Below are 1,153,433 nucleotides of genomic sequence, written 5' to 3' on the forward strand. Positions count from 1 at the left end.
TTGAACCGGCTCCCCGGGAGTGGGCATCATGACACTACCTTTCCTGAGAACGAAGATGGCACCTCCCCCAACTCTCCAGATGGCAATGCCGATTATCTCCCTCCTAAACCGAGACGAACAGCCTGGTCGAAAGTTCAGAAGGGCCGGAGAGTGAGTTGTCCGACCTCCGTGTACCAGCAGGCCTAGTAATTAGGACTACTAATGGAACGACATCTGGCATCAAGTTCACTTGGTGGTCCCTGACAACAAGTCTAAGGGGCACTGAAACATGAGGAACCATCAATGATTCGATAGTTGTAGCAGGCTTCACACGTTCCATGCCCAACTCCACGGTGGATATCACCTGTAAACCCTTGGAGTCCACTGTTACCAGTTTTGTTACAGTTTACCAGGGATATTACTGACAAGAAATGGTTGGTACCCTGTGAGTTTGCTTTTTTAGCTTCAGGTTCGAAGTTTAAGTTAAAACCCTGGTTGCGCAGTAGAATCGGAGCATCGGACACCATGAATGGCGACTGAACGGCACCCGGCACCTCCCTCCCCGCCACACACGAAATGTAAGCACCACGGAGGAACCCCCGGCACACCAAAAACTGAACTTTATCACGCTGAATGGGAAAGGACTGAACACTCCCCCCAAACGGAAGTCAATACTACATCGCCTCCAGAACATGGAAGGTTCAGTGATCTTTCTGCAGGAGACACATGTGCTACCGGCAGACTTCATGCGCCTTCGACATAGGCAATTTCCGCTCCAATATTTGGCCTCTAGCGGAACTAAACAAGGGGGGGGGCAGTCATACTCCTAGCCAGAGGGGTCCAGTTTAGGGCACTTGAGACTCTATGCTGCCCAGAAGGACGATATACAGCAATCAAAGGCTTGATCTATGGACAACTTTACTCTCTAATTTCACTCTATGCCCCCAACGAAGGGCAAGAGGCATTCTACGAAGCACTAGGCACCAAATTACTTCCCTTTGTTGAAGGCCAAATAATAATTGGTGGGGACTTCAACAGGGTCGCAAACACCCTGCAGAATAGATCACATCCACCGTCCCCCAGAGACTTTAAAACCGATACTGGATTCCTCCTTCTCTTTCAGACGCTGGGAGTGTGGGGGTGGTGGACTCCTGGAGGATACTACACCAAGGCGTGAAGGACTTTTACCTCTTCTAACACGCACATGTAACATCCTCCTGGATAGATCTCCTGCTGACCTCCTCATAGATTCTCACTTTCGTGGATGAAGTAGCCATAGGGACAAGGATATTGTCAGATCATGCTCCTGTCAAGCTAACTCTTTGAGCACACAACCCAGAACCACCTCCCAGCTGCCGCTGGAATCTGTAGACCCACTTTTAAACGACATGCCGCTTCGGGACTCTATAGCCAAAGTGATCCGGAACTATTTTCAGGAGAACCCGGCAACAGACACATCCACAGCTAACACATGGAATGCCATGACGACCATGGTTAGGGGAGAATTGATCTCCCATGGAGCGGCATATTGAAAGCGAAAACGACAGGCCCGCATGGAGCTGGAAGAGGACGTCCAAAGGGCCGAGGCTTGTCTCAAAGAGAAGGGCTGTACGCCTAAGACCCATCACTCACTACAAACAGGCCAAAAGAAACTGGAGGCCCACTACGCAGACGAGAAGGCGCACATCTTGGCCAAAGCCAAACAAGGCTATTACGCCAAAAATAACAAGGCAAATGGACTGGATAAACTGGCTAAGACAAAAAGAAGGAACACCATAATAAGCCTGCGCGATCCACACAGCAAAGTCCACTATGCTGAACATGATAAACTACGACTGGCAGCAGCCCACCTTTCTGAAACGATGTCGGCATCTCCACAGAATAGAGAGGAACAATTGAGCTACCTCCGGGGCGCCACTCTTCAGCACCTCGAAGAATCGGATAGGGAGGTATAAGACTCCCCGATCACAGGTGAGGAGGTGGAGGCTGCCATTGAGTCCCTAAAACCTAAAGCCTTAGGCCCAGATGGGTTCACAACTAGGTTCTACAAAGTGTTTCACCCTCAATTGGTTGCCCTACTAACAGCCCTCTTTAATTCCTTTGGCATAACAGGCTCCATTACCCCCTGCATCCAAGAATAAGTAACCATCCTTCTACTTAAACCCGGCAAGGACCCTAAGGAAAATGGCTCGTACAGACCTATCTCTTTGTTAAATATTGACACCAACATTTACTGAAAAGTACTGGCAAATCGCCTGGCAGTGACCCTTCCTAAATTGATTGATGCAGACCAAATGGGATTTATAAGAAATAGGTCAACCGGAGATAATATTCGAAGAGCCCTCGACTTAATAGATACAGCAACCCAAGACTCGCACAAACTGGCCCTATTGGCCTTGGATGCTACTAAAGCCTTTGATAAAGTAGACTGGTCCTTTCTACACCTTACTTTAGAAGGCTTCCACTTTGACCCTAGCTTCTGCATGGTGCTAGCTAACTACCAATCCTCGGAAACCTTGCTCCGGTTCAACCACAGCCTGTCTGAACCAATTCCCCTGACCTGTGGCACTAGACAGGGATACCCCCTGTCACCTCTTCTATTTGCTCTGGTAATGGAGCCATTCGCCCAACGAATTAGATTGAACCCTAACATTAAAGGTCTATCAACTGACACCTCTCAGCATAAAATTTCACTCAACGCAGACGATGTATTGCTGACTATAACAGATATTGGTCCCTCCTTGACTTCCTCCCTCCAAGATCTCCACAGGCTTGGGGGGGGCTGCGGGGTTTGCCATTAACTTTGGGAAATCTGCAGCTCTGGGGGTGGGCCTAAGACCTGGGGAACTAGAGGCCCTCAAGCCCCTATAGCCCATTCAATGGAGCAGGAAATCAATACCTTACTTAGGGATCCGGATCCCGGCAAGCCCAAAAGATGGATACTCCCTGAACTTCCCTTCTCTCTTTAAAGAATCGGAAAGGCACCTCGAACGATGGTCCTCGCAAGAAATATCTCTCATTGGACAGATTACAACCTGTAAGATGAATCTCCTCCCGCGATTTCTTTATGCTTGCGCCTCCCGCCCCACTACGATCCCATTGACTCCCCTCCTACAGCTGCAAAGGAAAATGCTGCGGTTTTTATTGAGAAGTAAAAAGTCAAGAATACCCCGGAAAGTCATGATGGGAAACTCTCGCCTTGGGGTTTAGGGGTCCCTAATTTACGTAACTACCAAGTGGCTTTGCAGTTGGCACACTTCCAAGCATGGTGCATAGGGGATAGGACCCCGAAATGGATCGAACTAGAGCAGTCTTGACTCTTGCTTCCCCTCCGCTCTCTTCCACATGTCCCTCCCCCGCTATGGAGGGCCTGGACTGGGATCTTGGCCTCTACCAAAGCCACCCTTAGTATTTGGTATTGGGAATTAAAATCCAACTGAATCACACGTGGCCTGAGTCCAAACTCCCCAATCTTCTACAACCCGGCCTTCTCCCCGGGGTCTCACCCTTTGAATTTTAAAAACTGGGTGGTGGGAGTGTTGGAATCTTTAGGGCAGCTCTTTGAAAATGGCCACCCACGCACCTTCGAGAGCTGCAAACTGGCCTTTCACTTAACCGAATCAGACAGATTCTCTTATGCACAGCTTCGGCACTGGTATACTCACCCGCTGATTCAACGGGAAGCCACACGCACTCCCAGCCACCTCGAACTTACCTTGCAGGAAATGCTGGCGAGGGGTAGGATGTCTAGTTTGTATGAACTACTACAAGACAATCTCCTCTCCCCTAGACCCTCATATATGACACATTGGGAATTGGACCTGGGGCATTCACTGGACGACCAAACCTGAGTGGACATATGGACCAGAGCCCACTCATCTTCTTTCTGCATCACTAACCGAGAGTGTGCTTATAAACTGCTCCTCTGTTGGTATTACTCCCCAACACGCCTTCATCGATTTAATCAATCCTTTAGCCCTCTATGTTGGCGCAAATGCGGACAGCCTCGGTCATATATACAAATGTGGTGGATTTGCACCACTGTGCAAGCCTTCTGGAACCAATGCATAGCCACTATAAAAGACATCACCCAAGTAACGATTCCCAACGACCCGCAGGTTATCTTACTAGGCATGCCAGTGCCGGGATCCTATCCTAGGACTGGGAGGACCGCCAATCTTTTTACCCAAATGCTATTAGCGGCAAGGATTATGACGGCCCGTACATGTAAAACCACTGAGGGCCCTACGCTGAACCTGTGGTGGATCAAGCTCTGGGACATCTCAGTGCCGCAAAAGGTCACCGCAGCCAAAGCAGGTCTTCTGCATCGGTTTACAGACATGTGGACCCCACTTGTAGAATGACTGGACATTACCGGCTCAAACCTATAAACCTCAGGCTGTCCGACTGGCCCGACGAGGTAGCCCCGTTCTAGCTTCGAATGATCATGACCTTTACAGCCAAACTGATGCCTCAACTGGCGGACTGAGGGAGCATCAGGTACAAGAGGGGCGAGGAAAGAATTAACGAATATTTGTGCAATCCTCAAATGGGTTTCCTTTGTGTCATGATAAAATGTATGCATTGTGTCTATCTGCTATCTCTGCTTGTGCAACTTTTTAAAAAAGAAACAAAATAATTCCAGGCTAGAGTAGGCCTGTTGAGGGACTGGGCACAGAGACTGTCAAGGCCAACAAGATATTGCAAGAGAAGGTGGTATAGCAAGTTGGGTGCTTTATTCCCTAAGGTTGTGCGTGAGTCGAGTCATAACTCCTGGAAGTGGTGGAGAACGCTGTGTACTTTCTTCCCATAACTGGAACCATGATGAAGTGGATTTGTTCTCTCCACCCTAAGTAACATTCCCCAACCTTCCTTTCCCTTAATGAAGTAGTGAAACTGCCACCTGGTATCTGTGTTTCGATGTGGACTGCTTCATGAAACCACTCTGTGAATTATGCCTATGCTTCATACAACACTCCATGGCCCATTTATCTTTCCTTCTCTGTAACTGCTTATACTACTCATGTCACAAAGATGCGTATTAGCAGAACTGCTCTAGGCAATACAGTTCCAAGAGCAAACCACAAAAATGTGACCCTATGATAGTTTTCACCTGCAAGCGTGTAAACGCCCTTGTTTTTTTATTTGTATTTATATTACTCCTACGTCCCGTCCCCTTTCCTCCATACTTTTGGGACGGTACCGGAGCACTTTTTGTAAAAAAAGAATCAAATTGAAAATGTGTCCTCCTTCTCTTTTTACGCGGGGTACCGCACGAGGCCATAACCCTGCCCTCCTTAGCTCCACCCCGCGCATCACCCTTCAGTCCTTTTCTACGTGCGTTCGGGGCTGGACACACTAGTATCACTTGCAAGACCTTTTTCTTCCGGTTGTCCTTCTCTCCTGCTCTGGTTCTGCGCTCGCATAGTCCTCCGTCTATGCCGGATCGTTTGGGATTTGCCACTTGTTCCTCTTGCGAATGTCGCTTTGCTAGGGCGGATCCCCATTCTCTCTGCTTGGAGTGTCTGGGACCGGATCACCGCTGGGACTCGTGCTTCTTCTGCGACTCCCTCTTGGTCCGGGCACTTCAGCGTCGTCCTCGTCGGTGGGAGGAGATCTTCCAGAAGGTTCCTCCATCGCATTTTCAACTCTTCATCGACAGAAAGAAGAGACGCCCGGTAAGTTCCTTACTTTTCAGGGCACCCCGGCTGGGGGACTCCTTCCTGGGGTCCTCCAGGTCCGGAAGGGACTTCAAAAGCTTTGCTACCAGGGTTTTCCCTGAGGTGCCTCGCATGCTTAATAGGCGTACCAGGGCTTTTCTCCGAGGGTTTCCACGAGGGGCCTGCTTATACCGGATCACAATCCGAGGTTCGCCGATCAGGTGCTAATAGCCAGCATAGTCGTTCTGAGGCGTTGGGTACCGGAGTTCGCTCCGAGGTCTCATTGTCAGGAGCTTCCCACACAGACACCGGGGTGCGCCATGAGGCTTCTTTTGAGGCTTTCTGTACCGAATCATGGTTCAAGGCCCCTCGCGGGGGAGCTATTAAGACCAGACTCTGTTCCGAGATTCCTCTTAATGAGGCTAAGGTGTGTACCAACAGAACAGAGGCCTGTTAAGGTCTTGTCTGTGAGGTGGATTCCTCAACTTTCCCGCGCTCGCGGAGTCACTGGTTCTGTTGAGGGGGCACAGGGAGAGGTCATCGACCGTAACTCCTCTGTTAGCGGCATTGCCGAGGTTCCTCCTTTGGAGGCTAATTCTAGGGACAGGATGTCCAGTAAACATCCAAGGCCCCATAATACCGGCTCTGCCGAGGATTCTTGTGTCAAGGCTAACATTTTCAGTCAAGTCCCCTGACCAATCTGTGGAGTCAACTGCATCACCTACAAATATGACACAGTTCTCCTCAGATGTTCACACAATGGCGGGCCTTCCGACGTGGTCTACGGTGGCCATTTTGGATTCTTCCCTCACACCCACACTATCGACGGCGGGTGCTTGGAATCTTCTTTTCGGTGGACGACCTTTTCCATGCGACAGTGTGGATGCGTTCCGCCCTTCCTATGACTGGCGTGCTCGGATGCCACTACCGCATTCGGTCTCGCTTCCTGGCAGCCTCTTCGTCAGAGGATACCTTTTTCGGGAAGTTTCAGAGACTTATGCACTCTGACCCCTTAAGGGAGTACTTTAAGGGCCTTTATTGTAGCTCTGTCACAAGGGTTTCCCATGAGGTGCCCCAAGGGCCTAACAGGTGTACCAGAGATTCGTCCAAGGGTTTTGATGGACCTGCCAGTACCGGACATTGTTAAGAGGTTCACCATCACGGTGCTAAAGTTAAGCCCAGTTCGGCTGGTTGCTGGGATACCTGTCAAAAACACCATAGGGGAGGAAAGAGTCGACACTCTCCCCCGAACCCCAGAAGCCAAATGAGGTTGACCCTCCACCCGTGGTTGGCACAGATACCTGATATTCAAAACACAGGATACCACGTGGCAGCCAATGGGGGGGAAGAGGGTTAGGGAGAGGTTGTGGACGGGGATGGGGAGGTTAAGGAAAACCGGATAGAGGGTTAGGAAAAAACCTAGAGTGTATAGGTTGGGGGAATAAACAGGGAAAAACCCTACACTGTCTACTATGGTAAAACCATGAAACATAACACACACATAGATCACCAATATGCCCCCTTAATACAGGCTGAATAAGGACCTTAGATAACCAGTATGCCCCCTTAATACAGGCTGAATAAGGACCTTAGATAGTGTAATTGTTCTCTCTAATAGCCTCTTGATACAGGCACATGTAGTTATTACTAGAACATGGAATACATAGAAGCAAGCGTGAATGAAACAAACTCATGGGCTATGATTGCCCAACATGAAGAACATGACACATGGCCCTTTTGGGCAAGCAAAAGCAACATAAACACTCATAAAACATGTAGGACCAAAGGTGTGATTTTTCAACACCCACATAGAATGACCTCCAATGCACATATATAAGGAGGTAGCAGGCCCCTAATGATAAACTGTATGTTGTACAGCGTGACCGCTGATTGCCTCCTTATTATCAAACATTCAGTAATTCCCAGACCTGGTCTAATCAAGAGTTCGACCCATATGATATGCTCAAAGACGTCCTGCAAACATTGCCCCACGATAATTCACGAAAAGCAACAAAAGCATTGAGCACTTATCTGTGCGTCTGGGAGACTCGAAAGCCGTCCCAGATGAGAAACGATGACGCCTTGATGGAAATGAGAGCGACCCCGCTCGCAGTGCCCGCGCCGGGTGAAGAGTGGAGCTTTAACGAAGCAGCGCGAGTCTTCTTGCTTCATGTGCTTAGCCGCGCGTACCTTCTAGGACTGCATAGTTCTCCGTGTGCTGCCAAGATTCCTGAATCCTGCTGTAAGCATGCGCTGGACCGCACGAACCTCCGGCATGGCTTCGCCTCGTGGAAACAATAAGCCACACCTGCCGTACGCCGTTGGCCCTTGATAAGCTGTTGTTAATTACAGACAGCTGGCCAACGCACACGGCAAGGACTACGATATGACAAAGGGCTGCTGGGAAATGTAGTTTTTCCAGCCCATGTACCAATACTAAGCTCTTTTCAGCTTCAAACACCTCTTTTGCCTCCACCATCCCATATTCCTGACAATACCAGGGTTCACCCTGAGGTCCCCGTTTCTGGAGCTTTCCCCGCTGTAACCAGGTTGAAACCTGAGATTCCTCTTGTGGAGGCTAAACTTTGTAACAAGTCCCGACTCGAGGCCCCTTTTAAGGGAGCTTTACGTACCAGGTTGAAACCTGAGGTTCCTCTTGTGGAGGCTAAAGTCTATATCGACAGATCTGAGAGGCCTTCTATGAGGGTTTTGTCGTGAGGTATTGTCCTCAACCGTCCCACTCTCACGGTCGTGGTGGTACCAGTTCTGTCGATGGGGCATTGCCGCTGGTACTGGCTTGTCCGAGGTTCCTCCATTGGAGGCTAATTTTGAAACTGGTTCGAAGATGTTGACTAAACATCCGAGACCACCCAGTACCGGCTCTGCCGAGAAGCCATGCAAGGCTAAAGTGTTAATTAAGTGCCATGACTCTCCTGTGGAGGCAATTGCCTCAGCTACGAATTTGACGCAGTTCTCTTCAGGTGGCGACAAAATGGTGGCCCAACCTGCGTGGCCTACGGTGGCCATTTTGGATACCTGCCTTAAACCTACTTTCGCAACGTCTGGTGCTGGGAGCATTCCTTTCGCCAATAGTAACCCGTTCCGCCCTTCTTTGACCGGTATGCGTGGTCTCCGCTGCCTTATACTGTCTTGCTCCCTCCTGCTTTGCTCCTCTATGTGGACCCAGCCGGTGGTGGACCCTCCTGGCAACCATCCTCCTTGTGTTCGGGGGGTAGGTCCCTTACGAGTGGTTTCTTCCTCTTTGACACCTAAGCTCTCGGCTGAGGATACGTTTTTAGAAAGTTTCAGATGCTCATGCACTCTGAGCCTATGAGGACATATTTTAAGCGTCTTTTCACTCCTGTTCCACCTTGGCCCCGGCTGCTCCGATTAGGTTTTTCTTTAAAAACCTGAGGCGGTAGGTGTGGAAGATCAGTCTTCTGTTCCCGCCTCATTGGGATGAGCCTTAAGCGGAGGAGGATGGCGATGAGCAGCCCCGCTCGGTGAGAGCATTCCATGACCGGGAGGGGCTTGAGTAGCTCTGTTACCAGGGATTCCCCTGAGGTGCCTCAAGGGCCTAATAGGCATACCAGAGTGTTTTCTGAGGGTCCCTCAGAGGACCTGCCAAAACCGGATGTGGTTTCCGAGGTTCACCATTTGGGTGCTAAGGTTCAGCTCAGTTTGTCTGTGGCTCTGGATACAGGGGTTCACCCTGAGGTCCCCATCTCTGGAGCTTTCCACACTGATACGAGTCTCCATTTCTGGTGCTTGTCAAACTGAGCCATGGCTCGAGGCCCCTCTTGAGGGAGCATATAGCTATATGTCCCGGGTTAAAAGCCAGGGTTCCTCTAAATACAGTACCGATGGAGTCGAGGGATCCTCTTAGGGTGCCGTCGGTAGGGTATATTCCTCAACCGTCCCACGCTCAGGGTTGTGGTTGTACCGATTCTGTCAAGGGAGCAAAGAAGGTGATCAGCAACAGACCTTCCAGTACCGGCTCTGCCGAGGTTCCTCCAGTGGAGGCTACTTCTGGGTCAGTTCCTAGGATGTCCACTAAACATCCTCATTCTGCCAGCACCGGCTCGGCCGAGGCTCCTTGTTTCAATGCTAAGTGTTTCTTAAGTCCCCTGAGGGGACAGTTGCCTCATTTTCTCCTATAACGCAGTTCTCTTCAGGTGTTGACTAAATGGCGGCACCAACCCCCTTGGTCCACTGCAGCCATTTTGGATGCCTCCCTTACACCAACTTTCATGACAACTGGTGCTGGGAGCATTCCTTCTGGGACTGAGCAGTTCTCCACGTTGTGTGGACAACAAAGACCCGTTTGTCGGTCCTGGTGACCGGTTCAGCTAAGGCCCCTTGTACACTGAGGTCAGGGTCCCAGACTCGGTCCTTCTCTGGGATCAGGGGGTTTTCAGGGTCGCCGTGTGCGCCGATCTGAAACTCCTGTTGGTAGCCCAGCCTTAAGCGGTAGCGGCAATGTGGTTGGTTTTTCTCTCAGCCATCAGCCTCCTCTACAGGGACAGGGAATCTCCCTGCCGACAAATCACCAAATGATATTTTTTGTCGGTCACACTACACTTAGGTGGGGGGAACGAATCGCGTCTTATCTGGAGGCGTGGCAAACAATCACCCAAGACTGGTGGGGTTTGTCCATCATTTAGGCGGGTTTTCGCTTGCCATTTCCTCCTACCACACCCTTTAAACCTCTCTTCCGACAGATCGGGATGCTCTCCCTCAGAGCAGAGGTACAGAAACGTCTATACCTCAGAGCGGGGGAAAAGGTTCCCCCCATGGAGCAAGGGAGGCGCTAGTACTGCTGTCCTTTGACAGTGTTCAACAAGGCTGGCCTGCGCACTATCTTCGATCTTTCTGAGAGAAATTCAAGTTGATCACGCCTTGCCAAATAAAGTCCTTTCTTCGGAAGGGCAATTGGCTCAGTGTGGTGGTCTTCCAGGATACGTAAATGACATTCTGACTGGAGCCCACATATGAAATATCTGTGGTTCTCTGGAGTCAGCATATGAAATATCTGCGGTTCTCCGTGGGAGCAGAACACTTCAGTTTCGGGTACTCCTTTTGCTCTCGGCTCAGCGAGACGCAAGGGAAACTCCTCTGAGGGGCCCTGCAGTGGTCCCCCAATACTGGATCTTCTTCCAAGGAACCCCATTTGGGGCTAAGGCTGACCCCAGTTCTGCTGTGGCTTTTGATACCAGGGTTCATCCTGAGGCTTTTACATCTGGAGCTAGCTGTACCGTGTCTTGGGTCGAGGCCCCTCTCGAGGTGGCCATAAGACCAGGGCTAAACCTGAGGTTCCCCTGCTTGTGGTTAAATCATTCACCAACAGAATTGAGAGTCCCTCATTGAGGGTCCTGGCTGTAAGGTATATCCCTAAGCCTTTCCACGCGCGCGGCCGTGGTGATACCAGTTCTTTTGAGGGTGGGCGAAAGGAGGCAGTCACGTACCACAGGCCTTCCAATACAGACTCTGCCGAGGATCCTCCACTGGAGGCTAATTCTGGGGAAGCCCCTGACGTATCGAGTAAACACCCTTGATCTGCCAGTATCGGCTCTGCCAAGGTTCCTTGTTTCAAGGCTAGGATTCCATGCAAGGCCCCTGACTTCCCTGGGGAGACTATTGCTTCACTTGCGCCTGTGACACAGTTCACCCCTGGTGTGTGATAATGGCTGCCCAACATCTGCGGGACATGGTGGCCATTTTGAATACTTCCCTTAGAGAGAGGTTTTAGATCAACAAGTAGGGCATCACAGACTCTCCTTGTGGATTTTGTCATATAAATTTGGGCTGGCCCATCCAGTATATGGTTTGGCTTCAGGCTCCACACATCCCGGGTCACCTCAATGTCACCGCAGATTAATTCAGTCGCCAGTCAGCATTGGTTACATTGGGGCACGCTAGAGGTGGTCCTTTTTGTAACTTGTGGATCAACATGAAAGCTTATGCTTTCCCCTCATTGCCTCCTATCTATTGGTCGCTCTGTAAGCACATCGAACCATTGCCAAAGCAGCTACGTGGGCTTTCCCACCAGCTTTTGGTAAGCATTACTGCTTAGACCTGGGCTCCAGAGCCGATGCTCAATTTGGCCAGGCTGTACTTAAAACCTTTTTCAGTAAGGAGGTTCCATCCACCCGTAGTTCCTGTGAGGAGTGCTTGGTTATCTCCCAAAAGTGTGGAGGAAAGGGGACGGAACGTAGGAGTATAACAATGTTACTCACTGTAGTGACTACCTTACTCCTAGTCCATAGTCCCGTTTCCTTCATACGCCCGCCCGCCGTCCCCTCTAATAAGTATCCTATATTATTGCTTAAATGGTCTCAGACCTGGCGATAGGAAAGGACTGAAGGGTGATGCACGGGGTGGAGCTAAGGAGGGCGATGTTATAGCCGCGGGCGGTACCCCCGTAAAAAGAGAAGGACACATTTTCAATGTTATGCTTTTTAACAAAAAGTGCTCCGGTCCCGTCTCACAGGACGGAATGTCCCAAAAGTATAGAGGAATGGGGACTATGGACTAGGAGTAAGGTAGTCACTACGGGGAGTAACTGTTAAAAATGATTGGGTAATTCGGTTTCAATGGATTGCATTCTCCCTCATCTTGATGGATCTCTATCTAACGTCAGCCGCTTCAAACATTTTTCAACGGGGCGTTAGCGGCTCGACAGTCTTTCGACTCCATCCTGCTTGGCTATGCCACTCATGGACTCCGGACGTGGCATTGTTCATTGTTCTAACGGGATGCATAAAGCCCCTTTACCCAAGTGTTTTTTTTCCTCACACAAAGCACGCTACTTGAAACACAGCTCGTTTCTTTGATTCAAATTTCTTGCTACGCCACAATGTCAAGACCTAAAATATCCAGTTTCAAAGACTCCACGAATTGCACCTACAAGCTGTCTCTCACGGACCCACACATTATCTGTGTGTGGTGTCTCTGTGTCAGGCACAATACAAAGCTATGTGGTTCTTGTCTGGCCTTGAACCTGAAAGCAGGGAAGGAACGTTTGGCAACGCTGTCGATCTGTGGACCTCCCTTCCAAATCACCAGCATAGTTGGTTACAAAATCCTCAGAGCATGACACTGAGGGCCCTACCCCGGGGAAACAGTGGGAATGCAGGTGCCATAAAAGGTTGCACTTGCGCAGCGAGTCCTACCACTCTTCCTCTTCATCATTGCACAAAAATGAGTCAGACTCATCGGTCGAACATGGTAAGTTCTAACCTGCGACGGGGACATCGAGGGAGGATTGGGAAGAGTTTAAGAAACTAATGATGCAGGTGTTTGCGAAGGCCGTACTCTGCTCGGACCATGCCCGGTTAGTCAGGCACGAAGGCAGCCAGGTGAGGACAAATGCCCTTGTGCTCGACCTCTAGTCGAAAACCTGCATCTTGGGTCACAAAGTCCGTCTCCCAGCAGAAATGCAGTGGGACAACTTGATGCAGATCAATCTTCAACAAGGAGGGTGGCCTGATCTCTTTCGGGATGGAGCCAGACTTCTTGATCGAGGCCTGCAGGTGGACAGGGTCTGTCATTCAACTCCACCATCGCGGACCCCATCATGCGTCTTTGGCAGCGTCAGTGCTAGATGCCAGCGATCAACGTGGAATTAAGAAAAGAAAAATGTTCCAGTGAGAGGTGACTGCCCATTTCTGATGGTGAACTGAACCCAGAAGGGCTTGTGACGCAGACCGCGACTGTTTCCTCGAAGCCCTCGACTTCGAACCTCCCGACAGACAGTCGAAGAAGGTTTGCGCTTTGGCAAAAAGTGTTCGCCTCTCACAGAATGGAGCTAAACGCAGTCAACGTCTCTTGTGCTTTTGCTAAACATTGACATATATTATGGAGCACAATCACTGAGGCCACCAACCACTTCCCAGTTGGGGAGATCAGAGACAGCTTTGTGGATATTGGCAGGGATGGTGAAGAGATGGCTCTCCAGGCTGAACTGGATGCTGCAGACAGTGGGTCATGCCATGGGCATGTCGACGGTGCTGCACAGATCAGCCTATCCTAGGAGCTCTGGGTTTTTGCTGAATGTTCAGGCAAAGTTCCTTGATCAGGCCTTCGACGGGGAGTAGTTGTTTGGCCCTAAAGCTGGTGAGTCCCACGAGAAATGTAAAGATTCCAAACTGACAGCGAAGTAGATGGGTATGGCGATGCAACAGCAGCCTGCCAATCAGAATTTTGCTTTTGGCTCTAGAGGACGAGGCTACAGGTGGTGTTCTACCTTCCCTAGAAGGGCACAGCTCCCGCTGGCCAAGCAGGGACAATGTAGGTTCCCACAGCTGGTTAGATGCAGAGGGGTATCCAGACAGGCTACCCCTGCCATAGTGCCAACAGCACCTGCAGAAAACCTTTTTTAGGTTGTTCACCCCCATGCATCTCCAGTTGGAGAGTCGCGGGGTTCATAGATATATTGAAGCAGAGCCTGTCTGACGTCTGGGTCCTGCAATTGGCCTAACTAAGCTATTACCTGCCATTCCTGAAACGACACCCTCACCCTGAACCTCCACCACCCTCCTGGGAGCCAGCCGGAATGGGAACTCCAGGAGAAACTGAAAGCCCTTCTGTTGAAGGGAACAGTAGAGGAAGTGCCATCTGGAGAGAAGGGTTTGATCTCCTCACCAATGTTTTTTACCAACTTGATGGCAGTTGTGGTGGCTCATCTCAGGAGATCCAGCATCTTTGCATTCCCATACTTGGATGGCTGATTGATTTAGGGTCAATTTCCGGATCGGGTATCGAAGCACCTCATGGATGCCTGCTCCCTACTGCACAACTCTGACTTCTCCCTGAATTAGCAGATGTCACAGGTTTAACCAGCACAGAGGCTCCATTTCTTCAGAGCAGTCTTGGACACTCAGGAAGAGAAGTATTTTGCTCCCGAGGAGAGGGTCACCAACATAGCATGAATGGTCAGTTGTTTCTAGAATTCCAGCAGTCTCCTGGCATCTCCTTTTCTGTACCTGTTGGGCCTCATGGCATCCTGTATCTTCCTAGTGCCTGAGGCGAGAATCCGGATGAGATCACTGCAGTGGCTCTCAAGAGCCAATGGTCCCAATACTCAGACGAGATGTCGGATGTGCTTCAAGTGTCAGGGCCAGTTGTCGACCACTTAGCTTGGTGGAGCAACAAGACCAACATGTTGGCATGAGAGCCGTTCTGGAAATGGGCTGGGGGGGCCTTCCCTCCAGGGGCAACATCCTGTCGGGCAACACAGTGACCATGCACTACCTCAACAAACAGGGAGGTGTGAGGTCACTGCCCGTGTGCAGGGAGGCCATGCAACTATGGTTCTGTATGCTGGAGAACAAGATCTCTGCCACTGCAGCTCATCTGGCAGGGGAGGAGACTGGGCTGGCAGATGCTCTGAGCAGGCATAGCTTTGTCTCCTATCAGTGGGAGCTGTACGGAGAGGTTGTTGCAGAGTTCTTCACCCGCAGGCGCCCACCACAGCGGTGGACCAATTTGCGATGGACAATGTGCATTGCAGACAGTTCTGCTCAAGGGAACTTTCCACCAAGGAGTCTTTGGGGGGCACGTTATCGGTGTAGTAGATCTTTGACCTTCACTATGCATTTCCACTGATACCGGCGATCCCATGGGTTCTTAGGCGGTTGAGGAGGTTCAGGGCCTGCCTGGACCTGATCGCTCCAGACTGGGTGGGGATGACGGGATACCCAGACCTTTTGGAACTGGCCATGTGCCCGCATTTGTGGCATGGTGTAAGGCGAAAGGAGTGGAACCAATGTCGTGTCCCACTTCCACATTAATAGAGTTTTGTGGGCCATGGCAAAAATTAGGCCTCCAAGTGGGTACAGTTAAGGGATACATGGTTGCCCTTTCTTTGTTTTAAAGGATGCCAGAACAAGATTTGTTCTTCTAAATCCCAGTGGTGGCTCAGTTCCTTTAGGGCCTTTTCCTCCTTTGCCTTTTGTTGTCCCAGAGATATAAACATGGTTCTGACTTTTTTGATGGTGGCTCAGTTTGAGCCTTTACATTCCAGTTCCATCAGGCTTTTCACTCTGAAGACTGCCTTCCTTGTGGCGATCACATCAGCAAGACAGATCAGTGAGCTGCAGGCACTCTCTTGAAAGCCCCCATTTTTGAAGTTCTACAGAGTGTTTGTCACGATGCCTGCCTCCAGACATCCGGAACAGGTCCATCTGTCCAGGGAACAGGCACCCAAGAAGACACAGGAATTCCTAAGACCCCACCTAGGGGCTATATGGGTTCAGTCCTGGCCCCGTAGGCACCAGGCTCATATTGGCAACTTTAAACTATGCAGGTCATCCTGCAAAGAACTCATGTACAGGCCATCATGAGGCCATGAAGGGACTACTTTCCTTTAGGAACTATTTTGCTGCTTGGGTGTGGTACTGGAACTTCTTACCTGGGAACTACTTTTTTGATGCTATTTAAACCACGCCCCGAAGAGCAGCACACGCTTCGCGTTATTCTGCATCTGAGCAGCGTAACGCTCACCATGTCTGCAGTCCAGCATCCAGTCTACAGCCACACCCGTCTTGTGTCCGGAGCCGATCCTAGAGAAAAGGAAAGAAGAAGAGAAGGTTAGAACAAGGAGGTTTCGATTTGGTCATCATCTTTTCCTGGAGCAGCCGCACCTGCAGATAAAGGAAAACGACATTAAAATAAACTGCGTCGCATTGCCAGCTGCAGCGCCGCGCCATAGTCACCTGTCTTCGGAGCATCTCCACGACCCGGCGCAGCACCCGTTGAATCGCCACTCGAAACATCAGCATCTGAAAAGACAAGAACAAAAAAAAGTGAGCGGGGTTCCACCAAAGACATTCTTTTACTTACCGCAAGATACTTACTCGGAATTTTACCGCTCGAGGCAGCGCTGGTCACCATCCTACGTTAGACATTTTCGGTAATGCGCCGCACCTGCAAAGAAGATAGAGAACTATTGGTTAATTACATTTGGAACAATATTACTTGCTAGACAGTGCTTGGTACAAACTGACTCTTACCTAAGCGCTACCTTCATCCATCGAGGCAAACTCACTCCTTGGATCACGCTGCAAGGGAAAAGGTATGAAAGGAGCAAGAGTGAATTAACAGACATTTGAACTCTAAAAGAACTATACATTTGGTTTACACACTACTTACCTCGGAGTCATTGTTGTCTGGAACTCTGCCAAATACCTTCGGATCAGTGAAGTAACAGAACTTCTATGCGCCCCTGCACTCCATGCAGGATGCAGAGTTCATCCTTCCAATCAATAAGGTGAGACTTTGTGAAGGGGAATACTGGAGGTTTTCAGGGAAAATAGTGTTAGTATAACCTCTCTACCACGGGTGGCTAATCCCCTTTACTGCTTTTAGGAAAATATTCTTGCGGGCCAGGCAGGCAGATGAAACTGAGTGGGCAAGTGCAGTCGATCATCACTTCGCTACGAGTCACACTGGTGGAGACCGCAGCAGTCCAGCTTCGTTCGACGCCCCTGTGGAATCCAGGTGAGCGTAACAGAACGCGAAGGCTACTACAAATCTCCACCCGGGCGTTATGGAGACCTCAGAGACTGACCAATTAGCCCAACTACTGGGAGAACTAAGGGCTGAAGTGCATTTCGCCCGTCAAGAGTGATGCTCTCAGGAGAGAACTGATTGTGGCAAAACAACGTACTGATGATCTCGCCAGGCAATTACTTCAAGCTCAAGCTGGGAACACACCTTTACCCGGACTCGGGGGAGTTTCTGCCCAAGCTCAATCAAGTAATCCAGTGCAAGTAATTTTACCAGGGACAGTTCCTTTAGCACCGCCAGAATGCTTTGCGGGGGACCCCAAAAGGTTTGCCGTGTTCATGAACCAGTGCCGACTGCATTTTTTATGTAGACCTGGAGCCTTTCCGAATGATCAAGCAAAGGTAGCCTTTGTACTATCGTATCTCAGCGGCAGTGCAGCCGATTGGTCTATTCCACTAGCCAACCAGGATGGCCCTCTTCTTCAGAATTTTCAGGGTTTTCAACTAAGCATGGAAAGACTATTTGCCCGACATTCCCAAGGCCAAGCATTGGATAACAAACTTTTGTCCTTGCGGCAGGGTAACCACGATCTGCTGACCTACATCGCAACCTTCAATAGGTTGGTGGTAGAAACCGGATGGCCAGAGGTCAAGCGGATTACGCTATTTCATCGTGGGCTACAAGGTGAACTAGAAGACGTTTTGGCACAAGTAGTGAACCCACCTCAAGATTGTGCTGAATACATAGACCTGGTTGTCCAGTTGGATCACAGACTTCAGAATCGGAAGGCTTATCGGGCTAGATTCAAGAATCGAGTATTGGTAAGACCCAAGGACAATGTCACCCCCAAAGGAACTGATGTATCTGAACCCATGCAAATTGGGGGGTTAAAGGACCTTTGACTCAAAAAGAAAGGGACAAGCGGCGGCAGTTACAATTGTGTTTGTATTGTGGAACCTCGGGGCATTTTTTACGGGATTGCCCAGTGAAAACACCTAAGAAGGTGGTAGGAGTCGCCGACAGAGTCAATATGGAATCAGACCCGGGAAACGACCACGCCCGACAAGCGTAGAGGTCCGCTTGCCGAACATGAAGAAGGACACTCAGACCTCGCACCTAATTATACCAATGGTCCTTATAGATCAAAGGCAACCATCTTGTATGCACGCAGTGAGAGCATACATAGATAGCGGAGCCATAGGAAACTACATGGATCAAGAATTGGCTACAAGGATGAAGCTGCCTCTTTGCAAAAAACCCACAACTGATGTAATCACCACCGTCGATGGGACTGAAATAGCTTCCGCTCCAGTAACTCATTCAACTATGAAGATGAAACTGTTGGGTCAAGATGGGCATCGAGAGAGCATTGTGTTTGACTTAATAAAGGCCCCACAGTTCCAAATAATTCTGGGAATGCCATGGTTGGAAACTCAATCTTTGTATTGACTGGCGAGAAAAGAGTGACCTTCTCGGATTGCGCACACACTTGTTATCCTGAAAGAACTTTGATCAAAAGACTGGCTACGGTCACAAATCCGATAACAGTTACCCCAGGAATACCAGGAATTTCAGGATGTTTTCCAGAAAGACCAAGCAAACACGTTACCACCCCACAGATCATATGATTGCCAGATCGACCCCCTACCCAGCGCTCAAATTCCATGCAGCAGAATCTATGCCCTCACTGAACCCGAAAATCTTCATTTACGGCAATATTTGGATCAATACCTCGCTAATGGCTTCATTCGCCTGTCCAAGTCTCCGGTAGAATCGTCTTTATTCTTTGTCCCTAAAAAGGAAGGTGACCTTAGGACTTGTATTGACTATCGCGCATTAAACCAAATAACGGTAAAAAAACGATACCCGTTGCCCCTGATCCCAGAACTACTGGACCCATTAAAGGATGCTCGTATCTACACTAAGTTGGACCTCCAAGGGGCGTATCATATGGTACGTGTGAAAAAAGGCGACAAATGGAAGACTGCCTTCCGTACCAAATACAGATTGTTCGAATACAAGGTGATGCCTTTCGGGCTTTGCAACGCACCAGCAGCCTTCCAGTATTTTATGAACGATGTCCATCGTGAACTCATAGACGTCTGTGTTGTTGTATACATAGACGACATCTTAATATACTCTTCATCTGAATCAGACCATGTGAAGCACGTTCGTGCTGTACTAGAAAAACTATGCCAGCATAAATTATATGCGAAATTGGAAAAGTGCGTTTTTCATACTTCGGAAGTTGAATTCCTTGGATTTATCCTGACCCCAAATGGAGTTCGAATGGATTCACGAAAGGTGGATGCAATCCTCAAGTGGCCCTCACCTACCTCGATTAAAGGGGTACAGAGTATGCTTGGATTTACGAACTTTTACCGCAGATTCATTCCTGATTTTTCACATCTTGTACAACCCATCACAGCTCTTTTACGGAATAATAAATGCTTCCAGTGGACAGAAGAAGCTGAAAAGGCCTTCCAAGACCTAAAACAGAAATTTACTTCAGCTCCTGTTTTAAAGCACTCACGTCCAGAACTTCCGTACATGTTTGAAACTGATGCATCCAGCTTAGCCATGGGAGCTGTCCTTTCCCAAAAGAATCCTGAAACTAGTCAACTTCACCCGGTGGCTTTCTGGTCACGGAAATTTTCAGCACCAGAGTTAAACTATGCAGTTACCGACAAAGAACTACTGGCCATCAAGTCAGTGTTCAAAGCCTGGCGGCATTATCTTCTCGGAGCTCGACACACCATCACCGTAATCACGGATCACAGGAACTTACAATATTTAAAGACAGCCAAGGCTCAAACATCACGCCAAAATGGCAAAGATGGCAGATGCCTTATCTCGCATTGGAATGGGAGAAGCATATTCAAATCCAGAACCTGTACCCATAATTTCGGAGAGAAGAATTCTTGGTATAACCACTCTACACACTCTGGACGACATCCATAAAAAGATTCAACAGTTTTTCGACCCTGCAGCCTTACAAAGCTGGTTGAACAAAGGCAAAGATTATTCAGTCACCGATCACCTACCATACTATCAAGGACGTCTTTACCTACCTACCAAATAAAGAATTACAAGAACATGTTATCTCCAATTACCATGAGTCTTTGATAGAAGGGCATCCTGGGATCGCTAAAACCGAGGCCAAGATCAAAAGACAATTCTGGTGGCCTACTTGGCGGAAAGACATTAAGTCATTTGTACTGTCTTGCGGTATTTGCGCCAGAAATAAGACCCAGAAAAGGTAATCAGCAGGCCTATTACAACCTTTGGACATTCCGCCCACGCTTTGGCATACCTTATCCCTTGATTTTATTACTGACCTTCCCCATGTAATGGGTATAACACCATCCTAGTTATAGTGGATCTTTTTTCCAAAATGGCTCATTTCATTCCATTAAAGGGTCTACCTTCAGCCTCGACCTTGGCCAAGGAATTTCTAGAACATATCGTCCGAATACATGGATTCCCCTCCGTATTGGTTTCCGACCGGGGAAGTCGGTTCATTTCTCAGTTTTGGAGAAAATGATGTCAATTGGCCCAAATCGACGTTAGATTATCAACCAGCCACCATCCTCAAACCGATGGTCAAACTGAGAGGACCAATCAGACACTAGAGCAATACCTACGGTGCATGTTACACCAAACCGAAGGCAATTGGAAAGGCATTTTGTGGATATCCGAATATGCATACAACAACTCATTGCACTCAGGAACAGGACAAAGCGCAATGTATACTATATATGGGCGACATCCTCGAACCTCTGAACTCGATTCGCGCCAACACTTAGAGATGCCCGCCGTGAACCATCTACACGCCACTATTACACAAGCTTTTAAAAAGGCAACTGAACATTTGAAACAGGCTAAAGAGAGATACAAGAAAACCACAGATCAACATAGAAGCAAAGCTCCGAAATATCAGATAGGAGACCAAGTTTGGCTGGCTTCAATACAAATACCTTTAAAGGGGACTCGAACCTTTAACCCCAAGTATTTGGGACCTTACACTATTAAAGCCATTATTAATCCTGTGGCCGTCAAATTGGAGTTACCGTCAAATATGCAAATTCACACAGTCTTTCATGTTTCACTTCTAAAGCCAATACAACCAGGGACAAGTCTAACTAAACCACCTAACCCCATCCTAGTAGACGGGGAACCAGAATTTGAAGTAAAGAATATTTTGCACTCAAAAATTGTCAAATCAAGACTTTTTTATCTGGTTGACTGGAAAGGTTATGGTCCACAAGAAAGGTCATGGGAACCAAGTGACAATATTCATGCACCTCAATTGGTGAAAAGGTTCCACCAGAATTTCCCAGACAAACCGGGACTAGTGAGGAGAACATCCTTAGGAGGGGCCTTGGGGGGGGGGGGGGAGTGCTGTCACAATGCCTGCCCCCAGACATCCGGAACAGGTCCATCTGTCCAGGGAACAGGCACCGAAGAAGACACAGGAATTCCCAAGACCCCGCCTAGGGGCTATATGGGTTCAGTCCTGGCACCGTAGGTGCAAGGCTCATATTGCCAACTATGGTCAATACAGTTAAAGTCCCCAGGGTATTCGAGTTCTGTCTCCTTCCCTATTCATGTTTTCACATCACAAGCAGAACCAATTATGTTATTTATTAAAAAGTTATTAAACCCGACTCTTGAGTCCTTATTGCTAGCTTAATGTCCCTATCCAGAAGACAAACTGTCCCTTCTGTTGTGATCTCCCTAGTCGGACGCTGGTGTATCGACTAACCGGGGAAGAAGGGAAAAAGGGGAGAATAAATAGCACTCACCCTAGCCTGGCTCACTACTTTCCTATGCTACAAAGACTGCACACTGGGGTCAGTCAACCGTTGATTTTAATAGTGTTGCTGGCCTTTCGTGTGTCTTATCCTAAAATATGATGGAACACCCACCGTCTCGTGGAAATATTCCACTAGAATTGTTAAAAATCTGTAAATGTCCTATATGTCAGATACATCCAAAATCGTTGTGTCTGGTAGGTTGGAAGGACAACTTAATCCAGCCAGTGACTTTAAACTATGCAGGTCATCCTGCAAAGAACTCATGTACAGGCCATCATGAGGCCATAAAGGGACTACTTTCCTTTAGGAACTATTTTGCTGCTTGGGTGTGGTACTGGAACTTCTTACCTGGCAACTACTTTTTTGATGCTATTTAAACCACACCGGAAGAGCAGCACACGCTTTGCGTTATTCTGCATCTTAGCAGCGTAACGCTCACCGTGTCTGCAGTCCAGCATCCAGTCTACAGCCACACCCGTCCTGTGTCCGGAGCCGATCCTAGAGAAAAGGAAAGAAGAGAAGGTTAGAACAAGGAGATTTCCATTTGGTCATCATCTTTTCCTAGAGCAGTCGCACCTGTGGATAAAGGAAAAAGACATTCAAATAAACCGCGTCGCATTGCCAGCTGCAGCGCCGCGCCATACTCACCTGTCGTCGGAGCATCTCCACGACCCGGCGCAGCACCCGTTGAATCGCCGCAAAAAACAGCATCTGAAAAGACAAGAACAACCAAAAGGTGAGCGGGGTTCCGCCAAAGACATTCTTTTACTTACCGCAAGATACTTACTCAGAATTTTACCGCTCGAGGCAGCGCTGGTCACCATCCTACGTTAGACATTTTCGGCAAGGCACCGCACCTGCAACGAAGATAGAGAACCTATTGGTTAATGACATTTGGAACAATATTACTTGCTAGACAGTGCTTGGTAGAAACTGACTCTTACCTAAGCGCTACCTTCATCCATCGAAGCGAACTCACTCCTTGGATCACGCTGCAAGGGAAAAGGTATGAAAGGAGCAAGAGTGAATTAACAGACATTTGAACTCTAAAAGAACTATACATTCGGTTTACACACTACTTACCTCAGAGTCATTGTTGCATGGAACTCTGCCAAATACCTTCGGATCAGTGAAGTAACTGAACTTCTACGTGCCCCTGTACTCCATGCAAGATGGAGAGTTCATCCTTCCAAACCATAAGGTGAGACTTTATGAAGGGGAATACTGGAAGTTTTCAGGGAAAATAGTGTTAGTGTAACCTCCCTACCACGGGTGGCTAATCCCCTTTACTCCTTTTAGGAAAATATTCTTGCGGGCCAGGCAGACGAAACTGAGTGGGCAAGTGCAGTCGATCATCACTCCGCTACGAGTCACACTGGTGGAGACCGCAGCAGTCCAGCTTCGTTCTACGCCCCTGTGGAATCCAGGTGAGCGTAACAGTGTTGTCCTTGAAGTTTTGCCTAAAGCTTTTACCAAAGGTTTTGTCTAAATTTCACTTGAGCCAAAGTTTAAATATTCTGTTTTTCCCTGCACCTCACCCGTCTAAGCACGAGGAGAGGCTCCGCAGATTGGATCCAAAGCAGACGCTGAGTTTTCATCTGGCCAGGACGGGCTCCTTCAGAAGAGATGATTCGATGTTCATTGCATTCTCGCAATGTTAGGGTGGACCCCCAGGCAGGCAGAGCCTTTGCTAGGAGTCAGCGGATGGCAAACTCATGGAAGGCTTAATTCCTTCCCTTGCCCAAAAGAACGCAAGGTCCATGCAAATAGCAAGGTACAAATGGGGTTTACCGCAGCCAACAAACCACAGGGATTACATGCACGGAGGGAAGTCCAGGCACATCTCGCTGCATTCTGGCTCGCAGGCCAGTTTTAGTGATGAATGGCGTCATGACTTGTATCACATTCTGGGCCATTCGCCAAAAACCTAACTCCACTCTGGATAGGTTGCTGAGTGGTAATTCCCCTATGGGAGCCCATATGTAGGTTATTTTATTAGACAAGACTGCGTCAGGTGTTAGGCTTGGACCAGCCCCAAAAACGGATACTAACTATTTGTTACAGTATGCAGACATCGTGATTGGTCAGTGACCCCAGCTATCCACTCATAGGGCCACAATTTCTGATTGGTTAAGCCACGGGCCCCCAAGCATGCGACAAACTCAGTTCCCAGCCCGCTAGACACCTGCTCACGGTGCATGTGCAACTATGTGTTTGTGATGTGCAACAATGTGTCAGTGGCATAATTGGGTGTAAACCATTACTGCCATGAGAGCGCTCTGTTTCCCAATGCAGAACTGTAGCTCGAGTGTAACAAATTTGTTGCAACCATTGTCTGGTCCGTGTGACAGTTTGCTCTTCCCAGTCACCAATTCTTGGCTCCTCATCAGCTTGGAGACCACGTTTTTGAGCTCAAGAGCTCTGAATTATTATTTTTTTTGCTAGGAGTGGGCCTGGCTGGAGTTACTTCAGTTCAGGTTGAGGAATGTCACTCGCAATATTTTGGCCTTGGCAGTAGCAGTAGCTTTGTTCCTGCCGCAGTGGTTCTGCTTCCACAGCATTTTGTGTGGCTTAAGGTTTCTCTAAGACGATCATGGCCTACTAGATTTTCCTAAACCATGGTCGTGCTTCTACTATGTGCGTCTTCCATAGTATCCATAGGTTAGTGCGTCATGGCTGTCGGGTACCTTGAGTGCTCCTGTCATACCATGGGGTTATTTGCATGCAAGCATCTGCAAGCATATACACAACCCCTTCTTGCTTCTTACCTTCCTGCGGCAAGCCTAATCGCAAAATAATAAACGCACAGACAGTATGTATATGTCACTGTCCTCTAACTCATAGAGCTTTACTCATGTATTCATTGTGTAATTGGGTGTGTGAGTGTCCCGAATAAGCGGATGGCACATGTGCTTCATGTTAGATGTAGCTATGTCGTTGTGATGTCTCTAACAACTTGAGGCATGGTTTCTTGGCGTGTTTGTCGATTCTGTCCATGTAGGTGTCTCGAGCTCCCTCCCGTGTGTCTTCCTCCACTCTGGGTAATGTTCGTACAGCTCCTGGGTTATAGGGTCTGCTGAGAAGGTATCTTTCATGGTAGTTGACCATTGTGGGAGCAGTGGGAATTGATGTGAGCTCATACGATCGGCGGCCATATCGTCTTTGGTGCTTCTTCCAGTTAGAGGGTCTTCCCTCGGGAGGCGTGTTCTGACCTTCCTTCTTCAGCAATACAGGTTGGGGCGAGCGATTACTTCTCCCCATGGACAGTGTTTTGCATCTCTGAGTCCTATCAGAATGCGGGCCAAAAACTTCTGTCAGGTGGGTTGTAGTCTTTTCAGCCTTCCAGAGAAGGGGGCCAGGAAGAGACATTTGTCAGGCAGCAACATGGTCTTTGCGGCATATGTTTGCCAAGCATTAAAACCTGGACGTTGCTTGAGGGTCTGATGCTAGTTTTGGAAGAGCAGTGTTGCAAAGCTTCTTGGTGGAACTTCCATCCCTCCTCCGCTGAAGACACTAGTTTGGGAGGGATCTGCGGGAGAATGAAGGAGAAGTTAATTACCAGTAATGTTCTTTCTATGGATTCTTCTCCCACAGATAACTCGTCGGCCTCCCAGACTACCCAACTTGGAAGTTCATGACATCTCTTCTGTGGTCTGTTGTCACGCTTTTATGTGTAGATTGGAAGAGGAAGAAATCTGTTTTAAAAAACAATTCTACTTTATCATTCAACTGGTTGCCCAAATTTGACCACTTCAGTGGTTCATTCCTCATGGAGGTGAACAAATGAATTTTTAATTGGATGGGGTTTTTAACTCGCCCTCTTCTGTTTAGTGCAGATTCTCCTCCTGCAGGCTGAGCCCGGTGGCAAAAAGGTGGAGAACTAAGGTAAGGAGTCGCACTTCATTCCTTTAGTATGGAAATGGATGTCACGTTCGGAGTCAAAGAGTGGCGCGGCTGAGCATGAGGGAGTCAAGAAACTGTCGAGCCACACTATGCTCCCTGTCAACCTTTTTAGAGCAGCTGACCGTGGATGCATATCTATCACAATGGGTAATCTGAGGGAAAAGAATCCACAAAGTGTATATTACTGGTAACTAATTTCTCCTTATGAAACGGGAGTCGACTAAGCAGACTGCCCCAACCTACCCCTTTCATAAACGCTTCATGCCAAAATGTGTCTTTGCTGAGACTGCTTCCTGGCACCCTTGGCTTCATCTCTTCTCCAGCATTAGATCTTTCATAGATGCACATGCTGTGAATATTCACCGTCAACAGGCTGGGAATCCTCGGTAACATAGGGCAGTTTAAATTTCAACTGAAAACTTTTGGTCACTTTCTTAATCTATCATAGTCATTTTGGGTCATTCTGCTCACAGCCAATAGGAACAGCTCCTCCCCCATCAGCCATTTTAAGATGTTTTACTGCACGTTAGGGTAGGGAGTCCTCAAAAATCATCTCTTCAACATTTCTACGAATACATTTGTATTTTAACATCTTTTCCACAAAAAATATATATATATTTTCGATGTCTACTCTGACTGGTGTTGGCGCTGACAGTGCTAGCTCCGTGGACCGTTCCCCACGTCGGTAATCTTTGACGAAGCTTTGTCTGCGCAGTTCGGCCTACCTCATGGCAGAATCCATGAGGAAGAGCCTGTACAAGGCATGCGCTGTGCCTTGTACAGGCTGTGGACTGAAGAATGTCTACGTGGAGGATCACCACGACGACTGCCTCGACGGCCTTCATCCTCAACATGTCATCCAGGACTGCGAAATCTGCCAGTCGTTCTTCTACAAGATGCTGAGGGATCGTCGCCACCGCCTTGCCGCGTGGCCAAGGATGCCGGCGAGGCCTCCGGACTCTGCTTCAGTACGGAGTCATGCCTTGTTAGGGCGGAGCAGGACTCCCCGAGCGAACCACCTCTAGGGCGCATAAAGTCCAGGCCACCAGCAAGAAGAGGCATAAAGACACCTCTGGTGAACAGCCCAGAACCTCGCACAAGGACCGGTCTTCACCAAAGGTAAGTTCCCAGAGGGTGTCAATAGAGGAGGAGAGCCACAGCCCTTTTCATCGCTCCATGGAGACGACGTCTTCTAAGATCATGTCGAACTCTGGTACCCACGCTTCACCTTCAATATTGAAAACAGGCTTGTCGTCGAAATCAGAAACGAGGCCATCATCGTCAACGACCAACTCTCACTCCAGGTCATTGTTTTGCGTCTTTTTGGCCCTATGGGGAAATCACTAATAATGATGTCTCCCCAGGCCCTTTCACAAAAAATAAGTAATTGGACTCAGACTAGCAGAAAAAACACACATACATCATATGGGGTTATAAAACGGCTCATTACAGGTCCTTTATTTATACCATGTAAATATATAAACGCCAATAAACATATACAAGTGAATATATATATATAGAAATTAATAGGTCACTTCACTGTTCGAAAGGAGGCAGAAGAAAACTTCATCTTGTCCATCGACAACACTGCTTAGTCCCTCAGCAGGTAGGCAAAGAGATTACTACATCCATCCGGGTCTGAAGCGGAGCGTCCTCCCTTTCAGCGAGACTGCATCACCTGGGGGTTCAACGTCCAACTAACTTTCTCCGTCATGCCCTCTCCTTTATGGGGGCATTCCCCTGCCCTTCCCAATTGCGTTCTGCCCTCTGCCGAAGAGCAGATCACAAGTCGAAGGGACATAGGGTGGAAAAATCCAGTTAGATGTGGAAAAATCCAGAGCCCCTCTCTCTCACATGCATTCCCAGACACCTTATCATGCACCTGCAGTTTCCGGCTCCCTTTCTGTATTCGTCCTTCAATGTGCAATACAATAACTATTCTCTGCAGTTAGTCCACTCGAATAATATTGACGTGACCTTGCTCTGTTTTCCCTGCTACTTGTTCATTCTGTGAGGCCCGCGGAAACGCAGACTTTATTACTGTAATGGGAGATGAGTGTTCAAATTGGCTGCGCATCAACGGCATGTTATTCTGGCTCGCATTTTTCACACTAGCATTAGTCATCTACACCAAGGCCGTCGATGCCGTCCAATGGCACACCGTCGATGAACAGGACTACCTCACCATGAATGTACAACGCCCACAACTACATTGTCATCAACGAAACCGTCATCGGCCACGACCTCGACTACTGGGTCAGACGAAAATGTCAATGACCATGAGGATCTCGTTGACGGTGGCTACGTCCACATCTGCGATAGCCTCGTCGATGGGCAAAAGTGATTCTTTCCATGCCATTTTTACCACAGCCATTGTCACTGGCGTCTCAGACACCCATACCAGCACAGTATCTGCATTACCGGCCCGTCCACGGGCATCATTCCCTAACCTTGGAGTGGCCTTGCTGCCGGGTGGTATTGTGGTGTCAGAGCCAAGTCTATCTCATTCAGATCTGGAGGTGTCAGTCTAGAAAAACGGATACCTCTACTTTGAGACCGCGAACGCATTTCAGTGGCCGTGGACCAACCGTCTCATGCACGATATGACAGTATATAGGTTTTCGAGTTTGCCAATGAACGGCCATTTTGATGTAACAAGAATCGCCATTTTGTTTTGTAACCATTGCTCATTGCTTTCTGTTCCTGTTGCTTCGCAGCATATTTTCCGCTTACACTGCTCGACTGTGGAACATTGTTGTCTGTATGTGAAAAGGAAAAGGCTGCAGGGCCGTGAGGATAACAAATGTTCGCTGAAACACAAACGTAGGCAGCGCCAGGAAGAATGCCCGGCTCCCTCCCGAATGTAGCCTTGAAGCAGAGCTGCAGGGCATTTAATCATTTCACAGCTGCCAGCCAGTCTTGTTATATGGTAGAATAATACCGCTAAAGGCTTGAATTATGCTGTTCTAACTGCCCCCCTTTGCTGAGTCCGCTAGAGCATGTTGGCTCCCAGGACGCGAATAGCACCTGATAGATAGCAAGGTCCGGAATGCAACTTCCCCCCCGTATGTAGTTCGCTTCCAAGAACAGAAGCGCCGTGTTCTATTCAATAACCAAAAGATGCCTTCGCACTCACAAATTACAAATTGTTACTAGAATAGATGTTTGAAGGTGTCATAGTGGTCGGAGATGTCCATCATCACACCAAGTTCAAAGAAACCCAATAAAGGGGGGGGGGTGTTAAACATGTCATAGCTGATTGTTTGATATGCATTTTGTATATATGTAACTGATGTACGTAATTCGCTCTCTTGCGTCCCTCGAGGTCTAGAGATACACGTCGCGGGGCGTGAGACCGAGTTGGCCAACTGAGACTTTTGCTTTGCAATAAAACACTAGCTTTGGGAATACAACCTCGTGTCTGGCGTCTCTATCATGTGTGGTGACCCGCCTTGTTTCCATAGACGTCAGGGTCCCCCAGGGGCACCTTTCAAGATGGTGCCCGAATAGGGACCCTCCCCCACTTGTTCCTTCGCGTAACGTTGTAATTGAGAAAGGCAGAGAACGGCGAGGACGGGACTATCGAGCCGGTATCAAGAGGTGTTCGGGGCGCCCTGTAAAAGTGATGAGAGACTCCTTTGCAGATCTGCACACATCTGATCCCTGATCGACGTGCCTGGCTTGAGAACAAGGAGGCGAGGGTCCCGAAACGAGGCAGAAGCCAAGAAACGCAGACACAATGTCCTTTGGTGCGTCAGTATACAGCGACTTGATTTATCAGGTGAGTCATTCCCCGATTCAAAGTATCCTGATATTGGTTGAGAGTTGACTTTGCAAAATCAAACGCCCTAGGTAAGGTTGATTAACCAGGGGGAAGGTTGAAACATGCCTGGGGTATTGTCCACCCTAGCAGGGTTTTTCCGCGGTGGTAGACAATCTTTGGAAAATGACCAAATTGTACCACCTGGGGGAACGCCGGCGTATGAGATGTATGTGAAGTATGGAGTGGGTGCGATAATATTCTGTAAGACTTGGCATAGGCAAACCAGAAAGCAACAAGACCATCAGTGGCCGATTAATGGTAGTTTTGAGATGGCGAGGATAGATAACTTGGAAAGGGTGTTGATAAGAAAGAAAGCGTGTCCTGCAGCATTTGAGACTATTAAAGACTGGAGAAAGGAAGCAATGCTCCGATTTAAAATCAGAGCAAAGCATGCGCGCAGCATAAATCAAAAGGTGAGGTAGCGGAAGAAAAAGAAGAGGAGGAGTGGACTGAAAGTTAAAGAAGGACAGGCAGGCGTGACCAGTTGAATATAGAAAAGATATACCCACAGCGAGAATTACACATGGCAGATGAATTGATAGAAACTATATTGACCCATACAAAACAAGGCCCAAGATCAGAATTAAGACCAGACACATTAGTAGCTATTGCCCAGACCCCGCCCGTAGCCCAAGCTCCCCCTCCGGTAGCTCAAGCCCTCCCACAGCCACAGACCGTGCACGTAACACTTCCTACTAGCCAACCAGACCCACAACAGACACTCGCTGTTCCCATTGTCCCATCCGCACCTCCCGCCTTAGACACAGACTCGGTACCGTCCGTTCCTCCCGGGGTTGAAGTTGAAACCGCGGGGGCAATAGGCGGGACTGACCAACGGGAGTGCACGAGGGTAACCCGCAGCGCAATCAGCAAAGAAAGGAAGGTGGAATTGCAGCAACAGGCAGAGATGTATATAGACGGGAATGATGGGACGGCAACATTGGCTTCCATATATGACTTTCGTAGAAGCAACGAAAGACAGGTAGTGTTGGAATGCATTGGTGAATATTTGGTGGAGAAATGGAAACAGCTAATTGGGAAATTACCACCGCAGCGATTGTTAGATTTGAATGCATTAGCACACAGGGAGAGGGATGAAGAAGTGAGAGAACATGTGTATAGACTTTTTGAGCTTAAAGATGAATTAGATAATGACTATGCCGAAATGTTTACTACACCTATGTACAGGAGTAGGGAAGTCGGGAGATCTGGGAAGGGGGAAAAGGGGTTGCATAATAAACGGCAGCAGTTACTATCGCCGGGGCAGAAGGAGAATAGTGAACGAATTATCGTTGCTAAAACAGGTGGGGGCAGACTTGAAGGAATGTCTAATTAGAACACAGGTACTATTGCAGCAAGTAGTAGGACATAATAGAGGGCGAGGGAACGCACAAGGAAGGAGTAGTTCGAATATGCATGGGGGAACAGTGGGGCCGAATCAGTGTGCATATTGTAAAGAGGAAGGACATTGGCGAGCGCAATGCCCGCATCTACAGAATAGGAATGGGTCTGGTCAGAGGAGACAGCATAGAGGACACCCAGGAGCGAATGGACCAAATAGGAATAGTATGCAGCAACATCATAATAACGGAGGTAATCAAAACCAAGGCCAAAACCAAAATGCCCCAAACCAGAGTCGGGGACAGCAGAATCAACAATATGGAAATCAGAGTGGGGGAAATAGAGGGAAGAGTGGAAATGTTTTTGATACACTGGCAAACACGTATTACAGTAATAGTAATGATTACACATCGGACATTGTGTTATTTCCCCAATAGGACAGCCCAGGACAGGTGTCCGAACCAGTGTCTATTCCCGTGAATCAGAGAGGACCCTACATAGAAATGAGAGTCGGGAATGAGGAGCACCGCTTTCTTGTAGATACAAGAGCACAGAAGTGTTCAATAGACCATCACTCGGTTCCGAATATACCACTGTCAGGGCAAAAGAATATTTCTGTAGGGTTCGCAGGTACACCAGTCATAAACCCAGTGTCCGAACCAGTCCCAGTTACCATAGGACCATTTACCGAACATTGTCCTTTCCTTCTAACAGAAAATTGTGGAGAAAATTTGTTGGGATTAAATTTGTTGAAAAAACTAGGTTCTGTTATACATTGCACGGCAGATGGAGTGTTTCTAACGATATGGCCACACGATGCCCCTGTGTCAGAATTCATGTCCGAAGCGTTACCAGGGGAACTAAGTAAAGTACCAACCTGTATATGGGCAATGCATGACAACGATGTGAGATGTTTAAAGATAGAGCCAGTAAAGATTATTTTAAAAGAAGGTGTTACACTACCGCGAATACCCCAATACAAAATTTCAGTTGAAGGTGAGAAAGGATTGAAGAGTATTGTTACCGATTTGGTGAAATTAGGGGTAATACAGGAAATCACAGGCAGAACATGCAACAGCCCGATTCTTCCGGTTTATAAAAAAGGAGGTAATGAGGTACCATACCGTTTCATAATTGATCTACGCGCATTGAATAAGGTAGTAGATCCGCAATTTCCTCTAGTGCCAGACGTCACTACAATATTGACAATGATACCTGTTTCATCAAAATATTTTAGTGTAATAGATTTGAAAAACGCATATTCTTTAGTATTCCAGTGGACAAGGACAGTAGATATTTGTTCGCGTTCACATTAGGAGGACGATCATTTACATTTACGCGGATTCCGCAAGGTTATACGGAAAGTCCAAATATTTACAGTAGAGCATTAAAAGAACAGCTAGACATGCTGGAATTACCTGTGGGTTGTGTACTTTTGCAATACATAGACGATTTATTGCTAGGTGCAGACACAGAGGAGATTTGTAAAGAAAGCACTGTATTACTACTGTCACACCTAGCGGCACATGGCCATAAAGCTAGTTTGAAGAAATGTCAGTATAATCGAAAGGAGGTGGCTTATTTGGGCTACCTACTTTCGAAAGGAGGGAGAAGACTAACGCCAGAACGCATAGAAAATATTTCTTGTATGCCTATTCCAAAGACACAAAAAGAAGTCAGAGCCATAATAGGCATGGCTTCATATTGCCGACAATGGATTGGTAATTTTGCGTTAATTGTGAAACCATTAGTGAATTTAACTAGAAAAGATGCAGTTATGCCATTGCAGTGGGATGAGAAATGTCAGAGAGCATTTGATGGATTGAAAACTGCATTATGCTCGGCTCCAGTTTTAGGTACGCTGAACTATGAGAACATTTTTAGACTATTTGTTTGTGAAAGTGAAGGATGTGCATTGGCGGTTTTGACACAGGAACAAGGTGGAAGAAATAGGCCGTGCGGCTATTTTTCTTCTGCGCTGGACCCTGTAGCGCGCGCACTACCACGATGTTTGCAATCTGTCGCAGCGGCTGCTGCGTCAGTGAAACAAATGGAAGGGATGGTATTGGGGCACACTTTAATTCTGATGGTGCCACATGCCATAGACATTCTTTTAAATAGGACACAGACGCAACACCTCACCTCTGCTAGATTGACAAGATATGAGATTATCTTGTTCGCGCCACATATCCAAATTATGAGGTGTAGTGCTTTGAATCCTGCAGAATTAATGCCACTGACCATAAAAGAAATTGGGAAGAATGAATCACCCCCCCACAATTGCTTAATGGTCACTGAGGAAGATACCAAGGGAAGAGTTGATTTAAGTGATATTCCACAGAAAGAGCCGGATGGAGAGTTATTTTGTGACGGCTCATGTTTTAAATTACCAGATGGCACGACAACTGCCGCATACGCTATCACTACCCTAGAGAGTGTTGTAGAAAGTAAAAGAATCCCCTATAATTCAGCACAAGCCGCGGAAATAATAGCAGTAACCAGAGCCTGCGAGATTTCTGAAAATTTGAATGTGAATATATATATACTGATAGTCAGTATACTTTTGGAGTGGTTCATAACTTTGGTCAACTCTGGGCTGAGAGAGGGTTTCTGACATCACATGGTGCCAGAATTCAACATGGCCCTTTCATTGTACGATTGCTGTCTGCACTCACGTTTCCAAAGCGCCCAGCAATAGTGAAATGCGAGGCACATAAAAAAGTAACATGCAAAATAGGAAAGGGAAACACGTTTGCAGACAGAATTGCGAAACAAACTGCCACTGATTTGAATACCAAGATGATGACGGTTCAGACAGAGGAAGTACCCTGTATGATAGAAGATGGAGTTGCGACTGTCAAAGAAATGCAGGCCGAGGCTACGGCCGATGAAATACAGGGATGGGCAGAGGGATCTGCTGAGTTGGATTTGGAGGGTTGTTGGGTGGACAAGGGAACTAGAAACTGGATGTTGCCAAATTCGTATGTGACTGCAATGGTCACAATGGCCCACAGCCCTATGCACATCTGTGCCAAGAAAATGATACAGCACCTTTCTACAGTATGGCAGAATGTAAACATAAAAAAGAATGCAGAGAGGTTGGTACAGAACTGTATCACATGTTTACAACACAATGTAGGAAAGGGAACAGTGACACCAACAGGCAGTTTTGGCCCGCCCTCCATGCCGTTTGAGGTAGTTCATTTTGATTTCATAGAGATGGGGAGGTGCCAAAACTTAAAATATGTCTTGGTGGTAATCTGTGCATTCAGTAAGTGGGTGGAGGCATATCCTTTGAAAGATTGCACAGCAACAACTACGGCAAAAGTAATGTTGAAGGAGTATTTTTCCAGATTTGGCTTGTCCCGAGTCCTATGGTCTGATAATGGACCGCATTTTGTGGGTGCAGTGGTATTACAGATATGTGCTGGTCTCCAGATTGATAAGAGATTCCATAGTTCAAGGCATCCGAGTTCTGCCGGTCTTGTGGAGAGGCACAACGGGATTCTTAAATCAAAGATTAGCAAGATTTGTGCGGGAAGCAAGTTGAGTTGGGTGGATGCATTACCAATAGCACTATTATGCATGCGTACGTCTGTACAGGCTAAAACTGGGCTCTCCCCGTACGAAATCGTAATGGGAAGGCCGGCAAATGTTTGGTGCGCACCTCAGCCAAAACGACTCAGTGAGATAGAACATCCTGTGCTTAGTACTTATTGTGGCCTTTTAATGCAGAAATTGCGTTTGATTCATCAGCAGGTGCAGGAGGCATTACCAGTACGGTATACCGGTCCGGGGCACGCGCTGGAGCCAGGAGACTGGGTGCTGCTAAAAAACTTTGAAAGAAAGTCATCATTAGCACCCAGGTGGCGCGGGCCCCATCAAGTACTTTTAGCGACGCAGACGGCAATACCGGAGGATGGAAGGAAGTCGTGGATCCATGCCACCCATGCCAAAAAGATTCCAACTGCACTGAAAGTCTTGCCTGACACTGCTGACCGGAAAGAGACAGCGGTCCCAGAAACGAAAGAAACTGTTGCCAGTGAGCAGCCACCTAATCTGCCAAAACGAGAAGTGAAACTCGAAACAAAGCCTGAGACGATTGCCAAAAAGGGGGAAGGGCAAAGAGTGCCCCAACGTTTCCCAGCAGAATCGACATCACTGCTGACCGACGTGAAATCTGCCTTGCAGATACCAGCAAAACCAAATCGTGTACCCCTTTGGCGCCCACCAGCACTTGCCAGCACACCAAAAAACGGATCTGCATCATTGGGGCGGCGCACACCAGCACCTGCAGTAGCGCCACAGGCTGACTTCAAACCTGAATCTGAAAGTGCACCGGCACTGTTCACGGATCATACGATACCTGGAGCAAGGCGATACAACCTGCGGCCTCGGAAGACAAAGTGATCCGCATTCTTTTTTTTGGTGTTTATGTCAACCTCTGGTTCAGCTCATGGACGGAGAAGGAACCAGGGGTGCAGAGGAGAGAAGCGTGAGAATTGTGCAAATCGGACAGTTCAAGACTCGCAGCTCCTCGGTGCGATCATAAAAAGTACATGTGTCCGGAACCAGAGCGGACAAGCTGGGTGCACATGATACTGAGGTGATAACTGATCAAAGGTCCTCTGAGCAGTATAAGAAGGGACAAGTGATCTCGCCTAAAAACGAATAATCGAATCCAGGCTAAAAAGGACAGGCAAAACTGAACTGTGAGAATTCCACTGAACTTATAGACATCGGAGCAAGCGCGACGAAGAGAGATATCCACAACGAACTGTGATAAGGAACAAGAAGGACGACGAGAAACATGCCGGGACCGGTTCCAGCCTCCTCCTGCACCACAATCGCTGAGAATGAGTCAGTTATAAAGACTATGGCCCTCATTACGACCCTGGCCGAAAGGGGTTTACGCCGGCGTAAAGCATGGCGTACCTTTCCGCCTGACTACGAGTTCCCGTAGCGCCATGGTGATTTTTACGCCTGCTTTTTGCAGGCAGAAAAATCCATGGCGCTACGGGACTTGTTGTTAATTACGCCACCGTAATTTACGGTGGCGTAATTAACGCCTTCCCCACTCCCATTATACCCTATGGGGCAAAAATGGGAATGGGGAAGGGTAAATGGGGATTGGGGACTTACCGCCCCGCCAAGGTCGGAATGGGGCGGTAAGTCCGCCAACCACCATGGCGGAGTTGGCAGCTTAGCGCCATGGACCATGGTGCAAATTGCACCATGGTTCTCCGCCAGGGTCGTAATGAGGGCCTATAAGTTTAAGGAAAACGCATGGTAAAACAAATTGTATGCTGGCACTAACGATAATAATGTGCTTTATGAGCGTGGTAGCACCAATATCGACAGCCCTAATATTATGGTGGGTAGAAACAATACACCCATTAGAAATGTTTTTACCAATAATTAATATATCCACTACTGAAAGCCCGGTTCAGGTGATCACTCATACCCTACCCCCAATAGAAGAAAAACACAGGGAAGGTTTTGGAAATAACACCATACTACTGATAATGAACATGACACATGCAATCCTGAAGAAAACAAACTGCTGGGTATGTGCCCATTTACCACAGCATGCCGGAAAAGGAATAGGGTGGTATGTGCAGCCATTACCATTATGTTCTGCATGTAGTGCATCTTTAGGTGCAATGTTCTATGGGAAGTGGAATGAGAGTAATACGTGTAAATTAGACAGAACCAACATGAATGAGTTTGAGGAGATAATAATGAAGCCTGTGGGTTGTTCCATTTTCGATAAAACACAAGTAATAGCCCCAGAGCCCACGAGGAAAAGTACACAGAAGATAACACGACAAAATAGACGAGATAGATTGTCCCCGCCAGAAAAAAACATCTGTAATGACGTTTCGTGTAAGAACAGAAGGGGACAAAGATGCAATTCCCCCCATCTTACACTGTGAATTATAGCCCAAGAACTGTCCCTTTTTGTCTAAAAAAGAAAGGTTCTTTTTCAGTTGGAACATATACTGGTTGTATGAATACAGTGGTACTAAAATGGGAAATAGAACCAGTATACGTAGGTGATCAAGTTTATTTTATATGTGGAGAGAAAGCATACCCTTGGTTGCTCAGAAACTGGGGAGGTACATGTTACCTAGGGCTACTGTTCCCAGGAGTATTCCTCTTAGAAACAGCAGCCATGGCCACATTATCCAGAACTAGAGTCAAGAGGACTGACAAAGGTGTTTTAATAGCAACTTATGTAGCAAAATCATTTATTCCATTCTTAGGACAGAGAGTGAACTCCTATAATATAAGGCAACTGTCCAGAATCCTAAAGAATACAATGAACACAACAGATATATTATTTAACATGACGTTGGAAGGAAGAGGAATAAGGTTAATGACGCTGCAAAATAGAATGGCTCTCGATGTAATCCTGGTTGATCGTGGGGGAATTTGCAAAATAGTGAGATCAGCATGTTGCGTTTATGTCGATGACTATTCCCCCACGATCTTTGAAGCAATAAAGAAAATGCACGTTCTAAGCTCTGAACTCCCCACGAGAGAAGGGAGCTGGGGAATAGGATCTTGGTTTTGAGGAATACTACGATCTTGGGGATGGAAGTTGATCTCAATATTAGTAGTGGTGTTCGGAATATTCCTAACATGCTGTTGTTGTGTACATTGTTTACCCATAGTTTGCGCAGAGGTAACTGAGGGATGTACGGAAGGATGCATGCATATGATAACAAAGAAAAAACAACCTCATGATTGAACTAGCCCAGACCCAAATGAGATGAGAGCAGTGAAAGAGTTGATGGCAATAGATATTGACGAAGACAATGATGTCCACGATAGCATGCAAGACTCAGATATAAGTACGTCAGATTCATCGGCACTAGAGGAGGTTTCAATAAATAGATGAGACGTTTGGCATACGGCCAAAGGAGGGTTTGCCAGTCTAGAAATACGGATACCTCTACTTTGAGACCGCAAACGCATTTTGGTGGCCGTGGACCAACCGTCCCATGCACGATACGACAGAATATAGGTTTTCGAGTTTGCCAATGAACGGCCATTTTGATGTAACAAGAATCGCCATTTTGTTTTGTAACCATTGCTCATTGCTTTCTGTTCCTATTGCTTCGCAGTATATTTTCCGCTTACACTGCTCGACTGTGGAACATTGTTGTCTGTATGTGAAAAGGACAAGGCCGCAGGGCCGTGAGGATAACAAAAGTTTGCTGAAACACAAACGTAGGCAGCGCCAGGAAGAATGCCAAGCTCCCTCCCGAATGTAGCCTTGAAGCAGTGCTGCAGGGCATTTAATCATTTCACAGCTGCCAGCCATTCTCGTTATATGGTAGAATATGTTAGAATAATACTGCTAAAGGCTTGAATTATGCTGTTCTAACGGCCCCCCTTTGCTGAGCCCGCTAGAGCATGTCGGCTCCCAGGACGCGAATAGCACCTGATAGATAGCAAGGTCCGGAATGCAACTTCGCCCCTATATGTAGTTCGCTTCCAAGAACAGAAGCGCTGTGTTCTATTCAATAACCAAAAGATGCCTTCACACTCACAAATTACAAATTGTTACTAGAATAGATGTTTGAAGGTGTCATAGTGGTCGGAGATGTCCATCATCACACCAAGTTCAAGGAAACCCAATAAAGGGGGGTGTTAAACATGTCATAGCTGATTGTTTGATATGCACTTTGTATATATGTAACTGATGTACGTAATTCGCTCTCTTGCGTCCCTCGAGGTCTAGAGATACATGTCGCGGGGCGTGAGACCGAGTTGGCCAACTGAGACATTTGCATTTGCTTTGCAATAAAACCCTATCTTTGGGAATACAACCTCTTGTCTGGCGTCTCTATCGTGTTGTTTCCATAGACTTCGGGGTCCCCTAGGGGCCCCTTTCAGAGGAAGCGGAGGAGGAGGAGGAGGAGGCCATCATGTCACCGCCGTTGTCGCCTCTTGCTGCAGGTGGTGCAAGCTCTGCAGCAGAAGGGCGCAGTGGAGGAGGTCTGGGCACAGCAGTATACTCCCACTACTTCCTGGTAAGGAAAAAGGTCACTGCACTACGTGTAAGGGTGTTGGAGGCCCGTATTAGATCTGAGGGTGCTCAGCAAGTTCAATCAACACTAGCACTGGAAAGACCAAAAGCACATCGGTACTATGCCGTTCTTGTTAATCAGATTCGGTACAACACAGTTTTTTGCTAACTAGAGGCGCACTATGCTTCAGCTAACATTTATCCATTTTATACTATTATATTCACGGGAATTGTATTTAGCGGAACACTTGGCCTTTGAGGTGGAGCTATAAATATTTCGCTCGCTTACTGAACGCTAGTGCAAAGACACAGTGGGAAACCACGGGAATCAGAACTTTTTGCAAAGCTGCAAAATGAAACCTTTTTCTAAATGGATGTTTAAAGGTACAAATGAGATTGCTTTGATTTACAGATATCTTTAACCCTGGCCCTCTGTATGGTGCACCCTTTGGGGGCTTATAATTGCTTGAACTGACAGGAATGTACAGTAAGGGGGCTTTCTTGGTTTCTATTTGAAGACAGTTGGGGACTTAGTGGCCCAATTTTAACAATGGTAATTCATTTACCCCTGTTTTTTGCATTAGGAGGTTAACTAACCCGGAGCATCTTGGGTCTGAGTTTATAACAAAATTGAAGTTTGCTCCCCATTTATGAAATAACGGTAGCATACTGAGGGAGCTCAGAGATTGTGTTTTTTAACAATGTTGTTTTTCTATGTTTTTAACCATTATTTAATATTTTAAATCACGGTGTTGTTGTTGGTTTATATGTTCTAGTACTGATAAAGCCTTTGAATAAGTCTACTAATCCTGAAGAAGACGACCAATGGTTCTGTAAAATCTGGCCAATTGATGTCAAGCCGAAACTATACAAAAGGAAATCTAATGATGAGAGGAATACTACTAGAATAATCTTGGATACTTATAGTTGATATATAATGGTGGACTGTCAAAGTAGGAATATTACTACTGTAAAAGCTATTTAGAATGTCTCTATACAAACTAGACTTGATTGTGAAGATGAATGGTAGAATGGCGTGTTAGTGATATACACATAGGAGCAATGTTTACACAAAAATGCGCTATTTGCACAAAAAAACTTTTGTTCACAAAAATATATGTTGATTGGAAATTAATTGTTGTCTTATAAATGATGTATTTTATGAAATTGTAACAGAATAAAATGATATATGTTTAATAAGAACACACACTCTGGTCCTCAGCATGCGCTTTCTGAAATACATTTATTGAATTTTTCAGCACATAGAGCATCCTCTCTGTTTAGTATATATTGAACTCACCCCAGATGCCCATGTAGGGGTCCCCACCTTTGTTTTTGGGGGTCTAGAATATACATACATAAAGTTTCAAAGAGCTGCTAGTGAAATTAATATTCTAGCCTAACTAGTGAATTAAATTCAGTTAGTATTCATATTTGGTATCATTGATATCCATATTGATTAACCCTCTATAGTTAAAATACAGTCAGCAGAAAAAAGAGAAGAGAGAAAGAAAGGGAATTAGAAATTATTCTTTTTTTTATTTATTCTATTTAACAGAAATACAAAAGGTGCAAATAATTTGCAGTGAAGGCAATGATAGTGAGGACCTGAGAGATTCCAAACAAATACAGTCAATGAATAAGTGACAAAAAAGAATGAACAGAAAGTCAAGCACTCTTGAAATTCAAAAAATACACATACCAATAATGAAAATGAAAATAAAAATAAAAAATAAACAATGAATGAATAAACACAGTTATACAAAGAAAGTTTTTTCTTTGAAAACAATTTTGTGAAAACAACCTATGCAGGAGAAAACATCACAAGCTTTAACAAAAATAAAAAAAAACAGTTTGTAATATGGCTTGCACAAATTTCACAGGTTGAAAGTTAACTGTAAATAAATTGATAGACAGGTCTGCTTACGTAAAAAACAGCGGTTAATAATTGTCTCCAGGGTCTGAGATGCTGTAGTCAAACTTTTTTAGCATTGACCACAGTACGTTTTGGCGAGGCCACCTGTGGGGCCTATATTTCAAAGAACGCCTTCCTCGGGGCAGATTTTGGCATAGTAATCCCTGTAAGGGAAGCAGACAAAAAGAGAATGCTAAGAACTTCGTACTCACTGTGTTTAACTATAAGGATTTGCCATGCAATTTGGTTAACCAAGTAAATAATGACTACTTATTTAAAAAGTCCTGAAAAAGGTCCTTACCACATTGAATGGTGAGGGAAGAACAGGAGCAGTTTTTCCTAGACAGAGACCCACGTCATAACCAGTGTACGTGCAAAGCGAAGAGTCTGAGCCAGTGCTTCCGATTATACATAGCTCTCAACCATTTATGTCGCAAAGGCGGGTGAAAACACCCGATTTTACTTTTGGCGGGTGAGAGGCCCATTGAAACGAATGGGCATGAAGGATCCTTGGCGGGTGAGTCAGCTGTTTACAAGGCGGGTGACACCCGCCAAAAGCGTGTGAGTTAAGAGCTATGGATTATAGCGTCTACTATTCACGGAGGTGGGTTGCCTGGTCAAGATGTTACAATGCCAGGTTTGCCTAAGTAAATTGGATTAATAGTTTAAGTGACCTGGTGTTAAAAGGTGGAAAATTGTTCACCTTTGATTACTAAATAAATGCGTATCTGAACATTCCAATTACTTACTTGTTGCAGATGCATCTGTGTTTTCAAAGGAAGCAATCCTTCAGTCTATGCAGTTTTGTAAATATTCCCAACTATAATCACAAATGTGTTCTGGCTGCAGATGTATATTTTCAAGGTATGAATCCTAAAGAATAGTAAAAATATTTCTTTAAAATCAAGGTAACGTTGTTTGGAAACCAAACCAATATGCATAGTGGATTGTGTGCTGAAAATTCAGTATCTATTGTCTCAACAAAGATGGTGAGCAAAAGACATGAAAGAGGAAGATCTAGGCATCTGCTGTCTTGTAAAATGCCATGGAACAAGATTAGAGTATAGCCCGATGGTCCGGCATGCATTCATTAAAAAGGGGTTGTTGAATAATGCATTTGGGTGGCGTACGCTATCCGTACCTTGGAACGGGATTTCCATTGACGATGGATCTATAAAGTGAAGCCGTGATTCGGCTCAAACGTTATTAGCGAAAGGGTGCGTCTCGGATACCTACTTCCTGATATGGCGTAGGCTTGTTCTGATTGGTCACGTACGTAGCTTCCTGTAACCACATAGCCTATGTAGTCTTAAAAAAGAAGGTTTTCTTGAAGTTTAAAAAAGCAAGAAATGCTTTTAGAAGATGTATAGTTGTAGCCAGTATATGTCAAATTTTAAATGCCGCTCCTATCCAAAATCACGAACTAGAAGAGAAAACCCTATTCATGTTCTGGTTGGTTAGCTACTTCCTACTGCGGCGTGAGCTCTCCTGTTTGGTCACACACATACCTTCCTGTAACCATGTAGCCTATGTAGTCATGGCAATGCGGAAATAGCTTTGTTCATAATGCAGCCGCCTTGATCTTAAAAAATAATGTATTCTTGAAATTAAGAAGCAAAAGCTGCTTTTTAAAGATATATAGTTGTAACCAGCATATCTCAAATTTTAGATGCCGCTCGTATCCAAATTCACGAACTTGAAGAGCAAACCCTATTCATGTTGAAAGCCTGCAGTTGGTAACCATGATGATATGCTGACTCCGGTTTCAAAAGACTTCCCGTTGATGATACAAGAAGTGAACTGCTTACTGGGAGACCATGTGGTCAACAAGCCTTTCCAATAGGAAAGTTAGTAGTCTGTGAAAAAATGATAAAGGGGATTTATTTATTTTATTTATTTGCATTTGTCAAGCGCACTTGCAGCCCATAAGGCATCGAGGCGCTGTTACGGAAGATAAGGACTTGTGATTGAACAGGCAGGTGCCCAGTGGTTTCATGGTTACACAGTAGCAAGCACAATAGCAGGCACATATACAGGAAATTACTGATACAGATTCATAGTTCAGACAAAGAGTCTGGTTTTGATAGCCTTGCGAAAGGCTAGGTGTGACTCGATAAGTATTAGGTGAGGTGGCAGTGCGTTCCAGAGCGTGGCTGCTTGAGCGGGGAAGCTGGAGCCACCTGCGCGCACCTTTCGGGTTGTGGGTGTGACAATCGTGTTGGCATAGCAAGATCTAAGGGGTCTGGTGGCAGTGTGCTTGGCAATTCTGTTAGTCAGGTAGGGAGGGGCGAGTTCATGAAGGCATTTGTGGGTGAGGGCAAGAGTTTTGAAGGCAATTTTCTCTTTGACAGTGAGCCAGTGAGCTTGCTTTCTGATTTCAGAGATATGGACTCTTCTTGCGGTGCCTGTGGCTGCCCTCAGTGCCTTGTTTTGAACTAGCTGCAATTTGGCCAGGTTTTTGTCGGAGGTGCCAATGAGAAGGGCATTGCAGTAGTCTAGCCTTGACCCGTTAATAGCCCTTGCAATGGTGAGGCAATTATGACGGGCGAGGAAAGGCCTGGCGGTGTTGAGGATTTTGGAATATTAGGCTGAGGAGGCGGCGATAGCATTGACCTGTCTGTCCATGGACAGGTCAGAGTCCAGGTAGAACCTGAGTGTCTTGACATGGTTGGAGACCTTGATAGGGATGTTATCAATGGTGAAAGATAGGTACTGATCTCCGAGGTTGCCCAGTATGAAGGGGGACCCTATGAGGAGGAGTTTGGTTTTTTCACTATTGAGGCAGAGCCAGTTCTCTGCCATCCAAGATTGGATGGTAGAATAGATGATGGTGAGGGTGTTGGTGTCTGCTAGGTAATCGCCTGTGAGTGGGATGAGTACCTGTGTGTCATCCGCGTAGTTGGTATATGATATGCCAAGGGAATCAAGGATGCTGAACAGGGGCCTTGTGAAGAGGTTGTAGAGCGTCAGCGGGATACAAGAACCCTGAGGGACACTGCAGGTGAAGAGGCTAGGAGAGGCTGAGTCAGAAAAGACTTTCATGGCCCTTTCTTGGAGAAAGGAGGTGATCCATTGACAAGCTTTGGGGGAGAAGTTAGCTTGGGTGGCAAGATGGTGGCACAGGGTGTTGTGGTCAACCAAATCAAAGGCCACGGATAGGTCCAGGAGCAATAGGAGAGCAGGTTTGCCTGCGTCTCTAAGATCGTCCATTTGGTTTTTTAAGTCTAGGAGAGCTGTTTCCGTGCCGTGGGCGGAATCCAGATTGCCGCAGGCCGAGGAGACGGTTATCTTCCAAGAACATTTGGACTTGAAGGTAAGCTGCTTTGTCCAAGATTTTGAGCAGGAATGGTACAGTGGTGATGGGCCTGTAATTCCCAGGGACTGTTGGGTCGAGCGAGGGATTTTTGAGGAGTGGGCGTACCCACGCTTCCTTAAGTCCCGACGGGACATGGCCTGACTGGAAGGAAGAGTTAATAAAAGCTGTGAGGAAGGGGGCTAAGGTGGGTGCGGAGTCTTTGATGAGGTTAGCTGGGCAAGCATTGCCCTTGCAGTTGGAGGGTTTGTTGGAGTTGAGCAGGGTGAGGACCTCAGGCTCAGTGATGTCTTTAAAATCAAATAGAGGGGAGGAAGTGGTTTTGGTGGGTGGTTCTGCGTGTATGTTCGCTATCATGTTACAGAGGGCTTTTTGGTGTCTGCGGATTTTGGTTTGGAGCGTGTTAAGCTTCTCTAGCATGACAGATTGAATGCTATTACACCACTTGTCGTCTTTGATGACTGATGGGGGGGGGGAGCAGATGGTTTTTCCAGTTCCCTAAAAATGGAAAATAGTTCCTTAGTCCCTGATTTGGCCTCAGAGATCCTCGCGTTGAAGGAGGCCCCCTTGGCTAGGGTAATGTTTGCTTTGTAGGATTTGGAGATGGCTTTGAACTTCTGTTTGGTGGCTTCAGAGGGGCTGGCGTTCCATGTGGAGAGGGCAATCCTCTTTAGCGCACATTGGTCAAGAAGTTCTTTGGAAAACCATGAATTAGCATGTTTGGCTTTTTTTGCTTTTTTAAGAGTCAGTGGAGCGATGGCGTCTACGGCTGACATGATGACCTCCTTGAAGGTGTTAGCTAAGGTTTCAGGGTTATTGCATGAGGGGGCCTGTAAGGCGGGGTTGAGAAGGTATGGTGCTAGGTTCTCGACTGTGAGTAGGCGTGAGCTTCTAGGGTAGGTGGCTGGGCACAGTGGGGGGGGGGTTAGCGGGCCACTTTCTTGGTTCCAAGATTGAATTGGATGTAGTGGTGGTCGGACCATGGGATGGGAGTGTTGGCGGTGATGAGAAGGGAGCAGTTGTGATGACTGATCCAGTCGAGGGTGCGCCCCTTGATATGGGTGGGGTCAGAGATGGATTGCGTGAAGCCGAGCTTGGACAAGGCATTCCTTCAGGGAGTCCTTCGGGTCGTTCAGCCCTGGGTTGAAGTCACCCAGAAGTATGACCTGTGAGGTCTTTTTGATGTTGTTGGACAGTGCAGGGATAAGTGTGTCATGGAAGTCGATACATGGGCTTGGGGGTCTGTAGACAATGTGAGTGGTTATGATGCAGTTAGGGGAGAGATTGATTTTCAGAGGGAGGTATTGTTGTCAAGCAGACTTTCAACTTCTCTGATGGCAAGGGATTCCCTGGCGATGAGGGCAACGCCTCCACCTCTCTGGGAGGTACGGTCTTTCCTGAAGATGGATACCCAGGTGGGATTGCCAGTGATAAGGTTGGGCCTGAGGTTTCATTGAGCCAAGTTTCAGTAAGGAAGAGGAGGTTGAGGTCATCTTTAATGAGCAGGTCATTAATGTCAAGCACGTGGGCAGGTACGGAGCGGGCATTAAGCAGGGCGCAGCTGAGCGTGTAGGCAGATGGAGGCGTGGAGGTGGGCAGGCTGGTCGGTGTGGATGGTGGCTCAGAAATAGTAGGTGGTATGGAGGAGGCAGGAGTGGTAGTGGGGGCATCAGCAACGGTATTGAGCAATGGAGGAACATTAGGCAGTGCAATACCAGCTGTGATCAAGGGGGCATCAGCATTAGGCAGCGCAGTACCAACTGTAATCAAGGGGGCATCAGCATTGAGCTGCGCAGTACCAACTCTAATCATGGGGGCATCAACATTGAGCAGTGGAGCAACATTAGGCAGGGCAGTACCAACTGTAATCAAGGGGGAATCAGCATTGAGCAATGGAACAACATTGAGCAGCGCAGTACCAACTGTAATCAAGGGGGCATCAACATTGAGCAGTGGAGCAACATTAGACAGGGCAGTACCAACTGTAATCATGGGGGAATCAGCATTGAGCAATGGAGCAACATTGAGCAGCGCATTACCAACTGTAATCAAGCAGGCATCGACATTGAGCAGTGGAGCAACATTAGGCAGCGCAGTACCAACTGTAATCATGGGGGCATCAGCATTGAGCAATGGGGCAACATTGAGCAGCGCAGTACCAACTGTAATCAAGGGGGCATCAACATTGAGCAGTGGAGCAACATTATGCAGCGCAGTACCAACTGTAATCATGGGGGCATCAGCATTGAGCAGTGGAGCAGCACTGGAGTTAGGCATGGGTGGTGGAACAGAGGTAATGTTTTGTTTGTGCTTATTGTTCGTGGCGGGCATAGAATCTTGATGGGTGATGCGAACATTGAGGAAATGGCGAGGCGCAGATACAGTGTACAGACCAGCCCAATGGTTGATGGTAGCGTAGCACATGTGTAGTGAGGGCTGGCATCTCACGCCAACCCTTACATTACGGTATACCAAATTGGGGGTATAGGTGATAGTGTTAGATGGGTGAGTGCGTGACTGTAGTCGTGCATTCCTGTAACAACATGGAACGGTGCGCAAGGTTGAGACCTGGATATGTTTTGAAAGGAAGTGTTGCAAGCGGGCATTGAGACTGGAGGGCTTACCTTGTGTGAGGCCGCTAGAGCGTAGTGGCGCCATCCGCGCCGTCGAGCAGCCGAGAGCTGCAGAGAGATTGTGAGGCCTTTTCCTCTGGCCTTCTCCGGTGTGCGGCTTCGCCTGGCGGCTATACTCCTCTCCCTTTAAAGCGGGAGAGGAAGGGCTGCAGGCTCCGGCGTGCGAGTCACGTGACTCCGCTCCGGTGTTGATGTGGGCTGTTTCCATGGTGCCCAGACACTGCTGCCGAGCAATGTGTATTGCCGCTGGGGCGGCGTGGGGATCAATGGCGGCAGGGGTTACAGAGGCTCGTTCTTCTTCATGGAGGCAGCTCAGTGTCCTTGCGTGTCTCTCTTGCAGTGGAGCTGCAGAGAGATTGTGAGGCCTTTTCCTCTGGCCTTCTCCGGTGTGCGGCTTCACCTGGCGGCTGTCCTCCTCTCCCTTTAAAGCGGGAGAAAAGGGGCTGCAGGCTCCGGCACGCGAGTCACGTGACTCCGCTCCGGTATTGATGTGGGCTGTTTCCATGGTGCCCAGACACTACTGCCGAGCAATGTGTATTGCAGCTGGGACCGCGTGGGGATCAATGGCGGCAGGGGCTACAGAGGCTCGTTTACTATGTGTATCGAAGATGTTGTGTCTTCCTTGTTTACTTGGGTAAGAAATAGAATGTAAAGTTCAATGCATGCTGCAGGGTTGCGTATTGGCCAACAGAATTGTGCCCTCCACATGATAGACAATGAATAAGTTGGAAATGACAGTATAATGTTGATTTGATGTACTGTCGCTAGTGAGGCACATGACTTAGATAAGAACATTGAAGTTCTAGAGGGGTGGAATTAATACCTCATTAAGCCCTTTGGTGTGTGTTTCCATTCGGTAAACCCAGCGCGCTTCTTTCTCAAGTAGACATCTGGATGTGTTAGTAGAGTTTTTTACTACATCCAGTACCCACCAAAGAATGTCATTGGGTGAGTGTTTCAGTGCCATGTAATGATTCACAAGTGGCGCCGTAATCGTTTTGCACCTGATACAGGACCGGTGTTCAGATATTCTGATGTGTACGGCTCTGATCCTTTGTCCAACGTGCCTAAGTCCGCATGGGCATTCAATACAGTAAACAACTTGTTTTGTTTTGCAATTTGACAGAGTTGGTAGGACCCATGTGCGATCACCAATCCGAAATTCTTTTATTTTCTTTGTAAAGGTGCATGCTGTGCATGAACCACATGGGTGGTGTACTTTTGCAGATCTCAGGTCCCAGAGTCCAGTCCTGGGTGACTGTTTTTGAAATCTGGAATGTACCAGTTTGTCTCGTATATTCGCTGCTCTTTTCAGAGCAAAGCGGGGGGAAAGGTTCATCCGGTAAGTTTAGGTTAACAATGCCCCAGTGTTTAAGAATGATTTTCTTTATCTGAAAGGTCTCTGATCCGTGAGTGAGAACACAAGTCATTTTACTATTATCTGATGTCTGAGATTTTGTTGTTAACAGAGACTCACGGCCCGTGAATCGAGCTCGCTTCCTTGAATGGCTGATTCGCTTTTTTGGATAGCCTCTTTCTTTCAACCTCAAGTCTAATTCATCAGCTTTATCATGAAAGTCTGAAAGATCAGTGCATTTTCTTCTTATGCGCAGATACTGCCATAAGGAAGATTGTCCCTGAGGTGGCGTGGGTGATCACTGTTGTAGTGCAAGAGTGTATTCCTAGCACTTTCTTTTCGGTGGAGACAACATTTAAGTTTGCCTCCCTCGTGTTTGATTTCTAAGTCCAGGAAAATAATACAGTTACTTGAATATTCCAGAGTGAATTGAATGTTGCTGTCAATCAGATTTAGCCACTCCTTGAAGGAGTGCAACTCAGCTTCTTGTCCTTCCCTTATGAAAACAATATCGTCAATATAACGCTTCCAGTTCATAATGGATTTGAAGAAAGATTGGCTTCACAGAGGACATGATCTTCCTCAAATTTAAACATGAATAAGATAGCCAAGCTAGGGGCGAAGGCTGCACCCATCGCTGTTCCTTTTGTTTGGAGAAAAATTGCACCGTTGAATTCAAAATAGTTCTTGCAGAGTGCAAGTTCCAATAATTCCATAATGAAATTAATTGGAACCCGCTTTTGTGAGTCAAATTCTGTTAAATGTTGCTGCATGCAGTCCAGAGCGTGTGCCTGAGGGATACTTGTGTAAAGTGACGATATGTCCATAGTAACTAGTATTTTGTCACACCACTTCCTAGACCACGGACACACCTCCCCACTCGCTCCTCCTTGTCTACCCATTCCCGCACTCCCCGACACTCGTGCATCATGCCACCCGCTCACGTCGCACACATCGGGGCACGGCATGGCATGTTTGGGGGAGCGGGTGTTTATCGCCCTTCACGGCGGTGGCAGATCAACTGGAAGCTCCGTCACTTCAGGAACTCACATCCTTTGCGGAGACCGGCGCTTCCCGGCGCTTCACGGATCACGTGACTTTGGTTGCCTAGCAGCATTGCAACGCTTTCGGTTCACATCACACGTGACTATACGTGCGTCCCTTCCGAGGATAAAAGGAGTCAGTGAACCGAAGGCGTTGCTTCACAGCTGTTTAGTTTTGGATCACGTGACGCTCTCTCTTCGTTCAAGGACCTGCTCTGATTCTGACCTCGGCTTGCTCCACGGATTCCTCTTGCTTAACCCTTCAAGTACTTTTTGGATTTGCCTGTTACCGACTCACGCCTGCTCCACGGATTCCTCTTGCTTAACCCTTCAAGTACTTTTTGGATTTGCCTGTTACCGACTCACGCCTGCTCCACGGATTCCTCTTGCTTAACCCTTCAAGTACTTTTGGATTTACCTGTTACCTACCCACGATTGCTCTTGCTTTAGCACTTCATTGGCTAGGACCTCGGTCCTACAAATAGGTGGTTGCCTGTTCTACCCTACAGCACGTTTCCAGCCTAAGCTAGGAGACCCACGCCTTGACCCAAGTACTCACAGGTATTCTGGTAAATTTGGGGTTTATGTACATGGAGGTATTCGGGCCCTGTTTCTTTGCTTAACCACTGTATCTTGCTTTGCAGCGCTCAAGGGGTTCTTCCGGCTGTTCCTGCGTCCTGGTTTTCCGGACTTCCACCTGTGGCCTTAATATTCACACTGACCATATAACTAAATCGGTCAGGGTGTTTCTTGGGGACAGAGGGGTTGTCCATACTCTACACGACCAACGAACTTCGTAACATATTTGTTTCTTGGGGGTCAAAGCTTACATTTTGAAAGACTTGGATTGTATTCATAGTGTCTCTCAAGTAGGTGTTTGTCTGAATGCTAATGGGCTTGAGAAAGGTATCAATGAATTTGCAAAGAGGTTCTAGTATAGAGCCGCAACCCGATACAATTTGTCTGCCAGGTGGGTTGGATGAGTTTTTGTGAATCTTAAGTAATGCATATAGGGTTGGGGTGCGACCCTGACTAGTAGTCAAAAACTCACATTCATTGTCTGTAATCCAATCTCGATCAAAGGCATATTTCACTGCATGGTCAATTTCTGCTATGATTTCTTTAGTAGGATCTTCAGTTTTCTGTAACTAGCCACATCCTCTAGTAAGTTGTTCACCATTTCAAGGTATTGGGTGTTAGTCATAAAGACTATACCACCCCCCTTGTCTGCCGGTTTTATGACTATAGTTGTATTAGCTGCCAAATCCTTGAGAGATAAGTTTTCCTCAACAGACAAGTTATGTTTAGTAAACATTCTGGTGTTTTTAGTTTTGAGATTGTGCAGGTCTTTGAGGACACATTTCTCAAAGGTCAGAATTTCTTTTGTTACCTGGTTATCCTGTGGTGTAAATGTTGATGGACATCGAAGTCCTGAATCTCGAGCTGGTGTTTTATCTGGAAGATCCTGAAAAAATGTTTTGAGTCTGATTGTTCGTAAAAATCTTCGAACCTCTGTTTCTGAGGAGTACCAGTTAGTCCCAGTTGTTGAGACAAATGAAAGACCCTTAGATAAAACGGACACATGGAATTGATTCATGTCCAAATTAGCCAAATTGAAAATAGGAATTTGTGATCCTGATTGATTTAGTGAGTTCGACGTCTCCTGCCGCAAGGTCTCCTCATTGGAAAATATGGTTGAAACCACAGGGGGCCCCATTGGGGCATTCCAATCCCTCCTCTGCCTAAAAAAGGGGGAGTTTGTTGGGTATAACCAAATTGCTGTTGTTGGTTCTGTACAGCCTGATCGTCTGATCCACTGCTGCTTGTACTTGAAAATGTACACCTCTCTTCTTGTTACCCTGTCCGCATTTGGATGTGGATTATTTATTGATATCTTCAACATATTGTTCCATGATATAGGGAAAGACCTTCTCAAGTTTAAATTGCCAGATGTCCTTCGCAAGTTTCTTAGTTTATAGCAATAGTTGTTGCTTTAAATTCCTCAAAAAGTTTATTAGTGGATTCTAATTGGTCTTTGGCATTAGAGATGAGGGTGTTAAATAGGAATTTTTCTTCCTCCATTTCTAAAGTCTTTTGAATGTCTAAGCTGATTCTTTGGGCCGTAGTGATAGTTAGGACCATGCGGTCTCGACTACACTTTTTTTTAAAAACTCTTTTTATTAGTGGTCACAAAAGATACACATCAGTTATAACATCATTTTCACAATTTGCAGCAATTATATGACATATATCTCATTTAAACATCAAAGATTACAAAGTCTCTTCATCATCAGAAATCATGTTGCATAAGTGCATTCTGAAGGGGCCCCATATGTCTTTGGGCCTACTTGCAGATGGCCGTGTCAGAATGAATCGCTCCTCTGATTCGTTTACATATGTTAGTTCCCAAGGAAATGTTTCATGGTCGGCGGACCAGTGCCTTTCCAATTTTGTAAGATTAATTTTTTGGCTACCGCACATGTGATATTAAACAGTCTCCTGATTTTTTCGGAGCACTTGCCTATGTCACCAAATAAGTATTTCTGTGGGGTTAGTGCAGGGGGAACCTGTGTAATTTCTTCTAACATCTCCGCCACCTCCCTCCAGAAGCCCGCCACCACCAGACACCCCCAGTACATGTGGAATGCACCCGCCTGAGGTGCCCTACATTTGGGGTATTCACCAGAACCATCCAGCGGGAACTTGGCTATTTTAGCCGGCGTATAGTGTAGCCTATTAAGAATCCTAAACTGGATTAAACGCAGATCGGCGTTTAAGGATACTTTTTTGGTAAGCGAGCAATATCTGTCCCAGGTTTTATCATCTATGGGGGCCTGTAGATCTCTCTCCCACTTGTCTTTGACCTGGTTTGTCATGGGGGTATGTGCTTGGACCGTCACATATAGTTTAGAAATCCCCAAGATGTCCCCAGCCGTTGCCATCTGCATGCATGGGTGTGTAAGGGGCACATCTGGGAAGAGCGGCCAGTGCTTCTGGAAAGCTGATCTCATGCGATAATATTGGAGTGTCTTAAGTGGTCCCCTGCCCAATGCCAGCAACACGTCCTTTAAGGTCGCAAATTACCCGTTAATGAACATGTCACCCAGTTTCATTTCCTTATTGGGATCCCAGGATTCCTGTAGGCTGTTATTGTGTGTTGGAGGTATGCCCGGGTAGTTCCAGAGGGAAACGTCTGGGTTATACAGGGTTTCCAAGCCCAGTCCTTTGAATATAGCCTTCCACGCCCTGACTGTGCAGCTCACTGGGTTGTAATCGCATGTGTCTCTATAGTGTGTATCGAAAATGACAGACTGTATATTCGTGGGGTGTGTGGTGTATTCTTCTATCCAAGCGTGGGGCGGGGCATCAGTCTCACCGTACCAGTATTTCACAAATTGGGCTTGGGCAACGAAGTAATACAGTTCAAAATCGGGTGCCGCTATGCCGCCTGAGGAATATGGTTCAATCATCTTTTCCCAACCTATCCTTGCAGTCCCCCCGCTCCACAGAAAAGTTACCACCATGGATCGAAGCCTGGCAAAGAAAGGTTGTCCTGGCCATATAGGGATGTTCATGAAAAAATACAGCAATTCGGGTAGAATTATCATTTTAAGAACTGCAACTCTGCCATGCAGCGAGATCGGGAGGCGTCCCCACATCAGCAATTTAGTATTTAATGTGTGCAACGCGCTTTCATGGTTAGCTGTGTATAATGTATGTCTATCTCTAGAGACAAGTATCCCCAGGTATCTAATAGTTTGTTCGGACCATTTAAGTCCACACCAAGTGTCTGGACACCTGGTTGCTTGTGTAAGCGGGAATATCTCAGATTTGGCATTATTCATAGTATACCCAGAGTAAACTGCAAATTCCTGAATCTCTGCCATGATGGGTGCAATATTATTTTCTTGCTCACGAGCATATAAGAGCGTATCATCTGCATATAGGGAGATTAGTTGGGTAGAGGCTTTCAGATTTATCCTCCTGTTTGAGTGTCTGTCTGATCACGATTGCCATTGGCTCTATCGTCAGTGCAAATAATATAGGCGAGAATTGGCAACCCTGCTTGGTGCCCCTCCCCAGCAGGAATAATTCAGAGATGGATCGATTAGTTAATACCCTTGCGCCGGGTTCCGTGTAACAGTTTCAAATATCTAATGAAAGTAGGGCCCATCCCAAATCATTCCAATACCGCTAACAAATAAGCCCATGATACCGAATCAAAGGCCTTTTCGAGCTCCAGGGATATGGCCATTGCGTTTCTTCCCAGGTCTATCTGTGCCATAATGCCAAAAAGTCTACGGAGATTAAGTGCCGTGGATCTAGTGGGAATAAACCCGTTTTGGTCAGGATGGACAAGTGTCGGGATTGCCGGAAAAAGCCGATTGGCCAGTACATTTGCAAATATCTTGGCGTCAGTATTTATAAGTGACAGGGGCCTGTAAGACGATATATCTTGGGCTGGCCGACGAGGTTTAGGGAGCACTGTTATCATAGCCTCTCTCATTGTCGGGGGTAATATATTGCACTGGAGGGCTTCCTCCCATACTTGCAACAGCAATGGTACTAGTTCCTTGCGGAACTCTTTACAGAATTCGGCACCCAATCCGTCTGACCCTGGAGCCTTACCTGACGCCAATGCCTTAACCACCTCAGCGATTTCCTCAGCGGTCACAGGTTGTTCCATTATCAGTCGGGCCTCCTCAGAGAGTTTAGGCATGGAAAATGCCTCTAGGTAGGATTTAATTTCAGTGTCTGTTGTGGTATCTTTGTTTCTATATAGTTCTTGGTAGAATTTAACAAATTCACTATTGATCTCATTTTCACCCAGAAGAACCTCCCCTCGCGATGTTTGTATGCTCGCAATCTGGTTCGGTTGCCTATCCTTTTTGAGCAGATTGGGCAGTGCCCTCCCAGTTTTGTTCCCCTCCCCGTATCCACGGGCGCGCACCGGTGCTGCCATATAGTTCACTTCTCTAGTGGCTAACTTGCCAAATTCTTGAAGCTGTGTCTGAATTTCAGCCAATATTGCTGTCAAGTTAGTCCAACTCGTGATCAAGAGGCCTGGTAGAAGAACTCGAAGGGTAGACGTTGAGTTCTTCCTACCAATGTGCCCCTTTGTATTTCCAAAATAAACTACAAAGGAACCAATTAGTTGAAAGATGGATCTACTGCAGCAGCTGGAGATGGACATGGACACCGTGGAGTGTAGACAAGGCAGCCGATCTGGGAACACTGCAGTGGGTGTTGATGTACACGGAGAGTGTGGCTGCAGGAGGTAAGGTCGCATATCAGAAGATTTCAAAACATAGAGTGTGAGAGACAAGTTCAGGAAGTGCTAATAAATGACAATAAGGAAATGTGTATGATGAACAAATAACAAACAGAGAGACTTACCAATGGGCAGACACTGGGAAGGCACTACTGAGAAAACTCTGCAAACCCAACCTCTGCCTGACTCACGACGAAACGAGGACGCCTAGAAGGGAATTGGCAGTCTCTAGTCCACAGACTACCCCGACGAAACGAGGACGCCTAACGATCTGAGTGTAAGGTGTCAGTCTCTAGTTCATGCGCTATTCTGTTGGGTATGCAGATTCACTCAGGTAGGGTGAAGATGATGCCACAGTGTAGAGAATCAGGTTGTTGTTCCTTTTGACCCGGCGTGATGAATCTGAAATGTTAAAGAAGGACGAATTCCCTGTTGTGGCAAGGCAGGTCAAGCAACGTTCCAGGGTTCGGCAGCGTGAGGACAGTATAGGCAGAACAGAACGGCAGGCAAGGCAGGTCAAACAGCGTTCCGGGGTTCTGCAGCGTGCAGACAGTATAGGCAGAACAGAACAGCGGGCAAGGCAGGTCAAACAGCGTTCCGGGGTTCGGCAGCGTGCGGACAGTATAGGCAGAACAGAACAGCAGGCAAGGCAGGTCAAACAGCGTTCCGGAGTTCGGCAAAGTGAAAGCAGTTCAGGAGGTGACAAACAGTAGACAAAGGCAGGTCAAATAGCGTTCCGGGGTTCGGCAACGTATAAACAATCCAAGTGCAGATACACAAGGAAACAAGGCATTTCAAGAAACACAGACTGCGGTCAAAGGCCAATAAATGAACAGGCGCAGCCAAGGGGGACAAGACATGGGAACGAGAGCTTGCTGTGATTCAGACGAAAATCAGAAGCAGCGAGTACGGCTACCCGGAAGCGTTATAACGGGTAGCCGCGACCTCGTTTGGCTCCTCCTCCTCCCTACAGCGCGGTAGTCTTGCTTGTGGAGAGGACGCCATAGTCGCCATGGCAACATGGCAGCACGGGTTTGGAAAAGGCATTTTGGGTTTTTAACAGAGGAACGGCATTTCCTTGAAACGTGCAAGGCCCGTTGTAGAACACTTAGGGCTGGATGTTTTGTGGTAATCTTGACAATTGCCTTGTCTTGTGTGCGAGTGTAGGTCTCTTCAAGCTCCCCCAGTCTTCGTTCAGTTTCGGTTAACTCAGCACTGACCCCCTTTAGGAGACCCACAGACTTGGATATAAAGGTTCCCCTAGTCCAAACCTTAAAGGATTCCCAGACAGTGGAGTACCTATCAACTGTTCCTATATTGTTAGTGAAAAACTCTGCAATTTCTATGTGTGATTCCTCCACAACCCCAGTATCGCCCAACATTCCTCCTGGCATTCTCCATCTTTTAGCGGGTTTAGGGGAATCACAAAACCCCACCTCCATCACCACAGGGGAATGATCCGACAATGTGCGGGATAGTATTTCGCATATCTTCAGTGCAGCAACCACAGCAGGGGAGACAAACCAATAGTCGATTCCAGACTTTGAGTCATGAACCGAGGAGTAATATATGTAACCCCTGCCGTCCGGGTGCAGAACACGCCAGGCGTCAACGAGTGAAAGCTGTGGGAGAATGTGCTTCAGGGTGAGAACAGTCTTGCCAGGTGCCCTGGCCGTAGTTCTGGATCTATCCAGTCCGGGGTCCAGGGCCACATTGAAATCCCCTCCTCATAATATAGTGGTTACATCGATTGAAGCAATCAACTGATATATATTCGTGTAAAAGGCAGGGTCATCAACATTAGGCCCATATGTGTTAACCAGTAATATTTGCCTGCCCGGGATCTCATCCCACCCCAGAACATATCTGCCAAGCTGATCAATCTTTTGGCCCATCAGTTTGAACCCCAGACCTGGATGAATAAGAGTGATGACCCCCCTGGACTGGGATGAGTAATTAGTGTGGAATCTCAACTTGCCCCATTTGGGCAATATGTGTAAATTGCTTGCATCTGTTGTATGAGTTTCTTGCAACATTACGATCTGGGGACCGTGCCTGGCTATATAATTGCCCACTTTCTTAATCTTTAGCTGATTATTCAGACCCCTTACATTCCACGACAGTAGTTTTACCTTCAGCCCGTCACCAATGCTTCATAGGGAAATGTTCCAATGATAGCTCGTCTCTTAGTAATATAATGTTCGTATAGTTTGGGTAGGGCCAGCATCTGTGTAACCACTGATTTAACCATTAACAAACAATCTGCTTCCTTCATCCTCACCTCAGGACGGGGCTCCGTAACGCAGAGACCAGTCGCCGTTTCACACCATGGGTCTATGGAAAAAAAACAACATACTACATACCCTCTTCCCACCCCCACTCCCTCATCATCACCCCCAACTTGACGATGTCCCACTTCAACTTGTGGAATATTCCAGGGGTGGCCATGTTGCTTCACATGACCGCCAACTCTGGTTCTCCCCACTCCACCTATCCATGGATCATGGGGCCGCCTTCGACGCCAGGCAGCCTCGTTCCGGACCAAAAAGGGAGCTGATAGCCCAAACATAGCTGAACTTGGCATGTGACTTTAATCAGCCAGACGGGGTCTGTTGTTCTGCACCGGTCTGCCCCCTCTGGGAGGAAGGGGTATAGAAGTTTCAATATAGGCCAAGGCTTCAGCCGGATTCTCAAAATAGTATGCACTTCCTGCATGCTGAATCCTCATCTTGGCCGGGAACATCAGGGCATATGTAACCTGGCGTGCTTTCAAGAGTTTCTTAACTGGTTCGTAGGATCTTCTGCTTGCCTGCACCGTGGCGGAGAAGTCTGGGTATATGTGTATTCGGTTTTCCTCATACCGCAGCGTTCCAGCCTCCCTTGCCAGGTGTAGGATTGTGTCTCTGTCTCTGTAGTTGAGGAGCCGTGCAATTATCGTGCATGGTGGTCACCTGGCTTGGGTACCGGAGCCAACGTACGGTGTGCTCTCTCGACCAGGAAGTGTTCAGGGAATGACTCAGACCCAAACAAGGATCTGAACAGTGCTTCCAGTTGCTTCTCCATGTGGCTTTTTCCAAAGGATTCCGCTACGCCGACCACACGTACGTTGTTCCTCCTAGATCTAGATTCGAGGTCCTCACATTTGTTTTGTAGCTTGCTCATTGTTTCTTTAATTTGGGTAATGTCCCGACTGTGATGAGCAATAGTATCTTCATTAACACTTATTCTATTTTCAGTTTCCGTTACACGTGCACTTTCTTTCTCTATTCTGGCCCTCATGGAGCCTATAGTGGCCACTATCTCATCCAGCTTCATGTTTACTGCCAGGAACCCATTTTGCACTAGTGTTGCCAGTTTGTCTTCCCGTTCCCCTCATCCTTCAGGCTCGCCATTCACAGTGGGCTCCGAATGCATTTCCACTGCAACAGTTTGGTTTTGGCTGCTGGTGTAAGTGTCCATTGGCACTTTCTTTTTGCTGCCAGGGGTCTTAGATGTTTTACCTGTTTCATGTGGTTCCCCCATGGTGGTGCAGAGCAGAATGCTGCTTTCAATTTCACTGTTATCAATGATCAGGGCAGCGATTTTCCCATAAACGTTCACACCATCACCATATGGTCAATTTGGCCTGCGAGGAATGGGGTTCTAGGTATGTCTGCAAGCTTCTCTGTATTTTTTAGGTCTCCAGAACGTGTTGGAACCGAGTGGACTGTGTCCTTCCACGTATGCAGTGCTCAGGTCGTAGTATCTCGTGTCCTTGAAGTCCGTCTGGGCCTGCGGAGCCCACGTGTGCATCAGGTGCCCCCCTTTTATTACTGAAGGGTCATGGGGGCAGTGCCCGCGCGCTTCCAGGTGGTCAACAGATTGGGCATTGAGCAGTTTTGTGGTCTCCCTCCAGTAAACAATCAGAGGCGTTAAAACTATAGTGCATCCCCGGAGCGTGACAAATCGCCCCACACAGTCCTTGAGGGCTGGCCTCACCGCATGCGTATGCTACGGGGGTCAGTGTTTCCTTGCTCAGTAGGCCCTGGGCCACGCAGCACTCCCCAAGTCAGGATATTGTGTTGCTCACGGATTGCCAATGATCGGCAGATCACAAGCGACTGGAGGTTAATGTTCCTTCAGTTACGGATCTGTGTTTGCAGGATCTCAGCCCTGACAGTGTCCCTCCTCACAGGCGAATGCGAAGGCCGCCCCCTCCTCATAATATAGTGGTTACATCGATTGAAGCAATCAACTGATATATATTCGTGTAAAAGGCAGGGTCATCAACATTAGGCCCATATGTGTTAACCAGTAATATTTGCCTGCCCGGGATCTCAACCCACCCCAGAACATATCTGCCAAGCTGATCAATCTTTTGGCCCATCAGTTTGAACCCCAGACCTGGATGAATAAGAGTGATGACCCCCCTGGACTGGGATGAGTAATTAGTGTGGAATCTCAACTTGCCCCATTTGGGCAATATGTGTAAATTGCTTGCATCTGTTGTATGAGTTTCTTGCAACATTACGATCTTGGAACCGTGCCTGGCTATATAATTGCCCACTTTCTTAATCTTTAGCTGATTATTCAGACCCCTTACATTCCACGACAGTAGTTTTACCTTCAGCCCGTCACCAATGCTTCATAGGGAAATGTTCCAATGATAGCTCGTCTCTTAGTAATATAATGTTCGTATAGTGTGGGTAGGGCCAGCATCTGTGTAACCACTTATTTAACCATTAACAAAAAACAATCTGCATCCTTCATCCTCACCTCAGGACGGGGCTCCGTAACGCAGAGACCAGTCGCCGTTTCACACCATGGGTCTATGGAAAAACAACAACATACTACATACCCTCTTCCCACCCCCACTCCCTCATCATCACCCCCAACTTGACGATGTCCCACTTCAACTTGTGGAATATTCCAGGGGTGGCCATGTTGCTTCACTTGACCGCCAACTCTGGTTCTCCCCACTGCACCTATCCATGGATCATGGGGCCGCCTTCGACGCCAGTCAGCCTCGTTCGGGACCAAAAAGGGATCTGATAGCCCAAACATAGCTGAACTTGGCATGTGACATTAATCAGCCAGACGGGGTCTGTTGTTCTGCACCGGTCTGCCGCCTCTGGGAGGAAGGGGTATAGAAGTTTCAATATAGGCCAAGGCTTCAGCCGGATTCTCAAAAAAGTATGCTCTTCCTGCATGCTGAATCCTCATTTTGGCCGGGAACATCAGGGCATATGTAACCTGGCGTGCTTTCAAGAGTTTCTTAACTGGTTCGTAGGATCTTCTGCTTGCCTGCACCGCTGCGGAGAAGTCTGGGTATATGTGTATTCGGTTTTCCTCATACCGCAGCGTTCCAGCCTCCCTTGCCAGGCGTAGGATTGTGTCTCTGTCTCTGTAGTTGAGGAGCCGTGCAATTATTGTGCATGGTGGTCACCTGGCTTGGGTACCGGAGCCAACGTACGGTGTGCTCTCTCGACCAGGAAGTGTTCAGGGAATGACTCAGACCCAAACAAGGATCTGAACAGTGCTTCCAGTTGCTTCTCCCTGTGGCTTTTTCCAAAGGATTCCGCTACGCCGACCACACGAACGTTGTTCCTCCTAGATCTAGATTCGAGGTCCTCACATTTGTTTTGTAGCTTGCTCATTGTTTCTTTAATTTGGGTAATGTCCCGACTGTGATGAGCAATAGTATCTTCATTAACACTTATTCTATTTTCAGTTTCCGTTACACGTGTGCTTTCTTTCTCTATTCTGGCCCTCATGGAGCCTATAGTGGCCACTATCTCATCCAGCTTCATGTTTACTGCCAGGAACCCATTTTGCACTAGTGTTGCCAGTTTGTCTTCTCGTTCCCCTCATCCTTCAGGCTCGCCATTCACAGTGGGCTCCGAATGCATTTCCACTGCAACAGTTTGGTTTTGGCTGCTGGTGTAAGTGTCCATTGGCCCTTTCTTTTTGCTGCTAGGGGTCTTAGATGTTTTACCTGTTTCATGTGGTTCCCCCATGGTGGCGCAGAGCAGTATGCTGCTTTCAATTTCACTGTTATCAATGATCAGGGCAGCGCTTTTCCCATAAACGTTCACACCATCACCATATGGTCAGTTTGGCCTGCTAGGAATGGGGTTCTAGGTATGTCTGCAAGCTTCTCTGTATTTTTTAGGTCTCCAGAACGTGTTGGAACCAAGTGGACTGTGTCCTTCCACGTATGCAGTGCTCAGGTCGTAGTATCTCGTGTCCTTGAAGTCCGTCTGGGCCTGCGGAGCCCACGTGTGCATCAGGTGCCCCCCTTTTATTACTGAAGGGCCATGGGGGCAGTGCCCGCGCGCCTCCAGGTGGTCAACAGATTGGGCGCTGAGCAGTTGTGTGGTCTCCCTCCAGTAAACAATCAGAGGCGTTAAAACTATAGTGCATCCCCGGAACGTGACAAATCGCCCCACACAGTCCTTGAGGGCTGGCCTCACTGCATGTGTACGCTACGGGGGTCAGTGTTTCCTTGCTCAGTAGGCCCTGGGCCACGCAGCACTCCCCAAGTCAGGATATTGTGTTGCTCACGGATCGCCAATGATCGGCAGATCACGAGCGACTGGAGGTTAATGTTCCTTCAGTTACGGATCTGTGTTTGCAGGATCTCAGCCCTGACAGTGTCCCTCCTCACAGGCGAATGCGAAGGCCGCCCCCTCCAGCCAACAGCACATGCAGCCACTCCGGTCTAACGGCCGAGCTGTGGTCCGGGGCGGGAGCCCCCACACAGCCGGGATCAGGTTCGCCACAAACTGCTCCACACCTTCCTAGCACCTCCCAGTCTCTTACTTGGGGTCGCATGTGAGTGCCGTTCCATCTCCAGAGAGCTGATGCACCCGCCGTGCCACTTGAGGATTGCTGTAGGATCTCCTCAGATTACGGTGTCCGGGAGGGCAAGGGGCGTTTTCCGTGTCTTGGTCATGCACGGTGTCCGTCAGTTGGTGTCGGACGTAGCCGCCTTCCCAGCTTGGCACAGCCAGCACCCGTATATTGGGCTTAGGTGCGAACCGCCGTTGCAGGCTCCTCCCCCTTGCGGCCTGCAATCCCTCTGTGTCCCCGGCAAACGGGTGAATCAGCCCAGTTCTATTCGCTGGATCGCGTCAGTGCTGGGTGTCGGCAAATCCTACCATGGCCATATCTCGGCTAATCTGGGTCGCAGCTGTCCAAGATTTTCACTTGGTGTGTCCAGATGTCTGGGCAGCTAGAAGCACAGCTTCTCAGCCTCTCAGGTAGCCTCTTAACAGATAAATTAGCGCAGGATGTTACGGTGAAGCAGGAGCTCTGAAATCAGGCAGCCATTTTCCTTGTGCGCAACGGCGCACCCCCAGGTCTCGACTACACTTGATTGCAATCTGGCTAAAGGTGGTAGTGTACTGTTTATCAGATAGGAAAAGACAGGGTTCATTGTGTACAATTAAACAGGCCGGAATCGTGTTGGCTTTTAAGTATTCACGTAGAAAAATGGCTATGTAGTTCAGTCCGGAAGTTCTTCTTTTTGAGTTTTAATTAATCTTCACTGCCAGTGGATTGAGCTGCATTAGGATTTCTGCCATCTGGATCAAAAATGGAAGGACCACTCATTATTCCTAACATCTGTTCCTCTGAATAAATGAATGTTTGGTTGTCAGCCATTTGAGTTTCTCGGTTGAATTAGCTGGATAACAGATTGTATAGCTGGACACGCAAACCAGTAGGTAGACAGAGCCTCGTCAAAGGAAAAGTAAGTAGTCAAAATGAAGGGGCTGAAAAATAGAAAAGTGGACATCAATGGATTTAATCCGTCCCAGATTTCATAATTTGCCACACCCACAGCAACAAGGTCTCCAGTAAAACTAATAACAAAAAAAGGGGTTTGCCCCTGGTGATGCAGCTATGCTGGGGGTCTAGAATATACATACGTAAAGTTCCAAAGAGCTGCTAGTGAAATTATTATTCTAGCCTAACTAGTGAATTAAATTCAGTTAGTATTCATATTTGGTATCTGATATCCATATTGATTAACCCTCTATAGTTAAAATACAGTCAGCACAAAAAAGAGACCAGAGAAAGAAAGGGAATTAGAACTTATTCTTTTTTTTATTTATTTTATTTAACAGAACTACAAAAGGTGCAAATAATTTGCAGTGAAAGCAATGATGGGGAGGACCTGAGAGATTCCAAACAAATACAGTCAATGAATAAGTGACAAAAAAGAATGAACAGAAGTTCAAGCACTCTTGAAATTCACAAAATACACATACCAATAATGAAAATGAAAATAAAATTAAAATTAAAAAATAAACAATGGATGAATAAACACACTTATACAAAGAAAGTTTTTTCTTTGAAAACAATTTTGTGAAAACAACCTATGCAGGGGAAAACATCACAAGCTTTAACAAAAATGAAAAATAAAACAGTTTATAATATCGCTTGAGCACAAATTTCACAGGTTGCAATTTAACTGTAAATAAATTGATAGACAGGTCTGCCTACGTAGAAAACAACGGTTAATCATTGTCTCCAGGGTCTGAGATGCTGTAGTCCAAACTACAGTGGTGGTCAGTTAGGGAACATCTGGTGCAGTGTGCCCCATTCAGGTTGCCGGACCATCTGGCTACTGTCACGATGGACGCTTCACTGGAGGGCTGTGGCACCCACTGTCAAGACCAACACACCAGGGGCCTTTAGCCGACGGACGAAAAAAGCCAGCACATAAACCTGCTGTAGCTATTAGCAATTCTTTGGGCCCTGAAGTCTTTTCGTCCCATCCTGATGGTAAAGGTGGGACAGATTTACTCCGACAAAACGTCGATGTTTTATGTCCGCAAGCAAGGAGGAACAAGGTCCCCACAACTTTCCAGTGAGGCCCAAGCCTTGTGGCATTGGACCTTAGAGCAGGGCATGTTTCTCACTCCACTCCATCTACCGGGGATTCAAAACACTCTGGCAGACTCCCTCAGCAGGGAGTTAAGCTCTTACCAGGAGTGGGAACTGCACAACGACCAGCTTCACTTGCTGTTTCAAACGTAGAGCACTCTGGAGAACGACCTCTTTGTCACCTACGACAACAGTCGCTGCAAGACCTTTGCCAGCCGATTCGCCCATCCGGGGAGCTTGGGGGACGCATTTGCATTTCCATGGGAAGGGACATTTCTTTATGCATTTCCTATGATTCCTCTGGTGCCCCGAGTCCTATACACCTTCAGACTGTATTGGTGCAAACTGATATTAGTGGCCCCTGCGTGGCTGAGTCAGTTTTGGTGCTCAGACCTCCTTGTCGCTCGTCAGCAACACTGATCAAGCTGCGCCCACACCAATCGCTCATGTCCAGGAATCGGGGAGTGGTACTGCACCACGACCCAGCCTCTCTCCATCTGACAGCCTGTCTTCTTAGAATTCGGGGCGCTGTCCCTTCTGCATGATTGCCAGGCGATCCTGGCCAGGGCTAGAGCCCAATCCACCTTGAAATGCTACAAGAGCAAGTGGAAATGTTTCCAGGTATAGTGCAAAAGCCAACAACTGCGACCTCAGAACATCCGACCAGAGGATCATTTGCCATATCTGTTGTCCCTGGCTCAGTCTGGTTTACTGCATTCTTCCATTAAGGCACACCTAGCTGCGATCTCCACGTACAACCATGCTGCAGGGGTGCCATCCCTGTGATCTCACTGGCTGGTAAAGGAGTTTTTATGTGCGCTGCTCTGGTCTTTTCCACCTGTCTGTTGCATAGCGCCAGCAGGAGAGCTCAATGTGCTACTCGCAAGACTCATGGAGCCACCATTTGAGCCCATGCACCAAGCATCTATTAAACATCTATCCTAGAAAACGGTGTTCTTGGTGGCCATTACTTCGGTCAGGTGAGTGGGTGAAATCCAGGCGTTTTGCATAAAACCACCCTATTTGATGTTTCACAAGGACAAGGCTGTTCTACGTACGAACACGCCATTTGTGGCGAAGGTGCCATCGGCATTCCATCTAAATCAGCAGGTGGTTTTGCCTGTATTCTTTGGCATGCCAACGTCTCCAGATGAGCGAACAGTGCATGCGCAGGATGTGGTGCGCGCCCTCAAGTACTATGTGGCACATACTCAGTCATTCCGTACAACTGATCAACTGTTTGTTTCATTTGGCCCGTCTGGGCCTGGGAAGGCTCTCTCAAAGTTCTCCATTACAAGATGAATTGCTGCTTGCATCTCGTTCTGCCATCAGCAAGCCGGCAGACTGCTTCCCGGCAGGCCTTGAGCTCACTCTACCAGAGCAGTGGCTGCAACCACTGCTTTTCTCTCGGGAATTCCGCTGCCTGACATCTGCTGTGCAGCCACCTGTAGATCGGTGCATACGTTCACCAGGTTCTACTGTGTCGACATTCTGCAGAACCTTTTTGTATGAGGTGGGTAAGTCTCCAGTGGTAAGTTATGCTGGCAGGTTGCCTTCTCCCATGGGTATTGTTGTAATACTGCTTTGTAATCTACTCACAGCATGTGAATCTATGGAAGATCCACAAAGCAAGATCTTTCATAGATTCACAAAGCGGGTTTAAAGGTTGTATGCATTCCTGAGCTACTGGAACCCAAAGACGTGTTTTTTAAAAATCTTCTGCATCTCTGTTTCAAAACGTATATATTGAAAGATTTGGATGCGCCTTGAAACACTTGTGTATATGTGTGTTATAAATGCCATATCATACCATGCCACTAGAGTAAGGCATACACTTATTAAGCCATGCCTGATTGTGGCATGGGGACTGCTAAGAGCCCGCAATTATGCATGCACAGCATTTTGATATCACACTAGTGTCAGCTCTGTGTGCAGGACACAGCTATGACAGGTTGCCATGCAGGGCAATAGACCAGCTGCTGCCTTTAGATCCACCTGCAGGAAGGCAAACACCTTCCTGTTATGTCAGGGCACAGGACCCCCCCCCCACGATGTCTCCTAGGAACCAGTGCTTCAAAGGCAGCGCTGACATACCAAAGCCACCCTCACACCAGGGTCCTGACAATGAAGTCTCTTTGAAGCCTTTAGGCATGGGGATAGAGTGGAGTTAGAGTAGCCAGGAGGGAAAGACTGAGAGAAGAGAAGGTTCCACCATCTTGGTTTCTGTTAAGGCTCTCTACCTGTCACCCCTTACCTTCAGACAAGGCACTCTGAGTGTGATTTGAGAAGGCAAAGGGCGCGTGTTACAATAGCATGTATTGGACCCCTTACAGCAGGCTTGCTTTGGACCAATCACCTGTGACATGTTGCCTGTATACGGAGGAGACCCCCCCCCCCTATGATTCTTCTTTGGACTTTACAAGAAGAAATAATTATCCAGACCTCTTTTGGGGATTCTGTATCCAAAGGTCCTCTGCCACTGATGTGAAGACAGACTGCATCCAAGGCAGAGGTGAGCTTGGTCCCCTAACCATCCCCAGGAAGCAATAGGGGTGCACAGCTGTGGGCTAAGGCCTCACTGTTCGCTGTGGCACTGAAACCAGGAACTCTGCAGTGTATGTGAGGGAGCTCCTGTAGGTGCCAGCCAACATCCTGGAGTGAAAGTGCAGCACTGAGGATCTCACCTTGTCCAAGAGACCGTGGACTGGACCTCCCGCAACTCAGATGCCCAGAAGTAGCTAGAATCCTGTTTCATCAGCTTGAGACATGTTTCAGTCTGATAGACCATGCTCAAAGTCTTCGAGCCACCATAGGACCGTGGGTGCTGCTTTTGGTAATTTGTACGACTTTTAAATGCTTGCTGCACTTTGTCATCCAGACATTGGCTCGACCTATTGAAGTGAAGTGGACCGACACTTCTCGCCCGGATTGTAGGCTTGACACTGAGGGAGCAACTTACTACAGTGCTGACTTGATAGCTGGAGAGGCTATGTAACTTGCCTGTCTTGCATGCTGACTCAACCCAGCAAAGCCATCATCTTGTCATGAGGCTCGAGCCAATGGAAACAACTATCTTATCCGAAACGCTGACTTGACAGAACAGAATGCCTGAACCTTCGAACGGACTTGACACCGACCGTCAGTGGGATCTCATTGACTCGAACGTCTTGACATCTGCTCATCCACAGTTAAAGAGCCCAGAAGCCCAGCTCAACACTATCAAGCGCCTAAGAGTCTAAGACACCATTCCAGTAGGGTGTATGTTGGGTAATGATATCCTGACCAAGACATAGTCACTGCAGTCCTTAGGGTGATAACTCAAGAGAAGTAGAAGAAGAAGCACTTGAGGCCCGAGTGTCTTCCAGCTAGACAATGCAAGTGACCAGTATCGCTGGCAGCCCCCAATCCAGTTCTGAAGGCCCAGAGGTGTCTGTTCCTGCAGAAAAGGGCTCAGTGGCCAATGTGGTTCTTGACAAGTGTGGCACAGGATTCACTGATCTCACAGTTTCCTACTTACATTGAACCAGAACCTGAGATGGAGTGTCACGGATGGCACTGTGTTAAGAGTGGCACAGGACACCCAGGAAGGGTTTGGGTGGTTGTGCCGAAGTAAGGTGGACAGATAAGTACACACACAGCTGAAAGTAAGACAACAGAGAGTAGACCAGTGTAGCAAAGAAATAAGGCACATAATGGATTCCCTCTTGGGGTGTATGCAGATATAGGAAAAGAGTATTTCACAGACCTTAGGAAAACTCTAGCCTTCTGCACAGTTTGCTATAACAGAGGCCCACACTGTTTGCTCATGACTTGGAACAACAGCTATGGGTGTCTGTAACGCAGAAACAAGACAAGGGAAGGGGCAGAGGTTGCCTGATGGAAACCAACAGACAAGCTCTGTATAAAGGGGTCTACAAACAGTACAAGAGAAGACACTAACAGACAAATCCAGGAAAAAGGAAGCCGATAGCAAACTAGCAGAAGGAAATGAAGGGAAAGCCGTATAACAGGATTGGATAGGGATAGGAACAGAGGGTTGAAAACAAGGAAGAAAGCAAGGGCGCAGCGGTCAGGAAACAGGAGGACTGCAATAACTGAAAGTAAATAAAGTAGGTGAACTGTTGTGGATAGCAGAGGACGGTAGGGTACAAGGTAGAAAGCTCAGAGGAGCAGGAAAGCAATGAGCAAGCCCAAAGGAGTAGGGCTGTAAGGAAGGGAGCCCAGAGGGAAAGGGTTTAGGGCAGCGGAGTGAAGCAGGCTGTACGGCAAGGAGCCGAGAAGGGCCGGGCAGCAAGGAGTGAGCCCAGAGGAGCAGGGCCGCTGACTGTAGAAGGCTGCAGAGGACTTTAGAAAGCTGCTAGACTGGAAGCCCAGCGGACGAAGGCTGTAGGTTGAAGGCAGCGGAGCGTGATCGGCTGCAAGGCAGGAGCCTGGAAGGCAAGGGCAGAAGGTAGCAGCCGAGCGTGATAGGCTGCAAGGCAGGAGCCTGGAAGGCAAGGGCGGAAGGTAGCAGCATAGCGTGATCGGCTGCAAGGCAGGAGCCTGGAATAAAAGGGCGGAAGGCAGCAGCTGAGTGAGATCGGCTGCAAGGCAGGAGCCCGGAAAGGGCAAAGGCGGAGGCTGGAAAGCAGCAGAGCGTGATCGGCTGCTATGCAGAGAGCCCGGCAGGGCACTGGATCCAAAGCAGGAGTAAGGAGGAACCGCATACAAAGATCCGTAGCTCGAAGCAAAAAGGTGCTGGAAGGACTCTTAATGCAAGAGACTGAGCTCCTGCAGACAGCAGCTTTTATACCGCCCTTCCCAGCACATAGGCAGGCTAATTGGTCGCACCTGGATCAGCACACCTGCATACAATCTGCCTCCTCCCACTCTGTTCCTGAGCTGGTGGAAGCAGAGCTGATCCCTAGGGCTTCAGGGGATTGTAGTTCCGATGATGAGAAATAGGAATAGCCAGGAATAGATAGTTATAGCCAAGTGCATTGTGGTAAGTGTGGTTTGTTGGGAAAAATAGAAAAGCACCAAAGTCTCGCAAAGGGGAAATAAGGTCCAAGAAGTGAATAGCGGTTGAACCAAGAGTTTTCCACAGATAAATGAATAACCATTAGTCCATATTGATCGACAATGTATACGCCCATGGCGCAGGCATGACAGTATGCCCCTCTCCAGGCCCCTCTCCAGGCTCTCTGAAGGCCAACCTACAAGAAGAATGTCTGTCATACCAAAGAGGCACATCATGAAGCACCAAAAACTGTTTAAGGTTGCAAGGTGGGAGTCTTGAAGGACGGAGACAGTATCAAAGGTCTGAACCTTTGAGGTAGAATTCAGAAAAGACAAAGTCTTTGGAGCACAAAACCCAACAGTGTGTTTGAAAGGCAAGAGTAAGGTGTTGAAAGGTGGAGCCAGAGGTACAGCAGAGTTGGTTGCTCTAGGAAGGTTTTCAAAGGCATCAGAAGCAGCAATGGCAAAGTCAAGATTAGCTGCAGAAAATTCAGGAGAGTGGCGGGTTCTCCATGATTTGTAGGAAGTGCAGAAACCACCACAGCAGGAAGATCATGAATGACTGTAGATAGTTCCGATGCTGTAGCAACTGGGAGTGTGGGTGCCGTAGAAGAACCAGCGGGCAGTGATGCACCTGAGTATGATAGAGTAGAGTCTGGTAGTTTTAGTGCTGCAGGGGCACCAGCAGGAACAACCAGAGCTGTAATCCTAAAAGAAAAGTTGTTATCTGACTTAGCAACAGTTTCTGTCCTTGCAGGCAGAGAGGAAGGGGGTACTTCTACTGCAGAGAGTGTGATGTGAGATGCTGCAACAGTAGCAGATTTAGAAGTATTAGCAGGAGGAGCAGCAGAGATTGGGCTAGCAGATACAGTAACAGGTAGTATGACAGATAAGGGGTCAGGATAGGGTAGGCATTATAAAGGCTGATCTTCAAAGTCTGGTGTGCTCAGATTGCTAGATGGGTGTGGGTTATTGACTGATGGAAAGGCTGGATTCCAGACAGGTACTTGGTATTGTTCAGAATTTGAATCGTGGTCTGATGTACAAAAACCCTTAGAAGCAGAGTACATTTCTGATTTGATCACTTCAGAAGAGGCTGTAAGTGAGAGTAAAGGACAGTAGTCAGGGGTAAGAGCGGAACAATCCTTTGACTCAGAAGGATCTCTAATCAGAAGATTACACATGTCTTGTGGTGTAATGGCAGTGTGAGTGATTTGGCCCACCAAAGGAGTTAATTCTTTACTATCTGTACAACAACCTGAGTTACTGTGGCTGGAAGGTGAAAGAGCTGTGTCAGACTTTAGAAGGGATGCATATGCTAAATTTAGGTCTTCCATCTGCTTGGTATAAGTCTGTATCCTTTTCTGCGTGGCAATTTCAGGCCTTATCATATTGATCTTTAAAGACAGAATATCAGGTGTAGGACATAGTGTCAGAAGGTCTGGAATATTGTGTCCCTTCATTAAATTTTTACTATGTAAATAAACAAAGTCATCATAGAGATCTTCGGTCTGTCTTCTAAGGCGTAGGAGTTGTTCTTGAAGCAGGTATGTATCATTAGCCTGATCTAAAGCTTCAGAATCTGTTGTAGCAGAAAATTCGGTTGTAGCAATAGGAAGACTGACCTTAAGGTTATTATGGTTGTTAGATACTGGGGAAGTATTAAGACAACCGATGGTCAGTATTGGTCTTTTGTACCCAGGGCTAGGTGGACTAACCTCAGGATACTTAATGCTGTGTACTGTTAAATGAGGGTTTCCAGCAGTCTGGGGAGCTTGCCAAGCTGATCTTGAACATATCAATCTAGCAACAGCGTACTCTAGTTAAGAGTCTCCCACAATGAGTGCTATATCCTTGGCTGTAGCAGTGTTAGAAAAAATGTCAGAAGACGCAGGAGTGTTTTTCACTGTTTGGGCTAACAAGATCTGTAAGAATTCATTATCTTGATGTAGCTCGTTAACAGATAAGGACTACGGATCATAGTCGCAAATGTCATAATAATTATACATGGAAGAAGGGTCAGCAAGCCAGTGAGTGTAGTACCATGCTTGTAAATCTTTGTTAACTAAGGCGAGACTGTCTTTTAGACTAATGTTCTTGTTTGCTGACTTTAGGGAACCTATATATTTTTGCAAAGGTTTCTTAACCCGATTGGAAAGCATCTTTGGTCTGTGTGTGCCTTTCCTGCCTATGGAACAAGACATTTTTTGCTCTTGCATTCTGTCACGGATGGCACTCTGTTAAGAGTGGCACAGGACACCCAGGAAGGGTTTGGGTGGTTGTGCCGAAGTAAAGTGGACAGATAAGTACACACACAGCTGAAAGTAAGGGAACAAAGAGTAGACAAGTGTAGCAAAGAAATAAGGTACAGAATGGATTCCCTCTTGGGGTGTATGCAGATATAAGAAAAGAGTATTCCACGGACCTTAGGAAAACTCTAGCCTTCTGCACAGTTTGCTATAACAGAGGCCCACGCTGTTTGCTCATGGCTTGGAACAACAGCTATGGGTGCCTGTAACGCAGAAACAAGACAAGGGAAGGGGCAGAGGTTGCCTGATGGAAACCAACAGACAAGCTCTGTACAAAGGGGTCTACAAACAGTACAAGAGAAGACACTAAAAGACAAATCCAGGAAAAAGGAAGTCGATAGCAAACTAGCAGAAGGAAATGAAGGGAAAGCCGTATAACAGGATTGGATAGGGATAAGAACAGAGGGTTGAAAACAAGGAAGAAAGCAAGGGAGCAGCAGTCAGGAAACAGGGGGACTGCAATAACTGAAAGTAAATAAAGTAGGTGAACTGTTGTGGATAGCAGAGGACGGTAGGGTACAAGGTAGAAAGCTCATAGGAGCAGGAAAGCAATGCGCAAGCCCAAAGGAGTAGGGCTGTAAGGAAGGGAGCCCAGAGGGAAAGGGCTCAGGGCAGCGGAGTGAAGCAGGCTGCACGGCAAGGAGCCCAGAAGGGCCGGGCAGCAAGGAGTGAGCCCAGAGGAGCAGGGCCGCTGACTGTAGAAGGCTGCAGAGGACTGTAGAAGGCTGCTAGACTGGAAGCCCAGCGGACGAAGACTGTAGGTTGAAGGCAGCGGAGCGTGATCGGCTGCAAGGCAGGAGCCTGGAAGGCAAGGGCGGAAGGTAGCAGCGGAGCGTGATCGGCTGCAAGACAGGAGCCTGGAAAGCAAGGGCGGAAGGTAGCAGCGGAGCGTGATCGGCTGCAAGGCAGGAGCCTGGAAGACAAGGGCGGAAGGCAGCAGCTTGGTGTGATCGGCTGCAAGGCAGGAGCCCCGAAGGGCAAAGGCGGAGGCTGGAAAGCAGCAGAGCGTGATCGGCTGCTAAGCAGAGAGCCCGGCAGGGCACTGGATCCAAAGCAGGAGTATGGAGGAACCGCATACAAAGATCCGTAGCTCGAAGCAAAAAGGTGCTGGAAGGACTCTTAATGCAAGAGACTGAGCTCCTGCAGGCAGCAGCTTTTATACCGCCCTGCCCAGCACAGAGGCAGGCTAATTGGTCGGACCTGGATCAGCACACCTGCATACAATCTGCCTCCTCCCACTCTGTTCCTGAGATGGTGGAAGCAGAGCTGATCCCTAGGGCTTCTGGGGATTGTAGTTCTGATGATGACAAATAGGAATAGCCAGGAATAGATAGTTATAGCCAAGTGCATTGTGGTAAGTGTGGTTTGTGGGGAAAAATAGAAAAGCACCAAAGTCTCGCAGATGGGAAATAAGGTCCAAGAAGTGAATAGCGGTTGAACCAAGAGTTTTCCGCAGATAAATGAATAACCATTAGTCCATATTGATCGCCAATGTATGCGCCCATGGCGCAGGCATGACATGGAGGACCAGGAAGTTTCAGACATGAAGTGCCTGCCTGAACTGAGCGAGTTTTCCTCAGCTGGAGGCCCACGTTAGGTTGACTTTTTCCAGGAACAGAGGATCTGTCCCACTCTGGCACGTCTGTGGGAGCAGGTGCTGGATGAGAGCTCTGATCTATTCCAAGACAGGGAGCAGCCGCAAAGCAAGAGACCTGCCTTGTTTAAAAACAAGAAGTACAGAATTTCTGAGGTAGGGTGCACCCCGAGGTTGGTTGTTCTCCCAGGTGCCAGTAGGTTCCCACTGGACATCGCTCCAGAAAATCGGCTGGTCACTCAGATCATTTTTACTACCGCAGGTGGTTATAAAAATGAAGGTATCTGTATGCTCCTTCTAGTCTGGCCATGGTTATGGTAAGTTATGCAAGGGTGACCAAGACCTCCTTAATCCCCAGTACTTGTGGTTGGGTGATCTTGTGGTAGGAAAGGAACGTTCTCCAAGTTGGGATCACCCCAGGACATCATTCTGATAGGGAACACCACTTCAGGTCTGTGGCCATGCAATACCACAGAAAGGTCAACAGACCTCTGCCTGCCCAACCGCTTTTCAATGCTGGAAAGATGGTTTGTACAGGATACAAGTTCTTGATTTCCCAGGGAGTCGTATGCCAGGCAGACATATGAGAATCTGCAAGTTGAGCAGTGTTAGTGCAGCTAAGCTCAGAATTGGCTGATCAACCCATTGTCTACCTTAGCAGGCGGATGATGAGAAGAGAAAGAAACTGTGTCATGGTTGAGGAGAATCCAGGGCTTTGGTGTTGGGCCGTTTCTCTGCAGAGATTACAGAAGAACATACCCCCTGAGCCAGGATCTCAACTCTTCAAAGCAGAGTATATTTTCTCACTTTGACCCTTATAAGGGTGGTGCTCAACCTTTTTGACCAGAGACGCGTGACTGATAGCCATCTGTGAATTGTGAGGGTGTCAAAGCTCTAGCAATTTTTGATGTTTATAAATGTAAAATAGTGTAGCTAGTTCAGTTTATAAAAAGGGGGCCTGCTAATAAGACCACCCCCTCGTAAATGCTCCATGCTAAAACCATAATGTACACCTGTGCCTTTGCTGAGACAGCCACCTGGTACCCTCAGGCCTTCTGTGCACAGTGCAGATTTAAAGGTCACATGCATCCCTGAGCTGCCGGAACAAAAGATTTCTGCTGGCAATTGTGGCTTTTTAATCTTCTGCACTTCTGAGTCAAAGCTCAATAATTGTATGCCTTAGTCAGTCTGGTGGCACATAAATCTGAGCTCACAATTATGCAGCTACAGCAATTTGGTGTTGCATTAGTGTCGGCTCAGTGAGCGGGTCCCAGCTATGACAGGACTGATGCACATCAGTGCCTTGATGACTGTCTCCACAGTTGCCTTCTGGGTCAGTAGCCAGGCTGCTGACTTTTGATTCTTGCAGGAAGGAAACACCTTGCCTCATGTCACAGGAATCCTCGCCCAGGGGTTCTCCTCGGTACTGGTGCTTCAAAGGCAGCACTGACATAAGAAAGTCACACTCACACCAGGATGCTACCCACTGAAGTCTGTAAGGGTGCAAAAGTAAGGCCCAGGCACAATGGTGACATGTCTTTGGGCATACCGTTTTATTAAGTAAGAAAACGGTTGGCAAAATGCCTTTTCCTCTAAAGCTAAAAGGGGTTTCCCTACCTCAAAGAAAACCAGTGAAATTGTCAGGAAGTCCAAAACTAAAAGGTCAGTCACTGTCATGTCCCAAAACCTACTTCTGTCTCTAACACTAATAATCTAAAGCAACTGTGCAAGGATGGTCTCTTCTCAAAGTAACACGTGTTATTTGTGTTTTCAACCAACAGACAAGTTCCTTGTCTCTCTGGTAATAAAAACAAAGAAATAAACAATGTTCATAAATATAAGACTTCAAAGCTAGGGTTAGCTTCCTTTCCCCTAGACTTCTCACTTTCCTTCCTTTTGTGCCTGTGAGTCCCTTTATCCTCTTTGGCAAATGTCACTGGACAACTTACAGGGATATGTTTCTTGGATTCACAATTCTTTATCTTATCAACTTGATATAGTTTGTTATAAAATGTTGGATTCCTTTTGATCAATTCCGGGGTCCTTGGCCCTTTCAATCTCTCACATGCGTGCAAGTCCCAGACCCGCAATATAGCTTGGTTCACCCTTTGCCAAACTAATATCCTCTCATTGCTCATGTGGATGCGGCTCCCAGACTCACAATATAGCTTGGTTCACTCTCCTGCCAAGCTAGTGTCCTCTTATGCACTGTCTCTCTTGTTCTTGTGGTATTGTATGTGCTTGGTTCACTCTCCTGCCAAACACCTGATTCTGATATCTTGGTTATTCTCGGCTTCTCCTATGGATGCAGGCCCCAGACTTGCAATTCGGTATCATATCTGTTTGGTCACTCTCCTGCCAAACATGTGTTTCCGCTTTCTTAGTGATTCTCAGGATCCCAGACCCTCTAACACTTTAGTTTCCATATGTGTGCGGGTCCCAGACTCGTAATGTGCCTTCAGGGTCCCAGACCCTCCTTTTCCAAGGTTTGTATTCACCCCCTATATCGCGGGGTCCGGCTCCTGCATCGTTTGGGAATGGCCCAAGGAGGCACTTAGGGATCCGCTCTGACATCCAGTGGTTTGATGTGGAATGTTTCAGGGCTAAGTTCGCCTTATGCCTTAATGCCAGATCTAATAACACAGAGGGTGCCAGATATGCGGTTTAAAAAGATTATAAAAAACGTCTGAGCCTAAAGAAAAAACTGTTCTATGAATCTGAGTGAGGAAAACTTGAAACCACGATATGTGATAAAGACACGAAAGGTTTTTGGAACCTGGTGGCATGTGGGTTCAGGGAAGGTGCTTATGATTCGGACTGTCCTATATTAGATTAAGAGTGGGCTGAGCACTTTAAGACTATGCTTGAAGAGGGTGTAAACCCATTTTACTATCCAAGGCTGATAATGATCTTACTTTATCACTGGATGAGGTGAAGAAAGCTATTATGGGCATTAAACCAGGAAAGGATTCGGCCCCGGACAATATCACACCTGAAATGTACAGGTGGTTCCCCGAATGGTGGATAACAGTTTTGTTAAACCTTTTCAATGCAATATCTGCCTCATCTACGATTCCTCACTCTTGGTCACTGAGTTTAATCAAACCAATTTTAAAAAAAGGCTTGAGGCTTGATACTCACTGCCATCGCCCCATGTCACTATTAGATTGTAGTTCAAAAATATATATTAATTGTCTCCTGGCCAGGCTGGAGTTATGGGTGGAGGAAAATAAGATACTTCCCATTCATCGGCAGGATTCAGGAGGGGATTCTCAACCACTAGCAATGTTTTTGTACTTTCAACAATTTTAGATAAATATGTAAGGATAAGAAGGGGTGCAGTGTTAAGCAGCCTTTTTGGATTTAGCCAAGGCCTTTGATTCCATTGAACGTCCTCTCTTATGGGCTAAACTCAGGAGACTGGTTGTTCCATCTTCACTACTCAATGTGATTCTATGTTCATACTCGGATACTATCGCCTTTGTTAGAGGCCATCCCAGTGCAGGGCCCTCAAGTGAGTTCATGATAAACAAAGGAGTACATCAGGGCTTTCTGTTGGCCCCTTTTCTGTTCGTTATTTTTCTTTCCGATGGGTTCTTTTCCACCAAGACTGAATGGGGTGCTATACCCTTCTCTTCCTTACGCAGATGATGTCGCAGTTCTAGATATGACCCACAAGGGGCTGGCTCTGAGTCTTGACTATGGATCTAGTTATTTTAAAAACAATGGACAAAAATGAAATCTAAAGAAAACTAAGATCGTTTTGTTTGGTTCTAAAAAAGAAAATCAATACAATTGGTACATAGACCAGGTTAATTTAAGTGTGGAGGACTCCTACTGCTTCTTGGGTGTCAGGTTTGCAAGCAACTGCCAGTGGTCTGCACATCTTGCAATGGTGGAAAACCGCCTAAGGACTAGTCTGGGTGGGCTTAGGTGATTTTACCAAAACTGTTGCGGGTTTCACTTTGATAAGTATATTCAAGCCCTCGAGGCTAAGATCTAATCCACCATATTGTATGGCAGTGAGTTGTGGGGAAGTGCGAGTTGCACCTCTCTGGACCATATACTTGGTATTTGTTAAAGAAAGCTGGTGTCTCAAACATTGGCTTTCTAGAATATTTTTGCAAATTACATTCTTCTCCATCGTTGAATCCTAATATTCTGAATGTTAGAGAGGAATTAGAAAAGGCACATATGTATGCCATATATCCCTGATAGAAAGACTGCATTAGCTTGTGCAAAAAGTGGGGAATTGGGTTTAGCGAGCTGAGGGGGCGGTACAATTCCTAAAGATCAACTATCCATGAAAGCTAACAGGACAAATGTTGTTCTTGCAATAGACAGTATGGATAAGTTAAGTTTGTTGGGGCATTTGAGAAAGGCCCGCCAGACCCATTCTGAAAATGTTTCCCTGAGTGTTATCCGCTCACCAACAGAAAGACGAATTATTGCGATTATCTGTCTGAATGTTTTACTTCTGAGTGCACGGATAAAACGGCTGTTTAACCCCCAAGCTCTGTATTTGTGGTTGCGGGACTGAGGAGGACTTGACTCACCTTTTATTCATCTCCCCAAAACTCTTGGACCTGACACGCCTATGACTGAAAAAACACTTTAATGCTAATAACATCAGGCATGTTTCAGATGCTATGAATTTTGTTTTGTCATGTGTAGATGAACATTTTATTCATGATTTATTTAAGTCCACTGCTGACGCTTTAAAACGTTTGGTGAGAAAATGTTAATCTGTTTTTATATTTAATGATTATGTACTGTATTTTACTTACTGTTAATGGTGAAAACTGAATAAAGTATTTAACTTGCTTCCCCGGACCTTCAATGCCTCCTGGGAAACCTGTGTACCTGTTTCCTGCTTCTCTGTAGGTACCAGTGCTTCCCCAGCCACTACGTTGTTCTTCGAGTCTCCAGGAGCTTTTGGCTGAATGGTGGGGTCTGCAGCGGTTCAGCAGGCATCCATCTCTCGCAGGCGGTTTTCCAGAGCCTGGGATGGCCCAAGGTATGTCTTGGTAGCAGCCTGTGTAGTCCTTCCAGCTTGGACCAAGCCCTCCATTTCCTTGGTTGGCAGCTCCCCTTGCGGCTTTTCTCTGCCCGCCTGGTACATGGCTCTCGCGGTTCCTCCTAGGAGGATCGTTCTCTCTTTGTCTCCCAGCTGACTTCCTTTTGAACATCAGTGCTGGTTTGTTGTACTCGGTTATGAAAATGACATCTCGTGAGAAGCTTGACCACTCACTCTGCTTCTCACGAGTGATCCTCTGACTCTCAATGTTCTTCTTCTTCACAGTACTCACTTTCAACTCAGATGTAAGGCACTCGGTATGCTCTTGTATTTCAGGTTTGTCAAGTATATTAAAGTGACTGACCTGGCAACAGAGCACATTTTCTCTCTCTAGAGAGAGGGAGAGGAAAATTTGATATTTTTAGAAGGGCTGGATGAATTAAGGTGGGGAATACAGGTGTGCAGTTATAATGTCGACTGCAAAAAGTCGAATGACAAAAATGTCGAAAAAAATGGCCGAATTATCTTTTTTCCGAATGTCATTTTTTATTTTACATGTTTTTTTTGTTGCTTTTGTGCGTTTAAAAAAAGGGTTTAAAAAAAAGGGGAGAAGGGACGATATCCTCTGATTCATCACATAACTTTCCCCTTTCCTTCTGGCTTCCTGTTCCCGCTAAAGGGTTTTCCCTACTATTTTGTAGAAGGGGATTGCATTCACCCTGGGTTTCCCCATCCCAAATGGGTAGGGACTCAGACACTTCCTCCCAGGAGTCTTTAGGAGAATATTTTCTGACAGAAGGGTAAAAGTCAGCTATAACTTGATCGAAATTGGGTTAATCTATTCCAATAGTAACTTCTTCCGGAAGACCAGGTATGATGGCAAAGTTCATGATCTTGTATGGTAATTGAGGCTGGAATTCTCCAGTAGATCTCTTGGTCACCATGAACACACCCTAATTGGCAGACTTGTATAAGGTCAGATCGGATGGCAGTTTGTTTACTCCTGGAGTCAATTAACACATAAGCAGGGTGGCCATTTACTTTTAAAAGGTCCATGACTTTTAAAGAGTTAAAAGGTCCATGACTTTTAAAGAGTTATGGATAACAGAAACAATTGCTGCTGGTATCAATTTTTTCTTCCTTATCGGGAAGAAATTTGTATTCCTCACCAGTCATCCAACCAACCTCCATGGACTCTTCCCTCGGATTTTTGGGGCAAATTCAGGCTAAGTGGCCCTTTTCTCCACATGAGAAACAGGTGTAACTAGGGGACGTTTAAATACACTGGTCTCGTCCGCTTTTATATTTCTCTTACCTTTTGTTATTAGTGTTTTTATTTCTTCTCTGTCAGATTACCGAATCCCTGTCCCACTGGTTTTTGGCAAACTTTCATTCACCTTCTCCTTAACCTGTGTCTTTGCTTCAGGATGGAAAAAGATTTGAGGACCTATTTTTATATGCCTTTTCACATCATCCATTTTATATAGAAGTCTAAGGACTTTCTTAGCCTCTGCATCATTTTGGGACGTTTCTATAGCAATAACCAGTGTGGGTTGGCTCATTTGCAAAATGGACCTCTGGAGAGACAGCTGTTTTAAGGCAAGAGCTCAGAGAGGTTTTCTTTCCCAAGCCACAGTGACGTGGTGTTTTGCATTCTGGTCCCTAGTTCTACTGGCATTTCACCTAGATATCGTGTCATAATTTGCAAATTCCACTTTAGGGACAACAGAATCATTTTTAAATACAAACATATAAAGGGGCGTGGCTTGGAGCCGGAGCGCGCGGCATGGCTCCTCTTTAGTTCCCGTTCCAGACCCGGCACTCTAGCGATTTGCCGCAACAGAAAACACTCGGATCCACTGAAAAATGCTGGCCAGGTGCAGTGCCCAGCGGGGAGGAGTGAATGAGTCCCGAAATTCCAGACCACTTGGACTCCGGGCTCGGCAGCAGGTCGCGTCCCGACACAGCAAAGCCAAGATAGTGGCTGGGACTCGCCCGGCCTGAGCCCCGGCTGGTTGAAGCTCCAGCAGGGTGTGTACATCCCCCAGCATGGCTCCACAGCTGCCCCGAAATGGCCTGCTCAGACAGATACAGCTCCTGGGCACCATGAGGGATGCACGATGCATCCATGCCAGAATCTGGCACAGAAGCGCTCCTCCATAGCAAACTGCAGCCCGGCTGGGACATACAGCGCATGTGGCAAGCGAGATGAACCCAGCATGCTGGAGAACCACCTAAGCCACAAGTAAGCAGCACTGCAGCCTGACATGCAACCAGCTCAACAGGGGTTACACCACCAGCCCCTCTGAAGCCTGCCAATCACCTCCCAGCAGCCCATCAGGGATTATCAGTCACCCCACGAGTTAGAGGAGCTGCCAGCCAAAGGTAACCATGTGCAGACCGGAGCCTCCTGGGGGCTCGAGCAACAACTAGGTTCTCCCCCCCAGGCCCTCCCGCCCCCACCATCAATGCCTTGTGGGGCCGCATACACACTGCACCTACTGCATAGAAGCGGGATTATAACAGGGGATACCCGCCATAGAGCTGGGGGGCCTGGCCAGCAGCCAAGGCCCGCGCATAGTGCCCGGAAAAGAAAGTAAATTGTCAAAACCCTAGGATCTGGCCCCTGCCTCCACAGAACGTAACCTAAGCAGCCCACATTAAACGGGAAGAGTGCAGGGACAAGCAGAAATTCGTAGAGCAACGTGGCAGTGGGTGATATATGACTGACCCATCATAGGGCACCCAGGGTCCTAGTGAAAACTGCCCTGGTCTGCACAAAGCCATACGAACAAAGGTCCTCTGCTCGGAATATCAAAGGGGAGTGATGGGGAAAGCCCCTAAAGCAGCAAAGCAAATGGACATCTCTACTCTACTCTCAACCCCTGTCGGGGGGGGGGGGGTAAAGGAAGAAAAGAGGAGCGCACTGAAGCAATGTCGTATGGAAAAGAATCCGAACCAGCCCCCAGTCGCTAACCCAAGGGGTCACTAAGATAGACCTGCAGGGCCGCCTGGCAGACATGACCAAGGAATATCAAAAGGGCACAGAAGAGCTCAAGAAAAAGATCTCTGGAATGGATAAACGCATAGACGAGGTGGAAAGCAGAACGGCAGAGATCAAAACTATGATATGCGAACATTCCTACGAAATTGGGCACAGAGCGGACAGAATCACCCCAATGGGGGCCAGATGTGAAGCTCTGGAAACAAAACAAGAAGACTGAAAAACGATCCCGTCGCAACAACATCCGTCTTCATGAGATCCCAACTTCCATCACGGATGCAGAACCGGGTCACTTCACCCGAGTTCTCTTTTGGTTTATCTTTTTTATTTTTATTTTTTAAACTTTGTTTATTGAGGGGAACAATTCACAGCAAGACAGTTCTCATAAACAGTACAGTATAGCATATGTATAATATCGACAGTGGCATATATCAGTGGCAGTAAGACAGGTATCGTCACCTAAGGTGACGGGTTAGGTATTACATCGGAGTCGAACATCAAATCACATAGATACAAACGTAGTAGAGACCATATATCTTTAGGACGACAGGGTGTCGGGACTGATAAAACAAAGAGTTCCTCGTCATCGTTCACCATACACAAGTCTTTCAGGAAATTGGATCGGGTAGGCCCTGCAGTGGATTTTCAGCATTTGAAGATGCAGCGTTTGGCAATAATACATGAGATGTTAAATAGTCTCCTCGTGGTCTCCTTCACCTTCCCAATGTCACCAAGCAGGTATTTTAGGGGGGATAGGGCGGCTGGGATCACCGTTGGAGCTCAGCCACTTCTCGCCAAAAGTTCGCGATAACAGGGCACGACCAGTACATATGATATGCCCCAGCATCAGGAGCGCCGCATTTCAAACATGTCCTTGTGCAACCCTCCACAAACTTAGCCAGTCTAGCCGGGGAGTAATGTAGCTGGTTCAGTATTTTAAATTGGATCAGTCGGAGTCCAGAGTTCATGGAGACCGATTTGGTGAGTTGACAATATCGGGCCCATCTCACGTCATCGATCTGAGTACCCACATCCCACTCCAAGGCTTCTCTGATAGTGTTTCGTGAGGGGGAGTGTGATTGCACCAGGGTGTATAGTGACGAGATTCCTTTGCCATGACTGTCCGTCGTCACCATGGCTATGATACACTCATGTGCCTGGGGTTCCACCGGGAAGGAGGGCCATTTGGCGGCAAAAGCGGTTCTCATAAGATAGTATTGGAGACGTTTAAGCTGACCCCCTCCAACCGTCCCTGTGAAATCTGCAAGTTCACAGAACATGCCATCAGGGAACATATCTCATGCCATCAGGGAACCTGTCGAAGGGCCTTCGACAGGGCCCTTCCGCTGAAGGGCCCTGTCGAAGGTCGGGGAAACACTGGAGAAGTTCCACAGGGGTATATCTGGGTCATAGGGGACTTCCAGGCCAATCCTTTTATAGACCCTGGACCACGCCCGTGTAGTGACGTATACCGGGTCAAAAGGGCAGTTGTTGCTATAGGTGGGGTTCAAAAGGACCGAACGTATGTCATTAGGGCTGACTGCGTGCTTTTCGAGAAGAATGTGTGGGGCAGTGTCCTCGGGGTCAAACCAATGTTTTACAAATTGTGCCTGTGCTGCTATGCAATACAATTCAAAATCAGGGGCCGCAATACCACCTTGTGAGTATGGCTCCACCATTTTATCCCACCCCAACCTAGCAGTTTTACCATTCCAAATAAAGGAAGATGCCAGTGACCTAAGTTTGACAAAAAAGGGTTTACCGGGCCATATCAGGATGTTATTGAAGAGGTACAGGAGTTTGGGTAATACAACCATTTTAAGTAGGGCCACTCAGCCGTATAGGGACAGAGGGAGGTTAGCCCATAGGTGGAGCTTGGTCGAAAGGGTGAGAAGCAGTTCGCCATGATTGTGTGAGTGCAGCAGCTGTCTATCTCTAGCCACCATTATGCCCAGGTATCTCACCAGCGTGGGGGCAGGCTTAAACCCTGTGATGCAAGATGCAAAGATTTCGGATTTGGGGACCGAGTATTCCGAGAACTTGTGTATGTCAGCCATAATGTGTTGCACATTCTCATGTGGGTCCCGGACATACAACAGGGTATCGTCCGCATACAGAGATATGATCTGGGGAGGGCCAGTCATCCTGAGTCCTCTATGCGAGTGGTGTTGACGAATGTATTCTGCCATTGGTTCAATAGTGAGGGCAAACAGAATAGGGGAAAATGGGCAGTCCTGCCTGGTCCCCCTGTATAGATGGAAAGAAGGGGACAGGGTGTTGTTGGTTAGGACCTTGGCGGATGGTTGAGTATATAGCAGCCGAACGCATTTAATAAAATACGGGCCAAGTCCAAACCTCTCAAGTACAACGAAGAGGTATGTCCAGGAGACAGAATCAAAGGCCTTTTCGGCATCGAGGGCCACTACGGCCGCCCTAGCCTCCGGGTCTATCTGCGCCAGCACATTGAACAGTCGTCGAAGGTTTAAAGCTGTGGATCTAGTTGGTATGAAGCCGGCCTAATCAGGGTGGACCAGGATCGGCATGTATGGAAGGAGCCTGGTGGCCAGTACTTTAGTGAAGATTTTCGCATCGGTATTGATTAGGGAGAGGGGCCTGTAAGAGGCCATCTCCTGTGCTGGTCTACGTGGCTTCAAAAGGACCGTAATAATTGCCTCACGCATCGAGTCTGGAAGGACACCACAATTCATGGCCTCCTCCCATACTTTCAGTAACAGTGGGGCCAATTCGCCTTGGAATTCCTTGTACAGTTCGGCAGTCAGACCATCCGAGCCAGGGGCGCGGCCACCAGATAAAGATTTTATGGCCTCGTTTAGTTCTTTAATACTCATGGGTTGGTCTAAAATGTTTCGTGTGGTTCCAGTGAGTGTTGGGAGATCGAGGGAGTCTAGATATCTGAACGTGTCTTCCCTAGTTTTAACATCGTGATCAGAGTATAAAACGGAGTAAAAATCAGCAAAAGTAGCGTTGATATCGCATTCTTTATTGACCGTGACCCCAGCTGGATTCTGAATACTAGCAATTGGATTAGGGTGCCTATCTGTTTTAAGCATGTTGGCAAGAAATCTCCCCGCCCTATTGCTCTCCCCGTATCTGCGGGCCTTAGCCGGGGCAGCCATGTACAGAACTTCCCTATTGGCTAGTTCGTGAAAGTCCTTGAGGGAAGCGTGTATCTTAGACAGGATTTCTTTGTTCAATGTGGCACTATATTCCATCTGTAGTGCATCTATTGCGGCTTCAGTCGCACCCGGTTCCCTTCTCCCCGCTCTCAGCATACCTGTAGATTTACCCAATATAGTACCCCGGACCCAAACCTTGAATGCCTCCCACAGGGTAGTATAGGTGCTCACAGAACCCTTGTTCAACTCCAAAAACTCCTCGATTTCAGTATGTAAAGCCTCACAGATATTGGGGTCCCTAAGGATTGCAGAGGGCATCCTCCACCTTCTAGCCGGAGGTGGGGAGTCACCCAGGCTGATGTTCAGTGTTATTGGCGAGTGGTCCGAGAGCGTGCGGGGGTGTATTGTACAGTCATCCATCTCAGCGGAGAGGGACGAGCTAATAAACCAATAATCTATACGGGAGTGGGAGTCGTGTACAGATGAGTAGAAAGTGAATTTCTTCTCAAGTGGATGTAGCGTGCGCCATGCGTCAATTATGTTGGTCTGTTCCATCATCTGTTTAACGGCGAGAGCCGCTTTGGACGGAGCCCTGGGGGACGTGGATGAGCGGTCCAAGGAGTGATCAAGGATCATATTGAAATCTCCGCCCCATATTATTTGAACCTCAGTCGATGTGGATATCATGTCAAGGATTGCACGATAAAATAGCGGGTCATCGATATTAGGACCCTATGTATTTATCAACAGGATTTGCCGTCCCGCCGCCTCCCCCCAAACCAACACGCATCTACCCAAAGGGTCTTTCTTACTAGCAAGATACCTGAAGCACATCTTGGAGTGTATAAGCGTCAGGACTCCCCTGGATTGTGTTGAATATTCTGTGAAGTACCTATGAGGGCCCCACCATGAAAGGAATTTATTGTTGATGCTCCCCATCGCATGTGTCTCCTGTATCAGAAGGATATGGGGATCATGGCGTGTAATGTATGCAGCAATTTTCCTTGCCTTGACTGGGTTGTTGAGACCCCGAATGTTCCAAGAGAGTAGTCGAATGTTCAACCCACCTTTAGCCTGCGCCATAGCTGCCTATCAAAAAGGGCATTTGCCAAGCATGGCGCCACTGTCTCAAGTTTTGGAAGAGTCTCGCTGAAGAACAGTCCCCTGGTTTTAACTTTATAACATCCCCAACCATGCCCCGCAGAACACCAGGGCGAACTCTTACCTGTTTCCCCTTCCAACCCCCCACCCCCATCATTAACCCCAACCCGATGATGTATCCCATCAACCATAACTTGGGAAGTCTCCTGGGGGTGTGAGCTGTACTCACATGACCGAACACCATGTGGGGGGGCTCACGGCCCTAAAACAATATATGGTGGACAGGGCCACCTCGCCGTCGACGGGTTATCAAACTTGTGGTAAGGCAGTGTAGAGCAAGTCCCTTCAGCCAGCGTGGTCCTCCTGTTCCGGCACCCGCCGGGCCGGCAGGTTACGGTTAGCTTCCCGGTTCCCCGGGGGAAGGGGGATTGAGGCCTCGACATACATCATGGCCTCCGTAGGATTGTCAAAAAAGTGTGCGCGGCCTCCGTGTTGGATGCGCATTTTAGCCGGGAAGACAAGCGCATATGGGATCTGGCGTAGTCTCAGCTGTCTCTTGACGGATTCGTAGGATCTTCTCAGTGTCTGCACATTGGTCGAAAAGTCTGGATATATGTGTATCCTGTTTTCTTCATAATACAGGGATCCTTTTTCTCTGGAAAGCTTCAGGATACCGTCTCTATCTCTATAATTCAGAAGTCGGGCAATGATCGTGCGGGGCGGCGCTCCAGGCTTAGGAGGGGAGGCCAGGGTACGATGGGCCCGCTCCACGAGGAAATGATCGGAGAAAGCATCGGGGCCCAGGAGGGATTTCAGGAGGTCTTCCACATGGCGCTCCATGGAGCCCTTACCAAAGGATTCGGCTACTCCTGCCAGGCGGATATTGTTTCGCCTGGAGCGAGATTCCAAGTCCTCGCACTTGTTCAGGGTTTTCTGCAGGTCTCCCTTCAACTTCGGCAATATCATGGCCATGTTGTGCCATCGTGTCCTCATTAACTCCAATCCTGTTCTCCGCCTCCGTAGTGCGAGCACTTTCCTTATCAACCCTAGCCTTCAAAGAGCTGATCGTGGCCCCTATGTCGTCCAGTTTGCTGTTCACCGCCAGGAATCCACTCTGGACCATCGTTAGTAGTTTGTCCACTCTTACCTCCATTGGGGACTCCAGCTGGCTGCCCGAGGGCTCAGCGGGTGTCTCGGCAGGCCCATGCGGCTGGGAACTGGCAAAGGAGTCCATCGGACCAGTTTTCTTGGAGCCCATACTTTTTTTCTCGCTGCGGCCCATGTGTCAGCTCTGTTGGGCTGCGTTGGGTGTGCCCACGCTCTGGCGCCCCGTGATAGGTAGTGGTTGGCGATTGTTGGCACTCAGGAGTGTGGCGTACACCGCTGACGAGTATACAAGAGAAAGGCACCAGGGCACCCACCTTATGATGTTACCGGCAGGCCCCAGCAGGTGAATGCAACCGGCCCACCACCGTCGACAAGGCCCGACCCGGCGGTCAGTCAAGGGTCAATCCGCAGGGCAGTATCGGAACAAGGAACGGGATGACAATCCCGATGAAAAGGGTAATGTTCCGTCCAGACCAGGCGTGCGGTGTATATCCAGAAGAAGGATCGAGGGCCAACAGGATATATCCAACTCAGAAAGGCGTGGAGTGTGGCCCTCCCCCTTCCGGCGTGCGCACGAGCCAGCACCCCCGGTCGTCGCATGATTTCTTCTGGAGCCGTGGGCCAGATATGCCTCCGCCGCGTTCACGGTATAAGTTTGCAGTCCGATTTCTCAGGATTGATCCAGCGTTCCTTCATGAAAATCAGTGGAGTGATGCCGCAGGCTCTCCACCGCCAAATGCAGGTGTTTATTGGCGTGTAGGCGGCCCCGAACAGGATTAATTTATAATAGGATATATGTTACGGGCCGGAGCTCTCCCCTCAGGCGGCCATCTTCGTCGTGCGCAACAGCGTCCCCCCTCTTTGGGTTTATCTTAACCCTCCCAGACCATACCCCACTAGAATTAGACATGGTGCACGTCACCAGAGCAAGACCGGCACCATCCGCACCTGCAACCCCGCCGGATGTGCTGGCAAGAGTCAATTTCTACAGGGTTATGGAACAGATCATGCAGGAAGCCAGGAACACCGCCCGCATACAATTTAGATACATCTCAATCTGCCTATACCAGGACCTTACAGCAGCCACGCTACTAACAGAAGTGGTGAAACCACTAACAGAATTGCTGAGGGACAAGAAAGTTCCATTTTGCTGGGGGTTTCCCACTGCTCTGCTGTTCAACTTGGAGGGTAAGCAATGGCAGATATGCACAATAGAAGAAGCAGAAAAACTATTAGACCGGCGGGAATTAACGATGATGAGGAAAGCTCAGTGCCCGGAGAGGACCCACTAAAGGAGAGAATGCAGGCCTGGACGCGATCTGACAGGAGTAGAAGGATCAAAGGCCCATCACAAGGACAGAAGAAGCCTGGTAGGCTCTGACTAGGAACAATCTGCCTACAAGGAAAGGCCCACCCACTGTGAATTCAACCGGATGCGTAGGACACCCCACTGCCCTGGGGAATGACTGCAACATGGACCCTGCTGGGAGTCAGATGAACCTTTGGAGTGGAGAACTTGCACACTTCATGGGAACAGCCATGACTGATGCGAGGAGTCAGCAGTGAGATGGAACGGAAGATGCTAAAACTATATCATTAACACAAATGTCAGGCGGACGTGTTTTCATGCCTATAGCAATGGACACTGGTTGTCCATAATAAGGTTAGTTGTCGGGCTCTGGGCTGGTTGCCCCAAGAGTTGAGGGCTGGTCTCAAAGACCTGATACTGGGTGGGGGCGTGGGGTAACGGGGGAGGGTTAATAAAGTTACCTTTGTTGGGGGAAAATAAGTTGGGATCTGGGTCAAGGCAGAGGCCTCTTGAAGCTACAGCACTGTAGGTGGAATAGCATGGGTCGCCTGTTCTTCCACCCTTGGGACAGAGTGTGGGGACTGGAAGGTGGAATAGCGTGGTATAAGCGAGATGGTGGACACGACTAGGGAACTGAGCATGGGAAGCAGGAATGTACAGGGCCTAAACTACACAGAGAAACGGAAATCAGTGGAGATTAGATTATCCTGGCTCTCAGCTAACATAGCTTGCCTACAGGAGACTCACCTTCTAGCAGATGATGAGAAATGTATTCACTTTCGGCGATTTAACAAATGCTACTTCACCACAGCAGGAGAGAAGAAGAGGGGAGTGGCACAGCTCTTTAGCCGGGATGTGCCACTAATGCAAATCACAGTGAAACGAGACCTGATAGGGAGATATCTATTGGTTAAGGGGTACTTATTAAAACAAGCCATGACCCTCACCTCTATCTACTGCCCAAATAGTGCACACGGCAGGTTTCTCTGCACCATCCTCCCTGACATGGTTGCATTCTCAGAAGGCAACCTTCTTATAGGAGGTGAGTTCAACCTAGTCCCTAACCCAAACAGAGGCAAGACCCTACCCCCAACAAGAGAAGACTTTGCTCGGGCAATAGGTTTTGCCGAATTCTTACGAGAAACAGGATCAGTAGATGTGTGGTGACTCTCTGACGGTGACTGTGACTACACGTTTTACTCGCATGTCCATAAAGGGCGCTCTAGAATAGACCTAATCTTAATGTCCAGTGAACTATTCCCCTGCCTAGAAGAAGTTCAAATATATCTGAGGATTATCTCAGACCATGCACCAGTACAAACCCGAGTCAGGGTATGCAGTCTCCCGAAGCCACCACAATGGCACTGGAACATGCAGGATTCATTACTACAAGATGGGTTAACCAAAGAGGAAATAGCCAACTCACGTTCTACTTCCAGGAGAATTCCTCAGATGGATGTACAGAAGCAGTGCTATGGGATGCCATGAAGCTAGTGGTCAGGGGTGTGTTAATGGGATGCGCCTCGGCACAAAAGAAGGCTGGGCAGCTGCAGCAGGCCAAGCTGAAGGAGAGGGTAGCAACACTGGAAGGGGCTCACAAACGGACTCAAACAGTGAAGACAGGTGGAGAACTCAAAAAGGCAAAATCTGACCTAGAAATGCACCTGGCAGACAAATCTGCGCGAGCACTCGCATAAACAAAACAGTTTTACTACATAAACAGTAACAAAGCTAATAAACGATTAGTGTACAAATTAAAAAAAGCTCCACGCCCGAAATAATATCCCCACATTAAGGGGTAAAGACGGGTCTCTGCTGTCCTCAGAGGATGACAAAAGGGTCTCTATGATGTTCCACCATAACGAGGTGATGATGGCAAACCCTATTAGCAAACAGCTGCAAGATGCTTATCTAGCCAACCCTCCGAACCAACCAAAGCTAACTCAGCCAGAGTCCATCTAACTTCTGATAACCCTGGAGGAAGTACTAGAAGCCATAAAAACATTAAACACGCTGCCCCAGGTCCTGACGGATGTTACGCAAGGTTCTACATGACCTACGCTCACATCGTAGTCCTGCAACTAGTGAACCTCTTCAACTCATTTCTAACCACTGGCAGCATCACCCCATCAATGGAGTAGTCCCTCACAATACTTATCCTAAAACCAGATAGAGACTCGGAGAATTGCCCATCCTATCGGCCCATAACGCTAATGAACAACAATGTTAAAATATTCTTAAAAGTCTTGGCAACCAGACTTGCTAGGGTCCTCGCCGAACTAATTCACCCGGACCAAACAGGTTTTATATTGGGTCGCACGACCCAGAACAACATTAGGTGTACTCTAGAATTGATCAAATGTGCCACGATAATGAAGGTGGAGATGGCTTTGATCTCACTGGATGCACATAAGGCATTTGACCTGCTAGACTGGGGCTACATAAAGAAAACTCTTACCCGATTCGGTTTGGCCCGAAGTTCGTGGAGTGTGCCATGGGCAATTACCAACATCCCACCCACCTCCCTGAGAATAAATGGAAGACACTCCCCCAAGCTCCACATCTCCTGAGGCATTTGCCAGGGATGCCCTCTATCTCCCCTGATATTGGCTCTCTCAATGGAACCATTTGCAGCTTGTATCCGAAATAACACAGGTATACTAGGGCTGCAGCTGTGTCAAACCAATTTAAGGTCTTCATGTATGCTGATGATGTTCTCCTCTTTCTGACGCAGATCAAAGACTCACTGGAAGCGCTCTGGCATGAGATCTCAGCATTTGGGGAAGCATCAGGCTTCAGGGTTAGCTACGAGAGGTTGAGGGCCTTTGGGATAAACATCACCCAGGAACATAAAGAAACATTAACAAACGTCTGCCCTATCCCCTGGGCCAAATCTCAAATCGCCTACCTAGGAGTGAACATTCAGCATAGAACTGAGAGAACGTACCGGGCCAACTTCCCGCAGTTGATCCAAACTCTATTAGACGATACGGAACGGTGGAACAAACAGGAGATATCATGGCTGGGGAGAATAACAGCATTAAAAATGAAACTGATCCCTAGACTGCTCTATCAGTGCCTAGCGCTGCCAGTGGCCATACACTCAGGGGAGCACCTAAGATTAAAAAAGGATATCCTGAATTATGTATTGGGTGAGAAATAAACTAGAGTTGCCAAAAGAGTTATGCTCAGAGGGGCTGCAGGAGGAGGTCTTACGGTCCCTGCCGTCTCTATATATGCCCTGGCTGCACAATTATCACAGGCCTTCACCTGGCAGGCTAACAGTAACCAACCCCAGTGGAAACAGATAGAAGAGCATTGGAGCGCAACCCCCTTGTCCCATTAACGGCCACTAAAAATACATTCAAGAGCTGGAAGAGGGTTACAAGCCAATGGGGCAATAGGGGGTCATTGGGTCCACTCACCCCCGTATGGAGCAATTCAGACTTCACCCCGGGACACAATCTTGCGGGATTCAATGCATGGCAGGATGGGGGCTTGGCACAAGTTAAGGACTTTTGCACCAATGGGACTCCACTCACCTTTATGGAATGCAAAGACACATTTCAGATCTCAGAAACTGAAAGATTCTGATATATCCACCTCCGACACTGGCTGTCACAGCATTGCACTAGAACGCAAGGGAGCTGAGAACTGAACCAGTTAGAATTTACATTAACATCAGCACACTGAAGGGGCAACATATCGGCCCTGTATAAGCTCTTAGAAAAGGGTGACCCCAGCAAGAAGGAGAACTACATGCTAAAGTGGGAAAGGGACACAGGGAGAGAACTGGAGCTGGAGGAATGGGGGCTTATCTGATCCCGGATGCACAAGACCTCAAAATGTATCACGAACAAAAAGGGGATGTAAAGGTATGCTTCAGGTGGTATATGACCCCGGAAATGCTGAATAAAAGTAATCCAGGGCTGTTGCCACTTTGCTGGAGGGGATGCAACCTAACAGGCTCACTGTTCCATCTCTTATGGGCCTGTCCAAAATCAGCGCCATTCAAAAGGGAGATATGGGACCAGATCAAATTAATCACGGGCCTGACGATACCATGGGGGAAAGGGGGTGTTCCCACACACGGGGAATATGCGGACCTGATCACCCACCTTCTTACTGCCACTAAAATGACCACTGTCCAGCTCTGGAAGCAACCAGAGATTTCCATGTCATGGGTGAAATGTTAGAGCCTCTCGTGTGGGAGTCATGGGGAAATTCTACAACACCTGGTCCCCCTTTTTTGACTAGGGACAACTATTCCCAGGGATAGAGCGACAACCACCAGCTCTTCGATGGTGCACAAAGCACTGAACCTTGAACTACCACCCTACCTCTCACCATTTGCTAATGATACGATATATTGGACTGGATCCATTGAATGTATATTCCTATATTGTTTATTCTGCCTCGCAATGTCGCTAAATCAAATTGCACCTTTGTTTTGACTTGAGCCAACTTTTGTTGTTAAATACCAATACAATGTAATTTTGAAAACAAAAATGCAAACATATAAAACACATCTAAAACCCCTTCTCATAATCATATATCCCAAATTGATTAAGTACAAAATCAAAAACAGACTTCAAATTTCTAAAAAACGCACTTTTTTCATGGTATGGCCTTAATTCTGTTATTCTCAAGCAGCACATTCTTATTTGCTTCAGGCGCTTTCTTAAAACCTTCCAAATCCAACCATGTAAATGTAGCATCTAAAAACATAATCATGGCTATGACACTCTCTCACCGCATATGAAGAGAGTCCATCAATCATCCAATGTGATCAATCTTGATTCATTGAAAACATTTCCTGTTGCTGTGTTTCTCTGCTATTCGTGTTGCTACAAATCCTGCAAGATAAATCTGTCCCCCTCCATTGCCTTCTTGAAATTAGCATTTCTTTTGTAGGATACATATTTAGGCAGAACCGTAGAAATTTGAATCTGTAGAAACTACATGGAAACTTCAATAGGTATTTGGGCAAGGTGTTATAAGAACGACATTCTGCAGGGAGACTTTGATATAACTTTAATTGCGATTTGTGTTCAAGCTTTTTAGCCCAGTCATTTCTCCATAATTCAGTTTCACTACCATTGGGTTTAAAAGTGACATATCCTCAGTTGTATACAGGTAGGCTATTATGGCACAATACGATGTTCTCCATTCTTTGAGAATTGGTTCACTGGGATTGTTTAGAACATCCTTTTATCAGTTGGAAACCTCTTGTGGGACACTTAGCTATGCATTTCCGATATAGTGAAAGCGATTTCCATGTAACCATTATGTAAAGAGAAACGCGGACCAGTTCATGTCTCCCTGCCTGTATCTGAGTCCCTTGGGGGAGCTTCAGCACTCTCCTCCAAAAGAGGCCCTCCAATACAGACAATGTGGTGTGTGGAGTTGATAAGACATTTTCTGCAACATATGTCAGTATGGGAATGGTTTAGGTTCATTTCATCGAATCTATTTGGTCGTAGTATTTGGTCGTAGGAGAATTGGATGATTTAAAAAAAGAAAATAAATTGGGATTGTGTTTGACGCATTAATCTTGCCGCATATATATGTGGGGGTTGACAGCCTGCAGCGGTATCAGGTAATAATATCGCGGCAAAAATGTTGCTGGTAAAATAAATCGTGGCAAAAATGCTGTGGTTTGACCCGGTAAAGGTGTACCCCATTATACCATTTAAGGGGAGCAGGGGTTGCCGGGGTGTTCCCCGCCCCCCTTAATTGGTATAATGGGTCCAGGGGTTGCGGGGGTGTCCGCAGCATCCTTTACATGATTGTGGCAGCAAAACCACTGCATTTTTGCCGCAATATTTTGTAAACACAGACATTTTTGCCACGATTTTAAGACATGGACATGGACATGGATTTTGAGACATGGAACCCCTGCAGCCCCCTTTAACCTCCTATATTATATCCCTAAACCCACCCCCCCCCACATAAATAGGTGGCAAAATATGTTAAAATAATCCAATTGACCAATACTCCTGTAACCAAATCTCCAGCGACACAATCCGTCAATCCCTATGGAAACCAGTTTCAACGTATAAAAGGCCAACACTGGTATTAATGAGAGTCAACCAAACCTCCTCAGTAAAATTAAGCCCTGCAAGGCTAAACTTTTAACTTTGGCCCTCAAATGGGCCACCCTTGGGGTGTCGTTTTGACTGATGTTTAATAACATACCCAAATAAGTGAAGGACTCCACTTTAATAATTGGTTATTGGTTAAGATGCCAGGCAATGGTTTTCGCTCTCCTGCCAGTGGCTGAGTGGGCTATTTCAATTCTTGATTTTGACACGTTGATCCTTAATTTGTTATTGTCAACCTACAACTGAAAAGCCTTCAGTTGATGCAGCAGACCTATTGGTGTCTGGTCCATAAGGACTAGTTCATCTGCATATAAGAGATGCCCCACCATATAGTCTTGTAGAAGGTATTAGCCAAATCTTATATAAATGAGTTAGAGGACTGGGGCATCCCTGTTTCAAACCTCGCCTAGTCTCTATTCATCTTGATAGATGCCCAGTCCAACCTTACCGTCAAGGAGGTGCTGTATATAGTGCTCTGATAGCCTGCGCCAGACCCAATGGACATCCCCCATTTCATTAGTTTGGCCCAGAAAAGTTCCCTGTCTACAGAGTCGAACGCTTGTCCAAGATTAATAAAAGAAAACTATGTTTTCCCTTTGTTCATGATGGAACATGTCTTCAGTATGTTTAGTAGGAATACATTCAGGCTTGCATCAACCTCTTTGACAAATCCTGATTTATATAAGTAATATTGGCCAGACCTCAACACCCAGTCAGACAACTTAACTAAAAGCAGGGAAGCAAACAGCTTGCTCACCGTATAAAGGAGGGTGATAGAGTGGTAGTTCTTAGGGTCCTTCCTGACTCCCCTTCTTGAAGATCGGGACCACAATTAATGTTTTCTGTGAATGTGGGATGCTCTTCAGCTTCACAATCTGAGCAAATAAGACCATAAGAAATTCTGCCGATACATTAGGATGTTCCTTTAACATTATATTTGTTATGGAATCTGGACTGGGTGCCCTTGACTTACTCATCCTTTTATATCAAGGCTATAAGGTCCTCTCTATCAACATCAAGTGACCATTCGACCGCCCCACCATCCCTAAGAGGCTTGGGGTTCTTATCTGGTGTATCAAACAAAATAGGGAAATGCTATTCCCAAGTTTCCTCCAATACAGCATTTAATTGTAGGGCCTGTTGGGGCGTTACCATAGAGTTGATTAATTGCCAGATTTCGTCTGTGTTCTTATTGCAACAAATTTGCTGCATCTTCCTTCAGCACCATATCTTTATGGGGACCATATGCAGTTTTTATACATTTGTGGTCACCTTTTCAAATGGGCCAACATCTGAGGTCCAGATTTTATCTTCGTTTTTCAGGTCTTCTCTTGAGTTTTCTTTTAGCCGTGACCAGGTCAATGACGTAAGTATGTTCATGGGGAAATTCCTTCCTATTACCCATGCCTGTGGAGACAACAAAATCTGCCAAAAATGGTGCATACTCAATGTAAGTGAGCGAGTTGGTATCCCTAAGGTCCTTTATACCTGCCAAAGGGTTTTGACACAACAAAACTGTCTTGGATGAGTTCATCCTTAAGTGGTTATACCCTTGCATGACTTCCAACTTTGTAGCATATACCTGTCTAAGGGCAGTGTTCTTAACAAGTCAGGTCATTTTTAAGATGTTGTGATGACTACTATTTGAGTAGATTACTTCAAATTTAGTAAACACTGCTAACAAATTCCTAGTTATGAAGATTTAATGAATTATTGCAGTCTGGCCGCCTCACTTCCAAGTCGGGCGGCCAGGGATATCCCCTTTCACGTTCCCATTTATCAGATGCTCATTTCAATTGCCCACTTCTCCCTGCCACAGGGCCCTCCTCTTATCTTGTGAGTTGGTTATGAGAAAATTCTCCCCCCTAACTAATTTTTATCCGTCAGAAAGGACATATTTAGATCCCCACAGATTACAGTTTTAGGATCACACAATGATTCACAGCATTTGTCTAAAGTATCCACGAAACGTTCCATACATTCTTGATCAGTAATGTCGATAGGGTTCCTGCATAGGTTACATGTTATAAACCATGTACTCTCAGTGGAGCCCTTAAAATTACACTGAATCACAAGCATCTGAATAAAAGGGTTGGGGGTGGGGGGTGAGTTGAGACTAGCTCAATTTCCAAACCACTCTTTAATCCTGTCAGTAAACCTGAACGTGGCCAGCCCTTCAATCCTTTTATAGCATGGTTCAGATAAACTGAATACCCGTTGAGTGCTGGCAACACAAACAACCACATCTCCTGAAAACATAATATGGCATGGGACCCAAAGGAAAAGATGCTTGAAACCTCTTGTGTTACAAGAGGCCAGACGTGATTCCTCTTGCTCAATTAAGGCCTCCGGTTAATCTTTTCTTTTGTTCAAGACCAAGGCCTGTGATAGCCATGCCCATGACTCTTCTCCATCTAATTCTGGCCGTTCTTCACTTTTACACACCACCTTTCTTTGCGCACCTTCATACCCGCCCAATGTTATTATGAAGGGCGGTCTTGAATTGGATATGTCAACCTTTTTTATATGTGAAGAATAATTCAGAACCCCTGTTGTTTGCATCAGAGCACTATCTTTACTGGGAGCTCCCAAAAGGGTATCCCGCTTATACCTCTGCTCATTGTTACCCTCCGTCCTATCCAATACCCGAATTATGTCCGGGACCTGCCTTGGATCAAAACACAATGGTAATAAATCTGGGGCCTCCTCTAAGATCATTTCTTTAACCAGATTAGAGGACAAATGGAGTAGTACTCTGTCTAGATGGTTGTCATTTAGGAATTCCACTATATCAATGTCCCTTGAACATATTGATCTTAATTTGGGTATATGATGAGAGTCTCAGGACATTTCCCCAATTCAACACCAAAGCATCATCCGTGTTTGAGTCTTTCAAGCCAGATACAGAACCTTTGGGTGTTGGACAAATCGGACCCAAACCTTTGATGATCATTTGACACTTCTTCCAATCTGACCCTTGTTGATTTTTCCTCCTTTTGCCCACTCAGCTTCTTTGTTGCGGCCAGTCTCTCTTGTTCCAAGGTTTGGAATACCGGAGTGAAACTAGTTGTTACAAACTCTAATGTTCTTTTACCCAACCGGTTGACTCCTTGGTTCGCCGACACAAACTGTTCTTCCAGTTCTTCGATACTTCATGTTGTTCGGCTTTTGTTGGCCCATTGGTTTTTCCGCCTCCATTGAATAGATTGATACATTCATTAGCATCTTTGTTGAGGCAGTCTAGGACTCATTCAGCACCTTATCATTCCTGATGTTAGGGCTTAGAACAACTTGCTCAGTCAAAGGGGCAGGACTCTCAACACCTTGAGCCATTTTAGCAGACTTATCTCTACTCGTTGCTTCACTTGTGCTTGATGGAATAATCAAACTTCTTAAAAACGTCCTGCAGTCATTTGTTTTAAGCTTTTTGCCAGGACCCAAGATTTCTTTATTTTTTATTTGCTGGTGTGATTGTTTCAGGCTTGTTTTCAGTTTTTTCCTCGAGAAGATGGGCGAATATCTAGCTACAGATGTGTTAACTGAATTGATCAGGATTGCCTGATCCATATCTTAGATAGATGCATCACAAAAAGGAAGTTATTGGCGTGTGTCAATACGTGGGTCAGTCGGTACAGGTGTTGTTTCCTCAGGGGCCCCCCTGATTGCCTCTGTAATTTTATTATCATTGTTGCGGTGACGTACCTCCTGCTCAACTTCCCTTGACTTACTCTTATTTTCACAATCCCTCGAATTCTTAGGTAAAGTATGCAGAACCAATTTGTCCGCCTCAGAACACAATCTACGTTCTTTTGAGTCATTACCCTTGTTGATTATTGGATCGAGCATTGTTTGAAACATGTGCAGGGTCTGTTCAGAATTTTTAGCCAGATTCCCCTGTACTGCCGAAACAGAACCTTCAATAAAAAGAGGCTTTGTGTGCAGCATAGCCAATAGAGTGCAGTGATCCTTCAAATTCCTGTTCAATCATTCACACAATTTGAGGAAGGGGGCCCATGTAATATTTAATGCTGATATGGTGCTTTCATTGATGGCCCCTCTCGGATTGTCCGCCACCAGATGATCTGCTGTCCTAGCAAGAATCCTTGGCCTTGGCTTCCTTCCCGTACATGACAGAGTACAATGGACGTAGGACTCAGAACTTGTAGAGCTATCCGAGGGTCTACTTCCTTCATTAGCTCTATCCAGGACAGCGTTAGAATTTGTGGTACAATGTTTGATCTTTGGGTAGCCTCAAGGGACTTAACCTCGACCTTGGTTCTATACTTCTTTCCCTTTGTAGTTGTCGAGGTGCCCTGTTAAATTCATCCTCCGTGGCGGCCAATCCCTTCTGGCAAAATTGGAGAGGGACCTCATCTGGTGCAGCACCGGGCTCCCCCCTCATCAGTCAAGAGCCTGTTATTAAGAGAGCACCTGGAGCGAGACTCCGCCTCCATTATTTCAGAAATACTAGCAATTTCCCCTATCAAGTAGACTGCTAAAGCACAGTTCCCAGTTCTTGGCAAGTCTTTTATTGCACCTCCTCTTTCACCCTGCTTCACAGCTGCAAAGCATTCTAGCGAAGAACTTGTAGGCTTTGCAGTTGGTACTTTTTCTGGGGTGTTTGCAGATGCCAGTGCTTCTGCCGTGGAAGATGTCACCAGCTCTTCCGTGGTTTCTAACAAAACTGAGTCAGCTATTTCCCTCCCCCTACTCCTGGACCACATTAGCACCCCCTCGTTTCCATGGGGGACCACTTAAGACTTTTTACATTGACTCCCTTATAAAAAAGAATTTGGTTAAAAAAATGTCTCAATTACGTTCATAGACAATGGGACGCTTTGCTGCTTTAAATCAGCAGGATTAGTGTCAGCTCCACAATTAATGCTTGTAGATACAGTTGGTTCAATAGCCTTGTCAGCCTGATCAACAAGCCCCAGATTGTTAGGGCTCTGTTGTGCTTTGCAATGTGGGTCGTGCAGAGCAATATACAGATAAATAATGCCAGGAATAGTAAGTGGATAATGAGCCAATAAATTACAGATACAGGGTTGTGAGTCCTAACTCTGCTTTATTCAAGCGCAAACTGAATTCTTGGTGGTAGCCCCGCCCCTTTGTACACGTGGGTCGCAGCCCACCAACAACTGCAATAAACAGAGGACTCATCCTCTAACAAATAAGAACAACCATAGAAGTAGGACATTACAGGCTCTGTGTTCATTTTTCGCCAGTCATTTTTTTGATGTTTTTTTTGCCGAAATGTTTGTGGCGAAAAACCCATCGAAACATTGTTTTTTCTTTTTGGGTAGGGGGGATCTCCCCCAAGCCCTGCTTCCCCTATTAATGTAACTCTATTCCTGAACCCCCCCAAACCCTAATAGCCTCCTCCCACCCCCAAGTCCCCCTATGTTTTTTTATCCATCGAGCTATCGGGATCGTTAGGTAAGCATCTTTGAGGTCATGCCATGCTAACCAGTCTCCTGTACAAAGGAGGTCTCGAAGAAGATGGATACCTTCCATCTTGAAGTGATTGTACACTACCCACTTGTTTAGGCTCTTCAAATTTATGACCGGACGCACCTTGTCTCCTCTGTGCACTAGGAACATATTGCTGATGAACCCCGGTCCTCCCTGCGTATCCCGCTCTATAGCGTTTATGCTCGCCAGATTGCGAATCTCTTTTCCTAGAGATACCTCTTCCTCCTGCGACACCCGAATCGGCTGGGGCTCTGTGACATGTACTGGGTCCCCCATGAATTCGAGTCGCAAGCCTGTCACCGCCTGCAGCACCCAAGCATCGCGCGATAACGCCTGCCAAGCGCTTAAAAATTGGAGAGCTCTCCCCCCCACTGGCAATGTGGCTGCACTCACCTGCTGTGGCATTAGGCTGCCGGTAAGCACCTCTTTCTCTCCGTCCTCTGGGAAATCTGGTTCTGGTCGGAAAGAATGTGTCTTGTTGCTTTCCCTCCCAGTATTGGGCATGTGGTCCTTGGGGTCTGCACTGGTGATTAAACTGACCGGACGAACGATCCCTGTAACGTCCGGTCCCGGAAAAAACTCTACTCGGGAAAATCTTCTTGATCGAGCTCTGGGCTCTCTAATGCCGTGTAGGTGCCTACAAATTGCGCCATTTCTTTGGCGAATGTTTCACAAAACAGTCCTTTGGCCCCTGCCTCATACGAGGCGAAATCCCCTAGCGTTGTTGTCAATCTTTAAGAGTAATCCTCTCCTCCTCTCAGGGGATATAGCGCAGTTCGCGTTGCCCATAAGGCAGACCGCTCTTTGGGCCCAGTTGGCTAGAATGACAGCGTCCACTGGGGTTCCTGTGTCTCTCGCCTTCTCCGCCAAGTCAATTTTCTTCGCTAACAGGCCTGCGATGTCCAGGAGCTTATCGTGGCATCCTCTCCAGGCCCGATCTATACCCTTTCGTATGTCTTTCACTGTTTTTGTTACAAACGTGACCTTCTTAGGGTCCAATTCTGGCGTTTCTGCCAGCTTTCCAGGTAACTCAGGCCTGGGGCATTCGGAACGCATACGCACTCGCACCTCTCTGTCCAGAGGTTTTCGAATATGTTGGGCCATATAAGCGGCCACTCTGGGTGACGGAACCCAATCGGAGGACTTGGGATGTCTGATCGCCTCCGGGTCAAACATGTCAGCTGTACCTTCGGGCTCATGAGGATCTATCACTTCCTCATCCAGACGATCATCGTCTAGATCTTCTTCTTCTTCTTCCTCATTGTCGGGCATATATCCCTCCTCATTGTCCCCTGATTTGTCCACCCCTGGGGCAGCGGGTCTGTCCTGGGAACGCTTCTTCTCCAGGAAGGCTCTCTTTAGCCTGGCGACAGGGTTGCTTAACTCATGGGGAGAGGAAACCTCTCTTTCAAAACTGCTCGGGGGTTCACAGAGTGTTTACTCTTACGAGCCGCTTTCCGCCCCCTAGGTTCAACCCCTTCCTTGGGGTGTCTAGCTGACAGCTCTGTCTCCATACTTCCTGTCCTTTTCCTTTTGTGCAGCTGAGAACGTTGTTCATTGATTACAGCCTCTAGCATGTCCAATCTCTGCGTGATGGGCTGCACGCCCTGGGACACAGCCTTAGACAAGGAATCTCCTAACACCCTTTTAAAACTCTGGGAAAGGGCTGTGTCCTGCTGATAAGGACTCTCCTCTTCCCACTCCTCCTCTTACCACTCAGGTGAGGTGGAAGGAGTGGCAGCGGGCTCTGCACAATATGCCATCCTGTCAGCAGGGCTGACTTCCTGTGCTGTCAGCAGGAGATAACATCTCTCACAGCAGTACTCCTTTTATGCAAGGCTTGATTACTGAACCCTGGAGTCTCTATGCTGTTCTCTGAAGCTCTGGCGTTTATTATCTTTTTTCCCTTTTTAAAAATTTTTTTATATGCCTTGGTACAGTGACAGTAATCCGCTCCGCTCTGCTAGCGCTACGCGATAAACTGCGTGAGCGCGAGCGGAAGGAATTTCCTTGGACCAACGGGAGATCTAAATCTCCCGCTCCTCTGGGTCCTACTGCGCTCCGCGTATGGCGCCGCGGCTGAGGAAAAGTGAGGAGTGGGGCTGGATGCCTAAAGAGGGAGCGTTCGCCCGTGGCGCCGGCCCCGCTTCCTCTTCCGAACGGCGCCGCAATCAAAAGAAACACGGCTCCACACGCGCAAACCCACACGAATTACAGCTAAGAAATACTGCGCGCTCGTTAACAAACCCTCGCTGCTTATACGAGGGGCTGCTAATACATGCATACAATGTATAATCACAGTTAAAATCCCACAGAAAATTTGAGGTACTTAGCTTAATGACAGCAAAAAAGAAAGGGGAAGGAACCTAACGCTGGGAGGTCTTATAGGAGGACCTGAGTCCGGATTGGGCCAAGAGCAAGGGTCAGGACTGCAGCACTCCTAGGGATTCATGGGAGTTGTGGTTTAAGACGGATTTTTCACGAACTGTGTTTTGGAACTTTTAAATCTTGGATTTGTTATTTTCTGGTTTACGGAGAGAAAACAGCGCAAAAGTTGATCTTTGAAAGTTATTAAGTTGAAATGCTATGATGGCAGTATTAAAGAAAGTATAGCATAATGCAAGCCTCCTGTCTTGTCATAGAATGTGGGTCGTGCAGAGCAATATTCAGATCAATAATGCCAGGAAAAGTAAGTGGATAATGAGGCAATAAATCACGGAGACAGGGTTGTGAGCCCTAACTCTGCTTTATTCAAGCGCGAACTGAATTCTTGGCGGAAGCCCCGCCCCTTTGTACACGTGGGTTGCAGCCCACCAACAACTGCAATAAACAGAGGACTCATCCTCTAACAAATAACAACAACCATAGAAGTAGGACATTACAGGCTCTGTGTTCATTTTTCGCCAGTAATTCTTTTGATGTTTTTTTTGCCGAAATGTTTGTGGGGAAAAACCCATCGAAACATTGGTTTTTCTTTTTGGGTAGGGGGGATCTCCCCCAAGACCTGCTTCCCCTATTAATTTAACTCTATTCCTGAACCCCCCCAAACCCTAATAGCCTCCCCCCACCCCCAACTCCCCCTGTGTTTTTTTATGCATCTTTCAGGGGGCAGGGGGAATATTTGGCAAACAAAAACATCAAAACAATGACTGGCGAAAAATGAATGTTGTATTATTGTTAGGCCTGACGTTTACAATCGCTGAATCTAATGTGCTTTGACCCCTCGTTAGTTCTGCCGCCATGCAATGTTACACCAATGGTTAATGGCACCTCCCGCTAATCCTGAGCATAATTAGGTTCTCCCCTAGCAGTAGGCAAACCACTATCAGCCATAACGAGTACAATAGTATCCCACGTTAACATCAATCACTTCTTTATCAGGTCTCGCGGCCAGGTCAATATCAGTGCGCTCCCGGCAAACAATGTTTTGCCAATATCGCTTATATCAGCGGCAGAGGTGCTGCATGCCCCGCTCACTGAGTCAGTGAAAACGGTGTTACAGAACGTATCTGTGCTAATCTCAATTAACGTTTCTATATGCTTACTGTTTCAATTCTTTAATGCAGAGTGATTCAGATGCTCGAGTTCCTGCTCCGTCACCTCTGCGCAGCGTTCTGATTGCTGGAGCTCGGTTTCCTTAATAATGTGCTTTCACTAAGTAAACACAGGTTCCCACAAGTTCTTGGAAGCAGGGCAGCATTCATTATTGCTCCTTCCATACGCCTTGACTGCTTTTCCTGCGGCTTGTCAGCCGATTGTCTGCAGTAGACTGAACTCTACTGCCACATTTATTTCTATAGAACTTTTCAGTTTGGCCTACTCTGAGTAATAAAACCTGTTTGATTTCATCAAACAAAGTAAGTCCCAATGGATTAAGGGTCTGGTAGGACGTCTGCAGGTCTCCTTTTTGTAGGCGTGTGTGATGAATCCAATGGAGCCATCACGGATTCCCCGGAGGTGACCTCCTCCCATGTAGCCAGGGGATGGCAGCCGCTACTTGACCCTGACCCTGGGGGTGGTTATACGATGGAGGATCACATGGGAGGAGACAACTACCGGGGAGATGCCACAGTGTCCCCCCTTCTCCATGAGGAAGACCCTCTTATACCCGACACCCTCTGATACCAGAGTTCTTAATGGCCTATTGTCATTCTAGTCAAGCCCCCGCCTTTCACCCAAACACCCACAACTCGCACAACACCTTTTGTTCTTGATGTCTTTTTGTGAAATCCATGAGGAAAACCATCTAGCAGTTAAAAGCTCAAAGAAGGTTATTGACTTCAACTCCCATACCCACTTGAGTACTGAGATGAGGAGAAGGACAAGGGAGTTTGTGCAAAGTGACAGGAGCACGAAGAAAATGCAGACTAGTCGTTTTTCCAAATCTGCAATGAGCGGGACGTTTAAAAATGGCAACTGCACTATGGAAGACAGCGGTGCAGCAAGCAGTGCAGAAGGAGACGTTGCCATCCATGCTGAGGCTCCTGAACACGAGGTACACAGATCTGGCGAAGCAGAGAAAATTGTCAGGCCAGGGAGAGACGCTGGGTGCGAGCAAGGAGGATCGTGGAGACACTGGGAGCAGTGCAGAAGCTCCTGGAGATTGGGCCGCTCAACGGGACAGAAGCTTTCAGCCCAGGCCGCAAGGGAAAGCTGGCGTATGACTGGGTTATCAGGTGGCAGGAACAGTAATATCGTCAGCGGGATACCAGCAAATGTATTAGTATTCCCCTTAGTATTCTCTTGTATTTCAGGTTTGTCAAGTATATTAAAGTGACTGACCTGGCAACAGAGCACATTTGCTCTACCTAGAGAGGGGGAGGAGAATTTGATATTTCAGAAGGGGTTGGATGAATTAAGGCTGGGGAATACCACATTCCCTCAGAATAGTCGTCCCAATACCATAGGTGCTGTTGGGGAGCAGGGCCGATTGTCCCAGGCCCCCAAGAGATTTCGCACAAGGCAGAGACACAGAAGGCTGATGTAGGGGGTCATGAAGCCCATAGGGGGTGGGGTGCACAATAGGGTGGACTTACAGCCACCATAGTATGTTTTCTGCTGTAGTTTGTGCTGGGAGAGAGACGCCATCTTAGAAAATAGCTGCCATGTTGGAATCAAGGCCTAGTGCTGCACCATAGCCAGAGCAGCAGGCCCATGCCCAGAGTTACACTGTAATGTAGGCAAAACCCACAAAGACTCATAAACCTTCCATTGTCTCATCTATTAGCATTTGTATCTTAGAAGGAATGCGCCCTGCAAGTCCCTGAGGGGGCCGAGAGCTCTTTGCAAAAAGCTATCCCATGAGAAGGAGGGCACAAGCCGCCAAACTTCACCAGTCTAAACCCTAAGTTATAGTGCCCAGATGCCCAAGACACCAGCATTCCAGTGTATCGGTCAATCCCAGACCACTGACCATAAAACTGCTGGTGTACTAATACATCAGAAGGATCATAGCAGAAGGAGTTTACCCCACCTGGGGTCCCTGTGATTTGTGTTGTGAGGTGCCTGGGAAGGAAAGTAACGCATTTAAGCACAGGGTGGGAAGAACTGGAACAGCGCTGATGCTTCTAGGATCGAGCAGGGGTTTAGAATTATTATGAACCCGAAAGTAGACTCTGCGCCCATGCCTGCAGTACCAGGTGCACATTAGGCCACAGATAGATGTGCTGAATTATTTTTTTATAATTGGGAGCCCGGCATTTGATGACGTACAAAGCAAGATCCCACGTGGAAGAAGGACAAGCGAAGCTGGGACCAAAGGCTTGGTATCCCCTATGGAGCAGGCCACCTATGCATAGGGTCGCACCAACCAGCTGTGTGGAATTTTAACTCATGTGACTTATGTCAGCTGTGACACTTTGTACCTTTATAATCTGATACTTGTGCTAATTTTGCCAGAGCACTCTGTGGCAGCTGAGTTCTTTGCTATTGCGTACTTGTTTTTTTACGAATAAGCCTTGTTCTCCTTGCAAGTGGTGTGCTGGGCCTATTTCCCTGATTATACAGCCCAGCCCTGATTATAGCTAAATCAGCAACACCTGAACGAACACAGTCACCCCTACCCCAAGTAGGGATTTACCAAACTCTTCCTGCCACAGGATACCAAAATTCAACCTATGTGCTCTCACCTGCCATGGCCCCACCCCCATCACTAATATATCAAACGAACACTAATACTGCAGTGCTGCCAGGTGGGAAACCCCAAAAGGAATTAGAAGAAGCTTTGCACACTGCTCAAGCGAAGTTGGCGCGATTGCGGGCCTGCCAAGAAGAAGGGGGTATACCGGGGGTTGGGCTGGATGAGTGGAGAGTTGGAAATATTCTGTTTAGATTAGATAGCAGAGCAATTAAGGAGGTTCACATTGAGAAGGAGAAGAGGGATGATAGCCTTTCCAACGCGATCATGAAACATGCCCAGAGAGCTGGGTGAACCTGATGGACCATCTTCTGACCTTAATTAACAATCCCTCCACCTGGAAAAGGGCTACGCTGATCCCGATCTTCAAACAAGGGGATAGGGACGAGCTGTCCAACTATAGACCTATCACCCTACTTGATCCCATGGGCAAACTGTTTGACACCTATTTACTACAAAAACTCACTGCGTGGGCTAACGAAACAAACCGATTCGACATCAGACAAATGGGATTCACAGCAAATGTTGGAACAAATGTGAACTTGTTGATCCTAAACCTAATAAAACAAGAAGCACTACGGAACAACCAGGTATACGCTGCTTTCATAGATTTACATATAGCCTTTGATGCCATAAATAAGGGAAAACTATGCAACAAACTGATGGAATGGAAATGTCCCCCAGAGATCATCGAAACAATCAAACTCCTCTACTCCAATACTTCAGTCACCATTAGACTCAGAAAAGAATGTGCTACTACGACCTCGATAAGGACCTGGTACGGTTTAAAACAGGGATGCCCCCTTGCTGCAACGCTCTACAACGTATACACTGCTGATTTTGCAGCCCACACGAATGCCGACACACTCAATCCTCCAAAAATCAACTCTGTCCCAATTCCGTATTCGATGTACGCGGACGATAATCGTGCTACTCGACAAAACGTCATCAGGGCTACCGAAAAATCTGAGAATGATGGAAAAATACATGAAATTGAATGAATTGCAAATCAATGTCAAAAAAACAAAAATAATGAAACTAACGAAACAGGGAAGTAAAAACAGCTGCATGTCAAAATTCATACTAGACGATAAAGTTCTAGCGGAAGTAAACACCTTCAAAAATCTTGGAATCTTAATTAATCAAGCCAAAGTTCAAACAGATTGGGTGACCTCCATAGAAGGTAAGATGTTATCGCTAGCTAGACAAGGAGCCATGCTACATAGACAATACGGAAAGCTTTCACTAAAGCCTATCATCCCGTTGTACCGTCAAAATGTTATTCCCATCATAACATACGGGAGCGAAGCAATGACTATTTCAATGCAGATAAACTGCCAGAGACTAGGAGCCTCTTTCTGGCGGAAAGCTTTCTGATGGTTAGAATACGATTTTAAGTGGCACTTCAATCACTCTCATCTATCGATTTTGTGGTAACAGTTGGATTTCCTCCGCAAACTGAAAAACGACAAAATCCCGGCCATTCAAATTTTGAGGGAGATTCCAAATGCCATGAACAATACTGCACTGAAAGTTTGGAAACTTGCCTTAGAATGTCAAATGAAAAATTAAAACATCTCCACAGAAATGCTCATAAACCGCCCGCAACGTGCCAAGGTGAAGATACAGCAAAACGACTGGATCAAAACAGTAGACGACAAAACAATGTACACAATGAACCTCCCATGTGCAACTGACATTTGAGCCATCGATGATTTTCCTAAGTACTTGTCACTTTTTCCAGATTCTGCTGTTCGTAATATGTTTATGAAAATCCGCTTAAACATCATTCCAACCCGGCAAAGACTAGCGAATATCAGACAGATCCCTACGTCTGAACAATTCTGTCGAAAGAGAGGTCTGTTTTGAGATTTCTTTAAGATATCCGCCCAGCAGGAAGAGGGCAACTCCAGATGGGACAAGTTCCTGAGTGGTCAGGACAGAAAATGAATATATACCATAGTCCAATTTCTTTGCTACAGTTTGGCTTGTGACAAACCAAGGAACTAATGTGGTGTAATCTGAGACAAAGCCATCAGTGATGTGGGATAGAGTTATGCAGCTGCTATGAGATAATATGTTTAAAAACTTAAGCTATCTTTGAGATGAATTCCAAAAATGTATAAATGAAAAGTTTATGTTTAAACTATATCATTTTAAAATAAAAAAGAAGAGGGATGAACAGGGAGCGTAAGTTATGGGACAGTGAGGTTGGACGGAGAGATGAACAGAGAATTGCGGGAGGAGGAATGGGACACACTGCAGAGGATGAGGAGGAGGCACCGATGGATAGCCCACTAGTAGAAAGCTTGTGGGGTCCGCAGTTGAGGAACAGGTTCGGGCGAGCAGCGATTGCGAGGAAAAAAGGAAGCGATGGCAGAAAGGGGAAAAGGGGAAAGGGCATGCAGTTGGCATCACTGCACAAAGGCCCTGAGGGTGCAATGCCTGGGGCTCAGATGGATAAAAACCTTATAATTTGAGGAAGGATAGCTCGGGGGCAATGCGTTTGCCTTGGAAGCAAGACAATGCAGTGCAACACAGGTTTGAATCCAGATCCCGCACTTAGAAACCACTCGTTGGTACTACAGCATTATAAAAGAACAATTATAATTATTATAATTATCAAGGCGCTCCAACCCCTGACAGCAGGGGCTGGGAAGTGGATATACGCTTTCGAAAAACAAACAGCAGGAATACCATTAGTGGTGGGGGACATGAAAGGTTTTCTTGTAGCAATTGTAGGGGACCAGGCAAAACATTTTTGGGTCAAGGCGGGATACCCGGGTGTGAACAAAGATGATGATAGGCATGATGGACGCACTGTGGTGAGCGTATCCTTACACACCGGACCTGCAGTCCATAATGCAATACACGATGGGGGGACGATGAAGACCCCGCACAGTACATTTTAAAGGTAGAGGAGATGTGGAGGGCTGAGACTGGAGACCAGTGGGACTGATCAGTTTTGCTTTTCTATTTTGTTATTAAAAGGGTATTACCAAAGGAAGTGCTGAAGGCTCTTGATAAGATCGTGGGTAAAGAAGCGAAAGGGTGGGCCGAGATACAGACCATAATAATACACCATTGCAAGCGAATAAAGAAGAGAGAAAAGGAAACTGCACAAAGGCTGCAGGCTGAGGAAGTGAAACTGGTACAGAAAAAGCTAGCAAAAATAGCAGTTGAAGGGGCATTAGCAGCAGTGACACAGAGAGAGTCCACAGAGCAGGCTGCAGCGCACAGGGGCACAAGAATAGAAGCATTATGGCCAGGCGGAGGACAAGGACAATGGTGCGGCGGGCCTCAACAACAGTACTCAAACAGGTACCAAGGAGGTCAGCGATGTGGAAGAGTGGGATTTCAAGGAGGCAGAAGGGGCAGGGGTGGATTTGGAGCAATGGGACAGAGGTGGAGCAGGACCAGTTCAGTACTGGGAATAGGGCAACGGAATGTAGAAGCAGGATGGGCCCAGTACCACAGCAGCAGCACTTCCCCCACACCCCGATGCCCACATCTATTCCATATGAAATACATCAAGCACATACACCCAGCTTCCACCATGACCCCCACAGGCGTAACTGCCACCCCCACCCAATGCCTGGCACAAGTAGCACCACAGAACCAGTCATACGGTGGCCCTATGCTTGGAAGCAATGCCATCCCGAATGGGAAAATAGCACCTTATAGGGGGTTGAGTGTTCTCGTAGGTAACACATTCACATTCCCAGGTACCAACAAATACCCTGATTAGGACAGCCCACAGAAATCTTTTGTGTGCCCGGTCCTGTCCTTGACTACCCACCCTGATGAACCCTTGGTGGGTGCAGAGATAGGAAATAAGCAATTCATCTTCATGGTCGACACAGGTACCACTAAATCATGCATCAGAGAGGGAGATTTTCCGCTATCTGTCTTGACATGCACGGCTTCTCTGTGGCTGTTGCCACAGTTCTGTACACAAGAGGTCATTGTTAAAATAGGAGGAAATGTGGTTTGCCTGCCCCTATTGTATTCATAGATCTCCCCAGGAAATGTATCAGGGCGCTACATCTTGAGGAAACTGAACATGACTAGCTCCTTCACAGATCGAGGGATAATATGTGCCACCCCAGGAGTGTGCACCATGAGGGTGATGGTTATAATACAGGCCAGAGGAGGGGAGGTGGTGGTTCGTGGCATTCCTGTTGACCCTAACATGTTTGTGCTTGGGATTACAGTTTTACTTGACGCTGTGTCCCAAATTGGTAAAGCATGTTGGCGAGTACCATCCGATTTCATTTTATACTCATTGTGACTCCAGAGCTTGTGGCACGGACGATACACTTGTTGGATCTACAGGAGTTGGTAATCTCTGCAAAAAGTATTGTTGTAGTGCGAACAGATTCTGATAGCTGTGAATGGTGCACCGTATTGTGTATTGAGCCGACGGTAACCCAAAGAGAAGTGACAGACGTTGTTTGAGGATCGAGCTTATGATGGGGAAATAGTGGTGGCTATCTGCATTCCCTGCGAAATCATGATGCAGTATCACAAGCTGCAATGTTCGCTGATGGCCCTTATCACGTCATTTACAGACAGAGGCTTGGAGCATGTCCCTGAGCGGTTATGGACGACCAGTGTCCACGATGTAGGGCTTCTGCAGGGAGTGGCCCCCATAAACACCACCCTCAGAACAAGTGCTGTGTTGCTCTGAGTGAAGGAATATCCACTATCCAAAGAGGCAGAAGAGGGAATATGAGATACCATTACTGCACTCTTAAATCAGGGGATTATTTATTGTGCCCTCCAATTCCCCATGCAACACAGCTATATACCAGAAAAAAGATGAAGGGGGAAGTTGGAGAATGATCCAGGATCGCCACCCTCTGAATAACATAGTACAGGCAGACTTTCCTATAGTTCCCAACCCTGTGACCATTTTGTGTAGCATCCCAAACCAAGCAACACACCACACTGTGCCTTCTTTTCCATACCCTTGAATCCGGACTGACAGTATCGCATTCACGCATGCCCGAAGGCGGGTTGAACATATGAGATTACCACAAGAATACTGTGAATCCCCTAGTATCTTTAAAAGAATACTTCATGCTGACTTCCATCCAAGTGCCCAGTACCATTATCCAGTATGTGGATGGCCTATTCTTTTGGCTCACTCACAATGTCTGTTAGTATTTCACAGTTTTGCTCTTACTTCCATTGACTTCAAATTTTTTCCAGTTCCCCTTCCGATGAGGAGCTTCTGTAAGAATTTATATTTTGCTCAGTTTTCAGCCGCTGTGAGAAACCAAAGGGTGTCTCACGCGCTAGTCCCCGGGGTTCTCTCTCTCAGGTCGCCAGGGCACAGCCATCGCCTTTGGATTCAGATCATGGGGGTGGACCAGTGCAGGAGGATCACCTGGGTGAGGGGTCTTCGAGGAGTGGGGGTGAGACAGCCGAAAGTGAGGCGCAGTATTCCCCCCTATTTTGTTTATCCAACCCATCCTTTATTTTAGGATGCTCCGAGGTCCCAATTCCCTGCCCCCTTTTTACACAAACACTGGGACGAGGAAGAGGGTGACTGAGAGTAACAGCATTAACTTTCACACATCGTACTGGCTATGTCCCGGTAATCGGGTCAGGCAAAGTCAGGCACTTAACTCTAAGTACATACACCTGATACCAATTAGCCCTCTTCATACGAATAAAAGGCAGAACCCAAAGACACACTCTGAGCAAGGCGGAACATGCGAATGAGCAGGGTTTACAGGGCAAAGCCAAACCTACTGGAGCAGAGCGACGGACCAAGGGGCGAGAGCAGCGGGTCGGAAAACCGCAAAGTTCCCTACTGGAGGTTGTTTCCTCTGACATGCCGCGAGAGACACATGGAGAAGGCCAGATCCCGCAAGTCAAAACTGCATTGTATTTCAAGGACGCCAGCAACCCTCCCCAGTGAACAGCAGAGTTAGGGAGGCGAGGCCAAGCCTGTGGTGCTAACCTTGACTTGTGAATTGGAAATCGTGAAGCAAAGAAGAAACGCACACAGCAAGTGAGTTGGCAAGCGACCTGAAAGACTTGTGAGTGTTAAAGTTTGAAATAGCAACATTTTATCACAAGTGAAGGCTGCACGCATGTGAATGAGATGCAAGGAAAGGCAGACCTGTGAATTAACTTTAAAGTAGAAGGCAGTTGCGAGTTCAGCAATACTAAGTAACGGAGTGGTCCGGCGAAAGGGAGTAGCCCAATCGAAAGTCTCTGTGAAAGGTAAACTGTTCGAAGCACGAAAGCGAATATACAGTAAAAGTGATATGGAAAAGTTTAACTCCTAGAAAGGGGAAAGTAAAAGTTGAACTATACATTTTGAGTCGAAGTGGTCATGCAGTGGTCTGAAAAGTAAGCCACGCACATTCGAAAGCCTTCGACATCTGAAAGTGGTCCGAGCCCGACACAGGGAGACCCAAAAAGAAGTACGCTTGGGGAAGGGAGACCCCTTTGCAAGTTTGTGTTGAACTTATTCATGAGAGTTCAGAGCCCGGCAGAGGGGACCTACTAGAACTGTGTGGTGAAAAGTCTGAGCCCGACTTAGAGGGACCTTTGTGAACTTTTTGGTTGAAACATTATTTTTGCAAATCGATAAAAGAGTTTTAAATGTGAAAGGCCAGACGGGGTCTCGATCCACGTTCCGGAACTATATTTGTGTTGGAAGCTGATCCAGAGTGTGTCATCCTGCCTACAGGCATAGCCTTACTCTGTGAGGTCTAACGTGGGGAGGGGAGAGCTGGTTCAACCACATTTATTCATTTGAACACTGATCTTTCCTTTTGCATACATTCATTTCTCCTTTATTAACTTTTTCGTACAAGAGATAGGGCAGGTATTCGTTCTTTTTAGCATAGGCCATTTTTATCTGGCAGACTCAACTAGGACTGCGTTATTACTTGATGGGCGAGGCTTCTCCCATCTTAGTTATAGGGCAGACAAGGAGTTTCTCCAACCCCAACCATTTCAATAAAGGTTTTACAAATTGTACCCATTGTGTCAGTGTCATACTTGTGATACGGTGCCTTCCCTACACCACGCACAGCTCCCCTGCCGTTGCAGCACTTCCCTTTCACAGAAACCTTCTAATGTTTATATTCTTATACGTGACCACTTGTTAAGTCTTGAAATCAATGAGCTCACATGAATTGAGAGCAGTATTTAACTCTTTATTGAGCCAACTTCAGTAACGACCCCCACCCAGGGAAAGGGCTCTCAACTGACCAAAGTGGAATGCAGAATCTCTAATGATGCAGCTCCTTATTCCACCACGGCTGATCTTAGAACCCTATGACAACAAACAATGCACTTAGTATATATGATATGATATGGCATTTATAACGTGCCTAAACTATGCACAAGTTAAACACCTAGATGCACAGACTCGATTGCAAGCACCTCTTACACTACTCTGATACTGCTTCCTTCCAGAACACTTTTAACATTGTCCTCTTGTTAACAGTATCCTTTTCGCATTGCACATTTGCTAAACTGGCTACTAGAGACTTTTAATAATGAGTGCTTTCACTCGCGGTCACTACAATGTATACCGTCTTTTCTTTACCGGCAAAGGAGTTAACAGTCTCCTTTAGCTTTCCTTCTTTTACGGTCCTCGCATCTGAGGTCAGGTTCTCCCCACTTGCCCCTCAGACCCTCCTGGGCTCTTACTCTTACCCAGGGGAACGAGCATGGACTGGGCAGCATATACCACGGGATAAGCACGCCCCTCGACTTCCTCCTGCAGACATCTCCGGCTCCCTGGAGACAAGGCTCCCTCGTCACGCTTTTCTCTGACTCACCTGACAGCCCCTCAGCATTTCGGCATCCTGTTCTCCTTGGCCCGGTTCCTGGTTCTGCTTTGATCTGTCCTCCAGCTCATTCTCCAACTCGTTCTTCTTGCCAAGCATGTATGTTCCTTTTATATCCATCTAAATAGTTAACAGGCTGCAGGTGGGCATAGTTGAAGTGAATTGCCTGACCCTGCCTGGCCTCGTTAATGGGACATGTCCATTGGGTAAGTTGGTGTGCCTTGATCTTCATTTTTCCGCGTCTCAGTACCATAGTGGTGTTTCTCATGGACAATCTGTACTCCTCTTGATTTCCTCTTCTTCATCTCAGTATTTGAATAGTGTTTAGGGAAAGGAGGAGTGTGTGCTTGAATATACCTTTATAATGCCAGAGCAGATTTTTGGAAAGGTCATTATCGAGACAGGGATACCTTAGGTACTCCCTCCCCAATCCATGAGAAACCTCTACCAAAGTGATCTTCCCTCGCTTGGCCACCCCCAGTGTTGGGATCCGAAAGCGATGGCCCGCCCCTGGCTAACTGCATAGAAGATCCCCAGTGAGTAGGTTGGGAAAGACCCTTAGGTTTTTCACAAGAAAGACATCCATGCAGCTGGAGACACATGGAACCCTCCCCCTGGGAGGTGTGGCAGCAAGAGGAGAGCGTACGCCAGATGTGGTGGACCCAACCGAGGCAAACACATTGAACACTGACAGCTCTTAACAACAGAACTAAGGTAGAGATCCTATATAATGCTTGTGGGTTTACTCTGTTAGCAAAGTGTGTTGCAAACCAAACACAAAAACACAATGCTATGAGCCCACGTATTGTTGCGTGCACAAACATGTAAAGCAGATTGAATTCCTTAACATTTACCTCCTCCCATTAAAACAGGGGTTCAACGGTTCACCCTCTCTTTTAGGCTTGCAGCTGCTGGTTCTGAATGCACATCAGTAGGCAGCACTATCAGTTAACAAATGGCTGCCGCTATTGACACAACCGTGTATTTTATACACACTGAACTGTACCTCTTGCCTCCTTAAAAAAATGTTTATCTGAGTCTCGTGGTGTTTCCTTAGCCTGAAACGTTTATCACACTTGTTCACACATAGTCTGTGGACCGTAAAAGAGAACACAGACAGGACGTCTTTGTATTTCTTTATTTTTAAAATATTTATTTTAAACAGGCAGGATTAGGCAATACAAAGTGATCAATCACGACAAATGGCATAAAGAAAGCACAGTAGATTACTCTCCCTTTCCCTCCCCCGTGTCTTAACATTCTTCTTCTTCCTGTCGCCGCTGGGAGTTATCGTCCCGTAAAGTCCTCCTGGCTAGTTGGGGCTTGTATGTCAGGGCTGGATAATTCCGATCAAAGTCTAGGATTGGGCCCCAAATGTTTTCGAAGCGATGTAGGCGGCCTGCCCCGGCAGCCGTCACCTTCTCTGCGATTAAGATGTCCCAGATTTTTACCCACCAAAAGGGCATTAACGGTCCTTCTGCTGTTTTCCAAGTGCGAGCTATTACGTTTCTGCCCGCCAATAGGCATTGAGATAACAGTTTGGCCATAGGGCCAGATCTGGGGTAGATTCCGGTGACTGGGGCTCCCAGAAGGATGGGCTCGGGCTCCAGGGGAAGTCGCACCTGAGTGATGTCTGTGATTGTTGCTAGGCATTGTTCCCAAAAAGCCTGGGCCCTCGGGCATGACCACCACATATGGAAGAGAGTCCCTACTTGGCCGCATTGCCTCCAGCAGTTCGGGTTGAGCGTGGGGTTCATGTGGTGTAGTCTTAGGGGAGAATAATACCATCGGAGGAGGATTTTATAGGCGCCTTCCCTGTTCGTAATGCAAGATGAAGAAGTATGAGCCCGCGACCAAATGTCAACCCACAGCTGGTCCTCGACTGGGCTGCCCAGGTCTGCCTCCCATTGGGCCATATACCGGGTTTTAGAGATTAGGAAGTCAGGTTGGAGGCGTTTGTATAAGGTGGAGATGCTCCCCCTAGTTGGGAGATCATTTAGAGTCAGTTCAATGGCCGTGGGGGGGCGGGTGGCAGCTTGGCGGGTCTGTGGGTGGGAGCACCAGTGGCGCAGCTGAATATACGTGAATCTGTCCTGCTCCTGAAGTTGGAAGAGTTCTTTACATCGCCTAAAGGTGCAGGGCTGTCCTCCTTCGAAAAGTTGCCCCAGGGTCACCAGGCCTCCCGCTATCCAGGATCTGAAGTTCCGGGTGGCCCAGCCAGGTGTAAAGGCCGGGTTCAGGAACACCGGTGAGGAGGGGCTGAGTCCCACTGGGATTTTCTTTTGTTTCAGTGCTTTGTCCCAGGTAGCCACAGTGTGTTTGGTGGACCTCAGGAGGTTCTGCCACTGGCGGCGCTCGGAGAGATTGATATGTGGGAGAAAACGTAGCGGGAGTGGCAGTTGCGCCTGTTCAAGGTCCACCCATCTCGGGCGGTTGGTAAGTATCTGCCATGTTCGGATACAGGCGAGTTGGGCCGCCATCTGATATTTTTGTAGGTCTGGAACTCCGAGGCCACCCAGTCTAGCATTGCCCAGCATCGTGGTCCTAGGGATTCTGGGCTTTCTCCCTTTCCAAATGAACCGTGACATTTCCTTTTGCAGATTTTGAAGGGCCGGTGCCGGGATCGGTACTGGGAGCGAAGAGCAAGCATATAGGAATCTCGGAAGCAAGTTCATTTTACAGGCCGTGATACGGCCCATCAGTGAGATTTCTTGCGCCGTCCACCGTTTTAAGTCCGCCACGAGTTCCGTGAACAGTGGGGGAAAGTTTGCTCGGTAAACTTCCCCCGGGTCAGCTGGGATCTGGACCCCCAGATAGCTGATGCTCTTAATTGACCATTGTATCGGGCATAGCGGGGCCAGAGCCTCTCGAATCTCTCGGGAAAGGGCCACCCCCATGGCAGCTGATTTCCGGAAGTTGATGGCAAAGCCGGTGACCCTTCCATAGCTCTCTATCTCAGCTAGGGCCTGAGGGAAGGAAGTGCGAGGTTCTGTGATGGTCAGTAAGACGTCGTCTGCATATAGGGCCAGTTTATGGTGTGTTGTGTCCGATTGGAAGCCCTTGATTTCCGGGTTTCGCCTGATCCGTTGGGCGAATGGTTCCATGATTAACGCAAAAAGCAGTGGCGATAACGGGCAGCCCTGTCTGGTTCCGCAGGTCAGGCCAATAGGGGGAGAAAGGATGCCATTGACTCTGAGAAGGGTTTTGGGCGCAGAATAGTTAGCCAAAGCCATGGCGCAGAACTCTGGACCAAAGCCAAAGGCCTCGAGAGTAAGCCTCATGAAGTTCCAGTCCACTTTGTCAAAGGCCTTAACTGCGTCCAGGGCCAGAAGCACCAGCTCTCGGGAGTCTCGGGAGGCAAGTTCCACCAGGTTCAAAGCTCTGCGAATATTATCAGCTGTAGAACGGTGTGTGATGAAGCCACTCTGGTCGGCGTCAATTATCTCTGGTAGGGTCCGGGACAGGCGGGTTGCCAGAATTTTGGAGTATATGTTGGCGTCTATATTGAGCAGAGCAATCGGTCTGTAGGACGCAGGATTCTTTGGGTCGCCGCCAGGTTTAGGCAGCAAGACGGTGATTGATTCTTGCATTGACGGGGTTATAGTGCCCGTGGTTCTGAATGAATTAAACAGCTGTACCAGAGGTGGGAGGAGTTGGGGTTTGAAAATTTTATAAAATTTCGTTGTGTAGCCATCCGGGCCAGGGGCTCGAGACTTGAGGGATTTTATCGCCTCATCGACTTCCTCGCCGGTGATTGGGGCTTCCAATGAGTCCCGGGCAGCATCCTCTAGTCGGGGGAGCGCCGCGCTTTGCAGGTATTCCCTCTGTTCTTCGACCTTCCGGGGCGGCCATTACCTGGGTCAGGTGGGCAGATGCAATTCGAAGCTTGTCGTGATCTGAGTATTGCGTCTTGCCCTGCTGGTCCCGTAGGCCCACGATTGTGTTGTTTCTTCTTATCTTAGCCAGTTTAGCCACCAGTAGTTTGTTTGCTTTATTATTTTTGGCATAATAGAACTGTTTGGCTTTCGTCATTTGATGGGCGGTATGTTCCGCATAGTGGGCTTCAATTTTCTTTTTTGCTATTCGGAGAGCTCGCTGCGTTTTAGGGGTCCAGCCCTTCTCCTTATGGGTCTTTTCTGCCTTCTCCAGTTCTTCTTCAAGGCCCTGACGAATTTGTTGTTTGTGTCTATGATAGGCTGCCCCTTTGGCAATCAGTTCTCCCCGCACCACTGCCTTCATTGCATCCCAGGTGTTAGCTAGGGAGGTATCTTCGCTAGGGTTTTCCTTGAAGAAGTTGACGATCGTGGTTGCGATAGCGTCTCTGAGTGGCATCTCATTAAGGATGGGGTCGTATAGTGTCCATCTGCGTCGCTGGGGATCAGGGGGACCCTGAACTCGGAGTTCCAAGGTGACCGGGGCGTGATCGGATAGGATTCTGGAGCCTATGGTCACCTCTTCAGTGAAGGCGAAGATTTGCGGGGATATTAGAAGGAGATCTATCCTGGAGAATGTCCGGTGAACATAAGAGTAGAAGGAGAAGTCTTTTTCAGATGGGTGGAGCACTCTCCATGAGTCCACCACTCCCAGGGTCCTGAACAAGCGCAGGAGGGCTAAGGCCGTGGTGAAGTCTCCAGGGGAGGGTGGGTGCGATTTGTCTTTTACGGGGTCCGGGACCCCATTAAAGTCCCCACCGATCACTATCTGGCCCTCCAGAAAGGGCGAAAGAGTTGTGGTGAGCGAATCATAGAAGGGTGCTTGGCCCAGGTTCGGTGCGTATACGGAGACCAGGGAGAACAGTTGTCCCGCTAGTAGGCATTTCACTGCTATGTAGCGTCCTTCCGGGCAGCTTATGGTGTCCAGAATCTGGGGATTCAGCCCCCTCCGGAACAGGATTGCAGTGCCACCTCGCTTGGAGTTGCCGGATGCGAAGAGTTGTTTTGGAAAGTCACGAGAGTGTAGGCGGCTGAAGTCTGCCGGTAGCAGGTGAGTTTCCTGTAGCATGGCCACGGCGGCGGCCTCATTCTGGAGTTTTTGTAGAATTGATTTGCGTTTAGCCGGTGAGTTCAGGCCCTTGACGTTTAGAGAGACGAACTTCCAGGTTTGCTGTTCCGGAGCGGGACCTGGGGTCGCTGATGAAGCTTGTGGGAGGGGGGGAGCTACTGAGGAATCAGCCATTATGTCGTGGGAGATGAGACCATCTGTTATCCTGCTTCAGGGGTTTTTGCTCGGACCGCCAACGGGAAGTCCAAGTTTTAACTGGGGATAGAGGACCCATTATGGGGTTAGGCCCTCCCCTGGCCAACGGGGCCGTGAACCAAAGAATAGCCAACATGGCTGAAAATGTGAGTGGTTTGCTCCAAGGACTCATAGGTGGAATGTACCTTGAAGCTGGGCATGAGCCGTGGGGGGGGGTCCGCTGCATCGGGGATGAAAATCATCCATGTTTACAAGAGTGGTGGTTGGTTCCGCTGCGCCAGTGTCGCTGAGTTGGGTCATAGGGGGTCGGAAGGGTCCCCTGCAAGGTCGTTCCAAGTTATCTTCTCCTCCTAAATCTCGGAACCCTCGACCATGTATTTTGTTTGGACCTAGGGGAGGCTATGAGGTCCGAGTCAGTTGCCGCTTCAGGAGTTAGCGGGGACCGGCTGCAATATACTTCCAGCGTCGTCTAGATGATTGATCCTGCGTATGGTACCCTTATAGGAGAATTGCAAGGCTGTAGGAAAGAGCCATTTATAGCGAACCTTTTGGGCTTGAAGGAAGGTGGTTAGCGGGCGAAGGGCTCGCCTTTTCTGGAGGGTCAACGGAGATAGGTCTTGGTAGATCTGAAGAGGGATCCCTTGGAAGGTGATTTCGTTCTCAGAGCGACTTATTGCTGATATGGCTTCCTTTGTTGTAAAGAAATGCACCCTGGTGATCACATCAGGAGGGCCGTCTGACTCAACTCCACGGCGGGGGTTTAGTCTGTGGGTGCGATCCAGTAGCAGCAGTGAATCCTCCATGTCTGGGAGGAGAGACTGAAAGAAGAGGCCCACGTATCCGGCAAGCTCTTGGTCTGGGACTGACATAGGAACCCCTCGGATGCGGAGGTTGTTGCGCCGGGCTCTGTTCTCCAAGTTTTCCTGCTTATACTCCAGGATTTCGCATTTGTCCTGCAAAAGCCCCACGGAGCGCTGAATCTCAGACAGGGAGGAGGCGTGGTCCTGGGCTCGATCCTCAATCTCCCCCACTCTCTGTTCTATCTCCGAGACCCTTTTATCGGTAGTCTCCAACTTGGCCGTAAGCTCCGACATACATGATCGAAATTCGGTTTTAATGTCAGCCATGAAATCACGAATGTCCTCCTTAGTTGCTAACGGTCCCCTGTTGTCCAGAGATTCTCGTGAGGCGGGGGGAAGAGTGTCCAGTTTCTTTGCTTTGTCGGACGACATTAGCATTGTTGCTATGTCTGAGGACTTGGCGGATTTCGGTTGCCTAGACATGGTGTGGCCTGGCAAGCGTGGGTCAGGGCCACAGGCAGTTCATACGCAAAAGTGGCGATGGCTTGAGGGTAGCCTGAAACCCTCCGGGGGCTGGAATGAGTGTTCCGATGTCCTGGTTGCACGCAGGGGCTTCTAGTGCGAAGGGAAGGAGGATTAAGGTGTCGTCCCGGTCTCACTGGTACCAAGCTGGGCGGGGGGGGATGGCGGGCGTGGGCTGGGGCGCCCCAGGAAGCAAACAAGGGGACGAGCGGGAGCAGCTCAGGTGCCGGGGCACGCCAGTTCAGGCTGGGCTCTCAGAGAGGAGGGCGCGGGTCCAGATCGCCACGGGTGCCCGCCGGATTCCTGGTGGTAATGGTGGCAGTAGAGGGTTTATGTCACCGTTAGGAGGGCAGTAGAGCGTGGCGCCGTTATCCGGAACTATGGGCCAGGAGGTCTGTTCCTGCAGGGATGCAAAGTCTGATGGAGGTGGAGTTGGTCCGAGGCTCGCCCTCGAGAACTCTATGGCCCCGGCCCCCTCCTCCAAAGTGGCGGCGGGGCGTAGCGGAGGGCGAGAGCCGAGGGACCGCAGCTGCGTGGTGTGGTGCGCCCCCGGTGTATCTGGGGCGGCTGCCAAGGTCTTCTTCTCCTGGGGGCGTCCGGGACAGAGGGGGAAGCAAAGGGGGGCCCGAAGCTCCTACCTCGTCTCCCGCCGCCTGGGATGTCAGCTGGATCGCCGGAGTGCTCAGGGGTCCATAGGAGGAGCTCCGATGGCGAGGCCGCGTCTCGGCCGTCGTCGCTGGGTCCCGTCCGCCATCTTGGATTACGCGGCGGAGGGGCCGCGAAATGCAGGCGGCCCGATCATCTTTGTCTCGGCGAATCCGGGTCCCAGCAGCTCAGCGGCGGGGCTCCGGACCTTCTCACATCCCCTCACCGAGTTGGGTCCGAAAACGCTGCCTGGGAACCTTCACAAGCTGGGATGCAGCGGGCTTCCCACGGAGGCCATCAAGGAGGCGACTGCATAGTCCGCGCTCCAGGCCACGCCCCCCCTTTATTTTTATTTTGTTGTGCATTTGGTTAAAATAGAAAAAGAAACCATAAGTACATAAACCGATTCCTGATTCTGCCGGTGAAATGCCATGCGTTGGCATTTCGCTAGCAGAATCCCGATTTTCCTTACTAGTTTCAGGAAAGTCATGATCTATTAAAGACACAGGGCCTCATTACGGGTCGGGCAGTCGGAAATAACAGTGGCGGTAAACCCGCCGCCACTGTTAATTCCGGACCGCCCGTTATCGAATCCTGCAGGCGGGAGGTGGCGTTCCCGACAGGTCTGACCTGGCGGGTTTAACACCGCCCACCTGCAGGCGGACGTGGAAACACCAGCACCATCACGAGATGTCCTATTGGACTCAATGGGAATGGGGATTTACCAAATTCCGCCTCCGGAATTCCCGGGACACCAGGGTCTTAATGCCCTGGTAATTCCGGGAGTCATGGAGGCGGAATGGTAATACGAGTCTGGCGGTAACTGAGCCGGAAAAACCGGCTGGTTGCCGCCAGACTCGTAATGAGGCCCACAGAGTATCATGCTTTCTCTTCTTTACTGAAAGCTCAAGCATCATTTTGACAATAAAACATTCAACACCATTTCAAGAAAAATTAGCATTTTCTATGACAGTGTATTTGCTGAACTTTGAAACTCTATGCCCCCAGGCATAACACATTTAACAGTCCACCAATCACTGTGCTCCTGTCCCATCACTTCACAAGCTCTCATAACTTCCACTCTCTTTCGCTGACCCGCTGCAGCCTCTTGATGACTAGTTTCACCTTAACTCTGGTATAACAAAGAACCCAACTGTAATGATCTACCACTTCTGGATCACGTGGTGCTTTGCCCTCAACCGTGCGTCTTTGTCCCTGAGGGCACTCAGGAACCCCTCTGTTTTGAGTCTGTACCTGTCCAGATAGAATAAAAAGAACCACAACCATGTCCAGGTTAACTGTGGGTGGTGGGAGGAATTTGAGGGTGTCCTCACTCCTTTCCCCAACATATCCTCCTTCCAGTTGCCAGGGAAAGGCTGTCGCTATCGGATCCTGACCCTGGGGGTGGATATGTGAGGGAGGATCACCTGGGTGGAGGAGAGTTGGGGAGTGGGGGATGAGGTACCATTGGGTGAGACACGTTATCCCTCATTTCCCTTTTATAAGGAGTCAGATATACCCCAGGCCTTTGTAGGGTATTAGCAGTCCCTTCCCTATTCTTTTAGTAAACTATCTCCCAGTAAACACCAGCCAGGTACTGGGACGAGGAAGAGACACCAGAACCATACATGAGATATATATATATATATGTATATATATATGTATATATATATACACACACACACAACACACCACACACCACCTCCCCCGCCCCCCCAAGATCGTTGTTTAATCAATGAACATTGCCTGCATCTGAGGCCAAGGGGGTGGTATAAATGGCCTGTTCAGGTGAGGCAAAGAGGGTCGTCATGGAGTCGCTTGATGGAGAAGCTGAAGGTGAAGCCACGGAGACGCATGCCTGAAGCGTCTACCAGCTGCAGAGTCGTTGCAGCGGAAGCAGATTGTGGTGGTTGCTGGTCTGCATACCTCCTGGAGCCAGAGAGACTCCCTCTCCATACACCCGAGGAGATGGAGACCCTGGAGGAGAGGCACGCCGAGCCGGGAGCAGTGACAGCCACAACGAGCCTGCCGATTGCAGAGGACATCACCTGGAGACAGTGTAACCGGTGAGTCAGAGAAGCCTGAGTGACTCTGGGATGCTGAGGAGTAGACCACGTGGTTGCTGCAGGTCGCGTCGCTCGCCAGTGCGCAGGAGACCGTTTTGGGCAATATGAATGCCGGTCAAGTTTGAACTGAATACTTTTGATAATTACGATATCACGCAACTGCTCACAAAACCGAATGAAGGGTTTTGGAAATACTGAATGGTAAAAAATAGATGAAATGACAAGGCCAAGAGAGGGCCAGAAAATGTTTTAATATTTGAACTATGACTATGACCGTGAACAGGGGTACAAGTTCCCAGCAGGAGAGTGAACTGGGTGATGTTGGTTGATATAAAGTGACTGTTTACATGAGAGGAAGCTCTATTGAATACTGATCCGAAAGAAAGCAAGTATGGTTGAATACTGATAGGATTGAAAGTGATTTGGTGCAATTCCCTGATAAAAAAGGAACTGTGCAACCCGAGAGAACAAGCATTGGCAAGTGCCACAAGAAGATAAGGAACTGTGTAACTGGATCGAATAAGCAGTGGCAAAAGCCTTGAGAATATTTAAAAGTTGAATGGTGGAAAAACAAGCAGTGAAAAAGCATCAAGAGGATGTAAAATGAGAATAAGTCACATACCACTGTGAAGCTGAAACAGTGGCAGCATGCCTGTTAAGCAAGTAAGGTATGTCGGTTGTGTGACCTGTAATCGGTGGACCGTGTGGTCCGACAACTGCGCTTAGACTGAGTACACCCACCTAAGGAAAAGCTTGTGATTGAATATAAAGAAAAACTTGTATGATCTGAAATTAATGAACTGAACTCTAGGAAATTGGTGAAAGGCAACCAAGTCAGAAGAGCTGGGAAGTATCCCTAGGAATTGTTGTTTTGGAACATTTTGACACTTGAAAGCTTGGGGAAGGGAACCCCTCTTTTTCTAACGTGAACTACCTTGATTCTTGGGGAAGGGAAAAAAGCCTTTTCCAACCAAGAGCTCGAAGAAGATCTCAACTTTTATTTAAACACTTTTCATTTTGATGCTGACATCTCTACACATTGTATACAATTAGATGTGAGGGCAAGTATAGGTTTTGGACACAGACAGACATTTGCTTTAGACTTCCTGACACAGACTATCTTTGTTTTATTTAGACAGGGAAATCCCAGCATAGGGTAAGTTAGGCCTTTTTCCAACCCTCTTTTGATTTAATAAAAGTTTCTAGCCCAAACTGTATTCAGCTGTCTGTGTCTACTTCACGATGCCTTCACAGTGCACAATCGTTGTTACCGCTATGCCACGCTGCTGCCAGGCCGCGCTGCTTGTGCTCTGTCGCCCTGCATCTGAGCGATTGAACAGGTGGGATAATACTTTGCCTCTGTAGCTTTCATAGAATCATGACTTTTCTGAACGTTAGTATGGACAATCTGGATTGTATGTCAAGACCAGATGCTCGTATTATGCTTGTTTAAAGCTTACTTACCACCAACAAGGCAACCTTGTCAACAGGCTTGATATGATATGACATTTATAATACAGCTATAAACAAGTGTTTCAAGGCGCGGCTATACACAAGTGTTTCAAGGTGTGACAAGACAAGGAGGGGGAACAAGGGGAGGACAAAACAACGATCTGACTAGGCCTTGTGTCATTTAGATCGCACAAGTGCAGGGAAAGAGGATGGGAGAATTGCCAGAGGGGAAGGGGATGGGAGAAGCGCAGGTACATAATAAGTGCGACCAGCATGTGGCTCATAAGCGCAGGTAACTAATAATTGCCGCCAGCAGGTGGCTCATAAGTGCAGAGAGAAGGGACTGTAGGGTGACATGTACAGACCCTAAGCTCTGGGGGAGCCCGGAAGCAGTGAGAGGGCAACTGGACAAGCAGGAACCTGGGCCAGAGTTCAGAGGGGAGCCAGGTGACCAGTGCGCGGAACAGTCAGGGACATCAGCTGGGGAGAGGAAGAGAGAAAGCGGAAGAGAAAAGGAAGGTTTTGAGTTGCTTCTGGAACCGGAGGTGGTGCTGCTCAAGTTTAAGAGCGGCAGGGAGGCTGTTCCAGTGGGAGGCCCCAGCCAATGAGAGAGATCTACCCCCACTCTCTGTTTAGAGAAGCATCTGACCCTCAGAGAATTGGAGGTAAATAAGCAGAGAGCTCGAGAAGGAAGATGTTTAGGAAGAGAAAGTTGGAGGTAGAGAGGTTGCAGGCCCCAGAAGGCCTTGTGGATGATGAAAAGGGTATTGAACTTGATCCTTGCAACCACAGGGAGCCATTGGAGCGATTTTAGAGCTGGAGAGATATGATCCCTGGGCTTGAGGTCAAGGACAAGTTTCACAGTCCTTTCTGGATAAATTGTAGAGTTCGAAGAGCAGTGGCAGGCAGATTTAGTAAGAGCCTGTTGCAGTAATCAAGCCAAGAGAGGACCTGGGCTCTGGAGACAGTGAGCTTCTGGTGGAAAGTGAGAAATGGAAGAATACCTCTGAGGAGGTGCAGCTGATAGCTTGACTTCTTAGAGGCGTCAGAGAGGTGAGGAGAGAAGGAATGGGTGGAGTCGAAGATGACACCAAGGTTCATAGCCTCACAGGAATTAGCAGGAAGAGGGCCCAGGATTGGGGGCCATAGAGAGAGAGGAAAGGGGGGAGCAGGTGCCCCATTGAGGACGATCTCAGTCTTACTGGCATTAAGGCAGAGATCATTGGCAGCACAGCACTCCTGAATTGCACCCAGACAGTCTGGTATGAGAGAAGGAGCAGGGGTGGCTGAGGGGAGCCTGAAAGAGAGCTGGGTGTCATCCGCATAACACTGAACGTGGGAGCAGAAAGAATCAATGCGGTGGGCAAGAGGTGCAAGGTAGTGGTTGAAGAGCCAGGGAGAAAGGTTAGACCTTTGATGAACAACACATGTATAGAGAGAGATGGAAGAGAGGAAGGACCCCAGTTGGACCTGGTATGGTCGGTTGGTGAGAAAGGAGGTCAACCAGGCCAGGGCCTGATCAGTGATACCCAGGTTGTCTCGGAGACGGTTGAGCATGATGGTATGGTTGACCGTATAAAAAGCCTAGGATAGATCCAGGAGGACAGAAGGAAGACTAGATTCAAGGTTGGAGAGCAGGTCTTCACGGGTATTCAGGAGAGCAGTTTCCGTCCTTCTGGCCACTCTGAAGCCAGACTGGTGGTCATGGAGACAACCAACAGATTCAGTATGAAGTTTGGTTAAGCTGGGAGATGGACAGCTTTTCCAAGAGTTTGCCCAGGAAAGGAGTGATGGGGGGGCGATAGTTAGATGGAGAGGAAGGATAGGCAGAGGGCTTTTTTTTAGGAGGGGGTGCACAAGGAAGTGCTTAAGGGGAAGGGGAAGGTTCCAGTGGCAAAGGAGTGATTGCAGGCATCGGCCAATGCTGGAGCAAGGGTGTCAATGTGGTCCTTAATGGTCCTGGATGAGCAGGGGAGGGCCTGCTTTGATGAGACTTTCATAGATCGGACTTGTCTAGAAACATCGTCAGGGGTGAACAAGGGAAAGGAGGAGAGGAAATGGCCACAGTTGGGCCAGGAGTGCTAGAGGTAGCGGAAGAGAGGCTTGACAGGGTGTCCTGAGTTTTAGTGGTAGGATGAGAAGCCAGCGCTGTGCAGGGGTACTGGGAGGGAACAGGCGAGGTGGAGGCTGCAGCAGGATTGGCCAGCTCCTTGCAGATTTTGAAATGTTTAGCCGAATTGTTAGATGCCGCAGAGACGCAGGCTTAAATGTATGCTCTCTTCTTAGAGAGGACAGAGAGTCTGTACTGTCTTTGGAGCCGGTGATGGGCCAGTTTGTCAGGGGGAGCGCCTGAAGCCCTCCATTTCCTCGCAGCCACCCTACACTTGCGTTTAAGGGTGGTGAGGTCAGAATCATGCCCTTGGATTTGGGTTTCAAGCAGACACTCATGACCGATGCAAGGACATCCAGAGTTTTAGAGATAGAAAGGTAGGTGAAGGTTAGAGAGGGCTCTGTCAGGGTGCGAGTCAGCCAAAGGTGCAGGAGGTGGAGAGAAAGTAGCTGTGAAAGCCTCAACTGACACACGCTTCATGGGCCGGATGACCAAGAACATAGCTCTCAACTCACATGCATTTGGCGGGTGTCACCCGCCTTGTAAAGAGCTGACTTACCCGCCAAGCCTCCTGCATGCCCATTCATTTGAATGGGCTCTCACCCGTCAAAAACAAAATCGGGTGTTTTCACCCGCCTTTCTGACACAAATGGTGGAGAGCTATGCCAAGAAGGTTGGTGGCAGTGCTGGAGTCGGCTTGGCCTGAGGTGTAGAGAGGGAGAGGTGGAAGGAAAGGAGAAAGTGGTCCCTCCAGGAGAGAGGAGTGGTGAGAGGGTTAGAGAAGGGGAGGTCTAAGGAGATCAGAACATCCATACTTGAAGTAAAAGGTTTTATACTCAACCAGCCTGCGGCCTTGAGGATGTCTTGCAATCGAGCTCTACTGACAAAAGCTTTGGAAGCCATGGCCCCTCGTGTAGCCTGTGCTCCAAAGCAAGCAGTGTCTATGCCTGCCTCCTGCATGATCCGCCTGGCTAGGGTGGCATTGGATACTGCTTTGAAAGGCCTCTGGAGTGCGATAAACACTCTACTGTCCCCCAGCAAGTCTGAGATGTACAGTCTTTTTCTTGTACATTTTCAACCCCTGACTGGACAAAGCTTCGGCTGCTCCGAAAAGCGGGGAAGGTAGCCGTCTTGATGGAGGTCTTTGTCCTCCTCGTTACATGGAACGTAACTCCTTTTGGAGAGAAAGACTTGCTGTCTATTTCCAGCGTGCCTACATCTGACACTCCTGCAGGCTACTAAGTACAACAGCATTGCTAATTTAGCCAAAACGCTAATTTAGCTGAAAAGGCCTTCCTGGTCAAGGCAGCATTGTCCGGCCAACTCAGAAAAAGCCGGAGTATGTCGTTCACATCCCAAAGACATTAATATTTTGGCACCGGGGGCTAGCCAGCTCTCACTCCCTTGAGCAACTTAACTACTAGGGCATGCTCGCTGATCGGGACTCTGTAAACTTGTTCATGCCGCGCCGAGATGACTGACCTGAACGGGTTTACCATTCGGTGGTCCTTGCCCTGCGTGGCAAGGCTTGCTATGAAGTTTACCACATGAATCACATCCGCCATAGTGGGATGCATGGCCCTAGCCAAACACCAGCCGCGCAATCTATTCCAAACCGACCTGTAGGATTTTGCTGTCTTGGGAGACCAGGACTCTCATGCATCCCTGAAATCACCCATGATATCAGTTGCAGAGTCCCAGGCTTAACAAGGGGGTGCTGGAGACCTGCTGGATCTGATAGGATGTCTGGTATTTCCGGGAGAAGAATCAGGGTGTCGCAGGTGAGCTCCAGCAGGTCTGGGAACCAAGATTGACACTTCCAAGCCGGAGTCACCAGGACTAGCCTTGCTTGCTGCTGCCATACATCGCAAAGGGAGGAAAGGCGTAATTATTGTCAGGACCCCATCGCTGCCGAAAGACATCCGTGGCCGCCGGCGGCGGATCCGGTCTCCAGCTGAATAACCGTTCCAGTTGGTGATGATTCAATCTGGATGCCAAAAGGTCCATCTTGCAAGGTCCTGTCCTCTGCTTGAGCCCTCAGATAACAGAGATGTTCATCTTCCAGTCGCTGGAACGCTTGCAATATCTGGAGTGCTAGTCCGTTACTTGATTGGAGGCCCCCAGGAAGGTATTCCGCTGTTACACTCAGGCCTCTCTACAAGTAGAAGCACCAAAAATCCTTGGCTAATTCCACCAACAACCTGGACTTCGTCCCCCCTGGGCAGTTGATGTACCGTACTGCCGAAATGTGGTCAATTTCCAGCAGAATGCAACATTGCACCCACTCTTGTGTGAGGCACTTGATTGCAAAGGAGCCCGCTAGCAGCTCCAGGAAGTTGATGTGAAGCCTGGACTCCTCCAAGGACCATCGCCCTCCGGTCGTCAGCTCTCTGCAGCGGGCTCTCCAGCCCCTGTGGCTGGCATCCAACTCTATCACTAGCTCCAGAGCCGAGCCAAAGATGGCTCTTCCGTTTCACGCTTCCATGTGTCGAAGCCACCAGGCCAGCTCCGCTCTCCCCACTTGCGACTTTGGCACTGAGTGCTCGTAAAACACATCCCCTGTCTGAGGGATTGAATCTTGAGGCATTGGAGGATGCACTAATGCAGGGGTCCGGGAAAGATTGCTTGAATAGAAGAGGCTAGCTAGCCCACTATCCTTGCCAATTCCTTCAGGGAGATTTGGTCCCTTGTCAAGATTGATCTGATCTTTCTTTATATCTTTCACTTTATTCAGGGGCAGACTTAGCAGGAGTTTATGATAAACCCCAGGAACTCCATTCTCTGCTGCGGACTGGTCTTGGACTTCTCCCAATTAATGAGAAACCCAGACTCTCCAGTACAGCCATTGTCAGGGCTACCTGGTCTTATAGCCTGCATGGATCCTGCGCCATGAGACAGGTCGTCGAGGTATACGATCATCCTTACTACTTGGTTGTGTAACTTCGCCACTATCGGTCGGAGTAGCTTGGTGAAACACCAAGGTGCTGAAGCTAGGCTGAAAGGAAGGCATGTAAACTCCCATCTCTGGCCCTGCCAGAGGAATTGCAAGAACTGGCGGTGTGGTTCGTGAATGGATACCGCCAGGCAGGTGTCTTTCAAATCTATGCAGACTAGCCAATCTCCTTTCTGCAGAATGTCCCTAAAGTGTCATGACCCTTACCCCTGGCCCTCACTGGCAGTTAGGGCAAGGTCAAAGGCCTTAAAACCTCATCCTTTGGCGCCAGGCTCATAACCATCATGAAGAGCAACATTAGAATGGGACTATTTACTTGGGCCTATTTAACTTGGGGGTTCAGCCAACATGGAGGTACACACATAGCTCAGTTACAAGGAACTGAGCTATGCGGTCTAGTCTTTTGGGTATGGCAGGCCTGGGACTACTTTACCTGGACTACTTTGGGTGTGGCAGGCCTGGGACTATTTTACCTGGACTACTTTACCTGAGACTATTTAAACCGCACCCAAACAGCAGAACACGCTTCGCGTTATTCTGCTGTGGGCAGCGTAACGCTCACCGTGTCCAGTTCTTTGATGCCAGTTTACCTGAAACCAAGGACCTGCAGAGAGAGAAAGAACACTACAAAACTTACCTGGAATAGTATCCTGTCTTCAATCCATCACCGACTTCAGTTCCACTCACCTGAAGGTACGAACTCCATCATCCGGCACCGCATGCATCCTGGAATACCATAACCTGGAAAGAGGAGAAAGAAAGACAGCATTAGTAAGTGTTTACTCACGTTTCCTCCAGAACGAAAAAAGCCACACAATTCTTACCTGGGTAGTCATCTCCTGGTCAGTATCATCGCTGGAACATCACAGCACTCGGCAAGGAACATCGCAAACCTGCAAGGAGACAAAAGACACAGGTTGGCAATATAAAAGGCGAAACAGCACACAGCATCGCGCATTACTCACCGGACAGCATCGCGCACACTGCGCTTTCGCCTACCAGCCCATGCTCATCTTCAAACTGCATGACAACACCAAAATACCTTTCCATACCTAAAAGGAAAGAAGCAAGACATTATTATTCGAACTAAGAGGAACATAAGAACAGCATATAAAGACTGTAAAGCAGCATAACTACAGAGTCGCAGCAAGCCTGGATTCCCACATGGGGCTTGCACCAGTGAAGTAACTTGGTCGTTGCTCGCCCCCACATCTATGCGCCCCTGCCACGAGGAGCAGGATGGAGAATCCACCTTTTACAATATTAACGTGAGGAGAAGGCCCAAGGGGGAGGAAGAAGTTGAGGCCAAGGGAGGTGGGAAAACATAAAGACAATCTGGTATTGAATCCTGCTCTCCTACATTGCAGACCCATCTTTAAACAGAGGCCTTACCAAGGGACCGGGAGAGGGTTCAAGAGTGTAAATCATCCAACCAGGGCTGGGTGGCCTCCCCGTGGATACCAGGTGAGCGTACCAAAAGAGATGGATGCCTTGCATTTTGAAGTGATGGTATACGAGGAAGGCATTCAATTGCCTGAGATTGATCACCTGATCTGCTTCCTTTTCACTAGAAAGATAGGTATACAGTACAAATAACAAAATGAGAATAATGAATAACATTTTCAACGAATTACAAATAACGAAAAAATATCGAATTTGTAAATAAAAATATATATGGGGCTGGGGTAAGGGATTAAAACAGGTGGAAAGGGGCTTGGGGTGGGGTAATAAAGCTAGCGAAATGGGGGTTGGAGTCCCCCAAACTGAAAAAGAAAAAAACAAATGTTTTCATTATTTTAAATTAGTTTAAAAAGTTTATTCTTTTTTTGTTCGTTATTAACACATGGAACCAAAAGATATTGCTTAGGAAGCCTTGCGCCTCTAGCACTGCCCGCCAAATCGCCCTTTTCTTAAGAAGCTCTTTTAGTTCCTTGTCCATGAGGCATTGGTCTTTCTCCAGCATTGCACATGGGTGTGGTGGCCTCACTTGTATGGGGTCTTGAAACAATTCCAGACGAAATGCCTGCACAGTCTCCAAGAACCTGCAGTAAGCTCTTGGTAAGCACCAAGCGTCTATGCTCTTGGCAAGCGTCTATGTGCACCGCTAGCCTGCCACCAATCACTGGGATTGCGTTGTTTGTCGCTGCGCTGGGCGAGGGTGACTGTACTCACACCTGCGTCTGTGGCTTGCGTCCTGTTGCCCCCACGCCAGCCTCGGCCTCTGCCCCTTCTGCGGGAGGGGAAGAAGGGGGAAGAAGGGATTCAGTCTACTGGCTTCCTGCTGCCTTCCTCTGTAGGGGCTCTGCCTCCCTCTGCGGCTGGCCAAGCAGCCTCTGCCAGCCCTGGCGAAAACCTGCGGTACGAAGACTCTTTTCAACGATGCCTGGGCTTTGTCCATAGTGGCGAAGCTGCTAACAAATCTGGGCATGTCTTTGACGAAAGCTTTGCCAAACAGGAGCCCTTTCGCTGCCACTGTGGCCTCGGAGGATGCCAACTCTCAGAGTTTCGGGTTGCTCTTTACTAATATTGACCGCCTGTGTTCCGTGACGATCGCACAGTTGCTGTTGCCTAAAAGACACACTGCTCTCTGTGCCCAACCAGCCAAGACCTGAGGATCAATGGGCCTGCCTTCTTTGGCCACTTCCGCTATTTGGAGGATTTTTTCAAAAGGTCCCACGGCATCCAGAAGCTTGTCTTTCCATGAGCGATCAATGCCCTTTTTCAAATATTCTGTGTACTTCGCCATGAATGTCAAAATTCGGGGGTCCACTTCAGGGGTCTCCGCCACTCTATCTGGTAGAAAGGGCATGTGGCACTCTGCCCTTAATTTGCTCCTGGCTTCCTTGTTTAAAGGGGTTCGCTGGTGCTTGCATAGGTAATTTGTGACCTTCACCAGGGGCTCCCACTCCGAGGATCTTGGGTGAAGCAGTAAATCTGGACCGAAAGTGTAATCTGGAAAAGTCCCCCAGTGCTTCCTATCGGTTTTCTTGCGCTTCTTGCATGGTTCGCCATCTTGAGGGGAGTTGGAACTCACTGACATGCGCAAACTCTCATCCTCACTGCTGGATCCTCTGTGCCTGTGCCCTCTTGGTCTTCCTCTGGGTTAGAGGGTATGTCACCTTGCCACCTGTGCCGCGCTTTCCTTCGGGCACTTGCCCTTTGCGTGCTCCTGAGACGGTGCGGACAGTGACTCCTCCTGCCATTGCCTCTTGCGAGTGCTGGGCTTGACAGCTCTGAGGCCTTGCGAAAAAACGACCCAGGCCTGAAGAAAATCCAGGTTATTGGATAGAGGTCCTAGGCATGCCTTCTCCATTATCGTCCCCCGCGAGGGGTCTTGCAGTGGGTTGGAAGGCTCCCCTCTGAAAGAATCACTGTCATAGGATTCTCCTCCCGCAAAGGCCATCTTCTGTATTGTGCAGGGGAGAAACGACTATGCGCCGTCTGCGGTGACTAGCAGGCTTACTTGGGCCCTGTAATATTAATTATCCTAGGTTTATACCCATAATGCTTGTGAGCACTTAATGAACTGGGTCCGTATGTTTGCTCAGGAGATCTTGGGCCTGCCCTGTTCTGGCCATGAGTCTCTCACGTTGCTGATGTAGGAATGAGCTCTAGTACTGTCCCAGAAGCACTTCTCACTCTCGGAGCACTTAGTATCATGGGCTTTGCCCGTCAAGCGCTTCACCGCCAAGGCTACTGTTGGCGCGGTGTGTTCTCTTTTACAGTACACTGATGATTTGTGAACAAGTGCGACAAACTCATTCAGGCTAATGAAACACCACAAGACTCATTTTTTTTAAGGAGGTTAGAGGTACAGTTTAGTGTGTTTATACATGGTTGTGTGGAGAGCAGCAGCCGTTTCTTTAGCTTATAGTGATGGCATTGAATGCCAAAGCATCGCATGTCAAAGCATCTAAGAAAAATCAACGAAAAAAAAGCATTGAATGTATTTTTTTGCCCATTTTTTTTTAATGGGGGTATCCCCCAACCCCTTTTTTTACCCCTTAAAACCCATTACAATTAAAATTAAACCTTTACCTTTGAAAAAAATGCTTAGATGATTTTTTTCGATGCTTTTGTCATTCAATGCTTTGTATTCGAGGCATTGGGCCTCATTACGACTTTGGAGGTAGCCATGCCCTTAATAAGGGCATGGTTGCTTCCAAAATCGTATCCGGGTTCCCTGAATGGGGAAATACCGGGCCATTCCGAGTATGGAGGGCCCGGTATTTCCTCCTTCAGGGAACCCGGGCCCGGTCCTTTCCCATTCGAGCCCTCCTAGGGCTCAATGGGAGAGGGGAGGGAGCTAACAACGGGCCCATTACGAACGGGCCCGTTGTTCGCTCCCTGGTCCCCTCGCGGGACCCGCTCTGGACGTCTGGAAAAACCAGACGTCCAGAGCGGGTCCCGCGAGGGGACCTCATAATTGTGCGCAATGGTTTAACTACGCTGGCGCCGTTAAACCGATTCCGCACAAGTTATAATGAGGCCCATTGACTGGATACCGTTTTTTTAACTGATACGGCTATCTATATTTTGTGCTTTTTGCAGGTAGCATACAGATGTACATTCTGCTGCTTAATGTGTTGAAGGCCCAAGCTCTGGAAACGAGCAATAAGATCTATTTGGCATTTATATACCTGGCTCAGGCCTTCGCCTCGGTTAATCCAATTGCGCTATGGGAGAAATTGGCCCGGTGGTATTGCCCTCCAGACCTTGTTCTGGCAATTCGGCCCTCTATTCAGGAACCTCCCTAACAGTCTGACTGAACGGTGCTGGTCTTCTCTCTAGGCCAATAAGAACATCAAGTGGCTTGAAACAGAAGTGTTTGCATCCTTATGAGATCGATTGACACAATAACCATGTACCTCTGACTCAAGACTGAAGGATTGAAGATTTGAATGATTTTGTAAAAAAGTAAATTATGTTTTTTAAAATGTTTTATTGTAAAACGACTGACAATTTTTACCTTGTGTTTGAGTGTTGGTGAAAGGTTTGCATGTTGCAGACCAACCACCTTTGAATTAAATAAAAAATAAAATATACATTGCTGTGTTGAGAGCATCAGCTGTTTTTTTAACTGATACGGCTATCTATATTTTGTGCTTTTTGCAGCTAGCGTACAGATGTGCATTCAGAACCAGCAGCCGCAAGCCTTAAACAGAGGTTGAACCCCCATTTTAATGGGAGGTAAATGTTAAGAAAGTCCATCTGCTTTATAGGTCTGCACACAGACAATACGTGGGCTCATAGCTTTGCGTTCTTTTTTGTTTTTGGTTTGCAGCGACACTGCGCAAACAGAGTAAACACACAAGCATTTTATAGTGTGGAAGGTGCTGAAGGAATTGGTGGATTAATGCTGATGTATATATATATATATATATATGTATATATATATTCAATGAAAAAACATTGTTAAAGGGACGTTATGGTTCCAAGTAAAACCGAAAAACCCCTGGAATTCGCCAGTCATGGTAAGCTAAGCAACCGTAACTCGCAACACCACCGTGCACTGTTAAGACTAACACCCAGGACCTCAAAGATGACATCACAAATGTCATTGATGACAACACGTAGGCCCTGTGTCAACACTCAGGCCAGAAGCATCATATGAAGTTCACTGTCGATGCTAATACACAAAATGCATCTCAGGTTGATTGACATACTTCACGATGTGACCTATGACGTATTCGTTATGCCTGTGCAAGACCTCACGTTTATTGGATTTGTGTTGAACTCTGAGACATTGAGATCAGTAAATATAAGGGCTGATCAAGTATTTATGACATTACACCTGTAACTGGGAAAAACAAATTGATTAATTGCACTTTTACGATCTACGTATTTTGCCAATGTCTATTGCATTTTCAAGGTGTCTGTCATTCAAGCAAAACAAGATGTTTAAAATGCATGAAAAGCATTCAAATATGTGGTCGGCACCGAGGGGCTTCATGGAGACGCGCTTCACTCGTGGCAGGTAATGGCGGACAAACAGTGCAATAAACACACATGATAACTCTGGATCAGATCCCTATTAAGGACAACTGACATGACCTTACAGTCCCATCAATTGGCAGTGTTATGCATTTGGAAAGTGTTGTAGATTGGTGGAACATAGTGCAGAGCAAGATTGTGGGCCAGCTCTCCCCTGAATAATTTCCAAGACAAATGTTTTAAATGTGTGTTGCAGAATGAGACATGTAGGGAATGTGTGTAGAGTGATTAGAGATAACAGTTAATTTGGATGGATGTATGTGTGAGCTTCTTAATGGGCTGTTTGACGCATGTGCAATATGTCAAATGTGTTATTGGAAGTGAAGAGGTGACCATTATAGTGTCACTTTGGTGTGTAAAAGAAAAATATATTTTTTCAAAGCTAACTTTTTGAGTGTAAAAAAACAAGAAAGAACACATATTTGTCGAGAAATGCAATGTTTTTTTACTGGAGTTACAGGTGTAGACCAATACTAATTTGACAAATGCCACCTGTTTTTTTGGCAAAGGGAGTGTTTGTGTTTAATTCACTGACAGCCCTGCCAGACGAGGAATCAGAAATGTCTAAGAGAAACAGTGCAGTGCACAAAGCTACCTGACAATAGGCGGGTCGAGGAATCTGCACTGCAGACCCGCTGAAAGCCTGTGGGAGAAATGTGCAATCTCTGCTGGAAGCAAAGAACCAAGAAGTCGCAGAGGAACTGGTGACACCTAGGATGAGCTCCCTGATTCTCTCGAGGAGCAGCGCAAAGAGATGAGCGGTACGCAGTGGCTCCGGGGGAACCACAATAGGGGAGACAAGGCCCAACCAGACCCAAGGATGGGGTGAGAGCAGCAAGAACCCATGAAAGGGTGCGAGAAATCATATCCCCAAGGTGGGGTGAGAGCCAACATACCCCAAGGCGGGGTGAATGAAGCAAGCCCACAAGGCGAGGTCAGAGGAACTAGGCCCCAGCGCAGGGTGAAAGAACCCATATCCCAGGGCGGGGTGAAAGAACCTATACCTCAGGGCGGGGTGAAAGAGGTGAGACCTGAGGGTGGGGTGAAAGATGTGATCCTGCGGGGAGAATGGAGATTGAAACCACACCCCAAAGCGGGGTGAAAGAATTGAAGCCCCAGGGCGGGGGTGGGGCAAGACCAGATCACAAGGCAGGTGTGAGAGAAACAAGACCCTCTAGGTGGGGTGAGTGAAACAAGACCTGCAGGAGGGGTGATCAAAACCATACCCTAAGGAGGGGTGAAAAAGGCCAAACCACAAGGTGGCGTGAAATCTAAGAGTTGCCTACAGGGCAAGAAAGCCTGAAACTTTTCTTGGTAAAGAGTGCTAGAGATACTCTCACTACAGGGGGAAGAACACGGCCCAGTCAGTCCCCAGAAGGGAGAAAGGAGGATCAGAGAAATGTTTGTGGAACTGTGTAGGAGAAAGACAGATTAAAAAGACATTCAGCCTTAGAGTCTGCACTAGGAGCAAGGAGACCTGTTGAAAAAGTCATACCTGGGTGAGGGGGGGATCAGAGACCAGAGCCACAATTCATTGCAAGGGCCTAAGTGTATATTTTGTTGTATTCGTGTTTTGTTAATCGTGGTAGGGACGCAATTTAGGGTAATATAGGATTCTGGACAGAGGACTTTCTTGGTTTTGTAAAGACATCCTGACAAGCATCCTTTGCATATTTACTTCATAAAATGTAATCTTAGACATAGGAACAGCACAGGTTTGTGCAAAAAAAAAAAGGAAGTCTGATACAATGCCACATTATCCATCTCGTGATATATGTGAGAAACCTGAAGGTGTCTCACCCGCTATACCCTGGTGATCTGTTATCCAGGTGGCCAGGACACGGCCATCGCTTTTGGATCCAGTCCCTGGGGGTGAACCAGTGCGGGAGGATCACCTGGATGCGAGCTCTTCGGGAGTGGGAGACCGGATGGTGAGACCCGGTATCACCTTCCCTATAACACCTTTACCTGATCCTACCAGGTAGGATACTTAGGAACGCAACCCCTCCCTGTTACAAACACGAACACTTTCTCACGGACAGCTTGCTATGAGAGAAAACAGACCTGACATGTCCCAATACAATGGTCACACACACACAAGGTAGTCAAGCACATAAACCCTAATTTCCCAGCACAAATACATTTCAATACAATGGAAAAGGGAAAATGAGGGTCAAATAAAGTAAAAGAAATTATCAATTTATATCATTTTTAATAATTCAATGTGGCTGCATAATGCTGACTTCGAAACGTACACATTACAACATCGAATGCAATACATCAACTCATATATAACAAAACTGTAGGACACAATGAGGGACAGGATTGTGCAAAGAAAAGTAGAGATGTGTCAAGGACAGGGAGTGAAAGCAAAAATATCCAAATTAAAACTCTAAACAGCGGCTTCCTTTCCTGTTCAATCGGGTTCCAAAGAAGTTCACCCTCTTGAATCACAATCTAATTTGATGTAACGAGTTCAACATCAAAAGGGAAAAACGTCACACATTACTGTCAACCATGGAATCACATTGGAAGATATAATGGGCAGAAAAAAGATGGACTAAAAGAAATGCAACTCATTTCCAATACAATGGTCAAGCAGGATCAGGCAAATACTGACCATCATGCACACCTGACTTCCATTTCACTTCCCCACACGGATAAAAGGCGGAGCACGAGAGCACACTCGGAGCGAGGCAAACCACACAAGGAAACAGCAGTTTACAGATGGCAGTTTAACATGAGGAGGAAGATGGCGAAACAGAGGGGGATCGGGAGGGAAGTGCCCCCCCGGACTTTTTCAACAAGGAACCGTTACTTTCACGAAACCTCGAGAATAGAATGCGTAAGAGCAGGAAACCAGGCTGAAGAATCCTGCATTGTGTGTCTGAGGTACCCGGGGTCCTCACACGTCAATAATCAACATGGGGAGAATCGCCTGCTGCCGTGATACTGTCCTTGGTTCCTGCAACAAAGCAGCACCAGTGAAATCAACACAGCCGGTGAGTTGGGAGACCAATTCCAGACCGGTCTGTGTTGAAGCCAAGGTTGCAAGCAGCAACATTGTATGGTAAGCACTGTAGCGAACAGAGTATGAAACGCATGGGATAACCAATGTGAGTAAAATTGAACAACAGATGAGTGATTAAACTTTGAAACCAAGATACGATACCTTTGACAGAGTGGTCCAGCACCGTGTGCATGCTCATTCGAAGGTCTCTAAGGTATCCAACTGAGAGTTGACAAAGGTGAAAGATTGGCAAAGAACTGTGTATCGAAGTGGTCCTGCGACGGGTGAAGCAAAGTCTTGTGCACAATCGAAAGTCTTTGATGTTGATACTGCCAAGAAAGTTGATGACAAAGTAGATAAAGTTGATCTGAGCCCGAACGAGGGAGATCAATTGAAAACTTTGGTTTAAAGCAAGTTTGTGTTATAGTGAATTGAATTGGTCCGAGCCCGTTAGAGGGAGACTGATTGAACATTATGTGAAAACAGATCGGAGCCTGGCTGAGGGGGAACTGGGGTGAACCGTGAATCACCTGAGAAATTGCATATATGAAAATCCTACAAGCATTGTGTTGAAGGGGATCTGAGTCCAGCTGAGGGGGATCTGAGGTGAATAGTGAATCACCTTTGTAATTGAGTATGTGTGAAATCCTGAGAGGAAAATAACTTATTGTTTGTTGCATCAGGCCCTCTGAAAGAGGAGACTTTGGAAGGCAAAGAGACTTGGGTGCGGAAGGCCCTGATGCTAATCTTTAAATTGCACCCTCATGCTAGAGAAGCCAGAGACTGTACTAAGCTCGAGTGTGCCGGCTTGTTCGCTGCTGAAAACGTGGGGCAGGGAGGCCAACCGCCTGAATATCCTGACATATCATTTCTTGAACACTTCTTTCTTTTAGATAACATTGCTTCCCACACTATTTGTATTCAGAGGTAAGGATTGGCAATAGGTGTATTTAGTATAGGCCCTTTTGTTTTGACAAGACACCACTAGTACTGCGTTACTCTTATTTGATGGCCGTAGCTTGCTCCCATATTTAGATTTAGGATTATGTAGGCGTTTTTCAAAGCCTTTTTTGAAGTTCAATAAACACACCTGAACTGTGGTCACTTGTGTCTGTCTTACTGTTGATACCATGCCTGCCGTACATATACCACATAACCCAATCTACAGTTAGTAATTATGCATAATGTAAAGAAAATGTGAAGTTCCAAATAAAAAGAAAACACTTTCGTCCTGGACATGAAAATAAATGTAGGAAAAGGGGTCAATGTTTTACTCCATTTAAGTGTCTTGGAGGAAGATGTAGATTTCCACAGTCGGATATTTGAGCAATATGTGGGCTTTGAAATGTGAAAGTCCCCATCCACTCCTACCACCCAAAAGTGAATTCTAATTTGGAGGAATTGATGCCCTTTCGAATGTACAGACAAGTTAAGTGATTTCCAAGGCCTTAATGCCAGGTTTGGGGTACCTGTATTAGAGACAGTCTCCTATTCATGGTTTTGGAGTTCAGGTAGGGCTGCAAAGCCACCAGGAGAGTGAAGCCCTGATCCATGCCAAAGTCTTCAAAGCAGAGGTCGTCACAGGTGGTCAAAGCCCTGTGACTACTGTAAGACAGGCATGGTATCAAAAGACGACACAGACAAGTGAAACACAGTTTGAAAACCTTTATTCTCAATGGTCAGGATGGTGTAACGCTTACCTTGCCCCAACTCTAAGATGTGAATATTCCCTCACGAAAAGAAAACAAAGGGAAGTGTAAGTCTGTCAGTCCAAAGCAAAATACTGTCTGTTTCAAAACCTATGCTTGTCCTCATGTCTACAGAATAATAGCGTGATTGAGATTTGGCCAACTCAATAGCGTTCAAAGTAAAGTTAATGTGACAATTGAGCCTTTCTGCAGCTCCCTTGCCCAAATTTAAGTCACCGGGATTTTAAAGTTCCACAAGTTTCTCAGGTTTCACTTGGCAAAGAAAAGTTCACTCGGCAAAATAAGTTCACTGTACCTTTTCCTAGTAAGTTCTTTTGGCTTCTCCGGGTCTCCTTTCCATGAACTCAAAAGCCCTCTAGTTCACACTTCAATGGGTCTCTCAGGCTTCTCTCGCCAAAGCTTAGACCCTCATGGTTACCTCTGTTCAACTGGTTTAATTGTATTTCCTTTAACACAAAAAGTTCAACTGACAAAAGTTACACTTGTTAACATCACAGTTCACTTGGCTTCTTTTGGGACTACCTTCCCCACTATGAAACAAATCATTTTAGCTTTTCCTTTCAATTGGGCTCCCCTGGTCTTGGTGCAGTTGTCAGACCGCACGGTCCACCTGTTACAGGTCATGCAACCAGGTGCCTTATCCTTAATAGGGTTCTCTTTTCCTTATACTGGGATCTCTCTACGGCCAACATGGATCAATCTCCCACCTGGTGCCCACCCTGATGCTTTTCCAATCTTTTTATCTTTAGAGTGGTGTCTATGTGGACCTCCTGGATCTGTCTCCTGCCTGGGGGCCACCCCAATGCTGCTCAACGCTCTTGGTTTATTGGAACGTCTCTTTTTCCTTTACTTTCAGGCCTTTTCATCCCACTTTAGTTTTCGCACAGCTCCCCCTTTTTGGATCTCTTCTTTCACTTTTTCGACTTCAGACTCACATGCGCACCAGGTTTCTCTTACTTTCAGAAACTCACCAGTCAATGCAATGCTGTTCCCATTGTCTGCTTCTCTTACTGTGGAGGTCAGGGTCTCTCCTCCTGCCCCTCCGACATACCTGGGGTCTGGATGCTGCCCAGGGAAACAAACACTTTGCTTCACACAACCAACAGGATTTAGCCTGCCCTCTAGGATTCAGAACTCTGGCTCCTTGGAGACACAGCTCCCTCATCAGACAACGGGGTAGCGCTTTGGCGTCCCGTTCTCCGCTGGGTACTTCAGTGCTCCTATGCTGCTTCGTGGCATGTCGCTCCCACAGCTCTTTCTCTGACAAAAACTGGCTTAGGAACAAGAAGGGATCCCTCCCCTGCTGGACTCAGCCACGCAACCTCCCTTCTGCTCTCCTAACTGCTTCTCTCTGTACTGTTGAATTCCCCACCTTTAATACACCTGAGCCCTGTCAAGGGGTTTCAGTTGGGAATCCTTGGCCTCCCTTGTCTGACTCTCGTTAGGCCAATTGATAGGACATGCTTGACCTTGGGTCACTTTCTATCCTGGTCAGTCCTGGAGTGATGTTCAATAGAGTGCAGGTTTGTATAATTGTTAAGTGCCACACTCTGCCTGACATCATTAAAGGGACAGCCTAGTGGTGGAGTGCAGTAAACCTCTCCTTTCATCTTCCTCCTTGTTAGGCAAGAATTGATGTAGTAACCCTTGGGGAGACCACACACACCTTTTCCTCTTGTTATTAGGTAACCCACCTTTTGGTAAAGGCCTGTACTACACAGGTTGGTGGTGTGATTGAACAGCCAGGCTTATCTCAAGAGGGGTAATGTGAGCTGTAGAGCTGTAGCAATGAAATACACAAATACAAGTAGCCAAGTAACACTACTTACACTCAAGGTTTTAGTTATAAAATAATGATTTATTTAATAGTAGTTTTTAAATAAGCATTCTTTAAAAAGGGCAATATTTGTAGCAAACAAATACACTTGAAATGCTTTTACCTAATCAACACAAAGCTAGTATATACTCTTTAGAGATGCTTTTTACACACTTCCTACACCCTGAGGTGACTTCAGTAACTAGGACAGTAATGGCATTTATTTATCACTAGTAAACTTTGTAGATTCTGAGGTTTGCAGAAAGGAAAGGTTAATGGAAGGAAAAAGGGTAAACAGGTTCTCTGAGCATGTGAGCACTTCCAATGAAGATTTTTAAAAAATTCCCAGCAATATTAGTTTAAAACCAACACATCACCTATGAGGGACAGTAAGAATCAAAGTCAGATGGATTAGAAGAGTCTGCAGGGAGCCAGGTCAGCCAAGGTCAATTGGAACAAAGTCTATGGAGCTGAGGCACTTCTTAGATAGTAAATGTCTTGCACAAAGTTAGACAGTTTGTTGAAGAAAAATCACTGTAGGGTCACAAGCTGTTACACTTGTGAAGGTTAGAGCTGAAATCAACTCTAATAAAGCAGCTACTGCAAGTCTCAACTGAGAAGAACAAAGCTAACGACACAGAGGTAAGTACCCCCAGTCCGAGCAGTACCTTTGTTCATAGAAGAGTGGTCTAGCTTGCTTCTGTTGGGTTGCAGCGATGCAGATCCTGGGTTCCTCGGCCTCAGTCGCAGAGACAAGAGGGAGGACATGTGGGGACTCCTGCATCAGCGATTTGGAGGTCGGCGGCAGCTACAGGCTCTTTTCGGATCAGCGACACTTTGCGGTTTCAGCACAGCGCGCGGTAAACAGCACCACCGCAGATCTTGGATACCGGTTGGGCTTCCTTCACTACTTGAGTCCCGCACTCTGGTGAGGGGACTAGAACTCTGGTCGTCCTACTTCTGGAGGATCCTTGGGAGACTCCTAGAGCTTCCCGCCGGATGACAGACGTTATACTCGACTACGGATTTCTCGATCCCTGGCACTCGGTTCCTGCAGCAGCGGAGAAGTACAGCCAGTCGGGGAAGATAGTCCAGTGGAGTACGTCTCAGGGTTAGTTGGTCCCACTAACCCAAGGGAAGACGTCATCCCTTCCAAAGCTTCTCTTGTCGAGCAGAAAAAGGAGTTTCAGCACAGCAGCAGGGCTTCACCAGGCAATTCAAAGGTCCAGGTGCAAGCTTTGTTCGCGGTTTCTTCGTCGGGTTGTCCTTCCAAGTGGTCGACTCTGTCTTCAGTCCCAAAACCCTCTCCTTTTAATTAGGTTTCTCCCATTCATGCACAGCCTAGCTGCCATTCAAGCAGCAGGGTGGCTTTCCGACAAGGACAGCCAGCCAGCCAATCAGGACTGAAGCCTGCCAAAGGCAAAACAAACAAAGGGCTCAAACCTGGCTTGGCATGCAGAGTAAACCCCAAGAAAGACCTCACAAACAGAAAATGGCAAAAATCGAAGACCGGGGCCAGTTTGACAAAATGGTCTCCCATGGGTGCTATACTGCATCTGAGGATTCAACCTGCGGTAGAAACGCACAATGGTAGGACATTTAAAGCACTGCCACTAGCCATGCCATTTAAAGTAGCGAGAGTAACATAAAAATGTTACATGAGTAGGTAGGTGTAAAGACAGGTGGGGGGGTATCTGTACTCCTGCCCTCTATATGGCAGAGTAGAGGCACAGAGCACCCCAGCCAAGATTCTCTATTGTTGGTAGCAATGGACGAGCAATCAAGGCTTAGCTCTCAGGAGGTGATGCAGATCGGTTCTTACGTACAGTGTAGTCCCCAAGCACAGCCGGAGCTTCTCTTGTCGAGCAAAAAAAGGTGATTCAGCACAGCTGCAGGGCTTCACCGGGCAAGTCAAAGTTCCAGGAGGATGCAAAAAGCTTCATTCGCCGTTTCTTCGTCGAGTTGTCCTTCCAAGTGGTCGACTCTGTCTTCAGTCCCCAAACCCTCTCCTTTTAATTAGGTTTCTCCCATTCATGCACAGTCTAGCTGCCATTCAAGCAGCAGGGTGGCTTTCCGACAAGGACAGCCAGCCAGCCAATTAGGACTGGGTGCATTCAGGCATTCCTAAAGACAAAGGACAGGGGAGTTTCCGGAACCACCCTCACTTCCTGTCCTTCCAGACACACTGGAGCCAGAGGCGGGTTTCAATACTGAAGCCTGCCAAAGGTAAAATGAACAAAGGGCTCAAACCTGGCTTGGCACGCAGAGTAAAACCCAAGAAAGACCTCACAAACAGAAAATGGCAAAAACAGAAGACCGGGGCAAGTTTGACAAACTAGTCACCCATGGGTGCTATACTGCGACTGAGGATTCAACCTGCGGTAGAAACGCACAATGGTAGGACATTTAAAGCACTGCCACCAGCCATTTAAAGTAGCAAGAGTAACATAAAAAATGTTACATGAGTAGGAAGGTGTAAAGACAGGTGGGAGGTTATCTGTACTCCTGCCCTCTATATGGCAGAGTAGAGGCACAGAGCACCCCAGCCAAGATTCCTTATTGTTGGTAGCAATGGACGAGCAATCAAGGCTTAGCTCTCAGGAGGTGATGCGGCTCACTACGTAAGTACAGTGTAGTGCCCAAGCACCCACAAAGGAATGTCCACACACTATGTTTGTGAAATCACAGTCTTTATATAAATCAGGTTCACGTTATATACACAATCAAAATAACACACTTTGTACTCCGATAATTCTAAAATGGTAAATATATACTGTTTCTATGTGGCACCACTATTACTCTGATTCCATTAAAATGCATCAACTGTAGACAGGTCAAATAGCATACAACACAATATAGCAAAAGGTATCAATCATAGAGGAAAAACCGGTGGTTTAGACAATTGGCAGAATGCTGTGTCCCGTTTACCTAGACACAGTTCGGTGTGAGGATCCCCCCACCTGGGCAACCTGTAAATAAAGATATAACACAAGCCCAGTCCATATATTGTCTAATAAAGTCTTATCTCCTTCTATAAAAGTTCTACCGCCCCAAGGCACCTGGTTTAGCAGAGTTCAACGTCGGGTCATCAACGGATCCTGCTTGAGTAACCCCCTTTAAGGCAGGAGTCACGAATCGTTGAGATGCCACGAAGAAAAGGTGAACAACGGTGCCGGGGCAGCAGCTTCGGTCCTGGCGGTGCTCGTCGACGATCGGTCGTGGACGTCCTGCGAAGATGAGGCATGTGGTGCCCCTCGATGATGATAGTTTGTTGCCGCAAAGAAGTACTGAAGAACTTTGGCCCAGCAAGGGCGTAGAGTCGTCGGCGTCTTTGTGGTCTTCGGGTGGTGGGAAACCCGCCGGCAGATTCTCCTTTGCACATCGGCGGCCTTGACTTTCTCTGGCGGGACAAAGCAGTCATCGGTGATGAGTGAGAGAGTCCTTCATTCAAAGTGTTCTTAGGCAATGGAGTGTTGCGGCTCTGGTCGACGATGTTCGTCGTCGACGGTGATGGACTTCAAAGTCCGGCCACTTTGCTTCGTGATTCTGCGGCGGTCCCCGTCTCCGGTCGGCAGCCTTTCGAGGATTGACTTCGGTGAAGGCGAAGGGCGCTTTGGTGAAGGTTCGCTGGTGCACTTTGGTCCCTCGTAGCTCGGGAGAGGTCTCTGAGCCAGGTCCTCTCTTGGATCAGTTCCTTGAAGGCACAGTAGCTTTCAGATTGGCGAAGGACAGCAGCAGCAATTCTTCTTCTTCCAGTGGGCTTCAAGTTTAAGCATCAAGTATCAAATTCAGCTTCTGAACGATTTCCATCAGTGAGAGATCCCCAGATATTCTGTTTGGTCTCTCATTCACTCTGCTGGGTCACAATAGGCAACCAATCATTCAGAAGGGCATTCATGCAAGCAGGCAGCCAATCAGGCTCACAGTGCATTTAGGCCATTCTCCTCCCTCCAGACACTCACAATAAGGAATGTGTATTGGGACAAGTACCCAGCCATTCAGCACTCCACACTGCATTCATACCAGTTTCGGGCAGGGCTGTCTAAGTCTTTGTGTCACCTACCAGAAACCAGACATCCATAACAAGAAGTGCATATTGGTCGCACACTCCATTCACCCAGGTCCCACCCCAAGGGCGTACCCACAACATACAGTCACTGGGAAGGCTCCAGCCAATCTGGCCTGGACTTCCCCCCAATACCATATATGGAACTTCCACCCAACAGCCAGTCGGCGGAAGGGACAGAGTCAGGCCTTCCTGGGACTTTGGGAAAACAAGGTAACAGACAATAGAAAGCACAGGGGCCATCTTGTCTCCTATCAGGAATCAACTGATTCAAATGGCAGGGCCTGGGTATCCCAAAATGGAGGATACACAGAGCACCTGTTAAATTCAGCATGGAGCTGCCACCAGCCCATACCCTGCTCTGTGGGCCCCACACAGGTGCCCAAATACATACACTAGGGGTACAGGGATGTACCCCCACCCATGGGTGCCACAGGGGTATCCCAAGGTCTGTACACCAAACCAAAAAGAGGAAGAGCTGCACTGCCTCCTGGCAGTCCCACATGGACTCCTCTGCAGAAAACAATCCAGAACATACACGAAAAAGGACTATAGTACAAGGACATGGAGGTCCTGTCCCTCCAATGCATTTCCAGCATCACAGTAGGAAAAGGGGCTACTAAGTAACCCCCCAGCACTCCACATAAGATGGTGTGTGCTGGACCTACAAACAGGAAAGGTAAGTAAAGTCAATTTCACTTTACTATTCAGGGGAACAGTAGATTTAAACTTTATGAGAAATCTAAAGGATTTCTCTGTGACAATGCACTGAAGGTGCTATGTGTCACCATACGAAAAGTAGATGCCTATGGAGTTAGACTGCAAAAACAAATAAACATGTAATCCAAATCAGGCCAAATCACATGAGAGAGTGAGAAAAAGGGCTTACTCCAGGGTTAAAAATTAAAAAGTCCTGCAAAAGAGCTGGAGGTCTCTAAGGTGGAAGGGAATTAGCACAGAAATTAGAATTCTCCCTAACACGCCTCACTGTACTTTTCCCATAGGTAATCTTTCTATCTTTGGTCACCTCTTCTTCGTCCCAGTACATGTTGGAAATGGTGAGGGGGGAACGGCGAAGAATGTAAATACACCATTAAGGCTGAGGGAGAGTGTGATGATGTATAACTGGGAAAGGGGGACTACTGTGTCTCTATACCAGTAGATGTTACATGTGGAAAAATGAGGGAAGATGTTTTACCGCAACCCAAAGAGGTCGTGGGAGGGGTAAGGGTAGATTGGTTGTTAGTAGAACAAAGGGGATACCATATTTCACCCATGGATATCCAGCTCCTAATCCCCAAGGACTCTCCACGCAGGTGATCCTTTGTCGCTTGTCCACCCCAAGGTTCGATGGCTGTCACCTGGCCACTTGAGAAGAAGATCTTGGAGGAACAGGAGTGAGAATACCTTCAGGTTTCTCACACTGCTTACAGCAGCAGACCTCATCACAGTTATTGTAAGTAGCCTTCCTGGCTTGCCGGTTATATGACACCTATGTGAACTTGAGGCTTTGATGTTTTATTGCGGGTCAAACCCTCAAGTCAGTTGGCAGCTATGTATATGGGAAAATTAACTGTGGATTGTCGGAGAAGTGAATTGTTATACCTTCTGGGGGAGGGACATACCTGCCTAACCTCCGGGTTTAACCCAGAGACTCAGGGTTTTTCCACTCTTCTCTGGGTCTCCGGGAAGAGCATGGAGTCTCTGGGTTTTTCGGCATCCGAGCATCTCCGCCCACGCCTCCATGTGATTGGCTACAAGAAGACTATTAATGGCCAATTAGATGGAGGTGTCGGCGGAGACCACTGCTCTAAAGACAGAACTTAATAAAACATAGCAACTCGCACTCGTGTGTCACTTTTTTCTACTTTTAAATCTGACGGCCTGCTACCATCTGATTGACCCAGCACTTTCGGTCCAAATGAGGAGCCTGCCACGTTAATGTCCTTTAGCAAACAATCCCCTCAACAAACAATCTTGCAGCCAGTGCTTCATCACATCCCGTGAAATGTGTTTCTCGGATTGTAGCGCTCTGTAGAAGGCAGAAATGAGGCTGCCGGCGAGTAGGGTTGCTGTGGTAACAAACCAGAATACGTTTTTTAACGCACAGAATACTTTTTCTTTAAACGCACTTTGGCGCACACACACACACATGATACTGTATCATGTCTGTGTGTGTCCAGTGCGGGTTTTGCAAAATATGTTTCACCTGAGTGCTAGCTCTGCTAGGGTGGCCAACTGTCCCATATTTTGTGGGATTGTCCCGTAATGGGGGACTATGTCCCGTGGTTTATAGTGATAAAATTGAAAACAAAAAGGTCGAAAGTCAAAATATCGAGGAAAAAAAATAGTCACATTTTTTTAATGATGTTTTTTATTCGAAATGGGGTTCCCCTAACCCCCCCTTTTTTTTATTCCCGGACCCCTAAATAAATATATAATTTAAAAAAAAGGAATTCGACTTTTTTTTTTTACTTTTTTTTTTCGATATTATGACTTTCGACATTTTTGTTTCGAAATTTTGACTGCACACCATGTCCCGCAGTTTGCAGAGTGGCTGTGCGGGACGCAGGTTGTCCCGACTTGCTTTGTTCCCTGGAGTGTGACTCTCCGGAGACAGCAAGTCGGGACAACCTGCGTCCAGCACAGCCACTCTGCAAACTGAAGTGGCCATCTGCACACCACAGCGCTTCCACCTGCTGTTTTCTTTCTCTGGGCGGCTATGCCGCCTTGGCTCCTTTTGAGCCCGCATGTCAAGCTGCTAACGCTCTGACACCTGTTTTCATTCCAATGCTAATGCTTTGTTCCTGGGGTCGTGATGGTCATGTTTGCAGTTAAATAACGTGACCATCACCTCCAAGGACAAACCATTTGCATTGCAATTAAGCCAGATGTTAAGAGCCCATACATGCCAACATTCAGATGCACCTGGGAGAGAGATTTGCACAGGGAAATCGGCAGAGGCATATTTCCCCATAGGAATACATTGGGGCTTCAGTTATTTTAGACGGGAGAGTGTGAAAAATAGCAATATTTTTCACCTAAAAATCGGGAATCTTCCGCCTAAATCGGGAGGGTTGGCATGTATGAGAGCCATTTTTTTTTATTTTTTTTTTTTTATTTCAAACCGTTGTTTAATTAGTTCGATCAACAAACTTTTACAACTTTTTATAAAAATATTTTCTATGTTGCACAATTTAACACATAATCTATTACAAAATTTCATTTCAATTACATTATTCATTTCTTATACGGGATTTGCTTTGCCTAATAAAGACAATTTTATATAAATAGAATTTTGAAACTCATGCTATATAATTATTGATACATTCTAATGTAGTCTTATCTCATCTACATCATTTCCTTTTGCTAAACCAACAGACTTGCGAAGAGACATTAACAACAATGCTTCATTTCATGTCTTCAAGATGATAATAAAAATGCATCACCATATTGAATCTGACTAAGAGACATCTTTGTAGACTTAGGCATATATGTCAGTAGAGTGAATTTGCCACGCACTGTAATGCGGAATTCTCACAGCTAGTCTATATACTTTATCTGGTCAGCTGATTTGCAGCTGCGATATAAATAGCATCAACAAGTTTATTACACCATTTTCTTATTGAACATCCTCACCAATTCACTGTTTATTACCAGTAAAAATCTACACAAGGCTATTATGAGGCTCGTTCGAGTCCCCCACATACAGGCTAACCATATCCATTCCCTAGTCGCCTCAGTTAGTGAACAATCACTTGCAATTGTTAGTGCACGTATTGACTCAAAATGAGCGCAAAATATTACTAGATGTTTAAGGGTTTCTTGAGTTGCACTATCTTTACAAAACCTACACCCTAATCCCACCTGTACCTTCCAATGCTGGCTCCAGCCACTAATTCTTTCTAGGGTCAGGGATTGGTTCATTTTGAAGCGTAAGTAAACTTCCCTAGCTTTATTACAAGGAAACTGGATTACATAAGGTTTATGCGGTCGTCTTGAGGAGCAGAAGCGTGCTGCTTCCTTGTAGCCCTTGAGATCTGCCATCGCAGAAACCGTTTTACACCAATCATTTTCTATGATACGATGTTTGACAAGGTTAGACCTGAATTCCAAATCTGCTGGTGTAAGTGCAATCTCATCCAATAGTTGAAGCATTTGTGCATGATAAGTCGTCAAAGACGATCGTTCCGGTGCAATCATTAGTTGCCCCAAATCTTCATATAGGCAGTTGGCGGGTGGATATAACATTCTGGCAAAGTTAGCCAACATGCGCCAGTTACGGCGTGCAGATAGTGAAGTGAGACCCAATTCCTGCCGTAACACAGTATTTGGTGTTGCTTTGGCTAACCTCAGGGCCCCCTTCCACATACAGCCTTGTAGTTGATCAAGGTAAGTACTTATATTTATAAGGAACATGTCCAAAGCAAAAAGAATGACTGACTCTACTTTTAAGATGTAAAATTCTATAAGTGGCAACAATGAAAATTTACAGAACTTCAGGTATACTAGTCGCATTTGCGTAGCGAGCGGTGCAGCCTTTTTCTGTAGAACCTCTCTCCACATCGCCATCGAGTCGGAATCAGTTATGGTATATCCGAGATAACGAATATGAGTAACTGTGGTTAGAGGAAAGTTATCAAGACTCCACTTTCGTGTGATATTACCCTTTTTGAGATTCCTGAACACTACTATGTTAGATTTTTCAACATTGCATTTTAGATTATGTGTCAAGCAATAGGACGCAAATAGATCTAATTTGATTTGCATACCTTTGGGCGTTCGATCAAATAATACAATGTCATCCGCAAAGGCTAACCAATGGATCTTCAAATGGCCAAGCCTTGCTGGATAGGAGATATAGGTATTCCAAATCTCATTGATACCACATAGGTAAAGATTGAAAAGCGTGGCTGCTAAATTACAACCCTGCTTGACACCTATGCCGATGTTTATTGGGTGAGTTGTTGCTCCTTCATTGTTTACCCTTACTAAGTAAGCTGTATTTGTATGGAGCTTTGATATTAATTGTATAATATAAAGAGGTATCTTCATCTCAACCATTTTTTTCCACAGCAGTGCTCGTATAACTGAGTCAAAAGCAGAAGTAAGATCGATCGAGGCCATATACAAGGGACCTGAGTCCCTAATTTTATGCTTGGCTAAAAGATGCGCCATAATTGACGCATTTAGAGGTGTACCCATCCTTGAGCGGAAGCCAATTTGAAACTTGGATAAGATCTTGAGCTCGCCAATAACCGCTTGTAGTTCACCTAGGAGCAAAATGGCAAATACCTTTGCAGCTGTATCGATGAGCGCTATCGGTCGAAAATTACTTGGATCAGACCTTAATCCTTTTTTGTAAATGGGGACAATGATCGAATTTAGCCAAGACGGTGGAGTAAATGTAGTTGTCAGCATGTTGTCAAACAGTTTCTTCAGTATACCGGCCCACATAGAGGGGTATCGTTTAAATACACAAGATGGAATCCCATCCGGGCCAGCTGCCTTTGAATATTTAAGGACAGATAAAGTGGCTTCAATAGTAGGAATCTCCCATAATAGGAAGGAAGCAGGAGCCAAATGGGTCCATTTGAATTCCAGATTTTCAAATGTTACTGGGAGAGCAAATTTTTTTTCAAAATAAGTTCTCCATGTGTGTGCTGAAATCGATGATGACTGGTCGGAGGTGAGTACAGAGGTTCCTGCCCTAAGTAAGCCCCAAGTAGACCTTCTGTCCCTGTGACAAAGTGTGTTGAACATGTTTAGATTCAGCTGGTTTTGAATGAAGTGCCTGTGATCCCTACATTGGTTCTGATAGGTATTTAATATCCTTTTTTTTCTATGGAGTAGCTCGCCCAATTTGGAGCCATTTTAAGAATCTGCCTCAGGGCCGCTCTCTTTGCTCTTTTAGCTTTCACAATAAAGTCGGAATAATGCGGGGGAGAGCCAAAAACAGGGCTCGTTGCCTTGGCACGCAAGGATTGAATTATCTCGTTTGTTATGTTAAATAGCACATCAAGCTCTCGGTTTGACGTGGGGAGATGAGAGGTAGATCTTTGATATAGTTGGAATCGTGCGTAGATCATGTCATTGACCTTATCGCAGAGGATAGTAGTCCAACGAAGCGATAGGCCAGGCCGATCTCCTACTAGAAACCCTTGTTGATTATCAATGGGTAGTTTCGCAGCATGTAGTTGAAGGTTCAAATGAATCATGTAATGGTCGCTGAGCCCAGGATCGTATATTGTTGTATTGCTAGAAACGGACTGCAATCCGCGCGAAAGGGCAAAATAATCAATACAAGTCGATCTCTCACCTCTTCTCCAGGTATTGCACCCATCATTGGTGCTAAAAGGGAGGATATCAAGCTCCCAGGATTCCAAGTAATCCAACCATAATTTACCTCTATGCCCAGGCTGGTGCATACCTCCACAGTTTGCAGAGCCTGAATTAGTTATTGTGCAATAGGCATTGAAGTCCCCTCCTAATATAATATTACAATTGGGATGGAGTGTCAATATTTCATCAAATAGCGTGTCCAACTCTTGAAAAACACCCGTTAGGGAGATCATTGTGGGATTGTGATATATAGATACCAGGAGGAGAGGCGTGGGATCTACTTCCTTAAGTACAATCAAAGCAGCCAACATTGCCTTAGCTTTGAAAACATTCAATAACAGTATATTTAATGAAGTATTTATGCATATCGCCAAACCCCCATACGGTCGACCACTAGACCCGCGTTGAGCGTTTGCTTGCAAAACAGTGTAACCAGATATCAGGAGTTCATGTGTGCACATGGTTTCTTGGCATAACATAATATCACATTCCATTTCACCATGCGGATTTCTAAACCATGATGACAAATTGCTAAAGCCGCAAGAATTCCAGGATACAATCGATAAAGGAGCATGCTACCTAATTAGGAATATTGTTCATGGCAGAGTTGCGAGTATTTTGCAAAGCAACCACCCATGACCAATCCTTACTGGAGTTAGATAGCGTTACTAATTGAGCAATCACCTCAGAGCTTACCCCACTCTGCAATTCACCAGGGACCAGTTTAGGAGGTTGATCAGGAGGGGGTGCCAGGGGTGTTTCATTGAAGGATACGGCATCATCGATTGAGTCAAACGGATACGGCATTAGGCCGATAAACCGTAACTCCTCAGTATATTGCAAGAGGAGGTTAGTTATGATGGCAGATTGCACCTTGCACACCATACGATTGTTTTGGATAGGTGGTAATGTTATCCATTCTATGTCGTGTGTGGTCAGTGTGCGAAGACCAGGTATCCGATTGAAAGCTTGCATCAAAGCAGATCGATTTAATCGCTTTATGCCATTTTTAAATGATATAATTTCCCATCCTATAATGGTAGTAGATAACTTTGAAGGTTCCCCTGGTGATTCATGATCCCCCCCCAAGTGATTTGAAGGTGCCCCCTGTCGATTTTGATTCTTATCTATGCCCTTTGCCTTGCAAGCGGGTGAAACTTTCTTGTCAACCTCTCGACTTGGGCCTGGCCGAGGTGCCAAAGGGGATTCATGATTTGCTGAAACCAACACATCTGGAGTTGTAGTGTGCACATCCTTCTCGCTATTACATGGCAGAGGTCCAGCACGCCTGCCTATTTGGGTGATTTTATTGTCTATTGGTTTAAAGAAGTTAGGTAAGTGCGTTTGAGATGAAGAGTGACCACAGTCTTCATTCATAGGATGCTTCATTTGGTTGTACTGTTTTTTTTGGTTTTTATTGGAGAGTAGTTCCCCAGGTTCCCCATCATTTGAATGCAATTGCAGTACTGTAGCATTTGTCTGTGCTGCAGGAGCACTAGAGTTCCCTATCTCTAATTTAGTTTTTTCATTACCATTTACAGGTGGGATCAAGTCCTGTTGCAATGATTTGGAGACTTTTTCCCGAGCGGCTTTTCTTTTCAAGGCACGGAAAAATAGCCTTTTTTCCTTCCTTGATATGAAGGATCGCTCTTCAGGTTTTGAGGGGCTTTTAGCAGTCGGAACTTGCGTGATGGGAATTGTAGACGGAATGCTTGTGGGCACACTAACCATTTGAGTGTCTAACTTAAATAAATTGGTTAGTGCCGAAGGACTATCAGGATAAAGTAAATGCGCATCCTCCTTGGCGGACACAGGTGGACCCACTCTTTCCTCCCCTATATTGGGTTGGAGAAAGAAAAAAAGCTGGTCCAACTTTTCAGCATGTAAAGCTACTTTACTACATAGTTGGCCGTGTGTGAGGATCTGGCATGTATCAGAGGGTCTAGGGGCCATCAATGTTTGAGCAAAGGATTGAGGAAATGCATACGTGATAGGAGGGGGATTCATGTCATTAGATTCGTTAGCAGGTAGGTGTGAAAAATCTGTTTGGGTGGTTACTGAGGTCCCAGTAAGAAGTCCCTTTAGCAATGGTTTAGGCCCATCAGGAACCAGTCGAAGGGTATCTGCAAATATAAAGCCCTCAAGTTTGGTAATTTTTAATAAAATTTCTGTGAGAGCTGTTTTACAATCTCTTAGTTCGTAGTGGGTGTATTCATGACCACGGTCTAATAAATTGAGTATCCTTGTGAGGACCGGGTAAGATGCCTCAAGAGATTGTATATCCCCTGTAGGTTCCAGGATGTCAAAACCCAGGGGATGCTCTGATGTCTTTTTTACAGGTGAATAAGGGGGATCTGTGTCCAGGTGATTGGTTGCACAAGGCTGCCTGTTAGAAGAAGATAAACGGGTCGGGGAGGATGGCCACGAGCTGGAGACAGGCATCTTGGTGGATTGAAGTGTATTATCAAGCCGAGGGGGAGAAATCTTCAAATCCTCCATTTGTAATTCCTCTTTACAGTGCATATGGACGTCAGCTCTTTTTGAGCTTATAAGTGTGACAGGAGTCGAAGGACCCACTGATAACCTCACCCGTTTCTCTAAAGCAGCAAGTACCACAGGCGCTAGTATAGAATTATCAGAAGGGGAGGACGGGGTGTCTTCATTAGGGTGCTCAGACTCCAGGGCAGCAGTATCCATGCGCATACTAAGAAAGCTTTTTCGAGATGATTTAGGTGACAACTTTCCAGGGTGCAATTTGCACTCAGCGGTGGATGATCCATTTTTAGGTGGTGCTTGTGCCTGGGATCGAGCATAACCAAAAGCCACCTCATGTTTTATTAGGTCTTGGTCAGTGATTGGCCCCCAATGAGGTACTAGAGTAGAGCTCGCAGTCTCCCCACAAGCGCCTGAATTTTCCATAACTTTAGGAAAAGAAATTGTTTTATTTTTTCTACTTAATTTAGGTATTTTTTTGGACGAAGATTTCAAGGGGTGCCCACTTCGCAAGCTTGCAACCATTTGTCACAACCTTCAATATCAAAAGCAATTAATGAAGTATTAAGATACTTACTTGCCCCGCACACCCCGCCTCACTGCCTAACAGCCCAACAGTCCACTTGGAGCCCACTTCGATGCGCGCGCGCGATGCGCGTGCGCGAGGGCTAAATAGGACGTCGGCGTCAGCAGGGGGCCGAGCAGCAGAGGCGGGGGCGGAGCAATCGTATGAGTGACTGTGAAGGAATAGAAAAGGGGCCAAGTTAGGCACTGGAAAAGAAACAAGCAAGTAGATACAATTGGAGGACTCCAATGAGGTGCCGCGGCGAAGCCGCGGCAGTTCTTATTAAGAAACTATGAGTTAGTTCACTGAATAACCAAGTTCATTACTTGTTGTTGTTCCCAGTACGATGTTTCGCCTTCTAGGGACTTCCTCTCGCGCACGGCGCTGTGGAAAACAAGAATAAGTCCAATATAAGTCTGGTGCCTTCAGATGGCAAACTTCCTTCATAAGTTTCCGGGCAGCCCAACAGTCCACTTGGAGCCCACTTCGATGCGTGCGCGAGGGCTAAATAGGACGTTGGCGTCAGCAGGGGGCCGAGCAGCAGAGGCGGGGGCGGAGCAATCGTATGAGTGATTGTTGTTGTTCCCAGTACGATGTTTCGCCTTCTAGGGACTTCCTCTCGCGCACGGCGCTGTGGAAAACGAGAATAAGTCCAATATAAGTCTGGTGCCTTCAGATGGCAAACTTCCTTCATAAGTTTCCGGGCAGCCCAACAGTCCACTTGGAGCCCACTTCGATGCACCATTAACAAATTTAAATTACAAATGGTGTGGGCCAAACGTGAATGATGCTGTGATGTCATAACTGCTTTGTGGGCAAGTGTCCCACACAAGGATATGAAAAAGTTAGCCACCCTCAGCTCTGCAGTATCATACAGCACAGCTAGCACTCAGGTGACACAGATTTTGCAGATGCAGGACTACCTACAACAGCTGTGGTATCTCTTAGGACAGTGGAGTTATCTCTGGTTGCAAAGATCATGCAGACCTAGCCACTGTAAACCACTAGTTAGCTTTGTGCTTTAAAATATGGGGGCTTAACATCATGGCCTTCCAAAAATGTAGGCAAGGCATTCCGATGACGTAGATCTCAGGGTTTTTCATTTGGAAATGTAGGCAGGTATGGGGAGGGGCAGTGTGGCCAGGTGCGCTTATTATAAGCAACTTTGGACTTCTTTTGGCCCAAAGTTGCTTATAATATTTGGAGGTCGCTTGTCGCGGTTTTTATCCACTTGTTTGAGCAGATGTGCGCGTGTAATTGGGCGTGTTTGCATTGCAGCCAAACCCATTACACGTTGCAGCTCCACATGGAGCTTTGTACTGGGCTGCTTGGCCAGCAAGCTATTCTGTGTTTGCAATCAGTTGTTCTCTCCGGGGGTTCTCTAATTCATCTTTGGTAGGTTGCGAGATTTGCATAGCTTTTGCCACAGTGACTTGCATGCTATTCATCAGGAAGTGTGCAAAGGGTTTGGCTTGCTTACAGTCACGTTCGGATTACTTGCAACAAACACCTGTTTCCAGGCACAAAGATTCAAGGAGAGAAAAACACACTGTGTGCTGGAGAATGCTCCTGCTCTGTCCCGTGGGTAATTTTTAGAGTGGGGGCGGGTGAAAATAAACGTGTACAGTATTCCTTCTAAAAACAAAAGCACTAGGAAAGCCACATGACATCGCTATCTTGCCATGTTGTGAAGAAACATGTTGACAACAAGCTTAAAGGCAAGACAAGACAACAAGGTGTTTAATGTAGGTACACAGAATATAGTCGAATGTGAAGCGGGTTCAGTAATAACCCCCCTGCAACAGCGTATTGTCCTTTATGGCCTGCAATTACGCCTTTGTCTTCCTCGAGGGCTGCTCCCTGCTTTTACATAAGCTTAGGCATTTGGCACTAATGGGACATTCGCCTTTGAAAGGCCCCTCACAGATCCTTACCTAGCCAATAAGTGACCCATCAATGCCAAATGCCTAAAAATATGCAGAACAGAAAGCCTTTTATGAAAGGTTAGCCATGAAAAGGGATTGTTCTGCATTTTTCACAATAGCAAGCAATAGGTTTGTGACAACCATTTCTACACAGTAGTGGAAAAAGAAAATATAGTTCTGACATGCATTTCTTCGCATTCTCATACTTCTAGTTTTCCATTAATTCAGCGAAAAATAAAGTTGAACCAAAAATCTTTTGACTGAGCATTTTTTTTCTCGGAATTGATATATTACAAGGTTGCTTTAAGCTTCAGTAGATTGCAAATAAATTGGAATTTAGGAAAACTACAAGTCCCATACAAGTCAAAGAATTCCAATCAAAAGCAGGACTGGATGGCTTTCTCGCAAATAATAATGGAAAACTTTAGGGCTATGCTCTGTATGGCAATACTAATTTGGGCCTTGAAATACAAAATGTAATTATATTTTACAAAGTGCAGCATGAAATGTATGTGTTCTAATGCCCAAACTGTACCGCTGGTTAACATTCCAGCTTCACTGTTTAAACTGTGTGATCCTGGGCAGGTAAACAACACTGGCCTGAGCAGAGCCAACATTAATTTCCTCCCCTTTTTCTGCCAGTCACCAATGAGCTTTCCAGAGTACTGCCACAGCAGGGAATGGGTGAATCTATTTGCTATGCCCTGTTATATCTTGTATAGCATACAGTCTACCACTTTCACTGTGTCTTGGAATTTCAGGATCTGCAGGAGGCATGGTATAGGGCTAATTTAGGAGCAGTCAAGGTTGTTTTGTAGCAATGTTTTATGACTGCAGATATGCATAGCATTCAACTCACACCCTTTTGGTGGGTGTCACCTGCCTTGTAAAGAGCTGACTCACCCGCCAGGCTTCCTGCACGCCCAGTCATTTCAATGGGCTCTCACCCGTCAAACACAAAATCAGGTGTTTTCATCCACCTTGGCCACACAAATGGTTGAGAGCTATGGATATGAGAAGATGGGGCTCTCTGTGCAGTGTAAATTGTATTCATTGTGTGAGTTGTCTGGAGCGGTAGATCATTTGCGCTCAAGGTTGGTAACGTAAATGGTTTGATTGTAGTGCATGCCGGACTGGTGCATACATGCCAACCCTCCTGATTTAGGCGGGAGACTCCCGACTTTTCGATGAGAAATATTGCTTTTTCTCACGTTCTCCCGCCTAAGATAATTCCAGCGCCAATAAATTTCTATGAGAAAAACAATGTCTCCCAATTTTCTCTCTCAAAACTCCCTCTTGGGTGCGCCTGAATGTTGGCATGTATGCTGGTGTTTCAGGAGTGTGGAGTATTGAGTTTGTGTATCTGCGGTGAGCTAGGGTACTATTCAGAGACGTTTAGTTTGGACACATGCCTTCTGGTGGTGGACATTATATTGTGTAACCTGTGTTGTTTCTACTTAACACACTATTGCTGTGATCTGTCTATGTATGGTTATGCTTTTGTTAAGTTTCTTACTTTTGAGACCTTTCTACAGCATTTTAGGTGTGCACTTGTTTTTTCTGCTTATTTGGATGGGAGTCAGCTAGTTTTAAGGGTTGTTTTGGAAGGGCATTCAGCTTATTTTTTCCTTCGACCTGGCAACACTGGGAAGGGGTGGCCCACTTCATTGTTCCTGTTGATGCTGTAAAAGTATTGCGAGAGGAACAATAGGGTTGTTAGTAACGAGGATTACCTGTGTAAATCACCTAAGCATCAGCCCTTTGGTCCTTTAGACACCCAAAACATAGCTCTCAACCATTTATGTTGCAAAAGCGGGTGAAAACTCCCGATTTAACTTTTGGCGGGTGAGAGGCCCATTGAAATGAATGGGCGTGCATGAGGTTTGGCGGGTGAGTCCGCTGTTTACAAGGCGGGTGACACCCGCCAAAAGCGTGTGAGTTGGGAGCTATGCCCAAAAGCAACAATGTCTACAGTTTCGGTAGACAGCATGGAAGTGACTTGTGCAGACTTTGTTGGAGGGGTGGGGCAGTGTTGGAGGGGTGGGGGCAGTGGAACACACAAAATAAAAGTTACATTTGTTGTTTGATAGTCGCTACGATTTGATCACCAGCAACCACCCAAAAGTTCACGCTGAGTCGGGAAAGATTACTCCGCTCGCTGTACAATTCAGTCCAAGTCCTCTTTCTATGTCTCACGGCCATGGTGCACAGTCTGTCTTCGGTTTTCATCATTTAAAAAGGTTCTACATCCGGTTTTTCGGGCGCCCTTTGTAGTTTACTTCCGGTTTCTGGCCTGCTTTACGTTTTGTTGTGCCGGACCGTCTTGTGCTTTGCGGCCTTGACTCTCCAGTGCTCAATTTTTTCTATTCCGCTTTACAGGCGGGAGCATTTCTCCGCGGTTCATACCGAAAACGCTGCCAGGATGAAGCTTGTGAGGTGAGACAACAAGGGGATGCGACCCGGTGGGCTGGCAGGGCCCCTAGCCGAACGGATGGAGGTGGATGGTTGAGAGGATGAGCTGGCTCTACGGGGTGAACCGCCCTATGGGGATATAGAAAAGGGTTACGCGCGAGTATTGGGCACTCGTGGTTTACTTAGTTTGAAAGCTCAGTTCTTGGCGCGCAAGGGACAATGACTGGGTGGCAGTGAGAGTTGACAGTCGCGAAGTGTTGGATACATTGCAACTGCCGAGGGCCGCCAACCCTGCGCGACGTAGCTTATTCAAAGAAACTCGTTGGGTGAAGGGAACCGCATTGGTAAAAAGCACGTGATTTAAAAAAAATGTTTTTAGTGGAAGCTGTTACGGTATGTGCTGCAACATTACGTGCGGCGCAGAGGCTAGAACTAAACGAACGAACCTATGTTTGTTCTTTTCAAATTCGTCGAAAGCAGTTAAGAGTCGTACATACACGGGCTAACGCGGTTGTCCGTTAACCTGCCATCATGTAAAGTGAACGCATGGTGTTTTGCACCGTTTGGCCTTCCGCACGAGTTAACCCTTTTAAAGTAAAGTGACGTATTTGGTTTTCGAAACCTCAGTTATTAGTGGTATGTTGCCGGAGTCGCCATTGTTTTTTTTGTTTTCTTTACCACGCACCGTTGCATGGTTTTAGGCGCCCTGGCGGTGTGAAGGGGGGGGGGGGCAGTTGGTTGAAGACTACTCTTCTGCTGTTTGGATACATATGTTTTGGAGTAGTACGCCGGGTACTGACTTCTTGTTTCCAGTGGTTTGTGGAGTACATGGATGCGTTTTTGCAAAATACCTACTGCGTGGTGTTTAATTTAAGACGTGCTGTAGTATTTCCCGTATATTGTCCGCCTTCTAGTCGCCAGTCTATATTGCTTACTTTGTACAGTTGCTACATTGCTAGTCCACAGTTCGTTTGCAGGGTTCATTTGCATACTTTAATTCCTGTCGTTTTATTTCTCCAAGGTACAACGTATCTTTTTAAAGTTTTGAAATGAACATGACACAATGCCTTTCGCATTGCGCTACGCAACCCATCACATTAAGAATGCTCCCCACAACTTGAACAAAGCCCTGACCATAACCCAAAGTTACACATCGATTACATGCATTGATCAGATTGTATTGCTGGGGGTCGATTTAACTTGGACCTCCCTCTGGAAAAACCTTCCTGCCACTCTAAAACTGAGAACTGGTTCCTTTCTCTTTGCTTCTGCCTTCTCTGCTCTCCCCTGTTCTGCTTGGGGATTGTGCACCCGGTTACCCTATGATTGGCGCCCAGGTACTTCCCACCCTGCCACGCACCTGCACTGCCTCCTGGCAACCTTTGCCCTTTGTGTACAAGCCCCCCCCATTCCCTGCACTTATCAAGCACCCCTGTCTGTGCCTTAAGCATAGCACTTTCCCATGCACTTGCTCCTTCTCAATGTCACTGGGTTGTAAGAGCGTTGTTTTTTTCCCCCCTCCCTGCCTCATCCCGCTCTGAAACACGTGTATGAGTGCGATCAATTGTGGCATCCTTTAACATGACTTTTCCCCAGGCATGTTTTGGTTAATTGTGCAGATCAAGATGGTGTAATGGAATCAGTTTACTTAAACTGATAACTGGCTACCAGAACAGGCCACTGTCTTGATCTGTACAATGAATCAAAACATGCCTGGGGAAAAGTTGGCCACTGTGCCCCACCAAGTTGTTTTAGCTGTGCCTAGTGGCTGTGCAGTGTCTTCATTTCTGTTGTGCCCTGCCCTGTCTCTCACCCCCTCCCTGTGTCCCCCTTCCCACCCGGTTCTGTGTGCATCTGTGTTTCAGACTGGTAAGTGACACCCCCCCCCCCCTGTAGCCAACCATGCCGCTATCTAGCTCTCCTATCTTCTGTAACTGCTTCACTATCTCCTATCACTAAAACTAGTCAGAAGAAACTTAAGGACATTCTGGGCTCCAGCCAAGGCCTTCCTGCTGAGACTCTCGCTAACATCCTCTTCTTCGTTAACGCACCTGACATATGGCCTTGTTACATGGTTGGTTTTCTCTCCTATCGCCTCTTCCATTAATGGTGGCACTCGCTGGGAGGTTCTCCCTGACCTCTTCGCATTTCCAGAGTCGCCATTGTCTATTTCAATGGAACCATCAGGGTCCTCGGCCCAACCTTCTTTGACAGACTCCTCCCTTGCCTCTCTCACCTCCCCCTCCGGCCAGACTCCCTCTGTACAGGCACCCTCACTCTGTTGTACTGTCCCGGCCCTCTTGTCGTCCATGGCTCCCTCGCCATCCTCGGGTGGGATCCCCCCCTGAGGAAAACCCTCAAAGATGGCAAGACGATCAACATCAAACGCTCATCTGATGATTTTGGCGTGGCGATAGCATTGTCCATCATCCCTACTCCTCTTTCGAGTGCCTAGTCTGCAGACTCACTCTCCTCTAAATCTTCTCTCACTGTGGCCACCTGGACAGTCCACTCTCTTCCACTCGGAATGGGATGACCTGGCCTCCTCTAAACTCCTCCTGATGATTCTCTCTCCATATCTATCATACCCTCTGGCTCCAGGCACACCACAAGTCACACACTGTTCTCTTCTGACATCCCTCTGCTCTCCTCTCCTGCAGCAACGCACTCTGCACTGCCACTCTGTTTCAGGCAAATGAAAAAAGTGACAGTGGCTGCCTTTGCCCTGCCTACTCTACTCCTCCCATTCCTGCGGTTGACTCCCACACCGCCCTCGCCAACCCCAACCTTTCTATCTCCAACACTCTTGGCTCTGCCATGAGTGTCCAACTGAAGCCTTCCAACAATTTCTACTCTTGGTACGACTCCGAAATGGCTGCCCTTAAACTCAAATGTAGGGCAGCTGAGTGGAAATGGAACTCATCAGGCGGATCATCTGACAAACTGGCCTGTATCTTCCTTCAAAGGCAATATAGACTCTGCATTTGCTCCAAGAAAAGCCTTTATTCAAACCCGCATCTCTGCGGCATCAAACACGGCTGAACTTTTCAAAGTCTGCACTGGCCAATCATGCAGCATCCTCTTCTGTCACACCCACCTAGGACCTTTTCTCAGCCCCGGCTGCACACTTCATCACATAAACCGAAGACGTCCTTTTCTCCCTCTCTTCCACTCCACAGCATATACCAACACCGGAGGCTCCCTTGGGGGGCCCCTCCTCTCTCGCACGTCACACCTGATGAAGTCACCAGACGAGTTTGGTCTATGAATGCTTCATTCAAACAGGTGGACCCCTGCCCCCCTAAAACCATTAAGGAAAAATATCGACTCCCTCACCCCAGCCTTGGCTGATCTATGCAATCTCTCCTTTTCCACTGGAGTTTCCCTACTGCCCTTAAGCACTCCCTTATGCATCCTCTGCTTGAGAAACCCTCTGCCAACCCCTCCATTCCAGCAAACTACCGCCATCAATCCTTTCTTGGGCAAACTCAGAGTTGGCTATCACTCAGCTGACCTGCCACACTGAATCTATTGATTGCTTCCACGACCATCAGTTGGCTTTAGAGCATCCAGATGCACAGTGCTTGCCACTTTCACCTCTAACTTCATGACATGCAACTATCCTCACTCGTATCTGACTGCATGTCATGGTGTGCTGCAAACAGCCTCTGCCTCAACAGCTGTAAGACTGAGATCTTCCACCCTTTCACCCCCCTCCCCCCATGGCACTGCGCCACACCCACCCCCGGGGCAAAAAACCTGTGTCATCTTCGACTCCACGCTCCTTCCCCTCTCGCATCTCTAAAAAATCTATCAGCTACACCATCTCAGAGGTGCTCTACCTTTTTTTTTTTTTTTTCTCTTCCCCCAGCGGCTCACTGTCTCCAGAGCCTTGGTTCTCTCTAGGTTGGACTATTGCAACAGCCTCTCCTCCCTTCAGCCCTGCATCTGCAACTCATCCAGAACAGAATTGAGACTTATCCTTGGCTTCAAGCCTAGGGACCACATCTCTGGTGCTGAAATCCCTTCACTGGCTCCCCAGCGTTCAAGACCCTCTGCATTGTCCACAAGGCTTTCTGGGGCCTGGGACCTCCCTACCTGCAACGCTGCCTACCTAAATGCTGTCCCTCTCGAGCCCTCCTCTACCTCCAACCTTCTGCGAGTGAGCCGGTTCTCTAAGCAGAGATTCTGAGGGAGATCCATATCCTCGGCAGGTGCCTCCCTCTGGAATTGCCGCCCTCAGTCTTGAACCTAACCGTAAGTTCCGAACTCCTCAAGAAAAGACCATCCTCTTCTCTTCCTTCGCCCGCCCCCACCCTGCTAACCTAGTATTCTCCCTCCTCTTCCTTACATCTTGCCGACTGGCACCCTGGTGTACCTCAGTCTCACTGGTCCTGGGCACCCCCACCATCCCTCTCTCGACTTGCCTCAGGGCCCTACATCCTCCCATCCTCACGGCGCTTAAACTTAACCCACGAAAGTGGCTCTCTGCACTTAACCCAATGTCCACCGACTGGGTGCACTTGGACCCCCTCCTGTTAGTCTGTGCGCTTGCATGGTCCAAATGCAGCGTGCCCAAGGATCGTCTGTCCTCTCCCCCCGTTTGCACTGCTAATACTGCAGAATTGCTGTCAGGCCTATTTACTGTCTCTTAAATGTTCAATGTATTTTACGCACTTACTCTGCCTGTGCAGACTATTCTCATTTCAAGGGGTCTGAAAGACTTCTTTTTTTCACCCTTGTTCCTATCCTCCTCGAGCACTTGTACACTTTTCTTGTGTATATGCGCTATATAAATATACAATTTTTTGGTCCATCAGTGACCATTCAGCTAGTATCGGACTTGGCCTGCGAGGCTTCTCACAAATTCAATTGTGCAACCCCTTCATAGTCTTAATTTGTATATAGTGTTGACTGCTACGGGGGGAGGGGGTTTAAGTCAACATTTTCAGAACAAGCTGGTAGGATTAGACTGGGTGATCAAGGATAGCAGGGTCGTCTGCTATCCTTGATCAAAAATGTATTAGCATAGTTTGCTAACTGGATTTTTTTTTTGATTAGCAAACAAATCCATTTGATAAGCAATTTTGTACTAATATTATTAATGTCACCGGAAGTTATTTATACCTAATACCTAAGACATGAAATGAGCAACAATACAGCAGTTTTGTGTACTGCTGAAATAAGACAATAGTGATGAGTCAAGCCTTGCAAATTCTTTAAACTTCAACTAGACCTGCAGGTGGGTAACTTGGTTTACCTATTCAACCCAAGGGAAATACATTCGACCCATGGCACTCGAGGACAACACATTTAAAATTGGATTTCTGTAAAATGGTGCATGTCATGAGAAACCCACTTTGTTTGGCACACTGCTGCCACCCAGAGGCCAGCTATGCACAGTTAAACCTTTATTTGATATTTACTGCAAACAAAGTTAAATAAAAGTTTCAAACATCTCTTGCAAATGCTACTGGCCCTTAATAAGATCTACTGGACTATGCGAGTGGGCGAAAAGACTTGGCGAGCCATAGATGAGTGTATGTAAACTGTTAGCTGCATGAATGGACACAAATGGATACAATTTTAAAAAAGGCTCTGAAAACAGTATGGACAACTGTCTCCTGCAGGTGGTAATATATAATCATAAAGCAAAGTGAGCTCTGGAGGCTAGCTACAATGTCTGGTAGTGCAGTATATCTGTAGATGTGCAGATTTGATGCAACTATGAATCACTACTTTGCGTAAACATCTAGTTCGCTTTGTGTATTCATTATGTAAGAAGAGACTCAAGCATGGTGGATTGCGTAGCAGGCAGAGAACCGGGCAAACTAGTTGGAATATTGTAGTTTGCGGTCATCTCACTTTCGGGGACATGGTATAAAGCAACAGGGCGACCATATACAAGGTCAAGAGTATGGGTTGACTCATGGGTTAAGCACCAGAGAACATGGTTTCCATCAAAAGCAGTTGATATGTGATCATGTACATTTTCCAAAAGTGTTCACTGGTCAATATGATGCATCTTCCCCAACAAAATGAAATATAGCTGACACTATGAAATTTAGTTAAACTAACCTAAACATTACTGTAAAGCATGGAGGTGATGCACTGTTTTACAGTATCAATACTGTAATGCATTATATTAAGTTCACACATACTGGTCTTTGCCATACAGGCTATAGAATGTTTAATAAAAATATAATCGCAATTACTTCAGGTTTGCAATTATTTTAAAAATGTATTCTTGCCTTGCACTCCCACACATGAGTTTGGCACTGAAGAGTGCAGAAGATGATTACTGCTGCACTTTCTCTCAATTAGCACTTGAAGTGAACATAGACACGAGTGTCAAGAGAGCACCGAGGGCAAGAGGAATGCAGGGCGAGCTGTGATTTCATTGAGGAGGGCAACTTAAATAGCTAACTTTGCTACACACGTGTCCTTTTTGATTAGCCAACCTACAGAATTGCATAGCAAATTGTTATGCGACACTGCTTATTTTATGTCTTGTAATGCATTCATCGTTATTAGTTTGTGGCAAGAAGTGAGGGAAAATCACATGGACTATCCGTGGTGGATGTCTGTACACATCTGCTATTCTTATCCCTGCATGCCTGTTGTGGACCGTTCAGTGTTTTGGGGCACAGCCCACTCCCATTGTCGGGGGGGGGGGGGGGGGGGGGTTGTTGTCCCAGTGCTATGTATATTTTGTCCTTGCTTCCTAACATGCTTATTTGTGGTGTGCGCTGGATCGAGGCTCTGTGGCCTTGCAACTTCTTTTAGGTTATAGGGTGCAGCAGTGCATGCATGTTGCAATTCCTGTGTTGGTTTTGGGTACTGGTGCTATTTTGTCATGCAAGCCAGTGCAGAAAAACTCACTTGCCACCTCAATTCTATAAATGCACACCATTTCGAATGGATTCTTTCCTCTCGTCTATTTCTCATTTGATGTCCCTATCACAGCGCTGCCATTCTTCCAAAACCTTTCTGATGCCAGAGGGCGCAGCGCCCTGCCCTCCGTAAAATCTCCCCTCCCGAGCCCTTCGCTCCTCTAACTCCTTCAGGGTCAGTCGTTTTTCAAAGAAACTTGCTGGGGGTAGATCTATCTTCGGCTGGATCCTCCCTTTGGAACATCTTTCCTGCCATCTTGAAGCTTGACTAGAACCATCTCCGGTTCCGAAAGCAGCTCAAGACCTTCCTCTTCACTTCTGCCTTTGGCCCTCTTCACCCCTGCTGATCTGCTTTGATCTCTCAGCACTGTGCACCTGGCCTCCTTCGGGCCCAGGTACTTGCTCACCCTGCCGCCTTCCTGCACTGCCTCCGGGCCACCCCTTGCACTGGGGATGTATCTGTACCCATACAGTCGCCCGCCCACTTTATTTCTGCAGTATCACTGTTTATCACCTTTTATTTATTGTACTTATTATTTATTCTGTTCTCTCATCTGCTCCGCTCTTTCCACTTCTCCCAGTTCCATGCACTTTCCCCATGCACTTGCACGCTCTTAATGTCACTGTGCCTAGTAATGTTGTTTTTTGTTCTCCCGTTCCCCTCCCTTTGCCTGGTCGTGCTCTGAAACACTTGTGTACGAGCGTGATATAATTAAAAATATCATACAATTTCTAGGGAGGTGGGGTATTTCTCAGGAGTGATACAGGGAAGGTGAGGATGTACTGGGGCTGGCCGAAGAGCTGCAGGTCGCCAGTGACCGCGATACCTACTCGGAGATGGTCATTTTGCCAGCTCCCATCCCTGGAAATCTCTAAGCCCCCCCTTCCTGCGTTTGGTAGGCTAAGGTGGCCAGTACTGAGGGCTTTCGGCTCCATCCAGATCAAAGGTCCAGTGCGAGCTATGCAATATCTTGGGGAATGCCCCCAAGAAGGAGACATTCCAGCCCTTCAATGTGGCAGTGGATGCCCACATACTTGGTACGCGGAGAAACAGGGGCCTGCCCAGTCAGACCCAGTGTTTCTCTCCTCTCATGCCTCACCGGAGTTTGGTGTTTCAGGCCGCTACAGTGTAGGATATGTTTGAGCAAACTAGAAAAGCGATTTGGCAGTGCTACAATTCGACCTCAGTGGATTGAATGTTTTTTCCGCTATCAAATGAATGCATTGACAAACATGAAATATTTATCGAATTATAGTTGTCCTTCCTAGGTTTGCTTACGAGTTTTAGACTAATACATTTTATTTTAGATATCATTTTAATTGTAAATCGACATACATTGGAGCCAGCAATTCCTTTCAAAGAGATTTTTTTTTTAATCATATTGCTATACTCCGAACATCACTACGGGAAATGCTGGCGAAAAGGCCAGGAACTTTTTTCTTTTTTAAACTGAGCTCCTAGAAGTTGATTGAAGCTTGGAGAGCCAGTGTGAGGAACAGTATGTGTTGTGTGTTCGTAGAATGAGTTGGCGATGGAATATTTATGGGTTGCAATTTTTTTCCGCCTAGTTAGTATTTAGTATGCTGCCCATTTGCAACCTTGTGATCTGGGTTGACGAGGAGCCAATTCTCTCATGCAATGTAAAATGTGCTTTCTTTTCCGAAACTGAAGCCTTTTGGAGCCTGCATATTCTCATACATGATCACTTGTATTACTTTGGTGGTTTTCTATGCCAATATAATACAATATTTGCACATCTGTTTAAGAATGATTCCATGCATGAGTATCACTTTTTTGTTGAAGCTTATGCCAAAACCTGTGGAATTACTCTTCCCCGCGTGGGAATAAAAAAAAATTATATTCCTGAAAATAGTTTAAATCAACTATTTCTAGGACCAGTGCTTAGCACATACACTACGTCTTTACCAGGTTGTATTTTGAACACTCACGTTGCCAAGTGTAGTGACTACTCCAAATTCCCTATCGGAACATACTTTGTTGCGAGCAAGTTGATATTGCGTAATGGCCTCCTAGTTCATTAGGCACTTTTCAAGGTATGCTTCTCTGATGTATGTCCACTGTTTGGCCTCAAATGTTACCATGTACAGTTTTATGCTCCTTTTTATGGAAGAAAAAAAATCCTGCAATTTTGAACCTTCCGTGAGGATAGTTTCTAGCCATTGTGTTCTTTAACTATCACAACCCGCCCAACAAAGAGCCTATGTTTTACTGAAACTGGTTATTGGGGCGATATAACCCATGGCGGCGGGCCTGCCCAGCCGGTAAATGACTACGTCCAAGTAACAGGTGGCAGTGATGGTACCGGCATGGGCGGGGGTTATATCGCCATTAGCACCTACGTTGGGTCCCTATGCGCCGCCGATGGTGGTCCTTATTAAAAGAAATTTGACTTGCTGTGCGTTGCAGCATTGTTTCCAAAGTCGGTTTTCAATGTTGATAACCGTAACGTCTTCACTAATAAAACGTATGCAGGGGCAACTGTGGTGCCGCACCAGTCAGGAAGTAGGTTTTAACATTTATTAAGTTAGCACCCATGTCGCAAACTACACAGGTGCTGAGGTGAGAGAATACAGCCAGCGTTCCAAGCTTCTTGGTTGGTCAGCACCACCTTCCTGGGTGCTATTTGGTCTTAAATATAGCAGGACCTCGTAGTGGTTAGGGACCTGCAAGGAATGTTGATGGGTTATTAATAGCATGCTTTATACTCTCAGGTTTCTAAGCGGGACTCGGGTATTGAACCTGTGGTGCTGTCATTTTGCTTCCAAGGAGAACACGTTGCTGAGACCCTGAGCTATCCTCCCGAATAGGTTGGCATTGTTGGAGGAAGAGCAAGGTGTAGCTGTTGCGGTCTTGTTGATGCTTGAAGAATATTAGTGTTTGGCTGCTAGTGTTTTGTGTAGTCTGGTCACTGGCTGCATAGGTTTATTTGGATAAGTGAGTTTCTTATGTGCCAGCCAAGTAAACGAGCTTATCACTGACTACTACCAGATTTCAATTTTGCTCTTGGGTTGCATCTGAGTTTAACCACTGTCCTGGTTGCCATCTCTCCCTGAATGGCCCCCCCTTGCCATCCAGCACAGACCACTTGGTGAGTAGTCCTAGGGCCCTTTCTGATGCTTGGTGAGTGCCTTTCCTTGATTTTGTTCGGTGTTTTGGCTTGTTTTTTGTGCCTTTTGGAGGAATGTATGTATTTTGCAGTCGTTTTTGAGCTAGAGCGTGGTTTTCGTGGGGATTTATTTGGTCTCCTTTGAATCCCAACCTGTTTATTGAGCAGGTATACTGCAGGAGTGGCCTGCTGTCGTCCTTTGTTTTTGGCTTTTCTCCACCCCGCCCAACCTCATAGCCATTGGCTCGGGTGTCTGTCTCTTTCCGGGTGGGCATCTCTGCCTCCGCCGGCCCCACTTTCCTGAATGTTTCCGTCCCGTGGTTAACTAGCATCGACCCATTGAAAAATGTAACCCTCATTTTGGGACGAGGGGGCACCCCTTTTCCATCCAATACTGGACAGAATAACCCCAGACCCGTCCCAAGTTGTTTAGTGCCTGGTCCAATTTCTGTCCAGTTTTTTTTGCTCTGCTGTACAAAAAATGTTGACTTTCTCTATGGGAAAATGAATGCGTAGGCCGTGTTTTTTGCTTTCTTAGCAACTTTTTTTTGTTTCTAAAAATGTCCATTCTGGGGGACGGTGGGTGGCAACAAACTTTCTGTTAGCAAAATATCAGTCATGCACGTTAATGGCAATTGAATTTTCGTATTTCCTATGCAACTTGATAAACTATAGTGCAGCCATTGCTGCACTATAGCATATCTCTGGGGACCCAAGTACAAAGCCTTGCAGGACAAAGTGATGGGGAGGACTGGGAGAAGTACAACCTAGCCATCAAACCGAATGGCTGTGATTGGAGACGTGTGGAACCAGCGAGTAGCAATCAGAAGGGAAGTAAAGTGAGTAGAAAGCAAAATGACGTGGTTGACGCTGTCATGGCAGCGTTCTGATCCAAGAGGATCAGAATAGATGTATTACGTTCGGCAGTAAAAGGGGAGTTTGGCGTGAAGAGCCCTTTACGTCGAGTGTGCTGGGTGGAAGCCAGATTTGGTTACAGGAAGGGAAAGCATGAGGATTCTGATGAGGTGAATTAGATAGTCGACCTCTTTTGAGAAATTTAGAAAGGAAGGGGAGATGAATCAGAAATTGCACAGTACAGAGGGAGTCGAGGGATGGTTTTTTTTTTTAACGGATAATTGAGGCATGTTTGAAGGAGGATTTTTTTTAACGAATTCCAGGATTGAAGAGCGGTCAGATGGGGGAGCAAGCCTGCTCAAGGGCCATAGAGGGATGTATTAGTGGGATTGTGCAGGGGTCGAAATTAAGATTGGACGAGCAGGAGCTAAAAGCAACTCCTGTGTATCTGGCATTAACGAGACAGCCTGAGCTACCACCGAAGAACAAGGAGCTGGTACATAGCGCTGTGCTATTTGTAGATGCAAACGTAATATTTTGTCCCTTGTTCATGACCCCCATATGCTTTGTTGTGTAGATGTGCCCTAACGCGAATTTATAGATTGTCCAAAATGCACAGATAATGTCGCCTAGGATGTTCAGTATCAGTTGATTTGGGGAGCCGAAAGTAGTTCCTGGCAGCTGTCGGTTTCTAATCTGGTCTCACCTCAGTTTCGGACCCTTTTAGTGGTGCGGGCAGGTGATCGATTAAAAGGCTGTGAGATCCGCTTGTGAAAGAAGAGAAAAAGGGTACCCGAGCCAGTGAGAGTTGGGAAGGGGATTGGAGGGGCGATTTATATTAGTCTGAGGAGGACAGGATGGTGCATTTTGATTACTTTATGGATGTCTTTGGCTGGACTGTAAGTAAATCCAATTTACTCAAATCGAAATGTGCATGCAACATTATTCCTTTTTAAATATTTAGGGCTGGGCACATTTTAATGCAAAATACATTTTTATTTTAGAATCGCTTGAACGACTTTTCAAACTGGTACATCAAGAAATGTCTTTTGTATATGGCATTATAATCTAGAACTTTCCATAGTCTTCAAATCTGAAGAGAATTTGACGGACCCATTGCAAGAAACCAATGGCACCATAAAAACATTTGACCAGGGATGTGATTTTTATGCCTAGCACCTAGGTTTTGTGGTTTCCAGATGCCTCCATAATGTCAAGATAAACTTGCTTAAGCAAACACTGATTATCTTTTTTTTCCCCTCCTTTATTTTCAGGTTTTTGATGAAATTAAGTCATGAAACCGTTACTATTGAACTAAAAAACGGAACCCAGGTCCACGGAACAATTACAGGTAAAATGGGGTGGGGGTGAAACGGAACCTACCTCTTCTTGGCAGGGTGTAATGGTTCTCAGACGGTATGCAGTGATAAAAATGCTGTGGTTTGACCCGTTAAAGGCGTACCACATTATACCATTTAAGGGGAGCGGGGGGTCCCCACTACCCTTAAATGGTATAATGGTTGCGGGGGGGGGGGTTGTCCCCCGAATGCTTTACATGGATTTCAGCATCAAAACCACAGCCTTTTTGCCATGGTATTTTGTGTCCACAACCATTTTTGCCGCGATTTTAACACATGGAACCTCTCAGACTTTAATTTGAAATCCTGAGATTTATATGAAGTGCCCCTTCAAATCCACATGGAGAGGTGGTTGCTATGGTTTTCATTAACATAGAAAATGGTAACACATTTCCCTGCAGCACACCCTTTCTGAATAAGGAAAATGTTAACTACCTAATTTGGTTTTCTATTGAAAATGCCTTTTTCTTGTGGGTCCTTGCTGACCGGTGCCTTGAGGTTTTATAATATAGTCCAGGATTGCACTGTTCCGTACAGGCTTGCAATGCGGAGAATGTGAGATTTGGAGATGCTTGAATTCTTAGTATTGCTGTGGGTGTATTTATTTAGAAAGATTCGCGTCTCGCAAAAAGGTTATACCAATATATAATGATAGGCAGTCTGGCAGGGTTCATCAATGTCGCACTCCAAACCTGATGATAATGCTGCTTTCTAATTGGCAGCCACGAATCCCGCCACGCCAGTATCTGGGCATTGAGCCAGGAGGTAAGACACCCAGGGGCCCCAGATGCTCTTTGGTCTGGTCCGCACCCACAGAGAGCCAAAACATCCAGCCAAGCTAGAGTAGTAGTGGGGGGGCGGCTAGTCCTTTGCATCAATACGCACCAAACGTACAGCATAACTGTTCACAGGGCATGTCGTACACCAGCTTGGAGACATGACCACTGCATCTGAAGGAAGTCAGCCGGGCTCACCCGACATCTCGGGCACATATCACTCTTTACGGCATCGTAGGTGCAGCGGGGCAGGTGTAAGGTATACCCTATGAAGAGTCCAAGCTGGGTCAACGAGAGGCGGGTATTGAACGTTCCGTTCTGGGATAGCTCACATAGCATCGCCCGCTGTTTGTAAATGTGGACATATCTTTCTCCCAGTGCTGTTTATTTTTATTTATTTATTTATTTGCATTTATAAAGCGCACAGAACTGCCCTGGGGCATCGTGGCGCTGTTACAGCAGACTTAGTCATGAACACAAGCATAGGAATGTGTTTACAGATGTAACCGAGTTACATAGTACATTTCACATTGGTAATAAACATTGAGCTTAAAGGTTATGCTATGCTGTGGATACAATGCAAGCATGAGAGTGAATGTGGCAGACTTTAGCGGAATAGGAGGGTTTTGAGGTTTTTACGGAAGGTATGGTATGATTTTTCGTTCCTTAGTGAGGTAGGTAGGGAGTTCCAGTTTTTTGGTGCGAGGTGTTGGAAGCTGGTTCCTCCCGCCCTGGATCTTTGAAACGTGGGGACATCAATCATGTTGGTGCGGTGAGCTCTGGTGGGTCTGATGGAGGCTTTCGGTGTGATTCTTTCTGCGAGATAGGGTGGGGCATCCAGGGATAGGCATCTGTGTGTGATGGTCATGGCTTTGAACAGTATGCGTTCCTTCACAGGTAGCCAGTGGGCATCTCTCCTTGCTTGCGAGATGTGTTCTCTTTTTGGAATGGACAGTGCTGCCCGGAGCGCATTGTTTTGCGTGATTTGGAGTTTTTTTAGGTTGTGGGCGGAGGTGCCTAGGAACAGTGCATTGCAGTAGTCTAGTTTTGTACCTATAGTGGCTCTGGCGATGGACAGGCAGTTTTTGGCGGAGAGAAACGGCTTGACAGCATTTATCATCTTGGTGGTAAGTGCTGAGGAAGAGGCAATGGCGTTGACTTGGCGAGACATAGATAGTGAGGCATCTAGGTGAACGCCTAAGGTTTTAACAGACTTGGAGACTGAGATGGTGGAGTTGTCAATGTTGAAGGATTTGTATTGGGGGGGGAGTTTGTTGAGAATTTCATTGGTCCCTACTATGAGGATTTCGGTTTTGTCCCCGTTTAGGCAGAGGCCGTTGGCCGCCATCCAGGTTTGGATGGCTGTGTAGATTTTGGTTAATGCAGTAGCATCTTCTTCGTAGGTCCCAGTTAGAGGGAGTAGTACCTGCGTATCGTCTGCGTACATTTCAAGACCACTCTGAGTCTCGTTGCACCTGACACTATATGGTGGACAAGCCGCTTGGCCGAGCCCGAATTAAGGAGACATGGAAGGGGAGATTCTGGAATGTAGGAGACCATGCTTTAAAGGCGGCCTGCACACACAAATACTGCCACCCCCTACGGAGGCCATCCCCATCTTAGCCGTGAACAACTCCCGAGATACAAACACCCCCTCCGGATACAAGTCGGCCATAGTGCCTATCCCCACCCCTCTTCATTTCCGAACCAGGGTAGCATCACAGGTACGCGGAAGCTACTGTTACAGGGCTGGAGCCCCGGATCAAACAGATGTCCACTCCCAGCCTCTTAAGGATCCTATTAAATGCATGCACTGTGCAAGCCATTGAATCGAATTTACTTATCAGCAACCTTCCTTGACACTAGCAAATTTTTCGATGCGGGTATGCCGGGCACCCCGGCATCCAATAAGTAGCAAAATGCCATTGTGCTGCCAGGAAATATAACTCCATATCAGACGCACATATACTGCTGCAGTCCCATGGGAGGACACGGATGTCCCAACAAATTCAAGGGGTTTTCGTGTGCCACACTGTTAGGCAGTTTCCAGTGCAGTTCCCTTAGGGAGCACTACACCTGATTAGGACTGCAGGTGAGGGCAATAAATCCCCTTTGGTATCAGTCTTTACCACAAAGATTTAGTTGGTAGCTGTGGCTGAGCAGTCAAGTCAGACTTATCTCGAGGGAGATGAGCAGTATTCAGGGTTTACACAATAGGTAGTGCAGTACTGTGGAGCAAGAAAACACTGACCAAAGCTTTGTATCAAAAAGGAATATATATTTTATACGCTTCTATGTCAACACATAATCACAATTGGTAAAGTAAAAATTCAGTCAAGGAAAAGTAAATACAACTCCCTATTCAATTGTAGACAAGTTTGTGGTAGAGTGAAAACTGAGCAAAAAGGCAGTGAAAACTAACTACAAATGGCACTCTAGCAATTCAACGAAAGGGAGGGAAAGCACAAGTTAAACCGAAATATCTTCAGACACCCTCCAGCAACACTCCCCTGAAGTTTTCTGAACAAGTAATGCACAGTAACACTTTAGCCAAAAGATAAGTGAATGAAAACTGAGCAAAACAGCTTTCCACAAGTTAAAACGGTAGGAAGGAAGAGGGGTTTAGAAGATTTAGGTGCATCAACACATTTCTCATTGAAAACCAATCTATTGAGAGCAGATCTAACAAATCAGTCAATAGGTCTGAGCCAGAGTCGGTGGTACAGGACAAGAGCTTAGGAGCAAAAATGTTCTTGGAGCTGCAGTCAAGTCTTTAGTAAAAAATATTGGAGATAGATGCGAGGCGAAAGACAATGTTAAGAGAGGGCGGCCGACCCCACAAGTAGTTAAAGGATTTAAAACACCTTATGGAGAAAAGGCGGCCTGGCGGAACAATGTACCTTAAACGTGAAGAAGTGGCTCCTGTGGTGGCGGTTGTTCCTGGTAGTTCCTGCAGGTCGAGGGGTCCAGCAGAGGAAGAGATGCTCTCGTCGTGGAGGAAGGTTCGAGTCACTGCACTACCCAGGGATGAAACCAGCCGCAGTGCTGCCAAACGCAGTTTAAAAGGTACACTCCTTTTAATCGCGGTCCAGGTCGATGGCTTCCTGGCTATCCAGTCCAAGTGCTGAGCACTGTCGATTTGACCAAGGCAGGTCCGAGGAAGCGATGGGTGAACTGGTTGACCCCACCAGCTCAAGGGAAGGAGGCTCTTTCGCTGAAGATCTCCTTTCGTCGTGTGGAAGAAAAGTGGTGAGACGATCCGGCAGGGCTTCACCGGTGGTGTAGATGCTGAAGATGTCTGTGGCTTCTCTCCCCTTCGGTTCTGTAGTTCCAGTGGCAGCGTCTTGCTTTTCCAGTCCTCGGGACCCTGCTTTTATGTAGAAAGAGACCCATTCATACAGCCTAGCTGTCACTCACACAGTGGAGTGGTCTTCTTGGCGGGAGACCCTCCAGCCTATCAGGTTAGAGTGCGACCTGAGTTGCTGCAGCAACTCTGTCCAGGGGTTCTACTCCCCCTCCCAACAGACCCACCCCAGACTCGGAGGCGCCGAAAGGGGGGCTACTTGGCAGAAGCCCGCCAAAAAAGCGAACAAAGGATCCCCGACCTGGGCTTGGAGTTTAGAGTAAGACACGAGAAAGAAATTGTATCAAAGTTCTGGCAAATAAAACCTACCGGAGTAAAGTTAATAATAAAATAGAGGCCGTTAGTAAAAGTGTTAGCCTCGAACAATGGGGAAATCCCATAGGGAAATATTTGCGGTCGAATATAAAAGGTAGTAACCACTGCCACCAGCCTGAAACTTTGTAGAGGGGGATTTTAAGGTACCCTCTCGAAAATGAACATAGGGGAAAAACTATTAACCCCTTCCAGTACTTCCATATTAAGATGGGTTGTACTGGTTTAGTTCATAGAGATTGACTAGTAAAGTCAATGGGGGCTTTGCATGCCCTGGGCGACAGTAGTCTGTCCCAGGGTATGGAGTCTGTTTGGGGGTCGCTACGACACCCCTGTCACTGCACGGAGGGTGCTGGTGTTATATGTGCATAAAGATGGTTCCTATGGGTGAGAGAAACGATCCCATGGGCATTAAACACAAAAATAGCCTAGAACAAGAGTGGGAAAGAGTCACTCTTAGCCGGTAAAAAGAAATAAACCCTTCAGATCCAGCAAAGCTGCTGGGGGACTCTATAGGTAAGGGAAATTAGCCATGAATTGAGTTCTCCCTAGCACACACCATTCCCGGCCTTCAAGTTGATGAAAAGCAGTGTTCCCGGCCACACTGGGATATTTTGAAACATGCACCACCTATCATTTTGGCAATGGCAACCCGGCCTAAAAGGATCAGATGCAACGTACACCACTTTTCCATCTCGTTTCTCATGACCTGTAGGTACTTCAAGTGATTATCCTCTAGCAGAGACCGTGAACTCCTAACTAATCCATACCATGATCCACCGGCCTGACGGTAGCCTCATTGAGGGGGAAACCAAATGGACTTGTACCGGTTTACACAGGGACTTGAAAACCAGCCAAAGACAGTGACTTATTGCGACAAAGGATGCAGGTTTACACCTGGGTTTTTGAAATGCAAAATCTCATCCGCATATAGACAGCAATTCTCTTGCCCTCCCCACCCCCATTGCTAAACACGAGACAGGTGGAACTTCTGCAGCGTAGCCACCAGAGGCACTAACGCTAAGTAATGGAGACAGCGAACACCCTTGACGAGTGCCATGACCCAAGTCTAAGGCCCTAGAGTGCTTGCCAAACAGGCCAGTCTTGGCTGTCAAGCCAGTATATAGCAGTCTCTCTGCTGCAAGAAAAGACACTGGTACCCCCACCGCTTTCAGCACCTCAAAGATAGCCCCATTCAACTGAATCATGTGCCTTCTCAATGTAGAGTAGGGCCGCCCGCACTTCTTTCTGAGCTAATGTGGCAAACAGCCGGTGGAGGTTCAGCAATGACTATCGTCCCGGAATAAACCCATACAGGTCTGGGTTCTTTGCATCCCAGATGAAGGGAAGCAATCTATCTGCCGGGACCTTAACAAAGATCTTGGTGTCTAAATTAATAAGGGATATTTGACACGGGGTCTTTTAGGATTAAAGTCAACACGGCCTCACACATCGTAGGGAGGTAGCTGCCCTGAGCCAAATGCTTTCTCCCTGTACTTGGCGACCTCTGGCCCCAGCTCCTTGTAAAATTCTGACGTTATGCCATCAGACCAGGAACCTTGGCCGCAGGGAGCACTCGGGCAGCCGCCGGGATCCTCTGGGGCCAGCCTCAGTAGTGATGCCGCCTCCAAATGTTCAGCTGGGCCACTTTCGGCTGTGGGTCCCTGCGACTCGCACAGGCTCCACTACCACACGCCCATCTGGCCGGTGTATTGCTGAAATAGAAGTCCCTCCCTCCTGCTGCAGAATTGCTCCCAATAGACTGCCTAGTCTTCTCCATCATACTGTTGTGCCATCACCGGGTGCACCAGATAATCGCAGTCAGCTAACTTTTTAAAGCCCCCCTTCAACCCTGCCTTGGCACCATCCGCTGTCTCGGCAACGTTGATCTCATCCTACCTGAATGGGTAGGGGAGGGGTAAGCAAGAGATTGTAGAACTGTGAGGTGCATGTAGGGGGGGGATATAAATAAGTTATGTACTGTGATACTGTATACCGTAAAAGCAACAAAGGTATCCTGCCACAGGACGGACTTGTTACATAAATCGGCCGTGTGCTCTCACCCAGTGCACCTGCACAAATGTAGCATTGCCCAGCGAAGGACCGCAATCCCCCAGACCACAAGGTTCCACCCACCCCCTCCCAAGGGGGACTGTCGTCAATCTGGGGAGCGACACCACAGCCTTCCAGCATAAGTATAAGTCTTTCGGCACGGTTTTTAGGAAGTTGTGTACTGCTCCAGGGTCAGAAAGAAAAAGTGAGGTTTATCCCCATGGTGGACCGTTGGTATCAATGGATACAGCATCGCATACTGCGGTGCACGGTCGTGAAGAGTGCTTAGCTGCCAAAAAGGAAAGGCTGGCACGCTGGATAGACTGGATGAAGTCTGGGTAGAACGAGACCCTGGCTCACTCGTATTGCAGGTCACCCAGTTCATGGGCATTTCTGAGGATCCAGTCCTGTAGTTTAGTAATCGAGCCATGACCTGGCTTGGGAATCACCTGCAAGATGCTATGTGCCCATTCAATCGGGTACTGCGAGGACTGTGGTGGGGATTGCAACACTTCTGTATAAGCTTCTCCAAAGAGCCCCCCATGTTGTGCTGTGACGCCATTCTGGGATCCCCACCACCCAGATGTTCTGCGGGAGCTCCCCTCAAGTTGTTTTCCTTTATTCCCCGCCCCCCTTAACCTCCCTTTTCAGAGATGGGATCGCTTGCGTCACCTCCGCACTGGTATCTTCGAGCACTCCCAGCCTGTACTCTGCTTCAGAGAGCTGGCCACTCTGGTCTAGCTGATCCTGCATGTGGTCTACCTTGTATGCCATCCCATCCAACTTTGTGTTAGGATGCAGACCCAGACCTCATTTCAGCCAGCACCTGGCCAATATCCGAAGTCCGCGCACTGCTGCCGGGGCTGCACTACCCCTCTCCTGAGCAGGCTGTGCTAGGTTTATCCAGGGTGCCCGAGAGGACAGCATCTTGATATATGGCATTTATAACGCACCTGTACACAAGTGTTTCTAGGTGCAAAATCTTCTCGCCCGTATCACTTAAGCTGGAGAAAGGCAGACAGGGCTGATGCATGTTGCCCCTTCGCCATATGTAGCGCCTCTGAAGCTCAGCAGGGCAACACAGGGGTACACCAAGCCCCTTCTCTACTGTTTCGTAGGTAGTTAACCGATTAACACTGCTTTCCCACGGGAGGGGCAGGGAGGTTGGGAATGGGTGCAGTCCTAGTCAGTACTCGCTAAATAGGTTCCCTTCACAGCGTCCCCTGGTGCCACCAAGTTCAGGGTGATGCAGCCCAGCGACTCGCTGTCTCGGGCAGCAAAGTGATGCATGCAGCCAGCACAGCAGATAGACATCTCAGGCAGCACTAGCAGCCCCACAGATGGATCTGCAGGGGTCCTATGAAGAGGCATCAGCATCAGGTAGGGGGAACACTGGGTCATTAAAGGGATGGTCTAGCAAAAATTTTTATTTAAAAAATAGATGGGCAACATAAAAATACTAGCATTCTTTGTTTTAAAACTTCCTATGTAAAATTTTGAGCTATTCAAGCTCAGAATTCGCAAAAGCAAGCACATGGGCGCATCCATTTTGTGAAATGGAGGCCCTCCTGTGCTGGCTTTTGCGGCACTAATTAAGGAAAAGCCAGCCAGCTGTAGTAAACAAAAGCTACCGCTGGGTGGATTTCCCTTCATTAGTGCTGTAGGCGGAGGATGGGGACCGGAGACCAGAGCAGGAAAGCTGCAGCTGAATCTCGGTAAGTGCTGCTTATTTTTTTTAAAAAAATAAGCACTAGATGCGGTTTTTTCTAAGTTTTCCGGGCTGGAGGAGCCCGGAAAACTTAGAAATAAAACCGCAGCTTTAAAAACGGATTTGTTTGCGGTCGCTTTTGAAGCGACCCAAACATAAATGCAAAGTTATTGTGTTGGAAAACGCTGCGGTTTTTCTTTCCGGGCTCGGAGGACCCTGAGAAACTTGGAAAGAAAAAACGCAGCGTTTTCCAACACAACCGCGTGTGTTTCTGCCTGCTGTGGCTATCACTTTGGGTCTCCGTTGCTCCCAGGGGAGCACCGGACACCCAAAGGGAAAGCCACAGCAGGCAGAAACACAACGCGGTTATGTTTACATGCCGCGTAGTGTTTCTACCTACAGCTGATTTCCCATTTGGGGCTCTCGGGCTCCCCATGGGGAGCCCGAGAGCCCCAAATGGGAAAGCAGATTCAGGCAGAAACGCCGTTTTCCGCAATGCCGCGTTTTCTGCCTGAATCTGCTGCCCCATTTGGGGCTCGGGCTCCCCGAGATTCAGCTGCAGCTTTCCTGCTCTGGTCTCTGGTCCCCGTCCTCCGCCTACAGCACTAATGAAGGGAAAGCCACCCAGCGGTAGCTTTTGTTCACTACAGCTGGCTGGCTTTTCCTTCATTAGTGCAGCAAAAGCCCGCACAGGAGGGCCTCCATTTCACAAAATGGATGCGCCCATGTGCTTGCTTTTGCGAATTTTGAGCTTGAATAGCTCAAAATTTTACATAGGAAGTTTTAAAACAGAATGCTAGTATTTTTTTATGTTGCTTATCTATTTTTAAAAAAATTTTTTTACTAGACCATCCCTTTAACTCAACCGCCGTATACAGCACCTTCAGTTGTCTACCCCGGTCATGTCCTGCCGGCGGGGCACTCGGGGAGCACACTATCAGTCCAGCGGCTCCCAGTATTCATAAGCGGCGGGGAAGAGCATATTCCACGCCTGAGAGGGGATCTAGGAGCCCGGGAAGACTCCTCCACCATGAGTCGCGGTGCACCAGGTCAGGCGATTACCGCGGACCCCTCGACGGGAGTTTCACCATTTCCTCAGCTCACGGCAGGGGCACTGCTCCTCCGCCCCACGAGGTCCCACCACGCTGAAGTCCAGCTGCCCGGCTCCTCAAAGTCTGGCTTGACGCACCAGAATGCAGGCTCCCGTCTGGCCTGGCGCAAAGCCACTGGGTCGTACTCCGGTGGGTGCCTGGCCGCAAACCCAGCCCACAAGACTCACCTACAGTAGGCTTCCATCACCGGCCACACCACCGCCTGAAAGTCGGCGGCATACGCACAGCAGGTTCTCAACGATCTCTGCTAGGGATGTGCCTGAGCTAATGGCAGGGGTGCACTTAGTGAAGGCTGTGTGGCCTCTCCCTATTCTGGCGTTTCGTGGAGCTCAGCAATTGGCGGCCATCTTGGTCCCGAGCACCCTCCCTTAGCCCCATGTCTAACTCATATATTTATCTATGCAAAACTGCAATAGTACTAACCAGTTTTACCATGTGCTTTCCATATTCAACCCAGCGCTCCAGGTGATTGAAGTTTTTTTTTTTTCTCCAGCGGGGCTATTTTTTAAGGCAAGTAGACACACATTAACATATTTTATTAGTTCATGCAAACTAAAATGGTCTCCAAGAGTGGCACCTGCCTATGGGCTCTTCATTTTGATGGCTGAATTGCCAATATATTCATACTACTGCTATGAATAGTCTACTGCTGTTTTAACATTAGCAACTAGGTGCCGCACTAGTTTTTTTTCCTTTTCTCCAAGCCACAATTCTGGCTGCTGCGGTCTACACTTTTTGTAGTCTTTTTAAAGTTGGGAATGTGCCAAATCTGCATACCATCTAGTTGTATGGGACCATTTACTGCTGTTGTGTTGTTTTCAGCAATTTGAGCTGGAAGTAAACGCGCCATACAGCGCTGATACTTAGCATTTAAACTTAGGCCTGCATTCGACAAGACCCTCCCCCACTGTGTTGTATAGGTTCCATTCGATGGGTACTTTTCGCCCTATGAAGGTTTGGCTAACCAGATTCTTTTGCCCAGAATGGATTTGGACCGTAGAAACTAGTGTTTTAGTTTTGGAGCAGTTTAAGGCTATTTTTGCCCGCAGTGCCCTAGACCGAGCAAAACGGGCTTCCTTCTCTGATATGTCTTCCTTAGTTGTATCAGGCTGATCGTGTCTCGGGGTAGAAGTCCAATTGTAGATCGAGTTTCCAGCATAGGTCTATCATTTGTCTCCTTGCATTGAAGTCCTCCCAAGTCCCCAGTTTCAGTTCTGCCTTATAAAGCATGTGAAACCACCATTGTTCAGACTCTGGCACCTGAGTAAGCTTTCAAGTGTCCACGTGCTTCAGTGATTTTCCTAGTGAGGTTTGGGTAGGCTTGCAGGATCCTGGGAGATTTTTATTTCCCGTTCGGATGCCCTTTAAGAGCAGGAGATGTCTGGGATCACAAAATAACGCAAGGAGTAACATTGTAGGGGGTGTGCGAGTTTGGGTGCTAGAGGACTTGCTAGCACTAGCATGAGGAAACCAGTTCTGTGCATCTTTGAATGTAATACAAATAGGACCGTACAATAAAATGCAGTAAGATCTCAATTTGTAACCTGCATGTCCTAGGCTTGAATCTTGCTAAGAAATCGTATTTCCTTTTTGAAGTTGATCAAATTAGTATTTAAGTAGGGGATTGTGAGTTTGCAGCTTGGGGTAGCAGTAGGGCATGCCCGCGGCGTGCTTTCATCATTCATTGGTGACACGTGTATTGAGGTTTATAATACAACAAAGGGTATTCGTAATTGTCAGACTGTTGAAAAATCATCAGTTGTGCACAGCCAGCCATGTATTAGGGGTGCATTAAGCTTCATCCTGCTGAGTTTGTTTCCATGTGTATTGAGGTGGTTTAGTGTCCATGTCTGCGGACCAATGACATCAAAGGCCAGTAAGATAAAGCAGTCATTCACATGGTATCATTCGTGTAGCTGCTATGACGCTCCTTGAATGAATACAATTGAGTCGGGATTGCAATGTTAACTCTATGCTTGGGGACGTGTTTCTTACAGTAATTTTAAAAAAATGCACCATAATACTTTTTGGGAATTGCGCTGTGTTCATTTTTTAACAAATTGTTATCTGCAAAAAAGTAAACGGTTCCTGTAGGGAAAAAACAGCCATTAGTTATACATTTGGCTTTTTTTTTTTAGCACTTGTCCTGAAACGTTATGAATTTGTTTTGGTTTAGCATTTGTATAACGGGGAACGCGTCTGACTTTTTTTTTTTTTTTAACCCAATGTTTAAAGCATTTCGTTAGCATAAATTGTCATAAGCTTGGCCAGACTACAGTTAACATTTGGGGTCTGGCCGAATTTATTTGCCCTGGCTTACACCTGACCCCAGATATTGGAACATGTTGCTTGATCGCACATTGAAATGCTGTAGACCAGTCAAATAAGGCTAAAGTTGAAGGGAGACATTTTTGTGATGGGAGCAAGACCCTGATTTCCATTCTGTCGTTGCAACATTGCATGCTATAAACGTTTGTTTATTTTGACCACTACTACAGGCTAGTGTATAGCTACTCTGTTCATAAAGGCCAACTGGAGCCTTTTTGTGTAACTGCACTATTTGAGTTTCTGGAGCATGGCCCTGTACCCAGTGAGTTCTTTATGAAGGCTAGGTTTTGGCAGTGTGATTTACATACACATTTGAAAGTCATGGTTCCGGGAAAGTTGGTGCAAATGTTTCTCTAGGAAATTAATTGAGCCACGCCTTAAATCTAAATTGTACTCAACACGCGCATTAATATTTCAGTCTTAATTTGTTGGGAGGCCCCTGTAATGTGATATGGCCTGACCAAAAAGGACAACTCTCCTCTTGTGAATGCTGGTTATGATTTTACATTCGTTTCATATTAATTGCTTACTAGGTTTAGTGTTGAGTTCTTGCTGATGTACTTTGTTGAAATGACTGGTAATTGTCATGCATTTGCACAGTGGCAGGTACGTGTTTGTTATAATTTGATGCTGTTCTCACAAGTGGGGGTGGCTGTTCAACTTATTCGAACACATAAAAGCAGAAGTCTCCAACCTTAGTGGATAAATACTACTGTCAACCTTTTAATTTTAAAATGGATGTAACTGGGTCTCAAATATTTCCTAATGTCCATGGAAAACGTGATCGTGTAGTTGATTCAAACTGGCTTCTTGGTTGTATGCATTGTTGACGTCAGAAAATAGCCAATTTATGTTGCAAGCTATCAGCATGACCATGTCAATCATCCCCTCTGCTTCTGCGCGTAAACTTGGACATAACTGGTGGTCGGCTAAGTGTTGCAAAATTCTATACTTCAGTCACCAATCTGTATCCAGTAATATCGCCATCACCAACCGGGATCCAGTAATATCGCCGGGTGGCGACATTTCCCTACAAATGCACCCTCCAGACAATTACACTTTATTCTATCACTGGAGATAATGATATATAATTATATCCATCCTTGAATATTTGGGGCAAGAATTTTAGGGGTCAGGAAAAAGTCACCTACCTGGCGACTTAATATTAAACCGCAGGAATTTTCACTGAATTTTTCACATCTAACCCCTATAATCTGAACATATCAAGATTTTTCTTCTGAGAAGAATAACTGCCAGTCCAAACCTGGCTTTCCCAACTGGCTTAATTCCTTGATGTATCCTTATATTGCAAATTGCGAAGCATTTGTGTGTTTTTTATTTGTATTTGTAAAGGGCACTAGCAGCACAGAGCATCGACAATGCACTGACAAAGTTTGCAACTATCCGTTCTTTGCAAGAGCAGCCTTCTCACAAGTAACTTAACCTGGTAGTACTAACTCTGGTTTCGTCTCACATTGATGGCAGCATACTATGAGCAGTCTACCTTTTAAACGTCTTGTCCCTCTAAAAATCTATACTCCATTCATGTTCTGGCACACATTCTGCATGCTGGCTCTATGCAGCATTGCACCATGTAAGGATAATGTAAAATGTCAGCATATTGAAGCATACTTTTCTGTCGTTTGTCACCTGGTTTGGGAACTAGGCTTAACAAAGACAAAACAGGAAACAGAGAGGACTTATCCAACTACGGACCAATTTCCAACATTCCTTACACAGCCAAACTGCTAGAAACATGTTTAGAAAATAACACAATTTGTAGAAGAGCACTGTCTACTAGACCAAGGACAAGTTGGATTCAGACCAATGAGCAACGGAATCCGCTCTCCTCTCAATATGGGACCACCTAAAAACAAACTCCTCGGACAACAGTACTGCCCTGATTCTCCTTGACCTATCTGCAGCATTCGACACGGTCAACCACGACATCCTCATAGAGATTAGGACTATGAATAACGGTTACCGCCCTACTGTGGATCAAATCCTTCCTAACAAACCGAACTGAAACCGTATGGATGAAACCTTTTAGTCCAAACCAAGAGACTCCACGTGCGTGTACCACAAGTATCCTCTTTCTCCCCGCTTCTATTAAACATCTACCTGTACCTATTAATCATCAAAAGACACGGCCTCACATGTTACAACTACGCTGACGATACTCAATCTTCAACATACAAGACACCAGAGAAGAAAACGCCACACTAGAGAATTGCCTTTGTGATATATTCAAAAGGATGAACCTCAACCACCTCAATCAACCCAGGCAAAACAGATAGTGATTGTTACGAAAAAGGGAGATATCGTCTACATCCCCTGGCCAAGAGCTCGGCACCACACCAGCGCCATCTACTGCAAAAAACATATGGGTCCTGATGGACAACAACCTCACCATAGAGCCACAAGTAAACGCTCTACTTAAGAAAGATTTTACTCCTGCGAGCGTCAAAAAGGATCCTGCCGTTCCTGTCATTCGCCAAAACACTTGCCATCATCGCTCTGATCATGTCTAGAGTGGAGTGAATTACGCCAATAGCCTATGCCTGGGTGACTTCTAAAACAATGCATACAAAATGCGCCAGCCAGACTCCTCAAGCTATCCAGAAGAGAACACATCACACACGCTAAAAATACTAATTGGCTACCAAACAGTGAATCAAATCCAAATCAATGTGCATCACACACAGAGCAAGGCGCAGAATTCCTGAGTGATAAACTATACCTACACCAGCCGACAAGAACACTGAGATCAAGCACCGACATCAGCCTGGAACCAAAACCCTATAACGGAAGAAAACTCGGAGGATCCGCTTTCTCTCAGCAGGCACCAAAAAACCTGGAATGACCTACCAAAGAATATACATAACACAACAAACCACCTAGTATTAAGGAAACTTTTCAATCCTGGCTCTTAACAGCGTAACTACAATGACGCACAAGAATGCCCACCATGCTAAACAACGATGAATAAAGTTACCGACCCCAGTCGCTCCCAAAAATTGACATGTACAGAACCCAAAGAACGGACCCCATAAACCATAAGACATTATGAGAAATGGCCACAAAAGGAGGACTAAGACTAATCACATACTCGGACCGAGACGAAAGCACTTGAACGACTCATCCACAGCCTCCCGGCCTGTACCATATCCAAACTCCCAGCAGACACATTCAGGTAGAAAGTATTGTAAGAGGAGACTACAATACCTGCTCCCAAGGAGGAGAATATACACCCAACCCCACAATACTTACTCCATCAGAATAAGAACACCCACAGAGCTTGTTAGAACAGCGAGCACGTCGCACCAAAACCTAAACCCCAGCCAGGTGTAGTCCCTTCCCCATCTTGATGGGATTGTGAAGGTTTGCAAGTGCCACACTTAAGTGTTGGCATGTTAAACATCATATAACCCACTAACCAAAAAAGGCTCAACATTTCTGCATACTTATCTCACTCAAAAATTTCATGCAACCATCTCCTGCACGCACTTCACAACACCAACACATAAGCCGCACCAACAGCACACGAGGACTGACATCGATCCGAAACTCGCACCAAAGCTCAGCACCCGGTGTATACAGAGTTGAAGCGGCCAACAGACCATTTCTCTCACTATCCTACTCACCCTTCACCTTACTGCCAACAGAACACCACTCCTCTCACTATCCTACTCACCCTTCACCTTACTAACCCATCCCACCTTCTCGTTTGCAGATCCGCCAGAGCGCCTGGGTACAAATACCTTTACATTTAACTGTTTCATGTTGCCAATGCAATAGCAAAGTATTTGTTGCCTGCAGGTGTTTCCCATCTTGGGGTTTCAATGCCATCTGATATTTTAATCTCTCCTTACCAAGCTTTTTTTTTTTTCAGGTGTAGATGTGAGTATGAATACACATCTTAAAGCGGTAAAAATGACCCTGAAGAACAGAGAGCCTGTACAACTAGAGACCTTAAGTATTCGGGGAAATAATATCCGATACTTTATTCTACCTGACAGCCTGCCTCTTGATACATTACTGGTGGATGTTGAACCCAAAGTTAGATCCAAAAAAAGAGAAGCGGGTAAGTTGGTTACAGAATGTGTAGCCTGGTTGTTTGATATATGTATGAATTGTAGACTTTTCTCGTTCAGCCCTATTTTCTCTGATTGCTTATGGTGCTGAAACAATTTCAAGGTGCGTGAAACAAAACCACAAAAGGTTGAATTAAGCCTATACCTCTGTGTGCACCAAAATGTAATGTGCGTCAAACAGATGAGCTGGAGCATTGCCATGGGGTGGTGGGGTCCTTGCTGTTAACTCTGGCTAAAGCTAGCAAAACTTGAATGAGTTAATGCAGTTCAGCAATTTGCTTTTTCTAGCATCTGTTAAGCCCCTTTACAGGGACTGTAATGTTAATAGGGATATGAATTGGTGATTGCAATTTCAGGAATTGGGATCAGATGGGCCACTATGATCTCGGGGGTATGTTTGTAGTTTTCTTATATAGTAGGAACTAAGTGGGTGCAGCAAAGTGTTATACTTTTTCTGGCGGCCATTAATGTGTGGACATGGGGCAGCTTGACCCCCATTTCGAAGTTATTTTGGGCTGGAGGAAATTCTTCAAAAGCCTCGTCTGCACTTGTCTGAATTGCAGGAGTGATGTTGCCATGCACATGTTGATTTTTGGGTATGACGGTAGTGTACCAAAACATAAAGCCATGCATTTATTATGGCAGTCACTGCCACATTAGGGGGGTGGGGGACGATGGTTGGCAATGGCCTGCCAGGCTTGTAAGTGCCTTCGCGAGGCCTGACTGCCATGTTTCTCACCCGACAAGGGGGTGATAGCCATTCACATCCCAGGTGCAAATGGTTTAATTTTTATACGTTTTTGGGTCAGGAGATGGGCTGTGCACGTTTGGCGTGAGCCTAATCTCCCATCAAAAAAATAAACCAGACACTGTCGCCATAGGAAAAGCGGCTTAGTCCTTTTTCCATCTCAATGGGGACCAGAGCACAAAGCTCTTGTCCAGCAGGTGGTTAGGGTGGGGGCGGGGTGTCTGTTTTGTTTCAGGGTTGGGGGAGCGGGCATCAACAGGGAGAGGCTGTTTCTTCCCCACAATCAAGATGGCACCGACCTGGGAAGGTCCTTGAGTGGCGGTGTCTTCGTGCCTGCTGATTGGGCGGCCTTCCCCTGGTGCAAATATCATTTAAATCCAAGTGCTTTTATCGAATCTGTGGTTAAACGGTGATGATGGCTTTGGTGAAAGGGAGTCGTGTTGCTAGTTATGAATATCTATAGATCTTTTATATTGCAGAGTAACCTAGTGTAATACATTCGACTCTGCACTCTCCTTCTCCCCTCACATCTCTGACGTCTCTAGAGGTCACACTACCAGCTGCACCTCCTTGGGGGTATTCTTCCTTTCCTATCCTTCCCCCAGAAGCTCACTGTCTCCAGAGCCCTGGTCCTCTCCAAGCTGGACTACTGTAACAGCCTCTATCTAAATCTTCCTGCCCCCACTCTCCACCCTCTGCAACGTATCCAGAACAGGACTGCGAGACTTGTCCTTGGCCTCAAGCCCAGGGACTGTATCTCTCCAGGACTGACATTTCTGCACTGGTTCCCAGTGGCTGCTAGGATTAAATTCAAAACCCTCTGCATTGTACACAAGGCCTTCTGGGGCCAAAATACCTCCCAACTCTTCCTAAATCCTTCTCGAGCTCTTCGCTCATCTGCCTCCAACTCCCTCAGGGTCAGTCGCTTCTCCAAGCAACGAGTTGGTGGCAGATCACTCTCTTCGGCAGGGACCTCTCTCTGGAACAGCCTTCCTGCCTCCCTGAAACTCGAGGAGAACCACCTCAAAACCTTCCTCTTTGCTTTTGCTTTCTCTCCTCCCCATCCTTGCTGAACTACTGCACTGGTTACCTGGCCACCCTTCTGATCTCTGGCCGGGATTGTTTTCTGTATCCCTTCAGTCCCCTTTCCAGCACTTTGTCCGCACTTCCTTGCACTTGCCTGTTTTTTATGTATTGTATTTATTATTCCACTTCCCCTGTACTGCACTCCCCCCTCTTTCCCCTCTTGCACTCTTCCTCCCCCCCCCCGTTCCCATGCACTTGCGCGATCTGAATGACATCTGGCCTAGTAAGATCGTTGTCCATCCTCCCTTTGTCCCGCCCCCCCCCTTGCCTCGTCGCGCCTTGAAACACTTGTGTATAGGCGTGTTATAAATGCCATATCGTGGCTACTGGCCTAGTGTTAAGTTTTGGAAGCTACACCTGCAGGTGTGGAGACTTAATGGAGAGCTCTGTGATTGATTCAAATGCTCCAATGTTCACACATGTGAAAGGATCCCTTTTTATTATACAAACTTTCAAAGCTGCATACTCGGGTCACCATCCTCCCTGTAGAAAAACATTTCCCTGAAATGTAAAATATCCCTAGGCATCTGTGATGCACCACCTATCTAGTAAAGGAAAGCAGAGAAACCACAAAAACGGTGCCTCAAATATACACATCACCCAATTCCTGCTATGTCACACGTCATAATCTTTGAGAGCTAGAGCAACTATGTTGAGAGAGAATGAAGAGCAAGACTGAAAAGTCTATACTGACAGGACGCACTTCTCATCCAGAATGTCCATACTAAAATGGTTAGTGAAAATGTATTTTGATTTATCAAACCGTTCAACATTAAAATACAATATACTTATTTTTAAATGCATTCCATCAAAAATATTGCTTTTACATTAGTTATCAAACTCCCCGCAATAGTGCAGACAATTATATTATTTACATGAAAGTTTTCCAAAAATATACTAAACCAATAGCGATCTGCTCTCCACTAGAACATTTCTAGGTTTCACAATCTTAAATAGTGACCATATCTTCCAAGGATTTATTTTCTCGGGTTATCCAAACATTCACAATCTAAATACAAATGTTTCATGATTTTTTAGTTTTTTTTTGTTCCAAGCTCCCTTAACATCCATTGTTAATTGATTAAACCTAAATCTCATGTTCTAGCTTTATCCCTACAAGGGAGCCGACTACCGGATTTTTGTGAATACTTACAAGCGGGAAGTCTATTTAATTATAAAGAATTGATGTCCTGTTATGAATTATCTATTTTCTTTACTGCCTCTTTTCTAAAAACTGCAATAATAAAGTATAATAAAAATGGCGAATGTAATGGTAACTTATCTTATAACACGCTCTTTCAGATTACTCAAATTATTTTTCAAGAGTGAAGACAGGGTATCATAATTAATGGCAATATCCCTAAAGCAAATTGTCGACTGTTTAGTGACTTTTCTTATGGTCGCATTCTTAGACCTAGTAGATCATTTAAAAAAATAAAAAATAAAAATTTAAGTGGTTACTGGAACTACAATTACTTGACGTGTAGCAGCCTATTCTGCTAAACCGACCTGGTCCTTCCTTATTTTACTAGAGCGGGATTTAGACATCCTATATTTGTATACTCTTATCGTCCAGGTAAAACTCTTGTTGCTGTAACTCGGATTGCTGTGTGTGATATAGTAGTAATGTGTATTACTTGAGGCGAGCCAGAGTTTCTCTGCTTTCCTTTCCTAGATGGGCATTGCATCACGATATTTTACATCCCACAAAGGGTGGGGGGCGGGAGGGGATCTACATGGAAGATCGTGGCTGTGAGTATGCCTCTAGTTTTTATATTAAATGGAGAGATTTTTTTTGGGATCTGTTAGTACAGAGTAGTTTAAACACTCATATGTTGAAGCGATAAGTGTTAATTGAGTTAATGGCATTTGCATCGGATGAAATATCTCTATTGGAATGATGCTCAGGTGCTCTGGTTAGTAACATTACCCAATTTAAAGGGGTGTGAATGACCTTCAGTGGAACTTATCTTACATTTATATAGCATCTCCTGTCGGTTATGGTTTCAAATTGATTTTGCCTGTCGGCTGCAATTGGGGAGTATGATGGAATGTGTAGTGGTAGGGATGGATCGTGGTTGAAAGCCCATGATCCAAATGTTCGATGGAGAAAAGACTGAAGATTATTCTTCCGAAGTAATCTTTTCTCCCCTGAACAACTTGGCCCCAGCCCACACCCCATACCCACCTTGTGTCCCTGCAATGCCTGTTCCCTTTCACTTCCGTGATCAGGAACCGGCGCCTCAGGGTCTTTTCTTTTTATTGGGATGGCTGCGGGGGGCAGCCCCAGCACCGAATGCGTGATTTGTTCGAACTTTTCAGCCGCTCAGAATTTTCCAACAGTCAAATCGACCAAATCACGAATTCTGACTTTTAAGCTGTCATTTTGGCCAGTTCCGTAGGGAGGAGGAAAGTTGGGTTGATAGATGGGATGAAGGCGAGGGACAGATAAGCTGCTCAGGAAGGCATGAGAAGGAAAAGGTGGAGGAGCAATGTGTACAATGGGGCCACATTTATCGCAGGACTCCACTGTAGTCTATGGGGTGACGAAAGCGGATGCCTGGAGAAGGTGTTTGCTGGGCCAGGGGGGGTAATGTAATCCCAAGCCCCCTACAAAATGTGTTGTATTTCAGAAATCCAAATCTGCCAAGTTTTCCAAAGCTCCTTGAAAAGCAAGATCTTACACAACAGCTTAAAAACATACTGTAGCGTACTACTTAAAGCAGAGCAGGTCAGAGATAATATAACTCCAGGCAGATGGCAAAACATGCCATTGTTGGGCATTGCAAACAAATGATGCAGGCCAGCAGTAACTGTACCGTAAAGGTAGCGTCACACCACAAAGGCTTACTGACTATCTTCTGTTGTACTTGGGTGGAGACATTTATTCTGGCATGCCAGGTCTGGGACAGCAGTTTTCCGAAAAGTTGAAAGCTATTAGTTATCCAGTCTGCCCAAGTATGCTTGGCAGATAAGTCTTCAATCCCTAGGATTCTTCAATGTGAATAGTTATTTCCTTTTGAATATTGATAACTGTGCTTAGTTACCCCTCCAGGTATTTGTAACCCTACTGTAAATAGTCCTTCAATGGTACTTATTGTGTTCTAGTCAACCGACTTTTCACAAATTACCAAATTGGAAAAAGTAGACATTCAAATGCATATATAATAAAGAGAAAGTAAAACGCAAATGGAGAGAGTGCACTTCAGTTGCCCCGGTTCGCGAAGAAATGTTATAACTTCCCAGGTCGAGAGTCCTTTGTGGCCTGAGCAGTCGGTCCCAAAATGATTGTCCAGCCACCAATCCTTGTCCACAAATCTAGCAAACTTGTTCACACTCATCTTGTGTGCCTATGCATCAGAACGTCTTACTGTCTCGACACATGAATGGTTACAACGTAGGCAGATTGTCTTCTATACAGATCATTGTGTCTTGCGTTTCCCTTGTGGGTAGGGTAGTATGTTGACAGCAAGAAGTCGGTTCGACCTCTGGCACTGAAGTAGCCAGCTAAGTATCCCTGGGCCTTGTCATGCGTTGAGGGATTGTGCCAGCTTTTTAGATCTCTGTGATAGTTTGAATCCAGTCCTTTCTTGCTTTTTTACATGCATTAGATTAATGGTGAGATCGCTTACGTCGCATTCACAGGATCTCGAGGGCATGTTGGGTCAGACCAATCGGAGGTTCTCATTATTAGTTAGTTCTATTTTCATGTCTTAGTATAGTGTTTAATTGTGCTACCCAGATGAATCGCTATACAGTTTTCTCCATTTAATATGTGAACAAAGATTGAAGACCCATTTCTTAACATATGGATATCATTGGGAGGGAGAGAACATTTTTCCATAATACCCTCTCGAATTTACCCAGTTTGTTTTTATTACTGGGTTTACATCCACTCTGTATGCAAGAATAAAAATCACTTGGCTGATACAAATGTTATTTCCCCAGTTGGGTCATTTTACCCTCATGATACCCTCTACGTATCCCTGGGAAGGAAAGAATATTAAATCCAAGTATAGGCACTTCCATGGTCACTCTTGTAGATGGGTATCACAACAGATTCCCTCCACGATTCAGGCAAGACCCGTGAGCCGATTATCTCCTGGAAAAGATTATATAAGGTTTTGGACCATAAGATGGCATCTGATATAAAGATCTGATTTGTGAGCCCCTTTGACCCAGGTGCCCTTAATCCTCAGGAGTTCTTAATTGCGTCCTTTACAGAGTCCAGAGTAAAGTTTAGGACCCACTCCACTTTGTCTGCGTTGGGTACAGTTGTCCTCTCAAATGTTTCACCCATACCGGCTCTTCTATTACATCACTCTGGGCGCTGACTTGCCTCTGCTCTCTCCTGTTCACTATGGAACAAAAGTTGACTTTTCACGACACGAGGGTGGTGCTGAGGACGCACCCCTCCTTCATGCCCAAGGTGCCGTCGGACTTCCACCTCAACGAGCCCTTGGTGTTGCCAGTTTTCTTCCCGTCGCCTTTGTCGCCGGCTGAGAGGACTTTGCACTCGCTGGATGTAGCTAGAGCGCTGAAGTTCTACGTGGACCGCACGAAGAACTTTCGGAAGACATCGCAGCTGTTTGTGAACTTTGGACCTGTGAATCAAGGGAAGGCTCTTTCGAAGACTTCCATTTCCAGATGGCTCTCCGGCTGCATCATGCACTGTCACCGGTTGGCAAACCGTTGCCAGGCCGTCCAAGGGCCCATTCGACCAGAGCGATCGCTGCTACTACGGCGTTCCTGTCTGGTGTGCCCCTGCTCGACAACTGCATGGCTGCTACGTGGAGGTCGACGCACACCTTCACGAGATTCTACCGCGTCGACTGGGATTCCAGGGAGGATTCCAGAGTCGGCCAGGCAGTGCTTCGCAACCTGTTCGCCTAAGGTGAACCTGGTGAGGAGGTAAGAGTTGCTTAATGTTGAGTTGTTGTATTACTTCATATTGAGCCTTTTGCCACCTCCCGTGGCTGTGCATGTGTATACTGCTATGTATTCTTATATTCATGAGCATGTGAATCCATGCTAGATCCCATGCTGGAGAAGGAACAAGTTACTTACCTGTCATGGGTCTCCTCCCGCCTACCACTCTGCGGCTCTTCACTTGGTCGTACTGCCACTTCACGTGCTACCAAATCTGAGGATGGCTGCAATGGCGGGGCTTAGGGAGAGGGCAGTCATTGGCTGGGGGCAGTATGACCCAGAGACCAGTGATTGGTTACTACTGAGAAAGACAGATCAGAAACGAAACTGATACTGATTTTTTTTTTTCTATACCGAGGATTCCCAGCCTGACGGGGAATATTCATGAGCATGTGAATCCATGCCAGACCCATGCTGGAGAACAGTTACAGGTAAGTAACTTGTTCCTTTTGTGGCACTGCAGGCCTACTGGAAGAAAGGAATGTGGATGACTCGAAGGCTCAAGGTCCGCAGTCACCGCCTGCAAAGGGAACTATTGATGATGCAAGCCTGCCAGAGAGAAGGAACATTGGAAGGCTCAAGGCCTGCTGTCTCCACCCGCAAAGGAGATTGTTCTGCAAGCAACTAGACATGTAGGGACCAGTGGTAAATTAGGAAAAAATGATCTTGCCTTCAATTTAAGCAATCTGCTCAAAGGCACTAATGGCCCAGTCACCGATGCAAAAAAGGAGCAAATTGATGCCAAGAAAAGGCAGCTCAAAGGCTTGAAATGCCCGTAGTCTCCACCCACAGTATCTACATCCCTCACTGTCAGTAATATCAAATGTATCTTTATTCACACTGAGGCGCTGCATCGAGCTTGGAGGAAGCTGAAAGCAAGATGGGAAGTTACTTCCACTAGTGCAAAATGTATGGATGAGTATCACTTTAAATCTTACTGCACTAGTTAAAACAGGCTATAATGAGCTTGCAGGGCAGTGACTGGTGGGAACACATCCACTTACCACCTGCTCAACGTCCCTTTAGCTTTTTCCTCTTGGGGTTGCTTTGTCTTGTTGGACCCTCGAACCGAGCAGGGCTTTTGGTGACGTTGGAGGCAAGTGTCTGCGATGCAGAGCGAGCAGGGGAACCCCTCTTGCCCGACCGCCTCTGAGCCTCTCTGCTCCGTGGTGCCGGATTTTGTATAGAAGTGCCACCTTCTAAGAAAAAAAAGTGGAAAGACTAAAAAATGCAGCATTTCTGAGCCTCTCCTCTTCCTTTTATATATTGATAACTGTGCTGAAAGTTACTTCTCCAGGTTTGTGCTCCTACCGTAAAATTCAATGGTTCTTGAAATTATTCATGTCTTAAGGAAAGTATTTTTCCAAAATGTGCACATTGTGGTCATGCCCCCCCGCCCCCCGCCCTTCCCTCAACCTCCGTAGCTTTCTATACCAGCCAATTTATCCTGCTGTAACTTAATGAGATTGAAGTCTAGTAATATTCTTGACATTTGAAAGGCACTTGTATGGCGGTAGCTATACCTCAATAACCCTACTTCGCTTTATATTTTGCTTGTGCCTATGCTGGACTGAGCTCAAACTGGCAGCATTCATGACAAAAAAAATCCACTGCCTCTGTCCTCGCTGATTTGATGCTAGGGAGTCTTATTGACTAACACTTTGAAACTGCAAACTAATGAAAACATCTGCCTTGATTCCGCACAGCTACTGGCCTTAGTGCAAGTTTGGACTAATTGATAAACAAGGTTTACAATAAAGCCATGTGACCCTTTGTGTTCCCTCTGTGCTTGAAGGATCTTTTCTGACTTGTGCTAGCTATCATTGCAGAAACCTCTGTGCCTGCCGGTGATCCTCCAAAGCTTAACTTCGTTGTGATGCTGGCTACACGCAAACTGCTGTCCCTGCTGTCTACATGCAAACAGGGGCTTGCTGTTGCGCTGTCAAATGTCTTGCTCCATGGTTGGAAATTCAGACTGAGCTATGCAAATGCTGTCCTGTTTCTGCTGCATATTGCAAGTCCTTTGTCACCATTGGACCTGCTTAAATCTACTGTCCTGCCTTGCTCCTCCTCTGCCGTCCTCATTGTGGGTTACCCTTTAACACTGCTCATTCTATTATCTTAGACCTGCCACATCCCTGGGCTCAGTCTGCACGAAGCCAGACCCTACCTGACAAAACAATCTCTGTACATGTGATTTCTGGACCCATCAGCAAGGGTTGCCTTTGCTGGGCCTCTGAATCTCCATCCTGTATATGGTCTTTAATCTCTAGGGCCTTGGGTCTGTGTGCATTCTTTCCAGGTGTTTTTTCTTCAATTGTCTGGTGGTCCACACTGCAATCGTCCATCTCGGATTTCTTCAGATCGATACTTGCTGCCTTGGACATGCCTGCTTGACGAGGTTATCCATAGAAACGCATTCTGCAAGGGCTTTCTTTCCTTTGTGTGGGTCTCGGGTTTTAAATACATGTATTTTGTACTTGCTGGTATTTTTATATGCACTTGCGTATAAAAATCACGAATTCAATCTTTTAAAGACCATGTAAATTAAAGCTGCTAACCTGCATCCTTTTTTCCTACTGGTTTTCTGAGTTGGTTCTTGTCTAGACCTTATGGCATGGGTGCACAACATACGGCCCGCGGGCCAGTTGCGGCCCGCCATGCTCTTTTGTCCGGCCCGCGAGGCACAAAGACTTTCCTAATGGAGGGCGGCCCGCGAAGTCTTTGTTGTCTTCCGGGCCGGACAAAACAGTGGCCGTCATTGGCTCAGCACACATGCACCACGTTGCTCCTACGAGCCACGTAGTGTGTGTGTGCTGACCCAATGGAGGCGTTGATGCCGGAAGGCATTTCAACCTTGGACCACGCCAGCCGTAGTACGATTCCAGCGTTCCTGCTTACCTGCCTTCCAGCACGTCTCCGGTAAGTGGTCTGTTTGCGTTTGTGTGTCAGGTCTGTTTTACTTTGTTTGTGTGTGTATGTTGCGATGGGGGGGGGATGGGGGGTGTCGGATGTGTATGAATGTTGGAATTTGAATGCATTTTATGTGTATGTTGAGATGCGGGGGTGGGGGGGTGTCGGATGTGTATGAATGTTGGAATTTGAATGTATTTTGTGTGTGAGATGCGGGGGTGGGTGTCGGATGTGTATGAATGTTGGAATTTGAATGCATTTTATGTGTATGTTGAGATGCGGGGGTGGGGGGGTGTCGGATGTGTATGAATGTTGGAATTTGAATGCATTTTGTGTATGTTGAGATGCGGGGGTGGGGGGGTGTCGGATGTGTATGAATGTTGGAATTTGAATGTATTTTGTGTGTGTTGAGATGCGGGGGTGGGTGTCGGATGTGTATGAATGTTGGAATTTGAATGCATTTTATGTGTATGTTGAGATGCGGGGGTGGGGGGGTGTCGGATGTGTATGAATGTTGGAATTTGAATGTATTTTGTGTGTGAGATGCGGGGGTGGGTGTCGGATGTGTATGAATGTTGGAATTTGAATGCATTTTGTGTGTGTTGAGATGCGGGGGTGGGGGGGTGTCGGATGTGTATGAATGTTGGAATTTGAATGTATTTTGTGTGTGAGATGCGGGGGTGGGTGTCGGATGTGTATGAATGTTGGAATTTGAATGCATTTTATGTGTATGCTGAGATGCGGGGGTGGGTGTCGGATGTGTATGAATGTTGGAATTTGAATGCATTTTATGTGTATGTTGAGATGCGGGGGTGGGGGGTGTGTCTGATGTGTGTGAATGTTTGTATGTGAATGTATTTTGTGTGTATGTTGAGATGCGGGGGTGGGGGTGGGTGTCGGATGTGTATGAATGTTTTGATTTGAATGTTTTTTGTGTGCTGAGTTGGGGGGGGTGGGGGTTCGGGTCTGTATGGGTGCATGTTTGTGTGTGTGCTGAGTTGGGGTTGGGGGGGTTCGGGTCTGTGTGTGTGCTGATTTGGGGGTGGGGGTTCAGGTCTGTATGGGTGCATGTGTGTGCTGAGTTGGGGGGTGGGGGGTTCGGGTCTGTATGGGTGCATGTGTGTGTGCTGAGTTGGGGGGTGGGGGTTCGGGTCTGTAAGGGTACATGTGTGTGCGCTGTGTTGGGGGGTGGGGGTTCGGGTCTGTAAGGGTGCATGTGTGTGTGCTGAGTTGGGGGGTGGGGGGTTCAGGTCTGTATGGGTGTGTGTGCTGAGTTGGGGGGTGGGGGTTCGGGTCTGTATGGGTGCATGTGTGTGTGCTGAGTTGGGGGGTGGGGGTTCGGGTCTGTAAGGGTACATGTGTGTGCGCTGTGTTGGGGGGTGGGGGGTTCGGGTCTGTAAGGGTGCATGTGTGTGCGCTGAGTTGGGGGGTGGGGGGTTCGGGTCTGTAAGGGTGCATGTGTGTGTGCTGAGTTGGGGGGTGGGGGGTTCGGGTCTGTATGGGTGCATGCTTGAGAATGTGTGTGCTGCGTTGGGGGCGGGGGGGTTCGGGTCTGTATGGGTTCATGCTTGAGAATGTGTGTGCTGCGTTGGGGGCGGGGGTTCGGGTCTGTATGGGTGCATGCTTGAGAGTGTTTGGGGTATAGTGTTTGGTTGGGGGTGAGGGGCCATGGGGCATAGTGTTTGGTTGGGGGTGAGGGACAGGGGGCATAGTGTTTGGTTGGGGGTGGGGGCCATGGGGCATAGTGTTTGGTTGGGGTGCGGGCCATGGGGCATAGTGTTTGGTTGGGGGTGAGGGGCCCATGGGGCATAGTGTTTGGTTGGGGGTGAGGGGGCCATGGGGCATAGTGTTTGGTGGGGGTGAGGGATAGGGGGCATAGTGTTTGGTTGGGGGGTGAGGGACAGGGGGCATAGTGTTTGGTTGGGGGTGAGGGACAGGGGGCATAGTGTTTGCTTGGTGGGTGAGGGACAGGGGGCATAGTGTTTGCTTGGTGGGTGAGGGACAGGGGGCATAGTGTTTGCTTGGTGGGTGAGGGACAGGGGGCATAGTGTTTGCTTGGTGGGTGAGGGACAGGGGGCATAGTGTTTGCTTGGTGGGTGAGGGACAGGGGGCATAGTGTTTGCTTGGTGGGTGAGGGACAGGGGGCATAGTGTTTGGTTGGGGGTGAGGGGGCCATGGGGCATAGTGTTTGGTTGGGGGTGAGGGGGCCATGGGGCATAGTGTTTGGTTGGGGGTGAGGGGGCCATGGGGCATAGTGTTTGGTTGGGGGTGAGGGGGCCATGGGGCATAGTGTTTGGTTGGGGGTGAGGGGGCCATGGGGCATAGTGTTTGGTTGGGGGTGGGGGCCATGGGGCATAGTGTTTGGTTGGGGGTGAGGGGCCCATGGGGCATAGTGTTTGGTTGGGGGTGAGGGGCCCATGGGGCATAGTGTTTGCTTGGTGGGTGAGGGACAGGGGGCATAGTGTTTGCTTGGTGGGTGAGGGACAGGGGGCATAGTGTTTGGTTTGGGTGAGGGGGCCATGGGGCATAGTGTTTGGTTGGGGGTGAGGGATAGGGGGCATAGTGTTTGGTTGGGGGGTGAGGGATTTTTTATTTTTTTATTTATTTTACATTTATAAAGCGCTCACACAGCCCGCAGGCATCAAGGCGCTGTTACAGGAATTGTTTGTTTTTCTTAGTTGCGTAATTGTGTTTTTTTTTTTTTTTGTCTTAGTTACATATTTATAACGCGCTTAAACACCCGGAGGTTTCTAAGCGCGGACCCGGGGATCGAACCTGTTGCTGCTTCGTGTCGTCTTGCTTCCAAGACACGCACGCTGCCGCTGAGCTATCCTCCCGGGACGGAGGGACAGGGGGCATAGTGTTTGGTTGGTGGGTGAGGGACAGGGGGCATAGTGTTTGGTTGGTGGGTGAGGGACAGGGGGCATAGTGTTTGGTTGGTGGGTGAGGGACAGGGGGCATAGTGTTTGTTTGGTTGGTGGGTGAGGGACAGGGGGCATAGTGTTTGCTTGGTGGGTGAGGGACAGGGGGCATAGTGTTTGCTTGGTGGGTGAGGGGGCCATGGGGCATAGTGTTTGGTTGGGGGTGAGGGGGCCATGGGGCATAGTGTTTGGTTGGGGGTGAGGGGCCCATGGGCATAGTGTTTGGTTGGGGGTTAGGGGGTGAGGGGGCCATGGGGCATAGTGTTTGGTTGGGGGTGAGGGACAGGGGACATAGTGTTTGCTTGGTGGGTGAGGGACAGGGGACATAGTGTTTGCTTGGTGGGTGAGGGACAGGGGACATAGTGTTTGCTTGGTGGGTGAGGGACAGGGGGCATAGTGTTTGCTTGGTGGGTGAGGGACAGGGGGCATAGTGTTTGCTTGGTGGGTGAGGGACAGGGGGCATAGTGTTTGCTTGGTGGGTGAGGGACAGGGGGCATAGTGTTTGCTTGGTGGGTGAGGGACAGGGGGCATAGTGTTTGCTTGGTGGGTGAGGGACAGGGGGCATAGTGTTTGCTTGGTGGGTGAGGGACAGGGGGCATAGTGTTTGCTTGGTGGGTGAGGGACAGGGGGCATAGTGTTTGCTTGGTGGGTGAGGGACAGGGGGCATAGTGTTTGCTTGGTGGGTGAGGGACAGGGGGCATAGTGTTTGCTTGGTGGGTGAGGGACAGGGGGCATAGTGTTTGCTTGGTGGGTGAGGGACAGGGGGCATAGTGTTAAGTTGGGGGTGGGAGCCATGGGGCATAGTGTTTGGTTGGGGGTGAGGGGGCCATGGGGCATAGTGTTTGGTTGGGGGTGAGGGACAGGGGGCATAGTGTTTGCTTGGGGGGTGAGGGGCAGGGGGCATAGTGTTTGGTTGGGGGTGGGGGCCATGGGGCATAGTGTTTGGTTGGGGGGTGAGAGGCAGGGGGGATAGTGTTTGGTTGGGGGTGGGGGCCATGGGGCATAGTGTTTGGTTGGGGGTGAGGGGCCCATGGGGCATAGTGTTTGGTTGGGGGTTAGGGGGGTGAGGGGGCCATGGGGCATAGTGTTTGGTTGGGGGTGAGGGACAGGGGACATAGTGTTTGCTTGGTGGGTGAGGGACAGGGGGCATAGTGTTTGCTTGGGGGGTGAGGGGCAGGGGGCATAATGTTTGGTTGGGGTGGGGGCCATGGGGCATAGTGTTTGGTTGGGGGTGAGGGGCCCATGGGGCATAGTGTTTGGTTGGGGGTGAGGGGGCCCATGGGGCATAGTGTTTGGTTGGGGGTGAGGGGGCCCATGGGGCATAGTGTTTGGTTGGGGGTGAGGGGGCCATGGGGCATAGTGTTTGGTTGGGGGTGAGGGGGCCATGGGGCATAGTGTTTGGTTGGGGATGGGAGCCATGGGGCATAGTGTTTGGTTGGGGGTGAGGGGACCATGGGGCATAGTGTTTGGTTGGGGATGGGAGCCATGGGGCATAGTGTTGCACTCCAAGAGTGAACTCAATAATAAAGCTAAAACAGGCACAGTTAGGAGATGTACATCCTTTGCTTTTTTGAGGAAACCTGACTCAACGAAGGCCATACTCCTCTTGGGTAACCCAAACAGCAAACTATAGCAGTCCAAAATAACGGAATGTCCAATCAAGGGTCAATAAAATATATATAATTTAATTAAACAGACGATATACAATAACTAAATCGAAATAAATGATAGCAATGGAAAATGTGTAGTACAAAATCTAAGTTTGAAATGCAATAAAAATCGTTACCCCTCAAAAACATCTTTTTCCATGTGTTTAATACAAATTGGGGGTTGAAAAAGCCTCCTGACATGTCCCGCCTACCGCCCCGCCCACTTTTACTTTTCGGCCCACTATAGCCCTCATGTAAGGTACTTTCGGCCCTCTGTCAAAATCAGTTGTGCACCCCTGCCTTATGGTATAGTAACAGTATAGATAATGTGAAATGTCGTTGTTTCGAAAGATCTTGGTTTATAGTGTTTTCCAGTATTTGCTGGCTGGATTATTCTGTGTGCTTGAGACCAACTTCACCTTCACACAATCCCTCACATGAGCGAAGTCACACTGGCCTTCCATGTGAGGACCTCCAAAGAACTTAATACATCATCCTTAGTAATTCGTTTCTCTGCCACCTGGTTATTCCCGTTATCTACCTGGCTGAATTTAGTCTGAATCAGTAGGTCTTCCTTTTCTTTCCTCAAGGATCCCAGTTTGGCCACTACACACTGCATAATAATAGTGCTAAGAGTTTGCGTTAAGTGGGATTTTCGGGGCCCATGCACTTTCAGGTTGGCCAGGCCTGGTATTCTTTCCACTTCCTCCCATACACACCTTTTTCCTCTGGGTTCACGTACTTGCTAAACATATCCAATTGGGTCAAGGAACTGAAAAGAGCAGTTGGAGCGAAAAGTAAGCATAGCAATTCATGGATGCAAGACCTTTCACAACATGCTCAGCTTTTTTTGTATGTCAATTGTTGTGCCTGTTCCATTGGGCCAATGGGGCATAAAATATGTGGGGGTGTAAAATTTGCATCTTTCCTTTCTAGCTTCCGTTTCTATGAAAATAACGTCTAATCTATTAATTTTCTTCAGTTGCTGGAAGAGGGAGAGGGCGTGGCCGTGGAAGAGGGCGAGGCCGTGGCAGAGGCAGAGGCGGGCCCAGGCGATAATTTTGACAAGCTACACATGGCAGACTATTTTGAAATGTTTTTGTACAGGTTTTGTTTGTTTTTTTAATAAACCGAAATATTGCCACAATTTGTCTCACTTGTTCAACTTAATGTTCATGAACACAATATCCAGGTTTTATCTATCAAATTAGGCCATGCTAACTTAGACTACAAGTGGTTTTACTCCTGATTGATTACACCAAAGGAAAAACCTAGGCCCTAGTGATTGTAATCTCTTCCAGATTTTTTTTTTCTTTCTTACATTCCAAGTTTTATCTGCTAAGTCCTAAAGTATGCCAAATATGTTGTCACTACCATTTTGCAGTGATTCACCCTTTGAAGTTGAAAAGTAAATTGAAGCATTTGGCATGTTCTGTGTCCACGTTGTAAAATTGAAATAAAGGCAATTTGATGTCTTCGCAGAAAGTTCTTTGCAGTGTACTTGCAAATCTCCAAATAATGGTTTAGCAGTTGAATGCAAAAACATAAGGAATAATGTTTCTGCTGTGTATCATGTGGTTAAATAAACACGTTATTATGGTTATGTTTAATACTAATGTCAGCTCCCTTTATTGTCGGCTCTACTGTATGTATGTTTTGTGCAGTTATATTTTTAGTTCCTAACCTCTGCACCTTGATTAAAAAACGGTGCATGTATGTTCTTTGTCAAGAATCCAAACATAGAGCCTTAATTGCATTAGTTTATTTAAGCATGCATCAATTTGTTTTTTTAATCGATTTCTGGGTGTATTGATGGCTCATACATTACTTGATCAGCCTATAAACTCACCTTGGCATAAGGGTTAAACGCAACCTGTTATTGTGCATTTGTATAGCGATTTTATATACCACTGGTAAGCGCTTGTGGGTTGAACGCCCTTGGACAGCAGTCCAGTTTTAACCTATCCAATTTATAGATTGGCCCCATGTTTCTCTAGTCTACCCTGAAAATTGGTTGCTGCCTTTGTTTTATTTGATATGTAGGAATAACTTGGACTTCCTGCAGTTGTGGCATAATGTCAGTGAGTGCAAAATCTTGCTCCACAAAGCCCATCACGCCCTTTTAAAAGATAGTCTGGAGATTAGTGCCAGACCAAGAGTTGGCTGTGCACTGCCGAATTGGTGGAGATGGGAATACTCCTGATCTTCCAAGCGCCATAACTGCTTGGCCACTTTAGCAATGATATTAAACGATGGTGTTCGATGTGAACAAAACGTATGTTTTCAAATCCTTGTAACAAGTACTAATCCATACTAGTGGAGTGTACCTGAACGTCCCACCCAGGCTGTCTGCAGCTTAGACGAGAACCTCCATTTATTACTGACATGGGTCCACCACTATTTTAGGTGATGTAGATATTCTTGGCCGATGTAATTATCGTCCATGAAGTAGGAATTAAGTGCTGTACTGCATGGTTTGCAGAATTGACGTTCCTGCTACACCTATTAGTGACATCCTTTTACATGTACATTAGTTGGTATGCACATAGTTGTCAAAGGTTAGACATGCAGTGGATCTTGAAGTAGAACTGCAGTAATCAAGATGGTTGTGGGTATTGCAGAAACAGAGTTGAAGTGAAATTCATTGATTCCCTGAAACGGTGGACAATTTCATACTGTTAGTTCTTGTAGGTCAAAATGGGTTTCAGCCAACAACTCTAAATGTATTTCTTCACAACCCTTCAATGCGCTTTCATTTCCAGTATCTTATGTTCTTGCTTTCATGCTTCGAGCACACCCTTCACAAAAAAGGCGTGGCTGGGGTTGGTGCCCGCTCTATTCTCCATATAGTGGGGGGGGGGGGGTCTGGGTGTTAGGCAGGGGTGGGCGGTAGTTCCTTGCAGTAGTCACAGGCCTGGTTTAGGGGGTGGGGGCACTTTTGGTACGAGGGCTATGGTCCTGTAGTTTATGCTGTGGCGTTTGGCTCCTAGTGTTCGATTGTGATGCAGGGGGTGGACACGACTGGTGGCACCATGGATGAATGAGGAACGGTTAGTGAGGTGCAAGGCCCTTAAGGTTCAGATGCCTAATATTATATGGGGCAGGTGGGATGGGCTGCATCCCCCATCCCCTGCAAGCGGTGGGAGTGCAGTGGACACCTGGACCCAGGTGGGGAGGGTGACTGAATGGATGCAGCTAGTGTGGTGCTTTTGCATGGCGGCAGGAGTATGGTGGGGGTATGGAAGGCGAGGGGCTCTGACTTAAGGTGGAATGCACCTGCTTTTGGCTAGGGGCTCAGTCTCACATCTACAATCATGGAAATTGGAGGGGGAAGAACTGCTCCTATATTTCCACCTCATACACAGTGGCTTCATTGTTCCTCATAAGCAACATATTTGGGACATTTGACCATGGGCAGCTTATTTATGTAGACCTTTTTAAAATACTTGGTTCATCTATTGAAATGACACTGGTCAACTATGCCCACAATCTCTTGGATTGCCCGAACACATCTGTCCCTTCACGTACGTAGCTTTTACATAAGTGGAGATTGCTGCAATGTTAATATAGCTCTATTGGCACACCCATCAAAAAGTGAATTCTCCTGATGGAGAATTGTCATCACAGCCTTCATGGAAGGAGTTGTAAACAAATGCATCCCACCTGTAGGTAATCCACTACCAGGTTAGGATCTCAATGTTGTACTTGGCAAACTCATGCAGTGACTTTTTGCATAACTCTTCATAGACTTCACGCACAAGGTAGCTGTCCTTGTGGCAATTACAGAGTAAGCTTTTGGTGTTTTGTCAGATTTTCGGTACAGTACATAAGACAATACATATTCAAATTTCATGTTAGCCAATTGAGCCGCCAGATTTTTTCCAAAACCCTCAGAATAGAGAACCGGCCCTACATACATTACACATTCAAAGGCAAGTGTGTACTACCTTACAAAACAAAATAACTTGGAAAAACAGATCTGTTCGTTGTGTCTTTAGCAGCTGTAATAGTTTAATGTAGTCTCAAAGCTACTATAGCCAGATGTATTGTTAGACGCATAAGTTTATCTCAAGTTAACATCTCATTACTACTAAACCTCATTCATTACCCATGTAGTAATAGTGTTATGCTTGCGTTCATTGCTAAATGTTGCACTTTTAAGCTGTTTGCAAAGCAGCAACATGGAGCTTGGTTCCCACTTTTACAAGGCATTGAGACTCGAGCAAGAAATGATCCTCTGGTTGGGCAGGCAGTTTTAAGTATTTGTTACTGTTCCTTCAGCTCACCCACCACCATATCCAGGTACTGTTTGCTAGTCTGTGCGACGCTAAATCATGACTTGTTTCCTTGACAGCCTGTTGTGCTCACTTACCCAATGCCTTTTGTAGGTGCTGTTCTCGTGAACGGGCTGTTTTTTCTTTTCAACTTTTATTTATAAATTGGTTCCATCACAAACAGCAATACAGGATTACAAAATGTGGCATAATCACGTCCAACCCTGCCCATGCATTGTTTTCTCCCATTCATGTCTCTTGTGAAAACAGGAACCGCTGTAAAGGCGTCCAAATGTCTAGATGTTTCCTCTGGGTGATCTGTCATGGGGTCATTTCAGTGCTGGAACACAATACATTAAACCATTTCCTCTCTGGGTGCTGACTGGTGCAACCATTTTTTGAGAATGTAACACCTGTTTAACAATTCACCCTCATTGCGGTCCTTGCATTCCATTTTAGGATACAGAGCAGCAGATCTAATGGGGTATCCTTTAAGCGAATTTGGCAAATCTTAATACGGCGGACCAGAAGTCTTGTGCTTTCCGACACAACCACATAATGTGGAAGAATGTGGCACTTTGATCTTTACACCATGGGCATTTCCCATAACAGGAAGGGTCATATTTCTTAGGGGGGGTGGAGTATACAGAGTCTTCAATTGTATTCCTGTGTTAGAGTTGAGGTAGAGTATGAGCACCTTTTTTCTACCATTCGGGATCCTCAAGTAGGATCCCAGTGTCCTTTTCCATTTTATTTTTAGCATTTGATCCCACCAGATGGGTTTGTCTTGTTTCAATGTATGAAGTGTAGATATTAAAGGTTTACTCTCTGGTGATGAGAACATTAATTGTAAAATGGGGGCGGCTCTTTTGGAAAGTCTGCCCAAGACCTGAATGCCTTTTGCATCCTGGTCAATCAAAATAGTGAGGTAAAATCTCCTGCTAATTTGCCTATAAATTGCTCTCGTGTTGCACATTACCCTGTTTGTGGATATTTTTCCTAAATAATTCATAATTTGTGCATGCATGATTTATCCAGTTATCACATGTTGGTTGTAACATGTATATATGCCATACAGGCATTCAATGTATCTTGCACAGTGTCAAATTTTGCATTTATGCAATGCCTTGACAATAGAAGGGATGATGGAGAGCAGGAGTGGGCTGAGTCAATGTGTACAAGTGAAAATTAAACGGAATCTGGTATCCATAATCTCAAACTGCTTGTGCAGATAAATACTACAACTCCATATGGGGTACCCTGAGGAATAGTCTTAAATTCAAAAACTTTGGTTGGATAAGCATTTTAGCCAACACTAATCTGCCATAAAAAGATAGAGGAACTGCCAGCTATCTTTCAACCTTAGTGGATAAGGATGCTAATGCTCTAAAATATTGTATTTTATTCATTGCGATGTGTAAGGCCCCTATAGAACAAATGGTGTTTCAAGGTGCCACAAGACAGTGTGGGGGGCAAGGGAGAAAGATACAGAAACGGGCCTACTAGGCTTTGTGACATTTAGATCATGCAAGTGCAGAAAGTTCGAGGAGGCGGAGCGGTATGTGCAAAGTGCTCAGCGGGAAAGGGAGAAGGGGAGATGTGCAAGTGCCAAGGAATGCAAGTAAGTGTAGGGAAAGAGGGGTGAACTGGGTTGGTGTCCTGGGGCTCTGTAGTACTCAGAGGGACCAGGCAGCCCATCACTGAGGCAGAAGGTGATGTTGGCAGGGGGAGGGCAGAGAGTGAAGGAGGAGGAGAAAAGTAGTCTTCTGGAGCTCAAGGAGTTCCGGCTGAAACCTGAGGGGCAGGGAGACCATTCTAGAGGGAGGCTCCTGCTGAGACCTCCACTCTTTGCTTAGAGAATGGTCTGATTCAGAGTTTGAGCTAGCAGACCGAAGAGCTCTAGCAGGGAGGTATTCAAGGAGAAAATGTTGGATGTAGCCGGGTCATAGGCCCCAGAAAGCCTTGTGGATGATGCAGAGGGTCTTGAATTTGATCCCAGGAGCCAGTGGTGAGGGATTAGGGCTGGAGATGCAGTACCTGGGCTTGAGTCCTAGAATAAATCTTGCAGTCCTATTCTGGATTAGTGATGCAGGGAGGATGACGGAAGGTTGAGGGAGAGGCTGTTAGATTAGTCCAGCCTAGAGAGGACCAGAGCTCTTGAGAAATTTAATTTCTTTGTCGGGGGCTGGCGGGAAGGGAGAATACCTCAAAGGCGGTGCAGGTGGTAGTTGGCCATGGCGAGGTCCACAATGTTAGTAGAGAGGGGAATCCAAGATGACAGGTTTTTTTTGCCTCACAAGGGGGTGTGGAGAGGACCCATAGTTGGTCAGTGGGAAGGTGGGAGATGGGTTCCCAATGAAAAGGATTTGTCTTACTGGCAATAAGGCATAGATCATGGGCAGTACAACTTGACTGAATGCCAGTCGGGGATGAGGCAAGTGGAAGGGGAGGGGTGCTTGAAGGAGAGCTGTCTGTTGTGTTTGTACTTTTCCTCCTGGTTGATCTATGTGCATGAGCCCCCCTGACGGAATGTTGGTGTGGAATGTTATGGGTGAACTGTGTCTGGGTGTTCCACGAAGTCAGTTGTGGTGTGGCCTGGACTTGGATGTGGAGGGGGCCGGTGGATGTCTCTCCCTGTTTACTTACTTAAACTATTTGCTTCACATGTACTCACCTTCTGAGTCAACTTAGTAAAGAAGTTAACTCCAGCAAAACGACTCACTGTACTCATTGAACCCAAGCACAAACTTAACACTGTCCTCTGCATAACACAAAGTGAGAGAAGGAAGAGATCAAGGGGGCAAGGTAGATGTTAAAACTACGGTGACCGTCTTGAGGGACACTGCAGGTGGAGTGTGATGGGGGAGAGAAAATAACCCAGTTGAACCTAGGTGGGCCAGTTAGAGAGGGAGGTTGGCGAGCCCCATGATGCCCAGGTTGTCACTGAGCAGAATAGTCGGAGTGGCATGATTGACTGTCTAAGGTGGAATAAAAATCCAGGAGGATAACAGGAGTGTTACTCTAGAGAGTAAGTCTTCAGTAGAGCAGTTCCATGCCTCCGGCAGCTCTCAAGCCAGCCTGGTGGTCGTTGAGACAACCAACAGATTCAGTGTGACATGGGGGGGGTATGACTTAGCTGGGCAGGAGTGGTCAGATGAGGCTTTTTAAGGAGGGGATGCACAAGAGTGCCTGAGGGAGGGAACCAGTGGCAAAGGAGTGGTTACAGAAATCAGCCATGGAAGGCACAAGGGAGGCAATTTTGTCCCTGATGGGTCTAGAGGAGCACCTGTTTGGAGGAGACTTTCATAGAGAAGTAGGGAAGGTGAGAGGGGCCATGGGAGGGATGACGGGTGGGGTGGAGGAGTCGGGACAGAATATCCTTGGTTTTGGAAAACAAGTTGGAGGCCAGAGGTACAGCGGGTCAGGGATGCAGGGGGAGATGTTGAGACTGCAGAAGGATTAGCAAGTTGCTTGCAGACTTGAAACTGTTCGCCAGAGTTGTTGGTGACACCAGTAAAGGGGGCTTGATGTGAGCCCTCTTCAAGCAAATGGAGTCTGTATTGCCTATGGAGCAGGCGACCAGCCAATTTGTCAGAGGAGTCTGATGCCTGCCACTTCCGCTCAGCCACTTGCGTTTCAGATAGGCTATGTCAGTCATCCCAGGTGTTGTGCTTGGAGGCAGGCTTCATTTCGATCCTAATGAATGGGGCAAGGATATCCAATGTTGATAGAAAGGTGAGGATTTGTAAGGGCTGAGTCACAATGGGAGTCTGGCAGGAGAGGTGACTTAAGGTGGCAGCAACAACTTGTTTATCGGTCGAATGACTGAGGTGACGGGCAGTGCAGGCAGAGGCTTAGCAGGGGGGGGTGGGGGCTAAGAACCTGATGAGAAGAAAGGAGGGAATGGTCAGACCAGGAGAGAGGTTTAGTCGGAAGGTTGGAGATGGGTATGTCTGTCCTTTTTGGATGAATGGTGAAGGAAAGAATGTTGCAGAGGCTGTGGAGTCCAGTGGCCACATCTGGAGAGACTAGGTGAATATTGAATTCACGGAGGAAAAATTTGGAGGTAGAGGTAAGGTTAGACCACTCTGAGGAAGAGGGCAACTGGGCCAGGGGTCCTGTAGATGGTGTGTGTCAGTGAAGGGGTTGGAGAGGCGCCGATCCTGCAGACAAGGCATTTAAAGGAGTGGGACTGAGGTGAATGATGGTGGCAGGGATCCGGTCAGGGAAGATCAAGGCAATTCCACCTCCAGACCGGTTAGGCCTGGGCTTGGAGAGTATCGTCTAACCCTTGGGCAGGAGTGTCAAAAGCAGTGACAGAGCTGGCAGTGAACCATGTCTCGGTGACGACAAGAATGCTGAGGTCAAAGTCTTTTTGAGAAGGAGACCGTTCTCAGAAGCGGGTTTGACAGCAGAGCGAGCGTTGATGGTAGTTGGGTGTTCCTGGTTACCACCTTTTTTGAAGATCTGGGTGGGGGGGGCCAAGGGATGTGGAGGATGATGCTAGAGAAGGGTGGAAATTGGTGTGACGGAGGCTACCTAGCAAGAAGGTTGGGCTGAGATCCCTGTGCCATGTCGGTGCCATTGTGATGGACATAATGATTCACCTGGAGGTTGAGCAGGCTGCTCAACCAGTACTTCCCATCTGGAGAGACCTGAGACATATATGGGGTCTATAGGTCTGGGGAAGGCGTGACCGAGCATGTCCGTGACAGTCTGCCTGGGAGAAGTGTGGCTGTAGATGTTGGCGATGGGCAGGCCTGGATTGGAGACCAGGAGATCCTTTGAACTTTTTCCCTCCAGGCTTCGAGAGGGAAGTAGGATAGGTGATAGAGTAGCAGTTGAACTGCATAAGCATGACTAACTCACCAGGCAGCCTAGCAGCAGACGGATGCACTGGGGCAGACTGTATCCTTTACACACTCTTCAGGCCTGCATGGCCAGTCCGGCCCCCTTTCCAACACGGAAAATGCAAAGATGTAGCGGGTGAAGGCCTTCAGGTTCTCAAGTCAATGATGCCTTCAGGTAGATTGAATTTCTCACTGGTGAATGCCTTCCGGAGGAGACGGAATTCTTTGTCAGTGATGCCCAACTGCACACAGTACGTTAAAAAGCATTGATTTAATAGACCAGGAGCCAAGCAGTGCTCCCAGCTCACACCAACACTAGGGACGGTTGGAAACCAGGACTCCAATGCCAGACAAAACCACAAGGTCCTCTAAGCAGGAGGAGACTTTCATAGAGAAGTAGGGAAGGCGAGAGGGGTCATGGGAGGGATGACAGCTGGGGGAGGAGGTGGAGGAGCGTCGGGACAGACTATCCTTGGTTTTGGAAAGAAAGTTGGAAGCCAAAGGGCCAGGGATGCAGGGGAGATGTGACTGAAGAAGGATTAGGGAGGTCCTCTAAGCAGGCCCCTCCCTAACACCAGAGCCAGGTGTCAGAAACCACAGGTCTTCAGGGTATGCTGTAACAATCACTCCACTGACTAAATCCCTTGCCAACGCAGTGGTACATGGGGGCCCAAGCCACATGCACCGCTCCTTAGCACCCCCAAGAAAGCCAGGCTAGAGAGACAGGCCATGGGGCATTGGTGGGGCAGGGCCCTCCTGTAGGGAACAGCAGGAGACTTCTGTGACCAAGCCCACGGAAGGGGGGGGGGGGAATATGCCAGAAGGAACCCTATACACGTTGCTCACTTCATAGGGCTGCAAATGGTTGTATTGCAAGGGCAAATAACTTTGGTGATGGGAATCCCTCCTTCGTGCTCTTTCCCAATGTAGGTGCCTATATCCACTGCCAGTTTATCAATGCCCTAGGAATCTTCATTTTTAGCTGCCACTGTTTAGCTCCATTCAATATCACTGTGGGTACCAACACCATTGTCCTCGTTTACCAGCTGAATTTTCATCGTCTGCCCTGAATCCTCATGCATTCAGAGCCACCTCCTGATTTTGCACTGGAATGGATGCCTTTTGGGGGGAGGGGTGGAGTCAGGCCCCAGCCTCAGACAAACTGCAAATCCTTGGTCCCTGACTTGCTCAGCTGCCTCAGTGCTCCCTGACCTCTGGTGGGCTGTGCTCCTAGGGCTCCTCAGGTGATTTTTGTGCACCAGTAGTTGAAGGTGGTCCTGACAGACGGTGATCCCAAGATGGAGAACTGAATTCTGTTCCATTTAGATTACCCCAGTGTTTGACAATTTAGTTGTTGTTCAGTGTAAACTGTATAAACTTGCCCAATTTTTTATATATATAATTTTTTTAAAAACACTTTTTTTTTTAACTCATCAAACATTACAATAATTGGGACTTCCATATTCAGGTTTAACAGCAGAACATTACAAACTGTGTTCTTCAGTCCTGCTCCCTCCCACCCCCCTAACTTTAGCCAATATGTCCATGTCATCAGCCTGTGATTCTTCAGGTGGGTTTGTCATTTCGGGGGGGGGGGGGAAATAGTAGCCACCAGCTGCCTCCATTCAATGAGGGGGTCCTACCCCTTCCCCTACAAACCACGTTAAACTAAGCAGCTGTTTCTGCCTCTGCCCATTTCAAGAGGTCATCCCACCACAACTCTATCCTTGGCCTCTGGGCTGCCTTCCAGCACATTGCTATCCTTCGTTTGGCCAGGATGTATGCTAGGTATTAAATTTTGCTAATGTGCCTTAAGTTGAGTGGCCTAGGGAACCCCCCCCCCCCCCCCCCCACATGCATGCCCAGGCCGACTCCACTTTCAGCATAATACCGTTTCCTGCTAAGCGTGTCTTCAGTTCTGACCAAAATCTTCCCACCTTCGGGCAGGCCCAGAACATGTGTAGCAACCCAGCCGCCTCCTCCCCACACCTAGGGCATCTCTGTTGTCTGGCCACCAAACCTGGCGATCTTACTAGGGGTGAGGTATGCTCTGTGTGACATACAATTGGATCTGCTGGAGCCTTGCGTTCCGGGACACTTTTTTGATATCTTCCCGGGACACTTTTTTGATAGCTTTGGGCTCTATCCCAGAGCCCATCCGACATGGGCTCTCCCACCTCTTCTTCCCAAAGTTGTCTCAAATGGGACAATTCCCTCCCCACCTTAGATCCCAACAGCTCATATATATGGGATATCTCATGCCCACCCTCTGAAATGTCATATATCGTCTCCATGGTGGCACCCGGTTGTTCAGTGAGCTCCACCGCTGGCCACTTCACTCGCACTCTTTTAACAATTCTGGTGTAAGTTATATACTGCCCCTTATGCACCCCGGAGTTCTCTGGAACTCCAAGGCCTCCCCTTCTTGCCATATGTCTCCCAGGGTGGCCAGGCCCATTGGTTTCCAGTGCCTATGGATCCCTTGTATCAGTTGGGGATCTTCTCCACATAGTGCTGCTTGCGGCACCTGCATAAAGAACGGAGCCGAGTATCATGCCATCTGCCACGCCCTATGCCACATCTCCCAGCCAATTACCAACAGCCTCGCCATCTTTAGAATCTTTGGTTTGGACAGCCACACCACTTCTCTGAGGAAGAAGGGAGCCGGTTCCCTGCACAGCAGCCTGGTCTCTGCCGTCTCCTCGGACAGCCATCTCGCCACATACTGCAGCAGTCCTGCCAAATAGTATAGCCCAAAATTTGGCAGGTCTATCACTCCCCTGTCGCACAAGTTCTGTAATTTCCAAAGGGCCACCCTGTTCCTAGAGTTCCAAATAAAGCCCCTGCACAAGCTGTGGAGACTAGCGAAAAAGTGCCTCGGGATCATGTGCGGGATATTTACAAAGAAACGCAACAGTCTGGGCAGGACTACCATCTTAAGCAGAGCAGCTCTCCCCATCGTAGCCTGGACCAAAATCCCATGCTATTTTTAATTCCTTCTACTGCCTTTACTGTATTGTGTGAATGATCTTCTCCTGCCGTAGGATATGTCAATTCTCCAGCATTGGATCTTTCATGGATTCACATGCTTAGAATATTCCCCGTCGTCAGACTGGGAACCCTCGGTACATATATATATATAGTCATTTCCAATAGGAAAAACTTCTGCCCTATCCCCGTCTGCGTCCTCTACGGGGCCGCCCACGTACGCCCCGTTGGACGTGATGGTATATAAGCCCCGCCCCCGCGGGTCCCTTCAGATTTTCAACCGTCTCCAAAGATAGTGGGATCTCCTCGTGTATTTTCTTCAAATACTTATCGATTGTTTCTAACTCCTGCGAGCTTGTCTGTTTGGTCCGCTTCCAACTCCTACGAGTTTTGTTAGTTGGTCTGGCAATAATGTCGGGTAAGCCTCTTTTCCGCCCGTGTGCCACGTGCGGTCTAAAGAAGGTTTATGAAGGGGATGGCCATCTTGACTGCATCTACTGCCTTCACCCCCACCACTCGGCGGACCAATGTGATATCTGCAAGGGGTTTTCCCAAAAAACCCTGAAGGACCGGAATCGGCGACTGGTCTCGTGGCTGAACGACGGCGCTGGAGCGTACCCTCAGTCGGAGGTAGGATCGGTGCGCAGTATCGCCTCAGCGAAAACATCAGAAGCCTCCCGACGCTCACATCCGTCGGAACCTCCGGCCAAAAAATCACGACCTACGGAGAAGGACGTGTCTCGAAGTCATTCCTCTAAGGCCTCATCGAAAGAATCGACGAAGAAATCATCTTCCTCTTCTTCTTCGTCGAAGAAAGATAAGGACAGGCCAAAATCCTCCTCGAGCGATCAGAAAAGATCAGCTACGAGTAGAGAGGCGGATAAACGCAGGGAGAGCTCCGCGAAGGCGGGACCGCCTAAGCCACCTGCAGGCCCTCCGTCGACGACGACGGCGACGATCCAAGTGCCCACTCCGTCACAGTCCCCCGCCTTTCAAATGGGCTCATCGTCGACGACGATTCCCTCGTCGACGGAGTTCCAGGCCTGGAGGCCAGAAACGTTCGACATGGGGCTACCCGACACACTGCTACAAGAACAGGCAGTTTCGATCGCCTCCAAAGAAGACGACGGCTTCAGAATAGTGAGCCCGGAAGACCTGGGGCTACGGCCCAGATTTCCTTCTGGTGCAACCTGCTCTCAAGTTTTCACCCAGCCTCCAAACGCCCAGGCTACTCTCTCCATGGAGGTACTTTCCTCCTTACACTCGCTCTTGAAGTCCCTGGACGAAAGGCTCCCGCCTGTTCCGACGACTCCCCTCGTCGACGAGCCCGGACCTTCACACCGCCCGACTAGATCGGTCGTGGGCCCAACTGCTCCAACAGTCCAGGAAGAAGGTGAGCTCTCGGACTCCCTCTCTGAACAGGGGTCAGCTTCTGATATCTCCCTCTCGCCGTCGAGAGACCCGTCATGGGTTTCGGATGTGGAGGTGGATCCTCCGAAAAGTCCCATTCACCCATCTCCACCGGATGACATAGGGGCCTTCCATTCCATGATGGAAAAAGCCTGCAAGGAGTTCGGTTTGACCCAACAAGAAGAAAAGGACTGCTTCCTCTTTGACCACATGGGCAAGAATAGGCGTTCCGTTTTTTCGATACCGATACTGGACCACGTATGGAAAGAGGGCGTCCAAACCATGCGGCATCCATTCTCGGAACCTGCGGTCAAAGGCCGCGTAGAGAAAAAATTTAAAGTTCCAGATTCGACGCCAAAATGCCTCTCTGCGCAACCCACGCCTGACTCGGTGGTATCAGCGGCGGCGACGAGAAAGGCAAAGGCCCAGCATAAGTGCTCTACCCCGCCGGACTCCGAAGCTAGACGCCAAGACGCTTTCGGTAAGAAGATCCTGTCAGTGGGAGCGTCAACAGTGAAAGCAGCGAACTCCCTGGCAATCATGGCCAGGTATGACAGGGAGATGTGGCACAGACTGGCACCCATTTTGGACCACCTCCCAGAAGAACACAGAAAATCAGCTATGTCCCTGGTCGTGAAGGAGAAGAAGCCTCGAACCATGCTATCAATATAGCGGTGGACCTGGCAGACTCGGGGTTCAAACAAATTAACAACGGAGTGGTTCTACGACGCCAGGCCTGGCTCAAGTGCACCAACTTCAGACCCGAGGTGCAATATAAGGTCGTCGACATGCCTTTCGAAGGTGACCACCTGTTTGGCGAAAAGGTGGATGAGGCCTTGAAAGGAATGAAGGAGGACTCTGAGACGGCGCGCTCGCTGGGCTCTCTCCAAAGCGGTAAGCCCTTTCGTTCCTTTCGCCCCTTTAGAGGAGCTACGGGAAACGCACGATTTGCGGGATCCAGGGATAGAGCATTCGGGAGGTCTTCATATCCGTCCCAAGGCTATAGACGCGCCTCACAGTCCTCGACCCGACGCAGAAATTTCCAGGCCTCTAAGAGACGTCCCACTTACTCGTCGTCGACGGGAAAACAAAAAGATCAACAATGACGTTCTAGGAGGGAGAGTGTCAAGTTGCGTCGAGGAATGGGAGTCAATTACGACAGATCGGTGGGTTCTGGACACGGTGAGACTGGGACATTCCCTAAGATTCAAATCCAGACCTCCAAGACGTCCACCGATACGCCTGTCTCAACCACACCTAAGCGTCTTGCGTCGAGAGGTTGCGCTCATGCTAAAAAAAGGCGCCATCGAGTTAGTCCCTGCTTCACAGAGAGGCTTAGGGGTTTACTCACGCTGCTTCGTAGTAAAGAAACCAAACGGGAAGTGGCGCCCCATCCTCGACCTACGGGACCTCAACAAAACCCTGCTGAGTCAAAAGTTCAAGATGCTTACTCTACAGGAGGTAATCAGATCGGTCCAAAAGAACGATTTCCTGGCGTCTCTGGACCTCCAAGATGCGTATTTTCACATTCCGGTGCGCACTCACCACAGGAGGTTCCTGAGGTTCCTAGTCGGCCAAACACACTACCAATTTACTGTGCTCCCTTTTGGCCTGAAGTCCTCCCCAAGAACCTTTACAAAGTGCCTAGCACCCGTAGCAGCCTGGCTGCGGAAGGAAGGGCATCACGTTTACCCGTACCTCGACGACTGGCTCGTGAGGGGATCCTCCCCAGCGTCGACCAACGACAGCCTATTGACCACCTTGCGACTGCTACAGCGTCTGGGATTTGCAGTGAACTACGAAAAGTCTTCACTAAAGCCCTCGAAGAGCTTGAAGTTCCTAGGTGCTCAATTCGACACCCACACGGGTCTAGTGAAACCATCCCTGGAAAGGTTGTTGAAGATCAAACACCTGACAAGCCAGCTTCGTTTACAGAGAAGGTTGTCAGTAAGAAAATATGCGGCTCTCCTCGGCTCCATGGCATCGTGCATCCACCTAGTCGCGAACTGCCGGTTGTTCATGAGACCTCTACAGGAGTTCCTATCAGACAAATGGAAGCAGGCCACAGGCCGCTGGTCGGACAAGATAATAGTCGACGACGAACGAGTTATCCAAGCCATCCGATGGTGGAAAGTGGCGCGCAACCTGGACAGAGGGGTCCCCCTGCAGGAGCCGGAATTTCAGAACACCATCATTACAGACGCCTCTCTGTCGGGCTGGGGAGCACACATGTCACGCCACCAAACCCAAGGCAGGTGGTCGTCGACCGAATCTCGCCTACATATCAACGTCCTGGAGCTAAGGGCGGTGAGATGGGCCCTGAAATCTTTCCTCCCACACATCAAGGGGTCAAAAGTAAGAGTGCTCACGGACAATACGACAGCTATGTTCTACCTGATAAAACAGGGTGGCACCAGATCCAGGACCCTCTCGAAGGAAGCTCAAAAGATCTGGCATTGGGCTTTAAAACACCACATCTCCCTAGTGGCATACCACCTACCGGGAGCGAAGAACTTACAGGCGGATTCCCTGAGCAGGACTATGTCACAAATACACGAGTGGGAGCTGGACTCCACTCAACTCGGGGAAATCTTCGAAAGATGGGGGACCCCGTCGATCGATCTCTTCGCCACGGAAAGAAACCGAAAATGTGCTCAGTTCGCGAGCAGATGGCCCCAAACAGGCTCCCTGGGGGAAGCGTTCTCGTTTCCGTGGACAGGCAAGTTCCTCTACGCCTTCCCTCCATTTCCCCTCATACGGAGGACGATCCAGGGGATCCACAGGTACAATTGCCGGGTCATCCTAGTGGCCCCGCGCTGGCCGAGGCAACCATGGTTCTCAGACCTCCTTCATCTGTCGCTGGAACAACCGATACCATTCAGGAAAGTACCGAACCTCCTGTCCAGGGACGAGGGGACCGTGTGGCACCACAATCCGGACAGCCTGAACTTAACTGCATGGCTCCTGACTTCTCGGAGTTCGGGAACCTAAAAGTCTCGACTGATTGCCGAAGGATTCTGCAGGCGGCCAGAGCCCCGTCCACTAACAAATCATATGTAAGCAAATGGAAAAGGTTCTGTATATGGTGTCAAACAACACAAAATATACAACCTTTGGAAGTAACTCCGGAGCAAATCCTCCCGTATCTTCTTCATCTTGCGGAAAGCGGACTGTCATCATCGTCAATCAAAGTACACCTGGCGGCTGTTTCGAGATTTACCAGAAGAAGACAGTCCCCTCCACTATTCAGTGACAGGCTAGTGAAGCATTTCATGAAGGGTCTGTTTAGAACCTTCCCTCCGGAAAAACGGTTCCCAGCGTCGTGGAGTCTGAACACGGTTCTAGCTGCCTTAATGAAGCCTCCCTTTGAGCCAATGTCCTCCTCATCTCTACAATTTCTATCTTGGAAACTCGCGTTCCTAGTTGCCATCACTTCGGCTAGAAGAATTTCGGAACTACAGGCACTGGTCATAGACCCTCCATATCTGAGGTTCTTTAAGGACAAAGTTATTTTATCAACTAACCCTTCATTCATCCCAAAAGTACCGTCGGTCTATCATAAGCACTCGACCCTGGTACTCCCTACTTTCTTTGCATCTCCTTCGTCGACGGCGGAGAAGGCTCTTCACACTCTGGACGTCAAAAGGGCGCTAAAATTTTACCTGCAAAAAACGCAAGATATCAGAGCCACCAGACAGCTATTCGTCGCCTACGGCCCCTCGGCTAGGGGTAAGGCTATCTCCAAACAAGGTCTGGCTCGCTGGGTCTCCTCGGCGATTACCCTGTGTCATTCCAAGGCCGGGAGACCCCTACTACATCGTCCCAGAGCCCATTCCACGAGATCGACATCTTCCTCCGTGGCTCTATGGGCAGGAATTCCGCTGACGGACATCTGCCAGGCGGCGGCATGGTCTGTTCCGCACACGTTTACGCGCCACTACTGCCTGGAAATGCAGCACGCGGATGAGGTACAAATGGGAAGGGCAGTGCTTCGCCACCTTTTTCAATGAGGTAAGCCAAAGTTTCAAGAAGAATGCTGCCTATTATTATTTGGCCTCAGCTGGTTTTTCAGAGTGTATACATGAATGTGCATAGTTTATTGACCTAAACATAAGTGGTTGGGTAGATATGTGCGCAAGGGGTGCATACTGAGTCATATGACATAGCATTGTATGGCGGAAATCCGTTTCGTATCAGTATAATAAGTTGTTGCTTACATACATGGTGTAAACGGTAGTGTTTGGGGGTGTCTCTACGAATGTAAGTTACATTGCACTCTCACCTCCTTCTTAATGTTACTGCTTTACAATCTATTCTAAGCATGTGAATCCATGAAAGATCCAATGCTGGAGAAGGGAGTAGTTTCTTACCTGTAACTCCATTTCTCCAGCATTGGTATCTTTCATGGATTCACATGCGCCCTCCGGCCTCCCCGGACTGCAATGTGGAAGATTGGTATGTAAGCAAGTTTTCCCCCCGTTATCTTGGAGGGGTCGAAATCTGAAGGGACCCGCGGGGGCGGGGCTTATATACCATCACGTCCAACGGGGCGTACGTGGGCGGCCCCGTAGAGGACGCAGACGGGGATAGGGCAGAAGTTTTTCCTATTGGAAATGACTATATATATATGTACCGAGGGTTCCCAGTCTGACGACGGGGAATATTCTAAGCATGTGAATCCATGAAAGATACCAATGCTGGAGAAATGGAGTTACAGGTAAGAAACTACTCCCTTCTGAGGTATCGGAACGACTTGGTGTGCCAGGGTATTGGTAATATTGGCAAGCCCCTGGGTAGAACACATCTGTATCTCCCCAGGGGGAACATGCTAAACTTCTTGGGGTTAACCGCTATGCCGGAAAGGGCGGCGAATTGCTCTATCACATCTAGAATGTATTGCATGTTCTCTTCTGGGTAGCGTAGATACAACAGTATGTCGTCAGCATATAAAGAAAGAAGATGCAGACCACCCGCAGTACGGATACCGATCTCCTCGTATTGCTGTCTTAGACACCCAATGATTCCAATGCTAGTATATATAACATCGGTGACCACAGGCAGCCCTGTCTAGTGCCCCTGCTTAGTTGCCATTTGTCTGATATGATAGCGCCCGTTTTAACCCTAGCAATTGGAGAGCTGTATAACATTTTTACCCACCTAAGGTACCCCTGCCCTATTCCATAGCTTTCCAAAGTTGCGATTAGCCAGGGCCATCTTACTGAATCGAAGGCCTTCACCACGTCTAGTGAAACTATTACCAATTCACCTGGGTCCTCCTTTGTTTGATCAATAATATGATGCAATCGCCTGTTATTAGTTATATTCCTACCCGGGACGTAGCCTGTTTGATCGGTGTGTATCAGTTTACCAATGACTGCCTTAAACCTATTTGCCAGCACAGCAGTAAGGATTTTACTGTCCTGGTTAAGCATCGATAAGGGTCTATATGACCAATAGACCGTGCTAGGCTTACCCGACTTTAAGAGTGGAATAATCACCGCCTCTCGTAGGGACTCTGGTAGCCTGCCTTGCTCGTACGCCTCATTAAGCATAGCCAGCAGCGGGGGAAGCAACTACTGCTTATACATTTTGTAGAATTCACTCGGAAGCCCATCTGATCCAGGGGCCTTACAGGTGGGCAGGTGCTGAACCACTAGCTCAAGTTCTTTCATTGTAATAGGGGCATCCAGGTCTGCCTGTTCTACATCATCTAGGGTGGGTAGGCCTATATCCTCCAGTGTTTCCTGGATTTCGTGGTCCCTTGATCCGCCTGGGTCCTCATAGAGATGTTTATAGTATCTCAGGAACTCTTAATTCACCCCATCCTGGGTATTCGGGGTCCGACCCTTTAATTTCCCTGATTACCGGTTGCAGTGCCTCGCTCTTGTATAGCCAGGCCAGCAACCTGCCTGGCTCATCTCCCCCTGCATGCTGTCTCTCCACATACTTGTAGCTTATTTTACATAACCTGTCCCAGAGTTCACCACTAGCTTGTTGTAGCTGCCTCATCCTAACACTCATCATTAGAGGTGCCTCCCCTACGCATCATTTCCTCCAACTCCTCAATTCCCTTCAGCTCCTGCTCTATGCATCCTTGGAGCCCCCTAGATTTGGATATGGCAACCCCCCCGCAAAACCACTTTAAATGCCTCCCACATGGTTACCATAGAGCTAACACTGCCAGTATTGGTCTCAAAGTCCTCCATGATCGCCTCTCTTGTCCTCCCGGAATCCTGGGTCCTGCAGAGCCTCCGAACTGAGCTTCCAAGTGGGTATCCGCGCCCTATGAGGTTGGTGTTGCCACTCCAGGACCAGGGGGAATGGTCTGAGAGCACCCTGGCTTTATATTCTACGCCTTCCATCTCTTCCGGCCAACTCTGTAGCAGCAAATATGTAGTCCAACCTTGTGTGCAGGTCGTGTTGTGCTGCATGGTGCGAGTATTGCGGATCTACTGGATGCAGCTGCCTCCAGACGTCAACTACCTTTGCAGCTGGGGTGGGTTTGTCTAGCTTACCATCTGATCTGTCAACCTTAGGATTAAGTACACAATTAAAGTCTCCGCCCCCACAAGATCCCGCCACCTAGTAGGGGGCTAATTTTGCCATACAGAGTCCTAAAGTAAGATGCTGTATCTTGGTTGGGGGTGTATACATTTACAATACACGTTTCCCGGTTTTCCAGCATCCCCCTCATGACGATCAATCTGCCGTCCGGGTCTCCCATAACTTGAAGCAGCTGGAATGGTACATGTGGTGCAACCCAGATAACTCCTAACGTAGACCGAATATCTGGCTCCTGCCAAGCTCCCCCTCCACTTCCTCTTGACCACCTCCAATTTCTCCCTGGTGAGGTGGGTTTCTTGCAATAATGCCATATCAATCCTCATCCTTTTCAGGTACACCATCACCTTGTTACGTTTCAGATAGCTATTGAGGCCCCTGACGTTCCAGTTCACCACTCTAAGGCACCCTGACGCCATGACTACAATATCCCGACCTCCATCTCCGCCCCTTATCCCGCCTGTTAAGATTCGTGTTTTGGCTCATTACCCTTTCCCTCCCAACAAACGCCCCCCCTACCCACTTCAAACCTCCACACGCCACTCTTACCCTCCCCCAGCCCCAACAAATGCCCAGCTCCATCCTTGCATCTCAGGTGACCCTGCATTTGGTTCTGCCTCGGTATGCCGAGGACAGAAGCCCAGCAGGGTCTCACCGGACTACCAGTGACTGAACTAAACTACTCTAAATGGGGGGGTTTGAGGACTAGCTCCGTGAGGCTCCCTTATTATGCTAACCAACTCGGTGCTCAAGGATCGTATTCAAATGTGACCTGATCAAGCCCGCCCTTAAGCTACATCTTGCACAATAATCAAGTCCCATAATCTTAGGCCGCGACCCCCTCGGTGCAGCATACGCAGCTTACTTCTCTCTTCCATCTCCGTCTCCTGTCTGGATGCCCGATTCCTGGGGGCAGCTTTGCGTGTCGAGCCACCCCATAGCTTCTTCCGGGGGACTCGAAAAACAAGGTTCTGTTTTTGTGGAACACCTTCAGCTTCGCTGGGTAAAGCAACATGTACTTGTGTCCTGCTTCCTGCATTCGTATCTTGAAAGTCCCAAAGTTCATGCGGCTGCGTTGTACCAACAGGGTATAATCTTGGTATGCAGTTATGTTTGCCGTCCCTCTTTGTATTGTACCGCTCTTCCGAAAATGTTCAAGGATCCTTTCCCGGTTGCGATAGTTTAGGATCGTGTAATCACCGGCTTGGGGGGGGGAGAGGGGGCGCCTGGGGGCGGCCTCCTCGTCAGGGCCCTGTGTGCTCTTTCCACTGCGAACCCTTGGGATAACACCCCTCCAGTTATCTACTGCAGTAGCAAGGATTCAATAAACTCCGTAGGGTTGGATCCTTCAGCTCCCTCTGGCACACCAACAATGCGGATGATGTTCCTTCTGCCCTACTTTCCAAGTTGCCCACACGTTGCACCAGGGTGTGAAGGTCTGCTTTGTGAGCTGTACAGTCCGTTGTGTTTGGGCCCACCTCTTTTTTTCCAAATTCTCTGTACGTTCCGCCATCTACCTCACATCTTGCCAGAGAAGGTTCACTTCCTCTTGCACTGCACCGACTTTAAGCTCCAATGCTGCTTTCAGTTCAGTCATAGCCAGGCCCAACTTGGTCTCCCAAGCCACTTTCAAATCCGCAATTGTGGCCAGGATCTCCTGATTATTGCCCATAGTGACAGCGCCTCCGGCTGGGGTTTTATCTTTACTCTTGGCGCCTTCTGGACCCGGTGGTGTTCTGGCGTATTCGTCCAGTGTAGGTTGCTTTCCTTTCATTCTCAGGGGTTTGCTGGACATGGCGTCGTGCCACAGACTTGTGGGCGAGCATTGCTACCAGCGAGCTTCAGCGGGATTAGATGTCTAGTATTGTCTGTGCCCGGACTGGCCACACGAAAGGGGTCTTAGAGCAACCTGTGAGCTACAGGAATGGGTTGTGACCTCCCATGTAGGAATGTAGGGCTGTGCTCCGATACGTCACCTGCCCACACTGTGAGCTATCCAGACCAGGCACTGTTTATCCCAGCAGCTGCGGGTCCAGACAGGTCCTCCAGCTATCAGCATATAGCCCGCCTGTGTCTCTCTCTTTATGCTCACACACTCCGTGTCATGCGCACTTGGTAGTTATGGATTTTATGGGGACAAGCTTACAGTTCTCCCATAGGCGCCCTGCCAGACAAGGGGTTACGGGGAACTCCTGGTTGGGGAACAGAGGCCGCTGCACGTTGCTTTTCCCAGTTAATTCCGTTTCACTTACGTTGTTCGTTCTCATTTCTGCGGTCGGGGGTAGTATTTTCGTTGCAGCCCGTGGAGACCGTATGCCTGTCGTTTCGCCCTCTTTTACCTGCCACACCTGGCCTCTTCCACTGGGCAACTGAATCGTGTCTATAGAGTTCCTCAAAGAGAGGTCATATTTTCTCTTGACCTGTTTCTCCATGTGTCATGTTGCATTTAGCAATAGGATTCTGTCCTGCTTCTCAGTTGCCCTTGTAGTTTATAAGTACCCTGGCAGGATCTAGTGACAGCAGAGGTACCCCTTCCCAACAACAGTGGGGTCTTGCCTCCCCTGTTATGTTGCTGGAGCACAGTTTCCACGTAAGCTCCGGCTTGGTGTGCAACAGTGACCCAGTCTCAGTTGAAACCGGTGTTGGCATGCTCCTCTGTACCTGTGAGGTTGCGTTTACCTTGGAGCACACTGCGCTTGTGCCTGCAGCTCCGTCTATCGAGCTCTTTGTGTCCTTTGTGGCCCCATGCTTACTGCTATAAGTGCCAGGCCGGTCTACACGTTCTTCCGTTCCCCCTGCTGTCTTCACGAGTGCTCTGCTCCGGCCATTCCACGTTATCCTTCAATTGTCTGTACCGGGTCCACTGTTCGATCCGACGTCCCAGTGTCCTCCTTTGCCTCTACTGCAGCACGTCTGAGTTTGTGCTACAAATGTATCCTTTTTGGTGTCGGTTTCAAGGCAGTCAGCACGGCACTGTCTCAGATGCAGATGAAGATGCAGTGTTAGTTCCCATGGGCTCTGCAGTTATTTAATATCTTGGGGTGCTCTGGTACTCAGGGCTGTGCCTCATTCTGACAGTCCATGCCCCTGCATCCGCTCCGCAGTAGGGATGTTGCTCCGCCTGTGTGCCCGAACTTGGTGGACCCTGCCACCCGATCCATCTCATAAGCTTCCGAGCGTTTCGTGGACCAAAAGTTCACTCGGTCTCCCTACCGGGATGATTTCCTATTATACGCTACTTCAAGTAGAAATGCCTCTGTGCATTGCCGCTTCCCAGCTCTCATTTCTTCCGTTTCTGCCGCACCTGGCGGTCCGTTCATGTCTGTCTGGGCGCATTCACTTCTGTTCTCTTCTCAGCCCTTTGTTTACAGTAAAGCGCCATCTTGAATCTCCCATCAGCGATCAGCCGCAATCTTTTCCGGGCTGATATTTCCCGATTTAGATGACTGTCAGTACTTCGTTGCACGGCAGCAGTGCCTGACCATTTCACAAGCTTGCAATTCCAGTTCTGTTCAATTTTGGCATCAATACTGTGTGGTTTTAGGTCGGATCACCTCAGGATCAACGGGAGCTCTCTGGGTACACGTCTTCCTACATGGCCTTGTAGGCACACCCAATTTATATTTAACCCTGAGAATGCACCACATTTTATTTCTCATTAATGGCTCCAGATTATATTCTGGACTCTTTAGGTATAATAGAATTTGAGGCTTGTGGATCTGCTTAGAATCGCATGCTTTGCATAGGCTGACATCTAGTGGTTGGTCAGCGTATTACAGGACTTGTTTTTTTAAATCTAAAAGGGACATTGATGTGACGTGTTTGTAGTACTATCCCTACTATGCCGAGTACTGTACCCATGGTCCTTCACATGTCTACTGCCTCTGGTTGTGCCATCATGTTGGTTGGCGTATTTCGCAGAGTTCCACTTTTTGGAGTTACTGCCAGTTAATAACTTGTTACATTACTATCTTCGGTGACCATGCTCTGCACCCTGCAAACCTTGACAATGCCCAGAGCCTTGCCGACTGCCTACAACGCTTCAGGCTTTCCCCTAAACGATAAGGGGAGACCTTGGGGCATCTAGTACATTTTTAAGAAACTGTCTCTAGACATTTCCTCCATAACACGCTTCGTCTTAGTCCCCCAGCGCTCATAATGAATTACAACTGAATAAATCCACCTTCGCTCTAGGCAACTACTTTTAAATTCTGCCCATCTTGCAATAGAAAATGCGCCTGAAAGGACACCGAAGAAATAAAGATCGATGCTCTGGGCAGTCTGAGATCCAAGCAGACTGATTTACCCCAGGATGCGGAGGTATCTGAGGCGGCACTGAGGTATATGAGGCAGGACAGTCGCAGCTCCATTAATGACGCTGAGGAGACATCTGATTGGGAATCGGAACCGTCACGGTTGCCAGTCCCCAACGGTGGGTGTCACATGCTGCTATGGAGCCTTCCCCTGGTGACCAGGGCAGATGCATAAAACACACTGAGTAAGCGGGGTGGCACAGGGGGTTTCTACATATAAGAAGCATCCACTTGGACCAAAATGCACCTCTCCCACACTGCATGTTTTGAAGCATTCGTGAACTTCAAAAGTGGCAGCAGCACTTGTCTCCTCAGATGGCAGCTTGGCGCCTAGTAAAGCCTCTGCGCCCAGTGCTCCGCCCAGGGACCGAAACGGATGATTTTGGCACCTCCTCATACACCAAGGTCAGGATACATGGGGGGGGGGGGCCCTCTTGCCCTTAGTGGATACACTAAAGAATAAAAATCGGGCACAGGGTAGTCAACTGGAAAAGGTTCTCTTTGCTCCTCCAAAACACCCCTCCTTGTAGTGCTTGGACCAAGCATAGGTTTGAGGTCTCCCTTAACATGGCTTCCTTTATGAAATTCCTAGAGAAACTCTAACAAACACAGTTCATGAAGATCCTCCATCTGACACCTAGGTTAGATCCACCAGGTTCTTGTGAAGAATCTATTCTCTAACTAGAGGCAGATGTTTATTTTCTTCTGAAACCATGATCCTGGTAGAGACCCTGAGGATTATGCAGTTGCCATTTCCTGATGTGACCAGTGACTGTTTCATTCTTGCCAATTGATTACCAGCTGCTATAGAATAACTTAAAGGAGGAGCCACATCAATGAGAAAAGTAGTCAGTATATCCTGTTGCTACGATCAGTTGGACTTATTACTGTCCCTTTGTACTTCAGCACAGACCAGGTCTGTCAACCCATGCATAGAGAAATGTTTTAAACCAGCTCCTACAAACCCACTTTTTATTAAGGGGCAGTTGAAACCAGATTAATGTGTGGTTCCTACCACACTCAAAGGGGCATGCACCCCCTTAACTACCTCCAAAGCCCCGCCAGAGTTAAAAGATCTATGCTCTGGAGTGAAATGTAGCAACATTGGCTGTGTTTCAAATGTGCTTTGCCAAGAAAACTGCCTTCATGGCCGTCTTTAATAAAGCGCAGTGGGACCAGGTTGAGGACCAGCTTACCGGAGTCCACAAGCCCCTATGGTCTGAAATACGTAATACTATAGCTGAAGGAAAACAGACAGCAAATGCCATTATAAAAAATACCCTTGTCTGCAGATACAACTGGTAGAGTAGTGGCACAGGGGACTCACAACTCCATGCATGGCTCAGGAATTAAGGGTTTAAAACTCAAGCCAGTCTTAATATGCCTATCGAATGTCCTATTTGGCAAATCTGTGGACGATGCCCTTGACACTGCCAAAAAATAACACAAAATGCTTGAATCGCTAGGACATTGCATATAACCCTTTCTACAAAGGGGGTTGTATGGCAACCGTTGCACTTTTCGTGGCCAGGGAAACTCGTAATCCTCTGCCCAGTCAACATACATCAGGAGCAGTCTTGAGCTCTTGGTACTCCAATCACAGGCAATTGCAACATCAGTCTTTTCAGAGACCGTTCAGACGAGGGTGTAGAAGGGTCCAAACTGGTAGGTTTGGTTACTCCTGCCAAACGACACTGCATCAGCCACCCCCCAAATATCACCCTGTTGGGGGGGTGGTTTGGTTTGCATAACCCTATTTGCCCTAATATGGGAGGGGGAATCGCATCAGACAAGTGGGTATTGTGAACAGTCAAAGGTGGTTACTACTTGGAATTTGAACGACCGCTTGATAATCCACCAAGATAGAGGAAGATGTCTCTAGAACATCAACAAATTCTCCATGTAGAGAATCCAGAGCTCGTCCCTCCATCAGAGGGTAAACCAGGGTATTTATTCTGTGTACTTGTTCCAAAGAAAACAAAACGTCCAGTACTTCATCTAATACAAACAAACACATGCCAAGCCTCAAAAGGGGAGACTTCATGGCAATTCTGGATATGAAAGATGCATACTTTCATATTTCAATGTTACCAGCTCACAGAAGGTACCTAAGATTCAAAGTGGGGTCCACACACTACCAATTTAAAGTACTCCCCTTTGGGATTGTCCTCTCCTCGGGTCTTTAGCAGTACTAGTGGCACACTTAAGCAGACAGCCAATCCCAGTGTACCTGTATCTGGATGACTGGTTTATAACGGTACACACCTCCGCTAGATCAACAGCCTATGCACCAGAACATAGACATCCTACATCAACTAGGGTTCTCCAACGATAAAGTCGAGCCTAGTTCCCAGCCAGGTCAAACAACTTCTAGAGGCTAGAATTCAAAAGGAAGATGCTTTAGTCTTCTCCAACGAGGGGGGTCCAAAACATTCTGCTACAAATCCCACTTTATACAGTTGGTTGTCTGATTGCCAGGATGTTAATGTGCCTTCTTGTTATGATGCAATACAAGAATGGTTGGCAAAACAATGGTCGCAAGGGAATTGGGATGATCTACTGAAGGTTTCGCAGGCTGTGCAGGCTGTGGTGTTGGTGCATCAATGGTTGACAAAGAAAAACCCTTTGACTTGTGGTTGCGGGGTTGACAATCAAAATAGATGCACCACTTTCGGCTTGGGGCTGTCTACAAGCCAGTAAGGATCTGGTAACACCCTATACAATGCCGCAATTGGGAACATGGTCCCGGTCCACTATGCGGAAGCCAGCTGTAATTGTGGCGGCCCTGCTTATGGAGGGCATGCGCATCCCACTAAATACTCAGTGCACATCATTCATCTACAAACTGTACACTACTGATATGTACTCGAGTAAAATAGAAGTATAAATGAACCCACTGTTATCTTGCACAGTCCCGGACTCCTCTGCACCCTTCCGCATGCCTGACCTCTTGGGAGGCTTCTTGCAGCACAGCCTGCATGCCTAACTACTTATTTCAGCCTAAGCTCAGATGCATTCTAAGCCTCGAGACATCCTTACCTTGACCCGGGTATTAGGATAGCATGTCCTCTACACTCACTTCTGTCATGACACTTGATTTTAGTCCATCTACTGCGCTTATAAGCATGAGGATTGCCAGTGAATTGCAATTAAAGATAAGTGGGTAGGCTTAATATCGCACCTAGCAACCGGTCTATCGTGCGTAGATGCATTTTTATTGCTTGTTCATGATGCTTAGGAGACCTATTATGGCAATCCGGCTAGTGTGCCTAGAGGACTCTCACACGGACAACCTGGTCTAACGGTGTCGTCTAAAGCTCTATCCGAACTGTGGGGTAGTTTCAGCCCCAAGACAAAAGGCAACTGTTTGGCTGACTGGGGCCTAAAAATGCAGAAATACTTTCCTGTAATTAGAAACCCATTGATTGGCATACCTAAAGGCCAGCAGGGACATTTCAACACTACAGAATACCATGAGTGTTGTCAGAAAAAGGAAGAATAAAATAGTGTGCCCTTTGTGTGAGAATGACTAGGCTGAAAAGAAATTAGGCCTACTGCCCATTACAAGCTATTGAAACGCTGAAATGCATTTTCCCCAAAGAGAAAGCTGCCATAGAAATGTATACATTTGGAAGTTTGGGTTAAAAGGAATGTTTACAGAGGAAACTCCCTGGCCTGAATCATTCAAATGTATATTATAATGGAAAGTTGGACATTGATGGCCTGATGTGATATATTAAAGCGCTTCTCGTGGAAAGGAATTGCAACGTTAATAAAAATCTGTTTTCTGTGCATTGAGAAAAGCTGTGCTTAGCCCAAAAGTAAATTTTCTCATGAGATTTTGAAGCCCCAGAACTGCTCACCTTCGCCCATCAGATGTAAGGTTAAAGCTTTGTTCTTATCTTTATCTAAGAATCTCTTTGAAGCTCATAGAGCCAAGAAAGGGGCAGTAGTTTTTGGCAGACTAAAGTTTTCTGAGGTGAACAGATGACCACTGTGAAAACATGAGACCCAGCTAATATGGGTATACTCTTAAAATACAGAATTAAAATTCAATTCCTGGTGAAGCCCATAAAGTTCAATTCCTGGTGAAGCCCAGGGTCTAACTGACATGTTACAGAGACTGCCACATTAGTAAGGGCGCAGAGTTATACCCTCTGCTCAAGGAAGATCAGGACCCAAATCGGCATTATTCCTGGGAAAAGAATCTAAATGACTTTAGTTCCTGCAGAAAGACAGAATAAACAAAAGCCAGATGGCCCAGACCGATATCTATGTTTGAAGAAAAGAAATGTAATGTGAAATTTAAACAAAAATCTACATGTCATTATTTTTACGTAGGATTTTCTGGAGGATCATACTTTGGCTGTTATCATGGGAACTGTAACTCTTACAGAAACCATTCAAATATCTATGGAAAAATCATGGAAAGCTCCACCCAATGATTAAACCCTCATAAACATCTGACCGTGGGAACAGAAGTTATAAGCTGAAATGCGGTGATAGCTTCCCAGAAAATGTCACAAAGTGAATATTTGAGGAGGTGATGGCTCATTGAATTAGATATCTGTATAGAAAATCTTGGGTTGATGACTGTTATTTGTTGAATAATTTACAAACCTCTGCCATTTGAACCTGCAACATTTTGCCGATGCCAGACACATTTTAATGTCATTTGGTGCAGTTATGATTCCATAAAAAACAAACTTTTGAAACTGCCTGAATACTGAATTAGTACACACACTTGGCACTTTACCGTGTATGTTCAAAAATAGCAATGTTCTATGTTAAATTTTAAGATTGTAAATATTTTAAGATTGTCATTTTACTTTGATTTTTTAATTTTTGTTTTTGGTATGTTAAATATAAGTACTTATATTTGTGAACGTTTTGTAATGAACTAAATCACAAATAGTCATTAAGTCTGCCATGGTCAGACAAATTCAGACCTATGGATTTTATGATGCTTATTTGTAAATTGAAAAAAATAGCTATGATGTAGATGTTGCTGCAACTGTTAAATTGTTCAGAAAGATAATTTAAGGTGGTGGAGTCTAAACTCCCAAGACTGAGGCTTAGGAACTAAAGGAACCAATGCAAAGAAAAGAGGCTAGGCCTTGTTTAAGGGGAGGACAATAAATGGCCAATCGGAAATGAATAGCCAATCGCTCCTAATTTGTATGTTTTGGGGGGGAAGTGTTTAAAGATTTATTAGAAGATGCACAATGGGAAAGGCGGGACGCTGTCTGAAATCCTCTGTGGGAACTGCTGGAAAAATTGCTGGAGAACGAACATTGCCTGGGAGGTGGTTTAGACCAAGAGGAAGGTTAACATCTGCAGGGAACCTGGAGAGGCCAATAAAGGGATGGATTCTCGAGGTCTCTGACTGAACCTGGAGAGGCTGTCTAACCAAGTCTGTTTCCCCCGAGTATCCAGAAGCCTTGATATCTTTTCCTGAGCCCAAACCCCAGAGATGGTTTGGTGGACAAGTTTACTTACATAGACTAAGTCTTGTGGGGGTTCTGTTTGATTTTAATATCTTCCCCTTCTTGATTTGATGGTCAGACCAAGTAGATCCTTAGGAGTTTTACTAAATAATTGAATTAACTCCCAAATGGTCTGGGTGGGGAGCTCGGGCTAGTTGGAAACCTCTGAGATCTCTCCCAGAGCTAAGTGAAGTTAGTCATTTTAAAATAAGCGGGTATCCCTTACCTTATTGTCGCCAGCTCCAAAATCCTCTAAAGTGAAGTGGTTCACAAAATGCCTAACTGTTCACGATTCCTTTTTACCTGCCTTAAAGCAGAGGGATGTTAAATGTAAATTAAATATCTGGGTTTGTGCATGGAGGCAGACGAATGTCTTCACAAATTAGAGTGAAGTCCCTGATTCAAAGCATACTTCAGAAAGTGACTCTTGGTAGAAGAGAGCTTCTTCATTGCATTGTGGTGAAGGTAGAAGGGTTTTATATGTAGTAAAGTGTTTTATTTTTAAATGTCTGTTGTCAACACTTCTAGCTTTGCCGAGAGATTAAAAATAGAGTGCTGCATGTGTGGAATTGCTTTTGCATGTAGAAAATGGTTATGGTTCCATGTTATTTAAATGAAACTTAATGTAAGATGTATTACCAAGTGTATGATTCAGTCAGTTTTGAAGGTAGTACATGTTATAAAGTAAACCCCATGCAAAGTATATTGTGAAGTTAAATTGTTCCGTTATGTCCAGGGTGTGACACAATTCTGTACATTAAGAATATTTTGTGAGTGACCCAGTTATCTGAATTATTCTAGATTCCTGTGTTTCTATGTAACAAGGGTGGAGATAACCAAAGAAACACTACATGTTGTGGGGTTAAAGAGTCTGTGATCTGTTATCTTAAACCAACTGCTGTTTTCAATTTGTGTGAAAAGTGAATTGTTAGAAAAGAAAAAGCATTTGGGCCACAGAGTAAAGTAGTGTGTTTTATATTTTGTGCAAATACTAATTTTCCTATGTATTAATGAATATATGTTCTTTCTACGCACCGGCCTGATTCTTGGCTTACCTATTGCACAGGTGTGATGGCTGATAGTGGTGTGAAATTAGTCCTGGACAGGGTTAGTGAAAGATCTGATAAAGTGAGTTATTGGTGTGCTGTTCTTGATTGGGGAGGGAAAGAATTCCCTTCATGGATTGTTGCCGGATAAATATCTCCTACAGAGCTTCAAAGTATATATAAACCACCACTTTGGTGGACATCTTCTGCAAGCATGGCTATCCACACGCATGCTTCATAATGCAGCAATGACTAATTTGGTCTAGCGGGCACGTAATGTTTTTGCCTCCTTACACCAGATTAAGCCTCAACACCTCTCCCATAAGAATACAGCGACAACTTCTGTTAAATTTTCTCCAGCTGGACACAGTCTCTTGTACTCACATACGCGTGACCCCTCAGCACCTGTCAACATGCCTGATCTCTTGGGTTGCTGACCGGAGCCCAGCCAGCCCACCAAATTCCTTATCTGGGCCAAATGCACCTACGCATTCTAAGCCTTTTCTAAGAATTCGACCATACTCTGGATTGTGGTCCCTGAGGGCATACATATTGTATTTATCCCTCTGTGCTTTCTAGCTTGCCTTTGCTTTGCCGTTCGTCTAAGGGAAGGAGGTGCATTGTAGTGTGCTTTTTTTCTGCTTGCCTTGTGTATGTGTTCCTCTCATTGCCATAAGGAAAGGAGGTGTGTTGTATCCGCTTGCCTTTTGGCAATGACATGTTTTGTGTATAGACCCTGTTGAGCCATTGAGTGGGGTATTGGACAGGCAATTGTTTGGAGACGCCGATAATAATGGTGAAATGATATGGAGGTGTGCGTTCCCTGTCAAATAATGATTCAACATAGGAATGCCCTATGTTCTGTACTTATTTATGAGAATGCCTGCATGTTTACAAGATTACCTGTTGCAGGTCCCAAGCACTTTATGGATGGTCAACCCTCATGATGTAGGGCTCTTTTAGAGCATAGGAGCAGTATGCATTAAGTTAAAGCCAGGAGCTGTGTTGCCCAGATTACAACGGTATCTGTTGTTGAGAGAAGCAGATGAGGGAATACACGAGACAATAGTTGTACTGTGGTGGCAGGGCATTATAGTACCCTCAGAGTCCCCGTGTAACATGGTGATCTATCCTGTGAAAAAAGCAAAAGGGGTCAAGTTGGAGGTTCATATACAATTTATGCCCCTTGAATAGCATCGTGGAGGCAGAATTCCCACTTGTACCGAATCCCGTCACAATTCTTTGTAACATACCCACGGATGCTACACATTTTACAGTCATAGATTTGAAAAATGCATTATTTTCTATCCCATTACACACTGATTCTCAACTTACTGCATTTATTTACTGTGGACATTGATTGCAACCCACCATACTCCCACAGGCGTACTGTGAGTCCCAGAGTATTTCTAACAGAGTATTACACATAGATTTGAGCACCATACATGCACCTAGAACAATCATTTAATACGTATATTATTTTCTAGTATGTAGCACCACGAAATAAATGTGCAAAGCAGATTCCATCACACTATTGGCATTGCTTGCAGACAAAAGGGTACAAGGTAGACCAGGAGAAAAGGCAATATTGCCAGAAGGAGGTTGTGTATTTGGGGCAATAATATCAGCAGGGAAAAGAGTGACTCCTGAAAGAGCTGTTGCAGTGCAGAATACACCACAGCCTACTACAGTTAAGGAAATGCAACAATGCCTGAGTTTGTGTAACTCTATAGAGCTTGGTATTTTGACTATTCTAGTTACACAAAACCTCTCCTGCAGGGACTCAAAGAAGCATTGAAAAGGTAAGGCTCACTGAAATGGACAGGAGAAATGGTGACATGTTTTGTAGAATTAAAAAATGCTATAAGTAATGCCTCAGTGTTGGTGACCCCCTGATTACAAAATGGAATTTTATGTATTCTCACATTCATATCGACCGGTGATGACTGCTGTATTGGGTCAGCAATCCTCTTTGTGGCACAAGTCCCTAGCATATTATTTTATGTAATGTTTATTCATATAGAGCTTATACACAGGTGCTTCAAAGCACTGATACAGTGACAATTTGGATTCAGTCATGCATGGTCAATTCCCTTGTGAACAGGCATTGGTTGAGGTGGCCTTTGCAATTGAGAAAAGTTCAACCATCACTATGGGGTGTACAGTTACATTATATGTTGAAAACACTGTTTGCCATACTGGAACGATCTAAATCTACACTAACAACACAGAGGGCCTCTGCCTATGAAGTGATTTAATACAGCTCATCCATTCATATTGTAAGATGTTGCACAGTGATCCCTGTCACGCTTGGAGGAGGAATGTATGCATTGTCCCACCCCACCGTGGTCACGATAGACAAATGCTCCACCCACATATTGCTGACTATCCTGAGGTGGCAAATCGGCAATTACAATAATGATCCCATACACTGCAGTACCGTTTACACAAATTGAATTGCAGGGACAGGCACCCCAAGAGGAGTTGGATTTATGGGTGAAGAGGGGCTGCAGGCAATCTCTGACGGACCTCATTTGGAGACTAAACATTACAGATAAGGTGGGGAGTTGCACTACCTGGTGCATATCTCAAAACCGCTCATTGCTGTAGATGTTTCGGAGACTGGTTTGTCCCCAATTTACACATTTCTTAATGTGTTTGTGGCAAACTGCACAATGTGCCACCTTTACAATACTGGGCAGACATGCGTGGCACAGTGTCCTGTTGCACTAGGCCATTCTGGGATCTTCACATTGACTGTGCAGATGTGTCTAATAGGTATAGTAATTACAGTTACCTTATTGCTGTGGTATGTCTGTTCTCCCGTTGAGTTGCAGATGGTACCTGAGCACACCCAGATCCAAACTCTGCAGCACTATTTCTTGCACACAAAGTATTTCCTCATTGGAGTGGTGTGAGAGGTCCTGAAACCTAAACACTAAACTCACTTTTGTATTTTATTGTGTTTTATATAGCGCTTTAACCCAAAGCGCTATACAATTTAAAAACAAAGGTATGGTACAAAAATAATGGTAAGTGAACATCAATACTGGTAGCAGGCAATCGGGGGCTATGTAGGAGTTGAGTTTTCAAAGAGAGACGGAAAAGAGAATAAACAGTGATAGAGTGAATGAAGAGTGGGAGAGCATTCCAATATAGAGGAGCAAGAAGCTGAAAGGACCCAAACCGTGACTGGGCACATAGAGGACAGGGAACATTCAGTCTAAAGAAACAGGAAGAACGGAGAGAGCAAGATGGAGTGTAGAAAGATAAAAGTGAAGCAAGATAGTCAGGTGTAAGCTGGTAGAGAGATTTGAAGACTAAGCAAAGAAAGTGAAATTTGAGTGGAGTGAAAAGGTAACCAGCCAAGTGTGGCAATTGAGGAAGAGATAGAATCCCGATAAGAGAGAAGACAGAGTAGACAAACAGAGGAATTATAGATTGATTTCAAGGGAGCAAGACGAGAACACAGGAGACCATAAAGAGTGTTGGAGCAATAGAAGAGTTGTAAACAAATTAAGGACGAAATAAGAAGTTTAGTAGCTTGAGAAGTATGAACGTTATGGATACTATAAAGATGGAAACAACAGGAACAAGAGGTAAGAGAGAGATGGTGAGCAGGAGAAAGATTAGAATCAAGGTAGAGGCCAAGATTGTGACCTGTGGGAGAAATAGTAGGACTAGCGGGAGGAAAGTGTATAAAAGGAGGTGGTGGGTGAGGGAAAAGAGTGTTAGCAGGGAAGAATAACACCTCAGTCTTTCCTGCATTTAGAGTGAGGAAGCGGGAGGCCATCCAAGATTTGATAGCAAAAAGACAGACTGTAAGAGTGTGGTGGATTTCAGCAAGGACAAGAATGATAGAAAAAGTTGTGTATCATCAGCGTAAAAGTGATGAGAGAGAGACCAACAGAAGACATTATAGCTCAGTTTGAAAGTATAGAGAGAAGAGAAAATGACCCAAGACGGATCCTTGGGGAACTCTGTGCTCAAGGGGGACTTTTCAATGACTTATTTAAAGATATAGTCTATCTGTTAAGGATCTGGCATAAGATGTGATCCATATACCACCCACAGGCCAACAGGAATATTGAGAAGATAAACAGGTTCTTGAAAAGTAAGCTGCCTAAGTTATGCATAATGTTAAGGAGGAATTGGGTGCAATGTCTTCCTATGCCTTTTTTTAGCCTGAGAACGTAGCCCAGCAAAGACTACCACTTGTCCCCGCACGAGATAGTGACAGTGAGAAGGATATGCACACCTCCTACCCCTACATGCATGGCATCAGATGCGCACAGGGCAGCATGAGTTTTGGGGGAGGAGTTTCATGGGTACTTGCGTGAATTAACCAAATGCATTGAAGCGCTCTCCCAACAGTTTGCTCCTACTAGAAAAGATGCAGCAGCAGCATTGTCGATGGATGGTAAAGGCACCCAATACCGCTCTACCTTCTCATGAAGCTGACCCAAATATTGACCCAGAATAAAGCTGCATATTACTGTACGGTTCCATTGTCCTGTTAAAATTTATTTGGCGCAGTTCTTGACCCACTCTGAGTTGTATTGTGCATAAGGTGCTCTGTTAACTTAGTATTTAGCACTACCTTCCCTTTTTTAACATAGTTACCTGTTGACAGTGAAGTGCATCAGTCACAGCGGTCGCTTTTTTGATATTGAAGCTCATTGCAATACCTTTTTTAAAATAAAAGATATAATATGCGATTATTTGCATGGTTGTCTGCCTTTTCTCTCTCTCTCAGAAGGTGCAACACCACAGATGTGCAATATATATATATATATATATATATATATATATATATATATATATATATATATATATATATATATATATTTTCACTACAAAAAAAACTTTAAGGGGATGTTATGGTTAAGTTGCCCTACGGAAAACCTGTGCCCTTCACTAAAGAAAAATGTTTGCCCTCGCCATTGTGGTTCAAATTAAAAACGAAAAACCCCTGAAATTCGCCAGTTATGGCAGACTGAGCCCCCTTACTTGCCATTGCCACTGTGCACTGCTAACACTAACACCCAGAACATGAAAGCTGTCCTCTGAAATGTCCCTGATGACATCACTGACAACATCACATGTTTAGCCTATTTGTTTTCGTTGCCTGCTATATATATATATATATATATATATGTATGTGCATTCAGTAAAAAAACGTTAAAGGGATGTTATACTTCACAGTGGAACCAAAAAAATACTGCACATTCCCCCATTATGGTAAGCTAAGCAACCATAACTGCCCGCACCACTGTGCACTGCTAACACTAACACCCAGGACAAGAAAGATGACATCGGAGTGAAGGCCACTGCATTTTCTCTTTTCAACACGATCTCCGTGGCCGTGTAATATATATATATATTATGCTGTATATGTCTTTTCTTTGCTGGTTATATATTATTGCTGTGATCATTTTATATGGTGGGGGCCTATAAAAAGAGGGATAGTGGGATTATGGGATGTTTTTGGGAATGAAACACTTGGGGATAACACGAATTAGGAGGAAAACTGAGGTGGAGATAGAGTACAATCAGTATAAGGGTGTTATATTTGAAACGTGGCTGATGTGCACCATCCTGAATCAGATAACATGTGGTATAATCACATGCGCGATGTGAGGAGGCAAGAGTTCAAATGAGAGATGCTATGTATGCTCTTTGATACCTTATGTGAAGGGCGCACCCACGTTGTTTATACCCCAGGAAATGCTACCTCTTATAGCCCAGCGCCTGGTACATTTAACCCTGTGCAGAGTATGGAGTCTTTTCCAATGGTACACTGTCCGGGCTGTAATCATGGACAGGGGTGATGTAGAATGTGCCAAGAAGAAAGAACTGGCGCAGTGCAAGGTGCGACCATAGCTGAAGCTGGAAGGAGCATTGTTCTCTAACAAAAGATGGGTGGTAGGAGTAGTGAGCTCTGCAGCAGGGGGCTTACTGGGGGTTCCTGAAGATGTGGTGGCATGCATGAATGTATGAAAACTGTGGCGAGATATGGGTTAGCTACTTGCCGAAACTGACATTAATTGAGGTAAACGAAACACCAGCCAAAGTACAACGGCCAGCAGAGTACTCTTTTTGCTTTTGAGGGAATGACACTGTACCCATAGGAATCAACATCTGTTGCAATAAAACATTATTCATCTCTAATCCGACTGAGGGCACATCAACATTGAATGACGTATATTGGTTGTGTGGACAATATACATACTTACACCTGCCACCATCATGGAGGGGTGTATGCTCGTTGACCACACTACACTCTGTGGTTCTAGTAGTTCCAGATTCACATCTATCAGTTATAAATGTGCCGGCCCCCCAATCGCTAAGCGTGTTTGTCGCTCACTAAGAGGTCGTCAGAAGAGATCTAACTAACTATCCAAAGACGACGCTGAGAAACTAAAGGTGATGCCTGATGAATACCGACTGTTCTTTTTTTTGAACTGCAGCCAACGCATAATGGCTGCAGATCACTAGATGGGAGATTATTCAGATGGCGAACCAGGAAGAGCAGCACCTTAACTCAATCAAGAGTGAGTTGAGACACATTAGGCTCATGACCCTTTAGAACTGATATGTTCTGGATTTACTTACAGCAATGGAAGGGGGCATTTGTAAGAAAATTGGACTGTCTTTCTTTACATACATACCCCCAAACGATGCTGACAGCAGATCGTTGTCCCATGCAATAGGGGCCCTCAACAACCTGCAGTTTTCAATAGAGAAAAAAGCTGCATGGAAGGCCTATGGTTGATTTGATGCCATGTTTTCCAGGGCCCCATCATGGTTCGAGAGAGCTGTAAAAAAAATGCTGGTTCCCATCGCAGTATGTTTGTTAGTACATATTTGTTCCTGCCAAGTGATCCTGAGGTGCTGCCCGAAGACCTTGACAAAGAGCACCACGATGATGATTTCAATAAGGGTGGGAAAGCTCCTCCTCATGCAAAACATAAGTAAACCCAAACTGATATGTGGGATGGGGTTGTAAGGCCAAGATTGGTAAACACAGAGAGGCATTTGGAACCGCTGTGGACAGTGACCAATCACCCACCCACCAGACCCAGAGAATATTGAGTGTTTGGTCGATTTAGAATGGGTGCTGTTTCATGACTGGCTCCCAAGAAGAATATGCCTGGTGGAGGGGGCGGGGGGGGGGGATTTGTAATGTGTGTAGGGCATGGGTACCTAGAGAAAACTCAGAAAGGTTAGTTAATGGAGTATTAACTAAGGGGAGGGGGGATGCTGGGATGCATGTACAGCTTCCTAGCCAGGCAAAAAGGTTCAAATTGAGGAATACCTAATAGAGAACAACCATGTGAGAGTAGAATGAAGGTTGTGATGCAGACAACACATACATTGTATTAGTTAAGTCTGACATATTAGATACTTACGTATAGCAACACAGAAAGAGCAACACATGTACTAATGTTATTGTTGCAGAGGTCATAGATAGGGCATTATTATAGGTCTGGTGTTTAGTTGTATTGTAGTGACGTAGGCTAGCATGATCTACGGGAAGGATTGAAATAAGCGGAAGATGGAGTCAGTGAGGTAGGAGCAGTGAGGCTGGTGTGTAAACTTGACAAAAGTAATGCCATGTTAGATGTTAAAAAGGCCTAGCACATGATGAACAGATGGGAATTCAGGTCTTGGTGTGGAGCTACGGCTCTGGAGTTCAGCTCCAAAAACAAATCCCTTTTCCCATTCCTCCGGGAGAGAAGCCGAGGTCAGAGGCACCCATGGCGCGCAGATCGGCACTAATTGTATCCAGCGGCAGGGCGTGGATGTGATGGGAATGGAATGTAAGTTGGTAGAAGAGCAGGAAGGGATGCGCCCTTTGAAGGACACATTCATGAGAATAGGGCATGAGGTTCTGTGATGCCAAAGAGCCAGGCAAAGATTTAAAACACTACTGCCCTCACCCCAGAGCAGGCACCCCATATGAATTACACCTAGACACACAACTTAAGCAAACAAATCCTTGTAATTCAGACTCAAGAGTGCTGCCCTGGTCACATCATTCCTGGGCAGCTGGGGCTGGGAGGAGATAAGATGGGGAGCTGTGTCCGGAAAGTCTTGTGATTTAGTGGTGCCAATAAATGCAATGCAAGGCCAGGGGTGCAGCTTGTGTGCGCCATGGCATATGAGTTAATGAGGAAGTCTATTGTCTCATCAAAAGCATGGTTGGCCTCGCCTAGTTTCTTTGATTGCATCTGGAACAGGACGGTGTACATCATGTGATGGTCCCAAATGTCCAAACCTATTGAAAATAACCCACCAATCATATACCTGTGGTTGACAATGATGATGTAGGGGACCATGTGTTTAGGGGACAGGGGTAGTGTAGATGTGGCCAATTGGGCAAGGTACTATGGGGGGATTAGCATGTTCTATAGGTGGTAACCAATGAGGGTGGTGGGATTATGCCGTACTCATTATTATGCATAATATTGTTAATTTGCGCATTTTCCATTATAAAATGTCTACTGTCTTGAGATGTAATGAGCTCCGTGTCCGTTTGGTTCTACGGAACGGTCTGAGACCCTTTTTGCATGTTAACAAACCTTGTTTTCCCTTGCAAAGAGGTGCAGTGATTAGTTTGGTTGCTTGGATAGTTTTGTTTTTTTGGGCTACCATCCTCTCATATGTTCTAGACCTGCAGTGCAAACCGCACAGATAGTCCTCAATTCTTCCTGGGTTAGTACCTGTGAGCAGATGGTATATCAACAGGTCCCTTCAGTCTCCAGGTTTGCGGACCTGGGATCACAATTTTCTACTATTGGTTCTTATTCACTAGCCAGTTGGAGTGAGTTTGTAAGACCTTTGTGGATATCTAACGAAATCATGCTTCTACCTCAAACTGTTGCGTTTGGTCTCTTCAGATAGATGTAATACTGCGCACATTGGTCCATCTTCTTTTGTGTTTTTAACCCATCCCTTCCAGTCAGCAACATCGAGGTACTTGGAACTGTTCTGGTCTCATAGAAGACCTCAGGAGGCACTGTGGGTAACTTCTACTTTTTCTATATTAGAGGTGATATCACCACCACTGGCCTTCAGAGCTTTTAGGCACTTAATGACAAGTCTTTTAGTAACTGCAGTGCTCTCTGCAAACTAGCTTAGACTGCTTGTACTGCAAAGCAATGCCTGTTCTTCGAGGGAACAGAAGGTAGTTCAACTTTGGCAGAACAATATGCCCCTTAATCATGGTGTTCGTTCAATCGCACATTGTTTTCTTAGACATGTCCAGCAGTGCTGGAAATTGACGTTTACTGGGAGAACTCCCCCGCCAAAACCCTCCTTTGTGGGTGGCTTGTCAGTGGTGTGGATGGGACTGGGGGCGCAGCTACGTTTTGAATGATGTGCATGGCCTGAATATAGCTTGCTGGCTGCTTTGCATGAAAACAAACTGCATTTCGGAGCATAGGAATGGCCACCAATTTATTAAACATGTCTGTGCTAGTAATTCCAACGCTCATTTCTTTTGAGCATGCAATGCACCAGGGGTGTTGCTACGTCTGGAAAAGATCCGGGGCTACACTAATGTTGGGACTGTCGGGACCCGGTGCTAGCAGGCCTTGTGGTTGTACTCCCTGAGCTTTTATCTGGGGCTACAACCAAGAGACCAGGTTTGTAGGTCGGACACTTCACCACTGCACTGTATAACCTGATCAAAAATAACAAACAACTAAAGGTGAAATGTCCCATTTCGATACTGCAAGTCCCAGGGAAAACATGTGTATTTGTTCTTGGAGAGTAAAACATGCACACATCAAAAACACTATTAGAAGAAAATATCCTCTCTTGGTTTTGTGTGTGTGTTGAGTTTATGAAAGGCAAATGCCATTTGTCCTGTTTAATGTGGGTGACTATGCAAAGCCAATTTAATGAAAGGTGCATATTTCACCTTGATATGCTAATTCCTGGTGAAGTCAAATCCCATTGCGTTTGCTGATGAGTCCCCCCACTTTCATTTTTAGGACTTGACCCCTGACTGTAAGGGGCTGAGGGGGCAGGTCTTTGGGCCTCATGTCTACAAAGAACAGCAAACAGTTTTTGCTGGTTGCAGTTTTGTCTTGTTCCAGCCCAATTCCTCCCCTGATGTCCAGTTAATCGGCAATCTCAAATTGTAGGAACATTGCATCTTTCCATTCACACATAGTGCGCTTGAGGTTCAGATTTATTCGGTTTTCACCACATCCTATTTGGATGTGATCCATAATCGTATATATTACATAGTTTGTGCCAATATTTTATAAACCTTTTCAGTTTAGCCACCTCCTTTGGTCTAATTATCACCAAGGCCTCCAGTTCTATTCATCACGTCATCTCTGTTGGACACTTTTTACCCCAGAGTCTCAGTGGAAATTCACCGGTCTATGAAATGGTTCTTGTGCGAATACAGAAATCCTTTTCCACTATTGGGGATTACTGAATAATTGGTCAGAGGCATACATTTGTTCACCCTAACAAGTAGACTTATCTTTGCCCTGGAATTCATTTAGACCCCAAATATTTTATAATTTTTATTAGGCCTAATTCACAGCAAAGACACATTTCATAAAATACAGTTAACACTTGCAGATTGTGCGAAATCTGAAGAGGTTGAAGCACTGAAGCTTTAGAAAAGTGCACTGCCATTGACAAACCTGAACGTCTGGGTAAATTTGTCAGGGACAAGGACTTCACAAACACATATTCTAGGAAAGCGTTTTAAATCCGTATCCACACTTTTTGGGTAGGAATGAAGGATTCTTAAAGAAAGAAAGTACTTTAAGTTTTAAAAAAATAATTGTCAAAGCTGTTGTATATTTGTATTGAATTTTAATATTGAAAAGTGCAGTGCCAAAGGTTTGTTTGAAGCCTTTTTAAACACAAATTCATTAACTACAGTGATATATCCCCCATATATGGCTTTCTACCTGTGCACAACATTTCACACTAAATCAACTGTCCAGTATTACAGAAACTAATCTGTTTAGAATGCGATGGCATGGGGTTAATTTAGTTGCTTGGATTGTTGCAACTCCAGCCATCGCTGGTGAGGATTAAATGTGTTAAACATCAGATAAGAGAGTCTTCGCTCAGGAACGGGTTAACATTCTCCTCTTTTAGTGTGAGTGACTTAATACACGTTTAAGTAAGTTCCACTGTGTCCACCCAAATATGAAGTACATAGAGTGAAGTGAGAGTGTGTTGCCGCGTGGACACCCTGTTGCTGCCTCGCTGTGCTTTACTCTTCTTAAGTCTGTCCTCACTGCTGCTTGTGGAGGCGGACCCTACCTCTCATACACTCGCTCCTGGAGCAGAGCGAAGCGAGTGTGTTCCCGTGCTTTCCCTGATTAACGGATGAGCTTGAAATCCCAGGAGTGAGGCAACAGATAACGCTACAACCTACAGGCAAGTTCCAAGTTGCACTCTGCAAACAAATGCTTTTATTCCTATTTTGCTTCCCTACAATTGTCTTTTGAAGTTTGTGGCTTGGAGGGGCGCCCACACAACCTTATCAACACAGATATTGCTGAAATTATTCCTGGTCAATAGTTCCTAACTTTAAAAGATTCCAACAAGTAAAAGAGGTCATGGTTTGGCAAAGAATAATAAGAGGAGGGGCTGCCTAGGGCTACGGGCTGAGTCCTAACCCCGCCTCCCCTGACTGGAGCGTACTGCTCACGGGCCGGGTACATACAGCAAGTGGTCCTTGAAGTCTCAAATATAAAGTCTCTGGTAATCGGATGCCAAACACCTATATCCTGAGAAGCGGAAGCCTCATCTGGAGAGATGACCTAAAGGCGCCCTGAGATGGACGAGATGTCTTGTCTAGTGTGACAACAATGGAAGCAACAGAGTCAAGGAAAGGTAACCGGTCACCATCAGACCTTTCTCTGCAAGGAGAAATTATCCTGCCGGCAGATCAAATAAGATCTTGGACATCAAGTCTGGGTGAATTGAACTCCAGAACGAACTACCCCATGGGAGGTGTGTTGAGGAACAATCTGGAATACACCCTCTCAACATCTTCAATGAAGAGGACCATCAGGAAGGAACATCATCACAAAAGAAGGTCGCTCAGTGATGGTGAAGCTGAAGAAAGTATTCTCATAGACAGGAGATGATTTATTGGGACCAAAGGAGGGGGAATCTACCTCTCGTCTAGTACATGTGAGGGGCCATGATGGTTCACATAATTGGGAGGAAGGCTTAGCCAATACGGTCTCCACACTTGAACCTATGGTACTGGTCTCTCATACCATCCAGCCCGCCATCAAATGCAGTTTACCCGCCTAACATCTCCATCTCTGATTCTACGCTCAGTGTCCTAAGCTTTGTGCTCAACGGCCCTGGTCAATATCTTCGAGCTCCTGAAAACAGAAGTTCACTCGGAGGCAGGAACACTTGTAGACTTGACCCAGGAAGTCGGAGCTTGCAAGGCATCTATGGTGGGCTTTTCCACTCTACTCAGCTCATCCTTCCTGCAGGAGCTGAAAACCATGTCTATAGAAAATAAGGATCATCTCTCAGTATCCAGGGAGTTGAAATCACAGTTTGTGGGATTAGTGCAAGAATTTCAACAAATAAAAGCAGAACTCAATATGCTCCGAATGGAAGGGGTGTATAACAGCAGAGGAGACTGCATGTGCCCGAAACCAACCCCACAGGAGGTCGACCAACTTTACCTAGATGACACTCACATTTCCCAGTCAACCCTGGAAGAATTCATCAGGTTGGCCCAAACAGGGGAGGCTCTCTCGGAGAACGAACAAACTGCGAGGAAAAACAGAACTGAGTGGGGTGAACCGAAGAGTGAAAGCAGTGTGAATATTGTAGTAGTGCTAGACTCTTCAGACCCCTCCCCCAAGGCTCAAGGCTTTGGACAAAAACAATGTACAATCCGATATGGAAACAAAGCCAACCAACTGTAGAACCTTTAAGACCGACCGAAAAAACAAAGAATCAGTAACAATCAAAACAAAAGAAATCTGGAAAGAGACCATTTTTTAATGCCCTTAACAAGGTGGTGGCAACAGATATAGTGGAAGTACTGAACCACTCCTTCACTCAGCAAGTGAACATGAGCACCTGGAAAGTTGTCTAGGGGGATACAAATGGTGCTATAGCCTTGGATCTGGGAAAAAATGTAGAGGTTGGGCCGGTCCTTACAAAAATTAGTGTTGGTTTACCAATGGTTAACCGTACAGATGGAATCACAAAATCGGTAGGGTTAGCCCAAATATTTTGTAAAATAAAAAAGGATAATGCTACGCTCCAGGCTCAAAGAACTCCATTTTATTCGGAAGGATTGGCTCATGTACTGTAAGGGAAGAAGAGTATAGCCAGTTAGAAAATGCATCCGACACCCAGGACACTAGTAAGCTTAGGACCCTTTAGGAAAGTGCATGCAATGGATGGGTTCACAGAATAACTCTGAGTCCAAATAACCGGACCAACTCAGGAAGATGTCAAAGTACTGTTTTATTAACCATTATCTAAAACAGGGAGTTACAACAAACAACAACAGATGTTTGCTTGAATTCTATCAGTGATCTTTTCACAAAAACAAGATTATATACTAAAAATGACGTCATACTACATGGCAAATAATGAAAAACCTACTGGGGATCGGGATAGGCTTAAGGGGAACATCCAAGTACACATTATATAGGAACTAGGATTGTGATTGGCTGCCCACTGTCAGGTGTTATGTTATGTTATTGCAATTTGTAAAGCGCACGGTCGCCCAGAGGCATCATGGCGCTAGAAAAGGAGGCTGCTCAGCCGAGAGAGAACCAATGGAAGACCAGAGCTTAGAGCAGGTAGGTTTTCAGAGCTCTTCTAAGACCAAGATGGTTGGCAATGGCTTTCAGTACCGGGGGGAGACTGTTCCACAGTTTGGGCGCGGCAATAGAAAATGCTCTGCTGCCGAGCCTTTTCCGATTAGCTCTAGGAACGATCAACTGGTTAGAGCTCGCAGAACGGAGGTCCCGAACCGGTACATATCTAGTGAATTTAGTCTGTAGAAATTCAGCACCCTGAGCATGAATAGCCCGGTGGATGATGCACAAAGACTTGAAATGGATTTGCTGCTTCACTGGCAGCCAGTGAAGTTGTCGTAGGACTCGCGTGATGTGAGCCCCATAAAGGGAGCCAGTGGCTAGCCTGGCTGCAAGGTTCTGCATTCGCTGGAGACGACGGATAAGACGAATCGGTTGTGCCAAGTATAATGAATTACAATAATCCAGCCGTGAGAGCACTAATGCAGCCACCATGGGAGGACGAAGGGCTTCAGGGATCAAAGGCATGACCCTCCTAAGGACCCAGATCTGACGATGGGTGGACTGACAGACGGCCGCCACCTGGTTAGCCATAGACAAGGAGGAAGAGAGGAAAACCCCCAGGTTCTTCACTTTACCAACTGGGCCAGGCAAGGGGCCCAGAGCGCGAGGCCAGAAAGCTGGGGTCCATAGTAGGGGACTAGGAGGACATCCTACTAACAAAACCTCTGTCTTGTCCCCATTAAGCTTTAACCAGTTCTGATCCATCCATATCCCGACTGCACTAAGACAGTCATGGAGGCAGACTGCAGCCTCGGATTGATCCTGTTCCAAGCGAATTAAGATTTGTGTGTCATCCGTATAGGAATAACAGTTAAGCCCATAAGAACGGATGAGACAAATCAGGGCCCAAATATATATATTAAACAAAATCGGGGACAGAGAGGATCCCTGAGGGACCCCACAGGTGAGGGAGCATGGAGTAGATAGAAAAGGAGGCATTGCAAGGGTCTGCGTGCGATCCGAAAGAAAAGAAGTGAACCAGGCAAGAACGGAGCCGGAGATCCCAATCTGTGAGAGGCGAGAGAGGAGGATGGAATGGTCTACCGTGTTGAAAGCGGCAGAGAGGTCTAACAGGATAAGAGCCCCAGCTCCACCAGCATCGACAAGTCTGGAAAAATCATCTTGCACAGAGACAAGGACACTCTCAGTACCTCTACCTGGCCTGAAACCAGCCTGTGCATTATCAAGGACTTTAGAGGACTCCAGAAAAGAGGACAGTAAAGGAGTAACCAACGATACCAAAAGTTTAGACAAAAAAGGGAAAAGAGAAATAGGACGGAAATTAGCCGGGACAGTGGGGTCCAAGGAGGGCTTCTTCAGGAGAGGAATAACCCTTGCAGATTTCAACTCTGATGGCACCAGGCCAGTCTGGCAAGAGTTATTTATCGCCCTCGTGATGTCAGATAAAAAGTCAGGGGTAATCGTTTTCATCATAACAGCCGGAATAGCATCCTCAGGGGAGGATGATTTGATCTTCAAGATGGCCGCCAAGACTTCTGCCTCGGTGAACAGGGGGAAAGAAGACCAACTAGCAGGAGTGTCAGCGGGAAGAGGAGGGACAAAACAGGTGGTGTCGGGAGGCAATAAAGCGAGAGATTTTGCGATGTTGGCTCGAATAACGTCAATTTTAGTAATAAAGAAAGAAGCCAAGTCGTTACACAATTCCTGGGAAGGTTTAACCATAGAGGTAAGAGTCTCTGAGGAGGCTAGCGAGTGCACAATGGAGAAGAGAGCCTTAGGCCTCTTAGGCCTCTCTTAGGCCGTAGGCAATTAGCACAGCGCGTGTTAAATTTTCTGGGCGAAAAAACTGGATTTCGCCAGTTTTACGCTGGTCAGAAAGGTGGCCAAATTAAGTTTATATAGCTCTCTAAGTGCGGGACTATAGCATGCACGCCATTTGCGTTCAGCTTGCCTAAGTTGGAGGCGGGATGCTCGGAGCTGGTCTGTGTACCAAGGTTGAGCGGGGAGCCTACGACCATGAGTCAATTTCAAAGGAGCATAAAGGTCGGCTGCGGACGCCAGAGAATGAGAGAGGGCAGTCAGTGATAATGCTTTCAGAGAGGCACAATTAGAGGTAATATGAGCACTAAGTGCCTTTCGGTCAACTGAATGCCACGAGCGTAAAAGTAATTTAGGGGGTGGAGGTTTACGGACAGGGGTAGGTGGACAATACATGCATACCTCTAAAACATGTCATCTTCTAAACCATTAAGTACACAGTTTCTAATTGGTCTTCAAACTATAAGGTCATTCATTTATATGGACCTCTACAATTGGTTGGCATGCTTGTGCCATGTCTGGAACATTCGGTTCACATAGCAGCACGTAAGCCCAGACCCAGGTGCAAAAAGGCAGGCCTGACTCTACCTCCCCACCCAATTAGCCTAGCATTCCTCATCACCCAAGTCTTCTGTCATGAAGATTGTCTTTGAACTTGGCCTTGCAAGTATCCTTGTCTCTGGGAATACATGTGAGTGCGGGCACTCGCTATCTTTGTTCCAGGACTTTAAGTTCGACTCTATTTTCATCCTTGGCTCACATGACAGGAGACCACGATTCGGTTCATTTTGCAGGTTTTAAATGTATTAAATGAATAAAACTTCGAACTCTTGGTGCTCTTTCTCTGCACCTTAACAAGAAAGAGTTTATCCTTTGCATTTTCACTCCTTTCTAGAATAGATAGTTGACCTTGGCTGCTTCAATCTTGACCTCAGGCCAGACAGCCTCACCATGCAGCTCCGTCATTCAACTTATTCTTGCTGCAACATAGTTTTTCTTTTCCCTCTTCATGGGTCCTTGCTTACGAAATTCATGATACTGATGTCCAGCTCGTATACAATGGCGTCTCTGCTGCATTCTATTCACGACATATACCTAGCTTCTATGATGATTTAGTCTATCTTACCTTTCAGCATCTGTACAATTGTTGAACGGTTGATTCTCTGCAGCGCTTCATGCACGTGTAATCTTCTTTTTCGCATTTAAAAGGTTCTCTCGATTCTTCACTTTGTCATTAGTTTCTGTAAGATCCATACATTATTTTCAGCCAATATATCAGGATGTCATACATGTCCCTTGTGACATCACTAGCTTCTTTATTTGCTCCTTTTCATATCCCTTCAGGGAGTTCTTCCCTCAGATTGTTGTCTCTTCAGGGATACATTCGATATGCTTGACCCAATGGGTATCTTCTTTCGAATATATGCTGCAGTATTGGCACAACTGATGGTGTCAAACACGGCAGAATCTCAGGCTTCCAACAGCTAGGAAGGGGGTGGGATTTCCTGCAGAGGCATGAAGCTTCTCTTCTACACTAGTCCCTTTGCTCAATCGACTCTCTGGTTAAGAAAATCAGACAGTAAGGACAAGAGGGCCCTGAATCGAGTGCCCATCTTGGCATTGACTAGACAAATTCCAGACTTATTCTTATTGTCATCGTATGATGATCATATACGTTTCCCGTATGAGCAGGTCACTTCAATAGTAGTGACTAGGAAATCTACAATCCATGCCAAGGCCCTCCTTAACTCAGCCCTGGGCTTTAAGAAACTGGGTATAGAAGTCTCAAATTTCCTACCTAAGAATCTAGAGCAAAAAAAAAATGGTGGGAACCAAAATATGGTTAAGGGAAACAGGAGACAGGGGGTCAAAGAAGACCAGGATGAAAGAAGTGAGTTCAAACTAAGGGATTCTAAAGTGACCGAGGACAAAGATCAGATGGGCAATAAGGGAGGAGATAGAAACAAGCTGTGGGCATTGCTCCCAGAAATTCTCACTGAGGTCTTTCAGAAATGTAGTGGTTTGGAAAACTTATTTTTTTTTAATGCTAAATTGAAGTTTCTTAACTGGAATATGTGGGGCACCAGTTCATTCATGGGTGAGATAATTAAGAATTTCATATTCCAGGGCCATGACCTGATTCTTTTCCAAGAGACATGGCCACAAGAGATTTTTGTATTGGATTGATATAAAATTGTCCACCAAGCTGCCTCAAATTTAAATGGGGAAGGGCTTCAGGGGGGCTTCTGGTGGCCGGTCGAAATCACTGGATCAAATCCTGTGACTGATTAACTTCAGAAAGAATAGGGATCCTTCCAATAAAGATTTCATTCAAAGACATGGTAGTAATTAATATCTATTGGAGCCCGGCGGATTCTGACCTGGAAATGATCCTGATGGATTTGGCGGAAGTTCTTACGAACATAAAGATCTATTTTCCTGATTATAGCATTCTGGTAGCAGGCGGTTTGAATTCCTACTGCCTGAAGGTTTGCAGGCTAAGAACAGTCAACAAAAGGGCCTGCATAAATGGAACTAAATGGCGTAGATTCTTCAAAGATTGGAATTTATCCATTGCCAATGGAACTGTCGCAGGGGACATTCCTCCAGGAAGAACATGGAGGAGTGGTACGTCCAGCTCTACAATTGACTACTTGGTCCTGTCACCCAACCTCCTTTGTAGATGTAATAGTATGGTGATCAAGGATATGGGGAAGAGTGACATTATTCCCATTCAGGCATCCTTTGGCATGAGCCGTGGTGGGAGGGACGAAGGGTTGTACACACAGGTGCTGTCTTTAAACAAGGCAGATAACTGCGTGGTTAAATTTGAGAAATGTGGGGGTGGGGGGTCTTGAATCGTAAGTTAGGAGACCTTTTGAACAGGGGTAATGGGCAGTCCTTTAATGAACTATGTAACCCTGCAGGCTTCCTAGACTTCATCTGGGACTTGGAGTATTCAAAGGCAAAGATATGTCTCACACTTAAGAATCATCAGCATAGTTTAATCAAGAGACATCTGATTGCAAGTAGGAATTGAGAAGAGAATGTAGACACTGGGCATCTAGAGTCACTCATATCGAAACCTACCTACAAGTTAAGAGAAATCTTTGTAATGTGACCTTATTACCCTTAAATAGGTAGCAGATCGTGCAGTAGATGGGATGCAGAGTAACTCTTACACCAAATAATCAAACCAACTCAGGAAGAAGGCAAAGTCATCTACTTTGTTTTATTATCAATGGTCTAAAGCAGGGAGTTACAACAGACATCAACGGACGTCGAACAGCGTTCTCTCAGACGTTCAACTCGACACATTTCATAAAAAATTACATTTATATCGTGAAAATTCATCATACGTGATGTCATAGTACGTGGCAAACAAGAAAAACCTATGAGGGATTGCAATAGGCTCAAGGTGCATATCCAAATATACTTTCTGTAGGGGATCGGGTTGTGATTGGGTTTTTGCTGTCAGGCGGACATCTTCATCAGTTCTTGGATACAAAGTATATTATTGGCTCTCAAACTACAAGGCCCTTCATTATATGTCCTTTTACAGTTGGTTGGCATGTTCGTGCCCTTCTGGAATATTCGGCTCACTATCAGCACGTAAACTGGTACCCCAGGTGTCAGTGGGTAGACTTGACTGTGTCTCCCCACACAATTAGCCCAACATCTCATCACTCAGGCCTTCTGCCATGCAAATTACCTTTGAACTTGGCCTTGAAAAGTATCCTTGCTCTTCAGAATATATGGGAGTGTGAGCACACGCTATCTTTAGTCTGAAGCCGCATGCCCAACTTCTATTTCGACACATAGCCCATGTGACTGCAAATTGGCCCATTTTACAGCTTTAAATTGTCCGAAATTAATGAACTTGGCAGGCATGGTGTTCTTTCTTTGCACCTTGACAAGATATGATTCGACATCTCACGTTCACAGTCTACAGGAATAGATAACCAGTTCTTGGCTGCTTCTGCACTGAAATCTGGCCAGACAGCCTTCTCGGTCCTTCTATGATTCCAGCGGCTTTTTTTGCTGCAACACAGTTTTCAGCCTTTTTCTCCACAGGCTTTGAGCTTGCTAAAATTGTGACCCTGATGTCCAGATTCTATATAATGGCAGCTATATATTGGCGGCACCGTCTGCAGTTTATTCACTACATATAGCTAGCTTCTATGATCACTTAATCTACTTGTGTTGCTGCATCTGTACAGTTATAAAACGGCTTGCATTTTCTGCAGTGCTCTTCACATGTGCAATCTTCATTCTGCATATGAAAGTTTACTCGATTCTTTACTTCATCATCAGATTATATAAGGACTACACATTCTCTCCTTCAACCCGTCGTCTCAGTGCATCACGCTCATTTCTGTTGATGTCGCCAACTTCTCTTTCATTCTTCATATCCCTTCAGGGACTTCTTCCAAGAGATTGTCATGTCTTCGGGGGTACATCCGATAGGGTTTCCTCAGTGGATACCTTTTCTCGAAGGCTCTTAGTGGAATAGTCATAACTGCCGGTGTCAAGCATGGCACGATCTCCGGCTTCCAGCATATTGATACAAAGGGGGCGGGACTTCCTGTAGGGCTATTTGGCTGCTCCCTCCTCTAAACTCCCCCCTCTGATTGATTCATCAACAACACCTTCATTATTCTCCAGATCTTGATTTCTTCTCTTGAAGAAATGGTTCTTTGGGGTCCATATCTTCACTACTCCCTTCAGAGATCCTGCTGATTTTACATGTTCATCCACACTCCAGGTCACGTAATTACATTGTCCATTCAGGGTACAATAGACCCATTATCCTACTTATTTCTTCTGATTCTTTGGACAGAGGAAACCCTGATTCAACATCGATCATGATCTTCATTCCTACTGCCTTCTTTGCTGTCTTCTTGCACTGTGTGATTATTATCCTGATCACACAGAATCCAAAACATTATCATCATTAACAGAGCACCAAGAAACTTGAAGTTGTTCGCCATCCAGTGTGGAACCCATGAAAAGATAGATGCAAACCAACTGTCATCAGCAATGTCCTCTACCTCATCTTCCATCTTGTTCTGCAAGTTTGTCAACAACCTTATGGCCTCTGTCAAGGTCCCATTCTCGTCATTGTGAGAAGCTATGAATGTGCAACATGATGGCCCGATTTTGGCACAAACACCTCCTTCCATTCCTTTGATTATATCAAGGACATATCTGTTCTGCAGGGTCATCAGTCTTCTGGCCCTCAATTCCTCCCTGATATCATTGAGTCCCTGTATGGTGGTGTTGATGGTCTGCAGAAGCTCCCAGCATGTGACTTGCAGCCACTTTGCGTTGTCCATCATCTGGATTCCAGGCATAAAGATAGTCATCAATATCGCTGAATTCTAGCTAAACAGCCTGTGCTCATATGGAATAGCATCGAAGGCGTCTATCGATTTAGCTGAGAAGTAATTCTCCCTCCTAGTTCGATTAAAAAATTCAAGTGATCTTCTCCGTCTCAAATGTGCATCTGCTTTCAGAAATTCACCAATGTTCAGGTCACTCTGAGGAATCACTAATGCTGGAACATGGATAATCACTAAGGAACATATCCCTCCCCAATCCTGGGGCAGCTTCATGAAGGCTCTGGACCCACCCCAATAATGATCCATCAAGACGGCTGTTCCTTCCTTCATTTCTGGTACATCAAGAATCCAGCCACACTGGTGATTCTCTCCAACTTTCCTCGTGCCATTATTTCTGAAACATAAGGAAGCATCCTTCAGAGGTAATATTTACAATGATCCTCCTTTATCGTTGACCCATGTCAACAATCTCCAGCCATTGATGCTTGCACTCTTTTTCTGCATTTGCCACAACTTATTCCCACTGTCCGGTTAATGCTGTTGCTTTGCACACAACCAGTCCGCCAGCCCATCCTTCGAGAGTGAGCACTGTTCCTTTGATCTGTAGTTATCCTCTTTCTCAGCATTCTCGTATTTCTTTCCCATTCTTATCTTTGCATTGCAGAATCTTGTTTTCTTCAATCTTGATTCCTGCATCATTTTTTCCAGGCTGTTCATACTTTATTATTCAGTGCTTTGTTCTGGCTTCTCTCTTGTCTTTCAATCTTGCACATAATTATCTTCTCTTTGAGATGTCGCTTTATTCAGCCACACTATGGATGCTGTTCTGCCTTGGAACTGTCCTCTTGTCAGCCAAAGTGTGAGATGCATCAGGCAATGTGCTTTTTTCACTGATACTTCTGTGACTATGAATGTCTTAGAGTTTCCCAAAGCATAATGTATTAGGGAACACACGTAACAACTCTCCTTAGATGTTCTCTCTCCCACCTTTTTCATGTGCTGGTACCATATGGTATTACCCAGGTGCGCTGCACTATTTATAGAAGTGTTTATCCCAGCATTGTCTTCCTCTGCACTTCTCTTATGTCTCCCATATATATGCTTTGTTGTGTAATACTCATAATGTAAGTCAAAAATTGTTCTCTTAGTGGGGAAAACCATAGAGGTCTCTGTCTCAGTGGAAGTAAACAAATCAAGAGCAGTTCTTGTAGTCAGAGAAATCATAGTAGTCTCTGGCCCTCATTACGACCCTGGCGGAAAGTGACTGACCTGACCGCCATAGCGTAAATAGCGTTTCCGCCATGGCACGACGGAGCAAAGTGCGGCCAATTCCGACCCATCGGGCACGAGCACTACGCCATGGCGGAAGTGCAAAGTCCGCGATGGCGGAAATGTCCCCAAAACGCGCCTCACCGCCGTCGTACGGCGCCCTAGGTGCAATTCCGCCACCCATCTTAGCGGTCACCGTAATGAGCGGCAACCGGAAAGTACGGTGACCGTAAACATACGGAAACGGAAGTAAAAACATGGGCCCGGAACGGGAAACAGCACGCCGTACACCTATAAAATCAGAATTCCCACACAACCATTAAAAATACTACCCTGAGACACATCCCAACCCGTCATCCACCCCAGTGAAAGCAATAGAAATGGGAAAAGTAGCGAAAAAAGCGTGCGACCGCAAGCGGCAGGTCCACTTCTCCCGTGAGGAACTCACCGTGCTTACAGAGACCCTCCAGGAGAATGCTGCCGTCGTCTTCTCCACGCAAATGACCAGGACGGCACTTGCGAACAAGAAGGCCATATGGGCCCTGGTGGCACAGCGGGTAAGTGCGGTGGGGACCGCACCCCGCAACCCACTGCAATGCAGAAAGTGATGGGACGACCTGCGGATACGCGTACGGAGCATACTATCCGCCAATCGCAACATTGCCACAGCTACCGGGGGAGGATCGGAATCACCCATCAAGTTGACCCCCTGGGAAGAAATCTGTGCCTCCACCATTGGAATGGAGAGTATAGAGGGAGTCGGAGGGATGGAGAAAGGAGTGCAGACATCCGAAGAATCCGGTAGGTGGGCCAACTAATACATTGCCAAATCCACAATGTCCAATCATGTGAAGTACCATGTGTCCACATAGTGCAACAGAAACACATGTCCAGGAGAACGTCCACATACATTGGCCTGACAGCGCACTTTAAAACTCACATTAAATACATAAATAATTAAAAACCCTAAAAACACCCTCTACACGTGCAGCAGGCACACCCTAACTGCAGGCTGCAAAACAACTGCATCCTCAATCCACACAAAAATGAAACCACCTCCAAGGCCCCGACCCAAATCACCCTCAGGTACCACCCCAATGCATGTGATACATTGCCATTCCAATTTCCACAGACCCATAAATAACGCTCGCCCTCCTTTACTCCACCACAGGGTCCGATTCAAACGACGAGCTTCAGGACACCCCTACCAGCACACCTGCAAAGAGGGCCAAGACCAACGGCCAAAGACCCTCCACCTCAGCTGCACGCATCAAGACACGGCAGCAGCACAAATCAAGTGGCAGCACACAGGAGGGAACATCAACAGGCACCCCAGCAGCCAGCATGCCCACAACAGCACCACCACAGGTCCCCCCAATGGATGCCACAGAAGGCACTGCCTCTGGTGGCAGCAGCACCATAGGTGACACCCCATTAATGGCAGCATGCTCCGACACAGAAGACGGGGATGTCGAAGTAAGATCCATCCATGACCTGTCTCAATCCCCCTGTTTGTTTCATCCCGTACACCATGAGGATACCACGCAGGGGCACCCACAAGACGACGACTGGCCATCCCCCACAAGCCCTGTGGCAAGGCAACATGAGGTGACCAGCCCCTCTGTGACACCACCGCAAATGGCCATGGCACAGCAGAGGCAACAGTCCCTCGACCAGGTGATCGTGCAACAGCAGCAACTGGCCACGCTCCTCAAGGACCATGCTGATGAATGTGGGGGTACTAAGGCAGCCATAGAAACATCAACTGAGACGCTTAGGGCAGAAATGGAGAGAAGCACCGAGAGCCTGAGAGTACAAATGGAGAGAAGCACCGAGAGCCTGAGGGGGGAACTGCATGCGACGTCCAAAGACATATGTGCTGAAATTGCCGCTGTGCGCCGTGTGCTCACTGAGCTCTCACAAACCCTTAGGGACATGCATGGACGTGAGCAGGCAGAGACATCATCCGTTGCAAGTTCCGTCCAGGGCAGCCCCCAACGTAGATCTGGGAGGAACCTGCGCTCCACAGGCAGGGGTGCCCCTGATACCCGGAGAGGGGGCTTGCAATAGCGTCTGCCCACTGACAATGAGCATCTGCGGACACTGGTGTTCGGGGGGGAGGTAGGAGGGTGGAGGGGGTGTGTTGGGCTTACTTGGGTGGCGGGTCGATGGGGTGTGTAACATAATTTCACATATGCAATAAACATTTCACAATCATCCAATGAGATGTGTGGACATTGATCTTTGTGTACGAGGCCTTTATAGGCGTACAGTCCATATTGTGCATGTTCCAGACACACATAGTGCCACAAGTCCCGTGTCCATGTATCAGCCACCAGGCGTGAGTGCTAGAAGCATGAATCTATGATACTCTGACGAATGTCACGGCCCTCCTGTGCCTCGTGGACTCCTTGAGGTGCTGCCACATCCCCACCCTCATCATGACCATCTTCAGGTGCTTGCAGTTCTGCGTCAGGGGGCATGGGCACATTTCTACGTACGCACATGTTGTGTAGCATGACACATGCCATGACCATCTTTGCAACCTTCTCATGGCGGTACAGGAGTGCCCCGCCAGACCTGCTGAGGCAGCGGAAACGAGTCTTCAGTAGGCCGAATGCCTGTTCTATGACTACACGGGTACGTGAGTGGGCATGGTTGTAGTCCTCCTCATGCTGGTTCTGTGGGTTCCGGAGTGGTGTAAGGAGCCATCTCTTCAGTGGATACCCGGCATCACCTGTATGTGGACAATAAAGGACGTTTGTGGAATGACATTGCTACGTACGCACCCCCCCCCCTTCCTGCCAGGTCATTGCCGCATCACATACCCCACATTATCATGCATGAAATGAGACTCACCGAGTAGCCAGGATCTGTTCCCTGCGTGTCGCTCCATGTAGCGTGGTATTGTAGAGTTCCTCAAGACCATAGAATCATGGGTTGATCCAGGAAATCGGGCACAACAATGTGTAATGATCCTGTTGGAGTCAGACACCATTTGTACATTAAGAGAATGAAATTGTTTTCGGTTGCGGTACTGGGCCTCCATGGCATGTGGGACGACCAATTCCACATGGGTGCAGTCGATGGCACCAATGCAACCCGGTATGCCGCCAAGTGCATGGAATCCCACTTTTGTGTTCGTAATTTCCTGCTCCGAGCGTGGTAGAGAGATGTAGTCGTCTGCGTGCTTCAGGAGGGCATCGAGCACTTGCAATAGTGTCCGTGAGACCAGTGGCTGTGAAATGCCATGCAACTGTCCGACTGTGTGCTGGTAGGTGCCTGTGGCCAGGAAGTGGAGTACAGACACCACCTTCAGTAGGGGTGGGATGGCGGTTGGGCTATCTATCATGCTGACAAGGTCAGCCTGTGTCATGTCCACAATGGCGGTTATGGTGTCCCGGTCCAAACGGTAGAGGGTGTGGATCTGCTCAGCAGTGAGGTTGAACGGATGAGCTCGGAGGCGTGGGATTGCGGGCTGCCTGCGTGGTGGTAGTGGCTGTGCTGGTGGGCCTTGCTGGCCCTGCCTTGCCCTCCTCCTCCTGCGTCTCCTCTGTGCGGCCGGTTGTTGTAGTAGTTGGTGTTCGTCTTCTTCTTGAAGTTGGAGTACTTGCAGTGCTATCAGGTCCCCCAGGGCCAACATCGCTAGTCCTGCCGGTAGCATTTTGGAGTGGGTGTGGTTGTGGGAGGGGGTTGGGTGTGCAATTTATGTGTTTTCAGGCTGTATAGCCTCCACCTGTGGTGATTCATTCCACCTGTGCCAGCTGCAATCCCCTTTGGGCGAGCACCGTACCGAGGTTCACCGACGGGCGGGGCGTCCCATTTGTGAGTGAAGCCAGTTGCCATTTACACACACTGCCGCACTACATGGATGAATTTGTGATTTCATGCGGTCACAGATGCCTTTTCGACGTGATGTTGCAAATGAGGAATTCGAAGGACAGCGCTTTCGGTTTTCAGCTAGCGGCGAGGAGACGCCCACAGGTCTGACTGCAAATATAACGTTCTATTGTTTAATGTCCTTGGGACAGGGGCCATGGCGAGTATGCTATGATTGATATGGATAGTATGGGATGCGCAATAGCGTAGTGGACAAAAAGGTAGGACGTTCCCAAATACATGTTACTTCACAACACTAGAATTCCGGGCTGGAGAACAGTGGATTTTGCAGACTGCATTACGCACAGACTCAATGGAAGTTTCAAATGTGATGTGAGTAAATAATCAGGCGTTTTCATACCGGGATGAGGGAATGATGTATGGATGCATGGACAGATGATTTGATGGAGAGTTTGCCATGTACAGGGCTTTTTGGAATCTATCCACCTCCCCTGCGCTATGTCATGCAGAGCTGCCATAGTGGGACCATCGTCTTTCTGCCCTTGTTGAACCCTCCCTGTCTCGACGCGCCTTCAGGCACTTGTGTCTATGCACGTTACTAATCCCATCTGATGGATTCTGTCTTCACAGACGCATGCACACAAACACTCGTTTGTAATGCTGTTTTCACCTCGATTTTTATGGTTGTGATTCGCAAGTGATTTTTGGGTGGGTATATTCCTTTTGAGTGGGCTAGCATGCATATGGCTGTTGATTTAGTGTGATCATTGAAGTGAGTTATACAATTGTAGTTCTGATGCCCATACTATTCTTTTTCATTTCATTTGGGTGACAGGTATCTCCTCCCCTTTTGCCGCTGCCATCTGTACGCCACTCCTGCAGATGGCATTTACTCCCGACACCTGCTGCTTCGTGTCAATCAGTGGAGCACCATTACGATCTTATGGGACGATCGCCAATGGGCCACATGCCCTTACGCAGTGCTAGTGGCTAGAAGCAACATATCGTCCTTTCTGCTGGACTAGTGCCTACCTGATGGGACGGCCCTGCGGTTCTAGGCGCTTCCGTGTTGCCTTTTTGGACGTGAATGTAGCCCCTGTGTACCATGATGGAACAGGGCGTCACACAAGCAGAAGCTGGTCATTTCTTGCGGATGCAGCCCACAATACTGGAATGTATTTATGAGTTCATGACCTAATGGCTGTATGGCCCTTGGTGGTTTTGTGGTGCATTAAATGTCTATTCTGTTTTTGTTTGTCTCATTTTTCTGCTCATGTTGCTGTACTTGGACCTTCAAATGCCTGTGCTGCATCAGTGCGGCAATGGTGCCATGGCAGATATGGATGCCCACTCACAAGGCACTTGGAGCCCCTGGATTCATTTGTTTGTTGGCATGCATGGGTGACTTGTTCATTTCACTGGTTGCATAGTGTGACTTCATTGCACCTACGAGGAGTTGTGCAATGTGGCCAGGGAGTGGTGTACGGGCACTCAGTAGGGCCGTTTACGGTTGATTCGCGATGCCGTACTTCTCACCATGGCGGAATGGTACTTTCCGCCATGCTTGATGGCGTTAGGTACATGTCCGCTAGGGTCGGAATTCGCGTACCGTTGCGCCATGGTGGTAATTACGGTTTGGCATGGCGCGCGTGCGCGTACTTGGTGCAGTTAGCGTTGGCGTTCGCTACGGTGTCGCTAATGGCATCGTACTTTACGGTGACGGGTCGTAATCGCACCGAGCGCTATTCGATGGCGGTATTGCATTTCCGCCATCGTTTTTCGATTTCCGCCAGGGTCGTAATGAGGGCCTCTGTCTGAACAGGAGCGTCAACATGATTGGGAATGATGAACAGGAGAAACAGAAAGGCACAAAGTATGGCAGCCCATACGTATATCATAAACCAACTTATTAATCTCCACCACTTGTGACATTCTGGAATTGGTTGGGCTGCCCATTCCCCAAAATTGTTCCAGCTTCAACATTCCTCATCTCTACTGTGGTTATTTAAGGAAGGAAAAACACATTTACTCCGGTAACTGCAATAGATCTGGCAACTGCAATATTTCCTCTATAACTGCTACATGCAATCTTCTGATTACAGGGCCATTCTTAGGATCCTGTAAAAAAGTATGAATATCCACGTGTCTTCTGACAAGAGCAGGATAAGCTTGAAGAATAAATACAAAAACAGCAAGTATAAGTCTGTGGGCATCTCTATCTGTCAAGACCATGGATTCAACCAAATAGAAACTCAGTGAGAAAGGAGTCTGGAAATTGTTCGCATTCCCAGTCGTCAAATTCAAACTCTAGATTAGGCATATTTGTGATACATGAACACTTTCTAAAGTTTAATTTAAAAGATTCCTGTGACTCTCAGCAAAGATTTGCACGCCTGCTATAATATCTATTCGGAGTGTCCAAGGTGAGTCACAGTCCAAGTGCAATATGCATTTAATCAGCTATTCGTTTTGTCATCCTTCTTCTTCATCATCGACCGAGTCTGCACACGCTGAAATTGTTCTTCTTGTCTTACTACTGAATCGATAGCTGGGGGTGATGCGGCCTCGCCGGTGTATAGCTTTATGTCATTCAGATGGATCCACGCTTATCTGCCTTGGACCTTTACTGCTGAGGGAGTGATATTTTCAAATCAAAAGGGGCCATTTATTCTTGGCTCGTGCCACTTCCTAGTGAAGTTTTTAATTAGCACAGTATCGACATCAAATAGTCTTGGTACTGATAATAGTTCAATAGATCCGGTTGCTGAATGGTCTTCATCTGCGATCTGAGACTGACCCCCCTGACGCTTGAGTTGATCTGAAATGAGAGAAATGCTAGTGGTCATACATGTCAAATATTTTTGCATCTCATCACCTAGCAATTTCTCAGTGCTCTGGGCATCACTTCTACTCCTCAATGGAGGTGTAAGAGGCATTCTCATGAGCCTTCCTTTTACTAGTTCATGGGGTGTGAGGTGGTGGTCCGAACCAGGCTGATTCCTTGGGGAATATATATGGCCACCCCTTCTTCAACGTTAGCTTGAATTTGGCAATCCTTTCTTTAAGGAGGCCATTGAGTCTCTCACATATGCTGTTCGCTTGTGGGTGAAAAGCAGAAGACAACTTGTGCTTAATGCTTGATAACAGTCCTATTTGTTCAAATACTTCATTAACAAAATGTGGCCCATTCTCGGATCTCAGCACTTCACACGCCCCCATCTTGGAAATACTTCACGTACTAAAAACTTTATGGCACAAGTGGCATCAGGGTGTGTAAACGGACCTGCTTTGATCCACCTGGAGAAGGGACACACCACCACTATCAGATATGTCAGGTGTATTGACCCATGTCCGAGTTATTATGCTGCAACATTTGGTGCTGTGGGCTTAGAAAATCCAAGATGGCCGAAAAGCCCACATTTGCGCCAGAATCTAGTAAAACCGCGCAGTTTTGCGCACACCAAAATGCTCGCCTGACCTGCCACCCACCAGTGCGAGCATGATGGGCCAGAAGCGCCATGAGTGAAACATGGTGCCAAAGGAAAAACAGCAGTGCCTGTTATCTCAAAAAGCACTTTGAAATCACCTTTGTTTCTCTGAATGCAAGCTCAAAATGCATATTTCAGACATTGCAAGATAGTTAATACAGGAGACCATTGCCAGACCCTATCCTTTGGCTGCACACAGAGCGAAATCAGTGCAAAGGAATATGGTGCAGTTCAAAATCCGTTTTAATTGATGTCAAAAATTGCTAAAATCATGGGCACAAAACCACCAAACAAAAATCCAACTTCTGTTTGGGTGTTCGACAGTACTCTACTGCAGAATCTACATCAATACAATGTTAGCAAGGATCACATGTCATCAAGTAAAATCCCCTTTTTGAAAAGCATTAATTCAAGACAGCTGCCAAAAAATGGGTGCAGTACCGGTGTTTGACACTGACCGGCGCTAGCGATCTAAACTCTGACAGGAGACCTATATTTCAGGGGCTGAAAAGGAACCTGAGTCAGCTGGGACTTCAAAGCCTTGCTGGTCAATGAGAATTCTTCACACCTACTGTTCCCAGGTCCTATACCAGAAGGCAGTCTGATTTAATTAAACGTTCAAGAGGCCTCTGTCCATGGGAAACCTCAGCTGCCCCCACCAAAAGGAGATCACACCTATCTGATTGAGTCAAGGGAGTGGTATCTGGGACTGCAGGGAAACAGAACAATGAGATTCCCTTGGCTCAAAGCAATTGCTAAATCAGGGGGTCGTAAAATGGCTTCCTCTTGGAAGGAACTGGGAGGGGCACTGCCTCTGTGAGCCACCTGAGCTTGGAGGCGGGGATGAACCAGAAATTCCCCATGTGCTTTGGGACTTAACCACACCCATCTGGGCCAGAGCATAATTTTAAAAAGATGGATAATTCATAGTACGAAATTGTCAAAAGTTTTTAAATAATATCATTATTCCTGTGATTTTTCTGTGCACATTTTAAGGGGTGTTAGGACTCTGTACGATGTTCTGAGACCGAACCCCACGATGTATTAATATTACAGACACTGTGGTTATCTCAGAAAATTGGAAACTTATTGTAATGTGCCCAGAGAGGGTGTGTACCTCCGGGGAAGATTTGATGAAAAACCAATATGGCGAAACCCACTAAAAAGCGCAAAATGTTGTCGTTTCTGAACCCAAGCTCGCAGGAACATGGGGCTTGGACAGAGACCTGTCTTAATTCATCTGTGATGTGTACATGTATTATGAACCACGTGTGTATCTGGGAAACCTGTTTGTTATAAAAAATTCATTTTCTACGTGAAACCAAAGGGGAGTGTTCTTTCTGTATGCCATAAAAATGATGCCTCATGACACCGGATGACTCACAACTCCGTTCTCCAGTCAGAGGACTGAAAATCCCCTAACCTATCAGGATCCTTATTGGGTTGGGCATAGAAAGTCAGCCTTCCCACCCACTTTCAAAAGACACTACAGCCATTGGCCGCCGGCTGGCGAAGCCGGCCCTCTCACACCAATGCCCTCGGGAACAAGGCTGGAGCCTGTTCTCTGCCTGTTTACTGCCGACTCTGCCGTCTGCCAGCCCCCCTGGACTTCCAACACACGCCTGCAAAGGTAACTTTGGTCCCGCAGCAAAATGTGCCGTAGAGACCACAAACTATTATCCTCCCCTATAAACACACCTGACCTCTGCTGATTCGGTCCTCTGCCTACATTTCCACGACCTGCTTAAACCTACTGCCTGCTACTGCACACTTCTCTCTCATAAAAGCTATTGTCAATACCTCCGGTGGCCCCGCGATACGTCAGTCCCTTAGAACTACTCTGACCCGAGTCTTGCCATTCCTAGTCACACCTTGATACCTGATTCCAGGCACTGCATAATTGCCTACCCAGAACATTTAAGCCACAGATATACCTACACCCTTAGCCAATTGTAGCAAAGTTTGGGATTGTAAATCCAGGTGCTGCCTGCTTTGTGTTTTAGCCCACTGTACTGCTAAATCTAGGTGCTGCATTCTAGCCTACTGTACTACCAAATCTAGGTGTTGCCCTGCTCTGTGCTTTAGCCCACTGTACTGCTAAATCCAGGTGCTGCATTCTAGCGTACTGTACTACCAAGTCTAGGTGTTGCCCTGCTCTGTGCTTTAGCCCACTGTACTGCTAAATCTAGGTGCTGCATTCTAGCCTACTGTGCTGTCTCAAATCTAGGTGCTGCACTGCCTTATGCTTCTCAGCTTAACTGTGATGCCTCATTCTTAGGCGTCACCCCAGTGCATCTCAGCCTATCGCGCTGTTCCTTACCTTGGTGCCACCCGTGTATCTCCTCGGGCCACCTATCCCCCAGATATCTGCCACCTAGGCCCTACTTTTGAATTCTGAATCCAGGTGAACCCTGCTTGCACATGCATTTTAGCCCTACTCTTGAATCCTGAATTTAGGTGAACCCTTTGCACATGCATTTTAGCTCTATCCTTGATTTTGAATTTAGGTGAACCCGTTTGCACATGCGCTTTAGCCTTACTCTTGAATTCTGAATTTAGGTGAACCCTTTGCACATGCATTTTAGCTCTATCCTTGATTTTGAATTTAGGTGAACCTTGTTTGCTCATGCATTTTAGCTCTTTCCTTGATTTTGAATTTAGGTGAACCCGTTTGCACATGCATTTTAGCTCTGCTTTTGAATTCTGAATTTAGGTGAACCCTTTGCACATGCATTTTAGCTCTATCCTTGATTTTGAATTTAGGTGAACCCGTTTGCACATGCATTTTAGCCTTACTTTTAAACTCTGAATTTAGGTCAATCCTGTTTGCACATGCATTTTAGCTCTATTTTTGAATTCTGAATTTAGGTGAACCCTTTGCATATGCATTTTAGCTCTATCCTTGACTTTGAATTTAGGTGAACCCGTTTGCACATGCATTTTAGCCTCATCCTTGATTCTTGAACTTAGGTGAACCCTGTCTGCACTTGCATTTCTGCGCAGATTCTAACCTATATCTAGCGTGCCTGCGCTAGTAATGTGCGCTTAGGTTGCCCGACCTACACTAACCCAACATTATGTACCTTGCACTATTCTACATGGTTCTACTCAGAACCATCTTCCACTCGATTACCTCTCATAACATTAACCCAGCTCAATTACAAAACCAGCTACATAACATGAACCCAGCTCAATTACAAAACCAGCTACCTCATGGTAATGCACCCCCAGAGCTAGTTAACATGGCCATTAAACCATGCAGCCTCCAACAGCAGAACTTTAGACTTCGCGCTAGACTCTCAAGAATGTATGACCCTTTAGCCTCTACCCAACCTGCCTCTAATCATAACAAGAACACCCTGTCTACCACTAACACTCCACTACACACAGTCAACACCGGCCTACACCGTCTACAACTCAACAGTCGAATCTTTAGAGACGCCCCTTCCCCTATATGCCAACATAAAACCCAAACGCCTTCTGACCCACTCGCCCCACTTGGAATAAAGGGTGCCCTATTAAATGCTCGCTCTATGGTAGCGCATGCCACCGAAATAGCGGACACTATCCAAAATGAGAACTTGGACTTCCTGGCCATCACGGAATCCTGGCTCCATCCCGCAGCAGGACCAGCCATCATGCTAGCCACCCGAGACAAGTACACTCGTATACGCATAGATCGCATGTCTAGAGGCGGCGGCCTGGCTATAATTGGCAAAAACAACTTAACCCTCAGACTCTCCACACCCCATAAAACTAAATCTTGTGAATCCCTCACAGCTAAACTCACTATTGCCAATAATCAAACCATCACCATCCACCTGATATATCGCCCACCAGGTCCTATAGGCTCCTTTGAGGAAGACCTCACAAACCTATTATCTGACAATCTAAAGAACTCCACACAAAGCCTCATCCTAGGCGACTTCAACCTTGGACTAAATGACCCACGTGACCCCAATGCCCTACAAATCAATAACACCCTGGAGGAACTAGGATTCTCCCAAAAGATTACAGAGCCACAACATAACAAAGGAAGGACCCTCGATTGGATTGCCGCCCATAACTGCCCAATCACTATCACATCTATAATGCCCCAGCTTTGGTCCGACCACTACATGGTATCGGTATCCTTTACCTTTGTAGCCACCACGCCTACCAACAACAGCACCCTAGCCCCCACTGCACCTACTAGAAACAAAAGAAATATCACCGTTGAAAATATCACCCCCCTTATCCTCCCTACTTTGAATTCCATTTCAGATCAATCTGACCCAGCCTCCATGATAGAAATATACAACGAGGTGATGCTTACCTCCCTGGACACTATTGCACCACTGAAAATCAGGAAGAGCAAACCCCGCAAACACCTAAATACCTGGATCACACCCCTACTGAAAGACATTAGACAAAAGAAACGCCTAAGCGAAAAAACCTGGAGATCAGACCCCTCAGACACTAACAAAAACATCTTGAAGAAATTAGCCACCCTCTACAAAAAAGAAATTATCTTAGCGAAGCAAACTTCTTACAACACCCGTATCACTCAAGCCAAATCTAACACGAGAGAACTGTTTGCCATCCTGAAGGAAGTAGAATCTCCCACACAAGCGCCTGACTCCTGCCTCAAGGACAAGAATTGGTGCACATGCATCCAAAACGCCCTAGCCAACAAGATAACCATGTTTCAGGCAAAGATTAACAATAAAAAAGTTCCATTACTGCCCCAAACGCGATTAGCACAGGCCCTGCCATAATCCCACCTCCGACGTTGAAACCGTTGGACACCCCCTCCTTCTACTTTCGCAAAGTCTCCACCAAAGAAGTCGAGAAAGTCATCCTCACCCTTAAACCCTCTAACTGCCAGGGTGACCCATGTCCAGCCCAAATCATAAAAGATGCCGCCCGCGAACTCTCACCTTTCATAACGAAACTTATAAACGCCTCTTTCACATCAGGCACCATACCCAGCAACCTGAAACATTCCTGGGTCCTCCCCCTCCTCAAAAAGCAAACTCTGGACCCCTCCATCCCAACCAATTACCGCCCCTTTACCACCGTGCCGTTCCGATTGAAAATTCTAGACAAAGTGGCCTACCAACAAATTCAACACCACCTGGAATTAAACCACCTCCTAGGAGTCCGACAGTCGGGTTTCAGACCACAGCATGGCACAGAGACTGCACTCCTAGACCTTAAGGCACAAATAGACTTACTAAGAGACAATGGCACAACCTCACTCCTACTACTCCTTGACCTCTCTGCCGCGTTCGATCTGGTAGACCATGCAATACTATGCAATCATCTGGTCACGGCAGCTTGTTTCTCCCAAGAAGCAGTCGCATGGATCCAGTCTTTCCTAGAGTCTTCTCTCCCCTAGCTGCTGCTGACCCCGCACCCATTACTTGCGGAGTGCCCCAAGGATCCTGCGTATCACCCACCCTCTACAATATCTTCACAAAGCCCCTTTTCGATGATCTAGACGGTCTTGGTATCACCTACACCAACTATGCAGACGATACACAGATCCTCATCCCGCTGACGGGAGATTATGACAAGGATTTGGCCTTTGTGAACAGAGTCTACCTCATCATCCAGGCATGGATGGCCGCTCACGGTCTATGCCTGAACGATGACAAAACTGAACTCCTCATTCTAGGCACCTCCTCCAAAATCAAAAAACTAGGCACCAACTATGACTCCTTCATAATTGATAACAACACCATCACTGTAGCCAAAGTAGTCAAAACCCTCGGTTTTTACATAGACTCTACGCTTACTTTTGATAAACAGGTGAATTCGATGGCCTCAGCCACCTCCTATACCTGCAAGCTAATTAGAGCAGCCAAGCCCTTCCTCTCACCTAACAATTGTGTCACTCTAGCAAGAGCACTTATCCTGTCGAAACTAGATTATTGCAATGCCCTCTACATAGGCAGCAATAAATACATCACCTCTAAAATTCAAACGTTGCAAAACAATGCCCTGAGAGCCGCCCTAAACTTCCCTAAAAATGCCCACATATCAGACCTTAGGAGATCCACCAACTGGCTATCTACTAAAGACAAAATCCTCCTTAAAACAGCCTCCCTCACCCATAAATGCCTCAACCATGCAGCCCCGCAATACCTCATAGATAGATTTACCAGACAAACAGCCTCCCGTCCCTTACGAAAAGCCAACTCTAACCTCCTGTTAGTACCCAGATTTAAACTCACCAAATCTGGCGGGAGCAGCTTCGCTGTCAAAGCGGCACAACTATGGAACTCCCTCCCAACGGATTTAAGGGAAGATCTCCCCTACCAGCAATTCAGATCCAACCTGATCCAATGGCTAAAAGTTAATGACGTTTAACCTCGCACTACTGCCATTTGGGATCTCATGTATATTCTGTTTATGTGCTCTGTTCTATTAATCTGTCAATTCTGTATTCTTGTAAGCCTATTGTACATATTTATAGGATCCTCTGACACCACAGGTCTACAGCACTGTAACCGCAGCTGTATTCCCTGTTTTTTTTTTTTTTGCAACATTTAACCATGTCTACAGCACTGTAACCGCAGCTGTATTCCCTGTTTATTTGCAACATGTAACCTAAATTGAACAACCCTCTTTCTGCCTTCGTGCCCGAATACCCCCGGGTCTGGTGCGCAATACAAATAAACAAACAAACAAACATAAAAAGAACCACTGAAACCCAGATAGGGACTGCTCTTTCCACTTTCTTGCGAAGCACTTTGCCGGACCAGACAATATCCAGAGGGACCATATCCAGAACTTAGACTCCAGATTCCAGAACTTTGAAGCAGAAGGCCTACTGCAAGCTAGAAGTATTCTCAGCTGGCCTTACAATCTTGAAAACTGATTTTACCCCAGACTTCCAAGGGGCACATCACAATAAAACAGCTGAGCTGTGCTGTTTCTGCTTCTTTGCCAAGAACTTTCGCCAGAACCAGACCCAGAGAGCAGTGCTGTATCCAGAAACGCAGACCAGACCAGACCGCTGTGCAGTGCCAAGAACTTTTGCCAGAACCAGAAATCCAGACCAGCAGAGCAAAGCTGACCCAGATAGCTGTGACTTCAGAACCACACGCCAGAAGTCCAGTCTAAACCTGTTGACCAGATCTTGACGGCCTATTTCAAATTTATAGTGCGAGTATCCAGCCAGAACTGTGCAGAACCAAACTCATAGTCTAAAGTAATCTCATCCCATCCATTTCAACCTATTTAGAACTGCATAGAAATTGTGTGTCCATTCTGTGATTTCAAACCTGTGAAAGTGTCATTTGTCATTTGAATCTTACTTTATTTCTGATAATCTATGTCCACTAAATCGCCCGCATCTTTTGAACCGCATGTCATAGAAGCGAGATTTAACTTTCATTTTAAAGCTACAACAACATTCCAACTCCCTATAGTTTTTCCGTAATCGCGATCGACGTACTCGGAAAAAGTGCCGCAAATTGCAATTTGACTCAATTTCTCCACCTGTCAAAAATAGCTGTCCTTTTGCTTGCAACTGCTGAATTCGTTTTTAATCTGATAATCATTCCTGAATCATTGCTAGTGTTGACCTGAACTAATTCCGAGTAGCTGTCACCTACCCTGAATCTCCTATAGGGAATTAAAATCATTGTTAGCATATTTTTCACTTCATTGCAAATCACATTTAAAAGTATTTTTGCCTGTTTAAAAGCATACCGGTTGCTCTAGGCTTGCTAGGGGGGAACTGGAATTTGTATTGCATTTTGTTTGTATTCCTGAAAACTGTGTGCTCTCTTTTCCATCTTTTTATATTGCATAGGGGGGTGGGGGGAGTGAATTGTCACAAGGAAAAGTGATCATATTATCTCTTGTTGAAACCATATCAGTTTATTTCTGTGCTGCATTCTTTGCATCATTGCTTTTCCTTGAAACCATAAAAGTATTCTCTGCTACCTTATCCTTTCTATACTAACTCCTCACTGATTGAAAAGAGTGTGCAATTGTAACATTACCCATTGTTGATCAACATTATATTCATAAGTGTGCTATCAAATATTAATGTATTCATAAAAGTGTGATATATATATATATTGTTTAATCTTTCAAATAAATCTTTTAATTTGCAAAACAAACCTACTTATTGGCTCAGTGATGTCAGGGGGATTCAAAGAGAGGGGCGTTATACAAGGGTTTATCATCCAGATCTATGAACTTGTCATAAATATATGTAAATAAGGGCTTCCCTTGGGCATCCCAGACTAGGCATTGACTTAGTTGGAGTGCTGAATTGGAGTCACTAACAGAGTGGGGGCTCGAGCCGGGACGTCTGGATTAGATCTACCACTTGTGCAGCTTAATACAGTGTGCTAACTGACAGGATACATAAATCCTTTTGGATCCCCACGCTGTGTTACACTGTAAAATCACCCCTAAAAAGAAGGACGCTCTAAGGAGACGGTCTGTTTTGCAAAATAAAATACTAACTTCTGTAAATCAGGAAGGAAATCAATTTCCAGAATGACGACCTTGGTAGATATCAAAATAGCCAGAGAGCACCTCTTACATAAGCGATTTGTGAGAGGCGAATGGACGGAACAGGACCAGACGGTGTGGTTGCAGGCCATCGCACCCCAGATCACTGCAACAGGGTCAGACATATGGAGAGATCAGGGTCCATTACATGTGGCCCTGAGTGAACTATATATGGCCCCTAAAGCCAAAGATGAGCACGACACGATTGTCAGGATAGTGGCATATTTATATTTATATATGGGAGCCATACAGGACAAATGTGCTGAAGGCCAAGATCTGCCAAATAGGCAACAGATGGCATTAGAGAAGGCCCAATCTGACCTGGTCTCTTCTGAGCAGAGGCTGCACAGGAGCCAGGAGTCAGAAAATGAGAGTAGACAGTATCTCATTTAAATAAAAGAGGATATGGGGATACTGCAACTGGAAAAGACAGACCAGGATACCAGATTTATGGCCTTGCAGAAGGAGTACCAAGAAGGTTTGGACTCCCTACTGCAGATCCCGAAAAAGCTGGAGCAACAACTGGACTTCAATAGGGCATGCGCAGAGCAGGTAGTCACCCTGCAGAGCCACCTAGATAGGGAGAAGGCAGAGAGCAACAAACTGATTCTGAAAGACCTGGATACGCAGACAGAATTTGAGGAAGAGCGCCAGAAAGCTGGTGCCCTTCAAAGGCAGAGGGACGACCTGGCGGCACAGAGGCAGGCTCTTAGTCAGGAAAGGGACACCTTAGGCCAGGAAGTCTGCCACTTAAAAAGAAAAATGGAAGAAAATCACCTGGCCCTCAAGGGACTGGGTGACCTCCAAAAAGAGCATCAAAACTTGTTGGAGCACACCAGGAGGGTGGAAGATGCTCTGGCAAGAAAGGAGCAGGCCAGTAGGGATGGGACTCAGGAGGTAACCCTCCTGCAGCAAAGACTGTCCCAGTACTCCAAGACTAACCAGGAAGCACAGAGAGAGAATGAGGCTCTCTGCCAGGACAATGATAGGCTCCAGCAACAGGTAGCCATGCAGGAGAGACTGATAGAGTCTAGTAAGGCCTTGACTGAGGAACTGAAAGCACAGGCTCTTGCATGGCAACAGGGAGCAGGGACTGATAGAGATGAGGTTCACTGGGATAGGGAAACACCTGAGCATAACCTCAGGAGCCCTAGTACCAGAGGCCTTCATCTCTCCCAGTCCCTGGACTCTGCCACCCCCATGTCCCCTGGCGCACATGAACACAGGGCCACAGGGATGGCAGATTACTATCCAGCCAAAAGTATGGGGCTCATGGGCCAATACCACCCAGGAATGGATGGGCGGGCATCCGGGTATGGGCACCTAAGTACAGTGCAATTTAGTGGGGAACCTGAGGAGAGTAGGCCCATTAAGGGCATCCTGAAAACCTCTGCCCAGTTAGGTCAGTGGGGGGTACCCATCAAATCCTGGCAGCAAGGAGGAATCTGAAGACTCCTCTGAACGTCACAGGACACAGGAGACCAGGTCCCCACATCCTGCCAGCCATTCCCAGGCTCGCAGAATCCAGGAAAACCTGGAAGATCAGATGGGCACCTCTGGGAGCAGTGCTTCTGAGTCAGAGGATGAATGGACCAGGGTTGCCCGAACCAAAAAGGCCAATAAGGCAAAAAGGGCCTTGCTTAAGGACCCCTTAAAACAGATTAAGGCAATAAGGAGTGTCATCACCCCTTATCACAAGAACGCCAAGGATTCTGTTTGGGAACATTTGTAGCTTTACGAGCAAATGATGGAGACTTTCCATTTGAAAGACAGCAGTAGCTGCATTCAATATGTAAAATGGACATTCTCTCCAGAATACTCCAGTTTCTTTGCGGGGCTGGAGGACCAAAATCATGCAAGATGGCCCACCTACAGGGTGGCCATCTTAAAGCACTTTTCTGTTCACCGGAATCTTCAAGAGGCTCGCAAGGCAGCCTACAATTTGCAATGTGGGGAGGATCAGGCCCCACAAGAATTTGTACAGGAATTGAAGCGTGCCTTTGCGCAGACTCCCAGAAGGGTGCGCACGGACAGCAAAGAAGTTGTTCACACTTTTTTCCAAGCCTTGCTCAAATACATCATGACCCAGCTAGTGAGAGATTTTCACGAGAAAAGGTCACTAGATTGGGTCATTGAACAGGTTACCCTGATATATGAGGTGCAGAAGCCCATAGAAAATAAAAATAACACCCAGAAAAGCCCCAAATCAACCAGCACCCCTGCTGCTGCTAAGGTGGCAGAGGTAAAGGTTGCCCCCATTTTAGATTTGGAGATGGGGAGGCCTAAAAACCTGCCTGCACCGAATAATTCTAAGCCCAGAAGGCCCTCGGGCCAGTCACAGACAGGGAGTCAAGGAGGTAGTCCCACAAATGGGCTCCCTCACTCCCCTGATTATGTAAGTCCCTGTTACAAGGGAAACCGACCCATCCTGGGTTATGTATGGACTCCTCCAGCCCATGGGTGGGGATCCAGGCAAGCGCCTAACCCAGGGAACTTCCCTCCTAACTTCCCACAGGAGGGCAGAAATTCACCAAACCCTGGGCAGAACTTTTTTCCCAGGTATCCACCCAACTTCCAGCTCCAAAATCATCCATCCTTCTTTCCCCAATTCCCTGAGCCCAGTTAACCTAATCCGGGAGAGGGGAGTCCAAGGGTGGATGGGTACCCAAATCTTCCCAACCCGGGGTACTACCATAGAAGGGATAGCTACCTTTCCGGGATCAGCCCAGGGGAGAAAACAGAACCCCGTATCAGCCTGAGCGGGTTTCAAAGTTAGAGCGCCAGGTCCAAAATATGGCACAGGATCTGGGTCACATGCTGAGGGCTCAACAGAACCCTCAGATGAGCATGCCGGTGCAGAATGCCCCAAACTCTGGGCCTGGTGCTCCAGAACAATGACGGGGGCAGCACCCCGATAACCCACCAGTTCCCAGGGAGGAGGCATAAGGGGAAGGGGGGTGTAAAGCCTTGGAGGAAGCTTCCTTCCCCACTTGTAAACAGCCCCTGGAAACCCAGGGACTGGAAACAAAATCTCCTACCCCTGAAAGTCTGCCACCCAAGGAGCAGAGAGGAGGTAGGAGAAACAAAGGACCCAAACAGACCAATTTTGTGGAGGAGGTACAGATCTTCCAATTTGAGGGAGAGGGATCCTCAGAGGATCCTGGGAAAGGATCTTCTCCTTCAGAGATGGGGGAACTCCTCCCAAAGAAAAATGGGTCCCAAGGGATCCAAATCCAGACTGGGTAGATGTGGGGACTGAGCTAGCGCCGCCCATCATCTCACCCCAGAACCAACAGCATCAAAATCCCCTGGTTCAAACCCATTCTGGTGACTGCCTCCAAAAAGGGGGGGGCGGCCCGGAACCAGGGGAACCAACAACGGCTCTGATTTCCGGTTGCCAACTTTTTCTTGCAGATTCCCATGACTCTCCACAGAATTCTGCCCAAATCTCTTCTCTTTCCTTGTCCAAAACCAGACCATTAGCCCACCAGTCGTCCAAAAATGTGCATTATCTGTGCCCCCTTGAGGAGAAGGAGGGAAGATACTATGCCCCGGTACAAGTACAGGGGCAGGGTACAATTTTGGCACTGGTGGACACTGGATCCCAAGCTACTCTTCTGTCCAGAAGGGCCTTTGATTAACTAAATGCAGGAAGGGGGGAGAATTACCAAATTCCTCTCACCTCCCTTCCTGGACAACTTCAGAACTTTGACGGGAAGGAAATTCCCATCGAGGGGACTGCAGATTTGGACATTAAAATTGGGCGACACAAGGTGAAACACCTGGTCATAGTAGTGACTCCAGAGGGAACCCCTTGTTTACTAGGGAAGGACCTCCTGAGAAGGTTGTCACCCCTAATAGATTGCCTAAACAAGGTCCTCTGGACCCAGACTAGCCGACCAATAAAATTAAAACAGAGTGTCAACCATGTTAGTTTAAACGGCACATGCCACATGGTTGAACAAAAATCTGACCAAGTAGAAATTCACTTCCAGAACAACCAAATTCCAGACGTGACTGTAATAGCAGTAGGACAACAGACTGGTGATGGGGGGTCCTCTATTTCTGAAAATCAACCTTCCTTCCAGTTTAAGGTGGTATTCCACACTGGAAGGAAACACCCATGAAATTCTTTACTAATCCACAATCGGACATTCCCACTCCAATAGTCCAGAAAGATGTGAAATCAGCTCAGAGCCTGGCTGATATTCAGCAAATTGGAGAGTAGTTGTTCATCCCTGTTCAGTTAAATGATGGGAAGGACTCTGTTCTCGCCCGAGTGAGTGTGAACAACGGTAAGAGCTTCATCAGCGAAGCCATGTTCCGCCAACTCCCAAAAGATCCAGCCATTCCCACATTCAAACTGATAGACAAATGGGAAATGGACGTGGAAGCACCCAATTCCAAACATCTCCTGCCAAGCAGGTGTATGCTCAAAATCTCCATTGGCAACAAGAGCATAGTTCATAATTGTTGGGTCATGCGAGATGTCACTGCCGCCTTTTACTTGGGCGGTGATGTTCTCAATCGCTTTGCCATTAGTTTGGACCTAATAAACTTCAAAGCTTGGTCCCGATTAGCGGATAATCCCATGGGCTTTGATGATCCAGAAAAAGCATTTAGGTCAGCTCAATTGCTACCTTATGCAGTTGAAATTCAGATTAAAGAGGAAGTCACCATCCCAGAAAGGACCCGACAATTCTTCCTGGAAGTGAAAGTTAAAAGAGGACAAAAATTGAAAAACCCTGATGCTTATATTCATCTAAATGCTTCTCTCCAACAGCAAGGGTTGGGGGTAAACCCAACACCATTAGTCAACATAGAACATGACACCATTCCAATAGAGGTGGATAACAGCGACTTAAAGAGTATTACTCTAGCCGCAGGCACCATTATTGGAATGGCGGTTTTTCCATTGATTTAGGAAATGAACTGTTAGGACCAATCCCCAAGGACTGTTTTGACAGTGACAGTGATGACAATACAACACCAGACAGGATCTTTACCCAGCATGGGGGGAACTTCCTGGTGTACACTTCCTGCCCTTATGGTAAGGAAGATGTGACTTGTGACTTCAGAAGGGATGAGGTGATTTTCCAGGTCCATGAGGGCTGTCTTTCCCACCTGAAGCCTCCAGTCCAAAATAGCACCCTGACCAGGGACTTCTCCACCCAGCTGGAGGAGGCCGCTGAGATAGCAAAACCAGAAGTCTTTCCAGGCTTCAGTCAGATGGTGGAAGAGAGAGTCAACCTAGCTGATGCCTGTGTGGCTGAAACAGAAGCAAAAGTTGAAACAAGTTTTCTTTGATTTCCAAGCTCTCTTTGCGGTAGACTCAAATGACTGTGGTCGCACCGACATCCACACAACAACAATTCCCACGGACCCTGGCATGACTCCAGTGTTTGTGAAGCAATATCGCTTGCCTCTCGCATCCATGGAGTCCCTTACTGAAATAATTAAGAACCTTGAGTCCCGGGGAATAATCCGTCCAGTTCACAGCACCTTCAATAATCCGGTGCTGGGAATATTGAAGCCAAACAGCCAGTGGAGACTCTGCGCCGACCTTAGGGAGCTCAACAAACGGGTCCATACTTCCCGATGGCCTCTTCCCTACATTGACCAAGGGCTGGCCCAGATCCAGGGGTCACAGGTATTCACTGCAATAGACCTGACCAATGGATACTGGACTGTGCCTGTCAGTAGGGAGGACCAATACAAACTGGCTTTTACCTTTGGGGGCCAGCAGTACACATGGACCCGGACTCCCTTCGGATACCTCAACTCCGGCAATGAATTCAACATTTTCCTACACAAGGCCATGCCCGACCTGGGTGCGAGGGGTAACCTGGCTTATGTAGATGATGTCCTCATCAAAAGTTCATCTGTGGAGGAACACATAGCAGAGATCTGTTATGTTCTGACACAGTTGAGGGCCGCCAGAGCAAAACTTTCCTTTCAGAAAGCACAGTGGTGTAGAACCCGTGTTAATTTCTTGGGGCATGAGATTACTCCTCAGGGTCTCTGTCCCCAGGAAAAGAAAGTGGAAGCACTTCAGAAACTGAAAAACCCCACAACTCTGCGGGAACTAAGGAGCCTCCTTGGACTGACTAATTACAGCAGAAAGTTCATTGAGGGCTACGCAGAGATCACAAGACCCCTGATTCATCTCTTGAAGGGGGGGTCAAGTAGGTATGGGGTCCAGAACAATCCAAGGCAGTAAGACAGCTCAAAAGAAGCCTCTCACAAGCGCCCTGCCTAGCTTACCCTGTCAGAAACAAGGAGTTTTTCTTGGAGACAGGGTTCTCTAATACATGCTTGACTGCAGTATTATATCAAAAGCATGAGAAGGTCAATAAAGTAATCTCCTATGTGAGCAAAACTTTATCCTCTGTGGAGGGAAAAATGTAACGATTGTGAGAAGGCACTCCTGGCAACGGTGTGGGCATTGAAGAATTACCGCCCGTTTATCCAGGGGGAACACATCATAGTGGAGACTCCACAACAGCCTCTGCAAAATCTCCAAAGTGACAGAATCCGGGCCGGAAATGTGAGTAATTCGCGAATAACTTCCTGGATTCTGTCAATGCAAGGCTTTCCTGTGGAGGTCAGATATGGCCAAAACAAGAAGAGTCCCCTCGCACAAGGTGATGCCATGATCAGTGGGTGGTTCCTACCTCATTCCGAAGCCTGATGTTAAGCCACGCCCATGATGCGGCCACAGCCGGTCATAGGGGGTTTCATACAACACTTGAGATCTTAAGAGAGGTTGCATACTGGCCACACATGGGGCAGGACCTCAACCAATACTTGAAGGGGTGTCTTGTGTGTGCACAATTTCAGCCAACATCCCTCACACACCGTGCGCCTCTCCAAAAGAGGGGGATGACACTGCCATGGTCAGATTTGCAAGTCGACTACATAGGGCCTGTGATTCGCTCCTCTAGGGGGAATAAGTACATGTTGATGGTGACATGCTTATTTACTAAATGGGTGGAATGTCTCCCGGCCCCAAACTGCAAGGCAGAAACAGCAGCTGCCCTGATGATCAACCACATCTTTTCCCGTTTTGGTCTACCCCAAAGGATTGAGTCAGACAGAGGTAGCCATTTCACTAGCGAAGTAATGACAAAGATGTGGGAGATACTGGAGGTGTAAAGGAAGCTACACATTGCTTACCAACCAGCTTCTTCTGGGGCAGTAGAACGTTACAACCGAGCCATTGTGAGCATCTTAAAAAAGTTGGTGGCAGATTCTGGGCCAAGTTGGGATATCCGATTACCTCTTGTCCTAATGGCCATCAGATCTACCCCTTCATCTGCAACTAAAATGTCACCGTTTGAGCTGATGACTGGACGCAGGATGGTGCTTCCCCAGCATTTGCTTTACAGGACCCAAGAGCAAACATTGATCAATGCCTCCACAACTCATGAGTATGTTGAACATTTAAGGAAACACCTTCAACATGCTTTTGCCTATGCTCAGCGAAACCTAGAAAGATCAGCCGATAGCATGAAGACTCATTATGATTTGAAGACTACTAGGAAAGAATACAATGCACGGGACCGGGTTTATCTATACAATTTCCAAAGGAACCAGGCCAAACAGCGGAAATTTCTGCCTACATGGAAGGGACCTTTTGAAATTGTAGACCAGATCTCACCAGTCGCCTACAAGATCCGCATCCCCAAAGGCAGTTTGGCGGAAGGGGAAGACAAGTGGGTCCCATAAATCAACTAAAGTGTTGCCATCCCAGGCACACTCTGCAGCAACTGGAGGAGTCCTCTGCAATCCCAGAGGGGGCCGCTCCAGAGTAATACATTTCCAACCCTAAAATATCCCACATATAGTCTCTAAAAAATTATGATAAGAATGCAAATGTCTCCTGATGTATAAAATGTATATGTTCGCCCCACCATTAATAGTGGTGGGGAAATGTCTACGAATATGTTTCTGCCGCTTTGCTTTGTCATCCTAGGAGCGATAAACCATGGAGACTGACCAAGGAGGATGACCCGGGGACCGGGAGCAAAGATCCGAGGGGCCCGAGGTACCGCCCGAAACTCCCATCAGGACCGGCGAGGAGAACCGACCGATCCACCCTGATGGAGGAAAAGATGCTGAACTGTGCCATCTGTGGAATCGGAAGAAGATGATGCGGACATCCCAGCGTGTGGATCAAAACATCTTTTGCACCCGACTCCCCATCGACTTGAAATCAAAGCGCAGTCAGGTGGGGGGGCTTGTCAGGTGTATTGACCCATGTTCGAGTTATTATGCTGCAACATTTGGTGCTGTGGGCTTAGAAAATCCAAGATGGCCGAAAAGCCCACATTTACACCAGAATCCAGGAAAACCGCGCAGTTTTGCGCACACCAAAATTGTCACCTGACCTGCCACACACCAGTGCGAGCATGATGGGCCAGAAGCGCCATGAGTGAAACGTGGTGCCAAAGGAAAAACAGCAGTGCCTGTTATCTCAAAAAGCGCTTTGAAATCACCTTTGTTTCTCTGAATGCAAGCTCAAAATGCATATTTCAAACATTGCAAGATAGTTAATACAAGAGACCATTGCCACACCATATCCTTTGGCTGCACACAGAGTGAAATCAGTGCAAAGGAATATGGTGCAGTTCAAAATCCGTTTTAATTGATGTCAAAAATTGCTAAAGTCATGGGCACAAAACCACCAAACAAAAATCCAACTTCTGGTTGGGTATTCTACAGTACTCTACTGCAGAATCTATATCAATACAATGTTAGCAAGGATCATATGCCATCAAGTAAAATCCCCTTTTTGAAAAGCATTAATTCAAGACAGCTGCCAAAAAATGGGTGCAGTACCGGTGTTTGACACTGACTGGCGCTAGCGATCTAAACTCTGACAGGAGACCTCTATTTCAGGTGCTGAAAAGGAACCTGAGTCAGCTGGGACTTCAAAGCCTTGCTGGTCAATGAGAATTCTTCACACCTACTGTTCCCAGACCCTATACCAGAAGGCAGTCTGATTTAATTAAAAGTTCAAGAGGCTTCTGTCCATGGGAAACCTCCGCTGCCCCCACCAAAAGGAGATCACACCTATCTGATTGAATCAGGGGAGGGGTACCTGGGACTGCAGGGAAACAGAACAATGAGATTCCCTTGGCTCAAAGCAATTGCTAAATCAGGGGGTCGTAAATGGCTTCCTCTTGGAAGGAACTGGGAGAGGCACTGCCTCTGTGGGCCAGCTGAGCTTGGAGGTGGGGACGAACCAGAAATTCCCCATGTGCTTTGGGACTTAACCACACCCATCTGGGCCAGAGCATACTTTTAAAAAGATGGATAATTCATAGTACGAAATTGTCAAAAGTATATAAATAATATCATTATTCCTGTGATTTTTCTGTGCACATTTTAAGAGGTGCTAGGACTCTGTACGATGTTCTGAGACCGAACCCCACGATTTATTAATATTACAGACACTGTGGTTATCTCAGAAAATTGAAAACATATTGTAATGTGCCCAGAGAGGGGGTGTACCTCCGGGGAAGATTTGATGAAAAACCAATATGGCGAAACCCACTAAAAAGCGCAAAATGCTGTTGTTTCTGAACCCAAGCTCGCAAGAACATGGGGCTTGGACAGAGACCTGTCTTAATTCATCTGTGATGTGTACATGTATTATGAACCACTTGTGTATCTGGGAAACCTGTTTGTTATGAAAAATTCATTTTCTAAGTGAAACCAAAGGGGAGTGTTCTTTCTGTATGCCATAAAAATGATGCCTCATGACACCGGATGACTCACAACTCCATTCTCCAGTCAGAGGACAGAAAATCCCCTAGCCTCTCAGGATCCTTATTGGGTTGGGCATAGAAAGTCAGCCTTCCCACCCACTTTCAAAAGACATAAAAAGAACCACTGAAACCCAGATAGGGATTGCTCTTTCCACTTTCTTGCGAAGCACTTTGCCGGACCAGACAATATCCAGAGGGACCATATCCAGAACGTAGACTCCAGATTCCAGAACTTTGAAGCAGAAGGTCTACTGCAAGCTAATAGTATTCTCAGCTGGCCTTACAATCTTGCAAACTGATTTTTACCCCAGACTTCCAAGGGGCACATCAGAATAAAACAGCCGGGCTGTGCTGTTTCTGCTTCTTTGCCAAGAACATTTGCCAGAACCAGACCCAGAGAGCAGTGCTGTATCCAGAACCGCAGACCAGACCGCTGTGCAGTGCCAAGAACTTTTGCCAGAACCAGAGATCCAGACCAGCAGAGCAGAGCTGACCCAGATAGCTGTGACTTCAGAACCACCCGCCAGAAGTCCAGTCTAAACCTGTTGACCAGATCTTGACGGCCTATTTCAAATTTATAGTGTGAGTATCGAGCCAGAACTGTGCAGAACCAATCTCTTAGTCTAAAATAATCTCATCCCATCCATTTCAACCTATTTAGAACTGCAGAGAAATCGTGTGTCCATTCTGTGATTTCAAACCTGTGAAAGTGTCATTTGTCATTTGAATCTTACTTTACTTCTGAGAATCTACCTCCACTAAATCGTCCGTATCTTTTGAACCGCATGTCATAGAAGCGAGACCCAGAACGACATTCCAACTCCTTATAGTTTTTCCGTAATCGCGATCGACGCACTCGGAAAAAGTGCTGCGAATTGCAATTTGACTCAATTTCTCCACCTGTCAAAAATAGCTGTCCTTTTGGTTGCAACTGCTGAATTCGTTTTCAATCTGATAATCATTCCTGAATCATTGCTAGTGTTGACCTGAACTAATTTAGAGTAGCTGTCACCTACCCTGAATCTCCTTTAGGGAATTAAAATCATTGTTAGCATATTTTTCACTTCATTGCAAATCACATTTAAAAGTATTTTTGCCTGTTTAAAAGCATACCGGTTGCTCTAGGCTTGCTAGAGGGGAACTGGAATTTGTATTGCATTTTGTTTGTATTCCTGAAAACTGTGTGCTCTCTTTTCCATCTCTTTATATTGCATAGGGGGGGAGTGAATTGTCACAAGGAAAAGTGATCATATTATCTCTTGTTGAAACCATATCAGTTTATTTCTGTGCTGCATTCTTTCCATCATTGCTTTTCCTTGAAACCATATAAGTATTCTCTGCTACCTTATCCTTTCTATACAAACTCCTTACTGATTGAAAAGAGTGTCCAATTGTAACATTACCCATTGTTGATCAACATTATATTCATAAGTGTGCTATCAAATATTAATTTATTCATAAACGTGTGAGATATATATATATATATTGTTTAATTTTTCAAATAAATCTTTTAATTTGCAAAACAAACCTACTTCTTGGCTCAGTGAGGTCAGGGGGATTCAAAGAGAGGGGCGTTATATAAAGGGTTTATCATCCAGATCTATGAACTTGTCATAAAAATATATAAATAAGGGCTTCCCTTGGGCATCCCAGACTAGGCATTGACTTAGTTGGAGTGCTGAATTGGAGTCACTAACAGATACCTGTATCCATTACACACCTGCAGCATATCAACATAATCGTATGTAAATGCTGAAAAGGACTATTTGGTTGAGGAAATGCTCTAATCATTCTCAGTGTATGCCCAGCAGTACATTTCTGACACACAATGCAGTTCACTACATAGAATGCAACATGTTTGAACATATTCAGAACGAACCAGTCTTCCACAATCTTTGCAGCAAGAGTCTCTCTATTCACATGTGCGGGGTAATGCAACTGTTCTAGTGTAGTCTTTAATAACACTACTGGCCTTACTGGCTTTCAAGTGCCATCTTGTTGCCACAATGCATCTGTGGGGGTTAAAGAATACCCCATATGTTTCCATAATTCCTGCTCTTCCTGCAGTGCACTTCCTTGAATCTCCATTAATTGTGTCCTTGACAAATGATTAAACCTTTCACGCATTAACATAGTCGTGGTTACTCCCTTTCTTATACTTGGAGTATCAAAACTCGATATATCTGAAGAACATGCAACCCTTTTGGCTTCTTCATCTATGGCTTCATTCCCGTAAGTGACAAAGTCTGTTCTCTTAGTATGCGCTGCGCATTTAACTATTGCTATGGCTGCTGGGAGCTGTTGTGCCTTAATAAGCTTGTCCAATAGAGATGCGTGCTGCATTGGAGTGCCATCCGCACGGAGGTAGCCCCTCCTTTTCCAACATGCTAGCCCTGTGGGTACGGTTGACGTCACAAAAGCAGTCACTGTACACTGTTACTTCCTGTCCTTCGTGTTTCTCAAGCGCAACAATAAGTGCCACTAATTCTGCTGCTTGTGCTTAAAAGTGAGACGGTAGCTTTATGCTCACTACAACCTCGAACTCCCCATTTTCCTTATGCCTTACTGCACCAGAATGTCTTTCTCCACTAGTTTGATCAATTTTTCGATGAACCATTAATACAAAGAATCTCCCCCAGACAATGCATTCTCTTTCACGCATGGTATATCATCATAATACTCAACATTTGCACAGTCATGCACATGATCACTCTCTGCCACTGGCTCAGCTACAAATGTGGCAGGGTTTACTATTTTACATCTGACAATTTTGATTGTTGGGTTCGAAATCATTACTTCTTAAGCAGAAGCTCTGTGTGATATCAAAGTACCTTTGGGTTTCTCTAAAAGGGCAAACAAAGCATGTTCTCCAAAAAGCGTCATAGAGCAGCCCATTACAATACTTGTAGACTTCTCAATTGTGAACGCAGCCGCTGCCAATGACTGTTCGCAAGGAAAGTGTCCTTTCATAACTGGATATAGAATCCCACTGTAATATGCCAGAGGTTGCACCCTAATGTAGACCTCTGTGTAAGCACTGCTGTCATGACTGTACCATTTGTGTGCAAGAATAAGAAAAACTCCTCAGCAAAATTGGGAATTCTCAAAACAGGAACTGTGCAAATTGCTTCCTTGAACTCTTCAAATCCTTCCTCTGTTTCCTCAGTCCATTCTATTTTCTCCTTGTTCAGCCATGCTTTCTTCAAAGCCTTTAAAAGGGGTATCATTTATGAACTATAGTCAAACACCCAGGCTCTAACATAATTGCATAGCCCTAAAAATTGTTGCATCTGTTTCACCGTGTATGGTTTTTGCGGTTTTCATAATCGCCTCAGCCCTTTCAGGTGTTACCTTCTTTCCCTCATGTGAAATCAACTGTCCTATGTATAACAGCTCTTCTTGGCAATACTGTAGCTTCTCTTTGTCTACCTTGTATCCCTTTTCTGCTAGGATAGTCATCAACTGAATTGAATCCTGTCTGCACTCATCTTCTGTAGTGCTACAAATTAAAATGTCATCTACGTATTGTATCACAGTACTTTTCAAATGAATATTGCCTAAATCCCTCTGTAGGACTCTGTTAAATATCGATGGGGACTCACAGGACCCTTGGGGCAGTCTTGAATGTTTCAGGTGAGTCTGGCGGAACGTAAATGAAGTGAAGTCTTGTGAGTCCTTGTACAACGGGAATGAGAAAAATGCATTTTTCTAATCAATCACTGTGAAATATCATGCTTCCACTGGGATGCTGCACAGTATCATCGCTGGATTAGGAACTAACGGAAACTCTGCATCTACAATCTAGTTAATCGGTCTCATGTCCTATATGAATCTCCACGACCCTCCCTTTGATTTTTTTCACAGGATACACCGCAGTATTACACAATGATTCTGATGGCACCAGAATACCTTGTAACAAAAGAAACCCTTCTACCACTATCGACACTTACTTGGTCATTAATTCAGCCTAAGTGTGTCTTGGTATTGGAACATTTAATTTTCCAAATATTTGAACCGACTCTGTGTCATAGAAAACACTTTAATACAATATGTACAAAATGGCAAGCAGATTTATTGCAGTTGTAGAAAACGTGAAGTGTTTAATACATTTTTTAACACATTTGTTTTAAAAAAGCTCATTTCCAAGAAGATAGGAAGAGAAACAGAAAAAGAAAGGGAATTGTGTAAGCTAGTGACTAGAACAGGTGGGGTCCCAGTGAGAAAGTGTTGTGAAACGAAAAATAATCATAGAAGGACGAGCGACAGAAAGAGTGCTGTTAACAAGGAGCAACCCTTAAAAGTCTAAATTACACGTGTTACAATCATGAAATATTTGCAGAACATGAATGAAATTGTCATGTTAAGTTGTGTCATTAAATATCTTCTGAAAATGTTAACTAGTGTCTGTCATGAATACAGCAATGGAACAGACATGTCACGCTCTCCTATAGAGACTGGTAATTTGTCAGTAAAAGGAACTTGACTTGTAGCTCCAGAGAACCCTTGTGCATTCATTGCAATTCCAGACATTGGATATTTTCCCTCTCGTATACATGAACAAGTAGACCCAATGTCTACCAAAAAAGAAAATGATTTGCTTCCTATCGTCACATCAACCCTTGGTTCCTCTTGGGGGTCTGGTGTCATTGATAGTACTGAACACATCAGGTCACCCTGTGAGCTGTCCTATTGTGGATACATGCATACCCCTGTACCTGTGAAAGGATTCCCTCCCACCGCAGTGACACACCCTATTCTAGGTTTCAATAATTGTCCTGTGTTTGCATCCTGTTGTGTCTGCATGGGGGCATGCTGGGACTGCCGTTGCAGTGGATTCATTTGCACTTGCTGTGGTTGCTGTGTCTGTTGTGTTTGTGGCGCTTGTGTCTGATACACTGTCTGATCTTGGGCAAACACTTCCCTAGGTTGTGTGTTGTATGGTGGAGGATAAGCTGTCCCCTCCTTGAGAATCAGCCATTCTGTACATTCCCTTGGCTTCCACATACACGTGCAATGTGTCCTGTCATTCCACAAGTCCAACATATAGGGGTAGCCCGTCTGACTAATCCCACTTGGTTAAATTCTACTTGCGCATTCTGATTCTTATTCTGTGCTTTCTGAAACCCACGTCAATTGCTTTGGAATCCACCCTTTCCCCTATAGCCCATACCTCAGCCTCGTGGCATGGACCCATTCCCTCCTTGGTGCATCGGGTGCTGATTATTCACCTGCGATGTACTCACTTCTTGCTGCATTCCCAGCCCTTCTCTGATTGTCAATACCGCCCCTTCCCTGGCAAATTTTGAGAATTTCTTCTGAACTAACTGGCTTCCTCAAGTTTTCTAAGCTCATCTTTCTTCTTGTTTTTCTCCTGCAACAGCCAACATTGATACACTATCGTCAAATGTATTTCAGCCCATGGCTTCGTCTCCATTCGCACTTGCTTCTTGAGTTGCCTCAAATGTGGTAAAAATACTGCCACTGTTTTTACCCACGGTTCGCGTGTTTCAATAGTCCATTACCCTTGAATGTCCAGAATTCAAGCAATCGGATCTTCATCTTCTTTCATCTTACGTGTCATGATTGCACCCATGTCTGATATATCAGGATACTGCACCCTGAGAGCCCTCCAAACATCTTCTCTACAATTATTAAACAATGCTCCATCATGCGCTGTGTTCTGTGCTGTCACACTTGAATAGCTTGGTCTCTCCCATATGTCAGCTCTTTCCCCAGGAATGGCTGCTAGGAAACCCTTAATGTCTCCTATGGCCAATGTATTTCCTCCTGTCATTTTCTCTAATACATAAATCGATTTTCCCGCATCTGATGTCAAACTCGGGAGTTTCCACCTTAAATTATCCTTATCCATTTGTGACCAAGGAATATACTGTGGTCTGGTTCCTCCTTTTTCCAATGAGGGAAACTGCGTAAACCCTAATACGCAATCGGTTCCCATCATCTGCCTATCCATGACACTGACAATCGACTGACCGTCTCCTCGCCGGTAGCGATCTTAACCCGCTCATACATGGCAGTGATTCTCCCTTCTCACTATGCAATCGTCCTTTGGGACGCTCTGGGTATGCTGTGGGATCTGGCATCCTATCCTTAGGTTGCTCTGAATCAGACCATCTTACTTCCTTGTCTGTCTGCAGACTTCCCTCGGGGGCACATGCGCGTCCTCCCTCCTCCCCATGGAAGGTTTCTCTTTCCTTGTCTGACATGTCTAATCCCCAACTAGTGTGACTCTCGTCTCCTTCACCCTTCTGTAAAGTAAGTCTGCTTAAGGATAAGTCTCTATGTTCAGGCTTAACGGATTTTCTCCTTCGTCTCGTAATTGAAATACTAGGGACTGCTCTCCCTTCCCTCGGCTTCCTGATTTGTTACTTTCCGTTAATTCTTGATAGGCTTTATCGATCCTATCTCCGATACTTCCTATATCAAAGTTTTCTTTGCCTAGTGCTACTGTAGCTGCACCTGCCGTTGCTCCCTTCAACGGAAGGAACTCTTCTATGTTGTCCCATTGTATTGCTGGACTTGGCATAATTAGCTCCTTTTGAATGAGGTTAATATCATGCTCCTGCTGTCTCCTCTTGCGTTCTAACTATTCATATAACTCTCTCTTTTTTTTGTCTCCCTTCTAATTCTTTCTTCTTCCTCTCTTCTCGCTCCTACTCTTCTTTTTTCTTCTTCTTCTCTTCGTCTCTGTATCTTCTATTGCTCTCTGCCTGTTGTCATACTTTCTTTGCTACTCTGCCTGTTTTTGTTTTTTCTCTTGCTCCTCTTGATACACCTGTCCTCTTCGCTCCCTGCTCTTTATTTTATGCTCATCTTCCTTCAGTCTTTTTTCTCGTTCCTTAAACTTTAACCATTTTGTATTGATCTTCTCTTTGACTCACTTCTTCCATGCTTTTCCCATCTAGCTTGAGTAGTATCTGTCCTCCATCCATTCGTTCTACATGAGCGTTACCTCATCAGCTTTCTCCTTTTTTTCTCGTTTCCATCTTTTAATCTCATTCTATTTCTGTAGATACATTCGATCGCTCACTTTTCTCTTCCTTGTTCTGTATGATCTTAAAGATCTCTTCTTTTATCTTGCTTTCCTCTGGACTAACGTCACTGCTATAAGCGGGCGATTCGTATGTCGGATTACTATACCCCCTCGCCTCTTTCAGTTCCTTTAAAGGATATAGCCCTACATCTTCTGTACTAGCGCCTTTCACTTCAGGCCAGGCAAAGGGAGCTGAAGGCTCAGCACCTTCCTCCTTACACTGATTGAGCATCCATTCTTCGGGTGGCGGATCTTCCCTCTCTTACCGATTCATTTTCCAAAGCTCTAAAATAGTTAGTCTTTTCTCCAATTTCTTCCCCGTGTACGCAGCCAATGCAGCGTGCAAGTATGTGGCCATGTGTTCCAATACTGCTTTTGACAGTGATCCCCCTTGTGGCCTCGGCGTGCACATCTTATTTACTGTGCCTTTCACCCATTCTGCACTATACTGTTTGAGCTTGGGCATGTGCTTCGGAAGTGTCATACTTAAATGCATCAGAGGAGTGTCTTCCCATTGTGACAAGTCTCAATTGACTGTCACTACTTACCAGATTTTTACAAAGTACCTTTGCCACTTTTAAAACAACAAATATGAGCGTGCTCCAACAATCGCGTCTCAGACCTCTATCTTTCTATGTTCTCTGGATTGGTACCAACCATTTCCCTAGATCAATAATGTAACTTCTTGATTTTTATCTCAATTCTTCAACAACCTTTGTCGGTCTTCAACACTTTTTCTTCATACAAATACACAGAGAGACTAGTCGACTTTGCACATGAAAACCTCATTGATCACCCTTATTCCTCTCGCCTCTAATTAATACCCTGATTACAGAGGTTAGCTCGTCTCCTTATAGGGACCTGTCCATACGTACCCTAGTGACCCCGACTGATACATTGTGAGACAACATCTTCTGGAATCCCCTTGGCGTGAACACTCTTTAGGCGCTATATCTCTCTCTCTCTCTCTCTCTCTCCATCTTCACACAACATTTCCCGTTACTCTCGTTGCTCTAAAATTATCACAAACCCATCCCCTTAGTTTGCCATTCCCATTCACTCGTTTCACTCGAGGCCCTCGGTATCGTCTTCCTCCTCCAATCGACCACTTTCACCTTCTGTCTGCAAAGCGCCTGTGGAAACCAGGTAGGGATTTCGTCAAAGAGGGACCCTGCCCACCGTCTCGGTTCATTTTGCAAGATTTCTATTCACCTTTCTCCATAGGAAACCTTGCGTTTTTCTGGCTCAATGGTGGAGGATGTCCGATCGTCTGAAACTCTGGAGTTACTTAATTGATGGGTGTTAAATAACCATCCTACCACTGCTACGACGTGAGCTTATGGCCCTTAAATAGGGCAGATTGTGCAGTAGATGGGATGCAGAGTAACTCTTACACCAAATAATCAAACCAACTCAGGAAGAAGGCAAAGTCTTTTACTCTGTTTTATTATCAATTGTCTAAAACATGGAGCTACAACAGACATCAACGGACGTTATACAGCGTTCTCTCAGTCGTTCAACTCGACACATTTCATACAAAATGACATTTATATAGTGAAAATGCATCATACGCAATGTCATAATACGTGGCAAACAAGAAAAACCTATGAGGGATTGTGATAGGCTCAAGGGGAATATCTAAGTATAATTTCTGTAGGGGATTGGGTTGTGATTGGGTCTCTACAGTCAGATGGACAACTTATGCCCACCCCTAGTGCAAGTCATCTTCATCAGTTCTTAGATACTCAGGGGCTGATTCATGGAATTATGTGTGCCGAAAAACGGGCTTTGTGTGCCATTCTGCCCACAAATCCCTGTTTCACAAATGGGGATTTGCGAGCAGAATGGCGCACAAAGCCTGTTTTTCGGCGCATATAATTCCATGAATCAGCCCCACAGTATATTATTGGCTCTCAAACTATAAGGCCCTTCATTATATGGCCTTCTACAATTGGTTAAGTGAACAAGGGAGACGGGGTAACGCGGGGCAAACTACTAGAAGAATCAAGCAAGGTAAGTAACCATCAATATGAAAGCCCAAATGAGGGAATAGGCCAGGTCAAGGATAATATAAAATCTAATAATCTTTATTGTTCACATATTAAATCACATAACATATGGTGCTGAATCCATGGTAAAACAGCATAAAAACAGACAATACATATGGAATATGTACAGGTAAAGTGCATGTCGCCCACCTGAGCTCCATGCAATGCAGGGTGAATACAAGGTGCAAAGTGCAATCGCCCCCCAAGAGAGAAGAAAGGAGAAACAGTCTTGCAGGAGGGTCAAAGCAAATTGAAAGAAAGGGGGGGAAGAGAGGGACGGGGAGCATAAAGCTAAAGAGAAGGATACCTTGATAGGGTCCTAATCCTAACTCCTGTCTCAAACTGTATGCACAGTCCAAAGATCAGTTCTAAGTCTGGCTGCAACTATTCCTGGAGTTTGCCCCACGTTACCCCCTCTCCCTTGTTCACTTGCTCAGTTACTCCCCAGGGTTTACGCTGTAGGGGACACCTTTCCTTCATCAAATACTTCTACAATTGGTTGGCACGCTCGTGCCCTTTTGGAACATTCGGCTCACTAGCAGCACTTAAGCTGGTGTCCCAGGTGTCAGTGGGTGGACTTGACTGTGCCTCCCTATCGAATTAGCTCAACATCTCTCATCACTCATGCTTTCTTCAATGCAAATTGCCTTTGAACTTGGCCTTGCAAAGTATCCTTGCTCCTGAGAATATATGAGAGTGTGAGTACATGCTATCTTTAGTTTGAAGCAGCATGGCCAACTTCTATTTCAATACATAGTCCACGTCACAGGAGACCGCAAATCAGCCCATTTTACAGAATTTAATTGTCCGAAACAAATGAACTTGGCAGGCATGGTGTTCTTTCTTTTCACTGTGACAAGATATGATTCAGCTTCTCACGTTCACTGTCTACAGGAATATATAACCAGTTTTTGGCTGCTTCAGCCCTGACATCTGGCTAGACAGCCTTCTCGGTCCTTCTATGATTCCAGCTGCTTTCTGGCTGCGACACAGTTTTCAGCCTTTTTCTCCACAGGCTTTGAGCTTCCTAAAATAGTGACGCCAATGTCCAGATTTTATATAATGGCGCCTATATATTGGCAGCACCGCCTGCAGTCTATTCACTATGTATAGCTAGCTTCTATGATCACTTAATGTACTTGCGTTGCTGCATCTGTACAGTTATAAAACGGCTTGCATTTTCTGCAGTGCTTTTCACACGTGCAATCTTCGTTCTGCATATGAACATTTACTTGATTCTTTACTTCGTCATCAGATTCTATAAGGACTATACATTCTCTCCTTCAGGCCGTGTTCTCAGTGCATCATGCTAGTTTCTGGTGACGTCACCAACTTCTCTTTCTTTCATTCTTCATATGCCTTCAGGGACTTCTTCCAAGAGATTGTTATCTCTTCGGGGTACATCAGATAGGGTTTCCTCAGTGGATACCTTTTCTCGAAGGCTCTTCGCGGAGTAGTCATAACTGCCGGTGTCAAGCATGGCACAATCTCTGGCTTCCAGCATATAGGTGCGAAGGGTGTGGGACTTCCTGTTGGGGCAGTTGGCTTGTCCTCTACAAATGATTATCGTAACTTGTCTAAACATAAAAGGTAGAGAGAAACCATGTAAATGGGTTGAACCTGCCGAAGGCTGTAACAGAATCCAACTCCAGACATTTCTGGTGTATAATCTATCCTCAGGCGCTTGACCAGGTATTAGTCCAGTCTAATGTCATCCTGGAAGAGGATTGGAGAAAATATTTCTGTGGTGTCTTTGAAGAAAGAAACCCTATTGGGTGTGAAACAAGGCGGAATGTAAAATGGGACATCTTCTTTGATGAAGAAAGGATAGAGGGTCTGATACACACTTCATCTAGATCTAGAGCAGCGGGCCCCAATGGCCTTGCCAATTAAATTATGAATACATCATTGAGTGCATGGACCTCTATCCTGTTCAATCTATTTAAAAACATAATGGAGACGAGGAGGTGCCCAGTTACATGGGATAAAGCCATAGTAGTTCCAATTCATAAAAAGGGGTTTCGGACGGATCCTTCAAATTACCGTCCGATCGCCCTTATGGATGTCAAAACTAAAATCTTCTCGAGATTGATTTTGAAAGAATTGGAAGACTGGACTGACTGGTCTAATATCATCTTGAAGTTCCAAACTGGTTTCTGTAACAGTTTGGCAGCCACACTGAATGGCCTCATATTAAATACACAAAATTTGAGTAAGAAGGAGGATCCCCCTATCTACGGTGTGTGGTGTGACCTATCGAGGCCTTTGGACACCATATATAGAGGAAAACATTGGGGGAAGCGGAAAGATTGGGGAATCCTGGAGGGCCTTCTCTCGATCCTAATACCTCTTCACAATAATACATCTATTCAAGTGAGACTGGACCTGTGTGGGGGCAGGGGGTCATCTGTCCCGCCCTATAAGAACAGAGAAAGGTTTAAGACAAGGATGCATAGTAGCTCCTTGTCTTTTTAACCTCTTCCTGGCTGATCTCTGGGACTTTCTCTGATCCTTTGCCCTGGTTGCGCCGACAGTGTCTGCAACAGACGTGAAGGGTTTGGCCTACACGGACAATATCGTCCTGCTGGATCACACGCCGTAGGCCTCCAACACCTGATTACGGCATTTGGCAATTATGCCCTGGCCAATAACCTGATGATTGACATAAAAAGGCCTTCGGCATGTCCTGGAATCACCTGAAAAGGACCAAGATAGCCAAGATTAGGTGGGAATTAGATTCACAGAGATCCCAATAGTGAAGGAAATCACGTATCTTGGATTCATTATAAGAGCTAGTCCCTCTTTAGAAATCTCAGAGTTGGAAATAGAGGGTAAACTAAGTCAGCTAGTATCCCAAATGAAAACAATCCTCTATCTATACTGCATATTCAGTCTGCTCCCTCTCATCAAATTTTATAAGGGAAAAGTGATTCCGGTCTTGATGTATGGTATAGAAATGGATAACCTGGCTAGTAAGATCAATTGGGTCAGAATGGAAGCACGGTTACGCTATGAATTGGGCCTACAATCTCTACAATCTCATGTGGTGTGGAGAAGGGTTATGTTATACGGCTCTGTTATAAGTCCTAAAAAAAAGTCCTTGTACGAGGATGTCGGTCTTCTTCTCAAGCAGGGTGGCAATACGTTTCTAACGGTATTGAAGGAAGAAGTTACCAAAGTGCTGGCTAATTGTGATTCAACAGAAGAGACGATGGCAGAGAATCCTCTAAACGTAAAAAAAAAAAACACTTAGGCAGAATGACTGGATTATGACGAAGGATGGTTTTTCAGGAATTAAATTCATTAAGAACTTTCCAATTAGTGATAAACCTAGAGATTCTGTGCTACCTATCTTAGGTGTTTTCCTGATCCCATGTGGCGTGCAGTATGTTTGAGGTTCCGCCTGAACCTTTTCAACACTAGAGATCAAAGAAGAATGAGGAATAAAGGAATAGACGGGGAGGGGTCATGCAATCTCTGCAATTCTGAAGTTCAACAGAGTGTGAAACATCTTTTAATTTCATGCATGGCCACTAAAAAGAAAAGAGTTAAATATTTCTCTTGTTTTGTCCCTACTGCGGATTGGATTGACTCAGATGAATTCTGGAATAGAATATCAGCAGGGATGGAAACAGTCCTTTCCTTGGAGTGTTGAATGAATTGAAAACTGTTATTGAATAATACTTTTGGGAAGGTATTATCACCCTGGGTGTGGGAGTTTGATGTATTCATCGATGATATTGATCTCTGAAATTTTGTATTACTCCTTGTAATGCACTTTTCGTGTTATGTATGTGCATTCTATGTGCATTCTATGTGTATTTTAATCAGTTTTGTACCAGCAATTGTGATAAGTCTTTTGTTGACTAAACACAAATAAAAAAAATAAAAAAATGTACGTACAGTGGTAAGCTACATAAGACAACCTAACGGAAAAGAGGGGCACTGACCTGCTGGGAGGGAGGGTGAGCTTAAGGGGAGAGAACAATGGATTAGATTGACAAATGAGAATGTGCAACTGTGCCATGGGAAAGGTGGGTGATCTAAAGTTTGTTAGCCCTATGACTGAGGATGCAGTAAAAGAAAATCTCACTTTAGTTTTAAAGAAGACGAGGTCATAATTTCATAATGCAAACTAGAGTCGAAAGTTGAGTTATGCAGTTCCCCGAATGCTGAATGCCCAGCTGGTGGCACAACTATCTAGAGAGGGTTAGCTCAGAGCTAGGAAGGCCTAGGCTCTGAAAGAGTTGTGCAAATCTCAATCTGTACTCAGCAACAGGGTGCAAGAGCTTGTAAAACAGGGGGTTCCAGACTCCCCCGATAGTCCTCAACTGGCATTCAAACATGCCTTATTGACGATGCTGAAGATTGCTTCTTATCCGTAAGCCAAGTATGTGGGTGCAGAAAGTCTGATATGACCTTGCCTCATGAGACCTTGTTTGCCATTTTCCATGCTGAAGTAATGCATATCAGAGCTGCAGCAATACACTCATTAAGCTGCCTGCATTTATCTACATATGTCGACATTCACACTCCCTGGTACATTGCCTTTGGTTGTAAGGGTTTTTAAGAACTTTGTTTGAAAGTAGTTTGGTTGTGCACTTTTGGTGACCAGTGTTTGTGTTTTTTAAATGGGGGTCTTCCCCACGCTCCCTCATCCCGCATACATATGTATATGTAATTGGTCAATTCAACCAGAAGTAATCGACCAAACTGTAGACTTTCAACAGTCTTTTAAAACATGGGATACCATTGACTTTATGAAAATGGAATAATAACCCCAAACCTCACCAACCCCCAACCTCACCAAAATACAACAGTGTCCCAGAATTTAGCAATGTGAGAGTGCACTTGAAGTGTTTCAGTGAGTGACTTGGGCGCCACAGGTCCCGAATATAGCACCTACCCCAAAACCTGTTTGACTTATCTGAACAGTATTAGAAGTGCTCCCTCTAAATCTGTCTTGCCATCGAGCTCTGCATTGAGACAAGCGCATGGCATGCTCACACAAGTTCATCCAGATAACTCATCACAATGTATCCTCCATTGATGTCAGGTAACCCAACCATATCAGGTTATTTAAGGACAGAAATAATTTCCAACTAACCCTTAACCTTTAAAGCACCTTCCACCTAGGCAACTCAGGAAATCAATGCAACAACACAGGACACTGGCCCACCACTGCTGCAAGGAGGAATGGCCATAACTTAAGAGACTTCTAAGGGTCTGCCCCTTCCACACCTCTCCAGATTCCAGGGTAGCCTTGACTACCAAACAAGAATCTACCCCAGCTGAAACCCCCAAAAACCCACCTCACCCCCCCTTTTTACTAGAACATTATTAAGACAATCGACATTGTTGCACCACAGAAACAAAAGCGCAAAAACTATAACCAAAATCGGCAACAAAGGGTTCAATGATGAACTGGCAACCCATAAAAGGACGGGCTGCAGTCTAGAGCACTCAGGGAGGAAATCGGTCACTGAATGACAAAGTGACATGCAAATTCCATAGCAAGGGCTAACTGTGGACCATTGTAAGAAAAAAGAAAACATATACCATCAAAACCACATCTCTTCTGCACAATGTAAAACTAAAAAGTTTTCAAAATAAACTCACCCAACCACAACAAACTAGTAATCGACTCAAACCATCAGAGGCACTGGCCAACTTGCTTGCTAGGTTCTTGCAGGATAAAATTGCCTAAGCCAGAATTGCCAACCAGAAACAATCTGTTGGAGCAGCCACCATAAATCATGGCCATCTGGATTAGAGTATGGAATTCAACACCATTACAACTGAAGAGCTGATTGATATCCCTAAGAAACCAAGCTCACCAGCTGAACGTTGACACCCTGATCAAAGAAAGCCTAGCTAAATGAATGGGACCACTGACTGGATTTTGTAATCAATCCCTAACATCAGGCACTATCCTTACCTCACTAATTGCCATCATCATAAACCCTGTTAAGTACAGACCCCAATGATACCTGAAAACGAGAGAACCCTAGCTAATGTTTCTTTCATTGCTAAAGTCTTGGAAAAGGTAATTACCACTGAACTGGTCCTCCACGGTGAAGAGAATCTGCTACTTCATGATAACCAATCTGGTTTTCGTTCAAATAGGAGTAAAGGAACACAAAGAGGAAATTCTGAAAGCACTTGATGCCTATATACCAACAGCCCTAGTACTTCTTGATCCATTGGCTGCCTAGGATAGTCGACCATCAGCCACTAATACAAAGATTACAAGTTAAGTGGGAATTAGGTGGTACTGTCTTGAAATGGATGAACTGCCACCTTGATAATTGCATGCTGAGGGTTAAAATCGGAAACTTCAACTCAACAATTTTCCTCTTCAACTGTGATGTCCCCAGGACTCCATTTTATCCACATGACCATTTCCTGTTCACGTTAAACTCCTTGCAGACATTACTAAACTTTTGAAGGTTTTCCCATTATAGGCTGATGATTCTCAAGTGCTATTTAACTGGATAACAATCCATGTTTAACTAAACTCTTCCATGTAATCCAGGTTGGACCATAGATTATGATCTCATTCAAACGTCTGTTTTAGTGGTGTAATCTTTGGGATGCGACCACAGCAAACATTATCTTTCAGGTGGCCACACTTCCTAGATAGCACCGGGAAACCACGTGTCAGAGCTTCATCCAGTACCGTTGTACAGCTCATATGCTCCTTTTCCCTAGGCCTCCATTTCCGGCCCCAATCTGTGGGTCAGAAACAAAGGCTGTTGCAATCCCTTTCGAACTTGTGTACGTAGATTTTACCTTGTAGCACCAGATACAGCGTGATCGATGAAGAGTGTACTGTCGTTGTTTACAGCAGATGCAGGAACACTGCCAACTGGCTAAACAGAAAATGGTGATGATGAAGCAACAGATCATCAGGATTGATGTGACACTGATGTCTCAGATTTTCTTGCAGTCTCCCCAGGCCCCTCCTTGGGCTCAGGAAGTGATTTCAGCTGAGTTTCGACGATGTGTTTGTGATCAATTAAAACTGGCTCCCTCTGGAAATCGGAATCATTTGTTTCTTTTTCATGTGGCAGAGGATACGGGATTCGTTTCGTGTGCGTTGCATGTATCCAATGTTTACGATCGCTCACTCGGATAGCAGTCTGCGTGGCCAGGAGAATCTCGTAAGGTCCCGTCCAACGTGGTGCAAGCAAAGATTTTCTCTCAAAATTCTTTATTAGACACCAGTCACCAGGCTGCAGCCGGTGACCTGGAGCCCTATATCTGGCAGGAAGAGCCTCTTGCACCTGCTGATGAATGAAACGCAGGTTTTGAGTTAACTGTTTACGATAATCAATCAGTAATGGGTATTCAATACTCCTAAAACTTTTCGGACGTGGCACATTCCATGCATTGGCAGGTCTCCTCATCACGATTTTGTATGGGGAGAGACCTGTTCTCGATTGTACAACTGTGCGCATCGAGAATAGGGCTATAGGTAGAACGTCTGGCCATTTCAAGTTACTCTGTGCACAGATCTTTGCCTGCTTATTTTTCAAAATTCCGTTTTGACGTTCTACAAGACCGACACTCATAGGGTGTCTAGCTGAATGAAATCGCTTATCAATTTGGAGACCTGCACAGATTTGTAGTATTACAGCAGCTATAAATTGTGGTCCATTATCGGACCATATAACACGTGGCAAACCGAACCTGAGAAAGTATTCCTTTAACATGGATTTTGCTGTGGACATGGCTGAACAGTCTGTGAAGGGGTAGGCCTCTATCCATTTACTGAATGCACAGACCACTACAAGTACATACTTACAGTTCTGGCATCGTTCCATTTCAATGAAGTCGAAGTGTATTACTTCAAACTGCATTGAAGGAGGACCAAAACCTCCTATTGGTGTTGCGGTTCCCTTCCCAATGTTATGTTGTAAACAAGTCATGCAATTTTGAACCAATCTCCCGGCAGTTTTTATAATATTGTCATTGTACCATACAGCATCAAGGTATTGACAAATTTTCTTTGCAGAAATATGTGTTGGACCGTGGGCCATAGTAACCATTGCTATAACATATGCATTTGGCAACATCCATCTACATTTTTCTTTGTCCACCCAACAACCTTCGGGATCTAATTGTGCTGGACCTTCGGACCATTGTTTAATATCCTCGGGAGAAGCCTCTGCTTGTATTTCTTTTACAGTTCCAATTCCATCCTCTATCATACAGGACACTCTTCTTGTTGTCTCGACATACAGTTTTGTGTGTAAATCAGTGGCAGTTTGTTTCGCTATTCTGTCTGCAAACGCGTTTCCTTTTCCTACGTCACATATTATTTTCTTATGTGTGTTACATTTTAATATTGCTAGTTGCTTAGGAAGCGCAAGTGCTGACAACAGTCTTACTATTAAAATGGCATGTTGAATTTTTTTTCCATGAGATGTCAGAAACCCTCTTTCAGCCCATAATTGGCCAAAGTTGTGGACCACCCCAAAGGCGTACTGACTGTCAGTATATATGTTTACGCTAAGGTTTTCAGAAATGTTGCATGCTCTGGTTAAGGCTATTATTTCCGCAGCTTGTGCTGAGTTATGTGGGATTTGTTTACTTTCTACAATGGTTCTCAATGTGGTAATGGTGTAGGCAGCAGTTGATGTGCCATTTGGTACTTTAAAGCAGGAGCCATCACAGAACAATTCTCCATCTGGCTGTTTCAGAGGTGTATCTGTTAAATCAATCCTTCCTTTTGTTTCTTGCTCAGTTACAATTAAGCAATCATGTAGAAATCTCTCCTCATTTTTCCCTTCACTTGGGAGAGGCAATAAATGAGCCGGATTCAAAGAGCAACATCTCTTAATTTGGATATGTGGTGGAAATAGGATCAGTTCATATCTTGTTAATCGGTGTCACGTTTCCCGCACCGAGTGCATCCCCTACAGGTGCTCTTTCCCCACCCTCGGCCTCCGTCCCTCCCACTACCCCACACACGCACCCTGGCTCACGTACTCCCTTTCATCCACTCGCCCATCATGGCAGATTGCAGCATGGCAGACCTGGCGTCTATCGCCCCTCTCGTTCTTGGCAGCTGAACTGGAGGATTCCGTCTCGTCAGAGCGCCTTGCGCTGCCCACGGAGACCCGCGCGTCACAGATCACGTGATTTTCCATCATGCAGCAACGCTTCCGTGTCACGTATCACGTGACTTCTGACATTGTTTAAAGGCTTCCGGAAACAAGGAGCGTTGCTTCACAGCTGTTTTCCTCCTGGATCACGTGACGCTTAGTTCTTCGGTTTGACTTACGGATTGTTTCCTCGACCACGCTTTGTTCCAAGGATTGCCTTGCCTCATCCTTCTACTGTTCGAACTTTGGACCTCCTATTGCCTGACCACGTTTTGCTCCACGGACTGCTCTGCCTCACCATTCTACTGTTCGAACTTTTGGACCTCCTGTTGCCTGACTACGCTTTGCTCCACGGATTGCTCTGCCTCACTCTTCTACTGTTCGAACTTTGGTCCTCTTGTTGCCTGACCACGGTATCGTCCCTGGATACTCTACGGATCACGTCTCTTGAAACCTGGCCTCAGGCCCCACGCTAGGTGTTTACCTGCCCATACTCCTGACCTCATACAGCTCCTGCCCTGGGGTCCAGTCCTTCCTCACGTCTCTGGGAAATCTTTCAGTACACATAGGTAAGCAGTGTCAAGTTACCTGTGTTCTTGTGTTTATTCTTCCTGCTCTGTGCATAACCTCATAATCCATTGCCTTACAGCGTTCAAGGGGTTCTTCTGGCTGTTCCTGAATCCAGGCCCGACGGACTACCACCTGTGGCCTCAAAGACCGCACAGGCATTGTTTCTCGTGTTGTCTGTGTGGTACTTGGGGACGGAGGTATTCATACTCTGCACGACCATCAAGTCCATAACAGACTGTGAAGCCTTTGGCCGTTCAGAGTATGAATCCCTCCGCCGGGGACCCAGTGACCGCTTTAATGCAGGCCGTGGCGGCCCTTAGGACCGACATGGCTGCAGCCACGACCGCCATTCACCATCGCCTAGACGCTTTACACAGCACACGCTATCCTCTACCTGCAGACACCGAGTTCGGGGACCCTGCCCCTCCAGTCCAGCCTGTCTCTGCTCCAGCCCCCGCCCCCACTCCTGTGTTGCTCCCGACCTCCTTCCCTCTTGCTGCCCCAGAACGCTACCAGGGTGACCCACGTAAATACCGCACTTTCATAAACCAATGTAAGCTTCACTTCTTGTGCAGACCCCAAGCCTTCCCTGATTCTGTCACAAAGGCCGCCTTCCTTTTGTCTCATCTATCCGGAGTAGCGGCTACCTGGGCAAATCCGTTGCTAGAAAATGACCACCCTGCTTTATACGACTTCGAGCTTCTCGTAACAGAGATGTCTAAAGTGTTCGACACCCTCTATAAGGCCTAGTCAAGGGACCTGGAACTACTAGATCTCTCACAGGGTAAACAAACACTAATTGAGTACATCACCCGGTACAATCAGCTCGCCGCTGAGACTTCCTGGCCAGAGGAAAAGAAAGCGATCGTGTTCTACCGAGGTCTATGCAACGCCATGAAGGACGCCCTGTCGGTGGTTCCTGCCCTTCCCTCTGTGTTCACGGATCTTGTAGACCTTGCACTACAGGTGGACGCCCGGAGGTCCGAACGGAAGGCAGAAACCACGTTCGCCGGCCAGTCAACCCCGGCCCCTTCTCCCGCCGGTTCCGAACCCATGCAAATAGGCGGGATTCGAAGCCCGATAACACAGTCCGAACGGGAACGTCGGAGAACCGACAACACCTGTTTTTTTTGCAGGCTAAATGGACACTACGTAAGGGAGTGCCCCCGACGACCAAAGAACAAGGCGTCGGGTTTTCAGAAGGCTCGCCCATGATACAAGGGGGCACCGGCAAGCCTGTCCATGACCCCCACTGAACCCGCCTTCGGTCCTATCAGACCGGTTGTGGTTCACGCCCTTTTGAAACCTACCAGGGAGATCATCCATGCTGTTTGGATCGTGATCGACTCAGGGGCCACTGGTTGTTTCATAGACATCGCATTAGCCCATCGTCTCAATCTGCCCCTGATTAAAAAAGAACCCCCGGAACCAGTGCAAGCAGTCAATGGCACATCCTTGGCCTCTGCTACGATCAAACACCAAACTGCGCCTCTGGAAGTGGTGATGCAGAGCACCCATAAGGAGAACCTGTCATTTGATCTCATCACCACACCACAGTTCGGTGTCATTTTGGGTATCCCCTGGTTAAGGCACCACAACCCTTTGATTAATTGGGGAACGGGTCAAGTAACGTTTGAGTCAGAGGAATGCCAGCACTTCTGCCTAACAGAACCTGAGTCACTCTCCTCTCCCGCCAGGATCCTCGGCGCTTTGGCTTCCTCCAGTATCAGGGACATAGTTCCCGACACCACGTCATCACATACTGTGGGAGCTAGTATGGCAGGCATTCCCGTGGACTACCACGACTATCATATTGTTTTTGACAAAGTCACAGCGGAAGGTCTACCTCCACACAGACCCTACGACTGTCCTATTGATCTTCTCCCGGATGCTCCCATACCAAGGGGTAGAATCTACTCGTTATCGCAGTCTGAGGAACGGGCCTTAAAAGAATACATCCAGCAAGCCTTGCGATTGGGTCATATCCGCCCTTCCTGTTCTCCAGCTGCCAGTCCTATATTTTTCGTGCCAAAAAAGGAAGGCGATCTGCGCCCATGCGTAGACTATAGACGATTAAATGCTATCACCGTAAAGAACAGGTACCCCATTCTGCTCATCTCCACGCTACTGGACAGGTTGACGAAGGCGTCCCTCTTTACCAAGCTAGACCTGAGAGGGGCATACAACCTAATCCGCATGCGGCATGGAGACGAATGGAAAACGGCATTTTGCTCCCGACAGGGATTATTTGAATACACTGTGATGCCCTTCGGGCTCTGTAATGCCCCTGCAACGTTCCAACGTTTCATCAACGACGTATTCTCTGACATCCTGGATACGTACGTGGTGGTCTATTTGGACGACATATTGATCTATTCGTCCTCCTTGAAAGAACATATCGCTCATGTCAGAGAGGTCCTCTCCCGCGTCAAGAAGAACGCCCTATTCGCCAAGCCCGAGAAATGCTTGTTTCATACGAGGGAGGTAGAGTTCCTGGGTTTTCACATCACCCCTGGAGGGTTATCCATGAATCAGTCAAAGGTCCGTGCTGTCACAGAATGGCCAGTCCCTGTCAACCTCAAACAACTCCAGTCTTTTCTCGGCTTTGCTAACTTTTACCAGCGTTTCATCGCCGGCTTCTCTTCCATTATATCTCCACTGACCGCGCTGACCAGCCCTCTTGTCCCCTTCGTCTGGTCCTCTGTACATCAGGAGGCCTTCGAGGCGCTCAAGTCCAGGTTTGTGTCTGCCCCGGTGTTACAGCACCCTGACCCGGACCTCCCGTTTGTACTAGAGGCAGACGCTTCCTCGTTCGCTCTGGGTGCCATACTGTCCCAGCCATGTCCAGCCACGGGTAGTTTGCATCCGGTAGCATACCACTCACGGAACTTCACCGTAGCCGAGTCCCACTACACAGTGACTGAGAAAGAGCTGTTGGCCATCAAGGACGCCCTCCAATCATGGCGAAACAACCTCATGGGGGCGAAACACCAGACAGTAGTATACACGGACCACAAGAACCTACAGGACCTGGCCTCTCTTAAGTGCGTGAATAGTAGACAAGTGCGTTGGCACTTGTTCTTTGCTGCCTTTGATTTTGTGGTTAAACACAGGCCAGGTCTTGTTCACGGCAAGGCGGATGCCCTTTCTCGCTCTCCCGGGGGGGAACCACTGTCTTCATTCCCAGACACATTGTTGGGGAAGGGCCATGTTATTTATGTACACCATCCCCGCCCATGCTTACCGCCATTAGGCAATGGGTCTCCCAACACCCACATGCACTCACTGAATGGGACATTGTACTTCGGGAGGGGTTGCCGTTTGTCCAGGGCAAGCTGTTCCTTCCCACGTTTGATGTACGCAACCAGGCGCTTGTCTGGTCCCACGATGCTGCCATAAACGGTCATCCAGGGCAGCAACGCACCCTGGATCTGCTGCACCGGTGGTGCTGGTGGCCGTCCATGAGAAGGGATATAGAGAACTATGTAAACACCTGTTCGATATGTGCCCAATGCAAGTCACGTAGAGGACATCCCCTGGGCTTACTCCAGCCGCTGCCCATTCCCCCCGGCCGTGGCATACTATCTCCATGGATCTTGTCACGGACCTACCACGCAGACAAGGTTATGACACCATCTGGGTTATCGTGGACTCCTACACTAAGATGGCCCGCTTCATTCCCTGTACCGGCATACCCTCAGCCCCGACATTGGCCCGCTTATTCTTCAAGACAGTCATTTGTCTCTTTGGTCTGCCGCAGGTCATCGTATCGGATCGCGGGTCACAGTTTACTTCCTGTTTCTGGCGTGCCCTTACCAAACTCCTGGGTATTGATGCTCGCTTCTCCTCAGCCTATCACCCAGAAAGCGATGGGCAGACCGAGAGAGTGAATCAGGTCATGGAACAGTATCTGTGGTGTTTGACCCTCCAATACCAGGACTCCTGGTCCAATCTGCTCCACCTCGCTGAATTTGCATATAACAACTCACGACACTCAGCTACTGGTTTCTCCCCTTTCTATTCTATGTATGGACAACATCCACGCACCCTCCCGCTCCCTGATCTCTCCTCCGCCACCCCTGCTGCCAATGCCTGTGTTCGCGACCTGGCGAGTGTCCATGCTCAGACCCTTGTCCATCTCCGTGAGGCCCAGACGGTTATGAAGACAAAGGCTGACCGGAGGCGGTCAGCGGCCCCTGAGTACCGCGTGGGTGACCGGGTATGGATGTCGACCCAGCACTTACGTATCCCTGGGTGTCGCAAGCTGTTGCCCCGTTTCGTGGGTCCCTACAAGATCGCAAAAGTCCTGAACCCCGTGGCTTTCCGCCTTGCTGTTCCTCCTGCTTGGCGGATCCACCCGGTATTTCATATCTCTCTCCTCAAGCCCTGCCTTGCTCCTACCCGTGTCAGTGCTCCACCCGCACCTGTCTCGGTGTCCTCCCCGGATGTCTTCGAAGTCAGTGCTATCCTGGGTTCCCGCTTTCACAAGGACCGCCTTCCGTATCTCGTGGACTGGGTGGGTTATGGTCCTGAGGACCGCTCTTGGGTTTCCTCCCGTGATGTCCATGCCCCGCTTCTTGTTGCCCGTTTTCATAGGGTCTGCCCTGCCTGCCCACGGGGTCGTGGGCCTTTGAGGGGGCACTCTGTCACGTCTCCCGCACCGGGTGCATCCCCTATAGGTGCTCTTTCCCCGCCCTCGGCCTCCGTCCCTCCCACTACCCCACACACGCACACTGGCTCACGTACTCCCTTTCATCCACTTGCCTATCATGGCAGATTGCAGCATGGCAGACCTAGCGTCTATCACCCCTCCCATTCTTGGCAGCTGAACTGGAGGATTCCGTCTCGTCAGAGCGCCTTGCGCTGCCCACGGAGACCCGCGCGTCACGGATCTCGTGATTTTCCATCACGCAGCAACGCTTCCGTGTCACGTATCACGTGACTTCTGACATTGTTTAAAGGCTTCCGGAAACAAGGAGCGTTGCTTCACAGCTGTTTTCCTCCTGGATCACGTGACGCTTAGTTCTTCGGTTTGATTTACGGATTGTTTCCTCGACCACGCTTTGTTCCACGGATTGCCTTGCCTCATCCTTCTACTGTTCGAACTTTGGACCTCCTATTGCCTGACCACGTTTTGCTCCACGGACTGCTCTGCCTCACCATTCTACTGTTCGAACTTTTGGACCTCCTGTTGCCTGACTACGCTTTGCTCCACGGATTGCTCTGCCTCACCCTTCTACTGTTCGAACTTTGGTCCTCTTGTTGCCTGACCACGGTATCGTCCCTGGATACTCTATGGATCACGTCTCTTGAAACCTGGCCTCAGGCCCCACGCTAGGTGTTTACCTGCCCATACTCCTGACCTCATACAGCTCCTGCCCTGGGGTCCAGTCCTTCCTCACGTCTCTGGGCAATCTTTCAGTACACATAGGTAAGCAGTGTCAAGTTACCTGTGTTCTTGTGTTTATTCTTCCTGCTCTGTGCATAACCTCATAATCCATTGCCTTACAGCGTTCAAGGGGTTCTTCTGGCTGTTCCTGAATCCAGGCCCGACGGACTACCACCTGTGGCCTCAAAGACCGCACAGGCAGTGTCTCTGGTGCTGTCTGTGTGGTACTTGGGGACGGAGGTATTCATACTCTGCACGACCATCAAGTCCATAACAGACTGTGAAGCCTTTGGCCGTTCAGAGTATGAATCCCTCCGCCGGGGACCCAGTGACTGCTTTAATGCAGGCCGTGGCGGCCCTTAGGACCGTCATGGCCGCAGCCACGACCGCCATTCACCATCGCCTAGACGCTTTGCAGAGCACACGCTATCCTCTACCTGCAGACACCGAGTTCGGGGACCCTGCCCCTCCAGTCCAGCCTGTCTCTGCTCCAGCCCCCGCCCCCACTCCCGTGTTGCTCCCGACCTCCTTCCCTCTTGCTGCCCCCCAACGCTACCAGGGTGACCCACGTAAATACCGCACTTTCATAAACCAATGTAAGCTTCACTTCTTGTGCAGACCCCAAGCCTTCCCTGATTCTGTCACAAAGGCCGCCTTCCTTTTGTCTCATCTATCCGGAGTAGCGGCTACCTGGGCAAATCCGATGCTAGAAAACCACCACCCTGCTTTATACGACTTCGAGCTTCTCGTAACAGAGATGGCTAAAGTGTTCGACATCCGCTATAAGGCCCAGTCAAGGGACCTGGAACTACTAGATCTCTCACAGGGTAAACAAACACTAATTGAGTACATCACCCGGTACAATCAGCTCGCCGCTGAGACTTCCTGGCCAGAGGAAAAGAAAGCGATTGTGTTCTACCGAGGTCTATGCAACGCCATGAAGGACGCCCTGTCGGTGGTTCCTGCCCTTCCCTCTGTGTTCACGGATCTTGTAGACCTTGCACTACAGGTGGACGCCCGGAGGTCCGAACGGAAGGCAGAAACCACGTTCGCCGGCCAGTCAACCCCGGCCCCTTCTCCCGCTGGTTCCGAACCCATGCAAATTGTCATGATCTCTGCTTCCAAAAGGTCAGGGTTCTCCCAACTCCCTTGGAAGCAGATCCATAACCTGGGTTCTGAGTGCCAACCAATCCCAATTGGGACCTTTTGGACCCAGTCCTGGCGCCAGTGGCACCAGGCTCATAAATATGCCCAGTCCCAGCGCTGGAAGCGCCGGGCTCATAATGCTTGGGTGGACTTACCTGCAGCAGACCATGCTGCTTACTTGCCTGCCAGTTGAGTCTCTGATCCTCTTCTGTTTGGAACTACTTTTCCTGTTGGGTGGGGCTGGAGCCACTCCCTAGATTCAGAACACTGGAACTCTTCTGGAAGGCAGGAACTCTTTTCTTACCAGGAACTCTTTTCTTACCTAGGCGTGGCTGTGGAAGGAGACACCTAAGCACTACAGGAGGCTATTTAAACCACACCCGGTGGATGAATCTTGCTTTGCGTTATTCTGCAACCTCATCGTGTCTTCTGCATCGGGTCCTGGGCCTAAGGAAAAAGGCTTACCATCCTGAATCCAGTCTTCAGCAACACCTATAAAGACAAGAAAGAACAGGTTAGCATTCCGGCATCTGAAAGGCAAAGGAAGGCAAAGGCTTACCTACTCTTCGTGCGCTCCGGAGGTCTTCACACTGCATTCCGGCATCTGAAAGACAAAAGCTTACCATCTCTTTGCACGCTCCGGAGGCCTTCGGCGCTGCATCCCGCATCTGAAAGACAAAACAAGGTGCGTTTAAAGACATTGGGGAACTTTAATACTCACGTGCCATTACTCCTTTCCACATCTAATCCAGTGGGTATTTCGGCACCCTGCAGCCGCTCCGAACTCGTACCTGCAAAATAAAAAGACAGTTAGAGCGCATCGTGAAGCAGGCAACAAGCGCTTACTTACGTGCTTCCAGGCGCTTCTATTCATCACACGGGCTCCATCTTCAACTCACTTCAGCCCGTCATCCGCCATCGCCGGAACCCTGCAAAACAAGAGACATCATTACTAAAGACTTTAAAGACATTTGAATGACTCGAAACTTACCGTTCGTGCAGTAAACGACGGACAGCAGTCCTCTGAAGTCAAGAGGCCTGCGCTACCTATCCAGTGAAGAAACTGGTTACAGCACCCTGCCCCGAGGCAGATGGAGAGCTCGGCATTCACTTACCTAAGGTGAGAGCGTTAACCTTTGGGGGTCTACAGGAGAGGAGAAGAGGAAAGAGATAGGGACACCCCAATAACCCCAGTTCATTAACCCCATATTTTCTATCTGCAGACATCTTACTCTACACGTCAGACATACAGTGCACAGAGGTCCAGCCCAAAGAGCCAACCGGGTGCTACACATCACCTTTGAAGATACGGTAGTCGCCCAGTCAAGACCGGCGCCTCTGCGAGAATCAGGTGAGCGTTACAGAACGCAAAGCCTACCGCAAAACTCTCGCCCAGGCGCTATGGAAACCTCGGATACTGATCCCCTAGCCCGGTTACTTGGGGAACTAAGGGCAGAAGTGCATGCAGCTCGTCAGGAAACGAATGCTCTAAGAAGGGAACTAATTATTTCCAAGGAGAGAACAGACAATCTTGCTAGACAAGTGCTACAGTCACAAGCCGGACAGACCCCGTTACCCGCATCAGGGGCAAATCTTCCTTCAACAGCCTCTATGAATCCAGTGCAGATCAACCTACCTGGGAATGTACCTCTGGCTCCGCCCGAACGATTTTCTGGTGACCCAAAGAGGTTTGCAGTATTTATCAATCAGTGCCGGTTGCACTTCTTATGCCGGCCAGCAGCCTTTCCAACTGATCAAGCTAAAGTAGCTTTTGTACTTTCGTACCTTAGTGGCAATGCGGCAGACTGGTCGATCCCTCTAGTTAATCAAGATGATCCGGTTCTCCATGATTTTCAAGCCTTTCAGCTTAGTATGGAAAAACTGTTCGCAAGACATTCACAGGGGCAGGCCTTGGACAATGAGCTTCTTTCGTTGCGACAGGGTAATCAAGACCTTTTGGCTTATATTGCATCTTTCAATAGACTAATAGTGGAAACTCAATGGCCTGAGGACAAAAGGATTACGCTGTTTTATAGAGGTCTACGTGGAGAGCTCAAAGACGTTTTAGCCCAAGTAGTGAATCCCCCACAAGACTGTTCGGATTATATAGACTTGGTCGTTCAAATAGATCACAGGCTGCAGAACAGGAAGGCCGATCGTTCCAAGTTTGATGCTCGAGTACTTTCCAAACCGCCAGCTCCTTCCAAAGGAGTAGACTCCGGGGAACCCATGCAAATAGGGGGTCTGAAAGGTCCTCTAACACAAAGGGAGCGGGAAAGGAGGAAACAGTTGCAATTATGCCTATATTGCGGAAACTCAGGGCACTTTCTTCGAGACTGTCCAGTGAAACCTGCCAAGAAGGCAGTAGGAGCTGCAGTTACCAAAGTTACAAACTCTGAGCAGGGAAACGACCTCGCCCGACAAGAATAGAGGTCCTCTTGCCGAGCGTGAAAACCAGTTCCGTGACCTCGCATTTCGTGATACCTATGGTCCTCATTAGCCCTGATAATCCGGATCGATTACATGCAATTGAAGCTTACGTCGACAGCGGTGCCATCGGCAATTATGTGGATCATGAAATGGTTTTGAGGATGAATCTAACTCTTTGTCCCAAGGCTGTAAAGGACGTCATTACTACGGTGGATGGTACGGAGATAGCCTCCGGGCCAGTAACGCATACCACTCAAGAGGTGACGCTAGTAAGTCAAGATGGACACCATGAGAAGATCGTGTTCGATGTGATCAAGGCCCCTCAGTTTCAGATTATTCTAGGAATACCTTGGTTAGAGAAACACAATCCTCTGATCGATTGGCGAGCAAGAACGGTCCAGTTTCCAGAATGTGTCTCAACTTGTCACCCTCCACCTGGTGTTGCACTGGCCGCAATTTCTTCAGAGACTTCCCAGTTACCTCCCGAATACCTAGAATACCAAGATGTTTTCCGGAAGGATCAGGCTAACTCTCTACCTCCTCATAGGTCTTATGACTGCCAGATAGACCTGATACCTGGATCTACTCCTCCTTGTAGTAGAATTCATGCCCTCACCGAGCCTGAGAACCTTCACCTTCGACAATACCTGGAACAATACCTGGCAAACGGGTTTATTCGTCCTTCCAAGTCCCCTGCTTCTTCAGCTTTGTTCTTCGTTCCAAAAAAGGAAGGAGACCTTAGAACTTGTATCGATTATCGCTCCCTGAACCAGATCACCGTTAAGAATAGATATCCGTTACCTTTGATCCCTGAACTCCTGGACCAAGTCAGAAAAGCATGCATATATACAAAGCTGGATCTTAGAGGAGCTTACCACTTGGTACGAGTAAAAGAGGGCGATGAATGGAAGACGGCCTTCCGCACCAAGTACGGGCTATTTGAATATCAGGTCATGCCCTTCGGACTTTGCAATGCCCCGGCCGCCTTTCAATATTTTATGAACGATGTCCTCAGAGAGCTCATAGATGTATGTGTTGTTTACATTGACGACATCCTCGTTTATTCTTCATCGGAATCTGAACATCGGAAACACGTGAAAATGGTCCTCGAAAGATTGCGTCAACACAAACTTTTCGCTAAGTTGGAAAAATGTGTTTTCAACGTGACTGAAGTTGAATTCTTGGGATTCATATTATCACCTGGCGGAGTGCGTATGGATTCAAAGAAGGTCGATGCAGTTCTCAAATGGCCATCACCATCCTCCGTAAAAGGTGTGCAAAGCATGTTAGGCTTCGCTAACTTTTATCGCAGGTTTATCCCCGAATTCTCTCGAATAGTCCAGCCCATCACTGCCTTGTTAAAGAAAAACAAACGTTTTGAATGGTCTACCGAGGCGGAACAAGCTTTCCAGGATTTGAAGACTAAATTTATCTCTGCACCAATCTTAAAACACCCTTGCCCCGAACTCCCCTACATCGTGGAAACTGATGCTTCAAGCCTTGCCATGGGGGCAGTTCTATCACAAAAGGACCCGGTAACCAATCAGTTGCATCCCGTGGCATTTTGGTCCCGCAAATTCTCGCCTCCTGAAATCAATTACACGATTACTGACAAGGAACTTCTGGCTATCAAGTCTGCCTTTAAGGCTTGGCGGCATTATCTGCTGGGGGCCCGACACACCGTTACTGTGATTACGGATCACCGAAACCTGCAATATTTGAAAACCGCAAAAGCCCAATCCTCTAGACAACTCCGTTGGGCATTATTCTTTGCCGAGTTTGACTTCATAATTACCTATCGACCTGGTACAAAGAACGGTAAAGCTGATGCCCTTTCTCGGATGGGAGTGGAAGAACACTTGATCAACCCTAAACCTGTACCAATCATTCCCGAACAAAGAATTCTGGGTGTAATCGCCACCGAATCCATAGAGGAAGTTAAGGATAAAGCCAGGCAACTTGTAACTCCAGCAGACATACAGAATTGGCATCTGCAGGGAAAGGACTTTGCAGTAAAGGACAACTTATTGTATTTCCAAGAACGATTATACCTACCCAGCACAGATTTACAGAAAAAGGTAATCTCTTGTTATCACGACTCTTTAATGGAAGGTCATCCCGGTATGGCCAAGACCTCAGAAAAGATCAAGCGCTACTTCTGGTGGCCGTCTTGGAAGAAAGATATCAGAGACTTTATAATGTCCTGTGGAGTATGCGCCCAAAACAAGAGTCAAAAGGAAAGACCAGCCGGCCTCTTACGCCCTATTGACATCCCACCTCGCCCTTGGCATACGCTTTCTATGGACTTCATCACCGATCTACCTCCATGCTCCGGATACAATACGATTCTAGTAATCGTGGACTTATTCTCCAAGATGGCGCATTTCATTCCGCTCAAAGGCTTGCCAACAGCAGCAACTCTGGCCCGAGAATTTCTCGAAAACATCGTCCGACTGCACGGTTTTCCTTCGGTTCTAATTTCGGATCGAGGTAGTCAATTTATTTCTCATTTTTGGCGAAGTTGCTGTCGGTCGGCTCAAATTGATGTGAGACTATCGACCAGTCACCACCCTCAGACCGACGGACAAACCGAGAGGACCAATCAAACTCTGGAACAGTATTTACGCTGCATGCTGCAACAAACTGAAAAAACTTGGAAAGATATCCTTTGGATAGCCGAATATGCCTACAATAACTCTGTCCATTCGGGAACTGGGAAAACCCCGTTTTTTCTTTTGTACGGCAGTCACCCCCAAACCTCGGAGTTGGATCCCCTCCAAGATCTTGAAACACCAGCAGTAGACTACCTGCATTCTACAATCACCCAAGCCTTTAAGGAAGCTGTTTCTCACCTTCAAAGGGCTAAAGAACAATACAAGAAAGGAGCAGATCAACATCGGAAGGAAGCCCCTCACTATCAAGTAGGGGATCAAGTCTGGTTATCCACCAAATATCTATCTCTAAAAGGGCCACGCACATTCAACCCAAGATACCTTGGTCCCTATTCCATCACTACCATAGTAAACCCAGTAGCGGTCAAGTTGGACTTGCCCCCGCACATGAAGATACATCCGGTCTTCCACGTCTCTCTATTAAAACCTGTGCAACCTCAAACCCGACTAACCAAATCTCCAAAACCTATCCTAGTTGATGGAGAACTCGAGTTTGAAGTCAAAAGCATTCTAGACTCCAAGATCTCCAAATCTAAACTATTCTACCTAATTGACTGGAAAGGCTACGGCCCCCAAGAGAGATCCTGGGAACCTGCTGAATATGTCCACGCTCCTCGCCTAATCAAAAGATTTCATCGAACATTTCCTGACAAGCCAAAACCCCCGGAGAAGCCCGGTTTGGGAGGGGCCTTGAGGGGGGGTACTGTCATGATCTCTGCTTCCAAAAGGTCAGGGTTTTCCCAACTCCCTTGGAAGCAGATCCATAACCCGGGTTCTGAGTGCCAACCAGTCCCAATTGGGACCTTTTGGACCCAGTCCTGGCGCCAGTGGCACCAGGCTCATAAATATGTCCAGTCCCAGCGCTGGAAGCGCCGGGCTCATAATGCTTGGGTGGACTTACCTGCAGCAGACCATGCTGCTTACTTGCCTGCCAGTTGAGTCTCTGATCCTCTTCTGTTTGGAACTACTTTTCCTGTTGGGTGGGGCTGGAGCCACTCCCTAGATTCAGAACACTGGAACTCTTCTGGAAGGCAGGAACTCTTTTCTTACCAGGAACTCTTTTCTTACCTAGGCGTGGCTGTGGAAGGAGACACCTAAGCACTACAGGAGGCTATTTAAACCACACCCGGTGGATGAATCTTGCTTTGCGTTATTCTGCAACCTCTGCAGCAGAACGCTCATCGTGTCTTCTGCATCCGGTCCTGGGCCTAAGGAAAAAGGCTTACCATCCTGAATCCAGTCTTCAGCAACACCTATAAAGACAAGAAAGAACAGGTTAGCATTCCGGCATCTGAAAGGCAAAGGAAGGCAAAGGCTTACCTACTCTTCGTGCGCTCCGGAGGTCTTCACACTGCATTCCGGCATCTGAAAGACAAAAGCTTACCATCTCTTTGCACGCTCCGGAGGCCTTCGGCGCTGCATCCCGCATCTGAAAGACAAAACAAGGTGCGTTTAAAGACATTGGGGAACTTTAATACTCACGTGCCATTACTCCTTTCCACATCTAATCCAGTGGGTATTTCGGCACCCTGCAGCCGCTCCGAACTCGTACCTGCAAAATAAAAAGACAGTTAGAGCGCATCGTGAAGCAGGCAACAAGCGCTTACTTACGTGCTTCCAGGCGCGTCTATTCATCACACGGGCTCCATCTTCAACTCACTTCAGCCCGTCATCCGCCATCGCCGGAACCCTGCAAAACAAGAGACATCATTACTAAAGACTTTAAAGACATTTGAATGACTCGAAACTTACCGTTCGTGCAGTAAACGACAGACAGCAGTCCTCTGAAGTCAAGAGGCCTGCGCTACCTATCCAGTGAAGAAACTGGTTACAGCACCCTGCCCGAGGCAGATGGAGAGCTCGGCATTCACTTACCTAAGGTGAGAGCGTTAACCTTTGGGGGTCTACAGGAGAGGAGAAGAGGAAAGAGATAGGGACACCCCAATAACCCCAGTTCATTAACCCCATATTTTCTATCTGCAGACATCTTACTCTACACGTCAGGCATACAGTGCACAGAGGTCCAGCCCAAAGAGCCAACCGGGTGCTACACATCACCTTTGAAGATACGGTAGTCGCCCAGTCAAGACCGGCGCCTCTGCGAGAATCAGGTGAGCGTTACACAAATAGGCGGGATTCGAAGCCCGATAACACAGTCCGAACAGGAACGTCGGAGAACCGACAACGCCTGTTTTTATTGCGGGCTAAATGGACACTACGTAAGGGAGTGCCCCCGACGACCAAAGAACAAGGCGTCGGGTTTTCAGAAGGCTCGCCCATGATACAGGGGGCACCGGCGAGCCTGTCCACGACCCCCACTGAACCCGCCTTCGGTCCTATCAGACCGGTTGTGGTTCACGCCCTTTTGAAACATACCAGGGAGATCATCCATGCTGTTCAGATCGTGATCGACTCAGGGGCCACTGGTTGTTTCATAGACATCGCATTAGCCCATCGTCTCAATCTGCCCCTGATTAAAAAAGAACACCCGGAACCAGTGCAAGCAGTCGATGGCACATCCTTGGCCTCTGGTCCGATCAAACACCAAACTGCGCCTCTGGAAGTGGTGATACAGAGCACCCATAAGGAGAACCTGTCATTTGATCTCATCACCACGCCACAGTTCGGTGTCATTTTGGGTATCCCCTGGTTAAGGCACCACAACCCTTTGATTAATTGGGGAACGGGTCAAGTAACGTTCGAGTCAGAGGAATGCCAGCACTTCTGCCTAACAGAACCTGAGTCACTCTCATCTCCCGCCAGGATCCTCGGCACTTTGGCTTCCTCCAGTATCAGGGACATAGTTCGCGACACCACGTCATCACATACTGTGGGAGTTATTATGGCAGGCATTCCCGTGGACTACCACGACTATCATATGGTTTTTGACAAAGTCACAGCGGAAGGTCTACCTCCACACAGACCCTACGACTGTCCTATTGATCTTCTCCCGGATGCTCCCATACCAAGGGGTAGAATCTACTCGTTATCGCAGTCTGAGGAACGGGCCTTAAAAGAATACATCCAGCAAGCCTTGCGATTGGGTCATATCCGCCCTTCCTGTTCTCCAGCTGCCAGTCCTATATTTTTCGTGCCAAAAAAGGAAGGCGATCTGCGCCCATGCGTAGAATATAGACGGTTAAATGCTATCACCGTAAAGAACAGGTACCCCATTCCGCTCATCTCCACGCTACTGGACAGGTTGACGAAGGCGTCCCTCTTTACCAAGCTAGACCTGAGAGGGGCATACAGCCTAATCCGCATGCGGCGTGGAGACAAATGGAAAACGATATTTTGCTCCCGACAGGGATTATTTGAATACACCGTGATGCCTTTCGGGCTCTGTAATGCCCCTGCAACGTTCCAACGTTTCATCAACAACGTATTCTCTGACATCCTGGATACGTACGTGGTGGTCTATTTGGACGACATATTGATCTATTCGTCCTCCTTGAAAGAACATATCGCTCATGTCAGAGAGGTCCTCTCCCGCGTCAAGAAGAACGCCCTATTCGCCAAGCCCGAGAAATGCTTGTTTCATACGAGGGAGGTAGAGTTCCTGGGTTTTCACATCACCCCTGGAGGGTTATCCATGAATCAGTCAAAGGTCCGTGCTGTCACAGAATGGCCAGTCCCTGTTAACCTCAAACAACTCCAGTCTTTTCTCGGCTTTGCTAACTTTTACCGGCGTTTCATCGCCGGCTTCTCTTCCATTGTATCTCCACTGACCGCGCTGACCAGCCCTCTTGTCCCCTTCGTCTGGTCCTCTGTACATCAGGAGGCCTTCGAGGCGCTCAAGTCCAGGTTTGTGTCTGCCCCGGTGTTACAGCACCCTGACCCGGACCTCCCGTTTGTACTAGAGGCAGACGCTTCCTCGTTCGCTCTGGGTGCCATACTGTCCCAGCCATGTCCAGCCACGGGTAGTTTGCATCCGGTAGCATACCACTCACGGAACTTCACCGTAGCCGAGTCCCACTACACAGTGACTGAGAAAGAGCTGTTGGCCATCAAGGACGCCCTCCAATCATGGCGAAACAACCTCATGGGGGCGAAACACCAGACAGTAGTATACACGGACCACAAGAACCTACAGGACCTGGCCTCTCTTAAGTGCGTGAATAGTAGACAAGTGCGTTGGCACTTGTTCTTTGCTGCCTTTGATTTTGTGGTTAAACACAGGCCAGGTCTTGTTCACGGCAAGGCGGATGCCCTTTCTCGCTCTCCCGGGGGGGAACCACTGTCTTCATTCCCAGACACATTGTTGGGGAAGGGCCATGTTATTTATGTACACCATCCCCGCCCATGCTTACCGCCATTAGGCAATGGGTCTCCCAACACCCACATGCACTCACTGAATGGGACATTGTACTTCGGGAGGGGTTGCCGTTTGTCCAGGGCAAGCTGTTCCTTCCCACGTTTGATGTACGCAACCAGGCGCTTGTCTGGTCCCACGATGCTGCCATAAACGGTCATCCAGGGCAGCAACGCACCCTGGATCTGCTGCACCGGTGGTGCTGGTGGCCGTCCATGAGAAGGGATATAGAGAACTATGTAAACACCTGTTCGATATGTGCCCAATGCAAGTCACGTAGAGGACATCCCCTGGGCTTACTCCAGCCGCTGCCCATTCCCCCCGGCCGTGGCATACTATCTCCATGGATCTTGTCACGGACCTACCACGCAGACAAGGTTATGACACCATCTGGGTTATCGTGGACTCCTACACTAAGATGGCCCCCTTCATTCCCTGTACCGGCATACCCTCAGCCCCGACATTGGCCCGCTTATTCTTCAAGACAGTCGTTTGTCTCTTTGGTCTGCCGCAGGTCATTGTATCGGATCGCGGGTCACAGTTTACTTCCTGTTTCTGGCGTGCCCTTACCAAACTCCTGGGTATTGATGCTCGGTTCTCCTCAGCCTATCACCCAGAAAGCGATGGGCAGACCGAGAGAGTGAATCAGGTCATGGAACAGTATCTGTGGTGTTTGACCCTCCAATACCAGGACTCCTGGTCCAATCTGCTCCACCTCGCTGAATTTGCATATAACAACTCACGACACTCAGCTACTGGTTTCTCCCCTTTCTATTCTATGTATGGACAACATCCACGCACCCTCCCGCTCCCTGATCTCTCCTCCGCCACCCCTGCTGCCAATGCCTGTGTTCGCGACCTGGCGAGTGTCCATGCTCAGACCCTTGTCCATCTCCGTGAGGCCCAGACGGTTATGAAGACAAAGGCTGACCGGAGGCGGTCAGCGGCCCCTGAGTACCGCGTGGGTGACCGGGTATGGCTGTCGACCCGGCACTTACGTATCCCTGGGTGTCGCAAGCTGTTGCCCCGTTTCGTGGGTCCCTACAAGATCGCAAAAGTCCTGAACCCCGTGGCTTTCCGCCTTGCTGTTCCTCCTGCTTGGCGGATCCACCCGGTATTTCATATCTCTCTCCTCAAGCCCTGCCTTGCTCCTACCCGTGTCAGTGCTCCACCCGCACCTGTCTCGGTGATGTCCATGCCCCGCTTCTTGTTGCCCGTTTTCATAGGGTCTGCCCTGCCTGCCCACGGGGTCGTGGGCCTTTGAGGGGGGACTCTGTCACGTCTCCCGCACCGGGTGCATCCCCTATAGGTGCTCTTTCCCCGCCCTCGGCCTCCGTCCCTCCCACTACCCCACACACGCACACTGGCTCACGTACTCCCTTTCATCCACTCGCCTATCATGGCAGATTGCAGCATGGCAGACCTGGCGTCTATCACCCCTCCCGTTCTTGGCAGCTGAACTGGAGGATTCCGTCTCGTCAGAGCGCCTTGCGCTGCCCACGGAGACCCGCGCGTCACGGATCTCGTGATTTTCCATCACGCAGCAACGCTTCCGTGTCACGTATCACGTGACTTCTGACATTGTTTAAAGGCTTCCGGAAACAAGGAGCGTTGCTTCACAGCTGTTTTCCTCCTGGATCACGTGACGCTTAGTTCTTCGGTTTGATTTATGGATTGTTTCCTCGACCACGCTTTGTTCCACGGATTGCCTTGCCTCATCCTTCTACTGTTCGAACCTTGGACCTCCTATTGCCTGACCACGTTTTGCTCCACGGACTGCTCTGCCTCACCATTCTACTGTTCGAACTTTTGGACCTCCTGTTGCCTGGCTACGCTTTGCTCCACGGATTGCTCTGCCTCACCCTTCTACTGTTCGAACTTTGGTCCTCTTGTTGCCTGACCACGGTATCGTCCCTGGATACTCTACGGATCACGTCTCTTGAAACCTGGCCTCAGGCCCCACGCTAGGTGTTTACCTGCCCATACTCCTGACCTCATACAGCTCCTGCCCTGGGATCCAGTCCTTCCTCACGTCTCTGGGCAATCTTTCAGTACACATAGGTAAGCAGTGTCAAATTACCTGTGTTCTTGTGTTTATTCTTCCTGCTCTGTGCATAACCTCATAATCCATTGCCTTACAGCGTTCAAGGGATTCTTCTGGCTGTTCCTGAATCCAGGCCCGACGGACTACCACCTGTGGCCTCAAAGACTGCACAGGCAGTGTTTCTGGTGTTGTCTGTGTGGTACTTGGGGATGGAGGTATTCATACTCTGCACGACCATAGTCCATAGTCCATAACAATCGGGCAGTGTCGCTAAATGTATCAATAACAAGACCGTTCCCTCCTTGCAAATATCCTCAGAGTCTGCTGCTATGAGCAGAGCATCAATATATTGCAATGAAATGCAACCTGATGGTAAGACAAACCTATCTAGCTGTTCTTTTAATGCTCTACTTTTAATGCTCTACTGTAAATGCTTGGGCCTTCAGTGTAACCTTGTGGAATCCGTGGGAACGTGAATGAGCGTGAATGAGCGTCCTCCTAACTTGAACGCAAACAAGTATCTACTGTCTACATGCACCGGAATGCTAAAAAACGCATTCTTCAAATCAATCACACTAAAATGTGATACAGAGGCTGGAATCATAGTCAAAATTGTGGTGACATCAGGAACTAGCAGGAATTGTGGTGCAACAATTTTATTTATCGCACGTAAATCAATTATAAAATGGTACAGGATTTCATTACCTCCTGTCTTGTAAACAGGAAGAATCAGGCTATTGCAAACACTTCCTGATATTTCGTCAATTACATTTCTATTAATCAGATCAGATACAATGCTCTTCAGGGTTTGCTCACCTTCAGTCGAAATTTTATATTGCGGAATACGTGGTAATGTACTTCCTTCTTTCAAAACTACTTTTACTGGCTCCATTTTCAGAATGCCTACATCGTTATCATTTACTGCCCATATATTAGTCAGTACTCTACTAAATTCAGTTGGCAAAGGTAAAGACATAAATTGCGATGCAGGAGTTTGTTGTGGCAAAATCGTCAAGTGAATTCCATCAGGTGAACAATAAATTACTGCACTCAGTTTCTTCAACAGATTAAATCCCGACAAGTTCTCGCTGCAATTTGTTGTCAAAAGTGTGATGGGCACTGGCTGTGAAACAGGATTAGGTACTGCTGTACCTGAGAACCCTACTGAAACATTGCTATGCCCTGACAGTGGTATTTCTGCAACCCGCTGGTGATCAATTGAACATTTCTGTGCACCTGTGTCCTCTAGAAAAGTATGCTCCCTATTACCGACTTTAATTTCTAAGTAGGGCCCTTTCTGATAAATGGGAATAGGCACTGGTTCCAAACCCTGCTTCGGGCTGTTCTAGGGCAACAGTGCATCATCAGATGTAAAGTCTCCAGAATAGTATGCATTGGAGGGATTATCAAAAACATTTGCACTATTTACTGAATTGTGTTGCTGGTTCTGATTAACCTGATTATCTTGGAATTGTGCATTGAATTGACTTCGGTTAGGACCCCCCACTCCTGGGTGACCTCTAAATGGTCTTCTTGAAATGGTTCCATTTGATTGCCGTAAATGTGGGCATTGTGTTCACCAATGGCCTTCTTGTCTGCAATAGGCACATTGATTTATACCTATCGGACCCCCATGTAAATTGAATGCTAATGCAAATTGGACTCTTGAAGGAGCTTTCTCACCCCCTCTATTTCCTCTGGCTACCTGTTTTAGTAACACTCTAGTTTTTAAGTCTACCTTCTTCCTTACTTCCTTATCCTTTTCTGAATTCACTCAGTTTTCATAATATTGAGCCATGTGTAATACTTCAGATTGTTTAAATAAATGGGTAATCCCTATTTTTTATTGACGGCGGGGTCAAATCTGTTGGAAGGGAAGGTCTGAGAGAAAAAATATGAAGTACAGATTGACTACCCCTCTCTTTTAGTCCTGTATGGGTCACAGGTAAGGATGGAGGTTGACTTGTTCAATTTATTAACAAGGTTTTCCAGATTTTGCCAGATTCAACCAGGGTCCATTCAATGGCATATAAACTCGACCATTTGGATCAGCATGGACGCGTATTTCCAGTAGCTGATATTCTGTCTTAGTCAGTGCCGTACGTGCGTAGGAGTGGGACTGGTCGGCTAGAGAAGAGACGCGGTCCCACTCCTGGCAAAATTAAGACTGGCTTTAAAGATACACTAACAGACGTGTCTTACTTGAAAGAGGACACCGGATGTCAAATTATTGCAACACCCAAGAGTCCAACCAAGCTCAATAGTCTAAATTACATTTATGGACCACAGATGTGCTCTTGTGTCAAATGGGGAACAAGATTGATCTTCTAGAAGTAACCACTGTCCTGAAGATGGCCCAATACTTATTTCGGTGACCACTGTTGACATTAGTGGTATACTATAATGGGCCGAAACATATGTCGACTGATGAGGGAAAATCTAATTTCTTTTTCCTATGTCTTGCACGCATATTCATACTCACTGTTATGCCATAAGTATTTTCAAGCTGTAGTACTCCCCTGTTAGAATAGAAGTATGATGATTGAATGGTATGATTGAGGATCATTAATGTCTGTAATGTTTTTTAAGGTGTTTTTATGAAAATAATTAAAGAGATCGTTATTTTGTATAAGTTGTATTGCTTTCGCAATTTTTCCCAATAAGGTGAAAACCTTGTTAATAAATTGAACAAGTCAACCTCCATCCTTACCTGTGACCCATACAGGACTAAAAGAGAGGGGTAGTCAATCTGTACTTCATATTTTTTCTCTCATACTTCAGATTGTGACTTAGCTTGCCATGCACTTTCAGATGTCAATTTTAATGTCTGGATCTACGGTAGCAATCCTCGCACAAATATATCAATAAACAATCTCTTCCTTTGTTCAGTACTTAAATCCTGACCACTAAAGTCTGCAAATACTTCCTCAAATCGGTTAAAAAATTCTGTCGCACCTTCCGATTTACCTTGTAAGCAAGCAGTTAATTTATCCCAAACAATTCTTTTTTCAAGCACTAAGATTTTCAATTTTGATATTATTGACGAAGGCAGAGTTAAAATGACTTGTGGAGGCTTCTCTCCAGTCTTTCTTTCACTATCAATTCTAATGAAGTTCTCCCATGTATCGCCTAACATCGTTGCATCATTTATACTTCTAATTTGTTTCCATATATCAGTAGGAAGAATCACAGGGAACAATAAATCAATATCACTCAGTGTAAAACAGATGAATTCAGAACAGATTCAATTTCCTTATAGAAACCAGCAGGATTCTTCCTCATATCAGGGACTGTCTGGCTTATAGTATTCACTTCTTGTCTGGAAAAAGGGACATGTGCAAACTGTGCAATATAATGGGCTTCTATCGTACTCGCTGCAACCTGTCCTGCGGCAGGTATCTCAACCTTTGGAATAAACGTGGGAGGCACCTCTCTCATGGGTAACTGCAAAGTAGGGGGCTCTTGATCTGAACGTCTATTGAGCAACAAAGCTAAATCAAGGGACAAAGCAGCAGTTCCTGTCTCAGGCAAAAATGCTCTCTTATAAATCGTCCTCAAATCAGCAGGACAACAAACTTTCTTTTTCATGCACTCATCCTGTAAATATTCCACCTTAACTTGTAATACTTTTCTCTGTATTTCCTGTGAATATTGACTAAACGTATCATGCACTTCAATCGGAGAAATAGTAACATCCGTAATCCATCTAAGCGCATCTCGTGCGTAAATATGCATTTCCTCACTAACAGGTTTCATCAGTGGAAGAAATTGTTTCTGAACATATGACATATGCGGCTCACGCGCATTCATTATATCTTTATGCAATCATTCAAGTTCTCGTTTAAACACAAATATACGTTCTACATGCTCATGTATTTTCGCTGCATTTCGTGAATGGGAAAGAACAATCAAGTCACGCAGCTCTTGTGGTACAACTCGATCAGTTAAATCACTCCATACTTTAACAAGATATTCGCCCATATATTCTAACAATACCTGCTGTTCACCATTACGTCTATGATCAGATATGGAGCTTTGTACTGCCTCTTCATTGCCATCATCAATATAGGTCTTAGCCCACCATTTCAGTTCTTCTTTTCGCTCTTTATTAATTGTACTACGAGTCTGTCTAATACTCCCTTTCTCAGGCCCTACTGATGCAGAACTGCTAGCTAAAGCATATAACTCATGCTCTGAGGGAGGCAGAGGAAATGATGTCATTGGTGCAGATGGGACGGTTACTGCAGGTGCAGATGCAAGCGTGGGAATAGCGACAGGAGGGGATACATAGGGAGACGGCGCAACTGGGTCAGTACTCGGATGTTAATTTCTTCGCTCATTCAATATCTTATTTATCAGTTCGCCTGAGGTATCCAAATCCTGTGAAGGGTATATTTTCTGTATATCTAATTGGAAGGTCCTATCCATGCTTCGAATGGCTTCTGTCTACTTTTGTTGATCATGAATTAGTGCTTTCTCTACATTTCACATGTGCCTACATGCGCGTTTCTCTCTACTTTTCAAGCGTTGATTCGATTCCTTCCTCCAATCCCTAACAACGTCAAATGCTGCGGCTCTGGTCTACTTTTGCAGCAGTACTGATTTTAAATGCTCTATTCGTGCTAGCTCGAATCTCCCATTATTCGGCCACTGAAGGTCTGATACACGTCTGGTCTGCCTATGCCAAACTGCATTAAATACAATGGTCCCAATACCATACTTAATGTACATCTCATACGCCAGTGACACTTCAGTGGCGCGACCCTGCCAGATTCCAAAGATTGTCTACCACAGTGTAAAAATCTCACTAGACAGGAAGACAATGTCCCAGGCATGGTTAACTCTTACCTCTCTTACCTGGGTGTTTGTACTTGCAAGTGCAACTCTCAACAAATATCAGGACGTTTAAGAATCGGATCAGGGTACTACTCACCTGATCCGCCCGTATCCAGACGCAACCAAGAATCGTCTCCACTAGCATGTCTGGCTCAATCGCTCTCGATTCCAGGACCCTCGCCTTGATGCTCTCTGGCTGCTGCTCATTGATCAGGGATTGGCTCTGTACAGATCTGCGGAGGAGTCTCTAATCACTTCTGCAGGGGTGCCACGAACACCTTCCGATCCCGGTCTGACAGCTTCGTCCTCGACTCGTCTTTGCCTTCAACGTATGCGATGGAGCATCACTGGAGGGTCCCTATTCGGGCACCATATTTGTTAGACCATATATGGAATAAAGGCACCATAACCATATACTAAATGACATGCCAGTCGCAAAGGTTTGTTTTCCAAACAAGTCGTTTTTTTTTCAAAGTATCTCGATCAGCTGATCGGGTCTCAACATCTCACGACGTGTGCTCACAAACACCGTGAGAGGAGAGAGAGACAGACATCGATGAAGCAGTAATATATATATATACATAATACATCATCATTGTACATCATTTTTCAGACTACCCATATACATGACGTGCAAGCTAGGGTTCAGTATTTGACAGTTAGGCACGTAACTTCATTCAGTCTAAACATTCAGTATTTCTAGCCGAGGTTTGCAGAGACAGCTTACTGTTTTGGGGAGCGCTGGGCATTGGCACAAGGAAGGATATCATGTTCTAGCAGCGAGACATTCCAACAATGTTATCTGGCTGCTGCGCTCATGGGCTAAGGGTCAGACAGTTCTAAAGCAAAGAAATACCATCCTTCGTGAAAGAGCACTGCTAGTTGCATATAATTCTCAGTTAACTGTCTTCTACGACAGTGTTTCCAAGACAAGCTGGCACCTGGGCCTCTGATTAGCTGTGGCTGTGGCTCTTGTACAGCTTCAAGGCTTTACAAATAATAAAACAATGTATTTCTGCAGGGTTTCACATTCCACTCTAAACGGGATTCAGAGTTCAAGCTATGGGCTTGCATCGTGTGTGAGTCTAAACCGCAAAATATAGTTTGCAAAGCGTTACAGAAAAAAGAAAATGGCAGACAATTACAAAATGGATTCCCACTGGCCACATTTAGGCTTTGTGGTTTGCAGTGTTTGTTGCATGATGCAATTTGCTTACGGCCAACATACATAACGTGACATTCGGGCTGTGCAATTGCATTACAGTTTAACAATGTCCCACTTGAACATCTTCCTTCCAGATTTAGTGAGAGGGATAGGATAGGAGATAGAGTAGCAGTTAGAAAATTTGGGAGGGACGGAAATTACCATAGAGGGTGTGAGGAGGCAAGTAGGGGGAGAAGAGAGTGAAGGAAAGAAGGAGAGACACAACCCAGCACAACGCAGGAAGTGCAGATGGGTGCAGGGGTCACCCAGTAGGAGGCACACAGGAGGGGCAGGCAGGAGACACACAACAGTACAACAGTGCCCCCAGTGGGGTGAGAGTGGGAGAGAGCTGAGTGGGACACAGTACAACAGTAACCACATTGCAACAAAACAAAAAAATAAACCACCCAGATTTGACTTTCCTAAAAAGAGGGGAAACAGCCTAGTTATGAGCACAGCAGCAATGCACAAACCACCCAGTTTCGACTTTCCTAAAAAGAGGGGAAAAAGTCCTAGTTATAAAGACAGCCACAAGAGGAGCTGTCCTTTGCCTCTGGGTCGTTCACCGCAAGGGGCTAACACAGCAGTGGATACCTAGGGTAGCTGAGTAGTAAGGCCTGCTGTCCAATGGGAGAGCGGCAGGCGGGATGGGGTGTGGAAGGAGAACTGGAAAGCGGGGATAAAGGGTGAGGGGGGAGAGAGCAGGTGAACAGCAGTAAATTGTTGTACCTAGATGTAATAAATCCAGATTGTGAGGCAGCTCTTTATTGTACTGGCCCCACAAGAAATGGAAGTAAGTACAAATGGGAATGTACACAAGCTTTCAGACACAAACTGACATTCTCTGTTCTCTGTAGTTCGGTTTTGAAAATACAGCCCCACGGTGACAGAGATTGAGAGGTGATGCTAGGCTCCTATTGTGAGAGTGAAGCCGGCTAATGTGGAGTTCCATTGAAATATAAAAGCCAGTACAAAACAGTGATTTCTGACACAAGGCCTAGTGAAATGAAAGAAATGGCCTAGCCAACTCCACTAAAATGGACAGGTGAGCATGTGAAGGGGAATCTACCTGAGGACTTAAAACCGATGCATATGCCCTATGAATAAGAAATAACATGTGGTGCTGCTGATGCTGACTTAGTGTAAACTGGGAAAAGGCACTTTTTGACAGATTCAAAACTGCAGCAGTACACATGGGAAAATATACATTGAAATGATAGGCATGTGAAAAATATCAAGGAGGAATTGTGCCTTACATTTAAAAAGTGAAGCCAAGTGGCATATTTCAGAGAAAGACACATTTCACAAATAAACTGACATTCAAAGGGAAAAGTCCACTTGTTGGATTTCTATGTGACTGTGGCTTATGTGTGAATTATGCCTAAAGTGAACTTGTATCTGTCCAAAATGTATGTAAAAAAAGATTGTATGACAAACAACATGCCCAGATATAATGTTAAATATTACATGTAAGCACACCTTGTCCGATTTAAAGCTGTATTTTCTGAAGTATAAATGCAGCTGGTGTTTTCCCCACTGAACCGAAAGTTCTGTGCCTTTGACAATTTGAACTCAAGACCTGGGCTGGGACCCCTAGGAACAGCAGGCCTGGTTCACTTAGAAATACAAAGAAATACCAGAGAATTAGATCCAAATTGTGAAAGTTGTAGATAACACAGCCAGCAGAAATGACCTTTAAGGTCAGGTCTCCCCATTAACTGTGCATTAGTGGCCATCAGAAATGACCTTTTCAGGGCTGACTCTATATCAAGAAATGGCTTCAGAGCCACTTATTTATGATCAAACATTTTGTATGAAACAGACCTCGCTGATAAGCAGATGTTCATGTCAGGTGACGATGGAGAAATTAAACTTAGGAATAGGTGGGGCTATTTGAAACTGAGGGGCATAGGTGAGGTACTGCCATTGATTAACATTGGACTCCTTATTCCTGAATTAAAAGAGAATTGTGTGTCTCAGTGAGCTAATCCCAGACTAATATTAAAGGAGATAAGAAGCCTGTCGGTATTGTGTAAATATAAATCCTCTGTGATGTATACAATTTGAGTTATGAAGACAATTATGATTCCGGCCTTCTCATAATTCCGAGGGAATGGAAATTTGGTGTGGTGATCAGTTACGGAAGTAAGGTTTGAATCATGAAGGGTCAGAGTTGTGACTATCTCGGCTCAGGAGTACATCGATAAAAATGGTAGCTTGTCCCAGGAAGTGAGGGTCGAGATATGATTAGTATTTTCTGACTCACCACAAAATATAGAACTCAAATATATATATGTGTCTGCAGTTATCTGAAAAATTAGGGTAGCTGCCATGTTGTTAAATTTTTAGGAACAAAAAGTTAAACCCACTTGTCATTTTGGGATGATGAATCTTTCTCCTCCCTCAGCCACCATCATCCACACCTCCCAACTCCTTGTCCAATCAGCAGGCAGTGGGCGTATTGAGGGAGGGGGAAGGTGATAGCTGGCCAATCTGAAGTGTTGGAATGATGATGATAATAGAGTGTCACCAGCCCTATATGAGATCCGTTTTCAATCTGAGAGCGGTCTTTCTGTGACCTTTTGACTCTTGGCACCTTTCTTTGGACTTTTTGTCCCCCTTGACTTTACCACCCTATTGCTGGAGATAGTGTACTACTGGACTCTTGCAGGGAACAACTAGCAGAGAGACATGGAGCTACCAAGGCCTTAAACATTGCATGTGAGACAGAGACTGGGAAATCTAGAAGCTAGCTGGACCTGCCTTTTGAGGAGCTAGAGGAAGTCTGGGTGCTGGGGACTACCCTTGACTGAAACCTTTGACCAGATCTGTGCTGTCCTCTGAGGAGTCCTGCTGTTTCCCTGGATGCCCCATAACCAAGGCCTCCCATGGAAGTAGGTTAATCCAAATACCAACAAAAGTGTGGGGGGGAATCTGCAAACCTTAATCTCCATTTCACATAGCCAATAGGGGGGTGGAACTGGGGAGACCCTTGGCACATTTTATTAAATATAACTCAAATTATTTCCACTATAGAAAATCACCCTATCCGTTTAAATTAAATTGGGCTGAGGACTGCCTGCCTTCATCCTTTCCATTAAATTGTGGGAGGGGGGGAAGCTGTGTAGATCCTTAGCACACAATTCCCATATAGAAAATACGCAATGAGTGTTGTTCGAGTTCGAAACTAACAACGTTTATGCCCAGTGTGTTAGAGCCGGTATAGACAATAAAGTACTTGGGTGACTCTACCTTTCTGAAACCCCTGTTTTCTGTACATAAGGGGGGGTGTCCATAATCCCAAAAGAGGTCACCCTAAAGCGCTGCCATTCAAGTGAATGTAGAGTGTGCAAACCAAAATTTCCCATTTATTTACTCACATCCCAAAACGATTTTCCCAATACCCTGCATTTTATGCAAATAAAAAGTCCAAAATGATTTTCCCATTGAGTTCCTTTCCTATACTTTGCCTTACAAATAATAAGCCCAAACGATTTTGCTACTGTATTCCCACTCCCTGTACCTTGCCTTCAAATTAAGGGTTCATATATATACTGATGCCTAGGGGTGGGGATTGCTGGGAGAGAAGAGCATTGTGAGAAACCCAACCAATCACTACGGGTTGTTTCAAATTTAATAATTGTTAATGTGCAAGAAATCCTCTGTGTGGGTTTTGATGCAAAGACTCTAAATTGTACCTGTATGTTGTAGCATATGTGCGTTCATTAGAAATACAAGTCAGTCAATTGGTGCAAGTAATTTGAAATTGTGATATTGTGTTGTGCCACGGCGCTGGTGTCTGATTTTTTGGTTGCTTTATGGTTCTTTGTCAAACCGTAAATACATATACATCCTTAATATACACCGGCCTGGTTCCTAGCTCATTGGTGGTACAGAGTGTATTTGTTGGGGTTGGTGCGAGATAGGTTGGCGGCCTCACAAAAGTTGAATCTGTATAAGTGCTTTGGGTGCACGTCACCTTGCTTGGGGGGGAAAGGAACTCCTTGAGTTCGGAGTGACCGCCTAATAAATCGTGACAAAGCTAAAACAAATGGAAAAATGCAAATCGTAACTAAAGCTTGGGTGAAATTGGCAAATACTGAGGTTTTATGTGCCTGGAGCCCCAACCTGGACCACACATCAGTCACCTCTGCACCTGAGCCCACTGATGCTCTGTGCTGGCTTTGCTGGACCACTTCTCTAACACATCTGCTGCAGACTTCAGTTTTGGGGTCATTTCCTTCCCATTGGGGGTAGATGAGCGAACAGTGGTTTTAGGGAGGTGGCTAGCCTGTTGAATTTAAAACGGTCAAATTAGACTGAATTAGGAGCATAGACATTGGAAGGATACCTCTAAACTATCCAGTAACCGCATCACATATTAACTCCCAAATAAGACTCCACAGGACTGTGAATCACATTGATTTCACATGTACTGCCCAAGGTGCACAAGTCACTACAAACACTGCTCATGAAGATTCATGCGGATGTCGTCCAGGGAGTGCAGTCAGTGTAGGACTGTCCACGTTTGCAGGGCTGTGATAGGACCATGCTGTGCTATCTAGATACAGGTGTCTTCTTCGTTGTTTGTTATGTCGAACATTGTATGTCATTGTGTCAGTGTCATTTTTAGACCTGTGTCCACCATGGCCAGACAGACAATCTAGTGGCTAATAAACTTACAGATACCCCACGAGATGCCTCTCCAATTGACCATAGGTGTACATTTTTAAGTGACCATTGAGTACTTCTCTTCCTATTTTCACTCACACATAGTGGAAGAGAGTGGCATAGGTCCAACAAGGCTGAAAGCATTACCTACCTAGAAGTGGTTAGTTTACCTCTTTTTCTATCCACTGTTTGTAATCGGCACAGCACCGTTACCTAGAGGAGGCTTTGCACTTAGGCAGGGATAGTTAGATTTTCATTCTATCCCTTTACTGTCCTTCCACCACAGCCTGGTTTGTACATGTACCCTCTCTTTGGGTGCTAGTACTTTGGTCCTGGTCCACATAGGCCTCTGGATTTCTTGATGAGCTAGAACCCACTTTTCCACACAGTGGTTTTTGCCCTATTTTTTGTGTTAAGACACCTGTAAGGAACCAGGAGTATTACTCACACACAAGGGCATTGTGGTGGTTGGTAGAGACTTTCATTAAAGTAAAAAGAGGGTTGAAGAAAGTCCCATCTCACCCTACCTCTAAGAGGGGTTTTCCTGCCTCAGCGAAACTAAAGGATGTCTGTGTCAGAATATCTGAAGTAAAGTTCTTCGTCCTGTGTCCAAATCCTAATCTGACCCTTACATGCTAAACGCAAGATAAAGTGAAAAGGGAAATAGTCTTTTAACTGGTCTTCTGCAGCTATTTTCAAAAAGTTCCAAAAGGTGCAAAATGAAATAAACAACCAAAGTTTCACAAGTCTCAGTAGATGATTCCCTTCCTCTGAGTCCCTCAAGCTCTTTACAATTTACTGTTTCAAAGGGGTATGGTTATTCCCTTGATTTCTTTGTCACTTTCAAAATTCACAAATGCCAAGAAATTACTTCTTTTCTCTTGGCACTTTAGAGTTTTCCAATAATACCAGAGGGAATTACTCCCTTCCCCTGGTTGCAATGTTCACAGTCTACAATTTCCAATCACTTGGAGAATGCCTCCCTTCCCCTGGATTTCACACACTCGAGAGGATGACTCCCTCTTCTTGATCTCCTCAGTTTACATGTAGATTCTTTTTGATTTTGTTTTAAATTTGTTTACAAAACGGGCACAAATGCAGATTCTTGGCAAGCATGAGAGTGAATCCCAGACCCTCCTCTGTCAGTCTGGTACACTCTCCTCCATTGCTTCCAAACACTTGTCTTAACACAATCGGGTGTGGGTCCCAGACCCACAATCACTTTGCCTGGTGTACTTTCTTGCCAGGACTTTATGAACTTGCTCACTTGTATTTGAGTGCAGTGCCAGACTCGCAATACGTTTGTCTGGTGAACTCTCCTGCCAGGACTTTCTCAATGTGCAACAGTTCCACGCTTTTACATTTTCTTCATTTAACCATTGGGACCTCGACCCGCTTACACTTGCTTCATTCAACAATTGACTTGGCGTCCCAGCTTCCCTGCTTGAGGTCACTCAGTTAATGTCATTTTCCTTCAATGGTGTGCAGTGTATGCCATGAAGCACCCTGGCATCCCATCTCCCCTCTCTGGGCTCACCAGCCTCTCCTGGCTGCTTCTGTGCTCTGCCATTCTGCCAGCGCCTCGCTTTCTCCTCTTGCAGTTGTCTCATCAGCTCTATGGTACAGGTGATGCCTCAGCCTTTGTTCCACAGCTTCCTCTGCTCTTAGCCTCTACACAGCGAACCTCTCACTTCCGAGCCTCTCGGGACGGCAGCTGCAGGAGCTTTCTTGCTCCTCGCTGCAACTTGCTTCTTCTCGGTTTCCCGACCCCCGTCGGGAGTAGAGGTTCTTGATGTTTCTTGATGCTTGATGTTTTGATTGGATCCTTCCAACAACCAAAGTGCGTCTTTGGTTTCCTGGCTTCAGCGCTCGTATTGCTCTAGTGCACTTCTATGTCTCAGTCATCTTACTACAAGGGTATGAAAGAGTCTTATTGTCCGTCCGGATTGGATGTTCTGGTTTTATATTACAGTATGCCATACGGGATTTGGAAATTAAGTGGTTTGTGTCATACCCTGAGTGGAAAGGGGGATGCTATGTTCCAGCTATCAAGTCCACCTCCCTCCCATGTGGGTTGTCTCCCCCAATGGCCCTGCGTCAGACAGCCACCCGCAGGGTCAGGATCAGGATCAAGTAGCAGCTGTCTTTGCCTGGCCATATGGGAAGAGAGTTTCTGCAGAGAGGCACTGATGACATTGCTAGATTCAACACACAGCTCATCTAGAGGATTTGCAGCCAATACAAGCCCTGCCTGATGATCAACAAGAACTGCCTGATGATCAACGATTGACCAGGAAATTAGTAGTTTCCCCGCCCACCAGCAGGTTAGCAAAATGGCATATATCTCCAAATTCTTGGATTTTCTCCCCATAAGAACTTGATAGTTTATCAATATCTTTATAGTTTATTTATGTAAAGGAGCATGGGTAACTGCACACGTGGTATACGAATAGTGTTACAGGAACACTCCGGATGACTCCTTTTACAAATAAAAAAAACGAAGAAGTAATATTCCGTGCCAACCACTCTGTCTATCTATGCACATGTGACTGAAGCAGATACAAGTCAGAGAAAGAGGATTACGGGGTAAGCTAAATTTGTCTCATGTATATGTTGAGTTGGGCAATGCCAACAGAAGCATGCTGACTGGGTATAATACTAAGTCTGCTGACGCCATCTTTACTAACACAAACCTCCATTACCAAAATAGAGGGAACCACTGGCTGCAGTGTGTGTTTAGCATTGAGATCAGGTATTTTAAGTTTTTTTGAAAAGTTGATCCACAAATATTTGATTTTTGATCTGCACTATGCATCCAGGGCGATAGCGGCACACTGATGCAGAGAAGAACTTCCAACGTAAGAGCTCCCCGATAAGCCTAGTTTTAGGTGAGGACAACGGTCCGTGTGAATGAGACAAGGAAACATTTCCTACAGCCTGCTGGGCAGCCTTTTTACATGCACTTTACACTTTGTACTTAAGCTAAATCGGCCTGTAATTTTTATTTACCAGCATGACGTCCCTATTGACCTCACAGAGAACCAGTATCATTGCTTCTGTAAATGAACCAGCAGCATCTCCATCACCCAGGACAGAGTGCAACGTGAGTAGCTTGGGTGCAAAAGGTCGGGAAGTGGGAGTAGCTCAATGAGAAAGCAATGCGGCCCAGGGGCCTCTTGCCTGCTTTAAGTTTCCTTGTGGCCTCTTAGATCGCATCTGCTACAAATGATTTATCTAACTCTGACAAGGAAGGAAGCACCACCTATGGCCTCTAAGTAATATTTTATTTATTTAATTGTGTTTTTATTACACAGATCCGGGATTCAAACATCTATTGCTCTGCATGGTCTTGCTTCCAATACCAGCACGTAGCCCCTGTGCTATAGGATTTTATTGAGCCCTAAGGGAGAACTAACTGGGTTGTAGAGATCGTCATTAAATTTAGCAAAAAGGGACACAACGTCTTCATCCCTGACCAACATTGACTCCCACCCCCCAATAAAAAAAATCCTAATCACTTCTCCCTCACCAGTTAATGCACTTCTTAGGAAAGAGCTGTTCTTTCATGAGGGGCACTTGGAAACAAATGCATTTTCTGCTGGCTATTCCTACATCTACATTTGTATAGGGATAGAAGATTCGCGGTATTTGCCCCTAGACTCTGGGATAGTATACCTAGAGAAATTAGGATACTTGACTCGCTCTTTAAGTTCCGCAATGCCTTAAAAACATTTCTGTTTAAATGAAGCTACAGCTTCCGTCAGGCTTGTTGGGAACTGTTTGGCCTTTAGGACGGGATGCAGGGTACCTATACAATTCTGGTAACTTAGTCTTTGTAAATGACTAATGACTGTCATCTGTGCCATTATACGGTGCAGTCCGTTTCGAGCGCGCTATACATTTCTGAATATCAAATCAGATAGCGCATGCAGCCATGCACAAATGGAAAACATATTTGATCCACAAGAGATTCATTGGGCAGCGAAAACATTACTAATCCTGCAAAAGTGAACAAATATATTCCATAATGCACAAAACAGACTTCACTGGATCCCTATGATAACCACTCATGAGGGATCACCTTTGTGATAGGCGTCCCATTTGGGATGGCTCATGTTACAGCAACCTCCATGTCCTCCTGGTAGCTCAACTTGATAAAGTCTTGAAGGAGATTACGCCTTTTATAACAGTTTTGTCATTCAGGCTGACATTAAAAGTGCATGGGTGAAGCAGACCATTGTAGGCTCCCTTTACCTTCAACCCAAGCATTGCAGCCAGACATTTTCTTGTGGTCTGCTTAGCTGTGGGTTGAACATCTTATTGCCAGAACAAGTGAGCTGTCCTCGTTGCCTTCTGCATTTAAGCACTGATTTAAGATTTGCATTCTTGGAAGAGCAAAATGATCATCCTTGGTTCATTAGATTTGAGAAGGCAACCTTGCGGGCCCTATACGGTTACCTTTTTGGATGTTCGGGTATTCACTAGGTGGTAATTTAAGCAGCCTTCACAAGGAAAGCATTTTGTGATGTTGCTGTCATAGGAAGGCAGTGGACCTCCAGGTTGTTTCACTTTCCTCTGTTATTGGTCCTTTCAGTGAGTTTGTGGGACAGCTACAACCTTCTCCATCTTGCTGATTTAGGCTATTACATCTTTCTTGCAAATATCCAGCTTGACTTAAATTGCCAGAATCATTGTGTTTGTTTTGGCCATTTTGGGGGGTCTTTAGAGTGGTGCCCTGCAATGTCTTATTTTGTAAACCTGGTTGTGGCTCCCCCATGCTTCAAAACCTTTGAGAGGGTAAATGTAAACAAGGCACCTTTCACCCTCAACTAAGGTGGAATTAGAAGAGAGCTGATGGCTAAAACAGCACACTCATCTCCTGCTGTATTGGGCGGCTCAGAGCAATTTAGTGCAATTCAGTAGATTGGAAATTAGAAACATGTGCCGCACACTCAGCTCCTTGGCTTACACTAGGACTTCAGTACAGTGTGCCCTGCTTAGTAACTGGGATTTATACGTCCTTTGCATCAGGGCAGTTTTGGGTCCGAGCATTCCTGCAAATCTTATGCCACGTAGGACTACTACCTAGGGTATCAAGCAATCGCAATGTTTAATTTTCACTTGTGCCTTTGACCAGGTATCGCCAAGATAATAGGTGTTGGTGAGGAGTTGTCTGTCAGGGTGTGACTTTGCCAATCTTCTGGGCCACAGAATGCTGGCACACGTTTGATCAGCCAGAGACTAATGCACCCAGATTTGCCACTCGGTCCTGGGCACTGAGCCTCAATGGACATCCCTGGTACTGGCAGAATATAGTTACTTGTCTGATTCATGTCTGAAGGGCTTCAGGTAAGGAATCGGATCACCTGGATAATGAGTGCGTGTTACAGTATTTCCCATTTCGCTGGCTAAGCACCTTTACCTCTTTGTTTTTTTTGTCTCTGCTGCTCTGCACTCATTCTCCTCATTGCATTGTGGCTGCATGGAACTCTCTCCTCAGAGGTCAACGGTCATGGTGAAATTAGGCTTAAACTGGTGCAAGAGTTAACATTCCTCATGGTAGTACTTGCTTCATGACGTAGCATGCATGGTGATTGTGAAACATTTGACCCGCGGGAGCAAGAGCTCAAATAAATCTGCCATGCAATAGGTCTCACGGTTTGGGCCACATAGCCTTTAACAGAAATAGAGTAAACTTCACTCTTCAGTTGCAAGTTCCTGTACTTGGTATTTAGTCCTTCATTCATAGCACTAGATGATGCCCATATTTAAAAAAAATAAACAGAAAAGCAACTCTCAATAATTGTGGAGGTGACTTTTTGACCGCCAATTTCAGTAAAGTGTGTTTGCCACAAGGCGACGTTTGGTACTTGGGCCACTATTTAACGAGATCAAGCATAGTTGGTCTTGGAACTTCACATTGTATATGCTGATATATTCAGTGTTCTATAATTTCTTACCCGCTTATCCGGTTGCGAGTTCACCATTGTACTGAATCACACAGAATGCCATTTCCCTGGTCACTGTGTGCTTAGATCACTGCTTTTCTGTTTATTGTAAACCGTATTGTTGCACAGAAGGCTGGCCTATAGCTCTTTCCTCATCCCTCTCCCAAACCTGCCTTTTGTTAGCTATGACAGTTCATCATATATCACAACATTATAGTATATTCACCAGATTCTGACTTATTCAGGGGACAAGAGATGGAAAACCCCTCAACACAAACACACAGACCATAAAGCAGTGTTCCCCCACTAATTTATTGGATCACTATAATAAATAAGTAACCGCAGCAAGGTAATTATGCATACACATTTTTCCCATGTTGAAAGCATGCAACATTATAAAGAATGATGCCTATGGCTGCCTGATTTAGACAGTGCTCTTCGATGAGAGGACTTCATGCAAGCTTCCCAGATAGGCCTTGAATCACTGTTTGATAAGCCTTGAGTCACTCTACCTATCATGACCAGAGGTACTGGATAACCACATATCTGCTACTGCTGAAATTAATTTTTGAGAAATAACCTGTCTTCATGCATTAACTAGATTGCCTTGTTAAAGCTTTGCGCACTAGTACACACATAGTTTTGCTTTTTTAAAACGTCCATATTTCCTCTTACTATTAGAGATTTCCCCATAACATCTTTCCTAAGTACCCCAGGACATGTCAGTTTTCCCCTTAAACAGGCAACTAGCAAAAAGAGCCCGCAATTCGCACGGGTTCTGTAGACAGACATAATAACACTCTCATCAAGTGTTCACAATCACAGAGCACACACGCCTTCATGTAATAGCGCCTTGATGTCTATGGGCTGCAGTGCGCTCTACAAATGTAAAAAATAAAATAAAAATAAACACGTGGAGGGGAGGTGAAAATTGATGTACTGCAGCATAATGGACCTTCTTTGCACTCTCCCCACTTGTCGTCTCACTCTGGCGCGGTGCAGTATGTTGCGGTGTATTGCAGTACAGATATCTCAGAGAAACAATGTGTCCAAGGGCCTTGAAACGTGCCCTTTAAGTATTTTTCCTGGCATCGAGACGGCTAAAATGAGATTTGACCCATCCTTCTATGACCACATTGATGTTTTGCATGTTGCGGTGCAAATATCTCAGAACCGCTGCGTCCTAGGGCCTCGAAACATGGTTTTCAACCTTGAAGTTCTGTTCCTCACGCCCAGACGCTTTAACTGAGCTCTGTCCAGTCCTTCTACAACCACTTTGATGTTTTGTAGCTTCCAGGAAACTGTTTCGTGTGCCGGGACTGAAAGCCAGCAAACAGGGTGACGTGTCCACATGTAATGTAGCCAGCGACGTCCAGAGGATCCTAACAGGTAACTGTGTAACATTTGTTGCAGATTGGTTGACCGTTGTGTGGAATTGTATGAGGAACAAACAAACAAACACACTGACAGGTGTTCAGTTTTATGTATATATAAATTCAAGGAAAAACCTTTAGTTGCAAGGATGTTAAGGTGAGAACTTAATGCTACAAAAGCTTGGAAATTTAGCTAAAGACACCTTAACTTCGTAACCCCCTGTTGCGCAGACCATGACCACAATGATGACATCACAGTTCACATCAGTGATAACATCACTAATTACATTATGACAATAACTGGCATTAAGCATGACCTTCAGCCATGGTCAGTGTGCATGGCCAAATATATTTTGACACATGAATGGGTACTAGTCATGGCCTTGTAAGTATTTACATGTATATGTACTGTTCATGAATAGTTATTAAAGTGTTACAGTAACTGTGTAGAAAGACCACACTCAATATATTTTCAAATAAATATGTACAAGACTACTGCCCATATATATGTAGATATATATATATATATTTCAAAAAACAAACAGCTTCCGCAGAAACTATTCAGGCGAGCAGCACTCCACGAACAAGAAAGTGTTTCAATGATTGAAATCATCACGGGAATCCAACAGCAACACACTGCATCTTCGGTTGTGTGAAATATAACAGCCTTTATTTTACAAATGCAGCAGATAAAAAGTGTTCTCCCAATGCAATATATGCTTTGCCAGACGGCAGCCTGACGCGTTTCACCACTAACCAGTGGCTTGTTCACAGTCACTCATCACCCATCGAGTGTTTGTTTATATAGCAAACACTCCCCCCACAGTGAAAGACATAAAAAAGGTGACTTAAAGTCTTAAGAATAATGGCAATTAGCCATCTTGGCTTGGGCTGCTGGTTCGCATTACTGAATGGTATAAACACATGTATGGATGTTAAACATAACTTTGTAGCCATCATAAGACACATGTAAATACAATTGGTATTTTAAATATGAGTATTCTTAAAAACCAACTTATAGTATATGACATAAACCACAGTTATAAGGGCAATGCGGAAACATTAAAACTCCCATGTAAGTAACATGGTGTTATTTTTTCTATTAGATGCATAAAGGCAGAGGTAATAATATAAATCTGCCTTAAGTATACACAAAGCCAAGAAGTGACTACTTACACATCTTGCCATGTTACGAAGTACCTAGAAGCGAGATACCTATCTTCGCTGAGTATGTAGCATTCAATAAAGATAAAGTGCATAGTGCTTTTGTATCAACAATACATTCCTATGATATAATGAATTCATATGGAATAATATAGAATGTTCTTGTCGTATTTATAAAATGCATGATGCAGACTGTAAGTATCTCTCTAAAATATTCCAATATAATAAAGGAATTTTTTCTTTTTTGTTGTATAATACGACACAGCAAGAACAACATCTGCTTCTAACGATGACTACTGTTAACTCCTTTGCCAAATGATGGTCCCATGTGTTTTTATCTAAATGATGTAATGTTGTCTGTCACATAAGGTGCATGTAGGCAGGGGTAAAAGAATAAGTCTTTCAAAAATATTAGCAGACCCAACAAGTAACTACTTATGCATTTTGCCATTGTTGTAAAATGCCTGAAAGCGAGATTAGTTTCTTCGCTAAGTAAGTAGCATAGGGACAATATAAGGTGCATAGTGCTACTGTGCAAACAATGCATTCCTATGACAAATAGCGTTGGGACGATATAGAGTGTATAGTGCTTTTGTACAAATAATGCATTCCTATGACACAATGAATACATATAGAGGGATATAGAGAACATTAATGCCAAATTTATAAAGTGCATAGTGTAAGCTGTAAACATCTCTCTGCAAATACTTTAGTGCAAGCCAGAAGAATAGTTTTTCTTATGTGATGCCTCACAATCAAAACAAATATATTCCAACAGCTACTGAGCAATGATTTCAAATGACTCCCTAGCCAAATAGTGTTACCTTGTTTTTTACTGTATATGCATATCAGGTAATATCAGGTAATACATGCACAGATGGCCACTCTGAACTGAAAATGTGATCACATCGTCTTAGACACTGTGATATCTTAGAGTGGAATTCAGGTGACCACCACTAGCTTGCCAGGCTAGAACAAATCTACCAAAACCAGGCCTCTCTATGGGCATGCCTGAGCCAAGTATATTACACAGATGGTTGTGTATCAAAATAAAAGTCACCATAAAAAGTGAAAGAAAAGAAAAGTGATAAGTCAAGAAGGAATAAAAAAATATGAAACAATGCGCAATCAATCAAGCAAATACAATAATAGAAAAATAACAGAAAAATAACAGAGAAACAACAAAAGTAGCAAACAAGGGGGGGATCCTATAGATATATAGATAATCGGAAATATTATTGTGTATAATATGATCTCTATGTCCCCAAAAATGTATAAAGCTCTTCATCGATGTTATGTCCCAGTGGTGTTTTGCTCTCGAAGTCTAAGATACATTTAGTCTCTTCTTGGCGGAGTATTTTTTCATAGTCACCACCCCTAGGGCCTGGGATGACCCTATGAATGCCGAAGAACACAAGATAAGCTGGATCGGCGTTGTGCATTTCCGAAAAATGTTTAGCCATGGGATAAGAGCAGTCCTTGTTAATAATAGCTCTCACATGTTGCAAAATGCGCACTTTCAGCTTGCATTTTGTGCTTCCGATGTACCATTTTGAGCAAGGACATATCAAGGCATATACCACCAGTTCTGATTCGCATGTGATTCTGCTATTGATGTAAACCAGATGTTTTAATATAGGATGCTCATAGCTTTTGCAGTTCTTTGCATATTTGCAGATCTTACATCTGGTACATTTGAAAAAGCCAGTTCCTGTAAGGGAAAGCCAATTGGTATTTGTGTCATTCTTTTCTGTGGTCATATAGCTTTGCACCAATAAATCTTTGATGGAGGCACTTTTACGAAAGGTAATATCGGGATGGCCATGCAGCATGTCTCCAATGTCTTTATCAGCTTTTAACACTTTCCAATACTTGTTGACTATTCTTCTAATAATACTCGAATGGCTTCCAAATGTCAGAATTAACCTGGTAGTATTTTGCTCCTCCTCTTTTGCTCTGTCCGTTTTAGATGTAGTTAACATAGTATATCTATTCATTTCACGGACCTTCAAATACGCCCTTTCGATAATCCTTTTGGGGTATTGCTGTTGTAGAAAATTGAAAGCTGTTATTTTGCTGGCTGAATCAAAGTCTTCGATTTTACTGCAGTTGCGTCTAATGCGGACAAACTCTCCATATGGAACACTCCATAGGAGAGTTTTAGGATGGGCACTATTCGAGTGCAGCGGAATGTTGGCACCTGTGATTTTTTCTGTGTAAACATGATTCAATTTTTTGTGCTTCTATCTTGACTTCTACGTCCAAGAATACAATAGATGTACAGCTGTGGTTTTCCGTAAATTTAAGATTCACATTGTTGACGTTAAGAGATTTGACGAATTCGCACCACAGCTCAGCTGAGCCATCCCAGATTATGAACAAGTCGTCAATATAACGGAGCCACAACACAATTTTTTCACTGTACTTTGCATTAGCTTCTGCCCATACTGTTGTTTTCTCCCAGTATCCCATCATTAGATTCGCATATGATGGCGCGAAAGTCGTACCCATCGCCGTTCCTTGAGTTTGACGGAAAATTTCGTTGTTAAATAGGAAAACATTGTTTGTCAAACATATGTTGATCATTTCTAGGATCATATGTGAATGTTGTAGGTGATTCAATGATCTTGTGTTAAGGAAGTGTTTGCAAGCGGAGATCCCATCATGATGTTTTATAGACGTGTACAGGGACACCACGTCCATGGTTGCTAATAAATATGTGGATTCCCAAGGAAGTTCATCGATTTTCAAAAGAAAGTCCGTAGTGTCCCTCACATATGATGGTAGTGTGGTGACAAAGGTACAAAGAACCTCATCAATGAACCGAGACATATTTTCCAAAAGGGACCCACACAGTGTTACAATGGGTCTCCCAGGGGGCTTGAGAGGATTCTTGTGAATTTTAGGGAGAAAGTAAATAGTGGGAATTATAGAATTCTTCGAAAAAAGGAATTTAGCCATTTCCTCCTCAAGAATATCTGCCTTTTGCCATTTAGTTATAAAGGTCCATACTTCAGTCTCCAATTGCTTGATGGGATTGATCTTTAGACGTTCATAACAGTTCACATCATTTAGTTCTTTGTAAGCTTCTTTAATATAGTCTTGTTTGTTCATGATGACTATGTTGCAACCCTTGTCGGCTGGTTTGATTATATATTTATCCAGCTTCGCAATCTCTGTTAGTACTGTCTTTTGTTTTTTCGACAGGTTGCTCTTGGGTTGTCTGTTAATCTTTCTTCTCTCTTATATTTTTTTTATAAAGGTTTTATAGCTGCGTCTACTAAGGATGCATGCGCGGCTACATGCAGCAACAACTGGGGGGTTACCCGTGTGTGCGAAATGAGCCAATAGACGTCGACATCCTTCAACGTGGCTACGTATCTTCATGCCTAATACACCAGTCAATCATATCACGCGCTGTGGCTCTGCGCCTACACGTGACATTTATGTCATCTGATGTTACCCGCGAATGCAAAATGAGCCAATAGAACGTAGAACTCCCTTAATACGTCTACCAATCTTCACGCATCATCCACCAAGCCAATGAAATCACACGCTGCGGCTCCGAGCCTACACGTGACATTTATGTGCCTCCACGAACGTGCCACTTAAACATTGCGATATATTCAGATTGAGAGTTCTGCAATCAAAAGGATAAAACTGCAGAAAATGGTGGCTTTTATACTTTCCAAACTGAATACCAAAAAAAGAGAACTATATACCAATAAAACTATTAAAATGGATAACATATTTTCCCCACAAACTATCACAGTCAGGTAAACTAAAAGAAAAGTAACAGTAACCAATAAAAAACAATGAAACTGACAGAAATCTATTTTTACCCACCATAGCATCTTTCATAGCCGCGGCTATTCGACAGGACTACTGATCTTGGTTTGGATCCACGGCTAAACACACATTTTTCTGCAAGCACCACATCAAACTGAAGTGGCCTTCAAATCAAATAAGTGAACAAATAAGTACATAAAATAACACAGACAAATAAAATTCTGTACTGTATCATCCACATAAACATATGATGATTGCACTGAAAATTTATATTTATAGATGTGACTTTAAATATACTCGTGGTTCCAGCCACAAAAAATAAAATGCAAAATGATACTGACGCGCCTACGCACATGCTTTTCATAGACGGGGTGTTATACAAAAAGCCCCTCCTGGACGTTTGCTGATAACCACGGCTAATCGCAAATACTACAAATTCAAAATTGCATTTCCAGTCCACCAAACTCCCAAAACTGTCCCCAACATGCCTACCAGGCCCCCTTCCACTCCTCATTGTCCTCCTCCACTCCCCTAGTCTCTTACAATCCCCCACTCAATTCATATAAGATGCCAACCCACCCAAACGTTTGGATAGCTACGGCTACCACACATCCACAAACACATGATGTGTCATTTGCCCGAATATAGCTGTGGCTGCAGAGGGGGGGAGGGATGGGGGTATCTACCCACGAATAGCAATGCCAGGCAGTGGGTGGCTGCTGTAAAGTGGCAAAATTCAAACTAGGAATCGTTTTCTTGGTAACAGAAATACTGCAGATATCATGGCTGGTCTGAAAACTGCGTGGCTGATTGGGGACAGTTGGCTGATTTGGTTGCTGGCTTTTTGTGAGAAACTAAATATTAACATGGACCTGGGTTTGAGAGATTTTACAATTAAATGGTTTGAATTCCAGGGAATGCGTTGGTTCCAAATGTTTCCAAAATTCTGAAGTCTGAGAAGTAGAGGGCAACCAGACATCATACTAATTCATTTTGGAGGCAATGATTTGGGGAATGTATGACGTGTGTCCCTTACTTTAATGATGAAACAAGACATGAGAAAACAAATGGAACTATTTCCTCACACCATCTTTATCTTTTCCAATCTCACTCAAAGGCACAAATGGAGATGGACCACCAGATTTAATGGTAAAATTGAGACATCCCAGGGAAATGTTAATAAAGCAGTTCCAGCATTCATGATAGACCACACCCAATTATGGATTTCGAACAACATACAGTTCAACATGGCCAATTTCTATAGACATGACGGAGAACACGTAATAGATGAAGGAAATTCAGTGTTGCTTCATAACATCAAAACAGTACTTGTGCTAAGGTTCTACATTCGGTGTACACCAAAACAGTCCTTTTAAGGACTATTCATCATACATAAATAGACAAATACATTAACGAAAGAAAAGTGCCTCCCTGCCCCCCCAGGCCATCGCCAAGTGCCCCCTCATCTATGCCAACTCCCTCAGACGGCCTCCTCACCTCCCCTGCCCTCTCCCTTTCACCCCAAAACACACACTGCTTCTGTGACGCAGTTTGCTTTCAGATGTCGGCAATTCGCGGCTATAGCCGAGGCTAAAGAAAGCTTTGTGTTGCAAGCTCGATCCCTGGATCCGTGGACCCCCTCCAACTCCCAAATGTTACTCAGTGCCCCCTAGTCATCCCCCCACCTCTACCCTGATGGCATTTGTATGCTTTTGACGTGCCTATAGCTTTTTACTGCGTTTAATCTTCCCATAACCTCGGTTATAGCCACGAACATCTCCCGCATCGAGAGAAAAACAAGTTGGCAGTCATTTTTTTCTGAAAACCATAATCCTCCAATGCACAATGGGGGATATCTCTATTTTTTGGGGAGAAGTGGCTACCCCCTTCTCCATCAAATATTTAAATAACTACTGCACAGAATAGCCCCAAACCATGCATGACATGCGAGTCTATGCTTCATGCCCAAGTTGTTTTGAACCTGGTCCAAATCCGTCTAGCGTACTGGCCTGTGCACTTTGTCAAAAATTGACCTTTGTCTATGGGAAAATGAATGGGAAGTAGGGCGCAATTTTGGAGAAAAGAAATCTTTTTGACACTTAATAACTTTTTTATTTTTGCAGGCTGGGGGCCCTGTAGACTTTTAATCACTTTAGATATTTCAGTCAAATCCGTTACTCAAATCCAAAGTTATTAACAATAGAATTTTGAGGGGTTCCTATGTGTCTCTGACTCACCTTAACTATAGGGCTGCTATCGCTGCCCTATAATAGAATATATATATATCCTATTGCCAGGATTGTACCCCACCCAAAAAAGGGCAGAGGGCAGATCTTGGAGAACTACTCTTTCTCAGGAGTTAGTGGATACTTGGTCCCCCTTAGTCGGTTAACAAAATCTTGTCCTTCTGTGATCTGATCTCTCAATGCTATGGGCCTCATTACGACCCTGGCGCTAAGGGATTACCGGTACCGGTAAGGGCACCCGTACCCGTAATCCCTTAGCGCCTGATTACGAAGTCCCTTTGCGGGTTGGAGACTTTAACGCCTGCTTTTTGCAGGCGTTAAAAACCAACCCGCAAAGGGACCTTGGTGCTAAGTACGGTGCCGCAATTTGCGGCACCGCACTTAGCGCCTTCCCCATTCCCATTGAGCCCTATGGGGCAAAAATGGGAATGGGGAAGGGCCATGGCAGAATGGGGAATTACCGCCCCGCCAACCTCGGAATGGGGCGGTAATTCCCCATTCCGCCATGGCGGAGTCGGTAAGTTACCGGCATGGATCATGGTGCTATTAGCACCATGGTACAACGCCAGGGTCGTAATGAGGCCCTATGTCCATTAAACTCTTATGTTGAGCCCCATTGCTTTAAAATGGGTTTCTTTAAATCAGGTTGAACTAAGGCCTGGTCTGCATTCCCTGCCTTTTCATTTCGTCACGCATGCCTTAAGTTAGACTGACAGACTGATAGCATTCCTGCCAAAATAATCTCCACCTATGTCATATTGTTGGCCCCATCTCTTTCGCCATTGCCTAATTTCCCTTTGAAGGAAGGCCTGTTTTCAGCAGCTTTCAAATCAGCATATTTTGTTCCTCTGCTGAAAACACCCTTTCTTGAACACCTTTTGATCCCTGCCAAATTTAGATCACTCCCTCTCCTTCCTGCCCTTGGAAAATGTTCGGAATTTGTGGCATCTCCACTTCTTTGAGACTTCCTTAATGGCTCTGACACTTTTGACCCTTTTGAGGATGTATTTCTGCATGTTTTGCTACTCTACAAGGCAATGTTTCCTTCTTGTCATTGGAGGGAATTGCTGGCGGGATACCGGCAAAACTCTAATGAGGGCCATGCTATCTTGTCTTTCTGGCACTCCATAAATGAGGCCCTGAATTGCTCATATCAAACATACCCCTTACACTGTGAGTCTCCCTCTTCATTCCAGTAGCTCTCTGTCTTGCACCTTGCTTCTGCTTGTCATGTAATGGATGCAGAGCAGTTTACACTCAAGTTGCCACTCCCTGAAATTAACTCACTTGGTGACAGAAATCCTGTAGGAATTTGCTTCTCTTTCATCAGCTGCTTAAATCCTGCTTCTTCCCTTGCTGATTTGTGTCTCACCCTGCAGTTAAGACCAGGATGATAATGTGCTTTATTAATGTTTTACCCGTTACCCATTACTAATGCAACAAGAGTCCTTAGTGAAGAGTTTGACAATGTAGCCCTTCTTACCTTGACTTTGATCTCCTGTGCTTTTTTTCGGCAACTTCCACAGAATTCCTTTACATCCTCTGAGAGTTCCCTGGCTTTTGTCCCGGCTGAAGCACCAAACTAGTAGTAGTGGCAGCGATGGATATCAGGCATGGGAAGGGTGGGGGCTCTGATCCTGTTGGACCTTACTGCTTCTTGTAACACCATCAATCACTCGATTCTTTTAGCACATCTCTACAGTACAGGCATCAAAGATAAGAATCTGGCCTGACTGTCTCACATAAGGAGTACAATCTGGAGTTCTACCTCAGTTTGAATCAGCATAAAAACCTGTCACATCTGGGGTAACACAAGGCTCCTCTTTTAGTCCCCCTTCGTTTAATATCTACATGAGGCTTTTGCCTGACTTAATCTGGACATTTGGAGTGATGTTTTTTATTGATGCTGATGACACGTTGCTGATCTTCCACTTAATATATTTAGAGAGTATATAGGCAAACTGCTTTAAAGACTGTTTGGAACCGATCAACTGTTGTGGCCTGAAAGAACACGCTAGGCCGTGGTGAGGTTGATATCTTTATTGACCTCTTGTAACACAGCTAAACAGTACACATTTGCTTCACTGTGACTGGGCATGAAGGGATATACATACACAATTGTCCATGCATATGTTCCTTATGATGATGCCCCTCAAGGATGGATGCTTGTAGGTCCTCTCAGGAGGGGCGCCTGGGTGGGAGTGCTTACAGCACTGCCCGTGCGCAGAATGGCGGCACGCAGCGAGCTGCACATGCACCACTGTTAAGCACTCTCGAGAGAGCCTGTGTCCAGGCCTCTCGCGAGACTTGGGCCCCACACCAGCCTTTAGAAGAATCTTAATCACTTAAAGTTCAACAATCAAATACCTGAACATTTTTTATGCTTGATCCCCTCTTATTGTTTGTGAGTTATTCCGGAACATAACGATACATCAGAGCCCTCAGCTCTTAATTTGTGGTCGGATTAGCCTTGGCCAACTGCTCTTGGTCCCTGTCCTGGCCCATTGCTAAGAACTAGGTAATTGGGGGCTTGGCTATATCTTTTGCTTTCTTTGGACTACCACATCAGCATGATTTCTGATATCTGTTTTTTCCACCAATGGTATATAAGGCGCTATATAAATGCAAAATAACAATAACAACAACAATCTCAATCCCTGAAAAGATTCTTGCACTTTGTTACTTTCCCACACAAAATCCAGCTGGCTCTTGTTTCTAGCTAACTGGACTCTCGTAGCGTTGTTTACCTGGGATGGTCCGAAACAGCCGTACATAAAGTACACATTGTCCAGAATGCTACTGTTAGTTTGGTTCTCTGTCATAATCCTGACTGTTAAGGGCTGCACCGAATAAAAGGCTGCTTTATTAAGGCTGATTTTGTGCGGCTATCAACTGGCAGGATTATGACGATTTCGAGGGTGGGACGCGGGTGAGAGGGTTCACCCCAAACATCCACTGGGAGCCAGTCACTCATCTGTCCCGGCCCACACCTTTTTAAACCAAGGGGTTTCAGCCCCCTCAGTCCCTCCTTTCACTGCCACAAAAATGATGCCCAGGCCCCCCTAACTTCCCGGACACAAACACCCACACAGGCACACACACTCTTACCTGGTACCTACACACGTAACTTCCCCCTTCCAGTACGGTTCTGCCTGTCAGTCCCTGTGTGCACTCGTGTGTGGGTAAGGGCATCACATGGCGTGCTGGCATGCTTGCAGGCATTGGTATTCAGTCTTTCTTTCCCCACAATCAATTTATTGTGGGTAAAATGCCTAATACCTTTAGTTTAGGAGTCTGGGTTCTGCAAGTTTAGGATTTCGAACTTTCTGCCTCAATGTTATTTCTGAGCCCAGGTGTCCTTCCAACATATTAATCATCTAGAGGGAAAATATATTTGGACCTTTGTTGTAGTTCTCCTTAAACATTCCAAATGTAGCCAGAGGAAGAAATATAATATAACACAATGGATGCCCGTTTCTGTACTGTAGCTAAGTACAACAAGATTGGCGAACATTAAATGTTTTCTGGGATTTCACAGAGGGCTTTGTGGTGGACTTAAAACATGCTTCAACCCGTATTGGCAAGCTTGTGCTAAGAGCATTGACAATGAAGCATCCATTTGACCTATTCTACTTGTTGACATCGACAAGCCTCAATGTTATTTGCCTTGTTGCCATTAATTCATGCCCGTTCTATGCCGCAATCCATACACTAAAGGTTTCCTGATTGAATGTTGGCCTTCCTAGTGTAGATGGCTCTATTTTGTATGCATAGTCTCATGTACTGAAAAATGTACCCCCCATCTATGATTTTGTTATATTCTTCTGAACAGTGCGGATACCTCAGCTATTTTTCTTCATCAATGAAAAAAACTTGTGCAATCGACACGCAAAGTGGGATGAACTCCTAATTAATGGACTCTCTGTCAACATTAGTGAGAGTAGTACAATTCTAAACATCTTTTTGGGGGCCTACAGGTGGTACACAAACGTTTAGAGAGAAAAGGTTATCCCCAAGCAGGAGAAGGGAAATTGATGACATACCTCCTTCCTGCTAATATACCTGAAGAGCTGTTGCACCTTCACTCCCTGTGCTCATAACCAAGCCAAGCTACTGATAGGAGGTGACCAGACCGCTTTCTCTGCGGACCACAGTTTAGGCTTAATCGAGCCTCTGGTTTGTGGAGGGAGGCATTCAGGGGGCAGCCGATGGGTCTTGACTCCTGCAAGATAGCAGTTTGAGAAAAGGTGTAGGCCGGTGTGCAGCTGAGATGTGGATGGGGAGCCACTAGAGTATGTTAGGTAGAAACCTATGGCCACAGCATCTGTTCATAATGAACTGACAAGAGAAGTGTTTATATGCGTAACAACCAGGTGGATACAGCTAGAATACAGGTGAATGATTTGAATGTAGAAGTTATTGGGCCTCATTACGACCCAGGCGGAGGACCATGGTGCTAGTAGCTCCATGGTCCATGCCGGTAACTTACCGACTCTGCCATGGAGAAAGGGGGAATTACCACCCCATTACAAGGTTGGCGGGGCGGTAATTCCCCCTTCCTCCATGGCCCTTCCCCATTCCCATTTTTGCCCCATAGGGCTCAATGGGAATGGGGAAGGCACTAAGTACGGTACCGCAAATTGCGTTACCGTACTTAGCACCAAGGTCCCTTTGCGGGTCCCTACTTTAACGGCTGGTGTAGACCAGCCGTTAAGGTCGGGTCCCGCAAAGGGACTTCGTAATCAGGCGCTAATGGGTTAACGGCGCCGCAGCCTTTTACGGCTCCGTTAACCCATTAGCGCCAGGGTCGTAATGAGGCCCATTGTGTGGCAGAAATCTAGACCATACACTGTTGTCAACTAAAATGTTTTATAAACAACATAGTGCATCACTTGAGTCTTCCCTCATTCTATTGCTTGGCATCTGTTACTCCTGACAAGGACTGTCACATTCTTACTCCATTCTGTGACTCAAGGAGTCCAAATATATTGGCTCAGTTGGCGAGAACCTTTATCAGTATAATTTGCTTCATTTGAGAAAGGCTATTGAAAACACTCTACTGTGTGTTAGCAACCTACAGATGTGGAAATATTGGACAATATTTCAGTCAGCCCTGCTTATATCAAGGCAGAGAGTGTTTGCACATGCAGGCTGACAACCAGCTATTGCTGTGCTTAAGTATGTACAAGGACACACGGGCTAGTTGTATGTCACTGGAAGGTTACCTGGAAGGTTGCCAAGTGCAGACAGGCCTTGAGGCTTTCTTCCAACTCTATAACTGACGTACGGGATTTGCTGGTGGCTTTCCCTTTGATGGAGAAGGGATCTTTTGTATCCAAGGTGGTTAAAGCCTTCCCACTAGTTATAACATGCTTGTGAATGGCAGAAATGAAAAAATGAGAGGTGAGGCAGCTCTCATTGGCCACTTGCTCCTCCAGAACAAATACATATGCTGTCCATACATTTGAGAACTTACTCTGTAAATCCTCCACTGACCAGAACACTAATATTGCCATATTAATAGCATATGACACACATTGAATTCATTAAAGAATAGGCTGATCTCATGATACACGTCCAAGCAAACACAGGCAAAATTAACATCTTCGGTTAACTTAACCTCTGGCTAGGATGCACCACAAACAAACCAGCACAAACATTTACCGGTGGTTTGGCCACCCTACGTTTTCAACAATAGGTTTATACACCTGCTCAGAAAAGGGCAATCTGTTATGTGCTATCTGCTCATTTGGAATTTAACGTGACCTAGCAAAGTATATACAAGTAACTCGATCAGGGCAGTAACTTCTCGTTTAGGAATGTCTTGGAAGAGACAGGCCACTCGCAAGGAACCTAACACAAAGTAGGGGCCTTCAGACTCCTGAAGTTCGTGGATCAAGAGAATTTCACCAGAATCTTCTCCGGTACTAAGTCCTATAAGCAAAAACAAGGGGGGGGAGTTCTGGGAGTGTCTCTCTGGTTAGAGTCTGAACCAGAGTCTTTAGCTCACCATCCTTTCACAGAAGAGAAATGTCCACTACATATCCGTCTTTGTCCCGCCCAAGGGCAGTTCAGCCCCGAAATGCTAGGCAATTCTCTTCTGACCAAGACTACCAACAGCAAACCCAGACAGGTGTTTCGCCTGGTTGGGCCTGGTCAGTGAGGTGGAACTGTGCCTCTCTAAGACCAGTGAGCAAGGGTTCCATGTCTGGATTACCCTAGTAACTTAGGGTGAAAACCCAAAGCTAATTAATATGCAGAAACAAGGGGGGGGGTCCTGGGAGTGTATCTCTGCTGGCCTATATCCCAGGTTAGAGTCTCATAAACCTTTCATCCACAACTATAATACCAAACTAGGGCCTGAGAAAACCGTGTCAATACCAACAGCAAACCCAGACAGGTGTTTTGCCTGGTTGGGCCTGGTCAGTGAGTTGGAACTGTGCCTCTCTAAAACCAGTGAGCAAGGGTTCCATTTCTGAATTACCCTAGTAACTTAGGGTGAAAACCCAAAGCTACTTAATATGCAGAAACAAGCGGGGGTCCTGGGAGTGCATCTCTGATGACCTATATCCCAGGTTAGAGTCTCATAAACCTTTCATACACAACTATAATACCAAACTAGGGCCTGAGAAAACCGTGTCAATTCCATCGTCTGTAGTTACACAATTTCTGTAGTTACACAAAGCCTAACAATCTCACAAAAAGCTTGGTAAAGAACTCGCACACTTAAAAAGACGTGGTAGAAAACTTGAACAATGTTGGAGGAAAACACACCCAGCAGAAGATTAACTCATCCCTCAAAAGACATTAGAAAGGCTAGCAGTTAACAATCAATAGTAAAGGGAAGTCCTACTTCCACTATTGATGAACGGAGTCCTCAAATAAAGTTACAAATGTATTCAAGATGTGCAGAGAATTTCACAGTCCAGTGCAAATGGATAGTGCTCGGACCCCCTCCCAAAAACTAGCTAAGGAACCTACAACGTCTTCAAAGAGAAAATGGAGTTGATCAATCAGTATGCAAAAAGTCATTCTAGGACAGCAGGCCTGACTTTCGAGGAAACTGCCACTAAAGTGAAATATCTAGCTTTTTCTCCAATCACTGCCCAGGTGCATTTAGCACAATCAAAGCCTCATCTGAACAATTCCATCCCTGCCCACCATCACCACCACAGTGAAGATGTTGAGACACTAACCCCGGTGCGTGCAGAGTTATGCAACAACTTCTTCAAGAAGGGGGTAATTCCTGACTTCCTAAAAATGTAGCAATTGCCCCCTTTTCGAAAAAACCTAACACTAACTCCACAGAACAGGCACATTTTTACCCCATCTCAAATGTCCGAAAAGCAATTCTTGAAAAGTTTTTGTCAATACGACTCTTATACTACAAGGAAGAAAATCCATTGCTACATAAACACCAATGTGGACTTAGACCCACAAGAAGTCACAAATCCATCCTTTTCTTCCTTGGGAGGCTAGAGTCAATAGATGCAAACACGCCTTCCTTCCTCATACTTCTTCGACTTTCTGCTGTCTACGATATGGTTAATTATACAAGCGTCCTCCTCCAACTACACTGAACTATGGGCATTGATGGGCAAGTAATCAGATGTCTGTCTCCTTCCTAAAAAATGGTATGACCCAAGTTAGATGAGAGTAATATCTGTCATCTTTGCAGGCATTACCTGTTAATTCAAATAAGTACTTTTCAAGACCAAAAAAGATCCATGGATCCAAAAAGTACTTGAGGGGCTACGTGATATAAAAGATACACAGAACACTATCATCATTGAAATTATGAAAAAGGTGAGTAGAAAGAAGGATTTGTTGGTTCATATGAAAATACTAAATAATACTCTAAAAAAAAATAGACAATGGGCCTCATTACGACCCTGGCGGAATTCGGAAAACGATGGCGGAAATGCAATACCGCCATCGAATAGCGCTCGGTGCGACTATGACCCGTCACCGCAAAGTACGAAGCCATTAGCGACACCGTAGTGAACGCCAACGCTAACTGCACCAAGCACGCGCGCGCGCGCCATGCCAAACCGTAAACACCACCATGGCGCAAGGGTACGCTAATTCCGACCCTAGCGGACATGTACCTAACGCCATCAAGCATGGCGGAATGTACCATTCCGCCATGGTGAGAAGTACGGCATCGCGAATCAACCGTAAACGGCCCCACTGAGTGCCTGTACACCGCTCCCTGCCCACAAAGTACAACTCCCCGTAGGTGCAATGAAGTCACAATGCAACCATTGAAATGTACAAGTCACCCATGCATGCCAACGAACAAATGAAACACAAGAGGGGCCAATGGGAGCTGCAGGGCACAGATGGCACGAATACAGAAGCCATCCCAATGGACATGACCACAGTCCCCCACCAAGAAACGCACTCGAACACAGGCACCTGTGACCAGCAATATTCCGAAAATCACATCATTCCACCAGTCCACCTGGCTGACCGGCATCTGTTACACAAAACCCAATCCCCCGCCCCTGAGCATGACAACATTCAAACAGTCATATTGGCAGCCCCCATCCCTGACCTCACGGGCTTCGTAGGCAAACGCGCCCAGTACAGTACCACGCAACTAAACTCCGAAGCTGGAACCCAATGCAGATCTCCTCACAATACATCGCTCCCCAAATAGGAATATGCCACATCACTTGCAAAGAAGAACGCTACACGGGCCAAATCAGAATAGAAATTTAATGCACAACAAAATCACCAAGGCCATACAGCCATCAGGCCATGAACTCCAAAACACATTTCACCATTGTGGGCTGCATCCGCAAGAAATGACCAGCCACTACTTGTGTGACGCCCTGTTCCATCATGGTACACAGAGCCACATTCACGTACGAAAAGGCAACATGGAAGCGCACAGAACCGCAGGGCCGGCCCAATGGGGAGGTACTAGTCCAGCTGAAAGGCCGAAATGTTGCTCCGAGCCACTAGTACTGCGTAAGGGCATGTGGCCCATTGGCGATCGTCCCATAAGATCGTAATGCTGCTCCACTGATTAACACGAAGCAGCAGGTGTCGGGAGTAAAAGCCATCTGCAGGAGTGGCATACAGATGGCAGTGGCAAAAGGGGAGGAGATACCTGTCAACCAAAAGAAAAGAAAAAGAACAGAATGGCCATCAGAACTACATCCGAACAACTCACTTCAATGATCACACTGAATCCACAGCCATATGCATGCTAGCCCACTCCAAAGGATCATCACCACCCCAAAACCACTTGCGACTCATAACCATCTATATCGAGGTGTAAACACCATCACAAACGAGTGTACCTGTGCATGCGTCTGTCAAAACAGAATCCATCTGATGGGATTGTTAACGTGCATGGACACAAGTGTCTGAAGGCGCGTCGAGAAAGGGAGGGCTCAACAAGGCCAGATAGACGATGGTCCCACTATGGCAGACCTGCATCACATAGCGCAGGGGAGGCGGATAGATTCCAAGAAGCCCTGAACATGGCAAACTCTGTATCAAATCATCTGCCCATGCATCCATTCATCATTCCCTCATCCCGGTATAAAAACGCCAGAACATTTACTCACATGACATTAGAAATATCCATTGAGTCTGTGCGTTATGCAGCCTGCAAAATCCACAGTGCCCCAGCCCGTAATTCCAGTGTTGTGAAGTAACATGTATTTGGGAACGTCCGGCCTCATCGCCCACGTCGCTATTGCGCATCCCAAACTATTCATATCAATCATTGCTTCCTCGCCATGGCCCCTGTCTCAAGGACATTGAACAATAGAACGTTATATTTGCAGTCAGACCTGTGGGCATCTCCTCGCCGCGATCTGAAAACCGAAAGCGCCGCCCTTCGAATTCCTCATTTGCAACATCACATCGAAAAGGCATCTGTGGCCGTTTGAAATCACAAATTAATCCATCTAGTGCGGCTGTGTGTGAAAATGGCAACTGCCTTCACCCACAAATGGGACGCCCCGCCCGTCGGTGCAACTCGGTACAGTGATGCATGAGGGCCCACCGTTACTCGAGTACTACGTTCCACTGACCCTTCACAAGTCTGTTCGCGACGGCAAAGATTGTATGTGAAACAATGGGACCATAGCCGAATGTACATATCAACAAATGTTACACGGCCATCGGGTACAAATACATGATTGCAATAGCAAGATGCCATTACCGAATTGCAGCGTTGTGTGCGGGACGTGCTCGGCCAAAGGGGAGAGCAGCTTGCACAGGTGGAATGAATCACCACAGGTGGAGGCCATACAGCCTGAAAACACATAAATTGCACACCCAGTCTCCTCCCACAACCACACACACTCCGAAATGCTACCGGCAGGACTCGCGATGTTGGCCCTGGGGGACCTGATAGCACTGCAAGTACTCCAACTCCAAGAAGAAGACGAACACCAACTACAACCGGCCGCACGGAGGAGACGCAGGAGGAGGAGGAGGGCAAGGCAGGGCCAGCAAGGGCCGCCAGCACAGCCACTACCACCACGCAGGCAGGCCGCAATCCCACGCCTCCGAGCACATCCGTTCAACCTCACTGATGAGCAGATCCACACCCTCTACCGTTTGGACCGGGACACCATAGCCGCCATTGTGGACATGACACAGGCTGACCTTGTCAGCATGATAGATAGCCCAACCGCCATCCCACCCCTACTGAAGGTGGTGTCTGTACTCCACTTCCTGGCCACAGGCACCTACCAGCACACAGTCGGACAGTTGCATGGCATTTCTCAGCCACTGTTCTCACGGACACTATTGCAAGTGCCTGATGTCCTCCTGCAGCACGCAGACGACTACATCTCCCTACCACGCTCGGAGCAGGAAATTACAAACACGAAAGTGGGATTCCATGCACTTGGCGGCATACCGGGTTGCATTGGTGCCATCGACTGCACCCATGTTGAATTGGTCGTCCCACATGCCATGGAGGCCCAGTACCGCAACCGAAAACAATTTCATTCCCTGAATGTACAAATGGTGTGTGACTCCAACAGGATCATTACACATTGTTGTGCCCGATTCCCTGGATCAACCCATGATTCTATGGTCTTGAGGAACTCTACAATACCACGCTACATGGAGCGACATGCAGGGAACAGATCCTGGCTACTCGGTGAGTCTCATTACATGCATGATAATGTGGGGTATGTGATTCGGCAATGACCTGGCAGGAAGGGGGGGGGGGTGGTGTGCGTACGTAGCAATGGCATTCCACATAATCCGTTTATCGTCCACATACAGGTGATGCTGGATATCCACTGAAGAGATGGCTCCTCACACCAGTCCGGAACCCACGGGACCAGCATGAGGAGGACTACAACCATGCCCACTCACGTACCCGTGTAGTCATTGAACAGGCATTCGGCCTACTGAAGACTCGTTTCCGCTGCCTCAGCAGGTCTGGCGGGGCACTCCTGTACCGCCATGAGAAGGTTGCAAAGATGGTGATGGCATGTGTCATGCTCCACAACATGTGCGTACGTAGAAATGTGCCCATGCCCCCTGACGCAGAACTGCAAGCACCTGATGATGGTCATGAAGAGGGTGGGGATGTGGCAGCACCTCAAGGAGTCTGCGAGGCACCGGAGGGCCGTGACATTCATCAGCATCTCATTGATGCATGCTTCTAGCACTCACGCCTGGTGGCTGATACATGGACACGGTACTCGTGGCACTGTGTGTGTCTGGTACATGCACAATATGGACTGTACGCCTATGATGGCCTAGTACACAATGATCATTGTCCACACATCACATTGGTTGATCGTGCACTGTTTATGGCATATGTGATATCATATTGAACACCCTATCGACCCGCCACCCAAGTGAGCCCAAAACACCCCCTCCACCCTCCTACCTCCCCCCCGAACACCAGTGTCCAAAGATGCTCTTTGTCAGTGGGCTGTCGCTATTGCAAGCCCCCTCTGCGGGTATCAGGGGCACCCCTGCCTGTGGAGCGCAGGTTCCTCCCAGATCTACGTTGGGGGCTGCCCTGGACGGAACTTGCAACGGATGATGTTTCTGCCTGCTCACGTCCATGCATGTCCCTAAGGGTTTGTGAGAGCTCAGTGAGCACACGGCGCACTGCGGCAAGTTCGGCACATACGTCTGTGGACGTCGCATGCAGTTCCCCCCTCAGGCTCTCGGTGCTTCTCTCCATTTGGACTCTCAGGCTCTCGTTGCCACTCTCCATTTGGACTCTCAGGCTCTCGGTGCTAGTCTCCATTTGGACTCTCAGGCTCTCGGTGCTACTCTCCATTTGTGCCCTTAGTGTCTCTGTACTTCTCACCATTTCTGCCCTAAGTGTCTCAGTTGATGTTTCTATGTCAGCCTTAGTGCCCCCACATTCATCGGCATGGTCCTTGAGGAGCGTGGCCAGTTGCTGCTGTTGCACGATTAACTGGTCGAGGGACTGTTGCCTCTGCTGGGCCATGGCCATTTGCGGGGGTGTCACAGAGGGGCTGTTGACCTCATGTTGCCTTGCCACAGGGCTTGTGGGGGATGGCCAGTCGTCGTCTTGTGGGTGCCCCTGCGTGGTATCCTCATGTTGTACGGGATGGGACAGACAGGGGGATTGGGACAGGTCATGGATGGATCTGACTTCGACATCCCCGTCTTCTGTGTCGGAGCATGCTGCCATCAATGGGGTGTCACCTATGGTGCTGCTGCCACCAGAGGCAGTGCCTTCTGTGGCATCCGTTGGGGGGACCTGTGGTGGTGGTGTTGTGGGCATGCTGGCTGCTGGGGTGCCTGTTGATGTTCCCTCCTCTGTGCTGCCACCTGATTTGTGCTGCTGCCGTGTCTTGATGCGTGCAGCTGAGGTGGAGGGTCTTTGGCCGTTGGTCTTGGCCCTCTTTGCAGGTGTGCTGGTAGGGGTGTCCTGATGCTCGTCGTTTGGATCGGACCCTGTGGTGGAGTAAAGGAGGGCGAGGGTTATTAATGGGTCTGTGGGTATTGGAATGGCATTGTATCACATGCATTGGGGTGGTACCTGAGGGTGATTTGGGTCGGGTCCTTGGAGGTGCTTTCATTTGTGTGTGGAGTGAGGGTGCAGTTGTTTGGCAGCCTGCAGTTAGGGTGTGCCTGCTGCACGTGTAGTGGGTGTTTTAGGGTTTTTTAATTATTTATGTATTTAATGTGAGTTTTAAAGTGCGCTATCAGGCCGATGTGTGTGGACGTTCTCCTGGACATGTGTTTCTGTTGCACTATGTGGACACATGGTACTTCACATGATTGGACATTGTGGATTTAGCATTGTTTTATTTGGCCCACCTACCTGAATCTTCGGATGTCTGCACTCCTTTCTCCATCCCTCCGACTCCCTCTATGCTCTCCATTCCGATGGTGGAGGCACAGATTTCTTCCCAGGGGGTCAACTTGATGGGTGATTCAGGACCTCCCCCGGTGGCTGTGGCAATGTTGCGGTTGGCAGAGAGTATGCTGCGGACGCGTATCCGCAGGTCGTCCCATCGCTTTCGGCATTGCTGTGGGGTGCGGGGTGCGGTCCCCACCGCACTTACCCGCTGTGCCACCAGAGCCCATATGGCCTTCTTGTTTGCAAGTGCCGTCCTGGTCATTTGTGTGCAGAAGACGACGGCAGCATTCTCCTGGAGGGTCTCTGTTAGCACGGTGAGTTCCTCACGGGAGAAGTGGACCTGCCGCTTGCGGTCGCACGCTTTCTTCGCTACTTTTCCCATTTTTCTTGGTTTCGCTAGGGTGGATGACGGGTTGGGGTGTGTCTCAGGGTAGTGTTTTTAGTGGTTGTGTGGTTTTAGTGGTTTTATAGGTGTACGGCGGGATGTTTCCCGTTCCGGGCCCATGTTTTTACTTCCGTTTCCGTATATTTCCGGTCACCGTACTTTCCGGTAGGCGCACACTGCGGTGTCCGCTGTGATGGCTGGCGGTATTGCACCTAGGGCGCCGTACGGCGGCGGTGTGGGCCGTTTTGGGGTCATTTCCGCCATCGCGGACTTTGCACTTCCGCCATGCCGTGGTGCTTGTGCCCGATGGGTCGGAATGGGCCGCACTTTGCTCCTTCGTGCAATGGCGGAAACGCTATTTACGCTGTGGCGGTCCGGTCAGTCACTTTCCGCCAGGGTCGTAATGAGGGCCAATGAAAATAAATTGGCCAGTGAGGAACATTGTATATGTACTGTTTGGGAGGAACCACAGCTCACGTCTTTGGAGGAACCGCAGCTTACATCTTCGCAAATCTTTATATAACATTGGACACCAATACTATGAAGGCGTTCACTGTGTAAGATCATTGCAAGTAGGAGTCTTGTGCTCCAGTTGTTGAGTTCCAGTTGCTTTTATTCTAAAATGTTGTAATATAGAGACACTCATACTCTCTCACTAACCTTTCTTGAGAAAGTAGGCAAGCAGAGCAGCAGAATTGTATTCTACTCGGGCTTTTTAATTTGAATCTTTTTTTTTATCATTTTCATCCAAATACACTATAAACCAACATTTCCCCCCAGCCCCCAGGCCCCATCTGTCACCAGAGGTAGAACACCCTTCTGGTTGTGATATGTCCTTCAGTGCATCATAGAATATCCAATAGTCTTATGGGAGCACCATTGTAGCATAAAGTCACTCTGCAAGTATGACAACACAGTACGCCAGTCCTGAGTAAACGCATCCTGGGCTCCCTGAATCATGTATGTCACCCATTCTAAAGAGCCAAAAGACCATACTTTTCTGAGCCAATCTTGGTTGGTTGGGATTTGTTGTTGTTTCCACATTTGAGCTATGGCCAACCATGCTGCTATTATGAGAGTCATAAAGCCCCTTTTCTGGTTTTTCGAAAATGTTGAAATGCAGGGTCTTAAATGCTGTACAACCAAACTTCTTTGTTCAATTTTTCAGTCGCCTTGAACATCCCTCCCATCTGTAATTTCACTTCATCCCAAAAAGGTTGCAGAACCGGGCAATACCACCAGATGTGTGCCCAATCTCCTATGGTCTGACAACCTCTCCAGCACTGATCTGACACTAATTGGTACATTGTATGCAATCTCTCTGCGGTGTAGTGTCAAAGAAGTATAACTTTATACCACATTTCCCTCAGCTGCACTAAGCGTGTTAGTCTCGGGACTGTTTACCACAAATGAGTCCAGCGTCCTGCTGCTATTGTATACCCCAAATGTTTCTCTGCATTTTCTCATATATTTCCGCTGGATTTGGGGATCTTGCTCATTGAGAAAGCCATACAATATAGAAGCAAATTTCTTTGAGCCCGAGTGGGTCACATGTACGTTTTGAATGGCATCAGCTGTTGCATGGCAGCCTCTTTCGTATCTGCGTTCATTAGCCAATGCTTTAATTGATTATATTTGAACGTGTCCCTTTCCTGCACCCGAGTCCCGCCTGGGCTCCTCAAATATACGTAAGGTCTGACCTTGAACCATATGCCGGATCTTCAGTCATCCCGCCCCCTTCCCATTCCCGGTGGAAACTCCAGATTCCCAAACAATGGAAGAAATGGCGATGGTAGTAATGTGAGGGCCCCCGTCCTACTGCTGAATCCAACCTTCCACCCCTAACTCCACTATTCACTAACCCGGACATTAGGGTGTCTATGCTTCTTATTAAGCCACAGGAGTCCCGAAAAAGGCGATCATGCTACTGCCCTGTCCTGTCTGGCACTAATATTCTGATGATTATCGGTAAACCATTCTCACAGCACTCATAGTTGTGCTGCTTCATAATATCTGAGGAAATGGGGTAGTTCCATGCCTCCCCTCTTCCTTGAGGCCGTCAGTGTTGACATTGCTATCCTAGGGGGTTTATTTCGCCAAATATGTGAAGATAGAAGTTATGTGAAGGAGCTAAAAAAAAGTCCTCAGCACCCAGATTGTTAGCACCTGAAAATAGTATAGGAGTCTTGGTAATATTACCATTTTTATAGTTTTCATCCTATCGACCCAGTACATTGCAAGAGGATTCCATTTCCTTAAATCTGCTTTAACCTTATTAAGTAGCGGAGTGTAATTTGCCCCATATAATTGCTCTATCGTGCTTGTGAGGGTTATTTCTAGATATGAAATTCCCTTTTCTGTGATCTTTAGCTGTGTTTGGGAGCTCAGGGTGCCAAGTTTGTTGGGTTGGGTAGATAGATGCAAAATCTCCGACCTAATCCTATTAATTTTTTATCCTGACACTGCTCCAAACCCCTCTAGTAATTCCATTAAAGCCGGCACCGAAATACCCGGGTCAGATATTGCAATCATTAGCAAATACTATCGCCTTATGTACCTCTCCTGCCATTTCAATCTCCCTTATATGGTCGCTGTCACGGATCGTAGCTAATAAATATAAATATATAGCTATAAATATAGCGCGTACAGTAAGGGGGAAAGCGGACATCCTTGCTTGGTCCCTCGATCAAGTCTTATCGTATCCGAGATAGACCCGTTCACTGCCAGTCGAATTGTAGGAGACCTATAATTGGCCTGGACCATCTGTACATGGACCTATAATTGTCCCCGACCTTCTGTACATACTCCAGACCCAACCCCATGTGCTCCATTGTGCAATATAGAAAGGACCATTCTACTCTATCAAATGCTTTCTCAACATCAAGGGAGACCAGCAGGGCTGGCTTCTGTGTTTTGCTCATTTTGTCTATCAAATGGTAGATTACGCGCGTATTGTCATGTGTCTGTCTCATCGGTATGAACCCTGCCTGATCTTGGTGAATTAACTTCGGCAACACCATGAATAGTCCTCCTCCCCCAATCTCTTAGTATATAGTTTAGCATCAAGATGAATCAGTGCTATTGATCTGTATGAGCCCGGCAATAAGGGATATTTGCCCTGTTTAGGAAATACCACCGTTTACGTTTCATTTATGGATGGCGTAATAGAACCCTCTGTGACACTCACCTGACTCCCACGGAGGCGCTGGCCTGGTTCGCGCTGCTGTGACCTCTTCTAAGGTGATGCGCAGGGTTCGGAAGACGGACTGGACCGGGCCCCCAAATCTGGCTTGTCTGGCTCGCAGAAGTATCCTTCTGTAGGCGAAAATAGGGGATTAACTGTCTACGGGGTAATGCAATCAGCCTCCCACTTTCCCCTCTCACCCTCCTCAAAACCCTTCTGTGATTCCTCATAGCGTCTCACCTTAGGGTCTGGAAGGACGAGCTCTCCATCCTGCTTCTGATGCAGGGGCGCGTTGGTATCCAGTTACTTCACTGGATTTTCGGATTGGTGAGAACCAAACTTGCTTGGCTTCCAGGTAAGTTTTTTGATAAGAGGTTCCCCTTGTGTCCATGCATGAATGTTCTAATGCTAGTGTCTTTTTCCCCATAGGGGCCGGGGTACGGAATGCCGGGGAACAGGCACCGACCCGAGATGAGAGGTGAAATCCTTGTAGAAATCAGGTAAGTCTTTAATGAGCGTTTTTTTGGTAATGTCTTTTCATTCGCTCATTAAAGCTGATGTCTCTTTTTCCCCTTAGGGGCCGGGGTCCGGAAATGCCAGGATGCGGTGCGGACCCGAAATGAAGAGGGAATGAATCAACAGGTAAGTCTTAACATGGAGATTTAGCTTTCCTTATTCCCTTCTCTCTCTCACCTTTTGTTCTGGTCTTTTTCTCCCTAGGCACCGGGGCGTTACTGCGAATCCGGATGATCGCTGCTGAATATGGAGGCGCCCTGTAAAGGTGAGTGGAATGCGGCGCTGCAGCGATCGACGCGATGAGCTTTTAAATAAAAGTCTTCCTTTTCAGGATTGTCGGTGAGATGTCTCCGGGATGCGGATTTAGCAGGTAAGGACTTTTCCTTCTTCTGTTCTCTTCTTCTCTTCCTTTGCAGGTGATCCAGGATGCTGGCAGGCGTGGCAGAAGTCAGGATGCAGGAGCAGACACGGTGAGCGTCCAGCTGCTAGATGCAGAACAACGCGAAGCACGTGTGGCTGTTCGGGTGGGGTTTAAATAGCTTTGGAAGAAGTTCCAGGTATGTATCCTTCCTCCAATCAGGTATGTATCCTTCCCCGACCACGCCCGGATGGTAAATTAGTCCCACAGGTAAAGTAGTTCCTTTCAGGCCTCAAGGAGGCCGGGATCCTGCAGCATGGTCTGCATCAGGTAAGTGCACCCAAGCACTTCCATAATGAGCCTGGCGCCTATGGCGCCAGGACTGATGTCTTTTATGAGCCTGGCGCCATAGGCGCCAGGACACTGTCCAAAGGGCCCCTATATGGGGTTGCTGGGTCCTTCCTTGGGGACTGGATGTCCGCTTTCGGGGACGCAGGGCTTGAACCGGCTCCCCGGGAGCGGGCATCATGACACCCATTAACTTAAACATGTTAAATCGATTTGTTAGCATTGGGGATAAAATGTCCTGATATCGTTTATAAAAACACGCTGCGTACGCGTCCGGACCGGAGCCTTGTTCTTTGGTAATGATTTCATTGCCATTTTCACCTCTTCCTCCTGTATGTCCTTGCCTAAGGAGTCTCTTTCCGCTTCAGAACCTTGTGTGAGCTGGACTTCCGTTTGGAACTTTTCCTGATGGTCACCCGAGGGATTATCTGTAGTGTATAACGACTGATAATATTCCTGAAATATCACCCCGATAGCTTCATTTGTCGTCTGCAACACCCCTGTTTTATTGTAAAGTCCCACAATTGCCTGGGGTTTCCCCTTTATCTTTTAGTTGTCTGGCCAACAGCCTGCCTACTTGATTGGCCTTTACGTAGTACCATTGCTTAGTATATAACAAAGCTTTTTCAGCCCGCTTTGTGCGCATTTATTCCAACTGCCCTTGGACATGCTTCAGGGCCCTGTGGAGTTTTTTATTCTGACCCTTGGCCAATTCCCCTTGTATATCTCTCAATTTCCCCTTGAGTTCCATCTCCCACTTCCGCCTCTGTTTATCCTTTGCTACTTCATGGCTATCAGCTGGCCCCTGGTCACTGCCTTAAAAGCATCCCAAACCATTTCCGGGGCCACATCTGGGGTCTCATTCTCAGTGAAGTATTGTTCTATTTTCCTCTCTGATTGATTCTGCCATAATCTGGTCCTGCAATGTTTCTGATGGGAATTTCCACTTCCATGTGCCCCTCCGATCCTTCCCCATTGATATTAAGACTGATATCGGGGCGTAATCTGACAGCGAAATAGATCCCAGCTCCATACTGATCACTCTCCCTACTAATCACGTAGAAACCCAAACATAATCTTTCTTAGATAGAGATGAGTGCATCTGTGAGTAGCACATGTATCCCTGGTATCGTCCCTTCATTGTTCGCCACACATCGAGCAATGCCAGCAGATTCATTTTTTTGAAGTGCTTTTGATGGAGCCTTAACCTGGTGTACCACACAAGAGCTCCTATCCAGCTGGCGGACCCATGCCAGATTAAAGTCCCCCACCAAAATTATGTCCCCCCCTTAGAAAATTCTTCCAACCTAGACATTTCCCCTCTTAAGAACCCATCCTGGCTTGTGTTGAGAGCATATAGTGTTGCTAATGTATATTTGTATGCGTCTATATTGACATTCAAAAAGAGAGACCTCCCATCTGTAAGTAAGCGTGATTCCGTCACATGTGTCCCCCATCCTATCATGTATTGCAATGAGTACCCCAGCTGTTTTGCCCCCCACATTAGCCTGGTAAAGTTGCGAGAACCACCTAATCCTCATGTTGCCTTTATCTCGTTTCTTTATGTGGGTTTCCTGAAACATAACAATATCAGGCTTTTCTTGCCTCAAGAGCCCTTCGACTTTCTTCCACTTTACTGGGGTGTTCAGCCCCCCTTTCATTAAACGACAAGAGCGTGAGGAGTTTCATTGCACCTATTAGCCCTGCGTTTTTCCAGTACAGCCAGTCCACCAGTATCTTAGTGCTTCCCTCAGGTGACCTCCCCACCTCTTCCCCACTCAGCAACCCCCAACAAAACCAACTTTGAACAACCCCAACCCCCCAGCTCTCCCTTTTCCCTGAGGAGGATTCAGGTTCCTAGGACTGCTCTGGCATATTTCCCACCGCACCTGACCCTCTCTAATTCACAGAGACATATTGTGGAGAATACAAAACCCCACTCCCGGATCTCAAGCCTACCGCCCCCTCCACTGGGCCCCTCAGGCCGCATATCAACTACAACGTACATGATCTTTCTCCTGGATGACGGAAGCCTCCCATCATGTCCTTCTATTTCCCTCCTTTCCTGTTGCTTCGAGCAGAGGGAGTCAATTTTGACGGGCCCGCCTCCCTCCCTCAGGTCTTGCCCTCGCCTTTGCTTTTTTTAATTACATTTTTCCATTCTCATGGCCTCTTTGTTCCTTTCTCACTCCTCAGTGGTTCTTTCCGATCCTCCACAGGTCCTTCTTGCAGGTTCAGAATCCATTGCCCCTCGTCACAAGTAGTAATCCGATGTTGCTGTCCTTCCCACGTGAACAGAAGACTGAAGCGGAAGGTCCATTTGTACCTGACTTGTTTCTTCACTAGGAATCTCACCACAGGACCATATGCCTTCTTTTCTGTAGAGTGGATTGGGTGAGGTACTGATACAGCTCTACCTCCAGTCCATTCACCTTCATCGGGCCCGATGATCTTGCCTCCTGCAGTATCTGCTCGTTCTGGCTATAAGAAATGATCGCCGCCAAAACGTCCTTTGGTCGCGAGCCCGGTTCCACCACCCTCTTTGGGCCCACTGTATGTATGCAATCAATCTGAACTGGTGCTTCTGAGCCAATTGCCAGGATATTGCCAAACAGGTGCTGTACTGTATCCTTCAGGTCCTCGTCTACCACTGCATCTGAAAGGTTCTTAATCCTGATGTTGGATCTCCGTGAGCGATTCTCTAGGTCTTCACATTGAGGTTCCAAATTATGTGAGAGATGTTCTTGAGCCTCATCACTTTTCTGCATGTGCTCCTCTATTTGCTGAATTGCCTTTTCCACATTATCAGTCATTTCCTCCAGTTTAGCCACATCCAGTTTTAGTGCTTGCACCAACTGTTTCATTTCCTCCTTCAAGGTTTCAAATTGGGTTTGAAATGAGGTCATAAACTAATCCTGAAACTCCTTGAACCGGCTCTGCATGCATGTCCTCCTTTCGTAATGCCATTGCCCCCTCTTCCAGTTTTCAGATCTTGAGTGCCCCCCCACCAGTGGGTTGTAGCGGGGTCTCCGAACCCAACAGTTGTTTGATGCTAGTCTCGTGACGGGCCTCGGGGGGGTCTATGTGTTGTTGTCGCAACTTTCCCCATGCTCTTTGACATGGGGGCAGTATGTAGTGTGCTCAGGAAGCACTGCGCTATAGTCCACGTCCCACAGCAGTTCCTATACCGCGGGGTTCCCCCGGATATCCTGTTACACTGTTATCCGGAAAATCCTCTCTGTCTTGACAGTGCCTCTGGTATTGTGCCACCTATTTCTGATTTACCGTAGTGATTTCCCCAGGTTCTGTTGTTTTAGAGTCTCATGCTTGTGGGACATCAGCTGGTCATTCCTCCATTTGCTTAGTGGGCCCTCCCCTATCAGAGGAAGCCTATCCCTATCTCCCCCAAGATCCTGGGCCTCTTAATTCCAATTGCTCCCTCCAGGCCTGGGCCGCCAACTCTCTTGTGTGCCTCTCTCCCTGTTGAGATATTCTGTGGTTGGGGTAACACGTTCTCTTCCTGTTGTGCGTGTTTGCCTCCTGGGGCCTCCTGCTTCACCCCTGCACACCGTTGGAGCTCCTTACTTGTGCCCTGTGCTCTGTTCTCCCTCTGGTCCGTCCACACTGGTGCCGCTCTGCCCAGGCCCTCCCTCCGTCCCGCCCCTCCATTTCGCGTCGAGTCACTCCCGGTGCCTTCCTGCTATTGTCTGCTTCGGGGGGAGCTCCGCTCCTTATCCCCTTCGCTTGCCCGGAGTCGCCCTGCACCGGGTGCTTCCTCCGCTCTCTTCACCGGACCTGGGGAGGTGGGTGCTCTCCTTCTCCGCCTCCTTCCCACTCTCATGGATGGCCACCCGGCTACCAGGGGGGAAACTCTGTTCGTTCATGGAGGCGCTGTCACCTCGCCTCCTCCTCCCGGGCGATCGCTCTTCACACCTGCTTACTCTGTGTCCCGGGAGTGTTGATGCAGGATTGTGGATCGCCCCTACTCCACACACCACGTTACGTGCTTTATTGAATGCTGATAGATGCGGCCCGGTGAGGACAGAGATGCTCAAACACGTCCATCTCTGCCGGCCGACATCTTGGCAATCCCTACTCAGGCTTTTTACTGTACAGCATTCCTGTAGTATCTAGGCCAGACTCTGTGATCACAGTCTCTAAGACTGAGTTTTGTTTATTCAAATTACCCATTTGCGCACATGATTTCTGTAGGTTCTGGACTTTAGAGCAAAGGAGGCATGATTTGAGTGTTGCACCTTGGTCAGGAGAAAAGGGGTGTTGAATCAGAGGAACTGGCATACAGTAAGCTCAATGTCTTCTATGGCCCCCTAGCACAGTTGTCAGATGTTGGTCGATACCTGTAGATGGCGTAAACAGTAATTGTAAATGTAATTGTTTATTTATAAAGCGCTTATACACAGCTGGAGTGCTTCAAAGAGCTACCAACATGCAGGAGAAAATTGCTCCTACAGCTGACCATAGTAAACAGCTCTGATCACATTGACAATCAAACACACAGAAACTTGATCAAAAGATTATAAAAATCCAGAATTCACAACTTTGCATTACAATGGCTGAAATCATACCTCACTGACAGAACAGAAAGGACCTACCTATTATCGCTCACCTCAAGCACTAGAAACATCACTTGTGGCATACCACAAGGATCAAACCTCTCCCCACTTCCTTCTCTTCAATATATACATGGCTCATCCAATGTAGCTCATACAAACGTACATGTTCACATCCTACAACTACGCCGACGACAGCCAGCTCATTTTCAAGATAACTACCACCAATAACTCTGACAACGACCTCAACAAATGCCTCATAAACAACTGTATGACAAAAAATAACATATAACTAAACTCAACCATTACGAAAAAAATGAAAACTCCATGAACCAACAACCAAAAACAAATATTGCTCACCTGACCCCCTAAGAATGGGAACCAAACCATAATCCTCAATAGTAATAGAATAACTGGGAATGCTCATGTACAGTGGCCTCACATATTTCAAGTCAAAGTACTGCTTCTACCACCTACGACTATTAAGAGGGATCCTCCCCTAACTCAGTTTCCCACATCGTCTCTCAATACCATATGTATTATCAAGAATAGGCCATGCAAACAGTCTATACCTAGGGGTACCTGACTATCTCACCAAAAATCTTCAACGCATCCAAAACACAGCGACAAGACTGCTCCTAAAATTAAATAGAAGAGACACATCACCCGAGCCCTGAGAAGTCTACATTGGCTACCGCTCAAGGAACTAATAATTTTCAAAGTTCTCTACATTGTCCATAGAGCACTACATGGCCAAGGAGCTGAATTTCTCCAAGCAGAAATCTCCCAATATCAATCTAGAAGAACTTTAAGATCGAGCACCAACCTTCATATAGAAACCAATCATTACGAGAAGACTAAATTCAGTAACAGTTTTGTGGTTGGTGCTCCTGGGCTGGCTGGTACTCTGGAATGCTGAGGTCTTGGGAGAGGGGCATCTGGACACTATATCCTAGGGCGTGGGTTGGGGTAGGTCAGAGGCTCGTACCCTCCTTCTCGTGGGATAACTGTGCACAGGGAGCTCTTGGCCCCCTTATTGCTTTGCAGGGCGCATTCTTTCTGTGTTATGTGCAAATGATATGAGACAATGACCGGTTTATGGATCCCCATAGATTTGGCATTTCCCACTGCTGCCCAGGCTGCTGCCCAGGCTGGAACGCGCTCCTGCATTCACATGCATATCTCCATGTTCTGTGCCTGGGTCTACTGTCCGGGATGCAGCGCAGCACCAGGACTCGATTTCAAGATGGCTGCTATTTTCTAAAATGGCGCTTCAAATTCTAGTGCAATCTCACCCAGTCACATAATAGCGTGCCCATAATGCAGCTTCTATTGACACGGACCCCCCATAACGCCCCCAAGCATCTACAGCACAATCTTGGCCCTATTCTGCATTCTGAACCTCTTTGGGGCCTGGGACGATCGCCACCGCTTCCAAACATTTCACCCTTTCGTTAAACCCACATTAACGATTTGCCAAGTAAATCTTTCCTGTTCCTTCTTCTCTATTCTTTCCCTATCCAATCACTCAGCCTCCAAATATGGTGGCGTTCCTTCCTTGGGTACCTATGCCTTGCAAGATTCTATGTCATATCATCGACAACCGTTTTATCGATGGGTGTTTTGTCAAAGTTTTTTGATGAAAAATCTAATTGAAATGTAATGTTTTTATTTTTGGGGGTCCCCCCAATCCTCCTGTCAGCCACCTATTTTTTGCTGTTCCCAATCCCCCAATCCTTTATATCCCCCCCAAAAAATGTCGATGTGTTTTTTCGGCAATAGTTTTTCAGCAAAACACCAGTCAAAAAACTACTGCCGATGATACGATGTCGTACCCTTTGCACACGGAACGTAAACTTTCTCCTGCTTGTGCCTACTGTTCTGGGGTACATGTCATATATATACAGCCACAACCCCTGCTTAGTCGATCTAGTGTTTCTCAAAATTCTCAGGGTCTGATGGGGAATAGTGATGGTGCCCGGGGATGAAGACGTTGCTTTACTGCAACCATGCGGGTCTGCTAGGGTCGTCTGTTTGTACCTGGCTGTCTTTTGTACCACAATGTGCGTCCTGTACCCCAATTGAAACCATCATCATTGCAGTGCTAGGCATTGCATTGGCACAGCACCAAATTCCCATCTGGCAGGTGCAGACGATTACCAACACGAACATCCATTGGTACCAGTAGCTTCATGATCGCCCCCATCCATGATGATGCCCAAGACAAAAGGTCATCGTACCAGTCACTTCTCTGGATGTCAGCCTCTGTCTGCATGTGGGTGCCAAGAGTGTGCAAAGCCTCTATTATGTGCATGACAGACCCATTGTCAGTGTTGTTTGGAGGTACGCAGGTGCAACATGAATTGCTGATCTTTTTACAGACCCTGCCTTCCATCGGCGTAAGCAAGCACAGCAGATAGCGGTTCTGCAGCGCCATCAACCAGATGGCTCGCATCTTCATCTTGATGGCTTTGAGGCCTTGTTCGGTGTCATTTGCCAGTTGTATCACCTCCCAGCAGATGATCTGGAGCCACTTGGCATTGACAGCTGATTGTACTCCAGGCAATAACAATGATGCAAAACAAAATCTTCTTTACTATACAGTCTGCATTGATCTGGTTTTTCTTTGATCAATTGTGAGGAATATTGGGACAGATAGTTGGATCACCTCTTTCTCTGCAATTTATCTTTCTTCTCCTTTTCTGGTAAAATACAGAATATGGGTTGTTGCAGGGAAACTGTAGTGGGGACATCCGACACTGGTGCTGTTGTTGTGGCGGACAAGCCACCCGGTCCCACTATTACTTGTTCTTCAGGGACCACCGGGAGAGCTGTGTGAAATGAGACCAGTGAGCAGGTGTCCCTCCATAGTGGCGGGAGTTGCAGAAACGCCTGCTGGCCAGAGACCCAATAGTTGTCTATTACTGCTGTTGTCCCCTTCTTGAGATCTGGAATGTACAATGTCTTGTTTCACCTGTTTTGGCCCCTACAAATACGTTTCCTTCGTTTTAAAAGCACAGTTCATATTCTCCTTGTTTCTGGACTTTTACTAGCTTTTCCATCGCCTCTATCTATGTGAGCTTTGACACATGCTCATTCCATTAGTCTCTACACACTGCACTCACTTCTTCCCTGAATCCCACAAGTGTAACAGGTCTTGCACATTTAACATTTATTCGACCTGTGCAGCGGTGCGGCATGGGTGCCCCTTCGGACGTTTTGAAAGAGGTATCCACTACTGCAGCTCCCTAACTTGAACCGCTAGCAGGGTAGCGTAAACAACGGTAAAGGGATTGTTGTATCTAGGCTTACTCCATCTGCAGACAAAGTATTTCACACAGATCTGGTCCTCTGGTAAGAACTGGAGTGGTGGTGACTTCACTTAGGTAGATGCAGTGCTGGTTGGGTCCTCAGACCTTGGTGGTGCAATCTGATGAGAAATACATGTGATTGCTTTTGTTAAGGCAGTAAGGTATTCATGAAACTCATCCCCTAGAACGGACGCAGCCTTGTGAGCATCTGAAGGTCTTCTGACAGGAGACAGTGGCGTATGCATTTGCTGCACTGTTACCACCTTAAAGGGCGATTAATGGTGATCCTTACAGGGCTGCGTGCAAATGCTAGACAAGGTTAGGGGCAAGCAGTGCACCCAGTTATTCTTTAAGCTACGAAAACTTGCTCTTTAATAGACTATTTATCCTTTCTGTGACCCTGTTGGCCTGGGGGTGGTAAATTGTGCACATTCGATGCTTGATGCCCAATCATGCTGTTATTTCCTTGAACAGCTAATTAAAGAAGTGGGTGCCATTAACGGATCCCAATAAATCACACACTCCCCAGTGAGCAAAAACCTCTCTCACCAAAAGCTTTGCTGCACACTTGGCATCTGCACGTGCACAAGGACCTGCCTCCACCCATCGAAAGGACACACAATTACAATCAAATAGCAGCAGCCATGACATCTTTCACCCTTGGTTGTGTAGTCGATGTGTAACTCGCAGAATGGTCCAGTTGGGCATGGCAGGGTACCTTGAATAGTTCTCAGGGTGTGGCCAGTACTATAAGATTGGCAGGTAGTACAATTAACTACCATTGTAGTCAGCATTTCCTGCAGATAGGGGACAAACCAGTCCTCCTTGATATCTGCGGCAATATGATGTTTCAACTTATGAGATGGATGGTGCAGCTGGTCGAAAGCGACCAGCAGCAACTCATGTGACATTACTGCTTTGCCTGTCGGTTCTTTCTGCCATAATTAGTCTATTGGGACTGCTGGCATCCCCTTTTCTGCCATAGGACATTCTCCTCTTGTGGTGCACAAGCCTGTAATTCAGTGACCTGCGCAATTGGTAACAAGTTGTAAGATTCAGGCATTTGCACTGAACCCTGTGCTATTACTGGATATTTTGAAACAGCCGGCATGGGGAGATACACTGGTAAGTTGGCCGCCACATCTGCAGCAGCATTACCGAGTGAGACCACGTCAGTGTCACTTGTTTGGGTGGTGCATTTCACCACCACCGTCATGGAGGGCTGGGAGATTGCCTCTATTAGTTGATCTAATAATACTGCATGTTGTACCAGAGACCCATCAGCTTTTCTGAACCCCCTCCTTTTCCATCGTGCCAGCCCTGAATGCACAACATAGGCAGCGTCAGAGTAGATAGTTATGTGGCACCCTTGGGATGCTAGAAGCACTTCAATAAGTGCTATGAGTTCTGCTGCCTGAGCTGAATAGTGCATAGGCAATCTTCTTTGCACAATCATTTCATATTCCCCACCCCAGTATACCTCAGGCCAGTCCCCTGGTCAATAGTTGCTGACTTGTCAACGAAGAGGACCCGTCTCCCCTCGAGCAGGCTGTCTTTTGCTTTCGGTATGTCATCCTCCTCCTCCCCTTCAAATGTCACAGAGTCAAGTCTTGCCAGGTCTTCATCAGTACGCATTTCTGGGAGGAAAGTGTCAGGGTTTACAGTTTTGCAGCGTAATATGTGTATGTGTGGGCTGGACAACATAACCTCATATACAGATGCCTGCTTTGTGGTCAGAGTGGATTTGGATCACTCAAGGATGGCAAATACTGCATGCTCTACGTACAGAGTTACTGAACAACCCATGACAATTGTAGAACTTTTTAAAATTGCAAATGCAGCAGCGAGCACTTGTTCGCACAGGAATTGACTCTACTTAACTGAATCTAGCACTCCACTGTAATAGGCCAATGGCTTGTTACCCATAGTGCCTTTTTGCGTGAGCACCGCAGTCATCATTTGACTGTCAGAGTTTGAGAAAAGGTAGAACTCCTAGAGTTATCGGGGGTTGCTAGCAATGGAGCGTTAGAAATTACCTCTTTCACATCATTAAAGCTAGTGAGCATGTACTCTGTCCAAACAATTTTGCTGTCTTTCTTTTGCACCTCTTGAGGCCTTGTAACAGGGGCCTGTCATAGGCAGCGTAGTCCAGAATCCACGCTCTGTAGTGATTACACAACCCAAGGAACATTTGCATTTCCTTGAATGTTTTTGGCTGGGGGGCACTGCGCACTGATGCGGCACGTTCTGGTATGATATTGTTCCCATGGACAGATATCAGTTGTCCCAAGTACAGAACTTCCTGCAGGCAATATTGCAACTTTGTTTTATCTACCTTGTACCCTTCATATGCTAAAAACTGCAGCAGAATGACAGAGTCCTTTCGGCACTGCTGTTCATTGTCACTGCACACCAGGAAATCATCCACATATTGGATGATAGTACTGGGCACCTGAATGTTTCCCAAACTGGCATGCAGTATTCTGTTAAAGATACTCGGTGCTCACAGTACCCTTGTGGTAATCTTGTGGGGCTGAACGGCATTCCGCCATGCATTAACGCGGTGAGATATTGCTAGTCTGGATGCAATGGTATAGAAAAGAAGGAATTTTCAAACTTACAACAGTGAAGTGTGTCGCCTGTTTGGGGATGCTGCACAGAATGGTTGCAGGGTTAGGAACCACAGGAAAGTCTGCCTGTACAATGACATTTAGGGGGCAGAGATCCTGGATAGTCCTCTAACTCCCCTGTTTGCCTTTTTTATTGGATACATAGCTGTGTTACATGGGAAGGTGAAAGGAACAATGATCCCTTGATTTAGAAGTGCAGTAATAGTATCTCGTATGCCCTCCTCTGCTTCTTTGGATAGAGGATATTGTCTTTCTTGGAGTAACACTGCACCTAGCTTGAGTGTTATTCGCATGGGTGGTACTCCCTGTAAAATCCCTACCTCATGGGTATTGATTGGCCACAACCTCTCTGGGATCTGCTCTATATCTTTCTCAGTGAAGGAGGGTTGGGTGGCAAGGACCATTAATGAACATTGGACTTTGCAATACTGTACCATTATTGCACAGGGGATGCAAATTGCCAATACACTCTCTCTATCATCAACCCGATCCTCAAACAATTCAGCATCTGTCACTTCCTTTAGGGGCACGGCTGGTTAAATACTCAACACAGTGCACCACTCACAACCATCTGAATCCGTTCCCACTACAACACTCCTTTTCGCTGACACTACCAACTCTTGCAGGTCCAATTAGAGAATCATTCCTGCCATATGCTCTGGGGTCACAACGGGCCTGAAGATGAAATCAGATGGTACACGCCAACAAGCCTTATCGATCTGGGGCACTGCATCAGGCAAAACTGTGATCCCGCTAAAGAGAAAAGGAGACCCTCCTGTCGCGCTTCTCAGAATTAAATTTTGACACAAGTAGTACGTTTCAAAAATAATTTTTATATGATTTTTAATTTCAACACGTGGATCACATAAATTTTAAAAAAACCTTAGGTTGGTTGCAAACAACAAAAATTGTGGCACATGTAAAAAAAGGATCTTATTTAAGATAAAGTTTTATCAAAGTGGAATCTTTTCCATGCAAAAATATGGTGTCCTTAGTTAATTTCACTAAGTCGGTAATGGGATCCATTTGATACAAAATAATGGAGTCCTTCATGGTTTTCACTTTGGTCTTTAGTTGTTTTCACTAGTATTGTGATGAAATCTAGACAATTGCAACATTGTAGTGTCCTTAGTTGTTTGTACGTGTTGAAATTGAGATCCAAATTTCAAAAAGAAAGGTTACAGATTAGCTGAGACTTGAAATATCCTTAGTTGCTTTCACTAGGTTACAGAGACGAAGGATTGCAAATTAGCTGAGACTTGAAAAATCCTTAGTTGTTGTCACTAAGTCTTGGTGTTTAGATCAAAGTTACAAAGAGAAGATTACAAATTGGCTGTGGCCTGAATTATTATTGGTCCTGATTCTTGGTTCGAGTACGGTTGACTCTTTTGTTGTAATGATTCCTTGAGACAGTAGTCCTGTGGTGGACTCTACTTTTCAATATAATGCAGAACAAAACAGTACAATTCCTTAACACGTGTTTCCCTGCCGCAGGGGTGCAGCGGTTCTTCAGGAGGGGTGTTGGGTATGTAGGCACTAAAGTGGTCTGAGAAGAAGAAAGGAGAAGAAAGAAGGTAAGATGTGGGGGAGCATTGAGACATGTGCTTGATGATCATGTCAGTGCAACTCTGTATTGTATCAAAGGTATAGTAGAATTAGTACTTACAAGTTTATGGAGTCGATATTATCAATATGATGTTTTCCGCTCAATCAAATGGGATGTATCTTGGTCTTTGCACGTGGTCTAATCTATAATGGTTGAAATGTAGACGTTTAAGGGCACTTGCATTTTGAGTTACTGGAATAGCAAGTTTTGCAAATACTATGGTCTGGTGTGGATAGCTACACAAAATAATTAGCCAGTAACTCGTGAGGACAGTTCAGAGTTTAAATTGGCTGCAGATAAAAAGTAGAATGCATAAGTTTGTGCAAAGAATAAAATGGTAGAAATAAATAAATAAATCGGTCTGTGCTCAGGTTGGCGGTAAGTAAGTAAAATGATGAAGGCGAGAGGCCAAAAACAAATAATTAGGAGTTCAAAAGGAGTATACTCATAGCTATTAATAAAGGGGAAGAGTATAAATGGGCCAAGAAAAAGTAACGGGATGCTAGTCAAGAAAAGCTGCTTACCGCTACGAAGTCTGAGGTCCTTCTCGTTCGAGTTCTGTTGCCGTTCTGGTTTAGAACGGTATGTTAAGAACGCTAGCGTTGCGCAGCAACGCGTGCGCGATGACGTCACACGCATGCACGTTGTTGCATGATGACGTCATCGCGTCCACGCATCGCCGCGCCCACGCAGACTATATGAAATATCAAGTATGCGGCTGCGGAGCCTTAATGGTTTGGAAAAATTAGAATAGCTAAGATGGATGGTGAATATAAGTCCAAATAAACGTAAGAATTGCAATGAAATGATATGTTACACAAAAAACAAACAAGCGGGATTAACAGGACAGTAGGTGCTAGCCTGGTCATGGCTGTAGCAAATCGGGGTGGATGTAGTTTGGGGTGGGATGGTAGATCAAGTAGAGTGATGGTGAGGTTTCTCCAGTCATGTAACAACTGGGTAATGGGGTCAGTAATAGGTAGCACATGTTGTATCATAGGGTCCAAAAAAGGACAATTGTAGAAAGAAAGTGAAGGGGAACAAGATAAGTGAAGTCATATAACCTCTAGGTTATAAAGACAGTAATGAAAAGCACAAGAAATGCTCAGTATTTAGCATATAGAGACTATAACGTGATGATCATATGGTCCAAGAAGGACAAAGGTGAAATAGAGAGGGTATTTGGGAACAAAATAAGTGAAACATGCAAATTTGACAGAGAGTGGATAATGGATGATAAGATGATATATGGTCTCTTTATGTCAAAGTAAGCTGTTGCTGTAGTGGTGAGTGATTGGTTAATGTTGATAATGATAGATGAATCTGATCGCAGGCTTTACAGAAAGTGGCATAGCTCTTGGTCGCTGTTCAGTCCAGTGTTATAGGTGTCCATTAGACAAATCCAGCGTGCTTCTTGTCTTAATTTTAGTTCCATGTTGCCTCCTCGGGGGGCAGGTTTGAGTTTGACAATTCCAAAAAATTTGAGTTGATTGATCTGGGTCGGTTGATGTGATTGCAGAAAATGGTTGGCTAGCGGAGATCTTAAGTCCTGGTTGATGATTGCCCGAATGTGTTCGCTGATTCTGATTTTTAGTTTTCTAATGGTGCTTCCAATATATAGCTTATTGCACAGGCACTTGATGATGTATATAACAAATTTGCTATTGCAATTTATGAAATGTTGAATGGTATGGATGGTGCCATTAGGTTTAGTGACAGTAGTTCTTGCGTTGTCTAAGTACTTGCACATAGAGCATTGACCACATTTGTAGCTGCCTTTGGACGGTTTTTGAAGCCACATGGTCTGTGGATTAAGATTTCTGGCAGAGGTGTTGATTTCAAAGTGTGATGGACTTAACTTGTCCTTAAGGTTTTTGGCCTTCTTAAATGTGATGGTTGGTTTGGCTTCCAATATGGTCGTGAGATCAAGGTCTGATTTGAGAATGTTCCAATATTTGGCAAGAATTTTCCGGATGATTAGATTATTCGAACTGTAGCTTGTGATGTAGCTGATTTTTCTATTAGTGATTGCGATGGTAGGGTTGGTTTTGGGCTTGACTTGTAGCAATGATTGCCTGGTCCTGGGCAATGATTTCCGGTAGCTGTTTTTGACAAGTTTGATCGGATAGCCTCTCGTGATAAGTTTTTCTACTGTAGCTGTAGCTTTTTCAGTGAAATCATCATCTTTGGTGCAGTTCCTTTTTACCCTCAGGATTTCGCCAAAAGGTATATTGCGAATGATGTGTTTGGGGTGACTGCTGGTTGCATGAAGTATGCTGTTCACGGCTGTTGGTTTGGTATAGAGTGCTAGTCATATGGTGTCGTTTTCAATATAGAAGGTAATGTCCAGGAAGTTGATGGTTGTTTGGCTTTGTTCTGTAGTTAGTTTGAGATTGTATGTGTTGTGGTTGAGATAGTTGAAGTAGTCCTGAAATTCTGATAGTGATCCGTTCCAAATTATGAAGATATCATCGATTTATCTGGCCCAAAATATGATATTGTTAAGGTGGGTAAATGATGGATGTTGCCATGCAAATTCTATTTCAAAGTGTTCCATGTAGAGATTTGCATATGATGGGGCATATTTCGCACCCATGGCAGTACCTTGTATCTGCCGGTAAAGAGAATTATTGAAGATGAAGATATTGTTTTGTAGTGTGTATTGTAGCATTTCTAAAATCATGTTATTGTGGTCATTGAAAGAGATGGAACGGGTTTTCAAAAAATACTCGGTGGTTGTGAGTCCTTTATCGTGCAAGATGCTGGTGTAAAGTGATGTAACATCCATGGTTATCAGCCAGTAGTCTTTATTCCAGGGTATGTTGTCGGTAAATTGTATGATGTGAGTGGTGTCTCTAATATATGATGGAAGTGAATTCGCCAACGGTTGCAGTTGATGGTCTATATACTCTGAAATATGTTCAGTGATGGATCCAATGCCATTTATGATTGGCCTGCTGGGTGGTAGTTTAGTGAATTTTTTGTGGATTTTGGGTAGAAAGTAAATCGTCTGTGTTATGGGGTGTGTTGTGATCATATATTGGTACTCTTCTTATGTTAGTAGTTCAAGGTCTTTCCAGTGGCTGCTCATGGATTTCCATCTTTCCCCTGTTTTGGTGAATGGATTGTCGTTGATTATTTCATAGCAGTTACGATCTCTAAGGTGTGTCAAGGCCATTTGTATATAGTCATCCGTTTTCAGTAGCACTATGTTTCCACCTTTGTCGGATGATTTGATGGTAATATCTTGGTTGTTTTTAAGATCTTTTAGTGCTCGAGTTTGAGAGATTGTAAGGTTGTTCCATTGTGTGGGCTTGCCACGACAGTTGTCGTTGTTGTTGATATAGAAATCTCTAAGTTCATTTTGAACTACTTTGCAGAAGGTATCAATAACATTTTCTGATGGTAAAATAGGTGTAAACTTCGATTTATCTTTGAGTTTGGTCTGGATGGCTAAGCCCGAAACAATGTTTTGTTCCTCTATGAACGTGTCCATTGTGTATTGGTCATGGTCTTCTGTGATATTGATGAGGTCCACTATATGTTCGACATGTTTGACAGACAAATCCGATGGTTCAGCAGTTGTTTTAGGGGTACTTTTCTTAGCTTCCATGTTTGCAAAAAAAATGTCAATTTCAGTTTTCTACAAAAAGTATGTAGATCGACTACTGTAGAGAAATAGTCGTAGTTGCGGTCTGGGCAAAAGTTGAGTCCCTTGTTTAGTGCTTGAATTGTCGGTGTTGATAGTTCTGTTCCAGTGAGGTTAATGACTAGGTTTTGCGTTGGGGTAAGGGGTTTTGAGATCTGGTCTGTACTCCTATTTTTTCTTGACTGTCTGTGAGTCCCTCCTCTCTTGCCGTGTTTGGTCTTGGTTGTAGAGTCAAAATAGGGTTTCTGTTTCCGAGAGTTCTTAGGTAGTTTCTCATGTATTTCTGCTGTTGGAATTCTTCTAAAAAAGAGCATGAACATTGTATTGTGTATCTTTATTAGTCGTTGGGGTTTCTGTTGAAGGTGGATTGGGCAAAGTTGGTTGAGTTGAGCTTCTATCTTCCAATTCACTATCACTAACTGTGTCTGTATCTGATGAAAGTGGAGTAATAGTGGGTTTGTTGGGTTTGGTAGCGTTGGATGGTCTACCTCTTGATGCAGTTGTCGGTCTTTTATTAAATGTATGAACTCTTTTAAATTTGTAGTCTAGTTCGTCCCGTAAAAACTGCCATTGTTTTTTGATTTTGATTTCTGATGAGTATTTGTCAATGATTTCATCTAGAATCTCAAAGTTTTTGAAAGTTTTTTTCCGGAATATTAAGTTTCTCTATGTTTTCTTTTGTTTGGGTGATTTCTTGTATCAGTCGTATATGTTTAATTTTGGCATAGTTAACTAATCTGTGTATCATTTCATTTGAGGTGGTTGTTAACAATTGTTCCCAGTCTTGAATTTCCTCGATGTCATTGGGCCTCATTACAACCTGGCAGCTTCAGATCGCGGTGATTCCGTGACGGCGGCAATAAAGTTTCTGTGTCCGCAAGGTTGCAGAAAGACCGTCCGATTACGTGCTGTCGGTCACGCGCACCACACGGACGCGGAAACGTTGTTACAGCTGTCACAAAAAAAGCCACGGAAATTGACATAGCGCTGCCACAAGTAGCGCAAAACCCGTGTCCGCCTCCGTCGCCACGGAAACGAAACCGGAAAATACCATGATCGCCAAAAACCGGAAACAGAGAGGCGGCCATCATATAAAGCACAATCCATTGCCATCCAGAGTCAGCACAAGCACAATCCATACTGTGAGAAGGCAAAAGGGACCACCAGCATGTCTGCCAGGATTCCAGCGCAGAGGCAGCGCAAACAGCGCTTCAGTGAGGCGGAGCTAACTGTGCTCGTGGAGCACATAGTGGAGCATGCAGAGATGCTGTTCAGTGCCAATCAACGGCGTGCCACACAGCAGCGGAGGAAGGAAGTGTAGGCAGAAGCAGCACGCAAGTGCACCGCTGTGGGCGTGACAGTGAGGAGCGTCAAGGACTGCCACAAGCGGTGGGACGACCTCAGGCTGAGGGTTCGTAACCTCATCTCCACACACCGCCAACGCAGCAGTGGGACAGGTGGAGGACCCCCTTCCCCACTGAGGCTGCAAGCATGGGAGGAGCGTTGCAGCAGTGTCCTCCACCTTTAGGGCATTCATGGGATCGGGGAGGCTGAGGCAGGAGTGAGCCCACCTGCAGATGCTGGTAAGTGGTCAAACATGAATGCCATAAAAGAATATGTTGATGGCATTACAGTGCCAAAGGACCCATTAATAACCCCCCCGCCCCCCAGGCAGTGCATGACTGGCCCAAAGGACCCATTAATAACCCCCCCCCAGGCAGTGCATGACTGGCCCAAAGGACCCATTAATAACCCCCCCCCGGCAGTGCATGACTGGCCCAAAGGACCCATTAATAACCCCCCCCAGGCAGTGCATGACTGGCCCAAAGGACCCATTAATAACCCCCCCCCCCCAGGCAGTTCATGACTGGCCCAAAGGACCCATTAATACCCCCCCCCCCAGGCAGTGCATGACTGGCCCAAAGGACCCATTAATAAACCCTCCCCCCCAGGCAGTGCATGACTGGCCCAAAGGACCCATTAATAACACCCCCCCCCCAGGCAGTGCATGACTGGCCCAAAGGACCCATTAATAACCCCCCCCCCCAGGCAGTGCATGACTGGCCCAAAGGACCCATCAAGATCCATATGGCACCCAATATCACAACAATGCATACCCCAAGCAATCAGATGCATGTAACAAACACCATACAATGACCAACTTGTATGATGCATGTGATGCACCCATCAGCCACCACCACAACACTAATTGCATGTCCTCTGTGTCCCCACAGCCATATCCAGTGACAGGGACACTGCACAACAGGCCAGGCAATCAGCACCGGCACGTGCCCAAGCCACCGCCCCCACACAAGAGGATGCTGCCAGCAGCTCGGCATCTCAGCTCCCACTACCAACTGCAACAGATGTGCCGGCCACCACCACCGACATCCCCACCGTCTCCACGCTGCCTGAGGCAAGACAGGTGCCACGGGAACCCACCATGCCCCCCCCAAACCAACACAGAAGGCAGCTGGACTGCAGAGGAGGCGGCCTGTAGTGACAACAGTGCCCCGGTAGAGCACTCTGATACTGGGCCACAGGGGGCGACGCCCACATTTGATGACCTGGGTTTCTTCCATCAGCTGGAGTTCAGCCCCACTTCACTCAGAAGTCCCATGAGGTCACCCACCCCATCCATGGCAGAGCTGAATTCCCACATGCAGCGGATGGAGGAGCAGCAGGCAACCCTCACCCAGCTGGTGGAGAGGCAGCTTGAAGAATCTAGGCTGCAGAGGGAGTGCTATAGCACGTCAGTGCGTCGCCTCTCAAGGTCTATTGGACGCTTTGCAAGCACAATAGTCACCCTGGCACGCCATGTGCGGGAGGGTAACGACAACACCTCCAGGCTCATTGAGGCCATGTTGATTGGGCAACAGGCAAATCTTGCACGGATGCCATCCATACCGGATTCTGTGCCATCAAATACCACCACCCCATCAAGCTCCACTACTGCCAGTCCAAGGAGGCGCTCAAGTCGGCTAACGGGGCTCTCGGGCAAGGATGCACAGGCACAGAAGCGCACACGGAAGTGATGATATGTGTGTGGGGCACCTCAGGACACACGTGGACTTGAAGGGTGTGAGGGGTGGGTACGTTTGGGTGGTGGGGGAGGTTGTTTTGGGTGTTTGAACATTGGGGCCTGGGTGGGGGTGGGTACGTTTGGGTGGTGCGGGAGGTTGTTTTGGGTGTTTGAACATTGGGGCCTGGGTGGGGGTGGGTATGTTTGGGTGGTGGGTGGGCTCGGGTGTACAGCTTCCCTAACCATTTCACCTCCTTCCCTGTTGTGAATTCATCAATATATCATCATTTGAAAGCAAAACATACATGTGTGGACATCCATCATTTCATTTGCAGTACAACTAATCATTTATTGTCATCACTCTATGCATTGCTGTGAATGTGCTGTGTCTCAAAAGTAAATGCGAATCAGCTTATCCCGTGCTCTTTGGCCATCAAGTGCACCCCCAGGGGGAGCTGGTGCCATCCCATCCCCACCCCCATCCCCATCCCCATCTCCATCCCCATCTCTATCCCCATCTTCTTCATCTGCGTCTCGGGGCATTGGGATGTTCCTGCGCAGGCACAGATTGTGCAGCATGGCACACACGAGCGTGATTTTACCCGTCTTCACTGGGCTGTACAGCAGTGATCCCCCAGATCTGCTCAGACAGCGGAAACGGGCCTTCAGTAGTCCGAATGTCCTCTCAATCATTCCATGTGTGCGGACATGTGCCCTATTGTATGCCTCTTCATGCCTGTTCCTTGGTCTCCGTACAGGTGTCATCATCCATGGCGTGAGTGCATATCCAGCATCACCTACATGGAATGAAGATGGGGGGACATGTCAGTGTTTGTGGTATCATGTCTTAATCTGATGCTGTGCTATCTTGTATCATTGTTCATTCATGCATGTGTGCCATGCAGTGGTTTGAAGTGTTCATTGGGCATCACAGTGGATGTCCCCAACTGGATATTGGCCTACACATTTATGTGCATGTGTACTGTGCCCTGCGGGTGACATTGGATTGTGAGTATGTCATAGTGCAGTGATGTGCACACATGGCAGAGTGACTCCACTGTACTGAAGTAGTCAATGCACAACGTCTCATTTACAGGCATCTCGTGCATTGGGAGGGCAGTGTTCCATTTGTGGGCGGGTGTCTGCAGTGGCACAAGGTGTATGGGACAGTGACAGGATGGGCTGTGGCAGGGTGTGTACAGGCACACTGTGGTGACCTGTCATGTCTTCCTTTGTGATGTTTGGTATCCGCTGTCTATTTAGTAGATGGGAGGGGGGGTGATGCATGTGCGGTCCAGAGGCACACTCACATTGCTCATTGGCCTGGACAAATACATAATGCTTCAACAGGGTCAGAGCATTGTCAGCTGTACTCACCCAATAGCCATGTGCTTTGTCCGGCATAGCGTTCCATGTATCGTGGCAACGTGGAATTCCGCAGTACCATTGAGTCATGGGTTGAGCCTGGGAAACGTGCGCAGCAGTATGTAATCAGTAGCGTGGCATCACATACCATCTGTACATTCAGTGAGTGATACTGTTTGCTATTGCGGAACACCATCTCAATTGCACGTGGTACTGTCAGCTCAGTGTGGGTGCAGTCAAGTGCACCTATGCAATTTGGCATGCCTGCTATGGCATGGAAGGCCAACTTTGTAGCAATGACCTCGGGGAGGGTACGGGGTAGGGCTATGTGTTCCGACACATGGCACAAAAGGGCATCCAGTACCTGTACCAGGTTTTTCGAGAAACAGGGTTGTGATATGCCGTGCCGCTCACCGACCGTGTGTTGATAGGTGCCAGTGCCAAGGAAATGCAGCACAGACACAACCTTCAGGAGGGGGGGGGGTGGCAGTGGGGGTGTCTTTGTGGCTGCTTATATCGTCCTCAATCATGGCAGTGATGTACAGGATTTTTTGGCGGTCCAGCCGGTATAGTGTGTGGATCTGTCCTGGGGTAAGGTTCCAGGGTAAGGCCCTGATGCCTGGTATTGCAGGCTGCCTGCGGGGTAGTGGTGGCTGCACAATGGGGTTTGCCATAGGTGCAGGGTTGGCTGGTTGGCGCCTCCGCCTCCTCCTCTGCACCATTACTGCCATCATGTGCAGTGCTGCCTGTTGGTTGAGTAGGCCCAGTCCAAGTGCTACTAGAGCTGCTGTCTGCATGGTTCTGTGTTGTGTTGGGCTGGGTGTGGCCCTTTTGTGGGCTCCCAGTGTGCTGCTGGGTCCAGCTGGGCTGATTTGGTGCACCTGTGCCCTAATTCTGTTAAGCAGGCACTGTTTAACGTCATGTTCGTGGTGGCGGCGGTACCGCCACCGTGATCACAGTTTTAACGCCATTTTTCTGGCAGTGTTTCCATTTCTGCGCTAGTTGTGATGCTCGCGGTGTTTCGTGTTGCCGGTAACGGAGGGGTTTCCGTGCAGGTGGACTTTACGGACCCTTAACTCCGTGGTGGCGGTTTGAGGAGGTGCTATTTCCGGGGCCATGGGTCATGATTGGGCGGACGTGGAAACGGTGCCGGTATGGTTTTACCGCCGGCGTTAACTCCAGACCGGTGTACTTGTAATGAGGCCCATTGTCTTCAAATGGAGGGAAGATACAGACTCTGAGTCCACGTGGTATTCGTCCTATTTGAAGATATTTGTCCAAAGATTTGATTTCCCACCTGCAAGCTAACTCCTGTTTGAGGAGTTTTTCTTGGGTTTGGAATAGTTGCCTCAATGAGAGTTTGTTGCTACTTTGGGTAGCTGTGGGATTTTCTGATAATCCCGAAAAGATACGTTCAGCTTCTTCCTCTCTTTTGTCAAAGTTCCTAAGCATAATAGCTAGACTATTCAGAGGTGTTTGGATAATTAGATAGTAGAGGATGGATCCTGTTAGAGCTGCCCACTGCTGACGAAACTTAATAGTGACAAAAGAAAGGGATCAGCCTTAGAAACAGTGGTGGCGCTATAAGTGGGAGATATTTAGCGAATTTGAAATGGTAAGAAAAGAGATGCTGCAACTAAGGGATGCCACAGAGGCTGACCTGGGCTTGGACAAGCTAAAGAGAAAAGGAGACCCTCCTGTTGCGCTTCTCAGAATTAAATTTTGACACAAGTTGTACGTTTCAAAAATAATTTTTATATGATTTTTAATTTCAAGTCGTGGATCACATAAAGTTCAACAAAAACCTAAGGTTGGTTGCAAACAACAAAAATTGTGGCACATGTGAAAAAAGGATCTTATTTAAGATAAAGTTTTATCAAAGTGGAATCTTTTCCATGCAAAAATATGGTGTCCTTAGTTAATTTCACTAAGTCAGTAATGGGATCCAATTGATACAATATAATGGAGTCCTTTGTGGTTTTCACTTTGGTCTTTAGTTGTTTTCACTAGTATTGTGATGAAATCTAGACAATTGCAAAATTGTAGTGTCCTTAGTTGTTTGTACGTGTTGAAATTGAGATCCAAATTTCAAAAAGAAAGGTTACAGATTAGCTGAGACTTGAAATATCCTTATTTGCTTTCACTAGGTTACAAAGAAGAAGGATTGCAAATTAGCTGAGACTTGAAAAATCGTTAGTTGTTGTCACTAAGTCTTGATGTTTAGATCAAAGTTACGAAGAGAAGATTGCAAATTGGCTGTGGCCTGAATTATTAATGCAGAACAAAACAGTACAATTCCTCAACACGTGTTTCCCCGCCGCAGGGGCGAGGTGGTTTTTCAGGAGGAGTGTTGGGTATGTAGGCACTAAAGTGGTCTGAGAGGAAGAAAGGGGAAGAACGAAGGTAAGATGTGGGGGAGCATTGAGACATGTGCTTGATGATCATGTCAGTGCAACTCTGTATTGTATCAAAGGGATAGCAGAATTAGTACTTTCAAGTTTGTGGAGTCGATATTATCAATATGATGTTTTCCGCTCAATCAAATGGGACGTATCTTGGTCTTTGCACTTGGTCTAATCTATAATGGTTGAAATGTAGACGTTTGAGGGCACTTGTATTTTGAGTTATTGGAATAGCAAGTTATGCAAACTGTGATCCCGTACACAAACATGTCAGGGTCGAGGGGAATACTGTGAACCACCACCTCTCCCCCCATTGCATGTATGATCACCATTGCCCTCATGGCACACATCGCTGGGGTAGCACATACCATTCCTTGATCTGTGAAAGAAATTGTCATATTCAATTTGCTGAGGAGGTCACGCCCCAGCAAATTTACTGGAGAGAGGACTGAGTATAGTAAGGGTGCACACTACACTTTTTCTCCTATTTTGATAGCTACCTCGTCTGTATACAGAACCATTGCTACAACCCCAGTGAATCCCTGCGTGTCGAGAGTTTCACTATATAATGGGAAATTGCTTTCACTAATGCATAATTTAGTGGAACTTGTGTCGACCATAAAGATGAACTGTTTATTACCTATCTCAGCAGCCACCAAGGGTTCCTCATCAGGGTGGGTAGTCATGGACAGGACCAGGCACGCAAGAGCTCTCTGTGGGCTGTCCTAATCGGGATATGTGTTGGTTCCCGGGAATGTGAAAGGGTTACCTCCCAGCACGCTTATACCCTGATAAGGTGCCACTGTCTCATTTGGGACTGCATTGCTTCTGGGCACCGGAGCGCCGTGCGAGAGTGGTTCATTGGTGCGGTCTTGTTTGGGGTGGTTGCATTTGTGGGGGTTGTGGTAGAAATTGCGTGTATGCCGGGTGTATTTCGTATGGTATAAACATGGGCATCGGGACGCAGGGAAGTGCTGCTGTTGCTGTTATGGGCCAGCAGGGGCATATGGATTGTATCCTGCTCCCATCCTACTCCTACATTCTCTGCAAAATGACCCCACTTTCTGCAGGGTGGCAGATTCTTTCTGTGTTACACGTGGAAATGATATGAGACTGTGAGCGGTTTATGGATCCCCATGGATTTGTTTTTTTCCACTGCTGCCCAGGCTGCAACTTGCTCCTGCATTCACATGCATATCTCTATGTTCCTTGCCCAGGCCTACTGTCCGGGCTGCAGCGCAGTACCAGGCCTCAATTTCAAGATGGCTGCTATTTTCTAAAATGGCTTCAAATTCTAGTGCGATCTTCACCCAATCACATAATAGCCTCTCCATAATGCAGCTTCTATCAGCACCCCTCTCCCCCCATAAACTCCCCAAGCATCTCCAGCACACTCTTGGGCCTCTTCTGTATTCTGAACCTCTTTGGGGCCTGGGACAATCACCCCCGCTTCCCAACAAGTGTGAACCACATGGTTTGCACTGTTCACATTGTGATATTTCATGTTCTTCCCTGAAACGCCCATGATTGATAATGTGGACATTTCTTTGAACACTTAGCTTTGTCTTGGTGAGGGCCATTCCATATCCTCAGCCGGAACTATGGAACTATATATTGCAGCTGTGCTGCCTAATGGTGAACGTTTAAATATGGAGCCTCTAGTCGACCCGTTCTGTTTATTTCAATGGTACCCACATTACCAAGGCTTCATCCAATTGAGATGTACAGAGCAACAACGCCATGAACTGTAATTCCATGATATTTAATTGTTTGTGTGCATCCTAGATGCTCTCCGCATTGGCCTTAAGTCTGAGCTTTTGTAGTATCCAATATCAAGCACAGTTGGTGCAGATTAAATGTGTTTCACTCAGCATGCACTTGGGATTTAACACGCTTTGAACTTCATGGATTGTTATTGTTGTTATTGTTATATACCTCTTATAGGGCGCAACTCGCCCAAAGGCCTCAGTGCGCAGCTAGTCAGAAAAGAAAGATGGAGAAAGGTCAGGACCAGCATAGAGAAAAGTTACCTCTAAGAAACCAAGAGAAACGTTTTGAGGGCTTTTTTAAAGGACGATAGTTCATTGCAAAGGTGAAGAGGAGCAGAAAGGAGACTACACAGGCGTGGGGCTATGGAGTCAAAACTGAAGCCACCATAGCACTCACGTTTAAATCTGGGTGGAACAAGTTGCAGAGTAAAGTTAGACTAAAGTGAACGAACAGGACGAGCATGTCTAATCCGATTCATAAGGTATGCTGGCACTTTATCATGAAGACATTTGTGAGTGAGGAGTAAGACCATGTACGTTATACAGTGTTTAACAGGAAGATAGTGCAAGGCGATACTGGCCTCAGTTGCGTGCTATCTTCTGGAAAGGCCACTAACAGCAGACACTGCATTGTTCTGAGCGACCTAAAGTATTCTCATGTTAGTTTTAGAGGTGCCAGCCAAAAGGAAGTTCCCATAGTCAAGATTAGAGTTGACAAGGGCTTAGAGTTGATCAGATGGAAAAGGTTTGATCTGCCTAATAAGACGAGTAGTGTAGGCACATACGACTTTCACCTGACTAGCATGTTTCTTCATATTTAGTGAAGAATCAAGATAGACACCCAGGGTCTTAACCCAGGGGATAGTCTTAATGAGGATCCTGTAATATCAAAGGCAGAATATCTAGGGTCTAATTTTAGCAGACACTAGAAGAGCCAACAAGCATACGTTCAGTTTTGTTACCATTAAGAGCCAAGGAGTTGTTTTCATCAAGTTTTCAATCAAACCATAGATGTAATTGATACTCAGGAGGTCATTCTCATAGTTGCCGGAGAGTTTAATAGCAACCTGATATCAACATCGTAGTTAGTGTAGTCTATGCCGAGACTGTCCAGGAGTTGAAAAAAAAGGACGAATATACAGATCAAAGAGAATAGGTGAAAGATAAGCTCCCTGTGGGACACCACAGATAAGTAGTTCTGGAGATGATTTGAAGCCCTCAGTAGCCACCTGCGCTGATCTAGGGCCAAGCAAAGAGGCCAACCATTGTAGAGCACTGCTAGAGAAGTTGGCAATACTCCCCAGCCTCTGAAGCAGCAAGGAGTGATCCACGAGGTCAAACACTGCTGAGAGGTTGAGGAACATGAGAAGCTCAACCTGTCCCGAATCCGCAATATGACATAGGTTAGCCTTTAGGTCAATCAAGGCAGGATCTGTGCCATGCAGTGCTCGAAAACCAGACTGAAGTGGACCAAGAAGGTTATTAGTTTAAATCTGTAGTTGAATTTTAGAGTAGGCAACCCTGTCATGGATCTTCATAAGGAATGTAGTATTGGTTATGGGACGATATTTTTTGACTAAGGAAGGATTGAGGGAGGCCTTTTTGATCACAGGAGAAATCCAGACCTTTTTCAGAGATTCGGGAACTATAGAGGTAGCCAATGATGAGTTCACCAGGTGTGTAACGAGAGGGGTCAAACAAGCAAATGATTCTTTAGTTTTGATAGTAGGACAAATGTCATCAGGACATGAGGATGGTTTTAAGCGAGCAATAATATCCGAGAGATCAGCATCGCTAATTACTTAAAAATTGAAAATAGGGGTAGAGAAGGAAGGGGGTATAAGAGTAAAGTACAAGCTAGATGTACTATTAGTGGTAATAGAAGAGGAGGACCTCAAAGATGAAATCTTGCTGCGATGAGAGTTCAGTTTTCCACTGAAGTCCTTTCGAATGTCTGAAAACCATTGATCACTCTTAACCAGAACAGGGAAGGAATTATCTTTCCCCCTCAAAGTCCCTAAGGATTGTGAAAAACTCTTTGTGGGAGGAGTGTTCAGATTTAATACGCTCACCATAAAAGGTTAGTTTAGCCTCGATCATTGCGGACTTGTAATTAGACACCGCCATGTGATATGAGACAAGAGTAGAGGATATGCAGGGTAATTCATAGAATCCAGCGCACAAGTGTCGCACGCGGATGGCGCACAGTGTGCGCGTGCGACAGTCTGCGCCAGTTGCGTGCGCTAAAATCCATTTCCGTGCACAGCGTATTCATGGATTTCAACATCCAAAACCAGCCGTGGCACAGAGTGGTGCAGTGACCCTGCAGCAGCGGCAGTTACGCCCCAACCCCTCCCAGTGCGCCATGCACAGCGCACAAATCCCGTACATGACGCACAGGCCCCCAACCACGGAAATGCCTGTAAAACTCCCCGCGCACCCCTCCGAATACATGTACACCCCGGCGCGGGGAGTTTCACACGCGATTGGCCCTGTGCGAGTGGGGTACGTGTATAACTGGGGTTCGCAGGAAGTTTCACACGCGATTGGCCCTGTGCGAGCGGCTTATGTGTATTAGTGGGGTTCGCGGGAAGTTTCATACGCGATTGGCCCTGTGCGAGCGGGTTACGTGTATTACTGGGGTTTGCGGGAAGTTTCACACGCGATTGGCCCTGTGCGAGCAGGTTACGTGTATTACTGGGGTTTGTGGGAAGTTTCACACGTGATTGGCCCTGTGCGAGCGGGTTACGTGTATTACTGGGGTTTGCGGGAAGTTTCACACGCGATTTCGCTGTCAGAAGTTTCACACGTGATTTCGCTGCCAGAGCGGGGTACGTGTATTTCGGGGGTGCGCGGGAAGTTTCACACGCAATTTCGCTGTCAGAAGTTTCACACGCGATTTCACTGTCAGAGCGGGTACGTGTATCCAGTGGGGTGCGCAGGGAGTCCCACACGTGAATTGGCAGTGTGGGTCCACCCAGGTGTCCCCTCTACCCCCTCCACGGCCCCTGCAGGCAGCCCACATCACAGGGGGCTACCCTGCACCCCTGGCCATGACCCGCAGGCAGCCCATCCACCATGGGCATGCCCCCCAGCCAAGCCACATGTCACGTTGCAATATGATCACCAACCCATGTCCCCCAGCACCCCCACCCCCCAGCAGTGAGGGGCACCTGCCATCAGGCCCCCACTCATGTCCCCCAGCACCCCCACTCCTCAGCAGTGAGGGGAACCTGCCAGCAGGCCCCCACTTATGTCCCCCAGCACCCCCACCCCACAGCAGTGAGGGGCACCTGCCAGCAGGCCCCCACTCATGTCCCCCTGTACCCCCACCCCCCAGCAGTGAGGGGCACCTGCCAGCAGGCCCCCACTCATGTCCCACTCATGTCCCCCTGCACCCCCACACCCCAGCAGTGAGGGGCACCTGCCAGCAGGCCCCCACTCATGTCCCACTCATGTCCCCCTGCACCCCCACCCCCCAGCAGTGAGGGGCACCTGCCAGCAGGCCCCCACTGAGGTCCCACTCATGTCCCCCAGCACCCCCACCCCCCAGCAGTGAGGGGCACCTGCCAGCAGGCCCCCACTCATTCCCCACTCATGTCCCCCTGCACCCCCACCCCCAGCAGTGAGGGGTACCTGCCAGCAGGCCCCCAATCATGTCCCCCTGCACCCCCACCCCCCATCAGTGAGGGGCACCTGCCAGCAGGTCCCCACTCATGTCCCCCAGCACCCCCACCCCCAGCAGTGAGGGGCACCTGCCAGCAGGCCCCCACTCAGGTCCCCATGCACCCACACCCCCCAGCAGTGAGGGGCACCTACCAGCAGGCCCCCACTCAGGTCCCACTCATGTCCCCCAGCACCCCCACCCCCCAGCAGTGAGGGGCACCTGCCAGCAGGCCCCCACTCATGTCCCCCTGAACCCCCACCCCCCAGCAGTGAGGGCACCTGCCAGCAGGCCCCCACTCATGTCCTCCCGCACTCCCACCCCCCCAGCAGTGAGGGGCACATGCCAGCAGGCCCCCACTCATGTCCCCCAGCACACCCACCCCCCAGCAGTGAGGGGCACCTGCCAGCAGGCCCCCACTCATGTCCCCTTGCACCCCCACCCCCAGCAGTGAGGGGCACCTGCCAGCAGGCCCCCACTCATGTCCCCCTGCACCCCCACCCCCCGAGCAGTGAGGTCGCACCTGCCAGCAGGCCCCCACTCATGTCCCCCAGCGCCCCCACCCCCCAGCAGTGAGGGGCACCTGCCAGAAGGCCCCCACTCATGTCCCACTCATGTCCCCCAGCACCCCCACCCCCCAGCAGTGAGGGGCACCTGCCAGCAGGCCCCCACTCAGGTCCCCATGCACCCACACCCCCCAGCAGTGAGGGGCACCTACCAGCAGGCCCCCACTCAGGTCCCACTCATGTCCCCCAGCACCCCCACCCCCCAGCAGTGAGGGGCACCTGCCAGCAGGCCCCCACTCATGTCCCCCTGAACCCCCACCCCCCAGCAGTGAGGGCACCTGCCAGCAGGCCCCCACTCATGTCCTCCCGCACTCCCACCCCCCCAGCAGTGAGGGGCACATGCCAGCAGGCCCCCACTCATGTCCCCCAGCACACCCACCCCCCAGCAGTGAGGGGCACCTGCCAGCAGGCCCCCACTCATGTCCCCTTGCACCCCCACCCCCAGCAGTGAGGTCGCACCTGCCAGCAGGCCCCCACTCATGTCCCCCAGCGCCCCCACCCCCCAGCAGTGAGGGGCACCTGCCAGAAGGCCCCCACTCATGTCCCACTCATGTCCCCCAGCACCCCCACCCCCCAGCAGTGAGGGGCACCTGCCAGCAGGCCCCCACTCATGTCCCCCTGCACCCCAACCCCTAGCAGTGAGGGGCACCTGCCAGCAGGCCCCCACTCAGGTCCCACTCATGTCCCCCAGCACCCCCACCCCCCAGCAGTGAGGGGTACCTGCCAGCAGGCCCCCACTCATGTCCCCCTACACGCCCACCCCCCAACAGTGAGGGGCACCTGCCAGCAGGCCCCCACTCATGTCCCACTCATGTCCCCCTGCACTCCCACCTCCCAGCAGTGAGGGGCACCTGCCAGCAGGCCCCGACTCATGTCACCCAGCACCCCCACCCCCCAGCAGTGAGGGGCACCTGCCAGCAGGCCCCTACTCATGTCCCCTTGGACCCCCATACCCCCCAGCAGTGAGGGGCACCTGCCAGCAGGCCCCCACTCAAGTCCCACTCATGTCCCCCTGCACCCCCACCCCCAGCAGTGAGGGGTACCTGCCAGCAGGCCCCCACTCATGTCCCCCTGCACCCCCACCCCCCATCAGTGAGGGGCACCTGCCAGCAGGTCCCCACTCATGTCCCCCAGCACCCCCACCCCCAGCAGTGAGGGGCACCTGCCAGCAGGCCCCCACTCAGGTCCCCATGCACCCACACCCCCCAGCAGTGAGGGGCACCTACCAGCAGGCCCCCACTCAGGTCCCACTCATGTCCCCCAGCACCCCCACCCCCCAGCAGTGAGGGGCACCTGCCAGCAGGCCCCCACTCATGTCCCCCTGCACCCCCACCCCCCAGCAGTGAGGGGCACCTACCAGCAGGCCCCCACTCAGGTCCCACTCATGTCCCCCAGCACCCCCACCCCCCAGCAGTGAGGGGCACCTGCCAGCAGGCCCCCACTCATGTCCCCCTGCACCCCCACCCCCCAGCAGTGAGGGCACCTGCCAGCAGGCCCCCACTCATGTCCCCCCGCACTCCCACCCCCCAGCAGTGAGGGGCACATGCCAGCAGGCCCCCACTCATGTCCCCCAGCACACCCACCCCCCAGCAGTGAGGGGCACCTGCCAGCAGGCCCCCACTCATGTCCCCTTGCACCCCCACCCCCAGCAGTGAGGGGCACCTGCCAGCAGGCCCCCACTCATGTCCCCCTGCACCCCCACCCCCCAGCAGTGAGGTCGCACCTGCCAGCAGGCCCCCACTCATGTCCCCCAGCGCCCCCCCCCCCCAGCAGTGAGGGGCACCTGCCAGAAGGCCCCCACTCATGTCCCACTCATGTCCCCCAGCACCCCCACCCCCCAGCAGTGAGGGGCACCTGCCAGCAGGCCCCCACTCATGTCCCCCTGCACCCCAACCCCTAGCAGTGAGGGGCACCTGCCAGCAGGCCCCCACTCAGGTCCCACTCATGTCCCCCAGCACCCCCACCCCCCAGCAGTGAGGGGCACCTGCCAGCAGGCCCCCACTCATGTCCCCCTACACGCCCACCCCCCAACAGTGAGGGGCACCTGCCAGCAGGCCCCCACTCATGTCCCACTCATGTCCCCCTGCACTCCCACCTCCCAGCAGTGAGGGGCACCTGCCAGCAGGCCCTGACTCATGTCCCCCAGCACCCCCACCCCCCAGCAGTGAGGGGCACCTGCCAGCAGGCCCCTACTCATGTCCCCTTGCACCCCCACCCCCCCCCAGCAGTGAGGGGCACCTGCCAGCAGGCCCCCACTCATGTCCCACTCATGTCCCCCTGCACCCCCACCCCCCAGCAGTGAGGGGCACCTACCAGCAGGCCCCCACTCATGTCCCCCAGCACCCACACCCCCCAGCAGTGAGGGGCACCTGCCAGCAGGCCCCCACTCATGTCCCACTCATGTCCCCCAGCACCCCCACCCCCTAGCAGTGAGTGGCACCTGCCAGCAGGCCCCCACTCATGTCCCACTCATGTCCCCCTGCACCCCCACCCCCCAGCAGTGAGGGGCACCTGCCAGCAGGCCCCCACTCATGTCCCACTCATGCCCCCCTGCAATCCCCCCCAGCAGTGAGGGGCACCTGCCAGCAGGCCCCCACTCATGTCCCCCTGCACCCCCACCCCCCAGCAGTGAGGGGCACCTGCCAGCAGGCCCCCACTCATGTCCCACTCATATCCCCCTGCACCCCCACCCCCCAGCAGTGAGTGGTACCTGCCAGCAGGCCCCCACTCATGTCCCACTCATGTCCCCCTGCACCCCCACCCCCCATCAGTGAGGGGTACCTGCCAGCAGGTCCCCACTCATGTCCCCCAGCACCCCCACCCCCAGCAGTGATGGGCACCTGCCAGCAGGCCCCTACTCATGTCCCCTTGCACCCCCACCCCCTCCCCAGCAGTGAGGGGCACCTGCCAGCAGGCCTCCACTCATGTCCCACTCATGTCCCACTCATGTCCCCCAGCACCCCCACCCCCCAGCAGTGAGGGGCACCTGCCAGCAGGCCCCCACTCATGTCCCACTCATATCCCCCTGCACCCCCACCCCCCAGCAGTGAGGGGTACCTGCCAGCAGGCCCCCACTCATGTCCCCCAGCACCCCCACCCCCAGCAGTGATGGGCACCTGCCAGCAGGCCCCTACTCATGTCCCCTTGCACCCCCACCCCCCCCAGCAGTGAGGGGCACCTGCCAGCAGGCCCCCCACTCATGTCCCACTCATGTCCCCCTGCACCCCCACCCCCCAGCAGTGAGGGGCACCTACCAGCAGGCCCCCACTCATGTCCCCCAGCACCCCCACCCCCCAGCAGTGAGGGGCACCTGCCAGCAGGCCCCCACTCATGTCCCACTCATGTCCCCCAGCACCCCCACCCCCCAGCAGTGAGTGGCACCTGCCAGCAGGCCCCCACTCATGTCCCACTCATGTCCCCCTGCACCCCCACCCCCCAGCAGTGAGGGGCACCTGCCAGCAGGCCCCCACTCATGTCCCACTCATGCCCCCCTGCAATCCCCCCCAGCAGTGAGGGGCACCTGCCAGCAGGCCCCCACTCATGTCCCCCAGCACCCCCACCCCCCAGCAGTGAGGGGCACCTGCCAGCAGGCCCCCACTCATGTCCCACTCATATCCCCCTGCACCCCCACCCCCCAGCAGTGAGGGGTACCTGCCAGCAAGTCCCCACTCATGTCCCCCCAGCACCCCCACCCCCAGCAGTGATGGGCACCTGCCAGCAGACCCCTACTCATGTCCCCTTGCACCCCGACCCCCCCAGCAGTGAGGGGCACCTGCCAGCAGGCCCCCACTCATGTACCCCAGCACCCCCACCCCCCAGCTGTGAGGGGCACCTGCCAGCAGGCCCCCACTCATGTCCCACTCATATCCCCCAGCACCCTCACCCCCCAGCAGTGAGGGGTACCTGCCAGCAGGTCCCCACTCATGTCCCCCAGCACCCCCACCCCCAGCAGTGATGGGCACCTGCCAGCAGGCCCCTACTCATGTCCCCTTGCACCCCCACCCCCCCCCAGCAGTGAGGGGCACCTGCCAGCAGGCCCCCCCTCATGTCCCACTCATGTCCCCCTGCACCCCCACCCCCCAGCAGTGAGGGGCACCTACCAGCAGGCCCCCACTCATGTCCCCCAGCACCCCCACCCCCCAGCAGTGAGGGGAACCTGCCAGCAGGCCCCCACTCATGTCCCACTCATGTCCCCCTGCACCCCCACCCCCCAGCAGTGAGGGGCACCTACCAGCAGGCCCCCACTCATGTCCCCCAGCACCCCCACCCCCCAGCAGTGAGGGGCACCTGCCAGCAGGCCCCCACTCATGTCCCACTCATGTCCCCCAGCACCCCCACCCCCCAGCAGTGAGTGGCACCTGCCAGCAGGCCCCCACTCATGTCCCACTCATGTCCCCATGCACCCCCACCCCCCAGCAGTGAGGGGCACCTGCCAGCAGGCCCCCACTCATGTCCCACTCATGCCCCCCTGCAATCCCCCCCAGCAGTGAGGGGCACCTGCCAGCAGGCCCCCACTCATGTCCCCCAGCACCCCCACCCCCCAGCAGTGAGGGGCACCTGCCAGCAGGCCCCCACTCATGTCCCACTCATATCCCCCTGCACCCCCACCCCCCAGCAGTGAGGGGTACCTGCCAGCAAGTCCCCACTCATGTCCCCCAGCACCCCCACCCCCAGCAGTGATGGGCACCTGCCAGCAGGCCCCTACTCATGTCCCCTTGCACCCCCACCCCCCCAGCAGTGAGGGGCACCTGCCAGCAGGCCCCCACTCATGTACCCCAGCACCCCCACCCTCCAGCAGTGAGGGGCACCTGCCAGCAGGCCCCCACTCATGTCCCACTCATATCCCCCTGCACCCCCACCCCCCAGCAGTGAGGGGTACCTGCCAGCAGGCCCCCACTCATGTCCCACTCATGTCCCACTCATGTCCCCCTGCACCCCCACCCCCCATCAGTGAGGGGTACCTGCCAGCAGGTCCCCACTCATGTCCCCCAGCACCCCCACCCCCAGCAGTGATGGGCACCTGCCAGCAGGCCCCTACTCATGTCCCCTTGCACCCCCACCCCCCCCCAGCAGTGAGGGGCACCTGCCAGCAGGCCCCCACTCATGTCCCACTCATGTCCCCCTGCACCCCCACCCCCCAGCAGTGAGGGGCACCTGCCAGCAGGCCCCCACTCATGCCCCCCTGCAATCCCCCCCAGCAGTGAGGGGCACCTGCCAGCAGGCCCCCACTCATGTCCCCCAGCACCCCCACCCCCCAGCAGTGAGGGGCACCTGCCAGCAGGCCCCCACTCATGTCCCACTCATATCCCCCTGCACCCCCACCCCCCAGCAGTGAGGGGTACCTGCCAGCAGGCCCCCACTCATGTCCCACTCATGTCCCCCTGCACCCCCACCCCCCATCAGTGAGGGGTACCTGCCAGCAGGTCCCCACTCATGTCCCCCAGCACCCCCACCCCCAGCAGTGATGGGCACCTGCCAGCAGACCCCCACTCATGTCCCCCTGTACCCCCACCCCCCAGCAGTGAGGGGCACCTACCAGCAGGCTCCCACTCAGGTCCCACTCATGTCTCCCAGCACCCCCAGAACCCCAGCAGTGAGGGGCACCTGCCAGCAGGCCCCCACTCATGTCCCACTCATGTCCCCCTGCACCCCCACCCCCCAGCAGTGAGGGGCACCTGCCAGCAGGCCCCCACTCATGTCCCCCAGCACTCCCACCCCCCAGCAGTGGGGGCACCTGCCAGCAGGCCCCCACTCATGTCCCCTTGCACCCCCACCCCCAGCAGTGAGGGGCACCTGCCAGCAGGCCCCCACTCATGTCCCCCTGAACCCCCACCCCCCAGCAGTGAGGGGCACCTGCCAGCAGGCCCCCACTCATGTCCCCCAGCACCCCCACCCCCCAGCAGTGAGGGGCACCTGCCAGAAGGCCCCCACTCATGTCCCCCTGCACCCCACCCCCCAGCAGTGAGGGGCACCTGCCAGCAGGCCCCCACTCATGTCCCCCAGCACCCCCACCCCCCAGCAGTGAGGGGCACCTATCAGCAGGCTCCCACTCAGGTCCCACTCATGACTCCCAGCACCCCCAGAACCCCAGCAGTGAGGGGCACCTGCCAGCAGGCCCCCACTCATGTCCCACTCATGTCCCCCTGCAACCCCACCCCCCAGCAGTGAGGGGCACCTTCCAGCAGGCCCCCACTCATGTCCCCCAGCACTCCCACCCCCCAGCAGTGGGGGCACCTGCCAGCAGGCCCCCACTCATGTCCCCTTGCACCCCCACCCCCAGCAGTGAGGGGCACCTGCCAGCAGGCCCCCACTCATGTCCCACTCATGTCCCCCTGCACCCCCACCCCCCAGCAGTGAGGGGCACCTGCCAGCAGGCCCCCACTCATGTCCCCCAGCACCCCCACCCCCCAGCAGTGAGGGGCACCTGCCAGAAGGCCCCCACTCATGTCCCCCAGCACCCCCACCCCCCAGCAGTGAGGGGCACCTGTCAGCAGGCCCCCACTTAGGTCCCACTCATGTCCCCCAGCACCCCCACCCCCCAGCAGTGAGGGGCACCTGCCAGCAGGCCCCCACTCATGTCCCCCTGCACCCCCACCCCCCAGCAGTGAGGGGCACCTGCCAGCAGGCCCCCACTCATGTCCCCCTGCACGCCCACCCCCCAACAGTGAGGGGCACCTGCCAGCAGGCCACCACTCATGTCCCACTGCACTCCCACCCCCCAGCAGTGGGGGGCACCTGCCAGCAGGCCCCCACTCATGTCACCCAGCACCCCCACCCCCCAGCAGTGAGGGGCACCTGCCAGAAGGCCCCTACTCATGTCCCCTTGCACCCCCACCCCCCAGCAGTGAGGGGCACCTGCCAGCAGGCTCCCACTCATGTCCCACTCATGTCCCACTCATGTCCCCCTGAACCCCCACCCCCAGCAGTGAGGGGCACCTGCCAGCATGCCCCCACTCATGTCCCCCAGCACCCCCACCCCCCAGCAGTGAGGGGCACCTGCCAGCAGGCCCCCACTCATGTCCCACTCATGTCCCCCAGCACCCCCACCCCACAGCTATGAGGGGCACCTGCCAGCAGCCCCCACTCATGTCCCACTCATGTCCCCCTGCACCCCCACCCCCCAGCAGTGAGGGGCACCTGCCAGCAGGCCCCACTCATGTCCCACTCATGCCCCCCTGCAATCCCCCCCCAGCAGTGAGGGGCACCTGCCAGCAGGCCCCCACTCATGTCCCCCAGCACCCCAACCCCCCAGCAGTGAGGGGCACCTGCCAGCAGGCCCCCACTCATGTCCCCCTGCACCCCCACCCCCCAGCAGTGAGGGGCACCTGCCAGCAGTCCCACACTCATGTCCCACTCATGTCCCCCTGCACCCCCCCCCAGCAGTGAGGGGCACCCGCCAGCAGGCCCCCACTCATGTCCCCCAGCGCACCCACCCCCCAGCAGTGAGGGGCACCTGCCAGCAGGCCCCCACTCATGTCCCCCCCTACATGAAATAAAGATGCACAATCATGGCCCACCAAATACCACAGCAAAATACCACAGCATGCCACCCCATTCTTGAGACGCAATGATTTCCCAATCCACCACACACTGACATGCCTATCTCAAGACACAAACCAAAAGTCAACTATGTACATCAACACAAGTCCGTCACACACACACTGGTTGTCATTGATTGAGTAAACCCACATGTCGACATGCATGAACCCAATTAGCGAATCCCACACATTGAAGTAAAACATCAAAATGTATTAACATGAAAATCAATGTAGAGTAATTAAAGCATAAAATAATGGCAAACATGAAATAAAATGCATGTCCAAATGAAAAAAAAAAGAAATCCTCAAGAAATCCCAAGTAATCCAAAAGAAAAATGGCCAAAACTCTCTGTCCACCAAACCAAATCCAAATGAAACGCAAAAAGGTAAATCCATTGATCCATGGTGAAATGAAATTAAAATGTCCAAATAAATCCAATGTCCAACTATGTACAATCCAATTTTCAAGGGTCCATGAGCCCAACGAAATAAATGAAACCTATCTAATAACCTACCTAACAAAAAAACTATATACAAAAGTGTGGGGCATAGTCCAAAAGCCCCAAAATAAAAAAAAAGAAAAGGAAACCTAACACTATAAACTATTTACAATGGCGGCGGGCAAGTCCTGCGGCTCACTCAGTGATGTTGTCGGCCAGGGCATCATCGAACTCCATGTCTATTTGCTGGAGGCGGGCCTCTGTCCTGGCCCCGAGGTCTCGCAGGGAGGCACTCATGGCCTGGTCCAACTCCCTGCGAGTCGCCTCGAGGCACCCTGCCCGCCTCAACGCCCGACACATGGAGAACTCCGCCCTGACCATGGTGAGCCGCGCCTCTTCCACCCGCCGCCGCTCCGCACCTATACGCTGGCCCAACCACAGCCACACGGAAGACATACCCATTCCAGGGTCCTCCTGCCCTCTGGCCGATGCCTGCCCCCCTGATGTCGATGGCCCCAAGCCATCATTGCTCCCACCTAGAGCCTGCTCCTGCTGCTGCTGCTGTCCATGTGCCCTGTCCGATGATGCCTGCACATCCTCCATCAGCTGGTCTCCAGTTGTGGTGTCCACCCCTCCTGGACCGCCGACTCCCGACTGTGGCAGGGATGGGATCTCCACCAAGCTGGCTGTGTTGGTCAGGCCAGGTCCACAGGGGGCCCTGGTGGAATCTGGGCCGGAAGTCGGCAGGGAGAATGACTGGCACATAGTCTCCACAGAGGAGTAGAGGTCCGCCAGAGTGCGCGTCACATGTAGGAACCCACCGACCAGGGCCCCTCCCAACAGTGCCACGTCGCGACGCTGCTGTTCGTGATGGCGTGCGTTCTCCGCCCAGGAAGAACTCACGTCATCACGAATGTCACGTGTGCGCAACACGACACCAATCAGGACGGAGCCCATACGTTCATGGGACCCCTCGTCCGCAGGTGGTGGAGAGGCAGATGACGTGGCACTCCCCCCTACCTGCGGACGGGCCTGGGATGGGGCATCCCTGCTGGTGCATGGGGGTGCAGTCACAGGGGCAAGGACAGCGACATGCACAGGCCCCTCCGCGGTGACCTGTGCTGCCTCCTGGCCCTGGCCTGCACCACTTGCACCAGTGGTACTACCCCCACCAGGCCCCATGTGCGGCTCAGTAGCGGGCTCCTCCTCCTCTGTGGAGACCACCAACCTGGATGTCTCCGCACCGTCTTCCGCCATTGCAAGCCCCTGTGGCAGACGCGGCACCAGCCCCCTCGCTCCCGGATGATGGCAAGTCCTGGGAGGGTGGCTGGGCCTTGCGTCGCTGCCCGGTGGAGGCATCCCTGCCGCTTGGCTCCACAGCACCGTCTCTGCCCTCTTCTTCACTTGACGCTGCATAGAGGGAGACATAGAACACAAGCATCAGGGTACAGTACAATATTCTCTTAGACAGGAAGCAATAACACATGAGTGGCAGTGTCAAACGTCACTTCCATCCTGTCCCTCCACAACACATGGGTGAATGCACGCAACACACATGCAGAAACATGCACGGCGCCTGCAATCAACATCAGCATCCATGTACAAGGGCCTCTATTAACCAAAATGTTGCCTTCAAACTCACATGCATCATGGCTCACACTGATCCCATGCACACGCATCACCGGAGGGTCATGCATCATGGCTTGTACACCACAGACACAGTGGATAGACACAGTGCATACAACGGTGACCGCACTGCATGAGTGAATCTACACATCATCACGGACATGTGTCATGCATCCATGGCGTTTCAAAGTCACACACTCACTTCTCAGACACACACACATGTGCACTATACATATACATGACAGCAGAACCCATCCCTCACACCCCCTACATGTCCATGAAGGGCTCAAGGGTAGTGGTAGCTGCAGGTGCAGCTGTGGACACAACCGCTCAGGGTCTGCCAGCGCAGGCTGCGTTGGCACTTGAAGAGCCCTTGGAAGATTTCCAACAGGCCAGGAGGGAAACCGTAGGTGCACGCAGGGCTGCCCTGACCAAGACACGTGTCCCTGGGGCAGTAATGTCATCTGCTTCCCCGACCAGCCGGGTGTTGGCAAGTGCAGGGGCAGATGCAGCCAACAACACCCCGGTTGTGAGTCTCCCAACCAGGACAGTCACGGTCAATGACCCTGCCACAGCAGATGTTGCTGCTCAGGGCCCATTAGAGGACACCCAGCTGCCACTGACGCAAGTCAGGCCTTTGGTCGATCCTCCACCTGCCACTCCCTTGGCTCAATCCACCGGTGCTACTGGCCATAGTGATCAGGGCGGCATTTGCCAGCCAGGGTCTGCGCCACAATCCAAGAGGAGGAAGGTTGCACCTGCAGCACACAGCCACGACCTCCAGCACGTGGAGGAAGAAGCCTTTCTGCAACCAGGAACTGGACTGCCTCATGGACTACGTGCTGGGCCACAGCCGTGACATGCTAGTGGGTCCTAATTGTCAGACTACGTCTGCCCACCGTGATACCCACTGGAAGCAAGTTGCGGAACATGTGAGTGCATTCGGCCATGAGGTGCACACGGCGCAAGAGTGCAAAAAGCGTTGGAATGACCTCAAACGCAGCACTAAGGCTAAGCGTCCCTCAAATTACAACTTGACTCTGGTGACTGGCAATGGGCCTGCACCTGAGGAGGAATACCTCACTCCGCATGAGTCACTCGTTGCGGAGTTCATACCATCTGAATCGGTCGAAGGAGTGGGAGAGATGCCGGACTTTGATGCCCAGTCCAGTGAGTGTTGCTGCATGTTCGTTGTGGACATGTGTGTTTCACTTGTGTGATGTGTTGTGCATGACTGCCATTACATGTCACGTCTACATGGTTCTGATGTGCAAGTAATGCAATGCTTCCCTGATGCATGTCTGCTCTGCTGGATGGTGGACATTTGGAGCGGACGGGGACTGTCCGCATCACCACTATTGCACCCTACTCACATGCTGGTCACCAGGATGCCCCTCAAGTCCATGTTCCAGCTCACTGGCCCTTCAGCATGTAGCGTGGGGTGACCTTCCTCTCAGCCCAGGGACTATGTCATAGCATGACTGACGTGCATGTGTCCTGTGCCTGCATGTGGGTACTCCATGTAGGCATGCTCCCTTGCCCCTCCACCCCCCCCCTCTGCACCCCAATTCTACCTTAACACTGGTATGTTTCAATTTTCAGTTTCATCATGTGTCCTGCTTACTGTCCCATCATCATTTGCTGTGTTGTCACTTGACTCACATGATGCAGTTGATGCTAGTCAGCACTGTCTGTCAATACACAGGCCTATGTTCAGCCTTTTGATACCAAGCTAGGCATCCCTGCATTTGCACTTGGGGGGAGGGGTGGTTTACTTGTAGACATGCTACCCATTGAATGCACATTGCACGTGATGCCTGAAGTTGACCTTGCACTGCCTTCACATTTTCTGACACACATCATGAAGTTCTTGTACATGTAGATAGTGAGTAACGTACATATTTGCTGCACTGCATCGACCCACTTCAGTGCAAACTGACACCTTTCGACATGCCTAATCACAGAAGCAATTTCAAGTTGAGCCAGCATGCATGGCAGGTTCTATTTTGTGTGTGACATGTCTGCTTGATGTGTTTGGTGTCTGTGTGTGTGTGTGTTGTGTGCTTCTAACATGAGTTGTGACCTTTTTTCTCTCTACTTTTCAGATGATGACGCAATGGAGCCAGAGGATGGTGTTGTCATGCCAGGCACAGGGTTGTCATCACTACAGCAACCCGGCACAAGTGGGGGTCATGGGGTGGTAGGCCACGAAAGCCCACATGTGCTACAGTCCATCTTGTCTCTGGCTGGCAATGAGTCCAGCCCTGATGACCACTCTGACGTCCATGTCGCGTTGGATGAGCATCAGGTCCATATGTCAGGGGTGAGTGATTCTGATGTGGACACTCCTCTGTCCGCGACACCTGCACTGAGGGGTCAGACAGTCTTGGAACCTCTGCCTGTGGTGGATCGGGACACAGGGTCACCCTCCACACCAGTCACTGATGTGCCTGGGCCATCACGTCGACGGGGGCAGGTAGTCGTGCAGCCGCGGGCGGTGCCAACACAATGAGGACACCCAGTCCTTGGGTCCCGCAGGGGTCAAGCCCAGCAACGCTGTCGCCACGCGCAACCGCAGTATACTGAGTGGGAGCAAGACATGACTGCCAATTCTGAACGGCAGGGGGCAGCAATGGAGCACATCGCTGAGAGCATGGAGCGTGTGGCCCAATCCGTGCTCCCCCCTGCTAGGCAGGTGCTTCTCCAGCAGCAGGCGGCACGGTCCACTGCCCGCTCGCTGTGGCTGGGCATGGTGGCCTCACACAGGGCATGCCAGGCTGAAATATCGTCAATACGTAGAGGAATTGCTGCTCACGCAGAGGCACACATGGAGGCCCTGAGGCAAGAATATGCTTCCCTCATATCCACTCTGGGTGTCCTTCTGATGTCCCAGAGGGAGCGGGCAGAGGAGAGGTTTGCGCAGCTTGAGCGTACCATCTCGGCTGAGCTACATGCTTGCCGGGAGGTGCAGCAGCTGTCCAGCCAGGCCTTGCAGGATGAACTTCGTGTTACACGTGCTACCTTGCAACAGGAAGCACGTGTATCACGGGAGGTTCTGCATGCAGACCTACATGTGATTGCCGCACAGAACCAGGCTCACCCGTCCGGAAGACTTGCTACCTATGAGGGGCAAGCTGCAGCTAGGCATGGTCAGGCTCCTGTGCCACGTCCTCCTTTCCAGGAAGAGCCAGACTCGGACGACAATCTCCCACATAGGTCGGGCTGTGCAGGCGTTGAGCCCATGGAGGTTTTTTTTTCCTCAACATCATCGCATGTGGGTGTTCAGCAGCACCCTGTACCTCCCCCCTCCTGGATGTCTCCCCCCGGGTCACATGTGGCCATTTTTGATTTTTCTATTAGTTTAGTTAGTTTAGTTTAATTTTGATAGTTAGTTTAAATAGGTAATGTAGGTTTCTCATAGTTAGTGTAATTAGTTAATATAGTTTGAAATTGTTTGTCTATTGTGCTTTCATGTGACGGTGTGGTGCTTTGTGGCTTTTGAGAGCATCCACTGTCTGTTCCAGCTGGGCCCTTCAAGCTTGTCTTGTGTATGTGTTTGCAGCTTGGGGTCCTTGACTCACATATGCCACTCCTGCTTCCCTTATCCATGGGCTCGCAAGGATGGTTCGGTGTAACAGCCTATTACGCAAGGGCTCTGGACTGTCATATCTGTGGCATGTCTGCTGCTGTGAAACTTGTGTTAACACCCCTAGTGGGGATGATAGAGGTGTTATTGACCACTGTTCTTCATTTGCTAGATGGGGGGTTTCATGATTGATGTGTATATTCATTGATATTCATTGTGTAGTATGTTTATTATCCATTCTGTATATGTGCTTCTTGCAATTCATGGCGTAGATGGTGTGTTCAACAGTTTGCCTGTGAAAGACGGACTGATGGTGTGATTTGTGTTGTACGTCTCTGACATGGTCCAGTCATGTAATGCCTGAAGAGACGAACACAGATGATTTTAAAGCATTAATCATGTGTTTCGTGCCCTTTCTGCAGGGGGATGAGCCTCCAGACCACCTTTGCCAGCAGACATGGGCCATTGGACGTCTGGAAGCTGGACACGTTTGGTGGTGCCGACATGCGCATGTGTGCGCAAGCAGAGGCACAGAGATTGCGCTCATACATCCGAAAACAGCTGACGTATTTCAAGGAACTCCAGGCAAGGTGAGCAGGACAGGGGGGCCACAACGCAGCAGACCTTCCAACTGGCCAGTTGCACATGCATGCTTAGTAGCAGCACTGATGGTGAGCTTGGACAAAAATTGGTGTTGAAGCGCACAATACAGCTGAGATGCGTTGGTGGACTAATGGCTAGTTGATGGGAAAGTTGTCTGGGGCACCTGCAGGACCAGTGGCACATACCCTCCGGTCCACCATGGTCCATTGAGGAACTTGTATTAGCCATGTAGCATTCCGAGACATGGAAATAAGCAGCTCACAGGGACAGACAGCAAGGGACAGACTCATGTGCAGAGCATTTCATTACCATGTAGAATTTGACACATGCACTACCTACTTTTTTTGGGTCATGGTGGAACACGACTTGTTCTGAAGTCATTCCTTGCTATATGCGTCTGCCTGCTTAACAAGGGAACATTGCATGTTGTGTGATTCGTGACACATTGGTCTTCCATTTGCAACGCACCCAGCGGCGCATGGCTTACTGCATTGACTGTGTATGGACCATCACAGGGGTAATGTTCCATAGGGGTACGAAGCACCCACACCAGATTGTTTGTTTGTAGAGTATTTTGTTACTTTGGGGCATATATGGTGGTGTGTTTGTGTGTTATAGGCACGCACAGATTAGTAACTGTGGCTCTCTTTGCAGCATTAAACTGCTCCTGTTACCGGACCTGAGAGTGCGCAGGAGGCCAGCACTCACCCCAGAGATAAGTTTCTGTTTGTCTTCCATTTGAGTAATTTGTTACTATGTGCATGATGATCAGGTTTGGTGTACTTGTGTATGTGTTAATGTGAGTGGTACAGCTTTGTGCATTTCCTACTTTCCCATGTGAATCCTACTCCCCTCTCCTGCCCCTCATTCCGGTTATCCAGTATAGCAATGCCTGTCCCGACTTCATATACCTGACCCTCCTTCCCCACCAGGGTCTCAGAGGCCTGTGTGAGTTTGACCTTGCAGGCACCCAGCCACGGTGGGGGTGGTTGGTTCGTGCCACTCCTGCACTTGTACACGGGAGCAGTGACAGTACACATCAGTTTGTGGTGCATTATTCTGTGTTATGTACCACACATGGTACACATCCTGTTGTGAAATTGTTTTACTGTGTTATCTTGGTTGTTATGTCATTGTGGTAGTACTTTGGCTTTGTGATGTACTGCTACTTCAAGTCATCTACTGGAGGGTCTTCTGGTTTGTTTTGCTGCCTGCAGGCTTTTTGCTTGGCTTCTATGTTGGCCTGCTTTGAGTTCTCTTTGATGTGGTGTTTTTGCAAGTCAAGGTGGCCTCTGAGGGTGCTGGACACTTTTTGCACACAAGGTGGGAGATGGTGACAAAGGGGAAGGGTGATCCTGTGGCCAGGTGAACTTCAAGGATGAAGACTAGATAACCCAGATGCAGTTGTTCAGTGGGTCACGGTGATTTGTGAGGGGGGGGGTGTTTTGTTGTTGACAGTTGCCTTGCCCTACAGTGTGATGCACACCCTGACATCCTGACATTGTAATTGCAGTATCCTATGTACATGATGTATTCTGCTGATCAATGCCTGTTCATGTGTTGTGTTTACCTTTCAGGTGTGAGGGAATAGTTGTGGCTTGACATGCTGGGGTGTACACATGGTGAATGTTCACATGTGATGTGTAGAGGAAACGGATGGTCACTTGATTGCACATGCATATATTGAGTGCATGTCACTACTGACCCACACACTCACTCTATGATCCACTACATGTACAACCACCCTTCCATGTCCACATGTACACACTGTTTGCCTTCTGGTGCCCATTGTGTCCCTGCAGCACATGATCTAGGACCAATTGTGGATCCTGTACATGCGTAATTTGCTTTTTGATGTATTTTGTCACTTGGATGTGATGCTCAGGGTGTGTGTCACACACAATGGCTGTTCACTATGCTGTGCGCTGAACAGTGTGTTGCATGAGGTGGGCACGGCACACAGAAGCTGCAGTGTTGATTTTGCAATGCACAATGTGCATGTAGACAGGCATTCATTGTTATGTTACAACTACAACTGTTGGAATGCATTTGGGTATGACTTCTTTTGGGTGGGAGGTTGTTGGTCAGTCATTTCATCTGATTCCATGTCAGGCATCATTGTGTGATGCCACTTTACATTTTTCACATGTCAATGTGTACCTTATCGGTACTGTGTTGATGTATAGTTATTGCTTGCCATGTCATGTTGTGGTTTGGCAGGGTTTGGATGACATAGCAGTGATAGTCATGGCCTGTTTTGCAGGTCTGTGTGATTCACACCTTGCACGTGTGCCTTTTGGTCACACAGGATTGCTCATGTTTAAGGAGCTAGGGATGCACACAATGTGGCACTTGCATGGCAACATTCTCAGGGTGGTAAGGTTGTGACAGTTGACTGACTCTTTGTCATCATCGATTATCACCTGGTATGTGCCAGGCCTGTGTGCACTCCGCAGGGGTGGGAGTTTAGGTGAAAAATGTGGCCACAAGCTGGGTCCGGGCTGCCTCGCCACGTGCCATGTCCCCTCCCATGGGCAGCGCCTGTGCCTGTGGTTGGGGATGTGGGGGCACCACCATGTCCACCGGTATGCCCTGCCGTGTTGCAACATTGTGCAGGACACATGCTGCCACAATGATCCTGCACATTACTGGGGGTGCATAGAGTAGCTGCCCGCCAGAGCGGTCAAGGGAGCGGAACCGTGACTTGAGCTCTCCGAATGTGGTGTGGTGGGGTTCCGGATTGGCGTCATCATGTGGTTGCTCAGAGGGTAGGCACTGTCCCCTGGAGAGGTGATGATGGTTGTGATTATTGGGCTTTGTGTATTTGTTTGTGTGTGTGACATGCATGCATGTGCACAGGCATTTGTACTCACCTAGGAGCCATGTGTCGCTATGCTGCCCAGCTTCCAGGGCCCGGCTCAGGGCGCACATTCTGTATATGAAACTGTCATGGGTGGAGCCAGGGTAGTTTGCATAGACATAGGTGATGATTCCCTTTGCATCGCATACCACCTGCACGTTGATGGAATGCCAGTGTCTGCGGTTTCGGTAGATGTGCTCAGTGGCCCTAGGTGTACGTAGAGCCACATGGGTGCAATCTATGGCACCAAGCACTTTGGGGAAGTGTGCCACCCTGTAAAAGTCCTGGACAACGGCCTGCCTTTCTGCGGGTGTTCTGGGCATGTATATGTGCCTGCGGACTGAGGGGCGCGCTGTCATGATTGCCAAGACCTGGTGTAGGCAGCGTGACTGCGTGGCCTGTGAGACCCCCCTCCCACTATGGCAGTAGTCCGCTGAAATGACCCAGTGGGCAAAAAATGCAGGACATTGAGCAGCTTCTCCAAGGGGCTCAATGCTTGGGAGCAGAGGGTGGGGGATGTAAGGTCATCTTCCCACTCCCTGACCAGGTCTAGGATGATACGAGGTGGAAACCTATACCTGCCGTAGACCTGGTTGTCAGGCATCCCAAAAAAGCTTGTCTGGGGTGAAAAAATGCATGCCCTGGCTATTCTCCTCCTCCTGCGGTGTCCCACGATCAGTGCTGTGACAAATGGGGCATTCATTGTAGCGGTATATACGTTTTTGTTGTTTGCGCGCACTTTTATACTGTGCGCGGGGACGCTTCCGCCTGCCTTCCTTTGGAGGGCGCGTTGACGCCTATGCGCGTCTTTTGCCATGCGCAGGTTTCCCGTATTCGGATCCATGAATATGGGTTGTTCGCGTGCGTGTGGGCGTTCCGTGTAGTTCCCTGCAGTACTTCCCCAGTTGCGCCTTCTTTTTCACGCGTTATTCCCCATTCCGCGTGTTACGCCCACTGTTCTGCCCACTTTTGTTGTGTGCGCCGCGCTATGTGTGCTTTCGCTGTGTGCGTAGTGTACGCCGTTTGATGACGTGTGCGTCCGCGTGCGCCACGCACGGATTTGGCGCACAACTAGTGGTATACATGTGCAGCGCCTTCCTTGAATCGCACACGTGCGCGTGCGCTTGCTTTCTCATGCTTGCGCCACCTTGCGCTGGGATTTTCGGCACACGTTTGTTCCATGAATCGGCCCTTTAGTGTTTTTCCGCCAGGCCTGTTCTTTTTGTCTCTTCAGTGTTCTAAGATTGAGAATCTCCTTGGAGAATCAAGATTTACCCAAAGTTTCAGATTTCACTATTTTAACTACAGGGGGCACAAAGGTATTAATTATTGTAGAGATAATCTTGTTATACTGGTCGACTGGATTGGGATGACAACAATGTTTGGTCTATTAGCCAATGTCTTATACTAATACAATGGTATCTATCCATTTGTATCTACCTTCTTGAGTGACAGGAGATGTATGACCAGACGTTGTGGTTTTGCCAGGACTGTCCTATTATGTGCCCATCCATTCAGGTGTGCAGAGGCTTTTTTAAATTTAAAAACCCTGCACTGGGTCGGTCTGAGACTGTCCATGTTTTTGTGGGGACCCACTTAAGAAATGCTTAATTTGGGCTGGCCGCCGCTCTCTGTGCTCAAATTTCACCCCCTTCCTTGATGCATTGTGTCTTCCAATCACAATATCACAGAATTCCTTGCATCCAGTACAAATCGCTACCTTGTGCTGGGACAGACCACCAACATAGAAGCAGGGCTACAGTTTCATTGGAGTCCTGTTTGTGATTAAGTCCTTCTTTTGTGTTTATGGTCACTTAAGCAGTAGTCCTACGTCTATGTCAGTGACCTGTCCTGGGTTTTTGTTTATTTTTAAATGTGTTTATTGGCATTTGTATAAGTACAACCATGTGTTTATCTATTGTCACACATCAAATAGAAGCTTCTAGTACTTGCAGCATTGTGTTAGTGCTAAACAACAAAGAAAAAAGGAAAAAAAGAGAAAAAAGAAGGAAACAAAATAACAAAACTAACAAACGAAAAATGTTCTTCACTTATCAGGCAATATGTCTTTTCCAGTCACTTAGTGTGCGCGTGTTGTGATCGGGGGTCCATTATGGGCGTTCACTTTCTTCTTTCCAGTAGCATTGGCCGGTTTTATCCCGACTGATTCTCTCCCAGTTTTTTATTTTGAAAATCTGGTCACCTGGGATTTAGGATTAGGGATTAACATTAAAGTCTTTCACTCTTATCGTCTCTCATAATTTCCATCTTTCCAAAGCGTTGTTAAACACCATAAATAGCCTGGGGCTAAGGCATCCGTGTACTCGGCATAAATCTACCCCTTCATGCCATAAACCCCAGGGGCCATCACACATCCCTCTTATCTCATGTTTTGTAATGCACTCATCCAAGGTCTTCCTGTCACCATCTAATGAACTGTAAATATTCACTTCCTGCATAAATGTGACCACCATTTTGGGGCCCTCCCTCGCCTGGTTGGTGTACATTTTCCTGTGAAATGCAATTCATATTTTTTGTTAATGCTGACATGGTCTCATAAAATGTTCCTCTGTTATATTAAAAGCACTTCTAAAGATCACGTTTGTCAACAAGAGGCTTTTTAGCACTGATGCGCCCATTATATTATGAACAATGCATCTGAAATTCAGCCTGAACTAATCACGTTTTTCTTGTATATGAAATTGCAGGTGGCGCTCAGTGGTCCTTATTGAAAATAGTAGGTTATTCCATAATGACATGGCTAAAACAGAATATGTTGGTGTGGCAAAGATCTCCTCCCAGCTCACCCTCTCTACCCCTCAGGCCAAGCCAACTCCAGCACTGCCACCTACCTTCTTGGTAATCCGACCCATGACGCGTGTGTCAGTTGAGGCTTTCACCATCGCTTTCTCACCCATTCCCACTTGGCTGACTCATACCCTGGTACAGCCCTTTCCATTCTCCACTCTGCTATATTTGATACCCTCGATGTTCTTGTCCCAGCCCGGAGGATCCGCTTGAAGCCCAAAGCCAAGTGCAACTGTTGGTACGACTCAGACCTTGTCACCCTTAAACGCAAGTGCACGGTGGCTGAGAGGAAATGGTGTGCTTCCTGTACATCGTCTGACAAACTGGCCTGCGGCCTGCTCCAAAGGCAATACCGACTCTGTTCGCACCAAGAAGGGAGCCTCTGCGGCATCTAACAACTCGGCCGAACTCTTTAAAATCTGCAAGGAGCTGGCCAATCCTGCTGCAGTCTCTACCTCCCTTGTCCCCTCACAGGCCCTCTGCACGGCCCTAGCTTCTCATTTCATCTCTAAAACTCAGGATATCCTGTCCTCTCCCCCTGCTCACTCTACTCCCTGCTCTTCCTCTGGCCCTTCTTCGGCCACCTCTCCTCCCTCCTTCTCTTTCCTCCACCTGTACTCCCCAGATGAGGTTTCTAGAGAAGTTTGATCTATGAAAGTCTCATCAAAACAGGTTCCCCCCTGTTCCTTCAAAACCAACAAGGACCACATTGACACCCTGGCTCCTGATTTGGCAGACTTCTGCAACCACTCCTTGGCCGCTGGAGTCTTCCCTTCCCCCCTGAAGCACTCCATTGTGCACCCTCTTCTTAAGAAACCCTCTGTGACCCTTCCTGCCTGTCTAACTATCGCCCAATCTACATCACTCTTTTCCTGGACAAACTCCTGGAAAAGCTGCCCATCACCCAGCTTAATCTCTTCACACGGAATTTTTGGTTGTTTCCATGATCATCAGCCTGGCTTCAGAGCTGCCAGAAGCACTGAAACTGCTCTCCTGAGCATCCGCGAAGACCTGCTCTCCAACCTTGATTCCAACATCCCCTGTGTCCTCATCTTACTTGATCTATCTTCTGCCTTTGACATGGGCAACCATGCCATCCTGCTAAACTGTCTCCGTGATAACTTGGGTATCACCGATCAGGCCCTGGCTTGGCTGACTTCTTTCCTCTCCGATCAACCCTCCCAGGTCCAACTTGGGTCCTTCCTCTCCTCTATCTCTATCTCTACATGTGGTGTTTCCCAGGGTTCTAACCTCTCTCCCTGGCTGTTCAACCAATACCTGGCACTTCTTGCCCACCGCATTGCCGCTCTCTGCCCCAACTTTCAGTGCTATGCGGATGACACTCAACTCATTTTCATGCTCCCTTCCGCCACCTCTGTCTGCTATCCAGGAATGGTGTGCTGCCAATGATCTCTGCCTTAATGCCAGTTAGACCGAGATTCTTCTCTTCCTCATCGGCACACCTGCTCCCTCCTTTCCTGTCACTCTCTGGCTGGCCTCTACTTGGCCCTCTTCCTGCTCCCAACTGTGAGACTAAAAACCTTAGGGTCATCCTCTACTCCACACTCTCCTTCTCTCGTCACATCTCTGACGTCTCTAAGAAGTCACACTACCAGCTGCACCTCCTCAGAGGTATTGTTCCTTTCCTGCCCTTCACCCAGAAGTTCACTGTCTCCAGAGCTCTGGTTCTCTCTAGGCTGGACTACTACAACAGCCTCTTTCTAAATCTCCCTGCCTCTACTCTCCACCCTCTGCAACTCATCCAGAACAGGACTGCGAGACTTGTCCTTGGCCTCAAGCCCAGGGATCGTATCTCTCCAGGACTGAAATCTCTGCACTGACAGTGGCAGCGAGGATTAAGTTCAAAACCCTCTGCATTATCCAAAAAACCTTCATGGGCCTTGGGCCTTGGGCCTCAATACCTTCAACTCTCTCTTCCTAAATATCTTCCTTCTCGAGCTCTTCGCTCATCCGCCTCCAACTCCCTCAGGGTCAGTCGGTTCTCCAAGCAGCAAGTTGTTGGCAGATCTCTTTCTTCTGCTGGGGCCTCCATCTGGAACAGCCTTCCTGCCTCTCTGAAACTTGAGGAGAACCATCTCCGGTTTCGGAAGCACCTCAAGACCTTCCTCTTTGCTTCTGCTTTCTCTCCTCCTCTCCCCTGCTAATCTCCTGGCTGAAACTGAAACTGCACTGGTTACCTGGCTACCCTCTGATCTCTGGCCCAGGTCCCCTCCTCGTCAGTTGCACCCATGCACTGCCCCCTGGCAACCCTTGCACTTTGGGGACTGTTTCTTTATCCCTACAGCCCCCTACCTGCACTTGACACCCGATGTCTGCACTTACCCTTGCACTTGCCACCAGCTGGCTGCACTTTTTATTTATTGTCTTTATTTATTTACTGTTTGTCCTATGCACTGCGCTGCCCCTTTCATCTTCCACCCGCACTTTTCCCCTTCCCCACTCCTCTGCACTTGCGCGATCTCGATGTCACCTGGCGTAGTAAGATCGTTTTCTCTGTCATCCCTCTGTTCCCCATCCCTTGCTTCGTTGCACCTTGAAACACTTGTGTATAGGCGCCTTACAAATGCCATATCATATCAAATGGTGCAAGGTTAAATGTTGCCTGTACTCAGTACGACTGTGCTAATTATGAAAATATTTTCTCATCATTTTAAGGTAAAACTATAGTTTTGACCACCATGTTACTGAGGCCAGAAGAGCCTTGCACTGGCTCGCGGTGGAGGCGCGAATCCGCTTCTGCCTCCTTAACGATCACATTTAAGTGTATACTGGGCATAATGCCACGCTATCTTGAGGATCTAGTAGTGAAGAAAGGCGCCAGCAGAGCCCTCAGATCCAACAGTCAAAACCTATCAGTTATCCCAAGATGTAAATCTAGGAAGTCATAAAAGGAGGCTTTCTCATTGGCTTGGAACATGCTACCCCTCGATCTAAGGCTCCAAATCAAGTTTTAGCCTTTTAAGAAGAAACTGAAGACCTGGCTGGCCTGTTCGCCTTATTCCTCCCTCCTGGCCACGCTGCGGATTTCCCCCTCGTATTCTCTGATTCTGGTCTATGTTTGTCTCTTTTTATGTACGTCAGCACCCTTATGCCCACGGGTCCATTGCTGCACTATACAGGTAATTAAAGTAAAGTTAAGTAAATGGCAATGTGTGTATTGAAGAAGAATTCACTATTATTGGCTGCGTCCATCTTTTTTAATTGTATGGACTGGATGGTATACAGACCTAAAGCATAGGGCCAGAAGGTAATGATGCCTGTGGTCAGAGACCCTGTCACCAGAATCTGTGCCTTATTCAGCTCAAGGTCGAGGAAAATGTTCCCATTACACGGTTCATTAAAGAAGTGCAGTTGTTGGAGAAGGTGCTAGTATCTGGGATGGAAAAGGACGATACCACTAACAGAAAATGAGTGTCGTCCACATGGTCGAAAAAAGCACAGGCAACAAGAATGGATCAGGCCAGCATGGGGGGTTAGATAGATATTGAAATATAACAGTGATAAAGCAGAAGCCTATGGGGGACTTCACATTTGACCTCTGAAGAATCTAAAGAGAAGAGGCATGGACACCTTCTCTCATCTATGAGACCCGAAGGATCCAATCCAAGCAAGAGTGGATCCTATGAAACCAATGTCGCCGATTCTTTAGATCATTATGGAGCCGGGGACAGTGTTGAAGACTGCAGCGAGACCCAGAAACTCCAGAATCGGTTCTATGCCCCTTCATCAACCTATATTTTTTCAAAGTAATTTTTGCCGAAACAATTACTTCGAAAAAACTCATCGATTTGTTGTTTTTTTTATTTTGGGCCCCCCCAGCCTCCCTTCCCTATGCTGCTACTCCTCCCCCCAAGCCCCCTCCCCGCCCACTTTCACTCTTTACCCCTCTATAAGCAATTTCTTTCAGCTAAAATCAACATCGGCCAAACAACGCAATACCCCAGAATCCCTATGTCACCTCTGTCCAAGATGGTCTGCAGTTCGTCAAGTGCTGCTATGAATACTGGTTCTTCATCTTTTCATGGCTGGAAACCAGCTTGCAGCAAGTCACAATTGGTGCTTGCTTAGATGGTAGGAGGTAGCTGGGTTACTACAATTTACTCTAAGAATCTGTCTAGTTAGGGGAGATTTAAAATATAGCAGTCATTCTCTGCAACCGTCGGGCAGTTGGGCAGTTCCTTCAAAAGAGGATAGAGGCATTGGGAATATTCATAAATATTGATACTATCTGCAGTCCTAAGGCCAGTTGTGTACAGAATAAAGCTGATAAGGTGCCTAAAGGGGTGCCAATCCTTTGCTAGCCTTGAGCAGATTGAGTGCCTGCGAGCAGGAGGGGTTAGAATGTGTGAAGACTGAATAGTACTATCTCTGCTGGAGGCTGATGGGGTGGGCGCTTCCTGGTAATGTGGATCGGATGCAGGAACATTTTTTTCAATCTCGGAAAAAACATTTGTTATTTTAGAATAGAAATATTAGCAAGCTCCTTACAAAAGTGGAGGTTAGGTTATTTTTTTTCTTCTTCTTGCTGACAGATTTTATCCATCAGCAGTGATTTTAGGATACCGAGGCTTGAACCTCATTACGCCATCTTTTTGGGTTGAGTATGTAGTCGTGGGATGGGCTTCTTTGTGGTCTGTGTGGACTTTTCACAGTAGGGCTGGTTTCACAGGGTCTTCGCCGTGATGGGCCGCAGGTAGCGGTCAAAAGGGGTTGCAGTGGAGGCAGTGAGTCTTCTGATCAGAGGGTTCAGGTTCTGATCCATTCCTTTGCAGATGTTCATCCTCAGCTTCGCTAGATGTTTGTCCAACATCTCAGTCCAGGTTTCGATAGAGGAAGGATGTCCAATTTCCCTTAGTAGTTGTAACAGAAAGCTTGCGGTGTCAGGAGCCTCAGACATTTCCAGAGTATCATAGTTCTTTTTAGAGGTTAACATCACAGCATTAAAAGAGGGGTGATGGTGGTCTAAGGGTCAGCTTTCCTACATTATACACGTATTTTCACTGACCTCAAGGGGAAACCAGGCCTTCTGAGAAGCTATTTTCCTTCTAGGCCTGATTTGTAATCCACATCTAGACAACAATCATGTAGTTCCTCTTTTCTTGACCCACTTATCTAGCATTCAGCTCTCCTTAACTCCCTAATTGTACAGTCTGACTCCAAATCTATTGTGGTCATATAACTTTATAGAGGTCCTTACGTCTTAAGTTCTTTCTGATCCCATATCTTCTTAGACCCATGGAGTAGCTTCACCGGCTCTCCTAAATTGTTAATCTCCCTCATCAACCCTATCCTAGCCCCTTGTGTGGTTGGCATGCTATTACCCTGTGCTATTACAGGATCATTTCATGGGCTTATCATTACAAGTTTGGCGGTCCGGAAATAAGGGTGCCGGTAGCAATGTACCGGAACCCTTTCCAGACCACTAAATTATGAGTCTGCCGGCAGGGGTATTGAACTCCCGGCAGGCCTGACCTGCTGGGAGTTCAGGCCCCTACCAGCAGTGTTTTCACTGAAGCATCGAACTCCATGGGAAATGACTGTTCTGTTGCTGTCTATGATATCCCGGAGGTACCAGGATGTCAGGCCACGGAAACAGTGTTATGGGCTCGGCGGTAACCCGCCACCTACCGTTGGGTTTTACCACGGACCCCGTAATGAGGGTTGGTGGGGGGGTTGGTGGGTTGAAGGCAGAATTTGCATTTTAGAGCATACCTGAGGGTATTAGTGCTCATTCCTCTGTACTTTCCTATTCAAGGAGGGATGTGCTGAAGGATGCAGTCGCCCTACTCTGCCCACCCTGTGCCCTCCCTGTGTGTCGAGTCTGCCCAATTGTAGACCAGGAAAAGGGGAAAGTGGAAGGAAGATGGAGGACTTTTCAGACACCTGCATTACCCAGAATAGAAACAGTCATGCAAGGCATGAGTGTTGTTATTTAGCTCTATATTCATATTTAACCACGTGCTTTCTGAAGGCTAACCCAAGTCTAAGGGCCTGATTACGAGTTGTGTGTTACATACTTGCCAACCCTGCTGATTTAGGCAGTAGGCTCCTGCTTTTCAAGCAGTCCGACCACCTACAGATTTGGGTGACAGATCCTACTGCTTTTTACAGGGGCAGGTAATTCATGTGACTCTAAGGCAGGCTGCTTGAGACCGGCCCAGGACAAAGCATGCAACACATTAGTCTGTCTGTGAGGTGCATGGGCGTAATTTTAGGGGGGGGGGACAGGGGTGTTTGTCCCCCCAACTTTCATGGCACACCATTTTGTCCCCATTAATTTGGCTGGGGCACCTTATCTTCGGATGTCATGTTCCCCCCCAACATTTTCAGCAAAGTTACTCCACTGGTGCGGTGGGTGGATGGGTAAGTGATTACTTTGAGTGATGGGTTCAGACGAGTTCAGTGACCTAACAGCTACATGACTCTGCCCTGCACTCTGGCCGCGACAGGCCTTAGGTGAACACCAGTGAAGGCAAGTGGCAGAGCGTACCACCATCACACAGCATCTGCAGGGACGTCATTTAGGGGTCGCCAGAGGTCGCAACTGCGACCTCTGAGGTCTCCCTTGCAACCTCTAAAAAAAAAAAAATGATATATCGTTTTTATTTTTGCAAGCTCCTGGGCTGTGGCCAGCACTTTGTGGCTCTTTACTTCTGGGGAGTGGCTGGTTTCTTGTTCAGGCCCTTTACAAAAAAGAAGAAAAATAAGAACAGGAGTGCCACAAGTCGAACACTTTCAGCACTGACCCTAAATAAGAAAGAGTAAGAATACCAAATAACGTGTCTTTCTGGAAATCTATACAATAATTGCTAGACTCATTAAAGGTTTATTTGAAGCACACTTCAGGGGGTGAGTCACTGATTTAGTCTGTTCTTAAACGCCTCAACTCAGCATTTCATCCTTCTGAGGTCGATAAATGAGTACCAATACAGGTTGGGTGATATTGGGTGTATATTTTTTCTATATAAAGCGCTTAAGCGGAAGTGCTATATAATAACACATCATTATCATTTGGTCATGGACGTCTGCTTGCATACACAGTCATTTGGTAATATGGGCCTATACACACTGATCTTAATGATACATATGGCGATCCATTCTTGTATGAAATGTACATCACATTATAGTGATATCGTAACCATATTTTTCGTAGTGTACAATGCTATGTGATGCCACTTCCTGTTTTGTCAACGGGTGAAAGGTTGCGTTCCATCGCTTCCCGCGATATCACTTTGGGGTGGGGTCAAATGACATCACTTCCTGTGATGTCATCAGGGGGGTCAAGGGTCGTGTGATGTCACTTCCGCTACCCCTGACATTTTGGTGAAATTACGTCCCTGAGCATCGGCCTATTAGACTGAGGAGGGTATCAATCTCAGTGTTGTTCAGTTATTCATCTTGCACTGCCAGATTAAATAGGCAATGCCCGGGCTGCTGCTACACAGCAGCGGCAAACGTTGCCTACCATCTGTGTGTGATTACCTTCTGTGAAGTTAGGTAATTGAATTCGGTGTTAACTACCAGTCACAATTATACATTTTAAACATTTGAGCATCGTTCCATGTTGTGCTGTTTCATGGGTTGTGTATTTTAGAATGCTCCAGTGGTGCCAACATTGTATGTTTTGTATTTTCCTGTGATGTAATTGTTATGCGAAGTATTATTTTAAAACTTGAAAAATCCTACATCTTTTTGGTCACAGAATGTTGGCAAGTATGGTGTTATTTCCTGCGGAAAACAATAATATCGTTATTGCATGCGGCAACTTTTTAGGTCTACATGATTCCAAGTTATGCAGACACGAACATGATTCCCTATTTTGGATTCCAGTAGGAAACCATGGAGATTTTTCTTCACCACGTTTGGTAATACCCGCACGAGGTCATTACTGCAAGCGGTAATAAGCGTCACACAAACATAGGCGTACAAAATGAGTTTCATCTTTAAAACTCCTAATTTGGCAAAAAGTGCTGTGTGTGCGCCCCATTTCGATTGGCATGGTGGACGGTGTTCACTACCCACCCTCAGGTTTCCCTTATTAACTAGAGGGCCGTCTGCAAATGTTGGTGATCCAGGGTGTGAGGAGCCATCTGCTCGCTGCATCCTGGAGCAGTGACTCAGAAAGCGCCATTTTGTGAAAAAGGGTAAATGTCACACATAGTTATAAACTAAAAACAATGCTATATGCTAAAAGTGACGGTTAGTTAGCCTACATTTCAGTTAAAGCCAGGAGCATAACTCTGGGGCAACGCATTTATCTTGGAAGCAAGACAACAAAGTGCGGTATTAAGTGCGTTATAAAAGATTAATGAACAGTCACGTGGGATTGTACACCTTTAGGAAAACTGATGATCAAATATACAATGCAAAGCTGTGTGTAGTCGTCATAGAATGATACCTACACTAATATTTTCCGATTTGAAAGACATACTGCACTTGCATGTTCTGAATGCTCACAAGGCCTAGTAGGTCCGCCTCTCTCTTTCATTGTTATATTTGCTTTTCTTTCCCAAGTTCCCTCCTTGTTGCCCTGTGGATGCTTTGAAACACAATTTACTTGATGTATAAGAGCCCTACAAATGCACAATAAATAAATAAAAATATCAACCACCACGAAACAGTTCATTTTGCAGTGGCTTCTTTTGGTTGTGTCGGGGTGAGAACATGCTCGGACTGGCCTATAGGGCAATAGACCCATGATCGAACCAAAAATGCAAAATGCTGGAGTGGGCCATTTTTTGGGGTCAAAGTGAGCCAGTTTGATGAGTTAATCCACTATGCGGCCAGTAGTTTTGACCAGTGTTGCTGAATAAATATTCTTCAAAATGCACAATTTTCATCACATTTTATCCAAAAACTCCACCTTGGGTACTATTCAACCAGTGTTACAAAAGGAATGAATAGCCATTTGCAACGGTGGGCCATTTTTCACTGGTGCCTGAGACAATTTTATGGCCCAGTCCGACCCTGGTGAGAAGGACAGGGTTTAATTCCTTCCAAGTACTCCACCAAAGCAAACGATTTCCCAAAAGTAATCTAGTACAACATATTGAACTGATAATGCTTGGGGAGGGCAGGTAAAAGTGTTATATGCAAAGCGTTGATGTCATTCTGCGTTCGCGTAACTCTGCGGTCAATGTAAAATTCATCCATTGGCAGTTTCTCTGCGAATAATCCTTCGTTTTATGGCCAAGGATTCAGCCACAAAACTCCTACTTTTTTACTAGGAGCAATATGATATATTCCAACACATCCAACATTAAAAGAAAGTCAATGCCTATGTTTAAACAAGCATTGGCAAAGCCAACAGTCTAGCTTTTTGTTTAGGCATGGGATAGGCACTGCCATAATGGTATTATCGGCTCATAAAATGGCAAAAGCAGGAACAGTGTGGGTGTATTTGGCCATATAATAGCAGTGCCTGGCAAATGTCTATCTAATACCAATTCACAAGGCACAACTCTCGGCTTTGCCAATTCTTGTTTTTAACAGTGCTAGCAACAGGGCACAAATATTGCTTATAAAGTGGCTGATTCCATACTTGGTTAAGACAGTTTTATTACAGTAGGAGCTCATTTACAGTTACAATTAAACCATTAACTCTAAGAAGGCTGCTTAGAAATAAAACTGTTAAGTACTGTACAGCACAAAGTTTGATGTTATTGCATGATAGATCTAGCTCAAAGAGATCCCAGGATGTGGATCAGCAGGTAGTGGGTGGGAATGGTTATATGCATAAGCATGGCCTTGGGCGGTCAATGGGTGGGTACATAACCAAACAATGCCCACTGTCTGTGTCCCTGCCCACATGAAGCATTCCTCATAACGTGCACTCAAATGCAATAATTTTGGACTATGAGTGGTGATATAGCACCACCTAGTAGCTAGAATTTAGAAACAGGCTAATCAATAGAAACGTTGCAAACTCCATAACATGCTTATCTTCTGAGAGCAGCTAGATTGATAAAGCTAGACTGACAACAAAACAGACAGATGACATTGGTTCTCATCCAATACACAGAAAATGTAGGGGCGAGGAGCATAGAGTTTATGTTGGCAACTGAACATGCACATAGCATAGTTAGCAGTCCTTTAGCCATGTGAGTGATGTCGTTTTGGCATGGTAGCAGACTGTGCACGCACACAAAGGGCTGCAACAGGCACGTGCACGTTATCCAACCTCATCACAAATAAACAAACACATGTATATCTCTAAGATGCACAATTCTTGCCAGATCTCTGCTCATTAAAGTTCATGAACCGAGACAATGTTGGGGTCTGTTTCAGCGGCCATAGCGCACTTGTTCTTCCTAATGTTGATACCATAAACAATTGCACTTTACCGTTCCAAAGTGCCTGTAGTGTAGCCCGAGATGTGCAAACACGATTATAGGCCAAGATAACTGAAGAAGGGGCATCCTTGACTTCAGATGCTCGTGCAATAACCACATGGCGAGATGCTGGCATCTAGGCTTCACGTTGCAAATTAAATACACCTTGTCCCAGATCAATGGATGTGTTAGACTGGATTACACATTGAACTTCATGCTATAAACGTTCTACACTCTGAAAAACACCCTTCCTGTTTAAACACCTAGCTTTTCAAAGAAAAGGGTCAGTGCTCTCTCTACCCTCCACACTACTGCCTCGCGGAAAAGGCTGCACTTGGTTCTGAAAACCTTGGAATTCTAAGGACAAGAGGTGCGCATCTGTGCAAAAGCATGGGAGTTAGCAGTTCGCCCCAATACTGCGTATCTCATGGAAATCCAGGGACCAAACATTGAAAATCCAGGAAAATGAGTTTCAACACCTCATACCATGCTATACTGCTCAATCGCCTCTGTGATTACCTGATCTCTCTTCTGCTTTTTAGACGGTCAACTATGCCATCCTGCTCAACTGTCTCCATAATAACCTGGGTATCACCGATCAGGCCCTGGCTTGGGTGACTACACCCAGATTTAAAGTGTCCAGAGTCGGTGGCTGTAGCTTTCAGGTCAAAGCAGCTCAACTTTGGAACTCTCTACCATCCACCCTGCGGACAGATCAACCATACCCCACTTTCCGACATAACCTTACAAAGTGGATCAAAGACGCAGACAAATAACAGACCACCAATTGCCGGGAACTACCCCGCATGTCCCTCCACCTTTGTATCTTTGAACACACCTACTTCCTAGCAGTTACTGCCTGTCTGAGTAGGACTGTTAATACGTGTACCATTATTCTTGCCTTCTGTGTATATTCTATGCATATCTCTGTGTATATTTCTTGTTCCTTTATTTGCCATGTGTTTTTGTAACTACGCTGTAAGTTGTCTTATAAAATGTGCCCGGTTACCCCTGGGTCTGGTGCGCAATACAAGTAATAAAAACAAACAAACAAACAAACTTCTTTCCTCTCTGATCGACCCTCCGAGGTCCAACTTGGGTCCGTCCTCTCCTCTATCTCTACCTGTGGTGTTCCCCAGGGGTCTAACCTCTCTCTCTCTCTGGCTGTTCAACCAATACCTGGCACTTCTTGACCACTGCATTGCTGCTCTCTGCCCCAACTTTCTGTGCTATGCAGATGACACTCAGCTCATTTTCAGGCTCCCTTCAGCCACCTCTTCTCCTTCTCTCATCTCGGACTGTCTGCTATCCAGGAGTGGTGTGCCACCAATGATCTCTGCCTTAATGCCAGTAAGACTGAGATCCTCCTCATCAGCACACCTGCTCCCTCCTTTCCTGCCACTCTCTGGCCTGCTTCTCTTGGCCCTCTTCCTGCTCCCACATCTGAGGCTAAAAAAAACCTCTGGGTCATCTTCGACTCCACACTCTCCTTCTCTCCTCACATCTCTGATGTCTCTAAGAAGTCACACTACCAGCTGCACCTCCTCAGAGGTATTCTTCATTTCCTCTCCTTCCCCCAGAAGCTCACTGTCTACAGGGCTCTGGTTCTCTCTAGACTGGAGTACTGCAACAGCCTCTTTCTTAATCTGCCTGCCTCTACTCCCGTATCTCTCCAGGACTGAAATCTATGCACTGGCTCCAAGTGGCGGCGAGGATTAAGTTCAAAACCCTCTGTAATACCTTCAACTCTTTCTTCTTAAATATCTTCCTTCTTGAACTCTTCGCTCATCCACCTCCAACTCCCTCAGGGTCAGTCGCTTCTCCAAGCAACGAGTTGGTGGTAGATCTCTTTATTTGATTTGGGCCTCCCTCTGGAACAGCCTCTGTCCCTCTTTGAAAATTGAGGAGAACCATCTCCGGTTCTGGAGGTACCTCAAGACCTTCCTCTTTGCTTCTGCTTTCTCTCCTACTCTCCCCTGCTGAACTCCTGAAACTGAAACTGCACTGGTCACCTGGGTACCCTCTGCTGTCGGGCCCAGGTCCCCTCCCTGCCAGTTGCACACCTGCACTGCCCCCCTGGCAACCCTTGCACTCTGAGGCTGTTTCTGTATCCCTACAGCCCCCTAACTGCACTCGACACCTGGTATCTGCACTTACCTTTGCACCTGCCACCAGCTGGCCGCACTTCTTATTTATTGTTCTTATTTATTGTTGTATTTATTTACTGTCTATCCCATGTACTGCACTTCACCCCTTGCACTTTTCCCCTCCCCCTCCTCTGCACTTTCGTGATCTCAATGTCACCTTGCCTAGTAAGATCGTTGTTTCCGTCTTCCCTCTGCTCCCCTCCCTTGCCTCATTGTGCCTTAGAATACTTGTTTATAGGCGTGTTATAAATGCCATATCATATCATAAGTTCCCATGGAAACCCATGGAGAATTCAAGCAGGACTGGTGATCCTTCGCTCCACTGTGCTATTAGATAACACTAACTCACTTTAACATACAAAGGAACATGTTATTTGGAGCTAAGCTGCATGCACGTGTTAGCAAATCTACTTTTAATGTTTTTTCCCTAGGGTTGCTAACCTTTTTAGTTTTTCTTTCTGTCTTAATTGACGGAGGATTTACTTTTCTTTCGTTGTTTTTGCTAATTGTCTTACTTTTTCATGTACTGCTTGGCTTTTGATTTTGTCTCTTTACTGATCGTGCTTTGATTCCAACTTTTGGCTCTAGCCCCACTGGTTGTGAGCCTTTGTGGTACTGACTATTAATGTAATGTCTTAACCTTTGCGCAGTGGTGTCTGGTCTTTTGGCTTTCATAGTCTCATCGTTCAAACTTTGAATGCAAAATTTCACAAATGAAGGCATGTGACCTGTTGATCATTGGATCAGAACTGTGCTTCACTATTTGAATAATCCTCTTTGTAGACTATTTTCTAAATGCTGCGTTCTATAATACAGTGCTATTGGCCTTTTTACTTGCATTCTGCGTTGCTTGTTATTAGCCCCTAAAAAAAAGTAGAACGATGCAGGCTCAGTGTTCATCATCTGAGCAGCACAATCTTTTGTCTTCCTACTCATACCACATATGGTGTTGTCGACCGACCGCCCGCCCGCCCGCTCACCCTCCATATAAGATTTGGAGGTGTGAGTATTTTGCTTGCTACATTTAAAAACTTTTTAAAGGGATTTTCAAAGGAGTAAAAAATAGTGCTCATTATTGACCAAGGTATTTTAGGCAAGAAAAAAAGACATTTTAATTTATTTAAAAAATCTAAAAACAGGTTGTTTTGTTAAACGCACCATAAAAAACATTCTTTTATCTTTTTGACACCCTTCACATCAGATAACATTTTAGTAGACCTCTGAGTGGCATGTGCGGAAAAAAAGGGGCGAACAGTGTGTCTGTTACAGTGTATTTGTCAAATTTTGTGGAGTAAAGAGGCAGATAAACTACTACTGTTGCTAATGCCGGAGGATATTAAAATATGCAGGTACAGACAGTTCTTTTTTGTGGAGACATTGCATTGTGTGTGTCTTGTGGTTTCTTTTAAACTGGACTAGAATATTCACCATGCCAGATTCCCTGGTATATATATATATATATATATATATATATATACACATAGAGAGCAATGCTTGTTCTGAAAAGTCATACGGGGTTATCATTGGTGTGATTGAACAAATGTTTCTGTACAAAAACAAACACTTACATGATCAAAACTCAGCATGAAAAAGTAAGACATGTTTGGGACTCATCATCTTTTGAATGGCTTCTTCACACCTCCCACAAATGGTTGGTCTTGATACCTTTAATTGGACTAGCTGGACATTTTATGCAGAGATGGATCAAACAATGCATTAGCTTTTGAAGTCACACTGACGCCTTCATCAGATGGTGCAACACCATCTGATGAAGAAGTCCATGGGACTTCCAAAGCGAATGCATTGTTCCATTTCTGTAGAGGATTTCCAGGTAGGCCTGTAAAAGGTATTAAAACCTACATTTTGTGTGTCTTTAAAACTGGACTAACATGGCGCCAAACTTTTTCTTTGAACCTCATACCTCAGATGCACAGATATTTGCACATGCGTTGTTACACATTTGGATCAATGGCCCTGTGCGAAAACTTCACTTTGCCATTTCATTAGGTGGCCACTGGGCAGAATTGGCCAGAGGAGGGTTCATTGATTTTGTCCATGGTCTGCTGCACACTGGTGACTCATTGTGAAGTATATTTGGATAGTCCATAAGCAACTCGTGTGCGCTGAGCACTTGTTCTGGCAGCAACAGTATACATAGTAAGGAGCTATGCCCGACCGACTCGCCATACAGAGGGGGTCGGAGGAATGCTTATAGTCCTATATCCGGCGAGACTTGTTTCTTTAGCCGGCTTTTGATGAAGGTAACAATGGCAGCCCCCGGTATGCAGGATATCGAGGAGCCCACAAGCAGTCCAATTACTACCAGTGCTGCAGTGGGATAATCCTTTGTCACCAGGCGACCCTGCAAAAGAGAAGCAACATCTTAGTATTGTGGAAGGCGAAGAAGTAAGACACACTATTATTGTACTGCAAGGCGACTGCTGACAGGTGTTGCGGTGAAAGATGCATGCACGCAAAAAGGCCTAAGTGGTCTCAGTCTTCGACTCTTAAACATTTGCTTCTTTTTTTCCTAGATTGTAAGTGTACAGTTATGCACAGTTGAGAAAGATGGCCACTACCCGATTACTAGTAACCCAAATTACCAGACGCTGTCATATCATCAACTGTGTTGCGATGCCTCCGCTGCACAGAGGGTAAGGCCGGAAACGAGTTCTCGGCTGTGCACTGGCACTCTGGTGCTTTGGTACCAACCGACTGGTGAGAATGGGAAACTACCTTTTTTCCTTGTACAGCGACTTCAGCCGCCTGGTTTAGCAGCATGTGCAAGGGGGATGTCTGCAGCTCAACGCAAACAGTCTCTATTGCATTGAAGATGCAGGTATAATGAGCAGGCTGGAGTCAGCCGTGTGTAGATTCTGCTGGCAGTTCATGATTCCATATTCTTGAGGTTGCATTTCAGTGAATCACGTGGTGGAAATGGAAAAAATGTGGTGGGGGATCCCACAACACAAGGGCCCGAGTGGGGGAGGAGTTTGGGGTGGTGACTGAGGGGGCGTGGTCCTGAGGGGGCGGGACTCGTAGTGGACATCCAGCAATGCTGGAATACGTTAAAAAAAAAACGCCCGCGACGGCAGCATTGCCTTTGCCTTTTACCACCAGCGCATAGTTCTCAACCATTTGTGTCGCAAAGGCGGGTGAAATCACCCGATTTTATTTTTGGCGGGTGAGAGGCCCATTGACATGAATGGGCGTGCAGGTGGCTTGGTGGGGGAGTCAGCTGTTTATAAGGCGGGTGACACCCGCCAAAAGCGGGTGAGTTGAGAGCTATGCCAGCGTTGGCACTGGTGTGTAATGCACAATGCTCACTACATGTACAACTGAAAGGATTCAGTTGTACATGTAGCGAGCATTGTGCATTAGATTACACACCAGTGCCAAAGCCGTGGTAAAAGGCAATGCTGCCGTCGCGTGCTTTAAAAAAAATGTTATTAACTATTCCAGCGCCGTTCATGGTCTTGGGCGGCTGACTCTGGCCGGATCCCGAGATCCGGCTCCATATCTGGTGCCGGATCTCAGATCCGCCGAGAGCCCAATGACCAGCACTGCGTGGTGTCATTAAGTTTCATGAGACAACACCCACCAAGGATCCATTCACCCACACACAGGATCAACTAACACATAGAACATTCAAACTGCCCACACGCCCGGGGTTCCACACATCATCCAATTTGTGACTTCCTTCAGTCTCAGTCACTCATGTCTGCATTCACTCTTCCTCTCTTGCACAACATGAGCATTTCACGTAGGAGGGGAAGATTCGATACTCCAAGAGGAACCATGCACTTATCATGGTTGCCAGTTATAGGGTCGAAAACAAAAGGATCGAATGCCTTTTGATCGACAGTCAAAGGACCGAAAAAAGGGTCGAATTTTTATTTATTTATTTTTTATTTTGGGGGGGGTTCCCCCACCAACCCCCCGTTTTCTTTATTAAAAACATTTTTTACCAACCCAAACTAAAAAAAAAATATAAATAAAAAAAAATCGACCCTTTTTTTTTCGATCCTTTGACTGTCGATCAAAAGGTCATTCGATCCTTTGTTTTCGATCCTTTGACTGGACACCACTTATCATTTGTATTCCACTCATGAAAATAGACACACAGTGGGCCTCATTATGACCCTGCCGGTCTGGTAAAAAGGTGCTGGTACTTACGTATACCGGCCTTTTACGGAATTATACATTTACTGCGACTCCAAAAAGTCACCAGGGACTAAAACTGTGCGTTTTTGCAGAGTAAAAAAGTGCCGACCCCCATTACTGTGACTAATCAAAGTGGGATGTCCCCTGCTCCTCTTAGTCATGGTAATGGGGGTCGGCAGAGTTTACGTGGGTTGCAGGGTTGTCCCCTGCTTCCATTAAACTGCGAGCGGGGTATAAGAAAGATTTAGAAAAAAGAAAAAAGAAAACGTGTCCCTGCGGCACCAGCGGCGACCCACGTAAGTGAGTGGGTACTGACGCTGCAGGACCGAGGGAAGTCAGCGGCACACTTCTGTGTGTCCTGCGGTTAAGGTAAGTGGCTGGGAGGGAGCGGGGTAGGTAGATGCGGGCCACAGTGCCACAGCTAGCTATCTGATCACTGCAGCACGCCGTAATGGTCCTCATCATTTTCGTCTGCGGAATTACAGGCGACGCAGTGATCACATAGATTCCACTTTACCGGACCAGCAGAGTACAAGTATGCCAGTGGGGGTAACCTGACTTACCTCCAGCCAAGAGCTGGAGGTAACTCAGTCCCCCACCGGCTTAAACAGCCAGTATTTTTGGCACCAGTATTTCCGGTGCTGAAAATACTGGCAAATCCCCCATGGAGTCTATGGGACTCCATGGAATGGGGATTTATTTACCAGTGGTTCCCCTGCCTGTAGTATCCCTGCATTACCAGTGTGCACTAGCACCTGGAGCGTATCTTATGCACAGAATGGAATTACCATAGGAGATGATCTCAGACACAAATAACAAGACATACTCAAAGAATATGACAAAGTACTACTTTAATGTTCAGCTCAAATAATGTAGGAAAATCAGGTGATCATACAAAATGCAGCTCACTCCCTCTCGTCTAATATTGGTTACACAAAGGCTTTATACTCAAATGTACGTCAGCTATGACGTCATCCTACGTGGGAAACAGCAAACACCTATAGAGGGGAAGGAATGCTTAGGGGAACCTTTACACTTATAGTATGAGCAAGTGTTAATAATATCATTGGCTGCCTTTTATCTAGTAGGCACGCCTCGAGCGCCTCTAAAATACGTATTCTACTGATTATAGCAAAATACTAACAGCAGATTGGCTTTTGCAACATTGTATAGCATGCTGCTTCATAACCCCTTATGATTGGTTGTCATAACCTCCCAACCTTGGGATTTGGCTCGCTAGGAGCACCTAAAAAAAATTAAACCCAGGTATAGAGAACAACACCAGACTACTACCCACTGCCCAATTAGTCCATCATCTCTCATTCATCAAGCCCCAAGACAAGACTTCTTCTTTATAGTTGACCTTGCAGCCTGTTCTATACTCTGGGACTTTTCAGGGAGTATAGGCACACCATAATCTTCATCTGGAGCTTAATGAATAGCCCTTGTTTTTGACTTCTGAGTCACGTGTCAGGAGACCATGATTTTGTTAATTTCAACCTTTTATTTACTGCTATTGTATATAATTGTGCTGGGTGTTATTACTCCTTTTGGCCTCTGCAGACTGGATCACTTCACCTTGCATATGCTTTTTGCATTCTTGATTGTCCAATACTCTGCATTTGCAGATGTCTTCTTCTTGGCTTAATCTAAGAGAAATATGTCTTACGTACATGGCTTATCCTCTAGACTCTCTTTGTGCCATGCAATTATTCCTTGATGTTGGATCCTTGATCCCAGGCCAATAGATGCCTCTTTGTACCTCACACAAAACTGTTTTTCCAGCATCCCCTGACTCTGCACTCCTGGTCTGTCTCTGAGGTAGTTTCAACACAATCCAACATCCATTTTCTCATCATGGCCGCTCACTTTACGTTATAGCTTCTATATGTCTCATCTAACTTGTGTTTCTGCATGTGTACATTCATTGAGCTTTGTCTCACTCATCTTTTCAACATAGATGATTTCGTCATCTCTCTTCACTCGATTACTTTGTTACTTTAGTTGCACCATCATTCTTTAAGTATCTGCATATCGTTTCTGTACATCCTCATATCTTCCCTTTATGACGTCACTTAACCCGTGTTAGTTCGCACTTACACCTCTTCTATGTCCAATGGTGTATGTCGATATCCTTCTACCACTTCAGTATGAGGGTACATTCGATACAGCTTTCTAGGTGCATAACATCTTTCATATCTTTGGTGTGGTATTGGGATGAAACCTGGCATCACACACAGTGCGCTCTTGCTATTCTTCAAGTATGACAGAGGTGAGGGGGCGAGCACTAGGGATGACGTCATCTGCTCCTCTACACTGGGATATCAGGTGGCAGGAACGATAGGTGCGTTTGGTGATACCAGCAAACTTGGAATAAGGCCTAGTGTCCGGTCGTGGGGGTTGAAGAAAGGTATAGGCTGAACATGAAGGTGAATCACGCCGCATATTACATTCCTTACAACAATACTGACTAGAAATGGCCAGACTGGCCTATAAGGCAATAGGGCAATGCCCGAATTGCAAACCAAACCTACTAGGTTTTTGGATCAAAATTGACCCATTATTTCACCAAAGTGGGCCACTTCGATTAGTTACATCACTACACAGCTAGTAATTTTGGAAAGAGTTATTGTACATATATCCTTTAAAATGCAGAATTTGCAACACATTTGACCAAAAAACTGCCCCTTGGGTACTACTCGAACAGTCTGTCACAAAAGGAATGAACAGCTATTTGCAACCGTGGGCCACTTTTTCATTGGTGCCCTGTTCAATTTCATTCCCCAATCTGACCCTGATGAGAAATATTGATAACCACGTACCTAGGAAGATCATGGAGGGTAAATAATTTCGTAACTTGGAATACATGTGCCCCAAATGCCTAATTGTTCAGTGGGAGCTCTTATGTATCGAATATAGAGGTTATTTGATTACACTAACTAAAATGCAAAAGGTCTGTGTAAATCCTGTCTAACCAAGAATGCATGTAGTTACATTTTAGGACCCGTAGCTCTGCGTGTGTTTGATATGATATGATATTTTATGTACATCGCGCTCATACACAAGTGTTTCATCCAAAGTTCAACCATGTGTGCGTGAACCTCTTAAGTAGATAACGTATCTGGCGGACATACATTTTATGAAATACAACCCATGATAGCAAAACATCCCTTTTCAATTACCACAATTGGGGTTATTGTTTTAATATGATAAATTGCATGGAGGGTATCGGTTTCATTTGCACGCAAGTGAAAAGGTCCCAATTTTCTTCATTTGCAAAAAGCACCAAAACATGCCAAATTCCCTTTGCGCCTTCTTTAGCTGCATGCAATTTTCACTATTGGCATATGGTGCTTAAAATGGATTCCTATGGAATCTCTGCTTATAGCACGTGCTAAAGACAGAGACCATACAAATCAACTGCATTAGCGACAGCATGGAAATGTCCCGCTGACATTAATGTACTCAGTTTTTTGTTGCCGAGCGGATCGAGGAAGCGACATTTGTAAATCCGGTCCGTCCCTACATTCTGCAATACAACACAACAAACATTAAGTAGTTCATAAAGAAATGTGTAAAAGTGTTACTTATACTTCTTAAGTGAGGAAAATGTGACTTTTGTATTATCTCAATGTGCACTGCTGGACGTTCGGTCAAGGGGGGATACCTGTACATAAAACATTACTTTTAAATTATCACAATGGAGCTAATTTTGCTCCATAACATAATTTGATGGTGGGAGCTGTTACGTGTAGGCATGCATTTAGGGAGGATCCCAGGCGCCAAATGTTGGTAATTTGCATGGCGGGGTGCAAATGTGCAGGGCAAAAGACTACGCATGTACACCAATGTTTACCCTGCACATTTGCACTCAGCCGTTCAAATGAGTAAACGCTGCCTCCCATTACAATTAAAAACTGCCTGTTATGCGCGCTTGGCAGGCAGCGTTTAATTGTAATTGTAAACGCTGCCTGCCATTTTTGGAATGCAGGCAGCATGTACTGTCTGCGTGTTATGCTGCTGCCTGAAGTCGTCCACCTTTATAGGGATCCCCAGGATTTGGGCGAGCATGAAAATGCATGCCAGCGCAAATGCTCTGGCTTTTGTATGGCAGAGGGGAAGGGAGGTGGTGTAAACGCAATAGCGTTGCACCCCTCCTCTCCACCAAACAAATCAAAGAAAATTGAGCGTGAAGTTAATGGACGGTGTAAAAGCCTTAAGCTAGGCTTTTATGCCTTCCATTAACATTATACCCCACTGAAAAATAGCTCCACTCTGTCCTGTTGTACGCATGGCAATGAAATGAGGTTCCTTCTCAGCCCTTTAAGATAGGTTAGCAATGCATTAGAGATAGATGGAGGATGTAGAGTTTACTCAGACATCAATAATAGACACAACTCGGGTAGTTGGCAAAAGATACTGTTTTAATCGCAATTATCTAAAACAGAGAGTACAACGGACATCAAAAGAAATCCCTCATGATCTCTCTCGAGACTTCTCAAAGCATTTCATAATAAGAAATTACATTCTTATAGTAAAAAATCATCATAGGTGACGTTTAACCTACGTACTACTAACGTCATCCTACGTGGCAAACTACAAAAACCTAATGGTGAGTGTGATAGGTCCTACAAGGATCATCTAGGTATACGTTCCATACTCATCTAGGGCAGTGGAATTATGTGATAGGTCTCTTAACATCAGGTGGGGCAACTAAGCCCTTCCCTAAAATGTGTCACTTCAAACATCACTAAATATACAACGTCTAATTGCTTATACAACTATAGGACCCTTGATCATGCAGCCCTCTATCATTGGTTACATTTTAACCTCAGTCAGTGCCCTCTCAACCTACGTTGGCAGTACGCAGGCTGAACATCCAGGTGCAGATGAGCTAGTCTTAACCATAGCTTCCCACCAATTAACATATCCATCCATCATCACCTCAGTGCTCTAATGTCAGTTAGGTCTTTTGAACTCGGCCTTGAACATGTTCTTTGCTCCGGGAAATTCAGGGGAGTGAAGGCACGCTGTCTGCATCATAAGTTTCATCATCTTGATCCCAAGATGTCTTCAGGCTCGATACTTTCTTTATGTCTTATAGACTTGTCTGCATACTTTAGTCTCTGCATCTCTTCTCTATTTGTCAGCATTACTTTGTTATGACGTCACTGGTGATGATGACATCACCATTCTTCTACATCCTTCATTTTCTCTGCTTCTTCAGGGATTTCCTTCAGACGACAATCATATTGGGCCTCATTACACAGTAGGCGGAGGACCAAGGTGCTATTAGCACCTTGGTCCATGTCGGTAAAATACCGGCACCGCCTTGGTGGAAAGGGGAATTACCGCCCTATTCCAAGGTTGGTGGGGCGGTAATTCCCCCTTCCCCCATTGCCCTTCCCCATTCCCATTTTTGCCCCATAGGGCTCTATGGGAATGGGGAAGGCGCTAATTACGGTGCCGCAAATTGCGGTACCGTAATTAGCACCCTGGTCCCTTTGCGGGTTGGTTTTTAACGCCTGCTAAACAGCAGGCATTAAAGTACCTACCCGCAAAGGGACCTTGTAGTAAGTCGGTAAGGGTTAACGGTCACCGGTACCATTACCGGTGACTGTTAACCCTTACCGCCTTCCATGTAATGAGGCCCATTGTCTCATATGCAGACATGGTTTCCTCAATGGGAACCTTGCCTCCCAGATATTCCTAGGTATCGGTACCTTTACTGGAACTGCACATGTTTCCCACTCTGGGACTCAACATACAGGTGCTGAGGGCGAGATGATTGAGGTGGGGTTACTTAGCTCCTTCTCTACACTCTCCCCTTCTGGGCGATTCATGTACCACTCTCTTCTCAGTCTTCATCTCTAGACATCCTTTCCGGAAGAACTGTTTCTTTGAGACCTATATCTTTATGGCTCCCTTCAGGCATCCAGCCGATTTCACATGCTCATCCTTGTTCCAATTCATGAGCATGCACTGTCCATTTGGACTGCAATAGATCCATCTTCCCACATACTTATGGTTATTTGGGTACAGGAATTTCGTTCCCTCAGGTGCATGGATACTAGCCTTCATAAAGTCCGGGATTTCTTCATCAGTCAAATCTTTGGCTTTCCATCCTGCTTCAACATCAATCATGATTTTCATCCCTATGGCTTTCTTCACTGTCTTTTTGCATTGTGTGATTATTATTATCTTGATTATACAGAATCCTAACAACACCAACACGATCAGGGCGCCAAGGAACTTGAACATGTCTGCCATCGATTGTGGAACCCACGGGAACAGTGATCCAAACCAGCTATCATCAGCAATGTCTTCTGCTTCGTCTGTCATCTGGACGTGTAGCTTCGTCAGCATCTCTATCGTCATTGTGAGAAGGTATGAATGTGCAGCATGATTCTCTGATTTTTGCACAAACACCTTCATACATAGCTGTGATCATGTCCAAGACATATCTATTCTGTAGAGTCATTAGTCTTATGGCTCTCAGCTCTTCCTTGATTGCATTGAATCCGTTTATGTTTGTGTTAATCGTCTGCAGCAATTCCCATCTGGTTATCTGTAACCATTTAGTATTTGCTCCAACCTGGATTCTCAGCATGAAGATCAACGTGAATATGGATGAAGTCTGGCTGAATAGTTTGTGTTCATACGGGATGGAGTCAAAGGCCTCTATTGATTTGGCAGAGAAATAGTTCTCCCTCTTTATCCATTTTATCAGCTCCACAGATCTCCCCTTCCTCAGGTGAGCATCTGCTTTTGGGAAACTGCCAATGTTCAAATCACTTTTAGGAATCACCAACACTGGTACATGAACATTCACCAAAGTGCATATTCCTCCCCAATCTTTAGGCAATGTCATATATGCTCTGGATCCACAAGCCCAATAGTTATCCATTATCACTGCTGTTCCAATTTTCATTCATGGGACATCAAAGATTCACCCACAATTTTGATTTTCTCTGACTTTTCTTGTGCCATTATTTCTAAAGCACAGCTTTGAACTTTCCAAAGGCACTATCTGCAAGGGTCCTCCTTTGTCTTCAACCCAGGGTAGTAGCTTAGCAAGTCTTGGCCACAGTGGTTTGCATCCATTCTGCTCTATGTCAATGGTTGGTTGATAACAACAAATGACCCCACAGGCTCTGCAGATCACCACTCCTTCTTCCTATCCATCTGGAGATAACACTGATCCCCAAATCTGCATTGGCCTCTATTCTTCCGTCTACGTGTTTCTTCTGCAGATTTCCCTGAAACCTCAAGTTTTCTATTTATTTCTCGTCTGATGTATGCTCCTTTCACTCCAAATGTTCCATATCTGATCACAATGTTCTTCATCTGTGCTTTATCTCTTGTCTTTGAGTCTTGTACATACTCATCTTCATCTGGATCTGGCCATTCTGTAGCCCATTTGAGATAGGCATCTCGACCCATGAACTGACCTCTTGTTCTGCAGAGGGCTACATGTGATAGACAATGTGCTGTCTGGACGTCTATTTAGATAGATATGCAGATCTTAGACTTCCCCATACTACACAGCAGGAGTGCACATACAAAGCATTCCTCCTTTGACGTCTTCTTCCCACTTCTTTCATATGTTGGTACCAAATATTATTCCCCAAATGTGCTTGTACTGTCCAGATAGTCATGTTTATTTTTTGATAAAACATTGTATTGTGTTTTCTGACATAAACAAAACAACCAGAACACAAAGGGGGGTGGTAACAAAACACCCATGAGGTAAAGTACACAAAATTAAACGTTTTAGAAGCACTTCAACTCGCACCATCAGCCGCAATTACACATAATATTTCCAGTAACGCAATCCACCATGGATCGCCCGCCCTCAGTTCCCCAAACCGACCACCTCCGTTATGATAACCATTGAGTCCGGTTGTCAAGGTCCAGTCCCCTCCCATTTCCCCCATATCTTGGATGCCTGGGCCGGGCATCCCCATGCGCCGTAGACCCGGTGCTCCATCATGGAGCATGAGTCCAAGTCAAGTATCCATTGATCAAGTGTCGGGGGGTTGGGCACACCCCATTTTTGCGCAATGTTGTGCTTCATCAGGGCTGCTGCATTGTGCAATAACAGTTTTTCCCATTTATTAAAGTCGGATGTGTCAGGTACACCCAGGATTAAAACTTTCGGATCAAGCTCAATGGTACAGGTGAGTGCCCTGGACAGTTCCGCGCAGCAGGCCATCCAATAGGTGCAGATCCGGGGGCATGACCACAGGATATGATAGAAGGTGCCCTCCTCCTCCCCACAGCAGAGACAGTTTGGATGTGTTGCCCTCTTCCAACCATATAGTGCGGTTCGGGGGAAATATACTCTATGGAGGATTTTGAGCTGTATAAGCCTAAGCCTAGAGGAGATAGCCACCTCTCGCGGATGCATTAGGACCTGGATCCAGTCCTCCGGGTCTATCTCCCCCACATCTCTTTCCCACCTGGCTTTTAGTCTCGATAACTCAGGGTAGCGAAGGATGTAATGGCGGTGTATAAAATGGATGTGCATTTATTAGGGATGTGTGCGGGGATCATGTTGCGTTCTATCGGTGTATAGTCAGGGACCGTGTCATCCGCAGGTATACAGGTCCGTAGGGCATGGGTCAGCCACATGAAATGATATTGTTCCGTTGTGGCCAGTTGGAATCTACACTGCAAGTCCTCAAACGATGTCAGTTTCCTGTCTCTAAGGATATCTCCAACCCTCAGGATCCCTGCCCCCACCCATCGCGGCCATGTGCCTGCTTCCAGATAGTGATGATGTGAGTCTCGGTTGTGGGCCGGGGCGGTCTCCCCAGGGGCTGGTATAGTATCTGCAACGGGTCTGTGCCCTGCATAGGTGCTACGTCAGCCCGGATGTGAGGCAGTGCTCTATCCCCATGAAGCAGGTCATTAACTATCGCTAGTTGTGAATCCCAATAGTAGGTTTGGAGGCGGGGGACGCCAATCCCTCCCTCCCAGACTGACCTCTGCAGAGTGGTTAATGCCACGCGTGACTGGCCACCCCCCCCTTATGAGTTCTCTAAGAAGGGTTTCGTTGCGGGTGAATTCGGGGGTGGGGATCGTAAGTGGGGCGTTCTGCAGGACATATAAGAATCTTGGAAGTGACATCATCTTGAAGAGAGCGGCACGCCCCATGAGGGTCAGAGGGAGGAGTTTCCAGTGGTGGACGTCCCTAGCGAACCTGTCCACAATCGGATGGAGGTTGTGCATTACATATTTGGTTAAATCAGATGTTACCCATAACCCCAGGTATTTAAAGCCCTGTATATCAAATCGGTACGGGCATCTCGTGGAGTCGATCTGCTCATCCCCTTTCACCGGGAAAAATACTGATTTCCTCCAGTTAATTCTTGACCCGCTAAATTCCCCGCAGATGATGAACATCTGGGTCACTGTGGGGCAGCTCCGGGCCGGGTCGGCCAGGTATAGCAAGAGGTCATCAGCGTAGAGAGAGACTCGTGTCCCTCGGGCCATCTGAATCCTGTCCATGCCCCGCTTTGGCAAAGCCACAATGCTAGCGGTTCAATCGCAAGGGCAAAGAGGAAGGGGTAGAGGGGGCATCCTTGTCGTGTGCCTCTGCCCAGAGGGAAGGAACGGGAGGTCCACCCATTCACCTTGACTTCTGCTTGAATGTTAGTATATAACAATTTAACCCACCCTAGAAAGCCCTCCCCGAACCCCATACGGGTCATGATTTCCCAGAGGCTGTCCCATCGGATTGAGTCAAATGCCTTCTCAAAATCAATAGCCAGCAGGGCGAGCGGGGCATCAAGGATAGGGGACCGCTCGAGCGCCAGATGGAGTCGGCGCAAGTTCATTCGGGTGGATTTGTGGGGCATAAAGCCACACTGATCGGGGTGTATCAGCGTGTCCGCTACCAGTTGGAGCCGATTGGATAAGAGTTTGGCCAGGACTTTGGCTTCTCCGTTGATGAGCGAAATCGGCCTATAGGAGGCACATTGCTCCTGGGGCTTGTCAGGTTTGGGGATGACCACTATGGTCGCTCTACAGAGATCATCCGGGAGGGAGCCCCTCTCTCGGGTGGCCAACAACATCTGATGCAGGGGAGGTGCTGTGTTGTTACCCCCAAGCTTCTGCCAGGTTTCAACCGGGAACCCGTTCGGGCCCGGGGTTTTCCTGGGTTTCAGTTGTCCAAGGGCTTCTAGTATTTCGGCCTCAGAAAGCTCGGAGTCCAACATCTCCCTTTGTTGGGTTGATAGGGTAGGGATTTCCACGCCGTCCAGGAGGGACGGATCCAGGGGTAGAGTAGGGGCTTGGTATAGTGTAGCATAAAATTGGGCAAAGGCCTCTGCTATCTCAGCATCCGACCGGCATGTCTCGCCCTGCGGGGTAATAATCTCCCAGACACAGTGCTGCCCCCATCTCTCTTCTCTAGCCACGGCAGCAGTTTCCCCGCTTTATCCCCCAGCTCGTATACCCTAGCTTTGGTCTCCCAATGGGCCTGTTTGGCGTTATCTAGCATTAGGTTTCGGAGGCGTTCAGTGGCACGTTTAAGGGGCATGTGGGTCTGTGGGGTAGGGTTAAGAGTGTGTTCATTTTCTCGGTGAGGTACCACCGTTTCCGCCTCAGTTATCTTCCGGAGCCTCTCTCTCCTCCTACCCGCCGTCCAGGATATTATTTCCCCCCACAGCACGGTCTTATAGGCCTCTCACATCACTATTGGGTCGTTATCGCTGGTGTTATTAATCTCTAAGTACTCAGTCGAGACTTCCGTGAGGCGCTCAACGAGTTCCGGGAGGCCCAGATAATAGGTGTTTAGCTGCCACGTTCTAGGGGCGTTCAGTCCCTGCAGTCGTGACTCCACCAACAGGGGTGAGTGATCTGAGATTCCTCGAGGGAGAAGGTCCGCAGAGAGGATCTTGTAGAGATCCGTGTGAGGTACGAGTAAGTAATCAAGCCTGGAGAGGGAGGCATGTGCCCCGGAGTGAAACCGAGTATCCCCTGGTCCCGGGGTGCAGTTCCTGCCATACATCACAGAGACCCAGGGCAGACACAAAATTGGACAGTTTCGTGGGGAGGTGCGGATTGCGTTGTCGGAGGTGGGAGCGGTCTAAGGTGTTACAGATGACATCGTTAAAGTCCCCACCTACGAACCAAGTGTCCGGCTGATGTTTGACCATAAGGCTGGTCAGGTCATCGAGCAGTTCCTGCCCCAGTCCAGGCGGGGAGTAGATCGAGACCAGTCCAAATGTACCCCCCCAAAGTGTCCCCAGTGCCATTACAAATCGTCCTCGAGGGTCTTGTTCTAGGGCCTGTAGGGCAAACAGGACACGTTTGTGTATAAGAATAAGCATGCCTCTGGATCCAATGGAGTATCCCGCATGGTAAGCGGTCCTATAATTGGTACGAAGAAAAAATTTGCATTGTGTCCCACCAAGGTGAGTTTCAGTGAGTAGGGCTACATCGGGAGAGTGCCTGGAGAGTAGTTGCTTGGCCAGGCGCCTTTTAATCGTGGAGCCCAGCCCGTTCACATTCCAGGTGAGGACCTTAAGGGACTTGGGGCGTGTGGTCATTGGTGGATGAGACTGGTCAGTTGGCATCTGACAGGGCTGTCAGAGGGCCGGGCAGGCGGTGCGTGCGGTGCATGGCGGTGTGGTGCAAGATGTACAAGGATTGGCGGCTGAGGTGCTGCTTGTGTGTGGTGTGGCCCCAACTGGCCAGGATCCAAACCTTCCCTTGATAAGTACTGGGGAAGGCTAAACCCGGGGTAACTAATAAATTCTCCCCAATAAACCTTTCCCACCCCCACCCAATACTCCTCCCCAACACGAAGTACCAGTCGCCCAAACATTGCTGACGGTCAAAAGAGTAGAGCGTGAGCATAAACTTCCCTTATTAGAGTTCAACTATGAAAACTTGAGGGGGGGAATTAGAGAGTTTGTTGTGTCTCTTTCCCCCTTAAAAGCCCTGATGGGAGAGTAGCTTCCTCCCGCTTACCACCTTTCAAATATGTGAGCCGCCTCTGGTGGTGTCACAGGGCCCATCTGCGGTATCAACCAAAAGAGGGTTGCAGGCCTGCCAGGAGGTTGATCCCCGGACAGAAGTCACAGCGGGAGTTCGTCATCTCCATTCATCGGTGGATCCGCTAGCGGTGGTTAGTCCGGCCTATGGCGACGGTCCGATGGCGGCCTGGGGTTTCCATTCCTATTGCTTCGAGATGTGGACCAGTCCCCCTCGATGTGCTGCTGCGCCCAGCGCCATGCTTCACTGAGGTCATCAAATTGGACCGTTGTCCCTTTATGATACATTTTCAGCTGGGCGGGAAAGAGCAGCCTGTATTTGACTCCAAGTGCCTGCAGTTGCTTTTTAAGCTTCCCAAAGGATTGTCTCGCCTTCTGTACCTCCTTCGTATAGTCGGGAAAGAAGGCCATTCTGTACCCATTAAAGGTGATTGTGCCCTTGGTTCTTGCGAGCTGTAGCAGGGCATCTCGATCCAATAGTTCAGAAATCTCGCTATTACAGTGCGTGGAGGGGCGCCGGGCTCTGGCCTGCCTGCAGGCATGCGGTGTGCCCTCGCAACGGAAAAAAATTTCGAGAAAGACTGTAGGTCGAACAGGTCTGTCAGTAATTGTTCAAGGAAGAGTTCCATGGAGGGTCCCTCTTCTTTCTCAGGGATACCAAGAATGCGGACGTTGTTCCACCTGGACCTTCCTTCGCTCTCTTCTGCCCTGGTTTCCAGGGCCTTGAGTGTAGCCGTGACTCAGTGGAGTTGGTGTTGCACATTGCGGAGGCCGTCTTCCGTTGTTGAAATGCGCTGCTCCGCTTCCCCAGTGTGTGCGGACAATTTCTGCAGATCGTGTCTGAAGAGGGAGACATCTAGACTTATTCAGTCTATCTTTTGCTCCATGGATGAGCGGGAGTCCGCAATGGCAGCCATAACATCCTTGAGGGAGAGCGTGTGTTCAGTGTCCGCGTCCTCGAAGTGCTGCGGTGGAGGATCCACAATCTGCGACGAAGGAACAGTGTATTGCTCAATCCTGTTCTGCGTAGTGGACTTCCTCGTCTTTTCTTTGCCCATGGTCGCCGCTGGGCCTGGCAGCCGTGGTTCTATGGCCGTATTCCCGCTGGGATCTCAGAGGGTGCGGGCAAATGGTGAGGGTGTTGTGGCCCCCTTACTCCTTTCAGAGGGGGGTAGGTTGTGACTACCAGCCTGGCACGGCGCACGGGTTGCGAGGCTCCCTGGGTCAGGCAGTTCCCAGCAGGTCGGCGTCCCCTCGAGGGAGGGATATGGAGCTATGTGGGGAGTCCTCGGTGGATCTGCACTGTTGATTCAACTATTACAGGGCGACACCGGTTTCCGAGTCCCGCTGTGCCGCAGCGGTACTCTCGGAGGGTGCCTTCTCCGGACGAGGCCTTAAGCCCGGGCCAGCACCGGAGCCGCCAGTGGGAGTGGTGAGGCCTGTCGACGAGGGCTGCTCGTATCACTTGCAGAGGAAGGATGGGGGGGACCCTTCACCTCAGTTTCTCCCGCGTCGGTCAAGGCTAGTGCACAGCCCCTGGAGCCGGGGCGGGATCCCGCTTGCGAGGCGACGGCCACTCCGAGTCACACGAGTCCTCTCGCTCACTCCTTCGCTCCGGGTCTCAGGCCAGTGGCCGATCGGCGTGGCCCTCGGGGGGAGGAAATGTTCCTCCGTGCAGGATTCAGAGGGGTCGAGACAGCGCCACTCCAGGCCGTCGCTGCGCCCAGGCGACCATCTTGGGAGCACTCCAGTCAGCCTCATGCCAAACTTCTCCAGGGCTTTGCTTCGCACTCGTCAGCCGATTTCTTCCATTCGACGGTCCAGATGGACACGGTGATATCCGCTGTAAGTAGGGGTTATTTTACACCTCGTAGTTGGCGGTAACAGGCGGTTTTAACAGGATTACTGCGGCGGTTGCGGGAGCGACAGAGACCTACGTCTTTCCCATCGCGCTGTCGGCCACGCCCCCCTGTCCAGATAGTCATTTAACTCAGGATAATTTTCTCTAACATGTCTTCTGTGTCTCATCTTTCTTTTATGAGCTTCTGTAACTATGTCAGTGAGTTTGTCAGCATAGGTTTTTCTTACTGGATCAATCATAGAAACATTCATCAGTGGACTAAATGGATTCACAAGGGCTACCTGTGTAGGAGCAAGTTGCAGGGACCTTATCCTATCCCGATGCTTTTTTTCTAGCAGCAGCATGAAAGGGCCAAATAAAGTCTCCTATAATCTCCATACATGACCTCTCTTCAACAGGTAACTCAGGTTTATCTATCACAGAGATAGGTGCTTTTGCATGTACCTTTATTGTAGGGAAAATAACCTTGGGTCTCGGCTGCCTATTAGTTGCCACGTTTGTACCCTTCTCTTGCATAGGAGGATACACAGGAATTTTCACCTCATGTTTCTCTACAAAAATTGCAGTACGTATTGTGAATAAAAGCAATACCACTATGAATATTATGCAAACATAGATGAGGCACATATATGAAATCTTACACCATGAACTTCGTGCACAACATGGACGTCTCTCATGGTCAGCCATGATGAAGTTGCTATTGGTACTTCCCATGTTATTCTTTTAATGGAAGGAAAAAAAAACCTGAATGGGGCAACATCGTGCAGTACTTGGGTAAAATTTTAGTTTTCTCAATAAGTTCTTCAAGCAATGGGCTGATCTCAGATCGATTAACAGGGTTCCTGATGTATAGAAAAGAATCGTCCTTTCTCCAGATGAAATGTGGATGTCTGTCCAACAAAAAATACAAGACTACAGCAAGTAGGCTCTGGATCGCCTTCTCAGAAAGTCTCATTCAGTATATGTTTAGTTCACTTCAGTTGTCTAGGATCAGTTCAATAACATACACCAGTTCCCAGTCAATGCCTCGAATCTGCCGTAGAGCAGATGACATGTAAAATTCTCTTTCAGCATGAACCAAAAGTTACTTAATTGGTGAACCGTTTCAACTTCTCCATTTCACCAATTCTCAATCAGTCCGCAGGGTTCTCTCAGAGTACTCATTTACTTGATGTATAATGTCTTTCAATATTCAATTGAGCTTTGCATTATTTCTTGAGTCCCAGAGAAAGATTCTGACATCTGTTTGTCTACCTACAAAATGTGGACATTCTTCGATCAAGTACTAAAAGACGAGACTAACCAGTCTATGTGCATTATCTGGTGACAGGGGCATCTGTGTTTTCTCCACTGTATTCAGGAAGTTGAAGGATTTGTTCAGTCACATCTATAAGCAATCTTCTCACAACTGGGCTATTCTTAGGATTTTGGAGGAAAATAGGAATACTAGTAGTTCTCCCCACAATCGCAGGGTATGCACGCAATACAAACTCAAGAAATTAAAGAATGACCTGTGAAACGTTGTCATCTGGCACCACCATAGGTACCTCCAAAGAGAAAGTCAGTAAGAAAGGAATCGGGATACTGCTCTATTTTCCAATTGTCAAACAAGAATTCCAAATCTGGCATACTCTTCTGCTTACTCAATGCTTAAATGTGCCTCAGTTCAATGTGAACAAGCTCTTGTGGCTACAGAATCAATAATTTTCTTTCACCCCTTTTCAGTGACTTAAAGGAGTATCTCTTGAAACAAGCCACAGTTCAAATGAACTCTTTGTCTTTACTCTTTACTCGTCAGCTTCTGCGTCCTTCTTCCTTGTCATAGGCCTAGTCTGCACATGCTATGGTTCTTCCCCAATGCTTTTCCCAATGCTTGCTTCTGATGCGTGCTTCCGATAGGGTGTGGGTGCTGCGGATTCTCCAGCCTGGATTGTTTCATTTATCAAGGAATGTCTAAGCATGTCTGCCTTATACCGTGACTGCAGACGGTATAATGTCTTTCACTTTTAAGGGGCTCCTGGAATGAACATGCCGCCTTTCTTCTTTTCTGACAAAGTTTGTGAGTCTTATGATCGGATTTCCAGGAAGAAATTTGGAAACACAAAGCTCTGCATCTCGGGTTGTTCTAATATCTCCTTGTGTGTTCTGCTCTGCCCCACACCCTTGTTGCTTGAGTGGAACTGAAACAACAGAGATACTTGAAGTAATATACATAAAAAGACACACGTAGCTCCTTTTCTGGCAATTCTACCTTTTGCTGGGCATCACTTCTAATTCTATATGGAGGTGTCACTTTTGTGTGTCTTGTGTGTTACTCTTGTGTACAACAAGATAATCTTCTTAAATCCCTCCATTTTCTTAAAGCATGTAAAGCCAGTGACAGGCCATGCAATCATCCTTTCTTCAGGACCTGTTCACTTTCCTTATTCTCCCCTATAAACAGCTATTAAGCCTTCTTACAGACCTCACTAGTCTGCTGATAATCTGTCTATAAACCTTGTGCCTTTTCTTTAAGCAACAATTTCACATGTCCACAAACCTTTTTATTGACACAAAAAAAGGTTAAGCTATGATCCCTTCTTAGTTCCCATATTCTCCATCTGGGGAACACTTTTGTGCTACAACAGAACTGGCTTTTCGTTCCGCCTGATCCGTTTATGGCAGGCGCAACGTGGCGCCATAGCGAGGCTCTAGTCTCGTTGCCCGGCAACTAGTTTGTTTATCCTGTTATGACATCCGCCGGCAGCCGGAAGCACCTGCAGCCTCCTACGAAGGTCCATACCAAGGTCCTGTTTGCCCCCAGGAGCCCCCCAGTCTGCAACCAGCACCACAGGGAGAGGGCAGGATCCCTTTCTCCCGCTCGCCAGGAGCAGCCAGCCAGCAGCTGCATCTGACCGCTACATCCAACCTCCCCGCACTCACCACCATGTGTGACCCAGCCTTCTTCATGGTAAGGGGTTCCCTACATCCATACAAATTACCTGCACCTGAATTCTGTTTACTTCGAACTGAATTAAGAGCTCTGATCTAGCTCCAACATGTCCACAGAACCGGCTTTTCGTTCCACCTGATCCGTTTATGGAGGGCGCAATGCGGCACCATCACAAGGCTCTAGCCTTGTTGCTCAGCAACTAGTTTGTTTATCCTGTGACGAAAACCGCCGGCGGCCTCCTACGAAGGCCCATACCAAGGCCCTCTTTGCCCCCTGTTCGCCAAATGGCGCAAGGGGCGCCCCACTAACTCATCACTAACAACATTCTTGGATATGATATAAAGCCCTCTGCATAGCCCACGCATGGCTCCCAAGCACTAACCCGGACTCCAACACATTGCTAACGTGAGTAGTACATGAGCGAACTCCCAAGTGCACACTACGCACTTTGCCCTACCTTTAAATCCCCACCGATTTGACCATACTTATCTTTTTTCGAACCCTCTACGCCACCTATCTCCCAGCTCTCCAAATGCCATTATCATTGCCGGACACACTGCACATATGAGCTTGAATAGTGCATGACACAGCAGTGCTTATCTCATTGCTATTGCTGGTATCTACCGACCACACTAAGGACATGTGTCATCATTATGTTTCATGCCTGTCTCACACTAGCCTATGGTAGGAAATGTACCCTTAACTGCGTTACTATTCTGCCCTGTGCCTATCTCACACTAGCCTACTGTAGCAAAAGTGCCCTTAACTGCGTTACTACTGTGCCCCGTGACTATGCCTGTGCCCTGTGCCTATCTCACACTAGCCTACTGTAGCAAATGTGCCCTTAACTGTGTTATTACTGTGCCCTGTGCCTGTCTTACCCTAGCCTATTGTAGGAAATGTGCCCTTAATTGCCTTACTACTGTGCCCTGTGCTTATCTCATACTAGCCTACTGTAAGAAATGTGCCCTTAACTGCATTACTACTGTGCCCTGTGCCTATGCCTCTGCCCTGTGCCTGCCTCACACTAGCCTATTGCTAACAGAATATGCACCTGCCATCACAACCCAAACCATCCATGGCACGCATACAATTTACTATCCTCACGGGCCGGGGTACTAATGGCAATAAGACCCTCGGCGGCGGGCCAATACCGTCCACGGTAATGCCCGGGGCTCCTTTAAGGCCCTCGCTATGCTCGGGCCTATAACTACGGCCCTGGGCATTTACTGGGGAGGTATTGGCCCGCCGCCTCAGGTTTTATATCCACAAAATAGCCCGACTCTGAACTAAAATAGAAGCCAAAAGACTCCTCCTAGCCACCAAAGGTACAAATAACTCTAACCAAACCCGCCAGCCGCACTCCAACAACCCTGACCCCTTTGAATTTGCCCCGGTTACTATTAGACAGGTTGAAGCAATAATTACCAGCCTCAAACCGTCAAAATGCCAAGGGGACATCTGTTCAGCATCCATCATCAAAGAAGGAGCCAAAGACATTGCCCCCTTCATCACCACTCAGATTAACATCTCCTTCGCCTCCTGCTCGGTATCCAAGAATCTCAAAGACGCCTAGGTCAAACCACTTATCTACACAAAGCTGTATCATTTTAGCAAGGGCATTGATACTTTCTATACTAGACTACTGCAATTCCCTATACTTAGGTACCAGTAAGCAAAACATCCACAAACTCCAAATTGTACAAAATAACACCCTTAGAGCAGCCCTCAACATCCCACACACTGACCACATATCCCATATAAGACAGACTGCCAACTGGCTCCAAATAAAAGACAGACTCACCTTCAGAACCCTCATGATCACCCACAAATGCCTTAACAATACCACCCCAAAATACCTGGTCGACAAATTCTGCACTAGGACATCATCTAGACCCACCAGAGCCAATCACGCTCACTGCCTCAAGATCCCCAAATACAGACTCCAAAACTCTGGCGGTACCAGTTTCCCAGTCCTAGCGGCAAAAACATGGAACTCATTGCCCCCAGCGCTAAGAGATGAACACTCCTTCCACCCCTTCTGTTTCAAAGTCAAAGCATGGCTCTCTGCCACAATCCCTCTGAACTAAATTAACACTTATGAGTCAACAAGCTCCTGGGATTTAGTCGGCAATATTGCCTAACGCAGTCCTTAATTTGTAAATACCTGTACAATTTTGTACATTTTATTTTTGTATTCTTTTTACTGTCTCTACTCTTTATCTTTATGTATAATGTTATCATCATACTAAATTCATGTGTGTAACTAACCTCACTGTACATGCCTGTAATTCCGGTACTTCTGTAACCTTACGTTTATGTAACCTCTCCACAAGTCTAAGCGCCTAGCTACCTCAGGGTTCAGCGCACTATATAAGCAATTAAAATAAACAAAACAAACTAACAAACTATAGTATCTTAATTCACACTTAAGAAGGAAAAGGACATGTTCTTATGATTATATATTCATATCTGAATATAAGTACTACAAGGGATCATCAAGTCTCAGTAGAACTCCTGAATCATGCATAAGTGTGCCCAGTAATCATCTTTTTACTAAAAAGAATATTTTATTATACAAAATGTGACGTATTCTACTTTATGCAAAATGAAACCACTTCTTCACATTCATTGTGGTAAGGTTTTCCCTAATGGCGTGCACAGGGTACTGTAACTATTCCAACGCCACCCTTCATAAGGTTACAGGCATCACTCATTTATCATGACTGTTTTGTCACTACAATGCCTTAGAGGTGTTTAAAGAACACCCTCTCTGAGTCCGCAAGCATTTCTTATCTTGAGACTCTTCCCTTTAACCTTTTATTCATTAAAAGCTAAACACATTTATCACAATACTTAAACATAATCGTCATCATCATACTTCCATCCACCTTTAAACATTACAATGAACAAATACACCTCAATCGCATACAACACATTTCTATTTTCTTCTCTTAATTATTTTAATTTTCACGTGAACTAAAATCTGCCCGTTTAACATACACTGCATATTTTACAACCGCAACGGCTACTGGGAGTCGTAGTGCTCCTATCTGTCTGTTCAATAAGACTGCATGCTGTTTTAGAGAGCGTCCCTCTTCGAGGTGGCCAATCCCAACGTGTTATCCTTGCATGTACCGTTGACATCACAAAGGTGGAGTCATTGTACACAGTTACTTTCTGGTCTGCATCATTTCCGATGGTGAAAATGAGCGCCATTAATCCTGCAACCTGTGCCAAAAAGTGAGACGATAGTCATACATTTGTTATTACTCCAAAACACTTAATTGACCGTGTGCTGTACCTCAGTGAATCCTCTATATCCTTACTCATTGCTTGATTCTAAAAGCTCTTCAATATAAGGATTTCCTTGATTATCAGTGCATTTCCCTTCACATTTGGGAAATCATCATAGAACTTGTCATAGTTCAAACAATCATGCGCGTGCTCACCCTCTGCCAGTGGTTACAATACAAACATGGCATGGTTCATTATTCTACACCCAAACCTTACAATAGCTAAATTCAATGGGATCACCCCATAGCCGAAGCTTTCAGAGTTGCCAACATTTGTTAAGGCTCTTCCTTTATGGGAAATAATACCTATTCGTCAATGAACATCATAGAACATCCTATTTGCTATACTGGCAGCCTTCTTTAATAACAAAGGCAACAGTCGTCAACTCCTGTTCATACTGAACATAACCCCATAGCTGAACCTACATTTTTCTTTAGAATATACACAAATAACATGCCCCCTTTATAATAAACCTTTTTAATTCTACCAATGCTCCTCATGTGGTCATTTCATTTACATATGCCATAATACGTTCATTCTCATTTAACATTCTTAATACATACATTCTGTGCCTTTATTTGCTACAAATAAAAATCATCAACTTGATTCTGTTAATTAATCTTACCCCGATATGGGAACTTATATCTATTTAAAATACAACAAAATGACCCATACATATCTCTTCTTTATACATGGGCCTGTTAACCACTGTTTTATGCTCTTTTATATTTTTAAAAGTGGCTACTGCGTCTAAGGTTTTTACTATACTCTCAGCGCTTGTCTGTGGCACCTTCTGATTCTGAACAACTCTTCTTTGTCCCATTGCTAACATGTAGGTGAGTTTTTCCAATCCCTTTTTCTTAAAAGCTGGTTTTTCTATATGACTCCTAAATCTCTCATATACTAAAGAAGTGTTCTATTATACTGCACGTCCACCCTTCAATCGAAAGTCTTTTTATTTCCCGTTTCTCCATACTTTGAATATTCTCTAAGTTTCCATAATCATTCTGGAAGTTCCTACCTCGGAAGTCTCTTTCTTTAACCAAAAGACTGTAAAAAATCCCAAAGTTCACATTTGTCACCTATCGCTTTCTGCTCATGGTAGAGACAATAGTCCTGCATTGCCTTCTACCTGGCAATGGCCTTAACCTGCTCACATACAATGGCACGTCCTCCCTCTGACCATAGGACTGCCTATTATAAGGTTGATTTAGCCGCGTCACCACGGTTGACGCCCGAGTTATAGGGTGGCCTAAATCCGACCATTTTTACCTTTTTACTCCTTTAAAGCTTTCTATAAGGCTACATATATTAACACATCTCCTCATAAATGTGTTCTCTCTTCCCTTTTTGCCATATTCTATTTCCATCATGTACAACCCTTTGTTTCATCATTTTTATTCAGAGTCAGTCTATTCAAAAGACAACATCTTGGTTCCTCCACTGCGCAAGGGTTTCCTCATGCCGTATAACTGTGTATTGTTGACTCAAACCAAAATGTTTTTTTTATAATTATTATTATTTTTTTGTTTTTTTACCCTTCCTCTGCGGGACCTCCTTCTGTTTTGTATCCTGATAGACTCCTATCATTTTGTTGTTCAATGTTTTTAGAGTCTGCCTCATCCTCCAAATCTATTCTAAATAGACTCATGTGTCGAGAAGAGCTTCTTTTAAACCTCCTCTATCGTCATTGTTGGATTTTAAGTTTTTCATTACTTCTTTTTCCAGATAATCATTCTTGTGTACTCTCGTGTCCTCATTGCTCTTATCATTGAGTCCGTGCAAACTTCAACCACCCATTCTTTAGTTCTATATGTATGCTAACCCATCAGTTATTGCTTCTTTCCTTGTTGCATCTCTCCTTGTCCCTTGGGACTTTTAGAAATTACATCTCTCTCTTAATATATTTCTCCGGACCCTCGTCGCTGCGTTGCACAGCCAACTCATGTGCCAGGGTGCTATATCCTATTACTGCCTTGAGCTCCCATAACGGGTACAGCTCTTCACCTGCGTCATTTATCTCCATCTAATCCAGACACAGTGGGCGGAGCTAAAGGCTCCTCACCCCCCTCTTGTGCATACATTTTAACTGTGTAATCGCTAAGAGGTGGCTCATCTTTCTCCTCCTGATCTATATTTTAAAGAGTGCTACCTCAATAGCCGCTCGTCTAACTTTTTTTCTTGCACATGCATCATGCAAATATGTCGTCATGCACTGCGGAACTGCCTTTTAATAGCGATCCCTCGTGCAGCTTTGATATACATTGTTCGTTTTCAATTCTTTAACTTTATTCCTTATTATCTTCTCTAAACTTAGGTGTGTGTGCTTTCAGAAAATGTATAAGCGGAGTTATATCCTCCCATTTTGACTGCCTATACTCACTGTTTACTCTTTCCAAAATTCAATATTGCTTATTCAATGAAAAACAACATAATATGACCGTGCACCATTGTCGCAGGCTATAAACCCTCTGTTTACCACATTTTTTACTTTAATCTGCTAAAAAACACCATGAACATAATTAATTTTCAAATACACGCTTTGCTCCTCGAACACTTGCGTTTTCCTCTTTATATTTATCAACATTATTCACTATTTCGTCATCTTTACACAATCACATAAAACAAACAGACAAACACGACCAGCCACGTATATTCTGTCTTTTCTTCATAAGACTTACATCTCACCCCTAAAATACCCCATACAGAATGGGAACAGACCTCCTTAAGTTTGCCTTTGATCAAACTCGTTTTCTACGGCTTCCTTTATGTATGGGATTTTAGGTTCTGTTCCTTCTGTTACGCTCTTTAAAGTGCAGGCACTGGGTATACTTTTATCATGGCTCCTCCTCACGATATTCATTAAATTGCTTGGCTCCTCCTCAAGCTAATTCTCACTTAATTTTCACGCTCATCGTTTCTTAAGCTACATTATCATCATCCCTACCTACCTCCGTTACATATTTTCCCCCTATCATTCTCTTTCACCACTGCCCATTCATTCTTTTGCCACCTCTCTCAATTTTTACTCACCATTTGTTTTCTTTTGACTTCCGACTCTCGGGATCGCATGCCTCCTCTGCAGCCTCTTCCAACCTTACATCTGTTCAGCTTCCTGTAGATGCCAGGAGGGGTTTTCGTGAAAACCAGGAAACCTGTCTTACCGTAGCTTGTACAAGTATGACCTTACTTTAAAAAAACGTAATCTACAGGTAGCTTCACGTACTTTCAGCCGAAAGGCAGAGGTCGTGTGATATTTCCAGGACCTCAAAAGCTTACTTATCTCGATGGGTATATCTAACCATCAATCTTTGCTACCACGTGAACTGAGGTTCCTTCTCAGCCCTTTAAGATAGGTTAGCAATGCATTAGAGATAGATGGAGGATGTAGAGTTTACTCAGACATCAATAATGGACACAACTCAGGTAGTTGGTAAAAGATACTGTTTTAATCGCAATTATCTAAAACAGGGAGTACAACGGACATCAACAGACATCCCTAATGATCTCTCTCTCGAGACTTCTCAAAGTATTTGATAATAAAAAAATGACATTCTTAAAGTAAAAAATCGTCATAGGTGACGTTTAACCTACGTACTACTAACGTCATCCTACGTGGCAAACTACAAAAACTTAAGGGTGAGTGTGATAGGTGTACGATCCATACTCGTCTACGGCAGTGGAATTATGTGACAGGTCTCTTAAACTCAGGTTGGGCAACTAAGCCCTTCCCTAAAATGTGTCACTCCAAACGTTACTAAATATACAACGTCTAATTGGTTGTACAACTATAGGACCCTTGATCATGCAGCCCTCTATCATTGGTTAAATCTTAACCTCTGTCAGAGCCCTTTCAACCTACGTTGGCTGTACGCAGGCTGAACATCCAGGTGCAGATGAGCTAGTCTTAACCATAACTTCCCACCAATTAACATATCCATCCATCATCACCTCAGTGGTCTAATGTCAATTAGGTCTTTTGAACTCGGCCTTGAACATGTTCTTTGCTCCTGGAAATTCAGGGGGGTGAAGGCACGCTCTGCCCTCATGCGTAGGTGTGACCATCATGCTCGTCCAACTTCTTCTCCCCACGTGACTCAAGTTCACGAAATCGAGCTTTTCAGTGTATTAAAATACTATTCTTTAATAGACCTCTGACGTCTTCTTGTTTTTGTCCATGCCTCCTGAACAGAAGCTTTGTTCTTTCAGACGATTTGTATCCAATGTCAGCTCACCCCAGTCTGATATGCCCTTGGCTTCTTGGCTCATCCAATTTCACCTTTCTGAGTTTCACTCCTGTAATTCACTTGTTTTCTGACTGGGCCATGCTAGGAAAATGGAAAAACAACTTTCCTTTACTTGCTCAGTACTGCCATTGTTCGTAGTGGGAGCATCCCTCCTGTACCGACTCCAATATATGTATGTGTGTATGTTGGCGCATGCCGCAATCCACTCACTATAAAGCTAGCCTTTTAAGAATACTTCATCTGCTTGCGTTTCTTTGCATGTTTATACGTACAAAATAGCTTGATCTCTCCCTTATGTTTGCAGCATACGTTTCATCAGCTTGATCCCAAGATGTCTTCAGGCTCGATACTTTCTTGATGTCTTATTGACTTGTCTGAATTCTTTAGTCTCTACATCTCTTCTCTATTCGTCAGCATTACTTTGTTATGACATCACTGGTGATGATGACATCACCTTTCTTCTTCATCATTAATTTTCTCGGCTTCTTCAGGGATTTCGTTCAGACAACCATCATATTGTTTCGTATGCAGGTATGGGTTCCTCAATGGGAACCTTGCCTCCCAGATTTTCCTAGGTATCAGTACCTTTACTGGAACTGCACATGTTTGCCACTCTGGGACCCAACATACAGGTGCTGCGGGCGAGATGATTGAGGTGGGGGTACTTAGCTCTTTCTCTACATCAATATCAGAATGATTCTTAAGCAATATAACCCGAGCAGAGCGGCGTTACCAGTCAGGTAATGCCCTGGGGCATAACCAGTCAGGTAATGCCCCGGGGCATACGTTAGAAGTCCGATAGAAGTGAGAGCTTTAACTGTGGCCCAGGGGCATTACCTGACCGGGAATGCCCCTGCTGAGGTTATATTGCTATTAGTACCCTAGCACAATGCACCAGGGTAGTAATCGTGTTTTTCTCAATTTGAGAAACAACGTGTTTACCGTTTCTCAACTCGAGAAAAAACTACAAAGGAAGATGCCCGCCATGGATCAGGAAGAGTCCCTTATCCCTTTCCATGGTGGCCATTCTCATCTGGGATGCATTGGGAACATTCTGTTCCTGGTTACAGCGAGGGACTTGGGCACACCAGGTAAGTGGGGTGGAGGGATCTAAATATGTGGAAAAGGGGGGTTGGAGAAGGGGACACGGGGAGCACATGGACCACTTACCTTGTACCCGGCGATGGAAGATGGCAGCCTCCAGCTCAGAGGAGGCTCGGAGGGTGGGTTTTACTGTGTGGTAAAACCCCTATTCTGAACCTCCTGATTGGCTGGGAGGCCACCACCCTCCACCCCTTTGCTGGGTACTAATAGTATAGGCAACACTTTTTAATTACCCCATTGCTGTCTGATTTAATTAGGAAATAACAGTGGGGGTCATTACGAATATGGCGGTAGGGACTTAACGGCACCGTTAAGGATGGCGGTGCCGTTAAGCCACCATATACCGAGGTCCCTTAGCGGGTCCCAGCAAGAACGGCTTGTGTGACCAGCCGTTCTTTGCGGGACCCTTTAAGGGACCTTGGAGCTAATAACGGGCCCGCAGTTTGCTGGCCCGTTATTAGCACCTTCCCCATTCCCATTGAGCCTTATGGGGGCTCAAATGGGAATGAGGAATGGTTTACTGAATGGGGACTGACCGGGTCCGCATAGGTCGGAATGTCCCAGTAAGTGCCCATTCAGTGACACCGGACCCGGACCCAAGTTTGGAGGCAGCCATGGCGCCAATAGTGCCATGGCTACCTCCAAACTCATAATGACCCCCCAGTATCACGTTTAGGAGGAATCATAAGATTTCACCTTAGTGTTTTTGCTTAAAGCAAAGCTTCTAGTTTGCATTATCATTTAACTGGTTTCCCCCAACCTGCTCAAAATCGTTCATTAACAGTCACTAAATCTTTAGACAAAGCATATACAATTTCGTTGGAATATGAGCTTTACAAAAAGTAGTTTTTGGATTGTTGCTCCATGTGTGCCAATCTCAACAGGATGCGGCATATGCATGGCTTTGTAGCTCATCATCGGAAGAAAAAGGTCATATGTTCTGCCAACCCGCGACTCACTCAACACTCTATCCAGCAAAACCCCAACCCCAAATCCATTTCCACCTTCAAGTGTTCCTCACCTTTCTATGTCTATTGGCCATTTTGAATAGCTCTCAGAGTGATCAACTTCCCGTGCTCATGCTTTTAAGGTGACCGAGTAGTGTAAATTACATTTAAAGGTTGCGCTTGATCAACTCCCGGTGGCTCTCCAAACAAAATGATCATCCTTAAACCCAGAAAAAAATTCAAGATTTTTTTTTAGATATTGTGTATAATCAGCCATGTCACCCTGCTCTCCCTTGCCAAGGTGCACCCCTAGACCACCTCGTCCCCTGATACATCCCCTCACCCTGAACTCTACTGAACCTTTGCCATTCCCATTATTCCACCTCCCATTGCATCTCCCTGCACCTACCTCACCCCATGTTTGCCTGCCATCCCGGGTACCTGCTCCCACCTCACTCCCGAGTTAACCTTCTTCCATTCCCATCATCATAAATTGGTCGATCAGGCTACAGGTCATCCACCTTTACCAAATGACCAGTCTAGCCCGACGAACAATTTATTACATCTAGATTGACTTAACTATCAGTTGCGAGTCAATCAAGTGACCCAATACCTTGTCATGGGCTTAGCAGTTCAAAAGGATACTGGCACCATTGGCATAACATGCAGAGCTCAACAGGGACTAAAGTTGGAGCGTGCAGTTTGGGGCCAGAAGGCCAAAGGCTCTGTGTCCAGGTGGAGTGAATCCTTAGGTTATGCATCCAGTTGGTTACCTGTTTCCTGCCACACACCTCTCAACAGTATAGACACGGCTTATTGGGTGTCAAGGAAGTTGTGGCATAAGCTTTGTTATTATTGTCGCCGCCGTTTTTCCCCATGTTCCCACCTTCCTTGAGCGCTTAGAAACACTTGCTTGTGTACAGGCACTTTATAAACAAACATTACCATTACCATAACTTAAGGTACTCTGGGGAAAAAGGTAATCTTACCTTGATCCGAAAAGTCACTCCAGAGTTGTCCAGGGTAACCCCATCTTACCTCCAACTCAAGCCGCTGCTTGTGTCCCTATAGCGAGTCCTTAACAGGGTCTCCAATGTTGGTTGAACCTTACTACATCTTAAAGACTAGAAACTCTAAAGAATCCACAAGAACTTTTCGTATTCTGCTGCTTGTGAAGACTTTAAGCCCTCACCGAACTGCCTTTAGCTAGGGTTGCATTTTGGAGCTTAGAAGACTTGCTGTGCAAAGAAACTGCCTCTAGAACCTTACGCCTTGCTAGTATAACACTAACCAACTATTTTCCTTCCCAAAAGTCACTGTCTTCTATGTGTGTGCAGAGTAAATGTCTTCAGCGTATTTCTGCTAAGATTTGCGAGTGCACAGTATTACCGATAATACAATAGAACGGTCCTTACTGTCAAAAGCTGTAACAAATGTAACCGCAAGCACCTACAAACTAAGCATTGGCCTTTGGAAAGTATTCTAAAGTGTTTTGGTTTATTGTGCTAAGTATATACAGGTGATTCTTGTGTAAGTATACTAAATCAATATTTTAATATAAATGTATGTGGAAGTGTTTCTTTGATGTTCATTACTAACTAGGTTCAGTGTGCTTACCTACAGCTCACATCTTCCTCGTATGATATACCTGACTGCTCTGCCACTCTAGCAGGTTTCCGTGAGTAGTACAGAGCGATACTAAGTGTTGGGGATCTACAAACCACTGGGATATTCTTGAGAAGGCCTACCTTCCAGAGGACTTTGGGAAAACTCCCCTAACACCGGTATATCTAAAGTAGATGAGGAAACATAAGACACACCAGAGAGAGGTAGAGAGAGGGAGAGGGAGAGAGAGGGAGAGAGAGAGAATTAGAGAGAGTCACAGAGGGTGAGAGAGGGTCAAGTAGCCACCCTTAGAGTGGCTCTACACAATGGATGGCCCTAATTAAACTTAGTTCAGTAGTCTCTTCACTTACAAAATACAGCACAATAGAACCAATTTGCAGTCTATCATCAATGCTTTATGCTCTTGCGCCTAAGGATATTTACATCCTTTTTCTGTCTGTGAGCAAAGTTGGCTGCATTCATAACCATTTCAGCCCACACGCTGTGGTCTCGAATTGTCAATAATAAGTTCAAACAGTATCAAATATAGCGAACTGATGCATTTAGGATTCATTACAATACTTTCAGAATTCTGGCCCCGACAGCCTTTTTCTTTTTGTGTCTATTAGTTTGCTCGTCTCAAAACAAAATTTGAAAGTGCAGATTATGGTACGATGTTCACTCTTTCAGTAAACCACAAGATGGCGCCAGAACATTGGTTTTAAATAAGATTAATTACCTAAAACCGGTAGAGTAATTTGCGTGTATTTTTCACAAGAGGAAATCCACGGAAAGCAACTGCATTAAAACAAGCATTGACAAACCCACTACTTTTGACTTTTGTACAGTGAAAATGTCGTCTTTCTTAAAGTGGGGGTGCTGCGAAAGATACCACCAGAAGATACATAATTTTGGTGATGAGGAGTTAAAGGACCCTGAAGGAAGGTGGGAGACTAAAGAATTATGGCAGATGGAGATCTAAGAGAAGGAGACGTGTAGCCTCAGAAGTGATGCCGGTCCAGGTGAAGTGCAGAGTCCTGGAAATGAAGCGGAGGCCGTGGCATGTAGAAACCAGAAAAGTCCATGCTGTTTGGGGTATATAAAAGCCCCGGAGTGGCATAAGACCTGCAGGGAGCGTGAGGATGGAGCTAGCCATCCTTGCAGGCAGTCAGAAGATCGAGTACATGTTGCTCAGAGCGCCTAGCACGTTGAAAGAAAAAAAAGAACAATGCAGGCCATGCAAGAGAAGTTGTGCAGCTCACGTTTCACTAAGGTACTGTGGGGAATGGAAAAATGATCAGACAGATGAAATTCGGGCCAGGCAAGGGATGCCTGGTGTGCCATGGGAGGCGCATGACGAAATTCGGGCCAGACAAGGGATGCCTGGTGTGCCATGGGTGGCGCGCGCCCAGTTTGAATCCCCTGTGTTCCAGCCAGTGATGTGAGGTTGGAACACGTTAGAAATGCCGGTATCATCATTCTGTGTTTGTGAACAGAGCTCTGAGAGATTAGAATAGAGTCCTGTTGTTAGTGGCAGATTTAAGGCAAGGGCCCCGTGGGCAAAATTTACAGGGGGCCCCCAAGTGGGCGGGTCCTGGAGGCGGGGCCCCAAAGTGGGCGGAGTTGCGCAAAGATGAACTTTAAGGACACATGATTCATTTTATTTAAGTTGTGATTTTTAAGGCCCGAGCGCAGACATCCAGCCCTGAACTAATATTACAACAAGCAGAATTAAGGTCTGCTTAAATCTGCATTATTTCTTAACCATAATACATTAAACACTTGCTAGAGCAGAGGAGCCTGCGTTTCTGGAGAGGGGATAGCGAGAAGTAAACTGCCCAGTCAGAGCACCCTGGACCGAGCTGCAGCGAACAACTGGGAAGTGATTAACAGAGTAATAGTGGGCATTGTGCACTGTGAGTCAGGCGTTTAAAGCCCATTAATAGATGCATTGCCCCCATTAAAGTGCGCTGTGACCATACGCTGAATTTCGGGTCTGACTGCAACGTGTGTCTCAGAGAGAGACTGGGAAGGGAAGGGGTGGGGCAGGGCACAGGGGCCCGCTCGCCATTTGTCTGTCTGCCAACCGTTAAGTCCGCCACTGCCTGTTGTGCGTGCGCACGTTGCGAGATGTTGTCCGCACGTTGAGCAAGTTTCGTTCCCAGAGAGGAATCCTACATACAAAATAGCCCTGCTGTGAAGTTTTAAAATGTGGCTGCCGGTTACTGTTCTGCTTCGGAGGTACATTTTATGGGCTGGAACTAATTACAATTTGGAAAATGAAAGCGGCGTCCGGGCGTTGCACTGAGGCCTCGGGGATTAAAGGTGATAATTTCAAGGGATCTGAAAAGAAGGTACTGTAATTATTGTTATCATAACCAGCGGCGCTGATGGAAGAGAGTGACATTTGACATTGAAGTCACCGGCCCCACTGGAACAGTTATATTTATACGGCGGTGCTGTAGAGAGATGTGTTTGCTTACCGTTGAACTTGAGGATGGGTTCACATGTTGATTATTCAGCGTCGGGTTGAAGACAGACATGATTTTCGGGTGATATGTTTTAAATGCGAGGCTCTGTCTATTCTATGTATTCATGCCCTTGCTGCGGGTAGCAGGGTTATGAGGAACTGCAGCATGATGGGACCCAGCGATCAGTGACAGAACATACTTGAAGAAATGTTTTCGTGATTTTGGGTTGTTAAAATAGTGACTGACTCAGTTAACGCAGAGGGAAGTGTTCAGCACAGGATTTTGGAGACAATAATGCATTTTGGGAGTTCATTTTGAAGTTATATTTGAATTATGAGCTTTGGAGCTGAAATGAAGCAATGGGGAGATAGAGGAACATTCTAGTATGCATGAGTGTTAGGTAGCAGTGTGTGTTACAAGTGAATACGTTTTGGGAAAATGCACAGTAATGTTAGGATTTCACATGATTTATTTTGAGAAATAATGTGATGTTTATTTCTAAGAGCACAATAATGAAGTTTAATCTTTATGATTGTCCACAAGGTTCCTTTAGAGAGAATATGCAGGGATGTCTTGTATTATGCAGGGATGTTCTGGAATTGGAGGCTATTTTGGGTTATTTAACTATCATAATTCATTTTAATGTTTTGTGAATTGCACCGCAGTATGGTGACTGATCACCAACATAGCTGGTGGTGCAACGCATCCTTGCTTTATAAAATGTATACTGTAAAAATGCAAGTGTGCATCACAAAGTATGTGAAGTGTGGACAACTAATTTGGGCGATGCGCTTGTGTGTGTAATGTATGCAGTGTATTTGTGTGACACAAAGGTGCGCACAAGAGGCAGCAGGTTCTGCAATTGTGAAGTTGTATGTGTGTAGCACTTATGTGTAAGTGTGGCACATTATGTAGTGGTAGTGTATGTGTCATGTGTGGCGCGTTTGTATTGGAGTTGCATGCATATAAGGGGGTTTGGCTTCCACACTGTGGCCAGGTGTGGTTGCTGTTTGTAGTTTGAAAAACCTTCAGAGGTAGGACACTTTACTGTGAGTGCTCCAGGGAGTTCAAACCTTTTAGTTTAGGGTAGTGACGTAAGTCACCAGGGCAGGGGGCCCATGTAGTATTTGGAAGTTTTCCTGCGTAAATCATTGCGTATAGGTTTTGGGGCATGGGGTCCGTGTCGTTGACAATGGTGCGTTGTGGGTTATTGCACGTTCTGTTTTCCTCAGAGATGAGGTTGATGTTTTGGGAGTGGAGTTCTCACTCCTAGGCAGGTTTTCTGTTGTGCCAGGCTATGGTTTTTGTTTTTTAAAAGGGATAGTTGCTCACCAGTTGATTGTTTTAGGGTGGCACACAGATTTTTGGTGACTGTTATGGTGTGGTGTTTCCGGAGATTGCTATTGCAGAATGGGTTTTAACCACACAGACAGTTGTCTTGAAGATTTATTCTAAAATTGTGGGTAGTTTGGTACTGCACATATTTTTCCCATCTATTATGTGCGTCCAGCCTATTTGTTTGCAAATTCATGGTTTTGCAATACACACATTTTTTCAACTTGTGTGTGTTTTGGAGTATTACTGGAATCTTCAGCAAGTGCGCAGGAATTTTCCCTGCTTTTGCACGGTTCTGTCCGTGCACCTTTTGAGCACACCACGTCTTTTGTGGTTGTGTCGTGTTTTATTTGTGACCTCTGTATTGTTAGTGGCTGTTCTTTTTTTTTTGCTTATTATATGTGGAGAGAGGTGGTGGTGTTGTTTGGTGGTGAGATGGATGGCGTTTAGAGTTATTTACTAGGTTAGTGATTGTCAGACCTTTTTAGTTGTTTTCCATGTGTTGTATTGATTTTGGATGTAGGTAGGTGTTGCCCACTGTGCAGCTGATGGTAGTGTCCTGCAATAGGGTGAGGCTGTGCCTGAACGTGGCAGGTTCAGGGTTTGGGTGTGACAGGCCCTTAAGGAAGGAGGTAGATTTTGTTTCGAGGCTTTTGGTTTGTTAGTGGGGTTTGCTCATAGAGATCACATTGTGGTTGGGGGTGGCAGCCCCAAGGTCCTGGGGGGCAGACCAGGACAAAAGGTGTTTGGTTTTCTAGACGGTTATTTTCTTTGCACATTGGATGGTGTTATATTCTAGTAACTCTGTATGGTTTACATCTGGTATGAGAGCTGTGGGTCTGTGATTGGAGCTTGGAATGCTGTGTGAGGCATGCAAGGTGGTGAGTGAGAGGGTTCCAGGTTTGATGGTTAGGGACTAGCAGGGAGAGAGCCATGGGTAGGGGCAGCATGCCATTGATCTCCTTATCTCACCTTCCTACTGAAGCTGTAACAAATAAAGAAGCATTTACCTTTTTGTAACCCTGGCTCCCTGGTGGTTCCTGTGTGTCCTGCTTGTAGTTAATACCACCAGAAGATACATCAGATTTCAAATGAATCTGAGCTCGGACCGGGAGCCAATGAATGTCCCGCCGGCCACAGGCTAACCGTAGGGAATCCCTTTAGCCAGACGTACTGCAGAGTTCTGAAGGATTTCTACACGATTTAAAAGATATGAAGGTTGGGCCAAGAGAATAGTCTTGCAGTAGTCAAGGCTACCATGTATTGGTGCAGCAATGACATGGGGCTTGGAAAGTGGCTGGAATGAACAAAATTACTTTTCTTCGCTGTTTCAGCTTTAAAAAAACCTGCACCGCAATTAGCGTTAACATGAGCATCCAAAGAGACTGTGGTCAAATCTTAACACCAAGATTCTTTTATATTTTTAGCTGGGACAGGCAGTGGGCCCAGCAAAGGTGGCCAGAAATCATCGGTCCAATAGGAGTACACAGAAACGGGGCCTACTATCAGGACTTCGGTTTTCTCCCTGTACAATTGCAGCCAGTTTTGCCCCAGTCAGTCACCCACAGCTTCAAGGCAAGACCTCAGGCGAGCAGCTGTACGATCGCCTTCAAGATCAGGTGTAAACAAACGCTGGGTGTCATCAGCATAAGAATAGCAATGAGAGCTGGGAGAGTGGATGAGGCTGGGCAGAGGTCGAATATATATATAAAACAACAACGGGAAGAGCGCAGAGCCCTGGGGGACACATATGAAAGGGACCATAACAGATTTAAATGAAGGTATAGAGAGACTGACTGGAAGTGAGATGACAAAAAAGCTTTAAACCAGGCAAGAACCGACCAAGGCATGCCACCTCTCCTAATCTTGCCAAAAGGATGTGATGATCAATCGCATCAACGGTGTCAGATAGATCCAATAAAATAGTATACAGTAATAAAATCGCGGCAAAAATGTTGCTGTTACCAGAAATCACGGCAAAAATGCAGTGGTTTGACCTGGTAAAGGTGTACCCCATTATACCATTTAAAGGGTGCAGAGGTTGCGGGGGTGTCCCCCGCTCCCCTTAAATTATATAATGGGTCTGGGGGTTGCGAGGGTGTCCCCCACATCATTTACCTGGATGGCGGTGGCAAAACCACTGCCTTTTTGTCACGATTATTTGTGCAAACAGCAATTTTTGCCACGATTCTAACACATGGAACCAATAAAATGAAACCAGCCACACTGCCCTGCTCAAGAATAAGAGTAAGGTCTTCGACCACAGAAACCAAAACAAATTCTGTTCCCATAAGGGGGCGGAATCCAAGTTGGAAAGGGTCACAAATATTTGAATCCTCAAAAAAGGACCTTAACTTGGGTGTGACCACTACCTTAAGGAACTTCATAAAAAAGGAAGTGAGATTGGACGATAATTAGAGAAACTCGAGGCATCCAGAGTGGGTTTCTTCAAATTGGGATCACTAAGGCATGTTTAAGAGGACAAGGAATTTGGCCACAAGTGGGAGATGAATTGATCGCCTTGGCTTTAAGGTTTTTGACTGCATGTTTAAACTGTAAAGTGATGTCTATGTTTGCACTTTTGCTCTTGGCTCTAAGGTCACATGTAATGTCAAGTTACAGGCTCACCCCAATGTCTCTGTGACTAAATAGCGTGTCAAAAGCAGCGGCTTAATGCATGTTCCTGTGGGTGTGAGTGCATTAGATTTGTCTACAAGAATGCACAAAAAAGCCCTGCATTTGCATTTAAAAAACAAACATGTGAGCTTCAGCTGGCGCACAGCATCTGAAAAGGACACATGCAAGGAGATGATGTGTTGTGAAGTCAGTAGCTCATCTACAACAAGAGTATATGTCCAAAGTAAATGACAAAGAACAAACATACATCTCTTCAGTTTCATGGAAGAATCTAGCAATCTTTTGCTATTTGGAGAACAGTCACTTTTGCCCGATTAGAACATCCCAGAGGAGGCACTGGTTCCAATCAGCCATCATTCCAATTGTACTGAGGATTAGGCACTTGGGCCTGCTTGGAACCAGTGGCCACAATGAGGATAACTGTCACAATAGTGAAGGCTAATTCCTGTTGTTTGCGCTGCTAAGGTGCTGCCCACTACAGGCACTCAAACTATGACACCACGGCAGGACGCACATGTAATCGCAAAGACATGGACTGCATGTGAGGCACTCTGGACCCCGCTGCACACCAGTCAAAATCTGTACCACACATGGCACTGATCAAAAAGGCATATCCTTCACCAGTGTTTGTTTCTTTTACAGACAATCCCTTGCAAACTAGAAAGTGAATTCTTCCAAAAAGTGAGTAATGTTATGCCTTACTTTCTCTGGCTTGGCAAAGCCCAATGATTGAAGAGGTAAAAACCCTGCCACGATAGACCTCTAGGTGGATGGACGTTACAGGATTTTGATCCGTACCACAGGGTAGCAACTACTCAATACCTTCCACGTATGACAATACCGGGAAAAAATCAACAATTTACTAATGCTTTGCTGATATAACTTTTTCAGCAGCTTTGCTATACTCCAGTTGAAATCATTCCGCCAGGCAACATCTAAAAAATGCTGGTGGGGCACTGGATGAGGGGAATCGGTACATATTACCTAGAAAGTCCAGGACAAGAAACGTTGCTGTGGAAATTCCGCTGCCATCTGACACATCTATGTTGGGTACTCCCTACAGAGTATTGACTAGCAAAGTTCATTAAATATATTATTATAGGGACGCGTCTAACCTGCTCATTGATAGCAGACCATTGGAAATGTTCACAATCACCTATTCAACTGGAGTGGAGAAGCCATTTCTACATGGGGCCAGCATTTCAAGAAAAGTACTGCTTCAGAGATAATGTGGTTGAGAAATGTCTGGGTTGTGTTACTGACTTCTCTGGCCAGATTACCATTGATTGATAGGCGAGAATTCTTTATAACGAGAATCTGCAATAAACTAATTATGTAAATGTTTGGCAGACTATAGTAGTTATGCCCCATTCTTTGTTCTTATATAAGGTTGGCCACCATGTTATGTTATGTTATGTTAGTATATTTGTAACGCGCCAACGCCAGAGGGCATCCAGGCGCCGAAGATAGGAAATAAGGGTGGCATGAAGTAATGGCAGCAGTATTATTCATTGTTCAGGAATAAGGCAGTTTTCAGCTGTTTTCTGAAAATCAAGTGATTTTCTGTTTTGCGCAACTGTTCTGGTAGGGCATTCAATGCCCGTGCTGCCTGCACATGAAAGACGCGGCCATATCCACGGGCTCGCTTTACGCGAGTTACTTCTAGCAAGCAGGCCTCGGATGATCGCAGATTTCTTCTGGGTTGGTAGACATTGAATCTGTCTTTCAGGTAGACTGGGGAGTTTCCAAAGATGCACTTGTGGTAAATATACAACAACTTGAACTGGATCTGCGCCAATACTGGCAGCCAGTGCAGTTTCATTCATGCCGCTGATGTTGGTTCAGAGCGCTTCATCTGGTATATGATACGGACAGCAGCATTTTGGATCTTTTGCAGTCCTTGAATGTCTGTCCTATTGGCGCCTCCCAACAAGGCATTGCAATAGTCTACGCGAGGGAGAATCACCGCTCTAACTAGTTTAACACGATTTTCTATGGAAACTAGTGGTTCGACCTGCCATAGCACCTTAAAATGGTAGTTACTGGTTTTAGTAATAGGTGCCACATGGGCGTTGCTGTCCAAACTGTCCTACAAATAGGTGCCTAGTGTCTTTACCTTGTGCACTACCATAATCTGACTGCCATCAATTACAAAGCTGGCATACACATGACCCAATCTATCTCTGGCTTGCCGGGGTCCGAACAACATAAATTCAGTGTTAGTCGCATTCAGGCAAAGCCAGTTAGTTGACAACCAATTCTTGATGGTCTGATACTCTGAGTCCAGCCTCAGTTGGTCCTTTTTATGGTCCCCACTGGTCTCCAGGGTGAGCTAAAAAATCGTCAGCATAGTTGCAGAAAAACACATCTAAGGACTCCAGATCCATGCATAGTGGGAGAATATAAATGTTAAACAACAAAGGGGAAAGACAGGCCCCCTGAGGCACACCACAAGTTATGATTTCTACTTCGGACGCACTGTCACCCCAATGGACTCGCGAACAGTGACCCTCAAGTAATGACTTAAGCCAATTTATTGCTTCCATGGAGAGGCCCCCCACGGTAGCCATCCAGTCCAGGAGGATTCCATGATCTAGCAAGTCAAAGGCTGCTGATAAATCCAACAGCATCAGCAGCCCTGACTTGCTGTGTTCCAACTTAGTGAGCATGTGAGTCTGCAAGTCAAGCAGCACGCTTTCAGTGCCATGGAAACTCTGGAAACCAGATTGTTTTTTATGTAGGATACCAGCTCCCAGGACATACGACTGAAGCTGTAGAGTGGCAACCTTGTCAATTAACTTAAGAAAGAAGAGGGTGTTTGTGTTGGGCCTAAGGTTAGCCGCATCATTAGGTTCTAAACCCACCTTTTTTAATAGTGGGGTAACCGCAACACTTTTTATGGACTGTGGGATAAGGCTGGTTCAAAACGAAGCGTTTACGAACCTGCAGAGGAATGGAGCAAAGAGGTCCTTATGCTCTAATATATTTTTAGATGGAAATAATTCTCCAGGGTAATTAGTGGGATGCATAGTTTTGAGGACATTAAGTATCTCTTCTGTGGTTAAGTCCTTAAACCTGAAACCAGTGAGAGATCTCGGCTGAGTTTGGGTTTCTTGTTCCAGGCGTGAGGGTCTTGTTTGGATATTAACAAGGTCCTCTTTCTTCATAATCTTATTACGAATCGCTGTGGTGACCAAAAGGGGGCAAACCCTCATGGTAGATTCCTTCATTATCTTTTTTTGGGCCTTTTTCAATTTATCAGCAAAAGCTTTCTGTACTCTATTAAAGTCTTCAGTAGTAGGTTTAATGGAGGGACTGGTAACTGCAGGTTTTTCCCAAGACCTGAATAATCGAAAGAGCTCCTTCGTTTGATCCCCAGCATGATTAATTTGATCATTATAAAAGCTCCTTTTAGCCTCTAAAATCTTAGCCTTATATTCTTTGTTTTTAAGTTTCCAGGCTGTAAAATTTTCCAAGGAATTCTCTCTCAACCAAACATGCTCCGCTTGCCTTTAATTAGCTTTAAGTTCTGCTAAGGCTGGGGAAAACTATTTCTGGTTGTTTGGCAAATCTCTGCCATTTCTTGCTTTTAATGGGGCAATCTGGTCTAACATACCTATGATTTCTTCATTGTAGGTGTGAATCAAAATCTCAGGGCCATCAGAGTCCTTTGTTTTGATCATCAAACACTTCATACATTCAGCCAGAATATGGGTGGTAACGGCCTTAAGATTCCTATGTAATATGTTACATGCAGATTCATGCACTCTTTGCAGAGGGTCTGGGAGCTTCATTTGACATGAAACAATAAGGTGATCCGACCAAATGCAAGGGGTAGTAGTAACATTCTCAATCAGTATGTTTCCACTACTGACCCAGTCAAGGGTCTGACCTTTAACATGTTCGGTTCCGAGTTATGCACTATGATTTGATGGCTTTTAAAAATAAATCCAAGTTCCAATGCTTTTTATCCTTGATATCTCTTTTCCAGAGATTGAAATCTCCCAGTATGACCAAGTCAGAGTTGATTGTTAACATGGGTACAACAATATTAACAAAGTCCTCGTTGAACTTAGGGGATTCCCCTGGCGGCCGATAAAGCAACACCAGGTTTATGCTGTGGTTAAAATTAGGTATCAATTTGATATGCACAATATCACAGCCTTCGCATTCAATCTTGGTCTCATAGAGGTCAAGCTCCTTTTTACATATGATAGCCATACTCCCTCCCAAGCCCCCCCTCTATGTGTTTCCCAAAAAACACATAACCAGGGGGGGTCACTTGTTCGATGGTGGGGCTATGCGCCTCAGTGAGCCGGGTCTCTGTGATGTACATGTCCACGCTGTATGCAAGGATGTAATCGTGGACACCTATCAAGTGCCTCAACAGAGACTGGGTATTCAGTAAGGCAACTGTAAGGTTTGCAGGGAAAGACCCCTTTCTCAAAATAACATTGGGCGTATGGGCGTCTTCCGCTGGAGCATCAGTATCTACTAAGATAGGGGTTCTCACCTTATCCGTACTGGTTGACTTGATAACAATTGGAGTGGACACTGCACTGATCTCTATGGTAACACTGGGGGTGTCGGAAGTAACCACCAGATGTTCAACAGCTTGAGCCATTTTATGAGCTTTCTCCATATGTATGATGCGAGCAATAGACTCCTTTCTGACTTTGGCGATAAACTCCAGAACATCGGCAATAGCCATCTAGGGGAGTCGCAACACTGCACCACGTCTGCGCTCGGACTCACACAGACTCATTTGTCCTGTCCGCGCTGGCGCATTCGTGCCAAGTTCGGAAGAAGAGCGCGTCACGGGCTGCAATACTGCTGGCTAATGTAGTTCAGCACTGTTGGGAGTGCGTGCAGAGAACGCTGGTTCTCTGATTCAAGTCGCACTGAAGCTACGGCAATCAAATAAAGTTTAACTTACACAATTGATCTAAACAAGCTAATAGCTCAAGTAGCAGTGCAAATATTCTAAAAACAAGCTAAAACAAGATAAAACATAAAACATACTCTGTATTCTTGTGCTCCCTGTATATAATTGAGATATTCTGAATTCTTTCAGACATAATAATTCAAATAAATGAAAATAACCTATTCACAACCTATTCAGTCATTCATTAGAATATTTGAGCTGGAGCGTTTTCAGGATATGCATCATAGTCTTTACTTCCCTTTTAAAAAACTTGTTTTATTGACAGGTTCACATCACCTCCAACACCCCAAGCTTAGAATACAGAAGCAAATGAGGATAAACACGAGTCACATTTGTCAGCAAGCAGCTGTCCACTGTCCTGGATGACACAGACAGCCTTTTATCCCTTGCCCCATCCCTGACCCTCTTCTCATTGAACACTTAAGATAATACAGTACACCCACATAGGTAGATCGCTGTGAGTCTTCCTCCTCCCCTTGATCTCTCTATCCGGGTTACCCCAGATCCACCATGCTCCCCGTTCCGCTATCCATCATTGGAAGCTTCTCTAGTTGACAAAAAAGTATGAACAGGGCCCCGTATATCCCCTGGTCAGAAGCCCGACATGAAATTGCAATAATCATGCTCCACATCGCAACACCATGCCAGGTCTCAAAGCCACTTTTCCACTGTCGGTGCGACAGGGCTAGACCACAGACTCAGAATGCAGCTAGAATCATACAATTTGATAACAGTTTCCTCCCGCCCTTAGGAAGTCCAAGAAGCCATCCAAACAGACAGCAAGCGATTTCCAAAGGCACTGCACAGTACACCCTGCGCCCCGTCAGCTCTGCCACCTGCTGCCAGAAGGGCACCAAGGCTGGCCAATCCAAGAAAACATGGATAAATCCAGTATCGTTCCTCTTACAATGACGGCACTTGCCATCTGCGGCATTATCACATTTCTTTGGTACCATTGGAGACAGATAGGCACGGTGAAGGATTTTAAACTGTATCAACTTAAATTGTGAACTGATCGCCACTCTCTTGGTGTATGTACACATATAGCACCATTGAGCATCCTCCAGATCTGACCCCTTACCTCCTGCCCATTGCGATCTGCCTTTTAATGCCCCCTTAGGCACTAAGCTCAGCACCATGTAATAGATAAGAGACCACTTTTCCAGCATTTTCCGAGTTAACAAGGTATTTTAAGAGCACACATGACTGCGGCTCTGTCGGGTACCCTGGAGACCCTGCTTTTAAAGCTTCACGCAGCCTAAAATATTGAAATGTGAGTCCAAAGAGCCCCTCAGTTTGCCCTTTACCAATTCCCAGGTCAAAAAGGTCCCATCTACATAACAATCAAACATATTGTTGATGCCCATACCTGACCACTCCCTTCTGATGACCCTGTTGCACGTCGGGGCAATACAATGGATATCCCAAGTTGCAAACTCTGGAGTATACGGGCACTGCACCTGTAGCTTTGAGCACAGTCGACCCCACGTGTGAACAGTACACGAGACCGGATCAAACGACCATCTGTCCAAGACCTTCATAGATACAAGGCTACCCTGCAAGGAATAAGGCTCTACGATCGCCTTTCAACATTCACAGGAGGGTACGGCTACAAACCCGGCATCCAGTATGACACAAATGAGACTTGTCCCGGCAAGTAACACAGCTCCATATCAGGTACATTCTGTCCCCTCTGTTCCAACGAGCCGGTAAGCACCTTGCACCGAATCCTAGAGATCTATGACCCCACACCAACTTTATCAGTAGCGTCTGCAATTCCTTAAAGAACTGAGACCAAGGCTAAACCGGAATGCTAAGAAATAAATACAACAATTAAGGGAGGATCACCATTTTAATGATTGCCACTTTCCCCATAATAGAAATAGGCAGAGTGCCCACCACTCAATCTTCCTTCGCAACAGCTCTAGGCAAGCCCCGTGATTATCCTTTAAGAGTTGTGGCCGGGTCCTACTAATCTCCACTCCTCAATATTTAACATGCAGCTGCTCCCAGCGGAACCCTCATAATCCAATTGGGTGCTTGGTTACCTCATTCAATGGAAACAGTATGGATTTGGACCAATTGACCCATGGACTGGATATGCTACAGAAAGTTTCAGTCACCTCCGATGTGGATCCCATATTCCTCTCAGTGTCTTTCACATAGAGGATCACATCAGAAGCATACAAAGAAATCACTTCCCTGACCCAACCCAGCGCCAGACCTCTTTGCCTATGTAACAACCATCACCGGGCCGCTAGCGGCTACATAGCAACCGCAAACTACAACAGGGACAATGGACATCCCTTCCGTGTCCCACGCCCCAATGTAAATGATTCTGAGCGCATACCAAAAAGCCCAATCCATGTCGTCACTCCAGAATATAAGACCTTAACACACTCTTTGTAGTGGGACGGAAGCCTGATCCTCTGCAGTACTCCAAACAACCAATGCCACACCACAGATTCGAAAGCCTTCTCCATGTTCACTAGGGCCCCGACCGCCTGCACCTCCGGATCTATCTGTGCCAGTACTGCAAACAAACTGCAAATTCAATGCTGTACAAAGTCGAGGGATAAATCCCAACTGATCCAGGTGCACCACAGACGAAAGGTACATAAGCATCATATCAGCAAGAATTTTAGCAAATAATTTCGTATCCAAATTAATCAGGGAGATTGGTCGATAGTAAGCATATTCCAACAGGTCTTTACCAGGTTTTAGAAGCAGAGTAATAATGCCCTCCCGCATTGTCTGGGGCAGCACCGCAACCTGTAGAGCCTCGTGCCACACCTGAAGAAGATACCGTACCACATTCAGACGAAATTCTTTTTAAAACTCTGACGTGATACTGCCAGAACCAGGGGCCTTAGCAGTCAGCAACATTCTGATCGCCTTCAAAATTTCAACAATCAAAATGAGGGACCCCAACACGTCCGTAGCACCCTCCTCTATACAAGCCATTCTGGGGTCTACCAGAAAGGTCCACATAAGCACTGAACCTGCCGCTCCAGGGTCGCATATAAAGTCTTGTAAAACCCCCTAAATTCCTTCAAGATGGTTGCGGGTTCCGAGACCAGCATGCCATTACTCCCCCTCAGTACTGGTATATCCGTTTGACCCATTTACCCTCGCACCAGTCTGGCCAAATACCTTGCAGGCCTTCCTTTCCCCCCATAATGACGTGCCAGTTGTGGGGCTGCCAAAAACCACACCTCCCTCTCTGCCTCGGCCCCGAATTGATCAAGCGCATCCCTTGTTGCGGCTCAACCAGCCTGCATCCCTCCAACCATATCCCCGGACTGTAGGTCTTTGAATTCAGCTCCGAGGCCCACCAGTCGTCTACTAATGGCTTTAAGAACCCCATTCTCCAGCTAAACATAACGCCCCGGCAAGAAGACCTTAAAGGTTTCCCACTGTGTACCCATCGAGCATACCAACCCCTCATTGGTCTCAAAAACGGAAGAGATAATCTCCTGCACCTCATCCCGGTGCGCCATCTCTAGCAACGCCTGCCCCTTTAAACACCAATCCAGTCTATGGATCACTGAATCCGGCAACCAAAACTGCCACTGAATCGGAGAGTGGTTCGCCAGTTTGTGATCTAATGTCATGGACTGGACAGAGGAGTAAAAAAAAATCCTGTTCACCGGGGTGCGTTAGCCTCCACAAATCATGCAAGCCAAGGTCCTACAACCCCCCATGTATAGCCCTGGGAGCCATTGACAGTGTCCACGCCCAGGGCATCGACCTGTCGAGCTTGGGATAAAGTATTGTGTTAAAGTCGCCCAATATAATCAGCTGTGTATCTGAACATGCCAAGCACTTCAACCAGAGGGAGTTGTAAAACCTGGGATCATCAATGTTAGGGCCATATATCTTTCAAAAAACAAAACAATAATAACAGCAATTTTACACCCTACCTCTCTCCGATCCTGCTTCTTGACTCCGGGGGCCCCTCCGACAGCAATTTCATCAAGATTCGGATCTGCCTTCAGCTGGATCTGGTTCGGCCCCTCGGTGAGGCTTCCTCCTGCTCCGTGAGTCCTTCCTCATCCTGTGTACCTCCCCGCCTTCTGTGTTCCACGGGCTGCTGTGTGGGCCCTCAACTCCGACTCAGCAACTGATCCTCCGCCTGTGTCCACGCCACTACTGGCTACCCTCAGCAGTTTCCTGCTGTGCTCCCACTGCGGCCCTTCCCGCTCAGCGGCAGGTGCGACTACCCGGGATAGCGGTGTCTTTCCACCCACCTCAACTGGACCCGGTGCCTCCGCCTGCGACCCTCCCTGCTTGGGGGCAGGCGCGGCTGCCCAGGATCGCGGTGTCAGCCCGCCTGCCTCAGCTGCCTGGGGCCTCAACCCTGGGCCCGGGGCTTCCGCCTGCGGCGAAGGGTGCCTGCTGACTGCGCATCCATTCTGGCTCCGGACTTCCATCCGCGGCGGCGGGTCCTAGGACTTCCATCCGTGGCGGCAGGTGCTCTCTGCCTAGTGCCTCCATTCCGGCCCGGGGCCTCCATCTGTTTTTCCTGCCGGGGGCCTGGGCTCCTGGTCTGGAGCTTCCGGCTGAAGCGGCGTTCCACCTGCTGTGTCTTCTGGCCTGCCTCTGCCACCCGGGGCCGCCATTCTGCTGTAGAGTGAGGTGCTGCTTCCTGCACCCTTAGCCAGGTGTGACTGCTGAGGGCTCGCAGCTGACAGTGGCAGGAGCCGCTACATTCTGCACCTGGACCGGCCTTGCCTCCTCTACTGCCTGCGGCTGTACTGTTGTCCACACCAGCGCCAATCTGGGCCCCACGTCTGCTTGTCGCAACCCGTGCTAAGCGTGACTGCTGGGGGCTCCCATCTGACAGCGACAGGAGCCACTACATTCTGCACCTGGACCGGTCTTGCCTACTCTACTGCCTGCGGCTGAACCATTGTCCACGTCAGCGCCATTGTGGACCACAGGTCGGCTGATCCTAGCTTCCCCTAGCGCAGCCTCTTCCCTCCCAGCTGCCCACTTCACTCTACTGACTATTTGGGACTCCCGCCTACCCTCTCCGCTATCCTGTCCTGGGACATGACAGCTACTGGACATCCTCCTCCCAGGCACTCACCTGCCACCTACTACACAGTCCCTCCTACTAGACCCCCCACGCTTCCCCTTCAACACAGGCCCAGCAAGAATCACACTTGCCTGCCTCCTGCTGCTCAGCCCCTACTGCTAGTCTTCCTCCCCCTTCCTCATCTAAGGGTGATCATCCAATACCACGGTCACGACCCCGCACCCAGCCCTCCCTGCTCCTGCCTTTCACCCTACCACACAGTCTCTGCTACCAAACCTCCACCCCCCTACTGGGTTCAACCTGGCACACGCAAACTGCTCCATCTCTTGTCCTACCCTTTCCTTCCCTGCCACTTACCTCACAGTCTCCACAGCTGAGTCTTTTCCCACCTCCTTTCCAGCTTTGGGCACAACCAATACTACCAACTCCCTGCCTGCCTCCTACCCACCCGTCAGGCTCTGCAACTGGGCCTTTCCCACCTCCTTCCTAGCTTGGTCCCTACCTTTCCTCTTAGCCTGCCCCTGTTCTAGTGCGCCCTGTCTCTCTGCCACCTCCCATACAGTCTGCAGCTAACGTCTTCCAACCTCCTTCCCAACCTGTTCCCATCCACTTCTCGCTGCCTGCCCCTGATCTTGCGTACCCTGACTCTTGCTACCTACCAAACTGAGCACCATACTGAGTAGCAAGCTGAGTACCAATCTGAGCCTCCTCTCTCTCCTACACCAGCGCTGACTCTACTAGGAGCTGCTACACTGGTCCCTGTTCTCACCATCATAAGTCTCAACAGCAACGGACCATCATAGCTCCTTGTTTCACTGACTCCTCTGTTATGCGATCTGCCAAATCTCTATTTCACCACCGTCTCTTCCCTCCCCCCCTTCACTCACCCCTCCTTCCCCTCTCCCTCCTACTCTCCTTTTCCCTCCTCATGCCCAGTCCCCTCTTCAATCCCCTCCCCCACTCCTCCTGTTACGCACCTACCTTCTCTCACCGTCCTAATCTTCTTTACCCCACCACCGCTCATCATTCCATCCTCATGAACATGGCGCTCTGGAACGCCAGATCCATCTGCAACAAGACCGGAGCAGTTCTATACATATTCTTTCATCTCAACAACACTTCTGTCCCCGCTTCCCTAACTACCTCCTCGTCCTCCTTCTCCCATATCTCTTGCGCTACTGGCCATGGCGGAGGTATTGGCCTCCTCTACCACCCCAAATACCTTTCCTCTACCTCCTCACCACTTCTTCCTTCTTTCCCTTCCTTCGAATTTCTTTACAAATCTTTCTCCTCTCCTCACCCCATTTCCTTTCTAATCATCTATCGACCCCCTAGCCCTCGTTATTCCTTCTATGAAAATCTCAATCACCTCCTCTCGCTCATCTCTCCCTCCCCCTCTCCACTAACTGTACTTGGCGACTTTAATCTTCACCTCCCTTTTCCCCCTCATTCCTCATCCCTTTTCTCCATCCTTGACTCCTACCTCCTATCCCCCTTCCTTCTTCCCCCACTCATTCCTCTGGCTCCACTCTAGACCTCATCTTCAATTCTTCCTACCCCTCTTCCCCAGCCTCCACTCTTCCTGTCTATCTCTCCGATCATGCCTTACTCGCCTTCTCCCTTACTCCCCTTCCACATTCTTCTTCTACTAGGCCCTCTCCTCCCATCTTCTCACGGCGTGACTTCCGCAACTTTGATCCTTCCCTCTTTTTTGACACTTGCTCTTCTTCTCTCCCCTCTCTCCAAGTCTTCTCTTCATTGTCAGCTAATGATGCTCTATCCACTCTTTCCTCTTCTTTTTCTTCTTCTCTTGATCAACTCTACCCCCTTTCTTTATTCCGTCCAACCCGGAAACCCTCTCAACCGTGGCTCACTCCTCAACTTCTCTCTATGCGGCGCCTTCTCTGACGTCTGGAGAGACTCTGGCTCAAATCTCCTTCGCTTTCCAACCAAACCTCATATTTCTCTTACCACGCTCTCTTCGACTCTTGTCTTGCCTCGGCTAAATGCTCCTACTACTCTAACCTTCTCCACTCCCAAGCATCCCACCCTCGCCGTATCTTCCAAACTCTCTCTCGACTTCTTTCCCCTCCTACCCCTGATCCCTCCTCCTCTTCTACACTTTCGCCCTCTGACTTCGCTAGCTTCTTCTCCTCCAAGATTCTTACCCTTTGGCAAAAAATCAACTGCTCCACGGATTTCCCCTCTTCTCCCCCCCTCCCTCATCCTGCATGTCCTACTTCTCACCTATCTCCCCCTCTGAAGTCGCCATCCTCCTCTCCAAAGCCCACCCCACGTCCGCCCCAACCGACCCTCTCCCATCCCTTCTTATCCCTAACATCTACCCTCTTCTTATTCCCTACCTCACTTCCTTCTTCAACATCTGTCTTTCCTTAGCCACCTTTCCCTCTGCTTTTAAGCATGCCACGATCATCCCTGTTTTGAAGAAACCTTCTGCTGATCCCTTCTCACCTCTAACTTCCACCCATCTCTCTTCTTCCATTCCTCTCTAAACTTCTCGAGCGCCTCGCCTACACTCAGCTCTCATCCTTTGTCACCAATCTCTCTCTCCTACCCCTCCCAATCTGGCTTCCATCCTAAACACTCTCCTGAAACTGTTCTCACCTACATCCTTAACTCCCTCCTCTCAGCTCGACACTCTAAGCAATCCTCTATCCTTGTTCTCCTTGACCTCTCTGCTGCCTTCGACACTGTCGATCATCCCCTTCTTCTCCACACTCTTTCTTCCTTTGGATTCAAAGGCTCTGTTCTTAAATGGCTATCCTCTTACCTCTCTTCCCGCTCTTTTACTGTCTCCTGGGGTGGCCGGTCCTCTCCAACCCAACCTCTAGAATACGGCGTACCTCAAGGTTCGGTGCTTGGACCTTTCCTCTTCTCTCTATACACCTCCCTCCTTGCCCCTGTTATCTCCTCGTTTGGCATCTCCCACCATTTCTATGCTGACAACACTCAACTCTTCCTTTCTTTCTCTTCCTTCTCAACTGATCTCCACCTAAAACTTTCTTCCTGCCTTACTGCCATAAAGAACTGGATATCTTCTCCAGCATGGGGTCTGGCATGGATTCACATGCTCATGAATATTCCCCGTCGTCAGGCTGGGAATCCTCGGTAAAGAAAAAACCAGTATCAGTTTCGTTTCTGATCTGTCTTTCGTAGTAATAACCAATCACTGGTCTCTGCGTCATACTGACCACAGCCAATGACTGCCCTCTACCTAAGCACCGCCTCTGGCAGCCATCTTCAGATTTTTACCGCACGTTCATGTGTTGGGATCCTCGTGCTATTGCTCTCGAGCGTTAGTGCTATTTTTCGCGCTTTTTCACAAAAAACTTCGATTCTTTCGGTCAAAAGAGCCTCAAGCTCCACCGATCCTACATCCGATCAACGGGGACCCGTGTCGGATTCATCTGTGCCCCTCAAGGGTGAAGATTTCGTCGAGCTACACTTCGGAGGACTCCAGAAGCTTCTCAGGCCCGGTCTCGGAGATGGCCCAGGAGAAGGGAAGCTCGACGCCCGGAAAGCTGTTCAGGGTCTGCCCTGGATGCCAGCTGCAGAACGTCTTCAAGGAGGACGAACACTCTTTCTGCCTTTACTGCCTTCATGAGGACAAGACGCACGTGGAGAAGGACTGTGCGTTTTGCGGCAATATGTCGGAACGGACCATGAAGGACCGCCATCAACGTCTCGCCAACTGGCTGGAGGGTAAGAGCCCGTCTGGCGAGAAGAAGAAGAAATCCGAGCGGTCTTCTAAGACCTTTGAGGGCGCCCCGGCGACGGGGGCCCAACATAAGGCCAAGCACCGCGAGTCCGCTGGCACCGGGAGCGCCGAACGGTCGGTCTCTACGGGCGCCAGGCAGGGCGCACCCTCCCCGGCACCATCAGCCACGAGCCAACGCTCTGGGTCGGGTAAGAGGAAGGCCGAGCACCCGGCGAAGCTCCTGGAGAGGCCCCGGTCGAGCTCTAAGGCAGAGGAGGAGCGTGGCAGTGCCCCCTCCCTCAAGGATAAGGCGGTGAGCGCACCTAAGGTGGTGAAGGCCTTGATCCATCCGACCAAGCCCTCTATCGAAACGGTCGCGGCGGCCCTGGCTCAGCCTGTGGTGGCTGCACCAGTGGTGGCGACCTCAGGGCCCAGAATCTCCCTGCCTCCTCGGAGGGAGTCTTCCTTTGTGCCCATCGATAGGACCCCCGTGAAACCCTCCGTGGGGAAGAAGAAGGGGGGGCAGGGCGTCGTCGTAGATTCGGCCTCAACCTCAGAAGAGGAGCTGATCGAGGTCTTAAGCCACGGCCTAGGCGTGGAAGAAGGCCAGCCCATCGGAATGGACCCCGACGCAGGTGACGACGACGACATCGTCGAGGATACCGACGGGGCCCCTGCTCGCCCGTCGGATTCCCCTCTGCCAGCGCCGCAAGACAACTCGGCGGCCATTTTGTTGGCCATACAGTCCTTATGCTCCGAGATAAGGACGAGGCTACCGTTACCGACGGAGGAACCTCTCCCGTCGGGGGATCCAGAACCGGGACCTTCTGGTGTTCCCCCTACCAAGAAAAGAAGGATCCATCCACCACCTCCTTTTCAACCGTCGCGCCCCGTCCAGCCCTCCTCCCCGTCCACCCGAGGGGATGATACGGGGACTGACACGGCAGCGACGGGTACGGACGACGAGGCATACGACGAGGATTTTCCGTCGTCGCCTCCCACCAGGGCTTCTCCGCCCGACGAGATCGGATCTTTCCACTCCATGATCTCCAGGGCTTCCGAGCTTTTCCAACTCTGCCCTGAGGAGAAGAAAAAGGAAGGCTTCCTTTATCAGCGGCGCGAGGCCAAGAGGAAGACGGTCCTCGCAGTGCCTCTGTTGGACGACATTTGGGATGAGGGCCTTTCCCTCCTCAAGAACCCTTCCACGACGCCAGCTAGAAGAGACCGGTACGAGAAAAAGTACCGGGTCCCGGACACGGCCCCCCTATGCCTCCGGGCGCAGCCTACCCCGGACTCCGTCGTCTCCGCGGCAGCCAGGAAGAAAGCGGGGGGGGGGTGCGGCCTCCACATCGACTTCCCCGCCGGACGGCGAGGGAAAGAAATTGGATGCTATGGGACGTAGAGTCATCTCGTTGGCAGCGACGACGATTAAAGCGGCCAACGCCTTGGCTATCGTGGCCCGCTACGACAGGGAGCTCTGGTACAAGATAGCTCCCCTGCTGGATTTTCTGCCGGACGACAAGAGGGCGGAGGCCCTTGAGATCCTGCAGGAAGGTGAGGTGGCTTCGGACCACGCCATCACCGTGGCGACGGACATCGCCGACACTGGGTTCCGCCAGCTGGGCAACGGCGTTTGCCTTCGACGTCGTGGATGGCTCAAAGCTACGGACTTTCGGCAGGACGTCCAGACCAGAGTCCTGGACATGCCCTTCGACGGGAACAACCTGTTTGGGAAGACAGTGGACGATTCCCTTCAGGCCATCAAGGCGGATACTGAGACGGCCCGGGCCCTTGGAGTCCTGCAGCAACGACGGACGCCCTTTCGGAGCGGCGGAGGCAAGGGCGCCTCCAAAGGTTCCGGCGGCGGTTTCGCTTCCTACCGTCAAGCGGCCCGCTCGTCGTCGCAAGAGGCCTACAGAGGACGAGGCAAGTCTAGCGGACCCCGCCGTCGTCGCCAAGGAGGTCAAGGCGGCAAGGCCGCGTCCAAGCAGGATTGAACCGGCCGTGGGGTCGGGCCCCCACCGAAGCACCCCGGTGGGAGGCCGGCTGGCGGGCTTCGTCAGCGTGTGGGAGTCCATCTCCACCGACCGTTGGGTGCTGGACGCCCTGGCCCGGTGCCACGCGCTCGAGTTTCAAAGAAGGTGCCCGCGCGTCCCCCCCGTGGCCAGGAAAGAACTTCACGTCCCTCAACTTCTCCTGGAGGTAAAGGCGATGCTCAGAAAGGGCGCCATCGAACTCGTCCCAAAGAGGCTTCGGGGCTCCGGAGTCTACTCGCGATACTTCCTCGTGAAGAAGAAGACGGGAGGATGGCGCCCCATCCTAGACCTGCGACGTCTGAACAAGTTCATCAAGGCGCAGAAGTTCCGGATGGTCACCCTCCAGCACGTCCTGGGTCAGCTGGAGGAAGGAGACTTCCTATCGTCGTTGGATTTGGAGGATGCCTACTTCCACATTCCCATCCTAAAGGGGCACCGAAAATTCCTCAGATTCGTGGTCCAAGGGCGTCATTACCAGTTCAAAGCCCTTCCCTTCGGACTACGGTCGGCACCCAGGGTTTTCACCAAGTGCCTCGCACCGGTGGCGGCGCAGCTGCGCCGCGAGGGGATTCACGTCTACCCCTACCTGGACGACTGGCTCATCCGCGCCAAGACGAGGGAGCTCGCCGTGGTCCACACGGCAAGGACCGTCCAACTCCTCACGGACCTGGGATTCTCCGTGAACTACGCCAAATCCCACCTGGTGCCCGCGCAAGTTGCACTGTTTCTGGGAGCGAGGCTCGACACAGTGTCCCTTCTGGCCTCCCCGTCGGAGGAGAGGACCAGGACCATCTTGGGCAAGGTGCAACGGATGTTGGTGGCCGACGCGGCCAAAGTGAGGTCCATCAAGTCCCTCCTCGGGATGATGTCTTCCTGCATCTACCTCATTCCCATGTGCAGGCTCCGGATGCGCCCGTTGCAAGAATTCCTGGATGCGCGCTGGATCCAGACGACGGGCTGCTTCGAGGAAAGGATCAAGCTCGACGAGAGTTTCCGACGAGCGATACGGTGGTGGGGCACCCGCGCGCATCTGACGGCGGGCATGGACTTCCAGACCCCAGCCCACCAGGAGACTGTGACCACGGATGCCTCCCTGGAAGGGTGGGGAGCGCACACCGAAAATCTGCACGCAAGGGGACTCTGGCTCCCGACGGAGAAGTCCCTGCATATCAACGTCCTGGAGCTCCGTGCAGTGTTTTGGGCCCTCAGGTCCTTCCTTCCGTCCCTCAAGGGCAAGGTGGTGAGGATCTTCACCGACAACACCACCACCATGTTTTACATCAGGAAACAGGGCGGAACCAGGTCCCCAGCGCTGTCCAAGGAGGCGCAGGACCTGTGGCATTGGGCCGTCGCCCAAGGGATTTTTCTGGTGCCGTTTCATCTGGCAGGGATAAAAAACACCATCGCCGACTCACTCAGCAGGGAGCTGCGCTCGTGCCACGAGTGGGAACTACGGCAGGATCTGGTGGATCGCCTCTTCCGACGGTGGGGCACACCCCAGATCGACCTGTTCGCGACAGCGACGAACACCAAGTGCCGGAGGTTCGCCAGCAGGTTTCCCCAGACGAGGAGCATGGGCGATGCTTTCTCGTTCCCCTGGGAGGGCCTGTTCCTCTACGCGTTCCCTCCCTTGCCTCTGCTAATCCGGCTCGTCAACCAGCTCAAGAGGTCACGGTGCAGGATGATCCTCGTCGCACCTGCGTGGCCGAGGCAGATATGGTTCCCGGACCTTCTGGACTTGTCAGCGTCCCCGCCGATCAAGCTGCCGGCGGACGCGGATCTACTCTCCAGGGAAGGAGGCGCCATCCTCCACCACGACCCGAAGTCGCTGAACTTGCAGGCCTGGCTCCTGCAGCGCTAGAGTTTGGAGGATACGACATACCGGCCGATTGCAGAGAGGTTCTTGCAAAGGCCAGGGCGTCCTCGACTCTTAAATGCTACGGACACAAATGGAAGAGGTTCTCTGTCTGGTGCCACGCACAGAAGATTAACCCTCTACGGATTACGGCTCCCCAAGTACTGCCGTACCTGCTGACGCTGGCCAAAGCTGGTCTGGCACACGCGTCCATCAAGATTCATCTTGCTGCGATCTCCCGATACACCAGAACCACGGGGCGGACGTCCTTGTGGTCTCATCGTCTGGTGAAAGAGTTCATGAAGGGACTGTTCAGATCGTTCCCGCCGGTGAAGGCTCCGGCCCCGGCGTGGGAGCTCAACGTGGTGCTGACCAAGCTCATGGGACCTCCGTTCGAGCCTCTGCACTCGGCCCCGTTGAAGTTTCTATCGTGGAAAACAGCTTTTCTTGTGGCCATCACCTCCGCACAACGAGTGGGAGAGATCCAGGCCCTTTCCTGCAAGGCCCCGTACTTGACTTTCCACGACATGAGGGTAGTGCTCAGGACGCACCCCTCCTTCATGCCCAAGGTACCGTCGGACTTCCATCTCAACGAACCCTTGGTGTTACCTGTGTTCTTCCCGTCGCCTTCATCGCCGGCTGAGAGGACTTTGCACTCGCTGGATGTAGCTAGAGCGCTGAAGTTCTACGTGGACCGCACGAAGGGTTTTCGGAAGACGTCACAACTCTTTGTGAACTTTGGACCTGTCAATCAGGGGAAGGCTCTCTCGAAGGCTTCCATCTCCAGATGGCTCTCCGGCTGTATCATGTGCTGTCACCGGTTGGCAAACCGACCGCTGCCTGGCCGTCCGAGAGCCCATTCCACCAGAGCGATCGCAGCTACCACGGCGTTCCTATCTGGTGTGCCCCTGCTGGACATATGCAGGGCTGCTACGTGGAGGTCGACGCACACCTTCACGAAATTCTACTGCGTCGACCGGGATTCCAGGGAGGAGTCCAGGGTCAGCCAAGCAGTGCTGCGCAACCTGTTCGCCTGAGGTGAGCCTGGTGAGGAGGTAAGATGCTTAATGTTGAGTTGATGTGATGCTTAATGTTGAGCCTTTGCCACCTCCCGTGGTTGTGCATGTGTGTACTGCTATGTATTCTTTATTCATGAGCATGTGAATCCATGCCAGACCCCATGCTGGAGAAGGAACAAGTTACTTACCTGTAACTGTTGTTCTCCAGCATGGGTCTGGCATGGATTCACATGCAAACCCTCCCGCCTACCCCTCTGCGGCTCTTCACTTGGTCATACTGCCACTTCACGTGCTTCCAAATCTGAAGATGGCTGCCAGAGGCGGTGCTTAGGTAGAGGGCAGTCATTGGCTGTGGTCAGTATGACGCAGAGACCAGTGATTGGTTATTACTACGAAAGACAGATCAGAAACGAAACTGATACTGGTTTTTTCTTTACCGAGGATTCCCAGCCTGACGACGGGGAATATTCATGAGCATGTGAATCCATGCCAGACCCATGCTGGAGAACAACAGTTACAGGTAAGTAACTTGTTCCTTCCCGCTTTCTCCCCATTAACACTGACAAGACTGAAGTCGTATTCTTTCCCTCCAACTCTCTTCCCCCTCCCCCTCCTCCACCTTTCACTCACTTTCCGCCCACTAATCTCCCTATCTCTCTCCATGCTCGTAACTTACGCATTCACTTTGACTCCTCTCTCTCTTTCTCCCACCATATCTCTCTCACTTCTCTTGCCTGTCACTACCACCTCTTTAATATTCGCAAAGTCCGCCCCTCTCTCACCTTCCATGCTACCAAACTTTTAATCTCCTCCCTTATCTTCTCCCGCCTCTTCTATTGCTCTTCCTTATTCTTTGGACTACCTACTTCTCATCTCGCCCCCTCAAATCTATCTACCATTCTGCTGTCCATACCCTCTGTCTCCTTACCTCCCGTGACGCCATCTCTTTATTTATCTATTTATTTATTTATTTATATTTATATAGTGTGCAAGCAGTCCAGGGGCATTGAGGTGCTGTTACTTGCAAGAACTTAGTTACACAGGTACAGGCATGGTAGCGGTCGTTGACACATTGTGAATACTACAAAATATCATACTGTTGTTACAGATATTGCACATAGTCATTATATTACAACTTGTGCAACGGGTCATATGATAAGTATTCATGCTGATGTGTAGGGCCTTATGTGAAGAGGATGGTTTTCAAGGCTTTGCGGAAGGTGGTGAGGGAGGCCTCACCTCGGATAGTGGGAGGTAGGGCATTCCAGTGAGTGGGTGAGAGATAAGGGAAGCTGGATCCGCCCGCTCTGGCTCTTTTTACTAATGGCACAGAGAGCATGTTGGTATACAGTGATCTGATTGGCCTTGTAGTGGAGACGGGGTGGATACTTTGTGAGAGGTAGGCAGGAGCAGTGAGGTACATGCACTTGTGGGTCAGTGTCAGGGCTTTGAAGACGATCCTTTCCTTTATTGGGAGCCAGTGGGCTAATTTTCTGGCCTCAGAGATATGTTCTCTTTTAGCAATGCCTTGGGCTGCCCGGAGAGCATTGTTCTGTATGACTTGTAGTCTCTCTAGGTTTTTATTGGAGGTTCCTAGAAAGAGTATGTTGCAATAGTCTAGCCTAGAACCAGTGATGGCTCTAGCTATGTTGGTGCAATTCTCTTTGGAGAGAAAGGGTCTGACTGCGTTGATTAGTTCTACTTCCCTCTCTTCCCTTGGCTGGCTTCCATTTCACTCCCAACTTAAATTTCACTTTCTCTGCCTTGTCTTCAAATCTCTCCATGGTCTTGCTCCCCCTCATCTCTCATCTCTCCTCCCTCCTCTCTTTCTACTCTCCCTCCCGTTCCCTTCGTTCAGCTGACCATTTCCTTCTTACTGTACCTCCGTCCCCTTGTGCCCCCTCCTGTTTCCGTTCCTTCCAACTCCTAGCCCCCCTGCACTGGAACTCCCTACCTCTTGCAATCCACTCTACCCCTACCTTCTCCTCATTCCGCACCTCCCTTAAATTTCTACTTCTCCATTCTCCTCCTTGAAACCCCTTCCCCTTCCTGCTTCTCCTCCCTCCTTTATCTTTCCCCTTGAATATCTCCCTCCCCTACCTCCCCACTCTCACCTTTGTCCCTTCCCTCCTCCTTCTCCTCCTCACCCCTCCCCCTCCCACACAGTCCTACTGCACTACTCTCCCTATTCCCTTCAGTTAATTGCTCTTCTTACTGTTTTGTTGACTGATTCATATTATAATTTGCTTCTACCATTATATTGTTTATGTTTCATGTATTAAGTTGTTCAATTGTGCAGCGCTTTGGTGTAAAGTGTTATATAAATAAATAAATACAAATACAAATACACATTGACAAATGTGACCTTATGCCATGCCAGGATCCCAGAAACAATCATGTACCGCCCCTCAATATCGCTTTCCGAACTCAAAGGCCTAAATCCCAATGCCTTATGAATGACTGTTAGAACCCCACGAGACTTTGAGGAATATGAAGCATAAAAACGGGGCTCACCCCATGATGTAGCGAAAACCTCATTCATCCACCCCATCAAGTGAGTCTCTTGAAGCATAAGAATCTTAGCTCCATGTCGCTCCCCATACACCAGTGCCTTACACATTTTAGCGTGGTTGTTAATGCCTCTCACATTCCAGCTGAAAGGGTGCATGACTACTGCCTCACCCCTCCTGTCGCCATCTTGGCTGTACACATAGGACAAGTTGCCTTATATTGTGACTCGTGAACCACAGCCAACAAGCCCAACCGGGTGCATAACAATGCAAACCTTTTTGAATACACCCCTCCCCACCACCACACCCCTCAATTTACCCACTTCCCTACTCCCCCACTGCCCAACTCTAACCTGCAGTGACACCCCTGCCCCCGCTCACTACCCCAACACCACCAACCTGGGCACCTACCCGGGGACGCCAGACTCTGCGACTTTATTGCACTACCAATACAAGGAGGAGGTCCATCTTACAACAGGATAATCAGCAACTGACCCACTTCATTACATAACCAGTACAAAACAACAAGGCCAAGGTCCCACTCCCTCCCACCCCCATCAAAGGAGTTCACTTGCAAAAGTAAAAAGGTAACCAGATAGTATGGGGACATTGCAACATCACGATGCAGCTCACGCCCTAGCCGCCAACCCCTCAACATTTAGGCAGAGACTCCACAAAAGCAATCACTTGCCTGGATCAGTAAAAAAGGAGTCTTATTATCATGAATAACATGCAGTTTGGAGGGGTACAGCATAGCATATTATAGTCTCTGCTCTCTCAGCATGCATTTCAAAGCTAGAAATGAGAGCCGGGCCCGTTGCACCGATGGAGTAAAATCCTGGAAAAATGACACTCTGGACTCTTTATAATGCAGGTCCCCCAATTCACGTACTCTACGCAATATGACATTGCGGTCCCGGGATTTGAGCAGTCTTGCAATGACCGGACATGGATTCTGCCCCGGTCTAGGCTTGTGTACTGACATGCGATGGGCTCTCTCAATGGAGAACTGGGAGGAGTGCAGGGGATCCCCTTGGACTTCCCCGATAAAGGATTCCATAAACAGTTCCATGTTGTGTGCCAGCACTGATTCCGGATGACGAGACCTGGCTTCCAGATCTTTGTTCTTATCCCGGATTTCTTTCACCTCCCACTGCAACACTCGGATAGCCTAGGTCATTTCAGAACTCATATCTTCCAGCAGCCCTGTGTTCAGCATCACGAAGATGGCCACTTTCCTTCTCAATACGCTCTTGCATGTGGTCCATTTTATACTCCATACCATCAAGTTTGGTATACGCAGATGCAAAGCCACTCTTCATCTCTGTTTCTATAAGGCTTTGTCCCAGGGCCAAGCTCGTGGGCACCCCAGGTGTGGTTGGATCGGACCCAGCCATTACCACCTCCTCCTGCCCCACAGAGCGAGATGTGGCCATGGTACTCTTACACAGAGCCAAGCCATCCTTCTGGGTAAAGTGCAGGTGGCCCTGCTTCTTGTTCCCCTTGGCCATCCAACAACCACTCGCTGACACCCCCAAAGTGGTACATGCCACCCTGCGCTGTCAACCAGGGGAGAAGCCTCTCAAAGGGACCTGCAGGGCCCCCTGTGCCACCACCAATCTCAAGTGACAGTCTTGACTTGCCCTGCCACCGCCCCCCTCCTCATGCACCTTTAGTGCAGCCAAACCGCATAGCCCACAGTCCAGCAGGGAAATAGGGTACCAGCGAAAGGAGGCGGGCCTCAGTGCACAGTATCTCCAATCTGTCTGCCACAAACTATACCATTGCCCTCCTGCATCCATCTGCTAGGAGAGTGTAAAGACTTGAAGGTGGGCGTCTGTACTCCTGCTATCTATATGGCAGAGGAGGAGAGGCACAGAGGACCGCAGCCAAGATTCTCTATAGGGTAGCTATGGTCTAGCAATTAAGGCCTAGCTTCTCAGGTGGTGATGCAAGCTGGTTCTTAAGTACAGTGTAGTCCCCAAGCACCCACAAAGGTATGTCCACCCACTGTATAAGTTAAAACACAGTCTTTATATAATTAAGGTTCAAGGTTATATACACAATCACAATAATTCACTTTGTGCTCAGTTAATCTACAATGGCAAATATATACACAGTTCTATGTGGTACCACAATTACTATCAGATTTCATTAAAGTGCATCAACTGCACGTTGATCAAATGCACACAAATCATTTAATAAAGGGACCAACAATAGACATAGGAGGAAAAGCAGTTGGTTAGAACAATAGGCAGAATACTGGGTCCCTACCGACCAGATACAGTTCTGTGTGGAGATCCCCCCACATGGGCAACCTGTAAATAAAAATATAATACAAGCCCAGTCTATATATTGTCTTATATCCTTCTATAAAAGTTCTACTGCCCTAATGTACCTGGTTTCGTAAAGTTCTTCAGTAAGGCAGGAGTCATGGGTCGCTGAGATTCGGTGAAGAAAGAGGCGAACGTTGTCGTGGAGGGAGCAGCTTCAATCTTCGCGGTGCTCGTTGATGAAAGCTTGTGACTGTCCCATGAAGAAGAGGCATGCGGTGCACCTCTACGATGTTTGTTCGTTGCTGCAAACAGTAAATTAAGAACTTTGGCCCAGCAAGCGCGTCGGGTCATCGGCTTCTGGCGTCGGCAAGTGGGACGTGACCACAGCTGGCTATCAGTAGCTTCCTCAGTGTCTCTAAAGTCTTCGGGTGGCGGGAAACGCACTGGCAAACTCTCCTTGGTCGTCGGCGGCCTTCACTTTCTCCAGCAGGACGATAGCGGTCGACGATGATGAACAAGGCAGTCCTTGGATCAAAATGTTCTTAGGCAAGGGAGCACTGTGGCTCCGGTCGGCGACGGCGATGGACTTCAATGTCCGGGTGCTTCACTTCATGATTCAGTGATGGTCCCCGTCTCCGATCGGCAGCCTTTCATAGGTCTGTCTACCAGGGAGCTTTGGCAAAGATCAGCTGGCGCACAATGGTCCCTCGTAGCTCGGGGAGAGGTCTCCTAGCCAGGTCCTCTCTTGGACCAGTCCCTTGAAGGCACAGCAGCTTTCAGATTAGCGAAGGACAGCAGCAGCAGTTCTTCTTCTTCCAGTGGGCTTCAAAGTTAAGCATCAGTTTCAACTTCAGCTTTTGAACGATTTCTAGCAGTGAGAGGCCCCCATATATACTGTTGATCTCCGATTCACTCTGCTGGGTCACACTCAGGCAACCAATCATTCAGAAGGGAATTCAGGCAGTCAGGCAGCCAATCAGGTGCATGGTGCATGCAGGCTATTCTTCTCCATCCAGACACTCTCAACACAGAATTTTGATTCGGACAAGCACTCTGTCATTCAGCACTACACACTGCATTCATACAGGTTTGGGGCAGGGCTGTCTCAGTCATTGTGTCAACCACCAGATACTAGACACCCATTAAACAGAATGCATATTCATCACACACTCCATTCACCCAGGTCCCACCCACGGGCGTACCCACAACATACAGTCATTGGGAAGGCTCCAGCCAGTCTGGCCTGGACTTCCCCACAACACCATATATGGAACTTCCGCCCAACAGCCAGTCAGGGGGGGAAGGGACAGAGTCAGGGGTTCCCGAGACTCTGTAAAAAGTAAGGTACCAGGCTATAGAAAGCAAGAGGCCACAGGGTCCATCTTGTTTCCTATCAGGAATCCACTGATTCCAATGACAGGGCCTGGGCCTCCCAAAATGGAGGAAACTCAGGGCACCTGTCAATTCAGCACGGAGCTGCCACCAGTCCATACCCTGCTCTGTGGGCCACACACAGGTTCCCAAAACATACACTAGGAGTACAGGGTCGTACTCCCACCCATGGCTGCTATAAGGGTATCCCAAGGGTCTGTTCACTAAACCAAACACAGGAAGAGCTGCACTGCCAGGAGTTCCACGTGAACTCCTGCACAGAAAACAAGCCATCAGAACACATGATAAAAAGCATGATAAGGACAAGGATTCGGGGGCCCTGTCCCTCCGATGCATTTCCAGCATCACAGAGGGCCATTAACAAAAAAGTCTAATATGCCCCCCAATAGGCCAAGCTTACTTCTGCAAATGGTGACCAGTGCCTCAGTCAAACATTCCTTCAGCATGTCATGTGCAGATAGAAAGCAGCCAAAACAAAGTATGGAGTTGGAGGAGCTGCCTTAAACTGGAAGGTTCATTCCCAACCTGCCAGTCAGAGCATGTCCAGAAACGCTGTCATATTCATTGCATCAACGCTCTAAGCTTATCACTCTCCACTCACTACCAATCTTCGTAAAGCTGCAGCTGGTGTCTTCGTTCCACAGTACATGGTGCGGCTCAAGCACTCTCCTGGCTTGCTTCGATGAGCAGCCTGCCCTTTGGCAGTGTGGGAGTGGGACAAATCTAGATGATCATCAAACAAACGCTCCTTCTGCTGGCCTCCCGGCCCGACAATCAGCAGCTGGGCTCCTGCCTCTCCTCGAAGCGCTCGCCTGGTTTCTGCCTCACCTGCATCAGGGCCGCTAGTGATCCACGCGGCACCTCTGGCCCTCACCATGCTATAGATCAAGCAGCACTGATCCTTGTTAGCAGGACTGCATTCCGGGCCACTACGGACCCCAGCGCTCAGAGCTCAGACAGCTGCGGGCATCTTGGTCATGACTCCATAGTCTTTACTTCTTGAGTATCAATCCCTACTCTGTGCAACATGAATGAACAGGCATCCTCCTCTATGTTGGAATTCATTGGATGCCAAGCCTGGTTCCTCTCAAATACAAATTATGGCATCATGAGGGGAGCTGCTAGACTTTCTTTTGTGTCTTGAAGGATTTGCAATTGGAAAAGTGAGACACTCGAAAGGCAGCTCTGACAATGCCTCCATTCTTGGGTCCCAGATGCTTCCAGTCTTGACTGGATTTATTTTTGGAAATATCCTTTAAGCACATGACAATTCCAGTTGGGGGAGATAATATATATTCTGGTCAACACTTCACAGCTCCTCTTTTTCAGTCCAGCCCATCCTTGCAAGAAATTATTTTTAAGGCTGATCCAGGGGAGCAGCGCTCAGAAGGATACCCATTGCCCCCTCCTCCACCTCTATCATCCCTCCTCTCAAGGCATAACAATGGGATCCTTCAAAACGATGTACACGTTGGGGGCCTGGTCCAGAATTTCAAGGAGACTTAGCGGGATGTCTCTACTTACGTGTACAGGAAGTTATTTACAAAAGCTATTCCATCAACTTCTTCTGGGCAGTTCCCTCATATTCCAAGCTCCCATCAATTTCTCTTCTCGATTCTACGGAGAATTGACAAGCTTTGCTGGAAGGGATTTAAGTACTCCTGAGAGGCTCCATCAGCAAAATATAGGGTGCATTTATATCTATTTACCTTCACGAGATTTATTCCCAGTCCTAACATAGAGCAGTTTAACTGTTTCCTGGCTTATTACCCCTTTCAGATGGTGATCACTCATGGTGGCTTAGGATCCACCCAACGCAAAGGATGGCTGACTTGAGTGTGCCTGGAAGATGTGTAGCTCCATACCTCTCTGCAAATCCCACCAAATAATTCGCGCGTTTCTGTGCACAAATCAATGCCCAAATTCCAAGTCTGTGCATAGCTCTTGTTTTCTCCAGGTGACATTCATAAATGTGCATAGCTCAACCTGGTTATTAGTGGCTTTTAGGTGCTAACCTGTAAACAGAAGAGCAGCACCGCTGTACCTGAGTTCTGGGGCCAGAACAATTACCAGCGAACGTGTACAGTACGTTTGAAATATATTAGTGTGCCATTAAATAGAATTCGTGCACAAGAAAGAATAAATAGTGCCTCCACTTGCCTGCCAGATTAACGAGGCGGCAGGGGTGTTGATATTTTCAAATGGCATGACCAACATCTCTCAGGCTGACCAATACATAATGGTCATCATCAAAAATGATGGATCAAGACTGTGTACTGTGTGTCTTGGCAGGAATCTTTTATTTCATTGGTTATCAGATCTGTAAAACACTGAATGTGATCACTATCTAAGTATTGGTGGGCGTGATGCAGTAACACTATATGCATGGACCAAGAACAGCATGGTGTGATCCCCCTACAATTAGACAAGCAGTGACATACTTCAATGGCAGACTTGAAATAGGTGAAGACAGACTTGCCCAACAAAGCTGCGGATAATATTCCTTAATTGGCATCAGAAAAAAAAAGAAATCAGACATCTCATTACATGGTCACGTGACCCTGATCATGTTATGCTCTTAGGTAAGAACATATGTAAAAGGGCCTGAAGCACTCCCCATATGCACACCTCATCCTGACATCCCTTGGTAACATGGGATCATGCATCCTACCTTCAGTTAGTGTTGAGGTGAGAAGCCAGAGCCGTGCAGAGGGCTGGGAGAGAACAGGAGAGGTGGAGACTGCAGAAGAATTGGCCAGTTCGGCAATGTTGTTAGAGACCGCAGAGACACAGGTTTGGATGTGGGCTCTCTTCTTGGATAGGACAGACAGTATGTATTACCTTAGGATCAGGCAGCAGGTCAGTTTGTCAGAGTATGTACCCAATGCCATCCACTTCCTCTCAGCCACCCTACACTTGCATTTCACTGTGGCGAGATCAGAGTCATACCAAGAGTTGCACTTGGAGGTAGGCTTCAGGTGGATTCTCGTGACAGGGGCATGGACAGCCAGAGTGTTAGAGATAGAAAGATGCAGGTTAGAGATTGCTGTGTCAGAGTGTGAGTCAGCCGCAGGTGTAGGAGGAGCAGAGAAAGTAGCGGCAAAGGCCTCCACTGACACCCGCTTCATGGGTCGGGTGACCCAGAAGGTAGGTGGCAGTGTTGGGGTCGGTTTTGCGTGGGGAGCAGAGAGCTTCAGATGAGAAGAAAGCATAAAGTGGTCAGTACAAGAGAGAGTAGTGGTGAGAGTGTTCAAGAGGGGGATGTCTGATGAGATGAGAACATCCAAGGTGTGCCCAGCAGAGTGTGTTGGACCAGAGGGTAGAATGGAAAGAGAGTGTCGCAAAGGTTGTTGAAGAGCCCTGAGGAGGGATTAGAAGCATCCAGATGGATGTTGAGGTCTCTGAGGAGGAGAAGTTGAGAGGTAGAAGCAAAGATGGAAGAGAAGAGGTCAGCTCACTCTAAGAGGAAGAGAGCAACCTGGCCAGTAGATAGTGGCCACAGTCAGAGAGAGGTCTGGAGAGATAGGGAGCCTGTAGATCAGGGATTCAAAGTAGGAGTAGTCCTGCGTAGGAATGACAGTGTCAGGCACCCACTCCAAAACTTGTGACAGAGTGGGCCATGAACCATGTTTCGGTGAGAGTGAGGACATCCAGGTCAAGTTCTTCAGGGAGATGGCAGATGTCAGAGAAGTATTTGACAGCAGAGTGAGAGTTGAGAGTAACAACGTGCAGCAGATTGACACATTTGAAAGACTTCTGTGGAGGGGTATAGGCTTAAGGTGCACCCTGCAGAGGTGCTAGTGGAGCCTGGGAGTGGGCAGAGTGGGTAGAAGGAGATGGCAAGTTAGCTGGAGAGAATGAGGAGGGGGCCAGAGAGGTGGTGGCAGAAGTAGCTGGCGGAGGAGCCAAAGATGTGCTGGTAGTAGTAGCAGGAGAAGGAAGTAAGTTGATCAGGCACGGGAGATGCCTATCAAAAAGGAGGAGATTGGGCTGAGGGACCTGGACCAAGATGGTGCCATTCAGATAGACATTAATGATGATCCTGGAGGAGTGGAAGGAGGCCAAGAATTACAATACGCCAACGGGTATCTAACTACTTTAAACATATCCTTACTTACAACACACTTCAAACAAACATCCTATCACACTTACACTTAAAACATTATCAATGCTACCACACACATGTACTCTGTAATATGTATATTCTTTAAAATGTAGTAGTTTTTTTTTATCCACTCTGGATGAATTTTTCCAATGACCCAATGATTATTTGAAGTCAATACAACAACAGTGTAACACACACTAATCTTGTCCCAAACATAGTACTTACAATGTACTGTTTATGAGGGTCTCAAAAGTAAATGTATATGTACAATTGAATGCAAATAAATGTGTTGAACTATTTTGTTTAACAAATTATACTGCTTTTTTTCCCACAGAAAATGAACCAGAGATTCCAGCTTTATTTCCATATGCAACTGTAGGTGAAGAACAAAAAGAAAGATAACACTGGGTATCGATACTTATACCGTAATTCATGGAATAAATGTGCACCGAAACGGGGGCACAAGCATGAAAATCGCAGCACACGCATGCGAAACGCGCGCAAGCGCCCGTTTCCCTATTCATGGAACACATTGCGCGTGGCTTACTCTCGACCTGTGCCGAATCCGCGCAGTTTCCACACGTTATTGCGACATCATGGAAGCCCTGTGCGAGATGCCCAGAGAAGGCGCACACCGTCCAGCGCACACACCTAAAAAGGAGGTGAAAAACGCGGGATGGGGAACAACATGTGAAAATGTGGGTGTTACGGAGGAAAGAACAGCTGCAAAATCCTCACAACGCCCACACACGTGCTAACAACACGTATTCATGGAATCCAACAGGGCAAACCCACGCATGCCAAAAGACGCGCAAAGTCAGAAACACGTACGCCAGGCAAAAGTTGTCATAAGCGCCCCTGTGCAGCATAAAAGTGCACGCAAACAACAAACAAGCATATACAGCTACGATGAATGTACCATTTCTCACAGCAGTGATCATGGGACACTGCAGATGGAGGAGGATAGCCAGCCGCTGCATTTCTCTAGCCAGGACCAGCCTTTGTTGGATGCCTGATGACCATGTCTATGGCAGGTATAGGTTTCCACCTCATATCATATCATATCACATCACATCACATCACATCATCCTAGACCTGGTCACTGAGTGGAAGGATGACCTCACATCACCCACCCTTTGCTCCCAAGCACTGAGCCCCTTGGAAAAGGTGCTCAATGTCCTGAATTTTCTGGCCACTGGGTCATTTCAGCGGACAACTGCCATATTTGGGGGTGTCTCACAGCCCACGCAGTCACGCTGCCTACACCAGGTGTTGGCAATCATGACTGCACGCCCCTCAGTCCGCAGGCACATACACATGCCCAGAACACCCGCAGAAAGGTAGGCCGTGGTCCAAGACTTTTACGGGGTGGCACACTTCCCCAAAGTGCTCGGTGCCATTGATAGCACACACGTGGCCCTACGTCCACCTAAGGCCACTGAGCACATCTATCGCAACCGCAAGCACTGGCATTCCATCGACGTGCAGGTTGTATGCGATGCCAAGGGAATCATCACCTCTGTCTATGTAAACTATTCAGTGTCCACCCATTACAGTTTCATATTCAGAATGTCAGCCCTAAACCGGGACCTGTAAGCTGGGACGCATGGCAACACATGGCTCATTGGTGAGTACAAATGCCTGCGCACATGCAGGCATGTCACACACAGACAAATAGACAAACCCAACTAATGACAACCATTCTGAACTCCCCAGGGGACAGTGCTTACCCTCTGAGCACTAACATGATGACGCCAATACGGAACCCCACCACACCACTTGTGGCCACATTTTTCACCAAAAATCCCACCCTTGTGGAGTGCACATAGGCCTGGCACATTCCAGATGACAATCGATGATGACAAATGGACAGTCAACTGTCACAACCTTACCACTCTGAGAATGTGTCCTTGGAAGTGCTACATTGTGTGCATCCCTAGCTACTTAAAAAAAACAATCCTGTGTGACCAAAAGGCACACATGCAAGGCGCATAATCCACCACCCCCATCCAAAACAGCACATCCAAATTCTGGTATGTCACCTAAACCCTCCCAAACCCCATGTCACCCGCCCGACACACCATGCCATGGCATGCAATGTGAAAACTCTGAAATAAATGCACAACACATGACACAACTGTCACAAAGTGCACCGTGACAAATGGAAACAGGCCAGAGACAATTCCCTCTGACACGGAATCAGACAAAATGACCGACCAAAAATGTCCGAACTATACTAAAAGGACGTAAATGCATGCCACCAAAGGTTCAAACACCCAAAGTTTGAACCTTTGGTGGCATGCATTTCAGGTAATGAATAAAGAAATAAACCAAATACGGGTGTCCCCCGCAACACCCCGTTCACTACTCTACACAGTATAGTGAGCGGGGGTTGCGGGGTGGAATCCCCTGCATCTGCCCGAAAAAATTAAATAATAAAGGGGCCTGCGGTGCCGGTTCCCGATCACAGAAGTGAAAGTGAACTGGTGCTGCAGGGGCACAGCATGTCTCAGAAGGTAAGTAGGGTGTGCGTGGAGGTATGTTGGGGGTGGTGTTGGGGGTGGGGGTGTGTTGTGTGTGTGTTGTGTGTTGTGTGTGTGTTGTGTGTGTGTTGTGGGTGTGGTTGGTGGTGTGGGATTGTAGGGGTATTCAAGGCATGCTTCCATGGGAAATGTGCGAACCTTCAGTGTTGCATACATTTCTCATCAGAACTTCTCCGTCGCTCTACTCAACGACGTAAAAATCACGCCGATCCCCTGACACATCAAAAGCAAACCCAACACAGGACTATCTATTCACCAGCATAATATATAAAGAGCACAGGACCCAACAGTGACAATGTCAGACAGTGACCAATCACTATACCACAAGTGTCTCAATGTGACATTGTCACCACACATTCACCTTCCATCTTGAGTGTGTCCCTGACAGCTAAAGGGGGCATAGTACCACATGCAGCATAAAGTGCAACAACAATGTAGACATGCGTTGATGTTGAGAAAAAAAAAATCCTCCATGGGCTCATGGTCTGCACGGCTAGGCCATAGTGATAGATCAGTTGTCACTGTTGTCACTATTTGGTTGAATATTAGGAGGTGTACGTGGTAAGGGTACCTGCCCACGCATATCCCCGGCATGCCCCTCCATGGCAGCAAGCATGCGGGCCTGGTAAGCCTGCTCCTGCAGGAAGATGGCACGGAGGTGTCCATGCGGCACCTCTCGTGTAGCACGGAGTTCCTCCTGCAAGGTCTCGCATGTAGCACAGAGTGCTGCCTGCATAACCTCACGTGACAGACGGACTTCCTCACGGCTTGCATGGAGTTCAGTCAAGAAGGTGCGTTTCAGCTGCTCCATCCGCTGTTCCGCCCGTGTACCCGGGCCCATCAAAAGGGCAGCCAGAGTAGTTCTGAGGGAGATGGCCTCATTACGACTCAGGCGGTAAGTTACCGCCTGGGCCGTGACTTTACCACCATGGCGTAAACTATGTTTACGCCATGGTGGTTGGCGGACTTACCGCCCCATTCCGACCTTGGCGGGGCGGTAAGTCCCCAATCCCCATTTACCCTTCCCCATTCCCATTTTTGCCCCATAGGGCATAATGGGAGTGGGGAAGGCGTTAATTACGCCACCGTAAATTACGGTGGCGTAATTAACTCCATGGTCCCTTAGCGCCATGGATTTTAACACCTGCTAAAAGCAGGTGTTAAATCCGCCATGGCGCTAAGGGACCTCGTACTCAGGCGGTAAGGGTTGGCGCTGTTTACGCCGTCGTAAAACCCTTACCGCCTGAGTCGTAATGAGGCCCGTTGTCTTTCCTCAGGGCCTCCGTGTGGGCCTCTGCGTCAGCAGCAATGGCTGTGCGCAGAGCCTCCAGTTCAGCCCGTCGGTCCCTGTTGGCGGCCAACCTGTCCAGCCTGTGTGAGCACCACGTGCACCACGTTGCCTGCTGCTGGAGCTCCACCTGCCTTTCAGGGGGGATAATGGAATCGGCCCACGTTCCACGCCCTGAGCCATCATCTCACATGATGCTCCCTGTTCCTGTGCAATGACATACATGGAATTCTCCCACACAGTGTTTCCCGGTAGTGCACGGCCACCGCGTTGCCGGACAGCACACCGGTTGGGCTCAAGGAGACCTGGTCCTTGCTGCGCTGGTGCTGCCTGTGGCTGCAGGACTGCATTCCTCCGTTGACAGGATGGCAAACATACCCCTGTGCTCCTGCGAGGCTGTCTGTGACCCCTGGGGGAAAATGACGTGTCACGCAATGCTCAGGCACCCCAAAAACAAAAAACGTGCATGCGGCCCCTGCTGTACGCCGTGGCACCCAGGAACACATAAAATGCGTACGTGTGGAAGACGTAGGCTCTGACCTCGGATATGGGGTACGCGACAAACAGGGGCAACAACAGTGGGAAAAAAGCGCATGCGACTCACCATCTGCTTGAATGAAAAAGAAAAACACACATCGTATGCAACTCCCCCGGCAAAACAACAAGTATGAACTGTAACCGTAGTGAAGATATCAATATCGCGTGTGAACCTACAAGCAAAAGAATCACACGCGTCGGTCCCCACAAAAAGCACATACAGCAAACTGGTGTCCTATGCGGACCTTTAACACGTACTGAAGGCAACGCCGGCACGCGTCACGTCGCTTATGCGCTAAGGGCCTTTCCTCGAATTCCACGCTAACATGCTGTTTTTAATGTGAAGAGTCACTCTGCATCAAGCTGGCCACGCGACAACACACAGAAGACCATTCTCCTGCCCCCAAGGCCATTTACCTGCCCCCCAATGTCCCAAGCTGCCTCCTACGGGCCATCTGCTGCTGCCAGCCCACTCAGTGTGCCTGCTGCACAAATTGCTTGCCCAAACCCTGCACCACCATGTAAGAATTCTCATGTTGACTTTGCCCTCAATGCCGGTAAAATATGCAATGCTACAGTAAGGACATTTCCTTGTTTAGCTGCAAATATGCCTCCACACAAAGAACATTCATCATGTTAACTTGGCCTTTAACACCAGTAAAACATGAAATGCCACAGTAAGAAAACATATACTTGCTGACTGCACAAGTGTCCCCAACCTCCCCATGTAAGAACGCACATCATGTGAGTAATAAATGCCATGTCAAAGAAAAAAATGCCCAGTCTGGCTGCCCCATAGTGCTATGAACCCCCACCCTTCCTCCATGTTATAACCTTCAGACGATGCAGATGATCATAGAGTCCCCGTTTTTTTTTTTTTGCTGTATTCTTGGGCTTGTAGTATTTTCTTATATAGGATTAAAAGCCACAGAACGCAAATGAAACCAAATCTGGGACTGAATGCGAATCTTCCAATGGCATCTCCCGTGTGTCATGCAAGGCACTCCTGGAATGCATTGTTAAATGAAAGCACGGCACCGGTCATGCAGTGCCCTGGGGACAGTAATTTGGTTACCATGTCTCGTTTGCATCTTTTGAGCCCCACCTCCCTTGGCCCCCACACACCCCCTGTTCTTCTGGGTACCGTGGTGCATTGCCAGACACAATCCTATAAAAACGTTGACACAATCCACAAATTAAACCTTATACATATAGAAGTTTTTTTCAACTGGTGTGTTTTTGTAAGATTTTACTTTGGGGCATGTCTAATAGGATTTGGACAGTTAGGCAGAATGCCTGTTTTATAGCATGTTAATGCTGCTAATGTTATACTTCTGTGGCGCTCCATCCAATGGACTGAACTCTATGCTCCTCCTCTCTACAATGTACGCCGAGTGCTTTATTTACTATTCCTGCTGAACCCTCGGCGTCAGCTCATTTATCTTTCAGGTGCAATAATAATGGATCTCAATCGATATTTCATTATCTTAAATGGGCAATTAGCCACATTGCTACTTTTGCCTTTGCCCTTTCAACCCTTAGGTCGGGGAAGGGTGGTGTAACTGAAGCCCGACAAATGCTTCCCTTACCTGTCATATAAATAGGCATCCCGGCTAAATGAGACCCTGGGGGACTTTTGCGGAGGTGTTGAGAAGATCAGTCTAACCTCTATTCTGCTCCTTAGGGAATTCCGTACTGTTTTCGCAGGCTCTTAAAACAAAACAAGTTCTTTTAAAAAAAATAATAATCTCAGAAAGGAGTGTGTGCAAAATTCCTTGTACAAATGGCTCTTTGTAGGCCACTTTTTTGAATTGTCCATTCCGCCCGCCCATCTGCTGGCTGTACTTGCCACCAATCCCAGAGAAGAAATTCACTCTAATGTAGCTGCAGGGGGAGGGAAAAGCGACTCAGGGGCCTCATTCCGAGTTTGGAGGAAGCCATGGCGCTTTAAGCGCCATGGCTGCCTCCAAACCCGGGTCCGGGTCCGGTCTGGCAGAATGGGGACTTACTGGGTCATTTTGACCTTGGAGGACCCGGTAAATCCCCATTCTGTAGACCATTCCCCATTCACATTTGAGCCTCATAGGGCTCAATGGGAATGGGGAAGGTGCTAATTTCGGGTCCGCAAATAGCGGGCCCGTTATTAGCGCCGTGGTCCCTTAGCGGGACCCGCAAAGGATGTGTGGTCAGACCACACGTCCTTTGCGGGTCCCGCTAAGGGACCTTGGAATTGGGCAGTAAGGGTTGAACGGCACCGGTCTCCTTACCGGTGACCGTTAACCCTTACTGCCCAACTCAGGATGAGGCCCAGTGTCTGGATTATTTCAGCTCGGTTTATAACTAAGTGAATATCACTACTTTAACAGGGAAAGAATAAAGTATTCATGGTCGAGCACATTAAAAGCCTGCGTTCTGCAGAAATATAAAAACCCACCAGGTCCGATCAAGCAGACAACTAATTTGTAAATAGCAAATCGTAACCCGCCCCCATGCACACATACAGCATACACTCCCTCAATCACATGCGTACCATGATTCACCCTTACATGCATGCATACATACATGCAAACATCCATCATACACATGAAAACACCCTCGCTTGAAGGCACGCAAACACACTTTAAAAAAGTATTTTGTTTCCTACCTCCCAAGCTGTCAGGAACAAAAAAGAAGGGTGGGCGCTCTTGGCTTCATTGTTCCTGACAGGTTACCAGACATTTGGTCGAAAAAAATTGGTCGACCAGACAAATGGTCGAACCAATTTGGTCGAAAACCAAATGGTCGAATTTTTTTATTTTTTTATTTTCACCTTTTTTTTTTTTTGGGGGGGGATCCCCCCCAACGCCCTTTTTTTTCGAAAAACCCATTTTTGTAAAAAACGAAAACCCGAAAAATAAATATATAATTTAAAAAAAAATTCGACCATTTGGTTTTCGACCAAATTGCGTCGACCAAATGTCATTCGACCAGTTTTAGGTCGACCAAATGTCTGGACACCTTCCTGACATGCTCCAATGATCCGAGGCACCTGACTTCCATAGCAAAGAAACGTTCCCGTTGCACAGCGGGAATGGACGTTTCATTGTGGTCTTTCCCCCAAGACATGGTGTGGCGGGGCCTCACGCGCCGAGGGGTCTGCAGGGGCCCCCGTTAAGCCAGTGAGGGTTACGCCTAATGGACCACTTTAAAGTGGGGGATAGTCCTTTACCGTTCCTTCCTTAGATAGACAGTAACAGCAGAGTGGTTAGAGCGAGAAGTGAAGTGTTAACAAAAGGGTCATTTAGTGCCATCATCTGCGTAACTAAATGGAGCTACAGCAATATTGGAATGTTACATTTGATTGGGGTGAGGGTATTGGACATGGCTATGCATTATTTGTAAAGAACAGATCTGCCATTAGTGTGGCCCCGTAGCACTGTAGGATGGCTCAGTGTGCAGCGCTGCACAGTTCTGAGATTCCAGTACACTGCAGTTTGTTCATAGGATTATGTGGTGGGGCAGGAGAACTGGAAGGTCAACTTCCCTTGTACAGTTACTTTTCGGCTGTTTACTGGCTTTGTAATGTGCTGCATTGCATGAAAGTCAAGGGTTTCTAAGTAGGTTAGCTCTTCCAGTCCTGCTTGGTTACTTTTGTTTGGTTGCTTGTCTGTAACGGCCATATGCAGGGACGCCATTTAGGGGTCGCCAGAGGTCGCAAATGCGACCACTGAGGTCTCCATTGCGACCTCTAAAAAAATATGTAATGCAAGCTCCTGGGCTGTGGCCAGCACCATGTGGCTCTTTCCTTCTGGAGTGGCTGGCTTTCTTGTTCAGGCCCCTTAAAAAAAGAAGAAAAATAAGAACTAAATAAGAAAGATTAGCAATACCAAATAATGTGTCTGGAATTCTATACACTAATTGCTAGACTGTTCTTAAACGCCTCAACGCAGCCTTTCATTCTTCTGAGGTCGATAAATGAGTACCAACACAGGGTTGGGTGATATTGGGTGTATATTTTTTCTATATAAAGTGCTTAAGCGTAAGTGCTATTAGCATTTGGTCATGGACGTCTGCTTGCATTCACAGTAATTTGGTAATATGGGCCTATAAACACTGATCTTAACGATACATATGGCGATCCATTCTTGTATGACATGTACATCACATTATGGTGTTTCATAACCATATTTTTCGTAGTGTACAATGATATGTGATGCCACGTTCTGTTTTGTCAACGGGTGAAAGGTCATGTTCCATCGCTTCCCGCGATATCACTTCGGGGTGGGGTCAAATTAAATCACTTCCTGTGATGTCCTCAGGGGGTCAAGGGTCGTGTTATGTCACTTCCGCTACCCCTGGCATTTTGGTGAAATGACATCCCTGGCCATGTGCCTTAATTGTCCGTGTTCTCCCCGCTTCCTGAAGCTAAGGAGAGTTGGTCCCAGGTAAGGTGTGGATCCCAGGTAAGGTGTGGATCCCAGGTAAGGTGTGGATGGGAGGCCACACAGAGATTTCTAGGTTCACAAGTGCCGTGCTTTAAATCGTGTGTTATTGCAGATATATTCACTTGAGTCTGTACAAACAAAGGCAGACAGGAAGTTTAGAGAGAGGGTTTGGCAGGACATTCCAGTGGGTATAAATGTTTTCCTGGGACAGCATCTGCTTTGAAGTGTACATCGGTTACCCACTCAGGTGAGACCACAGAAATGCTTGAACAGTATGCATACTAGAGGAAGAGAAATGGATGTTGGCCAAGGTGCAGTACTGATAGGGCAGACGTAGAGCCCATATCACATAGTGAGAGTGTAGAGGAGAGAGGATATGTGCATGGGAACGAAAAATGAAAGGCATACGGGTAGGCTGAGACAGCACACACTTTCTTTTATTTCTAGGTAAAGATTAATGCGGTGGCACGGGTAAATGTGAAATATTTGTGAATTAAGTGTATAATTGGAAGCCAGATTAAACAATAATACCGATAATGGTTTGAAACGTATTTTCATACGTTTTGAAAACGTATAACTGCTGAACACAGACTTATCTGGTAAACGCAGCTACCCTACAACGTACACATTTATCATGGCCATATATGTCACTCTCTGCACTGTCACTCCTCGCTCCCTCTCGCTGTCACTTCTTCTCGCTCCCTCTGCACTGTCACACTATCTCTCTCTCTGCACTGTCACGCTGTCGCTCTCGCTCTGCACTCTATCTCTCTCTCTCTCTCTGCACTGTGTTCCTCCCTGTGCTGTTTGTCTCTCTGTAATGTCTGTCTCTCTGTGCTATGTGTCTCTCTCTTTAAAACTCCAATTAAAAATGTACCTTTCCCAAGAGAACACTGCTTAGGAATAACACTGACAGTGTGACAGAGCTACCTCCAAGTGATCCAATAGACAAACATGGTACACAGTGAACTTAGTTACATGTAAGCAGATACAAAGGAAAGCAGAAAGAAATTGGATACATTTGCCGACACCATAGAGTAAAAATAAGTGGAAAGAATTAGAAAAAATATACCGGAAAGACATTTTTAAAGCTAAACAGGATTATTTTAACACACAAATATTGAATGCAAAAACTGACTCAAAAACATTGTTTGAAGTCCTTAAGAACCTTGAGAAACCACAGGCCCAAATAAAAAAAAGGTAGACCCTACGCAAGAGGACTATGAGAAAGTCCAAAGAGCTTTCTCTGATAAAGTCAACAAAGCTCAAGCTAGTATTGCAAATAACCAAGCTACACTCTCATCTAAATCCGTGCCCATAACTGCAGGAACATCAAGATGTACTGTCACCTCTGAGTTTGCCTTTAAAACTATTACATGAAGCGAGTTAGACAAGGCTCTTAGAGCAATGCATCCTACCACTTGTTTGGAGGATATCATTCCAGCAAGAATTGTTCTAGAACATTGGGAAATATTTATTCCCTTTCTTTTGCGCTTCGCTAATGCCACATTTGCTCATAATCATGTGCCAGCACTGGTGAAGAAGGTGACTGTCACCCTCCTGATAAAAAAACCGGGGCAGGACTACAAAAATTGTATTAATTTAAGGCCCATAACAAATGTACCTTTTTTGTTGAAATTGGTAGATACATTGGCAACTATCCAGTTGTAAGAACATGTGGAAAGTAAACAAATTCTTCATCCCAAGCTATCGGGCTTTAGATCCGCCCACAGTACAGAGACCACTCTCCTGGATCTACAGTCAGAAAGGCTCGATATCAGACAGGAGCAAGTCGGGGCTGCTGATGTTATTGGATATGTCAGCAGCCTTCGACCTCGTAAATCAGGAAAAATTGTTAACCAAGTCTACGATCAGGGAGAGGGCTCTAGTGGAGCTATTGATTGGATTAGGTCCTTTCTTCTTGACAGGAAGTCAAGGATAGTTTGGGGGCAACGCATGCTCTGAGTTTGAGCTAATTAAGTGTGGTGTTCCACAGGGAGCATGTCTCTTCCCGGTTCTATTCAATATATTTTGTTGCACCCTATATGATGTTCTGGATGCATTGGGGGTGCCATTTTCAAACTATGCCGAGGACACCCAGCTCATTATAGAGCTGAGTGGGGTCTACGAAAAAGATCTGGAGAATATAGAAAAAGTGTATGACGCCATCCAGGTCTGGACGATAATGAATGGTCTCTGTCTTAATGCTAATAAAACAGAGTTCCATATCTTTGGCTAGACACAGGCACGTGCTAAACTCGCAAACTTGTACAAGGGCTTTACTATAGAAGGTCATTACATCAAAGTTGTTCCCAAGTTGAAGACCCTGGGAGTGATCCTGGAATCATCACTGGGTGCTGAAACTTGTGTAAATAATATAGTTTGGAAAGCCAATGCAATAAGGCTGCTCAGACTGATGGAGCCGTATGTATCACCAGCAAACTGTACAATCCTAGTGAGAGCTGTTATTATGCCAAGGTTGGACTATTGTAGTGACCTTCTTGCTGGAGCTAGTAAGGGATGCATCAAACTCCAGATACTCCAGAATGATGCTGTGTGAATTATTAAGGACACCACAAGGCGGGACCCAGTATCCGCACACAGGAGAGAGAACTTCATTGGCTCCCAATGGATGCTAGAATATGTTTCAAATTAAACACCATTGTACATAAGTGCCTGTATGGAAAAAAATACATCAATACTTACAGGAAAGATTGGTTCTGGAACACATTACTAAAGTCACTCGGTCAAAGGACTCCACGTGCCTGATTCAGCAGCGATGCAAAAGGATCCAATGTAACGGATGTTCCTTTGCCTCACAGGCTGGGGTGATGTGGAATAAACTCCCCTTGGAGTTGCATCGCGTAGTAAATAATTCTGTTATTAGGAAGGGTCTTAAAACACTGTTGGTTGTCTAGATTGTAATGTAGTGGTACTGTCTGTTTTCTGTGTTTTTGTGTTTGCGCCCTGATGCCTGAGGGCTCCGGTGCAATATCAACAAACAAACATAAACATACATCCAGGGAGGCTGTGTTTTGATTGGAAAAAAGCAGGTAGGGGATTGCCAGGGTTTGAGAAATATATAGCCAACAGACTCCAACCTGGGTGTGTCTCCAATTCCTGTCAACCCTAGCAGGCAGAACATGCAGCCAGCCAGCCAAGTTACTTACAGAGGCACAGCAGGCAATCAGAGCTGCAACTAAGATTACTGCTCATTTTGGACCCTTTTCAGATAAATATTTTTGCTAAGTGCTCAGATCAAATGACCATTAATTCTTTGAAAATCTGCCCTTCTGACTTCCTAAACTCACAGGACAAATCTTACTGCAGCAAACAAATAGGTGTGACAGTATTTGCATTGAATTATTGCATTCTTCCATACATGTCCTTATTTCTGTGTCACTGATTATCAGAGTACCCACTTAATCCTTAAATGCTCGTACCAAAGAGATATATTAATGTAACTAACACATTTTATGATATTGGTATTTGCTTCCCAATATGTATGTGTAAACCCCTATTCCGTCTTCTCCAACTCTCCCCTTTGCTCTCAGCACTTACTTTTTCTCTCCTCCTTCCTCTCACATTGACCTTTTCTCTTACTCCCTCACCGTTTATCACTCACATTTCCTCTTGCTCACCATTGGCACCCTCTATCAACGGTTTCCTCCATTGCTCTATTCCCCTTCTTATTCCATTGCACACCTGAACTCCCTATAGCACCTCCTTTAAAACTTTGCACCATCCTCCTTGCTCCTTGTCTCGGGAGGATAGCTCAGCGGCAACGTGGTTGCCTTGGAAGCAAGAGGACACGAAGCAACACAGGTTTGATCCCCGGGTCCGCGCTTAGAATCCTCTGGGTATTAAGCGCGTTATAAATAACCTATCATATCATATCATACCATGGTGCCTATAAATGCAAAATGCAAAGAACAGCAGTAAATGCCAAAACTATTGGCATTACCAATGCTTGTTGAGTCTTAGGGCCTGATTTTCAATGTGCTTTTCTGTGGGATTTTCCCATGGAGAAACGCTTTGCAAATCAGGCCCTAGGCCTTGTATTTTCTTTTATCAGTCCAAAGAAATGGCACAGCATGCTGTTATGCCGCATTGCTGCCTTCGCACTGCGAGGGCTGCAATGGCAGGTAGATGCAGCCCACTTGGAGATGCCTTCCCCTCTCACACTGCTCAAGGGCTCCAGGAAAATCTGTGCCACCGTCTTCTTCATGCTGCCCACACCAATGCCCCCTCACAGAATTTAGCTGAAGACAGTTAAATCGGAGTCTAGTGACTAAAGCCCATTGGTCAAAGGAAGGAGACCAGTTAAACAAACAATTGTAGGCCAGACAGAGGAGTTACAGATCCTGACTGACACAAAGAAGCATTTTATAATGGCACAATCCCATTGAAAAACGCTCTGTGAATCAGGCCTATAGTGTCCAAAGCTCTGCTTTTCATTTACTGATTCAATTATGCCACATTGTTCTTCGCAATAGGTCAATATGGCTGTTTTATCTAGGTAGCCATGAATGTGTCTATTACGGTAACAATCTTTCAGGCAACCAATGATATTGTTAATTCTTCACTTACTGTTTATGTATTTAATATAAAGGTCATATTGGTTCCAACACAATACCAAATGTCCTTTACATTCAATTATGATAGAGATGCTTTATTGGCACATGGAGGTCATTATTGACCTCCTCTCCACCAATCGGAATGCTTGGGATGCAGTAAATAACTGCAAGCAATTGGCTGCATTATGATAATTCTGATTTCAGTAACCTACAGGGAAACACCATGAAGCATATCAATAATACAATAAAAATGTTTAGCTTGTAAAGACAGCCTTGTTATTTAAATATTACAAAATAAGAACACTTTTAATTTACTAACACCTGTTGGGACACATGTTCATCAATAATGTTTTATTTTGCGGCGGGGAGCGGTTACGTGTTGACCTACATTTAGGCGGCTCTCTGCCACCAGGTTTTAGTCATTTGCATGGTGGAGTGCAAAAGTTCAGGGCAAGAGGCAGAAAGCTTATAGACCTCGGTAGGGGTCATTATTTCATGGGATAAACAACTTTGCCTTGGGCCATAAGTTGGGACAAAGTCATTACCCAAAGTGATAATGATCCCATCCGAGGTCTATAAGGCTAGATTATGAAGCCAAACCTGACAAGAGTCGCTAATGTTCAATCAGGTTATGGGGATGGATCACACATTTTGAACTTAATGAGTGTTGTTCTTAACTATAACTGTTTTCATTTTCAAAACTATTTGTTTCATCAACTAAGGGGACTGTGATAGAGTATAACTCGCCTCAAGCTATGCAGATCTTTCTATGTCAGACTTTGAGTATTGCTTGATTCTGCCAGAAGACTGCTCGTGAGATTGGATAGTTTTCTGGGAGTGTAATATAGGCAATATATGTATATGGATCGTACCAGGAATTCTGTGACTCGTTTATCTCAGCTCCACCAGGGGTCGGTGAGCGAAGAGAGGGTCTTGATTTGGGACACAGTAGTACAGATCACAATCCATAAGTATGTTTTTAATGGTATGCCGTTGTTCCTCAATCATTTGATAAACAACAGTTTGGTATACTCAATTTGGTCAAGATGACTAACCAGACACGCACACGTGCACACACATGCCACACCACTGCCCAGTAGCCATCCCTGAAAATTCACTTCCATTTCACAGCAACATGACCAAAGCATTGTGGTTATGCAAATTAGCCCAAATGTAAGCCTTTTGCCCCATAAAACTGCCTCTGGAGGCATAAGGAGTTTCCCTAAGGAGTAGGGAGGTGCAGGTGGCAGAGTGAGAGATAGGGAGGAGGAGCATGGGCGGCACCCAGTAACAATAAAAATTGAAAGTAGGTTTACCAAACTGATTTCACCAAATTGTAGACTATTAGTCTATGTAATGACGTAGAACTGGGTTTGAAATCAGTATTAAAAAAAAGTTGAAAATAATGACGTGATTTGTTTGGGTGTCGCATTCTTGAAGCATGAAAGAGGATCTTCCATATTACCAATTTGTGCGGCTAACAAGAAGTATTATTTATTCATTCATTTTCACATTTAGAGCAGCACACTTAGCCCGGGGGCATCTAGGCGCTAGATACAGTTACTAACAGATTACAGTGAATTACAAGACATTAGACTGATCTTTTGAAATATGCCCTGCTTTCTGGGTCCTTATTAAAGAACAGTGGGTGTGCAGGGTCACAGTCAAGCATACATGGGGAACACTAACACACTATGCCACATAGGGCCTTTAATCCACTAGCCAGGATTAGATATATCCAGTACGTTTACCAGAGGGGATGTCCTTACTGCGCACACCTGTAAAGCAGTACCCAGTGAGACCAGGGACCACATCGAATGTGCAGGGTATTGGGGGTTGTGCTTAGTAAAAAATGTTAATCTCTCCTCAGAACAACATGATCCATGGCGAGGAGCACTTAGGTCACTGGTCACCCAGCTGCACGCCTGCCTGTTCGGTGTGCATGGTGTGTGGTGTGGGCAGCAACCCCAGGGAGAGCAGTGGTGTCGGCTCAGTTGTGAACATCAGCTCGGTCACGTTAGATGACTCCCAGCTGCCGCCACAGCTGCACCTCCCCATTCAAGCTCACAATGGATCCTCCCGAGTGAGTCAGCCAACCTCCTTCCGTTCAGCTCACCTGCGAAGGCAGAGACTTCTCTGCTGCTCTTCTGCCATAAAGGCCGATGGGGCTGCGGTCCTCGTCCTGGCCTCAGGTCAACCCATCTGCACAAGCAGCGAGGCTTCCCAGCTGCCCCTGTATCTGGGGTCAGTCAGGGTTCGATGGACGCCATCTTAGCCATGTGGATCTGGGGGCCATACCCTCAAAAAGCAAGATTATGGACCGTGTCCCAGGCCCAGGCTGGCCATAGGGATTTAAGCGGGGGTACTACTCAAATGAACCCCCCTCTGATTATAGCAAACGGTCAGGGGAAAGCCTTGATCAGCGGCCTGATTCAGCCTCAGCATGCAGTGCATACAAGATCCACAAGCCGTCTGCCGTCTTGGCCACTTTGTCACAGTCTATTAGTGGTGACCAACCAAGATTTTGTAAAGAGAAGTGAAGAAATTAAAGTTATTTTTGCATGGCGAGGCTGTGGTAATACTAACATAAACAAGTCTTCAACAAACACTCGCTACTGACATCTAAATGAAAAAGGAGGGTGATAATTAGGTAATTAAAGGGGACACCATTACAAAGCCATACAATGGACAGTTCATTAAATAATTTTAAAACACGTGATTCTAATTTCCTGGTTTATACGTTGAAATGCTCATGTGTTTGTACATGTTGGAAAAACCATCATGGAGGATAACACAGTAAAAGCAGAGCATTAACGTAACATCCACACCAACAAGAGACAATTGATCCCATTATGAGGTTGGCAGTAACCCACCAGGGCTACGGGCTAGTTGCCGCTGACCTCGCAACACTGTTTCCACCACCTAATATCCCGGTGCTACTGGGATATTACAGGTGGCGATGGGCCGGGATGACAGGCGGTTGGACTCCACCGGAATGGGGATACAGAAGCAACGGCACTGTTGCTAACAGTGCCGGTGCTCCTGTGAAAACATGCCTGCATGGGTCGGTACTCCTGGCAGGTCAGACCTGCCAGAAGATCTGGCTCCTGCAGGCATTCTCATACTCTGGCGGTTCGGAATGAGTGCTAGAACATTGCTACAAGCACACTTGTTTTCGGACCGCCAGACTTGGAATAAGGCCCACTGTGGTGGTGATGAACATTCACACCATATCCCTGCTTACATTTCTAGTTTAGGAAAAAAGTAAAAAACATCCACAAGGTGGCAGTAGAAACAAAAAACAGAACCAGCCTCAGGCCATATGGATTTTGTTCACAGATTCTTTCTGGTTTAATTGAGTTTGTTTGTTTTAGTAATATTGCAGTGAAAGGGGTAGTTCACTCAAACATTGTATGGTTTAAAAAGATTGGCCATAATAAAAAAATATATTAAAAATATTTTTACAAAAAGTTCCTATGTAAAATATTCAGCAAATCAGCCTCAAAGTCAAGCACTAGGAGGCATCAATTTTGTACAATGAACCAGGCTCTTGCGGCAGTAATCAAGCAAAAGCCCCCTAGTGGGAGATTTTGTTTAGTGCTGCTGGAGAGCAGAGAATGCTGGCAGGCTAAAGCCTGCTGGCGTTGTATTCATAATTGGAGTTACTTTCATTTTAATTTTCCTAGGTTCTCCCGCCCAGGAAACATCAAGCGAAAGTCACTGCCATTATGAATACTACCAGTACTTTCATGGTGTGATATGATATGGCATTTATAACGCGCCTATACACAACTGTTTCAAGGCGTGATGAGGCAAGGGAAGGGGGAACACAGGGAAGACAGACAATGATCTTACTAGGCCAGGTGTCATTCAGATCGTGCAAGTGCATGGGAAGGGGGAAGGGGAAACGTGCGTGGGGGAAGGGGGGACAGTGCAGTACATGGTCACTGAACTTGTATTATGGCCGAAGCTGTACTGCGAGTTTTGGGAAATAAGTGGCAGGGGAAAGACCAAGAAAGACCAGACAGACAAATCTGCACAGAGGAAACAAAAACGTTTTGAACCGCCACAAATATGACAAGGGATGAAATGAAGAACACAACAGGTGGCGGGGTAGAAGGAAAGACAGGCATGCGACAGGAAGGCAGACATTTGGGACCAAAACAAGCACCCCTTTTTAGGAGGTGAATTAGGATGGGGCAAGGAAGCTAAATTCCTGCAAAAGCCAAGCCCTGGCTGATGCCATGCAGAATGTCCAGCCCACCCCTCATTGAGCTGCTCTGATGGCCGTTTGCAAATATGGCACAGAGTTTCAAAATGAAGGTGCATAGCACAGTATGCACTGGACTTCTCAGGGCGGTGGGGCATGCCAGTTGACCTAGGTGCCAGGCGAGGACTCTGTGCAAGCACTTGGGCGGCAAGTCACAGCCATGTGCGACCACTGGGAATTAGGCTGTTGACATTCATTAACAAGGCTCCAGGAGAAGTCCTGTGCAACTGTTAGTGTTGGATATGTGGGTATAGCGAGCGTTTAATCAGTCATGATTCCTGTAGTGAAACTAAATGAATCTGAAAAATGTTCCCCAAAATGGAAAGACGGGTAAACAAGCATTTGTTAAAGTAGTTCTTCAGTAGTCTTAGCCTGCTGTTCAGTTTTTTACCAGTGATCTTCATTGAACGACTTGAAAATAAAAAAAACTACTTAACCGTCAAGTGATGGTGAGAGACAGCTCTTTAAAAACCGGGACATTTCCAAGTAGAAATTATAAATCGAAATTAAGGAGTGGGGCAGCACTCACCAGGAGTACAGGGACAAGAAACGCAGGCGGGCTGTGTGGCTTCCAGCTGGAGCCTGCCAGCATTCTCTTCTCTCTGGCAGCAATATGCAAAATATCCCAGTAGGGTGCTTTTGCTTGAGTACTGCCACAAGAGCAGAGTTAACATGAAAACAGGAGGCTTGTTCATTTCACAAACTGGATGCCTCCTAGTGATTAAAACTCCTGACTTAGAGGCTCATTTGCCAAATATTTTACAAAGGAACTTTTGTTAAAATATTTTTTATATTTATTTTTATTATATTAAATGGCACAAAAGAGTCCTAGCACTTACCCCCATTCCCCTTCCATCATTCCTTCTCTCTCTCTGCACTTGCATGCTCTGAATGCTCTCAAGGGCTAGTAGGACCATGTCTATCTTTCACTGTTATATTTGCATTTCATTCCCATGTTCCCTCCCTGTTGCCCTGTGGGCGCTTTGAAACACAATTCACTTGTTGTATAAGCGCTCTTTTTAAACTATAACATTTTGGGGGGAATTACCCCTTTAAGTGCTTCTGTGATATCTGGCAGTATGATCTATTTCGCTGAACCATTCAACTTCGCAATAGAAGCCATCAGCAAGACCCATTACTTTGAGATGGACTACAGAAACCCCAAGAGCTCTCTCCACCTTTGACTAATCCACAGTTGCTCTCCACCTTACTCACCACATACAAACATAAACTAGCCACCCATACAAAGCTTGTATAATAAGACCCTCATTTGCAGTCTGTAGACCGTGGGGCAAAAAAGGCCAGACACAGAAGCGCAAACGTGCTGTGCGTTGGGCTTCTGAGTTCTGGGCCTGCAGACTGCGAACGGGGGCAGCCGATGTATGCAGCAGGTAAGTCGTGGGCAATGGTGGAGGAGGGAGCCATGAATATGTGTTAGGACCGGGTGGACAACCCCCAAAATGGACCAGAAACAAAAGACAAATCCTGCGGGTGCTGCCTTTTCGGCATGGAGTCTGTAAGGTCAGTTGTTGTTAACGGCCTTCAGACATAGTTTCAAGACCCTCTCCCCAGGCTTTAAAAACTTCAAATGTACACCTGTAACTAGAACTGACGTACTCAGCTCCTGACTAACAAATGGCCACACCATAAGCATGAGACCACCCCTGTGGACACAAACTCTCGAGGCACCCCACACTCCCTACCTAGCTTACACGCACGGGGATAGCTCAGGGTACTTCCCATTTGCAACCTCAACACAAAGCGCTGCAATCGTGCCTTTTCTCCTCCCACCTAGCCAAACCCACCAACCCTCTTTCAGATCCACCAGAGTGCCTGGAGATCATGCAAATGGTAGCAGTGCGTCGTACAAATCCTAATAACATAACGTAGATATTCATTGTAAATCAGAGGATTACATGAATGCTAAAGTGCCAAGTAACATTTTCCCTTCCTTACCTTTGACATTGAAGTATGGAGAACAGTACAGGTGCATTTTTATTGAAGTGTAGTAATCCCCAAGGTTGGCGGCATTGCCAGTCAGTTAAAGGCCCGGGACCTGAGTTGCAGGCCCAAGTGAAGTGATGGCCTTATCATGGGCGCCGGTGCCATTAGCTGGCCGGTTATGTACGCCCACTGAAGGTTTTAATAGGTACAATGGACAAAGAGAGAAGGGAACCACACATAGTCCCTTCTCCTTTTCCATGACAGCTATTGCTTTGGAGGGGAAGAGGCAGGACAGCAGGAGTGGTGGGGAGCAGGTACGTGAGGCTTGAGTTAGGGTGTTACAGGTATGAGGTTGTGCGAGGTGGAAGTGGTGATTGGGTAAAGGGAGTTCGAGGTAACAAAGCTTTTCACCTCGGGAAGAAAGATGGTGGGCTCCCACTACTTGGGAGGCCGGGAAAGTGGTTAATACCATGAGGGAAAGTCCTGCCTTTGAGCTTCCTGATTAGCTGGATGCTGTCATTACCCCACCTCACGGACACTAATGTTAATTCTATGTTGTGGTCTTGCCTCTTTTCAGATTGGATCATATTTGTTTTGCCTCATAAATTTCAATAAAGATTGCTTTTAAATTGTCGAGGTAATTTAGCGGGTGATGTGGCACTTTGTAATGATTGTATATGAGTGTAGCACTAAAAGTCTGAAGAGCTGTGGTCTACTGGCTAACTTGCAAACTGCAGAAACAGGGCCGCAAGCTCAAAACCTGGCTTCCACACTTGAAAAAATGGTGTGATCCTAAACAAGTCCAGAGGTCAAAGTGGGTGGGAGCGGTTGGGAGCGGTGCTCCTATACTTTTTCATTTTAAGTGTTTCCGTTCCTATACTTTTATTTTAAAAAGAAGCCGTTCCGGGATAGTTTCATTTTAAAATAAAAGTGTAGGAAGAAGTTGAAGCTTGCACCTCAGTGCACTGCACAATCCCATAAATAGTAGGTGTGTTTGTTTAGGGGTTTGGATTCTGTGTGGGAGAGGGTGCAGGGATGGGGCATGTGGGGAGCGGGGCAGACCAGCACTTCGACCACTGAACAAGTCACTTTACTTCAACATGGTATTCAATTTGCATGCCCCAAGGATCGTTAAACAAAGGGTTAAGAAAGACAGGCATGTGTGTATTATACCTGTTTTAACACTGTCTTTACCGTTCCAAGGGATTTTAGTTTAGTTTTGAGGTGAGTCAAAGCACTGAATGGACAAATCGTATCTATAATGCATCCCTGCTGCAACTCAAAGCAACACATGGGTTCATGCCAGTATGTATTTTTATGTTGACTTTAAACTAATTGATTTCTATGGAACCCGCCTTTTACACCTGGTGAAAGCAGGTGGGTTCCAATGGAATCAATTGTAAAGGCCTCCCGTAATTGTTAATTGCAGGCAGCATTTACACTTTTCCAAACAAGAAGTGGAAAGGTTATGGGTAAAGGCGATTTCGCCTGTGTTTTACTTATTATTTTTCTACTTCGTAGTGGAAACGACTAAAATTGGAGGGCACTTTTTTGACAAATGGAGCCGGTCTCCTCTGTGTAATTCAGATTACCTAGATTTGATTCCGTTTGGAGTGCATTATAGAGAAAAGCATCACTTATACATAGGTGGTAATTCATAGATTTCAGTGCGGAGGCAGCGCACGTGAGCAGTGCAGAGAGGGAGCGTGCGCCAGCGTGCGCCAGCCGTGCGCGCTAAACAGCATTCTGGCGCACCGCGTATTCATGGAATTTCAAAGCCATTTTGAGCACTGGCGCAGAGAACATCCCGCAGCAGCAGTTACGCCCCCACGAATGCCCCTTGTGCAAGGAAAAGGCATTGAAATCCCCAGTGCAGCGCAAAGTGCCACGCTAACCCTGCACCAGTTTAGAGGGCCGGTACAGTGTATTTCAGGGGTGCGTGGGAAGTATCACACGCAATAGGCCTTGTGCGAGTGGGGTACGTGTATTTCGGGGGTGCGTGGGAAGTTTTACACGCGATAGGCCTTGTGCGAGCGGGGTATGTGTATGGGGTATGTGTATTTCGGGTGTGCGCGGGATGTATCACACGCGATAGGCCTTATGCGAGCAGGGTACATGTATTTCGGGGGTGCGTGGGAAGTTTTACATGCGATAGGGCTTGTGCGAGCTGGGTATGTGTATTTTGGGGGTGCGCAGGAAGTATCACATGCGCTAGGCTTTGTGCGAGCGGGGTACATGTATTTCGGGGGTGCGCGGGAAGTATCACATGCGATAGGCTTTGTGCGAGCGGGGTACGTGTATTCTAGGGGTGCGTGGGAAGTTTTACACATGATAGGCCTTGTGCAAGTGGGGTACGTGTATTTCGGGGGTGCGCGGGAAGTATCACACGCGATAGGCCTTGGGCAAGCGGGATACGTATATTCTAGGGTGTGTGGGAAGTTTAACACGCGATAGGGCTTGTGCGAGTGGGGTACGTGTATTTCGGGGGTGCGAGGGAAGTATCACACACGATAGGCCTTGTGCGAGCGGGGTACATGTATTTTGGGGGTGCGCTGGAAGTTTTACATGCGATAGGCCTTGGGCGAGCGGGGTACGTGTATTCTGGGGGTGTGTGGGGAGTTTCACACATGTTTCTGCTAGCGCGAGAGGGGTATGTGTATTCTGAGGGGTGCGTAGGGAGTTACACATGCGATTTGGCGGTGTGGTCCCTCCCTGGTGTGTCCCTACCCCCCTCCCCATGCCCCGCAGGCAGCCCATCACCCCTGGGCATGCCCCGCAGGCAGGCCGCATGGCACCGTGCACCTGGGAGACTTCACACATGTCCCCCACCCACCCACCATTGACGGGCACCAGCCAGCAGGCCTCGACTCATGTCCCCCTGCACCCCCACCCACCCAGCAGTGACAGACACCTGCCAGCAGGCCCTGACTCATGTCCCCCCACCCACCCACTCACCCACCCAGCAGTGACAAGCATCTGCCAGCAGGCCCCAAGTAATGTCCCACTGTGCCCCCACCCACCCAGCAGTAACAGGCACCTGCCAGCAGGCCCCAAATAATGCCCCCCTGCACCCCCACCTACCCAGCAGTGGCAGGCACCTGCCAGCAGGCCCTGACTCACGTCCCCCCACCCACTCACCCACCCAGCAGTGACAGACACCTGCCAGCAGGCCCCGAATCATGTCCCCCTGCACCCCCACCCACCCAGCAGTGACATGCACCTGCCAGCAGGCCCCAAATCATGTTCCCCTGCACCCCCACCCACCCAGCAGTGACAGGCACCTGCCAGCAGGCCCCGAATCATGTCCCCCTGCACCCTCACCCACCCAGCAGTGACAGGCACCTGCCAGCAGGCCTCGACTCATGTCCCCCCTCAACACGTCATCACGATCCACAATCATGGCCCTTATGGCCACCCAAATCCCACACCACGCCACCCCAGTCCAAACACAGAACCAAGTATTACATTTACCCCACATTGAAATCCCCATCACATGATACATCCCAAATGGCAAGTATGCACATCAATACATGTCCGTCACACACACACAATGGGTGCAAGTGAATGAGAAAACCCACATCGTGTCATGCATGAAACCAATGAGCGAATACCACACATTGAAGTATGAAATAAAAATGTATTAAATACAAAAGCAAGGGAATGAAATGAAATCACACAATCATGGAAATAATAAACAAAATGCTGCATGTCCAAAATAGTAGAAAAAAAATGTATTAAAGCAGAATCCAAATAAATCCAAATGAAAATGGGCCCAAAGTGTCCGTCCCTCAAACCAAATCCAAAGGTAAAAAATAAGACAAATCCATTGATCCATGGTAAATTCAAAAAATAATGAAGTAAAATCCAGTCTTCAACTATATACAAAGTACAAATCCAGGGTCCATGAGCCCAACTATTCAAAGGAAACCTACAAAAAACCCTACCTAATAAACAACTATATACAAAAAGGTGGGGCATTGTCCAAGCGTCCCAAATGAAAGAAAAACAGAAAGGAACCTAACACTAATTAACTATATACAATGGCAGCGGGCAAGTCCTACGGCTCACTTGTTGATTTCCCGGGCCAGGGTATCATCGAACTCCCGTTCTACGTCCTGGAGGCGGGCCTGCTCCATGGCCCTGAGGTTTCGCAGGGATGAAGCCATCTCCACCTCTAACTCCCTGCGAATTGCCTCGAGGCACTCAGCTCGCCTCAGCGCCCTGCGCATGGAGTTCTCCGCCCTGACCATAGTGAGCATTGCCTCTTCTGCCCGCCGGCACTCCGCATCTATTTGCTGGCCCAACCGGTAACACACGGAAGACACTCTCAATCCAGGGTCCTCCTGCCCTCCGCCCGATGCCTGCCCCCTCATGTTGATGGCCCGAGCCATCATCGCTCCCACTTTGAGCCTGCGGCTGCCGTGCATGTGCCCTGCCTCTTAATGCCTGCACGTCCTCCTCCTGCTGGGGTCCAGTTGTTGGGGTGGCCACCCCTGCTGGACCTCTGACTCCCGACTGTGGCAGGGATGTGTCCTCCATCAGCCTGGCCGCTGGGTCAGAGGCAGCTCCACAGGGTACCCAGGTGATACTTGGGCCGGAAGATGGCACGGAGGACGACTGGCGCATAGGGGGTTCAGTTGAGGAGGGGGTTGGTACAAGGTCCAGCACACAGAGGAATCCAGCACTGGTGACCCATCCTAGTCGGTCGACGCAGTCAAAGAAGCATCCCAGATAATGTGCAGAGTCTTCACGAAAACCCTGCAGGTCATCTTGGATGCCCCATTGACACAACGCCATCCCAGCCAAGACAGGCTCAACATGGTCCCGGATTGCCACGTCCGCAGGGAGAGGAAGGCCAGTTGTTGTGCGCTCATCCCCTCCCTGAAAACGGGTCTGGATGAAGGCATCCCTGCTGGTGCGGGATGATGCAGTCACAGGATCGGGGAGAGGATTACACACAGGCGCCCCCGCGGCGGCCTGTGCTGCCTCCTGTCCCTGCCCCTGGACTGCACCACACCACTAGCACCAGTGGAATCCCCCCATCCAGACCCTGTGTGTGTCCCTTCCACGACCTCCTCCTCAACCAAACCCCCCACCAACCTGGATGACTCCGTGCCATCTTTCTCCATCAGACCCCGTGGGGTCTCAGCTGCCCCTTCTGCTGCCGAGGAGTCCACCTCCGACCTCCGCCTCTTGGACCTACCCTCGGCAGCTGCGGCCACGGGCGTGGCACCAGACTCCTCACTCCCTGACGAGATGACAACATGGGAGGGGAGCCGGGCCTTGCGTCTCCAGGTGACGGTGCAATCCCTGCCGCTTTGCTCCACAGCACCGTCTCCACCCTCTTCATCAGTTGACGCTGCAGACAGGGAGAGATAGAACACAGGCATCAGGGCACTGTACAATGGTCTGATACACACATGATGGTTGCACATGAGTGGCAGTGTCAAACTTCACACATGGCATCACACTCCCCAACACACATATCATTTCAACTCACACACATGAGCAAATCAACAGGAATGTTGCACCAGGCAGCACCATCCATACACATACAACAGCATGAGCAGCCGAAGGTTAGCCTGACGTCACATGCACCACGGGGAGTGCAGAACACATGCACACATGCCATCAGAAATACATGCATCTGTACATCTCCACCACCTGTCGCAGTGATATCATCGCCATCAATGTCACATCTGCCAATCAGCCTCCTACATGTCAGTGTCACATGCATCCATGGTGTATCACAGTTGCACATTTGTCAAATACACACACATGCACATGTACATAGTGCAGATACATGCAGGTGGAACCAGCATCCATGTGTGACACCACAACCATGCCACAGTACATGCACAGAAATGTAAACCTGTGTGCACCCACACATGCATTCGGCCAGAATGCATTTCAACACATACACCATTGATGTGTCTCACACATGACAGAACTCACATGCGGCAGGCTCATGTCCCTGTACATACACATCCATACCTGGGCCTATAAAGACATATGTCCAACCTGCACACTCCTGGCACACCTCAACATGCACAGCGTCCAATCAGTATGCATGTACACTTATCGCTCGACTCAGGACGGGTCTGCCTCTCAAGGACCTGGAGGTGGAGCGCTGGCCGTGTACGTTCTAGGACCCTCATCTGGTTGTTGGTTAGGCAGACCCGGCACCCCTCAGCATCCGCTGCTTTCAAGAGGCGCCGGGCCTTGTTGAGGGTCCTGGATCTGAAGTCCTCCCAGCGCTTCCGGACGTGTTGAATGTCGCGGGCTGCCACCCCCTCCACGTTGATGGCAGCCACAATGTCCATCCAGATCCTCTTCCGCCCTTCATTGTTGGCGCGTGAACTTCCAAAGAGGGCATCATACTGCCCCAGGACTTGCTCCACCAGGATACCAACTTTAATGGCACCGAAGCTGGTAGCCCTCTGCCTCTCTGCTGGGGGGTTGCCACTGGTGCCAGATGGTGTTGTGTCAGACATGGCAACCCCCGAGGCAGGTGTGGGTGGGCAACTGGGTCCTCGGGATGGGCTGTGGAGCGTCGGGAGTCTTCTGTTCCAGCAGGGGTGGTCACAGCAACTGGACCCCTGCAGATGGCTGATGTGCAGGCACCAAACAGCAGGGCACGTGGCCAGCAGGCAGGCAGGCAGCAGCAGATGGCAGGTGGGAGCATGCTCAGGGCTCTGGGGGGCAGGAAAATGGCCTTCTGGGCAGGAGTGTGGTCTTCTGTGTGTGGCCAGCTTGATACAGAGTGATTTGGCACGTGAAAAAAGTGCACGTCAGCCCTTACCATGTAAGCGCGTCTGTGACATTATGCGCGCAGGCGTTTCCCTCGTGCCGGGTGCATAGTGATTCAGCATGTGAAAAAACATCATGTCCGCGTGTGAATGAGTGTAATTCGAGGAAAGGGCCCAAGTGCGTAAGCCCGTATGTGACATTGCGCGCGCAGGTGTTGCTCTCTGCGCGGGTTACAGGTGAGCGTGGGCCAGCAAAACACTGTATGTGCTGTTCGTGGAGACCAACGCGTGTGTTTACTCTGCTGGAATCACACGCGATTACTTCACAGCGTCTGAAGTCCGTACCTCTTCTTTTGGTGGGGTGTTGCCTACGCGCACAAGCGCATGTGTTTTTTATTTTTTTTTTCCACGCAAGGCAGACGGTGAGTCGCATACGCTTTTTTCCCTCTGTGGTTCCCCCTGGGCATGCGTACCCACGTGTTCCACGCATACATGCTTTTTGTGTTCCTGGGTGCCACACCGTACTGCTGGAGGTAATATTCACGCACGTGGGCTACTGGGGTCGCGTGCACAATTATTTTTTTTTATTCTAATTTCGTGAGCTGAAATTCATTTTCATTTATCATTTTTTGATTTTTTTCAAATTATTTTCAGGGGTGCCTAAGCGTTGCGTGACCCATCATTTCTCCCCAGGGGTCACAGACAGCCTTACAGGGGCACTTGGGTACCTATACCATCAAGTAGCGGCCCCCTTCTAGCCAATTGCCCAGGACAATTACTGAGTGAACCTCCCATAGCCCATTTTCCATCGGTGCAATGGTTGGGAGGCCACCAAAGGCTCAGGGTGGCAAAGCTGGCCATCCTCCAAGGGCTGGATGTGGTCGGGCACGTGGGTGCAGAGACCAGGGAGGACGGGGAGTCCAGGGTGGCCAGGTTGGCTACAGGGGTGGAAGAGGTAGGGGTGCCCCTCTGGGACAGGATGCACAGCCATGTGCTGGTGCAGACATGCCACCACCCCCTGTGGTTCCTGGTGATGCATCTGTTGCATCACAACCTGCCACCCATATCACCCAACAGCAATTTACATCTGCTGTCACAGGCCCACCGGTGGTGGTAGCTGCAGGTGCAGCTGTGGATACCTCCACCCGGGCTCTGGGTCAGGCAGTGCATTTTTCGTTGTGTGAGGAGGACTCCCAGGATGATTTCCATCTTGTCCGGAAGGTGGGCTCATGTGCGTCCACTGTGGCTGTGACTGTGGCACACATATCTGGGGCAGTACTGACATCTGCTGCCCCAAGCAGCCGGGTGGTGGTAACTGCATGTGCAGATGCAGCCAACACTACCCCGGCAGTGACTCAGACCCAAGCAAGACCTTCTGTCCTCATACCAACACCCACTGCTTTGGTCCAGTCCACCAGCGCCACTGCCCCCACTCATCAGGGCCACATTGCCCCCTCAGGGTCAGTACCACCGTCCAAAAGGAGGAAGCGTGCTCCTGCACAAGAGGCTGGGACCCTAGACACAGCTCCGGCCTCCGGCACATCAAGAAAGGAGCCTTTCTGCAATCAGGAACTGGACTTCCTTGTGGGCTACGTGTCGGGACACCAACGCGATATGCTTGTGGGCCCACAGTGCCATACAAACCATCACCAGCGTTGGGTCCACTGGCAGCATGTTGCGGATGGTGTGACATCCATGGGATTCCAGGTGTGCACAGCTCATGACTGCTACAAGCGCTGGAATGACCTCAAACGCAGTGCTAAGCAAAAGCATGCCTCCAATTACTCCATGTCTCTGGTGACTGGTGGTGGGCCACCATCAGAGGAGGATGAACTCACTCAGCATGAGGAGATCGATTCAGAGTTCATCCCGGAGGAACAAATCCGTGGAGTGGGAGAGAGGATGGTCTATGATGCATCATCTGGTGAGTATTGATGCGTGCAACTCATTGACAAGTGTGTTTGTCATGTGTGACCTGTCCAGCTACAAGTTGGCTCTTACCTATCTTCAATCTACCTCTCTACCTGTGTTGTTCACCAGGGGTCTGAACTTTCGGCCTCAATTCACAAAGAGCACCTGGCAGCTCTTAACTACTGCATTATCATTTTTTTGTACGAGTTCTGGTGCTATGCTTTTTTTTTTAAAAAAAACTTTATTTTTGAGATTTTCATACCAACAAAAAACAATTGCACCAACATGGTGCATTGTGAAGATAACAAGAGGAGTAAAGGAGGGGAAGGGAAGGGAGAGGAGGAGGAAGGAGAAGGAGGAGACAGGACAAAAAAATCATACAACATTCCCCACCCCCGGGTTCGTCTATATAGCCACTCCCTCCCCCCATCATCCACAGCAACTAATATCAGTACATTCTTTGCTTAATGCCCATTAGATTGAAGTCATGAGTATGTAATAGCCCTCAGTTCCAAAGCTCTATGCCAAGTTCAGTTGCTCTCGGCATCAGATGATTCTGTACAGTTTAGCAAATATGCAATATAAGGCCCCCAGATGTCTGGGGGGCGAGCATGTAATGGTAGGGTTCTTATAAATTCACTCTCCACATCTTGACAATATGTTATGTCTTTTTTCCAGTCTTCGATTTTGGGCAGGGGCCCTCTGCTCCATGCCATGGCGATTCGTCTCTGGGCCAACACCAAAAGAAGGGCTGCTAGTTTACGGGACGTGGGTTGTAGGTATTTAGTGAGGCCAAGAAGGGCTGCCAACGGCAGCAGAGCCACCTGTTCCCCTATAATGTCAGCAGTGATTTGTAAAACTGAAACCCAGAAGCGTCGAATTCCTGGACATTCCCAGGCTAGGTGAAAATCTGCGTGCGTCGCTGCACATCGTTCACACTGGGCTGATGCTTCTGGGTGATGCCGATGCTTTTTTGCAGGGGTATAGTATGTTTGATGCACAAAGTTGAAGTGTATTAGTTCATATCGTGTATTCACCACGACTTTTTGAGTTTGGCGTAGGATATAGGACCAGTCTTCAGCGTTTATTGACTCCTGGATGGCTGACTCCCATTTCTGCTGTATTTTAGCATTAGGTGACGCGGTGTCCGCCACAAGGGATTTGTAAAGCAGTGAAACCAACCTCCCTTCTCCCTGCGCCTGAATGGTGTTGTGTAACAGATCCCATATAGGGGGTTGTTCAGGAAATGTGGAAAACATTCTATGTAGGGTGTGGCGTAGTCTAAAGTAAAGGAAGGTATCTAGGGAGGTGTTGCCGCCCCTGTCCTTGGCCATTTGTGGGGTTAGGAAGGTGCCCTCTGGGAATAGATCGCCGAAGGAGTGGATATTGATCTTATCGGCCCATATTAAGAATACTTTTTCATTCCTGAGCGGGATGCCAGGAATGAATCTGATTGGTAGTAGAGGGGAATATCTTACGGTCACGCCGTATTTAACAGCCATCCTTTTCCAGATTGTGTATGTGGATAGGACCATATTTAGTGTGTTGTCTGGGACTGGGATTTGACTTATGATAATGGCACTGAGCAAGTCGGGTGAGGCAAGAGCTTGTTCCACCTGCACATGTTGGCGAACAAAGTGGGACATGTACCAGTAGCTTAAAAAATGCGCCTGGGACGCCCAATAATATTTTTCTATATCTGGGAGCGCTAGACCACCCTTCGACATTGGTAGAACTAGAGTGTTATACGCTACACACGCAGGTTTGCCTGCCCATAGCAGTTCCAAGACTGCAGTTTTAACTTTCAGGAGAAAGGATTTGGGGAGGAGTAGCGGAATATTTGTGAACAAATACAGAAGCTTAGGAAGGATGACCATCTTCGTCAGAGAGGCCCTGCCCCAAAGCATTAGCGGAAGCGTTTTCCACCTCTGTATTCGGTCTTGAATGGAATTGAGCGCGGTGACATAATTATCTTTATATATTTTGTGGTGATTGCGAGACATATATACCCAGGTAGCGCACCCTCGAGTTCTCCCATTTAAAACCATGATTGTCTACAAATTCCACTGTGTTAGGGGTCAGGGGAAAAACCACAGATTTGGAGTGGTTAATTTTTAGACCCGACATTTGACCGAACCTTATTACTTCGCGCATTACCGGGTTAAGGTTCTCTTGGGGGTTGCCGATAAACAATATGATGTCATCAGCGTAAAGGGAGACAATTAATTTATGTGGACCTAGTTTAAGACCCCTATGCATTTGGAATTGGCGTAGTCGCGAAGCCAAGGGTTCCATATGAAGGGCGAAGATTAAAGCGGAAAGTGGGCATCCCTGTCTCGTTCCGCGTTCCAGTGATATGCTCGAGGAGCTAGTGTTTCCAAGTGTGACATATGATCGTGGGTCGTTATATAACAGACAGGGACACTAACTTAATGAAGAAGATTCCAAAGCCCATTTGTCTAAGTGTTGCCATCATAAAAGGCCATTCCACAGAGTCAAATGCCTTCTCGGCGTCGAGGAGCACTGCTATTGCCTGCTGTGTCGGGTCTAGGGCCTCTATGACGCCGAACAGCCATCTGATGCCATAGGTGGTGCTGCGTCCCGGGATAAATCCTGCTTGATTTCCGATTGCTAGAGCTGGCATGAGGGGGAGAAGCCGTGATGCAAGAATTTTTGCGAGGATTTTATTGTCCAGGTTGATCAAAGAAATCGGCCTGTATGACGCACATTCATCAGCAGGTTTGCCTGCTTTTTGTTACACTATTATGTTGGCCTCACGTAGTGTGGAGGGAAGGCAACCGCGCTCAATAGATTCTTCATAGACTCATAGCAGGAGAGGAGCCAAGATGGCCGCGTCGGCCTTGTAAAACTCTCCAGTGAGACCGTCTGGTCCCGGCGCTTTGGAGCTCGGGAGGGATTTTATTGCATTTATTATTTCCTCAGCTGTTATTGGTTCTATTCAATGGCTCTCGCAGGGCTGCCTCCACCCAGTACAGCTCAGTGTCATTGAGATATTCTTGTAAAGAGTTAGAGTCTGAGTTACCTCTGGAGCAGCTGTACAGGTTCTGATAGAAATCTCGGAATGCGTTGGCGATGTCTCCTTCCGAGTATACCAGCTGTCCAGGTGCGTCTTTAATGCATTCCACGCGGGTTGGGGTGCGGTCTATCGATAGTAATTGGGCAAGCATTGCGCCTGGCTTCTGGTCCTCTCTATATTGTCGGATCTTATGCTTACGGCCGAGGAATTTTAATTCCCTTTCGGCTGTTTCCCTGAATTTCTGAAGCTCTTCTTTCAGCTCTGCCGAATTTGAGGGTTTGATGCTTTGGTGGTTTTCGTCTCTAGTTCCTTCAACCGACGTTCGCTGTCGGAGAGTTCTTTACGGATCAGCTTTAAAATACCGTTTTCTTTAGCAAGGCATATACCACGTACAAAGCACTTCAGTGTTTCCCAGACGGTGCTAGTTGAATCGACAGAGTCTTGATTTACCTCGATGAAGGTTATTATTTCTTGATGCAATTCGTCTGCGAAGATGGCGTCTGAAAGCGAGCCAGGCTTGAATCTCCAGTTTAGTCCGGGAACTGTTGCGCCTGCCAGGGAGACGTCAAGTGTGACCATTGAGTGGTCGGAGAATGTGCGAGGTAGAATTTGACTCGTTCCCCAGGAGAACGGACAGTGGGTGGATGCCATAATGTAATCTATCCTGGAGCTAGTCTTGTGAACAGGCGAATAAAATGTAAAGTCCCTCGCATCGCGGTTATGATGTCGCCAGGTGTCGGATAAATCAAACACTCGGCATATTTCCCGAACTTGAATGCTGGCTCTAGACAGGTTCCCGGTTGTGTTACGGGATTTGTCGAGTTTGGGGTCGATTGGCGTGTTAAGGTCAGCTCCCCATATGATGGTTTCAGCGTTGATCCTGCCAAGTTGGGACATCACCCAGTTGAAATTGTCAGGTCCATCAGTGTTTGGAGCGTAGGAATTCACAATCACCACTTCATTCCCTGCGATTATCCCTCTCACCAGCAGGGCCCTTCCCTCAGTGTCTTTCCGCGACTCGATGAGACTGAAGTTTGACTTCCTGTCAATGAGGATTGCAACCCCTCTGGCAAAGGACGAATATGACGAGAAGTACCTGTGGCATCCCCAGGATTTGGCCCACTGCAGTTCCGACGCTGGCAGGAGATGGGTTTCTTGAAGTATGGCGATGTTGATCTTATGTCTACGGAGATACTGGAAGATTCTCCTATTCTTCGCCGGTTGATTACCACCCCGAATGTTCCAGGTGGCAATTTTTAAACATTGTTACTGCCATTCAGGTGGCCAGGTAGGTTCTTACTCGTCAGGATGTGAAGGTGAGACTGATATCTTGAACTGAATAAGTGACTGAAGGGCTTGGCTTCTGGGGCATCAATGGAGTGCATCATACTTGCTGTGAAATGAGAGTGGGGTGAGTAAGGCGGACCGTAGAACCCGTTTCCCTCCCTATTGTGGGCAACCCCCAACTGGCCCGCGAAAATCCCTCCTTTAAAACCAGAACTGTAAACATTGCTGCGCTAGGGGCTAGTAGCCCGCCAAGAGGGTACCGGGCTCCCTTTGACAACAGGCTTTTGTTCCTGTGGTAATTAGCATGAATGAGAACTGAGGTGTGCTGACATCATCCACCTATTGTTAGAGTTCTGGGCTATGGAGGGTCTCTTCTCACTCGATCCTCACGTCAAGGTCTCAGATTGTTCCCGCAGGGCCTGCAGCCGGCCCGGTCCAAATAGTCGCTAGCCTCCTCGGGGGTATTGAAGAAATGTGCCCTCCCTTCATGTTGAATACGGAGTTTCGCTGGGTACAACATGGAATAAAGGATATGATTATCCTGCAGGCGTCGCTTGACTGTTATGTACGACCTCCTCTGTGACTGTACTGCCTGGGAAAACCTGGGAAGAGCTGAATGGGGTTGCCATCGTACTGGAGCTTCCCTTTGTCTCTGGCTGCCTTGAGTATCGCATCCCAGTCTTTGTAGTTTAGTAGCTTGGCTATTATCGGTCGAGGGTTTGCGCCTGGCACCGGTCTAGTATTCGGGATTCTGTGCGCTCTTTCTACCACGAAAAGCTGAGACAGCATTTCTCTTCCGAAGAGTGCTATGCACATCTGTTCGACATGATCTTCCATTTTACCCGGAAGTTGTTGCTCTCTTACTCCGATGATCCTGATGTTGTTCCTTCGGGAGCGGCCCTCTAAATCTTCATTTTTAGTGCATACTACCTTCATCTGGGTTTCGAGCACGGAAACTCGGGAGGTCAGTGCCGCTGTCCCGTCATCCAAGTCGGACACACGCTGTTCGACGGTGTCGAGTCTATCTGCCTGCTTGTCGAGTCTGTGTTGGAGTTGATCTACCTTCGTCGACAGGGTGTCCAACTTGCTTCCGAGGCCACTAATGCTGGCTTTTAGGTCCATCAGGATCTCTCTGATATCTGATTGTGGGGTCTGCACCTCTATTAGCGCCGCGTCCGGCGTAGGGGATTCAGGTCTGCTATTGGTCGTGGGTTTGTTCATGGAGCTAGTTTCAAAATTCAGTTTCTTCTGAGTCTTATCTGTTTTCCCCATGATGGCTTTGGGAGAGGCTTGTGGGAGAAAGCTAGGTTTTGTTTGTTCTGATCAATGACAGCACCTGGTTGGACCCAGACGATGGTGGCGTTTAGTTCCTGGTCGAGGCTAGCCGATTTCAGGTTGTTCGTTGCCCAATTGTCCCCAGGTTTCGTGTAGCTGGGTAAGTCGACTTTTCAGTTGCTTGATGACCCGGTCGGGTCTCGCTAGAGTTGCAGTGAGTCCGATTGACACTGGGGGTAATTTTGCAGAATTATGTTTCCCGACTCAAGCCGTTGGTAGGCGGCCTGGAGCGTGGGCCTTCCCGCCGTGCTGCCTGCCCGGCCCACGCCGCGGCGCCCGCTGCCTCAACCCCCTGCCTCCACGGAGATCGTTGTCGTGAGAAGTCCAATGTACAACGGCAGTGACTTAGTTGCTTTTGTTGCTAGAGTTCAGAGCCCGTTGGCCGGGGGGGACCTCGCCGACTGCATGCCGCCAGGAAGGGCTCGAGGGAGATGGGCCCGTCTCGTCCGGAGAACTCGCGAGGGACCGCTCCCTCGCCTTGGCGTCTCCGCGTCAGGACCTGAGCCCGCAGGAGGTTTGCCTGGGGCGGGGGGAGCAGAGTGGGCACATCCAGCCGCCGCACCACCTGCCGTACATGCCACAGCGCTCTCCTACCTGGACTGCTACAGAGCCCCGGCGCCCCGGGCTGTTGCACCTCTGGTCCCGCACCAGGCCGCCGCGGGGACGGAGACCACCGCATCTCTCGAGTGCCGAAACGCACACGTCCACCCACCTTCTTGAGCGGCACAGTGCACGCTCCGGATGACTGTGTTTTTGCCAGGTGCTCGCCTTGTCTGACGGCCCGAGTCCCCGGGAGGCCTCTCACACATTGTCTGTCAGACTGCAGGCCTCGGATTCAAAAGTTTGTATCTCGGGCTGTGATCGAGTGTCAGAGATGAGATTTGTCTCAAATTAATCAGCAGGACACCGTGGATGTACACAGCAGAGGATTGAAATTATCTGGCTACCACAGGAGCGGCGATGTCGCAGGATTCATTAGAACCGCACAGAGCTCACTCAGGAAGCGGCCATCTTGGGTGGCTGTCTAGCGCCCTCTGTTCTGGTGCTATGCTGATGACAACCAACTCATTTCCTGGCTGCCCTTGGCCACCTCTTGTCCCTCCCTTATTTCAGATAGCCTCATTGCCATTTGCATTTGGTGTACTACCAACTGTCTCTGTCTGAATGCCAGCAAGACTGACATCCTCCTCATTGATGCACCTTTTCCATCCTTTGCAATCAATCTCTGGCCAGCCCCACTTGGCCCCCCTCCTGCCTCCACCTGCAAGGCCATGAACCTCTGGGTCACCTTTGACTCAACACATCCCTTTTACACACACATTTGTGATGTATTTTGGAATGGATTAACTTATTGCTCCACCGACTCAAGGGTACTGTGCCCTCCCTAACATTCTCCTACATGCTCACAGTCTGTCAAGCTCTGGTTTATTCAAGGTTGGGGTACTGTGACAGTCTCATTCAATAATCGACCGGCCTCCACCCTCCACCACTAATCCGGTACAGGACTGTAAGACTTGTCCTTGGCCACAAGCCCTGGGATCCCATCATTCCAGCTATGTGACCCCTTCACTGGCTACTAGTGGATGCAAGGATGTTACTTCAGACCCTCTGCATTGTGCACAAGGTTTCTTTGGGACTGGGTAGAAAATACCTTCGACAATCCCTCTACCAATTCCTCCCCCCTTGAGTCCTTTCATCCTCTACCCCACACTGCCTCAAGCTCAGTCATTAAATGTAATGAATGAGGTAGGAGCAGATCTTTGTGTACAGCTGGGAGCTCACCTTTGAACTGCCAACTGGCCAAGTTGAATCTTGAGGTGAGCTATATCTGCTTCTGGTAGCACCTCAACACCTTCCTTCTTGCTCCTGCATTAGCCCCTCTTCTACCAAGCTGAACATTTTCCTCTGTTGGCATTGTGCCCCTGCACACACTCTGTCCATCGGATCAGGTACCTGCTCACCCTGCCTCCCTGCTGCACTGCATACAGGCCTCCCATATAAATGGGTCCAGTGCTTGTCCCCATACAGTCCAGCACTCTTTGTCTGCACTTACTAGATTTGCCCTGTCAAAATCATCTTGCACTTGCCACTTGCTGGCTGCACTATCACTATTTGAATGGACATTCTATCATTGCACTTCATTTGCCTTCTTTGGTCTGTTCTGTTTGGCATGTTCCCCTTCTCCCCCTTCCTGGGTCTTCAACCCTATATCCCTTCTCCATTCACTAGCGTGTTCTGTATGTCACTGTGCCCAGTTTGATAGTTGTTTTGATTTCCTTTTCTCCCTTGTTCCCCTCCCTTTGTTTGTTTGCGCTCTGAGCCACTTGTGTACGTGTGCAATCATGATGGTGTTGTGTGATATTGACCTGACATGTATGTAACCATGTCCCTCCCATCACAGTTTGGAAATGCACTAGCGTGGATGCCTCCTATGACACATGTACTGTGCATAGTTGATTGTAGTTGAGTGCTACACATGAACATGCATGTTACATGTATCATGGTGTGTTTGGTTACATTTCTGTGTGGTAACACATGCTTATGCTAGGTGCCGACTATTTGTTACCATCTCTCATTTTTTATTTGCATGTATGCTCTCTAGAAGTTGTGTGTGATGCAGGTGATGTGCAACATGCAATACATGTGTTGCATTCACATTTTGCACACATCCTTTACTGCTTTTGGAATGGCCCTGCATTGCAATGCTACTGGTTGCATGTTGGGGTTTGATTTGCCTGTGACATGGCTGTTTCATTATATGTCTGTCAATGTTGTGAACTGTATGTGTGTGGTATGTGCTACTGACGTGCGTGTTCTTGTTTTTCTTTTTATGTTGCAGGTGATGACGCACTGGCGGCGGAGGATGAAGATGTCATACCAGACACGGTGGTCAGTTCACATGACCAACCAGGCACCAGTGGTGGTCGTGGGGTGGCACCCACGAGAACCCACAGGTGCTCCAGGCCATCGTGTCCAGAGCTGACTCTGAGTCAGGCTCTGATGTATCCTCTGACCACTATGTTGAGCCGGATCTGCATCATGACATGTCATCGCTGGTAGGTGATCCTGTGTCGGATGGTCTTTTGTCTGCAACACCTGCAGTAGGGGGCCAGGCAGGGTTGGAATGTCCACCTGTGGTGGTTACGGGTGCATGGTTACACTCGACACCAGTTGGCCATGTTCCTGGGGCATCAGGTCGATGGAGGGATGCAGTCCTGCAGCCGCGGGCAGCTCCGACCCAGCAAGGACCACATCTCCTTGGACCCAGCAGGTGTGGTGTCCGGTAACGCGGTGGCCGTGTGGCACCGGGGTCAACTGAGTGGGAGCGTTCCATGATTGCCATAGCACAGCAACAGGGGGAGCAGTTGAGATGATTGCTCAAGGTATGGAAAGTGTGGCCCATTCCATCCTCCCTTCTGTTAGGCAAATGGTGCTATATCAGCGGGCTACGCAGTCCATGTGCCGCTCACTCAGGCTGGGCATGACGGCGTATGACAGGGCGTGCCGGGATGAAATGGCAGCGCTGCGTGAAGCACTTAATGTTCAAGCAGAGGCATGCCGTGAGGCCTTGAGGGTGGAACAACAAGCCCTCCGATCTACTCAAGCTGACCTCATGATGGATCAGAGTAGGCGGACAGAAGACAGGTGTGAACAGCTTGAAAGAACCATCTCGGCTGAACTCTGTGCAAGCCGGGATTCACTCCGCTTGTCATGTGAGGCCATGCAAGCAGAACTCCATCTCACACGTCAGTCCCTGCAGGAGGAGGCACGTGTGACACCTGAGGTAATGCATGCTGGCCTCAGTCTCATTGCCTGCCAGGACCTGGCTTACCAGACCTGCATACTTGCTGCCGTTGAGGGGCAAGGCGTGGCTAGGCGTGGTGAGTCAACTGCACCACCTCCACCTTCTGATTCAGATCCAGAGGGTGAAGATGACAACCTATCTCCCACATAGGTCGAGCCGTGCAGGCGCTGAGCCCAGTGAGATTTTATTTTTACCTCGACATCTACACATGTGGGTGTCGAGGTGCACCCTGTACCTCTCCCCTCCTGGGTGGCCCCCCACTCCCTGGGTCATATAGGGCCATTTTTTTATTTTTCCTGCAATTCTTTTAAATCTTTTTTCCAGCTGTTTTTAATCTGAATATATTTCTGATTTTTCATAAAATTTGTATGGTTTTTGGTAAGTATGTTATCTTTTAATTTTAATTTTTCATTTGATTTAAATTTTCTGTAATTTAGCTATTATTTTTCAATTATTTCACTTAGTTTTATTTTTGTTATTTTTTCAGGTTTTCTTCTATTTTATTGATTTTGCCTTTGTTTAATTCGTTACTCTTTTCATTTCATTTCTTTCAATACATTATTTGAATTTATTTGTATTTTCTTTAGAATTCTATTTTTTTCAGTTTTATTTTGTCTATTGTGCATACATGTGACAGTGTGGTGCTTTGTGGCATCGGAAGGCATCCACTGTATGTTCCTGCTGGGCCCATAAGGCTTGTCTTGTGTATGCGTTTTGCTTGGGGTCCTGACACATATGCTACTATTGCTTCCCTTTTCCATGGTCTCGCAAGGATGGCTCGGTGTAACAGCATATCACACATGGGCATTGGGCTTCCGTCATATCTGTGGCCAGCCTGCAGTTCTACTTGTGTGTACACCCCTAGTGGGTATTCCAGATGGGTTCTCCAATGCACGTCTGCAGTTCACTTTGGTGAGTATTAAGCTGACTGTACATTTCATCATGTTGGTTGAGATGTTTGTTATGTATTGAATGTGTATGTTGATACACTTCCTGTTGTAGCTGGTACCAGGCACCCTTTGACTGCATACTACACACTGATGGTCGGAATGGTACATGTGCTGAGAATGTGGAATTGGGACAGGTTTTCCACAGTGCCACATGAAGGCTGCACACTGAGTTACCCCTGTCACCACGCATTTCAACAACCACCTATTCATTGCCAGCAGCACTTTGGCCATTTCCCAGCCCTGGCTGGTGTTTGGATGTGACATCTGAGTTATGACTACATTGTTTGTCATTTTAATTATCAGTTTGTGTCCTGGACCTGATCCCCCTCCCACTGTTTGCACTTGGCCCTTGTGACAATCCGGCCAATCAGGATGCTTGAGTCTGCCACCACTATCAAAAGCCCACTAAGGTGCACCTGTCTAGACCTGTCCACATGCCTTTTCAGTCACTTGAAGACCGCCCTGTCTCCCCTGCCCCTGTTAGTGTCCCTCTGTCTCCCCCCCTTCACATCCCCTACTCTCCTTACCGGCAGATTTCCCTCTGCCCCCTGTGTGTGCTTTCTTTCACCATCTCCCCCATTGGTGATTTTGAGCTTGGTCCCCTCCTCCCTTCTCTCCTACCTCTCCCTCTCCACCCCCATTTGGCCTCCTCCTTGTACTCTGGCTGTCATTTTCAACCACTAACCCAATTGCCATTGACCATGGTGATACATAGGCGCTTGTTCTTTGCAGACATTTGCCCTTCTGCCTCTGTCCTTCAATGCCCCACCTTCACCATTTTCAGTATTATTTTGACAGCTTATTTGATCATTAGTCCCTCCACCATGGATTACAGGTCATCTCTTCCCCCTTTCCTTTCTGTCTTTCTTCTCCGCCTCCCCAGCACTATGTTGAATCTTTGTAGACCTACCATAGTTTGTCACTTGTTTTGTTACTCTCCTCACCTCTTCCATCCTCTTCCGTCACTCCCCTCTTTATGTGACTCCTGCACTGCGACTATTTCCGTCAGGCATGGGAATGTTGATGCTAGTTAAGTCATCCTACAATCCATCCCTACGCTCTCCCTTATTGGTCCTGGCATTTATTATATGTACTTTGATTTTCCGGTTCATTCTCACACTGTGGACTGTTTGAAGAACATGTAGGAATGTACTGTTCTTCTCCCTTATTCACACCCTCATTGATGCACTTTGATGAAGTTTGTGTGTTGTTCATTTCATCGATTTCAATGATTCAGTGATGGGTCACTGTCTGCCATTGCCAATGCGGTATACTCTGTACCTGATATGTTCTGCTGGTCAATGGCTGATGCAACGTAGTGATTTATTTTGACGTGTTAGGGGATGGGTGAGGTTTGAGACACAGGGGGGTCCTTGGTGCTATGTTCATATGTGCTGTGTACCGGACACTGGCATTCACTTCATTTCAAATGCATGTATTCTAGACATGTCCATATGGACGAATACACTTAGGCAACACCACCCCAGATACATTGCACCCAGATTGCCTTCTCATGCATGCTCTGCCATGACAATCCATGTTCACTTCTGAGTCATTATTCATGGACATGCATGGAAGGGTGATATTTGGTTGTATGCCATTTTGTGAAATTATGCAGAGGTGTTTTCACGAATACAATGCACACTCACTGTGCTGTGCAGTGTGCGGTATTTGATATGGCCATTTGCTATTGTCCAGTGTGCATGGCGAAAGGTATTCAGACTTTTGTTGCTTGAACGACTGGTGGCATGCATTTGTGGCACCGTTTTCAGGGTGTGAGGTTTTGGTCACTCCTTTCTTCGGATTCCATGTGAGGTATAATTGTCTGGTGACTACTTACATTTCTCACATGGCACTTCATGACTTCATGTGTTGTGCATATGGTTGGATGTTTTCACGTTGCATGCCATGGTATGGTATGCCAGTCAGGGTTGAGGAGTGTTGGGAGGGTTTGGGTGGCATGCCAGTCCTTTCATGCCCTGTTTAGCAAGGGGGGGAATGCCTTCAATGTGTTCCCTTTGGTCACATGGGATTGGTTGTGTTTAAGTATCTAGGGATGCACACAATGTGGCACTTCCGTGGCACATTCTCAGGGTGGTAAGGTAGTGACAGTTAACTTCCTTTGTCATCATCGATTGTGACCTGGTATGTGCCAGGCCTGTGTGCACTCCGCAGGGGCTGGAGTTTAGGTGAAAAACGTGGCCACAAGCTGGGTTCGGGCTGCCTCGCCACATGCCCTTTCCCCTCCCATGCGCAGCAGCCGTGCGTGTGGTTGGGGATGTGGGGGCACCACCATGTCCACCGGTACGCCATGCAGTGTTGCAACGTTGTGCAGGACACATGCTGCCACAATGATCCTGCACACTACTAGGGTGCATACATTAGCTGGCCACCAGAGCGGTCAAAGGAGCAAAAGCGTGACTTGAGCACTTCGAATGTGTGCTCCGCTATGGCCCTAATTGCAATATGGGCTGCGTTGTATCTTACCTGGGGTGGTGTGGTGGGGTTCCGTATGGGTGTCATCATGTAGGTGCTCAGAGGGTAGACACTGTCCCCTGGTAAGGTGATAATAGTTGTCATTAGTGGGGCTTTTGTATTTGTCTGTGTGTGACATGTATGCATGTGCACAGGCATTTGTACTCACCTAGGAGCCATGTGTCGCCATGCTTCCCAGCTTCCAGGGGCCCGGCTCAGGGCAGACAATCTGAATATGAAACTATCATGGGTGGACACAGGGAAGTTTGCATAAACAGAGGTGATTATCCCCTTGGCATCACATACCACCTGCACATTGATGGAATGCCAGTGCTTGCGGTTTTGATAGATTTGCTCTGTGGCCCTAGGTGGACGTAGGGCCACATGGGTGCAATCCATGGCACCGAGCACTTTGGGGAAGTGTGCCAACCTGTAGAAGTCCAGGACCACGCCTGCCTTTCTGCGGGTATTCTGGGCATGTATATGTGCCTGCGGACTGAGGGGCGCGCAGTGATGATTGCCAACACCTGGTGTAGGCAGCGTGACTGCGTGGCCTGTGAGACCCCCCCCATTATGGCAGTTGTCCGCTGAAATGACCCAGTGGCCAAAAAATGCAGTACATTGTGCACCTTCTGCAAAAGGGCTCAATGCTTGGGAGCACAGGGTGGGCGATGTGAGGTCATCCTCCCACTCCCTGACCAGCTCTAGGATGATATGAGGTGGAAACCTATACCTACCATAGACCTGGTCATCAGGCATCCCAAAAAGGCTGGTCCTGGGCACAAAAATGCGGGGCCTGGCTATTCTCCTCCTCCTGCGGTGTCCCACGATCACTGCTGCGAGGAACGGGACATTCACTGTAGCTCTATATGCTTGTTTGTTGTTTGCGCTCACTTTTATGCTGCGCGAGGGCGCTTCTGCCTGCTTTCGTGTGGCGGACGTAATCGTGCGTGTGTGTGTGTTTTGAAGTGCGCAGGTTTTCCCTATTCGATTCCATGAATACGTGTAGTTCGCATGCGTGTGGGAGTTCCGTGTACTTCGCAGCAGTACTTCCCCTTTTCAGCCCTTATTTTCATGCGTTGTTCCCCATTCCGCGTGTTCCGCCCCTTGTTCCACCCCCTTTTTGATGTGTGCGCTGACCGTGCGCTTTCGCTGTGCGCGTCAAGCACGGCGTTCGGGATGTGGAAATGACGCGTGAGCCAGTGTGCGCCACGCAGGGGTTTGGCGCACATCCCAGAAATTACACGCGCAGGTCCTTCCATGAATCGCACGCGTGCGCTGGCTTTTTCACGCATGCGCCTGCTTGCGCCACTGATTTCGGCGCACATTTATTCCATGAATTACCCCCATAGTGCCAGAGATGATTACGTTATTCAATATGTAATAATGACATTGGCAATTTATATAATGTGAGTTACAAACAGAATTGTCTCTTTGCTCACTCATAGCAACATTATTTGTGAGACAGGGTTCCTGCCTCACAGAAAGTTAAACTATGCATTGAAACACTGAACAGCATATGTCTGCTAAACGTATATATACCGAGAAATTGGCATGTATTCTAACCACTGTTTAAGCCAATACCGCCCAGCAACGGTTTCTACAAAGATTCTGAATTGTAGGACGCAGCAGAATTACCTTTTGGTTTTCATGCATTTAGTGGCGGTTGTGCCAACTGTGTGGAAAAGTATTCCTAACAGAAAAGGGAAAATAAGTTGTGTTGATAAGCAGGATATCCGGTTGGCATGCTAACTAGTAATGCTTGACAGGAATTCGACAAAGCACAATTTGTCAATTTTTGTTTCCTTTCGACATGTAGTCTAATCAGTGTGTTTTACAAAGATTGCGTCAATTAGCACATCTGCTAGAAAGCACATGATTTTGTCCTGTCCGGGCTGCGCAGTCATCCTTGTTTTGCTGGCTGCTGATCCAAGCCCATTTCCATGGCAAGCCCTTTTCTTCTATGGCCCTCTCACATTCTGGTGTTAGCTGTAGCATTCTCATCATCTGTGAGCATCGTGCCTCTCCTGGGCTTTCCTATTCTCCTTAATGGCTAAGAAACGTATGCATTTAAAATGTAGATGCTTTTTGGGTTAAAAAGACACAGCACAGGGAAAGGGCCACCTGCTGAGTAGGTGTTTCCTGGCCTGTGGAGGATAATAGTATTCTGAAAAGCACTATCAGAGCAATTTTTTATCATGAATAAACACCAAACGGACAGGCCACGACCATCTGGCTGCTGAAAGCGTACCTGTAGAAACAGAGCAGACCTAGTGCCAGGCACACGGCCTGATTCACAGAGTGTTTTCCAATGGGATTGCGTCCTTATAAAACGCTTCCATGAATCAGCCCCACAGTCTTCACTCGCATACAAATACTTTGTTACTCTTAAGCTATATACATGACAGAGAGACATTGTTCGGATCACCCACCGGCCATGCCCAAGCACACCCAGATCAGGCCCAGCACACACTGTCAGAACACTCACCAACATTCCACTGAGTTGTCAATCACTCCCAGCACCAACATTCTCACAGCATTCATAGATGACATGCAGGCTCAACATAAGCACATCACAAGATGTGGCACTCCAAAGCAGGTCATGATTCACCTGGTGCAGTGCCTTGTTGGAATCTGGAGCTTCCACATACAGAATGCTACAGGAGGGAAGGCAGTATCATCTTGCATCTTACAGTCAATGCAGGTCTTTTAAATCAGTATCAGTTCTGCTGCAAGAGCTTCTGGTAGCTGTGGTTTTCAGGTGTCAGCCAACCCACTTTCCCCCAGTCGCCCACAGCGGTGGGTGGGAGTAGATCAAAGTGTGGCACTCCAAAGCTGTGCATGAGTCACCCTGGTGCAGCATCCTATTCGAATCCAGAGGTTCCACCTTCCAGAGTTCCATAAACATAACAGTACAGGAGGGGAGCGGCACACTCAGGTTCCCTGTTCAATTTAACTTTCAAGAAAAAGAGAGAAACCCAGACTGACTACCCCTCTCTCTTTGGTCTGTCAAAGAACACAGGGGAGGGATGCACTAAACCTGCTTAATAATAGAGCAGAAATATACACCTGTTGGGCGATACATTGTTTAAGACTGGATTCGTTTTTACGAAAAATAGAAAAATCTTTTTAATATTTTCATTATTTAAAAATTATTAAAAAACAGACATTTACAAATTACTACATGCATTCATAAACAGTTGCATATCAATCATTAGATTTGTGAGAGTCCGGGGTGCTACAATTAACATGTATTAGAAGCATAATTGTCAATTTCACTTATGCAAGACACCAGAAAAAACACAATTAAGTTTTCCTATAGTCGACATATGTTTCGGCCTCTATGTAGTACCAGCGTGGTGAAAGCTGGTCAATCAAATAGTTATACGGCCATCTTCAGGACGGTCTTGCTTACTAAGAAACTTTGTTTCTTGCCCCTTGAGCATGTGGAATATCACGTCTAAAAACACAAATATACAAAACAAAAAGTATACAGTTAGAGCCAGTCTACCTCAACCAGATTAATCACAGGGTGATTGCCAGCTATACTAATATACTGCGCCTAAAGTAGTGCACCCACCTGTGGTCGACAATGATGATTGAAGACCATGGAGTAGGAGCTTCTGGAACAATTATTTAGATACCAGGAGCCGGAACCCTATTTACAGGGAACACAGGAGAGACACTAAGTTATCTGAAAAGACCATTAAGATGTTAAAAAGAAAGACTGTAGGTCAAAGCCATTGGACACTTACAAAATAACCTCTGTATGGGTGGCCTCGGCGAAGAGAATTATTTAAGTCGTAGACTTGGGTTGCTATATGTGTTCAGGCTTTTTTCTGCAGTGTTCATCTGTAAAGATGCCTAAAAAATAGGGCAGAGCAAATGTGTAAAGTAGTAGTTGAATTCATTATCTCATTTGAGTATTACTTGTCTCAAAATTACAACTATAATTGTAGCGAAACTCAATTTTAAGTCAAAGCCTATTTTAGCCTCCGTGCAGCTCCATGCACGCCGCGTTTTTCAAGTGGAGACATTTTCTAAATTCCGATTAGCGTAGTGCACTGGAGTTAGAGAATCACTGTATGCGCTAGCTCTATTGCGACTCATATGGCTCCAGTGTTCTATGTATACTGGTATGTGTCTACAGATTTCTATTAAGCAGGAGAAAATTGGACTTACCCAACCACTTGTGTCTGTTGAAAAAGGAGATGTATTCAGCATTGGAGCTACTCGCTTCGCGCTGTGAATGTTCCAAACACAGGGGAGAGGAACATGAGCGTTATTTATATGTCAGGTGATTTTCGGGAAGCGGAGCCGTGAGCAACACGTGATCGTACGTCAACCAGGTGTATGGTGGAACGGAGGCCGTCCGTTTAAGGGACGATAGAACCCATGTGTTTCTAATCCTGGGTCGTCCGTTGTGGGACGTAAAAGCCATGTGTTTCTGATCCCAAGATGTTGTCGATCGTTAGACACGGACAGCGCAATCGACTTTAGTCGATCATGTGTATTGGTTAGTCATTGCCGAGCTTACAACAACGTTACTAAGTTTGTTAAGAACCATTTTACTTTGTTGCATGAAAACACACATGGTGCTATTGCATCAATCTTATCGGACATAGTGAAAAAAGGATGACATGCACTTATGTTGTCCTGGTTCTAGACATTAATAATGGAACTTAATTAGCCTATGAACGGTCTCTGCAAGTTGAACACGGAGACTCGAGTAGGCTTATGCATAATAGTGTCTGGTTGAAGCACGGAATTATTGACAGCGACTGGAGTATATGATTATAGAAATGAGCTCCATTCTACGGCTATATTTAGCCCGTATTTCACTGTCTGCAGATTATATATCCATTTTTGCTCGCATCTTGTTAATATTTGGTCTCGGTTCCCTTTTCTGGGAGATGGTTTAATGACTTGGATGACGCACCATACTAAGTCGGTGCACTTATGTTTCTTTTGCGAAAAATGAGCTACCAAAGGTCTATTTTCAACTTGATTTCGAATGCAAGATTTATGCTCGCAAATTCGTTGACGTACAGGTCTACTGGTTTTACCAATGTAGACTAAGTTACATGGACATTTGATTGCATATACTACCCATGGGGTAAGACAGTTGGTAAAGTCTTTGAGACGGATCACCGTATCTCTCAAGGTGATTTCTTTCATTGTTGTTGTTTGTGCACAGACAGAACAGTGTCCACATCGATGGTGACCTACTACAGGAGGGAGCCCCCAGAGGGGTGGCTGTGGATTCTTACCCTGTGTCTTTTGCTGGTAAGTATGTACTAGATTGTCTTTGATGTTTTGCTGACGTTTAAAAGCAAATCTAGGGATTGATGGACTAAAATCTTCAGTGTATAGCATTTTCCAATTTTTACGGATAATTTTCCTTAGATTATTGCTAATTGGACTATATGTGCTTACACATGTTATTTTGTCATCATCTTGATGGCGCTGAGTTGGTTCTAAAAGGAGGGCCCGATTCATGTGTAGCACTCGTTTATATGCCCTATGTATTGTTGTTTTGGGGTAGCCTCTCTCTTTTAATCGATTTTTCAAAATGGTGCCATGCTGTTTATACATTTCGACATTTGTACAGATTCTTAGAATCTCCCTTCCTCCAGTCCTGACCCCCCGATAACAAAAAACTTTGGGAGTACCCACTTTCATAATTATGCAATTTAACTTTCAGCCACTGGCCTTCTCCTCACAATTCTTTCAGGGCTCATCAGATCCTCAGGGAGACCGTGTGAGAGTGCATCTTGCTGTCAGTGTAGGTTTTTTGAATCACTGCCAATTAGGCTGCAAGGACTTCTGGTAGCTGTAGTTTTCAGGTTGCAGGGAACCCACTTGTTAGGGAAGATATTATTTTTGCTGCCTTCCTCCCATATACTTTTATGGTACACCCTTTCTTTTTGGTTTGTTTAGACTCCTGTCCTGACTTTCTGAAGGTCACTTAAGCCTTTTACGAGATTGCCGGTAGGCCACCGGTAGCACCGACGGCCTACAGGAAACCTCGGCTTACCGTTTCCACCACTCAATATCCTGGTAATACCGGGATATTTAGGGTGGCTTTGGAATGGTAAGTTAGGACTCCATGAGAATAGGAACACTGAAGCATCAGCACAGTTGTTTCAGTGAATTTACTGCTAGTAGGGGCCTGACGTACCGGCAGGTCGGCCTGCTGTTGGTTCACAGCCCCGACCGGCAAACACGGAGTGAGCCAGTCTGGAAAAAGTTGCCACCTTATTTTACCAATGTCTCTCAATACATTTTTTGTATTGTTACAATTGAACACATCACCTTAAAGTGAAGTGCAGTTAGGCTATTTTGTATCCTTATAACTTTTTCTATAGTGGCTTTTAAGTTACTTTTACAATGTGCCTGGGATGAGCTGGTGGCAGTGGATCATTTTCTACTGTGTTTTATACCTTTTACCCATGCAATTTTGCATTTACCGCAAAGGGCTATTAATGTGGCTAGCACCGGGAGATGGCCTTGCCTTGAGGTTCTTGCTTGTCCTTTGGCCATATTATTTTTTGGTTTTCTTCCTACCTTCTCAGGTCAGGAAATGCCATATATGGAATGCCCTTTCCCGGGGAAAGCTGGTGCTTTTGCCAGCAAAAGGGCAGTTTGTGTGTGAGCTCGGATATGAGGGCTGGAACTGTATGACCCTAGACAGAATGCCTGTAGCTGGGCAGATGTGGTGGTCAATGGTGATCCATGATTGGATATCTACTGACTGGTTGAATGGTGTAGATCCTTACCATTGGTGAACCTCAATGAGCTTGCAGTTCCGAACTTGGATAAAAGGAGGACTCTTCAGCCATTATTGAGATCACCGTTAGAGCCATGCCCTCTGGGAGAGCAGCCCATTGACAACCTGAGGACGACCCCTGTAGCTGACCAGCACCAACTCCAGTGAAGATCCAGTGAAGCCCTGATCCTCTGCCTGATCTCAAGAAGACCCTCACCGGTGCTTCGACACCATGACAGGTGGGAACAACCAGTCTCAACCCCTGCTCGAGGATCTGTGCCTTCTGAGCCTTCCGAAGAGTGTCTGGACCAAACGGTGGACTGACCAGCTCGCTTCTGGGCTACCTCATTACAGCTGTTGCTGTTCTGAGTGTATCTTTGAAACTTGGAAGATCTTCAGCTTGTACAAGATGCCAGCTCCTCCATTTTTACCCTTCTTACATCAACAGAAGCCATGCTTGTTTGTTTGTTTGTTTATTTTATTTCTATAGCGCACCTGACCTGAGTTATCTGGGTGCAATTAGGCCACAGTAGTCGTGTTACAGACATAGGCAATAGACAGATTGCCGTTACATAGGTAGACATACAAGTGGCAAGAATACAGTTGAGTATGGTAGTAGAGTTGAGCATGGTAATACATTTGAATTAGACAAGAGGCATGAAGTAGGCAATTGAAGGCATTTGAACGAGGGTGAGAGTTCCTTGTTTCAGTTAGTTCTTACTAATCAGCCAGGATATGGCGCCTCTCTGGAAATTTGAGAATAGCTGGGTTGTTTTGAGAGTGCGTGTGAGGGTGTTCCACAGTTGGGCTGCCATGACGGGGAAGCTGCTCCCTCCTGATATATTTAATTTGTATCTACGGACCAGTAGACAGGGCATGTGAGCTGACCTGGTGGCATGAGTGGTAGATCTGATGGTGAATTTCTCTGTTAGGTACGGTGGCGCTGTGTGGTTCAGGGATTTGAAGGTGAGGCACAGGGGTTTTAGCTCAATTCTTTCTTTTATGGAGAGCCATTTGTGTTGTCTTCTTATTGCTGAAATGTGCTCTCTTCTAGGTAGATTAAGGGCAGCTCTAAGTGCATTGTTTTGCAGTATTTGAAGTTTGTTGATCACAAACTTACTAGCGCCCGGGTAGAGACTGTTACAGTCGTCCAGTTTGGACGATATAAGTGCTCTGGCTAGGATAGGGCAACGTTCTGTTGAGAGTAGTGGTATGCAGGCTCTTTTTAGTTTGCCTGCATAGGTGATGGCTGAGGAAGTCGCGTTGACTTGTTTGTGCAAATTTGAGGTGGCGTCCAGGTAAAAACCTAGTGTTTTTACTTCTTTCGCCACATGGATATTATTCCCGTCTATATTGAAAGAGTCATAGCTAGAGCTTATCTTGTTTAAGTTGGCTGGGGAACCTAGCAGCAGAAGTTCGGTTTTGTCATCATTCAGGCATAGGCCATGGGTGGCCATCCATGCTGAATGATGAGATAGATATCGTTCACAAGCCGTGCATCGGTGTCATAGATGCCTGTAAGAGGGAGGAGGATCTGGTTGTCATCAGTGTAATTCGTGTAACTGACACCCAGACTGTCCATTTCATCAAACAGAGGCTTTGTGAAGATATTATAGCAGGACCTGCTCCCTTGTTCATCAGGGACGTCATTTCACCAAAATGCCAGGGGTAGCGGAAGAGACATCACACGACCCTTGACCCCTGATGATATCACAGGAAGTGATGTCATTTGACCCCGCCCTGAAGTGATATCGTGGGAAGCGAGGGACATGGCCTTTCACCCGTTGACAAAACAGGAAGTGGCATCACATAGCATTGCACACTACAAAAAATACGGATACGATATCATTATAATGTGATGTACATTTCATACAAGAATGGATTGCCATATGTATCGTTGAGATCAGTGTATATAGGCCCATATTACTAAATTACTATGAATGCAAGCAGACGTCCATGACCAAATGATAATGATGTGTTATTATATAGCACTTACGCTTCAGTGCTTTATATAGAAAAAATGTACACCAAATATCACCCAACCTGTGTTGGTACTCATTTATTGACCTCAGAAGGATGAAAGACTGAGTTGAGGCATTTAAGAACAGACTAAATCAGTGACTCGCCCCCCGAAGTGTGCCTGAAATAAACCTTTGATGAGTCTAGCAATTATTGTATAGAATTCCAGAAAGACACATTATTTGGTATTCCTATTCTTTCTTATTTAGGGTCAGTACTGAAAGTGTTAGACTTGTGGCACTCCTGTTCTCATTTTTCTTCTTTTTTTTTAAAGGGGTCTGAACAAGAAAGCCAGCTACTGCAGAAGTAAAGAGCCACAGTAAAGAGTCACATGGTGCTGGCCACAGCCCAAGAGCTTGCATTACCAAAAAAATTCCTCGTTTTTTTCCCCGTTTTTTTTAAGAAAGAGGTCGCAAGGGAGACCACAGAGGTCGCAAGGGAGACCTCAGAGGTCGCAGTTGTGACCTCTGGCGACCCCTAAATGACGTCGCTATTGTTTGTCCCTGGAAGATTGCCTGTCGCCTCCTGACCATGGTGACTCCTATTCATATCCATCTTCTTCACATCCTAGAGGTGTCCTGAGGTTGACAGAAGTCTTCATCTTTTTTTCATTTGGGTGTTCAGCTGGAACCGATTCCTAAGTACAGCAACCAACCAAAACTAAATCCTGCACATGAAAGCGACCTTTGCACTGCGATCCCTGGGCCTTCCTTGACCAGACAAAGCAGAGAATACTGTATCCTCAACTGATTATAAAACCTCTGCAGTGGTCTCTGGAGAAATCAGAGTCAGAAGAGTAAGACAACATTCCTTTTTCTCTCCACTGCCAGTTCCCATAGGGCTACATGGGCGTAAAGACTGGTCTCTAAACTACTCTTTCCTGGATTTGGTTGGTGGACGGCTGGTCAAGGATCCCTTGCTAGGTCCATCCTAGTGACTGGGATTGAGTTAGTTTGCCTACCTGAAATTTAATTACCTTTTTGACCTTTTCATTGTAACCACTGGCATCGTACAAATCTCTTAAGAAAACCACCCATGAAGTATGACTTGGAACTGATGGCTTTAGGGCACATGGCCCCAAACCTTCTTACTGTTGGTCCCATTAAATAGTAGGAGAGCTATTCTGTGGTTATTCTAAGTGTCTATCTTGAATTTCATGCGTATACGTACTTACCCCTTTTCCAATGATTATTGAAGTGCATGCTTTCTTTCTTTTCCTAAGGGTGAATGTATCTATCTATTTTATAATAATTATGTGACAACATTTGACTAGATGTTTTCCTTGTTTAGTGTGTATTTTAAAGGGCTGGTAAATCATTGTATATTTTCAATTGTCTAACTTGAATTAGTGGTGTTGCTCTGTGTGGACTCATTGTAGCCCTACACCACTCTCACAGTCCAGGCTAAAATCTCAGTGTCTCCCCATTCAACATAATAGGGTGGCCTCCCACAGTTCACCTCCAGGGTTGACTTTGGAAATCCATCTTAACACTGCTCACCCCCAGTCACCCACAGTGGAGGCGAGGTGATGGGAGTAGCCCACATTGTGACAGCCTAAAGCCCGGCATGAGTCATTTTGGTGGAGTACCCTGTGGGATTCTGGAGCCTCACACTTAACTCTCCCCACTCACACCAATGTGAAAATGGTTGGAATGGAAATGAGCATATCCCACCCCCACCAGGTGCTTCCAAATAAGGCAAACCCCATATGAGGCAATGTAATCTACAAGGGGGGAGCAGTAAGCATCACCAGGTATCCAATAAAGACCCCACAGTGCATAGAAATAGGTGTTTAGCCCTACAAATGCCCACAACCCACAATGCCATTTTGTGTTAGGCCCAAAACGAGACAGGCTCCAGGCTCACGCTGCTCACGTTCCCAGTTCACAAAGCCCAATTTCTACACAACATGCTGGCTCCTGTGGGAACTAGAGTAGTAATGAAGCCCCGGATGTATGGGTCAGCCTGACTGTATTTTATCCTCCCCTCTGCCTGGCACCCCTTTCCTGTGCAGCCCAGGTGCCTGTCATAATGAGTGAATAGTCTGTTTTAGTTGTTAGGTTAGCAAGGAAACATAGGGCCTCATTAGTTTGAGGCAGTAGCCTTGCTGGTAAAACCGGCAGGCTGCCCCTAAACTTGCAATTTTTTCCAGCGTCTGCAAATGGGCAATTACTGGGTCATTACGGCCCTGCCGGACTCAGTAATTGCCCATTTTTGGGCACTGGAAAAAAGATGCTCCCCAGTCCCATTCGGCCCCAGAGGGCTGAATGGGAATGGGAGGTCGGATACACCGGCACCGTTTATAACGGTGCCGGTGCATCCGACATGCTGTGCTCACGGGTGCCTTTCTGCTTGCCAGGTCTGGGCAGAAAGGCACCCGCGAGCACAACTCGTAGTTTTCCGGTCCGGGAACTAGGGTACCGGCATCCTTACCGGTAGCGTAGTTCCCGGACCGGCAAACTTATAATGAGGCCCATTGTGTTTTATGCATGCCATGACCTTCACCGCGAGGATGAGCTGAGATGACCCACGTGCATCAAGATCGACGGGAAAGAACCAGCCAATTACCACCTGCCATCCCCTATGGAGCAGGCCGATGTGTAGGGGACCTCCAATCAGTGGCACCAACTCATCCTATATGTGAATGAGTATTTCTGTGTTTATAAACCCATGTTTGCGAATGCAAGACCAGAGTTCTTTGCAGACATTTGTATTCTGTACAAGTAAACCTTGTTATCCTTGCAAAGCTATCTCCTGGCTTATTTCCCTAGTGGGTTGCATTTACTCTGGAGTCTGCGTATATAGAGAGACTTGCCTTCAAAATATAACATGATTTACAGGAAGTAAGCAGCAGTGTGCTTCAAATTCAAACATTGGGGCTTCACAGGTATGCAGAGACATGGCAGATGTCTGGTGCAGGCATGCAAGGTGCTAGTAAGAGAAATTAAAACACAAAAAAGGCCTGAGTGTAAACAGGGAATTTGGAAATCTGTCAGACATTATGAAGTGGAAACCTTTGCAAATCTCTTCACTGGCACATCTGCAAAGCCAATCATTGCTAACCACTGATTCATGGAATTTGTGCGCCGAAAAACGGGGATTTGTGCGCCATTCTGCCCGCAAATCCCCATTTGTTAAACAGGGATTTGCGGGCAGAATGGCGCACAAATCCCCGTTTTTCAGCGCACAAATTCCATGAATAAGCCCCAATAGGTCTGGCGTTGCATATGTAGAAGGTGAGCCGTTCTTGTACTGAGAGGGCTTTACAAAAACATTTTAAACTGTACATTTGTAATGCCAGGCGCATTGGCATGGCAAATCTTTGTCCATAAATGAAAGTTAGCTCTTCGAAAAAAGAATTCTCAAACTTTTTAGACAGGGGAAGAAAAGTAAAAAGTACCTCATCATCAGGGCTCATTTACTGACGAGGTAATCATGCCTTTAGTGACATTTAGCCAGCTACTCCTGTTCAACGTATCATCTTTTAAGTAATCTAGCTGGCAAAATGTGCACTCTTTTTTAGAACGTTTTGTGAGGGCAAAGCACTTTGCTGTGCAGCTGTGAAGAAGATACTGTCTTCCCTCACAGGCTGCTTTTGATGGGACGTGAGGGTCATTTTGGATGATCCCCCTCCAAGTCTCATCAAGAGCGCCATGCAGTAAATAGCATGTCTGGTGTTCTTAAAAATTCAAAAATGCTGTCAAATGGAGAAAGGTTTTAAGAGAAGGGTCACTCAAGACCCTTCTGAGCATTGTGCATCTACATTTTCAAAAGAGTTCGGAATGTGAGAATCAGAGATGTTAACATTCTCACCCCATTGATCACTTTTGGCCTGAGAGTCAAGGGGGTCTCTGTTATTGCATCTCTTCGCTTACGGGACAAGAAGTTTTGTAATGCATTTGGGCAAACCATTTTTTTGAATGGTTGGGGAAAAACCAAGACATACCAGGCGGTATGTGGGCTTACATTTCAAATTTAAATTATTTGCTAAACAAGGGCGGAGTAGGTTATTTGATCATTAGTACCGGGGAAGGGGAGGTGGGCATGACAGGCTCTCAGCCAATGAAGAGGCTCGGAACAGGAGAATTACCACATGATAATCCCCCTGCTCCGAGCCTGCTCAAAGCTGGAGTCAGCCATCTTTCTCCGCCGGGGAATCAGGTAAGTGCTTCCCCTCCACAGACCACCCTATTCCAACCACTTGCCTGCTTTTTCACCACTTCTGACTCCAGCGCGTCCGCTCCCGATCTGCGACGCACTTTTTTGGTTTATTTTTTTTTAATGGCCGCCATGGAATGGGTGAATGAAGTACGTTCGCCCTTCCTTGGGGTCATTTTTGTAACTTTTTTTCTTTTTTCTGTTGCAAAACGGAGCTTTTCGCAACAGAAAAAAATGCTTTTTGTATCCCGGTCTTACAGGCTGGGGTACTAATAGCAATAAGTCCAACACAGGGGGGGCATTAACACTTCAGGTAATGCCCCAGGGCCTTTGTTAAGGCCCTGACGTAGGGCCTGTAACTATGGGCCCTGGGGCATTACCTGAAGTGGTAATGCCCCCCGCCGCCCTGCGCAGGGCTTATTGCTTAAATACAACTCTGCATGCAATATCTATTGAAGTAGCTAATCATGGCACAGACTTAATCAACCTTTCAAAGCCAGCTGCATATAATGGGGAAATGTCTCAAATTTTCGGGTGGCATTTCAGTCCATAATCATGAGGTATTTACTACATTCACTATTTACCAAATAGTGCAAGGGGTAATACCTCACTACTCTTATTGAATATTACTGGCAGTAACAGACAGTATTTCAAGTACCACCTTTTAATACCATGACCACCATCCTTTTAACATTGGGAGTGTAGTTGGTTTAGGGAAGTGTGGGTTGCCCTACACCAGAAACAAATGCTAGAGGACATTGGATAACTATTCCCACACCATGTGCAATTGGCTAAGGGTCCTGATGTGATTCACATGGTCATGATGGGTCATTGTAATGAGTTCATAGAATGGACAGAGAATTAGGACCTGGGAAAAAAACAGTGGGCCTCATTAGGAACCTGACGTTCCGGAAACAAGGCTGCCGGTAAGCTCACCGGCACCATTGTTTCTGGACTGGCATATTACAGGTCTGACTGCCAGAGCCGCTGTTCCCAACCCTGCTGGGCACAGCGGCCACGGTAGGCAGACCAGTCACGGAAGCACCGGCACTGTTAGCAATGGTGCCGGTGCTTCCGTGTCCCCACTCCCATAGAGTCCTCCCACTCCCATAGAGTCCCAGCGGACTCTATGGGAGTGGGGACTTAGATTTTACCGGCGCTTGATTTTCTGGGCCACCAGAGTTGTAATCTCCCAGTGGCACTGGGAAGTCAGAAGCTGGTAAATGTGTACGTGTCTGTCGGCAACACGCCGTTAGCACCGGCAGGGATACCGCCCGGCCTGTGGTGAGGCCCAATGTGTCTTGTTTCCTTATTCACTGTGAACAATGCTGATGTGGAAGCAAAAGACGATTACGTTTTGGCCAGACTGTGCGCGACTACGAGAAAGCTATAGCCACATAAAAACACCATAGGGCACTCAACTGAGTAACGTTTACTCCATATTTTTGCGAACCAGGTTTTTGATGTTGAAAAACTAAACATCCTAACACGTACCTCCGTGGCATCCCAGGCTTGGTACCGCAGTGTTCCTGTTTGGATGTAGTCTGTGATGTAGAATATAAACAGACTTATGATGACCAGCGGGCTGGCAACAGACCACATGATTTTCCAGTACCAGCTTGGCTTGTGTCCAATCATTGCTTGAAGGTCCTTTTCAAACCTGGAAAAACATTCATAAAACAGTCAACTGTTACCAGGGTACTCGCTCGTTCAGTACTTTTCCGGGTCTATTCTACATACTTGCCAACATTCTGTGACCAAAAAGATGAAGGATTTTCAAGTTTCAAAAATAATACTTAGCATAACAATGACATCAAAGGAAATTACAAAACATACATTGTTGGCACCACTGGAGCATTCTAAAATGCACAACCCGTCAAACAGCACAACATGGAAAGATGCTGAAATCTTTAAAATGTATAATTGTGAATGGTAAGTTAACACCAAATTTAATTACCTAACTTCACAGAAAATAATCACACAGTGCTGGTAAGCAATGTTTGCCACTGCTCTGTAGAAGCAGCCCGGGCAGTGCCTATTTATTCCTGCAGTGCAGGCTGAACACTGAACAACATGGAGACTGATACCCTCCTTAGTCTGATGGGCAGATGCTGTGTGATGTTGGTACGCTCTGCCACTTGCCTTCACTGGTGGTTCACCTAAGTCTGTCCTGGCAAGAGTGCAGGGCAGAGTCATGTAAATGTCAGGTTAGTGGATTGATCTGAGCCCATCACTCAAATGTATCACTCACCCGCCTACCATACAGACAGATTAATTGCCTTAGAGTCACATAAATGACCTGCCACCGTAAAAAGCAGTAGAATCTGTCACCCAAATCTGCAGGTGGTAGGACTGCTTAAAAAGCAGTAGCCTACTGCCTAAATCATTATGTATGGCAAGTATGGTACAAGTTTGGGCCCCCACTAAAGCCTCCTCTGCAACTTCCTGGTTCATGCTTTCTTTCTAACTGCCTCCCCGATTCTCTATATTTTCCCTTCATCTTTTGCACCTCAATAGCCACCATTCCTATTCAAACCAAGGCACAGCTCAAGGGTGTAAAGCATTACCACCCGCTTCCCCCCGGCTTCAACATCCCTTAACAATAATATCAAAGTTAATGAGCAGGGTTGCGCACAAAATATCGCTCTCCAATATCCCTGGTATTTTTGAAGTATCTTGCTTTTGCTGCTGAACTACTTCATGCTACTGACAGTTACAGGATCAAGCAAATACTGGCGTTGTGACCCCTAGACATTCTGGGAAACAACGTGTCCCCAGAATCATGTTTACCATTAACACAGGCGGCGAAACCTCATTTTCAGGCATTAAGAATGACGTCTCTTGTGTAGTGCTTAATTTGCAAAACAATGCGTGCCAGGGCCCAAATATTTCCTAACATACCTATGCCGCGCTGGGGCTCGCCGCCCACTGCTCTTACTTGCCATTGTTGCCCCCACATGTCAACATATTTGGGGTTGCAGCAGCAACTCCCGCTGACACCTTGGTCTGATGATTCATGAGAGCAAGAGTTGTGTGTCACATGAGCCTGTCACCTGATGTCACTGGTACCATGGCTGCTCCCAGCACCACATGCCTGAGATGCTGTGACAGAGGTGACATGTCAGAATAGGTCCAGCAAATTCTTGCAAAAATTACAGGGCAACTAAAAGTTCAAAAATAGCTTTTCCTGTAGCCTTATAATGTGCCAGGCTTCCATTCATGGGCAACAGGCTATTATAAACAGATAAGCCAAATATCAACACAAAAAATTAAGAATGTTCGACAACATCCGGCCGGTGAGATAGCTCAGTGGTTTGAATTTTTTCTGCTGTGATGTGTGTATGATCTGCAGGTCGTAGGTTCGATTCCTGGCAACGGCAGCTCAGCCAGTCATCCTTCCGAGATTAATAAATGAGTACCAACTTCAGTTGGGTCATATTGCATGTAAATATCTGTTATGTAAGTGCTTTGGCGAAAGCGCTACATAAATAACAAATCATTATTATAAACAAATCGGCCTTTAAACTAAGTCTTGGTTTCTCTGTATCTAGGAATTACCTTCTCCATGGGTTTCTGGACTCTCCTTAGCAATACTAGTTTTCACAGGGTTGTCATCCCTTTTTGTTCCTCTTCCTATTTGTTCATTTCTTACTGGTCTCTGGTCTCTCATCCTCCTTCGAGATATCCAGCTTCTGCAACTCCAGGTGCCGTGCCTTCTTCCCTGGGCGACCTCCAAATCTCAGGCGCAGTGAATAATGGCCTTAGGCAGGAGGTGTGTGTGGTCCCAAAGTCCTGTATGTGGACCAGGATAGTGTGGTATGACACGAGGGTGGCCAACTACACGAACTCTCCCTCCTTTTGGTCTTGTCTCTTCCTCAACAGCTCAAACCCACTCCTTTCATCCTCAAGTTCTCTCAACCAGAAAGGGCTTTGTACCGAGATCTCTGCTTTCCACTCCTATATCTCCTCTATTAGTTCTTGTTTCAACTCCTTGTCACTCTCTTCCAGCTCTTTATCTTTTTGTAACCTTCTCTTGGCTGACTCTTTCCCTAACTTTACCATGAGTTCCACTTCCCTTTCCTCATAGCCTGATTCTACCCCACTTCTCCACTCCTCTGGCTCTTGTTTTAACGCATGAACCAAATTCTCCTTCTGTCTTTCCAATGACCCTCCTGCTCTCCACTCATACACCTCCTTGATGAACTCCCGTACCAACTCCTTGTTCCTTTCCTCATGTTCCTTCTCCCTTTACAGCCACCTCTCACCGCTATATTCTCTTTTTCACTCTTTACTATCTTCCTTGACTTCTTTGTCCCTTTGGGCCCATCCCTTTTACAGCCCCAATTCTCTAAATACACACTATCTCTCCTAACTTCTTTAGTCCTTGAGTCACTTTCTTCTTTTCTCCAAGTCATTCCTATTTCTCCCACCTATTTCACCCCTCTAATAAACACCACCCACGTTCTCAATACCCCTCTCAAACACACGACTATCTCTTTCAACCTATTCACCCACCCCCAGGTGCCACTTTTTTCCATAATGATCTTATTAAACCCACAACTATCTCTTGCTTCTTCCACCACCCTCTCTGATGGCCCCTTTCCTATCTTTGACCAGCACTCCCTCACATTTTACAAGCAGCCCCAGTTCTCGTAGACCCCCATTGTGGTCTCCTGGGCCTCCCCACCAGTTCCCAGGCTCCACTGTGGCCCAGTCTTCTGGAACCCTCTTCGAATCTCCTGTGCTCTGCTTCTCCTACAGCTCACCCTGCCCCCTCCTCCAGCCTGCTCCAAAACAGCTCCTATCTTCTTTCTTTGGTCTCCAGTTTCTACTCCAATCACTTCAAACTCTCTGAATGAGCCCTAGGGTTTTAATATTGCTTTAGTCCTCCCACCCCATCTCTCTCTGGTGAAGGGGACTCAAGTGTGTCAGCTGGGATGCGGGTTGGCTTTTGGGCTCCACCTTCTGGCATGGCCTATAGTCCTGCTGTGGGACTTGGGATGTGCCTATCCCTCCCCATGAGTGGTGCTCTCTCTGCCGGCCACACACTGGTCCTGTTTTCCACCCTCTCGCAAGGGAAAGGGAATATAGATGTTTCTCTACAGGTGCCTGGAGTATGGATGGGCTGATGTCCCCCCTCCCCTGAGGATGTCTTCTAGTTGTGATGTGGGACTTGGCGATTGCTGGGTGATCCTCTCTTTGGTTGTTACATCCTAATCCTTCCCCGCTGGTGAACTCCCTGATCCTATCTGTTCCTAACTGTATGACAGAGGTGACCTAGTACGATTGGTGGTTGGTTGGCTGGCGAGTTTCCCTTTCTACTTCAGGTTCACCATTTACCCTCTGTAGATTTTAATGCAATCCAGCACCCATGTGAGGGAAGTACTGCGGGCTGGTTCTACGGGACCCCTCTTCCTTGCTTCCCTTAGGAGTCAATGAGTCACCAGCTTCAGTGGAAGTGAAAGCATTATGTTTTGGGATTGGGTTGATGCGATCTGGGGAAAGATTATCCAAAATTTTCAGCGCTACTAAAAAGTGAGCAAATGCTTTGATAACAAAGAATGGAGCAAACCGTTTTTGTCACAATCCTTAGCTAAAAACATTTGCACTAGAACGAATATGTTTTTGTACTGTGTTTTCTGCATAACATAAATAGAAAACTGTTTACAAATGTTCTTTTCATGCCATTCAGCACACATACTAAACAAACTAATTATTGTCCTAGTGGAAGCGTTCTTACATAATACAAATTGGCCCTAACCCTATTTGCTCCTTTCTGTATCATCTAAGCAGTATAACTGGTGCTAAATTCCGTTACGATAATCTGGCATCGGGTCTCCACTTCCTAAGTGTAAAGGCTGTCCCCCTTGAAGGTAACTGCCACTAGTTGACACCATGTGATTGTCCCCTGCCATGAGATGGGGACTAAGTGAGGGTAATTCTCCATATGCTGCCCGGGCCCATCACCTGCTAGCTTGGTGAGGCGTCCGGCCCCCTTGGTCACCCCCAGGGGAGGGCCTAAGAGCGAGGCAGGGAACTCTGTCACACTTAACAATCACACACTCAGTCAACATACTGCCCCTATCTCCATCTTGTGACCAGAGTACTAGGTCTTTGCAAACGTTACCATGGTGTGCGATAAAGACCACACAACAAGCAGTTCAGTGCTCCATCATGCTCTGTATCAATCTTGGTGCTTTACTCTATGTGGAAACTTAACCACGTGGCCTTCTTCAGGCTGAGCCAGATGAGTGGACACTTTTGGGATACACAGCTCTACTCCTCAATATTTTACCCTGCTCTTACCTCATGGAGCCAGTCTCATGCCAATATAAATAGGCATAATAGCAGGAACAACACTAAAGCTGTGTTCCTCATGCTGTCTATGGTCGTAAGCAGGTATCTACATATTCAGCACAATTCCCAGACATAATCTTAATCAGCCTTATGTCTGACTCTTCAGATGCAGTGTTTATTCATGTATTTTACTGTTATTTAAGCAATATAACCCGAGCAGGGGGCATAAATTAGAAGCCCGAGCATCGCTGAGGCTTCTGACATATGTCCTGTTTCATTTAATGCCCCCCTGTGAGGGTTATATTGCTGTTAGTACTTCGGCACATTGTACCAGGCTACTAATAATGTTTTTCTCAAGTTGAGAAACGGCGTGTTTGCCATTTCTCAGCTTGTCTGCAAATCAAGATGGCCACCATGGATTGGGAAGCAGGGAACTACATATAGTCCCTTCTCCTTTTCCATGGGCCATTGCCATAACAGGGACATGCTTGTGAGGGACCAGACAGCACCAGGTAATTGGGGCGGGGCTGGGTGGGGTTGGAGATGTGGGAAAGTGGGCTTGGGGTGGGCGGAAGGTTAAAAAGACGCAGGGGAGAGCACTTACCTGATTCCCGGCGAGGGAAGAGGGCAGCCTCCAGCTCTGAGGAGGCTCAGAGCAGAGGTTTATTGTGTGATAAAGCCCCCATTCTGAGCCTCCTGATTGGCTGGGAGGCCACCACACCCTCTCACTTATGATTTTTATAGAAGCGTACACAGAAACATGCGTGTACAACAGTTAAGTGCTAAGAAAAGTGTGATAACGCTGCAGGCCTATAATTCAAGGGTGATTCAATCTGTTGTGGTCATGCCATGGTGTAAGATGTATCATTCCATTGTGCGGTGTGTCAGAGCAGCTGCCAGGTGGAATACAGATTTAACAAAGTTGTAATAAGGGAAACGTAATGTTAGTACCACAAAAAAAGCAATGCATGATCGAGAATGAATAGACTTCCTAGGATAGACAATGAACGAGTGTTCGTGCATAATCTATCTTTCAAGTGTTTCTCTTCAGCTCTGTACCTATGAGTAATTGACAATTAATACTTTAGGATGGATCCTGCTGTATGGCTATTCAGGCTTCACACTGACAACACACACTGACAACACACACTCCCACAGCTCCAGGATCCAGAAGATTCAAGTTCTATAAGTTGACCAATGGGCCAAAATCAATTTCCAAAATACTGCCCACGGAAAATCCGAACCATGTATCTCTGTGGACAGTCAACACACTCTACAAATCCTGCAGATATCGCTCTCACACAGGCACACAAAATATACACAAACCCTAGCACCCAAAGCACCTATGAAACTAAACACTACAAGCTGGGATATTGGCCACAATAGGAAGCCAACAACACAAAGCTTTCACAGACAGCATGGCCACACCCAAACTGGCAGCACATTCTACACTGTTGAGAAGGGTTGAAAGAACACGATCCTCCTACATGGGCTGACCCAGAGGGGAAAGAAACCCAGCACAACCTGACTGCAATCTTGTATCTAGTATCTAGTAAAGCACGTCATAGGATATTCCAGACAGCAACCAGTGTCAAAAGTTGGTGAGCAGGTGCAAGTGGCTCTAGGTCACCTGGCCTAAACCCTGCCCACCTGTCAATCACTTTAAACTGTTGGTGCCTTCCTGGTTTGCCGCTCTTTTTCCTTACTTAAGCAGCCATCCAGCCTCTTTTCCTTTGCATTTGGTGAGCAAGTGCAAGTGGATCTAGGTTACCTCCCACCTTCATAGCCCTGCTTCTTCCTTTATGCTCTTAACTCTTAGATCAAGGGTGTCTCTCGCCCAGGCAGACAAAATAAAGGGCAATTCCTGTTTGGACCTCTTCAGACTAGGAGGACCAAGGGCCCGAACCCCTGCTCAGACAGCAGGTAAGCATGCACCAACATGTGTTTTCTCCCTCTGTCCCCACAGGACATCCCCACCGTCATCAGGCAACGTCAACTTCAACTTCTCCGGTGCTAGATTGAGGACGGGTGCTCCGTGGCATAGTAAGTTGTGCATTTGTAAAAGTTGTATTCTCGCACAGCAGTGCGTGTGTACCCACTCCCTCCCCCACTTGTCCCGGTTGCTTCCTTGTTTGTTGGCCCTCCCTCCCATCACACTCCCACTGGTTGGCGGGCCTTTTGAATCGGTCACCCAAGGCACCCACTGTCATGGTATCCCCCTCGGCCTTGGACCAGAGGCTAAGGACAGCTCCAGTGGTGTCTGGCTGTGTCAGACATCGACCTGCTGTGACTGATCAGGTAAGTCGAATCTGGGTGTGTTGTATTGTGCTGTGCTGTGCTCAAAAACATGCCTTTTTCCCCCTTCTGGGAAAGTCCAATCTGAGTGTTTTCACACCCTCTGCGGCAAAGCCCTTGCAGGACAAGGATGCAGTGTTGAGTGATGCAGGTACACAGAAGATGCTGCCCGATTATACGTAGCGCGCTTTGCTAAATCCATGCATCCATGCATATAAGAACCGAGGTATGGACCCTCTGTGGAAAAGCCCCATGCAGGTCAAGGCTGCAGTGTTCACTACACAGGTGTTTGGCGGCGATGGGGTAGCTGCGCAGACTGTGAGCGCGGATGACTGCACCCTCCACTCTGTGGCCGCAAGGTAAGACGGTTTGAGGAGTGTTAGCTTAGCTTCACTCCACACAGCCACCCTGACCTTGTGTCCCTTCCCCCTCTTGCATATGCATTGCTTCCCCTGCAACCGATCCTCACACCCCCACGTGTTTGCGTCTCCCCTATTCATGCACTCCCTTCAACTCAGGCCAGGTGCATTCCCCCGCAACTTCAGGTCATGCGCCCTCCCTTGTTTCCCTAGCTGCGTGCACTCCTTCGCATTGTAGGTCCCCTCATCCTGTTTGCATGCGTGGGCTCCCGCACAACTTGGCTGCATGCACTCCCTTGCTTCCCTAGCCACGTGCGCTCCCTCACATTGTAGGTCCCCTCATCCTGTTAGCAAATATGCGCTCCCTCACATGGTAAGTCCCCACATCATGTTCCATTCCCTCCTCCTGCATTTCCCTTCCTTCCTCTCGCATCTCAGCCGTTCCCTCTTCGATCTATAGTGCACTATTCTACTATTCTGACACTGTTTCCTGCTCCACTCTTTTTTTTCTGACATTACTTTGCATTGCCTGCATTCTTCTTCTAGCTTCCTGTTGTGTTCTGTGCCTTGTTGACTGTATTGACTTTGCGTTTGCTCGCTACGGTTCTTGATATTGTGTTGCTATCCACGGTTTGTCGCATCAAATTGTAATTGCCTGCATTCGTCACTTCTAGGTTCCCTGCTGACCCCTGTGTTTTGTTTTTGGTCCTCTATTGCATCTGCATTCTTTATTTCAACGTTCCCTGTTGTGTTTTGTGCTTTGCCTTAGTTCTGTACTACATGTGCATTCTCTACTTCTAGGTTCCCTTTTGTGCTCTTTTCTTTGCTGATTGTTCTGTACTGCATCTGATTTGTATGTCGTTGTTCTTGTTCTTTGTTGTGAACCCCTCCCTTTCGTTTTCCCCCATGTGCCTCCCTCCTGTCTTTCCCCCCTTGCGACCTCCCATCCCCTCCCCTGCCTGGACTCCCCTCTCCCTACCCCTCTCCTTTCCTCCCTGCACCCCCTCTGGTGCTCTCTGTCTCACCTATCTTTTCTAACTGCTTTTCTATCGACTATCCTATCCCTCTCACTAAGTCCGGCAGGAAGTAGCTCAAAAGGGACATCCTGGTCTCCATCCTAAGCCTCCCTATCGCTGATACCTATACCGATGCTTCCTCCAGACATACCCTTACTGACATACTATTTGTCGTTCCCTCTCCAGGCCTATGCACCCCCATATGGTCTCTGTTCTCTCTCCTTTTTCCTTTTCTCCCATTAATGGTGGCAGCCGGTGGGAGGCCCTCCTGGCCCCCTTCCACTCATCTAAGACCATCATTAATGTCTACTTAAATGGCACCGTCTTGGTCCAGGGCCCTCAGACCAATCTCCTGTATTTTGATAGATGCTTCCTACACCCCTCTGGCACTCTCTTCTGCCTCTCTGACTACCCTGCCTTCTCTTCCTTCCTTCTCTGCCCATCCTCAGTCACCTCCAACACTTCCACTGGGTTTACATCTGGCCTGTACCCCTCATCGGAAGTCCTTCAAATGTGGCAACCTGCTCCCATCTGCTGTCTCCTGGAAGAGCTTGATTTGGATGTATTCGGTCTTCCCAAGACTTAATTCATTGCCAGCTCTGTCATATGTTTCGACACTCTCCTTTCCGATGGCTACAAAATCCTCTCCGAATACAGAACCAACTGTCCCGGTAGCGGTGTAGCCTTGATTTTCCCAGAGTGGATCCCTGCTTCTATCATTCCAATGCAGCACTACTGCTTTGAATGCCTGCTCTGCAGGCTCTATACCTCACCTGGCCTCTCTCTCACTGTGGGCACTATCTACAGGCTGCCTGGCCAGGTTGCCCTCTTCCTCTCTGAGCGGGCTGACGTCTCCTCCTCGCTCCTTGCCTCTACCTCTCAACTTCGCCTCCTCGAAGACTTGAACATCCACCTGGATGCTACCAGCCCTCCTTCAGGACTCTTTCGCAACCTCTGCGATTCTCTTTCTCTCTTTATTATTTTCTCTCGCCCGACTCATTCTGCAGGGCACACCCTGGGTGTTCTGATCTCCTCAGACCTCCCCTTGTCTAACCTTCCCACCACTCCTCTCTCTTGGAGAGATCACTATCTCCTTTCTTCCCACCTCTCTCTCTCTTCCCTGCAGGCCAAGCCGAATCCAGCACTGCCACCTACCTCAGCACTGCCACCTACCTCCTCGGTCATGTGACTCATGAAGCTTGTGTCAGTTGAGGCTTTCACTGCTACTTTCTCTCATCCTACTGCACCTTTGGCTGACTCACACCCTGACAAAGCCCTCTCTAACCTTCATCGCTCTATCTGTAACACTCTAGATGTCTTCGCCCCTATCATGTTTGAAGCCCAAATCCAAGTGCAACTCTTGGTATGATTCTGACCTCGTCACCCTGATACGCAAGAGTAGCGTGGTGGAGAGGAAGTGGAGGGCATCGGGCGCACCCCCTGGTAAACTGGCCTGCCACTTGCTCCAAAGGCAGTTCAGACTCTCTGTCCTCTCTAAGAAGAGGGCCTACATCCACGCCCAAACATCTGCAGCATCTAACAACTCAGCCAAACTTTTCAAAATCTGCAAGAAGCTGGCCAATCCTGCTGCAGACTCTACCTCTCTTGTTCCCTCTCAGGCTCTCTGCAAGGCCTTGACCTTTCATTTCACTACTAAAACTCAAGACATCCTGTCCACCCTCTCTTCCTCTACCTCCTCTTCCTCCTCCTCTACCACTCCTGGCCCGCTTGTGACCGTCTCTCCTCTTCCTTTCTCCTCCTTTCCCGGGTTTACCCCTGACAATATTTCTAGACAAGTCAGATATATGAAAGTCTTCTACCCTGCTCATCTAGAACTATCAAGGACCACATTGACACCCTGGCTCCAGCTTTGGCTGATTTCTGCAATCACTCCTTTGCCACTGTAACTTTCCCCTCCCCCTTAAGCACTCTCTTATGTACCCCATTCCAAAGAGGCCATCGGCCGATCCTTCCTCTCTGATTAACTATCACCCGATCTCCATCACTACTTTCCTGGGCAAACTCTTGGAAAAACTGACTATCTCCCAGCTTAATCTACATACTGAATCTGTTGGTTGTCTCCATGACCACCAGTCTGGCTTTAGAGCTTCTGGAAGCACAGAAACGCTGTCCTGAACACCCGTGAAAATCTGCTATCGAATATTGACTCTAATCTCCCTTCTGTCCTCATTCTCCTCCCTCTATCCTCTGCTTTTGACATGGTCAACCATGCCATCCTGCCCAATCGCCTCTGCAACAACCTTGTTATTACTGATCAGGCCCTAGCCTGCTTGATCTCCTTTCGCACTGACTGACCCTCTCAGGTCCAACTGCAGTCTTTCCTCTCTTCTATCTCTGGCTCTACTTGTGTTCCCCAGGGGTCTAACTCCTCTCCCTGGCTCTTCAACCACTACCTGGCACCTCTTGCCCACTGCATCACTACTTTCTGCTCCAATTTTCAATGTTGTGCGGATGACACACAACTCTCTTTCAGGCTCCCCTCAACCACCTCTGCTTCTTCTCTCATACCAGACTGTCGGCCCGCAAATCAGGAATGGTGTGCCGTCAATGATTTCTGCTTTAATGCCAGTAAAACTGAGATCCTCCTCATTGGGACACCCGCTCCCTCCTTTACTCTCTCTCTCCAGCCGCCCACTCTGGACCCACTTCCTGCTCCTTCCTGAGAGGCTAAAAACCTTGGTGTCATCTTTGACTCCACCCTCTGCTTCTCTCCTCACATCTCTGATGTCTCGAAGAAGTCAAACTATCAGCTGCACCTACTCAGAGGTATTCTTCCTTTTCTCACTTTCCCCCAGGAGCTCACTGTCTCCACAGCTCTGGTCCTCTCTAGGCTGGACTATTGCAACAGCCTCTTTCTAAATGTTCCTGCCTGTACTCTTTGACCTTTATAACTTATCCAGAATAGGACTCCAAGACTTATCCTTGGCCTCAAGCCCAGGGATCGTATCTCTCCAGCTATGAAATCTCTTCACTGGCTCCCCCTATCTGCAAGGATCAAGTTCAAAGCCCTCTGCATCATCCATAATGCTTTCTGGGGCCTGGGACCACTTTGCCATCAACGTTCTCTTCCAAAACATCTTCCTTTTTGAGCTCTCTGCTCATCCACCTCCAACTCTCTGAGGGTCTGACGCTTCTCCAAGCAGAGAGTAGGGGGCAGAGCTATCTCCTCGGCTGGGTCCTCCCTCTGGAACAGCCTCCCTGCCTCTCTCCAACTTGAGCAGAACCACCTCTGGTTCCGGAAGCAACTCAAGATCTTCCTTTTCGCTTCCACTCTCTATCTTCTTCTCCCCTGCTGATGCACCTCACTGCTCTGTGCACTGGTCACCTGGTCACCCTCTGAACTCAGGCTCAGGCTCCTGCATGTCTAGTTGCCCTCACACTGCTTCCAGGCTCCTGAGCACTTAAGGGGCTGTATCTGCAACCCTACAGTCCCTTCTCTCTGCACTTATGAGTCGCCCCTGGTTGTACTTGTGAGTTAACTGCACTTCCCCCTTCCCGTCCCTCCTGGCACTACTCCCCTTCCATCTTCCCTACACTTGTGTGATCCGAATTACCCAAGGCCTAGTAAGATGTTTATTTTGTCCTCCCTTTGTTCACCCCTCCTTGTCTTGTCATGCATAGAAACACTTGTGTACAGGCGCATTATAAATGCCACATCATATCATATCAAAAGGCTGCACAAAGGTCAGACACTACGCTTTCCAAGTACAATATAACATAGCAATATCGAGCAGATAATTATAATGTATGGATTTTGAACCCCATGAAAATATCACTTATTCTTGATTTTGGGATATGTTGAGCTGACAGTTCTTTGACTCCCTCCTAGCCTCTACAGGCAGTGTTTCGGCTGCATGTATTTGCACATTTTGGAGGTCATTATAGGTTTGGCGGTGCAGTAAAAAGGCTGGTAAAAGTGCTGGTAAATCTGGTACAGGCACTATTACTGCACCACCAAACCACCAGCTTGCCTATGGGGGTCACAATTTACCTCCAGCCAAGAGCTTGAGGTAAATCAGGGCCCCACTGGCAAAATAAATGCAGGACTTTCTGGCACCGGTAATACCGGTGCCGGTAATTCCTGCAATACCCGCCATGGAGTCCTATGGAATGGGGATTTACGGCTATTTCTGTCACCTGCAATAACCTCTTAATGTCGGGATATCGGGCAGTGGAAACGATAGGGAGGTTTGCCGTTATCCCCCTGGAATTATCAGCAGGATATCAGCAAACCTATAATGACCCCCCTTTGTCTTAATCAGACCTAAGTTCTCCTGTAGTTGTGAGGAAATCGCCATCTTTTGCACCCCATAATAATTTTACATTTGTATCATTCTTGTCCTGCTTTAGGCTGCCGGTTCTTGGGGGCTTTGCCAACTCGTACTTATTGATTGCTCTAGAGAGGAACATTCTTATTACTCAACTCTCTTAAATGAGGCTAGTGTGTACCAATGATTAATAACACTCTGGTGCAAAGGTGTGCAAGATCCGTTTTCAGACATTACCTTTTTAGGCCGTAGACATAGCAGATGGCTATGGTTTCCACCAAAACAATAAGTAGCAGAGCCAGGGTAGCGCCGTAGTCATTAAATATGTCGAACCAGTAGTTTCCGGACTCCATGGTAAATATGAGCCCAATAATGCAACTGACGAAGCACACTACACCTGGAAGGATGGAGCAAAACCACAGTTTAAATCTGGCATTTGAAGGGTACTTTTTTAATCAAGCAAAGCAGATGCTATATACAGTTACAGTGCATGTTATTCGTAAGAAAGAAATCCAAGATCACATTTCATCCTGTTTATCGAGGGAAAAGGATGCACGTGGGTTCTTACTCATCCCGTTCAATTGGAGGAAACCAAACTACATGGAGAAATCAAAGGGTGGGACCTAGTGGTTTATCCCAATAGTGCACCAACCAATGAGTGAAGCCTGTGGACAGCTTAATCTATAATCTAACCAATCTTGAATTGGGGAGATGTTACTTAAATCCAACATCTACCAACAGTTCCTGAATATATTATAGAGTAGACAATCTAAAATATTTGTCGAGCTTAACATTGTTCTTGGTTATTCATGGGATGGAAAATTCGAGCTTAATTGAGCCTGCGTAAACTTTCTTGGAGAAACTGTTCGGACAGGATCTCATAAAAAAAGGCTGTCTCCCTTAGTTTCACAACCAGCCCAATCAAAGGTGAAGGCCCATCTCAAAATGTTAAATGCTGTAATGGCGTCTGTAACCAGTCTATTCCATTGGCCAATCAGTGCCACCATAATGCTCAGGGGAAATTAGCAAACTGCACCACCTATGTGTATATGGAAATAGGGAAGAGGGAGAGGAAGCAAGAGAGAGTGCTAGAGAGTGCAGGATATGCTCACACCAGGTAGCAACAACGTTGTTCCAGCTACAGAGCAGCCCAAAACCAATAGCCATAAAACACACACTTTTTGTCTTTCCAACAAAGATTTGATGTGCAGACAGAGAGCAACACCAAGTTGATAAGCACACATTATGGGCACAGTAGAGTGATGGATGCTTAGAGGAATACCAAGACATTACTAGGCGAAATGTAGGCAGAAATTACAAATTTAGATGATTTGATAAACAAGGCCAGCGTAGGTTATTAGCTAATTACAACTCTGCAGGCAATGGCCCTCATTATGAGACCGCGGCAGCCGTGCCAGTAAATCCGTCAGGCTGCTGCCGGACCTGTAAACAGTTACTGGTTTCCGACTTTCTGGTAACGCAACCCCGGCTGTCGGTAAGTCAGGTGACCGTAACTATGCTGTTCCCCATTCCCATAGAGTCCGCTAGGACTCTATCGGAGTGGAGACCACTGAAACACCGGCACCGCCAATGACGGTGCTGGTGTTTCAGTGAAAGTCTGCAGGCGGGTGCCGTTCCGGGCAGGAAGGCAACCCGCCCGCAGACTCGTAGTTTGCCGGTCCGGAAACCACAGTGCCAGTAAGCTTACCGGAACCGTTGTTTCCGAACAGGCAAACTTGTAATGAGCCCCAATATCTTTTTAAGCATTGGTTAATGGCACACGATTAATTAACCTCTGAAAACACTATTCAGGTTCAATGCACATGTCTTATTTTGGTCTACGGTAGACTATCAGATCCCGCTCACAAATCTAGAGGCTCTATAATTTATCATCCATTTCAATTGCAGCGGCAAAGCAGAAACACATTCTTAAAAAGCAAGTGGTATGGTGCAATGCGATTTGAATTAGCCTTACAGGTTTTCTTTCTCCATATAAAACAGTGAATGGTATGGATCAGACAGATCCAGAGGACAGTGTGTAAAATTGGTGGGGTAGGTGAGCTATTTAGCCCCTGTTTGCAGCCTTGAGCAGCGTGGTTAGCTTGACACCAACAGATATCTGGAGATCTTTTTGGCTCCATAGGAAACTGGTGCTGTACAAACACATCCATTTGAAATTAAATCTCTATGTTTGGGAATGTGTATAAGAGCACATTAGGTACATGTCAAATACATTTGAAACACAATGGATCTTATATATGATGGACACATGTGTAGCTTGCATTTGATCTGGAATTAAGATTTGCAGCATCCTTTGCGCCATATCCTTGATTCCAGACCAAGATCCTGCTTACTAGGTGACGCTGGATAGCCTTTAATTTAATCCCGGGGGGAGGGGGTGCAGGCAAACCAACCGCAACCACCTCCAGCCAGCTTGCACTCAGCCCACCACTCTTCTGTGCCACAGTGCCATACGAGGGTGAAGTACCCACGCAGTTGATTACAACGGGGACCACAGGAGTCCCTGATATGTTGGAAATTAAATCAGGGGCTACTGGCCAAGGCATCTCTACTTATGCTTCACCCATTGCTGCCATTGCAGGGTATAGTAAAGTGGCTATAGGGAATGGAGTCCAGGCAGGTGGCACATAATTACCTGTGTCATACCATTAACAGGCTGGTGGAGGTCAGTGAAACCCAGTGCCACAGTATCTGTGCGGCCATGGAGCAGACTGGTCAGATCTTCTGGGCTTTGTCCAGGTCATTAGAACAGATGGACTATGCAGTCACATGAATACCCCTGGGACAGGCTGGTAAAATTGGCCCCCCTCAACTGTCCAATCCTCCTCCATCACCCACTTGGAGTCATTGTTAGTAGCCTGTCAGAGTGTTCAGCCAGGGCAGCATGGCTACCATTCTCATTACCATAGATTTGAGAAAGCAACTACGTTGCAAACAAGGGAATGGTGTGTGATGAGTTTTGAGGTTAGTGAGGAGAAAGAATGGGGGTGGTATGCGCTTTGAGGACAGGGAGAACAGAGTAGGGTGTGTGTGATGGTTTTAATTATGGAAGAATAGTGTGAGTGGGTTATGGGGTTGTGGAAGAAGAGGTATGGAATTTTTGATGGATGTTGGGGTGTAGGGAGGAGACGATGGGTGGTTTGTCACCTTGAAGGTATGTTTCACGTAAAACCTATTCATGAGCACAGTGTACCTCCTTTGAATATTGGCCATACTGATGCTATATTTGCTGCAGGGCCTTAACAATAATCAGCCAGAAAGAAGCCTAAAACAAAACCTTCCTTCAAGAATTCCGTACATTGTTGACAGTTTTTCAATTCCCAAACCAAATATCTCATGTATTGGGAGTTTTCACCAGTGAGTTGATGACGTGATTTCCAGTGGTTTGGTGGAAAAGGAACAACTGTGCAGCCCACATGCTGGAGTACATGGAAATCATTGTTTTTAAAAAAAATCAGAAGGAACTCACCCACAAAGCAGGCCACCTACTAGATTTACCTGTTGTGCATAATATAATAATTGCCAATATTTACCAATATATACAGGTCATCCTGTTTTGATGGTTTTGACCATGTGCTGATTTCAGCAGAAATAGTTTTAGACAATTCCTCACTTACTATATCCATCAACCTGCCAACTTAGACTAGTGTAAAAGATATGAAAAGTTGTCACAAATAACTCTGATCATAAATTTCACCGACATGGCCATCTAGAAAAAAGAATGGAATCGGCGACAGTAACTTGCCTATGCCTGATCAGATTTACAGGACTAGACATGGGGGCTGATGCCACCACACACTACATGAAGGTGGCTAGAGGGGCTAAATAGAGGATTTCCCAGTCCACCCTCAGGGCAAGGGCACAGGAACTTCATTTATACTGGTGAACATGGAGATTTAAGGTTGGAGAGAGGATAAGGGAGGAGGTTGGATAGAAGCTGAAGGAGGAGGTTAAAGAAAGATTGAGGGAGGACGTTGAAGATAGATTAAAGAGGAGCATGGAGAAATCTTAAAGGAGAAGGATGACGACAGATTGAAGGAAGAGGATGGAAAGAGAGAAATGTAGGAGGCTGGAGAGAGCCTGAAGGAGGAAGTTGAATAGTAGCTTGCGGGTAAGGTTGGAGAGAGAGATTGTAGGATGAGGTTTGAGAGAGAATGAAGTGGAGGTTGGAAAGAGGATGAAGAAAGAGGTTGTGGAAAAGTTGAAGGAAGAGGTTATAGAGAGGCTAAAGGAGGTTTAAGAGAGATTGGAGGGTGAAGTTGTAATAGAACTAAGATTAGCTAGGAAATGTACCATGAGGAGAAGAACAGAGGCGTGTAGTACAAAAACATATACACTATGGTTCTGAAATGTACATATGTTTATTAGCCTTGCAGTTTGGTGGGTGAGTGAATATAGCACAGCCTGTGCAACAGTGCTGGCGAAGTTTAAGCAGTCCCACCATGGATCAACGTGTACAGTTCTGCAACCACTTCATGTCCACAGCATTCTCCAGAGTGCCCGATACCACGTCTAGCCTATTACAAGATGTTCACACCTTTTCACATGGAGGATTTCTGTCTACTGGGGCGGAATAATAATAATTTACCGTTTTTATAGCGCTACGATCCCTCAGGAATCTGAGCGCTCGGAAGGATGAAAGACTAAGTTTGGCCCTGCCGGGATACGAACCTGCGTCAGCAGGCTCTGCATAGATGTCAAAGCAAACGCTCTACTCGCAGCGCTGTCGGACCGAATATGTCAATAGACCCTGATTAACGTGCTATAGTTTGTGGATGTGCTTAATTAAGATGGTACTCAAACCTCGAGAATTTCATGCGCCTTGTGTAACCCTCCTCTTTCCATTCCACTCCATTTAAAGGACCTGTTTTCAAGACGTACAATTACTTGTGCATTGCAACTCACAAACTACTACTTCACCTGCTTTACCAGCTGTACCTGCGGTTCCTACATTAATGCGCATAGATATGGCTGCCGAGCTGATGGAGATCTTTGGTTCTGGATATTCAATTACAGAAATTAAACAATGGCTCCTCATTCTGTGGATTGCCCTTGCGCAGACTTCCAACTACTACCATGCTAGTGGGGAAGTACAACCACAGAAGAGGAGAATTAAGCATGAGGATGTATAAGTGTTGTATGTGGGCTGCTGTGGGGTTTCGTACTGTATACAGAGGTGGGGTGCCCATACTGTCTTGGTTTATTATGCGGTCACTCTCCACTCAGGGGGCCTTATTACGACAATTGCGGAATGGGTTAACGGGTACCGCTAATGGTGGCGGAACCGTTAATCCCATTCCGCAATATTACGAGGTCCCCTCGCAGGACCCAATGTGGACGTCTGGTTTTACCAGTTTTACCAGACGTCCTTACCGGGTCCCGCGAGAGGACCAGGGAGCTAACAACGGGCCGGTCGTAATCGGCCCGTTGTTAGCTCCCGCACCCATTCCCATTTGAGCCCTATAGGGGCTCAAATGGGAATGGGGAAGGTCCAGGCCCGGGTTCCCTGTAGGAGGAATTACCGGGCCCTCCAAACTTGGAATGGCCCAGTAATGCCCCATTAAGGGAAGCCGGACCCGGTTTTGGTGGCAGCCATGCCCTTATTAAGGGCATGGCTGCCACCAAAGCCTTAATGAGGCCCAGGGAGTTCCTTTGCCCCGAAGCAAGGTGGCACACAATAAAGCACTTTTATTTTAGGTTCAATTTGGTGAGGCCTCTAACTCCTCTCGCACCCAACTTCAACAAATACCCTATGTTACTAACGGACTAGGAACCAGGCTGATGCGTAGTAAAAATATTTATTTATGTAATATTTGACACAATGCTAACATCAGCCACCAATGCTGTGGCAAAACCCAAGATCACACAATAACTCGGTTATATAAAAAAAAGGTGAAATTCTGAAACATGCCATAATATCTTACAGAGATTTAATTCAATGTAACCAATAAAAAACATTCCTAATACCATACAAGATCCACAGAAATAACGTAATTTGAAACAATACTTTTCTCCAAGAAACCCCCACCCTCCAGGCCTCAATTAAATCTGACCCCTTTGATTGAAAGGCAAGGTGCAAAGAGTGTGAACACAATGGAAACATCGTTTTGCTGCTGATTTAAAAAGGCGCTGTTTGGGAAAGGAATTCAATGGGAAAAATCATTTTGGGCTTGTTATTTAAAAGACAAGGTTTGGAAAAAGGAGCTCAAATGAAAATCATTTTTCAACACACTTGAAAATAAAAGGCAGGACTTGATAACTTGGGGTAAGAGAAAAATGGGAACCAAAAGGGAAATTTAGTTTTTGTACCCACAGACAGATAATGATGATACTGATGTGTTATTTATATAGCGCCTTCATCCAAAGCGCTTTACAGAGCACATATTTGTATACAATATCACTCAACCGAAATTGGTATTCATTTATCGACCTCAGAAGAATGAAAGGATGAGTTGGCCTTGCTGGGATTCAAACCTGCGACCTGCAGTTCACGCTCAGATTGCAGCATCGAACGTTCAACTGGCTGAGCGATCTTACCAGCAGCGCTCAACCCGCTGAGCTATCTTACAGATGAGATGCAATACTTTGTAATTCTGATTTAAAAGGAATGGGGAATTTTTTTTTCAACGCACATGCAGATGCGAACAATACTTCTTAATTCTGAGTTAAAATGAATGAAGAATTTCGTTTTTTGCACCCTCCACACTGACTTGAAAGGTCATGTTTTATGGATTGCTTCCTTTTGGGATTATGGACACACCCCCCTTTCTATGTGTAAGCGAAGGATTTTCGAGACAGTCAACCAGGTTTTTATGGCTATACCAGCTCTAACACACTGGGCATGAGCTATTGTTAGTTTCGAATTCTAACAACTCTCATCCCATGATTTTCTATATGGGAATTAATTGATTTACTTTACTCAAATGTGCTAAAGGTCTACACAGTTTCCACCCTCTCCAAACCTTAATGGAAAGAGGTTTATGGGTGGCTGCTCCCCCACAATGCAATTTCAACAGAGGGGTGGTTTTCTAATGGGGAAATAAGTTTGAGCAAGATTTAATATTAATAAATTGTGCGAAGGGCCTACCCAGTCTCCCCCCACACACTGATGGAAAGGGATGAAGGCAGGTGGCTGCCCACACAATTGATGGCTTTGGGATATCTACTTACATGGGAGGCTTTGGTCAGGGAAAACAGCAGGGCTCCTCTGAGGACCGCACAGGTCTGGTCAAGGGCTTTCAGTCAGGAATTTTCTCCTGCACCCAGACCCTTCTGCTCCTCTGGTTTGGGTCCCCAGTTAGCATCTCTATGTCCCAGCCACTGTCTTCAATGCAAGGCTTGAGGCTTCTCTGCATCTATGCTTCTCAAAGTACAGCTTTAGATCAACCAAAGGTGTTTACATTTCGACGTTTTGCACCGCATTGTGCTTACACAGTTGCATAGTAAATTATATTTAAACCTGTTCTTTATAACATATAGTTTTGGCTTCCACAATATTATCTCCGAGGAACATTCAGAATTTCACCAAACAGGCCAGTTAACAGAGAGCACCAGTGTTCAATTATGAAAAATTAAATAAACCTTTCCCTAAAATGTCATTTTGGCTGTTGAAAATAAACGCTATTTTCCCTCGTGCGAACTGTCATAGACTGGGTCTCACCTGTATTCCGGAATCACAATCTTATGTTGCATAAAGATATTGTACACGCTGCTGTCTCTTTAAGTAGAAAGTGTAGCTTTTCATATTTTATGAAAACAGCATTTTCAGCCACAGATGTCTTTTGCCATGCATTGGGCACATCTAGCAATTTTAAGTTTTCCGGCACATTTTCCTTCACTCGAGCGCCTGTTCATTTTGGTAAAGTTGAAATAGGCCCATTTCTGTTCCCGCCTAGGCCTTAACTCAGGAAAAGAAGTGTTTTGGGACTGACCTGCTTTTACCAATGGGTAGCATCAGCCAGCTTCACTCATAAATACTGGCCTGGCCTGGTCTTTTTATTTCCAACATTCAGGGGCTATATTTTACCCCACAATACACGTCAAACTTTCCTATTTACAGTAGGAACACACCTTCTCATCCCCCATTTGTTCTTTCTACCTTCATTCTCTGTTCAAAATATCCCACACTCCAATGCAGATCACTGGGCACATTAGGTTTTCCCAGTTTCTGACTCAAAACCTAAAAACATTTTTTTGCCAAGTTCTGAACACTAACATTTCTGTGCAATACCATTTCGCTGTACTTATGGTTGACCTGCATCAGACCAGTGATGCCCTAATTAAAGAAGATGACGGCCGATGTGTGACCAGGCTCAGACCTCTGTTGCTCACTCATCCCGAGATCAGAGTTACGGACCGAGTCCTCTACCCTGCTCAGCGATATCTTGGATGGCAATGGAAGACTGATGTGTAATTTTAATTTTACAGTTGCCCTTGGCTGAGAAAAGTGGTGGGGCTCAGTCTGTGCTGTGTTTGTGTGAAGTGCTTCTACAGTAGACATACTGTACTCTACTTGCCAACATGATCCATTCCAACATGCCAACATAATCCAGTTGATTCCAATCTGTAGGAGGATGTTGTATTTGTGCTTTGCATTCTGGGTCTTGGAGTCCCGGTTTTAAAATGTGGATAATATGTTATCACAGGATAGTGGTGTAACCTGAGTGGGTGAAAAATACCCTTACATTTTGTGCAATGTTGACAAGCATTGACGTGTGTGTGTGTAAAGTGCTTCTATTATATTTTAGGTTGTCACCTATGATCCATGATGTTAACAAGGAGAACAGTTGATCAAGACAGGCAAGTACTTGTGCAACATGCTGCTCATGAATGAGCTATATCTGACATAAGAGAGGTTCAACTGGGTGAAATTCAGGAAGCGACTATACCTGTCTAGTAAATCACTCCCCATGCATACAACGAAAGCCCTTGGAGGCATCTGCAAAAATGGCCCGCTTTGAGAGCATAATGGACATTGCCTTTTTTAAGGATCACATTTTCCGTGGCTTGCAATTCCCACATGTACAAATATGTTATTCCCAGGGCACCAGAAAACTAAAGATAGTACAATGCAACAATCCTAGGCATTTCCCCAGTAATTGATTCATTGAGAGCCAAAGTATTTTTATTGGTTGGCCTGCGTTTCCAGGCTTCAATCTAATTGAAATGATGTGGGGACTCCTCAAGGGATATTTAAAGTGGGTTTATAAACACACCACCAAGGCAGAGCTAATTGATTAAATCTTCAAGTGTTGGTCACATGTACTTACACAGTACATATGGTGTAGAAGAATCGACCATGTTAAAAAGGCTCCGGCAGTTCAATGGAATGTGGCTGCGCCAAATATGGAACGTGTGTGTAGGTTGCATGTATTTTAATACATTTTGTATTCATATATTTGTAGTCTGCAACGTCAGTGAAATCAATCGAATATGTGACCTTGTTTCAGTCTCAATTTGGACAGGAGGTTCAGATGGCACTTTGGGCTGCACAGTCCATTGGAGTGTTTCCTGCTTCATGATCAGTGGGGTCATCGGGCAAAGGGCGGGATTTTGTAGAACACAAACATGCTGGCCTTTCTAACCAACTTTGCAAGGTAGTGTAAAAGAGCGACTGTAAAAACAGTAAGAAATAAAAATAATGCATAATAAGCAAGTAACAGTAAAGACTAACCACATTCACCCGCATGCCACAATTATTTTCCTTCACCAAAAAACAAAAATATTTAACACACACCCGAGAAAAAAGCACAGGGAACATTAAAGCAATAACACATAAATACATAAATAAATAACAACAAGCTACTTAGTAATTCCCACAGTGCAGTAATTATAGTTGGCCCATTGACATAACGGCAGTGGCTTAACACTATTCTCTAGCTCTTAAAAACAAGAAATAAACACATGAAATGCCTATTCAGCTGGGTGACCCTCAATCATCTGGGTACCAGGGCTCAACTGGCTGCACCAATGTTATTTTGTGTATGTAGACTTTACTAGTTATTCATTATTCATTTGTTTTCATGTTTTCACTGCTTATTTGTACAGTGATTGTATTCACTAAACAGTACATTTAACACCGGATTTGTGAGCCATGTGCCTGTGCCATAGAGATAATTTTCATGCATTTATTATTTTCAGTTTTTTAAGAGATATAGTATAGTGTAAAGCCATTTCCGTTATGTCATGTGACAAAAAAATACTGCTGAAGTTGTGTGGTGTTCACGTCTACCCACTTTACAGTGGACCACAGATGCCTGAACGGCTATATAATTTAAAGGACGCCTATGTCAAAACTCCTCTTCACAGGCAGAAAAATCCCAAAGGTAATATGGGCTTCTGCAACACATTTCAAATTGAAATCACAATTACTTATATCCAGAAAATTGTGCTGGACCGACAAAGCTACTGACAATGTGATGATTTCGTTCTGACTTCCTTGCTGCTTATCTTTTGTATCCTTGATAAATGTATGGCTAATGCTTAGCAATATTTATTTATTTATAAAAAATCAGGGAAAGCAATGCATTTTCGGCACACAAATTCGTACAAAATGTACCATTGATAACAGAGCGGGGGACATTGGTGCTTTACAATGGGGTGAGAGAATGTGCCTTGAAGAGCGGACTTTTGCAGCGGAAGTTGGAAACATAAACCAGGGACGGGGCAGGATAGAATGACATAGGAATGGGAGGGTGGAGCAAGTGCTGAATTAAGGATGGAGTGGTGCCAGAAAAGTGCTGGTAGGGAGCCATGAAGTGTAGGGAGAAAGGAAAACAGGGTGATACAGTAGCATAAAGTGGTGGCAAGAAGGCGAGCTGAGGATGATCGTAACGAGCGAGGAGGAATAGGGAGTGAGATGAGCAGATAAGTAGGGTGGAGCGAGTCCATGGATAGTTTTGAAGATGATTAGAAGACGTTTTTACTTAGCCCTTTGTTTTATAGATAGCCAGCCAATCTGGTGTCGGACAGAGAAGGTAGACGTAAAGTGAGAAAGGATGAAAAGTGTGCGGACCCCGAAGATGCAGACTGTTCAGAGGTGAACAAGCATAGCTGGGAAGGCCATAGAGCATACTGGCTCAGAAGTCAGATCTGCAGTGACATATTTGGAGATGAAGAGCGAGAAGTTGTATGATGGGTCGAAAATGACTAGCAGAATCAGAGTAAGGAAGGTAGTCAGGATAGAAGAGAAGAAGAGAGTGAGAGGAAGAGATAGCCTGTTTGGCTGGGAAGTATAGAACCTCAGTCTTATTGAAGTTGAGCATGAGCGAGTGAGGTACTATCCGATATTGGATGGCAGAGAGACAGTTTTAAATCTTTGACAACAGCTCATCGGATAAGGAGTGAAAGGAGAAGAAGATCTGACTGTAGTCAGCAAAGACATATGATATGATATGATATGGTATTTACAATGTGCCTATACCCAAGTGTTTCAAGACGCGACGAGGCAAGGGAAGGGGAACAGCCTGAAGACATAGACAATGATCTTAATAGGCCAGGTGACATTGAGACTGCGCAAGTGCAGGGGTGGGGGGAAAGGGAAAGTGCGGGGGGAAGGCTGCAGTGCAGTACATAGGATCAACAGTAGTAAATACATTAAAATAAATAAAAATAATAGGTAAAAAGTGCAGCCAGCTAGTGGCAAGCGCAGGGGTATAAAAGAAGCTGAAAGTGGAGATATGGGCACCAACAGCAGAAGTATAGCTAGTGAAGAGAAGTGGACCAAGGACAGACCCCTGTTGTGCTCCATAAGTAAAGGGGGGGTGTTATTGTGGAGGTAAGGTAGTTCCAGGACACCTGAAAGTGTCTGGGGGCAAGGTATGAACCAAAGCAAGTGGGGGCATTATCTCTGATGCCAAGGGAAGATAATGAAGAGAGAAGGTCAGAATGGTCGACAATATCGAAGGCAGCAGAGAGGTCAAGAAGAATACGAATAAATTAAAGGTTTGCATGATGAACGAAAGATGGAGTTGCTGAAATTGAGGAGAGCTGTCTCGGTAGAATGCAGAGGTAGGAAGCCAGATTGAAGAGGGTCTCGGAGGTTGTGAGTATCAAGGAACTCAGTGAGTCAATTGAATCCTACTCGCTCTAGGATTTTGGAATAATGTGGTAGAAGAGAGGCAGGGAAAAAGTTGGCGGGACAGTCAGGATCTAAAGCAGGATTGTTAAGGAGAGGGCTGGCAGTATCTCTCCTATAGAATGAGGGAACAGTAGTATTGTCAAGGGAGGTGCTGAAGTGGGAAGCAAGATGTGGAGCAATACTACACTGGCAGCTATGTGCTTCACAATGTGTGGGGACATTGAGTCAGTGGGGGCACATAAAGGGTTAGGTTTGAGGAGTAGGGTAAGCATCTCATCAGGGTTGGTGGGGGCAAATGAACATATATTAGTGGGAGAGGTGGGTAGGAGTGGTAGAGAAAAGTGGGCAGGAGGAGGGGATACAAGGTAAATAGTGATGGTATTGTGAATGGTAGATATTTTAGAAGCAAAGTAGAAAGCAAGATCATTTGCAGAAAGAGTAGAGGAGATGGGTTGAAGAGGTGATAGAATTGAGCTGAGAGATTTTTGGAGGCACCTAGGTTGGGAGGATTGAACAAAAAAAGGAGAGAGAGATAATAGTCACGTTTGGCAGAGTAAAGAGTGGAGGAATCATTTTGAAGAGCAGTGAGATAGAGTGTCAGAGGAGTGCCTTGACCTGTGCCAAGTGCAAAGCTTTTTCTGCATTGTTGTTTTCAGGATGCACATGAGAGGTGTAATCCAGGGCCATAGAGGGGAGGATTTAGGAGGGAGTGTATTAATAGGGTATGGAGAAGAGAAGGCAGAATAACTGGCAGTGTTAAAGTTAGGGAAGGCTTCAGTGGATGGAAAGGTGAGTTTGGCATAGGAGGAGAGAGAGTGGTGTAGGTCAAAGAGTTAGTCAGGGAGTTTGGAGGAGGGATGGAGAGAGAGAGGCAGAAGCAGGAGTGGCGATTGAGGCAAAGATGATAGAGTGATCGGAGGGAGAAGGAACAGTGGATATATTAGAGATGGAGAGTTGAGAGGAGATGAGAATAAGGTCAAGTGAGTCTCCATTTGAGTAGATAGTGCAGCAGAGAGAGATGGGGGTTGAAGTCACCAATGACAATGAGGTGGTGATCGGAGGGGGAGTGTAAGCGATATTCAATCGACACTACAGCCAAGTCAATGCCTAGTCTGGGATGCTGAGGAAAACCCTTATTAATGTATTTTTATGTCTAGTTCAGTACTCTGGATGACCACCCTTGTATAACACCCCCCTCTTAGAATCCCCCTGACCCCACTGAGCCAAGAAGTAGGTTTGGTTTGCAAATTAAAAGGTTTATTTGAGAATTTAAACAATATATATATATCACACTTTATAATAAATTAATATCTGATAGTACACTTAGACATATGATGTTGATCAACAATGGGTAATCTGGCACTAGCACACTTCTTTACAATCAATGAGGAGTTAGTATAGGATGGATAAAGTAGCAAAAATACTTTTATGATTTCAAGGGAAAAGCAATGAGGAATAAAATGCAGTACAGAAATACTTGATATGATTTTAGCAAAAGATAAGATAATCACTTTTTCTCTGGCAATTCACCCCCCCTCCCCTATGCAATGTAAGAAATGGAAGGAGATGGAAAGAGGAGGCCACAGTTCTCAGGAATGCAATCAAATACAATACGAAATTCAGTTCCCCCCCAGCAAGCTTAGAGAAAACAGGTAGGAGTTTGAAACACAGGCCCAAAACGCTTTTAAATGTGATGGCAATGGATGGGAAAATGTGCCAACTGATTTTAATTCCCTCTAGAGATTCAGGGTGAGTGGGAGATGCGTGTTGGTATTAATTCAGGCTCACTTTAACAATGCTCTATGAGTTATTACCAAGTTGCAACGGATTTTAACAAAAGAAAGAATGGAGCTGCTATTTTGACAAGTGGAGAAATTGAGCCAAAATCGCGAATCGCGGTAAATTTCGCGAGTGCGTAAATCGTGATTGCGGAAAAAGTATAAGGAGTAGGGAGTCAGTTCTAGGCTTCTTGGTAAGCTTAGATTCTAAGCTTTCAGAGGAAAGTTAAATCTTGTTCCTAGCCCAAACGGTTCCAGAGATACGGACGATTAAATAAAGGTCGTTTTTCGGATTTAAAGTAAACTCAAAATGACAGGTGACAGCTTGCAGCTGCAGAATTGACAGGTGACAGTGGTGCAGCTTTAAAATTGACAGATGACACGATTTCTAGGAGGCAGTTCTACTTAGGTTAAAATAGTTTGGATTATATTATTTTAACTAAGAGATTGGTACTGCACAGTTCTGCTAGGTACTCACAATATAAATTTGAACTAGGCCTCGTCACGGATCTGGTCAACACGTTCGGCTGCGGTTCTGTCTGCTCGGCGGGTCAATCAGGCACCGGTTCTGCTCACAGCGATCTGGGTCAGCTCTGCTCTGCTGGTCTAACCTCTCTGGATTCTGGATGTAACACTGCTTTCTGGGTACTGCTACAGGTTCTTGCAAAAATTCTCGGCAAAACTTCAAACAGCTCGCCCGGCTGTTGAATAGTTTGGTTAGTTTTGAGGCCTGCTGAAGAGGATTCAGCTGGTGGATTCAGGCCTCTCTGCTACAAATTCTGGAGTTAATTTCTGCTACAGGTTCTGGAGATTGATGGATTTGAAGTCTGGATCTCTGGATGTGAAGTCGTCGGACAGCATGCTCCGCAGCAAATGGAATTGAATGTCTCTACCTGTCCCAGCAGTCTCTTTTTATGTGTTTTGGAAAGTGGGTGTGTGCGTTGGTCATAACTAAACCTGCCCCTCTCACTTATCATTGGCCAATTCCTCCTCTCTCCCTTGATTGGGGGAAGGAAATGTGAGTCAGATGAACCTCCCCTTGTCAGATTGCACACAAATCTATTTCTGACCCAAGTACATATTTATCTATGTACCATTTTTCTAATATTATAGGTCCAGTTAACATATTTTCTGTAGCACCAAACCATCCGATCCCTGTCTTTGTACGATGTCGTGTCCACTGATGACAGAATTCTCCCCTTTTCATCCAGATAACAACCTCTAAACCTTTACAGACTTTACACAAATGTGCACCAGGGATATGGGTTACAGATGATAAAGTGTCAGATTTTTAACATGCATACATTTGGAGTGAGACCCTATTTTCCGCTAGCAACCCCCCAGAATACACCACAGGGTCCTAACGGTTCTCAAAATGTTCACAGAAAAATCCCAAAAATAATGATATTACTTATATAATTCTGACAAGTCCGCACTATGAGTTATCTATCTTTTTAAAATTATGCCCTGGTCAAAAAAGGGGTGTGGCTTCCCCCATCACAGGGTGGAGTAACTGGTTCATCCACTTCCCCCAAGCCAGCTTGTTCACAGAGGCACAGCTGCCCCCCAGTTTCTCCCAAGAGGAAGCTATTTTACGACGCCCCCAATATAACATTTGCCTGAGTCCAGGACAGGCCTTTGTTCAACTCCCTGTAGTCCCCAGCTGCTCCACCCCTAATCTAATCAGGGAGGTGACAACTCCTTTTGGCAAGGGGAAGAGTGGCTGAGCAAGTTTCAACTCCTGTCGGGGGTAGTTGTCAGGCAGAATCCAGTTTCATTAAGCCAGGTTTCAGCTAAATGTCACTTTTTGTTCCCAGTTTAAACCACTTACAATTTTTACATATACATTAAATAATTACTTCCTTCAAGTCATTTCAGAATATAGTTTTACATTGTATCCACCTCTTAGCAAGTCTTTCCTTGGTCTGGTTTTGTTTCATTTGCTCAGTTTTACACAAAAGTCTGGTGGTTTTAAAACGCCGGCTTTCTGATAGTGGTGAGTACTGGTAATGCAACCATTTTTGGGATTAAGAAAATGAATTCCCCACAGTTCTGAGTTGCTTGTTTTGCAATCAGCATTGCCATTCCCAATGGTTTCAGGCTACTGTGTGTGTAGCCCAATGGTGGTTTTAGGCAGTGCCCTCCTGTGCTCACAACATAGGCAAAAATGGGTGGCAGCCTATTCTTCATGTTTTCCCTGTGCACTCTCTTGGGAGTTCTGGCCATCATGATGTTTTCCATGCCAGTACTGCACAGTTGTATGGTAGGGCTTGTATGCATGGGTAAAAACATCCCACAAGCCCCCCTCTTGCGATGGCCATTCTGTCCTTTCGCTGATGGAACTCGCAAGATCTGGGATGTTCGCCTCCTCTTCTTCCAATTCCATGGATGGCACAGTTCAGCATCTTTTCCTCCCACCAGTCGATTAATCAGTTCTCCTTGCTGGTCCTGATGGGAGGATTGGGCGGTACCCCGGGCCCCTCGGGTCTCTGCTCCCGGTCCCCGGTCTTCCTCCTTGGTCAGTCTCCATGGTTTCCTCTCTCCTAGGATGATAAAGCAAAGCGGCAATACCTATTCGTAGACATTTCTTCACCACTATTAATGGTGTGGCGAACATATACATTTTATGAATCAGAAGATATGAACATATACATTTTCTTTTTTAAATTAGGAGACAAGAACATATATATATATATACAAGGATCACAGAATTTTATATGCTATATGTGGAATATTTTAGGGTTGGAACTGAATTACTCTGGAGCGGTGTAACGCTCACCTGATTCCCGTAGAGGCGCCGGTCTTGACTGGGCGAGTACCGTATCTTCAAAGGTGATGTGTAACACACGGTTGGCTCTTTGGGCTGGACCTCTGTGCACTGTATGTCTGACTCGAAGGGTAAGATGTCTGCAGATAGAAAATATGGGATTAATGAACTGGGTTATTGAATGTCTCTCTCTTCTTCCCTTTCTCTTCTCCTGTAGAACCCCAAAGGTTAACACTCTCACCTTAGGTAAGTGAACGCCGTGCTCTCCATCTGCCTCGGGGCAGGGTGCTGTAACCAGGGGGGCAGGCCTCTTGACTTCAGAGGACTGCTGTCCGTCGTTTACTGCACGAACGGTAAGTTTCGAGTAGTTCAAATGTCTTTAAAAGTCTTTTGTAATGATGTCTCTTGTTTTGCAGGGTTCCGGCGATGGCGGATGACGGGCTGAAGTGAGTTGAAGATGGAACCCGTGTGATGAATAGAAGCGCCTGGAAGCACGTAAGTAAGCGCTTGTTGCCTGCTTCACGATGCGCTCTAACTGTCCTTTTATCTTGCAGGTACCAGTTCGGAGAGGCTGCAGGGTGCCGGAATACCCACTGGGTTAGGTGTGGAAAGGAGCAATGGCACGTGAGTATTAAAGCTACCCAATGTCTTTAAACGCACCTTGTTTTGTCTTTCAGATGCGGGATGCAGCGCCGAAGGCCTCCGGAGCGTGCGAAGAGTTGGTAAGCTTTTGTCTTTCAGATGCCGGAATGCAGTGCGAAGACCTCCGGAGCGCACGAAGAGTAGGTAAGCCTTTGTCTTTCAGATGCCGGAATGCAGCGCGAGGCGTTGGTGACAGCCGATGGACCAGGTAAGTGATGCGCTGTCACTGAAGACCGTAATGCTAACCTGTTCTTTCTTGTCTTTATAGGTGTTGCTGAAGACTGGATTCAGGATGGTAAGCCTTTTTTCCTTAGGCCCAGGATCAGATGCAGAAGACACGATGAGCGTTCTGCTGCAGAGGATGCAGAATAACGCAAAGCAAGATTCATCCATTGGGTGTGGTTTAAATAGCCTCCTGTAGTGCTTAGGTGTCTCCTTCCACAGCCACGCCTAGGTAAGAAAAGAGTTCCTGCTTTCCAGAAGAGTTCCAGTGTTCTGAACCTAGGGAGTGGCTCCTGCCCCACCCAACAGGAAAAGTAGTCCCAAACAGAAGAGGATCAGAGGCTCAACTGGCAGGTAAGTAAGCAGCATGGTCTGCTGCAGGTAAGTCCACCCAAGCATTATGAGCCCGGCGCTTCCAGCGCTGGGACTGGGCATATTTATGAGCCTGGTGCCACTGGCGCCAGGACAGGGTCCAAAAGGTCCCAATTGGGACTGGTTGGCACTCGGAACCTGGGTTATGGATCTGCTTCCAAGGGAGTTGGGAAAACCCTGACCTTTTGGAAGCAGAGATCATGACAGTACCCCCCCTCAAGGCCCCTCCCAAACCGGGCTTCTCCGGGGGTTTGGGCTTGTCAGGAAATGTTCGGTGAAATCTTTTGATTAGGCGAGGAGCGTGGACATATTCTGCAGGTTCCCAGGATCTTTCTTGGGGGCCGTAGCCTTTCCAGTCAATTAGGTAAAATAGTTTAGATTTGGAGATCTTGGAGTCCAGAATGCTTTTGACTTCAAACTCGAGTTCTCCATCAACTAGGATAGGTTTTGGAGATTTAGTTAGTCGGGTTTGAGGTTGCACGGGTTTTAATAGAGAGACGTGGAAGACCGGATGTATCTTCATGTGCGGGGGCAAGTCCAACTTGACCGCTACTGGGTTTACTATGGTAGTGATGGAATAGGGACCAAGGTATCTTGGGTTGAATCTGCGTGGTCCTTTTAGAGGTAGATATTTGGTGGATAACCAGACTTGATCTCCTACTTGATATTGAGGGGCTTCCTTCCGATGTTGATCTGCTCCTTTCTTGTATTGTTCTTTAGCCCTTTGAAGGTGAGAAACGGCTTCCTTAAAGGCGTGGGTGATAGTAGAATGCAGGTAGTCTACTGCTGGTGTTTCAAGATCTTGGAGGGGATCCAACTCCGAGGTTCGAGGGTGACTGCCGTATAAAAGAAAAAACGGGGTTTTCCCAGTTCCCGAATGGACAGAGTTATTATAGGCATATTCGGCTATCCAAAGGATTTCTTTCCAAGTTTTTTCAGTTTGTTGCAGCATGCAGCGTAAATACTGTTCCAGAGTTTGATTGGTCCTCTCGGTTTGTCCGTCGGTCTGAGGGTGGTGACTGGTCGATAGTCTCACATCAATTTGAGCCGACCGACAGCAACTTCGCCACAAATGAGAAATAAATTGACTACCTCGATCCGAAATTAGAACTGAAGGAAAACCGTGCAGTCGGACGATGTTTTCGAGAAATTCTCGGGCCAGAGTTGCTGCTGTTGGCAAGCCTTTGAGCGGAATAAAATGCGCCATCTTGGAGAATAAGTCCACGATTACTAGAATCGTATTGTATCCGGAGCATGGAGGTAGATCGGTGATGAAGTCCATAGAAAGCGTATGCCAAGGGCGAGGTGGGATGTCAATAGGGCGTAAGAGGCCTGCTGGTCTTTCCTTTTGACTCTTGTTTTGGGCGCATACTCCACAGGACATTATAAAGTCTCTGATATCTTTTTTCCAAGACGGCCACCAGAAGTAGCGCTTGATCTTTTCTGAGGTCTTGGCTATACCGGGATGTCCTTCCAGTAAAGAATCATGATAACAAGAGATTACTTTTTTCTGTAAATCTGTGCTGGGCAGGTATAATCGTTCTTGGAAATACAATAAGTTGTCCTTTACTGCAAAGTCCTTTCCCTGCAGATGCCAATTCTGTATGTCTGCTGGAGTTACAAGTTGCCTGGCTTTATCCTTAACTTCCTCTATGGATTGTGTGGCGATTACACCCAGAATTCTTTGTTCGGGAATGATAGGTACAGGTTTAGGGTTGATCAAGTGTTCTTCCACTCCCATTCGAGAAAGGGCATCAGCTTTACCGTTTTTTGTACCAGGTCGATAGGTAATTATGAAGTAAAACTCGGCAAAGAATAATGCCCAACGGAGTTGTCTAGAGGATTGGGCTTTTGCGGTTTTCAAATATTGCAGGTTTCGGTGATCCGTAATCACAGTAACGGTATGTCGGGCCCCCAGAAGATAATGCCGCCAAGCCTTAAAGGCAGACTTGATAGCCAGAAGTTCCTTGTCAGTAATCGTGTAATTGATTTCAGGAGGCGAGAATTTGCGGGACCAAAATGCCACGGGATGCAACTGATTGGTTACTGGGTCCTTTTGTGATAGAACTGCCCCCATGGCAAGGCTCGAAGCATCAGTTTCAACGATGTAGGGGAGTTCGGGGCGAGGGTGTTTTAAAATTGGTGCAGAGATAAATTTAGTCTTCAAATTCTGGAAAGCTTGTTCCGCCTCGGTAGACCATTCAAAACGTTTGTTTTTCTTTAACAAGGCAGTGATGGGCTGGACTATTCGAGAGAATTCGGGGATAAACCTGCGGTAAAAGTTAGCGAAGCCTAACATGCTTTGAACACCTTTTACGGAGGATGGTGATGGCCATTTGAGAATTGCATCGACCTTCTTTGAATCCATACGCACTCTGCTAGGTGATAATATGAATCCCAAGAATTCAACTTCAGTCACGTTGAAAACACATTTTTCCAACTTAGCGAAAAGTTTGTGTTGACGCAATCTCTCGAGGACCATTTTCACGTGTTTCCGATGTTCAGATTCCGATGAAGAATAAACGAGGATGTCGTCAATGTAAACAACAACACACACATCTATGAGCTCTCTGAGGACATCGTTCATAAAATATTGAAAGGCGGCCGGGGCATTGCAAAGTCCGAAGGGCATGACCTGATATTCAAATAGCCCATATTTGGTGCGGAAAGCCGTCTTCCATTCATCGCCCTCTTGTACTCGTACCAAGTGGTAGGCTCCTCTAAGATCCAGCTTTGTATATATGCATGCTTTTCTGACTTGGTCCAGGAGTTCAGGGATCAAAGGTAACGGATATCTATTCTTAACGGTGATCTGGTTCAGGGAGCGATAATCTATACAAGTTCTAAGGTCTCCTTCTTTTTTTGGAACGAAGAACAAAGCTGAAGAAGCAGGAGACTTGGAAGGATGAATAAACCCATTTGCCAGGTATTGATCCAGGTATTGTCGAAGGTGAAGGTTCTCAGGCTCGGTGAGGGCATAAATTCTTCTACAAGGAGGAGTAGATCCAGGTATCAGGTCTATCTGGCAGTCATAAGACCTATGAGGAGGTAGAGAGTTAGCCTGATCCTTCCGGAAAACATCTTGGAATTCTAGGTATTCGGGAGGTAACTGGGGAGTCTCTGAAGAAATTGCTGCCAGTGCAGCACCAGGTGGAGGGTGACAAGTAGAGACACATTCTGGAAACTGAACCGTTCTTGCTCGCCAATCGATCAGAGGATTGTGTTTCTCTAACCAAGGTATTCCTAGAATAATCTGGAACTGAGGGGCCTTGATCACATCGAACACGATCTTCTCATGGTGTCCACCTTGACTTACTAGCGTCACTTCTTGAGTGGTATGCGTTACTGGTCCGGAGGCTATCTCCGTACCATCCACCGTAGTAATGACGTCCTTTACAGCCTTGGGACAAAGAGTTAGATTCATCCTCAAAACCATTTCATGATCCACATAATTGCCGATGGCACCGCTGTCGACGTAAGCTTCAATCGCATGTAATCGATCCGGATTATCAGGGCTAATGAGGACCATAGGTATCACGAAATGCGAGGTCACGGAACTGGTTTTCACGCTCGGCAAGAGGACCTCTATTCTTGTCGGGCCAGGTCATTTCCCTGCTCAGAGTTTGTGACTTTGGTAACTGCAGCTCCTACTGCCTTCTTGGCTGGTTTCACCGGACAGTCTCGAAGAAAGTGCCCTGAGTTTCCGCAATAGAGGCATAATTGCAACTGTTTTCTCCTTTCCCGCTCTTTTTGTGTTAGTGGTCCTTTCAGGCCCCCTATTTGCATGGGTTCCCCGGAGTCTACTCCTTTAGAAGGAGTTGGCGGTTTGGAAAATACTCGAGCATCAAACTTGGAACGATCGGCCTTCCTGTTCTGCAGTCTGTGATCTATTTGAACGACTAAATCTATATAGTCCGAACAATCTTGTGGGGGATTCACTACTTGTGCTAACACATCTTTGAGCTCTCCACGTAGACCTCTATAAAACAGCGTAATCCTTTTGTCCTCAGGCCATTGAGTTTCCACTATCAGTCTGTTGAAAGACGCAATATAAGCCAAAAGGTCTTGATTACCTTGTCGCAACGAAAGAAGCTCATTGTCCAAGGCCTGCCCCTGTGAATGTCTTGCGAACAGTTTTTCCATACTGAGCTGAAAAGCTTGGAAATCATGGAGGACCGGATCATCTTGATTTACTAGAGGGATCGACCAGTCTGCCGCATTGCCACTAAGGTACGAAAGCACGAAAGCTACTTTAGCTTGATCAGTTGGAAAGGCTGCTGGCCGGCATAAGAAATGCAACCGGCACTGATTAATAAATACTGCAAACCTCTTTGGGTCACCAGAAAATCGTTCGGGCGGAGCCAGAGGTACATTCCCAGGTAGGTTGATCTGCACTGGATTCATAGAGGATGTTGAAGGAAGATTTGCCCCTGATGCGGGTAACGGGGTCTGTCCGGCTTGTGACTGTAGCAATTGTCTAGCGAGATCATCTGTTCGCTCCTTGGAAATAATCAGTTCCCTTCTTAGAGCGTACGTTTCCTGACGGGCTGCATGCACTTCTGCCCTTAGTTCCCCAAGTAACTGGGCTAGCTGGTCGGTATCCGAGGTTTCCATAGCGCCTGGACGGGAGTTTTGCGGTTGGCTTTGCGTTCTGTAACGCTCACCTGATTCCCGTAGAGGCGCCGGTCTTGACTGGGCGAGTACCGTATCTTCAAAGGTGATGTGTAACACACGGTTGGCTCTTTGGGCTGGACCTCTGTGCACTGTATGTCTGACTCGAAGGGTAAGATGTCTGCAGATAGAAAATATGGGATTAATGAACTGGGTTATTGAATGTCTCTCTCTTCTTCCCTTTCTCTTCTCCTGTAGAACCCCAAAGGTTAACGCTCTCACCTTAGGTAAGTGAACGCCGTGCTCTCCATCTGCCTCGGGGCAGGGTGCTGTAACCAGGGTTGCAGGCCTCTTGACTTCAGAGGACTGCTGTCCGTCGTTTACTGCACGAACGGTAAGTTTCGAGTAGTTCAAATGTCTTTAAAAGTCTTTTGTAATGATGTCTCTTGTTTTGCAGGGTTCCGGCGATGGCGGATGACGGGCTGAAGTGAGTTGAAGATGGAACCCGTGTGATGAATAGAAGCGCCTGGAAGCACGTAAGTAAGCGCTTGTTGCCTGCTTCACGATGCGCTCTAACTGTCCTTTTATCTTGCAGGTACCAGTTCGGAGAGGCTGCAGGGTGCCGGAATACCCACTGGGTTAGGTGTGGAAAGGAGCAATGGCACGTGAGTATTAAAGCTACCCAATGTCTTTAAACGCACCTTGTTTTGTCTTTCAGATGCGGGATGCAGCGCCGAAGGCCTCCGGAGCGTGCGAAGAGTTGGTAAGCTTTTGTCTTTCAGATGCCGGAATGCAGTGCGAAGACCTCTGGAGCGCACGAAGAGTAGGTAAGCCTTTGTCTTTCAGATGCTGGAATGCAGCGCGAGGCGTTGGTGACAGCCGATGGACCAGGTAAGTGATGCGCTGTCACTGAAGACCGTAATGCTAACCTGTTCTTTCTTGTCTTTATAGGTGTTGCTGAAGACTGGATTCAGGATGGTAAGCCTTTTTTCCTTAGGCCCAGGATCAGATGCAGAAGACACGATGAGCGTTCTGCTGCAGAGGATGCAGAATAACGCAAAGCAAGATTCATCCATCGGGTGTGGTTTAAATAGCCTCCTGTAGTGCTTAGGTCCCTCCTTCCACAGCCACGCCTAGGTAAGAAAAGAGTTCCTGCTTTCCAGAAGAGTTCCAGTGTTCTGAACCTAGGGAGTGGCTCCTGCCCCACCCAACAGGAAAAGTAGTCCCAAACAGAAGAGGATCAGAGGCTCAACTGGCAGGTAAGTAAGCAGCATGGTCTGCTGCAGGTAAGTCCACCCAAGCATTATGAGCCCGGCGCTTCCAGCGCTGGGACTGGGCATATTTATGATCCTGGTGCCACTGGCGCCAGGACAGGGTCCAAAAGGTCCCAATTGGGACTGGTTGGCACTCGGAACCTGGGTTATGGATCTGCTTCCAAGGGAGTTGGGAAAACCCTGACCTTTTGGAAGCAGAGATCATGACAAGCGGCCCCCTCTGGGATTCCAGTGGATTCCTCCAGTTGTTGCAGAGTGTGCCTGGGATGGCAACACTTTAGCTGATTTATATGTACCCACTTGTCTTCCCCTTCCGCCAGACTGCCTTTGGGGATGCAGATCTTATAGGCAACAGGGGAGATCTTGTCTATAATTTCAAACAGTCCCTTCCATGTAGGCAAGAATTTTCGCTATTTGGCCTGGTTCCTTTGGAAATTGTATAGATAGACCCGATCACCCACCTTATATTCCTTTCGGGTAGTTTTTAAATCATATTGGGTCTTCATGCTCTCGGCTGATCTTTCTAGATTCCGCTGAGCATAGGCAAAAGCATGTTGAAGGTGTTTCCTTAAATTCTCCACATACTCATGAGTTGTGGAGGCATTTATCAGTGTCTGCTCTTGGGTCCTGTAGAGCAAATGCTGGGGAAGCACCATCTTGCGTCCCGTCATCAACTCAAATGGTGAAATTTTGGTTGCAGATGAAGGGGTAGATCTGATGGCCATTAGGACCAGAGGTAATCGGATATCCCAACTTGGCCCAGAATCTGCCACAAACTTTTTTAAGATGCTCACAATGGTTCAGTTATATCTCTCCACTGCTCCAGAAGAAGCTGGCCTGTAAGCAATGTGTAGCTTCCTTTAAACCCCCAGTATCTCCCAAATCTTTGTCATTACTTCACTGGTGAAGTGGCTACCTCTGTCTGACTCAATCCTTTGAGGTAGACCAAAACGGGTAAAGATGTGGTTAATCATCAGGGCAGCTGCTGTTTCTGCCTTGCAGTTTGGGGCTGGGAGACATTCCACCCACTTGGTAAACAAGCATGTAACGGTCAACATGTACTTGTTTCCTCTAGACGAGCGGATTACAGGGCCTACAAATTCGATTTGCAAATCTGACCATGGCAGTGTCATCCCCCTCTTTTGGAGAGGCACACGGTGTGTGAGGGATGATGGCTGAAATTGTGCACACACAAGACACCCATTCAAGTATTGGTCGAGGTCCTGCCCCATGTGTGGCCAGTATGCAACCTCTCTTAAGATTTCCAGTGTTGTGTGAAACCCCCTATGACCGGCGGTGGTCGCATCATGGGCGTGACTTAACATCAGGCTTCGGAATGAGGTAGGAACCACCCACTGATCGTGGCCAGCTTTGGATTTCCTTACCAGCAAACCGTCTTGGATTCGGAACATTTTTGGACATTTCATCAACACTCTTAGGTCCTCTTTCCCAATGTAATCGGTATCCGTCAGGGGAAAGTTCTCAGGGTCCTCAAGGTGTTGGTAAAACTTACCAATAATTGGCTCCCCCTTCTGAGCTGTAATTAAATCAGCATCAGGGGTCTCCTTACTCCATTGTGCAGTTGAAAGATCATTGTGAGCATTTGTCTGGGACCTAGTGATAGCAGTGACCTGGATTTCCCCCAACAGGGACTCTATTTCTATTAGATCCCCTTGGATGGCCCCGGTTTTGGCCAGCTGATCAGCTAAGTCATTTCCAGTTTTGTCTGGTCCCTCTACTTTGGAATGACCCTTGATCTTTTTTCCAGTAGATGGTCATCCCATTCGATGTGACCAGATCATCAATGTTTTGGATTAACTTCCCATGTTTCAAGGGTTTGTTATTAGCACATAACATGCCTCTGGTTTTCCAATTAACCAGGTGCTCCACGAACCCGTTCCATACATAATCCGAATCTGTGATTATGACCAGTTCGTGGAGTTGATGTTGGACAGCAGTGAGGATGGCCTGATGCAAAGCCATCAATTCTGCCACCTGACTACTTCGGGGACCAATTTTGTATCCAGCGGAGGGTTCTGGAAACTCATTCACCCATGCATTCCCTACGCCAGCCACCAGTTCTTTCTCCCCGTTGTCGTCAACATGGTACGAGCACCCATCCACATAGACAGTGGGCATTCCCTCACACTTGTCTTCTTCAAAGACTTTGTGTGGGGAATTAAGGTATGCCTCCATGTTGTCCTTGATTTTTAGACTTTCGTCCTCGAGACAGTTTTCTCTGGCACATTCATGCAAGTCAGCCAGACCTTGCGCGAGGGGACTCGTCTTGTTTTGGCCATATCTGACCTCCACAGGAAAGCCTTGCATTGACAGAATCCAGGAAGTAATTCGGGAATTACTCACATTTCCGGCCCGGATTCTGTCACTTTGGAGATATTGCAGAGGCTGGTGTGGAGTCTCCACTATGATGTGTTCCCCCTGGATAAACGGAAGGTAATTCTTCAATGCCCACACCGTTGCCAGGAGTGCCTTCGCACAATCGTTGAATTTTTCCTCCACAGAGGATAAAGTTTTGCTCGCATAGGAAATTACTTTATTGACCTTGTCATGCTTTTGGTATAACACTGCCGTCAAGCACGTATTAGAGAACCCTGTCTCCAGGAAGAACTCCTTGGTTCTGACAGGGTAAGCTAGGCAAGGCGCTTGTGAGAGGCTTCTTTTGAGTTGTCTTACTGCCTCGGATTGTTCTGGACCCCATTCCCACTTGACCCCCCCCTTCAAGAGATGAATCAGGGGTCTAGTGATCACTGCGTAGCCTTCAATGAACTTTCTGCTGTAATTAGTCAGTCCAAGGAGGCTCCTTAGTTCCCACAGAGTTGTGGGGTCTTTCAGTTTCTGGAGTGCTTCCACTTTCTTTTCTTGGGGACAGAGACCCTGAGGAGTAATCTCATGCCCCAAGAAATTAACACGGGTTCTACACCACTGTGCTTTCTGAAAGGAAAGTTTTGCTCCGGTGGCCCTCAACTGTGTCAGAACATAACGGATCTCTGCTATGTGTTCCTCCACAGATGAACTTTTGATGAGGACATCATCTACATAAGCCAGGTTACCCCTCGCACCCAGGTCGGGCATGGCCTTATGTAGGAAAATGTTGAATTCATTGCCGGAGTTGAGGTATCCGAAGGGAGTCCGGTTCCATGTGTACTGCTGGCCCCCAAAGGTAAAAGCCAGTTTGTATTGGTCCTCTGTACTGACAGGCACGGTCCAGTATCCATTGGTCAGGTCTATTGCTGTGAATACCTGTGACCCCTGAATCTGGGCCAGCCCTTGGTCAATGTAGGGCAGAGGCCATCGGGAAGTATGGACCCGTTTGTTGAGCTCCCTAAGGTCGGCGCAGAGTCTCCACTGGCCGTTTGGCTTCAATATTCCCTGCACCGGATTATTGAAGGTGCTGTGTACTGGACGAATTATTCCCCAGGACTCAAGGTTCTTAATTATTTCAGTAAGGGACTCCATGGATGCGAGAGGCAAGCGATATTGCTTCACAAACACTGGAGTCATGCCAGGGTCCGTGGGAATTGTTGTTGTGTGGATGTCGGTGCGACCACAGTCATATGAGTCTACCGCAAAGAGATCTTGGAAATCCAAGAAAACTTGTTTCAACTTTTGCTTCTGTTCCAGAGTCACACAGGCATCAGCTAGGTTGACTCTCTCTTCCACCATCTGCCTGAAGCCTGGAAAGACTTCTGGTTTGGCTATCTCAGCGGCCTCCCCCAGCTGGGTGGAGAAGTCCCTGGTCAGAGTGCTGATTTGGACTGGAGGCTTCAGGTGGGAAAGGCAGCCCTCATGGACCTGGAAAATCACCTCATCCCTCCTGAAGTCACAAGTCACATCTTCCTTACCATAAGGGCAAGAAGTGTACACCAGGAAGTTCCCCCCATGCCGGGTGAAAATCCTGTCTGGTGTTGTGTCGTCATCACTGTCACTGTCAAAACAGTCCTTGGGGATTGGTCCTAACAGTTAATTTCTTAAATCAATGGAGAAATGTCAGTCATCAATCGCCATTCCAATAATGGTGCCTGCGGCTAGAGCAATACTCTTTAAGTCGCTGTTATCCACCTCTATTGGAATGGTGTCATGTTCTATGTTGACTAATGGTGTTGGGTTTACCCCTAACCCTTGCTGTTGGAGAGAAGCATTTAGATGGATATAAGCATCAGGGTTTTTCAATTTTTGTCCTCTTTTAACTTTCACTTCCAGGGAGAATTGTCGGGTCCTTTCTGGGATGGGGACTTCCTCTTTGATTTAAATTTCAACTGCATAAGGTAGCAATTGAGCTGACCTAAATGCTTTTTCTGGATCATCAAAGCCCATGGGATTATCCGCTAATCGGGACCAAGCTTTGAAGTTTATTAGGTCCAAACTAATGGCAAAGCGATTGAGAATGTCACTGCCTAAGTAAAAGGCGGCAGTGACGTCTCGCACGACCCAACAATTATGGACTATGCTCTTGTTGCCAATGGAGATTTTGAGCATACACCTGCTTGGCAGGAGATGTTTGGAATTAGGTGCTTCCAGGTCCATTTCCCATTTGTCTATCAGTTTGAATGTGGGAATGGCTGGATCTTTTGGGAGTTGGCGGAACATGGCTTCGCTGATGAAGCTCTTACCGTTGTTCACACACACTCGAGTGAGAACAGAGTCCTTCCCATCATTTAACTGAACAGGGATGAACAACTGATCTCCAATTTGCTGAATATCAGCCAGGCTCTGAGCTGATTTCACATCTTTCTGGACTATAGGAGTGGGAGTGTCTGATTGTGGATTGGTGAAGAATTTCAGAGTGTTTCCTTCCAGTGTGGAATACCACCTTAAACTGGAAGGAAGGTTGATTTTCAGAAATAGAGAGGACCCCCCATCACCAGTCTGTTGTCCTACTGCTATTACTGTCACGTCTGGAGTTTGGTTGTTCTGGAAGTGAAATTCTACTTGGTCAGATTTTTGTTCAACCATGTGGCAGGTGCCGTTTAAACTAACATGGTTGACACTCTGTTTTAATTTTATTGGTCGGCTAGTCTGGGTCCAGAGGACCTTGTTTACACAATCTATTAGGGGTGACAACCTTCTCAGGAGGTCATTCCCTAGTAAACAAGGGGTGCCCTCTGGAGTCACTACTATGACCGGGTGTTTCACCTTGTGTCGCCCAATTTTAATGTCCAAGTCTGCAGTCCCCTCAACGGGAATTTCCCTCCCGTCAAAGTTCTGCAGTTGTCCAGGAAGAGAGGTGAGAGGAATACGGTAATTCTCCCCCCTTCCTGCATTTAGTTCATCAAAGGCCCTTTTGGACAGAAGGGTAGCTTGGGATCCAGTGTCCACCAGTGCCAAAATTGTACCCTGCCCCTGTACTTGTACCGGGGCATAATATCTTCCCTGCTTCTCCTCAAGGGGCACAGATAATGCACATTTTTGGACAAGTGGTGGGCTAACTTTCTGGTTTTGGCCATTGCTAGCGAAGAGATTAGGGCAGAATTCTGTGAAGAGCCTGGGGAATCTGAAAGAAAAAGTTGGCAAATGGAGATCAGAGCCATTGTGGGTTCTCCTGGTTCCGGTTCTGGGCCACCCCCTCTTTTTGGAGGCAGTCACCAGGATGGGTTTGAACCAGGGGATTTCGGTATTGTGGGTTCTGGGATGAGATGATGGGCGGCGGTAGCTCAGTCTCCATATCTCCCCAGTCTGGATTGGAATCCCTTGGGACCCATTTTTCTTTGGGAGGAGTTCCCCCATCTCTGAAGGAGAAGATCCTTTTCCCAGGATCTTCTGAGGATCCCTCTACCTCAAATTGGAAGACCTGTACCTCCTCCACAAAGTGGGTCTGTTTGGGTCCTTTGTTTCTCCTACCCCCCCTCTGCTCCTTGGGAGGCAGGCTTTCAGGGGCAGGAGATTTTGTTTCCGGTTCCTGGTTTTCCAGGGGCTGTTTACAAGTTGGGAAGGAAGCTTCCTCCAAGGCTTTACACCCCCCTTCCCCTTGTGCCTCCTCCCTGGGAACCGGTGGGTTATCGGGGTGCTGCCCCCATCATTGTTCTGGAGCACCAGGTCCAGAGTTTGGGGCATTCTGCGGTGGCATGCTCATCTGAGGGTTCTGTTGAGCCCTCAGTATGTGACCCAGATCCCGTGCCATATTTTGGACCTGGCGCTCAAGTTGTGAAACCCGCTCAGGCTGATACGGGGCTCTATTTTCTCCCCTGGGCTGATCCCGGGAAGGGTAGCTATCCCTTCTCTGGTAGTACCCCTGGTTGGGAAGATTTTGGTACCCCTCCACCCTTGGCCTCCCCTCTCCTGGATTAGGTTGTCTGGGCTCAGGGAATTGGGGAAAGAAGGATGGATGATTTTGGGGCTGGAAATTGGGTGGATACCTGGGGAAAAAGTTCTGCCCAGGATTTGGTGAATTTCTGCCCTCCTGGGGGAAGTTAGGAGGGAAGTTCCCTGGGTTAGGTGCTTGGCTGGATCCCCCCCCTTGGGCTGGAGGAGTCCACACATAACCCAGGATTGGTCGGTTTCCCTTGTAGAAGGGACTTACATAGTCAAGGGGGCGGGGGACCCCATTTGTGGGACTACCTCCTCGACTCCCTGTCTGTGACTGGCCCGAGGAATTATTTGGTGCAGGCCGGTTTTTAGGCCCCCCCATCTCCAAATCTAAAACGGGGGCAACCTTTACCTCTGCTGTTGGATTTGGGGGTTTTCGGCGCGTTATTTTTATTTTCGATGGGCTTCTGCACCTCATAGATCTGGGTAGCCTGTTCAATGACCCAGTCTAAAGATCTTTTCTCATGAAAATCTCTCACGAGCTGGGTCATTATGTATTTGGGTAAGGCATGGAAAAACGTATTGATAAATTCTCTGCTATCCGTGTGCACCCTTCTGGTGGTCTGCGCAAAAGCACGCTTTAATTCTTGCACAAACTCTTGTGGGGCCTGATCCTCCCCACATTGCAAATTGTAGGCTGCCTTGCGAGCCTCTTGAGGATTTCTGTGCACAGAAAAATGTTTCAAGATGGCCGCCCTGTATGTGGACCACCTTGAATGGTTTTGATCCTCCAGCCCAGCAAAGAAACTGGAGTATTCTGGTGAGAAGGTCCACTTTACATATTGAATACAGCTTTGGCTGTCCTTCAAATGGAAAGTCTCCATCATTTGCTCATAGAGCTCCAAGTGTTCCCAAACAGAATACTTGGCGTTCTTATGATAAGGCGTGATGACACTCCTTATTGCCTTTATTTGTTTCAATTGGTCCTTAAGCAAGGCCCTTTTTGCCCTATTGGCCTTTTTGGTTCGGGTAACCCTGGTCCATTCATCCTCCGACTCAGAAGCGCTGCTCCCAGAGGTGCCCGTCTGATCTTCCAGGTTTTCCCGGATTCTGCGAGCCTGGGAATGGCTGGCAGAATGTGGGGACCTGGTCTCCTGTGTCCTGTAATGCTCAGAGGAGTCTTCAGACCCCTCCTTGCTGCCAGGATTTGATGGGTACCCCCCCACTGACCTAACTGGGCAGAGGTTTTCAGGATGCCCTTAATGGGCCTACTCTCCTGGGGTTCCCCACTAAATTGCACTGTGCTTGGGTGCCCATACCCGGATGCCCGCCCATCCATTCCTAGGAGGTACTGGCCTATGAGCCCCATACTTCTAGCTGGATAGTAATCTGCCATCCCCGTGGCCCTGGGCTCATGTGCGTGAGGGGACATGGGGTTGGCAGAGTCCAGGGACTGGGAGAGATGAAGGTCTCTGGTACTAGGGCTCCTGAGGTTATGCTCAGGAGTTTCTCTTTCCCAGCAAACCTCATCTCTATCCGCCCCTTCTTCCTGTTGCAATGCAAGAACCTGCGCTTTCAGTTCCTCAGTTAAGGCCTTACTAGACTCTATCAGTCTCTCCTGCATCGCTACCTGTTGCTGGAGCCTATCATTGTGCTGGCAGAGAGTCTCATTCTCTCTCTGTGCCTCCTGATTGGTCCTGGAGTACTGGGCCAGTCTTTGCTGCAGGAGGCTTACCTCCTGAGCTGTGTCCCTATTGGCCTTCTCCTTTCTTGCCAGAGCATCCTCCACCCTCCTGGTGTGCTCTAACAAGTTCTGGTGTTCTTTTTGGAGGTCACCCAGTCCCTGGAGGGCCAGGTGATTTTCTTCCATTTTCCTTTTTAAGTGGCAGACTTCCTGGCCTAAGGTATCCCTTTCCTGACTAAGAGCCTGCATCTGTGCCGCCAGGTCGTCTCTTTGCCTTTGGAAGGCACCAGCTTTCTGGCGCGCCTGGTCAAACTCTGCCTGGGTATCCAGGTCTTTCAAAATCAGTTTATTGCTCTCTGCCTTCTCCCTATCTAGTTGGCTTTGCAGGGTGACTACCTGCTCAGCACATGCCCTGTTGAAGTCTAACTGTTGCTCCAGCTGGTTCTGGCTCTGCAGTAGGGAGTCCAAACCTTCTTGGTACTCCTTCTGCAAGGCCAGAAATCTGGTATCCTGGTCAGCCTTTTCCTGTTGCAGCACATCCATATCCTCCTTTATTTTAGTGATGTACTGTCTGCTGTCCTTTTCTGACTCCTGGCTCCTGAGCAGCCTCTGCTCAGAAGAGACCAGGTCAGATTGGGCCTTTTCTAACACCATCTGTTGCCTATTTGCCAGATCTTGGCCTTCAGCACATTTGTCCTGCATGGCTCCCATATATAGATACAAATATGCCACTATCCTGGCAATCCTATTATGTTCATCTTTGGCTTTCAGGGGCCATATATAGTTCACTGAGGGCCACATGTAGGGGACCCTGATCTCCCCATATATTTGACCCTGTTTCAGTGACCTGTTGCGCGATTGCCTGCAACCAGACCGTTTGGTCCTGATGAGTCCACTCACCTCTCACAAATAGCTTATGTAAGAAGTGCTCTGTGGCTATTTTCATATCTACCAAGGTCGTCATTCTGGAATTTGAGTTCCTTCCTGACTTACAGACGTTTGTATTTTATTTTGCAAAACAGACAGTTTCCTTAGAGCGTTCCTTTGAGGGATGCTTTCAGAGTGTAAAACAGCGTGGTGATCTAACAGGATATGTGTATCTGGTCAGTTGGCACACTGTATTAATCTGCACAAGTGGTAAATCTAACCCAGAATATCCCGGCTCCGAGATTTTAACAAAAGAAAGAATGGATTCCCTCTAGAGATTCAGGGTGAGTGGGAGATGCGTGTTGGTATTAATTCAGGCTCACTTTAACAATGCTCTATGAGTTATTACCAAGTTGCAACGGATTTTAACAAAAGAAAGAATGGAGCTGCTATTTTGACAAGTGGAGAAATTGAGCCAAAATTGCAAATCGTGATTGCGGAAAAAAAGTAGGTAGTCAGTTCAAGGCTTGTTGGAAAGCTTAGATTCTGAGCTTTCAGAGGAAAGTTAAATCTCGTTCCTAGCCCAAACGGTTCCAGAGATACGGACGATTAAATAAAGGTAGTTTTTCGGATTTAAAGTAAACTCAAAATGACAGGTGACAGCTTGCAGCTGCAGAATTGACAGGTGACAGTGGTGCAGCTTTAAAAATGCCAGATGACACGATTTCTAGGAGGCAGTTCTACTTAGGTTAAAATAGTTTGGATTAGATTATTTTAACTAAGAGATTGGTTCTGCACAGTTCTGCTAAGTACTCACAATATAAATTTGAACTAGGCCTCTTCACGGATCTGGTCAACACGTATGGCTGCGGTTCTGTCTGCTCGGCGGGTCAATCAGGCACCGGTTCTGCTCACAGCGATCTGGGTCAGCTCTGCTCTGCTGGTCTAGCCTCTCTGGATTCTGGATGTAACACTGCTTTCTGGGTACTGCTACAGGTTCTTTCAAAAATTCTCGGCAAAACTTCAAACAGCTCGCCCTGCTGTTGAATAGTTTGTTTAGTTTTGAGGCCTGCTGAAGAGGATTCAGCTGGTGGATTCAGGCCTCTCTGCTACAAATTCTGGAGTTAATTTCTGCTACAGGTTCTGGAGATTGATGGATTTAAAGTCTGGATCTCTGGATGTGAAGTCGTCGGACAGCATGCTCCGCAGCAAATGGAATTGAATGTCTCTACCTGTCCCAGCAGTCTCTTTTTATGTGTTTTGGAAAGTGGGTGTGTGCGTTGGTCATAACTAAACCTGCCCCTCTCACTTATCATTGGCCAATTCCTCCTCTCTCCCTTGATTGGGGGAAGGAAATGTGAGTCAGAGTGATGCTGTAGGTTTTATGGTCAGGGGAACCTCCCCTTGTCAGATTGCACACAAATCTATTTCTGACCCAAGTACATATTTATCTATGTACCATTTTTCTAATATTATAGGTCCAGATAACATATTTTCTGTAGCACCAAACCATCCGATCCCTGTCCTTGTACGATGTCGTGTCCACTGATGACAGAATTCTCCCCTTTTCATCCAGATAACGACCTCTAAACCTTTCCAGATTTTACACAAATGTGCACCAGTGATATGGGTTACAGATGATAAAGTGTCAGATTTTTAACATGCATACATTTGGAGTGAGACGCTATTTTCCGCTAGCAACCCCCAGAATACACCACAGGGTCCTAACGCCTCTCAAAATGTTCACAGAAAAATCACAAAAATAATGATATTACTTATATAATTCTGACAAGTCCGCACTATGAGTTATCTATCTTTTTAAAATTATGCCCTGGTCAAAAAAGGGGTGTGGCTTCCCCCATCACAGTGTGGAATAACTGGTTTATCCACTTCCCCCAAGCCAGCTTGTTCACAGAGGCACAGCTGCCCCCCAGTTTCTCCCAAGAGGAAGCTATTTTACGACGCCCACAATATAACATTTGTCCAGGATAGGCCTTTGTTCAACTCCCTGTAGTCCCCAGCTGCTCCACCCCTAATCTAATCAGAGAGGTGACAACTCCTTTTGGCAAGGTGAAGAGTGGCTGAGCAGGTTTCAACTCCTGCCGGGGGTAGTTGTCAGGCAGAATCCAGTTTCATTAAGGCAGGTTTCAGCTAAATGTCACTTTCTGTTCCCAGTTTAAATCACTTACATTTTTTACATATACATTAAATAATTACTTCCTTCAAGTCATTTCAGAATATAGTTTTACATTGTATCCACCTCTTAGCAAGTCTTTCCTTGGTCTGGTTTTGTTTCATTTGTTCAGTTTTACACAAAAGTCTGGTGGTTTTAAAACGCCGGCTTTCTGATAGTGGTGAGTACTGGTAATGCAACCATTTTTGGGATTAAGAAAATGAATTACCCACAGTTCTGAGTTGCTTTTTTTGCAATCAGCATTGCCATTCCCAATGGTTTCAGGCTACTGTGTGTGTAGCCCAATGGTGGTTTTAGGCAGTGCCCTCCTGTGCTCACAACATAGGCAAAATGGGTGGCAGCCTATTCTTCATGTTTTCCCTGTGCACTCTCTGGGGAGTTCTGGCCATCATGATGTTTTCCATGCCAGTACTGCACAGTTTTATGGTAGGGCTTGTATGCATGTGTAAAAACATCCCACAGGAGAGACAATTAGTTGGGAGAGGTGGTTGAAGAATTGACCTGCAAGGGCAGGTGGCCAGTAGAGAGAGATAATATGTATGCCATAGCGGCAGTGATTGTGGTGATAGTGTATTCGAATGAGGGAGAATTAGCTGGAGATAGGGTAGTAGGAGAGATAGGAAGTTTGGAGGATGAACACAGTCCTACACCACCACTCCTGCCACTGGGGTGGTGGGGAGAGTTTGAGAAGGTGTACGTAGGATCTTTAGCAAGGGTTGCAGAGTCAAAGGGAGAGTTCCAGGTTTCAGTAAGGGTAATGAGGTAAAGAGAAGGAGAATGAGAAAGGAAGAAGTCAGAAGTAAAGGGGGTTTTATTGTAGACATACTCTGCATTCCAAAGAGTAATAGAAAGAGAGTGAGATGTAGAAGCATAGCAATGTGGAGTCTGAGAAATAACGAGGCGCTGGGGGTAGAAGCAAGAAGAGGACTGTAATGAAAGTTAGGGTTGGAGTAGGTTTTGGGAATAGAGAGAGTTGTGGAGCGAGAAGAGAGGTGGAGTCAAGGAGAAGAGATAATAGGGATGGGAAGCGAGTGGAGATGGTTCTGAGCAGAGGCGAGTGTAGAGAGAAGTAGAAAAAAAGGAAGAGATAACATGAGAAGTGTATGGTGAGGGTGAAGCACTTAGAAGAAGCAATAATGCGCACCCAGCAAGTCCCCTGAAGTCCCGCTTTGCCGCGGGGAATCTCTGCTGTTTGCTGCATTTCGTTTTGGATTTCGCTTTGGATCTCCAACTACGTTTCCCAGAAGGTGAACTATTTCTCGTAGGCAATGTTTTTAAGCTTGTAAACTTAAATCATCCTAAAACAGTCTTTTCCTCTTTTCATATAGGCTGTGCCTTACCTTACGGGGGCGGACCTACTTAAGGGAGACTGCGCGCGCACCTGCGCGCACGCAGCCAGCAAGTCCCCTGAAGTCCCGCTTTGCCACTTCGCCACGGCGCAGTGGGAAAGGGGGCCCGTCCCGATATATATATATAAATTTTTTTCTTCTGTGATTTTTCTTTGATTTTTCTTGTTTTTGCCCCCCTTGGATCATGATGAACATGCTTAAAACCGGCATGCCAACTTCCTTGAACATTGGTCTCAAGCCTCTGATGCCAAAGGTGCCAAAGGTTACAAAAAGCAAACCCTCCATATCTGCTTCCACCCCGAAGTCACTCCGCTTCAGAAGAGGAGTGAAATTACCGATTGAGAAAATCAATGGCACGGACATTCGCAAATTCTGCAAAGAAAGTCCTATTCAACCTCCTGCGCCACCCGAAGTACATGATCACTTAGATGCTCTTAGCATAACTCAGCGTGCTCTATTAATGAACGAAATGGGAATTGCTTCCCGACAATTCCCTGGAAGCGACAAGGAGGTTTCAATATCAACAGGTGATCAGCATTTTGATCCAATCAGCCCAATTTTACCTGTTGAACCTCTTTCCATTTCAGTTGAGCCCGTATCTGCTGTTGACCACGAACATCATCCAGTTGACCTATTACTAACTACTGATCACATCCCTGTCTCTGCTGTTGCATGTGGTCCAGCAAACACGAATTTAAATGGTCTCAATGCTATTACTGATAACAGCATTCTTGCAAATGTCCCGCCAACTGCAGAACTTGAAGGCGCACCTGTTTCTGTGTCCATGACGATCACAAATGTTGCACCTATTAACCTCAATATGTCTAACACCTCTTTTTCCCCACAGCTGAATTCAGAAAATCTGTCAAAATCCCCCAATGAACTACCAATTTCTATTACGTCAACAGTGACCAGTCAGGAATTAGATCCCTACCGGGAATGTATTTGTAAAAAACACCTTTACAATAAGATTGGCAAAGATCCACAATATCCTTTAACTGACAATCCAGCTTGTATTGAACATAGTAACCAAGCAATCTCCAAATTTGCGTTTGATGCCTTACTTGTTTCTATGATCGCAATAACAAAACTTTATGAGTCTTTGGATACGAAATTACAACTTCAAATGTCCTTGCTGAAAAAAATATTTTCTAATCAATGTAAACCTGTAACTAACCCTGTGACTATTAAGCCTCGATCGTGTACCATCACGGTCGCGACACAAACGTCACATGCTGACTCACAATGCCTACCTCAGTTTGACCATACTATTCTTTCAGTTGGTGAAAATGTGGAATTTGTGTGCCCTGAAACAGGCCTCAATAGTGACCAAGATGAAGCGTTAAAAACACAGGTTAATCAAATACAACCTCCAATCATTATTTATTTTTTTTGTTTTAATTGTGTTACAATTTTTACAAAAATATGGCATGAGTAGTCTTCATACATCATACATCAAGCGTCCGGATTCCTTTTAATAAGCTTAGGCTTGAGGAAATTCCTCCTGCTCGAGCTTCAAGGATTTAAGGAAGAGTGTTACTCCTATAACACATCTGATATTGTTCCCGTTCGTCAGGAGTGTCCAGAGGTTTTCCTCGTCGAGGGTGAGGTGGTTTTCCAATGGATCTGCAAGGTATTTGTCTCTTTTTGTTTTGAGCCCGGAACATTCCATTAGCAGGTGTTTTGTGCTTTCTATGGCATTTATAGATTGACAGAAGCGGCAGGAACTCGATGGTACTTGGTTGCGAATTGCCAAAATTTCGTTGGTTTTTATTTGGTTCAGCTTGAATCTTAGAAACAGACGACTTAGGTTCTTGTCTGGAAACCTCAGTAGGTAGCCACGCGTAGCATTTAGCTTCATTGGAGCAGTTGGTAGTTTTGCTGTGATGGAATACGACCAAGCCACTTCTTGAGTGTGAATCCAGTCTGCTTCTAAAAGTTTTTGCGACACTCGATTTGGATTGTGTATGAGTGTATCAACAGGAAGATCCAATTCTTCCAACATTTTCCGGTTGAATTGTTCCCAGTTTACAAGCGTCCGATTATTTCCCTCGGAAAGTTCTTTCCGTATGAGGTCCAGTACTCTGGCTTCTGGATTATTTATTACCTTACGGTATAACATCAGGGTGGCTCTCAATTTTATTGCCAGCAGTGAGGAAGTACATAGCTCTCGTCTTATTAGTGCAATTGGAGTAGATTGGGCTAAACCAAGGACCCTTCGCCAAAAGAAAGCTTCCAATTTCTCCCAGATGGTGTTCGGAGCTAGCAGCATTGCGTCCATCCCATAGATTAGGGCCGGAACAACCTTGGCTTTGTAAAATCTCACGATAGGTACAATCGAAAAACGGCCGTGTTTCTTGTCCACGGCCTTGGCTTGGGCTGTGAGATTTTTTAGCTTTGCCCAGAGTGTTTCAAGCATAGTTTTTTCCTCTTTATCGTTACTGATTGTGATCCCAAGGTATTTAAAGGCTTCCACTCTTTCCAGCTTCCTTCCGTCACAATGCCAGGTAAACTTGGAATTCCACTTTAAGGATCTGCCCAGGATGAGCACTTTAGTCTTTGCAGTATTTAGGCCTAAGTTGTTTTCCGACATATATGTTACCATATTGTCCAATTGTCGTTGGAGGCCTATAGGAGTTAAATCCATCAGGATGATATCATCCGCGTACAGTAGTCGATCTATCTTCTCCCCTCCCATTGTCGGGGGAAAATGTCTGATCGTGAGGGTGGAATCTTCGTAATCGGCGATATAAGAGTTGTACAGCGATGGGGCCAAAGGACAGCCCTGCTTGACTCCTCGTGCTGTTTCAATTTCTTCCGAGAGTCGACCATCTGCACTCAAACGAACTCGGATTGATGTCCCTTGATGTAGAGCCTTGATTGGGTTTAGGATTGACTCTGGACAGCCTTTAGATTCCAATTTCACCCATAGGCGCTCCCTATCTACCTGGTCAAACGCTTGTACCAGGTCGATAAAAACGATATAGATTGGATTGCCACTTTGAAGAGCCTTTCCCTTTAGGACACTCATGAGTAGGATGTTCGTTGAAGTTCCAGAGTTTCTAATGAAACCATTCTGGAATGGGTCCATTGCTTTTGACGAACGCGTCCACTCTTGGAACGCATCTAGGGCCAGGGACGCAAAAACTTTCCCCATTACGTCCAAGAGGGCGATGGGCCTGTATTGGTTCGGGTCGTCGGTCGCACCTCTCTTGTAGATGGGCACAATGTTGGCTTTTCGCCATGTTGGTGGTATTGCTCTTTTTCTGTTACAATTAGCGAAGAGCTCACTCATGATGTTGGCCCAGCACTCAGGATTTTTTTTCAGTTCCAGATTACTAATCCCGTCGGGTCCAGGAGCCCTCGAGTTGTTTAATTTCTTTAATTTGTCTAAGATAGACTCTTTATCATCAGGAATAGACCATGGGCTTGTCTTTTTGTGACGGTCGCTCTTAGAAATTTCAGTTACGTTCACTGCATTAATGGGTGCGAATAATTTTGAAAAATGGTCGATCCAGCGCGCCTCACCCACATTGTTCTGGATACTCTCATTGGTGTTCTTTTGTGTTCCTTTGATCAAGTTCCAGAACTCTTTAGGCTTCTTGCCACAGATGGTTGACAGCATTTGCTGAGAATCGTTCAGGTACAGCTGGTAACGGTGATTTTGAAGCCAGCTTCTGTAGTGCCGGGCCGATTTTAGCCACTTTTCGTTGTTCTCTGAGGATGGAGTTCTTTGTGCTAATCTTTTAAGTCTTCTGAGTTCCTTCCTTTTCACTACCAGATCTTTATCATAAGCATGGGGATAAGATTGATCTTTCTTCTCCGCCGATGCTTTTACTGGGTCCATTAGAAACCTGGTTAGTAGGGGTGTGTAGTCCAGGTCAAACTCTTTTCTTTTTGACGCTTTTGATCTTGGAATTTGAGAGCCAACAAATTGGGCTTCCAGTTCCCGTATACCCTTTGCAGATATTTTGACTCGCTTGCCTTTTTCTGTTGTCTCCAATGGCAGATTCTTCAGAGTCGTTTGGGGTTTGGTGGCCCATACTTCTGTCACCAAGAGATTATGGTCACTAAAAGTTGTTGGCCTTATTGTAAAGGAGCAGATCTCTGGCAAGATATCTCTCGAGACGAATATATGGTCTATCGTTCCTTTTTGTTCGTCTCGTTGCCATGAAGGAATTGCCAGATTTGCCTTATTTCGCTGCCAGTGCAGGTTGTGCATATCTCGTTCGGCCATGATCTTATCAAGAAAAATGCCTCTCTCCCGCGCGGGAGACTTTAGGTTTGGCGATGTAGAACGGTTGCCAATTCCTTCACATATGGCGTTGAAATCCCCGCCTATAATGGTACTATGGTCGTTCCATATCTTCTGTGCTTCCTCAAAAGCATTTTGAAGTTCATTAATGAAGTCTTCGTTGGTTGTTACCTGAGGGTTCCAGTAGACGTTGACCAAAAGAATCAAACTTTCCTTTTGATTCAGTGTGTAGGGTTTTCTTGTAAGAAGCAAGGCTTGTATCCAGTAAGGAGTTTTTAGTATTTTAAAAATTTCCAGGCCTGATCCTGCTTTGATGGCGGTAATGAGGCCTGCTGATGGTCTTCCCGATTCACCTTTTCTAGCACACGTGAATGCTATGTCGTAACCATCTAGTTGGGGTTTAGTAGTTAACCAGGTCTCCTGGAGGCAGAGTGCATCAAAATTTCCCAGATTAACGTCGGTTTCTCTTGTTAAATGTGCAAAGCCTCTCGTATTCCAACTGCCAAGTCTTAGTGGATGTGGCGATGGAGTTTGTGTCTTCCGTACTTTTGGCTTTCCCAAGCACATAAAGATCTTCATTCCCCTCAATCGTTGCTAGTGGTTTTTTCGATTTGAAGCTTCAGCTCTGTGCCATGTCCAAGATTCCACTTCATTTGAACTTAGTCTACCATCATTGTTGGGAGACCGGTTATTACCGTTAGATTGTAGGGGTCGTTTGTTTCGATGAGTGTTTTGTTCCCGGTGCGCGTCTTTTTGTGGAATTATCTCGGGTCTTTTTCTCTCTTTTTGATTATCCACTCCAGTTCTTAGATTGGGTGGACTACGATTCATCCAACCTGGCTGTACGTGAGGCATTTTGCTGATGTATCTAGTGCTCATTTGCGGGGTGGCCTTTATATTTCTCTTGTCTCTTTCAGTTCGTGTAAATAAATCCTTTTTTACGTGAACCTGTTTGGGGTCAGTTAGTTCAAATCCCATTGATAATAGATTTTCGGATTCTCTCAGTATGTATCGTTTAGTATTTTCCGAGTGGAGATGTATATAAGAATAATCAGTTCTCCCGATGGTGCTTGGTTCTACTATCCACAGGTCTTTATTTTCAATCTGCTTCAGACTTGTGATTTGGGTCAAAATTTTTAAAATATTTGATCTGTTCATAGTTATATCCTCTTGCTTTGAGTTGATGTTTTTCAGTCTTAACATATGGGCGGTTAGGATTTGTTTTGCTGCTTTTTTCCGTTCTTGGTCTTGTTCTAATGTGCTTTCTCCTTTTTTTTTCTGGTTCACCTCAGTAATGTATTGGAGGTAAGAGTCTGAGGTCTTTTTTTTGTTATCGTGGCTAAGTTTACGAGCCTTTTTCCGCTCTCCTTTATCCGCCTGACCTTGAGTGTGAGCCGGAGTAGACCAGATTTTGTTTTCCTTCCATATATTTGTAACGTGTCTACATCTCTCGTTTGATCTTTGTTCTTTCTGGATGTTAGGCCTTGAACTCGAAGTGGATGTGGAGTCAACTTTTTGCGGTCTTTGATTTTTCACTGTTACTTCTATTGGTGAGTCAGGAATTTCGTACATAAAGACCTTGTGTGGTGGTTCATTTTTGGGAGAGTCCATGATCGCTCTGTGTACCTTTCTCTTTGACGATTTTGTTGGGTAATTTTCGGATCCTGTCTCATCCACAGTCACAAGACTCCCATCCGACTGCTCCAAAACCATAAGAACTGGCTCTTTTTCCTTTGCACAGTTAGATCGCTTTTCACTCTCATCAGTAGTTCGAGTAGCTGTTTTCTTCACTGCTTTCTTTGCAAGACCGTTTTTCCTAACGGCAACCTTTAGCTGCTTCAGAGGTATTTGAGAAACCAAAGAAGTAGTTGGTCTATTCCCTTCCTTCTTCGAAGTTTGATTAACAATTGATTTTTGTTGCGAGAATATTCCAAATGTAAAGTTCTTTGGCTTTGCAGTGGTGTCTTTACTGGGGTTCCCGACTTTGTCCCCAGTCTGGATGTAGGAAAAGGGATTAGCTGTTTCTTGGTTTGCCCCCATCGTGACTGCTTCGTTTTCCGTCACCATATGATTCTCTCCTTCGTCAAGAATAGCTATAATAGCGTCCAGTGGCTCACCGCCTTGTTCGATGTTAAAAGTGTTGGTGACTCTATCATCATGTGCCAATGACCCAACCGTTTCGTCCTGTCTGATAGAGGGGGCTATCTGATCTGTGTTGGGATTTTGTGATTGTTTGTTCTCTGGTTCTTCAACTGGCGGATGGGATCCATAGACAATACCGCAGCGACAGGTTTCAACCTGTCCTTTTTTTTGCGTGCTTCTTTCCATTTCAGGGTTTTGGGCCCCCATAATGTAGCCTTCCAAATATTGCAATTTAGATTGCATTACGGAAAGCATAGACATCTGGTCCCGAAGCGTGTCATTTATAGTCTCGTACATCTTTGTGAATGGCGCCATTGCTATCGTCACTGACGACATTAATGTTGATTGATCCATACTTTGCTGCACGAGGTTTAGTGAATGTGACTGTGACTGTTGAGTTTCCTCGAGACTCCGCGTCACAGATCGTGCGCGATGTAGTAGAATTGTTTTTCCCCTGTTGATCTCATGTTCCTTTGGGGAAACAATTGGGCCTCGCTCAGCTGGAGGCGGCACTGCTCCAGCGTCCATCGCTAGCTTCTCATCTGCCTGTGGTCTCTTGTTCTTAGCGCTTTTTGGGTCCGTGTCTCGTGGTTCTTTAGTAAAGCTGCCTTCTATAATTGTGGTTTCATGTGAATATGTATTAGACTCTAGGGTCAAGATCTCTTCTTCAATTCTCTCCTTTTCTGTCCTTAGTTCAGCCTCCAGTGAGGCTTGGGAGCTTGTTTCAGTGGTCTTTCCCGTTGATTCACTCAATTCAGTCATCTTCTTGTGATTATTAGAGTAGTGCCATCTTAGAGGAGTAAAGGACCCTCCTTGTGCTTTGGCTGATAGACTGATCGGTGGATCTGGACTTGCAGTGGCCTCTGCTATAAGGCACTCAGGTCTTAGTATATTTGTTTCTGCTTCACCTAGACTCTCAAGGATTTCACAGTCTGACAGCTCATGACCTTGATTTAGATTTAGCTCCAGTTTCGTTCTAAAAAAATCGTTCATGGCTGCCACTGTGCAGCCTTTGATGGGACCAGCTTTTGGCCCCCGTTTCTTTTTTGGTAGAGCTTTCGGTCTTGGAGTCGTTCTACTTCTCACTTTGTTATAATTATGTCGGTGCGGTTTACAGATCGTCGTTAAGGATATGATATCCAGGCTCTCGTTATCCGTTCCCGTTTTTTCTTGTTTCTTTTTCGATTGGGTTTTCATTTGGAAATAAGCAACGGTCGGTTTTACCAGGGTCTTAGTTGCAGTACCCGATTCCGTGATGGTTTCAATGTCCTCGGTATTTCCATCCACTGAGTAATCGAAAACCGCCGGATTTCGGTGTGCAGTTTTACAATTGGATGCGTCTCTAGATTTTTCATTGGCCCCGGATAACATCAGCCGGGGTTCCTTTAAATTGCACTCTTGATTTTCTGGTGCTGATGCAGTATGGATTTGCGCAGCACATAAAGTTTTCGTTGCAGGCCCCAACAGCTTAGACGTAGCATCTTGGTCATTGCCTCTAGTGTTTGGGTGTTCTGAAAACTCGTCGTCGGTGACCGCTGCCGTCCTTGGACGTTGTCCCACATATGTCTCAGATTGATCTTTTTCTCCCTTGGGGCTATTGCAGTTCGCATCAGCAGTAGGCAAAACATCGCGAGCTGTACGATTTCTAGCAGTCTGGTTCTCCTCCCCCTCTCGGCGCACACGTGCGGATCGGGGGGGCGACATTGTTGGTACGATAATTCTTCTCCGCTGAGTCTCTGCTAGCGAGTTGCCTCTCAAGTCCATCAAAAGCGAAGGCCTGCCTTGTTCCATTTCCAGTGTGAGGCAGGGCGCTTCGTCGCAGGAATTGTCCAGCAAGAGTCTCGCGGTCTTGGGTTTAGGTGTCACAGGAGGCTCGGCTTGATCAGACGAAATAGTGCGCTTCGGCACCCGCTTGAGAGCAGTGCTCTTCTCTCCACGCTTCCGAAGAGGTCCTCTTCCAGGACAGGTCTCCTTCAGAGGTCTAAGCACCCGATGATTTGTTGCAGTCTCCACCTCCAAAATCGAACAGGTAAGGGGAGGGGAAGGCGGTGAAAGAATAAGGGAAGTAGGTAGGGTAACGGGAAAACAGGTTTCGTGAAGGGGAGACTTTTCCAGCATGGGAGGCGGGGAGAGTGGGCGGGCAGCGGGGAGGGCTAAAAAGTCACAGGCTGAAGGATCCTTTACGGGACCCTCCGCTCCCCGCAAGTGATAGATAGAGGGTGGCGTACCTGATTGAGGTGAGTCCACCATTGTAGCTGGCTGTTCATTCACAATGTTCGTTGCGAGTGTAGTCCTCTCAGGCTCACCTGTACACGAATGTGTATCCATATCGGTAGCTTTTCCCTTAGTCCACGCTCAGACCGCGGTCTGCCGCTGTCTGCAACCTCACTCTGCTGCTCACTCCGCGGCCGCTCCGCGGGTGGGAGGCCCCTTTGTAGACAGGTATGCTGGGAAAAAGTGGAGAAACAGCAGAAAGACTCCGGTCTGCCGCTGTCTGCAACCTCACTCTGCTGCTCACTCCACCTCCAATCATTATTGACCCAGATGAACGCCCAGCAAACCGAAAAAAGGTTAAAAAGCCCACTCAATCCACAGTGGCAGTATCCACTTTACCTGATTCACAAGAAATGGGCTCTGCTAATCCTTGTCCTTTGTTACCACCTCCAGTTTCACAGAGTGTCACAAACCCACAAACATACACCATCTTTGCTAAAACCAATCAGAAAGCAGATCTGGTGCATTCATCCAAGTTAGCTAAAAATATGTCATTGAGCACTAAGAATACAACTGCTAAAACGAAAGTGTTTATTAAAAACTTACATTTAGCAAAAAAGAGCTCAATTGCAACCGCTCGGGTGATTGCCAAAAAGTACTTATCTAAAAAGCAGCAAAAAATAAACTATGTAAAATTTGCTGAGCCTAGCTGCCCTGGTGTACAAGAGTATGCACTTCTGAGCCAATTATTGGAAACTCTGAAGTCACAAGCTAGCTGTAATCCCTCTAATCCTCTTTTGGGAATGCAGGCAGCCCCTCATGCTGTTGGAATGCAACCTTTAACTACTGCGGCCCCTTCTTTACTGGAATCCCCCGCCGATGTTTCTCAGCGGCGGTAAATAAGATTAGCGGTTGAAGCTTATATGTCTAAACTCCCCTGTGACCTCCTGAAAATTCCCACACCAGCTATTGTTCCTATTCCTAATCCACTTAGTTTAAAGTATTTGCCTAGCCAACCTTCCATGGTAGTGAAAGCATCATTGACACATCCTACAGTGGCTGCGGCAAATGACCCTCACACAATCTTAGCTCAATTCACTTCTGAGATGCTTGAACTCTTGCAGAACGTCTCAAAATCTCATACCTCCCTATCTAATGTAATTCCGAAACCTTTCACAGCTCCCCCTGTGAAGGTAACTCAAAGAACTTCAAAGTTGATAGGCAGACCTCCTGCAAACTTTTCTTTGCTCTTAGCTTGTAATCCATTGCCGTCTTTACAATTCAGCCTTAACAGAAAGTCTCTTCTGACTATCTTCTCAGATATTCAATCTCTTGAAGATATTAGTTCAGAAGACATAACTCTGATTGAATTTCTGATCCCACAACAAACAACGTTGGTCAGCCTATGGCTCCAATCAAGAGTGATCCAAAATCTCATATGGAAAGCCAGGTCAGAACTTCAAGCTCTTGGCTTCACACTTTCAATTGACTCTTTCAATGACCATGCAATTAAACAGAATACTCTACATAATAATAAAAGAAATTTGACGCATGATAAACAATGCGTCTCTAACTTTACTTCAGCATATGGTTCTCAGCCACATTCATATGCTCACTCACAATAACTAGCTTCTGCACTTATGGTTCATTCGACATCACTTGTCAGCTGGAATACCAGGGGTTTTACTCATTTAATTAATAATGACAACAATGATCTTGCATGTCATGACATCTTATTATTTCAGGAAACTTGGATGATGACTCCCCCTCTATGGGATAATCATATTCTATTTCTTAACCCTGCTCAGAAAGGTATCGCTGGTCGACCTACTTCTGGTCTTCTGACTGCAATTAAAATGGGTCCGGGAATAACTGCTCAGCACTGGCATGCTCCAAATCAGTTTCTTCAAATGATTAGGCTCAAAACGTATGGTGTCAGCTATGCTATAATCAATGTATATTGGATTGCGGCAGGCATTTCTGATGAAGGCTTCCTAGAGGCTCTAACAAACTTATTGAATTTGGTAGCTCTGGATTCATCAGTCACAAATATCATCCTGGCGGGTGATTTAAACCTAAATTGTTTCCAACCAAATTCTATAAATCGCCCTAGAATTTCGAAGTGGCTGGCATTTGTCTCAAATTATAACCTTGTGATGCTCAATGGAGCCTTTCCTGCAGATTCGCCTCCGCACTCCACATGGTCGAGAGGAAATAGTACCTCGATCATTGACTACATTTTTGTAAATTCTGAGGTGTTGGGAATCATTGATAACTTTAAAGTAGTCACTAATGTCAATAGTGACCATAATCAACTTGTTGCTGAATGGAGGTACTCTGATTCATATACCCATATATCTACACCCTGTTTACATGTAAACTTAACCTTCAACAATAAGGGAAATCGCCTCTGATGGTCTGTCCACTCTTTGACTGACCTAAACGGTGCTTTGGACCTTTTCTCTAATAAGCAAGTAACGCAGTACTCAACATTAATGTAATACGTTCAATCCTATAGACCGTCAAACACAAATAAAGTATTTGGTCCGAAGCTCCATGCCTTTAACCCAAATGTTCGACAATTAAAAATTCACACGCGGGCTTTAAAACGTCAAGCTATGCTTGGGCCGAGAGTATTGAGGGCTGATCTGCTAAAAACCATCAATTCAAGACACAAAAATGCACTTAGATCCCTCAAGGCCCAAATGTATCAAGCAGATGGGGAATTACTTCTTCAGTCCGCATCTGCCAAAAACGCAGCTGGGTTATGGTCTCTCCTGAATAAAAATACCAACTCTCTCCAAATAATTTCACAAGCCAATGGTGTGTCTGAACAACTGTGGGCCGCTCACTTCTCATCTGTCTATGCTAGGCCTCCTGTAAATCATTCCCTTATGGATTTTGATATACAGAAGCCCTTTCACCTATCTTTTGATATACATGATATTAGTTTTTATATCGCTAAAGTTAGCAACTCTGGTGCTTGTGGTCCAGATGGCCTGTCCAATGGAATGTTTAAACAACATCCACTCCTTTGGGCAGAAATATTGCATAAGATCTTTGTTACAATCAATGAGACCCAATGTCTACCTCCTAGCTGGACCCATTCCATAATAGTCCCCATTTATAAAAAGGGGGATCGATCTTTACCATCCAGTTATAGGCTGATTGCGCTGCTGGACGTGCCAGCAAACATTTTCACGAGGCTCATCCTACGGGACTTTAACATCTGGACCAAGGAAAAGAACTTAAGAGACCCCTTCTAAACAGGTTTCGTTGCGGGTCTGGGAACATCTCCAAATCTTATGGTTCTGAATATGTTACGATCCAAGTCTGCAGATAGAAACCAAGTCCTATATCTTGCAGACGTTGATTTCAAAGCAGCGTTCGACTCTACTGATCGAGCCATTCTTTTTTATAAATTGAAGTGTCATATATGTCCTGACTCTCTTTTCACTTTAATCAAGCTCCTCCACACCAACACCACCATACAGGTCCGATTATCCATGGCTGGCCTCCTATCATCCTTTATTGAAACAGCCAGAGGCTTAAAACAAGGATGTATTCTAGCTTCTTCAATTTTCAACTTTTTTATTTTCGATCTTGGATTCTCCCTTCAAAACATTGCAAGTGACTCACCGAAACTGGGCGCCCACACTATTAGTTATCTAGCTTATTCTGATGATTTAATCCTCACATGTCAAACTCCCATAGGCCTTCAACAACTCTTGGATACCTTAGCTACATATGTAGTTATAAATAACTTAACAATCAATACTCAAAAAACTCAAGTTATGATTTGCAAACCTCATCACAAAAGAACAATAAAACCAACTACCTGGTATTTTGATAGTGACCTGTTGACCCAGGTAACTCAGTATAAGTATTTAGGTGTGTTCATACAGGATTTGCTTTCAACTCATGAATTACAAATAGAGATACTTTCCAAACTACGTATGCTTACCTCGCAAGGAAAGATTGTGAAGGGTAAATTTGGTAAATTTACTCTGAAGCATATTTTGCTATTTTACCAACAGAAGGTAATCCCTTCGCTTTCCTATGGGCTTCATACTATGCAACCAAAAAAACCCCAATGGTGGCGAACTATAGAAGCAACCTTCTGGAGACAATTATTGCAGTTGCCTAAAAACGCCCCCCTTCCATTAATTAAGCATGAGCTAGGCATTGCGTCGCTTGAATCTCAAATCAACTGGGGGATGTGCACATTATTTAGAAAGGCGTTCCTGGGATTGACCTCTGATAGTCTATTGCCCGTTTTGGCTCAACATCTATTAGCCCAGGAACATGCTTTCTATAAAATGTGGTGTAATACAGTCTTGAATTCATTAGCTGACGCAAACATCACTCTTGAATTATTACTAACAAATCCAGTGCAAGCGAAACAAAAGCTGTTTGAATATCAATGGATCCAAAATCGTACATCATGTCTTCAGTATAAAGATTTTGATACTCGTGTCTTTGGTATAAAAGCTCTGAATATTCCCGAACCCTATCTACTAAAGTGCCCAAATTCACACATACGCCATCAATTTTTAAGGTTTCGCTTTAATCTCTGGCCGACAACACAAATCTTAGCCAGACGCAAACTTGTTCCTAAAGGTGCAGACTTCTGTCGTTTCTGCATGGACAAATCTCAGCATGAAACCCTGGAACATTGCATTTTATTCTGTCCAATGCTAGCAGGTCAAAGGTCAGCTCACTTCAAAAATTTTTAATCTGTCTAAGTTTTCATTTATGTCTACAAGTGAAATTTGGTCTAATATATGTAATTTCCCGGATTTAGCTATACGAGTATCAATCATTAGCTTTCTTGAGGCGATTTTTCCTAGTACAAGGGAGTTGCTTTTTGGAGAAGCTCCAACTTAATTAGATTTCATATTTGTATTTTGCTCCTTGTTTGTAGTTGTTTTGACTGGTGTTTAGCTTGCATGTGAAATGAAATGTTTTTTTTTTTTAATGCAAATGATGCTAACCTGTAATGAAAAATTGTTAAATGTTCTACTTTGGTTTTGTATTTGAAAGGATGATTTTATTATCCATATCAAATAAAAAAAAATTAAAAAAAAGAAGCAATAATGCTTGTCGTGCTTCTGTACTATTCCTGCACATGGCAGGAATAATGGGTACGTACAGACAAGCAACAGGACACAGCAAAGCAAAGGCTCATAGGCAAAGAGGAAAGAGCCTGGTCAACGGCTGGTTTACGGGTGGTTTTCACTCTTCACTGTTATGCCCTTAATTGGGACGCCATTGGCTGGATGCCCCTAGGGAGTTCAGAATAAACACTCTTGCCACCTGATCGCCTAGTCCATCAGTGGTTGGTCTCTCTAACCTTGTCCCTAGTGTTGCTGAAATGAGGCTATTTGTTTGTTGTTTGTTTGTTTGTTTATTCATTTTGAATGCGCACCAGACCCGGGGGTATCAGGGCGCAGCAGTTACAAGGTATGCAAAGCTTAGGTTACGATGTTAAAAATATGTGCAGGAATAGTACAGAAGCACTACAAGCATAAGTCATAAGTCAATACAGGCATAAATCCATAAATATTATGAGGAAAGTATTCAGATACATTGCAGGCCAATTTGTCACATACGAGCCGGCCTAAAGGTCGGTAGATTTGAGCAGGTTGATGTAACTATGTCTAAAATTCAAATATGGTTGATGTTCTCTAATAGGGTGTGGTAGGGAGTTCGAGAGTTGAGCCGCTTTCACAGGGAAGCTACAGCCACCTGCCTTAGAGAGCTTTAATCTAGGGATAGTAAGGCAGTTAGTGCTAGTAGGTCTCAAGGGTCTGGTCGACGTTCTCCTGTGGAATCTATCCCTAAGGTAGCTGGGGGCAGCAATTGTTCAGTGCTTTATGGGTGAGGGATGCGGTTTTAAGCTGGATCTTATTATGGGTAGAGAGCCAATTGTTTTGGCATCTAATCGCTGAGATATGAGCTCTTCTAGCAACCCCAAGCGCCACTCTTAGGGCATTGTTTTGGAGGATTTGTATCCTCTGGAAGATAGATTTGTTGGCATCGATGTAGAGGGCGTTGTAATAGTCAAGCCTTGAAAGTATTAAGGCTCTGGCCAGGATAATGCAGTTGTCATCTGAAAGAAAGGGTTTGCTGGTTCTAATGATCTTACAAGTATAGGCAGTGGCAGAGGCCATGGAGTTCACTTGTTTGGCAAAGGAAAGAGTGGAGTCAAGGTAGAAGCCAAGGATCTTTACCTCCTTGGCCACCTTGATGAGGTTACCATCAATTATGAAAGATGAGTAATCCTGGCTTAGTTTCTTAAGGGTAGTGTGGGTGCCCAGGAGGATGAGCTCAGTCTTGTCATCATTCAGGCATAGACCGTGGGTCGCCATCCATGCTTGGATGATGAGATACACTCTATTCACCAAGGCCAAATCCTTATCGTAATCCCCGGAAAATGGGAGGAGAATCTGAGTATCATCTGCATAATTAGTGTAGGTGATATCAAGAAGGTCCAGATCGTCTAAAAGGGGCTTAGTAAATATATTGTATAATGTAAGGGAGACACCTGAGCCATGGGGCACCCCAGACATGATGGGGATGGGGTCAGCAACTGCTGAGGGTGAAAAGGAAGGACTCAATCCAGATTATGGCCTCTTTGCAGAAGTGGGCGGCTGAATCTAAATGGCTGCATAAGACTTTGTGGTCTACAAGGTCGAATGTGGCTGAGAGGTCTAGCAATAAGAGGAAGGCTGTTTTTCCTTTGTCTCTTAACTCATCGACCTGAGTCTTCAAGTCAATGAGGGCAGTTTCCATTCCGTGAAGGGGGTGGAAGTCTGACTGACGTGCTCGTAGTCGTTTATGAAGTTCCAAATATTTTTGGATCTGAATATATGCAACCTTGTCAAGTATTTTGAGCAGGAAGGAAACTGTTTTGATGGGACGGTAGTTGGTAGGTATGAGAGGATCAAGGGTTTGCTTTTTTAACAATGGGAACACCCAGGATTGTTTCAGGTTGGTGGGGATAGTGCCAGATGCAAATGAGGCATTGATGAGTTTGTAAATAAAAGGGGCAAGATCTCTTGCAGCATCCTTTATAAACTGGGCTGGACAGAGGTTGCCTTGGCAGTTGGAAGGCTTGAGTGAGAGAATAACTTTTTCTACCTCAAGAACCGATGTTTTGGTAAGTAGAATCTGGTGGGGGAGTCAGCTGGTGTTTCCTTTGATGGGAGGTCAGGAGTGCTAATCGGTTGAGGTATGGAGTTGAGGGAGGCTTTTTTTGGGCTATTTTATTTTGGATTGTGGTTACTTTGTTAGATAGTGCCTGTTGTATACCTGAGCACCAGGTTTTGTTTTTAGTACAGATGTTGGAGTAGGGATGGGGGACTCTAGTTCCTTAAGGATGATGAATAATTCCTTCATGTTCGAGTTGGCGTTAGAAATACATTAGTTGTAGGAGTTACGTTTGGCCAGGAAAATTTCCTTTTTGTATTGGGACGAAACATCAGTTCGTTTGGTTTTGTTAGCTTCTGACGGGAGTAATCTCCAAGAAGTTTCGCAACTGCTTTTCAGATGTCATAATTCCCTTAGCTGTGGGGTGAACCACTTGTTCAGGTGAGTTTTGGATTTGCTGGGACTGAGTTTGAGTGGGGCAATATTGTCAAGTGAGGTTAGCATCATTTTATTGTACTCATTGACAAGCGTACCAGGATCTAGGTTGTCAGCAAGCGAGTTGAGGTTCGGGAGGATAGCGTGGATCACTTTGTCTACTGTGATGTTCTTTTTCTTCCTAGTTAAGCAGGGTTGGGCAGTCGGTGTGACTAGCGGGAGTGGTCTAGTAGTTAAGAGGTCATAGACACGAGGAAGTGGTCTCCCTTTGTTATGAGTGGGTTTGCTGATTTTTTGGGATAGTCCGAGTTCGGACAGGATATTAGCGGTGGCTGTGACATATTTATCTAACAGGTCATTGAAACCTATATTAAAGTCGCCTAGTAGGAGTAGTTGAGATGTGGTTTTGAGATTATGGGAAAGTAAGGTGTAGATGTCCTCCTCAAACGTTCCGAGTGGGCCAGGGGGCTGTAGAGTAAGTGAATAGTAAGGGTATCGGAATTGACCAGTGGAAGTTTAACTGTGAGGATTTCACAGGATTGTGTAGTTTGGGATGGAGCAAGTCTTATAGAGAGGCAATATTTGGCTATAATGGCGATGCCTGCGCCTCGTGCCTTATCTCTATCCTGTCTAAATATAGTGTAGCCGTCAGGGACAGCTAATGAGAGCATAGGTCCTGCTGTTTCATGCATCCATGACTCGGTGATCGCAAGAAAATCCAAGTTGTCCGCTAGTATCAGGTCAGAAATATCTGTTGCATGAGCGACCAGGGACCTAGCATTTATTAGCGCTCCTTTGAGTGGGTGGGCAGTGGTAATGGCTGTGGCAGGGGTGAAGTTGGTAGTGGTTGATTCTACTTTCTTGGGTCTGCGCACAGTGTGATACTTGGTGGTGGCATGAAGATGGGGAACGCTAGTGATAGGGTTGGCACTAGTGGATTTCTTATTGATGGGGAGGTTTGTTTTCTTGTTTAGCCGTGGGCGGGGTTTAGTTAGTCTAGAGCGGAGTCTGGAATTCCTGTGGCTTAAGGTGCAAGGGTTACTTGGGAGTGGGCTCAATAGAGTGGAGTAACTGGTTTGTCCCATGGTGGATGGACCGTAGAGGGAGGGGCCCACGCGCAGCACGCTAGGAAGCTAAATATAGATAGTGTGCTAATGGCGCAGAGGTTGTGAATTGTAGTGTGCATGTTGTGATAGGATATTGTAGTTATGATAGGGGACCTCTAAGCCTGGGCAAAGTGAGCTGGTCAACAATCGATAACGGAACATAGATTTGGACCACCTCAGCGAAAAGTACACAATAGAGCAGTTGACAAAGTAGGCTAGTCCTGCATCGTATAACTGGAGGGAATCAGCCTCAGCACAAAGTACACAATAGAAGAATTGTCAAGGTAGGCTAGTCCCGCATAGTAAAGAAGGGGGGAATCAGCAAGGCAGGTTAAATCAAAATGAAATATCATGATAGGCAGGTACAACAGTGCGGCTGTTAGTCTAGTGGGCAAGACCTGACAATTCCCTAAAAGGGAAACAACAATATAGGCTAGTGTGAGTTACAGTAGTAGCCAGGTATCATTTTAACAAATCTGTGGCCATTTGTAATCTTGACATATGATCACGTCTGTCAAGGGAAATGTGGACAGTAGGGCATATAGTATACATGTGTTCACGTTACTGCAGATACAATATTATGGACATCGTAATGCAGGCAAGTAGATATATACTCACAGAGAGGTCCAATAGGTATGTATGTTCATGGCTAGGTGGTCAAAGTGAGTTGCCCAATGAGAGTAGTTCGTGGGGCAATCAGATGGGGAGAATGGGATCTGGAAGAGGGTCCAAGTTCGAATGTGGCGTTTTAGTCTATCGAGGACGCCAGGGTGCGCTGTGTTGTAGGTGGCCGCAGCTGAGTTACACATGCCGGGTATGTCGAACCATCTGAGCAGGTGCCTTTTGATCATGACCGCTAGCTGTTAAACACCTAGCTGAGGTTAAGTGGGAGCTGGAGGGGGCAGAGACTCCTGGCAAGTTCCCGGCAGTGACAGGCAAGGACAGACTCAGAGCCTTATCCCACAGGCCTTTTCCTGCAGGACCACAGTTTAGGCCTTCCGGTTTCACGGCCGTAGGGAGCAGCAGAACTAGAGCCAATGTGTGGCTCTTGCTGCCGGCTCGAGTATTGACTAGCAACACATCAACAAGTGGCAGTGGCCATTTTACGGCCAGGATTTCTTTGCGCCACGCGGTACATAAGGTGAAAACAGCTGTTCAAATTCAAAATAGATGTCGGGATCAGCTAGAGGAGTGATGGGGTCAGAGCCCCAGCGTGCGACACTGCAGGTGGTGCGCACTTCTTGTCTGAAGTGGATTCCTCTCTGGAAGCAAGGCAGGCTCATCCTGGGGCATAGCGAGGATGATGAAGCGGAGGCTCCTGCCCTCCCGCGATTCGGAGATGACTTCAGGAGTCTCTTGTGACCTTCGGCTGGAGATTGGGATGATCCAAGATGGCCACAGGAAGTGATGCCACTGATCCAAAATAGCCACAGGAAGTGATGTCACTAATCCAAGATGGCCACTGTAAGTGATGTCACCAATGGAAGATGACCACTGGATATGAAGTTCCAGACTGAAAGGAGCAACGCAAAACAGAAGGGAGGACAGATGCTCTCGTCGCCTTATTGTCTAGTCCTTCAGCCCGGTGGTGGCACTCTCAGTTTAAAGTTGTACCCAGGCCTGTCCCCATTTTTGTAACCCCTACTTTCCTTGTTCTCAAAATTCATTTGAAACACTCCTTATTCCCGAAGTCTGTAAACAATTACAACACCCTGATGCTTGAAAATGTCTTACCTGCACAAGAAAAGCAGACATCTCTGTGTATGGCCAAACTTGACTTCACACCACAGAATTGTTTCACACAAGCACCTTCTGAATAAATTGTGGAAGTGTGCATGCATTACACTGTTTCAGGCTTTTGTGAGGCAGGCATTTACAGTGGAGAATACAAACAATGAGGGGCTTTGGAATGCTAAACCCTGTTTAGTGCCAAACTGCAGTATGCAAAAAAACAACCCGTTGCAGGCGTCCGTGTTTACACTTCAAAGAAGCACCCGGTTCCGTGTTTTTGGGGACAAGTATGCGTACCACAGAGCAGTTTCAGTGATTGGTCTCTCTGTCTTTGTCCCTAGTGTTGCTATGATGCGGCGATTTCACCCTCATTGGTGTTCCCAAAAAAGTCTCTTGTGGCCTTCCGCTGGAGAAGGAATATCGTATGAAAACCCAAGCATTGTTCTGCTAAGAACCTGAGTATATCATGATTTCATATTTTACAACTACAACCAAAAACAGTTTTGAGGTCATGTTCCCTCACTGGTGTCAAACTGCTTGTTTATGGCTGTAAATTCACCCCAGTAAGTGTTCCAGTGTTGTAACCATACAGGCCCCGTTCTGCAGCGATGTGGAGGATGCGCGCAGCAAACGCGTAGAGGAAGGGATTTGGGTATTATGGATGAATTATGGGGGCATACAAACCACATTTAACGTTTGATCGCCCACTGTCACATGACCTGAATGTAAACCAAATCAAATGTGAGAGTAAAGAGTGCATGTGAGCAGTTACATATCTACCAGTGGGGGAAACCAAGTGGAACGTATTAAAATCCCCATGCCTCATTGATTAAGCTTAATGTTATTGTTTTGAGGCCAGCGAGTTTGCTTTGCACCCCCACTGTTTTCTCATGCTCGTGGATCCAATTAATTTAATTCGTTTTTCGGAGAATGCGATTTGAGCACCAGCCAATAACACATGCAGGCTCCCCATTGTTCTGAGGCTGCCATGGTATTTTCTGTCATACAGAAGTATTTTTTATTTGGAAAAAATCTTTACTATGGCAAGCCTAGCCAAAAAACAGGAGAGCGGCTCACAATATAAATACACATAAAGAAAAGGTGTTACAACAGCCCTTGAACCTCATGATACACTGCACAAACATTTAGATTAGCTCCTTGTCAGGCTATATACCACACAATACCATACACCAAGAACAGATGTCTTCCCTAACCCAAAGCAGGAGCAGACGATTTACAGGAAACTAGACACCGCTGGCCTAATAGAGAGAGGGGGAGATCCCGCGATATTTTCTAAATAGGAGTGTGTCTGGCATAACCCGAAAACAGCCGAGGTAGGGTGTTGCGGCGTCAGGGGAGGGCAAGACTCAACTTGCCTGGCTTGAGTCTTAAGTAAGGCCCTGTGTATGGTGCAAAGGGCACCTGCCGGCCCAAATTCTGAGTTGATAAATTCAATGGCTCAGTTGGACTGCCTTGTACATAATGCAACACTGACACTGGCAGGCATAGGATTGAGCCTTTTATGAACATGAGGTATGAATTGATGACTGACGATTGCAGTTCAATGAATGCTCGTTATCTGCTATACAGCTGGTGATATATTAAGTGAAGGGCCTCTTGTCAGGAGAAAAGGGATGTGCACATTTCCTGTTGTGTTTGTCGACTATTAAATCGAATATCATAGGACATGAAAGTGAAGCTGTTTTCATCAGAGAGCTTGAAAAATATTCAATCATTGATTTTCTTATGACTAAATCATGTGCTAAAGAGGATTCAGGTCCCTCATTGCAACTGTCATGCACTTTGACCTGCTGACGTCTTTTCACTCTTATTCTACTGAGGGTGCACCGGGCGCTACATTTTGGCCACTATCCATGAAAAGGAATAGGAGCATTTGCAAAAATAATAAAAGACGGCTAACCAAGTACACTCTAAGGGACAGAAGCCTTGAATGGAACTTTACAGCTCATCCATGGTTTTATCCTTAGAGGTTAGGTGGTTGAGACAGGATATGAAATGGATTTGCTCATTCAAAGAACATTACAAATGAAGTGGGCTTATTCAGAGATTGCTGGCAGGAGGCTCTCCCTTCCTCTCTTCTCGATTTAGAGGTAGAGTTAGGACCAATATCCAAGAGCCACATCCCCTGCTCCCTGCTACCCTACTCTTCATTGGTACCCGTAAGGACCCGCTTTGGCTTCAGATTTCTACCTACCACAGTGTGTATATCTTGTCCTCTGCTATTCTCTTCCCACCACTCTCTCCCTTCCTTTCACATGGAAAGTCCAGGCATCTCAGTGCATGGTTGCCCCAATGCTCCTGTCTCCTCCCTCTTCTCACCCTATCGTTACCCCCGTTACAGGTGGCTCATCCACAATGGCCAATGGGGCACTGATCTATCACCCATATGGAGGAACTGAGCCAAGCCAGTCCAGTTAAAACCCTCGGCGATGTCTTGCGCTCATCGCCTGGCATTATCGTTGTTGAGGAAACATGGTTCCCCTGGCTTATAGTTCTCCAACCAGCGCATACCCATTGGCCATTCAAGGTGAGGGAGTTTTGCTTTTTTGCTTCCCCAGCCTTTCATGGTGCATTGGGCGAGCTGGCTTGGGTACTTCAAGATTAGAAGTTCCCTTGGGGCGCTCCTGCTCCTCCCTGCAAGTAAGAAGGGCGAGGTGTAGTCAGATGGTGGTGCTCCGGCTCTGTGGAATGCATCGCGACTGAACTATTCAATGTTTCTTTTGCTCAGGTAGCAAGGATTCTGCCAAATTATGTGCATGGCTGACATCATATGGAACCTGTGTGGGTCAGAGAAGGCAAAAAAGAGCTTCAAAGTGTGCAGAGAAGGTGAGAATTGTGTCCGTATTCCAATAGCTTTTCCATTAAAATGTTCAATCGACTATTGAAGAAGATTCTGATTGTTTCTGTGCATTGGGGAAATACAATTCATAGCATTACACGCTAGAAAAATAGATACAAGCTTGGAGGTGTGTGGGTGTAGGTAGCCTGCAAGAATCCAGCAGGAAATGCCTGGAACCCAAAGTACTCCAAATATGTACTGCCTTTGCACATCCTTTCACTACACAGACCAAGTTCTAAAAACAAAAACGAACCTTTTGAAATACAGTACTTAAAAAACAAAACAGGTGACTTCATAATTGATTTCTTGGCACCGATACCTGATGAATGGGCTGTGGCGGAAGCAAGTTGTAATGGTCCTCTGTCACCCAGAGCCTTACTGACTACAGAATCAAGAGTGAATAGTGTGAAGGACCCATTGACTGTCTGTCTAAGAAACTCCTGGAAGAAATTCAATGGTTTGCTGGATGTGGATGCATGTAGAGATCCTGGTGCGTCATTATGGTTGAATCCCTCTATTAGATTGGAAAATAAGACGCTATTCTGGGCAGACTGGTTTTTGGGTGGTGTGAGTTGGATTGATGATTTATTTAAGGAGGGGAAATGGATGAGTGCTAGAGCGTTGCAACAACAATTTCATATTAAACATTTCAGGTTTTCGGATTACAGGAAATTGAAGATTGCAGTTGGTGAGATTGATTTCCAGGCGAGTTTGAATTTGGCTTTTCTTACAAGAAAGTCGGTAGGTGAAGGTGGCTTAGCTAGCCGGGTGTACAAACAAATAGTGAGTGAATATAAAGACAATGTTCAGCTCAGAGACGAGTCGAGTCGAAGAATTGGCTCTGAAGTTACAGTGGAGACACGGACAAGGATGTGTGCAAATGTAAAATTTTGTTCCCTGGGTTTGACTGAGAGAACGAGACAAATAAAGATATTAAACAGGGTTTATTGGACACCTGAAAGATTATGGAAGCGAGGTTTGAAAGATGACTCTGAGTGTTGGGCTTGTATTTGTGAAACTGGTACACTGGAACATATGATGTAGGATTGTAGGAAGGTGCGTGAATTTTGGAATGAGATTGGTGTGGTGATGGAAAAGGTCTTGGATGAACCGATAGGTCTTGATTTTGAGACATTAATACTGGGAAATGATGCTACCTTAGATATACTCACTCAAAGCCAAAAGAAGTGGTTATTTAGGGGAGCCATGATGGGAAAAAAAATCATCCTTAGGAATTGGAAATCTGACATTTCTTTAAAAAAAGAGGACTGGTTGAAAGAAATGCTTGATCTGGCGGATGTGGGAAAATGTTTATATAGGCAACAAGGAAAGAATGGGTTGTTTATGAAAATTTGGGGCAAATTTCTGACATTGTATTGAATCTGACAATTTCATATTATATGATGTGTACCTGGCATCTGTAAGGGGGCGAGGGGTTATTTATGGTAATTATGTATATAGTTTTTGCTACGAATTTCTTTGTTATTTCATGTTTTGTTGTTATAAGTAAAATGAAAATAAAACAGGCACTAATTTCTGGGATATAAGGTTGATATATATGCCTGCATGGAAGAGAATTCAATCATGATAAGTTACCTGGAAATGTTAATGGATGTAAAACTACCGCAAACAACGACAGCTCTACGGTAAAGCAATATCACTCATCAGGTAAGAATCATTTTGCGTGTTATTATTATTCACTTGATTGAACAATGAATCATTTTGTTTTTAAAATGTGTTTTCATACAAGTTCATGTTATACTGATTTTATAAAATGTAAATTTGCTGTCTTTTCATATTCTTCTCAAAAATTGTCTTTTTTCTCAAATCACAGGTCAGATTACAGGGTTGTTAATAGGGACCATGTAGTTATGGTTAAATTGTCTTTCCCATAGGAAGAGTAGTTTTTGGGCAGCTTATACCTTTGCAGCCGTTCGATGATAGTGCACAAAACCTTGCAAAATAAATATAGACCCGACTGAATTTTTTTCCAATTTTCGTGTGGTTTTGTAAAGGTGGGGCGAAGTTTTAAATTGAGGTCCCAACCTTTTGGAAATTCCGATTAGACTTGAATGGTAAAAAGTCCCAAAGGTGTGCTTTCGCAAATTTAGTGTAAATCTGTCTAGCAGATGTTTAAAAAATGACCAAAAAGTAGATTTAAAAAAATGTGTGATATCTTGGTCTAGTCCATGACCTTACTTCCTGATTCAGTGTTTGCAGACACCTCTGGAACAATCAGGAATCCACGTAACATTAGCTGACATCATGTAAAGGCGTGATTGGTCAAATGAGAAATGTCAGGTGCGTCAAAACTTCTAAAACGGCTGGCATATTGGATACGCAAACTTTGCACATTGCAGTAAAAAGTATTCAAAAACACATTACACTTGTACAAATGAAACAACCTCTGGGGAGGTGAGGGTGGTGAGGATTGGGTGGAATATGCCTAGAAAAGGGCAATACATTGGTGTTTCACAACTCTGAAGTTCCACAAACATCTCCGATCTCAGATGTTCTGGGACATTACGATCTGGGACGTTCGCGATCTTGTAAAATGTTCAGGGATGTTCATGCATATGTATACATATATGTATATTAAAGAGTCTTCAGTAGCAACCCTTTATTATGGTTAAGTTGAATTTCCCATTGGAAGAACACTTATTGTGCAGCTTATAACTTTGGCGCCGTGAGGATCTTTAGTCAGGTCCCAAAAGCGTGTTTTGCTAATTTGGTGTTAATCTGTTGTGATGAATCCGATGTGTTATCACTCCTTTCCCAGCAGTGACCTCTCCTCATGTGGCCAGGGGACGGCAGCCGCTACCTGATCCTGACCCTGGAGGCGGCTATATGAGGGAGGATCACATGGGGAGGCAACCCTCAAGGGAGTGGCATGACATCATTGGTTGAGACATTGTATCCCCGTTTTCTTTTGAGGATACCCCATCCATTCCCCATGCCTTATTGGCATATTGTCATACCTCCCCTCACCCATCTAGGAAGGTTACTGGAAACACCTTCCCATAATCTGCCTACAAGTCATCAAGAACAGACTTGCTTTTCAAGATAACTGAGAACACTGTCCCAGACTTTGCATACAAGTTATCAAGAACTGACTTCCACTTCCCTAATTAGGAAAATACTGTGACAAAGAAGATGAGCCGAGTAATGAAGACCAATGGAGGCCAAGAGCGCTCTCGTTGTTGCATGCCTGATGCCAGGATATTTAAACCGGTGAACCAGCTGACAGAGAGACGCTGGCTGGAGAACTCTAGTCCTCTTTGTGTCGACTGAGGGACTGCAGGGCTGGTGCAAGCTCTCTGGAGCCAACCGGCTCACCAAAGAGGCAGAGGAGCGTTGACTGCAGGGTATGGTACACTGCAAGGATGCCCTAAGCATGAGAAAGGCTTTAGAGCATTCTCACGTACTGAAGTGCAGCCTCCACCCCACCTGACCATGAAGAGACACCGAACAGATGAGAGGGAGCCACAAGAGACACAGAAGCTATGGCACAGAGCACAGAGGTGGCCAGTGAGCAGATCACCAAAGAGTCACCAGAGGAATGCCGTGGGAGAGCATACACAAACCATTAAGAGCCAATGATTCCACCCAAGGGAGGCAGGGACACTGGAGTGTATTGACAACCCTGCAGAAACCAAATAACAGTGAATGCAGTATATGAGAAAGAACAATCAACTGAATATCACTTAAAGAGACGGAACAATGTAAATGTAAGAGACTGTCAAGTTTGTAAGTGTATGCCGTATACCTTTAAGGAATGCCCTGTCAGGATAGTATACCAGGCAGAGTCCAGACAGAACAGAATACATATAAGAGACTATTAAACCTGTAAGTGTGCACAGTGCACATACAAAGAAAGCACTGTCAGTAGAGTATACCAGGTAGATTCAAGTCACAAGAGCATACATATGAGAAATGCCCTGGCAGGAGAGTATACCAGGCAGATGCAAGTTGCAAGTGTATTCACACAGGAAAGCCCTGGCAATAGACCAGTCAGATGCCAACTGCAAGTGTATCCAATAAGAAAGTCCTGGAAGGAAGCATACCAGGCAAGATCAAGTTGAACAGTGTGAACAATGCATCACCTAAGGAAGCCCTGAGAAGGATACACCAGGACTAGAAAAATGCTGTGTTTAAACATATTGAAAAGGAGTGGAAAACTAGAAAGACAGTACACCAGGTATCCTACCAAGATACAGACTAACAAATGAGTTGTTTTGTGTACCAGTTGTGTTGTTGATCAAGAGAAACATAAAGAACTAATATTCTTGAAAGTATAAAACAGAGTGAAGAGAAATCCAGGTCAAGGGAACCACCCTCTGGAACAAAGAGGTCTATTATGGGGTATAGTGGACACTGGACCAGGCTGCAGGCTGGGTGCAGTGGAAATTGAGGGTGGTTTGGTGGGGCAGAGGCCATGGTTAAGCCTCATGCCCTAAGGAATTCAACCATGCTTTGCATTCCCAACATGTGCTACAAAATATATATATTTGTTGAAGGAGCATTATCGTTCTTTCATATATGTTAAAAGTGGAATTATTGCTAACTTACATGCAGTGCTGGAACATCATAACACATCTTCAGTTATAAGAACCGTTGAAATTCATTGAAAAAGCTTTGTTAAATGGATGTTATGGTTAATTTGCCCTAATAAAAACTTGTGAAATTCAAAAAAAACTTTGTTAAAGGGACTTTACTGTTACGTTGTTCCAATAAAAACCTTGGAAATTCAATGCGATTTTTTAATTAAAGGGATGTTACTCTAACAAAAACCTTTGAAATTCAGAAGAAAAGTTGTTAAAGGGGCGTTATGGTTAGGTTACTATAATAAGAACCTTTGAAATTCAGAGGAACAATTTTGTTAAAAGGCATTATGGTTACAGCGTAAACATCGAAAAACCAAATCAATTTGACAGTCATGGTAAGCTTTGCAACCATAACTTGTGCCCCTGCCATGCACTGCTCATACTAACACCCAGGACATCAAAGCTGACAGTACAAATGGCGTCATCATCAATGGCTTCACTGATGACATCACATATGATATCACTAATCTATAATAATCCTGGTGGAAGGTCCTTACAAGTGGTTCTGTTTTGGGTATTGATACCAATAGGAAGGGTGGTAGATACGATTCTCATGAACTACTCCATGCATCCAAAAATGTACTTGTTCAAACAGAAACTGTCTGCTGAAATTATGTTCATAATATAGCAATATAGCAAAATAAAAATACATTAGCATAGTCAATGACGGCAGCATGGACCACAGGAAGGAGAGGACCCTGGATCTGGTTGATTTGGCCAGTAGAATCCAAGCCCATCAGAATCTTGAGCAATGTAGACAATGTAAAGATTAGAGCCAATGGCTAAATATACAATAAAGACTAGACACGTGTGGATACACAGAGAATATTTAAAGCCTCAATGCATACAAATCGGATGCACACACAGCTCTTCCATACGATGCCGCTTTTTCCTCAGAACTCCAACACTTGGCAGCCAAAACACTAAAGATTCTGCCTAAAGTTTTCAAATGATTAAAACGTGAGATGTCAATGATACATTTCCATTTAGATTGCAGATCTCTTGTTGGACAATGTTGTCTAACATGCCCCCTAATATTCAATGGATTTCACCATATGACATCCTATGGACCCCAAATTAGATGCTTAAACTTCCCTCTCATCGACTACTCCACCTCCATGCAGCCCTTATCTGTGTATGCTTGTTAAGCCACCCATCCCTGGTCTCCTGCACTAGACATCACAGAAAAGAGCAGACCCACACATTCACATTTATACTTCAACAGTGTAGTGCTTCAGCCCTTTGAGAGGACATACAATGCAGACTGCCAACTATAGAAGAACAATGCGTGGCCCATCTTGCAGAAAGAGATTGTACAGGAGAACTGTTCAAATTGAAAAGTAAGGCATTCTGCTAAGGAACGTAGGACATGGCACGTCAACGTCACCTGCAGGTGTTCCAGTCAACTCGTGTGTTTCTGTATTTAGCGATGATTGACTTCAGTGACCAGCTCTGGACAACATAACAGTTATAACGTGTTAGAATGGAAAAGAGGCAGCAGCCATTTCTGTCAGAGAGCCCCATTACTGAGATCATGCTATGGATGGAGGAATTATTGCAGCCTAGTCAAATACCTTGGAGTTAATGCTTTGAGGCCACACTATGGCATATGCTTACAGTCTAAGGAGTGTCTCAGTGGGTGTCTGTGTCGTGTGCATGAGTGTGCCATTCTGTAGGAGTGTGTTGGCCTGCAAGGGTGTGCCAGTCTGCTTCTTACCTGATATCACCTCTTTGGGTAGGTGCTTGGACAGATACTTGCTGTCTGTCATAGGGGTGATTATGGCTGCCGTGTTTCCGAGCATGCTTCCCAGTCCCAGCATCAGGAGCATCAAAAAGTACAGCACGGACCAGACCTGCGACACCTCCATGTTTTTGATGGCTTCGCTGTAGACTATGAATGCCAATCCTGTTCCCTGGACAGCCTGCAAAGAGTAAGGGGAGAGGAACCCGTGAGTTAGTAAATGCAGCAGGAAGGGCATTGGCAGCCCTAGACTGGATGATCACCTTTCATGTTGGCCATGCAATACAGTACTTGACATCAATGAACAGCTACACAGATGTAAAACGCAAATATGCAAATTTGTATTCCCCAAATTGTAAACATATACTCAAAATGTGTACCTATGGCAAACTGTGCAAACATATATTCATTGGGGCATACTAGGTATGGAGTGGGGAGGCAACCAGTGTTTCAGTAATCAGTCACCATGTTGGCTGTGTTCTGAGTGACCTTCAACCTGACAGCAGCCTTTCTTCAATTGTATACTGTTTCATCTGCATCTACAAACATCTTCATTAGTAGTATAGGAGGTCCCAAAGACCCCCTTGATGTGATCTGAGTTCCTTATTTGATCCTTTTTTATTGACATAAGCCAATTATAGCAATACAGTAACTGGGATTAACTCATTCCAGCATTTATTAACCATGTAGGATTAAAACCATAACACATAACCGCAGCTTGTCAGTAGTCACATGAACAGGCGGTATCATCACATAATACATCCCCTAGGCAATTCTTGCAGTGCTAGCATTTGTGTTCCTCGCACCGTGGAACCATGTTCACATTTGAGGTACCCTCAACAAGAGTTCTCTCCATCATATAAACACATTAAATAGAATAAACTATTACTGCACCGAGTTCAGGGTGGTCATGTATCTGAACGATGAAACAGAGCCTGCAGACAGGGGTGGGCTGGCATGTAGGGAACTCTGGAGATTTCCCAGTGGGCCTCTGCATCAAGGGCCTGTTTTGTGCGCTAACCTATTTTGTTTCCACATTTTCTCATGGGAAAAGGGTTGAGCTTGCTGAAAATGTGTAATATGGGGCCACTTTGAACATTGTTTCAAGGACCTCTTTTGGTTCCCAGTCCACCCCTGCCAGCAGAAGAGCAATCCCGGGTCTTACGTTCTCATTAACCCCACGAGGCTCCCAGCGAGCAACTCTGTAGCACACCCTGGTCCCTGCCATGGACCACTTCTTCATATCCTCCCACCACACTGCAGATATTAGACCTGACATTTTATTCCAGGACATAACTATTCTGCCTTTTTCTAAAATACAATCCATCAGTTTCGTCACATTTTATATTCCCCTGGCAGGAGCATATTCCTAATAAACACGTCTAAGGAGTCCAATCAAAATTAGGAACGCCTGCCTTTCCAATGGACAGATCCCCAACAGCATTGTATCACTGGGCATACCCAGAACATATGCTTGAAGTCAGCATCATCAGCACCACATCTAGGGCAGCAGGGGGATGTCGACGCAGAGAACCTCAACCAACTGTAGGGGGCCATGTAGGTCCTATGGAGGACACTCAGGTGGATACGTTTGTGTCACGCATTACCAGAGACCTTCCTTAGATATATCAGAGTCTTTGCCCAATCCGCGTGATCTGCATTCTTAATAAGCAGGCGACTGCGATGTAGCATGGGCGGAGCATGGCCGGCACCAGCCACCAGTTGAAGCCCTCCCACTTTGAGGCAGAAGGTATCGCTTTGCTGTGATGCCCAGTCCCCAGCTACAAAGGGTGCAACGACAGGAGCCTGTCAAACGGCTCACCTCTGAGAGCTGTGCATATATTTACTTTTAAACAATCATTAAAGTGATGACAGCGACAACAGCCGCAAACATATAGTGGCAGAGGCCAAAAGCCTGCCCAGGCCATATCAATAGACGGCATCCTAAAATGTAGCAAAAGGCGTAACTGCTCCAATGATTAGCATCTTTGTGAAACGAAGTAGCCTCTGAATTGGGTTGAAAGATGCATCTAATGGGCAATAGGACGGTGTAATAGTAATTCAGCTTCCTGGGCTCAGAGGGAGGGGGAAAGTCAACATTGCAAAAGGGTTAAATGATGACACTCGCTACTAGCATTCAAAACTGCCAACCAGGCCTCCCAAAATGGGGAGATGGTCTCTGCCCCTGGGGTGGAGACTGTCAATACGAGAGGTAATGCTGCCATTGTTGGCATCTGGGGAGTCTAGACCATACAGCCTGCACTGGTGGCTGTGACGGCAAGGAGCAGCCTCCAGGGTGACCAGTCATTGGAACAGGTCCTTTATTCTGTGGACTAAGTTACTAACAGCAAGGAAAAACAGAAAAGAGGTAGATGGCAGATCCAACAGCAGTAACGGTGCTGTGACACGTAAAAGCTCTCCCCCTGTTGTGTGGTTCTTGCCCGTCCGGCACAGCTGCCATTGCGTACATGCTTCTTTCAGATGAGGATCTGCGCCATTTGTGCTGGTCATAGTCACCCACCCTTCTCTGAGCTGGAGCAGGGATTGTAGTCAGTCGCGCTGAGTGCGCAGGTGCTCCGGGGGCCCATGTCCCTATAGTTTCAATGGAACTTCCTTAAAACCTGGCCCGGGAAAACAAACCGGGTAATAAAAAGTCAGCTCCCCGCGTTGTGATACTGCTTGAGTTGACCTTGGTGCCGACTGAGCTATCTGTTGGTCTACATACAGGCCTTGCTCTATTAAGAATTACCCAGGGTGCACTGTTGTCAGATTTAATCAACATTACTGGCACTTTAAAAAACTACCTACAGAAGACACACTGAGCGTCGATCCTGAATGGAACGAAGGCTTCAGTCCAAGCCCACTTGGCATAGAGAGAACTCTACTGAACCTGTTGCTGTCATGGCAGCTCTACCTAATACAGAGACTGATGCTGGTGCACCTCTCTTAACACTCTGATTTTAGTGCCATTCACTCTTCGCTGCTGCCATCTGTCATCGGTATTTTAGTGCTCTGCTTGTGGGTGGGTGTCAGACTTCGGCTCCACCTCCCCCTTCTCCTCACCTGAATCTTCTGATACTGAGTCCTTTACCGTAGTCCGGATTCGGGGACGTTCCTTCTTCTTGGTAGAGATAAGATCCTTAGGTGTTCTAACCTTCTTATCGTGCAAGTAGGGTCTGGCCCCTCCGGAGGCCACCTTGGCAGTAGTGGAAACCTGCTGTGGGGGGCTCCCAGTGGGCCAGCCTCGGTGCCCAAGGGAAAAAGCCGGAACGGCAGAAAAAACCCTTGAATGAAGATCTGCAGGCAAGGTAAGGAGTGGTATAAGGCAGGTACTCCCAGGCTGAAATGATGAAGATTCAGGAATGATGGATCGAAAAGCGAGGGCTTTCTCCAAAGTCTGGACACTGTAGAATGTCTGGAGTGCCAGATGCCTCGGACACAAAAACTGATAGGAGCCGCAGCGGTATAAGGCACAGGAAGGTAACAACGAGAGGTAGAGTGCGAAAGGATTTGCTGGCAGAGAACCGGTTAACTGGTAGGCTAAGAGAGGAGCAGAACACGAAAGGGATCGCGAGCAGAGAAAAAGGTATCAGGAAGGCAGAGCGAGGAGCAGAGTGCGAAGGGTTTCGCAAGCAGAGAAAAAGTAAACAGAGAGGTAAGCAAGGAGCGGAGCGCGAAAGGGATTGCGAGCGGAGAAAAAGGTATCAGGAAGGCAGAGCGAGGAGCAGAGTGCGAAGGGTTTCGCAAGCGGAGAAAAAGTAAACAGAGAAGTAAGCAAGGAGCGGAGCGCGAAAGGGATCGCGAGCGGAGAAAAAAGTATCAGGAAGGCAGAGCGAGGAGCAGAACTCAGATAGTCGGTTACGAAAACCACGTAGACAAAAACACAGAGCGGACAGAAGGAGAAAAAACAAGCTCACGCCGAAAACGAGAGCGTGAAGGAAAACTCGGAAAGAAAGTTACGAGCAACTCTGAGCGCTGGTAGAAGTGTAGGGAATACACAGATACAATGCGCCGAGCTGGAGACGGGGCCTCGATTTATAGTGGAGGCAGCCATGATGGGTGAGGACTAGAGCGTCCATCGATCCCACAGCTTCCACCCTCGATTCCTGACAGTATACCCCCTCTTCCTTGGGGGTCCCCCCGGCTTGCCTGGGTGAAAACGATGGAACCTTTTCACAAGATGAGGAGCATGTATGTGGTAGTCAGGCTCCCAGGTTCTATCCTCCTTAGGATAACCCCTCCAATGTACCAGGTACTGTAACCTGCCCTTACGATACCGGGAATCGATCAAACGAGCCACCTCGTACTCGTCCGGGGCAGGATCAACCTTAGGGCGTCCCTTATGAACAGGCCTCTGAAATGGGTCTTCCTTGTACGCCTTGCGAAGAGAAGTGTGAAAGACAGGGTGAATCCTCTTGAGGGAATCCTGGAGTTTAAGTTTGAAAGCCACCGGATTGATCTGTTGAACTATGGGAAAGGGTCCTAGAAATCTAGAAGAAAACTTCCCCTTGTGAATCCATCTCGGAAGAAATCTGGTTGACAGCCATACCAATTGTCCCACCTTCCAGTCAGGGTTAGAGCGTCTGCTCCTGTCTGCCCACTTCTTCTGGGCATTCTGGCTGGCTAGATGAGCTTTCTTGGCTGTCTCCTGTACTCGTGCAGATCTCTGAGAGCTTCATCTAAGGCCGGAACCTTGGTCGATCGTGTATTAACCCAGGGTAGATGGTGTGGGTTGAAACCGTATGTACAAAAGAACGGACTCATCTGTATGGTGGTGTGCATTGCATTGTTATAAGCAAACTCGGCCTGGGCGAGAAATTCAAACCACCTCTCTTGCTGTGGACTACAGAAACACCTAAGGTACTGTTCCAAGCTGGCATTGAGTCTTTCCGTTCGGCCGTTGCTTTGGGGGTGATAGGCTGAGGAGAGAGCCCTATGGATTCCCAGAACCCGACAGAGAGTGGCCCAGAATTTTGAGGTGAATTGGGAACCACGATCAGAGACTATAGTCCTAGGCAAACCATGCAGGCGGACTACGTCACGGAGGAAGACAGTAGCTGTCTCTGAAGCCGAAGGCAGTTGCTGAAAGGCTGAAAAGTGTGCCAACTTGCTGTAGGAGTCACAAGTGACCATAATTACAGTCATACCAGAAGACACCGGAAGATCTACAATGTAATCCATGGAAATATGTTCCCAGGGGCGATTAGCTAGAGGAGGCTGTTGCAACAAACCTATTGGCCTACCAGTTTGATACTTGTTTGCAGCACAAACAGAGCAAGTAGAGACGTATTGACTCACGTCCTTTCTTAGCGTTGGCCACCAGAAACCCCTACTTAATAAATCATATGTCTTTCTGATGCCAGTATGACCTGTCAAGGGTAAATCATGGCACCAGGAAAGAACCATTCTTTGAAGCTTCTTGGTGGGAACATATAGCGCCTCCTCATGGTAATACAATCCATCCTTCCCCTTGGTGATAGTAGGCGCGAGCTCTGGGCAACTCTGATACAGGGGTATAAGCTCCTTGAGAAAAGTGGTCGTGGAGGCCAAAATCCTGAGCTTGGGGAGAACAAAGTCATGCCCTTGATATAATCCTGACACCTCCCCCTTACTTCGGGATAAGGCATTAGCCTTCTTGTTCTCCCTCCCAGGAATGTAAGTTATCACAAAGTCATACTGTAGAAAGAAATAGGCCCATCGGGCATGACGGGCATTGGTGCATTCCATTTGCTGGAGTACCCTGAGATTTCTATGATCGGTGCAAATCAAGAAGCTATGAGCAGCTCCCTGTAGGAGATGACGCCATTCCTGACAAGCTAGCTTGATGGCTAGTAGCTCTCTTTCCAATACGGAATAGTTCTGTTTGCTACATGTTAAGGTCTTGGAAAAATAAGCTACAGGATGCTCAAGATCGTCCTCAGATTCTTGGAGGAGTATGGCTCCCACTGCTCCAATGGAGGCGTCAGTTTCCATGATGAACCGTCTTGTCTGGTCAGATTGGATCAGGATGGGAGCCGTGGAGAATCTTTCTTTAAGGAGTTGGAAAACCTTCTGAGGTTCTTCTTCAAAAGAAAACCGTACTCCCTTCTTAAGTAGAGAGGTAAGGGGGAGCACAGTTTGTGAGAAGTTGGGGATGAAACGCCGATAAAAATTGGCTAAACCCAGAAAACTCTGTAGCTCCTTTACGTTTCCGGGTTCCTTCCAATCGTGAATGGCCTTAACCTTTCTTGCGTCCATTTCGATCCCTTCTTGAGAAAGGATGAACCCAAGGTAGGACACAGAAGTAGCTTCAAACTGACATTTTTCGGGCTTGACCAACAACCGATGGGTAAGGAGTCTTCTCAGCACCTTCTTGACCTGTGCTCTGTGTTCATCAAGGGATTTGGAGTAGACGAGGATGTCGTCTAGGTAGACCACTACGGATAGGTATAACATGTCAGCAAACACCTTGTCCATATACCTCTGGAAAACTGCTGGGGCATTGACAAGACCGAACGGCACGACTCTATACTCGACAAGCCGAACGGAGTGCGAAAGGCGGTCTTCCATTCGTCCCCCTCCTTGATCCTAAGGAGGTGATAGGCCCCTCTTAGATCTAACTTGGTGAAATACCTAGCCCCTTGAACCGCCTCCAGGATGTCTCGTATCAGGGGCATGGGGTACCTATCCCTTATAGTGATCTTATTAAGGCCTCTGAAGTCTATGCATGGGCGCAACTCATCCGAATCCTTCTTGGGGATAAAAAACAATGATGCACCGCAGGATGACTTGGATTCCTGAATCAGCCCGTTCTTTAAATTAGCGTCCAGATATTCTCTGAGGGCCCTTCGTTCCGGAATGGACAGGGGATACATCCTTCCGAAAGGCACGATAGAATCAGGCACTAGGTCGATAGAGCAGTCCTCTGCCCGGTGTGGGGGTAGCTGCTTGGGGAGAGTATCCAGAAAGACTTCGGTGTATTCATGGTATTGGGGCGGCACTGTTGCTACGATTAAGGAGCCAGGAGCTTCGGAACCTTCCCCAGTCACCACCATAGCCGCAGCCGTAATCAGACAGTTTGATTTGCAGAATTGGGAGTCGAAGCACACCTTGTTGGCAGACCAATCGATAAGGGGATTATGTCTCCTCAACCAAGGTATTCCCAGAACTAAAGGAAAATGTGCTGCACGTATCTGGTCGAATACCAGGAGTTCTTGGTGATTGCCCACTCTAATCTGCAATGGAATCGACTCCCACAGGATAGGACCCGAAGAAAGAGGTACACCATCAACACCATCAACAGGTATGGGTCTGGACTTGGGTCTGGTAGAGACTAGGTTCTCCTTAGCCCAGTTAAGGTCCATAAAGTTACCCGCGGCACCACAATCCAACATTGCCAGTACCTCTACTGATGTTGCTTCCGATAACTTCACGTGGACCTTGAAAACCAGTAAACTATTGTCTTCGCCCTCTTCTAGGGTTCTTGAGTGGTTGCAAGGGTAACTGGCAGGTCCCCCGGGACTTCCCTTGCAGCAGCCCGGGGGTGGAAGTTTTCCTTCTTCCTAGGAGGAACTTCTGGACAGTTTCTCAATAGGTGTTTAGAGGATCCACAATACATGCACAATCCCGCCTCTCGGCGCCGTCTCCTTTCTTCAGGAGTCAGAGGTCCACGAGCTGCTCCGATCTGCATTGACTCTTCGGTGGACAATATCGGTCTCTGGACAGGCGTCTGGGAGGGCAGGCCTATCGTCTGTGAGGTTCCCCGTGGCCGTCTCCTTTCTTGTCTGCGTTCATGCAGCCTGAACTCGATCTGGAGAGACAAGGTCATCAAGTCACAAAATGACTGTGGTCTGGCTATCCTCGCAAGCTCATCCTTGATCTCGTCCTGAAGTCCTCTTCTGAAGATCGTCTGTTGAGCCGAGTCCGGCCAGTCCGCCTCTGCAGCCAGTCTGAGGAAGCGTGAGATATATGTTTGCACGTCTGTATTTCCTTGATGGACATCAAGAATGGCTTCTAATGAGGAGTATAGAACCTCAGGTCTATCAAATCTATCCTTAAAGGCTGTCACAAACTGATCGTAGACATTCAGGGATGGATCATCATTGGAGACCAGTGGAGTTGCCCATGATAAGGCATTCCCAGAGAGATTGGCAATTATGAATCCGACCTTGGCACGGCTAGTCTCATATGCATGAGGCCTGAATGTGAAGTATACTTTACAGGCGTCCAGGAAATCCTTGAGACCTCCTGGATGACCATCATACTTGCCGAATGAGAGAGGCATTGTGGGTAGGTCTCCGTGGTCATCTCGACGCAATACTACTTGTTGGCGAAGGACTATGTTTTCAGCCCTTAGGGATTGTACTTCAGCTGTCAGGTTCTGTATAGCCGCTACGAGTTCCTGGTATTGTTCCAAGGATGCCATGTTTGTAGTTGGGCGTTGTATGCTGTCAGACTTCGGCTCCACCTCCCCCTTCTCCTCACCTGAATCTTCTGATACTGAGTCCTTTACCGTAGTCCGGATTCGGGGACGTTCCTTCTTCTTGGTAGAGATAAGATCCTTAGGTGTTCTAACCTTCTTATCGTGCAAGTAAGGTCTGGCCCCTCCGGAGGCCACCTTGGCAGTAGTGGAAACCTGCCGTGGGGGGCTCCCAGTGGGCCAGCCTCGGTGCCCAAGGGAAAAAGCCGGAACGGCAAAAAAAACCCTTGAATGAAGATCTGCAGGCAAGGTAAGGAGTGGTATAAGGCAGGTACTCCCAGGCTGAAATGATGAAGATTCAGGAATGATGGATCGAAAAGCGAGGGCTTTCTCCAAAGTCTGGACACTGTAGAATGTCTGGAGTGCCAGATGCCTCGGACACAGAAACTGATAGGAGCCGCAAGCGGTATAAGGCACAGGAAGGTAACAACGAGAGGTAGAGTGCGAAAGGATTTGCTGGCAGAGAACTGGTTAACTGGTAGGCTAAGAGAGGAGCGGAACGCGAAAGGGATCGCGAGCAGAGAAAAAGGTATCAGGAAGGCAGAGCGAGGAGCAGAGTGCGAAGGGTTTCGCAAGCGGAGAAAAAGTAAACAGAGAGGTAAGCAAGGAGCGGAGCGCGAAAGGGATCGCGAGCGGAGAAAAAGGTATCAGGAAGGCCGAGCGAGGAGCAGAGTGCGAAGGGTTTCACAAGCGGAGAAAAAGTAAACAGAGAGGTAAGCAAGGAGCGGAGCGCGAAAGGGATTGCGAGCGGAGAAAAAGGTATCAGGAAGGCAGAGCGAGGAGCAGAGTGCGAAGGGTTTCGCAAGCGGAGAAAAAGTAAACAGAGAGGTAAGCAAGGAGCGGAGCGCGAAAGGGATCGTGAGCGGAGAAAAAAGTATCAGGAAGGCAGAGCGAGGAGCATAACTCAGATAGTCGGTTACGAAAACCACGTAGACAAAAACACAGAGTGGACAGAAGGAGAAAAAACAAGCTCACGCCGAAAACGAGAGCGTGAAGGAAAACTCAGAAAGAAAGTTACGAGCAACTCTGAGCGCTGGTAGAAGTGTAGGGAATACACAGATACAACGCGCCGAGCTGGAGGCGGGGCCTCGATTTATAGTGGAGGCAGCCATGATGGGTGAGGACTAGAGCGTCCATCGATCCCACAGCTTCCACCCTCGATTCCTGACAGTGGGTCTACACTGAGTATGTTAATATCCCTACAATTGACCATCAACAGCTACGAAAACGTCTCCAATGAGTAAGCTATGGGGTTCCAATCATTATAGTCTCGGGAGGATAGCTCAGTGGCAACGTGCTCGCTTTGGAAGCAAGACAGCACAGAGCAACACAGGTTCGATCCCCGGGTCCGTCATATCATATCATATAGCGTGCTTTGCGAAGGGAGGCAAAAGGCAATCCCACCTGGAATTTTCAACACAGCCAAGCACTGAAAATACATGACAACAGAGGGTGATGAAACGCCTACAGCTGAAGCCTGTGCTGCACCTATATCACACCCGGTCTGTCCACTGTAATGGCGGAGTGGAAAGCAGGCTTTCCTAATGTGGGCTCCAAACTGGCTGTGCTGATATTTAAAGTTGACACATTGCAGGCGTGCACAGACAAAGAAAGTTCTAGAATCACGGAGACAGATGTAAGGATCAGTTCCCTTCTGGGTAGACAACAAGCAATGCAAACCATGTTCGAAAGGTTGATAAATTATATGAAAATAAATGCAGATAAAAATCAAGATCTAGAAGCGACGCAATAACATTAGGATTCTCGGCCTGAGCAAGACTGCATAGATCTCCAATATGGAACGCTATGTGGAGGAGCTGCTCGGGGAAATTCTGGGTGATTTTGGTGATCCTCCCTTATCCCCACAATTTCCGGTTGGGAAAGCACTTCATGCACTTGTGCCTCCACCAAGACCAGGTCAATATCCTTGACCAGTAAAATCCTGGTTGCTGAACTACAGAGAATGTGACATCTTGTACCAGGGAGCAAGTGCGTCAATTCATCCCGATTTTGCAGCAGCAGTACAACCTGCAAACCTGCAAAGCATCATTTTGTGGCTGGCAGGAAGAGCCTGAGACATAGATTTTCAATATACTATGCTCTTTCAAGCCAAACTATGCATCCTACAAGAATAAGGCACACTTCTTCACTCAACCAAAGGAGGTCTATCTTCCTGGAGCCATAGCACCTATCTCGTATCAGGGTTAAGCTGCTGGCAGTCTGCTTCATCCTCCAATTCATCCGAGGTGCCTGGTCCTCAGTCTTGACCCCCAGGACCCATACAGGTTATTGCCAAGAATTGGAAAAGAACAACGTTCATCAACTTATATTATGATAAATAAACAAAAAACATGTTTTTAGCAAAAAAACTATTAATATATTCTAAATTCAAAAATCCAAATCTTTACAATTCAACATTAGATATATATAAAATATGCCCTCAGCGTCATTGGATTCTTTGCTCCCCTGGTAGTCAAATTCTACAAATACTTGGATTCACATTTCATTTGGGTAGGTGATTTTAATACAAATCAAAATCTCAACATGAACAGATCGAATGCAACAGCAACTTTATACAGCGCCCAGAGAAATTACTCAAGCAAGGAATTCAATGGGGATTGTGGATGTGGGACGTAAACTGAGCTCTATCCCCAGCAAAATGCATTTGAGAATAGACTCACTGCTGTTTGCCAGGGAACTGCCCCATACTACCACTGACTTGCTCTGACCATAACCCAGTGGTTCCTGCGTTGCCCGACATTGCTCTCTGCCATAACCAACCACCCTGAAGATTAAAATCAGATTTTCTGCATGATGATGTTTGACAGAGCGACATCAAGGCTCAGATCGTTTTGTATTTTGAAGGAAATACAGGGTCAGCTTGGTCACACTCATCATGATGGGAAGCATTTAAACTCTTTATGAGAGGAATCTGTATGGGCGATAAGGAGGGAGAGCCTTGTCTGGAGATGTCCCCTGGGAAATAACTATGCTCTGTCAAGTGCTGTTCCAAATTTGTCAACATTAAACCTGCTTTGGATAAGTACAGGCCACAGCTAATAGGCAATTCTGATTTCTTAGTAGACCTGCAATGGCCGAAAGGTATGGTAAGGTTGAAAGACCAAGTAGGCTTCTGGCGAAAGGGCTTGGTAAGGATAGGATGGACAGCACCATATTGTCTTTCTGTGATGCTTCTCTCTTACTTTGTACAGGAACAGGCAATATTAAAAAAAACATTCCTGAGGTTTTATAAAAATGTGTATTTCTAAACACGATTTAAAATCTAAAAATGCAGTAGCAGACTATCTTGCTGAAATACCTCTAAGGTCATTGTCCATGAAGGTCAGAGAAAAAGTAGAAACTCCACTTATGATGCAGACGCTCTTGCATGCCATTGATTATTTACCCATAGCAAAGCTCTGGGACTAGATGGATTATTGGCCGAGATTATAAGGAGTACGGCTCCCTATTGGTGCCTGTGAAGAGGCATGCAAAATGTGATCCCCCCCCCATCGAAGCGAGAAGTGGTTATTATGCCACTCTTGAAACCAGGAACAACACAAGACCGATGTCTTTCATGCAGACCCCTTTCATTACATAATGTAGGTCCTACTATAGTAGCTAAAGCCCTGACAAATTGTCTTATGCCACACATGACTTTCCTTATACGCTCAGATCAGCTGTGGTTCATACCTGGCAGGTCAACAAGGCATTTGATCAGATCATACCTGAGATTCAAGCGGTAGCAGAGATGTTGGATGCACGAAAGGCATTCGACTCTGTCTTGTGGAGGTTTCTCTGCCTTGTCATGTAAATAGCAGGTTTTGGAATATATATATATATATATATATATATATATATATATATATATATATATATATATATGATATGCAGCATCAGAATACTGCATGCTGATCTTTCTGCTAGTGGACCTACTAACAGCATCCTCTACTCTTTCTTTTCAGTGGAACGTGGCACGAGTGCGTGCTGTAGCACCTGCAGCGTTCAACGTGCTGGATGGGATTACCACAATAACAAATCTATGGCCCAAATAACCAGACATACTCAAAGAATATGGCAAAATACTACTTTATTATCAGTTCAAAATAAAGTAGAGAAACCTAGCGAGCATAACATATCGCAGCTCACACACTCTCATCGCATCTCAATTACGCAAAAGGCTTTATACTTCGATGTATGTCAGCTATGATGTCACCCTACGTGTCAAACAGTAAAAACCCATCAGGTGGAGGGATAGGTTAAGGGAACATATATACCTATAGTTTATTTTGGTGTAAGTAACATCATTGGCTGCCCCTTATCAAGTAGGCATGCCTTGAACTACCTCTAACTAGGTATAATACAGATTATAGCAGAATAACAGCAGCGGATAGGCTTCTGCACCAATGTATAGGCCATCATTACATAGGTCCTCATGATTGGTTTGCACTTTCCTCCAACATTGGACATTCAGCTTGTTAGCAGCATGTAAGCAAATTGAAACCCAGGTGCGGGGAACAACGTCAGACAACTGCCCACTTGACTAATTAGCCTGCCACCTCTCATCAGTTAGGCCCTAAGTCAAGGCTTCTTTGTTGTAGTTGACCTTGCTGACTGTTCTCTTCCTCAGAACTTTAAAGGGAGTGTAGATACATTGTTGTCTTCATCTGGAGCTTTATTAATAGGCTTTGTTTCCTGGTCCTACACCACGTGTGAGGGGAACATGATTTTGCCCATTCTGTCCTCTTGATTAGTGCTATTTGATTCATTTATATTAGGTGCTAATACTGTTTTCGTCCTCCAGAGATTTGGTTGCTCAGTCTTGCATATACTTTCTGCATCTTCGATTGTACAATACTTGGCACTCGCAAATGTTTACTCCTTTACTTCATCTAAGAGAAATATGTCCTGTGTATATGGCTTATCCTCTTCGACACCTTTTAATCCTCGGGGGTACCTATTGCTGCAGCATCCTTGAATTTGTATTTCCAGTGTTTGTAAGCTCTGCAGACTTGGTTTTTCTCCTTGAGGCTTCTCACGTACTATTATACGAAGCCGACGTCCATTTTCTCAACTTGGCTGTTTCACTCGCGTTATATTTCCTATATTAGCAAGCTTCTATATGTCTTATCTACCTTGCGTTTCTGCCTATATACATCTACGGCATTTCTTGTTACTTATCTTCTCAGTGTATATGATTTTTTCGTATTTGCATGTATGTTCACTCTGTTACTTCAGTCACATCTTCAATCTTTAAGTATTCATATATTGTTTCAGTGTGCCCTTGTGTCTTCTCTTCATGACGTTACTTCACACCTGTCAGACATTACTTATGGTTCGTCTATGTGCAGTGGTGCCTGCAGACTTCCTTGTAACGCATCCGTTTGAGGGTACATTTGATGCGGTTGTCTGAGTGCATAATGCCTCTCATATCTTCTGTGTGGTATTGAGATGATACCTGATGTCTAGCACAGTGTCTTCTTGTTGCTTTTCCAATATGACGGAGGTGAGGTGGTGGGGTCTATTAACGTATACATCTGCCCCTCTACAAGTGCCACTGGCACACCTTCTCTTTGCTATGACAAGAAAATTTGCTGGCTTAGATGATCAGGGCGTGGCACATTCATCGAGGCTCAGCACTGGGGGGGAGACAGGGCAATAGTATTGCTATATGCAGACAATGTGCTTCTTTTTGGGAGGAGATGAGGTTTGGGGAATACTCAGGGTTATGTATCACCTGTCAAAGTCTAATCTCTTCCCACTATCGCAGAATCTTAAGAATCACCCGGCTAGATTAAAAAGGCTGACCCTAATGGGAAGGAAACAAGTCCCTAACAAGTCACAGGGTTTATATAGGGCCCAGATGGTAATTTCCCAATAATTAACTTAGATGCCACTTGATGTGCCTTGTGTCAGTCTATGCCCAACCTATAGAACCTGGCATTAAACCTTGCCTCATTTTCTATGATGTAGGTCAATATCTTTCAATTAGTTCCTCCTCAGCACAACGTTTTCATAACAATGCTTCAGAGTCTAGAGTTATATGGATTGTACACATGCAAAGTGCCCAATTAGTTTGGTCACATTGTACGATGCACCAAGGACAAGATGCTCAACATGACATCTGAAAACTGTAGCTTGGTGCTCTGAAGTCTATGCGTCTAGTTTGTTCATGTCATCAAGCCATTGCTGAGTAAGGACTATAGCGAGCTGTGCTGGGTGAAATATGAAGGCCTCTTCATTGCCATGGCTTTTTCAGCCGTTTCTTAGCTTTTATTTATGCAAAGAATACAATTGAATTTGCTTGCATTTTTTGCTGCTTCAAAACCTCAAGCGATAGGATTCTATGCAGCACCAAATAGCTATGCTTGCCTATGTGTGGATAAGCCATCAAGATTTCAAATGATTACACATATTCATAAATGAAAAGTAACTTAAAATACAGACTCACTAAGACGCAGTTGTACTAGGACTTTAAGCCGCTAAAGCGCTTTGAATGCTTCGAGCACTACACTGGCCATTCTTAATATCATTTGTAACACTGCTGACCAAACGCACAGCATTTCACTAGCAGGCTTGTCTGGTCTGACCTAAGCTAGGTTATATATATGAAGGGACCATGTCGTGGTATCGTTGTATGCAGCTTTTCTACCCCAAAGGAGGCAGAATGTGTGCCAACACATGACACCACTTAATGTTACAACACCTGTCCAGCTGACATCATGGGTTATAGATGGGCACAAGATGAGATTTAATATATAGTGCATGACTTAACAGAATGCAATCATGAGACATATTTTAGAGATCTCATAATTAAAATCAGACACTGCAGGAAACCTCCCATCTCGCTCTGCTAGGACCTCTCTCATGAAGATGCCTGTAGCTCCTAAGCTACTCTATCATTTTCTTAACATCCCAGTCTTGTCACAAAGACAGCTCTTCAATTGAGTGCGTTATGCTATGATATGATTGGTTATTTGCAGACCCGGGTTCGAACCTGTGTTGCTCCGTGTCATCTTGCTTCCAAGGCGAGGACGTTGCCTCTGAGCTATCCTCCTGTTCACGTTTAATTGAATGTTCATGGGGCAATAAAGATTGTACAGTACGGCGGGATCCCCTGCCATGCACATATGACCTAGGAGGCCTCGCCTCGCCAGATATGGAGCGGTATCTCCCGGTCCACATACGCTCACTTCTATGGCTGCTGGGTCTCCTTTTCTGCAGTGCTCCCACATGTTGAGATGGAGCAGGCCTCAGTTTAACCACAGTCACTAACCTTATTGCTGCTTTCCTGACCAATTGAAGAAACATGTAGGAGTGGCCCAGGCAAGTGTGCACTTTTAGCCTGGGCTAAGCTATATTCTCGTGCTGCCACAGGTTTCCTTATGCTCGGGGATTCCTCTCTGGTATATCAAACTATTGCACCTATTATCATTATTATTATTAGAGGACTGATTGAGTGCAGACCTAGCTTCGAGGTGCAACAGGGCGTTTTCCAAATCAAAAGGGGGCAGTACACAGTGAGGGAAGCAAGGGATCGCTGTTTGCCTACATGTGATGCTGACCTCAAGAGTACATGGGGGACGGCTGGCATTAATTATCTCGGGGATCTATACCCAGAGGGAGCTCTTGTATCATTGACCATCTGCCAGGACATCATGGGTTCAAGCTGAATCAAATGTATGCAATATTATAGGACGCAAGCTGGATAACAATCACTGTGTGGGACCACAGTTGGCTCTTATGTTACGTTGCATAATACTGGCAACTGGTTGCAAGAGGGTGGTTTCCTCCTTCTGTCATCAAATACACTTGCTGGACAATGTTCCAGACACCAGGTTACATGCGTATCGGGAGGTAGACCCTGACTCTGCTTTTACTGACAAGTAATGGTGCAAAATATGTGAACATATCCGATGTGTGTCCATTACAAGCTTGTACAATTCAATGAGTTACACCAAGAATATATCACCCATCAAGTACTGCAATGGGCATGGGACTCCTTATGTCCGAGGAGTGATAAGGCGTGATAAGGTGGAGTGTTTGCCGAGTGTTTGGCAGCAAAGGAGAAAGGAGAAGCTCTGCTAAAGTCTGTTCTCTGTTTCTACACTTTTGGAACCCTTAAGAACCACCCACAGACGCGGAGCGTAGCGGAGTGTTTGCCGAGTGTTTGGCAGCAAAGGAGAAAGGAGAAGCTCTGCTAAAGTCTGTTCTCTGTTTCTACACTTTTGGAACCCTTAAGAACCACCCACAGACGCGGAGCGTAGCGGAGTGTTTGCCGAGTGTTTGGCAGCAAAGGAGAAAGGAGAAGCTCTGCTAAAGTCTGTTCTCTGTTTCTACACTTTTGGAACCCTTAAGAACCACCCACAGACGCGGAGCGTAGCGGAGTGTTTGCCGAGTGTTTGGCAGCAAAGGAGAAAGGAGAAGCTCTGCTAAAGTCTGTTCTCTGTTTCTACACTTTTGGAACCCTTAAGAACCACCCACAGACGCGGAGCGTAGCGGAGTGTCTGCCGAGTGTTTGGCAGCAAAGGAGAAAGGAGAAGCTCTGCTAAAGTCTGTTCACTGTTTCTACACTTTTGGAACCCTTAAGAACCACCCACAGACGCGGAGCGTAGCGGAGTGTTTGCCGAGTGTTCGCCGATGTGGGAGCAAATGGACCGTGAGACATCAGGAGACATGCACTCAAGAACACGGAGTAAGGTACGTGCACTGGATGAAAATCAGTCTAATAATGCACCCTTAACCTCCCCTTACGCTCCATCAAACCTAAAGACTAGTACAAAAGGCTTTGGAAAACAATGCAAAAATTTGACACCAAACCTAAGCCTCATTAAAGTACACAATACAACTACAAATGAAAGTACCCCCCTAATTCTGCCTATCCCGCCAAACAACTGGTCCTTACCTCCTCCGGACACCTGTGTGGCCCCTAGGGGGTCGCCGGCATGCTGCGTCGCGGCATGTGATTGTCATCGCGGCTCCAGCGCCATTAGCGGCGGGGTGTGTCCGATGAGCCCTCGGCCGGTGTGAGGTGTGGCCAATGGGTGGGGCAGGCTGAGGAGATTATGATCGGGAGTACGAGAGTGCCGTCTGCAGTACACGTCTCGGAGGCGAGCGCTGATATGGGCGCAGCCCTCCTGACTCCCCGTAGGGGAGAGGAGGTGTGTTGCGATCCGCCCTCCAGGCCCCCATGCCACGCAGTGGTGTCGCGGCTGGCGGGGACGGAGGCTGATATGGGCGCGGACCCACCGTCGCCCTGCAGGGGAGGAGAGGCGGGCTACGGCCCTTGCACCGATCCCCAGTGCCCCGCAGCGGCATTGCGGCTGGCGGAGATGGATGCGGACATGGGCGCGGCCTGGCCAGCGCCCTGCGGGAGAGGAGAAGTGGGCTTTGGCCCTAACACCGATCCCCAGTGCTCCGCAGCGGTATCGCTTACAGCGAACGCGGACGGCGCGAGAGAGGTGGCAGCTGAACCCCGCGGCTGCAAGGAGACGCGCGGCTTGATGCCGTGCGGGGGCGGAGTTGCTCGAAAGCCTGAACCGGCCTCGAGCATTGTGGACGTAGAGAGAGAAATTAACTCTCTCACGTCCGGGGAAAAAAAAAAGCCTAAATGAAAGGCTTCTGCTTACAGAGAAGCATGGGCAACCTGGACCAACTAAAATACACAACTCAACCTCGCAAATGTCCCCAGACCCATCATTAAATATCCCAAATGAAAACAAGGTGCCAAAATTTTCTTATGAAAATACATATCCCAAAGTTGTAAAAAAAAGTATTAACATAAAAAAGACGGTCACTTATGCAGAAGGCGACCAAGACAAAAGATCAGAAGCTCATGGCATACAAACCCTAAAGAAGCAGACAAAAAAAAGGTGCTACTCTACATCAGAAATCGGCACTCTTAGATGGCACTTTAATGGAAAAATTGCACCTTCAGAAAAAAGCAAAGCTATAAATTGTGATGAAATCGTAACTTCCAGTGCAAGACCTGTGCAGAAAGAAAACAACACATCACTCAAAGAAAATGTGATTACTGAAATAACAGATGACGACCTACTAAATAACATAGTAGAGATCACAGACACACAGATGACAAATCCAACCACAGAAATGCTGAAGGATATGGAAAACCAGAAAAAATCTACTGCAAACCAAAGCAAAGAGAATGAGGTAACTGATTCCTGGTCTCCAAAGCGCCCCCGAATCCATTCACCAGAAAAAATCTCTCTGCCAAATACACCGGAGGCCCCTACTTATCCAGTTAATAAGGAAGCATTGACTAGTGATACTACCACTAAAACAATGTATGAACTAAAAAATCACAAACTAAGGCCTTCCAGAGAGAGAGAATTAAATAAAAATTGCGATTTGGAAATAAAAACACTACAAGACAAAATTAAAAACTTTCTACCACACACAAAAACAGGCCAAATTGAAACTATGACATCAGAGGATACTTCCTCATCCTCTTCAGAGTCCAGTCCAAATGAAAGCAACAGGAAGAAAAGAACAAATTTACAAAGACACTCAAACAGTATCACACATGGATCTGCAAATGAAGTGAGGTGGCTAAAAGAGACACAAGAAGCAATCATAGCATCTGTATCAATAACATTGGCCCCCTTCTTAAAACTCTACGAAGCCCTAAATGAAAACCATCGAGATCAGTCAACAATAATTGCCCTAATGAACAGCAAAATGATCTACGTGGAATCAGTCATGGAGCAAATTAAAGAAAAGCGAAGCAGAGAGAAAGAAATGGACGGAGTGGTCCTAAAAACCTTGATTGATTTATTAAAAGAAGCTAAAACTGATAAACATCAGTTTCTAGAAGGAATTCGAGAAATTGTCACAACTTTATCCTCTGGATCAAAAAAGACTGAATCAAGACAGAGTCCCATGCGGTCTCACACACGAGAGGAACAGAGAGAGACCCAAAGTCCTTATCATGTGACGGGACTCGAATCATCAAACCCAGGAGCCTCAATCACTGTGTCTCCAAACACAAGAACAACCCCTATTTCAATACAAACGGAAAATGAAATTAGTCAAAAACCTACACCTGAGATTGCTGATAAACCGATTGAAAATGAGGAGAAAACAAAATCAAGCGCCTTTCCAATTTTTGACCAAAATGTAAACAAAAAGTTAGATGCAGTAAATACAAACAACACACAAAAGAATAACCAAAAAAGTCTAAGTAAAACAAAAAACGTGACCAGTAAAGAAAAGAAGAAGCACTGCGGATCTAGGAGCTTTTTAAGAAATGTAAAAGACACAGAAGAAAAAGAGCCGCCTTGTATTGCTTCATGTAGCAAACTCATAGAGTCACCAATCCAGTCAATTCCTGAAAAGACCACAACAGTCTCCGTGTCATCAGAAGAAGACTGCTTACAAGACGAAAGCATACAAGAACTTTTAGACTGTTCGATATACGACGACGATATTGTCCAAACAGACCAAATACAGGAACGAACGATCATGGACTTTAATATATATGAAGCCAAAGAAGTATGTTTTGATTCCAAGACTGCCGATGAAGATTTTCTAACACTAAGTGATAAACTAAAAAAATGCACGGCCAAATACTCAGAATCAAAAGAACTGAAGGGCCATTGTCCCCAAAAAGAACTGCAATTCACCGTCTCAAAAAATGACTACCAAAATGTTACAAAAAGGGAGCCTTGGCCCCAAAATGGAAAACATGGAAACTTTAAGAACACCGGCGCGAACACCAAATGGAATAAGGAAAAACCAAAACCACCGAGAAATACGGTTGTAACAATAGAAAAAACAGGAAAAAATGCCGATGGCCTGATTTTAAATCGATCAGCAATTATGAGACTTCTCCAATACATTCCTCAATTAAAAATAATAAAATCGGAAGAACTACTGTCAGTAAGCTTTCCGGACGAAGCGCGTGTCGATTTGGTGGAAATCGTGACGAACTCAGCAATACTTGCCTCAATTATGTTGGAGGCCCATGAGAATTTCAGAGCACTAGGATTTACGATCTCCGAACTAGCTGACACCCAAAATACACACGAAGAGCCCAGAATGAGCAAAAAAAAAAAGAAAATTGTACATTTTGAGAGATCATTTTCAGGAGATGAAAGTCCACACTTCATCAACTCAAGAACTGAAAACAAAAAGACAAATCAAAGAGAGAATTATCAACACGATCAGAACAATATGAGTGAAAACAAAAATAAATTAAGATCAAACACAGATTCTCCACACAGTACAAAGATGGAAAACGGAAATAAAGAACAAATACAAGTGCGAGAAAAAGAGCATTTAAACAAAATAAAAATAACAATAAGAAGAAATGGAAATACAAGTGGCCTAATAAATTCACAACAAATGACAAAAGAAGACCCGAAATATTGGAATTGGTTAGCAGGCTCTCTCGCCACCAGAACAGAACTGGAGCCATTCAAACAAACTCACACCGACCGATGGAGATTAGGAAGCTGGAACACTAGAGGCTTCCGACATCTTTTCAATGATTTCAATCCTTTTCTAAATGAGCTAGACATTATATGCATACAGGAATCTTGGCTAAAAACAGCTCCATTCAAAGAAGGCTATATTGTGTTATGCAATCCTGCTAAAGGAAGCTTGATTGGAAGACCATCTGCAGGTCTCCTAACCCTAATTAAAAATGGATCAGGAATACAGGTGATTGAATCAAAAAATGTCAACTCATACATTCAAGCAATAACCATAGAATTCCAACTAGACACCTCAAAAGCCAACCAAAAAATGCTAATATTAAATGTCTACTGGAATCCTAAAAAAAATGAAGACGAATGCTTCATAGACCAAGTAATGGAATGTATAGATGAAAAAATAGAAGCATACGAAGAGCTAAACATCATCATCTGTGGCGACCTGAATGCGAACTGCTTCGAAGAAAATAAAGTTACTCAAACATCCATATGCAAAAACGACTACAAACGTAAACGTGGCAAAATCTGGAATGAAGAAATGGAAATAAGAAGACTACACAGACTTAATGGCAATATGAAGGGCGATATTCCCCCTGCAAACACTTGGTCAAATGGTAACGTGAGTAACATACTTGACTACATGTTTGTGTGCGAACGATTACTAGCAAAGGCACAAAGCTTCAGGATATCACCGTCAAACCATAGTGACCACGATCCAATCATTGCTGAATTCTTACACTCGAAGACTCGAATAAATCGAATGTGGGACACAAAAATAGAGCTAGAATATGGCCTAAATCGACTAAGGCTGAAAAAAAGAGACTTCGATGTTGTACTAAAAAACTTAGAAAAGTGGCAATCTAAAGAACAATTGTCCGTAGAATACGAAACATCACTACAGATTTTCAAACAAAGCAATGAAAAAAACATAAGACCAAGAACCAGAAAGTTACATATATATGATCCAGAAGTAGCGTTACAAAAGAAACTTCTAAGGAAAGATATATGTACTTTAAAAAACGAAAAGAGCAAAAACCTGAAAGAATTTATCCAAAGAAGGAAACAAAAATACAAAAACTGGCTAAAAGCCCATAAATTACAACTCCTTCAACAAGATGCTGAAGTCATGCAAAGAGCAATATCAAGGACAAATAGCAGATCTCTATGGGACCTGTTAAATGAGAAACAATCAATGGCAGCCCTTATGAATCCAATACCAGAAAATGTTTGGGCAGAACACTTTACAAAATTATTCAACGAGACACAAACTATGGAGAAGAATAATACTAAAGAAGAAATATCATGCCCATGGGAAATTAAATTTGATAAGGAAGAGATAAAATCCTTAATTAAGAGAGCAAGCTCGTCAAGAGCCCCAGGCCCAGACGGCTTGTCAAATGCAGTACTAAAAGAAGATCCAGAAAAATGGGCAACTTTCTGCGAAAGACTCTTTAAGAGAATTGTGAAGCAAGGACAAATACCAAGATCTTGGAAACTGGCCATCATCGTCCCTATATTCAAAAAAGGCAATAGAATGGATCCCAAAAATTACCGCCCAATCGCTTTATTAGATTGTGTCGGGAAAATGTTTGCCACAATTCTGCTTAAACAATTAAAGACCTGGATAAAGGACTCGAATACCTACGACAAAAGACAATCAGGCTTTGTCGAAAATGTGGGGTGCAATTTAAATCTTCTGATCTTAGGCCTGATGAAAAGAAGAGCCTTCACAAATAAACAAAAACTGTACATAGCCAGTATAGATCTTAGACAAGCATTCGACAGTGTGAACAGAAGCCGACTCTGGGAAAAAATGGCTTCTAAAGGGTGCCCTCCTGATCTCCTAAATGCAATAAAAGAACTGTATGCTGAAACTTCAATAAGAATTAAATTGGACCAAGGCGGAAATCTATCGGAGGCCATAAAAACAGCAAAAGGCCTTAAACAAGGATGCCCGTTAGCAGCCACCCTATTCTGTTTCTATATTGAAGACTTGCAACAATGCTTTGGAAATATCAGGTCTTTTCCACCAAGATTAAACTGCAAATCAGTTAATCATCTGCTATATGCAGACGACCTGATAATCTTAGATCATACACAAATTGGTCTACAACGTGCATTAAATCAGGTTGAAAAATACATAGAAAACAATGACCTAGAAATAAATGAAGATAAAACCGAGATATTAATAATCAGTGACAAAAGATGGAAAAAGACCAAAAATGAAGAATGGAAAGTGAATGAAACTTGGATAAAACCTTGTGAAGAAATGAGATACTTAGGGCTACAAATAAGTGAGATAAAGAATGAAGAACCCTGGAAAAAGATGTTAAAGACAAAAACTAAACAGCTAACAGCCCAAGCAATCATCATCAATAAAAGATATGGAAAATTCTCTCTATGCCCAGTGATTACATTCTACAAGCTAAAAGTAATTCCCACACTTATATACGGAGCAGAAACTGGCACAAATATCCCAGCGAAATTCTGGTCCACTCTAGAAGGTCTTTTTTGGAAAACCGTCCTTTGAATACCAAAAGCGATTCCAATCTCGGTAATCCGCCATGAACTAGCCCTAACATCAATATATATACATATACGTTACAACCAATTGATGTTGTACAGAAAAACAATGACCAACCTGACACCTCCCCAATTTGAAATACTGGGTAATTCCAATAACTATGATGAAAAAGTAATAGAAGATTGGAAAAATGGAAATAAACAAACCCTGACAGAATTTGGCATCAAAATCGAAACCCTAACGGAGAAACCAATAGCTGTAAAAAGAACGCTGTGGGCGGAGGATTGGTCGAACACTGAAACGAAACGAGCTTCGGCGAAAACACACACACTTTTGAAATCCAATTGCGGTGTGATGTCTATTATACCAGATTATCTGAAAACATTTCCTAGTTCAAAACAAAGAGATCTGTTATTACGTTTCAGACTAAACATCTTACGAAACAAAATGACAAAAGCAAGATACACAAAAGAGAAAATATGTACAAAATGTAGACTGTGCAAAAGAGGCGAAGAATCTCTAATTCATCTAGTGCTATTCTGTCCAGAATTAGGAGACTTGCGAACTCTTTTTCTAGCAAGTAATATCACTGACTTATGCGATCTAGATGCTGAGAAATGGTGGAGTTTAATATATACCTGCCAATCCCCAAAAATAAACTTCGCAACAGTCAAATTCTTTGAAAACACCCTAAAAAGACTTGATCACATTGATGAGGAAAATACATCATAAACAATGAACTCGAGTGAATGAAAGGTTGTGCTGAGCCAATGTTAGATATTTACTCGTCATTTAAAACTATTGATCTAACAATTTTATCTTATTCAATACTGTTAGCAATAGAAATTTACTTTAAGTACTCCATTTGATTATAAAAGGAGGTTTTAGACTAATTTAATTTTTTGATTTTTAGCTATTGTTGTGTTAATTTGTAGCTAACATTTTGTTATCATTTATTAGCACTTACTCTGTAAATCGTTTTTTCGTAAAATTCAATGTGATTGCATTATGACAGATCTCTTAATGAAATATAATGTTCTACTGATGTGAAAGGTTTGAAATAAACCATATACACTTAAATAAAAAAAAAAAATAAGGAGAATGCCATTTTTATTCACATGCTGTGGCTCTGTCCTATGATTGTGCAATTCTGGCAGGTGGTTAACTTGAAAATGACACAGATTACTGATACTGCATTGCCATTCATGATCCCGAAAGCAAAGCCTGCAGTTTGGTGCTGTTGGGTGCGGAGTGGTGCAAGGACAACCTGGTTGTTTCTTTGCTCATAGGAAGACCATCAGCGTTTGAAAAGCAAATAGCGGATCAGTGAGTAAGGCCCTCTTTGGACAATTGCACGCTGCGTAGTGTGACATGAGGGTGTTTGGCCTTGGAGGAAGGATTGAGGAGCAAGGAGCCACCTTTCATCAACCATCTGTGATTTTGGCTAGTCCTTGTGTTAACAGGAAGTAGGCAGGGACATAATTTGGTGGTAGCCCGGGGTAGCAGCTGCTACCCCTGATTCCCCCTCTGCTACCCCTAGACCTGTCCTTGCTACCCCTGGGCCACTAGAAAAAGAGGCAGTGCCAATAGCAGATATCTGTGTTGGACCTGAAAAAGGCAGTTGTAAATGCAGCTAAATGTGCCACAGCTTTTTTCGCCTGGAATCTAGATCTCGTTAGATGGAGAAATAACAGGGATGCAGGAAAAACCAGGTTGGCAATCAATTAGTGAAGAATGCCTGAATGGTTGGCTTCAGTGGTGGGGCTGTCTGTGCAGCTCATATGCAGTACTGTAGCAACAGGAAGATTATGGGGGATAGGTCTAGCTAGCTGGGAATGGGTAAGAGCAGCCTGAAGTACTCTGTGACAGCACAGCATGAATGCAAATCTCAGTGTTTCTCGTTGCTTGTGCACATCCAGCGAGCCACTGGGCCTGGGGTGTGCCCCAGTGGCTTCTGCCACCAATCCTGCTGGGCACAGTGCGTCCTGACCTAGATCTGCCTTACCTGCATCACAGGCACACTGTAGATAGATGCATGGTGAGATAATTAATGCACATGAAGTTGTCCTCCACCTTTGAAGTAAACCATCTGTTGCTTCCTCAAGCAAAAGAAAAATATATATTTGGAAGGATAGCCCAAGGGCAACACTCTTGCTTTGGGAACAAGAGGATGCAGTGCAACATGGATTCAGTTCCTGTTCCAGTGTTTAGAAGCTGGAGGAGGCTGGCATTAAGCAAGATATTAAGGACCAAAGAAAATAATAAAATTGTCCCTTTCTAGGGTTGATGCCATGGAGCTGTTGCTGTTTACATTTGAAAATAAAAAAGAACATGCAATTACTGTGACCTGTAGCACATCTTTCCCCGCTATCTCCCATCCAACAAAAAAAAAAGTGGGTTGCTTACCAAATAAGCAACCCAGAAAGGTGATGGCTGGAAGGTTTCATATCATTCATAACCACTGGCAGAGCTCTATGCCACCCTCCCGACCATTGTTTTTTCTGGTTGGAATTGTGTTGGTCAGTTGTTGTTTCCAGTCTGTGTTCAGAGACTTGGCAGGCACTGGATGTCTGCGCTTTGGTGTTTAGGCCTCTTTGATATGCTCTTTCTGTTCACAGTTTAGCCTGAGTGATGTACAATATTCCAGGTTGTTGTGTTGGACCTCTCCTTGCTTTCACAGTAATTTGGCAATATGGCTTATACATACTGATAGTACCTCTACATATAGTGATCCATTCTTGTATGAAATGTATATCATATTACAATGATATCGCAGCCATACTTTTCTTAGTGTACTGAGGAAGAATGCTACGTGATGCTACTTCCTGTTTTGTCAATCGGTGATAGACTGTGTGCCATCACTTCCTGTGATGTTGCTTGAGGACGGGGTTAAATGTCATCACTTCCTATGATGTCATCAGAGGTCAAGGGTCATGTGATGTCACTTCCGCTACCCCTGGCATTTTGGTAAAGTGATGTCCCTGGAAGTAAGAGCTACTAGACTTTTCAACTGTGTTTGTGTGGACCTTTACATGGTTACTTGCTGCAGAGAATGTACCTTGGAGGACTGAGGATCCTACACTAAGTGGGGAAAGTGAGCTCAGTTGGTTTAGCTCTTGGAACATCGGTGGTGGTCAGGCTTGAGGGATGGAGTCAGACTCTGGCAGCTCTCTGAGCAGTCGAGGATGCCTCACCTGACCCGATTGTTCGCTGATTGTGGCCATATCTAATTTTTAGATATTAAGAGTTGGTGCAGGTTGCCTGAATGTAATAACAAATTATTTCAGTCTAATTTTGTGGTAGTGCCAAATTGTCAGCAGTTTGATTCTGTTTTAATTTTGTTATATTGTACCGATATTATTAGCTGCTATCATTGAATCATGTCCAAAATGAAAGCTGTGTTTTTTGTGTCCCCTAAAGACAGACAAAAGAAACTACACAGAATGTTCCAACCGATGAAGGAATTTAATAGTCTTATCTCGGAAGTAAAGGGATTATTATATGACATAGACTGTCCAGAAGTTAAAAAAAGCTCAGCGGCAAACCTAAGTTTGCCAGTTAAGGGTGTTGGCCCCAATTGTGTTATTGAGGATGCAGATTTTGAGTCAATAACAGCCTTTTCTGACCGCCCAGTGCCTACTGCCATAAAAGTAAGTCTGGCAATATTTTAAGGACCCCCGAAGGACCCCTTTCTTCCATTTGAAGTAGGAAAAAGGCTGGGACTGGAGGGAGGGAAAAGTTATGTTTTACCCATTAACAAGGGTGGGAGGATGGATTGCACGGCGCTTGACATCGTAGAGGTTTATCTGTGTAATGGGTCTGCGGACCTCCATTAGTAGCACAAGCCCCTGCACACTCAGCACAATCAACTGAAAGCACTCATGAGGTGGGAGATGGGGAAGGGAGCAGGAGATGTCCTTGAAAGAGTTGGTTATGATCGATCCTTTTATACCACTGTCTAATAGGTATACCCCCCTTGATAATCTGAGTTTTGTTTTTAACTGCCCAAAAAAGGGCCTGTAAAAGCCTACTAAATGAAAGACTGCTCTTAGGAGTAAGGGCGTGGCGCTAAACCTACTAGAAATCAGCATACCTATACATCTCATAATGTTAACAGAAGAACAAATGATACCGTAGAACCAAATAATTTGGTTGAGCCAGATATTCCACCATCAGGCCATCCTCAACAAATGGGACTTAATGCCAAAATATTATTTGATGAAATAAAAAATGTGATTACAAATAAAATTGCCAATTGCTTGCAGGAACTGGTTAATAAAATGAGGTCATTGAAAGACAGCAGTAATGTGCCGTAACCCACAGTTGAGTATCTCGGTAACTCTAGGCCCCCAAACTCTGATCAGCCTGTAGCAATTGGAAATGCCTTACTGAAGAAGGAAAATACATACAAGTATTAGTTCCCTAGTTATTCCAGCGAGGGGCACGCCAAATGGTTGAGCAAATTTACCATGCCTGCAGCCGGTCTCAATAGTAATTCAGTGCCAACCCTACCCATAAGAGGCCAGGTATTGCCCCTCTGGACTAAACCAATAATAGCAACTGTCAATCAGTTCGAGGTCAACAGTACCCTTCTTCTTGAAGGCAAAAAGCAGACAGATGGCACTCAGATGGTAATGGTAAAGCCCCCTTTGTTACAATGTTTAATGTTCTGAGATCGGCCCAGGGCACCTTTGAAGACCAAGAATCTTTAAAGAACAAATATATCCATTGGATCAGATATGTCAAAGGTTACCTGTCCATTATCCGAGCACACATTGTGAATTCTAACCGGGTACAAATGAACAATGGCTCGTATGATTGTATTCAAATTTCTTTCCAGACTTGGGATTTGGTGGATGGACTTTTGGCCATTGACCTCCAGACATATCCACCAGGAGGCTTGTCTATAAAGATTAGATCGTATGCACCCAGTGGGACTTGTTTCAGGGGGTACCACCAGACCAAGGCAAAGTTCTGGAGACCCCTCCTAGAATACAGGGTTTCTTTCCCCTTAAAGATTAGATCGTATGCACCCAGTGGGACTTGTTTCAGGGGGTACCACCAGACCAAGGCAAAGTTCTGGAGACCCCTCCTAGAATACAGGGTTTCTTTCCCTTTGCCAGTGCTCAAATGGATTCTGGGAAAGTAACAGAGATATAACCTGAACAGGAGGGGGATTTAGATGAAGTAGATGGACTGAGGCAGAGAATTACTAGACCTGTAAAAGAACTTCCTTGCAAAATACTTTCGTGGAATATTGTGGAGATTGTAAGGCATCTTGCTGCACCCGGTTGGATAGATTTTGTAAGAGTTTCCAACTAACACTATCCCAGGAAACATGGGCCATCAAGTCAGTTGACCTGCAAGGGTATCAATCTTTTCAGATCCCAGCCAGGAAAGGGCCCACAGGGGGACTCAGTGGTGGCTTACTAATTTGTGTGGAATCGATTTTAAACTGGGAAGTAGCTATAAGACCCACTGGTCTGGCAACCTGCAACATTTGGTCATGCACACTTCTGGGGGAGAACATATAATCTTCTTTAATGTGAATAATAGGCCTATGTTGCCTCAAGGGCTTGTTAAAGTAGAACCAATACAGGATTTGTTTAGTTCTGGAGGGATGTCTGACCAACAGCACATCCATATATTTCTGGGGGGAGATTTCAATTTACAGCTTGGGCCCATCAGTGAATTGGACGGGCTGTGGGAGGACTAAGACATTGCGTGGGATATCCCATCCGTGGTGGCTACTAAGCAGAGGTAGGTACACTGCCACACGGTTGACACAGCCCGTATTCTGTATGGCCTGGAATGCAGGGCCTGTAATGGCCTTTTCCCAAAGGATCAGCCAGCCAGTGCGACTTATGTTAGTGCCAATGGCACTTCTACGATCGACTATATTTTGGTCATGGCCAAAGATTCGAGCAGAGTGAGCTGCTTTCAAGCCATGGTTACATCTGATAGTGTTAGACAAAAAGATATTTGGGAGCCCTACTGGACAGCCAGCAGAATGGGCTCATGTAAAATTAAGAAACACAGAAACAGATACTGCTGTCAGTGTTGATACTAATATGGTTATTAATTTAGAAACTTGTCGTATCAGCATAAAAAACAATGTATAGTTCAATGTAATAATAATTGTATCCATAAACAATCATACAAACAACTAGAATGTGCTCAAAATGGAACATAAAGAAAACAGAAGCAACTGAGCTTCCAACAGTCGAAATGATACTGTAATTTAAGTGACTCAGCATTGTTGTTTAATTTCCTGTTTCCTGGTCTGAATATGCAGTACTACTAGACTGAACTACTTAGTCAACCATTACTGTCAGTTTCCTTGTGTAAATTTAAACCACGTCTCCCGAAATGTCAGGAACTCTGTGATTATTTTCCAATCAACTCACTGTTTTGTATATATTTCTCTCTATCCCTTCTACTTTCCCGCAACCTTCATTTTTCAGCTATGCTTTCGGACACTACCATCACTGGGTCTCTTTTACTATTTTAAACATTTTGTTTTTAAATACCATCACCCTCTTTTGCTTTATATCTATACTTACTTCACACAAGCAATTTGTATTGTACTTGAACTTATTTTATGAATTTGTTCATGTTTATGTCGACCAATGAGCTACAATTAAAATGCTGACTCATAATCTCTGCAACTAGTGCTTAACACAGAACGCTATCTTTTGAATCATGATGCCAATCAAATTGATCAATATGCGTTTCAACTTTGCTTAATGCAAATGCACATGCACAATATACTCCTGCCAGAAAGTTAAAAATATGACATGACTTTTGCCATAATGATTAAAGAACATGTTACATCATTCATAGATCAGAATGGAATGTACATGCTAGCAATAGCCAGACAATAGCCTGAGGGCCCAGAACCTCAGCAGTGGGCTATACACTATCATCAAATGTGTTATACATTTTTTGTAAAAAATGGTCACTCCCTTTTGTAGGGCCCCGCGTGAAGTGGGGGCCCAAGGCATGCACATCGTTTACCCTCCCATAAAGACGTCTTTGGGAGTAGGCCAAGGACCTTGTCCCCTGTTTTTTGCATAGCTGGTCCTGGTGCTCATACAGCTGCTTCATCTTGAGCCTGTTGCATGTCTTGGTTCACCAATGCCCGGATCAGCCAACCTCCCTAGAGTCTGTTGCATGAATTGGGCTGAATTCAAAACTCAATTCCCCAACTTTTGTTTAGCATGTTAAGGACATTGTAAGGTACTTTCTCACATACGACCTCGAAGGGTGAGAATCCGGTGCAGGCTTGTGCAGTCTTCCGCAAGGTGAACAAAGGCCACATATTCAGATAATCCTAATTTGCCCCACCAGCTTCTTCAGAAGGTTCCTTAAGGTTTGATTAAAGCTTCCAATTCAGGATGATGGACAGAGGCTCAGAAGGTCTGCATATGAAACAGTGCTTCACTTTACCCATAAGTCGTGACATAAAGGTGGACCTTGATTCGTTAGGCTCTCCTTTTGGAAGCCAACCCTAGCAAAGCATAGTATACAATTTCTTAGAATTTGTGGATTTGTTTTTTTCTTCAGGGGAAAAACATCCAGATACTGTGTGTCATAATCAACCAAAACTAGGCTGTATCAGTTTGCTGCCTGGGAGTGTGCTACCAGTCACATAATATCCATGCCAATTCTGGAAAATGAGACTTCAATAATATGGAGGGGTAGAAAGGAGCTTGACTCACAACAACCTCGGAGATCTTCAGATATATATATTTTTTAAACTGTCTTTATTGGCATTTTCCACAAAAAAACCCCACAATACATTGCACCAACAGTAAATGAAGCAACCCCCCAACCAGACCCCCAACACCCGTCAGAGGCCCATCCCACCCCCCGACTCTCTCCCCGAACATAGCATTAACAGTATACTTAAGCACCATGAACTTGAATGCAGACCAAACAATAAGATATACAGGTGAAATTAAAGTGAAATTAGACGCTGTTGCAGCTCTACTTTCCGTGAAGTCTGAGCAATACCTTATTGTCTCCTACCCATACCGGACAGCTGTCCCAGTAGACAGGAGCACGCTCCAGGATAAAACCCACATAGACTACTCGTCGGGGCTCTCTTCCGAATTCTCCCTACGGGCCATATATCTCCTGAGAGGGTCCCAGTAGTCCTTAGGTTTGCTGTTGGAGGGAAGCGTCAAATTGTACAGAGTCTCTCTTCTTTCACAGCAGGCCATGAGGTTGAGCCAGTGATGGAACAAGGGTGGATCAGGGGCCCCCCACTTACACGTCAATAGAGCAACCACCGAAGCCATGCCTATGAGGCGTTTCTGGCAAACGGAACCAAAGTCCATCATGGCCAGAAGCCAGCATTCGGGAAGATGTCAATCATACTTGACACATCCTCCGCTATGTCCGACTATAGCGAACAGACCCAAGGGCACAACCAAGTGACATGGAGGAAGTCAGCCAAAGTCTGGCATCCCCTCTTACACTCTGGGGACTGAAGTGGATATATCCTGTGTAATTTAAGGGGGGAGAGATATGTTTGATGTAAAAATGTAAAGTTAATCAAATGAAATCTACTATTGGCCGAGATGGCCCTGGTCTGGGCGCAGACTGGTTCCACTGCTCTTCAGGCAACTCTCTTCCTAGGGTGTCCTCCCACCTATCCCTATACCCAGAGTGAGGAGAGGTCTTGATCACCCGCGCTAAACCATACAAAGACGAGACTAGCTTCTTAGTGGAGGGCGGAGCGGTGATATATAATATAAGGGGGGAAGGTGACGGGGCACTCGGGAAGTCACTCCACCTAGATTTCAACAGTGCCCTTAGTCGATACTATAAAAGCTGTGTTACTGGATTCCAGGGGCCCCTCTCCATGACGGCGTCCCACGACATAAATGTATCCTCTGGAGCGACATCACCTAGTGTGTGAATTCGGAGGTTAGAGAAGTGTTGTATGAAAGCCCCCTCATGAGTGAGCGGTATACCCTGTACACGGAATATTGCCATCTCAGGGGAATACCATTGGGACAGACCAGCCCACTCCGCTAGCCGGTTCCATGCTCTGATGGAGATGTCAACGGGTTGGATTTCGTTTCTAGGGCATTTCTCCCGTGGGGCCCACAAAAGCCCCCTAGGATCATCCGGAAACATAATGGCCCTCTCCAAGTGGGAATGCGGATGATCAACCGAAGGGAACCACCCCCACCCGGCGTACTGCGCATGCGCTATCAAAAAATATAAATAGAGATCCGGGACATCCATACCCCCCTGGGAGTAGGGTCGACATAACATTTCCAATGAAACACAGGGGTATTTCCCCGGCCATATTAATGTAGTCATCATACTCTTAACACGTTGCCAAAAAGAAGCCAGAGGCCAAACCGGGACGTTGTTAAACACATATAACAACTTAGGCAGGACCACCATTTTAGACAGCGAGATGCGAGCAGCCTGAGAAAGAGGAAGGCGGGTCTAAGGGTCCACTCTAGGCTCCAAGAGCTTTAAGGTGGAGAGGTAATTCTCCTCATAAAGCCTAACAGGGGAAGTGGACACGTTAATTCCCAGACAACGGATACATAGCGGGCACCATGCAAAGGAGTCCCCAAAATCTACAGGAGCAACTCCAGGGGTGAGAGGTAGCACCTCAGATTTTGCCCAATTGATACAAAGGCCAGACAAGGCCTCGAAGTTCGTGACTTCCTCTACCACTGTGTTCAGGTTGGTTTGCGGATTTTTAATATAAATTAACAAATCGTCCACATATAAAGATACAATGGATGTATGAGAGCGGAGAGTGACCCCCCTGTGGGCGTGATATTCCCTAAGAGCACAGGCGACTGGCTCTATGGCCAGAGCAAATAGGAGAGGGGACAGGGGACACCCCTGCCTGGTTCCTCGTGTTGGAAAAATGGGGTGGGATTGGATGCCATTAGTATACACCAATGCCCTCAGAGCAGTGTACAAAAGGCGGATCCACTGTAAAAACGTGGTGCCCATCCCCGCCAGCCGAAGGACCTCAAACAGAAAGGGCCATTCGATCGAATCAAATGCCTTTTCCGCATTGAGTGCTGCCACTGCTATAGGAACCTCAGGGTTCACATTATGCATCAAAGTGAACAGTCTGCGTGGTTTTTCTGTGTGGAGTGGCCCGGAATGAAACCAGCCTGGTCTGGAAGAACCAGGGCTGGCATAAGAGGAAGAAGCCTAGCCGCTAACAGTTTGGCAATAATCTTTTATCGGTATTCACCAACGACAGTGGCCTATACGATGCACAGTGCCTAGAGTCCTTGCCCGGCTTAAGGAGGACAGTCACCAAGGAGGTCCTGGTGGTCTCAGGGAGAACCCCGGACGAGGCGGCGGCCTCAAACATGTTACGCAAGTGAGGTATTATTAGAGACTAAAAGGCCTTATACAACTTGGCAGTGATGCCATCAATGCCCGGGGCTTTCCCACTAGGGAGAGATTGAATGACCTTAAGCAACTCATCCTCCGAGGGAGGGGCATTCAGCATTGCTCCCACTTCAGGGTCCAACCAACCCAGGGCTATCCTGTCCAGGTACCGAGTAATGTCTTTGTGGGACGCCGAAGATTTAGAAGTTTACAACGCATCATAGTAATGCCTAAAAGTTTCATTGATCCCAACACTATCCCTAATGGACTCACCCCACACTGCCTCGATTTCAACTATAGGTTTTAGGTGACGTTCCTGCCGAATAGCCCATGCAAGCGCACTACCTGGACGGTCCCCCTCCTAAAACCTAGCAGCTATGACCGGGTCTCCCAAGAACCTGTCCTCATCAGACAATAAAAGACGCAGTTCCCGTCACTTGACCTCAGTGCTGTCCTGGGGCTCAAGAGAGTTGTTCTTAACCGAAGACAGCTCGAGTTCACTCAATTCCTTTTCCTTCGATGCAATGGCCCTACGAATAGACCGGAGGACTCCTCCCTCCTGGGAAATACACCACCCACGTATGAACACTTTAAACGTTTCCCAGACCACTCTAGGGTTCGATACAGATCCTGCGTTTAATAAAAAGAAGTCGGAGATGGCCTGTCGGATATCCTTGTGAAATGCCAGGTCCTCCAGGGCACGAGCCCTAAATCTCCACCGATGCTGTCTAAAAGGAACCGAGGGGGCATCGAATTGAGCCAGAACCCGGGAGTGATCGGACAGAGTGCGAGGTAGAATCAAAGCTTTAGAAGAACCCCGGGACAACTCAGGGGACGCAAAAATATAATCTATTCTGGAGGCGCTTCTATGCACACTCAAATAGAAGGTAAATTCCCGGCCGTTTGAATGATGGAGGTGCCAAATATCGACCAGGGAGTAATCCGAAAGTATGGACGACCATTTGGTAGCCGCATGAGGGAGAGACATTTGCGTAGAAGAGGACCTGTCTAGCGTTAGAGATAAAGCCACATTAAAATCACCCGCCCAGATCCCCTCATACCCTGGAAACGTACGTAAGTGCATAGCACAATTCTGGAAGAATTCCGGACAATCATAGTTGGGACCATATATGTTAACAATTAGCACCGACCACCCCACAATCTCCCCAGCCACCAGAATAAAACGCCCGTCAGTGTCCATAAGCGTTTTATGCAATTTAAAGTTTAAAGAACTGTGGATATAGATCGCCACACCCCTAGCATGAGTAGAGTAGGACGAAGCGTATCTATGTATTCCCCAGCCTGTCAAAGCTGGTCATTTCTGCTCTGGACCCAAATGAGTTTCCTGGACACATAACACATTGGCTCGATGACTCCTCACATAATTCACAAGGAGGCGGGTCTTATTTCCTTTTGTGAACCCCTGAATATTCCATGTAACCACTGTAAGAGTCGTGTTGGTGATAGCTGCAGCCCCATGGACCTGGGTTACGTCAATAGGGAACTAAAACTGTAACTATGGGCAGCTATTTTGATGATAAGAGTATACACTAGGCGTTGTGAACACACATAGAAGCTCCAAGGTGCTGACAATTTCAAAAACATGGTAGAGAGTACCCCCACACTCCCCAGAAGAACCAACAATAGAACACCTCGAACAACAACTAAACCCCTCAGAACAAGAACACCCAGCCCCCCCCCCCCCCTTCACCCACGCCAGAAACCCCAATCTACCGGCTGAGAAACCCCACCCCACTCCCGAAATCCCACTACAAAACACACCAAACAAGCAAGCAGTGCCACTGGGCATGGGGGGTGCTGGCCGCCGCTGCAGCTCCATCTGACCTGAGGCTAAGCCAAATTCCTAAAATTAGATATCACAGCCATATTACACCTACATCTCTTGCATGATAAGTTGAAGATGAAGATACAAAGAAAAAAAGAAAACTACCCTTTATGGGTCCCAGACCCGGAAACAGAACACCCAACAAACAAGTCAGGGGGAACCCCGCTGGGATTCCTCCGGGCCCGAGACCTCAGCTGCGAATCTCTGCTGCATCAGGTGAAGTGAAGAACAAAGTCTTGCCCTCGTGCACCACCCTGAGCTTCGCAGGGTACAACATTGCATAACGCACTGCCTTTTTTCTGAGAATGTTCTTGGCAGATTGAAACGGTTTCCTTTGGTCCTATACTTGTTGACTGAAGTCCGGGAATAATCGTCTCAGGAGTGCCCGGTGGAGGCCGATTCGCCAGAGAACGATGCACTCGCTCCACCATGAAGTGGGCTGTGACGGGCGGGTTATCGAGGACTTCCAACAGAAGGCGTTCCACAAACTGCTCCATATTGTCTATCTGAGTGGATTCCGCCACTCCCGTAATCCTTATATTATTCTGCCGGGATCTCCCTTCAAGATCCTCGTTCTTAGCCATGATTTTCCGCACTGTTTGTTGAAGGGAAGCAACCTCCCGCTGGAGCAAGAGAATCTTATCCTCGCCATCCCCGATCCTCTGTTCTGCTTCAGACATTCTACCACACAGTTTGTCGATTTGGACCGCAGAAATGTCCACCTTGCAGGATAAGGCATCTATTTTAGCACTCAAAGTATCGTACTCTCCTTCAGAGCCAACAGTGTTTGATTAAGGACCCCGATGTCAATTTGAGAGGTACTAGAGCCTGGATCCTGCCATGAGGGGTCACAGTCCTGCCTGGCAAATTGCTCCATTTTAGATTGCTTTTTCTGGTTACCCATGCCAGGGAAGCCCCAAGTAACGTCTTCTAGCATAAAAAGTTCCAGGTTTATGTTAGGGAATGGTGGAGTGAACTAATGTTGCCACTTCGAAAGGATCCCAACTCACTCCAGACCAGACTGCACCCAGCTTACGTCCCGCCTGTAAGGACCGGTAACCCGGCAGGGCAACAACAAGCTACCAAGGGGAGCCAGGCAGGTGCTAGGAACCCCCACCACTCTGGGCATTCGCCACCCCTGAGACCTCCAAGCAGGCACCGCAGAGCAGTCTACGATCCACAGTGAGCAAAACAGCTACTGTGATCCATATATGACTCCTCCTCTGACTCACCACCAATGCCAATGATGCTGGGTTCAAAAAACGCTCCCGGCGGAGGGACCACAGAACTCTGCAGCAGGGATCCTCCCGCCTGGAATGCAGGTAACGTAGTGTTCTTCAATATGGGCTTGAGATGTGACCCTGCCGGGCGCCTCCCTTGTGATGCAGCTGAAGGCAAGGACCCGGCTCCGCGCAGGGCCCGACCACGGGCAAAAGGGCTGGGACCCTAGGCTCTGCGATCCAGACCCCCGGCCCCACAGGACAGCGAGGGGAGCCGGCCCGCTGCGGCACGTCCCCAACAACAGAAGAAGCCACCGGCAGGCGAACCCAGCGGGGACAAGGCAACGCTCCCACTCAGCCCTCCGGGGCACCCGCCTATGCATGTCTCCAGGCGGATCCCCGAAGCCGATGCGGGTCCCGTGAGGAGGCCAAAAAGAGGGGGCAGAGGGGAGGCACTTCCAAAAGCCGAACGAAACTTCCATCCTGGCGGAGCCCGCGCCCGCCAATGCAACCATGACAGGATCTCCGATGGGTCCACAGCTCCTAAGCGGGCCAGGTCACGCCAGAACCTTTTATGATGCAGGAGCTCCAGTACTGCACTCGCTCTCGGGAACTCTACCAGCCCCCCTGGCCATCCGCCAAAGAGAGCCTCCAGGCAGCGAGTCCGTCCGCCCCGAGCCCCAGGCTGCCGATGCCGTCCACACAATGGGCACGCGGGCAACCACCGGGACCAGATCTTCAAGAAGTGCGGTAGCCCCGTTGCCGCAGCCACTCCCGGGGAACCAGGCGCCCCTCGCAACGTTTAGACCTCAGAAACACGGTCAGGCGGGACGGTCCGATGACCAATTTCGTCCTTATCTGGTAGCCTCCGGCAGAGCTCTCTCAGCCCGTGGCCATCTTGCGTGCCGCACAACAGCGCCCCCGATCTTCAGATATTTTTGACATATCTCAAAATATCTTTTCAGATGGAAGAAACCCAGGCAAATGAATTGAAATGATGATATGGTCCCGGATCTTAGCTATCCCATGAATCCCTCCGGCTAGTGAGAATGAGCCAGCTCTAGTGAAGTTTGGTGAAATTGGGTGGGAATTAAATGTTAGTCCTGTGTCCCTTGACATTGTTCTCTTTTTGATAAGTAATCCATGCTTGTTTCCCCTACTTCTTGCATTGTTTAATGAGGCGTTGTTGCATTGAGCAGTAGCAAACTGGGGAGATGGGACAATCTGTGTCTGGCGTGTGGTCTGGCGTGTGAGCCTTACTGTATGGGTCGACACAACCCCTTTTCCTCTGGGTATGATTTGGTTCCTTTACCTCCCCTATCTCAGGGATGAAGATTACTTCACAAATAAGTTGGCTATCTGTTGCAGTAGCAGAACAAGAAAAGATTGCCTTGAACAGTTGAGTTCCCTTATTACCCCATTTTAGTATTTTCATGGCACCCCGGATACAACATCAATGCAATGGTTAGCTGGCAGGCTGGACATGTGTGCCACTCCCCTGCAGATTTCCTCCAGAATGCTCAAGGTTTAAGTCAGTGGATACTAGGATCTAAGTTCAGCCAGTATCACCATGTTTATGGCAATATCTATACCAAATCTAGCCGTCCTCAAGATGGTTCGAGGGTAGTTTAGTCTGGTTGGATATCCTAGCCACCTTATGTGGAGGAAAGTTGGGATGCTTCAGTCCAGACCCATTGATCCCACTCTGACAGCATATTTAACAATGGGGGGATCAACAGACAGTTTGATATTTAATAGGGTTTTCTAGTTTCTTTTATTCTAGTGTTCAGTAACGGATTGACTAAAGAAAAGAGTGGTTGAGTTGGGATCAAAACAACTAGCTTGGATACTATTTGGTTCTTTACCTGCTCAAGGACCATAGTCCTGGGTTTGTCCTTCTGGAGCAGGTAATCACAATGCATAGATCAAACAATCACTCAAAATCTCCTGGATTTGTCCTTTTGAAGCAGAGGTTCATCCTGCATAGATCAAACAATCATTCATAATTTCTGTTTTTGTCGGTTCCCCTGAGCACTTCTTTCTTGACTTTGGGTCTTTCTTGGCTAGCAAATGAGCATCCGGGATGCTGCGTTGGTCCTCCCAGACTCTGCTACCAGGTGCCACCATCCCAGCATGCTTAGGTCGTAGATGGATTCATACGTCAGACTCCCCAGGAAAAGTTGTACACAGGTCTCTTTCTTGTTCCTCGACTTATACAAAATCCTAAGTGCCCCTTTTCTCTCAATACCCTTTAAAGGTTGTCTGTGCTATCTTTATGAGGCTACGTTTCTCTATTCTGGGGTAACCCCGTCTCCATCTCCAGAGTACCCTTTTAGCCCAATTCGTCCACCACAATTCTATCCTTCCTTCATGGAATCCTCTTTTGTCCTCTCGACCCTTGTGACCTCTTCTGGTGTGTTCCCTTCTCTCCTGTGATTGTCCCTCAACGTCCTTTGACCTGACCATATGCTCCACCCCCTAATGTTTCACCTCATCCTCTCCTCTCTCTGGATCTTGAAGTTCCCACTCCTCCTCCCTTTCATCTAGCACCTCTCCTCTCTCTATCTGTACCTCGTCAGTCTCTCCTCTCTTTTAATCTCCCTCTGTGTTTGCCAACCAACTCTTAACTATCACACTATTATTCTGTTCGGTGCCACTTTTGTATGCCTCCCTTACTTTACGTTGGGCCATGTGTGTGAATTTGAGGCAGTTGGCAGACAAATTGCCAAGTGGAATATTGGTTGCTGACCTTAAAATGGGGGTAGCTCTTTATTATTCAAGCATAATTGGACAGTGAACCGGGCCACAGCCCACCACACTGAAGGCGCATAAGGTTGTTCCATCATCTTGCAGTCAGGTGGCCTATTGTTCCTGACTCCTGACGCCAAAAGATGCTCCTGTTACCGAACTTTCATGTCAATGCAGTCCTCTGCTCTTGGGCCTGAACCACAAGCTACCCTGGCTCACTTTGGAGGGCAATGCACCTCACTGTGTGCACTCTATACACTCGTGGGTCACTTGCAGATGGTTGTTTTCAGGCGGTTGAAAAATGTGTTTCGTGGGACACTACGAGGAGGGACTTGTGAGCCAAACTTCTTGAGGCTAACATTTGCGCAGGTTCGGAACGTTCAGGGGTCCTGGAGCAGTTTCTTTGTAGCAAGATCGGGCATAGATTCACAAGGCTACATTGCCCCCAGGGCCTGCAGCAGGTTGTGAACAATGCTCCACCTGCCTCTTTGGGTCTTGGGGAAGCACGCCTACCCTCCTGTATTTGACAATGTCACAGTATAAATGATCAAAAACTGAAGGGAGGTTAGCACTAATACAAATTAGAAATTGTTTTTTATCCATGTATGTTATACAATGCATGACACCAGGGCATAGTGAATAGGAAGGTGTCCAGATTTCAGAAGAGTGACAGATGAAGGGATCCACAAGTTAAGACTTTGGAAACGAGAGGCTTACCGTGTCCAGTTCACTTTCTAAGCTGCAGTTTTTAATTTGTGGAAACACTGCAGCATATTCCTGTGGGTAGGTGGAGTTCAAGTAGCTTTTCATGTGTTCCAGGTTATCCATATTAATGGCGTCCTCTTTCAGGTCAAAGGTGTTAGTGAGCAGCAGCATTACCCTGTAAAGCAAAATCACACTAGTTTTACTCTTGCATGACAAAAATATGATACTACCCTTTAATGGACGCTAGGGCACATATTTCATAATAACAAAAAAATAGCTTTTTCCAGGATCTATGTTCACTGTGCATTTTTTACTGCGAATTCCAAAAATGTCAAACATTGTTTCTCGAGTTTTTGCACCTCTACTTACAAATAAATGCAGGGGGAGACTCCTGCTGCCCCCACGACATCCCCATACCTAAACAATACCCATACCCCAAATACATCTATATTATCAAACATTTGACGAAAAAAAAAATACATTTGTGGGTTCGCAATGATGGGATTAGACATTTTCGTCCTATCCTGTTTTTAGTTTCGCTTATTATGTGGTGCTGATAGTGCTACCTTTAAAGCCAAAACTAGTGTCATGAAAATAAGAGCTTGAACATAATTGTTTGAAATAGGGGTTTTGCATGTATGTTTGTAATGCTTTTCAATGCAGATGATATATGAGGATGGATTTATGTAGTTTAGCTATGTGTCCTACCCATTTAACTTCCATTCCTAAGTGAAATCTATAAGATTTTCCTCCCATTCCCACCCATTTTCTTTCCAACCATACCTCTTTTTGCACTCTTTGGCTGAATTTGTATTGTGTGGGGAATTTGTCAGCCATTTCTACTTCCAAAATGGTGGCTGCTATCTGTTAATGTTATTTAAAAGTTATTTGACTTGATTGATGCTTTAAAATATATTTACAACAGCATTTTTTATTAAAAATAAAAAGGTAGTATAATAGTGACATTTCGGTTTAAAATGCCTCTGAAAATGTACATTTAGTAGTAACTTGTGGAGGATTGGTGGAGTGATTTTGGTGTAAGGAGCACCTGATTGGTTGTGCAGTTAATGATGTGATTGGATGTGCTTGTGTGTTTCTTAGTACAAGTAAGACATTGTGCTTCTAGTAAGCCATTTTCTTTCGACATTTGAAGAGAGCTGATGTGTGCTTTGCTGAAAATTTGAGGAGAGAGGTAAAGCTGTGTGTTTTGTTTGTTGAACTGCATTGTTGTCTGTGATAAGGCAATGTGCTTTACTTAGAATTGCCTGTTGTAAAATAAATCTTATCTTTACATTGAATTGTTTTTGCCATTTTAATTTAATAATTTTATTTAGAAATCTGTGCCGGCGGCGGATTAATGTTGTTAACGTTGTTAATGCGGCCGGGCGTAGAGGGCATATCCTGGCCAGGGTTTTGGGGGAAGGGGAAGTTGCTGGCGTTGCTGGTGCTTGCCTATGTGCTTGGGGTAGCTGCACATCGGTCGATTTTGCCTTTTTTCTCTTTGTCTGGGTCGAGCAGCATCCCCCCCTATTTCCAGCACACACTGGCTCCTGGCACCATGTCAGCCTCTGCTGCGCTTTGCCCCAGGGCTGCCTCTGGCAGCCCCAGGTCAAGTGGTGGGCGTTTCCAAGGTTGACTGGGACCAGATTGTCTATAGCAGCAAGGTATTGTGTCCGGCCGCTAGCGCTGACTGTTATGCATAATCCTTTCTTTGCCACCACGGCCCCTTAGCAGCATGGTCACATTTTCTATTCGCTGTGGTTATGGTTCTTGTGATGAAATCAGTGTCCTGGCCAAGATGCCCTTACAGGAGTTTGTTTGACGAGAGGGTCTCCTTTGAGTCATTGTGTTACATTTGGTACAATCCACTTGCTTGTACCAGGCAAGCATGGGGGTGTGCATTCCTTGTCCCCCCTTGCTCCCTTCCATTTAACATCTGTTCTGTGCATTGGTGGTGTGGACGAATTCCAGGGGTGCACGCGTCTGTATATGGAACCCCTTGGGGTGGGGGGCGAGGGTAAAGTCCTGACCTGACGCTGTGTGCACGCAGCTTGCATCATTTGCGCCCTGCAGTTAGGGGCACACGATGTGTGGGCTTATACCTCGGCTGCTTCAGCACGAACTTCGTGTGTGGCCTTCTGCTGGTGGCGTGCACAGACACACTGGCCATCACAACGTCCCCTATTGAAAAAGTAACCCCATTTATTTTCTTCTTTTTTACGCGTGACCTATAAAGTTTACACTACATTTGAATGTTTTTTATAATTACTGCGTGGCACACTGTTAGGGAGAATTCTCAAGAATGTGCTAATTTCCCTTACCTTTTGAGACCCCCAGCAACTTTGCTGGATTTTTAGTATTTAAATTTTTACCTGGAAAGAGTGTGAGCCTTTTGTACCACTCTTTCATGTATTTTGATGTGTGTTTTACTTTTGTGTTCTTTGCATATGGAGTTTTTAGACAAACTCCATAGGCATAATCTTTTTGTGTGTCTCACAGCACCTTCAGTGCAGTACACAAGGATGTATTTTAGGCTTCCCAAGGTTTAAATATCTTCTCTGGGACTGCCTACCGTCTCCCAGTGCATGTAAAGTTAAATTGACTTTGCTAGTCTTTTTAAATTCATAGACCCAGCACAAACTATCTTCCTATAGAGTGCTGGAGGGGTTGCCTAGCATCCCCTATGTCTAAACACTCATGTAACAGTCAAATGTTACCCTTTCCTCTTGAAATGGCTGGTGGCAGTGGTTTTAGAACAAACTACAATGATTTTTCCCAACCGCGAACACCGGTAGCTAAAAATCGAGTCAGCCATGTTTTTCAATATGGCGCCCAAGACCCCTCTATAAAAACAGACTCCGGTCATCCTTTTCTGCAGTTTCTTTTAGGAAAGGTCCTTCTAGTGTTTGTCTCTGCGTGCCAAACCAGGTTTGGTCCCTTTGTTCGATGCCCTTTGGCAGGCTTCAGTGCCGAAGCCCTCCTCTGGCGCCTGAGTATCTGGGGTGGACAGGATGTGAGGGAGGTGCCCGAAACTCCCTGTGCTTATTCTCCTAGGAGATCTGAATGCACACTGGTGTGATTGGCTGGCTGACTGTCCAGCAAGGACAGCCACCCTGCTGGGTGAGTGGCAGCTAGGCTGGAATGAATGAGAGAAAACTGTTTAAAAGCAGGTCTCTGGGACTTCGAAGGCAGAGTCGACCACTGGAACGAAAGAACCGAAGACGAGCTGAAGGAAGACGACTGCTGCAACTCCCGGACCATTGGTTTTCCCGGTGAAGCCCTGCTGCAGGTACGAATTGCCTGAAACTCCCTCGACAGAGAAGCCCTTCAAGGACGACTTCTTCCATTGAGCTGGTGGGAACAACCAATTCGCAAGCCACCTGGACACCGTCTCCATACTGGTTGAATTTTCTTCAGAGTGCTGTTGAAAACCGGGTAGCCAGTGAGAAGGATACCAGTTTTTGGACTTTAAGGCACTCACACCTTAAACCGACGTTTAGCCAAGCTTGTGGCCTCTTCCATGGGCAGTGCAGGAACCTCCCGACGTCCTCCTTCTTGAACCCATGACTGAAACTCAGGAACAGCGAGATATGCAGGAACTGCCGGTAACAACTGCCTCAACTACACCTTTTCTTCATCCATAAGGTACTGTGCAAGCGCGGTGTGGAAATACTTTCTGCCACAGTGAAAGTTTGTGAAACGTTCCCAACTTTGGGGTCTTGTTCACTCCTAACCCGACATATAACTCTTTTTCTAGCAAACTACTTCTAAGACGACTTAACCGTTTACTACCAGAACTGTGCTATCCTATCCAAGCCGCTGAACCATTGACTTTGGCCCAGGCCTATAGAATTGAATTGCCTCTTGTAGTGAACTGAATCTATTTGTCCTGCCTCTGAAAGTAATTGTGTTTTGATTTTTATAACCTGTGTCTTTCTACCCCTTTTGAAAGTTACTCAAGTGCCATTTTGCTCCCACTTCAGTGGAGCCTACCTTGTTCAGAAATGGATTGGTTGTGTATTATAGTGCGATATTGAGCTGCTTCTTACTAGTGGAATGTTTTCTAACTGAATGTGTAAATAAATGTATATTTTTTTTACCAAGAAACCTTGAGTAATTGTTTGCTTGAACTACTGTGATTACAAGTCCTTTGTGTAACCTCTTGTACTGCTCACATCCCTCCTGAGATAAGTCTGGCTGCTCAGCCACTGCTACCACACAACTGTGTAGTACAGGCTTGTGTCAAAGGTGAGATTGTGCTTACACCTGTAGTCTTAAAGGCATGGTCTAGTAAAAAATGTTATTTAAAAAATAGATAGGCAACATAAAAAAAAATACTAGCATTCTCTTTTTTAAAACTTCCTATGTAAAATTTTGAGCTATTCAAGCTCAAAATTCGCAAAAGCAAGCACATGGGCGCATCCATTTTGTGAAATGGAGGCCCTCCTGTTCTGGCTTTTGCTTTTGCGGCACTAATGAAGGAAAAGCCAGCCAGCTGTAGTAAACAAAAGCTACCGCTGGGTGGCTTTCCCTTCATTAGTGCTGTACGCGGAGGACGGGGACCGGAGACCAGAGCAGGAAAGCTGCAGCTGAATCTCGGTAAGTGCTATTTATTTATTTTTTAAAATAAGCACTAGCTGCGTTTTTTTTCCTAAGTTTTCCGGGCTGGAGGAGCCCGGAAAAGTTAGAAATAAAACCGCAGCTTTAAAAACGTTGAATTTATGTTTGCGGTCGCTTTTGAAGCGACCGCAAACATAAATACAACGTTATTGTGTTGGAAAACGCTGCGGTTTTTCTTTCCAAGTTTCTCAGGCTCCTCCGGCTCAGAGGATTTAGGCAGACACAACGCAGCATTTAGCATTTCCCATTTGGGACCCAAAGTGATAGCCACAGCAGGCAGAAACACAACGCGGTTGTGTTGGAAAACGCTGCGGTTTTTCTTTCCGAGTTTCTCAGGCTCCTCCGAGCTGGAGGAGCCTGAGAAACTTGGAAAGAAAAACCGCAGTGTTTTCCAACACAATAACGTTGTATTTATGTTTGCGGTCGCTTGAAAAGCGACCGCAAACATAAATACGTTTTTAAAGCTGCGGTTTTATTTCTAAGTTTTCTGGGCTCCTCCAGCCATGAAAACTTAGGAAAAAAAATGCAGCTAGTTCTTATTTTAAAAAGAAAAATACATAGCACTTACCGAGATTCAGCTGCAGCTTTCCTGCTCTGGTCTCCGGTCCCCGTCCTCCGCGTACAGCGCTAATGAAGGGAAAGCCACCCAGCGGTAGCTTTTGTTTACTACAGCTGGCTGGCTTTTCCTTCATTAGTGCCGCAAAAGCAAAAGCCAGCACAGGAGGGCCTCCATTTCACAAAATGGATGCGCCCATGTGCTTGCTTTTGCGAATTTTGAGCTTGAATAGCTCAAAATTTTACATAGGAAGTTTTAAAAAAGAGAATGCTAGTATTTTTTTTTTATGTTGCCTATCTATTTTTTAAATAAAATGTTTTACTAGACCATGCCTTTAATTGTGTGTAGTGTTCCCAAAGGGTACTGCATGTAATTCTGCCTAACACACACGCAAACAATTAGCAGCAAATTGTGGATTGGCATTGGTTACAGTGTGAACTTGCATCGTGTTACATGGCACTATGTACTTAATATCAGAAATATAATTTCAGAATTAAGATGGCTGTTGGAGAGCTGAATGATATAGAGCGTGGGTGTAACGATGGACAATGGGCCTCATTACGCCCCTGCCAGACCCGGTAATTGCCCATTTGTGGGCACAAGAAAAAAGATTCTCCCCATTCCCATTCGGCCCTATAGGGGTTTTTAAACGGTGCCGGTGCATCCGACATGCTGTGCTCGTGGGTGCCTTTCTGCCTGCCAGGTCCGACCTAGCAGGCAGAAAGGCACCCGCGAGCACAACTCGTAGTTTGCTAGTCCGGTAACTACAGTACCGGGCATGCTTACCGGTACCGTAGTTCCCAGACCGGTAAACTTAAAATGAGGCCCAATGTCATGCAAGTTCATATAATTGCATTCTTGCATGTGTATTCGCATTGAAAGCCGTGTACTCTGATCATGTCTGATCATTGGTATAGTCAAGCATTATCGGCATGAGTAAAACCTACGGTTATGTTGCATTATTGAAGATTATCCGTGCTACTGAATGCTTTGTATCAAGACGTGCGCGTCTAGCGCTGGCACTAGGCTGTACGTTGTTCTTGGACCTGTCTATGAATATTTTTGTTTTGCCTTTCACCCCCTCCTTATTTTTATCCATGTGGTGAAAAGTGCTTCATCTTTGTTAAACGGGTGGCTCCAAGTGAATCCTGTCTCTCTGCACTGCATTTTAGCACGGTCTACGCTGCACCTTAGCACAGTGCACGTGATTGCCTCCCTTGTTGCTGGCCACCCCCATTTGTGTATACTCGCACTTATCCAAGGTCCTCCCAACTGCACCCTAATGTTGGAGGCCTTGCCCCCGTTCTTTAATTGGGGACGTGAAAATCGACCATCGATTCTTGTGAAATTTGGAGTGGCCAGTGGCCGAGTTGATTTCTGACTCTACACGATTGGCATTGTGGTAACACCCCACGCCACTCCCCGACCTGTCCCTCTATGTATTTATAACATCTTAAAATGACAAGAATCGTGCTAGCAAGCACCATCTAAAGCCACTATATTTGGGTTCCAAATCTAGGGTTTGGAACTGCACGGGGATAACCAGTGGTCGCAAGCATTGATGCAAACATTTTAAAATGTTCTTAATGTAGTTACCCGCACGGTTTCACGTTTAAGAATATGTGAGTTTCTGGCATATGGCTTTTCGTCATTTTTAGGTTTTCTTCCCAAACCGGACTCGTTCTAATACGGTGCCGGTTTGATCAGCTGCTTGACTGAAATCTGCAGTAAGCTGGCCGTTTCTGCTTCTATGCCCAATGCAGTTTTATAAGCTGAATTATGTGTATACTGTCAATAGAGGTCGCCAGTGCACACGCTTCTCCACAGACACCCATGATGTCAACAAACCGGCCCTCGAGTATGAAAGCATTTGGTGCAGGTGCAGGTGGGGGTGGGGGGTCGGTGCGGGTGGTAGTTCAGAGAGCGCCTTTCATGATTGTTTTCCGGCTTCTCTTTGGTGCGACGGGGAGGGCAGGAACAGCAAAGTTACAATGCATTGCCCTGAAGGAGGGCTATATCTGCGGGGATGCTTGAAACCTTTGTGCTTAGCCTTCCAATGGCAAGGAGGTGCTTATACCAGTGGCCGAAGTGTACGAAAAGAAGAGGTGGAACTATGTTCCCTGCTGGCCTGCCCCGCTCCCCACAAACCCCATCATTGCACCCCCTCCGACACACAATCCAAACCCCAAACACACTTGCTCTTTAAGGGAATGTTCAGTGCAAGTTTCAACTTCTTCCTACAGTTTTGTTTTAAAATGTAACCATTCTGGAACGGTTTCTTTTTAAATAAAAGTATAGGAACGGTGAAACTTAAAAATAAAAAGTATAGGAGCACTGCTCCCGACCGCTCCTGCCCACTTCGACCTCTGGTTTATACACATCCTGGTTTGCTCACATATGTAGTGCATTTAGGGTTAATATTGGTCTTCTTGTGAGCTAGGGTGACCACAATTTCAGGACGAAAAACCGGGACGGCTAACAACATAAAGGGGAAAAATCCCCTCACAGACCCTCCTCCAGCACCCCAGCCCCCATCAACACACCTCCACCCCATACCACACTATTTCCAGCACTGTCCCTCTATATAAATAATGTATAATTTAAATTGTGCGGTTAATGCATGCATGTTACACTTCGGGCTTGATTCAAGGATCGTTTTCCTATGGGATTGCGCCATTATAAAACACTTCCATGAATCAGGCCATCCTGTTTTAAGTTGAAACCACACGCGTTTAAACATTTACCAAAAATGAGAGCGCCCTTCTGCTGAAATGAATAACCCCTATGCAGTATTCTATTATTCTGTGGTACAATTTACGTTTATGTTTGTGCTTTTGTGCAGGCATAGGAAAGGCTCTTGCTAGGCTCTGCAAAAAGTGGTAGTAAACGGATGCTGATGGTAGCAGGTGTTAAGACTAAGGGCCTCATTACGAGTTTGGTCGTAGCCATGGAGCTATTAGTTGCATGGCTGCCGCCAAACCGGGCTCCTTGACGGGGTTCCCAGAATGGGGAATTACCGGGCCATTCCGAGTTCGGAGGGCCCGGTAATTCCTCCCTCTGGGAACCCGGGCCCGGACCTTCCCCATTCCCATCTGAGCCCCCATAGGACTCAATGGGAAAGGGAGAGGGAGCTAACAACGGGTCGGTTACGACCGGCCCGTTGTTAGCTCCCTCTTTCCCTCCCGGGACCCAGTAATGACGCCTGGTTTTACCAGGCGTCCTTACCAGGTTCCGTGAGGGGACATCGTAATGAGGCGGAATGGTGTTAACGGGCCCGCCACCATTAGCGGAGCCCGTTAACCCATTCCGCCTCACTTGTAATGAGGCCCTAAAACACATCCTGTTGGAATCTCTGAGCTAGCTTTATCAAGCCTAACTATTAAACTTTGTGCTTGAAGTGTCTGTGAAAGTTTTCTTAAAGCAGTCTTTTGAGAGTTCCAGTCTACTGGTCTGATATAAATGTGTGAATGAGGTCTGTTTTCAGGCACTTTCTTTATAAGCACTATGTCTGTTGGTTTAGCTTGTATATATGTATTATGCATTTGAGTCCGACCCAGCTGTAGCGTATTTTAATTTGCCTTTGCAGAAAGGTGTGGTGCTTTACATGAAATCTCCTAATGAAAGTGATACGTTAGCTCAACTGAAACTGGATGGAAAGTTTATTTTCAGCTTTGCCAAAGCAAGCCACAGAATGCCATGTAGAGACACTTCAACTCAGGCATAACGTGCTGGATTTTTTGCGTAACCTGTGGTTGTGCTTTTTGTTTCATGTGATATTAAAAGGCTAAACTGGTCATGTGAGTTGTCAAAACACACCTTGAAACCAGAGCAGTTTCAATGATTTTATAAGCAGCCCCAGGTAGATTAGCCTGCGGGATGGCAACACTTCCACATTTTCCGTTCACCCGAAAAGAGCAAATGCTTGCCTTTAAACCGAGCAGCCCACATTATACTGCGGTGCACTGGGGTCCGTGCACCATAATGTATACGCATAAGCAAAGTTCAGTGAGAGACAGCGTTCAAACTTTGATTGCTAGCGCTCAAAGAATGTGGGTTTTTAGTTGAAGTTATAGAAAGTATGGAGCGAAATAGGGGTTCAGGTGTGGGGTCATGTCCTGAAAAACAAGCACTGGCAATGCCAACAGTTTGGGCTTTTTTGCAGGCATGGGAAAGGCACTTGCTAGCCACTGTAGTAGTGGAATTAACTCGCTGTTGATGTTAGCAGGTGCAAAGGTACCATTCCTGCTGCCTATATATGTTTTGTGTGTGTGGGTGGAGTAGTGCATGTTTAAAGATGCTGTGTAGTGCAGGGATAGTGTGTATGTACACTGTTGTGCTGTGGTGGATTTGCGTGTCCCTGTAGTACTGGGAAGGTGTATGTTTGCAGTGTGTTTTTAGAGTGCTCAGAGCAGTGTATGAGTGCAGTAACTGAGGTATTGTGTGCTGTTGGTGTGCACAGTGTTAGGGGAGTGTGTGTGTTTGGCTTTACAAAGGGCTACAGGCAGTGTGTCTATGTGCTGCAATTTTACTTTATGTTTGTGTATCCTATGGCTATGCCTGAGAATCCCACCTAGGTCTGTTTTTAGTTTGGGATATTAGGTGGCGCTTGTGTCAACTAGAAGCAAACACTATTGTGCTAGAGTATAACTACGGAGAAATGGCATGTGATAGGCAACACCCATCTTAAAGGTGTTGTTTGGTTATTTGGCCACCCATTGACCATGCTAACTCCTATAATTATCTCAACCTAGCTACTGCCCCTCCTGCCTAAAACAACCCCTCATGGGAACTTTTTCAGCTTGCTTTAATCAAGTGTTACTATCAAACTTTGCAGTCAAATTACCTGCCAGTGTTTTTTGAAAGCACTTTTCTGAGAGTTAATAACTTAATTAGGGCTGTAAACCTACTACTAGTGCAATAAAAATGTTTTAACAACATTTGCTTTTAGACACTGTATATATAAAACCCTAGAAAACAAATTAAGAGACTTCCTCGGAATATGGGAAGAAAGAGGGATCCTTACTGAGGATAACTGTAAGTTCCTCAGAACAACAAACTCAGTGATTCCGACAATATACTTTCTTCCGAAAATTCATAAGGACATTGAGAAACCTCCAGGCAGACCGATAGTTTCCTCAATGGGCTCCGCCCTCGAAAATATGTCAAAATTCATAGATGAGACACTTTTTCCTTTTGTGTCCTCTCTTCCATCTTATATCAAGGACACAACAGATTTCCTGACACATATTGAAAACATGCCCTGGCAGACCATTTACATCATGGCCACTATGGATGTTGTTTCCCTATATACATCCATAGGGCATGAATATGGGAAAAAGGCCTGCGAAAGTTTTCTGAACACTAGATCTCTAAATTTCTTGGAACACACTAAGATGATTCTTCAGATGATAGATTTGTGTCTGACGAATAATGTTTTCATATTTAACAACGAGTACTATAGACAAGTGCAAGGCACAGCAATGGGCACAACGTTTGCCCCCTCTTATGCGAATCTGACCATGGGAGCATGGGAGGCTTCAGATGTATGGACAGAAGAAAATTATACAACTACTGATAACATCGTTTTGTGGCTCAGGTACATTGACGACCTTTTCATAATATGGAAAGGATCGGAGAAAGCATGGATAACATTTGTAAAGCTTTTAAACAACAATGACCACAACCTGAGGTTCACAGAAACACATAGTAAAACCTTTCTAACTTTCCTGGATGTGAATCTCCGAATTGTGGATGAAACCTTGACCACGGAACTACACAGGAAACCAACTGGTACAAATACACCCTTGCATGCAACTAGTGGCCACTCTAAAAATCTAATATGGAGCATTCCATATGGTGAGTTTATAAGGATTCGGAGGAATTGCTCAACCTTGAAGGCCTACGACAATGATAGTAAAATGGCAGCAAAGGGTTTCCTGAGTCAATGTTACCCAAAGAAGGTCATTGCTAAAGCATACATAAAAGCGAGGAAGAAAGAAAGATCTGACCTGCTGACAGGAACTCGCTTAACAAATGAGTCCAATAAAGACAATGATGCTACAAGATTAATCCTTACGTATAATAATGAAACATCTGAAATTAAACGCATATTACAAAGACATTGGAAGATTTTACGAGCGGACAAAGACCTTGCACCCATTTTGAAAACCTATCCAGAAATTAGTCTCAGACGCAATTGCTCGCTTAAAGATTCTCTGGTCCAGAGTTTCCTAGCACAAGAAACAAAATCCACAAAAGAGAACTGGTTGACCAAACAGAAGCAAGGTTTCTATAAATGCACTAAATGCAACATCTGCAAATATGCCAAGAGTTGTTCAAACTACATATACCCGATTTCAGGTGACTCAATTAAGATTGCAGATAGAATCACATGTGAGACTGAATATGTGGTGTATATAATCTCATGTACCTGTCAAAAATGGTACATAGGTAGCACCAAATGTAAACTCAAAATAAGAATTCAGCAACATGTGAGGGCCATTTTACACCAAGACCCGAATTATCCAATGGCCAAACATTTTTATGACTATCATCACTGCAATCTTGCGGATTTCCATTTCTTTGGCATTCACAGAATTGAGCAAAATGTGAGAGGCGGAGATAGAGAAAAGACACTCCGTCCGAAAGAGACATGTTGCATTATAGACTTTGGGACCAAGTATCCTAAAGGACATAATATAGATGAAGAGATGTATACTTTTTTAGGCTGACATACCTATTGAAAATGAAATGACGAGAGTGTCATTGACATAAACAAATTAAATTTTTAGTTTATTTTTGCATAAGGATTTACTCCAATGAGAAAATGATCTGTTTCCCTTTTCTTTTAAACCTCCAAATTTCTATTGGTTATTTTTCCTAAGGGTGTGACCTGGTCAGAACTTCTCTGGTCTCAGTTAGGGTAACGAAACATGGCGCTAATTTTGGTATTTTGGTGTTTTTAGTAGCCCAGTTGGGGTTTTAAATTTTAGAGCAGTACACTTTGGTGATTTTTTCTTTTAACAAATTTTGGTGAATTTACACATGTGCATGGTGAAGATAGGCTAGGATGAGGAGAAGCGTGGATACATATTTTCAGCAAATTCTCCTCACTCTTCTCACTGGAATTGCCAGGTCCCTAAACTATGAAACCTCTGTTTAAAATTGGGTTGTAAAATTGTTTTTTTATATATAAAAAGCTTCATTGCAGGCCTTTTATTAGTATCTAAACTAAAGAAACAACTAATGTCTTATGTAAATGATATGTCTAAGTACAATTGTGCCCTATGGCTACTAGCACGAGGCACTTTAATTCATGGACATAGGAACATTTAAAGCACTATGCACTTTAATGTATATACATAGGAATGTCTAACATCAGATCACAATGTGGCACTTTAAAGGCACTATGCACTTTAATGGAATTGCACTATGCACCTTACTTCACAAATGAAGTTAAAAGCATATTAACTGCAAAAACACATAAAGGCCATAGACGATACGATTGAAAAAATAAAAAGCATGTAGCAATGTGAACGACAATATATTGTCTTTATGTACTTCTGCATATTGCATTCCCCCACGAAATAACTGTATAGGCACTGAGCTATTACTATGTATGTTGGGGGAAACCAATGCTAATTATAATCGTTTCAGAGGTTCCACGAAAACAGATAGGGGATGATTGTTTAAAGAGTTGTAATTACGGCCAATTAGTCCCTTTTTGATGTCTATGTTTGGGACTTGCCTATGTAAAGATGGCCGAAAATTTACGACCACACGCAAAAGTGAGTCCTCTTTCTTTGCCTAAAACCATGCCACATGAGCTATTTTAGAGTACTGGTAACATGGATCATCTGTTGTGAACAAGCGGTGAGGAAACCGCGAAACGCGTCATTTCTGCTATGCAAGGGCCATATGTTTTGGGAGGACCACAATGTTAGTGGATTTTTATGAGCCATATGCTGCGCAATTTTAATTAATAAAGAACATTTGTTTGGACACAGAACACCGGCTTCCTGGAGTAACATTTTTCGAATGGGGGAGTGCTTTCCATGGACTGCAGAGAAAACAGTCTTTTCTGACATATATATATATATATATATATATATATATATATATATATATGTATATATATATATGTATATATATATATATATATATATATATATATATAGGCACTATACATGTCGTTTAATGAAGCCCTCTGGCCAATTTATAAGCTTTCTTTGTGTACATTATTAAAGTTGTCTCCTAAAGGAGGGAGCAGTTAAACAACACTGGTGAATTAAGTTTTACCAATGACCTTTATAAATGAAATGTTGAAAGCACTCTGGTGTGTATTATTGAAGTATTGTTATGTATTCCTCCTAGTATTGGGGTATAAAAACTATTGACATTTTTATAACATAGGATTTTAAACAATATTACCTATGTGTGAGAATACATATACTGGATTATAGATTTATTTTTGGCTCTATGGCAACTAGTCTTGCACCCATATAATTTACAAGAGCCAAACATAGATTTTTCATTGATTCATTAAGAATTCAAGTAGTCATTAAACAATTAGGCTTTTATTAATTACTGTGAACGTACATTTCCTTTTTCAGATATACTTTCTTGCGTGTATGCTAATAAATATTTTTATTTCACAATTTAGGGATTGTGCTTTTTTGGCATTGATTTCCAACACTGCTGACTTCTTGTTGCTTCGAGTTACAAATAATAATTCCAAGCAAGACATACTTAAAATGTTAAGTAAGTTGCAATGCATGGGATTTTAAACATTGTTAAGACATTTTTTTTGTTCCATTAGATTTTTATACAACAAGCTTCAGTGTTGCAATCAAAAATGAAAACAGTTTTAGTTTATTTAAAAAATATATATTATGTTATGTTATACATATTTATTAAGCACACGTACGCCAAAGGCATCATGGCGCTAAGGGCTGAGAAGGAGTAGAAACAGGTCAGACAGTTTAGAATAGTAGCATTTTAAGTTTACGCCGAAATCTGAGATGGTCAGCAGTACTCGGCAGCGAAAGTGGGGGTTTATTCCAGGCAATTGCAGCCACAATGTAGAAGGCACACCCACCAGACTGGACCCGCCTAAACCGTGGGATAACTATAAGAAGGGCTGATCGAGAGCGGAGGAGCCGAGTGGGAGAATAGTGCACACATTTGGCTTGCAGATACTCAGCACCAATGCCATAGTAGGCCCGGTGAACTATCCACATGGATTTAAATATGACACAGGCCTCAATGGGGAGCCAGTGTAGTTGCCTCCAAAGGGGGACATGTGGGCGTCAAAAGGTGGCCAGAGGATAGATCTTGCCGCAGCATTTTATAAGAGTTGAAGCCGCTTGATGAGGTAGTGGGGTTGCCCCAAGTAGAGCGAGTTACAGTAGTCAAGATCACTTAAAACGAGTGCGGCCACCACCGGGGCTTGACAGGCTGTGGGGATAAAAGGAAGAACCTTACGCAGGACCCAGTGTTCGAAATGGCCAGTCTTACAGACGGCCGCCACCTGCTCCTCCATGGTCAGGGAAGCTGAAATCTTACCCCTACGTTTTTTACCAAGAGCACAGGTGCAGGACAGGAGCTGAGTGAGAGAGGCCAGATGTCAGCGGTCCAATATAGTTGGGGAGAAGTAGTCCAAACAACCAAGACTTCTGTTTGCTGGCATGAGCTTAAGCCAGTTGGAAGACATCCACCTACCTAATTCCTCCAGGCATTTCCTCAGTATAGCAGCAGTGTCAGTCTGAGTCAGATCTAACCGGACTAAGACCTGGATGTCATCTGCATAGGAGTAATAGGGGAAGACATGGCCTTGGAGAAGAAGGAGAATAAGTCTGATATAGACATTAAAAAGAATTGGGGAGAGAGCTGATCCCTGCGGGACTCCGCAAGTAAGATAAATGGCTGGGGGCCGAAAGGGCAGAAGAGCTACTGACTGGGACCTGTCGGCAAGGAAGGTAGTGAACCAGTCAAGAACATGACCAGACAGCCCAGCAGCAGACAAGCGGGCAATCAGGGTAGAATGATCGACCATGTCGAAAGCCGCTGATAGATCTAAAAGAAGGACGGCTCTGACACCACCCTGGTCAACCAGACGTGAATGGTCATCAAGCACCGAGTTCAGAACCGATTCCGTGCCGCGCCCTGGCCGGAAACCAGACTGAAATACATCAAAGGAGCAGGAGGATTCAAGGAAATTGGAAAGCAGCAGGGAGACAAGAGCTTCCATTACTTTCATCATACATGGCAGAAGAGAGATAGGACGGTAATTGGCCAATACTTCACGGTCCAAGGAGGGCTTCTTTAACAAAGGTATGAACAATGCATGTTTAAGAGAGGGCGGAAAAATGCCTGTGGAGAAAGAATGGTTGATTGCAGACGAGATGTAGGCAATCATATCACCAGATATTTCCTTTAAAAGAGCCAAGGGTTTGGCATCCGCCGGAGAGGCAGATTTAAGGTGCTGGATGGCTGATAGAATATCAGCATCAGAGAAAAGAGGAAAAGTGCACCATGTCCCTAACGGAGGGACAGGTTCAATGTAAGCGTTTTCAGTAGCGGACATCTTAGCTACATCTTTAATCTTATCTCTAATAGTGGAGATTTTCTCCACAAAGAAGGAAGATAGAGAGTCATACAGGTTCTGTGAGGGTGGCATCGAGGGGCGGCCAGTCTCAGGAGCAGAAAGTGAGCGGACCAGGTCAAATAGGGCCTTAGGTTTATTCAAGGCAATCTCAACCGTGTGACTAAAATAAGCTTTCTTAGCATTGAGGATTTCTGTTTGTTACATACTGTATGTATATACAGAGTAAAACAAATTATTAGATTGGACATTGGTTTTAGTGTACACAAAATTGCATAATTTAAATACAAAAATAATATACGGCTAAACATAATGAAATTGCTGTTAAAAAGTATTTTTCAGGAGATGCAAATATTGGTATGCTTCTCCAAGCGGAGAGTGGGGGGCAAGTCTCTGGAACAGCCTCACTGTCCCTCTCAGACTTGAGCCGACCTCCTTAAGTTCCTGATACTGCTCAAAACTCTGCTTTTCTCTACCTTTTACCCTCATTCCCTTTCCCTTCCCTGCTAATGACCCCACTGCCACTGTGATCGGTGGCCGGATCCTCATGAATCTCAGAGGATCCCAGACCTTTCGACCCAGTCAATACCATCAGCCCCACCCCCACTGCACTGCCCTTGCGGGCCCCTGCTTGGCAGCTCCACATCCCACCACTGAGAGTTGCCTGCACTAGCATTTAGCCAGAGGTTCTTCTCTTTGGCTCCCCTTAGCACTTCCCTTCTGGGCCCTCATCCAGCACTTGTACACTCCTCTGCTCCCGCTTCAGTCTCCATCATCTGTACTTCTCCTCAATGCACTTGCACGCCTCAATGCTACAAGGCTTAGTAGGACCACAACTGTATATTTACTTTTTTTGCCATTGTTATTATTTCCCCTGTTCCATTCCCATTTAGCCATGTGGTGCTTTCAAACACAATTCTGTTGTATAAGCGCCTTACAAATGCTCAATAAAAAAAATAAAAAATAAAAATAAAATAATATTTCGGAGCAAGACTTACTTAAAATTTGAATGTAAGTTCCAATGCATGGGATTTTTTAAAAAATAGAAAAATATATAAACCTTAATAATTGTAAAACAAAACAAAAAATGTGTACATATTAGTATATAGATAGACAATATACATAATTTAAAAAAACAACCAATAATAATCTGCTAAAGGTAATGTAATTGCTGTTCAAACAAACAAAATCTAAAATGCTACTATCTATTGAAACATTTTTGGCATTTAACTGCAGTTTTAACTTTTTTTATTAGCGATTCCTATCATGTATATTTATGTTTAATTAATGAAAATATACATTAATAAACTTGAAACTTTAATTTACTATTATAATACATATAGTTTTATGTTTTTTAATGCAAATCCACCGCTAACATATTGTACTAAATACAGCTTATTTATGAAACACTTAATTCATTTAATTGATTTCAAACATCAATTTACATGGCTTAAATTAATATATAAATAATAACAAAGCTCACATTAAATTAATAATATAAAACCTTTTCAATTATGCATTAATGATATAAGGTAGATAAATTAAAATATTTCACATTAATGGTGGCTTTGCGCTTTGTTATTTAAAGTAGAATGTACAATATATAAGATAATATCAGTATGGCCATTATTTAAAATGCACTTACATTTAATTTTTCTGTCTTTTTTCCAGTTACCCTTTTCTTTGGAACTCTTAAAGTGCAAAGACTTAAAAAGGTAAGCTATTTTATATTACCCTAATATTTTTGTGTCAATGTAGAGGTTGGAAGTATTATATTAAGTAAACATTACAAAGCATACAATGAATGTTTAGTTGAAAACACTTACATTTAAGTCACTTGTTAGTTTTAACTTTACATAACATCAAATAAATACTAAATATTATTCACTAAACTTTTAGTTGAATAATAAACCTTGAAAATACACAATATACAATACCTTAGCAGCGGATTATCACCAAGGCAACAACATATTTTCAAACATTTAGAGAGGAAAACAATGCCTTCCAAATAGTGCTTATGCTATATTCACACAATGTTTGCAAACCAGCTCATTTTTGGGATAAACACAAATTGCATTACATTTTACATCTTGGAGATCACTTACATTTACTTACTCAACAAACTTACTTGCATCCTTATGATCTTCCATCCTTTATTGAATGGCATGACAACATTTTTGCAATTACACAGGATACATGTTTTTATGGTGATATATTACAAGAAAATTATCCCTTTTATGCAAACATTAAATTCACTTTAAATTCTTGCTTATAACTATACTACATGTATAATTTGTATTTATGCATACAGTATGGCTGTATTTAAAAATGACAATAATTACTATATTTATGATTCACATAGTAGACATATACAGGGTTTTCAGATATTAATGGCACTTGTAATATTTTAACATTCAATTCATTTCATAATATACTTGATTACATACAGAAATTGTCACAATGCCTTAAAACCTTAGATAATCCAAATATAATATCCTTTGAAATAACCTCTATTGTAATAAAAACCGTCAAAATGCAAACTGGATATTTAAATAAAGAAAATAAAAATAATTGTGATATATAAATAATAATTTATATATCACACAAAATATAAGCTATTCTTTAGTTTCGACAAACACAAATGAAGACCATAACAATAAAATTAACCAACAGGCAGCATTACAAGCTAAAACTTTACAGCAAAGAAAAATATATTAGAAACACCTTCATTACAGTAAACAAATGTAATTATCTCCTTTCAACATAAACATCAAATAGACACAAAAAAAGTTAATAATTAAAAAAAAGATTGGCTAGTTATAACTATAATAACTGGCAAAAAAATAAAACATAAAGATTCAAAATTAAGAATCACTACAATTAAAGCAATAGTGCGCCCAAAAATATTATTGTCCCAAAAGATGGGCTATAATCAAAAACATGCATTAAACATAATTTTAAAGAAAGTTCCTATGTAAACATTTGAACAAATGAGGCTCAAACCATTTACATGGGAGCATCCATTTTGCCATTTCAGGCAGCCTCCTCAGCTCATGTTAAGCTCTGCCCTAGCGGCACTAAACAAGCAGCAAAAGCCCCCTACTGGGAGCTTTTGCTTACTGCAGCCAGAGCAGAGCTGTACATGGAGGAGGCTTCCTTCACTTTCATTTTATGTTTTGGGTGCTCCCCAAGCCCAGGGAAGCACAGAAAACGTAAAATGAAAGGCACAATTCTAAATACAACGTTGTTGTATTTGTGATTGCTGTGGTTAAAAAACCACAGAAATCATAAATACAACAACATTGTATTTCTGATTGCAGCGGCTTTCGATTTGAGTCTCCTGGGCTCTCCCGGGTCTTCTGACAACATTACTATCTGCCTTCATAGTTATAAGCCTACAAACTACAGTAACAGACTCTAACCACCTTGACCAACAGGTTCTAATCATAGCAAATGATACCTGTCTGCCTATGGAGCCTAAATCCGCCACATTCCTTCCTCGGCTTAAGCTAGACTACCAGATGTCTTTTATCAAACCTAGAAGATTCTTACCTAAACTAAACATAGGGCCTCATTATAAGCATGGCGGTCCGGGAACTATGGTACTGGTAAGCATGCTGGTACTTTAGTTCCCGGACCGCCATACTACGAGCTGTACTCGTGAGCACCTGTCAGCCCACCAGGTCTGGCCAGACGGGCAGACCGGCACCCGTTAGTGCAGCATATCGGATGCACCGGCACGGTCGTTGATGGTGCCAGTGCATCCAACGTCCCCATTCCCATTGAGCCCTATAGTGCTCAATGGGAATGGGGACCGACAGGCACGGCAATGCAGGAATTGTTTGTTTGTTTGTTTGTTTGTTTGTTTATTTGTTTGGTAATGCGCACCTAGCCCTTAGGTAGACGGGCGCAACAGAAACAAGAAATCATAAAACTTAGTTACAGTGCAAAGGTAGCAATACATAGAACAGTAATTGCAATAGGAACAGAATACAGGTACAAGATACATTAAGTACAAAGCAATGGTCTTGGTCAGTCAAAAGAGGCCTTATCATAGTTAGGTGTCGTTAGTGTGCAACCAATTGAGTATCTTATGTCGGAATTTTGGGTAGGGTTGTTCTAGTCTGAGATCAACTGGTAATTTGTTCCAACATTGTGCCGCTTTAACAGGGAAACTGGTTCCTCCTGCAGTCGATCGTTTAAACCTAGGAATCTCCAACATAAATGAGTTGGCAGGTCTTGTAGGGCGGGTGGCTGCTCTTCTAGTAATTGTATCCATTAGGCATGGAGGTGCTAAGTTATTCAGGCTTTTGGAGGTGAGAGATATTGTTTTGAGGAGAATTCTATCCGTTATTTTCAGCCAGTTAACCTCCTTCCTGAATTCGGTAATATGCTCTCTGTAAGGGATGTTCAATGCTGCCCTCAGTGCGTTATTCTGTAGTCTTTGAATTTTGTCTGTGATGCATTTGTTGGCTCCTGAGTACAGGGCATTGGAGTAATCTAATCTTGACATGATAAGAGCATTGGCTAGTATGGTGCAGTGCAGCTCGCTCTCGAGAGGTATGGTCTGGAAGCTCTGATGAGTTTGCAGGTGTACGTCGTGGATGAGGCAAGGGAGTTAACTTTCTTTTTGAGAGTGAGAGAGGAGTCCAGGTAGAATCCTAAAGTTTTAACTACAGGCATCACCTTGATAGGGTTGTTATCAATGTTAAAGGATGTGTAGTTTGGGCTGAGATATTGGCTTCAGAGCCTAAAATTAGTAACTCAGTTTTTTCATCGTTCAGGCAGAGGCCATAGGATGCCATCCATGCCTGAATGAGGGTCTATATTTTGTTCACCAAGACTGAGTCCGCCACGAAGTTGCCCGAAAGGGGTATGAGGATTTGTGTGTTGTCTGCATAATTAGTGTAGGTGACACCCAGTCTATCCAACTTGTCAAACAGAGGCTTGGTGAAGATATTATACATGGTGGGGGAGACGCAAGAGTCTTGTGGGACCCCACAGGTTATTTTGATGGGATTGGCAGAGGCTGAGGTAGAGAAGACTCTCATGGTCCGGTTAGCTAAGAAGGATTGGACCCAGGCTATAGCATCTTTACCGGGTCCGGCAATGTCAGAACTACCCAGTAATTCCTCATTGACGGGTGTCGGAAAAAATGCAACTCCGACGGCAGTCATGCAGGCACGGCTACCGCCAGGGTTATAATGTGGCTCATAGACTCCAAATCTATTAATGCAGAACTTGAAACAGCTATGGACCCGAACTCCTTGTCTCCTATCTCCACACAAGTATACTGGGACCCTACTAAAACAGATATACCTTGTTCTACCATAATCAGAAACAAAAAACTCTGTGCTAGACTCTCTAGACTCCATGAACCTTTGTCCATCAGAGTTGCTTAAACAAGTCACCATAACATGTCGACTATCCTCATAATAACCTGAATGCCAAAAAGAAAAATACTGCCATAACAACCAATCTGAAATCTAACATCAAAGCAAGTTTGGACAAACTTCTGGCCTGTCCTACTAACACCAATACCGGTGTCAGTAAAAAAAAAAAGAACAGTATAGCCACCAATTCTAAACCTAACATCAAAGTAAGACAGGACAAACCAGCCAGTACCCTAACGGTCCACCTAGTTTACAGACCATCTGGTCCAATTGGCTCCTTCAAAGAGGACATTTCTATAATCCTATCTGACAACACTAATGTTTCAATTACTTCTACTTGGAGATCTCAACCTTGGCTTCAATGATCCTAATGATCCACATGCCTCAGCAGTCGCAAACACGCTCGCCGAACTTGGCTTCACCCAAAGAATCAATCAGGCTACCCATGACAAAGGCAGAACCTTAAATTGGGTGGCTGACCTCAATTGCGCAGCATCCATCACGTCCATCAAGCCACAAACCTGGACTGACCACTTCCTTCTGTCCTTTACCCTTCCAACTACCAAGGCCAACCTAACAGTTCCTCCACTCCTTACCCGAAATAAAAGAAATATTACGGTGATAAGATCTTACCATACATTATCCCTGACCTTAACATGCTGTCAGATTCTTCCAACCCAGACTCCCTAATACATGCGTACAATGCGTCTATGACCACAGCCCTAGATGCAATTGCCCCACTTAAACTGCGGAAAAGTAAACCAAGAGCCCATGTGAACTCACGCCCCATCTAAAATCCTTGAGAGCTGAAAAAAGGAAGTTAGAAATCCTATGGTGACACCTACCTTCAGAGGAAATTAAATGAACCTGAACAACTGCACTGCCTTCCTACAAAAAAAATAATACACACTAAATAAGAAACCTATAATGAGAGGATTCACAAAGCTAGCTCAAGTTCAAAGGAACTCTTCACTATCCTAATAGAACTGGAAAACAAAAAAGCTAATCTATCTTCTACAATTAATCATGACACCCAACCAGATCTATCGACCAAACTTCCTCAAAGATTTAGATTCTCTCAAGTTTCTATCCATGAGGTTGAAAAAATCATCTCCTCCCTGAAACCATCAAGGTGTCAGGGAGATAGCTGCACAACACAAATAATTAAAGATGCCGTCAGAGACTTAGCACCCTTCATTGCTAAACTAATTGGATTGTCCCTAGCAACCTAAAGGAGTCATGGGTCTTACCCCTCCTAAAAAACAATTTCTGGACTCCTCCATTCCTACTAACTAAAGGCCGATTACCACCGTACCATTTTATCTTAAGATACTCGACAAGGTGGCTTACAATCAGATACAGGAGTACCTAGAGACTAACCATTTACTAGGAGTCGATGGACCAGATCGATGGATTTAAGGACAATGGGAAAGTGGGAAAGTTGCCTTGCTACTTCCCCTTGATCTCTCGGCCGCTTTCTATTTGGTTGACCAGGAAGTACTGTGTCAACACCTTGCCTCAGCTGCTTACTTTTCACAGGAGGCCATTATGTCGATCAAATCCTTTTTGAGCAAAAGGACCACGAGAGTCTTCTCTACCACGGATGCTGCCAACCATATCCCTATTACATGTGGTGTGCCACAAGGCTCTTATGTCTCACCAACAATGCATAATATGTTCATAAAGCCATTGTTTGATGATTTGGACCTTCTGGGTGTCACCTACACTAATTATGCAGATGATACCCAGATCCTCATACCGCTGACAGGTGATTACTTCAAGGACTTGGCCTTAGTGAACAAAATGTATTTAATCATTCAGGCATGGATGGCCGCTCATGGCCTGTGCCTGAATGATGATAAAACTGACCTCCTAATACTTGGCTCGACAGCCAATCTGAGCAAACTCAACACAAACTACACGTCTTTCAACATTGACTGGAACATTATCAAAGGTTTAAAAGAGGAAAAAACTCTTGGCTTTTACCTCGACTCAGCCCTCACATTAAATAAACAAGTGAATGCTATGGCTTCCTCCACAGTATACACTTGCAAATTGATCAGGGCTTGCAAACCCTTTCTTTCCAAAGAAATTAGTACAATCTTGGCCAGAGCCCTCATATTATCCAAGTTGAATTATTGTAATGTACTATATTTAGGGGCTAGCAAATACATTGTTAAGAAAATCCAAATTCTCCAAAACAATGCACTTAGATCAGCATGCAGCATTCCCAGGAGGGAGCACATATAGCATGCAAGGAGACAGAGCAAATGGCTCTCCACCATTGACAAAATTACGCTCAAAACTGTCTCCATAACACACAAATGCCTCAATGATGCTGCTCCACGCTAGCTCTAAGAGAGAATTATCAAGAAATCTGCATCATGCCCGAGCAGGACAGCTAATTCATTCTGTCTGGTCATCCCCAGATTCAAACAAAAAAAGGGCATGGGGGAAGTAGCTTCCTGGTCATGGTGGTGCAGCTCTGGAACTCTCTCCCCCTCTCACTGAGAGAGGATCAACCGTTCCCTCAATTAGGCGTAATACTATAAATTGGCTTGTATTTCAGGACATTTGAGACACATGGCCTGTCTATGTCCTGCAGCAAATTGATCTGCTAACTTTGTAGCCACTGCCACTGGACCTATATGATCTCTTCTAATCCTATACTGCACTATTGTATCACTCTGTAAATATTATCTGATCTGTTTATGTGTCATTCATTTGCAACCATTGTTACATGTTCAATTGTATTGCCTGTAACCTAAGCCTAATGCATACTTGTATCCCTGTGCAAATGCGTCTTGATACCTTCGGGTTTGGCGTGCAATACAAATTAACAAGCAAACAAACAAACAAACAAACAAATAGCTCATTGTCGTTTGCATTTTCTGCTATTCTATATTCAACAATAACTACAAAATTAAATACAAAATAAATACATTATAAACCATCTTTCAATAGCCATAAATTCTAATTTTCATCACATACATAAAAGCCAAATAAAACATATTGAGGAATTACCACAATACATAACATACAACAATATGTACGTTTCTGTTAAAACACAAACAACAACTTTTACAACAACTGAAATTAAAATTAAAACACAGATTACTTTAGCCTTAACAAAATATGCATCTTTAATACTTAATTGTAATAACAAAAGAATTGTTTTTCTTTTATATGTATACATTAAAATCTAACAATGACACGCATAATACTACAAATTGCATTAACAAATATAATACAATTAATAAACTACTATATACAATCCATAAACTTGTAGAAACATATGAAATATTATTAATAAAAACATTTATTATTAATAATATAAAGTTGCAAATATTTAAAATAGCAATGAAAAAAATACCAGCAAACACACCATCATTACCATACAAATGTATAAATATCCCAGTACTAAAAAAAGATTAATACCAACCATTCAACACACACAATTAAATAAAACATTGCATGTAAAATGTAGTACACAACAGAACATAGTGCAAAAAGGAAAACAGAAAACACATGGAAAAGAAACAATTACATGTACAAGTAATCCACCAACAAACAAAAAGCAAAACATATCTGCATTAGAAAATATATCTAACCAACAACAAAATAAACAAACAATTATAATAGAAAAAATTACTTTATTTCAACGCATAATTAAACACGTACCAGAATTTATTTCTAACATTTACAATCAGCTATGGTACAAGCACAATTTGAAAAATATTTACACCTTCTTTAAAATAATGTTTGGTTTATCAACAATGCAAGATTATACCAGAAAAATCCATATACTTAAGTAATACATGCTACAAGTACATTAGTAAGAAAGAAATACCAAGCTCACATACAAATAAAATGAGCTTTCAACAGTACCTAATGAATTACATTTAAGAGAATTAGAGGAACGTTTGATTTCACCAAGAATACCATTTATGCAAGTCAAATAATAACCAAGTGGATCACAATTAGCAATGCATGGAGCTGTTGTAAATGTACCATCAGATGTAATGCACACAGTTACCATATTACTACGACAAATAACAGATAATGCAACTATTCCAATTAAATGAAAATGAAAAATTACCATATAAATCCCATACACATTTCCAAAATGTAAGGCCAAATAAAGTCATAAATGCAGCTCTATACATAGCCTCAAATAGTTCACTTTATCAAGATTGTGGAATAACAATTAATCCAAATTGGACAATTCAATTAGAACAAGAACAAAATATAATTATACAAAACACAGATAAAAATCCACATAGCTCATCGAGTGAAGAATCAGAAACAAATACAGCAGGTAACTTAGACATTTAATTAACTACAAACAACCTTATAGAAGGCACACCAAATGTGCTATGCCTCGCACCAGCAGAACACAACACACCCCATGGGCTTTGTGAAGACAAAGATTTCTTTCTTTTCCAACAATTTTTTGTGGTTTCCGAAGGCCAGATAATAATAAACGGGACATACATGTACACTATAGTAAAGCGAATTACAAAGCGCTGATAGAACAGTACCAAATTCAATTACAGGAGAAATAATGGGTGAGTCCCGAATTTTTTGTTTTAGGGGGATTGAGCGTTATAGGGACCACTTATACAGTATATAGAACAGAACAAACTGCTCAATTACCCCTCTCCTAGTCTATCCTTAAGGATGGTCAGGGGAAAAAATGGGTTAGGATAAATTATCTCTTTCATGTATCCAAAGTTACGTATGAACCTCAATATTTATGCCAGTAAAGTAAACAAAGTAAAAACACATTTTAATCAGAATATTCAATACATAACCATGTAATTGGTGCTTTCCGCAAGGCACAGTATACATACAAATTAATATTTAAAATTTGGAAAAAAAGACAAGTCCAGAATTCTCATGTTTTTGTATTAGTAGTGACTGTGATTAGTAAGTGACATTTATGGTTTATCACATTGACAAAATATTTTCAGAATGTTTATCAAATTGCATTTTAGGGACTCACACTATGAATGCTCAACAAAAGAAAACATTCTTTTGCAAAAAAGACAAAGTTTTTCAAATGTCTGTGGGATGTCTACATATGTTTCGGCTAAACAAGTTGCATCAACACCGTCCCTGGTGTTCTGCTGGTTTTGGTGTAGCCCTCTTCAGGACAATACATTGCTTTAACAGGTTGACATATAGTTTAAACAAATCCCCGGTTTATCACAGTTTTGTCGGATGCTTTTTTAGTCTTATTATGGTTAGACAAGAGCGTTATAATTTTCAGGACAGAAGGTTTCTTCCTTTCTGTGGATTGCGTTGTATAATACGACTTTTATATTCTGCTTCTCACTTCAAGAATGATCGGTTTGCAGAGTAAATTGCTTTTCTTTTTACTTTTTAGGTGCCATGATTCAGGAGTTCTAGCTTTCTGCTATCTTGGTTCTTACTTTTAATTTTTCGTTCAGCGAGACCTGTGTGTATCTTGATAGCTTCACACTGGCTGTGGCGCTGTTATTCTGTCGGACGGGCACAGGAAACTTCACTTTGTCCAGGATTTGTTCATTTGTTTTGATTATATCATTCCTCTTATCCCTGCGCTTCTTATTGCGTTGTGATTGTGTACAGCGTCCTCATGGAATCGTTGCTCGCTGGTCCTTAATCTGCAGTGATTGGTAATCTCATACGTGAGAATTCTGAAACTGTCTTCTTTTCCAAATTTGAAATATTAAAAACAATTCGGGGATCACCACCATATTGGGAACACTGTAAACAAGATGTATTTTCAATGATAAGACAAATAGGACTTCCAACATTCTTTTTAACATTATCTGTTGTTGAAACTCGTTGGAGTAACCTTTCAGCAATACTAAGTTGTGTATTAAATACAAATTACACAAATGAAGAAATAAAAAATGTAACATGGGAGCAACAATGTATTATGATACAACAGAATCCAGTAACATGTGTAAGACACTCTGGATATCAAGTATGACAGTTCTTTCAAACCATACTATTAAGTAACAAAACCTCTAAAGGCAAAATTATTGGTTACTTTTTTCTTGTTGAATTTCAACAAAGAGGGTCACTGCATTTTCATGCCTTAATTTGGATAGAAAATGCACCCCAAATAGACAAAACAACTCCAAAGGAAATAACCACTTTTATCGACACTTGCATCACATGCTCAACCATATTACCCGAACAATTTCAATCATTAATTTTATTACAAAATCATTCACATACAAACATCTGTAGGCAAAAACATCAAACTACATGTACATTTCATTTTCCACAATATCCTATGCCACAAACTATTATACTAGACCCATTACCAAAAAATAAACAAAATACATTTGCAGAAAATATACTCACATTACAAAAAACTTTAGCACTGATCACACCAGAAATAACAACTTTTGAACAATTCCTTACTAGTACCAAATTATCAATTAATGATTACATGTATACAATACAATCTACAATATAATCCCCAATTATTTTTCAAACACAATCCAAATGAATGTTATGTTACCAATTACAACACTAATGTACTTTTTGCATGGCAAGCTAATATTGACATACAATACATAATTGACCCTTGTGCATGTGTAAGGCATATTATATATTACATAAGTAAATCACAAAGAGGAATGTTCAAGTTATTACAAAAAGCAGCAAAATAAATTCACCATAATCCGAACATTAAAGAACAACTACAATACATTGGTAACACATTTTTAAATTCAATAGAAATAAGTTCACAGTGATTCTTTGCAACTCGAGATGGTCATTAGTGTTTATTAATACAAGTCCATTAGATAAAAGAACTTTTTTAATAAAGAACATCGAAACCATCAACTTCCTAACTCATAACTCTACAAATTTTGAATGTGACAACCTAATCAATATATACAAAAAACATCCAATATCTTTATAAACATGCACATTAGCAGATTATAAAACTTGTTATAACATTACCAAATATAAAGCAACAAATAGAAATAGTTTAGATAATGACAATTTACTTCCAGAAGACATGTTTTACAGCTCTGATGAAGGAGAAGAAAACAATTTAGAATCACAAGCCAATGAAAAAGAAAATGAAAAACAACACATAAAAAACCAAGAAACAGTATACACTACTGCAGATTTACCAAACAAAATGACTCAGAAAACTACAATCAGAACTTTTAATGCTATATTTTCCATTGATAAATGAGGAAACCATTATTAACAACAAAAATTCATGTTATGAACAATATTTAAAAGTACAAAGTATAGTAGATAATAAACAACATGAATACAATCAAAACAATTAAATCAATACTATAGACGACACTATATACAATGACAGTATCACACATCCATTATCCACACCCATTGCTACACAAACAATGCTAACAGTAAACTCAACAGAAGAGGACTATATCATCAAATATGTAACCAACAATGTAGAAACATTATAACAACTTTAACCAGTGAACAGCTAGCATTCATATACCATCATTTAAATTGGTTAAGAACTAAAACATTACCATGCTAAATATTTTGTACAGGAGGCATTGGAGTTGGTAAAAGCTTTTTAATAAATGCATAATTTCAAACATGAATACGTTACTATACTGTCAAAGCAGGGGGAACATTTTGATAACATACATGTACTACTTGCTACACCAACTGGAAAAGCTGCTTACAAAATGAATGGAAAAACTTTACACAGCTTGCTAAAAATTCCAGTATGCCAACATTTCATATACAAACCACTTTCACATGAGCAACAAACAATATTACCAATTAAACTAATGCATTTAAAAGTATTACCAATTGATGGAATTTCAATGGTAGGAAGCAATATGTTCAATTTTATTAATAATAGATTATAAGAAATCAAATAATCTAATTTACCATTTGGAGGTATATCAATATTTATAATTGGAGACTTATTTCAACTGAGGCCAGTATTGGATGCATACATTTTTGAAAACATAAAATACAACTATGGTCCCTTAGCAAACAATTTATGGCAAATACACTTTAAGCTTTATGAATGAACTAACATGATACAACAGGAAAATTACTTTGCGTACTGCTCAACAGGCTACGTGAAGGAAACCACACACAAATTGACATAAACAATATTATGCAAAGACAAATAAAATTGCATGCCTCTTTGTCAATTAAAATACCATATATAATGACAACAAAGAAAGAGGTAGACACTATTAACAATCAGGCACTACAGCAATACTGTAAAATCAATCCAGTATATATTAACACTGCAACTGACACCATAATTGCAGATATTTCAGATTCACACAAAAATACATTTTTGACAACTTACCAACAGACCAAACAAAAACAATGGGACTATATAAAACATTACAATTAACAACCTTACTCCACTATGACCTCACATGTAATGTATTAGTTGCAGATGGCTTAACCAATGGTGCTTCAGGAATTAACCAACACATACATACAACAAATAGCACCATATTTAGTCTGAATCAAATTTGACAATCCTAACACAGGAAAAACATTACAGCAGGAAAACAAAAATCTATATTTCAACAACATATAACCTCAATGGACACCAATACAACAAACCACACCCCAATTCCAATACACCAAAATATACTACACTATCATACGAAAACAATTTCCATTGTGACAAGCATTTGCAAGAACAATACATAGAACTCAAGGTGACACTTTATAACCACTTTATATACACTTTGGAGAAATAAAAATACATCACTTACATTATGTAGCAATAAGTAGAGTGAAAACTCCAACAAATGTATATATAAAAAATGTCGATCCAAAAAATATCATTGTCCAGCCGTCATACAAGAAATTACAAGAAAGCTAATACAATGCACATTACAGCTTATCATACCACAAATATATATTACCTACCAACACTTAACTAAACTTATTTGTCACAATATACATTCGCTACGATCACATTTTCAGTCAATGATTTCAAATTCAAACTTTACAAATTTTTACATTATTTGCTTACTTGAAACCAATCCAAAAACAAAACAAATAAACAAGTTAACAATATCAACCCACACAGACATTTTCTTTGACAAAGTTAAACATTGCAAAACAAAACACTGAATTGCTTTATACATAATCAAAAACAATATAATCAAGCCAACCTATATCAATAGTGACAACATTGACATAGTTACATTTACAATGCCAACACCAGATTATACACTAATTATAGTATTATAATAACCTCCTAAAACACATCTACAATCACTACTCTCAGCAATAAAACTAATCACAGAAACATATCCAAAACTCACATTCATTATTATAGGAGACTTTAATATAAACATTGCAGAACAAAACACACAAATAATTGCATTGAAACACTTTATGTCACACCACACATTATTATACAAGCAATTAATACCAACATACACTAAAGATTACTTATTAATATTAGACAACATATATACAAATGTAGTGCTTAGAAAATAGGGTACATTAGAATCATACTACAGTGATCTCAAACGAATATGGATAAGTTTGCCACAAAACAAATAACACTGTATTTATGCCAATCTTCTTTGCTTTCATGAAATAAGTAACACAAGAAAAAATGATGCATGCAAAGAAAATAAATGCAAACTAATATCTCTACATTTTCTACATTAAGATGAATACCATTCAGCAAACCCTTTTGACCCCAGGAAAAACAACACCATATCAAGTACCAATAAGGGCAATTGTGATTAAATGCGCAATTCAAACCCATTACAAGAATTCAAGGCCAGAAAACAAAGTCCTATATCATTTGGCTTAAGCAGATACAACAGGTGCCCTTAAAGCTACATGTTACAATGAAAACATGTACAGCACCACAAAAGAAAACAACAGACTACTTTTAAGAAACTATATCATCAAAAACAAAGGAATGCTAATCACCCATCAAACCAAAGTGTCTGACATCAAGGCACTATCACTACCAACAGGAATCATAAACAAAGCACAACACATATTTTATCCCTCCGCTCCTTCAACATCTCCTCTAAAAACTGTTAAACCAGCAAGTATAAGAACACTTCTAAGCATTGCTGGCACTGTGGATGAAGTTAAGTACATCTTACAAAGCACAATAAATGTAAAAAGCATACAAATAACAAAATAGAACATGTCTAATTGTCATCTTTTATCATTTCAGGCACAATCAATACGGAGTGTAACAATCAGCAAACATGCATTTAAACAGACATCAGCACAATAACACTAAAAGATTCAAGTGACACCATGAAAGTCACACGATGACATGAAGCAGCACATACCAAATTTGAATTAGGAGACTACCTAAATATTACACAAGTAACGGATGGAAGTTTCAACAGAGAACTAATTCTAAACACAACAATAAACAGTATTATTAAGGTAACTAAATCAACAAACAAAAGAATTACAATACAATTTTTATATAAATGTGCAATTAACTTTATCATTTACACTCAACAGATTACTGAAGTCATCTGCATTGAAGTAATTGGATTGGAACAGAGTGGAGCAGGCACATTCACCTTAACAACACCCATTTTAAACAGTGACTGTACAATCAATGGACATACAGTATAATGCACTGTTGAACTTCCTATTTATCGAACCAGATATTGACAATGTTGATGACATTTTAATGAACAATTTGCATTTAAATGTGAAATAAACTTCTGTAATGGAAAGATATTACAAATCAATAAACCAATTGAGTAAATTACAAACAAACTTCAATTTGGACAAACATTGTATTTTGTATAATAACTTCAAACTTTCATATCCAAAGTAATGTTTATCATGTATAAAATCAATATTTATATTTCAATACATTTTTATGAAACTAACGCATTCATCATTACTATTCTTCTAAATAAAAACTAAATATTGAAACTTTCATTGTGAAACTTAATGTTTACCATGAATACAAAAACAATATACAGGTGAATACCCAGTTAATCGACCTAAAGAGGATGAACGTTTAAGTTGAGCAGTAAGTACTTAAATCAGTGATGGTCATTTTTTTATTGCATGGATGGGACCGCCAACTTCAGCACTTATGTGTTTTTGGGTCCCCTGCATGAAAGCTTCCACATTTACAAAAGGGACTAGTAGAAGCGTTAAAACAGGTGAATACTCGTTTATGCTTTGTGTTTACCCTCCATTTTGCAATAAGTGTAAATGCTGCGTGCCATTTGTACTTGGCAGACCGAATTTCCAATAAATTCCTTAGAATCTGCCTCCCTTTAACAGGTGCTAAAAATAGACAGAATACATAGGAATCCATTTGTTTCATGCCAGCATGAAAATCTCAGGCTGTCATAAAACTAGGTGGTCTAGCATGAAGCGGGTAGGGGGAGGCGGAAACATATATCCCCTTCCAATACCCACTCTGCCTGCAAAATGAAGGGCCTAATTTGTAATGGGCAGGTACGTTAAATAGAAACTTAAAAGCAAGGCATAATGCTTTTATGCCTCCATTTAACTCTTTGCCACATTTTGGAGCAGTGCCGAGGTGGAGGAAGGGTACAGAGTGGTAATAAGAACTGCCCCGCACTGATCTCTTCTGTCTCGTCAGTGGGTTTGGTTGTACACCTGCATGTGATTTTTATGCAGGTGTAAAAAAATGGATTCCCACGTAATTCGCATCGGTTTTGCACCTGCTCAAAACCAGGCAGATTCCATAGGAGTCTATGAAAGGCATCTCGGCCGTGGGAAGATGGAAATGTATATTTGCGAAAGGAGAGTGGTGTAGGCTGTTGAAAGGGCTGAAGCTCAAATTGACAAAATAGTCACACATGCACATAACACATCTTAAGAAATTGCACAACTGGAAGACAGACAGTAAAGCTTTGCCGGAACGGCTGCACAGCAGACATACTTGCCATGGGATCTTTAATACCCATCAATTTGCTTTTGAAAGGGACCTAATCCTGGCACAACCCACTGCCAGCACCAACATGTGGGCATAATCTTTGAATCCTAACTTTTTCCTCCCATGTTATGCAACGAAAGGTCTGCTTTCAATCATACCTCATGATTTTTATTTATTTATTTTATTTATTGAATTTTTTGATAGTGCCCAAGAACATGAGGTATCACGGCAGTAGTACAAGTTACAACATAGCAAGTTGTTACAGACGGGTAGGTAGGTAGGTCAATAATATAGAGTTTTCAAATGCAGAAAATAATGTACAGTGATCAGTTATATCTGTTGAAGCTGCGGTCACACCTAGACTAATGGCATCAAATGGAAGAGCGGCGATAACCATGTGTATCCCGCTCTTATGAATGCAATGCATACAAAGGAATTCTATAGACAAAATGCAACTGACCCAAAAATAGCATGGCATTGGAACTCGTGCTCAAGGAGCGGGTCACGCTGGCACAAAACAATGTACGCTGGTTCCCTATCACACAAAGGGTAATGTTCACAACCATGTGCATGAAAATACTGGTCAAAGGGACTGGAATAATTATCCAGCCACCTCCTCCACAAAAACTCACCAAGGTACCTCAGATTGGCAACAGCAAGGAACCCTCGACCTGCAAATACCAAGAGGGAAGGAAATGGGGAAAAGCTGCCCGCTACCCAGGGAACTCATCAAATGAACATCTTACCACAGAGACACGAGTCCAGCGCCAGAAACGGAATGTTTCAAACTGCCCTTGCATATCAGGAGATACAAAGATTTTCGTTCCTGACCTCCATCCCGAGGGCATTTCATCTACCTACAAGATGGCGCCGTACTTCTGACTGTCAACCTTTACCCTACGTTAACTGCTTTCCACCCAGGAACTGAGTTTCATTTATTCCCAGCGGTTGAGCCCCCATACTCCCCTTTTCTCCCATCCTTCCCCTCTGGTCCCTGTGCCCTAGCACCACTTGCTTATGTGTTGGTTCAGCACATATCACACTCAAGAAATTCAATCATAAGAAAATGCACATGGTGGTAGCTGTACCAATCAACGAGAAAGTAGATAGTGTGTGGCGAGGGAGAGGGAAAAGCTTAATTATGGAAGACTTGCTCGTGTGAAGTATCCTCAGCAGAGGCATTGATGATGCCCACGTTGAATGTCATATGTGGAACATGAAGGGTTGGCTAGAAGCCCATTGAAGGAAGAAAGCGGTAGGCTGGTATGAGAAAATGTAAAAGCAAGAGATGAGTTACACATAAGGACAGAGTTCTTGAGGGCAGTATCAGTGGCACGTTTCTTTAGAATCTCTCTGGAGACAGGTTTAGACGACAGGTCTTTCTCTACCTGCAATAGCAAGTCGGCTGAAAAGAACGATGGCCCAGGGCTTTGCCCGTGGTTCTTGATGCATTCAGGACCTTCCAGTCCTCACTCTTCAGTGCTGCACGGGTATTAGATAGCACAACAGGGATACGGTGCTATTACACACATGCTATGCTATTTAATGTAACTGGGTTTTGTGTGACACAACCTCTGCCATGTTGGGTGATCTCTTGGCACTCAGTTCTGCAAGAGGGGGAGCAGTTGGTGGAAGCTGAGGGAGAGGCAAACTGTAAATCCTGGGATGTTGATGCATACGGATTCAGAAGTACATGGTGTTTGTCTACTGGGACGGTGATATGCTCTCTTGTGTACCCACAAGTTCAACCCTATGAACATGGGTAGGTGTGCAACCTAATGTGGTGGGGTGATATGCAAGGTAACGGTGGCGAGTGTGCTGGTGGCACTATATGAGCGGCTGTCCCACCAATGGTGTGTCTTAGCTGTTTGATGTATGGAGTGTAAGCAGGAAAGGGGAGTGGGATGTGAAGATGATGATGACTTGGTTACTCAGTGAGGAGGGTTGGTTATTTGAGTCCATTTCTCGGGTGATAAGTTCCTTGTGGCAGTATAAGGTTCGGCAGCATGCAGGTTCCTTCCTGCCTCCTGGTTGTTACTGTGATTTTGTGTATCTGATTTCCAAACGTTCAGGTGCACTTTGTTGCATTTGCAAGCTGGGACGAGACTGACATCTAGAATCCTTGACCTTGATGCGGATATTAAATATGAACTCCAAATGTATGTTTCTTTTTACCAGCATCTGATACTTATAATTGTCTTTTTTGTTTATGCCTCCATAGGGATTCATTTGGCAATGGTTGCCTACGTTTTACGCAGTGATCGAAGTGAGCGGGAACGGTTGGGAGCAGTGTTCTACTCCTTTTATTTTCTTCTGTTTACCATTCCTCTACTTTTTACGACCATATTCACCATTCTACTTAGAGGATTTGTTCAATCATGTCCCTGTGCAAGTGTAAAGTTGTAATAGGAGCCTTAGTTATTAGTCACTTAGACTACTGGAACGCCCTGGATACAACACTACGTCACATGTTGCACTATGCTTCTGCCTACCCTCTTGTCTTCCGAGAGCACAGTTCCGCTATTTTGTCGGTACACTTGTACGACTTGTTTTACAGTAATATGTTCTCCACGGTGTCACTGCATGGTATGGTTTTTAAGTATGTCAAAACATTTTGCATGCCTTGTCAAACAAACAGACAAGCATGCTTCTGGCTGATGAATAGGCAGTTTTCAAGCAATGATGATATACACTAATGTCTGGGGAGTACTATCGTCTGTCAGGAATTGGCATAATATGCTCTGGTACCCAGATCATATGGCAGGTATTGACATCATATACCGGGCATTGCCATTAAACATCCAGGTACTCAAACCATATTAAGGTTTGTTATAGGCCCAGGCACTCATATAATTTGCAAGTAGTGAACTGCTATGAAAACCCATAGGTACTCACAGAGTTATTCGCCTTTCCCTCTGCTAGAGACCGATCTTCACTCTGGCTCTCAGGAGATTAGACCACTGCTCAATGCCCCAGGTAATGTCAGGACCGTCATTAAGGCCCTCACTTTGCTCGGCCTGTAACTATAGGCAGTGGGTCTACTGCTTAGTGATCAAAGTGTTAGCGTTTTAATGTACATGCTGTAAATATTTGTATTTATTAAATCCTCTGCCCCCTTCTCATGTTCCCATTTCTCCTTCACCAACAGGTTGATGGCTCATCCATATTCCACAACAATATCACTGTAAAGCACCTCGAAACAGGACTGCTCTGCTCACTGTTGTTCCTTTTGTACAATTTCCAATCCCTTTATTACCAGAATGCAATTAATACCTGACACAATATTTGCATCAGTATAAGAACAGTTAGCATAACACAACTAGGTTCCATTATGTTCAGTTCATACAGATGTGTCCTATTCCATTATGCTTCATTGGGGCAGTAGTGCCAGGTTTCATTATGCCCACTTAGGACAGTAAGGACAGATACGTTCATGCCCAATAATTATAGAAGTGCCATGTTCCATTATACACATTTAGCAGTACAGTGGCGGATTCCATTATGACCTGTTAGTACGATAACAGCAGATTACATGATTCCCTTTCATCACATCAGTGCTAGTTTTCATTATGCCCAGTTAACACTGTGGCCCTCATTACGACCCTTGCGGAGATCCATGGTGCAATTTGCACCATGGACCATGGCGCAGAGCAGCCAACTCCGCCATGGGGGTTGGCGGACTTACCGCCCCATTCCGACCTTGGCGGGGCGGTTAGTCCCCAATCCCCATTTACCCTTCCCCATTCCCATTTTTGCCCCATAGGGTATAATGGGAGTGGGGAAGGCGTTAATTACGCCACCGTAGATTACGGTGGCGTAATTAACAAGAGGACCCGTAGCGCCATGGATTTTTCCGCCCGGAAAATCCGGGCGTAAAAATCACCATGGCGCTACGGAATGTCGTAATCTGGCGGAGAGGTACGCCATGCATTACGCTGGCGTAAACCCCTCTCCGCCAGGGTCGTAATGAGGGCCTGTGTGTCAGATTCCATTATGTAGAGTTAGAATAAGAATAAATTATTTCAGTAATGCCTAGCTAGCTAAACCGTGTCAGGCTACAACTATTGTAAGGTAAAAAGGTCTTGTATAGCCCACCTCTGCCATTTTGGTGCATGTTTTGTTGCGCATGGCCCTGCAAGAAAAAGAAGGGGAAGTTGGTTGTTAGTAGGATAGAGGGAAAGGCAAGCGCAAATCTTGAGATCTTGATGCATGCAGGCAGCAAGTACTTGAGTCCTGAGTGTGTGTATGAAACTGCGAGGGCCCACAATTGGAGGTCAGCACTGTTAGCTTGGGGGCCGTGTGATGGAGGGACTTGGGAAGTAAGCACTGGTGTTGCTCCATTAGTGTGACATGTTTGTAGGCAGCTCACTGTGTTAAGGAAGGGTGTATTGTGTGAATAGGATAAGGTGGTAAGAGATCGAGGAGTGAGTCAGTGGGGGACGGAATGAAGGGCTGGGTATGTGAAAATGAAGTTTTTGGTTCAAGATCATTTTTTACAATGTTGAGTTGTTTCAGGTTTTTATCATTCTGATTCCATTCCAAGGGGCCGACGCGAATAAGTCCAATCCTCCGGACTCTTTGGCTGATGCACTGGGTGAGCGCATAGCTCGTGGGCGAGAATAAGCAGAGAAGGCTCCATCAGGACCATGCTCCAGACATTGGGAGTTCTATTTGCTCACGTTGGGCTGATGTGCTTGTAACTGATCTGGGCCTGGAGGGCGCCGGCCTGGTGTGTCATTTGAACAGCCAGGTGTTTAGGGATGATTTTCTGAATGCGAGCTATTTTTCCATTATACACATCCATCTCTCCATAGAGTTCCGCCTTGGGTGAGAGAAAGGAGAAGGACGATCCCCGGGGGCATTTTTGTTTGAAACTCGGCTCTATTACTGGACAGTAGTGCGCTGGTTGGCTTGTATGGATGAATGTTTAGGTGGTGGCTTCTGGGCCCTTGCTGTGCAAGGTGTAAGGGGTGATGCATAGGGTTTTGAATTGGATGCTCTGTTTGATAAGGAACAATGGAGCGTTTGTAGGGCTTTTTTCTGTGTGTGAGCATCAGTGTCTTGCTGTGTTTACTTACATGTTCTAAAGATGCTCTCATAGTCGTAATGTGTTGTACTCTTCATATGTTATCAAGGAGAACGTTCCTTAGTGTGTTGGTACCAGTGCATTGGCGTATGCCAAGTGCTAACTTTTATCTCTTCAAGGTGCCATGCATTATTAAAAACAACATACTGCTAGCCCTGTCGGTCATGCCTATATTGACTGAATGCATTACAAGGTATTACCCAAATGGGTTGTTTCGAATTGAGTGAATGGTACAATTAGCCGAATTTGGTCAGTACCATTTGGTCGTTTCAAAACTACCAATTTAGGTAATCACTACAAAACATGGGGAGCGGGTGTTGCAGGGGTCTCCCCTGCTCCACATGTTTGGTAGTGATTGCCTTTGGGGGTAGCAGGGGTGTCCCCCACTTCCAGAGGAATGGAGGCGGGGGACAAAAAAAAAGAAAAGCAGACCCTGCGGCGTCGGATCCGACCCACGTAGGAGGGACGGATCCGACGCTGCAGGGTCAGTAAAGGCCGGGACTGTGAAAAGGTAAGCAGGGGTGGGGGTTGGTGGGGGATTTTAAACAGGGCAGTTTTGGTTGCAGTAAAATTGGTTTTGTGGGACCAATTGACCACGGTCAATTCGGCCACAACCAATTGTGCCACGGCCAAAACGTATCCATCCCATTACAGTGGTGTGTGAGTAAGCATTGATTATTGCAAAGAAATGTCTGGGCAGAATCTGCTCAGAGCACAAACACACTCACGCCATGGGTGGACCACGAGGTTCCAGTAGGTTCAGTAATGTGGTTGTACACCATTGAGTAGCAAAGCATAGATGGATTTAGTAATGACAATATACACAAAACATACATGTTCAATTGGAAAAGAAACAAGAAAAATGGCTTGGTATTCCAACCAATGCCCCTCAAGCTATCCAACCTAGGGTTGGTGATAGTTTTAAACTCACAATAATCTTAAAGCTAAAAACCGTTTTTTGCTTCTTAAGCATTGATTATTGCCATATCAACACAAACCTTTCACACATTGTGGGTATCCACCACCTGCTTTCGGTACTTTCCTCCTCCCATTGCTGATTCATTACTGCCACAAGCCTGACTTTTTCTCATTCTTTTTGACACATTAATTTCTGGGTCCTCTGCCCTTTACATGGTGTCCGTCAGGACTGAACTATTTTTCAACCCAGAAAGCGATTCACATTGAGGGAAACCAATCGGTTCTACAACTGAACATTTTCGAGGAATTAAACACAGACAACAACAGCTTCCTTTGAGAGGGTCTGCACCTATCCTCCAAGAACCTGTGTGACAAGTTCACATCATCTATGGGAGTCAGCATTGTGAATAAGGAGGCAGGTACTGAACCCCAATATTACCAGTGGTTTCAGTCACTTTGGATGGCTCAGAATAGAATCCTTTATCGCACGAAATAGGAGACTTCGCAGACCACCCGAGCCCTGCCCAAAGAATGCTCTTTCAGGGAAACTCCATGAGCAGGAGCACTGTGTGCTGTTATTGATTCGGGAGCAAGAATGTCTTCTTCTTAGAATTTGCTTGCAGCACTTTCCTTCAATACTTGGTGTTGTGCAGACTCTATTGTCTACAATTCTACATACATCCTACTTTATCCGTCTCATTAATACACTTTAACAACAAACGCATTCGTTTTGGCTTCTCTGACATTAACTAGGATTTTTGGCATTTATTTGAATTGTGAAAGTAGACATTACTCAACTCCCTGTGTGACATTTCTGCCAACTCGTGAATTTCCACCCTATGGCGTCTATGAGACATCCTGTATTAACCATCAAAGGTTTGTTTGGACATGTCCTCACATTTCCCCATGACCTCATACTTTTCCCTATTCTGAGACACTCCTACATATCCCAGATCACAAGAGAAATGTTTGGGCACATATCATGCTTTGAACCAAGTATAGACTCTATTCTGAATCAAGATTATTGCACTAGAAGCTTCCTAGAAACCCTTGCATTATCCTCAGCTCTGAGCCCCTGAGCTAAGATCTCAGGATGTGGGAATACTTAGGGAATGTACTGCACAATATGAGCCTGTGCTGGACCTCAACATTGTAGAGCCCTAGCAAGATAGGGTCGACCTCATACTGCTAAGTGTGTAGCAATCTCCTTTTCTGAAACACATCCATAACTAGACGCAAGCCATGAGTAGACGTTTGCTATATGTGCCCTCGTGCAATAGGCTTGTCCCCAGACCTTCTGGAATCAAGCTACTGCCGAGCACGCAGGCCCTGTCTATTGAGTTTAGCATCACCTACATTCAAAACACGAGAGGCTTTGAGCAGAATGGTAGGTCTTGGAAAACCGTGTATTATTGCTCACTTCTTCTTTCACACACCACTTACTGCATAATACTCAGGCCCTATCAGGCTGGGAGTGGGAAGGGGTAACTTGGCATTTATTGTGTTTTACATAGTCTTGTGTCACAACTCTACACCTGACGCGTGTGAATAATGATCAGTGCAAGGCATAGAAAATGGATTCAGACTTCAGAGTAGCCATACACAACATACACCTATGGATGTGTATCTTTCAACTGCACGGTGTATTCGACCATGGAGGTCTTAGTGACACTGATCATTCTAGCTTTGTTCCTATTGTTTAATAGATGTAGCTCTAAACACCGCCATTGAGTAGATCCTCATGGTTATTACCCATTTATAGTGCTATATTGCCAGAGGAAATGGATACTTTGCTACACAAAACTGTTAGACAATTGTCAGATGGAACTGGGCACTATGGCCACACTTCAGCATCAGGAGGTGATAGATTTGGGAAGGTGTGCTCCACCATCAGCAGACTTAATGAGAGGGTACTTTCATAAGCAGCTCTTCAGCAGCACAACAATTCATCCTTTATCCAGCCAAAGCAATATGACAGAAACCAGGAATTGAAGGTGTACCTGCCCTTTGACGTATGGTCTGTACATAGGTAGGGAATGAAAAGGATAGAAAGAGGGAGAACCAACTAAAGAAAGATTTCCATCTAGTATGCAGAATTGATGCAAGGGATGATATGCAGATGTTCTAGGAGGTCTCATCACCAATAATGAGATTTTAGATTGCCATTGGAAGAATTTGCCAAGCTGAAGGAAGCAATTTTCATGCTGAACATATTCACAAATAATTGGCACCCTGCACAAAGGGCCAAAGGGGGCCAGGCTAAACAGTACACAGATTGATACCGGCAACAGCATGGTGGTTAAAGAGGCTTAACAGAATTGCATGTGACCCATATCTCTGTCCTCTGGCATACTTCAAAAAGGTTTGCTTGGGAATGACTGGTAAGAGAGCAGCATCTTAAGAGGGATCCCTCTAGACCCAGAAGAAAGGTGGTTAAACTTCGATCCTTCCGAAGATCCGCTTCCTAAGGGGGCAACTCCTACGTATGGAAAGTTGTCCAGATGCATGAGGAGGGCTAGTTCTTCTCCTAAACCTCTGTGTCAGGACTTATGACTTGTGACATGTCCGAGGAGAGAAGGATAGGATTTCTACATGGGGTAGCCTCTCCTATACGGGTGACCCTGCTGTATTATCAGGAACGCCTAGTGAGTGCTCTTTAAAAAAAAATCTGTTTCAGGTTTAGGTGAATTAACACCTTCTCAGGGTCTTTTGCAAAATAAGTTCTGTCCTGGAAAAAAGCAAACAGTTTTTCACTGTGTTAGTCCATAAAAAAAAGAAATAACATGTAACGTTTTGATAGCTTTTATTGGAATACCTGAACATGTTATGCTGTGATGGGAAATACATTAGCTTTCTAAGTCTCAGAGACCTTCATCAGATGGTAACAGGCAACAGGGAGGAGAGCGAAGCGTTCTGGGTTTTAAAAGGGCAGGCATGTGAGGGATGTACGGCTGAGATCATCATATCTAACTGTCTTAAATCTACAACAAATAAGTGTTAGCTTGCAGCTAACGCCGTTAGAAATAGTTCACAGTTAAAACTTTAAAAGATGCTTGCATTTACATAATTAAATCAGTCCATTCTTTTGTGCTTTCCTACACATGTAAGAAGTAAAATGGATCCCTAGGGAACTTGGAAAAAATATATATTTCTGTTAAGGAGTGCCGTGTTCAAAAAGGCAGAAGAAGCATGTGTGATAGCCTATTCATTTTACAGGTACAGTTGCATTGCTGTATACCTCTCCACTAGAAATTTACTTTTCAAATTGTGACTGATTGTTCTGGTAGCCCAATGCAGACCGACTGACTGCAGGTGTTGTAACACTGAATAATATTCTCCAGAAATGATTTGTATGAGGATTTGCCACCTGTGAAGGAGATCAGACTATTTTCTCACCTTGTGGATAAGCCTGATCCTTAGAAGGGTGGTTCTCAACCTTTTTGGCTGGGAGGCATGTGAGGAATTGCGGTATGATAAAGGTGTAAAAGTCCTAGCTTTTTTGATTGTTATTAAATAATAAAAGGATACGGGTAATTCGATCTAAAAATTGGCAGTCTGCTCAACAGACCACCCTTTCAGTAAATTTCATGGCAAAAGCATGGGGTGCACCTGCGCCTTGCTGCATCAGTCACCCTGATCTGCAGCTTCTGCTCTTGAGTGGCACAGAGCAGGTTCAGAGGTCACAGTTACAGTGATTGGCAGCTGCTGTGACAGCAGAGTCACTGCACTGCAGAGGTTACTTTTGAATCTGCACCGTTGATCCAAAACTATAATAATTACGATGAACTATCATCTGGTGGCAGGATAATCTTGAAATATAAGCCATTCTAGTTTTTTGGTATGGTGACTGGTAGTTCACATAATTATTAAAGCCACATCTGCATTGGATTGATACCAGTGTCAACCCTTTGAGCTCAGACCAGCTACGAGACGCTATGTGGATTCCAGGCAGCCTGACTATCTGAATTCCAATAAACGAGACAACATGCAGGGTGCCGTCCTCTGTTGACTATCTGGGAGGAAAGGTAACTCTTCCCTGCCATGCACAGAAGTTCTTAGCAAGAGATCTCCTGAGACCCTGCCTTTAAAGAGACACTTCCATAGCAAAGGGCTGCCTCTTGCAGTGGGGTTCCACAACAGAGAGACTTTGAAGTTGCAGGCTTGTGAAGGTGCGGACTTAGGGCAGTCAGGGAACACATGTGGGCTTGAGGAAAGGTCCCTCCATCTTACTTTTCTGTAATATTCTCTGTCCTTCCTGTTCCCTTCACTGCCTGCAGAATATTGCTCTCTGGGTATGACATTAGGAGGAAAGGGTCATTTTTCTCAAGGACAGGGAGTGGCCCCATAAAGTAGGCAATTTTATATGACACATTTACATATAAAAGAGGAGGTCTGTTACTCCTTCTTTGATACACTTTCGGAACTTCATGGACATCAGGAGAATTCAACTGGTCCTGTTTGGAAAGCTGTCCTTTACAAAGTTCTATGCCTGAGGTGAAGACAGGTGCTGCAAGGCAGAGGACATTTGTGCACTCTACCTATGGCACAATGGGGGGGATTTTGCTGAGGGCCAAGGCTTGCCTAGGCTGGGAGAGCAAACACTGAAAAGGACTCACCTGGCCCTGGAGCCCCCTGGTGTGAGACTCACATCATTCAGAGAAGTCAAAGCGGCTTGGCCTCCTGTTATGATAGCTCAAACCAATCCAAATTGAATTTGAATTGTGTTTATTGGTTTCAAACAACCATAACCCACAGTGCTGCCTTTGGTCGCCACCTTCGAACTTTGAACCCCAGCTTGCATCCATCGAACCGATTCGACAACACAACAGACAAACAGAGCCTCGTCATTTGTCTGGCTCGAGCACCAGTGCACTGTGCAGATGACTCTGCATTGCCTCGCCTTCGAACCAACCATTGAACAACCAGGAATTTCCATTGCAACTCGACTCGAACCACTGGAGCATCATTTCACTCACTGTCCAAAACAGCGGTACTTATCATTTTGAACCATGCTGAATCAATGACCCGCTCCCGGTGATCCATCACCCTTCATTGCTGGATGCTGGCTTTGAACTGCATGAAAACCACTTGAGACATACTCAAAGCTGACTTGCGTTGTGGATTCAGCGCTACTCACCACCTTTGGACCTGGATTGCCATGCAATCATTACATCATGTAGCCTGGTTCAAACCCGTAGAAACACCTAAGAACTGGAATCAGGTACTACTGAGTGTGCCTGTCTCCTTGGTCCGTTGTTGGAGACTTGGTGACTAGTTAAAGTCATTACTGCATCTTTTTGCTGAAGAATTTATTTTTTCGTGGGAACATTGTTACAATACTTGCCTTTTTCTTCCCTGGTATGGTATCTAGAGTAGTTTCACATAATTGTTCTGCATTTTCTATCTTCTTTGACAGGGGTGAGTTTTTATAGTGTTTTTCATAGTTATTTGTATGATTGATTTTTAAAATGAAAGTATATATATATAATTTATAGAACCATGTTTGGACATTCTTTTATTTTGGCACCTGTATACTCTTGTTGTTTTGGGTGCTACTGTCTCACATTCACACCCCTCTTGAGAGCATAGTCTTCTCTCAGCCCACACCACCACAAAAGTTGAAAAAGGTGTATCTTTTGACTGTCCCTGTTTTACCTTTATGATTGGGATCACTGCATGTGAGGAATTTGACAATGCGCACGGTGGGTGTGCGCTCAACTGGGTTTTCAATTTATTTTATATGAAATTGAATGATGGTGGATCAACCTTTGGAAATGTGTGGGGCTAATCTGCACACATTTTCTGGCACACTGACACAACCCTGTCGAGCACCAAGAACACCTACAGGTCCAAGGTACATTGTGGTTCTGTCCCCCTGGTCCTTCCCCGAAGGCCACCAGTGACATTTTATGACCCATTGTTCACTTTGTGCTAAAACCAAGTATCCTTGAACTGTTATGATTATTTACTATATTGACTACCCTCCTGTCAGTATCCAGAGTGCATCCCTTTTCCTTCTTTGAAACAGTCTGTCCTCTCCATTCCTTTACAGCGTGGGTTGTATTTTGTAGTGTGCTAGAACTGTCCGTTGTGATAATCATAAAGTAGATATTTGTATACAACCTTGACTGGACAGTCCCTTTTATCATTGGGTAATAATTGTATTTTTGCTGTGTTGCAACTAACCAACAATACACAACCTTTCGGAGAAAAGCCGGCCGTTCCTTCCACGTTACCAAAATTGAACAAGGAGGTTTATAATTGACTTGTGTTTCCAATCTGTTCGGATCCCTTCTGGTGTACTAGAAGTGTGGGGTTCATTGAAGGTTTAGAAACCGATATTCATCCCTGGTCCACTGCTGCCCCGATAGTTGATTCGTCACACTGTTTGTTTGTAGAAGTGTGAGGGTTAAATAGGCAGTTAAGCCACTACTCATTATTGTGCTCCTGTCAGGCAGTAGTCCTTTTGTCACATTTTGATAGTTCTTCTGTTCTCCCATGCCACGCGCGCCACTGCTGCCTGCTCTTTGCTGTCTGCCGTTCATGGACACATTTCTCTTGGGTGCTGTGATGGTTGTGCTGTTTGTAGGTCGCTTCCAAGGGCCCTTGGTCCCTGCACAAGGCCTCCAAAGTGCAGTACTTGATCTGGCCTCACCTCTGTGCTCGCCGGGGCCTGTTGCTCGCCTTCATGGGTACTGTCAACCGGGCTGCAGCCTCGCCTCCTCTGGATATGCTCTGCAGGGTCCAGGCTTCACACGCTCGCTTCACATACCTCTTTGCCTGGCATGCCTCATATATAGTCACCAGGTGCTTCCCACACTGTCGGGCGGGAGGTTACCTCGTTATTGAGATCACATGTGTTCCGCTCCGTGTCCGCAGTTCGGGCTGCCTCGGGAGTGCGGCTGACTGGGACATCTCCGGCCTGCAAAACTGCAGGTTGTGGTGATGGGTGTTCCACTTCTATTTTGCCACAGGAACCTCAGAGTATGCTTTCTCCTGTGATTTTATGCATATGATTATTGCGGGGGGCCCAGCGCATTTTGTTACATTTGGCCAGGGGTCCCACCTCTGTTATGAAGCAGTGCAGAGGCTCGCCGGAGACGGAGCAGCAACGCTCACGCCATCTTGGAATCAGAATATGTATCTTAACACCCCTTAGCAGAGGACTGTGGAAAAACCACCCCAACAGGGACACACACAAGAGGTTAGAGGTATGGATTTCTTCTTGAGAAACATCTGCCACAGTGTAACTCTGAAAACGAGATGTTTGTACCTATGTAAGCTCAAATGTGTGACAAAGGTTGTAAGGTATCTGGATTTTTTATGCAACTGGTGGTGCCCTTTACTGAGATCTAGTTTGGAAACCACAGTTGCACCATTTATATTGTATCACGTTAGTTATTCTTTGCGATACATGTTTATTTTGTAGGCTCTGACTGGATTGCAGAATGTCCACAGATGTGAACATTTTTTGCCCATCACCTTTACTGAGTACAGGAACAATTAGAGAGGGTCTTGAAGTGGGTCCAGACTCAGGCTCACCAATGTCTTCTTTTAAGCAGTATTGTCTCTCAGCCCCGATCTCCTTATCGTGAAATGGTACTCCTCGATAATGCTGTGCCACTGGCTTAATAGTATCATTGATGTGGAGCCTTATTCAGTGTCCCGTCAGCTTTCCAATTCCTTTGAACAATGATGGAAATATGTTTGAATGAATGCAATGCTTCCTCCTTCCCCTCCACAAATTAATTGATGAAGGATATGTACTAGATTTGAATCTCTGAAAGCATCCACTGTGCAATCCATATATGTTCATATAAATATATTCAGGATCCTTGTACTTTTGCAGTGTCTAAAATATTCTATTGAAAGGACAAACTTGCTCTGAGCCATACCGATAGATGCTTGTCATGGATAGGGACAACAGAGGTCTTTGCATGATTGACTGGCAGTCTCTTCACCTATCACATTTACGGAGGCTCCTGTGTCAATGAGGAATTCCATTGCATGCTCATTACCCGTCAACAAGACAATAGGACTAATTTCAATGGGTGAATCATTTCCTTGAATGAAAAAGTAGCCCCTTGCATTCAGCCTATGAGGAACAGACAGTGTGACCCTCTCATCTCAAGACCTGTCATATTCTTTGCTGGGTCCGAGCTTCAATGATGTGGGGGCAAATGCAGCTTTGATATAGTTACTGTGTTCTGCTGGTTCTCCTTGGGGTGAACCTTTAAGTTGTGGAAAATGTATAGTCTGAAAATGGTCATACTTGCCTCATGCATTGCATACTTGTCTGACCGCCAGATATTTTCCTTCATTAGGGTATTTGTACCTACAGTTAAATCACTTTGGTTGTCTAAGTTCAGAAGGATGCTTTTGGGTGATAACCGAGTTTATGGACTAAGAGAGTGAGTGCCCGAAAACCCAAGCTGGCTGAGATTTGAAGGCGGCCGCTCTGTCCAGGGCTTACACTTCTGTATCTACTGACGAGTACGTTTAGGCCAGGGCTAGCACGCCATGTGATTTGGGTTACTGGAATATACCATTTGTTAGACAACAGTGCACTGGCATCCCGATATCAGCTGAGAATCCATGCCTCATTGTTGGATTAAATATGAACATTGTATTGTTTGATAATCGTTCCCAGTTGCATTGCAAAACTGTCCAGGGTTTCACCTTTGTTCTGTCATTTTGAGTGGAACAGGTGACGTTCATGGTTCACATTGTTCTTGGGAGTGAAGTATGTTGTCAACATGTCTTTAAACGTTCAAACATGTCAGATGTATTATCAGGGAACTCGAATATGATCTCATGCACATCATGAGCCACACCAAACATCAACAAACCATTATTTCTCTGTGTCCTCACGGCCCAAAGCACCTGGGGAGGAGATCCGGATTCATGCATGTTAACAAATGAAGAGCTAAAGCATCAAGGACAGGTCAATTTATGGTGTTAGAGGTCAGAGAGGATTCTGACTTGTCCGAGTCAGAAGTCAGAAGTGCTGTCCGTGGTTGACATGAAGTGCAACCACAGGGCTGCAGAGAATGTGCCACGGAACTGCATCAGCAGAACATGAGATAGAACTTGAGTGAAGGTAAAGAAGCAGCTGGTCAGCATCATTTATAACAGCAAAACATCTCGCATGCTCGCAATCTGAAATGAGGTACAGTACTCAGCGTGGATCATGTGATCAGAATAATTTGCAAACGGTGTAGTGTTGAAAATGGAGGGCTGCATCTGAGGTGGACCAACACCGGAGCAAGACAGCACTCTTGCCACTGAAGGGGGGGGGCAGGAGTGTCCAGACAGCAGCCTCTGCAGCTTCCTGTTGAAAGAAGTGTAGGTAAGGGACAACATAACCTCACCAGCTCACCACCGAGACATGTACAGGTGAGAAAGAGGAAGTGACCAGCCGGTCCCAAAGCCCACAGGTCCCAAAGCCCCCTGACAAATGTGGGCGGAACAATGTTTCTGGAGGTGCACTTATGAACGAATGGAGAAGCGTTTATCAGTTCTGGGCCCCCGATCACCAGGGCCATACAAGGCAACCATCAAACGAAAGAGATGGGTCATTGGACTCACTAGAAGGCAGCGAAGAGACACCATGTCCAGGTCCGTGCACGGATCAACGTTGCTGCTCGTCATGAGTTGTAGTGTTGGGCAGCCCTGTGTAACAAACCACACAGAGACAGTAATGTGTGCTTTCCTTTATGTTCTTTCCTAGGAACTGTATGCAATTTTACTTTAATTTCCCTACCTTTCTTGTACATCTCTTCCCCAAAACATGTACTGCCCTGTCAGAGAACCCTACCTACTGCCTTCCCATTTGATTATGTGAGTAGGACACAGCCCAGCAGAAGATGGCCCTGCCTGACTTTGGCCAATTACATGAAATTCTCAATGATCAAGGGACACTGTTATATAGACTTGATACATTGAAATATAATGGTGCACACACCTGATTTCAAAGTCAACAGCTTTCCCCACTTTGCATAATGTTCACTGTATACATTCTTTTAACTCAGAGAATGGGATCTATGTTTCTCAAATTGTAAAGCTGAACTTTAGGCAATTTGTGTGCTAGCTCCCTATATCTAGGTCAGCATTTTTGTCTACCTTGGAAGAGTATTGATGGGTGGATAAACACATTTCATTATATAGTGCACTTCACAAGCAAGTCTGTCCAAAGGCACCTTGAGGCATTAAAATCAAATGAGGCCACCACCTGGGACAGAATGATATGCATAAATAGTTAATAATAAACTAAAGAAATATGTATGCGCTGATAAAGGCGACATGAGGAATAAAAAATGACCACATTAAATTCACCATGGACAATTGCAAGACGAGCATACACTTTCTCAATACCTCCATCTTTGTTTGAAGGCACAGCAAGCTGGAAACAGCTGCATACTATAAGTCCACAGACAGAAACAAGTACCTGCCCAGGACAAGCTTGCATCCAAGCCACACAAAACAATCTGTCATCTACAGCCAGGCAATAAGATACCGCAAACATGAGCATAAGGGACTAGCAACTTGCCGCTCTTCACACAGCCTTTCTGCAAAAGGGGAGTGCCCCATGACCACATGAATTGTGACGTTTAGCCCACCAGGCAGCATACAATGTGACAACTGGTAATGTATCCCACAGGTTCATGTAGGTGCTAGTAATTATACGTCCTTACTAAGCAGAGCAATCACCCATACTCTAAAAACAAAAAAAACAAAGAGTTCACGGTGCGCAGCACTGTAAAGTGCGGTCGGCAAAGTTATATCAAGTGGCATAATGACTGCAGCGAGTCAATATTGGGCCTTCTTGCTAAGCAGCCAGTAATTCAATATGTTCAACCTTGTTGCAAATGTTGTTAGCAGTGTAGCTTTACCTATGAAATGAATAAACTGTAACACATGCTCTTCCTTTGCCTTTTTTAAACCCTGCACTCTACACATTTTCACATTCACGAGTCTGTCACGCATGACTGGTCTCCTGTATCTGAATGCAAGCATCTTTTAAGCAGAACCGTATTTTTGACTGTTCTGTCTACGGGCTAACAGTTCTGATTGTGTAGATGTATAGCTGTTACGGCACTGAATTTCATGCATTCCTGCCTTTGATGTAAACAATGTATTATTGTTTCTTTCCCCTCACTTTTGCTTGTCACCAGCTGATGAAGAAAGTCTATGTGACTTTGAAAGCTGAAGCATTTCTCCACCCCAGTGTAATGTTTTCAGGGAGTCCAATAAAGGTTTTAAAAACTTGTACTTGTGTAATTTGAAGCTACCTGGAAAAGGCATGCAACATACCCCATTTCAGTAATCTACCTGAAAGGTTGTCCCAAAGTGCTGCTGCATTTACATGGAAGAGGCCGGGGTGTAGAAGTATGCAATGCATTATAGACAATCCAGAGCAGGGATTCAGAATTCTAAAGTCAAAAAGGTCAATGAGAGTAGGTTGCCTATTCCAGGATCATGCTGAATCCATCTTTGTGTGACTGCTCTTCAGTATCATTATAGACATTGGGCCTCATTATGACAATGGCGGTAGCCGTGCCGGTAAATACCGGCATGGCTGCCGCTAGAGTCATGAAATTACTGGCACCCGGCAATGGGCAATTACTGGGGCATTCCAGCCCTGCCGGACCCGGTAATTGCTCATTGCCGGGTGCCGATAATTATTACTCCCCATTCCCATTTGATTCCCATGGGGCTTAATGGGAGTGGGGAGGCCGGTAGCACTGGAACTGTTAATAACGGTGCCGGTGATACCGTGTAGGTCTGCTCGTGGGAGGCGTTCCGCCCGGCAGGTCAGACCTGCTGAGCTGACAGGCACCCACGAGCAGACCTCGTAGTTTGCCAGTCCGGTAACAACGGTACCGGCAAGCTTACCGGTACCGTTATTACCAGACCGGCAACCTTGTAATGAGGCCCATTGTATTCAAGAACGTAGGCCTAGAAGACCCAGTAATAAGTGATAGTTTGCAGTTCAGAGTGGGGACAGAGGTAGCGACAGCGAACAAGGAGAAAGCCTTCTACGGGAGGATTCCTCCCAGCAGCCACAATGTTCAAACTGTCTTCCTCGTGATATTGCTTGGTAAAATAAATACAAAACTGCTAATGGACCCTTCTGAGACCACACACCTGGCACTGTCTACCAGTCGAAAGGAGCACTTCACCCAACCTATTTTCCATCCACAGGATACTTAAGACTCATCCCTTCTGAATCCACCTTTAGAGGAACTAATTCTCGCACTCTTGTCCCTGGGGAATTCACGCAACCCTCCACCCCAAGCCCCTGTCTGGCTGTCACTTTCTACCTCTCTCCTCTGTTCCCCAACTACTGCATTCTCTCCCTCTGACCTCACACTGTTCTGATGGTCTACTATGCTGTATGCAAAGTGCTATGTGGGCCATGGGCTGGATTTGCATCCTATAAATACGTAAAGAAGTATGTAAAGGAATAGCATACCACCGCCAATGGGGACGCAAAAGCAATTCATGTCTGTGCTTGCAGAGCTGTTAGGTTATGCCAAAAACCTGGAAAAACTGAAACATTAGATCATATTTTAGAGATATGTTCCTAATGTCTTGGCGTGCATAATACATGTGCCCAAATTAAGTGCCAGAAACACTTTGACAGACACCAGCAATTGGAACCAGAAAATCATTTTGAAAAAGATCAATAGCAGTAGAACAACACATCAGCAATGCATGAAGCGATCAAGGTAACCTAGCATCTGTTCTCAGCCACCTAACCATGTGGCACATGGTGTACAGGTGCAGTGCAGTGCCAGTAACTGTGTGCTTCTCTACTTACTTGCTCAGGCAGCTTTCATAGTTGAAGGTCGCCTTGAAGCCATATATGGAGAAGGTGACAATGCTGGCAAATATGGAGGTGCCGCTGTTGATCAAGGAGACGATGATGGCGTGCCTCTCGCAGTTATTATTATGCTCATTGTAGCTGGCAAAGGCTATAAGACTGCCAAATCCAAGTCCTAGTGAGAAAAATATCTGGGTTGCCGCATTAATCCAAGCTTTTGGGTTCATAAGTTGCTCAAGCTGTGTAAAGAAAGAGGGAAGAGGGGGATGAACCCCACAGTTAGAGTTGCCTTTCTTGCAACACATTACGCAGATAGATGTTATATTTTGTAGAAAACTGCATGATGACACTGGAAGGCGCTACCAAGGGAAATCTGCACCCTACAAGACCCCATGAAATTCAGGAAAAGTCTAAAATCCTGGTTCTTCAATATTTAACAGACATAAAGTGTAACCTACACCCACAAAGCAGCAGCAATAACACTCCTCAATAGTATGACTTTCACGCGCAGACACAATCTAAGGGAACGCCACACTCGCTCCAGAGTGTCTGCCTAGAAAACAACGTGCGACACGCAGGACTCTATAACATCTAGAAGACATCACATCAGTGCAGAGTTAAAACCATAAGAGAACGCCTTCCTTGCCTCCCAGGGTGTTTAAACCTCAACACAGGACATCTGCATGCATCAGCCACCAAAGTTATCTCACCATAACCCAACTGACAGCAAAACCAATAATTTCAAAACACTACGAAAACCCCAAGAACACACCCACCTTTTGATTAACCCTCAGTTTCTCTCCATCTTACTCACCGCACAGATACACAAACCAGCCACTCGAACAAAGCTTTCAAAAGAAAAAGACCCTCTCCACAAACTTTGAATATCACAACACAAACTTACATCTCTAACTAAAACCAACATACTCAGCCTCTGACCAACACATCTGGGCACAAAGCTTTGAATGCCTCCTACACTTCTCATCCAGAATGTTTACAAGCACGCAGAGCTCAGGGTATTTCTGATTTGCAAGCTCAACGCAAAGAACTGACTGCAATATTGCCTTCCTTTTTCCTCCCAACTAACCAAACCCACCCACTGTCTTCCAGATATGCAGGAGAGCCTGGAGACCAAGCAAACGGCAGCTGTGTGCAGTACAAGTTCTAAAAACATAACATAACATATTTATATTGCACGCAAGGCCCCCCTGATCTTCTTCAGAGCATGTGCTGCCCACATCACCAGAAAATGCTAATTCAAGTTACCTTGCTAGCGACAGGGGCAGATTCTGTCCATCACACTTTGGAATTCCTTTTATATAGGTTTGTTTTCAGCTCTCGCTAGAGGGTAAGGTGGGCTTCAGTTTGCCGAATGTCTACCTGGATGGTGTTCGACTGCAATGCTCAGCAAATGCTCTTGTTTTCCGAGTAGTATATATTTTTGTTTCCAACATTATTTGAGTTTGCCCCATATATACACCTCTTTCTTTCATGACAGATCCCTTGGTCCATATTCCTGCCCCATTATAAAATAGACACGTAATAAAAAATGTCCACTGGCTGAATTCGCCTTTATGCTTCGGATGATCATTATTTGAAACTCTTCCCGCATGGCCCAATGCTACTCGCTCAGCAACGGCTGCAAGAGTTGTAATTTTCTTTTTAGGCTGTCAAAGCCTACACTAATTTTCCCCTGAAAGGAAACACTATTTGGTTTCGCTCTGCTCCAGGCATGGTCGATTTTATGGGTGATGTGATCTCCCTTAATGCTTACCACTGTAGGGTCATACCTTTGCAGGATGCCCATGGACCAGCCAGGCGCTTAACGGGAGACCAGAGGTCTGAAGCATAGCAGCACAAAAGGCTTTCATCCTGTCATGGAGCTTACTGGCAACTAGCTACTTGAAGCCGAAGTAAAAGAGTATGGGTACCTTATACAGCACCTTTCAATCTATCTAAGGAGAAACACTCAATATTGTAACTTTTATACAATACTCCTATTTTTTGGATGTGAACAATAAACACATCCAACTATATTGTAACTCATACCTGTGTCACTCAATAAAACACATTTTTCTTTAATTTAATAGCAGTCGACAAGATGTGTTTCGGCCAAAGAACAGAGCTGCCTTGACCATATCTTACTGTACGATTAAGGAAACGGCCTTCACCAGGACAATTCATTACATGACGATCAATGATTCCCCCTCCGCTAAAACTCCACACAAACATCTGTAAAGTGTGAAACATTTTTACCACTTATTATTGTTTTGCTCCCTGTGTAATGTATCCAATAACAAAGCAATGAGCTTCTATTTATTGTATGACCATATGCTCATACCTGTATTCGGCTTATTTCATGGACTCTCTCTAATTCATCTATTGCAGAACCCTTTGACCTCATAAGGTTAATTTGTACCAGCAACAATATAAATACTATAAAGCCAGCATGCCAATCAGTTATTATGTTCCACCTCACGTGGAGTGCATTACCAGTTTTACTTACATTTTCTTTGATCAGCTACACTATACTTCTCATCCTACACTATACTTCTTATCCTACACTATACTTCTCATCCCAGCATTTTAATCACACGTATATTTGTTTCGGTATTTTGCACTTTTGTATATTATGTCATTAATGCTATCAATGAATTGTTTTATAAAGATATTTCATGATATATGATCTGCGTGGGGATCTTTACAAACACAATTATTTTTATGTGGTATGTCTCCCTGGATTGAAAGAATGTTTACAATGAATGCGTTTATCATGATATAATATGCATGAATTATAATATGAAATAATGTAGTAAGCAATTGAATGAAATAGTGTAAGGTTGGGAACATGAAGTGATGGACGTGTGACCCACTATTTAATCCGGGTCCTGACGCATTTTGTATCCTTTATTAGTCTTGGGCTGTCAGGCTGTGTACCAGGGACCTCAACAATATTTCCTGCATTGCTTACTGACAACTGCCATAATACCTCCACGCCCAATGGACACTTGGCAGCACTTTCAGAATGTGGCAGTGTGCATCATTTTCAGCCTTTCTAAAAAAGATATCCCTCCTTCCCCAAATGAGTAAACCTCTTTATTTCCCCCATCTCCAGCAGGTGGGGGGGGCTTTTTCCTAAAGTCTTCTATGTAGTATGTTTATGGACTGGCCTTATGCTGCCTTGTCACCAAGAACGGCCCATACGCGTCTATGAGAGCATAAATGACACCTGGTCAAAACAGACTGGTACTGCCACCCTTTAGGTTTTAAAATAAAGAAAACTGGAGGGTTGCAAAACAGGCTGCAGCATTATTCCACACGCTATACAGTGAGCTACATGCATGCCATTGTTTGCCAGACTTTCGTGAGGTCCCAAAGACTTTTTTGTTGACTGTGTGAGATCCCCCTTGCTTTTTCACCATGTCCACCCTTGTGGGGTGAGTTTTTTTGGGTTTTTATGACCTGTATTATATAGGCACCATAAATATGGTTAAACACTCGTAGTCCTGGGTTTCTAATGGGGAGATCCAGGACAAGAAGTCCCAAAATGCACATTTAAAACCAGGACTGGACTAGTGTATCCCGAGTGGAATGGATAATGTTGACATGTATGTTAGTCAAGAAACTTTGAGAACAAACCCCCTCTCCTCATGAAGTTAAGCGACTTGTGATAATGAAAACTGATCTATCCGAATTTGTATGCAAGCTTAATTTGCAGATACATTTTATGGAAAAGGCCCATGTACAACACATTTAGACTATTATCGGATCGAGGAAAACCCATGTGACATTTGAGGGGGCAATAATGTATGAGCAGACAGTAAGGCATTCTACGTAATCAGGAACCTGAAACGTGCAATTTGCTAGATGGGTGTACGTCTGAAATCCGAATTTGTCTTTCATGTAGCTCCCTGAACATGATCCCTTCCAATTTTTTCTTTGATTTTGTTTTATTTAGATTTTTTTTAAGGAGGGGGGTTCTAGCTTCAATATCCTCTTTGCCCGCCTTACCACCCACCCCACTGCTTTCTTCCCCATAAGTCCTTTTGTTGGACACTTTTCCCCTGTGTACCCTGTTTCCCTAACCTTACTTACCTATATGAACATGCATCTGTATATCTATATGTGTTGGGGAATAAAATGTCATCTTGAACGTGACTACTCGGTCAATCCCTAATGGAAGTCGGGAAATGACAACTCTCAGTCCTCGTGGGCTAGGGGATCAGGAGAGAGCACACTGTTTTCCCAGGCTCCAGGAAAACACCAGGAAACCCCTACTGAGCAAAACATCTGTGTGATACGAGCTCTCCTGCTTGGGTACACCATTCCATCTCGGCTCCCGCCTTGTTTGACTCACGGGCCCTAGGTGTGTTTATGTACTCCCTCTGGGAAGAATAACAAATTATTCCTTGACAACACAAATCCTTGCTTTAATGCTTTTACGGATGCTCACTATTATCCAGGAACATCAAGGAACAGACTCATATCATCCACATGTAAATTGGCTATAAACCCGAAGACCTTTCCGTTCATTTGATCGCAGGGACTCACTTTTCCTTGATTCAGGTTATTCCATAACTCCGATTACTCAAGAAATTCAAAAATTGCCTGGGCCAAATTCTTGTTCTCGGTTCAGAGGATTGTGCGCAGAAGGCTGAATGAGGGGCAGTAAAGCAGCATTGAATAATATGAAAATCACGCCACACTCTGTATTGGCTGATATTCGGTATGCTCCTGTTAAGTATCGTAAGTGTATGTATGTCTTTTCTAACTTCGAAAAAGGATTAGCACAGTAGTGTGCTTTTTATTGATCGGGAACGTGATTTGATTCCAGAATCTGTTGTTCCCAACGTCCACATGTTCATACTTTTAGAACTATTAGAATAAGCTTTTCCATCACTGCATCCACCCACATCCAAGGGTTGATTGTGGAATCCAAGTCTCTTGGAAGGGCATCTCTTTTGTTGTACCTAAGAAAATAGGCCTGCCAACAACTTTAGGGAAGGGACCAAGAATTGATACCATTTACCTTTAGTTTCTTACTTTCTCTGTGATCTGTGACTATCTTCATCAAGTTTCATTTGCATGTCTACTAGAATTGCAAGGATGTAAAGAAATATCACACCTGCAACAAATCACATTGATTATATATTAAACAGCTAACCTAATATGTGAAGACTATGATGTAAGAAAAAGGTTTGAGGGCTTTTTTGAAGATTTATATGCTAAATATTTACTAAAGAAAGTTATGGTGGGAGAAAATGAGATCCGGGCATCCTTGTATGATTTGGATTTACCTAGTTTGTTAGTCGATGCGTATTAATATCGGCAGTGGTGGCTAGCGAATGTTTTAATTGGAGGTGTGTACATTTTTGGCACACATATGCATCAGTGAATGAGCATAGAGAAGGAGCCTGAAGAGTCAAGCAAGGTGGGGTGGGTTAGGGGGGATTCTCCCACCGAGAAAACATGTTGAATAAATGGTTAAAATGGTGCACTATACAGCACACTTTCTGTGAAAACATTGGTAAAAAGCCAGACACTTTGCAATTGGGTTTACAGGGTAATGCATGAATAAATGCAATAGATGCAAGTCACCAATAGTGCACAGGAGCATTTCACAATGCATTTTCATGATGCCTTTCCCCACAATATATGCCAGTATAAAAAGCATTTTCTCGTTGGCTGTGCCCGTACATTTCCATGGTGGCCGCACCAATATATGCCAGTATTCCCATATATGAAGACACTCATGTTTGCTTTGGGCATACTGGCAGTAATGATAACTTAAAAAAACATGTCTAAACTGGCTCTGCCAGTATACGCTAGTGCCCACAAGTAAGGATATACTCATGTTGGCTTTGCCATTAAAAATGCCATGTCACAATAAGAAACCACATTAAAACGGGGTACTCCAGTGCAGGCCAGTCCAGACACATAATAACAATGATCTTGCTTGCTTTATTATAGATGCCAAGTAAGAAATGTGATGCCACAATGAGAATTTGCAAGACTGGCTGCACCAAAATGATAGTCTGGCAATGTAATAACACTTGTCATTCCTGCTTTATTCTAGATGCGCAGTAACAAATATCCTGCCACCATAGGAAATGGCCCATTGGCTACACTGAAATGCCAGTCTAGCCATGTAATAACACGTATCATGCTAGCTTTATCATAGATACCTAACAAAAAATGTCTTGCCACAATAAGAAATGGCTAGAATTGCTACATGAAAATGACAGTCTAGCTACGTAATAAAACCTATCATGCTTGCTTTGTCATAGATGCCCAGTACAAAATGTCATGGCACAGTAAGAAATGGCGAGACTGGCTAAATCAAAATGCCAGTCTCACCACGTAATATACCTTATTGTGCTACAGCATGAGAGTTGTTATTATGTGTCCAGACTGGCAATTTAATGTAATGTAGCAAGTCTCGCCATTTCTTACTGTGCCATGACATTCTTTAATGTGCATCTATGATACGGTATCATAGGTGTACAGAAACAATCTCTCTTCCGCCCAGCCAAAATCAGCCTCCCATGGCTGGCGCACACTCAACACAAGCACTCACTCATTTACTCACACATTCACGCAGAATTCCCACGGACAACATTAATTTAAAAAAATAACATTTACGCACTATTCACTAGCTCACTCAATCACGTTCCCCTTCACTCGCTCATTCACACAGAATTCATTTCAAACAGCATTAACTTGATCATTCAAAGACACACTCACTCTCATTTACTCGTGCACGCACCCAACTACCCATGCATCATGTACTTGCTCATTCACTCTTTCACACATGCATACATACACACATGCACACAACACAAACCATACACATACAACATTACATTAAATACATTTTGCACTTACCTCAGCCTTGGTCCGGGTCATCCTTCTCCCCGCCGCCACGTCCTCCTGTGAAAAGGGCCCTCCAGCTTCTGCACACAAGAACTGGAACCACTAAGCGCCCAGAATGCTTCCTGATTCGTGCAAATGCGCGCAGGAGCCGGATCGCCACCTTTCCAGCACCCAATTGAGTCTGGGTGTGTGGGAGGAGTAGGAGAGCCCACTCACACATTCAGACAAGCAGTTCCTCAGCCTGCATCCCCAATGGAAACTGCAAGGCGTGGGAAGAAAAACACACTGAGCCTTCCATGGTCCATTAGACAGACATGCAGGGGAACATAAACCGTCAAAGGCAAACTACGTTTCCCTTTGACAGTTTAATCCGTAGCTACTCCATAATGGGCTAGGTAAAGGTGGGTCAGCGCCCCCTCACACATTATGGGCAAGCTGCCCCTGAATATCTGCGCAAGGAGATTAAGGAGGTAGACATTGAAGATGTTTTAAAATAAGTCAAGAGGGGCTAGGCAACTGTCCTGGATGACCTTCCTGTTGTAGCATTTAAGTGATTTGGTTGAAGGTTGCAATTGCATTTGAGAACTCAGTGAATTGAAGGATCTGCCTGACCTTATCTGTAGATAGTGGTGATGCCAAGGTATTGGGTGCCACTACTAGACAGGCGATGCTCTGCCTGAGGAAAGTGTGGGAAAGATCCCCTGGCTATTCCCACCCCACCAGGTCACATGCGGGAGGCAGGGGCTCATCACATTGCCGCGTTAGATGCTTCTGGTCCTCGCATGGACACATAAAACTGATATAAAATCACAGGGGGAAGGAGTGGGGACTGAACCATGACATAGAAAGCAGGAATTTCATCAATCACCTCCAAAGTGCTCTACACCTAAGCGTTAGGATCCAATCTGGCGGGCCGGATCAGGTGTTATCGGCCCAGGGCCCGATTAAAAGAGGTTCTGCAGGCCGATAAGACTCGATCCAGCATGCCGGTTAGGGTATTAACGCTATTAGCACCCCGGGTTGCCAATCCGGTAACCGGGGGTTCTGTGAGCATTGTATTTTGATTGAATGAACGGGACGCCTCGCAATGCCCCGTTCATTCAAACAAAATACTTTAGCAAGATGGCCACCACAGAGCTGGAAGACGGGGCTCCATTTGAAGCCGCTCTTCCATTTCTATGGCAGCCAGCGTGGACAATGAGAGGAGGCAGCAGTGGCGGCACCCGCCACTGCTGCAGAAATCAGGTAAGTGGGCCATGGGGGATTAAAAGAAGAAGGGAAGGGAGGGTGAAGGGAAGATGGCGGGTGGGGGAAGCAGCCATCAGGTTGCTCGGAACACAGGCTTAAATTGATAGTTTAAGCTCACGTTCAAAGCAACCTGATTGGTTGCTGCCCTTGCCCCGGGAGCTAATCATCCAGCTTAGACTGGTTAGGCTATGGGGGTCCCCCTTGAGGGTAGGGCTGGGTTATGGTAAGCTGAGAGAGGACCTTCAAAGGCGTAGGACAAGCCAACTCTAAGTTCCACATCAAGGCTGTATGCCACCCCTCTAAACCCTCTTACACCAGAGAGAGGCTGTAGGCAGGGTCAAAGTCCTAAATAAGGCAGGGCATGTACCAGAGATTGGAGCTGGTTGGAGAGTTGAACACAGGAGCTGTAGCAAGGAAGTGAAGAAACCCAAAAGGACACCTGGGTCTGAGCCTGTTGGGCCTTGAAACTCAATCTCCACCTCAATGAAAATGCCCACAGTGCTTCATACTTGTAATGTCTTATTGCTGGTGCACCTCTGTGTCCTGGACAGCTAGTGCATCAAAGGTGTTAACATGCATTTCTTCTTCAGCCTTCATCCCAGCAATGGTGCAGGACAACATTCTCAACTACTCCTGCCACTTGCTGTTGTCCTGTATAAATCAGTCCTTCTTACTTCTAGTTCAGTCCTTCTAGTATAACGCCTACCTGTATCCCTTGCAGTGGTTAATTGGTCTTGTATTTCTTAATCTGAGCAATGATACACAATATGTACCTGTCCCTTTCAGATATCTAATCCATCTTACTGTTTTTCGTTAGGATATTTTAGGGATACTCCTGTTTTCTTTGGTTCAATTTTCCATCTGTATTAAATCCAGATTCAGGGTAATTTATGCTTTACTTTGCTGTTCCTTGCATCTTTTATGCGTCTTTCATTCAACTCGAATTGTATACATGCTACCACTGATATCTGTTTAATAGTCTTGATCTTTGGGATTCCAGTGTCACAAGAAATGCAGCACAAAGGGTTTGAGGGACAAGCATATGCATGGAATTACTGCTGTGCAAGTGGCCTAGTAAAGGCGTAAAATATAAGGGAAAATCAGCTTCTTCACACTTTCTGCTTGTGACTTCATTCTAGAGGTTACCCCGCCTAATAAAGAGCTGCATGGGAGTGGACTGGAACAGAGATGATGATGAGAAATGTTAATTGTTTGTGCACATTGGAGTGGAGGGGTATCACTAATATTATAGTTGGGATAACATTTAAACTATGCATACAGATTCATTTTAACTAAGTTCTCAAATTCTCCATTTTAGCTTGAGAAGATTTCCTTTGGGATCAGCATTTGTTCTTTCCAATATATTAGATTTGCCTTGCTTTGGGCTTTCACTAGCCCCTGTTTTTCCTAACCAATTATTTCTAGCAATTGTGATGAATTGAGGGATTCAGTCACTTCTCCCCAGGAGTGAGCTTTACCTTGTGAGGCTCGGGAGATGTGCCTGCTATGCAATACTCTCCGTAGGGGTAGAGGGAAGCGAGACCTCACCAGGAGAGACTCCCCCCTTGGGGACAATGATTCTCGTTCCGAGGAGGAACTCCCTACCCAACCCGCCTATAAACCAATCTTGTAAAACCCTGCGGGAAGTAGATATGAAGAGGCAGTGAGATTTGTTTTTGCCATATTGCACCATTGAGAAAATCCAAAGAGAATTACACATGTGATACTGAGACGAAGAAAACCATAGGAGTAATACCAAGTGCAAGTGAAACACAGAAGAAGGAATTTAACGCTATTGCGGGGTTGTCCCAGCGCAGCGTCATAAATATTGGAGGAGGAGACACAGAAGATCCAAAGCAGCTGGGGAAGCTGATCTGAAGGAACCAAGGAATCGCTGCTTTACATGCCGAAAGGAATCTGGAGTGTGCAACTGTCTGAGTTGCAGTACAGGATAGCCAGGCTGCAGGAAGACAAAGGAGTTGAACAGGATCTCAGGAGGGACCCGGAAAGCAGTGGTAGGATGACCGAAGATACGAGGGAGTACCGCCAGTATGCTGAGACCACTGATCGAGGGGCACTGCGGAGTGTGCCGACAGAAGAGGGATCTGCGAGTGAAGTCGCGGGCCTGACCAGAAGTGAAGAGAGCCCGATCCGAACTGTGGACCCGTTGATGCAATTGCTCATGCAAAAAGGTAACGGGGAGAGCGGGAGACACGGGTAGGCCACCGAAATTAATGCCTTTGCTACTCATACTCATCTCAGTGAGGTACAAGTCTGTAAGAAGTGTGAAAATCATCACTGGGCTACTCACACTCATCGCAGTGAAGGGCAAGTTTATGAGAAGAGTGAGAATCATCACTCTCCCAGTGAGGTACAAGTTGTATGAAAAGTAAGAATCATCACTGGGAAACTCACACTCATCCCAGTGAAGCACACGTTTATAAGAAGAGTAAGAATCATCACTGGGCTACTCACACTCGTCCCAGTGAAGAACACGTTTATAAGAAGAGTAAGAATCACCAATGGGCTACTCATACTCATCTCAGTGAGGCACAAGTTTGTAAGAAGAGTGAGGATCATTACTGGGCTACTCATACTTGTCCCAGTGAGGCACAAGTTTATAAGAAGACTGAGGATCATCACTGGACTACTTGGATTAAAGCACTCTATAAAAACAATAAATACAAATACTAATACTCGTCCCAATGAAGCACACGTTTGTAAGAAGAGTGAGAATCATAACTGGGTTACTCATACTCGTCCCAGTGTCACCCGAGTGTTTGAGAAAAGTGAGAGCTATTTCTGGAGTACTCATACTCGTGTCAATAACAAGCAAGTGTTGGAAATACTTAAGATTAATGAGAATTATAATTGCAACTGCGTTGGTTGTCCTAACAAATGTAAATATAAGACATCAAGTCAAGAGAGACTTCCAAGTTTGTATAACAAGAAAGAAGAAAAAGAGCCACAAGAAAAAAGAGAAAGCCAAAGAAACAAGATTATGAGAGAACAACACAGGAAAGAGAAAGAAAAGGGGAACATCCCGGTGTCGGAGATAACCACGAACCACCTAAGAATACTGTATTAACAGAACTTGCTCAGACCGCAGTCCACGTGAGAAGGGAGTGCTTCTCCTGCGCTTGAGTTGGTTTTTAAGTGGGATGGTCAGGTTAGATTAGTTTTCTTGGGCAGTAAACAGACTTTTATTTTGGACTCACTGACGAGCACCCTAGTTAGTTTGGTTAGGTAGAGAAATCCCATATTTTAGGGCTAGTTCGTTTTTTTTTTGTTTACTTGAATAAAGAATTCATTAATTATGGAAGTTCAGAGTCTGTGTCCTTCTGACCACACAATTCTCATTAAGCAATATGGAGAGCAAAGTCATCAATGTGCTAATGGCATGAAATATATGTTACCACACGTGATTTCCAAAATGCAAAAAGAGGAACGTGCTTGAGAATGGGGCACCTCAAATTGGCTTCCTTTACATACTGCAGAAGTATTGAACAGGCATCTTCTTTTAGCATGCATATGCTGAAGACCGCTGACCAATATTTGTATACTGGGAAGACATTTGGTATTGTCTAGTATCCTTTAAGCCTTTATTCTCCTGTGTCAGAGGCCCTGCAGATAAGGTTGTTTACCTCTTTAGCATTCGGAAGTGGCTTGGATCTGAATTAGTCGACAACCAACATAGTAGCATTCATTCAAATGTTTCTCAAGGCTACTGAAATGTGGTCTAAGCATTAGGGCTCCTTTCTAAGACAACTAAGCATCTGAAGCTGTGCATAACACATGCCACTTTCCTGATCTCAACAAGAGGACACTGCCTACTGGCCCATTCTTTGCAATTAACATGTAGAGCTGAGAGGGGCTCGTAGAAAGGGCTCTGTTTACAGCTCACTGAGCATATTAGAGCCTCATTCTTTGTGTAGGTCGGACGTCGTGTGGCTGAATGAAGACAGGAACCTCTCGGTTTAATGGGCATGAAGCTAGAAGTTATGTCCTTCCCTCCAAAGTCTGTTTTTACCTGGGAATATCGTCCGGGGTCATGGGACCTTAGAGTCACATTCATGACTCCTTTAGAGTAGGATATGCCAAATAGTGGAGCGTTTTATAAGAGTTTCCAAAAGTGTAATGGATGGAAACCCTGATCATAGTCTTTTTCAATATTCACAATCTGAATCTTGGTCTCGGCCATCTTTGCTGTGACCCTCCTCTTATGACCAGGCGTTATTTTTCTTCAATGGGAGGGATGCAATAGCAGTGTGACTAACACGGTTGTTTGATGTCTGCACATAGAGATTTATCAAAACACGAAGGTAGGATGGTGATCATACATTGCACATTTTCTGCTCATCAAAATGTCATAGGCATTAATAACATTATACAAATGACTGCACATTCCATTGAACATGACAAATATTATTTTTGTACCTTTGGTGTAAACATATACGACAGGCCATTCATTGCTCCATGGAGTGTTAATCCTCTCACTAAATATATCGTAAGGACAAGATATGGCAACGAGGCTGTGACGTAGACAACCTGCAAAAGAAACATTACAAATCTAAGGGTGAGGCCAGTCCTACATAAGCAACGTTGTAACAGATCATCACCTTCTGAATTACAAATGAAAATGAATCGGAGTGTTTGGGTGGGGGAGGGTGGAGCTGTTTTGAAGGAGGGGGAGAACAACACAATGAAACATGCACATGGGCTAAGGTAAGCATTCTGAATTTGTTATCCCTCGAGGTAGACACAGATCAGTCTTCTGGCCTTTAAAGTCCAACATGAGGTTCCCTTAAACAGTGTTGATGTCACACATCCTGCAGTATTTGATGATTCTAAAACAACAGATTATCAGAACATTACAATCCAAGACTGTTTTGATATTACGCTCAGAAGCCACAGGGGGTGGTAAGGGTTAGCAATCACAATCCTCTCCAGTCTACTCCTGACCTACTAAGTGTGCCACTCCCCTCTCTTCTGATGAAGCTCTCAACCTGGCCCCCTTCGGGATCATAGCAATGTAATTGACGTGACCTCTGATTTTTTAAAAGTAAGAATGTCTTGAATTTTTTGGCTTATAATTGAGGTAGAAAATCATGTGATGTCAGTACGCCTGATGTCACCAGAGAAACCCTACTCATTCTCCGGCTGCCTCACAAGTCACCACATCAACAAAGACATTGGGCCTCATTATAAATTTGATGGTGCCGTCAAACAAAGTGGTGGCATTCACATTGCCACTATTTATTTTGGCAGTAATGAAATTGCTGCCACTTTTACTGCACCACCAATTTTTAGGTTTTCCATTAAAGTGGTGGTCACAACTCCCACCAAGTACAGGAGGTATATCTGCTTCATCGCCAAATACTGGATGAATTTACATGGACGGAATTAGGGCGTGTGGTAATTCTTCCAAACTCCCCAGGGATTACTATGAACACCATGGATCGGGACTAACACTGCTGTTGCCACACTCATAATCTGGTAGTAATTCTGCCAAAACAAGGGGCGGCAGTGTAAATGAGTTTGGCGATAATTCCTTTAAATTACCACCAAACTCATCAGGAGGCCCTGACTGACAATGGTTATTAACACTGCTTCTGCCACACTTGTGATCTGGCAGTAATTCTGCCTGACTGAGCGGCGGTAACACTAAACGGTTTCGGAAGAAATTCCTTTGCCAAGCCCGTTCATGGTCCAACTGATACTGAGGCCGTTTGAGTCGTTGAATATTTCACTTTGCTCATTCGCCGCTCTTTCAGAACAACCTCTGTGGAAGCACGCAGGTCTCTTTGTCAGCTGCTGTGAAATATCACGCTCAGACAGCCATCAGTCAGTAGCAAACCAATCTTTTAGTGACTTCTGAATGTCATATCTACATTTGAGTGACAAACCAAGAAACTGCATGTAGCCAACATGCCCCGAGAGTAATACCTCAAGTGCGCTGGTCATGCACAAACTACTCATCACTTCAGTACTAACTTCACGACTAACATTACTGCTATGTAATCGAAAGGTTTGCAAGTGATCTCGTAACCATTAAGTCAGAAAGTACATTTGTAATTATCATAATTATCTTCAAGCACTTCGACCATGTAACCAAGAAGTTGCACTATTCATGTAACAAACAAGTCTGAAAGTATTTTTGTAAACTTACGCAGTGATACCCTTGGGTTTGGGCGTATAATCAAATGCAATAAATAAATAAATAAAAATAAACTGAAACACCAAAGCTTTTATACCTTATCATGCACATAGTTCAGGCCTCATCTATCAAATCAATCACCTCTCTTTGTGTATGCAGTCTTCTCTCTGCTAGCACATTAGTCTCAAGGGTTTCATATTTCGGGGTTGACAATGTTAGCAGGGATTCCAAATCCAGGCCCATGATGCTCTAACCCCTATCGTCGCTGCAAGACCATATATTTTGCTGGATACAGAGGCCGTGAACTCTGAGCAGATAGAACCTCTTTTAAGGAGCTGCATTTACTTCTCTCTTTGCTCACTTTCCTTGGCCACATCTGGAAAGAGCAACATGTGGGCACCCTGGAGTTGGAGATTTTCTGGGTTTCTTCTTCAGTAAATTCACTCTTTCAGGCATGGAGTCCATACCTACAATCATGTTTGACTTCCTCGTTCCTCGTGTCTGTTTTGTGGCTTTCTCCCCAGGTTTAACTGATAGCAGTGGCCCACCCACCGTCATGGCTGGGTAGTAAGGTGTAAAAAACTGGTGCTCTGATTTGTACTTTTATGACTGTAAGTACTTACCTTCTGCATTGCTGCGAGCCTGGTCTCGGTACGCGTGTGCAATGATGAGTGGTAGCTTGTTCCAGCCAGGGCTCCATAGTGCAATTTGCTTTAATCTGAGCACCCGTTCTCCCATGTGTCTTGCTCACTCCAGCCCTTTGATTTTTAGCCGATTTGATCTTATCTCTTGCTTTTTCCACGTCTAGAGTCCTATATTTGTACCGTATGCTTCAGGTATTGGATCCAGTTGTGCATCTGTCCAAGATGTTGTCTGCTCTATGTCTTAGAACATTCTTTAAAGATGTAAAGGCAGGCGCTCTGTTACCAGTCTTTAGCTTCTCCTCCTAACGCACGTTTTCATGACTTCATCAATCTTCAGGGAGGCTGAGTTTCTTAGTTATTTCAGGTAGGTCTGCATTTATTTTTCAGGTGTGGCAAGTTAATTAACTCTGAGGATTCTGGTACTTGTATTTTTCGCACTTGATTTTACTGGCAGGTGACTGGAAACAACTCCCTCCATAGCACAAATCTTCCCCTTGATGGGGGGAGGGGGAAAGCCATGGTTGTGGCTCTCCAATGTAAGGCATTATGGCCCTGCTGTTAGCTGCTGCCTTTTGAGCCCGGGAATCCTGGAACAATGTTTAAAGATGTAAAGGCAGGAGCTCTGTTACCAGTCTTTAGCTTCTCCTCCAAACACACGTTTTCATGACTTCATCAATCTTCAGGGAGGCTGAGTTTCTTAGTTATTTCAGGCAGGTCTGCATTTCTTTTTCAGGTGTGGCAAGTTAATTAGCGCTGAGGATTCTGGTACTTGCATTTTTCGCACAATGATGCCTGCCTTTACATCTTTAAACATTGTTCCAGAAATCCCGGGAAAGGCAGTAGCAGCAGGGCCATCATGCCTTACATTGGAGAGCCACAACCATGGCTTTCCCCCTCCCCCCAAGATTTATGCTATGGAGGGAGTTGTTTCCAGTCACCTGCCAGTAAAATCAAATGCGAAAAATACAAGTACCAGAATCCTCAGAGTTAATTTACTTGCCACACCTGAAAAAGAAATGCAGACCCTCCTGAAAAAACAAAGAAACTGAGCCTCCCTGAAGAAAGACTGGTAACAGAGCGCCTGCCTTTACATCTTTAAACATCGTCTTAGAACATTCCCAGGAGGTCATGTCAGGTCAGGTATACCTCTGTAAAGCACCCCGTTGCTTCTCGAACCTAGGTCCACGTTCAATAAATACCATAATAATAATAATATTAATTATACTGTTGATGTCGAGCCTTGGGCTTATCTAGAAGACCCTCCCAGATGAACTTTTTCTTATGGCCAGAGACCATGGACTAAATGAATGTGTGCTTAATTTTACTTGTGACCCTTTACACTCATGATGTCTCTTAGCTTGTTATATTTTCACCTCCGTTTAGGGTGCCTGATCAGAAATCATCATGCCATGCTACTTTTCTCATGTGGTGTCTAGATTGTCACATGGCCAACATTTGGGATGGAATGCTGATCAGAAATAAAAGACATCTTGTGGTAACAAACATTTGTCAGTGAAGGCAGTTTCTAGTACGTTCCAGGGAAGTACCAAAATTGGTAGCAGCATGGTTTTGTGATGAATCCTAGATGTGCCAAACGTGTGGAGACCAACATTGTCAGGTAGCGTTTGGTAGGCACTCCCTGTAAAGACCAGAGAGGTGATTTAGGACTGTTGGGCCAGCTGCCTTAGGTGACAGAAGCAAGAATTGGATGTTTAAAAATGTGAACTTGGGGACCACAGTGGGAGAGAGGGAATAGAGATGAGGGAATACAAAAAACAGTCACCCAAGAGCCTTGCATGAATGGTCTCTCAATGAGGGTGAATTCACTAATGCCAGCTGTGTGAGAACTAGCGTGAGGTGGATGGAGCGGACTGCCATCTTGGTGTGAGGAGCCTCATCTGTCTGAAGAGGAGTAAGGTGCGCGTGAATCACTGTACGTTAAACGCCGTTTTTGTGAGTATAAATAGTAAACAGTATGTACTGAAACCTGACATGCAGAGTCGGGCAGAACGTTGGTAGTGTACGGGAACTTGCTGATGGGTAAGAGGTCATCAGCTTTCACTCACACATGTTCTCAGTTTGATCCTCTCAGCCAAACAAATGTTGTAGAAGAACTGGTGAAAGCACTACAGTTGGTGCTCCAGATGTCACATCTTGCACTCTCTGGACAACTAATGCTCTTTTCCTCACAACCCAACTGGATGTTAATGGAAAATCTTACTATTGAAGCCTGGGTAGAATTATATTTTGTAAAATTTTCTCCAAATACTACTTTTTTTTCAAAATTCACAGTTTATTAGCATTTTATATGGGAAGAGAACAATGACATAGCCACACTAAAAAAGACTTTGTTTACAACAACTCTCCCCTCCTAACCTTCCCCTCCCTCTGCCTCTCTCCCCAGCACCCTCCCACCCCTCTGCCCTTTCCTCACCACAGGCGTCATAGACTGTCTGATACCTCCTTCTGATCAGTTGGGTATACATAAATTAGTACTAACTAATAAACGTCACACGGCGGTACCGTACTTATCAAAGAAAGGAAGCCACCGCGCAATGTTACCCCGGACTCATCCATAAGATACGTGAGGTACTCCATAGAATATATGTCCTTCGCTTTCTAAATCCATTCCCTCTGTGACGGGGCCTCAGACCTCTTCCAATGCGGGACCACACAGCTTCTCGCCGCTATCAGCAGGGTATGGGACCGGTGATTAGTGCAACGATCAATTTCCCCACCTCCTCTACCCCCAGGAGAATGAGCAACAGCTAGAACCCCTTATGCGTCCCATCTAGTTCCTCTAGCCAGCTCATGACCTTCCCCCAAAAGCCCTGCATTTCCACCACGTGTGCCAGACATCTGCCCCCTCTGTCCACACTTTCAAAACTTCGAGGTCACGCCTGGGTACATCCTGTCCACCTTCTCCAGCCTGTAGTGCCACCTATGGAACAGCTTGATTGTCTGCCACCTATATTGCACAGAAACTATAGCCTGCGACACCTTCCTACACATTAGAAACCACAGGGAATCTGTAATTTCCATTTGGACATCCCAACTCCACTCCAATCTCGCCTTCACCTACCCCATGGGCTCAGCCTGCACCAATTCCCTGTAAAATCTGGCAATGAGCCCTGTGTTATTATTCTTGGAGATGAGAAGCTTGCCAAAGCCTCTAAGGTCCCTGCAGAGGTTATACCCCCACCTAAGGTCTGTGAGCGCCCCTTTCAGCTGGATGTACCTGGAGATCGACAATTCCCCTATTTGGAGGCAGCACTCCAGCTGCGCACAGGATAGATACCGACTGCTATCCCACATCTGCCCCACCTTTTTCTAACCCCGCCTCATACCATTTCTGGAATCCCAAAGGCTCAAATATCAGATCTCATATCGGGGGCGGCCAGATATAGCTCAATGAGCTGGGCCAGAAAGTGAGCCATCGTGTCCGCTTTCCCTCCTTCCATATATTCCATAGTACCTCCAGCACTGGGCAGTAAAGAACCCTTCTACGAATGTCCTGCTCTGGGACCCAAAGCCAATCTCCCAATGAAACCGGAGAGAGAACTGCATTCTCCAGCACTACCCATTGTTTGGATGAGTGCAGATCATGATGATCCACTAACACCCTCAGCTGGGCCGCTCTATAATATGACTCCAAGTCAGGGTATTCCCCCAAGCCCCTTGTCTCTGGGGAGTATAAGTGTATTATACTCAATTCTGGGGTGTGTCCCTTTCCATAAGAACCACATTAAGGCTGGTGTACAACACAGCGTATCATCTGAAAGAAAAACAGACATTTGGAGCGCAAGGTCCTTTTCACACCATTCAGTTGGGCCATCCAAGGCAATTGCATCTTACCCCACTGTTGCATGTCCCGGCGAATCCTATCCCACAATGGCAATTAGTGTGTTTCAAAAACCATCTTCAAGTCCCTCGGCCCACACCCCCCCAAATATCCACATCGATGTTCTGCTACTGCAAAGGGTAGCGTGTGAAGGTATTCCCAATCCTCTTCACTAACCAAACCCACTGAAAAGGGCACTGATTTGCTAAGTTTATTTTAAATCCTGGCAATTCCCCATAAAGTAGAAGCCCTGATAAGATACATGGTATAGTCTCTCTTGGGCTGGTAACAGAGTAGCGCGTCACCCTCAAAAAGCGCTAGTTTATACTGTTGGTCATGAACCATAATACCCCTCATCAGTTGTCCTACTCATATGAGCCCATGGCTCCATCACCAAAGCATATAGTAGAGGGGACAGTGGGCAACCCTGCCTTGTGCTTCGCGAAAGATGGAATGCCCCAGATGCCATCCCATTAACTAATATGTTAGCCCAGGGAGAGAAGCACAGCGCCCCGACCCACCCCATCCAGACCAGCCCCAACCCAGCTTTTCCTTTTCCCAGCTTTTGCCCCATGTCCATTTTGTACAAATCCCGCCTGGTCAAGATGAACTAGCTTAGGCAGGACTACCTCTAAATGCATTGCCAAAACCTTTGTGAAGATTTTGGCATCCACATTTAATAATGATATGGGCCGATAATCTGAACAAAGAGACGGGTCCTACGCCTCCTTGGGGATAACCGTGATCAGAGCGTTCATAAAAGTCAGAGGAATGTCACCACCAGCCTTAATATCATTGAACACCTTAGCTAAGGGGGGAGCCAGACGCTCTACAAACACATTATGAAAGGCTGTTATGAAGCCATCTTCCCCATGATGGCCTTTTTGATCTCCTCTACCCTATTCTCAGTGTCTAGGCAATCCTTCTCTTCAACTGTGAGTTTCGGGAGCTCCATGTCATGCAGACATTGCACCCCCAAAACATCCAAGGAACCCCTCCCCACCTGGTACAACTCTTCATAGATTTCTACAAACCTTTGGAGTATACCCTTTGCCTCCCGTTTTAGGACACCTCCTGAGTCTCTGATCTGGTCCACCTTCCTGTCATTACGCACCTATCTAACATACAATGGGGCCATGGGTGACACATGATGTGCTGTTGGCCACCATACAATACCCTGTTTCTCCATGAGCCATCTCTTACAGTACATTTAGTTATTTCAATATTGTGGGTAAAGGCCTAAGGGTGTTAGGGAATAAAATGATCTGTACAGGTCTGTGCAGCATCATTATCTGATGGCCAAACCACAGTAACATCTGACTGATGTTGTAGAGCGCCATTGCCAACAAGAGCTTCCCAAGCATGATATATTCATCTATGTGTGACCCCAATCCTGTGACTTGGGGACAAAAGAGATTTCTCTTCATCAATCAAAATCAATGATCTCACAAAGAATTGCAGTAGAGCAAAGTGAATGGAAATCTTAGTATATGGGACCATGGAAGACATTTCACTTCTAATATCTAGCACATCCCCCATAGAACCAGCTAAAGCCTTTACATTTCTTGATGCTTAGCTATCCTCCTCCGTGGGTGCACTTTCCCACAAAGTGTGGTAATAGATAGCAAATCACGTGACAGAGGTTGTGAGCGCTAAGAGCATTTGCTGCATTTTTTAAAAGGTATATTCTATGGACATAAGCTTGTTCAGCTTGCGGTCCATCTCTTGCTCAATCATTTTAGTCATTGTGCCTTGCCCAAAAACAGTACAGCAGGCACAACGAAATGAAGTGGTCCTCTAAAAGATACATTAAATGTGAGTTACAAGACCCCCAAATCCTGGAGGCAAATTGCTTCATTGAACAATGGGTTGAACACAGTTATCAAGGGTGGGTGCAGCAAAAATCAGACTATGGGTAGGCAGGAATTACCCATGTGAAATGTGCAAACCCACACCTTGCAAGAGGCAAGAGGCCGTATGGAACATAACCGCAATCCAATACTATGCACTTTACAGACGGTAAGAACATAAATCCATGTCAGCAGGGCACGCCCGTTAGGTATTTATTTATTTTACATTTATATTTTTACATTTATAAAGCGCACTCAAGGTGCTATATTCGGCCCACTCCACTGCTTGTGAAAATTGTTAAAGCTTAAAGATTGCTTTCTGCTTTAGACGCTCATGCACAGATCACAGGGATCTTTCGCAGGGCTAGATTTACAAACCAGGGCAGATTCCCCCTTTGCCTGCACAGCCATATATTTATGTTTGTCATTGGTGAGGTCTCTGGGGCCTAGTCTAAGGAAATGATGCAAGATGTGATCGCCAGGATCAGATGGCCGTCTGCCTGGGATTCTGGGAAGCCATTGCATACTCTGCGCTCTGAAGTTCTGAAGGCCTCTCACGTGCTCTCACTGGGTTACACACAGTGTGCTTCATGGAATGGTCCATTTACCCTGGGTATCGGGGCATTCATAAGTAATCTGTGTAACATGAAGACTGCATTCCAGGCTGCGGGGCAGATAACCCCATGAATCAAGCAATTCCTGGAACACATAGCCTGGCATCCTATCTTGCCTCGCTCAGGGGTTCGATTTTGATAGTCTTGAGCCATCCGTGTTGTCTCTGGTTTAGGTTAGTTTTACCTGGAGGTCTAAAGTAAATATAAATGCTAAACAAATTATGAGTCCTTCCTCTTTCCATGGCTACCTCCTTGGCCTTATTCCTTCACACCTCTTTCCTCTGCTCTTTCCTTCTTGTCCTTGCTTCTTCTGTCCTTTTTTCAACTAAGTGATGTAAAACCATTGAGTTTATGCAGGGACGTCATTTCACCAAAATGCCAAGGGTAGCTGAAGTGACATCACACAACCCTTGACCTCCGATGACATCACAGGAAGTGATGTAATTTGAACGCACCCCAAAGTGACATCACGGGAAGCAATGGAACACAACCGTTCACCCCTTGACAAAACAGGAAGTGGCATCACATAGCATTATTGCTAAGTACATTATGAAAAATATGGTTACGCTATCACTAATGTGATATACATTTCATACAAGAATGGATCATCATATGTATCATTAAGATCAGTGTGTTTAGGCTCAAATTACCAAATTACTGGGAACATCAAGGGCCACTTTATGTGCTATGGTGAAACATTTCTACAATGTGCACAAGCTTTTAAGCACACGGATTTTGTCACGTGACCGAGGACACTAAGATGGAATGTCTTGTGATGGTCGTAACAGAGACAACAGCAGAAAAAAAACATGCTATAACTGCAACTTCCGAAAAGCAAAATACATAGGGCCTCATTAGGACCCAGGCGGATTTCGCGGTGCTAAATGCACCGCGAAGCACGGCGGAAAGCCGTCGATAGCGCCATGGGGGTTGGCGGATTTACCGCCCCATTCCGACCTTGGCGGGGCGGTAAATCCCCAATCCCCATTCTGCCCTTCCCCATTCCCATTCTTGCCCCATAGGGTATAATGGGAGTGGGGAAGGAGTTAATTACGCCACCGTAAAATACGGTGGCGTAATTAACAACGAGGTCCCGTAGCGCCATGGTTTTCTCCGCCTGGTAAAACCAGGCGGAAAACTGCGCCATGGCGCTACGGGAACTCGTAGTACGGCGGACGGGTCCGCCGCGATTAGCGCTGGCGGAAACCCACTCCGCCTGGGTCCTAATGAGGCCCATAGTCCGAAATGGATGATTATTCTAGCCTAAATGCTTTTGGGAAGTTTTTGTCTGCGTTTTGAATTTCAGACTAAATCAGCGACTCACCCCCTGAAGTGTGCCTGAAATAAACCTTTAATGAGTCTAGCAATTGTATAGAATTCCAGAAAGACACATTATTTGTTATTCCTATTCTTTCTTATTTAGGGTCAATGATCAAAGTGTACACTTGTGGAACTTCCTGTTTTTTTTAAGAGGCCTGAACAAGAAAGCCAGCCACTCCAGAAACAAAGAACCACATGGCACTGGCCACAGCCCGGGAGCTTTCATTTACTGTGACCCCTGTCACTAGGCCATATAACTATCACCCCAAACTCTCAAGAACATGTTGGACCTTTTGCAGAAACATTTTATGGCAACATATTATTTAAAAAGTCACATTGCAGGCCCAATTCTGATGTTCGCGCAAAACAAGAAAAGTTGCGTTTCTTGTGAAAACCACCGTTTTCAAAATTGCACTAGATTCAAATTAAATCCTGAAATGGGGTATTGCATTAATCCACCAGTTTCAGGCACGACATTGCCGACCGCTGTTTGTGCACGCCATCGGCTGCGAGGTTCTCATACCTTTGCATCCTTCACCCCTGCTAATGACGTAGAGGGGAGAGGGTTATAGTGGAGAAGAGCGACTGCTTAGACTGCGTAATTCCCGAAGTGTTAGGTTCTCTGTGAAACACAACTTTTCTATTTACCTGGCTTCAAAGGTAGTTCAGAAATTGGCCACAAGATGGCAAAGCGTACCGCTATGAAGCAGGTGTCAGGTCCAGCAGTTTACTAAATGCGGCACGCCACGTTTTGCCGCTACCCTTCTGGCGCACCATTTTGGCCGCAGAGCCCCTTTCGACGCGGCCAGTGTGGCGCGAAAGCCAATTCGGCGCTGTTTATTTGGCCCGAGGGTCGTGTAGACGCGGCTGAAATTGCAGCCTGTGTGTATGGCCTTCCGGCCAAAAGGCCCTTATGAATTTTAGTGAACAATAAAATGACAGCCTCCATTGTAAACAAAGTTTGACCCTGCCACCTTCATCAAATGTATCCAGTGCCTCTTGGTGCTCCTGTTAATCCAGTATTGATGGATAGACATCCGAGTGGCTGCCCAATTGCATGGGCAAGGTAAGTCACACCCCCCTCTGCTTGTCCTACTCTAAAGCATGAGGCGAGTGCAACCCTGAGCCTTGAAGCCTGCACGCCAAGAGATGAACATCTCCTGCGCTTTTGCTGCTTGACATTTTGCCAGGTAATTGATTGCGTTTTGGGTGCCTACACGTTTCAGGGCTATATGTGCTTCTTGAAGAACCAACTGCAATGAGGCTTGTCCATAGTGCAGGAAACTTTGAAGTTAAGACAGACCTATTTTCCTTGCCCTATCCGCCAGTCGGAACCAGCGCAGCGTTGAGGACCACACCAAAGGGGATTAACCGTCTCGGTGCCACGCCAGCGCAGCCTGCTAGCCCATAGGTACCTATTTCGTTTTCATTATCACTTATTGTTCGGGTAGGTCCTTTTCCTTCACGGATATGAGCAGAAGGCATCACAGCGAGCCAGTTTCATCAATCCTAGGCACTCCCAACCCTGGAGAAGTTTTCATCTAGGAACAGCCTCTCGGGATTCTGCTCAGGATTTCATCTGGGCGAGCTTAGAGACCAATGGCAGGCCCCGGCACAGGGAACATGACAGAAACCGTGACTAATCTCCCTGCCCCAGTCACTTTCAAAGTCGAACTGCATCTTCACAGACCTTGAAACCCTCAAGCACCCCTTAAGGGAAAGTGTCAGGAGTACGGATACGGATAACACACATTCCCTGCCCTATTAGATTGAACTCCGGGAATAGTTATGTCTGAGGGAAAAGGCCCAGTGGGATGCCTGTGGTGTGGCACTCGCATTGCGCCTGTTTGGGGGAATGACGCAAGGGTGCTGCACTCGATGCTCTTCAGTGGGTATGTATGAACTATGATATGATATGTTTGGTTATAACTCGCTTAATACCCAGAGGTTTCTAAGCACGGACCCGGGGATCGAACCTGTGTTGCTCCGTGTCGTCTTGCTTCCAAGGCGAGTATGTTGGTGTCCAGACATTTGGTCGACCTAAAACTGGTCGAATGACATTTGGTCGACGCAATTTGGTCGAAAACCAAATGGTCGAATTTTTTTTTTTAATTATATATTTATTTTCGGGTTTTCGTTTTTTACAAAAATGGGTTTTTAGAAAAAAAGGGGGTTGAGGGGACCCCCCCAAAAAAAAATAAAAGGTGAAAATAAAAAAATAAAAAAATTCGACCATTTGGTTTTCGACCAAATTGGTTCGACCATTTGCCTGGTCGACCAATTTTTTTCGACCAAATGTCTGGTAACCAAGTTTGTTGCCCTTGAGCTATCCTCCCGTGATAAGAGGTGCCCTTGTCCCTCGCCACTGCTCTTCAGTGGGGAATCATGTGGGAGTGACACACACACTGCTTCCAAGTGAAGAACGGTGCAGAGGATTCACTCATTCGGTTTCTGTTGATCATGAGCGAAAGAGGTTGCGTGGGTTGCCTTTATGCTGCTCCCAGTGCGCCTGAATAGGTGGATAGCATAAAAGTGGCGTAACCCCTGCGCATGAAGTGCAAATGCACTAGGTGTATTGTATTGTATTTGTATTGGGTTATTTATATAGTGCTCTTTCACCACTTGTGTGGCCTCAATGCGCTTTTTTGGTTGGAACGCCCTCGGTGACCATAGTCAATGTGCTGGAAAATTCTAAAGCATTTAGATTAGGAGATGCATGTGTGCATTTTGCCGGTCTAGGACTTGGGTGGCTGGCTAGGTTCGACTAAGCTGCCCAAAGAGAGGCCAGCCACGTGGGTGTGTGCTGTTGGTGGTTTGCGATAGATTGCCATTGTTGAGAGAGTCGATGGGTGGCCAGCTATACCGAATTTCTTTCCGTTGGTAGTCACCGTATGCTAGTGGCAGAGGTGTTGAGGTACGTCAGGTGTTTGAGTGTGGATGGCTATATGTGCTGCTAGACCAGAAAGCATAGCTGTAGCATAATCTTCAAGGTTATATGTACCGTTGTCTTGGGAGTTGTTCGGCTGGAGCAATCTTTGTCCAGTGCGGACGGCGTGATCTCGTTATTCATAGTCTCTCTAGTGCAAGGGTCTGAGCATGCAGTGAGCATGGGTGGGTTTATTGCGGTGTGCCTCAGCAAGGGCTACTGGCTTCCCTGGTCTATTTGTCTCATTATTCATGGTCTCTCTTGTGCGAGGGTCTGAGTGCGGGTGAGTTTGTTGCAGTGTGCCACAGCGACGGCTGCTTGCTCCACTGGTGTATTTTCCAGGTAGAAATGTTGTTGTACATGCAGTGACACGTGCAAAAGCTGCCGGGCACTGTGTTGTAATTGGTGTAAGGGGATGTTGGGTTCGGCAGTGTAGTTTCACGGAACAAGAGTTCAGGGGGATACTGGGAAAAGTCAGGATTTTAGGGCCTTTCTGAATTTCAGGTGGTTTTCAGTATTGCAAATGTGTACTGGTAGGGAGTTCCAGATTATTGGCACTTGAACTGAGAAGGAGGAACCGCCCAGCCTGGAGGAGTTGTGAGGTGGGATCACTAGGCTAAATGCTGTGCGAGATCTGAGATTCCAAGAGTGTTGGTAGGGAACAATTGTGTCACAGAGGAATTCCGGTCCAGTGTTGTGGACGGCGCAGTGGGTGATGTACATTGCTTTAAAGGTAGTGTGCCGACCAATCGGGAGCCAATGGAGGACTCTTACAGTAGGGCTAATGTCTTCTCTGGCGGGTAGGTTAATGAGCAGACGGGCTGCCAAGTTTTGGATTCTTTGGAGTTTCCTTAGTTGAGCTGCCAGGGCGCCAAGGTAGAGACAGTTTGCGTAGCCTAGGCATGACAGGATGATGGAGCTGAAGGCCAAAAAAGGGTGGGGATAGGTGAGGTGAGGGGAAATACACCTGAGGATCCATAGATGAAAGAAGCAGATTTTGGAAACGATAGTGGTGTGTTGGGTGAGGGATAAGCCTGAGTCCAATGTGCAACCAAGGTTTTTTTTACCACATCAGAGATTACCGGTGCTTGTCCTAGTGGTTTGGGCCACGGGATTGGTTGCAGGAGGAGGGCTGTTTTCATGCAAACTCAGTTTTCCCAGGGTTGAGGATGAGGTGGTTGGTCGTTATTCAGTGGTCAATATCCGAGAGGCATGATGACAGGTCCGGACTGCCAGAGCCTTGGGATTTTGAGGATGATCCGGGTGTCATCTGCGCAGTTGTAGCAAGTTAGATTGTGGGAGCGGATGATTGTGTGCAGGGGTTGTAGGTAGAGGCTGAAGATTAAGGGAGATAGCGATGCTCCTTATGGGACCCCTTTTCTTACTGGTTGTGAGGTGGAGGTGAACTAGTGCATGACTTGTGATCAATTTGAGATAAAGGAGGAGATCAATGAGAGGGCTGTGCTTCTGATTCCTAGTGTTTGTAGCTTGTCTAGTAAGATGGTGTGATCAATGTTATCAAAGGCTGCAGAGAGGTCCAGCAGGATGAGAACAGCGCAGCCTTCTGAGTCGGCTGTTCTCTTTAGGTCATCCCAGATGGAGACTAGAGAAGATTCTGTTCCCTTAAGTGGTCTGAAGCCTGATTGTGCTGGGTCTAGGAAATTGTTGGCTTTGGGAAAATGGGCAAGCTGTTTGTATGCCGCGCAGTCCATGAGTTTGGCGATGGAACGTGTGTTGGAGATGGGTCGGTAGTTCTGGGTCTAGTGTCTGTATTTTCAGGATAAGTTTGATGTAGGATGTTTTTAGCACATTCAGGAAAGATCCTGATGTGAGTGAGTGGTTGAGGATTGTGCATGTGACACTACCTGCAGAGGTGGAGGCAAGGATGTTTTTGAGGAGTGAGGGTGGGCAGGGGTACTCAGGGGAGCCTGACAGGCAGCTGTCTGCTCTGAGCGAGAGAAATTTTAGGTGTGTGATGGGAGAGAAAGAGTTGAGGAATTGTATCTGGGGTTTGTTGGACGTTGGGCAGTGGGAAGGTGGATGGTGGGGTATGTGATTTAATTTAGAGATGATGGCAGAGTTTATTTCATTGGCGGCATTGTGGAAGTGCAGTGAATAGGTGTCACATAGGGCATGGGAGCTTGGTGGGGGCTGGCTCGAGCATGAAGGGGTTTTGAATTCGGCTATGATTCTATGTAGTTCCTTACTTGGGTTTCGAGCATTTAGGATTCAGTTCCCGTAGAAAGGTTTCTTGCTTTTTTGATTTCTCGTCTGTATGTTCTGGTTGTCCTTGCTAGGGTGGTTTTGTTCTGGGCTGAGGAGTCAGCTCTCTAGGTCCATTCCAGATGGTGCTTGAGAGTTTTAAGTGATTTGAGATTGGCGGTGAACCACCTATGCGTTGGTCCTGATCTCCGTGAGGTCCGTTTTGTAGGGGGAAAGGGTGTGAGGGCATTTGTAAGCCAGAGGTCGAAGGATTCGATTGCTGGAGTTTCTTCCTGGAGGCAAAGTGTATGGAGAGAGTTGAGGAGTGAGTGCTCTAGATCTGGGCTGATTACAACTTTGTTCCATAGTGGAAAGTAGAGGGGGTGGTTGGCGGTGGTCGTGTGTGGCCTTGAACGCTAACCTCTGTGCTCAGAGGTATGCAGAAATACATTGCTGAGTGATCGGTCCATGATAGGGCTGGGGGCTGGGTAGATATATTTGTGGTGCTGAAAATCCCTTTGAGGGTGTGACCTTTCGTGTGGGTGGGTGTGGAGATGTAGTGTGTAAGGTTGAGTGATTCTAAGATGTCTGTGAGTGATTGGGTCATAAGGTTTGATGGTGAGTCGAACCATATGTTGAAATCTCGAAGATGGTAAGTGTTGGATGTAGGATTGAGGTCGGCGGCCAGTGCTTCACCAAGTGTGTCTGCAAAGTGATTGTTGTAGCCGGGGGGTCTGTAGATGAGTAGGAAACTGTGTGAGATGGAGGGTGCGAGTTGGAGTTTAACAAGAGAGATTCGTAGTCTGTGGTGTTGGTGGAGGTGTCCTTGATTATTAACTTGAATTGATGTTTGCGAGCCGCCCTCCCCTTCGTGATCTGTAGCCAGGTGGGAAGGTCTTGTGCGCGATGGATTCGTAGTCGTCAGAAAACCAGGTCTCTGTAATGAAAAGGACGTCTGGGTTTTCATCTGGGATGAGGTCAGAGATGTGGAATTTATTTTTGGAAACTGACCTGGCGTGGATCAGGTTGCAGGATATTTGGCGGTTTGCCCTTGTGGGTGCTGGACGGGTAGGGTGCTAGGGCATAACAGGGGCTAACATGAAGGCGGGCAGCACAGGGGGTGTAGCACTGTGAGAGGAGGTGGTGGTGGAGTGTGGAGAAGATGGAACAACTGGAATGGGGGAAGAGGGGAAGCGAGGGGAGGGGAATAGGGATGGGACTGGGTTGGGTGCAGGTGGGGAGGTTTCGGTGGCAGTGTTTGTGAACTGTGCCGGAGGATGGGCGATGCTAGGAGGGGCATAAGGTGCCTTTGGTTGCTGCCTTTCCTAGACTTTTGGACAGTCCTAGGTGTGTGGGTGAGAAAGGGAGGGGCTCTGGAGCTTGAGGTTTTGGCCAGAGCTGCTCTTGCTGCACTAAGGCTGGGGGAGTGAGATTTGGAGATGCTGCGTAGTTGATTGGAGATAGTGTGAGTAAAAGGTGTCGGTGGGTGGTTGGTGGCAGGGGTGAAGCATGATGGGTATTTTGTGTGCCTCGCTGCGTCATCCGGTATGTTCTGGGGGGCGAGGTTCTCTGCTCCCTCTCTCCATCTTGCTGTTCTTAATTGCGCAGAGCTGGATCTACGGGTGGGGAATTGTGGGACAGGGTGTGGTGGGTTGGTCTAGCCGGTAGGGGGATAGGTGAGGTGTGATGGTTGCACGTTGAAGGTGTGCATTGTTGGGGAGGTGGGCTGTGTGTTGGCGGGGTAGGGAATGACTGTGGTGAATCTCATTGGGCCTGCTAGTGCGCCAGCATGCTGCTCTGCTTTGGTCAGTGTGTGGCATGGTGCCTTGAATTGAGATCCCTGTGTAGTAGGAGAAAGGCCTAGGTTTCACAGAACACTTTGGGTACAGGCAACACACTTGGAATTGAGAATCCTGTATAGTGGGAGAGAGGCCTAGGTTTCACAGTACAGTCGGTTTCACAATATAGTAGGCAGAGATGGCCCAGGTTTCACAATACATTTAGGTTTTATAAAATAGTTGGCAGATATGGGGAAAACACACATAGAATTGAGAGCCCTGTATAGTGCGAGAGAGGCGCAGGATTCACAAACAATGTGGGTACGCGGTGACAACACCTAGAATTGAGATCCTTGTATAGTGGGAGAGGGGCCTAGGTTTCACAATACAGTAGGTTTCACAGTATAATAGGCAGATATGGGGATAGTCACATGTGATAGTCACATGGGTTCTGAGAGTGGAGGGGTCATGCTCATGAAATGGGGATATTGCGAAAGTGGCACACACCCTGCTTCCACTAGGACTCAGTGGTTCATGGTGTGTTTATTCGGCACAATGTTGTTTCATCGCCTGCTGTTACATCGCCAGGCTTTTAAACGTGCACATTACATCGTATGTGCTCATCGAATTTTTTAGGGGAGGGGTGGGAAAGGGCAGATAAGGGTTTGGGCGGGTGGGCAATAGTAAAAAATAAGTGTGGGTGGAGGGTTCGATTGAAAGTGCACGTTTAAAAGTCTGGCGATGTAAAAGCAGGCGATGAAATCACATGGAGCTGTTTATCTCCCTGCCCTGATTAGGAGATGTGGCGAGTGGCAGCCCCCTGGCTGCAGAGTTGGTATGATATGAACATTTCACCCACACTTCAACTGCTGCACCGGACGGTGGGGTGAGGTAGGGTGGCAGTGGCACTACACCTGGGCACCCAGCCCTCTTCCCCAGCTCGCCTGCCTTTCTAGCGGGTGGGTTCTTGCCTCCTCCATCTCAAAGTGGAGACTTGTTGTTCGTTAGAAGGATGCTTGGGAGGCCTGTTCTTTAACCTTTGAAAGCAGACCTATTGCGCAATCAAATCTTAAAAGTAATCTAGTATTTTAAAATAATCCCGCTATTAAAAATTAAAATGGTGTTAAAAACCTTCCTCAGATTAAGATAAAACAAAACTTTCAACGATCTAGCAGTGAAGGGTTTTCATCGAATAAAGAGCAGGAAAAACATACTGGCGCCTAAAGGTCCCTGTATCCTGTTGGCCACAGCCAACAGGGCATACTGAAAGGCGACCTGCGGCAAAACAGCCACGCCAGAATGGCCCGCACCCAAATGGCCGCACTTAAGCGCCCTGCGCCGCCAGTACTTTACAAAATGTGACCATAAAAACAGCTGATTACTACTAAACCTGTTGTCACGCACAGCCTATTATATAGAGCACGTCAAGTGAAACATTACCAGACTAATGTATTGATTGGACATTATTGCAAACCAGCTGAATGGCACGGCTGTGTCCTAAGAAACCATGCTTTCTTTTGATGCGTCTGACACATTTCTATTTTACGAAAGTGGCGCAGATCACGAGCAGACTCTGGGCCCGATTCTGAGCCTGTGGGAAAAGTAGTTTGAAAAGCCAACATTCCCCCCTCCAGTTTCCAGCAGCACCGTTCTCAGGGTGTTGGAATGATTGGAGGGGCGCTCTCGTGCTTTTGTTAACGACACCTAACAGGTGCCGTATTTTAAATCGCTTTTTTTATTAAATGAGTGCTCTGCCTTCAGCAGTGCCTGCTCTTCATTAACGACAGTCACTAGGGCTTCTGTCAGGGTCATGCACGATCCCAGGCTTTCTTGACAGTACACCATGTACTTACTTTCTGAGAATAGGGTGCGTTTAGGAAAAGTGTTGCTCCTCTTTGGAATAGACCTTTTCGATTCTTACACAGATCTCGGACTCAGTCCCCCCTCCACATTTTTAGTAATGTAGAAATGGCCTGATTCTGAGGTGCATGCCAAAATAGAAAAGCATAATTCCTTTAAGGAACAACACTTTTCTAAACTGCATCAGATTCTCTTGAAAAGCAAAAGTGGCAGATTGGAATCTAATCTGCCACTTTTGTTCGCAAATCCTAGTCCTCTCTTTACGGCTTGGCAACGGTCATGGTGACCGCACCAACCGCTACATTTACACCGAAATAAATAGGTGCTGAATTATGGGACCTGTGAGGTGCTGTCGGTGTAGACAACCGAAATGGGGTCAGTGTTAGGTTTTGTACAAGCGTTCCACCTTAATATATAGCACGCGTTGGCTACAAGATGACACTGTGAACCCACATTGAAGCAGACAATCTAAATATTACGACTGCCTAAATACCATTTTCTTTCTATTGTCTCTGGGGCCTCATTCCAACTTTTAGAAGAGTGCCGCCCAGGATCTGCATGATCAGCGACACTTTTGGGTCTGTAGACATGTGTCTTTTAAGTTATAATTAGGAGCAGGAAGTTCTCTGCACCCGGTAAGCCTATAGCGCTTCTTATTCTTTAATTTTACATTATTTTCCAAAGCAGTTGCCACAACACATCTCTGCCATTCCTCCCGTCGAATCAGAATGTGGGTGGAAGGATTTGGTGGAGGGAATGTATTTCTATGTAGCATTTTCCACGTTATCGGAATCAGGCCCTCAGAGCCTGACTCTGATGTTGTGAAACAAGTAGTGTGGAAATCCGATATTCTCACCTCCAATATCTAGCACCACCATTCTAAGGTGGGTGGAGGGAATGGAGGGAAGATGTTGTGCTTTCCAGCAGCGAAAACTGCTTCAATCTAGCCCTTTCATAGAACATGTGTACCAGTGCACGTGTTTTTTATTTTTCATTTCCATATCTCTTTGTTTTGTTCCTTGGCGCATGCACTTTAGTGCTGGCATGGTACTTTACCTCTTTTTACTTACGTTCACTTCATTTTGTATTACGTGTTTTTTGTTTTTTATTTTTCATTTTTCATATTTTTTCAGTAGTTCCTCAGCGTATGCCCTTTAGCACTGGCATGGCACTTTACCTTTTACCTTTTATCTTATATGCATGAATCTATATACTTTTCTGTATATTCGTTTTAGTTGGCCATTAAACCAGCTACATGATTACGACAACGCCTATCCAATACGCTACGTTCTCAGCGTTTCAGATCACGTGTCTTGGTCACATGATCGTTTACCTAGTTTAAACAGTATGAATCTTTCATCTCATATTCATGTATTTATATACTTTCTGTGTATACGTTTTCAGTTGGCCATTAAATCGGCTATATGGTGACAACAACCTTTATCTAATACGCTATGTACCTAGCGTTTCAGATCACGTGTCTAGGTCACATGATCGTTTTTCAAGTATAAATAGTGTATTACTCGGTGTATCGCGCATAGAGAGTACGAACCGTTACACATGTCGGATTTCTTCTTTAACATTGCGGTAAGCGGATAGATGCTGTATCCTTGTGTTTACTTACTCTGATGATTTAATTGATTGGAGTTTATATCCGTGTTCCCTTTTGGTGCAGACTGAACTCAGACTGTTTTCTATGGTCGTTGGACTTTCATTAAAATTGCTATGCTACATGAATAGATTTAATTTACGATCCCTTCATCCTTTTTCCTCCCCCCCTTTTTTTCGTTACATACAGGTTCTTACTCGTCCTGTCCTGCTCTGCCTTTGGTACTTTGCGGGTACTATACACAGTTCAAGTTGACTTATTTGGAAATTGGTTTACCATACTTTGGCTGGGCCCTGTTGGACCCCACATCGTGCATTAATTGATCTAGTGACCGAGGTCCGAATTATTGGTAAGCATGTTAACTATATCATTTAGGTGCCCTTTAATCCTTTTGTCTCTCAGGTCAATCATATCACACCACTTACTACTATATTTTGTCTCTGTTTTTATAGGGAATTACCCATATCATTTGGAATTAGCTAATATGTGTCTTAGCTACCATTGGACCTTCCATCCTATCCGGGATATCGAATCATTGCAGATGTGAATTTAGTACCTATTTACTTTGTCTTTCTGCTAAACAGGGATTTTTTCTTTGGCACATTTCGGTTACCTTATGCCCGTTTGAGGCTTTATTATGTTCTTTCTTGGAGTCACACCTATGGGTTGTTGGATGGTGATGTCTAAACATGTTTTCTTTTGACCTTAACTAAACCACTGCAATTACACAAACTGTAATGATTACCACGTTCATTGCATTTTTTTATTTCATAATTTGACTTTGTACTTTTTATGCCCTGGATTTCTCAAGTTCTGTGTATTTATAAATATGATTTGAAGTTTCTTATACTGATGATTTCTTTTAATGCATACAATTCCAGATCATTTTTCTCCTGAAGAAGGGGGTGTTCCCAAAAACGCGTAGAGCTCCTCATCACAAGAATATTGTTTTTGGACATTTTTCTGTATTATACAAAATATTTTACTTTTGTTTCTTCTAAGATTGTTTTTCCCATGATGGCCTCATTTGAGTGTTTGGATGTCTACAAATTATAATTCTAACCAGAAGGGTTCTGGTCATCACATTGTGAAAATTGTTTGCTTTGTTGAACCTGTATTCACTTTTTTGAATTAAAAACTTTAACTACAATTGACTCATTTTGTATCAGCTTTAATGGTGTGCAGGGGATGGGAGTGTCTTTAGATTTAGACACTTTTTTCTGCTCTACGTTTGTCACAAGCCCCGTGTCAGAGCCTGTATTCCTCCCGAGCACCCAGAACATTTAAAGTCTTTGTTCTATATAATCTATATTAGTCCTTTAATTTGGTGTGCACCTATTGATCTTTCTATTACCAGTGCACTGCAGGCATTTCTTAAAAGACTGCCACTTTTCTAATTTAGAATGTTTTCTTAAGCTTTCATTAAACTTGAGAAGTGGGGCTGCAATCTAGTAAATGCTATTTTTATAAAGGGAAAACGTGTGCAGTAGAGTTTAACGGAGCTCACAGATGCTGTATTTTAACTCCTTTTTTGACGTGTTAAAAGCAGCGCTTTTGAACGGAGAATCCCCTCCACGTGGCTGTACTGCATTCCTCATGCTTGCTAAGGCTTTTGTCAAGCAGTAAATCAGGCACATGCAAAAGTCGTGGCTTTGAGGCCAGGCCGCACATTATCACTTTAACAGAATATGGTGCTTTGAAGGAAAGCGTTCATCCTTCATGGAAGAAAACATTCCTATTTTTGCATGCATCCCACAATCGGCCCTCAGAGTCAATTTAGCACTCGGTGTGCTCTGCACATGCTAACGCTGAAGCTCCCTTTCTGCAAGCACTTTACGAGGCTTCATGATGCAGCTGCCATGGCTGCTCGACCTCCACGCCTGCCACCCTCAGAATAGCATTTTTGGCGTGGCGAAATGTTGGATTAATAAGGCACATCAGCTGCACATAAGAATCAGTCCTCTAAAAGTAGGTTTACATGCAGCAATGGAACGTGTTTAAGGCCGTGTCTCCATCAACAGCCATTAGGGCAAGCATTTCTGAACACTTTTGGCTGAAGGTTTCTATCAATGCTTCAATTTGCCAAAAGGGGAAAGGAGCAGCTTGTCAAAGGCTCATCTGTGGTATTACAGAAACTTGGTACTGGTGCAAGTGCAATTACTTACCTTAGTTGTAGTTCTTTGCCCAGGTGAAGCAATGAATTGAAAGAAGCTTTTCGCAATAGGGCAATTTTCACCCCAGCGCTTATTGCACTTGCACAAGTGCAACGTTTCTGTAATGCCACCCCAGATTTACAGCATAGAGAGGCGCATCTGACCCAAGTCAGAAAACGTTCTATGGCGCAAATGAGGTGGATGCACTGGTGCATTCTCTTCATTTGCAGCAGCACATGTGCACCCTATCCGCAAAGTGCTTCAAAATGTACCATGGATGCGACCATATATTACAGAATATGTGCAGTGTGCAAGTGCAACTTTGCACGGTAATAGCTTTAAGGCACATATCACCCTAGTGCACAAATGTGTTAAAAGAATGTTTTTGTGCACTATTAGTGCAGTACTGCAATATTGGCCCCAGTGGTAATACCGTACACAATTTGCCTTTGCATTGCTGCAACGTTTCTGTAATCTGTCTATAGGTGTCCTTTCCACACTCACGTGTGCACAAATTCTCCAGATCAGAAGGAATGTTTTTGCACTTCTTGCACTTGAGAGTGAATCAAAATTCACAAAAGGGATGCCAAAGGCGCAGGGGATGCACAATGCATCGGTGGAGCATTTCTGGCGTTTGTGTGTATTTGCTTTCAAATGTAATAGCAGCTGTATGAACTGCTGCTACCCCGCTTGCATGTCTACCCCTCTTTAAGGGATAGGAGTGATTTTATTTTGACCATTCAAGGGATCCCGCCCCGTAAGCAATTCAAGAGAAGGTTCATGCGCGAAATACAATATTAGTTGACTGTTATTTAAAGTGAAGGGGCACTTCATGGCGAGAAGCAATGATAGCATGGGGAGCCTATCCTCCACTAGTGATGAGATAATTCCCCCGACATCAATGCACGCAAGAGGGCTGTCTGGGTCCTCCGTTGGTGCACAGCCCCTGGGAACCCCACAGGTCATCTTTGTGAAAAAGGACACCTAGAAATCATCTTGAATCATTCAAGTACAAAGAGCAACAACCTGCCTTCTTTCTTGAACTGGCGCGAGTCACTGAGAATCTGGCCCACTGCATCTATACCTTCAATTTTGCCAGAATGGTAACCCCTCCTGTGGTGAGTAGTATTCAGATGCAGGGTTTGGAGTACGTTTCTGAAGAATTGATGGTCCCCTACGCAACTAGTTGGTTAATTAGATTTGTACGATGTGTCCTGTAGCCTAGAACATGGTTTGTCTGGGAGCCAAAAACTCCAAAGATTCCTATTGGCAATAGGTATGGGTGAACATGCAAACCTTGGTTGGTAATGCTGTTGGAGAATGGTTGAAACCATTAATTTCCTGTTTATCGATTTGAAAGAAGTTAGCAACTCTTGGTTGCCAACACGTGTTTTGACCTAAGTCTTCATCAAGGTGGAGGGCAAGTGGTGGTTGGTCCTTATTCCCGTTGTTCAGCAGTGTATGCTCCGACACTGCCAAACAACTAGAATTGACCGGAGAATTGACCCGAGAACCAACAGATCGGCTATTCAACCGCCTACCTGAACAGACATTGCTCGAAAACGTAAGGCCCAGACGCCCTTAATAAGGACCAACCACCACTTGCCCTCCTCATTGATAAAGACTTGGGTCAAAACATGCGCTGTCTTTTTCTCACATGCACCTAGCATACGTGCTAGGCCAATTGGATATCTACCAACAAATAAACCTTACATGTGAACACAAACCAAGAGTTGCTAATTTCTTTCAAACCAATAAACAGGAAATTAATGGTTCCAACCATTCTCCAGCACCATTACCAACCAAGGTTTGCATGTTCACCCATAGCATTCAGAGGCATTTCATTTTCCAAGGTCAGAAACTCAATGACATTTTTTAAGCCTAGTAGTAATGCCTAATAGGAGTATGTTTTTCCAAAGCTTGGCAGACATTGAAACAGGGTCTTGGTCATTTGTTTATTTGTATAGCGCGCCTGGCCCAAAGACATCTGGGTCATGATAGCAAGACACTGTGATCTGCACTTCCTCAGAGAAGTCATGTCTTTCTAGATGCTGAAAAACAACGCTTCTTTGGGTGCCACAGCCGGGGGCCCCAGCTCACCTTGCCGGTAGATTCCGTGCCCCGAAGGATACATAGATACACTGCGAACCAAGCCAGGATCAGGCAGACCGCCTGCTCCCACTGGATGCCTCCGCTCTCCCCAATGGACGGCGAAATGTTGATGGTTTCCCTGTACCAGAAGTACTGAGTGGGCGAACTCTTGTCGCATTCTTCAATGTAGCCAGTGAGGTTGCTGTTCAGGGGGCAGGTGGACCACGGCAAGGGGTCCTACAGGGTAAAGAGAAGAGAACATTAGACCTGCAATAGGGACAATGTTGGGCTTTAAAATAACATGAAAGTAGGACATTGATCCAAATGTTAGCACTTCGCATTACAATTTATAGAAGAAAAAGCGAATTCTAAACAGAAGGACGGAACATGACCTGCCTATATAATAATAAATAATAATTCGGCATTTATATAGCGCTACGAACCCTCAGGTATCTGAGCGCTGCTTGTTACCCACGGTGTGTGGTGCTCATTTATCGACCTCGGAAGGATGAAAGGCTGAGTTTGGCCCCGCCAGGATTCGAACCTGCGTTAGCAAGCTCTACACGAACGTCAAAGCGAGCGCTCTACTCGCTGTGCCACTTGAGCGGCTATATAAATCAACATAGCGATTTATATCTCAATTCAGCCAATGGGTGGCCTACACAAAATCAGTAAACGAATGTAAAAGATATGTGATTTCCAGGACGGTGGCCTCCGAGTCACACGTATGTAGTGCATAATTATGACACAGTTAAAATTAATTAGATAGACTATATTCAGACTTTCACAAGTAAAACATGTATCAGTGTCTTATGTAGATGACATCATTTTACAGCTGCAGTGTAAGTAAACGGTCCCTCGTGATACAATTTAGCTATGAAGGCGATTCCGCCTGGGTGCATGCACAAGAGGTGGACACAATGGTGTGCGGGGCCCTGCCGCGTCCCTGTGGAGCCCCTGAACCACTCTGAGTGGATCCTGTAAGCCTTTGAGAAGTTGTCACCCAACAGAGGAGTGCGATGAAACCGCCAACGGTAGTGAAGCAATTGATGATGCTGGCACGGTGGGACTATGCCGGTGCTTTGGAGGAGCTCACCACATCTCTGCTTTGGCATGGCGGCACTATGCCGGTGCATTGGAGGAGCTCACCACATCTCCGCTTTGGCATGGTGGGACTATGCCGGTGCATTGGAGGAGCTCACTACATCTCCGTTTTGGCATGGTGGGACTATGCTGATGCATTAGAGGAGCTCACCACATCTCCGCTTTGACATGGTGGCCCTATGCTGGTGCATTGGAGGAGCTCACCACACCTCTGCTATGGCATTGCAGCACTATGCCAGTGGATTGGAGAAGCTCACCACATCTCGGCTTTGGCATGGCGGGACTATACCGGTGCATTGGAGGAGCTCACCACGTTATTATTTTACTTATTTCTGCTTTGACATGGCGGGACTATGTTGGTGCATTGGAGGAGCTCACCACATCTCCACTTTGGCATGGTGGGACTATGCCAGTGCATTGGAGGATCTCACCACATCGCTTTGGCATGGCAGGACTATGCAGTGCTTTGGAGGAGCTCACCTCATTTCTAGCTTGCATGCGGCCTCTAGCTTGCATGCGGCCTCTAGCTTGCATGCGGCCTCTAGCTTGCATGCGGCCTCTAGCTTGCATGACATATGAGGGGTCAAAGAAATCACTAATAAATACATTCAAAGTCAATAGTAACGTCCCGTTCATGAATATCTTTCACGAAATGTGTGCAATTTGTATCAGTATCAGTGAGCTGGTGCACATTATTTCCTGTGTCTATTATTTTGACATGATATTTTCTATAATTAGCAATAATACCGTTTGAGCCAGGTGCATGTAGTATTCTTGCGTTTGGCCTATGCAATTTTCTTTCAGAGTTACATAATATTATGCGATTTTATAATTCACCCGATTTGCTTTTTTAAACAAACTCAAAATAAATGCAATGCAGTCACCTTTACCCTTTGACCTTTCCACAGGCAATGTCTGTAATGATCACACAAGGCTAAAAATTATGAATTAAAAACGGGGCAAAGAGTGTATTTCTTAAAACACATCGATTTTGGACACAGTAAGAGGGCGGCTTCCATTTGCTATTCCCGCTTATTTTTTCATTGCACATTTTTTAAATTCTGACATTTCACATTTTTTAAATTCAGGGCCTCTGTAAAATGCTGGTCAGAGTCCCCACAACCCAACATGCTCACGATTAGTGGCCCATAGGTGGGACAGGCAAGTTGTACCTTAAGAATAGGCTATAGGGCCTGATTTAGTCAATCTTAAATTGGCCCTCAAATTAGCCAGTAGGACTGGAGTTGGATCCTTGACTAATTCGGGGATTTTGTAAAATGTACTCCACCAAAGGATTAACTGCTGGTGTAGGAAACCCTGTTCCAGAGGGGGAGGAGTAAGGGAGGAGAGGTCAGAAATAAGTGCAGGCACTGTAGGAAAGGGGTCCGTAGTTTAAGTTGAGTCAGGGCATGGCAGAAGCCTTAAACAGGATTGGCTGATGGAGACAGGCCCTTCCTATAGGCGTTATCCTGCTGGTTTAGCTTATTGTCCCATTTCTGCCCCTTTCTAAGGAGACTTTCTATGAATACTGTGGATAATGGTAAAAGAAATGCCCTGGACCTCCTGCATTCACGACTGCCCCGTCAGTGCTATGTTTGAGCTGTAGGTGCCTCTACGAAGTATAGGGTGATATTTGTTCAGCAAGTGTGGCGCAAGGCGCTATTGTTTTCCCAGACTACAGTAGCAACCAATTATTTGAAAATCACTCTTTCTCCTAATCTTTACAGGTGAAAGACCAGTACCCTTCATCCGTGCTTCAGTATAAATGCATGGGTCTGTACCTATTTCCATATGCATTGTTTGCCAGCAATGTTCATTGGTGACCATTACATTGAGGGCTAGTGTTGCAATGTCTTGGCCATCGTCGTGACTCTGCCCCTTTGCTTCATGTTGGTAGTGGTGTTCTCAGTTTGGATGACAGACTTGGCAAACTAGGGGGATGGTTATGATGTTTGTGCGATTGGGAAATAAGAGTATACCCAACAGCTGGTCGCTCCCACATCTGGCTCTGACATATGGTCAGGTCAACTGAATCCACGATTTGTATTGCTCAGCTTATAGGACCATCATTCTTTCCTCAAACTTAGCCAAAATGTGCAGTCTATAAAAATCAACAGCATATTTACAAAATTAACTTAAACTCAGGGTGCGGGGGGACTTCTAATCACGTGTATCCCCCCATCATTTTGGTGTTTTATAGTGTTAAATCAATGGCACATTTTCAAGGAGCATTTGTGATTTGGGAGGCTTTCAGCAGACAAGACCTGAGTGTTTCAGATACTGAACAACTGATGTAATTGCAAGGGCAGAACTACAAGAAGTGCTCATGGGGTACAGGGAAAGCATGGGTTCTGACCATATACCTCCCTCTGCCAGACCTCAGTGGGTGCTGCCTTTGAGTCACCCCCTTTGGAAGAAGGTGGTATGCAGGATTACAAAATATACAAACTATTTGAGTCCATTAAGGATGCCAACATCTTAATCACGGAGATACATGGTTTATTACATGACATCAACGGCAATAACACCATTGTCCAGCCAAGCTGGGGGGCAAAATCGAATGGTGTCGTGAGCATGCCAGTGAGTGATCTGATTCAGGTAGAAGCAGAGAGAAATGGCAACCAAACCCATTGGCTAACATCAGCAGAGTCAGTAATAGAAAGGCACTGGCCAAGGATGCCCTTATTGATGATGAGGTGGGCAAACAGAGGGATAAGGAGGGAGGAAAGAATTACTGTATTACGCCTACTGAGGCAGGAAGGCATGGACAGTCTGGCTGAAGATTAATTGAGGTACACACCTCAACAGAGATGGCCCAGGAAAAGGATACATTGTTAAGGCTGGATGACCTACAAGGACATCCTCCCAAAGACCCAAGCCCTACCTCACTGTCAAACATTCAGGCTGTAGGCGGAGTTGTGGTGAATCCCTGGGAGTACAACCATCCAACACAACTGCGCCATCACCTATATAACATATACAGTGATTGCACCAGCCATCCCATTATCCAATCATTTTGGGGACCTATCCGATAGTCAGTATGTTGGTGAAAGGAAGCCCGTAATGGCCAAGAAACAAGGTTGTGGGATAAGACTAGGATTAGAGTAATGGGTCAAAATGAATGGAGCTGTTACAGATCTCATGGACAGTCCCAGCCAGGAATGTGGTGGAACAGACTATGCCTCGATCATATCTGGTCAAGCCAATGTTGGGACCAGTCACCCTGCTCACCATTCTGCTGAGCCCAGCACCATTTCAACTCCAAGGTGTGGCTATAGTTGTTATAAGGGGATGGACTATAATCTGATAACGATCGAGCTAAAAAAACTGAGGGAAGCAGTGACATTTTTAATCGAGAAAGATCAGTGGCGTTATTATTGCTGCCCCTTTAATAAATTCCACCTCCAATGGCTGCTGCAATAGTAATAGTACACCCAGGGGGCAATTGTACATTGGATCATTACCAACCCCTACCTCAAGTGTCATCCAAGAAAGTTTCCAGGTGTGACAAATCAACTTCCGTGGCACGAGTGGTCCCGGGCTGAAAACCATCACTAAGCCCCACACCTCTAGTACACTAGAAGGGAACCGAACAGATTGGAAACACAAGTCAATTATAAACCTCCTTGTCCATTTTTGGTAAAGTGGACGGAACGGCAGGCTTATCTCTGCAAGGTCGTGGATCGTTGGTTAGTTGCAAGACAGGGAAAATCCAACTATTACCCAATGATAAAAGAGACTGTCCAATCAAGGTTGTATAAACATATCTACTTTATTTTTATCATAACAGAGAGTTCTACCACACTACAAAATGCAGCCCACCCTGTAAAGGATTACAGAGGACAGACAGCTTCAAGAAGGAAAGGGGATGCACTCTGCATACTGACAGGAGAGTAGTCAGTAAAGTAATTAATCACAATGTTCAAGGATACTTGGTCTCAGCACAAAGGGAGCAATGGTCGTAAAATGTCACCAGGGGCCTTCAAAGAAGGTCCAGGGGGACAGAACCACAATGTACCTTGGATTTGTAGAAGTTCTTGGTGCTCAAAAGGGTCGAGTCAGTTTCAGGCCGCTTTGCAGCTTCTGTGACAGAGTTCAAGATGGGAGATGACGGTCTCAAAAATGTCCTTTCAGGTGGACGCTGGTAGATGCTTGTCAATGCACTCCTCCTAGCTTCTTCCCTGGGCTTGTGTCATCCTTTAAGGTGGACGGGCCAAAGCTGAGGAGAGTGTTGCAGGCAACAGCCTTGTCCTTCTTTCGGTTCAGAGACTCTCTGGCACTTCACACATAAGAAGCTTGCTTGCATAACCTAGCAGGGTGCACTGTTTGCTGGCAGGGTGGGTCCTCTGAGTTCGGTATCTCCCTTTGCTCCCTGAGAGATGTTTAGGGGAGGGATCTTGATTCCCTCTTGGAAATCCTGGCCTTCTTTCACTGGCGGAAGCTGTAAGGCAGACTGTACCTTCAGCCAGGGTCCAAATGAGTCCTTCTTGTTACTCCTTGCAAAGTCTTCAGATGATCTGCTAAGAGCGGGGCTCAGCCCTCTTTTAAACCCAAATGGGCCCCAGTGATTGGTGCAGGCTAAGCCTACCTTAATGAACCGATCCTGGGTCCCCACCAACAATCTTTTGTTATGTGTTAGGTCATAACCAGAGTGTTTTGCAACAGGAAAGATTAAGGGGTGAAAACATGCATTACTACGTCCCACACATTTTCCTGCCTTTGGTGGATCAAAATGTCTCTCTGGTTAATTGAACTCTCTGTGGTTCCTGATCAAAGCGCAGGTCTCCCCTTGAAGTTGTGGTGAGAACAGATATTCTGTCTCCATCAAAACACATACTTCTACCCTCTGAAAGGGGGTCCCCATGCGGGGGTTGTCTACTATAACCAGTTGTCACAGACATGGCAGTTCACTACCCTTGTAACTAAGAGGCGGGAGATCACTTCAAATTGACACAGATGCATATCAAAAAGATTTTGGGTTTCCTTTCCTCTTTGTCAGCTCTTCGACCAGGAGTCTCACAGGCCTGCTTCAATTAACTTCTCATCAGTTTGTGCTGCCATCAGCAGGGCGGACAATGGATAGGGCGGATCCATGGAGCCTTTGTCAGTTAATGAGGCTGGGCATGGCAGGTGGAAGGTTTTGCCTTCCACCTTCTTGAGATGATTTGATGTACCCGTGGCTGTCACATTCTAGCTGAACACGACAGGAGGACTGCGCCTGTAGGCTGTCTCCACCCAGAGTACACGTGACTATGTGTTTGTTGTGTGGCAAGCATAGGAAAATGTGTGCAGATTAGTCTGACACATTTTCTGGAGGTTGATCTCTCATCATTCAATTTCCTTACAAAATTTCTAAAAAGCCCAGGCGAGTACACACTTCCCGTGTGGATGGTCAAATTCCTCACACCAGGTGCAGGGGACAATGCTGAACATTGGTGGCAAACCTTCCGGCAAACCAGCTTCGCTACTCAAGCCAGCAAAATTGCTCAGAACCTAAGAAGGACCAACACCAGCTATAACTGATTTTATAGATCATTATATCCAAGCCAACCCAACAAGGAAGCCACTTAGTGATATTAGACCTGACAAGAACCAGCTATATAACCGGGCAAACTGTAGGCCCAGCTGGAATACCGCACAGTGGAGTAGGAATGAGAGGCCAGCGGGGTATCAGTGCATATTTATGTATAATGTTCCAAGGATACTACCAAGTTAACTTGAAAATAAGCAGTCACATACAAACAAAGTTATCCACTGGCTACGACATGTTAGGGGTTGTACATCAATTATAAAAGATGTCATCATCCAGTGTGAAAGAGGGGAGATGTCCACTGGGCTTGATGATTTAATTCAGAAGTTCCTGGCAGAGGGCCTTCTAGCAATAGAGTTACGCTCTTACCCCCACAATGGCTCTAAGATATCATTGAGACCATTCCACCCTAATAGGGGAGTATTTTGTGGGAGAATGGAGTTGGGGGTCATATGCCTCCCACCAACCCATTAATGGTCAGGGGTGGGAGGGTGTGGATTGACTAATGTGACATGGTCCCACTATGGCTACTCCAGTACCATTTAACCTTAAACTCCTAACATGTAATATAGGTGGCAGTGAGAAACATCTGGAAGACCCGGATTGGAAAGAATTAATTCATGACCACAATCTAATCTGTATCCAAGAGTCCTGGGCTGTTGAGCCGAAAGCGAACCAGAGCTACACTACCTATGCAACTACGGCAGAAAATGGCATCAGAGGCAGACCAAAAGAAAAACCTTTCACCTTGGTGGGCTCTAATTTAAACTGGGCAATTGACTATCGCCCTACTGGCACTCCTGATCACCAACATATTGTAGCAACCACTACTGAAGCCATCAAAATATATTTATTTAACATATATAGCTGGCCCAATGGGGAGGTCGACTCGAAAAGCCTGCTTATTATGCACGATCACATGCTAAATGGTCAGCCAACAAGTAAAGCCTCCCCACTTATTCTGGCTATGGGTGATTTAAATCTACAATACGAACCGCTGAGAGCACTTGATGACTTGTGGGGATGCAGCATGGTGGATCCCCACACTGGTGGCCGATTATCTGCACAAGGCTCACACAGGGGCCATTGAGGTGGCCTCACTCTTGCTCGATTTAAATATTAGGGCATGCAATGGACGCCTCAAACATGATCATCCGGCTAAGAATAATTTTCAGTGACATAATGGTTCTTCAGGAATAAACTATATTCTGATAAGTGTTAAAGACCGGAGTTTGGTCGACACCTTTAAAGTTCTAAATCGGTGTGAGAGTGATCACAAGTCACTTGCATGTTTTATTCATCTCCCAAACTGGGATTCTTGCAGTACTCTGGAGGAAGCAAGGGAGGCTGAAATTGAAGTCTTTGGTCATGCTAGGTGATGATAAAATGGGTTCGCATTGGAGAACGTAATCTTGAACCTAATATCTAGGATGCCGTTGGTGAGAACATCACAGCAATTAGCGACCCAGTGACCAACGCCCAATCAATACTGGTGGAGTATCAAGTCTAGCTCAAAAGCTTTCTACATTCTTTACTAAACCATCCAAGGAGTTCAAACACAGTATGTTGAAAACACAGGGTTGGTTTGATGAGGATTGTAGGATCATTAGGGAAGGAATCCTATCCTGTCTAAAGGAGGGACGACCAGTAGATGAACCGTGTCTTTGTAACCTCTGTGCCACATGTAAATACACCATCCAAAGGAAAAAGGAACCCTCCACAGGGACAAATGGGGAACTCTGCTACATATCTGCGGGAACAATGATTCATTTTTATTTTAGAACCTTGTGGTGGGTAAAGATGCAAATGAATCTCGCGACATTCAATGCAGCATAACTCCTGATATTTGGTGTAACCACGTCAGTGAGTTGTACAAGGATCCATCAGCCTTCCACCACGAAGACCCTACGGCAAGCCAGAGGTCTCTGCAGGAGGAAACGAGCCCTAATGTTACTATAATGAAGGTTGAGGGGGCAATATGTGCCCTGGGGAGCGGGAAAGCTCCCGGCTCGGATAAAATCACAATAGACTTATACAAAGACAAACTAACAGTCTGGGAGCTGGTTTTATGCCATGTTTCTAATGCTGTCTTTCAACTGGAATCAGTCCCGGAATCCTGATGCAAGGCAGAGATAGTTCCCATTTACAAAAAGGCTGGGAGGGAATCCCCGGGAAACTATCACCCCATATCTTTATCAGATGGGGCAGAGAAAATGTACGCCAAAGTAATCCTTGGACGCCTTCAGGACTGGGTTGATTCTGCCGGGATTATAAACTATCGCCAGGAGGGCTTCCAGCAGGCTATAAGCACTTTGGAGCCGACCTTTAGGCTTCATATGATTTTGAAGAAGTACGCAGCCCTCAATAAAAGTACGATTTATGCAGCCTTCGTTGATCTACGGATCAGATTTGATTGCATTCCAAGAATGCAGCTGTGACAGGTTCTGGCTGATTACAACATCCTCCACTATTTATTGGCCATAATCCCGGAATCATATTCTGGTAATAAAGCGTCAGTACGCTGGGGACTGGGAGGCGAATTTACCAAGCCTTTCAATGCCCAGCGTGGTGTGTGCAGAGGAGTGTTTTGGCTCCTCTCCTCTTTTACCTATATGTCAACAAGGTAATGAAGGAGTTGGTGCCCCACTGCCTTGAGCCTCCTAAAATGGGCAACAGTCGTTACTCTGCGTTATTCTTTGCAGATGACGCAGTCAACTACTCTGATGGGTATCAAACACGCTCTGACCATCTTCACCAGCAAATGCAAAGAATTACGCCTAGAGCTTCATAAAGCTAAAGCTAAAACCAAAACTATGGTGTTCAGACATAGGTTAGCACAATATACCAACCTGGCCATCAAAGTAGAAGTTCCAACACTCGAGCAGGTATCTGCCTACTACCTGGGCATTCGATTTTCTGAAAATGGTCTTTGGACCTGACAACTGACCAATGGCAGTGTAACCTTAGAGAAGCACAGCAGTGGGATAAGAAGATTCTCGGCATGCCACAGTGGGGGTGCAGTGACTCCTGCTGTACAGCTCTATGTATTGCAGGCTATACCTTCAGCTGTTTATGGTGCAGAGGTTTGGGGACATACGTTAGCTATGGCAACAGTCATAGTGGAAAACAAATGTTTTGCATTTCTGCTCATGCAGCCGGCTAGTGCCACAAATATAATTGTACACATTCAGTGCAATTTATGTCCAATTGTAGACCTCATCTGTCTTAAAACCCTGCCACTTTTACCAGAATTTGGTGCACCCAAGACCTGAGAAGTATAAACACACACATCCTGTCACTGGAAGGATGTCGTTCACTTCCATGGTTTAGACATGTGCCATTTCGGCTAAGCAAACTGAACTTTGCTGACTTCTGGGACTCACCACACCACATGTAAAAAGGGTCAAATGAGATGGTACAAAAAGCTGCAACAGATGCATCAAGACGACCAATGGAAGCAGCATGCCTCAAGCTTAGCAGCGAATTGATATACTTGAGAACTAATAGGATTTTGGTTTTGAACAGTATTTGGATGTTATCAGCCCACGTTTTGCACGCACACTTTATTTTGAACTTATGTCCAACACTTTGAGGGTTGTGAGTTTTACAAAAAATTGGAAGAGTTCCAATAGTGCAGCCTGTCCGGTTTCTGGAGCTTTATGTGAGTTGATCGGCCATTTTATGCTGTTTTGTACAGGTTACATGAACCTAAGAGCTATATACTTGCTTCCTTTTTTCCGGTTGGCGAGTATTTGTAGGTCAGCAGATGCATTGGACTACTGCAAACATTCTGGGGACATTAAGGTGGTCCATTTTGTAGTTAGGTTCCTCCATTGGGCATGGCTGCGGAGCCTCCGAGCGATCAATATTAAATAAACTAACCCCCCTATTTGGGTAGAGTTGACTATTGATCGCTTAACTTACCAACAAACCCAGTAACAGTACGTTTGCGTCTGGCAGGCGAACCTCTCTTCAGCTGCATGTCCTAAAAGGGTCTAACTACCTAAGACAATCCTCGTGACCTGTATTGGAATATTGCTTGTCCCTTTAGACAATACATGTCTTTAGTAACTGTTCGTGCTTTTAGCTAGTTTTAACAAATACTGTGTGTTATATACTGTTTTTGTTTTAAACCTATTTTTATGGGGATTTAGATAAAACAACTATAGCCCCCCCAACCTCTCAACCCCCAAATCCACCTGGCAGAAGTAGTGCTCTCGTAGCTTTCCTCATCTCTGGTAGTCTATGGGATTTCATTCAGTTACATGATGTCCAATATTCTCAGATTATGTGGGCACCACTGGCGTACATAATCCCCTTTAAGGAAGTCCACAACCATTGCCCAATCTTGTTGACATTTGCAGGCTTCCCCTTGCAAGTTTTATGTCATCAATTCCATTGCCATAAACCCCCACAGTTTATGCAACCAGCCCCTTGTCGTTGTCGGCTGCTTTCGTTTCCAGCATTTCAAGATTACCAGCCATGCGGGGGTTGTCTACTATAACCAGTTGTCACAGACATGGCAGTTCACTACCCTTGTATCTAAGAGGCGGGAGATCACTTCAAATTGACACAGATGCATATCAAAAAGATTTTGGGTTTCCTTTCCTCTTTGTCAGCTCTGCGACCAGGTGTCTCACAGGCCTGCTTCAATTAACTTCTCATCAGTTTGTGCTGCCATCAGCAGGGCGGACAATGGATAGGGCGGATCCATGGAGCCTTTGTTAGTTAATGAGGCTGGGCATGGCAGGTGGAAGGTTTTGCCTTCCTCCTTGAGATGCTTTGATGTACCCGTGGCTGTCACATTCTAGCTGAACATGACAGGAGGACTGCGCCTGTAGGCTGTCTCCACCCAGAGTACACGTGACTATGTGTTTGTTGTGTGGCAAGCATAGGAAAATGTGTGCAGATTAGTCTGACACATTTTCTGGAGGTTGATCTCTCATCATTCAATTTCCTTACAAAATTTCTAAAAAGCCCAGGCGAGTACACACTTCCCGTGTGGATGGTCAAATTCCTCACACCAGGTGCAGGGGACAATGCTGAACATTGGTGGCAAACCTTCCGGCAAACCAGCTTCGCTACTCAAGCCAGCAAAATTGCTCAGAACCTAAGAAGGACCAACACCAGCTATAACTGATTTTATAGATCATTATATCCAAGCCAAACCAACAAGGAAGCCACTTAGTGATATTAGACCAGACAAGAACCAGCTATATAACCGGGCAAACTGTAGGCCCAGCTGGAATACCTCACAGTGGAGTAGGAATGAGAGGCCAGCGGGGTATCAGTGCATATTTATGTATAATGTTCCAAGGATACTACCAAGTTAACTTGAAAATAAGCAGTCACATACAAAGTTATCCACTGGGTACGACATGTTAGGGGGTGTACATCAATTATAAAAGATGTCATCATCCAGTGTGAAAGAGGGGAGATGTCCAATGGGCTCGATGATTTAATTCAGAAGTTCCTGACAGAGGGCCTTCTAGCAATAGAGTTACGCTCTTACCCCCACAATGGCTCTAAGATATCATTGAGACCATTCCACCCTAATAGGGGAGTATTTTGTGGGAGAATGGAGTTGGGGGTCATATGCCTCCCACCAACCCATTAATGGTCAGGGGTGGGAGGGTGTGGATTGACTAATGTGACATGGTCCCACTATGGCTACTCCAGTACCATTTAACCTTAAACTCCTAACATGTAATATAGGTGGCAGTGAGAAACATCTGGAAGACCCGGATTGGAAAGAATTAATTCATGACCACAATCTAATCTGTATCCAAGAGTCCTGGGCTGTTGATCCGAAAGTGAACCAGAGCTACACTACCTATGCAACTACGGCAGAAAATGGCATCAGAGGCAGACCAAAAGAAAAACCTTTCACCTTGGTGGGCTCTAATTTAAACTGGGCAATTGACTATCGCCCTACTGGCACTCCTGATCTCCAACATATTGTAGCAACCACTACTGAAGCCATCAAAATAAAGTTATTTAACATCTATAACTGGCCCAATGGGGAGGTCGACTTGAAAAGCCTGCTTATTATGCACGATCACATGCTAAATGGTCAGCCAACAAGTAAAGCCTCCCCACTTATTCTGGCTATGGGTGATTTAAATCTACAATACGAACCGCTGAGAGCACTTGATGACTTGTGGGGATGCAACATGGTGGATCCCCACACTGGTGGCCGATTACCTGCAGAAGGCTCACACAGGGGCCATTGAGGTGGCCTCACTCTTGCTCGATTTAAATATTAGTGCATGCAATGGACGCCTCAAACATGATCATCCGGCTAAGAATAATTTTCAGTGACATAATGGTTCTTCAGGAATCAACTATATTCTGTTAAGTGTTAAAGACCGGAGTTTGGTCGACACCTTTAAAGTTCTAAATCGGTGGGAGAGTGATCACAAGTCACTTGCATGTTTTATTCATCTCCCAAACTGGGATTCTTGCAGTACTCTGGAGGAAGCAAGGGTGGCTGAAATTGAAGTCTTTGGTCATGCTAGGTGATGATAAAATGGGTTCGCATTGAAGAACGTAATCTTGAACCTAATATCTAGGATGCCGTTGGTGAGAACATCACAGCAATTAGCGACCCAGTGACCAATCCTCGTGACCTGTATTGGAATATTGCTTGTCCCTTTAGACAATACATGTCTTTAGTAACTGTTCGTGCTTTTAGCTAGTTTTAACAAATACTGTGTGTTATATACTGTTTTTGTTTTAAACCTATTTTTATGGGGATTTAGATAAAACAACTATAGCCCCCCCCAACCTCTCAGCCCCCAAATCCACCTGGCAGAAGTAGTGCTCTCGTAGCTTTCCTCATCTCTGGTAGTCTATGCGATTTCATTCAGTTACATGATGTCCAATATTCTCAGATTATGTGGGCACCACTGGCGTACATAATCCCCTTTAAGGAAGTCCACAACCGTTGCCCAATCTTGTTGACATTTGCAGGCTTCCCCTTGCAAGTTTTATGTCATCCATTCCATTGCCATAAACCCCCACAGTTTATGCAACCAGCCCCTTGTCGTTGTCGGCTGCTTTCGTTTCCAGCATTTCAAGATTACCAGCCATGCCACTATTATCATAAACATGAAGGCCTTGCCATGAGCCCTAGTGGGCAGCCGGAACCCCGGATCAAACAGACCGCACATCAATTCCCTTGGTGTCAGAGCTACATTGAGGGTTAACATTGTCCTTATCTGGGTCGTGACCTCCTCCCAAAATGTCCCCATCACCGGACTCTCCCATAGGTATGTCTCCAATCCCCTCTCGTAATACATCCCCTCCAACACTTCTCTGGGGTTGCCGGGAATATTTTGTGCAGCCTCTCCGGGGTATAATGCCACTGGACTATTATTTTATACCAAGCTTCCGTAATATGAATCAACCTCACCAGCTTAGGTATGTTCGCCCACAAGTGTTCCCAATGTTCCCTTGGGATATCCGTTCCCAGTGTCTTTTAACGTCTGTGCATATATCCCCATGCCTGGCCCGAATCCCCTTCCATTAGAATCGAATATTCAACACCATCTGCCTGTTTCCTGTATGTGTGGTGATGAACTTTTCAAATGCTGTGAGCTCTCTCCCCGCAGCTGCTTTCCCACCTACGCTAGCTATCCAGTGTCTCAATTGGTAATATTCCATTCTATTCTTTTCAGAAAGTCCCATAGGCCATTTACATTCCATAAACGTGCGGATGTCAGTTCCCTGCATCATATCCCACATCTTTGTGCACCCCACATTCTGCCATTGCCTGAACACTCCCTGTACAGTCCCTGGTTGGAATTGTGTGTTCCCAAATAGCAGGGTAACGGGGGGCGGGCACTTAGAAAGAAATCCCTTTTCAAGTAGGTGGTCCCATATATCACACTCCACTGCCAAAACCTGACTTATCCATGTTTTCTGGGGCCTGTCTCATCTATGTAGCCATAGGAGCCCTTCGAGGATGACCCCGCCACTGCTCTATTCATCCTTACCCAGGGTTTCGAAATGTCTCCGGTAAACCATTCTTGCACTACTCTCAACTGTGCGGCCTCGTAACACTTTGTAAAATTCGGGAGACCCACCCTGCCTTGGTCTCTTCGTGCCACTAATGTACTTAATGCTACTCTCTAGGGTTTATTTCATCATAAAAATCTTATCATAGAAATTTAAATCTTTAAATCATAAAAAATGGTATTTATTGCCACAAAAAATAGATGCAGAACTGGAATCGGGAGAGCCTGGAAATAGTAAAGAACCCTCAGTAGTTTTACCATCTTTATGGTTGCCCCCCTTCCTAGCCATGAGATACAAAGTGGGGTCTTTTTTTAAAAATTTTTTTGGTTGGCTTAAATCAATTAACCTTTCAAAAAAAAATTCATAGTAAAACAAATCACATCTCATCACATTAAAATCATTATGATTTTCAATATAAAACAAAGCAAATACATAACATCATCATCATGATAATAATTCAAGAATAAAAAAGATAATGGGAAGAAAGGATACAGCAAAGGAAACATTAAACAGGGTACTTAGCTAGATCAAGCCAATCTTAAAACCACACACAAATTAGGTATAAGGCTTCAACATTTAGATATAAGGCTATTAAATAAACTAATTAACTAATCAAACTGTGTGCAACACTATGTTTAAGAATTGCATAGTGGCTATTCTTAGCAAAACTTTAGGTGTGGTAAATAGCTCGTACCATAGTTCATCAGTAAAGCGAGTTATGTAATGTGTTTGAGTTAGCTTATAAAAGATGGTTTCCCTTTGTTTCTCTAAGGCAGCACACTCAATTATTATGTGTTTTAGTGTTTCTTCGATTCCATCAATTTTACAGAATCGACAATACGATACATCAGGTTAAATTAGACCTCTTCTTAGTAAAATTTGATTGGTTGGCCATAAATTCAAACGAAATCTTAAAATTTGATTTCTTAGTGTAATTGACGGGCACTTCAATAGATAATCTGCTGCCTGCCGAAATGTTTTATGACCAAAAGATGCTCTATCAAAGTCTTTTAATTGTAAGCATTTTTGTTGGGTAAGGTGCCAGTCCAGTTGGTACAATTTGAGCTTGGCTCTAGTTGGATTGTTAAGCAGGAGATCTGGAAGTGGGGTCCATTTACCCAGCTCTAACTTCAGCTGCTGGAGCAACCTCAGAACAATTTTATCATACATCTGCGATATTGCGTTGGCTATATTAACCCCTAGGTACCTAGTACTGTTGTTTGCCATCACAAATGGGGAATATGAAGGCAGAGCTTACCTCTGTGTCTGCGAGTGCCCCAAGTCGAGCAGCTCTGACTTCCCCATGTTAACCTTGAGACCCGCTACTTGCTCTATTTCTGTCAATTCCGCAATAAGTGCTGGTATCGATAGCTCAGGGTGTGTCAGTGTTATCAGCACGTCATCCACAAAGGTGGCTTAGTTGTGCTCCACCCCTCCAAAATAAATGCCCTTTATCGCTGGGTTCTGTCAGAGTTTAACAAGGAATGGCTCCAGATATATTGCGAGGAGAAGCAGTGACAGAGGGCATCCCTGCCTTGTGCCCCAGCCTATTTCTAAATACGTGACAGTTGCATGTTAATTGACAAGCGCATTGTCAGGGCCTTATAATGTGCTTTTACCATCTCTATAAACCTAGCTCCCATCCCCATTTGCTCCATACTAGTAAACAAAAAGGGCCACTCCACCCAGTCGAATGCCTTTTCGGCATCTAATGACACCAGTACTGATGGAATCTGTTTTGTGATGACCTTCTCTATCAAATGGGCAACCCTCCAAATGTTATCCCAGGTCTGTCTCCCCATGATGAACCCCAACTGGTCTGTGTCAATTAAGTCTGGAAGAAGAGGCACTAATCTTGCTGCCAAAATACCTGTGTACAATTTTGTGTCTATGTTCATCAATGCAATAGTTTGGTTCAACCCGTATTTAGTGAAGTCCTTGCCCGGTTTCCTAAATACCACCACTTTTGCCTCTGTCATGGTTGGTGATACCCCCCCTTTAGCCGCGATCGAGTTAAGTAAAGCCACCAGCCTTGGGGTCAGCTTCCGAGCATACTTTTTATAAAATGCTGCCGGGAATTCATCCGGTCCCAGGGCTTTATTCATTGGTAGTGCCTTGATGGTTGCCTCTACCTCCTCCTCCCTCATGTCCCCTTCCAGCCTGTAAGTGATTTCAACCCGGCACTTCACCTAAGTCAATGCCTAGCGTGGGATGCACAATTGAAACCCTTAATTATTTATTTATGTCTATAAGTTCTTTTATTTCTCAATGATGTACCCTTATATCACGCCCCTCTCTTTGAATCCCCCCCAACATTGAACCAGGAAGCAGGCTGTTTTGCAAAGTTAAAATATTTATTTATGGATTTCACAATACATATATCACACTACTTTAAGGGTTATACAATTATCACCAATGGGGTCAATAAATCTCTTTAATCAGAAGGAGTAATGATAGGAAAATAATGCAGCATAGAATAATACTTTGTGTGGGTTCAATCAAAATGCAATGTGATTACTCTTTCCCCCTGCACACTACTCAATCCCCCCAATATGAAATATAAAGAGATGGAAGGAGAGAAAACAGGTTTCTGGAATACAGAATTCAACAAAGGAGTATCAATCCCAATTTCCCCCCCAGCAAACACAGAGAAAAACAGGAATGATTGCAACGTGTCAAAAATGGTTTTAAAGTTGGCTTTGCATAAATGGTAAAAACACTGAAAATGGATTTAATTCACTAAAATGGTTTCCATACTAGTGGGAGCCGCTTTGTATGGTTTCAGACCAACACTAGCCATGATTATCGAATAACTAGCAGGTTGAAAACTTAATTCTGAGGTCGGATGCAATGAACAGCTATTTCACACGTGATGGATTTGAGTCAAACGAAAAATTTGCGGCAAACTTTTCCGTGTGCGGTAAGCGCAATTGCAGAATAACTATAAGGACTTGGGATGCGGTCTTGGGTTTATTGGAAAGCTGAGGATGGTAGCTTCAAGTAGACACTTACATTCCGTTTCTAGCATACACGGTGAAAACGTTATGAAGGTTTTTGTGGAGGTCGGTTTTTTAGAAAGAGTCAAAATTTGCAAAAGAAAGATGCGCTTTTTAAAATGACAAACAATATTTTTTTACACTAGGGGTAGACTATGAATTCGCAAACTACATGACAGCGCAGCCACCAGCCCAGGATATCACTGGTTGATATGGCCTGCCGAGACGCTCGCCTTTCTTCAGAAAATATATTAGCGCAAAGATGATTTTAACACTACTATTACCAAAGGACTATAGGGAGGAGGGAAAGAGTTCAGGTAAGACAAAAGAATTCTAACAATGCAGTTCGGGAAATAAGAGAATAGGTTTGGATAGGATGACTTATGGATAATACATGTGCTAGTGACAATCCTATGCTATGGATATTCACTACCAATGTTTGGAATGGACCCGTCAGGGATCTGGTCAAAGATTTATGGACTGGAATTCTGCTAGCACACCGGCCTGGACTCAAGGTGCTCTGGTTCTGCAATCAGCAAGGCACTCTGGACACTGCACAGCGGGATTGGACTGGATCTCACGGGTTCTGGTTCGCAGCTATCTGGTCACAGCAAGCTTTACTGGTTTGGATCTTGGGATTCTGGCAATAGTTTTGAGCAAGAAAGCAGCACAGCTCAGCCAGGCTGTTCTTTTTGTTCCCCTTAGAGATCCGGGGTAAAATCTGGTTTCAGGATTTTAAAGGCCAAGCTGAGAAAAGTTCAGCTTTGGAAGTTCTGGAGTCTGGAGCCTGGAATATGGATTTCTCTTGTAAAGTGCTCTGCCAGCAACCGGATGGTGGGTGAATGTGTGTGTCTAGGTCCTACGCTATCTCTATCTATGTATTTTCTAAAGGGGTGGGTATGCTGAATCATGCTAGGCACAGCCCTAGGTATTCTATTGGTTAGGGTCTTTCCTCTACCTTGATTTGAGAAGAAAACAGGGTATCATCACGACGCTGTGTTTTATGGTCCAGGGAAAAACCTCCCCTTGGTTTCTGCACATGAAATCTATTTTTCATACAAGACATATTTACAATTTTACAAACTTGATAGTAATGGCATATTGATATCACAGATTTGGTGGAGCAAGTATTCATCCGGGCCCCATCGCGGTGAGAGCTTGGGTCTAGATTTGGCAATTTTTCGCACTTTTGATCTGGTACCCAATGTCAGATTTATCCCCAATTTTACACATATGTGCGCATGATATCTGGGCATAATCATGTGAAGTTTCATGTTTCTGGCATCACCACAATTGCTACAAAACCACATATTCTGTAGTCTTGTCCCTGAACATAACACAGAGTTCTGAGTACTTTTAAAACGTGACCAGAATTTTTATATTAACAATACTGTCATTTTACAATTTTTACAATTTCGCACAGTTCTGTGTCAGTCCTTTTCAAAAATATACTTTTCTGTGTTTTCAGAATATACAACACTGTCTGTCCTACCCCCAAAGTTTTGGTGGGTCAAGAGCAATCCCTGCATCTTTCCTCTGGCAGGAGTTTCTGTTGACACTTGCATCTGCATATTCTTTTCAGCCAAGGGAGTCCTTTGTCTCTCCCTGGAGCAGCAGAGCAAAATCCCCTCCCCTCTTCATTAACACTTGACTGGGAGTTCCTGGGCTTTGATGAGAAGCAGGAGTGATGCCTTTTGTTGGGGCAAACTGTGGAATTTGCTTTGAAGTTCTTTGGCTTGCATCAGATTTACTTTAAAGTCAATTGTCACATTTTTCTTAGTTGAATAATAAAGTTACATTTTCACAACAGGCAAACAAATATCTAATTCCAGTCTTTTAAAACATAGAGAATAAATAGTTGCAACCTATATTGCTTTTGATGGCAAGTCACTTAATTCCAACCATCTGATTTTAACTGCACAAATTCAAGCTTCCAGTGTAATTAAATGACAGCTTTCATACAGGCGGCCGACGGTACTGCGCCCATATTTTACAGATTTTCACAGACAAGCACACTTTTTAATGTGGATATTCTTATGATGGATTCTGCTTCTCCTGACATTGTGTGTTTACGTGGATTCCTTAAAAAAGGTGATGGGTAACACCCAGCAAGGATGTTGGGTATTTCCTGATGTTTTGAACCATTATTTTGCAATTTCAGCAGCCAAGGAAAAAAGGATTTCAAAGCACCTTTGGGTTTCCTTGCAATAAGGCACTGCCTTTCATGAAGTTTCCATTTGCACTCTGTGGGCAGCTCAATGACAGGTTTCAGCAGTGTGGTCTCCTGTCCCACCACTAACACAGGCAATGTAGATTGGCAGCCAACTTTCTGGTTTCACAGCGCAATTTTCATAGTTTTAGCGCGCATAGGGCTTTTTGCAGCCATTTTGCTGTTTCTGGTGCCACTGGCACACAGTGATGTCACAGGGCAGAGCCTAGTGGGTCAGTACATCCCACAAGCCCTTCCTGCTCCATGGGTGTTATTTTTGACATAAATATACCTGAGAAGTATTGCCCTACATCGTGACGATCCGGGTGCTCTGAAGAATACAGCGTTTCATAAAATTTAGCAAAAGCCTCTATTATGGCCTCAGACTCAGTAGCGATCGATCTATCAGGTTGCGTAATTTTCAGGACCGTCCTAGCTGCCTCTGATACTTTCAGCTGCCGAACCAACATCTTGCCTGCTTTATTTGCCTGCATATAATACCTCTGCTTGGTCACCAACAGGGATCTCTCTGCCCTGTGGGTTTGCAGCAGTTTCAATTGACTACATACTTCCTTCAACCTTTTGTGCAGTGCCTTCGTCCTATGCTTAGCTATGGCAAATTGGGTTTCCCTCAATTGGGCCTCCAATTCCTTTTCCATTGCCACCCTCTGTTTCTCCCGCTGTGCCCGCAACACAATATGTCCCCCCCGCATTACTACCTTAAAGGCATCCCAGATTCCCTCCGGCGAGGCATGTTGATTGTCGTTAGTGGAGAAGTACCCATCTATTTTGTCCCTAATCACCTATGCCACCATCCCATCATTCAAGAATTCCCCTGGGAACGTCTAAGGCCATAGCCCATAGCCCTCTACACGACCCCTTATCCATGATCGTCACCAGCAATGGGGCATGTTCTGACACTGAGATGGACCCTAGTTCTACTTCCCTCACCTTTCCCATCAACCGAGCTGCTACCCACACGTAGTCTATTATGGACAGCGATTGGTAAATATGCAAAAAACACGTGTAGCCCCTTTCGTCTCCCCTCCGGGTACGCCAAACATCTTGTAGGGTCAGAGTTTCAAAGCTTTCCCTTAACGCCCGTGAAGGGGTGCAGATCCCCTCCCCGCTCCTGCACTCCTATCCTTGGTAGGATCCCATGGCAAGTTAAAGTCTCCCATGATTAGAATCTCCCCTACTGCAAAGCACTCCATCTTTACTACCACCTCCCACCCTGAATTAGGCGCATATACCATTCCCATGGTTACTTGTCTATGCTCCAGCTGCACTTGTACAAACAAATAACACCCCTCAACGTCCGCTTGGATCCGTATGATCTTGGCCCTCAATGAGTCTTTGACCCTATCAGGACCCCTGAGGTCTTTCCTATTGCATTGGCCTGGAAAATCCGAGAGAATTTCCTCCATCTCATAACGGATTTATCTGCCTTCTTTATATGTATCTCCTGTAACATAATAACATCTGCACATTCCCTTCTCACTAGGGCTTCCACCTTTTTACGCTTCATGGGGGAGTTTAGACTCCTCACATTATGTGATAAGACTATGAATGTGAAGCATCATAATAGTATTTATTGCTACCCTTATATTACTCCCAAACCCCGCAACCTGTTTCACCTCTCCCCTGCTTCTGCCCAACTTCCCCAGCAAAACCATCACCAACAAACCATCTCAGGCCCAGGCCGAAGATCCTAAAATACCCTCTGGGACCATCACCAAAGCTTTGGCCCAACAAAATACCTGAGGGGACCCCCATCGCGAAGTATCCTAACACCTCCCACCACTGATTCCAAAATATTACCCACCAGCCCTCTGCTCCGAGCTAAGATGACCCACATGAAACCCCTCATTATTCACTGCTCCTCCTTGACTTAATTTGATCATTTTCCCTCTGCAAGACTTCCGCCCCCTTCTGCTCCTCCCCCCTTCCCTCTCCCCAGCGGACCTTTCAGTCTTGCCCCCCTACCTCCCTTCCTTCCCTGAATCTTAGTCCATTCCCATTGTCTATCCCCAAACAGGGAGGAGGGAGGAGGGCTTTGATCGTCTCCTGACCATCTTCTTCCTCCAAGTTCAACAGTGACAGGCCCTCTGCACTTGTTGTAATGTGATGCTGCTCCCCATCAAAGCTAAAGAGTAAGCCAAATGGAAATGTCCACTTGTACGGGATATGTTTTGCGATGAGGGCCTGAGTCACCTAGCCCAAGCCTCTTAGTTTTTTGCAAGGTTACCAAGGCCAGGCCCGGAAACAGCTGCACCTGTGCCCATTCACTGTAACGTTGCCTTCACTTCTTGTAAAATGTTCTCTTTCCAGCCGTACCAGGTGAGGGCGACCAGGACATCTCTCGGGCTTGTACCCAGCTCCCTTCTCCTGGGCCTCACCCTGTGTACCCAATCAATCCCAATATCTTCTGGCTCAGTATCCATCAATAAATTCCCAAAGAATTGTTGGATCATGTTCTTTAGGTCTGTATCTAGTATTGACTTGCTTAGGCCTTTCACCCGGATATTGGACCGGCGCAAACGGTTCTCCAGGCCTTCTGCCTGCAATGCCAAGTTGTGGGAGATCCTAGCTAGTTGATCCAGCAGTTTGCTATTCTGTCGTACCTCCTCCGACATCTCCACCAGACCCTGTTCAGTCACATCCACCCTCTCTCCCAATGTCTTCACTTCTCCTTTGACTTCAGTCAGGAACCTTCTCAATTCATCCCGCAATTATGTGAACTGTTCCTGGAAAGTATTTGTTATTCTCCCCTCCATGTCATTGAGGCATTCCTTGAGGTCTTCCTTACTAAGAGCCATCTCTGCACTCACTTTTGCATCCCCTTTCTCCTCCTTGATGTCCCTTTTTTTCGGCCCCTGATGCGCCCTCACCCCGCTGCCTCAAACAGCGCTCCAATTGTCCTTCCTAGGCCACTGGGGGTTGCCTGCTTCTGGCCGGTGTACTCTTCCCTTTGGGTCTTGGCATCTGGGTGCCCCCCCACCAATGTGTTTTCCTCGACCACCTGTGTTGGGGGCCAGAAAACTGCGCACCATCACCAAGAACATCTGGGCGGTAAGAGTGACAGCTCCCGCCAATGGCGACGGATCGCACCAGAGGGTAGGATCACGAAAGCTTCCCGCTACATCAAAACATCCGGGCCATCAGAGAACGTACTCCCGCGAAGACGGCAATGACGAAGGAAAAGAAAAGCAAAGAGGCGACGTGTGACACCGCTACACCAGCGGGTCGGAGTGCAAAGGCTCCCCGTTTCACATCAAGCACCCGGGTGGTAAGAGGAAATTCTCCCGCCAACGGCAACGGTTTACGTCTTGCCCACTTCAGTGCGGACTGGAGCGGGAGGGCCCTCATTGCAGTGCATCAGGCCACACAGCACCAGAATCACCCACCAGCCATCGCATTACATAGCCGACAGCACAACACGCCCAAAAATAAAAATTGCAGAGATGCAGGAAGATCAAAGTGCCCCTAGGTCTGCGCAAGATTTAAATGAAGGCGCCAACCCTCCACATGCGGCAGGGAAGCCGCACGAAGACTGTACATCAGCATTTCACGGAGCAGAACGTGTTCAAGTCACCGAAGCACGGGGGCCCCCACTGAATCCCAAGCCCGTGGGCGAAATAGTGCCCAGCGAGGTGTCCGAAAGTATCTCATCGCACACAAGGTCAGTTGGGGGAGAAAAGGAGAAGCAACCAGCACCCACATCAGCCCAACAGAATGTTGGAAAATGAATCTTTGACCGTCCCAATAACACCGGCTAGAACACTTCCACCCAGGATGTTTGACAGCCTACTATCCCAACTGCCCACCAACTTTGATCTCAGTGACACCAGCACCTTGGGCCCACGGTGTAAAAGGTGATTTCGAGGTATGTCTCAAAGCAGTTGGTCGATTGATGACAAAAAAAAACACAGTCTACTAACTTTCTCAATAGGTTCGAACATATGAGACATTGTAGAGGAGCTCCCTGAAAGTGACACCCACACCTACACCAACTTGAAGACGACACTCACAGACTGTTTCACGCCACACACAAATGTGGACTACGAGAGACACATTTTCCACACCCCCAAACAAAATAAAGGTGAGACCATGGATGCTTTCGTAATGCGCTTGAGACTCAAAATGAAGCACTGTGACTTCAACAAATATTCCAATGAAGAGGTGCTGCGCTTGCAGATCATAGTTGGGTGTGAGAGCGCAGACTTCAGAAAACAGCTGCTGCAGAAACCACGCAATCTGGAAGAAATCCTACCCCTGGCTCGATCGGACGCTGCATTAGCATCACAGGTAGAAGGGCTGGACGACATCAAAATTACTCATGGAAAGCAGGAGTGTGTCAACAGACTGGAAGTGGCCTCAAAGGGCAGCACCGACCCAGTCTGCTACAGATGCGGTAATGAATAGCCACATGAGGGACAATGCCCAGCCATGGGTCAACTGTGTTCCGCCTGCGGGGGGGGAAAATCACTACAGGGCGGTATGCCTCATATACCGCAGCAAGATACGGGGCGAAGTAAGAAACGGACGACCAACACCGGAAAGGGATAAAAGACTGTGAAGTCCACCCCATACGACATACCAGTTGTACGACAATGCCCACCACAGATAAAGGGACGACCAGCCAGACAAAAGAAGAGAACGAACCTCGAGTGAATGGAGAGACAGTAAACCCACAACATCCAGACCAAGTAGGAGACCCAGAAGATACGTTAGCTGTCTAGTTGAACAATCACAGTCAGAAAGCGCCTCAGACGCATCCTTGGAAGACAATGCCAGAAGAAAAGAAAAACCCAGGGAGGAGCCACGGAAAAAGGAATACCTGTATGCCTTAGGCAACCCAACAGCAAAAGAGCACAGTCCAACTCTAGTTATACAGGTCAATAAGACGGCGGCAGAATTCCTGGTGGACACTGGAGCCACCGTAAACGTAATAAGTGAAGAGGTATACAACAACACACCACATGTCCTCTGTGTACAACCCGCATAAGCACTGATATTCCTCTACGGCTCAAAGACACCCCTAGCCTGCAAGGGTTTTTTCACTGCGTTGTGCAGCTACAAAGGGCAAGCCAAAGACATCCCCATGCACGTGCTGGAAGCTGCTACCGATAGCGGATGCATCTTGAGCTACAAGGCCGCAATCGAAATGGGCCTCATCCATGTCCTCTATAGACTCATGGTGCACAAATACCTGCAACACTATAGAGTAATCCCCATAAACATACAAAAACAAGTAGAAAACGAGCTGAATAAGTTGATGGAAGCCGACATCATTGAGCCAGCGGAAGGTCCCACACCATGGGTGTCCCCCATAGTACCCATACCCAAAAGAGACTCATTGGACATTTGCATATGTGTGGACATGCGGCGGCCAAACGAGGCCATCATGAGAGAACGTCACCAGGCTCCACGCATCACTGACATGGTGCATCTCCTCAACGGAGCCACCATCTTTTCCAAGCTGGACCTCAACAAAGGGTACCATCAACTGGAGCTCAACAAAGCGTCTAGATATATCAACACATTCGCCACTCATTTGGGCCTACACAGGTATAAGCGGCTCAGCTTCAGGGTCTCATCTGTGGCAGACATTTTTCAATCAGAGATTAGGCACTCACGAAACACAACTCGGAGTTCAAGTGGTCTGAATAATGCCAGCAAGAATGCCAGCAGGCGTTCCAGCTAATAAAGGACTGCATCTCAGACGCCAAGAATATGGCCTACTTCGATCCAAGAAAGGCCACTGAACTGATAGTGGACGCAAGTCCAGTTGGCCTCTGAGCCATTTTGACCCAGCTGGATGAGAGAGACAGCCAATCCAAGCACATAGTGTCATACGCAAGCCAGAGTTTATCTAAGACCGAACAAGCCTACTCCCAGGCCGAGAAGGAAGGGCTAGCCGTAGTATGGGCCTGTGAACATTTTCATTTATTCTTTAATGGGAAATTGTTTACGATCGTCACTGATCACCAGGCCTAGCTGTTCATCTACGGTAATCCTCAAGCCAAAATGCCCCCACGAATAGCTAGATGGGCTTTGAACTTACAAGACTATCACTTCAACATAATTCACAGGGCAGGGAAAGATCACAACCCAGCAGATTTCCTCTCATGCCATCCAAGCAAGGAATGCGCGGCGAACCCATCCATAGTGGATCAGTACATCAGTTACGTGATACAAGGGAGCACACCAAAGGGTCTCGACACGCACCAGATAGCTCAAGAATCCAACGCTGATCAAGGACTACAGATCATCCTGAGGTGCCTGGAGACCAGACACTGGAAGCAAGCACGGCAGTTGAAAGAAAACACGGGGGAGGATACCAGACAGGATATCACCTGTCATCTGGCTGTCAAAGACAAACTCTCTAAGTCCGAGGAAGGTCTACTACTCAAGGGCACCAAGCTAGTAATCCCTCGCAGCCTAAGACATAAGGCCCTAGAGCTGGCACACGAAGGGCACAGGGGCATAGTGTCCATGAAAAAGATGCTGAGGAAAAAACTATCGTTCCCTCATCTCGACACCCAGGTGGAGGAGCTGCTCAAGAATTGCCCCACATGCGCAGTAATGAATCTGCACACCAGACCAGAGCCACTATGCATGACCACACTACCAGAAGGAGCCTGGGAAGAACTCGCTGTGGAATTCTTCAGGCTGCTAGAAGGGGGTGAACACATACTAGTAGTGGTTGATGAGTATTTGCGATTCCCAGACATCCAAATTGTGCCATCCACCTTAGCATATCACGCCATTCCCGCCCTCGACAGAATGTTCACCACCTATGGTATCCCCAAAATCGTGAAAACAGACAATGGGCCCCCATTCACGGGACAAGACTTCAAGACGTTCACAGAATACATGGGATTTCACCACAGGAAAATAACACCTTTCTGGCCACAGGCAAATGGCACCGTAGAGCGCTTCATGAGTAACATCAAGCGCTCTACTCAAATTGCTCGACTAACAGGTGAGCCCGTGGAGAAGATGCTATGTCAATTAATGCGAGATTACAGAAATACACTGCACAGCACCACAGGGAAGACACCTTCTGAGGTCATGTTTGGGAGAAACATAAGAACCCGGCTTCCACGCATTACGCAAGAAGACGAAAGGTACAGCGGTGATCAAGAAAATGCGAGAGCAAGACTCTCGAAGGAAAGCTGAAATGAAGAGAGAAGCAGATGAAAGAAGGAGAGCGAAAGAAAATGACCTCGAACCTGGGGATGTCGCCATTGCAAAGCAAACCCAAAGTCGCAAGAGCATGGCTGCTTTTGGCGAAGAACCCCTCACTGTAGTTAAAGTGAAGGGATCCCTCATCACAGCCGAAGGTGACCGGAAGACCACGACGAGGAACTCCTCATACTTCAGGCGGATGCAGCCCTACCTCACCAGCTCCCCTCACCGAGTGGGATGCACCCTATGAAGGAGACAGAGAGGACTCCAGTGCTGAAGTACCACCCTGGCCGTTTCAGAAATGCAAGGAGCAGACGGACCAGCGACCCCAAAGAACTCGTAAGAAACCTCACAGGCTCATTGAAGAAATGAACTAAAGCAGGAATTCATGTTTAGTATCGTGTGGGTGTGGTGTCGTCACCACCACCTCATGTCACGTGGAGAGGGACACCGGGACACAGGAAGGGGAGAGGTGGGCAATGCGGGGAAGCCGTCAGTTCCAGTTTGTTGTAGCATGCATAAAGACGTGTTGAACCCCATCTCCTGCCTCTGCCTCTTATGTGTGTGAGTCAGTACGTAGCAGGCCGTCCCAGTGATCGTGAGGTCCACGAATATTCCACAGTGTGCCTCTTCAACAATGGCCGCCACCATTTGCATTCTTCTGCACTGCCATAGTTGCCTCTTTGTCCCGTCTGCACTATCTGATTGGCCGCCTCTGCATCTTTTGGCCTATCCTGGGGAGGCGGCAGGCGAAGCCAGCCCCCACCAACCCCCACGCCAAGGCCTTTCCACCTCCTCTCTTCCTCCTTCGATCCCCCTCTGTTCGCCACTCCGTTCTCTGGATCCATCCCCTCATCATTCCTCTGATTGCTGCATCACTGACTCGTTGCTTACCTTTTTCGGCGATGTGGGTAAAGACTCTCACTCTCCACGCCTTCTGATTCTGCTGTCATTTCTACAATTTGGTTCATCTGATTTGCCTTCTTCTACCGGACACCTTTTGGACTCGGCCATTAATCGCCTTTGGCATTGACCCACTGACATCCTCCAGGAACCTTTGGTCCTTCCGTTCATCACCTGGTGCATTGACTTATTATTACAATATCTGTGTCACTTTCCCCTCCCACTAATGCCTGTTATTCCCACCCTGCAGCCCCTTTCCGCCTCCAGTTCCTGTGTTCACTTCTCCTGCACACGCTCTAACCTGTGTTTCCGCTCGTTTCTCACCTTGTTGCCATGCCATTCCTTCAGGCCTCTCCCGACTATTCTCACGCTCGGGCACTGAGCTCCTTTGTAATCCCCTTGCAGCAATATTCAATTGCTCATCTGGCCTGTGCTTACTCCGATTCATTGCGCTTCAATAGTGTCTCCTGCACATTGCATCATAAGCTACTTTCTATCTGTTCACTTGCACTGTGTCTCTCTTACCTGCTTTATTCCCCTATTGCTACACCTCTGCTTTTTTACCCCTTACTACTGTTGCCTTTGCACCAGAAGCTGAGGCAGTGCAATGTTTAGTTACCTATTTTCTTATTACTTACTGTTACCCTTTACTTGTGCTTTGGAGTTTCGGGTCTCAGGATGGCCTGTGTTGAACCTGTATTGCACCTAATGTTCCTTTCCCTCCTCCCCTCCTGCTCCTACCCCCCACCATCTCCCTCTCTCCCCTCTTCATTTTATAGCACTTGCATGACCTGAATCGCTTCAAAGCCTAGTAAGGACGTTTTTTGCATGTCCTTCATCCCCCTCCCCTCCTGCACTTCCCTTCCTCCCCCTCCTCCCCTTGTTCATGTTTAACACTTGCATGATCCGAATCGTCTCAGGGCCTATTAGGAACGCTTTTTTGTTGTTTTCTTCCCCTCCTCCGCCTTCCTGCACTTCCCCTCCTCTCCCTCTCCCCTGCTCTCACTATATAGCACTTGCACGTTACGAATGTTTCAAGACCTTTTAAGAAGTTTTTGTTATTGTGTTTTACCTCTTCCTCATCCTGATTCCCCCATCCTTGTCTTGATGCGGCCTGAAACACAGTTTTTGCTGGATAGTGCGCATTACTAATAACCAATAAATACAAACAAATAATCCCTTCTTGCTACAAAGTAAACATAACCCCCATAATAAAGAAATCTTCTTGACCCTAACAGTCCCTCCTTCTACAGACGTGACTCCCTTCTACCCCAGCACTTCAAAGTCCTTGACTGTTACATCTTTAACCACATTAGCCACTAACATGCTCTTGCTGTTTTTTCTGTCTTGTCTGACATCGCTTTCTGGTACAAACAAAATGATACCTTTGGGTCTTGGCATTACAAAAATGTTATAAATAAATAAATAACTAAATTAGCTATCTTGAGGATTACTGCCTATGCAACCCACTTCGATCAGGATTCTGGAGCAAACACTGCACCGAAAAAGAACTGACTCATGTCCAAACTTCTAAACCATTGCTCCTCACTTCTCCTCCTTTCTAATCATACTTGAACTCTGCAGCTTTTGACACTGTGGATCACCTGCCCCACGTTGAAACATACTCCTCCCTTGGCATCAAGGACACAACAGTTAACTGAATGGTCTCTTCTCCCTCTGACCATTCTTTCACCATTTCATGGAACTCCAGTACCTCCTCCCCACACTATGTCCCATCAGTGTCCCTCAAGGATCTGTCTTTGCCCACTCCTAATAATGGTCTACACCAGATCATGGCCTACTTGCCTTCTACTTCCACCTCTTTGCTGTTGACACCCAGATCTTATTATCCTTTCCTTCCTTCACTCCTGATATCTCTCAATGCATCTCCATTCTGCCTGATGCAAAACTCTTCCAAAATATAAGTCAAATTACTACATGGCTCCAATGCTAATCCCACTCTTCCCAACTCCTATCTTCTTCCCTCCAGACATCCTCACACTCTCAGTCATGCACAAAACCATGGAATTCTCTTCAAATGTGACCTTGAACTCCAACATTCATCATGGCTACTGCCATGGTGGCTAAACTTCACCTTCTCAATTTCAGAAAATCTATCCCACCTCAAGCACGACTTGGCCTAAATGCTAATCTCTACTTTTCTGCTCAGTGAACTCGACTACTGCTTGAGCTTGCTTCCTGGTTTCCCCATTTATTTTCCTCCCTCCTGATGTTTCCCCTACAACTTACCTTGTGCCACCCCCACTTATCTACAACATCACCATGCATGATGGCTCCCACAGCAACTTAGCTCTCTCTTTAAATTCCTACTTCTCGTAGACAAAGGCATTCATGGCCTTGCCCCCCTACCATGCTGACTGCATCTCTCTGTACTCTCATTCTTGTAATATATGTTCCTTATCCCAGCTCTCCTCTTGTTTCCCACTCCACCTGTGCCCCCTCCCACTGCTTTATCTTCTCCCTACTTGCCCCCCCTCCACTTGATTGGCCTCCCTGTAGACATCAAAGCTATCACTTCAAATTCTGACCAGTGAAGTGGCTTATTGCCCCCCTCAATGTGACCTTAGTTCACCCGTCCCTCTTGACCCCACTCTTATGTCTCAGTTGAAAAATGTAAATATGTATATTACCCATTGCAAAGGCATTATGCCTAAAGTGTATATTGTATGGTTGTATGTTTCCTTGTCTAAGTCCCTGATCTATGTACAACCACACTATCCTTTAATCAACAGGCTACTCAAATTCAGATGCCCAGGTCCTCTTACGAAGGCAGCCTACCAAGTGATTGCCTCTGTATCCTGTATTGCTTCCTTTGTTTATTTTTCTGTTCAAAATCACTCCCTATATTTAATAAATATCAATGCAAATTATAGCAGATGTGTGTGGGTGGGCGAACTTGCCTTCGGATGACTTCTATAAGCATGGAGTGTTATACATACCTGAGAGTTCTGGCTGGTTTCTGGGTTTCATAGATGTGGTGAGTAGTCTGTCCAGTGAGCTGCTGGGATGTAGACCATCCGTCCTTGCAAATTGAATTGAAGGAATATTTTCTTACCTGGGGGAGCATGGCTTATCTGAAAAGGATGCAATGGCTCGTCAGGAGGTGGGGTGGGAGGGAACCAGGTGTTGAGGGCCCTCCTGATGGCAATGTGGTCCTGTTACGCTCACCTGGTCTCTGCAGAGGCGTTGGGGCACGGTTGTAGCCCTCCCTGAACTTGAATCACCCCCTTCAGGCCTCTCCCTCAGTAGAAAAGCTGTGAGCGGTGGTATGTGGTGATACTGCTCCTGTGTGGAGATAAGAGTGTGTGAGTGCGCCAATCTGTGATTGTTGTACCTCTCGAACCCTAGACCCCAAAGTACGGTTTCTGTGAGCTTACGACGGCCCATAAAGCTCACTTGTGAATTATGGAAGATAAGCTCTCCGTTCTGCTACTTCTGGCAGGGGCGCGTCAAATGGGATCTAGTTCCTTCACTGATCCCTGATAAGGATTAGTCCAGTCCAGCTGCGACTATGCTTCTCGTTATGATTGGTAAGTCTTTCTTGAGCTCTTGTGATGCTGTTCGTTCTGTTTAATGTCTTTATATGTTGATCCTATTTATGCCCGCAATAATGTCTCTCTTCTGTTTTCTTCCCTTAAATGGAAATGCGGCCTCAATGCAGCTGTGAGACGCGAGACGCGGCCGGATGGAAGATGGATGCTACTGCAATGTTCGACAGCAGGTAAGTGATGGTTTAAGGAAAGCACGAAGTATGGCGAATCGCAACCTTAAACTGACCGTTTTTTCGATGTCTAACCTTGTCTTCTGTTTTTCCTTGCAGGCGCTGCTGTCGACGATGGAACATGTCATGCTGCGGTGCCAAGATGAAGACTTCTGCGTTCCGGAAAGTGTAAAGATGAATACCTGGTTCGCCGAAGAGATGCACAGGTAAGAACAGCTTCCCCCAATTGGTAAGTATGCTGGCAGGAAGCTGGATGTCCAGGAAGCAGAATCTTCAAAGGTAAGTCTGACCTCAGGCAACGATGAGCGTTACGCTGCTTGCAAGTACAGAATACCGTGAAGCGTCTGTCTTGAGGATCGGGGCAGCTTATATAGCTGAGATTGTGGGCACGTCCATTAGGGCGGGCTTACCAGCCACACCCTACCACTCCTAGAGAGTGAGCACGTGCAAAGACAATCCATTAGCAGCCACACCCAAGAATACACTTGGGGCTGCTTAATGGGTGGAATGTTCAAGGTTAATGCATCCTGCTTAATGGATGGAATGTTCAAGGTTAATGCATCTGAAGTGCTATGTCCATAATAAAAGCCTTTTGGTGTTTAATGGATGTTCTTGTTTAGTTTTTCATGAGCCTGGTGCCAAAGGCGCCAGGACAATGTCCACCCAGGTCTCCTGTGCATGCGACCCCTGCATGCCTGTGCCCCTGACTTCATGACCATGACAGCACTCCCCCTCAAGGCCCCTCCCAAGGGTGGTTCTCCTCCCGGTCCTGGTTTGGTGGGATTATTGCGATGGAATCGTCTGATTAAACGCAGAGCATGGACGTGTTCACTGGGTTCCCAAATTCGGTCTTGAGGTCTGTAACCTTTCCAGTCAATTAGGTAATACAATTTTGATCGAACCACCTTGGAGTCCAGGATGGATATGACTTCATATTCTGGTTTTACATCTATTACTTCAGGCTCTGGCGGAGAACTAAGCCGTGTATTGGACTTCATTGGTTTGAGGAGAGAGACATGAAATATGGGGTGAATTTTCATGTGAGATGGTAACTCCAATTTCATGGCAACAGGATTGATTATGGACTTTATAGTATAGGGGCCCAGGTATCATGAGCGGAAAGCTCTTGGCCCCTTCAGGGGAATATATTTGGATGCTAACCACACCTTTTCTCCAATCTGGTAGGCGGGAGCTTCCTTCCGATGTCGACCAGCAAACACTTTTTGTCTTTCCTTAGCCTTGGTCAGATGCTCTGTCGCCTCCTTAAGAACCTGAGTGATGGTTTTATGCAAGTTTTTTTATGGCTGGCCTTTCCAGGGTATCGGGTGGATCAAATACTGATGTCCTCAGATGTCTTCCGTGCACAGTGTAGAATGGAGTTTGCCGTGTGCTTGTGTGAACTGAGTTGTTGTATGCATACTCAGCTATCCGGAGTATATTTTTCCAAGAATCCCCAGACTGTTGCAACATACACCTGAGATATTGCTCTAAAGTTTGGTTGGTTCATTCAGTTTGCCCATCAGTTTGAGGGTGATGGCTTGTGGACAACCGAAGATCGATTTTGGCTATCATACAACACTTTCTCCAAAAGGCAGAAACAAATTGCGTTCCGCGACCAGATACTAATATTGATGGAAATCCATGCAATCGAACAATTTGCTCTAGGAACACAGAAGCAAGAGTTGACACAGTTGGGAGTCCCTTCAGAGGGATGAAATGGGCCATTTTGGAGAATAAATCCACGACTAGTATGGTGTTGTATCCAATGCAGTTTGGAAGATCCGTGATGAAGTGCATCGACAGGGTATGCCAAGGTGCTGGCGGTACTGTTAGGGGATGTAGTAAGCCAGCAGGGTTTTGTTTCTGAGACTTGTGTTGTGCAAAGACACCGCAGGTTTCAATAAATTGGGCAATGTCTTTTCGCCAGGTTGGCCACCAGTGGTTTTGTTTTACCTTAGCATGAGTTTTGGCTTTTCCTGGGTGTCCTTCTACTAATGAATCGTGGTAATTTGTGATGATTTGCTTTTGCAGTTCTTGGACATATAATCGTCCTTGGAAATATGGTAGATTGTCTTCGATGGTGTAATGGTCACCTTTTAACGGCCATTCCTGTTGTGTTGATTGATCCATCAGGGATTGCAAACTGGTTCTTTGGTCATCCACACACGTGGTGGCAGCTATTCTGGTTTTAATTCTTTCCTCAGGAATTATGGCCACGGGGTCTGATGCTGTAAAAGCCTCTTTTTCTTCACTCATGCGTGATAGAGCATCTGCTTTCCCATTGCGTACTCCAGGTCTATAAGTGATAATAAAATCGTATTCCGTGAAAAAGAGGGCCCAACGAAGATGACGTGAGGATTGTGCTTTGGCGGTTTTCAAGTATTGCAAGTTACAGTGGTCCGTGATGACAGTGACCGTATGTCTCGCCCCAAGAAAGTAAAGTCTCCAGGCCTTGAATGCAGCTTTAATCGCCAGTAATTCCTTATCTGTGATTGCATAGTTCAACTCGGGGCTGAAAATTTGCAGGACCAGAATGCGACGGGTTGTAGTTGTCCTGTTTCAGGGTCTCGTTGTGACAATACTGCTCCCATGGCTATTTTTGAAGCATCTGTCTCAACTATGTAAGGTAGGTCTGGTCGTGGGTGCCGAAGGACTGGTGCTGTAGTGAATGCTAGTTTCAACTCTGGAAGGCTTCTTCAGCTTCTGTCGACCAATGGATCTTATGATTTTTCTTTAACAAAGAGGAAATTGGATGTACAATTTGTGAAAACCCAGGTATAAACCGATGTGGACTGCATTGTCCACAAGACCTTCTGGGGCCTGGGGCCTAAATACCTTCAACTCTCTCTTCCTAAATATCTTCCTTCCCGAGCCCTTCGCTCATCCGTCACCAACTCCCTCAGGCTCAGCCGCTTCTCGAAGCAACGAGCTGGGGGTAGATCTCTCTCCGCGGCAGGGGCCTCCCTCTGGAACAACCTTCCTGCCTCCCTGAAACTTGAGGAGAACCATCTCTGGTTCCGGAAGCACCTCAAAACCTTCCTCTTTGCTTCTGCTTTCTCTCTCCCTCTCCCCTGCTAAATTCTTCACTGAAACTGCACTGCATCTGCAACTGGGCCACTCTCACCAACCTCGGTCCCAGGCCCAGCCACTCTCCACTTGCACTGCCTCCATGGCAACCCCTGCACATCGGGACTGTCTCTGTATCCCTACAGCCCCCCCTTCCCAGCACTTGTCTGCACTTACCTTGCACTTGCCACCAGCTGGCCCTATTTATTTATTGTATTCTACTTACTTGTACTGCACTTCCCCCTCCCCCATGCATTTTTTCCCTTCCCCCTACCCCTGCACTTGCGCGATCTGAATGACACCTGGCCTAGTAGGATCGTTGTCTGTCTTCCCCTTGTTCCCCCCTCCCTGCCTCGTCACGCCTTGAAACACTTGTGTATAGGCGCGTTACAAATGCCTTATCATATCATATCATATCATGGTAAAAGTTGGTGAATCCGAGTATGCTTTGCACTTCTTTCGCGGATGTTGGTGAGGGCCATTGGAGGATTGCATCCGCCTTTCGTGTATCCATATGTACGCCTTGTGGTGTGAGCATGAAACTGAGAAACTCGACCTCGATTACATGGAAAAAACATTTTTCCAACTTGGCATACAATTGGTGTTGTCGAAGCTTCTCTAAGACTGCCCGGACATGGCCTACATGTTCCTCCATGGAATTTGAGTAGATAAGAATGTCGTCAATGTAAACAAGAGCGCAAACGCCCAGTAGTTCACGGAGTACATTATTCATAAAGAATTGGAACGCCGCAGGGGCATTGCATTGTCCAAAGGGCATGACCTGCTATTCAAAGAGGCCGTACCTCGTGCGGAAGGCCGTTTTCCACTCTCATCCCTCTTTTACTTTTACAAGATGGTATGCTCCTCTTAAATCCAGTTTTGTGTAGATTTGAGCATGTTTCACTTGGTCCAGGAGCTCTGGTATAAGTGGTAAAGGATATCGATTTCTTACTGTGATCTGATTGATGGCTCTATAGTCGATGTAAGTTCTTAAGTCCCCCTCCTTTTTAGGCACGAAGAATAAGGGCGAAGAGGCAGGTGACCTGGATGGGCGAATGAAACCGTTCACCAGGTACTGATCCAGGTAACTTTTAAGATGCTGATATTCCTGTTCTGTCAGAGCGTAAATTCGGCTGCTAGGGATATGGGCTCTGGGTACAAGATCTATTTTACAATCGTAGGGCCTGTGCAGGGGCAGAACGTTGGCATGCTCTTTTTTGAAGACATCCTGGTAATCTTGGTATTCAAGCGGTAAGGAGCTGATGAGGCCAAACACCATTCCTTTCTTCGGTTTCAGATTGGTGTCATCTTTTTTGTAACATGTGTCGGCACAATCATGAGGAAATGTCAGAACTCGTTTTCGCCAGTCGATCCTAGGATTGTGGGTCTCCATCCAGGGAATTCCCAATATCATCTGGAACTGAGGAGCACCAATCAGATCAAAACTAATGTTCCCTTGATGCCCGTTCTGACACAGAAGCTTGACTTTCTCAGTATATTGTGTCATCGGGCCGGATGATAGCTGAGAACCATCCACAGCAGTGACGATTTCCGATTTCTGCTTCTGTCGGAGAGGAAGGCCTATTCGGAGAGCCAAATCTTGGTCAATGTAGTTACCCACATCTCCACTCTCAATATATGTCTCCAAGGCATGTATTTTTGATGGTTGCTTGTGATTCACCAAAAGCACTGGAAGGACTAGATGTGAGGTCTGTATGAATTCATTTTTCATGCTCGACAAGCGGACCCCAACATTTGCCGGGCATTGGCGTTTCCCGAGTTCTGTTCTTCTTCTTCATCAGTTTTGTCTGTTGTCCCAACCATTTTCTTGGGTGGTTTTACCAGGCAGTCACGGAGGAAGTGACCTGCTTGCCCACAATATAAGCAAAGCTGTTGTTGTCTTCATTTTTCCCTTTCTGCTTTGGTAAGGGTACTTCGTAATCCACCAATTTGCATTGGCTCAGACTGTTCATGTCATTTAGTCTGATTATCACGAGGTTGCACGTAAACTGACCGTCCCTCTGGTCTAGCTTGATCCATTTTTACCGATTCTGCAACCTATGATTGAGTTGCACCGTCAGGTCTATGTAGTCTGCACACCTCTCAGGGGGATTCTCCACTTGCACCAACACATCCTTAAGTTCTCCATGTAACCATTGGTAAAAGAGTGTAGTCCTCTTCTTTTCTGGCCAGTTGGTCTGGGATATGAGACGATTGAAGGTTGCAATCTAGGTTAATAGATCTTGACTCCCTTCTCTAAGTGACAACAACTTGTTGTCCAGAGCTTGTCCTTGAGTATAACGGGCAAACAATTTCTCCATCTCATGTTGGAAATTCCCAAAGTCCTGGAATAAAGGGTCATCTTGATTTACCAAAGGTATAGACCAGTTTGCCGCACTACCTCCCAAATATGAGAGTATAAACACCATTTTGGCTTCGTCATTAGCAAAGGCTCCTGGTCTGCACAAGAAACGAAGGCGACATTGGTTCATAAATACAGCAAACATGTTTGGGTCACTGATGAAGCGTTCAGGAGGGGCTAGAGGCACTGCTCCTGGAAGAACCACCTGAACCGGTGTTGATTGTTGTGGTGTGGAAGAATGAGAAGAATGGGTCACTCCAGGCAGTGGAACCTGTCCTGCTTCTGCTTATAGCATTTGTCTTGTCAATTCGTCAGTTCTTTCTCGAGTTACAATAAGATCCGTCCATAGTGCATTGGTTTCCTGTCTTGAAGCATGTACTTCAGCCTGTAATTCCCCTAATAAGAGGGCTAACTGATCTGTTTCTGAAGTTTCCATAACGCCCAGGCAGAGAGTATTAGAGTCTTCACATTTTGTTACGCTCACCTGGTCTCTGCGGAGGCGTTGGGGCATGATTGCAGCCCTCCCTGAACTTGAATTACCCCCTTCAGGCCTCTCCCTCAGTAGAAAAGCTGTGAGCGGTGGTACGTGGTGATACTGCTCCTGTGTGGCGAAAAGAGTGTGAGTGCGCCAATCTGTGATTGTTGTACCTCTCGAACCCTTCACCCCAAATTACAGTTTCTGTGAGCATACGCCTTCCCATAAAGCTCACTTGTGAATTATGGAAGATATGCTCTCCGTCCTGCTACTTCTGGCAGTGGGGTGTCGAATGGGATCTAGTTCCTTCACTGATCCCTGATAATGATTAGTCCAGTCCAGCTGCTTGACTATGCTTCTCCTTATAATTGGTAAGTCTTTCTTGAGCTCTTGTGATGCTGTTCGTTCTGTTTAATGTCTTTATATGTTGCTCCTATTTATGCCCGCAATAATCTCTCTCTTCTGTTTTCTTCCCTTAAATGGAAATGTGGCCTCAATGCAGCTGTGAGACGCGAGATGCAGCCGGATGGAAGATGGATGCTACCACAATGTTCGACAGCAGGTAAGTGATGGTTTATGGAAAGCGTGAAGTATGGTGAAGCGCAACCTTAAACTGACTGTTTTTTCGATGTCTAATCTTGTCTTTTGTTTTTCCTTGCAGACGCTGCTGTCGACGATGGAGCGTGTTGTGCTGCGGTGCCAAGATGAAGATTTCGGCATTCTGGAAAGTGTAAAGAGGAATACTTGGTTCGCCAAAGAGTTGTATTTGTATTTGTATTTTGTATTTATTTGTTTATATAGCGCTTTGCACCAAAGCGCTGCACAATTGAACAACTTAATACATGAAACATAACAATATAACGGTAGAAGCAAATTACAATATGAATCAGTCAAAAAACAGCAAGAAGAGCAATTAACTGAATGGAATAGGGAGAGTAGTGGAGTAGGACTATGTGGGAGGGAGAGGAGTGAGGAGGAGAAGGAGGAGAGGTGGGGAAAAGGTGAGAGTGGGGAAGTAGGGGAGGGGAGGAAGATATTCAAGGGGAAAGATAAAGGAGGGATGGGAAGCAGGAAGGGGAAGGGGTTTCAAGGAGGAGAAGGGAGAAGGAGAGATTTAAGGGAGGTGCGGAATGAGGAGAAGGTAGGGGTAGAGCGGATTGCGAGAGGTAGAGGGTTCCAGTGCAAGGGGGCTAGGTGTTGGAAGGAGCGGAAATGGGAGGGGGCACAAGGGGACAGAGTTACAGTGAGAATGAAATGGTCAGCTGAACGAAGGGAACGGGAGGGAGAGTAAAAAGAGAGGAGGGAGGAGAGATAAGGGGAAGCAAGATCATGGAGAGATTTGAAGACAAGGCAGAGAAAGTGAAATTTAAGTTGGGAGTGAAATGGAAGCCAGCCACGGGAAGAGAGGGAAGTAGAGATGGAGAGAGATAGGGAGATTAGTGGGAGGGAAGAGAATGAAAGGAGGAGGAGAGGGAGGGGGAAGAGAGTTGGAGGGAAAGAATAAGACTTCAGTCTTGTCAGTGTTAAGGGAGAGAAAGCGGGAAGACATCCAGTTCTTTATAGCAGTAAGGTAGGAAGAGAGTTTTAGGTGGAGGTCAGTTGAGAAGTAAGAGAAAGAGAGGAAGAGTTGAGTGTCGTCAGCATAGAAATGGTGGGAGATGCCAAGCGAGGAGATAACAGGGGCAAGGAGGGAGGTGTAAAGAGAGAAGAGGAAAGGTCCAAGCACTGATCCTTGGGGAACACCGTATTCTAGGGGTTTGGTTGGACAGGACCGGCCACCCCAGGAAACAGTAAGAGAGCAGGAAGAGAGGTAAGAGGATAGCCAGTTAAAAACAGAGCCTTTGAACCCAAAGGAAGAAAGAGTGTGGAGAAGAAGGGGATGATTGACGGTGTCGAAGGCAGCAGAGAGGTCAAGGAGAATAAGGATAGAGGATTGCTTAGAGTGTCAAGCTGAGAGGAGGGAATTAAGGATGTAGGTGAGAGCAGTTTTAGGAGAGTGTTTAGGACGGAAGCCAGATTGGGAGGGGGGTAGAAGAGAGAGATTGGAGAAAAAGGATGAGAGCTGAGAGTAGGCGAGGCGCTCGAGAAGCTTGGAGAGGAATGGAAGACGAGAGATAGGGCGGAAGTTAGAGGTGAGAAGGGGATCAGCAGAAGGTTTCTTCAAAATGGGGATGATCGTGGCATGCTTAAAAGCAGAGGGTAAGGTGGCTGAGGAAAGACAGATGTTGAAGGAGGAAGTCAGGTAGGGAATAAGAAGAAGGTAGATCTTAGGGATAAGAAGGGATGGGGGAGGGTCAGTCAGGGCGGACGTGGGGTGGGCTTTGGAGAGGAGAGTGGAGACTTCAGAGGGGGAGATAGGTGAGACGTAGGACAGGCAGGACGAGGGAGGGGGGAAGAAGAGGGGAAATCTGAGGAGCAGTTGATTTTTTGCCAAAGGGTCAGGATCTTGGAGGAGAAGAAGCTAGCGAAGTCAGAGGGAGAAAGTGTAGAAGAGGAGGAGGGATCAGGGGTAAGGGAGGAGAGAAGTCGAGAGAGAGTTTGGAAGATACGGCGAGGGTGGGATGCTTGGGAGTGGAGAAGGTTAGAGTAGTAGGAGCGTTTAGCCGAGGCAAGACAAGAGTCAAAGAGAGCGTGATAAAAGAAATATGAGGTTTGGTTGGAAAGCAAAGGAGATTTGAGCCAGAGTCTCTCCAGATGTCGGAGAAGGCACCGCATAGAGAGGAGTTGAGGAGTGAGCCACGGTTGAGAGGTTTTCCGGGTTGGACGGAAGAAAGACAGGGGGTAGAGTTGATCAAGGGAGGAGTTTCCGGGTTGGACGGAAGAAAGACAGAGGGTAGAGTTGATCAAGGGAGGAGGAAATAGAAGAGGAAAGAGTAGATAGAGCATCGTTGGCTGACAATGAAGAGAAGTCTTGGAGAGAGGGGAGAGATGAAGAGCAAGTGTCAATAAAGAGGTAAGGATCAAAGTTGCGAAAGTCACACCGTGAGAAGATGGGAGGAGAGGGTTTAGTAGAGGAGGCATGTGGAATTGGAGTAAGGGAGAAGGAGAGTGAGGCATGATCAGAGAGATAGACAGGAAGAGTAGAGACTGGGGAAGAGGGGTAGGATGAATTGAGATGTACAGGTAAGAACAGCTTCCCCCAGCTGGTAAGTATGCTGGCAGGAAGCAGGATGTCCAGGAAGCAGGATCTTCAAAGGTAAGTCTGACCTCAGGCGACGGTGAGCGTTACGCTGCTTGGAAGTGCAGAATAACGCGAAGCGTCTGTCTTGAGGATCGTGGCAGCTTATATAGATGAGATCGTGGGCACGGCCATTAGAGCCGGCTGACCGGCCATGCCCTGCCCCTCCTAGAGAGTGAGCACGTGCGAAGGCAATCCATTAGCAGCCACACCCAATAATACACTTGGGGCTGCTTAATGGATGGAATGTTCAAGGTTAATGCATCCTGCTTAATGGATGGAATGTTCATGGTTAATGCATCTGAAGTGCTATGTCCATAATAAAAGCCTTTTGGTGTTAATTGGATGTTCTTGTTTACTTTTTTTCATGAGCCTGATGCCAAAGTCGCCAGGACAGTGTCCACCCAGGTCTCCTGTGCATGCGACCCCTGCATGCCTGTGCTCCTGACTTCATGACCATGACAGCTCTTCAGTGCATTGGATGCTAAGGGGAATTGAGTTCCAGATCGATGGGGCTTGGACAGAGAAAGAGGACCCCCCCTAATCTTGTTGATCTGAACTGAGGGATCACAAGGAGGAGTTTGCTGCCTGAGCACAGGTTTCTGTTGAGTTGGTAGTCGGATAGTGTATGTTGAAGGTATTCTGGGCCTGTTTTGTGTAGGGCAGGGTGGGTGATGCACATGACTTTGAAAGTGGCCCTTCCCCAGACAGGGTGCCAGTGGAGAATACGGAGGGCCAGTGAGAGGTATTGTCTCGGTCTGAGGGCCAGGAGGAGTCTAGCAGTGCTGTTTTTAACTTGTTGGAGCTTTCAGAGTTCATAAGCTGGGGCACCCAGGTACAGTGAGTTTACGTAATCTAGGCATGAGAGGACGATGGCAATGATTGCAGCAACCCAGTGAGGGTAGGCAATGTTGGGAAAAATGCATCTGCGAATGCAGAGGTGTAGATAGCAGGATTTAATCACAGTGTTAATGTGGTGCGAGAGTGTCAGGTCAGTGTCCATTGTACATCATAGTTCTTTACTGTGTTGGATGCGGCGGGTGGGGTCTAGAGCCGACGGCTAAGGGGTGGGTTGAGGGAAGAGAGCCGTCATCCTGCATATCATCATTTTGGTTTTTCCAGAATTGAGGAGGAGGTGGTTGGCCATCCTCCAGCTGTAAATGTCAGTGCAACAGGAAGCGAGGTCGGGTGGGGAAGGGAGGTGCACTTGGGGCTCTTAAAGATGATCTGGGTGTCATCAACTTAGTTGTAGTAGGTAAGATTGTGTGAGCGGGTAAGGGCGGGTACGGGTGGGTACGGGGCTCAAGTAGAAGTTGAAGGGGAGAAAGTGAGGAACCTGTGGGACCCCATTGGAGATCCAAAATGTTTCTTGTCATATCAGTCTACGTCCTCTGTGACACATTGTGGTAGTTTGCAAGATGAGAACAGCAAAGAAATCAATGTTGCCACTTCAACTTATGGGTCCCCGCTTGCGAGTAGCGATCCTAAAGAGCAACCATTTAGAACCTACTTGCAGGAAGAAGGGTAGGGATTGAGGCATCAGTACTGCATGGAAGTGGGCTTAGAGAAGCCCCAGGGATATGTGGCTGGAGGATGCAGAGAAGGACAGGCCCGCACGGAGGCTTAACGTCCGCCTGGCATCAAAATGTTCAGCAGGCCATTTAAAGGCTCAGAGCACTATATATGCATAAAACATGGGGCAAACAAAGACTGGAAGTCAATTAGCCAACTTGGATGCCACAAACAGAAAATGTAGGGCTATGCTTCAGAGTGTTAGTGTCACGGTCTGCTTCGCTGCATAGTTCTCCCGAGCGCAGGTACAGCGGGTCAGATTCCTTTAAAAATGAGGCCATCGCCACATAACATCACCCGCATCCTGGGGCCGTGATCCGTGTCCCTCAAAGGCAAGACAATGCGACTATATGAAGAGCGGGCCCGCTCGCTGTCTTTGGAGCTCTGTCAACCAGTGGCCATCTTACTCGGGATCTCGAGCTCCCCCCTCTAAAACATTTAATTTTAAAATGATTATGGTGGCCGACAGTGCATGTGTTATTGTAGCTCGTAACCCATTAACTATCCAGGGAATCCAAGTCTTTTTGCAGTAGTCAAAGGGTACAGCGAGACACATTTGAAGTGTGGCGGTCCAGAAACAAGGGTGCAGGTAAGCTTACCCGCACCCTTGTTTCTGAACCGCCACACTACGAGCCTGCCTGCAGGGGCCTTTGCGCCCGGCAGGGTCAGACCTGCCGAGCGCAACAGCCCCTGTAGGCAGACTTTTCACTGAATCACTAGCACTAGTAGCAATGGTGTCAGTGCTTCCGTCTCCCCACTCCAGACTCCACGGAAATGGGGCGTTACCAAACCCGCTGCCTTACTTTCCGAGCTGCTGGGACTTTTAATGTCCCAGTGGCACCGGGAAGTCAGGCGGCGGACTCAATGTTTCCGGGTCGGTGGCAACTTGCCAGTGGCACCGATGTGTTACCGCCGTACTCGGAATGAGGGCCAGAGTCTGTCTCCTTTTATAATTAATTTCTATTAAATGTCTCTTTGTGGGACTCTATCATCTGAGATCCTCCAAAGCAGGTTTGAATCCCCCCCTTGTATACAAAAAACCTCCACAGTATCCCACTGAATGCTGGAACATTAGACTAATTTCCAATACTCCTTTTCTTCTAAAACCTTTGGAAAAGGTCGCAGCCAAACAGTTATAAGTACATGTGGAGAAGCAGTCAATAGTTGGAGACTAGCAATTAGGCTTCCCCCCTAATAGAGCCACTGAGACATCCCCCATACAAAAAATGGTAATCTTCTTTAGATTCTGGATCAGGGAGATATTCGAATCTTGATGTTATTAGAATTTGCGGCAGCTTTCAACACCCTTGCCCACCCCTCCTGCTACTTGTCATGAGAAAGGTTGTGGAGGTGTCAATGTCAGCAGCCATGTGGCTTAAATCCTTCCGGAATAGTGAACTTTCCCATGTATCTTTGAAGCCCCTTCATGGCCTTCCTTCAGCCCAAATGGGTGTATTTCAAAATTCCTCTGATTACACTCAAATTGTGTTCTGTTTCGTGGGCAATTTGAAGGCAGATAATGTACAGCTACAGAAACTCGTTGGTCTTATTGACACTTGGATGGAAACAAAGTGGCTTCATCCTTATTAGGCCAACACAAACTCCTATTCACCTCCGCTAAACCTACGGCTCTCAAAATGCCTGAATCTCACCTGCAGTTTTCCATCTCCGGACACTCCAGGTTAGAGCTCTGAATAAGGCAAAACATTGGATGTTTTCTTAAACACGAACATATCCATGAATTCTCAGATCAACTCTGTTAGTAGGTCCTCCATGAATTATTGTTTTACAGAATGCTGCTTAGGCAACACTGGGCATTATTATCAGAAAATCACTGGGCATTGTAGCTCATGTTATAATAAGCACCAACATACATTTCTGCAATGCATTTAGTTTTGGTGATTCATGACTGCCTGTTAACAATTAACAATTAATTAATCAATTAACCTTTTATAATGCACGTTAACATTATAACCTTCACTACCAGGACTCTCTTTGAACTCCCTCACTTCACACCTACTTCCACATACCGTCACAAGGCTGGATGGCTGATGACCCAAAACCAGGCCAGATTTAAATGTCTTGTCCTGGTTCACAAATCTGTCCATGACAAGGCACCACAGTATCTATCCTCTTTTACCCAACTCTACAAGCATTCTTGTAATCTCTGCTCTGCCTCCTCATCTACCGTTGTGGCCCCTCACGCTCCCTGTGCTTCCTCTCGCTTCCACTCTTTCTCTCTTCTTGATCCACTTGCATGGGATTCTCTCCCCCCGGACATCCGAGAAGCAGTACACACAGATTTGTTCAAAACCAACTAAAAGCCTACCTCCTCGCCTCTAAGGTAACCTCTTAACCTAGTCAAAGGTGAAAAAACCACTTGCGCTCCGCGTTTGGCCTGTAAAGTTTGCAATTATTGTTCAGATATCAAGTGTCCCAAAGTCTTCAATTGATTGGTATTCCAGTTTATTATCTGGTATTTAAGTTAGCAGGAACAGCCACCATGTGTTTCGAATAAAAAGTCTTTTTCAAGGAAAATGGGTTTTTCCTATAGTTTATCAATAAGTAGATTGGAGCGTTCCTTTGAAGTAAGTATTAAATGGTATGGATAATGCTAAATCCAGCCGTCCACCTCGTTGGAGTCTCACAAAGATCTGGTGAGGTGTCCTGTATGGAGTCACTTCACGGATGCTCTGTGTCTCAGTCTCACGCGGGAGCTCAAAGGTTTGTTGTTATTCCATTTTTGAAAATGTAATCCGTGAAGTGACTCCATACAGGACATCTCACCAAATTTTTGTGAGACTCCAACGAGGGGGACAGCTGGCTTTAGAATTATCCACCATTTAATACTTACTTCAAAAGAACACTCCAATCTACTTATTGATTAACTATAGAAAAAAAACATTTGCTTTGAAAAAGACTTTTTAGTCGAAACACGTATTCAATACCAGACAATAAACTGGAATACCAATCAGTTGAAGACTTTGGAACACTTTATAACTGGACAATTACTGTAAACTTTACTGGCCAAGCGCGGAGCGCGAGTGGTTTTATTTAATTGTATTTGGCTAAAAAACAACCTTTACAATATAGATATACAATTCAAACAAGACATTTTAGTACGTAAAAAAGGCATTCTTAAAATCAACTAACCATAAAATGCACTTGTTGATGGGAAGCGCACTGTTTCCCGTCAAATCTGATTTCTTATCTATTGTACGTTATTTTGTGTTCAAAAAGAGCATTTTCCCTCCTGTATAAAAATAAATAATCTCTGGACCGGGAGTTGACCCTCCTTTATCTTCCTCTCAAGACACACACACTGCCCCTGAGCTTTCCTCCAAGCACAGAATGCTGCTGCTAGAAGAGGGACAGGGACCTCCAAACCCAATCACATATCACCAGTGCAGAGGACACTGCACTGGTTCCCTGTGGGAGCAATGGTTCCCTCCAGATCCTACTGATGCTCACAAGAACCATTATGGGCCAGCGCCTTTATATCTGCAGAAGCATCCTAAAAGGCACTCTTCATTTAGGGACATTCGCTCAAAGACTGGACCTCCTGTGGCAGTTCTGTGCTTTAAGCGCACTTGTGCCATGGGCAGATCTTTCACTGGGCTAACGGCAAAATGCTGGAATGCTTTGCCAGTGGAGGTTGGGCACATCAGTGATTTCACCATGTTTAGCAAGAGAATGAGTACAAACCTAATCTAATGTTGTATATGTCTGATTGCCATGACCCCTGTGGTTCAATACCTTTTAGGATGTTAGTTTGATACAAAAGAGACTAAGTCAAATCATGATGCCTCCAGGAGGTGGGGAATGATGCCCACAGAAACACCACCTTTTGGGGATCCCCTACATCGCCTTGCACCACTTGTTGAATGCTTGCACCAGTCAATCTAATTTGTGTACTTTACATAAACCATTTAACATGCCGGGGGCGAGTGGAGGGGGCATATGCTCACATCCATCTTCCAGGTGCAGGTCAAATTATGGGGTATTTCAAGACAGTATTAAACATTAAAATAATGGACATTTTACTGCAGGCAGTATATTCTGGAATAGTGCATGTGGTTAATACTGCATGCACACATGATCAGGTAGATAGTAAAAACAGGCAGTATGGGAAATGGCTACCTCATAATAACCCTTCCAGTGTAACATAATAGACATATCAACAGCTGTTATGACATCAAAGCTAGCTGACTATAACAAAATCTGACATCACCACATTGTGACTACGAGGCACGATTCCGCTGCTCTTCTGAGCTAAAGTTTACCCTACCCAACAGTCTTCTTCAGCTCACTCCTGCACCTTAACCAAGGACCATGCCTGCTCAACACCCGAGGGTCATGCCTGCTGAGGCTCTTCTTCTCACAAAGCCATCCCCCACCCTGATGCCCATCTCATCTCAAGACTCGCCCTTCCCAAGGCCATTGCTCTACCGAGGCTCACCCCTAATATGAGGCCAGTCTCTGACCTGAGCAAGTGGTTGCTCCCAGTCCCATCCCAGAACAAAGCCACAGCTCAAGTTCAAGGCCCATCCCTCCTCAAAGTCCATCCCATCCTTGTACCTCACTCGGATACAAACTTGGGAATTGTCTGAAATGCTGGCTCATCTAAAACGTTTCAATTAATTTCGTTCCTACTGTATTGCTATTTTGGATAATCACAAAAGAAAATGTGTAATATTTGTACTTTGTTGAATTTAGTATTGTGAATAATAACATACTGCAAAATGGCATTAAACGTAAATACAAGTTGCATCACAGTTATACGCCTGCTCACAGAGCCATTGGGAAAAGCAGGGCTCAAAGCAGAATTCCAGCTGACAACCACTTAATTAAATAATTATGGCTCGTTAACAGACCATGCAAAGGTGGTAATGGCCACCTGGCCACATTAACATGACTGAGTGAAGCCAGAGCCTCTAACAAAGGCCATGGGGTGTTACTAGGTGGTAAAAGCCTGAAAGGGGGAAGCACTCTTTTTTATTAGCTTGAGGAGTGTATGTAAACAAACTCCACAAACATGGTTGCTATGTACAGTGGCAAGTACTTTATAACAACTTTACGTACTTGATAAGAACCCATGTAAGACATATACGGCAACATTATGAGTTTGGTGGTATTTTGGCAATAAATCCACAGAATTACTGCTAACATTGATTACCGTTACTGCCACTTGGTCCTATGGATTTACCACAAGATTATGAGTGGTGGCACAGTGGTATAAGTCTCCATGTCTGGAATCAATAATATCACATGGGAATTTTTCAGAGTTACAGCGAGCATTTATTCATATGCAGTAATTCTGATGCTTTTCGGCAGTAAGGTGGATGATTTACCTCCAGGTTTTGCTGGCGGTACATCCTTAACCTTACTGCCTAAACTCATAGTACGGAGGTGCGGTAATGTCTCAGTAAAATGGGTGTAATAGAATGACCTCCACTTCACCACCATTTTTACCACTTCATTGTACCATCACTTTTTACCACATTGCTGCAATTGTAATGCAGCCTATAGGCTCTTCAGATCACTCAATGTCGGAGGCAATCACACATTTAATGGTATACAAGCTACCCCATGAGCCTCTTTACAAGCTTGACAGTTTTAGGGCTGCTAATACCAACACACTTGTTTACTGTTACCGCCAGCTATTTCGTTAGTAAGACCTCCCCTGTATATGTTTTAGTTATCCCCATTGTGGAGTCCCATAGGTCTTCACTGGAGATTGAGGCTGCCATTGATAATTCCGCCGGCTGCAATTCCTCCATTTTTCTGGAGGAGATAACGCCACACTTGTGATAATTAGGTGGAACAGTAAAAATGGAGGGATTATGATATTGGTTGCCACCATATTCTTAAGGAGGGCCCACTTCTTTTGAGATTATGGTAGAGCGGCAGGATTCAGCTGCTCTGCACATTGATGGTTGCTGCACTGATTCTGCCTGTCTTGCAGTTTGTTCTTGCAGCTTGTTGACGCAGGCTCTTCTGAGTGCTCATGTATTCATATTTCACATCTATTTGTTAACAAACTCGTGATGCTGCCACTTTTCGTTGTTTAATGACTAGGCGTTGGAGGACACCTCATTGGAACGCAAAATGTGTCTCGTGTGACCATCCCAGTACAGTGATTGCGGAATTATTTGTTCTGCGCTTTCATAATCTACAACAGCACCTGGGCGGGGGGAGCCAGCAAATCAGATAGCTAGGAATGCTGTCTTGAACCGCCAGTACAAGCCTGCATTTCAAGCCGCCTGCCGGCCGGTTCCTCTTACATCCACCCCCCACCCCACCCTGCATCCCATTGTTTTAGTGTTCTCCCCTACCCCTCCCTTCTTACCTTTTTCGGTGGTGTCGGGTGCCCGCTGCCACATCCGCTCCTTCCCATTGCCACCCGCAGGCCGCCATGGAAAAGGAAGAAGGGCTGCATACGGAGCCTGCCTTCCCTTTCCATGGCGGTCATCTTGGAAAAGGAATTTTCCTTACTTCAGCAGGATATGACGCGCATCCCGTTGTAGGAAGGAAAATCCTTTTTTTTTAGCACCCCGAGTTACCGCTTTGGCAACCTGAGGTTCTAATGGAACAGGGCATAAAGGCCCAGAGCCCTCGTTATCCGCCCTCGCTTCACTCGGGCCAATAACTTGAGCTGCCCGGCCGTTATCCCCCGTTCCAGCCCCTGGAACGCGGGATGAACGCCACAATAGGAACTCCAAGAATCAAGGACAGTGGAGGCAGAACACTTCAATTACTAAAAAGTGCAATTCAGATACTTGCTTTCATTTGAATGAACATGTCTCTAATCTGTCAAGGGTGCTTAGTTTATAATACTCAGGAATGGGCTAAGGCGACATTTTGTTTTAAGTTTTTGCAAACAGCGATTTAGGTTATACATTTTAAAAAATTCCCTTTAATATGGTCAGTGTAACTGAAACGCCAAAGCCCAGAAGGACAATACACAGTAAGGATGCGTATGATGATTGTAGCTAAAATAGTTAAGCACAGTGGAGCAATGAAACAGCAAGGACATCTATGGTGAGTGTAACTGAAACAGCAAAGCACAGTGGCACAATGAAACAGCGAGGACATCAATGGTGAGTGTAACCGAAACAGCAAAGCACAGCGGAGCAATGAAACAACGAGAACATTTATGGTGACTGTAGCTGAAACAGCAAAGCACAGTGGCACAATGAAACAGCGATGACTTCAATGGTGAGTGTAACTGAAACAGCAAAGCACAGTGGAGCAATGAAACAGTGAGGACATCTATGGTGAGTGTAACTGAAACAGCAAAGCACAGTGGAGCAATGAAGCAACAAGGACATTTATGGTGAGTGTAGCTGAAACAGCAAAGCACAGTGGCACAATTAAACAGCGAGGACTTAAATGGTGAATGTAACTGAAACAGCAAAGCACAGTGGAGCAATGAAACAGTGAGGACATCTATGGTGAGTGTAACTGAAACACCAAAGCACAGTGGAGCTGTGAAACGGCGAGGACATCCATAGTGAGTGTAACTGAAACAGCAAAGCACAGTGGAGAAATGAAACAGTGTGAACGTCTATGGTGAGTGTAAGTGGAAAAGCAAAACACAGTGGAGCAATGAAACTGCGAGGGAATCTATGGCCATTGTAACAAACAGTGAAGTACAGTGGAGCAATGAAATCGCATAGACAACTATGGTGAGAAAAACAGCAAAGCATAGAATAACAATAAAACTAAAATGACATATATGATGAGTGCAAATGAAACAGCAAATCACAGTAGAAATATGAAACAGTGACGACATCTATGGTGAGTGTAAATTGAAACGCAAACTCAACGTGAAGCAATAAAACATCAAGTGAGTGTAGCTGAAATAGCAAAGTACAATCACTTAAACCGAAAAGACATCTATGGCGAGTTTAACTGAAACAACAAAAACACAATGGGACTGTGAAACTGCACGTTTTTTTTGTGGTGAGCGCAACTAAAATAGCAAAGTACAGTGGGACAATGAAAATGCAACGAGATCAATGTTGAATGTACCTGAAACAGCAAAGCAATGTGGAGCAAGGAATCTATGTATACTCACTTGGAATGAATGGAAAAGGTACCAGAATGCCCATCCGTTGATGACATTATAATACATGGAGAGGAAAAAAGAAACCACCACACTGGCAATGCCTGAAAAAGAGACAAACAGGCATATCACAAAGCGAAATGTCTGACAGGGAGCAAACGGCTTGGCAGACAGTTCAATGTGACGCAATCAAATGACTATTCCATATTGCTGGTACAAGACCTGTTGACAACATGAAGGGGCTCTGAGTCACATATTGATCAATATATTGAATTCAACACATAACACATTTGGTTGACCACGCCTGGCCCAAAACACATTGGAGCTATTAACATATGCAATGAGTATCTAGGGGCTATCAAGCGGTAGCACTTAGTTGGCTACAATCAGCAGATGCACCTGCTACCTCCTAATTCACAAAACATTAAACTGGAGACAAACTTTGAGATGCTCTATGCAATTTTGCTCATGGGCATCGAAGAGGTGCTCCAGATGGTATTTGGTGGTTGTGTAACACAAATTTGAAAGTGATAAATATTTTCAACCTAAATTTGCTTGGGGCAGTGATATATATATTGTAGGGCGACAGTCGCCACCCTATAATTAAAGTGAGTCAGCGACACATAACCTTTGATTCGAGTAACGGATTTAGCTGAAATTCCGAAAGTGATTAAAAGTATGCGCCCCCCACCAGACGGCAAAGTTTCGTAAGGATTTGTTAAAGAATAGAAAAGTTATTAAGCATCAAATTCATTTTTTTTTAAAAAGCGCAGCCTACTTCCCATTTATTTTTCCATAGACAAAAAAGGTTAATTTTTTACCAAAGCGCACAGCCTAAACCGCTGGTGGGCCTGAAGCGCTGACTCGCGATCCATGCCTGATTTGGGGTTATTCAGTGCTGTAGTTATTTTACAATTTGAAGGAAAAGGGGGTGCCCCCTTCCCCAAAAATTATAGTTATATCTCCCATGTTGCATTGCAGGATCATGGTTTTCAGAAATGAAACAACCTCTTGCTTGTTTTTCTCTCGATGCAAGAGATATTCGCGGCTATAGCCGAGTTTATGGGAAAATGAAATGCATTAAAAAGCTATTTGCGGGTCGAAAAGCATACAAATACCAAGGTAGAGGTGGGGGAAGCAAGCATTTATTTTTCTAGCTGTTTTGCTGATATTCACTGCTTTATCCGACTGGCCATGGCCAGTGACTCAATCGCCATCCAGGTCTCCATTTTATGCAGTAAACAGGACGGATTCTGCTTAGCTTCAAAGTGAGGAAGGGGCCAGCCTCCTCAGGCCATGTTGCTTTACAAATAAGCCAAACTTACAAGACCACTTAGGGAAATGGGCCCCCTTTGTCTTGCTTTGAAGCTAAGCAGGGTCAGTGCTGGTTACTGCATGGATTGGTGACCGAATGGACGTCTGAATTATTTACTTTTTTAAAACTGTGCTACTGTCAGTCCTTGAAGGTTTTGCACTCAGAGACAATTTTTTGCCTTTTGCTAAATTGCATTTTGGTATGTGTAGTCTCCCAATCAATAGTAAAAAATAAGAAAATCGTTTTTTTTTACAGAAACAGTGGGTTTCCCACCCCTGCAGTAACTGGAGCCAACCCTGATTAGTTTCAAAGTGAGGAAGGGGTCAGCCCACTAAGGCCATATTGCCTAATATATGAGATTCTCTGCACAAGAACTCTTAGTGAAACATGGCCTAAGGAGGCTGGATCTTTCCTCACTTTGAAACTAAGCAGGGTCAGTTCTGGTTACTACATGGATGGCAGACAGTCCACGGTCCTGAATGCCATGTGTTTTCTTAGTTTTAAATATCTCATAACACAAGGCATCTGCATTTTTATAAAATAGAAAAAATGAAATTTTAAAAAATCACATTCATGCTGAACACTGCTACCAGAGAACCCTGGCCTTACCGAGTATGAGACACAGCAATTAACCATTATGCTACAACGATGTTACCGTTTGGATTTTCACAAGTTTCATACCTAGCCTTTGATCATTGAACATACTAAATTATAGGCTAAGTATGAAATGTATGCCCCATAAAGCAACAAGCTATTGTGGACTAGCGGTTAAACGCTGGGACTCAAACACTGACCTTGCAGGGTTCAAAGCTGTCTGTTTTTTTTAATTTAACTAATTTAATTTAATTAAAAGAAAAGCAACGCAAGTGAGAGGTGGCAAGATTTGTTGCAGTGCAGTCGTGTTATCTTATGTAGCATGAGGGCATTTAGACATGGCTGAAATGTCAGCCACGTCCAAACATCCATTGTGACGACATAACGGCGCCTGAATGGCTTTTGCGACGAATGCCTGTGCCAAATTGAGCCAACGCCAGAATGATGGCGCTGAAACGTGGTGTACCGCTTGGAGAACACTGCTTAACCAAAGTGTGTGCTCCATGGCAAATAATTTTATCTCACGCCGCATTGCCTAAAAACATTGTGAGTTCTCAAAGTTTTAAATATCTCATAACACACATTATTTTTTTTAAAACCGTGCTACTGTCAGTCCTTGAATAGTTTTGCACCCAGAGACAATTTATTTGCCTTAATTGCATTCTGGTATTTGTAGTCTCACAGTCAAGGTGGGGGGAATAATGCCACAATTGTACACTTTTGCCTAACATAGTTCTATAAGGATTTATATATTTGAGTGACACTACAGTACAGTATATGTACTTTTGAAGTTAGCTTTATAAAGCAGAGTATTGCTGAAAGACAGACATGGGGGTGATGAGGGGAAATTATGTGAGGGCAAGTAAGTCACGATATGGCAAGAGAGTTTGTAATCCTGTACAATGGTGCAGTTATTTTCCCCTGATTGTGGTTGCTTTTCAGGGCACCCAGTAAAGGACACATGTAGGTGGACAGCGTAAGTTTATTTCAAAGGGCAGACCAACCCCTTGTGTTTTGTTGAGGTTGGCAAGCTTGCTCAAGAATTTGGATACCAGGATTTTACTCAGGTTGTCATGTTCCCAGTGCAGACGCTTACCCACAAAACCACAAGCACCTGTTTCATTTTGGGATTTTGTTTTCCATGGAATATTTCACTACAGATTGCTGGGTTTAAAAGGTGAGCACCTTTTATACTTTGCCAGCATATTTATCGAAAGATTTCCTCTCTCAGGTTATTTTTCTGGTGTTCACTACTTTTTTTACAGTCCAATGCTATTTTGTCTTGCACACTTTCGTCTAAGGAGTAGGCCTGTAGTATTAATGTTAATTAAGTATGGAATAACAAAACCCTTGAAATTCAAGGAAAAAACTTTAGTTGCAGGGATGTTAAGGTGAGCAATACATTGCAACAAAACCTTTGAAATTCAAGGAAAACACTTTTGTTGCAGGGATGTTAAGGTGAGCAATGCATTGTAACAAAACCTTTTACATTCAAGGAAAAAACTTTAGTTGCAGTGACGTTAAGATGAGAACTTAATGCAACAAAACCCTGGAAATTCAGCTAATTCCACCTCAACTTCGCAATCCTTCTGTTGCGCTGACTATGACCCCAATGATGACATCACAGAGCACATATTTTGAGTGGAGGGGCCTGAATACTTCCTCAAATTAGCATGAGAAACCAAGCATAGTGGGGGAAACCAGAATAATACAGGCGGGGAAGGATCTTTAAAATCATGTTCTGAAATGATGCATTTTGCAGCACAATTTTTGACAAAAATAATTTTAAACCCACACAATTCATAGTTGATTCTCTAGGATGACACATGAAAAAATCCAGTAAATGCCATGCCACCAATAGTACACGAAATAGGCGCACTTTATATTATTGTCATGAGGCTGCAGACACAACCTATCTATGCCAGTAACAGTCAGTGTAAATCACATGCATGCAGATGCTGCCACAACCTACCTATGCTATTAATGGTCACTTTAATTCACATGAATGAGACTGTGCCACAACCTATCTATGCCATAAATGATCCCTTTAAATCAAATGCATCAAATTGCTACCACAATCTTTCTATCCTAGTAATGGTCACTTAAAATCACAAACATGAGGCTGCTGCCACAAACTATCTATGCCAGTAATGGCCACTTTAATTCACAAGTGTGAAGCTGCTGCCACTACCTTTCTATTCCAGTAATGGTCACTTTAAATCACATGTATGAAGATGCTGCCACAACCTATACATGCCAGAATTGGTCACTGTTAATCATGAACTTGACGCTACTGCCACAACTTATCTTTGATATTAATGGTCCCTTGAAATCATGTGCAGGAAGTGCTTTGCGGATATGATTGAAGTGACCTTACTGCCATAGGTAGGACAACCTATCTATGCCAGTAATGGTCACTTTAAATCCCATTCATGAAGGGTGAAGCACTACATGCATATGATTTAAAGTGACCATTACTGGCATTGATAGGACAACCTATCTATGCCAGTAATGGTCACTAGCGGTAGAAAAAAATGGCCCATTCCATTCTGTGGATAGTTGACAGACTATGGTCCATTTAGCCCAATCTGCCAATTTCACCCTCAGAGCAGAATTGTTTGTTGGGGCTTGTTCAAAGCCGAATTTACGTTTTTTGCAGAATTTCATTTTTAAAAATGAAACTTTGGGTAGGGAAGGGGTGTTTCACCCCCTTAAATGTAGTTTATTCCAGTAATTTTTACTATAAGTCACATGCATGAAGGTTGAAGCAAATGCCTTAAAGGACCTAGTGTGTCCTACATACTAATGGACACACTATATACGCCAGTAATAGTCACTTTAATCATATGCTTGAAGGCTGAAGCACTTAAATAATGCAGGGAGTGCCTCATCCTGCTAGATATCTGAGCCACTTTTGACACCATCAGTCATGAGATCCTCCTAAAAAGACTAGAAGATATGTTGATAATATAGAAACAGCTCTATACTGGATCACCTCCTTCCTCACGGGTAGAACAGAAACCACTGTCTTGGGACCTACAACTCCCAGCCTCCCCCACTTTCCTGCAGTGTACCCCAAGGATCCACACTCTTACCTATACCTTTTAAAATCTACATGACACCCCTGCTAGACAACATCAACACATCTGGGATCCCCTGCTTCACCTATGCAGGTGATACACAAACATTCTACAAATTTGTGAACCACCCATCACCAAATACCCCAGACATTAAGAACTACCTGGCACAGGCGGACGCATCAATGATAGGAAACAGACTAAAACTCAAACCTATCAAAATAGAACTGATGCTCTGTAATCCTACAGGTTCTAACTCTGCCACAATCCTTTGGCCTGACGAGATGGGCCCTTGACAAAATCCTGAAGCGTAGTAAGGAATCTTGGAACCACAATGGACAAAACCCTCACTCTTGATCCTCAGGTCAAAGTCATCATCAGGCTACACCACATTTTACCTTACCGCATTACGTATTCTCCACTGGCTAATCATCAAAAAGGGGTTAGTCTAAAAATCTTGTGCATTGACCATCATTTATACCATGATGGGGCCCTTCCTCCTTCAGAAGTAAGTTTTAACACTATCCTCGATCCAGAACACTTAGGTTCAGCAACTGCATTAGTACTAGTCCCCAACTTCAACAAGAAACAGCAAGGAGGATCCTCTTTTTCTGTTCTGGCCACGAAACTCTGGAACACCCTACCCAAACCTTTCCATATGGAAGGTAACCACCTGACTTTCAGGTAACAGTTCAAGACTTGCTTTTCAACCAACCAACTAAAAACTGTGCACCAGAAACTTGGACTAATTTACAACAAACATTTTTTTGAAACTCTGGGCAATCCCATCTGTGGGAAACCAATTTAATTCATAGAACCTCTGCTGCGCGACACTGCTCTGCACTTTAATCTCAGTGAAATCTACCACCAAAAGCCACTATCAACAATGCCCACACCTCCCTAGCCCCCTTATCCATCAACTAACTCCTCACTACTAAAATCTTGCATCTTTACACCTCCCACATTCCTTCAGAAGACCTCCTAGGTCTAGTGTAACTAACAGAATCAGGCCCTATCCATCTTTATTAACAAACATGCTGTCAATTTCTTCAGTCCACAATCCGGGGTATCCCATATTGCTAACCTACCCAGTCGGTACCAACCAAAAACAACAGAGATTTTCAAATCGGCACACAGGTACCTTGCTCTTCCGACCTGCATCCCTCAACAGCAAAGGTTTCTGCATCTGCCTTCCCGCTATCTGACTAATGCAACCTGCCCTCCTTTCTTAGAGAGCCATGCGCAGCAATGCCAACATTATTGACAGAAGGGCGCTATATAAAACCAATTTACATTACATTTGAGATAAAGAAGGTTTGGACCTCAGTAACCAACTAAAAACTGTGCATTTACTGTATTGTTGTTTGATTTATGTAGTTGTTTTAACTTAATTTTGCATTTACTGTACTTTATCTTATGCTCTTGATTCTAGTTGTTATTGTGATCTTATTATTTGAAATAGTTGTGCATACTGTTTTTAAGCGTGTATGACTTAGCTGAAATAAAGCTATGAATGGATGAAAAAAGTAGACAGCAGACACTTTGGCACTCCAAGCTAAATTACTCCGAGTATTACATTGCAGCAGGTGTGTTAACCTACCGTGATATATTTTCCAACAGGTTCGTGCCTGTGGAATGCCAGTGGGGCTGAGACAGCATCAGGCATTCCTGACTTGTGAGTGACTCTGCCTCCTGGTTGCTTGTTTATCTAAGGACTATGCTATAAGGCAAAAAGGAGATTTAAAGAAAGACAGCAGCCTCTGAAATGTTGGAAGTGCTGGGGAATGATCAATCCCTTTTTAGGCTTAGCAGATATTAGGAAAGGTGCTGGATTCATAAACTATTGCCTGAAGCATCTCTCAGCAATGCAAACTTCCCACAATGACCACAGTAACCATTACTACTGCCAAGAAGAATAGGAATCATGTTTGGACAGAGTGCCAATCCAGTCGATTGCCTCTCTGCTTATGCTGTCTATGGTGCTGTGCATTAAACCTATAGAGCTGTTGTGAGACGTGCTGCTAATCCACAGTGAAACAAAAGCTAATATGCTGGTGAGTGAGTGGACTCACACATAAATTATGGCAGGCAGTTCAGGTGGGCAAATGAGTCGTGGAACATTCCAAATAGGCCACACGTAGGTTTACTATCCCTCTTGCCCTATCGAATTTATACGACTGGAGCTAGGTCTGACCTCCCTACAGGGAATGGCCCTTCCGACAAGGTGCCTGCTCTATATAAAATCTAGAACGAGCCCTGTATGTCAGCTATTGACACGTCTCAGAGGAAACTGTGACCGGGAAGCTTTATCAAGGGGCAGTCATTTTGCTGCACTGAATAATGACATTTTTGCAAAGATAGACTGGAGCCCAAATGTCAATAACAAGAAGCCATACACTGCGTTGAAAGTGGGTTTTCATTTCATAGGTGGGACTGGTACAGTAACTATTCCCACCTATCAAAGTTGAAAAAGCTTTGAGGCAGTGGCTAGTGTGGAACATCAGTATAGGAAAACTCAGCCTTACTTGCTGCTGTGTCCTGAGCAAGAAGAAAGACGCTTTATTGTATTATGTTTTATTGTTTATGTAAAGTATTAAATGTATAAATAAAGTCTTGAAAAAATGACGCTCTATACTGTTGCTTCGCACTAATCAACTGCCCTTACTAGCTGCCCGAGGTTCCCAGTTATATCTTGCCGCATTGGCAAACTTTCCCAAAGAATTGAAACTGGGAAACATGTCCTTACGGACGGCGTTCAGCTAGGTCCTATATATATGTGTAACTTGGGTACTTGGGTGGCCTAGTCCACAATTACGAGGCAATCAAAAGAAAGGTTTTCTGGGACTATTGTCTTAACACGTGTCCATCTCTTCTCAGGTAACCTTGTACCGTGTATGGTTACACGTCAAAATCTGCTGGGTTAGCGGTATCTAAAGTGCTACCAAGGGGAAGTAGACTCTCCCAGAAAGTAATTAACAACCAAACTCATAGGTGGTCCTGGTGCCCTTGAGTTGCACTGATGACCAGAAACCAGATTTAAATGTGATCATGTCTACATTGTTGCCTCAATGACTAACGTATGACCAGGAAATTAATTATATTAGGAATAGTGTTTTTGATATTTCTTGTACGTATGTTTATCTCATTCATTTTACACACTCTTATGCATTATCGATATATATGAGTAACTATGAAGTATGTTTCTTACATTTCATTTTAATGATGATTTGATGTTTTACTTGTTTAAATGATTTATTTGTGTAAAGTTTAATCTGAGCTGTAACACATTAAAGATTATTATTATTATTAACCATAGAGAAGGCATACTTAGAAGTGCTTGTAACCTGAAATGATGACCTTATGTGATTTCTACATGTTTTGATTGGTTAAAAGCCAGTTTGGACTGTAGGACAATTTAGTCATTGCCTCTCTGCTGGCACCAACAACCAGTGCCTATATTATGTCACACACAAAACCCATGAAAACTGAAGAAACATTTTGATGTTTAGCACTTGCAAGGGGTTTACTCTGACTATAGCAGTAAAGGCTAGTGTACATCACCTGCACGAGGCTGATGCCACAACCTATCTATGCCAATAATGGACACTTTCAATCTAATGAATGAGGCTGCTGCCCCAACCTATATATGCTAGTAATGGTCACTTTAAATCATAAGCATGAGGCTGCTGCTGCAAACTATCTATGCCAGTAATGGTCACTTTATGTCACATGCATGAGGCTGCTGCTGCAAACTATCTATGCCAGTAATGGTCACTTTAAATCATAAGCATGAGGCTGCTGCTGCAAACTATCTATGCCAGTAATGGTCACTTTAAATCATAAGCATGAGGCTGCTGCTGCAAACTATCTATGCCAGTAATGGTCACTTTAAATCATAAGCATGAGGCTGCTGCTGCAAACTATCTATGCCAGTAATGGTCACTTTATGTCACATGCATGAGGCTGCTGCTGCAAACTATCTATGCCAGTAATGGTCACTTTAAATCATAAGCATGAGGCTGCTGCTGCAAACTATCTATGCCAGTAATGGTCACTTTAAATCATAAGCATGAGGCTGCTGCTGCAAACTATCTATGCCAGTAATGGTCACTTTATGTCACATGCATGAGGCTGCTGCTGCAAACTATCTATGCCAGTAATGGTCACTTTATGTCACATGCATGAGGCTGCTGCCCCAACCTATATATGCTAGTAATGGTCACTTTAAATCATAAGCATGAGGCTGCTGCTGCAAACTATCTATGCCAGTAATGGTCACTTTATGTCACATGCATGAGGCTGCTGCTGCAAACTATCTATGCCAGTAATGGTCACTTTAAATCATAAGCATGAGGCTGCTGCTGCAAACTATCTATGCCAGTAATGGTCACTTTAAATCATAAGCATGAGGCTGCTGCTGCAAACTATCTATGCCAGTAATGGTCACTTTAAATCATAAGCATGAGGCTGCTGCTGCAAACTATCTATGCCAGTAATGGTCACTTTATGTCACACGCATGAGGCTGCTGCCACAAACTATCTATGCATACAATGGTCACTTAAAATCATGTGCATGAAGCTGCTGCCACAACCTATCGGTGCCAATAATGGTTACTTTAAATCCCATGCATGATAGCTTAAGCATGTAATGCCTACAATTTAAAGTAACCATAACTGGCATAGGTAGGATAACCTATGTATGCCTGTAATGGCTACTTTAAATTACATGGATGAAGCTGCTGCCACAGCCTATATATGCTAGTAATAGTCACTTTAAATGGCATGCATGAAGGCTGAAGTACTTCGTGCAAATGATTTAATGGGACCACTACCAGCATAAATAGTATAATCTATTTATGCCGATAATAGTCACTTTCAATCACATGAATGAAGACTCTGCCACAACCTGTCTGTGCCAGAAATGGTCACTTTAAATCACGTGAATGAAGCGCTGCATACATCAGTGCGCCACCTGCAGGTACTTTTTTTAAAATATCAGGCTAGCGCTCAGTCAGGTCCAGTGCTGATTGAGTGCCAGTGCTGCGAGAAGCATGCGACTGGGGCGCACCGCCACCAGGAGGGGCGACCAACCCAACTGCCCCGCCCCCTGACTCCAGCCCCGGCTGCACATTCACTGTTATTCTCTGGTTCTGATGTTAAAATTGAAAGCATTTATTCAGTTGAAACTAGAAATTTTGCATTAGCAGTTAACTTCTGATTGAGCCAACATATGGGCATTGCAGACATATTTCATCAGGGCTTTGAGATGAAGAAGGTTTGTATCTCAGTAACCAACTGAAAATTGTGCGTTTACTGTATTCTTGCTTTATTTAAATAGTTTTTTTTATAAAAATCCTAAATCCTTAAGATAAATAAAAAACTAAAATTCTACTATTCTATTGAGACCAGCAGTCCTCCCTAAATGGGTGATACTTTTCCAGTTCACATGTGAGGTGGACCAGTTTCAGCACTACACTCTTATTCACACAGCTTTCTTCAGAACCATGATGGAAAACAGCATTTCCTTGTGTTTTGCACTGTAGGGGTGAAAGACTAATATCTGCCCCCATTTTATGAGGTTGCGCACTAAAGTGGAAATGCGGGGCAATAATATCTCCTATTGCCTATGCCTTCAGTCTCAAGACTAGAGTATCAATTCACTCCGATCTAGTTGCCAGCGGCAGTTAAGATGTGGGAGAAGTGTCATACAAAAGGTGACTGTGAGTAAGGCACAGATGCGGGGCATTTCCTGACAACTACATTATTACAGAGTGAAAATCTCACAGTAGATGCTACTGCATTGCAGTGAATTTATTTGTTAGTCTTGAGACTGAAGGCATATCAAAGAGGAGTTGTTATTGAGACTCCTGGTCTCACTAGAATAGTAGAATTTGTGATTTTTTATTATCCTAAGAATGTATGATTTGTACTCTTTATCGATGAGTGGGAGTCATACATGCAAGGGACTTCCCACCTGTGCTAATCTTGCAGATCATGCAATATTTTTAAGGGTTACAGTAAGGACTTGATTGTGGTTGGATGCACACAAACGTTCTAAAAAACACTCTTGTTGAAAGGTGAAGGATGTGTATGCCATTGGGATGAATTTAGACATGGGAGCAATAGGGTCAGCTCTTTTGAACTATCCTCTGTTCAGATAGGTGGTACACCACAGCAGTTTAATGTTAGTGGATATGGGCAAGGTGAATTAGCCTTTTCTGTATTATAATCTAGCCAATAATAGGCATTAGGAACGGAACGAATGGGGATGGTTCTCCCTTTTTTGTTACATAAAGTCTAAGTACTGATGAGAACCAGTTTGCTCAAATACACAGCCTCACTAGATGTGGTTTGGTAGGAAGAAACTCTAATTATAATTGTGCCTGGTAGATAGCAGAATTGAAATGGAAAAGAATCTTGTAAAAAGCATTATTTATTAGGTGGACATATGTTTAAGATTTAAAATATATTTCCACTTGCATAAAAAGTACCCCAATGCAAATTGCATTTTTGCTACATGGAACATCATTCGGCTCCAAATTCACAAAATGATGGAATAAATGCATATTGGATCCCCACTTGTAACCCTGTTATAGGAAGTGATGTAGCCAGCAGCATAATCTAGCCTGTACTTGTTTTGCCAACATTTCTCACCCCCCGCCTAAACAAAGTTAAACAAATAAGAGCCTCACTGAGGTCCCTTAGGAAGGCCCTTCAAAATAAATCACAAAGGTTTGCCTTATATTAACACTGCTCTGAGGTTTAACAGATGTAGTGCCTTCTCCTTTAACTAAGGATCCCTCTTCTACAAATCACTACTAATAGTTCAACAAGATATATGGGATGCTGGAGGCTCTTAACAGCGATACATGATGATATAGAAAAGAAACAGAAGGTGCAGTGTCCTAGATTGTTACTAGAGGTTGCTATCCTTCAATGTAAACAAGGAACACATTCATTCACTGTACTGCCACAGCCTCTGTCTTAATTTGGAAAGTGGTTCATTTGCCATTTACCCCCAAGCAATGTGCTCCTCTGCCCCCTGCCCTTCTCTGCTGGCCTTCTAATCGAGTTGCCAGGGCTCAGTAAAATGTGACCTAAGCTTTTATCAGTAAAACTCTCACTGGGATATTCCCACAGCCAAAATACTTTGCATGCAAAAAAAGGGAAAATAAGCCTTACCATTATATTATGGGTACTTTAAGAAAAATGTTGCGTACCATTGTACACACAATTATTTTGCAGTGCAGAGAAGGTTCTGTAAAACATTCTCTCACCCTAACATTGTGAGGTAAATTTATAAAAGTGTACAGTGAAACCATTAATTTATAGGAGATATCTGAATTACTAATACTATTCACTAAAGTCTTTGCCCCTTGGAGCAATGGAAACTTGAAAAGCATGCAGGTTGCCAAATGGAAACGGGCTGCCTGAAAAGCTCTGTGGATGTGTGGATATCTGTTGCTGTAATTCTATTTGTAAGTAGTGCCAGGGATATTCCTATATGCATAATCCTCTGCAGGCCAAGCAATATTAAAATATTTCTCTCCCCCTTTAGGGTAGAGTTGGCAATGCTAAGGTAAGGTAGGAGAGGCTGAGCATAGTAGGGTCAATGTGAACAGGGCAAGACCAGAATATTGTGACTAGTTACAATCATTTAGCTTTCCTCAGAGAGAAAACTAATGAAAGGTATCTTCTGTGGGTTGTGCTTTTGAATGCTTAAGAAGATGGTAATTGACGCTGTGCACCTGGAAGGAAGCCTGGGAAGAACATATGCACATAGCTTAGAATTTAGCAGGAAACTATTTATCACCATGGAAAATCAACAATCAACCGACATTAAGTTGTCTTCATTCAGTTAAATTATATTTGGTATGAATACAGAGTGCTGAGAAGGCGAAAGCACTGAGAGTCCCATGTGCATTGAGCGTGAGGGAAAAGGCCACAGCACTTACATCCCTGTGTGCATTTTGTAGGCATAGGAGAAAGCCATAGCACGAGAACACCACAAGTATTTACTAGTCATAGGAGAAGGCCAAAGCACCAAGAACCCCATGTGCACTAACTAGGTGTAGGAGAAGGCCAAACACTGAGAAACCCATGTGCATTTAGTAGGCAGAGGAAAAGGCCATAGCACTGAGAACCCCACATGGATTTAATAGGTGGAGGAGAAGGGCATATCACTGAGAACCCCACATGCATTGTTTAGGCATAAGAGAAGGCCACTGCACTGAGAACACCACATGCATTTACTAGGTGTCTGAAGAGCCCTAAGCACTGAGAACCTCAGGTGCATTTAGTAGGCCAAGGAGAAGGCCAAAGCAATAAGAACCCTGTATGCATTTAGCAGACATTTGTGAAAAACATAGGCTCTCAATCCGAGTTTCATGGTATTTTGCTGGGGAATCCGTGGGGAATACTGCCAAAATCAGTTACCGTTACCTCCACTTGGTCTTGTGGGTTTACCGTAGGATTAAAAGTGGTGGTAGGGCAGTGTTAGTCTCCATTTATGGAGGACTCCATTGGAGATTTTTGGCAGAATTACCACTGCGGAATTACCGAGTGGTAATTTTTCCTTCAAAAATGTGTGGAATTACTACTCTGTAATTCCGCTGGTAGTAATCCCACCAAAACATGTGGGTTTGGTGGTGTTGGAAAAATGTGGCCGTAATGGAATTATGTCCACTTTTTTTCCCACACTGCCAAACTCGGAATGAGGCCCATAGTATTGAGAACCCCACATGTATTTTATAGGCATAGGAGAAGGCCTACGCTCTAAGAACACCCTGTGCATTTAATATCCGCAGGAGGAGGACAAACTACTGAGAACCCTACTTGCATTTAGTAGGCAGAGGCGAAAGCCAAAGGATTGAAAACCCCTGCTCATTTATTGAAGTGAAGTGGTGAAGTACATTTTAATTTCTACTGCAGTACCCAAATGTGCTAGGGGATAGGGTAAGGGTCACTGGAGGGAAAATATTTGTTGGATGCTTTTAATCTGCTACAACAGCAGCTGTTTGCGTTAGTGAACCGGATAGTATGTGGATCTCTACACCAGCCATGCCAGTCAATCAGTAGACACAGATCCATTTCTTTAAAAAATCTGGGGTATCTGCCTCAAAAGAATCTGGCGTATTCAGGAAGAAATGTAATTGTGCACTGGGTACCTTTGGACATTCATCAGATACCATACGACGGCGTGCAGGAGGACGAGGCAGTTGCACTGCCACGAACCGAGGCTCAAAAGGGAGAAGATATGACATCGGCTCAAGAGAAATCCTTGGATAAGGAAGAAGAGGCGATTCCTGAAAATCCTTACCTCTGATTTCCATGGAAACAGATAACAATGAAGATAATGACAACGATTATGCTCCAGGTTCTAATTCAATATCACCTCTTTTTTGATGATACCACAGGAGGGGGACCAGACAGAAGAAGAGAGTGCAGGCACTGACACACCCATGCAAGTGTTAAGTGCAAGCACTCTACCGGAGCAGCAATCGTCAGACCCTCCCTGTGCACCAATGAACAGTCTTTTCCTAAAACAGTCAGAAAAAACTCATGCTAGAGGTAGGACAGCTCTGCATTCACTCACATCAACAACACCAGCCCCTCAGTCAGTGGCAACCACCCAGCATCCACTATAAAGTATGCCAGGTGGACCCCCAAGGAGGAGGAGAGGTAGGGCCCCATCTCAGCCCTCCAAACAATGAGGGTTGTTATTTTACCCTGGCAAAGCAACAAGCTCATCCTGCCAACTGCCATATATGAAAAAAAGGTTTCTTGAGAGGGAAACCAGGTCCTAATTTGGGACCACATGAGACAACATCATCCACATGCTTGTCGAAAGGGAAGGGGACCAGTGCAGCCCACCTCTCACCTGCAGGCGATGAGCCAAACCACATCACTAGTACCAATGTTCCCTCTAAGGTGTGTGGCTGGGCAGCTGCTCACCTTTGCTCTTCTCCCTGCACAGACCTTTCCGTTTTCTGCACACTGTGAGGTTAGGCTGTAAATCGTGCTCTTCTATAAATAGAGCAGAGCACTGCACTGTCAAGAACTTGCTGTAATGATGCAGGCTTCATGCAAACAAACCAAAAGTGATGGAGCCTTTGCTTTGGAGAACTGCATCCCTTATAATATGCCTTATAAGTCTAAGCGTGGCCGAGCATGTCAGGTGTTTAGGACACATCTCAGTCACCCATATCTACATCAAATCAATCAAAACATTATTGCATTTCTGTTTCTGTTCAACTTTGCAGCTGGGTTTAACTGTAACTTCAGATGTGGACAGGCAGTACACATGCATGTTTTGTTGTGTAGGTTTATTTTTCTGGGTTCAATGCATCATAATGTTCATCTTCTGTATCAGCTCAGATTGCACCTATTGCTTTGGACACAATGCTCAGTAACTGACAAATGTCAAAGTGATGCACATCTGAAGGTTTAGCGTATATACCATGCACCAGCCATGCGCTTTCATTTCTCCAGTAATTGCATTGTGGGATTTGTAGTCTTAGGTCACTTACATTGAATAAATGGACTGGAAGCAAAAGTAAAGTATCAGCAAAGCGCAGCACACGTTTAGCGTGTTCCCAGTGACATGGAGTTTTCTGGTAACCTTCCAATGACGTGCTTAAAGGCATCAATCTTCTTGGTGACGCAATGGAGCTTTTGCATGCTGTCTCGCCTGCATGTTATGTTTGAGTCAAGCAAAACTTAAGGCTGTTGGCTGGAAGGTTTTACATTAATAAGAACCCGCAGCATTTGTCCAGTCGCATTTCAACCTGCGATGCCATTAAAGAATTAGAGTATTCTTTTTCATGCCCTCTTCACTGGTAGTAAAGCTCTTATCATCTAAAAATGACCTTTTTATATATAGGAGATCATTCTAAGACCACTGGTAGTGGCAGGTTTGTTTTTAAACACATTTTGCATATTTTTCCATTCAATGAGGTGTCCTCTTTGCTGGGAGTGAAGGCATAACAAGTTCCAATTGCACTTGAAAACATCTCAATTACACACAAGGATCATTTTAAGACCAGTCAATATGTTCTTTCTGATTTTTTAACACTTTTTCCCTACTAACCTAACCATTAACGTGCATGGCCTTTAGTAGCAAATAAAGCTATAACACATTATTTTCACCTAGAAAGTTTGAACCGTGTTTCATAAATGCTTTAATGATGTTTGTTGTGACCTTAGATATGTCTTGCATATTGGGACATTCATTGTAATGACTTTCCTGCTAGGAGTGATGGCGCAGAAAATTAGATTTTCGTGTAAGAACAGTATTTATATTAGTTTTGACATTTAGACATATTAATCGAATGCGGAATTCAAATGAAATATTCTTATGTAAACATATTTTAAATGTCATTGATTTGATTTTAAAGGCTGTGTGATTATATGTATTGTATAATATGTGTATGGTGTATTTAATGTATTATGGGTTTTGCTAAAGGGTGATTTGTCAACCATATGGCAAATACATAAATAAACAACATGTTCGTTTTTACATTTTCGGCTTATCTGGCCAATCACTCCCATTGCCTCTCTGACACAAATGAAGACACAAACATCTTTCTTTTCATCTAAACTTTGATTTGACACGAGAGAGCATTTAAAAACCAGCAGTGTTTTTGTTTTGCTTTTCAAGGCATCCTGCCACATTATCTTCCATTGCCTTTATGTGGGAATACCTAGACTTCATTGGCCACTCTTAATGTTAATAAAATATTCCAGGTTTTCATTGCTACTGCATACTTTAATGGCAGTGATTAGTTTGCAGTAGTTTTATGGATGTTTTTATGTCTGAACATTATTGTGATAGTTTATGTTAAGTTATAAAGCTTTTTTATCACACAATCACTGTGATATCATATTAATTGCAGAATCGTTTAATGTATAACGGCAACTTTAAGAAAGTGAGTTCTTTTAACATTCTCCAAAAACTTTTTTTTTTGTATGCTGTTTAACCAAATTCACTCTTTTGTCATTCTAGCAATTACTTTTGTTTTATAATCAAGGGAGCATTTTGTCACCTTTAGAGATCAATTCCTTTCTATTGCCCTATATTTACAATAAGACATAGAGGTTTGTGGCCCAGGGTGTGTGTGGCAGTGACACCCATCGCTAGGGCCCCTGTTTGTCACACTAATCTGACATTTCAGATCAGATCACCCCAATGCAATCTGAAATGTATGCTTTTTTATAAGGCAAACTAAAGTATGTTATCAGCTTTTGGAATTGAAAACAGTCCTGATTCTCACTAGTTTTAAGAATATATTGAGAGACACCTACCAGTCTCAATGAAGTGGCTGGTGACCAGCTATACCATGAGGAATTGCAATCTGGCCATGGTGCAAAGCCCTGGCTTTTTAAATTTTTATTAACAAATAGAATGACAGGGGTAATTTCATCTCCAAAAGGGCTAATCTGCCAAACAGATTCCCCTTTTCCATCGACTCCATGCCAAAAGCATAGTGCACTCGTGCCCTGCCGCATCATCCGCAGGACCCGCTCTGCTCATGGCACAGAGCACGTTCGAAGGTCACAAGATGCTCACTTGACTGTCGCAGGGACAGCCAAGTCCCTGGGGCACAGGGGCGCCATTAAGATATGTCCCCTTGTATCCAAAACTATGATGATCATAAGTAAGACATGCTGGTGGAAGGGTAAACTCCAAATAAAAGCTATGCTGAGTTCAGGCATATTGAATGGCACTACTTATGATCATGGCCGTCAAACCCCAATTGATATCACACATGTGTCAGCTCCTGTGGGTCAGCTATGCTGTGGAAGGTGACGTGTATTCTGGTCCACCGGGTGTAGCCTGCCAAATGGCAGGACAGGAACCTGGAGAACCAAGCATCCTTTTTGCTCTCTTTGTGAGGGCCGGTAACACCCTCCACTTGAGGCAGTTGCATAGCAGACAACTGTCCCGGGCCCTGTCATCAATGGAGCACACCTATTCAAAAGGAGTAGCCTCACAGCAGGGTTCTGCATCTCCATGGGACTTTATTCTTAGTGAGAAGCGAAGGGGGTGGGATTATGATAGGCAGGAGCGCTCCAGTCCATGGAAGGAGACATCCACCATTTTGTTTCTCTCTGCTTCTCTCTCTCTTTTCTGTCCCCTCCACTTTCTCTGGAGCAAGACACCTTGGGTGGGACATCAGAAGGGCAAAGCCCACTTCGTTCAAGAGCAGGGATTGGACTTTAGACTAATCACCTGAGGACTTATGCCTTTAAAAGAAGAGGTATTCCACCCCCTAAGCAGCTTCTCTCAGAGACTATTGGATCCTTTAAAGACACACATTTACTCTGAAGATCTCACTGGGATTCCTTTGGAGAGTTGTATTTTCTAAAGCCCTCAGCCTGAGGTTAAGAAGGAATCATCCAAGACAGAAGGAAGATCGATTCCCTACCCACTACCAGGGCTTATTGGGAGTGACCTCTGCTGTGGATCAGGACCTACCACTCTGCATAAGAATCTCCTAAACTGGGAGAGCGGACTGTAATGAACCATCCTGTCCTGAAATCCTGCTAAATGGGCCTCCCAGAAACTGGAGGGTCAGACCAGCTGAAGCTCCCTGTTCTACTGCAACAAACTGGCCTCTCCATGTTCACTGCATCTGGAACAAGAGCCAAGTCACCGGCGCTGGTTGCTGTGCTCCTAAACCACTTTGAACTTGCTTGCACTTCATCCAACTCGACACTGCATCATGTCCTAGCTAAGGCTCATCACCTGCTCAGCCCAAAGCGACTGCTGAAGGCTGGGACCCGAACCAAATCACTGGGGAGACACGCCGACTCCAACTGGAGGTTACAATCATGGCTGGACCCAGCTAGCTCTTGTACTGTTGCCTCATCGATTGTACATCGACGCACCCAAGATCACCACTTTGATGACCGTTGCCCACCGACTCAAACCGATGGAGCGTCACTGCTACTGCAAAGAGCTCCCGCCTTCGCCCCTACTTGACGCCCGCTTACTGCTTTGGCCAACACGATTTAACGTGCCCGAACTGAGCTTGATCTGCTTGCATCTACGTCCTGCACACATCCACACATATTTAAACAGGACATTGATCGCTGCAACTGAGGATCTTGCTGATTTGTAGATTTTCACAAGCCCTGTTGGAACACCATCTTTGCCTGCAGATCCCACAGCATGCAGACAACTTATTTGCCACACAATTCGCCAGCCCACTGTTGCTGAGGCTTTTGAGCATGTCACAAAATATCACAAAAGACATGAAAAGCTGTGTCTATTAAATGACAATCATGCTGTAATGCTAGCAATAGATTTTCTGCCCTATTCCTTTGCAGAAAACCGTGGATTCAGACAGCTTGTTGGACTTGTTGATCCCTGCTGGGAAATTCAGAGTTGGTTGTACAGCAAACGTCACTGCCACACCTCTATGAAAATGTTGTTGAAGCAGTGGGAAAGGCACAGGACGACTGTGAGGTAAGAAACGTCACCTAAAGTGGACATGTAGACCAATGCTCAGATTACAGATTTCATTTCCAGCACTGGGCCAGCAATCAGCAAAGCCCAGGACAGCAGCCAGCCTTGTGTATGGGAGGGTTTAACAGTGTTTTCCACAGAGCAAGCGGTAGAAAGTAAAGTGGGCTGTGGCACACTGCTCACGCATCATTGTTTACAAGTGGGACATTTGTCTACTGACAATGGATCTAAAGTTGCGGCTGCACTGAGGGTCGGCAAAACCATACCCCAGAAGATCTGGCCCAACTTTAGCCACTTCTACAGTGCCTGGAACATGTACAGAAAGCTGGCACCCACTCCTTTACAACCAGCTGAAATGACAATGCTGACTCGGCGAAATTCAACCCTTTATGCTGCCGCGTTTACAAGTACAGTGCAACACAGTTACACACAACAGTGATAGCCTGAACCAGCAACTGGATGGTGCCTACTGAACACCATCACAATGACAAACGTTAGACAATTTTGGCTCTTTGCTGCAGCTATTGAAAGTGGCCACCCGCAGGGTTAGCCTGCAACTACAACTCTCAGCGAGGTACTGCCACTTGTGCATCTGCTGAATTAGGACTATCCAACGCAATACAGTAACATGAACTGTCTGGCGATGCCGAAGCAGGGCAACTGGCCATAAATTACCCACCTAACTTCCGACAGGCTCCAGATATTGTTTGGACGAAAGGGAAAATTGAGTACTTTTGCCATCTTTTTTTTACCCGTGATTTAAAGTCAAGGTGGCAATGTTTAGAGAGCATGTGTGTGAGGATGAGGTAAACTCTATGGACTGTCATTCTCAAGAGTACATGCTAGCTATTTGTAAAGATGCACTACAAAGACATTTAAAAGTCTGGCTGGAGCAAGAATAGAAAGACAAAGGTCGGAGGTCAATACCCCAGACCTGGACTCCACCAGTGGAAACAAGTTAATCGGACAGTGCACACTCGTTCTCCACAACTTCTGGCACTAGTTCAGGCTGCAAAAAGGTGAGCTTTCACAGAGTGGAACAAATTAAGAGTATTTGGAAAGACTCTGCCCCCATTCTGGCTTTCTTTATGCATATGTCCCCCCGAGAATTGTGCCACTGCAGACCATATGGTTGATGCTTATGCTCTCAATGCATGTCAACTGGGCAGGAATGACGCTCTGGTGAAATCTTAACATGGCAAAGGGTCAGTGTGGCCATTTTGTTCAATTAGCTGTGGAAAGCCAGAGCAGCCCCTTCCTGGCGTGCACCGTGAGCAGCTTTTTGGCAATGATGGGCTCATTGTTTTAGACCACAGGATATGCCTCAATGACACAAATGTGAGAGAGCTAACTTTCAAAAAGATTAATGAGCCCTCTATCGCTTTACCGCAAGAAGTAATTAACGGGTGCGGTATTACCGCATGCGATTATTACCTGACCCCATTGTGCACTGTGGGACTCAAAAAGGGGGAATAATGGTATGATCTGCAGGACTTATAATCATGTAGACCTACCGGGCTATGCAGTAATTACGGCATGAGGTAACGATAAAACAGTTTGGAAGTATTACCATATGTACTACCTCCAAACTCGTAATCAGGCCCATAGCCTCTGACAGTAGTTGTTGAGTGCAATGCAAACATATTTTTTTAGTTTTCCCATAATCCTAAATGTATTTGGTTCGGGCAGTGGAGCCACTCCCCGAGTACTAGTATCATGCTCAGAAACTGGCAGTTCTGTCCCAATTTGTTAGGCTCTATTAACCAGCAGACTCACTCTGCATTTCCTAGTACCACACTCATAAACTGGAGGCTCTGCCTCAATTTATTTGGCTGTACCAATCAGAAGAGAAACTCTCTGACTCCTGATACCATGCTCACAATCTGGAGGTTCTGACTCAATTTAATCGAGTCAACAAGGTGGGCCACTACTTACCTTTCTCAGCACTCACCCCCCCATGGCATGTACCCCCATGTATTACCCCCTTGCCAGTTATGTAGTAGAGTGCTGGGTGGTGCAGGAGCATGCACTTCTCCATGGCATCAACCATTGCTTCATCATCCAGCTCATACTGGCTGACAGAGGTCACACAATGCCTGCAGTACATACCTGCATTACCCGTCACCCTCTTGCCCGTTCTGCCCAAATGGCACCATGTCCTGAATTTCACCACCCTCAACAGGGGGCTGTGCTGCTATTGGTGGCCCTTCTAGTTGGTGTTGCCACTGGGTCAGGTTGTGCTGGGCCAGTCATGGGGGAACAGGGAGATGGGTGGGCTAGCCCAGAGTTACGGGGCATTGGGGTCACTTGATAGAGCATGGCTGGTGGCAAGATGGAGTTCAGCTGATACTCCCTTGCAGGCAACATTACCATTGCGAGAGAGTGCTACACTAGCTGCATTTCTGGCACGTGATGTGTAATCCTTGAACACACCACTGTGCCACAGCCTACAGTGCTTGTGCATCCAAGAGGTATCCAAGGCACTCTTACGTGCATTACCCCAATTAACTGACTTCTGCCACGGGTTGAATATTACAGTGCCTGCCTCCCCATGAGAAAAACACACTGCAGCAAGCTGAATTAGCCCCACACCCATGACCAGATGGGTGATGATTCCATGAGTGGTCTTCTGACCTGACGTCACCCGCTTGAGAAAAGCCTGAGCCTGCGTGCCCACTCTGCACAGAAAGGCAATGTTGCAGTGGTGCAAATATCCACCTCCTAAAACCTCTTCTAGGCTCCTACTCCACAAACTCCTCACCACTCTGACCCTTTGCCCTGTCACCGCTATGGCTATCAATCCCTGCTTCTCTGGGAGTATCTCATACTTTCTGCCATGTCTAAGTTCAAGAGACTATAACTCTACCACAAATTCCGTCAGGTTGGTAGTCACATCGAATTCCTACTCATGCTCCATCTCGTGCCTCCTCATGCTCTGGTCCCCTCGTCCCAACCACAAAAGAAGAGGCAAAGACCAATGAAGGGATTCTCACAAGGCAGCACAGTGAGAACGTGTTTTTGAAACACACAAACAGTAGGAAAGGTGACTGAGTACAGCAAATGAAGACTTCTCAGATTCACAAAAAAGGTTTCTCTACAAACTCATCAAAGTAAAAGATTTTATGAAACTTTTGTTTTTTTTACATTTTTGGGGTGGCACAAAGGGAACAGGAAAAAGTACAAGAGGAACTAATAAAACGCATATAATTAAAAAGGGAGTAAGGGTAAACAAGGAACAATACATAAGGAGCCTAAAGAACATGCACAAATAGACATAAAATGATCAGGAAACACCAAACACAGCACAAACAACTAACACACGCCTTCAAAACACTCCCAAACTCTCCCAAACTTGCAAAAAGTACTCAAAAGCCTCTCCAAAACCACCACTAATTATTGGGCCTGTCCTACCCACTTCTAACTCGACAGCCAAACAAAACCCACAAAGGAAGCAAGCAGCCAGCTTGGCCTTTTAAAGGCCCTCACACCCATTTGAGAATGTCTAAGTACCTCTGATTGGCTAGTCAAACTCCCCTATGGTTTCTTGGTCTAGCAATTGAATGGCAGGCCTCAAACCCTGTGTGAGACTCGTGGGTCAGATACAGCCCACAGAAAATTCTGCAAGATTACCACCGGTCAGGTCTTACCAGACCAGAAAAGCTCAAGTTCCCCATGGGCCACCTTTTGGAAAGTTCAAGCACCCCTAGCTACAATGTGAACCAATATTATATTGATCACAAAGGTCCAGCCCCTTCCATGGTATATTGTATAAACTGCACATACGTGAAGTATTTGCCAATCTGCACACACAAACAAAAGTAAACACACATTTCAATAAACAATGAATTATGCAATCAAAACCTTGGAACTCGATGAACATATAATTCACATACAAATATATGCGATACTCCCTTACAAACGGAGGCAACCAGTATGGAAACATTTTTTGAAATAAGTTTAAGTTGCTACATATAAAAAAGTTCAAATCTACGAATGTTGGGAATGCCTATGCTAAGGTTTAATGTATAATCAAATTACCAAACCTAACACAACACAACACCAACTGTAACACTAAACATAACATAAAATAAAACCAACATTGCTGGAACTTTAACTTACCCTCACAAATACTACATAAAAAAGGAACATCAGCACGTATCATATAGTTTTACACCATACACTAAGATGCATAGAGAAGATACAATCCATTTTTAAAACACACAAGATGACCGTTTACATAAAAAGGAAAAATAGCCACTTTAAATCACCTCGAAACATGTACACATACCTACTAAAATAACCTCAAAATAACATCTATCGTTACTACCATCTTCATATAACATTCTACACAAACAACTCAAGTAGCATTTACCGGCCAATTACCAACAAGTACACATACCACATCAGTTTACAAGATAACAACAAACTACAGATTACCACATTAAAACGTTAACAACAATCCAAAACAAGAGGCTGCTTATAGTAATTTTTAATGTCAGATTTATTTTATTTTTATGTGCAAATGTGAATAGTACTTTAAACTTTAAGGCTGGAATTCCCCACGTTTATAGATTCTAACTTTTTATAATAGTAACTTTACATGTTTGCATATGTCGTACCATATCCATGTGTATTTCTGACGTTATGCAGTTAGTGTCATACATGTGAATGTATTGCTTCGTGTGTGATATGTATCGGTGTTTGTGTTTATTGGGCACTTCTGTGTGGAAAATGGTGATACTCTAAAAATAAATACATTGCACTGCTTCCACTTATGGGTTGGTTGCATGACATAATCGCAAACATTAAATGTATGACATAATCCCAAAATGTCATATTTTTGTCTTAAAGTGCGTTTTTTGGTTTTATGGACCACCCAAAGGAGAACTCATCCTTTGCATACCTTTTTTCAATATTTAAACATCAAATGTCACCAGATTTGGCATGTGTCATTGCCTGTGGCCAAACTTTGGTGCCACATTTGATGAACTTTTATAAACATACACATTTTCCTATGTAAAGCGTTATATTACTTTAGTATGATGTCAATATCATAACATCATAACATATATTTATCATGGAATCGCTGTTATGATCCCATTGTTAAAACTATGTAGAAGGTTATACATGGGAATGTGTGAAAACATTTTTCCCTGTCAACTTTGAAGTCATCCATGAAAGCTTATAATATTATGCAAAAAACATCATTTTCACGTGTGATGATTTCCTAAAAGATGACCTACGTCAGATATTCATTTTGTATGATATATTACAACCTAAAGGTTTGTTAGGTAGATTGTCTATCTTAACTTCAACTGCCCACGTATTCCCAGTTTTTTTTTTTGCTTGCTTATTGATGACTAGGAACTGGGACTTCAGTTCCCATCCTCAAATGAGTCCCCAAACATTATTTTTGCTAGAGAATTCTGGGAACTTGGACTTAGTTCCTACTGTATGATTATTTTCTACTCTGCTTCTTTCTGAGAGAAATATGGGAACATGGACTTCAATTCCCAGTCTCCATCATCCTCCACTGTGTGTCTTTCTCAGATGAATCGAGGAACCTGGACTTTAGCTCCCAAAATGCAAGGATTCTTCAATGCTTCTCTTTCACAGAGCAATCTAGGAACGTGGACTGTCATTCGAAGTGTGGAGTGGTGTTCCACTCAGACTTTTTCTCAGAGGAATCTGGGAACTTGGAATTTATGTTTCTGAATACAATTCACCATTCTACCTCTGCATCAGAAGATCTGGAAATTCGAACTTCAGTTCCCAGAATGCAACACTTATCCAATCCACCTCTCCTTCAGAGAATTCTGGAAACTAAGTCTGTGGGTCCCATAATGCAGCAATTCTCCACTCAACCACTCCCTAAAAGGGATCTGGGAATTTGAACATCAACTCTCAGTGTTCAATGATTCTTTAGTCAGCTCCTCCCCGAGATGAGTGTAGAAACTTGGACTGAACTTCCCAGAATACAGCATTCCTCCACATCACCTGTATTCAGATGACTTTGGAAACTCAGGCTTAATTTCCCAGAATGTAACAATTCTCTGCTCTGTCTTCCCCAGAAAGTCTGGAAATATGGATTTCGTTCCAAGAATTCAGCAGTTCTCCATTTACTGGGTCATTATGAGTATGGCGATAAATAGTACATCAGCTGGTGATAATTCTGCACAGCTGCCTTATTCAGAGTTTGTCACTGGGAGTAGTGGCATTTCTGAAATACCAAAAGGGGTATTCCAGAAATACCACTGCCACAAATGGTAACCTCAAAAGTATGTTTATACCCATTTTCACCTTGAGCGGTATGGTGGAAATGATTACTGTACGGTAGTGGCTGACACCACTACTGTACACATTTGTTTATTGATGTTTCCCATAACATTACAAACACTTAACAAAAACATATTCAGAGAGAATGAAAATACCAACAAAAAAGCATGGATACATCTCACAGCATACATAACTAATATACACTGTTTAACAGCTGGTATCAAATAGGTCTGATAATATGTGAAACCTGGATAATAGTATTAGTTCAAACATCTGCCGTAGGTCTCACATTGTGACATTAATTAAAGATCCACAGCAGTTTGGATGTTACTGAGTTAAAATCCCCAGTTTGCAAATGATATGTCCATAAAATAGAGAATCATTAAAGTATCAGGACTTGTCTCATCAAAAGTAACCTTGTGAGGTTTGTTGTCAGGCTGAAGTTGACCTAACCCACCAGTGCAGGGCCCCCTACTTGGGCTTGAGCCCTCAGCAGGCTCCGGTTCTGTGCTTCACGTCAATGGTTTCTTCCAGCATCTGAGCTGTAGCTGCTTCTTTTGCTTCCATCTTTACCTCCTTCAGCCTTGGAAAAAGACCACAGCAGGCTGCTGCTGTTCTTCCTTCCTGTGCTTGTGAAGTGTGTAGCCCTTAGCAGACTTTAATTTCTCTCCTTCTGTGGCCTTCTGGATTCTTCTCATTCCTCCTGGGCTGGGTCAAAATCCAATGTGATTCTTTGCTTCCCCACTGAGTTTATGAGGGGCTCTAAATTACTTTGATTAATCAATACATTCGCGGATTGTTTCATTTCTCCCTCTAATTGTTCCTTGGCTCAGGATTGAACCTGTACTGAATGTTCCACCTTCGCACCAAGTGTCTTGTGTCTCCTATTTATGTTGCCTCGGTGTGGTTCCTGGTCATCTAATGCTTTCTGATTGATCTCTAGCATTCTTCTAATGGCTTTGACCAAGGGTGTAAAGCCCTGCTCTAACATCTTGAAGTTAGGTGGAAGCGCTTGCCTCGTTATGTGGTTCTGTGCTACTCTGCTGGTCTCGGCGGTGGTCACAGATCATGTGGGTGGGACAATGTCAAGGTCAGGGAAGACAGAGATTTGCAGTATCACTATGCGCTGGAGCAGCAGAACTCAGCCAGTTTGCTCTTTCTAACTCTACTTCTGCTCTGCTTCAATGTTAGCGGTCTAGTCAGAAAGCATACCGGCATGGCCACGCTTTAACCTAAGAAAGCTAGGAGGCACCAGCTTCGATGTATGGGCTCCTGCAATGTGAAACACACTGCCTATCTTGCTGGGGACAATACCTTCTGCAGCCCCTTTAAAAAAGAGTCTGAAGACTCTTCTCTTTGACAAAGGTAAAGCCTAAGAAACTCTTGGCTTAATAGATTCTACTCCTTATTGGTCCTATGCTATGTCTGTCCTGCCTCAGCGCTCTGAGGCCCTCAGGTTTGTGGAACTATGCAAAAAATATACAGATAGATAGATAGATAGATAGATAGATAGATAGATAGATAGATAGATAGATAGATAGATAGATAGATGTATTCTGACTGTCTTGCGGGGCTAAGGGCGGTGATACTGCTGTTGGTGCTTTTGGTCAGATAACAGAGACTCCCTGCACGTCCTCTGCTCTTGAGGGACTTAAGACACGAGTTGACCTTTTTCTCGTCTGGCTTCTGGCATTATTGGTCTTCACCAGATAAAAATGCTAAGGCAGTGGGAAGGGGCTGAGGGCAATCCTACTTATAACTCCTGCAGGTAGCTCCTCACTGCACCTATGGGCATCTTCATCCCTCAAGCTTAATTTAACCTCTGCAGAGTGCTCTTCTAGTGTGATTGCATCACACATATCAATGCCTAAAACCATTTTTGATGATGCATTTACTTTTTGCTTAATCCAATTTGAAGTGGCCAGTAGAGAATAAAGCACCCTTTTCACATGCAATTTATACATTTCACCCTTAAGGTATATTTTTATCACGAGGCAAGAATACATGTCAAACCAAATTTCTAAAGTGTTAATCACAACCCGATTATTGACTATCTATCCATTCCATCTTCTAGGAAATATTTAAGTTTGGACCCTATGGGCAATACAGCTATCTTACAATAAAATGATCCAGTGACTTGTTTTGCTTCTAGTAAGGTTGGTGTTAGGAACAACCAGTTTACCAGCCCCAAACAATATAGGGGTAAGGATCGCTTTCCAATCTTCAAGAGATCTGATAGTCCTTTGGCAGCCTTTATCTTTCCACTTGCATTACATTTAAATCTATAAATCTGATTGAGAATCCTGATCTGTGATGCATGTAGGTGAATCAGTAGGCATTTGACCTTCCATGGTTTTCTGCAGGCACTTATTCAAAATAGAATGGACCTCACATCTAGGTGTATTCGTTTAATGATCTATAAAGATGGAATCTTAAATTTTCCAAGTGTTGAATCTGGGTGTTTTGCATTGCTGCTGTGTTTAAAAAACTTACCCTTTTCCCTCCTTTTAGGAAAGTTGAATCTGGTTTGCTTGGTGGTAACTGTGGTACTGTTACTGTGTCTCATTAGACCCTTCCAACTCCCTAGGTCCACTCCCCGCTGGAAGTACCTTTGCACTGTTGAGTGTACCTATCTGCCCCTTTAGAGTTGTTCCCTACTGTTCAACCCCCCCTTGAGCATCCTGTGCTGTGCGGCGCTGGCCGGTGCGTCTCTCCTCTCTGTCGTGCCCTCTTCCATCTACTTCCCCCTGCACCTTCTATGCTGCTTTCCGTCTCCCCAATCTTCTCTAACTGCTACTGTATCTCCTATCCTATCCCTCTCACTAAGTCGGGAAGGAAGAAGTTCAAGAGGGACATTCGGGTCTCCAACCGTGGCCTCCCTGTCGCTGATACCTACATCAGTGCTTCCTCCATACAGACTCTCACTGACATCCTCTTTGCCGTTCTCTCTCCAGACCTATGGACCCATCATATGGTCTCTGTTCTCTCTCCTTTCTCCACCTCTCCCATTAATGGTGGCACCCGGTGGGAGGTCCTCTTGGCCTCCTTTCACTCCTCCAAGACCATCATTAATATCTATCTAAATGGCACCGTGTTGGTCCAGGGCCCTGAACCCATTCTCCTCCTTTTTGATAGGTGTCTCCCACGTCTTATCAACTTCCTTCCTTCTCCTGCTACTCTGTTTAGCACCTCTTTGGCTCCTCCACCACCTCCCTTTTCTGCCGCCTCTCTGGCACGCTCCTCCTCCTCTTGGGCTACTTTTCCACCTCCTTCTACCACCTCTACCCACTCTCTGTCCTTCTACCACTTCTGCAGGGCATACCTCAAGCCTGTACTCGACCACAGAAGTCTTTCAAATGTGGCAACCTGCTCCACGTTACTACTCTCAACTTTCACTCTGCTGTCAAACACTGCTCTGACATCTGCCACCTCCTCGAAGAACTTCACCTGAATATCCTCGCTCTCACCGAGACATGGTTCTCGGCCAGCTCTGTCACAAGTTTTGACTCTCTCCTCCCTGATGGCTACAAAGTCCTCTCCAAACCCAGAACCAACTGTCCTGGGGGTGGAGTAGCTCTGGTCTTTCCAGAGTGCGTCCTTGCTTCTGTCATTCCGATGCAGGCTTACTCCACCTTTGAATGTCTGGTCTGCAGGCTCTCCATTTCTCCTGGCGTCTCTCTGACTGTGGCCACCATCTACAGGCCACCTGGCCAGGTCGCCCACTTCCTCTCAGAGTGGGCTGCCCTCTCCTCTTCTCTCCTTGCCTCAACCTCTCAACTTCTCCTCCTTGGAAACCTCAACATCCACCTGGATGCTTCTAATCCCTCCTCTGGCCTCTTCCGTAACCTCTCCCTCCCTGCATTCTGCCTTCTGGTCCAACACACTCTGCTGGACACACCTTTGATGTTTTCATCTCCTCTCTAACCCGCTCACCACTCTTCTCTCCTGGACCGAACGGTTTCTGTTTTCCTCTCACCTGAAACTCCCTGTCCCACAAGCAAAGCCCACGCCAGCACTGCCACCTACCTTCTCGGTCTTTCGACCCATGAAGCTTGTGTCAGTGGGTGCCTTTGCCTCTACTTTCTCTGCTCCTCCTACTCCCGCGACTGACTCACACTTTGACACATCCCTCTCTAACCTGCATCTGCCTATCTCCAACACTCTAGACATCCTTGCCCCTGTCATGATTTTTCCGTCTGAAGCCTTTCTCCAAGTGCAACTCTTGGTATGACTCCTACCTCGCCGCTCTAAAATACAAGTGCAGTTTGGTTGAGAGGAAGTGGAGGGCTTCGGGTGCATCCTCTGACAAACTGGCGTCCCGCCTGCTCCAATGGCAATACAGACTCTCTGTCCTGTCCAAGAAGAGAGTCCACATCCAAGCCTGCGTCTCTGTGGCCTCTAACAACATGGCCGAACTCTTTAAAATCTGCAAGGAGCTGGGCAATCCATCTGCATTCTCCACCTCTCCTGTTCCCTCCCAAGCCCTCTGTACGGCTCTGGCCTCTCACTTCACCACTAAAACTCAGGACATCCTGTCCTTGCTCTCCTCCTCCTCTCCGGCTGTCGGCCCACCGCTGGCCACCTCTACTCTCCTCCTCTTTTCTCCTCTTTCTCACTGATAACACATGCATGTTTCTAGACAAGTCAGATTGATGAAAGTGTCATTCAAACAGCTGCTCCCCTGGTCCTCCAGAACGATCAAGGACCACATTGACACCCTCGCTCCAGCCTTGGTCGATTTCGGCAATTGCCCTTTCGCCATTGGATCTTTCCCTTCTATCCTCACACACTTCTTCTTGGCGCTCCATCGCACCTTGAAACACTTGTGTGTACGTGTGCTATAAATGGCGTATCATATCATATCCCTTGTGCACTGCCTCCTTGTAAAGCCTTCTGCCCATCCTACCTGCCCGGCAAACTATCACCCAATCTCTATCACTCCTTTTCTGGGCAAACTCGAGGAGAATATGGCCATCTCCCAGTTTAGTGTCTACACTGAATATGTTGGTTGTCTCCATGACCACCAGTCTGGCTTCAGAGCAGCCAGAGGCACAGAAACTGCTCTCATGAACAACTATGAAGATCTTCTCTCCAATCTTGACTCCAGCCTTCCGTCTGTCCTCATCCTCCTTGACCTTTCCTCTGCCTTTGACATGGTCAATCACAACATCATGATCAATTGACTCCATGAGAACCTGGGCATTACAGGTCAGGCCCTGGAGTGGTTGACCTCCTTCCTCCGGGACCAACCCTCCCAGGTCCAGTTGGTGTCCTTTCTCTCCACCACCTCTCTCTCCACATGTGGTGTTCCTCAGGGCTCTACCCTCTCACCCTGGCTCTTTAATGTCTACTTTGCCCCTTTGGCCCACCTGATCTCTACCTTCTAACTTTCAGTGTTATGCAGATGACACTCAGCTCTCTTTCAGGCTCCCCTCAGACTCCTCTTCTCTTTCGCTCATTCCTGACTGTCTATCCACGATTCATGATTGGTGTGCCTCCAACGATCTCTGCCTTAATGCCTTTAAGATGGAGATCCTTCTGATTGGGACCCCTGCTCTCGCTTTCCCTCTCTCACTCTGCCCACCCTCTATGGGCACACTTCCCTCACCTTCCTGTGTGGCAAAAAACCTTGCTGTCATGTTCGACTCCAAGCTCTTCTTCTCTCCTCGCATCAAAGACCTTGCCGAGAAGTCCCATGTCCAGCGGCACCTCCTCAGAGGTATTCCTCCTTTTCTCACTTTCCTCCAGAAGCTCACTGTCTCCAGAGTTCTGGTTCTCTATAGGCTGGACTACTGCAACAGCCTCTTTCTCAATCCGCCTTCCTCTACACTCTGCCCTCTACAACTAATCCAAAGCACGACTGCGAGCCTTATCCTTGGCCTCAAGTCCAGGGACTGTATCCCTCCAGCCCTGAAATCTCTCCACTAGGTCCCGGTGGCTGCAATGATCAAGCTCAAGACCCTCTGCATCGTCCACAAGGCTTTCTGGGACAGGGGCCCGCAGTACATACAACTCTCTCTTCCACAATACCTTCCTTTTCAATCCCTTTGCTCAGCTACCTCCAACTCTCTGAGGATCAGATGCTTATCCAGCCGGATAATGGGGGGTAGTTCTCTCTCCGCTGCAGGTGCCTCCCTCTGGAATGGCCTACCTGCCCCTCTCAAACTTGAGCTGGACCACTTGAAGTTCCGGAAGCAGCTGAAGACTTTCCTTTTCTTCCTTGCTTTCTCTCTCTCCCTCCCCTGCTGACCTACCTGTAAGTTGCGCCGACTGCTTGCCTGACTACCCTTAGGGTCTCTCTGGGTACCTGGCTCCTTCATGATCAGTCACGCCTGCACTGCCTCCGGGGCTACCACTGATTTAGGGGGCTGTAATTGTAACCTCTACAGTCCCCACCTCCTTGCATTTACCCAGAGCTGCGCTACACTGGCTGCACTCACTCAGAGCTATGTTGCCCTAATGCCCTTCCCCCTTCCCTCTCCTTGGCACTTCCCCCTGCATTTTGCGCTGTCGCACTTGCATGATCTGAATGACAAAAGGCCTAGTAGGATTGCTTGTCTTGTCCTCCCTCTGTCTTCCCTCCCTTGTCTTGTTGTGCCTAGAAACACTTGTGCACAGGCGCCTCATTAATGACTTATCATATTTCATCATATCATACGCTCTTTGGCCACATGCTGGAACCTTGCTCTCCCCATGAAAACAATGGAGTCAAAATCAAAAAGAACGCGTATTATAAAGAAACATCTAGAAATGGGGCTGCACTCCGTCTCGCACAAGAATTCTATCCCACTTCCCAGTGTTGCCACTAAATCCATTTTAGGTATCACCACTCTTGTTTTAGCTCCTCCATGTGTTTCAACTCATAATACCTGTACTGAGGACGCAGACACCAGTGACCCAAAGGCAGTTGGTATCTTAGTGCCTATCGTCACAATGCTCTGCGCTCCAGCTTTGCATCCCGCCACTCAGCCTCAGGAACTACCTGGCAACTCTCCCTTGGAGGATGCCAAAGGCCTGACCAATTTTGCTGCCACTGACCTCACTAAGCCCTCCTTGCAGCCAAGACCTGGAACGCTCTCCCTGCAGACATTAGAGCGGAAAACGCACTCCCCATTTTTCGAAGGAGACTGAAAACCTCATTCCTTGCAAAATAATTGGGAAACTCTCAGGAATCCATGTAAATATACTGCATTGCTAATGTATGCATGTCTACTGTAAATTCTGTATTGTATGTAATTACTGTATCCTATGTAACTAAGATATTGTCTGTAACAAGTGCCACGATGCCCACGGGCTGACGTGCGCTCTACAAATCTGAATAAAATAAAAAATAAAATTAGTTAAAACAATACACAAAACTGAGAGCAAAGCACAGCCCAAAGCCTTAAAATGCATGCTACTGAATACACGTTCTCTACAGAGGTAGCAGATCATATCATAGATCAAAACATGAGTATCTGCGCTGTCACCGAGACCTGGCTGCATGCAGCTGCAGGCCCACCATTGGTGCTAGCCCTTCCAGAGGGGTATAAGATAAAACGTGGGGGAGTAGCTCTGATCTACCATGCCTCTCTTAACATTTGAGTTAGTCTCATTTACCCTTAAATAACCTGGTTCTAAAATTATTTTTGTTGGGCATGTGAATCTGGGGCTTCATGACCCCTCTGATTCATTAGCTATATCTGTTAAAACTACCCTGAAAGATCTAGGCTTTCACCAACATGCTAAGGAATCTACACACAGTAAGGGTAGGAGTCTGAATTGGGTGCCTCCTACAAAGTCAGCATAGATAACATTGAAAATTAATCTATGCCCCTGGTCAGACCACAATGTAATCCTGTTTCAGCTTCCGTGGCTGCCAGCACCCAAGAAAATGAAAGGGAAACTATTGAAAGTGAGATGTAGCAACCTACCTGTACGAAATGAAGTAGTGGAACTATGTTCCCTGGTGGCCCGCCCTGCTCCCCACAAACTCCATCGCCATGCCCCCTACCATGCGCAATCCAACCCCCCAAAAAACACATGCCCTGCTGGTTAAGGGGAGCATTTAGTGCAATGCACTGATGTGCACGTTTTCAACTTCTTCATACACTTTTATTTTAAAACAAAACCATCCTGGAATGGTTTCTATTTCAAATAAGAGTATAGGAACATTAAAACGTAATTAAAAAGAGGTATTGGAGCACCGATCCTAACCGCTCCTGCCCACTTCGACCACCGCCTACGCAAGCTCACTCTTACATCCATGATGCCTTAATTTGCCTCTACCCTAGCCGACCTTGACATCTAGACTTCTTCTACCAAGCTTGCTGAAGCCTATCATAACATGCTGTCCAATGCCGCAAATAGTCTGGCCCCTGAGAAAACAAGGCTGACACAAACTCAACCCTCCAAAAACTGGTATTCTGCTGAAATTAGGAAATTTAAACTAAATAAAATAAAGCCCAACGCCAATGGAAAAAGTCCAACTCAGCAGATGATAAAAACCAGCTACAGCTGTGCTGTTAAGGCTTCTAAAATGGCTATCTGTAATGCCAAAAAAAATCATCCTATGCAAGAGAATTAATGAAGCTGCGTCGAACAACAAGGATCTCTTTTAGATCCTCAGAGAATTGGAAGATGCCCGCCCCACCAACTCTACGGTTATTAATGGTTCTAATTAGCGCAACTCCATACAAGACGCCATGCTATGCAAAATTGACAAAATAAAGGGAAATACTGCGTCTAAACTTAATACCATGGCTAGACCTATTAGTAAGGGAAAGATCACGACACCCATCAACTTGCGACACCAGCTTAAATTCAGGGATGTTTGGAAGCAGAAATTCTCGACATCCTAGAAACCATTAAGCCCACAAGCTGCAAACGAGACATTTGCCGGCATCTACTGTTAAAACCTGCGCCTCTCCACGTGCTCCTCTCATGCTTGCATCTCACCTCTACTCAAAAAGCCATCTTTGGATCCCGAAATTGTTGGCAATTATTGCCCCATCACTAATACTCCATTTGTACTGAAGATTCTAGACAAGGCTGCTCACCTTCAAATACAAGTCTTTTAAAATCTCCTTGCCATACTGGGGCAGAAACAGTCAGGCTTCAGGAGTGCTCACAGCACAGAATCAACCCTTTTGGACCTTAAGGCATATATTCTGCAACACTGTGAAAAAGGAAGAAATGCACTCCTGATGCTCCAGGACCTGACAGCAGCTTTTCATTTAGTAGACCATTCTATCCTTGTCTCCAGACTACAACATCGTGCCTCCTTTTCACTCGAGGCATCCAACTGGGTCAAGTCTTTTCTGTCCGATCGGACTGCTAGAGTATTCCATGATGATACCAAAGTGGATGGCTGCCTGGTAATTTACGGAGTTCCGCAGAGATCCTGTTTGTCTCCAACCTTATTTAATATATTTACTCTTTTCTTATTTGAGTTGTTGGACGTAGAAGGCATAGTGTACGCCAACTACACTTATCCCACTCTCTGGCCACTACAGCACGGACACCAACACCGTCAATGCCATCTACAACCTTATCTATGCTTGGATGATTGATACCGGGTTGGCAATAAACAACGCAAAAACCAAGATTATGATCACTGTTATGGCACCCCAGCTGTGTTAACATGATGCCAATCATCAATCCTTCAAAATTGCTGAATGCATTCTGGCTACCTTGCCAAAGGTTAAGACTCTAGGGGTAGTCCTCGACCAAGAGTTTAGCATGAAGGCTCATGTCAGCAGTTTGGTATCTGGCAGCTCCCACTACATCAAATTATTGGCACAATTCAGACCCTTTCTTGATTCCATCAACTGCGCTACTCTTGCTTGTGCTTTTGCTGGATCGTGCTTTGATTACTGTGCTATGATCCTGCAAGGCATCGCGTTCAGGTGGTTCAGAATAATGCAGTTTGTGTGGTGATGGGCTTGCGCAGATCTGGCCATGTAACTATGGCCAGAAGGGCTCTACACTGGCTTCCTATTGATAAACGCATCGCATTTTGAACATTGTGCATTGCACTCAATTGCCTATACGGAAGGAGCTCAGCCTACCTATGCGGTCAACTGTCTCCTAACAGGAGAAAGCTTAGGTCAAACAACTCATGTCTGCTACAAATCCCATAGGCCAGACTAGCACTGGTCATCAATGGATCTTTTCCCTGTGCAGCACCAAGATGCTGGAATGTCCTGCCGCCAGATCTTAGATCATGCCTCTTGCTGGGACACTTTAAGCAGGGTCTAAAACCATTCCTTTTTGACTAATTATCCCTAGAATTCCGGTTCATAATGTTCCTTACGGTCCTATTTGTTTTATGTTCTGTATGTTCTGTCTAGCGCTACCATGGCTATGGGCTTTTTACTTTAGTGCTTTATAAACAAATAAATAAATAAAACAAACATGTTTAACGTTTACTTTCCATCATTCAGCGATAGCTGTACTTTGTTTCTTTAACCATGTACTGCATCAAACATTCAGTGGCCTAACTGTGCCCAGGAGAAGCATTAATGGTAGGCTTTGGGGCATTTAAAATGAAAATCTGAAAGGCTACAAAAATCCTGATCCTTTTCATGGAATGGGAGCTATTACATTGGACAATTCCAATAATTGAGATTCTGCAGGGACTTTGCTGGCATCCGCGAAAGGTTGCAGAACATTCACAGAAAATCTTCCATAGTAACAGGTACAGAAATGTGGGTGTTATGATGCAGCTTCAAATACTGTGCCACACAAATCTATAGAAATAACAAATCAAATAAGTAACTAAGCAGAGACAAATCCTTCTTGGCTTAATGGCATCATTTCAAAGGGAGGTTTATTGGAATGTGATTCAAGAAAACAGCTAGCGGCCCCACCTGAAATTGCAGGAGAAAGTTGAACCATTTGAATTCATGAAAGACACATACATCCTTTCTTATCGTGTGTATGTAATATTCGGTAAGGATGTCTGTGCATTATGAACTGGTCATGCAATCAGACCCACTTCACCCGCTCAGCTCCTCCTCTTCCAAAATTCTTGCTTATTTGGCCTCTCTGGCCAGCAGTGGTGTCACATGTTGCAGCCATGTTCTCCTCACATCAGTACACTGAGGCGTTCTGAATGGGTTTATATGGTTCATGGTTACATAGACTTCCATGCAGTGGATGTTGTGAAAAATGAAATGAGCACCAAGCCTTGTGTTCATTATGCACTTAATCATTCAAGCATACATCTCTTTGGTTGTATGCAAAGGAGATAGAAATCCACTTTTGTGCTATGTGCCTCCTTTTCCTTCATCAAAAGGGTATTTAAAGACTGTCCATCTTTGAATGATAACCTTCCATAAGAAAATAATGTATATGATTATTCTAGATTTGATTAATGTGCTTTAGTCAGTAAGACAAGTGTAATATTCTTATTACGACTATAATACATTCTGGAAGTGATCTTTTGAAATGAATATTGCAACATTTCAAAACAAGTCATTTTACAATGTTACCATAATTAAATATTTTCCCTTTTTTAATACTTCTTTTGCAGAAAATACACACCACTTGGTCTCTCAAAATGTCTTTCTTCTTGGAAAGTTTGTGCGCAGATTAGGTTTGTAGACTCTGCAGCCTAATCCTAATACTTTGGTCCCTTATAAGGTCTGTCAGGACACACCACCCCCAGCGGCACAGGGTGGGGTGAATGGAGGATAGCACAGGGGCAACGCGCTGATCCACGAAAAAATATCACGCAGAGCAGCAGCGGTTCAAATCCCCCATCTGCGCTTAGAAACCAAACTCAGGTACGGTGTTAAAAAAATAATTAAATACAAATAAAAGAGCTGATGTACATATCCCTTACCTCTGCCGGGATGGACAATGCACTCTCAGTGTGACAGCAACATTCCTACAGGACACACGCATGGCTTCAAATGCCATGCTTCTTTCCAATTAGAAGGGCGCAGGTGTCACTGTCGCTCTCAATCTACTTTTAACCATAAAAACAGATCACTCCCTCATTCTACCCCTCCTGCAGGGAATCTTTCTGTTTCTCTGGTTTTACAAGAGACAAGACCTGGGGTATTCTAGCAAAAACGGTCCTGACAACGCAACTCTTGCGCACAGAGGGGTACAGAGGGAAAGCGGCAGCGAGAGGGCTATAGAGAGAGATAGACATGCAGTGAGACAGACACAGAGAGAGAGAGATAGAGACTGAGGCAAATCCAGAGAGAGGGAGTGCAGAGAGTGAGGGAAAGAGACAAAGCAAGGTGCGGGTGATGAAGGATGGGAGAGAGATGGCCCACAAGATCGGCATGTGAGATGCCAGGTAATGCTAGTGTGTATGGCACTGTCTAGCTCACTTGTTATCCACATTGATTTAGGAATGCTGAGAACACGTAGGGATGTTTCTATACTAAACATTGATTCGAAAAGATGAGAAGGTTAAACATGGCTTAGATGTGATAAGGAGACTCCGTGAGACTAGTTCACGCTTCTTAATGAAAGGCATAATATGCGCGTGCGTGTGTATTCACGGGGAAAGTAGATGCGTCAACATCCACAGAGAAAGTGCCACGGTAGGGTGACTGGATCCCGAAACAGGACCCCAGTGTTTACCCCTGTGGTTTCCTACCCCAAGGACGTGGCTCACAGAGCAGTTTCCTGTGGGAATGCGCCATTATGAAACGCTTCTGTGATTTAGGCCCCATCTTACTTAAAATGTTGGACTTTCATTGGGATGGGATTCCCATTCTTTTCAATTTTATCAGTAACTGCTCACTTATTTCTCCATTGTAAAGTGCATTTTTGTTTGCATTGGGAACAGATCTATTTTCTTTCATTTTTACACTTGGCCATGGGCAAATACTGTAGGCAAGACTTGCAACCTTGTTGTGGCAAAACATGTCTTTTCCCGAAACACATTCATGCGCATGACAAGACTGTGGGCCTGATTTACAAAGTGTTTTTCAATAGGAATTTCTCATTGGAAAATCATTTACAAATCAGGTCCTGATGTCATCCATCTTCTACCGCATAAGCAATATCAATGTAGGTGCAGGTGCAGGTGAATACCTTCCTCTTTGAAATGTATATATTTGTGAATCTATGTGTGATTGAGTAGGCATAATCAAATGGCATCCCTGCTCTTCCCATCACATGCATATTACTGCGGAAACACCACTATGAGGACTGCGCTACGGGAATCCCATAAGGTGTGCGCATGATAGCTACATTGACTACCTACTGAAAGCAGAAGCTTGTTCGCATTCGTGGCCATTGCACGTGACCCACCTTTGAGCCATGACCCACGTGGCCGAGCAATATTCTCAGGCACATTTAGAGACAGTTTTAAAATCAATTGAGGAAGGTCAGTTGCGCGGCTACACAGAAAAAACGTTAAAACATAAGCATCGGTAACAGAAGCCACGATACTAGAGATTGGTCAACCATGAAGCACGTTATTTAAATTTTAAAAAAAGGAAATTGCAGATACAAGTACAAATTAAAAAAGCGGATATGTAGACTGCCTCGTGACCTTGCTATTACGTTGAAGTTGACTTCACACCGTTTGAAATGAATGTGTAAATACAAGATGGAATCCGATTGCTTCCTACGTTTCAGTTCCTCTGCATTCCTCAATCATGTTACATTATGTACAAATGGCAAAACAATCGAAATGTATTTCAGAGTGCCTGCATGTCCAATGTACGTAAGCAATCAAGCAATTACACTCGACAGCGACACCTCCTCTGGCTGCTAGGGGGTTACTCACAGTAGGACCAAGTTCCTCATGTGCAGTCATGCCCTTTAATCGTGAAGTGTTGCATTTTATTTTAATGAGGGTTACTGAAGGGACATGGTGTTTCACCCAGGAACACACTTACAAAAATAAATAAATATAGGAAACAGGGCAGTGCTGATTCAAGTGTCGTACCTTGGTGGGGAAGGCAGTGAACTTTGGGTGATGTGGACTACATGCTTCAGAAACCGGGAACACGACCAGGGGAGTTGCTAGGTCTGGAAAAGACCCGGGGCTACGCTGATGTCAGAACTGTTGGGTCTGGGGGCTAGCTAGTCTTTTGGCTGTAGCTCCTGAGATTCTATCCGGGGCTACAACCAAAAGACCAGGGGCTATAGCCCCCTTAGCCCCCCCGCCAGCAACGTCCCTGAACACGACAGACACAAGATGGATAGTGTTCGATGGGGGCTGCCTATATACAGGCTAGGATTTGCTGTGGAGTAAGGTGGATGCTAGTCATGGAAGGGGAGTAATGTGTAGCAAGTGGGTGGTGATCCATACAGGTTCGGGGAGTGGAGTTTGAGTGAATATTTGAAGGAGTGGATAGTAGTGGTGTTTTTTTTACATGGGGGAACAGCGTTCCAGTGGTACAGGAAAAAGAGCGAGAAGGGGCCAAAACAAGAAGCACAGGGTGGCTACGGGACGGAGAGATTAGGGAGAGTAGTAGAGCAGAGAATACACGGAGAAGCCTAGGGGCATATAGTGAAAGCTTGCTAGCGGCACGAGGAGGAGGAATTTAAAGAGGGGCCAGTTCCTCATGGACAATGTACGGGAATGGAGGCAGTGTTTGGAGTGGAGAGGAGAGTGGGGAAAGTTGTAAAGGGCACATGTGGCAAAGTTGAGTTCTTTGTCAAGAGGCGAGGAGTTGAGAGGTTGACACACAAGGTGGTTGGCACAATAGTGAAAGGGGCTGAGTACCAAAGTCATTAGGAAGGTTTTGATAAAGTTGAAGGAAAGAGGTGGGTTTTCCTCCCATTAAGCACTTTAATCTTGGCCACCATCAGCGTGGAAAGAATGAAATGTTGGAGGTTACGGTTGCAATCAAAGGTCACATGGTTGCGCACCTTAGAGGACGGGCATATGTTTGGAGTTAATAAGATGGATGAGGGAAGGAGAGGAGGGCATACGAAGCATCATGGCAGATAATTCATTCTAGAAAGAGAACACATTTGCCATTGTATTGCCTTCCAGTGAAAAGGTCACAGAGGAGCAAGCAGATATAGGAGTAAAAGTTGGGCAAGAGAAGAAGATTTGCATGGCCTTCCTAAAAAGTTAATGGGAGGACCCAAACCAGAAGATCAGTTGACCGAGGGAGGAAGTGTAAAGGGTGAATAATAAACGACTAGGACTGGAGGGATGCCCACCGGAAGGGGTGGGTGGTTGTATCAGAGGTGCCCTTATTTCATGGGATGGAGAAGGATCAACATCAGAGGAAGGAGACCCCCCATCAAGATTGGTGTGCTGCATTCCAAGTTCAGCGATGGTCCAAAAGGAGAGAGGAGTGGTCATCTGTATCAAAGGTATCAAAGAGGTCCACTAGAATATAGGTATAGGAGTTAGACACATGGGTGAGAGATAATTCTGTTGAGTGGCAGTTGGGAAAACCAGATTGGAATGTGATGCATAGGTTGTTAGGAGGTAGGAGGCGATCATAATAATGACGAGTACACGGATTTCAGATTATCTGAGGAAGAGCGATACAGGCTGATAGTTGGCAGCATTATTATGGTCAGCCCAGGGCATCTTAAGGAAAGGCGGGATGCCTGCTACCTTGAATCAGGATGTAAAGATGTCAAAGAATAGAAAGCAGTGTAAGAGGAAGAAGAGTTAAGAGAAGTTGACAGGTACAAGCACCTTGATCATTAGTGGGGTGACCGGGTCAGTTGGAGTGCATGAAGGGTTGGCAGTGTTCAGAATGGAATAGGATAAGTTGGGAGGAAGGAGCATAAGAAGGTGATGGTAGAGAGAGGTGGCAGGGTAGAAGGAAGCAGGGGAGGGCAGGAGAGTGGTAAGGGTGTCTCAAATGATTACCATTTTAGAAGGTAAGTACTGCGTCAAGTCATTGGCAGATAGGCAGTAGTAGATGGTCCAATGGCAAGGAGACGTGAGAATGTTTTGAAAAGTGGAGCAGAGTTTACAGGGTAACAACAAATACTAGAGATTAGATTGGTGAAGTAGGACAATTTAGCAGCAGAAATAGCAGTGAAGGAGAGAAGAGCATTCTTGTAAGCAAGGAGAATGGGGGCCCATCCTTACAGCACTTGTGAAGGTGGCATTGCATGCCCGTTTTGAGAAGGCCAATCTAGGGGGACAGGTTTGCAGGCTGTGGTGGAAGAGTTGTAGGAACAAGAGGGATAGTGGTGGTCGAAAGAGGAGCAGAGTGCAAGGGAATGCCAGAGAAGACCTGCACAGCTGAGGAAGCATGGGGAGGGGGACGAGCACGCATGGAGGACCTGTCTTCTGCTTGGTAGGGGGCCAAGGAGTCAGGTCTGAATTTACATTTAGAAATTGTGGGGCTCATAGGAAGATAGTTTGAGTAAGAAACAGAGAATGTGAACTTGCGGACGGAGTGGTCAGAAGGCGAGGAGTCAATAGCGAGATTAGATGGCCAGTGAGGAGTCAAGGACAACAAAGTCCAGAGAGTTTCTCTGGGGGTGAGTGGGAAGATTGTGAAGCGAAGTAAGGAAATGATCAGTGATGTTACCAAGCTTAATTTAATGTTCTGAATTATTTGTTTACAGTTTCACCCCAATATATGCTAGAGTGAATACATTTTCACAGTCATCTTGTGCATTTAGGTTGCTTTTTTCTCTCTAGACGACTTCTTCTTAGAAAATAAATTATTTTAACATTATTTAAAAACTTTAAGCAACATCATTTGAGGAGTACCTCTGCATGACACTAAGCATGATCCGGTTGGAAACCCATAAAGAAGGAGTTATGCAAATCAGAGCAGAGCAATCTGCCATTACAAGAAAGAGGGTAACATACCAACCCCGCTGAGGTACGGGCTTATCGACTTCCATGAGCCGTAGCTGCCTTGCCGCATGTGCTGCCCCACTGCCAGCTCCAGGTACATCAGCGGCATCCCCTCTACAACCAACATGATGAGGTAGGGAATTAGAAACCCACCTGCAAGACAAAGAGAACCAAAGATAAGCGAGCAGTGAACAAAGCATGAAGGCAACTCTTACCTTTTATTGAGATTAAAACATTCAAATACAGCAGGTACTGTCTCGGGGGGGTGGGGCAGCCATTTGCCCTGTAGTGAATCCGGTTTGGAATCCCCTTTCACTGAAATGTCTGGAAGGTTAGGCTTTTAAGCTGCTCAATTCAAACTGGAGGCAATGCTGGCTATTTTAGGGTGTAAATTAGTTTGATCTAGTGTAGACAATACATTACATCATGGATGGAAAGGCAATAGGCTATGGTGCAGCCTGTAAGGTGCTCGAATGAGGTAATCTGGCCATGTTTATAGGTTTTGGGAGGGGTGTTTTCTATCGCTGGCATTTTCTGAGCTCACAGTGAGAAATTTGGGGACATTATCTTTCAGGTTATTTGTTGCTGTTGATTATATGAATAGTACATGTCGGAACTAGTAGGGATAACTTGAATAATGCCCCTTTTTAACATCCCTTATGAGAAATGTGTTTGTTCCCCCCCTATCCAGCACCTGTAGGAGTATGGGATGCAGAAAAGAAACTTTAAATAGCTTTTCCTCATTTTGAGATCAAACCATTGCATGGTAACCACTAACACATGTCCTCAAATATACAAAGAGGATGAGACAGTGAGTCTCTAGAAAAGATCTGAATTTAGCGAAACACAGACTTGGCACGCCACCTCCCCAAGCTCTCCCCCGAACACAGATTTAGCACTTGGGAAAATCACAGGGTAACTTAAACTGGCATGTTGGTCACCAGGAGTTTATTCTGGGGCCCATAGGAGGTGGTGAGCCTCCACCAGCACCATCAAACTTCATGTCCAGACAAAGCAGCATCAACAACAAGCTTCCCCCAGGTAGGCAATCAAGCCTTGCAAAAGGATGCAGATGGAGAGAAAAGGCGGTCAAAAGACACATCCGGTCACTCACACAATGCCAATGTGTTCCTTCCCATGCACCTAGAAGGACATATCAAAATGAAAGAGCAAATGAAGCACTTCTTAGTCCTTACTCCGGAAGGGATTTGGCGACAGGTCGTGCATTTCTGCAGGACTGCCCATAGTCACTAACGTGTTCTCATTTCATTTTAATTCTGTCAGGAGCAATGGCCTCCATTCTCACTGCTGTTCAACAGCACCCCAAAAATAATAACTTTTAAATGGCCAGATGACTACCTTTTTTAAAGCGTTGCTAAGATGCCCAGCTGTAAGCTGGCTAGTTCATAATTATTCTAGTTAACAGACACCTCAATTTAGGAACTTTCGCACCTTCATATTACAGGGGAATGTGTTAAAACATCAAGTAATTTACTCGTTAAATACACTGCCTGGGATCATCTTGTGGCAGGCAACAGAAAGTAAAGATCAGAAACTATGTACTGGTCATGAACGAAACAGCACTCCTAAAAAGACAATAATGGCATAAGAATCTAAGTATTGACAGAGTAACCAATTTCCCATCTAATGTAAGTCTATGTGGAAATGCAAAAGGAAAATTGCAATGATGCGCATAGAGGAAGATTGAAGTTGCTGGGTTAAAATTAAAAAAAGGACAAGATTGCGTGAGCCATTAGTTAGAAGATCAACTACTTTTAAGAGTGGTCGATATCTTATTGAAAATGCTGTGAGATAATTGTTGTGAATTCCTTCCATTAGCAACAAAACATGTTTCTAGCTGGTGCATTATCCTGCTGTGACATGGCGTGAACAGACATGTCCTCTGCCTCTCCTCGGTCTCTACCGACTTAATGAAAGCAGAGTAGAGTCTCTGACCCGTGGTGGGGACAGAAGGTCTGTCACAGTGACAGGCCACTACCATGCAAGGGTGCGGCTCCAGGGCAGGGTGGAAGCTGTAAGACTGTAACTTGTACATAAAGTATTGAACAAATCATTGCATTACAATTGCAACAACAAAAACCAAATACATCAATATTGGCTGCCACAGGGCTACCAATCAGTGTTAATACCCAGATGCATCAGCAAAACAGCAATTATTCAGGTTCTCGATAACACATTGCATTTTGTTGACTAGGGGATTCCTGCCACTTGCTCCTACTTGTCCTCTTTGCAGCGTCCAGCACCATTGACGACACAACACTACTTAAACTAGCTGTCACATTGATGCTGTTCACATGTGTAGTCCCTCAGGGATCCATCCTTTCACCAGTGATCTTTAATCAATACACAGAGCCTCTAGCATCTCTCCAAAAGGACATCGTCATATTGGTACATCAATTTGCTGGCAATGTGCAGTGAAATGTGGCTCCACCAAAACTGGAAATTGGACTCTATGGACCTCTGCAACAGAACGAGGAACCCACTCATCCAATTGTGGCTATCAAGCATGAATCTCAAAGGGTCCATGCTGATACTATGCCTGAGTGCCAAATCAATGGGATTCTTGTTGCCACACCCTGACATTAGGACTGTAGTCCAATCCCTAGGACCAGGACTGTCGCGCCTGGATGGAGGGAATATGCTTCTCTCAGGTGCCCTTGCCTCAGCCCTCCTGCAACTACAAGCAGTAGGACACTCTGCAGTGAGACTGATTGCTGTTATTAGAAATATCTCCCCCACCTTCAGTGCGTGACACTGGCTGCTTATGGAAGCTTGGATCATCTTGAAAACCACCTGTATTACATTCAAGGCTGTGTCATCTCAAGCGACACCGCGAGCCATCTCAAGAAGAAGTCTGTGAAAAGCCATAGAATTTACCATCAGTTCTTTGGTGGTCACATGAAATATTTCAATATAATCCAGGTTGCCCAAACTGCACAGGATCATTTTGCAACACATTTTTATGCTGGCCATCCAAGCCATGTTCCTTGCCACAGTAAATGTCAGCACTGGCAACATATAAAATGTTTTCATACGTTTTGTGCACAGCAAATATCATCAGAACTGTCTCGACAATATTTGCCATCATTGACATTGTAAAACACATCCTGTTAATAGCCAAAAAATATTATGATGCCAGTCACAACTATATATGCCAATATTGATTCTCCTCTGTCATGCTACTTTTGCACAGAGCATATCACAGTTACAACAACATAGGCCAGTTTTAGCCCTTTATGTTGCTAGTGCCCAAAGAATATCATGAGGCCAGTCAAAATGATACATGCAAGTGCTGCCCCCTTATCTTACTGTGTGTGCACCCAACAAACATAATGCCACCACAGCCTAATTCACTAATGCTACTTATGCCCAAAGTATATTATGAGTACAGCCACGACAATATATGCCAGGGTTGACCTCCTTTATCATTCTGCTTGTGCCGAAAGAATATCAGGCAGGCGGTCACAATAATAATAGATTTCCATGCTGACACTTTGGCTCTCGTGCTTATGTTGCCCAAAGAAAACCATAATGCTTATGTATATGAGTGCCAGCATTTGTATAGTAAATCATATTTTCAAGCTGTTTTTGGCCATTCTCTGACAAGTTTGATTTTCTCTCCCCAAGTTCTAATAGTGCAGCAGTTTCAGAATTTTAGGAAACACTGGACCAGGGATGTGCTGGGAATTAAAAGTGGCCGTGGACATGTTTTTCATAGGGGTCCCATATTGCACTGTAGAAACAAGGTAAACCCCTTTAAATAGGGGCTGGGGGGTTCTCGAACAATAACATTTAGACACATTAGTCTACTGAATTTTAAAGCACATTTGTCCTATTAAGTATTAGAAAATAATAGCACAAAACTTTCATGTAACATTTGTTAAGATTGAGGATCAACACATTGAAAGAGTTCCCTGTAGGTCAGTCCAGCATTGCACTGGATGCTTTCATGAACCATTTGTCAGAGAAAACCCTCTCCGAAGATTAACTCAAGAGAAACATCAGTAATCTCGACTAAGCAAGTGCACTTCTCATTTAAGGCAAATGCTATGTTGTGTCTAAAAATAGTTACGTTGTTGGCTTTGCTAAAGCTTGTTTTACCAGGAAATGAATGCAGGCAAACACATCAAGGCACACTTGGTTATGACATTTTTGTTTTATTAGGATTTGATTTACAACTGCTATCAAGTCATTGGGCCTCATTATGAGGTAGGAGGTAAGGGATTACCGGCACCGGTAAGGGTGCCGGTGCCGGTAATCCCTTACCTCCATATTCCAAGGTCCCTTAGCGGGTCCCTTCCTTAACGCCTGGTCTGACCAGGCGTTAAGGACAGGACCCGCTAAGGGATTCAGAGCTAATAACAGTACCGCAAATGGCGGTACCGTTATTAGCTACTTCCCCATTCCCATTGAGCCCTATGGGGGCTCAAATGGGAATGGGGAATAGTTCTCAGAATGGGGATTTACCGGTTCCTCCAAGGTTGGAATGACCCGGTAAGTACCCATTCCGAGAACCCGGACCCGGTAAGCAGTAAGGGGGTAGCCATGGTGCTAATAGCACCATGGCTACCTCCTACCTCGTAGTGAGGCCCATTACCTTTCTGAAGATTGCTTGCAGATAAAGTCAGCACTCTGCAATGCTGAAGGGGAAAGTCAAAAGGGTGAATTATGATGTAGAGTGTTGAATAAAATGCCAACACCATTCATAAGAATTCAGGATAAGTGAGTGACTGGACAGTTGTTTTTAAAAAGCGAAGTGAACACGATCTGATCAGCGAGGTCCCGATGCAGCCAGGAATCCATGTGCCAATGGGGCAGCTCTTGGAAAGAGATGCAGTGCAGAGGACTAAGCATATGGGATGGTTTGCACTTCAAGACGTGTCATTGGCTTGCTGTGCTTTTTGTAAAATGTCTGTGGCCCAATAGAATTGCTCCTCACTTGATATTGAGGAATCTGGTCCGCAGAGCAGTAACAGGGATTAACCCGAGAATCATCAGAGCACATTTCGAACACAATGATGTAATCTGCCCAAACAAGTTCTGTTTTGACAAAGGCCCTTGAGAGGCCGAAACACGTGTTAACAACTAAAGGGGCAATGAAAAAATGAAAACATGAAAGAATGAAGAAATAAAACGTTTTTGCTATCTGCAATCACAGTGCCTAAGGTCATTGTTTTTTGGAGTAGACCAAACTTCGGTGGCGCAGTTTGGGTGTGTCCTACTAACATATCACTTGATATTGAAGTTCATTAGGATTTTTCATTTCACTCTTCATTATGTGTGCACTAAGCCAGCTCATTCATGTGTAATTTTGAGGCTACATAGGTTAAATAAAATGATATTGGTCCTGCCCCTTCATTTAGCCATATAAGCCGCTCTGAGATATTAAGATAAAAGCACATCAGCACCTCTGCAGTCAATTCCAAAGCGAATGAATTCAAAATTATTAGGACTTAATGCCCCCAGGGAAACTGCAATCAAACAGCCGAGTGTGTAAACTAAACCAGCTGAGTGATAGTTACAACATCATCTGCCAGTGCAGCTACACCGAAAAAACTGTACACGTTGACAGCCTTGTCTGGGTGTGCGGTAGGGAAGTTGAGCCCTGAGAGCGAGAAGACTCATTCACACAGGGCCTAAAGCAGAGGAAAGATTTGCTCAGTCATTGAAGGATTGTGGGGAATTGGAGCGGAGGGAGGATGTATGTACAACAATAACAATCTCCCTCACACTAACTCACCCAATCATAGATATGGGCTAAAGGTAAGTAACTCCATTGTGCTGCGTTGTTTTACTAGTGCTGCATGCTGCACCCTCTCAATGAAACTAAAGTGAGTCCTGGGGTTTTGGACTTGGTTAATGCCAACGGAACGTAAGCAGCATCGAATAGGCTGGAAATTAGCACTGTCAGCCTGCAATCCATGAAGTTCCACCAGCTCCAATTTGCTGTTTCTCTATCCCAGTTTGGCTATTGCACCCGAAGAGGCAGAACAACAATTACAAAACAATAGGGCACCTCGGCTGTCTGTGCTCGTGTCTGAGTCTCTTTCACGGCCCACAGTGGCATGCTGCAGCTAGTGCAGGGGCAGAGCGGGCCAAGGACGGTCCAAAAGAAGAACACTTGCACAAGCCTTGTGAGGACACGTGCGGTGCTAATGTACAGCTGCTGCTTGAGGCCGTGTGCACGGCAAAGCGCCATGCCCACATCCGACCTGAACCTCATGGTGCCTGCTGCAGAATACGGCTCTCAGAGTGCCATCTTCAAGTAGTCGAGGTGACTCGTGAGAGAGAATAATAAATATATGTATACAAAAAATGTATATGTGGTTATTGCCTTCGGTCTAACAATTTCACATTACAGGTTAGCGCCTAACTTGCCTAATGGTAGCACCGCCCCTGGCTGTGTACTATTGCATTTTGCTTATGTTCCTGCGTATTTTGTGAATTGCCAATGCATTTCTGCTGGTTCCCAAGTCATGGGTGCCGGTATCAGGTAGTATTATCCCCACCAAAAATATCGCCGTACATATGGTCATCAGGAATGGCCATAGGCGATATTTTTGGTGGGGCTAAATTATGGGGTAAATGGATGGGGGAGTTGCGGGGTTGTCACCCGCTCCTTTTTTAAAATATATGGGGGTTGTGGGGGTGTCCCCCGCAGGTTCATTGGGGTAATATCGCCACAAAAATATGGCGACATTTTTGTATGACAATATTTTTGCTGCGATATTATCACATGGAACCTGGGTGCCATGTTTTTATATTATGCGTGCCACCTTGCCCACTCCCTTGGGAAAGGTGAGAGATTTAAGGTTTTAGGGGGATTTGGAGGGAATGTTACCGCTCTCTGTGACCCATGGTGACACTTTAAAATCCCCTGTAAGAAAGACTTGGGGACAAAGGGGATAAAGGGGAACAACGTTTTTGTCAGAGAGAAATGTTGTGCAGTCCTCACATTTCCCTGTAGGAGCTGTGCATGAATATCCTCTCTGGTTAAAAGTATGGTAGCAAATCTTAAGGCGCTATTCTGAGTAAGTACTTTTGGACACTGTTTAAGAAAGCTGGGGCTGGCTCCATTTCCCACGTGCAACAATGCCCACGTGTGGATGCCTTTGAGAATCTGTCAAACATTCTGTTTACCGGCCGGGGAGGGTTGTCGGTTCTGTTGTACTCAGCTGGTAAGCCTTTACCGTGAAGGAAGTGTTTAAAGTATTTAGAATGGTTAGGCATAATGTGGAATTATGCTTTTAGAGGTATGCAGTGTTTAAGGCCGTATTGCTGGTTGGCTACTCCTGGTCATTTCATGGTGGACTGGTGGGTGCAGATGTTAGTGGTGTAGATTGTTTGCGACGCACAGAAATCATGGGATTACAAAGTGAATCCATAATGAATAATTGCAGTACATCCATGGAATACAAGTTCGCAACTAGGACTCCTTTGGCAGAATATAGTTCTTCTGAGGTAAAGAACCGCCAGAGAGTTCTAGAACACAACACAGATTGAGAGTGATTGGGGGAATACTAATACACCTATGGCTTAAGGGGTCATTTTACAACAGAAAATCCCCTATTTCATGAAAGTTATGATCTAGTATCATTGCAAAGAACGCACCCTTTGGAATACATACTGTCTTGGTGCAGTGTGCAATGCAAGTTCAGCAAATAGGTTTCAATACTGACAGATGCGAAGTCATCAGCCAGAAGGATTTCCATTGGCAGTGTTAATAATAATAATTAGGCATTTATATAGCACTACGAAACCTCAGGTATCTGAGCGCTGCTTATTATTACACACAGTGTCTGGTTCTCATTTATCGACCTCGGAAGGATGAAAGGCTGAGTTTGGCCATGCCGGGACTCAAAGCTGCATCGGCAGGCTCTGCACGGAGGTCAAAGCGAGCGAGCGCTCTACTTGCTGTGCTATCGAACCAGCTTTCAAATGGTCTTTTTTAATCTAATTTTTGTTCTCACATAGTTAAGATGAAGTCTGAAGAGAGAGAATCGCTGTAACTGGAAAAACACATATAGCATGCAAGGACTTCCCCCTCCCCTCCTGAATTGACTCAATTGACTCAGCTTTGCAGAATGCACTTTGGTAAGAATACACATTGTGTCCTTTGTGCACATATGTTGATTATGCATAGACACACTGTATATGCATAGATACACTGTATGTGCTATAATGTTCTACGCATAATAAGCTTCATTGCAATGCCTATTTAGTAGGATTTAGACAAGAGCAGGTTTTAAGGAATCTCAAGAAAGACTTGCATTCGAGTCTACCATGCATATTGTTGTATCTGTGGACTCAGAGAAACCATGGTGATGTATAATTGTGTATGCGATGTTAATGCATTTTCCTGAAAAAACCTGTTCTTAATTGACCGACGGAGTCATCAGAAGGCGGATGTGGAATTTGGGACTAGACAGAGACCATTCACTTGGCTGTCATTAGTGGCATTTTGTTTTTAGTACAGAATGGCACCAACCTGCAAAGGCAATGAAAAGCTCATTCTGGTCTGCAGCTGTAAAGATGGATTCCTCCGAGGAGGGATCCGGGACAGAATGATAGGGTGAGGTTAAACCCATCAGATGATCGCACAGCCTCTTTCCAAACATTATTCCCAAGTCTGCAGGGTAAGGTGTGGCAGATAGCGTGGTGCATTCCCAAAGGGCCATTCTCTTTGCTGAGCCTCACAGAGGAAAATAAAAGCTCAAAGATTGTCCAGAACAATTAAAGAAGACACACAATGACCCCATGCTCGTGCAAGACATGAACTCATGACACAGCACTTGACATATTTCTATGGTAAAAAGGCAGAAGTGTTTATTCCGAATTCAGCAGAGTTTTTGGGAAAGTGGTAATCAATGCGAGACACCAGTTGACTTATCATCCACGGGGCCCTCAGCTAGAATGTAAACAATGTGGGACACACAACGGGTATTGCAACTTGCAAATTGTTCGTGAAATGTGCTAAAATCTGGCTGCTAACAAAACTCAACCTCCGAATTCATTGACTTTTCCCCACCTGTTCATGAGTCTGAAATGACAGATTGATGACCACATGTCAACAACAGCCGAAGCAATTGGTTCTGCGTTGGGCTTGAGTCATAGTAGTCATTGATGTTTCAAGGAATGTGCAATTATGATATATTGGACCGTTATTGTCACATGAAAACAGCAAACATTTCTCGGATCCCAAATGAAGCAAGGGAGACATGAAGGGCAAGTAACCATCAGTCAGCCCCACCAGTACACATCTAGTGTTGGTGAGGTCCCCATGCCGAGATGTGCACTGGACAAATTCATCTATGTGGTAAGGGGTCTGGGTTCAGCTCCTTGCCCACCTGGAGTCCATGAGAGTTGTATTACTTTTACATGAGATATTGTATAACCTATTTTACCGTTTGAGGGCGGTCTCCATTCTTGTTTTCATATTTGCAGTGATTGGCCATAAAGGGCTCGTCACGGAAATGCTATTTTCACCCACAACCCCACACTTTTGAGAAGTCCAACTGTAAAAGAAGCGATAGAAATGGTCATGCTGTCGGAGCTTTGACACCCCGCTAGGGGTCAGAGCAGACCTGCGTCAGCGTTCTGCTTACCCATGCACCTGGATTCCAACAGCGCAGACATGACGCAGGGGAAACAGCTGCAGGAACCTGTGCACACCAAAGTGCATCCAGCTGTGAGTCAGTGATCCATGTTCATGTGTAAACGCCCATTTTGATGGTGTGCTACAACCAGATATACAATGGTATTTACTCATACATTTTTGCTTTCATATGCCTTTTTAGTTTGGGCTATTGCATCAGGGTACAGATAGGAAGAAATGACCTGTGAGGAGGGACACATAGCTTGTAGCTGTTTGGTTATTTGCCCACACACCAGTGGCGTAACACTAGATCTGGGCCCCCCCTGTGAGGCATACTGAGGGCCCCCCTAACTCGGCAACAAATCACGTACCGCGCCACAATCTGGGCCGGACTAGATTAACACGCTTGCGCAATGCGCACAAACGTGCTGCAGAAGGGTTATGCCGCACACTGCACTAGGAGAAAGATATAAATATGTATTTTAATGCAATATACAGCACACTTTCTGAGAAAAATTGGCTAACAAACAACATTGTTTGCTATTGTTTTGTAGGGTAACGCCAATCCAATACATCCAAGTCACCAATAGTGGACATGAACATTAATACTTTGCTATTAAAAATGCCATGCCAAAATGAAAACATGTCCAACTGGCTGCACAATGCAGACCAGTGTAGACACACAATGACATTACAGTGAAGCATGCCAGGCCACATTTAGACAACCCAAGACTGGTTGTACCAAAATGAAGAAGAGAGCACACATTCAAGCCTGTATCTCTGCAGCCTCTATCAATACAGCCAAACTCTTTAAAATCTGTGAGGAACTGGCCAATCCTGTTGTGGTCTCTACCTCTCCTGTTCCCTCAACAGGCCCTCTGTACGGTTTTGGCCTCTTGCTTCTCCACTAAAACTCAGGACATCCTGTCCACTATCCCCCCTTCCTCTCCCCCTTCCTCTCTCTGTCTCCTTTGGCCATCTCTCCCTTAACTCCTACTTTCTCCTCTTTCTCTCTAACACCTGACAAGGTTTCTAGACAAGTTCCATCTATGAAAGCGTTGTCGAAACAGGTGCTCGCCTGCTCCTCCAGAACCATCAAGGACCACATTGACACCCTTGCTCCAGCCTTGGCCGATTTCTGTAATCATTCTTTTTCCACTGGAACATTTCCCTCTCCCAAACTCTTGGAAAAGCTGGGCATCTCCCATCTTACTCTCCACAATGAATCTGTTGGTTGTCTCCATGACCATTAGTCCAGAGGCACGGAAACTGCTCTCCTGAACACCTGTGAAGATCTGATCTCTAACCTTGATTCCAGCATTCGTTCTGTCCTCATCCTCCCTGAACTTTCCTCTGCTATTGACACTGTTAACCACGCCATCCTGATCAATCGACTACGTGAAAACCTGGGCATCATGGATCATGCCCTGGAGTGGCTGACCTCCTTCCTCTTGGACCGCCCCTTGCAGGTCCAACTTGGTCCCTTTCACTGAGCAACCTCTTTCTGTGGTGTTCCCCAGGGCTCTATCCTCTCACCCTGGTTTTTCAACCTCTACTTGGCCCCTTTGGCCCACCTGATCTCTACCTTCTCCTATAACTTTCAGTGTTATGCGAATGACACTCAGCTTTCGTTCAGGCTCCCCTCAGCCTACTCTACTCTCTTTCTCATTCCTGGTGTCATCTTCAACTCCACTCACTCTTTCTCTCCTCACATCTCGGACGTCGCCAAGAAGTCCCACTACCAGCTGCACCTCCTCAAAGGGACTCTTCCTTTTCTCACTTTCCCCCAGAAGCTCATTGTCTCCAGAGCCCTGGCTCTCTCTAGGCTGGACTATTGCATCAGTCACTTTCTCAATCTCCCTTCCTCCACTCTCCACCCTCTGCAACTAATCCAGAACAGGACTGCTAGACCTATCAAGCCCACGGACCGTATCTCTCCAGCCATGAAATCTCTCCACTGGCTGCCGGTGGCTGCAAGGATCAAGTTCAAGACCCTTTGCATTGTCTACAAGGCTTTCTGGGACTGGGATCCGCACTACATCCAACGCTCTCTTCCAAAATATCTTCCTTCTCGAGCTCTAAAGGTCAGATGCTTTTCCAGACAGAGAGTGGGGGGGTAGATCCCTCTCCCCTGCAGGTGCCTCCCAAACTTTAGCTGGACCACCTGAAGTTCCGGAAGCAGCTCAAAAACATTCCTCTTCTCCTCTGCTTTCTCTCTCTCCCTTTCCGTGCTGACCTCCCTGTCTGCTGTACCAACTGGTTGCTTGGCTACCCTCAGTCTCACTGAGTCCAGGCTCTTTCTTGATCAGTCAACCTTGCACTGCTTCCAGGTCTACCACGCAGTTAGGGGCTGTAACAGTAACCCTACAGTCCCTTGCTCTCCTTGCACTACCCAGACCCGTGCTGCCCTGGCTGCACTTACTCAGAGCATTTCTGCCCTGTTTTCCCCTCCCCTCTCCATTGCACTTCCCCCTCCCTTTCCCCCTGCACTTCTCGTTCTCGCACTTGCATGATCTGAATGACACAAGGCTTAGTAAGATCTTGTGTACAGGCGCATTATATATGACATTATATACGACATATCATATAATTTTATCACAGATGCCCAGAAAAATATACAGTGCGGCAGTAAGAAACGGCTAGACTGGCAGAACCAAAATGCCAGTCTAACCAGGTAATTACACTTCGCAGGACTGCTTTATCATAAATGCCCAGTTAAAAAAAGTCATACCAAACTGAGGAATGAATACACTGGGTTCACCAAAATGTCTCTCTAGCCACTAATACCACATATCAGGCCTGCTTAGCATGGACATGGATGATCATTATGATGTATTGCACAATTCCAACCACCCCACACATCCCCTCTCCCCCATCCCCTACCCCACCCTCCAAAATCAGCTCATTGGTCCGAATTACCTCCACATCCCTCTACCTTGTCCCAGTGCTTACATATGAGGCTCCTTGCCTCATACGTAAGTACTGGGATGAGGAAGAGTGGGACTAGGAGTAATGAAGATTACAGGTAGCTAAATCAGGCATTACTTTCATGTACCTCTTGCAAAGTGTGAGGAACCTCTTTTTGGTGGGTATTCCTTTGTGGGGACCTCAGCGCCCTTTTAATATAGTTTTTGTATTTTTTGGTGATGTATGGATTTCCTTATTACTAGTCGCATGGAATAGTAACTACAGAGTACTTGGTTACTCAAATCGTTTGATCAAAAAGAGAAACTTTACAGTTACTTTATCAAATGGCCCATGCGCCCATGCTTTTTTGAGAAAGAAGGAAAGACTCGTGACCCCTTTCCTCAGTTTTCCAAAGTGCATTTAATTTACAGATTTGTACTTGTTTGCAAGTGCCCTATGTGATGACACGTGTTTCGACGTTTACTCGTCTTTTTCAAATTAGGGCTAATTGTTTTGCAAATTAACAAAATCATAAAAAACATGTTAGTACCATTTGCATTTCATGGTGTATACAGTTTTAGCACGCGTTAACATGTGCAAGATAATCAATGAACACCCATACGCATTTTATATAGGTTCACGCAGTAATTAAAGTGTAACCCCATTCAAAAATGAACATAAAAGAAATATTGGCCATTATAGGAGGGTAATGGGTAGGAGTGGTAGGGATTGGTAGAAGAAACATGAAAAGAAAATAATAAAATGGAGAAAAATGCAAAATTGCATTAGTTAAAACGTCTCAACATTGTGAACATTAATCTCATAAATTCATTTCTTGCTGTTTCCTTTATCATATTAGAGATACTTGGCACGTTTGGTATTGAGGTATGGGAGCTTACCCAATGGTACTTGTCCACGTCTCTATCTCTGTCTTATGTATCAAGTCACGGGTTGAATCCCAAGCTGTTTGGAAAAATATATATATATATGTGAATCCGGAAAATATAGATGTTTATTTTCATGAATGGACCACTTCTCTTAAAGTTCAGCTTATTGTTTTTAAGTTGAACGTTATATAGGCTGAATGCTGGGTTAAAGTACTCCTAACCTTAACTGTGAGACATTCTGATTTGCCAGTTACAAATTCTTAAATAAGTATGGAAAACCAGGTTTCCATGTCCCCCTTGTTGTGGGCCAAGTCATAAATAGTAACGTGATGGAAGAAGCTCAAATGTTTTAAGCTTTTACATGTCCAAATGTGTCTTCCTGGCGAATAGAAGGTCCTTAGCATTTGCCTTGATAACACGGCATTATGAGATTGATTAACTAGTTCTTAAGCGCACTCTCTATATCTGTTATAAGTTATTGCGACATGAGCATAAAGCGTGTCTGTTAGTGTGCATCGATCTTAAAAAGTATATACCCGCGGGGCCCCACATACGCGCTTAACTTCTTAGTCCTGTTCTCATACGAATACGTCCTCCTGAGCTTCGCAGGCTTGCCGAGCTCCGTATTGTAAATAGTAGTGTTGCCTAGCAACATAGTCCTACTTCCAGTTCCACTAACGGCAGCCATACTTTAGGCAAAATTGAATTGTGTGTGTGGAAATGTACGAGTTCAATGGGCATGTTTTGATTTTGTTGAACATACCCTATTGTGTTTAATTCAATTTAAGGCTTTTTGCCCAAAGTCTTGGGGAGATGTGATAATAGATGGAAAAAAGCTTGAAAAAATTACGTGATTCAAGTTCCCTCACGTGGTCTCGTGTTGAAATGGGGATGAACCACTTAAACACACCATTGTGCTACACCAAACTGCAATCCAATCCAAAACTGGAAATACTAGCAGATTTGAAAGATGCAATCACAACTTGGCACAGACAATGACTCATTACAGATAATGAAAGATTTTTCCTTGACATGAAACAGCCAATCCTACCCACAATTTACTTTCTCCCAAAGATTCATAAAGAATACGAAACAATCCCGGAAGGCAGACCCATTTTAAGTGGAATAGGATGGGCCACTATGAATATGGCACATTACATTGATGAAATATTACGACCACTGGCCACCAAAACTAACTCATACTTAAAAGATACAACTGCAGCAATCAACAAATTAGCCACAATTGAATGGCAAAAGATTATCTTCTATCCACATGGGATGTGAGATCTCTTTACACATCCATAAAACATGACACTGCCATAGAAACTATTGATTATACTTTCTCCAAGGAAACAGCCTCTAACTATCAGTCAGTGAGCATGCTCAAAGAGATGTTACTTTTGACACTTGAAAATAAGGTCTTTATATTTGATGGACAATTTTACAAACAAACCAGAGGGGTGGCGATGGGGATTAAATATGCCCCGGCGCTTGCAAATTTGACAATGGTCATGTGTGAAGACAAGTACATTTATGTGGATGAGCCTCATGAATCAAATGTGGTACAATGGACACGTTATATAGATGATGTTTTGCTCATTTGGAAAGGGAAGGAAGATGGCTTGGAAGATTTCAGAAAAAGAGCCAATCAAAACACGATGGGGATTGAATTCACCGGGAACTCAAGCGCAAAAGAGATTAACTATCTAGATCTTAATATTTTATGTATCATCCAACTCTCTAAAAACAAAAACCTACAGAAAGAGTACAGAAGCGAACTCAACCTTATTAGCTACCAGCTGCCACTATCACCCAGTAATTAAGAACATACCAAAGGGCGAATTTATTAGAGCCCGTAGGAACTGCTCTGAACAGGAATTTTTGGAAAATGAATGTAAATTACTCACAAGGAGGTTCAGGGCAAGAGGTTACGGAAAGAAGACTATAGCGAAAGCACAAGAGAAAGCTATGCAACTGAACAGAGAAAGTACCCTTACCACTCACAGACTGGATTCAACAGACAAAGAGAAAATAAGTTTCATTACTACTTATTGTGATGATAAAGCGGTTCTACAAAGAATTCTCGAGAAAGATTGGCATTTGCTACAACTAGACCCCAACATGAAGAAATATATTGAAGCATGCCCATCCATGATCTACAAAAGAGCCAAGACAATCAAGAATATTTTAAGCCCGTCTTTCCTTCCATAGATTAGGGATATCAATTCAACAACATGGCTGCCACCACTTCCCAAAGGCTTTCGCAAGTGTGGCTCATGTTCAATGTGTAAACATGCATGCGACAGCACACCAGTTTTATAAGACAAATATGGAATCACACATAAAATTGAAGACCTGATTAATTGCAAAACTAAATATGTGATCTATGCGATAATTTGCCTATGTGAAGAGATTTACATAGGGAGCACAATCCGGCAATTAAGAACAAGAATAAGAGAGCATTTATCGAGTATTGGAAGTCAAAACACAAACTTTCCACTGGCACAACACTGGCAAAAGAATCACCAGTTAAATGACAAGATACTACTGAGATTTGTTGGTCTTAAACATGTGGTACTAGGCCCAAGGGGCGGAAATCAGGAAATGAAGCTCAGACAAGAAGAAGCAAAACTGATATGCACATTTCGCTCAGTCGAGAGGGGCCTGAACTCCGACAACGAAATGGCTTCTTTTCTTTAACAGGAATAAATAATGATGTATAGCTAAAGAGAATAATTGGTTATGTATGGTATTGGGAGATAGGAGTACTACTAGATTAGATTACAGTATCAACTAGTACCCCACCTACTCTGCTACATTCGAGCAACAGCAATCACTAAGAGGAAAGGCACTAACAAATACCAGCCAACACAGCACACAACTTTTAGCACATTTATCTACGAATAGAATGTGCAGTATTAATTAACATAGTAGTGCAAACGTAGAAACAAGAGAAATTTAGATTTCAGCATGATTTAGGTGTGAGTAGAATATAGTGGCACAAGTAACATAATCACCAAGGTAGAAAAAGGACAAAAACTTCAACACGAGACCACGTGAGGGAACTTGAATCACAAAACTTTTTCAAGCTTTTTTCCATCTATTATCACAACTCCCCAAGACTGCGCGAAAAGCCTTAAATTGAATTAAACACAATAGGGTATGTTTAACAAAATCAAAGCATGCCCATTGAACTCGTACATTTCCACACACACAATTAAATTTTGCCCAAAGTATGGCCGCTGTTAGTGGAACTGGAAGTAGGACTATGTTGCTAGGCAACACTAGTATTTACAATACGGAGCTCGGCAAGCCTGCGAAGCTCAGGGGGACGTATTTGTATGAGAACAGGACTAAGAAGGTAAGCGCGTACGTGGGGTCCCATGGGTACATACTTTTTAAGATCGATGCACACTAACAGACACGCTTTATGCTTGTGTCGCAATAACTTATAACAGATATAGAGAGTGTGCTTAAGAACTAGTAAATCAATCTCGTAATGCCGTGTTATCAAGGCAAATGCTAAGCACCTTCTATTCGCCAGGAAGACACATTTGGACATGTAGAAGCTTAAAAAATTTGAGCTTCTTCCATCACGTTACTATTTATGAATTGGCCCACAACAAGGGGGACATGGAAACCCGGTTTTCCATACTTATTTAAGAATTTGTAACTGGCAAATCAGAATGTCTCACAGTCAAGGTTAGGAGTACTCTAACCCAGCATTCAGCCTATATAACGTTCAACTTAAAAACAATAAGATGAACCTTTAGTTTAAGAGAAGTAGTCCATTTATGAAAATAAACATCTATATTTTCCGGATTCACATATATATATATTTTTCCAAACAGCTTGGGATTCAACCCGTGACTTGATACATAAGACAGAGACATGGACAAGTACCATTGGGTAAGCTCCCATACCTCAATACCAAACGTGCCAAGTATCTCTAATATGATAAAGGAAACAGCAAGAAATTAATTTATGAGATTAATGTTTACAATGTTGAGACTTTTTAACTAATGCAATTTTGCATTTTTCTCCATTTTATTATTTTCTTTTCATGTTTCTTCTACCAATCCCTACCACTCCTACCCATTACCACTCCTATAATGGCCAATATTTCTTTTATGTTCATTTTTGAATGGGGTTACACTTTAATTACTGTGTGAAACTATATTAAATGCGTATGGGTGTTCATTGATTATCTTGCACATGTTAGCACGTGCTAAAACTGTATACACCATGAAATGCAAATGGTACTAACATGTTTTTTATGATTTTGTTAATTTGCAAAACAATTAGCCCTGATTTGAAAAAGACTAGTAAACATCGAAACACATGTCATCACATAGGGCACTTGCAAACAAGTACAAATCTGAAAATTAAATTCACTTTGGAAAACTGAGGAAAGGGGTCACAAGTCTTTCCTTCTTTCTCAGAAAAGCGTGGGCGCATGGGCCATTTGATAAAGTAACTGTAAAGTTTCTATTCATGTACCTCTACCTCATCCCAGTACTTGTGTATGAGGCATGGTGCCTCATACACAAGTACTGCCTCATACACAAGTACCAGGATGAGGAAAAATAGGGCTAGGAGTAATGAAGATTACCAATAAGTAATCAAGGCATTAGACACAAGTAGTGGTGCAACACCATTGAGGTAACTGGGCTTCATCACCCCCCCCCTGAAATTGTGAGCTATGTTGACTTGACCTGGCTGACCTACAGAGCAGTTGCCGGACAGAAAAGGACACCGATGTTAAACGGCACCTGGATTTCGCTGTTAACAAGGGCCCGGCCGAGCAATTACTAATGTACAGCATTTCACTGTTAGTACCTGCATTCAAATGCCACATTTTCTAAGCAATTGAAATTGTGATGTGGGTTTAGGACTTGCATGCCAGGGGAGTGATTGGAAGGGTAGAGAGGGAACAGGAGACCAGTGTCATTCTCACAACAGTCCATAAGTGGGTGCTTTCAGACTTAAAGGAGAGAGCTAACTGCTTGTAACATTGAAGCTGCACTAGAATAGTCTCACTAAAATGCGTAAAGAAGTTAGATGCCCCCACACAAATAAGTTTGCTCCTCCCCACCACACGTGAAGTTAGCGCCTCTCCCAACATTTGAAGGGCTAGACCCCCTGAAATGTAGGTTTTGTGCAACCCTGAACACAATCACACATACCACCATATATACACACGCACACCCAGCCATCCATACATTTACGAGTGCACTCTTTCACCATACAGGAACACCCAGGCAGCCACCCATACGTCTAAGTGTGCACCCTTTCACCATACAGGCACACCCAGGCAGCCAGCCAAACATTTAAGTGTGCACCCTTTCACCATACAGGCACACTTAGGCAGCCACCCATACTTTTAAGTGTGCATCCTTTCAACGTACATGCACACCCAGCCACCCATACATTTGTGTGCTCCCTTTCACCATACACTCACACAGACAGTCACCTATATATTTAAGTGCGCACCCTTTCACCATACAGGCACAGCCAGGCAGCCACCCATATATTTAAGTGTGCATCCTTTCACCGTACACGCACAAATGTATATCCAGCCACCCATATATTTGTGTGCACTCTTTCACCATACACTCACACACGCAAGTGTCATGGGTTTGAGGGAGCCATAATACTTTAAAAATAGTTTCTTTTTGAAGTCACTCTGACTTTATAAAGAAATTAGTTCCATTAAGGACTGAACCGCAACAGAAATAATTTCTTTATGAAGGCAGAGTGACTTCAAAAATAAATTATTTATTTTTGAAGTCATAGGGCTTTCCCCCACCCCATGACATGGAGGCCTCCAGCCTATGGGTCTTCATATAATGGGGTGGCGGTAGACCCGGACTTCAAAAAGAAAGTTACAGAAATACATTTCTTTAAATATGCAGAGTGAATTCAAAAATAAAAAAAATAAATGAAATTTGAAATCCAAGTAGGGCCCCCTCCCAGGACATGTGGGTGCAGGGCCCCCCGCACCTCAGGGGCTGCAGGGGCCCCTGTTATGCCAGTGCCACACACTGATTGCCATTGACCGTACTAATCCCTATGCCTAACCCCCCACCCCCAGTTCCTGCCCCGCCCCACCCAAAACATCTCCTCATGGATTTTTTTGAACTCACTTTAATCAATCCTTACCATCAAACATTTCACTCAAAGTGCTTGGCAGTGTTTTTTTCAAAGCAGTCTTCTGAGAGTTCATGACTTAATTGTGGTATCTGGACTTTCCATGGAAAATGAATTCATCAAATTAATTTCCATTGATTTTTATTCATTGAAAATACTTTCCATCGAAATGCATTTTCATTGAATAAAATTCGATCGATTCCGATGGATTTTAGACTTAGGGTTAAGGTTAGGGCAAGGGTTAGAAATAGGGTTAAGGTTAGGGCAAGGGTTAGTCTGGGTTAAGGTTTGAATTAGGGTTAGGGCAAGGGTTAGGGTTGGGTTAGGGTTAGGGTTTGGATTAGGGTTAGGGTTTGGATTAGGGTTAGGGTTGGGTTAGGTTTAGGGCTAGGGTTAGGGTTAGGGTTTGGGTTAGGGGAGTGCACTTGGGGTTTGGGGGTGGTTGCCCCCCCGTTAATAATACACACTAAAATGTTACATGAAGCTGGCCAATGCTGAAATTCTTTGAAGTTTTCAGCACTGGACAGCTCCATGTAACATTTTAACATGTAAAATAAATGCACAGAAATGCTAACTTTTTCATTTAAAAGTACATATCCATCGAAACTTGTCCATTCCTATATTCAATGGACAAGTTTCGATGGATATGTAATTTTACATGTAAACGATGCATTTATATTCAATGCATTTCCTTCAATGGATTTCCTTTTTGATGAAATGTTTTCGTTGAAAAGACCATAAACCCTTAATTGTTTTGTTTTGTTTGTTTATTATTTATAGGGCGCCCTAAACACTTAGGTAGCTGGGCGCACAACATAACAAGATTACTTATGGCTTGGTTACAATTGCATAGATCAGTATATACAGGTGCATATAAAGTTACAGTTTACATCGTTACAGGTATGTACATGTGCATGGGTAATAATCGTTAGTGCATGATTACTGACTGAGACAGAAAGAGGAGAGAGCGAGAATATGTGGCTATGGTTATTGGTCTTTGTGACGTAGCCAGTTGAGGGTGTTACGCCTAAAGCTGTTAAAGGATTGGTCTCTTCTTAACTCGACTGGTAAAGCATTCCATTGCTGAGTAGCTTTTACTTGTAAGCTATTTCCACCTGTTTTTTGTTGGCAGAATCTGGGGATTTGGAGACAGTAGGAGTTGACTGTTCTATTTGGGCGTGTAGAGGGTTTTCTGGTTATTCTTTCCTTCAGGTATGGTGATGCTGCATGATTTAGGCATTTGATGGTTAAGGTGGCCATTTTGAGGAGGATCCGATCAGCGATTTTTAGCCAATTGTGATTTCTTCTGGCGTTGGAGATATGCTCTCTGGTAGGGAGGTTTAGGGCCGTTCTGAGCGCATTGTTTTGCAATGTTTGTAGTTTGTTTGTGATATATTTATTAGCTCCTGCATAAAGTGCATTGCAGTGGTCCAACTTAGAAAGGATGAGGGCATTGGTTAGAATGATACAGCTAGCTGGTGAGAGGAAGGGTCTACATGCTTTGATGAGTTTGCTGGTGTTGGCAGTGGATGAGGCCAATGAATTTACTTGTTTTCTTAGGGAGAGTGTGGAATCCAGGTAAAAGCCTAGAGTCTTCACTTCTTTGGCAACTGTAATTATATTGCCGTCTATGTTGAAGGCATTGTAGTTGTCATTAAGTTTTTTTAAAATTGTTGGCTGAGCCAAGGATTAGGATCTCCGTTTCATCGTCATTCAGGCAGAGGCCGTGGGTTGCCATCCATGCCTGAATGAGGATGTAGATTTCAATCACTAAGGCTGTATCTGTTGTGAAATTGCCCGTAAGGGGGATAAGGATCTGGGTATCATCTGCATAGTTTGTGTAGGTGATACCCAGCCTGCCCAATTTATCAAATAAAAGCTTAGTGAAGATATTATACATGGCGGGCGAGACACATGAGCCTTGGGGGACTCCACATGTTGTTAATGTCCTGTTAATACCAAGCATTGGCAAAGCTTGTCCATCATTGAAGCCCTGTTAATAACAAGCATTGGCAAAGCCAACAGTTTTAATTTTTGCATAAGTGTTAGGCATTTCCCAGGCACCGCTATTAGATGCCCAGGTACTCGCACCATTTTGCACCTGCTACAATATTTGGCCAGTTAATACTACTACAGCAGTATTTGGCAGGTGGCTTTCCCATGCCTACACAATCGCCCAAACTGTTGGCATTGCCAATGCTTGTTTTCATTTATGTGACATTTGGCACACACAAGTGGGAAAATGGAAATTAAGGATGTTGTGGACAAAACTCCAAATGGCTTCATCAAATCTTGATGAGGCTGCAACGTTATTAGGCAATACATTAGTATAAAGTAGCTAGCAATGACTTTATTGTTTACTTTTACTGTCTGAATTTTAAACATACAAACGTATTTGATATTAGTACCCGGCGAGGGAGCAATCAGAATGAAAGGACCGTTCCGATTGGCCCCCGCAGGGGCTTTACCCAGCCGGGAATCCCTTGGATTCCATGCCTTTGTCCCCAGTGGGGGGGCGTGGCAGCCCCTCAGCCAATAAGGAGGCTCGAAGCGGGACCATCCCCGCTCCGAGCTTCCACATGGCTGGTGGCCGACTTCATGCCCCGCCGGGGATTCAGTTATGTTTTTTTTGTCCTCCGCCTCGCCCCCCACTTACCTTCTCGCTTTTGCTGGGGCCTATAACTATGGGCCCGAGGCATTACCTGAGTCGGTAATGCCCCTGCCGCTCGGGGCATATTGTTTTATTATGGACTGGGTATATCTGCAGGCTTATTAGAAGTGTATGACTTCTAGACAATAAACAATGGGCCCAATGGTGTCGCCTGATTAGGGAGGTGTCCCTCAACAGCAGACACAGACTCATGCAATTCAAGATACTCAACAGGCTGCACTACACCCTACGTGAAAATTGGCAGGTTTGCCCCACTAGCAAGCAGTGACTGTATCAAATGTAATGCAGAAGTGGCCGAAGCACACTTCGTACTGGGGCTGCTCCCAAGTGACCCACTTTTGGCAGGAGTTTGCTGATGTATTGCAGGAATGTACAGGAGTTCCCCCCCTCCCCCCCTTTGTTCCCATTGTTTGACACTCCCTAAATACTTGTTTGGGGATGTAGGAAAAGTAATGATTAAGTTGAGACGCCTTTTCAATTTTGGCTGCTTATTGGCCAAAAAATGTATACTACTCGAATGGAAATCGAAGACAGCTCCGGACATTAAAATGTGGATCCAAGAAATGACGTATGCCAATGAGCATGAAGATTCCTATGTATCACTTGTTACAACGAGCTGCAGCCCTAAAGACATTTGGGAGCCTTTCCGAGAATACTTAAGAGTACAGAGAACTGTATAGTGACAACTAAGTGCAACGTAATGTGTTAAATGATGTGACCTGAATGATACCTACGTGTGCGGGCACTGAAATCGCTGGTTGATGTAAATGTCGTAATTTTATTTAAGATTGTATTTGAGGATGTATGTCTTTCACTGCACTGAAAAATAAAGTTTAAAAAAAAGAAAAGAAGCGTATGACTTCTGGGGAGACGTGATAGAGGAGGTAATTCATAGAATTCGGCGCACAAGTTGCGCACGCGGCTGGTGCACAGAGTGCGCTTGCGGCAGTCTGCGCAAGCCGCGTGTGCCAAAACCCATTTCAACTCACCGCGTATTCATGGATTTCAACATCCATAATCAACCGTGGCTCAAAGCCACGGAGCGACCCTGCAGCAGCACCAGTAACACCCCCAACCCCGCCCCGTGCGCCAAAAACATCGCACAAATCCCCTACATGGCGCAAAGGCCGGTGGACCAGCATACAGCCCCCCCAACCACGAAAATACATGGAAAATTCCCCGCGTACCCCTCGGAATACACGTACCCCGCTTGCGCTATCGAAAACGCATGGAAAACTCCATGCGGACCCCGCGGAATACATGAAACCCGCTTGCACTATTGAAAACGCATGTAAAAGTCCATACGCACCCCGGGGAATACACGTGCCCCGCCCATGCTATCGAAAATGCGTGTAAAAGTCCACCTGCACCCCTCGGAATACAAGTAACCTGCTCGTGGCAGCGAAAATGCATGAAAAACTCCCTGCGCACCCCTCGGAATACACGTACCTTGCTCGCACTAGCGAAAATGCACGTAAAAGTCCATGCGCACCCCTCGGAATACGCGTAACCTGCCCGCGCTAGCGAAAACGCATGTAAAATTCCCCGCGTACCCCTCGGAATACATGTACCCGCCCGTGCTAGCGAAAACCAGTGTAAAACTCCCCGCTCACCCCTTGGAATACACGTACCCGGCCCGTGCTAGCAAACATGCCCATCCACCCTCCCCATGCCCCACCGGCAGCCCATCCACCCTCCCCATGCCCCGTAGGCAGCCCATCCACCCTCCCCATGCCCTGCAGGCAGCCCACATCACAGGGGACTACTCTACACCCCTGGGCATGCCCCGCGGGCAGCCCACATGGCACCATGCACTCGGGAGCACCGACACATGTCCCCCACCCACCCAGCAGTGATGGGCACCTGCCAGAAGGTCCCGGCTCATGTCCCCCAGCCACCCTGAATAACCCACCCACCCAGCAGTGTTGGGCACCTGCCAGCAGGCCCCGCCTCATGTCCCCCAGCCACCCACCCACCCAGAAGTGACGGGCATCTGCCAACAGGCCCCGACTCATGTCTCCCAGCCACCCTGATCAACTCACCCACCCAGCAGTGAAGGGCACCTGCCAGCAGGTCCTGACACATGGCCCACAAAACAACAGGTCCTAACAAAACAGACCCATGTCCCTAATGCCAACCCTAATAGCCCTTGCCCCCAGTACACGCATGCAACTATCCACAGAACCCACTCCCAAATTACCCGTGCCATGACAGTCTTAAAAGAACCACCATGCCCATGCAGGAATGCACAACGGAGCCACACAGTGGCAACACATGACACATGACATGAGGCAATGTTCATTGAGACATGCACGAAACCAATGATAGAACACAACACCAATCTTGAAGTTAGAAAACATGTATTAAAAATATAATGAACTAACACAGAGGAAATGAAACTTCAAAATCAAAGTACAATGACAGATATTACCAATAAAAATGTTAATCCAATGAGAAAAAAAAATACATCATGTTGAATAAAAAAGTGGTCCATTGCCAATGTCAATAAGAAAAAAATAATCAAAATAAAAGAAAACCATTGATCTATGGGTAAATTGAAAAAGAAAGTATGTAAAAGTCTGCAACTATATACAATGTAAGTCCAAATGATCCATGATCCACAAACAAAAGAAAACCTGCAAAAGAGTCCTATGAAGAAAAAACTATATACACGAAGTGGAGCAATGTCCATGAACTCCAAAATAAAAGAAAAAACAAAGGAAACCTAACACTAATGAACTATGTACAATGGCGGTGGGCAAGTCCAACTGCTCACTCGTTGATGTTCCGTGCCAGGGCATCATCAAACTCCATGTCGATGTCCCGGAGGCGGGCCTCTTCCCTGGCCTCGAGGTCTCGAGATGCAGTCATGGCCTGTTCCAACTCCCTGCGAGTTGCCTCGAGGCACTCAGCCCGCCTCTATGCCCTGCGCATGGAGTTCACCACCCTGACCATAGTGAGCCGTGCCTCCTCCGCCCGCCACCGATACACATCTATCCGCTGGCCCAACTGCTGCCAAATGGAAGACACTTCCAATCCTGGGTCCTCCTGCCCTCCGGCCGATGCCTCCCATTCTGATGTTGAAGGCCTGCTGCCGTGCATGTGCCATGCTGGTCGGTGCCTGCACATTCTCCTCTTGCTGGGGTCCAGTTGTTGGCGTGGCCACCCCTGCTGGACCCCCGACTCCCGACTGTGGCAGGGAAGTGTCCTCCACCAGCCTGGCCGCTGGTTCAGGGGCAGCACCACAGGGTGTGTAGTTGATACTTGGGCAGGAAGATGGCAAGGAGGATGACTGGCGCATAGGGGGTTCAGTTGAGGGGTTCGCTAGAAGATCCAGCACACGGAGGAACCCAGCCTGGGTGACCCGTCCTAGTAGGCCAACGTGGTCAATGAGGTATTCGAAATGACGTGCATTGTCCTCACGAGAACCCTGCACTTCATCCTGAATACTACGTTGACGCAACGCCACCCCAGCTAGGACAGGCTCAACCCAGTCCTGGATTGCCACGTCCGCAGGGAGAGGAAGGCCAGTTGTTGTTCGCGCATTCCCTCCCTGCAAACGGGTCTGGATGAAGGCATCCCTGCTGGTGCGGGATGATGCAGTCACAGGATCATGGACAGGATTACACACAGGCACCTCCGCGGCGGCCTGTGCTGCCTCCTGCCCCTGCCCCTGGACTGCACCACTAGCACCAGTGGAATGCCCCCCTCCAGGCCCCGTGCGTGGGCCTTCCCCGTCCTCCTCCTCAACCAAACTCCCCACTAACCTCGATGACTCCGTTCCATCTTCCTCAATAGGCCCCTGTGGGGGCTCAGCTGCTCCTACTGCTGGCGAGGAGTCCACCTCCAACCTCCGCTCTTGGGACTTCCCTCAGCAGCATTGGCCACGGATGCAGCACCAGACTCCTCACTCCCCGAAGAGATGTAAACCTGGGAGGGGAGCTGGGCCTTGCGTCTCCTGCTGGCGGTGGGATCCCTGCCACTGTGCTCCACAGCACCGTCTCCGCCCTCTTTATCAGTTGACGCTGCAGACAGGGAGAGACAGAGAACAGGCATCAGGGCGCTGTACAATGGTCTGATACACACATGACAGTTGCACATGAGTGGCAGTCTCAAACTTCACAGTTGGCATCACATTCCCCAATACACATATCATTTGAACCCACACACATGCGCACATTTTATATGATGCTCAAGGTGTATCTCAAACACAATGGCTGTTACTGTGCTGTGTGCTGAGCAGTGTGTTGCAGGAGACACACACAGCACACGGGTTAGGGATTAGTGGATTTGGCTTGGCCAATGTGCATGACAACAGGCATTCAGTGTTTTGTTGATGGTACCACTGGTGGTATGCATTTTGTGTATGACTTTGTATGTGGGGGAGGTTGGTGGTCAGTCATTTCATCTGATTCCATGTCAGGTGTGATTGTCTCAGGCCTCTTTCCATTCATCACATGTCACCTCCTATCTAATTGGTCATGTGTTGGGCTTTTGCTGTTGCATGCCATGTCAGGGTGTGGCTGACAAGGGTGATATGGGTTGGGAGGGTTTGGGTGACATACCAGTGATTGTCATGGCCTGTTTTGCAGGGGGGTGGTGTGATACACACCTTGCAGGTGTTCCTTTTGGTCACACAGGATTGGTTATGTTTAAGTAGCTAGGGATGCACACAATGTAGCACTTCCGTGGCAACATTCTCAGGGTGTTAAGGTTGTGACAGTTGACTGTCTCTTTGTCATCATCGATTGTTACCTGGTATGTGCCAAGCCTGTGTGCACTCCGCAGGGGTGTGAGTTTAGGTGAAAAATGTGGCCACAAGCTGGGTCCAGGCTGCCTCGCCACATGCCCTTTCCCCTCTCATGGGCAGCGCCTGTGCCTGTGGTTGGGGATGTGGGTGCACCACCATGTCCACCGGTACGTCCCGCCGTGTTGCAACATTGTGCAGGAAACATGCTGCCACAATGATCCTGCACACTACTGGGGGTGCATATAATAGCTTCCCGCCAGAGTGGTCAAGGGAGCGGAAGCGTGACTTGAGCACTCCGAATGTGCGCTCCACTATTGCCCTGGTTGCAATATGGGCAGCGTTGTATCTTACCTGGGGTGGTGTGGTGGGTTCAGTATTAGCGTCATCATGTGGTTGCTCAGAGGGTAGGCACTGTCCCTTGGGGAGGTCATAATGGTCATGATTAGTTGGGTTTGTGTATTTGTATGTGTGTGACATGCATGCATGTGCACAGGCATTTGTACTCACCTAGGAGCCATGTGTCGCCATGCTTCCCAGCTTCCAGGGCCCGGCTCAGGGCGGACATTCTGTAAATGAAACTGTCATGGGTAGACCCAGGGTAGTTTGCATAGATAGAGGTGATGATTCCCTTGGCATCGCACGCAACCTGCACGTTGTTGGAATGCCAGTGCTTGCGGTTTTGATAGATGTGCTCAGTGGCCCTATGTGAACGTAGGGCCACATGGGTGCAATCTATGCGACCGAGCACTTTGGGGAAGTGTGCCACCCTGTAAAAGTCCTGGACCACGGCCTGCCTTTCTGCGGGTGTTCTGGGCATGTATATGTGCCTGCGGACTGAGGGGCGCGCAGTCATGATTGCCAACACCTGGTGTAGGCAGCGTGACTGCGTGGCCTGTGAGACATCCCCGACTATGGCAGTTGTCCACTGAAATGACCCAGTGGCCAAAAAATGCAGGACATTGAACACCTTTTCCAAGGGGCTCAATGCTTGGGAGCACAGGGTGGGTGATGTAAGGTCATCTTCCCACTCCCTGACCAGGTCTAGGATGATACGAGGTGAAAACCTATACCTGCCATAGACCTGGCCATCAGACATCCCAAAAAGGCTGCTTCCGGGCAAAGAAATGTGGGGCCTGGCTATTCTCCTCCTCCTGCGGTGTCCCATGATCAGTGCTGCAACAAATGGGGCATTCATTGAAGCTGTATATACGTGTTTGTTGTTTGCGCACACTTTTTATTACTGCGCTGGGACGCTTCCGCCTGCCTTCGTGTGGTGAACGTGTTGACGCCTGTGTGCGTCTTTTGGCGTGCGTGGGTTTCCCGTATTCGATTCCATGAGTACGTGTAGTTTGCTTGTGTGTGGGCATTCTGTGTATTTCCCAGCAGTACTTCCCCAGTTACGCCCTCATTTTCACACGTTGTCTCCCATTCCGCGTGTTCTGCCCCATGTTCCGCCCCCTTTTGGTGTGTGCGCTAAACATTGTGCGCTTTAGCTGTGCGCGTCCGCACATGGCGTTCGGGATGTTGCAATGATGTGTGCGCCCATGTGCGCCACCCGCGGATTTGGAGCACGTCCCTGGGAAAACACGTACAGGGCCTTCCATGAATCGCATGCGTTCTTCATATGTTTATGAGTTAGTCTCCCTTCTCCCTTTTGTGTCATGGGACTGGTGGAAGCCACACGTCAGTCAGAAGATCTGGAGCGGAGTTGAAAAATAAATAATAGCATGCATACAGGGGGATGGGTTTATGAAAATATGATGTTTTAATACTAAGTAATGTTTCGTGATACCACTGGAACTGGAGATGGCTGAGAAGTACTGGGACCTGGACAACTGGCACCATCTGCAGGATTGGGTTCCAGGCTGGCTGGGGACAGGAACCATTTTTGGAGGGATGAGCAAGTCCGTATTGGAACTGGGTTCCAGATAGCCAGCTGAAAAGGACCTTGCTGAATGGAGCAGCCCCAGAGTGAGGGTCTAAGCTGTCTCTCCAAAAATAGGAAACCACAGTAGCAATGTAAGTAGAAACCCAGAGACAACCCCCAAACTGTCGTGATTGAGTATTAATGGTAAGAACCAGGGAATAGGAGCCTGGGAATTAAGGGAAATGCTAATTGACAAAGATACTGGCAGTGTTACATAAAATGCCCAGTGTCTCCCATATTAATTGACCACCAAGTGAGATGTAATTTTCTAACAACCCAATGCATTTTAGCACCAAGTAAAATGTTATTTCCTTAAATCCCAATGCATTTTTGTATTGAGAGGCACACCCTAAAACTGAATGCATGTTGTACACCTGAATGCACAGTGCTTTTGTAGATGTATAATAAGTTAAAATAGAATCCTTTACTTGTGCCGACATAGACTTACATGGACCATACTATAGTCATGACATACTGTTGCCTGGCGAAACATGATTTAAGTTTGCAGCCGGTGTGAGTCTAGTCAGAAATGGTATGTTTGCACAACAGAAATGAGCACAGAGAATTCATATTCATTCTATTCATAGAAACCTGTGGCAAGTCTTATCTTGCAATGCACAGGCATACTCATGTTTAATGGAACATGGAAGGGGTACTTTAACATGGTGCCTGTTATCAGAGAATAGCACATATCCATGCATCGGTAATAATCAGCAGTGAGATTTATGTATGCAGGTAAATTCGTTTTTTTGACCAATTGTTCTTGTATCTACATCATTGTAATGATTTCTTTGGTATAACAATGGAGACCACCTTTGTTTAAATTTGATTTTCATTTTTAAATACATTTTGAGTTTTGAATAATCCCTGTCTGTTAATTGCCCAGAACTGTGGGGTTGGATTGTACATCAGGAATATTAGACTGGCCGTGCAGATCTAGCAAAATCAATAAATAAAAACATCCATGAATATTTCTACACTCCCACCGGAACAACATTAGGCTACTGGGGCATTTGACTCTTATTTAATAATTACTATACTCATCACACTCACCTAGAAGTAGATTTAATATTTAAAATGGGCCATATTGACTCAAACATGAGGGATAAAGTACCATACGAAGAGTGTTTTGTAAAAGTAAACCTCTGTTATTCAAAAATGACTTTAGTATAATCCATAATTGATTAATTTGCAATGAATCTCACTATCTAAAAAGTATACATTACAGACTTTCAATACAAAAACTGTTGTAAACATAACAATCATGTAGAAAAATAGTAAGAGTATATGCACTATCACAATAAATAAATAAATTCTATACTCATATGTAAGAAATGTGAGAATACAAAACAAGATATATGTATGCACTCCCAGAACCTAACCGCCACGTAGACTAAAGGTCAACCTATAACACAAAATGATCCAAAACATTAGTTGCTATCTTATTTAAAAAATGTAAACACTACTTTTTGGCATATCAGAAATGTGGATACCTGCTCCAGGACCAATAGGATTCATTTACAACCACCAAATCCTAATTTCTTTTTGACACTGCAGGATTCTTTTGTAACAGCTTGAATCATCACAGTTAAGAATGTATCACTTTTTATTAAAAGGTTGCCATCATCACAAGTCTGTCACTTAGCTGATCATACTCCATTAATGATCATCCTAAATACTTTACATTATCTGGATCAAACTAAGAGCTGACCATGCATTCTCAAAGAGCACAGAAAAGCCGAAGCTTTCATCTTGTCGGGTGAACCATCATCTCCTGAGTTTCTCAGACCTTAAATGAAGTCCTGAGAAGTGGTTCCTGGTGCCTGGGGTTCCTCATCCCCTTTCAGTCGTGCAAAGATGAGCGGATGTTTTCAGTCCAGTAGGCAACGCCGTGCTTTAGAGCTTTAAGCTTCCCTGATTGACTGCTCCAAGATAATGTGACGTAGCCAAATAATGACCACTGAGTTGACACCAAACACTTTGACACAATTCTATGTGCTTTCTTGTATGGTGTCATTAAACCAGAAATTAAATAAGAGCAGTTGTTGAGACATGTCAAAATTTTCAACACAATATTTGCACCTTTATGCTGCCTGCTCTTGCTTGACAAAGTGTGATCTAAACAATTTACACAGTCCTCAATATTGCAGCATGAATACCCATTAAGACACTTCAGAGAGAACTCAGCTTCGAATGACATCATCAAAAACATCCAATGGGAGAGGCCAGTGGTGGAGGAAGAGGGGGTGCCCCCTCTGGCTCCACGCGGATTGCTGATGCGCCCCCTGTTGAGCCCAACTTCCACAGGGCTGGCGGGTGCTCCACTCTGAGCGTCATTTAAAGGCATTTAAAAAAAAGAAAGAAACTGGACACACTAACTTGCTGTTACTTTCACTTTGTGTTATCAGACTTCCTCGGGCCCCATACTATCTGGAGCCTGCACGCCTCAGTGCCCTGACAACACAAAGCTTTTGCAGTTGGTGGAACTGCTGCACCTGCCTCTACCTTCACGATTATCGACAACAATGCACTGGTGTTTGCCAACCTGCTTCAATAGTGAGATTAAATGATTTGCACAGCATCACACACCTTGGTTATGTGGTGAACCCGGGCTGTGACCCCATTCTGTGGTCTAGCCACTTTATCACATGTCTTCCCAGCACTAGGTCTAGTTTGTAAAATGTTTGTGTGTGATTGGCAAAAGAGTGCATTTTAGGTCTTATGCGGCTGTTTTCCTGGCTCAGTGCGTAATTGATCCTTAGAGCCAGGCCACATCATTTGACTTGGACCTGGCTCGGCCCTACTCACGAATTCCCTGGCTCTCCCTGCTATAAATGTGCCCTCGCACGTTGGGATGTGCCCTTCAATAATTTTTGTGTGGCATTAAGAGTTAAGGCTGTCTTAGTCCATCATCTCTCATTGGTCAGGCTCCAAGCCGAGGCTTCTCCTTTGTAGTTGACCTCGAAGCCTGTTTTCTGTTCTGGGACATTCAAGGGAGTTTAGGCACACCGTTATCTTCATTTGGGCTTAATGAATAGCCCTCCTTTTCAACTTCTGAATCACGCGTGAGGAGACCACAAATATGTCCATCTCGACCTTCTATTTACTGCTATTTAATTCAATTGATCTGGGTGTCATTACCCTTCTTGGCCTCTGGAAACTTGTTCACTCAATCTTGCATTGGTTTTCCACATCCTTAAATATCCAATACTTAGCTCTTGCAGATGTTTTCTTCTTTGGTTAATCTAAGAATCTAAGACAAATATGTCTTACGTACATGGCTCATCCTTTTGACTCCCCTTGAGCTTTGCAATTATTCCTTGATGTGGCATCCTTGTTCCCAGGCCAATAGACTCTTCTTTATTCCTCACATGGAGCTGTTTCACCAACGTCTCCTGGTCTGTCTACGAGGTAGCTTGATTGGTTTTAATATGAGTCGGTCAGTCATCTTTTCATCATGGTAGCTCTAGCCAAATGAAGATAACGGTGGCTAGCCACGTTATGTTGTACTTTACATCCAGCTTTTCTATGTTGCATCTACTTTGCATTTCTGCGTAGATAAATGCATTAATCAGCAGGTTATTTCATTTTCTTTGCATATATGATTTCTTCATATTCGATTACATGGTTCTCTTAATACTTTACACAATACTTAAAGAGAGACACTGAGTCACTGACAAGAAGGGGGATCCTGCCCAGAACAACAAAAGATTATAATTTACAATAAGGATCCCACAACTTCTGCATTGTCTAGAAAAATTAGCCCTATGTAATATTAAATAGGGTTAAGCAGGTATTATATTAATAGCATTCCTAACTCTATTAAATTGTAATAGTACTAATAATCACAATCCAAGGAGAAGAAGTATAACATATATTACAACATTTTATTAACAAGTTCATTACACATAAAACACATTTTATTAACAATTTCATTATAAAATCAATAAAAACATTTGTATTTCAATAAGTGACAAGTGCAATTACTAAAGTGATTCATACAAATGATTTCACATCTATTATTACTTTAGTCATATCTTTATTCTTTGAGTATTTGCATATCGTTTCAGTGCATCTCAGTATCTTTCCTTCATGGTATAACTCTGCCCTTATAGCTCTATGCTATCCAGTGGTGTGTGCATACATCCTTCCGCCCTCTCAGTGCGAGGGTACATTCGATATGGTTGTCTGAGTGCATATCATCTCTCATACACTCGATGCAATATTGGGACGATACCTGGTGTCCCCTATAGGGCTCTTCTCCTGCTTTTCCAGTATGATGGAGCTGAGGGGGCGGGAGCTAAGGATAACATGTCTACCTGCTCCTCTACATTCACCCTTACCCTGAGATCCAGCTAGAATTCTGCAAGTGCTCCAAAGAAACATTGGTCCCTATTGGAGTGACTCATGTTTCAGCAATTACTTCCTCATATCAATTTCTATGGCTATTCTAGGTAGTAAGAATATGCTTTGATCAATAAGACACGTATAACATTCTTATTATAACTAGAAATACATACTGGACGTGATTATTAGAACTACCTTTTGTAAAATTAAAAAAAGAGTCAGCTTACAATGAAATAATGTTCTTTCTTTAATAGCTGCTTTTGCAAAACAAACACAGAGCCCAACTCAAGATATCTGTTTTTGTATCCTTAGGTCGCTGAGGTATCAGCAATGGTCAGGGTGGTTCTAGGAAAAGCGCACCTGACAACAAAACTCTCACCCACATAGAAATGGACAGAGAGCGAGTCAGAGAGAGGAAGAATTAGAAAACAGAAAGAGAGTGCGAGAGCGTGAGAGTGAGATAGAAAGAGAGAGAGTGCAAGAAAGAGTGCGAGAGAGCGAGGGGAAGATAGAGAGATGGAGAGACAGAGTGAGAAGGTAAGAGAGAGAGATGAAGAGAATAGAGAGAGGACTAGATCAGGAGATGCATCGGGTACATCTAGTAAATTATATATCATGCTAAAAGCACCTGCATTTAAAATATATGTATACTTGTAATATGTATTCTTGCAAATACGATTCTCTTTGGCGTCAATGCCCCATTGTTTTGATTGTGAGCCGTCAAAAATAATGCAATTCCACTAAACCAGTCAGTCAGATATAAATCAAATTATGCCATTTAATGTTGGCTTTTACATTTATGCTGGTTCTGGGCTAGATAAGCAGTGTTTTCTCAAGTACACAATGATAAACTTGAAAGCTCTCGTAACATTTTCATTTGCAGGCTTGGTGGGCAGGCCTGGACTGCCATACACGTTCAACCAGCAGCAAGGCTTGCTGAGGAGAAAGTTATTTAAGGTCTAATGGATAGGCACTCGTTTCTAAGAGGAATTAGAAAGGGAAAACTAAAAACAAATAGCCTGAAACATCTACCCTGTACATGCACAATCTTTGCACCCAAAACACTGCCTCCCCAAAGCCCAGTTTCACAGCCAACCCTGAACAACCCAGAAAATCTTTCTTTCATTCTTACCTATGGGCCCTTTGCTCTAACTCTGCCACTGGGCGAACTAATCTAAAATGGAGAACTAAACGTCCCATCTAGATGTGAATAGCACCTCCAGTTACAAAATAAATCAAACTGACAGACTACAGAATCACATTCTCCATGAGACAACATGAGTGTTTTAAAGATACACGAAACCGGCAACAAAATACTGTTCTTCGTGCATTAGGTGCACACGAGGTTAATTCTAGAAAGAGAACAACTGTTTTGAGTTTGAAAACACACCAAAGACCCCGCTGTGCCATTTAAGAAAAAGATTTTCCAAATGAAGCCTGCTCTGTTTGATCCCTTTCAAAGTGTGCCAAGAAATGCTACAGAAAATGTTTTCACAGCCTAATCCTTGGCATTAACATTCCTCTATGTAGACTGCTTGTTGACTCACAATAATGAAGCTCGCAGGTCTTGCAGTTAATGATGAAAATGGGGCTCGATTGAGCAATAATGAGATTTGTTTGCATTAAATCTGGCTGTTCTCGCATCACTTCCTTCCTTTTCTGGGATTTTATTTCCAAAACAATCCGACTATTAAGGGCCATTGTCTGTCGTCTCCCCCAACTCCCAAATTCCATAATGTGGCTTGTTAAAGAGAAACCGTCTCCAATCTGTTATTTCAAAGCAGACACTCCATGCAGAGCCTGTTGACGCACATCTCTAATTTTCTCACTTCTGCGCACCGCTGCAATGTCTTCCCCATTTTAATACGTTTTGCATTGTTAGCAGCCTCGGATACTGTTGACTACTCCTCCTTCACTGGCTGTCAAACCGATCTTTCCCCGTTATGTGGAACTATGGCACACCCATGCCAACGCACTGCTGGCGGGACAACCCCCCAAGGTTCTGTCCTCAGCCCTCGCCTTTTAACCCTTCACATCGCCTTACTCTCCAAACATATCGCCTCTTTCAGCTTCTCATATCACCTATTTGTCAATGTCACCCAAATCGTCTTCTCTTTTTTCGAATTCACCCCTGACTATCATTTTGCATATTCAACTGTCTCTCCACCATCTGCCATTGAATCGTTCTTTGATTCCTCGCCCTCTGCTCCTGTTAAACCCAAATAAACTACCTCCCTGACACAACTCAACCACCTGTTCCCCCATAGCCCATTTAATTGTCGCCTGATTTCCTTATGCCTTCCACCAATGCTTGCAACCTTGAGGTCCTCTTTCAAAGAACGTAAATCTGCAGGAGTTTATCATGTCAAGAGCAGCAGCAATTAGGATGAACATCTTCAAAATCCAGCAATCTGACCACATGTTACCTATTGCTCCACCAAAATCTTCATCTCTCCCCTTGTTCTTAGTGATCTTGGCTACTGCTCCAGCCTACTCCTGGGCCTGCCCACATTATCTGTCTCCCCTCTTAGCAAAGTACTCAACTTTGCCACTTGCACCTCCTACAACCTCTCCAGATCTTCTCCCACCTCCGTCCATTGCCTCCAAGATGCATTTAGACAGTGCTCATGTGCTATGGATCTCCCTTAAATTCCTTGTTATCTTCTGAAAGTATATCAATACCAATAAAGTATAAAATACCCTGCCTATGTGGCTAACTCTACCACTCGCTACTCTCCACTTCGCACTCTTTGATCTCAAGCACTACTAAACTTACCCGTCCACAATCCACGCTAGACTGTCTGCTGCTTCAGCTCTTTCTCACTCCTGGTATCCATCCACTGGAAAACCTGGTAACCTCAGATCAAGAACCTCAACACTATCCAGAGTTTTTAACTACCTTCTTGACTTCTAGGGTATAGTGGTCAAAAACTACAAATGTGCACATCACAGGCAGTGCGAGTTGAATGGAAACAATGCTAAAATACAACAAGACGCCTCTAGGCACATTTTAGAAACACATTCCAATGAAATTCACTTCATGGAAAAATAGTTACACGGTTACCAAAAGTACCAAAAATACCTACATTGTACAAATACATTCAGAGTTGAAGAAGCGAAAAGCATGACTTTGCAAATGTATTCATAATCACTGTTAAGTACTAAACATCTTGTTCTTAGCCTAGAACTCCCTTAACCCCAACTATGTACAAAGAAAATGTCCAGGGCCAGTTGCATACCCCCAAAGTCACTTTAGGAGAGTTCCAAGGAGAGTAGAGAGTTCCGTAGATATCCACGGGACAAAGTCAATAGGACATCCTCATGTATGAATGAAAATGAATGAAGTATCTGTAGGATCGGAGAAGACCCAATGAGGAGATCCAGAAGTCAGTTCATGAATCAGGAGCCCCCAGAAAAGTTGCAGAACTACAGGAAAATCCTCAATGGTAACCAATGGGAAATGCAGGAAATATTTGCTGTCAAAAGTCTTTATCCCAGACCACAGGAACCCCTGATGGTGAGTATAAAGAATATTTGACCACGCAGGACCTACAGGTAAGTACTCATTGCATTGGTTCACCGAAAATTTCCAGGGAGGTTCAAGAAACTGGTAAGTACAGGGCTTCTTTTCTAGGTGAGCTTAAAGGTATCTGGTTACAGGGGGTGCAACCCTGCGACAACCATGATCCTGATGACTGAAAAGAAGAACAGCTTTCCCATGATGGAGCACCACAAGCCAGTAGTGAAACCCTAGGCAAGGAATCACATGGTATTCCAGCAACATGAATTCCCGGAGGCTCCCTGGGCAAAAGGAGGCAGCAACCCAGCAGAAGATGGTCCTAGCACAAGACAATTGAGGGGAGGACCCAGAATGGCCCACAGAGCAGATGAGGTGAGGGAGGCATTGGTGTCCGAATAGCCTTCAAGGTGACAGTAGAGGCCAGCACCAACACCGGAGACCATGGCAGTAAATGGTGGGAGGTGCTGGCAAAGCACTGTGGAGATGGTTACAGCCGAAAGGCCTGCCCCAACACCCAAGTGCAATCAGTAGAAGGATGCACAAGGCTCGGATTGCCTTCCAGTAGTCTTGGAAATCAAAGAATTGTTTTGCTAATATCATCCTGGATTGTTTTAATTTTAGACACAAAAAAGGATTAAAAAACATTGACCAAAGTTTTCGAGGTTAAAATAGTCGATGATAGGCAGTGAGGATTAGCAACAATTTTTATAGTTATAATACACATTTCTTTGGGTTCATTAGGAGCAGTATTAATATGATTCTGCAAGAAAAACGAATTCTGCAGAAGAAATGTTTATTATATGGTATTTAGAACCATCTTTGACAGATAAAGAGAGGAAGCATTGCTACGTTTCCTTCAAATGTTTTCTTTTCTTCTGTAACCCTGCTTCAAAGTCCGGAGGATAGGGGTATACTGAGGACTGGAGTGTTTCTTGGGCAAACTAGTCTACGGAGGGGCAACAAGATTGCAAATTGAGTGCAGTCCTTCCAAACAAGACAAAAAATATTGTTTGAAATGCATGCCGGGTTCAGGAGGTGTTAAAACTACTAGATGATCTTCACATGAGACCTTACCTAACTCTTGTTTAGTTTGGGCTATTGCTATCTATAAGGCGAAACTAATGCATTAGTGTACAGATAGGGAGAAATGTCATAAGAGGAGGGACACAAAGCTTGTAGGTGTGGTTCGGTATATATATGCCCATCCATTGACTTCCCATGGCCATGCCAATTTCTATGGCCATTCCCTCTCAGTTCCTGCTGATCCCCACCCAAAACACCTCCTCATGGGAACTCTTTGAGCTCGTTTTAATTAAGCCTTACTCGCAAACCTTTCACTTCAGGTTCCTGTTATTGTTTTCTCAAAGCAGTCTTCTGAGAGTTCATTTAGTTAGAACTGTGAACACACTACTGGTCTAATACCAATGTGTTAATTTGGCCTGTCTTCAGCCACTCAATTTATAAGCACTATGTGTGTTCTTCAATTAAGTCCTGTTAAAAACAAGCATTGACAAAGCCAACAGTTGGCTTGTGTATAAGTATTTGGCATTTGCCAAGCATTACCATTAGATGGCCAGGTACTCGCACCATTTTGCACTGGCTACCATCAATAGCCACTTAAGACCACTACAGCAGTGCCTGGCAAGTGCCTTTCCAATGCCGTCACAAAAGCCCAAATTGATGGCTTTGCCAATGCTCGTTTTTATGTGACATGGTGCAAACAGGCACAGGAATGTGGTAAAATAGCAATGCCCAGTCTGCTTTTCAAGCACAAAGATCCTAGCATGATGATTTGATCATAGTGTCTAAAAAAGACCATTCCAGAGCCTCAAACAAGAATCAGATAGAGGCTACAGCCCAGTCAATGAGAGGAAGATGAGCAAGAGTATAGCAAATCATGACTGTAAACTATCTCGGCTAATTTGGATGAGTTTGGATTATCAATTACGTCATCACAAATATTGAACTTAATAGCAGAGCCAGGAGGGCAGCAACATAACAGCATTTTGAATGAACAAGACAGAGAGAAGGACACGATAAAAGTGCAAATCGGTGAGATATCATCCAAGGTCCGAACTTCAAGATTCAATAGGGTCCAACAGGATTTATAGATGACTGTGATTCCACCCTCTCTGTGGGTAGTATGATTAACACACTTAATCAAAACTTGTGGTGGATCAATAGATGAAATATGGAAAGACAACCATCTGTGAACATTGATTTTGTAATAAAATGAAATATCAAGATCTTTCTGCTCAAAATATTGGCAACAGCTTTTGTCCGCACAACAGTTGATGTCAATGAATCCAGAAAATTAGGGTACATATTGGACCTTTTACGTTTTATTGAGAGCCCGAGGGGTAATTATGCCATCACATCTAGATAGAATTGTGAATGTTTGCATGTGCCACACTTGGCTGTAAGTCCTAACCTTAGCATGCATCACATCTGGATGCAATTGTGATTGTAGGCTTGCGTGGCATCTAGATAGAACTGTGAATGTTGGCTTGCGTCGTTTCTAGATAGAGTTGTGGATGTTGAAATGTGCCACACTTGGCTGAAAGCCCTAACTAAAATAGTGTAGCTATGTGGGCAACACCACCATTTTCAGCAAGGCTGCTCTCCCTATCATTGAAAGGGGCAATTTAGTCCAGAAATTCATAGAGCACTTGATGCTCTCTAGAGCCTGTAATGTGTTATGTGTGTGCTCCACTGCTGGGTCGTGATACACATTAATCCCCAAATACCGAAACATGCACACTTCCTACTGTAGGGCAAGCACAGGCAATGGGTAACGCTCTATCGTACGCCGCCCCGCTATTGGGAACAATGCTGATTTGTCCATGCAAATCGTAATCGCAGCCAGTTTCGCAAAAGGTGCCTTGGCCTCTAATAACAGTTCCAGATTATCCTCAGGATTCTGGATATATAATAGAGTATCATCTGCATATATAAGGATTTTAGATGTTTGGCTCCATCTATTCCAATGCATGCCTCATTACATTCCGTCCTAAGGTACTGGGCAATCGGCTCCATTGCAAGAACATCAAGCAGCGTTGACAGGGGGCACCGCTGCCTCGTGTCCTTTTCTAATTCCCATGCCTCCGAAATGCATCTGCCCATTTTAACCATAGCCATTGGTTTAGCGTATACAAGTTGGACTCACTTGATGTATCTCTGCCCAAAATCAAATCGGCATAGGGTTGCATAAAGCCAGTTGCACCACACTGAATCAAACGCTTTCATTGTGTCTAGCATGGTTATGGCGCACAAAGATTCCCAGAATGCTGTCCTATCTATTAAATAGTGTAGCCTTCTTAGGTTCCAAGCCATGCTTCGGCCTGGGACATATCCCACCTGGTCCTGTTGCACTAGCTTGTATATCACTTTTTTTCATTCTGGCCGCTAATATGGTCATCAGTATCCTGTTGTCCTGATTCAGAGGGATTTATGAGGCTCCAGGAGGGGTATAATAATAGATTGTCTCAAGCTAAGCGCAAGAACACCGGCCTCGTATGCATCATTGAAGGTACTATGCAAATGGGGGGCTAATTCTTGTGCATACTCTTTGTAGAATTTGCTAGGTAGTCCATCTGAACCTGGTGTCTTCCCAGTCAGCAAACCCGCACTTGTATTTTGTATATCTTCCAGCGTAAGGGGCTCTTCTAAGCTGTGTCTATCTTCCTGTGTCAGACCTGGGAGCTCAATATCGTCGAACACCTCCTCTAGGTGGGTGCCTGACACTAGGGGCCCATTTTGGTAGAGTGAATGATAAAATTAGGAATGATTCATTAACTCCATTTTGGGTATAACATGCGTTCCCTTGTCCTACGTCTATTGAGTGTATAGAGCCTTGTTGTCCTTCATTCTTATATAACAATGCTAGCAGCCAGCCTGGCTTATCCCCCTCCATGTGCTGCCTCTCCGTATATTTAGCAAAGCTTTGTTTGCCCAACCTCTCCCAGCAATCTATGCATTGCTGTTTTAGTTCTCTAACCCTCTCATTGCTATCCGAAGGTGGCTCCCGGGATGTTCTAATTTCCTCAATCTTTCCTCAACCTCGGCCAGTTCCCTGTTGATGGTTGCCTGGACACTGCTAGACCATGCTATGGCGACCCCCCATAACCACGACCTTTAAAGCCTCCCAGAAGGTGCCAGCCCCAGGTACACTACCCAAATTGTGCAAGACGTATTCGTTGATACCATTTTTAATGCAATTGCATAATGGGGGATCTCTCAACGATCCCCTTCGAAGGCTCCACATGGGGATTGGGGCCTTAGGGGGCACATATTGCAACTGTAGACTAATAGGGGCATGATCCGACACGACTCTACCCTTATACTGAGCATGTGTAATAAAGTGCGCTATTTCCTTTCTGACAAAAAAATAATCTATCCTTGTGTGTACTGCGTTTGGCGCTGAAAAGTGTGAGTAGTCTCTGACATCTGGGTGGATAACTCTCCAGGCATCTTCCAGAGCAAAAGCCTCTAAAAGTGACTGCAATGTTCTGGTGGGCGGAGCCTGTTTAGTATAATTGGCATTCCACCTGTCCATGGTTGGGTTTAGCGAACAATTGAAATCTCCTCCCCAAATCACGTTACTATTCCGATAAGGGCTCAGCCGGGAATATAGAGTATGGAAAAACTTAACTGCACTGTGATTAGGGGCATACTTATTAACAAGGCAGGTGTCTGCCTGTTCCAGGAAACCCTGCACTAGCACCATTCTGCCCTCATTATCAGATTTAATGTGTGTAACTTTAAAGGGAACCGAGGGCGCTATCCTTATCAAAACTCCACGAGCATAGGCGGAATATGAGGAACCAAATACTTGCCCCTGCCACTAACAATGCTTGCTTTTCAGCCGTGTTTCCTGTAGTAAGGCAATATCCACTTTGCACCTTTTAAGGTGTGAAAACACCCTATTTCTCTTTACATGCGCATTCAACCCCTCACATTCCAGGTAAGTACATTTATAGTTCCCGCTATCTGCTTCTAGCCCATCCTGACCAGCCACCCCTCGCCACCCCTACTGTAGGCATCCCTACCCACACTATCGGTACTCAAACCCAAAACGTTGTGCTACTCATCTCTTTCCACATACATTCAGGCACCCCTTCCCCTCTTCGAACTTCCAAAACTTCCCAAACTAATAATAACTGCCCAGCGTGGTAACCCCTGCTCAGGCCTGTCCACTTCTCGCATTCGCCCCAAGCTGTCCTGCCCAGGGCTAGTGCACAACAGATGGGCACAAATACAAGTGCCCTCAAGAAATAGAACTCAGAGGGTGTGGCGGGCACAGCCATGCGGCCAGGTCTTCTCTTTTGTTGCCAAGCTTCACTGCTAAAGTCCCCGCTGTATCAAAATACCAGTTGCAAGCATCCAGGACCTCTTCCCGAGGAAACCACCCTTTAACAATGAAGCTCATCCATTTCCAAGTGTCAGTTGAATAGCAGGTCAACACCCAACACCCTCAGCTGCATAAGCCTCTCTGCGCACAATCATTTAGTTATCTCCAGCTTCGGGTTGAATGGGGCTTCCTTTGTCTCTCTCTCGATTGTCTCCTCCTTCCTTTTCCCATGGATGTATCTTCTCCCTGTCCATCTATGCCTCCGCTTCCTCCGGGAGGTCAAAGAACCAGGTCTTTTTTTTGTGGCTGATCTTAAGTCACGCTGGATATATGAATATATATTTCAGTCCAGCCATGTAGCGCCTAGCCTTAGCTGCCGAGAATTGTGACCTGCTCTTCTTCACTTGGAATGCATAATCCGGATAGATCGCTAGGTGTGCAGAGGCTCTCTTCAAATCCCCTCCTTACCTGGAGTAAGCTAAAAAATAATTTCCTGTCCTTTCAGTTCAGGACTTTAGCAATAATCTGTCTTGGTGGTGGACCGGGGGCGGAGTAGTGCCTAGTTCGCGCTCAATGCGCTCTCTCGATTGTCAACCCCTGTGTGATGTTCCCGGGCCCACTCTCCTGGAGCAGCAGGTTCTCTATTACATTGTCGGGTCCGAGCCTTCTTCGCCCTCTGGCAGTCCTACTATGCAGATATTATTTCTCAGGGCCCTTCCCTCCGCCTCTTCCACCTTGTCCTCCAGTAGCCTGACCTTTTGCTGCAGAACATGGACCTCCGCATGAGTGTCCCAGAGCATCCCCAAATTCTCCTTCACTTGTGTCTCCAGAGTAGTAGTGCGCTCTGCCAAGCTCCACACATTCTGGTGCAGCAATCCAACGTTCACTTGTACCGTCGCAATCTGTGTCCCTAAAGAGGACTTTAAATCCGCTATGGCTAGCAACACTTGGTTGTGCAGCTCCAATGGCGCTCCCTTCTTTCTCCTGTGCTGGTTGCATACTTCTTTCAGACGCCACCTGCCTGGATCTAGCAAAACTGTCTACAGTTGGTTGTATCCCCTTGGTTTTGGCCAACTTGGGAGGCATTCATCAAGTCTGCTACCCACGCACTTGACCACAGCCACTGCTTGCTCAGATGACACTCCTACGAGGGTCTGCAGATGAATGTTACACAGCGCGCTGCTCCCATGAACTCTTGCATTTGTTGTTCCAGAAAAGCCATCCCTCCATTTGGCTCCACATCGGCAGTTGCCCGAGGTGGAGGCGAGCGCAGGCCCCCAGACTTTTGCAACTACCTTCTGGTATTTTGTGCCCCTCGGCCACCCCCCCTTCGTATCCATCAAAAGGGCATATCCCCCTGTCTTGCCAATTATGGTAATGTTAATGCTGCGGTGGGATTGTCTACCACACGTGTCTGCCGGTAGACCCTTATCTTGTCCTGCTTGTGCTTTGAGCGTTTGTTTTAAATGTATTGTACACTTGTGTGCGTAATCCAGCTCAGAGGGGACCCACCGTTCTATCCACTGCTCTGTCTTGGGTTCTTCCCTCGTTCCTCTCGATGCCGGCCCCACTGGACAGTCCGCTGACTTCTGGCTCAGCTGCAGCTGGCTCAATGCACTAGGGGGGTGTGCGCTTTGTTCCTCGTTGTGGCTCTGGTTCCTATCTTCACAGCTTGCCACCACCACCAATGGGAAGCACAGTATCTACCTTTTGGGCTCTGCACCGCAAGGGCACTTCCCTATCGGCGTCGCTGGGCCCAGGTTCCTGTGCTCTCTCCCTCTCCTCCCCTACCGTTTGACTGCTGCTTTATGCAGCCTTCTGCTCCCGGGACCGCCCAGCGGATATCTTCCCCACGGTTCACCGCCCAGCCCGGGTTCTTTGTTAGCCTCCCTACCATGTCCAATCTGCTGTGCGGGAGCGGTGGCGTATCATGGAGCCTGCGTGGCACTGCAGCAGCGTGGAACCCAGCATGCAGCTGCTGCTCTGCTCACAACACCGCAGTGCTAGGAACCACCAGGGCGCCCACACAGCTTTCAGATCGCGGCCGGTGCACCGCGTGTCTCCTGCAGTCCGCCAGCATCCCTCACTCCGTCCGCTCTCTTGCTCGCTTAGTCAGGCCTCCGGTGTCCCTCTTCCTCGGCTGACAGGCTGTGTGGCCGCTCCTGTGGCTCTTCTCCGGTACACGCTCTCCTTCCCCTCACAAGGTCCACAGTCCGCCCGCGGCCTCCAAGGAGTCCTCTCCCTTTCTTATCCCTTCATCCATGACAGTGCCATCTTGGCTCTCGGTGTCGCCGCTGGTGCCGTTGTTTCGTTCTGCATCTCTCGCAAACAGCCCAGCCCCGACACGTCACTCTGCAGCGGTGCTCTCCATAAGGGTTCCCCCGCATCCACCTTTAATTGCAGGCAGTATTTCTTCATTTCATCTTGTTTCATGACGGATCCTTAAGTATCAGGCGACAGCAGTCTGAGGAGTCGACCTACTCCATAGGCTGCAAGCCACGCCCCCCTCTCCTGACATGCTTGCCACTGCTTGTAGGCTTGGATAGCTACAGGCAATGGGTGATTCTGAATGGATTGAATGGATTGAGTTTTTAAAGGTGGCTGCTGCTCAGCTTCCAATTCATGTGACGACTGTATTTCCGCTCTGTGCTAATCCACTGTCTGCAATACCGTTCGGTAATTCCTCCATTTTCCCTGGCAATGCTGATTCTGCCCAAAAAGTGGGGATTTACAAACAGTACTGGGTTTTGGCGCTAATTCTGCTGTATGGAATTCCTGTTGCAGCTGAGGGTTGGGGTGTGCAAACATGTACACATAATTTGGTGCTAAATCCAGTGGACACCATGGCGGTAACAGTAAGTCGGTCTAGTGGAATTAGCATCGTTTTTACCGCCGAGTTCGTAGTGAGGCCTATATGTTTTGTTTTACTAATGATTTAACCGTCAAATCAACAAATGCTAGATGTAAGCCTAATGAAATCCTGTAGGCATACCAAACTGTCATGATTAAAAATAAACTCCTAAACATTGTGTCAATTATTTATGACAACTTTGCTATTGATGTGTTTTTTTTCATAACTAAGCGATAGTGTTCTTATACTTATTTTGATATTTTGGAGCTTGTTCCTATATATTTTAAGATATGCAAATATAAAATTTCTAAAAAAAGTGGAAGTTCTTTCCTCTCCAATGAGTCCTTTTTTCCCTCCATGGCATCTTGATGATGTTAAACATCCTTAGATGGTTGGATAAAAGAATATTGGTGTATGCACTCAGTACCAATATGGCAGGCCAAACAACTGTTTTTCTTTGTGTACTTGTCTGTCTTTCTATGGAGATAAATCGAATGTCATTTTGTTTTCTAGCTTTGTGTGAATACAACCTTATGGCAGAAACATGAGAAGAGCGTACTTATGTTATGCAAGAGAGAAGACATAGGGCAAGAGTAGTGTTCTGTTTCTTAGGTACAGTAAGTTTTCTTCAGAAGTGGGAGGAAGTATGGGAGAGAATTGACTTCTTAGAAATGTCATTTGTGGCGTCACTTTTTATATGAACTGCTGTATTGTACTGACATGGTACAGCCAGAAAGTGTCCTGCACATGCAGTTAAGCTAATTTCCATTCTGCTTGTATTTTCTAATTGCAAAACTTCACACCTTTTTTTCAGATCTGCTTGAGTGGACCTTCTATACAGCAGCAGAGTTGCTAGAACCATCAGGGAGGATCCAGGTCTTCTCACAGATGCGCACTTGGCCCTTGTCTCTGGTACTAGACCAACTCCCATAATATTATTAGTCTCTAATGTAGAGAGAGCCCTCCCTAGGAAGTCCTGTTCTCCGAGCAGATTCATCCACACCCTGCATGAAAAGGAGCTCACCACATATGGTGCCATTCGGGTCTTTGAGGGCATGCGTTTTCCCGCAGTTCCTAAACTTCCTAAAAGATCAAAGGATCTTTTTTCACATTGTTCCACAAGGACTGGTAGTAGTTCTTGCTAATTCTTCTTGCTTTAACAGGGGACACACCAAGGGCGGTGCCAGCCCCTGGCCAGGTAGGGCTGAGCCTTCCCATTTTGAGGTAGAAGGAATCCCTCTGTTGTGATACCCAGCCCCATATGACAGCAAGATCCTTTCACATTTCTGACTTTGGGCAGCATTTAAACAATCATTGACGTGAAAGCGCCAGCAATGCACACTGACAGAAGACAGACGCCTGCCGAGGAAACATCAATAGACCCCCAAGGATGAAGACCAAGGCCTAAATGCACTGATCAGCCTTTAGATGGTCCGTGCTTCCAATGGATAGCATCTTTGTAAAACAAAATCACCTTTGGACTGGGATGAAGGATGTATCTAATGGGCCAAAAGAAGGCATAATAGTTATTTAACTCTTGCACTCACAGGAAAGTGGGGGTTCGACAGAGCAGTGGGTTTAATCGCCACACTCACTACCAGCTTTCAAAACTGCCATCTAGTTCCCCCAAAACGTTGAGACTGGCTGCGCCCCTGGTACAAGTCCCAAAAAGAAGTAAACATAGGAAATAAAAGTGACCTATCAGGAAGAGTTGTCACAGGAAATGTTGTCACAAGTTGCTATAATCAAACCACAGTATTTAGAGTTTGAATACTGAATGTTCTCTGTTGGTACAAAACCAGGCTGCAGGATGTATAGCTGACTAAAAAGCAGAGCCATTTAATACAATCCACTTTACTGTACAGTGGTTTGATGTATGGCAACCCACCTCTAAACCATCTCCACATCGGACCTGCAACACCTCTCCCCCTCCTACCTACTCCCCTCCATTTGATACCAGCATCAAGTTTCTGCCCTCCTTTTGTTACCCCTCTCCCCTACTATTTCCCCAATTCCCTCTCTTCCAGCTCACTCTCCCACTGCCTCCCTAGGCCCCTGAAATCGCGCTGCCTTTATCCAACCACCATCCTCCACCCTATCCTGTGCCCCTTTTCAACATTCCCTCTCCTATACTCTGCCTTGCTTGTATCTGCTCACTTGTGATGATCTCTTGCAAATCTCTACTCCTAGCATTTTTCTCTAACTGCACCTCCTGCCGCGAGTAAGACTACACCAAAATACGTTTTGGTGCCTGCCCCTACACTACAGTACTGGTGCAAAGTCAGTTACACTGATTCCCATTCCAAGTTGAACTGCCCTCACAGTATAGCCAAAATTACACTATCCCCTGAGACTTTGAATTAAAGTGCGGAGGAAGAATAGCTCAGGGGCAACACGTTTCTCTTGGAAGCAAGACAACGCAGTGCAGCACAGATTCGAATCCAGATCCTGTGCTTAAAAAACACTCATTGGTATTAAGCATGTGATAAAAGAATAATTACAAAGGAATATTGTGACAAAACCCTGATATTTCTTCTGCCCATTGCAACTCTGCCCCTGCCCCACTGCTCCCTGGTAAAAAATATAAAAAAACGATTTTCTAAGAACTGAGGAATCTGGAAAACAAATACAGAAATAGCACCTTACTCCGTCTGGGCACATATACATATTCTGGTTTCGTTAATAATTAAAACAAATAGGCATCTTCTTATGCTTAAATATTAGATAAACCTCTATTCAGTTCAAAAACAGACATAAGTAGTTTGCATTCAAACATCTGCTGGTAAGAACCAGTGAGATAAGTTGATTGGCTAGAATCACACACTTTAGTTAAATGCTGACGCCGGTGTTTAGGACCAGTCTGCAATATAAACATTTGACTACATACCTTCTTAGGTCTACTTGGGAGAAATATGTGCTACATTTTGGATTTTAAGAATAATCCGTTTTTTAGAGGTGAGAAATCATAACAAAACATCTTGATAAATAAATCTTTCCTCGTTGAAACATGCAAAGCAAAAAGTATAAAAGTAGCTATATTTCTTCATGTTGAATGGAAAGCTACACATACTAGATTGCATAGGAATGTGAGCCTAAACAACGCCTGCTTTGTTTAGTAAATGAAATGTACTTTCAAGACAACAATGTTAGTCATTGTTAATATACATGCTGCTTGTCTTTTATGTAAGCATAGCTGTTCAGTGGTCATTTGTTATGTGTGATATCTTGAGCCAACATTGGCTTTTCCATTTGCATGTTGGGACTTTTAGGACAATCTTTAAAAAATGGAGGAAACAAACTAAAGGGACCAGCCAGCATGTAACCTGAAAGTACAGAGTTGGCGCAAGGTGTCACATTTTCAGCATGTCCTGAATAAACGCCTTTTATTCTTTTCAAATGAAATGAGCCCCACACCCTGCCCACCAGTGATTCTGCTAAGGATAGTTTAATAGCTTTTCCTCGGGGTGATTGGTGGTTCCTCTCTGAAAAAAAAGTGGGTGGATGCCATCCACATTTGTGTACCCTTCATTTGTTCCCTGATAACGAATGCTTTGTTAGATTACCTCATCAATTAGATTATACGTCTGTAGTAATTCATACCACATCGCAATATCAATCATTTTCGTCACTCAAATCACGATTTAGCGCCACAATGTTTCGAAATAGATCCATAATTTATATGTTATGTGTTATGTTATGTTATTTAGCATTTATATAGCGCTCTATATATCATTAGTATGACCTCAAAGCGCTGGTAGGTTGAACGCACTTGGGGACCGCAGTCCAGGTCAGTCGAGAGAGTAGGGTGTAGTAGGGTCCTTGGGTGCACCGATTTTGGGCGCGGCTGATGCGATTGCCTGATGGTAGTTGCATCCTAGCATTAGGTGTGGTGGTATTTGATATCAGTTGAATGTGTGCAGGCTGGAGGGAGGTCACCAAGACTGGGTTTTGGCTGCGTTAGGCCTGCGTCGGACACTTATGTGTGTAGCTGGGCCCGAATTTCGTGGGTATAGATACATTTTATCAAAATGTTGAGGTGTTCATGGAGTATTGGTCATATGTGAGCAGCTAGGCCGTTTTGATCAAGGGGTCTAGCTGCACTCTAATTGTGTGTTGGTGTAGAATAGAGCGAGAGCATAGTGAAAGGAGAGCTGACTGTCTGAGTGGAGTTCTGATCTAACAAGCTCGGGATTCCGGATTTTAAGTGCGCGTTTGTGATTACTGCATTCAGAGTAAACATATTAGTGATTTAACAGGCGCTTTCATTGGCGCCATTGCTCCTGATCTCATTGAACATTTGTCATCAGGTTGCAGGTCTCAGTCGCCTTAGATGGTCTTAGTCGGTTTTATGGAAAGAGCCAGGCTTTTAGAGCTTTGCGGAAGGTCATGTAGTCTTGGGTGTGTCGAATATGAGGGGGGAGTGAGTTTCACAGAGTTGGGGCTAAGGTTGAGAAGGCAGATCCTCCGATCCTTACAGAATTAGAGGTTGGAATCACTAGAAAGAGGGCAGTGCTTGATCTTAGGGTGCGAGAAGGGAGGTAGGGGTTTAGCTTTTCTTGTATGTACATTGGGCTGGTCTTGTGCACTGCTCGGTGGGTAATGCAAAGGGTCTTGAAGCTGGCCCTTTATCTGACTGGGAGCTGTTAGGGAGAATTCTCTGTTAAGGCTAATTTCCCAAACCTAGTGAGTCCCCCAGCAACTTTGCTGGATTTTTGGGGTTTCTTTTTTTCTCCTGCTAAGAGTGAGACTCTTTTTCTCCCACTCTTAGGCATGATTTGAGAATGTTCTTTGACCATGTAATGTGTTTTATGGGCTATGGGGTCTTTTACTCCATAGGGCTTCATGTGTTTTTGGTATGTGTGTTACACATCACCCTCAGTGCAGTAACACAGGGGTGTCATAGTGACCCCCAAACATAGACTCCATACCCTGGGCTGGCTACTGTCTCCCAGGGCATGTAAAGTCACCATTGGCTTTACTAGTCTCAAATTCTGAACAAAACCAGTACAAACCATCATATTGTGGAAGTACTGGTAGGGGTAATTCGATTGCCCCTGGGTCTGTTTTCCAAGGGGGCACTGTCTAGTCCCCCCTTGTCGAGTTTCTGGCAGGTGGCAGTGGATACCACGCAAAATATTGCACCGGAATATTTCCTATGGGATTTTCCCATGCAATTTAAACGCACCTCTTTTTGGTGCAATGTTAAAGATACCGCCGGGTTATTTATTTAATATTTATTTCCCGGTTGGGTCTTTTTGCCAGGACTCAGTTTTAAAATGGCATTTGTGTTCGCCTCTGAAACTCTAACCCAAGTCAAGCCCTTTGTTGCACTTTTTGGTGGGCTTCTCCACAGAAGCCCTCCAAATGGTGCCACTCTGTGTGGGAGGGGGAGTAGGCACCCTGGACTGAGTTGCCTTGGCAACTCAAGTCGCACTCTTGTGTGATTGGCCCAGTGGTGAGCCGCCCGGCTCACCACTTAGCATGTTTGAGTGACAGCTAGGCTGTTGAATGGGGGTTTTTCTGCATAAAAGCAGGGCTTTGGGGACTGGAACTTCAGAAGTCGCCACAGGACCTAAAGAATCCGAAGAGGGGAGAAGCTGAGCCATCTACAACGACGACACCGCCGGTGGAGCCCTGCTGTACTAACTCACCACTTCCCCGACGACAGAGGAGATCTTCTTCCAGGAGAGTCTTCTTCCCCTTGAGCTGGTGGGACCAACCAGTTTGCCTTTTTTCGCCTTCCTAGATTGTCTCGTGGTTGAATCGCCCGTGCCAAGCACCCCGGCGGCCAGATAGCCATGCTTCACCACTACCGTGAATAAAAGGGTCGTACCTTTTAACCGGGAAACTCCGCGTCTGGTTTCTTCCCTGGCAGTGCAACGACCTCCAGCTTTCCTCCATGTCGAGATCATCTCTTCCCCTGGATGAAGCTCTGACTTGCACCCGCTGCCAGGAACAACTGCCCCTGCTGGAGCTTTCTCTCCAATTCAGATACTGTGTCCCGCCTGGTCTCCCTTGCAACAGACTGTCCAAGGTGTCCCTTAAATCCTTGACTCTCTATCCTGGGGTGACCTCGGACCTGCTAACCTTACCTTCTGACTTGATCCAACCCCTTTTGACTTTTCTGCAAAGACTTTGAGTGCATTTCCACTGTGTGATCTTGAGCACATTCCGCCTTGCTCTCTCCAAGAGTGGGCCTGGCCTATGAACTTTTTGCTCTACAGTAGACCCTACCTTTCTTGACTTGCTGTGGTTTCTTAAAAGTGTTGGTACTGTGTGTTTTTCCTATTCTGCCTTTTCTCTCCCTTTTTAAACAAATTATTGGAGTGCCATCTACGGTTACACGGTCACCTCTGTTTTGCTAAATAAGTGGTGTCTTAACCTAGACTTGTCGAATAATTAACTAGGGAGGTGTATATACTTATAGTGACTGTGTTTGAACTTGCTTGACATATTAGTGCCAGTGTATTTTTACAAGTGTGTTTTTAAATAAATAATTATATACTTTTATACCAAAGCACTGGTCAGTGTTTGCTTGTGCTACTGTATTTTTAGCCCTATTGTGTATACTCTATATACTGCCTAACTCTTCTTGCGAGAAGTCTGACTGCTCAGCCACAGGTACCAGGTAATTCTGGGTGGTGCAGACTGCTACCAATTGGGTTTACTGCTTACTCCTGTAGTCTTAAACTTTTTGCAGTGGTCCCTAAGGGAACTGCATATGTTTCTACCTAACAGGAGCCAGTGCAGGGTTCGGAGAGCGGATGAGTGGTCTCTGTGTCCCAGGGCGAGGAGGAGTTTGGCAGCAGCGTTTTGGGCTCTTTGGAGTTTATTGAGTTGGTATGCTGGTGCTTCCAGGTAAAGGCACTTGGCATAGTCCAGTCTCGACATAACAACAGACATAACAATGGAATGTCTGTTGGGGTAGGAGAGGTAAGGAAAGATACGTCTAAGAAGTTTGAGGTGGTAGTGACAGCATTTTGAAACATTATTGATCTGGCGGGAGAGGTTTAGGCCAGAGCTCATCATGCAGCTGAGGGTTTTGACTAAATCGGAGGGAGGGGGTGCAGGGCCGAGTGAGGGGGCCATGGGAGAGGATGTGGGAGAAGGGAAGTATGGCCGCATACCATGATTTCAGATTTGTCGGGGTTCAGGAGGAGGTGGTTTTTTGTCATCCATCGGTCAATATCACAGAGACAAGTTTCATGGTCGGGAAGTGGGTCAGTGTTTGTCTTGGGAATTCTTAGGATAATTTGGGTATCGTCAGCGTAGTTGTAACAGGAGAGGTTGCGCGTGTGGATGAGTCCCGGTAGAGTGGTCAGATAGAGGTTGCAGAAGAGAGCAGAGAGTCATGCGCCTTGGGGTATTCCAGTGTTCACTGGGTGAGCAGTTGAGACAAAAGGGAAGGGGGGGGGGCAATTTGTTTCCTGTTGCTGAGGAAAGAGGCAATCCATTTGAGTGCCGAGCTACGGATTCCTAGGGAGTGGAGGCGGTCAATGAGGATTGAATGGTTAACCCTGTCAAAGGTAACAGAGAGATCGAGGAGAATCAGTGCTGCTCAAAGTCTGCCGTGACCTTGAAATCATCCCAGATAGAGATCAGAGTGGTTTCTGTTCCATGTTGCGGTCTGAAGCCTGATTGTGTGGGGTCGAGGAGTTTGTTGGATTCTACAAAGCAGTTGAGCTGGGAGTATGCAGTCCAGTCAACGAGTTTTGCGAGAGATCTGGTGTTGAAGATTGGGCTGTAATTCTGAGGGTCAAGGGGGTCAGGGGATGCCTTTTTTAGAATTGGCTTGACATGAGCTATTCTTTTGTGTGTACATTTCTTTTTATTAGATTTTGACAAGGTCATACAATAATAAAACTAGACAACATGAGGGTGGAGGCCCTCTGCCAATGCGATAGACAGCATGTCCTAATACCCCTTTAATTCAACACCCACCCACCCCCACCCCTCTGTGTTACAAATGATCTCTCATATTAGGCAGACAAAGGTTCAAACTGTATTCTCGTGGGTTACAAACATATCGTCCTTGCCCCCGTAGGGTTCGTGGTATGCTTCTCCTGTATTTAAACATCAAGAGGCTGGGTTGGTTCCCCCTTCCAAACCACCTGCTCCCTTTCCCCTCACCGAAACATGTTAAGAAACTGTAACCATTAATTTTCCACCAAGGAACTACCTCCGCGGATTGCTGCTGAGATTTTTTCCACGAGATATATGTCTTTGGCTGTGCTAGACCATTTCTTCACTGTGGGGAGGAGCCCCCTTTTTCAATGTTTGGCCCAGAATGCTCATGCCCCCAACAGAAGAAAGTGCACCAGCGGTGATGGCGTGTCCCATTTATCATCACGCCTCTCCAAACCGAAAAGCGCAAAGGGTCCAAGGTGTGTGCTCCCCCTCCTGCCTCCCTGATGCACCCCAGAACCTCTGTCCAAAACACCTGCACCCTGGGGCATGCCCACCACATGTGCCAGTAATCGGCTCTGGCTCCACACCCATGCTAGCAGTGGGGGTCCACTGTTGGAAACATTCTGGACAGGCTCACTGGGTCGCATTGCCATCGATGAAGCAGTTTAATCGCATGTAACTTGTACTGGCAAGTGATGGAGGTCTTGAAAGCTCGTCTGCACAATTGATGCCACAGGTTGTCTCCCATTTCTGTGCTCAAATCTCTCTTCCATCGTGCTCAGAGCCCTCTACTAGCCCCCTCCCTGGGTTCCAGCAGTGCCCTATAGAGGCATGAGATGTGGCATTTCATGTCTGCGTACCCATCCAATACCTTCTCGACTGGAGTGAGGTCCCTTTGAATGCGTGTCTCGTCCATTTCTCAGACATGAATATCCCTTTTAACCAAAGATATAACAGGACTGACACCTTACCAATACCCAGTGCTTCTTCAAGCTTCTGAATGCTAACATAATCCCCCTCTTGTATTAGCTAGCCCACCCTATTGAGTCCCACCTTAAACCAGGACTGATAGTGCTCGACTTCTGGTATTTCATCCCTAATCAGTGGTGCCCAAATGTGGCTCATGGGCGAGGGCCAGGTGGTGATTCCCTCACCCTTTCCCCTAAAGCCAGGACTTCCCAGAGGACCCCCAGGATTGGATGTTCTCTGATACATCTCTGGAGACTGCTCTTTGGGATCCAGAGCCATTCCCCCACCGTTGTCGGGAGCAGGTGTTGTTTTTCCAAGAATACCCATTGTTTATCTGGGTCTTCCCTCAGGTGCAGAACCTGTGCCCTAAGTTGAGCTGCTCTATAGTACGTCCTCAGATCCGGAGGCCTACCCCTCCCCTTTCCTTCAGGAGACAGAGCGTCTCATACCCTACCCTGGGTTTCTGGCCCTGCCATAGGAACTCGTGATACGCCGCTAGGCCTCTTTCAGAGGTTTGTCCAGGGCCCAGATCGGGAGCATTTGAAACAAGTATAGAACCCTTGGGAGGAGATTCATTTTTATCGCATTGAGCCTCCCCATCCACCACAACTGCACCTTCCCCCATGCCTCCATTTCTGAAAATAATCTGTCAAACAAGGGAGGGTAGTTGGTCTGACCCAGGTCCTGTCCGGGTAGGACGATGTTAATCCCGAGGTATTTAACCCCCTCCGACTGGATCTGCAACCCCAGGGGCTCCAATTCTTCTATATTTCGAGTGGAGTCAATGTCAAAGGGGAAGACCACCGATTTTCCAGTGTTTACCTTAAACCCCGGGAACTTTGTGAACTCTTTGATCACCTTCATGGCTGCAGGGATGAACTAGATGGGATGCCTCAGGTGCAGCATAACATCATCTGCGTACAGACCGAGTTTATAAATTCTTTATCACCAATCGTGATGCCCTCTACTTGTGAGGATCTCCTCAGATGTTCTGCCAGTATTTCCATCGTTAGGGCGAACAGCAGGAGTGACAAGGGACACCCCTGCCTCGTTCCTCATTATAACCGGAAAGTCTGGGACAACCGCTCATTAACTGTAACCCTGGCCGATGGACTCTCGTATAAGCCCTGGATGCCCAGCTGAATCCCTTTGCCAAAGCCAAATTTCTGGAGTACCCATTAAGAAAGCACCAGTCCATCTGGTCAAAGGCCTTCTCTATGTCTATGGCCACCAAAACTGTGTTTCCCTCCTCTCCCATGGCTGCTCTCATGAGGTGTAGCGTCTTAAGTAAGGTGTCTGCCCCCTGTCTGCCTTGGATGAAACACACCTGCTCTGAGTGGATGAGCCTCGGCATAAGGCCCTCCATTCACGTTTCCAGTATTCTAGTAAAAATGTTGGCGTCCACATTGGGTAAGGAGATGGGTCGGTAGGACTTGCAGTCCTCTGGGTCTTTATCCGCCTTTGGGATGACTGTAATCAATGGCCTCCCGAAGGACGGGGGGCCCTCCCAGTGGCCATAATATTGGAAAATAAGCCAGCTAAGTGTCTTGACAGGGGTCCTGCAAAGGTCTTATAAAACCCCACCGTAAATCCATCCCCCCCTGTGCTTTCCCCAGTTTCAGTCCAGCTATCGCTTTAAACACCTCTTCCTGTGTAATGGGCTTGTCCAGCTCAAGGGACTCCCGAGAGTGGAGTTTCAGGAGAGGCACTCCCGAGAGGTGTGTCCTCGGTGTGTCTTCGTCAGCAGCCCCTTCTTTCCCATACAGGTTCTCATAAAATGTGGCAAATTCCCCTGCCACTGCCCCCGCTCCTGAGGACTTTTGGTCCCCTTCTCCCCGAATCCTGGTCACCCATCTCTCTGCTCTATGGCCTCGGAATTTCGCCGCCAGCAGGGCATCTGCTTACCCCCCTTTTTGGAGTATTTCTGTTTCAAATATTGGAGGCTGGACAGAACTCTTCCCATCTCAATTTCTTTCAGTTCCTGCCTTTTACCTATTGCTAGTTTAAGGTCTTCTTCCTCTTTACCCTCGACCCTCTCCAGGAGGCGGATCTCTCCTCGGAGGTTCCGGGGCAACAGGGTCCTGATTCTATTCTTGGTGGCACCTTTCTTCATGAGGAGGCCCCTACATGTTGCTTTGCAGCATCCCTTACCATGCCCCTCTCAACTTCTCCTGTGTTGTTGAGTATAAAGAATTCCCCAATAGCCTCTCTCATTTCTTCCACAAGGACTGTATCCCTGAGGAGCAGGTTGTTACAACGCCATAGGGATTCCCTGGATTTCAAACGCGATAGGGTTACTATGGCCATCTCTACCAAGTCGTGGTTCAACCAACTGATCGGGAAATGCTCACAGTCACCCCCTCTTTTAATGTGCTGTTGTTCCATGAACAGGTAATCTATGATTGTTCTGGAGCCGTGGACTGATGAGCAGAAGGTGTAACCTCTCACCGTTTGGTGGGAGTCCCTCCACACGTCGATGAGCCCCTGGTCCCACGTGTAATCCTCCAACCCATTATTTGTGACCCCCCCCCTGCTCCTTGAAGGGATATGTCCACCACTATGGTCCATTTCCCTGTCCACGCACATGTTAAAATCTACCCCTATGATGAGGAGGCCCTCCGTTCTGTCCAAGACCTCTCCCATGGCCTCCCTCAAAAACTGTATTTGGTCAACATTTGTGCAGTAGCGAGTCACTATGGTGATCCTGCTGTTTCTATGGTCCCTGAAACCACCAGCGCCCTCCCATCTGTTCGGCTGAGTCTGAGCCTTCTGTTCAATAAGATCCCCATTCCGCCCTTTTAAAGGGACCCAGAAGCCCAGAAGATTTGCTCAATATGTGCACCCGGGGTGCGCTTCAAAGGTGAGCCACTAAGGAAGAAAAACGCCACTCCTCTGCTGCCCCATTATCACCACACCTTCCCCTGGTGGGGATTCAGCACCTTCAAATACCCCTGTCAGAAAACCCATGGCTTCTTGGTCTTCATCTGTTATCCCCACTCTCTTTGTGAGGGGGGTATTCAACTTCTTAAATTTCCTGCCACCCTGCATCTTCTTCCGTGGGCCTCTGGGCCCCTGCTGCTGATCCAGAGGCACTGCCACCGCTCCTTCCTGATCCCCTGTCACCCTTCATTCTTGAAGACCTGGAGTAGATTGAGGGCTTCTTTGCCACTGGTTACCCTGTAGTCTACTTCACCGTGTTTTTAAGTCAAGGCAAAGGGGAAGGACCACCAGTATCTGATATCCCTTTTGGAAAGCCATTGTGTGAGCGGATGACAGTCCCTGAGATGAGCCAACGTTAGAGGCGAGAGGTCCTTAAACACTTTGATTGTGTCCCCTTCATAGAGGAAGCTCCCCAGGTGCTTTGCCTTTTCGAGGACTTCCATCTTTTCCCTATATCGAGGAAAGCGGACCACTATGGACCTCAGGCCCTTGCCCCCTCTGCCCCCGCCTCTGTGGGCCATTTGCATCTACACCTCTTTGGCCCCTTCCAGGGTGAACAATTCATTTATCAGGCCCTGCACCTTCCGTCCAACTTCAGTTGCTGATTCCCTCTCTGTTCACTCACTCCCAGAATCCGTAGGTTGTTGTGCCTCTCTCTGTTCTCTCAATCGCCCAGCTTTAACAATGTTTCTTCTTCCCTCATTTCGAGGTCGGATAGGCGCGTTTTGTATTTTATACCGAGGACGTCCATTTGTAAGTGGTTGTTCTCCATTCCCTTCATTTTGTCCACCCTGTCCTTGAGGTCACAAATTGAGGCTTGTTTTTCCGTTCCAATTGCCTTGATCTCATGAAATATGTCCTTCAGGTCTTCCCTGGTCAATGCGGGGGCTGGAGTGTCTGCCCCGGTCGCCATTTCGTGAGAACCAGGGGTGGGGGAGAGTCGGCCTCTGGATGGTTCCTGAGGGCCTCCAAAAATGCTGCAGAGAGAGAGCTCCTGTGTGAGCTCTCCTTGTGGTAGGAACCTGACTCAGTTATCTCCTCCAGGGCCGCTCCCTTTTTTCCCATTGGGGTGTGACCCCTTTCTTCTGTGCACGAAAGCAGTAAAAATGTGTGTCAGAGTGTCTTCCTCCAGCCTTATGTGCCTGTCTCCTAGACGTACTGAGGTCTGAGGCCGGCGTGGGGACTCTTCTTAGAATTTGCTCCTGTATTTGGGCGTCTATTGTACGTTACACTTCAGCTACGAATGAGGTGCCTGAGTTGCGCACCCCGAGTCCCTGATGCCCTCCTGGTGCTCTTGTCCCAAGATTCTGGATTGCGGGGGGTCCCCGTGCGCAATATCCCCTGACCCCTCCACTGAGCAGCAGTTTGTCTCTCCTTGTGGGGCTGCTGACCTCTATGGTATGGAGTGGGCCAATCCAGAAACTTCTCCATCAGGCTTCTCCTGGAATGTTCATAGGTGGGCCTCCCTACGGGAGCCCAGAGCCCCTTCTCCCGGTAAACTTGGACTTCCCCTTGTCCTGCCCTGTCTTCGTGGGCCTTCTCCCCTACCGCTCGTGGGGCAAAAAGTCTCTTGTGATTCGATTCAGCTTCTCCCCTCTTTTATACTTTTCCTCTCCTTCTCCGAGTCAGTGGATGTCCCGCCGTGAGCCCCAGCACCGTCCCAGAGACCAGCGCAGGTCCTCCTTCTCTATGGGATGCCGCACATCCTGACTGAGAACAGTAGGAGTTGAAACCTTGGAATGTTCAAACGTCTTTCTGGGCTGAATGTGGTCCAGGACGGGCCCCAGTGGATCTTCACCACCCGGCATCAGGTCAGGAGTCTATATCTCCTTGTGAGGCGCAGTGTTAACCCCTTGAGCCTGGGTTCCACCCGCAGCGGGGTTCCTCTTGTCCACACGGCCACTCGTCAGGCCTCACCCATGGTGGCAAGGTTCCACCCGGGCCTCCTTCCCTGCGGCCTCCCTCCTCAGGAGGTGATCCGCTCCTCTGGTGTCTCCCTTGGTCTTCCGCCTTGCCCCTTCACTGTTGGGCCGCCACCCCTCCTCCACCAGTCTCCTCACCTTATTGCTGGACGCTCGTTATCTGGGCGCTGGGTGACGGCATACCCTTGGAGGTTCACGCGGGGAATGGAGGCAGGCTGCAGTCCCATTGCAGCCGCCTGGACAGGGGCACTGTGCACTTCTTGGCTGCAGGCAGGAGTCCGCTCGGGACCTCCACCCCCTCTGTGTGCCCTCAGGAGGGGGCTCGTGCTCTCACGCCCCACCAGCACACTGCTCAGCCTGTCGTATCTGAAGCTCTCACTGTCCCAGGGGGCCCAGGCACAGCCCCTCCGTCTCTCCTCTCACTGATGTTCGGGGGCCACCGGGTGACCAGGGGCGTCTCCGGGTGTCCTTCCGGCACCCTGCTTGTTCGCGCTGCCACCCCTGGGCTCACCTCTGAGCGGGACGTCCAGTCCTTCTCTGTGCCAGACATGGGAGTCGTGATGCTTGCAATACTCAGGGCTTTTCCAACCCGCTCAGCACTCCGGTTCGCCGCCACCCGCCCAGACTGGGGGGGCCACTGCTCGCGACCCCTCGGATGTACCAGGGGCCTGATCCCAGGCCCAGGCAACCCAATCTCCACCGGGGGAGAACAGGACTCGGTAGGCCCAACGTCTAGGAGCGGAGCAACATCCTCACGTGTCCATCCTGGTACGCGCTCCCTCGCGGTCTCTGACATGCACTATTTTAAAGGCTTCAGGGAAGTTGCCAGAGGTGAGAGAGTCGTTTAGTATGATTCTTGCATGTTCTCCTGCACAGGTAGAGGAGAATCTTTCCTTCAGAAGAGAGGTGGGGCAGGGGTCGAGGGGTGGCCCGAAGGGTCTGCTGGCTGATGTTAGGTCACGAAACCCGTCTCTGGAGATGGGGTAGAAAGAGTCGAAGGTCGGTAAAGTGGGCGTTGGTGCAGTGGGATCACGAGGGGTCGGTGTAGGGTAGGGGCTGAGCAAGGACAATTTTGAGTTAAGGGTTGCCATCCTGTCAAGTGCGTTGTTGTAGAAATGTAGTGAGAGGGAGTTGCAGAGTGATTGTGTGGGAGTGGATTGGCCAGAGGTGCAGGTAGATTTTACAAATTCGGTGATGATCTTGTTGAGTTCTTTGCTGTTGCTGCCACAGTTCAGAATTTGTTTATTGTAATAGGCTTTTTTAGCCTTTTGAATTTCGGATTTGTAATTACGGTGATGGAGGGCGAACACGGATCTGCTGAGATTGGTTTTAGATGCTCTCTATTTGAGTTCAAGAGAGTTATTTTGTTTGTTGACAGTCATCAGGTGGGGTGTGAACCATTTTTGGGACGGTCTTTTGCATGAGGTTGCGGGGCACAAGGGGGTAAGAGGAATTAGTGATTCTCTAAGCCAGGAGTAGAAGGAATCGATGGTTAAGGGTCTACTGCAGGGCAGCGTTGCAGAAGGAAGGAGTAGCAGGGCTTCAGCTAGGTCGGGGAGTACCTTGACTTTGTTCCAGTATTTGTGATCAAGGGTGGGGGAACGGGGAGCTGTAGGAGGAGTTGTAGGTGTGTGGATAGAGAATGGGATGGCAAAGTGGTCTGTCCAGATAAGTGTTTTGGGACTGCATATATAAACCAGGTCATAGGAGCTGAAAATCGCATCAAGGGTGTGTCCACCTGGATGGGTTTGACCAGTGGTATGTTGGGAGAGGTTGAGTACATCAAGACTGTCAACTAGTGGATGGGTCATGGGGTTGTTGGGCATATCAAACCAGTTATTGAAATCCCCCAGGAGTGTAAGAGATGAGTGATTTACCTGAATGGTAGCTATTGAGTCACAGAGATGTTGGTGAAATGTCTGTCATATCCAGGGAGTCTGTAGATGAATAGGAAACTGTGGGTGAATGTCGATATTAGTGAGAGTTTTACCAGAAGGGATTCACAGGATACATTGCATGTGTGGGATTTGACGAGTGAGATGATGAAATGGGGTTTGTAGAGGATTGCCACTCCGCCACCTCTGGAGGGTCTATTGTGGGCGATAAGCGAGTATCCAGGGCGGAAGGCCTCATGCGGGACTGGTGCAAAATCTTTGGAGAACCAGGTTTCAGTGATAAAAATGAGGTCAGGATTGTCAGAGGATAGGAGGTCAAATATGCTGTGTCTGTTTCTTGCACCGGAGCGGGCATTAAAAAGGATGCATGTGACTCTGTGAGAAGACGTGGTTTTCGTGACGCTCATCGCAGGGAGTGGTCGGTGGACATGGGTGCCAGCTGAGGTGGGGGATGTGGTGGGATCATTCAGGGTGGTAGAGACTAGCTGGGGGGGTAGAGGAGGAGCTGGATGTCTGTGGATTTTGAATGTTGGATGAGAGGGTTACGTCGATAGGGGGCGGGAAGAGTAGGCAAGTGGTGGTAGGTATGTGAGAGATGAGTAGGGGGCACCAGGGGGAGTTGGGATGGTGGTGAGTGGATCACTTGAAGTGTGGGGGTTTAGGTGGGTTGTTTCTGGTGGTTCGAATCTAGAGGGCGCTGGGGGTTTAGGTGTATTGGGTGAGAAATCAAGAGCAAGGCGGTGGAGACTGGGAGAAGGGGGAGGGGAGGGTCTGAAGGCATGGGTGGGAAGGGCTGGGAGGTTGGACCGATGGAGAAGTGGTGAGGTATGGCGGGACGAGGGAAAGGACCAGACACTGTTTTGTCTTTTTGTGGGTTTTGGTGCCATAGGAGTGTGGGACAGGGTAGGAGGTTCAGAGGGGGAGGGGGTTGAAGCTACCATTCTCGAGAGGGCGAGACAAGCCGCTTTCAGAGAAGGGAAGGGATATGAAGGGGCAGGTCTGTGGGTGGGAGTCGAGTAGGGGCTGAGGAGAAGGGAGAGGGTGTCATGGGAGGTAGGTTGAGAGGGTGGGAAGTTCCTCAGTGGGCACAAGGGTGGCATGGTAGAGGAGGGGGACTCGTGATGTTTGGAGCTCCAGAGAGCTCCACCTGGCTTGTGAGTTTGATGTTGTTTGGGTGTCTGCACAGGGAGTGTGGGACTGTTCTCAATAGATGCTAGAGGGAAGGTGTATGTTGATGTGTTCGGGTGGGTTGAGGAGTGAGGGATGAGCGTTTGAGGAGACAAGTGTTTGGCGTGCCAGAGTGCTTCTCTGATCTTAGGGTTGGAGGGGGGATGATGGTGGGAGGGTGGGCAGGCGGCGTCCGGGTGTATTGATGTTCGAGTGAAGGGGTTGTGGGTTGCGACCAGATGAGGGCTAAAGGGGGGGGTTGTAAATTTGGGTGCTAGAGTTTGGGTAATGTGCCAGGAGTGGTGAGTTAAGGAGGGAGGGTATGGTGCAGGGAGGCCGGGAATGAGGATGGGTTGACAAGGCCGTCTTTGTTGAAATGGGACCAGATGCAGGATAAAGGTGGGGTTCATGAAGTTGGGTGCTAGAGCGTGGGTTATGCGCAGGGAGGTGTGGGTTAATGGGGGAAGGTATGGTGAAGGGAGGCCGGGAATGAGGACGGGTCGGAGAGGTGTACTTTGATGAAGTGGGATACCCATCCCGGGGGAAGGTTACGGGCTGCACCCAGAGATTGATGTACTTGTAACAGTAGATGTAGTGACTCTAGAATGTAGAAACAGTGTCTAGATTCTGGAGAACAGGATGGTTGGAGAGGGTCAAACAGGGATCAACGGAAGAACGAGGCAACTCTCCATGTAATAGCGGGGCCTAGATTTGAGACGCCTTCGACAGAGGGAGAAAGGCCTAACATGTGATAATAGCAAATACAGTAAGCAAGATGTAACACCTGTGTCTAGATTGTAGACAACAAGGCAGTGAGGGAGGGATAAATGGGGGCAACAGTAGAATGCAGCAACTCTTACATGAAATAGCTGTGTCTAGGATTGGAACACTTGGACAGAGGGAAAGAGGCCCAACACGGGACAGTAGCAAATGCATTAACAGAGAATACAAGGCCCTAGATGTAACAGCAGCACCTAGATTCACGATACCAGGATTGAGGGAGAGAGCAACTACGACGACAACAGCAAATGCAGTCGCAAGTAATATGCACTCACCCTGCATGTAAACAGCAGCACTTAGACCTTGGACATCTGGATAGAGGGAGAAAGGGCCTAACACAGGGGGCAATTCTATAGTGGCACTCTAAATGTGACACAATGGAGTATTAACAATTTTCAATCTAACATGGTGACCCAGCCAGTACAGTAGCAAGTAATATACGATCGCCCTAGATGTAACAGCAGTGGCTAGACTCGGGAGACTAGGGCAGAGGGAGAACAAATATTAACAATTTTCAATCTAACATGGCGACACCAGCTAATGCAGTAGCAAGTAATATACGAAGACCCTGGATGTAATAGCAGCGCTTAGACTCGGGAGACCAGGATAGAGGGAGAAAGGGCCGAATACAGGGGGCAGTTCTACAGAGGCACTCAATTCACAGTACTATCTCGGTGGGGGACTTTTTATGTGTGAATCAATAAACATTGACAATTTCTAAGTGTGCGATGCAGGCAAATAATTCACAGTACCATCTCAGCGTGGCACTTTCTAGGTGTGAATCAAACCCAGCAGAAAATAGAGGCTTCACAATGCGGCCTGAGCACAAGAAAAAGACACACCTAGATTTGAGAGGCCCATGTAGTGTGACTGAGGCCTAGGTTTCACAATGTGGTTTGAGTACAAGAGAAAAACACAGCTATATTTGAGAGCCCTGTATAGTGGGAGAGAGGCCTAGGTTTCACAATGCAGTTTACATACGGCTAATAACCACAGTGTTATTTCAGTGTGGAAAAGGCTACCATTCAACAGCACTATCCCAGTGTGTCACTCTCTAGATGTGGTTTAAGGGTCTGTTAGCAAGTCTCTGACGGGGTGACGCTGGCTAATGTTCCCCGTATTATTTTAGTGTGGCACTTTCTGGATGTGACTCGATTTGAACAACTCTGTAAGGGTGCGACTCTGGCCAATAACACAGTACTGTCCCAGAGGGGGACAGGCTAATAATCACAGTACTATTCCAGTGTGGTACAGGCTAGTAATCTGTCACAATCCATGCCCCTGACCCCCTCAGGTATAACAGCCCCCTGGCAGCAGTGGGGCTAAAGCCCTTCACACTGGCCCCAAGGGCCTTAAAGCTCCATCAGAAACATACATGGAGTCAGTCCTGGTGCCTTTGGCGCCAGGCTCATTATCAGGAATAAAGCAATACCAGTTTTGGACCTTAATCCAACATGGAGGCCTATTACACAGCTCAGTTTTTTAGAACCAAGCCATGCAGTCTAGTGTTTTGGGTGTGGCTGAGTCTGGAACTACTTGGCCTGGAACTACTTTACCTGGGCTATTTAAACCACACCCAAACAGCAGAACACGCTTCATGTTATTGTGCACTCCTGCAGCATAACGCTCACTGTGTCCAGCTCCTGCTCATCTGCTTCTCCGGCGGCCCGATCCTGAAGCCCTAGATCCGGATTCCATTAATAACCTGGAAGAACAGCATTAGCGAGCAAGAACAATTACCTGTGAAGTAACCTGTCTTGAATGCATCCTGCGCTTCGCTTACCTCGCCCATCTCCGGAGTTCACTGCAACCCGCAAAGGTAAAGAAATAAGGACAGCATTAATAACAATTATTATCTTGGCAAGCAGCGAGTCCTGGCAGCACCCTGCGCTTCTCTTACTTCGCCCACCTCCGGGTTTCACCGCAACCTCCAAGGGAGAAGGAACAAGGTCAGCATTAACAAAGCACTTACCTGGGCAAGCGGATGTCATTGAGAACACCAGTAAAAGCTTTTAAAACCGTGCATTTTACAGAAAAAGGTTTTAGAAAAATTCAATTTAAAAAGTCATGCAAGTTACAAATGGTACATTTGGGGAACACATGACAAATTCCAAGAGACGCCATGTCACCACAGTATAAAGGAACATTTTACAACATTTCCATGGTGCCTGTGCCCACATTATATGCCAACATGCCCACTGTAAAACTTCCATGATGCTCAGGCAATAATATATGCCCGCATTTCTACTATAAAGCATTTTCGTGAAGCCGATACTCACAATATATGCAATCACTGCCACTGTTAAACACTTATCATGATGGTGGTGCCTACAGTACACTTCATCATTACCAGTGTAAAACATTTCAATGTTGCTGCTGTTATGCCCACAATATAGGTCATCACTGTAAAATATCCAAAGAGGTATTTTAAAGTTTTCATACTGTACAGAAGGGGGACACAGACATGTTCTTTCAATGCAGTAAATTAAAGTTGTCTTGGGGACATCGGAACAGGATGAGAAAGTGGACATTTCTGATACCCAACTTGTCCCACCTTCCATATGTAAAGTGTGAAATGGTCAGAATGGCCACTTTTCTGCATTGAAAACATGTTTACAGTAATAAACAATCTGCAGAGACTGTAACGAGGCCCGAATGAAATTTGAATGAAGTCTTTTCTCGGAAGCCAAAGTAAATATGCAGCATGTTTAGGTTAGAAAAAAAGCAGCTCCATTTTATTTCTAAAGCAGTCACATGGCAATGGCATGTGCATAGGTTTGACAGTTCGCCACCTCAAGTGTGGGTATCCCATCTATTCCTGCTGCTCTGGTTGCATCATGACAATTATAAATAAAGCACTAGAAATCCCAGCATGCAACGCAAAAAGCAGCACTGAATGAGACAATATATGTGACACGGGGCAATTTGTGAACTCTGCACATGCAGAATGCTCTCAAAAGTAAGCATTTAAGGATGGGTGTGTTTGCATATTTACAACACCTTTTTGAAAAACAGTACATTCCAGCTTCGTCAGTATATTTATATCATTGTCCCTCCACACACCAATGTGAAAACCTCTCGACCTCCACACAGAAGCACTGTTTCAGAAAAAGAGCACTTTCACAGCCATTCCTAAAATGACTCTCTCAAGATGTAATGCTCCTATACAGCTAAGCACCCCAGAACAGTATGCGATTTGCCAGCTAAATGGCCAATCAGCCATTCCCACTCATTTCCACTAAATCCACCCCCACCCCCTTTCAGTCCTACACCTTCACTGCATGCCTTTACCCTTAATTCACCTCCACAGCAAGAGTAATTCGGGATATTTGCTTTGCAAATGGATGCATGGTGAGAGAAAAGAAGTCTCAAACAGTGTCCCAGATGTGCTGGAAAGGTCTTACTCCGGCAACCTTCCTTACTTAGTGTAAATGCTCTCATTTTTTAAAAGTGTTTCAGTATGGGACTCGAAGGAGGGAACATCCGTTTGGAGTCTGTCTGGCACTGTCATGTAAGGGTCAGGCAGCAACTTGATTGGGCGAATGTTCGGCAGGAATGAAACAACACACTGAGTGCTGCAAGCAAGCATTGGCAAGTTTATTCGGATCCACATAAACATATGCATATCATTAAATGCACAAGGAAAATACACAGCAAACAAGTCATCAATCACCAACATAAATGCAACGTATGTAATATTTATTAACAAAATAAATGTACAAACTGGAAATGGAATTCATAAAAATGAGTTTGAATGTTAATGATAAAAGTAAACACACATTCAAGACAATAGCAGTGCACAGTACAGACATATACCAAATTAACATGACAATTATTTGTCCTGATTCATAAGGCCCACTGAACGCAAGTGGCCAATTTATGAAGACGTGATTGATCTTCCATCATAAAAAGAACGAACTTGCCATCTCTATAATTGAGGCAATTGCATGGTATCATCAGTGCTATCAACACATGTCTGCTTAATGCTTTGTATCAAGAACAAAAAAACAGGAAATCAATATTGGTTCCTAACTTTAGTTTTTGTGTTATTCTGTACCAAACTGTGGTCTTCACAAAAAGCAACAAACATGAACACCAATTTTGCAAGAACTTTTTCAGTTGTTGCCAAGAGCACTGCATCACCTGTGACTAATTAAAGTGGAATTGGCCATCCCTGGATTTTTGGGGGTGCTCACATTGAACCTCATATTTAACCTAATCAAATACATGATTAAACCAAGAGGTGCAAGCACACAACCCTGGCATATGGCAAGCAATATGTCAAAGGCTTGGTCCGTTCACCACTGTGGCCAAACCTAACACATGCGATATTATCTGTAAATAAGCCCATTAAACACTGGGATAGACCAGTAGATATTGCAAGGCTGAGTAATAGCTGCCATAGTTTGTGACTGGAGACTGGGCCAAAGGCTATACTTATATCTTCACATTTCAAAGACAGTTTCTCTTTTCTTCCAACATGGGAATTCATCATTTTAAAAGATGCAAACATTGCTCCATAGTGCAATATCCCTCCTTGAATCCACCCTGCAAGTAGATAAGATGATATTTTACCTATCTCACTTCCATGGTCTAGAATACATCATTTTGCCAAATAATTTGATGTAGGCGTCAATGAGGGAGATTGGTTGATAATATTGTGGATTACTCCTTGAGCCCTTTTAAAAGTGGGCATAACCTCTGCCAATCTCCAGGAGGGTGGAACTTCCATACTACCCAAGAGCCAAATACCCCTACCAGGAACTCCGCCCCCATGTTGCCTATATGTTCGGAACCGGAAATTGCAACACGTGCAGTACCAGTGAGGATGCCTGTACCGCAAAGAATTATTGAAACAAGGTATGCATTGAGAACACCATATATGCATTCACGAAGAAATGACGGTCTTCTGGACAGAGTCCCATAAGAAGTGTGAAAATGAGCAAGAAAGAAGAGTGGTGACGTCATGCGAAGCAGAACTGATGCCCCCTTCAAAAGATACATACGGCAAAAGAACATAGACCTTCTATAAAATCTGAAGAGGAGGTGTCAAAGATGAGCAACATTTCGAAATGAAGATGCTCATGTAAAGAAACGCTGAAGAAAATGCAAAGTCATTTTACACTTGTACAGATGCTGTAACGCAAGTAGACAAAGTGATCTTGAGGTTGGCTACATAGTGAATAGACTGCGTTGATGCGCAAATGTATATACATAGGAATGTATAGAACCTGGATGTTCCACAATGACTTTAGCAAAGCTTGAACCCTCTGAATGGAAAGGGTTTCAGTGTGGCGCAGTTTGAACATAGCTAATGTCGAAGGGGAATCCAAGAAAGGCTGGTTGGACCAGCATCAAGAGTTGAGGCCACTGTGAGTCTGGTTGTCTGTCAAGTAGTTACATGAATGTGAGAAAGAAACAAACTTATGTTTGAAGTGGAATGAAAAAACACTGAAGGTGTCAAGAGTTTATCATTTAATAGTATTATATGCAACAAAGAGCTCGGAAACGTGGTCTCCAGTCACATGGTCAGATTGAAATAGACTTTGGGTCGAGCTACACCGAAAACCAGAAGATAAAACCATGCCACACACCCTTTTATTCTCAGGCACAGAGAGCTTCTGCAAGGCCAAGTTCAAAGCCTTAATTGATTGGCAGACCACAAGAGTGATGATAGATGTTGGGCTAATTGGGTGGGGAGGCATGACCAGGCCGACCCCCCAAGCACCTTGGGTACCAGCCTGTGTGCTGCTAGCGTGTGGAATATTCCAGAAGGGTACAAGTGTGCAAACCAATTATAGAGGGCCAAGTAACAGAGAGCCCTATAGTTTGCGTAACCAATGAATCATTGTGTATTTTGTGACAATGAAGAGGACTTGCAATAGAGGAGGGCTTAGTTGTCCACTGGATGTTAGAGACCCAATCACGACCACCGTTAGTATGGAACGTATACTTAGATGTTCCCTGTAAGCCTATCACATCCCCAAGTAGGTTTTTGTAGTTTGCTACGTAGTGTGATGTCAATGATGACAAATTTTGACTATAAAAGTAGTGTTTTTTATGAAATTCATCGAGATCGTACTGTGCGACGTTCGTTGATGTCCGTTGTAACTCCCTGTTTTAGATCATTGCAAATACAACAGTACTAAGTTTTGCCAACTTCCTGAGTCAGTTTGATTATTGATGTATGAGTAAGTTCTGCATCACCATCCATCTCTAAGTATTGCTGACTCGTCTTAAAGGACCCAGGTCTATGGATTCACGTGGTAGTAGAGGATGGTTAAAGATCTGTCGACCCAGTAGGCTTTAAGGGTCTCGGAATATCAGATATCCTCTGCCATTTAGCTGGAGGACCAGGAGGCTTCCTGTGGATAGCAGCTGGAAATAAGTTCTTGCAACACACAACGAGATAGGTGGGACGGGTCCCTCTTTCACGGAATTCCCCTGCCGATTTCTACAGGCAGCTGAGCGGACCAAAGGCTATGGTGAACGGTTGAGGAGGAGACGATCCCGAGGGTCAGGAGCTGAAAAACAAATGGTGAGTAGATTGAGAAAGGTGGCAAAAAAAGATGTATGCATATTAAGTGGAGAAAGTGATAATTGGAAGAAAGTAATGGAGGGTCGGTGGGATGTTTAGTTAATGACGAAGAGCGTCACGTAGAGGTATATATACATAGGATGAGGAGCGTCAGAAATGAAGCCCATAAATCCTATGTCCAAGGGTCATCTAGAAGAAGTTATTTCAAAATCCCAGTGGATATATTTAGGCTTCAAGCGAACAAGGTTCGCTAAGAGAGATGACTTACACTCCGATCAGAGTAAATTTAGGGATAGTAATAAGCAGCAAAGAGCGCTGAGAAGAGATATATGTTGGTGCTGGCCAGTTTGTTTGTATCTGGTATGTATTTTATGTATTAAGGAAATTATGAAATGTCAAAGAGTGCAAATAATAGATTGCGGTAAAAGGGTAAGAGTAGATTATTTATTTATTTAGTTGTTAATGGTGTCGATTGAATAGCTAGATTGAAGTAAAATGAGACATAGAGGTTTGGAGCGGCGACGAGTGGTGCAAGCTCATATTATATTGTTTTTCTTTAAAGTATTTTCTGTGTAAAATAACGGTAAGTATTGACAGTCGATTGTTACCTGTCATAATGGAGGATGTTAATCTGCTCATGCACCTGTGCAAACAGCTGCCAAAACACGCACCCACGCTTAAGCAATATGGTGCAGAATGGGTTAAGGGTACGGCAGATCAAATATTCATGCCATGGCCACAAGGGGTATCACTGTCAAAAGCAGTTTTGCAACACATGACCCCATACCTGCACGCTACACAGGAAAGAAATTGGAAAAAAGGTTAGCTAGCCTAGAGCTTTGGAAAATGTATCAGGAGAAACGGAAAGACCCGCCTCCTGAAGACTGGATGCTTAGCCAGTGTAAAGAGGGGGGTGTTGAGCCTTCTTCTCCTGCAACCACACCTGAAGTAAATGGCGATAGTGCAAAAGATGAAGGATTGTATCGATTAAGAGAGCTGAAGGCAGCGACAGGATACAGTAATACCGATACATGAGCCGCCTGCATATAGCAGTGACGAGAGTCCAAAAAGAACTCTAGAAAAAGATGTGATCTCTAAAGTCAAATGGTACAAAGAGAAGAATGAACAACCAAGTGTGACCCTAGATATAGAACGAGAAATGGAAGGGAGAAAAAGACAATGCTGATGAGATAGCACTCAAACAGAATGAATCGATGGGTGGTCAGATATTGCTCAAACTTTATGGGAAGAGCATCGAGGTAGTACAGCAAGGTGAAGATCAAGATGAACAAGATAAAAAAAGACAGGGAACGAGAGAAGCGATTGAAAGAAGATGAGTATAAAAGAAAGAGTAGACAAAGATTGGAACAAATGTACCAGGAAGAACAGATAAGAAAAGAGGAGAGCAGAAGAGCAAAGAAAATATGACAATAGGCAGAGAGCAATTGAAGAATGAGATAGGCTAGAAAAGAAAAGAGAAGAAGAGGAAGAAAAGAAATTAGATAAAAGAATGCAAAGATGCAGAGATGAAGAGGTGCGTAGGGAAAATAAGAGAAGGGAAGCGAAAAGACAGGTAGAAGAAAGGGTTATGGAGGAAGCAAAGAAACAAAGAGAAGTTGATTAAGAAATAGGAAAAAAAAGAAAACAGAGGGCACGCAACATTGATCGTATCGAGAAAGAGCTAATGGAACTGAGGCCCGTAGTACTATGGGAGGACATAGAGGAGTTCCTCCCGTCACAGGAACCAATACCAGGACCCTCTAGAGTAAACCTAGAGGAGAACCCTGAGGTAGGAAGTATTGGAGACAGAATCGAGAAGGCTTTTCAGGAAAAGAAGACAATAAGTGAAACTAGAAATAAAGGGATCTGAAATTGCTCAGTCGCGATGCAAGGAGGGAGGCCTGTTTAGTCTTGAGCATGGAGTCCTGTCTTTGGACAGGTTGACTCTAAACAGAGATGAGAAAGATGACAGCGATAATAGTTGGGGACAAGATATGTCAGACGAAAACCGGGAAAACTCCCTGGGGAGGATGGTGTTGGTGTGTGCGGTCCCGAGGGGTGTTTTTAAACTGATAAAGTGAGGTGGTCGGATTTGGACCTGCCTAAAGAAAGGACACCAGAGCCTATGGCGCGTCCAAAGCGACCTAAAAGGCGACCTCTTAGTGAGAGGGAGGACTCACCACCCTATGTGAGCAGACCGAGGTCATTACCAGGGAGAAGGTGATCAGGAACCATTGTCCCTACTATGGATAGGCTGACAATGGGAGCCAATTGTGATTTTGGGATTTCACAATTTTCCTTGTTAGAAAAGGGAGGGGCCAGACCGTAGTATATCCCATGGCCCCAGATGGATAAGGACAATTTAAGATGTAAACTGCAGTTTAACGTCGGGGACGGGGAAATGGAGCTACGAATTGGAAAAAATGACAGGAGGAAACACATTAGCTATAGAACACATTAAGGGTCTTCTAGCAGCTATCCTTCGGGAAAGCGCTGATGACATTTGGACGAGAGCAAGATACTCAAGTGTCACAGCACAGAACACAGTGCATGATGGAGTGTCGTTTAATAATTGCAGAGTGGCAGTCTGGAAAGCGCTTAGAGTACAATATCCTGATACGTCAGATATGGGCCCAATTATGGCACGCAAGATGCAGAAAGTCGGGGATTCACTTACTTACATTTAGAATTTTCAGGAACAGTGGTCTTTGGAAACTGGAGAGCCTTGGGGGAAATCAATACCTGTATTCTATCATATTTTGTGTCAGGGATTGACAGATCAGGTAGAGAGACAGCGTAAGAAACTGCTGGGTATGGAAGCAAAGCCATGGCCAGAAATACAGCTGACCATTGCGCACCATTGTCGATTGTTCCAAGAGAAAAATCAGAAGAAAGAAGATGCTAGGAACCTTGAGGAAGCCAAACTAGTACAGAAACAGCTGTCTAAATATGCTTTAGAAGGGGCGATGTTGACTAGTGGAGAAAGGCTAGGATCAAAACAGACAGCGGGTGTGTCACAGGTGAATAATCAATGGCAGTTGGATCAAGGAGGGAACAGATGTATGCCGAGAGGCAGGGGATGCTTCCACGGAAGAGGAGGCTTTCAGAATAATCAGGGAAACTTTCAGAATAAGCCAGTTGGTTTTCAGAATGTGCAGAATGATAGTCAAGGCATGCAGGGAGGGCAAATTAGAAGACTGCCTCCTATGTGTTGTGACAGGACACATGGCGCGATCATGTGGGAGCCAAGGGTATGTACAGAATGGGCAATTCTCAGGAGGGGGGACAGCTTATCCTCCAGCATATAGCCCAAAAAGCAGGGACAGGTTCACCCAAGATCAGACAGTGTATCGAGCCCAAGCACAACAAACACAACTGGCTTTGCAACCACAGCAAGCACCATTGAATCTGCTGCAAGGGCATTCACAGATACAGCAGAGCGCAAAGACAGGACAATTATTGACTCCTAGAATAGGGGGTGTCACTATCGAGGGTGGGAATCCTTTTACAGGCACAGGAATAATTATGTACCCACAATAGGAGAGCTCACAGGGGGACTTGATGTGTTCAGTACTATCAGTGATGACAAATCCTCAAGAGGAACCAAGGGTTGATGTTACCATAGGAGGCAAACCCTTTTCTTTTTTAGTAGACACTGGAGCAACTTGCTCATGTATACGAGAGGGAACATTTTCTTCATCAGGAAATGCCATTAATTCTCAAAGGTTCTCTGGAGCTATAAGTAGAGTTCCTTTTACTGAGAAAAACACAGTCTCTATAGGACAGTGTGATATGCCTATCCCATTGTTGTATTCAAGGCAGATACAGTTATATACTGTACCGAGATTTAATGATGAAGACAAATATGATGATTTCCTTCACTGATGAAGACCTAGTGGATTCAACGCCAGGAATACATTATTTAAATATGGGTGAATTTATGATGGCATTTACAGGGCAAATAGTTCTGCTAGAATTGCTGTTAGAGCCAGACGTTTTTCACTATGGGGTATGCTTTTTGTTAACATGGTTACCCGGTTTAGTGGGCAATATTATAAGAATACCTTATGAATTTCTGTTCAGACCACATATACCTATGGACCAAGAGGGGGGACAGGTTTTCCCTTGGAATTACAGGCAGCCATAGTGCAAGGGGAGTTGGCCATGCTCGAAGGATTTGATGATGAAGGCATGCCATGGAGAACAGTGATTGCTATTGGGGAAGGATAGACTGACTGATGTCACTGATGAGGATATGTTTAAAGATGACCCATCAGATGACGAAGTAGTGTTCAAAATGAGCATTACGTATTTGATCAGGACAGAAATATGAGAGATTCCACAGAAGATGATGATAGTGCGGAAGTATCCAGCATTTTTTGATGAGGATATGGAGAAATTACCAATTTCATTGTGGACTACGGGCCCTTATGACATAGGCCTGTTAAAAGGGGTGCGGGAAGTTAAAATTAAGTTGAAACCAGGAGCAATTTTACCTCCAGCAAGGCAGTATCCCATGTCTCGAGAGGCAGACAAGGGTATTTTAAAGACTATATCAGCTATGATGGAACAAGGTATCGTAGTGACGTCAGTCACCATGTATATCCACAGTGTATCTGATAAAAAAATCAAAGGGTGGGTCATGGCGTTTAATTCAGGACATGAGACCAATAAAGCGGATTGTAGAGGCAGAGTTTCCTCTAGTTCCGAATCCTGCAATGATGTTATGCAGTATTCCCCCAGAAGCACGATATCTACAGTGATAGACTTGAAAAATGCTTTTTTCTCAATCACATTGCATAAAGATTCCCAAGATCTTACGTCACTCACGTTCCGTCAGACTAAGCTGAAAAGTATACATTTGCCCCAGGGGTATTGTGAGTCTCCATCGATATTTTCAATAGGGTCCCGAAAATGGACCTAAGCAATATTGATTTACCAAGTGGTGTGCTGCAATACGTAGATGATATTTTGGTCTGTAGCACAACAGAAGAAGAGTGCAGACGAGACTCGATTCAGCTAATTATTATTTTAGCAAACAAAAGATATAAAGTGGATAAAGAGAAGCTGCAGTACTGCCAAGAAGAGTTGTTGTACATAGGACAGTTAATCTCGCATGAAGTAAAGAAAGTTACACCTGAAAGAGCTGAGGCGATCTTGAAAACATCAAAACCGCACACGATAAAGCAAATACAACAGTTTTTAGGACTATGTAATTATGTTAGACCATGGGTATTTGATTATAGTTCATACACAAGACCCTTGTTGCAGGCCCTAAGGAAGGCACACGTGAATAAGGAAAACATTGAATGGGCTGAGTAAATGGAAGACGGGTTTGATGAACTAAAAAAGTCAATTTGTACAGTTCTGGTTTTAGGAATTCCCAGTTATTCTGAGGAGTTATTTTTATTCTTGCACACGAATGGGACAGTCATGACGGCAGTATTCACACAGAGAACTACTTTGCGGTACAAACCATTAGCATATTAGAGTGCAATTTTGGACCCAGTTATGAGGGGTCTCGTCCCTTGTGAACAATCGCTGGAAGCAGCCGTATTCGCTATTGGGAAATCTGCAAACATAGTGATGGGGTGTTCCATGACGTTATTTGTTGAGCATGCTTTGTTTTCTGTTTTGGAGAAACTTAAGGGTACACTAATGTCTCATAGAGCTTCTGCCTATGAGGTGGTTATATCGAACCCAGAGATCAAAATAGTCAGGTGTAAAATGTTGAATCCTGCCACGTTTATAGCTGAACCACTGGCAGTGTATGAGCAAGTGCATGATTGCTCAAACTATGAGGAATTCTATGACCAGATCCCGAGAGTGAAGGAAAATGCTCTAGCAGCTGGGGAGGTTGTCTTCATTGATGGTTCTTCTAAGATTGATCAAACTGATGGAGAAAGGAATTCAGGCTCAGCTGTGGTAAGACACAGAGCCAATGGGGAATTTGAAGTGGTAGCAAGTGCAAGAATACCACCTCATTTTTCAGCACAGGCTGCAGAATTGGTGGTGCTTATTGTCATGCTTGAAAATCATGCAGGGCAGGAAGTAATGGTGTACAGTAACTCCGCCTATGTGACATCAACCATGCACGCAGGATTAGCAAAAGGAGGAGCTACATCCACGCGGGCGGCACTCCAGTGCAACACGCCGCATTATTGGACAGGCTTATTAAGGCACTACAACTCCTGTTAACCATTGCAATATTTAAGTGCGCAGCACATACTAAGAGGACTGACTTTATTTCACACGGAAACCAAGCCGCAGACGAAGAGGCCAAAAGAGTTGCATATTCTTCTGATATTTTTAGTTTTGATACTCCAGATGTGAAAGAGAAAATGGCTGTAATAATGATTGTGAATGAAGAGTTTAATCACTTATCGCAAACCTAATTAATGAAAGTTCACGGTGGAGCACCACAGGAAGAGAAGGAACTATGGACGCGCAGGGGGTGTTCTCTATCCCCTTCCAAAGCACTGTGGTGACAAGACAGCACTGGTAAACCGGTGATGCCTATAGACTTATTAAGGGTGGCATTAGAACAGCTACACTACCCTGTGCATGTTACTAGGGAGAGCCTCACAGCAACCATTGTGGAGGACTGGTTTGTACCAAACCTGTTAGAACACGTTGCTTTTTATGTAGTAAATTGCATCGTATGTCAAAACTTTACTATTGGGCACACGCTGCAAACAGTCCGACGAGTAATTCCTTGACCAAATGGTCCTTTTCAGCATTTACATATCAATTATGTTGATATGCAGCAGGTTTGTAATGGATATAGGTATATGATCGTGGTAGTGTGCCCGTTTTTGAGATGGATTGAAGCTGGTCCATGCACACATCCTGATGTGACTTGTGCTGCAAAACTTTTTGTCCAAGAAGTATTTCCTAGATGGGGAGTATCTGAGGTTTTGAGATCAGATAATGGCCCCCATTTTGTGAATGAGGTATTTGAACAGATTAGCTTATTGCTTAGCATTCAACACAAGTTTTTTTCTGCTTATCACTCGCAAGCAAACAGGCTTTGTGAGAGACTCAACGGTCTGCTGCAGGAAAGAATAGCAAAGTTGAAACTGACACTGAAGAAGGGGTGGCTGCATTGCCTGTCCCTTGCATTACATGCATTAAGAAATCAGCCCAGCTATGACCACCACCTCACACCCCACAAATTAGTTTATAGGGAGGCAAATGAGATCGCCGCTGACTTCCTCCATCGAGGACTAGGAGTGATGCCCAGACAACTGCAGAATTGTTAGGAAATGAGTTACAGGAGTACTTAACATATATGACCGCTAGAATCTTTGTCATTTCAGATCAAATCAAGTGGATGGGGTGTCGGTCTCAGAACACAGATGAAGACCATACAGCAACTGGACCTGAGAGACTATGTGTTCCTAAATTGTTTGCTGGAGATAAGGTTCTAATAAGGAACTTCACGAGAAAGTGGCACAAGCCCAGATTTAGCGGTCCTTCCATTTTGGAGGACATTACACCATCAGCTCCATTTCCAAGGGAGATGAGCTTGGATACACCTAGGACATGTAAACATCTATGCTGGAGAGACCATCACAGCCCCAACCCATTTGGAAGCAAGTCAAGGAGAAGGCGCATATTGTCATAGTCATGGGGTCAATTTCAAAACAGAGCCTTCACAGAACACAAAATGAGTATTGTCAAAAGTGCTGACTGTTTTAGGAATAAATGGTTATTTATTTTCATTTATTTATTTTGTCATTTATATAGCGCACAAAACCTGGAGGTATCTAGGCACTTTTAGCTTAAGCAGTTAGTAACATTAGTTTCTTGCAGTATTGACAGATAACAAATTTAGCATGATACATCACATTCTGCAATTACAGGCAGATAAATCAAGTTATTTGAGGAACACACTTTGGAAAAGCCTCACCTCATGGTACGGGGTGCTATGTCATAATATGCAGTCACATATAAGGACAATCCATCAGTAAATAGATTACGTTCAAAACAGGGCTGCACAAAGACAATCTAGTGGGTGATGTGCAACACAGTGGAAGGCAGCGCTGAGTAATTCCAAAAAAGTTATAGGTTGGGTACAGCGCAACGCAGGGCATCGCGGAGTCAAACTGAAATTAAAAACTTACATACAGCACAAATTGGGCTTTACTGAGCAATCCGGTAGTTACATGTAGGAAATGTATAACAGAGCACGATACAATGCAGAGTTAATTAAAGGTGCTAGGCAGCGGTGGCATCATGTTGTTAGGGTAAAACAAAGTAGTGACATCCAAATGCTGTAGCATGTTACGTTGGATGAATTAAGCAGGATTGGGTGAAGGCATGGGTATCGAGGAGCGGATAGGACAAGATCATATAACTAGTAAAAGCGGCTAGTAGAGCATAACAGCAGGGGGAGGAGGGAAAGGTATGATCGGGTGAAGAGGGGGAGTAGCAGGTGGATTAGGAAGCTAGTGATTTAGAACATGTGGACTAGATGCGATACATGCGCATTTAAAGCATTTCACAGACAAAAGCACTAGTGACTAATACCTTGATGCCATGGTAGGATGTAAAGGCCAGCAGTGAGACTGTACAGTGTTGCGATTTCGCAGGGCGGGAGTTGCAGGGATTTAGGCACCAGCGTCCAGGACTGGCCAAGACAGGTAGTATCCTTAGGCTGCTGCCTACGGCTGGTCCTGGCTCTTCCTCCGCTTTCTGGCTCTGGGCCTGCAGACTAGATGATGGATGCTGCAGCCAATGGGACTCCATGGTGCTGCTTGGTGGATGCAGGAGAGGTAGTTCATGGTGAATCTCGGTGTCCATCGTGTTGGCCATCTTGAAATGCACGAGGTGGCATTCAAGTAAATGCAAGCTAGGTCCTCTTCAGTGGGAAACGAGGGATGACTTCTCTCCTGAGCAGGGGGCACAGAGTGAAGTCAAGACAGGTTGTAGTAGCCTTAGGCTCCTGCCTTCGGCTGGTACCGGCTCCGCTTCCGCTTTACGTCTGCTGGCCTGCAGACTAGATGAGGGATGCTGCAGCCAATGGGACTCCATGGTACTGCTTGGTGGATACAGGCGAGGAGGTTCATGGCGAATCGTGGTGTACATCGCGTCGGCCATCAAGGAATACACAAGGTGCCATTCAAATAAATGCAAACTATGTCCTCTTGAGGGGGAAACAAAGGATGACTTCTCTCCTGAGCAGGGGACAGAGCGGGTTAGAAAACTGACTGAATTATTACCCATGTATACATCTTTAATGTTGAATCAGGCCCTATATTTCTAGTGCAGGTTGGGTAGACTTCGCGATCTGAGATGTTTTATTTGCCATGCTATTTCTGCCCAAGCTGATGTTTTTCTACTTTAACTGATTTAAGTCAGTCTGGAAACCAAGAATTACATTGGTTCCTTGAATATGGTTTGAATTACTTAAAAGAATTGACACAAGTTGCTGATTGTGATACCTTTTATTGGACTAATTGAAACATCTATGCAGAGATGGACCAAAGCATTATTTTACAAAGTCCCACAGACCTCTTCATCATATGTTGCAGAGTGAAATGTTTTGTGAAGGAAAGATGCAGCGCAGAGCATTCTCAAAACGAAAAAAAAGAATATTTCATTCTTTGGAGGGAACAGAATGAATGGAATGTGGGCCTGGAATTGCTTTCTTATCTAAAAGGCATAAACACTCCTGGAAGTAGGGGACACAAGGGGTTGAACACAGTACACATGCTGAGAATTGTACTGAATAGAAAAAAAGGAGAACAACATAATTCTTTTCACCTCTAAACATTAAGGTTTGTTAACACAGTCTTAAGGTGGGCCCTGCTAGTTTCCTAAAATTACTGATGTTATTTTAAAAGGCATTTTGAAGTAAGAGGTTTGAAAACACATAATTGGGAAACGGGGTCAGTTTGTATTTTAATCACAGAGTCTAAAAAAGTGATGTGCAACCTCTAAGTAGGATCAGGGCATTTTAGTGATTCCAATGCAGCAGCTAAGCCTTGCTAGCTGATATACAATTTGGCACTACACAAATGTGCTCTAAGGTTTAACTGATGCAGTCTCAATCTTACATCTTATGCCTGAAGCTTCACAATGGCTTCCTGGCTTGCATACAGTGTGTCAAATGAAAAATATTTTGCAAATTTTTGTACGGTGAAGTGTCTGCTGTTTTCTCAGCTTGTCTCATGCTCAGTAATGGGTGTCAAACATTTGAGCTTAGATGCCAAAGATTTCTGTTGTGGAGGTCCTGTGACCCTCACGCATTAGGGATCCTGAACAGTAGTGTCTGGTGAGGAATGGTTTTGGAGGGGAGTCTTCTGACTTTGTTGAAGTGATTGCACTGCTGGACCTGGGCTCAAAGTTGGCCATAGTGTGTCATGAATCCAATATGTACTTGAACTCTCCTCTGCTTTTGGCACACGGTTAACCACTCGATCCTCACAAAACAGCCCCATGATACCCTTGGCATCTAGGAGTGGGCACTGGACTGGCTGATCTCCTTCCTCACAGACTGCCCCTCCCAGGTTATCCTGGGTTCTTTCTCCTCACCCTTGTCTATCTCCACATGTGGCATTCCCCAGGGCTCTATCCTTTCGCTTGGACTCTTTAACATCTATCTCGCACCTCTTGCTCACCATATCTCCACTTTTTTACCACACTTCCAGACGACACCCAACTCTTCGAGACTACACTCTGCTTCTCTTTTGATCTTCTCTGTCATTCCTGATTGCCTGTCCGCTATCCAGTCTTGGTGTACCTCCAACGACCTCTGTCTCAATGCCAGCAAGACTTAGATTCTTCCTATCGGGGCTCCTGTTCCCTCTTTCTCCCCTCACTCTGGCCACCATTGATGGGCTCTCCCCCCTCTCCTTCCTCTGAGACCAGAAACATGGGATTTATCTTTGACTCTTCTCTCTCTTTCATTCCTCACATCTTGGACCTTGCCAAGAAGGCCCATTTCCAACTCTACCTCCTCAGCGGCATCCTACCTTTCCTCACTTTTCACCTGAAGCTTAATGTCTCCAGAGCTCTGGTACTCTCCAGGCTGTACTACTGCATCAGCCTCTTCCTTAATCTGCCTTCTTCTTCTATCTGCCCCTTCAGATAATCCAGAATAGGGCTGCGAGATTTATCCATGGCCTTAAGCCCAGGGACTGCATCTCTCCAGCCCTAAAATCTCTCCACTGGGTGCCGGTTGCTGCAAGGATCAAATTTAAATCCCTCTGCATCATCCATAAGGCTGTCTGGGGCCAGGGACCATGCTATCTACAACTTGCTCTCACCAAATACTCTCCTTCCAGATGCCTCTGGTCCTCCAACTCCAACTCTCTGTTTGTCAAGCTCTTCTCTGCGGGGCCAGGGACAATGCTTTCTACAACTTGCTCTCACCAAATACTCTCCTTCCAGATGCCTCTGGTCCTCCAACTCCAACTCTCTGCTTGTCAAGCTCTTCTCTGCGGGGCCAGGGACAATGCTTTCTACAACTTGCTCTCACCAAATACTCTCCTTCCAGATGCCTCTGGTCCTCCAACTCCAACTCTCTGCTTGTTAAGCTCTTCTCTATGCAGAGAGCTAGCGACTGTTCCCTTTTATCAGCTGGCTCCCTCTTCTGGAACTACCTCCCCCGTCTTGAGCTGGATCTCCTCAAGTTCTGCAAACACCTCAAGACTTTCCCCTTCTCCTCCTTCTTCCCTCTCTCCCTCCCATGCTAAACTCCACAGTAGCTGTGATTGGTGGCCTGGGCCCTTTTGTGTCATTCATGGTCCTGGCCTTCTGTCGGATCGCCCACAGCATCCACCCTCGGCCTGCACTTGTTTTCTGGTACAACTTGGCCTGTGCTGCCTCACAGGCCTGCACTTTTGATATGGGCGGGTGACCCCTCTTCCATCTACTGGTGACTGCCTGGCACTTACTGTTTGCCTTGCAACTGACTCTTGCACTTACCTGTTGCCTTCAAACTGTCTCCATGGCACTTCACCCCTCTGTGGATCCTCTAGCACTTACCCCCTTGCCCTTCTCTCTTTCTGCACTTGCACAATCCAAATGTTCGCAAGGCCTAGTAGGACCGCTTTCTTGTATTTAGCATATTCCTTTGTTTAGCTGTTTCCTGTGTTCCCTCCCCGTTGCCCTGTGGGTGCTTTGAAACACAATTATCTTGATGTATAAGCGCCTTACAAATGCCCAATAAATAAATTAAAACCACTTTCTTTTAGGTTAAGTATCTTCAAGTACTTCAGCTCCCACATCGATCTGTGTGTGGAATTTGAGAAGCCACCTTTTAAAATCATCACCAATAGATCCTGCAATGTATGTCCATCCTGTGTGAAGTGTGGACCGATTGGTATTTCTGTTTTATGGTTTGAGATTGTGTACCTATGTAGGTTCATCCTTTCAAGCAGTTCTTTGCAGGTCTCATCCACGTAATTTCCTTGAATGCATTTTAAGTATTGGATGAGGTATATAACATTGGATGATCTGTAGTTGTATGTTGCTTGCATCTATATTGTTCAGTTCTGCAGGGTTGTTATGGCAGATCTGGTGAAACTGTGTCGGATGTTTTGCATCTCCTGACGTTGCAATGGTTTGTTCCAGGTCTTCCTTGTTATTGATCTAGTGGTAATGTACCCCCTGATCAAAGACTGTGCTAGGTTTCTCGGTTGCTTGTATGCAAGTAGGGGAGCTTCTTTGAAGATGTCTCTCAGTTCATCACCCCTGCTGAAAATTGGTTGCAGATCCTTAACAATCCTATTCATTTGGTTTAGTGTCGGGTGGTAGGTGACAACCAAAGGTGGTTGTTCTATCTCTCTTGTGTCTATGTATTGTAGCAGGTTATCTCTAGGTATTTTCAACACACGGTCAAATTCCATGTCAATTTGTCTGTCCAAGTGCCATTTTTGCAAGAAGGAAGTGCATAGTGGGACAAGTTGGTTGTCCCCAGTCTTCCCATTGAAACATATGCATTGGTATCGAACAGTCTGGTTGAAGATAACAGTCCATTTTGTGTGGCTTTGGTGGAAACTTACTCTGTGCAGGCATTTATTCCTGTTGGTGGGTTTCTTGTATACAGCTGTTTCTAGATTGCCCTTTCTGTCAACCAAGATGGTTGTATCCAGGAAGTAAATGCTCTTCTTGAGTATTGCATGGTGAACTTAATGCATCGGTAATTGTTTAAGAGAGTCTTCACCTTCTGTCCAAATTAAGAAGATGACATCAATGTAGCTCAGGTATGTTAGAGGTTTCAGGGATTGTTGTTGTAAGAACTCCTGTTCAAGATGTGCAATGAAAAGGTTTGCATTCTGAAGTGCCATTTTTGTTCCCATGGCCGTTTCGGTCTTTTGTGGGAAGATAATACATGGTATCAACATCTGCAACTTGCGTGATTTTAAAACAGGACTAACACAGCATCTGACTTTACTTTGCACTTAAAAGGAACTATAAAGTGCAGGATATTTTCGGAGGTTATCAATATGCTCTCAAGGTGGTGCTCCAATCGAAGTATTGGTAGTAGGAAACAAAGACAAAACCATTTCCGTCGAGATCATGGATTCTCAAAGACCTCCAATCCTGACTGAGCTTTTATTAAGAGACATCCAGAGTGTACACAGCTCTGTCCACGGAATGGCTAGATGGTCAGACCATACCTAAGGGAAGGGGGAATTGTGTTTAACAGCTCGTCATATGTAAAGATTAGGTCCAGACTATGAACCAGGATGTGGGTGGGGCCACCACTCGTTGTGAAAGGTTGAAACTGTACTTTAAGGCAGAACAGCCCTCTGAGAAGAAATCGTCTGATTCGTGAGCACTGATGTTGAAACCTATAGTGATAAGTTGATCTAAGCAGTGGTGGTGGTGGCAACACAGCTGACAAATGAATGCACACACTTAGGGATGCAAGCAGCAAGAAGATAGAGAAGTAGGACGTTTTGCGGGAAAGAAGGGAAGAAAGAACACCCTGTGACTTCCCCCAATACACTTTTCTTCTTCCCTATTGAAATCCTTTCCCATCCTAACATTATACTGGGTTGAAGATGTACATTGAGTACATCTTTATTTCTACTCCCCTTATATTTGTCTTCTGAGTTCCATATTGTGGAGGTACACCACTGTGCTAAGAGCAGAAGTTGTGCAGCGGTTCTAATCCTGCCCATATTTAAGGTTGCATGCAAAAAAGAGCAATTTTTTTTGCTGATCTTGTGCTGCCTTCAATAAAAGGATTATGACATTTTTGCAGGTGGGGTGGGGGGTTCACCCCCAAACTCCCCTTGCAGCGGATCTCCCTTCCGTGTCCACCCTCACCCTCTCCCGTGCTAGCAAGATTTTCTTTAACTTGGAGGTTCACTCCCAAACCCTTGTTTGTTCCCACAGCCCCCTCCCTTCCCTGCCAAAATCATTCCCACTTGAACTCCCACAGACACACACAAATACACTTACACACCACAACAATTTCCTGCTTCCTCCATTCCATGCTAAAATCTTAACCTCTTAACTCCCCACACAGGTACACACACACCCATTCCCCCCCACACACAAACACACATTTAACAGTTACCTGGGATGCCTGCCACTTTTGTCTTGCAGCTTCGCCAACCTGTCAGACTCGGCCCGCACTCATGTGTGGCGGGGGGCATGACTGGTTGATTTATAAAGACAGCTCGGAGTGGTATCTGAGTTGTCGTTCTAAATCGACCTTTTTGGTTTTCGGCTTATTTATAAAAAAGTTTTTTCACTCAGGTGTGTGGCAGCATGTGAGGCGTCCCCAAAGGATACCAGATGAGCTGATACTGGTTGAGAAGCCTTTGTGTACTCTGGGTATCAGTGATGACATCATCCATCCGATGTGGGTGAAATATGTGAATATCATTTTAGCCACATTTGCACACTTGTTGTACCTTTGTTGCATACATTTGCATAAACTGTGGGTTAATATCCTGAACGAACTAATGTGTACACTACAAAACATGCCTGCAGCTTTTATAGCAGTGATGTTCATGCATGCATTGTCCAATATGCATGGGCAGTCCTTGTGATCTCGTGTACTTCCCTTGGACTTTTGAAAATGGATCACGATAAATTGTGCTGAGTATGTTATGTTATGATATTGAGATGTATATCTTATATTGTGCACCACTTCCCCTGGCATGGTCGCCAGGCACTCTGTCAGACCTTAAAGAGAAGGGAGTGGACTAGGTTAGTTGGGAGAGAGAAAAAATGCAAGATAGCTTTGCTGCTGTGTTGATGGGTCCGGACAGAAAGTACCCTGAGCTCTGCATGCGCATCTGTTTCTAAATATCATGTGACAAGAGCACAAAGGCATTTGTGCCCACAGGGGAGCCTTGGGTGCTTGTGTTGCTTGGATGCATTAGCCGGGACGGTGCTTTGTAGGTTGACTGTAGAGGTTTAGCATTATGTTGCTTGATGCCTATAGTGAAGGGTATCCTAGCACCTCAAAGAGACTGTGATTCACAGGTGGCACCTTACAAATCTACTATGAATTATCAATAAGCATGTGTGAGTGGCATAGTTGGTATGCGTATAGTATTTTTGCGCATAGAGTTTGAGAATGTTAGTACAGGGAAGATAGTGGAGGGCTCGGTGGGCAACTCGGCACATACATCTGGTGTGGCGACGTCTAGGTAAGGATGCCCCTTGGGCGATCCGTCACTAGTAGTACCATCCAGGTAAGCTTCTTCTACGGATATGTCCTGGGGCACCCTTGAGTGGGCTGGTTTCTCTGGCAGTGGACAGTGGATAGTAGCTGGTCAAGGATGAGGATGAGAGTGGGGGTGTACGGGAAGCAGTGGTAGCCAGAGGCATCATGCAGCAGTGGGTACCAAGTAGACGATGGGTGAGAATACTTCACGAGTGAAGTTCAGAGTTGGCAGTGCAGAGAGGCCAGAGTCCTGATGGGCTCCCTAGGAACAACTCAGCATTGTAAGTTGACTCATGCACTCTTGCGTGACAGCAGATATTGACATAGCTTTTCCTGCTTCGGATGCCATTACTCTTTTGCCTGTTCTGCATATGATGTGGGAATAAAAGATGTGCAGAAGTTGATGTGACATTTGATGGGATGTGTTTAATTGTGATTCATGAGTGTGAATTGGCGGTATAGTGATCCGCTCATTGTTTGTGAATCCCGTATGTGGTGTGTGAAATATGTTTTTTTGTAATTTTACTTAGTTGGCTTGCATACCGCTCAATGGCATCAGAATGGTTGCTATGGGAAACATGAGAAAGTGGCAAGAGGGAGGGAAGGGAGGAAGGGAAAGTAGAGAGTGTGGAAAACAGGAGGAGCAGGTGAGTCTTCAATGCTCGTCTGTCCTTTACTCGGTCATGTTTGAGATGGTTTTACAGTGGGAGAGAATTCTAGAGGGAGGAGCCTTTATGATGACTGGTCTACCAGCATGCCAAGTGTAGCTCAGCTGGTGCCAGGCTAGTTGGTTATGGGACGTTGACCCTAAGCATCTGGATTCGGATTATCTAATCGGGGGTCCTCGTGCAAAGAGCACATTATGCCGTTTGCCTTACCGACACTGCAATGTGGTAATGCAGTAGAGGTTGTAAGGTCCTTTCTGCAATAACAGGTGGGGGTCTGCTTTTTTATGGGACCACAATCAAAAACTGGGGAGTCCCTCGTTTTCATGGCACCGTGCAGGAATCTCTGCTGCCAGTGTGCATGTTTCATATTCACAAATCATGCTTGCAGATGATCAACCCTTGGTTAACACATTCGGTGTGCACAACCTGTCAGGTGGCGCACATTCAGTATGCAACCCCAGGGGGCCATTTGGGAAGGGCAAATCGAGACTCAGGGTAGAGCGTTGGAAAGCCTGGGGAAGATGCTGGAAAAAGTCAAACAAATGGCTGTACGAGATGTGTGGTATTATAATTTCAATTAGAAATCCTCACTTAATGCGACGTAACTGCACTTTCAGTCCCACTTCCTTAATCATGAAAACTCTCTTCAACTTCTAAGGCTTGGCAGTCAGCCCACTGACATTAGACACTGGCATTAAAGAAAACATTGTCACTATACACAAGGCAAAACAACTGTTGACTTTGTTAATGCTACCTGTGCACAGCCATGTTTTTCACGTAAATAACACACTGCAATTGTGCGATAACCTAATCCTCTTCGACACAAGATTGAAACACTAATATAAAACGCACATGCAAAAAGCAGTGATGCGACATTTTTCATGATTATTATTCTGATTGTCCCCCTTTTTTACTTTGAATTTTCAAGTATTTATGATTATTTAAACGATTCCTCAAAACGTTTTGCATAATGAGCATTCACCAGTACAACTTCAAATGTTAACAAGTTTCATATTGTGGCGCTGCCCCTTGAAGGGACGTGCACGCGGCGGCGTGATGTTTGCACGCTGCCGCGTGCAGTATAAATAAAGGGGGTGTTCCCGGCCGCGGTAGTGCGACCGGGAAGCCCGAGCAGTACGGACATGTCTGTGTGTGTCTGTATGTGCTTGGGGGCTTACGGGCATCGCGAATGGGGGTCATGGGACCCCCACAACAGTGGCGACGAGGTCGGTTGAATGCCTGGGCCCGGCGGTGGAAGTCACGTCAGTTTTTCTTCTTGAAGCAGAGATTGTTGGGGTTTTCGTTTCATGTCGTAGGCCGTGCATTTACCACGCGGCAAGCGGCCATTTTGAATTGAGAGAGGCATCCAGGCCACATTTTTGGACAAACTGTTAGCAGGCAGTTATACCTGCACACCCATGCCCGATTATTTTTATTTTTTTTTATTTTTGGGCCTCCTACGTCGAGTGAAAGTGAGGTGAAGGGCTACAATGGCTGGGCCTGCTTAGCCCAAATTCTCATTGGCTCAATTCTTGGAGCATCCGTGCCTACGCACATCATCCTCTTCATCATCATTGCAAGCTGCTGCAGCTGGGGACTTCCATATTCTTCATCCTTTTCATCATCATGTCCAGCTGCTGTGTCTGTGCATGAGACATTCTGTGGGGGTGGATTCTCTGCCATCATCATCTTCACTGCCAGGTTGTACATTTCATTTGCCTGGGTGTGTGTCAGAACTGTGCTGTGCTGGTAGGAGTGAGTTGCGGCCCCCAAGATCCACGCTGGGGGTGCCTGTGTGCTCAAGCCCATGAACAGGCCTGGTGATCAAGACGGTGGCCAGCCAGCTGATCAACAGCAGCCTCCTCAGGACGATGGGCAGCCAGCAGTTCAACAGCAGCCTTCTCAGGACGGTGGGCAAACAGCAGCTCAACAGCAGCCTCTTCAGGACGGTGGGCAACCAGCAGCTCAACAGCAGCCTCCTCAGGCTCTAGCAGGAGGTCAGGCTCCATTACCTCAGATGCCACCAGCGGCACAACCGGTTGTTCAGCCACCACCTCCCGTCATGGCCCAAGCACGAGCCCCAGCGGCTCTACAGCCGATTCCTGAGTTCGATGTCTCGAGTCCACCATCCAGCCTGGGGCCCAGATGGAAGAGGTGGGTAGACCGCTTCGACATGTATTTCAGGGCCACACAGGTGACGGATGATGACAGCAGTTTGGCAACCATGCTGTATTCGGCAGGACCTTCGGTACAGGGGATCTTCAAGTCGCTACAAACAGCGGATGGCACCTGTGCGGCGGCAAAGACAGCCCTCCAGGCTCATTTTCTGCCCCTTGCCAATGCGGACTACGAAAGAATTGTGATGCTGCTGCAAGGCAAAAGGAACACTTTGGACACTTTGGACACTTTTTATGGCCGCCTCAGGCACCTGTCGCTGGCGTGTGCATGGGGCGATGCAGAGGACATGATAAGAACAATGCTCATCCAGGCGTGCTCCTCCGGCAAACTGAGAGGGCAGGTGCTAAGAGAACCGGGCACCACGTTGCCTCGCATCCTTGAGCTGGGACGTTGCCATGAGGTGTCCGAAGCTCGGGCAGCCAGGATAGAGGCTGGATCCCGTCCGGTCAAGACAGAGGAAGTGTGTGCCATGTGGCGAGGTGGAAGAGGCATCAGAAGACCTGGTTCTGGACACCGTGACAGAGCTGGAAGAGCTGGTGAGTCGTGCCAGAAGTGGGAGTATGACCTTCCCCATCCAGCGTAGTGTACAGCGGCTGGAAGGACATGTGGAAGGTGTGGGCTGCCGGATCACTTTTCCCGGGTGTGCAAGACAGCCCTGCCTGTGATGGTGCCAAGAGGCCCGGTTCGGTCCAGGTTCCTTTGCCAGAATCGCCCGCCGAGCGTTGCCCAGGTGGACCAGGGCGAGGAGGGTGCCCCGGTGGAAGAAGTGGAGGAAGAAGAGGAAGAGAACATTTTCTTTGTCTCCAGTGTGGGGCCCCTCAAAACGAAGAACAGGCGACAAACGAGGTGTGTGGTGGAGGTCAACAAGTCACCAGTCCCGGTCCACGTGGACACAGGAGCGTCGGTCAATGTGATGGCCCGTGGGCACTACGACACCAAGGACAAGCCTCCCACGTTGGTCACACCAAAAGCCTGCATCATTGCATTCGGAGGCTTGGAACCCATCCCACTGGACCGTGCCTTCGTAGCAAAGGTGGAGCATGATGGCTCACAGATCACCGCACGCTTCTATTTGTCGCCAGTAAGCACGAACACTGTTTTGAGCTGCGCTGTGGCCGAGGCCCTCGGCATGGTTAGTTTTTCTTACTCAGTGTAGCTGGAGGACATTAGCGACCTACTAGACAAGTAGTCCTCCCTGTTCAGTGGAATTGGACAGATGGCTGGTGACCCGGTGAGGCTGTACATAGACGAGTTTGTGCAGCTCATTGCCCTGAAACATTGCACGGTACCCTTTCATCTTCGTGAGCAGGTGGACAAAGAGCTGGACAATCTTGTTAACCTCGGCATCATACAGAAGGTGGAGGGTCCAACTCCCTGGGTGTCCCCGATTGTCATGGCGAGGAAACCTAAGCAACCTGACTTTGTCCGCATCTGTGTCGATATGAGGCTGCCGAACAAAGCCATCAAAAGGGAGAGGCACCTTACCCCAACGATTGACGACATCATTGCGGAAGTGCAGGGTGCTCGATTGTTTTCCAAGCTGGATCTTTGGCCGGTTTACCATCAGGTGGTCCTACACCCTGAATCAAGATACATCACGACGTTCACCACCCACCGGGGACTCTACCGCTACAAGAGACTTAGTTTCGGCGTATCCTCGGCAGCGGAGGTATTCCAGAATATCATCAGGGGCGCCCTCGCAGACTTAGATGGCGTCTTGAACATCAGTTATGATATCCTGGTGTTCGCCAGAACTGAGGTGGACCACCTGCAGAGGCTGGCAAAGACATTCGAGAGACTGCAGTCGCTGGGCCTCACCCTTCACAGGGAGAAATGTGAATTTCTGCACCCATCCATTGAGTTATTTGGCTTTGTTTTCAAAGAGGGAGGTGTGTCGCTGGACCCTAAGAAGGTCCAGGACATCAAAAAGGCACAGCCACCCTAGTCGGTGTCCGATGTAAGGAGTTTCCTCAGCATGGTTACTTACTGTGGACAGTTTATCCAGAACCTCGCCTCGAGATCTGAACCTCTCAGGGCCCTGACGAAGAAGGAGTCCACCTGGCACTGGGGCCCGCTCGAGCAGGCAGCGTTCGAGGACATTAATGGCGCACTTGCGGCTGAAGACACCTTGGCGTTCTTCAACCCTGCCTTACCATCGGAAGTCATTGTGGACGCCAGCCCATTTGTCCTGGGGGCCATACTGACACAAATAGATCGGGATGGGGGTGTCCGCCCGGTGGCCTATGCCAGTAAGGCGCTGTCCGAGACTGAGCAGCGGTACTCACAAATTGAGCGTGAGGCGCTGGCGGTGCTCTGGGGCTGCAGACACTTCAGGCTCTATTTCCTGGGATGCCCGGTGACGGTCGTGACAGACTACAAACCCCTGCTTCACATCCTTGCAGGGTCATCATCCAAACCACCGGCGAGGATCGAGCAATGGATGCTCACCCTCCTGGAGTATGGGGTTACTCTGGTATATCGGCCGGGGGCGAATAATGCAGCAGACTACCTATCCAGACACCCGGGTGCACATGGGGGGAAAGATCATGACACCAATGCCGAAGAAGCTGATGATCATGTCCGCATGGTGGTGGAGGCGGCCACGCCTCATGCAATGCCCCTCGAGGAACTAGAGGCGGCAGCTGCAGGAGACGAGCGCTTCCAGATTTTAAGACACTCCATGCAGCGGGGTTCCTGGAAGTCAGTGCTGGAATCCCTGGACGGACGTACTCAAGAGGCCAAGACGGGATTAGAGCAGCTTTGGAAGGTCAGGGAAGAATTATCATTCTCGGCGTCCGGCCTGCTGCTCAGAGGTGACCGGATAGTCGTCCCCCAATCTAAGGTAAAAGAAGTGATCACCCTTGCTCACCATGGCCACCAAGGCACTGCGAAGACCAAGGCCCGGCTAAGGCTAAAGGTGTGGTTCCCTGAGCTAGAACGGAAAGTGGACGATTTTGTGGCGGCCTGTGTCTGGTGTCAGGCGGCGTCTCCTCTGCAGAGAGAACCGGCCACAGAGGTGATGCCTCGGGGGACGCGACCCTGGGGGGTGGTACACGCGGACTTTGGATCTACGACGCAGGGTACCCACTTCCTGGTGATCGTGGATGAATACTCGAGATACCCAGAGGTTGAGTTTGTGGACTCTGTGGCCTTTAAGCACGTGGTGGTGGCCGTGGAGAAGGTGTTTGCAGCCCATGGGTTCCCCCATACATTGTGCTCAGACAATGGGGCGTCGTTCCAGAGCAAGCGGTTCTCGGAACTGATGGAGAGCTGCGGGGTACAACAAAGGAAGATCACCCCACTTTGGCCAAGGGCGAATGGCGAGGCCGAGAGGCTAATGAGGACACTAAACAAGACCTTCAGGATTGCCCAAGGCCAAGGACAGTGCCTGCAGAGGGCCCTCTATCAGTTCCTGCGGGTGTACCGCACCACTCCGCATGCCTCCACAGGGGTGGCTCCGGCTGAAGCGCTGTTCAAGCAGTGCCCCTGGGGTCTGCTGCCCAAAGTGGGGGAGAAGGAGCCGGGGGTGATTGACGATCAACAGGTAGAGCTGGACCGGCGATTGAGAATTGAGCAGGAGAACACGAGAAGAGGGCTTCACCCGCAGCGGCTGGAGCCAGGCGACGAAGTCCTCATCAGAAACAGACACCCCCATGGAAAGCTCTCACTTCCCTACGAACTGGAGCCGTTAGACGTTGTGGCTGTCAAGGGGTCCATGGTGACAGCCTCGGACGGGAGGTTGGCTGTCACCCGCAATGTGAGCTTCTTCAAGAAGGTAGGGGATCCGAGAACTGAGCCTCCTCTTGAACTGGACTTAATGGAGGTGCCTGATAATGGAGGAGGCCAGCCTTACATACCCAAGTCCCCTGGCCGGGGAGTGCCAGCGGATGGACTACCTGTGCCGGAGGTAAGCGGGAGGTACCCCCAGAGGGCTGGGCGAGGGAAACCCGCTTACCTCAGCAATTACATGTTGGGACACATGTCTGATCGGACTGAGGCCCTGGAGTGTTAATTAAGGGGACCCGGGTGGATGCTAATAAAGGGATGTGTGGGGAACTGTTTTGAAGTGGTGTGTTATTATGGTTATTTGGTTTATGGTGTATAGTATTAAAGTATTTGTTGTCTGTCCTCCCGAAAAAGGAGGAGTGTGGCACTGCCCCTTGAAGGGACGCGCATGCGGCGTTGCACGCCGCCGCGTGCAGTATAAATAAAGGAGGTGTTCCCGGCTGCGGTAGTGCGACCGGGAAGCCCGAGCAGTAAGGACGTGTCTGTGTGTGTATGTATGTGCTTGGGGGCATCGCGAGTGGGGGTCATGGAACACACACAACACCTATGTGGATATTGGGTAACAGGTGTTTTGTTCTTCTGATGCCTTTTCAGCAAGACCCACACCTTCACATTCCCTTTGAAGTGTATACAAATACTTCTTGACATGTGCTAATCCTGATATGCTAATTATACACAATATTGATACAAGTTATTGCTTCCTACAGTCGCCCTCAGGTTTGCAAATGCTAATTTTAAACTCACTACAACTATTCCTCACTTAACTTCTCATCCGGTGGCTGGGGCATCCAAGTTGAAAAAGGACATGAAAAATGGGCTATTTTTAACAAATTAAACTCATATAGCGTTTCACATGCGATCAATACATAATGCATTTACACATTTACTTACAATAGAATTAATCTCAACACATTGAGTGTATCATGGAACTTGAATAGAATGCCTTATTTGTTTATTCAATAAATAAATACCAACAAAATGCATTTAAAAAATACCCACTTTTAAAAAAAATTACAAAATAAACATGTGTATAAAATTCTCAACAGTGATCACTTACATTGAAATATAATTTGTAAATCTCTATACATAATACAGGAACAAGCTCATACTCCAAGTAAACAAACATACGTACACAAACAAATATGAATATTCAAAAGATTCTATACATTATTTTGATCAAAGGTAGATATTTAGATATACTAGCTTCGACAATATGCATTATCAATTGGGTCCACATCTTCTACAGTACCAGCATCTCATAATTTGTTATATTTGTATTTCTAAAAGAAAAAATGCTAACAACAAATGATCAATCTCAAAGTGTCTAGATAGCCTAGTCAATGAACTACTACTATACAATGGAAAAGGACAAATAATAAATCGTATTATATGGGAATTCAAACTAACGTGGTGGAGCATTTCTCATCCAGGGAAAGACAACTTGGACCCTGAAGCCATGATTAAATAATTTGATTAAAATCAACCATGGCATATCCACAATTCTTTTAAATAACTCATGAACAAGGGTCCCCAACCTCACATATCAATCTCAACAATTGCCAATCATCCCTCAATTTGTACTTCTTATCTTTATATGTGCCTTCAAGATGTATAACATACAATAACAGGAGCATGCAATTCCTTCGGGCCACACATTTTTATATTACTGCAGAATATCCAAAACGAAAGAATACATTTCCTGAGCCCATTCAGTGTTTTATACAGTGGAAGCTTTGTATCCAAAAGTTTGATAGTTTACTGTGTTAGCCCCAAATCAAAAATAGTCAAAAACGAGCCCCCTGTCAATGTATAACTGAACCGTGTTGCATGTAATCCTGAACACTGTCCTCTCACGGATCTACACTCTCATGTGGGAAATCACCTCATATTGAATCCTTCATTTAATTGGTTCCTATTAGTTTGTATTCAGCTTCTCTTAACATAATAGACTTGGCACCATTGTGTTATCTACATGACCTAAATACATTTCTGCATGATCCTTCAAAGATGTAAATATAAAGTTTACAGCGAATCATACAGTCAAGTATATTGAAGTGTAGACCTTGGCTGCCATCTTTGACTACTATATACCAAAAAGGCAAACAGATGGCCATAAACATTTAAAATTGCGTCTTGCTGCCCCTCTGTTTTTGAACGCCAAATTAAAATCCTTGCAAATAAGCCTACCTATCGTTGTATCACTGAGCTGCAATGCGCATAATCCTGAACACTATCCTCTCAAGCAATTATGCACTCATGGCAGAAATAATCTGTCAACATACAGCTTGTCATAAAGACACCTTAGTACATGGAGAACACACGTGCTTCTTCAGTTAGCATGAGTATGCAGAGGTCATTGTGCTCAAACAATATTCGTTTTAGTTAGTAAGCTTACACACTGCACATCTACCACAATGCCGATGACCCTTAAAACGAGGCAGATTCCACAATTGTATCAGGCTCTTTTCTTACTTTTTCGCTATCCTTGTCACATGCACCATTGACTGTATGAAATGCAAATGATTGGAAGTTGTTGAGACTGAAATTTGGGTATGGTGGCCTAATGTTTCACGAGTTATTTATAATAATTGGGGACATGCCGTGGCTGATTTTAATTCATTCATTTAATCAAAGTTTTTGGGCTTGAGCTGCCTGTCGCTAGGTGACCAAAGTTCCACAATGTTAGTTAGAATTCAAGCAATAAATATGATTTAGTTACCCTTTTCAGTGGTGAAATAGTATTGTATTGTTTAGGCTCTCTTAGCACTTTGAGATTGATCATTTTTATAATTTGTTCTTTTAGTAATGAAAACATTACAAATTATGAGATGCTAGTTCTGAAGAATATTTGTTCCAAATTGATAAGGTTTGCCAACAAAAGAAGTTGCCCTAAAGACCTAGCTTTGATCAACATAATTTAGCAGATTCCTTTCAATGTAGACATGTTCGTCTACTCATGCTTGCTTATTTGGATTATGAGTTTGTTCATATTATATTTTGGTTGTAAGCGATTACTGATAGGGCGTGTTGTACAAATGTTTGTAGACTAAATGTTTGAATATATGAGTATTTTATATGTAAATGTTTTAATGTATTTATTGAACACATGAATAAGTCATTTGCTTGCGGTGCTGTGATACATTAAAAGTGTTGATATCATATCTATTTTAAATACTAATGTTTAAATGTATAATGTATTCATCTAATTTGAAAAGCTTTGTTATGAGTATGTAAAGTAAATATTGTTTTGCATACGTTACATAGCCCCTCCCTTCTTTTTCAATGATGTATTTACCACATTGCTATAACAAACAATTAAAACATACTCCTTAGTGTAACTTCAAATATATTTCTCTACAGCTTAACTTCATCTATATACTTCAAAGGACATATCAAACAAGTGTTGATGCATCTGAACAACTTTTAAATGCGATCTATTGACCTCTCAAAAAGGAAAACGAATTATTTTTGGATTTCCATTATAATGCAATTGTGCCATTCAACATCATAGACATATAGTACTGACTTTAACTGTACTCAGAAGTGTTGCAACCATTCCAGATTCATCAATGAGCCTCCACATATGAACTCATTCAAATGATTAGGTACCTATGTAGACTACCACAACACATTTTGTATTTCAATGAAAATTGTAGTATAATTCATATCTGCTAAATATGATCATATCATTAATATTCGTTCATTATGAAATTGCATTCATTTTTATTTTCAAATGATACATCTTGTAACATGTCATTCTTGTTGATCTCAAATCTATCAAAATGTGCTGTTGTATGGTATTCAATTGATGCTCTTAATTACATTGAAGCACGTAATTAAGCTCCTATAAAGATCTGAATGTCATGGTCCTTATTCAGACATGTTATTTATACTTTGGCTTTATTAATCAAATGGCTTGCTGTTTTTTAAGCCCAATGTTCAATTCCCTCCCTGTTTATTTTTATGTATTTATCTGATACCCCAGAACTGTATATTGTTCACATAAATCGTCATAGTGTAGGCTTAATGTCCTACTCCCATGGCTCTTAAATGTTCACTAAATATACCTTTCTGCCAATTTATAGTGCTTCATATGCTATATTCCAGATGACATTTTCTTTTGTAATACATTAGAGCCTAAATTTCAAATTCTTTGTAACCTGCATGGTTTTTCTGCATATTTGCAGTACCTCCATCCATATTCATAAATTCCAGTTACAAATATTGTTTTTAAATGTTTTATTTATTGAAAATGTATGCACCTATTCAACAAAAGGTGTTTCAAGGCACCACAAGATAAAAAGGGGTGGGTGGATGGCAGGGGAGAAAAGTAACAATAACAGTCCTACTAGGTCATGTGCCATTTGGATTGTGCATGTGCAGTAAAGAAGTGCATGCGGGAGGGGAGTAGCAAGATGGAGGGAGAAAGTGCCAATTGGGGCTGCAGCGATAATGCTAAGGTGGCAGGGTAGAGCGGGAGAGGCAAAAAAGTGTAGTGCACGGGAAGAGGAGGGCCCCTGGGGCTAGGCAAGCGCTAAGGGGACACCAGGTGGGCAAGTGCCAAGGGAAGCAGGGAGGCAGCGAGTGAGGACCACATGCTTAATGCGAAGATGGGGTGGTCCGGGCTAGGTAGGAAGACACACCCCACCAGGCTGGTCCGATGGAGGGTGCCCGGAAGGGCAAGTGCAGGTTGAGGGGGTGTTGGGGTAGATGGGGTGAGGCGGGACTGGTACCCTGAAGCACTCAGAAGGGACCTGGCAGCCAGTCAAACGGCAAAGAGGGCATTAGCAGGGGATGGGGAGATGGAAGGAACAAAATAAGAGGACAGTCTTGTGAAGCTTCTGGAACTTCAGGAGATCCGGCTCAAACCTTGGAGGGGCAAGGAGGCCATTCCAAAGAGAGGCCATTCCAAAGGGAGGCTCCTGTGGAAGAGAGAGATCTACCCCAATCTCTGCTTAGAAAAGCGCCTGATCAGCTGGAGGACTGAAGGGCTCTAGAAGGGAGGCATTTAGGGAGCGAGATTTGGATGAAGTGGGGTCCCAGGACCCAGAAAACCTTCTGGTTTATGCAGAGGGTCTTGAACTTGATCCTCGTAGCCACCAGGAGTCAGTGGAGAGATTTTAGGGCTGAAGAGATGTGGTCCCTGGGCTTGAGGCCAAGGATAATTCTTGCAGTCCTATTCTGGATTAGTTGAAGAGGGAGAAGGAAGGATTAAGGCAGATTGAGGAAAAGGATGTTGCAGTAGTCCAGCCTAGAGAGGACCAGAGCTCTGGAGATATTGAGTTTCTGGGATTAGGTGATGAAAGGGAGAATGCCTCTGAGGAGGTGCAGCTGGAAGTGGGGTGCCTATCCCTAGGTGGCGAGTGGTGGACCGCCTATCTAACAGAGACAGAAGGCGGGCTGTCCCTGGGTCTACAATGTTTAATCACTTGTTGTGTTCAGATAAAAAGGCAAAGTGGTATCTAACTCTAGTAATGTCAACATTTTAAGGAGGAACTATTTCAAAAGGTACCAAGGTCCTATGTTGCTTTATTGACCTTCCAGGAAGTGTGTCAACAGTATATTGTAGATCCAGTACAATCTAAAAACATGCGTTGAGGATTATAAAAACTGTGTCCGCTAGGAATATTGGGAATACCACTGTGGTTACGGGGGAGTATGAGTAAGGGGATCGGAATTCAGGTTCTGCTTTATTATTGATATATAAGGGGCCTAACGTGCTCCTTATACCAAAGAGTTACTCTAGGTTAAGTAGTAGATACTCGTCATCGTCGTCCAGTTGCCCACAGGGAGTGCTTGAGGCATAGTGGGAAGGAGTGGTTGCAGAAATCAGCCAAGGGAGGAGCAAGGGTGGCAATGTTGTCCTTGATAGTTCCGGAGGAGCAGGGGAGCAACTATTTGGAGGAGACCTTCATAGAGAGGACTTGTCTTGTGACCTCATCCGGTGCTATGGGCGAGATGGAGGAGAGTAGGAGGGGAGAGGGACCAAGAGAGGCCTGAAAGTGGGCAAAGGAGAAGGGAGGGGAGTGGAAGGGAGTAAGGACAGGATGTCCTGAGTTTTGGTTATGAAGTGGGAGACCAGAGCAGTGCAGAGGGCCTGGGATGTGAGAGGAGAAGTGGAGACTGCAGTAGGATTGGCAGGTTCCTTCCAGATTTTGAAAAGTTCAGCTGTTTTGTTGGTGGCCCCAGAGATGCAGGTTTGGATATGGGCCCTCTTGTTTAAGCGGATAGAGAATCTGTATTGCCTTTGGAACAGGCAGTAAGCCAGTCTGTCAGTGGATGTGCTAGAAGACAGCCACTTCCGTTCAGCAACTCTGCCCTTGCATTTCAGAGAGGCTAGGTCAGAGTCATACCAGGTGTTGTGCTTGGAGGCAGGCTTCGTGCGTATCCTCTTGACAGGGGCAAGGAGGTCCAGGGTGTTGGAGATAGAGAGGTGAAGGTTAGAAAGAGATGTGTCAGTGTGAGAGTCAGTGGCTGGTGCAGGAGGGGGAATGAAAGTAGTAGTAAAGGCAGTAACTGACACTCGATTCATCTGTGAATGATGGAGAAGGAGACTAGCAGTGCAGGTAGAGGCTTAGCCGGGGTACACAAGAGAACAAGGTGAGAGGACAGGAGAGCTTGTTCAGACCTGGAGAGAGGTGTGGTGAGAGGGTTGGAGATGGGGATGTCTGCTGAGATGAGAGCATTGAAGGTGTGTCAAGCTGAGTGAGTAGGTCGGGCCAGACGGAAGAATGGTGAGGGAAAAAGAGTCACAGAGGCTGTGGAAGAGTCCAGTGGCTGCATCAGGAGAGTCAAGGTGAATATTTAAGTCTCTGAGGAGGAACATCTTGTAGGTGGAGGTCAGGAGAGAGCAGGTGAGGTCAGACCACTCCTAAAGGAACAGGGAGACCGGACCAGCGGTCCTGTAGATGGTGGCAAGTGTCAGCTAGAGGGCAGGAGAGATGCCAATCCTGCAGACGAGGCATTCGAACGAAGAGTATGACTGAGTGGGTATGAAAGTAGCAGGGACCTATTCAGGAAAGATCAGGGCCACTCTGCCTCCAGACCGGTTTGGCCTGGGCCTAGAGAGGGTCTTTAGCCCTCCGGGAGAAGTGCGTCATGAAACAGTGACAGAGCTGGCAGTGACCACGTCTCAGTGAGAGCGAGGATATCAAGGTCAAAGTCTTCAAGGAGGTGAGACAGATGAGTGTTTAACAGCAGAGCGAGAGTTGAGGGTATCTAGGTGAAGCTGGTTGCTGCCTTCAAAGGTCTTCCGACAAGAGGCATAGGGATGTGGTACACCCAACAGTGGGGCAAAGGTGTGAAGGGGGGTGGCAGAAGGAGGAGTGGCAGGAGAAAGGAGGAAGTTGATGAGAGAAGGAAGGCATCTATCCAGAAGGAGGAGGTTGGGCTGAGAGCCCTGGGCAATGACAGTGCCATTCTTGTAGACATTAACGATGCACCTAGAGGATGGGAAGTGTGCCAAGAGTACTTCCCATCTGGTTCAATCATTGATGGGCAAAGAGGAGAAAAGGGAGAGGACTGAGACCATATGGGGAGTCCATAGGTCGGAGATGGAACGGCAGAGAGGATGTCCTTGACAGTCTGCCTGGAAGAAGCAATGACATAGGTGTCAGTGATGGGCAGGCCTGGGTTGGAGACCAGGAGATGTTTTTTAAACGTTTTCCTTCCAGGCTTTCTAAGAGAGGTTGGATAGGTGATAGAGTAGCAGTTGGACTACATAGGGGAGATGGAGAGCACCAAGAAGGGAGAGGGCAGAGGGATGGAAGAGAGAGAGAGGGAGAGAGAGAGAGAGAGAGAGAGAGAGAGAAAGAGAGAGAGAGAGAGAGAGAGAGAGAGAGAGAGAGAGAGAGAGAGAGAGAGAGAGAGAGAGAGAGAGAGAGAAACTGCACAATACATGATGAACTCACTAGGCGGCCTAGCTGCAAAACAGGTGCAGGTGCAGATAAGTCAGGTGCACATCCAGTAGGCGGCCGAGAAACAAGAAAGGCGCAGACGAATCTGGTGCACAACATCACACAGGTCAAAGGGGGGTATTGTGCAGCTCCAGCTGAGAAAGGAGGTCCAGACCAGTGAAGAGAATCCTGAGGCTTCCTTTGAGAGTCCTGGGGCTTCTTTTGGGAGTTTCAGCAGTGTCGCCTTCCAATGGGGGCAGCTCATTGCTAATGTATTACAAGCAGCTCAAAGTGATGAAACCCAGGGAATGAGCCACACTTGCATAGTAACCCTGAGCCTGGATTTCCCTACAGAGAGTGGTAAGGCAGCACAGGTGCCCGCTAATTGAGCCCCCCGGGTGTCCAGTGGGACGGGCTGAGCCCTGCAGGATTACTGCACCAACTGCTTGGAGGGACACGGCCTGAGTTTGGGAAGGGGCCCTTGGCAGGGTGAATGCTGGCAGCATGGTTAGACAGCAGAGACTCCTCAGTCAGGGTGGACCAGAGGCAAGGCAGCGGGACTGGAGGACGGTGGACATCTGGACCCACTCCGCACCTGAAATCCATCAGCAATAATCAGTTTATGTGCATCAATCTCAGGTAGTGCATGAATGCACTTTCACCCTCCAAGGAAGCTTACAGTGACAGCTGTCCTCTTGTTCAGTGCTGTGCTGCCCCTCTGGATGATGTGTGTATTAGCCAGTTGATCCACAAGAACACCAGAGATTGTGCTACACAGTGGCCCAGAGCCCTTCAGTCCAAGGGAGTAATCAGTGCAGAGCAAGCCCGGCACACATCTCTTTGGTCAGTCTGCAGACACCCACGTGCTTTGCTGAAGGTATGCAATTATTCATGCTGCCAAGGTATCAGCACTTGTGCAGCAATCTGTTCCAGCCACATATCCAGTCCCCACACGGGCGCAGATTCTCCACTCTCACACACCTGCTGCGACTTCCAGTCACACTTATGCTGCATCCAGAGCCCCCTTTTGCACTGCTCTCCCGGTGATCATTTTAGTCTGATTTCAGCAGTGCCACGTCTGCTTGTCACGCAGCTTCCCCTTCCTTCTTGCGGTGATCCTATCAGTGGTGGTCTTGTGGTCGCAGACATTTTCAGCTGTAGCACCAGTGGATCGCTGCAGCCTCTTTTGTCTGGCTTGCCTCACCAGGATCACCCAACTGGTCGGTGGTTAGTTCGAATGAACTCTGGCAACCTTGGACACCTTCTCCAGCGATCATTATTCAGCATGGTGAGTAATGAGATTAAATATATCCTGGTGCAAGCTCTGGGTCACTGAAGCTCTAGCACAGAGTGGCCATCTTGGCAATCTTGGCTAGACAAGTACTTCCTGTTGTAGATGAAAGGTTTGATATTATGATAGGACAATTTCTTTGTTGGAGGATTGTAGTTTTTTTAACATACCCATAGATTTCCATGGTAGACACTGCCTGATACCATCATTTAGAAGAAGTCCACAAGCTACCTTACTGCGAAACTGTTACGCTCACCTGGTCTCTGCGGGGAAATTGGGGCACGGTTGCAACCCTCCCAGGATCTGGCTCCCCTGGATCAGGCTTCTTCCCCTGCTCCCGTGTTGTGAACTGCTCTGATGGTTGGAACTGCCCCTGTAAGGATATGAGAGGTCGTGAGAGGATGCTGTGATATGGATGTAGTTCTCGAGCCCTTCTTCCCAGAATGTGGTGAGCATGCGTTTGCCCATATAGTCTCACATGTTAAACTATGTTGATGAGTTCTCCGTCTTGTTTCTCAAGTGCAGGGGTGCTTTAATTGGGCCTAGTTCCTTCACTGGCCCTTGTGCGTGGCAGCCCAGACCGGCTGTGAGTGGTCCACTTCTAAGGTAAGTGTTCTTCAACAATGATTATTGTCCGTATTCGTTAGCAATGTCTTTTCCACATGATTAGTGTTCACATCCCTAGTAATATCTTTCTTTCTCCCCAGTAGGTGATGAAGGCCCAGAGGAGTTTGCAATGTCCCAAATCTGTGCTAAGTTTGAGCCCTAAGGTCAGCATGAGGGTTATGTAGCGTGCGACCTTAGCGAATTGTCTTTATGTGGTTTATGACCTTAATTATCCTTTTCTCCTGCAGGTATGGCCTGGCTACGCCTGACGAGGAGCAGCTGTCTGAAGATCTGTTGGCGGGTGATGGATGTGTGTAGCCGCGAGGATGCTGGCTGAGAAGAACTCCCACGTAAGTGTTGGAACTGTGGAACAGGTAAGGAGCGCTGCAGGCGGTAGTATTGCTGGAGTCAGGTAGGTGCGCACTAGGCAATGGTAGCTGGTGTTACTGAAAGCAGGTAAGATGCGCTTCAGGCGATGGTTTCGCTGGAAACAGGTAAGATGCGCTTCAAGCATAGATAGGATGCGCTTCGGGCGATGGTTTTGCTGGAAACAGGTAAGATGCGCTTCAGCGATGGTTTTGCTGGAAAACAGGTAAGATGCGCTTCAGTGATGGTTTTGCTGGAAACAGGTAAAATGCGCTTCAGCGATAGTTTTGCTGGAAACAGGTAAGAAGCGTTTCATGCGGTGGTGAGCGTTACGCTGCATGAGCGGACTAACGCGAATCGCTGGCGTGCGGGCGGGGCAGGCTTAAATAGCCTGGTCCCAGCCACGCCCCCTTTGCTCTGATTGATGGCTCCAGCCTGCCACACCCAGAAGATGCTGCACGTGTAGCCCAATGCATTCCTATGGTCACACCCAGCCTGGGTGCACGTGGGGGCTCAGCAAGAGATGAAATAGCACGTGCACTAGGAAAAGTGCAGAGCAGAGCACACTTTCTCATGAGCCTCATGAGCCTGGCGCCAAGTTCCAACTGAACCCTTTAAGTGGTGTCAGTTGTGGTTTTTGCCCTGTGGCCATGACAGAAACTCAGCATCTCCAGAGGCCTGCGATCCACCAGACGTAAGGAAATGTGCAGACTTGAACTACGATGGTGCAGGAAGGAAACAACCAGAAGACAGGCATTCTGTCTATGTGTCAAGACTCTGGAACCTCCTCCCAATCAACATCAGAGTTGCCCCACTTCTGCAGTTGAGGAAAGAGCACAAGACCTTCTTCTTCAAGGAATGGTTCCTCCCTAACACCTAGGACCACACACCATGCACTCCGCATCCTACATGAGACTCTGTGATCTGCTCCCCGCTGTCTCCTCCCCTGGTTGCTTGTAGATCCCTTGCTGCCAATTTCCCACTGTCCCCCACCCCTTTTAGCTGCCCAATCATGTGTCCTATGTTTCCCTCACTGGGTTCTTCCCATTATGATTATAAAGCACTCTGATGCTTCCTGAAGTTAGGTCTGTGCCCAATAAATACACTAATAATAATGACAATAAAAGTAAATACCAGTGTCTCAATAGAATTCTGTAAACAATGTCACTTTTATTATTTGTCATAACTACTCACATGCTTTGATGCTTTTCTTTCTTTCTACTGTTTGAAGGTTAAGTTCCCCACTTGAGATCATCCCTTTTCATGTTACATACTTTAATCATTCATATTACCTGGGACTGGAAATGGCTTAATGGTGTATCGGCTTCACTGTCAAAAGTTTCAATGTCAATGCAATTTCTTTGAATGTGTAGGAGTTTGACATTAGTTGCTTACGATGAGCATTTTTGGCACGCGACTTGAATTGGTAGATATTTGATTCCTATAAAGTGGAGTTCATAGTTTATTTTGTATGTACATATTTAGATCCAAAGATGTTATATTTGATTGACTCCAATTTACTGGAAGCTTGATATTCTGAATATTGGAGTTGGTGATTTGTTTTGGATTAGTAAAATGCCATCAATACATAATTTCCCATTAACTATATTTTTGACTGCTTCACTTTTGAGCTTCAGTACAAATTCTCTTATCCAGTTCCCAAAAATCAAAGTAAACAAATGGGGATAGATAAAGTATCAAGCCTAAAAGGAACGTAATATGAGTATTTTTTTTAAAAATCGCATACTACTTCGATTCACATGTGTTTTTATATGTAGATGTTCGTACTTTGAGCAAGACGGATTACATATTGAAGTGTGGTCAAAATAGCTTAGTTCATGTAGGAGACACACGGCGCCATCGTTCTGCCTGTGATAAAGAAGACTGCAACATTACACATTAACCCAAACTACACCACGCAGGTGATGCCCAAAAAGGCTGAAATATGCCTGGGGTTACGTGTGGTTTCCTGCCGAAGGGATGTGACCTAGCAGTACAGGATGTATTTCTTTATTTACATGTATACAGCGCACAAAGCCGCCCTTAGGGATTGTGGCGCTTTTACAGTAGGGCTTACAGGAAGAAAGGCACATTTAAGGATGATGATGGCAGACACTCATAGAAAGAGAACACAGAGACAGTTAGAATTACATGGCGGTGCTAGCCATTTAGTTCCTTGGTCACAGTGGGAACACTGACATAAGAGTTACATGGAAAGTGGAAATGTGTTTTGCCAAGGTTCCTTGGTTACAGGGGAGCCACAGGTCAGCATGCAAAGGCAGATATAAAACCTAAGCTAAACACAATATTAAGGTTGCTTCCGAGGGTATGGGGTGGATTCATTTTCCCCTTTTGTTATGTGACCAATTGTGATTTGCATATGGTTTTTCCCCCTCTTTCTAATGACAGGACAGGCTACAAAATTATAGTATGGATGGTTGCCCAGAGCAATGCCATAGGTTGTGAATCATTCTAATCATTGTACCCATCATTCATCTATTTTGCTGACAAGTGGGTTTCAACATGTATGTAGAAGACCCCTAGAATAAGCTTAAACCTTAAGAGGGTCCTTGGCACATTTTAGGCTTCCATCTGTGTATTAAAATGGATGGTTTGGTTTTTGCAGTGTTATTGACCCGGGTAAGTCAATGCCTAAGCAAGGACCCAGCTCATGCTCCTTGAGATTTGGCTCTTCTATTCTGAAATTTCCAGGGCCGATCACCAAATCGGCACCAGGCAAGAAAAGCAAAAAGGTCTCTTTTCTTTTCATGATTCACGGTGCACATTTTCTGTTTCATAAGTGTTCAGACTAATACGGCCTAGTCCAGATATGGGCCATCATCTGAGGGCCTTCTCTGTGTGAGCAACAAGTTGGCTATTCCGCCATTATCTTTTGGAAACGTATATGCTGTTGGTTATTTTGTGGTGCTCTATGGGCTGTATATTTGGGACATCCATCCTGCTTCTTGGTTTCTATCGGAATCTTTCATTCTTTCATGCAGCCTTTATCAGCAACGCATCAGCAAGCCATCCAATGCCTACCCATCATTGATTTATCCAACAATCTTCTGAGACGCATATGTGCATTCACCCTCTGATTTCCATCCATATATCGAACCATTGGGTCACCAGTTTAGTCATTTTCCACCATCCAGCATAACTATCTACTTGCACACCAGTTTATCAATCCATCTTTCCATAAGCCTTCTCCCTCCCTCCCGCAGTCATCCATCCATCATTCCTAATGTTTGCCTGCCTACTGAGACACCCACAAATCTGCATGTCTGTACATCCCTCCATTTGTCTATCATACATCATCCTTGAACTCAAGTACCTGCAAAGCCATTCATCTACTTGCCTACCATTCATTCATTCATGCTTACCATTCATCAATTCAGCCATGATCCCAGTGCGCGCTACTTTTTAAATTAAGGTTTACCGTTCCTATACTTTTATATTAAAAAAGAAACCGTTCCGGAATGGATTCGTTTTAAAATAAGAGTTTAGGAAGAAGTTGACACTTTCCCTTTAAGTGCACTGCACTGAACATTGCCGTAAAGAGCATGCACGTCTGTTTAGGGGCTTGGAGTGAGCGTGGGGCGCGCGGCGCATCGTGGGTTGATGGGGTTTTTGGGGACTGGGGCAGGCCAGCAGGGAACATAGTTCCAAAACTTCTTTTCATACACTTCCACTACTGCATGATCAACTCGTACAGTCATCAACAAGCCATCCAGCTATCCACCTACATCTGCCATCCAGCTATCCACCTACATTTGCCATACACCCATCCAATCTTTCATCCACATTTCCTACCGCCTGACTGCCCGCTCTGCCCATCCATCAATCATTCCATCCATTCCCCGGATTCCCTGGACTTATTCTCTACCGGTCTACCCATCCATTCATCCGTCCATCATCTATCCACTTTGCACCCACTATGCACCCACCGTGCATGCATGCATCCATCCATTAACTTTCGCAACAGCCTGCCGTGTGCTCCACGTCTCTGTCGTCTGTCTTTTGGGATCTTTCAAGTACAGGAAGCTGCGTCTTTTCGCCGAACGCTGTCAACTTCTCGTCAGGAAACAGTACACACAAGGATATTAATTCTTTGGGTGCTAGGACCCCGACCATCGCCGAACGGCAGGTTGCACATCTTTTGTTTACGACTAAAGGTAATTGACCTGATAGACAGACAATATAAACGCAATCTAACACTCATAAAAGTGTGTGACCGTGTGTCTTTTATGGTGTTTTTAAACCAGGTCAATATGGGCAATTAAAGCATAGGAGAGAACATGCTATCTAGCCACAATGAAAGGTTTGGTTTGGACTTTCAAAAGACACATTTCTGAACGGGGGTAACTTCAGAATCATCGCTCTATTTGCCCCCAAATCGCCTGCCTTCTGGGAGAATATGAGTCCATGTGGGGGAATTTTAACATACTCATTCATCTTGCAGCACCATCTATATACAAGGGAAGAATACAAGTGGAGGGAAATAAATGTCAAATAAACGTGTTCTCAGCCACAATGAGAACGCCTCCGCGGCGCAGCTCACATTTCAACCTGCGAGAAGGTTCCTCCCCGTGTCTGCCGAGGAGTGGGACCCCGCAACCACGGCCATGAAAGGGGTCCGCGTCCTCTTAAAACGGCTCCGCCTGCACCTACCTCCTCCGTACTTCTGGCACAGGTAAGGGAAGCGCCAGACATTGCCCAGGCCCACAGCGTAGGAGATGCAGGCGAACACGAACTGCAGCGGGTGGTCCCACACCGGCCGGGATTTCTCCATCTCTCGCGCCTCAGCGCCGAGCTCTTCAGCCTCAGCCAGCGGAGTGTATAAGAGTGTGTTTGTGTGTGTGTGTGCAGCCCGCAGGAGCCCGGCGTGCCTCCTTCACGTGCTTCCTTGCAATCCCGCTGTCAGAGGAGGCACCGGGAGCCACGGGGAAGGGCCCCCGCCAATGGCTATCAAGCCTTTCAATCATTAATCCTATTAACAGGCACGCCGCCGGAATGCTGGTAAATAGATTATAGCCGAATAAAATGCTGTAAAATGTGTTGAGGAGGTGGCAAAAGGCAGGCTTCTTTCGGGTCCTGGGAAAAACACTACTTTGCACTGTTCTGTTTACCCTTAGAGGTACAGTGGCTTTGTGAAATTCGTTCAAGGACTTTCCCAGTCCAGTCACTATTTTTTGTTCAAGAAGTTGAGTGCAAATGGACTTTCACGATCAGTTTTATGTTCTCGGGGCAATTATTTAAAGAGCAAATACACGTAGGGCCCGATCCACAGACCATTGTCCACGGGGTCTCCCCATTGTAAAATGCTTCTGTGAATCCGGCCCTTAGATTTAAACTTGTGAGGAGGCAAAGCTCACAGCCAGTATGACATAGAAATATGTTTCCTGGTTGCAAAATCTGGATAAACTCAACGCGAAGAGACCGCCATCTTGCGTTTTGGACAGGAGTAGTACAGTGCTAGCGGACGTGGGATTGTGTCTCCTGTGTAGCCGGGGCTCATCTACTTCCTTCCAACCCTGTGGAGATTGCCGTGCAGTTCATTGATGTGGCATCACGAAGAGTGTCGTGTTCCACTCCAGAGGCCACAATCCCAAACGAACACAACCAGGAAAGTACACAGTGGCAAACAGCTACCGAGATAGTGGAAGTACCGCATTAGAAAGTCTTTGCAAAGAGATTAAGGTCCTAAAGTTATGCAATCTACAAAGCTAGATGAAGGGCAGAGTGAAATGTGCTTTAGATATCTCAACACTGGGAATGTCTAACCCACGGTTTAGATTGGAGCTAGGTGCAGCATGTGTGTGTGTCTGTCTTGCATTCCTGTCTCTCCTTTGGGTTGCAGGGCCTCACATCCAGAGTGTTCGTCTTCTCCTCTCTTCTGTGTCACAATGACACGTTGTGTTATGTTAGGTTATCCAATATTTACACTGCAAACCTCACCACCAAAGTGATTTTACGGCACCTGGCCTTTCCCCGAAAGGTGGCATGTTGTGGGCCTGCCAGGGTGTCGCCAGACCTTACACAGTGGTTAGGAAAGGGAGGTTTGAGGTGGAGGTGATAGGAAAGAGAAACTAGAAAACTGAAAGACCACAATCAGAGAACACAAACAATTGGTATCAGTGGGAGGGGATCTGGTTGTTGCAGAGGGGATGAGTGTTTCTCAAATGTAATAAGTTATTGGTAAGCAGGAGTTTAGGACTCAGGAGAGTACAGCTCGGTTTAGAGTAGAGTTTTATTGTGGTGGCAAATGGCAATATCTAGAACCGATGAAGCGTGGAACTCGGTGTAATGAGTTGCTGAGCGGTTGTCTGATGGCCTTGAGAGGTTCTTAAGCGGGCCCCTGAAGTGTGCAGGCTTTCACCAGATTAATTTGTAAGAAACAATCTCTATATCACGGGAGACCACTAGGTTTGCCAGCCAGCTGACTGTAAACATGTAATTTCTGACCAAACTGACATCCCTGTTCTTCAAGTAAATATATTCTATGCTTATCTCAGTACTGTGCTCTAACAAATATACACTTGCCTCCAACATACCGCCGGTCCCACGTACCTGTTTTGTACAGGCCACAATGGCCACAGCACAGGGTTGAAATGATGAGACCTGCGTGTCATATACACAGAACTTCTCTGGCATCATCCATTCCATGTACTGCAAGTAGCTGTAATTCTAAGTACATCCAACTCTCGCACCTGCACTCAGCCTAGACAATGCTAAACTGACATCACAGCCCACCCCTCACACAGGAAGACATTTCAAAGCTAGAACACCATTTTTTACTACTTACCTCACAGGCCAATTCAATGCAATTCAGACAAGAAGCTTGCAATGCCCGTCTAAGGTTTTCCTCAGGCCCTTTTGTACATATCAATACAAATTCTAGTGAATCAGGCACCACATCAGGCAGCAAACATACTTTTAGAGACAAACACAGTTCTATCACTCCCATTGTCCAGTTTCAGAGGTCATCTGTGATGCATGTAGCATTATTCCCAGAAGGGGCAGTGAAATGTACTGTGTTGTGTGACCCAGCTGGGTGCAGGTGATTGACAGGCATGATAGAACATGTGGGAGTAAAACCTTCTGAGAGTTTGATCTGACAGGATTCTGGTTCTGAGAGAAGAGAGTGGTACCGCAGATGCTTGAGGGAGTTGACGCTGTGGAGGGCTCCAGCAAAATCCAGCTTGTAATGTGTGCTGCAAAGCTCACATTTAAAGTCCAGCATGAAAGGGGAATATTGCCGCCTAATGAGAAAGTTGACTGCCAACATGGGGGCAGTGGATGGGGACCCTCTGAGGCTTGGGCACCTTGCAACTTAAAGGTTTGCAAGTTCAAATTAAGGGGTCAGCAGTGGCTGCGACGTTGGATTTTTACTACTTTTACTATTTCTATTATTGGAGGCGGTCCTCTGCTGAGCCGATTTTGTTGTGACTGCATATATTCCCCATTACCGCACAGAGCGCGGCCTGGATGCAAATGGAAATTAAGTGGTCTGCAGTGGCTGCAACGTTGCATTTCTACTACTTTTACTATTTCTATTATTAGAGGCGGTCCTCTGCTGAGCCGATCCTGTGGTGACTGCATGGATGCAAGTGGAAATTAAGTGGTCTGCAGTAGCTGCGACAATGGATTTTTACTACTTTTACTATTTCTATTATTGGAGGCGGTCCTCTGCTGAGCCGATCCTGTTGTGACTGCATATATTCCCCATTACCGCACAGAGCGCGGCATGGATGCAAATGGAAATTAAGTGGTCTGCAGTGGCTGCGACGTTGCATTTCTACTACTTTTACTATTTCTATTATTGGAGGCGGTCCTCTGCTGAGCCGATTCTGTGGTGACTGCATATATTCCCCACTCTTGATGCCATCTTCAGCTCCCACAACCGGATACATCTAAACCCCCCCACCTCTGGTCTGACCACTTCATTGTCCCTTTCGCCATTCGCTCACCCTACTCGCTTCCCCTACTCAAACCTGAACCTCCAAATCTACACAAATGCTGGAGAAAACTAATAATCCTTCCTGACCTAGCCAACACACTCCTCCCGTCTCCTCCACCTACCTGCCAACTCAATAATCATTTAACCCCCAACGCCTTTGACTCATGGCTCAACACTTCACTAATGCGGCTCACACCCTCTTGCAAACCATCAGCCCGCCGTGGGCTGTTCCGTAGATGGTTCACACCTGATTTGAAGACCACTAAACAACTATATAAATACCTAGAACACAAATGGCGGAAAGACAAAACCCAAGAGAGCAGAGCCACGTTGGCCGGCACCTTCATCAGTACAAGGCCGAAATCCAGAAAGCAAAAAAAGCCCACTACAACTCCCGAATCCTAAACTGCAAAAACCCCAGCAAAGAACTTCACAAAATCATCATGCACTACCACCGTCCCGACCCCTCACAATCGCTGTGTGAATCACTCTCTCTCCACATTTACGCCACGGCTCTCAAAAGAACAAACGCCCTAACCACCAAACTGGCTCACTTACATCCACCAGGCAACCCTTCACCCATACGGCCAACCCACCGCCTACGACCACTACGCAACCAATGTTCGACTCCTTTAGTCCAATATCACCCGACCAATTTCTCTCTGCCCGCAAACCATCCGACTCTCTGCTAGACCCTTGTCTGGCCACAACCCTCAAAGAAATCTTCGCCTCTACCTGCGCAGGAGAGCACGCAAGATCCATCATAAATTACTCGTTTCCTCAGGTATTTTTCCTGGCGCATTCAAAATGGTTCATGTCAAACCTCTAATAAAAAAAACCTTCCCTCGACCCTCTCGAGCCCAAAAACTACAGCCCCATCTCAAACACCAGGTTCCTTGCCAAACTCATTGACCATGTCAGACACTCAACCTTGCGCGGAGGTAGCACGTACACCTGCCTCCCCGTTGGGTCTTGGTTCCTGGCTTGGTAAGAAAACTCAGGCTTCCGTAACCCGCCGGGGAAAGAGGGTTAGGGTCCGCTGGATTGGATAGGTAGGGGGAGTTAGGGTAACCGGAAAGAAGGGGTAGGGGAATGGTAGGTAAGGGGGTTATTAGGAAAGGTCCGTCTTGCTGTTCCCTTGTGGGGTTCCTGAGATCGATGGTACTCCGCCCTTACACTCACTCTTACACTCAGCAAGAACCCAGAGACCTGTTTGGTCTCACATGCACATAGTACGTTACTCTGATAGAAGCGTTCCTATCACGCTTCTTAAGCTGTCCACATAACACCCCTGGAACAAGTATCACTATACACTGTAATAGAATAACTCGAGAGACACTTAGCTTCGTGTGATGCAGCTGAGAAGTATGCGGCTTGCCCCAGTTCTTGCCGTAACACTACGGCGCGATACAAGTTCTTGCTGTACACTACAGCGGAGCGCCGAGGCGGGGTTTGGCCCCGCGGGTCGCTGCCTGCAGGAGCCCTCGATCTGCACGTCTTCTCCGGTCAGACTCCTTTAGCACAAGCAGGGATCCTTGCGCGCGTCGCGCGCATGCGCTGGTCCTCGGGCGTTGTCCCAAAGTAGTTCTTTTGCTCGCGAAGGCGCGAGCATGCTGGGTATTGAAGTCTTTCTTGGTCTTGATGCCGAATGATGCATTCTGCTGTCTCCAGGCCTGCACTCTACAAATAAGGCACAATAAAGTCCTAAAATACAGATGCTTGGACCACTGCCTGTTCTTCCCTAGCCCAGGGTGTTGCTCTTTGTGCGTGGTGTGTACCAAATGCCCCAAACCTGCATTAGGCACAGTTGGAATCCTGACAGTACTCCCCCTCCCAACAGGGCCCGCTTTAGAGGGGTTGTTCTTATGAAAAACACGTATCAGCCGGGGTGCATGAACATTCGATGCTGGCTCCCAAGAGCGCTCATCGGGCCCGTAGCCCAGCCAATCTATCAGGTAATACAATTCCCCCAAACGAAAACGTGAATCCAGAATCGCTTTTACTTCGAACTCAGGAACCCCGTTAACAGTGACAGGTGGGGGTTTCTTAGGGCAAATGGACGCTGGGGCGGGCTTTAACAATGCAACATGGAACACAGGGTGAATTTTCATTTGTGTTGGTAAAGTGAGGCGAACTGCTACAGGATTTAAAACCTTTTCCACAGGGAATGGGCCCACAAACCTGGGCTGAAACTTACGTGGGCCTAGCAAGTGAAGATTCTGCGTGTTCAGCCACACCATATCCCCGACCTTGTATGCTGGAGCTTGTCCCCTGTTAGCATCAGCATATCTCTTGTAGTTTGATTTGGCAGTGTTTAGATTAGTGATGATATTGCGCCACACGCCTTCAAGGTGTTTTTTATGTTGGGTAACAGCCGGAACTTCAGTAAAGCTCACTTGAGGCACCGGTTGAAAACGTGGATGAAAGCCGTAAGTACCATAGAAAGGAGTTGCTTTGGTGGACGCATGCATCGAGTTGTTGTATGCTAACTCTGCCAGCCAGATGACATCTGCCCAAGAGGATTCGTTATCATATGTCATACAACGAATGTACTGCTCCAGGGTTTGGTTCACCCTCTCAGTCTGCCCATCCGTTTCTGGATGATAACTAGTGGACAACTTTAACTGCATACCCACGTTGGCGCAAAAGGCTTGCCAAAAGCGTGACGTAAATTGCGCCCCTCGATCGGATACAACATGAAGGGGGATACCATGAAGGCGCACTATGTTCTGGAGAAAAAGATCAACTAAAGCTTTGGCCGTGGGAACCCCTTCACAAGGGATGAAGTGTGCTAGCTTGGTCAAGGAGTCTACTACCACTAACACAGTGGTGAAACCTTGACTCATTGGTAGGTCCACGATAAAGTCTAATGAAATAGTATGCCACGGTACTGGTGGTGTGGGTAAAGGGCGTAACAGCCCAGCGGGTCTTTGATGACCTGCCTTGTTCCGTAAGCAGCATTCACATGTCCGTAGAGTTTGTTGAACATCATGTTTCATTCTGGGCCACCAGAAATGACGCGTTAGTAATTCGTATGTCTTGGCTATTCCGGGGTGTCCCACGAAGGGCGAGTCATGGCACCACCTGACTGCTTGTTGTCGGATAGTCGTCGTGGGCAGGTACAATTTGGTTCCCAAAAAGGGGAGTCCATCCTTAACAGTCTTTTTCTTGCTAGGATCACTCCATTGGGCCAGCTCTTGTGCCGTTAGTGCCTTTCTGATGTTGGTAAACATATCATCCACTACAACACTACCTATGATTCGTGCTGGTGGCACAATGGGTTTTGGTTCCTCTTCCGTATTGTATTTGACCTCTGGTTCTGGATACCGGGACAGGATGTCCGCTTTCTTGTTTTCTATGCCTGGACGATATGTGACCACAAAATCAAAGTCAGCGAAATACATGGCCCATCGCAGCTGACGGGGACTTAGAGCCTTGGCTGACTTCAGGAATTGCAGATTCCTATGGTCGGTCAATATTGTTATTGTATGTTGGGCTCCCATTAGATAATGACGCCACTCACTAAACGCCGCTTTGATAGCCAGTAATTCCCTATCCGCTATCACGTAGTTACGTTCTGCAGGTAACAAGGTGCGAGAGAAATACGCTACTGGGTGTAGTTGACCAGTGCCATCTCGCTGGGATAGAATAGCACCGAGAGCGTAACTCGAAGCATCCGTTTCTATGACGTAGGGACGAGTGGGATCTGCATGTAACAAAATTGGGGCAGTTGTGAACGCCTTCTTTAAAGTCTGAAAACTTGCCTCCGCTGCCTCATCCCAGTGAAACACTACCCCTTTTTTCAATAAACGGGTAATCGGCAGTACCTTTTGGGCAAACCCATCAATAAACCGTCGGTAAAAATTGGCGAAACCTAGGACAATCTGCACATCCTTAACAGACGTGGGAGAAGGCCATTCTACTATAGTTCTCACCTTGCCTTGGTCCATGGTGACTCCTTCTGGCGAGAGAACAAATCCCAAGAATTCTACCGTGGTTTGGTGGAATACACATTTTTCCAATTTAGCATATAATTGGTGTTCTCTTAATCGCTGCAAGACAGCCTTAACATGTTCTTGGTGCTCATCTAGATCCTGGGAATAGATAAGTATGTCATCTATGTAAACGATGGCAAAAAGATCCAAATAACCCCGTAAAACTTCGTCTAGGAAATGTTGAAAGGCGGCGGGTGCATTGCAGAGGCCGAACGGCATGACTTGATACTCATAGAGCCCATACTTGGTCCTAAAAGCAGTCTTCCACTCGTCCCCCTCACGCACCCGCACAAGATGGTAAGCCCCTCGTAGGTCTAGTTTGGTGTAGATTTTAGCATTTCGCACCTGATCTAATAAGGTGGGTATCAATGGAAGCGGGTATCGATTCTTTACGGTTATTCGGTTGATTGCCCTATAATCAATACAAGTTCTCAGGTCTCTGGTCTTTTTAGGGACGAAGAACAAGGGTGACGACACCGGTGACATGGAGTGACGTATAAACCCATTAGCCAAATTCGTGTCTATGTATTCTCGCAGGTGTTTATTTTCTGATTCGGTCAATGCGTAGATTCGACTACACGGAAGTGCTGCACCTGGTTCTAAATCTATTCGGCAATCAAATGTACGATGTGGTGGTAGGGTTTCTGCTGCGGCTTTGCTGAAAACATCCCTATAGGCTTGGTAGACTGCTGGTAGGGTCTCTGTACTCCCAATCACGTGCCCTTGCCTAGGCGCACCCTGGAATTTAGGGTTTTCCGGAACTTTGGCGGGGTTGCTGAGACAATGTTCCGAACAGTGGTAAGACGAAAAACGTAAGGTACCCCGAGTCCAGTCCACTTCCGGATTGTGATTTCCCAGCCAAGGCAACCCGAGGATCATTCCGAACTGGGGTGCTGCAATTACATCAAACCTAATGTCTTCATGATGCTGGGAATTACATTCCAAATGTACCCACCTAGTCTGCTTAGTTATGAGGCCAGAAGTGAGTGGTGACCCATCCACTGACTGCACTTCTTCCTTACATTCCTTGTCGTGTAGAGGTATTCCCAATTTACATGCTAGGTCCTGGTCGATGAAATTGCCCGTGGCTCCTGAGTCTATCATCAATGATACTGGAACCCGCTTGTCCGCCCAACTAATTTGACCTAAGACTGTCACATGAATCACCTGTACGTGATGAGTATTAGCCAAGTGCTTCGGGGTGTTTTCCAATCGGCTCGCCCGGACCACCCTTACTGGCGAGCTTTCTCGTTTCCCGGCAGCTCCCCCTTGGGTTTAGCAGGGCATTCTCTTACAAAATGTCCGCCTTTACCGCAATACAAACAAAGCTTCTCCCTACGTCTTTTGTCTTTCTCTTCTTTGGTTAACGGTCCACGCACCGTTCCTATCTGCATGGGTTCGTCCCCTGGCTTCTCACTCTTACTAGACTTAGGTTGGTGATCTAATCTGGCTAGTGGTCTCGAATCCCATTTCCTTCTATCTTGCCTTCTCTCGCTTTGTCTTTGATCCAGACGCAATGCAAGGTCTATCATGGAGGAACAGTTTTCGGGCTGCGGGTCTACTTGCGCTATGAGGTCCTTCATCTCATCCCTTAGCCCGACGTAAAACAAAGCCAGGCGCTTCTCCTCTGGCCAATCAGTTTCCACCGCTAAGCGATTAAAAGTGGTTACATAAGTAACCAAGTCTTTACCTCCTTGACGCAGGGTAAGTAATTCTCTGTCTTTCATTAGAGTTGCTGCCGTACGGTTAAAGATCTTACCGAACTCCTCTAGAAAAGTATCCCATTGATACAGGATAGCGTCATCCTTTGATACCAGGGGCGTATCCCATGATGCTGCATCCCCACCCAGGTAAGAGATTACAAATGCTGTACGGGACTGAGCGCTGCGAAATATGGTAGGCTTGGTGATAAAATGCAGCTGACATTGCATGATGAACTGATTGTAACGCTGTGGATCACCATGATACCTTTCCGGGGCTGACAAGGGCAAGGGCGGTTCGGTAGATACATGCACCTGAACTGGGGTGGGTGGAACCTGATCCCTGGGCAAGGGGGTAGCTTGGGCATTACTCTGCACAGTAAGGGTATGCACTTGACCAGCTAAGTTTACATAATCTTGACGGGTGGCCTGCAATTCGTCTTTCAATTCCCGTAATGCTGCCAAAACCTCCTCCATGGTGTCGTGCTACCCAGGCGCTTAAAAATACTTGGGCTTGTGCTACTGTCAGACACTCAACCTTGCGCGGAGGTAGCACGTACACCTGCCTCCCCGTTGGGTCTTGGTGCCTGGCTTGGTAAGAAAACTCAGGCTTCCGTAACCCGCCGGGGAAAGAGGGTTAGGGTCCGCTGGATTGGATAGGTAGGGGGAGTTAGGGTAACCGGAAAGAAGGGGTAGGGGAATGGTAGGTAAGGGGGTTATTAGGAAAGGTCCGTCTTGCTGTTCCCTTGTGGGGTTCCTGAGATCGATGGTACTCCGCCCTTACACTCACTCTTACACTCAGCAAGAACCCAGAGACCTGTTTGGTCTCACATGCACATAGTACGTTACTCTGATAGAAGCGTTCCTATCACGCTTCTTAAGCTGTCCACATAACACCCCTGGAACAAGTATCACTATACACTGTAATAGAATAACTCGAGAGACACTTAGCTTCGTGTGATGCAGCTGAGAAGTATGCGGCTTGCCCCAGTTCTTGCCGTAACACTACGGCGCGATACAAGTTCTTGCTGTACACTACAGCGGAGCGCCGAGGCGGGGTTTGGCCCCGCGGGTCGCTGCCTGCAGGAGCCCTCGATCTGCACGTCTTCTCCGGTCAGACTCCTTTAGCACAAGCAGGGATCCTTGCGCGCGTCGCGCGCATGCGCTGGTCCTCGGGCGTTGTCCCAAAGTAGTTCTTTTGCTCGCGAAGGCGCGAGCATGCTGGGTATTGAAGTCTTTCTTGGTCTTGATGCCGAATGATGCATTCTGCTGTCTCCAGGCCTGCACTCTACAAATAGGGCACAATAAAGTCCTAAAATACAGATGCTTGGACCACTGCCTGTTCTTCCCTAGCCCAGGGTGTTGCTCTTTGTGCGTGGTGTGTACCAAATGCCCCAAACCTGCATTAGGCACAGTTGGAATCCTGACAGACCAAACCGCCTACTCCCAACTAAATGCCTTTGTCGAAGACAACAGCCTCCTAGACCCTGCACAATCAGGTTTAAGAGCCCGACACGGAACTGAAACAACCTTAACTTCAATCTGGCATGACCTCAAAATCACTGCAGACTACGTGGGATGCGCCACATTAATCCTTCTTGACCTATCTGCCGCCTTTGACACAATCAATCACTCAATCCTCCTTGACCGCCTCCACTCCCTAGGAATTCGTGAAACCGCTCTCAAATGGATAGCTTCGTTCCTCAAAGATAGGTACCAAATAACGCTACTCTCCACCTATTCCTCCCAAGCCCGACCAGTCAACACGGGAGTTCCACAAGGAGCATGCTTATCTGCCCTCCTGTTCAACCTCTACTTGATCACCCTTCCACCAATAATTCGTTCACAAAACATCCTGTGTTACAACTACGCTGATGACACTCAACTAATTCTAAAACTCCTGAACTCAAAACCCAACTGCTGACCTGACCTCGATCCCTGCCTCCTCGACATAGAACTCTGGATGACCAGAAACCACCTCTTGCTAAACCCCTCCAAAACCGAAATCATGGTATGTGGCAACTCCAAACTTCTTCCACACCCACTACCCTGGCCATCTGCCATGGGCAACTTACCGACTAACTCAGTAAAAAACCTTGGATGCACCCTTAACTCTGACCTAACACTTTCGCGCCAAGTCAACAACATCTCAAATTCCTGCCACTACCACCTTAAAACTCTTAGGCGCATCTTTCCATACCTCTCCTTTCCCAACAGACTCTCTGCGGTCCAATCAATTGTTATATCAAGACTGGACTATGCTAACCCCCTCTACCTCGGAGTCCATGCTTATCAACTGAATAAACTACAAAGAGCACAAAACGCTGCAGCCAAACTGCTACTTGCACTCGGCCCGAGAGACCACATCTCCCCAGCCCTCAAAACGCTGCACTGGCTTCAGGTGGCCGGAAGGGTGACCTTCAAAACCTTATGCATTTCTCACCGAGCACTACATAAAACTGATCTTCAAAATCTCCAAGACAAGCTAAAACCCTATCACCTTCCACATACTCTAAGATCAAGCTCAGCCGGCCTCCTACTCATACCTAAAACAAACTCAGTCAGGTTAGGTGGATCATCATTCTCAGCCTTGGCCCCCACGCTGTGGAACGCCGTCCCAGCCCACATCCGCCTAACCGAAGATCTAATGTCTTTCTGCAAATTATTGAAAACTTGGCTCGTCCCCTAAAACTAACCCCACACTCAAACTAACTCAAACTGAATAACAGCATCTCAATGACACCAACTCAACAAACTAGTAGATCTTGAATAACAATACGACAAATAACTATACAACATCAAGATCCAAGCGAGAAGTCAACAACTAATAACCACTAATGTAAACTAAAAGGACAAACAGAATAGAATGGGTTAAGTAGATCAGTGCAGTGAAGTGGGTAAAAAGAATAAATCGTACAAAAACAGTAATGTGGTCTAAATTAATGAAATGGATTTAATGATTGCAATGGACAAAATGAACAAAAAGGACGAAATGAATAAAGAGAAGAGGATGGAAAGATGAATACAGGATACTGATGAGAACACAGATAGATGGCATGGAATGTATGAGCGCATGGCATAACTGGAAAGTACAGAATAGATGAAGCCAGTAAATGAGACGGATGTAGTACATGAAACAGATAGAGACCACGGAACGGATCCAGTACGTATGCCAAGTGATATGGCCTAAATCGATAATGCGTGATGAATGAACAAAGTGAGTGGAGCGGAGGAAATCGGTAGAACCGATGAAGCACATGGAACGGATGAGTGCGCTGAGTGGATGTATGCGTTGAGCAGATGAGTGTATAGATCTGATGAGTGTGTAGATCCGATGGGTGTGTAGAGTGGTTGAGTGTGTAGAGCGGACGATTGTGTAGAGCGTAGAGTGGAAGAGTGCTTAGAACGGATGAATGGATAGAACGGACGAGTGTGTAGAGCGGACGAGTGTGTAGAGCGGATGACTGTACAGAGCGGATGAGCGTAAAGAGCAGAGGAGTGCGTAGAGCGCAGGAGTGATTAGAGCAGATGAATGTGTAGAGCAGATGAGTGTATAGAGCAGATGAGTGTATAGAGCGGATGAGTGTATAGAGTGGATGAGTATGTAGAGCGGATGAGTGTATAGAACGGATGGGTGTATTGAGTGAAGGACTATGTAGAGCAGTTGTGTGAATAAAGTAGATGAGTGCGTGGAACTCGTCCATCCAGATCCTGGTCCGTCCTTCATTGTCGGCGCGCAAACTTCCAAAAAGGGCATCATACTGCCCCAGGACTTGCTCCACCAGGACACCAACTTCGGTGGCAGTGAAGCTGGTGGCCCTCTGCCTCTCTGGCTGGGGGTTACCAGTGCTGCCAGATGGTGTTGTGCTGGACATGGAAACCCCAGAGGCAGGAGTGGGTGGGCAACTGGGTCCTGGGGCTGGGCTGTGGAGCGATGGAATCCCGGTCGGGAGTCTTCGGTTCCAGCAGTGGTGGTCACAGCAACTACACCCCTGGCTGACGTGCAGGCAGCAAATGGCAGGGCACGTGGGCAGCAGGCAGTCAGGCAGCAGATGGCAGGTGGGAGTGTGCTCGGGGCTCTGGGGGCAAGTAATTCGGCCTTCTGGGCAGGAGCGTGGTCTTCCGTGTGTTTTCGCGTGGCCAGCTTGATACGGAGTGATTTGGCACGTGAAAAAATTGCACGTCAGCGTGTAATTCGAGGAAAGGGCCTTAGCGCGTAAGCGCATCTGCACACGCACGCGATTTCATTGGACCAAAGGCCTTTAGCGCGTAAGCGCGCAAGTTACATTACGCGCCCGGACGTTTTCCTCATAGCATGTGATGACAGAGCACACGTGGAAAAACTGCACGTCCGAGTGTCATCGCGTGTAATTGGAGGAAAGGGCCCACGTACACATGTATCTGACATGTACGTGTGGGCCGGTTTAAAAGCTACATGTAGGACGCCATTTTCTTGTACGTGCTTTTCGTGGAGAGCGAGTGGGTGAAATCTGTACTTCTTGTCGGTTCACACGCGATTACTTCACAGCGTTTCTAGTTCGTACTCCCTGTTACCTCTGATTTTTTGTTGGGCCTGTTTCCTCAAACAGAGTTCACTTCTCCTTTTGTCCTGTCTCCTCAGACAGCGTACAATTCTTCTTTTGGCGGGGGTGTTGCCAACGCGCACAATTGCGTATTTTTCACGTTCTTTTTCCAGGCAGACGGTGAGTTCCGCACGTACTTAGCAACTGTGCTTGCCCCATGTGTCGCATTCCCCTTCAGAGGTCATTGTAGGTTGCGTGTATAATGCGTACACTTATTTTTGTGTTTCTGGGTGCCACAGCGTAGTGCGGGTTCATTTTTTCACGCACGTGGTCTACGAGGGGGTGCGTGCATGTTAATTTTTGATTTTGGGCTGCCTGTGCGTTGCGTGACCCGTCATCTTCCCCCAGGGGTCACAGACAGCCTTGTTAGAGCACTAGGGTACAAATTCCATCTAGTATCCTACCCCTTTGACCCCCAATTGCCCATGACAATAGTTTACTGCAACTCCCATACGCACAACAACATCAGTGCCATGGTTGGGAGGCGACCAAGCGGTAAGGGAGGCAAAGGTGGCCGACCTTCAAAAGGTGGGCGTGGTGGGCGAGGTAGGGGACGTGGCCGGGATTTGCAGGGTGCCCCTGTACCCCCATGTGTGGAGGAACAATCAGGGACACCCATGCCGCCCCCCCCATGGTTGAGGGAAACCTGGCTGACACCATCCCAGCTCAGCCCCTGTTGGACCAGCCCATTGTGGCACCTGACCTGGCACAGGATGACTCCCAGGCTGACTTCCAGGTCAGCAAGTCTAGGCCACGTGTGGCGGTGCAAGTTGTTGTCACCAAGCCACATGGATCTGGGGCAGCTATGTCATCTGCTGCCCCTAGTATGCATGGTGGGAAGGCTGCAGGGGCAGCTGCAGCTCCATCTGCCCCAGCTCTGACTCTCCCAGCCAGGACAGTGTCAGTCCAGGTCCATCAAACTGACATTCCCCCTGCCAACATTACCCTGCAACCAATGCCTGCATCAAGACCTGTGGTCATTGTGCATTCCCACACTCCTACTACCCAGTCCACCGGTGATTCTGCCCCTACTGACCAGAGCGGCGTAGACCACTCTGGCTCCGCTCCACCTTTAAAGAAGAGGAAGAAGGGTGCTCTGGCATGACAGGCTGAGACCCCAGACACGGCGACACACTCCGGCACGTCAAGGAAGCCTTTCTTTAATGATGCGGAACTTGATGCACTTGTGTCCTATGTGTCGGCACATAGCCACGAAATGCTGGTGACTGCAGGGTCCAAGACCACAACTGGTCAACGTAAGGCACACTGGCAGATCATCGCCGACCGCATAAGTGCCCTTGGATTTGTGAGGCGCACAGCTGTTGATTGCTACAAGCGGTGGAATGACCTGAAACGCAGAGCAAAGAACAAGCTGGCCTCAAATCATGCCACTACTCTGGTGACTGGCGGTGGGCCTCCACAAGAGGATAACAAACTCACTGAACATGAGTCTGTTGCTGGGGCCTTCGTCACAGAGGAACAGATCCAAGGTGTGGGAGAACTACCTGATTATGATGCATTGTCCGGTGAGTGCCCATGCATGTGTGTGTAATGCATGTGTATGTTGTTTGGGTGACAGGTTCTGATTGAGTGCCAGGTGAGGGTGTGTGTGCCTGAGTGGTATGGGTCACCCATGTGCTTCATCCAAAACATTCAGCGGCCTTGGATTTGGATGTGACAGTATCCCTTCTGCCCACAGTATTAATTTAGCACAACATTACATAAGTTGCCCTTGAAGTGGCATCTTGCAACAACATTGTTTGTATTTCTCATTGTTCGTTCAGGCTAATTGTTTCAATTCTCCCAATTTTGCTACGCATTCCTCAGCCCTATTGTCACATTTGTGACATGCTTCTGTCATTGACGAACCCCACATTGGCCCACATATGTTACCTTGTTAGGTGAATGATTTGACCATTCAGGCTGATTGAGTATTGGCCTGATCACATACATTTTTGGGGCCTGTTTGAATGTGGAACATGATAGTTGTATCCGGTCATGTTGAAGTGCACAACCATTGATGTGTACATCGGCCTGCAATTACTGTATTTTTGTACACTGGATGTACAAAAATACAGTGTGTGGCACATGCTTATTTTGTCACACTATGTAGCATTTGTCATCTCATCAGGTCCATCTCACATGGATGGCTGACAGTACTCATTCACTGACATATGGATGTACTTGTGGAATGTACCATGGCTATGGTACATGCCATCTGTGTGATGGCATGTGTCATGTATGTGTATTGGACATGCCACTCACAGGCCAATGTGTGATGGGAGTGGTACCCAGCATGCAGCAAATGTGTTGCTCTTCCATCTTGGTGTCATCAGTGTCTGCCTTTTGCCTCCCCTTCCAACTCAGTGACAGTGCATGCATAGGAGGGTTATAGTCATGTGGGACATGTGTAAATCATGTACTGGTTCTGTAGCTTGTCAGGCCTATTTATGTGCTATGGTGCTAATGCCTGTTCCCATTTTTTGTCTTGCATGTTTTTGCAGGGGATGACGCACTTGATGCTGTTGAGGTTGAGGAGATGGTGCAGACCCAGGAGGAATCTCAGGCATGACCGGGCACCAGTGGGGGACGTGATGTGGTGGTGGGTGAGAACCCAATCTTGCTGCAGACCATTCTGACCAGGGGTGTCTGTGGGTGCACCTCCCCAGACCTCTATTGAGGTGCTGATTCGGATGATGAGACCTATGTGTCGTCGCAGGTAAGTGTTTCTGGCAGGGATTCTGTTCTGTTCAACCCACCTGCACCAGGGGTAGAACCCTCTATGGGGATGTCAGTGTTGGTAAGTCCGCCTTTGGCGGTTACGCATACAGGGTCACACTCCACAACATCTGATCCTGTTCCTGGGCCAGCAGATCAGAGGGGGAATGCAGTCCTGCAGCCTCAGGCAGTGCCGGCACAGCAAGGCGCAGATCGCCTTGCCCCAAACAGGTGTGGTGCCTGCCGATGCGGTAGCCGTACGCCATCATGCAACACCGTATGGGAACAATCCATGTACGGTATGGCAACCCAACTGGCAGCATCAGTTGAGATGATGGCTCAAGCAATGGAGAGAGTGGCCAATTCCATTGTCCCCCCTGAAAGGCGGATGGAGCAACTACAGCAGGCAACAGACTCCATTTGCCAATCACACAGGGAAGACATATTGGCGTCCAACAGGGACCGACGGGCGGCACTGGAGACTCTACGCCAATCGATATCAATAGAGTCCCAGGGTCACAGGGAAGCCCTGAGGGTAGAACTCCATCACCTCAGGGAGACTCTTGTTGACCTTGAGGCTTCCACTAACTTGAGGACAGAACAGTAGCTGGAGCGGCTCACATGTTCGCTCTCAGCTGAGATGCAGGCAACTCGGGAGGAGATCCGGGCATCACGTCAGGTGCTGCATGGGGATCTCCGCACTATAATCCTCCAGAACGGGACCTTCCACACCCGCATGCTTGCTGCCATGGAGGACCATACCAGGGCTTTGCGTGGGCTGCCTCCCATAGCACCACCACCTCCTGATGCAGCAGCAGAGGGTGATGAGAGCAACAGCAGCAGTTCTCCCACAATGGCATAGCCGTGCAGGCCATGAGCCCATGGAGGTGGTTTTTTTCCCAACATCCACACAAGTGGCTGTTGGTGCGCACCCTGTCCTCTGACCTCCTGGGTGGCCTCCCCTCACCCCCCGGCCCCACATGGCCATTTCTTTTTAATTGTTCTTTACAGTGTGTTGCCTTGTGTGGCTCGCGTGGGCATCCACTGTATTCCGGCTGGGCACATGCAGGCTTGTCCTGAGTTTGGGTTAGATGCTTGGGTTTGTGAGACACACACCCCTTCTGCTTCCTGTTTCCATGGGCTTGCAAAGGGTGTGCCCAAGTGACAGTGAATTACACAGTGACGTTGGACTCCCATGAGCTGTGTGGGCAGTCTGTAGTCAATACTGTGTATACATTCCTAGTGGATATTGTTGTTGTATTGTACACTGCATGGTGTATTGATATGTGCTTGTGCATCCATGTCTTCCTCCTAATTTGCAGGTTCCTCATGTCTTCACAAGGCCGTCTACTTTGGAGATGGAGTTCATGTTGTAAGCAGTGCACTTACACATTTGCGTGGCAGCAACACTGTACAGTTGGAAGGGGTCGATGTGCTGGCATAATCAGGTTGTAAGACTACCACTACTTTAACTTAGTACTGTCATGTTTTTGCTATGTTTGAGGTTGTGTAGCTGCATTGTATTGTTGGTAAGTATTTGGTCATGTGTGTTGTTAGTTCTACATTACTGGGAGCATATTGTGTGTGGCCAGTTTCCATTAGGGACACTGTACTTTGTGACACTTTTTGTCAGGTTTTGGGGATTGCTTTGTTTGCTCTCACATGACATGACATGCCATGGTGTGTTGGGTGGCAGTGCTGGGGAGGGGTTGGGTGACATGGCACTGTTGTCATGTTGTATTTTGCAGGGGGGTAATGAATTTAGCAGCATAGAAGTGTGTCTTTTGATGACACAGCATTGGTGGTGTTTGTGTAGGTAGGGATGCACACAATGTAACACTTCCAGGTGACCAATCTCAGGCTGGTATGGTTGTGACGGTTGACTGTCCCTTATGTCATCATCATTGATTGTCAGCTGGTATGTGCCAGGACTGTGTGCACTCCACAGGGGTGTGATTTTAGGTGAAGTAATTAGCCACCAGCTGCGTACGGGCTGCCTCACCCTGTGCCCTATCCCCTCCCATGCGCAGTGGCCGTGCATGTGGTTGGGGATGTGGGGGCACCACCATGTCCACCGGCAGGCCCCAGCGTGTTGCAATGTTGTGCAGGACACATGCTGCCACTATGATCCTGCACACTACTGGGGGAGCGTATAACAGCTGCCCGCCAGAACGGTCAAGGGAGCGAAAGTGTGACTTGAGCACTCCGAATGGGTGCTCTACTATGCCCCAGGTTGCAATGTGGGCTGTGTTGTATCTCACTTCGGGTGGCGTGGTGGGGTTCCGAATTGGCGTCATCATCTGGGTGCTCAGAGGGTAGGCACTGTCCCCTGGGGAGGTGGTGATGGGTATCATTAGTGGGGTTGTGACATTACTCAGTATCTGAAATGCATGCATGTGCTGTGGCATTTATACTCACCGAGCAGCCATGTATCACCATGCCGCCCAGCTTCTAGGTCCCGGTTTAGGGTTGACATTCTGTAAATAAAACTGTTGTGGGTGGACCCTGGATAGTTGGCATATATTGAGGTGATGATTCCCCTGGCATCAAATACTACCTGTACATTGATGGAATGCCAGTGCTTGCGGTTTCTATAGATGTGCTCTGATGCCCTGGGGGGACGTAGAGCCACATGGGTGCAATCAATGGCACCTAGGACTTTGGGGAATTGTGCCACCCCGTAGAAATCCTGGACGGCAGCCTGCCTTTCTGCAGGTGTTCTGGGCAGGTATATGTGCCTGCAGACTGATGGGCATGCAGTCATGATGGCCAAGACCTGGTGTAGGCAGCGTGACTGCGTGGCCTGTGACACCCCCCCCACTATAGCAGTTGTCCACTGAAATGATCCAGTGGCCAAGAAGTGCAGTACATTGAGGACCTTCTCCAGGGGGCTGAGTGCTTGGGAGCACAGGGTGGGTGATGTGAGGTCATCCTCCCACTCGCTCACCAGGTCGAGTATTATGTGAGGTGGAAACCTGTACCTCCCATACACCTGGTCATCAGGCATCCCAAAAAGGCTGGTTCTGGGTGTGAAAAATTCTGGGCCTGACTATCCTCCTCCTCCTCCTGCGGTATCCCACGACCACTGCTGCTAGGAACGGTATATTAATCCTGGCGTCTGAGCTTGTTTGTGGTTTGCGTGCACTTTTATGCTGCGCGGGTCCACGTATGCCTACTTCCTGCTGGCGTACATGTTTCCAGATTAGCGCGTCTTTTTTGGCGCATGCGTTAGCCCCGTTCGATTCCATGAATACGTGTTTTGAACGTGCGTGTGGGTGTTCCGCACATTTGCCTCCTGTACTTCCCCGGTGACGCCAACATTTTCACGCGTTGTTCCCCATTCCGCGTGTCACGCCCCCTGTTCCTCCTACTTTTGTTGTGTGCGCCGCGCTATGTGTGATTTCGCTGTGCATGTAGCGCACGCTCTTTGGAGACGTGTGCACCAGCGTGCGCCACACAGAATTTTGGCGCACATCCTGGGATTTACACGTGCATGGACTTCCATGAATCGCTGTGCATGGGATTTTTGCTGCGATTTTTGCACTGGCACTGCGATTCGCACGCTTTCGCACGCTTGCACCAAACATTTCAGCGCACATTCATTCCATGAATCGGCCTGAAAATGTCTGTTTTTTTTAGATCCCAAGTTTACATCTAATTACATCTCACGATTTGGTGCAAATTGAATTGATAGTTGATAATTGAGTGGACTTAGTTAAGGTTAATTTCCACCCGAGGATGGTGAGGAATGCAATTTTGCCAGAGAGTCAAATGATTTTAGCATTTTAGATTTTAGGTCAGATGGTTCGGTTGAATGGGAATCCTGGTTTGTTCTGCTGTCTTGGAATACCCTGGGATTTACCCATTTAATAAACTAACATTTTTCATTTGAAATATACACTGGGCCTCATTACAAGTTTGCTGGTCTGGAAACAACCGTGCCGGTACCGTTCTTTCTGGACCGGCAAACTACGAGTTCTGGGGGTGGGTGCTGTCCCGCCTGCCAGGTCAGACCTGGCGGGTGGAATGGCAGCCCCTTGCAGACTTTGACGGTAGCACCGGCACCATTACAAATGGTTCCGGTGCTACCGCTTTCCCCATTCTCATTGAGTCCTATGGGACTCAATGTAAATGGGCAGTAACTTTTTACGACGCCGCTGTAATGCCCCGTGATTCCCCATAGCCAGGCGCTGGAAAAAATACACAACTCCGATTTATTAGAGTTGGGTAGTGATATGGAAGCGCGGTTTTCGGAATATAGTTATCACTGCATGTTGGAGTTGAGGCTGCTTATAATTGCCTACTGATGAGGTCCAACCAGACAGAAACATGTGTCTGGGGTTGCTGTTGGTAATCTTGTTCAGAGGAGAATTGCTTAGCATTTCGGTGCTAAGGCAGAACAAAGACTGATATGTTTTAGATATTTCTCCTCTGTGAAAGATAGTGAGCTAAAGACTCTGGGTAAGTCTCTCGTAACCAGGACTAATGTCCGGCAGAGGGACTCCCAGGACCCCCTTTGTTTTTTGCATATTTAAGTAACTTTGGGTCTTAGCCTACGTTATTAGGGGAATCCAGACGTGGACCCCTTGCTCACTATTCTTAGAGAGGCACAGCTCCACCCTAATGATGAGGTCCAACCAGAATGAAACACATGTCTGGGGTTGCTTTTAGAACTCTTGTTCAGAGGATAATTGCTTAGCATTTTGGTGCTGGACTGCTCTAGGGCAGGACAAACACTAATAAGTTTTAGATATTTCTCCTCTGTGAAAGATAATGAGCTAAAGACTCTGGGTAAGTCTCTCGTAACTGGGACTAATGTCTGGCAGAGGGACTCCCGGGACCCCCCCCCCTGTTTTTTGCACATTTAAGTAACTTTGGGTTTCATCCTAATTTACTAGGGGAATCCAGACATGGACCCCTTGATCACTATTCTTAAAGAGACACAGCTCCACCCTATTGATGAGGTCCAACCAAACCAAAACACGTGTCTGGGTTGATGTTGGTACTCTTGTTCAGAGGAGAATTGCTTAGCATGTCGGTGCTGGACTGCCCTAGGGCAGCACAAAGACTGATATGTTGAAAATATTTCTCCTCTGTGAAAGATAGTGAGGTAAAGACTCTGGGTAAGTCTCTCGTAACCGGGACTAATGTCCAGCAGAGGTACTCCCAGGACCACCCTTGTTTTTTGCATGTTTCAGTAAATTTGGGTCTCAGCCTAAGTTACTAGGGGAATCCAGAGATGGACCCCTTGATCACTATTCTTAGAGAGGCACAGCTCCACCCTACTGATGAGGTCCAACCAGACCGAAACACCTGTCTGTGGTTGCTGTTGGTACTCTTGTTCAGATGAGAATTGCTTAGCGTTTTGGTGCGGGACTGCCCTAGGGCAGGACAAAGACTGATTTGTTGTAGATATTTCTCCTCTGTGAAAGATAGTGAGCTAAAGACTCTGGGTAAGTCTCTTGTAACCAGGACTAATATCTGGCAGAGGGACTACCAGGACCCCCTTTGATTTTTGCATATTTAAGTAACTTTGGGTCTTAGCCTAAGTTATCAGGGGAATCCAGACGTGGACCCCTTGCTCACTATTCTTAGAGAGGCACAGCTCCACCCTAATGATGAGGTCCAACCAGAATGAAACACATGTCTGGGGTTGCTTTTAGAACTCTTGTTCAGAGGATAATTGCTTAGAATTTTGGTGCTGGACTGCTCTAGGGCAGGACAAACACTAATAAGTTTTAGATATTTCTCCTCTGTGAAAGATAATGAGCTAAAGACTCTGGGTAAGTCTCTCGTAACTGGGACTAATGTCTGGCAGAGGGACTCCCGGGACCCCCCCCCCCCTGTTTTTTGCACATTTAAGTAACTTTGGGTTTCATCCTAATTTACTAGGGGAATCCAGACATGGACCCCTTGATCACTATTCTTAAAGAGACACAGCTCCACCCTATTGATGAGGTCCAACCAAACCAAAACACGTGTCTGGGTTGATGTTGGTACTCTTGTTCAGAGGAGAATTGCTTAGCATGTCGGTGCTGGACTGCCCTAGGGCAGCACAAAGACTGATATGTTGAAAATATTTCTCCTCTGTGAAAGATAGTGAGGTAAAGACTCTGGGTAAGTCTCTCGTAACCGGGACTAATGTCCAGCAGAGGTACTCCCAGGACCACCCTTGTTTTTTGCATGTTTCAGTAAATTTGGGTCTCAGCCTAAGTTACTAGGGGAATCCAGAGATGGACCCCTTGATCACTATTCTTAGAGAGGCACAGCTCCACCCTACTGATGAGGTCCAACCAGACCGAAACACCTGTCTGTGGTTGCTGTTGGTACTCTTGTTCAGATGAGAATTGCTTAGCGTTTTGGTGCGGGACTGCCCTAGGGCAGGACAAAGACTGATTTGTTGTAGATATTTCTCCTCTGTGAAAGATAGTGAGCTAAAGACTCTGGGTAAGTCTCTCGTAACCAGGACTAATATCTGGCAGAGGGACTACCAGGACCCCCTTTGATTTTTGCATATTTAAGTAACTTTGGGTCTTAGCCTAAGTTATCAGGGGAATCCAGACGTGGACCCCTTGCTCACTATTCTTAGAGAGGCACAGCTCCACCCTAATGATGAGGTCCAACCAGAATGAAACACATGTCTGGGGTTGCTTTTAGAACTCTTGTTCAGAGGATAATTGCTTAGCATTTTGGTGCTGACTGCTCTAGGGCAGGACAAACACTGATAGGTTTTAGATATTTCTCCTCTGTGAAAGATAATGAGCTAAAGACTCTGGGTAAGTCTCTCGTAACTGGGACTAATGTCTGGCAGAGGGACTCCCGGGACCCCCCCTTGTTTTTTGCACATTTAAGTAACTTTGGGTTTCAGCCTAATTTACTAGGGGAATCCAGACATGGACCCCTTGATCACTATTCTTAGAGAGACACAGCTCCACCCTACTAATGAGGTCCAACCAAACCAAAACACGTGTCTGGGGTTGATGTTGGTACTCTTGTTCAGAGGAGAATTGCTTAGCATGTCGGTGCTGGACTGCCCTAGGGCAGCACAACGACTGATATGTTGAAAATATTTCTCCTCTGTGAAAGATAGTGAGGTAAAGACTCTAGGTAAGTCTCTCGTAACCGGGACTAATGTCCAGCAGAGGTACTCCCAGGACCACCCTCGTTTTTTGCATGTTTCAGTAAATTTGGGTCTCAGCCTAAATTACTAGGGGAATCCAGAGATGGACCCCTTGCTCACTTTTCTTAGAGAGGCACAGCGCCACCCTACTGATGAGGTCCAACCAGACAGAAACACGTGTCTGGGGTTGCTGTTGGTACTCTTGTTCAGAGGAGAATTGCTTAGCATTTCGGTGCTGGATTGCCCTAGGGCAGGACAAAGACTGATATGTTTTAGATATTTCTCCTCTGTGAAAGATAGTGAGCTAAAGACTCTGGGTAAGTCTCTTGTAACCGGGACTAATTCCCCGCAGAGGGCCTCCCAGGACTCCCCTTGTTTTTAGCATATTTAAGTAAATTTGAGTCTCAGCCTAAGTAAGTTACTTCGGGAATACAGAGGTGGACCCCTTGCTCACTATTCTTAGAGAGGCACAGCTCCACCCTACTGATGAGGTCCAACCAGACTTAAACACGTGTCTGGGATTGCTGTTGGTACTCTTGTTCAGAGGAATATTGCTTAGCATTTCGGTGCTGGACTGCCCTAGGGCAGGACAAAGACTGATATGTTGTAGATATTTCTCCTCTGTGAAAGATAGTGTAACGCTCACCTGATTCTCGCAGAGGCGCCGGTCTTGACTGGGCGACTACCGTATCTTCAAAGGTGATGTGTAGCACCCGGTTGGCTCTTTGGGCTGGACCTCTGTGCACTGTATGCCTGACGTGTAGAGTAAGATGTCTTAGGTAAGTGAATGCCGAGCTCTCCATCTGCCTCGGGGCAGGGTGCTGTAACCAGTTTCTTCACTGGATAGGTAGCGCAGGCCTCTTGACTTCAGAGGACTGCTGTCCGTCGTTTACTGGACGAACGGTAAGTTTCGAGTCATTCAAATGTCTTTAAAGTCTTTAGTAATGATGTCTCTTGTTTTGCAGGGTTCCGGCGATGGCGGATGACGGGCTGAAGTGAGTTGAAGATGGAGCCCGTGTGATGAATAGAAGCGCCTGGAAGCACGTAAGTAAGCGCTTGTTGCCTGCTTCACTATGCGCTCTTTTTATTTTGCAGGTACAAGTTCGGAGCGGCTGCAGGGTGCCGGAATACCCACTGGCTTAGATGTGGAAAGGAGTCATGGCACGTGAGTATTAAAGTTCCCCAATGTCTTTAAACGCACCTTGTTTTGTCTTTCAGATGCGGGATGCAGCGCCGAAGAGTAGGTAAGCCTTTGCCTTTCAGATGCCGGAATGCTAACCTGTTCTTTCTTGTCTTTATAGGTTTATAGGTGTTGCTGAAGACTGGATTCAGGATGGTAAGCCTTTGCCTTTCAGATGCCGGAATGCTAACCTGTTCTTTCTTGTCTTTATAGGTGTTGCTGAAGACTGGATTCAGGATGGTAAGCCTTTTTCCTTAGGCCCAGGACCGGATGCAGAAGACACGATGAGCGTTCTGCTGCAGAGGTTGCAGAATAACGCAAAGCAAGATTCATCCACCGGGTGTGGTTTAAATAGCCTCCTGTAGTGCTTAGGTGTCTCCTTCCACAGCCACGCCTAAGTAAGAAAAGAGTTCCTGGTAAGAAAAGAGTTCCTGCCTTCCAGAAGAGTTCCAGTGTTCTGAATCTAGGGAGTGGCTCCAGCCCCACCCAACAGGAAAAGTAGTTCCAAACAGAAGAGGATCGGAGGCTCAACTGGCAGGCAAGTAAGCAGCATGGTCTGCTGAAGGTAAGTCCACCCAAGCATTATGAGCCCGGCGCTTCCAGCGCTGGGACTGGGCATATTTATGAGCCTGGTGCCACTGGCGCCAGGACTGGGTCCAAAAGGTCCCAATTGGGACTGGTTGGCACTCGGAACCTGGGTTATGGATCTGCTTCCAAGGGAGTTGGGAAAACCCTGACCTTTTGGAAGCAGAGATCATGACAGTACCCCCCCTCAAGGCCCCTCCCAAACCGGGCTTCTCCGGGGGTTTTGGCTTGTCAGGAAATGTTCGGTGAAATCTTTTGATTAGGCGAGGAGCGTGGACATATTCAGCAGGTTCCCAGGATCTCTCTTGGGGGCCGTAGCCTTTCCAGTCAATTAGGTAGAATAGTTTAGATTTGGAGATCTTGGAGTCCAGAATGCTTTTGACTTCAAACTCGAGTTCTCCATCCATTAGGATAGGTTTTGGAGATTTGGTTAGTCGGGTTTGAGGTTGCACGGGTTTTAATAGAGAGACGTGGAAGACCGGATGTATCTTCATGTGCGGGGGCAAGTCCAACTTGACCGCTACTGGGTTTACTATGGTAGTGATGGAATAGGGACCAAGGTATCTTGGGTTGAATGTTCGTGGCCCTTTTAGAGATAGATATTTGGTGGATAACCAGACTTGATCCCCTACTTGATAGTGAGGGGCTTCCTTCCGATGTTGATCTGCTCCTTTCTTGTATTGTTCTTTAGCCCTTTGAAGGTGAGAAACAGCTTCCTTAAAGGCTTGGGTGATTGTAGAATGCAGGTAGTCTACTGCTGGTGTTTCAAGATCTTGGAGGGGATCCAACTCCGAGGTTCGAGGGTGACTGCCGTACAAAAGAAAAAACGGAGTTTTCCCAGTTCCCGAATGGACAGAGTTATTGTAGGCATACTCGGCTATCCAAAGGATATCTTTCCAAGTTTTTTCAGTTTGTTGCAGCATGCAGCGTAAATACTGTTCCAGAGTTTGATTGGTCCTCTCGGTTTGTCCGTCGGTCTGAGGGTGGTGACTGGTCGATAGTCTCACATCAATTTGAGCCGACCGACAGCAACTTCGCCAAAAATGAGAAATAAATTGACTACCTCGATCCGAAATTAGAACCGAAGGAAAACCGTGCAGTCGGACGATGTTTTCGAGAAATTCTCGGGCCAGAGTTGCTGCTGTTGGCAAGCCTTTGAGCGGAATGAAATGCGCCATCTTGGAGAATAAGTCCACGATTACTAGAATCGTATTGTATCCGGAGCATGGAGGTAGATCGGTGATGAAGTCCATAGAAAGCGTATGCCAAGGGCGAGGTGGGATGTCAATAGGGCGTAAGAGGCCTGCTGGTCTTTCCTTTTGACTCTTGTTTTGGGCGCATACTCCACAGGACATTATAAAGTCTCTGATATCTTTTTTCCAAGACGGCCACCAGAAGTAGCGCTTGATCTTTTCTGAGGTCTTGGCTATACCGGGATGACCTTCCATTAAAGAGTCGTGATAACAAGAGATTACTTTTTTCTGTAAATCTGTGCTGGGTAGGTATAATCGTTCTTGGAAATACAATAAGTTGTCCTTTACTGCAAAGTCCTTTCCCTGCAGATGCCAATTCTGTATGTCTGCTGGAGTTACAAGTTGCCTGGCTTTATCCTTAACTTCCTCTATGGATTCTGTGGCGATTACACCCAGAATTCTTTGTTCGGGAATGATTGGTACAGGTTTAGGGTTGACCAAGTATTCTTCCACTCCCATCCGAGAAAGGGCATCGGCTTTACCGTTCTTTGTACCAGGTCGATAGGTAATTATGAAGTCAAACTCGGCAAAGAATAATGCCCAACGGAGTTGTCTAGAGGATTGGGCTTTTGCGGTCTTCAAATATTGCAGCTTTCGGTGATCCGTAATCACAGTAACGGTGTGTCGGGCCCCCAGCAGATAATGCCGCCAAGCCTTAAAGGCAGACTTGATAGCCAGAAGTTCCTTGTCAGTAATCGTGTAATTGATTTCAGGAGGCGAGAATTTGCGGGACCAAAATGCCACGGGATGCAACTGATTGGTTACCGGGTCCTTTTGTGATAGAACTGCCCCCATGGCAAGGCTTGAAGCATCAGTTTCCACGATGTAGGGGAGTTCGGGACGAGGGTGTTTTAAGATTGGTGCAGAGATAAATTTAGTCTTCAAATCCTGGAAAGCTTGTTCCGCCTCGGTAGACCATTCAAAACGTTTGTTTTTCTTTAACAAGGCAGTGATGGGCTGGACTATTCGAGAGAATTCGGGGATAAACCTGCGGTAAAAGTTAGCGAAGCCTAACATGCTTTGCACACCTTTTACGGAGGATGGTGATGGCCATTTGAGAACTGCATCGACCTTCTTTGAATCCATACGCACTCCGCCAGGTGATAATATGAATCCCAAGAATTCAACTTCAGTCACGTTGAAAACACATTTTTCCAATTTAGCGAAAAGTTTGTGTTGACGCAATCTTTCGAGGACCATTTTCACGTGTTTCCGATGTTCAGATTCCGATGAAGAATAAACGAGGATGTTGTCAATGTAAACAACAACACATACATCTATGAGCTCTCTGAGGACATCGTTCATAAAATATTGAAAGGCGGCCGGGGCAACACCAGGTGGAGGGTGACAAGTAGAGACACATTCTGGAAACTGGACCGTTCTTGCATCGCCAATCGATCAGAGGATTGTGTTTCTCTAACCAAGGTATTCCTAGAATAATCTGAAACTGAGGGGCCTTGATCACATCGAACACGATCTTCTCATGGTGTCCATCTTGACTTACTAGCGTCACCTCTTGAGTGGTATGCGTTACTGGCCCGGAGGCTATCTCCGTACCATCCACCGTAGTAATGACGTCCTTTACAGCCTTGGGACAAAGAGTTAGATTCATCCTCAAAACCATTTCATGATCCACATAATTGCCGATGGCACCGCTGTCGACGTAAGCTTCAATTGCATGTAATCGATCCGGATTATCAGGGCTAATGAGGACCATAGGTATCACGAAATGTGAGGTCACGGAACTGGTTTTCACGCTCGGCAAGAGGACCTCTATTCTTGTCGGGCGAGGTCGTTTCCCTGCTCAGAGTTTGTAACTTTGGTAACTGCAGCTCCTACTGCCTTCTTGGCAGGTTTCACCGGACAGTCTCGAAGAAAGTGCCCTGAGTTTCCGCAATATAGGCATAATTGCAACTGTTTCCTCCTTTCCCGCTCCCTTTGTGTTAGAAGACCTTTCAGACCCCCTATTTGCATGGGTTCCCCGGAGTCTACTCCTTTGGAAGGAGTTGGCGGTTTGGAAAATACTCGAGCATCAAACTTGGAACGATCGGCCTTCCTGTTCTGCAGCCTGTGATCTATTTGAACGACCAAGTCTATATAATCCGAACAGTCTTGTGGGGGATTCACTACTTGGGCTAAAACGTCTTTGAGCTCTCCACGTAGACCTCTATAAAACAGCGTAATCCTTTTGTCCTCAGGCCATTGAGTTTCCACTATTAGCCTATTGAAAGATGCAATATAAGCCAAAAGGTCTTGATTACCCTGTCGCAATGAAAGAAGCTCATTGTCCAAGGCCTGCCCCTGTGAATGTCTTGCGAACAGTTTTTCCATACTAAGCTGAAAGGCTTGAAAATCATGGAGAACCGGATCATCTTGATTAACTAGAGGGATCGACCAGACTGCCGCATTGCCACTAAGGTACGAAAGTACAAAAGCTACTTTTGCTTGATCAGTTGGAAAGGCTGCTGGCCGGCATAAGAAGTGCAACCGGCACTGATTGATAAATACTGCAAACCTCTTTGGGTCACCAGAAAATCGTTCGGGCAGAGCCAGAGGTACATTCCCAGGTAGGTTGATCTGCACTGGATTCATAGAGGATGTTGAAGGAAGATTTGCCCCTGATGCGGGTAACGGGGTCTGTCCGGCTTGTGACTGTAGCACTTGTCTAGCAAGATTGTCTGTTCTCTCCTTGGAAATAATTAGTTCCCTTCTTAGAGCATTCGTTTCCTGACGAGCTGCATGCACTTCTGCCCTTAGTTCCCCAAGTAACCGGGCTAGGGGGTCAGTATCCGAGGTTTCCATAGCGCCTGGGCGAGAGTTTTGCGGTAGGCTTTGCGTTCTGTAACGCTCACCTGATTCTCGCAGAGGCGCCGGTCTTGACTGGGCGACTACCGTATCTTCAAAGGTGATGTGTAGCACCCGGTTGGCTCTTTGGGCTGGACCTCTGTGCACTGTATGCCTGACGTGTAGAGTAAGATGTCTTAGGTAAGTGAATGCCGAGCTCTCCATCTGCCTCGGGGCAGGGTGCTGTAACCAGTTTCTTCACTGGATAGGTAGCGCAGGCCTCTTGACTTCAGAGGACTGCTGTCCGTCGTTTACTGCACGAACGGTAAGTTTCGAGTCATTCAAATGTCTTTAAAGTCTTTAGTAATGATGTCTCTTGTTTTGCAGGGTTCCGGCGATGGCGGATGACGGGCTGAAGTGAGTTGAAGATGGAGCCCGTGTGATGAATAGAAGCGCCTGGAAGCACGTAAGTAAGCGCTTGTTGCCTGCTTCACTATGCGCTCTAACTGTCTTTTTATTTTGCAGGTACAAGTTCGGAGCGGCTGCAGGGTGCCGGAATACCCACTGGCTTAGATGTGGAAAGGAGTCATGGCACGTGAGTATTAAAGTTCCCCAATGTCTTTAAACGCACCTTGTTTTGTCTTTCAGATGCGGGATGCAGCGCCGAAGAGTAGGTAAGCCTTTGCCTTTCAGATGCCGGAATGCTAACCTGTTCTTTCTTGTCTTTATAGGTGTTGCTGAAGACTGGATTCAGGATGGTAAGCCTTTGCCTTTCAGATGCCGGAATGCTAACCTGTTCTTTCTTGTCTTTATAGGTGTTGCTGAAGACTGGATTCAGGATGGTAAGCCTTTTTCCTTAGGCCCAGGACCGGATGCAGAAGACACGATGAGCGTTCTGCTGCAGAGGTTGCAGAATAACGCAAAGCAAGATTCATCCACCGGGTGTGGTTTAAATAGCCTCCTGTAGTGCTTAGGTGTCTCCTTCCACAGCCACGCCTAAGTAAGAAAAGAGTTCCTGGTAAGAAAAGAGTTCCTGCCTTCCAGAAGAGTTCCAGTGTTCTGAATCTAGGGAGTTGCTCCAGCCCCACCCAACAGGAAAAGTAGTTCCAAACAGAAGAGGATCGGAGGCTCAACTGGCAGGCAAGTAAGCAGCATGGTCTGCTGAAGGTAAGTCCACCCAAGCATTATGAGCCCGGCGCTTCCAGCGCTGGGACTGGGCATATTTATGAGCCTGGTGCCACTGGCGCCAGGACTGGGTCCAAAAGGTCCCAATTGGGACTGGTTGGCACTCGGAACCTGGGTTATGGATCTGCTTCCAAGGGAGTTGGGAAAACCCTGACCTTTTGGAAGCAGAGATCATGACAGATAGTGAGCTGAAGACTCTGGGTCAATGTCTCATAACCAGGACTAATGTCCGGCAGAGGGACTCCCAGGACCCCCCTCGTTTTTTGCATATATAAGTAACTTTGGGTCTCAGCCTAAGTTACTAGGGGAATCCAGAGATGGACCCCTTGATCACTATTCTTAGAGAGGCACAGCTCCACCCTACTGATGAGGTCCAACCAGACTGAAACACATGTCTGTTGTTGCTTTTGGAACTCGTATTCAGAGGAGAATTTCTTAGCTTCTCAGTGATGGACTGACCTAGGGCTGGACAAAGACTGATATGTTTTAGATATTTCTCCTCTGTGAAAGATAGTGAGCTAAAGACTCTGGGTAAGTCTCTTGTAACCGGGACTAATGCCCGGCAGAGGGTCTCCCAGGACCCCCCTTGTTTTTTGCATATTTAAGTAACTTTGGGTCTCAGCCTAAGTTACTACGGGAATCCAGACGTGGACGCCTTGCTCACTATTCTTAGAGAGGCACAGCTCTACCCTACTGATGAGGTCCAACCAGACTGAAACACGTGTCTGGGGTTGCTGTTGGTACTCCTGTTCAGAGGAGAATTGCTTAGCATTTCAGGTGCTGGGCTGCCCTAGGGCAGGACAAATACTGCTATGTTTTAGATAATTCTCCTCTGTGAAAGATAGTGAGCTAAAGACTCTGGGTGAGTCTCTCATAACTGGGACTAATGTGCGGCAGAGGGACTTCCAGGACTCCCCTTGTTATTTGCATATTTAAGTAACTTTGGGTCTCAGCCTAAGTTACTAGGGGAATCCAGACGTGGACGTCTTGCTCACTATTCTTAGAGAGGCACAGCTCCACCCTACTGATGAGGTCCAACCAGACTGAAACACATGTCTGGGGTTGCTGTTGGAACTCTTGTTCAGAGGAGAATTGGTTAGAATTTCGGTGCTGGACTGCCATAGAGCAGGACAAAGGCTGATATGTTTTAGATATTTCTCCTCTGTGAAAGATAGTTAGCTAAAGACTATGGGTAAGTCTCTCGTAACCGGGACTAATATCTGGCAGAGGGACTCCCAGGACCCCACCTTGTTTTTCGCCTTTAATTACTACCATAAATCCACCTCTGGTTCATTTGGATGTGGAAATGTGGCCAAGGGATTCCACAGTAATATGGCAGCCTAGATTGGCTACATGTTTTAATGCACATGTGCAAGTGAGGTATGAAGACAATTTCTCAGTACTGTGTAATCCCACTAGTTCCCCAATTTTGCAATGTATTCTGGGAGTGGGAGGGGGGAGTTTGACAACTGATAAAAACAAAAGTAAGAAAAATGCTGTGTGCTTTCATGTCCATTCATTTGATATTGATATTAAAAAAAGAGTATTGCGTAAGAGCATCAGGCAATTATGGAAGGGCAATTCTCAGTTAGAAAAACTAATAGTTAAATTAAAGTCCAGCTAAACAAACTCGCTGCAGTCTCATAGATTCTTGATGGCCGTGAGAGATGATTAGATAATGTTTGAGAGCCTGATGTTAACTCCTTTTGGAAAGTGATCAAATCCCCCGCCATCGAGGGCTTCCTGCAAGTCCAACCATTGAGTGTAGAATGTTGGGTTTGATATTTTACTAATTTATATGTAAGGGTATAGGTCGAGAATGTTGTAGTACACATTAGAACACATTTTGGCAAAGTTATTCAGGTTAATGTAGATCTGATTTTTGATCTCATCAGTAGATCTAATGCCCCAGGCCCAGATGGGCTATGAAATTTGACTTTAAAATTTGACCCCCACTTGTGGTCCAGAATAATGTTAACTCTATTTGAGAATATTTTAATAGCCCAAGTTATTCCTCGCTCATGGAAATGTGTAGTGTTGTTCTTGATTTTCAAAGGAGGGGACGGATTCCAAACAGTCAATTATCATCCCATTTCTTTATGGGACTTGTCCAACAAAATATTTGCTGCTAACAAATGTCTTTTTTTTTCAAATTTGATTTTATTGGATTTTGTACAAGAAAAATATATAACAGACTTTTGGCATTAGAATCAAGTTACAACCATGTATTGTACCTCCTTCATTTCTTCTTCCAATAGATACTTAACCAAAAATAGTAATTTCTAGCCACCACAACCCCTCCCCCGACCCCCTGGACAGATTATCAGCACTTTACATTTACGTTATCATGCATTCGTACTCATGCTATGTGGGGACCGCTTTTCGAATGTGTCCGTCAAACATATCCATTCAGAAAGTCACGGTATTAGCAATAGGCCAACTCACAGATCACCGGGCCTGCACTTCAGAGTATTGCTGGGGTATGCTACTGTCTTTTGTCACTGCCGTCGTCCTCTTGTGCTGGGTTCCTTGCAGGGTTAGGGACATACATATCTGCAAAGCCATTCCACAGTACCTCGTGTTGGGCGGCTCTTTCGTGGAGAGCTGCGGAGATCCTTTCCATTGTATATAGATTTGTGGCCACCCCGATCCACTCTTTCCTGCAGGGGAGTTGTTGCGCCTTCCACCTGATCACCAGGCAGGCAGGTGCAGCAAGTAGCAAGGAGGCCACAATTCCGCCTGCTCTCAATACTCCGTTGTCACTTTCTTCTAAGCCAAACAATATGAGGAGAGGTGTCACATCTCAGGAGACTCCATCAATTTGCATGATCCAACCCAGGACTTCATTCTAGTACACCCGAACCCAAGGACATTCCTACGACATGTGCCAATAATAGGCCCTTTCTCCACATGCTCACCAACATAGGGGGCTGGTAGTCTGAAACATTTTGGACAATCTGTAGGGGTCGTATTGCCACCTATGCAACAATTTAATAGCATGCAATTTGTATTGTGCAGCAATCAATACATGTGAGGGTGTCTTGCATATCTTTGCCCATGTACGTTCACTGATCTTAAGCCGCTATCTAATAGTGCCCTACACATCTTCGTGATCAGACCCTTAGTCTCAGTCAATGTATCGAGCAACTTCTCTAACGGTGTGAGTTCCCTTTGTATTTTCACTCACCAGTCTTCTCTCGAAAGTACGCCCTTGAGACATAAATAAAAGAGGACCACGATCGGATGTATTTGGAGGGCCTCCTCCAGTTCTGGGATTGTCAGAAAAACCCTGCCCTTCCACAGCTGTCCAACCCTCTCGAGGCCCACATCAAGCCAGGATTGATATCTCGGGTGGTCTGGAATCTCTTCACAAATCCCTGGGGCCCATATGTGGCTTAAGGGTGACGCCCACATGGTGACACCTGCCATGTCCGCCCCTTCCTTCCATATGTCCCATATAGTGCAGAGTATGGGGTGGTCTCGGAGTCTTCACAAGATTTTGGCTCTGGGGAACCATAGCCATTCTGAAACCGTGGCGGGTGCTAAGTTATAGTTATCCAGATGGACCCATTGTAGAGCCTTTCTATCTCTTAAGTGGGGAATCAACACGTAGTTGGACTGCTTGATAGTATAATTTAACATGTGGGAGGCCTACACCCCCCCTTTTTCTTTGGGCAGTATGAGCTCGTCATATGGTATTCTTGGTTTCTTCCCCTGCCACAGGAAACGGAGTATGGCACTTTTCATATTTCGGAAGATCGCATCTGGAATTTTCAAGGGGAGACCCTGAAACAGATACAGAAATTGTGGGAGGCATACCATTTTAATGGCGTTCAGCCGCCCCATCCATGAAATTGTGAGAGCCCGTCATTTTGCCAAGTCTGCCTGGAATGAGGCAAGCACATGGGGGAAGTTTGCATTATGCATATCATCCAAGTTCCTCGTTAGGTTGATCCCCATGTAGCGTAGTGTCGAACCCCCCATCACCAGACCCAGCTTGGAGAGTTTCCTGGAGGAGTTGGGAGTGCTTTTGTGTAGCGAGAAGAGTATAGATTTGGACAGATTGATTTTAAACCCTGATAGTGACCCATAAGTCTCGATCAGTTGGATAGCTCAGGGTATTGAGGACATAAGATTCTGGACGTGGGGTAAAATGTCATCCACATAGAGGGCTAGCTTGTATTCTTTACCATCTACCCACAGACCTTCTACCCGGCTGTCCGCCCTGAGTGTTTGGGTAAGGGCTTCTAAAGAAAGAGCAAACAATATTGCCAAGAGGGGGCAGCCCTGAATCGTGCCTCTCCCCAGAGTGAAGCACCTAGAGCATTCTGAATTTACCATAACCGATGCTTGGAGTGATGTGTACACAGCTCTGACCCTTTTTCTAAATGTCGGGCCAAGCCCCACTTTGCATAACACTGCTTCCAGGAAGTCCCACTCTACTCTGTCAAACGCTTTCTCAGCATCAACGGACAGTAGCGAGGGGTCATTTGACATTTACTTCGACTCATGTATTAGGTGGAGGGTCTTACGTGTTGTGTTGGCACCCTGTCACCCCGAAATAAATCCAACCTGGTCGGAGTGTATCAGAAAAGGCATATGGGTTTCCAGTCTTACCGCCAATACGCGCGTGTACATGTTTGCATCAGTATTGAGGAGGGAGATGGGAAGGTATGACCCGCACTGTTTGGGGTCTTTACGGTCTTTAGGAATCACTGAAATTAATGCCTGTGAGAAGGACTCGGGTGCTACTCCCGTTCGTAAGATATCATTGAATAGTTTAACCATAAAGGGGAGGAGGGGCCCAAGGAAGGCCTTATAAAATCTGGTGGTATACCCATCGTTCCCAGGTGCTTTCCCCATTGGTAACCTCTTAATCGCTCTCTCTACCTCATCAGGGTTTATAGGGGACTCTAGCGTCTCTATCTTATCCCGGGAGAGTTTCGGCATGTTTATATCATCCATATAACGATCTATATCTACCTTCCCCTGTATGGTTTTGGACCTGTAGAGGTGCTCGTAAAAATCAGCAAAGGCCTCAGGGATGCTCTTGGGGTCCCCTGATTGGGAGTTACTCCCTCCTTCGATAGACGCAACCCTTCGTTCAGCTTGTAGCCCCTGTAGCCTTGTAGCTAGGAGTGCGTCAGCCTTGTCACCTTTTTCATAATGTTTTTGTTTGAGAAACTGGAGCTTACGTATGACTAGTCCTTCCAATCGCTGGAGTTCCTCCCTCTTTTGAACTGCTTCAGCAATTCCGTCCCTTCTCCCTTCATCATTTGTCTGCGCTGCAAGATCTAGTGGTGCAATCGACCCCCTGTGTCTATTTTCTATTAGGGTTCTCTTTCTTTTCTTGTCGGCCCCCTGCTTAATCAGGATGCCCCTCCATGTTGCCTTCCCCGCCTCCCACACCATGTTTTTAGATACCTTGCCCGTGTCATTCGTTTTAAAATATTCTGTAATCTCTTTAGCTAGTTGCTCTCGAAAGACAGGATCCTTCCACAGCGACTCATTACAGAGCCATTTTGATTTTTTCTGTGGAAATGCCAAGAGACTCATATCAGTGGTAACCATATCATGATCTGACCAGGAGATCGTAGCAATCTCTGAGGCAGCTGCTGCTTCACACAGACCTGTGGTAAGATATATGTAGTCTGTTTTTGTGAATGTGGAGTGTGGTGCGGAATAGAAGGTGTAACCAGTGTGATTGGGATGGAAATACTGCCATATGTCCTGCAATCCATATAAGTCCATCATTTTAGCCACCCCAGCCTGGCCACCATCAGGTGGCTCATTCACTTCTGGGTTGCCGGCCTGTCTATCCAGTATGGGGTTGGCCCATATATGGAAATCCCCACCCAGAATGACCTGTCCCGCAGCCTCAAGCATAATCTTTGGGACCATGCACTGAAGGAAGCGGGATTGTCCCGTATTGGGCGCATAAAGTGATGCAAGTGTGAGAGTGGTGTTGCGCAGCTCTCCCCACTCAAATCTGTCTACGACTCTGCCACCCGCTCCCTTTGCCGTCTCTCTCCTCAAGACTCAGTCTCCTCTTCTCTCACCTCCCTGCGTTGCTTCCATTCCACTCCCAGCTTGAATTCAAGTTCCTCTGTCTAGTTTTCAAATCCCTCTATGATATGATATGATATGGCATTTATAACGCGCCTATACACAGGTGTTTCAAGGCGCGACGAGGCAGGGAGGGGAGGAACAAGGGGAGACAGACAACGATCCTACTAGGCCAGGTGTCATTCAGATTCCGCAAGTGCAGGGGTGGGGGAGGGGGAAAAGTGCAAGGGGAAGGGGAGGGGGGGAAGTGCAGTACAAGGTAAGTGGCGTAAAGTAATAAATAAATAGGGCCAGCTGGTGGCAAGTGCAAGGTAAGTGCAGAACAAGTGCTGGAAAGGGGGGGGGGCTGTAGGGATACAGAGACAGTCCCGCAGTGCAGAGGGGATTCCAGGGCATCAGTGCAAGTGGAGAGTGGCTGGGCCCAGGACCGAGGCCGTTAAGAATGGTCCAGTTGCAGAATCAGTGCAGTTTCAGTGAAGAATATTAGCTGTTCAGCAGGGGAGAGGGAGAGAGAAAGCAGAAGCAAAGAGGAAGGTTTTGAGGTGCTTCCGGAACCGGAGATGGTTCTCCTCAAGTTTCAGGGTGGCAGGAAGGCTGTTCCAGAGGGAGGCCCCTGCCGTGGAGAGAGATCTACCCCCAGCTCGTTGCTTCGAGAAGCGGCTGACCATGAGGGAGTTGGAGGCGGATGAGCGAAGGGCTCGGGAAGGAAGATATTTGGGAAGAGAGAGTTGAAGGTATTTAGGACCAAGGCCCCAGAAGGCCTTGTGGACAATGCAGAGGGTTTTGAACTTTATCCTCGCAGCCACTGGGAGCCAGTGTAGAGATTTCAGTCCTGGAGAGATACGGTCCCTGGGCTTGAGGCCAAGGACAAGTCTCGCAGTTCTGTTCTGGATGAGTTGCAGAGGGCGGAGAGTGGAGGCAGGCAGATTAAGATAGAGGCTGTTACAGTAATCCAGCTTTGAGAGAACCAGGGCTCGGGAGACAGTGAGCTTCTGGGGGAAGGAGAGGAAGGGAAGAATACCTCTGAGGAGGTGCAGCTGGTAGTGTGACTTCATAGCGACGTCAGAAATATGAGGAGAGAAGGAGAGTGTGGAGTCGAAGATGACCCCAAGGTTTTTTGCATTGCAGGTAGGAGCAGGGAGGGGGCCAAGGGAGGCAGGCCAGAGAGCTGCAGGGAAGGAGGGAGTGGGTGTACCGATGAGTAGAATCTCAGTCTTACTGGCATTAAGGCAGAGGTCATTGGCGGCACACCATTCCTGGATAGCAGACAGACAGTCAGGGATGAGGGAAGGAGAGGGGGAGGCTGAGGGTAGCCTGAAAATGAGCTGGGTATCGTCCGCATAGCACTGGAAATTAGGGCAGAGAGCAGCGATGCGGTGGGCAAGGAGTGCCAGATACTGGTTGAACAGCCAGGGAGAGAGATTAGATCCCTGGGGGACACCGCAGGTGGAGAAAAAGATGTCGGAGAGGAAGGACCCCAGTTGGACCTGGGAGGGTCGATTTGAAAGGAAAGAGGTCAGCCACGCCAGAGCCTGACCAGTGATACCCAGGTTTTCACGGAGACGGTTGGGCAGGATGGCATGGTTGACAGTGTCAAAGGCAGAGGAGAGATCGAGCAGAATGAGAACACACGGAGTGTTGGAATCGAGGTTCAAGAGCAGGTCTTCACGGATGTTCAGGAGAGCAGTTTCCATGCTTCTGGCAGCTCTGAAACCAGATTGATGGTCATGAAGACTACCAACAGATTCAGCATGGAGGTTAAGCTGGGAGATGGCCAGTTTCTCCAGGAGCTTGCCCAGGAAGGGAGTGATGGAGATAGGGCGATAGTTAGCCGGGCAGGAGGGGTCGGAAGAGGGTTTCTTGAGAAGAGGGTGCACAAGGGAGTGCTTGAGGGGGGAAGGGAAGACTCCAGAGGCGAAGGAGTGGTTGCAAAAGTCAGCCAGGGCAGGAGCCAGGGAGTCGATGTGGTCCTTGATAGTTTTGGAGGAACAGGGGTGAACCTGTTTAGACGAGACTTTCATAGATCGGACTTGTCTGGAAACCTCGTCAGCAGAGAAAAGTGGAAAGGCAGAGAAAGAGGGAGGAGGGGTGACTGCAGAAGGGCCAGAGGAAGAGCCGGGAAGGGAGGGAGGGAGGTGAAAGGAGGAGAGCGAGGACAGGATGTCCTGAGTTTTAGAGATGAAGTGAGAGGCCAATGCAGTGCAGAGGGCCTGGGAGGGGACAGGAGAGGTAGAGACTGCAGCAGGGTTGGCCAGCTCCTTGCAGATTTTAAAGAGTTCGGCGGAGTTGTTAGATGCCGCAGAGATGCGGGCTTGGATAAGGGCTCTCTTCTTGGTGAGAACGGAGAGCCGATACTGCCTTTGGAGCAGGCGGTAGGCCAGTTTGTCTGAGGATGAACATGAAGCACGCCATTTCCTCTCTGCAACCCTGCACTTGCGTTTTAGGGTGGCGAGATCCGAGTCATACCAGGAGTTACATTTGGCTTTGGGCTTCAGGCGGATTCTCATGACGGGGGCAAGGATATCAAGAGTAACAGATATAGCAGAGTGGAGCATGGAGAGGGCTGTGTCAGGGTGGGAGTCAGCCGAAGGGGCAGGGGGGGGCGAGAAGGTAGCAGCGAAAGCCTCAACTGACACAGGCTTCATGGGTCGGATGACCGAGAAGGTGGGTGGCAGTGAAGAGGGTGGCTTTGCCTGTGGGGTAGGGAGGGTGAGGTGGGAGGATAGGAGAAAGTGATCACTCCAGGAGAGAGGAGTGGAGAGAGGGACGGAGAGGGGAAGGTCAGAAGAGATCAGAGCATCAAGAGTGTGCCCAGCAGAGTGAGTAGGCCCAGATGGGAGAATAGAGAGTGAGAGAGAGTCGCAGAGGTCACGAAAGAGAGCAGTGGGGGGACTGGAGGCATCAAGGTGGATGTTGAAGTCGCCAAGAAAGAGGAGTTGAGTGGTTGAGGACAGGAGTGAGGAGGAGAGGTCAGCCCACTCAGAGAGGAAGGAGGAAATTTGACCAGGTGGCCGATAGATAGTAGCCACGGTAAGGGAATGGCTAGGAGAGAGAGAGAGTCAGCAGACAAGACATTCAAAAGAGGAGTAGGTCTGCGTAGGAGTGACAGTGGCAGGAATCCACTCAGGGAAGATAAGGGCAACACCACCCCCTGCACGGTTAGGCCTGGGCATGGAGAGGATCTTGTAACTGTCAGGTAGGAGTGTGTCAAAGCTGGTGGCAGAGCTGGCTGTGAACCATGTCTCAGTGAGGCAGAGGACGTCGAGGTCCAGTTCCTCAAGAAGGTGACAGATATCAGAGGAGTGCTTGATGGCAGAGCGAGAATTTAGAGTGGCAATGTGGAGAAGGTTGCCCTCCTTGAAGAACTTCCGGGGAGGGGTACAGATCAGAGGTATGCACTGCGGAGGTGTTGAAGAAGGAGGTGAAGAAGGAGCACGAGAGGGGGCAGGGAGGGAGGGTAGAGGCAAGGTAGCCAAGGATAGAGGAGGGGGGACAGCAGGAGAGGAGAGGAAGTTGATGAGGTGTGGGAAGCGTCTATCAAAGAGGAGAAGGTTGGCCTGAGGGCCTTGGACCAAGATGGTCCCATTAGCGTAGACATTGATGATGGCCTTAGAGGAGCGGAAGGGGGCCAAGAGGACATCCCAACGGGTGCCACCATTAATGGGAGAGGAGGAGAAAGGAGAGAGCACAGAGACCATATGAAGGGTCCATAGGTCAGGCGAAGGCACGAAAAAGAGGATGTCAGTGAGAGTTTCCTTAGAGCAGGCACTAGTGTAGGTGTCAGCGATAGGGAGGCCTGGGTTGGAGACCAGGATGTCCTTTTTAAACTTTTTCCTACCAGATTTAGTGAGGAGAGCAGGATAGTCAATGGAGAAGCAGTTAGAGAAGATAGGCGAGACAGAGAGCACCATGGAGTAGGAGGGAGGGCGGGAGGGAGGGAGACAGACGAAACGAGAGCACGCAGACAGGAAGTGAGCGGCAAGCACAAGTTACCACAATTAGAGCAAACAAACAGTAATGCGTATTGGGTACCGGGCCACCTAAGTTTGAGAATCCTGCGAGGGGAGAAAACACCCTAGTTTACCACAGTTCAGAGCAAACAGTAATGCGTATTAGGTACCGGGCCACCTAAGTTTGAGAATCCTGCGAGGGGAGAAAACACCCTAGTTTACCACAGTTCAGAGCAAACAGTAATGCGTATTAGGTACCGGGCCACCTAAGTTTGAGAATCCTGCGAGGGGAGAAAACACCCTAGTTTACCACAGTTCAGAGCAAACAGTAATGCGTATTAGGTACCGGGCCACATAAGTTTGAGAATCCTGCGAGGGGAGAAAACACCCTAGTTAACCACAGTTCAGAGCAAACAGTAATGCGTATCAGGTACCGGGCCACCTAAGTTTGAGAATCCTGCAAGGGGAGAAAACACCCTAGTTTACCACAGTTCAGAGCAAACAGTAATGCGTATTAGGTACCGAGCCACCTAAGTTTGAGAATCCTGCGAGGGGAGAAAACACCCTAGTTTACCACAGTTCAGAGCAAACAGTAATGCGTATCAGGTACCGGGCCACCTAAGTATGAGAATCCTGCGAGGGGAGGGTAACACCCTAGTTTACCTCAACTGTGAATACAGTGAGGCAAGGCCCCATGCGGATGTAACCAGGAGTACGATCTATGGTCTTGCCCCCCCCTACCTTTCCTCCCTTCTCACTTTCTATACTCCTTCTTGTTCTCTCGGCTCTGCCAATCTCTTCCTACTCTCTTCTCCTCCCCCACCCTGTGCCCCTTCCCGCTTCTGTTCTTTCCAACTGCTCACCACTTTCCACTGGAGCCTATCTCTTCCATTCACCTCCCTAAAACTCTTGGCTTCCTTTCTTACTTCTGCTACTACTTCTACCCACACCGCCTACTCCCTTTCCTACTTCTCTTACACCTCTCCCTCTCCTTTCACACTACTCCCTCCTACCCCACTACCTGCACTTTTCTAATCCTCATCTCTTCCTTCCTTCTCCCCTACACCCTCTGCTTCCTCTCTTACTTCTGCTCTCACCAGTGCTCATACCTCCTACTTTATCTCACACCTTGGTCCCTCCCTACTCTTCTATCCTCTTCTATAATGTAAATTGTTTTTGTACTGTTTTCTGGTTTAATTCAATTGTTACTTAATGCTTGTTGTATCTCGATTGTTACTTTTGTAAAGTGTTTTGGATTAAAACGCTATATAAATTCAATAAAATACAAGTACAAATGCATCGAACCATACCTTTAAAACTTCAAAGTTGAGTCCCTTCCTCACCAAAATACCAACCCCTGCTTTCCGCAAGGGGCCCGAACCCCAATATTCAAGTCCCACCCTGGAGTAAAGGACCCTACGTTCCTCCCCCCGTGTGTATCTAGTCTCTTGAAGGAAGAGTATATCCAAGTTGGCTCTCATCAATTCTCGAGAGACCAAGGACCACTTTGTGGGGGAATTAAGACCCTTAACATTGAGAGTGCCAGCTCTAAGAGATCCGGATTTACCTATCGGGCTGTCTATTGTCACAGACGTATTTGGAACCTAGGTGCTCATCTGGAGGCCCCAACAAGCCAAATTTCAGCATACATATTACGACTCTGCATGTTCAAATGTGACTGCCTGTCTCAATCTCTCCCTCATCCCCCTCATACTCCCCCCTCCCCCATCCCCATGTGGCATCCGATCTAGCTGGGTTATCTTCACCCATTCAGTCTCGGACCACCAGTGAGAACCGTACAACTTTCGGTCCTGTAACATAGCAACTTAAATAACAGTGAGCTTCCTGTGCCCCCTGTTTCATACTGCAAGTATATGCATTTGTTTCATACTCTTTGGCATCCCTATCGTGTTCCCGAATTTCTCGGTCTTGGATGACCTTCGTGCGGGAGCCTGTTATCTGGAAAGGATTAGTGGACTGCCAACCCGGCCGACACCTTAGTGAGGTCAGCACTCCATAGCAGAGAGTTCAGTGTTCCATGTCCGGGGCTGCATTCACCCTCCTAAACTTTCTGGAGCCCGGTATCTTTCTTCGCCTCAATCCTTTGATCCACCACTCTTTATCCTTATTCCTCCTTCTGTCAGGGACTGCTCCTTCTTCCTGATCTCCCAATAGGTCTGCCGTGCAACTGCGAATGTCCTTCTCAGATTTCAGCCTTATCACGCTCCCCTCCCATTCGAATGTAACCGAGGAGGGGTACCCCCAATGGTATCGCACACCCCTTTCTTTCAGCAATTTGGTGAGCGGTAGGCATTTACTTCTCATGGTCAGTGTGAAAGAGGACAGGTCTTGGTAGATAGAAACACTTGCTGCGTCCAGCGAAATCTGTGTGCTACGTCTGGCTTTCTCAAGGACCCAACCTTTGTCTGCATAGTTATGGAACCGAGCCAATACTGTTCTTGGGCCACCTGCCGTACCACCGGCTCGGTGAATGCAGTCAATTTTCGGTTCATCTATGGAATCGTCTTCCAACAGGAGTTTCATCAGTGTATGCAGAGTTCTTTTCAGGTCGAGCTCAGTTTCCCCTTCTATTTCCGGAACGCTGAAAATGCGTATATTATTACGTCGTTCATGGTTCTCCAAATCGTCGACTTTCAGGCGAAATTCCTCCTCTCTTGCTTCAATATCTGCGATCCTCAGATCCACCTGGGATTTCATTGTGGTCAGGGAGGTCTGGTTGTGCTCAACTTCTTCCAGTCTCTTTTCCATTTTGCCGATTCTGTGAGTTATTTTATCTATTTTTCCACCCATATCAGCTCTCATACTCTTCATTTCAGTCAGCAGGTCATCTATGTCTGCCTTGGTTGCGGCTGCTTCGGGTCCTGAAGATGTCATTTTAGCAGGCAGAGGAGGAATGTTATGAGCGAGATAGGGGGAGAACCTGTAGGATGCCAGATTCTCCCTAATGTCCATGTGCACCGGGCTCAAGATGCTTTGAAGGGTGGTTTTTGAGAAGATTTGCCAGAGCACTGTGTAAACATATTCCTCGCCTCGCTTCTCCACGTCAGAAGAAGAGGGCACATGCCCTAAAAAGAAGGAGGCCCAACCTTCTCGGTTGAGTATGGAGTTCAAGGCCGGTGGACTGGATTATTCTTTGCCACAGTACTTCTGTCAGGGCTGGGGCAGGTCTGGGGGTAAATGCCCTTATGGTCAGCCTGGGGGCAGAAAAGCAGCCAGAAAGCACTGTACCAAGTACTCCAGGCGTGTTCTCCACCCTTTTTGTAGGACCGTGGTCATGGGATGGAGAACAGTGCGGGAACTACATTTCCCAGCAGGCCGCTTGCCGGTTGGGCCTGCTCGGGGGAAGATTGCCACGCCCCCGACCGCGCCCGCATCAGCACACATGCGCGAGCCACGCCCGTGGGGAGCCGCTCGCAATCCTGACCAGCGTCCTGGAAAGACGTGTTCACAGGAGCTCCGGTGGCAAACTTACGCGGGGCGATCCCGCCCGACGCCTGCAAACCCCAGGTCCCGCGTACAAGTCTGAGATAAGTACAAATACTTACTTTGCGGATCTCGCCAGTAATACCCGAGGGGGGGGGCCACGCAGTAGAAGCAGCTCAGAAACCCACCAGCCCGCAGCGAGCCGGAAGCGCAAAACTCTTGAAGGGAACGCTAAGAGTTATAACGTCCCTAACCACGCATGAGACTCGAACTAACAATGCCCGCATGTTTTAATGTGATCAAAAGTATAGTCGCATGACTCTGGAGCGGTGATCTCGCCGTGCAGAGTACCAAAAGCCACTAACCAATCACGCACACAGCGCACACTGGTATTGACTCTAATTTTGCTTTTGCAGAGACACTGGAAATCCTGGAGAAAGTTCGTGGCCAATCAACACGAAAAGGCCAGAAAAGCCGTGGACTCATTGGTGCTGCATGAAGTGAATGCAGGTTTGGGTGGGAAGTTGGGCAATTGCTATAGATGCTGCATGAAGTAATGCAGGTTTGGAATCCCGCATGCTGCAATGTGGGGGCTTATCTAAGCTGTACCTAAGTTAATGTATGTTTATATGTGATGTCCTGGTGAGGGGCTCCAGTACAAAAGCCCGAGGTGAATTCAGGCATTCAGTGAAGGAGTGAATGGTGAGAGCAGGAGTGCATGGGCGGCGAATTCATGGAACAGGAGCCGAGGAGCATGTGACCCTGACATTCCCCCTTCCCATCCAGAACCCCTACCTTAACCTCTTTCCGGTGTTCCTAACTTCCTTACCTATCCAACCAACGGACCCTAACCGTCTTTCCCCGAAGGGTCAAGGTTGCCTGTGCTGTCTCCAGGTACTGCGACCTAACGGGAAGGGAGGTGTTTTAGCTGCGTTTGTGCTGCCTCTGCGCCTGGAAGAAGCAAGCTCTGACAGAATTGCGAGCCCAAGTATTATTTAGGCACCCAGGCAGCACAACCATGGCGGACGTGGTAACGCTACTCCAAGAACTAAAGGCGGAGCTGGCAGCAACTAGGCAGGATTATCAGACCCTGGCGGGGCAGGTACATACCTTAACGGTGCAGAACCAGGCCCAGGCCACTCCCTTACCCAGAGCCCCCCCACCAGTCCCGGTCCAGGTACAGGTAGCTACTGAACCATCACTACCCTTGGCAGCTCCGGAACGATATCATGGAGACCCTCAGAACTTTAATTGCATTTTTTAACTAAACCTGCTGTGTTCTGGACAGCTCAGGCTCGTACGGCATTCGTGATTTCCTATCTCACCGGGGATGCCACTTCATGGGCCACGCCGCTAGTCCGCAAGGATGATGCCTTGCTCTACAGCTGAGATACTTTCCTAGAGGAGTTTGGTAGGATATTCAATCGTAGGGCCGCATCATTGCTTAAGGATAAGGAGTTGATAACTCTAAGACAAGGAAACAAAGATCTAGTCACTTAGGTTACCACATTTAATCGACTGGCTAAGGAAACGGATTGGCCGCAGGAGAAAAGGATGGCTTTGTTCTATCAGGGTCTTAGGGAGGAGCTCAAGGATCTGGTAGCTCAGGTGAACCCCCAGCCTGAAGATTGCTCAACTATGATTGATCTCGTTCTTCGATTAGATCAGAGACAGAATGACCGGCGACAGGATCGACGTCGTTGGGAAAACAAACCGATGGTGAGATTGGACCAACAGAAGCCCATCCGGGTGTCAGACAAGGGGGCTGATGAACCCATGCAAATAGGTTCCATTCGGGGACCTCTATCCAAGGAAGAAAGGGAGAAGAGGAGAAAGGACAAATTATGTCTATATTGCGGAAAAGCAGGCCATTTCGTACGGGAATGTCCCAACAAACCACCCAAGGGGGAGCGTCGGAAAACGTGCAAGCTCGCCCATGAGGGTGGCAGGAGCGAGCAAAACGAAATACACCCCACACATGTTGGCAAACGTGCGTACAAATCTGATAACCCATGTGACCTTAGAAGGATGTCTGCAATGGCAGGGAAAATGTGTTCCGGTGACCTTGATGGTAGATTCCGACGCCACAGGAAACTTCGTGGATGTGCAGATGGCCAAGAGGTTGGGCCTCCCGGTAAATATGAAGACAGTTCCTGAAGAAGTGAAATCAGTAGACGGTTCGCCTTTAGTCTCTGGGCCAGTCACTCAGCAGACAATACCTTTGTTGTTAGAATGCAGTACAATACATCAGGAAGTCCTCAGTTTTGACATCATCGCAGCTCCACAGTTTGGCTTCATCCTGGGGCTCACTTGGTTGAAGCTCCACAACCCATCTGTCGACTGGAACGCTGGCACAGTCCAGTTCAACTCCAGCTATTGTCAAGCACACTATCAAATAACCCCACCGAAGCCTTTGGCCCATTACGTAGGAGGCAGTCTGGTCGCAGGTTTGCCAGCAGAGTACGAGGGGTACAGGGATGTTTTTAGCAAGGTAGCAGCCGAAACCTTGCCCCCGCACCGGCCCTTTGATTGCCGGATTGACCTTGAAGCAGGTGCTGTGCTACCCTGCAGTCGGATATACGCCCTCACCGAAGCCGAAAACAGGTATTTAAAAAACTACATAGAATCCAACTTGGCCAATGGTTTCATCAGACACTCCACATCCCCGGTTTCTTCCCCCCTATTCTTCGTCCCTAAAAAGACCGGAGACCTAAGAACTTGCATAGACTACAGGGCAATAAACAAAATAACCATCAAGAATCGTTACCCCTTGCCCCTGATACCTGTGCTGTTGGACCAGGTACTGGATCTACCATTTATACCAAATTGGACCTCAGGGGGGCCTACCATCTAGTGAGAGTTCTCAAAGGGGATGAATGGAAGACAGCCTTTCGGACCAAGTTTGGCCTCTATGTATATCAGGTCATGCCGTTTGGGTTGTGCAATGCTCCAGCAGCATTCCAGCATTTCCTGGACGAAGTTCTGCCTGGGTATCTGGACGTGTTCACAATAGTCTACATCGATGACATCTTGATTTACTCTCAGAACTTGGAAGAACATCGAAAACACGTCCGAGCGGTACTATAAAGGCTACGTGAACATCATCTATATCCTAAGCTTGAGAAATTTGAGTTCCATCAGACTACAGTCGAGTTCCTTGGGTTCATTCTGTCACCACAGGGGGTTACTATGGACAAGAAAAAAGTGCAGTCCATCATAGACTGGCCTCCCCCGAAATCAGTCAAAGACATCCAATCTGTTCTTGGTTTTGCTAATTTTACCGTCGCTTCATAGATGGCTTCGCGAAGAAGGTGCAACCCATTACCAGGCTTCTATGGAAAGGTGTCCCGTTCTCGTGCGATGAGAATGCTGCGGCGGGGTTTGAGGCTCTAAAGAGAGCGTTTGTCACCGCTCCAGTACTAAAACACCCAGACCCGGCCAAACCATATGTCATCGAGACCGACGCCTCTAGCTATGCAGTGGGGGCGATCTTATCACAGAGGGACGAAAACGGGCAATTACATCCAGTCGCCTACTACTCACGGATGTTACTACCAGCGGAGCAAAATTACGCTATAGCCGACAAGGAACTGTTGGCAGAAAAAAAAGGGTTCAATGAGTGGCGTCACTATCTTTTGGGAGCCCAACACACAGTGACAATTTACAGCGGTCACCTTAATTTACAGTTCTTAAAATCAGCCAGAGCCCTCAGCCCCAGGCAACTCAGATGGGCGATGCATTTCTCGGACTATGATTTTGTGATAACTTACCGTCCAGGAGCAGAAAATCGAAAAGCGGATATACTTTCAAGATACCCCAAACCAAGCTTCAACCCATCTGAGACAGGAAAAGAAGAGCCCAGACCTATGGTGGATCCGGATCGTGTCATTGGGAGTGTAACTGTGGATTCTATGTTTGACAATATTAGGGCAGCCATGTCAGCTCAGCAACTGGCTCAATGGGAAATGCAAGGCGGAGACCAGTCGGTGAAAGAAGGACTACCGTTCTACAAAACCACATTATTTCTACCTACAGCACCACTACATCAACAAGCAATACAATGGTGCCACGACTCCCCGTCTGTAGGCCATCCTGGGACAGCAAAGACCATAGAACTGGTGAAACGTCCTTTTTGGTGGCCAACCATATGTAAGGACGTCCTGCAATATATAACCGCATGTGAAGTGTCTCTCAGAAACACATCCGATCACCAAAAGCCAACTGGACCCCTACAACCATTACCTACGCCACCTACCCCATGGCATACTGTGTCGATGGATTTGATAGTTGAACTACCCCAGAGTAAAGGGTTTACTGCAGTTTTTGTTGTGGTAGACTATCTTACCAAGATGGCTCACTTCATACCCTGCAAAGGAACTCCATCAGCAAGCACACTGGCCACCCTGTTTTCACAACATGTAATTCGTCTGCATGGATTACCATACGGCATCGTCTCAGATCGAGGACCGCAATTTACATCAAGGTTCTGGCAAGCGTTCTGCAAATCAGTTGGGATTGACGTACGTTTGTCCACTGGCTATCACCCAGAAACTGATGGTCAGACGGAGAGACTGAATCAGACTCTAGAGCAATACCTTAGATGTCTCACCCAAGGAAAAGAGAATGACTGGGCAGATGTCATCTGGCTCGCCGAACTCGCATACAATAATGCAGTGCATTCCTCTACTAAAACAACACCATTCTACAGCCTGTATGGTTACCATCCTCGTTTTCAACCAGTGCCCCAAGACAACATACCCAAAGTGGCAGCAGTAGTGGAAAAGCAGAAAAGGCTAAAAGAAATCTGGCAAGCAGTCCAACGCAATCTGGTCGCAGCCAAGCAAGCCTACAAGCATCACGCTGACAAGAAAAGGCGAACCGGTCCCCTGTACCACGTCGGGGATAAGGTATGGCTCTCTACACAAAACATTAATCTACAAGGGTCACGCAAATTCATCCCTCGCTTCATAGGGCCATTTCCAATCGAGGCGCTGGTTGGTTCAGTGGCTGTCAAGTTGACACTTGCCCCGCACATGAAGATCCACCCAGTGTTCCATATTGCCTTGGTGAAACCAGCCCCTGCCTTCATGAGAACTAGAAAACCTCCACCCATTATGGTAGCCGGCCACCCCGAGTTTGAGGTCAACACTATCCTGGACTCTAGGATCCGACACAAGAAACTATGTTATTTGGTGGATTGGGTGGGGTATGGTCCCGAGGAAAGATCTTGGGATTCTGCAGAAAATGTCCATGCTCCTCGACTCCTCCGCCATTTTCATCTGCCGCACCCTCATAAACCAGGGCCTGCTGGAGGGAGGGGGAGTACTGTCAGGGCTGGGGCAGGTCTGGGGGTAAATGCCCTTATGGTCAGCCTGGGGGGCAGAAAAGCAGCCAGAAAGCACTCTACCAAGTACTCCAGGCGTGTTCTCCACCCTTTTTGTAGGACCGTGGTCCAGGGATGGAGAACAGCCCGGGAACTACATTTCCCAGCAGGCCGCTCGCCGCTTGGGCCTGCTTGGGGGAAGATTGCCACGCCCCCGACCGCGCCCGCATCAGCGCACATGCATGAGCCGCGCCCGTGGGGAGCTGCTCGCTATCCTGACGGACGTCCTGGAAAGACGTGTTCACAGGAGCTCCGGTGGCAAGTTTACGCGGGGCGATCCCGCCCGACGCCTGCAAACCCTAGGCCCCGCGCACAAGTCTGAGATAAGTACAAATACTTACTTTGTGCATCTCGCCAGTAATACCCGAGGGGGGGCCAGGCAGTAGAAGCGGCTCAGAAACCCACCAGCCCGCAGCGAGCCGGAAGCGCAAAACTCTTGAAGGGAACGCTGAGTTATAACGTCCCTAACCACGCATGAGACTCGAACTAACAATGCCCGCATGTTTTAATGTGATCAAAAGTATAGTCGCATGACTCCGGAGTGGCGATCTCGCCGTGCAGAGTACCAAAAGCCACTAACCAATCACGCGCACAGCGCGCACTGGTATTGACTCTAATTTTTTTTTTGCAGAGAGACTGGAAATCCTGGAGAAAGTTCGTGGCCAAACAACACGAAAAGGCCAGAAAAGCTGTGGACTCAGGCAGAAACCGAAGCTAAGTACATTATTGCTTTGGGGCAATTCCCATTGGTGCTGCATGAAGTGAATGCAGGTTTGGGTGGGAAGTTGGGCAATTGCTATAGATGCTGCATGAAGTAATGCAGGTTTGGAATCCCGCATGCTGCAATGTGGGGGCTTATCCAAGGAGTACCTAAGTTAATGTATGTTGACATGTGATGTCCTGGTGAGGGGCTCCAGTACAAAAGCCCGAGGTGAATTCAGGCATTCAGTGAAGGAGTGAGTGGTGAGAGCAGGAGTGCATGGGCGGCAAATTCATGGAACAGGAGCCGAGGAGCATGTGACCCTGACATTCCCCCTTCCCATCCAGAACCTCTACCTTAACCTCTTTCCGGTGTTCCTACCTTCCTTACCTATCCGACCAACGGACCCTAACCCTCTTTCCCCGAAGGGTCAAGGTTGCCTGTGCAGTCTATCTCCAGGTACTGCGACCTAACGGGGAGGGAGGCGTTTTAGCTGCGTTTGTGCTGCCTCTGCGCCTGGAAGAAGCAAGCTCTGACAACTTCGTCCAAAGCGAGAACCAACAGCCCTTTTTACCCAAACTTCTCGCCACAATGATTGTTCGTCAGTTGTAAGTAGGGTATAGGATCCGATGGTTTGCAGGGGATGTCTGGGAGTGGAGAGAAATGCGGTCGGTGATCCGCGCTGATTTTGAGGAGGGCACGTGCCCTGTTGAGCAGGGTCCCAACCCTCTGATGAGCGGCTCTGAGGGAGACCAGTTAGGATTTTCATAGAGGCCAGGTTGTATCTGCTTTTTGTAGAGTGCGCAGTCAGTATTGTTGTGGGTCTGCCCGTGCGTCCCAGGGGGGGATATCCCACCCCTAAGGCTTTTCCTTATTGTCCGCTACTGTATTGGGATATGGGACGAATATGAGGGGTTCAGGGGGGTTATTCCCGAAGATCACCCTTGTTGCCACCAAGTGTTCACTGGAGTTATTTAATATCCAATGTCTTTTTAGGTTCTCCTACCTTGGCGCACAACTTCGGGAGTGATTCTAGGCCACTTGATCATGTCTGCAACGCGTCACAATGGAAAGAGATGTGTTTGGAATGATTCCAGGATTGTGGGCTCTGCAGAGTTTACTAGATGGGTGTGCGGTGGCCCCTCAGGGTAGGGCAGTCTCCACACTGTCTCTGGATCCCTCAGAACTGTGTGTTTTTGATGTAAAGTCACAGTACCTTTCAGTCTCGTTTGCCTCCTCAAAGGATCTTATGTTTGCCGAAGCACCAGAGCTGCCCAGTGTGGAGCGGGTGCTGGAGCACTTGAGTCGATTGGACTGGGGGCCTCCATCTGCCCTCAAAGCCAGGACGAGGTGCACGCCCAACAGGTCACTGGCGCAGTGTTATCATATATGGGCACTGGGGATAGTGTGCGTTTGTGTTTGGTCCTGTAGGATCTCCAGTGATTCGTAATGTTAACTGCGAGGGAGGGGGCCATCGCCCTTCAGGATCCTTAACGTTATGTCTGCTTCTTTATAACATATCCCAATTCACTCTCCTGGTGTTGTGCACTGGGGACCAGTGTATGGGTAAGTGCATTGGTGCGCTGTAGCATAGAAGGCTGCTACGCAGAGCAGGCCGTGTGGTGGAGGCCGCATTACGGAAGCGTGGTACCAGGCAGCGCGGCCCAAGTCCCGTGGTGAGGAGTCTCAGGAGAGGAGAAATAGCAGGTAGGTGATCGCTTCTCCCGTTAGCAGGTGGTACAATACGGTCGTTTGTCCATAGCTTTTATAAGAAGGAAGAGTTTCATGCAGCGGGGGTACCTTGTATCAGGAGGTGACATCTGGAGTATACCGTGTCGTCCTCGCACTTCCTTAACGCACGGTGGATGGCACTGTTGAAGAGAATAGACTTAGAGGCCCCTTGAGGGTGCGTGTTGTAGGACAGTATTTGTTCGGCTGCCTCGTTAATGGTCGCACGTCTCTGTGTCCCAGCCTGGGTCCCTCTCAGAATGTTCGTTTGAAGGGCTGGGGGGAATAAGTCCATGTACTCTCCGGCAATGAGGAGCGGTCGATATGGGGGGTGCCACTCTTTACGAGCTCGTCCCTGAAGGGGAAGTTTCACCAGTCCAGGTCATGGAATGCTCAGGCTGTGACGGAGTGTGGAATCTCCATGCCGCAGGCCCGTTGCGCAGATGTTTGGCGAGGTTTCACCCTCACTTATCTCTGTGAAGGCAGCTCCGATTTGTGTCAGACTTTTTTTCAGAGTGTTGGGGGCATCTTGTGCCGTCGGATCCATGAAGGTTCCTTTTCGGGGTGGTCCCATGGTGGGGGCTCAATTCACTTCCCAGGACCTCTGCACAGAGTTCACACGGAGGAGCTGGTCATCCCTGCTCCCCCTGCTGGCCAGTGCTAACAAAATGTTAATGGAGTTGCAACGCTGGGCAAGTAACTCCGGATGCTTAGATGTGTTCCAATCTGGCTTCAAGAAAGGGGTAGGGACGTCCCTAAATAGTTTTATATTGATGTTGCTGGCTAAGCAATCGAGATCCCATGGAAGAGCCATTTACTTAGCATTCTTGGATATTTCTAAGGCTTTCGATTGTGTGAATCGGACTAGACTCTAGCAGAAAAAGATAGCTCTGAGTTGCCCTCTTGCCACAGTGAATTGTTTGACTGCCGTTCACGAAGATTCAAAAATGAAGATCAGACTAAATAGGGAGGCTGTACTAGTTGGATCAATACAAACTGTGCACTGCATCAACGGTGCGTTCTGGCCCCCTTTTTATTTAGCATTTACATCTGTGATATGGGCCATATTTTGCAGAAGGTGCGGGCTAATCCCCAAGTGTGGGAAGCATGCAGATACAGAATCTAAACTACACGGATGGTATGGTAGTTTGACCTTAGTCGAGCTCCAAAGATCATTGGAGTATTTACATTTGTACCTGCAGGACTTAGATTTACATTTATACGTTGGTAAATTAAAAATTCTAATATTCAATGCCAAAAAGTCTAAAAGAAAAAAGTTTAAATGGCACATTGGGGCTCACGATCTTGAAGTGGTTAACCATTTTAAATATTTGGGAACCATATATACGCTAAGAGGGGAAAACTATCTTTTTATACAACTTTCAGAACTTCCTTTTTATCAGCAGCTAGACAGCTGCGACAAATCGTTTTTCAATCTTACCAGTTTTGAGGTTTTAGCACCAAGAATTGGTACCAAAACAAATGTTTGGTTTTGGAACAGTGGATCAAGAGGTAGCTTGGCTCAAACTTGAAGCAATGTTGTGGAGGAAAGTGTTATCCCTGCCTGGCTCAGTCCCTATGGCTGCAATACGATGTGAGGTGGACATGGTTTCGCTTGAAGCCTCAGTGGCTTGGAAAGTATTGCAAATCCATGCATGTATTTTACTCCCACCGCAGGCATCCTTATTTATGACGCTCCAGACAGAGTTAGCTAATATCTCATGCAAAGGGTTAATGAACTGGATAGAAAATTGTGATTTGCTTTTAATAAAAATTGCCTCATCTGTTGAAGAATTGGTACGATGTCCATTCATCACCTGTTTTTGTTCGAGGCATTTTTTGGCACCTTTTTTTACCGCAAAAACCCATTGAAAAATATGGTGGGTAAAGGGATATAAGTTGTGAGGGGTGGGTACTAGATTTTAAATAGGTGGGAAGGAGAGTTTGGGGGGCAACCCCCAACAAAAACAAAACAAAATTCGATGAGTTTTTGCAGCAAAAAATCGTAAGCAAAAAAGCTCTGTGAACAAAAAAAAGGGCGATGGAATGACATAGAACTGAAGAGCTGTGTGTAGCCCCAAGGAAATCAAAGCTAAATTTATTTAGGACTGATTGTATTTTAAATAGAGAAGTTTTAATGAATTATACCTGTTTTAACGATCATTTTAGATGTTCTGTTAAATCATATAATGTATCTGCACCTTACCTGGTGGTGTGGTTGGAGCCAGACCACATATTGCAAAGGAAAAGAGATTAGGTCGATATTGCAATACAAAGTAGAAACTTTGGAACAAGTATGTATTGATTGCTCTGGCTTAATGGATATCCATAGGAAAAAATGTATCGGATTCATACACTGAATTGAAGATATTTCCTTTATTGGTTGTGGGTTAGAATTTTAAATGTTAATGAGATTTTCTTGACTATTGCTGTAATTGAGTTTTTAAAAGAAGTTTTATGAAATAGATTTGTATGATTTCAAGTTTTTGACTGTGTGAAATGTGTTTATTCTAAACTGTACTGAACCCTACCCCACCCTTCCTATTTGCAGATCCGCCAGAGCGCCTGCGGACCAATTCTGTTGGTGACGGTGTGCTATACAAGTACCGCTAACACAACATAACTTAACATAAAATAAATAAATAAGCAGTTGAAAGGCCTTGGCACAATTTCTGTTTGAGACTCTCCGGTATGTGTACTAGTCGCATTGGAGTAAGGCTTTCACTATGTTTTTTTGCACCGGTTCAGTTTTGGTAAGGAATTTTTGCAATGATGACAGGCAGGGGCCTAAGGGCTAGGGCACTTTTGGTGCCCCTCAACTGTTAGACAGGTTAGTACCGTTTATTCTCTCTATAGCATTGAGGAAGGGACATGGAAATGTTGTAGTGCCACAGCTTTCACTGGAGAATGCATTGATTCAGTGATCCATTTCCACCATGTGGAGAGATGGATCAGAATCCCTGTGAAAGAACTGACCACATGCAGGTGGTGGTGCGAATTTTTTCAGATCTGATGGACCCACTCGAATGTCCTCAGTCAAGTCTTTGGCGCTGCAGTAGGAAGTTAAATGGGGAGACTAGCTTGTGTTCTTCACCGGCATTCTAAATGTACAAGTGTCTATTGTCAGAGTGTTTTCTAGCAGCCTTTTTACGGCTGCTTTGCAGTGATTATGGTTGGAAAAAGAAGCGAACAAGATGCTTTTGGGTCAGGTGAGAATGTGCCAATCTTGCTGAACGACAAGGAGTGGAGTATGGCAGTCAGACAGGTCAAGCTATGTGCCTGTGCCAGCACATGTTTCAGCACAATGAGCAAGAGAAATATATTCAAAATGTCGACATGATGTGAAAGCTTATTAAATGAAATGAAGTAATCGTGAAGCACTGAGAAATATTGGCAGCCCCTTTAGAAAGGGTTGTTCCAACTCTGGGGATGCATCTGTTTATTTTTATTTTGTTCAGTACTGACCTGAGACCCAGAGAGTTTCAGAAAGCCTTACAAAGTTCAAAGTTCAAAAGGTGGAAGACGAAATAGAAGTTACAAAATGTTTTCAAGATAGGATAGGAAGATTAGGATAGACAAACAGTGGGAGGGCAGGTGGAGGGGCGGGATTATGTGTGGGGAAACAGGAATGATTTAATGCTCCACCAGGAAGTGGTGATTGTGTTGTAATGACTTTTATAGTAATGCTTTTTACATTGTGTAAAAGTGCACCATGTTGGCTACCGCAGTTTAACTGCATTTAGTCTCCTTTTTCCTTTCTTTTTTTAAATTATATTTGGTTAAAACAAAATTTCAACATTTTACAAAACACAAACGCATCCGTTTCACGCTTATTTTAATAACTAACATGAAAACGAATACATATTCTTTCATATAACGAAAAATACACATAAAAAGTTCCACATAAATATTGATGTCAAACACAGTTCATCATCACAATTATAAGATACAAATTAGCCAGGATAATACTCTAAAACAGCCCTCAATCTCATTATAGCCACCCACATCCAACTTGGTCACTTTGCTGCTACAATCAAAAATGTTGAGAACTTTAAGAAAGCCCAAAACGGCCACAGCAACAGAAGTAGGATTACCACCCAGCAAGCGTTACCACAAGTTTGTGTTGCCAACAAATTCCAAGCTGTATATCTGATGCCTAAAATACAAAGTGCCTTTGTAGTTCAGTGCAGGGCAGACTAAAACCAAATTTTTCTTGCTTTCAATCACGTTCTTATTAAAGCACAAGCGATACAATGCAAGATCCGCAAGGATCAATCCTCTCCTGGATTGTATTTCCCCGGTTTGGAGAAGGTTAATCCTAAATCTCATAAAATCCTACCGAGCAAAATTATTGGGAAATATTTACAAGTAGGGTGCCAATATTCCCAATTTTTTATGTTCACATTTCAAATGTGCTATGGAATAATATTTCTGAATGGTTTCTATAGTATTACTCCGGTCGTTCCTGTTAAGGGTCAACTTTGTATTACAGGGATTTGATGTCAAATCTTCTATCCCCAAAACCATGTCCGTCAGGATGTTAACACAAATATCTACAAACATTTTCACTGTTTTCTTTTTTTTTTTTTTTGCTTAACTGGAGTCTCAAGATCACAAACTAACGACTGCTTGGTGTGGGGGGGGACCAACATTGTTGAAGTGCAATAAATATTTCCATCTTGTTTTTGCTGCTAAAGATTTCAAACCTAATTCATATCGAATCATCACCCCTGGTGTACAATTCGGGAGTCTTATGATCCCATGACAAATAAGTGCCTCAGGTTCTGCATGATGTCCACCTGTAAGGTAGGCCCAACACCCGATCAATAAAAACAACTCCAAGGGGATCAAAAAGTGCATCGTTTCCAAGAAGAACAAAGTTTTATTACATGCAAACATGTCCGGGAGTGTCAGTGAGTCCCGTAACACTGTAAACTGAACCCAAGCTCAACATACCCATGTCGAGTTACATCTTTTATAGCAGAAAACCACAAAGTGAAACATATCAGATACAACATGATCCCACATTCCCCATTGGCTAGCACCTGTAAAAAAATATAAACATCCTCTGTAGTTCATTACCCCATTGGTCAGACATATCTAAATACAACCCCTTACAAAATTACCTAATGGCATAGTCAGCAGAAAACACTGTGATGTGTTTGGTTCACTACATTCAGGTACTTTGTTGCAACAATGGACTCTCCTTATTGGCCAAGTAACCTTGGCCTACTCATGATGTGCATACCCCCAACAGGACCCAATCAGGGAGTGAATATGAACAACAAGGTCAACCCCTCCCGGTAATACAATGGTTAACTCATGAGACCAGACACCCTGGCAACCCTGGATGGCCCCGTGGACCTTGCACCTACTCGTTGGCATCATCTCTTGCTACTCCCGTCTTAGAACATGTTACTTTTCCCAGCATGTCTTCTACCTTATCTTCCTTGGGAACCAGATGCTTTATAAAAATCACAGTGAAGACACCGCTCTCTGGGATGAATTCCTCATATTTATTTGCTCTATTTGCTCAAAAACCTGTAGTTCAAATGGACCAGCCACTTCTCCATGGGGGAAGTATTACTCCAACCGTAGCTCGACACCTTGCCAATGCCAACACAAGGTCCTATTCTCATGAGATTCGTCCTTTATAGTGGCAGCACTATTTTAATCGTCAAAACCCAACATTCCGTTCTCAGGTCCTGTGAGTGCCTCGGCTTGGCACAATTAGCTGCTATGTGCACTGTGCGTCTCCCTCTATTCCATAACCTAGGTTGTCTGCATACTCGCTGGGGTAAGGATGCATATATTCTAACACAATGAACAGAGCAAACACGCCACAAAACAGCCTAATTCTCTAACCACCAGAAGCTGTAATTTCTAACAGGGCCTGCTCCAAGATGGTGGAACTCTTGCTCACGCGGCACACAGGCCTCATATTATTATCTCACGACCCTTACCTTATCTTACTGCTGGACACTTCAACTACCTTTTCACCTGCCACCAAAATGCTTTCCTGAATATAAAATAAAACAGCATCTTCTAAGATCTGCTCAATGGAACCGAAGCATCAATCACTACTACTAGCTACAAAACCTATCAGACATGCCCTAGCTCTAACCTCTAAACATAATACACAATGTTATTACGTTGTTGGGCTTCTTTCATTTTGTAAGGCTTTGTGATGCTCTCTGAGGTGTGTCAACGCTAACTACAAATAGCACGTGTGCAGGACTGCCAAAAAAACGGACAAAATACTGACACTAAATGATCAGCTCTTCTTGCTAATACAATTTATGCAACCTAAACCTCTTTCCATGGTTGGGCCGTTGCACTTGCATCCCAACACACCCCATAAAGTAATTTGGGGTGTGTTGGGATGCATAAAATGCCCTCATACAATTGATCAGGGGCGTAATTATACATTTCCCATATTTGTAATTAATTTTGAAAATCTGCCACACCAAAGCAAACGCTTTGTGCCTCAAAAACTCTAAAATGTGATTCTTTCCTGGTTTCCTTGGAATTGGGAATCCTAAATAAATTAAATGTTCTTTAGTTTGTAACTTCATACTATTTAATTTCCATGTAAAATTCATTGCTCACTTAGAAGAGGTAAAATGCATGATTTTTGTTTTAGTAGGATTAATTCTTTGACAATTTCCGTTCGCGTATAGAGCCAATGTATCAATCAATCTTTGTAAGCCGATCTGCCTACAATCGAACAACAAAAGAATTATCAGCGTAAGCTAACCAACTGTATTTGAAGTCTGCCAATTTTGGATACACAACACAACATCTATGTAGTAGTTTGTCATTTATAAACCACCTTTATCCCATTAGTATGGCCTCAATGCACTTGTGGGTGGAATGCCCTTGGGGGACCGAAGTCCAAGGTATGGGAAAATTGTCAGAAGGGTTAGAATGCATCTGTGCATTTAGCCAAGTAGGAAATTGGGTGGGATGGCCGAGCCCCAGGAGGCTATCCATGATGGTCAGGCATGTGCATAGGTGCTGAGAGGTGGTCATGAGAGTGCACAGGTGCAAGAGACTTGTTATTTGTACAGGTAGACTGAATTTTTGTCATGGGACTTAGCTGTATTCTGTATTCTGTATTCTGATGGCAGAGATGTTGTGCTTTGTGTTTTAGTCTGTTGTATGGAGGCAAATGTGTGCAAGTGGGCAATCGTGCCTGCGGCTGGAGTCCAACCAAGTGGTGCGTAACTACTTACCTTTAGCTTCAGTTGGAACTTGTCTTTTGATGTGGCCGTGGAGTCCATTCATCCGGTCTGCTCCAAATGTATACTTTACCTTGCTCTGGAGAATATGCTGGGGAGGCACAAACAGTGTCATGGCCTAGGTGTCATGAAGATAAGCGTGAAATAGGGAAAGTTCACCAGGTTGCAGGAGGTAATAGCCAGGTTTTGAGGCCCTTCCTGAAGGAGAGGTTTCCCTCTTCATGGCAGATGCTGAGTGGAAGAGAGTTCCAGAGGGTGGGAGGTTGGATGGAGAAAGAGGTTCCTCCAACTCTAGTGGAATTGAAAGAGGGGATCACAAGGTGGAGTGCAGAGCCAGATCTAAGGTTTCCGATGGGTTTGTAGCACGTGAGTATGTGTTGGAGGAATTCAGGGCCTGTCTTGTGGAGGGTGCAGTGGATAATGCACATGGCCTTGAAAGTTGCCTGTCGGCTGATGGGAAGCAGGTGGAGCACTCTAAGGGCAGGAGTACTGTGTTCTCTGGGATAGAGGGAAAGGAGGAGCCTAGCTGCAGAGATTTGGATCTGTTGGAGCTTTCTGAGCTGATAGGCAAGAGTGCCCAGAAAGAGGGAATTGGCATAGCCTAGGCAGGAGAGGATGCTAGCCAAGACTGCTGAGACTCTGTGGGGGTAGGAGAAATAAGGGAAGATTTGTCTGGGGATGCAGAGGAGGAACTGACATGAACTGCATACAGTGTTGATGTGGTGAGAGAGTGTTAGATCTGAGTTGAAGATGTATCCCAGGTTCTTTACTGAGTTGGATGCTAGGGGTGGAGGTCCTAGGGAAGTTTTACTGCAGATCAGGATTTTGGTTTTACCAGGATTAAGGAGGAGGTGGTTAGCCATCATGCAATGGTAGATTTCAGAGGGGCAGGAGGCAAGGTCAGGATGAGAGAAGGCCAGGGTTTTGGGAATCGGCGCAGTTGTAGCAAGTTGAGTCATGTGAGGGAATGAGTGCGGGGAGGGGGCTTACATAGAGGTTGAAGAAGAGGGAGGACAGAGAGTCCCTCTGTCGGACCCCTTTGGAGACAGGGTGGCTGCGGGTGGAGAAGGGAGGGAGGAGCGTGATTTGTGAACAGCTGGTGAGGAAAACAGAGAGCCTTAGAGCGGACTCCCCGATGCTAGAGAGTGGAGTCTGTCCGTGAGGATGGAGTGGTCGATGTTGTCAAAGGCAGCCGAAGGGTCAAGGAAAATAAGTGCAGCAAAGCCTTCTGAGTCTGCTGTTTTTTTCATGTCATCCCAGATGGAGGCAAGGGAGGTTTCCATTCCTTGGAGAGGACTGAATCCAGCCTGGGCACGGTCGAGTAGGGAATTAGATTCTGTGAAGAGGCAGAGCTGGGTGTATGCTGTTAGCTCTAAGAGTTTGACAGTTAAGCAAGTGTTGAGATTGGGCAGTTGTTGGATGGAAGGAGGAAGTCGAGGGTGGGCTTTTAAAGTAGGGGCTTGACATGAGAGGTTTTGAAGATGCCCGATGCCAGTGAATGGTTAATTATGGATCTTGCAAAGCTGCCTGCACAGGCTTAGGACAGGATGTTTTATTTGAATATTTGTATTAGGTGGTTGGCTTAATGTAAACCTTTCACCACAGATATATAAAAAATAACTATCAATTCATCATTACAAATTACAACAGACAATATGATTAAAACAAAATGCTTTCTTTGTTAAAACATCATCAATACAAAAGGCCTTTTCCCATAATCTTAAACCTACATTTATTTGAACCCGATAATATGTATTCTCTAAAAGCATCTTCCTAAACTCTATTATTGCCCAAGTATCTATTTCATTTCTCTAAGTCATGGTCTTCAAATATAACAGTAAAGAATTTTATCAGGGCTATTATTGTCGAAACTCTTGCAGCAAAAAAAGAAAGTCCAGCAATCATTGACAGTAACTGTTTTCATTTCATTAAAAACCTTACCCAAATAAAGTAATGTTTTATCCTTTAGACCATTGCAGGATAGTAACAGATGACGCAATGTTTCTTTAGAGTCCAAATTGTTACAAAATGTACCGGTCCAATCCCTATCCTATCATTGTCCTCTCGGAACTAGTACTTCCGTAGTAGGGTATAGATTCATATGAAATCGTAGATATTGGGATCTGTAAAAGCTGCAAGGGAACTTTAGCATATATTTGGGCAACATATTATAAGATCGTATTCTGAAGGGAGATTCTGGTACAGCTTAAACTGTGATATTTGCTCCAATGTTTCCACCCAATCTTTATTCCGCAATTTCTAAATTTTTTTTAAAACTCTTTATTTATGATTTTCACTAAACAATTAACTCTTGTAACAACCATACATTGAGCTTGAACTATGTACAGTTACAATAACTAGTTTGTACAAGCAAAATAACATGAAATCACAGCAGTATATCCACTATTTAAAAAAAAAAAAACTCAGATACTTTGAAGGTACAACTTGACTTAACAAAACGGACACGAAAGACAACAAATACATACCCATACCGATAGCCCCCCCCCTCATATTAAAAGGCAAAATGCTCAATTCACACCCCAATAGTCATTTACAATTTCCATAAAATTCATTAAAAGGACCCCAAAGATCTTCATCAACTATTTCCTTGCATTGTTTATAAAACAGAAATGTTTTCATATTTCGAATCTTCATATCATAGAGCCATTCCTCAGCTAGAGGCTTTTCCCTTGTTTTCCAAACTTTTAATACCTGCTTAATTGCCACAAGTACACCTCTACTAATCCAGATTCTTGTTATATAATCAATATTGTGGCCGCACTTTGGGGATTTCAGGATCACCGACAAAAAATTTCGTCAAAAGTTGATGCTCCAAACCGCATCAATTCTGTCCAGCACATCTTTCCAGTATTCCTTCACCCTATCACAGTTCCATAACATGTGTAACAGAGTACCCTTTTCCTGCCGACAACCCCAGCAATATTCACTTTCTACCAGCCCTAAGGCACACATGCGGACAGGGGTCCAATAAACCCTACCCAACATTCTCTGGTGAATGTAACGTAAGTTCAAGTCACGCTTTGCCTTTATCGGGACTCTCCAAATTTGTTCCCATTCCTTCACCGAAATCTCTTCGCCCAACTCCTCAGACCAGGCATTCTTAGTTTCTCCCATGATGTTAACCAGAGACTTTCCAAAGGCATAAGATTCATGAAACTAGACACATTCTGCTGCATTACAGAGAATAATTTACAAATAGCTGGTTCCTGTACAATCCGTGTTCCCAACATCTGTTGTCTATCAGAATTCAAATCCTGCAAGATTTTATATCTTCTCAATTCCCGCCTATTTAGTCCATATTTTTCTTTCAGATACTCGAAAGAAACAATTTCATCATCATTCCATACGTCACCAATCACTAGAATACCCTTATTACTCCAACTCTTCCAATTCAACATCCTATTATTCACCTGTAGTCCTGGGTTACCCCAGACCGACGCATCTTTATAAACACATAGCACTTGACCATTGTTTATTATCAGTGAAACTAGCGCATCTTTTGTGACGACAATTGATTTTAAGTTCATAGCTTGACTCAATAGCTTTCCAAGGGAATATAAACTCTTTACATGGTATGGTTCCAACATTTTCTTTTGTATTTGTACCCATCAAGGCACCGGATCCCAATCATCATTAGAAAAGATAAATAATTTTTTAAAGAGGAAACCTTTACATTAATTCCCTAGGATGGGGTAACCAAATCCACCTTCCTGAACTCCTCGAACCATAATATACAGTGGAATCCTAGCTCTTTTTCAGCACCCCATAAGAATTCTTGAAAGACTTTATCAACTCGTCCTAGGATCTTTTTCGTGAACTTCAAAGGGATTGATTGTAAAATATATAATACCCTCAGAAGTAACATCATTTTAATTGCGTTAACTTTCGGCCAGATACTTCAGATAGTACAACGCCATTTCCTAATATTTTTTGGGAGAATCTCAATTATTTTATTCACATTATATTCAACAAGTTTATTAATATCACAAATCAAATAAATTCCCAAATATTTAACACATTCATTTTCCCACTTACAATCCCAACCTAACAAATGATTTTGATTCGGAGCAATCCTTGCTGGAAAAACAACCAATTTTCCCCAATTGATCTTGTATCCCGACAACCTCCCCACTTCTTCTATCATATTCTTCAAAACAAGGCCACCTTCTACCAGGTTATTCAGGACTACCACAACATCATCAGCATAAGCCAATACCTTAACTTCACCCCCTCCTACACATAACCCTCTTATGTTCATATTCTGTCAGATATAGTTTAAAAGGGGTTCCAGCGCCAGATTAAAAAGGAAGGCAGACAAAGGACAGCCCTGCCTTGTACCTCTAAGCAGTTTGAAAGGATTTGAAAACCCTCCATTTACCCAGACCCTGGCTGATATATCAGATTGCAAACCGCTATGGTGTTAACAAACAGTGGCCTAACTCCCATCTTTAATAGAGTGTAATTCAAAAACGTCCAATTTACTCCATCAAAAGCCTTTTTTTGCCATCTAAAAAAATCAACATTGTATCCCTTATTTTCAGATCTGGCAAACTCATGATTTCCAAGAGAGTTCTGATATTATCATATCCATATCGTTGCTTCAGAAAACATGTTTGTGTCCTGTCAATCAACCCTCCTACATATTTATCTAACATACTCTTCAAAATTTTTGTAAAAATCTTCATATCTATGTTCAACAGCGATATAGCACGATAATTATAGCATTTATTTGCATCTTTCCCCGGCTTTGGAATAACAGTAATTACAGCCTTTCTCATCGAGTGACATAAGGTCCCCTCCATTAAGAATCGATTATACATTTCACCCAATTCTGGTGCTAATTGTACATCAACATTTTTATAGAATTCAGTTGGAAAACCATCCATGCCTGGAGATTTCCTATCTTTTAATTCACTTATTGCTAACAGAACCTCTGATACAGCAACTGGTGCATCTATGAAGTTCCTACCCTTCTCAGGCAAGGATGGAAGATCAGTCTTATCAAAAAACTCATCTAAATCCTGTATCAGAGGAGTAATTTCTTCAGTGTATAAGTCAGTATAGAACGTGCGAAAGCATTCCCCTATCTCTTTCCTGGTTACTGCTACACCCCCAATCCCTTTGTCTATTTTATTCCACAATTTAATTTTAAACACTATTGGATTAGTTAGTAACATTTCCACAGGTAATATCTAGATCAGCTATTTTGGAAGAGCATGCCATTTTCCGTTCTTCTAGAATTGGCTCAGCACAATTGAGCAAGGTCTCTTTCACAAAACCAACTCCTCTTATCAGTGATCTTGCTATGCATTTCCGGTACAGAGATAGTGACTTCAACAAAACCATCACATAAAGTGAAATAAAACCTAACACATGTCTTATAACCTGCGTTGGAATCCCCTGGGGGAGCTTCAAGACATGCCTCTAGAAGAGACCCTCAAGTACCGGCCATATGGTGTGTGAAGTTGAGATTTATTTTTTTCAGTCCCATTGGTCAAGATTGCACCTACCTTCATTTTGTAGAATGTCACTATTGGTATCATTGAGAATCTACAGTATCTCCTTAGTAGGATTGAGGCCTCCGTAGCTAAATTTAGCTTTCTCTTATAGTTGGATAATCCTTGGGGTGTCATTCTGGCTAATGTTTAATAACATGCCTAAGTAGACAAAGGACTCAACCTTAGCAATTTTCTGATGATTAAGGCTCCAAGTCATGGTTTTAGCTCTTCTCCCAACCGCAGACTGGGCTACTAAAATGTTTGTCTTTGATACGTTGATCCTTAAATTCTTTTTTATCAACTTATGAATGGAGAGCATTTAGCTGATGTTGATGCTCCATCTATACTCACAGATTATCTCTTAGCTGTCCAGAACAATATCTAAAACGATCCCCCAATAAGAACGTGCATCAAAACTTCATGCGCTTTAGATTAAGGGGGTAATTCATAGAATTCAGCGCAGAAGTATCGCACGCGGGCAGCACAGAGAGCGATCGTGTGCCACCGTGCTCCAGCCGTGTGCACCAAACAGTATTCTGGCACACTGCGTATTCATGGATTTCCCAAGCTATTTGCAACCGTGGTGGAGCGAACATCCAGCAGCGCCAGTTACGCCCCCAAGAACGCCCTTGCGCAAGAAAAAGCCATAGAAAACCCCAATATGGCACAAAGGGCTGCACTGACCCTGGGCCAGTTTACAGGCCCCCTACACTGTAATCGCGTGAAAAACGATGCGTACCCCGCTCACGGGAGCCAAAACATGTGAAAATCTACTTGTGCACCGCCTTCAATACACATACTCCACTCGTAGCAGCCAAAACGTTTGAAAATCTCCCCGTACACCCTCTTCAATATGCATACCCCGCTCGCGGCAGCCAAAATGCATGAAAATCAACTCGCGCACCCCCTTGAATATGCATACCCCGCCTGTGTCAGGCAAATTGCGTGGAAAAAGACCCCTGTGGTGAGGGCTGCCTGCAGGTCATGGTCAGGGGTGAAGGGCTGGCTGCGGGGCAGGGTCAGGGTTGTAGGGTGGTCCCCTGTGGTGTGGGATGCCTGTAGGGCACGGTCAGGGGTGATGGGCTGGCTGCGGGGCATGGTCAGAGGTATGGGGGGCCCTGTGGTGTGGGCTGCCTGCAGGGCATGGTCAGGGTGGATGGGCTGCCTGTGGGGCATGGTCAGGGGTGTAGGGGGGCCCTGTGGTGTGGGTTGTCTGCAGGGCATCGTCAGGGTGGATAGTCTGCCTGCGGGGCATGGTCAGTGGTGTAGGGGGGACCCCTGTGGTGTGGGCTGCCTTCAGGGGGTGCATGTGGCTCCTCACCACACTGGTGCTTGAATCTGGGGGTACGCGAGAGAGCTGTCCACGCGATTTAGCTGGTGAGAGCGGGGTATGTGTTTTCCGGGGTATGCGAGTGCCCTTTACAAGCAATTTCGCTGGCGCAAGCGGGGTATGTGTATTCCGGGGTACGCGATTGAGATTTACACGCGATTTCGCTGGCGTGATCGGGGTACGTGTATTCTGGGGTACGCGAGTGACCTGTCCACACGATTTCACTGGTGGGAGCGGGGTACCTGTATTCCGGGGTACACGAGTGCGCTTTACATGCGATATTGCTGGCGCAAGCGGGGTACGTGTATTCCGGGGTACATGAGTGAGCTTTTCACGCGATTTCGCTGGCGGGAGCAGGGTACGTGTATTCTGGGGTACGTGAGTGCGCTTTACATGTGATTTTGCTGGCGCGAGCGGGGTACGTGTATTCCGGGGTACGCGAGTGCGCTGTCCAGTCGATTTCGCTGGCGCGAGCAGGGTACGTGTATTCCGGGGTACGCAAGTGAGCTTTTCACGCGATTTCGCTGGCGGGAGCAGGGTACGTGTATTCCGGGGTATACGAGTGAGCTTTTCACACGATTTCACTGGCAGGAGCGGGGTACGTGTATTCCGGGGTACTCGAATGAGATATACATGCTATTTCGCTGGCGCGAGCAGGGGGCGTGTGTTCCGGGGTAAGCGAGTGCGCATTACATGCAATTTGGCAGTGTGGGCCCTCCCGGGTGTGCCCTCCCCATGCCCCGCAGGCAGCCCATGCCACAGGGGCCATCCTACACCCCTGACCATGCCCCGCAGCCAGCCCATCACCCCTGTCCATGACTTGCAGGCAGCCCACACTACAGGGGACCACCCTACACCCCTGACCATGCCCCGCAGGCAGCCCACACCACAGGGGTCCTCCTACACCCCTGACCATGCCCCGCAGCCAGCCCATCACCCCTGTCCATGACCCGCAGGCAGCCCTCACCACAGGAGACCACCCTGCACCCCGATCATGCCCTGAAGCCAGCCCATAACCCCTGTCCATGACCCGCAGGCAGCCCTCACCACAGGAGACCACCTTGCACCCCTGACCATGCCCCGAAGGCAGCCCACATGGCACCATGCATTTGTGAGCCCCAACTCATGTCCCTCCACCAGTGACAGGCACCTGCCAGCAGGCCCTGACTCATGTCCCCCCTCCCCACCCCCATTGATGGCAACCTGCCAGCAGGTGCCGACTCACCCCACCACACCCCCATTGACGACAACCTGCCAGCAGGCGATGACTCCCCTCACCACACCCCCATTGATGACAACCTACCAGCAGGCCCCGCCTCATGTTCCCCCACCACACCCCCATTGACGACAACCTGCCAGAAGGATCCAACTCATGTCCCCCACCCAACCGCAATTGACGGCAACCTGCCAGCAGGCCCCGACTCCCCCCACCACACCCCCATTGACGAAAACCTGCCAGCAGGTGCCGACTCCCCCAACCACACCCCCATTAACGAAAACCTGCCAGCAGGCCCCGACTCATGTCCCCCCACCTCACCCCCATTGACGGCAACCTGCCAGCAGGCCCCGACTCCCCCCACCACACCCCCATTGAGGGCAACCTGCCAGCACGCCCTGACTAATTTCCCCCCACCCCCACTGACGGCAACCTGCCAGCAGGCCCCGACTCATGTCCCACCACCCAACGTGCTGTCAGAATAGTGTCCCATATCAGAAATGCCAACGCAAATCCCTACCCACACCGCATCACCCCAGTGCAAACACACAACCACATATTGTACCCACTCCCCAGTAAAAGTACCATGCCTTTACCTTCAATAAAGCACGCGCAAGCACCCAAAGACATGTCCAACAGAGCCACACAGTGGTGACACATGACAGAGGCAATGGACAGTGACACATGCACAAAACTAATGAGAGTAGACCACACCAATAATGAAGATTTGTGAAATGTATTAAAAAGATAATAAAATGACAAAATAAAAACCACACATGCAAATGAACAAATTATCAAAGTAATACCAAATAGAAAAGAGAATCCAAGGAAAAAGAAAAATCCAAGAAATGAAAACTGTAAAGTCACCCATCGCCAAAGTCCATTAAAATAAATCCAAAATTGAAAACCATAAAAAACCATTACTCCATGGGATGAAAACAAAAAGAAAGTATGTACATGTCCGGAACTATTCACAAAGTCACAAAGGTTCATGATCCCAAAAATAAAGGAAACCTATCTAAAATCCTATCAAAAACAGAACTATATACAAAAAGAAGGAACAAAGTCTGTGGACTCCAAATCATAAAAAAAAGAACGAAAACCTATACCTAAATAACTATGTACAAAGGCGGCAGACTAGTCCGACGGCTCACTTCTTGATGTTCCGGGCCAGGGCATCATCGAACTCCACGTCAATGTCCCGGAGGTGGGCCTATTCCCTGGCCTCGAGGGCTCGCAGGGATGTTGCCATGGACTCCTCCAAGTCCCTGCGAGTTGCCACGAGGCTCTCAGCCCGCCTCAAAGCCCGGTGCATGGAGTTCTCTGTCATGACCATCCTGAGCCGTGCCCTCTCCGCCCACCACCGCTCTGCATCTATCTGCTGGCCCAACCGCTGCCACATGGAAGACACTCCCAGTCCTGAGTCCTCCTGCCCCTCGGCCGATGCCTGCCCCCGGGATGTTGATGGTCCCGAGCCATGATGCCTTCCACGCTGAGCCTGCTGCTGCCTCCAAAGCAACTGCCTCTGGCACCACAACGGCATCCAGGCTGATGGAATCCTCTGGCGCCGTCGTGCATGTGCCCTGCTTGTTGATGCCTGCACATCCTCCATTTGCTGGGGTCCAGTTGGTGGGGTGGCCACCCCTGCTGGACCTCCGACTCCCGACTGTGGCAGGGATATGTTCTCTACCAGCCTGGCCGCTGGTTCAGGGGCAGCTCCACAGGGGGTCCAGGTGATACTTGGGCGGGAAGACGGCACAGAGGATGACTGGCGCATATGGGGTTCAGTTAAGGAGGGGGTCGCAAGAGCCTCCAGCACACGGAGGAATCCAGTGCTGACGATCTATCCTAGTAGGTTGACGTGCCCAAACAGGCATTCGGAATGACCTGCATTGTCCTGATGAGAACCCTGCATGTCATCCCGAATACCACAAGCGCAACACCAACCCAGCTAGGACAGGCTCAACCCGGTCATGGATTGCCACGTCCGGAGGCAGAGGAAGGCCAGTTGTTGTTCGCGCATCCCCTCCCTGAAAATGGGTCTAGACAAAGGCATCCCTGCTGGTGCCGGATGATGCAGACACAGGATTGGGGACAGGATTACACACAGGCATCCCCGCGGCGGCCTGTGCTGCCTCCTGTCCCTGCCCCTGGACTTCACCACTAGCAGTGGAATCCCCCCTTCCAGGCTTCGTGCGTGGGGCTGTCATGGCCTCCTCCTCAACCAAACCCCCCACCATCCTGGATGACTCTGTGCCGTTTTCCTCCCTAGGCTCCTGTGGGGGCTCAGCTGCCCCTTCTGCTGCCGAGGAGTCCACCTCTTGGACCTTCCCTCGGCAGCTGCTGCCATGGACGCGGCACCAGATTCCTCACTTCTGGAAGATATGATTACCTGGGAGGAGAGCTGGGCCTTGCGTCTCTGGCTGGCCTTGGCATCCCTGCCGCTGTGCTCCACAGCACCGTCTCCGCCCTCTTCATCAGTCGACACTGCAGACATGGAGAGATAGAACACAGCCATCAGGGCACTGTACAATGGTCTGATACACACATGACAGTTGCACATGAGTGTCAGACATCACAGATGGCATCACACTCCCCAACACTCATGTCATTTGAAGCCACACACATGCACAAATTAACAGGAATCGTGCAGCAGGCATCCATACACACGCAACTCCATGAACATCCAAAGGTTGGCATGACGTCACAAGCAACATGGGGTGTGCCGAAAAACATGCGCACACGCCACCAGATAGACATGCATCTGTACATCTCCACCACCTGTCACAGTGCAATCATTGGCAACTATGTCACATCTGCCAATCGGGAACACAGATGTCCGGGACACATGCATCCATGGCGTCTTACTGTCACACACATGTGTGGAATGGGATAGGCCAGACACTCACTGCTCGACTCCAGACGGGTCAGCCTCTCTAGGACCTTGTGGTGAAGCACTGGGTTGATGCGTTCCAGGACCCTGATCTGGTCGATGGTAATCTGGACCTGGCTCCCCCCTGCATCCGCTGCACGCAAGAAGCACCGGGCCTTCATTAGGGTCTTGGACCTGAAGTCCTCCCAGCGCTTCTGGATGTGTTTCTAGTCACTGGTTGCCACCCCCTCCGTGTTGATGGCAACCATGATGCCCGACCAGGTCCTCTTCTGCCTATCCTTGTCGTCTGAAGAGGGCATCATAATGTCCCAGGACTTGGTCCACCAGGATGCCAACTTCTGTGGCTGAGAAGCTAACAGCCCTCTGCCTCTCTGGCTTGGGGTTGCCAGTGGTCTCAGATGGTATTTGCCCCGACATGGCAATGCCCAAGGCAGGTGTGGGTGGGCAACTGGGTCCTGGGGCTTGGCTGTGGAGTGATGGAACAGCAGTCGGGAGTCTTCTTTTCCAGCAGGGGTGGTCTCAGAAACTGGACCCCTGCAGATGGCTGATGTGCAGGCACCAAATACCAGGGCACGTGGGCAGCAGGCAGGCAGCAGCAGCAGATGGCTCATGGGAGGCTTCTCGGGGCTCTGGGGGGCAGGAAAATGGCCTTCTGGGCAGGAGGGTGGTCTTCCGTGTGTTGTCGCGTAGCCAGCTTGATGCAGAGTGAATCTGCACGTGAAAATCAGCACGTTTGCGGAAAATCGAGGCAAGGCCCTTAGCGCATAACCGCATAAGATACGTGGCAAGCGTAGGCGTTGTTATACACAGGGGTTAAAGGGCCGTGTAAGATGCCATTTTCTTGTATGCGCTTTTTGTGGAGAGCGAGCGTGTGATTCTTGTACTTCTTGTGGGTTGACACGCGATTACTTCACAACGGTTGCAGTGAGTACTCCTTGTTTACTGCAGCAGAGCTCAATTCTTCTTTTGGCGGGGCTGTTGCCAACGCACATATGTGTGTGTTTTTTCCGTTCATTTTCCAGGCAGACGGTGAGTCGCGCACATATTTTTCCACTGTGGTTGCCCCTGTGTGTCCTGTACCCATTCAGAGGTCATTGTAGCCTGCGTGTACCACGCATATGCATTTTTTGTGTTTCTGGGTGCCACAGCATACTGCGGGTCCTTCATTCCATGCACGTGGGCTACCGAGGGGTCACATGCACGTTTTTTTTGTTTTTGGGGTGCCTGAGTGTCATTTTTCCCCAGGGGTCACAGACAGCCTTGCAGGTGCACAGGGGTACCTATTCCATCTAGTAACCTGCCCCCTTCATCCCAAATGCCCAGGACAATTGTTTTCTGCACCTCCCATTCGCACTAGTACATCAGTGCCATGGTTGGGAGGCGACCAAGTTGTAAGGGAGGCAAAGGTGGCCGACCTCCAAGAGGTGTCCGCGGTAGGGGACATGGGCAGGATGAGCAGAGTGGCCAGGGTGGCTGTGGTGGGCAACGTGGGCAGGGTGGCCCAAGAGGGCAGTGTGTCCAGGACCATTCAGGGACACCTATGCCCCCCCCCCAGTGGGTCAGAGAGATGCAGCTGATACCATCCCAGCTCAGGCCCTGCTAGCCCGGCCCAGATTGGTCAGCGAACAGGCACGGGATGACTCACAGGCCGACTTCCGTGTCACGAAGTCCAAGCCACGTGTGGCGGTGAAAGTTGCTGACACCAGGCCATGTGGATCTGGGGCAGCAATGTCATCTGCTGCCCCGAGTAGCCAGGGTGAGGAGGCTGCAGGGGCAGCTGCAGCTCACTCCACCCCGGCTCTGAGTCACCCAGCTGGGACAGTGTTGGACCCGGCCTCTCACACCAAGGCAGTTGTGCCGCTTGGTCCTGGCAACAGCAGCCAATGCCTGCAGTGAGACCTTTGGTCATCGTGCCATTAACTGCTTCCAGTGGCCAGTCCACCTGTGCTTCAGCCCCTACAGACCGGAGTGGCAAAAGCCAGTCAGGGTCCGCACTACCTCTCAAGAGGAAGAAGTGTGCTCTTGCGGAACAGGCTGGGACCCCAGACATGGCTCGCCCCTCCGGCATGTCAAGGAAGTGGAGTTTCAATAATGTGGAACTAGACGCACTTGTGGGCTACGTGTTGGACCATGGCCGCGACATGCTGGTGACGGCAGGGTGCAAGACTACAGCTGCTCAGCGTAGGGCCCACTGGCAGTGCATAGCGGACCACATTAATTCCTTGGGATTTGTGAAGCGCACAGCTGATGATTGCTCAAAGTGTTGGAATGACCTCAAACGCCGAGCAAAAAACAAGCTGGCTTCTAATTACGCCTCTACTCTGGTGACTGGCAGTGGGTCACCACCAGAGGAGGATGAACTCACAGAACATGAGGCAATCGCTGGTGGGTTCATCACAGAGGATCATATTCAAGGCGTGGGAGACCTACGAGATCTTGAGACAATATCCGGTGAGTGCCCATGCATGTGTGTCCAGACCATGGAGGTCATTACGACCCAGGCGGTAAGTACACCAACTTTACCACCATGGTGTAAACTATGTTTACACCATGGTGGATGGCGGATTTACCGCCCCATTCCAAGGTGAGTGGGGCGGAAAATCCCCATTTCCCATTTACCCTTCCCCATTCCCATTTTTGCCCCATAGGGCATAATGGGAGTGGGGAAGGCGCTAATTACGGCACCGTAAATTACGGTGCCGTAATTAGCACCAAGGCGGTTTAGCGCCATGGATTTTAATGCCTGCTAAAAGCAGCCGTTCAAATTGTAATCAGGCGTTAAGGGTTAACGACGGCGTTAACCCTTAACGCCTGGGTCATAATGACCTCCCATGTGTATGTTGCTTGGGTGATCCGTTGGGATTCAGTGCAAGCTCAGGCTGTGTAGTCATAACTGCCATATGTGACCCATGTAGTGCCTCCAAGCCAACCCCTGCCCTTGGGTTAAGGGTTCCCTGTATCTCTACTGACCACTGCAAACACTTTGCACATGCCCTTAAACTGCCATCATGCCACAACATTGTTATTACAGTTTTTTCTCTTTATTCTGCCTGATTGATGGAATCATTTGCATGAAGAATGCAGATTTGTGTGACTTTGTGGCTGAAAGTCAGCATACTTCAGACAGGGATTTTCGACCAGAAATGCACACAAATGTGCACTTTTCACACAAATTATTCCATCTATCAGGCAGATTGACTGGTATGCACCTACACATGTACTGCCCCCGCTCACTTTTGAGCCCTGTTTGAACCTTCAACATGACAATTGACTTGTGTCATGTCCAAGTGACCTACCATTGATGTATCCATGTGCATGCCATCACTGTATTTCAACACACTGGCGTTGTTGCAGCGTGTGACGCATGTTTGTTTTGTCCCACTCTTTTGCATGTCCTGTTTGATGATATGCGTTTTACACGGATGGGGCACAGTAGTGATTAACTCCCAACTGGGTGTCCTTGTCAGTTCTGCCATGGCTATGCTACATGCCATCTGTGTGCTGGCATGTGTCATGTTTGTGGATAGTCCATGCCACTCACAGGCTTATGTGTGATGCAGGTGCTATGCACCATGCAGCACATGTGTAGCTTTTCCATTTTGGAGTCATCAGTGTCTGCTTTCAGGGTCCCCTTCCACTTCATTGCCACTGCATGCATGGCTGAGTTTGTGTAATGTGTGACATGTCTGCCTAATGTATTGGATGTGTACATTGTGATGCCTATGTGTGTCGTCTATGCTGTTCATGCGTGTCTTCATTACTTCTCTTTTCATTTTGTGCAGGTGATGAGGCACTAGATGCCGTGGAGGAGGAGGAGGAGATGGCGCAGGGGCAGGAGTACTCAGAGCCCCAACAAAGCACCAGTGGAGGGCGTGGGGTGGTGCCGCAGGAAATTCCATTGGTCCTACAAACCATCCTGTCCACGGGTGTCTCTGGGTACACCTCCGAGGATCTCTATGGCTCAGGTGCTGAATGAGACATTTACACAAATGTCCCGTCGCAGGTGAGTGTTTCTGGCAGGGATGCTGTTCTGTCCAACGCACCTGCTTGGGGTAGACCCCTCAATGGTCCATTCAGTGATGGAATGTCGGCCTGTGGCAGTTACGGATGCAAGGTCACACTACGCAATATTTGCTCTTGTTCCTGGGGCAGCAGATCAAAGGAGGAATGCAGTCCTGCAGCCTCAGGCAGCACCAGCACAGCAAGGTGCACATCACCTTGGGGCTGACAGGTGTCATGTCCGGCAACGCGGTGGCCGTGTGCCACCGGGCAATACTGTGTGGGAGAACTCCATGTATGCAATTGTACAACAACAAGGGGCATCATGTGAGATGATGGGTCAGGCCGTGGATAGGGTAGCCATTTCCATTCTCCCCTTGAAAGGCAGTTGGAGCTCCAACAGCAGGCAATGCGGTCCACGTGCCACTCACACAGGCAGGACATGTTGGTCGCCAACAGGGACCGACAGACTGAACTTGGGGCTCTTCGCACAGCCACATCTGCAGAGGCATGGGCGCACAGGGATGCCCTGAGGGAAGATAACACCTCCCTCAGAGCTACTCTGGGTGCATTTGAGGTGTCCCGGAGTAGATGGTCAGAACAGCAGCTGGAGCAGCTAACACACACAATCTCAGCTGAGCTCCAGGCAACCCGTGAGGAGATCCGTGAGGAGATCCGTGCATCACGTGAGGGCTTGCAGGCAGAACTCCGTGCTACCTGTGAGGTGCTGCATGGGGATCTCCAGACCATCATCCTGCAGAACCAAACCTTTCAAACCTGCATGCTTGGAGGGTGACAGCAGAAACGGCAGTTCTCCCACTATTGGGTAGCCGTGCAGGCCATGAGCCCATGTGGGTGTTGGGGTGCACCCTGCACCTCCCCCCTCCTGGGTGGTCCCCCCTCCCTGGTCGACCCATGGCCATTTTTGATTTTTCTTTTAAAATTTAGTTTTCCTCTTTTTTTGTCTATTGTGCATTCATGTTACAGTGTGTTGCTTTGTGTAGCACCCGTAGGCATCCACTGTGTGTTCCAGCTCAGCCCACATAGGCTTGTCTTGTGTTTGTGTTTGAGGCTTGGGATCCAGACACATATGCCACTCCTGCTTCCCCTTTCCATGGGCTCGCAAGGGTGACACCGTGTGACAGTAACTTACACAGAGGCATTGGGCTTCCATTAGTTGTGTGGCCAGTCTGTAGTCCAAACTGTGTATACACCCCGAGTGGCATATTTACATGTAGCTTCTTCATGTCATACCTTGCCTGTCTCCATTGCAGATGCAGTTCATGTTGTATGCAGTACCCTGCCACATTTACCTACCAGAAACACACTGAAGATGGGAGGGTTCGATGTGCTGACTTTGTTGTGTCACACTCGAACTATTGTGATTGGTCACTGTGAGACGTTGCCACTGTTGGGTCCTGTATTCATGTTTTGTCATGCTGGTAAATATATGTTCATGTGTGCAGTTTGTTTTTCATATGTGAGAGGGAATTGTCTGTGGCCTGTTCCCATTTGTGATGGTGCACTTTGTGACAGTTGTGTCATGTGTTGTGCATTCATTTGGTTGCTTTCACATTGCATGCCATGCCATGGCATCTGTGCAGGTGACATGGGGTTTGGGAGGGGTTGGGTGACAAACCAGTATTTGGGTGTGCTGTTTTGCAAGGGGCTAGTCCTTTATGCAGCATGATTATGTGCCTTTTACTGACACAGCATTGGCTCTGTTTAAGTAGCTAGGGATGCACACAATGTAGCACTTCCAGGGAAACAATCTCTGGGAGGTATGGTTGTGACCGTTAACTGTCCCTTTGTCATCATCGATTGTCACCTGGTATGTGCCAGACCTGTGTGCACTCTGCAGGGGTGGGATGTTAGGTGAAAAATGTCGCCACAAGCTGGCTATGGGCTGCCTCACCACGTGCCCTTTCCCCTCCCATGCGCAGTGGCCGTGCATGTGGTTGGGGATGGGGATGTGGACGCACCACCATGTCCACCCGCACGCCCCGCCGGGTTGCAACGTTGTGCAGGACACATGCTGCCACAATGATCCTGCACACTACTGGGGGCACATATAGCAGCTGGTCACCAGAGCGGTCATGGGAGCGGAAACGTGACTTCAGCACTCCGAATGTGCGCTCCACTATGCCCCGGGTTGCAATATGGGCTGCGTTGTATCTTACCTCGGGTGGTGTGGTGGGGTTCCAGGCTTCATCATGTAGGTGCTCAGAGGGTACGCACTGTCCCCTGGGGAGGTGATAATGGTTGTCATTAGTTGGGTTTTGCCATTTCTCTGTGTGTGACATGCATGCATGTGCACAGGAATTTGTACTCACCAATGAGCCATGTGTCCCAGCTTCCAGGCCCCGGTTTAGGAGTGACAGTCTGAATATGAAACTATTATGGCTGGACCCCGGATAGTTGGCATATACAGAGGTGATGATTCCCTTTGCATCACATACAACCTGCATGTTGATGTCAAAACACTAGGTGTGTACCTCGACTCCACCTTATTGCTGAAAAAACAAATAAATGCCACTATCTCATCCACTACCTATACCAGCAAACTTATCAATGCCTGCAGGCCATTTTTATCCTCCACGAGCTGCCTCACCTTATCCAGAGCATTGATATTATCCAAACTAGACAGTTGTAATACACTCTTCCTTGGCACCACTACCAAACATCTGAACAGACTCCAGATTTTACAAAATAATGCGTTAAAATGCTCTCTCAACCTCCAGCGCAAGGCCCATATCTCCACGGCCAGTAACGAAGTTCACTGGCTCCCCATCCGAGACAGAATTAAATTAAGAACCCTTGTCATTAGAGCCAAATGCCTGTCACTGACCGCCCCACGCTTCCGGTCTGACAAATTCTCTAGACATAGCACTTCCCGACCCACCAGAACACAGTACTTGCACCAACTAAAGATTCACAAATTCAAATTCAAACAGCAGGAGGATCCAGCTTTCCTGTTCTCGCTGCACAATGCTGCAATACACTCCCTTTAGCAATCAGATCTGAAGCTTCCTTCTGGCCATTCAGAGCCATGGTGAAATCCTGGCTCTCAGTCTAACAAAATGTTACCTGCTTACCCAACGACTATGCTTCTCTAATCAGTACCGTACGATTCAGATTATAATTGAACTGGACCACCATGTAACCCAGTCCTATATTATCTATTGTACCTGCATCATGTCACCTACTGTACTCTTCTATGTACCACCGAATGTATGTACCTTTTTCGCGCAACGGTATGTAACTATGTTGTTCACAAGATTAATGCGCCCAGCTACCTGAGGGTTTGGCCACGCTCTACAAATAAACAAACTAAACTAAACTAAACTAATGCCAGTGCGGTTGCGATAGATGTGCTCAGTGGCCCTAGGAGGACGTAGAGCCACATGGGTGCAATCAATGGCACCTAGCACTTTGGGGAAGTGTGACACCCCGTAAAAGTCCTGGACCACGGCCTGCCTTTCTGCAGGTGTTCTGGGCATGTATATTTGCCTGCAGACTGAGGGGCGTGCAGTCATGATCGCCAACACCTGGTGTAGGCAGCGTGACTGTGTGGGCTGTGAGATGCCCCCAACTATGGCACTTGTCTGCAGAAATGACCCAGTGGTCAAGAAATACAGTACATTGAGCACCTTTTCCAGGGGACTCAGTGCTTCGAGCACAGGGTGGGTGATGTAAGGTCATCCTCCCACTCAGCGACCAGGTCTAGGATGATATGGTGTGGAAACCTCTACCTGCCATAGACCTGGTCATCAAGCATCCCAAAAAGGCTAGTCCTGGGTAAATAAATTCAGGGCCTGGCTATCCTCCTCCTCCTCCGGTGTCCCACGACCACTGCTGCGAGGAACGGTATATTCATCGTAGCGGTATGAGTTTCTTTGTTGTTTGCACGCACTTTTATGCTGAACAGGGCACTTACGCCAGCTTACGGCTGGCGTACTTGTTTCTGGATTAGCGTGTCTTTTGTGGCGTGCAGGTTTCCCCTATTCGATTCCATGAATACGTGTTGTTAGCACGCGTGCGGGCGTTGTGAGGATTTGGCAGCGGTACTTCCCCCTTAACGCCCACATTTTCACGTATTGTTCCCCATTCCGCGTGTTCCGGCGCCTTTTTAGGTGTGTGCGATGGCCTGTGTGCACCTTCACTGGCCGTCTCACGCACAGCCTTCGGGATGTCGCAATGACGTGTGCGCCACGCGCAGATTCAACGCAGATCACAGGTAAGCCATGCGCTGCGCCTTCCATGAATCGACAAACAGGCGCTTGCGTGGCTTTTGCCTGCATTGCTGCGATTTTCACGCTTGCGCCCCCGTTTTCAGCGCACATTAATTCCATTAATTACCCTGTAAATGTTCTCCCGACAAGAGAGATTTTATTAGTAGGAGGCGATATAAGTAATGAAATGGTAATATGACGATTCTGTAACATGCTGGACTCTAGGGAGAAGCTGCCACACGTGATGTCGCAATGTATAGTCCTGAGAGGGCAGCAAATTAGTTATTTCAAGAGTCTATCCCGAACAACTATAGTGGGATATGCTACATAGCAGATCAGTTACATTTAGTCTGGCAGTAATGTGATTTCTATCTGTGGTATGCAAATTATTTTAGAGCTATGAAGCCATATCTATTTCTGTAACTGTATTTGTATCTGACTCTGAATGTGTATGCTAAATTGTGTTTAGTTAGCCAAATCTCATAATTCAGCCCACTTGTGTTCAATTAGCCATACCTCACATTTAGCCTAATTGTGTTTAGTTAGCCATATATCACATTTGGACTGATTGGCCCTCATTACGACCCTGGCGGAAATCGAAAAACGATGGCGGAAATGCAATACCGCCATCGAATACCGCTCGTTGCGACTATGACCCGTCACCGTAAAGTACGATGCCATTAGCGACACCGTAGTGAACGCCAACGCTAACTGCACCAAGTACGCGCACGCGCGCCATGCAAAACCGTAATTACCACCATGGTGCAACGGTACGCGAATGCTGACCCTAGCGGACATTTACATTACGCCATCAAGCATGGCGGAAAGTACCAATCCGCCATGGCGAGAAATACGGCATCGTGAACCAACCGTAAATTGCCCAACTGAGTGCCTGTACACCACTCCCTGGCCACATTGCACAACACCTCGTAGGTGCAATGAAGTAAAATGCAACCAGTGAAATGCACAAGTCACCCACGCATGCCAACGAACAAATGAATGTAGGGGCTCCAAGTGCCTTGTGAGTGGCCATCCATATTTGGCATGTCACCATTGCCGTATTGATGCAGCACAGGCATGCAAAGGTTCAAGTACAGCAAAATGAACTGAAAGATGAGACAAAACAACAACAGGCCCCCATCGCCTGACACCAGTGTAAGGCAACATTCAAAGCAGCATCCTTAGGGAGACTGCACCAGCCCTGTACACATGCCAGTAAACAAACCAACCATCAGCATAAGCATGTACCACACAAGTTGGCAGAGTGACTGAGCAGCCAGGCTCATCTCAAGAGGGGCCAATGGGAGCTGCAGGGCACAGATGGCACGAATACAGAAGCTATTCCAATGGACATGACCTCAGTCTCCCTCCAAGAAACGCATGCAAACACAGGCACCTGTGACCAGCCATTATCTGATAATCACATCATTCCACCAATCCACCTGGCTGACCGGCATCTGTTACACAAAAGCTAAACCCCCGCCCCTAAGCATGACATCATTAAAACAGTCATGATGGCAGCCCCTATCCCTGACCTCACTGGGCTTCGTAGGCAAACGCGGCCAGTACAGTACCACGCAACTATACTCAGAAGCCGGAACCCAATGCAGATCTACTCACAATACATCGCTCCACAAATAGGAATATGCTACATTACTTCCAAAGAATAACGCTACACGGTTAACATCAGACTAAAATTTTAATGCACATCAAATTCACCAAGCCCATACAGCTATTAGGTCATGAACCCCAAAATATCTACATTACTGTGGGCTGCATCCGCAATAAATGACCAGCTACTCCTTGTGTGACGCCCTGTTCCTTCATGGTACACAGGGGCTACATTCACGTCCAAAAAGGCAACATGGAAGCGCCTAGAACCGCAGGCCCGTCCCATTAGGTAGGCACTAGTCCAGCTGAAAGGTAGATATGTTGCTCCTAGCCACTAGTACTGCGTAAGGGCATGTGGCCCATTGGCGATCGTCCCATAAGATCGTAATGGTGCTCCACTGATGAACTCGAAGCAGCAGGTGTCGGGAGTAAAAGCCATCTGCAGGAGTGACATACAGATGGCAGCGGCAAAAGGGGAGGAGATACCTGTCACCCAAATGAAATGAAAAACAATAGTATGGCCATCATAACTTCATTTGAATCACTCACTTCAATGATCACACCAAATCTACAGCCATATGCATGCTAGCCCACTCAAAAGGATTATTTCCACCCATGAATCACTTGCCAATCATAACAATATAAATCGAGGTGAAAACACTATTACAAACGAGTGTTTGTGTGCATGCGTCTGTCAGAACAGAATCCATGAGATGGGATTAGTAACGTGCATAGACACAAGTGTTGGAAGGCGCGTCGAGACAGGGAGGGTTCAACAAGGGCAGATAGACGATGGTCCCACTATGGCAGCTCTGCATCACATAGCGCAGGGGAAGGGGATAGATACCAAAAAGCCATGTACATGGCAAACTCTCTATTAAATCATCTGTCCATGCATCCATACATCATTCCCTCATCCCGGTATAAAAACGCATGATTATTAACTCACATTACATTTGAAATCTCCATTGAGTCTGTGCGTAATGCAGCCTGCAAAATCCACTGTGCTCCAGCCCGGAATTCTAGTGATGTGAAGTAACATGTATTTGGGAACGTCCTGCCTTATCGTCCACTACGCTATTGCGCATCCCATACTACTCATATCAATCATTGCATTCTCGCCATGGCCCCTGTCCCAAGGACATTAAACAATAGAACGTTATATTTGCAGTCAGACCTGTGGGCGTCTCCTCGCCGCTAGCTGAAAACCGAAAGCGCTGTCCTTCGAATTCCTCATTTGCAACATCACGTCGAAAAGGCATCCGTGGGCGCTCGAAATCACAAAATCATCCATGTAGTGCGGCAGTGTGTGAAAATGGCAACTGGCTTCACTCACAAATGGGACGCCCCGCCCGTCGGTGAACCTCGGTACAGTGCTCGCCCAAAGGGGATTGCAGCTGGCACAGGTGGAATGAATCACCACAGGTGGAGGCTATACAGCCTGAAAACACATAAATTGCACACCCAACCCCCTCCCACAACCACACCCACTCCAAAATGCTACCGGCAGGACTAGCGATGTTGGGCCTGGGGGACCTGATAGCACTGCAAGTACTCCAACTTCAAGAAGAAGACGAACACCAACTACTACAACAACCGGCCGCACAGAGGAGACGCAGGAGGAGGAGGAGGGCAAGGCAGGGCCAGCAAGGCCCACCAGCACAGCCACTACCACCACGCAGGCAGCCCGCAATCCCACGCCTCCGAGCTCATCCGTTCAACCTCACTGATGAGCAGATCCACACCCTCTACCGTTTGGACCGGGACACCATAATCTCCATTGTGGACATGACACACGCTGACCTTGTCAGCATGATAGATAGCCCAACCGCCATCCCACCCCTACTGAAGGTGGTGTCTGTACTCCACTTCCTGGCCACAGGCACCTACCAGCACACAGTCGGACAGTTGCATGGCATTTCACAGCCACTGTTCTCACGGACACTATTGCAAGTGCTCGATGCCCTCCTGAAGCACGCAGACGACTACATCTCTTTACCACGCTCGGAGCAGGAGATTACAAACACAAAAGTTGGATTCCATGCACTGGCCGGCATACCGGGTTGCATTGGTGCCATCGACTGCACCCATGTGGAATTGGTTGTCCCACATGCCATGGAGGCCCAGTACCGCAACCGGAAGCAATATCATTCTCTTAATGTACAGATGGTGTGTGACTCCAACAGGATCTTTACACATTGTTGTGCCCGATTTCCTGGATCAACCCATGATTCTATGGTCTTGAGGAACTCTACAATACCACGCTACATGGAGCGACACGCAGGGAACAGATCCTGGCTACTCGGTGAGTCTCATTCCATGCATGATAATGTGGGGTATGTGATGCGGCAATGACCTGGCAGGAAGGGGGGGGGATGCGTACGTAGCAATGTCATTCCACAAACATCCTTTCTTGTCCACATACAGGTGATGCCGGGTATCCACTGAAGAGATGGCTCCTTACACCATTCCGGAACCCACAGGACCAGCATGAGGAGGACTACAACCATGCCCACTCACGTACCCGTGTAGTCATAGAACAGGCATTCGGCCTACTGAAGGCTTGTTTCCGCTGCCTCAGCAGGTCTGGCGGGGCACTCCTGTACCGCCATGAGAAGGTTGCAAAGATAGTCATGGCATGTGTCATGCTACACAACATGTGCGTACGTAGAAATGTGCCCATGCCCCCTGACGCAGAACTGCACGCACCTGAAGATGGTCATGATGAGGCTGGGGATGTGGCAGCACCTCAGGGAGTCCGCGAGGCACAGGAGGCCCGTGAAATTCGTCAGAGTATCATAGATTCATGCTTCTAGCACTCACGCCTGGTGGCTGATACATGGACACGGGACTTGTGGCACTGTGTGTGTCTGGAACATGCACAATGTGGACTGTACGCCTATTAAGGCCTCGTACACAAAGATCAATGTCCACACGTCTCATTGGATGATTATGAAATGTTTATAGCATATGTGAAGTTATGTTACACACCCCATCGACCCGCCACCCAAGTAAGCCCAACACCCCCCCTCCACCCTCCTACCTCCCCCCCGAACAACAGTGTCCAAAGATGCTCATTGTCAGTGGGCAGACGCTATTGTAAGCCCCCTCTCCGGGTATCAGGGGCACCCCTGCCTGTGGAGCGCAGGTTCCTCCCAGATCTACGTTGGGGGCTGCCCTGGACGGAACTTGCAACGGATGATGTCTCTGCCTGCTCACGTCCATGCATGTCCCTAAGGGTTTGTGAGAGCTCAGTGAGCACACGGCGCACAGCGGCAAGTTCAGCACATACGTCTTTGGACGTCGCATGCAGTTCCCCCCTCAGGCTCTCGGTGCTTCTCTCCATTTGTACCCTCAGGCTCTCGGTGCTTCTCTCCATTTGTGCCCTAAGTGTCTCAGTAGATGTTTCTATGGCTGCCTTAGTACCCCCACATTCATCAGCATGGTCCTTGAGGAGCGTGGCCAGTTGCTGCTGTTGCACGATCACCTGGTCGAGGGACTGTTGCCTCTGCTGTGCCATGGCCATTTGCGGTGGTGTCACAGAGGGGCTGATCACCTCATGTTGCCTTGCCACAGGGCTTGTGGGGGATGGCCAGTCGTCGTCTTGTGGGTGCCCCTGCGTGGTATCCTCATGGTGTAGGGGATGAAACAAACAGGGGGATTGAGACAGGTCATGGATGGGTCCTACATCGACAGCACCGTTGTCTGTGTCGGAGCATGCTGGCATCAATGCAGTGTCACCTATGGTGCTGCTGCCATCAGAAGCAGTGCCTTCTGTGGCATCCATTGGGGGGACCTGTGGTGCTGCTGGTGTGGGCATGCTGGCTGCTGGGGTGCCTGTTGAAGTCCCCTCCTGTGTGCTGCCACTTGATTTGGGCTGCTGCCGTGTCTTGATCCGTGCAGCTGAGGTGGAGGGTCTTTGGCCGTTGGTCTTGGCCCTCTTTGCAGGTGTGCTGGTAGGGGTGTCCTGCAGCTCGTCGTTTGACTCGGACCCTGTGGTGGAGTAAAGGAGGGCGAGCGTTATTTATGGGTCTGTGGAAATTGGAATGGCAATGTATCACATGCATTGGGGTGGTACCTGAGGGTGATTTGGGTCAGGGCCTTGGAGGTGGTTTCATTTCTGTGTGGATTGAGGATGCAGTTGTCTTGCAGCCTGCAGTTAGGGTGTGCATGCTGCACGTGTAGAGGGTGTTTTTAGGATTTTTTATTATATATGTATTTAATGTGACTTTTAAAGTGCGCTATCAGGCCAATGTATGTGGCCGTTCTCCTGGACATGTGTTTCTGTTGCACTATGTGGCCACATGGTACTTCACATGATTGGACATTGTGGATTTAGCATTGTTTTATTTGGCCCACCTACCTGATTCTTCGGATGTCTGCACTCCTTTCTCCATCCCTCCGACTCCCTCTATGCTCTCCATTCCAATGGTGGAGGCACAGATTTCTTCCCAGGGGGTCAACTTGATGGGTGATTCCGATCCTCCCCCGGTAGCTGTGGCAATGTTACGGTTGGCTGATAGTATGCTCCGTACGCGTATCCGCAAGTCGTCCCATCGCTTTCTGCATTGCTGTGGGTTGCGGGGTGCGGTCCCCACCGCACTTACCCGGTGTGCCACCAGGGCCCATGTGGCCTTCTTGTTCGCAAGTGCCGTCCTGGTCATTTGCGTCGAGAAGACGACGGCAGCATTCTCCTGGAGGGTCTCTGTGAGCACGGTGAGTTCCTCATGGGAGAAGTGGACCTGCCGCTTGCGGTCGCACGCTTTTTTTGCTACTTTTCCCATTTTGTTTGTTTTAACTAGGGTGGCTGTCGGGTTGGGATGTGTCTCAGGGTCGGATTTTTAATGGTTGTGTTGGGATTCTGATTTTATAGGTGTGCGGCGTGCTGTTTCCCGTTCCGGCCCCATGTTTTTACTTCCGTTTCCGTATATTTACGGTCACCGTATTTTGCGATTGGCGCTCATTACGGTGGCCGCTATGATGGGTGGCGGAATTGCACCTAGGGCGCCGTACGACGGCGGAGAGGGGCGTTTTGAGGACATTTCCGCCATCGCGGACTTTGCACTTCCGCCATGGCGTAATGCTCGTGCCCGATGGGTCATAATTGGCCGCACTTTACTCCATCGTGCAATGGCGGAAACGCTATTTACGCTATGGCGGTCGGGTCTGTTACTTTCCGCCAGGGTCGTAATGAGGGCCATTGTGTTTAGTTAGCCATATATCACATTTGGACTGACTGTGTTTAGTTAGCCATATCTCACATTTAGCCTAATTGTGTCTAGTTAGCCATATCTGACATTTAGCCTGACTATGTTTAGTTAGTCATATCTCATAATTCAGCCGAATTGTATTTAGTTATCCATATCAAATTTAGCCTAATTGTGTCTAGTTAGCCATATCTCACATTTAGTCTGATTGTGCATAGTTAGCCATATCTCACATTTAGCCGCAGTGTGTTTAGTTAGTCATATCTCACATTTGGACTGATTGTGTTTAGTTAGCCATATATCACATTTGGACAGAGTGTTTAGTTAGCCATGGGCCTCATTACGAGTTTGGAGGTAGCCATGTCCTTAATAAGCCATGGCTGCCTCCAAACTCGGGTCCGGGTCTGTGGTCCCTGAATGGGGAATTACCGGGCCATTCCGACTTTGGAGGGCCCGGTATTTCCCCATTCAGGGAACCCAGACGCGGATGTTCCCCAGTCCCATTATAGGGCTCAATGGGAATGGGGAGCATGCTAACAACGGGCCCGTTAATGACGGGGTCGTTGTTAGCATGCTAGTTCCCTTGCGGGACCCACAATGACGTCTGGTCTGACCAAATGTCCAGAGCGTGTCCTGCGAGGGAATCTCGTAATAGGGTGGAACAGGTTTAACGGCGCCAGCACCTTTACCGGCGCCGTTAAACCCATTCAGCCAGGGTCGTAATGAGGCCCCATATCTCACATTTAGCCTAATTGTGTCTACTAAGCCATATGTCATATTTAGCCTGACTATGTTTAGTTAGCCATATCTCATAATTAAGCCTAACTGTATTTACTTAATCATATCTCACATTTGGACTGATTGTGTTTAGTTAGCCATATCTCATAATTCAGCCTAATTGTATTTAGTTAGCCATATCTCACATTTAGCTTAATTGTGTCGAGTTAGCTATATCTCACATTTAGCCTGATTGTGTTTAGTTAGCCATAGATCACATTTAGCCGGATGGTGTTTAGTTAGTCATATCTCACATTTTGACTGATTGTGTTTAGTTAGCCATATATCACATTTGGACTGACTGTGTTTAGTTAGCCATACCTCATAATTCAGCCTAACTGTATTTAGTTAATCATATCTCACATTTGGACTGATTGTGTTTAGTTAGTCATATCTCATAATTTAGCCTAATTGTGTTTAGTTAGCCATATCTCACATTTAGCCTAATCGTGTTTACTTAGCCATATCTCACATTTGGACTGATTGTGTTTAATTAGCATTACCTCATAATTTAGCCTAATTGTGTTTAGTTAGCCATATCTGACATTTAGCCTGACTATGTTTAGTTAGTCATATCTCATAATTCAGCCTAATTGTGTTTAGTTAGACACATCTCACATTTAGTCTGATTGTGTATAGTTAGCCATAACTCACATTTAGCCAGATTGTGTTTAGTTAGCCATATATCACATTTGGACAGAGTGTGTTTAGTTAGCCATATGTCACATTTAGCCTAATTTTGTCTAGTTAGCCATATCTGACATTTAGCCTGACTATGTTTAGTTAGTCATATCTCATAATTCAGCCTAATTGTGTTTAGTTAGACACATCTCACATTTAGTCTGATTGTGCATAGTTAGCCATAACTCACATTTAGCCAGATTGTGTTTAGTTAGCCATATATCACATTTGGACAGAGTGTGTTTAGTTAGCCATATGTCACATTTAGCCTAATTTTGTCTAGTCAGCCATACGTCACATTTAGCCTTACTATGGGCCTCATTACACGGATGGCGGTAATGGTTAACGGTCACTGTTAATGGTAACGTGACCGTTAACCATTACCACCTTACTACGAGGTCCCTTAGCGGGTTGGTGCTTTAACGCCTGCTTTTTGCAGGCGTTAAAAACCAACCCGCTAAGGGACCATGGTGCTAATTACGGCAACGCAAAATTGCGGTGCCGTAATTAGCACCTTCCCCATTCCCATTATGCCCTATGGGGCAAAAATGGGAATGGGGAAGGGCAGTGGTGGAAGGGGGAATTACCGCCCCGCCAACCTTGTAATGGGGCGCTAATTCTCCCTTCCACCAAGGCGGTGCCAGTATTTTACCGGCATGGACCAAGGTGCTAACAGCTTGGGATCCAGACACATATGCCACTCCTGCTTCCCCTTTCCATTGGCTCGCAAGGGTGACACCGTGTGACAGTAACTTACACAGAGGCATTGGGCTTCCATTAGTTGTGTGGCCAGTCTGTAGTCCAAACTGTGTATACACCCCGAGTGGCATATTTACATGTAGCTTCTTCATGTCATACCTTGCCTGTCTCCATTGCAGATGCAGTTCATGTTGTATGCAGTACCCTGCCACATTTACCTACCAGAAACACACTGAAGATGGGAGGGTTCGATGTGCTGACTTTGTTGTGTCACACTCGAACTATTGTGATTGGTCACTGTGAGACGTTGCCACTGTTGGGTCCTGTATTCATGTTTTGTCATGCTGGTAAATATATGTTCATGTGTGCAGTTTGTTTTTCATATGTGAGAAGGAATTGTCTGTGGCCTGTTCCCATTTGTGATGGTGCACTTTGTGACAGTTGTGTCATGTGTTGTGCATTCATTTGGTTGCTTTCACATTGCATGCCATGCCATGGCATCTGTGCAGGTGACATGGGGTTTGGGAGAGGTTGGGTGACAAACCAGTATTTGGGTGTGCTGTTTTGCAAGGGGCTAGTCCTTTTTGCAGCATGATTATGTGCCTTTTACTGACACAGCATTGGCTCTGTTTAAGTAGCTAGGGATGCACACAATGTAGCACTTCCAGGGAAACAATCTCTGGGAGGTATGGTTGTGACCGTTAACTGTCCCTTTGCTAACAGCACCTTGGTCCATGTGCTAATACCGCCATCCGTGTAATAAGGCCCTATGTTTAGTTAGTCATATCTCATAATTCAGCCTAATTGTGTTTAGTTAGCCATACCTCACATTTATCCTAATTATGTTTAGTTAGCCATGTCTCACATTTGGACTGATTGTGTTTAGTTAGCCATATTTCATAATTCAGCCTAATTGTGTTTAGTCAGCCGAACCTCACATCTGGACTGATTGTGTCTAGTTAGTCATATCTCACATTTAGCCTAATGGGGTTTAGTTAGCCATACCTCACATCTAGCCTAACTGTGTTTAGTTAGCCATATCTCACATTTGCACTGATTGTGTCTAGTTAGCCATATCTCACATTTAGCCTTGTGGAGTTTAGTTAGCCATATCTCACATTTAGCCTGATTGCGTTTAGTTAGCCGTATCTCACATTTAGCCTGATTATGTTTAGTTAGCCATACCTCACATTTAGCCTAACTGTGTTTAGTTAGCTATATCTCACATTTAGACTGATTGCGTTGTAAACCGTACATTTAAAGGCATTTACTGTTGTGCCCCCATTTTGGGCATTCTCCCTCTGTCTAGCTGTCCCAGGTCTAGTGAGAAAACTAAAAAACAATGGTGCACTGTTTTACTGAGGTGCATTGGGAAACTACAGCAAAATTGCTATGGTATGGGACAAACAAACATGAAAAGATTACAAAATAAGACACAAAAAGAAACAGTAATCGTTCAATTAGAAAGATAATACACTTTATTCATGCCTTGCATTGCATGACAAAACGACAGCAAATCACTACATAAGCAAGCAAATTAGCACTCTTTAATGATACGTGCAACTAGCCCAGCCCCTCCGGCTTCTCCTAGCAATGCTCTCAGACCAGCTGAGCCTAACCTACTCCATCTCAAGCAATGCTCTCCCTAGCATTAGCAAATAGCAAAACCCCTAAATAGCATTTCTCTGTCCCCACACAGCTCTTACAACCATTCTAATAAGACAGCTCCCTTCCTTCAAGCTCTCTCCAAAATGCTGATCTCCACCACACTCATGACTCCCGCCCATCAGAGAGCAACAGAGAAACTCCCAAGACAGAGAGAGACTCCCCTTAATGCCGATCAGATCTCTGCCGTCTGCATCTGCCATCTGCCATCTCCCGACAGCCCTGCATCTACTCCATCAGATACCCTCGACAGTATCCTGCTCTCCTGACAGACAGAATCTACTCAACAGAGACCCCACAGTTATACATTGCAATGATGCAAATGGATGTCTGTTCAGTTATATGGCTACGTGTGAATTTGCCAGCATAGCATTTCTCTTCAAGACAGCATGTCTATCTACGTGCATGAACATAGTTCACCTTGACATTTCTACATTTCTACATTTCTCCCAAGGAACAGAACAAGCTATCATTAACATTACACAAGGCAGCAGTCTTGTCTGCAAATTCCTAAGCAAAGCATTCTCTTTCAAACCGAAAGGCACATTCTCTCCTCCCAGCTCTCTGCAAGCAAAGGCCATTCTGTCTGGGCCAAACAGCTACTAGCAAAGACAATTGTTTTAATTCCATTCCACACTGTACAAAAACAATCTTCTGCGCACGACAAAGCCGATTCAGAAATGAACAGAGGCAGAGCACATTTCTCTCTAGCGCCTGAAAGCACCTCTATATGTTATACTAAAATGACACGTGTACATAAATCACATGGCTTTCAAGCAAATATGGAACCATTATAGCTTAAGCAAACCCCACAGTGTTAATATGGCCTATTTCTAGATGAATGCATAAATGAATACATGGTCAATGGATGATTTAATAGATGAATTACTCACATGATAACTACCACAGAAATATATGGACTAATACTAGGTGCTACTACATTTAGGAGAATTGTGCTAATTAGCCATATCTCACAATTAGGTGAATGATGTTCTAGCCCTATTTGATTTTAGACCACCTGTGTTAGCTAGCCTTATCTCACACTTAGGCAAATTGTGCTCCAGCCCTATTTGAACATAGACCAACTGTGTTAGTCAGCCATATTTCACACACAGGCAAAAGGCAGGAAACAAACTTTCAACAATTATAGAAAGGTAGGCAATCCAACCAAAAAGCCCATCAACCATAAGTAAGACAGAACCCAGAATCAGACTAGTAGATAAAACTACTCCAAGGGGAGAAACTAGGGCCTCACCAAGGCCTGCCCATCATCTACTATCCCTCCACACAAATACCCGAGCCAACTCATCAAGGCTGCACACAGCGTGAGACCACTGCCAACCACCGACCAGCCACCGCCCCCCCCTACTTTATCCACGGAAATAAAACTCATTAGGAAACCACCACTGAAAGGAGCCCAACCCAAAATCAGCAAGGCAGACAACCACAAGGCAGTCAGAAACACAGAATATTTAACACAGGAGGGCATTCGCTCCTGTAACCCCGAAGAACCCCAAATCACGGCAAGCCACTTTCAACCGTGAGACAAACAACCTGAAAAATACCAAAGGACTAGACCATGCAACGTCAGAGAATCACCCGCATGAGAGAAAACAACTAGAAAGAATATCCAAAAGGGAACCACAACAGACCCCCACCCCGGCAAACTCCATGACATCATCAAAATGCACAGCCACAACCATCATAGGAATAAGAGCAAACACGAAAACAAGACAAAATTCACTCTGCCTTGCACCATACCTCGCAACAACTGTATCAACAGCAGAAGAGATACCCATTCACGACAACAGGATACCAGGACCCCTTAGGAAAAAGGCAGAAACCAATGGAAGAATGAGAAGCTGCACCCTCATTCCATGCTTCACCAAACTTCAAGAGAATCGCCAATACTGCCCTGAATCGGAATAGGAGCCTGAAATGGCCATTAACCCAATTAGAAACCTAACCGACCTCTTCAATGATGAAACAAGAATAACTGAACACTCTCAACAACCCAAAGATGATAAAGAGTACCACCAACAAAACCACCCAAAGATGAAAACCAGAAAAAATCAAATGACTACAAAGAAAAAAATACACTGCAACCTAATCAACGCCAGATCTATGTCCAAACACGAAACCGAGATCTACAACCTGCTCTGTGACGGGGGAATTTACATCCTTTTCATCACCGAAACCTGGCTAGCTGAAAACTACAAAGTCATACCATACAACTGCCTACCTGATAACTACAAATGCAAACAGGCGAACAGGAAAGGAAAGAGAGGGAGAGGACTCGCAGTAGCTTACAAAGAACATCTAAAAATTAAAACAGCAGAGCCTTTAAACATCCAGAACTGTGAATCCCTCATCCTCCACCTGACCATGGGCCCACAATCAAACCTTTAATTCATACTGGTCTACAGGCCTCCAACCTATGACCCCACCTTCACAGACACCTACATAGAAGCAGTCACTAACCTAGTCATCAAGCATGATCATATGATCATTCTCAGAGACTTTAACATATGGTTTGAAGACGAGAACCCCAACTCACAGAAAGCCTTAACCAAGCAACTTGAGACCATGAACCTTCAACAGATGGTGAAAGGACCGACACACCCAGCAGGACACACCCTGGACGCAATCTTCGCCCAAAAAAAGCTGATCACAACAGCACCGCCCATCCAAATACTATGGCGTGACCACCTGATCATCCCTTTTGTGATCCAAAAACCATCAAACCCATCCACCAATCTGGAAAGGACACTGGAAAACCATCAAGAACAGTAACCTAGAAGAACAACTAGAAACCGCAAAGCCAACATCCATATCGCTGGATGCCACAGACATGTACAGAAAAGCAAACCTGATCCAGAAATGGATTGCAGAAACAAAAGATGGCATCTGCCTGGAAAAGCACCTCATCCCATCAAGAAAGAAAGCAGTGGCTAGATGGTTCTCCCCGCCACCTAAAAGCAATAAAAAGAACTAATCATAAATTAGAACATATTTGGAGGAAAGATTATGACCAAGGCAAAAGAGTAAAATACAGACTGCAAATACGATCATACAAATCAGAAATTCTCAAAGCAAAAAAGAAGCACTAAGATGACCGGATCAGAAAAGCCACCAACACCTAAAGAGAGTTATTCAACATAGTAAATGAGATGAGAAGCCCATCCGGATGCAACTCACCAGTACCCTCCCAAAAACTATGCGACAATCTCTCAGATCACTTCAAGAACAAAATCATCAACGTACACCAAGTCATACAAAGCAGACCAATCGACCAAACAATGCACCAGCTACCACCAGCCCCTGGACCACAAAGCAAAATTTGTTATTTCTAACAGATGTCGAGAGAAAAACTACCAAGCTTGGTTAAAAAGAGTAACAAGGTAGGTTCCCTAATGAACCCCTGCCCTCCAGCCATCTACAAATGCATCCTCGTCCAGGACACACTGTCACAATACTACCTAAACCTCTTCAATCAATCACTTACAATATGGAGAGTACCAAGAGCATTCAAAACGGCCTACATCAAACCTCTGCTCAAGGACACTATGGGCGATGTGCAAGACCTCTCAAACTATCAACCAATCTCAAAAATCCCATACCCGGCAAGACTATTAGAAACCTACGTCTATGAACAACTACTGGAGCACGTTGAAAATAACCATCTACTGGACCAGGCACAAGTAGGCTTCAGACCCTTGAGAGGAAAGGAGACAGTACTAGTCTCAATATGGGATGATCTAAAGATGAAAGCAGACTCCAACACCAAATCAGCACTGATATTACTGGATTTCTCAGCCGCCTTTGACACAGTCAACCACAACATCCTAAAAAAGAGACTGGAAAAAATAGGGCTCACTGACACAGCACTGCTCTGGATCAAATCTTTCCTCTTGGAAAGAACAGAAATAGTTTGGTTAAAACCTTTCAAATTCGCACTACGGGCCACCATCTGCAGATCACCCCAAGACTTATCTCTATAACTGCTACTCTTCAACATCTACATGACACAGCTAATCAACCTCATCAAAAAACACAGACTAAATTCAACAACTACACAGATGATACACAAATCATCTTCAAATACACTGATATACAAGAAGAGAACGCACATCTAATAGAGTGTCTCACGAAGCTCTGCCAATGGACGAACATCAACAAACTCAAAATTAACCCAGACAAAACTGAAATCAGGATTCCCCCGAAAGAGGAAACAATTAGCCGATCCCATGGCCCATAGAACTGGGAAACCCACCAACATCATCTGCAGCTGTAAAAATCCTTGGCATCATCATGGGCAAAGAATTAACACTAGAACCCCAAATTAATACAATAATCCAAAACAATTCTACCATTCCTCTCATTCATGCACAAAACACTGATCATAATATCCCTCATCATGTCCAGGATAGATTATGCTAACAGCATATTCCTTGGAATGCCAGACTACCTACTAAAGAAACTCCAATGAATACAAAATGCGGCAGCCAGACTTCTTAAACTCAACAGAAGAGATCACATAACACCAGCTCCTAGGATGTTACATTGGCTCTCGGTCAAAAAAAGAATCACTTTCATAACAATGGGCCTCATTACAAGTCCGGCGGTAACCGTGCTGGTAAAACCGGCAGGTTGCCGCCGGACTTGTATATTTTACCGGTGCCTGGCTTGCCAGTAAATGCAGAGGATTCCAAGCCCGCCGGTCTGGGAAGTCAGCCGCCGGTAAAATGTTGTGCCCTATTCCCATAAAGTCCCATAGTCAGGCGCTGTTAAAATGTTGTGCCCCACTCCCATATCTATGAGTCTATGGGAGTGGGGACCACGGAAGCACTGGTACCGTTAATAAGGGTGCCGGTGCTTCTGTGAAAGTCATCCTACCGTGGCCGCTGTGCCTGGCAGGGTCAGGCCTGCCGGGCACAGCAACTCCAGCAGGCAGACGTGTAGTGTGCCGGTCCGGTAACAACGGTACCGGTATGCTTACCGGCACCATTTTTACTGGACCGGCTCACTTGTAATGATGCCCAATGTGCATAACGCAGAGAGCAATAAATGGCCAGGGAGTGTAATTTATTCAAAAGAAACCTTCCATCTACAAACCAACCAGAACCCTGAGATCCTGCAACAACATCTGGCTAGAACCCAAACAATACACAAAGAGAAAACTGGGTGGATAAGCATTCTCCTGCTTAGGCGGGAATCTATGGAACTGTGGAGAACCATGCAAAATTCAGAAACTACTTAAAACCTGGCTCTTCAGCTCCAAACACAATGAAACCGACTGAGCAGCGCCTGCCCAACTCGTAAACGGCCAAGTACAAAAAAAAAAGGAGCCCACAACAATAGAGGAATGAGGGACAGGAGTGGGAAGAGAGACCTTAAACTGAGACAACCCACCCACAACCCTGAAAAGAGGGACAACTAAGAAACTGGAGAAGCTGGTAGGCCTGTTACGATTAGGCCAGGGAAGAAGGCTCAAGGGAAACTGGGGGAGGGAATACCAGGAAAGGGAGACTCTCAGCCCAGGCATTCCCACACTGAGGACAAACAAATGAACAGGAGTAATGCACCAGACCCTCCCCAATAGATAAGAGAACACCCGATTTCCCTTAGGCCAGTGAACACATCACCTAGCTAGAAATAGGGCTAGTACTAACAAATCAGACAGCCTAACGAATTCCGGAAAAGCTGAGGAATCATGAACACTGCGGTGACAATTTAGGTAAAACCCAGAAAGGGCAACTAGGGGGGAGACAAAGATCACGACTGCCAGAGGTGATGCAATTAGATGGAATTCAAGGATAGGAAACGTGATGCACTTAGACAGATTCCAGGGGTGGGAACTGTGATGCATTTGAACGGGTGTCAGGGTTAGGGAACCTGACACACTTAGGTGGATTTCAGGGGTAGGAAATGTCATGCACTTAGATGGATTCTCAGTGGGGTGGGAGGGACACACTCTGATTGATTTCTGGGTTACGAGGTGTGACGCACTTGGATGGATTTCTGGGGGGGGGGAGTTGTGGCCCAGTTGGATGGGCTTTGGGATGGGAGATGTTTGGGATGGGAGATGTGATGCACTTGGATGGGTTTGGAGTGGGGGGGGGGGGTGTGACACACTTGGATTGATTCCTGGAGTGGAGGGAATGGGGCACTTAGGTGGATTTTTTGGGTGGTGGGGTGGCATGCTTTCAGGGGTGGGAGGTGCGGAATGCTTGGATGGATTTCCAGAATTTTCACCAAAAATACATACTAATAATCTTACTCCTCTGCATACACCTCTCAATCTCTGGACTTAACACAACCAGACCACTACAGCTGCATGGTCCGCACATACTTTACAACACCACAACAACAAAACAAACCAAACACAATCTCGCACAACAGCAGATGGTGGTCAAACTTCCGAAAATCACACTTATGCTCAGTGAACGGTGTTTCCAAACTGAAGCTGCCAAAAGCACATCACAGCTCACTTGCTCTTTTCCCACTGAACCCTACTAACCAGCCAACCTCCCTCCTTGCTTTAGAGATCTGCTTGAGCGCTTCGAGACCACACAAGTGGTATCGCTGCATGTTATAAAAACCTTTAACATTAACATTAACATTAACATTTATTGAATCGTCTATATACAAGCGAAAAGGAATCAAAACTAAAAGTATGTAATTTCCATTCATAGGTGGTATTACTCATTGCTTATTGCATTTTATTATTAAAAACGTCAATTTGGTTCTCATTCCAGTTAATTCTGTTTTTCCCAGAATGAACAATCAAATCATAGGACATTCTTCCCTCATCACCACAAAGGTGGGAATTACATTTCTCTGACAACATATTGTGGTCACTCAGATTAGTTTCGAATAGGTCCAGTTCTTTACATCGACGTTGCAATTTTTGGTCCACAAAGAAGTAATCCAAAACTGACTCTTTATTCCCTCTGTGCCAAGTCGGATGAGTTGGGATATCACCTGGAATGCTGCCATTCAGCATCCTAAGAGCCAAAGCAGGCAAACCTGCAGACCATAGGTTCCCATTTTGCACCGGAAGAATTCAACAATTGTGAATAATCTAAATTAATGTTGTGGTTACCTATGGGGGAACATGCAGAATTTAAATCACCAGCAACCACAATGAGACCATCAACTGTAACCTGTAGCCATTCATCATCACATTTTGTGAGTTTCGACAAAAATATTTTTAAAGGGCCCATTCCAAAGTGCCAATAAATATTGATAAACATTAATTTCCATCATTGGTCACCTTCAACCAGCTCTATGGTGATTGCAAGCACCCCCCTCTGGATATTATAATCCCCTAAAAATACTAAAACACAAAATTTAATTGCCGTTAAGAGGCTACCGGAAGGCGGACCCCCCTTGCTTTCCTTGGCAGTCTGGAAGGATATAGTGTAACCATCCATGAATAGACATTCAATTAACCAAGTTTCCTGTAGAATGATGATCTCAAAACGTTTTAGGCGTTTAGCTAAAGCTCGATTGGTAAAGAGCTGCTTATTACCAAATGCATTCCAGGAAACAATGTTCACATCTGAACTAAAGATAATTGCTAGTCAGAACTTTAACAAAATACATGTTCCAGTCCTATCTGATTGTATGAAACAGGTTATGCTCTCTACCTCTGAGTCAGACTCTCCAACCTCTCTTGCTAATGCCTTCAACTTTAGCCTGGGCAACATGTTGGATAAAGTCGCAAACCCTTAAGAAATAATCAGTTAGAGACAACGCTTCTCATGAAACATGGTTCATCCAAGAACTTACGGTCTTAAAAAAGCCAAAAAGAAGGTTAAACCGGATGGCATAAACACCCAAAAGAGTCAAAACTAGTTGGAAACACTAGAAAGAGTCTATAAGTCTACAATTTTTGACACTAAGAAAAACCTTTTCAATAAGCAAATTGAGGAGACCAATAATAGCTCAAAGAAGCTTTTTGAGATCCTTAAGCTTCTAGAAAAACCAAAAACTCACCCTGCTACCTTTGCTCCCTCTAACCAGACCTGTGTCAGAGTACACATGGCTTTTGAAGCAAAGATCGCTAAAGCTTGTGCAAAAATCAGAGGTGAATTGTCCAAGAATAAGCTTGCCTCACTGCAGACAGTAGATCCACTCCCCTGTGAAGGTTACCCTAAATAAAATGTTTCAACTGTTAACACTTCGGACATGATTAAGATCTTGTCCTCCTTACACCCTTCCGCCTGCTAAACTTACTCTTGAGAACAAAGACATTTTTGTTCCCTCTTGTTAGGTTTGTCAACTCATCCGTTAGCAACAACCAAGTTCCAGACTCCATCAATGCTGTTACTGTTAAACCATTGATAAAGAAGCCTGGACTGGACCCTAATGATTCCAATAATTGAAGACCTATTAGGAACTGCAGTTTTTTGCTAAAGATACTGGATAAAGCCGCTACAAACCAATTTCAAGCATTTGTTGAGTCCTCCAATATATTACATCCCAGACAATCTGGTTTTAGACCACACTATAATACAGAGACAGCACTTATAGACCTTCAGACCCACATGTTAGGAACTATGGATAGTGGCAAAACTGGTCTACTGGTATTATTAGATCTGTCAGTGGCCTTCGACCTTCTAGATCACAAGCTCTTCCCACACTCTGAGGAACGTAGGGCTATGCAGCCATGAGGCTACCGACTGGGTACAGTCCTTTCTTTCGCACTGGCTATTTAGGATCTGCTGGGGCGACGCTGCTTCCCCCTGGCCCCTATTGTCTGTGGCTTCCCCCAGGGAGCCTGTCTGTCCATGTTGCTCTTCAACCTGTACATCAGACCTCTGTGTAGCCTCCTGGAAGAGACTGTAGTCTTCTTTACCAACTATGCGGATGACACCCAGCTAGTCCTGCAACTCTCTGGGGAGTATGAGCTTGATATTACCAACCTAGAACACATTTACTCCCAGATCGAAACTTGGATGAACTCAAACTGGATGTGTCTAAACGGAACAAAGACTGAGCTGTTGATTTTTGGGTCACTTCAGGCTATGCTTAATCTTGAACTCAGATACGTATCCTTTTCAATCCAAGACTGCAACATTCGGTACCTGAGAAGGTGAAAACATTAGACATCCATCTCGAGTCTTCACTTTTCTGAAACTCGTGTTAATTAGGTGGTTAGAAACTGCGCCTAATACCTCCAACTGCTGAAAAATATTCGTCCCTTCCTTTCTGACCCTAACTGTACATCCATAGCATGGGCCATAATATTATCCAGGATCTTTTACTGCAATGCTTTATTGATTGGAGCCAACAAGAAATGCCTGTAAAAATTGCAATTTACACAGAACAACGCTGTCTGTATCAGGGACACATCTCCAGGAGTCGACAAGACTTACACTAGCTCCCGGTACCGGCAAGGGTGCATTTCAAGTCAACTGTGGTCATCTATAGATGTCTACACAGCATGCTGCCAGTCTACCTCAAAAACACAGTCACTCCCTATCAGCCTAGTAGAACTCCTCACTCGCCTACACTAGCACTGATCACCAACCCAAGCTTCAAGAGGGCTAACACCAGCAAACCCAACAAATGCACATTTTGCATGAAGGCCAAGGTGCATGCCATTTCCAGCTTTTTTCATGGGCCAGCATGCCCAATGTATTGATTTCCCCTATTTGTGTGTGCAGTCAGGAAATTAAATTGGGGAAAATGTTTTATGAACAATAAATCATATATTAAAAAAATCACACACTTAATCACTAGCGATACAAAATAGCGGACTCTGAGACAATAAAGGCGCTATACATTGGTTTGGAACAAATACACTGAAACCTTATTTTTTGGGAAAAGGGCAAATGATAGAGGGAAAAACAAGTAGCAATGTTGTCCAGACATAGCTGACTACTAAACACCCTTCCAGGAAGGGTGCAATCCTGTTTTTATCTCTGATAATGTGCTGCTCTGCTGCCGGATGGGGACTCCCATGGAGATGGTGGCCTCTGCTGTACCCCTCCACTGCACCTGAGGATGGGCAAAAGCTCTTGCTCTGCTTCTGTGCGGAGTATGAATGTCTGGACAACATTGCTATGTGCCCATCATTGTAACCAGTCCACACCCAATGGGACCAGGTAGCCAAGGGCTCTGCTGTCCAGGGTATTAATAAGCAGTTATTGCTAAATGAATGCACTCTTTGTCATCAATCAACATGGGTGGAATATTAGAAATAATTAAATAATATTGAGCAAAGCCTGCCGAACCGTGCACAGTTTGAGCATATAGCGGGGTTCAATTACTTGGACCTATGTTGTTTCATCGAACCCAAGTTCCTTCCCTTCCCTGTTCTTTGTGTGTTCCCTTGTTTCCCCTCCTTCCCCTCATGCAGCCACCCTTCAATCCCGCCAATTATACTTGACCCCTTCCGCACATATGCATAAAGATTTGGCACTTTTGAAATCGGATTTCATAATGACATCTTGATATGAGCAAATGTTGCTATTTTTTCGTTGGACCCCATTTAAGGAAACAACATATTCCCCAATGATTTAACAACTATAATTGTTGAAGCTGACCCACGATACAATCATTGAGTAGAGGCCCATAGCGAATCTTGGCAGAACTAAGGAAGAACCCTTTCTGAAACAGTTCAAATCAGAGCAAAGGATAGGGTCCCACAAATCAGAGCAAAGGATAGGGACCCACAAATCAGAGCAAAGGATAGGGACCCACAAATCAGAGCAAAGGATAGGGACCCACAAATCAGAGCAAAGGATAGGGACCCACAAATCAGAGCAAAGGATAGGGTCCCACAAATCAGAGCAAAGGATAGGGGCCCACAAATCAGAGCAAAGGATAGGGACCCACAAATCATAGCAAAGGATAGGGACCCACAAATCAGAGCAAAGGATAGGGACCCACAAATCAGAGCAAAGGATAGGGACCCACAAATCAGAGCGAAGGATAGGGACCCACAAATCAGAGCGAAGGATAGGGACCCACAAATCAGAGCGAAGGATAGGGACCCACAAATCAGAGCAAAGGATAGGGTCCCACAAATCAGAGCAAAGGATAGGGACCCACAATTCAGGGCAAAGGATAGGAACCCACAAATCAGAGCAAAGGATAGGGACCCACAAATCAGGGCAAAGGATAGGGACCCACAAATCAGAGCAAAGGATAGGGACCCACTGGCAGAATAGACATGTGCAAACCCACCCAGGTTGGTTAGACCATTCCCACAGCTGGTTAAGCGTGCCTGGAATATTGTAGTGCCTTAACAATCAATACTAGTGTACTTCTATAATTTCTTTGGGCAGAAGTCAATGTCTACAAAAACCTCCACATGAACAAATTTACTCTGAGCTGCCCATGTCCGGAAAAGCAACAAAAAAACAACATGGCTGCGAAGTTTGCTATGCTAGAAAAGCACTATTTGATACACGATCTGATAACAAACTTAAAATTAGATAGCATGTTGATTGCTGACACTTGCATTCAGGAGGATAACATTATCCTTCTTTTTGAGATGACAACACCTACACATAGATTATTTTCAATGTCACGATTAACTAAACACGGGGAGGCTTAGCAATTTTTTATAACCAGGAATTGAACATCTCCTTGCTTCCGTTAGCAAATACATCTGCAATGGAACTGCTTGCCCTGCACATGCAGGTACATCCAATAAATCAGTTAATAATTATGTTAGCATATAGACCCCCAGCTCCAAAAAACAGATTTATGGACAAATTAGCAGATATAATTAGCGGGCAGATACCCACGAGTTAGGCGCGCTATACAAATGACAAAATAAATAAATAAATACATTTCTGACCTTTCAATTAAAAATGGCAAAATACTGATCCTGGGTGACTTTAACTACTGGACTGAAGTTAGGACCGACCCAGCAGTTAACTAACTTATAGAATCACAACAATACTTTGGACTATCAGCCCTAGTGAATCATCCAATTCATAAAGCAGGACATACTCTAGATCAGATATTTCCCTGGTCCCCAGAGATTGAGATCAATCAACCAATACAGGCCTGATGGTCCGATCATAAAGGTATAACTTACTATCCCAATACCTTTTGCTCAAATATCAAAGACTATTTTGGATAAAATATGAATGAGTCGGTCTTGGAAACAGATCACAAAGTAACCCATACTAAAGTGTTCTGACCTCTGCCCAACAGATTCAAACCCTAGAGGGTAAATATAAATAATCCAAATGAATTACTAGAAAACCTAGAGGGATGCATGCGGGAAATTGTGGATGCCCTGGTCACACCAATTCAAATTAAACAAAAAAATAAAACACAAACAAAGCAAAGATTGTAACACATAAGCTTTAAGATTTAAAATAAAAATATCTAGAGCGGAAATGGCGATGCTCACCTGAGACAGCTGCGTATCGGATCCTAAAACAACATGAACAGAATTCCAAAAAATAAATAAAGAAAGTGAAACAACTTTTTATTGAGGGAACATCGACACAGCATTAAACACAAGAAAGGAATTGTTCTCAATAATAAACGATTTATGTAAAGAACAAAAACCCTCTAACATTATACCTTCACAACTCCTTGTTGATCAATTAGAGACACATTTTATCAAAATAATTGAGACCATTAAAACTGAACTGATCCATGTACCTTTCACTGGCCCCCGGTTGCTGCAAGGATCAAATTCAAATCGCTCTACATCACCCATATGGGTGTGTGGGTCCTGGGACCAGGCTATATACAACTGTCTCTCACCCTCCAGATTCTTATGTTCCTCGAGCACCAATTCTCTATGTGTCAAGCACTTCGCTAAACAGCGAGCTGGCGGCCAATCTCTTTCCTCAGCTGGCTCCCTCCCCTTCCTCTTCGTCTTAAGCCGGAAGCTCCTCCTCAAGACCTTCCTTTATCATCTCCTCCTTTTCTTCCTCCCTCCTCTGCTAAATCACACAGTCCAAGACCAGGGCTCTTCTGTGTCCAGCTGGTGGGTCCTGGCCTCACACACCCAATCGCCTTCATTCTCTGCTTGCTCCCAGCACTTGCCTTGACACCCTCTGGTCTGTGCCATTACATGACTGCTCTTACCTATTTATTGGCAGTTGACCACTCTCACCAAGTCATTTAACAGCTGCCTACCGCCTACCACTTCCATGTTGTAATCCTAGCACTAACCCCCATCCCTCTTAGCTTATCTCTCGCTGCACTCGCACGTTCTGAATGCTTCCAAGGCCTAGTAGGACCTCCTCTGTCTTTCATTGTTATGTTTGCATCTCATTCCCATGTTCCCTCCCTCCTGCCCTGTGGGCGCTTTGAAACACAAATTACTTTCTGTATAAGTGCCTTACAAACGCACAATAAATAAATACAATAAACAAACAACACAGCAAAACGATTTCTCTGCCACTTAGCAATAAATGACACAAGAACTCTAAGATCCTGGGCAATTTAAACAGTTGGATTGTGGCACTCTCCAATCCTTATGAAACACTGCCAAATGTACTGCCACTCTCCATGACATAATACCTCCAAATTTAGCTAACCATGTTTTCCACATTTGTTAGGTGAAATTCTATAGGGCCTCATTACAAGTTTGGCGGTAGCCTTGCCGGTAAAACTGGCAGGCTGCCGCCAAACGTGTAATATTTTCTGGCACCCGCGAATGGGCAATTACCGGGTCAATATGACCCGGCCGGATCTGATAATTGCCCATTTACGGGCGCCGGAAAAAAGATGCTGGGGCCGAATGGGAATGGGGAGGTCGGATGCACCGGCACCGTAAACAACGGTGCCGGTGTGTCTGACATGCTGTGTTCGCGGGTGCCGCTCTGCCCGCCATGTCCGACCTGGCGGGCAGCAAGGCACCCGCGAGCACAACTCGCAGTTTGCCGGTCCAGATACTACGGTACCGGCAAGCTTACCTGTACCATAGTTTCAGGAGCAGCAAACTTGTAATGAGGCCTTTTTAACTCCTCATTAAGTAATGGAATATTCCCAGAGAAATGTAAATGTTCTACAGTAAAGCCACTTTGAAAAAAAAAGCTACTCTAGATCATAAAGAGCCCAGAAATGTTAAACCTCTTTCACACTTCCTTTGCTTTCTAAATAACTTGAAAGAGTAATTAGTCCTGCAGTTACAGGAACTTATGAAAAACTCTAAAATACTCCATCCAGTGCAAGATGGTTTTAGACCTGTTTGTAGTACAGAAATGATCACCACGGCAATCCCTAATGATCTGAAGCAAAGAGTAGACTAGAAAGGTGCTGGAGCTCAGATCTTAATAGACTTCTCTACTGACTTTGATACTGTAGACCACCAAATACTACTATAAAGGTTGGAGGAATTTGGTAGCCAAGGGCCTCATTACGAGTATGGTGGTAAGTGGTAAAACTGGAGTTATTGGGCCTCATTACGAGGTTGGAGGTAGCCATGGAGCTATTAGCTCCATGGCTGCCTCCAAAACCCTACCGACTCTGCCCTGGTGAATGGAGCAATTACCGGTCCATTCCAAGGTTGGCGGGACCGGTAATTCCCCATTCACCAGGGCCCTTCCCCATTCCCATTTGAACCCCCATAGGGCTCAATGGGAATGGGGAAGGCGCTAATAATGGGACCGCAAATTGCGGTACCGTTATTAGCTCCAGAGTCCCTTTGCGGGTCCCGTCCTAAACGCCTGGAAAAACCAGGTGTTAAGGGAGGACCCGCAAAGTGAACTCGTAGTAGGGCGGTAAGGGATTACCGGCACCAGTGCCCTTACCGGTGCCGGTAATCCCTTACCGCCCGCCTCGTAATGAGGCCCATTGTGTTACCTCCAATTTTACCACTGCACCAAATTATGAGTTTTGGCTTTGAGTGGAAGATTTACCTCCAGCAAAAACCCTGGAGGTAAATCTTGCCACTTAACGCCAAAAAAGGTGGAATTACTGCAGCAGTAATTCTGCAAAAAAAGCCCCATTGGGTCCAATGTACCCAAAATAAATGGGGGTTTACACTGCTACCACCACTTGTAATCAGGTGGAAATTCTGCTTCACCAAGTGGCAGTAACGGTAATTAGTTTTCAGCTGATTTACTGTGGAATTACTGCCATACTCGTAATGAAGTTCAGGGTAGGCTATTCCCATTTCTTAAGGACAGATCACAACAAGTCCCCATTTCTTTTTAATATTATCTGCGTCCTTTAATGGACTTAATCAGTAGCTACGGATTGCTTTTCATAACTACGAAGATGACACAGAGATCTAAGATTGTCCTGGACCTGTAACTAACCAGCAATGTATAGTCTGACAATGCAAAAGATGGTCTCTGCAATCAAACTCTGAACGGATGTTAACTCATTAAAGACCAACCCAGAAAAAACTAAACTTTTACTAGTCAACTTCAAACCATTACCCTGGAAACGCTCTTTCTAGTCTAACAGTTTAGGACAGTGTCCTTTAACCAAACAAGAAGTCAAAAACCTAGGTTTAATTTTCGATAAGAAATTAACCTTAGATAGGCAAATAGGAGCAGTTAAAAACAAGCCCAATTCTCATCAGGTAGATTAGACACCTGCTCCCATACCTGTCATTTACACACTGAGTAATGGTAATAAATCTATTTGTGTCATCTAGACTTGACTACAATAACAGCAATTCCCGGGCACCTAAGCAATTCTATGAATAGATAACAGAGGATCCATGAAATGGCAGCCAGAACTCTACTGGAACTAAAGAGGAACAACCACATGTCACCCACACTTCATACTCAACACTGGCTTCCAATTAAAAAGAGAATAATCTTTACACGCTTTTGTATCTTGTTTAAAAGCTTAAACACACCCTAGTACTCACCTTTATCATCAAGGTTCAGCTGGTACACTCCTAAGCATACTCCTAGATCAGTTAATGAATGTGTATTACACATCCCTCTTTACAACAGAGAAAATCAAGATGGACGCTCTTTCTCAGTGCAAGCTGCTAAATTATGGAATTCAATTCCACTTTGACTCTGGAAAGATACAAGCATTATGCCTTTCTGGCAAAAACTCCAAGCCTACTGATTCAGTCTCCCAAAAGGGTGTGCCCTTGGGCTTCCAAGGTTTTCAATGTTCACTTACCTCAATAGCGCCAAGATGCTTTCGGGGGACTGTAGCGCTCGGGTGACCGTTGCGCTCAATAAAACCTCCAAATAGAATACAATACTATACAATAATGTACTCATTTATGACTCCTAGGACTTATTAATATAACTACAAAATAACTTAGTCTACTGAATAGCACCATTTTGTATACATTTAATCAAATGTAACTTGTTGAAGCATCCTTTTTCAGAGCCTGACGTTAAGAGTCACACTGACAATTTGTATTCAGTTAAAGAGGTTCTAGATACTGGTCTAAAAACATGTTTCAATTAATAGTATTTAACTAAATGTATAATAAATGCATATCTTCACTATTCTGCATTTAATAGTCGCTATTGCGTAGAATACATTCTTTTGTATTTACATTTATCCTGCTACGAGTCCTAATTTAGTACATTATAGAGGTACTATAGTATCATTAAAGCGCTTAAAAATTCCAGGCATACTTAGTCAATATTTTCAGTTTGGCCCGCTTTCTGGTGACCAAACATTTTGCCAGGAGATTTAGTTGCCTCTTCTATGTCCTGGAATATAGTAAGCAGCCTACTAGAGCCTCATCACAAGTTGGGCGGTAGCCCTTAAATTCGGCGGTAACGCTATTACCACCGAATTTAAGGGTTGCCCAATCATGCTTTGTGCAGAAAGTTTGGAGTTTTACCTCCTGCTTTTTGCTGGAGGTAAATCTCCAGCTTTCTGCCCGTTTTTTGTCCGTTTCCGGCGCTATTACAGCCGGCACTATTACCGCCGTCGGTAATAGCGCCAAAAATACCCACATAGTTCTATGGACTCTTAAAGAAATGGGGAAGTGCAGCCTTGTCACTTCTCGTGATCCGGCGCAGTCTATTTATATTCAGTATGTGGCTTCCATGAGGGTATCTCAACCTTCCTTATGCATTATGCATTATCGTTTCCTTTGGCAATCTCGGAGGGGCCACCAGCCTTGAACAGTGCCAGCAGCCTTTGACTTTCTTCCCTGTAAATGTACAGCTGTACAGATATGTGTGAGCTTGTTTGCACCTACAACGGCATAGGCTATAGGGCTGGGCTAGTAAAAAGCAATCAGGTATTCAGGATATCCACCATGAAGAATGTGTTATGTTTATTCTGAAAATCGGATAGGATGTTACTCTTTGGTGGGTTCATAAACCCAGTTTTACTAGGCAGTACCAATCTAGCTTTTGGATGTGCCGTTTTTATTGTTTTTTTAAGTAGCCCATTATTATTATTATTTTGATTAACCTCATTATTATTTGTATAATCTTCCAATATATATATATATATATATATATATATATATATATATATATATATATATATATAAATATATATAAATATATATATATATATATATATATATATATATATATATATATATACGATTCCCTTGGCTCCCATTATTAGCCACACCAGTGCTGCCAGGTGATCTTACAATAATAAGAGCACTTCTATATTTGCACTTAAGTGCTTTTATTTTGTTTATGGCTGTTTTCAATAATTCATTAATTTGGGAGGGCTGTCAACCACGTTCGATTTATGTATCTGCAAGGTGCCCTGATACACTTTCTTATTAATTATGTATGAAGGATTTTAGATTTAACATTTTTTAACATTTAACTATGAAAATAGTTCTATTTCAAGCTTAACTGCTGCAGCCATGTTGTTACAGTGCATGTGCAGCGCAGTCAGTTTTAGTAAAAAGCACATACAAATGTATGATGCCTCAGAATATTAATATCAAAATGAGGATGCAGCATGCTTTCTGGCACAGATGGAGGCCCATGCTAGCTCCATTGATTTACTATACAAGATGCATATGATTGGCCGTGAAAGAGATTGCAGAGATAGTACAGAGAATTGGCAGTGGGTATGTGTGACGAAATGACTACTGCTCCGCAGAAATACAAGGGTATTCAGTGGCTAAAGAGCCTTCTCAGACCCACACTACTACTAAACTAGCAGTGAAACCGGCACTGCCCAACGCGTTATACCTCCTTTGCCTCTTAGGGTAGTTGCAGGGAAGGCCAAAATCTTCCGAAGGGGTCTGAGCTAGTGCAGAAATGACACAAACAGCAATAATACAGGGGTTCCAAAATAAAAGAATGTACAACTAAGGCTCTACAAAAACAGCATCTATAATTAAACTGACAAACATGCACACTACTAACAAAACCACCTTGTAGGGGAAAATGGAGAAAGTAGACTTTGAATTAGAGAGGCACTCTGGGTTGGTAGACAGGGGGGCTCAGGCAAGGATTCCAGTAGCAAAATCTCAAAGCTAATGAATATGTCTTCCAAGAGATAGAGAAGGGGGCCTAAATGCCAGTAGGGTCCTTCAAATACCTTTAGCTAGTGCTTTTTAGGGCTCAATAGCGTTCAGCGAGGCATGTTGGTACTAAACTGTGAGTCTGGGAGCTTTTGACACTGGCCAGGGTGCAGTCAGGGGACACAAGCGATGCGTTTTAATGATGTGGTGCTGTTCAGCAGCAGCGTTGGCTTTCAATTCAAAGATTCTGGAGAAGCAGGCGATGTCTGGTCAGTGGTGCTGGAAGACTCGGCAGCCTCGGTGAGGAGACACAGGCTCAATATGCTGTTGGGTTACTGAGGGGTGATGGCTTGGAGCTTGAAGAAGCTGCTAACCAGGAAGGTAGTGTTGAGCTGGCGACACTTGAACATTTGGTGGGTCTCACATATGGAGACTGCTGGGCTTCCTCATCAGTGTCAAGGATAACCTGGACAGCATTGAAAATGCCCAAAGCAGATGCAGAGAGGGTGAGTGGTTAAATCCTTGGTTCTTTAGATGCTTGTAGTCCCAGTCAGGGTCTAAGAAGCAAGGCAAGTCCTTTAATTTGCACTTCCCAACCAGTCATATTTGTAGAGAGCACTTGCAGGGCTCTGTCACCTCCAGTGAGAATGACCGTAAGCAACTGTGTCTCAGTTGCAGTAAGCCTTGTACAGCAAGTGGCTCTTCCCATATAGGCTCTTGGGATGGTTAGGGAGAAGAGCTTGCCTTTTGCTTGGAGCTCTCTGTCCTCACCTCTATGGCAGAGGACTTTGGAGCAGACTGTATCCGCAATAGAGTTCTAGGTGAATCCTTCAAGAATGGCCCAGAGATTAATCAACCAAAGAGAGGACTCCTCTTTTACTGTCAAAATGCTACAGTGGATTGGTCCCCAGAAATCCTGTTGTTAAGGGTCTATTGCTGGCTGCTGTAAAAAGTGTTCTTTGCCTGCTGATGTCCTACTCAAAGTGCCTTGCCTGCAGGATTGGGAAAGAGGGACAGGACGTTTGCGAGCCCAAGCAAAATCCAAGATGGTTAGAACCTCTCTGTGGACTGAAGCTCTCATCTCATGTACTCTATCTCTGCAGCATTCATCTTCCTGCCTAGATCAAAAGGAAGGTGACATCCCTTCACAGGTGCAGCAACGATAGGTCTTCCAATCCTGGAACCAACATGGTTGTTGTGGGTACACCCAGCCCAGACACCTTAATTCACAGCAGGCCCTGCCATGAATGAATCACTTTTCACCAAGCTGCCAATAAATAACATCAAATGTTTGAAGCTGTATAACTGTGTGAACTCAAGAGCCGACATGCCAAAACTAGACACTGCTTATATTTAGGTATTAATTTGCCACCACAATTGTGAATCAGAGGTACATGCAGGTACATGCAGTTAAAAAGCCACCTCTGTCTGTTGCAACTTCGTGTTTCAGCAGCTGTGTTAAGGAATGCACTTGTGGCCTCTGACCCTGCCATGCTCATATTGCAGGGCAGCTGCTTGGAATGTCAGGAGATGGTCACAGCAAGGTACACAATGATAATAATGTGTTTTTCATATAGCGCTTTCGCCAAAGCACTGTACATTGAACAATTGCATACAATTATTACCCAACAGAACTTGAACCTCAGAAATATGAAAGGCTAAATTGACCTTGAAGGAATTCGAACCTGCAACCTGCAGATCACACACAAATTGCAGTAGCAAGTGCTCAACCCACTGAGATATCTTAGCAGCTACATGTGTGCATTATGTGTTTTGGCATGGAGCTTTATGAAAGTGGACTCTGATTAGCAGATCTCACTTTCAGAAACAGAATTACCCTCATCATTGTATTATTTGTTAAAAATCATAAAAGCTAATGATATTCTTCTCTCACCAATGGTATTCTGCCACAATACTTGAGATTAGTAAAAATGCAGAGCATACCAAACTCCTAGCAATGACCTGACAAATCAGCTGGGTGAGAAACTACCAAAAAAGAAAAAAATACACGGGTCAATTTTAGATTGAATAGACCCAAATAAAGACCCTGAAAATGAGATCCGAGCATATATCCTCTTTGGATTAGGAGAACATCGGACCTGGGCCCTATATAGATGGCCATCCTGATATATTAATTAACACAGTGTATTAGAACCTTCTACAAAACTAAACTATTTTGCTGGGGCTCTTAACACTGCCAATGAGCATGCTATCAGTGGCAAAGGCAGCGTTGGGGTTGGTGCAGGAACACTTGCATTCTAAATGATTTAAGGTCAGTAATGGATGATGAATACTTTCAGTGAATTAGCATTCATATCACCACTGAATTTGTGTGCGCGCCCGAGCATATTGAGGGAGCCCTGAATCATGTAGGGAGACTTGAGAACATCTGTGAAATAATAGGTTGTAACCATGCATTTTGCAGTACAAGATTTGAGAAAATAGGGTAAAAACCCATAAAGTACACAATTGGTCCTCTAAGATAACACATAAAAAAAATTCTAATAGATGCCAGGCCATGAAAAGAATACAAGGAAATTCCCTTCTGGTAGGCCAAAGTACAGACAATATTGGGGTAATAAGACCCGAGGCGGCGGGCCAATACCGCCCCAGGTAATGCCCCCAGGGCCGTAGTTACAGCCCCGAGCATAGCGAGGGCCTTAACGAAGCCCCGGAGGCATTAACGTGGGTGGTATTGGCCCGCCGCCGAGGGTCTTATTGCCATTATCACCCCAGGCCGTTAGACCGGGGTGCTATGGCATTTTTTTTTTCTGTTTCGCTTGTTTCGAAACAGAAAAAAAAAATGAAAAAAATGCCCGCCAGGAAAGGGAAACGGTAGTCCGTTTTCCCTTTCCATGGTGGCCATCGGGAGCAGACGCGCTGGGAACACAAGTGTTCCCAGCACGTTCGCTCCCAAGACCAGAAGAAAAAAAGAAGGTATGTGGGGTTGGGAGGGCGGAAGGCAGGTGAATGGGGAAGGAAAAAAAATAATTAAAAAAGTACTGCAGTCTCCGGCGGGGGACGATGGAAGCCTCCAGCCGTGTGGAGGCTTGGAGCGGGGATGGCCCCGCTCCGAGTCTCCACACGGCTGGAGGTTTCCATCGTCCCCTGCTGGAGATTGCAGGATAGAAGGTAAGTCGGGTGGGGTGGGAGGTGGGAGGAGGGAGGAAAGAAAAAAGAATTCTTACCTGAGTCCCCGGCGGGGGACGAAGGAAGCCTCCAGCCATGGGGAGGCTCGGAGCGGGGATTGCCCAGTTTCGAGCCTCCTCATTGGCTGAGGGGCTGCCACGCCCCTCGCCGGGAACAGAGTAGCCGGCATGCACGGCGTAAAAGAGAATACCGTGTGGTATGGCTCGCAAATGAGCCAATCACCACGCAGCATTCCCGTTGCGCTGCGCGTGCCGGTTGCTAATGGTAAATACTCTCCATCTCATACAGCCTAAGGCCCGTGGTGCATTTGTTTAGAAATGAGTTAAAATCTAAAAGATTGTTGTTTTATTTCTATATAAAGAAGAGATTTCTTGAAGTTAAATAATTAAAATCAAGATTTAAACATAGTTTGGAAAAAAGATTTAGATCACACAGGACGAAACATATTCTTTTGTTCAGAAATGTAAAGAAATTACTCAGCTCATGCTATCACATCCATGAAGCAGTCAAACATTAATGGAAGATAGGACCAAATAAACCTTTTGGTGCAATGCAAAAAAATAAGCATGTTGGTGCACTATGATGCAATTCTATCAATGCATATATTTTTGAAATTATCCTTAGTCATTTTTGTATATTTGTGAAATATGATTGCCTGCTAATGGACCATCCACGGGCCTATTAGTTTTAAAAACGACCCTAAATATTCCTTTGTCAGGGCCTCATGGTTTGGAATTAGTGGAAACCTCTACGCAGACCAAAACAAATGCTGGTTCATTGATTTAGTGATCCAGACACACGCTCTGATGAAATGACTAGTTCCCTGCAGGAGTATAACGAAGAGTAATGGCTTAAATGCCTACTCATCCCCAAACTACTACTCAACCAGCAATGACCCCAATCATAACAGTGAAAAACGCCTCGGTAGCACAGGCTGATGGCAGGCTAAGCACTTCAGGAGGGGTGTGAGCTCGTACAGAAGCAAGCCAAACAGCAATAGTACCAAAATAAAAGAATGTCCAGCTAAAGATCTATAAAAAATAGGATACTACGGGGGGGGGCAAAGTGGCGACCGGGGCATGCCAAAATCGTGGAAACATATCTGGGAACTGGCGGCACAAACTATTACGATAGACCAGTATAAAGGAGCCTGCTTAAGACAATCTTTCTTAAATGGTACATGTCCAAAAAGCAGGCTAAATGGATTCAATAAGAGCATCTGGGCAGAATGCTGATGAGAATATGGGGAGAGGTGCACGATTGGCCATCTATGGTGGTGATGCAGGGTGTCCCAAATATTTTGGAAAGAGGTGCTATCGCACATAAAAGAGCTAACAAACATAACCCTAACTTGGGACCACACGGTTATGATTTTGGAAGATTCAAATTAAGACGGGGCATATCCACTATGAGAACAGTAAGAGTATATATAGCATTTTACTAAATATGATGGCATTTTATGGTGTTTTGTTGCAAAGGCAGTGGCATTTGTTTTTGTTTTTGTTGCCAGCAGTAATATGGCACATACATATATATATATATATATATATATATATATATATATATATAAATTTGTGTTGCCAGTATAACAAGTTAATATGTTGTTGGTCGGATGCAAGGTATAGAATTTATAACACAGCCAGGCCGTGCTTGAAGCTGCAGATGATGAAATATATACATAGAAGCTTAGTGCTGCCAGGCCAAACAATGAAGTGCACCATTTTTTGGATACCTCATGCATGAAAACTACATTAGAATATACATAACTGACTACCTTAATTAACATTTACTAAACACTAATTCTAACTTCCCTAACATTATAATGTAGTCTCATGTGCAAAATGAGGTGAAAATACATATTTTGGTAGCACTGCTATAATTAGTTTTCAAATCCACACGGTCACGAACCTCGTCCCAAATCCCCACTGGCAAGCCCATTGCCCAGGTGGGATCAGGACTCGGGTCTCTAGGGCCTGGCATCCCCTTCAAAAGCCCTCTTGGGGCCAGTCCTGGCGCCTATGACACCAGGCTCATACACCATGAAAGACAGGTGTTCAGGGAACTACTTTATTGAGGGTTCAGCCAACATGGAGGCATCCACATAGCTTGGTTCCAAGGAACCAAGCTATGCAGTATAGTGTTTTGGGTGTGGTGGCCTAGGGACTATTTTACCTGGACTACTTTGTTGGGGCTATTTAAACCACACCTGAGCAAGACAACACGCTTCACGTTACTTTGCAGTTTGCAACGTGACGATCACTGTGTCCAGCTATACCCATGAGCCTCGGAGAAGCAGAACCTGCAAGGAGACAAAAGGAATACCGTTAGCAGCAGCATCTTACCTGCAATCTTCATCTTTATCTTCTCGTAGCTCCTGTGAACAGCTTCCTCGAATCCGCACGACTCCCGCACCGAACGACCTGAAAGAGGAAGGTAGAGACAACATTAAGGAAGGTGTTAGAAACATTTTAAATTACGAACTGCTCAAAAGGCTTACCTGGCTGGTCGCCTCTCTGCTGGCATCACTCCGGAAATTCCAGACGCAGTGGGAGGACACCGCGACCTACGAGAAAAGAAGGAAAACAGGTTATCAAAGGCAAGACGTTGCAGCGCTGCGCATAGCGCTTACTTACCGCATCATAGCGCTCATTACGCGCCATCATTTACCAGCAAGGCTCAACAAAGCCAGTTCGCCACGCTGAAGCTCTCCATATCTAAGAGAGAAAAGAGACATTATTAAACAAAGAAAGGCATGCAGGAATAACAACAATACGAAAAAAACAGCAATAAGACCTACCTGAGAGACGGACCGCACACGCTCATGAAAGAAAACGCACCCTTGCAAAGAAGGCGGGATGGAGAGCACGCCTAATTCTACCACAAGGTGAGGAGAGGGCCCAGAGGGGCTGAAATCATACGGGGACGGGGTGGAGGGAGGATACTTACCTCGATCCGCCAGTCTTGAACACAGCCCTCCTGCATTTTCAGGCAGAACCTTCCCCGCAGATTCTGTGTTAGTTTGCAGAAAGCAGAGGGGAAGAGGCAGCAGGAAATAACATTGAAACAGTTTCTCAGAGAGCAAGGGTCTCATTGTTATAAAAATGAAGGGTGGTGCTTAAAACATGCTTTTAACCTGATTGGAGGAAAGTGTCTGAAGATATGCCACATCAAAATGGAAATGATCTGAGTTTTGCTAATGGCAAAAACTGCAGAGAGGAGTTAGTTGAGACTGGGCTGTGAAGACAGACGGAGTTCCGAGGGTTCATTGAGCGCTGGCTTGAGAAAATTATCTCGTTGTGCTCTCCAAACAAGATTACTGGAGCTGACCGGGTCTGTCTTTGTGAGGCGAGTGAAACAAGATTGCGTGGGGGACTTCAAAGAAACACAATTGGTAAGGAGATGTGTACAAGTGAGGTCACTGTGTAATGTTGCATGGATGACTGAGCTGTAGTACCGTCTAGACAGGATAGGAAATCCCTGCATTTTTATTTCGTCATGTTCAGAATGTGGGAAAATTAACCCATGTTTTAAAAGGCTTGTTTGTTCTGTTTCTCTTTTTTTTGTATTCGAGATGATGATGATACAATGTATTCATGGTAAGAACTAATGATTGTGAATTGTATTTTTATATAATATAATGAGAATATATAAAAACCAAACAGGATTTTGATGTCATCTTTGCATCTGTGAACTTATTTCTATACATATAAAGTATAAATATACAGGTGAGATTCATTTTGTTCAGTAATGATTTGTCAATATACCACTGCAGATGAAACAACAATCCAAAAGAAGCTAATAATATTCAGTGATAAAGCAGTTTAGTGCATGTGTGTGTGTGGTCTTCATTGCATGATGATGGGAGGTAATCTGAGATGATATATAGATTACTGGATGTCCATGAGCCAGTAATACTTTATGACATAGATCACTGGATGTAAATAAGGCAACGATACCGGCCACAAACTATAGGTGGCGCTCTATATAAAATTGTTGGGTTTCTATCACGTGCAAAGGTCCAAGGCTCTCTATAGACCACTGGGAGGTACTCTAATAGAAAGGAAGGTTTTGTTTTTATGATGGGGTTATAATATAGGGAGGAAAACTATGCTGACCACTAAATACCACAAACAATCTATCACTAGATTCCCCAATATAAGATAACAAGGTATGGTCACTAAAATAATATGAGGCCAAACCCAATCTAAATGCAATCTAAATTCCACCAAACTAACGCTCATATTTTGACGGTAAGAAAATACCTCCAAAACCCAAATTTACCCCAAATATCCTACAGAATCTACAGCCAAAGTGATTAAACAGCTTTTATTGGCCGCCAGGCTGACACTGGCAAAATCGTGGAAGGTACTGCAGGGGCCAGTTATTGCACAATGGTGGGTTAGGGTATGGTCTTTAATTGCCATGGAAACGATCACAGCAATTTTAAATAATTCACACCAAGCCTTCTGAAGGCAATAAGGGTGGGTGATGGGAGAGAACATAGGGATTGTGATTCTTGGCAGTTTGATGAATTAAGTGGTGATGTACTGTTAACTTTCTTATTTATGTTGATTCTGTTTACTTCTGTCATGTCCTTGGAATGAATTGTTATAACAAAATACTAAATAAAGCTTTGAGAAAAAGAATAACCTAATAATAAAACAAACTAGTCAAACACACTACAACCCGCACTCAAAAAGGAAAACACAGATAATGGTAGGGTTAGAATAAAGGGGCACTGTGAGTTGATGACAGGGATGCACAGAAGCTGATTTCAGCAGCAAATGACAAAGTTATTTGTGATGTTTTTACAAACATGGAGCATGGGATCTTACCAGTCATTATGGCCATCTAAAGTAGACCAGTTTGTGAGAAAAACTCACAGTACCTTTATTAATGTTTTCTAGGCTTTTTGGCTTCACACTGGGAGTCTGAAGACAACAACGCAGTGTGGTGTTGTAACAGTGACAGCTTGTTCCTTAAACAGAGAGATTATTGCTAACAAGCTACAATGCTGCATGCTCACAGCGTAATGCACCAAGGGTGCTGTTCATTAAATATTAGAGTCAAGTCAGAGTACAGAGTCGTAGGTATAAGCTCAACAAATAAAATGTTACAATAAGCAGAAATCAACAATAAAAACAAAGGAGAACAGATGTCTTGGCCAATGCATTTCGGACATGACATTATCCTTCATCAGGGCACATATGTGCCATTTGCTCTAAAACATCTACATCTAAGGTAAAGTATGCACAATTGCCTCTGAGGTCAGGTACATAGGGCATCCACAGAACAGGCTAGTGCTGAGTTCAAGGCTAAAGTCACTTGGAAACTGCAGGTGGTGTCGGGTCAATTGCGTTGGAAGAATTGGCAGCCTCAGGAGTGTGGAGAAGCACAGCTTTGCCCTTGGAGGTGAGTGGGCTTGAATGGATTAACACGGCATCATTGTAATAGAGAAGCAATGTCTTGGAGCTTGAAGGGGTTGGAACCCAGGCAGGCATTTTCGAGTTAGAGATTCTCGAAGACTTGGAATGTATCCGATACGGAGATAGCAGAGCTTCAGCGTTGAGTGAAACTCTGAGATGTGGGAGGTGGTCACATGTCGACATCCAAGATGATTCTGGTAGTGCCCTGGCAGCTGCTTGGACTGCATCATCATTCTCCAAACTGACTTTGAGGCAGTTCAGAGATGCCAGGAGAGCTTCCTTGTTTCATTGGTTGCTGGGAGACCCGGTTAAGGGTCTCAGGGGATAGGTGAGTCCTTTCTTCTGCCCTTCCTAAGCAGGAAAGTCTGTAGAGAGTACTATCAGGGTTCTGTCACCTCCATTGAGCATGAGTGTCCTGAGTGCGCCAGTGATCTTATTTGCAGTAGGTCTAGTCCAGTTAGCTGTTTATCTCAAATAGGCCCTTGGGATGGTTAGGGAGAAGAGCTTTCCTTTTTCTTGGAGCTCCCCATCTGCACCTCTCTACCAGAGGACTTTGGAGTAATCTTTGCACACAATCAGGTTCCAGATAAATCCTTCTTCAAGAATGGTCCAAAGATGAATCAACTAAGTGAAGGGTCTCCCCACTCATATGAAAGCAAAAGTTCACATTGGATTGGTTCCCTTCTAGCCTTCTAAAAAGCAGTTCAATTCCAACTTCTGTAACATTTGTCCTTTGCCTTGTGATGTCATACCCATAGTGCTTTGACTGCTAAAGGGACAGAAAGATTGGAGACCTAACATAATTTTAGATGGTGGGACCTTTCTGTAGACTGAAGCTCTCTCCTGGGCTACTCTAAATCCACCCCGTTCCTCTATCTTTAAAATGGCTCCAGTAGTCAGCACTCTGGTGAGAGGCGATCCACAGATGCAACAGACTCTCCCCCCCCCCCGCACTTACATTTGTGTCTCCAAAGGGCTCCCAAATGAACATGACCAAACCTCTGGCGAAGTGCTTAAATGAACCTGCTAGAGCGGTACCCCTGATATCTGTAAATACAATCCCAGAGGGAATTAAGGCTGCTAATTTTTCAAATGACATACCCAGCTCTTTGGAAAGAGGACCCCACGGGAGGAGGACTTCACTGCACAGATCTAATCCACCAACACCATCTAAAGACGCCGCTAACCAACAAGCTGTAAAAGGTCCCTCACGTTTGCTAATTCTGTCAATGTTGGGACCCCATTAGGATTTCTGTCTGCTGTTGTTCCCACTGATCTCACAGTTTGAACCCCTGGGGAATAAGTTCAGGGCTGCCAATGCTCCCTTGTTCTCTCTGAACTGGCTGCTATGAAGAACCTTTTAATGCAGATCCTTGACAAATGCAGATGCATAGGTGGCCCCCAGGTGGACCCCCAGGGGAGCATCACCTATACACTGGGTACAATTCAAGGCGGCCAGAACCAGCAGTGGAGATGTTCCATCACACCCCAAATAAGGATGAGTCCCAGTCTGTCTTAAATGCCCGCCCCCCACTCGTTCATTCTGAATTGTCACCTAGCGTCAGTAAAAACGGGTCTTGGAAACAACTCGACCGTGGCATTCCTCCCATAGCCAAAAAGCAGCATTATAAATCAGCACAAATGCCCGGGTGGGCTGGCTTGGGGGAGGGCAACCATGGGATCAGCATAATAGACAGGGGGGTAAGATGTGGTGTGGAGCCAAGGAAGTAGATCACAGAGTGGCCCTGGAACTGGTCAATGACCTAGGTCAAGGTATGGGGCATGGAATAATGAGAGGGCCTGGTGGGGGGGGAGAAGTATTCTTGCACAGAGTCCACAGATGCCCTAACGACCAGGTAGAAGTTAGAGATGACCTCACAAATAAATGTACCCACTGGCTCAGAACAGTTTATGGATGCTGTTCCCTAATCAGAGAGGACATTATCAGCTGCAAAAGATTGTGCCATAAAGAGGGAATCATGTATAATACTATTTGCATCGAACTAAGGGACCCAAGTCTAGCTATGGGCCCATTAGGTATCAGAATGAGACGCTGCCCACCATCAAGTAGTTCTATTGTAATCAGTGCCTTCCCCTTTTGTAGGAATGTCAATCATACAGGAATTATGTATTTTATGGGAAGGAGAACTCTGTGCCAACCACTCTCCGGAGATAATTCAGCCCCTCTGGGGAAAACATCTCGGGGGATCACCAATGGAAGTGGACAAACGTTATTTATTTAGTAACTTAACTTGGTAGTTGACATCAGAATTGCCCTTGGGTGGTAGTTATTGGTAGTAATTGTCCTGACCGGGGGGGTGTGAGTTGCTGTTTATTACTTGTGTTGTATATGGTTTTGTATTATTTTTATGTTAATGTTAATATTAATGCTAAAGGTATTAGTACCGTGCACCATCATCACCGGAGTGGTCCCCAGGCGATAATGTGTTGTTTGTACTTTGATGGTCTTATGGTCGAATAAAGTGAAACGGAACGTTTTCCCAGTAGCCACCATGTCAAAACCAAATACTGCTTAGATTTAGTTTTTACCAAATGCCAACAGGCTTTTGGGGGCACATGATTGATATTTTGAACCAGAGGTGCTTACAGTTAAAAAGCCTCCTTTGTTTAGTGAAAATTTGAGTTCCAGCATCTGTTTTCGGGAAGGCACTTATGACGTTTGAACCTGCCCTGTTGCCACCGCAAGGCAGCTGATGGGAGATGTCAGTAGACAGTCACAGCAAGATAAACGAGTGCACTATACTTTTTAGCATGGAAAATTATGAAATGGTATATGATTAGCAGATTCCTCTTTCTGAAACAGAATTATCTGCATCAATTGATTGCTACAAATCAAACAAGTTCAGGTTTCTACACTCTTGGAGATGACATTCTGTTACACCCTCACATTTTAATTTAGAGGTGGGTGGAGTAAAATCACAGCCTCTGGAAATCACAGTGAGGATCGTAAAGGACAAGAGGGCAGGCAGCAGATGATAAATGGAAAAACATAGTTAGATAGTCCTGTGTGTAAACCATACTAATGCGTAAAAAATAAAATAAATTAAACCCGATAACATTGGAATAATACTGGAGCAGAATGCCGATGTTGAGCATGATATGTGTTGCTATTTGGCTGGAATGACAATTTAAAGCAGCTAGTCTAGCTATTTCTTTTTGTGACATGGCAATTTTTTCTGGGCATCTATGATAAAGTAAGCATAATAAGTGTTATTACGTGACTAGACTGGCATTTTGGTGCAGCCAGTCTAGCCATTTATCACTGTGGCATGACATTTCTTACAGAGCATCTATGAGAAAGCAAATATGATATGTGTTATTAAGTGGCTAGAGTGTCATTTTAATGCAGCCAGTCTAGGTATTTCATACAGTGGCATGGCATTGTTTCTGGTAATCTATGTTAGGTAAGCATGGTAGGTGTTATTATGTGGCTAGACTGGCATTTTGGTGCAGCCAGTCTAGCTATTTCTTACTACGGAATAACCTTTGTTCTGGCCATTTATAATAAAATAAGCATGATTGAATGGTTTGACTGGCATTTTTTCACAGCCAGTCTAGCCATTTATTGCTGTGGCATGACATTTTCTACTAGGCATCTATGATAAAGCAAGCAAGACAAGTGTCTTTACGTGGCTAAACTGGAACATTGGTGCAGGCAGTCTAGCTATGTCTTACTGTGAAATGGCATTTTATTCGGGGACCCAATCATTACCTATTATAATAAACGCCCATTTGTGTTAGTCAGCCATATCTCACACTCAGCCAAATTGTCTAAGGTCGCTTCACCTTGCTTTCAGTCATTTTTTGTTAGTCAGCCATATATCGCACTTAGCCAAATTGTGTGAGGTCGCTTTACCTTGCTTTTAGTCCATATGGGTTAGTTAGCGATATCTCGCACTTAGCCAAATTGTGTAAGGTCAATTTACCTTGCTTTGAGGTCATTTGTGTTAGTCAACCATATCTTGCACTTAGCCATATTGTGTAAGGGCGCTTCGGCGTATTTACAGAGGGGGTAGGATAGGGTAGTGCCACTAACCAACCCTACTAAAAAACTCATCCTTCTGCATACACCTTTCAAACTCTGAACTTTACACAACCATACCTCTACAGCACAACAAACCACATGCACCTCACCACACCACAACACAACAACAAAACAAAACAAACATCACCTCGCCCAACAGCACGTGGTGGCCACCTACCAAAAAACATACCTACGGTCAGCGAACAGTGTAAACCAACTGAAGTTGCCAACAGCACATCACAGCTCTCTTGCTCTTTTGTCCTGCTCAGCCCTACTAACTTATAACACCGGCTTCCCCCTGGCTTTACAGATCCACCAGAGCGCCAAGAAACCATGCAGGTGGCAACAGTGCACGGTATAAGAACCTTCAACATAGTATAACATATGATAAAGTAAGCATGAAAAGTGTTATTACGTGGCTAGAATGGCATTTTGGTGCAGCCGTCTAGCTGTTTTTTAATGTGACATGGTTTATTTTCTGGGTTTCTATGATAAAGAAATCATGATATATGGTATTACATGGCTCAACCTGCATGTTGGCCCAGCCAGCCTAGCTACATGGCATTTTGTACTCGCCATCAAGGGTAAAGCAAACATAAGTGCTCTTAAATGTCTGGACTGGCATTCATTGTGCAGCCAGTTTAGACATGTTTTCTTATTGTAGCATGACATTTTTAATGGCAAAGCTACATTAGTGTGGGGATACTGCCATATATTGGCACAGCCATCACAGACTTTTTTCTATAGTAGCCCTGGCATTAATCACAAACAAACATGAGTATGTCCTATATGGGAATACTAGCATACATTGGTGCAACCAGCAAGGAAATGTATGGGCGCAGTCAGCATGATATTGTGGGAAAAGGCATCATGAAAATGTGTTGTGAAATGCTCCTGTTCACTGTTGGTAACTTGCATTTATTGGATTTTTTGGATTGGAGTTACCGTACAAAAGCAATTTTAAACTGTCTCTCCTTTTACCCAATCTGTTACAGAAATAGAGCTGTTTAATACAACATTTCTATCCATTATTCAAAAAGGTTTTTTTCTGGGGGGAACCTCCGGAGCTCCTTTGCTTGGACCAGGCTTCCTCTCTATGCTCAGTCACGCTAGCATATTTCTTGGACACGTTTACACCCCTCCAATTAACACAATCACCAGCCATCACTGGGTGAGTGACTGGTGGGTGAAAGGGTATGAATGGGTGTGTGTATGTGTGTAAGACTGAGGCCCAGACAAAGGGCATTGCAGAATGGACGGTTTCTTACACGGTTTACTGGCATTTATGGTTAAAGCCAATGTAATGAACGATATTACATAGAGGAGGGCTTGTGAATGGGGGTTCATAGCACAATGGGGCAGGTAAACTGGACGTTTTCCTTCTGGGGCATGACATTTTTTACTCGCATAAGGGACAAGGCCAATATGATGTGTGGTCTTACATGGGGAAGTTGGGGATTCTTGTGCAGTCAGCAAATACATGCTTACTTACTGTGGCTTTTCATGCTTTACTGCTGTTGAGGGCTAAGTCCACATGCTATAGCAAGGAAGACAAAAACGGCTTGTTACCAACTTTCTCTTCTGTGGAAATTCAATCTCTTCATCCCAGAAAACAACTTCAGATCTGCTGTTCAAGCCTTGGTCCTCTCCCACCTGGATGGCATCAGTTCCCTTTTGGAAGGCCTTTTGGTGACTACCCTGGCACCCCTGAGATGTGTCTTGCATGCTGCAGCATGACTCCTCAAAGGATTCCAAAAATTCAACCACATCACCCGCCCTTCATCAAACTACACTGGCTTCCGCTGGAAGCCCATATTACCTTCAAATCCTGCTGCATCATATACAAGGCTGTTACCCTGAAGTCCCCAAGCTATCTCACTGAGAATCTCAGCATCTACTAGACTTGAACTCTGTCGGTGCAGGAAGGAAAGAACCAGAAGACAGGCCTTCTGTGTCTATGCCCCAATACTCTGGACCCTCCTCCCCATCAACATCAGACTTGCTCCCTCACTTTTGAAGTTCAGGAAGGTGCTCTAGACCCTCCTCTTCAAAGAATGGTTAATCTCTGATACCCAGGTCCACCCACCTTCAACTCCACGCTTTCTCAGGCTCCAACTCGCTCACTGTGTGACTCTATGCTCCACCTCTTATACTCTGGGTAGACTTTAATGTGTTTTCAGGTGTGTGATTATGACTGAGTGCCTGACCCTGCCTGGCCTCGTAACCGGGACAGGACCATTGCATATTACTAGGGGCATTCTTCCTAATCTCAGCCTTCCTCTTCCTCATCTCAGTAGTTGGGCTGACACAGAAAAGAGGGAAATTATGGGACTTGTAGTATCCCATAAAGGTAGAGGGAATACGGGCCAAACAATTGTCGGGAAAAGGAGGATACTATGCCTCGCCTTCCGGTGTTTCTTCCCGACTCCCCAAGGATCCCTTACTCAGGTGAGGTTGTTTGTACACTCCCAGGATTGGGATCCAATAGTGATGGCCCTTCCCTGGCTACCTGAATAAGGGATCCCTAGTGCTTGGGTAGTGAAACACCCGGTATCCAGTAATATGGTTGCCAAAAAAAGTCTGTTTTTACAAAAAATCGCAGCAAAAAGGCTGTGGTGTGACCCGGTAAAGTTTAACATTATGCCAATTACATTTTTTAACTAAACCTGTGGTCTTTCGCTCAACACAATCCTGCATGGCATTCATGATTTCGAGTTTCAGGGGTGATGCAGCTGCTTGGGCTACACCATTGGTGCACAAGGAGGATGCTATCTTATATAGTTGGGATACTTTTTTAGAAGAATTTGGTAAGATTTTCAATTGGCGGGCAGCCTTGCTAACTAAGTATCGACAACTGTTAATGCTACGTCAGGGAGGTAAGGACCTCATTACTTACGTAACCATGTTCAATAGGCTTGCTGTAGAAAACGAATGGCCACAGGAAAAAAGAATGGCCTTGTTTTTACTAAGGATTAGGAGATGAATTAAAAGTGTTAATCGCACAGGTAGATCCCCAACCATGAGACTGTTCAACAACTACGATAGACCTAGCCCTACATTTGGATCATAGACAAAACAAATGCAGACAAGAAAGAAGAAAATGAGAGTCAAAACCTATAGTGTGTCTGGATCATCAAAAGATGCCCAGAGGATCTGAAAAGTACCAGGAGGGGCCTATGCAAATTGGATCTGTGAGAGGGTCATTATCTAAAGAGGAGAAAGACAAGAGACGCTGTGATAAATTATGTTTATACTGTGGAAAGATGGGTCATTTTGTTTGGGAGTGCCCCACTAAACCTAAAAGTGAAACGCCGGTTAACTCCAGTGCTCACCAGCAACCAGGGTGGCCCAGGCAAGCTTGACTTCCGAAAACACCCTCAAACTCTTAGCGAATAGTCAACAAACTAATATACCACATGTGACCATTTCTGGTCATTTAGGTTGGCGAGACAAAAGGGTAACTGTGTCGTTAATGCTGGACTTGGGTGCCACAGGCAATTTTATTGTTGAAGACTACTCACACCAGTTAGGTATCCCACTCATTAAAAAGGAGCAAGAAGAAGAGCTCAAATCTGTGGCTGGATCCCCGGTGATATCATGGCCCATCAGGCAACAGACCGAGTATGTCATCTTGGAGTGCAGCCAACAAAACCAAGAAACACTGTGGTTCGACCTCATAGCAGCCCCCCAGTTTGGGTTAGTCTTGTGATTGCCGTGGCTTGGCTTGCATAACCCAACAGTAAATGGGACCCGTGGCTCTGTACAGTTTTTGTCAAGTCATTGTTCAACGCATTGTAAACAACAAGAACAATCTGTTGCATGGGGATTAATACAGCAAACTGCAAAGCACATAATTGGGAGTGTGACTACTGAATTGCCTTCAGAATATGCAGAGTATCAGGGCGTGTTTGCTAAGATCAGAAAATAGTCATAGGCGCCCCTCTATGGGAACGAACACTGCATGAATGGCCTGTTCTATTGGAAGGTACCCACTCTAGAGTCCGCAGCCACACTTTAGCTCACTGTACCTTTCACAGATGGGAAATATCCATGAGAATATCAGTCTTTGTCCCGCCCACATGGGCAATCCAGCACCGAAATGCTATGGCAATTCCCTTCTGAGCAAGAGTACCAACAGAAACACCATACACATGTTTCAGCCTTGTTGGGCAAACAGAGAAGTTAGTGGGCACCACCGATTGAAAAAATATTCTTAAATTCAAAATATAAATGAAAAATAATGTTCATTGAAGTTCAACAGGAGCTGGCTGCGACAAGTCTGGAGACACCCGGACTTAAAAATACAACAAAGGCAAGAGACCATGTATGAATACAGGGTCACACAGCCGCTCTCAAAATGGCCCCGATTGGGGCTTCAGGTTATTAAGTTCAAAAACCTTCTTGTATCCACAGGTATTTCAAAGTTTAAAAAAAGTCAAAGAAATGATGACTGCATGGAGTGATTCTGTTGGTTTTCCAAAATGTAAGTTTATACACAAAATCAAACTGTCACTAATAAAAAGCTTAGTGAGAGGAAGGTTGCCGCAACACATATATATACAAAGACTATAGCCAATGCATTTCGGAAAGATTTCCTTCTTCAGGGCAAGTCTATGTGGTTACAGACAAAAAAGCAAGTAAAAAAACACGTAAAGAAACAAAATGCACCAATAATAGTATTGCCATTACATGTACATCATGAAGAGTAACAAAAACATTCACATACCAGTTGGTGGACAATCCAATGGACAGAGCAGAATATGGAAAAAAAGGGTAAAACAGGAAATAATGAGTGGTTTGAAAAAGCAACGCAGAAAGAATGAAAGGGAGACCAAAGGTAAGGTTACCTTAATTGTGTTGCATAGATACAAACAAGCGTTGAATAGCCCACAGGAAAAACGGTGTGCAACGTTATAGCGTGCATACAGCCGCGATGCAATTGTAAACGATCTTGTGATCTGGTGAGGAGATAAGGATCAGGGTAAGTATGGTGTAGAGAGGTGAAAACCTCTATTCAATGTAACGGGACGCGAGCGCGTCTCTTACCTGGATTCGCACGGAGCGAGTGGATGCTCCTGCAAAGAGTAGCCGGTTACCGACAGCGAAATGCCGAGTTAGGCGGTCGCCCTGGTAACCACATGTTTAATGTGCACGTGACCATCGCCGCTCCCTTGAGTGGCCGATGGTCAAGTAACAAGAATGACAAGCAGGTGTAAGCCTGCAAATTAAAGAGTAATATTAAATTATGGGGCATGTACACACTATATACTCCCTAAAAAAGCAATTTAGCAAAAAATCAAAAAATATCGAGTGTAAAGCATAGAGATGGAAAAAATACTAAGTTATAAAAAAAAAAATCACCATCAGTGAGGTGAGCTGTGCCTCTCTGAGCACAGTGAGCAAGGGGTCCACGTCTGGATGACCCAGGGAAACATATGGTGACTAGACTTAAGGCCCTTGAAAAAAGAAATAATAGTCATGGGCGCCCCTCTATGAGAACGAACACAGCATAAATGGCCTGTTCTATGGGAAGGTACCCACTCTAGAGTCCGCAGCCACACTTTAGCTCACTGTACCTATCACAGATGGGAAATATCCATTTGCATATCAGTCTTTGGGCCTCATTCCGAGATTGGAGGTAGTCATGGCACTATTTGTGCCTTGACTGCCTCCAATAACGGGTCCGAGTCCGGTGTTGTTCAATGGGGACTTACCGATGTAGTCCGACCCTGGCGGTACCGGTAAATCCCCATTGAACAAACCATTCCCCATTCCCATTTGAGCCCCCATAGGGCTCAATGGGAATGGGGAAGGCGCTATTTATGGGCCTGCTAGTAGCAGGCCCGTAATTAGCGGCCTTGTCCCCTAACGGGACCCGTAAGGGACGTGTGGTCCGACCACACCTCCCTTGCAGTTCCCATTAGAGGACCTCGGAATCGGGCGGTAGGGGATTACCGGCACTGGTCTCCTTACCAGTGCCCGGTATCCCTTACCGCCCAACTCGTAATGACCCCCTTTGTCCCGCCCACATTGGCAGTCTGGCACCGAAATGCTGTGTAAATTCCCTTCTGAACAAGAGTACCAACAGCAACCCTATACACGTGTTTCAGCCTTGTTGGGCATCATCAGTGAGGTGGAGCTGTGCCTCTCTGAGCACAGTGAGCAAGGGGTCCACGTCTGGATGACCCAGGGAAACTTAGGGTGACTAGACCTAAGGTCCTTGAAAAAAATAAAAAAAATAGTCATGGGCGTCCCTCTATGAGAACGAACATGGCATAAATGGCCTGTTCTATGGGAAGGTACCCACTCTAGTGTCTGCAGCCACACTTTAGCTCACTGTACCTTTCACAGATCGGAAATATTAATTTGCATATCAGTCTTTGTCCCGCCCGCATATTAAGTAACTTTGGGTCTCATCCTAAGTTACCAGGGGAATCCAGATGTGGACCCCTTGCTCACTGTTCTTAGAGAGGCACAGCTCCACCTCACGGATGAGGCCCGACTCGGCCGAATCACATGTCTGGGGTTGCTGTTGGTACTCTTGTTCAGAGGAGAATTGCCTAGCATTTCCGTGCTGGACTGCCCCAGGGCAAGACAAAGACTGATATGCAGGGAAATTTCTCCTCTGTGAAAGGGACAGTGAGCTAAAGACTTGGTAGAGTCTTTCCCAGGGGTCATCCACCCAAGAACAGTTCAATGGGCTGTGTTTGTGCTGCTAGAGGGACTCCCACATTCCCCCTTGTTTTGCGTGTTTAGTAAGATAGCGGCGGAAACATTGCCACTGAATCAAGCTTTTGACTGTAGAATTGATTTGGGACCTGGGGCAGCTCTATCCTGCAGTCGTATGTTTTCAAAAACATAGGCTGAGAACGCACACCTGAAAGGGTATATTGACGCCAACCTCAAGAATGGGTTTATACGACGCTCAACTTCACCTGTCTCGTCTCCCTTGTTCTTGTGGTGAATAGAAATGGTGACCTAAAGACATGCATAGATTACAGGGCAGTAAATCGGATCACAATGAAAAATCGCTACCCCTTAGCTCTAATTCCGGTTCTCTTAGACCAAGTACGTGGTTCAACAATCTCCACCAAGCTAGACCTGCGTGGGACCTGTTACCTGGTGCGGGTGCATGAAGGGGACGAATGGAAGATTGCCTTCAAGAATAAAAGTTGATTATTCGAATACTGGGTCATACTTTTAGGTCTCTGTAACACACCCGTTGCTTTTTAACATTTCCTTGACGAAGTCCTGAAAGGTTATTTGGATGTATTTGCTATTGTATACATCAACAACATTCTTATCTATTCTCGAACCCAGAAGAACATCAAAAAAACGTGAAGGCTGTTTTACAATGCTTAAGAGAACATAAACTCTATGCAAAGCGCGAGAAATGTGAATTTCATCGGTCCAGTGTGGAATTTCTAGGGTGTATTTTGTCACCAGAGGGGGTAACAATGGATAAGAAAAAGTACAAGCTATTGTTGATTGGCCATCTCCAGAATCGGTTAAAGACATACAAACAGTTTTGGGATTCAGCAATTTTCTATAGGTGTTTCATTGATGGTTTTGCAAAGATGGTGCAACCAATTACTCGATTGCTGTGAAAGGGAGTTCCATTCCATCAGTCAGACAGCCTTTATTCGGGTTTAACCTTCAAGCACATACAAAGATACCTACAATATAACTAAGATATATATTCATCATAAATCAAGAGCACAGTATAAATTCTTAAAATCGCAAAATACCACTAGGTAAAATATTGGGTTAGAACAAGAGTAACAGATAAAATCACATTAATGCCATGTTAGCCAGTGACTACAAGGCTATTAGACTCTTTTTAAAGCTCTATTATGCTGTATCCACACCCTATGAATACAGCAGTCAGTTCCATAGGTCACATTTGGACGCAAACACTGGTTTAAAAACATCAAAGCAGGCCCCACATGTCGAATGCTGGCATCCTGTAAAATTGGTCTCAGATACAAGCATCTCAACCATATAGTTTCCCCACAGATTAACAAAAAATGTGCAGCATTGTTTAGTTTGTAGGCTCACATAGAGGACATAGGGCAGACTCAGAATTCCTCCATGAAGACGTAAAACAGGCTATGGGCAAAGTGGCAAGTCTAAATCGCAAGTATAAAGACTTCTCAAAAGAAGGACAGATTGTGTCCAAATAATCTTTAAAGCCAGGCACCATCTTAAATTCCAAATAGTGTGTGCCCAGCTTTATTTTGGCAGCATCAATAAACCAAGGACTCATAGGCTCTCAATTTTACAGTTGATTTTAAAAATGTCTTATCCTGGACCAAAACAACTTGCAGATTTTTCCATACATCATGCCTATCCAAGTAGGAGAGCATTGACTTTACATGTGAAAACCAACTTAAACTCTTCCCTCCATCTAGGCTCATAATATGGTCTAGGGCATCAACGTGTTTTTCCAAACCTTCCGTAGATCAAGCTTTGATCCAATACAGAACTGGTTTAGCAGATAATTGAGCCTCTACTGGGACACAATCACCTCCAAATAGAGCTGGGCAGTTGGTGTACTTGTGCGAAGAAGCAACAGTTTCTTTAAAAAAGTCTGTTCAACTTGCGAGTGTTAGCACAGCCCCATAATTCTGAGCCATATAGCGAGGCTGGCAGTGCTTGTTTATAAAGCAGATCTAGGGCAGGTGAGATACAGCCACTGCCATGCTGACATACAATAGCCAGAATGTCACCACACAATTTCTCAAATGTGATGTTAGATTTGGCTACCTGTGGCCCCCAGCCTCCAGATTCATGGAAACACACCCCAAGATAGTCAAAGTAGGAAACCTGTTTTGATTGATTGATTGATATTTTATTTCTATCGCGCTCGTACACAAGTGTTTCAGAGCGCGACAAGGCAGGGGAGGGGAACAGGGGAGAACAAAACAGCGATCTTACTAGGCCCAGTGACATTGAGAACGCGCAAGTGCATGGGAGAGGGGGGAGGGGAAAAGTGCATGGAAGGGGGAGAGGTGGAAAGTGCGAAGCAGAGGAGAAACAGATAAATAACAATAAATAAATAATAAAGGCAACAAACAGTGGTAATGCAGCCAGCAATTTGCAAGTGCTAGGTTTAAGGCAGCAGACAGGGTAGGTCCGATAAGTGCAGGAAGAAAAAGGGGGGGCTATATGGGTACAGATACAGGTGTGGCCCGGAGACAGTGCGGGAGGGTGATAGGATGAGCAGGTACCTGGGCCCAAAAGACAGAGGGTGGGCCAGGTGCATGGTGCCAAGAGAGAACAGATCAGCAGGGGAGAGCGGGAGCGAAGGCAGAAGAAAAGAGGAAGGTCTTGAGGTGCTGCCGGAACCGGAGATGGTTCTCCTCAAGTTTTAGAGTGGCAGGGAGGCTGTTCCAGAGGGAGGCCCCAGCCGAAGACAGAGATCTACCCCCAGCTTGTTTCTTAGAAAAACGACTGACCCTGAGTGAGTTGGAGGTAGAGGAGCGAAGAGCTCGAGAGGGGAGGTATTTGCGGAGGGATAGCTGAAGGTATTTTGGACCCAGGCCCCAGAAAGCCTTGTGGACAATGCAGAGGGTTTTGAATTTAATCCTTGCATCCACTGGGAGCCAGTGAAGAGATTTCAGAGCTGAAGAGATACGATCCCAGGGCTTGAGGCCAAGGACAAGTCTCGCAGTCCTGTTCTGGATTAGTTGTAGAGGGCAGAGAGTAGAGGCAGGTAGATTTAGAAAGAGGCTGTTACAATAGTCCAAGCTAGAGAGAACCAGAGCTTGAGATACCATGATCTTCTCGGGGAAGGAGAGGAAAGGCAGAGTACCTCTAAGGAGGTGCAGTCGGAAATTTGACTTTTTAGAGACCTCAGAGATGTGGGCGGAGAAGGAAAGGGTGGAGTCAAAGATGACCCTGAGGTTCTTAGCCTCGCAGGTGGGGGTAGGAGGAGGGCCAAGGGAGGCCGGCCAGAGAGTGAGGGGAAAGGATGGTGAAGGTGCGCCGATGAGGAGGATCTCCGTCTTGCTGGCATTCAGACAAAGATCATTGGCGGCACACCAATCTTGAATGGCAGTTAGGCAATCAGAGATGAGAGAGGGAGAGGAGGTGGCAGAGGGCAGCCTGAAAATGAGTTGAGTGTCGTCAGCGTAGCGCTGGAAATTTAAGCAGAAAATGGCAATGCAGTGGGCGAGAGTTGCCAGGTATTGGTTGAAAAGCCAGGGCGGGAGGTTAGACCCCTGGGGAACACCACAGGTAGAGAGGAAGATAGATGAAAGGAAGGACCCAAGTTGGACCTGGGAGGGTCGATCTGAGAGGAAAGAGGTCAGCCAGGCCAGAGCCTGATCAGTGATACCCAGGTTTTCACGGAGACGGTTGAGCAGGATGGTATGGTTGACCGTGTCGAAGGCAGAAGAGAGATCGAGGAGGATGAGGACAGAGGGAATGTTAGAGTCAAGGTTGGTGAGCAGATCTTCACGGATGTTTAGGAGAGCAGTTTCCGTGCTTCTGGCAGCTCTGAAGCCAGACTGGTGGTCATGGAGACAGCCAACGGAATTGGAATGAAGGTTAAGCTGAGAGATGGCCAACTTTTCCAGGAGTTTGCCAAGAAAGGGAGTAATGGAAATTGGGCGATAGTTAGCTGGACAAGAAGGATCAGCTGTGGGTTTCTTGAGAATAGGATGCACAAAGGAGTGCTTCAGAGGGGAGGGGAAGGATCCAGAGGCAAAGGATTGGTTGCAAAAATCAGCAAGGGCCGGAGCGAGGGTGTTCAATGGTCGTATTACATACACATAGCAAAGTGATTTACTTTTTGGAAAGGAGGTTTAAAAACCTTTACCTTACACTTTGCTAGATTTAAATTTAGACCCAGATGGTTACATTTCACGGAAAATATGGATATAGCCTTTCTTAATCCCTGCAGAGTGGTGGCTAATATGGCAGCATCATCCGCATAAAATAAAGTGGGCTATTTGTCTGCAGCCATTCTCGGGCAGTCCTGACACCCATCTGATAATGCATCTATAATCTCTAGGATACAGATATTAAATAAGAGGGGCGCCATGACACAGCCCTGTCTAACGTGCCAATATTCACATCAAAGGCTTTGGTCAGCTCACCACCAGGCTCAAAACGAATTCTAGTTTATTGGTAGTGTATAAAGATCGCATTCACATGGGCGTTGCAAGCTGACATGATCTGCCATAGGGCTTCAATCAAGACAGAATAAAGTTAGTTTTTAGGTCCAGAAAGGCCACATATAAATACATTTTCGTTAACATTGTATACTTCGGAATAAGCAGGCATAGAATACAACATTGATCAAAAGTGCCCCAATTAGCCTGAAAACCAAACTGAAGATTGCTAATAATATTTTCACGCTCAACCCAATCCTGCAGGTCAATTCTAATTAATTTCCCAGCACAATCCAAAAGGGAGATGGGACGATAATTTGCTGGTAATTACTGTCCTCCCTTTTTATAGACTGGCAAGATTGTGGCCATGCACCAGGACTCACGAATCTCACCACTACTCGAAATTGCATTAAAAATCTTGCATAACACCAGAGCCCAGATTGCCACCTCATCATTGAATACATCACCAGGGATTAAATCTGGGCCACCAACCTTGCCATTTTCCAGAGAACTAAGAGCAACTGCCACTTCACTGATTGAAAAAAACTAATTTGCACGGAGGGAGGAAGTATTTCCGACCTTGATAAATATTAGAAAAATTACACCACCAAGTATTTTCATTAATTGTACAATGGATTTCGCTATCCCCATTCAGTTGTGTATGTAATACCATTTTCCAAAAGAGACAAACGTCTCCTGTTTGCAGTGCCCTAAATAGTAAGTGCCACCTTTCATTGACAAATTCATTTTTGTTCAAAGTAATGAGCCCTTTATCTCTTGATCTAAGGAACCGTAGGGTGGTTTTACACATAGTTCAATATCCCATTTAGCCTTAAGGCAGACAGTGTCGAATCACTCTGCCTTACCAAGGGCTCTTTTTTTATAATGGCACATGGGGGTCGAAATCAATAGGATTAAATTGTCTTTGAGCTTTTTATATTCCTCCAGTATACATTAATTACTGGAGTGCTCCTCACAGATAATGCTTAGGTTATCTAATAACAGAGGCATACACATCGGGTTTAACCTCAAGATCTAACAGCTTAACCCATTTTACAGTTTTCCGTGAATGGCCAGCAAGCTCCAGACACAGATTACGAAGGTGAATTGGCCAATGTCTAAAAAAACAGGTTGCAACCTCGATTGACAAGGGGAAGTGGTCACTTTCCATTCTTTCGTGAATCACAAAATCCTTGACCTTTGACTAATCCTTCCCAGAGATCAGCACGTAGTCTATCAATGAACCAACCATTCTGGCCATGAAAAGTCTTCTTAGCGGGGTGATCGTTTATGTGTCGCCCTTTGCAAGCCCTTAGGTTCAGATTCAAAAGGATACAGGCTGAGTCAAAGCAGCATGGTGCCTTTGTGGAGGGGCAGTCGTATTTAGAGAGGGAATGTCCCATGCCTGGTCTTCCCACAATCCCAGGAGTCAATTGAGAGGTTCGAGCTGCAAATTAAAATCGGAAGCCACTAAAATATGGTAAGTGCAAATGACGGATGAGATCATACTATTAATTAGGTTCTGGAGGCGGACAAGTGTCCCCAAGCCTTGCGAAGGTCTATTGTATACATTATAGAGACACAGCAGATAATCCTTGGCCAACCAAATTAACAGTGGCGGCAGATCTGGCAAATCCGTATTCACAACTTCAACGTTCCAACCCAGTGTAATATTGACCCACAGCAAAAGGCCACCACTTGGCCAACCCCAACAGCCTTTTGTGGCTACACCATGGATAGACTGGTAGCCCTGTTGTGGAACAGGGTTGTACACCCATGTCTCTTGCATTATTATGATATGAAAGCCTTTAATAAAAGCGTGCCAGTCAGGATCAGCCAACAATCTATTTACGCTGGCGACATTCCAGGATAACAGTTTGTAAGTTTGTACACCCTCTATACTTTGAGCAATCCCTCCCCCTAGTCAGTCCAACTCCTCCAGATCATCAAAACGCTGGTCATACCGTGTGCTGGCTTTCCTCACCAATAGTTCCATGGGTTTGGGTTTGGGTTTGGGTTGGCGGACAATTGGTCATTCTTCTAATATCGACTTGCGTGGGGTAGGCCAACATGTTTTCCAGCAAATCAAAGGATCTTAAGCAAATCTTGACCTCTGCTGGTGGATAGGATCTAAAGTCGATCGATGAGAGGGCATCCACTAGGCTTTGTGAACCTAGAAACACATGGATATAGTCACATTTTGTGTTTGGAATGGTCCCTCTAGTGCAATGAACTATATCATTCTTGATAATGGATAGACAGCCCCCAGTGTTACGCAGCCAGAAAATACACTTATTCTTCAAGGATTCAGTATCCTCAAAACATTGGGGGCAAGTCTTCGAACACTAACCATCACAATAGAGGGATTGTTGAAACTACCCCCAGATCACAATGATATGTGAGGCCCATGAGTTTCAAAATCCTGCCCACGAGGGTTAGGTTTGTACCTTATAATGGGGGACGGATACTATCATTCAACCAAAAAAAAAATGGCCTCCCCAAAACTCGAGGGGCCATTTGGGCCGACTCACCACTACTAGGATGATTGGAATCTCTCCACATTTGCATGCCCCAGAATTGTCGACTTTGGTCTCCGGAAGTAGTAACAGAACTAGGATTAGGACAGTTGTCACTAAGGGGGATTTTACCCTCTTACACAATGAAACAACCCGCTCTTTTAGCTCCCTAAACTCAACCAGCAATTCCTACATATGGCAAACAATAGTATTGGTTATGAGTACTTTGATGGATGAAAGTAGAGTCTTTGCTATCAGTGAGAAAGTGAGAACGTTACACACCTCGACAACAGGATATGTCTGCATAGCCACATCACATATCTGCATTTCAGAACCCTGGTAAGAAACACCTACATTTCTCTTACCCAATTAGCGCACTCCCTGAGCATTGGGGCGATTCTTTCGAGTCACCTCCTGCAAAGGGATGGCCACTTGGGTGGTATCACCATTTGCAGAAGAAACACAATTAGAGAGGGGTTAAAAGGATTTGGACAGTGGTATCTCTGGTACAGCTAAAATACCCCCTCCAGATAGTAAATGCCCCTTAGTATCGATGCCGAATGACGGCCCATTAGGTGAGGCCTGAGAGGCAAGAACTACATCCATTGGTAGCCTTAAAATCAGTGGAGGATGGTATGATAGTCTGCGGGTGTATTTCAATGATATTGAGGTCTGGGGTTCTCAGTTCCTTATTTTTACAATTTGCCTGGAACACAAAGTTTCTACCTCCTTTGTGGTCAGACTTTGGCGCCATTTTGAAAGGGGCTAGATGATTTTCTTTCATAATGCAGGGCCTAGGACCTGCATTAGATGTTTCTTTTGCAAGACAAACTTTGTAGAAAGAAATTAGGTCATCAGCCACTGGGGCGACACAATTTGGAAGGTTTAGCTGAATTTTTACCATTACGATTATGCATCTTTAACTCATTATCACTATGCTTCTTTAACTCGTTATCACTACCCTTCACCAAGTTACACTGCTGGTTAGTTGTTGATAGCACCTCATCACTCCCATTCATATAATATAACAGATCTTTGATTTCCATAATCAGTAAATTCACCTGATTAATCGGTTTAAACATCCTAAATATTTTGTTTTGGCCTCCACCCCCTCCTCCAACAGGACCCTCTGCTTTCTTTTTCACCATGATATCAAATAATAGCAGACAACGCTGCCAAGAAATAAATTAAAAACTCTAATCACAGTTCACACATAAAACAACCGGAAAAGCTGAATAGATAAGAATGCTCCTGGATTAAAAAAGAATATAACAAACACAATGTCCAAAGTTGAATGTGCAACTTTAAAATCAGGATTATGTAAAATATAGTGAGCGAGAGTTGCGGGGAACCCTTGACCGCTTGGAGGCATCCGTACTCGACCCCCCCTACCCCCCTCCTTCCAGCGCTCCAGTCACGAATATGAATCAAGTAAACGGAGCTGACTTTCCTTATTTGTTTGCAGAGCTCTGTGTCAGTAGATATGCCGCAGACAGTATCTGTGCCTCTCTTAACAGCGGAAGGGTTGAATTGCACTGCCCAAAATAAATCATGTCGTTATGAAAAGTGTTTGAATGTTTCCAATAGTTAATCGAATTGCCGGGTAGATGATTCCAGTGGGGTCAAAATTATTTTACAGTTACCAATGTTACTGGCCCCCCTTGCTTGTGTGCCTCATGGATCACGACTCACTCAATCACAACTACCAATAACATGGCCACAATCATAAACAAAGATGTAGGGCCACAAGGTGAGAGTTATTACACACTGCACAGCTCGGCATGGCCCGGCCCCCTCCAGTGCTGACACCTAGAGTTACTGTCTGCAGTGGCTGGGTGATATTAGTTGGCTGGGCCCCCGATAGCCTCCCAAAAATCAACAAAACAGCACGTTTAGTCTTTCCCACCCCGGACTTCACAGAGTGAGTGAATGTATGAAAGAGCTGAATACAGCCAGCTTGGAAGAACCAACTGAGGTGAGGAGCATTTACCATAATATTCCCCAACCCACCCAGAACCCCTCCCTAACCCTCTTTCCGGTTACCTTCACTCGAACCAACTGAGGTGAGGAGCATTTACCATAATATTCCCCAACCCACCCAGAACCCCTCCCTAACCCTCTTTCCGGTTACCTTCACTCGAACCAACTGAGGTGAGGAGCATTTACCATAATATTCCCCAACCCACCCAGAACCCCTCCCTAACCCTCTTTCCGGTTACCTTCACTCGAACCAACTGAGGTGAGGAGCATTTACCATAATATTCCCCAACCCACCCAGAACCCCTCCCTCACCCTCTTTCCGGTTACCTTCACTCGCCGTACCCTTCCCTTTGGCTCTTGCCCAACCCACCCAGAACCCCTCCCTAACCCTCTTTCCGGTTACCTTCACTCGAACCAACTGAGGTGAGGAGCATTTACCATAATATTCCCCAACCCACCCAGAACCCCTCCCTAACCCTCTTTCCGGTTACCTTCAATCGAACCAACTGAGGTGAGGAGCATTTACCATAATATTCCCCAACCCACCCAGAACCCCTCCCTCACCCTCTTTCCGGTTACCTTCACTCGCCGTACCCTTCCAATCCAGTGGAACTTAACCCTCTTTCCCCGATGGGTTGCGGTTACCTGTTTATAATAAACATACAGGTGCCAAGACCTTACGGGGAGGCAGGAGTTTGTGCTGCCTCTGCACAAGTCCACTGGAAATCCTGACATGAATCCCTTGCTGCCAAATTGCCTGCCCTCCCCTGTTACTAGCTCCGAAACTTGCTGTTTCTCTGTTTCCTTCACTGTGTTCTTCCCCCTAAGATTGTAAAGCACTCAATTGCTTCCCTGAGTTAGGTTTGCCCTCAATAAATACCATAATAATAATTATAATAACACGATGAATGTTCTTACATCATAGCTATAGGCATTTGTGCAGCCAAATAAGGAAATGTTTCCTGACTGTAGCATTGCATGATGTATTGCCATTGAAGGTAAAGACATGAAGAGTATTCTTACATGGGTGTGCAGTGTTGGTCAAGCATTTGTGCAGCCAGCAATAAAAAATGTCTTCCTATGGGAATAGACTTTTTACTGTCATTAAGGCATTTCACCACATCAAGCGGAGCCGACCTGGATGCGTCCCCATCTGCATCTGCCAGCATCATCCTGCCATTATTTCTACTGAGGGTTGCTTCCCCCCTCACTCTTCAGGTAATCCCTTTGGGCTCTATGGGGCATCCCAGGCAGCAAGACCACTCGGAAATGGCTGATGCCATTGTAGACACTTGTGTGCCTTTGTGACTGCCTCTAGCCGCCCAACGGGCAGCTGATTGGCCGGTTTCTGTGATTATACAGAAACTGTTGAACACCTGATTGTACATTGCTCTGCTCTTATTTGGTTGAGAGTTGTTCATTTTGTTAAATATGTCAAATATGTGGGTGCTATAGAAGAACGGCAGTGCTGGTCATTCATACTGAGTACTTCTTAAGTCCCAATTCAAGTTTCCATTGTGCAATTTTTAACCGCTCTGAAATTAGAATAATGTATTCCATTTTAAAGATTTTATATTTGTTTCTATTGTTAATGGAAGGATATGTGTTCAAATATTGTTCTAAAAATCATAAGTTTTAGTAGTAACTTGATCAATTGTATGAATCATGTTAAATGTCTTTGTGAGTCAATAACTGAATGACGACAATGTGATAATTTTATTATTAATAACTGAATGATGTTAAGTCTGATTGTAAAAATTGAAAAGTTAATTAAATTCAGCTGAATCAATAAAAAAAAGAAAATAAAAAAAGATTGGCCGGTTTCTGCTTTACTTGCCCAACCAGGGAGCCAGCAGGCATACACCGGCCCCCAGCTCTAAGGCCCACATCTAAGGCCCCTTTCTGAGCCTTTCTGGAGCCGGAGAGAGCCCTTTTCCTGCAGCTACCCGGCATCACTTACCAAAGGTTTTTATGCAGACTTGGTCCCCTGCACGCTCTTGCCACAATTCAAAACCTTGAATGCAATTGCCCCGGTAAGCAATTATGGATTGCATTGGTCCACCCACCTCCCTTGGACACTGTGACTGCTGAAATTGCTGCCTGCTCCTTTCCTACCTGCCTAATCTGTAAACCTGTAATCTCTGTAACAACATTACTATGCATTGTGTTGTGCCTCATATGGATTGCTTCTCTACTTCTCTCTTAATGCCTTGCATCATAAGAAAAATAAAAAAAAGAATGTAAAACTCTTTTCTACTCTCTGTTGTGCTTCCAACTGTGCATCCACCCTTTTGTACTGCTTTGAGTGCTTTCTGGCTAAAATCGAATTTAGGGGTGCGTCCAACTGTGCATCCACCTTCTTGTAAGTTAATGCTCTCACCCAATAATTGCTTAAATTTAATTGCTATTTACAGACCACCAACTTTGGTCTCAGACTTTTCTTCGGAACTTTGTTCATATTTAAACACCCTGAGATCTGATAACGTATCTACAGTTATTATGGGTGACGTAAACTTTTGGCGAGGGAATAAGAAGGATAAGGGAGCTATTGCCCTGGAAAAAGCATTGAATAACCTGGATTTTTCTATTCTCAATATGGATCCAACCACCCCTCAGGGAAACCAGTTAGACTGGCTGGGTGGTTATAATGTACTATTACAAAATTGCAGAACCACCCCTTGTATATGGAGTGACCACTACTTAATATCAGCCAATTTAAGATTACCACTCTATGCACATAAACCCAATCCTCATATTAAAATAGTTAAGAGAAACTTCAATAATCTAAATGCGCTACTTCTTAAGACTTGTATGGATAAAATAGCGGACTCATTTCAGGATCAGGACTCATGTACTAACCTTCTAGATAAATATAATAAGCATCTTACAGAGTTAGTGGAATTAGAGGCACCGCTCATCTCAAAATTAGCTAGGAAAAATAACAACAGCCAAAAATGGTTTAGTCCAGAGCTCAACTCTTTGAAGAAAGAAAAACACACTTTGGAAAGGAAATGGACTAAAGATAAAACCACGGAGAGTAAAAAGAACTGGAAATTGAAGGATAAGGAATATAGAGATAAGATTAAGGTAGCCAAGGCTGATTTTCTCAATAGTGAAATTGAGCAGGCAGAAAATAAGACAAGCAAGCTCTTCGATATTTTGAAGAGCATGGAAAAGCCGGCCTCTCTCACCCCACCTTTCATGCCCTCCGAGGAGGATTGTAACAAGGTGTCACAGGCCTTTCAAGCAAAAATAGAAAAAGCAAGACAGAACATTATCAAAGCCAGACTTATCGCTAAACAAGACACTGATCCCCCACTAACGGAGACTCTTGTCAGAGGACAGTTCTTCAAATTTAGCTCCATCTCAGAGGCAGAGATGTTAGAGGTGTTGAACAACATGAAACCAACCACTTGTGCAGAAAATATCCTGCCTCCTAGCATCATTCTCCAACATAAAGCTACCTTTGCGCCCATTCTTCAGAGAATAGTAAACGCCTCATTTAAAGAGGGCACAGTGCCGAGAGACATTAAGAAAGTTACTATCACCCCTCTGGTCAAAAAAGCAGGTCTGGACCCTAAAGATCCTGCGAATCTTCGCCCCCAATAACCAACTCAAACTTTGTTCTCAAGTTATTGGACAAGGTTGCTACACAACAACTGCAACAATTCGTTGAAAACGAGGAGATCCTGCATCGGCAACAATCGGGATTTAGAGCCTCCCATAGTACGGAAACAGCCATGCTGGATCTGCAGAACCAGATGCTTATCTTAATAGATAAAGGCAAGTTAGGAGTGTTAATGCTTTTAGATTTAAGTGCCGCCTTTGACCTGGTGATCACCACCTCCTCATGAAGGCACTCAGAGAGAATGTGGGATGTTCAGAAGGAGCCATAGATTGGCTTCTGTCCTTCCTTTTGGACCGTCAAGCCAGAGTCCATTGGGGCAGTAGCTTCTCCGATCCCTGTGATATTTTATTTGGAGTCCCACAAGGGGCCAGCCTATCCCCAATGCTGTTTAACATATACACGCGCACTCTGCGCAGCTTACTGGTGAAGGAGGGGGTGTCGTTTACAAATTACGCAGACAACACCCAACTCATATTGGAACTGGATGGCAGCCATCATGACGCAGACAGTGAAGTAATAGCCAGGGTCTATAAGATAATTAATGCTTGGATGCAGACAAATTGGATGTGTCTGAACGACTCCAAAACTGAGCTTATGCTGTTTGGATCTAGTCGTCAGCTTGCCAACTTGGGGGCAGAGTATAAGTCATTTAAAATCAAGAACGCCACTATCCAGGTAGTCCAGAAAGTGAAGACCCTGGGAATGATGGTTAACGCAGTGGTAGACTCTCATGCTCAGACTAGCTATCTACAAAAAAACACGGCATATTACTTAAGACTCATGAAAACCATTAAGCCTTACCTTAATGAGGGCAACATGGCTACCATAGCCAGAGCCATTATATTATCAAGACTTGACTATGGTAATGCCCTGATGCTAGGGGCTTCCTCTAGGGATGTCTCTAGTTGTCAGGTGATTCAGAATAACGCGGTTAGGCTGGTCAAAAATTTGAGGAAAAGAGACCATGTCACTAAAGATAGAATGGCGTTACACTGGCTAAGAGTAGAGGATCATATAAAATTTAAAGCTCTCTGCCTGGTTCATAAATGCCTTTCGCTCCGGGGGTAAATGCCTGTTGATCGTTCCCAAGTTCAAGCTGAAATCGGGGTTGGGCAGCTCCTTTTTGGTTCAGGCGCCCAGCTTGTGGAATAGTGTTCCGGAAACACTCAGGTCTGAAACAAACCTTCTTGCTTTCAGGAAGGGTTTGAAAACATATCTCTTCAGATGAGAAACCGGGATAAGTTGGATCAGGGACATCTTCAGGGCTCAGCTTTGGACTGGCTTCTTTCTGTGTTCTATGTGTGTTTCTGTTCGTTTAAAGCGCCCTGATGCCCTCGGGCTACCGGCGCTATATAAAAATGAAATGAAAATTGTACTGCTTTTAAGTGTTCTTTGGCTAAAATCGAATTTGGGCGTGCTTCCAACTGCACATCCACCATTTTGTACTGCTTTTGATTGCTTTCTGGCAAAAATCGAATTTAGGTGTGCTTCCAACTGTGCATCCACCATTTTGAACTGCTTTTGAGTGCTTTCTGGCAAAAATCGAATTTAGGTGTGCTTCCAACTGTGCATCCACCATTTTGAACTGCTTTTGAGTGCTTTCTGGCTAAAATCTAATTTAGGGGTACTGATCAATTTATTAATGAACTATAAATCTGTCTTCTTGGTCGCCCAGTGTGATTCTGTCATTGCATAGTGTTTCTGCCCCTCTCCCCTGCTATGCTCTGACCCCCCCGTCTCTGCCCACATGTTGCTCTCTGTCTCTCCTATCTTTTCTAACTGCTTCTCCATCTCCTATCCTCCCTCTCTCACAAAGTCTGAAAGGAAGAAACTAAAAAGGCACTCCTGAGTTCAAACACTGGTCTGTGCATCGCAGACACCTACATCAATGCATCTTCCAGACAGACTACCACTGACATTCTCTTTGCTGTTCCTTCTTCCAACCTATGGATCCCCCGTATGATCTCTGTCCTCTCCCCTTTCTCCTCCTCACCCATTAATGGTGGCTCCAGATGGGAAGTGCTCTTGGCTCAATTTACATCTTTCAAATGCACCATTAACATCTATCATAATGGCCCTATCATGGCCCAGGGCTCTCAGCCCAACCTTCTCCTTCTTGACAGGCGTCTACTCTCTTCAACTTCACCCCTTTCCTTTAACCCCTTCATTAGGCTCTCCTTCTGTCTCTGTTATAGCTAACCTCCATCTAACACCCTGGACATCCTTGCCCCCCATCATGAGGATCCGCATGAAGCCTGAATCCAAATACAACTCATGGTATGACTCTGACTTGGCCGCTTTGAAACACAAGTGCAAAGCTGAAGAATGGAAGTGGCAAGCAACTAGCTGATCCTCTGACAAATTGGCCTGACAAAGGCAATACTGTCTCTCCATCTGCTCCAAGAAGAGGGCTCTTGTTCAAGCCCACATCTCTGGAGCCACTGATAACACGACTGAACTCTTTAAAATCTGCAAGGAACTTGTCAATCCTACCACAGTCTCCTCCTCTCCTCCTCCCTCACAGGTCCTCTGCTCTTCACTGGCTGGCCACTTTTCTGCCAAAACTCTGGACATCCTGTCCACTGTCATTTGCTCCCCCATTCTCTTGCCTCCCTTGCCCTCCATACTCTCCTCTTTATCTCCCATTGCACCAGAAGAGATCTTTAGAGTTGTCTTGTCTATGAAAGTCTCCTCTAAACAGGTGCTCCCATGCTCCTCCAGAACTATCAAGGACTTTGCCTCTCTCGCTCCAGCCTTGGCTGACCTCTGCAACCACTCATTTGCCACTGGCTCCTTCCCTCAACCCCTTAGGCACTCTCCTGTGCACCTTCTACTACAAGAGCCTTCTTGCCCAGCTTATTACCACCCTATCTCTATCACCCCTTTTTTGGGCAAACTCATGGAGAAGCTTGTCATCCCCCAACTGACACTCTACACCGAAATGGCTGGTTGTCTCCATGACCACCAGTCCAGTTTCAGAGCAGCCAGAAGCATGGCAACTGCTCTCCTGAACACCGATGAAGAACTACTCTCTAACCTGGTCTCAAACACTCCCTCTGTCCTGATCCTCCTCAATCTTTCTTCTGCTTTTGACTCAGTCAACCACTCCATCCTCATAAACCGTCTCCATGATACCATAGCATCACCAAAAGGCACTGGTGTGGCTGTCCTCCTCCCTTTCAAACAGACCTTCCCAAGTGCAAATGGGTCCTTTTCTCTCCTCCACCTCACTCTCTTCCTGTGGCATCATTCAGAGCTCTATCTTATCGCCATGGATCTTCAACATCTACCTGGCCCCTCTGGTCCACCTGATCTCCACTTTCTCTCCTCATTTCCAGTCTTACGCAGATGACACACAGCTCTCTTTCAAGCTACCTTCCCCTACCTCCTCCTTCTCCTTCCTCACAGCTGACTTCCTGACTGCTATTCAGGCATGGTGCTCAGCCAATGAACTCTGTCTTAATGCCAGTAAGACAGATATCCTTCTCATTGGGATGCCTGCTCCTTGTTACCTCACCCGACTCTCTGGCCAGACTCCCTGGGTTCTCTCCCCTCACCCACTTGTGAGGCAAACAATCTTGGGATCAACTTTGACTCCTCTCTCTCTTTCTCTCTGCACATCATGGACCTTGTCAAGAAGTCCAATTTTCAGCTGCACCTCCTCAGGGACATTCTTCCTTTCATCACCTTCTCCCAGAAGCTCAACGTCCCTCGAGCCCTGGTTCTCTCTAGGCTACACTACTGCAACAGCCTCTTCCTCAACCTGTCTCTTTCCACCCTCCACCCCCTTCAACTAATCCAGAATAGGACTGCAAGACTTAACTTTGGCATCAAGCCCAGGGACCACATTTATACAACCCTAAAATGTCTCCACTGGCTACCGGTGACCGCAAGATTCAAATCCAAGACTCTTTGCATCATCCGCAAGGCTGGCCTGGGACCTCTTTACATCCAGCTTTCCCCCCCTAAATACCTCCCGACCAGAGTCCTTCGGTCTACTGGCTCCAACTCTCTGCAGATCAAATGTTTCTCCAAGCAGCGAGTGGGAGCCCTTTCCTCGGCTGGCTCTGCCCTCTGGAACAGCCCCCCCCAGACTTCGATATAGGACAAATTACTAAATCTAAATGTCCAACCCCACCAAAAGACCTAAAATACACACCACAAAAAGTTCTAACTACCAAAAGTTCAAACTTTTCATGGTATGTGTTTAGGTGTTTCTGTGGGGTCGGTATGGGGCTGGGGGGATGTCCCCATATACAGTATAGTGACCGGGTTGTTGCGGGGGATACACCTGCAGCTCACATGAAAATACAAAAAAAAACCAACAAAAAATAAAAGAAAAGTCAAGGGCTGCGGGGGTGTCCCCCACAACACCCCGCTGACTATACAGTATTGTGAGCGGGCTGTTGCGGGGGACACCCCCGCAGCTGACCCGTGCAATAGTAAAAAAAAGAAAAAAAAGGAACCTGCGGCGCCGGTTCCCGATCTTGGAAGTGAAAGGGAACCGGCGCTGCAGGGACACAGCGCGCCTGAAGGAAAGGTAAGTGGGGGTGTGTTGGGGGTATGAGTAGGGATGCGAATGAGGGTGTGTGTGTTTGAATCTGCGTGATTTATAATGGAAATGTTCACATGGGAAATGTACAAACATTTTGTATTGCGTACATTTCCCATGTGAACATTTCCGTCGTGGGAAAATGAGCCGCGGATAAATCACGTAGATCCTCAGACTTCAGCCAGATCATCTTAAGTTCCAGAAACTTCTCAAGACTTACCTTGTCTCCTCTTCCTTCCCTCTCCCAATACCCGTGCTAACTTTCCACCTTCTGCTGCGACTGGGGCCTGGTCCCTTCAGAATCATATAGGGGCCAGACCACCAACTACCAGTCCGCCCAGCATCCTTTCCCAGCACTTGCCCTCGGGCCCCCTTTCCCGGACTAGCCCAACTACATCCTCCCTGTCCACCACACTCATCCTCCCTCCCACCTCTTCTCCTGGCACTTGCTTGCCCCCACCCGTAGGGGTAACCAACTCCTGCACTTCTCCCTCCTTCCCCTCCCCCTTGCACTTACCACCTGTCATGCACTTGCACAGTAGGATTGTCTCAAGGCCAAAATAACCGTTTTTGTTGTTCTTTTTGGATTCCCATGCCCCCTCCCCCAATCGCCACCCACCCATCCATCTTCTTTTGTGGTGCCTAGAAACACCTGTGTATAGGCGCCATACAAATGTCAATAAATAAATAATTAAAAGAAATAAATAGAGCCAGAAAGAGAATGTTCACACATGGGGATACTGGTACATGCACATGTTTTCTTTTGGTTTCATTACTGCCCATAAATCTACTGGCCACACACAGAGTTGGCTGGTACATATGGGAGCCAGGCACTCCGCCCTTGGTTCTGTGCTACGTGAACGATTTAATTCTTTGTTAAGATATGATTAAAACACCTACTTATATATTTGGCCTAGTGTAGTGTGTTGCATGCCCCTGCAGCAACATCACCATGATCATCTGCATTGCGCGTGCGTGTTGGTCCAGGCCAGCATGGAGTGTGGTGCAGCCCATACTTTTTTGCCAAACATGTGGAGAGGGCCTCAACTTGGCTCGCAGGAGGGGAGGGGCCCACATTTTGTATTGCACCACTGAATACATGATGGAGAGGAGTGTGGAGTGGTCAGCAGCTGCGTTTAATGGGCTGCTGAAATACTGCTCACAGTGTGAAGAGACACATTTAAAAGGGTCAGCCACAATGTCACTGGGAACAGAATGGAAATAAAACCATCTCAGCCCTAAGCAGTTGGATATTGTTAATTCAATCAAATACATTTATATCAACTAGTTATAGGATTAAACGCAAATCTCGCAGGACAGCATTTCAGTTCAACTGTAAGAGATTGGATGTTTATTCTACAATGTTCACACACGAGCTGCACATTCAAATTCAACATGTGCTCCCCACATGGAGCCTTGAACTGCAAAGGAACGCACTAGGGAGCTCTGTTTAAAAAACAAACAGAACTGAAGCCCTTGATTTACTGAAAAGCCCGAATTCAGATCCAAGCAAGAGTCTTTGCTTAGTCATCGTTCAAAAGGGATGTTATCACCTTTATTTGCTAGATTACAAAAGTTATGCATATTATGCATAGTAGAGTACTGCGATACTTGAATGTGTCAAACAAGAACTACGGGAAGGTGACCATCACATAAGCTTGTCTGAGTTGTGTGTAAGTCTGAAAGTAGTACAGCCATATATTAGTTTTGCAGAAAACTCAAGTTGTGTTAGGACAGGTGCAATGCAGAAAACCACACCTGGCTTTTAGGTTCACATCATATTCCATTCTGGTACATGCCCTGCATTTATAATACATACAGGAATGTTAACCAACATGCAATACACACACCATAACTTATAAAACTTGATTAGGGATCTCTGTCACAGCATATTATTCAGAAACAGGAATCCACATGAAGTAGTTATACTATGTGCCAAAAGAGGATAGTGGTTTTTAGCTTCAGTATTTTAGCATGGATTCTGAATTTGCATTTTCTGCATGTAAAGTGCATGCCTGGGCTTAAAATCTGTCAGGGTTTTTTGAATTATTATAATGGTTTTTATTGAACGCGAGCGCTTTACAGAGGGTTGATTTTTTTTCATATTTAAGCAGTTGGTTTAATTTTTATTTGAAGAACAGAGATGTAGATCATAAACTGCTTGCAATAGCACATTTACAGATGACCGAAGCATTCCCATGAGAGCAAGTGGTGAGACACTTTATGAAGGTATAATAAGTGGTACATATACCATGGACAGGAGTAGGGAGAAAGAGCGGAAGCAAGAGGAGGCACAGGGAGGTTATGCGACGGTGAGGTTGAGTGCAGAGGAGGATCGGAGGAAACGGTACTTAGAGAGCCAACCGGCATATTGCCGGTAGCTAGAGGTGTGGGCTGATCTGGGTAGGTTTTAGAAAGTGCAGGTGGCATAGTTGAGGAGGGAGGACGGAGAAGATAAGAAGGCAAAGATTAGGCTTGAGCAGTAGTTAAGTTTGCTGAACATGAGAGTGGAGATAAGAGTTTTGGAAGAGTAGTTAGTAAGAAAAGGACACATTTTCCAAATATTGAGGAGGTTAATACAAGCAGCAGAAGTAATGGTAGTAATGAATTGCTGCAGTCGTAGGTCACTATCAAAGAGGACCCCAAGACTGCAAGCTTTGGGTGAGTGAGCAAGATCAGGCGGGAAGGAGGTCTGAGAGGGGAGGGAAAGTATGGCATTGAGAGCCTGGGAGAAAAATGTCCTCTGTTCTGAAAGATTCCTGCATGAGCCAACGGAGAGAAATCCAGTGACGAATTGCTGAGAGATGTTTCATTATCCGTTTCAAGATGGTTGAAGGATGGAAATGAGAAAAATATTTCAGTGTCATCAGCAACAAGGTGACAGTGAAAGCCAAAGGATGAGATAAGCCTTCCTAGGGCACAGGTATCGAGGGTGAAGAGCAGGAGTCCAAGGACTGATCCTTTTGGGATGCTGACTGGGAGAGCGGTGGGGTCAGAGATTAGTGATTTCCAAGAGATTTTAAAGTATCAATCTTCCAGGTAGGAGGTGTTCCAGGCAAGAGCAGATGTGCAAAATCCAAGGTCCTGGAGAGTAAGGAGTAGAGACATGTATAATTTAGGTATGCAGTAAAAATGTAGCCAACAAAAATACGATCAGTGATAAAGCTGTGGTGAAAATACATCTGCAGTGAAAAAGTTGCCCTGCAAGAAGTAGTCAAAATTGCAGCTGAAAAGTACCAACAAATGTAGTGCTGCTAGGGTAATTGTAAGGGTTAAGGAGGGTTCAGTGGGCTTGTGATTGCCTGGTTTAGGGTTAGGATAGGGGTTACGTTAAGGAAAGGGGTTAGTGTAAGGATAGGGGATAGGGTTGGATAAATATGTTGGGGTTTGATTAGTGGTTAGGGTAGATTAAGTGCCATGGTAAGTGTTAGGCTAGCAGTTTGGGTAAGTGTTAAAGAAAGGGAAACAAAGGTTAGAAGGGGCTGCTGTCATTGGCGTAGGATAGCGGTTAGGTTAAACATAGAGGCTAAGTTTTAGAGTTGTAATTAGGTTAAGGTTATTAGTACAGCAAGGGTTTGGGAAAGGGCAAGGGCTATGTAATTTGTGGCGAGCTGGTGATGGGGTTGGAGAAAGGTTCACTGTTCATTTTCTATTTATTTTGCATTCAGTAATATGCAAATAAAATGCATGAACATGCTGAAGGGCAAGCGTTCTATAAGAGTCCAGGTAGAATAAGGGCTGGAGTTAGGGGAAGGTTTAGGAATGGAGTTAGGGTGATTGTGGAGGTTTTGTTAGAGGTTTGGGTCATAATTAGGGATGTAGCCTTGTGCTTTTGTTTATTTAAAAATAGCTATTTGGCAACCTTATTACTGGCAACATTTTCACACTTTGCATTGTTTGCATTGAATGACTACATTTTTATTAACCACTTTTTGCTTACTACATTTTCGCATGGCTACATTTTCCTGGGGAAATGTTCACATAGAACCATCACTTTATGTATTATAACATGTATTATTTCAAATGTTTTAAGGTGACCAGAGAAATCAATGCCACTGGGCATACCTTTTATTATTTTCTTATTTATTCCACTTTTTCTCATGTACTGCACTTTACCCTCACCCTTCCCCCACGCACTTTTCCTTTTCCCCCTTCCCATGCACTTGCACGATCTGATTGGCACTTGGCCTAGTAGGATCGTTGTCTGGCCTCCCTTTGTTCTCCCCCCCTCCCCTTACCTCGTCGCGCCTTGAAACACTTGTGCATAGGCGCGTTATAAATTCCATATCATATCATATCATATCATACCTTACTCGAGTTAGGACAACATTTGCAAAGCCAAAACCTTATTGCAACCCAGGGGCCCCCACATGGGGAGGAGGTGAAACCAGTTAGTAATACTAATCGTAGAATGGTAGGTTAAAGGTAAAATAGACCCATACATAACAGTGATCATTGGAACAGCTAATGTTTAAGTCAACAGATGAAGAGAGGCAGAAACAAGCCAGTAGGGTGGGGGATAGGATGGCATGACATAGAGTTGGTGTTCTAGCATTAAGAGAGGAAGAAAGAGAGATAGAATGGGGAGCCTGAGGCGGTGAAGACAAATAGGCCACATTATGGAAGATTTCACCACAGCAGGTGGCCAAACCACTGAATGGAACAGATTAGCCTGCTTGGGTCTCTAGCTCAGATCATGATGGCAGCTGCAAAATCACCAGAGCCAACAAAAAAGAATCTTTGCAAAACCTTCAAAACCCTAAGCTCAGCCTGTGGTGGGCTCCACCTAAGAGTGATAATCTTTTCTCAGGGGTTATAATTACTGCAGCCTGATAACTACCCAGGTAAGGGGGAAGGACATTCTACTCAGAAGCATTCTGCTCTGACCCTAGAGTTTTTATGCAAGAAACACAAGTTTTAGAGAATGCAAGCCAGGGATATCCACCTGCCCAAAAACATAACTAGGAAAAGAACTACCCCTTTAAGAGTTTAGGTGATCCAGTTTCTCCCTCCTCGTGAAAGGACCTTTCTATATTTGCTATTCACGCAAACTTCCTGTTTCTTCTCTGTAGTCTCTATGGAAGCAGCGCAGGGCACATGAAGTATACTCAGTTTTTATGCAGCCTATTTTTGAACGCTTCCCAATCATTATTGGAGGAGAGCCCTGCATGTACTCTGCAAGATCCTTTTATAAGTGGGTGTAAAAAACGTGTAACAATTTGAGGCTGGTTTTAACTTCATATACAATGGTTTATTTTCTTTAGTACTCATATATAGGCTCCCAATGATGAGGATAGTTTTCATTGCTATGGCCACACCTCTGTACTAGGAAGCTTGTGACATAATCCTTAGCCCATGGATTCTGAAAACAACAGGATGTTCTTGAAGGCATTGGTTGATGTCATCATCATACATGGACATTTCCATCACTCTGCAATTGTTAACATGGCTCTATGCTTAATCAATGGTAAACGCCTATCAGTGTTTACAACCGCATTTCCCACGGCTGCCAAAGAATGTCATTTCAGTAATGTAGGTCCTAGTGTGAGACTCAGGCTCATATGGCTGTTGAGAATGCAGTTTCAGTGAAGTAGATTTCCGTGTGAATCCCTGGTATAAGACTCAATCACACATTTATTTATATTTTCTTATTTTGCTGTTTTATAATGTGCTACATTGCAATAATACAATTGCTTCAAAGCCCATGTTGTAAGGAGTGAACTTTACCATGTTTTCAATGCAATGTTATATATCTAAGTGGAAATGTCAAGTTTTTGTAACAAAGAGCTTTTTAGAATCTCCCCTCTTTCTGTTTCTGTCAGGAGTATGCAAGCTTGCAGCAGAAAAGGATGAGAGTTTACAGTTTCAGTCACTTACCTGTTGCTCGGCGCAAAGCCACATTTCCCATGTGTGGAACAGGTTGCTAGTTTTACTAGATTGGCTATAAGGTTCACATAACGATCCAGTCCCCTCTGGGAGATTGTTGGGAAATTGCTATTTGTATTTGTATGTATTTGTATTTGTATTGTGTGTTCAAGACTAGATGTCCTCTATCGCTCCCTGCTAAGAAATTATCACCAGGGAGACTGAAGAATGTCAAATATGAGCGCCTAAAAAGGTAGCTTCCAGTGAAGTATCTACCTCTCAGCTAAATGTAGGTTAAGCCTCACTTTTAAACTGTTCATGATTCCTCGCCTTACAGTGGAAAATCCAGGTGTCAGAAAACGTTGGGTTACCTTCCACCAATGAAACACGAGCAGTCCCATCAAGTCCTAGGAGATACAAAAAAAACATATTCTGTTTGTCAGAAACACGAAAGGAACCAGGCTGCATCCTGGCGAGAAGCACAAAGACCTACATGATCCACCGATTGTGAAGAGATCACTCCATTAAAATGTAGGTATACCTCTCAGAAACAAATGTATTTGTTCCAACAACCTGAAGCTGGAAGAGACACAGAAAATAGAAGAGGGTGGGATGAGAAATGCAAGTGGTATACTGATACTAATCTCTGTGCCTAGGGATTATGACTAATTTACATTTGATGGACTGGCATAAAGGCTCTCTATTAAGCTTTTTCAAAGCGGAGCAAGGACTGCAGAATAAGTATGTGCTGTTGTTTTACAATATATTGTATGAAAAATGTCACCATTAGACTAATCCGCAGACCTGAGGAGACAGATTACTTCAATGGTGCTCTGGATCAAAAGGATCTATCATTACCACCTTTTTGTTGAAGACACTCACATGTATTTCTCTTTCCCCTCCTTTACCCTAGACATCTCGAAACAGATTACCAACTGTCTCACTGCAACTTATCACTGGATGGCTCTCCACTGCCTAATGCTGAACTCTTCAAAAATGGAAGTCATCTTTGTCACAGCTTCCGATACCATCCCTCTCCTCCTGTCTCCGATCTCTTTCCTGCATGAACTTCATGCTCCTTCACTCAAGGATCACAACCTTGGGGTCCTCTTTGATAGCGACCTACGACCGCAACAATTCATCACTATCACTGTCTCTACTGCTCGTAAAACCCCACTCAACATTTGGTAAATTCATCATTTTCTTACTAACCACTCTGCACAAACTCCAATCTCCACCCTTGTGCTCAGCAAACTTGACTACTGCTCAAACCTACTCCTTGGTCTTCCTCTTTACTCCTTTCTCCCTCCCGACAAAGTCATCATCTTTGCTATCTGCATCCTCTAAAGCCTACTCAGGTCCACCCTCACTTCTTCTATTGCCAACATACTGGTTGGCTCTCCATGCACAACAGTTCTCTTTTCTAGTTCTTTCTTTTAGTCTGCAAAGCTATCAATGGTCTTGTTCCTCAGTACATGTGTGATTGTATCTCTGTTTACGCAACATCTTGTTCCCTCTGATCCTCCTCTGCACTCAACCTCAAAGTCCCATGGCCCCCTGTGCCTCTCCTTGCTTCCGCTCTTTCCCCCTACTTGCCCTGTTCCACTGGAACCTGCTACCCACCAAATCCATCCCCAAAGTGGCTCTCTTGAACACTTGGCTTTCATTCACTTGCTTGCTAAGGAGGGAGCTCCCCTTGCCCTCTCTCCCATCCTACCTAACCCCACTACTTCCCTAAGTGACACTTAATAATGTAATTGTGTACATTTTTATAGAGGTCCTCTGTAATTTGAAGCACCTGCCTTCTTAGGTTTTCCTATATATAAACCCTCATAAACTGGTTCGCGGTTAAGCCTCCGCCTTCTGTAAATTTGTAATTGTAAGTCATTTCTGATCGAAATCGAAATTCCTGTTCTTCAAATAAATACAAATGAAAATAATACAAAAAGCCTAATAAGCAAAAGCTTGATGGAAAAACTGAGCTCCTAAAACTGAAATATCCTCCTCAGATTGAAACATCATCCAGCAAAGCCCTTTTTTCGAGAGCAAAGTAAAGGAAGTTATGTGATGATAAGTTGGACTTAAGGAAATAAACATTTGAACAGTTGATGTCCTCAACTGCTTTGGGAATAATTCATATTTTCAGAGACAACATACCACACAGAGTTTGGTAAAATTAGGAAAAGCCGGGTGTTTAATGACTCTGGAACCATTACTGGCATGATGTGAAAGATAGAAGGAACGCCCTACAGAGGAAAAATTATGATCTGTTTAGTTTATTAACAAAACAGGACATTGGGTACATTACAAAGATGTAACATATGTATACAAGGAAAAAGAAGCATGGATGAGGTTACGTGCCAGTAGCTGTTTAGTCACAGTCAGTTTTAGAGACCTGAGCTGGCAGTTGGGTTACATAGTGTGGCTGGGGCTATTGCATGTTACTACAAACATAAAACAAGTGGATGTAAGAAAATGTCAGACACACTTGTCAGGTCAAATGAGGGCAACTTCAAGGTTGTTCATCAAGGGCTAGCTAAATGCATCTGTGAGGTGGAAGTGCTAGTCAGAAGGTATAAGGGCACTAGAGTTAAGAATAGGAGTCATTTGGAGGAGAAAGGGTTATGTGTTTAATATGCAAGGGCATATCTAATATAGAACTTCTATTCATGTAGCCAGAGCTGTTAAAACTGAGGCTCTGGTAACCGAAACACATGTGAAGGAAATGAGATTCTAAGCATCACCAATTTAATTCAGAGAGCTGCATAGGGGAATCAAGATCATCTAACCAATTCTGAAACAGAGAGCATCAACTGTCCACATGTCACCGATGTCATCCAAAGCATTAACTGAAGCATGCCCAACATTGCAGCTGTCTCGCTAGCCTCGTTACCAAGTAAAGAATCCCAAGGAGAACCATAGGAAACAATATAGAGAGAATTAGTGTCAGAAAATAAAATAACATGCTTGTGAGACCAAAATGTAGATACCAGGAAATTCAGGTTCTGGGTGCCGAACAGGGGTCTGTGGATGAGGACAAAATGGAAGCAGAGTAACCTATAACCTAAGCTCATGGTTGAAAAAAGTGGGTTGTGGCTTCTATGTCTGGGTATAGCCTCCAGCTGAAGTTAAATGGAAGTTGGGTTTTCTGACCACAGGAACACATGTCTACTTGAAGGGGCCCCACAGGTTCCAAAAGGATGGAACAACCTGGGGCAATGATGTCATTTAGGGGATTCAGGAACACAAATTCACCACTATGTTTTGTTCACAAGAACAAATTCCACCTGAACGTTGATTAGGTGGGGAAGATAAAACTCTCAAAGAGCCTTGTATTGGGCCTCTAACAGATGGTGCATATAAAATATAACAATGTAGGAGAATTATCAATTTAGAGGCAAATGGAGCATCAGAATAGTGCCTTGGCAATACAATGAAAAGCAAGAAAGCATGTAAGAATCTTTACAGAATGGATCTGCGATAAAGACTAGAGGAGACCATCATCCACAAATCAAGATTGGACCACACTGGCACCCCGAATGAGAGGGCTGGTATCCTATTGTAATATAAGATCTGAGGGTGAACTTGAAGAATCTGTGCAATTAAAAAATATTCAAGTGGTGGATTGACCAAAAGATTCCTTCTTTTGCACCCGATGAAGTGGAACACAGTCTGTGTAACTTAAGCCACTTTGAAACCTCTGATCATTAAATATTGGAGAACTCTTTCATAAAGAGAAGCCAGAAAGGAGGCACCCAAATGGAGGCTGATAGGTGTCACGATCACTGGCTATACCAATAATGGCCTTGCCCCTTGCACCTACCCTAGTGCAGTAGCAGGCACATATGCACACAGCCCGGGGTTTCCAAGGCACCAGTGGGGTTCTTGGACCAGGTTGAGAACTAACAAAACGTGTTGGGCCCAAGCTTGGCGTGCCTGGTGCCACGTTTCTTATTCATGAGGTGACTATGCCCTGCCACTTCTTATTCCTCCAACATGGAGGCAGAATAAACCAAGCAGCACTTAAAATGCTGCAGGACTGCCTTTGGGCGTGGCTGGCTCTGCCTTTTGGGTGGGGCTGGGCATGCTTAGTCATTGGGTGTGGCTGGGTGTGGTTGGCTATTTAAACCACACCCAGGCAAGGGTTCCCTGCTTCACATCATTCTGCCACTGCAACGTGACGCTTACCGGCCTTGCTCCTGCTCTCTGGACCTGAAAGAAGAAAGAAACAGCTGTTAGACAGAGCTCCGCTCTACGACCCGATCTCCGATCCTCCGCAGCACTCACCTGGTTATCCTTGTGTGAATTCTTGACAGCAACGCTTCTTGGCATCTCGGCTTTTCGACTCCTCTGTCGCCGCTCCTGCTGGAAAGAAAAAAGAAACAAGACAACAGTTAGTAAGTGGAATTAACGTGCAAGGTAGCAGCGTTATGAACAGTATTAATATTGCACATACCATTAAGGCAGAAATTGAAGAAGGTGAAAGCAGCATTGTGCTTGGGGGAAAGCGGCGCTTCAGAAAGCAACAGCATAGCGCCTTCAACGCCGGCAGCTGCTAGACGATCCACAACAGAGCACCACGCACCAAAGGGGCAGCGCTCTGCATCAAGACACTCTACAGAGCGATGAGCATAGAAGGAACAGGGCACAGCCAGGACGATGTGTGCCCCGAAGCAAAACTGCTCAGAACTCTTACATGGCAAAAGGACACAAGTGCATACAGCACAGTTCGCACAGCCAAACTGAACTTTAAAACGACCCTTTACAGACAATTATCTAAGCCACATGGTGAAAGGACACTGATCCACATTGCAGCAGGCCTGGGCTGGATATAGACCACCACAGTCAGCGACGTAACTGACTCTGCACTTATTGCGCCCCTGCTCAAGAAATAGCAGGATGGAGAGCTTCTCTTCTCAATAAATCAGGTGAGAGGTGACCACGAAAGTTGGGAACCCGGCGGGGCTGGGGTACAGGGTGGAGGGAGGAGCCCTATCCACCACTTTCAATAACGCAGTATTGTGTATCCCTTTTAGGATCACGCCCAGGGGTTCAGTTCCACCGGAGGGTCCTGACACAGACACCACACGGAAGAGGTTTCCTGGTGCTCCCGCAGAAATAAGGTGAGCGTTACAATAGGAGAACCTTAATCCTGGCCAGGCCACATACTCATATCAGTGTAGCAAACTGAACTTGCTTCAACGTGTGCCTGATTGAATGAATCTTCGACTGTGGAAGGTAAATGGGAAGAGCCTTTACAAATGATCACAAATTCTGAAAATTCCATGTTCTGGTAAGCAATCAGATTTCTCCCAGTTCATATGAAAGCCCTGGCCCGGATGAAATTGAAATGCAGTTTTGAGGTTCTGCTGGGTCGCTAAGAGATCATGACCATTCCATAAAATGTCTTTGAGATAATCCAACTGTCTAATATTCTTTTTCTAAAACTGGGCAAAGGAGATTGATTTTGAAAAAGCAGATGAAAGTCAAAAGGGAAGACCAGTAAATTCAAAAACTTCATGGCCCCAATGAAACTGAAAAACATACTTGTGAAGACCAGAAGTAGTAAAAGTAAGATAAGGGCCCTTCAGACCAATATTTAATAACCAAGTCCTAGGCCTGTCCAGTACGAGGGTATTGTTTCTGAAACTCTGAAGGCAACAAACCAATTTTTCAGATTGGGAAGTGGGCCAAATCCTTTCCCTTCTTTTCCTACAAAATGATATTCCTGATGTAGGGATGTATGCTCTATGGCACCCTTCTGTAAAGGAGAGGCAGACATATGTTTTTTTTTGTTGCATTCCCTTCCCTGAACCCCATGTCAGTCTCACTTCTTGGGCTTCCTCTTCATCTCTCCTGCTAGTTTCTCCTTTCTTGGACCTGACACTGAGCGCCTCTGCAGTACTCCACCCCATTCACGTACCTCCTCCTGCCTCCACTGGCCTACTAGATGTAGGGTGCATCTGCGGGATCTGCCCTCTCTATATTCACCAACTAAACTTCTCTGCTGTACTTTTTCTTTAATCGCTGTTGTGTTTCTCCTCTCTTCAAGATGTGGGGTATTCCGTTGCGGAACCTCTGAGGCCTTTCTCTCAACCTCCCTGTGATGTTATTTGCTGGCTCCTTCCTTCTTTCTAGTGACTCTCTCTACCCCCGCCAACCTCCTCTCACACAGCCACCACCTCTTCTCTACTCTAAACATGGCCACTGCACTCTCTTCCTCACCTCTAGTGCACTCCCTCTCCCTGTGTTCTGTAACTACGAATTCTCACACTTCCCGGTTCTCAATTATCTTCTTATAACACACTTCCAACCCTGTCCATGGGGGTGGTCTTGGGGCAAAGGGTTTTAGGGCCCTGGGGTTGTGATCAGATAGGATGGCCTCCTGGGTGGTGTTTCCTGAGTGTTCGTTTTCCTAGCCATGCACCATTCCTACATTAAGGTTTCGTATAGGCAGCCGCCATCTTGGATTTCCAAACCTCACGTGTGCCTGGAAGGAGTGTCTGGTGGTAAGCGGGTCCTGAGCACTCTTTTCTCCCCTTTCCTGTAGCTATATATGAACAGTTTAGACACAGGGCTTACAGCTGCTGTCGGGAGAACGCATTCTTGACAATCTCTGTCTTGTGAGATTTGCAACTCTGCACTTGTTACTCTGCAAAACTCTGCAGGTCTGCCAGCTGAACTGAACTTCATAAAGGACCATGTTGACTATAAGATACTTGTGACAATTCCCTGTCAAGATCACAGGGGTGGGGGGTGACAAGGGGGTCCATGCCCCTTTGGTCACCCCGCCCACAAACCCCTAGTACAAGACAGAGCGCGTCATCATAGCTTTAGTGCCAGCATTACTTTTTGCCAGGTGGCACCCTGTCACGCACTATTAGTTTTGGCTCGTCGAAGGCACTTTAGGTAACTCTTTAGCACCACCTTTAGTTTCGATGCAAGCAGCGCTTTTGCAGCAGAATTAGTTTTGAGAAGCATCGGTTTTGATTTAGTTTTCGCTCTGCTCATAGGTCGTGCTTTAGCGCCATTAATGTTTTGAGCTTCTGGGTGGTCGTTTAGAACCAACTAGAGAGAGCCATGGATAATGTTAAAGATATTTAAGGTGAAAGGCACGCGGTAGCCTGTTGGGGGAAGGGAAGTACAGGGAAAATCGCATATGGTGTTTCCTCTTGCTCCCATGGCAGTCCTTCTTCTGCCAGGCAGGCTCTATCTCGGGTCTCTCTGCCTGGCACTGGGAGGAGGCCTGTGAGAACACTGCAGTTCCTGTAACTCCAGCCTGAGTGTTTTTTTTTAAATGTTCCTATGGGTAAAAGGTACACCTGTATGGGAAACAATATTCTGTTGCGCATGTGCAGAGTGCTTACATGGCTGTTGCTCCACTGTATCTTCTTTTTTCAGTTTTTCCCACTTGGGCGCACGTTGAACCATTTCACAGTGGATTTAACGTCATATGTCTTGCAGAGTGAGCCCAGCAGCTGTGTTTGGCCTGAAGAACCTAGTGCCAACCTCACATGACACACGTATCACAAGTGATCACATACTATGGCCCTCATTAGGAGTGATCACATATTATAGTCTCTCATTGCGAGATGGGTGACCAATACGGCGGTGGTGTCTGGTAAAACCACCGCCGTATTACCACTTGGTGGGACCCTGCACTCACCATTGACAGTAATGCTAATTCCGTTTGGCGGAATTACCGCCGGAACTGATTCCACGAAAGTAATTCTGCCCATATTCGGCAAAATTACCATTAACGCTGTATACTCTGCAGCAATTCCGCTGGCCGAATTACCGCTGACCCAAGATTCGGTTAATTCTATTACCGCCACTTGGACCGTACACCGCCAAACTCCTAATCTGCCCCTATGAGTTTAACAAAGTGAAAGCATTTTACAAACTCTCACCTGTGTCATTTGCCTGGTCATGGCACTCTGGTTAATCATTTGTATGCCAGTTTTGTTAACATCTCCAATCATTACAAGAGACACATTTCTAGTCTCTCAGGGCAGGTGACAAACCATGGTTATAGCCTAGCAATTCGGCTGTGCTAAATAAGGGGCAATGTCTGACTCCGCAGCCTCCTCCTGCAACATTAAGATCCACTTTGCACCAATTGTGCCCCATAAAAATAAATGTGCATGTTTGGCCGCTAGCCACCCAGTGCTGGGTGTGGGAAATGGCAGGGGACCTTGCACAGGCATTTTCACAAAGGCATTTCCTGTGAATCAGCACTGCACTTCGGCCAAATTACAATGATATGATATGATATGGCATTTGTAACGCGCCTATACACAAGTGTTTCAAGGCGCGACGAGGCAGGGGGGGGGGGCAAAGGGGAGACAAGACAACGATCCTACTAGGCCAGGTGTCATTCAGATTGCGCAAGTGCAAGGGTAAATGGCCCCGCTTATAAGTACAGTGGTAATTCTGTTGGAATTATTGCCAAACTCATTTACTGTTATTGCCACTTGGCCCTGAAGATTTACAGTAGGACTAAAAGTGGAGGTAAGGCGCCCCGTCAGAGTCCATGGGGATTTCATCAGATTTACCACGAGCGGTCTTTTCCATGCATTAAATCAGACCATTTTGGGAGATTTTCATCTCTAGCTGTATGCCTGTGGTAATTCCACTACCACCAAAAGAATTGTGGCGGTAACAGTATAACCAATGTACTGCACCAAATCTTAATGAGGCCCAATGTGAGGGGTTGCCTATGTTGTTTTAACTTGAGGATGTGGCTGTGACAAGTTTATGGTTTAAGTAAAACCTCACGTGTGACACATATTCTGAGTGCATTGTGATACTACAAAGCTCCCAAATGCAGAAGCCTTAGCGAAAATCATTAGGTAGCCATCATTTCCAGAAACACCTAAGATTTGTATTCCATCATCTCCTTTAGTCTGATATGAACCATGCACCCACACAATATAGGCTGCAGCATTCCACTCTTGTAAAAAACTGCTAAGAGTCAGTGCCAGATAAACCATTAGGCCAGGGAGGCACCAGCCTATGGGCCCCACTCCTTTTAGGGGCCCCAGGGCCCATCAGTGCTTAATTTGGATTCAGTATGTGTGCCCCAGGGTTGGACACACTGGTCTGGCAGCTTGCGCCGCGTTAGCATTTTTTTTCTCAAAATCACATGGTCTGTCTCCCACCGCATCAGCGTGTGGGCCCTCCTGCCTAGTCCGACTTGCATTTTCAGTTTTTTTCAGTTTCTTTTTTTTTACTTGCGTGCCCATGCGTGCCAGCCAGGGCCCAAGTGCAGACTCAGTGAGTGTAACACACACCCTGCTGGTGCACACGGGCAGGCAGGCAGGAGCACCAGCAGGACTAGTCAAGTTATCAGAGGTTCAGGCGGCACTGCCGGCATCAGTCTTTGCCACCACCAGGCTCCGCAACGGCCATACTACTGTTGGATTTCTACTCCTGGGCCAGTGGTGGAGGGGCGGCGGTGAAAGCAACTCCCTTGTGTGGCCTGCCTGGGTGGGTTTACTGTACCGCCGGTACTCGGACAGACAACCCTCAACTGGTAAGTGGCCCGGGCGGGCCTATGCTCCTACTACACCTTTTCTGCAATGCTATCACTGAATACGCCTGGCCCCTGTCAGTTGTTCGATGGCGGGTGGGATTGCAGAATGGTGACATTATGTGTGTCTTTGTTCGTAGTGCTGTGCAAAGTTGTCTTCATTATTTTAAATAATGCAACATGTCAACGGATCCTCCGAGATTTTGTTTTATTCAAATCACCATTTTTAAGATTTTACGCTGCAGCGGGCAAACATTTTCTAATATGGAGATAATTTGCAAATCGTTGGTATGCACATTCAGTATAAAATGTCAATAATGATTGTAATTAGAAATGTGCAAATAGTAAGTGTAAATAAAAAAGAGTTGCATAATTAACATGATGCAATCTACTTCAAACGCACCAGCTCCAATATAGTAAGGTCTGTTTTGAAAAAATCCACAGAATGAGAAGTGCCCAATAGGCGAGTCTTAAAATATGATCTTGCCACTGCCACTGAAATTGAGTTTGACACATCGAGGCATTGATATAAAGTACGTTTGACAAAACTTACACTTTTGTCATTTTAGATGTACTGTATCAAAGTGCTATAGCATTGACGGCATGTAACAAGCCCGTACATTACGTGCTAGAAGGCACAATTTGCCAATCATTTTACCCAAAAATATAAAAAATTGAAAATGTTTTAGGAGATCATTTGCTAGGGGGCCCCCTAAATTTCAACTGTCTAGGGGCCTCCACATGGTTTAATCCCGCAATGCTACGTTTTATTATAATTACGGTTTTAAAATATTATCTGCTTGCTTTTCACCCAATTCAAGGAAGTTTATGTTGGGAGTGGTACAAACTAAGCTGGAATTGGGCTCTCCATACATCCATGCATAAAGGGGGGGGGACATATGAGTTAGCTAGTGGGTGCCGTATTACAGACACGGCCTCTTAAACTGAGGTCCCAGGGTTGGACCTATTCTGGGGAATTGGGGATTTCCAGGCAGAGAAATATTGCGATATATAGAGGACTAGATGCCCTAATTGGACAGTTGTTGTCAAGAACCTGGTGATATAACAGAGTGCAATCTGAGTAGATCCTTTATACAGAACAAGCATCTACTTGCTTGCGTTTCTTGTTCGAGTTCACTTATGGCAAAATCCAGAGAACAGGAGGGGCAAATAGGTGCCTTGTGAGAGTTTATTTGGTAAGACTGTACCCTATAAAGGCCTTCACTCACTCACTCCCTTACACTGACCGTATTCTAGACTATTCTGCAATGGAAAGTGAGCAATCTACCTTAAATTAGATGATGCCCTAGGGTGCTTCTGAACCAACGGCCACTGACCATTTGTTGGCCCTCCAGTCCTAGAGCCCATGCAGTGGGTCTCAAAGCATCTAAAAGGCTAGGTCAGATGTGATCCCTGTTCTACAGCATCGATCTGGCTGAAACACATTTTGATCCCTGTTCAATTCACTCAAACCAGAGTGATCCATGGACCTGCTCTTGGCACTTCATCGAACCTTCAAACAACTGCTGCTTTGCATCAACCGGACCAGCTTGCTGCTGCATAGTGCTAAGCGGAGCATGTCACCTGGTCGGCGGCAAGCCAACTTAAACCGCCGCTTCTTCGACCGATGCATGTGATATCAAGATCACTGCGTCAAACTGATAGACCTCGACTCGAACCGCTGGAACATCGTGCCACTCACCAATGTGAACCAGCGGTTATCAGTTTATTGAACTGACTCCACCCTCGACCTGACCATGTTGAGCCATCTGAACTGAAAGGCCTCCATGCCGCACTCGTTCACACTGACCTCCCACTTTCAAATCGATTAGACGACCAGCTCACCACTAGTCCGAGCATGACTCGTTTCACCAGAACCTGGTTTGACACACACAGCAGCACAGCTCAAAGACTGGCTCGATGCAGTCGATCCCCAAACATTGAATCAGGGCACTTTGAAACTCACTCTGTCCCTCCTGCTCTCCCTTCTGCACCCTTTTCCACTGAAAGGCAATTCATTTTTGAATTCCAGGACTGTTTTTCCTCTGTGCTTAAAACCTAGAGTGCTGCCTCATTACTGTTTGCATTCCTCTGTCTTCCCTTTATAGGGGTGAATTTGTATAGTGTTTAATAGTTATTTGTACATTCCTGTGTTTAATTAAAGTATATATATTTTGATAGAACCTTGCTTGGACATTTATTTTGGACTGTTGTATTTTGCTGTTTGGCTTGATACGTGATCACATTCATACCCTTTCTGCGAGCATTGCTTTCCTTTGGCCTACGTTACCACAAAAGGCAAGGAAGGTATATCTTTTTGTAGACCCTAGGCCCAATTGGGGTTGACTAGGTAGGGCTATATGCTTGTCCCCTGAGGGAAATGAAGAAATAAAGACGCAGACAGCAGTGTGGGTAATAGCTTATTTGTTTATGGCTGTGTTTCTGTCATTTTTCTTTGTTTAGGTAATGGACTTTCCTGGACTTCATAATCCAGCTCACCATGGGTCTGGATGGAATGCTTGGAAGAAAAGAGAAAGAACAATGCCTCCCCTACCCAGAAGTGGGCTGGCCAGGGGAGAGAATGTGAAGGAAATACTTCAGAACTAATGGTTGGGACAGAAAGGAGAAAGAAGGAGGTACATCACAGATGCTCTCTGGCAGTCGTGGCCTTGAGCGTCCCTCTCCCTCCCCCTCCTTCCCCCAGCCTAACTAGTCCTCCACACTGTGCCGTATATGCCAGGTGTGACCCACCATCTTCCATGTGCCCATATTGCATGTCTGGAGCAGATTGGGACTCCCAGGGCTGTGTGGGCTGTTGGTTAATCCGGGGACCAGACAGGACAGGCCAAATCTGCAAAACCCCAAACCGAGTGCATGGGGTGGTCTGGAAAAGATTAAAAGAACCAGCAGGCAACGTGTGTGAGGAAGCCCAAACCAGGTGATGCAGTCATGTCCCTGTGATGGCCCATCCCGAGGCCAGATGGGGTGGGCCCAGAAGGTTAGCCCCCTTGGCCTGAGTGGCCCTAGAGGTGAAGAGAGATGAGGCTGAAGACTACCCTGTCTCGTGGGGCAGGGTGGTGAAGTAACTGTCCCAACCTGCCTTAACCTTGTGGCCTGGATGATGAGTGCTGGAGCTCCCGCAAGCTGCTCAGAGCTTCAGGAAGGTAGTTGAGCCCACCCCTTGCACTGCACAGGGGCAGGGCAGAAATGTGGTAGGCCATGACATTTGCATCCTGGAGAGCACTGCTTAATGGTTGCAGTGTCCCCATGGCAATGGGGATGCCGCCAGATGAAATAACTCACCACGGGTGCAGCGATGAGTGTGGCGGCCACTGCGGGCAAGGGGTGGTCACACATAGGAACAAGTGAGGCATCCACATTTTGGGGAGGAGGCCATCTAATGATCGTGTAGTGCGGAGGTAAGTTGGCCAGACCCATGTGGTGGACGGGCCATCAAGGAAGATTTTAGGGTATCAGGTAATATTATCCCCTTAAATAATGTAGCCATACATATAGTCCCCAGAAACGCATAGGCAACATTATTTAGGGGGATAATATATGGGGTAAATAGGAGCGAGGGTTGGAGGGGTGTCCCCCGCCCCATTTAAAAAAATGTGGCGGTTGCGGGGGTGTCCCCCGCAGGTTCCATGGGTAATATTGCCAAAATAAAATGGCGCCATTCTTATATGGCTACATTCTTGCAGGGATATTATCACATGGAACGGATTTTTTTGCCACAGGCTGGGCGGTGGGGACTCTGGTGAGGCAGTGCCCCATGTGGTGAACTGGGCACCACCTGAAACAATGACTGCCTGTGGGTGCGCCTGCCTTTGGTAGTCAGCAGGCAGGGACAGGGCCCATATTCTATAAGAAGATGGCTCAAAGTACTGTCACAAGTCGCTGACTGCAGAAGATACACCAATGCTACTCATTTATATAAGGGTATATGTATTTATTTATTATTAGAGCTTGAAATGAAGTTTATATAGTTTATACACATGTTATCGTGTGAGTAGGTGTGTATGTAGGTGTAGGAATTGGTTTAGAATACAGTAGCTGTTTACAGTTCTTTAGAGTTATATGTTTGTAAGCGGTGTTAGTGTTGTCTATGCAGTTTGAACCTTTAAAGGGGAGATACATATAGGAGTCCTCTGGTGTGAAATGGGCACAAGGATGGGTTGGTCTGTGCACCTTGAAACACCTGTTGCCATATAGGCTCATTATAAATACCCAATAAATAAAATAAATAAAAGACTAAAAAAATAAAAGACCATCTATGCAGGGCATGGAACCATCCACTGGGGCCATCTCCTGTCCCTCCTTCACAGTGGTTGGTGCCGGGTGGGAAGTAGGGGTCTATTCGATTAGGTCCACACTAAGGGCCTACCTTCTACTTTCACGGTCGGATTGGGGACGGTTTTCTGGGCTGGACCGGTTTTATTATAAATTAAATCTATCACTGTAACTGTAAGTCTGAGACTCACTGGACACAGGTTTTCCGTTGTGCCACCCCGGGCCGCATTGCGCAGCCCGTGTGTCACTGACACTGTTCTTGTGTGCCTGCAGTGGATCTGCCGGGGCTGCCCCACGGCATTGCATTATTGAACATTTGTTTGTTTCCCTTTGCCACTGCCAGTCACGCTCGTTGAGCTCAGACCACGAGGCGCCATCCGCCGCAGGCAAAGAACCTCTGGACTTGCCTGTAACAGAGTGCCTTGCAACTGCCCACGCCGCAGCCACGGCAGCAGCCAGGACGGCGTCGGCGGGCGGTCCGGATCAACTGTCTGCTCTGCAGGGGCGAGGGGTTGGGCTGGCTGGGGCCGGGGCGGAATCAGTCATCAAAGCAAGGTAACACTCATGTTAACTTGCTTTGACTCAGATGCATGCATGATGTGTGCATCATAAATTATGATGCATGCATCAGGCAACATGCATGCAATTATGCAAACAACAAAGTAGAGGGGCGTGGTCGATGGTCTGGATGGTGCTCCAGCCTGGCTCCCTCTCCGCTCACACAGAGAGACAAGACAGTGTGTTTGCAATTGCAAACATGTGTGAGAACTCACACCTGGCCTGGGGCAGCAGGGCAGGCTACTGGAGGAGCCTGGTGCCAGGATGCCAGCCGAGCTGGGCTGGGCAAGCGGTGCACACATTAAAGTTGTTTTCAACTTTGCAGGAAGCAAACAACAAATTTGTTGCACGTCACTTTGCAAAGTTGAAAGCAACTTATTGGCCAGTGAAAATGCAGCGAGACTCTGTGCCGCCACCAGCCCTCTCTGCCCGCCCCTACTGACTATATTTTGCTTGGGCCCGGCAGCCTCTCTCTGATCCTGCTGTGCTGAGCTGAAGCCTGCCCTGACACAGACTAACAGGTCGCGGAGAGGACTGGGTTGCAGCTTGCAGAGAGCCTCAGCCACGCACAAACAGAAAAGAGGACTAGGAGTCCAGGACCAGGACCGCAGCCGGGCGAGTCAAGATCGAGGAGGTGGCTGCTGTCTGGAGGCGGCCGGGCGCTGTCCACAGGAGTCTGTCACTGTCATAGGAGTCCATCGAGGACCACAGCACAACAGGCAAAGCAGCAGTGCAGCAGCAGCCAGAGGGCCGCCACCCCCCCAGCCAGCACAGGAGGGCACAGAGGCACTCGGGCAGCCACCAGCCACCCAGGCCAGCCGGCCGGCACAGGTGACCCGCCTACCCCAAACCTCACAGCCCACCACCCCATAGGCACGTGCCACATGCCTTGCTTGTATGATGACTGTGTGTCTGTGCAGCTGCCAGAGGAAGGTGCTCCCCAGTGAGTATGTTTGCGGATGTGTGCTCTTGATTTCCACATGACATACAGTAGTAATACACCGTACGGACTCCAGAAATATGAGGGCCTTCACAGTCTTAAGGGATTGCTGCCCAACTGCCACTGGTGCTAAAACATGCCAATTTCTCAGAAATTCTTCATGCTGTAGCTAACCCCAAAAAGTCCCAGTTAGTGTGGGGGATGGGAATGGAACAGTAGCAGATCATATGTACTATTTAGAATAATGCACAGAGGTTTGTAATGCAGCATTTACCACAAACCGTATTCCCCGGAATAGTGTATGAGGGAAATACCTGATTGCTCGGTAATCAAGCAGTCAGTAACAAGAAAGCACAGCCTCTTTACTGTAGCTGTGCATTCCTGCGGAGCACGGATGCTTGAATTCATACCCCAGCTTACATTATGTGATTGAACCTATGCAAAACACTTTGCTTCCATTGCCCCGTTACAGAAAGAATAAATAAAGGTGCATCGGTGCAACGGATGCACCTTCTTCAAATGCTGCCTCTTGGAAATGTGGAGGTGACTGACTTCACAGAGGTGCATTTCCTGAGACCGGTGCACTAGCGCAAAAGATGCTAAGCTTCATCCCTTGAGTGCCTCAGTGTCAGGTGTGCATGTCCCATACTAATGAATTGACTGGCTCACGGCACCCATGGGGGTAATAAAGGGCGGCTAGCCCCATGAGCTTCATATCCTGGCAGCTCGTTTTCTGAATCAAAACTCCTAGAACATGCAGTACTTCAATTCTCGTCCAAAGCCATCGTTAAATGGAACGAACTACCGATGACATTAAGATCGGAAATGAACTACCTATGCTTCAGAAAAAAAACGTAAGACTCTGCTCTTCAAATAAAGTCAGCATCCTTAGCTACCCTTGAACCTGAAGTACTGCCCTCTATGTTTGTCCTGTTACTATGTCTTTGTCTACATGGAACGCGCTCTGATGCCTGCGAGCTGCAGCGCCCTATAAATATTTTTTTTTAAATGTGAGCTGTCCGCAGAGGACAGTGCATGTAATAGGGATGTCCTGGTTGTGCTTTGATATGCCTTTTCATGCCTTGCCGTATACTGTGGTTTCACCCACACAATTTACAAGTGGTAAGTTACTTTGTGGTATGTTTCATTGCAAGGGTAAAATAGATGTGGTGGGAAAGGGTCGAGGAGAGGGTGGAAGGCGGTAAAGGTGCATCAGAGCGAGTAGGGGCGTGGGGGGCAAGGGGGTAGATTTAAATGAAAAACTCACAAGGAAGTCTACCACAAAGTAACTTACCGCTTTGTAATTTGTGTGGATAAAGTCATATACCACCCATGCCTTCCTATATCTTAATGCTTTATTATTGCATGCCTTGTTACACTTTATTAAGCTTTAGCAGGCTGTAGTGCAATGTTAGCCTGTGTCACACTATGTCAGGACACGAAACGAGGTCCCGGTAATTGTAGTCAATTGGTAACAACCTGCCTTCCAAATGCCACCTGACAGCTCACAGCAGCAGCAGCACTCAGCCGTTCATGGGGTAATGATACAACAAGGCCAGACATGCACCTTTATCAGGCGCAGAGACGTACTTGACTAGGGCACTGCACAAGGATCTGCCTCTAAGGAACATTCATTTGTACCACAAACTAAAGGTTACAAATGCATACCCTACAGCAGCCATATACACCACTGCTCTGCTGAACCAAGCCGAAAAGAAAAAGTAGAAGGATTAGAAAAATCTGCGTGTGCGTTGCATACTCCGTCATAACTGTTGCGGACATAAACACACAGAAAAGCTTACCATATTTATTAATAGGAATAACCATTTCCCTCCACATTCAGCAACATTTGCCTACTGCATTTAACGTTTTCATAAAGAAGATGTAAATGTGTACGTTACAAATGCTCACATTTTCATCTCTGCTGTGAATGCCCTGCAAGTTGCTGGTGCAAGTGACGAGGGTGTGGAAGGGTGTCCTGTCACTTGTTCCAGGAAAGGTTTGTATCTCTAGCTCCAAGTGTCCCAGTTCACTTATCTCCCAAAGTTAGGGGTGTGTTGGAAAACACCAAATGTTGGCTTACTACTCAGTGCGTTCATAACAGACTCTGAATGCTGCCCCAAACAAAGGCTTTATGGTGCGACCATTATTCTGTAAGCATTGAGCATTCCGCTCACTTTGAAATATGTATTTGATAAACATGCCCTTTGCTGCATTCACATCTCACCCAATCACAATTTCCCATATAATAGCCATTAAGAACTGCTATTACTATTAGACAGAAGGCTGCTGCTGTTCTGCAAGAGAGAGGGAACAATTCAGTGAAAAGACTGGCGCATTAACACTTAACTGAAAATAGCTTCAGAAATTACATGTCTGCATACAGTAAACCATACTATCTTGTTAAAAGCTGCGTTTCATCTAAGGCGCACAAAAGCTCTATTGGTACAGACAACGACAGTCTTACTTACAGTTTTCAGACAAGCACAGATGCGGGGTCTGATAAGGAGTGTAAATGGAAATTAAAGAGAACAAATTCAGAACAGATGTCAAGAAGCAATGTTTTCATGCAGGAGCAGGGAAACAAGTGGATTGGAACGGCCTACCACTGGCATTCCAATTTTAGAGTAGAATAAGCATCCATTTTGGACTATGTATTTTGTTTTTCGCAAGTTGCAGTAATAGAATGTCTGTTCTGCCGTTTTGTCTCTGTCACGATCATCACAAGACATTCGATCTCAGTGTCCTCGGTCACTTGACAAAATCCTTGTGCCTAAAAGCTTGTGTACAGTGTAGAAATATGTGACCATAGCACATCAAGTGACCATTGACTAGCCTTCATTGTGCCACAATGAAAGCTTTGTTGTAATGTGTCTATCTTTCCCATCTCCCTGGCTTGCTGTTCAGGATGTTTGTTTGCCTGTATGAGGTAACGAGTGCTCAGAGTATTCAATGTCCTGTGAGTGCACTGCTTTCCCTATTTTGCCAACCTCTGAAGCCTGAAAAGTAGATGCACGCAGGCTTGAAATGCGTCCAAATTTGCACCAGACCTGCAGATGAACTTAACTGGTCTGCTGTTAAATCTCAGTTACCAGTGTAATGGTATACACTACATAATAATTGCTCATTTTACTACAGCCAATATGACAGCTCAGTGGGTTGAGTGCTCGCTGCTGCAATGTGTGTGTTATCTGCAGGTTCGAATCCCAGCAAGCCATCTCAGTCTTTCATCCTTCTGAGGTCGATAAATGAGTACCAACACAGGTTGGGTGATATTGTATGCATATTTGTTCTATAAAAAAAGAGCTTAAGTGTAAGTGCTATACAATAACATATTATCATTTGGCATTGGACGTCTGCTTGCGTTCACAGTTACTTGACAATATGGATCTATACACACAGATATTAATGATACATATGGTTATCCATTCTTGTATGAAATGTATATCAAATTAGTGAAATCATAAGGCCTGCCTGTTTTGCTTGATTCTTCTAACCTCCTCCCCCCTCATCCCACTCAAGCCTATTTATGCAGGAGTCTGTCCTGATACATTCTGGTTTCACCATCACTGTCTTGTGGACAATGCTGAATTTGACTTTTATGGACTTCATGCATTCACGGTGCGTCACTCTTTCTCAACTCTCATGCTGAACTTCTTTTGCATCTTGTACTCATGGTGGCCCTGAATCATGCTGTTCCCATCTTCATCTTGTATCCTGGCTTACAACATTACGTGTTGCTACTGACTTCTGCAATTGTATTCACTCTCCCCTCTTGCTTCTCCACTCTTTTGACTTCTAACTCTCTGTTCTCTCCTCCTTTCCCTTCTCCCTTTTCCTATCTCCTCCCCTTACTTTCTTCTATGCACTTACTCTATCAGAATTGTCCCTGGACCTAGTATGATAGCAACCTCGTCTGTCTCCTCCTCCCTCCCCTTACTGGTTTTTTCCTCCCCAAGCCCCCTCCAGCACTATCTGAAATGTCGTCAGGCCTAATATGATAGTCGCTTGTTTTGTTCCTCCCCTACCTTTCTGGACCCCTCTCCCTCACCTCTTGTTTTTTTTCCGGCTCTACCAGAAATGTCGTCAGGCCTAGTACGGTAGTCGTCTGTCTGTTTCCATTTCCTTCCCACTCTCCCTCTCCCTTCCTTATCTATGTTTTAGCTCTTGCACTATCTGAAATGTCATCAGGCCGAGTATGATAGTTAATTTCACATCCTTACTGTTCATGGCCTGTAAGAATGTCATTGTTTTTTTCCCTTGTTCCCTCCTTTGCCTTGAAGCGCTTTGAAACACATTGTGTATAGGCGCTATATAAATAAACTATCATATATCATATCATAACCATATTTTTCGTGGTGTTCTTAGGAACAATGCTATTTGATGCCCCTTGCTGTTTTGTCAAAAGGTGAAAGGTTTTGTTTCATTAATGGCACTGATTCTGTAGAAACATCTGTGTTTGCGCAGTGAGAAGCGTGGTAGGGACTTCATTCCTTTCTATAGTGTTGCGATTTGCTGGGCACAGATTCCTCAGCAGTGTTCACTCTGTATCAAGTCTCACTCACACACACACACATTGTTTTTTACAAGCCCTTGCAGTTATTGTCTATTTGAAAGCTTAAATTCAAATGACCTTTACCTGTTTACTGCAATCCCAATTCCCTGCACTAGCACATTACTATCTGGAAATTCTTTAGCAATTTGCATCCTCCAAATGAAACAAGGAATATATCAACACGTCACAAATCATCCTCTATTGTTTTTTAGCTCAATTTGTATACAGCTTTTATGGTCCAGGATGCTCTACTCCTTTGTTTGTGACAGACTAGCTATGGTTACACCCCTAGCTATTGGGGGATGCTTTGGTGCCCATCATATCTTTGTTACCAGCCCTGCACTGTAATTAAATGATATATACTGTGTTTATTGGGTTTTCGTCATATTTATTTTATTTCTTTTTGCAGGCAGGTCGTTGTTCAAGTATCCACTCTAGTCAGGCCTTAGCAGAGCTACCAACAGCGAGCCAGACGAGGTCATCCCTGTGGGTAAGTAACCACTAGTGACTATGGGCCTCATTACGACTCAGGCGGTAAGGGTTTTACGACGGCGTAAACAGCGCCGACCCTTACCGCCTGAGTACGAGGTCCCTTAGCGCCATGGCGGATTTAACACCTGCTTTTAGCAGGTGTTAAAATCCATGGCGCTAAGGGACCATGGAGTTAATTACGCCACCGTAATTTACGGTGGCGTAATTAATGCCTTCCCCACTCCCATTATGCCCTATGGGGCAAAAATGGGAATGGGGAAGGGTAAATGGGGATTGGGGACTTACCGCCCCGCCAAGGTCGGAATGGGGCGGTAAGTCCGCCAACCACCATGGCGTAAACATAGTTTACGCCATGGTGGTAAATTCACGGCCCAGGCGGTAACTTACCGCCTGGGTCGTAATGAGGCCCTATATATCTTCAATGCAGTGCAATGTAAGGTGGTCCTGTATAGCACACTCAAAACCACTTTGGCGACCTTCATTATGTACACCTATTGTCTCCCCCCAGGAGCACGGCCAGCCTAGACTCCAGTCCAGCCTATAAGCAGCAGTGACCAGGCAGAACTCCTATCCTATTCCTCAGCCCCAAATTAGAGTTAGAGAATCACTCGCTGTCCTCTTTCAATCTGGCCAAGTTTTGTTATTGTGAATTTGCATCCAGACCTAATGTGTGCTAGGGCAAAAGGAAAACCTGGATTATACCTCTCTCAAACACTGAGGTGGAGGGTAGGATTATTACACAAACTTGTGCCTTTGTGTGCATGCAGCAGGAATTCACTTGCTATATGTATGTATTGCTGCATGTACCCTTGGTGTTTTCCATAAGTTAATTACAATGCAGCTTTCCTTTTTGCCTACTATTTTTTTCTGAGATGTCAGACCTTAATACAACGTCCAGGCCACTGCTGGTCAGGAGAAATAACATGCAGGCATCCAGTTCATTTACCATGCCATGGGACTGGATTACTGTTAGACTCAGCAATTTATAGACCCAGCTGGATATTGTTCTCTTTTTTTGCGGAGGGAGGTTATGGTGAAGCTGGGGAACAGTCACATCTGAAAATGCTAATATTGATCTAATGGAAAGCACTTGTTTCCTCTTAATGAAATATTTAGGATGTTGGCAGCTAGGTTACTTAGACCTACTGTTATAAAGGCAGGAATCCGATGCCCATTTAAGGTGATTTTATTTTTTAGGAGTTAAATGGATTCAAAAAAAGGAAAGGGAGGAGCAGAAAAACTAAGAGAAAACAAGAAAAAGCGTATTGAAGAGGACATCCGGCAAAAAAAAAATTGAAGATCTGTTTACAGGTCAGACCATCAAAATCCCACGTGCTATTGCTAGGAAAAAAGTGGAGGAGGGTGACCAGGCATCTTCTTCAGGTACAAGTGTTAAACCTGGTTCTTCACTGGAGCCATGAACAAGAGCTCCAGATGTGAGAAGACTCGGAGCCAGAGTCTCTTCAGTTATTGGGGACATCTCAACAGAGGCAGATGCAGCAGCAACTACAATGTCAGCAATCAATGAAGGTGCCCCCCAAGAGGAAGTGTCGGAAACAAGTCTGCCAGAAAAACATGAGGGTGTCCGTCACAAGGAAGTGGCAGCTGGTGGTGGTACCAGTCTGTCCCAAACAATTGAAGATTCCCCCAAGGAGGAAGTGTCGGAAACAGGTCTGTCAGAAATAATTGAGGGTGTCCGTCTCAAGGAAGTGGCAGCCGGTGGTGGTACCAGTCTGTCACAAACAATTGAAGATTCACCCAAGGAGGAAGTGTCGGAAACAAGTCTTCCAGAAATAATTGGAGACAACATCATGCCCCCAGAGGAAGTGGCAGGTACTAGTCATTCGGAAGAATCTTTATCTGCTTTACCACATGCTGAAGACTCAGGGAACTGGGGTGTTCAGCACAGAGCACGGAAAGATGATCTACAGGTGGCAGAGTATTTGTTTCAACGTCAAAAACCTGATGAACTTTCCCATTTCTTTCAGCACCATCCAATTCAACCTCCCAAACATAGACGCATTAAAGCAGAGTTGGTATTTCGGAGGAAAGATGGCGGTAAACAGCATTGGTTAAGTTACTCTGAAATACAAAAGTCCATTTTTGCACAGTTTGTTTAGCGTTTACTAAACGTGGAGAGAGGGGTCTTTTCATCAATGGGATGAAAAACTGAAGGCGTCTTTACCAGCGCATTGTAGAACATGAGGCAGGGCAAGGTCATCATGTATGTTGACCTTTTCAGGGGTCGACATAGGCGGTCTACTCTTTCACTGACAGAAATTAGCTCGAAGTGAGCAAATCAGAAAAAGAAGAGACATATTGAAGCGTGTTATTGGTGTTGTAAAAGTAATTTGAAAAGGGGGCTCAGTTTTGGTGGGAAATCAGAGTCCATGTCCGAGTTGGATAACGAAGACCTGGATCATGGCAACTTCTTTGAAATCCTTCTGCTCCTAAGTAAATATGAAAAACCTCTAAAGGAACATATTGAGGCCATTCAAACCAAATCCAAAAAGAAAACTGGACAAGGAAGGGGTGCTTCTGTGACCTTCATTTCAAAGACTACAGTTGCATATATGAGGTTGAAGCCATTTCCAAACTGTTTAAAATGGTAATCTGTCAAGAAATAAAATAACCAGGACTATTTTCCATTCAGATAGACTCAACCCAAGATGTGAGTGTTACTGATCAGTGCTCTATAATTATTAGGTATGTAACTAACACTATACATGAACGCCTGCTAGCAGTAACCAACTGCACTTTGTCTACTGGAAAGGGGCTGTGTGAGTTGGTGCAGAGAGTTATTAAAGATAATGGTCTGGACCTACGCAAGTTCATTGGAAATTCAACCGATGGTGCATCCAATATGCAGGGCCAGTACAATGGTCTCACATCCTGGCTCAGTAAGGAATCTCCTGGTCAAATACATGTCTGGTGCTATGCATCTTGTACTTGTAGAGGGGACACAAGCATTAAATTAATCCACGTCTTTGTTTGGCCTGTCAAACTCCTGTGCCATTTTTTTCCGGGAGTCCTTCAAAAGGATGGATGTGTGGCATGAGCTGTCTGTGGAAGGCCGCACAATCCAAATAATAGGAAAAACAAGGTGGTGGGCAAAGGATGCAGCACTGCGGAAAGTTTTTGGCTCCTTTAATAACACAAACAAAGCAATGTTTATTGATGTGGTTGTAGCACTCAATAATTTTGGCTCAAATACAGATAAATTCAATGCAAACATCTGTTACCAAGCTTTAAACTTTTCTGAGGCTCTGTGCAAATTCCAAACAGTGCTCACAGCCCAGTTATATCTCAGAGTATTTAATTCGACAACCCCATTATCTAAGTACTTCCAGACAAGGGGAATGGACATCCTCCAGGCACAAAGAATGGTCTCGAACACTACAAAAGCAATTGCTGCAGAGTCAATACATTTTGATTCTGTGTACTCTGCAGCAGAAACATTTGCAGAATGGGCCAACGTGGGCTTGGAAGAGAGAGGCTATGATAACAGAGTGGAAACTGCACTTCCAGAGGGCAGAGTGTCCCACAAAAAGAGGATACCTGGAATGAGTGCAAGGGATGAGTCAATCACCTTGGCTAAAGACCGATTTAGAGTTACTGTACATAATGTCATTATGGACAAAATTCTTCAAAGCCTAACTTGTTGTTTTAAAACCCACTCATTTCTTGCCGCAGATATAGCATGCCTGGATCCCAAAAATGTCAATGAAAGTCTACTCGACAATGCTCTTAGAAATATTTGCTCCTTGCCTGAAAGACTGGATGAGTCTATAACGGAACAGGGGTTAAGGGAAGAACTCTTGGACTTTGCAAGTGGACTAAACTGAGGAGGAGACTACCCGAAGAGTATGTCTTTGAAGCCCTGCATATTGACGATCCAGAACTACAAGAAGAATTTGGAGAGCTACCTAAACATTTAGTACAGAAATGTAATACATGCCGTAACTGTGAACTATGTTGCTACTCAATTCTAAAAAGGTATGAACTTTTTAGTAATGCTTACCAGCAATTGTATTTGGCATACAAGTTCATCTTGACCTTATCTTGCACATAGGTAGCATGTGAAAGAAGGTTTTCGAAATTCAAGAATATTATAACCCGCTTAAGAAACCACCTCAGCCAGGACAACCGCAAAGCCTTTATGCTCATGTCTGTGGAGCGGAATGTGTTTGTCCAGTTGCAAAATCTGGACATAATCGCCCTGGTTGCACAAAAAAGTGCATTGTTCAAGGAACTCTTAATTGAGTGAGTTTCAGGATTTCCAGGAAGAGTTTAGAGCCAGCTTGTCAATGCATGCAACAATGTTCTTAGATTGCTTTGCCATACGACATTTCTTGAAGGCAAACAGTCTTAATATTGTCTTTTAAAGTAAAACAGAAAATTTAAGACAGGATAAATCACCAATTAACATCTTAAAAACTTATGTATGGCACCTGCAGGATTCACACTTGACCATCATCACTTCAATCACTACGACTTTGACTTGGTTCAGTTAAAATGTGCAATACATCATGTACTCTGAAACCAAGATGATGTGTCCAATCAAAGACCAAACGTCTTAGAATCATAAAGTTTCTGTGAAGATGGTACCGTTCATCAAGACAGTGTTAACATCATTGGGGACAATATATGAATCATTCAGCTTTCCATCTTTGTGTATCATCAGATTTTGAGTCCAGACCAGCTACATGACTTTCAAACGAAAAAAAGTCTTTCCGCAGATGTTAGGGCTGGGGGCCAAGGGAAGGCGCCACCCAACAAACAAGAAAGGCAAGCGAGCAATATATGGCATAGTCAGGCCAAAGACATTGTAATTGTGCCAAAGACACAGCAACAACTAAAATGCATCCGCAAATGTACAATCCAGCTACTAAACTGTTTCCCAGCAGCACCTGGCCCCAGAACTACAGGACGGCCACGTTGGGAGTGGCACATCATCGTGCATGCACAGGAACAAAGGCACATTGCTTGTGCTCAAGTCCTCTTGCTGAGAAGACATGTCTCCGAGCAGCTCCAGCTTCATATCCATTGCGAGGGGCCACAACCCACTGGACCGACATCCCAGCCCCTCGCCTGACACAGATAATTGCTGCAGCACTCTGCATAACCACAGGGAGCACTGGGTTTGCACAGGGGGCCCAGCCCCACCAGACAGAGACAAGTGGCGCCTGCTTCGTACAAAGCAAACTGTACCAGTAAGACACTGGATGCCGCTTAACAGACCACAACACTAATCATCGCTTCCCAGCCACGTGCAGCACCATAAATCATTGGCTAGCGGGCCGGCTCGCTAGTCGTGGACACAATTCAGAACAGCTTCTTAAGACGTTAGTAACTGCTTACTCCTGCATGCACTAACACGTTACCACCACTTACCAGATCCACATGCGCCCCCTACTGTGCATGTTTAGTAGCCACGTGCATACGGCATCTCTAAATATCTTGCATGTGTACAAGCACAAGAACAGCAACATGTGGCAGTATTTTTCTTATGTGCACTAATTGTAGCACTTTCTTGCAGCATTTGAACAGTTACTACGACACATCCTGGCACAACAAAATCGCAGGAGACAACAAGGGACACTCTGGTGACAACTAACCTAAGCTAAGAGCTGCACTACCTCATGTGTGTTTATTATGTTGCTGTGCCTTTGTATAGTGATATTGTATTTGTGTGTAGAGTCATAAGCAGGGACGTGTGTTTCTATGAGTGTAACAGCTCGCTGGAAGCGTGCACAGTGATCAAAACCTTACCCTAACATCCCCAACCTATCCATAACCTCTCCCTAAACCTCATTCCGGTTTCCCTACACCCCCCTTCCTATCCAATCACCGTCACACTAACCCTCCTTCCCTGCTGGGGTTGCGGAGCCCTATATAAGCAATGACTTGCAGCAGGTCCCAAAACCCCAGTGGGGGTGGTTGGTTCATGCCATTCCTGCGCCTCGGAGCTGTGGACCCTGTCACAGAACTGTATGCAAAGTGATGTTATTTTATGAGTTGTGTTGTAATGTAAAAGACACATGAACCCTCCATAAGTAGCATTTTCTATAAAGCCGTAAATTGTCGCGATTCACGGATGATGGTTTGAGGGCCACTTTTTTTGAGGTGAGTGGTGGGACAATTTTTTGATGCGAGGGGTGGGACACTTTTTTGAGGCAAGGGGTGGCCCCTTTTTCTTGGGTGCCTGGGCCTGTTTCCTGTCCCAGTCTGAGCCTGTCTCCCTTTGACCCCTCTGAGAGAGGGTGAGCTGTCGGGACAAACCTCTCATAGGGGAATCACTCCAGGGGAATGAAGAATAAGGCTTTAGAGTGGGTAATGTTTACATATAGAGTTATTGTGTTGTGTTTTCATGAATAAAAAGGAGTCCCCGTTGGGATCCCTTAAAAAAAACTACTTTTGTGCCTAAGGTAAGATAAGGTAAAGAATTCAGGGCATATTCCATCTGCTTCTTTAACATCCATTAAATTGCAGGATGTTTAGTGCCCCCTCGGATCCAGCTCGTCTGGGGGCTGGCGGTGGTTACAGAGTGGTTCATACCTGGTCTGAGGTAAGGACATCCGCTCGTGCCTCAGACCTGGGACAGGAAATCATGGGCTACATCTTGGCTGTGCCTGTTTTACCTTTATGATTGGGATCACTGTTGACTTACAGATGTGTGCGGTCTGAGAAGGCAGTTTACCCACTGCTCATCCTTATACTCCTGCAGTGCAGACGTGGTTTCATCACAGGAAGTACATAAGCCATTTCGAAAAATAATTAAGACTTAAGAGATTGCTCTTTTCCCAAGATGGCGAATCCGTTCCTTTCATCTCTGATTTGAGTACCTCTCAGAAGCAATTCAGTTTGCAGCGATGCGCTTTACTAAAATCCCAATCAAATCATTGCAATCCTTATGGTCTCTGTTTCTGTTTGTTAAACAGTCTTCATAAAGCTCGGTATTAGTAAAATACAGAGTTATTGTAACATGGCATGATCTAATAACTAAGGAGAAATTAAGGTGGATTTTAAAACTCTAAGGAAATCACGGGGATTGCTGAACATTTTGTACAGATGCCGCAAAAATATAAAGACGTTAGTGGGGCAGTAGCTTGATTATTTAAGATGTATCGAACTGTATGCACATTGTTTTATTTCATTTTACATCTACTTAACCTGAATACAATGGGACCGATTCATGGAATTTTTTGCACGTTTTCAAAGTGGCTTTGCACTACCGACACGAACCCTGATTCATGCAACTGTGCAAAGTGTATTTTTGCAGTGCAAAGTCAGTACAACGTGTTTTTTGCAGTACAACATGAACTTTGCACTGTAGTGCAAAGACACTTTGAACTGTACAAATAATTCCATGAATCAGGCCCAATATCTATAGATTGTTTTAAATAATAAATGAAACATGGATTGTGTGTAAATTAAGATTGCCCTTTTCATCGTACGAGGGATGAAGTAATGTCACTATAATAGTCGTCTGAATCAGGTTTCATTATAGGTGAACGCTGAAACTTAAGGAGATCCGGTTCAAGTCTGAAAGGAGCAGGGAGGCCATTCCAGACGAAGGTACCTGTGGAACAGCGAGATCTACCCCACTCTCTGCTTGAAAAAACGTCTGATTTGCAGAGAGTTAGAGCTAGATGAGCAAAGGACTCTAGTCAGGAGGAATTTAAAGGAGAGAGTGTTGGATATAGCTTGCTCCCAGGCCCCAGAAAGCCTTGTGGATCATGCAGAGGTTCTTGAATTTGATCCTCGCGGCAACCAGGAGCCAGTAGAGATTTGAGGGCTGGAGAGATTCGGTCCCTTGGATTGAGACCAAGGATAAATCTTGCAGTCCTATTCTGGATTAGTTGAAGAGGGCAAAGGGAAGAGTTAGGAAGATTGAGGATATGATATGATATGATACAGCATTTATAACACGCCTATACACAAGTGTTTCAAAGCGCAAAAAGGCAAGGGAGGGGGAACAGAGTGAAGACAGAGACAGCGATTTTACTAGGCCTGGTGACATTGAGATTGCGCACTGGGAGGAAGAGGCTGTTGCAGTAGTCCAGCCTGGAGAGAACCAGAGCTCTGGAGACATTGGGCCTCATTACAAGTGAGGCGGAACGGGTTAACGGGACCCGCTAAAGGAGGCGGACCCATTAAACCCGTTCCGCCTCATTACAAGCTCCCCTCGCGTGACTCGGTAAGTAACGCCTGGTCAAACCAGGTGTGCTTACCGGGTCCCGCGAGGGGAAAAGGGAGCAAACAAAGAGCCGCTCGTAATCGGCCCGTTGTTTGCTCCCTCCCCCATTCCCATTCAGCCCTATGGGGGCGGAAATGGGAATGGGGAAGGCCCGGGCCCGGGATCCTGGAGGGGGAAATTACCGGGCCCTCTGAACTCGGAATGGCCCAGTAATTCGCCATTCTGGGAACCCAGACCCGATTTTGGCGGCAGCCATGCCGCAAATAGCGGCATGGCTACTGCCAAAATCGTAATGAGGCCCATTGAGTTGCTGGGGGAAGGAGAGAATGAGGAGAATACCCTCAGGAGGAGAAGCAGAAAATGGGCCTTCTTGGACAGGTCCAAGATCTGAGCAGAGAAGGAGAGGGAGAAGTCAAAGATGACGCTGTGGCTTTTTGCTTCACGTGAGGGTGAGGGGATGGACAGGCAGTCAGGAATGAGAGAGGAAGAAGAGGAGGAGGAGGAGGGAAGCTTCAAAGAAAGCTGCATGTCTTCAGCATAACACAAAGTTGGGAGAGAAGGTGGAGATCAGATGGGCTAGTGGGGCAGGTAGATATTCAAGAGGCAGGCTGAGGGACACCACAGGTGGAGAGTGAGATGGCAGAGAGGAAAGGGCCCAATTGAACTTGGGAGGGACGGTCTGAGAGGAAGGAGGTCAACCAATCCAGAGCCAGGTCCGTCATGCCAAGGGTATCATGGAGCCAATTGAAGGTCAAGAAGGATGAGAATGGAGGGAGAGTTGGAATCGAGATTAGAGAGCAGGTATTCAAGGGTGTTCAGGAGAGCAGTTTCAGAGCCTCTGGCAGCCCTGAAGCCAGACTGGTGGTCATGGAGACAACCAACAGATTCAGTGTGGCGAATAAGCTGGGACATGGCCAGCTTCCACATGAGTTTTCCCTGGAAAGGGGGAGTAGAGATATGGTGATAGTTTGCCGGACACAAAGGGTCAGCAGAAGGCTTTTTGAGGAGAGGGTGCACAAGAGAATACTTGAGGGGCGAGGAGAATGATCCAGTGGCAAAGGAGTGATTACAGAAATCGGCCAAGGCTGGAGCAAAGGAGACAATGTTGTCCGTGATAGTTCGGGAGTAGCAGGGGAGAACCTGTTTGGATGAAACTTTCATAGAGCAGACTTGTCTAGAAACTCATCAGGTGTTATAGGAGAAGAGGAGGAGAGTATGAGAGGAGGGGAAGGGGGGACAGGGGAGGCCTAAGATCGGGTGAGGTAGAAAGGTGTGGGGAAGAGGAGAGTGAGGACAAGATGTCCTGAGTTTTAGAAATTAAGTGAGAGGCCAGAGAAGTTCTGAGGGCCAGGGAAGGCAGAGGAGAAGTGGAGACTGCAGTAGGGTTGGCAAGTTCTTTGCATATTTTTAAAAGTTCAGCCATATTGTTAGTGGCCGCAGAGATATAGGCCTTCTTATGTGTGTGTTTGAGTCCCCCTTGCCCCCTGTGTGTATGTCCGAGTCCTCCCTGCCCTCTGTGAGTGTGTTTGAGTCCCCCTTGCCCCCTGTGAGTGAGTTTGAGTCCCCCTTGCCTGAGTGTGTCTGTGTGCCCCACACTCTCTCTCTTGCCCCTGAATCTGTCTGTTTTCCCCCCACTCTCCCCATGCCATATAGTGTGCCTGTGTGCCCCCCACTATCCTCCTTGCACCTGAGTATGTCTCTGTGCCCCCCCACTTTTTCTCTTGCCCCCTATGATGTCTGTGTGCCCCCACTCTCCCCCTTTCCCCCTATTGTGTCTTGTGCCCCCCCCACCTCCCCTGCACCTGAGTCTGTCTGTGTGCCCCTAAAGTCTGGCACTACCCCAATTGCCGTCAGGCATAGTAATCATAGTCGCTTGTTTTGGAGCCCTGTGTGCCCCCCCCACTCTCCCCCTCCCCATGAGTCTGTCTGTGTGCCCCTACAGTCTGGTACTACCCCAATTGCCGTCAGGCATATTAATCGTAGTCACCTGTCTTGCAAGCCACCTGCCCTGTCCTTCACTGTTATCTACTCCCTTGCCCCCCTTTTCTGACTTTGCCCTTTCCCTCCCCCATGTCCCTCTGTGACTGTCTCTGTGCTCCTCTTCCACTCCATTGCCTCTATTCCCAGTCCTGACCCCCTTCCCACTTCTTTTCTCTTTCCCTTAGCACTTACTCCTAACATTGTCTCTTGACTTTGACAGCAGCTTGTCCGTCCCCCTCTTTTTCTCTTTTTCCCTCTTGTCTTCCCCTCCCTTTCCCTCCTTGCACTATTCTGAACTGTCGTCTGACCTTCTGTTTAGCTGCTTGTTTGTACCTCTCCTTCACTGTCAACTCAACCCCCCCCCTTCTGTATACTCATGCGCTGCATCAATTGCGGTCAGGCATAGTAATGTTGCTGCTAGTTTGTCTCCTTTTCCCTCCCCCTCTTCTCCCCTACTGTTCCTTGCACTTGCACTATCTGAAATGTCGTCAGGCTGATTATGATTGTTATTTTTCTCATTCTTAATTGTTTTCAAGGACTTGTAAGAATGTAACTGTAGTCTCCCATTTTCTCTCCCTACTTGAAGCGCTTTGAAACACTTTGTGTATAGGCGCTATAAAAATTAACAATCAAATCAAATTAAATTTATATGAGCAGGTGTATTGTCTGTAATGCCTTTGGGTGCAAGAGGCAGCCTAGTTTGTCAGAGGATGTGCTCGAAGCCTGCCACTTCTGCTCAGCAGCTCTGCACTTGCGTTTCAGAACGTCTAGGTCGGAATCATACCAGGAGTTGCACTTGGAAGCAGGCTTCAGGCGGATCCTCATGACAGGGGCAAGGATATCCAGAGTGCTGGATATTGAGAGTTGAAGGTTAGAGGAGTGAGTCAGAGTGAGTCAGTGGAGGGCGCAAGAGGGGGGGAGTGAAGGTGGCTGCAAAAGCGGCAGCTGACACTTTCTTCATCGGTCAAATGAAGGAGAAGGAGGCTGGCAGTGCGGGAGAAGGCTTAGCTGGAGGACCAAGGAGGTCCAGGTGAGAGAAAAGGAGGGCCTGATCAGACCAGGAGAGAGGAGTAACAAGAGGGCTGGAGATGAGGAGGACCGAGGAGATGAGAGCATCCAGGGTGTGTCAGGCAGAGTGCGTAGGACCAGAGGGAAGAATGGAGAGGGACAGAGAGTCACAGAGGTTGCGGAAAGACCCAGAGGACACATCTTGGGAGTCGAGGTGAATAATGAAGTCTCCAAGAAGGAGGAGCTTGGAGGAGGAGGTCACGAAAGAGGAGGTGAGGTCAGCCCATTCAGGCAGGAAGTGGTATACTGGTGTCATGCCGCGGCAGGATTGGCGGAAGTGGAATCGCTGGCGCTTCTGTCCGCCGTAGCATTCCGCTACTCGTCATCCGTTTTACCGCTCTAGTTGTTGCACGCGTCCTTGACCCGGAAGAATTTAAGTCCTCACTTCCGGGTCGCATACGCGTTGCAACGTTTCCGGGTTCCTTCCTGTGTTGCTGCCGCTCCATCTCCCGGTGATTTATTCGTGACTTCTGCATATCCTTTGCCAGCCTTCCCTCGTAGTTATTTCTCCACCCTGCCCATTGCGTGGTCTCGTCCGCGTCCTGCTTTTTTTCTCCCCCTTTTCCTTCCTTTCCTTCTTGCCTTGTTGTTTTTCACTCTTTTCTATCCCTACATCCTATTTTGAACTGTTGCCAGACCCTCTGCCTGCCTACCGGACTGCCTGTGAATATCCCTATATTCTATTTGAACTGTTGCCAGACCCTTTGCCTGCCTACCGGGCTGCCTGTGAATATCCCTATATTCTATTTGAACTGTTGCCAGACCCTTTGCCTGCCTACCGGACTGCCTGTGATTTCCTTAGTATCTCCTCATTGAAACCACCTTTTGCCAGATCCTGGTCTACCTTTTGGATCCACCTATTTCCCGATTTGGTGCCTGCTCATCGGATCGCGCCATCTTCAGCTACTCACCTCCTGGGATCCTCCACGTTCAGGGGTTTTTTGTGCCTTCCGGCTTTTTTCCCCCTGCGAGGCGTTCTCGGTAGGAGTGCCCCCGCCGCCCCTATCTAGTGGCGCGGTGGCATCCTATCGAGGGCGTCCTTATCTTCACAAGAAAAAAGAGAAGCCTCCACAACACAAGGACAGAAGGATTAAGCAGAAAGAGGAAGGTGAGGAGTTGGGGGAAGGGGGAGAACTTGTCATCTCATCAGAAGAAGAAGACAAACGTGACAACTGGCCAGAGGGCCTGTCAATGGTGGTCAGAGTCAGAGAGAGCCCAAGGTAGAGCCTGCAGACAAGGGATTCGAAAGAGGAGCAGGACTGAGTAGGTATGATAGAAGCAGGGACCCACGCAGGGAAGATGAGGGCCACTCCACCCCCAGGTCTGTTAAGCCTGGGTTTAGAGGGAATCGTGTAACCCTCAGGGAGGAGAGTGTCAAAACGTGTGACAGAGCTGTCTGTGAACCATGTCACATTGAGAGCAAGAACATCTAGATCAAGGTCCTCAAGGAGGAGGCAGATGTCAGAGGAGTGTATGATGGAAGAGAGAAAATTGAGGGTAGCTAAGTGGAGCAGTTTGCCACTTTTGAAGATCTTTTGAGGAGGCGTAGAGGAGTGTGGTACACCCGTTGGAGATGGCAGAGGAGCCAGAGGGATGGAAGAGAGAGGAGAGGTGGGAGAGGGGAGGAGGAAGTTAGAGAGAGATGAGACACACCTACCAAGAAGGAGGAGGTTGGGCTGAGGGCCCTGGGTCATGACAGTGCCATTCTTATAGACATTAATAGGACCCTGGAGGAGAGGAAGAATGCGAAGAATACCTCCCAACGGGTGCCACCATTAATGGGAGAGGAAGAGAAAGGGGAGAGTACAGAGTCCATGTGAGTAACGCAAAGAGCTGGCGAGGGAATGAAAGGGAGGATGTATGTGAGTGTCTGCCTGGAGGCAGCATTGACATGGGTGTCAGCAATGGGCAGGCCAGGGTTGGAGACCAGGAGATCCTTCTTGACCTTTTTCATTCCAGTCTCAGACACAGGGTTAGGATAGGTGATAGAGAAGCAATTAGAAAAGATGGGGGAGATTGAGAGCACCATTGTGGTGACAGGGGGAGCAAGGAGGGAGTGGAGAGAGGAAGGCACTGCAGAGCACAAGCCGCAAAACAAGGATCAGGCCAAGAGGCAACTCTGACAGTCACATAGGAGAGGGAAGGGAAGCTTTTTATACAACCAGAATTATTCGCAGATAGGCAGATTCAATTTTCCTACATGCGAGTGAAAAACATACTTTTTAAAACACAGCCAGCAACAGAACGGCAGATTCAACTATCCTACGGGCAGGTGAGAAGCATACTTTTAAGATACAGCCAGCAGGGATAGGCCCATTCCCCTTTCCTACAAGTGAGTAGTGAGCATGCTTTTTCAAACACAGACAGAAATGGCAGCTAGGCAGATTCAAACTATCCTGCAGGCGAGTGAAAAGCATACTTTTTAATCACAGCAGCAATCTTAAAAGCTAGGCAGATTTGACTTTTCCTACAGGTGAGTGAAATGTCAAGATTTGATTACTAAAATAGGCAGAAACTTAAGGAAAAGGCCTACCTTTTAATAAATATGTCAGATTCAGGTGGACAAGATATGGCGTTCAAAGTAGAGGAGAACCAGCAAATTGAACACAGTAGACAAAAGTCAAGTGTCACAAAGCTAGATATTGTTAGCCTCAGTGAAACGTTACAGCTGACGTTGGGCAGTTAATCCAGAGTGAGGTAGGATATCCATAGTTCGCTTAAGGTAAGTAGAGTGAGGTATCATAGAGTGGAGAAAAAATTAAAATTCAGTTCATGCTGGGAAGCACGCCGAGTGAGGCAGATCAGTATAGGCGCACTTAGGCAAGAGAGGGCAGGATGCACAAAGATTCAGGCAAGGTAATGGTTCTGCACAAGTGGATTAGATGCAGATGCAATTTGAGCTCATGAGTAAAGAGACATGAGCATTGCGGCGGCAGTGGCGAGAGGTGAGCCAGGTAGCTCTTAGCGCGGATGGGGCTCAAGGACGTTAGAGACCGCAACCATGGATGGGGGAGCGCTTTGCACGAGGATATGTGCGTAGCCACCGTGGCTCTGAAACAGATAGGCAAAAAGGCATTGAGATTGGGGGATGGACGCTTACCCAAAGCAGCGGCCAATGTCCATGGAACTCAGGTTTCCAAAGTCAAGGCTGGGGCCCTCTCAGCCCTCCCAGGCCGGACAGGGCTAGACAGGGAATATCTCTAGCACTTATAGGAGGCCCTTTGAGGGGGCCGGCATCGCGTGACAGCTCCGGGGCTGTATGCTGATATAAAGGCACAGCGAACCAATCAGGCAAACCACTACGAGATGTAGGTCTGCATCAGGCTGGAACCAGGAAGGCCGACTACCAATTGGGAAAAGGCCCTGCCGGCACTTCAAAGCAATGCTCCACGATGTGATAAAGAGCTCCGGGAAAGATGTTGAAGCCCATTTTGTAGAATGAGCAACAGAATGAGGTTGCATCTCTTGTGGTAATTTGATGTTATGTAATAGCTCTTCGCTCCCCAGAGGTAGCTCCAGCTAACTGGGTTTTTCCTGACACCCAGCAATGGCATATAGCATGTTCCAGAAGTTGATTTATTAGTTTTTAGCTCCTGGTAATCTCATCTTTATTTCAATCCCTATATGCGTTGACTGTGAGCTCAAAGTAGAAACATGCAAGGTACTGCTCAAACAAGGCACACACACTTTCCTTGCACATATATGAACACCATCCACATGCATTTCTATTCTTTATGCAGATACTGAGGAAGCATTTTTGACTGAGCTTTGATCTGTGTTAGGTTAAAATTAGTGCAGTCCAACTGGTGTGGGACTACACAAGACTTATCTCTTGTTATTAGGTAACCCACCTTTTAATATAGGCCTGTCCTGCACAAGTTGGTAGTGTGACTGAGCAGCCAGGATTATCTTTTTTTCTTTTAAACATGTAATTTTTATTGAAGTTCCCATGAAAACGATACAAAAATAGCACTTAATGATACCAAGGACCAAGAAAGAAACATCATGACATCGAAACTTCAGTTTTGTGAATGTATAACTGTAATGCTTAACACAACCAATTAATCGTCGAGGGAAGAATGAGGAAAGAGGAAGAGAAAAAAAAAATACAAAAAAACAGAAGTAACGGGAAGTAACTCATTACAGTTGGTATGGGGACCTGTCTTGATCTTCCTGGGGAGTTCGGCCGATGATTTCGGCCTTATTTTGGTCATGGCTTAATAAGATTCTTCAAAAGTAAAGGCTGTAAAAAAAATGTACGGTTCCTCTGCCACCTTGCAAAAACGTGCTCCATTCATTCGGGCTGCCATAAGCAATTGGGAGGTCCGTTCGGCCCTGGCTCCTGACATGCGAAACAAGGCATCATCAGGGACGTCCCCCAATAGCAAGACAAGCGGATCCATGCGGTGCAGGGTGCCCGTAATCTCTTTGATTTTGGAGTGAACCTCTAACCAGAATGTCTGAATTACGGGCAATGCCACCACATACGGGCTAGGTCACCTAGCTGCCCACATTCGTGCCAGCATCTGTCAGAGTAGGAGGTGTTCATAGCATGTAAGCGTTGCGGGGACAGATACCAGCGGAAGCACAGCTTGAGCGCCCCTTCCTTCACTAGGGTGCAGCACAAGCTTTTTTGAGCTCTGGTCCATATCTTTACTGAGGACTTGCATGAAATTTCCAGGCCCAATTCCTTTTCCCAAGCTATCATGTAGGGGAGCTTCTCCTCCGGCGTGGCACTTTCCAGAAGCGTATAACATGCTGATATTCTATGTGTTTTTTGCCCTTCTAGTATCTTGAGTTCTATCCCTTTTGGCGGGCTTGATTCCGCCTTCTGTATCACAGCGTTGGTCAGCCAGTGGTGCAATTGGCCATAGCAAAAATGCTCCGATTTAGGCAGGTTGAACTTACACTCAATGAAGGTGAGGGGTCCCATGTCACCATATAAGTCCTGCAGTGTCAGGAGTTCTCCGGTAGTCCTGAGCTGGAAAGCTCTTGCTTGTAGATCTGGGGTGAATGCAGAATTTCGGGTAATATGTGAGAGTGGACCCAGGCCCGATTTAAATCCCCTTTGCGCACAGACTTTATATCAGCTCTAGAGTGTTGCTAGGGTAGTAGTGAGCAGGGAGTCCTGCTGTCGACGTGCCTCTTTGGGGAGGAATGGCAAATGTCCCAGTGGATAGGGGGATGAAAATTGTTCTATACCATTCCATTTGGGGTCTTCTCCTGCTCCCCCCCCAGCCCAGCATGGTGGCCACTTGGGCAGCCAGGTAGTATCGTGGGATTGAGGGCAAGCCTAGGCCTCCCAGCATTTTCCCTCTTGTGAGAAGCTTGCAGGGGATATGTATTTATTTGTGCTGCCAAATGAATTGTCGCACAGCCTTCTGTAGATCAAGTAATTCCCGTTCTGGGATGAACACTGGCAGTGCCTGAAACATATACAGCAATTTTGGGAGGACTGTCATTTTGACAGCGCAAATAAGGCCTAGCCATGAGATTTCCTGAGAATCCCACCTTTGAAGCGATTCCTTGGGGCTTCTTTCCATAGGTCTGGGATGTTCGCCTTCAGCAACCCAGTGTAAGTGGGGGTTAGGTGTACCCCCCAGATAGGAGGTGTAAGTGTCCGACCATCGGAATATGAATATTTCCTTTAGGGCTGCCAGGGCTGCCAGAGATTTTTCAGGCCCATGCCTAAAGATTTCCTGTTATTTATTGCGAACCCTGAAGACTGTGGTGAAATGGGCCAACAGATCTGTGAGAGCCGGGAGGGAGGTGAGCGTGTCCTCTAGAACGCATAGCACATCGTCAGCGTATAATGCTCGTTTGTGGCATTCCCCTCCATAGCTAAAATCCTGGATATCGGGGTGAAGGTGAACCCTTTGGGCCAGGGGCTCTATAGCTAGGGCGAACACCGGGTGACAGAGGGCATCCCTGTCTAGTCCCCTTACCAAGAGTTATCAGGGAGGACCACAGAGCATTAACCCTGACGCGAGTAGTTGGAAACTGAAAGTTTGCCAATACTAGTTTGGTAAAACGCAGACCAAAGCCAAATCCCTGAAGAACCAGTTTCAGGTAATCCCAGGACATAGTATTGAATGCTCTATCGGCATCTAGAGATAATAGCGATAACTTTCCCAGGGTTTGAGGAGCCAGGGCAATAAGATCGATCACTCAGTGGATGTTATCATGAGCCAAGCGATTTTGTATGAACCCAGTCTGGTCGCTATTAATTAATACCGGGAGGGCTTACCCAAGCCGTCGCACCTAATTTTACTTAAGAGCTTTGCGTCAGTGTTAAGCAGGGAAATTGGGCAGTAAAATGTGCACTGCGCAGGGGTTCCTCCCCAGTTTCAAGATTAGAATGGTGGCTGATTACGCCATAGTATGCGTGACTGTTCCGGAGGACAAAAAGGAATTCAACTATTTAGTCAGATGTGGGATCAGTTCTGTGCTGAATATTATATAGAATTTGTTAGTATAGCCGTCTGGCCCTGGGACCTCCCCTGGGGAAGAGAAAGGATTGCCTGTGACACCTCTTGATCATTGATGGCTCCCTCTAAAAGATCACGAAGGGGCTGAGAGAGTTGGGGAAGGTGGGAGTTGTGTATGAAATCCTGCATGGCCTACTGGTCCCACTGGTGTGCGGCCGAGTGTACCAGGTAAAAGTCTTCCATAATTCGAAGTTTACTCTCTTCTGATGTCTTGCGCTTCCCATTAACATCCCGCAGGGCTTCTATGTAGTTGCACTTGGCTCTCTTTTTCAGTTTTGCCGCTAGCAGCGTGTTGGCCTTGTTCCCTTTCGTATAAATGTGTTGTTTTGCAAGCATCAAGGAATGTGCTGCACGCCACATACGGTGTGCCTCTAGGGCCTTCCGTGCTACACGCAAGTCCCAAAGTGAGCGCCTGGACCCCTTCTCCCTATGTGTTATCTCTTAATCACGGAGTTCCCCCTCCAAGTGAGCTTGCAGCTGTTTCCTAGCCTTCCCCTGATCCATAACATGGTCTATAATGTGGCCCCGAATAACCGCCTTCCTGGCGTCCCATGCCGTGGGGGTACCCATCTCTCGGTGTCATTTTCAAAGAAGTAGTTCTTAATTGCTTCAGATACATAGGAATGAACCAATGGGTCCTCCAGTAGGAAATCGTTCAGGCGCCATGTGGGCCTGGGTGGAGGGTCCTAGAAGGGCGGGGTCATTGTGAGCATTAATGTGGCATGATCAGATAAGGCTTTTGGAAGAATCTCTATGTTAGTTACCTGTGGGATTAGAGTATTAGAGAGGAAGAACATATCCAGCCTAGAGAACCCCTTGTGGACTGCCGAGAAAAAGGTATAGTCGCGCTGCTCCTGGTGGAAGAAGCTCCAGGCCTCGATTAATGAGTGCTCCCGTAATAATGTGGTGAGGGAGATGAAGTTTTTCTTATCGTTGGCCGTAGGGGTTAAAGATTTATTGAGTAAGGGATTAACCACTACATTAAAGTCTCCCCCCCGGATAACCTCCCCCTCCAAAAACTCTGTCAGGGTCTCAGAGAAAGAGGAATAGAATGCCTCCTGTTGGGCATTGGGGTCATAAATCGATATCCGAGTGACTTTCCTTCCATAAAACATTGCCATCACCATAATATACCGCCCCTCCTCGTCTTGCAATATTTTCAACATTTCAATGGGGCACCCTTGCGAATCAGGATGGCGACTCTGAGTTGCTTCGTATCACTAGAGGCACAGAACATGGTTGGGTACAGTTTATTACTGAGGCAGAATTCGTCCGACGGCAAGAGATGGGTCTCTTGTAGGAACAGGAGCAAGGTGTTAAGGGTAGCCATTCTGTGAAAAAGTGCTTTGCGTTTCAATGGGGAGTTTAGACCCTGTATGTTCAGGGTAAGACAATTGAGGTCAGGAGTTGCCATCATGAGCCCGCTCAGGCGTGCTGATAGTGCCTTGAGTATTTGAACTCCCCCCCCTTACTTGTTGCCAAACTCATTTTCCCTGGCAGTGTGTTACTGTAGAATTAAAGGTTCATCAAAGTTAAACATAAGTTAAATGAAGTTAAGCATATGAGAACTTGCCAAAACTTTTAAAACACTGACATACAGTCAACCGTCGGGGGCATCATCCGCACAGGGCGCCCGATCCTTCGCCATGTCCTGCTTCTGCCCTTTCTGGTGGCGGGGAAAGAGGCGAAAGGTGAAATGGGTTCGTAGGTTGGTAGGTCTCCTCAAACCAGACAGGACCAAAGCTGAAATGTTTCTCGCTGCTCCGACCCAAGCGGCTGTCCTCCTACCTACTGATATTATTATTGCCAATGAGAAGGGCCAGGTGTTGGGGAGTCAGTCAGGGGGGCCTGGGACTCCCAGATCAGCCCTCAGTGCCACTGGTAGAGAAGCTGAAGTTTGCCGGGCTCAGGGTTTCCTCCTCTTATCTCGAGGGGTGGGTTCAAATTGGGGAACCTCTGGTTCAGCGACTCCTGAGGTGTTTCAGTGGTTACCCTCTTCCATCAATGCCATAACTTCGTCTTCAGAGCCAATAATGTAGTGCTGATTGCGGTAGTCAAAGACCAATTTACAGGTGAATCCCCACCAGTAGCAAATTCTTTGGGCTTGTAACTATGTGGTGATCTTTTGCAGGTGCCGGCGGTTGGCCAAGCTATAGGGCGAAAGATCCTGGAATAGAGTGAGGGAAGCCCTCGGAAGACTACTGGCTCCAATCTTCGAGCTGCAGTCATAATCGCCTCTTTTTGATAGAAAAAGTGCACCTGGGAGAGATTGTTCGGCACTAGATTTTGACGCTGCTGAGCTGAGGAATAGACCCGATGGTTCCTGTCCAAGACTAGGTCCTCTGACTCGGGGAGATCGCGCAGAGACGAGAAGAGGGCACTTACATATGCTGCAAGTTCTTGATCTGAGATATGGCGCGGTATCCCTCATAGGCGGACATTGTTCCTTCTTGATCGTTTTTCTAAAACTGCTTGTTTCGCTCGAATGTCCTCCAGGTGCTCCTCAGGTCCCTCCACTCTCCTAGCTAGCTTGGCATGCTCATGCATCTGTTCACAATCTGTGTTGCTTAGGCCTTTTACCCGGGATTCAAGGCCCAGTAGGTGAGTGTTCAGTTCTGTGATTGATCTGGCCAGGGAGTCCTTAGAGGTTTTGATCTCTTGTTTAATCTCTTGTGTGATGTCCTGCTTAATGGAATGGTTCGGTAAACATTTTTTGTTGCCCCTACGGGTCGGCCATGTGTTTTTAAGCCTAAGTCGCTCAATTTTAGAAAAATTTCCTATGGACCTTACCCGAGTTTTCGTCCATTAAACGCACGCGAAAACAGGCATCAGGGACCTGCCATTTTGTGATAATCCTATCATTTCCCCAATCGCCCTTGCTGACCTGCTTTTGGGGCACTAAATCATATCCACCGCCCCTGAGCCTGTCATCAGCAGACGCGTACGGCCCATTTCACAACGCCAAAGCACGTCTCGTGTCAACATTCGCTGCGCTTCAGCTAATGACGTGTCGCCATGGAAATGGCAGGACGCCTCTTTCCTCAATAAGTATAAACAGACCGTTTCACAACACAGAGCAGCAGATTTTCGATTCCATTCCTCTCTCTGTGTTACTTTGAGTATTCTGTGACTCGTTTCTGTGCTCTGGTCAGCTACCTTCGTTGCTTGTAGCCCGTGTGAACAGATACCAGTACCACCGCTATAAATTATTTTAGTTTGTTTAACACACAATGGCTACAATAATGCCCTACATGTACGAGCCCGAGTATACCGAGGAGGAACGACTGGAAAGGGAAACACGCGAAAACGATGGGTCTTCGGACGGCAGTTGGGAGGACAATTCAACAGCTGAAGAGCCTGGACCTAGTCGCATGGACGTTGTTTCCACCTGGTGCACATGCAATCGGTGCGGGCTAATGCCAACCGAGGACGAGAACTGCTGCTGCTATGAAAACTCGGGATGCCTGGCCTACATTTCGGAAGGCGAGCCACGACCGCAATGCATCACCGAGCTGCCAGACTTCAGGGCAGCCTGCCTCACACGGTCCGTGTTGAGGATAATGATGGTGCTTATGCACAAACTTCGCGCAAATGTTCGTCCTCGTAATCCGAGTAACGAGTAAGTATACTCTGCTTGTCATGCCACTCCTATTTCATGGTCTTCTACTATATCCAAAATTCCATATATATATCATTGTAACGCATGAAAGTCGTTCAATAGTGTGCAGTGTCTAGATAGAATTTTCCGAGTAGAATGCCATTAGTTACAAGAATTGTCATTGACAACAAATGTTCATTAAACTTATCTTGGTCATTTAAAAACAGTTTGTTTCATTCCTTTCCACAGGTGGTACAGGCTGGTGGCCTATCGTTCCTTTACATGGTGGCTTCACGGGAGGCTTGGACACCGCGTTCGAAGAGTAATACCCGCTTGTGCCGTTCATGCCATAAGAGAAACGTTCCCGAGTAACAACGGTCAGTACAGGGGATTTTCTCTCACTGTGCTGCAACCTGACCTGTACAATGTGTAAAGTCTTGTATTTTTGTGTCATCAAAATAAGATACAAAATAAAACACCACATATATTTTAACAACGGTTGTTTCAATTTTTTAAATGAATCAAGTGTGTCTCCATTCAAGGATGGACATCAGGCATCTGTGCTCCGAATGGGTGAAGGTCAGGTCGCTGTGAAGCAGGGTGGTCACTATCTAGGCTAACATAATATATTCTCAATAATGCATGCAGGTATTGAGGACACGTTTGTGGAGATGAACGAGCTATGTGCTTAGTTCAGGCTGGTTCACATGCAGGACAGTGATCAAAGAGGAAGAGTGATGTGTTACATTTATTAGCTGTTGCAAATACCTCTGGAGTTTTCCAGTCAGAGTGGGAACGAGGGTGGGGGCCAAATGCTGTGCGCAGTGAGGCCTGGTCACCAAGATGGATTGGAAAGGGGGTACAAAAATGGATGCCCCGTGTCTTGGTCAGTGGTCCCATCTACGCGAATGTCAACCAAAGTTAACATCACATAAAGGCAAGGGTCGAACCCACTACTGGAGGCACTTAGTCCGAGTTTCTACTGAGAAGTAAAGGATGAGAGGGGCCTGATGGCCCCTCGCTCGCACACACTTGCCTGCATGCCCACCGGCCCATCCATCCCACCCCCCTCTATCAAAGGTGGTTCGCACCCGGGGATGAGCGCTGGCATGGGGGGCTGTCACGGGCACAAACGGCCAAGGTGCCAAACAGCATGTACACTTCAAAAGGTATCCCACGCCCAGGGACCATCGCTCACATAGCCTCCTCAGACCCCGTGTCTCCAGGCAGGCCTCCCATGAGGCAGGCCGCCCCCTTGCAATCCACATTGATATGCCTCATGAGAACATGTTTGTGCTTTGCAAGTCAACTCCTGAACCTTCTACCTGAGAAGCACTGAGATCTATGCTAATCTGCTTGTCGTTGTGCTATCTGTGACCGCTTCGAGCAAACTCGTCAGTGTGCTGCCTGTGGCCATCTACCTGTTCTCCTACAACATACTGCTCGGCGTGCTGAATCCAACTGTTTGTTGGTCAAGGTAAGTATCCTAGTCATATTTCGGTCATTTTTACCATTCTATCTATTTGCGATTACAGTACCCAATAGAGCTATGGTCATTGGTCTCATTGCTATTGACTTGAGTTTCAATTGTTATGCTATCAATGGATCTATTTATTTTCATCTGTGTCAATTGTCATCGAATTGCATCCTTTGGGGGTCCAGTCTATAATGTAAGCATGTTTCCATTTCGTGCAAGACAGAACATCCAAGGGACGAGTCACATGTTCAGAGTTTAGTCACATAATTGAAAAAATGTCTGTAATTTATGCAAATACTAAGCCGCACATGATGAACTGGTATAGTTCCGGCGACCAAAACAAACCTTGCATTGAGCATGGTATGGTTCATTTACTTTTTTATGACATTTTTATTCATCAAGGTTTTATAATAATCTTGATATTTACTTTTCAGAATTTTCAACAATGCCTGCCTGTTCGATTAGCGGTTGCCCTTCGAAGACCCATGCTAAATCTGAAGGCACTACAATGCATGTATTCCCGAAAACTGTTGATCGAATAAGAGAATGGGTCAGACATTGCGGATGTCCACTTGATGAGCTGGAAAGTAGAGTCCAACAAGTCTTAGAGGACAAGAGGGGTGATCGATACTGCATCTGCAGCCGGCACTTTTCCTCAAACATGTACGCCACATCTTGGGTAACAAAGAAGAATAAACGGCGAACGACACGAAAATTGTTCGCAAACGCTATTCCAACTCTATTCGTCCACATTCCGCCACTGGTGAGTCAAGTGTCCGGATTTAGCTTTAGGCCTTGCGGTAGTAGTGTGTAGGTAGCCGAATGGATTAATTGATATTTTAGGTGTTGTGTCCCTTGTAATACTCCCTTGTAATACTTTCGATATTAATATGAGTGTACAGCTTTTTGAATAATGACATTTATCAATAAATTATTTTTTGATTTTATAACCCCCAAAGGAAATCTATTTATGGGCACAGGGAACTGTACTATATTTCGCATGTTCAATGGCATTATTCTCAAGTATTCTGTCGGTTTACATGGCAATTTTTTAATATTTGCATTTCATCATCAAACAATAATTTACCTTTACAACTGCTTGACTATCCACTGAATCTGAAGCAAGAACATTCTACATCCGTGACGTGCCCGCAGTTATCAACCACTTCTAGCGCATATCAGGTAATCATACTTGGCTATTCCACTACAGACTTGTTTTATGCATGTCAAGTAATAGTTTTTATGTATCGTGTGATTATTTTACCAATTGTTTGGTTAGTGCTTTCCAATTGATATACACCTTAGTTGTCGTCCTCTGGTGTTTGTTTTCAGTTATAATTAGTGTTATCCATACTAATGCAAGTACTGTCTTTCAGGGAGATGCTGAAGCGTCCACCACATTGACAACAGCCCGAGGTGTTCGTCAGCAGCACGAGGTATGGACACTGACAGCTCCATCGACCGTGATCATCAGGACTGGAACACTTGTCGTTTGATTGTTCTACACCATGTTTCATTCGTGGTTAGCCATTGATATGTACCCCAAGTGTGTGTTGTGTTTTCAATATTGTAATCCTTACTAATGCAAATACTTTGTTTCAGGCTGTTGTTTAAGCGTCAACCCACGCACTTAATGCGGAGCCTGACATTCGAGTAATTCCAGGGGAAGCGGGACCATGCGGATAAGAATCAGTGCAACAGTTTTCGGAAGTGCGCACCACATTTACAACATCCATAGATATTCTTCAGCAGCACGAGGTATGGTTACTGACAGCTCCATCGAGCGTGATCATATAACGTGATTCCATTTGCTATACTTTCTTCCCTATTAACGCACGTACTGTGTTTCAGGGAGACGATGGAGCTTCCACTGCAATCACAAGATCCCATTTAGATGATGCAGATGTAAAGAAATCGGAGAAATAAGTCGATTAAATCTGATCATATTTAAATATTCCTTGATTATTTTAGACAATGCAACATTTGTGGTTATCTCTTTATATGTACCTGTGCCGTCGACCCCAAGTGTGTGTTATACTTACAATATTGAAAACCATACTAGCGCAAGTACTGTGTTTCAGGGAGTTGATGATGCCTCCTCTTCAATACAATCATTCGTGGCAGTCCATGCAGAGCCAGAGGTATGGATACTGACAGCTCCATCGAACTAGGTCATCAGAGCTCGAATACTTGTCGTTTGATTGTTCCACACAATGGGCCTCATTACAACTCAGGCGTTAAGGGTTAACGCCACCGTTAACCCTTAACGCCTGATTCTGATTTTAACGCCTGCTTTTAGCAGGCGTTAAAATCCATGGCGCTAACCTGCCATGGTGCTAATTACGCCGCCGTAATTTACGGCGGCGTAATTAGCCCCTTCCCCACTCCCATTATGCCCTATGGGGCAAAAATGGGAATGGGGAAAGGAAAATGGGAAATGGGGATTTACCGCCCCACTCACCTTGGAATGGGGCGGTAAATCCGCCATCCACCATGGTGTAAACGGAGTTTACACCATGGTGGTAAAGTTGGTGCACTTAGCACCAAGGTTGTAATGAGGCCCAATGTTTAAATCGTGTTTGGCTATTGAGATGTACCTGAGATGTACCTGTGTGTTCATCCTCACGTGTGTCCTCACGTGTGTTTTATGCTAACAATATTTTGATAGCCAGTAATGAAAATACTATGTTTCAGGGAGTCGATGGAGCCTCATTCCGTGCTATCTATGCGGATATAGAAAATATAGTCGTTGCAGCGCAAGAGGAAGAGGAGACATGCGGATACGAATCGGAGCAACAGCGTGCAGATGATGAAGGTCGAGTCAAAAAAGTTGCAAAGAAAAGAAACAAAAATAAGGTTAGTTACAAACAGTTCATAACTTTAGAAATGTTTTTGTGCTGGGGACTATTTTATGTTTTTTTCCAGTCAATTGTACTATACTTTATCTTGTGTTTAAACTGAACATCCCTTTTCCAATCTATCCTCTAGTTACCCGTGGGTGTCCGAACTATACATACACAGACAGTGAAGCGAATGAGAGATGTTGCTTGCCAGACCGCTTACACTATGGAGGAACTATTAATTCAGACGCTGCGTGTTGAGACTAGAGATGCTCATGTCCAATGGCCAGAACATGAATCTACACCCGCCAAAAAATTGCCACCAAAAAGCTGTCGACATTGTTGTGTTCTCCCATCAATGTTGAAGTAGCAGATGTTGAAATGACAGAGAATGAACCAGCAGCAGCATTCACTGACGCATCAGAACTTGATAGCAGCGATATTTCTTTCAAATGTGGTGATATGTCCTCAACGTCACAGGCCGAAACAACTTTGACGCAGGATGACAGTCTAATGAAAGAGGGCAAATACATAGTATTCGACAGTTGTTTGATGAATATTATAAGTATGCTGAAATGTGGGCATTCAGTTAGAGGGAAAGTATGTGGGAAGCCATTGATTCATGTGACTCGTCAAAAACAAGGCAGTAACGTCAAAATACATGCCGCCTGTAGATTAAATCATACGTTCTCATGGTCTGCACAACCGATGCTGGGGAAACTGCCAGCAGGCGATCTACTGTGTGCAGCTGCCTCACTTTTTAGTGGGTCCAGTTTTAGAAAGTTAGAGTCTTTCTTTCAGTTTGTGGGACTCCATTTCATTTAAAAAACGCAGAACTACAAATACCAACATGATTATCTGTTTCCGGCCATTAGTGATGCTTGCAAAATTGAACAATTGTCTCTAGCAAGTACATACGAAGGCAAACGATTCAGGCTAGCCGGCGATGGACAGTGCGACAGCCCTGGATTTTCTGCCAAGTACTGCACCTACCACTTTCAGGGCATGGATAGTAAGAAAATTGTGAGTTCGGTGGTCGTGTAGGTAACACAATGTACATCCTCAGTGGCCATGGAGAAACTAGGATTTATAAAATCAGTGGAATATCTACAATCGAGGGGAATGCACATCGACCTCATAGCCACGGACAGACACGTTTCAATTGCCAAGACAATGAGAGAGCAGTTCCCACATATTAAACATCAATTTGACGTATGGCATCTTGCTAAATCAATCAATAAGAAAATCTCGGCTGCAGGGAAAAAAAAGGTTTGGAAAGTATTTCAGAGTGGTCCCATTCTATCAGCAACCATCTTTGGTGGACCTCCAAAACTTGTGAAGGGTCAGTGGAAATACTACTTGAAAAATGGCGGTCACTGATGCACCACTGTACCAACGTGCACCGCTGGTCAGAAAACCTACATTTCCACCAATGTGAACATGGCCCTTTGTCCCCAGTGGAGGCACGGAAGAAGAAGTGGTTGAATCCATCTTCACCGACACACAAAGCCATTGAGAAGATTGTTTTCGATAAAACTCTATCAAGAGACTTGAGGGGACTGACAGAATTCTGTCACACAGGAGGTTTGGAGGTGTTCCACATTATGTGCCTAAAGTACAGGCCAAAGCGCTTGCATTTCAGCATACAGGGCATGAGACATAGGACTCTACTTGCCATCTTGGCCCATAACGAGACTCTCGCCCGTGAACAATCTAGGACTACGGGTAATGTAAGGATGCCTCGCTACACTAAGACCTTTTCAAAAAGAAGTAAGCAATGGGTGATCAAACCAGTCTATGAGGAAATGGAGTTCGACTTTGTCAGAAGCCTTATTGTTGCTGTATTAGAGAAGCACAGATATGGAATTTTGAACGTTTCTGTGCAGAGCACTGATCCATTGCCACCCAACATTGCCACTGTGCCATGTCCACCCAAAGGAGAGCTGGTTGTGAAGTACAAATCCCGGTTTAAATAATTGTAATACGATTGTCTTTTTGTAAATAAATGTTATTGTACAGTGTACATACAAAGTACGCTAACCCTAACCCCTACCTTCACCATCCTGGGTGGCGAACAACCTGAGTGTCATCTTTGAATTCTCTCTCTATTCACTTCATATTGCTGACCTTGTCTATATGTGTATGTATATATTTTTGTTGATGTAACTAATTTTCGCAATCTCATGTAAATGCTGCGCACTGTTAACCGAGGGGAGGCTTGCGTATTGCAAATAATAAAAGAAACAAACAATAAATCTCACTTTCAACTCAACTCCTCGGGTACTTTATACTTTCCCTGACCTTCCCCAAAAAATTAAAAGTCCCAATAGTTATGGTTCTTTGGGGCTTCAAAGCTCACAGACAACGAGGACAAAATTGGGGGCCTTAGAACTCGCCAAGCGAGCCGTTGCAGATGGGAGAGAAGCCAGTTCGCATTTGAACTTTGAGGCGCAGTACATAGATGGATTCGAAACTTCAAGTTCTCACAGATGTCTTTACTACGGGATGTTGCAAAGAAAGAATGTATGCTCATTTCTAGTGAAGGTCAGCGGCTTTGATTTTCAGCTCGCGGCCTGAAGAGGCCCACAACTCGCACTGGCAGTATAAGGTTCTATTGTTTTTTGACCTTGAGAGACAGGGACCATGGCGAAAGAACTTCATTTGAAGGGGGGGGTGCAATAACGTAAGAGACGATAAGGCAGAAAATTCTGAAACTAGACCGAGTTTCATGTTAGTTCAGTATACGAAAAATCGTTGTCAGGAGCACAGTGCGATTTACGGACTGCATTACGCAGAGACACAATGGAAATTGCAAATATAATGTAAGTAACTTTTTAGACGCTTTTATACCGGAATGAAGAATTAATGAATGGATGCATGAATAAATGAATGAATGAAGAGCTAGGAAAACGTTTGTGGGATCGTCTTTGTAGCGGGCACATGGGCATGCAGGTCCACATTCCACACGCATGTAGACAAACAGTCGTTTCTCATTGTGTGCTAACCTCGAATTATTTTGTTACTTTTCGCATTGATTTTAGAGCCGAACATACTCCATTGCACTATCCTTGAAAGCAAATAGTTTCAGCTCGGCCGTAATAAATAAAATGAATAATATTAATAAAGATCGGTTGGCAAGACTAATTACAATTTTTATGTTTTCAAAACAGGTATATCCTTCCCTACTGCGACTGCCACCAGTTTCAGACCCCGGCAGACGGCTTCTTCAACCGCCAGCTGCAGCTTCTTGTCAACAACTGCACCACTGTGACAATCTTATGGGACCGATCGCCAAGGGCCCATATGCCCTTACACGGTACTAGCGGCTAGAAGCAACATATCAACCTTTACGCTGGCCTAGTGCCTACTTGATGGAACAGCCTTGCGGTTCACCGTGCGACCAAAGTGCTTCTTTTAACGAAAACCAACACCCTGTGTACCATAAAGGAACAGCGCGTGACTCATGATAAAACGGAACAGTTTTTGCAGATAGAGATAAAAAGAAAATAAATGGCATTCTGAGTTCATATGGCAATTGCTGAATATTCTATAAACATTGAATGTCAAATAAATGTACTTTACCAAATGTACCGTGTTGCTGTTTGATTTTAAAGTACAGTTTCATATTCCGAATTGTGGCGCGTTGTGTTGTGAGTTGATCTGTGTTGGTTTCCGGGTTTTGTGTGAAGTCGCGCAGAAGACCACTGGGCGCGTTTGCCTACGCAGCACAGAAACGTCACGGTGAGAGGCGGGGAATATGAATGTTTTGATAATGTCAGGCTCAGGGGCGGGGGATATGATTTAGTGCCGCAAAAGCAGGTCAGCCAGAGCGATGCGGCAAGTGATAAGATTATCACAAAATGGCGGCGCCCTACTGCCTGTTTTCGCGTTTGTTTAATGGATGAAAACTCGGGTAAGGTCCATAGGAAATTTTTCTAAAATCGAGCTACTTAGGCTTAAAAACACATGGGCGACCCGTAGGGGCAATACAAAATGTTTACCGAATCATTCCTTTAAGAGCCTTCAACATGTCCTCGAAGTCTCTCTCGAAAAGTACAGCTTTGGGGGTGGGGAGGCGCAGCCCCGGGGGAGCGAATGAACCTCAGCCCTCACTGCCTGCATTCCTGATTTCCCAGTGTCTTGTGGGGTTAGTAATGCGGTAACTTCCGATGGCCTCGCTTTCCCACCTGCTTTTGGCTTCGCCAGCGGACCCCGGATGACATGCAGAAACAGACAGGGTTATCCCTGTAATCCAGAACCGAGCCGAGACCCAGCGTGGCCCCCAGGTGACCCCCAATGCAGTAGGGCCCCACACGTGCAAAAAGAGAGGAGTAGTGTCAGCTCGGAGGGGGGGGGGGTCAGGCACCTCTACAATGTTGAAATGAGTCGTGGGGTCCCCAGCTCCTCAGCCTGCATGAGTCTTCAAGGGGCCTGTCGCCCCATCTACTGTCTAGACTCCCCCGGGCCAATGATTTGCTGTTAGGGGAGGAGAATGAGCGGGTCAGACTTGTATGTGCCGGGCCTGCTGCCAGCGTGTTGCGTGGGTGGAGATGGTCCGTACCTGGGGGGAGGAGGTGTGATAAATGAGGCTGTTGTGGCACTTGTAAGGAGTGAGGGGCTGGAAGAGGGCGTTGCCCCAGGCCGCTATCCCTCTTCAGAGGCTCGGCTGCTTGACGTTTGGGGGTTGACTCTGTTGCAGACTTTGGAATCTTTGGAAGAGTGCTTTCTTGCCTGTGTATAGGCGCTTTATAAATAAACAATACCATACCCATGGAGCATGCGTTCATTTCTCCTTTGGACGCAGCCCGCAAGCACTGTATCTGCAGGAAGTAAGGGCAGGCGGGCCATCTAGGGTGACGCTGCTGTCAGGGCTCCTTCATATGTCCCACCGCCACTAGCCGCTCCTCACATTATCGGGTGGTTGGGCTCCGTTGTCACCCGTTGCCGATGTCTGGGGGGCTCATCGGCCATTACATTGGGTGGAAGCATATGGGGGCATCCTGGTCAGCCCGGTCCCTATTTCACTGGCGGGGAGGCAGTCTTCAAGGGGGAGCCTCTGTTTGTCTGCCGCCATCTTCTTTCCAGAGCTGCACTGTTGTCAGCGACGAAAAGCTCCTCTTTTGCGGCTTCTCGTGCTGAGATTCTGACCCCTGAGGGCCGGCGTGGAGGAGAAACAGGAGACTTTGATCAATTCTGGGTTTGCGGATCAGGCGTTTCGGTACGGAGCTCACGACAAACACGTCTTCATGGCGTGCTACCTAGCCACGCCCCCCCAGCCAGGCTTATCTTAAGAGGGGTAATGCGAGCTGTAGAGCTGTACAATGAAATCAGTAAATATATGTATCAATTTAACACTTAGACACTTAAAGTTATGTAATACATTATTTATTTATTTACACACAAAGATATTTAAAGCATTCTTAAAGCCTTCTTCAAAAAGCATTAATTAGCTGCAACATGAATTCCAAGTTAGGATTCAATTCAAAAAAGTGGAAATAAAGCAAGTGAGTAATTCATTAATATGTTACACATGTTCCAGCACCCGGAGTTGACTTCATTAGAGTTCAGTATAGCATTTATATAGTATCACCTTTGCAATATTGAGTTTTCAAGGGAGGAAAGGTTAGGTCAGAACAGGTCGGTGGGCAAACCGTGTTGATAGTGGTACTGGATTACGGTGGTAACCATTGATGGGATTGTTTGTTGTTGTATGTATAACATCGGCTGTGTAGCCACTGTGGGTCCGGATAACGGCGAGTATTTTGCCCGATGGCGCCGATCGCCGCCATCGGGCAAAATAATTGCCGTTATCCGGACCCACAATGGCTACACAGCCGATCCTATGTGAATCCGGTATGTCTAACCATCGCCAGGCCGCCTACATCCCTAGTAAAGGATCCACAACCACTGCACATCTGCCTTGACAAAGACTTTGGTCGAAACACGTGTTGGCTTTTCTAACATGCACCTAGCACGCTCTGTGCCAGGACAATGGTTACAAAAACCAATAAAGAAAGAAAGTGTGAACCACGATTAAGGTCTATTGACGTCCTTCAACAAACAATCCTATCAATGGTTACCACCGTAATCCAGCGCCACTATCAACACGGTTTTCCGACCAACCAGATTACTTTCCTAACGTTGGGATCTTCAGAGTTTTTTCCCAAGCAAACCATGTATCAGTCTGCAGGAAACAACCAATCACCTAACAAAACCAAGTGATAGCGCAGGGGTCTGCCGTTCTTCTGATCTTAGATCAGAACAGACTGATAGGTTATAAGAACAGTTAGATTATCCCAAAGGGATGCAGGCAGTCTATTATCCCAGCATTAAAGTCTTCAACATTTAACACCTGTAAGTGAACAAGCACTGCCAACGCCAATAGGTTCAGAAGGAGGCCTATAGCGAGCCAGGACAATGAGCAAAGTCAAATTTCTGATGCTATTCTTCTTAGAAATATGTTCTTAAATAGTGTTCAAAAGAGAAATCACAGCAACTCAAGAGGAGTCACCTTTAAAAAGCACAAGCCAATGCAGGTAAGTTGAGGTCAACTTAGTGTAGGGTTAAATCGCACTCCCAAAGATAGGAAGCACCCCTAATGGCAAAAGGATAAAATACCCCTAGCCCCACAGTACCTTGTTTGTTTGTTTGTTCATTTGTATTGCGCGCCGAACCCAAGGGTAAGAGGGCGCACTGGTACACAAGATTATTCTCAGCTTAGTTACAGTGCTGTACAGTGGTTACAGTGAGTACATTGGTTGTAACAGTTACAATAGTGGCAGAGATACACAATTTAGAAATATACATATTTACATGGTTTACAGTGGCATGATAGGTTAGGCAGTCAATTAGCAGTCATTGTGTTTTATCCACTGGATGTAGTTGTGTCTAAAGTGGGTGTAGGATTGAGGAGACCTTAGGGAGGGTGGTAGGGTGTTCCAATGTTGGGCTGCTTTCACCTGGAAGCTGTTGCCACCCCTTTTGCTTTGTTTGAACCTGGGAACTGTGAGCAGATTTGCATTTGAGGTCCTGGTAGGTCTGTTAGGGGTATATCTATTTATTCTGTCAACTAGGTAGCGGGGGCAGCATTGTTGAGGCATTTATGAGTTAGGGAGGCTACTTTTAGCATGATTTTGTCTGAAATGGTAAGCCAATTATGGTCTCTCCTGATATTGGAGATGTGTTCTCTCTTGGGGATGCTGAGCGCTGTTCTGAGAGCATTGTTTTGCAGCGTCTGGATTTTGTTGGTAACCTGTTTGTGGCTCCCACGTAAAGGGTGTTGCAGTAGTCTAATTTTGATAATACAAGGGCTCTGGCTAGAGTAATGCAGTTCTGCGAGGATAGGTAGTGTTTGGCTGCTCTTATAAGCTTGCATGTGTATGCTATGGATGATGCCATGGAGCTGACCTGTTTGTGGAAGGGGAGGGAGGAGTCAATGTATATTCCTAATGTTTTCACTTCTTTGGCTACCTTGATTGGGTTCCCGTCAATGATGAAACTGGTGTATTTATGGTCCAATTTGGTGACGTTGGGAGTGGAACCGAGGATGATGAGTTCAGTCTTCTCATCCTTCAGGCATAGACTATGAGAAGCCATCCATGCCTGGATGATGAGGTACACCCTGTTCACCAAGGCCAAATCATGGTTGTAATCTTCCTTCAACGGGATGAGGATCTGGGTATCATCGGCATAGTTAGTGCAGGTGATACCCAGGCCATGGAGATCGTCAAACAGGGGCTTTGTGAACACGCTGTACAATGTGGGGGAGACACAAGAACCCTGAGGGACACCGCAGGTGATTGGGATGGGGTCGGCGGCGGCTGAGGTGGAGAAGATGCGCATAGATCGGTTACTTAGGAATGACTCAATCCAACCGATGGCCTCTTGGGAGAAGTGGGCAGCTGAGTCCAAGTGGTTGCATAGAATTTTGTGATCTACTAGATCGAATACTGCAGAGAGGTCTAGGAGAAGCAGTAGAGCAGTCTTCCCATTATCTCTCAGGGTATCAATTTGCGCCTTTAAATCGATAAGGGCCGTTTCTGTCCCATGTTGGGGTCTAAAGCCTGATTGCCGAATGCCCAGGAGATGGTTTTGTTCAAGGTATTTCTGTATTTGTTGGTATGGTGTCTTGTCTAATATTTTGAGCAGGAAAAGCACGGTGGTAATAGGCCTATAGTTGGTGGGTATTAAAGGGTCAAGAGAGGGTTTTTTGAGAAGAGGGAGGACCCATGACTCTTTAAGTTTGCTAGGGATGGTGCCTGAGGAAAAGGAGGCGTTAATGAGTTTGGTAATGAATGGTGCGAGGTCTCTTGCCGCATCTTTAATGATTTGTGAAGGGCAAGGGTCGCCCTTACAGTTTGATGGTTTGAGGCTGAGAATGATTTTTTACACTTCTAGGGTGGAGACTTTGGAAAAGCTGAAACGGGTAGGTGGGTTGGGCATGGGGTGTTGGGGTGTGGGCGGCGGGGAAGCGTTCGCGAAGTTCGTCAATTTAATTATGGATTCCTTCTTTTTGTTAATTTTGATTTGGAGGCCTGCTATTTTGTTGGACCTTGAAAATGATGTAAGTGTTCCAGCTGGTTGCCTTCATGATGCAATGCAGTACCCTTGTTCCTGGTCCTTGGCTGTGGTGACGAAAGGGAGGCTGTCTGACGAGCTCCTGTGGCAGCACTCAAGAGAGGGACTTGGCTGCAATGGTTTTCCATTGATTCAGCGGCTCTTTGTGGTTTTGGCGCCTTTTTCTCAGCGCCAAAGAAGAAAGAAAAGCTCTAGTTAGGATTTCCCTGATCCCTCGGCCCTGGACTCTGGTGAGGGGACTCTGGATGCAGATTTCTTGCTTCTGTAGGGTCCTCTGAATGCCCACGAAGATCTGGCCAGATTCAGACTTCAGAAGATAGTCCACTCACATGTGGTGGAGGTACACTAGGTATTAGGATTCTGCAGCCTAGGAAATTCATAGCAAGTCGGTGCATGTGCCAAAATAGAGTTTGTCTCGATGATAGTTGGTCGCA

The 1,153,433-nt window shown here is 46.3% G+C and overlaps 2 protein-coding genes and 1 long non-coding RNA gene across 3 annotated transcripts; 1 reads left to right on the forward strand and 2 right to left on the reverse strand.

Annotated features, from left to right (window-relative positions):
• Window positions 1–40,387: 40,387 nt before the first annotated feature.
• Window positions 40,388–42,196, reverse strand: LOC138481727 (uncharacterized). The gene is made up of 3 exons (XR_011274360.1): window positions 42,126–42,196; window positions 41,734–41,857; window positions 40,388–41,148 (listed from the first exon to the last, which is right to left on the reverse strand). It is a non-coding gene; the product is annotated as an uncharacterized lncRNA (long non-coding RNA).
• Window positions 42,197–158,505: 116,309 nt separating this feature from the next.
• Window positions 158,506–202,496, forward strand: SNRPD1 (small nuclear ribonucleoprotein D1 polypeptide). The gene is made up of 4 exons (XM_069613356.1): window positions 158,506–158,684; window positions 170,811–170,887; window positions 186,439–186,630; window positions 201,869–202,496. Exons 1-4 carry the CDS (start codon window positions 158,671–158,673, stop codon window positions 201,943–201,945), a joined length of 360 nt encoding a protein of 119 aa, XP_069469457.1. The 5' UTR covers window positions 158,506–158,670; the 3' UTR covers window positions 201,946–202,496.
• A 214,893-nt stretch (window positions 202,497–417,389) lies between these two features.
• SLC6A20 (solute carrier family 6 member 20) lies at window positions 417,390–949,263 on the reverse strand. The gene is made up of 11 exons (XM_069613357.1): window positions 949,023–949,263; window positions 842,839–842,979; window positions 800,363–800,454; window positions 749,942–750,169; window positions 725,325–725,435; window positions 712,764–713,005; window positions 660,878–661,040; window positions 620,503–620,707; window positions 556,400–556,559; window positions 543,401–543,566; window positions 417,390–422,688 (listed from the first exon to the last, which is right to left on the reverse strand). Exons 1-11 carry the CDS (start codon window positions 949,141–949,143, stop codon window positions 422,536–422,538), a joined length of 1,782 nt encoding a protein of 593 aa, XP_069469458.1. The 5' UTR covers window positions 949,144–949,263; the 3' UTR covers window positions 417,390–422,535.
• Window positions 949,264–1,153,433: the final 204,170 nt, after the last annotated feature.

The sequence above is a fragment of the Ambystoma mexicanum genome, chromosome 5p (genome assembly GCF_040938575.1).
Source record: "Ambystoma mexicanum isolate Mex_15411 chromosome 5p, UKY_AmexF1_1, whole genome shotgun sequence".
In the NCBI taxonomy this organism is placed as follows: domain Eukaryota; kingdom Metazoa; phylum Chordata; class Amphibia; order Caudata; family Ambystomatidae; genus Ambystoma; species Ambystoma mexicanum.

Bases quoted from the DNA above. Each gene is read 5' to 3' on its own strand.
- SNRPD1 (XM_069613356.1), top strand. The intron at 170,888-186,438 runs GTAAAATGGGGT...TTTTTTTTTCAG, and splicing joins GGTCCACGGAACAATTACAG to GTGTAGATGTGAGTATGAAT. The intron at 186,631-201,868 runs GTAAGTTGGTTA...AATTTTCTTCAG, and splicing joins ATCCAAAAAAAGAGAAGCGG to TTGCTGGAAGAGGGAGAGGG.
- SLC6A20 (XM_069613357.1), bottom strand. From the start codon at position 949,143: ATGGAGAAATCCCGGCCGGTGTGGGACCACCCGCTGCAGTTCGTGTTC. The intron at 800,455-842,838 runs GTATGTTACCCT...TCTCTTTTTCAG, and splicing joins CCCGTACCTCAGCGGGGTTG to GCATTGCCAGTGTGGTGGTT. The intron at 661,041-712,763 runs GTAAGTAGAGAA...TTTGCTTTACAG, and splicing joins TATGAAAGCTGCCTGAGCAA to GGTAATGCTGCTGCTCACTA.